The sequence below is a fragment of the Crocodylus siamensis genome, chromosome 1, assembly GCF_052110815.1.
Source record: "Crocodylus siamensis isolate JL-2025a chromosome 1, ASM5211081v1, whole genome shotgun sequence".
Taxonomy (NCBI): Eukaryota; Metazoa; Chordata; order Crocodylia; family Crocodylidae; genus Crocodylus; species Crocodylus siamensis.
Window position 1 is genome coordinate 192,291,751 of NC_143395.1, and position 1,153,433 is coordinate 193,445,183.

Consider the following 1,153,433-nt stretch of genomic DNA (forward strand, 5'->3'; position numbering starts at 1 on the left):
CACTGCCAAGCGTGTGTGTTTACTATATATGCCTGCCTATGTGTGAAAGACAAGTCTGACTCAGGTGCTTATGAGTCACTGGTGCTTGGGGGTTCCACATTTCCTTTATTTTCTGTGCCACCCAAACCATGTAAACACCATGCCTCAGAGCCCACTGATTTTTGCTGTTTTAGCTACACTGCTGGTACAACAGGCCCCAGTTTGAGTTCACCCAGCTGAAAACATGTGGTACAGCCAGCCACACAGAAGGAAAGGCCTCTGGTGCTTAAAACAATGGGCAAAAAAGGAAGAGAAGCAGTCAAGATGCTTTATCTAAGTCTGACAAAATGAAAACAAATGTCATCTAAAGGTATAGATTCATAATGCCTATGCTGAAGGAAATGATATGAATACTCAAATTCAAGATGATAACGAGAACGTTTTGAGATGGGGGAAACAATAATGATCATAGTCACAAGTTTGACTTTGGATCAGTGATTCACAACTAGGGTTCTGTGGTGGTACCCTCGGGTGCCTTGAGATCCTTTCCAGGGTGCCCCAGGGATGCCACACAATGTTGGTACTGTTAGGGGTAAAAACATGATTCACAAGATAAACCCAGAGATTTCAAATAGGAATTTGTAGTGTCAAAAAACAAACAAACAAAACAAAGCATTGTGACCCACTGAAGTCTGAATTATTTGCAACAGAAGAGTTGTCCTAATATTTTTCTGTAGTCAAAAAAAGGAGTGAAAGCTAAGAGCTGGCATTGTTTGAGGGGTGCCTCAAGTCTAGCAAGGGATGCCTAGAGTCCAAAAATGATGAAAATCACTGCCTTCGATATTGGAAATGTAAGCCTCCCCATCTAATCGTAATCTACCTGCACAGTACGGTTCTTTCACAGCAGCATCAGCCCCCATCTCCCACTGTTTCTTACTTTGAAACCAATTCCACACTATTTTGCAAGCTAAAGCACGGCGGGTCATGGATCCACAGGGAGATAACAACAAGAGTACTGTGGGATGTAAAACTAGCAAAAAGCCAGGCAGAAAAAGTGAGAGTGGGCGAGAGAAGGCCTGGATTGCAAACTCTGCCCCCCCACATAAGTCAATCCTCCGGCAGGGTTAACCCCTAAAATCCAAGGCTATTTTCACAACCTGCAGCAAAACTATTTTTTATTACAATTATTCTTTTCTGCAGTAAATGGGGACAATCAATCATTTATGACAAGCCAGGAGGGGGATGAGAGAATAAGGAAAACAACAAGAGTAAATAAGAGAAATAAAGGGTACACTATGGAGTGCAGTACGGGAAATTCTGTACAAATCTTAATTACTGTAGCTTGCAGTCAGATAGTAGCTGTAGGGCAACTAGAGATAGCTAGATGAGATGGAGAGAAAAAACAGAAAGAATTCCATGCTGTTTGTTGACCGTGAGCTCATGGGAGGCCCAAGACTGGAAGAGCAAAATGTACTGTAGTTCACTCCAAATAGTACTGTAACTTAATGCATAATAGAGGTTATCCTGCCAAGGAAGTGGCTGCTGCATACAATACAAGCTGGAGTTTGTGTTGTCTCACCCTTTAGTGCCCATGCGTACCCTATTTATTTTTAAATACTGCTTAGTAGAGAGATGTTACATAAATCCTTAACAGCGCAACACATCCAAGAAACCTTGTAGCCTTTCCCCTAGAGATTCCAGAGTAGATTTTGCCTAAATGAAGAGCTAACTGCTTGGTAGGAATTATGCAAATATGTACACACAAACTGGTATATGAAATGCATAATGGTAACATGAAGGGAAGGGATATACTAACTGCTTCAGACACAGAAGCTTTTGTTATTTATGGAGACCGCGTTATTTGTGAATGGCAATAAAAGCAATTGCACTTTGTCACACCCAAGTATCTGCTTTTATGCCACAAGTCTGGAGAGAGTTCTAAAGATTGTTAGCAAAGGAAACAGGACTGAAAGAGGTGCCCCCCCTCTTCCAGCTTCCTTGTTTTGAACCCGTGACCTCCGTTGCCTCCCTGGTCCTTGTTTCTGTTGCCCCAAGTTATCAGTTGTGCTGTACTTCTGGCAGGGACAGCATTACATTGGGGTAAACATAACAGCCTAGATCAGGGGTTTTCAACCTTTTTGAAACCATGTACCCCTGGTGGCTGGTGAGAAGGCAGGAGTCCCTTAGGCCAGACGAATAGGGGGCAAGGAGGGGGAAAAGGGTCCCCCAGCAACTGATTGGTGACTGATGGGGGAGTCCCCCAGCAGCCAATCAATGAGAGGGGAGGGAGGCTGATCAACTACTGGGGGGGGGGGGTCCCCCACGGCTGAGCAGCAAGTGTGCCAGCAGCATGGTGGTGGCAAAAGAAGTGCCAGTAGCGTGCCAGCAGAAGTGCCAGTGATGGAAGTGCCAGCGGTGCAGCAGAAGTGCCGGTGGCGGCACCCACTGCCGAGTACCCCCTGAAGCCATCTCAAGTACCCCCAGGGGTATGCGTACCCCTTGTTGAAAACCCCTGGCCTAGATCAATGATCCAGCCCTAGCGAAAGTGAGTCAACCTCTCCAACCAGAACTAGGGCTTCAATACATAAGCCTGGAGGGGACCACCCAGGTCATTAAGTCACGTCCCCTGAGATCAGAGGCAGCCATGTATTACAAGTTAAGTCCACTATGAATTTTGGATTTTCAGAACAAAAACATAACCCTCAGGCTCCAAGAACTAAAATGTGTTACTGGGTTTCAGAAGGCTCTTAAAATAATTGTTGAAGGCTCTTAAAATACCAAATGTGTAAATAATATACATATATATACACACATGCCTGGTATCACACAACTGCTCTGGTTTATGCTGGCTGGAATGGTATTGTAATGACAGGTCTCAGAGTCATGGATAATGACAGCACATTGCTCTGTGGCTTGGCTCTTGACAGAGCTCATATCAGATGCCCCCCATAGGCTCTCTACTCTACATATTCCAAAGCACAGACTGATTTTGTAGACTGAAGATGAGGCTTACTGTCTTTATTATAAATGTGTGTGCAACTTCACACATGCAATAAAATGGCTAGTGCACTTTTAAAGCCAGGGAAAGTACAGTTCCTTTGGAGATGGGCTTTCTGGGAGTCTATGCACATGCTCTGAGGTGGGGGGTGCTTTAATTAGAGCGGCTCTCAGAGCATTGGAGCAGTCATCCAGCTTGCGTGCAGCTGCCTTCTTTGTTCTTTTATAGACTTTTACCTTCCAGCTTCCCCTCTATGGCCTGACGTCTCTTATAGTATGGAAGAGCCATCTTCATAAGACTGATTCCAAAAAGTGTGGCACTGGAAGACAATTAGTGGACTTAAAAGATTTTCATAACACTGAGGAAACCAAGGCTGTGTTAAGGATCTGGAACGCCACACCTAACTTTAAGTGAGGGATCAGTCACATCATGAAGATAAGTCACTGTGTCCCAAGTACAATGATGACACCACTTCCTATTTACATCCTCGGAATTCCAAAGTCAACCCAACTGGCTGGGGCAGCTTCACTGATACTACCCCACTGATGTCCTCCTCAGGTATTCAGCAGTTTTTGGCACTGAGCTGAGAAAAGACCACACATGGAGTGAATTGATTAGACAGGGAGCGTGGAATGCCTGGGATCTTATCTACCACTGACCTGCTTTCAGGCTGTGAATTCAATTCAGCTCCCCTCTGTGCCTCAGTTTGTCCATTTATAAAGTCTGAGCACTTTGTTAGCTCAGAGGAAAGTGCTGTATAAATGCACTGAACTAAAAGACCTGGATCCATTACCCTAACAGAAAGAAGCTTTTCACTCCCACTGCCGTTGCATTTGTAAAGTGCCACCTAGCAGAACTGTTCCAAGTGGTGAATAGTTTGGTTAATCTAGGCTTTCTCGACTGAGAAACCAAGTAGTTTTCTATGGTTGAAACCAAGTAGTTTCCTATGGTCTATGGTAATGAATTTGCCCCTTATTTTGTATGAAAAAACCATTAAAAAACAAACAAACAAACAAAAAAAATCACATCTATCCAGTATGGTATGTTGACTCTACAGCACAGGAGGGTGTCCAAGTCTGGGGCTGGGAAGGCTCTGTCTGTACAGTAGATAGGTTTCAATTGCTGTCACCCACTGATGCACAGTATGTGCTCAAGGCAATGCGGGCTGCCAGCTGTAAACTGGACTTGTGAGCATCCTGGCTTGTAAAAAAACAAAAACAAAACAAAACAAAAAAACAGTGGAAGAAGCTTGGAGCCATTGCTGGCAGGGTTGTTAATGCCTTCCTTTAGGCAGGGAGGGTGCCAGACATTCTTAAGTCTGTAATTGTCCAGCGCCTAGTCAAGAAACCGTTGCTTGATGCTAACTTTTCAGCCAGCTATCACCCCACCTCAAAACTCCCCTTTTGGAGCAGGGTCATTGAGAACAGGTGGTCAGCCAACAGCTCCAAGGAATCAGGATGCCACTGCTTTCCCATACCTTGTTGTTCTGGCTTTCCTCCTGGAGATAGCATAGAGACTGTTTGTGGCTTTGGTTGATGATCACTTGGTGATTCCAGGAAATTGTGCCCTGCTGATCTTTTTGAATTTATCAGTGTCCTTTGATACAGGTGACTAGGAGGTGCTGATAAAGCATTTACATGACCTGGTAGGTATTCATGGGACTGCTCTAAATTGGTTTCATGCTTTCCTAGAAAGGTGGTCCCAGAGGGTGATAATGGATAACAGCTCATTATTATTCCTTCTACCCAAGATGGCTCCACTACCCAAGTGCTCCATATAAATGGGTCAGCTACAATTCAGCGGTCTTAGTAGAAAATAACTCAATCTGTGGCACACTTAGATCAAAAAAAAATTTTTTTTGAGAACATAACCTGAAGTTTTCAATAAAAGAATCCTTTTTCTTTTATGGTACAACTTATTGGAGAATACTCATATACTTTACCATCACTAAATACATTACTCCGCACAACACCCCCAGAATGAGTTTAATTTTCCCCATTTTATTTATGGGTAGCTTGAGGCAAATGGAAGTTAGGGCAATGTTTTCCTGAACTAGTAGGTGAGCAATGGCTCAGAAACAGAAGTCCTTAGTGTCTATAAGTTGGATAAGCAAAGACCTGTGGGATTTCAGATCTAAATTAATTTCTCAACATCATGCTAGCAATCTCGAGATTCCTGGCCCACAGTAGCACTGTCAGTTACCATGAAATCCTTTCAAGGGTGCTGTGGGATGCCATGCAATGTTAGCGCTGTCATCGGTGTAAACATGGTTCATAAGTTAAATGAAGAGATTCCAAATAGTAATCCGTAGTGTCAAAAACATTCTGACCTGTTGTGGTCTGAGTTCTTGGCAACTATGGTTGGGTCTATAATTATTCTGTAGTCAAAAAAATGAGTGAAAACTAAGCACTGGCGTTTTTTGAGGGACAGTTCATGTCTGAGAACATTAAGAATCACTGCTCTAGAGCAATCCAGGTTATACTACCATCTGGTTAATACAGCCTCAGCTGGCATAGGCATAGCTCTGCTGGACAATTAACACCAGCTGATGATTCAGCCACAGACCTCCAAGTCCTGGGTAAGTCTAGTCTATATGTTATACAATTACCTCTCAAAATATGTTAAGAGAATATCAAGGTTGCAAGGTCAAGCCCTCAGAAGTTAGGAAGTACCAGAATTAACACTTCCTGTGCAACTTTAAAATGTGTTCCTCTTGTGGCTTTATATAATGATGTTTTTGCTCAGCTGCAAGTGATAAGTTCTTGATACCTGCCAGGATGGAACCTAGTTTTCCTGGGTCCCACAGCTGTGGCTCAAAACATAAGACATTCTCTTCTTTCAGCCACTAGCCTCATTCACCATCTACCCCATGTACTGCATCAAATAGTGTTACACATACTGTTAACAATACAGTGATTGAGACTATAGGTGAAACCCTGGATCATGAAGTTCATGGCTAAGCACCCATTGGCTTAAATAGACCCAAGATTTCATCCTTTATAGTATAAACTCCAGAAAATCATAGTCATACTCTAACCTCAATGGCAAAGTCAAAGTCTCATGGGTGCAAATAAATGTCTGGGAGGGGGCCAGGGGAGTTGAGCTTAGAAGAATATAATAACTTCATTTTATACTAACTTCATTTCTTGGAACAGATGAACCATTTTGTTGCAAATCAAGGCAGACAAGCTGGGAATATTTCAGTCCAGATGGTGAAAGTTTGGTAATATGTTGAAATATTTATAACAAGGTGTATTAGTCAGTTTTAACTGTTGGTGTCCCCAGCACCTCTTGGAATGCTTGTCTAAGCACATTTTATTGTTAAAGAGCATGAAATACAATGTGAAAGAATCCTTCTTGGACCTGTCACTTCCCCCAGAGGGGACCCACAGTATTGCTCTTTCCACAGAGGTGAATACCTGCTTGTTCTAGACCATTCGTAAACTGGAACTACTCATCTGTGGGTGCATCTGCATAAGATGTTTACTGCAGAGCTGCTTAATTAGTAAGACACTGCCTTCTACACATGCAGCGTTATTAGGATGGAGTAAACTAACTCCGCTGCAGCAACGCACATGTAGATGCTGATGGGGCTGACTGGGGCAAAAGGGTGCTTCAGTGTGGGGGCTATCTGTCAGTTAGCCCTGCACTGAAGCACCCTCATGTCCCAACCAGCCCCTCCACAGCACATTGAGCTGGGTCAGAGCATTCCCAGGCTGGCAGGCTGACCCCTTGGGGCCTCTGCCAGCCAGGGCTTCTCCAGCCTGGCTCAATATGCTATGGTCCTGGGCACATGTGTAAACATGATGCCTGGGAGCAATAAATTCTGGTGCAATTTGTATCAGAGTTGATTGCTTTGCCTTAACAGCATGTGTAGATGTGCTCTGTGTAAGCTACAGTCATTTTGCACTAGGGATCCACGTTGCATCAAACACTGTCTTGAACAAGGTAGGTCTTATTAAAGTTAGATCCAAGGCAACTAAAGTTTCTACCAATATGATTTTTTGATCAATTATAATACAATATTCTCTCAACAGCTGATTTGGACAGGTTGGCAGGCTCATCCTAAAAAGTGCCAAGAAGCTACACATACACACATTTACATATAAATCTCAACTTAGGAGGGGATGGTGTAGAAAGTGTTACCTGTTTCCCTAAGCAAACACATTCTTCTTATAAGCATGATCACCACTTCTGAATTTTTTACCAGTACCAAATAGTATTGAGCATTAGTACTAAATTCTTTATTAAAATCCTGGATTCAGATAAGTAAAGTCATTTCTGGACTGCAAATGACAACTACATGTTTCAGAGAAAGCATAAGTCCTACTGACAATATAACAAAAGAAAGCACCTTGTTGAGCTTTTCTGAAAGGGGCTCTTAATAAGGATATAAAACTATAGCAAAAGGCCAAGCCAAAAGGATGCTGGAAACAATTATGGGCAGAAAGGGAGAATTCCAAAGGCTCAAACAGCAGTTTAGTGCCTATCTCAAAGTCAACATGATATGAATTGGGTACCTAACTACTACTTGTGCCTTTAAAATTCTCCTCCAGGGGCTCTGCAATGGAGCAGACACAATATATTAATGAAAATGCTATTAAGGTAGCCTGGAATTATTTGCCACAAGCAGCCTACTGAGCACCTGAATTCACTTGTGCTTTTTCACCTCAATTTGATGATTAACTGGATTCATTAGCTATGACTACAGACTACAAAGAGCATGCAAATCACATTCGAATTTGTACAAGAATCTAAGCTGTATGAACGCATTTGGGGTTGCCCATATACATACCTTAAAAATCTTCACTGCTGTTCTTAAAACATGTTCATATGTGAAAATGCTATATGAAAATCCAACATAAAAGCAAACAAAATTAAAAATAAAAACCCCACACAACCTGGAAGCCTGCACATAGGATACACACTCTCACAAACCAGAATGGGAAGCATGTCTTTATTGTCCCCTAGAAACCCCTTGTTTTTTAAAAGCTATTTATTATTTCTATAATGTCCAAGAGGAGTAGGCACTTTATAGACATAATTCAAGTGACTGCCCCCAGGATTTTCCAGTGTAGAGAGACCGACAGCCAAAACAGCTGGAGAAAGAGACAGCTTCCCCACACCACCACCCAATTTACCTTAAAAGTAATCATTATGTGGGGGGAGAGGGGTGTTGTCTCTGAGGTTTGTTCTGTACCCAGCCTCATACAGTATGCCTCTGCATATGAACATGTATGCCTCTGTCCATTGTGGCATATACCAGGATATATATATATTAGTTATTTTAACTACCTCTTTAATGTTCTGGTTAAATTTAACATACCTTAGAAAAATGAATCAATGTCACTTACCTTCTTTATCCTTTTTAGGGCTCCAATTCACACCCACCCTCAAGCAAAAGGTCACCAAGGGTTGTTCTGCTAATATCTCTGCAGTGGCCTCACTTAAGTACAATAAAAGCAGTTTGAGTCAGCTTGACCTTCTGTAAACATTCTTACTGGGCCTATCATAATTTCATAGATTTTATAGACATTAGGGCTGGAAGGGACCTCGGGAGATCATCGAGTCCAGCCCCCTGCCCAAAGGGCAGGAAGTCAGCTGCGGTCATAGGATCCCAGCAAGATAAGCATCCAATTTACTCTAATGGGGCACTGATTTTTTTGGGACCTCTACGTGTTATAATATTAAATCAGAGCAAAAACAGTAGCTCACAAACAAGCTACCAAAACAACTTTGTTATCCCAATTATTCAGATGCAGGGCTTATTTCTCATCTGCTTTGGCATACAGTATCAGTACCATCATATGTTGGTTGCATGTTATGTTATATTTGCCCTGTGCGGGCCCAAACGACAGTGTGTGAGGCAGCAAAGAGTTGCGGTGATTGTGTTTTGTACAGCAGCAAATTTATTTTGCTCATCTCACCCAGCAATCAGCTTGTAACAAAGCTGAGTCTGGCTGCTAGCTGACAAGCTGCTGCAGCAAGCACAAAGCCAGACACCTATGTGTCTGAGAGGTGCAACTGTATTAATGCCACCCACTGCTGATCCATCTGCTGGATATTACATGTGACAGTTATTTGATGGACAGTGAATTGTTAGAGAGCAGTCACGGATAGTCCCTGGCCAAAACACTTTTCCCCCTTTAAGTGATTTTATTTATTTCCTCACCAAATTTTTCTGAAATTTGTTCTTTAGTTTGTATACTGGCAGTGATACTGGGCAACAACCCATGAATGCATACACAGGCAGTTAATAAAACCCAAGGAGCTGGCTTTTTACAGTACGTCTGAATGTCAAAACAAGCACTTTCTTAGATACCTGACCTGTTGGGTTATTCGAATACTTATGGGTACACTGAATGGATGGAACAGCACACATTTAGACCTAGGCAAGTGTTGATTGCATATCAAAATAAATAAATAACTAAATAAAACTACATTATGGACACCAATATGGCCCCACAGTATGCCAACCTTTTTATGAGCCACCTGGAGGAAGAATTTCTCGAGGACTGCACCATCAAAACCTTGCGATACTTAAGGTACATCAATGACATCTTTATCATTTGGACTGAAAACCTGAAATTTCTGATTGAGTTTCATTAGGAAGTCAGCAATTATCACCTCTCCATCAGACTCTCTCTTGAATACTCCAGCACCAACATCTCCTTTTTAGACATGATGATCAGTATCCAGAATGGTAAGAAATGCACAGACCAACATACATATGGATGCACAGAACCAGCAATCACCCTCAACACAGCAAAAAGAGCTGTAATATACAGCCAAGCCCTTGGATATCACCAAATTTGCACTGAGAACACCCAGGATTGCTACCTCACAAGTCTCAAAAAGGCTTTCACTCAACAATGACACTCCTCCAGTGATATAGATACCACATTTGAAAGAGCCACACGGATATCATGTGAAGAATTGCTGCACTACAGAAAGAAAACCCCCGCAAATCACACACCACTGGTTATGACATATCACTCCTCCCTCAAACCTATACAGAAAGTCCTCAAATAATTGGAACCCATACTAGAAGGAGACCCAATTCTTAAAGAGATCTTCCCAGTTCTACCCATCCTAGCCTTCAAACAATAACGGTGGGGGTCTACTACAGACCTCCCAACCAGGGAGAAGAGCTTGACCAGGAATTCTTGAGTCAGCTCACAAAGGTAGTGAAGGCTAAGGATGTGGTAGTCATGGGGGACCTGAACTTCCCAGACATCTGCTGGGAAGAGCAGTCAGCCAGGTCTGAACACTCACGTAGGTTCTTGGCCAGAGTGCAGGACCTCCATCTAACCCAGGAGGTGCACAGCCCCACCAGGGGAGACGCCTTGTTGGACCTAGTGCTGGCCACGGGTGATGACCTGGTGAGGGGGCTGCGGGTGCTCGACCACCTGGGCGACAGCGATCATCGCCTGCTGGAATTCACCATCCAGCGCAAGGTGGCAAAGGCATGCAGTAAGGCAGCGGCCCTAGATTTTAGGAGGGCAGACTTCAACGAGCTAAGGAGGATAGTTGGAGAAGCACTGAGGTCCCGGAGGGGAGGGGAGCCAGGTGTCCAAGGAGAGTGGTCGCTCCTTAAGGAGATGATCCTCCAAGCCCAAAGGAAGGTAATCCCAACGAGGATCAAAGGGAGCAGGAGAGCACACAAGCCTCCGTGGCTCACCAAAAGCATCCGGGAATGTCTCCTTGCTAAAAAGGAGGCTTACACCCAATGGAAAGAAGGGGTCATCACCAGGGAGGACTATTTTGTAGTTGCTCAGGGAAGTAGGGGGGTAGTTAGGAAGGCCAAGGCAGAGATGGAACTGGGACTAGCTTCCCAGATTAAGGACAATAAGAAGTCCTTTTTTAAATACATAAGGGGTAAAAAGAAGGTCCCGGGTAATGTGGGGCCCTTGCAGGACACGTTGGGAAACTTGGTCATCACACCAGACAGCAAAACTAACATGTTTAACGATTTCTTTGCCTCCGTCTTCCTAATTAGGGACCAGAACAGCCACCTCCCTGCTGGGCCCCCCTGGGGACCTGGGGGAGGCACACCTGGGCCACGGGTTAGCGAGGATTTAGTTAGGGAGCTTCTGGAGGGTTGAACCTATATAAGTCAGCCGGTCCGGATGATCTCCACCCTAGAGTTCTAAAGGAACTGGCCAAGGTCATTGCAAGTCCCCTGGCACGGCTTTACAAGCACTCGTGGTGCTCTGGTGAGGTAACAGAGGACTGGAAGAGGGCCAACGTGGTCCCCATCTTCAAAAAAGGCAGGAAGGAGGACCCAGGAAACTATAGGCCGGTTAGTCTTACCTCGATCCTAGGCAAGCTGTTTGAGAGAATTATGCTGGCACACATCCAGGAGGGGCCAGCAGGAGACTGCATGCTTAGGGGCAACCAACATGGGTTCATCAGTGGCAGGTCCCGTCAGACCAACCTGGTGGCCTTTTACGATCAGATCACCAGATCATTAGATGCAGGGGTAGCAGTGGATATAGTCTTCCTGGACTTCCGGAAGGCTTTTGACACTGTCTCTCACCCTGTTCTCATTAAGAAACTGGGGGGCTGTGGTATAGACACCCACACACCAACTGGCTGGTGGGCCGCACCCAGAGGGTGGTAGTGGATGGGTCCTTCTTGACCTGGAAGGACGTGGGCAGTGGGGTTCCGCAGGGCTCGGTCCTCGGGCCCGCACTGTTCAACATCTTCATCAGTGATTTGGACGAGGGGGTAAAAAGCACCCTGTTCCGATTTGCTGATGACACTAAGATGTGGGGGGACGTGGGCACATTGGAAGGATGCAACAGGCTACAATCAGACCTAGACAGGTTACAAGGGTGGGTGGACGAGAATAGAATGGGTTTCAACACAGACAAGTGCAAGGTGATGCACCTCGGGAGGAACAACCGGCACCATACCTACAGGTTAGGGAACTCCCCTCTTGTCAGCACGGAGGCGGAAAAGGATCTTGGGGTCATCATTGACTCCAAGATGAACATGGGCCGGCAGTGTGGGGAGGCAGTTAGGAAGGCCAACCGTACCTTGTCATGCATCCACAGATGCATCTCGAGCAGGTCCAAAGAGGTGATCCTCCCCCTCTACGTGGCACTGGTCAGGCTGCAGTTGGAGTACTGCGTCCAGTTCTGGGCACCACACTTCACGAGGGACATGGACAGCATGGAGAGGGTCCAGAGAAGGGCCACTTGCATGATCAGGGGGCAGCAGGGCAGGCCCTATGAGGAGAGGCTACAGGACCTGAACCTGTTCAGCCTCCAAAAGAGAAGGCTGAGGGGGGATCTTGTGGCCTGTTTTAAACTAGTCAGGGGGGATCAGCAGGCATTGGGGAAGTCACTTTTCCCCTGAGCACCACCAGGAGTGACCAGGAATAACAGTCACAAGCTGGCAGAGGGTAGGTTTAGGTTAGATATCAGGAAGCACTACTTCACAGTCAGGGCGGCTAGGGTCTGGAACCAACTTCCAAGAGAAGTGGTGCAGGCTCCTACCCTGGGGGGTGTTTAAGAGGAGGTTAGATGCTCATCTTGCTGGGGTCGTTTGACCCCAGTATTCTTTCCTGCCATGGCAGGGGGTCAGACTAGATGATCTGCTCAGGTCCCTTCTGACCCTAGAAACTATGAAACTATCAAGCACCGAACCGCACTAATTTCATCACCAGAAGCAAACTTCCTACGGCTCAAAACACACTGAGTACATCCAGACCATATCATGACAAGAAATGCAAAACCTGCCAACATTATCTCCACCACCCCTACAATTACTGCACCCCACAACAGAGCCATCAGCATTCCTGGATCTTACAGCTGCACCTCCAGAAATGTAAGAACAAGGACAACTAGTGAACCAAAAGATGTGGAGGGGGTTATTTGTGTTTCAAGTCATCCATTTGAGTAACCTGGTTGCAAAAAAGAAAAAAAAAAGTGCTTTAAAGAAAGATATTTATGTTAATAGATTGATCTTGAACCTTCCAAAGATGTTTCACAACAATAACAGTTATAGTGTTTGATAGTGAGGTGTGGGATAGAGGCTACCCCAATACATGGTCCATAATATCAGTCACTTGTTATTTCTTCTTAATGTCCTACAGACAATGATTGACTGATGGCAGTCTCCTGCTCACTGGTGCTAATTGGTGGTTATATTTTCTACATTTGGACCCACTATTGCTGAACTCAAGTATTTTAAAAAGAAAAAATACTAATGGAATTCCCTCCTGACCCCAAAAAGATTGACTTTAATAATCAGTGTAACAGGGTCTCCATTGAGACCCTATTGCTAAGGGAACGGGGGCAGCTGGAAATAATTACCCAGCAGGGGAGGTGGGCCCCGGCCCTTAAGAAGCCAATGGCGACCAGACTCCAGGGATAAGAAGAAGAGAAGGAGAAGGAGGGATGCCTTCGGGCACCACAAGAAAAGAGGAAGAGAAGTGGTTGGAGCGAGGCTCCAGGAAGGTAGATCGGGGAGAGGAAAGCTCGGGACTGAACCCAGTTTGAATTTACCCAGAGGCTACCAGGACAACAGTGAATGCTGGGAGAAGGGGAGCCAAGCCGCAGGCTGGAGCCTTAGCTAGCGTGAAGAAATGGGTTGACTACATAAAGTTGACAGGACGGTGGGGGCAATGACTCCTTCCCTTCCCTGAAGAAAGGGGAAGAAACACCAAGGACAGAGAGGGTCAGCCTGATCATGAAGGAGCTGCGGAGCCTATATGCTGGCTCTGCCGAGAAAAGCTGTAGGCAGTGGCTGTAACAAGCTGCTAATTGAATAATTATCGGCAATGATGGGTGTCGCAGGGTACTGAAGTGCCTGCTTCCATACAAGGACAGGTGTTGGTTGCCGGGGCAACCACAGGGGTCAGCTGACCAGGAGGGGGCAGGGCCTGGCGTATATAAACAAGCCAGGCTGAGACCAGGGTCAGCTCTCCTCTGGCAGCCGATGGAGTAAGAGCTCTGTTGAAGCATGGCAGCCTACAGAAGCCGAGGGCCTGAATCAGGTCCCGAGTGAGAAGACCGGGTGAAGGAAACCCTGGTAGGGATTTTGAGAGGATAAGCTACCAGATGGTTTGGGGTCACGTTTGAGCCAGGAGGCTTTGTTTGAGTTATAGCCAGTTGGCTCGTGTCATTCTGTTTGTTTGTCGTTTGTTATTACACCGGAGGACTGGGTGAGGCTATAAGGGGTTGAAGGAGGCCTCATAGGAGCTCCCCAGTAGTGTGGGGGGGTTCCTGTTGCCAGAAAGGGCACAGTAGTCAGGTGCCAGAGAGGGCACAGTAGTCTGGGGGCCAGGCACGGCTACGGCCACCTGAGCCCCAATTGCGGGAAGCTCCAGTGGGGCGTAGGACCCAGAAAAGGGGTCTGGGGGCCAGGTAAGGTTGAGGCTGCCTGAGCCCAATTGTGGGAGGCCCCAGAAGGTGTGAGCACACAGAGGAGCCCGGAGAGGGCGAACGTACGGAGAGGCCCCGGAGAGGGCGCAAGCTTGGAGAGAGGCCCCGGAGAGGGCGTGAGCTTGGAGAGAGGCGGGCCCGGAGGACATCCGTAAGGGCGCGGACAATAGTTAGTTGACCCAACAACATCCGGTACACCTGAGAAGCTTGGGGCGTGGTATAAGGGGTGGTAGGAGCCACGCATAGCCCATAGGGCTGGGTGCACCAAAATCACTCTTCACATAACAGGGACCAGAATAAATAAGAGCACCGTATCCAGGGGGACAAGAAAGCAGCCTCCCTTAGAATACATATACCATCAAAGATGTGGCAGGTGAGAACAAGGGTGCTTGACAGACAACTTGGCACGGTAGGGTCACCAGGAGAGATCACGGCCACTCCTGGGTCCCCGCCCTGTGACAATGGGACTGACGGCAGCCGTAACAAGCTGCTAATAGGTTAAGTAGCGAGATGTGGCACAGCATCCATTTACTGTATCACTAGAACGGGGCTGGCCAGGAGGCTGGAGACCCCAAGATTAATCCGTTGGACTGCAATCTCCCACAAGGCTAGTTTCCTATTAACAACAGAGAGCCATTGAATAAAAGCACTAAACAGTAGATGTTATTCAGCATGGTACTTCCCGCGGGTAGTTCCGTAACAACCACTTCCTTTCTATTTCATTTCTTTAAGGTCCAAGTTGTGGCAGGCGGGAATTATGAGGATAGAGGGGGTACTTGGCGGACCCACTGACACAGAGAAGTAAAAATTTAAAAAATGAACATTTCATGTGTTTATCATGTGCATTCATGTTGCAGGCTTTTCTGCACAACTCTGAAGGCTACGAATTTTTGAAAAAGAGACATGAGATCCACAAGTGATTTCCTGGTTCCAGCATTTTCTATTTGAAGAAAGTTTCTACCAAATAACATGAAATTTGAATCACAGGTGTTGGCAACCTTACAGCCACTGAGAAAATGCATAGTATTACAAAATGTATTTGTAAGTACTTTCCAACTAACATTAACCAGAACAGCTAAGGGTAACTCTGCTGCAGGGTAGCCAAACCAAGAATTTTCATTTACTAGCAATCTGCAGACTTTTTACTGAAAGCCCAAGTTTTTTTAGTGATGTGTTTTACATATTGTAAATGTAACCATTCTGCTAGACCTTGGATGGGAATAACAAGGGACAGGCTAGGGGTTCTAAATCTGGCTTGAGCCCTTTCCCAGAATAATGTCTTACTTGATTGCAGCAGTTGTTTTACACTACGCTACCTCCATCCCAGAGATTACCTACTTACCCTCATCTAATACTCCAAACCACACTCTCCCAACCATACTCTGCACTAGGCCACCCCCAATCTTACCTCTGCGAGCCATGTTTCCCCCCATGCCAGCACAGACCTCCACCCATGACCTCTCCCCCTTCCACCCTGAAGCTGTGTCCCAATGGCACCATTCCACTCCCTGTCTCATCTGGTACATCAGAATGCCTCCAGTTCAAAGCCCTGCTTACCTTTGAGGTGGCCAGCCATTACAGACAGAAATGCCCAGGACTGTGGCAGCATGTGGCTGGGGAACAGGGGACTACAGGGGCTCCCATGGGTCACAAAGCCCTGACAGAGAGCTACCTGCAGGCCATCAAGATGCATTCGCATTCAGACACAAGGGAGCGCTCCTTTGCTCTATCTATCAACATTTGCATCCAGAATCAATCAAGCTCATGGTTTCTTAGTATTTTATGGACATCTCAACATTTTTTACAGACTCTACAGACAAGTGTTTTGAGCCTTTTTTAATGAACTGTCCAAAAATTATAGATAGTTGACAACCTTGCTCTGCTTCTACTCCTTTCTTCTAGCAGAAGCAAGCAATGAGTCATCAGTCAGAGAAGATTTTATGCTATTTGGGAAGTAGTCGGTGAGGGATAAATTAGAAACATGGTCTCTGGTAGGGTGGCCATTGGTCCTGTTTTATATCAGACCATCCTGTTTTTAAACCCTTTGTCCCCTGTCCATTTCTAAATGATGAACAGACTGTAAAAGGTCCAGCTTTTCAGTTAATTAGTGGAAATACATGTTATTCACTTCATAGATCCACAGATTCATAGATGATAGGGTCGGAAATGACGTCAACAGATCATCGAGTCTGACCCCCTGCCTGGGCAGGAAAGAGTGCTGGGGTCAGATGACCCCAGCCAGATGCCTATCCAGCCTTCTCTTAAAGATTCCCAAGATAGAGGAGAGCACCGTCTCCCTTGGAAGCCCATTCCAAATTTTGGCCACCCTTACCATGAAGAAGTTTTTCCTGATATCTAGCCTAAATCTGCTCTCTGTCAGTTTGTGACCATTGTTCCTTGTTACCCCAAGAGGTGCCCTGGTGAACAGAGCATCTCTAATTCCTTGCTGCGTCCTAATAAATTTGTAGGGAGCCACAAGATCACCTCTCAGCCTTCTCTTGCGGAGGTCCCTCAGTCTCTCCTGATAGGGCTTGTCCTGTAAGTGGCCCTCCTCTGGACCCTTGAGTCTATCAACAGCCTTCTCGAAGTGTGGCACCCAAAACTGGAAGCAGTATTCTAACTGCAGTCTGATCAATGCCATATAGAGGGGAAGTATCACCTCCTTGGTTCTATTTGTCATGCATCTGCTGAAGCATTTGTTCTCACAATTCTATTGGCTATGCGTAGAGGTAGGGTGGTGCAGTGTCAGGAGGAGCAGGTTTCCCAGCTAGGGAGGGAGTAGCCTTTTTATGGTGGCCCACCCCCTTGCAGCTAATTGGTCAAGGAGGTGGCAACCCCACTCCTTGCCACTGACTGGCTGAGGTAGCCTGCCCCTCACCAAGGGGGTGTCCTATATTTTGGAGATGCATCAGTGGCCACCCTTGTCTCTCCGCCCTGAGATAAGTGAAGTGTTTTAACACAGATGGGGAGGTTTTGTTGACCCCCACTGGGTGTTAGGACTCATAGTCTATGAAGTACCTATAGCACTTGGTATATCAGGAACTGTTTCTCCAAAACAGTTTGGTGCCACAGCACTCCAGAAACTCCATAAGGCAACCAAGATTACAGTAATAATGTGGGGTTTACTAACGTGATTGCAAACACAACTTTGAGCTTAGTAAAGATAAGGATAGTCATATATAAAAACATACTTGATGGCTATGATTAACCATAGAATCCCTCAAGGATTAGTTAACATATTTTCTACCATGTTACCTTTTTCTAGTACAGACAAGCCTGTGAAAGGAAAACCCAGCAAGGGGATTCTAGTGGTAATGCAGAACTCCCAATACAGTTAGGGGTATCCCATTCATTTACAGCAGCACTGAAGGAAGACATGTCTTCCACAAATTTCATTTTCAAACAACATCCTTTACCAAGCTCAAGCCATCCCTTTTCAATACTCCTGTTTCACATTCAGCATTTCTGATCAGATCATGCAAGCCCAGGCTTTGCTTGAAGAAGCACACTTTTAAATTATAGATACAAAATAGCTCTTAAGACATGCTTCAGACAATAAAAGAAATTCAGGCTGGTTGTAGAATGAAATCTGGATTGTGCTACTGTACCCCAGTGCAGAATCAAAACTACAAAAAAAAGGCGGGGGGAAGTCAGCTATTCACTTTTTTTTTTGCCTTAGTTTTTAATTCTTTGCTGACATGAGTTTACATACTGTGTCAGGGTTTTTTTATCATAGGAGTTGTTTGGAACTTACAGAAACTACCCCTTCTTGGAGATACCTCTGAGACATTATCATTTACAGCCTCTATACAGGTAAAACTTCAACAATAGTTCTGCTGGCATCAGGAATGGAGAAGAAAACCTAAGTAAAAATAATCTTTGATGAAAGACCAAAGTTAGAAGCTGTAAGATAGATCATGTCTTAATGTTGCCATTTGTTAAATAAAAATCTTTGGAGATATTGCACAGATGATTAAGCACAGGGCAGTAACATTTGCAAAAGTATTAAAGGCTTTGATGTTCCTAACAGTACACCCTAATATTCTTAGTTATCTTAGCCAGAAGCATAAAATAATACTATTATTTTAAATTTAGTATGCTAAATATGATCCTTCCCATAATTAATTAAGGTAGTCTCCACGTGAACTAAGCCACTGCTTGGTAACACCTCTCTTCTTCAGCAAAGATAGAAGGAAATGAGTATCTGCTGTAAGGTTTAGCCATGCTCTTAGCCAGTCAGTGAGAGTTCTGCCATTGACTTCAAATAATTTGCTGTGTGATTCAGGGAATTGTGTGTAAAATATATAAACTATTATATTTCCCTAGCTGTACACTATATTATTTAGATGACAAGGGAACGTCATTATTTTGAATGGTCCAAGTCAAGTGAAAAGGCCTGAGCTGTTATTAGCAGGGATCCTGGTTTTCTCTAATAAAAAAAATCCTGGAAAAAAATGTGGATTTGGAGCTACTTTTTTAAATCCAAAAATAGGGAATTTTTTTTTTTTATCAGAGAAAACCAGGATCCCTGGTTATTAGGAATTCGGCTGGGATTGCTGAACGAACTTGGGACACAACTTCTTCTGAAGTCGACAGAAACTGGGTGCCTCTGTGGTGACTGTGCTTTGAAATATCCTCTAAAGTAATTGCATTTCATGAATGCATGTGTTTTAAAGGGAGCAGTGACCTCTCTGCTTAGGTTGCTTTCATGGAAGCCATTTATGATTGGTGTTTAACAAGCAAATATGAAGATAACCCCCTATTTGAACATTTTACCGTAAACATAGGAGAATGTCAGGGAAGGGAGTAGTTATAGCTGGTATATACCTTTTTAGGCATCTCATTTGAGTTTTTTTTATAACAGCATATCATGGTAGGTTCAGTATGCTTAATGAAATACATGTATTTCAAAGATGGAATTGAATGAGAAAAAAGGTGGGGGAATAGTGTATATCAAAGATTTCCAGGAGCACAGGACAGGATGGAGAAAGGCATGGGGTGTGGTTAGGAGGTAGCTATGTCAGAATCAAGAGATATAATAAATATCTCTTCATTCAAAGATCTCTATCACATAAAGTAATAACTAATAGCCTGAAAAATACCTTTCATATACCCCATATAGTTCTTCCAGGTTAAGATATGGGAATATGCCCCAAGTCAAATTCTACTTCTGTTTATACCTAAGCACCCCCAAGGAAAATCAATAGGGATTGTTCAGGTGCCACACTAGAATTTGGCTGAGACTCCAAGTACATTTTGTCCAAGTACATTTTCTCCCCAGAAATCCATCTCTTTTCTTCTTACCATCCTAACCCAGGTAATAACTTCCATTTCTTCTTCACCTTTCTCCAAAATGCAACAAGAACAACTACAAACACAGGGGTCCAGTAAAGCTATTAAAATTCAGTATATTAGGTAAAATGTCCACAGTTCAGATCAAAACTTATGTCTTATAGAATGGTTCATTCCCACAAGAAAAAAAAAAAAAAGAGGTGGAGGAAACAGACATCACTTACATGTTCAGAACTGGTATGTGTTTGCAGAAGGAATTTTACAGCCCATTAAATATTAACTTTTCTATTTTTCTGTCTGTACAATTGATCTAATGAGACCAAGGCAACCTTGCTTTACAGCTGGGTGCATATGAAAAACAGGACCAGCAACGGTCTTTACAGCTCCACATTTTCTCTAAAATGTGGCAGCAGGGCTTGAAGAATCTCTTTCTGTCTCTGTCCACAGTGAGTAGAAAGCTTTTTCTATAACTGACATCAGCTTCTTCAGAATCTAGGGTTTAATAGACTTTCCTCACTGAGTTGAAGAAATACAACCTTAAAGTTTTTAAAGAAAACTTTCCAAATATGAACTGAGCATATGGTTGGATTTTCCCTGGTTATTGTCCATAGACAGAGAATCCTCCTGTCCTGGTTTAATTTTGGGGATATTTGGGGTCTGGTAAGTTTTTTTTTCCAGTCTGAAGTCTGAGCAAACCAACATAGGAGGAGAATATGAGCAAATTGTGGGGATGTAAATGAACATGGCATGGAGTTGGAGAGAGACTGACAAGTGACCTACTCTAAAAGGGAAAGAAAGATGCTGGTAAGAGAACAGTAATACAGGCAGAAAATACAGGGATGGATGACACAGAGAGCACTACATAAGAAAGAAAGGGAAGGTAAGGGAAGGTAAAGGAAGAGATGAAGAGAAGTTATGACAGGCACTGAAGCCAATGTAAAAAAAAAAAAAAAAAACAGCACATTTTACTGCATGGAAAAGAAAAGCAGTGAAGTCAGAAGATGAGATAAAAAGGAACATGCAGTAAGCTCATTTTTCAATAATGTATTAAAGAATCAGGTGGTTGAAACTATCTGAAAGTTAACATGTTCAATTTAATGGTGCAATGGGATTTGAAAACCAGGTGCTCAAATACAGGTCCAACAAACAGCCGATTGTTGGCCCCAACCCCAGACAGTCTCAAGTCCAGTTCACCTGGGGCTGTCAGGGCAGGCAATCAGCTGATTTTAGGCCCTGGACACACTTGGGTTTGAGAACCAAGGCTATCTGTGCCAAGGCCAATAATAAGCTGACTGCGAAAGCCCCATGCCCAACAGCACTGGCCAGGCTGCCTAGTGCTGGGAGGGGAGGAGGCAGAGGCTCGGGATGGGGGTAGCCTTTAACCCATGCAACAGGCAGCTCTGGCTGGGCTGCCTGGCATGAGGGAGCAGAGGTTCTCAGTGGTGGGGAGGAGAGACTTCCCACGCTAGGCACCTTAAAGCCTGCACTGGGCAGCTCTGGGCAGGTTGCCCAGCACAGAGGAGCAGAGGTCATTCCCCCTCACTGCCTCTCCTGGAGAGATTCCTTCAACTAGTGCACACAAAGTATTCTTGGCTTCTGGTACCATCATTGTAACTCCTTAGTGTTAATGATTTCCCCTCACTGGCTACAGGAAGGGAACATACATTCACCTAATAATTGAGCTAGAATCACTGGGCATTGGGAAATTTACTTTTAAAGATGCACACTGATGCCATATGGACAACCTAATCAAATATCTGTTTATACCCTTAGGAGAAAGACAACTATTAGCATTTGGAGGATTCTACAATTACATTTGTATGATCTTACATCTTAATGTGAATATATTTGAATGTTTTGGGGGTTATGCATACTAAAGAGCTGGTGGCTAAACTTAGCATCACTGCATTTGGATTAGACATTATAATTGATACTTACAGAACAGAACCCAGAAAAATTCATTTTTTGTTGCTTCAATTTTACTGGCTTAAATTAAGTGCCTATACTAAGGGCCTTCCTTGCTGGAAAAAGAATGGCATGATGGCATGTCTTTTTATGAGTAATAGTGATCATCTTCATTTGACACCTAGAAGCAGATGCCTTTGCGTTACAGCCCAGGTAAAGTCCCCCCTGCTGGGTACTCACCAGGCTACTGTGTTTTGATGCCTGCTATGATTGGTTCTTGTTTTCATAATCTTCCCTTGATCTAAGTAGGCTGAAGCACTGATGTTTTCCTGGCCTTTCTGGTACATTTCCAGGGGATAGGCTGCCTTTTACCTTTTTTGGAAATGGGGCTTCACAGCCCACCTGCTTTAGGCCCCTAGGCACAGTTTTGATCCCCTTAGCCATATTCCAGAGCTCCAGCCTTGTGGGCTCATGGTCCATTACTTTGAGACATTATAGTAGAAGCAAACAGGAACACAGGTTTTGCAAAGTATTAAAAAAAAAAAATATTTCTGAGTGTAATTAACCCAAGCAATGTACAGCTCTAGACAAAACAGCAAGACACCTGCCTGCATTTCCCCTGCCTGTTTCTGCAGTGCTCTTAAATATTCTTTGGACTTGTGACAGAGTCATTTAGTGACTCCAGGATTTCCTTATCTATACATAGCTTATTAACTTCTCTTCTGAATCAAGGATTCTCTTCCCTCAATCAAGTTTTTCTCCTTTCTCATCTTATCTCACAGTTAATTACAAAAGCATACTCTTTTGTCCAAGTTGCTTGTGTCTGTGTCCCTCTGAACTCCCTCAAGCTCTATGTTTTAAAGATCCTATATTAATAATTGATTGTACTGTTGAAGAGGTTTTCCAGTCTCCAAACCTCAGATCTGTGCAAACTGGTTGGTGAAAACTGGCTTGATCTAGCATCAGTCCTTTATTCTCCCCAGGTACAATTCACTCAGATGCATATAGCCTCTAATGATCAGTCTATTCATGGACAAACCTATTAGCACATTCCCCTCTCCCCAGCCCAAAGAAGCATGAGCAAATAAGGACACAGACAAATCATAAAAACTAATCCGGAACTCATAAATTGCCCACAGATAGCATCCCAATTTTACATTAGATTTAGAGGGAAATGTTCCCAAAGGTGTGGCAGGCATAATGTCAAAGCAATAAACTATATACATTCGGGACCATATTCCCAACTCATTTATATTTTACATACAAGTCTGGAGTATGCCAATAAAGTTAATGATGCTGTTCTATATTTACACCTCAGTATTTCATGTGAATTATTTATTGGAGCAAAGGTTGGAATCCAGGTATCTCCACTCCAAGTAAGCACCCTCACCACTAGAAATACTCCCTTTCTCTCTACCCAAACAAATGTATTTTTTCCATCCCAAGTGAATAAATTCAACAGCTTTTATACCTCACCCCAGAATAATCTGTAGTTTATCAGTTACAGCTGGGGGGGAGTTGTAGATAAGAGACTCCTTTCATCAGAAGAAGGATTTGGACATGGTGTTTCTATATACAGGGGAGGGTTCTAACTGCTTTATAGCATATAAGGCTGCAGGTGCATTACCACCATTTTGTGGTTAAAGGCTATTTAAGGCACTTAACTCCATGGTTCGTGGTTACATATCAGGAGAGAAGGGTAATTAACTTTCTGAGAATAGTGAGCCTAAGCTGCAGCCCTCATCTTCCCTCAGTGTTTCCTATTGCCTAGCTTTCAGGGGTCCTTGCTCAGCATGCATGTTTTTTGCACATGCAGTTTTTAGGCAATTAACTCTTCCTATGCATTGGATAAGGAACCTAAGCATCTAACAGGAGGTGGTAGATTCAAGTAAGTAGCTAGACATATAAAATGTAGGCACTGCAATGTTGGGCATTGCATGTAGATACTTTGGTGACTCTAGCCTTGGGGGCCTAAGCCATTCTGGTGCTTTTGCTCATCTCAACCTTAGTTACTAAACAAAAGTCTTGCCTCTTTGTTGAGCTTTGTGTTTTATTATACTGTAATATGGCCCTGATTCATAATGAAATTGACCCCTTGTTCTATGGGAAAAGGGAAAGCAAGAATGAGACTTGTAGATCTGGAACAACTGAAGCCTTCCTGAAACCCCAGTGAAATAGCTGGTTGCTGGCTAATGAAAGCTATTCCAAGTGGCATTACATTTTTATTCTAGTGGCCTTTGGTCTAGCTAGCAGATGACATGTTACGAACACTCTACCCTAAAATTTCCTTATGAGGAATGTCATAATAAAGGAAGCTGCAATCATCAGTGGTTGAAGAAAGAAAAGATTTTGGGAGGGACTTCTTACTTAAAAACAAACAGACATGGGAAATTAAAAAAAAAATGTGTACATATCCAGTCTCAGTTGATTAGGCCAGTCAATATTGCTTCATAAGCAGCTAGCAAATTTATTTAAAACAGTCAGTGGATTAGTGGGCTTGGATTTTTTTTGGTATTTACATGAAGAAAGTCTTAAATGAATTGTTGCAAACTATTGCCAATCTTTTCAAAGTTCCTAGTGATGTTAAATATCAGAATGCAGGTGCCCATTTTGAGGTACCTGAAAAAGGCCTGAATTTCAAAGGTAGGGGCTCCACACTTTATGAAAATCAAGCCCCTTCAATGTGTTTCAAATCAGACAGCCAGAAACTGAGATTCTCAGAAATTACTAATCATTTTAACATATTGGCCAGTTATGATTGCATTTGCAAGCAATAACCCAAGGGGCAGAGATCCACAAGTAGGAAATAAGCATCCTAGCCTCATCTCAGCAACTTTAAAACCACTTCATTCTTTTGCCTTGTCTACTTAGAAAAGTTCATCTGAAATCAGCTTTTTTAAATGGAGTAAATAACCCCAAACACAAAAAAAATAGGGCAAGCCCCTGTTTGGATACACATTGGTTCATAATCAGCTTATACTGATTTAGCTTAAAGCAGCTTACATCTGATTTATACAGATTTAGCTTAAAGGAGAGCAGCACAGCACCAGATGAGCCATTCCAGAGATATTAATAAAGAAATTATTAATGGTTCATCTCAGCCTCTACCAGTTTCTGCATACCTCTTCAACTCAGCAAAGCAATGATACAGAAAGACATTTTTGGTCTGGATAATACTAAGGTTTTCTTTGCAGTATTTGAAACACTAATTTGAAAAAGAACCCAACTACCCAACTGTTGCTTTGCATCTTGTCACTCCATTGCCATGTCTTTCTGTTTTCCATACCTGTGTTCCCTTCATGATACAGTTACGTTAACTAATAACTAATGCTGGAGAAGAATTTATGCTATATGAAGGACACTTGAAAAAAAATATTTTCTGTGCTGGAAAGAGATTGACAAAAGATGTTGCAAGGGCATCTTTACACATGCTCCAGGGTGTGGGTGGAGGGGATCTTTAATTAGAGCGGCTCTCAGGAGCCGCTCTAATTAAAGCACCCACCAGTCTCATGCATTCAGTGTCCTATGCTTCAAAATGGTGGTGGGGGCACTTTAACTAAAGCCTGCTCAACATTGCCATTTTGAAGCATGGGGAATACATTTGTTGAATACACTTGATGCTGAGGCTGCTGGAGTGTGCTAATTAGCATTAATTGAGTCTGTTCCAAATAATTAGCATGCATCAGAGCAGGTGTTGGGCATGCGTATAGGGTGACTCAAAGAACGTTCACCCCAACGATGTCCTCAAACTTGGTGTAAGACAGCAGCTCCTCATCCTGGACACCAGTGACACTGCAGCCGGCAGTGTCATAGCCAGCTGCAGCAGGGGCTATTTTTGCATCTTCCCCACCCCTTAGAGCAGGGGTGGGGAAAATACAGTCCGCAGACCCAGTCTGGCCTGAGAAGCCATTCTATCCAGCCCACAGGGCCCCTCTAAAATTTACACAATTCTTACCTGCCAGTGGCTGCCAGTCTGAAAGCTGATAAGGTGCCATTGGCATGAGGTGCCAGCTGCAGCAGTAAGCAGCTTGGGCTCTAGCTGGAATGCATCCAACCCAACCCCAACCTAACCCAACCTACCCCGCTTCCACCCCAACCCCCCAGAAGCTTCTAGAGACTGGAAGCTTCTGGATAACAGAGCCTGGTGTCCCTGCAGCTGTTCTCCAGTCCTCGCTTGTCTGAGAGTTGAAATTCAGGTAAGAATGGGGGGGAGACGCACACCACAGCCAATCACAGAATCAATGGGCTGGAAAGGACCTGGGAGATCATCAAGTCCAGTCCCCTGCCATAGGCAGGGAGTTAATGAGCTCAAAGTAGCTCAGCGAGGTGCTTATCCAGCCTCTTCTTGAACACCTCCAAAGATGGCAACTGCACCACCTCTGCTGGGAACATGTTCCAGGTTCTAGTTACCCTTATGGAGAAGAAGTTCTTCCTTATGTCCAGCCTAGAACTTTCCTTAGCTTGTGACCATTGGTCCTCATCCACCCCCAGGGGTGCTTTCCTGAAGAGTTGCTCCCCCAGATCTTGGTGCTCCCCCCGACATACTTGTAGGTAGCTAACAGGCCACCTCTCATCCTCCTCTCCTCATATAGCCTATTCTCCAGGCCCCATATCATGTGGGTGGCCCTTCTCTGTACCCTCTCAAGTTTATCTGCATCCTTCTTGAAGTGCAGTGCCCAAAACTGGGCACATTACTCCAGCTGCGGCCTCACCAAGACTGAGTAGAGAGGGAGAAGCACCTCCCTGGATCTTGTGGCAACACATCGGCTGATGCACGCCAGAGTTCTATTTTCTCTGTTGGCAGCTTCATCACACTTTTGGCTCATATCCATCTTCTGGCCGATTGTGAACCTCAGGTCCTGTTCAGATGCTGTTCCAGCCAGTGGGCTACCACCTATCCTATAGAAGGTTCTTCCTACCCAAATGAAGGACCTGGCAGTTTTCCCTGTTGAACCTCATCTGATTCTGATTAGCCCATATGTCATGGGGTGGGGCGCAGGGGCAGCCGTAATCCCCCCTGCGCCCCCTTACCATGTCACATGGGTGACCTAGTACCCTCTTGTCTCGCCCGCCACGTCTTTGCTGTTATGGTTCTGTAAGGGAGGCTGCCTATGATTCCCTTGTCCACGGTAATATGCTGGCACTATTCCCCGTCCTTTATAGGGTGACTCGGTGCACCCCAGCCTTAAGGGCTGTGCATGCCTCCAAACCTCCCCTTTAGCACGCCCCCAGCCTCGCTGTTGTTCCTGGACGTTCTTGGGTCCTTGCCCTTCAGCACCCCTCCTGGTGCCCCTGTGCTCGTCACGCACCGGCGCCTTACTCTGGCGCCTCTTTAGCATCTCCACCCGTGTGGAGCCCTCCAGGACCCTTTCCAGGTCCCACCCCCGGTTGGGGCTCAGGTGGCCGCAGCCGTGACTGGCCCCCTGGACCACCGTCTGGGTTGCTTGCCCAACTGCGGCTTCTCCCTAACTTGCCCCACCGGGCTTTGGTGCCCTACCTGGCTTCACCACCAGCGCCCACTGTCTGGGGCCTAAGCCGCGCTTCACGCGCCCGTTGCCCTCTCCAGGGCCTATGCCATGCATCTCATGCTCGTTGCCCCTTCTGGGGCCTATGCCGCACCTCTCGTGCTCCCTCGTCCTCTCTGGGGCCTGTGCCACGCTCCTCACGCCTGGGGCTCAGGTGGCCCGTAGCCATGCCTGGTCCCCTGACCCTTCCTCTGGGTCGTACACCCGACTGGGCTTGCCCCCTCTGGGGCCTATGCCGTGCTTCTCGCGCTCGTTGCCCCTTCTGGGGTCTATACCGTGCCTCTCGCGCCTTAGGGCTCAGGTGGCCATAGCTGTGCCTGGCCCCCTGCCCTTCTTCAGGACTGTTTCCCTGAAGGGCCAACTCCAACCTCAGGGTTGGGGTCTCTGCCCCCTCACACCGCGCCTCACTGGCGCAAACAGCTGTGCCTGCCCAGCACCACTCACTGTGCTGTCTGGGCACCAGAAACACCCAGATTATTGGGGAGCTCCTGTGAGGCCTCCTCACACCCCTACAGCCTCACCCGGTCCTCCGGTGTACCAGTAACCGAACTAAACCACAAGCTTGCTGGCCGTAACATAACAATAAGCCTCCTGGCTAAAGCATCTATTCTAGGCCCACCTGGCTCTCGCAAGGCCTTCTAATCAGGGTCCTCTCAACCCTCGCCATGGTGCAGCCCCTTAGGTGGTCAGGGTGCACCGCTCGCCTTTGCTCCGCTGGACTCTCCTGCAGAGCTCCTGCACCTCAGGCTGCCGGACAGGAACTGCCAGCTAGGCTTTGGCCTAGCTGTTTATAAGGGCCTGGCCCTGCCCCTTCTTGGTCATGTGACCAGCCTGGTTGCCCCAGCAATCCACATCTGTGCTGCTTCAGGGAGCTTCAGCAGCCCTATTCCTACTGCTAGTAGCAGGCACCCTGGTGCCCTGCTACACCATAGAACCAGTCTGTCTAGGTCATCCTGGATACTTACCCTCTGCTGTGCTTGCATTTCCCCACAAATTGGTATTGTCGGCAAACTTAATCATAAAGCATTCCACACCTTCACTGAAGTTATTAATAAATACATTAAAAGGCATGGGTTCAAGCATGGATCCCTGTGGGATACCATTGGAGACATCCCTCCAGGATGAGGACGTCTCATCAATTACAACTCTCTGGGACCAGCCTCTAAGCCAGTTATCCACCCACCTCACCATAGGCTGGTCCAGGCCAGTACCCTCCGGTTTAATTGAGTGAATTTCATGGAAGACATAGTCAAAGGCCTTACTGAAGTCTAGGTAAATGATGTATACTTCATATCCCTTGTCCAGCTGCTTAGTTACCTGGTCATAGAAGGACACCAGGTTTCTTAAGCATGATCTACCCTCCAGTAGAGCGAAAAACCATGCTGGTTGTTTCTTAATACCTTGTCAGCTACAAGCTTGTGATTGATGGCCTCCTTAACAATTTTTTCTAAAGTTTTTCTAAGGACTGAAGTCAGACTAACTGGTCTATAGTTTGCAGGTCATCCCTCCTCCCTTTCTTAAAGATGGGTACTATGTTGGCCCTCTTTTATCTTCTAGTCATCTGGGATCATTCCTGAGTTCCACAACTTTTTGAATATCTTCATGAAAGGCCCTGCTATGAGTTCAGCCAGTTCTTTTAGGACTCTTGAATGTAGATCATCTGGCTCAGTGAACTTGAAAATGTGCAATTGTGCTAAGAGGACCCTCACCTGGTCAGGGGTGATTTCATGTTGTCTGTTGACTTCCCCATATTTCCTGGACCTCTGGACAGGTGTGCAGCTCCCATTAGATTTCTGGAACACCAATGTGAAGTAACCATTTAGAAGTTCCACCTTTTCATAGAGATTTACTGTGGGCTGCCCTTCATATTTAGTAGGAGTCCTACAGTGGAACTTGATTTTTTTCTTGCTCCCCATGTACCTGTAGAAGGACTTTTTGTTTTCCTTAATTTTGGATGCTAGCTTGATTTCCATGCCTGCTTTGGCTTTCTGTATCTCATAACTGCAGACCCTGGTTATATTAGTGAACACTTCTCTGGTTGCTGATCCTTTTTTCCAATGCATATATGTGTCTTTTTTTCTTTTTCAAAAGTTCTCTAATATCTCTGTTGAGCCAGGTGGGTTCTGTGGCTCCTTTCCCGCTTTTAGATCTTATGGGAATGGCCTCTCTTTGAGCAAAGAGGATTGTTCCCTTAAGAAGGCACTATTGCTCCTGATCCCCCCAGATCCTCCAGTTATAGGGTAGCCATCTGTAACAGGTTGGCCTTATCAGGGCTGATTTCCCTGTGGCCTGCCCACCTGTTCCTGGGCTAACCACCCACCTTCTCACCTGCCATGCCTTGTTGTTAATTTATTAATTGTTGTTAATTAAGCAGAAGGCTGCCCATTTCTTGCCCCAGTGCCAGGGGGCACTATCTACAGCTCTGTACCTCCCCTACACAGCAGCCCATGCCTTACAGATGGCATCCTCTGTTCTTACAGTCACTGGGCCTACTCTGGGCCCCAGAATCCTACTTTTAGAACCCCACCTGGATCCCTCCATTCAGGCGGCCTACTCCGCCTTCATTCTAGGCTGCATAGCTCCCTGAGCTGCTTCCCCCTTATGGGTGTAGTTCCCCCAGGACCTTTGGCTACACTATCCCTGGCCCCACCCCCAGGCCAGTCAGAGCCCCAGGCCCTCAGCTCTGGGAGTCCCTTGCAGTGGGCCCCTGGCCCTTCGACCCTTCTGGTCGTGGCATCAGCATTGACCAGGATGTCAAGACAGGTTTTTTGAGTCTATGGCCCTCCACTCTTTCACTGGAGTCCACCTTCCAGACCCTACAAGGGGGTAAACCACCCAGTTGTGGAAGCTGGGGTTAAGGCGCCCTGACCCACCTTTCACCAGGGTGGTAACTGGGTTGGCATTTCCTGGAGGCTCCTGCACCACTGAGAGCTCCACCAGGCCACCCACTTCTGGCAGGGTGCAGTCTTAGGTCATGCCCAGGACCAGGAGCCTCCTGACCATCCGCTATAGCTCCTTCCTTACCTCCAGGGTGTTCCATGAAGCCTTGCAGCCAGGTGACGTTGCTGTGCCTCCAGCCAGCAGCAAAATGCCCTGTTTATATGGGCAGCCAGAGGTCTAAAATGGCCACCACAATTAAGCACCTGCTGGCTGCTTGGCCCCCGGTCTTAAAGTGGCAAGCACCAACAGTGTCCTGCCACACCATCATAGAGGACATTCCAGTTTTCTGTTACTCTGTCCTCTGTTAATATAAAACCCAGCGCCTTTATGTCCTCTATTTTTCTCTTGACGATTTTTCTCTTGAAGAGAAAAATAGAGGACATAATGTCGTCGGGTTTTGTATCAATAGAGGACAGAGGACAACCAGACTGTCCTCTATGATGGTCACCCTATCCAGTTGGTGGTTGCAAAGGGCCTTTCTAACTAGACTCCTGAGTTTGTTAAAGTTTGCCCTTCTGAAATTGAGGACTTCTGTTTTACTAGTTGAAATCCTAGCCTTCTGGTGGATGGTGAACCTAATCAGTAGGGCTGTGCGAAATTTCACCAAAGGTTTCATTTTAAAGCTGTTTCGACATGTTTTGAGTTCAAAACAGGGAAATTGCAACAAAACAAAAAGCTTCAAAACAGCTTCAAAATTAAATGAAGGCACTCAAAATGTTTTGAAAGTTTCAAAATGTTTCAAGTTTCAAAGCAGCCCAGTGGTGGGAGGCAAGGGACAGCTAGGGCTGTGTTCCAAGCAGCTTTGCAGCCCCGTGGAGTTCAGCCCAGTGGTGGGAGGTGAAGAATAGTCCTGCCTCTGCCTGCCTCCTGTCTCCATGGGGCTGTGGAGCCACTGGGAGCACAGCCCACCAGCAGGAGGTGGGGAAAGCCAGGGCTACGCTCCGACCAGCTCCACCAGCCCCACAAAGTTCAGGCTGGTGGTGGGAGGCAGGCAGAACCAGAGCTGCACTCTGCCTCCTACTGCTGGGCTGAGCTCCATGGGGCTGCAAAGCCACTCAGAGCGCAGCCCTGGCTCTCCCCTGCCTCCTGCCTCCTGCCACCAGGCTGGATGACAGGAGGCTACTGCTGCTGCCTGGGGCCAGTGGCAGCATCAGTCTTCCCTGGTGCTGGGTGTGGGCTGTGTCCAGCACCAGTCCCAGGCAGCAGTGGCAGCCTCCTGTCATCTGGCACAGATCCAGGGACCCAGGAGGAGTCTGGCACAGCTCTGCAGCCCCCCCAGGAGTGTGGGGCCCCAGTTATGCCTGCTGGATGACAGGAGGCTGCTGGCAAGTGTCATGAGTTTTGCTTTTTGCAGTTTGAAGTGCAGTTTCCAAGAAACCTCTGCACCTATCTCCTTGAAACTTGTCAGGCTTCATGCCCTCAGAAGGGGCTACTATCCCTGCAATTTTAATCAGAATCAGGCAAGACATGACAAGTTTTAGGAATTTTCATGATTCCACATTATAGCCTATGGGCGAAACATCAAAATGCGTCAAAACAGCGACACAGTTTTGACAAAATGAAATGGGACAGCACTTCAAAAAGAAACAAAACACTGTCCCTTCAAAATGGTGAAATGGATGTCAAAATGAAATGATGGTGTTTTGCACATCCCTACTAATCAGATCGTGGTCACTGTCACCCAGGATACCACCAATCCTCAGGTCCCTTACCATATCCTCCCCTTTGGTAAGCACTAAGTCCAGAGTGGTTTCCCCCCTAGTCAGTCCTTTGAAGACCTGTGACAGAAACAGGTCATCAATAGTTGCCAAGAAATTGGTTGACCTGCTAGAGCTGGCCAAGTGGTCCCCCCAACAGATGTCAGGGTAGTTGAACTCACCCATGACAAACAGGTCTTTAGTGCTGGCTGCCTCACCCAGTTCCCTGGAGAATGCCTGATTGTTCTCCTCTTCTTGGGAGGGGGGCCTGTAATAGGACCCCACCATTAGGTCTCCCTTTCCTGAATCCCCTTGTTCATCATCTTGACCCAGAGGGTCTCAAGGGATCTCTCTCTCTATCAAACTTGACCTGCAGGGAGTAGTGCCACTCTTTCACATAGATGGCCACCCCTTCTTCTTTCTTCCCAATGCAATCTTTCATGTAGCACCTATAGCCATCAATATCCACTGCCCAATTGCTTGTCATCCCACCAGGTCTTTGTCAACCTTATGAGATCAAATTCCTCATTTATCAGAAGGAGAGCCAGTTCTTCCTGTTTGTTGCCCATGCTTCTGGCATTCCCATAAAGGCACCTGAGTTCCCCTCCGCTCACTGCAGTTTTTCTGTCACTATGCAAGTATCTCAGGGCTTTGGTGCTCATCTGGGTGTTCACTACATCAATGCCCTCTCCTGGGTCATCATGGAAAGGGAATTCATGTACAGTAGTGGCTTCATGTACAACAGTGGAACTGCCCCCCTCTCTCCTCCCTCCTCTCTCTCATGGGGTTGGCAGAACTTTGGATCTGTGCTTCCATGTCCCGCTCTTGGCTAGAGTGCCAGGAACACCATGTGAAGGCATGGACCACAGGCAGGACTTCTCATGGCTCCTGGCACTCTAACACACTACTGGAGTGGGCTGGACAGCTCCATGCCATACTGTGTGGCCATGCAGCAGGGAACCACGTGCTGCAAGGATGGGCCGGGCTGGGCTGGGCTGGGTTGGCTCTGTATAGTGTAGAAAACACCTTTTGTAGGTGTTCCTTTTTTGTTCGCCTATGAACTTCACTTCATAAATCTACTGGGTACAAAAAAATCATGGACTAAATATAAACATTGGATTTATGGCACATTATAACCTGCCTGCCATCTGATAATAACCCCAGGTAGGCCCACTACATTTTACCAGCTACATTCTATCACCAGTTCAACATTCCCCACTTTTCCCCACACTTGCCTGTCTCACACCTATCGTCTCCCATTCCCTCTGATCCTCACAGCCACATATTTGCATTTTCACAGATCTGCATTTTGCATATTACTTCTATTCTAACCAGAAGAGCACACAAAACAACAACAAACTGTCCCTATGCCCGGAGAAGGGTGTTTGCGCCCAAAAGGTTGCAAAGAACAATTTTCTCAACTATTTAGTTGGTATAATAAAAGAGATCACATTTACCCAAAGAACCTTGTCTAACTAGATGGACCAGCATTCTGAAACATGACAGCAGTTCCTAGGTTCTTTCTTCCAGATTAGTCTTTCATGGTATGATTTAAAAACAAATCGAACACCTTATTTACACATGTGATTACTGTGACCATGTGCACAAACAGAGCATTGGCATGTGGGATCCTAAGTGCCATTTCTTTCTACCTCTGTGCTATTTTAATGTAGAAAACAATTTCCTTGACTACACACAGAAAATATGTATACATGGTTCATGTACTTTCATGAGTATTCTTAACCTACAGAAAATCAGGCCCTATTTGTACTGTTTAGCAAAATAAAATGTTAAGAACCCAAAGTGATTCCCAAAATATCAATAGAAGTAAAAGAAAATCCCCAAAACATTTACTTTATATTAGTGCAATTCAATATTCTTCCTGGCAGTCTAATCAGGGAACAACTATTCAATATTGTCTCTCGCTTTCTACCTCAGAATGTACCTCTTCTCTTTCCCATTCATTCCCTTCTTCAACATCTAGTAGATTATTCCCTATTTAATATTCACTCTTTGTATGAGGATCATTAACTTAGGGAGAAAGTTGGAAGTGGGAAAAAAACATTTTCAGCCTTTCCAGGTGCTTTTCTTTTCTTTTTCTAACTATTAACCAGTATAAACTTGCCAGGATTTTTTTCAATAGGCAAGGGTTTTCTTTTAACAGGGAACAAATCAAAATCAATATTGAAAGCAACATAGATATTTATCTTAAGGCAATGCTGAGATCATAACATTCCAGCGTGTGAGGAATTCTGAAAATTACATTTTTCTCCTGAAACATTAATTGGTTTATATCACAAATCCTTTGTATTTCTTTGTATTCCAAATCTTTTTTGTGGTTAAGCACTCAAATGTCAGGAAACAACAGCGTTAAGTTTGCATGTGCCATCTTTTATTACCCAATCACAATCATTTTACTACCGTACAATATTTTCTAAAACTTTAGATACAAGAGTAGAATTGCAAAGATTTTTTCTACTGTTAGATACTTATTTGGTTGTCAAAATGCCTCAATATATCTAAATTGACATAAAGCCAAACCCAAAGAAAAAAAATAGGGTATGTTGGCACTGCTATTTAGGATCACTCTGCAGCCCACCATCTAGCTCAGGTGCAGGCAATTATTTCAAGTGGAGGGCTGCTTACTGCATTTTGGCAAGCCATCGAGGGCCACATGACAGGCAGTCAGGGGCAAATAAATATTAACTTTCTACAATTTTTAGGGGCCCCACAGACCAGATAGAACAGCCTGGCGGGCTGCATCTGGGACATGGGCTGCATCCAGCCCGCGGGCCACATTTTGCCCACCCCTGATAGCCGAAACCTCCCAAGGAAATACAAAAAAGATCCCTTACCTTGTATACTAGCAGCAGACCAGTTCACCCCCTGAAGCTCTGCTGAACCCCAGAAACCAAAGTCAACCCTGTTCCTAGCATGGCCTTCCCTGCAGTGAAAGGCTGCAAGCACAGGAAGTCTAACAGCACCAATCCCACAATACTCTGTACCTGATTTCAGGTCCATCAATACTCCATTTCCTCTCTTGGTAATTACAGCCAGTCATGGGTGGAGAGACAATTAGTGAAGAGTAGGGCTGTGTGATGCTTCAGTTGCTGATTCAATTCAGTGGCTTAATCTCTCCAAATCAAATCAGAGTCCTCCGAATTGATTCAGAGAGATTCGGAGAGATTTGATGACTGGGACATAGACACAGCTTTAAATATTTTTCTACATACCTCAAGATACCAGGCAACTTGTGAACACTGAGATGGTGGGGCAGATGGAGTGTCCCACGGGAGTGCGGGTGGGTCCCCAGTGTGCTTGGCGGTGGACTCGGAAGTAGACCAGAAGCACTTCCACTCCACTTCTGGGACCACCGCAGAGCATGCAGGGGACTCCTCCCTGTCTCCCAGCTTGGTGACTGGTAGCTCCTAGGTCTGGCAGGGCGCCTGTGGTCCCCCCATGGCCCATTTCCAAGCTGGTGGGGGGCACAGGGGAGGTAGTACTTCTGGTCTATTTCTGGGCCCCCCGTGCTCCTGTGGAACACTCCATCCACCCCACCATCTCAGCATTCACGAGCCACACACAGTACCTCGAGGTATGTAGAAAAAACATTTAAAACTGAGTCTAGAGCTGATTCATTGATTCTCTGAATCAGCATCGAATCATCAGATCTGGATTCGGCGGAATGAAATTGGGACAGTGATCCGAATCAACAAATTGAATCTCTGTCCCACAGCTCAGGCCAAATCCAAATCCAAATCGAATACAGCCTGCTCTCTCCCTAGTAGAGAGTCTGATATTTACGAAAAGCTCTGCTCAAGATACAGGAGATTTCAACATGTAGCATCCACAAGATAATATAGATAGAGGGGAGGTTGCTCATGTGAAGGGCTAGTTGAGAGTGATCCTTAGATCCATCCACATGGGCGTGGATGTTTGGTTCCCTGGGGACAACTAGTGGTGGCACAGCTCGTGCCGCCACTAGTTGTTCCGTGGAACACCTCTGCCATGTGTGTGCTGTCATGTAGTAAGTTACCCTGGGTGGGGTAGGGCAAAATGGGACCAGCACTGGGCCTTACCTTGGGTCCTGGGGGCCTCCTGGGGCTGCAGCAGCAGCATGCTATTAACTCAGGTGTAGAAATGACTGACAGTAAAGTATTGGAGGCACTGTAAAGACACTCAAGAATACAAGGGTTCCTTATATGAACCTGAATAAAAGATGTAAATTTAACTGTAATGACTATAGGACTAATGAAACAAAATCTTTTGATTATTCTTTGCCTGGTTTGTTGTGTTTTTAAGTTTTATATATAACCTAGCAAATTTGTGCACATTCCAATAACTTTATATTTGTTTTTGCTTTGATTTTAAACTGAATAGTACAGCTCTATGCCCTTAGTATATTAGCAAATAATCTAGTTTCTGTTTAACTGGAGAAAAAATGTGTGTTGTTAAAGGTGATGATGTGTCATATTATCTTTTCCCCCACTTCCCAAAATCCTAGATCCGCCCATGACCACATACATTTTATCCACAAGGGGAATGCTGTTCATGAAACTGCTTCCCTTTAGTTTAATTAAATGTTGCAGCTGCAAAACTTCTCGTGGATAATAAAGGAAAAACTATGGAACGTTGCCCACTCTGGAACTTGGACCAGACCCGAGGGGGCTGCCTATCTTTGCAGAGGCTGCGCTGCTCCCGCACAGCGGGACCTGGGCCTGCAGTGGCCACCCCACCCCCACCCCATCCAGCTGTTCTGAGCACTCCTGCCCACTTCTAGAACTGCCCTGGAACCTCTTTGGGGCCCTGTGCCTACACCAACAACTGCCAGTGGCCAGAGATAGTGACCTGGCCCTGGAAGGTGAGCTGAATCAATGCCAGCTGAGTCTTGGGCAGCCTGGTCCCCCTCCCCTCCCTCAATGTTGCTCCTCACAGTAGGGTCCACCAAACACCTTCCTGGCTCCTTGGACCATGGGTCAGTGACTCCCACATGGCATATCGCCTGTTCTGGAGCTCCCCTGCACTCCAGGATCTCCCAATCAATACCCAGTGTGGAGCGTTCCCCCACAGCTGCCATCCAAGGCTCTCCCCCATGCCCTGGCATGTTGCCCTAGAAAGGAAGGAGTACCTATAGTGAGGTTTTCCATGCTGGGGATGGCTGGGAGGGAAATGGAGGGTAGCAGCCTGCCCCACCAATCCAGCCAAGGAGGGCACTGGCCTCCTTGTGGGAAGCGGTGCTGATGTCACTAAGGAGTGTCGTAGCTGGATCCTAAATGTTTTTTTGACCCTGCGCATAAACTCTTTATCCCTGCACTGAAACTCTCAGCTCTATAGTGACATGTGCAGCCTCCCTCAGTGAACAGCATTCTTCGACCTTTGCAGTGCTTTCCTGGGCTTGGGCGGCTTGTTCAAGTGCTGCAGCACTGAAGGTACAGGCAGTCACTAACCTGTCCATTCTAATGCCCAACATATAGTGTCCCTCTTAGTCCTCCTGTCACTGGCTCCAGCTGCGCACGTGTCTCTGGTACTCTGCAGGTGTCTAGGCAACCTTCCTGGATCCAGCATCTCAGGCTCCATGACCCAGCCTCCTGTGCACAAGTGAGGAGCCTGCAGACAAGGGAGATACCAAGGGACCTCTGATGAGTCCCTGTCCAGAACCTTTCCCTAGCTCCTTCTGTGAAGCAGAAGCCACACAGCTCCTCATGACCTGGTGCTGGCCATGCCACAGAGTGCCCATGTTCTGCCTCCCAGCCCAGGAAAATCTGGAAGCCTGGGTTTCATCTCTCTGCTGTGGGAGCCAGGCAGGCTGGGAATCCCAAGCATCAGGGCCCAGAGGGATGTGCTTTTTTAAGGTCCCAACAACAATAGGGGGGGCCAAGCCTAGCATCTCACCTTCATTCCTGGCCAGTGGCATGAGGACTGGAGGGGGAGAGAGATTATTTGAGAGGCACAAGGTCAGTGAGGAGCATCAATAAATCAGTATAATTAATCTTCCATGTGGACAATCATTAAACCAAGAACATGCTGAATATCAGAATAGGCAACCACAGCCTTCCCCATGAGCATACTCCAACTTACCAAATGGTCATATTAGGCCATTCCCTCACCTATAAACATCAAATTCAGAAGGTCAATAGTAAAGTCTGTACAATGGGAAGCTTCTTTAAGATGTTCAGTCAGCATGGCATAGGATGCCAACTTCAAAGCTCATAGAACCACCACACTTGGAATGGCGTACACCCCAGCAGTTTCTCAGCCTCTTGTCAGCTTAGATCCAGTGCTCCTGTATGGTACTGAAGTCATCACATTAAAAAGCTGAAAACTGTGATTAACAGTGCACAGAGACTCATAACAAGCTTCACAACTTGCATACACACAAATGTATTCCCTGCCCTCTTGGTCATTAGACCAAGTGACATAAGAAGATGGAATCTAACCGCTCCCTGCTGGGCCTGTGGAGAGCCTGGCAGACTAGTACTGTGGTCTTGTGTGTTGCACTACATTTAGATAAAGGGAGGGTCATGGAAATGAAATGATCATTCAGAGTAATCCAGTCTGAAATCTATTCCTAAGTGTTTTATACCAACACCAAATGAGTCCCCCATTGGACACAACCTTGACAGAGAAGCATGGGTCAAGCTGAAAGACTGAGATCTGAGATACAGATGCTTCAAAACAACACTTCACAAGATGAACCTCTTGGGCAGGCCCCGTGTGAAGGCAGTGTCCAGCAGACATCACAGCACTTAATCAACAGCTGCAATCTTTACAAATGCCCAGACAGGGTAGATGGAATCTGCACATTGAATGATAATACCAGACAGCAGCTCATAGCTGGCCAGAGGGAACAAGCAGGGGGGTTGGGGTTGGAAATGGGGGCTTTGCTGCCTCAGATCACTGAGGGGTCAGGATCAGGGCCATCCCAGTGCTCAGGCAGAGAGGAGACAAGTTCTGGCCTGGGCTAGACAGCATCCCCATGGGAAGGCGGGAGGTGCAAAGCTCCATGGGATGTCAGCAGAATGTGACCTACCATGAGTTGCGATGGAATGTGGTACAGATGTTTGTTACAGCACTGTAACCTACACCACTGAAATCTGATTCTACACCCAACCTAGGTCATCTTAGAGCAGGATGTGCCATTTTTACAGCATTCTATGTGCCCTGTCTGTTTAGTTACGGCTGCAGCGTGCCTACAGCACAATTAGTCTATGTGCCTACAGCACAATAAGTGTAACTTCTGTACCTGGCCTCCAGTGCCAGTCTGCCTAGGTTCTAAATATCAGTGGGGCTTAAGCAGAAACTACTTGTTCAAGGCAGCTGAGGTCAAAGTCTGCCCAGTGAACTTACATGCTCAGCCATGGCACCCTCAGGTATTCTGCACTGCTTTAGCTGAACTGTCTCCTGGGAGGCTAGAAAAGACAGTGTAGCCACCTCAGCATATTGGTATTTCAGGTGAGGGGCAGCCCATGCAAAACAGCATAGCATCCTTGAGGATGCTGCTGCTAAGCACAGTATGTTTACAGTGCTGACTTAACTATGGGGTATCATCCTCCTAAATGATATGCCTCAAGTCACAAAGCAAGTCTGTGGCAAAGCAGGGTCTTGAATCTGGGTATCTCAACTCTTCATTGGTAATAGAACCAGTAGACCTTCCTTCATGCTGGATACAACTGCATCTTTTGCTGCATAAACTTTAACGCTGGCCAACTTAGGGCAGCCACAGCCCAATAAATATTTTCATTGGAATAAAAACAAAGCAACAAAAAATGTTTCCATAAAAACAGTGTTTAATTGAAATATAAAACACACAAGAGGCAGGCTGATGTCTTCAGTGTATACACAATGAAAAGTTAAAAAAGCATTCTGATAAATGAGATTACCCAGTAGCACTATAAATCAGGACTAACAAAGGACCTAGAACAGAGCCCTTGGGATTCCTGGAGACTGACTCTGCATAGCAGATGAAATGCAATTAACACCAGCACATTGCTCACCACCTTCCTCTGCAGATAAGAGCATAGCTAGTCTTAAGAAGGGCTGATCACTAGGGGTGTACAAAGCAGGCCCTATTCGATTCAGACTTGGATTCAGCCCAAATCAGGGACAGTGATTCGATTTGTTGATTCAGATCACTGTCCCCAATTTGATTCGGCCAAATCTGAAGATCTGAGGTTGATTTGAAGAATCAGCCATTCAGACACAGACACAGCTTTAAATGTTTTTGATACATACCTCGAAGTACAAGGCACAACTTGTGAATCCTGCAATGCTGGTGTGGATGGAGCGTCAGGGGGCCCAGGGGGCCCTCCACATGCTCAGCAGCAAATCCAGAAGTGAACCGGAAGTACTTCCGGTCCACTTCTGAGTCTGCTGGGGAGCACTTGGGGGACCCCTGTGTGCCTCCCCAGCTCGGTAATCAGCTGTGGGGGGACCCTAGGTGCCCCCCTAGACCGTGGAGGCACCAGTCGCTGAGCTGGGAGAATGCGGGGGGGAGCCCCCACCCGCTTCCCAGTGGACCCAGAAGTGGACTGGAAGTGCTTCTGGTCCACTTCTGGGGAGCCCCTCGCACTTCTGTCGGATACTTCACCTGCCCAAGCATTGCAGCACTCACTAGCCGCCTGCTACCTAGAGGTATGTAGAAAAAACATTTAAAGTTGTGTCTATGTCTGAATCGCTGAATCTTTCCGAATCTCTCCAAATTGATTTGGAGGGTTCTGATTTGATTCAGAGAGATTAAGGGGCCCTCTGATTTGATTTGGATTTGGAGATTCAGCCACCAAATCAGGCTGAATCTCTGCCAAATCAAATCAGGGACCGAAGCTTCTCACAGCCCTACTGATCACCTCCTGGTAGGTTTGAGGTGTGCACCACTCCCACTGTGGCCAAAAGGAAGTGAGAATAGCTCAGCACTTTGTAGGAATAGAGTTATCTGCAGACAAATTAATCTTTGTGGAGTAAATTACAGAAATGTAGGGACTGCACTAAGGTCATCCGGATAATGTCACTTACCTAACACCTAACCTAGTCAGTGTGCTAGAGACGATATAATTTATTATACCAAGTAGACAGTTGCAAAAAAATATTTTTCTTTATTTGCAAGCTTTTGGGTGCACACACCCTTCCTCAGGTATAGGAGAATGCAGAGATTGTAAAATTTCTCCCAGGTAGAAATGAAATTTGTATTGTACAGGAGAGCTGGAGGGGGGTATAATTTCTCCTGGTTGGAAAAGTTCATTTTATGCAAATTAGGCTCAGATAAAAGTTGGAGCAGTTGATTATGTCAGTGCCATCAGACATAATTGACTGATGTTTCTTGTTACGATGTTTCATATTTCACAGGAGAATTGGTGATGGAAAGGTTCTCCTGGGCAAGGAATTTCTGTTGTATGCAAATCTGGCTTTTAACAGAAGGCTGGAGCAGGGGTGTCAGCTTCCAGGTCTCAAGGTGTTGACTTCTGCTTCCTTTCTGTAAAATTATGAAGTTTTCATTTCAAAATGGCTAATTATGATATCTTCCATGTTTCAGGAATAAAGGTAGCCTTATTACTACCTAACATTATTTAAAACTGTAGTTCTCAACCTTTTTTGTACCAGGACCCATTTGCAAAGATCAATGGCTTGTCCCGACCCACACCCCCCTGGCCCTGCCAGTGCCAAACCCACAGTGCCCCACCCCTTGCTATGCCACAGCCTTGGTGCCCAGCCACTTCGCCACCTTCCGCCAGTGTCAGCAGGCACTTGTCCCCCCACCCCACACACACCCCCATCCTCCACACACATGCATACACTGCCCCCCACCCCAACAGGCCCCGAGCCCTGGCCCTCCAACCCCTGCTCCCTATATACTTACCTTCATCTGACTGTGGGAGCTGCTCCCACAACCCTGCCTGGCTGCATGCTGGCTATGTCCAAAACAGTCCCTTGCAGGCTGGATCGTTGCCAGCCTGCAACAGGAAACCCATGATTTCGTGCATTTTTCTGGCGCTTGCTTGCAACTGTTTGAAATATTCTTGTGACCCACTTGTGGGATGTAACCCGCAGGTTGAGAAACGCTGATTTTAAACAGACTGCTCTTGTGACTCCTGAGCCAGTGAGAACTGAGTGTCTCTGGTCTAGTGCACAGAAAATTGGTAAAGCGGGGGGAAAAAGGGAAAAGCATATAGGTTTGGAGGCATCATGGGTTATATAACTAAGTATCAGGTCTGGCTTGTTACCTACCTTATGCACAATGAATTACTTCTGCTAGCCTACTTTCTGAGTGATTTCCCTTTAGAACTAAGCTCCCAGTCATGCTGGTGAAAATATATTATACCTGGTGACATTACTAAAAAGGTAAAGTATGGAAGTGGAGAGAATGCACTCATATATTCATAGCATTCTATTTCTATGGGACTCTGCCTTGGCACTTATTTCAATCAAACTCCAGTCAATTCTAATTTTATAATGCTGTCTGTGCTCACTCTACATTCCCTGGCTTTTGCACGCTCTGTAACAGTGGCTTATGGAAAAGGATTCATTAAAAAGGAGAAAGTTAAAAGAAAGAAATAGAGCTCTAACCTGAAATAAATAAATGCACCATTTAGATGACCTGCTCAATTTAGTCCTACCAGTGAGAAGTCAAATTGAAGTTGGAAGGACATACATCTTTTTTTGCAACGTGAGCAGGTAAGGTAATTACAGTTATACAAGAACTTTAATTTTAGATTTGTTTAGCTGTATAGTGTTACTCTGCATAAGGAAGAAGGGCTGGCTGGATTATATTTGAAAGCACGGGGTTTGTCAGCTGTGGTAATAGCTGGAGGAAGGTCTAGAGGAGATAGTTGGTGTTTACCAGCTTTAATTTCTACAATCCATGAGCTAACCAAAAAAAGATACAGTAAATTAAAATACCTTCCACCCCACAGAAGACTTCAGATCTTGTGGTTTGTTGGGCATCATTTAAAGCTATGTATTACTGTTGTATATATATTTATGTGTATGAGCAGTAAACAATAAATGCATCATTTAGAAATGTATTTTCAGGAATGGTTTCATCAATGTCAAGTTGCGTCCTTGCCTTGCAGATAGGAAAAAGAAACAGAAATCATCACTAACATTTGTTAATATTGTTTTTATGTTTGTACTCTTAGATGGGAATGTCCAATTTTCTTCTTGCAGGGAACTAGATTACTTACTTTTCTTGCAGATTTGTGATTATATTCTTTTGTATACAATATGTTGATTTATACAAAGGAATACTGCATTAGAGAAACATTACACTTCAAACTCAAACATTAAAGCATTAGGAAATGCTAGAATCAAGTTTGCCTGGATAGGTTTAATTTGTCAGCCTTTTGCATATGCATTATCATAGGCAGTATTATAAAAGGTAGTGTCAGTGACCTTACTATAGGCAGCACAAGCAATTCTGCTTACATGGGGCCTGATTCTTCACACAGACAGCTCCTGATTCAGCAGTTCATCTCTATTCAAAATGCTTATGTCTCATTTGCTTTACAGAACTCAAAGCGGAAATTAAGTGCATGTCTGAAGTTAAGTATTAGCATACATAATCTTCTGAATAGGCAGATCAATACTTTGCTGAGCTGGGGCCACAGAATAATACTTTGCTCACCCTAGTGGTTCCAGCAGGACTGTTCTTTGAGAAAAATACAAGTTAGCATGAATAAGAGTGGTAAAATTTGGTGGTTAGTGTATTAAGTATGGATGGTAATTTTTGCTTTTATAGAAATTGATAAATATGATATACCTAATCTACTGACTATACTATCCTCTCCCTTTCTGTTGTTATATTTTGACTTATTAACCCATACCCTCAGCTTGTGTACAACGTGGTAGGCTGGCAAAAGTCAATGGAGTTATGACGGTTTGAACTTCCTGAGGCTCAGGCCCACAAAAAGTATCATTTCCAGGTGGCTGCTTATGTCATTTAGTATTTTTTGTGGGGTGGGAAAATATTTTCATTAAAAGTAACTTGGGAGTAAAAAGATGGCAAGGCTATTTATCTAAAGACTAGAACTTAAATTGCTAAATATTGAAAGTTATGTTCTATATTCCCTTGGGAATTTTTTTCCCCCAGCGCCCTGCAAGGATTTTATGTCCTCTTTTTATCAAAGTTTTGCTTCTGCACAGAAGATTACACAGAACACTGCAAAGCCAAATAGCCTGTTTGATTCAGTAATAGATTTAAATTTAGTAATTTTTTGATTGCAAATACCATTATTCATGTGCCCTTGCGCTAACTCCCAAGCTCCCTCAAGTTCTCTTGATAATAATACACAAGGCACATTAACACAGAGGTCAATGTGACAGGAAAGGTGTTATACAACTCTAAGGGATGAAGCCTCCAAGGAGAAGATTGAAGATAGGCACAAGAAATGAAGTCCTAATCAGGCTACAGCATCTGCTTGGTACTTGCATTCTTAAAATGTATATAATACACTCACTAGCTAACTTCTGAGACAAACTTTCCACTAAAAAGCTATCCTGACCTCTGGTCATAAGAAGCAGTGGTAGCAGGGTCTTGCAGTCTGAACTAGGGATGAAGCTGAGCTCTAACACGGACTCTGATGGTAACCTTGGTTAGGTTATAGAGGCCAACATTTTCAAAGTTAGGCACTTGACAGGAGATCTCTAAATACAGAGGGACTGAGCAACGAGCGTTTCAGGTCTTTTTAGCTGAAGTCTGCAAATTTGGATGAAGGTCCTTTGGGTAATTTAGATTAGGTCCATCTGTTGGACAAAATGAGCGTTAGCTACTCCACTTCTGTGGGGTGGGGGTTTATCATCTGACAAAGATGCCCAGAGATCAGGTGCACTGAGAGGCACAAACTTTCCTATATCATGGCTGCCACCATTTGGCTGTGACATCTTTGAACCCTCACCATCCTGACCCTGAGAGATGGTCTGACCAGGCTGACCCAGAGAGAGACCCAGAAAACATCAATACCTCCTTCAGCTTTGGTTAAGTCAACCCTTGGAGTGTGAGATTTGAGTTCCTCACATCATATTGTCTTTCCCAAACTTTGATTTAATCTTTTTCCATCCTTCTGTTTTGTAAGAGCCTGGCTTAGCCAGACAAGAAAGTTTCTTCTCCAGAACTGCTGGGAATCTGTTACCAAAAAACAGTACTGTCACAAACTGAATAACACTGGGTACATCTACACATGCAATTAATGCGCAGGGATAAACTCCAGTTCTGTTTGAGCCAGAGAAAACCATTCCCAGGCTCATTGTCTACACTTGCACCTAGTACAGCAGCACTGAGCTGGAGCAGAGCAGCCCTGCGGCTAGCAGCAGTCTTGGAGGATCAGCCCCTGGCTCCAGGTGATGGTGTTGGATGGGGGAGGAGCTGGCTAGGGCATGAGGGTGCTAACAGCATGGAGCTGTGTAACTAAGTGGCAGGCAGCCCCCAGGCTTTAGCACCTTCATGCTCCAGCCAGCCCCTGTCACCATCTACATGTGTGTTTCATCACACTAATTACTCTGCCATAAGATAATACTATCCCTGACAATACTATTTTAAGACAGAGTTAATTAATTTACTGCACCCTAATGCTATCACATGTGTAGACAGTAACGCTTTACTGCAGAGCGAATTAGTCTACTCCACAGTAAAGAGCATGTGTAGATGTACCCACTGGTACTAGTTTGCTGGATCTCAGAGTAACTAATGAGAATGTGCTCTGAAGTCTGACTTTGTCCATCAATAGTTTTACAAATAAGAATCAATACTAGGGACAGGAATAAGTTGTTGGGGTTTGTTTTTTTTTTTGAGGGGGGGGGAGGGAGGAGGGTGTCCTGTTTTTGCTGTTATTTGTCTTCCTGATCTTGTTTTGCCTTCAAAAAAGGCAGGACCATATTAACATCAAGTCCAGCCTGTATTCAGCTAATCATACCTTCCCCACCCAATCTTTGATGCCATTTAAGTGGCTGCCAAAAACAGGAAGTTTCCTTATCACAAATAAAAGGGAGAGAAAACAATGAAGGTTTACTTAATACTTAACATTGCAAGGACTTTAACTCCCCCACTTTTTTTTTTACTAAATATTTAATAGAAAGTTCAACAGATTTGCCACATGAGTAAGTAGACCTTGTTTAAGTCTTTAATGTTGTATGGTGGCAAGCTCAGGTTAACACCTTTGGCCCATTTCTTCCATCAAAATTCTCAGCAGAGGCTGGGACAAGTGAAATACACTGTAAAATGCTATATATTTCTCAGAACTCAGAGTATATATAAATTCCATCAGCAATGCTTATTTGGATGATTGTTGCTTGTCAAACTTCTAAATATTAACAGTTTGTCCAGACCTCCACAGAAGCCACTGGACTGTTTTTTTTTTCTGGTGCAAAATATAAGGAAGGGTAGAAACACATTTCATATTTATTATTGGTCTGTCAATGCTAAACATCACCTAAATCCTAACATAAGATCTGCTCTGCACATAAAAAAGATGATAGAATTAAAGTTATCATTATTGATACAACTACTGCCAGGCATGTCTACACCTGTATGCGCGTAAACTTAATGCACCTTTGCTTAAGGTGTGTTAAGGTGATTTAGGTGTGTGTCTACATGTGAACACATTAATGTGTGTTAAGGCACATTATATTTGGGTATGAATAGCTAAGTCACATTAGCTCACATGCAACTGTGATAATGCGCATTAATGCAGTGTGTCCATTGATGCACATTGCATTAATGCACATTAGCGCATTGACGCATGTGCTAAAACTACTTAGCTGTTTGTCCCTAAATTTTATACCTGCTTTACACACATTAAGGGACATTTAAGGCGCTAAGGGCACATACTTAAAAATGGCAATTTTAGGCTAAGCCCACTTAAAAGAGGCATGTGTAGACATACCAACAGCGTAGATCAGTGTAAATTATTTTGGGCAGAGGGCCACTTACTGAGTTTTGGGAAAGCTGTTGAGGGCCATATGGGCAGCCCTGCCCCTTGACAGGTGTCCCACCCCCTGGTCGCCATCTTGTGACCGGAAGTTCTGTTCCCTGACCTTTGCCACTGGCAGCTCCTCCCCTTGTCCCTAGAAGTACTCCTTTCAGCCAGGGGTTTTGCCATCTCAGAACCAGAAAAATATCAAATTATATTCTAAAAATCAAACATCTATAACATTCATTAATCTGATTTCAAAAAATATTTTTGTCCTGATTTACATGCGTTTGGGTAGTGTACACAGAGGTGATTGCACCATAGCTTAAAATGAAGTCTTACTCTTGTAGATTGTAGGAGGTGGGTATAAGTTTGTGGGGGCTGTTGGTGTGTGGGTATGTGAGGTGAGGAATCATGTGGGTGTGTGTGTGGCTATGTGGGGTGTGGATGGGTATGGCGGGGAGGGTGGCTGGGGTTTGTGTATGGCAGTGTGAGGGTAGGTGTGGGTGCACATGTGTGTCTGGGGGTGTGTGCATGTGGGACTCACCCTATAAACACACCCACCCACTCTGCCCCCGTGCCTGCAGACACACGCACATGCATGCATAGACATGTACACACACGCGCGCGCATGCACATACACACACTGCCCTCCTTCACCCTACCAGTGCAGCCCCATGCTCTGAGGTTTGGGGATGCAGGTGGGAGCCACAGCCATGTGGTTCTGGACAGGGTGGGGGCAGGAAAGCAGGGAACTGGCTGGGGGTGGGTGGGGCTAGGCTGCTTATGCCTGCAAGCCTGCTGAGGGCTCCTGTTGGGTCCTACTGCCCCTGGCTCCTGCCAGATTTGGCAGGGAGCTGGGGCAAATAAATATTAATTTACTAAATATTTAGGGGCTCCACAGGCTGGATAGAATGGCCTGGTGGACTAGATCTGAACTGTGGGCCATATTTTGCCTTCCTCCCCCCGTGTAGATGTAGTTAGCTTAGTATAAAGTGCTTATATTAGTATGGCTTGATCCCATTAAGAAAAAATAATCAGCTATACCTGATATAACTGAATCTATTTTAGAGATTAGTCAGGGCAGAGATGCATCCAATAGACAAGGGAGGACCAGCCTTTTTGTTAGGCATGCCACAAATTAGCCATGCATCCTCCTTGGATGTATCTACACATTTATTAATGCACTGTAGTTACCATGCATTGTTTAGTACTTATATAACCAAGTACTAAATCAATGCACAGTAACTGGTGATACCACACAGTAGTGCTAGCACATGGCTTTTTAGTGATGCTAACAGCACAGCAGCTTAATAGTATTGCGCAGTAGCAAATTAGCATGGGTTTTGCCTGGCACGCTGCTGCACAGTTTTATTAGGCTACTGTGCAGCTAGCATCTCATGTAAATGTACCCTTTAAATGCCACTCTGATCCCCTTTCTCTGCCCCATATACTACTCTGCTTTCTGTTCCCTGCCCAGTCTATGGCTCTGCTTTCTGCTTCCTGTAATATATGCCTCTTGTTCTGCTTGACTACAGAAAAACTACCTTCTGTGTGTGTGTGTGTGTGTGTGTGTGTGTGTGTGTAGGCAGAGAACAAGTAGCACTACAAATTGTCAGAATCTACATTAACTCTAGCTAGGTGGTTAGCTATTAGCTGAATGTATTCAGCATGCATTTACAATGTTTGTAATTGCATAACTGTCAAGAGAATCCCCCTAACTCCCTTTCTTGTGATCTTACTTGGGTGCTGTACACATCCCCAGTAACCTTTCATTACGGAGGCAGGTGGCTCATAAAACAAAGCAAAAAGATTGGGAGTCAGGAGACTTTGGATCCTGGCTTCTGCACTAACTTTCTGGGTGACCTTGTGAGTCTCCCTTCTTCACTGGACCTCAGTTCCCCATTCCATCCTCATCTCTTATCATATGTACATACAGTGCCTAGCACTAGGGGGTCATTATCTTGCTTTGGGTTGCAGTCATTAAGACTAAAAACAATTAATTATTAGTCATCAAAAATGGGTTGGTTTTGGAATAGGCCTAAATCAGTTTGTGCTTAGATTTACAAAGGCCAGGTCTGCATGAGACACTGACTGCACAATCATTACCGCAGAGTCATTTAGTACTTTTATAAACAAGTACTAAATGACTGTGCAGTCACCAGAGGTACTTGGGTCCCTAATCTGATTCGGCAGAAATTTGACCCGATTTGGTGATTGAATTTCCGAATCGAATCAGGAGACCCTTTAATCTCTCCGAATTGAATTGGAACCCTCCAAATCGATTTGGAGAGATTCGGCAATCTGGATATACAGACAGCTTTAAATTTTTTTTTCTATATACCTCTAGGCAGTAGGGGATCATGAATGCCGCGATGTTGTGGTGCATGGAATGTCCCACAGAAGCACGGGTGGCTCTCCAGGATGCTTGGCAGCAGACCCAGAAGTGGACCAGAAGCACTTGTTGTCCACTTCTAGGTCCACCAGGGAGCACATGGGGGGGGGCCCCCCAAGTCCCCTGGCTTGGTGACTGGTGGCTCCTGGGTCTGAGGCAGCACCCGAGGTCCCCCTGTGTCTGATCACCAAGCTGGGCAGGTGTGGGGGGGGGGGGCGGTGCATACTCCCTGGCAGACCTGATATTGGACCAGAAGTACTTCCGGTCCACTGCCGGGTTCACCACCAAGCAGATGGAGGGCTCCCCCGCACTTCTGTGGGATGCTTCATGTGCCCCAGCATTACAGCGGTCACAAGCCACGCTTGCTACCTCAAGGTATGTAGACACAGCTTTTAAAGTTTTTTCTGTGTCTGAATCGTTGATTCTCCAAATCAGCATCGAATCTTCAGATTTGGATTCGGCCGAATCATATCAGGGACAGTGATCTCAATCAATGAATCAAATCACTGTCTCTGATTTGGTCTGACTCTGAATTGAAATTGAATAGGACCTGCTTCATACCCCCTACTGCACAGAAGCACCAAGAAACAACTTTTTTGTGATGCTGACTGTGCAGTAGCCCAAGACTACTGCACAGTAACATTACATCACACTTTCTGCCACACGATGTTACTGAGCAGTAGTCACAGGCTACTGTGCAGTCAGAGTCTCATGCAGATGCGGCCAGAAAGTATTTATTAGAGCTCCATCTTTCCAGCTTGGAATATTCCTGTCATGTGTATTTAGAGATAATAAAGCTTCCAGAGACTGGGGCTGAGCAAGGATTCCAACTCGCATCACTGCTGTAGAGTTATCTGAGGCTCTTGCCCAGATAGTCACTAAATCCTGTCTCATTAGGGCTAGGGATAGAAAATGCACACATACCAGTATAAGTGATTGGAAAGCAGTTCAAATCTGTAACATAACAGAAATTCACTGCACATAAACTGCTCTCAAAATGGTCAGAACCAGTTTAAGGTTGGATGTAGTATCAGACTTAACCAATTTAGGTTAAATTGGTTTACTGAACTTCTGTCCCAGATTCCCTCCAGTTTCAAGCTGCCTGCTCCAGCTGAGTAGGGAGGTGTGCTCTAGCACCCCCTGGCTTCTGGCCTGGGCCACTGCAGGCATGTGGCTGCATTTCTGGAATCAAAAGCGAATGTCTGTTCATTTGTTTATTGGTTCCATCTACGCAGCTTATACTAATCTGTGAAGACTGAAGTAATTCAGCCTTGGGCTATTGACTGTCTGTACTTAGCTTAGGTTTGCAGGTGCTTTCAACTCAGGCTGACTGGTACATGGGGTGGGGCAAGGGGGGAGTTGGAGCCCAGGTTCTGCTTTTACTCTGCCAGGTAACTTGATAGCTTTGGGGCAAATGTAGTTGAGTGCTGGTAGTTGGGCGGGGGCCAGGCTGTTTCTTCTACAGTTCAGTAGAAAATAATCAGAATGGCTCAGTTTACTGCAGTGCTAAGAACCCAGGGATATGTCTCTAAGAACACTAATATGAAACACATGACAGTGTAATTCAGCACCAGTGAGTTCATTGCAGTTTAGATAGTGCTGTGCAGGGTGGCAGCTTACCCCTAAGGTAGGCCAACCTGTCTGTCAATCAGTGAAGTCATATCCAAGTAAGCTGAGTATTTGCTTAAATTGAAGTCCAGTTTATGACTACAGTTCCTACTGATGTACCCAAGCTAGCCTGCTTACTAATAAGCCTATAGCTGCAGGAGTACAAAGCTCTGTCAGCTGTAAAACACACCTGAGAATCTAGGTAAATACTCTGGCAGTTAGACTGTGGTGAGCTTTGAGCTGTTGTTAGCAGCGCACTTTAAAGCTTACTTGGGTGTGTCAGCCCAAGCTGCAGTCACATCTTTGAGTGCCGCACAGATATAGCATCAGACTGTAATGGGAACTGAGGAAGCTACTAAGTAGTGATAAGCAGGAAGGACAGGATTTGTATTTTGTTTTGCTTTCAGACTACATTAAAAGATCACCCTTCAACTTTCCCCCTCACTTTGCAAAATAGATGCAAAACATTACTAATTAATTGACCGAGGTATCAAACATATGGTCTATAGGCCAAATCCAGCCTGAGGAGCTCCAAAAACCAGCCCCTGTTGCTGCCCTGTTGACCTACACACGGTGTCAAACCACCCCCATGAGCAGCTGCTGGGGCTGAGCCCCAGGCTGTACTACCCATGGTGCCAACTTGGATTGGTGTACCATATGCATGAATCAAGCATGTTGGATCTGGCCTGTGGCCCAGCCCTGTGCCATTCATCTGGCCTGCAAAGCCAGATGAGCTTGATACTCCTGCATTAAGGTAACAATGGTGCAATCAATGTACAAAGGACCAAGACCAGGAATCCTCCTCTTAAAAGAGAAGCTTGCTATAATGGTATAAGACTTAAAGTAATCTAACAATGTAAAGGGATACAAATATGAAAAGCTAGGATTCTCCTTGGTATCTAGGGAAGGTAAGTGTTCAGCTGCCACTGGAAATTAGCAAGAGCTGGATCATGAAAATCCAGAACCAAAGAACTATACCTATTTTTTTTCTTTTCAAAGGATTTCCAGTTGAAGTGTAAAGCATTCCAATTCCTTCTGCAGATCTTCCTTTCAATGAAGAATGAAAAAAGTGTGAGCACTATCGAAAAGTTTTACCTTCACACCAAATTATTGGGAGTTGTGTAGGTACACATCCTCTTATGTAAAAGAACAGACCCCACATACATTGATTTACCCTTGCATTTCTGATTGTAACAAATGCAATTTTAATCTAACCAAATAAGAAAACTGGCCCAATGATAAAATAATTCCTTCTTTGCAACAGTATTAAAAAGGCTGGTTTTATTCAAAGAGCTTGAGTTTTCCATTGATTAGATTTCCAGGTCAGACTTATTTGAAGTTCAAATTAATCTACTGAAATGGAAGCCTGTACTAAAACACATAGTGGGATTTGTGTCTGCTTGTAATTTGACTGAATGATTCAGGGCCAGTCATACAGGAATAAAAGAAGAAAAGACAGACAGGGCAGTATTCTACTCTATCCAAGGCCTTTTCCCGCCCCATGTTGCTTCAACAACCCCATTGCAGCTGGCTGTTTCTGCTAAAAGTGATCAATCCTGAAACAATTATCAACAATGGCACTAAGGCCCCTGGCAGATGTTCAATTAAAGAAGTGATGGGATCTGAGCTGTGATCCCAACAATTGCCTTCCCTGCCACGACACATGCTCACCCACTTCCTCTGCATTGGCAGTTAGCAAACAAAGTGCCTGATGTGCCCAATGTGGAGTGCCAGGCAGCTAGGCTAGGGACAGACATTACATATCAACTGGTTTAAGTGATCAGAAATTGGTTTAAACCTGTAACAGAACATACGTTCAGTGCACATAAACCAGCTTCAAAATGGGGTTTGAGATAAACCTGGCTGAATACAATATTCGACTTAACTGATTTGGGCCAAACCAGTTTATGCAATTTCTGTCCCAGACCCCTTTCTAGCTTACATTAAACCAGAGTCCCCCAGCATCCCAGCATGCTGTGGCTATGCTCTCTGCTCCAGCCAAACAGAGCTGGTCCCACCCCTCTGCTCCCCAGCTGAGCAGGGACACAGTCATAGGCGGGGGCCTGGCCAGATGCTGGCCCCGGAAGGGAGCAGGGAAGAGGTTCATTCCCCCTCTCCCTCGCTTGTCCCACCAACACAGACCTGAATTTCCCTGCTGCCTGCTCCAGCGGCAGGGACGTGGCCAGTCCCCACAGTAGCTTGAAGTTTACTATCCAGGGAGGGAGTTGAATTCCCTGCTCCCCGTCCCATAGACCCAAGTTGGCATCTGCTGGGCTCTCCCCCATTGCTGTTGCAGCGTTGGGAACTCAGCCAGAAACCAGCCAGCATATCCCCCTTTGGTCCTCTTCCGCGTCTGGCCGTGCCCTGCCCCTGCTGCTGCAGCGGTGAGGGGGAAGTGACCGTGACGGGGCAGCAGCCTCTGTCACAGTGTCCTGAAGGGTGAGCCTCTTCCCAGCAGGGGAGCCACACCGCATGGCACGCAAAGCTTCTGCGGACTATGTGGGAAAAGTGGTGGCGCTAGGTGGGTTTGGGGGGCGATGGCCCCTCCTGAGCCCTGGTGCCGCCGCTCTCCTCACACAGTCCATGGAAGCTCTGCCCCCCTGCTCATGCCCCCCCCCACCAGAAAGAGGCTCGTGCTCCCTGGACACGAGGAGGGTCCCTGCTGTCTCCATCATGGTCACTCCCCCCATGCTGCTCCAGCCCTTAGATTGGGGGGCAGGGAGGGGTATTATTCCCCACTCCCTCCAGCATCTGGTGGAGGGGACAGGAGGAGGCTTAACCCACCACTTGCCCTGTGCAGGGAGTGAGTGGCAGCAGTCAGGGTGGGCAGACCTAGCTGCGTAACCCCGCTCCCTGCCCCTTCTGCCTCAGGGGGCCATGGTGGACAGTGTCTGGTCATGCCCCTGCCACTGCAGCAGCAAAGGGGAAGCACCTGACAGACCCCAGCTTGGGTCCATGGGACAAGGAGCAGGGAATTAAACTGCCTCCCTGACCAGTTCATGCCAAGCCACTGCTGGGCCTGGACAGGTTCCCTGCAGCCCTGTGCATGCTTTAGCACCCCCTGGCTCCTGTGCTGAGTGGCTGCAGGCATATGCCTGCATTTCCTCAGTCCAGAGGGAATGTCTGTTCAGTTTCAAATTGGTTCAGTGTAGGCAGGTTAGACAAAGATTGAACCAATTCAGGCTCCAGCTTCTTGAATGTCTGTCCCTAGTCCTAATGAACACTCCTAGCCTCAGAAGTGCATCAGAGCCCTTCAAGGCTCTGGTGCACTCCGGAAGCTGGGAAGACTGATCCCTAGCCATAGCAATACACCAGAGCAAAGGACTCTGATGTCCTCCCATGGCTAGAACCACCCATCCGTGTGATTGTTGCTCCCGGCCTTGAAAATGCATTGGGGTCTTTAAGGACTCCAGTGTGCTCCTGAGGCTGGGAGCATGATCAGCTGACTGCTCCTCCCAGCCTCAGGAGTGCCCAGGATCCCTTTAAGACTCCAGTGAGTCTTGTAAAACCCTCTTCTTCACTGGGCCTCAGTTGCCCATTCCATCTTTGTCTCCTATCTTATTTGTATACAGTGCCTAGCACTATGGGGCCATTGTCTTGGTTTAAGTTTGTAAAATTTGCAGCTAATATAGAGCAATGTTTTTGAAGCATCTAAATATCTGTGAAACTTGTAGTACTTTTTCAAAATATACTGCATTCAAATCAAATGGCTGAGGACACCTGGCATTTTGTTTTCTTGACTGTTAAGATTATGACACATATTCCTGCAGATAAAATAAGCCTTCGAGTAACGTTTTCAGAAGGCTGATGTCCCATTGATTTGCTACCAGACCTGGCCTCATAGGTCATATTTGACAAAAGGATTGTGTTGCTTTTGAATTTTTTTTATCATTTACTGTTCAGTTTCTCAAGAAAAGCTGCATTTAGCATGACATTTTTTAAATAAATGCAAAGAAAAAGCCATAACAACCAATGTTTGAGTTCTGAGCACCTACAGCTCCCTGTGAAGTCAAGGACTTTCTCGGTTGCCTCAAACACCTCTGGGGGTGGGGAAAAATCCCCAAGCCTTTCAAGTACCTCAAGGTGCTAATTTTCCTCACCAAACAAATTGCATTATGTAGATCCCACAAATGCAGCAAGCTAGCTTTGCTGAACTGTAACTATTTTGCTAGAGAAAATTGCAAGAGGGACTGGGCAACTAACTAAATAAAGCCTGTGACTCAGCAGTAAGATGCAACACTAAAAGCAAAAGACAAAAAAAAAATGCTGTAAACCACTTTAGAGGATAATAAAGCCAGACTTCCACCCTATCAACATTTCTGTGCTGAAAGGGGAGGCTACAGATACCTCTAAGTTTGCAGCCTTCACTTAAGTGTATTTTCTTGAGAAATATTTTATAACAGATTCATGTAGCTCTTTAAATCTGCCTTCAAAAAGGCACAGTACTGTTATCACTGCAGCACAGTTAACCTAACAAAGCCTTCTGTGGGAATAGGAAGACACTTCTATCTTGCCCAGTCAACCATAGACATAGATTTAGTTTAGCCACTATTCAAAGGGTATTGCTCTGCTCTTCTGCTATTGCATTCCTCAATCCTCCATCTTCAGTCAGTTAAGAAGCGTTTTCTTATAATCAAAGAGCGTCTCTGTCATCAGAGCTCTGTCAAGAAATAGCCAAGACAGATCTGTTTGCCATACATACTATAAAATCACACACTGGTACCAAGAGCCCTCCTTCCCTCCCCTGAAACTAGCAAGAAAGCTAGCTGAAGGCAAAAGAAAGTGGCCTAGTATGTATACTACTCCAGTCATGCACAACACATTCACAAAATATTCTGTGACTAGGTACAGCAAAAAAGCTAAAGCAATAGCACTGTTTTCTGAATCAGCCTACTAGCCTTGCAAAAAAGAAAAAAAATCCTGGCCCACCCTGTCCAAGGAGTTACATTCTCACCAGCCCAAAAAGACAGAAAATGACTTTCCCAATGGCAAATGAGCCACATTCTTTAGCCCACTGGGGTAATTTTTCTATCTATACTCACACTGAGAGTTGTTCATTGATTCCTACAGTGTTTATGAAAAGGCTAGCAGAACCTACCTTTAAAGAAATACAGGTAACCCCCGTATTCATGCACCCCATCCACACAATGAAGCCTTTTCAGTCAAGGTGGCTGGTTGTATGAGCAAGCTAAGTAAGTTAAAATAGGGCAGGTTAGGCCATGGGCATTCCTTGAAGGCAAATCCTGCTCCAGCTGAAGTCACTGATCAAATCCCCGTATTTAATAGGAAGGGGACTTGCCCTGAAAGGTGCATCTAAAATTAAAAACTGCTGAGGGCAGGAATTGTTCCTTCTTGCATTTGCCCGTGAAGCGCTCTGAATAGCAATGGCAATGGGTAACAAAATACTAAGTTATAATGTTGACTTCCTGATGGTGTATCTATTGGTTGGTATTATGATTTTGTTCAGTGTTTGATCACCTGGTATCACTCCTTCTCAGGCCTACTTCATTACAATTGTTTTCACCCCACTGTACAACATGCTCACTATGACTTCCTATGAAGACTTCCTCACTATGAAGAAGCCTTTACCACAGCTCCAGCATTAGTCAGTGCTTTGGGAAGAGAAATTATATTTGCAGGCCCGCCCACCCCCCCTCCCAAAAAGATGAAGAAAGCTGATTAGATTTACGCAAGAATTTGACTGCATCTTAGCCCATAATTCTTCTCAGACACTGCAGTTCTGATCAACTTACAGATGCCTACCAGTGAATTAACAAATGCACCCATCATCACTCTAGTTATTCAGATGATTGTCCTGCATTATGAAACAGCAAAGCAAAAGAGAAACTCCCTCTACGCAGTGATGGTAAACATTCCTAACTAATAAACAGCACAGAAATGGATAATGCAGCTACCAGGTTACAGTGAGCATTTGGTAGAGAAATAAGAGATGTGTGGGGTATTTATTTCTTTGCCTTGAAAATGTGTTACTAAGCTACACTACAAAAATTAACCTTCTGTAAATGATTATGCCTGAAATAACATATCAGCCTGGGTTAATAGTGTAATAGTAGCTTTTTGAAAAATTTCTGCTTGAAAATTTTTCAAACAAGTCTTTCACTCCTGCATGTTTTCTCTCATTTGGAAATAAAATATTGGCTGAAGTGCTAATTCTGTTTTACGCTACTGAAAAAAGAATGGAAAGACTATATATTGTGGAAAACAGCAACATTCTGCAGTGTTTCTAAATCAGTGATAATGCTAAGGTGGCTTCCCACTTGCTGGCTCTGATGAAGGCTTTATTTCAAAACACTGGTATCACTGCCACTGGAACAACATTCAGTTCAGTAGGAATAGGGCATTTTAGGGCATATACTTGTCTAACTCCCTTCAGAAACTGCTTATAGCATATTGCTTCTAGTGCCATACTTGGCTAATGGTACCATAGACTTTCTTTGCAGAGGGAAGATAATATGTCTCAAATCCATTAGTGAATAGCACTTTCTTAGTTCAAGATTTTACTCCTGTGGCCTTCCTGCAGTCTTAACTTGGTGGGCTGTAATATAGTCTTTCCCTGGGGTACCTTAAGCCCCAAGGAGGCCTGCTATCTTCTTTTTTTTCCCTTCAAAAATACAGACCTAGTTTCTCTAAACTATTTCCCTTTACAGCTATGATCTTTGTATTCATTCCCACTCCAATTGCTCTCTTGTACACCTTGATTTCTATAATAGTCTTATTACATAAGAGACCCAGAACTACACATCTTATTTATCAAACCCTGTATGCCCTCACTTTCTCCCAGGACAGCACAAAAATAATCTGCCAAGTTTGGATTTAATACCATTTATCCACTGCAGCACACCACTCCCTTTAAGATGGAGTATGTACCCACCACAGCTCTGACAAGGATGCCCCCTGCAAATAATACGGTAAATTTTAACCATGAAGTTACTTTATTAAGTTTCTTATCAGTTGCCTGGCTCCATAACAGAATCAAACACATTGACGGTTAGAAATCTAGTATCTTCTCACAGGAGACACGTTGGAGTACCCAGGAGAAGGACAAAGTCCAGCAAAATTCAGGAGGTTTACTTCATGGGATTTGACAAATTGCTGTCATCACCCTAGAAGGTTGGAACCTCTGTGGGACATCAACATGTCCTTGAGAGCTATGGTACCATTGGCCAACCCCCCAACACACCTGCACCTTCTCTGTGACATGGGGACACTATATGGCAGGAGCTAATGTTGCTCTCAGTAGCTTTCCTTCCAGCTCCTCCATCCCTCTGGGAGTATTTCCTATTGTTTCAGAGAAGCTTTGTAACACAGCTGCTCCCACACCCCTGATTCCACTTCCTTGGCATTCCCAGAGCTGAGAGCATGTGGCATTGCTGCTGAACCTTCTACATAGACTGCTCAGAACGAAGAGTTTATGGCAAGTCCTGCCACTGTTTATAGATGTTTTGCTCCAGTCATTATAATATAGGCAACCAACACTGATGAAGAATCCAAGGTATTGCCTTGACAACACCATGCATCGTAGGCTCCCCAATCCTCCTTTTTGAACCCGATTCAAAACCCACAACACTAAAAAGAGTTTTCCACCGACTTCAGTTGGCTTTAGATCCGGCCCTGTGTGTTTTTCCATTGATCAGCTCTTCCTACCTTTACACACAAAGGTAGTTACATGTTACATTTAGATCATACTAAGGGCACTTAAAACACAAGCATCTGCACCTGAAAGCTCATTAAATCATGCTAAGTGCCCTCTGAGCATCTCTAAGTTATTCCACTTCAGATGACATTTAACTCTGGGCTGCGCTACTTAGCTTGTGTTACAGGAATTCAGTCTTTTCTGTGGAGATAAAATGAGCAAATTTGAAGTCTGCCAGCATCCCAGAATGCACTGTTCCCCAGGCCCACCTCTATCCAGAGCAGGGGTAAAGCCCAGGTATCCTGGCTCACCTCTCCTCACCAGCTCTCTAGTCATTGGTGATGCGTAGGGAGTGCATGTGGTCATCCACCCCCTGGAAGCACTAGCTGCAAAACTGGAAGTGCACTTTTAGTTTCGCCACTGGCTCTGTGATTGGCTGCTGGGGGACCCCCCTCTTCCCTGTCAGTGATCTGGTGCCCACCCCCCCCCGACTCGGGAGGCACCAGTTGCCCATGCCTCTAGTGACAAGTCAGAGCTGTGCAGGAAGCTGTGCAGGAAACCCTTATCATGTGACTGCTCACCACACATTTTAACTTTAACATCACTTAACATTTCACAGATTTAGTGTGGTCTAAGTGTAACATGTAACTTCACCCAAGACTAGGAATTTAAGTACTCTGTTCCCACTGATGCCATTGGGGAAACTGTCATGAATTTGAATGGGCAGAGGTGGGAAGACACTGAACACTTGAGAACCAGTCTAAATATTTCATTTTAATCCACGCCCTGTTTTGAAGGAATGTATAGCTAAAAAGCTAGGGGAATTATTATATGAAGTTTTACATCTCTGCATGAAATAACTGCACTTTAATTGAATTTCTAAGCTCTAAACATAAAACTAGTTATTCTAATTCTCTGTGTGTTTCTGTTGTATTTAGAAAACAGTAGGGAGCCTTCAGCAGGAGTTACATTAACCCTGTGATTCCCATACGTCTTAGCATCAGATTGTTACCAGATTTAATATAAGACTTTAGGCAGTGGCACTGAATTCATAAATGCTTGAACTGGAATAGTGGATTCTCTGAAGAGAGCATTTATTGAGCACAACAATTCTCAACTTCAAGCATACGACAAAGAACAACAGAAAACTTCACCTAAGCTAAGATACAGCCCAGTAAGACACAGTGACAATACACACAATTTGGTCTAATTTAAAATACAATATAATAAACCTAAAGACAACAGAAAGCCTTTGCATGAGCCTTACATAGTCCCATGGGCAAAGTGTCTCCTTACAGCCAGGGACTCAAAACAGTCCTTCTGGGAATTTGCAGGTCTTCTTAGGCATTGGAGTATGGATTCCACAGGCCTCATCTTTGCCTGTGTTTTTATAGGCAAATCTGCATGTCTTTCTCTCCCTTGGGTGACTTGACCATAGTCACGTATAGCTTGCCCTGCACATATAGTATGCCCCTCATGCATTCAGTGTATTTTAGTCTCACTTCTTACAGGTTCTGCTTTGAAATGTAGTCTTCTGCTTTCTTTGGTCACACCAGCCCAAGCAATTCCCTACTTCCTTAGTTCTGTCTCCAACATACACATGTGATGATTGTATCAAGTCTTTTGCCAACAAGATGTCTGTCTTTACAGATCTCTGAGCATGTACCAACAAGATTTACAGCTGCAAGATGTTGGCCTCCATGGCCCTCATGATTTACCTCTAAAAGGTTAGGATGTTATTTCTTGTGTTGTGTCAGGGTTGATTGTGCAGTTTTGCTAAGAGGTTATACTGGATTTGTATAGAATGGTTTGGACAGGGATGATCCGGCCTCAGGCAGAGAGTTGGACTAGATGACCAACAGAGGTCCTTTCCAGCCCTTCTCTATAATTCTATGAATTCAAATTATATGTGGGTCCTAACTTGTGTCACATGCCAGCTGGCGATTAAATTGTTCATTTCTTCCTAATGCAGTTATGTTGGATGTTTATATTCATAGTCTATTGTTTTTCCTAATCTCAATATCTTGATGCATTATAAGGAAAGAACTTACAACAAGCAATGGATCGGAGGGAAACTAACATCTGCATTCCCATAATCAAAACCTGAGTTAATGCTAAAGATTGTCATTGCATTATCACGCTCACCTGTGCTAAAGTCTTCAGATGGCAAGGATGGACACTATTCTAACAACTGAAGTCCATGAGGTGGTTCAATGAAATGAAACATTATGGAGCTTCCCTTGCACTCCTTCCAGCAGCAAGAACATTTGGAAAGAATATGCTATCCAAATGTCAATGGTTCCCAGTGAATCTGTCTCCTTTTCCATGCTTTTTCTCTCAGAGACTACTCCTTTAGGTTATCTTTTGCCTGTTTTTCCTGAGGCAGCACTTTTGCTGCAAAGTGTAGTTGGTGCAGAGAAGACCCTGCAGTGAGGAAGTTTTGTTGTTGAATTCAGGCATAGGCCCACTTCTGAAATGCCCACATGTATTGAAGGCCATAGGACTATATAGGGCTTTAAGAAGACTATGCATGATGCAAAGTTTGGCCCATGTTTAAAAGCCTTGCAGATTGAAACATCATAGGTGGGAGGTATCATCGTAGCAGGATCATGCAGCCATTATGAGCCTGCAGCACTTTAAGCTGTTGATTTACGGAGCTCCTGAAAAGAATATTCTTAGTATATAAATATTTCGACCCTGGGAAACACAGCATAGCATAATAGGGCTTGATTTGTTATTAGAAACAGGTTTATTAAGTAGTATGTATTGGGCTCTTTTACTAGGTGCTTTGGTCAAAAAAAATTTATGAATAGCTCAGCACTATTGTCTCCTTCCAGATACCACACGTATGTGTGCCTGTAAATGCTCATCATAAAGTTAAACAAAATATATTGCACTAGGGCTGGGAGCAGCCTCCCAGTGACAGATACTCTCTCCAGAATTTAGCCATTGCTTCCACCTGCTTCTTGCCTATTGCCTAAGAAATATTGCGCTCTAGTTCATGCCAAGCAAGCTCTGCCTGGTTTAAGCTGTAGACCATCCTGATTGATTTTATTAGGAGGAAAGTCACTTCAACAGGAGCAGAGCTGGGTCAGTGCTGGAAGATCTTAAAAATCTCACCCTGTGAACACCGGATTTCTGTAGTGTTCTGTTAAGAGTTGGAGTCTCCTTGTAATACCCACAAGCCAGCATCTAGATGACTTTGGGACAGGTTCTAGCATGAATGGCATGTGCCCCTGGTGGCTTAGGGGGCATGGCTGCGCTGGCGGTGGGAGCCTGGCAGCAGTAAACTGGGAGCTCTTGCAGACGCTGCTGGCAGCAGTGATGGTGGCCGGGGTGATCGTAGACCACCCCTAGGTGCCACCGGCACTGTCAGCAGCACCTTTTTGTAGGGGGTGCACTGCCATGCTCAGGGGTTGCACATGTACCTGCGTGCACCCCCTACGTGTCACCCCTGGGTTCTGTTCCACCTGTTAAAGGTCTAAGTGAACTTAGGCGCTTCAAATGCAATTCTTTTCCACTCTGCTTAAATCCTGAAAATTCACTAATGCATATACTTTTGTGGCATACCACCATCTTACCTACCCATTTTTTCTATTAACACAGACAAGCGCACAGATGAGCACTTTTTTCTTTTAACAGTTTTTCAGGGACTTGAGCAGGATGAAATACAATTCTCTTCTGCACATAAGAAGTAGAATAGAATGTGGCTCTTTGAGGCTTTCCAATATTTCACCAACTTCCTTGTCCCATCTACACTGGGGATATTTCTTCAAAATATTCAAATTTGCACTGGTAAAAAAACCCAAAAAACTATTGAAGGAAACTAAATTGCTGCACATTATTAGATCTTTGCTGAGAAGACTCTTCTTTGTCTGCCATTACAAACATGGAGTACTACCTCCCTCAATTGTTTCAGGAGATAGAAGGTGGAAATATTTTCTACTTCCTAGAGTCACCTCTTAAAAACCTCCTGAATTGTTTCTAGTTGCCTCCATTTTTTAATTTCTTCCCGCATTTTGCTTTTTCCTGTTTTTAGGCACTAAATACTTTTGAATGACATCACTGAAAAAAGTTCTCAGACAATTGCTGTATTAAAAACAAGTACATAAGGACCTTCCACAAGGCTTCTTGGTTTTATTATTAGCTTATGCCCCAGCAGCAGCTTGTAGTTGTAATCAGTAAGTGTGAACTTAAAAATGTAATGCTACCTGATGTCGTCACTACATAATTCTTGTCATAATAACGCTTAATTTTCATGTGACCTTTTGAAGTCAGCAGATTCAATTACTTGGTTGCAGTAACTGAAGATCCTCTGGAGTTTTCACCTATAAATTATGCTGTATTCTACAAATAGACATGATAACACTAATCAGCAAATTAAATGACACTCATCACCCCTGCACAGATGCTTAATGTTTGATTGTTCCAATACACATTGGAACACTGTAGTATACTATTATGGTACTTGATGTGCTGCTCCCCGACATAGGAATTGTGAGGTTTGCAAGGATGGGGTCAGGATTACTTTTCACTTTTGCCAACAAAACAAAATATAACCAAAAATCCACTCATGACCTGCCATCCACTCAGGACACCAATTCATCTAGATGACAATGATTCTGTCTCTTAAGATTCAGGACAATACCCCTAATAAAGAGCATTTCCGGTAACCCAGGTTTACAGAATCAGTTCCAGATTTGCTCAGGCTGGCAGAGAAAGGTATAACAGTGACACTTCAGCACCCTGTGGATGATCCATTCTATTGAGGGACTAATAGACTTACTGTCACAGCCAGACTTTGCCTCAGACTTTGCCCACACTGGAAAGGGCAGTTTTACTTTGTCTTTGAATCTACATAGGAACCCTATCAGTTATGGTAAAACCAGAGCCACCCTGGATGGCCAGATAATATTCCTTTCCCAGCTGATGCTGTTTACTTTTGGGGCATTCATTGGTACCTGATGCTACTTTACACCCTGGTGAAAGGCTTCACCGAGTGCATCTACATATGTGATTATGGTACCTGAATAAAGTGCAGAGCTTATTGCTCTGGAGTTAATTGCTCCTGGGTGTACCATTTGAATGTGTGCCTGGGCACAATTAACTCCAGAGCAATAATCTCTGCACTTTATTCAGGTGCAGCATGTGGTGCCTGGCACAGCAGTCCTAGCTAGCAGGGGACCCTGGGGGCCAGCCTATCAGCCTGAGACTGTTCCCTCCAGCTCAATGTGCTGGGGAGAGCCTGGCAGGAGCATGAGGGAGCAGTGCTGTAGCAAGGTGTGGGTGAGTGGGGCAACCACCCTAGGTGCCAAAGCAAAGGGATGCCACCAGACACTGCCCAGCTGAGGCAGGATGTGGAACAGGGCTAGGAGAGGCTCACTTGGGGGGAGAGGGTGTGGGGATGGGGAAAGGGCCAATCCTACCACTGCGTGCAGAAGGGTAGGGCTAACAGGGCTCAGCCCCCCAAGCACAGGGCAGTGGGTAGGGCTTCAAGGTAGCCCGGCTGTCGGCTCTGGGTGACTGCAGCAAGCGTGGGAAGGGGTGCACTTGCAACCAGGACCACAGCCCGGTGTGTGGATCACTGGTTGCCCAGCACAGCAGGCAAGTACCAGTCTACTCTGTAAAAGGGAAGGGGCCTGTGTTGGGGGGCAGATCAAGGCCTCTGCGGTGAGGGAGGGAGGGAGTGGAGCAGAGACAGGGGCAGAAGCTGGCTTGAAAGGCCCTGCCCAGGCTGGGTCATAGGACAATTAGAGCCCGGGCAGCTTGTCCAGGAGTGTGGGGGGACTTCCGTTGCTGTGCATACCCCAGTGGAGGCCTGGGGGCATGAGCCACCTGATCTGTGTGCAGGGCAGAGGTGGCTGCCACTGTACACTGCGTTCAGTGCCCCGTCACTGCTGCCTTGAGAGCCACGTGACACTATGTGTCTTCTGCTGCTGGGCTGCACTGAGCCCTCTGCCCGTCCAGCGATGGGATGCACATGGTGTCGCACAGCTCTCAAGGCAGCAGCAGTGGGGCGCAGAACCCAGAGCGCAGTGGCAGCCACCTCTACCCCATGCACAGATCAGGAGGCACGTACCCTTGGGCCTCCATTGAGGTGTGCACAGTGGTGGGATCCCACCCCACCATGCCTCTGGACCAGTAGCCTGGATTCCAATTGTTCTACCACCCAGCCAGGTCCATCTACCCGAGCCCCTGCCTCCAAGGTCTCAATCTGCCCCCCCACAACCCTCCCCTGCTTCTTCCCACACAGACTTACCTGCTGGGGGCGGGTGCATGCCCAGCCCCACCAGATTAATTTTTGTTCCTCTGCCTATGGGAAGGGTGGCTCCTGCTGCTGTGTCCGCTCCCAGTCAAGCAAGGGGGCGGGGTGTGCGTCTCCTGGATCTTTGCCCAGGGCGAGGGTGGGCTGCCACCGTGGGCTTTGCCCTGGATGCCAAACTTCTTTGATACAGCACTGTGAGGGAGCTTTAGTATGGGGCTAGCTGGCAGGCAGCTTCCCACACTGAAGCACCCTCATGCCCCAGCCAGCTGGGGCACCTTGCATCTGTAATTAGCCAGCTAGGGCACCTAGTATCTGTAATTATATCTTGTGTCTTTTTTACTCTGCAGCAGGATAATACCTTGTATTTGTAATTAGTCAACTGCACAATAAATGTCTTATATAGATGCACTCAGTGTATCCTAGGGTGTATTGGTCTCCCTGTTTCAACCATGACCCATGGCTCAGAGGGAGTCATTGACTGATATCAAGAAATGCCTGCTGGCAGAGACAGGATGTTAAAACTTATTTGCATCACTATGAGAGGCCTACTGGAGAAAGCAGGTCTTGGCTGGGGAACCTTTTAGGATTGAGAATTAATCTCCAAACCAAATGAAGGAGGAAATGCCATACAGGCCCTGGGAAGATAGCTCTGCTGGGGTGAACCTCATGCATAAAGAGTAGCACAGGAAAGACTGATAAAAAGAGATCTATGCACATGGGATAGCTTGAATTGCAAAAGATTAATAGATGCTGGAAACAAGACATTAGCAACCTGTGGGCTCATTTCTGGATGGGAGTGTAGGCTGTACTCATGGGCAGATCCAGGATTTTGTGAAGGAGGTGTGAGAGTAGTTGTGGCTGCACCCCTGCTCTCAACTTTCCCCTTTCCACTCCTCCCCCACTGCCCCTGTACCCTTAGATGGGCCGAATATGCCAAAGGAGCAGCAGCTGGGATTTTCTTTATAAGTCAGCTAAGAAACCTGCCCCTGCCCTCTCCTGTTCCAGTCCCTGCAGCTCTGAGTGCTTCCTCTTTGTCCTCAGCAGCACAGCACCCCCCCAGGGACTCTTACCCGATTTTGGGTCTCAAAAGAAGTCCGTGCTGCTGCTTCCCTGGTGAATCCGAAAGGAGAACGGGTCCACGCCACTGTACCTTATCTGGATCTGCCTCCGGCTGGTCACGTTGGAAAACTGAGACTTGTGTTTGGTTATTATGTTAATCAAACCAGATTCCAAGAGGAAGGACCTGCTTTGGAATGTGGTCATTTGCATTTGATCTTTTTCATTAAATCACAGTGCTAAAGGAAGGGAAGTGTGGCCTGGGCGTTTCTGGAGAGGTAAAGCCTCATCCTTTAGCTTATCCTTTGCATCAAGAGACATACATCTGGGTGCACCCAAATAACCTTGTCTGCCTATGTCCTTAGACCAACATGGCTACAACCTGCACCCCTGTGGTAGTTCAGCATTTATGATGCCTTGGATATTTTCTGATATATATTTTAGGTTTTTGATGTAATGATTTAGCCCCGCATGAAATCTGTTGTTTTTCCTGAGCTGTTTATAGAAAGGGAGAGGGAAGCTGTGGGAAAGCAATGACTGGGCAGGAGAAGGAGACAAAGGTGATGTGGCCATTAATACTGTTTTCTGCAGAAGGCCTCATCTCCCAAAAACTTAAGTACCCACTACTGGGTTAAACTTTCTGAAAAAGCTCTGCCCCCACTGAGGTCCTCTTATTGGAAGTGGCATACTTTGTCAAGATGCCACCTATTTTGTTTAGGTGCTTATTTAGGGATCTGGTTACTTAGTCAGGTGGCTGAATGGGAGCTACTGGAAGCCTGTCCCTGCGCTTTCATTCTTTGTGTGCATGCACAGATCCCATGGTTTTTAACAGACTGTTGGATCTGCAAGTAAATCAGACATGAACTCTTTGTCTTGCCTTCCAGCTAAGATAATTCCACCCTAACCAACAACATGCCCTGGGCTTGTGGCCCCTGCAGAGAAGGTATTCCCTTTTGTAGGGTAAGTTACCCTTCTCCTTGTGACTTTGGGTAAAATGGTACTATATAACAGGCATCCATAGAGTATTAACAGGAGGGAAAGGACAAGAAAAGGTGGGGGAGGATAAAAATGAGGCAAGAAGAATGAGCAGCCCAGGCTCTCTTACACCCTATAGTCTGGTATATTCTGGGGTAGTGAAAAGAAGGTGCATAATCCAGCAGATGGTAAAGTGTTATTTTGACAGCTGAATTACTGATCTACAGACGTGACTCTCCAGGAAGTGTAACAGAAGAAATAAATAGAGTAAAATCATCCGCTTCACAATATGCCAGCTTTCACTGAGGGGGAAAAAAAACCAGGCAGACAGACAACTAAAAAATATGTGAGGATATGGGTAGCGACTCGGAAAGAAGTCGATGTTTTAGCTAACCATATGGTTAACATCTAGATCCCCACTACAAAACTGATATTGCTTTTCATAGCAAGGGCTATGTAAGACCCGATGAATATCAGGTCAGTAACTTGTTAGCAGATAGAGGGTAAGAAACTGTATACTGTAAAGAAACTATCCCCAACACAGGCATTGTCTTTCTTTCCAGAGTAAGGAGGTAATAGGCAAGCCTTGCCTGAATGATGACTCTTATCAAAATGAGAGTGTAATAGGACTAGTTAACCAGGCACAGACTTTAATTTTCTTTGATCCTGTTCACACAAAGTAATATGCCACCCCCCAGTGTATTGCAAACACTGTTGTCTCTCATCATTCATAGTGGCATGAAGTACTTGTGTGAACTGTCTTAGCAAAGAAAAGGTTGTCACATCCCTGTTTTGTTTGTTTTAAATTGGCTACATGCCAGGACTTTGGTAAGGGGCTTTGCAAACAGAGTCCCATTTCTTTGTCTAAGTGTGTCTCATTCTGAATAAAAATATAATACTCTAGAACTATTCAAGCGGACAGCTTGAAATTATTGCATACCACTGCTCTCCAAGTGCTACTCAATACCTTAAATGTTTGTAGGTTGAAACACTGGACTCCAAAATGTATTTGCAGTGCTTAATAGCAAAACTTTATTGAAACTAACTTGTGAAGAATGCTACATGTTTATATATGCCAGTAGGTGGTGCTCTTTTTATTGACTACCTACATATGTACATATATGAAGTAGGGCTGTGCAAAGCTTTGGTCCCTGAATCGATTTGGTGGAGATTTGGCCCGATTCAGTAGCCAAATCTCTAAATCTGAATAGAATCAGGAGACCCCTTAATTTCTCCGAATCAAATGGGAACCCTCTGAATCAATTCAGAAAGATTTGGTGATTCAGATATAGACACAGCTTTAAATGTTTTTTCTACTTCCTCAAGGTGCCAGGGGGCTCATGGATGCTGCAATGGTGGGGCTCATGGAGCATCCCACAGGAGTGTGGGGGGCTCCTCAGTGAGCTCAGCAGCGGACCCACAAGTGGACCAGAAACACTTCCGATCCACTTCCAGGTTCACCGCGAGCATGTGGGGGACCCCCCCCGTGCTCCTGTGGGATGCTCCATCAGCCCCAGCATTGCAGCATTCATGAACCATGACTGGTACCTCAAAGTATGTTTAAAAACATTTAAAGCTCTGTCTATGGCTGAATCGCTGATTCTCTAAATCAGCATCAAATCTTCAGATTCGGATTCAGCCGAATTGAATTGGGGACAGTGAATCGAATTGCTGTCCCCAATTTGTGCTGAATCTGAATTGAATAGCACCTGTTTTGCACACCCCTAATATGAAGATACATGCAGATGCATGCTCTCTCTCTCTCTCAGCACTCCCCTCAGCATATGGAAAGAAAACACAAGATGGACACAAACTCTGAAGCAGTATTTTCATTTATACACTCGATTAACTTCTGTGCCAGCATTTGCTCAGGAATGACAACTTACAAAGCAAAACAAAATGTTTTGAAATTGCATGTATATTAAGGAGTGGTACAGAAAAGATACTTGTCAAGCTTAGTTGTGGCTTGAAAATTGACAGTAACATTCAATCTTTTTTGCCTGACAGCAGAGCTCCTGAAAAGTTTGGATTTTATATGTAAATTATTAGTGCAAAACATTCTTATGGTTGAAGTGCCTTTTCTTCTAGACTACACTTTGCAAATTGGCTGCTGAGGAAAAAAATATATCTGCCTGAACTGTTCTATGCCAGTTGGCAGAAGTTCAATAAATGGCTTCATTCTGTTGAGGGAAAGTGTTTGAGGACTCTGCTATGCACCTGACACTTAATGGTGTTCTCATGAGAGTGCTCTCACAGCAAAAGGGGAAGATGTTGATCTGAGGAGTTGCATCAAGATGTGCATTCTTGCTGCAAGGCTTCTAGAAGTTTTAAGATCCATAAAAAATAGCTTATTTAATCCCTTGCTTCCACTTACAAGCCAATAACTCTGTCAAATGGCTCCCTGGGAAAATAGGATGCAAAACTGAGTTCCTCTAGTGCACATAAAGATCCTGCAGCCTGCAGAGCTGGCAACTCAGTTTGTGTTGTTTTACACTTAGTCAGGGATATGCCATCTTGTTTGTGTTGCTATTTTATTGCCATCTGCTTTAGCAGTGGGATATGGACTAGTTTAAGCATAAGTTTGATTTCTGGTGCAAGTTAGTTGAATTCTTGTCCGATTCAGTGACTATACATTTTAAAACTATAGTATACAGGAAGAACCAACAAAATATAGCCTGCAGGCTGCATCTGGCCTGCCAGGCCACTCTATCCAGCCCATGAGGCCCCTAAAAAATTTAGAAAATTAATATTTATCTGCTCCTGGCTGCCTGTCAAAGATGACAAGAGCCAGGGGCAGCAGGACCCAGGGGAAGCCAGCAGCAGGATTAAGCAGCTCAGCAGCATAGCCTACCTGGCCCTGCCCCACAACCAGAAATCTCTGCCTAAAAGGCTTCTGGCCTAGGACTGTGGGGCTGTTCCCTGCCTCCTTTGGCCAGAGAGAGAAACTCAGAAAACAATGTTGCCACTCTCCCTTGCCCATAGCTGCCATTTCCCTGCTTTTCTGTCTGCTGGCTGCATTGCAGTCCTGCTGCATTGCTGGACTGCAGGAGCATGGGGCCCAAGCTAGCATCCTGGGGCCAGGAGTGTGTGTGTACGCATGCACATGGGCACAGGAAGGGATGGCCAGAATGTGAGTGTGTGCAGGGAGGGCAAGAGGGACTCTGTGTGCACATGCATGCGTGCGTGCATGCGTGGAAGGAGGGAGGGATAGAGTGTGTATGTGTTTGTAGGGTGAGTCCCACATGCACCCCCCCCCCACACTGCCATGCACACAGACCCACACACCCCAGCCATTCCCATACACCCCAGCCACCCCCATACAGTCTTCCCCACAAACCCCATACCCACCCGTACCTCATATATCCACACACACACCCACAAGCTCCCTTCACCCCACCTCCTCCCCATCCCCCCACAAACCTATACTACCCCCATGTTCCCCACCCCCCAGAATATACAAGTGTAAGACTTCATTTTAAGCTATTGTTCAATCACCTCTATGTACACTACACAAACACATGTAAATCAGGAGAAACATATTTTTTTTGAAATAAAATTAATAAACATTGTAGATGTTCAATTTTTAGAATATAATTTAGTATTTTTCTGGTTCCAAGATGGCAAAACCCCTTATTGAAAGAAGTACTTCCAGGGGCAAGAGGAGGGACTTCTGGTGGCAAAGGTCAGGGGCTGGGTGGTGGGACTTTTGGTCAAAAGCTGGTGACCAAGGGGTGGGGCACCTGTCAAGGGGTAGGGCTACCCATGCAGCCTGACAGCTTGCCAGAGCTTGGTAAGTGACCCTCCACCTGAAATAACTGCCTACCCCTGGTATGCAGGCCACTTTAGGTTTGTGAGGATTTGCTGATCCCTGATTTATTTATTTTTTTTCAGTTGGTCAAATAAAATTTAGAGATTCAGGTTTGCACATATTGCACTCCAAAAGGAAACTGCAAAATCCTGGACATGGAGCCCTAGACACTGAAAGAGGAAGGAAAAATACCTACTTATTGTAATCTTTTCTCATGGTTCCAGAAGATACTGGGTGATGTTCTAATCTTTCCTTGTCATTTTAGTGTCCAGATTTAGTTGTCTACATGGTCATTAAGTGCCAAAGAATGCCACTGATGCATGGATTGGACCTCTGTTCTTGCCAATATAGCCTTGCCTGCATGGACAGCTACATAGATGCCCAGGGCATATGCACTTATAAACGTGAGAAAAACCTTCCATTTTTTCCCCCACAGTAGCTCAGTGGCTAGAATCAATCTCCAGGAAAGCTGGAGGTCCTGGATTCTGGGCCTCTCTCACCTGAGTGAGGTTTAAACTGAGAGGACTCTCTGACTTTTCCATACAACACTTTCACCATGCCACAAATTAGGTGCTATCCAGTGCACCTTTTGAATCTGGCTCCCTGAGCAGCCATAAGAGGGAGGTATTCTATAGAAGGTATATGGGGCCAAGAAGACAAGAGCAAGCCAAAGGATGTATGGCTTAGTGAGGTAGCTTCCCTGGAAGGAAGGGGCGCTGGATTCTAGCTGGGGCTTTTGCTTAGTGATACCACAGTGCCCTAGTTTCAAAAAGGGGCATGCTGGTATGCTCAGCTGTCTGAGATCCAGTCTTAACTGAGTATGCTAGAGAATGGGGAGTGAAGGTGGGGGGAGGAATGTAGGGAGTAAAACAGGCCAGTTTTTGCTGGGACAGTCCCATTTTAAATGCCAATCTTAGGTCTCCTGCTGAAAATTGGACAAAAGCATTCATTTGACCAAATCAATAGCAAGCTAGAGACAGGTGTTTAAAATGGGCTATATGGTTACCCTATCTTTGCTCCCAATGAGGCAGAAGCTTCCTCCTGCACTGCTTTCCATCCTTTTTACCTGCAAAGATTATGTTATAGGCTGAACTTCAAAGGGAGCAGCAGGGAAGGAGCTGAATAATATGCAATGGTTAGAATGCTGTGATGGGAAGTCAGGGACAGCAACATTCATCCCTCCCTCCCCCCTGGAACCCAGTACCTCTAGCTTCCTGTGAGCTGAGGAAGGAACAAACTCTTTCCTATACCTGAGGCTAAGCCAGTTGTCATGAGTTTTGGCCAGTTTGTGGAGTCTGAGGCCACTGCACATTAATAAGAGGTGCACATATGTGTCTCAGCTATGTACCATGTGGAATTGCTACATAGTCATAGCAAGCTACCTTTCCAGGAATAGAATGCTAACCAGCACTTAAGTGGCATTTTTGGCACTTAGTTTACCAAAAATGTTATTCAGATGATCAAATCTGGGTGCTTAGCAGACCAGAAGGGGGACAAAATATCACCCACTTTGTATTGTATAATGAAACTTGGGTAAGAATGGAAGCTGCATTTTTAAACATGGGTAGAAGGAAACATTGTGCCTAACCTTTAGGAGCACTAGAGGCTGAAATACCCAACTAGTCATTGGTCCAAAACAGACAGGGAGAGGGATTCTGTAGTTTGGTGATAAGGTTATTTCCCCTGGGAAACCAAGGTTCCCATCACTGCTCCAATGACTGTTTGACATAATACTAGGGCTGTGCAAAATGGCACTGTTTCATGTTGCCTTGAGTTTTGCTGGTTTGACAGAACAGTGTTTTGTCTTGAATTTCATTACTAGTCGAAACAGCTGTTCTGTTCCATCAAAACATAGAGGCTGTTTTGACGTGGTTTAAAGTTTTGCTGGGGATCTCCAGCATGCTGGGGGTGGGAGGCAGCCCAGTGGGCTGCTTCTCAGTCCCTCGCACTAGATCATGCCAGGGCAGCAGGCAGCCCACCTGGGCTGCTTTCCCATCCCCAGCACTAGATTGCACCGGCTGGGCTGCCTAGCATGGGGACTGGTAAGCAGCCCAGCTGGGCTGCCTCCCTCCCCCTACTGGATCTTGTGCTGGGGATGGGAAGTCAGCCCAGCTGAACTGACTTCCCATCACTAGCCCATGGTCAAAACATTTCAACTTTTGAAATGTTTCGACCAGCTGGTGAAATTTTGCACAGCCCTACATAATACTTCATTGCCCTAGTGATTAGAACACTCATGTGGAAGATGTAATTTGAAATTTCTCCTCTGTCTGATTTGAATATGGATCTCCCTCTTCCAGGTGAATGTTGTAACTCTAGAGTATGAGGTATAATGAGGCCAACTCCTGAGGTTTCTTTTGTCAATAAATGACTGACTTGACTGTGGGACACTAATTGCAGGACAGGGTCCACAGCTGTAACTAATATGGGGTGGATATACCTCCATTCAACCCAGATTTAGGTACCCAATTCCCCAAGAAGGGAAAGACTAACCTCCACTGCACTTCTCGTTAGCATGCAGAACGGCAAATAGACTCCAGGTGGTTGCTCTGTATTGGTGGTAAAAGAGGCAACTAGAGACAATTTGAAGAGCAAGAGGGTCTACATTACTAGATACACACTGAGGTTCAGGGATTATATTTATTAACAGACATTGACTGAAACAGCTATCTCATCTATGAAGAGGATGCTGTGTTGTCTACCCTAACTTCTATCATGAATGGTGGACTCAGAAACAGCTGATAGAACCTGACATGCCAGGCTAGCACTTTTTTAAAGGTATGATCCTGCTCTCCAACATTTCAGCTGTTTTAAAATACCCTCTAGTGGCCACAATGATGGCAAAATCCTGACAAGTATAACTTTAACCAGTGCCAAGAGGAGTCTGTAGAAAGTCTAAAATAGTGGTGAGTACTATAATTTGGGGATGAGTGTCTTTTGGGTGACATGACCACTCTGCCTCCTAGAGAAGAAAGGACAAAACTCATGGGCACATTCAAGCCACAGAGAGCTAATACCGAGGAACCAAGGAGTATGCATAACCATTGGGGTGAGTGAAGCAGGCCGTATTCAATTCAGATTCGGATTTGGGACGACGATTCAATTCATTGATATGGATCACTGCCTCCAATTCAATTCAGCTGAATCCAAACCTGAAGGTTTGATGCCGATTCGGAGAATCAGTGATTTGGCCATAGACACAGCTATAAATAATTTTTCTACATACCTTGAGGTACCAGGCATGGCTCGTGAATGCTGCAATGCTGGGGTAGATGAAGCGTCCCAAAGGAGCGCGGGGGAGGGCACGTGCTCAGTGGCAAACCTGGAAGTGGACCAGAATACAGAATGTGGACCATGTAACGGAGCTACTCTGATAGGGTGCCAACAATATCTAGTATAAGATAGTCTAACCATTGTGTGGTCAAGGGCCACAGGCCATGCATCACATAAACTGTGGGTGTACCCACACACCCCAAAATCCTTCCCTGCCACCCAGGTCAAACTAGTGGCACACAGCTCTCCATGCCCTCCCCTGCTACATGGCAATGGGAAAGGCAACTTCAGGGGCCTGTGGGCTGCCATTTTGATTATCCTGGTCTACTAGATATTGCAGCCTGGTACTCAGAACATCTGGGCTTTGACCTGTTGATAGGCTAAGCACCAGTGGAGTGCTTACCATGGAGTGTAGGCTATGACAGGTGGGAGGAGTGCCTGTATGGAAGACAGCCTAGAGACACCCTGAGGCATCAGTTTTAGGGGGGAGGTGTGTGGCAGAGCACCAGTGGCATGCTTGCTACTTTAGGACTATCGCAGGCTCTGGGAAAGCCTTCCTTGCTAAACACTGTAAGTGGAAAGGTGGGCGTCAGAGCACCTTAACTGCTCTGCCACTTTAAGATCTGGATCAGGCAGTAGACAGATGCAGCCCAGTCCTGATGAGTGGCCATCCTAAGCCCTAGACCAGCAGGGCTGGAGGCAGCAGTTTGCTGCAAGACACTGTGGGTGCAACATCTCTTGGAGGAGCTGTTTCTCTGAGAATAACTAGGAGGTAAGAGAGGAGCTTCTGGGGATGGTTTGGAGGCTCCTGGTCCTGGGTATGACTTAAAACTGCACCCTGCTGGGACAGACAGGCCTGGTGGTCCTGCCTCTGGCAGGGCAGGGCAACTTAAATGCCAGGTTTGAGTACCATTCTGGTGCAAGGTGGGTTGGGGCGCCTAAAACTGCACCCTGCTTCTACCATCTGATGGGTTATGGTGTTAACAACAGAGGGGTAGTGGGGCCAAAGACTTCCATAAAGGACACCTGAGCCCACTGGGGGGGAGGGGGGGTGCAAGACCCTGAAGGGGAGTAGTGAAGGCCAGGTTAGCTTTGAGAAGTGCCTGAGCCTGAAGGGGTGAAAGACCCCATGAGAGGAGTAGTTAGTGTAGCCAGCAGGTTAGAAATTTTATCACTAATAGATCTAGTAAGCAATAGAGTATATGAATGTAGTATATATGACTAACAAGGAAGAAGCTGATGACATGAAGAAAATGGAACAGATAAGAAAAAACAGAAGTTGTAGTATCAGCAACTAGAAGCAGGCCATTGAAGGCCAAATGCACGTGCAACATCCTTGGCAGGAAGACCAGTTCAGGCTACACTGGAAAATCTTTCTATGTGACAACCAAACAGCACATGCCTTGGAAAAAGGGTTCGAGAAACCTTGCCCAGGAACATAAACTGTATAAAAGGGGGCAAGAGAAAGGATGACATGAGGAAGAACCTGCCTCACCACTGGAGCCCATGCTTGTGCATGCCAGGTTAGATACCCTGCTCTATCAATGGGTGGGGACTGGCCATCCCTATCTGCAACACCCTTGGGATTGATTATGTAAGTGTGTCACCTGTGAAAATGTATGCATGTATAAGTGTGTGTGTGGTAGGTTAACGCAGTTTCTAATAAGCTAACAGTATCTAATAAGTGTATAACTTTCTGGTACCCTTAGTAATAAACTACCCCACTGAAAAGAAACTGACTTTTGTCATTAGTCTAATTTTTGAGTAACAATTAAGACACAGAGAGATCACCAGCAATTGAGGCTCCTGGTGAGAGGGGGTGAGTTGTGGGCCAGGCATACCGGTGAGCAGCATCTGAGTCTGTGGGCAGGGGAAGAGGGTGGGGGTTTGACCCCACAATATGGGACAGAGTAGAGAGTGGCAGTTCTGAAGCCCAGTGAGTGAGAGGCATAAGCTGGGGCCCTGAGGGCAGGGGCTTGAGTGGAGGCCCTGCTAGCACGGGGGCCCCGAGTTAGGTCCAGGAAAGCTTGTGGGTGCCTGAGGATGCAGGTGGGCTGGAGGCTGATTGGAGGGTGGCAGAGGAGGAGCCGTGAGGAGAACAGGGGGCGAGCCATCAGCCGCTTGATGGACAGCAGCTGGGGGAGTTACCTGGCTATGAGACCAGGGGCAGTCAGCACAGCATTTTGTGAACTGCCCAGTGCTCACTCAGATGAGGGTAGCGGAAGATGCCCAAAAGGCTGTGTGCTTGCTGGCTGGGGAATGAAGAGTAACAAGCCTGAGGACCCTACATGTGAAGCCAGGGTGAATGTGGTCCCTGGGACAGAAAGGATGGTCTGTGTGGGGCCCAGGAAGGGCGGGATGAAAAAGACTGGGTGAGAGTCGGTGAACAGTGAGAGGCCTCTGTGAAAGGGAGGCAGTATGAGTGTTGCCCTAGCAGGGCAGAGGGAAAGAGACTTAATGCTGTGATGGGTTGGGCCAGAGCTCAGCACAGCTGTGAGCAACATCTGTGAGGCATGAGACATGTTAAGGGGTGGTAAAAGCATGTACTTTTGGCCCTTAGATATCAAGGCCCTCTAAGGGCAGCCTCCTGCCTAATTATCAACCAATTACTTAACAGCAAGGTGTGGCAGATGAGAGAGGTGGGCAGCATGCCCAGAGGCAGTGGGAGACCAGCACTGTGGTTGGCTGGGGAAATCCCACTTTGCCACATGCACCTATCACACAGTGGGTGCATCTACATGAGATGTTTACTGTGGAGTTGGCTAATTAGCTCTGCAGCATAGTCTCTGTGTCTATGTGTATGGCCCTATTAGGCCATAGGAAACTAATAAATGCTGCCATAGGTTAGTACTTGTAAATATAAATACTATCCTGTGGCAGCATTATTTACTGCACAGCAGCACGTGTGTAGATGCCGGCCAGCTATCCTTGCACTAAAGCACCCTTGTGCCCCAGCTAGTGCCTCCACAGCATGTTGAACCAGGTCAGAGTAGCCTCAGACTGGCAGGCTGACGCCCTGGGGCCCCTGCCAGCAAGGCCTCCTTTGATCCAGCTCAGTGTGTTATGGTTATATGCAAAAATGTAAACATGACCCTTGGGAACAATGTACTCTGCAATAAACTCCAGAGTTTATTGATTAGCTTTAACTCTACACATGTAGATGTATCCAGTGAAATGTTGGGCTGAGTTTTCATCCTTCTGTGCCTTTGTTTCTTCTCAAAAAGAAGATTGGAGGACATTTTGGGACAAGGACTAAGCCTAAGTGGGTATACAGTGTTAACCACAATGTGGCTTAACTCTCAGCTGGGGGCTGTAGTAAAAGTAACAAGTAATATAAACTTAAGATTTCAGAGAATCAAATAGGGTTAACTACAGACATTCTCTCCCTCCTTACCCACCATCAGGTATTACAGAGATTTTTTTGCTTGCATCTGGGAATGCTTAAAAAATCTCAAGGTATGATATTTTTTTTTTAAATCGCAAAGTGCCACAGCAGATGACCAATGCAGCTTTGTAAATAATTAAAAACCATTACTGAATGTTTTGGATGACAAAAGTCTGACTTCAGTCAGGGCATTAGCTCTGTAAAATGTTTAATTTTAAAGTAAAGCATGGAATGCTTTGATTCTTAACTTGCTGCAGTTACCCTAAAAACGTTCCATGCCTGCATAAATAAGTCCCCATGACCTCTGCTTCCTCACAACTCACATATATACACACTGGGTTGATTGCCCAGGTATTGAAGTGAAGTCATCCTGCTGCTGAATACCCATAATGAGACAGTTGGGCATATTTTAGGTAGGTGAAATTCTTTTATGACTTTTGCCTGACCAACACTTCCCAGTTAGATGCACCTGTATACCACTTACCAAAACCTGTCATTCACTCCACAGAAATATTTGGTCATTTATTGAAAATCATTTCATTGGTTTAAATATTCCCAAAGGAAAATGGAACAGTCAAGTTTGCTGAGCTATGATATCTGCCTTCACTCTTTCTTATGAGGAAATGTTTTGTTACAGGAAAGTCATCACAGATTCACATTTAGACATTTTCCAGACTATTAAATATTAATGCACTTTCAAGGGCCTTGTGAAATCTGTCATTTTTAGACATGGAGAGTGGAATTGTAATATTTTGCTGTGAACTCCCCAAACTGGTCTTCCTCAGAACTTAGAAGTAATGCAGAAAGTGTTCAATTCAAACACTAATCAGTTCCTAATGAAATACAGCTGCATCAACTTTTCATCTCGATCATTTTGTCAAGATACAGCCACATGGCCATTAGCTCATTAAGAGCTGATCTTGTATTTGTCTCAAAACACACCACATTACCTGTTATCATTTAGCTTGGCCTTAAAGACCAGTTATTTATTTTAGCTGCAACTTCTGTGATCTATTGAAACTGCTATTTAGCTGCCATTGAAACCTGCTTTGATATTTGCAGAGTAAATCTCACATAATCTTTAGCAATTAAGATGGGGAAAAGAGAATGTGTGTGCGCTTTTTTTTTTTTTTTTAAAACTGGAATTGGAATGGAGTTATTTTTGTATTCCCATCTAAGCCTTCCCCAACAAACACTTACTCGTTAGGAGTGGCCATGGAGTTAAAGTCATCCCCCACATGAACTTCAGTGATACTAGAATTGGGGATCTGAAGTATTGGGATGCCCTTCTTCCACCTCCTATGTTCAGATCTACTTAAAAAAGCAATGAGGGAACATTGCATTTTTCCTGTTATTACTTATAGTAGCAACATAGTATCTAGTTATCTCAGTTAGCAATCAAGTCTGCACTGTGCTATGCACTTTACAAAGAAGGCAAGCAAAGACAGTCCCTCCCCTAAATACCTCAGTATCAACCTTTCTTCCTTTCAAACCAGCATCACTGTTATTAACACACAGCAATAAACTCTGGTGCAAATCGTGTCAGAGGTTATTGCTCCTGGGTGCTGTGTTTGAACATGCACCCAGGACTGCAGCATGTTGAGCAGGGGCAGAGCAGCCCTGGCTGTCAGGGGGCCTGACGGGTCAGTTCGCTAACCCGGGGCTGCTTTGACCTGGCTCACCAGGCTGCGGAGGGGCTGTCTGGGGCAGAAGGGTGCTCCAGTGCAGGGGCAGCTGGCAGACAGCCTGTGCACTGAAGCACTCTCGTGCTCCAGGCAGCCCTGTCAATATCTACATATGCACTGCAGCAGAGTGAAAAGCTCTGCTGTAAGATAATACTTGAGTTTACAAGTTACGTATAGATGCAGAGACTTTTACTGCAGAGCTAATTAGGTACTAAACGTATTGTGTAGATGCACCCACTATGTAGTAAAATTATGTTATCACCGTACCTTGTTCAAACACCGATTTATCTTTAAGCTCTGAATAAAAGTACATCTCAAAACACAGAGGCAGACTGGTTGCATAAAATTTACCTGATATTTATGCAGAGATGAAATCAGAAGTGCCAAAGAATACTACAATATGCAATTTTGAACAGTAATTTGTTATGCAAATTGTTTTTTATTTGCTGCAGTAGAGGAAGCTGTAGATCCATTATTTCACCTATTAAATGATTAAAATTATCCTTTAACCATGCATGCTAATATTTGGTGCAAACGATTATGTAGTAATAATGCACCTTTTAGAAGAGCTAGGTTTGACATTGCATCAGGACATTCACTCAGCTTTCTATGCAAGTCAAGTCTCAGGAAGCAAGTACATAGATCTGGTTTGAATTTCTCAGCAGGATTACTAAGCAGGTTTACTAAAGAACCAAATCTCAGCAAGAACAAAAAGGGTCCTATTCTGCCAATAAGTCCCCCTGGGGAGTAGAGGTAGAAAGGTGACACAAGCAAACTGACATCATCGGGTGCTTGTACATGTGGCAGGGGTTCTCCTTAAATTGAAATGGTGGGGTAAATTGCATGGATTAAGAACCCAGCATTTCAATTTAGGGACTTGCATCACTGTGACAGACCAGTGACAGCCCCTGTAGCCTGACACCCCTCAACCCTCTGTCACAGGCAGGATCCACTGAAGAAAAAACAAAAATGCCGTAAGAGACCCTAAGCTGCAGCGGGTGCCAGTCCTTCCTTCCCCGGTGGCAGCGCCCCTCAGGAAGCACCCACCTGCTAGTAGCCTGCCTGGGTATTCCTGGGGGGTGCCACCACCACAGAGGGAAGGACTCACAGCTCTGGGGCTGCACAACCCCGCGACAGGCTCCATTGAGGGAAAAAAATAGTAAAGTGGCACGTGGCTTGATCTTTTTTTTTTTCCCCCTCCTGGAGCCTGCCCATGTTTCCTACAGCTGGGAAATGGAGCTGCCAGTAGGCCAAGAAGCCCCTGAGCTGCGGGGGACCCTGGTGCTTCCTCACACCTATGGTGGCTCCCCCTGGGACTGCCTGGGTGGGGAGCCACCTGGGCGGCACTGATACCATGGAGGGAAGCACCAGGGCCTCCCACAGCTCAGGGATTGCTCAGCCTCCTGGCAACTTGTTGCCTGACTGCGGGAGACATGAGCAGGCTCTGGCGCAGGGCAGGGAAGTGAGTCCTCCGCTGTATTTTTGTTTGTTTCCTTGGCAGAGCCTGCCCATGTGTGCCGCTGCCAGGTTGCACAGTGCCCTGAGCTGCAAAGAGGCCTGATGCTTCCCTCAGTGGCAGCAGTAGCTCCAGGGTTGGCCAGGCAGGATGTGTAAGTGCTGCCCCAGTGCACAGGCAGCTCCTGCCAGATCCAGTGGTGCATGGGGCACTGGAAGGCCAGGCATGCTCGGGGAAGCTGAGGCTTGGCAGGCTTCCAGCTCCCCACACACCATCTCTGCTGCCATCTCCAGATGTATCGCTGTAATTTGTTATGCCGCAAACTAAAATACATTGGGTGCGTTTTATTTTGCTATGTAAAAAAGTCAGTTAAGTTGAAATACAACACTGAAAGTGTACACTGTTACAAAATTTAATCACAATATGCCGCTGCACATGTACACTGTCATGCAATTAAATCACTAAAAAGGGCAATTAAAATACTAAAAGGGGCAATTTTGTCATGTGTACCAGGGCCCTTCATCATGTGTACAAAGGCCCATTTGTTGTAAGTTAGCCTAGTCCTATCCCCATCAGATTTCAATGAGACTGTTGTACTAGATTCCTGGTAATGCAAAAGAGAGTGTCACTCTATTCTCACTGGAACATCAGAAGGGGATAAAAAGATGAAAGACATCCAGCTCAAGGGTTCAGGATACAACAGGAGAGGGATTGTTTTAAATGTTGTGCTCTTTTGTTGATTGCTTTTCTTACTACAGTGCTGATCTAGGTACCTTGAGGACTGTCGTTCCTGTAATTTTGAGTGTTACCGAGTTCTGGCGGGGGGGAAAAATCACCATTTGGGGTTTTTCTTCAAAGCCAGCCCATGGAGTCATATGATCAGAATTCATTTAACTTTTATTCACCCTCTCTCAGCCTCATGTTTCCAGAGAAAAGCTTCTATTGGTTACAAACACAGACAACAAAAAACCCATGACCCTTATGATCATTAAAAGAAAAATCTTATGATTTTGGAGCCAAGTTAATCTTTTCTGAGAGCTGTCTCAGACTTCTGAATGCTATGAGTTGACAACAGTAAGCACCCAAGCAGCCTCAGCCCGTCTAACCCAGCTTTATACAAAATGCATCCACATATGTCATGCTGACACATTCACTCACACTACTCCATGACGGAGGGCCTATTTCTCTGAATAGTGTGGCCAGCGACCATCTGAGTCACCAGTACTTGCCCTATAATGTTTGTTGATCACCAGCATTCATCCTATTTTGTCTCATGACAAATTTGGAAATATTTGGGAAAAGAGCAGTTTGAACTAATTAGGCCTCTTTGGAGTGTGGGCCAAACGCACATTATCCTTGTGCTACCTTCTGGGGAAAGAAGGGAGATCTACTGTCAAATGTAGGGAGCATAAAATGACAATTAGCTTTGGAAGGAATAATTTATGCCCTTGAGCCCATCTCAGATCATTCAGCTAAATTAGACATCAAAAGACAAAACCTAGTTCTCTGGAACATTGTGGGTTAGTAATGCACCCAAGAGGCCTTGGACTCCAGAAATGAAGGAGATTATTCTGATCCATCAGTGTAGTTTTGTCATCTGTGACAGCCAGTCAGTCAGTCTTGAGGCTGCACCTTCTGCTGAGGCACCTTTGATGTAGCAATAACTTTCCTCCGGTCTTCTTGGTCTTTTGCAATCCTTGTACAAATCAGTCAGTTTTAATCCCATCCTGTCTTTGATGCTGGTGGTCTAGCTTGTCCTAGGTCTTCCTCTTCTTTGTCCATCCATTGCACCCTTCAGGATGGTGCTGGCAAGGGTGCTGGGGCTTCTTGCTAGATGTCCAAACCACTGCATCTTTCTTTTTATTATGATTTCAAGTAAGGGTTTATATCTGCTGACTTCTTGTCTGATCTGATCTTTCGCAGATTCGTTTGTTCTATGTGCGGTGTAGGATATGCGTAGAAGTCTCCAGAAGCACTGCGTTTCAAAGCTCACAATTTGCTTTTCCAGTGCCTTAGTGAGTGTCCTGGTCTTGCAGCCATAGAGAGTTGCTGAATTGACAATAGCATATTGCAGGTGGAGTATTTTGGGTTTTTTTCCATTGTGATGCTCCTGCTAGTCCATATTTTCTTCAGCTTTGTTAGTTGTGCAATTGTGATGGCTATTCTTTTTACCCTTTTTTTTCTGATGTAGCATCTTCTGTGATGGTTGCTCCAAGATGTTTAACGTGTGTTACTTTTTCTCGTTTCAGTGTAGTTTTGTCATCTTTGACAGATTCAGTAATATTTTTTGTTTCTTGGATGGTTTCACAACAACTACCTGTGGGTCTCAGACTGGCCTCAAGCATCGCATGCCTCATGTGCTGGTCTTGACCCTCTACATTGCATGTGGTATTCAGGGCTGGTCCAAGGAGTGGTCTGCATGCAGTGCTTGCGCTGGACTAATCCTGCAGCCAGAGCTTGGAGCTGGTCTGCAGACGCAATCCAGCTTGCAGACTGGCCCCACACCCCCTCATTTAGCTTACGGGGCTGGATGAGTTTGATTCCACTGGCTTAGCCTAATGCAGAATAAGAGAAGGGATACGGACTGTTTTATTGCATTGAGATTTGATTATACTTAATGCCTTAATGCTGCTAGTGTCTTTAGGTCAGCTCTGAGCTTCTTTTTTCCACAGTTTAGGAAAGGAAGCACAACCATGGAGACTGATGGGTTTATGGATACCAAAGCCAGAGAAGACAGCCCCTCCCTATGCCCTGTACACATAGATAGCTATGTCCAGAAGTTGGATCAAAAAGTGCTTTTTATAAAAGAAGTTGTATAAATCTAAGCTGACAGACTAAGCTAGAGTGAGTCAACCTTCTTCCGCTTAGACCTCACTTTGTAAACTTTTCTACCTTCTTTTTTTTTTTTTTGGCCTTTGTAACAGGGAACCAGCCCCAGTCCCTCTTCCAGCTGAGGAACACTGTTGGGATGGGGTTTGGGGACAAGCTTACACTGAAGGATCCCACATGGCTGAACAGCCACTGGAGCAGCCAAAGAAAAAAGTCTGTATGCGGGCTGTGTTGAAGAAGCCAAACCCTGGCTGCACGTGGTCACACGCTGAGGGAGTGAGTCCTCACTGGTTTGTGGGAGATCCAGCAGACTAGAAAGGAGCCGGCACACTCAAAGCACGGAGAGAGAAATGCACAGCAAACAGAGAATGCCATGTAAATCATATAGAGATGCAGAGCTGGGCTCTCCTCAGCTGCAGCACAGGGACACAGTGGCGTTGCCTGGTAAGATGGGGAAGACTTGAAAGCGGACAGTGAGTGAAGAGGAACTCAACTAGAAGAAAGAAGCAGCAAGATTTCTCTGGGGGTAATGGATTAAGTGTGTCCCCAGACTGCTGTTAAAGTGCTAGTGCAGTCTTACAAGCCTCACCCCTGATTAGGAATGGGGGTAATCAATTGAATTTGTATAAAGAATAGACACTGAGAGGTCAGAGGATGGTTAACTGATCTTCGGGGAGTGAAAGGGAATCCAGGGGATGCATTAATGGTAATTAGGATAGTATGATTCAAGAGAGGCTGTCAGAAGTACTGATAATGATTGCTCTTCTACCAACCCAGTGAGATGGTAGAGGCTCATAACAACTGATGAATCTTCCATGAATTAAAGGAGACTGTGGAATTAGCTGGTAATTGATCCCACTTTCATGAATTAAGAAAGACAGTGTAATTCACTGATAACTGATTACCCTTTTTGAAATTGAGAGACTGTGGAATTCATTTATAAACAGGCCTCCTTATATGAATCAGGAGGATTTTTAAATTAATTGAACTTCTCTGACATCATAAAAAAAAAAACTAGCTGGGGGCCAATGTTCCTGACTAGACCAAGAACTGATTGTGTCACACCAGGAAAGGCCCAAAAGAGATGCTAGGTTGGAGTTCATAAGGGAAGATACGGAAGTGAGCGTGTCCAGGCACATGGACAATGGCTAGATCATAAGAGGCCAGTTGGCAATGACTACCTGAAGGACACGGTAGTCCCAAATTAAGGCCACAGATTTGGAAGATGTGGCCAAGATTGGTAAGGAGAAGGGTGTAGAGACAGGAGGAGCCCTGTGAAGAGGAGAGGCCTCAATCAGGCAGTTCTTTGCTCTTCCCTAAATGACTAACTTCCCTTTAGTTTCTTAACAATAAGAAATGGCAGGCAAGAATGAAAAGGAGTGGACGCCAGTAAACCTGGACAAAAGAGGCAGTCCCTTGTAGAAGTAATGCTTGTCCCCCCCCCCCTTTTTTAAGAACCAAAAAAAAAAAAAAAGGCTTCTCATCATCATGTTTGCCCAATATAGGCCATGATAGGAACCCTTTTTTATGGGTTTTTTAAAAAAAATGGGCAAGTATTACCTCCACAAAGAACTGATACTAGGCTTGGAGGTTCTGCCATACCAGACCAGCACTGGGAGAGCCAGCATCAACCCCAACACCCTCCACTTGGTGGCAAAAATGCTTGATCTTACCAAAAAAGACTAAGATGTTGATGGGAACCTACCATAAAAAATAAATTAGTGCAACCCATCTGAACGACATATATGGTAGTGCCCATTGAGCACTGTCTCTTTTTAGTGTCATGGTGAGCATGAGTCATTACATACATTTCAACTTCCTCTTCACTCCCATAGCAAAGCTATATCTTTCAGTGATTCCTGTTTCTTCACCAGCCTTAAATGTCTAGCTAATGTTACCAAACAGGACCCCAAACAGTTCACCCAGAATCTCTCTGCCACATCCTCTCTCAGCTTGTCACATATGATTATTGTGGACCTACCCTCCATGAGGTCAAGCTAGGTTGTCCTGCACCTCATTTGCATATAAATTTTTGGAGGATCCCAGGGCTCATGACAAAAACACCCAGTTCCAGTCATGAAGTGGGGCTAATTAGCATGTGCATCCTTTGTGCGAGGTGTCTGGAGTACACACACACATACTGAGTAGTGTGAGCTGTGGAGTTGCCATAGCTTGAAATGCTGTTAACTCTGCTGGGGCCCAGCCCAATGAACTATGTGGTAAATCATGAGCCTTTTGGCTTTAGACTAATATATACACAATACAAATTATGCATTATGTAGATTCCAAAGTGCTACTTAAAAATGTGTTAATGGAATGCCTATGCTAAAACTTGCAGCAGTTTCAGAAAGGATAAAATGCATCACTTCTGGATAAACTAAATCTATGGGTACTATAGCAAATGACTACAGCTATGTTTATTTCAAGGTCAGTTATTTCAAATTTACTTCTCACTTCCATGTGCTCAGAGAGATCAGGGTCTGACAGTAAGGAGTGGGGGGGAAAGAGATACAGAGGGCATCCAGATTTATTTTTCCTTAGTCTAGCAGTGGGAAGGAGACAAACTCAAGACAAACCTCCAATAATTAGATTCTGTACCTGAAAAGTTATAACAAATTTATACATTTTCCATATATAGAACCTAATTATTGTGGGGAGGGGTCTATTTTATATCCAGGGTTATCTTCTATTTGAGTAAATGTGGTATTTAAATTTGGTTTTGAAACTGAGTAACTCAGTTTGCAAAAAGGGGCAATTTTGTCATGTATACTAGGGCCCTTCATCCACAATTTGCAAAAGTTATGGAGGGATGCCTCAAGTTCAAAAAGGGGTGCTTTGAGTCCAAAAAAGTTGAGAACCACTGTTCTGGTTGGTACTTCCTTTTTTTAAATCCACAGAACATTATCTTTCTTTTGCTATAGTTGCACTGACAGCTCATGGTGAGACAATTATTCACAAAGAGCCCAAAGCCCTCCACCAGTTCACTGGCCTCCAAGACAGACCCACCCATTGTGTAGGTATATACTACATTGTTAGTTCCCACAGGCATCACTATGCACATCTGTGTTAAATAGACATTTTTGTCGGACTGTGATCACTGAATCAGGTGTTTCAATTTGCAGTTTCAAATTCCTCTGAAATAACAACTTGTTCTCCTTGTTGTTTAACCCTCCTCCTCAGTCCTGAGGCATATTCCTAAGTGCCCAGCTCTGGTTAGAGAGGACTGGGAACAGAGAGATGTTCAGCCCTTCTTTGAAGTATGAATAGACCCCATCTCCATAGTAGAAGACTATGAATCCCAGGGCAACAGGAAGCAAGGGGCAGTGTGTATTGAGGAACCAGGGGAAAAGCTTTCTACTGTGGGAAACAAGGCCCAGTGGTAATCTCATGCCATCTCCTGACCAGCAATCTGCAATTACTCTTTCCTAAGCACTGAGAGGCAACTTGTGGGGAAGAGGCTTTGGAGAATTCAGCAGAGATGCTCCAGGGCAGCAGGATACAATCACAGATGTACACCCAGCCTGGTGTAGATCAGTTAAATCTTTTGTAAATTGATTGTTGTAGAGCTATGCCAATCTGCATGGCAGGTTTTGGTGTGTAGTAAGTATTATAGGCACAAAGTCAAGCACCAGATATGGAATATGCATTTTTCCAGGGTACATGCTGATGAAAGCTAGCTAAGAGCTTTTCAGAGCACAACAGAGAAAAAGCTTAGTTACAAGATTAAAGAGAGAGATGATACAGTACATCCCATTCTTCCTGGAATTCAGGGCATTCAGTTATTGAAGGTCCTATAGGCACCACAATACTTAGAGACACAGAGCAACATAGTAGGTTCTGACTGCTTAGATTGCTTCTAAACTGGGTGAGTCTACATGTGATGCTTTACTGTGCATTAAACTCATCTAATGTGCAGTAAAGCATTACTGTCTACACATGCACAGCAGTTACTGCAGAGTAGATAATTTAAAGTGTCATTTGCTTACTAGAAAAGGGAGCTTTAAACTAATGTGCCAAAGCTCACATGAAGTGCAAATTGCTCCCAGCAAGCTTAGGCAGTTGGGGGCCATGTCAGCAGCTCCTTGCCAGCCATGGAGAAATTGCAGGAGATGGGGCATGGGGGAGGAGAGGGGGAAGAGAGCTATCTCAGCACAGATCAGGGCCCACTGAGCCAAGACAGCTTCACGTCCCTTGGGGCCAGCCCAATCTCTCCACAGCTAGCAGAGAGCTGCCCACCAAGCTGGGATGGCTCTTCCCCTGCCCCACCACCCCTGTGCAGATTGGGGCAGCCCCAAAGCCAGGGCAGTAAGGGGCTGACCTCCAGGGGAGCCTGGAGCTCCCCCTAGCTGCTGCAGGGAGTCAAAGCAGGGCAGGAGCAGCCCTGAACTGGGCTGCTCCTGTCAGGTGCAATTTGCTTCTGATGCAGGTACACAAATTTTCTGTGAAGAATGTTCAGGCACATGAGTTGCCCATGTAGATGCACCCACTGACTCCCTGACCATGCTTAGTACCCCCTTGCCCTCTGTCACTACTGCACTGTCAACTGCCCAAACTGTGCTAACTAGCCATTTTTAACAGTTCTCTGTGCAGTCACGCTAGAGCTCTGGACCGCTATGCTTTGCACAGTCTCTGGACTGTCTGCCTGTATTTCCCAGAGTATACTGAGACAATCAAGTCTAGACAGCACAATTGGTATAGAGGCACAGATACCTTTAACACATGACTGTTTTTCAAATTCCTGCATGGGGATACAACTTAATTGCATTATTGTAACTGGGTCAGATGGGGCCACCATGACCTGGTTTGAAAAACTTGATTGTTAACAGTCTAAGGAAGACCCAAGAAAGGGCAGTGAAGGAAACCTGGGACTGAGCCCCAGGGGTGGCCATGACCACCCCTCCCCCCTGGTGGCCATGCAACTTCTGCCTTGCTCTCCAGGTACACTCCCTCCACACCCCTTTTTGCTTTCTTAACTGCCACACTTTGCTGATATTATTTTACTGGGAGAAATGGAGGCTGTCCCAGGGTCTCGGAGTGAGCCCTTGTCTACTATCAGTCTGTGGGTTCCACCCAAACTCTGCTAATCCCCAACCTGCCCTCAGGTGCTAGATGAGGCCCTCCCAGCTCTAGCACATTAACTGCCCTAAGGACTAAATTTATGGTTTCCAACCTCCCCTGTATCCATGCCCATGCCACACAGATGTTACTGTTTAATCACTGTAGTAGGCACCTTGCTCCCAAGACAATATTAGGCCTCCTCAGGTCTCCAAGCTCTCATTGGGGCCTTGGCCTTCTCAGACTCCACCCATTGCCTCTACCTGGGCCCTTAAATCTAGGCCCACTACACTGGACCTGGCTTCCAGACTTCCTAAATCTGCTCTTCTCAGGCTGTGGACCCTAGGCCCTGATTCTGCCCTTCTTGGGCTCTGGGCCCCTGGCCCTGGTCTCTGCACCTCTTGGACCCTGGCCCTTAGCCCTCCCAACTTCAGGCCACCTCTATCATCTTTATAGCCCAGACATTGGCCCTTTCAGCCACAGCCTGCCTTTCCCTTGGGCACCCCTGTGGTTTGCATCCCTGCCCATAGAGGGCGTAAGCCCTTATGTGCCTTCTGGCTCCCCCACCCCCCAGCAGCCACACCCAGTCCTGTGGTTAAGCTTAAACAAAAATGTGTCGGAACATTGGATACAACTAAACTTTTTAAGCCCACTGGTGTTTAGTGGCATTTCATTTTGATCACAGAAAAATGTGGATTTTGGGTTATTTTTTTAAATAAAATAATTGGAGATTTTTTTTTTTTTAAATCAGAGAAAAGATTTTTAATCTTGCTGCAGAGCTCTTCTCCTTGCTGCCTGCAGGGCTGGGCTGACTACCTGGTCTCAGCCACTGGTTTTATGTGCCTCCCAATCCCCGTCCCCTTTCAGTCAGGTGACTCTTCAGTCACCCACAGAGGTTTCCATTCTGGGCTTGATGACCAGTCTGCTTTCCATGCTGTGGTTTAGCTCAGCTGTTGAGTGATGCCACCAGAACAATTCTGATTGTATATAAGATTTCAGTCATGTGGGACATGACGAGAATTATCTGGAGCAAGAGCAAATTGCTTCTTCCTCTTTCAAGTATCTGACAACATAGGTTGTTGCCTGCCACACTTCTCTGCCTTTTGTAGGGGTGCACTGATATATCAGTTGTATATTGGACTGGCACCAATAAGAGGGAAATTTACATTACTGGCTATCAGCTTTTTTTGGCTGGGGTAGCTGATAATGTTCACTGATAAATATAATTATGCTTTCTGGCCAGGGCCCCCAGATGTTACATGTATGTGTGTGGCCGCACACATGCACATGGCCAGGAACACAGCTGTGAAGTGTGGAAAGTAGCTCCCTGCAGGTAAGCCTGTGGAGGGGAATGGGCATGGGGCCCCCACAGTGACAGAGGGAGTGGGGCAGGGGCAGAGGCTGGGGACACTGCCCAGCCAGAGTCATGAATGGGACACGAGGCCATGGCAGGGAGCAGGAGAGCCATGGGAAGCTTGTCCAGGGATCATGGGGGGAAGGGGTGACTCCCTGCCACTGCATGAACCCTTTGGGGGAGGTATGGGGGGACATGTGCCCTCCCAGATTGGTGCAAAGAGTGGATGCAGGCTGCTCAGTGAGAGCTTGGGGCTCTTTGCTCTGCTGCCTTTGCCTCAGGAGCCCCATGCTAGCCTTGTACCTCCTGACCACCCAGCAGCAGTGGGGGCAGTGAGTTGTGCCTCCCACTGCTGAGTTGGCAGGGGGCAAGCAGCTGGTGTGGGGCTCCCAGGGCAAAGGCATCAGGGCGGAGAGCCCTGAGGCCACAGTGGGCAGCCTGCATCTGCTCTTGCCCAACTCAGCTCTGCCTTGGTTAAAAGCATCCTCACACTTAAGAATGGTGGCAGTGGTGCTTGAACTAAAGCTCATTCGATGAATTTTAGCTCAAGCACCCCCACCACCATTTTTAAGCATCAGGATACTGATCCCTTGGATGAGCCGCCTGTGGCTCTGTCCCACTCCCCACCCCGGGTCCCATTCACTGCCCTGGGTGGGTAGCGTCCCCAGTCCCAGCCCCTCCCCACTCCTTCCCTCACTGTGGGGGCCTACATCTGCCCCTCACCATGCCCCTTCCCTCCCCAACACCCTTTCCCTCCACAGACTTACCTGCAGGGAGTTGCTCTCCATGCTGGCATTCCTGTAAATTGGTTATTTGATCGGTATTGGCTCATATGGGCTGTTCATAAGTGGCTATTAGTATCAGCTAAGAAAATCTTCATTGGTGCACCCCTAGCCTGCCTAATTTAAGACTAACATATCTCTCCTCTCATAATGGTAACAGTTATTTCTATGAGGGGATGGCAGTGTTAAGAGCAAAGGAGTTAATGGATCTCATCAACCTAAAATAGCTATTTCCCCTGAGCCACTAGGCACCTAACTCCACCCTTGTGAATCCAGCCTTTTGGAAACCTTTTTTTAAAATCAGCACAGTCACTATATTTAGTCAACCAAGCCAAAAATATATCCAATTTATCATCCAAATGGGAAATATTCTGCAAGGCCCTAGGCGTTCGTTAACTATTTGCACCAGGAAGACAACTTTGCTAGAAAACTCACACTGGAAACCAGTTTAGCATGAGGCATATTAGAGCATGAGATTCAGTCAGAGACACATTAGATACTAAAGCATTTTAGCAGAAAAGCACTGGGATATTGTATTGGGAGACCATGATCCAGTTCCACAAAAAGGGTTAGCAGCTAGAGGATCTGAAACCATAGACCTAATCCACCCTAATAAGAAATTGCAAATGGCACCTATCTGCTACAAGGGAGGATGATGTTTCTCAAGGGGGAGGTGACTAGTATTTGCATCACAGCCTTCCCTGGGAGACAGCATCTTTGCTAGAACTATATGGGGCTCTATGGTGAAGCAACCCTGATAGGCTAGCAAGTCCCATTCACCACAACTTTCTCATATTGGTGGATTTGCTGTATAGCTCCTTTTGGATGAGACCTTCATTCTCTGGGGATTCAATACCTTTGGTTATACTTAAAGAAGACAGCATAACAAAGATTGAATCTAGCCCTGAAAGCACTGTGGGCTCTAGAGCAGCAAACTCAATGTGTACAATTCAAGGAGCAAGATGTAATGAAAGTTCTCTACCATGGACTGGTCCACAAAAAATATGCAGTCAGATGCAGAATGGAAGCAGCCCCTGAAACATTTGCAGTCTAGCTTCTGCTTAGGACCTTTGATGATCGATTCTTCTTAAAATAAAATGTCTAAATAGTACAGAATTCCCCAAAGGACTGAGAGACCTCCAAGAACATTTCTGCAGTATCTAGGGAGATTATGTTCTCAAGATATATTTATCTCACACAATAGCTTCCCCCCACCCTCCCCCTGACAGACACCAGTCATTGAAGGAATTTGTATCTGAGAATCTCCACAAAATAGGACTGAGTTTTTTACTGTATGGTGTACCTACCCTAAAATCAATATTAAACAACAATTTGGAAAATTCAGACACTTAACGAAAACCATCTTGAGAGACAAAAAATAGTAATACCTTGTTCAGAAATAATGCAAGGAACAAGAGCATATATTGCCAGAGATATATTACGAACATCTTAGTATAAGCAATTTATTTACAGAACACAGTAGCACAGACAGACAAGCAGTCACATATAAACTTTCTGTAGTTCATTGTATGAATAGTACCAATGAGTTGAAAGTCAGAGCCAGGAGTAAATTTAGTTCAGTGGAAACATGACTGTCCAGAAAAGGGAGTAGTTGTCTGCCCCCATAAGATCAAAAGGAGGCTTAGGTACCCCTAAGCAAAAAAGAAGGGCAGAATTTTACTTAAGGCACTGGACCAAGACATAAGAGTCATGCTCTAACAGCTCTGCTATTGATTTCCTGTGTGACTTTGGGCACAACAGTTCTCTGCAACTTGGTTTCCCCAACTGAAAAAAATGGAGCTAATAATCTTCACTCTTCCTGTTTAGACTGCAGTCTCTTTGGGAAGGAATTGTCCCCATAAGCATGTCCAGAGTGCAGCACAATGGAACCCTGATTGGCACTGAGAGCCTCCAAGTACTGTTTTAAAGGATTATGCTGAAGGTTTGACAGAAACATTGCATAAGGGTGTTCTTCTCAAGTGCATGGACAAACCCATATACATTCTAGAGTTCCACTTTTCAGGAAACACAAGTCTCCGAAGAACACTAAGGGCACGTCCAATAATGGAACAGGGTGGGTGGTGTGGCGCAGATCTGCAAATTTGGCTGTGCTGTATATGTGCAGTAAACTCTGAGATCACTGCCTGGCCAGCATGGATTCCTGCTGGATCTGTGCTTGAGCAGTGAGCTTTGAACTTACTAGCTGATTGGGGCTGAATCTGGCCAGAGCCCCTCTTCTGCACAGCTCAGGAGCTCAGAAGGTGAATTCTGTTCTTCCTTCTTCTCCATCCTGAATTCAGCAGCAGGGAAAAGGAGAGGACCACTCATTCCCTCCATTGCCCTGCTGCAGGGGCTCTGGCCAGACCCTGTGCCAAGAGCTCATGTATGATACAGTCGAAGTGAGATACTATTGCAACCCTTCAGGATCCTCCCCTGGGCATATTTGCAAAGCACAGAAGGGCAGTGGGAACTGCAACCATGAAGATATGTCCCAGGTACTTGGTTCTACTCTGCATGTGCTGCATGGTGATCAGATGTCACATAACCACCTTTAGAGCAGTGTTCTGCATGCTTATTATTTTATGAGCATGCCCAAGACTGAAAACCTAAGCACAGCACAGGCTATACCCTGGGTATGCACTGAGAAGCGAGTATGTGGTGGTTTTTTTGGCATTTAGTACACTCATATATACCCCATTTGTAAAACCAGCTCTTTGTTTCAACTCTCATTCCAAGGTAGTCATACAGTTAGTGGAGCTAATTTTACTACAGATAGAGATCAAATTATACATGGAATCACAGATAAACTGGAATGAACACCTAGCAGGGTTTTCACATGCTTTAGGATCAAGAAAGTGCAGTAGCAAATCAGTTTGACAGAAGTGGAAAAGAAAGTCCTGCTCTTATTCACAGACTAGGAGTACTACAAATAATAGTCTTCTCAGCTATGCCTGCCAATGTAACAAAACATGTTCTGGAAAGACTAACTTTCAATGCAAGTAATATAATTTCCATACTTGGTCCAGCCTTGGTTTTTGATGAGGCAAGGGTGTTAGCTAGTGCTAATGAAATAAAAAGCTTTTAAAGATGGGTAAATGACAGGTGAAAGACTGGAACTTGCCTGGGGTAAACAACATTTAGCATGGTTCCTCTCATATATTTCAAGTGCATTCTTACATGCACCTATTTTTATTTTAAAGGGGGTTTTATTTCCAAATCAAAACTACCAATTTGCTGTGATACCTACAGTGTCAGTAAACAACAGCCCAAAATAGCCAACTATGAAGACATTGAAGTAGGACTTGGTGGGCACATCTACACGTGCAATTAAAGTGAAGTAATAAACTCCAGAGTTTGTATGTCTGCGTGGGACAGCAGCATGTTGAGCTGGGTCAGAGCAGCCCCAGCTGGGAGGTGTCTCTGGGGGTCAGCCTTCTACCCTGGGGCTGCTCCTCGCTTGCTCAATGTGCTGTGGAGGGGCTGGCTGGTACTCCAGGGAGGGGCTAGTCAGCAGGCAGCCCCTGCACAGAAGCACCCTTGTGCCCCAGCCAGCCGCATCAGCATCTACACATGTGCTGCTGCAAAGCAAAAGACTCTGCAGCAGGATCATGCTTGTAAATTTACTAGTACTTGTATTTACAAGTACAGTCCTGCTGCAGAGTTAATTAGTTTACTCCAGCCTAATTGCCCTGCACATATAGATGCCAAAATGTTTATCATGGAGCTAATTAGTCAACTCTGCACTAAGTGTCTCATATAGACGTGCCTGGTAACTGCTACTCAAGTCAAATATCATTATAAACAACCCAAATGAAGGCAGTTGGTCTATTTAGGGTAGTGGTTCTCAACCTTTTGAGTCAAGGTACTCCTTTGTAACTTCCGCGAATTGAGCAGCACCCCATTTCAAAAACGACAGTATTTATTACAGTACTTCTTTCCTTGTGGAGGGGACAGGCAGTGTGGGCAGTGGAGCAGTCAGATAGGGAGAGCCCGATCCTGGCTTTATCTACTTTTCTCCTCACACCTTGATCCTGATTTTATCTTTATCTGCTTATATCCTCACATCTCACTTACCTCCTCACACTTCCTGTGGCACAGTGTTACAAAGGATTTTGTGGCACCCTGGTTGAGAGCCACCAATTTAGGGAGTATATTACAACCCAATAGAAGGCCAAACATTGTAAATCTTCCCTATAGATCCCAAACCCACCTTGTGATCAGTATGAGCCCATACAGAGTCCCACTTTTTAAACCAATGCTCCTCAGGCACCCAACTCTCCAATACTCCTCTTAACATGCCAGAGATTTAGTTTTCCACTGCAGGTCCTTACCTCAGCAACTCAAGTAGAGTTGATAATAGAAATGTTTCTATAGCAAGTCAGATAAAAAATAAATTATCAGTTATTCTGACACCCAGAAGTTATCATAGCTCCCTGATCTGCCACTAGGAGGATGGAAGGGGAATTAATTAAGCTGCAGTTATGATTTTTAAACCACAAAAACTGAAGGAATGTTGCCTTTTGTAAAATGACTCTGGCACAGAGGGAGAGAATGAGCATATGTGTGAATAAGCCAGCATGCTCTGAATTGGATTTCCTCAGGGAAAACGAAGCAATTATTTCATTGTTATCAAGCAGATACCTGGATGTTTTCTTCCAATTTGTAGGACTCATTTAATATAATGAAGTAAAAAGCAAATAGAATCCAGTTCCATGAATTATAAAGGGGTGGGGGGGAAGGTGCTGGTGCAAACAGGTACAACTCCATTAAAATGAATGGGCCTGCATCCACCACCACCACCAGGGGTGATGCATAGGGGGTGCATGCAGGTGCATGTGCATCCCCCGAGTGTGGTGGTGCACCCCCTACAAAAAGGCAGTCGTCACTGGCCACCCCTCACTCCCCCTGCCGCCAACATCGCCGGTGGCGTCTGTGGGCAGTCAGTGATCTGATGCTGCTGGTACTGTCTGTGGGGTGGTTGCTGACCCTTGGTCAGAGCTTGCCACCTCCCCACTGCTGACAGCAGAGTTGGTATCTATGGGAGCTCCCACTTACTGCCGCCATGCCCCCTGAGCCGCGGGGGGCACACATCATGTTCAGCACTGGCAAATTTAGCCCCGGGGATATATCTGTTATGAATAACTGTCATTCCTAGACCTGTGTAGTCATGACTCACATCTTTCAAAGACTGGTGACAGTAAACCAAAGAGGAGGAAAACGACAAGTACTTGCCTAGAGTGTAAGTGGAACCTGAAATTCAGCACTTAACTATGGTGATACAGAGCTAGTGATCTCCATACGTGGAGCTGGAAATACTTTCCTTCAGTGGTTTTTGGCAACAGCTGAGTTTTTACTTTCCTCTAGAGAAGGCATGTCAAAGATATGGCTTTCAGGCCAGGTATGGCCCATGGATCCACCACCCAGCCCCCTGGTACCGGCTCTGCTCAGGGCCAGTCAGGGATACACCCGACCCGACAAGTGCTGGATTCAGGGCCCTTGGTGCCTGCTCTGTCTAATCCAGAACTGGACACTGCACCCACTCTGGCTGGTCTGGGACAGGTTCTGGAGTGGGTGCCACATGCAGCATAGTCTGAGACTGGTCAGAGCGGGTGCTCCAGGCCCTGGATCTGGCATATATGAGGGTGTGGGGAGGAGTGTGGGTCTGGTTTAGCCCATGAAGCTAGCCCCATGTCATTCATCCAGCCCATGGACTGGTCCCAGGACACTTATTAGGCTTGTGGAGCTAGATGAATTTGACACCCAGCATAGATGCCCAATTTCTGAGTGGCTGGGAGCTGTAGGCTCCCCATTCATATGCTTTGTGGGCTGCATGCCATGTCCATATGGCAGGCCCCAAGCCACTTCCCCCACTGCACCATGCCAGTGCCTCTGCACCCACAAGAGGTGGGGGCAGGAAATTAAAGCTGGAGGAGAGAGGGGGAGCCCAGAGATGCAAGCAACAGCAGCAGAAAAGTGATAGGGGGAGAGAGGAGCCCAGGAGCCACTAATTAACCCCTCAGGGGCCATATGTGGCCTGTGAGCCTCCAGTTGGACAGCGCTGCTCTAGAGCACCAAATATAGATCAGCTGGTAGGCAACTTTCTGAAAATATACAGGGTTACCAGTGCTTCTTCTCTGCTTGTTTTGGTGGGCAAGAAGGTGAGAATACTAGCAAATGTTAAGGGGGTTTCGGACACTTCTTCATAAAGCCTGATTAGCTTCTTACAAAGAAGCTAAGGTATGTGACTTTCCTGGCTGAGGTCTTTTGAGAGCCAGATATAAATTGGTTCCTATTCACTACTTCGCCACTTCCTACAACAGGGATCAGCAGCCTATGGTCCTTGGGCTGGATCTAGCATATGAAAAGACTGCATACAGCCCTTGGCAGCTCAGGGGCTCAGCCACAAGCTCCAGCAAGAGCTACAGAGGTGTCCCAAAGGTCACCTATTGCCTGCTGCATTCAGTTTAGTCTCTCTGCTATAGCAGAGGAGACACCCCTAGCACCTGCCTTTTCTTATCCATTCCCCTTGCAGTATCTACTCATCACCAGTAGGGAACTGGTGGGAGGGAAGGGGCTGACTGGTGCAGGCCTGCTGGGGCTGGATTTTAAATAGTGGCCCCTGGTGGTAAACAGTTGCCAAATCCTGTTCTACAATACCATTCAAAGGGAGATCTGAAAAATTATTTTTCTGACTTTGTTTATATATGGTAGAGTTGAGGTTCCCCATTTCCTCACCTACTAAGGGCTGCAAAGAAGCTGACACTTGGAACACATCTAAAATTACAAATGCAGGAAATGCCATATTTCACCATACACTAATAAGAAAACATCACCTACACACCAGTAGCTCCTCCTGGTTAGTCATGCATTTCATGTTCAGTGCCAGAGAGCAGAGTTTGTCTTAAAAAAATAATGCATATCTTGAATAGATGTGACATGTTCAGTATGAAAACAGACTATTCCTATACAGAACCCAATGCTGGCTGCCTGTCAATACTTCCCCTGGCTTATGCTTGAGTTACCAAATACTTTCCAGGAAATGATTTCCTTGAATTTCCCTGCAGATAAGCGTATTCTTCCTCCACAGAACAATATATAGGCCAAATAATTACCACAGGCAGGCTCTGCCTGACAAAGGCTAGGAGTTAGGACCTAGGGTTGTTTGCCTGAGAACCCCTAGGTATGAAGATATCCCTAAATTTGAATGAGAGGCAATCCATGATGAATCCCCTCTGTCCTCATGCTTTTCAACCTCATCACAACATTGGCAACATAGAACACACATCTCCCAGTGTTAGATCCCATCCTATGGCACATCTGCATTTTAATGAACAAGGGTGAATGTTGCAGAGTGTGAAGGAGAAGTTAGTGCTGCTTTCAGCAGCATTATTTGATCTTCACTTATTTTACTCCCAAGAAAACATTCATTTTATCCAGCTTGTCTCCAGATATGCCCTGTAACCTCCAGATGTCTGCATTTTTATTTATACAAAGAAGTAAATGTAGGGGTCTCCAATTGCTCCTCTGACTGATGAGAAAGCTCCCTAACAAACACAGCAATAGCATGGGGAGTGAATGTTTCAAGGAAAAAGGTACTTAAAAATTGAAAAGAGCTTTCATGCTGTAGTGGAAGCAATTGAAGGTAAAGCAGGACTTCTTGTTAACAAAAAGGTAAAAGTGCCTAAAAAGATTCTCTCAGAAACAGCAAATTTGGCTTCTCCTCCCCCGCCATCAGTCGCGGGGGGGCAGGGAAGCAGGCTCAAGCTCTCAAAGCAAGAAAGCCAAAATAAACATTTCAGTGTGGTCATCTACTCTGATGGAAATCATAGCAGCCACTGGGAACATCCAGGACCTCAGGCTTATTGACAGTCCTAAATATACTCAAGTTTCCTTTCAGCCTGGGCTTCTGTTGAGAGTGATTTATAGCTGAGGCTCCAGCCCTGATGGGCAATGGTTCAGTGACTGTTGGAGACCCTTCTGATCACCAATTTTATTTAGAGTCAGGGAGAAACCAGAAGTTCCACTTGGCTGGTTGGGAGCCACAGCATTGATTTCTAATGCTCCTGAGATACCATGGTTTTTCAGGTTTACATTCTCTGCATAGAGGGGCTTCTCATCAGAGAGGCACCTTGAAGTTTAAACTTCTGGACCACACTCAGGATTATTGCGTATCCTTGCCAATTAAAAGGCAATCACTGGGCCTGAGTTACAGAATCATGGATGCCTGGATGATCACATTTGAAGTGCTCTATTGGGAAAGGCCTCCATTCTGACAGACAAAACCCTTCTGAAAAAGATTCATAGCATTTAAGGTGCAAAGGAACAATCATATCATCAGTTCAGTCGCTCATCCTCTATGACTTCTACATCCTCCGAAACATTGATTTCCATGTGTGAGGGAGTGGGGCCTAGGAGCGGCCATGAACTCCCTAGCGCCCCCTACCATCACGTTAGGGTGGACTCAGCACCCTCAGAATCTCGCCCACCACGACTTTGATGACAAATAAGTTGTATGGGAGGCTGCCTCTGTTCCTCTAGTTGACGGTACCAATGTTCCTGCCCCTACTCTGAAATGGGGTATCTCTATGCGCCCTGCCTTAAGGGCTATGGGTGCCTCCAACCTCCCCTTCAGCACGCCCCAAGCCTCGCAGCTGTTCTGTGGGATGTTTGTACAGTCCATCACCCCTCTGGTGCCCCCTCTCTCTCTTGGGCACCCTGGGCTCCTCGCCCGCCTGGCGCCCCCTTGGGCTGGGCTCCTATCTTCCAGCCCACTCCCTGCACCCTGGGCCTTGTCTCGCTGGTATCCGACTATCACCACCGGCGCCCTAGGGCCTGGCTCGCCACCGGCGCCCTAGGGCCTGGCTCGCCACCGGCGCCCTAGGGCCTGGCTCGCCACCGGCGCCCTAGGGCCTCGCCACCGGCGCCCTAGGGCCTGGCTCGCCACCGGCGCCCTAGGGCCTGGCTCGCCCTCTCTCTCTCTGCCCTGCTCTGAGGCCTTGCCCTCTCTGGGGCCGACACCATGCGCCTCGCGCTCTCTCTGCCCCGCTCTGGGGCCTTGTCCTCTCTAGGGCGGACACCGAGCGCCTCTCGCTCCTTCTCTGCCCCACTCTGGGGCTTCGCCCTCTCAGGGGCCGCTACCGCGCTCTGCACGCTAGGAGCACAGGCTATTGCCGCCATGCCTGTCCCCTTAACTCTTCTCTGGGTCTGGTTGCCCCACTGGGCAAAACACCGCCCTTATGGGCTGGGGTCTGCAACCCCGCACACCGCGCCTCCCTAGCACAATATAGTGCCTCTCTGGCACTGACAATAGTGCCCCGCTGGCACTGTGCCCCTACTGGGCACCGGGAACCCCCAAGCTGTTGGGGAGCCCCGCTGAGGCCTCCTCACTCCCCTACAGCCTCACCCAGTCCTCCGGTGCAAACTGTAACATAAGCTCAAGCCACCCGGCTGTAACAAACCACACAGACTCTCCCTGCTCCGAACGTAACACAAGCCCCACCAAGGCTCTCAAGCCTACCTCCCTTTAGGGCGTTCTTGTTCCCCGCATCATCGCAGCTGGTTAGCGTAGTAAGGCTGCAACCACTAACTCGAGCCACTCAGCTCAGCCACAGAGCTCCTACAGCAGCCAGAAGGGAACTGCAAGGCAGGCTCCGGCCTAAGCTGTTTATAAAGGCCCGGCCCTGCCCCCTTCTGGCCATGTGACCCGCCTGGTTGCCCTGGTAACCGGCACCTGAGCTGCCTGGGTGATTGGCAGCTCTGCCAATCACACTCACAGTCACAGAGTACTTATGTGACTCTGTGACACCATGATGCAGTCCCCCATTCAGTACACCTGGCCTGTATTTCTTTTATCTAGGTATAATGCTTAGCATTTGGCTGTATAAAAATATTTCATCTGAGGGGGCCCAGCTCACCCAGCCAAATTAGGTCATTCTGCTACAGCCTTATCCTCTTTCTTTACAATTTAACCAATCTTTGTTTTACCTGCAAATTTTATTTAATATTATTTAATGGTGCTTCCGGATGATAGAAATGTTGAACAAGCTTATGTCTTGTATTCATCTTGATGGAATAATATTAAAACCATTCCATTTGGCAATATTCCTCATTAATGATTATTGAGATATCATTTAGCCAGCTCTTAATGCACTTACGTGTTTTATTGACATTTTGTCATGCTACTTTTATTAATCAAACCCTTCTGTGCTATTAAGTTGAACACCTTACAAACACCCATCATGTATATGCAGACTTCTTTATCAACCAGACTTAGAATCACTTGAAATAAAAGTTTTATTGAAGATAGAACTTTTCAAGCAAACCTATAGTTAGATGCATTGATTATATTCTAATCCTTTATCAACTGAATCTCATTAAATGTTGTATTATTTTGCCCAGGATTGATGTTGGGCCTATAGCAGCCTATGGGTACTTGAGTCACCCTATTTGCTGTTTTTTGAATACTGGCTAATGTTCATACTCTTCTGGAATTTCCTAGATATTCTAAGATTTATTAAAAATCATCAGTAGTTCAGAGATATCCTGAGCGAGCTCTTTTAATGCCACAGAGTTTTCTGGGCTTGCTTCTTAAAGGCATTTAATTACTTTATTTTCAACTGCAGTAAAATGTACTTCAACTTTTTCATGTGATGCAAGTACATCATCCTGCTTCTTTCCAAATATTAAACAGATACTACTTATTGTATACTTTTTTTTCTGAATTATTTGCTATTTACCTTCTCCACATAGTAATTGGCTATATCATTGCCAGGCTTTCTCTTTCTCTTGCTCTTAATATAGTAGAAAACATACTCTTTTTCTTGATCTGCCAGCCTTACATTTTTTCTTTAACATCATTAGCTTTCCTTATCAATCTTCTACATAGCTTCTAATTTATATTGATTATTCCTCCTCCTCCTTTTGCTTCTTTTCCTCTCTAATTACTGCTTTTTTTCCCATTGAGCTATTTGCCAGAGCCAAATCTTTGATTGTGGAATTACTGCTTTTAGCCATATAATATTCTTAAAGAATTCCCATTTTGGTTATAGTTTTCTGTCTATGTCTTTCCTCCTAGTTCATTTTGCTCAAAAATTTTTCTTAGCTTTGGAAAATTAGCCCTTTCAAGGCACCAAATATATATTTCTGGGTAGGATAATCCTCTGCCCATAATACATGTAGCAGGTCATCATCATCAAATTCCAGGGTACTGATTAATCGATCTTTGTCATGAAGAGATGCGTTTCCAATAGTTTCTGTATTAGAAAAAACTGTCTTTTTGAAACGCTAATAATATGTTGCTATTGGCTATGTAAGGCCTCCAATTTTGTATTCCCAAAATTGAAGTCCCTCATAGTACCTCCTTTTTTCTTTTCATACATTGCAAACTGGTGCTTATGGAGTGACTCCCCGTGTCCTCTAATTTGATGCAGCAGTCTATAACATACCCCCTAGCAGTATGTTTTCCTGGCCTTTGTTAGTTAGCACATTGATTGATATGCCTTCAGGCAGCTGTTGTCTCAAGTTATCAATAACTCATAGAATGATGTCTTTGATGCAGAGAGCTACCTCTCACTTCTCTTTCACTGACTTTATATTTCTTCAGCAGGTTATTTTAACATTGTAGTCATCCCACCAGGTTTCAGTTAATGCTAATTGTACCTAATCCTTTTTTGTCAGCAGGACTTTTCAATTCCTTTTGCTTTCCTATCCAGACTCCTGGCATTGGCACACAAATAATTGAAAACTACTTCTTGTCATATCCTTTGCCATGTCAGTTAAGGTTGTTCGTAACACACCAAATCTCAGTAGACTTAGTCCCCACACCTTTCATTAGTAGTTTAATGTTCCCCTGGCAGCACCAGTTTGTTGCCACCCAAAAAGACTAGCCTCATACCTGTAAAATGTAGGCCATGCCATTCAGACAGTTCTTTGTCTCACTGGAACGTAAGCTAATACTCCTCAACTTGTTCATCTTCGGTATCTCCTGTCTTCTCTCACTTGAGGGGTCGTAGGGTCCTTTGTATTTCTAGCTTGTCTCTCTTGAAAACTCTTTAAAGGCTTTTGCAATGGCTCACTATTTGTCACTGTTCTAAGTTATAACTAGGCTAACAACTGGGACCTAAAACAAAGGTCAGATTTCTTTTTTTTTGCAGGGGAGGAGACAGGGGGAAATGGCATAGAGACTAGAAACATCCCCATTCCCAGGTGTATTTTCTCTGATATTTCACTTCTCTCCTACTAACTTGCCCTTCTCTTTATAAGAACAATGCTTTTCTTAAGTTGGCCCTTTACATTTGACAGAGACAAGTAGCCATTGTATAATGTGCTTGTTGATGCTCAGATCTCCAGTTCCAGCAAATAAATATTCTTAACCCAGACCACAGGTTACTATTCCCTCACTTGGACTTAGTAAATGTCCTCCAGAGGAAGAAAAAAAGAAAGCCTTAGGGTGCCTTCTAATGAGTGGCTAATTACTTCCATTCGAGATCGAGTGAATTCTCCTGTGGCTGAGCAAGAAAGGGTCTAAGCCTTGTGAGGAAAGTCAAGGAGAAAGACGCACAGCCTTGCCCTCAACTCCTATTATCCTCTCTCTCAAGGAGTGACACCTCCCATAGAGATGCAGTCTAACCGGGCACTGAAATGCCCTCTGTAAAGGCTAACTCACCACAGGCCTTCCCAATTATAGTTGGTAAAACCTGGAGCACTCCATTTGCTGCTGTTTTGAGTTTCAGTGACAGACACTTCTAGCTTCTTACTGGTGGGAGGCAGGCCAATAACTAACAGTCTGCATCTCCACAAAGAGAATGCCCATTGGGTTGGCAGGATTTCTGGGCACCTTTATGAAGGAAAATGACTGTTTTGGATCTGTCCTGTTTTATGTTGCTATGATCTCAAAGGGGACTACCTGGGGCTCTGGTCTGAATGCTTTTTCAGGTAGCAGGGGTATAGGTTGTAGCTGTGTTGGTCTAAGGACATAGGCAGACAAGGTTCTTTGGGTGAATCTGATCTCTTTTCTTTACTACTCATTAAATCCAGGAAGAGCACACGCCAACCGCAGAGACTTCCTCAGCCTGACAAAGGTTTTTAAACCTGAAAGCTTGCTAATTCCCCCCCCCCCCACCACCCCCAACTACTTAAGCTGGTCTAATAAAAGATATCAGATTCACCCAAAGAGCCTTGTCTTTTCAGGTAGCTACTAGTAAAGTGGCTAGAAAGCTCCCTGCATCTTCTTCCATTAAAACCAAAGTGCAGTGATGGCTAATAGCTTCAGACTGAACAGTGTCTTCTGGGTCCAGCCTATAAGTCACCCCAGAAGTCTTGGTAGGCAGGTTACCAGCTTGGCTGGTGCTTATTCAACATGACAGCAACTGCCAGCACACTTTTCCTGGCTTCTTGATGTTCTTGAGAATATCACCAGGATCAGTGGGAGCATCCAGCTCCATGTTCCTGAAGCCTGCCTGGCTGCCTACCTGCAGAGCCCCAAGATGCATAATGGCATGCATCTCGGATCCTACTGCCTGTCCCGAGCAGCCGTTATCTCTCCTCTTCCTCCGCTACCTGGATGCTCTCCCCCACCCAAGCCTTGTTTTGTCTTCAGGCCATTCTCTTCTTACCTCATTGTCATCGACTGCTCCTACTTCCCATTGTGCTTTCCCAGTCTTGTCCCTATTCTGTTTCTGTACTGGTGGCACTACCTCCTCCCTTCTCTCTCCACCTACTCTTTTGATACCTTTCCAAACCCAGACTCCATCCTTCATTCATCCTCTCCTTTTTCGTCAAAGTTTCATGTCTACTCATTTGGGTACTCTCCCTGCTTACCTGGATTCCCGTTTGGCACTCTCTCTGCTAACCTGTATTCCTACCTTCTACATACCCTTTTTCTCTTGAATTCCTACTCCATATCAGGAAACTCTCCAGCAGCAGCTTCTCAGGCACATTCACACTGGCTGCTCTCTCCTGCTCAGTAGTGTTGTTGGCAAGCAAGTCTCTTCCTCTTGATCCTGTCTTTATAAAGCATAGCTTTGTTTCTGGTCTTTTGCTCTCTTCCTCCCTGAAGTTCTTGTCTCTGAGCCACCATTTGCTTTTATGCCACGTTGCTAGCACTTTGCTTCCCCAGTGATATAATTTATTCATTACTTTCCGGCTGTTTATGCCCTATTCTTATTCCCTTATGTCAGTCCAGTTCAGTGATTTCCCCTCACACTCTGCACCACTCGCATAATTTTGTATCTCCTCTGTATCCCAACCTTGTTTCCCCAAACACTTGCTAGCAAAGCAATTTCAATCTAATTCCTTTGGGAACTATTTCTTTTAAATAAGATATAGGCCTTTTGTAAACTGGATTAGTATACCTGCTTATCTCATTCCCTAGGGATATATATTTTTTGGTATTAAAAGGCAAATAAATAAGAACAGGATGAATGAAAGCCACTTTAATGGGCTTCTGTTTCAGAGCTCTCAGTGAAAATTACTTGCAGATCCACAGTGAAAGGTATCCATTTTAACATAATTTGCAGGACAGTTGTTGGGGGGGGAACCTGGTGACATCTAAATCATCCATGTGATTTTCAGGATTAACTGAAACACATAGGCACACAGGGAGGACTGAAAAAAATTAAACTTTTGCATTATGTAATAACTTCTAGAAAAGCCTATGAAATGACTTCATATCTTTCTATGCCGATAGACGATTGCAAAACATCCTTCCTTTTATTTTAAAATGTTTTTCTGCTTAAAAAAATAGCAAAACCCATATTCTTTTTCTGGTGTGTGCAATTCCCTTTTCTCAGTGCTGTAAAGAGAGCACTGAGAACCTGCAGGAAGATTCACTGTTCATTTCTCAAGCTATTGCCCTTCCGGTCACCAAATGGCTTGGTAGTTGGAAGTAAATCCTTTGAGCCACTAAATAAACAAACATGTATAACTGTCTTGTGTTAAGAAATTTTTTTATTTGTCCTTTGGATCTGTGATGAAAGCACGTAAAATTACAAGTGGAAGAAACATCATGCCACAAAATTGCATAGAATTTTTACAAAAATGTGAATTATGCATCTGAAACAATCTGAGATTGAGAAACCAAAATATGTACATGTTAACTGAAATATTTTGTCCTACTTTTTTTGAAAGCAAATCACCAAAGTCCAATCAATCACATACACTATTAGTACAATGTACAAGAGCAACATTGATTTCAAAGAAAGGCAAGCAATGTCCCTTTAGTTATCTTTTAATGAATGTTCAACTAATACATGGGTATTAATTAACATAATTATGAACATGTTAAATCCAAAATGTCCGGCATTTCATTAGAATTTTTAAAATTCTGTTTATACTGCCAAAAACCAAGCTATTTTTCAGTAGTGTAAAGATATTTGAAGTGCACAATCTAGTTTAATATAGAGCGCTCTATTCTATACAACAGAAAGGTCCACAGTACGGCATTTCCACATTTTCAACACATAACAAGGCAAATACATAAAAGGCACAAGACTTGCACATCATAAAGACCCTTTTTCATTATCTTACTCTAGTTCAAGTAATATTAATATTAAATGGTATTTGTATCACTGCAATAGTTTGAATAATGCAAGATGTACAGTATTACACACTACCCTACAACTGCAAAAAGTGGCACTGTACAGATATAAAAAAATGTGAGTACAGAAATGGGCAAATACAAACATATTGTAAAATGACTACAGCTGATAGTATATTGAATCCAACTAGTAACTTCTTAAATATAAATAAAAGAGTAATTGGGGTTTTCCCAAGTCTGTCTGAAGACTAAGGGTGGAGCCCTGGCTTCACTGAAGTCCATGGGAATTTTGACACACTGAGCTTCACTGAAGCCAGGATTTTACCATAAAGCTCTGCAGTATACTACCATGTTTGTAATGCAATAGTCTTCAGTTTTGTTGTGAACACTGCTATTAGTACATTCTCTCTAATTTAAATAGCCTGGTTAATTTTTGCTCTATAAAATGCAGCATTACATTTTGACCATTTTAGGTTTTTACCAACTGATTAATGTGGATCCCAAAAGTGCAAAACAATGATTACTGAGGATTCACTTGTTCTAAAATCAAGAGGAAGGTCAGACATTTGAGTCTTCTGTTCACTACATGAGGTTCATTATCAATTAGAGTAGTTTAATCCAAAATATGATATCCAAACAATGTGCAATTTTTCTTTCCACCTCCTCTACATTTAAAAAAGGAACATCAAAATACTGCTTGTTTTCTATGGTTTGAACTTATATATATATATATGTATATATATATATATATACACACACACACCCCCACATGTGTTGTTTAAATCAAAATTTAAGCTTGATCTATATTTATTGCTTAAATTTAAATAAAATAAGTTACTACAAATACTACATCCTGAGGGAAAGGAAATAAAGTAACTTTAATGCTATCATGTATTAAAATGCCTTGCTATATTTCTAGTAGACAATTTCAGGTTTACTTTTTTAAAATACAAATTAAGGCTCAGATCTTGCAAACACATGATATAAGCACGGTTATCCAAAGTGGTTCCAGGGAGTTTAGCAGCCCTCTTTACATGTCTAAAGGCACTCACGTGTTTGCAGGATCAGACATAAGCATGAAAAATCTACATTTTGAGCCAGTTGTTTTTTTACACTGTTCTGGCAGTGCAAAGTAGTCTTAGTAGTATAATTTGGCCATGTGTAGGTTTTCATAATTCATATTTTCTTGAAGACGGGACGCTAGAGAATGTATTTTCCCTTTTCCAATATCCTGGCTTTTATAGACTCACTATTATTTCATATACATTTCTGATAAAATGCAGGTTCTCCCCTCTCGTGCATGTGATGCAGTACATAAACTCTGTTCGGATTTTAAGGTGTGGTTAAACCAATTAACACATATTTTAAGTAACAATGATAAGGTTTTTAAATCTGCTTTTCAATTTCAGACCTTAGTAAAATTTGAACCTCAGTCTTAAAAATTATGGAAGATACTGCTAAATGTCAAATACTGTAGTCCTAAACATTTTAATAGTCCTATCAAATTCAGTAAGCTTAAAATATGATACGTAAAATCAATACTTTTGAGTCTGCAAAATATATATCAAATTTATATTCTAAAACTACTTCAATTTACAACACCAACACCACAAAAAGAATCTTCTGATTTAATGATTATTTAATATCAATATAACTCAGATATAATCCATAAAAGTTCTCTATTCATATATCCCTGAAACGTTTCATTTTGCCGTGAGATCAGACCACCTCCAAAACGCATACATGCTGTGTGTGTATATAAATTTATGTATGCGCACATGTATATATGTGCACAAACATATATGTACTCACACAAGTATATAACATACACATACACACGCACAGACCGACACACTTTAGACAAACAAAGTTCATCTCTGTTTTAAACTTGCTCTAATAACCACAGTTCCAACAAAGGAATTTTGAGCAGCAAATATATTTCTTTTCATATGATAAACCTAATATCGAGAGAGCAAGCCACCAGTGCCTGCAAAGCTAAAAAGGGTTAAATGTTTCAGTGCAAATGTAAAATGATGGTACAGCTGTCAAGGTGCAGTTAGAAAATAGGACACAAAATGATGACGTATTGTTATATAATTCGGTAGGATCTGTATTAGTTTGGAACACTTTGCACTGGCACTTCAAAAGGAAATCTGTGCACATTAGTCTTTGTACAATGCACTGGTCTTCATTAAACATTCTTAACAGTACACATGGCCTGAAAATTACCCATTGTAAGTTGGCCAGAAAAAAATAAGATGGTTAACACATTAATTTCCCCATTATAACTGCACTAAGCTTTAGCATAATAATAAAAACGAAGAATGAGAATGAAGACCTTTGCACAATACTGTTATAAAACGTTCCTTTGGGAACGTGCATTTGAATACAGATTCCTCCTGTCTTTAGGAGCTGTTCTATGGCAGCTTACAACAGGAAAATAGAGAGTGGGCAGCACAAGCGTGGCGTGCCCTGGCACAGTAATCGCTGCCTGTAGCCTGACTTGGGGAGCTAAAAAGGAGTATCAAATACTTTTTCTGGATGATCATCTTCCAATTCCTCTTCATTTTGCAGAGGTTTATGGTTCAATTTTCCACTGTCAGATGCCAGAGAGGAAGGGGCAGAACTGTGGTCTCCATCTTCACTGATTTTCCCTTTCATTGCTTCCTGTACAAACTCCAGAATCTCCAGAGGGAGTCTCTTGAATTTGTCTTGGTATTCCTGATCGAGTTCAACCTGCAACTGAAACAAAACATGCAAAAAGTTATCTTAACTTGTTTCTAATACAATCCATGTGTAGAGCATGGACACACCAGAAGCAGAAAGGGGGGTTGGGGGTGGGGGGAATTATTTTGAATTTTTAGTATGAGTACTGTACACATAATTAATTATCATGCACCTATTAATTATCATACATCCATTGCCAAGTTGAAGATAAATGTAACCCTTTTTGCTTAAGGCTTTTGTCCTGCTAACCTACTTTTAGGCACAAAAAAATCCTGAAAACACGCATGCGCTTAACTATACTTGTTTGAACAGTCCCGCCAGTTCCAAGAAGACTAATTTATTTGAGGGTAGTTAAGCACATGGATAGGTCCTTAGTGGAGCAAGGCCTTAATTAGCTCTTAGCTAGAAAATCAAATTCTGTGAATGCTTTTTAGCTTCAAAATGACAAACACATTGTCCTGGGAATAATAGAAAGACTTTTGCCAGCTAATTATGGTTGGAGAAATGTAAGGAAAACCTCAATAAGCTTGCCACCTGGATTAAAAGAAAAATAAGTTATTCAATATTTTATGGCAATAATTTATATTCTAGTGATATAAAATTTTGTATAATCAGAGTACTGCAGTATGTGCTTTGGACAAAAACTGGGGGGAAAAGTATCATTTTATTATGGGATATAAGCCATAAAGCAAGGAGATTGATGGAAATATGGCTCTCCAACTGCACAATGTTCTGCAATCTCTTGCAGTATTTAGGTGGATGATCTCTTTTAGTGCCTTTCTAGGATCTGTATGCTCCATACCATTATAAACAGCAATATACACTAAGACTGAAGCTGGAGAGAAAAGCCAGGCTTTTCAGCATGGCCAAGACTTGGTCTACAATGTTATGTTAAGGATATGAAAAGATCACCCTCTCTTCCTTCCGGGTGACACAGCTCGCCTGGAAAGCCTCACTCCATGACAATATGGACGAGGCTACGCTGGAGGCTATGAGGACACCTATTGGCATATCTACTGCTATTCCAGGAAATGGTATAGCAAAGTCAACATAAAAAACTCAGGGCTCTTGTAATACTCCAAATGTTTTCCATGGCACTGAACGCATTAATCAAAAGATTGGAAGATAATGGGTTCTGCTGCCATATTTCTGCTGGCTCTGGTGGCAGTAGCAGCCCTGTAATATAAACAAGCTCCAAATCTGATGGGCAGAAAGGGTTAAAAGCAAGTCGTAAAACCAAGAACATCTCAGGGACAACCAAGGGCCTTAGTATATGGTTATTTTGAGTGGCTCCTGGAACTATTAACCCCTGGATTGTCTGCATGTTAACACCTGAAACTAGTTTTAAGCACCCCTTAGGCAGCTTATAGTTGAATCCAGGGCAGGATTCTCTATTATCCATATTACCAGCTCATGACACATTAAGCTGTAGCCAGTCTAGGCTATGCCTTTGTGTAAGCGACCCACCCACATCTCCTCCCCTGCTGGCTGGGATTGGGCCCACTGCCTCCCCTGCCTACCAGCAGCCCAGATCCCTGCTCACCAGCTCCATCCTGCCCTGTTCACTAGCCCAGAGAAGAGCAGCAGCCCAACAATGTTGGTGGGGCCTGGGCAAGCAGGTTAACCCTTCCCTGCCTGCTCCCCTGGGACAGATAGTATGGACAGTCACAAATAAGTGGAGGCGGGGAAGGAAGAGGGGAACTCCTAGGGGCAGGAGGAAGCCCTGCAAGTGGAGGAAACCAGGGGAGCTCCTAAGGGCAGGAGGGAGGCCCAGAGTGGGAGGGAGGAGGATTCTTACCTTTCAGTTCTCCAGACCCCCGCTGGTCTGAAGTATGACTGCTCCAAACTTGAGCTAGTGCTAATACCTACCAACACATGTGCGGCTCATAGCGTAACATGTAACAAGGCCTTAAGTTAGCACTGAACTTACCTGTCTCTTTTTGAAATAAGGGATTCTGTCATGAGCACTCTGCTAACTGTAGCTGCAGCAGCTTTTAAGTAATCATACATTAAGATTTTGAGGTAATCTACAATTAGTCTTAAGTAGTCACAATCCGTTTGTTTTTCTTTTTTCAGGGTTCTTATAAAAGATGTTGCCAGTTTTCCTCTTCCATCTCTGTCTTTGAACCCATCCAATTTGGCTTCAGGTCCCATTCCCTGCTTTGAAAGACCTCTCAAAGTTCAACAAATTCTTTCTACCCAGATCCAGATATCCTCATCTTCTTGACTGCTCTGCAGTTTTTGATATTGTCATCACAAGCTTTCTCAACATCACACCCATTTTTTCCATGCCTGTTTCTTCCCTGTTGTGTTGGCCATTCCTTCAGCATATTTTTGCTGAGTACTTTTCCTGCTACTTGCATGGAAGAACTTAAGTCTACTCTTCTTCTAGTTCTCCAAATCTCCATTCCTTACCTGGCTTCAGCTCCCAATTATGAATGAAGAGATCAGAAATCTATTCCATTTTTCTTGACTTGCTCCCTCCTGTCCCACCTCTTAGCCTATCTTGTGGGTCTCTGTTTTGCACTGCCTCACCACTAGTCACCAAGACCCACACTGGGCTTTTTCCTTCCAAATCTTCATTCACTCCTCCCCATTTTCTGTTGCTGTTCTGTTGCCCTCCCCCATTCGTCACTGCTCACTACTGCAGGTATCCATCTTTAACACTTCCATTCCCATCATTCCCAACAGAAGCTCAACAAAAGGTTCACTTGAGCCAGGTGGCCCATCAGGCTAATATGGCTAAGACACACCAGTTTCTACAACCACACAGGTCCCTTGTGTACTATCACTACAACTGTCTGCCTCCTGCTCCCGTCCTAGTGACCAGCTACACATTTACATCTGGGTTGACCAGGGACAAAATTGGGAATGAGGCTCAAATTCACTGTGATGCCCACCCCACAAAAACTGTATCAAAATCCTGCAGCTTCTTCCTCCTCAGTATACAAGTGTCCTTTGGTCTCTATCGCTGTTACTAAAATCATTGTTGGACTCTCATAACCCATCTTAACAATAGTAATCTCTTCTGCTGTGGCCTCCCCAATCACTATGTTGCCCACCTAACTGGTACTGATAAGTTGTGGCACAAAATGGCAACAGTTTATATACCACAGTTTTAGAATACATATTTAAGACGCCCTTACTTTGCCATGACACAGCCAATTGCCACTTTATCTGCTCTTCTATGCCTGTCTTCCCCTTCTTCTCTCATCCCTTCCCCCATCCTCTTTCTCTCTAGATGGAAAGTATTCAAGGCACACTCCTTTCTGTTGTGTTTTGAGAGATGTGTGGATACTACAAGTATAAGTAAACACAAACAGCAGCAATGGAGTACACACCAATGCATTGAAATCCCACCTGGAAACTTAATGAAAACCAGTGCAGATTACTGAGCCCTAGTGGGGTATGTTCTCTGTCTCATGTATGACTCGGCACCTGGGAGGATGGATTCTCCATCTCAGAATGATCATAAGATACAGTGCTAGGTAGGCTGTATTGCTGCATTCTGCTCTGGAGGTGACCAAGGGGTAAAAGACTTACAGCAAGGTCCATGTCTGAGAGAAAGGGCAAAGAAAGCCACTGAAAGAGGTGGCTACCCAGTACTTAAAATAGACCAAAATTTAATAAAACTGCGAAATTAACAACTTGTGTTGCAAGTGGCAGATGCTCTCACGCAATCAGGGGTGCCAATTTTTTTATTTGCTTCCTCTAGCCTACCAACATCCTCTTAGCCTTCATGACAACTAACCCTTCATTCCTCCTACAGTTTCAAACATCCTCTGTATCATTTCTTCATCTCTACCAACCCAGATCAATGCAACAGAGCTGTAGAGCTAGGTACAGTATCACAGCATATGCCTCTTCATTAAACCTCATAATAATACCTTTCTCTGTACCCTGAAGATAGTGAAATAAACCCAAGCAGAAACCTGCAGGAGGGAACCATCTTGCAGAAAAATGACTGGCTAACACTAGTACTCCAATCAAAGTGGACTTGCTTTAACCAACTTCATCCAGGCCCTCTAGGAGTTCCAGCTGTGACAACTAAGCCCTATGATTTGAACTATAAATGACAGCTGGTACCTAAAACAATCAGTACAGATGCTTCACATCTATCCAGCATGAGGTGATCATTTACTAATTCAACCAGTGAAAGCCACTCCTTATCTAGGTCAACAATGCAGCAGACTGGACACAAAGTGATTGGAGGACTCCGGAACCACTGGAGTTTCTGTCAGAAACGTTACTCCTATAATAAGCTGACAGTCCCCAAAGCTAAGTGAATACTTTGCAAGACTGAAAAATCAAACAATCAGCCCACCATTCTGGTTTTATATAAATGTTCAAAGATGTTTAGAAGACAATTTTTCTTGCAGTTACTCTCAGCTCTAGGTGGTAGTTCCCAGGCATGGAAATAAATAAATTAATAGCAGGCATTAATACATTATTTTATTGTAAGCTCAGTGCACTGGAATCCATCCTGTTAATAATCACTGTGTTTTTCTAAACAACAAGATGTGGAGAATGCCGTTTTTTACCTAGTCTGATTGCAATTTGCTCCCTTCTATTGCATGATGCAGGATAACACCAATACCCATGATAGTATACTTCACAGTCATTATTAGACTCCCTGCACGATGCTGGCCAAGTCTCTTAAGCTGAAGTTGTTAAAGATAAGTATTGATTATTCTGGAAAATCCCAAACCCCACACTTTGGGGGAACTGACTTAGACCATGAGCCAAAAGATCAAGGGAAGTGATTATTCCTCTCTATTCAGCACTGGTGAGGCCAGATCCTCAGTACTGTGTCCAGTTTTGGGCCCCCCAGTACAGAAAGGATATGGACAAATTGGAGAGACTACAGCAGAAGGCAACAAAAATAGTTAGGGGGCTGAGGCATATGATGTATGAGGAGACACTGAGGGAACTGGGCTTACTTAGTCTGGAGAAGAGGAGATTGAGGGGAGATTTAATAGCAGCCTTCAACTATCTGAAGGGGGGCTCGAAAGAGGATGGAGCTAGACTGTTCTCAGTGGGTGCATCTACACGAGCTGCTATGTTGCCATAGTGATGAGCTATGGCAACGTGAAGTAGCTTGTCGCTACAGTGACAGTGTTGGCAGATACAAATCGTGACACTGCTGCTACTGCGTAGTAGCTCACTGCAGCTGCGCAGAAGGGTCAGAAACGACCCATGTGGCAATGGACTGTGCAGTGCCAGTGGTTACTGCACAGTCATTTAATACTTGCTAACGACTGCACAGTTGGGCACACATGCAGATGCACCCAATGGTGGCAGATGACAGAACAAGGAGCAATGGTCTCAAGTTGCAGCAAGAGAAGTTTTGGTTAGTTATCAGGAAAAACTCTCTCACAAGGAGGGTAATAAAGCACTGAAAGAGGTTACATGGAGAGGTTGTGGAATTTCCATCCTTAGAGGTTTTTAAGACCCAGCTAGATAAAGCTTTGGCTGGGATGATCTAGCTGGGAATGGTCCTGCTTTGAGTAGGGGGTTGTACTAGATGGTTTCCTGAGGTCCTTCCAACCCTAATTTTGTGATTCCATGATCTCTCCATGCCTCAGTTTTCCCATCTGTAAAATGGAGATGACTGTGCTTCCTGTCCTCACAAAGGCATGGTTGTGTCCATATGGCACACATACTATTGTCAACAGCAGCTTCCTCAAGCACATTAGGCTGCTTCAAGAAGGCTGTTTCCTAAATGGGAAGCAATATTCCAGTGTTCACAGGGGTAAACTACTCAGCTTGGGTGTATGCTAATCAGCCATGTCACTCCGCAGTGCTAATTAGTGCCTTGAAATTGCCTGAATACCATAAGCTTACTGTATAGCCATAGCCTACATTGTTTAATTTACTGAAGCTCAATGATACTTCCTCTACTAGGTAGGCTGTCATGTATGGCTGTTTTATCACTCACTGATTACCCAGCAAGGCATTGACTCTGGGATCATCACTGGGTGAGAAAGCCCTAAACAGTTCACCTTGCACTGTAATGGAGACAAGTGTTCTTTTTTTGCTGTTTGTTTTTACCATTACATTTGCCTGGCTGTGAAAAGTCACACTGCTTGCAATCATTCCAGTTACTCTGCAGTAAAGGCTGGGGACAGTGAGGGGTAAGGGAAAGGCAGGGAACCTGTCTCCTCAACCGAAGCAGAATCATTCCAGTTTCTTAACTCTATTGCTAGGAAACTGGCAAGAGGCAGCATTGCAGATAAAAGTCCGAATAGAAAATAGCACTTTTCCACAGAGAGAAACACATCAGGAATTGTCGCTGGAGTGACTGGTTTATTCCCTCTTGCATTTTAAAATTAATATCCACTCTATTTATTTATTTTATTATGATTCAAGAACTGAAATAAACCTGCTCCTTTGAGCTCAACCCCTTGGCAAATGAATCATGCCCTCGATTTCATGCTGGAGATAAGTCATCCCTTTTTAATCTTTATGATCTCCTAAGTAAGATCCTTAGGTTGCAGGCTAATGGCAACCTTAGTCCTTAATGGAACAAATCTTGCAGTCGCAGCTCAATGTGGGGTGAACAAAGAGACCATTAATAAGGTCTAACACACACCAGGAAATATGAGGGGAAACTAAGTCATGCTGTCTCCTTCTTGGCCAGCTCGAAATTTGGAAAAGCAAATCATACTCTTGTTTCAGAAAGAAGGCAAGGCAGAGTGGTACCTTAGGGTAGACGTGATGGGAGGCTGCTCCAATGCTTTGTAATTACAGGGCATCAGAGCAGACTCACTTAATCAAGTCTGCTGGAGCATGGTAACTAGCAGGCTCCAACCAGCCTCCACACCTCCTGTATCAACATCTCCAGGCTTCAAAATGGTGGTGAGGGCACTTTAAATAAAGCTCATCAAATGAGCTTTAGTTAAAATGCCCCTCCCACCATTTTGAAGTGCAAGGATGTTGATACAGGAGATGCAGTGGGTGCTTTAATTAGAGCAGCGCTTGAAGCCTGCCCCACCCTGAGCATGTGCTAAAAATGCCCTTAAAGACTTATTAGATTTTTCCAGTTATTTCAGGAAGGACTGCCCCACCACCAGTTTCAAAGAGTAGAGGCCAGGCCAGCAGTAAATGATTGCTTTGAATCAACCCTCCATAAACTGTCATCTGCAGAGATAAAGGCAGGTCTTACCAAGGCTGCAAGCTGGTACCTGAGGGGTCCAGTTGCATTGCAGGTTCAGCCTACAGTGTAGTTAACATAATGCATTAGTAGGGGAGCATCACCAAAACATTCCTCTCTCCTTCCCACTTATAACTGACTAAGATCAAATGTCAGTCCAGAGCTGCTGCCACTTTCTAAGGATGGACTGAGCCCATGGTTGATCACTATCAGTGTTGCAATGCACACAGTGCACTGCCTCTGCAGGGTGCTGCTACCTTTCAGCTCTCCTCATGAGGACACATGTATCACCCATGAGCAGTTGGAGAAGTCCCTGGCCCCTAAGGAAGTGATGTATATATGGCTCTCTGCCATCTCTCCCATATACATGGCCTGAAAGAAGGTATGACTTGGTTCTTGAAGTTTAGTTTGCTCTCAGTTAAAACTGTTCTGTGTTTGGGTTACTTCCCTTTACTACATTATCAGGAATCCAGCAATCCAGGTTATGGCTGAGATGTTCTCTGTAACTGCTATACAAAGTGACCTGCAGTTGCTTTTGGGTTTGGAGAAAGAGACAAGACTAGGAAGAACAGGGAAGGAAAGATTCTTATCTGCACCATTAACACACAGTGACCCTGTCCCCTCTCTTATCTCTTGCTACCTTCTTTTCCATCCTCCATGTGTTCTCTCTTTCTCTTCACCCTCTTAACCCCACTCTCCTCAAACCTATTGATTAACATCACCTTTCTAAGCATCCCAAAGTCATGCCTCTTTAAAGTGTCTCAAATTGAACATCCCAGTGTTGGAGCTGTGCTTGAAATTTGTGGCTTCATGTTTTCTTTTAGCTAAAGGCAAAGAATCCATGTTTTAAAATTCATGGTCATCATTGTGTGCCCACAGGAGGGTGCTTAGGGAGGGGACATTAATCACTAGTTATTGTGACCATATATTTTTATCTTCCGAGATATTTTATCATCTTGTAAAGATTTTCCTACCAGTGTTATACATTTGGAAAATATTAGTAATCCTCACAAGAGCCTTGTGAGACAGGAAACTGTAAGTATTATTAGCCCCACTTTACAGATGGAGGCAGAGAGATTAGGTCCTTTTCTTTCCTTTTTCATGTCCTTGTGGCAAAGTATTTAGCACAATTTTCAGATTCACTGGAATATGACAGGGCCATGCCATGAGCACTTCTGCTGTTGCCTTGGGAGGTTAGGTGACTTGCTCCAAATGACACATCAAGTCTACATCAAAATAGGCACCAAAATCAGGATGTCCTGGCTTTTAGGAGACAAGGTTCTTTGGGTAAATCTGACATCTTTTATTAGAAAATTAGAAAAATTTTTCTTTGCAAACTTTCAGGTACAAACACCCTTCTTCAGGTACAGCAAGAGTCTACAGTTGTTATGTGCTCTTCCTGGGTGGCGTAGAATAGAAGCCAGAGACCAGTATGCAAGAACACCAGTCAACAAAAATGGAAATTGTGGCAGATGGACTTAGGTCGCAGAAAAAAGTTCCATTTGTCGTGTTATCAGACCCTTGAAAGCACTCTACAGCTGTGCCCCATACAGAAGTACAAAGCTCCAGAGCACTTTAAAAGTGCCTGATTACATGACAGTCTCAACCCTTATTACATGAGGGTCCAGATGCAGGTGCTCCAAAGCAGAGCACCTTCATTAACTTCTGTCAGTACGCATTGGGAGCAAGGCTGGGTTGATGAAGCCCAGCCCCACCCCTGTGCTGTCTTCAGAATGGGAGGGGGAAGAAGGAAGGGGAGGGAGTTTCATCTGGGGTTTGCCCAACCTGCACTGGATGGTGGGGCAGGTGGATTGGAGCCCCCCCATGCCTTGGGTGGGGGCTCCAATCCACCTGCCCCAGCCTCCAGCGCAGCAGATATGCAGCAGAGTCATAGATTCATAGATGTTAGGGTCAGAAAGGACTCAATAGATCATCAAGTCTGACCTCCTGCACAGACAGGAAAGAGTGCTGGGTTCAGATGACCCCAGCCAGATACCCATCTAACCTCCTCTTGAAGACCCCCAGGATAGGGGAGAGCACCACCTCCCTTGGGAGCCCATTCCAGACCTTGGCCACTCTAACTGTGAAGAAGTTCCTCCTAATATCCAGTCTAAATCTGCTCTCTGCTAGCTTATGGCCATTATTTCTTCTGACCCCCAGAGGCACCTTGGTGAGTAGAGCCTCACCAATTCCCTTCTCCGCCCCCATGATGAATTTATAGGCAGCCACAAGGTCGCCTCTCAACCTTCTCTTGCGGAGGCTGAAGAGGTCCAGGTGCCCTAGTCTCTCCTCGTAGGGCTTGGCCTGCAAGCCCTTAACCATTTAGTGGCCCTTCTCTGGACCCTCTCCAGGTTATCCACATCTCTCTTGAAGTGTGGTGCCCAAAACTGCATACAGTACTCCAACTGGGGTCTGACCAGTGCCCGATACAGGGGAAGTATCACCTCCTTGGTGCTGTTTATCATGCATCTGCTGGTGCATGATAAAGTGCAGTTAGCTTTGCTGATGAATTCATCACACTGACGACTCATGTTCATCTTGGAGTCTACTAGGACTCCAAGATCCCTTTCTGCTTCTGTGCTGCTGAGCAGGCAATTTCCTAGGCAGTAGGTGTGCTGGACATTTTTCCTCCCTAGGAATAGATATGCAGCAGATATGCCTCGGCCTCCAGGGGCTGCAGATATACAACTGCTCCAGACTGGAACTCAAGCCCCCAAACCCCCAGATCCAACAGTGAACATCTGTTGTGTCAGGGGAATGCTGCAGCTCATGGTGCTTCCTGAGAAACACCATGAGTTAAAACTGGAAGCTGCACATATGTAAGCATCCTTAATCTCTTGGCCCAAACTCTTTCTCAGTCCAAAGTAGAGGCCTACAGAGGTCCTTGTTTCAAATAACTTTTTGTAGAGTTTCCTTAGGAAGAGACACTTCTGACTGGCACTTCCTGGGAACATGGTAGGGAGTACCATTAACATGGTCATTCATTCAAAATAAGGAAAAAGCATTAAGTGAAGAAGACAAATGCAATGATTTATAGTACTTATAACATTTACATCACTAATACCTAAAAGCTATTATTAAACCTACTAAAAAAGAATGTATGTTAAAACAGCAACCAGAATCTTAAATTTAGCCCACCATGCTCCATAAAAAATACAAAGCAAGGCAGCAGAAAGTGTGGTTTCAAACAGATTCTGACCAAGCTCTTTAGACCTCTACATACTTTCAGTATGATCTAACAAACTTCTGCTTCCATCAATAACAAAAATAATATGATCACATGAAAACTCCAGTGTGCTGCCAAAACAAATTACCCGAAGGCCTGCAGTTCACACAGAGTATTATTGGGATTAGAAAAAAAGCTGAATCTCCTTAATGTTGAATAAGATCAATCTGTGGTGCTTAATATTATGTGTGTGGTTTTCTTACTGAGTTTAAGATAAGAATAGTGGATTCCTTTCCTTAGCACCTTTATCTCACCACATCCACTGAATCCTCTTGCTAAAACTTTTTTTTCCCCACTTTAGGGTCTCTTTAAAGATAAGCGTAAAAAAGATTGACCTTTTCTAGTTACTGGAATCAGATCATCAAATAATAAACTTCTGTAGTTCTGTGAAGTACTAACAGAATTAAGAAAAGCTCAGCCACAGCAGCTTAGAAACATGGCAGCAGATCTATAGTTGCATATATAGAAATATATGAACACCAGATATAAGATGTTATTAGAAAATATTAAAAACATGGTTATTTGTGTAGCTTTGTAGAGTTGGGAGACAATAAAGAACCCTGTGCATGGTAGATATACGGATATGTAGTTGGTCTATATTAAAACAAGGTAAGATCTGCAGTTAAGTCATGAAGCCTACATTAGCCACGGTTAAAGGCTTAACATGTTCCAATGCAATGCTATGGGAAAAGGAGAAACAAGACCACTTGCATAGTACTGTCATTGGTACAGAGCTGTAAGACACTGTTAGACAATGGTTTTAGCATGTGGTATACAATTATTGGGGTGGATTTATGATCGTTATGACAGCTTCTGATGAAATAAGCTGTTGCCTATGAAAGCCCATGCCTCTCTGAACCAGCTATAGGTACAACTGTGGTCAGAAACACCCTAAATGAACCCTGAGCTCCTGATCCTGAGGAATACTACACGCAGTTAACTATTCAGAACTGAAGAAGACATCTTTAGCAGGTATAGCTAAACACAGCTGGGGCTGTGTTTTGCTGGCTGACCATTTGCAAAGCTATCACAAAGTCAACTTAAATGGTTACCTGAAGACCATAGGGAAACCCCAGGGTGATAGTCATGTGTGATGAATCCCATCTCAGCTCGTGGTATGGTCATTTGGCCAAGACAGAGGGCTTGAAGACATTATGTCTGGCTGATCCTTCTACACACTGCCATAACAGTATCTTCAGATCTCTTACCATGAGTTATGAAGATACTGTATGACCTTAGACCTGCCAGCCAGGGAGAGGTGGCTATATACTTTTCCTCTGTCCCCCTTTCCGAGTTGTATGAAGTCCTTAGTCTTGGTAATCTGACCTGCTAACATCACCTGGCCCAGGCGCTGGGGAATAATATAGGAAGGTAGCTATTATACTACACGGTGCCTCTTTGTCTTTGCACAGGGACTGGGACCTTCCCGTTTTAAATAGGAAAAAGAAAAAAAAAACCCGTAGCTCCAGTGAACTCAAAATAAACGATGAATACTTCTTTAAAAAGAATCCAAAGAATTCACCTCAAGGCAGAAGCCCAGCATGGAAAATCTAAGCTCTGAAGTCAAGCATTTTGAAAAGCTGCCTCTAGAGCTGGTCAAAGATTTTTGGGCAAAAAAATGCAGTTGGATGAAGAAATTCAGTCCAGTAAATTTTCCTCAAACTTTTTGAGGACTTTTTGGAGTAATCTGAAATAAAAATATATTTGTATTTCATGTTGAATTTCCTGTATTTCATTTAGAGTTTTCTGGTTTGTGCTGAGGTTAGGTATCTTATCTTGAGATTTCCATTTCTTTTTGATGTTCCTTTCAGTCTGCCACATGCTGTTCTATCTGCAGACATCTAGCCTCCCTCTCCACGTCCTTCCTTGCCCAGAATGATGCTGTGAAAACAGTGGCAAAAGTGGAGGAAATGTCGTGTTTCAACAATGCCGATACAGGATAAACAGTGAAGCAAAGCATTTAGAGTGGACATTTCCTATCTTAGGATATGTTTCATTTTGCCATTTTCCATATGGCAAACACTTCATTGAGAGGTCTGCCAAAGGATACTTTTCCAGCATTTTTCTTCTGTGAAAAAATTCAAATTTCAATACTCTTTGCTGCCAATTTGGGACAAAACAATATTAAAAAAATTCATGATCTTTTTTTCCTCAAGGGAAATTCCGCTTTTTAGCCAGCTCTTGTTTGAACCTCTTCTTAAACCAATAAATAGTGTGACACTAACTACTCAGCACAGTACTTAATTATATATGAATATTGCTGTCTTCCTCTTGTTTTACTGATGAAAGAAACAATTACGCCCATCTCTTCTATTCTTTTGTGGGAATATAGCAAACCTGTTTTGAATGCAGATGGTACATTTCCTCTTTATAGCAGTGATTATACCATTTATTAATAAAAGCTGAATTACCATGTGAGGTGGGTATAAGAATTCAGTGGTGGCCGCTGAGCATTTTAAGTTCATATTTTTAATTTTCACATGCCAGTGGAAACAACCGTTTTTTTCCTCAGTGCTAATAAGGGAAAGCTGCAGATCAGGAAAGCATATGGCTGTAATAGAAATACTGTGTCTGAAACTGAGTTTTATTTCTCTCCCCACACCCTCCTCTGAGCCTGCTAAAGCTCTACATACTTATTTTTATGCCTGCAAATGGTTGACCTACGTGCCCCAAGATAGTTTTTGAATAGAGGATTTGGGGCTTTTATGACTGCATCAAACAACAAATATGCACTATGTCAGTAACCCCAATTTAGCTTCCAAATTAGTGCATGCAGGTCTCTCAGATTAAGTGTACAGAGAGCAAGCAAGCGGCTGTTCTGCTGCTTTTCATTTTCAGAGCTTACTTCATTAGATAGCTGTTCTGGAGGGATGAGGAATTAAAGAATATGTAAGCAGCAAAAATTGTTACAAGCTGATGGAGGCTCAATAGCAGTGAGAGTGAAATTGAGGAACAGAGCTGAGGGATCAAGTGATTTAGGAGCAGCAAATTTTTTTTGTCTTTAATTTGAAACAAGAGTTTCTTACTAAGGACCACATTGTTCCTTCCACCAAGCAGATAGATTTCTGATGGGGCAGCATTATTTTCCTTGCTCCCCCTACTTGATACATCTGCGAACCATCTGCAGGATATGGGGCATCATAATACACCCTAGAGCAGTGGTTCTCAAACCTTTGTAGACAAACAGCACTCATTTGAAAATGCCAGCTCTTAGTTTTCACTCTTTTTTCATTACCTTATCAGTAATGAAAGCACGGGTGAAAACTAAGAGCTGGCATTTTCCAATGGGTGCTGTGAGTCTAAAAAGTATAATAATAGAGCAGTTATTTCCATTGCAAAGAGCTCTGAAAGACCACAACTATGGTTCTCTATTTGAAATGTCTGGGTTTATCTTGTGAATCACATATATAAAACTAACATTGCTAACATTGTGTGGCATTCTTGAAAGGCTCTCAAGGCACCCCACTCAACCTGTGCCACCTTTGTTGAGAATCACTGCCCTAGAGCAGGGATTTTCCACCTTTTTTAGTAAGTGTACCCCTGGGGGCTGGACCCAGACTGGGAAGGGGATGGGGGGGGGGTGCGCAGTGGGACGCCGAGCTGGGGGAGGCAGGTAGAGCGTGGCCACACATGAAGCAGCGACAGCACAGGGTGGTAGGTGGCAACGGCGGTGCACCGCTGCCCTTGCCCCGCCCAGGCCCTGCTCCTGGGAGGCGGCAGCGTGGGGTGCTGGGTGGCAGCACTCCATCCCTTCCTACGCGTACTCCTTAGAGCCTTCCCAAGTATCCCCGGGGGTACGTGTACCCCCAGCTGACAACCCCTACCCTAGAGTGAGAGTTAGAAGGAGTGAGGCTTGAGTGTGCACTGAAGAATCTTACCCAACAACCCTGTTGAACTTTAGCACTTCATCAAGGACACTTCTATCTGCATTACCTTATCCCAGGGATTCTCAAGTACAGTGCTGGTGCTGGGGCCGTGTGCACTGGGATACTGCCAAATCCTTTGAAGCGTGAGGAGATAAGCAGATTAATTAAGCAGATAAGGACAGGCTCAGGTTTGCCTCTGCCTGGACGATTCCCCACCCCCAATGCCCAGACGCTCCGAAAAAAGGTAAGCACTATAATATATACATTAGTTTTTCAAACTGGGTGCCACTCAATTTACAAAGTTAAGGAGGGGTGCCAGAGGTAGTAGTTGGGCAATACAGATCCACCAGGAGTCATGAGATCAACGAGGCTGGAAAGGGGAAAAATGAGATTGGAGGTAGTGTGGAGTCCTAGACCTCTGCACTGACAACCTCTGAGGATCTCAAGAGAATCAATGGGGGTGAGGGAGTTAAATCTCTTGCCCACAAGGTAAGGTGGCAAAGCAAAATTTGAGGTTGTAAAACTTTCCACCTTGGCTTATGACCTTAAAGAAGGAATTACTTTCTTCTTATTTTGTATTTTGGGTACATGTTTCTCCCTTTTTCAAAAGAAGTATGTGTAGACATAAGTAGGCAGAAGGCAAGACAGAGGTGGACATTATAGACTAGTGATATCAGAGAAACATAAGCTTTTGTGAACCTGAAGTTACTTCTTCAGATGCTGTGAAGGAACACTGATGCTGTCCTTCCACAGCATCTGATGAACTGAGTTTGGGATCACAAAAGCATATACATCTCTGATATAATTAGTCATGAGCAGGGATTCTGGTTTTCCATTTCCCACAGAAAAACAGAGAAAACCACAGATTTCCTCTTTTTATCAGAGAAAATGTGGATTTCTTCTTTTAGCAGAGAAACCCACAGATTCCCTGCTTTTGCAAACAGCTCTGCAGGCTGGTTGAGCTCCAGCCTGCAAGAGCTGTTTGCAAACAGGGTGGGAAACCCCCAGCCCTGCCTGGAGGGGAAGGGGGAGTGGGAAGGGTGAGGCCTCAGACTCTCAGTCAGCCAGGGCTCTGCTCAGCTCAGCTCAGCTTCACTCTTCACTCCTGAAGCCTGAGGTAATTGGGGATTGCAGGGGGGTGGGTGCCTCTCTGGCAGGGCTGGGGGGTTGCGGGTCATGACTGGGGAGCACCAGCAGGGCTGGCGGGGCCAAAAGCCAGCCCTGCCCCCACCTGAGCAGGCACAGCAGTGGGGGAGCCAGCTCCATGCTGCTTCTGCTGCAGCTGCCTACTGCTGGGGGCAGGGAGCTACAGGCTTGGGGCCCTGGCCCCATAGCTCTAGCAGCTGGGCACCCCTCCAGCAGGGCTGGAGGAAGGTACTGTGGGCGAGAGCAAGAGGCACGAGTAGGGTGGGGGGCTGTTGTGGGGGCAATGAGGGGTACCAGCAGGGTTGGGATGGTTTTGGGGGTGAGTGAGGGGCACCAGCAGGGCTAGGGGGAGCTGCAGGGGGATTTTAATTTTAATAACAGATTTGGGGATTTTTATCAGAGAATTTGCAATTTTTTTATCAGAAAAAACCAGCATGCCTGATCATGAGGTGCCCTACTTTTTGCCTGACTTGAGACTGACTTGGTTAACTTCCTTTCTGTACTGATAGCCATAATTAGACAAGAGTGGAAGAGCACACCAGTTAAAATAAGAGTTTTATTTATTTAAGTGAATGGAAACAAGAGCAGGTGGGAATGTGGCCCACAGGAGAAGGTTTGGTCTTGACCAGTTAAACCAGTGCACTAAACTAGATGGTTAGACAACAGCCATCTTCTGAGGGAGAATCTTTTCTGTTTAGTTTAACTAACTAGTCTGTTTAATTAAACAGAAAAGATTCTCCCTCAGAAGATGGCTATTGTCTGACAAGGACACCCCATCTCAGCAGATGCGCTTAAAAAAATAACACTTATTGTCATGGGAAATAAGTGAGCCAAGGGCACTCAACTACTATGGAAGCAGCAACAAGGGTGGCAGAGAGAGGGACTTATATGTTCCAGTTGTCCCCATGGGTCAGTCTCCAGCTACCTGGAGACCTGGCTCCTGGTATCGCAATCCTCCCATCATCAGCTGCAGGGCTCTTTGAAGGGTACCATGAAAAGGTCCAACTCTCTTGGAACATTTTTGCTCAACTGCCCTAGGGAAGAGAGAAAGACCTGCTAGACCAGACTCCACCTTGTAGTCCCACTAGGTCAATGTCTGCAACTTCACATACCAAAACCTATTCTTCCATTCCATATATAGGATGAGATGAGAGTGACAGAAGCTCCAAGTCCTTTCCAGCTCCAGCCTTTAAAGTTTCCACTGCTCCTAGTAAAGTTTCATTCAGCAGCACCAGAGTCCACTTTCACTGCAAGCTGCACCCTGGTAACATTCTCAGAGCCATTTTATCAGCAATTCCCACCCACATAGCAAGAGCATAAATTGGCTGCAGTTCCTTAAACTAAACAGAAAAGAATCTCTCTCAGATTATGCCTGTTATCTGATAAGGTCACCCCATCCCAGCAGATTCCCTTAAGAGTAACATTTATTGTCATGGGAAGCAAGCAGGCCAAAGGCACCCCACTACAAAAGCAGGAGCAAGAAGCATGGCTGCAACAAGAGAGCAACATGTTCTCTTGGAGTCCAGCAGAGTTCTCACTGCCATTAGTTGATCCATCCACAGCACTCTGATGCCAGTCCTGCTGGATTTCACATTCTACCCTAACAGCTGCAATTGTCTTCAGTACTCCCACTTCCTCTGATCCATTTCAGCCTATTCACCACTACTACCTTACTTCCCGTGGACTCTACCACCTCACGAATCTCCTCAAATTGGTTCCTAGTCAAATGAGATAAAGGGTAGGAAAAAAACCCCCCAAAACGCAAAACACCCATTTCATTTGTCATTTAGACTTTGCTTTATAAACTACATAAAATCATACTTTTAAAAACCCATAACAAACGCCACCAAGTTTCACAAGTCCAGGAAACCCCAAAATCTTATGATACCCCATTCTTACTTTCTCTTAAGCTTTCAAATCCTTTTCTTTTGTCTTCTCTCATTCATGACATCTCACTTTCTTTGCTTCCTTGTGCAGTGAATATTTTTACCATTGACTTAAAAGGGCACAGGATTATATCCTTAAGCCTCAATGCTGCAAATACTTAGACGCATGCTTAACTTTATGCACAAACATTCCTGATCTGAATGGTACATGTGAATAAGGTAAAACATGTACATTGATGATTATAGGACCAAGGCTTTATATTCTAAGTGCAAGGCCTTCATCCTCTGTGCTACACTAGTCCAAAGCTGGGGTAACCCCAGTTAAATTAATGCATTTGCAGAGAACTAGATCCTTAGGCTTTTAAATTTAGAGAAGAAACTTTCCATTTCCTTTAGAGAAGGAACTGCCCCTTCTTTCTGTTAGAAAAATGCTACTTATTTCAAGTAATAAGAAATAAATAATGAGATTGATGAAATGCACATGCCCATTGATGGGTACCTAGACCCAAGTTTATGTATATATATCTCCTTTATGATTTCCTGGATGAAATCAGTTGTCTTTCAGCAGCCAGGCAGTGTGTAAACATCATTCACTATTTATATTTGACAATAATTTGTATTTTCCTTAAATGGATGGATTAAACTGAACTCTATGGGGACTTTCTGTATAATCAATTAATGTTTTTATTTCTCTAAAAGTGCCACAGTTTATTTTTATGCACAGTCCTCCTGTGCATCTCATAAGCTGTATATCTGGAACCACTCTTTTTTCTGATGACTATTTTACATACTCATAGTTTATGGCTAAGTACAGACAGTCAAAAAGACTGAGGTTGAATTGATTCAGTCTTTACAGGTTAGCTTAACCTACAAAGATTGAACCAATAAGCAAATGAACAGATATTCACTCTTGATCCACTTTCGATTCAGGAATATGACAGCTCCACAAGCTCCCTTAACATCACTGAGCTTTGCCAAAGAGCAGGAAATGCTTGATGTTTGATAGGGTCTGACCACATCATTCCATAGTGTCATCAGGATGTAATCATCATACATCTCATTCAGCCAAATTTCTCAGGGGCACTGGATATAAGAGCTCTTAGAGCAGATTCTATTCCACTTATTAGGCACATAAGTGGACTTACACACTGAAGTGTGGTTCTATTACACCCTACTCAAATCCCTGAAAAAATGTATGCATAAAGTGTATGAGTCCTCTTTTTCCTCACTGTTTTTTCTGACACTTAGTTTTAAGCCTAAGATAATGGTGTATTACAAAAGCAGACACATTAATGGATCTTTGAGACTTGAACACAGTGGCATAGAATCACACTTAGGCATGTAAATCTACTTAGATGCCCAATAAGTGGAATCTATCCATTAGGTAGATCTAGTCCTATTTGTGTCTTCAAGTTCATCCTTTTAGGGGTGTATGGGATGGGGGGAGGAGGGGGAACACCAGCCACAGCGTCTGTTTGGTATAACTTTTATATACCTATTACTGTTAGCAAATTGCATGGGGGTGCTAGCTTAGTGTTGATATTACTGATAACTCTGCTGAAAAACCCTATCCAGCTCTGAAGTTTACCCTACTTAGTAGCAACTTGAGCCCTTCTTCACAACTCTACCTGTCCACATCATAAAGACAACTCTGCAGCACTGAATTTCTTTGAAAAGTCTGCTCTACAAATTACTGAGGTGACCTTCTGTTAATATCGTTAAAATATGAATGTTTTCAGACTAGAAAGCAACCGCTCACTGAATAAAGATCAAAGCCATGAAAGTTTCTTTGAAAAAGCTTTCCAAACAGCTACAGTTCTGTAACCCTTTGTTCTGAAATGTTTCCCAACTCTCTTACTAACAACATAAGCCTGGCTTTCCCTTAGGTCTAAGCAGAGTTTCTACACTGCATTTTACCGGAGGGAGCTCTTGGTATGTGGCAGTGGAGCAATGCACAGTTTCCTCACTCAGTAGCCTACTGAGAAATTCTATTCATTGCATTGATAACTGTGGTCTCCAAGACGTAGATATTAACGAAGCAGAGGTGCATAGAATAATTACACTGGGTAGAGCTACAAGCAGATACTCACGGCACGCATCTACACGTGATATTAATGTACCTGAATAAACTTTGGCGTAGTTCACACCTGACTCAGCTGCTCCCAGGCCAGTGTCTTCACATGCACCCAAGACTGCAGCAGTTTGAGCCAGAGTGGTCTTAGATGCACAAGAAAATGGTGCACCTGGGAGCACGTAACCCAAAGCAGGGAGCCTGGAGGGTTAGCCCTGGGCTTTGTGTGGTGGCGTCGGATGGTGGAGGTGCTGGCTGGGGCACATGGGTGTTACGGTGTAGGGCTAGCCAGCAGGAAAGTTTGAGCGCATGTAAGTTTGCAGCTATAGGATAGTACTTGTGTCGGGCAGTACTATGCTACAGCAGAGTTAATTAGTTTACTGTGCCCTAATATGGGTGCAAGTGTAGACTGTGATGCTTTACAGTGGAGTTAATTAGTCAGCTCCACAATAAAGCATTTGTAGATGCACGTGTTTCATAGTTGTTAAGGTTGGAAGGGACCTCAATAGATCAAGTCTGACCCCCTGCGCTGGGCAGGAAAGAGCACTGGGGTCAGATGACCCCAGCCAGGTGCTTGTCCAGTCTCCTCTTAAAGACCCATAAGGTAGGGAAGAGCACCACCTCCCTTGGAAGCTCACTTCAGATTCTGGCAACCTTTACCATAAAGAAGTTCTTCCTGATATTCAACCTAAATCTGCTCTCTGTCAGTTTCTGGCCATTGTTCCTGGTTATTGCAAGGGGTGCCCTGGTAAACAGAGCAACTCCTATTCCTTGCTGCGCCCCCCACCCCACAATGAATTTGTAAACAGCCACAAGATCCCCTCTCCACCTTCTTTTGCAGAGGCTGAAGAGATCCAAGTACCTCAGTCTCTCCTTGTAGGGCCTTACCTGCAGGCCTGTAACAATACGTGTGGCCCTCCTCTGGACCCTCTCCAGGTTATCCACATCCCTCTTGAAGTGTGGCGCGCAGAACTGGACAGAGTACTCCAACTGTGGCCTAACCAATGCCACTTAGAGGGGAAGTGTTAGGGCTGTGCAAAACAACAGTGTACCATTTTGACCAGTGTTTCGACATTTTGATGGAACAGCGTTTCATTTCGAATTTTGTTTTGATTTGAAACAGCTCTTCTATTTTGTTCTGTCGAAACAGGGTCGAAACAGTGAAACTGTTTTGAAGTTTCACCCATCGGATATAATAGGGAAGGACAAAACAGCCTATAATGTTGTCATTTCTGGCTTGATTTGGATGAAACTTGCAGGCATGCTAGTCCCTACTGAGGCCACAAAGCCTTCCAAGTTTCAAGGAGATAGGTGCAGGGTTTGGGGGAAACTGTACCTCAAGCTGAGGACAAGCAAAACTTGTGACATGGGTGACACGGTGTGTGTTAAGGTGCAGCAGGGTGAAAGCTGCAGGGATGCTAGCCCCTGCTGAGGCCACAAAACCTGCCAGCTGTCAAGGAGAGAGGTGCAGGGGCTTCTGGGCGTCAGAGCCAAAGTTAAAGGTGCTGCTGACACCAGGTTAAATGACACCAAGTTAAGAGAAAAGTTAAGAGAGACAAGTACCGACATGCAGGCAGACAGACAGTTCTGAAAGTAAGCGCGCATGTTCAGACACGCATCACATACAGGGCCAGTAAGTGATCAATAAGGTATTCAATTTGACAGAGCGCGCATGCCCAGTCATATGCTAGCAAATAGCCATGACATAATCAACTAGAACTTTCCACAAAAGGCGTCGTGTGATTGGCTGTTTAAAAAGTATTTAAGCCAACACAATTTCCGCCCAGACAGAGACCCCGGGAGACCAGCCCAGAGACTCTCAGAGACCTGCAGAGACTCTCAGAGACCAGAGACCCGCTGACACCTTGGGCTAGTTCACAGGCTGGCCACCTGTGAACCCTGTCTCTGTGCCACCGATATTCTCAGCGTACCCCGTCCCTGCATGCTTGTGATTTAGTTGACTCGTTTCCGTCAGCTGCTGTTCTGCTCCGCCTCGTTCTATTCTACTCGTTCTCCGCTTCATTCTCCGCTTCGTTCCACCATTCTACGATTACCCCGCTTAGTTCTGATCTACTTTGTTTTGTTTATTAGTTCAGTCAGTTAGTTGTTATTTCAACTTAGGGTTCAGTCAATCTAACAACTGAAAGTTTGCATCTGTAACTTACGCTCCCAACAAGCGTAAGTAATAAAACTATGTTGCAACCACCAAGCGTCAGTACTGCCTCTGCCCCGCTAGCCCCCGCCTGTTCGTCTAAGCTCGTTACCGTTAGACCAGCGCTCAGGACTGCCACACTAGGTTCTGGGGCCCTGCACCTCTAACTGCTGACAGGCAAAACTTGTGTCGTGGGTGCTTGTGCAACCGTGTGTCTTGGGGCATTGCGGGGGGGGGCATGGAGAAACTATGCAGGCCTGGCTGTTAGGCCCTTTTGCAGCCACAAAGCCTGCCAGCTGTTAAGGAGATAGGTGCAGGTGGTTCTGGGACCCTGCACCCTTAGCTGCTGACAGGCAAAACTCGTGACATGGGTGCTTGTACAAGTGACCATCTCTGTCTTGAGGCAGAAGCAGTTCCCAGCTCTGTATTGATTCTTTCCTTTCCTTAGTCTGTGGTTCTGTAGGTGTTAATCCTTGCTCATTACCTACTGTGTACTGAGCTGGTCCCTGAGTGAATCATGATTGATTGGTAACACAGTAGCTAGCAAGGATAATGAGTTAATGAGCAAGGATTAATGCCTACCAAAACCACAAACTAAGGAGAAGAAAGAATCAGTACAGATGCCAGGAACTGCTTCTGCTCCAAGATAGAGACAGTCAGTTGCACAAGTACCCATGTCACGAGTTTTGCCTGTCAGCAGCTAGGAGTATGGGGCCCCTGAACCCCCCTGCACCGATCTTCTTGAAACCTGGCAGGCTTTGTGGCCTGAGCAGGGGCCAGCATGCTTGCAGTTTTGACCCCACTGTGGCTTAACACATACATGTGACACAAGTTTTGCTTTCAAAATTTTGGGGTGCAGTTTCCCCAAACCCCCTCCACCTATCTCCTTGAAACCTGGCAAGCTTCATGCTCTGAGAATGGGCTAGTGTTTCTGTATGTTTCATCTAAATCAGACCAAAAATGACCATGTTATAGGCTGTTTTGTCCTTCTGCATTATAGCCTATGGGTGAAACAGTGTCAAAACAGCAAAACATTTCAACTTGCCTCGTTTTTTCGAGGCTGTTTCAACTATATCTGTTCCATTTCAATTTTGCTGTTTTGACCTCGAAATGGGTCAAAACAGCCTGGAAACCAAACTGGCAGCAAAATTTTGCACAACCCTAGGAAGTAGCACCTTCTTGGACCTGTTTGTGATGCACCTGCTAATGCATGATGTGTAGATTGCTGTTTATATATGTGACAGCTTTCTAGGTTTCATCTGGACTACAGCTGTCACTATATACACATGGATATCTGTAGTCCAGATTAACATTGGCTCCAGTCCAGACTAATACTCACGGAATGAGGATTAAAATAAATGCAGACTAGGGCAGTCTGATTAGACAATTTAATCTGTATTAATTAACATGTATAGACAAGTCCTTAGGAACCTGGCAGATAAGCATTGCAATCCGCACAAGGGCAACTCAGTTGGGTTTCTGTAACACAACAGCGGCTATCAGGCACAAAGTAACAACTTTACAAAGTCAAATGTGCCAACAAGGCCTCACCCTGACTAAGTATCAATTGTAGGTCAATTGCACCCATTACAGCTCCTGGAACAACACTTCAGATAAACTGTCAGAAGGATTGCAACAATGTAGCAGTGGTTAAACATGTTTATTATTACCTCCTAATTACTTCCAAGCATAAGTCCACACACAGTGGCTGTGAATTAGGTCTTTTAATTGAAATTTGTTTTGAACTGTGTAATACAAAAAAGTTAACATGCTTTAGAAAATGGTGAGCACATCTACATACAGTCCATGTGTCCTTTATAATCATTATTGTCTTCCATCTTTTCAATAAAATTGCAAACAGCCAAAAGACTATGTTAACTTCTGCAAACTATGGAAAATGTTCCCTGAATCTACATCAAGCCATAACAATCATCTGCTTGAGCTGAATTACCCATTGGACTAATATGGTTAAAGCACCTGGTTCCAGCTTCTATATTCAACAGACACAAGAGAGGAATCAGACATGTCAGATGGCTTTTAAGTCCTCTGCCTACATAGCGAGATTGATCATTTACAGATGGGTCAACTGATGGCAACCTTTTGTACAAGTCTAACACACGGCTCAGACTTGCAACTCAGGAAACTGCAGCAAGATGCTTTAATTGCTCAGCTACCCTATGCCAGCTTACTCCCACATACCCATACCTGTAAGCAATGCATGGACCAGAAAAGTCCCTAACATATTCATGAGCTTTATTTTTAAGCAGATTCCTTATGACTTAGTTTTTCACTAATGAATTTTCATATTAGAAGTAAAAAATAACATTCTAAAACATCATTGTGCATTAAACGTCACAACACCCTACTCTAGGAAGGCATGCAGTTGTCTGCTGTTTGGAATACTTTGAAATTTTTTTCACTCGAGTATTTTTTTTTCAATCAAATGACATTAAAAACCTAAGATATGCTTTGCCTATCACAAAAGAACACACTGAGTCATCATCCAACAACAAAAAAGCAGTGCCTGGCAACACTATGCAACTGGTTGGAACAGGAAAATTATGGATTGTCAAGTAATATTTTTGAAAGTGTCTAAGTGATTCAGGAGTTTAAGTCCCATTTTTCTTCAACAGTAATTTAGGGGCTTGCAATGACTCTTCAGCTCCCAAGATGCTTTTGAAAATAAGACCTAGGCTTTTTAATCACTTTGGCACTTTTGGGGGTGGAGGTTGTTTGAAAAAAAATGTTGAATGCAATTGTGTAGGTTTTAAAACCTCTGAAGCAGCCAGAGGCTTAGGCAGGTGCTGATCAACTAGTTCTGCATGCTAGTACAGTGTCTTCACTGGCTGACAGTACAATGGGATTTTTATTTTTAAAGCAGTCAGAATGCAATTACCTAAATTGGAATGTGTCCAAGACAATTAGCTCACATGTTTCCCTGGTTGCCTGGCTCCCCTACAGTCTGGCTAGGTTCAGGAGTTCAGATGAAAATCACCTGAGGCGACAACCCAAGAAAACCGCAGGAATAACAACAGTGAACTTTCTGCCTGGAGGCATGTCCCCATTTTATTGCAATGGTTCATCACATGACTTCTTTTTGATAGGGGGGTGGGGGTAAATAGTTTATTTCCAAAATATATCATTTTGGGGGGGGAGAAGGGGGTGTTCCCCACTCTTTCTCTGCGGACAGTTGCCAGGTCTGGTCACCTTTAGGCAGAATGTCTGTAACTCAGCATACCTACAACCACAAGGGGGTTCCAGCTCATGCAGTCTGTAGCTCTTCTACCTTACTAGTGTTTCATATATGGCCTATGTTTTGCAAGTGCTCTGCAGACTGCACTGACTTAATTCACTACTGTTGCACTTCAAAGGGTTATTTAGGACACATTTTGCTGGCTCAGACGGTGGGTATTTTGAAGCATGTCTACACTACCTCTGGGCCATCCCGGAATGCTGTCAAGAGTGTGGTACTGAGTGTTCACCCAGAGTCATTCTGAGGTTCTCTGGCTCTGGTTATACTCGCTGATGTACAACCAGCACGAGAGTTAAAGGCAGCAGCTACATGGCCTCATTCCTGGGATCTGATGCACAGAGAGCAGGAGCATGCTTCATGGAAGTGAGCCCATGTATAACAGTGTAGACCTGTTCTTAGTGACCAGTAAGTGTTATCTGAAGTCAACTAGTGCGCTCAGGGAATTTAGTTGTTGGAAGAGGGCTCTGGCATTCTGGACCTACTGCAAAGTCTATTTAATCAATTGCTTTCTGATGAGATGGGCTCAGATAAAGGGATTTGGGTTTTCCTTTCTTTTTCTCCCTCTTTTCAATCATCTCTAAAGGGTCTTTTTTTGGGGGGGGTGGTGGTTTTGTTTTGGAGTTTTTTTAACAGGATAGTCACCTTATGCTTGGACATATGGGTCTGCTCTGGGTTTGGGGCCATAGATTGGGTTTGGGATACCAATCAAGTAGTAAAATAAATACAAGTTACCATACTCAAAGTTTTCAAAAGCATTCCTTACTGTCTAGCTGCGCTCCCCAGTAAAGAAAGCAAGTTTCACCATGGACTTTGACACCAAAGTTGTTACTGGATTTCCCTTTACTAAAAATAAAATGTTCCTACCTCTTGATGGGACTGTTTGGGAACTCACAAGTTTAATAAACAGGAAAAGTTTGCACCCCATTCACATTGAAGGTGCAAGGAACAACAAAAGCAAGAAGAATAACCATAATTATTAAGGGTAGATAGGTTTTCATAGTTTGCATTTTGGTCTATAATAATGTCAATATTTATTCTTATTTATAGGCCAACTTTCTTTCTATTATGACACATTGAGTTACTTATGATTTTTGGTTATTAGGTTTTAGAAGCAAAGTTAGTGCACAGTTTTTTACTGCAGCTCTTAAGAACTTTATCATTTCATGTGTGAGTTAATTGTAACACTGCCTAAGGCTCAAACTAATTAAAGATAGCCTGAAGGTTTTTCTCCACCAATAGCACAGTGAAAAATAACATCTTTTCCTTTCTGAAAGTCACACTGGATTAAGGAGTATTAAAAAGTGGGAGGTTAACAGAGTCATCCTCATGATCAAGTTCAAGGGATTAACATTTCAGTTTAGCTTTTTAAAAAAAAACCACATTTTATCAAAGATCATCTTTATACTGACTGTTGCACAATCAGACAGGAAGCTGTCTAATTGTCCCATAAACTTAAACAAACCTCTCAGAAATTTCACCTTAAACTAGTTTAAGCAACATAAAAATGGAGCTTCTTATGTAACCTTGCAACACAGGTAAATATCGCACAAGCCTTCATACTGCCATGCAGAGAGGCTGGAAGTAGTGCAAAACAGGGGCCTTGTCCATAGTGCATTGTGGTCAATAGAAAAAAATCCCATACTTTGTTGGGTTTATCATATTTCCAATTTAAAAAAGGACACGTGTGTGTGTGTGTGTGTGTGTGTGTGTGTGTGTAAATATGATTATGGAGGGGCAGTGATATGTTCATGCCCTGCCCCTGCCCCCCCCCGGACCATGCTGCTACCCCTCACTCCCGACCCACAGCCCCCTGGCCCTGGCTGTGCCCTGCGCTCCCAATGCATGGTCCCCCACCCCCATGGTGCCCTTCACTGCCAAGCCACAGCACCCCCCCAGCCCTGATTCACAGTCCCCTGCCCCCGCCAACCCTGCTGCCCACGCAGCTCCCTGCTGCCCCTGAAAAACCTTCCCACCCCCTTCCCCAGCTAGAGGAGTAGGCACCTCTCCACCTTGCTGCAGCAGACACCTGCCCCCCTCATGTGCGCACACACACACTCTCCAAATGTCCCCCTCATGCACTGGCTTTACCTGCTTGCAGCTGCCAGGGCTTGCGAGCAGATGCATATGATGTCCCTCCCCTGCTTCCCCCACCCCAAGCAGCTCCTTGCTGATGCAAACCAGGATGTGCTGGGAAACCAGAGACAGAGAAAAATCCCAAACATCTGCTGATATTTTAGAAAACTGCCTGGACAGAGATGGGAGGACCCAAAAAGAGGACATGTCACTGGAAATGGGGGATCAGTAGCCACTGGAAATGGGGGACCAGGTCACAGCTACAAACCCACTTGTATGGTAACCCTAGTTTTGGATCCAGAACTATCTGAAGCTATCTATGTGCAAAAAGGCTGCAGATCACAGTAAGGAAAAAGCAACCCATCTGGTTCACTTTGCATGACAGAACCATGCCTTCACAGCGCAAGGTCAAACCTAAGCTGCATCTGACAGAAGATGCATGCAAATTTACTTCCCTTCGTCCTACAGCAGAGCCTTGGTATCATCAGTTCCTGATGTCCAACCTCAACCTGCTCTCTGTCAGTTTGTGGCTCTCATTCTTCCCACTGCCATTAGTGTAGAGTCCTCTCTACCATGGACATTTCTTTAGGGCCATCCCTCCCTACAAAGTGCATTTGTTTTCTCAACACCTTTGGCCGGCATTCTCATTAAACTTCTTCCAAGTCACTGATTCTTGGTCAACCAGGGATGCCCCATACAGAAAGTCATTCTTAACATTGCCCTCAATGACATTCTCAACTGAACAGTTTAGCTGAGCTGTCAAACCATTTTTTTTTGGAAAACTGGAGAGGCATTCTATAGCCGCTGGAAATGAGGGATCAAATCACAGCTACAGAGGACAGAAGCACCTTTTCACTAGGGTGGATTTTACATCTATCTAGTCACTGAAATGTAGGTTCCCCTGAGACCCTATCTCCAAAGAGATGTGATCCAGCATTTCTTGAAGTAGAGAGATCTTTTCTTTGGGCCTTTAATAAAGATATGTCTCTATTCAGATTTTTGAAAGACCCCTGCCAAATTCATTTTCAGAAGAATTTTAGTTTAGATAGCAGATATTTATGTCCTTCTATTATAGGCAGCCACAGATGACACTACAAAGCATCTTTTACACAAGTTGTGAGTTCCATCAAGCCCAAAGTGGTTTGCAAGGCAGTTGAAAAACTGCCTGAAGGAATGTCAGACTGCTCCACAGGGCTTAGAACTGGAATCTGCTGCCATTAACATCTGCTTTACACTGGGCTCATGCCACCAACCTGAATGGAGCATTGCTTGCTTTACAGCACCATAAGTGAGATCACCACCAAGCCTTTAGAATTTGCATTCCTTCAGCAAGCTTTTGAGTATTTTAGTTCTAGACAGTACATGGATAAAAGGGCTAACAAACAATGTCACTCTACCTTCTGCTTTATCAATGTAAAAAGCAAATGGAAATTTTACCAAGCATTTAAAATTAATTTTAAAACCTGTATAATAATACATTCCTTCTCTCATAAAGTCAAATCAAGAGAAATCATACATTATTTACTATGAAGGGATTATGGTAATTTCCTTACATTAATCTAAATTCTGCAGGTTTAGTGTTAGTTTTTGAAAGGGAATTATTCCTTTGAAACAAATCTCAGTAAACTTATTCTATCCAGTGATGGATTTCAAATATAAGAAGAGTGAGTGAGCTAACCTACAGTATCCTCACACACCTCCCCCCTCCCCCTAAGGGAGTCAGAGCATCCTGCCCTACATAAATGTTAACTACACAGTGGGTGCATCTACATGAGATGGTAACTGCACAGTAGCCAAATAATACTGTGCAACAGCGTGTCACACCACCAATAGTGCTAACACACTACTATTATTACTATTATTAGGCTATTGTGCAGTAGCATCACTCAACAGGTATTCATTGGTGGTACTGCGCAGTAACTCCAGTTACTACACATTCATTTAATACTTGATTATACCAAGTACTAAAATAAATGTGCAGTAACCACTGCACAGTATCGTCTCATGTAGATGTGCCCAGTGTAGCCCTTACTTGTTTTATTTCTACTATTGTTCATGCTTAACAGCCCCAGTAGAATTAGGTATAAGTGCCTTCAGAAAACCATCCTTGGAAAGAATATCCAAGTATTGGCAATGCTACACTGCTGATTTTGGCTCAAAGATGTCACTGAAGTTGTATTTGCTTCCACAAGATTGCACTTAGTGAGATTTAGAGTTAATTCTCTAGGTAGTCATTCTGTACTCCAGAGTTGTCCCACGGGTGGCCCACAGGGTGCATGCAGCCCCTAGGCTTCTGACCAGCCGCTGCTGCCTCCACCCTCTCCTGGCTTCTGCTTCTTGCCTCCACCCCTGGGGTTGGGGTGTGATGGAGCTGGGTGGTGGGAGAGTGCTGCATGTGTCAGAGGGGAATACTTGGGCTGCCTGCAAGAGAGGAGCCAAAGAATCATAGACATTAAGGGCTAGAAGGGGCCTTGAAAGATCATATAGTTCAACCCCATTGCTCTGGGTAGGAATACTGCTGAGATCAAACGATCCCAGCAAGGTGTCTGTCCAGTCTCCTCTTGAAGACTTCTAAGGTTGGCGACTGCACCACCTCCCTGGGAAGTCTATTCCAGATTGTGGTCACCCTTACCGTAAAGGAATTCTTCCTTACATACAACCTGAAGCCATCCTCTAACACTTTATGGCCATTGATCCTTGTCCTCTCCTGGGGCACCCTAGTGAACAGTTTTTTTCTACCAGCTCCTGATATTCACCCCTTACATTCTTATAGATGAGCACCAAGTCTCCCTCATTCTTCTCTTCCCCAGGCTAAACAGTCCCAGATCCCTTAGTCTTTCCTTATAAAGTTTGTCCTCCAGGCCCTTAATCATTGTTGTGGCCCTTCTTTGTACCCTTTCAAGATTCTTCACATCTTTTTTGAAGTTTGGCACCCAGAACTGGACACAGTACTCCAGCTGGGGTCTCACCAGGGCTGAGTAGAGGGGAAGTATCACTTCCTTGGTCTTGTTTATGATGCATCAGCTAATGCATCCTAGTATGCTATTAGCTTTGTTGACTACAGCATCACACTAGCAGCTCATGTTCCATCATCTGATCAACCATAACACTGAGGTCCCTTTCAGTCATCTTGCTGGCTAACCTATCTCCTCCTAACCTGTATTCATATCACCGGTTACTTCTTCCCAGATGAAGCACTCTGCTTTTATCCCTATTGAACTGCATCCAGTTCTGCTCCACCCACCTTTCCAGCTTGTCCAGGTCTGCTTGGATCCGCATGCTATACCCTAGTGCAGGGGTTCTTAACCTTTTTTGTGCCATGGACCCCTTTGGCAGTTTGGTGAAGACTATGGACCCCTTCTCAGAATAATGAGCGTCTGTAGACAGGAAGACTGTGATCATGTACGATCTAGCGGCAGGTCTAATAACTACCGTAATTTCATAGTAGTGATGAGTGTAAACGATATTTCAAGATATCTGCAACAACTGTAATGTGATATGAAAATATCTGTGATTTCTATTGGTGACAAAGTCACAGGTACTGCTAATACTACTGTAGTTTGTTGCCTACATTCATAATTGAAGGAAATGCTAAATTTCAGTTAGAGGTTAGTGAAAATAAAGATGTAATTTTTTTCCCATCCAAGTTCATGGACCCCCTGAAATCTATCCACAGACCCCTTGGGGGTCAATGGACCCCAGGTTAAGAACCCCTGCCCTAGCGTGGCCACTTTTCCCCATAACTTAGTATCGTCTGCAAACCTGGCTAGCGTGCTTTCCACATCTATATCTAAATTGCTGATAAAGATGTTGAACAGCACAGGGCCAAGAACTAAACCCTGCGGGACATGACTGGGCACCTCCCACCAAGATGATATAGACCTGTCCACTAGCACTCTCCGGGTTTGTACCCTTATCCAGTTCCCAACCCATCTAACTGTGGACTCTGCCAGCCCACAATCCCCCAGTTTCTTTTTAAGAGTGTAATGGGAGACCATATCGAAGGCCATTTTAAAATCCAAATACATGACATCAATCACATCTCCCACATCTAAGCGGTTCACTATCTGATCATAAAAGAAGATGAAGTTGGCCAGACATGACCAGTCTGCAACAAAACCATGTTGGCTATCCTTCAGCATTATGTCTTCTGTCAGTCTCCCACAAATGGACTTCTTGATAATTTTTTCCAAAATTTTACCTGATATTGAGGTTAAACTGACCAGCCTATAGTTTCTGAGATCCTCCCTCCTCCGTTTCTTAAAGACTGGGACCACATTGGCCCTTTTCTAGCTTTCTGGGACATCTCCCAAGTACCATGAGTCTTCAAATACCTTTGCCAATGGTTCTCCAATGATTCCAGCCATTTCTCTTAGCACTCTCAGGTGTAGTCCAACCAGTCCTGCTGATCTGCAAACATTCAGCTATTCTAAGTGCTCCCTCACCAGTTTGACACTGGCCATTGGTTGGCAGCTTCCCTTCCCCCACCCCCCCCCATCTATCCAGTATCCGACCACATGAGTGACCACCATTTGTATGCAGAAACACCAACGTGAAGTATTCATTAAAGAGTTTAGCTTTCTTCTGACTGCCTATCCCATCCCATTCTGCAAGGGCCCCACATTTCCCTTGTTCTTCCTCTTGCTCCCTATATGCCATAAGAAGGACTTCTTATTGTCCTTGACTTTGGTTGCCAATCTGATCTCGGGTGCCGCCTTTGCCTTTCTTATCCTCTCCCTACAGATAAGGGCTCTACTTGTATTTCTCCTTGGTGACTACCCCTTCTTTCCCTGTCTATAAGCCTCCTTTTTCTTTTTTAAGCACTCCTTGATTCCTATAGTAAGCCAAGAAGGTTTCCTGGCTCCTTGACCACCTTTCCTGCATACAAAAACAAACCTTTTCTGAGCTCCAAGGACCATTTCTTTGAGAAACAACCACCCTTCCTGAACTCCCTTCCCCTCCAGTACATCTTCTCATAGGGTCTCTCCTACTATTGTCCTAAGCTCATTGAAGTCAGCCTCCTTGAAATCAAGCACGTCTGCCCTACTGGCTGACTTCGCTGCCCTACGATGGATAGTGAATTCTATCATCTCATGAACACTGTCTCTCAGATTACCTTCAGTCCTCAGATCTCCCATTATATCATCTCCCTTGGCTAGAACCAAATCTGACAAAACCTTGCCCCTGGTTGGCCCATTCACTTCCTGTACTAAATAAAGTTCTTCCACACGGGTCAAAAACCTACATGACCATGCAAAAGAGGAGCCATGCATTCACAGCTGAGAATGAGTCTACACTTCTTGTGCTACCTGAGTGACAGGGAGGGAGCCCTGGGGTTCTGCAGCCAACATGATATGTATGCAAGTGGGGAGAGGCCCCTGCCATCCAGAAGATGGACACTCCTGCTGTAACCAAAGCAAACAATCTTCACCACCAGGTTAACACCTGGAAGAAGGTAGCTACACTGTGACTAAATATGAGATGGCATGTGTTTATATGAAGCCTGAATCTTGTACCACTATCTCTAATGGGGTTTCAATCCAACTCTTGTGGCCCCTCTACTACAGAACAAGTGTGTGCATGGTACTGCCCTAAAAAAGGCTCTGCTGTAGTGATCCGTCAGTCAGTTATAGGATGAGCTGCCCTGGGAAATGATAGTTAGTAGAACATAGCATAATGTTTAACAGAACACAGGATCATGGAAGGCTGGCAGTAAGTGTCTCCAGAATGGTGGGTGGGTTAAAATTCAATAGGGATATTACATAGGTAGACGGTCTCTGTCTCTCACACACACACACGTAGCATATTTACATATTCATGTTTCAGTAACTTACCTTCATTTTCCTCTCTGCCACCTCCATGCCCAGTTATGGACCCCTGGCCTTTGTTTAGGCTGTAAGATTTTTGAGGTAACTACAGTTTTTGACTGATTTAGTTATATAGCAACCAGCATGGTGAAATGCTGCTTTCAATCAAAAGCTACTGTTATCCCAAACTTTTAATGACTACCTAACAATAAACAACACTAATTGCTAACAAGACCTCATGCTTCATAGACAGAGAATGCTGAAACAACAGGCAGGGGGAGGGGGACTGACAGCGAGGGGCATGGCAGGATGAAAGGAAGTCCCTTTATGTGCAGGGAGATTCTTTGAAGATTCGTAGTTGAAGAGTTGCATTTTGAACTTCTTTCTTAATTGTTCAGTGATTTAAGGTGAGACTAGCTGACTGTTCTCACTGCAAGAAAGTCAGATCCCTAAATAATGCACATTAGTTTGCAGATTATTCTCACAGGAGCTGCAGAAGTGTAACTGTTTTAGGGCAAGTGACATCTTGCACTTTGTTTCCTGAAGCAACAAAAATTAGAACAGGCCAGGTAGGGCAAAATATAAGCTGTTCAAGATGTTTGTCAGAAAAACCCCAAATGATCAGGCTAAGTATTATCTCCACTTTGTCTACAGTTGAAGTGCTTCTCATATTTTCTTTAAAACATTTTTTTTAGGACTTGATGTCCATATGACCCAGGAAGATTCAAAAGCTGAAACCCCCTTCCCCCCACCCCACTGAAGACGATACCAAATAGTTTTCAATATAGCCCCGATGTTGTAGCTTCAGATTTATATACCAGGAAAGGTGATAATCAGATGCACACACCAGAATTTCAGAGAGGTAGCTGTAGGGGACCTCCAATTACCCTTTTCTCTCTCTTTTCTATTATGTGTATAGATGAGCAGAGAAAAATAAAATGAAGTGGGAGGGAAGCCCCTGACTGAGTGAAAAGGAGTGGGCTGACTATAAGGTATCCCTTCCCCCACATTGCTTGCACGCCTATATTAAATCTGCCTGCTCCCTGCTCAGCAGCTTACAGGTATGGAGGTAGAGCAGTTGTACCAGGGAACAGGGTGGAGAAGATGCACATGCTTTGCTTGGCATGCTCCTCTCTCCAACCAGCAACATATCTGAAAGGATAAAGTCACTGCTTGGTATTGCTTCCTTCTGCTCCAAGCCAACCACTCCACCCTTGACTGGGAGAAGAGCTTGGTCAAGAACCGCAGGGTCCTAAGATAAAGAGAACAGTTGCTGGAAGGGGTTGAGGCATATACTTAACCAGGAACTGTACTATATCACTGGAACCTTCTTCCTCCAAGATTACAATGACCCCCTGGGGTTTAGAGGCCATCACTCCTGCCTTCTTGATCCTGGCACTTGGAGGAAACCCTAGGAGAGATCTCAAACTGGCCCCTGATCCCAAACCCATTGAAATCAATAGGTCTTTCCATTATTTTCACTGGGTAATAGATTTGATCCCGGCTATAAATCTGAAATGTTTACACTGAAGTCAAGGTCATTATGCCCTAAGGATTTGGCCTCATGTGAGGTGAACCCAAACCCTCTGTCTGCTTCCTCCAGTGAGTACCATAGGAGGGTAGCATGTAGTTCCTAGGACTTTTCTTTTTCTTTTCATCTGACCTAATTTCTATTTGTCACTATTGGTAACTTCAAATTCTTTAAGTACTGCTCTAAGCAAAAGTTTTTTATTTTGAAATAAACTGTTAGAACTGATCCATTTTTTTCAAAACTGCAAGAATGTCTGTCTTAAGGAACATTTATTTTGTTAGAGTGCTGTCACTGTTTTATTACTGTTATAGCACTTGACATCTCCCAATTGCATTGAAAGAGTCTTCTGAATTCATGCAACTTTTAAATGAATTCTCTGATGGCAATTTGGATCAAAATCTATTTGGAGACAAATTTTACAGACACTTGTAAAAATACAGACTGCCATGATAAACAATCAAGGTATTTTGAGAAGTGATAGTATACTTTTAATACATCGGTTTCTTAGTCTGAAGTTCTTTTTGAAACATAATCTGGACTGCACAGTATTATTTAGGATACTATATATTCATCATGGTAACTGTCAGCTCAAATCCTGATAAGGAATAAGACAAGTCAGGTTATGAATTAAAACAAAAAGTTCTCCCTTTTTGTTTGCAAAAATGTTTTTTGGCTAAATTTAATCTATCCCCACCCACCCATGGAGATGTACTTAGAAATATGGAAATAAAGACAGGCAATATCAGAACTAATAATTATGACTGAACAATTAAATTACTTCCCTGCTTTATACAACTGTAATAAGATTTTTCTGAATTACTTACAGAAGTCATTTCTATAATTTCCTATCACTGTTATGTTATTTAAACTTTCTTACATATCAATTAGTTTGAAATAATAAGTCTTTAGGCTATCTATTAATTGCTACACTGTAGACAGGATCTGTATTTAAAGTTATGCAATGAAAATTAAGCTGAAGCACCAAGCAGTCTTGGCTAACAGAAGAGGCTTCTTCAGCCCTTTGGATAAGAAAGAAAAGATAATGGGGGCAATGAATACACAAGAGACTCTCTCAGTTTACTATTCTCTGCTGTTACATATTAATACAGATTGCTGGAGCTCTGAGTTTTCTATTTTTTCCTGTAGGTGTTTTGCTCACATCATGGTATTTTCACAGGGTTCTTTTTTTCTGATTATATCGTGCAGCTGTTTTCAGATCAAGCAGAACTAAAGTTATCATTAATACTAAGGAAAGGCCAACCACATGAATACCTCCAAGGGTACTGAGTATTGGAGTAATATTTGGAAGTTCTCACAATAAATAGGCAATGTAAGTGTGGCTGAGGAAGTTTTAAATAACATAGTTGGTACTCTCGAATATCCTTTAGATAATACGGGTGGGTTTATTGGAAAGAAGGCTTGTCTGTGCACCTGCAGAATTTACAGGTGTTGGTTTCTATCTTCTTGGGGTTGTGACCCAGGCCTCACTAAAGGAGGAGGTTTCAGACTGCTTGATTAAGTCTTGATGCTTTTGTAAAATAGTTCTCTTTTCCAGCCATCTTTCAGCTTTGGGATGGGCGGAAGCCACCAGCTAGCATTTGTGGCATCCCAACTAGTTTCATGCTGGCAGCTTTCATGTCACACAGAGTGGACTGTCACATCAGTCAGCAGGAGCTTGCTGCTTACAGGCTGCTCTTTTGAGTGACTTTAATGACAGTAAAAAAAATCCAACTATTTAATTGACAGAGGAGATTCCTCTGTGCCCACAGGGTCAATGCTGGGTCACAGTAAACATCCAGGCCACTAATGCAGAGATCTTGGAATTGATGGTTTCCCATCATTACCAATAAGACTGAAACACCAATTTTGCATATATATTCTATGTTGGAAAGTATGCCTGATGGAAGTGGTTCTTTAAAGCCATACAGGCCCAAAGGCTTCTTTTTCTCAGTATGCTATACCACTGACAATTTCTTTACTGCTTACTGTATCCTCATTTGTATTTGCTAGAAAAAGAAAGAACATTGTGGAATTGCTGTACTGGATGTAAGACGATTTTTCATTCCTCAAGACAGTAACAAGTTTACATCTTCGTGCAAAAATGATCAAAATCCCATTAACATTCAGACTGAGCATGGCCCTTTCAATTTCCTCATACTAACCCCCTGAATTGGATAAATTGATGTAACTTTTATAGAAGTCATGCCAAAAAGTGTGTGTATTTGTGTGCGAAACACAGGGTTTCCTGTGGCTATCTATAATTTTAAGCAAATGTATCTTTGTACTAGCTTAGAAATCTAAGTGACTATAGAGAGCATGTCTAAAACATATAATAGAGCATTATACAAATAATGAAACAACACTCATCCCAGTTGTTTGAATGACACACTGATCTTAGAGCCTTCTGGGACTCATACTGTCATTGTGTTATACCTGGTGCATCTACACATACTATTAAAGTGATGTGATAAACTCTGGCAAAATTTGCACTGGAACCAGCTTCTCCTGGGCACAGTGTCTACACATGTGCCTGGGACCATAGCAGCTTGAGCTGGGGCAGAGCAGCCTCGGACTGGCAGCAGGCTCAGGGGTTCAGCTTTGGCTCCTGGTAGCAGCATCACGTAGCAGAGTGGCTGGCTGGGGCATGAGAGTGCTAAAGTGCAGAGCTGTGCAGCAGGCAGGCCCCTCATGCACCAGCCAGCCCATCACTGTCTACATGTGTGTTTTGATGCAGCAAATGACTCTGCCATAAGACAGTACTGTCATCGAAAGTACTATCTTACAGCAGAGTTAATTTACTGTGCCCTAATACTAGTGCATATGGAGATGGTGACAGTGACGGTGTGTATGGCCTTGGTTAGAATGACCATTATTCTGTTGCATACTATGAAAATAAGGGACAATGGGTTATTCTCAGGAGCTTCAAAGCCTTCTGCTTCACTGGGCATTATAGACCGATTTATCCAATATGTTATAATGGCCTTTATTGCAGCAGCATCCATTATAGGTAATACTCAGAGAATAATGGAAGATTTGATTCTCACAAACATTATTAGTTTTAAAAGGAGTACTGACTGTACACTCCAAAAATGTTGCCTTGAAAATGTAGCCTTCCTAGCTTTCAAACTAGAAGGACTGTTTTAAAGAGCAAGCATATTAAATAGTGAATTCACTGGATCCTAGACCATATCTTAAGTGTTTGTACTACACTATCACAAAAAGAAACTCTGAACCTGATTGGTGCTGCTGTGATATAAATATTTAATCAATAGGAGAACAATAAGCTGTAATCTCTTCTATATGTTAATACATCCTGAAAATACTGAAGTTCAATATCAGCTGTTTACAAAACAATCTATTCTACGTATTTCATGGCATGTGTTTTATTTATGTATTTTAACACCTACTTTATGAAAATAAAGATGTCAAAATGTGGGCTGCCAAGCTCAATACAATTCCCATAAGCCGTGCAACAATCAGATAGAGAAGCTACCACTACACCCAGCATAGTTCAGTTCCACAAAACAGTTTGCAGCCCTGGCTTAGGAAAGCATCCTGATTCAGGACAGCACTTAAACATGAGCCGAAGGCCTGCTTGGGCCCTATGTATGTTGCAAGGCAATATTGTACCAAGGCACCATGCTAGCTGTGTGACTATTTGCCCCTGAACCAGAAGTACTATAGCTGTATTAGTGCGGCACTGGGCAGGGGCCAACAAGGTTGGCGTATGATGCACTGTACTCTGTAGCATATTATGCTACTGTGCTATACTGGACGCATCTACACATGATGCTATGTCACTGTAGCAACATGCTATGGCGATGTAACATCCATGGGCAAAACTCATGATGTCACAGCTACATCGCTGTAGCAATGCACTCCCCCATTATAGCGTGTTGCTACAGCAACGTAGTGCCTAAAAATAACCATGTGCAGTGCTCACAGCACAGACTGCTCTATCTTTTAGTACTTCCAAAAGGAAGCACTAAATGACAGCGCAGTAACAGTGGTGTCAGAGTGGCATGTGTAGACATGCCCACTGTGTAGTGCATGTTGATACTGCTTCTGGTTCAGATACTTCCTTGGCACACAGACATACCCAATGAAGGACCTTTGCATGTGCTGAAGCTTTCCTGAATGAGAGCTTTTGGTATGTGTAGGTATTGGCAGTAACTTTTTCGTTCCTAGTGCAAAGATTCATAGAACATAGTTCTGTTTAGCCTTTCCCCTACTCAGCCAAAAGTCCTGCTGGAAGGAATAGCTATTTTGCCCAAATAAAGAAGGGCCATGTGCTGAACAGGCTGGTGACTATATGTCCTCCTGTTCTTTAAAATTTGTATCTCAGCCTTCTGAGTACTGTCAAGCAATCACAATATCTTTAACTGAAGGAAAGAAAATCTGTCCCTTCCCCTCCCCTGCAAATAATCTGTGCACCAGATTACAGTAATAACATGACCCAGTGAATCCCTGCATGAAATAGTGCAAATAGATCTTGTGGTTACTGCATAACTACTATCAATACTACAGTAGTGTTGTTGTAGCCCTGATGGCTTAGGGAATGTGCAAGGAAGATTTATTTTATTGGAACACCCATGGCCTGCAGGTGAGGTGGGGGGCAGGTGTGACCCATGGGTGGGGTAGATGGAGCAGGGGTGGGCTGGGGCACCAGACATGTCCCACAGGTGGTGTAGAGGGGGCAGAGGGGACCCACAGGTGGGGCAGGAGCTAGGCGTGACCTGCGGGGGGGCAGGTGTGACCCACAAGCGGGGGATGTTGTGGGGGGGGATGTTCCCCCTCAGCAAACCTACACTCTCATCCCTCCCAACCCTTTCCCCACCGGGACTTACTTGCTTGTCTCTGGCAGTGGTGAACACTGACAAAAACAGCTGCACCCAGAGCAACTTGTTGGATGGGGGTTGAGAGTGCTGACTGGGAGGGGAGCAATGGGTTGCGGGGGGGCAAAAAAAAACCAGCGAAGGGGAAGGGGGCAGTAAAAAGAGCAGCCCCAGAGTTACAGCCAGTAGCTGGGGTTTTCCAGCCCTGGGGCTGCACAGGGGAAGTGGGCAGAAGTTTCATGTATCAGTTTGACCTAAATTGAATGAGTCTGATACTAAGTTGATCCAGGTTTATCTTAATACCAGTTTATGTGTATATGGAACTTCTATACAGTTACAAGTTTAGACTGATTGCCTGCTGGTCACTGAGACCGGGTCTGTAAGTATAAGGTTGGCACCAGGGCATGCTGCATTTAAATCGGGTGGCCATTTTGAACCCAATTTAGCCCTGTTTTGTTATAGATTTGAACAGTTTTCAATCACTTATACCGATTTATATGTCATTTCTGTCCCTTCCCGTGTTGTTTAAAACCTGAGGGGCTTATATGTCTGTATGTGGGGAAATGGAGTTCACACTAGTATTTCTAGCTTTCTAAATATCAGTTGAATTGTTTCAAAAGGACTGAGTTCCATTCTACATCTTCAGACATAAATATCCTGAGGACACTTGTGTACAAATAATAATAATAAAACAATATTTGCTCCTTAGCAAACTGGCGTCAATTTAGTACTGCAGTCTCTGGCAAATCAGCCTGATGGTATCTTAATGGTATGCAGAAAGGACAAGATATTCACCATGCTCTCAAAGCATAATTCCACTAGTTTGCTATTGGTTTCCATAAGTGAACCCCAGCACCCACAAAAACAAGTACACACCTAATTTTGCTGCTCTGAGAGAAGATGAATGAAGCGCTATTTCGAGTAAAAATATTTTTGCGTGCGACAGGTTTGTTTTTGTCTGTGCAAGATATAAAAGTACTAAGACATCATAAGCAGGCAATGAAGACTATGTTAGGGTCCATATGGACAGAAGGCAGGTGATACCCACCAAAAAAATGAAGGAGCTTAAAACATCACTTTAAAAGTCAATATAAAATATAACATCTTATTCATATTACAGTTCAGCCTAGAGGCCAGTGCCGTTTTGTATAAAACATAAAGGAGAGAGACTGTAAGCACTTTGGGGCAGGAACTAAGCATGCATATATGGAAAAACGTTGCTATAACAGTACATGGAGGAACATGAGGAAGCGGCGAAAAAATATTGACCTGAATTAAACACAGAAGTCACAGCAAACAAGCTATCTATCTATGATGGACGCTGTTGTAGGCATCTCAGCAGACAGGACTGAGATTAACTCTAAAAGGAGATTGGGTATGATTTTATGCTACCAATGCTAAAGGTTGTGAATTACTAGAAGAGAGGTTCATAAGACTGTGTTAAATGTATTGAGGGGAACTGCAGTAAATTTAGGCTTTTTTGCTACCATTACAGTCAACACAGTTCTGCATCAGACACCATACCTCTCTCTCTGACCCAGCCTCCCCTGTTTGTACCAGTGGCCACATCCTTTGAGATAGGAGTTTGGGGACCCTTACTCATCCAAACATTTGCAATCACCATTTAAGTTTCCTGTACCCTCAAAGCTTATGGGCTGAACCACTGGTTTGTCATAGTCCAACCTGTTGCTGAACTGTGGGAGACCAGGAAATGGACTGTGAGTCAGGGTCAGTATCTGCCTTCTATTTCTTCTCCTTGCTGAAGACTTTTATCTGCCACAAACTGCTTCCCTTGGCATGCTGCAGATGGAAACACACCATGACTTCACTTGTTTCCCCTCTCACTCCTATTTACCTCTGCAGGAGGAACCCTTTGCAAGACCACTCTCCTTAACCCTTGCAAGAGTGCATGAAATGGGTCACGGCCTGATCCTAAGGCACTGAAGAATAAAAGTCATATGCAAGAAAATATGAGCATCTGCTCAGTGATTAACTGCAATCTTTCACCAGCAGGAAGATATAGTTTGTCACAATAGTTTCCACCTTGCCAACCCCCTGACTACAGGAACCTGTTCTTATTCCAGCAGATGCATGAAGCAAGTTAACACATTCTGATAGGTAGCAGCAGCATAGTAATACAAAAGAAAAGGAAGAAAACTGCACAAAGCAAACAAAAATAACAATTCAGTACTCAAAGCAACTTCTTCCTGTCCCCAACGAGAATGAGGAATTCCTGTTTACAACCACATCAACCACAATATATTCCAAACCCCCATCCTCCAGAGTCATACCCCTGCTGTCTAGTGACATACACAGTTAAGCACTTGTGCACTTTGCTAGAACAACCCATCCATAAAGCAAGCAACTTTATTTTATATTTTTAACTTGACTCTCATCCTCCCTTCAGGTCTGCTTGTCTTTCCCCCCATCATCTTCACTTTCTCCCTCAGAATAACTCCTCCTTTTTATCTCAAAATCTTTCCTCTCCTGTCACCGCCATAAATTCACATTTATTGCCTTCAAATACTCCTTACCTGGTTGGTCTCCTAGTTGCCCCTCTCTCCTTCTGCTCCCCATGCCCTGTTGACCTGATGTCCCCTTCTAAACTCTGTTAGATAGTGCCCTTTCCAGTATACTGCTTATGCAATATTAATTCTGCAATGATAGCTCAAATTCTTCCCCCGTCCTTCAAGCCACTGCAGCCTTCAGAGTGCCACTCTGCCTTGCTTTTTGCCAGTGGTCCCTTTCACGCCCTCCCCTGATGCTTCCAATCTTTGATGCCTTCATACCCTCCTTTCTTCTGCTCACTCAGAGCTCCTTTACTTCTTCAGGGTACGCTCCAGAAGATGAACACGGTTTTAATTCCAACCTGTTGTAGGTGGGGTGGCTCGAGAGTGCTGCAGCTACTGTGAGCAGAGTACAGGAGAAGCTCAGATAACCCAAAGAGCAATACAAGTATCTATCTGAATGGCTCAAATACTCAGGCTGTTGCATGCAGCTCCTGACCACTGCACTGGAGTGGGGCAAACATAGCAATAAATAAAACACGCAAGCAGGCAGAGAGGTGCAGTGTGATTTAAAGAAGCCACTAGATGCTCTCCCAGACTACTGAGAATGTAATGGCTGGTGGAAGCATCTATTATGCAGCCAGCAGATAATATTAGGGCTAAAAAGTGTCAGGGATTTCAGGTATCCAGTGAACCAGCAGGCAGTAAGCTGTTGACCCCCTAGCTCAAGTTCTGACATGTAAAATAAAAACAAACATTAGAGTTACTAGATAAGAAGGGGAACATTTCACTCACTTTCACTATAGTTTCACATTCCATTTCTACTTCTTTGTTTCCTCTACTTCTTGTTCTTCTATGCTCTTTAAAACAAAACCAAGGATCATTTCAATTTTAGGTGATTAACAAATACTCTAAACTGAAATGACATACGTTTGTGCAATACTGTAAAGTCACATCTCTTTTGCCAGAAAAATTACTCCATGCTTCTGGCCCATTAATATTTGACTAGTTGGCTGGAACCTGTTAGGCAGTGAAATCAATCTATTCATCACTACCTGTCACTCCAGATTAATGGAGAACAACATTTCAGCATGCTGCTGCTGTATGGGTGATCCAAGCTTGTGTGAAGCTGAAATTAAGGCACATCCCAGAAAGGGATACTTCCTCCATGAAAGAAGCACATTTTTTCCATGGGAAAAAGAATTACACCTCCACAAGGATAATGCCAATCAGTCGTGCTACCTGTGGTATGAGTTTTGGACACTGCAGTTACATGGCTGCTAATTGTGATCACGCCAGATCTCATACGGGAAACATGACTGGGCGTTATCGATTGTTACACAGAAGATCTTCAAGGACAATCCAGAATGCTTCAGAATGTTGTCAGTGATTTAATAGATGACATTAAGTCAGTCCTGAACCAATGCCTGAACAAAGGGACTTATAGAACATGCTGCGGCTAAAGGTGGGGTTTTTGAGACTTAATGTAAGATGAAGATTCTGATCACCTGCAGCCAAAGAACACTTCTTTCCCATTTTTATTCGATTATTAAGAGAGAGTTGTCTTTTTATTCAAATACTTATTTGGATAATTGTAAAGAGCACCAGCATTTTCATCAGATGAAGAGGTTACTGGGTAACATGAGTGAGGAGTGCAGAGTCTGGTTCTTTTTGCAGGAGCAATTAGCTCATGGCTGTTTTGGGGATACATTAGGTGCCATTAAATTTTAATATCTTCCACATCATGTTTTGATGGTACTCAATATATTCAGAATGGGTTGTGTCCCTGACTGTTTAAACTATTCTGAGTCAGGATCTTAATGGCATCCAGGGTAACATGGGGACACCAAGTCAAAGTTAGCCCTGGACTTGATATTAATTCATTGAAATCAGCTGCATTTGGTCCTAGTTGTTCTCTATCAAGATTGTTATAGAACTCTCTTAAAAATGAAATAGAAATGAATGAGCAGCAGGATGTTAAGAGTTTTCATATTCTAGTCTATACTAATATTAAAAAAGTTTAAAGGTTAAATTCTGTTTCACCTTCAATGCCTAAATGGCATGTGCAAAGTCACATAAAGGCAAAGGTTGGATTCCTATTTCCATCTGTGGTGGAATAGGATTCCCGTCTCTTGAAGCTGGTTCACTGGGCAGCCAAGACTGGAAGATGTATGGAGAAGGAGACTATCCCAGAAGGAGAATGGCTCTGAGGGGGGAGGAGGGTCCCAGGTTCTAAGCTTGGGTCCCTTCTTGTAATAGGGCAGGGGTTTTCAATTGAGCTGTGCAAAGCTTCAGTTGCTGATTCGATCTGGTGGAGATTCAGTCCGATTCAGTGGCTGAATCTCTGAATCCATACTGGATCAGGAGACCCTTCAATTTCTCCGAATCGAATTGGAAGCCTCTGAATTGATTGGGAGAGATTCAGAAAGATTTGATGATCCAGACATAGGCACAACTTTAAAAGTTTTTTCTGCATACCTCAAGATAGTAGGCGGCTCATGAATGCTGAAATGGTGGGTGGGATGAAGTGTCCCACAGGAGCACAGAGGGGTTCACAGTGCACTCGGGAGCAGACTCAGAAGTTCACCTCAAGTACTTCTGGTGCACTTTCAGGTTTGCCACCAAGCAAGCAGGGGACCCTCCCCCCCCCACTCCTATGGGACATTCCATCCATCCCAGCATTGCAGCGCTTACAAGCCACACTTGGTACCTTGAAGTATGTAGAAAAAACATTTAAACCTGTGCTATTGCCGAATCGTTGATTCTCCGAATCAGCATCGAATCTTTGGATTCAGCCAAACCGAATCGGGGACAGTGATCTGAATCAACAAATCAAATCACTGTCCCCAATCTGGGCTGAATCCGAATCGAATATGGCCCATTTTGCACACCCCTAGTTTTCAACCTTTTTGCATCTGTGGACTCTTAAAATATTTCAAATGGTGCTGTGGACCCCTGTGAACTGTAAGTGTGGGTATTCATGTATTTTCGATTGATCATAGTAATCTTTCATGGACCCCTTAGATATAGTCTGTGGACACCCGCGGTGCACGGCCCAGAGGCTGAAACCCACTGCAGTAGGGCAATAACTACTCCAGTGCTGTTTATCCATTTTATCCCATTAATACTAAATGCCAGGTGCAATGGGCCAGCTTCAAAAGAGGCATTAGAGCAGTGGTTACAGCACCAAGCTGAGAAGCAAGAGATGCAGATTCAAAGCTCCTTTAGGGTGATGGGGGTCTAGAGCCTGCACCTCCTGTTCCCTAAAAAAATGCCTTAAATGTTCAACTAAAGGGTGGGAGTGATCATCTCTGTCTATGAACGGCTTTTCTGTGACTAGATTTGAGACTTGCCTGACAGCATGCATGTGCCTGGATGATTCTACACTCACCCTTGGCAGATACATGGCCAGACGGCAGCTGGTTGAGCATATGCAGTCAGGAAATACAGGAAGTATGGAAACCCAAACTACACTTAAGCACTCAAAACTGCGACCATGTGGCTGTGTAAGTGCCACTTAGGTAGGTGAAGGTGAAATAACTTCTTTAGCCCAAAACATCTTGATATCTGCAGTAATACTGAAATTTGTCCTGAAGTGCTTTCTTTCAAAGCATTTTCATACACTGATCTTAAATACTGAGGTAATGGTAAAGAAGCAGAGCAGTGTATTTTGGGCATTATGTGTTCATTGTATCTTTACTTAGATTTGTAAATGGGGAGGAAAAACAGGATAACTAACTTAGAACAATGGGATTTAGTGAAATTAGCACATAGGGGAACTTATGCTCTTCCCTCATACCATACTGCAATGATTGAAAGAAGTCACTTTATTTCTTTGCCCCTTGAACTCTCTATCACCTTGCAAGCGGTGGGCTGCAAAGCTATGACATTAGCAGTGACATAAATGGTGCTGAATTAAAGTTACATGTTGGCTCTAAGTTGGTCAGAAGCTGGGTGCCAAGGATAGTGTATAGCTTGCACCATTTCAACATGCAAAGTGGATCGAAAATATATGCTGTGGGAGCAAAAGGTAAGGGCTGTAGCAGAAACAAAATATAGCAGCAAGATGGGAAAAAGTGAAGTGGAAATGGGAACACTGATTTCTCTTGCACACTTCTGCTGTTATTTTTCCTTACGCCCCTCAGTTTTCTGCCTATTTAGCTTAGAAATTACACTTGTTCTGCACTCCCACTAGGTGACGAATCAGTTGAAGGTTCACTGCTTTAGCACTTGCATTTATTTTATGACAAATTTACATGTGAGGTTAAAGTTACACAACCACTTTGTCACCACAGATTTTGACCCAGTTACCTCTGTGAGAGCTGCACTTGCTAATACCAGATCTGAAATGAGCCCCTACACATTCCTGAAAATGACTTTGGAAAACACTAACTACATTCACTTGTTCAGTTTGTTTAACAACTCTATTGCTCTTTACTGTAAGGGTCTGAGTTGTTTTAGGTTGACTACCTGGAAAGCAAACATTTGCATTTGTGACAATGCACATCTACTTTATGTGCCAGTGGGCCCGTCAACCCGTGCACTTCAATGCGCAATAGCCTATTTTACTGTGCATTAAAGTGTTACGTAAAAAACTGCCATTACGCTAACTCACAGTAAAATAGGCTACTGCACATTAAACATCACTTAAAAACTACTATGTGCATTTGTTACTGTGCATTAAGGCAGCCTAATGTGCGTTTGTTTAGTACCTCAGATACTAAATGTAATGTGTATTAGGAAGAGTGCCTTAATGCACGTGTAGATGTGCCCAGTGATCCCAATTTTCCTCCCTTGCAGAGATAGATGGAAATTCATTTAGTCCTGTGTTCAGTCAGGAATTTGTGACTGCACATTGTCATCAATATGTGCAAAGTAGGTGTACATTTACAAACATGCAAATCTCACCTACCTGGAGGTGGAAAAATCAGGTCAAAGTGGCTAAACACTTCAGAAAAGCAACTTCCAAAAGGGGCAAGAAAAAATAATCCTTCCTACCACACTTAGGCTTTTCACCTTAATAATTAACAAGTGCTCAAAACACAGTCAATCAAACATAACAGAGATATCTAGATAGCAGCAGTAGCTATTTGATAGCATGAATTCCACAGTGATATAAAGTTACAAGGTCACAAGTTCTATAATCCTGTTTATAATTAAGGTGCATATAATTCAAATTTTCCAGTATTTACACAGCTTTCAAAGATATAGTTTGTGCACTGCCACTACTGGTATTCTCTTGATCCAATTAGCATTAGTGTATCAGGCATTACACACACACATATTTACCACAGAGTGCTTGCATATTATGACGTCCCAGTCAGCACACAGGATTATCTTGCAGCATAAGAAAGAAAGAGTCAGGAAGAAATACAAGCATTAAAATGATAACTGAATTTGAAGCTTGTTTGACTTCAGTTAGTAGAAATGTGTTTATGTTACCGTAATTTATATAGATTTTATTTGTAAAAATCAGCAATTCCTCGACTCTAGTAACAAATTGATTTTGGCTGCCTTTGTTCCTCCACATCTGTCATATTAAGGGACATTTTTGGTGAACTAGCTATAGAAAATGACTGCAACAGGCAAAATGTATCTTTCCCAAACCATAATGATGCAGCTGAATAGCTATTAGTCACATTAATGTTAAGTCCTAGAGAGAAGATGCCATGCTGCTTTGGCTAGATTTTAGGAGAACACTAATGATACAGTGAAATGATGATAAATTTATTATCCCTCATTGCCATGTCATACATTTTCAATATGTATATGGAGAATCCCTCTCACTTAAGAAGATTCAGAAGTTATTTGATGCAAATTAAGCACTTAAAATGTGAATGTATGGACCATATTTCATTATGTTGATAGCACGTAATGTTTACTGAAAAAGGAATGTATTTTACATAGTCATTAGGGGCTAGAATCTCTTCTCACTTACAGTGCTGTAAACAGAGTAATACCACTAGAATAAATCATATATATCCTTATATATAACAGCAGGATCTAGCCCTAAGTACTATAAATATGAAATTTATATCAGCAAACTTTGCTTGAGTTTGCTCATTTCCTTTTCTTCTTTTTTATGATTATCCTTGATGGGCACTTGCGAAATCAAAAGATCACGGGAAATAGAAAAGGAATGATGTTTACTGCAAAGGCTCTCTCACAGCAGTCCACCTTCTGATTCTGTCTGTGCTGTTCCTGACAATTCAGACCTTCCTCCATTGTCAACCAGCTAGGAACCTATTTGTGCAATTGCTAGCCCTGCCTGTTGCTTAGAGGAAGACTTCTATGGTGGCTGTGTGGTCTGTGATAATGTTTCCTTGTCTGAGAGAGAAGGGGAAATTTTCCAAAGCACTCAAGCAAGTTAGGAACAGAATTCTATGAGAATCCCCAAACCCTTGGGCACTTGTTAAGTTCTGCCCCTGCATCCTTTTTATTTGCAATTCTTTTCGTGCTTGCCCTCAGATGTGTTATAGAATTTACCTTCAAATTTTAGACCAAGGGTGTTAAATGGTGCAGGACTGGTCCATGAGCTGGATGAATGGCAAAGGGCTGACCCTGCAGGTCAGATAAGACCCACAAAACCTCTGTTACACCCCTGCATGTTGAATCCAGTGGCCATGATGGGTGCTTCAGCTGGTCTGCACCAGTTAGAGTGGGTGCCGTGTATGGCACGGTCCAACACCAGCCCGAGCAGCCACTGTGGGCTCTGGGTCCAGCATGCAGGGGGACTGACCCTATGTGTTTGGCATGTGTCCTAGACTGGCTGGGGTGGAAGCTGCACATATGGTGTGTTGATCAACGCGAGACCCCAGGGTATCAATGAGGGCTGAATGATGGGGTTCCATTGACTGTATCCAACCCACAGCATTTATCTTTTACACCCATGCATTAGACCAGTGGTCTCCAACCTTTTTAAGTATGAAATCACTTTTTTAATTAAAGTGCAACCCAGGATCTACCGCTCACCACCCTGCCCAGCAGATCAGTCTGTGGGGGAGGGAAGGGGTGGAGGAGGGTCGTGGATTGCACTTTAATTTAAGTGATCTCACTGCCCCCATAGTGAGGGAGGGCATGGGGCAGAGGCAGGAGCAGGGGTGAGTGGGGCACTGGCTTGGCTGGGTGGTGGGAGCACTGGAGCCTGGGCAGCTTGTCCAGGCACACAGTGTCTCCCACCACTGCATGCACTCCAGCAGAGGCCTGGGAGACACGTGCCCCCCCGATCTGTGCATGGGACAGAGATGGCTGCTCCTGTGTTTTGTGCCTCCAGCCCCACTGTCGCTGGCTCGGGGGCAGTCCCACACTATGTGTGTCCCACTGGTCCTGGGACAGCTGCATCAGAGCTCAGGGCATGAAGCACAGTGCACAGCAGCAGCTCGGCCCTGTACACAGATGGGGGGGCCTTTGTCAGGGTGCACACAGTGGCGGAAGCCCCTCTCAGGTGCTCCTGGATGAGCCAATCCCAGCACCCAGTCAGGATGGGGCCCGATGCCACATGCATCCCACAACTGGGCTGTTCCTGGGCCAGCTCCCAGGCTCAAGGTGCAAAGCACAGTGTGCAATGGCAGCTGCCTCCACCACACGCATAAATAGGGGGGGGCATGTGCCCCCAGGCCTCTGTCGGGGTGCACACAGTGGCAGAAGCCCCCTGTGCCCCTGGACAAATGGCCTGGGCTCTGATTCTCTCACCACCCATCCCAGTCAGGGCCTCACTCACGTCAACCCCTGCTCCTGCCTATGCTGCATTCCCCCTCTCACCGCAGGGGCCTTGATCAGGCCCTCTCCCCTTCCCTCCCCCACAGACTGACCTGCTGGACTATGGGGGGAAAGGAGAGTGTGCACATGCGCTCAGCCCCCCCCAGCCTCAGATACACTTCCAGAGGTTCTGCAGTCGACCAACTGGTTGGTGACCGCTGCTTTAGACAAAACGTTCATTATGCAAATATCTACAAGCATGAAGATAAATCACACAACAGAGGAGGAAAAGATAAATGAGGTGATAGATGGAGTCAAACTCCCACAATAAACTTCATTGGACTCTGCTGGATGGTGCTAAGAGCATAATCTTGCTCACAATAACGTGATCTATATCTTAGTGCAAGCATTGGAGATACCAACTAGGGACCGCAAACAGGGAAGAATTGGTGGGGAATGTAGTCGTAGATGGCAATTAGTATAGCAGCAACCATGAGATGATTGAGTTTGGGATTCTGAGGGAAGGAAAGAAGGAGAACAGCAGAGTAAGGACACCAGACTTTAGAAGGGAAGACTTTGACTCACTCAGGGAATTGATGACCAGGATCCCCTGAGAAGCCAGTCTGAGGGGGAAAGGAGTCCAGTAAAGGTGGCTGAATTTTAAAGAAAGCTTACTCAGGGCTCAGGAAAGAATCATCCTGATGTGCAGGAAGGCTTGCATAAATGGCGGAAGACCAGCTTGGCTTAGCAGGGAACTCTGCAATGAGCTAAAACACAAAAAGGAAGTTTACAAGAAGTGAAGACTTGGGCAAATAATTAGGGAGAAGTATAGGAGTATTGCTTAGGTATGCAGGGATGAAATCAGGAAGGCCAAAGCACAACTTGAGTTGTAGCTAGCAAGGGATGTGAAGGGTAACAAGAAGGGTTTCCACAAGCATGTCAGCAATAAGAGGAAGATCAAGGAAAGTGTGGGTCCCTCACTGAATGGGGGAGGCAACCTAATGAGAGATGATGCAGAAAAGGCTGAAGTGCTCAATGTCTTTTTTACCTCAGTCTTCACAGGCAAGGTCAGCTCCCAGACTATTGCACTGGGCAAAACAATTTGGAGGAGGAGGTGTGCAGCCAACAGTGGTGAAAGAACAGGTTAGAGACTGTTTAGAAAAGCTGGATGTGTAGAAGTCCATGGGGCTGGAGACGATGCACCCAAGGGTACTGAAGGGGTAACTGTAAAACCACTAGCTATTATCTTTGAAAACTCATGGTGCTCGTGAGAGGTCCCAGATGACTGGAAATGGGCAAATATAATGCCCATCTTTAAGAAAGGGAATACAGAGGATCTGGGGAACTATGGACCAGTCAGCCTTACCTCAGTTCCCAGAAAAATTGTGGAGCAGGAAATAACCCAGTTCTAAGCACTTGGAGAAGAAGAAGTTGATTAGAAACAGTCAACATAGATTCATCAAGGGCAAGTCATGCCTGACTGACCTGATTGCCTTCTGTGATGAGATGACTGAATCCGTCAATACAGGGAGAGTGGTAGAGATGGTATACCTTGACTTCAGCAACGCTTTCAATGTGCTCTCCCACAGCACTTTTGCAAGCAAGATGAGGAACTGTATGAATGGATTATAAAGTGGATAGAAAACTGGCTGGATTATCAGGCTTGAATCAATTGTTTGATGTCTAGTTGGCAGCGTGTATCATGTAAAGGACCTCAGTGTCAGTCCAGGGGCTGGCTTTGTTCAATATCTTCATCAGTGATCTGCAAGATGAGATGGAGTGTACCCTCATCAAGTTTACAGAAGACACTAAGCTGGGGGGAGAAGTAGATATGCTGGAGTGTAGGGCTAGGATTCAGCAAGACCTTGATAAATTGGAAGATTGGACGCAAAAAAATCTCATTAGGTTCAATAAGGACAAATGCAAAGTCCTGAACTTAGGACAGAACAATCCCATGCACCACTCCAGGCTGCAGACTAACTGGGTAAGCAACAGCTCTGCAGAAAAGGACCTGCAGGTTACGATGGACAATAAGCTGAACCTGAGCCAACAGTTTGCCCTTGCTACCAAGAAGGCTAAATGGCATACTGGGCTGTATTAGTAGGAGTGTTGCCAGCAGATCAAGGGAAGTGATTATTCTCCTCTATTTGGTACGGGTGAGGCCACATCTGGAGTACTGTGCCCAGTTTTTGACCCCCCACTACAGAAAGAATGTGGACAAATTGGAGAGAATCTAGCAGAGGGCAAGGAAAATGGTGAGGGGGCTGGGGCACATGACTTATGATGAGAGGCTAAGGGAACTGCGCTTATTTATTCTGGAGAAGAGAAGAGTGAGGGGGGATTTAATAGCAGCCTTCAACTACCTGAAGGGTGGTTGCAAAGAGGATGAAGCTAAACTGTTCTTAGTAGTGGCAGATGACAGAACAAGGAACAATGGTTTCAAGTTGCGGTGGGGGACGTTTAGGTTAGAAATTTATAAAAAAATCTCTCACTAGAAGGGTAGCAGGAGCACTGGAACAGGTTACCCAGGGAGGCTGTAGAATCTCCATCCTTGCAGGTTTTTAAGACCTGGCTAGACCTGGTCTTAAAAAGGGTTTTGAAGCTCTGGGTAGGTTTTTAAGCCTTGGATGGGATGATCTAGTTGGGGCTGGTTCTGCTTTGAGCAGGGGGTTGGACTAGATGATCTGCTAAGGTCCCTTCTAGCCCTAATTTTCCATGACTTTGTGATTCTGTCTTAAGAGTTCTAACTCTGCCTACAATACTGAGAAATTGCATAAACCAAAACAGCAAATACAGATTTGTTATCAAACTTTGAAGCCTTCAGATCTCTCAGTCTCCACAGCATTAATGCATATTTGTTAACATCTCTGAGACAGATTAATTCCTAGCAAAGTTATGACAAAGACAGAGGACTTGTAGTTTTCTTTTTCATTTGATGACCTATGACAGAGTAACAGATTTCATAAGCATTTCACAGAAGATATCTTCAATCAAGGAAGATGGAAATGTAGGAGACTAAGAGTTCTCATTTTACTCATGCAGTTTAAATCAGGACTAACTGCTAAAGTCAATGCAATTACATTGGTTCCAAACAAATAGAAAGGAAATTGTTTAACCCAGGGGTGTCAAACTTGTTGGGCATCATGGGCTCAATTAAGACTGCAGAGCTTCCTGCAGGATGGACAATCTGTGAGCAGTATAACATTAGTCCCCATGATTGCCAGAACAGCTATTTTGGCATGGCTCTAGCCACCAGGGAGTTAATGCAGCTGTTGCTTGGCCCCCTTTTCCCGATTTTAGTTGCTAGGGTTGGCTAAGAATCCTGATTTTGCCAGAGGAATTACACCTGTGCAGCTTGACTGAAGGCAAAACTTTGCTGCCTCTTATTTCTATTTCTGGATGAAACCCACTTTTTTTTCAGGTTGTCTTGATTATTTTACTCATACCATTTTTTCAAATTAACTTATGGTTACTAATATTAGGTAGTAATTCCAGACAGGACAAGAGGCAAGGGTGGAACATGAGCTTCTTAGCATCAAAGGTCCTTCTGAACACCTTCTATGCAACTTATTTTTTTTAAAGTAGAATTGAATTAGTATAGGTAGACACACACACACCACACACACAGAGTAGTTTTATCTGTCTTTACACATAATTAAACCTCTTAGCTAGACTGACAGAGTGTATTTATTTTGATAAATAAATTAACATAACATAATATGAAAGTTGAATTCATAAAATCCATTTTAGAATTTTTTTACACATCCATAGATACATATAGCCCACAGAATCCTTGTTCAGGTGCTCAAGTATGAACGGTCAATATATTGCTGTACTGAGATCAATTAGACTCCATGAAAGTGTCATGGTTGCCTGCTAAGACTCCCAATAACCTATTCATTTAGGTCTTGATCTTGTTCTAATGAAGTTAATTTGATTTTTCTTTTTGCTGTTAATTACAATCAGTGTAGTTTTCAAACCTCACTGAATGACTAATTTTGGTAAAAGATTCATTTGATGATGTGCAGTTTGTAGACAATACATGTGGGTCAACTGATTACCAAATTTTAAAAAGATTCATCATACTTAAAAAAAATAAAAACAGGTAGGCAAATCAACTTTACTACCACGAGCGAACAGCAGTAGTTTTTTATGATTGTATTTTTCGGGATAAATCAAAACAATGTAAAAGAATAACTTTTTGCACATTCAAATCCTGTCAATTAAATGACAGGACAAGAAAAAGAATCAAAGAAAGAAGAAAGTTTAAACTTCAATAGGAGTGGGAGAAGCAGAAATAAGTATGTCTATTTTAATTTGATTTAAGTACATTGAAGCTATTTGTAAAAGTCTTCAGAAACTGATCCAATCAATTTGAACAGTTATAAAACTGGAAAATATTACCTGTTTTTAACTGACATTTGGGTGGATTATTCATTGTTTTATTTTATTTTCAGTCGCAATTGACATGGCACTAAACTGACTGAAAAGAGTCCTGAGTTTGTTCATGAAGCTATAAGGTGGAATGATCTGATACATTCTGGAAATAATGGGTGCCATTCTTCCTGCCATTCAATGTAAATCTTTCTACTGATCCACGATCCCTTCATCTCTCAGACAGAAAGGTTCTTGTCTGAGATCTAAGGCTCTTATGACTGCTTCTACTAAGTTTATCTTCATCAGCTGCTTTTTCTAAACCAGGTTTCACAGCAGAAGGAGTGAACACATCTGAAAAAGAACTGAATGCACACCTTCATTGTTAAGCATATTTTTCTTTGGTTCCAGACATAATTTATATTGATTAGAAATGTGATTAGGCTTTTGTAATTCTGCTTTTGATATGAAGTACAGCTGAATCATTCTTATTACAGTCTGAGGCTGCAATATTATAAAGACTTATACAAATGAATGTGTTTATTATCGAGCAAAATGAGCACATCGTGCTTGCAGTTGGGCATGCTCATGCTGAGGCTGAGGTCTGACACAGTGTTTCAGGCGAGCTCGCTTTTCTTTCGGTCCAACTTTGAATTACTTAAAAGTGGAAGAATAGAGTGCAGTAGAAGTTTTCAATGAAAATTGCCCATTTTCCTAATGAGCTAAATGTATCTATTTATTTACTGAGTTTTTAAACATGGTATTTGGCATGCACTGGTTTCTCGCTCTTTGAACGCTTTAAAAAAACAACCACCAAACAACCAAATAAAGCCCTTTGGGCTAGGGACAGACATGACAAACTAGTTTAAGTGATCAGAAACTGGCTTAAGCCTGTAACAGAACAGATGTTCAGTGCACACAAACCAATATAAAAATGGCTGAAACTGGTTTGAGATAAACTTGGTCAAGTGTAGTATCAGACTTAACTGATTCAGCTCAAACCGGTTTATACAATATCTGTTCCAGATCCCTGGCTGATTTAAATTAAATCGGACTCCTCCATCCCAGCATGTTCTCTGGGCTGGGCTGGGTGGGGCTGGGCGGGGCTCTATTTTCTACAGCAGGGCTGAATCCTCCCCTCTGCTGCCTGGTTGCAGCTCCCACAGTCTCTGCAGGCATCTGCCTGGATTCTTCTCCCCACCTGACTCATCCGCACTCTCTGCTAAGCAGGCATTCCCCCATCCCTCACAGACACCTCTCAGCATTAACTAGCAGACCACATACTGGCTACCTCTGAGCTGTGGCACATGGGACAAAGGCAGAATCAACATATAGCTGGTAATGTCCCTCTGCTGTTTTCTTAATAAGCTGATAAACACTGAGTTAGGGGTGATAAACGCTGGTCAGGAGGGCAGGGAACCCCTCCCTAATCAGAGGTCCTGCCAGGGCCTGGTCACACCCCCCCTTAGCTCAGCCTTGTGGAAGGGGAGGGATGGCTCCTCTAGCACCTCCCAGCTTCTGCGCTGAGCTACTGCAGGCATGTGCCTGTATTTCTGGGATATCTATCTGGTCGCTGATTTAGCCTAGCCAAATTAGACTAACCTGCAAAGATTGAATCTTCAGCCTCAGGTTGTTTGAATGTCTGTCCCTAGCTTTGAAGAAAGCATAGTGAACATTTCTGCACTGGGACAGAGATGCCTCATAATCTGCAAGAGGCAGAGTAGGGTAAACATGAGCCTGAGATGCACACAGCTCTCAAACTGCCTTCACCAACCACTGCCCCTGGTAATGCTCTCCATTAAAACATTAAGTATGTGTTCACAAATATTATCTTTGTTTTACAGAAATGAAAATAAATGAACTCAGAGAAGAACGGATATGCTTATGGTCACAGACCAAATTCTTGAGGAAGGCAGGTAAGCTTTAGAAGAGATGCATTACAGGCTACATACTCCACGCAAGAAATGTATTACCCAGCAGTCCAATGATCTGGGCTGTGACACTATTTTGCTCTGATTTTCAGCAAGTCTTATCCCCTCTGCCAGCCTCAGTTTCCCTATCTGTAACACAGGCTCTGTAACTGGTTTAATTTTTATATTGCTTTATAAAACTTATAAGTAAAAGGTATCCATATACAACTGCACAAGACAAATTATGTAACTCAGGCCTTTATAAATCTTGGCTTTGTGTTTAATACCCCAGATCATGTAGCTCTGTTTTTGTAGGAGGAGACAGGGGAGAGAAGAAGGAAGAGTGGCTGTTTCTTCTGACAGAATGTTTAAAAAATAACACTGACATTTTACACACAAGAGTCTTTAGGGAGTTTTTGAATGCCTTACTAAGCAAAATCTTAACTCCCCTGAAATTCAATTAACCATCAACATTTGATGGCTGTGAAATCACACAGCTCAAATTAAAAGAAAACCTTACGTGCAAGGAAGTTTTCAGTAAATCATCATTAGTTATTTATATTTTGCAAGATTTAATGTATAAACCAATTATGATTTCCAAGGTGCCACATAGGGAAAGTCTCATCTCTCTCTACTCTATATTAAGCTAATTGCTTCATTTCTAAGAACACATTTTCAGCTGCATTATCAGCTGAACCAAAAGGTAGCCTCATACAGATAATATATTGAATAATATATTCTGTTAAGTGCAAAATGACTTAATATCAATTTGTAGAAAAGAAAATCCTGCTGATTTTGAACTAATTCAGTACAATAGTACATGTTTAAGATCAATTCACAATGAACAATTTTCTATTTACTGTCAATTTAGAATCTTGGATTTCCTGCTCCAAACAACATTTCATTCTAAATCAGTAGAGCAAGTTATAAAAATAGTTTCAATTAAATCAGCTAGTAGTATATAATTGTATATTTACAGTCTAGTTTCGCAGTTTGTAGAAACAGGAAATCTATACAATGTAATGGACAAACAGGGAAAACATCCAACCCACTTCTTAAAGTTACAGAATGACACAAATGTGATTTTACCTCCAGGCTGAAGAAGGTCATATTTCTTGTTAGCCTGGAACATGTGGTGCATCATGTTTGAATACCATTCTGCATGGCTACTTAACCTCCAATCCATCCCTACTTTGTATAGATTAATACACTGGTTATGGTACTGACAAGATATCTGTAGATTGAGAAGTGGCATTGTTGTTTGGCCCTCTCTTCCCATACTTTGTCTTCAGTTTCAAACAATAATCCCTTAACTCAAATGTGTCCATTCTTTCTTTTTGGTATTGTATATAAATAGGATCAAGAGGTAATGGAAAAGCAACCAGGAAGAACCCCAATATGAGTGGTAGTAAAGAAAAAAAATGGCCTAGTGCTTTGAATGACCTGAGTTTGAGCATTCATGCTTATGAGATGTACATCTCAATTTAAGCTCTATGTCTTAGGTAACCTTCAGGAAAGCAGTACCAATTAGAGCTACAAAAGGGCTCTTTTGTAGCATTAATCTTCCAAAGGTGGCATTAGGGCTGTACAGTCCCAATCATGCTAACTCCTTCCACTGTGTCTCAGCCCTAAAGGAAAACCTCTTAGAAACCCCTGTTTTTGATTGTTGGAAGGCAGAGTGCATAGGCAGGAGCAATATCTAAGTTAACTACTTTCATACATGAAGATTTTTTTTTCCTTTTCCAAGAATTTTGCACTTCATATTCCCACAACTGGAGGCAATGCACTATGCAAGAAAGGATAAGCTAAGGAGATCTAGTCAATCCCAGTGTTGTCCTGTCAAAGAAGTCTGAGTCCCAGCTGAACAGGCAAAACGGTAAGGATGTACAAGTGCCCCAGTAGAACCGTGGGTAGTAGCTCTAGACATTTCTAAAATACAAAGATGCGTTTTCCAAGCTTTTGGTACTCTAAGTAGTGTTCACAAATTTTATCTCTGAGGGAGGAAAAAGCCTCGGTTTATATGGAACCCTGCCTAACTCTGATAAAAGACAACTTGTGGTTAGATATTATGGTAGACCTACCTCAATTTGTCTATTGGCATAGGCATGAGCATGGGTATGTGTAGACTCAGTAATACTTCATGATATGGACAGAAAAGTTCTCTAATATCTGTAGCCAACCACATAAGTATTTACAAAAACAATGGGAACACAAAGCCCTTTTATAATGTAGGCTCCAACTGGTTAGTGTTGTGAACGAGCGCTTGGGCAGCTTTAATGAACAGTGCTACCTAGAAGTGCTCAAAGACCTGTAGGTATTTAGCCCATAAGTAGCAAGAGTCAGAAGAAAATTTGAACCAAAAGTATCCAAACAGGGAAAAGATGAGTTAGGCTCTAAACTCCTAACTGGAATCAATGGCAGCTGTCAGTATTACAAGCTTCCAAAAGTCAGCCTATTCTCCTTTGGAAGTATAGATAGATGTCATCACTGAACTCTAAGCACCTTAAAATGCTGGCGCTGGCTTTCATAAGGACAAAATACTCCATGTTCTACAAAATGAGACCTGTGTCTTGCCACCAGTTTAATAATCAGATTTTAGAAAATGTCCCAATTCTTTACCTTGACACACTGCAAAATACTTTGTCACACTGCTTTTACAAAAAGGGCCTGGGGCAGTTTGGAACATCATCTCTTGTGAGGTCTACTACCTCCATTTGGTGCGCTAACTGTTTGACTAATTGTTGCACTCCCTGTTTCACTGAAGGAGGGGACACATGATTCGTGCAAAGCCATTATGTCTCTGTGCATGAGGTTAGCACAGGCCTTTGAAATAATATTGCTCCATCTCAGCAGCAATAGCTGCCACGCTCCACTGCACTGCCCTAAGGCAAAGATTTTCACCTATCTTGGATGCAATGATCATTATGTCACTAATATGTCTTTTTATTTATCTCATTTTAAATCCAAGGACAAAGCTCATCCACTCCTCCCCTTTCCAAAAGCTATTTGAAAAAGCCACATTGCTCTTTCCAGAATAGGTGCCAGCATCTTACTCATTTATGCTGGCTTTCTTGGGATAAAGATTTAGTTTAAAAATTTAGTCTATCGCACTCTCTCATTTACTCATCTCTTTGTATTTCAAAATGGGTGCTGACAATAGGTCGTGGGTGTTTTAATCTAATAAAAGAGTACATAATGAGTAAGTAAAACCATATATAAATAATAAGTAAGGTTAATGATTATGCAGAATATAATCATGTTCTGCAGTGAAGTAAATAAGAACTGGTTTGTGTTTTCTGGCACAAGATAAATACCAAAAAATTCCACCAGTGATTGTTAGGGTGACAATATTAGATCTTGGGAAGCACTGGATTTGCAGCTGAAACAAGGCTTTAATCTGTGGCCCAGCAAAAGCTGCTAACCACAAGGAAGAATGATGTATTAAAAAAAACATTGCAAACACTTAGGCAAGCAGTTTTCTAACAAGGTCATAGTGTTGTAAAGTATAGAGCTCAATGCGTAAGAAGAACAAGATTCAGCCCACTAGCTGTCATCAGGAGATAAAGCAGAAGTAAGACCTTGGAGGTGAAGAAAGAGTCAGCAAGAAACCAGAAAGAACCAGCAAGTGACCAGAGGACAAGGAGGCCCAAGTCTTCAGCATGCGCTCTTAGCAGAGAGGCATGTAAATGAATGAAATGCATAGGCAATTCCATGCTAATGAAGTAAACAGTAAACAGAGGCGAAGCTTGAGATAGGAGGAGATATGGGTGGAACAAAGGAGGAGTGAGGGTGGAGTGAATGTTAATAAGCGTGAACCAAGGTGTATAAAATGTGAAAAAAAACTATTGCTCACAGCGGCTCCCCATGTTCACAGGCTGTGTGCCTGTGAGGGAGCTAGTCCAAAGCTGTCTCCATTCTGAATAAAGCTGTTGCAAGCAATGTGTGCTGGTGTTTGCTCCCTGCTTGCTCTGGCTAATGAGTAACAGGATCCATGAGTGACTGGATTGTCGTCTCCCTAGTCATTGGGCGCCGCATGGGGTCAGGGTCTAACAGTGATTTTGTAAGACATCCAGCTAAGCAAAATGAGACAGAAAGTGTCTTTGTCTTCTGTGCATGTGCAGTACTTAGCACAACATGCATTGGCTCTCTCACAGTTTGCAAGCTCTTGAGATGACAGTAAGATTTTGGGCCAGTTAAGGCCACTCTGCACCCAATGAGACCAGACAGAGACTTTTGGATGAATCCTCAAGCATCAGAGTAGCAGCCTCATAGGGCATGTGTAGGGGAAACAGGGGCCCTAAATTGAAGTGGTGGGTTTTTAAAAACACCACTTCAAGTTAGGGCCAATTAAATCCCCATGTTGTGCACATTTACCTGCTTCTCTGGCACCAGAGAGGGGAGGGCAAGCTGCCGGTGGACCGAATGGCTTCTGGGCTGCAAAGGCAGCTGGTACTTCCCTCTGTGGCACCGCACCCCACCCTCAGGTGGTACTTGCTCACAGGCTCCTGGCTCGGGTGGTCCCGGGGGGGTACTGCAGCCATGGAGGGAAGCACTGGGCCCCTGAGCAGCTCAGGCAGGCAGGTCTAAGGAGTTTTAGTTTGCTGCATCCCAAGTCATTTAAGGTGCATTACATCACTGAATTTGCTGCAGCGGCTGTAATTAATACACAATATGCTGCTGAGGCATGTAAACGCCAACACCATTAAAGTGGTGCAAAAGCATTTAGCCTGCTTTAAAGTGTCATGCACACATGCCCCTAGTTTCGTCTACACACAGCCATAGGTGTATGTTTGTGTAATGGTCATACTTCACGTATCCTCAGCTGGCTGAACAGCTCTATTAAAGCTATTACTACCTAGCTATATAAGTTAGAGCAATTTTCAGGCTGCTCTAAATTGCACGAGAGGCAAATCACCTTCCACTCATGTAAAAGACTGGGGAAATACAGAGGTGATGAAGGGACATGTTATTAATGGTACAAATACAAACAAATCTTAGCAATAGTGTTTATTTCACTTGCACATCTTCAATAATGAGTGCAATTAAATTAAATGGAATAAGAAAAAAATAAAAATGTCAACTCATATTAGGAGGTTTATTTGTGCAAGTGGATCATCTCATGTGCTGAGAGCTTAAAATAGTGTGCATCATTCATCACTACCTTGTTTTTCAATGATAACTTATTTATTTAAAGTGGTGCCGAGGGAAAAACCTAATTTGGAAGGACATTTTCCAATTTAACTTTCTTAATTAAAAGTGAAAGTTAAACCCAACTGAATTGTAAATAGTATTATTTAAAACCACAAATGTCATAGCTTCTGGAAAGGGTCTAGAACAGAGGCAGAGAAACACTGCCAAATCTTATCCCCTTCACTCATTCCCCTCCTCCCTACAGCCCCAAAGCATTTAGGATTGTTTCCTTGAGTTCTCCACAGCTGATTTCTTTTTGCCATGTGCGGTTATCTTAGTGTCTTTTTCAAAACTATGTGGTCTGTGCAATATTTCCTTCACAAGTGACTGAGGAACAGCTTCTCCTTCTGACTTCAGAACAGAACAAGACGATGTGCTAAATTGCAAGCATGTGCGTAAATCCCATTGATTTAACTGAGATTTAAGTACGTATGTAAAATTAAGAAGATGGATACCTTCTTGAATGGGGGTGTAGGAGGGCAGTGCAGTGAGCCTGCTAGCCTCTGCGAAGTGGCTAGTATTCACTACAGATTTGGATTTGGCCGATTCGGGGGACAGTTATTCAATTCAGTGATTCGAATCACTGTCCTGATTTGATTTGGCTGAATCTTCGAATTAGCCAGGCCCATCTCCTGCCTGCTTTCCCCAGCCTGGCAATGATTGCCACGCCCACCCCAGCTCCTAGGGACTTGGGGGGAAAAAAAAGCCGTGACTCAGCAGCTGCTGCTGTGTGGGAGTATGATTCCCACTGCCCCCCACTGCATGGGAAACCCCCAAGTATTGCCCATCCCAGCCCCCACCCCCCCTCACATAGCTGCCTTGCCCACCGCAGCTCTGGCCCTTCAAGAAAAAAAAAAATGAGAAAACCCCCTAGACGCACTATTTCTGCTTCCTGCTGCCCCACATGATGTGCAAGGCTCTGCAAGAGCCCCCCCGAATCTCCAAGCAGGAGCTTGGCTGCAGGGGTGGTGAGTCCTGGGGCTTTTCTCGGCTTATTTTTTTCTTAAAGGGTCAGAGCTGGCCCAGGTGGGGCACCCATGTTGGGGGAGTGGGAGGGCGGTGGGTTGGTGGGGCTCATGGCAGGGCCCCCCATGCAGTGTGGGGGGCAGCAGGGATCATGCCCACCCCTCCCCCACCACCTGGCAGCACCTGGTGAGTGGGGTTTTTTTCTTTTAAAGCATCAGGAGCTGGGGTGGGCAGGGCAGCCATGGGGGGCCTGGGGGAGCAGGCAGGGGTCCCCTCCCCCACCCCCTACTTACCAGCTCCGAGTCTGGCCATAGCTCCCTGCTGCAGCAGGTAGGGACTGTCCGAAACACTGAAGCTCTCTGAATCCTTTCCAAAGTTTCGGAGAGCTTCAAATCAATTTGAACCTTTTATTTGGTCCTCTGATTAGATTCAGATTTGGAGATTTGGCCACTAAATCAGGCCGAATCTCCTCCGAATCGAATCACCACCCAAAGCTTCACACAGCCGTAGTGCTGTTATTTTCCAGGCTCAAGCATCCTGAGAGGACACTTGCAAATGGCAAAAAAGGCTAATGAGAGACTTGCCTAACCAGAAGAGGAGCTCTATAATCCCAGAGCCTGAATCAGTGAGAAGCTCCTGGTTGCAGGGCTCCTGAAGGAATCTCGATTTATCTAAACCAGTGGTTCCAGGTCTTTTTAGGCCGTGGACCAGAAGTGACTGCGGACCAGCATACTGCACATCGAAAGTGATCAGCATACTGTGGACCAGCAGCCAACCCATATACTGAGTATAAAAAAGGGCTGGCTGCCAGTCTGCAGTATGCCAGTCACTTCTGGACTTCTGGTCCAGCAGCCAACCCTCCTGTGGACTGGTAGCCAACCCTTTGTTGTCTGGTACTGGGGTGCGGCCTGGGGAGGGGGAACCTCTGATCTAAACAATTCTGCAGGCCTGGGAACAGAGGCAAGTTTCCTGGGTCAAGAAAGAATGGGTTTTACAGGCAAGTGGCCTTTGTTTATGTTGAACCCCTAAAATAGCATTTCTCGACCCATGGGCTACAACCCAAAAGTGGGTTGCAAGAATATATAAAAGGGTCGTGGACAAACTTTAAAAATGGATTCTCCTTTAAAGAAGAAAAACATGAGAAACTAGTTTTTCTCTTGCAGGCTGGCAGAGTTCTAGCCTTCAATGGGCTACTTGCCCCCCGCCCCCCAACCCCACACACTGGGGCCTGGGGGCTGTGGGTCAGGAGTGAGGGGCACTGGGTTGGGACTCACCATTGATGTTTACAAAAAGGTCTGGGTACAAAACAGTTTGAGAACCACTGCCCTAGAGGGTTTAAGGTGTCTACCAGAGGTGTAAGACGCTTCTTGTTTTATTTAAACTATACTGGAAGTTTAGCCTTGGGACCTGCTGTGGCAGGCTCAAGGTCTATTTAGAGAACCAGAAGCCCTCAGACTGAGGGTGGGGCCCAGAAGCCTAGGAAAAGGCTAAGACCTGGATCAGAGGGTCCATGTACCCAGGGGAGGCTAAGTCAGAATACGGAGTCTGAGAGCTCAGAGGAGGGGCTGCATGCAGGGCCAGGGGTCTGAGGACCCAAGAGGGCCGAGTGTACAAATAATTAACTTCAAAGAGAGAATACTCGTGAGGTTTAGGGCGTGGTGCAGGGAAGGAAATGGAGCCATGCATTGAGCCTTTAAGGCTACAGGGATACAGGCCAGCTGAGAGGGGCCACTGAGCTTAAGGTTTAAATAAAGGTTGCAAAATGGACTAAGGCTCCCTCTAAGGCCTGTGGACAGCCTCCCTTATTCAACTTCTAGTAAGAACAAGGTGTGGCGGGAGAGCAATTAAGGGAAGGCTGTAATAGAGACTGAGCTGGGCAGGAATCACACGGCTACCAGCAGGCATCACAGCTGCTCATGTCCCTGGGACATGAACCTGCCACAGGGGGTCTCTAGGGGATGTCCATGTTTGAATATGAACTTGTGTTATTATATAACTTTATATTTCTTCTATTGCTTCATAAGATTCAGTCATTCAAGGTGACATCTTGGAACAAGAGCACAATGCTCTTGTTTCAACAAGGCATTGATTTAATCCTTGGGGTCCAAGCCAATTCTCACTGAAGTCGGGGGGCGTTTTTCACTTCACTTCTATGGGAGTTGAGTCAGACCCATTAACTATAGACCAGAAACAATGCTGCTAAGACTTGAGTGGCCAATCATTTGTCATGGAAAGCAAACAAAGAATTACATAAGTGAGCTCTTCACAAATAACCCAGACATTGAAATTTGGTCACAGACTGAAGGGTGAACAATTAAAAATGATGAATAATGAATAAATGTCTGTTTGCAAACCAACTACAAACAGTAAAATGGTCAGTTTCACTGGATAGTTCATTCCAAGTGATTAACCTGGTATAGAGAAACATTGTTTAGATAAATAAGTCAATTTAGAAACCTTGAATAAAGCAAAATATATAACAGCTTAAGGCCAATGCAACACAAACAAAAGATGGAGTAAGAGAGTCATTTTATATTTACTCTTTACATTTCCTTACTGAAAACAGCCCATGAATAATGCCTGGCTTTCTCTGACTCATGCCAGTAGTTTATCTGAATATATTTCTTAATGGTTTTAATAATGAAACAGATCTTTACTATTTCTGGTGGAAACAATAATTCCTTATGTTGACCACCAGTCAGAGCTGGTGTTAGGGAAAATGGCACCGTGGACGAACTTGTATTTTGGCGCTCCCCTCTAATGGTCCACCCTGCCCCAAAGCCAGCAGCACTTGCCTAAGGCTGAGTTTCAGTTTCCATTCTAAGCTTTTTACTGCAATGTTCTCAAAACAAATCCTTTTTCAGCAGAACTTTTTGCTTGTTGGGTAAACATGTAAGAACAATTTAAATGAGTAAAATTGCTTCAATCACTTTTTAAATAGGAGAAGAATGCTTTCCCTCTGTATTTCAATTTAAATGCAATTATAATGCTAAAACACTTGAAATAGAAACTCTAAGCTGGCTTTGTTTTATTGCCATCAACGGAAAAGCAAAAACAATTCAGGTTTGAAAGCAATTAGCTCGCTGAATCTGAACATATATTTTAACACAACATATCACGTACATGGAACAAATTTGAATTCTGTTGTTGTGGCATTCTTCATAGTTTCATAGTTGGTAGGGTCGGAAGGGACCTGAGCAGATCACGGAGTCCGACCCCCTGCCATGGCAGGAAAGAGTACTGGGGTCAAACGACCCCAGCAAGGTGATTGTCGAGCCTTGTCTTAAAGACCCCCAGGGTAGGAGATCTTCTTAATTAAGTGCATCAGAGGTTTGGGAAGGCTGAATGAAGGGAGTCTCAAAGCCTCTCTCTCTAAAGATGCTGTCATTGTTCAGGAAACATGAGCACAAAGTTGAAGTTCTTTGGTATAGGTTTATCAGAAATTGATAAATCTGCATCTCCTGGTTAGTTTCAACTTCAACGTTAAAAAAGAGGAAATTCTGACTTAATGTATTCATACATCCATCTAGTGAAAGGCTTAGTGATCCCAGTGAAATGTTATAAAGTCTGTCAGTTACCAGGCAGGACCAGGAGCCATGAGGAATGGGTTCCAGTTTGGTTACTGAAACTGAATCCTTTTGAAAGTCACTTAAGCCTAAAATTTCAAATATGGGCACCTAAAATCAGACAGTACAATACAAACTCACATCCCCATACCAGCAAAGTCCTTAACCACATGGATGCTGCTACAGTGTTGGAGCTGAAATCAATGTGCAGTCAATTTAGTTCTTAAAAGCACATTTTAAGATGAAAAAGATGAAAATGCCCAGTATTCTTAGATGTTCTGGACGTTTAAAAAAACTGAACAAAGTTTGCACCAGCTTTGAACTGACAGCATCATTTTGACTGACAAAAAGGTACTACAAGCTTTCTCTGGCTTCTGTAAAAAATTAGCAGTTTACGTTTCAAAGAGATGAGTCACTTCTTTTGATATCGTAAGCTCTTTCTTTAAGCTTATTCACATGTCAGTGTTCAAAAGAACAATGGTGTTTCCTCCACAACTCCTCTTACATAACACCTGAATCCCTCCCTCTATAACAGCAATCAAAACCACAGGGTAATTTTAATTTTATTTGGTTTCTTTATTCTCTTCATCTCTCTCAGATTTCAGTGAATCCCTAGGCTTTCCATGAAATTCATATTTATGACTAATTATTTAAAAGACTGCCTGATTTTAAACTAAATACAATTATCAATGAAAAATAGCAGACTCTGTAACTGGCCCTGACAGGGCTGGCTGTACATCCTGAAGGCTTCCCAGATTTATAAAACATGCAATGCCATTTTTGATTTTACCCTTAAAATGTACTTGTGAATGCAGGTAACCCTCCTGTGGTCTCTGCTCAGTGGACCAATATTGTTACCAAGGTCACCTTTGCAGAGTTATATTTGCATCCAGATGACGTTGATTCATGTTGCCAGATGGCTAAGGACAAAGCATAGTCGTTCAACACAATGTGTGACCTACTTACATGCCTAACAATCTGCTGCTTAATACTTAGTAAAAGCATCTAAGGCTTTGATTAAAATTTTAATTTTGTTTCTTGGTTATCTCACATGTGGGATGTACAGTTTGCATACTAGCTGCATCTGTTTCAACAGGGCAAAGAAATTATGCTTCCAACTTATTTCTAAAGCAGGAGGATATGAATGCGTAAGTGTTACTTCCTTATTACCTAAAGGCTTTCTCAGAAGTAATTACAAGTTATTGGTGTACATACGGACATCTAACAAAGTGCCTCACACCCTTGTGCTGGAACTTTATAAATAAATACTGATGACAATAAAGCATCATTTGTAGAAAAAAAGAGTAAACTCCTGACATAAGAAAAATTCTCAGCATTTCTTATCAAGCACAAGGAAAATTAGAGAGAAATTCTCAGCATACACCCAAAGGTTATAGCTGCATTATAGGACTACCAATTTTTGTGCAAAAAGAGACTATAACTATATAGAGAAGTAATAAAACTGGAGGTGACATGTGGTTATCATGGGGCAGGTTTTCAAAAGAGTTCAGGGCCATATAAGCACAGGTTCATCTAGGCCAGTCCCCTGCTCCCAACAGTGCCCAGTACTAGATGCTTCTGATGGGGATGCAGATGAGGATATGCTTCAAAGGACAGTCACAGGACAATATGCATGCCTCCACCCTCCCCCAAGAAAGTCTCATTCCAGGTTCTAATACAGTTTGGATTAAGCTTTAGAGCACGGGGCATGTCTACACGTGCATTAATGCACAGTAATTACTGCACATTTAATTTTAGTACCTGTAATAACAGGTACTAACTCAATGTGCACTAACTGGTGCTACTGCACAGTAGTGCTAGCACATACCTTTTTAGATTAATTCTACTGTACATTAGCACAATGGCATGGCTTTTGCTGTGACACACTAATGCATGACAGGATTAATTAATTAATTAATTAATGCATGACATAAATGCACCAAGAGTGTATTACCCCTCCCATGTTTTCTGTTGCCAGTAATTAAAACAACCCTGGGCACTCCTGAATATACACACACACACACACACAATTGCTTTTTGAATTTTTAAAATCTTGGAAGACCTTTAAGAACCAGATTTTCAAATCTGCTGACTACTCAGCTGATTCCTTTGTGACTTTTAAGCCAGTTTTCAAAGAGCTCAGCAACCCATTTGAAGATCTGACTACTTCATTTAGGCATCAAACTGGTACCTGTATTCTCTGTGAAAACTCTGTCCACTTGTCTTCTCTGGTTTCTGGAAAAGGAGACTAGGGAGTAAAGAGCTCTTATGCATGGGAAGTAACCTAATGGTACATTATAAATTATCATGCCGTGAATGGGAGAACTGGGAATATGTCAGGTCATGTAGAGATATTATGAAGAGAAATTTCATGGTAGAGATCCATATATAAAAAATAATGTAATCCCTACACATACGTTACTATAGGAGACAACTAGAAAATAAAATGAAGCCTATGGTTAAACACCTTGCTGGGGTTGTTTGACCCCAGTACTCTTTCCTGCCATGGCAGGGGGTTGGACTTGATCTGCTCAGGTTCCTTCCGACCCTACTAACTATGAAACTATGAAACATTAATTAAAGTCTTTTTAGTATAGTTATTACTGAAAAAAGATTGGGGGAGGTAGACACAACGTACGGACACAATACATTTATGCCAGTGTAATTTACATTTATGTTATATACCTATGTAAACTGAACTGGAATTCACAGTGAACAAACCACCAGCTATTTCCAGATAGCTGCTTACAGAAGTGCAATTTGGTGATGTGGGGAGCAGGTAATAGTCCACCTGCCCTTGCAAATCGCGAATCTGGGATACCTGGACATATGATTCTTACACCAGTAAAATCTTCCGTGGTGTGGGGCCATTCATTGTGTGTCAGCTTCTTCATCAGTGCAAATGTGTTGTATATCCAAGTCTATAGTATGCATACATTTTATTTTTCTCATGTGAAAACTACATGGTGGTGGTGGCTACTTACTACTTATTAAGTGAAGGAGTCAGTGCATACGATCATGCATGGAGGCTCTGTTCTCCATAAGACCTACAAATTCGCTTTTTTGTTGGAATGATATGAAGTACTGAGGGGAAGCCTGAAGGTTTCCAGTTTGCTATGGACATGATGTTGCTGCAACAAATACTAGCTTGGAGTAGACCTCTAGGGACAGGATAGAAGTAAGTAACTGATCATGCTTACATGTACCTGTGCTAGAGAAAACATAGTCTCTATTTTTGCTGTTAGGCTTGAATCAAAGGCATAGACAGGTTCATGGCTTTCCCTAGATTGGAGAGGAAGGGCTTAATTCTCTCTTATGTCTCTATGGAATGTCCTTTTCTTCAGCCGTGGGGCAAGAAGTTAATATTATACTGAGGTTTGAATCCTGACTTTGCAACTGTTCCTACACAAGGCTTTCCTGTCAACAGAACTGTCTGGGATAGCGTAGAGGGAAGGAGGAGGAACATGGTAGAAATGAAAACTTCCCCTTGTCCTTTGTCATATGGCCAGGGCAGAGAGGCTATTTCAACCAAGAGGCTGAAGTAACCAGTACTCCACGGGGCCAAAGTTTCCATAACTTAGGTGATGTGAAGAAGGCTGCACTCCAGAATACTGGCTAAATGAAAACAGAGATTAAAACCAAAGTGCCTATGCAGCCTTAGACATAATGTTGTCTGCTGATCTTGTGATCATAAAATTAAAGAAAGGATTTGCCCTCTCTCGTTAACCTTTGTTTCAGCTCTGACATCACTGAAGATGGTGGAAAACAGGCACCTACAGAACTCATGAGAGAGATGAATGTCTATGAAGAAATAAATACTCACATCCATATATTAAAATCTGGTGACTTTGTTTAGGCAGTAGTTTCACCACACACAGAAGAAATGAATATTGTTCTGAAATTAGTAATAGAATCTAACCGCAGCTTTTCTTTAGCAGAGCAAATCTAAATATGTCAGGGGGTGGCTCTGTCCCCAGGGGGCCTAATCTCTGTTTCACTTGTTATACAGAATGTCTTAAATTATAGGCCTCAAACTTATTTGGTGGAGAGAACCAGTGAACCAGGTTACACATTTAAGGCTGCTTACTGCCCTTGACCTACTACAGAGCTCCTTCCACTATCAGTAGAAGGTCTGCACAAAAAGACAGGAGAGGACTTGTTTTTTACATAACAACATCTTTAGTGATGATTATTATTCATCCAACAGCTAGACATCAACCACAGGCAGGCACTTTAGTCAACCTTGCTTTGCTGCTTTGTGGTAAAATGCGCAAGTGTCTTGCCTTGACTAGGATTTTGCAATGTGATGCTTCATATGCTATCCTCTCTGCAAGAGGCCCAGGGCAGCTTAAAATAAAATAAAAGATCCAGACAAATCATAAAAACAGTGCCAGTACAGGCTCTAAAACACTTGACTAATGTGCTCCTGGTGACCCATCCCTGTCAGATGGTTTTTCGTTCCATTTTGCAGCAGCTGCAGCTTCTGGCTGTTCATCAAAAGCATTTTTACATGTGCTGGGGGGGGGGGAGGGGCAGGAGCCCACTGGCCCACAGTGTATCAGGATCCCCACTCAAAGAATAAGTTTTAGTTAAAGCACCCCTGCCACCATTTTGAAGCATGGGGAAGCTGATACACGAGACACAGAGCTGGCTGGACATTGGTCATTACCATGCTCCAGCAGACTCAGTTAATCAAGTCTGCTCCAACATGCTGTAATTACAGCGTGTTGGAACAGCCTCCTAGTTTGTGTACAGACACCCCAAGAGCAGCCCCACAGAGTGCACAACAGTAGTCTAGCCTTGAGGTTACAAAGGTATGGATAATGGTATGGTGGCCAGATCAGAGCATTAAGGAAAGGGGCTGAGAACAGTGGATGGAGTTGGTGAAAGGTGCTCCTTCCAAGTGCCACAACCTAAAATCCCAGGTACAGCAAAGTGAATATGAGTGGCAAGGAAGCTAAAACTCACTTATGACAAGTGTCCCTCTCTCTCCCAAGTCATGGCTTTGCCAAACAACATCACCTCTGTCTTGTCTAGATTCAGCAGCATTTGTTTCACTTGCATCCAGGCCCCATATGTAGCCAGGCACTGGGTAAAGCCTGAGACTGCAGAGCCTGGGTCAGATCAAAAAGAGAGAGCTAGGAGTCATTGTATACTGATAGCCTCTCACTCCAAATCTCCACCTGATCTCATCAAGTGGCCTCAGATACACACTGAACAGGAGGAACAAGAGGGGACCCTAAAGGGGCCCATGGGAAATGTCCGGAGGGGACAATATGTACATGTTAGGTATCTCACTTGAACACCTTTTAACTTTTCCTTGTTAGGAAATTCGTAGTCTTAATCTCATTCAGCACATTAAGAGGGTTTCATTTTTGCTGCTTAGCAGAAAGCATCTTTCTCCTTTGTTGATAAACACTCCCCCTCCCCCAGTATTTATCCAAATCCAAGATAATTTTGAATCTAAGATGACCCCCCAACTAGTTAGATTCTATGCATGGAGATTTTAAATGTGTTATAATTTTCCATGTATAGAACTGAATTAGTGGAACATCATCTTAAAACTGCCTCCCCCCCACAAACAGTGGGGGCAATTGCCAACAGTGCTGTCATGGGGAAAGCAGCAACAGGGGGTGAGCCTCTTGCTCCCCTCAGCCTCTGTGTCTATCTCTCCCCTCACCATGCCTGCCTTGCTTCTGCCTGCTCCTGCCATGCACCCCACTGCCCTGCCCGATGTCCGTGCCTTTTCCTAACCCTGCACTCCCTACCCCTTCATCCCGTTCCCTGCATCCCCACTTCCTGCTCCCCCCAGCAGCCTGCCTCCCCCACCCTCTGACCTTTGTGCCTGTGCCTCACTCCTGCTCCCACAGCCAAAAGCTGAAGCTGAGCCACTGCCAACACAAGGCAGGTACTTAAATCCAAAATGAGCCCCCCGCTTTCTCCCAAGCTGATTGAGGGGATAAAAACCAACCTGTCTTAGAATTGAGTAAATACACATACACACACATTTTCCATCTCAACAAGGAAAATGATGCCTGTTTAATTTGCTGTTGCAGAGGGAAGACACAAAGTGCCTGTGCAGGCTAAGATAACATTGGAAATGGTTTTGCTCCTAGCATGACCTGTACTGTCCAAATAAAGTTATAGTTAAAGCAACATAATTGATAAGTAGCTCCTTCAAAGAGAAGGAGATATAAAAGTTTTTTGATCCTAGTTTCAGTGTCCATTCCATTGATTCCTCCACCCAACTCCTCACTCTGCTTGGCTCCACTTAAAAATTAGTTATCTTTGCCAGAAAACACTAGTTATGTTATAGTAATGTTAGCAACTCTACAAAGGGAAAGTTTGGGCAAGTATTTTTCCACTCATGGAAATAAATTTTGTTAGTGAAAACTAGATTCTTAGTTTTCTTTGGTTCTCTTTTTTAAGGCATATGCAGCTGCTTTATGTGTATCATAATTTAACTTTTATTGAAGAGCCAGCCCTTGGATATGCTTCCTATTACTGAATTGTTTGAATGGCCAACTGACTTCAGTGGGACTACTTGTGAAAGATTTTTTTTCAATATGATCAGAATCTGTCTGTGGGGACAACAATGACTACTAGGGCTGTGAGACGCTTCAGTGCCCGATGCGATTCGGCAAAGATTTAGGCTTATTTGGTGGCCGAATCTCCAAATCAAATCAGGAGACCCTTTTAACCTCTCCAAATCTAATCAGAACCTTCCAATCAATTTGGAGAGATTTGGAAACATTCGGAGATTCAGACATAGACACAGCTTTAAATGTTTTTTCTACATACCTCAAGGCACCAGGCGGCTCATGAACGCTGCGATGGTAGGGTGGATGAAGAATCCCACAGGAGCGTGGGGGACTCCCCAGTGTGCTCCCTGGCAGATCCAAAAGTGGACCGGAAGTACTTCTGGTCCACTTCCGGGTTCACTGCCAAGCATGCAGGGGGTCCCCCAACGCTCCTCTGAGATGCCCCATCTGCCCAAGCATTAGTACCTCGAGGTACGTAGAAAAAACATTTAAACCTGTGTCTATGGCCAAATTGCTGATTCTCTGAATCAACATCAAATCTTCAGATTCGGTTTCGGCCAAATCGAACTGGGGACAGTGATCTGAATCACGAATTGAATCACTGTGCCCAATTCGGGCTGAACCTAAATCCAAATTGAATATGGCTCTCTTTGCACACCCCTACTGACTACCTTTTCATGGTACCCCCTGTGAGTAGCTGGAAAGCAAAACTCAAAGTCACTACCAAGGTAGCCATGTGAGAGAGAGACGAGAGGGAGAATGTGTCTGTGAGGTAGGGATGTTTATATGGGTTTTGATCCTCGTCAGTCCCTCCTTGCAAGGCACTGAGTTCCTTCATCTGAAATGTAGGTGAGAGTATTCAGCACCTTGAAGGAAGCCCGGAATGCATGATGAAAGCCCAAATAAAAGTAAAATAAAAAAGTATTAACAAAATTATCACACAGGCACAAGACATCCATCATCATGGTGACCAGACTAGAGAAATAGAGATAAGAAAAATATTAATATTTTGTTCCCTTCCTCCACAGAGTATATAATTCTTCAGTTCCTTTAAAATTTTGCTGCTGTGCTACATTTAAGTTCAGATTCATCTTATTTTTATGAACATTCACAATGGATAAAAAATAAGTGGATTAGATTAACAAGGTGCATTTGCTCGAATGGAACTGCTAGCAGTAAATGTTTGCTACCAATCATTATAGCAAATATCAAATGAAAAAATAAAAAAGCTGGCTTTGAATCTTTTTAAAAATGATTTTTAATAAATCTGCAGATGATTTAGCTGCTGCTTTGCCTTCTGTTCCATGAAACCCTGATCATTCATATTTATAACTCTACTTGCCTTTCGGATTAAAAATTGTAGTTCTGATTGCTCTTGATTGTTCTGTTTTTCAGTTATAACCACATTCAGAACATGGATAGGAATGACAGACATTTGATATCTTGATGGGTATTGGGCATTACAGTTTAATCATATACAGAAGTGCAAAATATCCCCCACACTATCATTAGCTTTACCATTGAGATATAGTTTGAAACAACCACTAGAAAATGACAAAAGAGAAAAATGTTTTAAACAGGACAGAGTTAGGGTAAACTAGGAATAGCAACACAATATTGTGAGGTTCTTTTGTAAGAGGTGGATGGATTAGATTTAGAGTAGTTCTTTGTTTTAAGATTGGTGCTCATGTCATAAAAATAGACGCATAAATGTGTATAGTTGTACTTGAAAAGTATACACAATCAATCCAGAGTAGCTCAATTCCTATATCTAGGTATGGGCTACAATAGACAGCTTTTAAATGTGATCACTTAATATAGATATGGCCAAAGTCCAAAAGAAAGGAGTATTGAAGTGTCAGGGGAAGCACTAATACCATCATCTAAACTGGACTCCCCTTTATTTTCTGCAGTGCCTCCATTTGCAGACCATTTAAACAAAGTCACATGACGGAAAAATCTATGATATTGGAAACCTTTGAGCAGGGACATATTTAGTCGTATCACTTTGTTAATCACTTCAGAGCTGGGCAGAACAGTTCACCAGTTATTAATTTAGTCAACCTATTGCTTCAGAGCTGTCAACCTTGATGCCAACTCTTTTCATAATTGCTTTCTTGACCACCAGCCTGGATGTGCTTTTAGGGTTATAATGAAGAACAAGCACAAGGGGAAAAAAATAACCTCCCAAAACCCTAAAGTTCCATCACCGACTAGAAGGAATTTCAAACAGCTCCTGATTTGGAAGTAGCTGTGAGAAGAATGTCAATGCCAAATCAAAACTGGTCTCTGGAAGCAATAAACATGTGCCTGAAGCAAACCATAGTTTGGAAAGAATACCAAAAAAAAAGGTATGATAAAGGGAGGAGGGACCTTGTACTGAATAACAAAATACTGGAAAGGACAGTGTTTTTCCTTCTTCTCTCTCTCTCTTCAGAGTGTTTACACAGAGGGAATTCCAGGAATAAAAAGTATGGGCTTCCAATTGAATATTTTTACCTATTAAAGTTTGTAAGTCCCCAATACTTCTTTGAATGTCTAGGTCGTTTCCCCCCTTTGTTGACTAGAATGAAGATGTTGCCACAGGCATGGAAGTCCCGACATTGCTTACTAATGCAAATTCAGCCGAATTGACAGGCAGGTTTCACCTAGGTCACCCAGGTCCAAAACATTTTCCTCCTTTCTTCTACTCTGTCACTTACTGTCAGCTATAACCTCCGTTGATGTATTCGCTCTTCCAAGAAGTTTCACCACTTGTCATTTCATAGGGAACAGGGGTGACCTTCATTTGTCTCCCCTCTTCACTGAGTGCTGGGTGAACACAATGACCCTACTTGGATACTTCTGGTTAGTCCTGAGCTGTCCAATGTGCTGTCTCATTATCATAGAAGTGTTTATTGTTAATAAATGAACTCATTGCAATGAAAGGAAAATGGTACCTGACATGAGATGTAGGGGAGGGTCTAAAATCCCGGGTTCCCTGCAGATCTTCCCATAGCAAAACTCTGATTTTGGCTAAGGATTACCTGACAGGTAAGAATGCAGAGTGGATGCATAGTGTTACCTTACAAACCCACATGGAAGTGAAGCCCAATATGCAGAGGGTGAAGTGAAGCCCAACATTGCCAGCTGACTTATTTACTCGCGTTGAAAATCACCACCAACGCTTCCATGGATTTCAGTGGGACATGATCAGACACACAAGGGGGGCTGCTATTCTGTACAATGATACTTTACCCTTCTTCCCCTTTCAGCTAGTACCAGGACTTTCTGTAAATGCCTGGCTGCTATTGAGAAGGTCTCCTGTGGCTACCCAGGAACAGTTACAGAGAGGTCTTCACAGGAGTTAACACTGCTTATAGCTAATCACACCAATAGAGAAACATTTCTTATCCTAAAGTTGGGAGGAATGAGAAACAGCTGATTATACTTAGGCGACTCATCAGACCATATCTGAGTCATGAAAAATCAACTCCTGACAATTGTGCATTAAAGCAGCATCCATATTGATTTAGACACTGAATTATTTTTTCAAAAGTGTGTAAAGTTCTCCTTTAGGACAGGGTTATTGCCACTGCTGAGATGACAGGCCAAAGCTGGAATTTGTATATCTTGTATGCTCTGCATGTGGACAGGAAAAAGACAGACACAATAGCACTGATAATTTTTCTGGTTTGCAAGAACATGTTCCTATCTAAGCCTTAAATAGTCACTCTTCAACTTCCCTAGATACAAAGTCTTATAGATCTTCAAAAAGCAATGAGGTATCCCAGCTCATCAATACATTTAGATACTCCCTGTTAATGAAATACAAAGGATATGATGAATATCAGGATGGCTTTTAGTGAGGCTGGCATAGGAACAAAATCATGACTTCCCAAATCTGTATTAGAAATCCAGGTTCAACTGTCTATCAGAAATGACTTTTAGATTAAGTACTATTTTGGGTAAAGGGTTCAGCTCCTAACTCAGAATATAAAAATCATCTTTTTATTCATATCTGGTTAAAAAAACCAAGAAAACAGACCCAAAATGTACTGTGATATTAGAGATGGGCATATTATCTCCCAATTTCACAAACAGGAAGGGCCAGCTAGCTGTGGATTCCAAGGAAGGGAAACAGCCTTCATTCTTAGTCCTCCAATGCCTTCTCACAATTCCTCCCATGCCAAAAAAGGAGATAAAAAGTTCTCTTACTGGATGAGAATTCTTAGAGCAGCTACGCTTATTACAGCAAAAAGACCAGGAGATATGCCTGGAGGAGTCTCAGTGCCACATGAGTGAATGCAGTGCCACCGTGAATGTAGGAAACAAATGTTTTGTTGCAGGTCAGAAACTTTTATTCAACCTAAACTGACTAAAGATGAATAATGCACGTGTAGATAACTTGAATTAACTCTGCAGTTAGATAAACCCTAATATATTTACAATAGAGAAGCAGACTTAGTCTTAACCTTATATTTCCTACGTACAGCTGATATTCCTGTGGGTCGAGTTTCAAAATTCAGCCAAACGTGGTACAACTCATGAATCTACAGGTGGTTATATAGTATATCTTGTATGCATCAGAAAACTTTGGCTATTTCGTCACTTCTCAGTGAAGACTAGTAAAAAAGTAAGCTTCAGTAATACACTATTTACTCTTATACCACACGTACTTTTTTCCAAAACTTGATCCCAAAAAATTGGGATGCATGTCTTAAGCAGGGAAGACGGTTTTCTGCCTGGAACAGAAGCTTTGATTCCTGCTCCACGACACAGCAGCAGTAGCATTACTATCCAGGCAGCTGAAGGAGTCAGTTGTCTTAAGGGTTCATTGCTCTTCACCCCATAGGCACTGGCAATCATCTCTCCTTTTTAATAGTCTTGATGTTCCACTAACCAAGCCAACCTTCCTTGGGCCAATTTTGCTGTATGCTTGCTGCTCCTGGTCTCTCTTCTCCTATTTCACAGCCCTGGAGATTCCTTAGCTCTTGTTTAAATCATAGGCACCAGTCTTTAGCTGCAGCTATGTTTGATCTTTTCCTTAAGTAGCAAAAGCAGGGCGAGTCAGCTGAAGATTAGACTCTGCTCCTACTCTAGGCAGTCATAACTCTGAAAAAATCTTTTCCCCACGCTTAATTCTGCCCTCCCAGGGGCAAAGTGCATGTTTATTTCGGGGCATGTTATATGCAAGAAAATATTGTACTACCTAATTATTTTAGCAAGGTAGCCTAGATACAAACAATCAGTGTGTTTTAGCTACAAGAGAAGTGTGAAATGTCAGTGCCATATTGTTACTAAGGCCAAAAATAAAATATTTAAGTCCAGCTGTCAATTTTTTTTTTAAAGCAGATATTTTAAAAATAAATTTTAACGAATTTCTCAAATTCATTTCAGATTTCAAAATTAGGTATTTTAATTGGAAAGAAGATAGTGTGTATGTTTACACACCGTAGCAGAGAGACAGAATACTTACTTTAAGTACAAAGCTAAACTCAGCCTTAACTACAGGACCCTAACCAATGATAGAGGATTGCTGAAGTTTCATTTTAAACTAACATACACAGGCATGTGCAACTATAGACTTAGACACCGACACTCAGTTCTGTGCATTTCGCCCTTAAACTGTCCAGTTATGGAAAACATCCCTGCCTCTTAGTTAATAGCTTAATATATATTTCCTTCCCAACAGCTACAGATATGTGAAAAAGCTTGAAAAAGTAGGGATACATTTCACCAACCTAGATGTTTTCATTTTATTTAAATAATCTGACTCAACTGGTGGCTACATTATTATTAGTCTGATTTACAAAATCCATTAGAAAAACAACGGATTAAGAGCAGTGCAAAGAAGTACAAACAGGCTAAAATACTCCCAGACAAAAACACCCCAATGCACTGCCTGTTAGCAATTTTGCACCGCACCACAACAAAAGCATTGCAGAATTATCTGGTGTACCCACATCTATCTGTATTTAATGTGGTCTGGAAATCACAAAAAGAATGAAATACTACCTGTCGGTTGATATATAATCAGGTTCAAATTATGTAATGGAAATTACCTTTCAGAAAGGATACTGGAAAAAAAACCCTTTAACTACTGGTACAAGAGCCAGGCAAAGAAACAAAAGGGTGACCTGCTATTGACATCCTAGTGACAAAGAATTCCCAAGGTAGAAAAGCAAGGGCGGTCTAAGGAAAGCCCTTAGAAATACACAACTATACTGATTTAGAGAGGACGGTAATGGCAGTAGGAGTGCAGCAAATAGTCAAAATGGCTAATAACATTCAGCAAAACAGAGGCAATAATAGTGCATATAGGTAGCTGGATCTTATTAAGGTAAAATTTTCAGACATGCAATATGTCCTTAAAGTGCTCCTGATTGCAAAGCATAACTACTACTATCTATTGTATGCCTGTTCAGTAGTTATAAGCAGCAAAACAAAATGCCACAAAAAGGTATAGACTATGTTACAAGAACACATAAAGAATATTATTAGCCATGACCACAAATTTAGCAATATGTGTTCAAAGTCAGGCTAAAGTCAAACTCTCTACCTAAATGACCTAGTAATCCCAAATATTTTCTACAGTACTGACAAATAGTTTGGGTTTTTTCTGAAGAATTATGGAATAAAATACTAAATGTAACATGCACAAATTGCACATATTCCAAGAATTTCACACAGGTTATAAAACACTAACAAAATAAAGTATGATACCAACTTGAAGACTGATGCTGTAAGATGTCCTGTATTAATATGAAGCCCCTTACAGAAACAGGGGGGGAAAAGTGCTACAGTCTTCACTAATTTTAATACAGGTCATGTCTTATTTTGCTCCTGTGTGAATGTGATCAGTACTGATTTTGTCTAACTCCACGTCAATGTTTCCCAGCCTTTTTGGGCTCAAAACACCCCCTGTTAGAGTCAAAGCATCCCTCATTAAACTAAAGGCACCCCTCAGAAAATTTCAGCTTTTAGTTTTCACTCATGTTTTATGCAAAAAAATAGTAAAGCAGCACTTGTGTTGCAAAAGACTTAGAAATACTAGAACAGGTCAGAATGTTTTTGACACTATGGGTGTGTCTACACATGCATCTAAGTGCATCTTAATGCTCAGCTTAATGCGCATTAAGTGGGTATAGGCAGGTGTCTACACATGCAGATGTTAAAGTGCATTAATGCTGTGAGTGGAGTCCCAAGTCAGTCAACACAGAGAGTGTTAGTGTGCTTTAAAGCATCTACACATTCGTTAATGCACTTTACCTATTCACACCTAAATTCTTCATTTTCGATGTACATTAAGGATGCACACATGTAGATGTGCACCCTTAATGCACATTAACTTAGGCTAATGCTCTTTAAAGTGTCACATGCAGACACACCCTATGGATTCCTTTCTGAAACCTGTGAGTTTATTTTGTGAATCATGTGTAGGTGTTTCCACACATATCACTGTTCATACCAACAGGTACCCATGGCATCCTTAAAGTATCGCATGTCACCCCTGGCTGCCATAGTGCCCAGGTTAAAAATCACTGGTCTAGGAATAAGAGCAACAAATTCTCAAGGGATAATATAGCTATCATCTCTTTTGAAATGCTGCTTCTTCCAGATAGTCTCCTTCCAGTGGTGTTTCTTCATTCCTATGTCTAGTCTTTTTATCCAGACAGGCTACTATTCCCGGTATTCTTTACAATGTTATGTTTCAGAGAGAAAATCATGCACAATGGTACTTCTGAAACGTCAAAGCTACATATTAGGGCTGGAGCAAAAGTACATTTAGATACAAATTTAATTCTGTTTAGAGGAGATCACTTGCTTTGTGGCACTTTGCCTTATGCAAATGCCCTGAGAGACAGACAACACCAGTTATGAGCTGAAAATAATTTGGAGAGAGAAACTCCTTTAGAGAAGATACAAGTCACCAAAACAGGATAGTTGAGAGAATGGGTGAGAAAAATGGAAGTCCAGGAAAGTAGCCACCATATGGAGCTGTAGAATTTGCAACGGCAGGCAAGGAAATAACCAATGCAGAATGCCTGAGGCTGATACTGAGCAGAATCCTAGGACTAGTGCTTTACGCTTTCATTATGTTAAAAAGTCATTCTTCTTGGTCCATCTGGAAGTATATTCTGATAAAATAACAAACAGCCCAGGTATCCCCAGCACCTTGACTTGATTTATAATGAACCTGCTTCTTTTAAGTAAGCCCAAGAATTTTGACAATGACTACTCTGTATTGAAGTTAAAGACCACCTTGGTGCTATAAATTAGAAGATTTACAAACAGAAAGACAGGTGAGGGATTATGGAGGTTTTCTTAAGATTAAGAGGCAAGGCTCCAGACACAGATAGAGCTGAAAAGTTTTAATAAAGTATTCTAACATTAAATGTACATGTACAATATCTTTATCCATCTTTATATTGCAGTCTACCCTTTAATGCCACAATTTAAGAAAACAAGGTCACCTGTATGTTTGTCCTTTGGGATCTTACAAGTGCCATGAGTCCTGCTCCAGGACATGTACGGGATCCACCTGAAGCAGAAATGCACTGGAGTGGGTACTGTGTATGGCATACTAGGTATGACATAGTGTGTATGGCATAGCAGGTACTATGCCGTACATACTATGGCATAGTGTATGCCATAGCATAGTGGGTACTGTGTATGGCAGAGTGACCAGGGCACAGCCACTGTTGCATGTAGTGCCAACTCAGACCACTCCTGGATATGTGCTGGATCCGGCATGTGGGCTGGTCTGTGGGGCCCAATTCAGCCTGTGGACCAGGCCCATGCCACTCATCTGACCCACAGGACCAAAAGGGTTTGAAACCCCTGGACTAGATAGCCTTCTGAGATTCCTTCCAGAACTAATTTTCTATGATTCTATGCTTAAAAAGGCTTTCCTTACACCACTGATGTGGACACACATGGCCAGCCTTGATCTTAGAACTTCACAAAAGCCTTGTAAATGGAAGAGTACTGGCCTGGAAGGCAGAAGGAAAAAATGGCCACAAACAGGAGTGAGACTCAGGGAGCATTTTCTACAGCTTTTTTTCAGCTGAGGAGTGAGATAAGAGGGGGTTGCAGCAAATTATGCTTTGGAGCTCTAAGAATACGAGTGACATAGATTGTCTGTGTTGCTTGGCTATACTATCTCACCACAAGAGGCACAATTACAGCATAAGTCTTCATCTTTTCTCAGTCAGCTCAAAAAAATTGAGTACCTAGTCAGACAGACAAAATTCTCTTAGTATGAAGTAGAGCAGAGGAGGAAAGTCTGTGCCTGGAATCTTGTGAGAAATACAACTATTTTATTTTGCTCTGTTCATTCATCGAGTGATATACAAGAATTCCTAATATGCAACAGGGGTGTATTTGGCATAGTCTCTGGTGACTTTCATAAGACTTATTCCAGCAACAAGTGCTGAAGAATGGCTCAATGCCGATACATAATAATTGCATAGATGACATCCACAGGCACCGATTTTTATTTTTGCTGAGGGGGAGGGGCTAAAATAATGGACATGTGGAAAGTTTAATGCATTTCAGTTGATAGCCCTCTTCCTAAAGGGGGCCAGGGCCCTCTGACCCCCACATACTCAGCACCTCTGGCCACAGCTGTGCCCCCCACTACAAATAAATAAAGGATGTGCTTCCCACCCTGGGGAGGAAGCATTCTTATATAAATAAGATTAAAGAAGAAGAACAAAAAATAAACAAGAAAACATCAGCTAAATCCAGGACAGACAACGCTTTTGCATGCATCAATTTTGTGTTTGACATCTAGATAAAACAACAAAGGAAGAAGCATCATAAATAGACAGAAAAAGTCCAGTGAAGCAGGGTTTAGTCATATAAAGGGTTAGTTTGAAAGCACAGTGTTTTTATTTTTTACAACCAAACTAAAATGTTCACAGGATACACAAAAAAAAAATCCCAATGCTCACACAATACTCCTATTACTGAACCTAATTTCCTTCTCAAAAGTAACTAATCTGAGTAAAACATATGTAAAATCTACTATAATTTAATGAAAAATTTTTTAAAATTAATTTTAACAAATTACATGGAATTGTTTCTAGGTATTGCTTGCTTTCCTTTTGGGCCAGAAGGGCAGGAAGCATGATATAGGCTGTATGCTTAATCCTATGAGAAGGCTCTCATAGTAGTCTTTTAATTTACGGTGCAATGTGCCTTTATATATATTGTTTCCAGAGTCAACTGGAATTTAAACATATTCAAGACTGAATGTTAAGGTGCCTCAATAATAAACTGAAATGGAAGGAACACAGTACTGCAAATTAGGCAAATGGGGCGGGGGGATAATAAGGAGATTCTCATACCTCTGACTAAGACACTTCAAAAATCCCAGGAGAGAAAACTGGACAATTAAAAATGGGTATTTAGGGCATTTAGGGCGCATATTGCACCTTTACTGGCACAGTATATTTCATCCTAAGCAAAATCTTTCCTCAGGGAGAAACAGATTTGGGCAACAGCTAGAGAGAGTGGAATCAATTAATCTATTTTGCCCTGGGGTCAGATTTTGGTATGGGACCTGAGCACAAGGGGTGTATTTGTGTAATATGAATAATACATTTGTGATAACACATACAGAATTTTAAATGTTTCCTGGGGTTGAAGCCATAGACAATAACTTGGTTTCCTTAGCCCAGATCTGTAAAGAATAAACAGAGGACCCACCCACCTAAAGGGGAACTGAAATGCTTAATGGAAAACACTTTTCATTGCAAGCTGCACAAAGCCATTTATCATCAGAAGCAATCAGTACATCCCTGAAGAAAGAATGCTCTGAGGTGTTCTGAATATAATGGACAACTTGTGAGCTGGGAAGACAGTAAAGTTTACAAAACAGTACAAGACACACCATCAACTCTCAGGCTAAAGGAAGAATGACACTGAAAAAATGCAAGTCTGCAAATCTGAGGCAGCCATTGAGAGCAATGGAAGTAAATGATTTTTGGCACAAGATAAGGAGCAACTTTTGATAATGTATAAACAGAGATGGAGGAAAAAAGATCTGAGAAGGGCTTAAAATCAAGGAGGTAAACATTAATGACAGCAGCATTCCTAAGTAAAGTGAAACTTATGAAAATCTTGCATTTTGCTCTAAAAATGTGTAATGATTCTAGCCTTTCAGCAAAAGTTAACATCAAAGACAGACTGAGAGTGTAAAACCCCCCAAAGACCTCAATCAGCCTGCACAATATGTACATGTACAATGATGTGAAAGTGCAAATATGGTATGTCATACCAATCAAAGAGCTTTGCAGGCAGATGTCTAACTACTGTATGTCCTGTTTGAAGAACCAAATTTGTGCACACAGATTACTCTAAATACAGTAATGTGTGCAGTAATCTAACTGTTACTTTAGACAAAAATGACCCTCAGACTTTAACACAAATATAAGCTATGTTTAACCATAGTATATTAACACAGACTGATTAAATATAGAATTGCTGACTTTGATGGAAACTTAAATTCCTACAATTTTCCACTAACCGTGTTGCATTAACACTCCCATGAATAGCATGTGTTGGCTTAGGGGCAGAGCTCCTTGGAGTTGACCTCCTTCTTGTCCTCTGTTTTCCAGAAGAAGAGCAAACGGTTCTTCAGCTGGTCCTAAGATCCAAGGATCAGCAGAGGAGTGGCAGCAAAGATTGAAGAACATGTGCCTTACTCCTAAAACACAAGTCAGAGCAACAGTGCAATGGGACATTTGCTCATTATTCAGGTGTGGTCCAGTCAAGACAACTGTTGGGGTAGGAACACCATACGGCTTCTCCATTTGCTCCTGTGCTTACTTCAGCTGCTCTCTGCTCAAATTAAATTCCCTAACATCAGTCTGCAAGCAAGATGAATAAATAATCTTTCAGGTCTAAGCCATATCTCAAATGCCTGTAAGATTACACTTTCTTGCACCTGAAAATCCTGGAATACTTTGTGGCATTTTTCTGCTAACTTTTCACCTAATGTATCTTATTCTAAGGTATAGTGACAAACAGCTTGGGCACAGTGGTAGCTCATTTAAAATCGCCAAAGAAGTGAGGGAAATGACCTTTGAGTTTTAAGAAATAGGTGATTTCCCTCTCAATTAAAGGCTTGTTGGCTAGGAAATAGCAGGGGAAGTACGGGAACAGTGAAATATGCTGTGGATGGCTTGTGGTTCTTGGGGTACCCTGGAAGGAGATTGCTGGCTCAGATTTTTCAATGCAACAGGACCCAATACTCTCTCCTACCTACATTACTGTTTAGATCCAGTTTTCTCTGTGCTGAAATCTTCTCTTCCTTTAATTGTATGTGTAATGAGGTTTGGGGCCAGACCTGGGAAGCCCACGGACTGCCTTGTACTAGGCTGTCCAGAATTGCATGAAATGGAAGGCAGTACACCAGCCCACCCAGGTGGGAACAAGTTCCTCATCAGAGAAGCAAGCGGCAAGGGGCCACAAAGAGAGGTGATGGAAAAACAAATGAGAAAACCACAATGGAAAGGGACAGCCATAACAGAGAAGGTGCTAGGCATATGGCTAGCTGAGGATACCAAAGCCAGCCCATTATTCATTGTAAATAATCCAAGACACCCAGACAATCCCCAGGAAACCGAGATATCAGGTTAATCTAATAGACATGCCAGCACGCAGAAAAAAGCCGTATTACTTTCAATTAGATAAATGGAAAAGGAAATGACTGGAAGGGAGAGCAGCTGTGCTCAAGTAGCTAAGATGACATTACAGAGAACAGGAGTTTAAAAAGATAAATTAAAAACTACTGCTAAACAGTACAACTTGTATATCCAACAGACACTCACAGATCAGATCATGCAGGAGGAGACATTCATATGATAAATCATGTGACAAAAGAATCTAGTGTGCAATTTTGAGGCCTTATCTGACTTCTCAGCAGTGGATACCTGTACTTGGCACTGTCTGACAATACTGAGGAAGGTCTTGTCTTCCCACATCCCACATCCAAAATGGGAGTAGAGGGATCTATTTTAAAAGGCCTTCACTTTTTTTTGTATGAAAAGATAGGCATGACAATCATTCATCTATACCAAGAGCTTTCATGCAGAGTAAACATTTATACTAGGGTACCCGAGAAAAGAATTTAGCTGTGTACCCACTTCTAAAAGTATTTTATCTGTTTTAGGCTTATATCCAAGTGCTTCACAATCTTTCAGTGTATTTATCTTTGCTATGCCTCTGTGTGGTTTGGGAAGAACTGTTTTATGGCTGGGGATCTGAAGCAGAGAGATTAAGACCCAAATCCTATTTCAGTTTTCAGGCACCCAAGTTATATGTTAGGCACCTCAGTGGGATTCTTTATTACCCTGTTCAAATCCCCTAAAAAGGGTTAATTTAAAAGGTGGGTAAGTCCTCTTCCTTCTTGCCATTTTTGGAAACTTAATCATAGGACCAAGGACCTAGAGGAAGGTGTGATACAAAAGATGACCTCTTAATAGGTTTTTAGGGACTTGAGCAGGCAAAAATAGCATTGTACTTGAATGCTTTAGTACCGCTTGGATACTTTAGGAGGGAAAAAGTTTTTGAGCCTAAGTGACCTGCCCAAGGTTATACACGAAGTCTGTAGTGATACCAATCTCCCAAATCTCTGGCCCAGTGTCCTAGCCATTGTAGCATCCTTCACACCAAAGAAGTTGTCTCATTTCTCCTATCAGTACTTGCACAAGATTTTAATCTAGGACTTCAGGCACCACAGGTAAGAACCATGCAGGCAGGGCAGTGGGCCTGTTAAATTTACACATACAATCCATTGATGATGTGTAGCTATTCCTTGTGACTCTGGTTTGCACTGAAGTAAAGTGTCACAGAATCAGGTCCCATGGGTGGCCATGACATTCCCCTGGTGGTTCTGCAACCGTGCCTTGTTCAGTCCCTGGGGTGCCTTACTATCTCACCTGCCACGCCTTGGTGGTAAACATGATAATAGGGAGGCTGCCCACAGGCCTTCATGTGGCCCAGTTCCACCAAACTCCCATTGGCTTCTACCTGCTCCCAGGCCTCTTGCTGAGCCCCATTCCATAACTGTGCCCCTGGATAGCACCTCAAGCCTTAAGGACAAGTTGTTTGGCTCCAAATACTTCCCTACACCATGCTCCATGCCTTGCAGATGGCATCCTTATCAATATTCAACTTGTTGCTGAAACAGCCCCTATCTGGGCATTCTGACCCCCTGGTCTCTCCCAGCCCCATTTCAGGCCTTCAGACCCCTCAGTTTCCCTCTCTCAGCCCCCACTCAGGTTACTGGATCCCTCCGTTTCTCTACCGGCCCCGCTCCAGGCCCTCAGACACCTCGGTCTCATGCAACTACTCTTTGGGCTACCAGGCCCCTTGGTATCTCTCTTGGCCCCTCTCTGTGCTGCCAACCCCCTTTTAGTCCCTTGTCCTATACCCAACTTGTTCTTTACTTTTCCAAATGGTCTCCACTCCCTCAGGACCCTTCTCACTGGGCCATTATGTAGCTCAGGCATCTCTCACTGGGCCTCTATACCCACACGGTCCTGGTCTTTCCTGGCCCATCAATGGGCCTCTGGACCCCTCCCCTCCCCCGCCCGCTGAGGTCCAGATGGTCTTCCTGGCCAAGTGCTCTTCTGTTGGGTGTGCTCCTCTAGCTTTCCCCCTCCACGGGGTCACCCTCAAGGCAGTGGGAGTGGAGGCTTTCTGGTGCCCTATCCTTGCCTTTGTCTGGGATGACCAATGCATGACATTTCATGGAGGCTGGCCCACCACACTAACCAGTCCCAGTAGAGTGTAGTCTTACCCAGGACCAGTCTTCAAACCTTCCTGGTCTTGTGTGCCCCTCTCTGGGCTCTCCCCTAGATGTCCTACACCTCTCCTGGGCTACTAGGTGCTGGGCTCCCTGGCCCTAGCTCCATCTTTCCTCCAAGTTCCTCTATCTATGGCCCCCAGTTCCCTTTCAGATCCCTACCAGCCATCATTATCCTGGGCTGCATGCCCCCTGACGACTCCCTCTCAGCTGTGGCCCCATAAGGACCTTTGCACCTCTCCTAGGCCCTGGCCTGCCTCCAAGCCAGTCAGGACTCTGGGCTCCCAGTTCTGGCAGTCTCTCATGGTGGTCTATTTCACTCTTTGGGCCTTCCTGGGTCCTGGCCTCAGCTTGGACCAGTCAAGGTTCTCAGGGCCAATCCTCCAACTGTCAGTCCTCAACTTTCTGTGGGTCTGCCCTCTGAGGCCCTTCCATAGATTGCTTACTCTCCTTGGGCTCATCCAGAGCCCTCCATAGGTCTTCCTTACTGCAGCCCTTTCCTTCTCTAGGCTTATCCTGGCCCTTCAGTCGGTTCTTCAGCTCTCAGCCTAACTCCCCTGGCCCTTGCCTCACTAGGCCCCTAAGCACTTGACCCCTCTTTCCTCAGACTTGTCTGGACTCTTATCAGGGCTCAGGCATTCAGTCCCACTCTCAGAGCTGTGCCCCTCAATAGGCCCACAGACTTTCAGCCCCTTTCTCAGGGCTCTGGACTCCACACTGGATCCCCAGGAACCTCCTCCATCCCCTTAGTTCCTACCCAAACCTCTGGGTGCCATTCTTCTTGCTGGCCTTCAGGAGCAGCAGACTTCCTGCTGGGTGATGTTCCTTCACCAGCTCTCAAGATGTTACTGCCCTGCTCTGAGGGTCTGGGCTTATACCCTGTCTAAACCCAGTCCTCCTCCAGCCAGGAGACTCCCTTCACTCAGGTGACTCCTCTGATCAAGCCTAGCCACACCTGCCAGCCCCCTGGGTCAGCTGACTCAGCAATTAGCCCTGACCCCCACCTGCTGGTGGCTCAACAGGCTGCTTGAGCTCTTAAACTGCCACACACAGTTCCATGTGTTGTGTTGTCTGAGATACAAACTTATACCTTCAAATCTTGATCTAAACAAGGCATGACAGTTCACCTTTCTCCTTATGCCATTTTCCCTGCATTTTGTATTCAGTGAACATGGTGCTCCCACAAAAGAGCAGAGACTGCTGTTGGCAGGATATGACTTCTAAAGGCATCATTGGCTCAGGGAAGCACCTTCCCCCATTGACCTCCCAGCCTAAACTTGTTACCTTGTACAGAAGCTCCAAAGCTCCCTTTTTTCCCTGCTCACGAGGAAGGTACCAGCATGAGAACCATACAGGTTAATTTCCTGGAAACAATTAAGCTTTGGGAGCAGATATGACTGTTATTATGAGGAGAACAATAACAGAGTTAAACTCAGTAATCTCACTTGCTAATTGTGAATTTACAGTCTTGTAAGGAGCACGCAGTACCTGAGATGGGCACAACTATTACCCCTTTAAAACAGATATAAATAATATAGTATTGGGCAAAGTTCAGATGGCATGGCTAAAGCAGCACAATAAATTATGTTTATCAAATGCCCCCACAATTTACACGTTGATATAATCTTCACACGGCTGGCATCTGCATGCGTATCTGCATGTGTGTTTGTGTATGTATATGGCATGTTACAAGTACATAGAATACATATGCATACACACATATGTGTATATATCTAGGAAGAGGATATGCTCTACATATATATGTTTTCATAATCTCCTTTCTAACAAGATTTCCAGCAGCTAAGAGGGGTTACCAAGGTTACAGATAACAGCATGACTCATCTGCAGTGCTTCAGCTATTAAACTTTAGGAGATACAAGATGCAGGCAATCTGAGTTTTATTGCAGTGGATCAAAACTCTCACCTACAAATCACAAATGGCTAGTTCAGCCAAATATTCCATATAACAGCTGCTCCAGAGCTTACTCTACTAAACTAAAAAATCATTCACTAGGGAATTTAGGAGGAATTTATTGTAGATATTTTAGACAGGATTCTGGTAATTTCCCTGTTCCTTAAGCTATGCAGTATACTACAAGTGGACATCAAATGCATAGTAACATTCGCTCAGGTAATTTTTTTAATCTCAGTGTTTTTTTATCTTCCTTTAATACTCATAACTAGAGTATAATAATTAATTACTATTTTTCAAAATATGGGGAAAGAGCAACAATCCTAATACTTGATCAGAGGTATTAGCTCTGGGGTTTTTTTAATTTCATCTTAACTGATATCTTTTTCTGTTGTCATGCAGGTTTACTAGATTTCCTTAATTCATCGACTAAGGGCATTGCATAGAAGTCATGATTCCATTGCCTGTCTCTACTCACCTTTGTTCTAAAGGCAGTAAGGAAAGAAACAAATATGAATCCCAGAATTTTACTGAAGATGGTCTTTTTCTGAACAGAGATAAGCACTCTGTGAATAAATGATGTTACAATTTGGGGACCCACACCAAAAAAAAAATCAGTATGATTCAAAATAAAATGAAAATGTTTCAGGCTTTCTTGCCAAAATTAAAACCTGTAAGCCATCTGGGGGAAAACAAAACTGTTTTTAGTTGCTTCTATTTTAACAACAGTGAATAGGTGGTAATAAACAGTTGATAGTTAGGCACCACTGGGAGACCCAGGTAACACCTCAGTGATGAGGATGTCTACACAGGATGTAGAATACCCAGAGTCAAATTTCTTCTGTACCTGAGAAAATTAGAACCCAACTCCCCAGAAAGTGCCTCTGGCTTGCTATAGACCCAGGGTGTCAAACTCACTCTAGCTGACACAGCACAAGTGGCAGTGGGATGAGCAGCTGCAGAGGGAGCAGGGCTGTGTCTGCATAGCCCTTGCTTGGCTCCCTGGTACCAAGGACCATGTCCACTAGGGCCCCATAGCTCTGGATTCTGCAGCATGTCCCACCCACTGGTAGCCATGTCCCCAAATTCCCTAGCCTACCAGTAGCCTGATGGGCTAGATGGAATAGCTCTATGGCTCTGTATGTTTGACACCCCTTCTATAAAGTATCACATGTACTCACATACCACACACATCTTCTCTCTACCTCTAATAAGTCTTCCAAAATCAGGGTGCAAGCCTTATGTAGGGAAGCTGATTTTCTGCCAAGAACAGCAGCAGTGGCAATTCTGTTCTATTCAGGCAGCACTGAAGTCAATTGACTTTGTGGCTCATTACTAAAATCTGCTTGATTCCTGTTAATTGCTCTTCATGCAACAGGTGTTAAGAACCCACTCTCCTCTTTAATAGTCTTGATGCTCCACTAATCAAGGAACATTTCTGTAGCAATTTTGCTGAAGAACATGCAATTTAGCTACTCCTGACATCTCTTCTCTTATTTCACAGCCCTGCAGCCTATTTTTAGCTCCTTTCCAAGTACTAGATCTGCCCATGGAGACTAGTCCTTACCAGCAGCTACAGCTTCAGTTTTTGGCAAAGAAGCCAAGAACCATGGAAAATTTGGCTATGAAAGGGTTAAAACTATGAGTTTTGTTATTGGGGGTTTTTTTTACCTGAGGAGAAAAGGGAACATGAGTGAGCTAAAAATTAGGTTCTGTTCTGTTCCTGCTCTAAGCCATAACTCTGGAAAAATTGTTTTTATTTCATTTTGCTTTCTCAGAAACAAGCTGCGTCTTACTTGGGGCATGTGGTATGTGAGAAAATGAGAAAAATGGCTTGCTTCTAGGGCCCTGGAAGACATTCAAACAATGGCACTCTTTGGATTGGAGGAATGTTGTGCCACATCCCAAACACTGCACCTCCTTCCACGCACATCTCGCTTGGAAGGACGTGCAACATTTGGGATGAAGTATACAATTCCACTGATCTCAATTGTGCCACTGCTGAACTGCCCTCAGCCCAATCCTACAAATTGGTCCCAGGGTAGCTGTCTTGGACCCAGAGCTGCTTCCAATCCCTGCAAGGGTTCAAGCCCATGGCTGTCAGGGCTGGGTTTGACAATCACCTGATTATCAGACCGGCTCCACCAGTCCAGGTAGGTTCAAGATCTGAAGCTGTTGGGCCAGGTCTGACAATCAATTGATTGTTGAACCCAGGCCTGCAACCCCCTTTTTTCAGCTGAAACTAGTCGGAAAGTTCAACCCAACTTCACAAATAAGTGTTTGTAAACTGAAAACACATTCTTTGTACAATAAAGAATTTACTATGCCCTCCCCCACAAAACGAAACATAGTACTGACTATAGCATAACAAGCAGCAGGTGACCAGGGCACCAGCCCTAGATACCCGCTTGGAGGGGTGCATTAATACCTGGGCTATCATACCCCTGTGGCTGTACTTTTAATTATAATTTCTTCCTGGTGCTCCTTTTTTGATTAATATTCTTGCAATTACCTGCCAGGTTCTATACAGAATCTTTCCAATATACAATCAACAAAGAAAAGCAACACAAATCCTGCAAAGTAGAATGTATATAATGAATAAACCTAAATAAGCAAAAGAAAAAAGTATCCATTATAATTTTAATTCAGAAATAGTAACCTTTGAGAATAAATTTTTGGTAGAGCTATGGTTTTTTGCTCCTGCAAGGACTTTGTGACTGAGCACTTGTTAGTGGAGCCCTTCACCACCATGAAATGTAATAAGAAACTACATTTAAGTTATAATTGGCAATTTCTTTCCCCAGTTTGACACTGAGAACCTACTATGCACAGAGCTGCCAAACTTCCTGTAGTCAAAAATGCAGTGTTGTATATGCCTGCCTTCCACGTGTATCAGTCCTGCATTCCAGGAGTCCCTCTTTTTATATAAACCCTGCCACTTATCCCTTATCCCAACTATTGCAAGGGCTCAGCAGTGCACATCAAACTCACCAGCAGTCCTTGGCCTTGATTTTCAAAGCAAAATTGCCTTTCTCTTCACTACAGAGCTATGACTCAAACAGCAAAGTATCATCAATCAAAACTCAAGCAGTTTGAATCATGCACAGTAGAGAATAGGATTCAGTAGGTTGCATAACTTCAGCACGATTAAAACTGTATGCCAGGAGTCTGCCCAAATTGCTCTAGGCTCACAATCCTAAAAACACAGGAAGTAAGACTAGCTGTACTACAGAAGCAATTCCAGTCTGCTTTATTCTGTGCCGAGTACCTGACATAAAGATGAGGTCTAGTGTAACAACGGAAGAATGAGCAGAAAATCAATAACGAAATGTCTTCTTTTCTCACAAGGATTGGTCTCATGCAATTTTTGTAATGTCAATTTTATCATTTGTATTTCCCCTTTGCTATCTACAATTCTTAGCCAACTTCCAATCCTAACATACATCCCATTTTCATGCCTCTTCTCTGTGTTTTCCTTCTTATTTGATTCTGATTTTGTTCCCAGTTTCCTTTCCAAGGTTTAACTGTTAACATAATGTCAAATATTTCCTTCCTTCTTATGGTTAGTAATTCTGAGGGTTTTTCCTTTACGAGAAATTATTTTTATTATATGTCATCATCACCATAATCATTATTGTTTTATGGTCCGAGTGGATTTATCATTTCCGTTACTTGATAAGAGACTCTGTAACGTAACCCATTCATGTAATCTTGATGATTCTAGCTGACAGGTCTTAAGCCTCTCTTCCCTTTTGATTTTGCATTTTTGCTTGCATCTCTTTTGAAGAGGTATGTTTCAGTAAAAGAATACATATGTATGGGTAAGGCAAGTAAAAGCAATTTCATGTCATGTCATGTCATGAACATGTCATGTTCTTTATGGTGATATGGTTAGAGGGCTAGGACATTACTTACAAGGAAAGGCTGAGGGAGCTAGGCTTATTTAGTCTGGAGAAGAAAAGACTAAGTGGGGTGGAGGGCAGGGATTTAATAGCAACCTTTAACTACCTGAAGGGGGTTCCAAAGAGGCTGGAGCTAGACTGTTCTCAGTAGTGGCAGGTGACAGAACAAGGGACAATGGTGTCAAGTTGCAGCAAGGGAAGTTCAGGTTAGATATTAGGAAAAACCCTCTCACTAGGACAGTAGTAAAACACTGGAACAGATTACCCAGAGAGGCTGTGGACTCTCCATCCTCAGAGGTTTTTAAGACCTGCCTAGACAAGACCTGGCTAGTAGGGGTATGTGAAACGACACTGTCCCGTTTCGACATAATGGTGTTACGTTTCGAATTCTGCTTTGATTTGAAACCACTGTTCTGTTCGTTAAGTCAAAACAGTGATGCTGTTTCAACGTTTTGCCCATAGGCTATAATGGGGAAGCTCGAAACAGTCTCTCTCATCCGGCTGGCAGATTAGGCCTGCAACCCTGGGAGGGCTGCAGAGGCTGTGCCAGTTCTTCCGGGGTTGTGGGCTCCCAATCTGCCTGCCAGATGATGGAGGGAAACCAGCATGCTGCCAGTCCCAGGCAGCAGCACCGGGCTTCTCTCATCCTGATCCTAGGGGAACTTAGCTCAGCTGGGCTGAGTTCCCTTCGCCAACCCGATCCTAGCACTGGGAAAGGGAACTCAGCCAGGCTGCTTCGAGACTCAAAACGTTTTGAAATTTTCAAAACATTTCGAGTGCCCTAATTTTGTTTCGAGGCTGTTTTGAACCCCTTCATTTCATTTACATTCCACTGTTTCGAGCTTGAAATGAGTTGAAACAGTTTCAAAACAAAACAGCCAGCAAAATTTCGCACAGCCCTACCAGCTAGACCCTTGGTTGGGATGATCTAGTTGGGGGTGGTCCTGCTTTGAGCAGGGGGTTGGACTAGATGACCTCCTGAGGTCCTTTCCAGCCTAATTTTCTATAATTCTGTAGTCCTATGATATGGCCTTCTCTTCTCCCTTACAGTCAGATTCCATTGCCCTAAACACAAGAAGGAGCTGAGTCTTAAGTTGAACTGAGAAGACAGCACCACAGAAAAGAAGACAGGAACATCCTATGAATGCAGTGACACAGGACTGAAAGAGAGCTCCCTAGCCTTTGAGTCTAGTCCCTTACCATTAGAAGAAACCACAACATATCAAGTAAACTTTCAATTTTGGCTTCTAACCTTCAGGAAAATGTTATTCCTGCAAGGTTTGTACAAACTGCTTAGATCTTAACTGGAAAATGGGCGTAAAGAGTCAAAACTACAGAAGAGACAGGAAAAGTATGGGGAAGGGATGTAGTATGGAGGTAGATGAAAAATAATCCTTGAAAGCATAGGCAATGCATACATGCTGATAGTGGGGGAGGGGGGGGGAGTGAGGGCACATCTCCACACTGATGCTGAATTCCCTGTCTTCGCCCCTGCTGGGCATTGGGTCCAGCTGGGTTGCAGCCTTGCCACTGGTGCAGAAATCCCCACTGCTGCTGGGCCCTGGCTCTGGCCAGGCTGCAGCCTCATGCCCCACTCCCTACTGTTGGCCCCAAAATCTGGGAGGTGGGGGAAGGGCACATGCCCCACCCCATGCTTCCCCACCAAGTCACCTATGCTTGAAAGAGAGAAGAGGTAGTAGGGTGAAAAAAAGAGAAAAGCAGTAGAAGCTATAAAGCTGTGAAGTTGGCAAAGTAGAGAGTAGATCCAGGGGAAAAAAATCAGAAAAAAAAGAGAAGAGAATCTATCATGTCAACACAAGGTGACTCGGTCACAAACATCAGTCTTCTAAAAAGGTTAATCCTCCAATCCATTTCTATCCAAAAAGAAAACTGGTGACCACCCCCTGATGTCTCTGGAATGGTAAGAATACAACAAGCCTGGGTACTCATATCAAATGCCCAAGAAGTTTGCGCAGGAAGCTTTTCTTGAGCTGAAAATCAAAACCAGAGGAAATATATTTTTTAAAAGTACCTACATACTTTCAGGCTTTCACCAGAATCTTCCAAGCAAAGGTCCTTGGACTACTCATTAGCTAGGCAGATCAACTGTACAGCACTTTAATTCTTCACCTTGACCACCCCAAATGTAAACTTGATACCTTACCATCTCTGGATTAGGCCTTACTTTCTTATATTGGCATGTCCTGCAGGTGAAGTTCAAAGGCCTCTAAAGACATGTCCACATTATTTCACAACATTTCTGGAAGCACTGTTGAGACGCATGCCCCACCCACATGTTCCTATGTTGCAAAGTATGCTAGAGATGACTGCTGCTGCTCCCATGTTCTGCATCTCTGGCTTCCTTGAGAGTGGTGGCAGAGTGTACCTACAGGACAGCTTCACCAATTCATTTCTGGGTTTGGTGTGTGCAGAGCAGGAGTGTAATGTGCTTCTTGGTAACATTCAAGAGCATCATGAAATCAGCACAGACATACCCTAAGTCTCTAGGCAGGGAATCATTTAATGATTTATCTCAATTTATGGATCTAGTCATATTTCAAAATATGACTGCAGACAACTCCATTCTATCAAATGGCAATAGAAGAGAGACACTGTAGTGGGTCACAATGATTATATCCATGGACACTCTTTCATTGAAACACTCATTCCACCCTATCTCTGCTACACATTTTCATGATTTTTGTCAGTCTCTGACAGTAGAAACAGAGAGGAGAAAACTTGAGCATGAGTCACAAAAATCATCACCATACAGCCTGATTGTAAATCTCAAGACTTCTCAGCCATAACATGCATTAAATCCCATATGACTGAAAGAGTGTAATATATAATTAGATATACACTTCATGGTTGCGTAAAGTGATCAGATACCATTTTGATAGGTGCTGCATAAGAGTCTAAAGGATCTGTATAAATATGTTTGTATGTATATTTGCATCCTGATTTGAGACATGAACCTACAAGGACTTCAATACATGTATAATGAATAGCTCACCCACATAAATATTATGCAAACAGACTAGGGTCTTGACTTCTCTATTCATGGAGAGTCAAGTGTAACTCATGATATTATTCTATATGCTCTTATCCATTTCATGCAGCTTCTGTTTTATTTGACAGAGTTATGATAATAAATTCTAAGTCAGTACTTGTGTAATAAGCAATAATGAAGTTCAATGCTAACAAATGCAAGGCATTACACCTTGTAATAATCAAAAACACAGATACAAAACTGGCTGGATGGAAGCATAACAGAAAGGAATCTAGGAGTCTTGGTGGATCACAGACTCAATACAGATTTGAAGTGTGATGCAGCTGCGCAAAAGGTAAATGCTGTTTTGAGCTGCATCAACTAGAGCATTAGGTACAAGACACGAGAGGTGACATTGTCTCCTTACTCAATGCTGGTTAGGCCCCATCTAAAATACTGTGTACAGTTTTGGGCTCTGCATTTTGAAAAGGACATGGAGACATTAGAGAGGGTCCAGAGGTAGGAGACAAAAATGATAAACACCTTGGAAGGCAAGCCATACAAGGAGAGGTTCAAGGAAACAGGTTCAGCTTATGGAAAAGATGGTTAAAAGGGGACATGATAGCAGTTTTCAAATGTCTGAAGGGCTGCCATAAAGATGGGGGAGAATGACTTTTCTCTTGAGCTGCTAATAGCAGGACACTGACCAATGGCTTGAAGTTGCAGCAAAGTACGTTTTGACCAGATATCAGGAAAAACTTCTACACTGTTTGAACAGTGCCAAGGTAAGCTGCGGAATCTCCATCACTGGAGGCGTTCAGGAAGAGAATGAATAAGCATTTGTCATGGACAGTCTAGGCATAGCTATGCCCATGTTCTACTATGGGTATTTCCCATGCTTCTGGGCTTCGCTGGTTGTTGCACGGAGCTGGAAAGGGATTTTTTTTACACTTCCTGTTGCTACATGTGTGAGGGTTTGTTTGTTTTTCCCCCACCTTCCTCAGAAGCTTTGTGTGTTGGCTGTGACCAAGCTGGACGTCTTGACTGGGATATGCCAATGCTCCTCCTTGGACTAAAACCTGAAGGTTCCTGGCTAAAGGGCCTTGCCCCTCACTCAGGGTCAAACCGATTGCCACATCTGGGGTCAGGCAAACATTTTATCACACGATCAGATTGGTATAGACTGTGTAGGGTTTTGTCTTCCTTTGTAGCAGGGACCAAGGCCTTCTTCCTTGGATCTCTTCAGTACATTTTAACAACTTCTGCAGCAGCAGGACATTGGCCGCCATTGTCCCCCTGCTTTACTTGTGGTAGGTTGGGGTGCTATGTATTGTGTTTATGTGACAGGGTACGCTGGTAGTAACAGGTTAGACATGTATGTGCTTGGGATGGTTTGGATAGAAATTACCCTGCTCCAGGCAGGAAGTTGGACTTGATGACCTCCAGAGGTCTCTTCTAGGCCTACTTTTCTGTGATTCTAAGTGTTGTGCTCTAGTCTGGCCCTTGGTTTTGGATTTCACGAAGAGTTAAATAAGAAATAAGTTGATACTGGCACACAAGGATAGATTAAGCGATTAGTTCCTTGTGGGTGCAGTGGTCTGTCTTTGTAGAGCTCACTGCTGGATCTGAGCCATGACTCAAAATTCTAAGGTGGTGCATATTCATGTGAACTCCACTTGAAACACAGTTTGTGGGAGTGTCAAGATTTTCAAATAAAAAGGAAAATTAGTAGGGAAATTATTTTCAAACTTCAAAGAGGCCGTCATAAACAATAGAAAGGTAACAGCAACTATTAAAACTTCTTTCAAAATTCCTGTTTGGTGCCCTTTCTATTCATTAGCTGTAGGATGCAGAAGTAATCCCCTTTGTGGAATCACATGAAGCTTTTCTGCTGGGGTTTAAACATCAGCATGGCAGCCTGGTTTAATTTAGTAATTGGAAACTCCTTTATATATTTTGACATACACCTTTTTCAACTCATAATTACATCAGTTTATTGTTCCTTGTTTTTCAGTTCTCCTTTCTTCAGAGGTAGGTACATTACCTTCCCTGCAGTTTATCGTGCTTAGGTCTTTCAGGTTAGACCCAAGAAATAAGATCCTGTCTGCTTTGGTTAAATGCCACTGAACCTTCTGCAAGTTCAGTGATGTATTTCAACAGTGAAATGACTGCTGTATGTATACAGCAAAAAGGTAAGATATCTTTTTAGCATTACCCTATTCACTCTGATTTGGAGAAGCTGAAGAGGACTTCACCTTTACATGGCTACGTAGTGCCCACTTAGTCAAATAAATACAATATTTCACACTTGGGCAGAATTAAATTTCTATTTGCTCTTGTAAAGCTATGTTCAGAAGGCTGCACTACAGCCATATAAAATCAAGGGTGGAAATAGGCTCTCCCAAGTGCACACATAACGCTGTGTAAGTCTGCCTAGTGGTTAATACAGGACCAGGGAATAGGAAACCCTGATTTTACATTTACCATACCAAGAAGGAGTTTCAGCTTGGATCTCTTACTTCCCAGCAAAGGGCCCTAATGACTAGTCATTGCCCCTAATACTCTCCAGCCCTCCTCTTGAAGATGGCATACTAGGCAGCCAGGAGAAGAACATATGTGATCAGGAGACAAAACTAGAAGAAGGGTGGCTCAGTGGGATGGATGCTGCCCTTGGAGGCGGAGGTCTCTAGCTTCAAAAGGATTCTCTGCACCTTACATTTAAATAACAATAGGACAACATGGAAAACCAGCAAGGGGTTAGCCCCTTCAGCTAACAGATGTATACTGTGGTATTACCGGCCCACAGGTGGAAAAAGAATCTAACAGGGATGCATAAGTGTAATTTTGGCACCTAATGTTACATAGGTTCATAAAGGTGAAACAGATTTTAGTCCTATATTTTTTTCTCTTGGCAGCCTCTTAGCAACCAACAGCCTTAATCATATCACCTAGACAAGCAGGCACATCACATTCTTCTACCTACCTCTCTCTCTCTCTCTGGCACTCTTCGACTGTACTTTGCAGGGAGCCATTTTTAATTTATCTTTGCATTCTTCCTGGTCTGGTTTTCTAGTGAGTGTAGAGTAATATAAGTTTATCTTCTCTCCCATTCTGTCAGGAATATTGCAATCTTGGGAACAGTTTAACATACAGAAGCATCAAAATCAATAATCCCTTCAATAAATCATTTATTAGCACATTGTAATTATGGACATTTGGTAGTTTCACCCAGCTCTCAGAGTAAACATGTCCAGCCTAGTAAAGATGGATGTATGCTGGTCATTACAGTGGATTTTCATTAGAAGAGCCAGTCTTTGAGTCAAGATCCCCTTATAAGTATCTGCATAGGGGTAAATAGCAGTCTGCTTCCACTTTCATTTATCCTTTACAGCAAAATGAGGCTGTGTCTGTCCTACAACTTAGCCCTCAGTTACTACTTTCCTAGTGCATGGGACCACCCTTGTCTGGGAAGAAGTCACCCACTGGAGGAAGACTGAGGGCTGCCCTAATTGAAGTCTTTGTAAGGGGAAGGGCTGGATGTATGTGGGATTTCTGAAAAGGTGAATCCTCATGGTACTAAAACTCTGGGTTGGCTTGAGTACTGCTCCTGTTCATGCCAGAAGTGGTTTTGCAGCTGGTGCCATTAATTTGGTACTTCCATGTTGACAGTGGTAAAAAGAAATCCAAGTGGCTAAACTTAGGATTCTTCAAGAAAGGGCCTAGGCTGAGCAGCTGAGCACTTAAATTCACCTAAATTACACTGTGATCTAGAGAATCAGATTGGCATCTAACTATGGGAGAGGCCTGGTAGCTGAGGCATGTTCTGAGTACTCTTAGTGCGCATCAAGAGCACTGAGTTCTCTACAAAATGCAGCAGCCATGGTTGCTTCCATTCAAAAATGAGTGCAGTAGCACCAGGGACCTCCTTATACGTAACAGCTTAGTGATTAGAGAACTCACTCAGGCAGTGAGGTTCTAAGCATGTCTGAGCATGAGGACATTCAAACATGCATCTCTACTTTCCAGGAGAACACCCTCACCATAAGGCTGTAGAAGAGTTCAGGAGTGGACATGCTACACCATGCCACCTTGGCCACTGTGTATCTAGGACTGCAAGACTGATGGACAGCCTGGGGGTGAGATGTGGTTTTGAATCCCCTCAAGATAAGGGAGGACCTAGAACATGTTCCGGTGAGCATTCTCTCCACCAGACTGCTATATAATAGGCGAGTACCACCTTAGAAGACCCTTCGTGGATGGGGCTTTATAAGCTCCAGAGAGGGATGAGAGAGAGCTCATACCTCTGTACTTTCCATTTCCTATTGGCTAACTCTAGGCACATCCCTGCTCAGCATCTGGGTTTTTGCTTTATTGTTCTTCAAGGGCACCAGCTCTCCCCCTTGACTCTAGAGGGAGTCTAGGTATAACCTTATTTCTTTGAATCATAGTGCTTGGGCCAGTGCCCACTTGTTAGACATTGTAACTCTGCAGGCAGAGGTACATAAGGTCAAATCTATATTTTGTCACAGGTTACATTGTTCAGAAGTCTTAAAGTTTGCGTGGATTGTTATGTTCTAAAGACTGGTTTGCTCATACCTGCTTTTGTTAAAGCTCTTTCTATTGCTGTTTCATGGTACAGATTTCTTAGTTTATCATCAAAGAAAACTTCTCTTTCACATCTCAAAGTTCTGCTGTGTGACCTGCATTAGGGCCCTCATTCACTCTCACCAGTTTAAATCCCATGCAACTCCACAGAAATAATGAAGTCATTTCAGATTTATACTGGTGTAAAATGAAAGCAAAGTTTGGCCTTCTGGTCCCTTTAATCTCAAATCCTTTTTAAGAACCTAGATTTTCTCAGGCGCTGGTATAAAAAAAGACCTACTAGTGCTAAATGAATGTGTGAAAAAGAATGTCCTTTGGTAAGAAGAAAAAAAAGAAAAATAGTTTTCTGTCTATTCTCATCTTTCATTAAAATACTTAATTATATTTACATTCTTTCTACAAAGGGTCTGTGACATCTTTATTTTATAAAAATAACAGCATTTTGCAAATTTCTGTTGGAAATTTGATGGAGGATATTGGTCTGTTTGACTTGAAAACTGGAACTCCCAAGTGAGATATGAGTATGCAGTATCAGCATGAAGAGAAATTTAATTAACATACTGAATATCATTTCAAATTGCTACATGTATACTTTGCAATCTGTTATTCATGTACATTCTGCTGAAATGACTGAAAACTGTGAGCTTCACTGGTCGATTCACTGGTATCAGTAGAGTTTTACTGGTTCTAGCTGGTGTGACATGTGGATAAGCTTATTTTACCTTAACAAACAGATCACACTGATACAGCTGTTTCAGGCTAGAAATACCCTGCAAATTCTGTTTATTCTTTGGAAATAGGGGAAAAAGGACAGAGAGACATCAGTTTATTGAAATACTCTGCAACTAGGGAAAGCCTAAGAATTTCACCTTTCACTTGAAAAAGTATATAAAAATATCACAGAGGAGACAGTCAGATCTCCTCACATGATTTGGATGCCTGTGCCCCCCTGGGCTTGATCCTGCTGAACAATCTAGTCCTTTATCCAGCAATAAATTGAGCATATGTTCCACTTAAAGCCTGTGAGTAGGTTTCTCCATGTGCTTAAGTCAAGCCATGCTCCAGACTTAGACCAGATGGGTTGCAACTTGTGGGATCAAACCCAGAGAGAGCTTTGAAAATTGCAATCCAAGGAATTTTCTCTTTGTAAAAATATTCTTTTACAGGTGTGTTGCTCATTGAGCCTAAGTAAATTTCAAGCATTTCTTTTTTGCTATTGCTAATTTAAGGAGGCACAGAAACAGTTCACTCTTCTGGTTCTGATGCATAAGACACACACAAAAAATAAAAGAAGTTGAACAATATAACAGGGAATAAATTCTTTTAAAACCTCTTTATTTCTCTGTGTTTTACTGTTGGGTGTTGCTATACCTTGTTTGACTTAAAGCTTCAGGTTCAAGGGCAATTTATTTTTAATCTCTCATGAGAGTAAAATTCTGTCTACTGCACAAAAGAGACATTTTTTGCCTCCCAAGGGAGAAAAAAGGATCTTCTAAATTGGTACAGTGATTTTCCAAATCCTGCTTTTTGCACTGGTTGGGGAAAATACTTTCAGAGAGAAAACTCTTTTGTTGAGTCTATAGAATTCAACTCCTTCACAAAACTTTGCAAACTGAAATAATATTTTTACAAGTTCCATCCCTGAAATTCTTGAGTGACCCCCTCTGTTTGAACAGTAGTAGGTCTACCAAGGTTTGGTTGAAAGAGCATCTAGTCTTGCATGACCTGCAGCAAAGCCAAGCATCTAAGAGAAGTGTTGGAAGAAAAAGAAGGGATGCTGGCCACTGTGGTATTCTGATCCAAAGTGCAATGCCATTAAAACACATTGGGTGAGCCATCACATTTCCTGGAAATGGTTTTCTTCCAACTGAATTAACATAGCAATTTTGTGCTTTAAGTAGCGTTAAAGTCGAATCCAAAATAATTTAAAAAGTTTACTGTATACAAAAGTCTCAAAAGTTAGGGAGATGACTCTGTGCTTATTTACAGTCCCATTTAATTCAATGACATAATTTGCATAAGTAAGAGCAGCAGAACATTTTGTTTACAGCACCCATCACAAAAGAAGTGGAATTATTCAAACAAGCTGTGATCTACAGAAAAGATCAATATATGTTAAAAACCTTCGTGATTTCAAGGTTGTTCTACATTAAGTGTACTTAAATACTTGAGTTTAATGTGCATCAAGGGGAGGGTGTCGTCCATTCTCTCTGTGAGGCACTATTTCAAGAATACAATTATATGATGTGATTGCCTGTGATAACAGAGGATTAGACTTGCAGTCAGGAATCCTTCCCCATCTTCTACTGCTAAGATGAGGAAGACACTGGCGTTAGGGGAGTATTACTGGTTCAGAGGTGTGCTGGTTCCTTAATTTGTTCCTGTAATGCCTTGAATAATGTATTATTTTAAGTCTCCATAAATTTTTCAGGTAAAGCACTACTGTAAATTATTGATTAGATATAGCAATATATACACACTCATTGGGCATAATTAATAATGCATATCAAACTGTGAGATAATATTCTTGTGCTGTTTCAAAATTAATTTAGTTTGCCTCAGATACTTTTATTCACCACAATTTAAATACAGTTTTAAATAAGAAAAAAATGTTTTTATCGTCTGAAAAAAAATACATAAATGCTATGCTCAGGGCCATGTAAAGCAATTTAGCAATGCATAAGGTCACATCCAATCCTCTCATTTGAAAAAAAAAAAGCTTATGAGAAGAATATCCTGCTCCCCTTCAAAATTCTATTCATTATCCCCTGGATAAAGGAACTTTATCTTGCAACGTGCTAAGCAACCTCATTTCCCATGAGCTGAAGTCCATCCCCAGGCTGTACTGGACCCAAGCTGAGATGGGTGGAAGTGATGGAACAACAGGAATGTAGTGAGCAAAGGATGTGGAACCAGAAAATGGTTCAAAGCACCTTTCACAGCTTGGCTCTTCTTTCTCCAGGTACTGAATCCAAGAATATGTCAATAGAAAAGAAGCCAGTTGACCTCAGTGAGAACCAATCTGTCTATAAGGCTAGGGACAGCCATTCAAAAAGCCTGAACCTGAACTGATCCAATCTTTGTAGGTCGTCTAACTTGGGTAGGCGAAACTGGTTTGTAACCAGACAGACATCCCAGAAATGCAGGCACATGTCTGCAGTGGCTCAGGCTAAAAGCCATGGGGTGCTAGAGCAGCCCTCCCCTCCCTTCCACACTGCTGAGCTGAGGGTGGGGGGGTGGGTAGGCCCCAGCAGGATACTCTCATTAGGGAGGGTCCATCCCCCTGCCCGGACCGAGCAGCCCAGCAGGGAATCGATGATAGTGTTTATCACCCCATTAAAAAAACAACAGAGGGACATTACCAGCTACTTGTTGATTCTCTGTTTGTCTCATCTACCACAGCATGGCTCATAGCCGGCATGTGGTCTGCTAGCTAATACTATGCGTAGGTGCAAGGCAGATGGGAGTATAGTAGTGCTGCATGTACATTGCTGTAAGCAATCCACACCCCACACTGCTCAGAATACACCAAATTCAATGAGGTGTTATAAGTTGTATTCCTACAGCAATTTTTAAATTATTTACAAGGGAGCAGGGGATGAAGGGGATGAGAAGGACAGAAAAAGGCTTAGTGGCAACCAGTGAGTACAGAGAGAAGACAAGGAATAATGATGTGTAGAAGAAGGGATAATGAATATGAAGCAAGACAGAAGAAGTTAAGATGAGGGAAAATAAAGGAGCCTATACCACACACTTACATATATACTTAAGTATATACATACGTAAGTATATATGTATGTGTGTGTATACACACACACACACACACACACACACACACAAAGATATATATGCATGTATGTATCCCTGTATGTATGACTGAAAATGGTGCTGTCAGGGAAAGGACAGGGGAAGCAACTATATACAAAAACCATACATTTTAAGTATGATTAACCATCTAGTTCTGCTTCATGATGCAGTCAGTATCTGATGCTCCAGAGGAGGGCTTCCATTAAAAACCTTATTGTACTCCAATTGCTACCTGTAATTCATGAACCTGCAGGAGTATAGCTTTTGAACTAGCTTTCCCCTGTGCATTTTCTATCATGATACTCAAGACAGAGAGCTATAAAAGAAAGCAAAGGATCAGAAACACATTTGTGATTAGAGAGAGTATCCAGGTTACTATGCTGATACAGTGTGAAATCCTGGCCTCTGTTAAAGCAAAATTCCTATTGACTTCAAAGACACCATAGTAGGCAGAAGGGCAGCTTGTAATCTTTTTGCTCTCAGCATCAGTTCAGGAGTCAAACAAGAGTAGGAAAGAAGTTCAAGATGAAAAATTATTAGCTTAAAGCCAAGTAACTGAAAGCCTGCAAAGCAGACCCATGGTTACAGCTTATTTAGGGAATAGAACAGTGCTGATTTATACTTTGTGCAATTCCACAGGCTTTTTTGAGGTGTTTGTAGGCATAAATGTGTGGTGAATTTAAGCCAGATACATGATCTCTTGAAACCACAAAGATCTTTTTTATGCAGTACACCTTTCTACAGGACTCAAGTAACTTCTGAAGGATATGGTACAAAACTGCAGCAATTTAGGCCAAAGCTTTTCTTCCAGTTTCCTATAGACTCTGTCATAAAGGTAGTCACTGTTTTACACTTACAAGTATCTTAATGCCACTGTGCCCTTAGGTCAACACAATGGCTAAGCCTATATTCTTGTTTTTGGTCTATGACTTGGCTCTGTGTAAAACTCTAGAAATTTTGCAAGTCACTGGTAAGTAACAAAACAAAAGTGATGAATGATGTGAAGGTGTCCCCAGAGATGCTGTTTAACACAGAGCCACTTCCCTAAGCACGTTAACTAGTTTATGTAGGGACAGAGCTTGCATTTCTTGCGTATCCATAAACTCCCACTGCTCAGGCAGGTTATGGAATCTCCTGTTCGGAGGTTTGCAAGAAGAGGCTGTATAGGTATCCTGTCTGGGATGGTTTAGGAACAATACAACTGCTTGTAAAGGGCGTTGCCCTGGATGACTCTTACAGTCATCCCTCTCCAACCCTATAATTCTTTGAATTTAGTGGGAGCTTTGGATGCATGAACAAAGCAAGACTGGATCCACAGAAAATTGCATCTAGAAAGGCTGATTTTTGTATAGAGTTCTGAATTTGTGTGTACACCCTGTAAATATTGACAACTGGGGAATCTTTTTGATCTATTCCATTGGGCATGGCCTGCTGTGAAAGGAGTTTAGCTTTGAATACAAGCCAAAAAATGAACTTATATGAAGAGCTAGTTTTAGTCAAATCTTCTCATCCAAGCAAGACCTACAATCAATCCTGGATTGAGCAAAACCTGTGCAGTGCCATTCTGTTGGAAAGGGAAAGAAGCAGATCCTCTGTGCACTCTGAAGCATGTCAGGAAGGAGGCCCGAAAGCAGGGCCTAGCAGGGGAGGTTAAAGGCACTGCTAAAGAAGCATTGACTACAGGGATTGCCAAAAGGCAATGCTATTTTGTGCCCTAAAAGCTGTGCATCTGAATGTAAGTAGGACATGAGTATAGTTTCTCTGCATGCAACACATATATGCTTATTGTGGATAGCGAGTCCCGACTATTCAGGCCCCCTACTGCTTAATTTAAAAACAAATACAATCAGAGTTTTGGGACAGAAAAAACAGGTGAGGAAATATCTGTATTAAAAAAAAAAAAACTTATGAAATTTTAACTTTCAAATGACTGACAATGAGTTTTTACATTTTTCTGTGTATTTAAAGTCTGTTAATGAAAACAGAGTTAATGTTTCTAAAGGCAAGCCAATGATTTTACAACAACAAACACAAAAAGAGGTATTTTGAACGTTTATGAAAAAAGATATGCTCTGGACCCAGCTATGACAGCATTTCAAAGTTTTAACCTTTTGGAAAGGTAATTTTTACAGTCACAATAGAAAATTAGAAATCCAAATATTTTTATTGCTTTAAATGTACTATGTTTATCATTTACAAATCATTAGCTATAAAGATATTTACCTGATTTAGCCTTTTGATATTTCACGCAAATGAGAGGACAACACTGATTATCCTGCTGTTAAAGTTAAAACTCCCCACTACAGTCAACTGAACTCTAAAGCCAACACTGGAACATTAGGACTGTTGACACAGACAAGAAATTAAAGGTGAAGCATCCAATATATTTGAGCTAATATAGAAATATAAAACACAAAGGACAACAAAGGCTTACAAAGAATTAGACCACAATCAGAACTCTGGTGATATTGTGTTCATGCATAATAGCCTGATGATATAATTAATTATGACTTCCCAGAACACATCTTATAACTTGTAGGAAGCTTGAATTTGCTCCTCCAAAATCAAAGGGAGGACTCCCAATGGCTTTGGCAGAAACAGGATCAGGCCCACAATCTTTGTAATAAAAAAAATATATTGCATGTCTGATTTCAGAATACCACATGTTCTCAACTGACGCAAAAGAGAGTAAGAGTCAGTGCACAAAAACCAAAGTAGAAAAGTCAACAGATAGTGTATCAGGTTGAATCACAGTATTATGACAGTAAGTACTCATTGTTTTCCACAAAATTAAATTCTCATCTGGTACTACAGACTGTTATTAGCATCTTGATAGTTTAAGCTATGCATGCTAAAAAGATATCTCCTTTTTTTAAAAACAAATAAAAAAACCCAAAGAAAATCTGTGTTTTGTTTTTTTATTGCTAAAGCACATTACAGTGAAGGGCACACTCTGCTGGTGAGAGGCACCCTTTACACTGAATGCCATTTAATGATATTTTATAAGACTAAAGTTCCACTTAATTATGTAGAATAAGGACTTGCAGGCTACATGACCTTTTCTCAGAATCCTGAATATTGGAGAAGGGGTCTAAAAATATTTCCTCACTGTGAGTGGACTTTATTACAATTAAGTACCAACATAACTAGTGCATAACAAAGGCTCAGCTGCCAAAATAAAACTTTTCTGAAGCACTATATGACAGTTCAAAACTCTTTACCTTAGGCTTTTCATCCAGTATTTGTTGGCGTATCTCCTTGTGTTTTTCTATGAGTTTCTCCTGTCTCTTACTCTGAGCATCTTCTAGCTACAAGAAAACAACAAAATGTACTTTTTCACTCAAGGGGGACAAGGTTCTTTGGGTAAATGCAGTATCTTTTATTAAACCAACTAAATAGTTGGAAAAATTGTTCTTTGCAACCTTTTGGGCACAAACACCCTTCTTTAGGCATAAGGAAAGTCTGCTGGTAACATGCGTTCTCCAGGGTAGAACAGAAGTTAATATGCAAAATGCAGGTCTGTGAAAATGCAAATACGTGGCAGCATGGATCAGAGGAATGGGAGACAACAAAGGCAAGACGGGGACGTGTTGGGGAAGAGGGGGAATGTTGAAATGGTGATAGAATGTAGCTGGTAAAATGCAGACAGGTTACCTGGCATTATCAGATGGCAGGCCATAAATCCAATGTCTATATTTAGTCCATGGTTTTTTGGATTCAATAGATGTTTGAAACAAGGTTCGTAGGCTCGTCTATGAAAGGCGTTTTTTAAGTTCTCTTTGAAGATAAGAACTAAGAGGTTGGAGAGAGAGTGGTTGTCTTGTGAGAAGTGTGCACCCATAGGTAATTGGATATTTTTGTCTTTGTGGGTTTTCGGTGCACGTTCATTCTGGTACACAGTGGGGTTTGGTTTCTCTCACATATATTTAATCAGGGCATTTAGTGCACTGGATGAGATATATTACATTTCTGGAGGTACAGGTGTAAGAACCAGGAATTGTGATGGTTCCATTGTGGGATGTAGTTATTGTGGGAGTGGTGGAGTTGTGTTGGCATCTACTGTGCTTTAGGCCATAGGATGTTTGCTTCTGGTGATGAGGGTGGCGAGGTTCAGTGCTTGTTTAAAGGCTAGGATGGGTGGTTCTGGAAAGGTCTCTTTGAGAATTGGGTCTTTTTCTAGTATGGGTTGCAATTGTTTGAGGATGTTCTGTATAGGTACCAGGGAGGGATGATATGCCATAACTAATGGTGTGTGATTCATGAGGACTTCCTTTTTGTGCTGCAGCTATTCTTCATGTGGTATCCGAGTGGCTCTTTCAAAAGTATGATCTCCTTGTTGGGTGAAAGCCCCTTTGAGATTTGCTAGGTGACAATCATGGGTGTTCTCCACAGTGCAAACTCAGTAGTTTTGGAGGGCTTGCCTGTATATTTCAGCTTTTCTGGTGTGCTTAGGGTGCTTGCTGGTTCTGTGTAGATATGCATGTTGTTGGTCCTTGGGTTTCTTGTATATGGTGGTTTGTATTTTACCATTCCCTCTGATCCTCGCTGCCATACATTTGCATTTTCATAGACCTGCATTTGTATATTGACTTCTATTCTACCATGAAGAACACATAACACCAGCAGACTTTCCCTATGCCTGAAGAAGGGTGCTTGTGTCCAAGAGTTTGCAAAGAACAATTTTCCAACTATTTAGTTGGTCTAATAAAAAATGTCACATTTACCCAAAGAACCTTGATGTCCTTAGAGCAACACAAACAACCAACAACCCTTTTTCACTCAACACACAGACCTGATTTTCCCCTCCCAATTAAAAAAAAAATGTGTATAATGAAAACTGTAAATATTTGTAACACAAATGCACAGTTCCTCTCTTTACATGAGCCTGTAACTTAAACTGATAGTCACAGGTGATCCAAAGGGATTCAAATTCAGAAGTATTTAATATAATAGTCATAACATTTAAAGCACATTTTATTGTATTTTGTTACATATGCTGGACCTTTTCCTGAAAAGAACTATGTTTACATACGTGAAGACAATATATTAATATACTTTGGTCCTGACTATGCCATACACTAAAGAATGCAGTTGATTTTAATGTGAATTAAACACATGCTTAAAGTAAAGGATATTCTTTAGTTCTTTTCTTGAATCAAGGTCTTTGTTAACAAAAATAACAAAGAACTTGACAAAAACAAAAATAACAAATTAGGCTTTTGCATTAAAATGTCTCTTCCTTGCAGATTTGTTGGAACTCAGTGGTGTCTGCTTCCCAAAGTTTTGTTTCAACATTTTTGATAGAGAAAGATATGGGAATACATAAGATTCAATATATTGAAAAACCCCTACAATTACAGAATAGCTAGCAGCTTCTTGTAAAATTCTGTGAAACAAAGCCTTTTTATATCTTGCAGTGCTCTGTTTACAATTCTTGTGCATTTCAGCAATTTTCTAAATATAATCTGGAATACTCTGCAACTGCATGTTTATCCACTTTCAGAGATCTTTGTCATTTTTAGATTTTTGGGAGGGCAAACCATTTAAAAAACTTCTCATGAGCTACAAGCAATAAATAGCATATAGTTTCTATGAATAAAAATACGGTATTCAAAGATCCAAACTCATCTATAACAGAGCAGAAAAATTAACTAATCCCTTAGTTACCTATTGCTCAGAAGAAAACAACCCCACACATCTCAAATGTCACATCGAACAGAATGTATCTAACACTCTGGGCTGTTGTTGTTCAAGCTGCAGTCACCAAATCTTCATTTAAAAGTTTAGAAACTCTCCAGTATGATACTAAATATGGAAACTGAGGTTTTGCAAAATGTACATAAGCATAATGGCCTGACTTACCCTTTTGATGTACTGCACCACTTCCTGGATATACGATCGAATCATTTCAGTCTTCTCTCTGAAGACAAGCGATTAACAAGTTATTACAATCAATAGAATTACAACAGTCTGTTTGTGAATTCAGCTCCTTCCTTACACAAGGGGGGTTATGCTTTGATGGCACAGTTCTGTCCATCCATCCATCAGTCCATTCATCCATCTGCATTTTTAACTGGCCTTTCACATGGGGAAAAGGGGAATCTGTCTTCTAGGAAGTGTCCAGATCTTACTCAGGCCTCTCACAGTGAAACAATGTTGTGTCCTTCCTTTAAGCCCTGATAACATCCAACAAGTTCTGCTCTTTTACTGAGCTTTTCAGCATGGCTGTTGTGCCCTTTTATGTGTCAAAATGGAATCCAGAGAGAATACAATACACAAGCAGCCACCCGGTGCACTGTGTCCAACATGGGGTACAAGGGACAGCACAAACAGGTACTAGAAGGAACATCCTGGCCCAAATGAAGACAAAGACAAAATTCTGAAATGCAGTGTTCACCCCATAACATCATTAAGTAAACTAGGACCTCTGATTTCAGAGCAAACACTTGCATGTCAGAGGATTTCAGTGAAAAAATTTTACACCGGTATCAGATAAGAGCCAACTCAATAACTCCAAATGATTGCACACTGGACTATTCTGCTGATGTTGAATTTTTGTTGGTGTTGTGCTTCCATGCATTGAGACATGCTAGGTGTAGGACATAGTTGCTTATACTCTGTGCTTGAATTGTGTTGTCTTTCTGTGTTCTTAAACAATGTTGCCCAGGGGCATAACTTGAAATATTGGCACCCTGGGCAATACAGGGAAAGGGGAGGAGTGAGTGGTCACTTACCGCCCTGTTCAAGGGCTGCTGCAATTGTGTTGACAGTATGGGCTGTTGCTGCCTCAGCCAAAACTTCTGTAATAGTGGCTGCTACAGTGGCAGCAGCAACAGTGAGCTTGGGAACTGCTCTTCTTGCTGGCTGGTGCCCTGCTCCCATGCCGACCCTCTCCCACCCTTCTCCCTCCACCGCCTAAGTTACACTACTAAATTGCTGCCCATTTTGTTGGTTAACTCCCCAGCTGCCTCCTTATTTGGGAACCAGAAAAATAATTTTTTTATAGCAAACTCTAGACCCAAAAAAGATCTAAAATAGAAAAATGAAAGCCTGGAAAGCTCAGCACATTATATTACTCTGTGTGTATTGTGACTTCACGCTTGAGGGAGAGGAGATGTAGTTGTAGCTACTAAGCACATATGATTAGGAAAGGATTCATTGGTTCTGCAGGAAGGTCTTGCTATCTGTTCAACTGGGACGGGGCAAATTACATTCATTTGATGGAATAATTGGGAAGAAACATAGCTGAGTTTCCTAATCTGTTCTCTCCTTTCTCATGGGTTCTGCTATGGAAGGTGTTTGAGGGAACCCTGAAGGATTTTTATTTGCCTGCTTTTGAACACTTCTAAGCTTGGCATCTCATTAATCTCTCTACTGACGAATTATTTCATGCTATAATTGATTTTACAGCTAAAACATTTTTCATAATACCTAAGTGATTTCTGTTTTACTTTCATGATATTATGCCACCTTTAACAACCTTAAATAATTCTTCCTCCTCCTTCATATGATCTCTTATTATGCCCATTTTTTGTCTTTTCTTTAGGCATCTTAATAACTTCTCCTGCTCTCTGTTCTTAAGTAAGACACTGTATAGTCTTTGCATCTTTGGGCCCTCTTTTCAGTGCTTCTGCATACACTGTTATTTTGGATTTGAAGTAATCTAAATAGAATTAAGGCCACTTTAATTTTAAATCAGTTCTCACAAAGAGGTTGAATGTATTTTATTAATCCATTTTAAAAGTTAAGTTAGATGGTTTTTCTAGTGTCCTCATGTAGACAAGCCCAGAGATACTTACATCCAAAACTAGGGCCTCGTTTTCCCCATGCCCTCCTGCAGCAGGCCAATAACTTTATATAAGGGACTTGATGCTAATGGGTCTTTTTATGAGTGTAAAGTTACTTGTAGGTGTGTTGACAAGCAAAGACTATACATATGCTGTCCTGACACAGGTGCTTTCCATGTGTTTGCTCTCAGGCGACGCATAGTCCCTCCCCGTACAGTGTAACTGCACACCTACAGCTGCCAGAGGGCTTGCAGTGCTTATGGAAAATGGGGCTGGATTAGTCCCATGAAATGAAATTGCTGTTGACTACTACTTCCGTGACTGATTACTGCCTGCACACTGACTGCCTGGCATTTAGGGCTGAGGCTTTCCCTTTCTATTTTCCATGTGTGAAATGTACTTGACCTTCTTCATAAAACTGAATGCATTTTTAAGGACATACTTACTCATCCATTTGATTTTTATCCTTGGATTTTGCTTCTGTGATCTTCTCCTGCCTCTTCTTGTCCATTTTCTTCTTTAATTCTTTCTTTTCTCTAAAGGAAAGAGGAATAAAGATTAATCCAAAATGTATATTCTATACAAAATTAGCCAAAGAAGATATAATTAGTTAAAAAAACCAGAGCCTTACTTTTCACAAGTTTCTTTTAATTTCTTTAACTGGCTGTTCTGACACTCTTCTGCTACATCTGTCAACTTCTGAATGAGCTGGAGGAAAAAGCCCAAAACAATTACATATTTTACATTTTGTCATCTTAAATAAATCTAGCTTTCTTCAATAATATATGGTGATGAACATAAGTAAATATTATATCCCCTCTTTGACCTGTGTATAATTAAAAGATAGCCACTGCCCTATCAGTGGGGCAGGCATTGTCAGACTGAGAACTGTAGAATTATATATATTAGCTCCCTGTTTCTCAAGAATAGCTGTCTCCCAAATTATCTGATATAAAAGCAAAGGGTAGTTATATGATATTATTCATGTTATGCACTGGAAAAGTAGTGCTCATTTATAAATTCAATTATAAATTGCACTTCTATGACATTATCTATTACAAGGCTTCTCTGTGGGTGTGGCATTATTATTATTTGGAACAATTTTGATTTGGTGATAGAGAAATAACAGATTCCTATAAAGCAGGTTGAATGGGGTTCTCTGGTCATATTTAGGAGCATGAGCTACAGCAGGACTGGGCAATTACTTGGGCTGGAAGGCCACTTATGAAATTTCTGACAGCTGTTTCAGGGGGGAGGCAATTGCCAGAGGGGAGGCAATTTATTCTATTTGGCCTTGGCTGGTCCACCCTGAACCCACTGCCAGGGGCACCAGATGGAGCAGGTGGGTGGGCAGTGTGGGTAGGGTCTCCATGGAGACTGACCTGGGACCCTAGTGGGCAGGGCACATTCAGTCAGGCAAATGGGATGCGGTTGTGAGCAGGTGGGGAGCAGCATCCAGAAGTGGGATGGGCAAGTGAGGCTGGGATTGTGGGGCATTGGCAGAATGGGACTAGAGCCCTGGTCCACTCCCTGCATGTCCCTGTGATGGGCATCAGTTCTGCAGGCAGGGACATGCAGGGAGCAGACTGCAGCTGCTCCCTGGGCCCCAGCCCCACACGGTCACTGCCTGCAATCCTGGCCATGCCCACCCACCCCACCCCCAGATGCTACTTCACACCCACCTGCATCCTCATCCCACTTGCCTAGCTGACCATGCCCACCATGTGGGTCCCATCTGGTACCCCCCTGCAGTGGATGCAGGGTGGATAGGCCCTGGGTGCTTGGGCAGCAGGGTGGGTCTGGCTGGGGCGGTGGGGCACACACCTGCTCCTGGGCAGCGAGAGGCAGCAACAGCAGCAGGGGCTGCTGGGAAGCTGAGTCCGGCCACCATGCTTCCCCTGCCTCACAAATTATGGTTCCCATCATGCCCGAGAGCCACACACAGGGATGGGGAAGACTGCACCCATTGGCACCTCTGTGCCCTGGGAGCAGTGGGACCAATTACATGCATCACAGCCCAAGCTGCCCCCCATGCCTGCACCGGTTGGGGCTGAGGGACCTGCCATGGGCTGGACAGAATCCCTTGGTGGGCTGGATCTGGCCTATGGGCCATGCCTTGCCCACCCCTGTGCTACAGGTTAAAATGCAGGACTGAGGGTCAGGAAATGTGAGTTCCAGTTCTGGTTATCTCAAATGTGTCCTGGGGCATATCTCAAATGTGTCCTGGGGCACTTCAAGGCCAAGCCTATCCTCTGCTAAAGTCAGTAACAAAATATCCAAAAGAACAAGATTAGTCTCTGACCTCTCTGTAATTCAGTCTTCCCATCTCTGAGAGGTAATAATTCTCTATGCAAGCAAATGTTAGGAGACTAAATTCATAATACGGTGCATTATAAAAATAGAGAATTAACACACTTAAATATTTCACCAGTTTGGGTCTAACTGAGTAAAAGAAGCATGTATATAATCAAAATCTTGAATGGAGAACCTTTGATATGGTTATGTAGTAAAATTCCAATGCTTTTCTCCTTTGTCTTGATAAGAAAAGAAAGAAACAAGAATGAACTCTCCTCTACAACTACCAAATTACCAAGTGTACCATGAGGAAAGAATCTTCACTCATCCGTGAAGCAAATTTTAATCTGAGGAAATATTAATTCAAATAAAGCTCAGTGATTAAACTGTCAGAATGTGCCTTATTAAAAAAAGTAATTATCATGACACTTCATAGCTGAACAATGCAGAAAATGTAGCTTAGCTTTGGGAACACGCATTATCTATTTTGATGAGTTTACATGCAATAGAAAGCTATGCAAACTAATTATATGCTAGTTTAAAATGGCTGTTTTCATAAAAAGAACACAAACTGGTTTGTCACTTCCAAATAAGAGCGGAAACAACTCAAAAAAATGCAGCCCTCCGAAAACAATGGGAGTAACTGCTCAATGGTGCGAGCAAGGCTTATTTACTGTCTCTAACTTACTTGCAAACATAAAGGAGTTTTGTATCTTACTCAATATTATAATTAATATCCAGTATGTTTGTAGGAGGGGCTTGCTATGCACTCTTCAGATAAACACATCCTCTCATAGTGCACATGGGAAAAGAAAGATAAGCATGCTTCCTAAACTTTGACATACCCTACACAATGTTCTTAACATATGCTTGTAGATCATATTGAGAATGCCAATGGCTAACAACATTTCATGTTTTTCAAATGGTTATCTGTCCCAAAACACTTTGGGTGTGAAGCAGAAAGAAAGGAGACTATCGACTAAATGTAGGGAGACACTGTGAGAGAAAGAGGCCAATCTTGCTTCTGGCCTGGATTAGGGTTGGAAACATCGACTCAGCTTCAAGATGTATTCACACCTGCCATTAGCAGAAAATGTCAGTGAATGTAAATTCAGTATGTATTTGAATAGATGATTATATAGTTCTTGGCCAGGATGGAACATACAGGATGATAAAATAAGTTGAGATCATTTGAAATATAGTAAAGTCCCATGCCTGACCCAGTCAAGGGATCCTGGTAAATTAAAAGTGGATAGAGAAGTAAAAACAGGGCACCAAAACTCAGTCACATCCAGGTCAAACATTTTGTCTTGAGTCTACCATTTGGATTATTTAAACACTCTAAGATTCAGGTTGATGCCAAGACATAGAAAGCACGACTAGCCTTCAGGTAAGCCAGGCAGTGCCCAGTGGTAGCCTTAGGGCTGTTGGGGCCCTGGGCAAGAGAGTCAGTTGGGGCCCCTTAGAGGATTAATTTTGATGACCTATAAGCCAGTTGGAGATTTTTGATTTCAATTGCACTTTGCCCTATCCATGGAACTGAAATGAAAGTATCTTAATACCATATTGATAATACAAATATTCGGTGTAATTAATTTTTATTTTTATAAAGTGTGGGGCCCCAGGCAGTCGCCCAGTTTGCCCTCCACTCAGGTACTGCAGTGCCATAGCAAGGGGGTTGAGCAGAGCAACTGCCCGAGGTGCTGAATCGAAGGGGTGCCAACAGGCACTGCCCAGCTGGAGCAGTGCGTGGGATGGAGCAGTGAGCAGCTCGTTTGGGGGGATGCAGGGAGGGCAGCTCCCACTGCTGCATGCACGGGGCAAACGGGGGCTGCCACTGTGGGCTTTCTTGCTATGGCACTGAAGTCAGGTACCAGTTTCATGAGTCACTGGGACCTCTGTCTCATTCTACTTGCCAAAGCCTCTAGAGACAGACAAGCATATGCTTATAGTGACTTCAAAAAAGGGGAGGACTTGATGCTCAGTAGTGTGCAGCAGCTGTTACACGGTAACTGTAACATTTATATGAGCCTGCAGTAAAACAAGCATTACAAAATGGCTCAAACTTTAACCTTGCTTCATCTGGGGCAGTTTAGCTCAAGTGTATCACACTTCTGAGCAGCAGCTCCCTCTTCCCTTTTGAAGCTGCAACAAACATACATGTTTGTCCATACTCCACTGTGTACTATTCCCATTCTATACAAAAGGAACTGGTGTAGCTTTAGATATGGAGGCTGGACAATAGCATCTGTGCCCCTTTCCCTTGCAGTTCTGAACAGTTTAAGAGAATATGTGAAAACACACACACACACACACACACACACACACACACACACACACACTGCTGGGAATGAGAATGTGCATATGAGCACCTGTGCTGCAAGTGCACACTTGAAAAGGGAGCAAGGTCTGGAAATAAGGAGCATTAGAGGCCCTCTTTAAAAATGTATATCTGAATGGAAACTCCTTTGAGGCAGCAGAGATGAGTGCTTTTCTTCTCTTTCCTTGTTCATGAAAAATAGCAGTGGTGCTCAATTTATTTGGTCCCAGGGGCTGGATTAGTGGCATGGGGCTAGTCCACAAGCTAGATCCCAGATGCGAGGTCAGTGAGTTGGAGTCAGTCCATGGGTGAGACCCTGGGTGCCAGCCTGGTCCCATGCACTGAATGCGGCTATGGAGTGACGCCAAGTGCTGGCCTGGCCCACTCATGGGCTGGCTGTGGCCCAACCCCATGAAGGTCCTAAAATTTTATGGCAGGGAAGTGGTGGTAGCATTAATGAATGTGGCTCTGCTGTGACAATTAACACTGCCACCACACCCCCACTGCCAAAGGTCCAGACCCCAGGGATTGGATCCAGCCCATGGGCCATAGGTTGAACACCACTGACAAATAGTAATTTTGCTGAATTGGGATGGGGGAAAAGGTTGGGGAGGGAAAGGGTGATAGAGGGAGTACTGAACATATTTATGAATTGGGATCAAATTCTCTTTATAGTTTTCACCAAAAGGAAACAAAAAAAGGACAAATTTTGAAAAATTCAAAACATGTTGCCTCAACATTTAAAAAAATGAAATTTTTCCTTCCCAGAATGTTGGCACATTTCATGCTGATATTTGCCAAAGAAAAATTTAGACTCATCATTTGTAGATGACAATTTTTCACTTCAAAATTGACCCAAATTAAAAGTAAAATGCTATGCTGAAGGGATTATTTATCCAATCTTACACAGTGACCCTTTGATGTGTCACTGGAAGGCAAGGCTAGAAGAATTCAGTGCCCTTTGCTAACTACTAATTAAGATTCCTTACTATCGCCAGCCATCCTTTCCCCCATTGACAGGAGGAGGGATATATCAGGGTCCCTGGCAGTGCATGTCAGCATCTGCAAGAATGCTAGGAGTAACACGGCTCGGGACAATACTTACTGGAGATGGCTTTTGAAACCCCAGGTAAGACAGAGACTGTTTGCTACTCCAAACAGTCAAACAGAGACTGCTAGCAGGTATGGACTCAACACAGATCCCAATCAGCACTTCACTTTTAAATTTCTCACTGGGGAATATAATTCAATCAGCTGTCAAACAGTTTCCGTACATTTCTTTTTTATCAGCCAACGCTTCTAAAACAACCTGCCTTTCAGATGGTACAACAAATCACTGTAAATGAGCAATACCCTAATATGAGCAGTACTCTGATATGATAGCTTCAGATAACACAAAAAACATATCAGATCTCAGCACACAGGGTATAACTCCTATGTACAAGAACTCTGATTCTCTACTGCTCTGACTCATGGGCTGACCTCTTGTGCCAGGCAGCCCTGGATGGTGTAACTAGCCCCATTATATGCAGTGCTTCTTCACATTCGTTTTGTACATATGTCAAAGATAATGTCTGTGGAGTATTCAAGTGGTGTTTCACAGGAAAACTGAAGCCAACTTATATGGAAAAACTGCACTGGTGTAGTTCAGGGGTGCGCAAAATGTGGCCCGTGGGCCGGATGCAGCCTGCCAGGCCATTCAGGCCTGCTGGGCCCCCCCAAAATTTAGGAAATTAATATATATCTGACCCTAGCTGCCTGTCATGTGGACCTCGATGGCTGACCAAAACTCAGTAAGCGGCCCTCCGCTCAAAATAATTGCCTGTCCTGGTGTAGTTGCACTTAACTTTTTAAAACAATATAATCAAAGTGGTATAAGCCTTTCTGAGCATGCTCATTGTTGTGTAAGGCAAGCTTAACTGATATTCAATTAAACTTCTTTCCAATCAACTTATTAAACACTGAAAAAGTACCCATACAAAGGCATACCCCAGTTTAGCTGTATCAGTGTACATTTACATGGAAGGTGACAGAGGTGTTGACAAGGTCTGAGATGTGGTAGTGATCATCATTCGTGATTATTATTAAATGAACAACTATTGTACCTCTTTGCAAAAGACTGAAGCAAATACAGTACATTGACAACTCTTTGTTATATTGAGACAAAGCACCATGTTAAAACAGAGCTAAGGTTGAGACCCTATATCAGTAATTTAAGGATAAAACTAATTACAGAGATACTATTGCTCCAAACCCAGGAAAATCAGAGTTAGGTTTATCCTTAAAAGGAAGCCAAACATGTTAAAACATAAAAAATGTAGATTGAAGCTATCCAACCAATCTTAATCCTCCCCTGTAGTAACATAATGAGGTGAAAACATTAATTTCATAGACATTAGGGAAATCAAATCATAACATACCTTTAGAAATCAGTTCAATCTAACCCAGGAACCACAAGCACTAAAATTCTTTAATCAAAGTCATATGGTTACTGAATGATGTCAGTACCAGGGAAATTAAACTTGTTGGATGTTTAAATGGATATTAAAATTAACACTACATCTCAGTTTCCTGAGTGTTTAATGTTTGGATTTTAGATAAGTATGGCACTTCTCTGTAATGTTTTTTACCCTTAAGTTACTGGTGTTTTTAAATTTTACTTTCATTCTATCATAACATTTATATCAAGTAAGTAAAACTACTGTTACTAGCTTAGTTCAGTGAAGAAATAAACTGAAACTGCTGGGTTTGAAAAATGGCAGTGGACATGAGAGCTTTAGGTCTTCTATCCTACAATGAGTTCTCAATGCCTGTTGTTCAGCTAGACCTCAGAGCAAACATTCATTTTCACAGTAGACCAAGATCGAGAGGCCCTGCTTAATTTTCAGGGATCAGGGAAATAATGTTGTACTTGACCTCTCATGGATATATGACGCAGGGTAAAGAAAGGCTAGAAAGAAAAAAAACAAACCTTGATCATTTACTGTCTACTGTCTATTCTAAGGGGTGTAAGAAAAAAGAATCATCTTTGAAATAGTAGAAGTCTTTATTTCTGTTGTGTCATATCAAAGGGAAAGTTTTTGCTGAGATTTGTTCTAAATATGACCACTGTAGCAATTAAGAACTGTTAGCAGAACAGTACATTAGGTCAGATGGGTAGCATTTCTGTTGGATGGGCTGTCAGAGGGTTAGTTCTCAGGACAGGGAATTACAAAGTGCTGTTGCAAAGACTGCTTGCCTGATTAGCTGCTACTTGGAGTATGTGAGCTGTAAGCTAGAAAAACATGCTGCTCATATAGATAAAAGGGAATGGAACAGGTAATCAGGTATTTTATTTAACCGTAGAAGTTTATGTGGTCCCTATGCCTGCAATATCTGAGCACCTTGCAATCTTTACTGTATGTTTAGGCCAGTGATTCTCAACTGGGGTGCCACAGTACCTTGGGGTGCCACAACATGCTTTTAAGGGTGCTTTAGAACATGAGCAGCCTCTCAGAAGTGACCCAACATCGCTTGTCCCCACCTCCCACCACAGCTGTGTGGAGTTGTTCATGGTGGGGAAAGATCTGGCAAGCTGACCTGGCCTGGACAAGAAAGACGGTGCTGTGGCTTCTGGTAGAGAAGCCAGTAGAGGACAAGCCAGTAGAGAATGAGCTGCAGTGGTTCATGAGGAATCAACACAGGGAGAAACTTTAACTGCAAAGTGGACACAGAGACATGAATGGCAGGCGGGGGGATGTAATACAGCCCATGCGGAGCCAGGCTGGTTGCAGGCACAGAACCAGGACTTGGTGCTGCATCTGTTCCATGGCAGGAGGCTGGACCCACTGGCACCAGGCACATGACACTGGAGAGACCTCAGCACTAACCCACCATGCACATAAGCTGATATATTCAGGTAAGGAAATGAAGTTTCAGTTTCTCACAAGTGTGCCACAAATATTGGTCCCTATTCTGTAGTCAGACCAGTGTACCCATGTAGCTATGTGGCTGTAACCCTGAAGTGTTTTTATTTTCTGACTTCTTATGTATGCATAACTTCTTAACTGTAATTTTGCTTTATCCCTTTAGAATCAGTGTTTAGAATATCCCTTTAGAATCAGTGTTCCTGCTTTATTTCCATGTTCTTGATTTAAAAAAAACCCTAAAAAAATCTAAAAAAGATCTCATCTAAGATAAAGGGACTTCCAAAAAAAAAAAAAAAGAACAACCAGACCATTCATAAACATGTTGCTACTTATTTTTTTTTATAACATTTTGAAATTGGGTGACACTAAATTCAAAAAAGCATAGGAACCTGAAGAGATCAAGAATCACTGGTTTATGCACATGGCTCAGCTGCAACAGAATAATTTAGCCTGGATTTTCCTAAGTGTTAAATTTACTCTGCAGTAAAGAGCAGAGACATAACCAGTTCTCCAAAGCTTGCTGCTGGTAGTAGGCAGTTATGGCACCTGGTCATTAAGTAATGGGAAAGCTGATTTCCTGTGAGCAAACAGCTATCTTATAATGCAATGGACCAGGGAAGTAGATATACAACCAGTGCAGTGGTGTAATTCTTTCTTTTCCAAAGCATAACTTTATCCTGGACTACAGTGACTTACACCAAAGCAGAGCTATACACTGCTTGTCCACTTTTCTTTTACCACTAAGTGAAGTCGAATTACTCTGGCATAAGCATGTTGTGCATCCACACCCCATACTTATCTTCACTGCACTACTATAATGGAAGGAAATCCATTATTCCTGTTTTTCCTCAGATAGAGAGCAGACAGATAAGACACAGATCTAAATCTAATGTCAAATTATTGGGACATCTCTTCTGCCTCTTGGCAATAGCTAATGTTGATGCCACTTAGGGCTTGGGCATTACCCAATATCGTTATAGTTTCTTAAGGCTTTTCCTTCTCTGGTTTGGTTCTGTCACTAATGACAAAGAACAGTAGTTGTTAACAACTCAAGAGAGGTGCTGTGATGTCTCAGGAATGCAAGAGCTATGGCAAACCTACTAGTGCTGCTCCACTGAAATCAATAAACAAACAACAATTCCAAGAAATATGTCAGAGAGGTTTCTGAGAGTGTTCAAGGTTGGTGTGACTTCTGTACTTGGTGGTTGCATCTTCATGAAACACTACTATGCAGTTGTTACTCAGCATTTATTTAGTACTTGCTTATACAAGTACTTGCTTAACCTGAGTTACTGTGCAGCAGCGCTGATGAATGCCTTTTTTGTGATGCCACCGCATAGCAGCCTAATACTACTGTGCAATAACATTGTGTCACGGTTTTTGCTACACAATGCTACTGCACAGTAATATAGGGCTACTGCGCAGTCAGTGCCTCGTGCAGATGCACACGGGGGGCAGGTCTAAGTGTTCAAGTCACACGCAAGAAGAAACTCTGGAGTTTTTTCCTCCTAGGCATGCTGTTTGAATGTGTGCCTGGGAGCAAAAACCTCCGGAGTATATTGCTCTGGAGCTTATGCATGTGTAGCACATTGAGCCTGGTTGCAGCAGCCCTAGCTGGGAGCAGCTCTGGGCTGTTCTGATTGGGTTCAATGTGCAGCAGAGGGACTGGTTGGGGTACAAAGGTGTTTCAGTGCAAGGCCAGCCAGCAGGCAGCCCCTGCCCTGAAGCACCTTCATGCCTCAGCCACCAGGCAGTAACTACCTGTGTGGTGTTGTAGGCATGGGAGGTTTAATTTTGTGGTAGGCTGAGAAAGCTGGATAGTGTAGGTTGCAGTGGAAATTCTGGGAATGTCCCAGATCATAGAACAGTCCTGGGATGATTTTCTATATATTGAAATGACTCTCAAATTTCCTCTAATTGCACAGAGGACCTCTGGCCCAAAGATGCAAAAGGCATAAAGGTGCCATTTTTGTCCTACCTTCATATAAGCTGGATCTTTGTGTTCTGCTTCTTGGAGTTCAGATCCTTAACTCCTTTACTGAATCTAAGAGCAATATCTCCCCCCCAAAATTAAAATTCTGTTTTGTGTCATATAGCACTCTTTAGAAAAGTCCTTCCCCCCCTCAAAACATCCACTGCCATCTGCTCCAGCATCTCTATTTTAGATCTTCAGGCCTTATGATCTTGCCTCTGCTGACAGCAATGCTCCAGCTGTTAAAACAAAAGTTGGTGTGGAATAACTTATGCAAAATATTTCTGCACCATTCCTAGATGATGCCCCAATATCCCTTTAGAGCATTCATTTTCAATGAGAATATTGTTTGGCAAAACTTCACAACCCTGGGAAATGTTTGAAGCTATTTCCATCAGTTTATTTTCATGGGATGTTACTTTTTTTCTAACTAATTTTGCTTCCTGGAGTGTTGTAAGTCTATAAAGCAGCAGAAGAACCTGGAATCATGATCCAAATGTTCCAATAAATGTGGAACTAGCTGAACAAAATGTTGGGGATTTTTCCTTTGTAGTAGTAGTAGTAATCATTTGTATTCCTCTGGTGCCTTCATTTTAAGGTCCTCAAAAACATAAGTCTTACAGCGACTCAGCAAAGGCAAGCACTAGCCCCATTTTATAGATTGAATGCCAGAGAGGCTCCACAGATTTGATCAAGGTAATCATAGGCACACAGGACTGGAAGCCTCCTAGGTCATTCTGTTTAGTCACCTGCATTCACCTATTTAGCACAGTCCAGTAAGGTGATCAGCAGGAGAAGAGCATGTCCCAGCTCCCTTCTCCCTACCCCTTCCCCATGTTGGGTGGCCAGGGCCTGCTTCTCTACCACTGCTGCCTCTAGCAGTGGCATTCCTGGAGGAAGTCTCTCTGCTGGGGGAAGTGGGAGCAATAAAGCAGCTCCCTATCACCTCCTAGCTGGATGGCTGGAAAGTACACCTTTGAGGTAAATTTGTCATCTCAGAAGGCTGTACATGCATGCATGATCTCATAACTCTCTATCTTTGCAGTGCTAGAACGTGCTGAGACACTTGGTAGCAGTATAAATGTAATGTGCATACAAGGCCAAAGAGTCTGTAAATTCTGGGGCTGAAATCCTGAATCTATTAAAAGCAAATGGCAAAAATCCTGTTCAATTCAATATAGTCAGAACTTCACCATGAATTTCTTAACTCTCTTTGTGCTATAAAGCTGCTGTACTAAGAATAATCAGTGCTTGGATTATTTAGCAGGGACAAAAGAGAGTTGTTTTCTCACAGCTGTATGATCTTTTACCATTCTCTGATTTACTCTCCTTACAAACCTTAACACTGATCCCTAATACTAGCAAAAGACAGCAACCATCAAAATAATTAGTGAGATTATAAAATGGCATCTATTATTTTTTTACTAGTTGGCTCTACCAACACAGAACAGAATCAGGAAACAGAATTCTGATGTACCAAGGCCCCTTTCTGATATCTTCAGCAAATACGTAAGAAACTTACGTCATTTTATAATCTGTCCTGAGAAAGGAAAGCACATAGCTGCACTCAGGGATGTATCTAGGGGGTGCTGCAGTCACATTGACCTTTGATTACTGCTCCACCTGAACTTTAAAACAAACTACCTGGAAGGAGCAGCTGTATTTCTATTCAGGCAATGCTGAGAGAATCAGTTGACTTCATGTCTCATTATCATTCCTGCTAATCTCTCCCTACTCCACAGGTGTTAATGGCCCTCTATCCTTTTTAATAGTCTTGACTTTCTACTATTCAAACTACCTTTTTTCCTACTATTTTGCTGTCTGCTAGCCCTTCCTGGTAACACCTCTTTTTATTTCACAGTCCTGCAGATTGTTTCTAGCTCTAGCTAAAAACCTTAACTTGGGTACAGAAATATAAGATGAAAAAATGAATGACAGTGAAGTATTGGAGGCACTGTGAAAACACTCAAGAGGGCTAAATTTTGTATAATGTATCTGAATAAGATCCATCCATACATTAACTGTTATGAATCTAGGACTAATGACACAATATCTTTTTGACTGCTTGGATTCTGTTTTGCCTAGTTTGTATTTTTCTTTATACTTAATATAGAATCTAGCAAATCAGGACACATTCCAATAGTTATATTTGTTTTTGCTTTGTTCTGAACCTGAATAACACAGTGTTAGCCATCTAGCTATTAGTAACCTCCTAGTTTCTCTGTAACTGAAGAAAAATGTGTTATATGTGATGCTTTGCCACACCAACTGCACCTCCCTTTTCAAGGTCCTAGATCTGCCCATGGCTGCACTACTGCAGGAATAGATTAAATTTAGGTGGGATCACCTGTCATATATGCCAATGTAATTTCTATCAGGATGGTTTACAAAATAAATTTCACAGTGTCAGCTGTGAACAGATGTGCAGCTATGATGGGTAGTACATGTGATCTTGTAGCAGCAAGTAGTACTACTGCTTTAGCTGCAGATTCTAGACGGTGTTCAAGGGTAGCTCTACGTAGAGTTTCACATTGTTTATTACCTGACTACTTTATTTCATCAGCTTTTAGAGCTTTGGTGCTCAGGACACCACCTATCACCTGGATTTCTGGCCATAGTTTTGTTCACAAAGGAGATTCTATGAACAAAGATAAAATATGCAAAATAGATTCCACAAAGGGGGCACAATAAAATGCAACCTAATATATAACACATCACACTTTTATTGGTGACTGAGCAATCTTCAATGGGAAGCACAACTTACCAGCTTGATATGTTCCCGCTTCTGGTACTTTTCACTGTAATACTGTTCTTGTCGGAGATTGAGCAACTGCTGCTGTTGCTTGTCCTTCAGTTCTATTAACTTCTGGGTCATTTCTGAGTCAAGTGCAGCCAGCTCTTGTTCAATAGAAGAACTGTGATCTGGGCTGCCAGTGTCACATCTACAAAAGACACACAGATCAGCTGTAGCTTGTTCACTACATACAGTTTATCTTATTCCTTTTAATTTTTAAAATTTTTTAAAACTTCTTTAATTTTGGGGTGGTTGTAGCCCCAAAAGAATGTACAAATCTCCCAGCACTGTAGTTTTGTCAATGACATGATCTAGTACATTCAGGCTGTTCACAGATGTAACTTTAAACTATTTTTTAAAGGGGAGGGAAGACTTGCCTTTTGGGAGCACACATCAGCTGTTCAAGCTTAGCTGTTTTAAACCTGAAATAAATAGTTTTAAAATTGCATCACTTTAGCTCCACTTACTGGGTGGACAAGCATAACATTTCCACTGGTATAATTTCATACTGGAATAACTATTCTGTCTGTCCAAACCCTTAAAGAAAGGTATTTTCCTCCTCTTTTTTTTATGCAGACTAAAACATCTAGTAATAAAATGATGATGGCTGTAGCTTTTAAATCAAATCTGAACAAACTGCAGCATAGTGGTAAAATATGTCTCCACATAAACAATTAGAGATTCCTACTGTGGCTTCTAAATCCACATTCAGGCACTTAGATTAAGTGGCATGATTTTGAAAATAGCTCAGTCCACTGTGGAAACAACTAGAGCTTCTGGGTGCTAAATACTTTTGGAAATCAATCATATATTACGGTTGATATGGGTTTTTTTAGCCATGAGAGTTCAGCAAATCTGTGAGAAGAAAAGGGATTTTGGTAATATCCTTTAATGCACTATATAGTTGTCAGACACATTAGACAAGCTTTGAGGCACAACATGAAAGACATCACCAAAGTCTCTGAAAATCATGTAACTTTTTAGAGGCATAACTAGTGATTGAACAGTCTAACTTTATGCCTGCATTTATAAAAGCTTTGCCAGTTTTTCTTTAAAGCATCTAGGAACATCACTTCATCTGCTATCTGGCTCCTCTAAGGTGGCTATGTACAGTGAGGCTGGGTGTGCATTTGTGCAAAAGTATTTAACAAGCTGCAGAACTGTAAAATGTGGACTCCAGGGAAAAACAGAAGGGAACATGAGCTTAAAAAAGGCTGCCCATGGAAGCAAAGGAAAAATAAAATATTTGAAAAACAAACTCAGTAAGAATGGGAAATATTTGGCCTGGTGAAAGTTAAACAAACAGGAGTTGTGAAAACTAAGGAGAAGGGAGCAGTGAACAGTGCTTGTGAGCGAGATGAACAACTCAAAAATGTTAATGGATTGTGCTAAAATACAAATCCAAGGCAAAAAATATTACATATATATAGCATTACAGCAGAACCCATAATGTGAGAAAGCTGCTGCTCTACTCAGGTGTTAAATTAGTTGCTTAGGAAATGCTGTTTAAGATGACAGAATTTTAAAGACCTGAAATGAGAGCTGAACCTGCAGAAACAAACAGATTTTCCATTCAGCAATTCAAATGCAGAAAACCAATTACACTGTAGAGTTCTTGCTATGCTGTGTGTCTTCCTTTTTGCTTTGAATTAGAGTGACTTCACTGAAGTCAATGAGCCGGAAGGATTTATACCAGCTTAGGATCTTGATCATTGTTGCTGGCTTTACACTCCCTGTCTCTCTCTCTTGCACTCTCTTTGGCAATCCCTCATAGTCAAGGATGATTATTTTCCACAATTGTCTTATCTGTAGGCTTTACTGCAAAAAATGGTAGTTTTCATGATCACTGTGAAAAATGGCTTCTCTCACAATGTTGCACTGAATCACCTGAAAAAAGAAAAGTTTACCGGAAAGTGCAGCAATCCCTGCAACCATAGAGCATGTGGTTTGAGAGAGGGCTACTGAGACGCTGAGCTAGTGATGCAGACTCAGTGAAGGCTCCAATCAGACAAGTGAATGGGTTTCAACGATAACTTTTAAGAAGTCAGATGCAGTGCTGCAGCAAGGCTGCAGTTTGAGATGATGTGTGAAAAGAAATCCAAGAAAGCTAAACACATTTCAGCTCAGGGTTGTATAAGGCAGTTCCCTGCAGGAGCTTTGCATGCAGATGGTTGTAAATTGTTTTGTTCATCATGCAATGTGACTCCAAATGTATCAAGGAAAAACAGCATGGATCAGCATTTAGAGTTTGAATCGCATAGAAAGCAAAAGTTTGCTACACAAGCTGAAGATCAGAGCAAGAAACAAGCAACTATGTTCTCAGTCTTTAAATGAACCATCGAAAGCAGTCTGACATGCAGAGAGGCTACATTCATGTTAGTGGAGGCATTCATGGCCGCCAAACATTCCTCTGGAGAAAACTGATAGCCCTAAATTAAGGGACTATTTGAACAAACACATGCCAAATGCGGGTAGTTTCTCATGTATGAACAAGCTTTGTGGGGTTACCTACCATGAGTAATTGGTTTGCATGTTCAGTCTATAAAATTTGCATAGGCAGATTATGAATTAATTTCAGTTGTACCAAAAGAAGCAACAAATGCCCAAAATAATTCTTCTGCACATTTTATTTGTACCTGGAAACTGGACAGACTGCAGTTTGCCTGTTTTTCAAAAAGAACTGGTTCACCTTGAGTCTATTGATTTTTCCACCATGGCACAAACTGTAGTGAAAGCTGCTGTAAACTACAACTTAGAATTTAATAAGATCTCAACATTTCTGTCTGATAATGCAATGCATATGAGCGAAGCTTTCTTTAATGTGCTCCATGGAATGATGCCCAATGCAATTTATGTCACCCGCAATGCACACATCCTTTCTTTAGTAAGTGACATCTGCTGCACACGTTTTTCTGATATGGGTAGTTTGGTTTCCTCTTCTAAGAAAAATGTTCAAACAAGGTCCAGGCCATAAGCCTCAATAAAGCCTCCTTTGCCAATATAAGTGGGGATCTACATGCAACTGTGTCATTTCCACCAGAGCCAGTGCTTACAAGGTAGAATTCGCGGTTTAACACAGTTCATTACCATGCAAGGAATATGAAGTAATACCAGCAATTTGTGCACAAGGAACTTGAAATCAAACCCAACACAGAGTGCATGCTTAAACCACTTGATTTCTTAAGACAGGGCTGATCAAATGAAGCTTGAAGATCAATGAAGATCAAGTTATGTTTGTGGCTGAAAAAGTGATCCAGTCCACTGAGCTTCTAATGAAGTTTGAAAGTTGGCGGGCTTTGATCCATCAAGCAGAAAACAAGCTGATGGATTTGATAAGTTGGGTCGAAGACATGGCAACTTTCAAACTGTCAACATGAAAACCAGCTGAGACAAGAACTGTTCCAGGCAATAGCTGTGAAGCTGAATCAGTACTACAAGTACGATCAGTCACAGAGACAGAGGATGTCAGCTGCAACTGCTGGTGGATGCTGCATGCTAGTGTTTAACAGCTAATATGAATTGTTTCTATCAATGTTGGCATTATTTAGTAGTATTAAACATTTTGTAGCATGCTAATAATATATTATGATATTAGTTACTATTCATACTGGGTGCATCTAAACATGCACATTTATTAGGTAGAAGTAAACTAATTTACTCCGCAGCAAGATAGTATTTGTAAATACAAGTACTATCTTTCTGTGGAGTAAAAAGTTCTGTAGAAGCGCACGTGTAGATGCAGGAGGGGCTTTTTCCCTTTTTCTTCAGCCATTCCCTCTGCAGGATATTGAGCTGCCCTGGGCTGGCAGGCTGACCTCTGGGGCCCTCTACCAGCGGGGATTGCTCCATGCTGGTTCCACATGCTGCATCTGAATAAACTGCGGCGCTTGTTGCTCAGGAGTAAATTGCTTGTTCAAACTGCATTCCTTGGAGCAATAAACTCCAGAGAAATAAACTCTGCAGTTTATTCAGGCACCATAATAGCATGTGTAGACATGCCCATTATGTATAAATTTATATTCATAATATATATCAATTTGCACGTCCCCAACACACACACAGCGTTTTTTACTAGTAAATGCAGTCCTCCTTTATGTACCATTGTATTTTTTAATTGTTCCCTCTCACAATGAAGACTTACAAGAACTCATTTGTATATTAATTTGCAAAAAGAGTTTAGGAGAAGAAAATCTGCTTTGAATAAATAAAACTGAACCTTCCCTCAAAAGATTGAAACCAAGGTTCTGGATGATGTTTATTTCTGGAGCTTCCAAGGTTCTGGATGATGTTTATTTCTGTCTTTCCCCAGACTTTCTGGATTTTCTGTGTTTAGTTATATAATAAGCATGTATATGGCACTGTTCATTAAAACACTCAGACAGGAATCACATGGTTTAGACTGAAAGAAAAAAAAAACCCTTCCTGAATAGGCGGTTGGGAATCCCTGCTTATTTGATATGATCTTAAAAAGTTATACTGCTCTGAGTGAGAAAATAGATCTAGAAAATGTCAAGATGGAGGGAGAGTCCCTCTAGTGCTTTCTGAATGAGACCAGGGGAAATGTATTTGATGAGAGTGAATTCACCATAAAATGAGATAAGAACTTGCTACTAGGAATGCTTTGCCCATAACTTCACAGAGCTCCACCTTTGGTACAGTTCAGTGAAGTACTGTTGATAAGCATAGTTAGATCACAAAGGAAGACTTTGGACATGGGTTGGAATATAAAGCCCAATGAAGCAGCATGGGAAAATTCTCACATGGGATTTTCCAAAACAAGAGAGTATTGGTGATCTTCTGGGAAAGTCTGTTTTTGTGAGATTAGCAGGGCAATTTTCAGACAAAGTTCAGGTACATTTTCCATTAATTAGCATTTATTCCAGGCCAAAACTCAAAACACCATTTTCAGTGAGAAGGATTGCAAGGTATAATGTAAGCATTCTAGAGGAACTCCACAAAAAAAACAAAGGCCCATAAAAACAGCACTGTTTTTTTGGTTCATGCTGTTTATACTAACAATTACTTTTTTTAAGGAAAACTTATCATGGTATTTGAGCCTTATTAAAGACATATTGGCCACATCCCCATGAGCAGGAACGTGAGGTCTGTGGCACCTCAAAGCCTTTTTGAGGCACCCCAAAACACATGTGGCACTTGTGATTCTGTTCCCTACACTGCATATTTGCAGCACAGTGGCAAAATTAGATACTGGGAAATCCTAGCATCTAAAGAACACACAGCAAAAAAAAAAAAAAAAATTGGGCCAGCACACATGGTTGCAGTGTGTGCCACCCAAAACCAGAGCCTGGCTGGCCAGAGCCACATTGCAGCTGCTAGCCGAGCTCCGTGTGCCCAGATCACTGCCATGACAGCCCTAAGAGGCCCCCACGACTCCAGGTGCTGGCTCCAACCTCCCGTACTTCACCTGGGGCAATTTGCCACTTGTCAGAACACATGTGCAGGGGCATGCCTGGGGACACAAATATGTCCCCAGTGAAATGTATGTTCACTACTGTGGGGACATGCCCACTTAATCCAATGTTTTCAATAATACTCACCAATTTTGTAAGTGTCAGCTTTCTGGTGCCAAACTCCAGGACAATTTGTGATTCTCAAAGGAGCTGGGGGTGGTCCCAGGGAGGATATGGTACATGGGTGTACTTGCACACCTCCTCCCCCCCACCTTTGATTCCTGCTTCTCCCATTGTTTAAAACCAACTGCCTGACAGTGGCAGCAGCATTTCTATTCAGGCAGCAGCAAGAATGTCAAATTAATTCATGGCTCATTAAAATCTAACTGATCCATTCTAAACTCTTCATTCTACAGTTGCTAATGGCCCTCTCTCTTTTTTAACGATCTTGTTCTACTAATCAAGCTAGCCTTTCCGCTGTAATTCTGCAGTCTGTTAGTTGCTCTTGGTAATGTATTTCCTATTTCACAGCCCTATAAACTGTTTTTAACTCATACCAATAGTTATATATGTTTTTGCTTTGATCCTAAAGTCAATATAGCCCTAGGCCCCTAGCATATCAAGTAACGCTTCTAGTTTCTTTTTAACTGGAGAAAAAATATGGGTTGCATTATGTGGAATGATGAATCACAACACCTGCACCCCCCCTATTCCAAATCCTAGATCTGCCTATGATTAGTCCTCACCACTTCTGAAAAGCTGGCGCAATTAAGCCAGATTTTCATAGACATGTATGTGTTTAAAAATACATCCGCACATCTAATGAGATTTTCAAAAATACCTAAAGCAAGGTAGGTGCCTCACAGTGAATGAGAGACAGGCATGTAACTTGTTTTAGTGCTTGGCACATACGTGAATTTTCGATACCTAAAAGTCTTTAAAAGTCTAACCCAAGTTTTAGCTCAATCCAGGCACTCAAAATTCATATATTTCTGACAGTGTCTCTGTGGCAGAGCACCTTTGGGGCCAGTCACTTTAAGGGCTTTGAGTGGCTTGTAAGCACAGGGCAGCTGGCAGGTGCAGGCCAGTCTTGATGGGGTGGTCATGTGATTGCAGGAGGGCCGCGTGATTGGAAGAAGGGGTGGAGCAGCCTCCATTTTAGATCCAAGCCCTCTGGAATAACACCACCCGGCTGAGCTACTGCTCAGAACATCCTCAGAGGTAAAGGCAGGAGCTCTGGGGATGGCAAGAGGCTCCTGGGCCTGGGTATAACCAAAAACTACACCCTGCTGGTGAAGGATGGCCTGATAAGATTGCTCGAGGAGGGGCAGTTCCCCTGAAATGCCAGGCCAGGTGCCTCCCCAGTGAAAGGCAGGTAGGGACACCTTACAACCACATCCTGGTGGGAAACCCTGATGTAGGGCCAGGCATGTCTCCAGACACCTGAGCCCCAGAGGCCCCAGCGAGGGGGGCAAAGAGATAAAGTGGCCCCATTGAGAGGGCAGAAGTGTGTGGTGGCCTGCACAGAGTAGGGTGCATTGTTGTGGCCTGAAGGACTGTGCACTGGGGGTGCAGAGTAGGGTTGCAAGTGTCATCTGAAGGGCTGCACCGGGGTGTGTTGAGTAGGGCTGTAGAGGCAGCCTGAAAGGCAGCACACAGGCCAACCCCTATAAGTATGTGAAACTGTCTGGCAAGGGGTTAGGGGCAGAGTCAGCCTAGTGTGAGGCACAAGACTAGTGCCATGTAGAGTACGGTTGCTTGAGTGACCTGAAGGGCTATGTATGGGCTGGGCAGAACAAGAGTAGTTAAACCTGATGGCCCAAGGAGCAAGGCAGGTTGAGAGTGGCCCAGTGAGGGGCAATATGAAAGAGGCCCTGTGAGGGGGGGTGGTATGAAAAAGACCCTGTGAAGAGCAGAGTGAATGAGCTGAGTGGTAGAGGTACAAGGGGCAGAGTTTGGCTTGGCCACAGGCTGGAGCTACCATCAACTTATGATGCCATTTGTGAGGCACAGGACATGGTATAGGGGCGGTATGGAGCCATGTGTAATGTCCCAGGCATCCAGGAATAAGATGGGCATCCTCCCGCACCTTACATCCATTTTATTAACCAGCAAGTCGTGGCAGGAAACAAGGGCAGACTGCCCTAGACAGAGGGGCGGCTGACATTAAGATCTGGTGGTGACATGGCCCCCTGTCACAGTCACTCATATCTCTACAATACATGCAAAACTGCAGTTACTGTGTTTTGGACTTTTGAACCACAGAGTAGGCAGATATTCTTCCTGAATACTTTGTGCTATCAATAGAGTAAATTTAATAAACACTAATATCTTTATTACCTGTTTCAGATAAAAGTGCTAATGATAAAGGAGAGTGCAATCCAAACACAGAGCTGTAGCACTGAACAGGACAGATGTGCTAACCAAACAAAACCATTTATTGGACCAAACTAAGCTATTGTTGGAAAAAAATAAGGCCTATCTCTAAACATCAGCCCAAAATATTAAGATGTTAAGAATATCTAACTGAAAATATCACTCTGTATTAAGTTTACTTATGACAGCATTAAAACACCAATTCAGTAAAGCCCTCAGGTGCATATGTGAGTCCCTCCCCTGGCTTTAACTTTACTGAACCAGGGCCTAATTCTACATACGAATGCAAAACTGACTGCCCCTGGATATTTTATTTTGTGTCACTTTATGAAACAGGGACAGCTAATAAAGCAATTTTGTAATTTTCCAGACAAACAGCAACTACAATGGTCAGAGAGACACAAAAACTGCCTTTTTCCTAGGATACAGCAACTGATTAAAAGCCTTCAGCTTGAAATAATAATACACTTACAAAGCTGAACATCCCTACATATATATTCTTTTTAAAATTCAAAATCAGACTTTTTCACCATCACTTTTTTATCATTTTCATCTGAAAAAATCACACCTTCAAAATCATATTGACAGCTCAGTTTAACAATATATAGCTGAACATTTTTTGCCAGACACTATGGAAGATTTATGGTTACATGCTAACATAACAAAAAAACTATTTACTGAAAGGTAAGAGGCTTTATTTGGATTTGTCTTCTTGTTGAAATAAATGAAAGAGAAGAAAATCTTTACTTTGCTTTGTCTCTTGATATTTTTGTCTTACACATTGGGACTGGACAATATAATACTTTACCGGTTACTGCATTACACATTTGACAACCAGTGATTAAGATAATTTTATAGACTCAGACTTAGAACTTGACAATCTGAAAACGAGTGACAGTCTAAGTCAGCTGAAACAACTGAAAAAATACTTGAGAAATGCTAAATGATAAAACATATCTACCAGTGCAAATGAGGCTGTTAGGAAGGACAAGTACTTTCTAGGGGGTGACAGAAGTACAGTTCCCTAGTCTAACTCTTGGCACTTAACAGAAGGCACCATATGTTAGACCAACCCTTCTGACCCAACAGATGTTAGCTGTTCCTGCATCTCCACCCCCCCACACCCTCCCAGCTCCAGTGCTGTCTCAGGTTGGGAAGGGGAGAAGGCATGGGAGGGCACACAGGGGGGTGTAGATTGGAGCACCTCACCTTGGGTGGGCTCCAATCCACCTGCCCCTCCTTCTAGTGCAGCTGGGCGAACCCCAGAATGGACCTCCCACCCTTGCCTTCTCCCCCTCCCATCCTGAGACAGCACCAGGGATGGGGCTGGAGCAGACAGAAGTTAATGAAGGTGCTCCACTTTGGAGAGCCTTCATTTGAACCCTCACATACTGATGGTTAATTTGTCACATGATTGGAGTGCTCTGCAGCATAGCTGTTTTGTTTGGGCATGGTTGTAGAGTGCTTTCAAGGGGCCAATCATACAACAAATGTAATTTCTGTCTGTGCCTTCTATGTCAGGAAATGGGCTGGTACCAATTACTTCCTGGTTAGAGACAGAGGGGAGAATCAAGGATTGTAATTCTTTGAGTTGCAACTTGACCCCTCATCTGATCCTTATTTGGACCTTTTAGTAGCTCCAAAATCAAGCTCCTCACATACTGTTTGTAAAAAACGAAATCAAGAACAGTTTCACTTGGTATCACCATAAGATGTGAAGAAAAGTTGGTTTTTCACTTCCCAAATGCCACATACCCATACACAACAAAAAATACATACAAGCTATCTGGCATATAAAATTGGGACAGCCTTATTCAACTGCAGGCAGAGAGGTAACACTTCACTGGGAGGCCTTTATTGGTGTAAACTCCAGCTCCATTTCAAGATCTCTTGACTGCAATGAATTACACAGCCCTATTTTTTACATGGACTTTTTAACAAAATCTCCACATCCTTGTTATTGTCACCTCTCAAAACTTAATGGATAAAAGTCTTTTGTGTTAAAGACAAGGAAGCTGCATTCAGCGTACCTTTTCTTGCTATCCCTTCTGGCTGTCTTTTCTAAGACTGCCCTGCGCCGCAGGTAGTCATTCTGGATTTCGTTATACTTTGCAGTGTGCTCCTTGATAAGATCGGTGGTTTTCTTGTGGTGTCTCTTTACAAGGTCCTTCATTTCTTTGTAGTGCTTCTTCTGTAGTTTAACAAATGATTTCTGTTGCTTTAGCTCCTCAATAGTCTGAGCTTCTACTTCTGCAACAATAACCACAGAAGCAGCTTCATTTTTCTTTACTCAAAATCACACATGAGTACGATATTCAAATTCCTACTAGCAGGGCATGAAATTAAGTCCTTTTCTTTAATACTGACAGTCAAAATCTACTAGCTTAAGATGAATTAAGTGCTTTCAATTATAGTGAGAGGCTTTTCACTGGAAATAAACTAATGAGTCTGAAAATATATGTTACATGTAATCAGTTATAAAGGCTTGGAAGTAGGGTGCTAAATAAGAGGAGTACGACATTCAGCAAGGGAAAATTGACTTATTTTTCATTTCCCCTAACACATTTTCAGGCTCAGAGGATTCTCATGCATCCCACACCACTACCCAAAGTTCTCTCCAGTATTTCCCCCACATCTGGGTGTTGCAGGTGGAAATCTGACTTGATGCCATTAAGAAGCTGAGCCAATACCAATGTTCAACCAGGTCTGATAAAATACAGGTGGTTTATTTTAGCATTAAAACATTTGCTATTGATTCAGGAATCAATTAGCCTCAGGTCCTGCACCAGATGTTCCCAAACTAGGGAGTGCAATCCGAGATAGGGCTGTAGCACTTAATGAATGGGGTTGTGAGACCCACAGAAATTCAGACTTCGACCAGAAGTGGGGTCACAGACTAGCTGAAAGAGGGGTTGTAAGCCCAGAAGGGGGTTTCTACAGAAAAAGATTGGGAGCTGCTGCCATATAATGCCCTTCCTTTTTGTACTTCCCACTTTCATTTGTGCATTATCTTCAATTTGGCTTCAGTAATTGAAAGTCTTGATGTAATGAAAGTGTCAGTATTTTCACCTCCATGATGGGGTTAAAGTTGGTTTCCATGAGAAGTTTTGATTAACCTGGTGGCAATCATGTGTGACCTTTTGCTAACACTAGGCACATCCAAGAATTACATTTAGATTGCCATAGTACGATCTAAATGCCACAGTGTCTAAGTGTTCCAGGACTTAGGTAGCTCTAAAAATGGCATGACTGATATCAAGTTAGTTCACCTTAGAGGTGAGCTAACTTTAGATCAGCCTGGGGTTAATCTGATATAATTAAACTGGTCTAGTGAATGTCTGCATACATTCACAGCACAGGCCTGCATCTGGGAAAGCCCAGCCACTTGCCAGAGCCCCAGGGCTGTTTTAAGGCCTCCGACCAGGGTATTTTACCCCTTCAGCCCACCCAGTTACCCTTTCCCCTGGGCCAGGCAGGTCACCCTCCACCCACCAATACCTCCCTCAGACCTTCCACCCGAATCCCACCAGCCTCCCACCACCCCACTGACTTACTTACTTCTGGCTGCCCATGTTTCCTCCCTGCAAGCAGCAAACATATGCACATGAAGGACACAGCTCAGGTTTGGGCAGGTTAAACTAAGCCTCCTGCAAACACTAAACGGCAAAAGTGATGGACCTGTGCTGGTGAGAGTACCAGAAAGGGATTTAAAAAGGAACTTCCTTTTAGGCACCCAATGCTTTCGTGGAACTCAATGGCCAAGATCCCATCAACTTCAAAGCCGTATAACTGTGCTGAAAGGGACAAAAAACTGGCATATACATTTGCTATTCTGCCAATAATCTTTCTGTGATCCCAAACCATAGAATGCATTCAGCATATGCAACTGTGTGACATCTCTATATTTATTACCTGTTAGGACACTCTGAATAAGATCTTCTGTTTTTGCAGGTGCTTTCACAGAACCTGGAAGTAAAAGATACCATTGATTCCAGTCCTTGTTAAAGAGATGACCACGTGTGTTGCCCACAGATAACAGGAAATTCTATATACCATATCTAAAAAATTCTGCAGTTCACATGGAGTATACTATTGTGGGAAATATGTTTCTTAGGAGTTCTTTACACTAGTTAGAATACCAGCATGATAGGCAACACAAAAAGAAAAAACCCAAATGCTCCACCTTACTCATAAAGGTGATGCAGCTGATTTCATTCGTGTGAGTAAGGTAGGCAAGATTTGGCCCACTGTTATTATAACAGCATTACTTTATGTGACAGCTCAAAATCCCTTAAAATGAGCCTTTCAAATGAATGAGAGCTGGAACAGCCTCATGATGAACACTGCATAGTAGTACACTTGAATGCACCATAGTTTTAATGTTTTTTTTAATCTAAAAAAAAATATCAAAATTAAAGCACCCAGGCACCCATATTCTGATACTAAATTTTAAATATACAATAAAGTATAACTGTACTATAAAAGTAATTTAAGAGCTCACTGCACTTGGAAATAATAACTGGTCATGTAAACTATCTTGTTCATAATGGCACCCTCAGTTTTTGAACTACACCGCAGAATACATATAGACTTTTTCAAAACTCATGGAAAAGTTCTGTGCTTGACTATATGCTCCCTTAGTCATTAAAATACATGTCCTCTCTAAAAATACATGTCCTCTCTATTTATACCCTTCTCTGTGTGTGAAAATTGCTTCTCAAGTAGCAAGGGCACAGAGCCATACCAATAAAAGTGAATCTGTGGGCACTGATTTGATAGTAAAATTGTTTGGGAGGCCCTGGGAAAGGGGTAAAAATATGCATTTTCATTGGGAATATTTTTAAATATATCTGCTTTGCAATAAAGATGGGCTTGTGGATAAACAACATACAGAAAATAGAGTCTCTGCCATGAAGAAACTGCAATTAATGAGAGCCAGAGGCATGAACATATTAAATACTTTTAGACTAGAGGACTGGTCAATTTTGCAAATCCAGATGTTGGGATAACAAACTCAATTGCAAAAGAAGTGCAGGATTATATGAAGAATATAGGAGGAATATGAAGAAAGGGAGGTTTGCCTTTTATTGCAAAGCTAAGAGACCATTCTACCTTTATGCTTAAAACTGTAGAGCCAGGCACTGAAAAATACTCACTATGCAGTATTGATATCAGGTTTTCTGGAGCGCAGCTCCAGTTTAGAAACGCATTTGAGATGACCAGATTTCTCACAACTTCATGGCTCCCACTGTTCTCAAGATCTAACTCCACAGAATCAATGGAAGGTTCTTGTCATTGTCAAAACCTGGCCTATTATGTCTATGCACTGTATTGGAATCTAAGATTCACAAGCAAAGTCCAAAAATAGCCTTCCTATTATATTCTGCTGATTCCCACTCCAAGATTCTTAAGAATCCTCTCAGCAGAGCCTACTGTCACGTGCATAGGAGGCATCTGTCTGTCTTAGTCTACACAATTCTGTTGTCTTACAAGACATCACATCACTGAACATGAAAGATAAAGTGAAGCCGGAGTGCAAAAGCACATGTGTGTACTGTCACACTGAAGTGACAATATTAATTCCAGCTGAGGAGTAGAGCGCAAGAAACAATATAGTATGTTCTGTTATCAACTTGAATCCACAACTGTGTGATATGGACCACTTAACCAGGATGCCACAGTGTCACCCAATAATGGCATAGTTAAATATGCAAACATTTACACGTGAATCTCAAGACAAAGCCAAGCAGAAGACAGGGCAGGGGGGTTTTCAAAGAAAAATCCAGAGTCCAAAACATTCAGACCTGCTGTAATTTTTTCTGAGTTCTTTGTAGTAGAATTTTTGTAGTCATAAGCAAATGAAAGCTAACAGCTGGAATTTTCTGATGGGTTTCTTTAGTCTAACGAGGGGTGCCTTGTTTTAAAAAAGTTTGAGAACCACTGGTATAGACATGCATCATGTACACAGGTATATTTTATTATCTTTTATGTCCTCAGTAGTTGTATTTTTATGTTTGGTTTTATCTCAGAGGTAACGGTTTTAAAAGAATGGAAAAAGTGAGACCTACTTGGACATATGGAAGAGACTATTATAGATTCTGGATTATTATTTTATTTCATATGGTGCCAGAAAGGGGTGGGGGGTGGGATTTACCACTCGTTTTATAAAGACATTTTAATGGAAAATATGCAGTGACATTACTATTCAGCCAAATTTAAAAAAATAGCACAGGAAAAGTAGGGTCCATTCTTTTACCTGGTGCTGGTTGGCTAGGAACACCCTGAGTGGCTGGTGTAAGAGAGGTGGTGTGATTTACTCCATTTTCTGCTGGTGTTGGCCGGGGCTCATTATTTGCTTCTGAGGGTGCATCTCCATGATCAACCTGAAATACAGAATATTTTACACAGCATTTCTAAATGGATACCAGAAATGTGATCGATCTCTCACGAAAAACCTTTTGTGTCATAGCTTCATGTCTTTTATGACTGTGAAATTTCCTACAGGCTTGTAATCTATTTTGCTACAAGTAAAATCAAGACAGGATTTTTAAATTGTCCCTTTATCACATACAGTTTATCTTTGCAGTGTAACTTTCAAGAAGACATATGGCACTCATCTCTCTGAACAATTATTTCAAGTATACTTTTCTCTTACATAAACACTGGGGAGAAAAATTAGCAGGATGTAACTTAACAGGGTCATTTTCAGTTGGATAATTTACAAATGTATAGATATGAAACTACAGCAGACCTGCATTTTATTTTACAGCTTTGCAGTGTGCCATAAAATACTATTACAAGTAATGCAGTAGCTGGCAGAAAAATACCACAGCTCTGCACTCTGTCATGAAAGCTTCCTTGAAGTAATGCAAAAGCTGGCAGGAAAATCACTATTGTAAACTGAATATGTATACAGAGTTGCTTCTAAATTTTGCACTTCTACACAGCTATATAATTACTCATCAACCTTCAATACATACAGACACTTATTCTCCGGAACTCACATTTTCACAATTATACTCAAAGGATAAGATATGTAAACAGTACCTTCATCCTCCTGCTCCCTGCATAAGCATGTTTGTGGAATCCAAGTTGTCTAGACATTTTCCACATTTTTTTCCCTGAAGGCTCATGTTTGTAGCATATATTCTGCTATGCAGTTACTTTTGTGGATGTCAGGTTTGTAAAGGTATACACACAGAGGGGGAAGGGGACTCACAGTATGGATGAGCAATTTGGACTCTAAAATGGGCAAAATATATATTTGAAGGACCAGTTACTATGGCACCTGATTAAGTATAGTGCTGGATTTGTTCCCCAAGCTGCTTTGTTTTCATTCTTTGATGATAATCACATTACATGCAGAAGCAGGAGGCAGCTCTTTCCTCTGATTACTCCACCCTTTCAGAACATCAATCTGCCCCTCCATCAATACAGCCAAAAAACCCCTTCTGCTATAACTGTTCCATAGCAATAGTACTGGCAAATGTCTGCAACCTGGCTTAACACATTGTATTCCGTGAAGAGCTAGATACTAAGAGATAAACATACCACTGCAGCTGTATCCATCATGAGATTCAGATCATTTTAATCATTTTGTTTATTTTTTTCATATTTGATTTTTTTTAAAAACCAAAGCATGATCTAAACATCTGATCCTTAGCCACATTAATTATACTACAAAGAGCTTTCTGGCAGAAATCGTGGCTGAATTTGGTTTTCTCTTTAAATACTGCTTAAAAGACGGTGACTTCACTGATTATAAACATGCCACAATGAGGACTGCATGAATGATTAATAACAATAAAACTAGGCTTAACAAACTTTGTATTCCAGTCTGAAAATGTGCACCAAAATATGATTGATTTTGGTATGTGAAGGGGAATATTCTTTTTTTTTTTAATTTATGATCTGATTTTTAGATGTAAAAATCAATGTGGTATTCCAACTTCTTTCCAAACTATTTATGTGACTGCTCAGTTTTGGGCACCAGAAGTCTTTGTTTCAAGACACTGCATCACAAATGTAAGACAAGGTCAGGAAGCGCATAAACAGTCATTTTCTATGGATCAAGCAATTTAATCTTGTTTTATAGCACCTTCTCTTTTCATAATTCATCACCAGCCACTAAAGCAATGGTGATTTTCCCTTTAAGGAAGAACAATGAACTCTATTTTTCATTGCATTTTTCAACCTTGTATCTTACAGCTTAAATATGAAAGGAAAATGATTTATACACTTTCATGCTTTTAATAAAAGAGAATGTGATTGCTAAGTGAAGTTGAGTGCACAGTAAGGAGAATTAGGTTTACATATACTCTCTCACACACAGAGGTAGATTCTGGAGTGCAAGGTGGCTGGGGATTTCCCTGAGTAGAAAGGAAAACGTCATTAACACTGGGCTTATTTACATCAATTGTTACAGGTGATTGATGCTTGAGTGTGAGCACTTGGATTAGCCTAGCCTGAGCATGACCGTTTCCTATGCAAAAGCCCCACTCCTGTTACTGTACCTTCAGGTTTCTATCTTCCATACATGTTTGGGGGAAACTTTTATGACCCTGTGGGACATATTTCATGGTTCACTGTGCTGAGAAATGCTACAATTCTTTCCCATTCACTTGTAGGAGAATGTGTCTGTCTTTTGGGGGGAAGGGGTAAGAGAATGATAGAAAATTATGAGTTTTACATCTTGTGGGGACTTCTAGCTAGGGACCTGTTGAATGGCTGCTGCTCCTTTTGTGCCATATGAGGGCAAAGGCAATAAAACTACTACTACACTACAAATCACTTATAAGTGTACCGTATTTTGTAATCAGTGCAGTTAAAATGCACAGAAATTTAAGTCATAGCAATTAAAATAATTCCTGTTGTGGATATCCTACATCTAGTTTTCTACAGACATGTAGCTGAACAGTGGGGGGGGAGGGCTTGGAGCTGACATGTCACCTGATTATCACATCGTCATACTTCTGTGACAAGCCCAAGTCTATGAAGTCTTTAACTGGGAAAGGTGATTGGAAATGGAGAAGTTTTAAGGTTTACAATGAACCTTATGGACTTGCACAGCATCCGGTAGTCTGAAACTGGGAATTCACATCATGCTTAAAATGGTTTCTGCTCTAAAAGTTAAGGTCTAAACATTGCAAAATGAATCATGTATTTCTATAATTTATTTCTCAACTTTACAGGTACATTTGTTATGCTAATGCTTCATGGACAGAGTGGCTTCAGGTCTACAAAAAACTTGATTTCTTTGTTTCAAACAGGATGTGCAATTCATTACTAAATAAGTTTTGCTAGCTGCTGCCCTGCTGCTTTTCACAACCATGAAGGTTAAAATTGGTCAATTTCCTTTCACTTTAACCTCTGCAAGAAGCTAGATCATATAATCATAATTATAGCTAAAAATAAAGACAGGAAACAACACAACCATGGACATAAGGGTTAATGTGAAAGGCTGGAAGGGACCTCAGTAGGTCATCCAGTTCAAACCCATGCTCAACAAAGGATCATCCCGCTCTCACCCATTCCAGGCAAGTATTTATTTAACCTACACTGAAAACCTTCCAGTGATGGAGATTATACAACCACTAAGTAATCTATTCCAGTAGTTAACCATGCTCAGGGGATGATGTTTCAGACTCTGTCCTTTTTGGAAGTGTCTTTTGTAGTAGTAAGGGGTAACTGTCTTCCTAGAGACTGACATGATGACATCAACAGGAAATTGTCAGCTATCGTTACGTGTCTATTAGCAGTTGCAGTAAAGCCCTTCTGAGAGCAAGAAATCTCCCTGCCTTTTCCTGAGCTATGAGATAGCACATTTTTAATCTCTCGCATGTTTGTAATGGAGAGATGCACAACTGCCTTCCAGTTAAAACTTGACTGTGAAGCACTCCACAGTTTTCCTTCTGTCATTCAGCCACATTTTTTAGACAGTTTGGGACAATTTGTAACACTAAAGCCCTGTGAGACATCTGTTCACTCAATTTTTGTAATACTCTGAATAACTTAAAAGTATACACTAGAAGTAAACACTGTGCCTGTCCTTGCCCTTGCAGTAAGTCAGTCCTTCCAAATTTAGGTCCATTACTCCTTCTGGTGGACAAGGGAAAGAGACAATTGCCATCATCCTTATAACAACCCTTTTTGTATTCAAAGCCTGTTGTCAAATCCTCTTCTCATCTTCTCTTCTCCATACTAAATAACCCGAGTTCTTCCAACCATTTTTGTAAGTCATGTTTCCTAAACCTCTCATCATTTCTATTGGACTCCTCCCACTTTGTCAATGCCTTTTTTTTTTGAAGTGTAGTGCCCCAAACTGCACACAGTTCTACAAGTGATTTCTCCTTACCAGTAAAGGGATCACTTCCCTTGGCTTGCATATGACAATTCTGTTAATGCAATCCAGTATGCCATGGACTGTTTTGCAACAATAGCACACTGGTGACTTGTTCAGACTGCAGTCCACTGCATCTTCTTTTCTGCGGTATTGCAGCCACCTGGTCCTTAATTTGTATTTGTGCATTTGATTGTTACATCCTAAATGCAGTATTTCTCACTTACCAATTTTCATTGGATTTAATCAGATGTACCTTATTTATTGAAATACTAGACACGGTTTTCCTTCCAGTCGGTATGGGGAAAAAAAGCCTGTTGCCTTATATTGTTATATTGACAATGTTGTCTAGCATAAAACTGCTGCCAAAAGCAGCGTGTGCTCAGTAATGCAAACCAACTATGAAGATGATTAAAGGCAGCAAACACTGAGCTATAAAACACATGGCCCATATTGGATAAGTATTCTGATGGGAACCTACCTTTTTTTATTAAAATATATTTCTATATATAGAGTTATATAAATACATCCTCTATCATAAACTTTCCATCATGCATCTTAAAACCACATTAAAAAACCTGTATTTCCCATTACAATAAACACACCTACTCCCCTGCACAACCTACCACAATGATAAGTTATTACAGCCCATCTGAACAGAATATATGGTGGTACCCACGAAACTCAGTGCCAACTCTTTTTAAAATCAAGGTGAGCTTTGTATACTTTCTTACCTCCCCTTTACTCCCACAGCTGAACTGAGCCTTTCTTTCCCATTTCCAATGATTCCAGTTTCTTCACCAGCATTAAATGTCTGACAAACATCACCAAAAGGGTCCCAAACAGGTCATCACCAAAAGGGTCCCAAACAGGTCATCCAGAATCCTCACACCATCTATTGCATATGCCCGTTGCACATTTATCATATGAGGTGGAGCTGGACCAGGTTGCCCTGTGTCTCATCTGTATATATATTTTGGGGGATCTCAGAGTTCATAAGAACAGTGGGTTCCAGTCATGATTTGGGGCTAATTAGCACATCAATCCTTCATGGGACTACCTGGAGTGCACACACATACTGAGCAGTGCTGAGCTGTGAGGTCACCGTGGCTTGAAATACTGTTGACTCAGCTGGGGCCCAGCCCAGTGAACTACATGGTAAATCATGAGCCTTTTGGCTTTGAACTAATATCATGCATAGTCTGTACTTTAGGTAAGTAGATATAGAAGTGCTGCTTAAAAGTTAATTTATAGACTACCTGTTCTGATAAAACTTGTAGCAGTTTAAAAAAAAAGGTGAAATGTATCAATTCTGGATGAACTAAATCTAAGGTACTATATGTAAATCACTATAGGTATGTTTATTTCAAAGTCAGTGTTTTCAAATTTTGTTTTACTTCAATGTGCTCAAAGATAGCAGGATCCGGCAGTAAAGAGAAAGGGAAGGACTACAAGTGTAAAATTTTGGGGGAGGTAAAGGGCAAGGGGGTTACATGCCTTTTCAAAATTAATTTTACCTGCTGTAGCAGTGGAAGGAGGACAAATTCAAGGCAAACCTCCCAGTAATTAGATGCTATATCTCGAAAATTATAACAAATGTATGACGTTTTCATATATAGAATCTAATTATTGGGGGATTGTCTTATATTTGGGGTTGTATAATATTCAAGTAAATATGGTATTTCAGATCATTTTTCCAATTTATCAAGGTCATTTTCAATCCTAACTATCCTCTGCGACCCCTCCCAACCTGATGACACATGCACATTTACTAAACAATTCCTAGTCATTAATAAAGCTATAAAAGCTTTATTGAGAAAATGTTAAAATTAATATCTTTACGGTACAGTTAAAAGACAAACAGACCCTAGTGCATGAGATAAAGTTCTGGGATATCTACATAGATATAAAGTTCTGGGATGTTAATCCAATCTGAAGCCATGTACAGAGGATCAGTTTCTACCAGAAGAAGTGCCTTTCTGCTGGTAGAAATAAAAAGTGTGCAGACATTTGAGCTTTTTCTCCTGAAGCAAAAGTGGCTGCTCTGGGAAACAATAAGTTAAAAAAAAAAGTAAGTTCCAGAAGGACATACAAGTCTGTGGCAGAACACTTTAACCTTTCCGGACAGTTCATAACTGACCTCAGGGTGGCTGTTCTTACACAGAAAAACTTTAAAAACTAACCTGAACAAGAAATCATCCACTGACTGGATTGTATTAAGTATGGTCCAAACAGGAACTATGGATTCTTATCCTACTACCCAGATTAGCTTTTGTGACCCGTTTGTCCTCATGGGTTTATTGCCTGTTTGCCTCTCCCAGCCATGTCTCTCCTATTGTCTGTTTGCCTCTCCTACTTCATGGCTCCTTCCCTATCTTTTGTATTCAAGTCACTCTCTCCATTTGTTATGCTAGTCTGTGCACATTCTTTCACAGTATCTGATGAAGCGAGCTTGGGCTCACAAAAAACTTATGCTATACATCTCTGATTTAGTTAATCTGTATGGTGCAAATCTATCCTGCCGCCTTCCTGACTTCAGACTAATACGGCCAAGTCTCTCGCTTGCGGAAAGCATTCTTAGGTTTTAGCATTAGCATTACATTTGCCCAGGGTGAAGCACTGTTCAATCTTTAACAGAGTCTATAACAAAAGCATCTGGGTTTCTTTCAGTAATCTTATCTCAAAAAGTGCATTAGACCCCAGAGAGAGCCATAAGGAATCCCACTTGTTCTTCGTCCCTGTTAGACTTTGAGCCATTGATGACTATACACGTAGCCACAGCCACAATATTTGAAACTTCACTTACAAAAAATGTATGCACACACATCTGTTCAGGCAAATCTGGCAGTCACACCTAAAATTACTTAATTCTGCTTGAAAGTGTTACTCTCATGAGTAAACAGACATTTCAAATCTGTCCCTCTGTCACTCTGAAAAAACCCTGCCCAGGAAAATGAAGCTTACAAGAAATGAAACAAGCATAAAAAAAGATGCAAAGGTTCAGAAATAAGAAGAATGCTTTAGTGATCATATAATTTCAGGCTACTTATCTTGCATGATGCATGTTCACAAATCCAAAGAATAGTACACTTAGAATACAATTTAAATGTAATTTCATGTTGCAATTTTGTGCACTTCTGCTGTTTCATTGGCCTGATTAGTTTTATATAATCAATAAATGCACCACCATAATGATCTTATTTTTCTCCAAAGACATGCTTATCTACTATTTTAAAGTAAGTGCCTTTACCAGATAAGTTTTTAAGTTGTTTGACATATGAGAACATACTCAGTGCTACTTATATCAATTCAGCTTCCTAGTTTCCTGTTTGCTTTAAGTAGTACTCTGACAAATGTTTCTTAGCCTAATAAATAAGCCTGTTCAGAGAAAAGAAATCTGCTTTTTATAAGCAAAAATGACCTCTAGAAGTACTTTAAGGGTTATGTTGAAAAAAGACTTTGCTATTAAAATCAAATCTTGTGTGTAGATCATCCTAGATAAACCTCTAAGATAGTATTGAGTATGTCAAAGCATCCTTGTTCAACAAAACTTGTGACACCATGTGTATAAAAAAGACAAAGAGGTAAATTGTTGGCCAAGGAACTTCAATTACTTTCATTCATCTAATCTGGAATGGGGACTGTGTTCTTGGTTACAAAAAAATTCAGTTCCGACTGGAAAACAGAAGAAGCCAGGGAAAATATCAGGGGCTAATTCAGGGCTATGGAAGCCTTTTTTCCCCATTGCTTCTATTATTCATGACTAGCTACTTGTGCTGAATACTTTTTACTTCATGTCACATGCCTAAAGTATGATACAGGCATTATTCAAAATCTGACAATGAGATTTTCAGTACCATCTAAGGCTGTGTTTAGACTCTGAACTTATTATGCTGGGCAGCAGCACCGTCAAACAAGCTGAGGAGCTCTGTGAATGCTACTGCCCAGATCAGAAGAAAGGTAGCTGAGTCTGTGTAGACCCAAACATGGGTTAATCAGCACTGCCTCTCAGTGGAGCTACTTAGGGTGTGGACACAACTACATCTGGAGGCTTTTCAAGAGGGGAAAAATTCAAAAGGGTAGCAGCTGGGATGTTCTAATTGTTATTTTGTAACTCTCTCCAGCTGAATTTAATCTATTCCTGAATAATCTAAAACATGATAACAGGGAATCAGTTCCATGAACCCCCAATACTGAATGATTCTATCCCTGTCTTGCTTTATGCAGGTGATGCACTGTTAATGTCATAATCCCAGATAGGCCTCCAAAGGTTATTAGAAGCTTTTCAATATTATGACACCTTGAATAGCTTGGAAATCAATACTGCTGAATATAAGGTACTGTTTTGGGAACAAAAGGAAGAAACAAGCTGCGTTTTTATAGATAAAGAAATTAGACATGGTCTTCTCATTTATATAACTTAGACTTTATTTTAATAAAATACCTGAGCTGGAATAAATGCATTAAAATGTAAGCATTAAGTCAAAAGAAGCCATGGGCTGAATTTTATCCTTTTACAATAAGACTGGTAGAAGGATGGTAACTGGCAGTGCCTGAGGACCATAGATCTAAGGTAGAGTCCATTTTATTGTATGGGTCAGAATTCTGGGGTGATGATCCCATGGTTCATTCTTTTTGTTCCTTATGGGACTTTTTATCTCTTTCAAATCCATGATGGGGGGAAGATTTATGCATTCTGAAATGGAGCTGCTTAATGTGAGCTCAATTAAAAACTAAATTATTGGATAAAAATTTGAGCTTGTGCCCCAATCAGATACCCTAAGAAATGTATTTTAGAAGTCCCTTCTCTTACAGATGAAGTCTTATTCAAATGGTTATTAGGGTTGTGCGAAATTTCACTGAGTGTTTCATTTTGAAGATGTTTCGATGCATTTTGAGTTCAAAACAGCAAAACTGAAATGAAACAAAAAGCATTGAAACAGCTTCGAAATCATATGAGGGCACTTGAAAATTTTTGAAAGTTTTTTGAAGGTTTCGAAGCAGCCTGATGCTGGCAGGCAGAAGAGAGCCAGGGCTGAGCTTTCAGCGGCTCCACAGCACCATGTGACTCAGTCTGGCAGGAAGCGCAGCTCTGGCTCTCCCCACCTCCCGCCACTGGGCTGTGCTCCATGGGGCTGCCAGAGCCAATCAGAGCACAGTGCCGGCTCTGCCCACTTCCTGCCACTGGGCTGTGCTCCGATTGGCTCTGCCAGTCCCACGGAGCTCAGCCCAGTGGAGGGAGGAAGACAGAGCTGGTGCTCTGCTCTGCCTCCCACCACTAGGCTGAGTTTTATGGGGCTGCAAGGCTCTGGGAGCTGAGCCTGGTGGTGGGAGGCTAAGCTCCCAGCAGCTCGCAGACCAGTGAAACTCAGCTCAGTGGCAGGAAGTGGAGTGCAGCGCAGCGCTGGGGCTGCACTCCACCTCCTGCCACCAGGCTCAGCTCCACAGAGCCACGCTGGGTATGGGCTGCACCCAGAGCTCGTCCCAGGCAGCAACAGCAGCCTTCTGCCATCTGGCAGGCAGATCGGGGGCCCGCCAGCACCCCCGAGAGGGCTGTGGGGGCTCTGCCAGACTCCTCTCGGGGCGGTTCAGGCCCCTGATCTGGCTGCTGGATGACAGGAGGCTGCTGTCCAGCACCAATGTTCCCAACGCTGGGTACAGGCTGCGCCCAGTGCCAGTCCTAGGTGGCAGGAGCAGCCTCCTGTGATCTGGCAGGCAGATCAGGGGCCGGCACACATGGGAGGAGTCTGGCACAGCTCTCCTGCAGCCCTCCCAGGGGTACAGGTGGGCCCCTGATCTGCCTGCTGGATGACAGGAGGCTGCTGCTGCAGGTTGGGACTGGTGTTGGGTGTAGCCTGCACCCAGCAGTGGGAATATTGGTGTTGCCGCTGGCCCCAGCTGGCAGCAGCAGCCTCCTGTCATCCAGCAGGCAGATCGAGGGTTTGCTTGCAGCCCCAGGAGGGCTGCGGGGACTGTGCCGGACTCCTCACAGGGGTGCAGACCCCCAATCTGCCTGCTGGATCAGAGGAGGTTCCTCCTGCTCTCTGTCTCCTGCTTGTCAATAGCTTGGCATGCAGTTTCCCAGAAACCTCTCCACCTATCTCCTTGAAACTTGGCAGGCTTCATGGCCTCAGAAGGGGCTACTATCCCTGCATGCTTCATCTGAATCAGGCCAGAAATTACAAAGTTATAGGCAGTTTCATGCTTCCCCATTATAGCCTATGGGCAAAATGTCGAACAAGCGTCGAAACAGCAAAACAGTTTCGACAAGACAAAACGGAACAGTGCTTTCAAAATGAAACAACGCTTGAAACGAAACGCTGTTCCATCAAAATGTCAAAACAGAAGTCGAAGCAGAACGGTGCTGTTTCGCACAGCCCTAATGATTATATAACAGTTATACTATCCTACAAATAAATGGCCTAGGAAATGTGCTGACAGTTACTGACCCAGTGTTTTCCCCCATATTTAAACAAGATATAAATGTAAGAATTAAAGACACCAGCATGCAGGCAGATATGTAGGGAGTGAGATTTTCTGAAACTTCTCCTTTTTTGAGATTAATACAGCATTCTTTTGGCCTAGAAACCTACCTATCTGGAGTACAAAACCAGAAACTATGAGATGCCATTACTAAACTGTGATTCAGTCCAATGAGTTCTGTAGGGATGCCTTGTTGGATCCCATATTTGAACAGGATATGTTCTTGCAAAAAGAATGAGATAGATTACTTCAATCACTATTTGTAGGCTTGTTCATTCTTTGAAGAAATATGAGGAAAATGGATCTTTCCATTCGTGGAAAATTTTAAGTATTGGTCTAATGAAAAAAAAGGATTGGCTCCTCTCTAACAACTTACAGGCTATCCTATACTCCATAGGTGTATCTGCATTACTTGCACAAAGAATGAGGGCCAAAATCAAACAGAATTCCTTTTTTTTACTTTTTTACTCTACTGTTTTATATTGCTTCATTTTGTCTATTTTTAATTACCATATATTATGTTATTTTTTTAAATTAGTAGAAATTGTAATTTCATATTTGCTTTTACCAATAGCCACAAATCATGTAATACTATTGTATAATATACAATTTTACTGTTAATTCTATTACATTCTTTTAGCAAAAGTTGTAAATAAATGACTGTTACCACTACTAACTGTTATATATGAAGAAACGCAAGCCAAGAATGAATCAAATGTTGCAAAAATGGTTCAACTTTCTGGATGAAGAACTGGTAGATTTTGCTACATTTGAGTTGTTCTCAGTTTGTTCACAAATGACAATTAAAACATAACAGCTGCTGCCCTTATGCCCCCTGGCTCTGTGGGCCTCATTCAATGACTGTGTGCAATAGGTTGCCAACCCCTCTTCTAAGTGATGGACATGCTTTAAAAGAATCCTGCCCAACACACTTAACATGTAGCAACTGAAATCTCCCTTACCTCTTTCTTTACCTCTTCTTCTTCCTCCTCCAGTGTTAGTGCTGCCAGCTGTTTAGCTCTTTGCTCCATCAAGTTTACATATCTAATTGGATTGGATAGTGCTTCAATCACATCTAGAAATGAAGCAAATGTTTGAGACCCATGTTCCTTACTCTTTTGTTTCAGTACTGTTAAGATATTTAAATGGCCAAATTTTTTTCCTGAAATCTAATGTTTAGAGTTACTACTTAGACTTCAAAAATATCAGTAAAAGTGCCCATTCTACCAAAGGTACCATTATGCTGTGAAAAATTAAAGGTAATATGCATGCGACCCTTGCTTAGGCTAGTTTTTATGTAAGATTTTAAATAGATTTGGGGTTTCCTCACTACAGATCAGTGCAAAAGGTAGTTAGTGGAGGAAGAAGTAGGAGAGATGCTGTTGCTTGAGATAGAGCTTTGGTTTGTAGCTTGTCTCTATTCTATTTTAACTGTTTTAACAGGAACCCTGTCTGTGTGTTTGGAGCAGAGTTTCAGGATGAGATTTTCCAAACTGTTCCGCTCACATGAAGACAATGGTAACACTTCCAATGCTAATTTAAGATCAAAACAAATAAATTAAATTAGTATTTTTTAGGTATATAAGTGCAATGCAACCACTCAATTTTATAAAATTAAGAATACTGTTTTACTTTCAGTCTGAAAGTGATTGTGCACTGCTGTGTCATTTCAACCAAGCCACATTTGTGTTTTTATTAACAAATCCCAAGGTTCATACTTTCTTTAGGGCTGCAAAAAGTTTGCTGGAAAACAAGTGCTTTGGCTGTGGTCCAGACAGGCAAGCTGAAGCCCTTATAGCAATTTTATACAGCAGTACGTAAAGCCTTAAGCCACAGCAGACAGAAAAGTTTGTTTCAGTGTGTTCAATAAAGGTGAGTCAGTTTGGTAGCCTAAACTTCCAAATCTTGTCCTTTTGAAGTTCAACTGGAAAGTTTCATAGAGTTACCTGCATAGGTATCGGGTACATAGTCTTTGACTTCAATGTAGACAAAGACAGCCGGCAGTGTCAATGGCTGGTTCCTTTCATTCCTTAGGCAGATGTAGTGGTAGCCTAGAAAATAAAAGCCATCCAGGCCAAAATGTAAATTCTTCCCCATTCACGTTTCCCATGTAATGATAGTATTTTTTATTATTTATATAGTGTTGCCAGTAAACTAATTCATTTGGGGAACATAGTATGTTAGATCATCGCCCTGAAGAGTTTTCAAGCTACCTAGATAAAACTCAGTTGAGGGACAAGGTGAGAAGTCTAGGACTCCAGTTTTAGTCAATCACTTTTATTTTTTACCCATTGACTAAATGGTCACTCTTTGGCCTGTGTAAACATACCTTATTGTATTCCTTTTAATTTGGATGAGTTCATAACCATATTTCATTTTTATTTTAAATTATATTTATAATTAGCGGCCAAGGTGCTCATGGAGCTGGTTTATCAATTAAAACTGGGAGGTACAATTAAATCAATCAATCAATTAAAACTATGATAATACATCCATAGCACAAATATTTCATAGCAATAACAATAAGTTAATTCCAGGTTGATCCACAACTGACTGTTTGGTACTTTCAACAAATAAAAAATAAGTAGCTTTGGTTTAATAAATGGTGTGTATAGGGCAGAGCCACATTCAGATTCTGGTCCCACGTGTCAGTAATTCTTCCTTACTCCTTCTCCACAACCTTGTCCCATTCTCACCAAAGGAGAAATGTAAAAAGTGGCTGTTTCCCCTTTTCTTCTCAAACTTGTATTATGGCCTTTCTTGTTTATAAGCTTTGTGCATACTGATATACTGGGGACCAGTAACTATCATTGCTTTCTTTGTAACATTTAGCTCCACAGGTTTCCTTGTTTCATTTCAGGCTTAAACTTCTAGTGATCAGAGTATTTTCTTTTTCATAGAAATTTACGGCTAAGGCTAAAATAATAGAAGTATTAGTATTAGTGAATGTTACCATCAACTGAATACTTTGGATCAGATCGGCAAAGTTGTGTTGAAGTCAATGCTGATTTATGGCAGCGGAGACTCTGGCTTTTTGTTCTGTTCACTACATAACTTGTAGAACAGTAAAGCAGTAACCTCACCTGGTCGAATTGCTGAGACAGGCAATATCCGATGACCAATAAATTTCCCTCCTTCTTCATATACTGCTATCCTCAAACATGCCAGAGAAGGTAGAACAACCTAAAAGGACATGTTAGTTCATTTATTAATTTTTTGCTCTGAATGAAAAGCTGTTTCCTAATATAAGATATATACAAAAATAGAGAAATGAGCTAGCAAATAAAAATAGCTACACAGACATTCAAAGTTTTTGCTATATAACTGGTCAGAAGGCATATGAGCTACGTATGAAAATAACTCAGAAATGATCACGCATCCCTCTAGTCACCTGTGGAAGGAAGGACACTCCTTACCAGTGGGTAAGTCCTAGACAGGGAATTTTCAGAACAGCCATATTTGAGGCAGAGAACAAAATCCCCAGGTTTAATACGATATATGCGTCATACTTATTTTAGAGTCTGAAAAGTGTGACTATGCTGCAAGCCTGTAATTGCATGAAATATGCTTCCAACTAATAAAGGTCTCCTGACCCATCACTTCCTATCATGACTGCCTAGTCAGGCAAATGAAGTTTAGTGGATAGATGAGGCTGGTAAGAGAGATAGATAAACCTAAGATACTAACCTTTGCTTCAGTGAAAGGATAGAAAAGTCCTTTTGGGTTGTCAAATGCTAAGTTACCAGGGTTACTACAATGGGCATGCATTAGGTAGGGAGACGGGGGGGAGGGGGAGAAGAAATCTATTAAAAAGACTACAGAAGTAGATCAGAAAGAAACTTATAGTAATCTCATAAAGAAATGCATTATGTGATTTCTTTAGAAAGGGAGATTGTGCTGGTGATGAATGAAACAACACTGTAGCTCCGTGCAGGGGAAATAATGACTTTGGTAAGAAATCAATCTAAGTGAGAAGTTTTAATGTTTTCCTCTGTGAGATAGGGAGATCTGCAAGAACTCAGCTTGTAAGGTCAGTTCACTTTCAACAGTGCTTCTTGTTCATGGGGATCAAAATGTAAGATAGTATAAAGACCCAAGTGATCCAGGACTAGATTCACAAGGTAGACTGTAGTCTAAAAGAAACTATTCACTGGCAGTCTAATGAGCAGTACAGAGGAATTTCATGTTGCCCTGCTCATATCTGTTTCCAAGGCCCCTGGTCTCTGTCAACTGCATCTTAAATCATAACCTGCCCACACGGTTCAGGCAATTAATGACGCCACAAAAATATTATGCAAAAAATGCATAATGTTTTTGAGACTGTTTTCCATTGTGCTTGAAACTGAATGTGTTTCAGGGTTAGGGCTGCACTAGGGTCTCCAAATGACCAATGGCCAGCTGATCATTGGCTGTATTGGGAGTGCACCAGGGCAAAAACCAGTGGTGGTGCAGTCCCCAGAGCCAGCTGGCAATCAGCTGATTGTTGTCTGGCTCCAGGGACTGCACCGTAGCTCATTTGAGCCCCACTGCAGTTACAATCCAGCCAACAATGAGCTGATCATTGGGCCCCTTGGTTTCAAATTGCTGGTGCAGGAAAAGCTCAGGATCATGATCCCAGGCTTTCCCTGCACTAGCAAGTACGGCATAATTTGGATCTGATCCCCAATCCCAAAATTATGCAACCTGCTACACATGTGTGTCATGGCAAGAGGCACAACTGTTAGGAAAAAGGATCAGATCCCATTGTACCTTTAAATGTCTCTTAGTGGCCCAGAAATCAGACACGTCCCTCAGTCCCTACTCCTGGCACATTAAGAAAATGCGGGAGCTGTGGTGCAGTTATTGAGCATGATAACATGAAACATTCACCCTTTAGGGTTCTCCAGGAAAATGCATATCTTGCCAGAATGGCTGCTGTTAACAACTTGTTTTTCTATAACTTATTAAGCGAAAGGGCCTGCCTATCCCAGTATTTGCTTGCTACAGGCTTGACCCTCTTTGCCATAATCATGTTACTGATGAACAAGGCATAAAGATGGCCTTTTCTTTTGCCCTCAGTAGGACATGCTGTGCTATAGTATGCAGAATCCTCATCTTGGTGTCTGCTCCTCCAGTCTGGCTCTCAAGGGACAAGTGATACCTAGAATTGCTGAATGCATCCCAACAGCTTCTGCAAAGCATTCTGAAGGGAGTCATTCACCCTGAACAGACTCCTTGCTATCCTCATTTCTGGCTGCCTGGATGTTATACAGGAGATAGAGGATGGGTTTTTTTTCTCATGTATTCCTGTAAACAGCTGTATGTATTCCTGTAAACATGGAAATCAGGTTTCACAACAAGGATGGCTCTGACCATGACCCTGTTTGGAGCAGTTTAGGGTAACATTGAAAATTTTGATTTTTTTCTGTGCATAATTCCCTGGGGTATAATTAACACATAACATGCAATTGCTCAAAGCAAACGGTAACTTTAACACCTACTAAAGTTAGCTCATGCTAATTGTAAGCTGAAACTACACTCCCGTGGACACTCTGTTTTCCTGGATAGAGTTGCCCAGACTGGACTCCAGAACCCAAGAGATCCCTTCCACTCCTAGGGTCCTCTGTAGAAGACCATCTGCCACTGCCCTATGCCAGGGGTCATGAACCTCACTGCTGCATCAGAATGACCACATAGGTGAAAACAAACATGCATAAACATACAGGCCTAATATATTCATAACATATTGTGCTGAAATCAGTGATTTACTTTCAGTACATTTTCAACCTATATAAAAATATGTGGATGCATATTTATAGAATTCTAACATAAAGATAATATGAGACAGCTGAAAAATAAATCATGCTCTTTCTAAGACTAGATTCTTTCCAAGCCTGGTGGTAATGGATTAGAGAAATAAGATGCTGCATAAAAGTTAAGCACCCCTGTGAGAAAAAACAAATCGCAGTTTCCAAACTTTAGCTCAGACTGCCAAAGGAAAGGTTTTTTTGAAGGCAGAATGTATATGAGCACTACTGCTATTGCTACAATGCTGAATTTCAGGAACCAATGGCATCAGACACTCCATAACTTTAATTTTTGCCATGGGACATGTAGGGGCAACTGTCTCTCAAATAATGGGATGCAGAACCAAGTTAGCTGAATTATCTAGTAAAGTAAAAATGCATAATACCAGAATTCTCTTTAGGAAACTGGTTGCAAACACACTTACAAATCATGATGATATATTAATTTTGCAAAGATATGATTCTGAGAGATACTTAAGACTCTTAGCATCCACTGACTTTTCAGGACTGTGTCTTCTTGGGTAAAAACTTCACAAATACTTATGTAGCTCAGGAGTCCAAATTCCACAGTTAAGGGCCTTGTTACACAGTAATTTTGGGTGGCTCCGGGATCATGTTAACTCCTGTAGGTACTCTAGCCTAGTGTTTCTCAGCCCATGGGTCAGGACCAAAAAGTGGGTCATAAGAACATATGAAAAGGTCACAAACAATCTTCAAAATATGGATAACCAAACCTTAAAAAGGAATTTTCTTTTAAAGGAGAAAAACGTGGGAAACCATGGCTTCCTCCTTGCAGGCTGGCAGAGTACCAGCCTGTGAGGGGCTGCTTGGGCCTCCCCATGCCCCCCACCCCACACACTCACTCCCGGCCTCCCACACTGTGGGGTTGGGGTCTGGGGGTGGCAGGCAGCAGGCCGGAAGTGAGGGGCACTGGGTTAGGACTGGCTATTGATATTTACAAATGGGTCCTGGAAAAAAAAAAGGTTGGGGACCACTGGTCTAGGCTATACCTTAGTGTTAACATCCCCCTTCCTTGCTGGCCTGGACTGGGCCCACTGTCCCGCCCTACCCAGTACCCCAGACCTCTACTCACTACTCCCTCACTCTAACTTATGCCTATGCTATCTATCCAGGAAGCAGGCAGGGAAGGTTTCCTATGTTTTCTTGGCTGCTGCCAGCCTCAGCTACTGCTCTTTGGGATGGGCTCAGCCTTGAGCAGAGCAGCAGCTTGGTAGTGGTGGTGGTAGCCATGCAGGCAAGTTAACCCTTCCCTGCCTGCTTCCTTGGACAAGCAGCCACAAGTAAGTGGGAGGGAGGGTTTGGGGGGAGCCCTGTGAGTGTGTGTGTCTGTGTGGGGGAGCAGAGGAGCCCTGGGGTGGGCAGCAGGGGACAGGCCTGGAATGTGGCTGGCCGGGGGTGGGGGGCCCTTAGTGAATGAGATTTAGGCTCTTGGGTCTTACAGAGGCTTTGGAAAAGTTTGTCTTGTAAGTCATCAGGCCAAACATTGTGGCAATGAATCAAAAATAACTTCAGCTGACTGATTTCAGGCCTTGGGACAGAAAGATTAATTTGTGAAAAATAATTCAGAATTTCTTGAATTTTATATTCAGAAATTCAATCATTTTAAATATTCTGTAAAACACAAAATGAATCTACCAGATACTAGTAAAATTATTGTACACTTTATGGGGAGAAAACAAAAAATATTACACCAACCTTCTTAAATACTATGGTTTCCTCTTCCCAGACCGGATTAACAGCATTGCCTTGAGAGGTCTTTGTCTTTAACGCTTTTCGTCTTGTATCCACAGGGAGGCCAAACATGTCTACTTCTACATATGTACCAACCTTTTTATCAGAAAGAAACTGACCTGAAATTACCTAGAAAACAAAATATGTGTGGCTTTAGTAAGCGGTCAACAGAAAGAGTTTGGGAATTCTGACATTTCTAGCTGAAGAACTCAGATTGGTGATGGTACTTCCTTCCCCAAAAGACCCTCTCCTACTCTCCCCCTCCTCTTCCCCTGCCCCCTAAAGCACACTATTTTATATTGCAGAGATAGCAACACAATGCGCATAGTGCTATGGTAAAAGAATACATCAGGTTAACCCTGAAGTTGCGTGTAATCATGCTGCAGCAAAGATAATGAGATGCCTTGGTTTCCTTCTGGTCAAATGCTAGGAAAAGAAAACAACTCAAACAGAACTCTTCTTCTAGGCATTTCTAAAATGGGCGATAAAAGGAAAGGATTTGAAAAAAATTGCTACAAAGCATAGGGCAGAGGGTTAGCCTACCGACGAGTATATAGATAGGCATATTATGTACTCTGCCACTGCATCTCACACAATCTATGCAGGGCAGGCAGATGGAGCTGGCTTATGGAATTGCCTCATTACTCATGGATAAAATACAGCAACCTGACAGCTATTGAGCAAGTGTTTGTATCCCACTTACTGCAGTGGTTGAAGAGCGTGCTCAACAACCCACACAAGTTGAGACTTTTCAAGCTTAAGGCTGTGTGGATTTTCAAAACAGCATACATTTTGCCACCAGTAGTTAGCACTCTACTATGCTGAATTGCATTAACAGCTTCCAAGTGAGTATCCTCTTCCTTTCAATTAAGAGAAGATATTTGTTCAACTGAATATGTCTATTAATATTACTGCTTCAGATAACTTAGGGTATTACTCCTGGAGGAACAAATATAGCTATTACTTTTTAATGAAAACCTATCATTTTAATCATTTATACTCAGCAGTGTACTTCACATTGGTCACTGCCTATAAGTTAACCTGTGCTAGGGGCATTTTATGTTACTTGAAATACCCTACTTGAAATAACATACTTCAAAAATAAAAGCTTAACATTTTTAACCCTTTTTAAATACATCAACTTCCTGGTAACTATTATGAGTTTAAAAAGGAATGAAACTGAGAACAGAATTAAAACTACAGGAAAAGCAAATTTACTTACTGTATAGCATTCCTTCAAAGTATCTATTTCTGAGGAAACGAGTAGTCTTTCAGTTTGAAAATTAACATGTGACCCAGTACAGATGAGTATTTTGTTTTCTCAGCTTTGAATCCAGGCAAACTGTCTTCTAACATCAACAGTAGTCTCAGTAATTGTATACGTACCTTAACAGACAAAGTGTTGGCTACTATTCCATCCACAATGCCTTCTGTAAATGGATCAAAATGTTTGTCTGGTCTTCTCATGAACTCTGGTTTTAGCCGGTATCCACATTTGCCATTGTATTCATACATTCCCATGTTTATTTGCATAGACAAATCTGAACAGTAAAAATTTGAAAAAGAATGAATATAGGATATGCTGCTATTATTAAAAAAACCATTAAATAGCAAAATAACACTATTTAGATAATGTTTTTCCAACTGAGCACACTGTGAAGAAGATGTGTTTCTTGCGTGCTGCTGTCACCCAAAAGGTTTCAGAAGGTTCTTTATTGTAAGACCTCACTCTCCCTCACAGTGAGACTGCTGTCATTAGGGAAGGCTACCTTGAATTCACAGAATCATAGAAAATCAGGGCTGGACCTCAGGGCTAAGTACAGACAGTCAAAAAGCCAGACACTAAATTGATTCAATCTTCATAGGCTGGTGTAACCTGCATAGACTGAACAAATATGCAAGTGAAGAGACGTTCACTTTTGATTCTGGAAATGCAACCACATGCCTGCAGTGGTCTAGGCCAGAAGCCAAGGGATGCTTGAGCATGCCTCCCTGCTCAGCTGGAGCAGACAGCTTAGGCCAAGGCTAGCTCGCCCACCCTATAAGGGGCAATTTGGATGGGAGATGCAAAGCATCCTGGGATTCTGGGGGGCTGTTAGTTAACTTGAATCTGGAGGGGATCTGGGATAAAATTCAATAAATTGATGTAACCTAAATCAGTTAAATCTGATACTACATCCATCCAGGTTGATATTAAGCCAGTTTTGACCATTTTGAAAGCTATTTATGTGCACTGGACTTCTGTTTTGTTACATATTTGAACTGGCTTTCAATCACTTATACCAGTTTACGAATAATTTCTGTCCGTAGCCCAGGAGGTCATCTAGTCCTCAAAGAAGCACCAGCCCCAAGTAAAACATCCCAGCCAAGGGTTTTAACTGGGTTCTAACTGGGTCTTAAAAGCCTCCAAGGATGGAGATTCCACAACTCCGGGTAACTAGTTCCACTGCCTCGCTATCTGATTAATGAGAAAGTTTTTCCTAATATCTAACCTAAACTTCCCTTGCTGGCACTTGAGACCATTGCTCCTTGTTCTGTCAACTGCCACCACTAAAACCAGTTTAGCCCCATCCTCTTTGGAACCATCCTTATAAAAAAGGATGAAATTCTCCATAGCTTCTCCTGAAGATGTGACTTAATTGTTTAGATCTTTAAAAGGCATTTACCACATATGAACATAAAACCCGTAGTAGTGCAACTAAGCAGGGGAGACTGGAGCACCAACTTCAGCTGGAGTACAAAAATAGGAGAAACCACCACTACTCTCTTACCTACTACTCTGCCAGCAGCAGCACAGCTGTGACCAGTGCCCCATGGGCTGCCATTGCTCAGTGTATAAAACTGCCCACTTATGCCTCTGTAAATACCATTGCTTTTCAAGACCTACTTTTGAAAATAGGACTTAATCGTCTAAGATACTTTAGCTTTGAAATGCAGAGTAAAGCAATGGCAAATAACCTTTAAAAATCTTTACAGCTTCTTTAATTTGAAAGAGGTGTTTTCTGTTAAAAGGTAACAGTGCTTATAATAATAGCTACAGGGGGCCTCTGAAGATACGACTCTGTCTTCAGAAAGTTCAAGATGGTTAAAATAACAGTTGCTGAAGCAGTTGCAGAAAGTTTATGGTTTTAAATTATTTCTCTGAGCATTCACAGCACCAGGATGAGCTCCTTCAAACAACAAATGGCAGTTTAAAACTTGCGAAGTTGCATTTATGAACTGCTATTGGAAAGGAGGCATGGGGATGAATACTGCACCATGAATTCAAGATTTTTTTGCCACAAGTGATGCATAGAAAAACGTGTGGGCTCTCCACACTGTTAAAATGAAACTGAAAATAATCACTGAAACCATTACCTCAAATCTGAAGATAAACCTTGGTGGTTGTTGTAGGTTCTGGTTGGAATTATACGGATATATGGAATCGACACATCTTTGATACTTTGTTCATTTAGCAACCAGTTCCATCCAGTAGCAAAAATATCAGGCATGTCTGAGTGCAATTTGTCATTTGTGTATGCATATGTACCTTCTGGCATTTATGGGGCTGAGTGCACACGCATTTTGGGGAAGAATATTCCTATTAGGCCCTCCTATGAAAATATCTCTTTGCAGTTATGTATAGTGTTTACAACAATGAAGCCCTGTTCTGTTTATCATTGTGTGGGGCTACTGCAATAAACATGAAAAATAGCAGTAACTGTTATTGGAGACTGAAGCAAAGTTAACTGTATTTTCACTTTATTATACTATATAAAGCAGTCATCATTAACAAGTCAACATTTAATGCAATGCATATGAGACACTGTAAGATTTTCTGCTACCCAGAAAATAAAGTCATAAGCATTTTTCAGCTGGTGAGTGGTAACTTGGCAAATGCTGACTTCTTAATGGTGACCACTGCATGTGAGCAGGTGAGACTAAAGTATAATGCAAAATTTGTATATAATATACTAATTTTGAATATTGCATAAATCGAGTACAAAGAATGATCCAACAGCTTCATCATACCAATCAACAGCTCAACATCTTTCCACTGGACAAAACTTACTTGGCTTCTAATTAAAAATGTATTCAAGAAGCAGAAAGTGCAGCCAACAAAATTAAGTAAGTAGTGAGACTTACCTACAGTTTGGAAGTTAAGGGCAACCATTTGACAACCAGCATTCCAGAAGACTTGTGGCATGTAGTTTGAGGAATCTACACGTGTTCCTTTTGGATAAATTCGGCTAAGCTGCATTTTGTTGTATCTAGATGATGAATAGTTAAGATACAGTACATCTGGCAAAATTGTTAGCTGCCTATTATATCATTTCAATCTACCAAACCTCTTTACAGAATGATGGTTGCTCACTCATGGGTGTTCTCCAACCATGCTTTTTTCAAAGATCTTTAGGAACAGTGAGCCTTTTTATACGTTGTATGAAGTGAGATTATAAAATTATACTACCACCACCCTTAGTTCCTGTCTGGATTAGACGAATACTGAAAAAAACAAGGAATAAGAGTGTGTGTGCAGATCTAGAGGATAATATCTTTGCAGAACTCCAGTTATGACTATGGTAAGTAACTCAGTCATTTCCTAATATGCTTCTACAGTCACAAATAAGCAGTAGCAATCCTTCCACAGATGGAGTGAGGAGTGCCCAGTTACAAAGGAACTGCTTCCTGAAATAAGTGTTTAACTGACTTTCTACATATAGAAGGCAATGTTGTATGTTGGATGTAAACTCCATATGGCCAATCCACAAATGTTAGATGTAGGAATATGTTACAGGCTAGCTCTTAACTAATCTTTGAAATGGTATTTTACCTGGAACACTCCTTGTGAACTGCAGGCTTGTAAACTGCACTCCTTGTGAACTGTCAAGGGTGGCACCAGCCCTGCCGACAGCATGCGTGTCAGCTGGTGGGGGGGCACTGACCCCATCATGGGGGGGCAGGGACATGCACCCCCATGCACCCCATACCAATCGCCTATGGTGGGGTGTGTGTGGGGCATGAGGAGGCTCCAAGAAGCCTCTCGCAGGCTGGAAATCTGACAGTCTGCAAGGGAAAAGCCACGGTTTCCCATATTTTTCTCCATTAAATGAGAAGCCATTTTTAAAGTTTGTTCATGACCCTTTCATATATTCTTGTGACCCACTTCTGGATTGAGAAATGCTGGGTTTAAAGACATGTTTATTTATAATCCCAGCCTTTTTGCAAAAAGGTGAGTTACCCAGATTATTCCTATTGGGCAATTTTTCTCCATTTTTAATTTATCCATTATGCTACCACTACTTTTATGTTAACAACAGGAAAATAAAAGAACATATTCACTAACTTTTCTGAGTTCCTTTTCCTTGTTGGTCTTTCAGTAGCATAATGGTAGATGGGCAAGTGGGACATGAGCTCTGGGCCTTGCATAAGGGGGCAGATGGGCACTAGAATGGAGCTAGGGGCCACTTCACCCTCCTGGCCCTCTTCACATTGCACTCTCCCTGCAGTGGATCTCGCAACAGGGATGGCAGAGAAATGTCAGTGGCATACACTACAGAAGCAGTGGCTGGTGATTCACTGCTGCTGGGGAAGATGTCAGCTTATTGCTTGCTGCTGAAAAGTAGTATTTAAATGGCTGCTTGATGCACACATTGGCAGCAAAAAAATAAGGTAACACTGCCCCCAGTAGTATCAGACCTCTGGCTGCTGTCTTTGCACCACGCACCACTGCTGCCCAAGCCACAACACTGAACAGTTACACCTCTGTAGGCTTGCAATCTGTATTTTATAACTCTCAGTCACACTTAATGATCATCACTAGACTTCACTTTGACTACCAAATAAACTCCCATCAGCTCCCAGCCGTGCTTATTAACCTAAGACTTTGGTTACACCCTTAAGTTGGATTCCAAATTTCTCAGACTCATGACTCCAAATTTCAGGGAAGAAACATAACGGATCTTAGAGTTGGAAATGTATATAAGGACTCTTTTTGAATGTTAAGGATACTCCACGAATTCCACTGGAGACTTTGTGAGTTGCTCAAGCCCTTTGGTTTCCACGAAGGACGACATTTCAAAACTCCTGTTACGTTCTATAGTTTACAGGAGACAGAGAGAAAAAAAGAAAGAAAAACAGAATGTGAGAACATACTAATATGTAAGGTAGAGTTATAACTGGTGGGGATCAAGGTATCATCTCTACCTCATTTGTTACTGAGACATGCATGTGTCACCCCACAATGCAGATCAGCAAATGAGATACAAGATTTCCTTGGAGGGCACATGAGGAGGCATGCTGAGGACTGTTTAGACCCTCTGCATGGAACCTTTCATGGCACAGAGTACCTGGAAAAGTGGCCTAAAAGTGTATGATGATGGGAAGCTACAACCACACGTATGAGGGACATTCCTTCGCTGCCAGATAATGAGGCTTTTCATGATGCTGCTGGTTTGGATGCATGTGTTAGCTTGGGTATGTATAGTGGCATACTTCTGAATGCACCTAACCTTCAGATTAGTAGGTTTGCACCTCACCTTCAAATTAATAGGTTTTCCTTAGCACTACCACAATCATTATGGAGTTTTGGCCTGATCACAAGACAGGGATTAACTAGCAGGCTTTGCAAATGTACCTGTATAATTAGATGGCTAACTCTGAATGAAAGCCACTGACAATTTGTGCCTAACTTGTTCATATACTTTTCTGTTAAAAAAAAAAAGAAGCAAAAACCAACCAACCAATCAAACAAACAAAACACACCCACAAACAAGGCAGCTTGCTGCTGCTTTAGGTACCTGAAAACCTTTTGTAAATTTCTGCTCTATATACTTGTAAAAGGATTGAGGTTATGGCTCAAAGGTGTAGAGAATGTTTCCATACTAGAGAATGTTTCTTTTTTCAATAGGAAAATATAAGGTGCTCACACTTCAAAAGAAATCACCTTCATGTATAGACCAAAGACAGAACATTTCAATAAAACTATTTCCTAAAGACAAAAATGCATGAAAACATGGTTTATTTTTTAAATGGAAACTACTTTCAAACCTCAGCTACAACAATGCAATTTTAAGTACTATAGCAAAGAGCTGTTCTTTGCACAGTGCTTGCTCACCCTATCAAGTCTGCTACCCTGTGGAATGCTCCACATGCAGGATAATAGTTTCTTTCAAACTGTAAGTCTCTCTATTCCTAAGGTTAAAATAAGGACATAGGCATGGATGATAGCAAAGAAAAGTTTGCTTATGACTGTAATAGGAATTTGGAAATTGTCCTCCTAGATCAGAGTAGTTTTCCCTTTAATCCTATTCCCTACTGTGGCCAGTGCCAGAGCTTTAGAAGAAAAACTAAATAGTCTGATATTTCTATTATTGGAGGTGTCCAAATTATCCAGCCCTGCAGACTAAATGGGCATACCTGAGCTGATCTGCAGGCCAGACCAGGACCAGCCTCCTACAGAGCACCCACCATGCTGCATTCTGCCTAGGCTCCACACATGCCAGCCCCTGGGGCCAGCAAAGGGCATGTGTTGCCCATAGCATGCAAGCTAGACCTGGTGCTGCACCTGCAACCTGAACTCCCTGTACTACATGCAGTACTGAGTTCAGCCCGTGCACTGTGAGCAGCATGCCAGCCCCCAGGGATGGTGCAGGGTACAGGATGGACCTTGTGCTGCATATGGCAAAGGGGGTCTGGGACATGGGTTGCATGTGCTGCCTGCAGCATGCAAGGTGCCAGGTGTGGTCTGCATGCTATATACAGTGTGCACAGCCAAAGCCAGCCCAGAGACCTACAGATCAGATCACACTGCTCCAGAGGCTGGATCTGGCTCATAGACCATATATTTGACACTCTGTGTTATGGTAACGCCTGTTCATATGGGAAGTTGCATCTTTACTCAAGACAATAAAATGCTGGTTTACATTCTGAAGCATGTGGATTTATACCCCTTCTGAACGTTTTTTCTGTGATAAACGCAGATGGTCTAAATAAACATCTGATCCAGTTCTACTTCTACTGAATTCCTGGTCTTGCTAATACACAATAGGGTTATAGGATGTAGCTGTGTTGGTCTAAGGACATAAGCAGGCAAGGTTCTTGGGTAAATCTAATATCTTTTATTAGGCCAATTCAAATAGTTGAGTTGATCTAATAAAAGATATCAGATTTACCCAAAGAACCTTGGCTGCTTAATACACATAGAGCATTATTGTTCCTTATCACTGCAGCAATCAGCTGATGCACTGCAGAAATGCTGTAGTACCTTGCATCATGTCTGTTGCAACAGTGCACTGATTGTGAGGTGCTGATCTCTCCCTCTTCAAGACAGAGAAGAAAATGAAGAACCCCAGAGTTTTAGGGAGGTATGGAGACTTCAAACCATTTCTGCACCACCTAATGTCTAGCCTACTGCAGTGGCTTAAGGCAGCCCTGTTGTAGGCAATCCTCATTCCTATAGGTACGAACTGTAGTATCATGTTATAAGCTGCAGCCCTGCCTCAGCATACCCCATCCCTACTTGTGCGCTGATCTGAGGCTTTCATGGCCTTTCTGCTTGGCATAAGGGGGCTGGAGCAGGGGAGAGAGTCTAAGACTAAACTTATGGTTCAAAGGGGCCAAATACATCACTACTAACTTCAATTTGCATATTCAAACTGGAGAGAACAATCCTTCTTCTCTACTTGTTATTCAGTGTGGCATTCCTTGTGCACATCCTTCTTATGCATCAAAGCATCACCCCACAGTGGAAAACTCAGGTCAAAAGCCCTCCAGCTTATGTAATTTTTCCTTTCAATTTTTTTTCCAAATTAGCTTTGTACATGATTCCCTTGGGGAAAAAAACACTTCACATTCCAATGAATAATGAGCTGCGTAGTTTGCCTAGAGGTTCCTACAGTATGAGGAGCAGATTCTCATCCATCAAAACATCTTGGCATCTCACTGTAAACAAAGCAAATAGCCTGTGAGTTACAACCGAGTCTGCTCTCTCCTAAAGTTCTCAAAGGCAAGGCACAAGTCAGAGACAAAGCTGAAGGACATTGCGCTATGGCAGGTCTGTCTTCAAAGTAATTTTGCTGCAGTCACCAAAGTGCTGGAGTACCACAGAAACAGCCTGGCCAGCTCACAGAGACCAAATTAGAAAACCAAGAGGAGACAGGCAAACATGGCATATGTGTTTCCCCCTCTCCTGCACAGAAACCAGATCGAAGTTGATAGAAACTTTCCCTCCTTAGAGCTGGAAGGTGAGCAGTGACTCTCTACCACTTACTGAAGAAAAGGAGCTAGATTCATGTGCCCAGAACAGTGAAAAGAAGGTGGCTGATGGAAGGGCCTGAAAAACTACAAAGGCCAGGAACTACTCCCTGCACAGCTGTATGGGATCAGAAGCTACAGTATAGCAGGATCCCTGCAGGGTGCTCACAGGTATTAAATTTTCAAAGGGTTCTCCCTGCCGCAAAGGCTAAGTACAGACAGTCAAAAAGCCAGAGGCTGAATCAAGTCAATCTTCATAGGTTAGTCTAAGCTGCAAAGATTGAACAGACATTCACTTTTGATTTCAGAAATGCATCCACATGTCTGCAGTGGCCCAGGCCAGAAGCCAGGGGAGGGAAGGGGGGGGACCACAAGGGATCTTTTACCCCCATCACCTTCACTGAGGTACGACTAAATACACTTAGGCTATTCCCAACAAATATCTGTTTAACTTGTTCTTATTCCATAACCTTCATGGGTAGCCTTTTCCTGTTTCCTAAACAGTTAGGAATTCTTTCTTAATAACTACCCTAATTCTTCTTTTTGGAAAATTAATCTGACTTCTGCTTTTCTTTCCTACAGTGGCCCTGGGGAACAATTGGTCACTGACTACTTTCCTGCCACCTTTTATGTACTGGAAGAGTGTTTTCATGTCTTAGCTCAGTCTTTAGTAAATTAAGTAAACCCAGGTTTTTCATCCTTTCCTTAAAGGATATGCTTTTTAAACCTTTTTTGCTTTCTTGCCATATTATCCACATCTTTTTATAAAGTGTCATGCCCCAAACTGGACACAGTGCTCCAGTAGAGGCCTCACCAGCTGTGAGTATGGCAGGCCCACTACCTCTCATGTCTTACATAAATTATTCCTCTTAATTCCTAGAATCAGAATTGGCTGCTTTGTGGCAGTCTCTTTGTATCACAACCTCTTTGTTCAGGAAATACAAGTTAGCTACTTTTATAGCCCAACAGTATAACATTCAGAGGTTTTAATTCCTAATGGACCAGGTTCCCTTCAGAGATATTCTGTACCCTTTCCCCACAACTAAGTATTATCATGTCTTTCAGCCAGATTTTCAGCCGGCTCACTTTTGTCTAAGACCCTTTATAGGCACTAAGGCTTTCTCTGCAATAGCATTTCTAATCAAGTTTCTCACCTTTGCCTGACCATTGCTATGGCCTTACCAACATCAGGGAGGTTCATGCAGATAGGCCAATAGTACTTTAACTACTTTGGCAACTTTGTGGTATGAGAATCTGAACAGGCATCAGCATTTCCAAGACCATGAGTTTTATCCTTTTGTAGTTAGAATATGGATTTCTAATAAATAAGATAAGAGAGGTAAACTGTAGACTGTTTATGTTACACAATGGGAAGATTTCCTGAGCCTTTATACTAAACACGTCATCCATTTTTTTATTAGATACGCAAAGCACTTTGGCTAATGACAGCTCAGAAAAAAAAATCATGTGTCTCTTATTAAAATGACACTGAAGCATGTTATTGATTCTTTATATGCCCAGACACATTCCTCCTCTTCTACACTGAACATTTCTTTTCATGATTATTTACTTTAAATCCTGTCATGTCCTGAAATGGCCACTGGTTTTTTTTTTTTCCAAATATCCATCCTCTCCAGGGTTATTTGACTTTGATATGACCTCAGTGGAAAATCTGAGAAAGATGTTGCCTTCAACTTCTAACACTCCAAGGAAGGAAAAGCAATGCTTTTTTTACTCTATTTAAAAGTGTTGTGAAAGGTTTTGTGGGATAAATATATCACCCAGCCTTCTGATCCAAGAGGAAAATGACCCTAATAGTGCAGAAGTTGCTAACTGCAAACGGTACTGCTGTGGAACATCTTGGTGTTCATTCTGTTGTGTAATGATAATAACAATGGCTATTTTTGAAAACTTAAGGAAAGATGGGAAATAGGCCAAATAAACAGGAGATTCCCTGGCAAGACCCATTTCCCTCCATAGTCACACTTTGCAATGTGGTTATCAGAAGATGAACAAATGAGACCAGTATAAAGTGGGAGTATAACTACCTGAAAAGTTCCCTCAAAGAGCAGTTATCAATATTTCATTCCTAAACTGTGATCCCACAGAGGCCTGCTCTGAGCCCATTTCAGCTCAATATTTTCTGATGCACTGGAGGTTATGCTTCTAAAATATGTGGATAACATCAAGCTGGAAGGGGTGCCCAAACTCTGGAGGATGGGATCAGAATTCAGAATGATCTTGTTAAATTGGAGAAATGGCCCTAAGACAACAAGATGACATTTAACACCTGCAATCTCAAATGTGAAGTGGTACACTTAGGAAAGATAAATCAAATGCATCAATACAAAATGGGTAATACCTGTCTTGGCTGCAGTGATGCAGAGAAGGGTCTTGGATCTGTAGTGACAACATACTAAACATGAGTCAATAATGTGATGCAGTTGCAAAAAGGAAAAATATCATTCTGAAATGGATTAACAGGTGTGTTGGATGGAAGACAGAGGTAAGTATTTTGCTGTCTTTGGGGCTGGTCAGGCTTTGTCTGGAGTACTATGTCGAGTTTTGGGGCATCACACTTAAAAATAAGATCAAGAGGAGAGAATCCAGTAGAGATCAACAAGACTGGTAAGAGGTTTAAAAAAAATGATCTGTGGGAGGAAAGGCTGATGGACTTGCATTTGCTTAATATAGAAAAAAGTAGATTGGAGAGAGAGAGGCATAGGAAAAAATAAACAAACCAAAAAACCTCCAAAAACTTCTAATACATAAAAATATAGAAGTAATTAATTCTTCTCCATGGTCACTATAGGAAGGACCAAAGAAATTAGATTAATTTGCAGTAAAAATGATTTTAGTTGGAGATTAGAAAAAAAAAATTCTGTTAACCAAACAATCCCTGTTATCAAGGGATTTTGAAGAACCACTTTCAGTGGATTTTTTTTTTTAGCAGCTGGTTAGACAAAAATATGTTGGTTGCATATCTAGGGCTTTGAAGCACCATTTCACCTCAGCACAGTGAGTGGGAGTAGATAATTTCTTAAGGTCCCTTTTCAGCCCTCCACATTTATGGTCTTCTGAACAAGGATCTTAACTCATTTTTGCAAAGTTGAAGTCAACCTCATAGTACCCTTGGCTACTAGGTCTGATTAGCCTTATTTATTTATTTATTTTTTTACCAGTGAGGACACTGAGACACAGGCAGTGAAAAAAATGACCTAAAACGTTAGAAAAACAGAAGAATTTATGCTCCTCGTTGCTTCTTGACAGAACAGATCAATTTGAGTAATTGCTTTAAATCACTAGAATTTATTTTAAATCATTGATTTACCTCAGGTTAAGGCTTTGTAAATCTAACTGGAAAATTTGTGCTACTTCAACTGTAGACAAAACTGTGTAATCAGTTACATTATTTATGGATGGGGGGGTTGGTTTTAGTTTGTCCATAAATGCCATAAATGTCCCTCTTAGCAGAATTCTTAGCAGAATTTACAAAACCGATGTGAGGAAAAAAGCAAAACATTAAAAAATTAAAAATTAAGTCACATGAACAGTCCCATTAATTTCAAGGAACTATATCTGTGCAGAAGCTGAAGCATGTGTGTAAGCTTTTCAAGCAATCATATCAAAAACTTAAATCTTAATACCATAAAAATCTTTGTCACTTCAACATAAAGTTTCTTCTGTTCTAACAATGAGACGTTATTTTCCTTCTAGTGCATCAAATCCAGTTACCAGGGAGATTTTTAATATACCCAAATAGAAGCTCAAAGATCACCTTCTAAGGTCATATTATGGCATCCAAGTACTGGTGTTCAACTGTTGGCCTACAGGCTGAATCCAGCCCACAGGGCTGTATAAACTGTCCCACCGGGCTCCCTACTACTGGTTTGGGAACTTGGCAGTGGGGGGAACTGGTGGCAGTGTTAATTGCAGTGGCTCTTGAAATCACAGCTATTAATGCTGCCAGTGCTTTCCTGCTGTCAAATTTCTGGACACATGGTGGGGGCTGTGCGTCTGATGACACAGCCCCGTGCATCAGATTGTGACAGTATGCAAGGTCACTCCATAGCTGTATCTGGTGTCTGAGGCTGGGCCAGTGCACTGAATAACACTTTGCCCTAATCCTGCATGCTGACCCCACACTGGAAGTGGCCTGCAGACTGACCCTGCCTGCAGGATCCAAACTACGTACAAGCCCTTTGCCGCTCATCCAGACTAGAGCTGAAAGGCTGAGCATTACTGGTCTCGGAAATTAAGTCCTAGTGGGCACTTCTACCATGATGCCGCAGTTACATCACCGTAGCAACACGCTCCCTTGCTTTAGAGCATTGCTATGGTGATGTAGTGGCTAAAAATAACTGTGCTTTGCCGGCATGGTGCAATACGGGCTGTTACTGCGCCATCATTTAGTACTGCCAAAAAAGAAGTACTAAATGACAGCGTACTAACAATGGCACCACAGGGGCACATGTAGACATGCCCAGCGACTTCAAACTGCAAATACACTGAAGCCTGGTTGAACCACTTCAGCATCTCAATATTGTGCAAACTTAATAGGTGCACAGCTTAACAGGTGCATAGGTGCAGAGATTGCATAGGTGACTTATTTATCAGTGCTGTGTTTAAGTCTGTGTAGTTCTCACGGTAGAGTTGTTAATGAGGCCATGGACTTGGATCTCTTTAGAACAGATGAACGTTAAGTAAGACTCTTTTTTATTTTTTTTACAGGGGAAAAAAAACCTGCTTGTAAAATCTGAAACATTCCTAGCAACTGGAAAACAATTAAAGAAACAATAACAAAACAGAAGAGTATAAAATGGGAAGAAAACAAACTGGCAACAAGTAAATTAAAGCAAACATTTTTAAATTTAAACATTGTCAATTAAATTTGAAAATCAATCTGGATCTATCTACACCCTATTGTTTATTTTTAATGTACCTTTCATGATCTTGTTCAAGGCCAAGAAGTGAATGAGCAGGACCAGCTGGAAAGAGACTCCCATACACCTTGCCATGTAGGTTACTTTCCAGCTGATAGACAAAACTTCTACAGTCATGATTTTTTTTTACTCTACTACACTATAATTCAGCACTAATTCTAGTGTAAGGAACATCCTAAGTATAATCAAATGAGAACATAATATATTTGATCAAAGGTCAAAATTAAAACCTGCTGTGTATAATATGTATATGAGCTGTTCTTTGCAAGAGGTAGAAATCAATAGGGGCAAGAACATGTAGGGGAGAAATCTATATCCACAAGCTTTGGACAACTGAGACATCATTTTTTTCTGAAAGCCTGGCAAGACTCACCCATATAGTTTCTCTCCTAAGAGAAATATTTTTCTCTTTGATGTGTGCTCCTGACTCCTATTATTGCATCCAAAAGCTTCAGGGGAGTGTGTGCACATGTGTGGGCAATCTTTTTTAACATATTTCTTTGGGAGAGTAACTTTTGTTCTAATTAAGTTGCTGTTTTTAAAATTTAAATCGCTGGTAGAAATTTAGGTATCTATAACTGCTGCTTCTCTCTCTTCCAAATTCTCCATAAATCCACTATAAATTAAAATTCCATAGCTTTCCTTTAACAAAAGCAACAACAAAAGTTTCAAGAAGGTGTTGCAGCCTGTCAAAACACAGTGAAACAGGGCCAGTAAACAGCGGGAGGTTCTGCTCCTAAAAAGCAAAAGATGCTGCAATGTTTATTAAGGATGCTGCAAAGTGCATTCCCAGCAAGACATTTTCCATGCAAATCAGCAGGGGATGAAGTTATGGTCTATTCTATACAGTAGTTTGATGCAGAAATGATGGGATTTGTATAAAGGGGGGGGTATATGTTTATAGTTTCTCTCTTACAAGGGTAAATGTAGGCAAAATGAAAAGCTGCTAGCTGTTTCTGATGGAACACTTATGAACTCATCAGTCAAACTAAAATGTGCCTTAGCTTTTTATAGTGTTTATTTACAAGCATATTGGAGGGGCAAAGATTTCTTTATTTCCAGAAATATCTGCACCACTGTGGCAGCAGTAACTGGAAATAAACCTGAACATTAGAATTGGGCATATCTCAAAATAAATGCAAGTCTCCTATGTCCTTGATAAAGGAGAATATTTCCTATTACCCCTTGTGGGAGTTATGCACATGCATCAGAGAAGGAAGAGTAATCGATTCTTTATGTAGACTCTTCTCTTCTATTTTTTGTTAGCTGGTTTAGACAGTCATAGATCTATTGATGACAACAATTTACTCAGGCAAAAGATCTGTGAAATAATCGATATTATTGTTAGAGCTATCCATGTGTAAAACAAGGGAACAATTTCTTAACTCATGCCTAATATAAAACAGTGCTGCTCACATGACTTGGTATACTTACTTTTTGATATCTCAAATGACTCAAACTTCACCGGCTGTATGTAGTTCACCAGGTTGGACATTTCTTCAGTGGCCATGGCTTCACTGCCAGCTGTGCCCTTGAACAGGAATGGGAAAGTATTATGGTTTTGATATAACAAAATTCACTGGCAGGATTTCTATGCAATACTGTAAAGCACCACTCTAAAAAGTACTTAGATGCCACTTCTTGTTGAAGATCTGAGCCCAAACACATGAATTCTACCATTAACTTAAAACAGGTGCAGGATAAAGCCCCAATTCAGGAGTATGCATTTTCACCTGCACACTACCTGGTGTGTTTTCTCAAAAACATGCGATTCCCACCCCCGGACTTTTACAGGAGTATTCCACATGTATTGTCCTTCCCCCCTTAAATTTTTATTTTGCTGAAAAAGGAAATTACTTTTTAAAATCCGAATCGTATCAAATGAAATTAATCCTGAAAGCCAAGAAACCTCTTGGAAGTACAAAATCCAGAAAGGATGACATTTTATGGGAATACAATGTGTAAAAGTCTTGATTAGCTTTCCAGGATTTTCACATGGTCATGATGAGACTGTACCATGGTATTTAAAATTTGAATTATTCAGATGATATTTTAATTCCTATACAGAGTTGTAGCATCCATAGGGAAGGAGATGCATTATATTCAGTTCTGAACAACGTTGAGCAAATGATCAACACTCAGGAAAATGAACGATAATAAGTATGGCAAATACAGACTCAAGCAGACAGGTATAATTTCCCACAGAGTTAGCTGTAGAACAAGTAGCTGTTTAAAACAGATAAACAATGTTCTACTTTTAATGAGTTAAAATCTAACTGAAAAGAACATCAAGCCTATCATGAGACATTTTTAAAGTTTGCAGTGCTTTTTAAACCGCACTGCTTTGTCTCCAGTAGATGGCAGACCAATACTTAGGAATATAAGGCAAGTTCAACAAGCTCTGGAATCAGTCTCAGAAAACAACTATAAGTCCTCACTTCATCCATCGATGATTTTTTACAGTCATCATCATAGTCATCATCATCATCGCTCTCAATCTCTGCTTCTCCTGCAATATTTGAAATACAATAAAATTATCAGCTGACATGACAATTACAAACACCAGAAATATTCATGAGAGACATATCTATCTACTGTTGCTTCACAGGAGCCCATGCTTTAATGTGGACTGCCTCTCATATCACAAACCAAATAAACTACTTTCAAAAGGTTTATCCAGACTCAGGATTGCTGAATTATTCTTTGGAATCTATCAAACAACTAACTCTTCATGTTTTTATAAAGTCACCAGAATAGCGGTTCAGAACTATTGACTAGATGTTACCAGTCAAAAAAGAGTGATCTGCACTCTCCTATGTCTGAGGAAGGGCATGTATGCTCAAAAGTTTGCAAATATTTTTTTTGCAGCTATCTAGTTGATCTAATAAAAGATATCACCTCCCCAAGAGTTCTGACTACATGTGCTAATTAATGCATTAGTGATATTATATATTGCCAAGAAAGGGTATGCTGGGGTTCAGGGTGCTACCCTAGGACAAGAGGGTCTAGCATTCAAATGTCTACACCTGTCCAATTTTGAGCAAGCCACTTAACCTCTTTGTGCCTCCTTCTCTACCTTGTAACGATTTTGTGAGGCAAAGGCAAGAACATGAGATGCTCACAAACCACAGTAAAGGGGGCCAAATAAGTATCATAAATGGAGCACTTTGTTTCTCAAAATGTCTTGCACCAGGATAATGGGGTAACTCCCCTGGTAGAAACTGGCATAGCTCCTTTGAATTAAACATACGTTTCTCAGGTTGAACCATCTGTTTCATGAATGGTGGTCATACCAAAGGCACACCAGCAGAGGGCAACACAAACCAAACAATACGAAAGAGCTGCATAATAATCATTTCCTCAAAATGTCCTGAATGGGGAGATGATCTTAAACAACACGGATTTTTAAGCTTTGTTCTCAAATATTGTAGGATGACCAAATCCCTACAGGCAGGGCATATTCTTTGCTGGCGTTTAAAAAATTATGTCCCCTAATAATAGAATAATAGTATTCCATTATTAGATTGCTTCCAGGGGGAAAGAAGAACATGAACGCATCTACAATATCAAAATCTCACCTTCTGCCTTCAGAGGGTGTCCCCCCACAGTGAGAATGTGCATTTCTCTGGTGACAACTAGCAGCAACACATATTTGTGCTGCTGCTAGCTGTCCCTAGACACAGCCCTTCATGTGTGCTCTGGCATGTGGCAAATTGCCCAAAGTAGAGCAGGGAAAGCTGGGGCCAGCACCTGGGCTGCCCTCAGCAGCTTTACCTGGGACCCTGGGGCCTCCAGAGGCTCCAGCGGCAGCGATCCAGCTGTTGGAGTATGGCTCTGGCCCACCAGGCTCTGGTTTTGGAAGGCATGTTCTGCAGTCACGGACCATAGTTTTTTTTAGATACAGGGATTTCCCAGTATCTAATTTTGCTGCCGCACTGCAAATGTGTAGCACTATGAAGGGAATCACCCACAATGTGTGCATTTCGTGGAGCCTCAAAAGTCTCTGAGGCACTACAAACTGCACATACCTGCTTGTGGGGACGTGACCAGAATTTCTATTGTAGGTTTGACTTTAATAATCTGTACAGTGTGATTCTTAGGAGGAACTCCGAAAACTACATTTTAACTGAAACAGAAGATCTACATGAACTTTGCTGGATCTAAATACACACCGAAGAGGTCTGATTAAAATAATGTGAACTCTTTTCACAATTGAGCTGTGACTGCCCAGGCTGGATTTTCTTCCAGATGCTGATGTTGAAATGTCATGCTTTTATTCACAAACACATCTCTGTCTGAACATTTCATTGAAAAAATAACATGATTGCTCAACAGGCTCAGGGGATAGCTTAAGGGACTTCAGCATGCTGCTAAAAGCTGGCAGCATTCTCACTGGATTTGCAGTGACAGTCACTAGCTGCGGATCTCTCAATGTAGTCATCTGATTTTCCTAATAAACTCATGTCCCAGAGCCTACAAAGTGGGAGGAAGGAGCAGACCATTGCCAATTTGCCCTAGCATATTACCCCCATGGCCAAGCCATAGCACACATTAGTGAGGCCAGGTAATTGGTAACTCACTATTGCTAAAAATGTCCACAGATGGAAATTGGTAACATTTTCCCTATTTATTTAAAAATATTTTACTTCAAACTTTCAAGTAAGGTTCAATCTCATGTCCAAAAGCTGTTTCCGGATAGGAGAAAAAGCAGCAGTAGTACATGAGTACAGGTCTACAAACCTGCTGCAAATTACTACAGTTTGAGGGTATGAACAAACATATGCATGGAGTGACTTCAAAAGATGATGGGGTTGCAGCACAGGAGTGTCCAGCAGCCATTACGCTGCAATTGTTACATGTGCAGGATCTTGTAGTGGTACATGTGGGCTAAATCTTCTCAGCTTTGACCCTGGATGAAGGAGGTTTAAACTTAAAAGGTTACATGTATAGCCACATGCTTGTGCATGTTTCAGCCATATCAGCTGCAGTGTGGTCTGACAAAGCACCTCCTCCTTCCATTTAAAAGTGTAAGTTTCTTCATACCCAGACAAATTAGGAGACATACTTTCATCTTGTGAACTTGTCATAGATAAGGGTTTACCCAAATTGTGATTGTGTGGATTTCCCAGAAATTGCAAAATTGGGTAATCTCCACAAAATCCTTAAGGGGCAAAAAAAACTTACTAAAAATCAAGTGCTGACTCCCCAGTGGAAACCAGCAGTCCTCCCAAAATGCAGCTTGCCCAGAAGAAAGGTGGAAGGAGGCCACTGGCATGAAAACCTTACCCTAACCCCTCTCCACCAATCAGCAATGAGGGATGGTGCCACATGATAGACAGCCCTCTCAGCCAATCAGCAGTGAGGGGTGAGACCACATGACAGATGGCTCTCTCCACCGTTCACCAGAGGGGTGCAAGGCCACCAGGGCCCCTTGGCTCATCAGAGGCATGGGTGGGGGATGGGGGGGAGGAGCCATGATAAGTGCTCAAAAATGGCAGCCAGCCCCATCATCTGCATATAAAATTGGCTGGCTGCCTCTGTAAGTTGGGCAGACCCTAAGTCATAGACATGCTGACTTCAAGAAAGCTACCGCAGCTTGCACGAGCTGATGATCTGACACTACCACTTTAGATAAGGCTGTACTGAAAACTATGAGAAAAGAGACAGGTAATTAAATATCATCATAGGCCTGTGAGGCCCAGCCATCAGTCAGGGCCCTTTTGAGCTTGACACTGTACAACATTAAAAAAAACCAGACCAATGATATCAGCCTAAATGGTGGCCAATCCATGCGTATGACAAGAGAAGACAGATGGGAGATAGGATACAGAGGGATGGGGGGACTACATGGAAACAATGAGACAATATTACTCAGTGTTGGACTTGTAGTCATAACACACCGGCAACCTAACTACTGTTGAATGCTTTGTAGGCATGATAGCAACGGAGAGTTTGGAGGAAGGATGCAACAGAGAATAAGGAGCAGCTTCATGGAGACTTATATGGAGCTTCTCCCAAGCATGAGGGACAGTATGAAAAAACCAGGGTGATTTAGACAACTTAACAAGTGGGTAATGAAGTTTAGGATAATGGGTTGATCAGAGGCATGGGTCACAATTTGACAATGAAGGACAGATGAAAGGTAGGGCCGGGAAACTCAATGAATCTTTGAATGTGAAGCCAAACAGCTTCAAAGGGTATTTGAAAAAGAAGGTGCATTTGAACATTTTTAGCATTATTCAAGCACTATGGTAACTCATAGCAGTGGATATTGGATTATCAAAGGGGCCTGAGATAACCAGGAGTCCAATTTTGATTGAAATTCAAAGGGCACCTGTCTCTTAGGCCCATTCAAAAATCTCAGCTGGAGTAAACTGAAAAAGTATGCAATCTGTTAAATTAGCACTGTATGCTATTAACAGCTATCAATGGGCCATTTCTTTTACTGGTGCCAATCAAAAAAGCTTCTTGGAGTCTGTAACAGGGGACCCAAACCCTGGTATTTGGGTATAATGGAAGAGGAGGAAAGGAGACTGTAACAGGGAGCCAGGGGAATCCTGTCTCTTTAAGAGGACACATCAGGTTGGCTGTATGGGGCTGAAGCTGCAAGAGGGGAGCCAGGTCCTTAGTTAACAGGGGGGAAAAAAACCCTGTGCTGAGCTGGGGAAGGCACATAACATGGCTTCCAGGCATATAAACCCAGGGCCTGAATCAGAACAGGCAGTCTGACCCTGCGTAGAGCAAGCAGAGGAGTTCCTGGGTGAGATGCCTGCAGCAGACAGGCTGGCAGGCACCTGAGTTATTCCCTGGAGCTCCTAGGAAAGAGCTAAGGCGAGCTTATGGCCTCTAGTGAGATAACATCGGGATCAGCTCTTAGTCATGATGCAGTGCCTTGTAGCTATGTTGAAATTTAAGCTTTAGACCAGAGGACCAGATGTGGCTAAGAGGGGAGGACAGGAGACCACAGGGGTGCTGCAAGGCCATCCAGCATACAACCCTTTCAAGGTCAGGGACATCAGGGAGGCTGAGCCAAACACAGAGCAGCCTTGCCCTGGGCCAGGGATGGCAGGGGGTTGAGACTAATTACAACACAGGGCTGAGGGGTCTGGGGATCAGAGACACAGCAAGGGCTGAGGCTGAGCAGGCTGGGCCAAATCAGTGGAGCTGATGGAGGTCTGCAGCAAGAGAAAAGGGGAGCTAAAGCCAAGAGGGCTGAGTCCTCTACGCAAGGACCAATGTTGTCAACTAGCATGATTTTTGGTGTTGTTCTTAAAGTCTGTGCTTTGGGAATGTGAAAAACGTAGATATTTCTTTTATGTATATTTATATACATACAGTAAAAGCTATGTTAACCGGCACTTTATTAGCCGGAACACTATTAACTGGCATCTGAGTAATGCGGCAAAAGCTAAACCGGAAGTACCACTTCCAGGGGAGCTCCTGTTTCGCTGCTGCGAGCTGAGTTTTTCTTCACTACTTTTTTGGCCCATGACCCAGGGCAAAGCAGCCTGTGTGGGGCCCCCGTCCCTGTCCCCCAACATGCTGATGCTGGGGAGTGCACCAGACGGAGCACATTTGATTAACGGGAATATTTGATTAACTGGCATCCCCCATTCCCAGGGGATGCCGGACAACAGAGCTTTTACTGTATATACAAGAGCTAAGCTTTTCACAGTCCTGAACTGTAGACTTTAAGAACAATGCCAAAAATCATAAGAGCTAGCAATACTGAAGGACTGAACTGTGGACAGAGTAACATCTGCGAGGCATGGGCATGGCTGTAGGGATGGAAGGCCATGAATTTAGCCCTTATGACAAGTAGGGCCTGAGAAAACAGGCACAAAGAGAGAGAGCATCCTGGGCTTCCTCTCATTACCTTTTAATATCAAGGCATGGCTGGCAAGAAAGCAGGGTGGACCCTGGGAGGACAGAGTAGGAGCCAGACAGGAGCATGGTGGCTACTAGCAGGCACCACAGCAGCCCTTGGGGGTGTCCTGCTACAGACTCCAAAGGAACTCTGCTGATGTATACCACTTGAGGATCTGACTTTAAAAGGCAGTGTACAAAGTGGACCAGACACCTACAATACCAAAGTATAAGGCATCTTAAGCCAGAGAAGTTGGTTCAAACAGACCAGACTGCATGCCTAAAACAAGTGAGAGAGAGTTTGACCCCATAGCATAGTAGCTATGGCATCCCTGAGAAAGGATGCGTGGGTGGTGATTTTGTTTTGCTGAAGTGAAACTCTAATTCACAGCCACCAACTCAAAGATCCCCTTGGACTTGGTGAGCACATCAGTAATGGCAGTGAACCAATGTGCCACAGGCCTTTTCCTATCACAGAAGCTCACAGTTTAACTGTTTCAAAACCAATTTAGTACATTAATAGCAAGCCATTATGTGCACACTCTTATTTCAGCTTTTAAAAAAATTGTATCTGGCTCCTCTGGGACATTTTTCTTAAGTGAGTCTAAGAGTCATTAAGGCATAGCTTACGTTGATTTAACTTAAAGCAAAAAACCTTGTAAGTACTGAAATCAAAGTCTCCATACCACAGGTATAAGTACCTTAGTCTAAAAATACAGCTTTACTTAGACCTGGGTAACTTTTTCTCTCCACCCTTACATTGACACTTTAAAGGTGTGTCTACACATCACCCCGTGACGATGTAGCAACATGCTACATCACTGTATGGCACACTATGGTAATATAGTGATCACATGTGTCTACATCGCTGTAGCTGCATGTTCCCTGGGTATAGTGTGCTGCTACAGCAACACAGCAGTGAAATTTACCCATGCGCTGCACGCACAGTGCAGTAACCACCCATATGGCGCTGTGCTTCAGTACTTCCAAAAGGAAGCACTAAAGCACAGTGTCATAGCAACGTTGCCATATGGCAATGTGTAGACGAGCCCTAAGTGTATAAATAATACATCTCAAAAACTACATTAAGATTGTAATGTCAAACAACATTCAAAATTTAGTAATGCCAAAATTAAGGCCACCTGTGCAATCTCAATGTAGCCTCCTGGATCTATGCATTATGACACAGGTCTTAAACTACAAGATCACATATTAACATTTTCCACTGGTCTACTGCCTTATTCAGTGTATTAGATGCTTATAGAAAAAATCATGGTTGTGAGGGAAAGAAAGCCATTGTCTGTAGAACCCACACTTCATTTGCTACAGAAGCTGGAAGGAGTATATTGAGCCAGGCAAGGAACTACAAGAAGAGGAAAGGAAGATCTAGTGGGTATTGTAGGCAAGTACTGTCATCAAGAACTGGATACTATCCCTGACTCTTCCAGAGAGTTCCTGTGCAATATTAAGCCAGTCATTTAACAAAATGTTCACAACCAGCCACTAATTTTATGTTCCTCATTTTCTGGTTGTCCAGCATTAGGAATCTGGCATTAGATTGTCAGAAGTGCTGAGCATTCATAGCTATAGCTGCAGTTGATTAGAGCTCTTTTTTTAATATGTGAAGTGCTGTGTCCATGTAAAACTGCTAAGGATTCTTAAAAATCAGGTCCCGTATGCCTAAAGTTGGACACCCAAAATCTTGGCTTTAATCTCTCTGGGTTTTAATTTCCCATATATAAAATAATACAATTTCATTTCCCAGAGGTGTTGCAAAGATTCACTGAAGAGTGTGAAGCACTTCAGTATAATGAAGAAAGCATTAGAGAAATGCCTGGGAGAAAATTAATAACTCTGTTTGGTGCAGGATGTGAATGGACTGCAGTACAGAAGGTCTCTAGAGCCACACACTGTGTGATGGAGCTACAGAAAAATATTGAGTAACTACTCATTTATTGACTAAGGTGGAGCGCTGTGGGGAAAAACAATCTGTGATTATACCATTAGAGACTGTATCATAGTGGATTTGCACATGGGGCCCCAGGAAACACTAATTCTGGCTTTTCTTAGCTTTTAAATGCTTGATGTTGCAATTTTAATGCTGTGTTAACATAGTGTTTATCGATGTGATTTCCTAAGATTTCGGCTCTGTTTTTTTTAAGAAAAATGAACAGAAAAAACGGAAATCCTACCATGTGGAAATGACCCACAGCTTAGGTTGTCAGAAGAGTATGCATTTTTAGATTTGTAATACTGACCTCTTAGTACTTGAGTTAGCGGGACAATGTAGTGGGAGGAGATTGTTATTTTCTTTGTGAATCAGCCCTGATAAGTAAAAGAGATGCACACTTTGCCTGATCCTGCTGGTGTGTGTTAGGCATGTTCAGCATATGTTTACTCGATCAAGTCTCTTAGGGTAGGTTAGGACAGGCATAAGCATGCCCTACCACTCTGCTTACATGCACATATGCTCCAAGCCCATAAATACACTACTAAGACTGCTCAAGAATCACTTGCCGAAGCCACTCTCAAGCATGCTGGAATGTCTTCGCATGCATATTTCAGGGTTTGGAGCATACAAGTGAGTGCAAGGAGGTGGGGCATGGTGGGGGCTGCCCCAGCCACAGTATAATACCACCATGATGCAGACATATCCTTATAGGACTTTGGCACTGTTCTGCCTCATTTCTGGATTCCAAAGGGGCTTCAACAGGAGCTGGCTTCCCAGGGAACTTTTATGGTGAAAAGTGAGGCTGCTACTAAGCATTAGGTGCTTCCAGGGATACCTGGTTAACAGTTTTTTAGATCACAAGTTTGGACTTGGACATCTAAGTCCTGTTCTTCAAGCACAACAGTCCTTTTTTTTGGATCTGGCCCCAGTCATGAGGTAAGTGGGAATGTCTCCTCAGCCTCAAACCTTGGACTCCCTTCAGCAAAGCCCATTTGGTCCAGGGACAGATGTGTATTTGAAGTGCTCAGAATCCCAGAGCAGTGGAGGATGCCAGAGGACTGGTGGAGTATGTTGATGTTTGGCAAATTACTTTAAAAGGAAGCAATTCAAAGATGTTTCCCATTTTTTAAGGTAATTTTTGAAGACCTTTGGCCATTTTTGAAGTACTTTTTCAGTTATGAAGGTCTGAAGCCTTGCTGTTCAGACAGCTTCAAAGACACTCAGCCTGCTTCAAAAGGCATGTCTGTCCAGGGCCTCACTTTTTTTGTTTGGGCTTCATGGATCTAGACCAAGATTGATGCACCTTTGGACTACCATAGCAATGTAAACAGGTATTACTCTCAGCCATACTCAGACCCTAGCGTATTTCTGAGTCAGGCCATAATGTGTTCGTGAATTTGACTTTTACCTGCTCCAGGAGATGAAGGTTCAAACACACTGGACGAATCACTGCATGTGTTAGAAGCTTGCTCAGAGAGCTTCTTTTTTGCACTTCCATCTGCAGACTTATGTGATTTCTTTTTATTCTTCACAAGAATTTTATACATTAAGTCCATAGGGCTTGGAAGAGGAACACCAGCTTCAAGCTTTGAAGAAAGGAGGAAAGATTTGTAACAAGAAAAATAAGCCTGTGGCAGCTCTCAGTACTATCTGTATGATACAATGTACAGTTCTGTAATCCATAATGTGAATCTAATTTAAAATGAAGTACGGTTTGCACAAGAGGTAGCCTCACTGCTACACAAAACAGTGCTACTGAGGGTGTTTTAGAAGACAAATAAAATATTCACTATGAAACGTCTATGGTAATAACCATAATAAGTATTCTTTCAAATGCGAAAGCCCACAGTCTAAAACGACAGATGTGAGAGCCAATTGAGCTTTAGCGGATTATAATTCATTGTATCATGATAATCTCCACATCAAAATCATATGCTTAAACCACTAATACCATACACTACTTAGCCACTCCTCCCCTCCCTCACAGTTTCATTTTCATAAACCACTAGATGAAGAACAATCTAAAACAGAATCATGCAAATAAGAATTAATACAGATGTTTACAATCAGATAAATATGAAACCATCTTACTGGGTATTTCTCCAGCGTATCCATAAGCAGCGCATCTCCAAAAATTAGTCTGCAATATTCTGCCATTTTTGCCTGCTGCTTAGGACTAATGGGGGGAAAAGATAGAATTAAATAAGGCTTATTCATACAGCTGACTGAAAGCAGCAGTAATGGAAAATCTAATATCCCTTAACGAGACATAATTTCCTGATCCTATCATTGTGAATCGTTCACAATGATCTAGATTCATCGTGCTATTATTCTGACTTCTCTGACAGCCCTTATCACTGGGATCATACATGAAATAAGGGTGTTGGTCATTTCAATCATAAATAGTGAAACTGAACCTGTCACATTGAAACGAACAGTCCCACATACTTAATAGATAATAAAAACTGAATGTGTTGGTTCAGAGAGTGATAGGAATAAACTGTAACATTAGTTGGCCTCTGGTCGACAACATATTTATTCAGTGTTTAAATGTTTTCTCCTTTGCGAGGCTCTTATTTGTATTTACCAGTCATACTTTTCTTTTTCCTCCTTGAATTTGCCATTTTAACATACACAACCTGAAGAGGTAAAGCAGAAGAATCAAAGAAAAGAAAAGGAATGACCCTTTTCAACTATACTGTAGGCATGTTTCAAAAAGTGACAACATCACTCTGTAGCACAGACCATGTCTTCATGGTTAAACTCACCATCCCCAGCAGTGGCATCTTCAGGATGGGTTTACTGGGAAGTAATGGCTAGAAGCAGATCCAGAGGGGAGCTGTGATAGTGTTACATCCACCCTTGGGTGATTCCTGGTCACCCAAAAGTTTAAAACCAACTGCCTAGCAGCAGCAGCATTTCTATTCAGGCAGCACTCAGGGAATTAACTGACTTCATGATTTATTATAATCTACCTGATTCCTTCTAAATTCTTCATTCCTAGGGTGTTAGTGACCCTCTCTCCTTTTTATTGGTCTTTAAAGGCTTCATTAATTAAGTTTATGCTTTCTTTGGCAATTCTGCTGTCTCTTAGCTGCTTCTGGAAACATAGCTCCTATTTCACAGTCCTGCAGACAGCTTTAAACTCAAGCTAACTCAAGTGCGGAAATGTCAATTCAAGTGAGCATTAACTCAGGTGTGGAAATAATGTTCAGTGAAGCATGGCTGCACTGTCAAGATGCTCGGGATGGCTAGATTGTGTTTTATGAATCTGAAAGAGAGATGTACATTTAATTCTAATGACTACAGAACGAATGAAACATCTTTTGATTATTAAGCCTAGTTTGTTGTGTTTTTATACATACGGCATAGAAAATATGTCAATAAAGTTTTTGTTTTTCCTTTTGCTTAAACTGAATAGCACAATCCCAGCCACCTAGGTTATTAGTAAAGCTTTTAGTTTTTTTGTAACTGGAGAAAAATGGGTGCTGTGTTACATTTGATGATGCACCACACCATCTACACCCCTCCCTTCCACCTTTCAAAATACTAGATCTGCCCATGTTACATAAGGCCACAGTCACCTTATGGTCAAGCCTACTCTAAAAAACTCTTGCTGTTATAAATATGTCGGTGGGGGACAATTTTTTTTTTACTGACAGAACTATGTTAGCAGACAACTCTACTGCAAAGACAGCAATACTAGCATATGTATGCTTCTGCCAATGTAGACTGTGTAGTTTCACAGAAGTGGCACAGAAGTGGCACAGAACAGAATACCATAAGCCTGGTTATGCCAGTATAACTGTCTTCACATTAGGAAGGCCTTGATCCTAGGCAAGCTGTCTGAGAAAATTATGCTGGCACACATCCAGGAGGGGCCAGCAGGGGACTGCATGCTTAGGGGCAACCAGCACGGGTTCATCAGTGGCAGGTCCTGTCAGACCAACCTGGTGGGCTTTTACGATCAGATCACCAGATCATTAGATGCAGGGGTAGCAGTGGATATAGTCTTCCTGGACTTCCGGAAGGCTTTTGACACTGTCTCTCACCCTGTTCTCATTAAGAAACTGGGGGACTGTGGTGTCGACACCCACACAGTCAAATGGGTCGCCAACTGGCTGGAGGGCCGCACCCAGAGGGTGGTAGTGGATGGGTCCTTCTCAACCTGGAAGGACGTGGGCAGTGGGGTTCCGCAGGGCTCGGTCCTCGGGCCCGCACTGTTCAACATCTTCATCAGCAATTTGGATGAGGGGGTGAAAAGCACCCTGTTCAAATTTGCTGATGACACTAAGATGTGGGGGGATGTGGGCATATTGGGGGGATGTGGGCATATTGGAAGGATGCAACAGGCTACAATCAGACCTAGACAGGTTACAAGGGTGGGCGGATGAGAATAGGATGGGTTTCAACACAGACAAGTGCAAGGTGATGCACCTCGGGAGGAACAACCAGCACCATACCTACAGGTTAGGGAACTCCCCTCTTGTCAGCACGGAGGCGGAAAAGGATCTTGGGGTCATCACTGACTCCAAGATGAACATGGGCCGGCAGTGTGGGGAGGCAGTCAGGAAGGCCAACCGCACTTTGTCATGCATCCACAGATGCATCTCGAGCAGGTCCAAAGAGGTGATCCTCCCCCTCTATGCGGCACTGGTCAGGCCGCAGTTGGAGTACTGCATCCAGTTCTGGGCACCACACTTCAGGAGGGATGTGAACAGCATGGAGAGGGTCCAGAGGAGGGCCACTTGTATGATCAGGGGACAACAGGGCAGGCCCTGTGAGGAGAGGCTACAGGACCTGAACCTGTTCAGCCTCCAAAAGAGAAGGCTGAGGGGGGATCTTGTGGCCTGTTATAAACTAGTCAGGGGGGATCAGCAGGCATTGGGGGAGTCCCTATTCCCCCGAGCACCGCCAGGAGCGACCAGGAATAACGGTCACAAGCTGGCAGGGGGTAGGTTTAGGCTAGATATCAGGAGGCGCTACTTCACGGTCAGGGCGGCTAGGATCTGGAACCAACTTCCAAGAGAGGTGGTGCAGGCTCCTACCCTGGGGTGTTTAAGAGGAGGCTAAATGAACATCTTGCTGGGGTCGTTTGACCCCAGTATTCTTTCCTGCCATGGCAGGGGGTCGGACTAGATGATCTGCTCAGGTCCCTCCCGACCCTACAAACTATGAAACTATAACAGCAAGAGCGTCCTTGGATTTAGACCTGAGCTCTTGCAAGGGGTGGCTGAATAATTATTTTATCTTGCTGGTTAGGTCATAGTTGAGATTTCTTTTTATCCAGCACTGCCTGGATGTCTTAAGTTTTAATAGGGTAAATTATTCAATGGTTGATATGACATCCACTATGAATAAGCCAAATGCAGCAAACTCTGCTTACAACTAGTTTGCCCAAAATGCAACCCAAGGGAAAAATAATGGCTAGCGTGAAGGGAGTTTTAGGAATGCAAAGAGTTTATAGTATTTAGTAATACTACTTGCATAGCTCTAAGACATAGCTTGAAGCAACAGTTTCTTACTCTTTTTCTACTTTCACACAACTGTGTATTCTTCAGTACGCCCATTTAAAAAAATCTCTAGTCTCTTTTTATGCCTGCTTCTAACCTTTAAATAAATCCATTTAGTTTCTCCCAAGAACAAAACACAACTATTTCATAGCTACTTTGTTTTGCTGGTGAACTCTAGCTATTAGCAATTTATATCCATATGGAAGATTCATAAGCTCTGGGTAATGATTACATACAATTATTTTTCATGAGAGAAAGGAATTTATAGTAATATAAAATGAAATGTATTGGCAAGTTACCAGAGAAGCCTGAGGTGTGAAAAAAACTTGGGAACCACTACAGCAAGCTGATTTCCTTTCCCTTGAGGTTGAAATGTCAATGGCCCAGGTAAGACAAAAAATGTTGAAGCTACTTCTTGATTAACCCTTTACAAATAAAAACAAAGCTGCACTCTAAAGCACTTTAATGCCACTAGGACTGGGAGGGTTGTTTAACAAGCATGAAAATCTGTTCAGAAGTGTGTAGATATTGCAGGTCTGCAATACACCTACCTACTTGCATTATCAAGCACCTATTCTTATTAATCAGTAAGACTTCTTTTAATGCAGCTAATTATTTATTGTGTGCCAGCAGTGCCAAGGGCTGGAAGGTAGCTGGTATTACATTGGAGAAATCAGAGATAAGATGTAGTTTAGATGGCATTTAAATCATAATCGGTATTTCCTGAAGCTCTGTATTGCTCTGTTTTGAGGTCTTGTTTTCAGCAGACTGTGTTTGTGATTAAACAGACATAACTCCAGTCAGTCACAAAAAACATGGGTTAGGAGGTTATAAATGATTCCACAAAACCATGAGAGGTTTTAAATGACAGTATGTTGATACCCTACAGTATTTTGTTAAGTCTTTCTTTTAAATTCAGTCATATCTGCAAGGAAATTAAAACCCATTTTCAGCCTCAGGCATAAAATTAAGACAATGACTACAGCAAGAAAAATGACCTAAAAACCCTGGAGGAAGAGATGAGCGAGAAAAATGATTATGTGACTTAGGGATGCTGATGGAACAGTATAGTCCATATCGACTCTTCACCTACAAAAAGAGAAGACAGACAGACAATGTCCTTTAAAGTGGTCTTCTGCATGGGGTATTTATTTTAACTCCCAGCTCCAGTGGGGATCATTATAGACAAGTGAATCCTCATTTTCTGCAGATAGTACCTATATTTTTTTTTTCCACACTCTTAGAAACTGCGGCGCTCAAAGGATATCTTCCTTTTACCCAAAGCATAGGTTTATCCAATGTTTAGAAACTGGCATAAAATCAGATTTTCAAGATCATATACCTGGAAAAGTATAACATTTTTTTTTCCATACATAGATTCTAAGGCACATCTTAAATTTAGGAGTGTCTTATATTGGAGTAAATATGCGGGGGAGTGGTGTTAGACATGGTGTTCAGACGAAACAATGCAGGTTTCCCCGCAACATGTGTTGCAACTAAAATAGCCTTAAACCTAAAAACTTACAGAAGCACAGAATCATAGAAAAGTAGGGCTAGAAGGGACCTCATAAGTCCCCTAGTCCAATCCCCAAATCAAGTCATGAATATCCATCTTAAACCATCCTGTGCAAGTGTTTGTGTAAATTTGACAATATTTCACTGTTACAAAGGATTAAAACTTTTTCAACTTCCAGACATTTCTTATTTGCTTAACGTACCCATTAAAAACCTTGAAAATCTGATTTTGTGCCAGTTTCTAAACACCCCTGAATTTAAGATGAGCCTCACAGTCTATGTATGGAAAACATTGTTATAATTTTCCAGGTATATAATCTAAATGGAGGTTTGCCTTGAATTGCCCCTTTCCACTGCTACAGCAGGAAAAATAATTTGGGGCGGGGGGGGTCATGTGGCCCCTTTATCCTCTACTCCCGCAACTTCTTCTCCCTGCAGCCCGTTCCCCCATTGTGTCAGACCCTAACACAGAAGTGAGGAGCACATTTGAAAACACTGACTGAAATAAACATGCCTGTAGTAATTCACATACAGGGAATTTACTAGGAGCACCCATAGAATTAATTCATCTAGAATTTATCAGGCTGCATTTTACTGAAATTGCTGCAAATTTTAGCACAGATACTTCATAAACACACTTAATCACCCCTGTTGTACCTACTTATATAAAGCGTAAACTATATAGATATTAGTCCAAAGCTAAGACGTTCATGATTTACCATATAGTTCATTGGGCTGAGTCCTAGTAGTCAACAGTGTTTCAAGCCACGGTGACCAGAGAGTTCAGTGCTGCTCGGTATGTGTGTGTAACTCCAGATATCCCCACAAAGGTTTCATCTGCTAATTATCCCCCCACTCATGACTGGAACTGGGTGTTTTTGTCACAGGTCCTGGGATCCTTCAAAAATGTATATATAGATGAGGGATAGGGTAACCTGGTCTGGCTCCATTTCATGGAGGGCTGGGCCACATTAATCATATGTGACAGGCTGAGGGAGAGATTCTAGGTGAAGAGACTCTAGGTGAACTGTTTGGGGCCCTGTTTGGTGATGATTACCAAGCATTTAAACCTAGTTAAGAAACAGGAATTATTGGAACTGGGAAAGGCACAGCTCAGCTATAGGAGTGAAGTCTTCAAAATCTATTTAATGTAGTGGCTCACTATGACTTGAAAAAGAGTGCTGCTGAGGAGGACTGAGTGCAATGGGCACTGTCATATCTCTTATTCAGATGGGCTGCACTAACCTACCCTTCCCATCAGCACTTTGGCTATGGTCAAGCATTTTTGGCACCAATGGGAGGATGTCAGGGCTGGCTCTAGTCCTCCTAGTGACAGTCTGGTATTACAGGACCTCCAGGCCCAGTGCCAGCTCCCTGCATAGGGAACACCTGACCATATTTTAAAGGAACATACAAAAGCAAAAAACCAAGCAAACAAAAAATGTTCCCATTAGGATGTCTGCTCAATATGGGCCATGTATTTTATAGTTATGCTCAGTGCTGGCTGCATTTAATTGAGTTCATAGTTGGTTTCTATTACTGAGCACAAGCTACTTTTGGCAGCAATTTAATGACAGACTATATATTTAATAGGATTTCCTTGTACGCGAAATGTGGGGCAAATCTTGCCATGCTGATTAGGGTAAAATCTTCATCTTATATTTGAATATAAACATGAAGAGTTATAGTTAACCATATCAGTCTGAAATTAGGCAGAAGGCATAGCAGTGTGCACAGAGTAGGTAAACTTATTCAGGGAGGGATTCGTAAGAGATTTTCCTGGGGGCTGCAGCGAATGTAGCATCTGATAAAGTAGGTTGTAGCCTATGAAAACTCATTCTTCTCTGAACAAGTTAGTCTAGGACAGTGCTTCCCAAACTTTTCCTCAGCATAACCCCATTTCCTCAGTATGGCCCCTCACTCCCAACCCACAGCCTCCTATGTTTACAACCCAATCTGCTGATGTTGCAACCCCATCTGGGGTTGCAACCTATAGTTTGGGAACCACTAGTCTATGAGATGCCACACTGCCATGACTTTTACCTATATATATATTTAAAAAGAATAAGTCCTTCTTTAACTTTCCATGGAGATCTATCTATCTATCTACATGACAAGTTAAAGAAGGACTTGCTCTTTTTAAATAAGAGATTAACTGAATGCATCACACCTGACTTTGCAACTACTTTAAATACATAATATGTATATACAATTCCAGTCCTATAATTTCTGGGGGGTGGTGGGAACTGATGTTACTAACTAACATTTGTTAACACTCTAAGACATGTAGAAACAGAGCCTGTCAAAACAGGGCATTTCAACGTTTCAAAATTTGCTTTTATTCAGAGTAAGGGTGAAAATAAATAAGTTTAAAATGGAACTGTAAAAAATTTCTACAGCAGAAGATTTTCACTTCAGAATTTTAATGCCTTCAAATATTATGTTATTTTGGAACTGCAGTACAGAGAATGGAGATACACAGAAATGGTGCTACAACAAAGCAATATAACTAAAATATTAGGCAGAAATAGAACGTTTGATTAGAAATATTTTGTATACATTATGCAGGACAAACACAGAGACTGGATTTTTTATTATTTCCTTTACTGAGATTGTCTATTTGGGATAAGAACCATCTTTTTATTTTGTGTTTGTACAGTGCCAGGCACAGTGGCATCCTGGTTCACTACTGGAGATACTGGGTAGGACTGCATTAGTGTAACCACCACCAATAATAATAACAACCATAATAATAACAATAGGAAGAATATTATTATGAGTCTTACAAATACTACTGGTACTAATACTCCTAATAATAATATCTAGTTTAATGCTAATCAGAAGAATTTTTATCCAGGTGGTATCAATGCATGAAACCATGACATACAAAGAAATGGACCCCACCAGAATTCCTGAACCGCCATGTCTTCTGGAGTGCCTTTTGATCTCCGGCAATTCAGCATAACAAAACTGCCTACAGGACTAAGAGTAGAGAAACCAAGCACATGAACCTTCTCATCACAGGAGACAATTATCACTGGGAAAAATGCTCTGAAGTTGTAACAAATTTGCAAAGCTCTTTAGCCAGACTGGATCTGCAACTGCTAGTAGAAGTATCTTAAATGCACACATGAAAATACCAAGAAGTGCTGGAAAGAAAACAAGTCGTGACAAAATTTATGATGGAAGAGATCACCTTTCAGAAGCGCGAATTATTGATAACTTGGATACCTATCATCAACATTTTCCTCCCCATCTTAGCAGAAATGGACAAGAATGTCTGGACACTGGGACAAAATGGTTGAAAGCAGGGTATAAGAAGCTGTTGTAATTAACACGAGAATTTCAAATCACCTGTACTGGCTACACATAGGGTTTGACTTAATTCTTCAAAATTGGCTCCTCAGAGTACTCAGGCTAAACAAAATACAAAAGAGTTTAATAACTACTCTTCTGTGCACAATAGTCCACTTGGATAGATAGTGGTACATGAACATCAAGGCCAAAAATATGGTAAGGAGCTGATCCAAATCACAGGGGAACTTCCAAGGAGACACTTGAACCTGCTCATGGTATTGCCTGACATTTAATCCATTCAGCCTGATGCCATGGGATCTTGGCTATCATTATGCAAATAGCAGCTCAAATTGTTGCATCTAGTCTATATGGATGCCCTCAAGCTGTGCAGTGGAAGCAATACCAAAGTATGATGGCATTCTGAACTCTCTCAGTTGTTCTATCTCTCTGAACTGTGTGTTGGATAAGTGTGCTACACTATATGTCCAATGTAAAAGAACAGTCAGGTGAACCAAACAAACTTATGAATGAAACTAAAATCAAAGAACTGGACAGGGAACAGGCATAAAAATATATGGGACTGAACCAACTTCTAAAGATCAAACACATCAAGACACCAAGAACATTGCCATACAGGCTCTTTAATAAGCTGGAATGTGACTTGGCTACCAATTTAAATTCCTATTTATTTATTTAACTTATGGAAAAAAACAGCAATGTTTAGCCATGCTGGCTTATATTTCAGAATATTTAAATTGTCCAAGCCAAATCTGGAAGCCCTGAAAAAGAAGGTGAGGACATTACTTACACCAAACTAATTCCATTTAGAGCAGGGGTGGGCAATTATTTTGGGTGGAGGGCCACTTACTGAGTTTTGGAAAGCCATCGAGGGCCACACTTTACCGCACTCGACAAGCAGCCAGGGGCAGACAAATATTAATTTACTAAATTTTTTGGGGCCCCATGAGCTGGATAAAATGGCTTGGCAGGTCGCAACCAGCCCCTGGGCCGCATTTTGCCCACCCCTGATTTAGAGGTTGCATTTACTTCATAAAATAGGCACAAAAAGTCTGTTGAGTCTTGAGTATCTTTGCAATGACTGGGTGGAAAATCTGAAGAAATACTTCCTAAATAAAGATTCATTGTTACATGGGGCAGATATTAAGGCTGAACAATATTTCCTGGCCTTTGGAGGAAGAAGGGGTGCCAGAAGTGGAACAGAAGCTCAGGAATAGACTAGTGAAAGGAAGCAGAAGGTGCTGCATGGAAGGTTTGTGTCTATGCTCTCCATTAACCAAATTGATAGCAAGCATTTGACTGCTTGGTTGAGATGCAGCAAGTTTTTTGGTTATAATAGGACAAGAGTATTATAACCAACAATATTAAGTAATGTGTCCTGAAATAAAACACACCTCACATGAAGATTACATGGCCTCATCAGGGAAACACTTCAGCATATTTCAGGCACATGCCAAGTCCTTGCTAGTTGAGAGCATATACTTTCTATTAGCCAATGCTCTCTTGGCCAATGCTGTGGCTAAGGTATTGCATCACCATTTGTCTTAAAAGAAAAAGTTAACATATGCCACAATTCCTTAGTATAAATATAGACTGGCATCACTGAGAAAAGTTATCTAACTTCTAGCAAATAGACAACTAACCAGATATCATGGGCATGGACAAGAAAACCTGGATAGTAATACTTATAGAGAGCACTGTCCCTCAAGAGGACAGTGTGTTGTGCATTACTGAAGAAAAGCAAAGAAGTTACCCTGATCTTGTTCCAGACACATGGAGAAGGTGAATGTGGTACCAGTAATGCTTTCCATAAATGGAGTTATTTTACTGTCAGCTCTGATAACCTCAAAAATGCAGGAAAATTGAGTGAATTATCCTACTAATTCAAAATGTACTCCTATGGATTGTCAAGATCAAGCAAAAGGTTCCCTTTCCTGGAGCAATTCCTGTGTTCTGTACCCATCACAATACACTCTAAGAACCAGTGCCATATTGTTATGGTGGTTGTTGCTGTTATTGTCATTATTATTGTTGCTGTTATTACTATTATTATTTGGGACAGACTTCTTAAATAATAATAATAGCTGCAGCAGTATATTTTCATTATTAATATTGAGAATAGATTTACTTATTTAAGACACAAATAAAAACTCTGTTCTTTCCCACAGCAAGTAAAAAAAAATAAGTAAAATGGAACCAGAAAACTTGATAGAAAAAAACTATTAACATTTGTAAAATAATTCTAGCCAGAATCAGCAATTTGAATGTAATTAATTATGTTCAATCTTAACATTGATCTTAAATGGATACCATTCAAGGATTACTTAACCTTTTCCCTATGTCATCAGTGTATTCTTAATTATAGAAGTGTCTGCCATTAGATTTTTAGATATCTTATCTTCTTAAATTAGCTTCACTTCAAACCTCAAGGTCTTTTTTTATATCTTTCCAATATGTTCAAGGTCCTAAAGGTTTTCTCCCTCCCCTCCCCCATTTTTGCACACTGGAAGAAAGTGGGATCATTTCTTTTGTTTGTAGTGTTTTTTCCCAGTATATAAACTTTGATTTGAATATATGTTCAGGAATTACAAAATGATTATATTATATACAATAACATCTAACAAATAGATCAATTACATTAAGAGATAATGTATAAACAAATACTTTTATAAGCAATAACTATGCAGAATAGATTTATTTATGTATAACTAATATAAAAGATAAATTCATACATGAAGAGATATATAAATGAATGCCTTTTAGACTATAAATATTATTCTGCATATCAAATAATATAAAGCGCAATATATATTAGCCCATGTATATGAATTTTACAACAAATATACTCTGTATTGTATAGCAATACAGATGCACCTAAACATCCTACTGGACTTCTTATTGTATAAAAAATGGGTATGAATGATGATACTGCATACTGGAATTATGGGCAGAAAGGTCGGGGAATCTAACTCACATGCTATCAAACTATATGAGGTCTGAATTTTACTTGGAAAAAATATTGAAAGGAATTAAGCTGATGATTAACAATATTGTATTTATCCATGGGAGTGATCTAAAATATTTGCTGCAAAGTAATTTCAATTCCCTAAATAGATATGAACAAAACATATACCATATAACAGTAAAGTCCCCACTGACTTCAGTGGGACCAGGATTTCAGCCACAAAATTCTCCCTTAGTAAGGAGGGAGTCTAAGAGCTGAAAAGCTAAGGAAAATTCTGGTCCCCATGAAATAACTGGGAGGTGACTCACTTGTGATTTGGCACTAATTCTCTAGAACTGAAAGACATTGATTTTCAGACCTGAACGCTGTTGAAAAGTTAAGGGAAAAACAATGTTCTGTGTAAATATGGAGATAGAAAAAATAGTCCATGAAATTATGTGAGAGTTTCTCTGACCAGCGTGATCAACTGTAGATTTCTTTAGTGACTTGTAGTGAAATGAAAGTCTAATGGTGGCATTCAGTTAAATGACTGGAAATAGTATTCAGATAAAACAGAATTAGAAACCACAAGCATTAAATTTGATCATTTATTGCTGCAAAAACAACAACTACCCAGAGTAATCGATTGTAAACCTCACAAAAGAGAAAACATTTTTCAAATGGGCTTCAATAATAACCTTTTACTGTTATAACAACACATGGAAGAGCACAGCAGTACATCCAGGGCCTAATTCATCATCCATTACTATAGGCTACGACAGGGAAAATCCACAAATTGTTGTGGAGATAAACTGTCATAAGACTGGATTCATGCACTGAGAATGCTCCTTTTTATCACTCTACTGGATTTTCACATCACCTCTAATTGATATTTTAAGTTTGGTGTCATTTTTTTTGGAGTTGTTTTGACATTTAATTCCCGCCCCCACCCCAAACTATTATAAATTCTTTAGTTTTTATATAGTAAAGTACATTACGGCATTCCAAAGAAAGTAAAAGACCTTATTCCTAATGCTTTTTTGCTTAAGCTTATTACATGGATGGTTGAGATAATAGATAGGCCCACAGGGTGGTTCTTCCTTGCCTTTTATAGACTGTGGGTGCATCTACACATTGCCATATGGCAACATTGCTATGGCGCTGTGCTTTAGTACTTCCAAAAGGAAGTACTAAAGCATGGTGTAGTATGGACTGTTACTGTGCTGTGCGCACAGCATACAGGTAAATTTCCCAGCTATATTGCCATAGTGGCACACTATACTTGAGGAGCACACTGCTGTGGCACTGTAGCTCGCGATCACATGTAGACCCATGCGACTGCTATGCCGCTGTAGCGTGCCATACAACAACAGAATGCATCGTTGTGTCACTGTAGAGCAATGTGTAGACATACCCAGAGTGTTTCAATAGGTTTAATATAAAAGATTGGAAGGAAAAGGATTGAGAATAGAGTCCCTCTTGCAGGCTATGAGCCAAATTCAGAAGTGTTGCAAAAGGTTATGTGAGTTAGACACTGGTAACTTGAACATAAGTGAGTACAAGCTGTCTCAAAGGGCCAAAAAAAGGAGTTTGTCAATGAAAGATACTAACAGGTGTAGTAGTACTAGAGCAGTAGTACAAAAGCATTTTGGTTTAAAAGCGACACAAACTCAGTCTGTTTTCCATGCACACCCTTTTACATACTTTCACATAAAACTTTCAATTTAGTCTTACTGGCATAACTCAAATCTGTGGTCACGAGTTGCTGAGTGTTTTCTGGGTTGTTGCTTGTAGCTGTGTTGGTCTAAGGATATAGGCAGACAAGGAGTGCAGACAGAAGTGCAGCTCCCAGCTGTAACTCAGAATGATTTCTGCAAACTGTTCTGAGTTACAATGATACCCCAGGCCAAACAGAAGTTCACTGCTGGTTCCAGGGAGGAGGGAAATCTAGCTGCCAGCTCACAGCCTGCAACCAGGTTCCCACAGCAATAGCCAGGGCTCTCTGCCAGTGTTCATTGTGTTCAGAATGGGAGTGGGAAAAGGCAGTGGAGAGAGCTTGTTTTTGGGGCTCCCCAGCTGGTGCTGAAGGATGGGATGGGTGAATTGGAGTCCCCTTCTTCCTCCACCTTGGGAGGGGCTGCAATACACCCGCTCCACCCTCCAGGGGAGGGCTGAAAAACTCCCAGACTGAACTCCTTCCACTCCCTTTCCCCCTCCCATTCTAAAAACAGTGACAGGCAGGGAGCTCTTCAGACACAAGTTACAAAAGATGCTACATTTTGTAACAGCTTTATCTGATACATCATGCAATGAAGGGTCAGATTTTCACTCAATAGTCATTTTTTCAACTATCTGCAGCTGTACACCTACAAACTGCTTTCTGTGGCCAGTTCAGGCAAAGATTGTCACCTCTGTTTGCACCCAAAGTTATTTGGGTAAATGTGATATCTTTTATCAGATGAACTGAACAGTTGGAAAGATTGTTCTTTACAAGCTTTAGGCACAGGGAAAGCCTGCTAGTGTTTGTCTACTCTGTGTCTACACCAGCAGACTCTCCCTCTGCCTGAAGAAGGGTGCTTTTGCCTGAAAGCTTGTAAAGAACAATTTTTTCAGCTATTCAGGTGGTTTGATAAAAGATATCACATTTACCCAAACAACCTTATCTGACTGGTTTTGTGAATGGAAGGAGGGGTTAAAAAAAGAAGTATGGTATGAGATAGTCTGGTAATCGTCAGTTTTGTGGTTGCTTGGACCTAAACTGTTACTTTGGCCATTGTTTTGTCATAATGCAGAGACAGTCCAGTTAATGATGAATTCTACTGTAAGACAGAAGAAAGCATGCTCCACCCCTCCTACTGAAGCTATGTCAATGCAGCAAAGAATTTAAGATCTGTTGGCACAGAAAGCAAAAGAGCACAAGCCCAAACAGGGAGATGGGCGATGTGGCTTTCATCTCCTCGTGCTGAGAAGACATTTGAACCTGGGGCTTGTAGTGAGTGTCCTAACTACTGGACTATGAATAAAAGCAGGATACCTTCGCTTCCTTCAGCTGTCTTTGTGTGCATCATAATCCAAGAATGCCAAGAGAATTGGCTAATTTATGGGTCCTGATGACATTTAGGTATGAGCTAAGTAACTCATTCCTCAGCAAGATTAAGACTGAGGTCTTAGAGCTGAGATTCTGGTAGAAGGGAGGCATGAGTAATTATTTCTTTAAATTAAATCTTGCTCTGTGGACCAGCTAGTTTGGGTGATGAAGTATTCATTGATAATTATACAACAGAATCACTAAAAATGTGGGGCTCAGAAGGATGTCAAGAGATCATGTAACCCATTTTTGTGTTCTGAGGAAGGATCTCATATACTTAAGAGCATCCCTGATGTATGCTCATCTATTTTGTTCTTAAAAATTTCCAGTGAAAAAGTTTCCACAACCCCTCCACGTAGGGCTGTGTGGGTTAAAGTGATTATGATGCATATTCTTTCATGCTCCCTCTTTTAGTTTTATTTTACTGTCATTGGGAATCTGACCCCGAATCTTTACACAAAGGGTTAGACTCTGTCCTCTGTTCTCTTGTTAAGTGGTCATGGAGTAGTTACAATAAAATCATATGGGGCTGCTTGACGAGTCAGATATTTCTCAACCTAAGGAAAAGTGGCAGCATTTGGCCCATGACTATTTGAACATACCCATTCATACTTAAGGCTTTGATTCACCAAGACACCCCAGAACATGCCTAGCTTGAAGCAGCTGACAAGTCTCATTTGATGTCATGGTACTACTCACACTTGCTTGACTGTGCTTAAGTATGCTGCCAAAATAGAGCCTAAGTACAGGATGACAGAAACCTGGTGATGCTGACTGATGAAAAAGCCAACTAATAAAAATGCCAAAAATGGCTAAACAATCCTGAGGTTAGCCTTTGTCAAGTTATAATACTATAAACCGCAATCCTGTAATTACTTACGAATCCACGTGGTTTTCAAAGGAGAGGAGGATTGGAAAAGGTGATGTCTTAAACGCACATTCAGCAATTGCTTCTATGACTTCCTAAAGAATTAGAACACAGGTGAGTCACACAACCTTGTAGCTAACGTAAATGCATTCTGGTTTCTGATTTAACTTATCTACCTGCAAAGCAAACGTAAGAGACCTGAATGCCTTTCAAAACCCTGGCCAGACCTTTTATTCAAAGCAACCTGAAAGCTTATTTTTAAAATGACAGAGTAGCCTCAAGAGTTACATTACTCCAGGAACGTTTTGGTGCCTGTCTGTGAATGAACAAATAGCTTAAACATAATTTTGTCTTTGCTGGAAACAATGCCACTCCTAAAGCTATGCCTTTCATGGACTATTTTGCATAATTAAAATAATTCATGTTCTGTTTGGCAAGCTTGTTGTATTTTTTGAGCAGCATTTTTTTTTTTGGAGGGGTAAAATTCTTAGTTACTCTGATCCACAACTTTCAGTGTCCCTTTTTTTTGATGTGGGAAATCCCTCGAAGGTATAAAAATGAAAGATTATTTCATTCAGTTTTAGCAACCTACTGTGTAATAATCATCAAACATCAGTTCAGAAACTGGATTGTTTATAAAAGCTGGTTTTCAACTTTGACTGAATAAGCAATAGTACGTGAACACCGGGGATCCTGGTTTTCCACGATAAAAAAATTGCAAATTCTGACAGAAACCTCAAAATTTGTGATTAAAATGCAAAGCCCTCATTCCCTCCCCCTACAAAACCCCTGGCCCTGCTCATGTCCCGCACTTCCCCCCCATAGCCCCCACAGCTCTGCTGGTGCCCCTTGCCCCCCACCCACAGCCCCCTGCCCCCCAGACCTGCCAGAGGGGGCCCCCAACTACCAGGGCTATGGGGCCAGGAACCCGGGTCCGCAGCCACCTGCCCCCGGCAGGAGGTGGTGGCTGCTGCAGCGGAGCAGAGCCCAGCTCCCCCCTCCTGTGCCTGGCTGCCTGTGACAGGCTCAGGTGGGGGGGCAGTTCCCTGCCACTATGTCCCCTTCTGGTGTGGGGTTTGGGGTGGGTGCAGGCTGCCCACTGCAGGCTCAGGCTCCTGCCATGCTGCCCTCCCCCCGCATGCAGGGGGCACATCAGCAGGGTGGCACAGAGCTTGCAGCAGCAAACAGCTTCCCCACAAGACCCTGCTCTGCTCCATAGTGCTGGGTCTCACCTGCTGGGCTGCAAGGTGGGAGCACTAGCTCATGCCCAGCCCCAATCCATGCACAGATCTGGGGGGGTCACAGATCCCCACCCCGTCCACCCAGGAGTGCATGTAGCAGCAGGGAGCTGGCCCCTCTCCCCCAAACGAGCCACCTGTGGCCCTCTCCCACTCCCCGCAGGGGCCCTGTGGCCGTGCATTGCAGCCCCGGGCTGCAAGCCGAATGCAACACCCAGTCAGGCAGCATCCCCAGCCCCAACCCTGCTCAACTTCTTCCCTCCCTAGGGGGACCTCAAATCCCTGCTCTCACTTACCTGTGCGAGCTCCCCTCCAGGATGCTTGGCAGCCATGTGTATATACATGCACATTATGCTCCCTGCCTTACCACCCTCCTCCCACTTCCTCCCTGCCCTTTGCAGCCTGGAACTCTGCCAGCCTGCAGAGAGCTGTTTGCAAAATGGAAAAATCTGCAGGATTCTCTAGTAAAATTAAAAATCCACATTTTCCTCTGGTAAATGATAAAAATCTCTGGTTTTCTCTATTTTACACATACACACACACACACACACGTAATCATTTTATGACACTAATTTCAGCTGTAGGCTCATTATACCCTGTAGTAAAATACTTATTGTTAGAAATTATTTACATTTCCCTCTTGGGTTACATGCTTGTTTCACACCAGCATTGGAAATTTTTTAACATGCACTGTTGCCAACCTTTAGTATTTAAGCAAAAATTATGAGTTAGGCCCTTGTAAAATTATGTGATCAGTTTTAAAATAATATTTTAAAAACTGTATTTGAATTACTGTTTGTTTGTTTTCTGGCTTGTGAACTTTTCAGGGTTATATTTTAAAGCTAATTTTTGCAACCATCATGTTTAGAAATGTACTTCTTTTTCCACCAAATTGATATATTTTGGTGTGTTCATATGATAGCCAAGTCTAGGCTTGAAGAAAAATATCCAGTACAGAAAGATCTGGCAACATCAACTATAATTCAGTCTTTATAGTTTTTGTATTATTTCATATCTATGTTGTCTGGAGAAGATCCTTGCCTGGGCATTATACATAAACCAGGTCAGTGATCAGAAACTGGTTTAAACCTGTAACAGAACAGATGTTCAGTGCACATAAACCAGTTTGAAAATGGCTGAAACTGGTTTGAGATAAACCTGGTTCAATGTAGAATCAGACTTAACTGATTTGGGTCAAGCCAGTTTATGCAATATCTGTCCCAGAGCCCTTGCTGGTTTAAATTAAGCCAGACACCCCAAGCATCCTGGCATGCTCTCTGGGCTGGGCTGGGCAGGGCTCTCTGCTCCACAGCAGAGCTGGCCCCTCCCCTCTGCTCCCTGGCTGCAGCTCTTGCAGAGATTTGCAGGCTGCTCTTCCCCCTCCCCCTCACCACTCCCTGCTATGAAGGAATCCCCTCCTCCCCTCTGCTTTGTGTATTAGCTAGCAGACCACATGCTGGCTCTGGTCTGTGCTGTGACAAGGCTTAGACTAACCTGCAAAGACTGAATCAATTCAGGCTCAGGCTTTTTGGCTGTCTGTCCCTAGCCCTGAAGTTGAGAGAGCTAGAAAACTGGTTCCTTATCCAGGTGGCTATAAATATTTGCTCACCCATGCACACATGTGTATGATATGGGGAGACTGTGTTAAAAAACAACCATCTAGAATTTTTAACTGCCTCATGTCGACTCTATAAATCCATTTCTGCCAGGATTATTTTTAATTTTCCAAACTCTGAGCAGCATCAAAAGCCAAAACTTTATTTTTTTCCTTTTCTTCTGTAAGTAATTTCCCAGTTGAGAGCCTAGCATGGGGTTGACCACATCAAGCAGTAGCATCATGGCTATTTTTATTTACAGAATTAAAATCACTAAGTAAATCAATATTAAATAATCACATCTAGTCTGATAATAGATAACCATCAGCAAATGTATTCGTGCAATTTATTTATGTATGCAATTTACATGCTGACCTTTCCAACAAAGGTTCACAGCAGCTTAAGAGCAGGAGAAACAGAACAACTTAAAAGGGCAAATAGAAAAAATAAACAAAATAAAACAAAACAAAGCAGAGACCCACCAGACAACATAGCCTAGTTTTGCCTGCTAAATGACTGTCCAAATAGAAAAGTACTGCCACATTTCTGAAAGATATTCAGTCTTGCGCTCTGGAGAGCTTCAAGAGAGAGTTCCAGAGCTGAGGACTGACTGCTGAGAATGACCTCCTATATTTTTTTATCAAAGGACTTGACATACGGATAGGTCCTGCAGGACATTGCCCTTGGCTGACTTTAGGGATCATGACAGGGCATAGGGAAGAATCTCTTAAGTATGTAGGGCTCAGGCTGTTTAGGGCCTTATAAGTCAAGACTAGTACCTTGAAATGCAGCAAAAAAAGCTGTTGGGAATCAGTGCAGACATTGGAGGACTGGAGTTTTGCACTCCTCGTGACCTATCTCCATCAGAAGGTAGGCTACTGTATTATGCACCAGCTGCAGTTTCTGGACAGTTTTCAAGGGCAGCCCTACGTAGAGTACACTACAGTAGTCTAATGTTAAGGTTATGAAGGTGTGGGTGATGGTGGTCAGATCAGACTCTAAAATCAGTCCTCCACAAGTCAAGTGGCCTACCCACCAACGTCAACATCCACATCCACTATATGCCCAATGACATATATTATGCTATTGGACAGCACAAAATACTTCCTTTTGATGGTGTTGATATATCACCAAGTAATTTTGTCCCCTTAAATTTGGCACTCTGTTAGATTTATGACAGGAATTTAAGTGATGTTGGAGCACTTGAAAGTAAGTGGGATTTATACTTGTCAGTCAGTAGGCTCATTTGGACAATCCCTCACCAATATAAGAACAATATGACCTACCAAAAAAGGGCAGACCATCTTTAGAGGTTCTAAGAGTTATTCGTTACTTTTTTTGGTCTAATTTACCACCCTCAAAACTGAACCACAATTGTACCTGTGAACACAAGAAAAACACACATTTTTCAAGCCCTCAGCTGTACTGCATGGAGCTAAATCCTATTTTGTAGTAGATTCTGGCAGTCTGCAGGAGCCTGTGACTCATGTTCAGGTAAGAGCATGTGTTAGCCTTTTAACACCTGCTAGGGACTGAGAGCTCAGTTCTACTCTCAGATCTACACAACAGTACTAAACCTGGATAGTAGTGGGAGTTCTGCGTATATGAAGGGAGCAGAATATTGCAGTAAAGCACTTCCCTTAGGCATCTGAGGCAGGTTTTATTCTCTAGTTATGGACAAGTTCCATACAGTCATTTTAAAATGTCGATATTCTCAACTGCAACTTAAATGTATAATACCAACTACAGGAAGAGGCATCGGGTCTATAAGGGTAAAAAGTGTGGATGGTCCTTCTGTATGGTCAAAATCTGTAGATGAGAGACAAGGAAATGGGGTAAATGAAGTGATGTGCCTTTTCAAGGTTGTCCTGGGTCTTCATATTTACACCATGATCATCTTCAATCAGTAAAAGATGAAAGGTGGAAGGGAAACTAAGATGCAAGCTTTGCTGCAACAGGAGTCAGACTCACTTGAAGTGATCCTCCAAAATATATATGTATAAAAGTAATACATACACAGAAAGCACATTCTGATTTTGAGGAGAGAAAACATGTTTCATTTTGTTGTAAAGTCATACACCTCTGCAGTTCCAAGTAGCACATAGAAACCTCACAAATTCCTCCAAATCAAGAGGTGAGGTTAAAAAAAAGCAAAAGAATGAAGTTCTTTCATGGTGAGTTTATATTATTCCTGCAGCTCAGAAAATCTATTTGAGTCAGTATCAACTGGCAGACTGAGCAAAAAAGCATTGCATGTCATAGACTTGCCAAAAGAGTGAACTGATTAATGACTCAGCACTCAAGAGCCAGAGTCAGTGATCATTCAGAATTGATTCACACACCATTGACGTGTTATTTCACTGCCACTTTGTTCATTCCAAGTCAAGCAGCATACACTTTAGAAAGGAAGAAAAGCAGCAAGAAATAAATTTAAAAAAAAAAGGAACAATATGAACCTCCACCTTAGGAGTGACTGAAAGTTTGTTTTAGATTCAGAATTTCCTTTTCAGATCCAGGGCTGGATTAACTCATAGGCAAACTAGGCACGTACCTAGGGCCCTAAGTGAAGAAGGGGCCCAGTTGTACTTATTTTGCTGCAGCAGTGCCACTGCCACACTGCTACAGTGCTGCCCGGATCCTTTTCCTTTCTAGGGATGCATGCTGCAGCTCCAAGCCCTGGCAGCGGCTGCTGCCCTATGCAAAGCAACTAGGTGCCTAGTTTGTTTGCCTAGGGCCCACTAAAGGGTTAATCTGACCCTGTTCATATCAGTCATACTCCAGTGGTGCAGAGACTGAGCTGAACCACAGAATAGGCTAAACTTCCAACAATTTTGGACTTCCTTCTCCAGGAGGCACTTTTATAGGGTCAGGCAGCAGGTTGCTTTATGCTTTTACACGTGGCTGAAAAAATGTTGAGAACAATTTTATTTAATAAAACATCTTTTAGGAACCAAACTCTACACATACCAATATCAACAAGCTTTTTGCCAATTTAATGGGAGAGTTAGTAGTAATAGTGCAAAAGGATTATATATTATATTTTCCTGGGAATATATCAATTGGAGCGGAGTTCAAGAAAAACATGGGAAGTGTGGAACAGCAGACACAGTGTTGTTGTGTCCACTATATTTATCTTTAAAGAAATGACTATCTAGACAAGAATACACTTGTGCCTCAGAGTAGAAGACTTAAAATTTGTAGTTGGAAAAGTAGTAGGACCTGTCACTTGTTCTATTATGATATTTCACAGAAGGATGTTTTTCCCCCCATAAGCCTTCTGCATATAAGTAAGCCTAGAAAGGTAGTCTCGTGGAAAAAGAAATACCTAAAATATATAGAAATATCTTTTTTGGAAGTCAAAAATTCTACCTGGATGCAACATTTTAAGCTGAGTAGTGTTACTGACTATCTAATGTAGACAAAAAACAAAAGACAGAAACAGCCTACAGATCAAATGCACAATGAAGACTCACAGCTATATACTGTATTTCCTTGAATCCAAATCAGTATTGGGAGGGGGCAGGGGAGAAAAGTCTCATCTTGGACTCCAGTACTGGCTGGGGAAGGCAGCAGCTCAGGTCTGGCAATGCAGTCAGATGCTGGAGGTAAACTGCTGCCTGCCCTGGCAGAAATAGGTTTTTTGGTGGGAAAAGGGCACACAGCCAGAGGGAGCATAGGAGAGACCATGGGGTGGCAATGTAGGGGAACCTATAGTCTGCTCTTCCCCTTACCCTCTGTGCCTATGCCTACCCCTCCTACCCTCTGCCCCTCACTGAAGCTTTGCCCCACCCACTGCTCCACTCCCCACAGAATTCCCCCCAACCTTATGCTCCAGCTCTGGTCCTTCCAGCCCTGAGCTAGCCTGGCAGGGAGCTGCCACTGCTTCTTCCTATCCAGGCTGGGTTGGGGCCAGGGCTGGGCTGCCACTTCTGCTGACTATCCCAGGGGAGCAGAGCTGCAGCAAAAGATAAGGTAGGGTGGGGGCCTGGAGTGTGGGATTCAGGGAGTGGGGGGCAGGAAAAGGCGTGGAGGGGCAGGAGGCAGGGTGGGCATGTAGCAGGGGGGCAGGCACAGGTGGACAAGGTCTGGGACCTTGCATCCCACCACTGCTTTCCCCACCACAGCAGTTGCTTCTACTGCCCCAATGGGAAAGCTGCATCCATTAGAGTTAACTTTTAAATTCTTTATTATTATTGCTACAAATGCTCAGGTCCAATTGATAATCTTAATATCTCACTTACCTGGATGGATGGGCCCACTGTTCTCTGCTAACTAGAATTTACAGCTGAATTAATTTCTTCAACTGTTTGTGGTCTCACTACTTTCTAAGCTCTGGTATTTTTAGTTTCTTGCTTTCCCTATTTATTCCCTGTTTCCCAAGCTATGTGGTATCAGACCAAGGCATACAGAGCCATGGGACTAAGGAGTACACCTAAAGCACCACTGAAAGCATTGGCATTTTGGCAGCTCTTGGGATCCTGAAGGGGAGGAGGCCTATTTTTTAAGTTTGTGTGAGCTCTGAGCCCACTAAACAGCAGTTTATCCTTGTAAGGACAAAGGCAAGAGTAGTATTGAACGCCATGGAAAGGAAAGAAAACCCATGGCTGCAAACTTGGGTAGGAGAAAACTGCCTCTTTTGGTATTGAAATCTTCACTCATCTTTTCTTGTTTGGACCCATTTCATCACAATGCAGGTCCCAGCTTTCCAGATTCTGGCATGTAAAGGATTTTCTTGAGCATCTTCTCACTTGTACTAAGGAATGGGACAATATCCCCTCTATCTTCTAACAATCCTACTGGCTCCTGTTCACCTCAAGATCCAGTTCCCATTCATCTTCATGTGCATAAAATTAGCTGAGGACTCCATGTTTGTCTTCCTGCTTTGTCTGCAACACAGCACTGGCCTCTTCTCTGTCCTGAAGTGTCCTCCACTTAGAGGAACGTGGAACAGGCAGAGTCCTCCTGGGTCATTCAGCCCAATACACTGTTCCTGCAGGCAACTACCCTATATAGTCCCTTTCCTGACTTCATGATCATTGGTGACCTTTTACTCTTCGGGACCAGAACATTTCAACAGCCTTTCCCTCCTCAGTTTCAACAACTCTCTTTTTTCAATGTCATCTGAAGACATCTCTTTGCCCCTCAAGTCTTTTTCCTTCCACCTTCACTTTACTATATTCCCTGGAGAAATGTACTTAAGTTTGTAAAGCATTCTGGATGCATTTTCCACAAAAAGAAACTATACCAGCTAGAGTGACACTGTACTGTATTATCATACCTTGAAGGAAATTTCAGTTGTCATGGTGAATCCATGTGTAATGACCGGCTCTTCTTCTGCTGTGCGTCCTTTCCAGCAATCCAGCTCCACACAGCGGCAGCCTGACAAAAGCACTTGGCGATACATCTCTACTGAGGAGTTACCAGCCAGCTGTCCAGCTGTGACAAAATAACACGAACATGTAACAAGGGAACTCATTCCAGGCTTATGGAGCCAGTGCAAAGAATCTAATAATAATTAGAATTAACAGCAGATTTTACCCTCTGGTGACAAGCAAGCTGTCAAAGGCATGTAAAAAGCTTGAGAATTTAATGAAAATGAGTTAAGCCAAGTCAACGAGGTTGTCTGGATTCTGCTCTTAGTTATACTGTGGCAAACAAAGAGAGACTTCATTGAAACCAGCAGGTGCAAAACAACAGGGAAATGCAGAATCAAGACAGTTAAAATAACGATATAGCCAGCGTCACCCAATATTACTCTCCATTCTGTGAAATGTTTGCCTAAAATGATAAGACTGTTAAGTGTGTACTTTGACAGCAGCAAGATTTTTCATAATTGCAGGACTATAAAAAAAGCTCTGATGTTTTTGCTGTTCTCAAAGAGTAATATTTAACTTCCTAAAATAGCTTGAACGTTATACTTTAATAAGTAGCTCTTTCAACCATCTGAAGTCTAAGGGATGCTATACCTTTTGAGCCACACAAGAGCTGAAGGACACCTAATAAAACCAGAACAGCAAAAAAACATGTTTTGTCATAGCACATAAGATATTTCCATACAATATAAAATCAACTGCTGTACAGTTGGTCTGCCATCTCCCAAATCAACAGTTAACATGCTAATCCTCATACTGAACTGGTCAGTTAAACTTCCTGATGTGATATTGCACTAAGAGATGCAATGATATTGTCCATTTCCAATAATAACATGTTGCAAATTGAATAGACAAGCAAACAAAACCCAACTTTTGTCAAACAAGGAGACTTTTGGTAGATATCTTCCCCCCATGATTTCAATCAAGGGTAGTAAAGCACCCTGTGCTTTGTGAAAGATCCAGAACACATGGCGCTGTAGGCTGGATCCACAGGGCAAGCAGCAGGGCCAGTAGAAGAAACAGTGGGGCAAGCAGCTGCAGGCCAAATCGCTGCTTACTACCATGGAGGTGATACACCTGCAGAGGTCGCAAGGCAAGTGGCTGCAGGGCGAACCAAGCTGTATCAACACAGTCCTTGTTTCCTATTAACAGACATGGTCAACAGGACCCCTACATTCTGTAGCAGGCCCTGTCCCTTGCTAGCCAGGCTCTCATATACCCTGGCCCACCAGTAGCCCAGTGGGCTGGATGGAGAAGCTCTGCAGGCTGGATCTGGCCCATGGGCCATATGCTTGACACCCCTGACTTAAATCAGATGTTTCTGATCATGAAAGATGCTGAACTTACAGGCATAAGAACCTTCAGTCTTTCCGACAGGTTCAGCATCAGTAATGGTAGTAAAGACTTCTTGTGACAAAGCCATAAAGATATCAAAAGAATTGTTCAGAGCTAGCTTCAAAGAATGTGATTCCAGTTCTTGCCCTACTACACACTTCCTGTATGACATGAGCTAGCTATCTGCTTTCTGTATGGATCTGTAAAATGGGAATAGAACGTCCTTAACTTTACAAGGGTACTGAGAGGATAAAGAGTGATGGAAGCTCTGATCATATAGAACTGGGGACATATAAATACCTTAAATAGATTGCTATATAATGTACTTGTAGATTAATGTACTTCTATTCTGTTACTATTTCTATAGTCATCCAGGTTTTTTCTGGGAACTAAGCACTTCCACTAGTTCCACTAAATTTAGACTTATATTTTTTCTTTATTTTTACCGTATTTTCAATTCACATTAAAATTAACTAAAGGACCTTATTGCAAATGCTTATTTAAGGCGTGTCTTTGATATAGTGAATCAAAAACAGAATCACCAAAGCAGTAAGTACTGGCAAACCTCTGAAATCAACAGGAATTTTTGCTTCACTGACAGCAGAGCTAGACCAAAGCTGAGTGCTTTTGGAAATCCTATCCTGAGAATTCAGCAAAGGTGTTTACATGCAGCTGATTCCTTTCACTTCTTTTTTTGTTTGTTCCTCTATTTCCTTTTCTAATCTACTTTTCTATCTTGTTTTCTTCAATGTTTTCCACTTTGATTCTTTAACATATGCTTTCAGGTGCAGACAGCTACACAAACAGATAATCTTACTTGAAAATATGTTTTGTGTGCAACCACACCATTCATGGTGCACAGTTATCTATTTTCCTGGAAAAATACATAACTAGCTCAAGCACACATTAATTAGCAGCACACATGCATCTTAAGGGTCTGTTTTTGATCTATATTTGGGATGGACTAGATAACCTCTGGAGGTCCTTTCCAGCCCTACCTCTCTATGATTAACTGAAAAGCTGTATGTCTTTATAGAACTGCTTCCCTTTATGCTGTCTTTGTTTTTCCTCAAAGCATACTGGATTTTGATTAACACTCAGTACTGTATTTCTGAGGAGACTACTGTCCATCATCTACAGTTTGTAGCAAACATTTTAGACCTAAGAAATCCTTGACCTTCTAAGACTCTAACTAAATCATCACATGCACTACTTGTTCTATGATACTTTTTCATGCTGCGTTGTTAATAAGATTCACCTCTTTTCGAAAGGATCACAGCTCAGGGCAAGAGGATGTTCATGCTTTGTGAACAGTCAGTCCTCAGCTGGACTGTCATCAGATTACAAAACGGTACCAACAGACTCACTGGTATTGACGTCTAATTTTTCTGAGATACAGAATACAGAAAATATTCTATTAAGGACTTTAACGTACATTATTTAGGACACTGATGGTACTTGGATCTGCATCTACTACAAATTATTCGTTTCAACAATGTATTGCATTGCGAGAAAGCATCCTAATATCAAACACCAATGGTAATACTTCAAAATACCACACAGTATATCACAATTTAATAATAAAAACTGAAATTATTAGACATTCTTCTCCTCAATACACACAGTATCTAGTGTAGCATTACAGTAATCTAGCTGTTTCTGTACCACATTGGGCAAGGGAGAGCATATTTTGAAAAACCTACATTTCTGTACTCATTGGATGTAAACTGGAACAGTTCAAAGTCAATGGAGCTATCTGGATTTTGCCAGCCACGATTCTGACCCAGTGTCTTCAGGAATGGGCAGATATCCTTCTACTTGTAATGATCTATTTTGTCTACAAATAGCATAGCTGATTGAACATGCACTCAGACCCTCCAAATTTGTGCTACTGATAATGGAGAAGCCACACACTTGTACTTTCTCCTCACACCATAGGCATGTAAAATGTTACACATGTATTTTTTCAACTGCATGACTAAACTGGTAAATACCCAAGAGTCATATACAAACTGGGTATTGCACACATGGGTCAGGCACCTATGAATGCAAACTTTAAGCTGCATTTATTCAAGTTGAAAATAGGATGCATACTGCATGAGGTGACATCTAAACCAAATATTTTAGGAACACCTTTGGAATGTGCAGTCTTTCTTATGTGTATTTGATGAGCTGAAACAAATCATTCAGATTTAACTACATTTTAAGTTTTGTTTTAATGGAAGACTGACTCAAATGTGAAATCCAGAGTTAGATTTCAAAAGCCTCAAAGTGTCTACTTTTCAAAGCTGGGGTTTTGCATCAACCTTTAAAACACAGCAGAAATAAGTTAAACTGTTTTTTGATGACCACTTTGTTTATTCTCCTTCCTGCATCAGCTATTTCTTATGGTGTAGAAAGCCAGTAAGTTGGGCAGGAACATATGCCATTGAGTTAATGGGAGTTTTTCTGGTGATCTCAATGGGGTCACGTGTTAGACACTGGCTACTATTCTTGAAGTAGTAAACTTAGAGCACATTTCCCCTCCTAAGCCACTCTGCCTTGCACAGGAAGACAGAATTAGAGTCCAATACACAACATATTCTTTTCCTTTGTGTATTGAGGCTACAAGTATAGATGTGACTTCTTGGGCACGATATTATTCCATCCATTAAGCACCATGTAGTCTGTTCCCTGTTCAAATGCTGGGAAGCAGTTAATGTAGAAGGTGGATAGGTTTTCCTCCTGCTTGCTGTTTTTTGTGACTTAGTTGATAACACCAAATTATGGGGAAGTGCGGTCACTCTAGAGGATAAGCTGGCAATTCAGGCTGACCTAGACAGGCTTGCAAGGTGGGCAGATCAAAACCTGATGACATTCAACACAGGGTGCTCAATGCAAGGTGCTCCACCTTGGGAGAAAAAAACCCATCATACTTATAGGCTCAGCTGTGCTACACTCACTAGCACCATGACCAAAAGGGACTTGGGGGTCATGATCGACCACAAGATGAAAATGAGCTACCAGTGCAAAGCTGCAGCTAGCAAAGTAAATAAAACTCTGGCTTGCATCTATCGATGCATCTCAAGCAAGACCCAAGAAGTCATCCTCCTGCTTTACTCAGCCTTGATGAGGCTGCAGCTGAAGTACTGCATCCAATTCTGGGCTCCACACTCCACTTGGGGGTCATGACAGACCAGAAGATGAATATGAGCCACCAATGTGATGCCGCAGCCAGCAAAGCTAACAAACCCTGGCTTGCATCTACCAATGCATCTCAAGCAAGACCCAAGAAGTCATCCTCCCACTTTACTAGGCCTTTGTGAGGCCAGAGAGGGAATACTGCATCCAGTTCTGGGCTTCACACTTTAGATGTGGAGAAGCTTGAGACAGTCCAGAGGACAGCCACATGCATGATTAGAGGACAAGAGAACAGGCCCTATGAGGAGAGGCTGAGAGACATGGGACTGTTCAGCCTGGAGAAGCAAAGGCTCAGGGGTGACTTGGTAGAAGCCTATAAGTATATAAGGGATGTGCATCAGAAACTGGGAAAGCATTAGTTTACTAGGGCACCCAAGGGAAGACAAGGTCTAACAGTCACAAACTGTGGCAAGACCATTTTAGGATGGACGTAAGGAAAAATTTCTTTACCATCTGAGTCTCTAGAGTCTGGAATAGACTCCCCCCAGAATTGGCCCAAGTACCTACTCTGAATACCTTTATGAAAATCTTGGATGCTTATCTTGCTGGGGTCATCTGACCCCCAGCTAACTTCCTTCCCCTTGGGCAGAAGGCTGGACCCGATGATCTTGTGAGGTCCCTTCCAGCCCTAATGGCTATGAAATGCAGGAGTGTGGCACAGATGCAGAATGGTGGCAATACAGGAGGAGAGAATGACTTTCTTTTGGGGAGTACTACTTGGTATTTCCTATGAGCTTTATCAAGAGATGCTTGGTGGAACTGTATCATGAATGGAAGCAATGGATACTGGAGGAGTAGAAGTTCCTGAGATATATTTTGCTATTTGTTAAATAGCATTAAACTGTGCTCTGCTCAGCTTCATGTCCTGAACTGTTTTTTTTTCCTTCCCCTCTAACAGGCAAAAAGGCAAAATACATATAAAGGTTAAGTAAGTGTGTGATAATGATCAGGATAGATGGAGATCATTATTCCATGGCTCTCAGTGTTGCAGGAGAGCTGCTCCAGCATCACTTCCCACTGTGACAATAGCAATAACCTCAGGCAATGCTGATGAGAAATCAGTCACAAAGCAGAGCTGCAAATTACAGGTTGAAAGAGTAAGATAAAAAAAGAAAAAGAGAAAAAAAAGAAAAAAACTGGTGAAAATGATATTTCTTTAAGTCAGACTAGAATCACTGGAAATCATTTCTTTCTTGGTAGGGTTTACCTTCATTCTTAAAAGTTACATTTCCCTAAGGAAAGAAAAGTAAGCCTCTAAATAAATAATCAGGACTTGATGTACTGCCAAGGGTTTCTACTAAAGGCTAGGAAAATGATCATTATAATTAAAAATAAATTCAGACTGTGCATATGCTTCTCTTTATGGTGTAATATTACTTTGCTGGGGATGTCATTTTCTTAGCTTAAAAACTAACAGAGGGGTTGATAATTAGTAGTGCAATAAATGTAACCATAACAAAAATGCATTGCTAAACTGAATGGTTTCCCTATCTCCCTAATAATTATTACATGATTGGTTGCTATTGCCATTTGCACTGCTCAGATGAGTGCACAGATGTTACTGAAGCTTTTCTTTGCAATACTTTCAACATGCTCTTGGGCATCTACACGAATGAGATAATTCAGCAGCATTTGTTTTACATGTTAAACTGAACTAAGTGCTTGTTGAATGAATGCAAATGGCAACACGATTGTAACTGGTCTAGCTTGGAATTAAAATCTATGGCTGTCAGCTTTTGTAATGAATCTATAAAATCTAATGATTAAATCCCATTCCAGGCCAGCTGTCTCAGAGTTACTAAGCATGACGAACCCAATAAGAAGTAGAACATGTGTTTTCTGTCTCTTCTCTCCTCCTGTCTCAACCAAAGTTTGTGTACAACTCAAAAGAAAACTATATTTTTCTTATCTTGTTTATTACAACATTTCTCCACCTGTGCTACAATTGTCTTATAATTATGCCAAACCTTAAAGTGAAGTCAAATGAACGCTGAAAGCTACATTTTCAAGAGCAGCTTCTGAAGTTGCTCACAAATGCCAAGTAATCTGCAGGAGCAGCTTGGAAGGACTTTTTGAGAATCTGGACTAATTTAAACCTGGGGAGGCAAAGCAAGTTTGAAACACAAATGCTAGGAACTGTGCTGAGAAGCTAAGATATGTACTATCAAATCACTTATTGTGCTGAAACATTTACAGTATCTAGACAAAATGGGCTGGACATGTGATGTTTCTTCCCTAAAAATTCTGCATTTCTTGGTTGCTGTGCTTTTAAGTTGGACAGTTAGGCTTTCACTGTATGCTGCTCAGCCCTAGTAAAAACTTCCACAAAAATCAAGGGAACTACTACATCTTTTTGTGTACATAAATGAGAGCAGAATGTGGCCCCAGATTCTGCTGCCTCCCCACCGTGTAGGCCTGCACCATAATGTGACAGACCTCCTGCATGTCTCCAACAGCATTCCTATTGAAAAGAGATATTCCATGGATCAGGAATTCTGCATGATGCGGCAGGATCCTGATTAAATAAGTTCTACTGCTTACCTACTGGGCCTTTTCCACATTACAGACAACGTGCTTGCAAAGAATTGCCGTAAAAAAAGGAAGTTGCTTTTGCATAGTCATCTGCAATCTTTCAGAGATCATAATTTTCTGTACTGGAATTTTAACTTTAAAGCAGTCCAGCTGGTTTGGTCCCTCCCCCCCCAGTTTATAGAAAAACACAGTTGCTCTTGAACTGAGTTGTTACATGTCAAGTTTTAGCACAAAACACATTTTACAGCCAAGTTATGAATCTCTGAAAAATGGGTGTCAAATGGAACTGAGGACAGATCATTAACTATATAACAGAATCAGTGGGCACTGTGGAAAGTGCTATGACAAACATATAACAGATCCAAGAAATGACCTCTTGGCCTATTTAGAGGAGGCCGCACCACTGAATGTCTGTGTTTGAATTACTGCACGCTGGTATTCAGCAGAACTAAAGGTGTCAGTTGAGGAATAGCTGTAAAATTAACAACATTAAAAAGACCATAAATCAATTGTACTAGTCATATGTTAGCACATATTCTAGCCTTGTTTCCTTGTTTGATATGAAGCAAGGTGATACTAAGATGAAATCCAACACAAGGAAACAACTGCCCCAGTAAGCATGCTCAAACCAAAATATTTAGTTTTTACATGCTATATTAAAAAATAAACTTGTGAATTTATAATTATTTGCAAAAGGACAAATATTTCCAGTGAAAATTATAAGAAATGAAAACCAAAATTTAGACTCCTAAACATTACTATAGAGTAATTAACTTGCTCTTACAGTTTTAAGTGGGTCTAAACCCCATTTATTCTAATGCACGAACAGTCTAAGTCAGGTTCTTAATATAATTTAAGTCAATGAGAGCTTCTATGTGTTCGTCCTTTTTCAAATGGTACTGCTCCAGAACAGGAGCCTGGATGCTACAGGAAGGCAGCAGACCACAGAATCATAGAAATTTGCTTCTCAAAGGGACTTTATGAGGTCATTTAATTCAACTCCCTGTTCAAGACAGGTACACCACTGCTTAAATTATCCCAGACAAATGTTTGCCTAACTTGCACTTAGAAATTTCCAGGATGGAGATCTACAACCTCCCTAGGTAATCTGTCTGTCCCAGTGCTTAATCATCCTTGTAGTTAGAAAACTCTTCCTAATATCTAATCTTAATCTTCCCTGGTGCAGCAGGACATTATTTCTTGTCCTGTCTCCCAGTGGCCACAGATTACAGCTGATCACCAGTCTCTTCATAACAACTCTTTTTGGATTGGAACTCTGTTATAAAATTCCCCTTCTGTTGTCTTTTCTCTACACTCCATAAATTGAGTTCTTTCTGTATTTCCTCAGAGGTCATGTTTTTTACACTTTTAATCAGACCTCTTTTCTTCAGTAATACACAGTAAAAGGGTCCAAAGTCATAAAAACTACTTTGGAACCCCCCTCTAATCTCTCCAACCAGCACAATCTTAAGATGAAGTTTCATCTCACAAAAATATTGCGGTTCAGTCTGCTGCAGGCCATCTGAAGTACCTTCAGGGTGGTACTTAACAAACTACTGTTGAAATACTAATTCATCTATCCCAAGCCATTGTCCCAGTGTGGTCTGGGGCACTAAACAATTACCCATCTCTTTTCCAAATATAGGGCCTGTTTCAGAGCCCATTTTAAGTCAATGGGAATCTTTCCACTGATTTCAATGAGCTTTGCATCAGGTCTTAACTGAACAGTATAACTTCTGACATGCATTCAGTAGGGGATGATATATTTGTGATGCAGTGAGAATATCAGTCAATATTGGTGCTCTCTCTGCTTTGTAGAATAACAGAGTAGAGGATCATTTATTGTTGTGTGTCTAGAGTACAGTACGAGTGCAAACATGCTGCTAGGTCAGTAAAGCAATAAATCAGACCTTTCTAGTACAGTACCTGTGAGGTAGGTGTTGTGTGAGGAGTTGATAAAATAGTGAGACAGTGGTTGAGACATATCTTCATTCAAATCCAGTTTCTCAGGTGCGACAACGCCATTCTCCTCCCCACTCAGATATCGCATAAATCCATCCACTGATATCTGTCCTGGGAAAACACAGACCCAGGGGAGGCATACATTAATTCTAAGTACAGTATCTTCAGGACATACAAACTTTTTTAGTTGATCCATATTAAGAACACAGCGAATGAGGACCAATATGATAACAATGTTTTCTCTATCTAGTTATGAACATATCCTAGTTTTATAGTATTTACCATAGTATTCTTATCATAATTACTGCTAAGACCTCGAAATGGTGTGTAGAGATCTAAATACATGTCATTAAGTGGAATAAGATTGGGTAATCAATTCATTGCTCTGAAAATGAAGGTACTGTACTCAAGCAAACAGATTACTATGCACTGCTTTTATTCTTCTTCCACTCACTGGAGAGAGAGACTAGGATCAAAATTCCCTGTATATGGTCCAAATATAAAATATTATACTGTTCTGCTATTTCTTCTGGTCTGCTCATTGTCTTCAAGATCATCTCCATTTACTCCATTTCCTTGGGACCAAAGCAGGGACTAACTTAATTTTATTCTATTTCTATTCAGGCAACTTCCCTTGGACAGCAATGGTAGTTTGCCTGAGCAATGACAGAAGAAAAACAGCATTGCTAGAGGAAATAAACACACCGCTAATCTGAGGGCCAGAAATCCCTTAATTGGATGGATTAAGAACAATTCACGAGAACTGGTAATTTCTCTGTCTTGTGAATATCACAGAAATAATAGAACACAGGACTGGAATGGACCTTGAAAGGTCCTCTAGCACATCCCTTTTCCAAGACTTGTCACAGGGTGACCTGTATCAACTTGCCACAGAATGGTCATTTCACCTTCAGAGGAGTCAACCAGCCTGGCTGAAAAGCTGCAGCTGCAGGAAGGCTAGTAGTGAGGGAGTGGCTCGCTGGCAGGGCTACAGGAAGAGTGCAAATGTGGAAGTAATGGTGAGTTGGACTGCTTAAAGGTCAGGACTGCTGTGAAGGTCAGAGTTTATAAGGAACCTCTCCAATTGTCTGGGACAGGATATCATTTGCTTTGTTTAAAGACCCCCTTTATTGCTGGCGCTGGCTGAGCCACTGCTCAGGGAGCACAAGCCTGCCTGAAGAAACTCACAAACATGGCAACCTGCTTACACAACTACACCTAAATCATTCCTTACAGCTGTCCAATCTGTTCTTAAAAAAATCCTTCGCTAATGGAGATTCTCAGCTTCACTTAACTATCCTTCAACTATCTTGAAGGTGAAACAGTTTCTTAATGTCTCATCTAAATCTCCCTTGCTGCACTTTAAGCAGCTTACTACTTGTTCTATCCTAGTGGAGAAAACAATGATTTTTTTGCAGCAATCTTTTATGCATCTGATGACTGTTACCACATCTCTCCTTGGTCTTCTTTTCTCCAAGCTAAACCAATCCAGTTATCTAAATTCCTCCCACCGCCCCACACCCCTGCTTTCTAGACCTTTGATCATTTTTGGTGTTCTTCTTTGGTCTCTCTCCAACTGGTCCACAACTTTCATGAAGTGTACTGCCCAAAGACACTACATAATCTACTGGAAGCCAGTGCTGAACAGGGTGGAAGGATTGCTTCATGTGGCTGTCATACATCACTCCTGTTTATACATGCCAATATGAAGTTTGGGGGGTTTTATTCTTATAACATTAGTCAACAATAACATACCATTATGATACACCATATGATGCACTTAGGATGCACCATAACCCCCAGATTATTTTGGCAGAAATGCTGCCTTGTCTTGCCCAACTTTTTTTTGTACAACATTTAAGTTAAATTAAAACAAAATTTCAGTTTGAGTAAAACTAAATTTCACTATGCATATCTGAACCCAGAATATGTTAGAAGTGCTTGGCAAACATGAGTTGGTTTTCTTTATGTAATTCTACTTCCGTTTGAAATGGTATTGCACAGGGTGCTGGTGTTGTGTAGTGCTTTCATATTAAGAACACAGGAATGGAAGCGTCTCCTGCACCATCAAGTCCAGTCCTCTCTGTTCACAGGCAACCATTCATCCAAGATAATGATTTTAGGAAATGCCCTGTAATTGCCAGTTCAAATCCTTACACACAGTGGGTGCGTCCAGACTTGCCCGCACATGCCTCTTGTAGCGTCTCAAATTCCTTTGAGATGCTGCAAGAGGCATGTGCAGGAATGAGAAAATGTTCCCCATGGTGCAAATTTACAGCTTGGGGGCAAAATTAGACCCCTGGATATCCAGGGGTCAAAAAATCCTGCAGAGAAAAAAAAGCTGGGCAGGGCACAGTCCCGAAACATTCCCTGAGGCAATTGGAGGCTGGGTCCAACACAAAGATGCTCTGGCTGCCAGAGCATCTCTATGGTTAGCCCTCACCCTGGTGCTGAAACACACCATGCCAGCTGCAAGGAGCTGCACCCAGGCTCCACTGCAGGTAAGTAATGGGTCAGGGGAGATGAAGGAGGGGGGAGGGGGGACCATGTGGGGGACTATGGGGGGGACTCCCACCAGCCCTACCTGCTCCCTCAGCCCCCCTGATCCCTTCCCCACCCAGCCCCACCCCCCTTAGCCCCCCTGATGGCTGCCCTGCCCGACCTTACCCCCACAGTCCCTCCAACCCCTGCCATCCCTGCTCCCCCACCCTAGCATCCCAGGAAATAAAAAAAAAAAAAAACCAAAAAACCTCCAACACCTGCAGTGACTGTCAGTTCCAGGTGCCATTGGGGTCACTGGGGCAGCTCTGGGGTCACTGGCAGCCCTGCTGCCCCCGGCTGTCCTGTGCTGCCCAGTGGTGGGACTCTGCCAGGAGGCCCCAGAGTGCCCAGTGGTGGGGTATTTTACAGAGTGGCTTTGGGATTTTTTAATCAGGGATTTTTCAGTTTTCCAGTAGGGAAAACCAGAATTCCTGTTAGGGAGGCCAGTGGCAGGACCCTGCCTGCTCAGAGCTGGCACCTTGGACCCATCTGGCTGTGGCTGACCTCCTGGCCAATTGGCGCCAGAAGGACATGCTTTGACTGTTCAAAGCAGGCCACCACACTGGGAACATCTTCCGGGCAATAGCTGCCCAGATGGCCAGGCAGGGGGCACACATGCCAGTAATGCCACACAAAGGCCAACTCTACAGCCACAGCCCACTGCCAGCTGGCCCAGAAGGGCAGATACCTCTATTGGCTATGCAGTCTCCATCTGGGTCTGGCAGATGCACAGCAGGTCACAGCCAGGCAGCAGCCCCCACTGCCAGACTGCTGCAGTGGGTAGAGGGAGCAGGGAACGCTCAGGGCTGTTTCAGCAGGCCAGCTGGCACAAGGGGTAGTGTCCCCAGGTACCAATTGGCTGGGCACCAGAAGCTCCTAAGAGTGAGTAGCCCTGAGCTACTTGACAGGGCAGCTTTTTGTACTGGTGGGGCCAGGACAGGACAGCTTTTTATACTGATCCAGCAGGAGGAGCCAGCAGGGTTATTTTGCCCCAAGTGGCACAATTTGCCTCACACCAAAGTGCATGTCTGGTCACGTGCACGGAGGCAAAAAGCCCAGGCTCAATTCTGCACTACTTCTATTGGAGCTGCTGCAAATGCACATGCCTGCATGTGTGGATGCACCCAATGAGGCACAAACCAGGGGCATTCTAATTATGCCACAAGTAAGAGGAAATGAGGGCACTGCCAATGTCCTCCTACTGCAAAGGCAGAAGTAACTGGTTAATATATCCTCAGAGGATCCTATCACAAAGATACGTTCATCCTTGACAGAAATAGAAACACCATTGTTGACTCAAGCAGAGTTTTACTAACTTACACAGGGGTGTAATTTGACTTACAAGCCACTCTATATTACATAGTAGGTTGAATATTGATTTATAGATTTGGAATTACACTTTTAATCTCAGGTCTCTATTTCATATAATATATTGCAATGCACCAAGTTATAACATTTCCTGTCAGGACTTCTCTCAACCTTTTCTGTTTTTGATTGCCTACTTTTCCTTTATTTTTGACAATTTTTAGTAACTCAGAGCTTTCGGTTCGTTCCAGGCTACACTCAGTACAAACACTGAATGCTCTGTCTTTTGAAGAACCTGTGACAGCAACATCTACTGGGGTGTGTGAAGCTTCAGTTGCTGATTCGATTTGGCAGAGATTTGGCCCAATTTGGTGGCTAAATCTCCAAATTTGAGTCAGGAGACCCTTTAATCTGTCTGAATCAAACCATCACCCTCTGAATTGATTTGGACAGATTCAGAAAAATTCGGAGATTCGGACATAGACGCAGCTTTAAATGCTTTTTCTATATACCTCAGGATACCAGGGGGCTCGTGGATGTTAAGATGCTGGGGGAGATAGAGCGTCTCACAGGAGCACAGGGGGCTACGCAACATGCTTGGCAACAGACCCGGAAGTGGACCAGAAGCACTTCCAGTCCACTTCTGGGTCTGCCAGGCAGCACACTGGGGGGCACCCCCTCATCCCCCTGTCTCAGCAACTGGTGCCTCCTGAATCTGGGGTGGTACTGGGGGTCCCCCTATGACTGATCACTGAGCCAGGGGAGTGCTCCTAGGAGGACCCGGAAGTGGACTGGAAGTACTTTCAGTCCACTTCTGGGTTTACCGCCAAACATGCCACCTCCCCACCGCCGCACGCTTCTGTGGGATGCTCCATCCACCCCAGCATTGCAGCGTTCATGAGCTGCACTTGGTACCTTGAGGTTTGTAGAAAAAACTTTTAAAGGTATGTGTATGGTTGAATTGCTGATTCTCCAAATCAGCATTGAATCTTCACATTTGGATTCAGCCAAATAGAATCAGGGGCAACTAATCGAATCACTGTCCCTGACTTGGGCTGAATCCAAATCCAAATTGAATAAGGCTCGTTTCACACACCCCTAACATCTACCCAGGATGATATCTCCCAACAATGCCGGCTTTTTTCTTCTTGGCCTCTCACAAGTATCCTGTATAATACCTCTAACTAATAGTTTTTACATTTCCTTTCCCCCTTTTATTGTAAATCACCCCAAAACTTTTTGGAAAGGGAAGCATATAAATCTAATAATGAACTAAATAAAGTTGTTACTGACCCATAGGGATCTTAGCTCTACTTCTAAATCTGCTACCTTCTTTTAGATAACATTAGCAAATATCATCTGACCAGTAAAAAGGTGGGAGCTTCCCCCCACCCAGCCACCTTTATAAAGTGCTTCATAAACACAGGATGAAAATGGGGTATACAAGTATAAAGTATTTATTCTATCACTAAGCATGGGATTTGGACCCTGCTCAGAGAGGAAGAAAAGGGCAGCCAAACAAAGTGTTTTAACTCTACAACACTTCTAAATGTTGATGTCTTGTTCTCGTAACAACCAGTGATTATGGCACCACACGAATCTCCCACACAAATCTCTTCATGTGACAAAGAGTTTAGTGAGAATACAGAATAGCCCAATTATCATGCATGCTTATGACAACAATTGTAAGGAGGCTGAAAGGAAAAACAATTAAGTCCATCCACTGTTTGAAGACTGCAGTTGTCTGAGGCTCCTTGGATGCTCTCTCATAGAGTAATTTATCACCAACAGACTGGGTGCATCTACACATCATTGTGCAGTGATGCTGTTACAGCGCCATGCTTTAGTACTTAACTGGGGAGTTCGCCACAATGGTGTTGTAACTGGTGATCACGTGTAGTCCCGTGTGATCACTAAATCCTAAGGAGGGCAGTTTTAGCTCCATTTAAGAGATGGGAATCTGAGGTACAGAACTGATTAACCTTTATCACATGAGAAGTTGGTGAGGAAAGGCTGGGAATTCATCCACATGGTCCCCTTCTGGCACAGCCTCATCTCTTATTTACTAGCCCTTTCTGAGGACAAAAGAAAGGAACATGATGCCTAGGCTTGAAGTCCAAAGAGACTTTCTTCTGTTTTATGAGCCATTTGTCCCTTTGTTCCACTCAAGCTAAAGAAAGGGAAAGGGAACACCAGGTTCTTGAGTGGGCCGTCTGTATTTTATCACTGGAATTATTTTCATAGAGGTCACACAAAACACAGCTACAGAACATTACTTCTTCTCTCCCCCCGCAAACCCATCACAATTAAGCAGCCAGCATCTTAGAAATGGAAGCAATTTGTGAGCAGAAATACAGCCGATATTACACTGGCAAGAGTTTGTGGAATGGAATAGAGGCACCAGATGTCAAAGATACATTCATTCCTGGATACTAAAGAATAGACTGTGTGAGTCCATGCAAATTATATTGCTGAGGCCAACTGCAATGAGAGGTAATTCTCCACGGATGGGAGTTTATAATAAAAACACTTTAATTTATTGGTAAGGTTAGTTCTCAGTATTTTTCATCATCTGTCCTTTCCCTAGTTAGTTCATCATCAGTTCTTTCCCTATCAGCTCTCATATTTTATCTCTGTATGAGGAAAAGGAACATCTGTCAGGCAGAAAGCTATAATAAGCAGGGCTGACACTGAAATTATGGTTCTTCAAGCTCTTATCCAGAGAAAAGAATAAAGTCCTGGGACTGAAAAGGACAGTTAGTCAGGGACTGACCATAAAGATGTTACTCAGGCAATAATTCTGCTAGGTTTATGTTATATTTTCAACTTTATTACTCCAAGTTTTTTTTCTCCTTTTTGGGTCCAGAGAAGTGCTCGTGTTTAATTTCTTCAAAATAGTCAATACTCTATCTCTCTGATGTAAACTGCAATACATGGACAGTCAAGCTGTTTTGTTTCTTCTCATTCTCCATTGACATGAATAAAAACTTAAAAAAAACCCATTCCCTGTCTGGTTGTGTGGCTCTCAGGGTATTCCCTTAGTAACATCTCTAGATTCCTTCAATCCTGTCTTCAGTAAGTTTGATTCACTATTACGGATTAAAAGCTAGTGCCTGAACCAAAGCCTTCTGAAGTCAACTGAAAAACTACCATTGATATCAATGGATGCTGGGTGAAACCCTCCTAAATAATCCATTGACAATGCAAAAAAGCCTAGACTCTAGATAACTGTCTTTAAGCTATGTTAGTTCTGGGTTAACATGCTTAGACTCTCCTTTAAGTTATAATCATCCCAGACAGATATGTCCAGGTACATTTTGCAAAAATCAGTAAAGTACCTTTCCTTTGCTAGTGCTGTAAATCATTCAGTAGAGTCACCAGTGTCCAGAATACCTTTATCTTTCTCATCAGAATACCCCAGGTGACTGTTACAATGACTGTTCATAGCTTACTTATAAAATTGTTTCATAGGATGACTCAGAAGTGCCCTCTCTGAATGTTCACTCATGATGTGCAAAAAATAACTCTCACTTCCTTCTGTGGCAACTTGCCTTTATCAGTGCTTTACTTGGCTCTTTTCTGTCATGCCCTGGATTTTTGCTCTGTTTAAAGATCTGTGTTCCACAGACGAAAAGAAATATGTCCACGTATTCTCCAGCTCTTGTTATCTTTTATACCATTTTCTAAGTCTTTTACTTACATGCTATCAAAACTTATAGTTACCATGAAAATAAGATTAAGGATGTTCTAAGTACCATTTTTCAACTTAAGCCAAACCTGTTTCTGTTCAATGTAGGATGCTGGCTTTATAACTCTTTACAAAGGAAATGCATATGGATATATTTTGGTGTCAAAATCATGTAAAAAACCCAGGCTGGTTCAGAATTTTTGGCTTCTGTTTTTGTGTGTTTTTAGTAAAGAGAAAACAGATGGGTCATGAATGTTCTTTATGTTTTTGACAAAGCTGGCTTGCGCTTGATGAGTTTTTGACCTTCCTTGCTACTTCTTGTTCTCAAATTAAACAAACTCAAATAGCATAGTCTGTATTATGCTACAGCCGGATTATTTGCAAAGCCTGTTGTAACTATCTTGCTCTTGTACAGAATTTGTACTTGACGATTAGCACATGGATATTCTTGTTTTCCCTAGCATGTAGTCATCATCCTGAGAAGGACAGGAGAGGAGTACTAGCTATATGATATTCTGTTCCTAAACTATACATACATAAGGCTCCAGTTAAGGTTTACTGAAAGCAGCATACTGGGTATGTGGATACAAAGAACTGATTCCAGTATTTTTCCCATATAGCACCATGAAACAGGTGGTGAAAAAATAACAGAACAAGTACTGAGAAAAAAGCGTGAATGCCTCTAAAAAAATATCATAGATGATAAATGGGCCATAATTCTACATACTAGAGAAAGAAAATTAGAAAAGTACCTAAATGGTTTAAAAGCCTATGTCCCATGTTGAAATATGACATAAGCATTTAGAAAAACTCAAGGGGAGTTAGACACTTTGGCAAAACCCATTAGGCATCTATCAGTACCTGTAGGCACCTCAAAACCTTTAGAAATGTGCCTTTTAAGTATCTAGGTCAGTTTTGCCAAGGGAACACAAGGCCTTTAAGTTACTTAAGGCCCTTGAATATTTTCCCCATCCCGTCACAAAATTAAGGGCATATCTATTCTGCTGGTATTTGCAAATTTAGGTTCCTGTTCTTGCTGAAAGCCCCTATGCTTATTTCTAAAGTGAATATTACCACACTGTTACTTGCTTCTCTGTGGGCACGTCTACACATGTGCTTTACTGCAGAGTAGATCAATTTGCTCTGCAGAAAAGCATCAGTCTACATTTAGACCACTATTAGGCCAGATTAAATTAATTTACTTCACCGCAGGATAATCCCATCACACACAAGTACTACAAAATGAATGCAGTTAAACACACGTATGTGTTGATGGTGATGCGGGAGCAAATTGTGTCTGGTCAGCAAGCCAGCAGTGGGCCAGCCTGCTGCTGAACCACATGGCTTGGCAGCATCAGGAACTCTGTGGCTCAGGCAGCTACTTCACCACCCAATGCTGCTACCTGCTGCCCAGAGCTAACCCCCGTGCACTCTGCCAGCCTCAGGCTGCCCCCTGGGCCACACTACCAGCACCAGCTGGAGCCTGGGGCTGACCCCATGCCCCTGCCAGCCCAGGGCCGGCACCCCAGCAGCTGCGGCCAGAGCCTGGAGCTCCCCCTGGCTTCTGAAGAGGGGCAGAGCAGAGCAGGAGCAGCCCTGGCCTAAACTACTGCTCCCTGGCTGAATTTGCTGCTGTCCCAGGTCCAGGTTAGACGCTGCACCCGGGAGTAGATTACTGCAGTGCAAATTATTCCACAGTGAATTCAGTTGTAATTAATTCCACATGTAGATGTGCCCTGAATTGCCAATTTTCAATGTGCTTACCATATAGATGAGTCCTCAAATATACCTAGTCCTTCACTGGTGTGTGCCCAGTTCTTGTTTCTCAGCCTTCTAGGCCTTACACAACCTCTCTCTTTGCACTCTGTGCACTGGAAAATGGAAGCTATTTATATGAACTTGTGTAGTGTTTAACTCCTCATTTCCCTCACAGGTTGTTTTGGCTTGCCAATCTGGAGCCTGAAGGAGGCTTTCACTGATAAACCAGGGATATGCTCCCAACATGCAGCCGAGTAGACAGAGGAATACATATGCTTTTTGGTGTCTATCCAGAGGACAGACTCAGTTGGACATTTACTGAATTGGGTTGCGCTGTCCACAATATAGCTAGCACTTGAATCAGCTCTGTCAAAGGGAAAAGGACACTAATCACATATCTTGCAATGACCCTGCTTTATTCCCCTGCTACATGGAGCTGGATGAGCCTCAGCTTCCTGCAAATTTCCTTGTTTAATGGTTGAAAAGCACATTTTGCTCTCTGTAAGCAGTCAGCAGGTCTGACTGAGCAGGACTTAAGCTGTTCCTGTTTAGATCTGTGTATTTAATCAAGGTCTGTATCTGTGGTTGTCCACTTAACTCGGCACAACCGTGTTACACAGTTTCACTGAAGTCTGAAAAACAGCAAGCAAGCTTCCCAAACTAATTAAATGGCACCCCACATACCCAGACTTGCAGTTACATTTACACAGATATTTTATTTGGCAAAGAAATCAGTCCTTACCTGGTACAATCCATAAAATTAATCAGGCACAATATACCCCATACAGATCAGCAGTCCCCTTGCCCCAGGAGTCTTGAAAAAAAATAAGTACAACCAGCACTTCAAATCACTGTAACAGATCAGTACATGTCTTAGACTATTTCACTAGCCACAAAACAGCACATGTACTTACAATTAACTGGGAGCACATATGTCATCTCTAATTTCCCAGGGATTGTCATGGGCCCAGGGATTGTCATGGGCCCACATCATACTCACCTCTAGTCTCAATCATACTACTGATATCAATGCTATTGGTAGGGAATAAGCGTTGGTTGTTCAAGCATGTAAATGCCTGATCTCCTCAGAACCTCAATGTCATGTGCCTTGGCAGTGCTTCCTACATCAGGATTCATGGACTTGCCCCCATGGCCCAGTGAGTCTTACAGTACCAGGGAAGTATGTCCCATATAGTTAACATGTTCATTAGCTTCTTCAGAGGAGAAAACATATGTTCTGTTGATAGCCCCAGCATAATTTGGGGAAACAATTCACTGAAAACTAGCGTGGGTATGAATAAGCATCCCCATAGGGCAGTGGTCACCAACCAGTCTATCGGGATTGATTGGTGAATCCCAGAGCCTCTTGGAGGTTGGGGGTGAGTATGAGTGCATATGTGTGCACCTCCCCCCACAGCCCAGCAGGTCAGTCAGTGGGGGAAGGGAAGGGAAGGGGTGGGGGCCAGATCGAGGCTTCCACGGTGAGAGACAGAGTGCAGGAGCAGCCCAGTGAGTGGGGGCCCAGCCGGGCAGGTGGTTGGTATGGTGGGAGGATCAAGCCCAGGCAGCTCGTCGGGGTGGGGGTGGGGTTCCTCCTGTTGCTATGTGCACCCCGGCGGAGGTCCCAGGGGGCACATGCCCCCCCATCTGTACCCAGCAGAGGCGGCTGCCGTTGTGGGCTGGGCTTTGTGTCCCAAGCCCCACTGCAGCTGGCCCAGGAGTGGCCTGACACCACGTGTCCTGCTCTGGGCTAAGCCTCATCCCTTGCCCACCCGGTGACCAGATGCACGTGGCGTCGGGCCACTCCTGGACAAGCTGTAGCGGGGCTTGAGGTGCAAAGCCCAGCCTGCAGTAGGAGCTGCCTCCACAACGCACAGCTCAGGGAGGCACATACCCCACCCAAATGAGGGGCAGCGTGGGTGGCTCTAGCAATGGTAGACCCTGCATACCTGGGACAGGCTGGGGACATGTCCCTGGAATTGAGTAGGGTGGTACAGGCTGCAGCTGCCGGCTAGGGCCAGGCCATTCCCATTGTGGGTCGGGCTGGGTAGCGGTGGCACTGGGAGCAGGACTATGGTGGGCTGCAGCCACCCGAAAATTGACTGTAGCCTCCCCAACCCTCTCCCAGCGCTGCCACTGCCTGGCCCAAGCACAGTACAGCTCCAGGGCAGCCAAACTGCACTGCATGTGGTGCACATTCTGGCCACTCTGGGATCTGTGCTGCATACCGTGCAGGTCCCAGAGTGGCTGGAGTGGGTGCCAGATCTAGTATACTATGGGAGAAGGAAGAGGAAGGGGACTATGGGCCCAACCTGGCTCACAGACCAGCTTTGTGCAACTCATCACCCCTGGGGTAGAGTTACCTGACTTGATATTTATAGTGTCTATCTACTTCTTTACTTGGTACAATGGTTGATTACACCAGTGTAAATGTCACCTGTCCATGCCCATACACATAACCATCATGTTAATGATGTGAACAGCCCCTATTAAATGTGCCCCAAGTTTAGTATGGACCTACATACTGCAGCATCAGGGTCTATGTGGTACTGTTGAGACTGCATGTAAACAAATTCATGTACTGTTCACTCTTCAATACCAGAGAAATGTCTACATACTGAAAAAAGGCAACAAGTAAGTTTAATAGAAATATTTTATACTTGTAAAGAATAGTGCTTTCCATCCATAGCATTGGTAAACAATGACTAAGTAGAAATAATAATTTTCAAGAAGTGTCTGAAGTGCAAACAATAAAAATGAAAAAGAATTGTTACGGCCGTGAAAGGCAGAGCGGCTAAAAGCATTGAGAGAGGAATAAACAATGAAAAGTTTAGGATGAATATCTGATAAAGCTTTGCAATAATGAAATCAAGAGCACTAGGGAACAATTGTGTAATGGAATTCGTGGCAGTCCCATTGCTTAAATCATCTCAAATGAGGCCAGGTACAATATTGGAGAATATACTGTCACACTGGGAGAATGGTGACCATGTGTTACCTTTTTTTTGGAAAACAAAGGCAACCAGACCAAATTCTACCCTTAGTTATGCTCATTCAGCAACCCTCAGTGGTTATATGTGTTTTCTGCTGCAAAACAAAAAGGGTTTCTACAATAGCAAAATCTGAAAAAAGAACAAGATTCCTTGTTGTATTTCTGCCTTGAGATAGAACAGGGGAGGGGTCTCAGGTACGGCTCATTGGCTGGATCTGGCCTAGGAAGCCCTACCATCCAGCCCCCAGTGCTGTCTGTGGGTCCCAGAGTTGACCCATATGCAGCATGCAGAATATGCCAGGTGGCCCCATGTGCGGCTCTCTGACCACTCCGGGACTGTGCTACATGCAGTGCCCGCTCTAGCACATGTGATAAAACAACAAGGTAGCCACTATGTTTCATAGTTTCATAGTTTCTAGGGTCGGAAGGGACCTGAGTAGATCATCTAGTCTGACCCCCTGCCATGGCAGGAAGGAGTACTGTGGTCAAACGACCCCAGCAAGATGTACATCTAGCTTCCTCTTAAAGACCCCCACGGTAGGAGCCAGCACCGCTTCTCTTGGAAGTTGGTTCTAGATCCTAGCCACCCTGACTGTGAAGTAGTGCCTCCTGATGTCTAGTCTGAATCTACCCCCTGCCAGCTTGTGACTGTTATTCCTGGTCACTCCTGGTAGTGCTCAGGGGAACAGGGACTCCCCCAATGCCTGCTGGTCCCCTCTGACTAGTTTGTAACAGGCCACTAGATCCCCCCTCAGCCTTCTCTTGTGGAAGCTGAACAGGTTCAGGTCCTGTAGCCTCTCCTCATAGGGCCTGCCCTGTTGTCCCCTGATCATGCGAGTGGCCCTCCTCTGGACCCTCTCCATGCTGTCGAGATCCCTCTTGAAATGCGGCGCCCAGAACTGGACGCAGTACTCCAACTGCAGCCTGACCAGTGTTGCATAGAGGGGAAGGATCACCTCCTTGGATCTGCTTGAGATGCATCTGTAGATGCGTGACAAGGTGCAGTTGGCCTTCCTGCCTGCATCCCCACACTGCTGGCCCATGTTCATCTTGGAGTCAATGATGACTCCAAAATCCTTTTCCACCCCTGCACTGACAAGAATGGAGTTCCCCAACCTGTAGGTATGGTGCTGGTTGTTCCTCCCCAGGTGCACCACTTTGCACTTGTCGGTGTTGAATCCCATCCTATTCTCATCCGCCCATCCTTGTAACCTGTCTAGGCCCGATTGCAGCCTATTCTTCCCTTCTAGCATGCCCACATCTTAGTGTAGTCAGCAAATTTGAAAATGATCCAGCCACTGGAGGGATGTGGGCAGTGGGGTTCCACAGGGCTCAGTCCTCGGGCCTGCACTGTTCAACATCTTCATCAGTGACTTGGACGAGGGGGTAAAAAGCACTCTGTTCAAATGTGGGACACATTTGGCACATCCCTGGAGTAGCCGCTGCATGGATCACAGCCCCAGAGCAGTTGCGTGCCATTCTGTTGCTCTGGGGCTGGGTTGTGCCCAGGGGCAACTCTGCCACTCCAGAACTGTGCCGCATGTGGGGGCCGCTCTGCCACTCCAGGACTGGGCGGCACCTGGCAGCTGCTCCAGTGCAATGCAGCACAGTCCTCGGGTGACGGAGCAGCTGCCACATGCAGCACAACCCCAGAGTAGCTAGAGTAGGACTGTGCTGCACATGGTGCCCCATCTGGCTGCTCCAGGACATGTGCTAGATCAGGCATGCAGGGCCAGTCTGTGGGTCTGATCCAGCCAGCAGACTGGTTCTGAACCACTCATTAAGCCCACAGGATAATGATAGGGTAATGAGGACATAGGGTTAACATTAATAAAGAATAGTCTCTGCTATGCAATATCCAAAATAAAAATTTGGTGAATGATAAGCAGGAAGGGATAGAAAACAGGAGTTTGGCCAAAAAGTAGAGAACTTGTTCTGTATCAGTTAATCCATACACAGAAGTATCAAGTGGCCAAGATCAGTAAGGATTAGTCCTTTTTTGGGTAAATTAGCAGGAGAACTCCTTGAAGATGAAAACCTAGCCAAGATGATTCACACTTTTATCCAATCTAGGTGGGACTACCAAAAAACACTATTTCGGAGCTTAACTGCAGAAGACATATGGAGCCTGCAACCTGTTCCATCATGAAGTCCAAAGGGAACCTCTCTCACTGGTACTGTGCTTTATTCTAACTCTCTATTTAATTCTACTCCACTTTCAAAATACTGGCTCTGATCCAGAAAGCCTTTAGCACTGGTAACCTAAGATACTGTTGGGTGTTCTCCCAGTAGAGGTTCCTTGTTTACAGTAAATCACAATGAAACGATGTCTCAAGATTTTCCTATCATGCTGCCTAATAATGCAAGCCCTTTCAGAGCAGCAACATGGGACTCTAAGTAGCCCCACTGAAGATATCTTCTAGGATGTGAGAATGGCAAGAGATTTTGATCTGTTTTGTAGAGATGCCTTCATCTGGTTTTTTTCTGAGAATATGGTGCCTCAATATTTAACAATGGGCATATTAGTAGATGATTAAACAGATTTCTATACAAACAGCTGCATAGCAATTCACTGTAGGAAACAAATCTGACCCAGCCAGAGTCCTTCATAAATGACATCATGGGCACATACAGTTATCTTCCCAAACTGTGAACTGCAGCCACTTAGGGGTAAGTCCTGAAAAAAGGGATTGGTCATATACTTCTAGCTGTTAAACAGCAGTAGGAGACATATAAAAATAAGCATTCCCTTGGCCCTACTTTGCTTGCTTTGTACATAAGCCAGTGTCTGCACTTACCAAGGGTATCTTCCACAGTATAATGGAAAGGAAAGAGAAGTAACATGTAAGTAGCAAGTATGTAGTTCATTCCATGAAAAAAACTGAGAAACTTTGATCTACTCAGGCATTTTTGAATGTGTGTTTACACTTCTTAAAAACCCTCACTGGAGTAAAATCTCCTGCCGTTACATTTTTTAAATAATATGGTTAAAATAAAGCATGTTGCCTGACAGATGTTGCCTGACAGTGGGTGGCCACATTATCTACAATCCTGCATTAGAGTTGCACCAAGATCAGGGTCATCTGACTGCAGAGACTCATACAAAGAAACATAGTCCCTGAACTGGTGATCTTGAAGCAGTCCTAAAACAGGCAAAGCTCATAATTTTGATTAAGAGGTGAGTCACATTTTTATTTAACACCTGAACATAGTCCTGTGACTATTTTATACTGTCTGAAGGAAACATTACTTGATGATCATCAGCAAAGAATAAATCCTGTGCTAAATTCAAATACATCAAAGTGTTCCGTAAAAGAGACTGCACTTTAATAAAGCAAATGGAAAAGGAAGAAAGGTGAAAACTAATGCTAACATCATTTTCATTCAGGAGTAAGCTTCCTGTTTATAAAGTAAGGATCAGATATTGCTGGGCTGAGGCAGACATAGCACAGACAGGCACAAGAAAAATATTCCCATGCGACTCTTGAAATACTTCGGAATTAACTTCAGACACTCCTGATCCACTCCTGAGGAAAGAGGTCAAAACACAGAAAAGGGTGCTTCTTATTGGTTCATATCCCCAACATAGGATGTAAAGAAGACTGGCAACAAAGGCTTTGCTCCCAGGTCAGATGGGAAGAGTCTTCTCCCCTTATTACCTGTAGGAGTGTCAGGTTAGAGAAGATAAAAGGTTTTCTCAGGGGAGGGTGTGGGAAGGTTCATAACCAGTGAAGCCTGGGTGGAGGAATTAAGCCTAGGATCCAGATTCCTCCAAAGTGGGAAAGGTGCAGAGGGGTCCATCCATCAGGTTCTACAGTAGGTATGTCATGTTGGTGAATTAATGCCACTTTCTTATATGGAGCAGAGTAGGGTGGGTGACCCACAGGCAGAAGCCATCATTCTGTCAGGTCATTTGAAACTGTCTAAACAAATAGGTAATGGTCACAGGCAATGTACTAAGGAAGTTTTAGTGCAAGATATAGTGTAGTCACTTTTCCAGGAAAGGAATCATAGAATCATAACAGTAGGGTCGGAAGGAACCTTGTAGGTCTTCAAGTCCGACACCCCGCCTGGGCGGGAGAAAAACTGGACTCAAATGAGTGCAGCCAGGTAGGCATCAGGCCTCTTCTTAAAGACCCCCAGGGTAGGAGCCAGCACCACTTCCCTTGGAAGTTGGTTCCAGATCCTAGCCGCCCTGACTGTGAAATAGTTCTTGCGGATGTCTAATCTAAACCTACTCTCCAACAATTTGTGTCCATTATTCCTTGTTATGCCAGGGGGTGCTGGGGGAAACAGTGTCTCTCCCAAACCCTTCTGGTCCCCCCTAGTGATTTTATAGACATTCACCAGGTCCCCCCTCAGCCTTCTCTTGTGAAGGCTGAACAGGTTTAGGTCCTGCAGTCTTTCTTTGTAGGGTCTGCCCTGTTGTCCCCGGATCATGCAGGTAACTTAGGCAAGCTGCTAAAGAATTTTCCCACCATGACCAGCCTCTTTCACATGAAAATCACATGAAAATCTTACTGGTGAATTTGAGATATCACTATTGCTTTCAGGCTCTGATGGCACAAATTCAGTGACATGACTTTCCTAGAAGAAACAGTGGGGCCAGGAAAAATTAGATCTTCACAGCTGGACAAAGCTATGAAGAACAAAGACTTGCTTCTGATTTGTTAAACCAGTTTTACATTAGTTTATGCCTGCAAGTGTCAATAGAGTTACCTCATATTTACACCCAAGACCTGAATCAAGACCAAAAAGCTGGTGGACCCTGTTACACATTAATTTTAGGCAGCTCCTGGAGATCTTAGCCCCTGGGTTGTACACAAATTAACACCTGAAACTAATTTTAAGCACACTTTAGGTGACTTAATGTTATGTTAACCCAAGGCAAGTTTTTCCCTGATTTGTATTACCCAGCTCATGTTTCATTAATTTGTGGCCACTCCCCACAGATGAACCACCCAAGTTGCAGTCCTCCAGCATCCCAGAATGCAGTGTCCCCTTCCCATCCCTCCTGTGTGGACAATTTTTCTACCCCCTGAAGTCTAGTGCACAGGAGTCAGTTCTGGCACCTAGCTAACTTTCCCTCCCACCCCTGGGAGTGTAACCCCATGTAAACAGCCTTCAGAGCACATGCCAACTAGCCAGGTTGCAGGGTACAGACGGGTCCAGGAGTGGGGTCTAAGGGGAGAACCAGGTAGGGGGCTGGATCACGCCCCTTGAGCAGGGACTTATTTCCTAGGGTAGGGGCAGTAGCTCTGCCAAAGTGCCTTCCCTCACTGCTCCCACCTCCCAACCACCTTGCAAAGCATATCCAGGACCCCCCACATTCCAATCTCAAATCTGAATTTATTAAAACACAAAAACTTCTTTTTTATTTTTATATTCTTTATTTATTTATTCTTATTATGTTTATTGTATCCTTCAGTGACTGATTTATTTGATTTCACCAACCTTCCCCACCCCCATTTCCTTTCCACCTCTTATTTCATTACCCACCTCCATCCCATTAATTCTTCTACTTCCAGTTTCATGTTCCCATCCTCCTCCCCAACCCCTCTCAGATACCCACACCTACAGGGATAGAACTGGCTTACCAGCTCTGAAGTGGCAAATTAGAGCTGCAACTTATAGCAGGCCCCTGCTCACTAGCCTCCTAATGGCAAGTCACAGCTGTGCAGGAAGTAAGAGAAGGTTTTTGGTTTAGGGTATGACTGCTCCAACCTTGAGGTAGCACTAACACTAATCAACATTTGAGCACCTCAAAGTGCAATGTGTAACAAGGCTGTGAGTCAAAGACAACTCCTTATTTCTGTGTAAGTATTTAAAATAAACATCAAGGAATAGGTCATTTCCCTAAACTTAATAATTAGGGGTGATGATACAAATTTAAGGTCAATGCACAAAACTTTATATAAACTGTAGAATCTAGGCCAAGTCCTACATTTCAAAGTACAACCAGTGATTTAAAAAGCAACAAATAAACAACTCTAGCCGCACTGCCAAGCCAAAAAAGGTATGTTTTTTTTTACGGCAATGTCTTCATGATAGCAATTACAAAATCCGCTACTGCTAGCCCACACCACTAGTTCACTCTGTATTGTCTATAATTTAGAAAGATGAGGTGCTTCAAGTGTAAAATATGTGCAAAGCAGCAGCTACTGAATGCAATGTGTAGAGATTTACATTTCAGCTGAAGTACTAGGGGGCAGGGTTTTACCTGCAAGAGAATCTCACAAGCAACTGAGACACCAAATAAATGAATTTTACAGGTAAACCAAGCACACTCATGAAAATAAGAGATAATACACTGCAATATGTTTATTTTGACAAGTGACCTGTATGTGTAATTATTTTTGTTAATATAGAACACACACTAGAATTTGTGACATTATTTGTAAAAAATTACAAGTCTTGGTAGCAAGCGTTATGAATCATGAGTTCAGCATTGTTGAGATACTTTGAACTGTCCTCAATAAACAAGGGAAACAGAGCCAAAAGATCATCTGTGGTAACATGGTATATAGTATGAAAAAAGTTGAGGACCTCTGAGTTACTATAGTGTCCCTAATTTCTAATGTTAGAATTAGGAGTGTGAAGTCAGGGAGGCAGCAGCTTACAGGAGGTGCAAGATCTGTCCTTACATTTGCTTTAGTGACAGGACACCCCATCACTGAAGCTAACAGCCTAAATGTCAAAAGATATGCTGTAAACAGAATTACATTATTAACGTTCCTTAAAAGTGCAACAGCGGGGCCCTGACTTGCTTTGTACTTGTTTGTGGCAGTAAATGCTGTTGCCTAGGAAATGACCCCATCAAGCGATCTCAAAGGACTCTGAAGTACAACTATTCTTAAGCAGTTACTGAAAGGTGATTTAAAGCAGTGGGATGAAATTGTTTAAAATCTGTTGATGTTTAACAGGGGTAAGGTACAATATTAGTATTCAAATGAATACTGCAGGAGACAAACACCATTCCAGGAAAAATGTGTGTGCTGTAAGGTCTACACAAAGAAAATGAATTTTAATCTGCGCCAGCAGGCTTGTTAATTTACCTTATTGTTTAAATAACCAGGACCACTGATCGGAAGAAAACATAGAATAAATGGTGAAATTCAACTGGAATTAGCCACCTAACCCCAGCAGTTCCTTAGAACATCCTAGGCTAAACCTCTATCAATAGATTTGAAATAGTCATACAGTATTTATGGATGGGCTGATCAAGGAGCTGAGGGAATCTTTAGAGAGAAAAGAGAAGTTCTTTACCAGTAATTGGACTCCTTTGAAATTTGCCATTGACCATATACACCAGTGATTCTCAACCAGGGCTCCACCACAGCTCAGAGTGTCACAAGATCCTTTTAAGGGTGATGTAGATTATTAGGTTTGCAAACACCAACACGATTCACAAGACAGACCCAGAGATTTCAAATAGGAATCCATAATATTACAAACAATTCTGACCTGTTGTGGTCTTTCTGAGTTGTTTGCAACAGAAAAATTGTTCTATTATTTTTCTGTAGTCAAGAAAAAAGCAAAAGCTAAGAGCCAGCACTCTCTAAGGTGGTGCCTTGAGTTCAAAAAAAGGTTGAGAACCATTGACATGCACATTCTACTTTAGGTGTGCATATGCCTCATGCTTTTACCTTTGAAGTATTTTTTTACCTTAGCACTTCTTGTACAGCATCCATGCACAGTCCTCTCCCCTTGTGTTCTCCACGGAGGGTACAAAGGGTGGTGAACACTTCCTGCTCCTCTCAACTACAGAATTCTGGAACAACAGGGACTCCCAAGTCCCTGAAGAGGCAGAAATGTGGAAAGTGCATACACATCTCAAGGAACTCCACTAATTAAGTGATTTACCTCTCTCTTTTAAGTGCTTGTCCATATGCACATTCCACAGTGGGTGACTGTAAAGTAATGCCTGATTCACATGGGGGCAGGACCAGGATCCTAGGTGAACAATAATGGGTGGACTGCTTTGCCACAGGCAGCATCCACTCTAGATGCCTCTGTGATAGAGTAGTGCGTAGCAAAAGTGTATATGAAGCTCCAGGTGGCTGCCTTGCAGATGTCCAGAATGAATGCCATTGATGGCATCTATATTTCCAGTGGAATTGGCTTTGATCATTGTTGGTAGGTCTGCCTTGGTGACCTTGCAGCACACACTGAAGCAATTCAGTTAGATTAGTATTTGGGCAGAAAAAAAATCACTCTGTCTTTTGAGATCACAGCTCAGAATTAAATAACTGAGATATGCACAGAGGCTTAGTCCAGCATCAGTAAAAGAACTAAGTTATCCTCTTGTCAAGCATGTGTAAGAGAGGGTTAGTCTGAAAGAGTGAGGCTTCAAAAGGAAATATGGTAAGTGACTATACTCAAATCCCATGACAACTGTGGGTATAAATTTGGGGTTAGTTTTCTTTTCCATAGGAGGTGGGACCCAACACAATTGCCTGAGTCTTACTTACGGTCCCCACAAAAGGAACAGCCTCCATTACAGCCAACCTCATGGCCAGAAGGAATAGGAAGCAGGTGCCATCAATTCAAATGGTGGACTCTTAGGGCAGTATGGATCAGATTTAGTTCCTCTAAGAGAAAAGGTCCTTTTACCATGCAAAGGGGACCTGATATCAGAAGCATGGTAACCTCATGCTAGGGCATGCTTTCTGAGGTACCAGATCAGGGGTGGGTAAAATGATGGCTCCAGAAATGGCTGGACTCCATTTCCCAGCAGCCCCTGCCTGTGTTGCTGTGGCCAGTTTCCATGGAGACCTCTGGAACAGCAGGACCATGACAGTGCGGGGCCAGGGTTTCCATGGAGACTGACCCAAGCACTGCTGGCAGGGCATGTGGCTGGGTGGGAAGCTCCTCCAGGGCCCAAGCCAGGATTTTGCAGCAGTGACAACATGGTCCAGAGCCATGGCAGAACTGCCATCTGCTACCTGCATGCCGTGGCCCCTAAGGCAGAGGCAGCATGATCCACTGCCTACATGCTCCTGCCCAGGGTGTGTGGGCAGCGGATCTCAGCTGTGCCCTGGCTCTAGTGGGTGCTGTCACTGCCACAAGATCCTGGCCCTGGCCCCAGACCTGGAGCAGCTCCCTGCCCAGCTGTGCACCTCGCCAATGCTACTTGGGCTAGTGTCTATGGAACTGCACTGTCACAGCCCTGCTGCTCCTGTGTTCTCCATGGAAACGGGCCACAGTGACACAGGCAGGGGCTGCTGGGAAATGGAATCTGCCCTAAGCGCAATCCAGCTTGTGGGCCGGACTCTGACTGCCCCTGCACTAGATGGAGACCTTAACTTACTCTAGTTCAGGTTGGATAATTATGACACTTGATGCACTGAGGTGGGGTGATATTGGAACCAGAGGAGAAAACAGGGAGACCAAACACCAAGGATTTGGAATACACTGCAGAAACTCCTTCTGAGAGTCAGAGTGCTTCAGGAGAACCAAGAAGTGAGAAGCATTGCTTGTTATGATCTGAATACAAAGCACAAGAAGATGTGGGCACATATGTCCTGTAGGGCAAATCTTATGAGGTCAAGTGTCTGTGTTATATGTATACTACAGTGTAATGTGAATACAGGTTCTCAAAAGGGAAGACTTTTTATTGGCAGAGGAAGGTTTTTTTCTTTCTCTGAAGATTTAAGGGCTTTGCCCTTGTGGATTTTATAATTAATTTTTGATTTATGCTGAACAGAGCAGTTTCCTTAGGATTTAAGATAGGCAGAGATTATATTTAAACAGGTGTATATCTTTATTCTATTACATCTCTCAAAGATGTCTTTGGGGTGTATAGAGTCATCAGCCAGGGATAGAAAAGTAACAAGGTAATTCAAGGTTCCATCTTTAGAACTCAGGTTATTGCCAAGACAAGGTCCCTAAAAAAAAAAGAAAAAAACCACTAGATGCTAACCAACTGAGCCTGTCTCAGCATGCGATAGCTGGGGCACAGAAGACATAAGTTACCAGGCTATTATGGAGAAACCCACAATAGGAACCCAGCCCTCTCATTACCTACCCCTGCTAAACAGGTGAGAAGCCGTAGGTCCCACAGGTCCCATGCTTGTTCCAAATTATGTAGCCTGTGACTAAAGCACATAGTTTTAGAAGGCCCCAAAACCCAGGCGGAGATTACACATTAGCTAGCAGGTGGTAATTCTAAGAAATGTCAGTCTGCATTAATGTTAACTAGTGCTAGTAATCACTGACACACATTTGGGGTTAATACTCTCAGAACTGCCACTAGAGGGCTGGCGAGCAGGGACATGGCTAGGGTCTGCAAGGCTGTTTCATGCCTGCCACAATCAGTAGCTTTCTAGCCACAGTATAGGCCAGGGAAGCGGGAGTGGGTGGAGGGGAGGAAGGAGCCCCCCTTGCCACTTAGATCACCCTCTCTACCCCATCAGCTCCTTGTTCCTTCCCACTCCCTCTTTCCCTGCTCTCCCTTCAGTTGCAGGGCCTGGCAGAGGCTGGATCTGGGCACACAGAGGGGCTGTGATCTGCAGGCATCCTGGGAGGAGGCAGGGAGGCAGAACCCTTGACTTTAGGAAAGCCAATTTTCATAAACTCAGGAGGCTGGCTGCCAAGGTCTTGAGAAACCATTATCTGAGAGTGGAGTCCACAATGAGTGGTCATTCCTTAAGAACACAATCCTTGAAGCACAAGGGAAATCCAGCCCAGCCCATAGGAAAGGTAGCCAAAAGGCTGAGCAACCCCCGTGGCTAAATAGGGGACTCATGGACCTCCTGTATCTGAAAAAAGAAGCCTATAAAGGGTGGCAGTCAGGTAACATCACCAAGGAGAAGTATTCAGCACTGGCCTGAACATGTAGGAGCAAAATAGCAAAGCCACAGACAAAACTAAACTCAAACTGGCTACAGGAATCAAGAACAACAGAAAGTCCTTCTTCAGATATGTGGACTGTTGGAAGAAAAACAAGGGCAACCTCGGACCCTTGCTAAACCAAATGGGGCAGCTGACAACCGACATCCAGGAAAAAGCTAATCTCTTTAACAATTACTTTGCATTGGTCTTCCACCAGCCCAAGGGGATCACCCTGCCGAACAAGATGCAGGATTGACAGGGTATGAGGCGAACACACACCCAGCATTGGCGAAGATCTCTTGAGAATCCACCCAAGAGTACTAAAGGAACTGGCTGACACCATAGTGTAGCCAATGATGAGGATATTTGAGAACTTGTGGTGCTCAGGAGAGTTTCCTGAAGGTTGGAAGGGGGCCAATGTGGTGTCTATCTTCAAGAAAGGAAGGAAGGAAGACAAAGGGAACTACAGGCCAATTAGTTTGACCTCAATCCCTGGTAAGATATTAGAAAAAATCATCATATAAATTATTAACAACAGGCTAACAGACTGTAACATTCTAAAAGATAGCTAACTTGGCTTTGTTGTGGGTAGGTCTTGCCTGACTAACATCACTGCCTCCTATGACCAGGTGTTGCATCAAAGAAAAAGAGGTTGATATAATTTATTTGACTTCAGAAAAGCCTTTGACTTGGTCCTTCATGAAGTCCTCATGGTTAAACTGGGGAACTGAGGCCACGACAACCTTATAGTCTGATAGCACAGGAACTGGCTGCGCGGTTGGACAAAGCAAGTGATAGTCAATGGAACCATGTCAAAATGGTGCATGGTGTCCAGCGGTGTCCCCCAGAGCTCTGTACTTTAACATGATATTGTTTAAATGATATTAGATTCAGGTATCAGAAGCAGACTGGCTAAATTAGCTGATAACACCAAATTATGGGGAAGTGTGGTCACACTAAAGGATAAGCTGGTGATTCAGGCCTACCTGGACAGGCTGGCAAGGTGGGTGGATCAAAACCTGATGGCATTCAACATGGAGAAATGCAAGGTGCTCCACCTTGGGGAAAAAAATCCACATCATACTTATAGGCTCAGCAGTGCTACACTCACTAGCACCATGACTAAAAGAGACTTGGGGGTCATGACAAACCACAAGATGAATGTGAGCCACCAATGTGTTGCTGTAGCTGGCAAAGCCAACAAACCCTGGCTTGCATCTCAAGCAAGACCTAGGCTTGCATCTCAAGCAAGACCCAAGAAGTCATCCTCCCACTTTACTCAGCCTTGGTGAGGCCATAGTGGGAATACTGTATCCAGTCCTGGGCTTCACACTTTAGATGTGGAGAAGCTTGAGACAGTCCAGAGGAGAGCCACATGCACGATTAGAGGACAAGAGAACAGGCCTTATGAGGAGAGGCTGAGAGACATGGGACTGTTCAGCCTGGAGAAGCAAAGGCTCAGGGGGGACTTGGTGGTAGCCTATAAGTATATAAGGGGTGTGCATCAGGAACTGGGAAAACATTAGTTCACTAGGGCACCCAAGGGAAGACAAGGTCTAACAGTCACAAACTGTGGCAAGACCATTTTAGGCTGGATGTAAGGAAAAACTTCTTTACTGTCCAAGTCCCCAGAGCCTGGACTAGACTCTCCCCAGAAGTGGTGCAAGCACCTACTCTGGACACTTTTAAGAAATACTTGAATGTCTATCTTGCTGGGATCATTTGACCCCAGCTGACTTCCTGCCCCTTGGGCAGGGGGCTGGACCCAATGATATTGCAAGGTCTCTTCCAGCCCTAAAATGTATGAAATCTATGAAACTTTGCCACTACTGGTGCCTCTGCTGCTCTTGGGGAAGCATGGGAGTGTCTTGGAGGTGGAGGGACCAATGGGGGCAGTGGAGGAGACTGGGGTAGCAGGGGAACAATTCTGGGGTGGAGGCAAGGGTGACCAGTGCCTCATGAGTCTGAGGGGGCATAGTTTGTGGGTGGGCCTTGGGTGGGCCAAAAGCTCCATATCCACTCCTATACTTCTGTGCTGAGGCTTAGTGCCCAACTCCCAACACACCACCAGCTTGCATGGCAAAAAAGTTGCCCTCATCCTGAGCAGTGCTGAGTCAGGGGCCAGTCTCAGGTGGGGCATGTATCTCCAGTGCTCCCCCTACCAGTTGCCTGTGTTTGGAGGGACAGCAGTCGAGAAGCTCTCCACCCACCCACTCCTCCTACAGCTTTCATCACTCCTTCCCTATGTTTCCCTCCTGCTTCCCACCTTCACCTCTTTTCCTTCCCTCACTACTTATCCTATCTCAACCCACCTGTTGCCTGGTTCACATGTGTCAGTCCAGGGCCATAGAGTGCTGGATATTAACTAGTCCACTTGGGAGCAGTCCTCCTGGGATACTGAAGGACCACAAATTTGGTGGTTTTCTCAGGGAAGCACCCAGAAGTTAGTTTACTTCAAGCTGGGTAGCACAGCTCAGAGATAATTCTTGCCTGAATGGGTGTAACTTTAAGACATCTAGAGCAGGGGTTCTCAATCCCTGGACCATGCGGTGCCAGGCTGTGGCAGGTCACCTGCTGGTCTGCAGGATGGTCAATGGCTGCAGCCCCCTCGAGCCGGGTGGAGGGTCTGCAGCTCCTTCCACAGGGCCCACAGCAGCGCAGGGTTTGGACCACCCCACTGCCCAGGGTGTGGGGGTGTCCTTAGCTGTTTTCAGGCTGGAAATTCCAGCTGTGGCCAGCTGTGACTGATGGCCCGCAGTTTGCCGGGCTGTGGCCATTTCTGGGCTGCAGTTTGCTAGGCCACGGCATAAAAACTTTGGGAGCCCCTGATGATCTAGAGGGCACTCAGCACTTGTTAATGAGGCATAATGTGTGATCATTCAGGTTTTAAGTGCTCTTTATATGATATAATTGTAATGTATAATCTTACCATTAGAAGCACAAGTTTAATTGAATATCAACTGGGATTTGTCCTGAAATTCCTCTGCATATTTGATTATCTTCACTTGCTTAGGCACTCCATTTTTTTTGCACTCACTAAGCATCAAAATATCTTAAACACAATAGAAATTCCTGTACTAAAGGCATGGCAATATAGGGGATTAACAGTGACTAGCTGTGGTCTCCACACAGTGCAAACCCTAAACAGCATGTAAACACCTGGTCCTGAGACACTTCTTAACAGCACTGAATGGCTTCCACTGACAGTGGATTGATATGCAACATCAAAAATAACTCCCTCTACCTCTGACTGATGAGGAAATGTAGGAAACAACACATTCATCTCCTTCACAGTTTAATATGAAGCATTTATCTCAAGCACATGGTGCTTCTGCTAAAGACGCTGATCACATCTATTGTTTAACCTATGTTCAAGTTAGTTCTGAGTATTTGCTGATGTTGCAGAACCTTACTAAGAATTATGTGCAACTCTCCCTTCATTCAGCACCTCTCCACTGTGCACACAGTGCAAACAGCCTGCCCCCTGCTTTGCTCCCAATAGCACAGGCAGCCTGCCTTCCCCCTGCCACCTATGAATTACCGGCAGCCTGGCTCTCCACTTCTCCCAGCCACATGCATGGTATGAGCAGCTCCCCACAATAGCACAGGCAGCCTGGCTCTCCCGTGCTGCATTCAAACTGCCCCCTACTCCCTCACATGCATTGCCCACCTGCAATGCAGGCAGCCCATCTCCCTTCTTTGCCACACATGCAGCTTGAGCACTCCAGTCCCCTCCCAGCCACTGAGGCTGGACCAACTGGCAGCAGGGAATGGCAGCTGGGCAGGAGCCCACAGGCTGCATGCTAACCCTTTGGGGGCCACATGCAGCTCAGGGATCAGCACTTGGATAGCCCTGATTTAAACTCTTTGATAAGTATTAAAAATAATTTCAAATACTGTTCCCAGTCTTTGTCTGTGTGCCTAATTGTATTTAATGAGAATTGTATGGAACACTCCTTGAAGCTGACTGGCAGCTGTCACTAACGCTACCTATGTTCAGAGTTTTACATACCATAGCTCAAAGTTTTAATTTTTCCCCAGATTCTGAAAACAGAAAACTGGGGACTAAGAATTGAACACACTTAACATGAGGTGTAGGGAAGTGGAGCTAAGTGGAGAAAAGTACCCCCAGTGCACCCTACACCATCCTGTACTCAAACTTAAGTACATCCTTAATGGCTCCAACAGACTAAGCTCAAAGTGGCTACATTGTGCAAATACACTCTCTTATCTTCACAGAATAGGTGCACTGGTAAGCTTGATACCATGTGCTTTCAAACTGTTTGAACCACAGGTAGCTACTGGAAATCTACATGTTAATGTGCATTATTTCACAGAAGAAAAATAATGACCAAGGTATTCCTTCAGTCATTTTTTAAAGAAATGATGAGAAGTCCAGCTCATAGTGGCTTAAAGGGACACCTGAAAAATCATATTACTTGTCCCTGAATTTGATTCCAGCTTCTGCATTAGCCATTTTACATGGCAATTTAAGCAAGGCTAATAATGACTTTAAGCTTTAAAATGCAATAGTAACACTTGGTTTGGTTTACATGGGTGGTGAATTGGTGCTATTTCCATTAACTTCAATGGGATGTGTATCCACACCTAAAATGCCAACTATTTAAATAAATACACAGAATGATATTCAACCAAGAAAAGGCCCAAACTATTTCTATCTAGTTTTGTATTCAATATATATTTTATTCTATTTATTCCTCCAAATAATCTGAAACAAGGCAACAAGTAAAGCTGATAGGTTCTAATAAAAACAGAAAGGGAAATAACTGAAAACAAAAGCAAACAAACACACAAAAAAACCAGCTGAAAATGTTTAAAGTCTTTGGAACAATCTGGGAAAGAAGAGATTTAATTTGCTCTAATGGTGGCAATTTAAATCAACCTAATGCCAGCAAAAAGCCTTTAAAGCTCTATAAAATCACCACAAAAGCACTTTCAATCACTCTAATACATGCATAAAGTGGCTTAAATCACTTGGTAAAAAAATGCCTTATATTTCTTATGGGTGATCTTTTGTTCTGAGTTTGGACATGATCCAATTCAAATGGTGTTGACTAATTTCAAGCAGACTGCAAGGATGTGTTGGGTTGCAATCAAAACACTGACACCAACCTGGTTCTGCAGCTCTTGCTGCTCCCCATCTCCAGATAACCAGCTATTTTGATCAGGGACTGAGAAACTACAGCAAGGAGCTCAGTGCAGGTGCCTAGGCAGGCTACCTGTGCTTGTTTGCATCTTCTGCTGCTGTTCATGACAATTGGTTCATGTCTCCACCCTTCCCTTGTATCCGTTGTTACACTACCCAGACCTTCTCACTGCTCTCACTCTCAGTACTTCTTTTATCCAGATAACTGGTTGTGCACCTAGGCTCTTTTCTGGTCTTACCCTATGCTAGTGGGGCAGCTTTTCTGGGTGGCAGATCTGGGTGAGAAGCAGAACATGCAACTCCATTTCTTTGTAGTGTTGTTGTTGCCCTGATCCCCATGAAAGAAAAGAGCAGATCCAAACATGCTACATGAGCACTGCAGCTATCACTCTGCTTATTTCAGTGGATGGTCTAGGGTCCCTGATCGTAGCTGGAAAGCAACTGGGTCCTCCAGACCTTTCTCCAATCTAGTTTTCAATCTGGAACTCAACTGAAACCACTCTTGCAAAGTCTCTCATGACTAGGGACCTACCAAAATTGCAATTTTGTGGAAATCTGGCACTTCCCATGAAATTTGTAAGAACAAGAAGCACTTACTAAAAATAAAACACTGGCTCCTCAGAGGGTGGCAGGGAGGAGGCGGGCTGCCCACATGAAGGGCAGCCAAAGATGGCTGCTGCCCCCACTCCTCACCACTGGTTAGCTGAGAGGGTTGCCTGTCATGTCATGCATGATGGCCAGCCCTGGTAACCAATCAGTGGCGATGGGTGGGGCCACCGAGGCATGGTGGGGCCCCACCACAATCAACCCTTGAATATGGTAGCTGGCCCTACAATCTCCCCGTGAGACTGGCTGGCCGCCTCCTCGAGTTAGTTAGACCCCTACTCATGACTTGTCAATTCATTTTGGCACCCCCTCCTCTGCAGTGAGTGGGATTGGAAGGTGCCTCTACAAATGCAGTGAAACCAACAAGATATTTAAGCCACACAGCAAGAAACCCAAGCCAAGTAGGGATCATTGGTGTATTGTAGAAGGGGAACCCAAACTGTACATATAATTATAATCTGAACAGTTGCAACAACTAGCAGCAACATATTTAAAGTGAGTTGAGCTTATTTTATAGGTGGGGCTTAGAAAAGTATCATTACTTTAAGACAATTTGTAGCTTTACAAAGAGAGGTTAAAGTCTGAAATTATTTTTACAGTTCGATAAAAACAAAACAAAAACAGTGGGATGCTGAAATCAGGGATGTCTAATTTAAAAGTGACCAGAGGCAACATGCCCACTGGCTACATCAGTGGGAGCCACACACTGAAAGGGCAGCACTAGTGGGGGGCACAGGCCCCCACAGCTGCATGTCATGCATGTGCAGATTGCAGTTCCTCCCTGCCCCATGCTGCACAACATGTGCAGGTGGGCACATAGCCCCACCTTCAGCTCTCTGTGGGTTCCCCTGTGACACCACATGACACCACATCATTCTGGGCTGTCAGCTCTCAGGCACCTTAGGCTGTGCCTCGTTATGCCATGCTGCCCTGTTCCCTGGGGTAGGAGTATGCAACAGAAGTCAAAGGAGCAAGTGGGAGCCCAAAGTCCCTGGTTGCTATGGCAGCCAGAGCAATAGGGGCAGTGGTAGCCTGGTGGGAGCCCACAGGCTACATGTGGTCCACAGGGCACCAGCTGGACAGCCCTGGCTTACATCATTAAAACAATTCCTGCTTTTAATAACATGGCTACATTTTGCAGATGTCTGTGGCTTTCTTGCAACTACTATGGGTGTACTTAATGCAGACAGTGCTCTAAAAACATCAGCTCAGTGTACAGCAGCAAGCAAAAAAAAAAAAAGATGTTGAGTGTCTTTAAAAAGGTAATTGAAAACAAAACAGAACATTACAAGCCATTATTCAAACCCATGGTGCATGTAGATCTTGAATACAGTGTGCAGCTCTGGTCTCCACATTTCAGAAAGGATGGAGTAGAATTAGAAAAGATATAGAAAAGGGCAACCAAAAAGATCAGGGATACGGAGCAGAGTGTTCATGTTGAATAGAATGGCTGGAGATGTTTCTTCTGGCATCTCTAAACCAATAATGATGGATGCTAGGAAGGGTAGTTAATAAAAGACAGATCACTGAATAAATTAGGTTCAGTACTCTCCTTGTAAAGTATCTACTCCAGCCACTGCTGAAGACAAGACAGCGGACTAAGTAGACCATTGGCCTGACTCAGTATGGCACTTCTTATGTTCTTAATTGACTCTCTGGGGAATTCTTACATATTTATATGCAACAGGCAGAATTAATTGGCATGTTTACATATGCTCCAGGTGTGGGGAGTGGGGGGAAGGGGCGGCTCTCCTGCTCTAATTAAAACACAGCAGGCAGCATCTTGGATATTAGTGTCCCTGCACTTCAAAATGATGAGAGCGCTTGAACTAAAGCTTGTTAAATAAGCTTTAGTTCAAGCACCCCCACCACCATTTTGAAGCTCAGGGACGCTGAGACACAAGATGCTGGAGGCTGTTCAAGCATGGTAATTACCATGCTCCAGCAGACTCGATTAATTGAGTCTGCTCTGGTGCTTGGTACGTGTACACAAGTAACTTTACACTCATGCACAGGCACTGTTAACAACTTGGATGGAGCAAACATACAAAACAATGATGTGCCCCACAAACCCCATCCCAACAGCTTATTTCTAATTATCACACAACTATACATAGTGCCTGTCAACTGATTAGCAAAATCTTCATAGAAATATGCCCTGAATGAAACTGGCTCATTACATTTAAGAAGTGTATTGGCACTGTAGTAGGGGATAAAAAGAAAAGCAAACAAGATTTTACAGCTTCCCCAGTCCACTGCTGCAAAATGGAGGGGTTTTTTTTTGTTTTTTAACTCAATGACTGGTTTATGTTTCCAAGGCTATCTTTGAAGCAAAAGCTAGAAATCGATTAAAACATAAGATCTTGTTTTTATGCTGCTAGTTCACTCTACTGAACAGGCTCTTGTTTTTGCCAGTGAATTTTGGAAGACAGGCCCAAATGTTAGCTTGGAAAATGAGATGAAATTTGCTAGAGAAAAAATTTAACTAGAAATCTGAGGGTTTTTAAAATGTTATTATTGTTTGGGTTTCATGGCTATATGGTTATAGCTCTTATTTTTCATAAAATAATTAAAATAAATATGAAGATGGCCTGATTGCCAGGGTTTGTCTACACACTGCACTGAACACTTAAGATGATAATGGAAGACAATAATTCTCAATTGTAAGGGGTTGCTGAAAAGGAAGACAGGTTTAATTAAAGCTATTATTTTAAAGCAAGTTATTTAAACTAGTGCAAAAGGCTGCTTATATACTCTACCTTTCATTTAAAACAGGCTTATATCATTTAGCTACAGCTGTGTAGAGACAGGTTTAAATTACATTCATATAAGGGTGTCCACACAGGGCTTGTGTCAGTTTAACTAAATAGTTCAGCAAAACCTATTCAAATTTGTCAGAAAGAGTAATAATGGTATGGGCACATGAATAAGACACTACAAGGAAGCCAGGGCATGAACTCATAGCTCATAAGCTACTCCACAGTAATGTTCATGTGCATGCTCTTACCCCGCAGTGACTGAGGTAGCTTATTCATCAGTGACTGTGGGATATAGCTAATGCACTGTGGCCACGTACAGTCAAAAATCCTGAGGCTGAATCAATTCAGTCTTTGCAGGTTAGTCTAAGATGCACCGATTAAACTGAAACAGAAATAAACAGACATCTACCTCTGATACAGGAAATGCAGCCACATGCCTGCAGTGGCTCAGAAGCTGTGTGTTCAATTCCTCTTCTTGCTGCCCTAAGGTCTCTGGGATTTATAGTCCAGAATTACAGCAGCAGGACTCTGCAGGGTTGCTCATCATTTCTTCTTCCTGCTTCCTGGTACATCTGGGATTTGTAGTCCGCAGTTGCAGCCAGCAGTAAGTTTGAGCAGGGGAAGGGGGGTTTAACTCCCCTCCCTGGCCCCAGACCCCAGCCAGGGTTTCCCCCCCGTAGACTGGGAAGTCCCCACCCTAGACTGGGCTGGATCCCCAGTTGAGCCAGTCCACTGCTCCAGCTCAAGAGCAGGGTGGGGCCAGCCCTATCTCTGGAGCAGACAGCACAGACCAGCCCAGCCCAGCCCAGCCCAGGGCTGGAAAGCATGCTGGGATGCCGAGGGACTGTGATTTAACTTGAACCAGGAACGATCTGGGACAGAAATTTCATAAACTGGTTTGACCTAAATCAGTTAAGTCTGATACTACATTCAACCAGGTTTATTTTAAACCAGTTTTGGCTGTTTTGAAACTAGCTTATGTGTACTGAACTTCTATTCTGTTACAGCTTTAAACCAGTTTTTGATCACTTAAACTAGTTTGTGTGTACTTTCTGTTCTTAGCCTGTAGGTTTTCAGCATAGCTTACCTCATGGCACCTTGCTCAGGTAGCCTTATTCTAACTCTGGATGTTATTACACATTACCTTTAGGATATGCTAAGAGTTCTGAATTGTCCATAAGTTAAGATGCGAAAACTAGTGCTAAGTGCTTTCTAAAAATCTTAAAGTTCCACCACTTCAGGTGAAGTTTATCTTTGAGCTGTTATCCAGCTTGTGTCATAGTAATGTGTGACCACTCTGGAGAGATCAAACAACCAAATTCCAGTCCTTTAGCATCCCGGGATGCACCATCCCCTCCCTCTGCCTCTTGCTCAATGTGGATAAACATTCCAACCTGCAATCTCCACCTCCCCAGGGGGGTATGAATTTCTGCCTCCAAGGGTGTGATCGCATGCAATCAGTGCAAGCAGTCATAAGTGGAAACCAGCTATTACATACCTGTGTCAGACAGACAGAGTCAGAGCATGAGTCAAAGGAGCATGAGTCCCCCAACCCAATCAGGAAAGCAACAAACTGGAGTTATGATGAGGTGCTGGACCTCATCACAATGTGGGACAAGGGGAGGACCACCGCCAATGGCATGAAGGGAAACAGGCAGACCCAGACATTTTATGAGCAACTGCAGCTCAGATGGTGGCATGGGGGCACCATTGGGACTGGCTGCATATCCAGACCAAAAATTACATCCCTGAAGTCACAGTACATAAGAGGCAGGGATGCCAACAAGGTGTTGGGCACAGGGCACAGTGAGGAGCATCAACTCCTACTGCAAGACCAGATTGTCAAGAAGGACCATGTCATCATTACCCACTATAAGGAACTGGGGTGTAGGTGGCCTGGCCTAATGGTTAGTTCACTAATGGAAAGCAGGGCATAGGGCTGGGTCAAAGGGCAGGACCCATATATCAAAGCCAAGGGAGGTCCAGAAGCAGCACACAGAAGCAGAAGGATGCAGCTCATAGACAAACCCTTGATGCCAGCCCTCTAGTGGCAAGCCAGAGATGTGCAGGACAGAGATGGCACGAAGCCCTAATGTGTGACTGCTCCAAGCTCGTTCTAACGTTGACACTGCCTAACATTCCACAGCACTTAGTGTGGCCTAAGGACAACGTGTAACAACACCCTCTCTCTGACTAGACCTTCCAGTCTTTACTCAGGCTGTGTTCTTACTGGCTTTTGTGTGAGCTAAGGGTGGTATTTGAATTTGCAATTAAACCTTGTCATGAGTGTTTAAAATATGAAGGATCATAAATTCATGCTTGTTAAAAATGCAAAGTGCTCTCTAGGGCATCTTAAAATCATGCCATTTGAAATGAGGTTTATCTTTGACCTATGCTAACCAGCTTGATTTATCCTACTTTCTAATTGCGATCAAATGCTCAACTCACAGTCCTCCATTATCCCAGGAGACACTGCTCCCAGGTGGGCTAGCTATCCTCCTGGTTTCTGAAGCAAACCCCACCCCCATCCCAGTCTGGACATTGGAACAGCAACTGGGGATTAGGGACGGAGTTGCCAAGCTGCATGAGGGGGTGGCAGGGAACGGGACAAGTGGGCCAAGCAGGGGAGGGATGCGGGGCGTTGCTGGGGTGGAGGGTGTGCACACACATTGCAGCACACACACACAACAGAAAAACACACACATTGAAGCACCACACACAAAAGTGGCAGTGGGAAAGTGTGTGCTCACACACAAGCTCTGGCTACTGCCTATGGGGGAGCTCCCTGTGTACTACCGGGCTCCACCAGCTCCATGCAGTCACAGATGGCACCTCCCCCACCGCTGCCCTGGCTGTGCTGTTCTTTGCAAGTGGCTAAAGGCAAGTCTGGGGAGGGCATGTGTGTGTGCTGTGCTGTGCTGTGCTGTGCTGGGGGTGTATGCTGTGCATGTCATGTCTATACTGGGGGTTGTGCATGCTGCTGCTAGGGAGCTGGCAAATGGGGCAGACACAGAGCAGACTTGTCAGCTTCTAGCCATGCCCCTGCTCGCCAGCCGGCTCAAGAATTGTGAACGTTACAGAGTATTAATCCCAAATGTGCCACTGTTTCAGCACATGGAACTCACTTTAACAGTGACCTAACATTCCTTAAAGTTAGCAGGTACCAACTGTAATCTGTAAGCACACCCCAAGTCTGATGGAGCACTGAAAGATCAGGCACTGAGATCTGATTTTGCAAGAACAATATAAATAGTATCCAAGTGGAGGGCCTCAAAGACAATGGTTCTCAACCCTTTTAGACTCAAGGTACTCTTCATTAAACTCAAGGCACCCCTTGTTAGACCCAAGGCACCTCTTAAAAATGCCAGATCTTACTTTCCACTAATATTTTGACTATGAAAATATAATAGAGCAATTCAGCAGCTGCAAAAATCTTAGAAAAATTCACATTGGGTCAAAATATTTTCGACACTATGGATTCCTATTTGAAATCTCTGGATTTATCTTGTGAATTACCGTATTTTTCGGACCATAAGACGCATTTTTTCCCCCCCAAAAGTGGGGGGAAAACGAGGTTGCGTCTTATGGTCCGAAGGTGTGTGTCCCGGGGAGACTGGGCGGAGCTTGCCCGCGGAGGCGGTGGAGCCCGAGCGGGACACCCGCCGCTTGTTTAGACTGGAAGCTGGCGCCTGTGCCGGTGGCCGGGAGCCGGCAATAAAAATGGCCGGCCGGAACAGACGGGGCAGGAGTCCGAAGGAGGGACTCGCTGCCGCGGAGACTGAGGTTCCAGGAGGGGTGCGTCTTATGGTCCGAAAAATACGGTATGTTAGCACACTTAACAGTGCTAATATTGTGTTGCACCCTGGGGTTTCCTTAAAAGGATCTCAATGTGCCCCATATTGCCATGGTATCCTGGTTGAGAAGCACTGCCCTAAGATGACAAGTGTTCAATCTGCATTATGATGTTGTTTGCTAGCAATGAAGTTTCTGAGATTTGCTTCACACCTTTTCCATGTTGTTAGCTGCAATGATTTAATTTGATTTTAGATTTATTTGTAGTAGCACACCTTCATCCTAATAAAATCTTGTATTTGATCTACCTTAAGTTCCAATATTTGAGTAGTAAGAATGATCTTTCTAGACTTCCCTGAAGCTGATGTGGAATATGGTAAGCACAGAGCAGTATTTTAATATTTACAGTGATGAAGTACAAGGCCACATCTTCCTTGTATTATGCTAATATTCCCACTGAAATCAAAGGAGCTACGTCCACAAGCAGGGGATACCAGCAGGATTTGACTCTTGTTCAGTACTTGATTTGAAAAGACAAAATTTGACAAGACTAATAAACTGAGCAAACTTTAGAGGGGCAAAAGCAGAGAACCCTTCTGAAATAATGATAAGGGATAACTGACCTTAGGTTGAGCAGGTACAGATCATAACACCAGCTGCAGAGACAGCATAATGATGCAAGACTGGCAGAAGGAAGCAAGTAGTGTTGCTAGGAACTGAGGTGCAAACATTCTTTTCCTTCTGCACAAGAGCTACAAATGCTTACAGTACCTGCTCATCAGATATCTCCCATCTAGAAGGTGCAAACGAGTTGAAAGGGGATGGCACCATGCCCCCATCTCTGCATTGGTCCACAGAGCTTTGGGCAGGCAGCTGTGCTGCACTAGCTAGAGAGATGGTACAGTGTACAGAGAAGAAGCTCACAGAGGGAATGTGCCTTCTGATGCACAGTCATTTCTGTTTCTCACCATCCAGATTGTGCAGCATTTGCAAACATCCCTTACCGGAGGCAGTGACTATGTGCCACAATCCATCCCATAATCTAGCATGTTCAAAATACTGATTGGCTCACCTTGGATAAGTAATCTCTGGCTCTGATTCTTTGTGATACAATTTTAGCGTGAACTTTCTATCCCTTAATAATAGTAAGGCTATTTTCCTATCCATACATTATGTACCTATCACATTACTGAGGTATATGCATGGCTAGGGAGAGCAGATTTCTAGTACAACCCATCTACAAGTAAGCATGAAGATTACACATGTCAGAGTACTCTATTTCCCACTGGCAAGATAGGCAAAGGAGCTCTGAAGCAATTGTTATGGTCTATTATATAAATTACACATTAGCTTAATGGATTTTCTTCTCTTCTACATCAGTGCATACTTCTAGGGAGTTATTCTGGAGGTACCCTGGTGTAACAGATCACAAACTGCCTGTTAGGGTCTCTGACTATATTTTTTTCACGAAATAATGTTCGATGAGACCAAAACAGAATGTTTTTCCGTCAGCACCGGATTATGAGCTCATCTCACATGCATCCATTAAGATTTATTTGACTCTTTTTGACAATCTTTTCTTCCTTTTTCTCAAACAGTCAGTATAGTGAACACACAATAACAAGGAAATTAGATTAAGAACCTGATTTCAGCTGGAAGGTGTTGCGTCATCTACAATTGTCCAATGTTACCGTATTGTGTGGCACAGGCTATATACACATGGTAATAACACTGCATAAAAGACTGCTATTTCCAATTGTACAAGATACCCAGGTTCCTGAGGAGGAGGGGAAGAATGAGACTTCTCCACCCTAAGACTGATAAAAGCATGAAACTCAGGATTTGAGGAAGGGCTATCTTTAGAGAGACCCCAAGGGGACCCAAGACAGAGTTAGCCCCTTATCTGGGCCAGAGATACTTACTACATGCTCAAAAGGCTCTTTATACTTATTTTGGGGCAACACCTGCAACTCATATTTAATCAAACTCTCACTGAAACCAATGGGGAAGGATTCGTATTTACATAAATGCCCCTTTACACCCCTCTGCCAACATAAGCAGACATTAACATTGGCACAAATATACTGGCCTTATTATACATGAGAATCAGGCTTTGCAAGTACTGTTTAACTGAGAATCCAAGGACTTTGTCTCTGGTGTTATTTTGGACCTGATCTTTCATGTTGCTGATGGTATGGAGCTCAAGGTATTCAGCATTCTGAACTGAGTCCCATATCTCTGAATCAAAATACGTTTTCATGTCAAATCTGTGTTTCAGGATATTCCCACACCCCTAGGATTTCCAAGGAATAAACACTTTAAAAAGCAAGGTAGTCATTAGAATATATGAATCAGAATGAAATAAGAGGTACCATGCAAATTCAGTGTTATTTTAAGACTTGGGGAAGTAGTAAAAAATCTATTTGCAGAGGGTCTGAATAGGATTTCTCACTGTTTTTGGCTGATTGCCCAGCTAAGCCTGGACAATGTTCACGATTTTTGAAAGAGTTTTCTTTTGCAATTATGGCAAAGAAAGGCATTTAGCTATTCCAAAAGTTTCCTTTGTATGGCTACCTCACCAAGAAATAGATGGCTGGGCTCATATTATTATTGCTATTAACAAGTGATAGAATTATTTTTTTCAGATTCAATACCACTGATTGTTTTGTAATGTTTTGCATTCATAAACATTTCAGAAGCAAGTAAATAGTTATTGTCATAGCGCTGCTTATGCTGAAATTTACGTGTCAGAGCAACTGCTCTGAACTATCAATTATACATACTGAAAGGCAAACAGAGAAACCAGTCCAGCCTCCCTCATGCTGGTTCCAGCAAAATGTATTTGATTTGAATATTAACTACATCAAGTCTCATAAGTCTGCAAAATCCAAAATCAGCTACTTGGAAATGATTTGATTCCTAACCACTGTCTGCTTCACTGTGCTGCTCCAGTACAATGTGTTCATCGTCTCAAACCAGAAACTGAGGATAGTGAAAATATGAAAATTACTGACCTTTCTTTGCTAGAGTATTATTGGGTTCATATTTCTCAATCAACTGCTGGACTTGCTCCTGTTTCAATGGTGGATAAAGGATTTCATTTAACCGTGGATCACGTTGCTTCAAATTTATGAAATCCATCATCTGATCAACAGTAAGGTATGGTCTGCTCTTGGCACCACTAGGGGAAAATTAAGTTGAGGAAAAAAAAAAAAAAGACAACAGCAACACAGAGTAATTAGATTATTTTTCCTTGCATTTTTGTGAAATGTTCTGTAATTTCTCATAAAAATGGAAACAAGATTCCAACTGTTGCACAATAATAATTACGTTCTGCTAAGACTCTAAACTAATTTATGTTACCAGTAGGTATGGCAGATACGCTTCATTAAACATGTAGGAGTTAGATTTCAAACGTGCCCAGCACTTTTTACATCAATGGGAGAAGAGTAAGGACAATGCCAAGAACATCTGAAAATCCCATTCCCAGATACCTGTTAACAGAGATTTTTTTTAGTTAAAAACAAAAGGAAATGAAATCCTGAGTCTTTCAAAGTTTCATGGGCATTCCAGGTCTAACCATTAGGCATCACTACCAAAAAGTAGCAACCCTGAGTTTATTATCCTATTACTTGCTTGTTTTATAGAGCCTCAAAAAATGTGAGGCACTTTGCAAAACATGCAAAAAGATCCCTGCCCACAGAGCTTGCCATCTGAGGCCACGATACTAAACTGGCTCTCTGTGGATTTGGCACCCCTGGGTGCACCCAGACAAGTGTGCATGTGTGTTTCTGCAGGGCCAAATAGCAATGGCACATACTTGTGCTGCAGGAACACTCCTTTATGCACACTCTGGTACATGGCAAATTAACCCGGGTCAGGTAGGGGAGGCTGGGCCAGCACCCAGGTTGGCCCCAGCAGCCTTACCTTGGGTCATGGGAGCCTCCTGGGGTTGCAGCACCAGCAATCCTGGCACACAGAGCCAGGCTGGCAGCCAGAGCATGGCTCTGGCCAGCCAAGCTCCAGCTTTTTTTAAGATAATTTTTTTTTAAATACCAGGATTTCCCAGTATCTAATTTTGGCTCCACACTAACTAACAGGAAACTTTTCCCATGTGCCACATGCTTTTTGTGGAACCTCAAAAGCCTCTGAGGTGCGTAAAGCACACGTGTGCTTTTCTGGACGTGCCCCTTGTGGGAAAACAATAGAGTCCTTTGGCTTTATAAAGCACCAAGGTATGCCTGCAAAGAGGTAGGATTGGGGGTTTTAAAAGGATTCAGCATCTCCTTCTACTGAAGGCAATGGGATTTTTATCAGTAAATCCACATGGAGCAAAGTTAGGCCCAGGTTGATATTTTCTTTTTTTTTTTTTTTCTTTTTTTTTTACAGTTATTGGGTTGTGCCTTTGAAGCATCACTGCTCAGGCGAATTAATATCTCCTGTACTGTCACTTGCCTAGCCAGTCCCCCCAGGATTCACCACTGGATGTGTAGATGGTGCAGCAAGTGATGCAATGGTGAGTGACAGGTGCTGATTAACAAACCTGTCTCTCTTTGGGACGCCCCAGAGAAGTGCCTAAGGGTGGGGTAGTGGAACCTCTTGGGTGAAGGAAATGTCCCCAGAAAAGCCGATGAGCCAGAAACGTGTTGGCCAACAGTGCCCATGCTACTGGGACCCCATCCATTCAGAAAAAGCAAAGTTACAAGCTCAATAAGACGGACACTTCCTTCAACTCAGAGTGGTGCTCTGACTCGAAGCTGCAGCAGGATTATGCCAATTGTCATGACCTTTGTCTTGCCATTGGAACTCTACAGATCCTGCTGAGAGAGAAGGTGAAGGGCCCATGGCAACTCCTTCCTTCTTTGTTCTGCCTAGGCATACACATCGAAGGTCTGTGCTTGACATGGTCGCTCGTCCTGGTGGGGAAGGACCCAGGCGTTCAGCAGTGGCTCCACCAGAAAGCCCAGGCTGAGGTCCACAGGTGAGCCAGGAAACAGCATGTGTGTCAACCACCATCTGGTGAGTGGACCTGTACTATGGGCAACTGGTGCCTCCTGAGTCTGAGAAGCTGGTGGGGGCATTGGCGGCAGGGACAGGGTTGGCAAGCACCTGCAGAAGCTGGCAGCAGCATCAGCAGTGGAGACAGGGCTGGCGAGCACCCACAGAAGCTGCCAGCAGTGTTGATAGCAGGAATGGCGCTGTCACGCAGGGGGCACATGCCCCCCCCCATATCCTCCCTACCAGTTGCCTATGACCTGTAGTTACTACGGAAAGGTATGCTGCTTGCACTCTGGGCTCTTCTCTCACACCACTGCCAAGCACAACTGACTGACTAAGTGACTTTTTCCACAACTTTCATCTGTCAAGATGCTGGACAGGCACAATTGTCCATTCATCTTGTCCCATTTTCTGATTCCCCTGGTAATAATGAAGAAGCTATAATGGGGCAGAGAAATTAGGAAGTGTACTTAGGAAGAGTAGCCACTACTTGTCATTACTTGTTTGCTCACCAGGGGCCAAATTCAGCTCTGGAGAAAGCAGGTATAACTAAGTGAAACCCACTTAGTTCAGTTTTGTGTTTGGCTCTCACACTGGTACATAGGTTGCTTTAGAAGTTGTTATCAATAACTTGTGGCAGACAAATATGTAAATAGTAGCATCCATGAAATCAAAGCAAGTATTTTATAGCTGAAAGTTCTGATATTGGTGAAAGAAATAGAAAATGATTTACTTGTACTGATCCAATACCAGAGAAAAGGGGTCATGAACCCAAACAACTAAAGCTTTACAGTTTCAGGTGATTAAGAAACTAAAAACATGAAATTGACTGAAGCAAAGATGACAGGTAATTTCATTTACACAATGCTGCTACATATGAGTTCTAATTGCATCATGACCGAACCCTCATCACCACTCTTTTCTTTTTGCAGCTCTCAGTTGGTCTTCTTGGGCACGTCCAGATGAGCATGGTCATGTGGTATGTGGCACTGCAAACATGTTTGCAGTGCCACATACTGCACAGTCCAGTGTTCTCCATGCTGCAAGAATGTGCTGCCCAGGTATGTGCTGCTCCAGTTTTTTTCCTGCAGGTTTTTTTTCTCTGTTTTTTTTCTGCAGGCTTTTTTGACCCCTGGACCCAGGGGTAAAAAAAAACTGAGGAAAAAAAATGAAGCAGTGCACACTCAGGCAGCATATGTTGCTGGAAAGCAGAGCCGGGCTGCCTGCAGCCATGCTGCAGATGCTGGCCAGGTTCTGCCTGGCAGGATTGCTGTAGCTGCAGCCCCAGAAGGTCCACAGGTAAGGCTGCTGGGGCTAGCACAGTGCTGGCCCCAGCCTCCCCTACTGTCCCCGGGGGTAACTTGCCACACACCAAATCGTGCGTGGCACCGGCATTCCCTGGGGACAAGTAGCTGTGGTGCAAGGTGCACCGCTGCTACTTGTCCCCAAGGAACCAAATGTCCACACGTCTGGACGTACCCCTTGTGGTTTAAATGAGCCTGTCTCAAATGTATATTCTCATTTTTATCACTTTACTTTCACTGTAGCCTAAACTAGCATCATCCACACTTAGAAACAAGGCCTGGCCAGTCTGTTCCTGTAGAAATAAGCTACCGTGAAAGTTTGCCCATTCCAAATGACTGCTAGAGCTTTGAGAGAGGAACAGTGTATCTACATTCACATCCTAGGTTAAACAGGAGTCCTGGCTGACATGGGAATCTGTTCTTGGCAATCACTTTGTGATGCTGTAGGCCAATTAACCTACTTTGCCATCAGTTGCAGAGAGAAAGTCAGTGAAGGATAAACAATAAATTTGTATCTTTTCTTACAACTCAGAGAAGATGTGGTCAATTTCAGGCCGAGGGCAGAGGTTGTTTAGGAATATTCTGTATACTTCTGGTGTGAAGTCTTCTTGGGGGATTGAATCATTCTGTGAAATGGAAAAAAAAATAAAGTAAAGAAACAGCACTTTTTGTTCTGTTTTATAAACAGGTTGCTACCGTGTTTCCTTTGATTTCCTTCCTACTGTCTACAAGGTCACTGCCTTTTCAGGATAATAAATTCTCTTGAATAACAGATCCGTTTAAAGCATGCATCTTCCTTCAAAAAATAAATAAATTCATCATCACATTTTTAATAATTTGGAGATTGGTTGTATCATTGTGTCCTCCCTAAAAACAAGTTCCTCTTTGGTTCTTTGCAGAAGCATAAAAGGGCACAAAATAGCTCCTTATTCTCTGATATAGGTTACCCACAGTAACTTTCACAGTGGGCTGCTAACCCCAGACTCATATAGCTTTATAAATGGGGTGGAACCCAGCATTCAGTTTAGCCAATGGAATTAAACTAGCACAAAGGAATAAAAAAATAATAATGACATGGAGCAATAGCAAACTACTTATATCTCTTTGAAACACACAAGAGAACCAGATCAGAATTTATATAACCTTGTTTCTATGTGGTACTTTCCAATATCCCTATTATATGCTACAGAATTTAGCCATGCAGATAGCATTGCTAATTTTAGCTCTCATGCAAATTAGACCGTTTTATTGGAGTAGATAAAATTACTTGGGCCTCCTTGTGGTTGGCCTTTTCCTGGGACTCAATGGCCATGTCCAGATGAGCATGGCCATGTAGTATGTGGTGCCACAGACATGTCTGCAGCACCACATACCACATGTTCAGCTGTTCTCTATGCTGCAAGGGAGCAGCTCAGGGGAGTTTTTTTGACTCGTGGATATCCAGGGATGAAAAAACCCTTCCAAAAAAAAGCAGAGTGGCGCATACAGGGGCAGTGTGTCCCACTCAGAACCGGAGCCTAGCTGGCCGGAGACACACTCTGGCTGCCAGCCAGGCTCTGCGTGGCAGGATCGCTTCTGCTGCAGCCCCAGGAGTACCTTAGAACCCCAGGTACAGCTGCTGGCCTCAGCCTGCCTTACCCTACCTGGGGTAACCTGCTGCATGCCAGAGGGCATATGGCACAGGCATTCCCTCGGGACAACTAGTGATGGCACAAGGTGCACGGCTGCTAGTTGTCCCTGGGGAACCAAATGTCCACGCATGTGTGGAAGCAGCCAATGGCGTCCTACCTACTCGCATACCTATGTAAAGAGCTCTGATTGTAGTCTTCCAACCCAGGGAAAAGCATGGCCTGTGCTTTCCACAGGCCTGGAAAAAGGCAGAGAGGAGGCCTTGAAGATGGTGTAAGCAAGTGCAAGTCAATAACCAAGTGACCTTTGGAGGGGTCTATTAAAATATTCTGAGAAAGGAAAATGACATACAAAGCAGTCATCATGCACAGGAAACCTCATAAGAAACTCTCTCTCCCCCAAGCCTTCCACCCCTAAAAACATGAAAAAATAGAATATACATATCGAAGTCTCAGATCCTGCATTTCTATCTTGTGAGCACGTACCATGTGGAAGAACAACAGAATCAGGCAATGCCGCTCTGCGGTTGCAAGCTAATGCATGGCTCTGATCAACTGGAAGCAGTGAAGTGGGGGTGAGAGGGACATACAAAAAGTAATTTTATGGTTTGTACACAAAGCTATTTCCCTTTAAAAGCTGCTGAGACTGCTGCTGAGCCTACTTGTGTCAGAAGAAAGCCTCTGATAGAGGAAATCATTGCTATTATTTATTCTGCTGTTTAGCACAGTTGCCAAGGGAACCGGAAGCATCTATTCAAACCTTTGTTGCAGGGAAAAGAAGTTTTCGGTATCTTTCCTGTTTTAGGAGAAAATATGCTGTGGGCATGACTGTATCTCACCCTTCCTGGCTGAGCCTGGAGGGGTGTTTCAGCAACAATCATCCTGTGATATTCTTGCTAGGAGGCAGCACATCCAAGGTACCCTTCTTATATAAGGTATATGAAGGTATACGTCATATAAGCCATGTCAAGCATGTGCTAATCCAGTGCATTCTTCAACTTTAATAGCCATGTAGCGCCTCCCTGCTCTCCTTCACAAGGTACCCACTTTGGAGGGGCCAATTTTATGCCATTCCTCCACATACAAAAGCACTTTCCTTAAAGTTTCTAGGCTTTGTGGCATGGTGAAAACTAACAATGAGACTCTGCTTTCCCCAGCACTGACTGGGTGAAGAGTTTATTCATCAGAAATGGCAGTTTTGATCAACCTGGAAGGACCTGGCCCATTTTGTGAGGAGTCTGACAGAAGAAGCAATCTTTGCCTAGGGGTATATTCGGAAAGCTGAGGAACAGGTTCCCCAGTTAATCCAACAGACAGTCATTATATCACTCACCCAGGAAGTCAGGGACTTGGGTATATATATGAACATATATTACATACCCCCCCAGGAAAATGCTCTAACCACTGTGCTAAGGGTTATCCTGGGACAGATGTGTCCTCAGCTGCTCTTGTTGATACTGCTTTTCTTTAAATAAAATACTTAAATATACATTAGAGCACTGGCTGCCACTCAGACACCCTATCTCCCAGGTGACTGACATACCCACCAACAACTCCCTTCCTCTCTTACTCAATGAATATTTTGTTCCATGAAGTATCAATTTGTTTCTAATTTATTTTCACCAGGATAAAAAGAACAATCCAAACCTATTTGACTTCATTTAATTCATTTTATTTGGCTGCTGACCCAAAGAATTATTTGCCAAGCCCTGCGCAACGCTTGTTTGCCAGGCACCACTAACTTTTGTTTGCTTCAGACCATGGACTGCTCCAGTTGGTTCTGCTTACATGAGACGCCAAAACCTCTCTCAACAAACCGATTATATAGCGTACCCATACACACACAAAAACCCTTGCTTTTACACACATTCAGTCACAGAGGAAGGTAGAAGTATATTTTTGAAAAATACAGACAGGCACAAAACACTATTTTGACTGTGTTGACAGACTGTGGGGGTTTTTCAGCTAATTTTTTTTATTTTACTTCCTTTGGTTTCCAGGACTATTTTTCTCCTTCCTTCCAGAAGCCAAGGCAGCCACTTTCCATTCATTTTTCCATTATAAACATCTAACTTGTATTCAGTGGCTGTTAGCATATTTATTGTAATTTCAGGGAAGCTGAAGGTAATTGCTGGACTACCATCTGCTTCTGGAGGGGCAGGCTTAGATTTTTGAGGGATGGGATGATTTCAAACCATCAAAGTTCCTCATTACTGCCAGCAAAGGCCTCCACTATTGAACATTCCCCTCCCTCTCCCCGCCTCTCTTGGCTGGAAGCTATTTTGGTATTTGAGCTATAGTAGCCATCGGATGCTACCCTCTTCCAGAGGACATTTGTAAGCTACTGAATAGTATGTATTACATATCTGCTTCTGTGCTCAGCTGATAGGCACAGATGCATGTGTTACTATGTAAAAAGCTGACTTGGAGGGCAAACTGGCTTCTCTTGTTCTTGACTCTCTTTTTCTTCCCTCTCTTTTATCCATGTAACCCTTCAAAGTGATTAATTCCCACCTTTGCTGTTTAGGTGCGTTGACATGTACTGCTCAACTGCCCAAACATGGTGTAGGTTTGGACAATCAGCTGTGCTCTAATATGGACTGATGGGATGTAAATCTGGAATGTGCAAAAATAAGCAAAACTAGTAAGGGAACTAAGGTGCGACTAATTTGTAGTCAGCATATCTGTGGTGGTGGGTTCCAAATGGTGACGGGGGTGCTTGAACTAAAGCAATGAGCTAGTTCAAGTACTCCCCGCTGCCATTTTGAAGCACAGCGTCGCTGATACTTGAGACGCAGGAGACTGCTGAAGCACGGTAATTGTCACGCTCAAGCAGACCTGATTAATCAAGTCTACTCCAATGTGCTGTAATTCCTGCCTCTATGCTTGTGTTCAGGCACCCAAACCTGCATTCCTGATCACTGACTGAAGTGCAACTGCTTGGTGAATGGGGTGCATGTTTATAAAACAGGAAGGCATCTGGATGACACTGTTTTTCATTTTTTTAATCCAAAATAAAAACATATCAGTGCATTAAGTGGAACCCATTTCGACTTTCTCAGATGTTTGCTTAAGCAGTAGGTGGACAACGGAGGTGAGTTTTCTTTATTTATGTATCTTTGAAAACTCAATGGAGAAAGTGTTTCCAAAGAATTAATGCCGTCTTTAGATGTAGTTACTACAATTTAAGGCTAAACTTAAGCAATACGTTAAATATTTTGGGGCACAACACAGAACAAATAGTAACAATTCTGGAAAAGAATTTTGTACAATTGAGTAGCAGCTGTGAAATTTACTTGTTTGTGTGGGCATAATCTATAGGCAGCAGCTTCATATAAGAGTGTTCCATAGAATTAGGCAGAAAAGACTTTATTTGTGATGTGCTCAGCATCTAAAGGTACTGTACCACAGCTGAAAACAGGCATTTTTCTAAAATTAACTGCTATCCAATCTTAAAAACAAAGCAAAGCAAGGCCACCTGCAGTAGCAAAGGATAACTTCCGGTAATTTTACAATACCTAACATTTTCCTTTGTAATTTGACATTAAAACCATTTTTAAAAGATTTTAACCATTAGGAATGATCACATAGGAACAGGCAAAACAACTGACTTATTTCACACCATAGCGAACTGCTAAATTTGGACAAACCTTGGCTGTGTCAGTTAGATGAACCTTGGCCGTGTCAACTTAGCTTCAGTTTAGCTCAGCACTGTTGTATGTTTTCTAAGCAGAGCTTGATTAGTAAAACATTTATATTACTCAGTGAAGCATGCATGCCAATTTGCATAGCATCTAAAGTCTGTGTAACCAATACGCAGTTAATTAACATATACCATTGTTTTCCTAAATGAGTATTTCTCATATGGACAATTTTAACCTCAAAGCTGCAATCACTGAGGATCTTTAAGTTCCCATAAACTTAAAATTGTATTTGCTTTAATGGGAGCTTGAAGACACGCAGTAGCTGGCAAGATGAGGGCTTTTCCTGGAGACCAGAGATCAAGGTTTCTGTCTTCTTTTCTATGCAGTGTGGTTCAAATTCAGAGAGGCAACTGAATTCCCATTCATTCATGAATACAACTATACAAAAGATAATCAATGTAAGCTTTCGGCCAGAAATAAGTATGAGAAATTTTATAGCCCTTTTTATAATTATTTATTGACTTCTGACAATGTTTAAGCTGCCCTACAAAACAGAAAGGCAAAGACATAAGATGAAAGCTTGGCCCTAAACGCTTACAATCCAAAGTGCAACTTCAGACAATAACTATATTTAGATTACAACATCTTGACTGCCAAAAGTGATTAAAATATGCCTTCATTTTCAATATCCTGGCCTGCAAGGCAGCCATATATGAGTGCAGCAATCCATACACTTTCTGTACCTGAGTTCTTTTGGTGACTTATGAATACACTGCACAACTTTCTGCACGGCATGAAAACATCTCTATTTCTAGCTTTGCTGAATCTTTGGCATTCTCTATTATTTTGTCATTAAGGCTCTTGATTAATTTCAGGCACTGATGATTTATGATTTGTCTGGTGTTCCACTTGTTTTCATAGCATCTGTATCTCTCTGTTGTTTATTTAATGGCACAACACATACTATGACAATCTGCACTGGTAGAATTTAATATGCAGTTATTTTATTTTCAGGCTAACAGTCAGACTTCCTTGCTGTTTTTCAAGGGTGTCTAGATGAATTGTTGTGCAGAAAACAATCTACACAGACAACATTTATGAAACAAGGTACGTAAAATAAAACTCTGAAGTTCATATTGCCCTTTATTTTCCAAATGTTGAGTGCCTTATGCCTCTCATTCACTTCTAACCATCTGAGATTTTCAAAAATGCCCAAGGTCTTTGGCATTTTTGAGAATTTCCCTACCCCCTTCTTCACCTCCATTTCAATGGTTGCTCAACACTTTGGAAAATCAGATTGCTTAGGTCTTGACCTGCAAGGTGTTAAGTGCTCTAGTCTGCTAATCCCAATCCTGCAATGCTCTTAATCATGTGCTTAATTTGAGGCCTGTGAGTCATCCTATTAAAGTCAATAGGAAGATTCCTGCACTTAAAGTAACATGGGTCAGAGTGATCAACATCTTGTAGAAATAAACTATCAATAAGGTGCCTAAACGAGTGTTGAATTTTAGGTGCTCAGGGAAAGTTTCTTCCCTGCTGTTTTTTTGCAGCATTGTACAAAAGCTATAGAAACCTTGCTTCTAGTTGGGGGAAGAACATTCCCCATTTTGGAACTGAAGTCACTACAAGTTGCCTTTGGCCAGCAGCAGCATGGGGAACATACCAGGGATTGGGGTTGGATGTCCTGGGTCAGTGGCAAGCATCACTGAAGCAATTCTGTAAGTAACATCACTCATAGTCAGCTCAGCTCAAGGCTACTATAATTTAGGTATGCATGGCAGGAGCTGTGACTGTGAGATTGAGCATCAGATCCTACCATGCCTTATTGCTGGGGCAGGGGGAGCCTGGGATCTCAATACTGAGCTTCCCCTGCACCAGCAAGCAGCAAACTCCTGGGGCTGGGAGCCCTATCAGCTATTCTGGGCTCCCAGTCATGGGGGCACACCATTCATCCCCATAGCTGGGAGACTTGTCAGCAGATCCAAGCCTGCCAAAGTCATGGTGTACCCTCTGCAGCTGGAAGCCCCATCAGCTGATGAAGCTTCAGTTACAGGACTGCATAGTGCTTCCCCATGGCTGGGAGTCCCATCAGATGATGTGGCTCAGAGCCACATCGAGTCACCTGACCAGCGGTTCAGTTAATGGCATTATAGGAACCAGCTCAAAGTGATTACACATTTTTGTGGAACATCTTTGTGGCATATTCTTTGTTGTATGGTATCATTCATTGCTTTAACGTATGAACTGGTTAATCATGTCTTAAGTGTAACATGCAGCAGGCACTTAAGCTACTCAAGCTTGTGCTTAACGTATTTTTATCTCACATGAAAAATTTGGCCCATGGGTCCTAAACTTTCTTAGTGAATATTTAAAATGACTTTCCTACGCACATTAGAAAAAATATTTAGATTTTCAGAAGGCATAATTTAAAACAAAATAAAAAGCACCCAGCAAATGAGGTGGGTGCACTGAATGAACTATCAAATAATGCCCTGAATGCCCTCTTTCTGAAATGGACTCTATGATATCTATACATCTTCTTGAGAGCTAGTACCTTGTATGGGTTTGAATTTGCTGTTTCATCAAAGATTTGGCCACATAGCAGTGCAATGCAAACTTGTGACTTTTAAAAGGTTTTATTTCCAGGATAATCAGAAGAGTTTTCTTTATTGGCCAAAATGTACCTTTTTTTTTTGTCCACAATGTATAAGAGCTTTCTCAGACTATTAATACTTTTCATACTGGTATCCCAGCAACACATATAGAGCAATATCTAGCTAATACTGACTGTTGACTTAAATAAAAAAACCAGAAAGGTTGTGGTTTCTCTCAAGGACACTAAAGATGTTTATGTATCTCTCAGTGAGACTTAAGAAATAAGTCTCCTTATTGTCCTTATTACTACTCAGTAAACAGATGCATTAATTCAAATGAGCTAAAAAGCATGCCTGAATGACTTTTGAATAGCTCATCCTAAATGCTAAGTTTGTTACTATTTCAATGAAAAACAAGTCTTAAAATAAGTATCTTCTTGTTTCTAACCTACCAACATTTTTAAAGAAAGGTAGTTAAGTCTTCTTCATCTTAAGTCAGGGAGAATGCAGGGCAGGGTGACACGTTACAGACAAACTCTTTCAGAAAGGCCTGAGCTTTCATAGGCTACAGCCAGCTTTGTCAAATGCTATGAATCCATCCATTGCAAAGTTTATGTCTTTCTGAATGAGACTGTCTTTAAGGTGCCACCATTTTGAAAGGAATAAATGAATAGATAGAGAAGCAATCAAGTGTCTGTTGTTCATGGTATTATGCAGTGCATTATTTCCACAATCACTTCAGATTTTCATAATCTTTATCTATGTCTGGCAAATATTTCCATAAATTATTTGGGGTTGGGAGAGCTCCTAAGTTTCTTTCTATCTCCTTATTTTCATTCCCCCCCCCAACTTCTGAAATAGCTGTTGGTTGGACTGAACAGGCTCTATTTGTGAAGATTTGGCTCAATTGCTATGTTGCCTCACCTTGTATTTGACTTACTTTAATGAACCACCCATGAAACATCCTTTGAGGTTTGTGAGAGGCCGTGACCCTGTATCTCTCAGAAGAGTTCTGTCTTATATTCACTGGAACTATGCTGAAAAGGACTACTTGGTGGCAGCTGTTACTGGATCGCTCCGAAACTGGATACAGCAGAAACACAGAAGGCTTACTTTTCACTGCAGCGTTATCCGGAGTTAACTACACTTGAATGAGCCTTGCTGGAGCAAGAGCAATCACCTTTGCCAAACGCCACTCAAGCTGCACAGAGCGCTTGGATTAGCTGTACAGAGGGACTGGATTAGCAGCACAGAGTGATTGGATTAGCAGCATAGAGTAGCTGCATCCCCACTGTATTATTAGCTCCAGCATCAAGGCCCTTGAGTTCTTAACCCAGTTCACTTGGGAGTGAGCTAGGCAGAGAGTAAACCACTTCACTCAATTTAGAGATATTTGTTTCTGAACAGGAGTCAGGTGAGGGGCAGCATTCAAGCACAGCTGATGCTGCAGTGGTGTCAAGTGAAATGAAATGGGGACACTGACTATATTAGAGTCTCATGTGGTATCCACAGGGGAAGACATATGACTCTCTGTCCTTCCCTCCAGTCTGTTCACACTTCCTTCAAGCTCAACCAGCCTCAAAACAAAAATGCTCAGTTGTGCAGATAGATGCCTTTGGAGTCTGGGGGAGTGTAACTTTTGTGCAGGAGAGAAAGATGAACTGGCTGAAGACCTGCTGCATAAGCACATCTCAGGAGGAATAATCAACCCTTGAGAAGTCACAACTGGAATCAGCAGTGGACCAGCACCTACTGACTACAATGGAACTTCAGAGTGGACCAGGAAGAAACTCAAAATGCTTACCCTGGCAGAGGGAAGATTGCAAGCTTCTAATGCAGTCTCCACTCGTTTTCTGTCAGTGGAAAATAGGCGGTATATGCTGCCAAATGGAAATCAACAGAGGAATTAATTCAGTGGCACATCACATGGTCCTGTGTTATACAACTACAAGCTGTGCAAAAAATACAAGGCTAAATAGATTGCACAGCACAGTGACATTTTTGAAAGACCTGTGTGTTTATCGTTTGCTTCATAGCCAGTTATTAATATAGAAATGCTATTTTTTAACTTTTAAAAAATTACAATGGTTACAATATGAAAAAAAATCCATCCTTGTCCTGTACACCATGGCTAAGAGGGAGGGGGAGGGAGGATGAAGGAGAAGTAGCTATACCACATGTGGACAGAGTGAGCCTAGGGAGAGACCTCTGATTCCTTTCACCTCTAGGTTCCCAGTTGAACCCCTGCCCAAGTGGCTACACGCTTGTGTATATGACTTTTGTGGTATCTCCACACTACTGCCTCAAAAGGTATCTAGGTACTCTAGTCATTATGGCTTCTTTCATCAAAGTATCTTAGTGTTCTCTAATATGCTTAACTTTCCACACCCTGCATGAGGGATTTTGATAACATCTCTATTTCTGCAGGCATGGGAAGGCCAAGTGATTTGAGCCAAGTGAAATGTCTGGCAAAGAAGAGACTTAAACACAGGCATCCTGTGCACAAACCACTAGCCTCTTCTTCCTTTTGAACAGCTTGGATGGTAGTCCTGTCACCAAGGACATCAGGAATGAGGCCCAATTCTACTCTTCTGGAGACAGAACTGGTTTCCAACTCTGAAGTTCAGGGTGCAGCATGCAGGCACAACAGTGAGGGGACACCCCATGTTACCGCTTGCACTGGAGACATACTGCAAGTACAAGCAGATGATTTCATGCAAAGGGATGACAGCTCAGTCCCTGTCCAAACCCCAGCTTCATGGCTTCAAGCTGAAAGAACCAGTAACAAAGGAGACAAGAACTTACTTCTTCAGAGGAATACGTCCTTCTGGTGTGACTTGCAGCTTCAGTTTTGTGTAACTGTGGAGGGAAAACAAGTTTAAATTTATTTTTCCTCCACATTAAAAAAAAATACTTTGCAAACAGTCTTTTAGCTGGGCTCCATTATTTCTGTCAGCCTGTAAGTTTGACTCGCTTATTTTGAACTATCTGAAAAATCTGGCAGGAGAGCATAAATATTTGAGTGTCAGGACAGTAATGCAGTCACAGTCAAAAGCAGTCGGGTGGGACAGTACAAACATGGTCAGGACACTAGAATCTGATACAAAATTTTTCAGTGCTGACACTGTGCTGCTCAAAAGCACAGAGATGAGAAATGGACTGACCAACTGTGGAGAATTGCTCCTTGCTGGTATGTCCATGGAGACATAGCTGAAATTTTGAAATCAAGTAGAGGCAGAATAGATTTGCGCCTTATAGTCTTATCAAAGTGTGTGTGTGTGTGTGTGTTGTATCCTATTCAATACTTTATATATACAATATATATATTGTATCCTATTCAGGTTTGTCATAGAGCCATCCATCACCCTTGGAAATGTCTTCCACAGCCCAAAAGATTCCATCAGTAGGAACATTTCCTTGCTATCAGTGTACATTTTCTTTTGCTTTTGTTTTACATTTTCCATTACTCAGATCACCCTTTAAAAAGAAAAAGAAACCTTCTCTCCTTCCATGACGCAAAATATAGGCACATCACAGCATTTGGAATTGGTCAGAGATCATCTACTCCTTCTTTTGCCCTAGAGAGCACAAGTTCTACTCCCTGAACAAGGAGCCTTACTCCTGGATGCAGAGCAGTCTGCTTCCTATGCTCTGCTAGACCAGAATGGGGGGACTGTCAGTGTTCCTGATTCTTGTGTACAACTTTCCCTCTCCACCGGTGGGAGTGTGAACACATTTTAGCAGGCAGGCACAGGCTCAAAAACTTAGAATCACTGGTTCAAATGAGCCTGACCACCATTCAGGACCCTCCACATGTGCCAAGTTCAAAGTCCTCCCTGGTGGTTAAAGGGGCTAGGAAAGCATTAGAGTTTTTTTAGTAAGCAAATCTCCTAATCACCTACTAAAACCACCTACATTCTGGCATCTAAGCACAGCACCTGGACTCAATTTAGCCTTTATCTCCATACCCCCAGCTTTACCTATCTGCTGTCCATTAATGCCTCAGGACAGAATACATCTCTTTTGTCCAAGCCTTGCAAAACCATAATCACACAGAAAAGGCTGAGTCAAAGCCCATTGAACTAGGAGTTGTTCCACTGATTTCAACAGGCATTAGAACAGGGCTATGGGTATTTACTGGGGATTGTATTTGTAAGGATTTACAGCATCTTTTTCTTTGTTTTGCTTTTTGTTCAGAGAAGATTAAAACTAGAAATGCATGGATTTTTTTCAACCAGAAGCTTTTTGTCAAAAAAAATATGCAGATTTATTAACATTGAGACATTTGCTACTTACGTTTCCTTTTTGTTAAACTGTTCATATTTACATAAAAATAAAACTTACAAACAAAAAGAAAAAACGATATATTTTGTGTACAACAATATATTTTGTGTTGACATTTTTAGTTTTAATTTTATGTACATTTTTGTGTCAAAATATCCTATAATTTGATGTAAAAAATTAAAAAGGATCCCCACTGAATCTGAAAGGATGCATTTCATTTCCACTTAAACAAAATATTTTATCTGAACCAAAACTAATTTTATTGCAACTTTCTGATTTGGCATTTTTTCAAAATTAAAGTACAGATATTTGCATGGTTCACATGACTTTCACCCCTCCAAAAAGATAATACTTCCAGGAGGAGAATATTTGTAGCACTGTCAAAAACAGTGATTTCTAACACTATAGTCTGTGTAATCATCGCTAATAATGTCATTTTCACAAATCATTCTTTGTCTCCCTGTACATTTATATGTACACACATGTGCATATGCCTATGAGGCAGCATCTTTATTTATTTATTTATCTATTTGTGATACTTATATTTTCCAAAGAGGGCACTTCTCCTGTACTACCATTTTGCCAACCCCAAACATTAAACAATACACCATTAAATTAACTTAAATATCAGGATAATTTTGGTTTTTTTAAAGTACATTTTGAGTTTTATTTGCTTTCCTGAAGCAAACTGTTCTCTGTAACAGAGGGCTAAAAACTTACTTTTTTCAAACAGAAGTTCAGATTCTCAGCTATGTATTTTTGTAAGCTTTCAAATGTCATGATACTTGTGATGGAACAGCAAGGGTTGGCATCCCTGCTGATCTGCCTTTTTCTTCAGAATTCTTTGATACCTTCTAGGGAACCCTGAAAATGTGCTGTTTTATCTTCTCCTGAAGAAATCTGAAGGGGTCTGGATGTTAATTTTTTCTCCACAGCTGACTATAGGTGCTGTTACTGAAAATACTACCACCGTCAGAAGCTAAACATACTGTTCCAATAGCAACCTGGTGACTATGATTGACATTGGACTTAATGATCTCATGTTAGCCCTGCTTAAACCTTTGCTGCCTACTCCAGGAATGTGTGAAAAAACTGCTTCACAATTGAAGAAAAGAGCAATTTAAATGCAAAGTGCCTATTTTGTGAAATGCACTCTAACTGCCTCATGTTACCTGACCAGAGGAAAACTTTCAATCTTTTTATTAATACACTTCCAGGTATGAGAAAAGTTTGGATGCCAAAAGAAGAAAATGTCTTCATAATTCGGCTCTAATACAATCATTTTTCTATTAGATGAAAGGGTTATAACTGGATTGGGATGGCCATTACTCCATAAAGTAATTAAATTGGGACAAGACATTTAATCTTCAAAGTTAAAGATTCCTTGAGTAACTTTGATTTGGTATCATTGCAAAGGCCCCCTGGAAATGCTGTGGTACCTGAGTTATTAATTAGTGGGAAAGAAAGAGACATGAGAATACCGTGCTTGCTGTTTACTTCATTGTGACTTTATTTCTATGAATTGATCTGAATAACCATAGTAAAGGGATCTAAAAGGTGGACTGCGACAGAGACCACTGTTATTACTACACAGTAGGCATGTCTGTACAGGCACTTCAATGCACATTAACTTATTTTAATGCACATTACAGCATCACTAAAACACTGCGATATTTAGCTAGCGTGCATTAAAATAGGCTAATGCGCATTAAGCATCACTTAAAAACCCTGGGCACCTACATACAAGTGTGTTGGAGCAGACTAGATTAGTAGAGTCTGCTGCAGCATGGCAATTGCTGTGCTCCAGCAGCCTCCTATGTTTCATGTATCAGCATCCCTTCACTTAAAAATGGTGGCAGGGGTGCTTTATCTAAAGTTCATCAAATGAGCTTTAGTCCATGTGCCCCGCCTTCATTTTTAAGTGTGGGGATGCTGGTACATGAGATGCAGCGGTGCTTTAATTAGAATGACTCTTGGAGCCACTCTAATTAAAGTGCTGCCCCTTCCCCACCTTCTTTGGAGCACATGTAAAAGTGACCCATGCTCTTTAGTTAATGCACATTAAGACAGGCTAACGTGTATTTTCCTAGTATCTCACAATGGAGGAACTAGATTTAATTTATATAAACTAAAGTTCATTAATGCATGTGTAAATGCACCCTGTTTAATGGAACACGTATCACAGGTACTCAACAGAAGAGTATATATCAGACTGAGCAGCAGCTCTTTTCTATTACATACCCTGGGCAGAGCTGACTGGGCACATGAAGGTACAGGTGGCAAAAGGGGACACAATATTACATATCCAAATAAAATTTGTACACCTCCACAAGCACCTTCCCCCACAAAGAAACATAGGCAAGTATCCTTGGCTTCCAGTGTACATTGGGCGGCATACCTGTCACCTATCCCTAAAGTTGTGTTTCCTGTGTTCAGTCTAGTTCGGGCTTACCTTTCAAGTTGAGAGAAGGAATCAAAATCTCAGTGTTTTAACCTTTAAAATGGCAACTATTCCAGTAAAGGAATTATGCGGTACTTGGGGACAAGTTCCGAAAAGCAAAGGAGCTAGATTTCACAAGGGACGTGTAAGGGTGAATGTGAATACCATTTTCCTCATAACGAGTTGAGGCCAGCAAGGTAACACCCGCCAGGATACTTCATCTTTATCTGGCAGGTTTTATCCTCAACACTGCTGTTTAAACAAAACTATCTCTGTCTGTGCATTCATCATCCATATAACACCTACTAATCTTGGATTTATTCAGCTATTTCTCTTTAATTTGCAAGGTGCCTGCTATTTTTATCCCTAAAATGTCTCATAAACAGCCCTTTATACTTTGTTGTACAAGTACTCAAAATCTATGCATTGTGCCAGCCAATCTAGATGAACAGATTTACAATTTCACTCTACTGAGTGCCGAGACCTGTGGGATTAAACTGAGGAAAATGGAAATCTTGTACTTTTCATTCTTTGACTAATAACAGATAACAAAGAAAAAAACAGAGAAGCGAGCCAGTCTGAAATTTATTGTTTTTAACCCAGAGCAGCAGTGCCAAGAGCTGGAGACATTCCCTCTGTGTGCAACAGGAAGACTGCATTGAAAAACATAATCCAGCTGTGACTTCTCGGTAGTAGTTTGTGAAAAGAACCTTATTTCCCTGATTTTTTTTTAACATTACAGTTTAGCTATTAGGTTTTTGAACTCAATAAGAGAGGAGAATCTGTGTTTACAAAAATGACAACCTTTCAAAATATAAACAATAGATGGCAATCTGACTAACATAAAGAAAAAAGGGGGAATGACTCAGAAAAAAGAGTAACACCCTTTGCAATAAATATTATTGGTTACTTACGCTTTTTCCAAACATGCATCTCTTGACATATTGTGTGCCAACAGGTTTGTTGCCAAACTGAAAACTTCATCTGTCCACTCCTAAAGAGAGATAAATTAAATTTAACCTTGCTCAAATGAAGAGTTGCTTAGATCTTTACTTTCATGACTTCAAATAATTTCAACATGAATATTATTGGGAAAAAAACTGATTAATGAAAGACTGAACTTTCTCTTTCCCAACGGAACTCTATTTCTAGATTACTAGCCTGTCTTTTTCATTCTGCATGAAACACAGCCTGCTATGAATAGGATTTTCTTTTTATAAAAAAAAGAAAAAGTAACAAACACCTGTGCATTTCAAAAGAAAGCTCAAATATGATTATTCAGGGCCTAATTCAAAGCCCACAGAAGTCAATGGGAGTAAATTCATTGACGTCAGTAGGCTGAGGCTCATTGTCATGAAAAAAAGCTATGATAGTGTGACTCTGTGAATATTCACTATTTTAGGGTGGGGGTGTTACAGAGGCTTAAAAAATATTAAATGGAGCAGAGAAAGAGAAAATAAATAGGGTTTTCTTATTTACTGTCTCTCACCATGCTAGAACTAGGGTACATACAATTAAACTATTGAGTAATAGTTTTAAACCTAAAAAAAGGGAAGTCTTTTTCACAGAGTAATTAATTTGCAGAACTCATTGCCACAAGGAGTTATGGAAGTTAGCAGCTTAACCCAATTCAAAAGAGGACTGGATCATTTCTTGGAGGAAGATCCATCAGCAGGTATTGATTATGGTAGATAGTGATGTAGCCTCTGAATCAAAACTTCCTAAACCTCTGAATGCTGGAATTTGCAATGGGAGAGGAGCAAGGCTGGAAACTGTTGATACCTTTGTCATTCTCTCCCTCAGCGTGGATACTTGGCTTGATGGACCTATGATCTGACCCAGTAAACAGCAGTTTTTATGTTCCTATTTTTTATGAGACCCTAAGGACTGAAATACGCAGAAGTGACCAGCATGGGCTTGCTATGACTTGAAAGTAATGAGCCAAGGCTTCTAGGTTGGGGCTGGAATGGACTCAGTTCCTCTCTGGAGTGGCACCAAGGAAAACCTGCAACCTTACTAGTGGGTAACACTGCTTTTATCTACATTTGTTATGTGTCCTAAAGCATGAGTGTGGTTTTTTTTTTAGAAATAACCCAATCAGGCAGCCTTTCCTTTATTGAAAGTGATCAATATGCCTTCATCACCCACCTCTGAGTTTAGGTTAGATCAGAAAGCCATGCAAAAATGTGCAGTATATCAGAGTGCACTGTTCTTAATTCTCAAAGCGCACATTTGCAATTCTCAAAGTCAGAGGGGAAGGAATCATGGAAATAGTTGTTAAATTTGTCTCAAACATTCCTTCTTGATGAGGTGTGAGGTGGTGTTCCCACCTCCTGGCTCTTCCAGGTACTGGAGAAATTTTTCTCAGAGACCCCAAGCACCTTGCCTACAGGGAAACCCTTCAAATCCAGGGGCAATAGGTACAAATTCCTTATGCAGTGCCCCAAGATTACATGCACAAGAGAACATGACAGTAGGGAACTGCAGTAGCTCAATTATTTGAATATCTGGGGGGGGGGGAAAGGAACAAGTTCAGCTAACGGAGCTTTTCCATTAGAATACTTTATTGCAATTAATTGATGTTGGCAGACAGGGCTACAATTTGGATAATCAAAATTTAGGCACATGCATTTGGATTGTGTGATCTCAGTCACAGGAGTAATCGCTCAGTTTAGAATGACCTCATTTGTGTTGCATGCCACATGCCCTCTTTGCTCCTGGTGATTCTACCTGCTGCCTGCTACTAGGGCTGTGCAAAGCTTTGGTTGCTGATTCAATTTGGCTGAGATTCGGTCCAATTCAGAGGCCAACTCTCTGAATCCAAATCGAATCAGGAGACCCATTAATCTCTTAATTGAATCAGAAGCCTCCAATTTGAGTCAGACAGATTCAATGATTTGGACATAGACCCAGCTCTAGGTGTTTTTTCTACATACCTCAAGGTACCAGGCGGCTGGTGTATGCTGAGATGGTAGGGCAGATGGACCGTCCCATGGGAGCGCGGAGGGGTCTCCAGTGTGCTCGGCGGTGGACCTGGAAGTAGACCAGAAGCACTTCCGGTCCACTTCTGGGTCCGCCACGGAGTTCATGAGGGCCTCCCTCTACCCCCCAGATTGGCGAATGATGCCTCCTGGTTCTGGGGGGGCACCTGGGGTCCTCCAAGGGTGTTTTTTTTCCAACAGAGTGTGCTTTACTTAAAAAACCCCCCCAAAAAGTACTTCTGGTCTGCTTCCAGGTCTGCTGCTGAGCACGCAGTGGCACCCACCCCGGGTTCTTGTGGAACACTGCATGCACCCCACCATCTCAGCATTCACAAGCCATATAAAGCTGTGTCTATGGCCATATCACTGATTCTCCAAATCAAAATCGAATCTTCGGATTGGCCAAATTGAATCAGGACAGTAATCCAAATCAACTAATTAAATCACTGTCCCCTGAATCCAGCCAAATCCTAATCCAAATTGAATATGACCTGCTTTGCACAACCCTACTTGCTACCATTGGCTGGCATTGTCAGAAGTGTAACTAAGGTTGGGGGGAGGAGGAGGAGGGCACCAGCCCCAGGAGCTGATTTTGTGGGGGTTAAGTGGGGGGAGAGGGTGGGATAGGAGACAAAAATAGCAGCTGCCACCTCTGCCTATCCAGTAATACAAGTAGTGGTGGCTCAGGCACTGCCCTCTCCTGCCCAGGGCACAAAACTGTCAGCTGTGCCACTCATACTGTCTCATCCTCTGCTCTCCTACAACACCTCAGTCCTTACTTACAAGCTTTCATTAAAAGTTTTTCCAACAGAGTGTGTTTTACTTAAAAATCAAACAAACAAAGCAGCTTTTTAAAGAAGTGTTTTTGTAGCTTTTGCACTGCTTTCTGATTTTTCATTGCAACCAAAAACTGCATTTTGCTTCAGTTCAAATGGAAACTCCCTCCATCCCCCAACTTGGCTGCTTTTTTCCTCTTTTATCTTTCTTGATCTCCTCCCCTATGGAAAAATATGAAAAAAGAAAATTCTGTTTCAGCCAGAAAACTAAAAATTACATGACAGTATTTTGAAAATGTTCATTCCAACTTTCACTGGGGCTTCATGCCTAAAGTGTTTTTGAAAATGTGACTTTTAGTACAAGCAGAACAATTTACCTCAGTGCAAAAGTTGGGGGGAGGTATCTGGACTATAAATCAGCTACTCTCACCTCATAAAGACATTCAGTTTCTTCTGAGAGAGAGACTGCCGTGCTCTGTCACCAGACAGACTAAAGAAGCCAGTTGAAATGTGTGCACAGGGACCCACACTAGCTGCACAGTGTCAGCCGCTCACACTTCAGGGCCTCAGCACTCGAATGTCTGTGCATGCAGCTCTGAATAAGTTTCTCTACCCAGAGAGCAAACCTGGGAGAATTCTCCCAGATTATTTCAATGTGTGGATGCAGCCTCTGTAGTAACTGCCTATACGGACACTCTTCTGTTTTGGTAAGAGAAAGCTAACCTATATTAACTTTCACTGAGCAGTCACAGGGACAATTACCAGAGCAGCTGATATATATTAAAATTCCACCGCTTTTGATCCACAGTACTGTAAATTGTTTGTATGTCCAACTTGGCACACCATTCTGGTGGTTATGAAATTTTTTTCTCAATAAAACCTTTGTTTGCAAAAGTGACTAGCAATGTCTAAGTGCTCAACTTGAGACATCTTAAAGAGGTTCTAGGTTTCAGGAAGTGCTATGCCTTAACTACATAATGCCACTCTGCAGTGATCCAAGGTAAATACCTAGAAAGTGAGCATCCAAAATCTCTTGAGAATTTAGGCTGCTGTATTACAGTCTGTTTCTCAAAGCACCAGTGCTCTCACTGACAAACTAGAGCTCATGTTATTCAGCAGTTCTGAAAATGCACCCTTGGGTGACACTGGGTGCTATAGAGAATACACAAGTCTGCCAAGTCAAAACATTACTGAAGGTTATCTTTTTCTTAATAAGATACTAAGAAACTTCTGCATGCATATACATTACTTTTGAGACAGGGCTGACAGATCTTTTCATGATTCCTTTTCCTCTGTTTGGATACAAAGAATGGCAAAGCATTCTGATATTGTACATTTTTGCATGGCTTTCTGATCTAATCTAAATTCAGAGGTGTTTCAGTTTCCTAGAACCATTCAACTCACTATAGTTTCATAGTTAGTAAGGTCAGAAGGGACCTGAACAGATCATCAAGTTGGACCCCCTACCATAAGCAGGAAAGAATGCGGGGGTCAAATGACCCCAGCAAGGTGTCTATCTATCTATCTTCCTTCTGAAGACCCCCAGGGTAGGAGCAAGTACCACTTCCCTTGGAAGTTGGTTCCAGATCTTAGCTGCCCTGACTGTGAAGTAGTGCCTCCTGATATCTAGCCTGAGTCTACTCTCCATCAACTTATGGCCGTTACTCCTCGTTACTCCCAACAATGCTCGGGGGAACAGGGACTCTCCCAATGCCTGCTGGTCCCCCTTGGCAATTTTGTAGATGGCCACCTCAGCCTTCTCTGGTGGAAGCTGAACAGGTTTATGTCCCATAGCCTCCGCTCATAGGCTCCGCTCCTTGCTGCCCTCTGACCATGCGAGTGGCCCTCTTCTGGGCCCTCTCGATGCTGAAGTGCGGCGCCCAGAACTGGTCACGGTACTCCAGCTGCGGCCTGACCAGTGTTGCGTAGAGGGGGAGGATCACCTTCTTGGACCTGCTTGAGATGCATCCATGGATGCATGACAGGGTGTGGTTAGCCTTCTTGACCGCATCCCCACATTGGCAGCCCATGTTCATCTTGGAGTCTATAACGACTCCAAGATCCTTTTCTGCCTCTGTGCTAATGAGAAGGGAGTTCCCCAGACTGTAGGTATGCTCCTGGTTCTTTCTCCCTAGGTGCAGTACCCTGCACTTGCCAGTACTGAATCCCATCTTATTCTCATCCGCCCACCCCTGTAACCTGTCCAGATCCAATTGCAGCCTGTCCCTCCCTTCTAGTATGCCCACTTCTCCCCACATCTTAGTGTCATCTGCGCATTTGAACACACTAAAGAGTTGCCTATGAAGGAGACTAAAGAGCTGCCATTCTTCAGCCCCTGCAAATCAGCCAACCATGTTCTCATTGGGCATTTTCACACATGCTCCAAGGGTGGGCAAGGGGGCACTTTAATTGGAGCAGCTCTGAGGCCTCTCTAATTAACACACTGCAGCACCTCATGTATCAGTGTCCCCACGCTTCAAAATGGTGGGTGCTTTAAGCTCGTTCAATGAGCTTCAGTTAAAGTGTCCCCACTGCCATTTTGAAGTGCGGGGATGGTGATTTGAGATGCGGAGGCCGCTGGATGTGTGCTAATTAGCACGCTCCAGCAACCTTGATTAATTACAGCACATCAGAGCAGTCTCCATGCACATCTACAGGCACCCATGAGGACTGAGTTCTCTGGTCAACACAACAATGACCACACACACCAGGGCTAGATTTCAAGGGTACAGCTGTAACCCTGCTTATCTCAAAGGGCATCTTTAGATATGCTCTGGGCTAGGTTTGGGGAGGGGAAGGGAAGCACTTTAATTAGGGTGGCTTTTAGGAGCCACTCTAAATAAAGTGCAACATGTATTCAGTGTCCTGCACTTCAAAATGGCAGCAGGGATGCTTTAACTAAAGCTCATTCAATGAGCTTTAATTAAAGCACCCCCACCGCCATTTTGAAGCATGGGGATGCTGAATACATGAGACGCTGCGTCTGCTCCAACACATGCTAATTAGCATACATCAGAGAAGACATCAGATACATTTTGAGTTGCCTGAAGTTCTTTTGGAATTTGACACTATTGCTGGGTGATTTTGGCCCTTAATCTTCTGTGACACACAGTATTATGTCATACTTTTAACAATAATTTTAACTTTATAAGATATTTCAAGACACAATATATGTGAGACAGACAAGCAAAATAATAGGGCTCTTTAGCATCATCTTCACTTTCCTGGAACTGTTTTGAATAGAAGCACATTAAAGACAGAATTTTATTTCATCTTGGCGTCTCACTTCTCCAGCTTCAAAATAGCTACATTTTGTAAACACTGTTTCTGTTTATACATAGAATAAGAACAGTTAAAAACTCTCTTTGTGACACTAACTGCTGGAAAGATTAATGGTAGCCTAATATATTACTTAAGAAACTTAAAATACATTTGTTTAGAATAAAACCCAATAGTTTTGTGTGCCTCTCACTGGCTGTGTCTACCCATGCACTTTAATGGAGTAGACTAATTAGCTGCAGAGTAAAGTGTTGCTATCTACACATGCAACAATATTGGCCTGCAGTAAACTAATGAATGCTGCAATAAGATACTGCTGTCGGGGACAGTACTATTTTATGACAGGATAATTTACCTGAAACTCATATGTAGCTGCTGACTGCAGGCATAAATTGTGTCTGGTCAGCCCAGCCAGCTGGGGGCCAGACTTCTGCCTCCCTCCTAGCCACACAACTCCACACTTTCAGCATTCTTGTGTCCCAGCCAGCCCTGACACCACTGGATGCCACTACCTAGAGTCCAGGGCTGACCTCCTGTGCCCGCTGCCAGCCTGGGCCTACTCTATCCCAGCTCACATTTGTGCTGGCATGGGTGCATGTGCCTAGGAATAGTGTATTAGAGCTCAAATTGCTCCAGAGTTTATTGCTGTGTATTAACTGCACATGTAGATGCACCCACTGAGGTATTTAATATGGCAGTCCTTGCAATGCAATCACTTTGTAGCAAACCAACTTATGTCACTTCCACACCATCCTATATCTCGGTTGTTCTTTGTATTGCCTGCTCCAAGTCCTGATTCTCAAGAATTTTTGGCAGAAATGTAATTATAGTGTATCTGTTGCAAATATTATTTACATGTAATCAAGCCATGTTCCTTTTTATTCTTCCCATAGGACTTGTGAGAGGAGGAACATCACAGCCAAGTAAACTAAAAGCCTACCCTGACACTGAGTAATACCTGAGACTCCATCTGCGCCAAATCAATGAATCTATTTTCCCTCTCTTTTGAGGACCTTCAGTCTAATCTTCCAAAGCTCCAGCAAAGCCAAGGTTAGGAAAGCTGCCAAAGGTCATATCCTCTTTCTGGTCATTGGTTTGAATCCTCAGAAGGATGTAAACTGATGGTATTGAGTCTTGACCCAAAGCTCACTGAAATCAATGGGAGGCTTCTTAGTGACTCTGATGTGCTTTGGATCAAGCTGAGAAGAAAGACATCCTTGTTGCTTTAGCTACGAAATGGCATTCTGTCTCTCTAGTTAAGCTATTCAGTATAGTGGTCAATGCTTTAATTACAGCTGAAATTAGAAGTTACCGTATAACACACTGTGGAAGTCCATGTCACTAGTATCACAGATACCAGAATGCAAAGTATGATGAGCATAGGACTCAAAGCACTGATACATGGAAAGAACAGAGCTAGCTGATGACTATGGAAAGTTTATAACAGACTTCGAATCACTACTGTTAACTATGTGTGTGGATGCAATACAAATAGCAATGATAAATCTAGGGCTTTTGAAATAAGGTTTTGCTAGTGACAACAAAGTTCGTTCCTAGCTTGGAAGCCTCTGATCCATTTGTTTAAATGGAATGGTCCAGCCATGCAACAAATTTTAATTCCAAGCGAATCACATCCATCATGATAAAAGAGCCCTATGTTCCTGCTTTCTTTTTGGCTGAGTCCTGTTACTTCAATTCATATTTATGTCATTCCTGTTAACTTTACTAACACATTATGTAGCTGTTCTGTGCTCCGGTAGGTAAGTAGTGTACTATTTGTAGTACATTTTGAGAGCTGTTGCTCAATGGATTCATTCATTTCATCCATTACATGCATCAGAATATATACCTAAATGCATTTATCTCAATATAAGAGATGAGAGCTTTTTTTCATAAGAAAAGACAGCACCTAAGTGGTACAAATTCTTGAAAACATTTCATTCAAATCAGAACTGACTGTGTGTGTGAACACAATGTTTCTCGCATAGTCTGATGATGAGCATTAGTAAAGCCACATTTTTTAACAGCAATATCTTAGGCTTTTCATTTTTTAACACTAGCCTTGTATTTATAAGTATTTTGGAAAAAATAGCACAGCGTTAATATAAGAGACATAACATGCTGTAACCGATTCATTTTATTAAAGGAGAAATTAATAATTGTTAGCTATAGGCCTGGTCCAGAACACAATTAAATAAAGGGAATTTTACTACTGGATTCACTGGTCTTTGGACTGGGCCATCTATAATCTTTCCCTGATTCATTTTAAGTGGGATGAACAATCAGTGGATAAGCAGAGCTCCACAACTGGCTTAGTTATGAAATAAGATTAAAGCAGCTGGGATAAGTTTATGGAGAAGATACAGAAAGGGGAGTTCTGGCTCTTTATTCAGAGGATATGATGTGTAGACTTATGTTTGTTGTTCCCAGGCTGGAAAGCAGAATAAAGGGTGTTTGGTTTTTCCCATGCTTCTGAGCTTTGCTGGCTGCCACATGAGGCTGAGAAGGATTTTTTTCCCTTTCTGTTGCTACAGGTGTCAGGTTATTTTTTTGTTTGTGGAGTTTTTTTCCACCTTCCCCAGTTTGCTGGGGATTTTGACTGACTGGGCTATATTAATGCTCCTGCTGGGACAAAAATTGGAAGTTTCCTGACTAAAGGAAACTGATCCCTCCCCAGGATCAGATTGATAGCCACAGTTGGGGTCAGGAAGAAATTTGGCCTCATAGTCAAATTGTATGGACCATGGGGGATTTTACCTTCTTCTACAGCTGCGAGGCATGGGCCTCTTCCTTGCATCTCTTGAGAACCTTTTAAGAAACCTTCTGGCAGCAGGATAGTGACAGTCCTCATTCCCCAGTTTTACTTGTGGCAGGTTTGGGTGTTTTTGGTGCCTTTGGGCAATATGCCTCATAGTTGTGCCAGTGTGGATTGATTATGTAGTTTTAGAAATATGTTAGGAAAGGACTTGTATTGGGATAGTGTGGATAGGGGACTGGACTAAATCAGTGGTTCTCCACTTTTTTTGTACCAGGACCTATTTGTAAACACTGATGGCCAGTCCCAACTTAGTGCCCCTCATTCCTGACCCTCTGCCCCCTGGCCCTAGGTCCCAGCTCCACAGTGTGTGGGGCAGAGGGTAGGTGTCTAAGGTGGGAGGGTTATGGGTCTTGGGGGGGACCCACATAGCCCCTTGCAGGCTTTAGCTCTGCCAGTCTGCGAGAGAAAACCCACTATTTCTCATGTTTTTCTCCTTTAAAGGAAAATCCATGTTTAAAGTTTTTTGATTCATTTTTAAAGTTTTTTCTGATCCTTTCATATATTCTTGTGGCCCACTTTTGGGTTGAGGAATGCTGGATGACTTCTGGGGGTCCATTTCAGCCATACTTTTCTGTTTGTAAATACCAGATCAGATGGAGGAAAAAGAAGGGAGAGATGTAGACACCTAAATTAGGCACAGGCTATATACAGAAATGTTATTAACTTCTGGTAGATGTTAAATTTAAAGTGAAATTAACATATTAATGGAGCAATAAATTGTAACATGCCACACATTCAAGCAATTTATTACTAGATAAGCTGCAAAAATGGTGATTCAGCCTCAAAGATGTTACTTGTTAAATACAGGATATCTTTGTATCTTGTTTGTATTGGGCTCAAATTTTAATGTGTAGCATATTACACATAGGGTGATAGTTTCCGGCCAGGTCCTCCAACATTCCTGCATAGACTGCTTTCTCCTCACTCCCCTCCTTCCTGCAAAGGGACTTCTCTGTGACTCATCATGATGAACTCTGTTGCACCAGGGTGCCTCAGCAGGAGATGTAATGACTCACTGCCCCACTTCCCTTTCTCCACCCATCCTTCAAGGCTGCTTTTTTAAGGAGCCACTTAGCCCCTCTTCCCTGTAACAGCCAGAGTATATACAAACACTCAGCCCAATGTGTTTTACTTGCACACAGTAAAAGTGTGTAGGGGAGAGAAGAAGAGCACATACAAGAAAGCATCTAAAAAAGTGTCCCAGGACAGTATACGCCCTGATGTTCCTCCCCACTCTCCACCTTTCCCCCACAACCCCCACCCTTGCCCTGGTCTGCATCAGGGTTGGGGGGAAGCAGCTCCATCACCAAAGGGAGGCTCAGCTGTTGTGTTCAGGGCTCACTTGTTATTAGCAGCACAAATGAAGATGGGGCAGAGAAAGGGAGAGGGGAGGGAATTACAGGTCCTGCCAGCTGGGACTCTTCAGGTCCCCTTGCTGGCCAGTGATGGCAGGACAAGTTCCTAGGACATATTCCCCCCTGCCCCTATGGATAGCTTGCCCTGTGAATGTCAAACATGTCAGATCCAGCAATAGTTTCCATCAAGAATGATGCCTGTTGCTTAGTGGAAATGTTTGCCAGGGACTATTGTTAAAAAAGCCCCCAGTTCTCTGTTGAGGACAGGTCTCTCTATGTGACAGCTTAGGAGGGTCCCAGAGGTGGAATTGAAGAAGATACTGAAGGTGTTATTTTGGGGAAATGAGGCTGAATATTTTCTGCATCATATGTTCATATTAGTCTGAGATATAAACAAGGAGAAGGCAACATAAGTCAGTCTGAGACTTAATGACATATTGGAAGACATGTGATGGGCCAGGTCTCTACACATGCAGGATCCTTTTAAATACAAACAAAGCAGAGAGGCTTAGGGTAGAAGTCAACTAGAGCTTCTCCACTAATATCAGTGGAGCCAGGATTTCACCCACAACAACTATGAAAGGCAGAATAGATATGCAGTATAATGGATGAAGTATAACAAAACACAGCGACACAACACAATGCAGAATAGAACAGGCATCTTTGGAGGGTTTCATAAGTGAAAATGGAATTCATGTAGAGATTTGATGGAACAGATGGAAGGCATATATAGTTGGAAACTTGTTCCAACCAGAAAAAATGGCATGGAAGATATAAAGTGAAGAGTGGCAAGATGATAGGAAGTTCACAGTTTAGACTGAAAACACAGAGCAAGATACAAGGTGGGTGAAGGATTGTGACATCCATCCATCTATCTATATAGGTTGAGAAGCACTTTAGAGGAAAAATAAAGCAGAGAAGAATCAAACTAAGAACTGAACCCCAAATTCTGCATCGAGATACGCCTATTGAAGCCCCTCTGAAATAAACATAGGTTGCACCCATTGGTATTTGCCTTCATCATGAGGACATGTCCACCCATCCATCTTTTGGAGTTTTAATAGCAGAGTTTCAAACAGGCACCTTAAGTATAAACCAGTAGATGTATATCCTTCACAGACCCCTAGAGTACGTTTACTTATGTTCCCTGTAGGAATGTGAGCAAAACAGTGTATCATTACTTCATTTTAGTTTTCTAATTCTTTACTCAGTTCACTTAAAGCAAGGTCAGTGGTAAATGTTTAGCCTTAGGCTCTGATCCTCATTAATTCTACCACAGCCCCAAAAGTGGATAGGATGACCTGAACTTTTTAAACAGAATGACCAGCAAACAGTTCAGAACTGCACTGGGCTCAAAAGTTGAATAATAAGAAGCTAAAACCCTAAAGAAAAAAAAACTCACCCCAATTTTTTAAGGGGAAAAATACAATTTTATTAATTTTATGAAGATCATTTTTATATCGTTCTAATTTAACTTTTTTCAAGTGAAAGTTTAGGGATGAGTATAGCATAGTCTGAAAAATAATATATGGGATATGAAAGGTAAAGCAGCAAAGTATGTATGCCAGTGACTGGCAAGAGATTTTCAAAGGCACACATGAGAGTTAGGCACCCACTTCCTACTGAGAGTCAATCAGACTTCAGTGTATATATCTTATTTTGAAAATCTCCCCTTAAAAGTGAGGAGGCCCCAGTCCATTAATGGATACCACATGATCAGACTGCTGTGCCTGTGTAGAAACTGACTTCACAGGGCTTTGTATGGGTGCTGAAACATTAGATTTTCTCAGTTCAACTTTTCCGTGTCTTTACATTTCCTTTCAAATTTCCTTTTAGATTCTTATCTACATTTCTGTATCTCCAATTCCCTTCGTATTTTTTTTAAATCTCCACTGCTTATCTCTATTTCAAGTCTTTCCAAACATGGAAAATAACACTGAGTTGGGTTTCTGAGCAGCCCAGCTGTATAATTGGGACAACTATTCTGCATGTTTTAACTTTCTTGCCAGGGTGCTAGTCCATGAACTACTGCATCTTTGTGTTATTTATCCTTCTACTTTTCCAGAAAGTTATATGCAGAAGTATAAAAGGGATACCAAAACACATTTTTAGTTGGGCTCAAAGGACAAACTAGCCAACCAACCAGAGAGATTTAGACTGGCAAAAACTGAAGCATGGCCCAGCAGGAAGGATATAAGCCTTGCAGGAATAAAGAGATTTCTCTTCATACCTCTCAATGTCTGGTTGGTGTTCCCCACAGATACTGGACTTCTGGCTCCAAGGGTGACTTTCTTAGAAAGGAAATGGATGAAGGACCAGCTGGTACTGGCATAGGCAGATTAGGATTTTGAAAAGGTAGGTGCAGATGATATGGTGCATCATCATATCTAAACACAGCACCCATTTTTCTCTAGTTAAAAAGAAACTAAAAGTTTACTAGTGTGCTACATGCCAAAGGCTATATTATTCAGCTTAAGAACAAAGCAAAAACAAATATAACTTCATTGGAATGCTCATTAATTTGCTAGCTCATACATTATATATTAAGAACACAACAGACTAGGCAAAAATATTCAAAAGATTTTGTTTCTTTATAGTTATGAGAAATAAATGTACATCTTCTAATTTCTAAAATAAAACCTAGCCTTTTTGAGCATCTTGACAGTGAATCCAATGCTTCATTGAAAGTTATTTCCACATCTGACTTAATGTTCACCTGAGTTTATGTTTCCACTTATGAGGTAATGTTTGTAGTTAAGTATTAAAAACAATCTGCAGGGCTGTGAAATAGAAGCTATTACCAGGAGCAGCAAACAGACAACAAAATTAGAGAAGAAAGGATGGCATGATTGATGTAACATTAAGACCATTGAAAAAGGAGAGAGAAAGAGTTGTTAACACCTGTGGAATATAGGGCTCCAATACACATGCATGGAGGCTACTCCAGTGCACGGTAATTACAGCGTGTTGGAGCAGACTCCTTAATCTGTGCTTCAGCAGACTCCAGTGTCATGTGCATCAGCATCCCCATGCTGAAAAATAGTGGTGGGGTGCTTTAAAGTAAAGCTTGTTTGATGAGCTTTAGTTCAAAGTGACCTGCTGCCATTTTCAGCGTAGGGACACTGATACACGTGACACTGGGCACTTTAATTAGCGCAGCTCCAAGAGCTGCGCTAATTAAAGTGCCCCCCACAGAGCACATCTATAATAACCTGAAGAGTCAAGAAGAAATCAGGTAGATTATAATGAGCCATGAAGTCAAGTGACTGTCTTACTGATGCCTGAATTGGAATACGGCTGCCAGGCATCAGTAAGACTGGCATGGTTTAAACTTTGGGTAGAGCAGGAAACAAAGAGGATTGCAATGAGAAGAAAATGTTGTCACATAGCTTGATGCTGCTCTCTGATTGATAGGCATTAGTTAAACTATACAGAAAACAAAAATGTTTATGTATGATAATGACCTCTATTTAAAGGTTGCAGTTAACTGCTATTAGTGGACAAGAGATAGGATTCATGAACATTATAATTAAAGGTTAGGTTAGGTTAAGGGTCTTGTTGCTGGGCTAACAGTGTACAGATAGGCATGGTTAGATTAATAAACATACAAACCTCATTTCTTTAGTTTGATACAGGTCAACATTAAAATGTCAATAGTCTCCATACTGCAGTATCATAGATATACCAGAATACTCAGATACTTAGAACAGGTATTAAATGTTGATAAATATTGACTTGTTACTGGAGATTCACAACGTGTCTTTTGAAGCTGCAACCTCTTTTTTTTTTTTTTTTTTTTTTTTTTAACTTTACATGTGTGTTTCACAAAATGTATTTGGGCCATACAGGGAGAAGAGCTAGAAACATTTTCACAATGACAACACTGATAGCTTATAATTACCTGTGAATACTCCCAGAAAACAATTATTACAATTTTTGTCTGTTACACAATATGTCATATTTCTATAACAGCAGGCTAATTTTATTTGAAAATGCAATTTAGTATTTGTCTCTTTAGCTCAGTTTCAGCCACATCCTAAACCCATACTTAAAGATTTTTTAAATGATAAAGCTGAGTGCACAATACCTTTGCTATTTCCTCTTGGAAAGCTACTAAATTCAGGTACGATATGTTGGTCAGGTCTGGACCGTAGACAACTGTTATCATTCGATTCTCAAGTCTACCTCCTAGGTTCCCTGCATCCAAGAGTTCACGCAGCTTTGGATCCTGCAAATAAGTATATTTCAAGAAAGTATATCAGACTTTAGCACTTTCTAAACTATTTTAAGTGTTGAGAAACATTAACACTTTAGGCATCATCTACATTTCTGGCCTGGTTAATTCTTCATTGCAGAAGTGATGACATCCAAAAACAATGAAAGATACTGGCCTATCTTCTGCAGAGTGTCCAAGCTCTGTGTAGGGGCAGTGAGAAGGCACATAGGTAGATGCTGCTCTCTGATTCCTTATAACTTGGCTTTCAAAGTCAAGTACAAACTTAAGGGTTCTGAGGAATCAGGATCGTAGGGCTTGATCCAAAGTCCATTTAAGCCAGTTAAAAAAAAATAGTTATAGACAGCAACTGAGGTTTGGCACCAGTAACAAGGTCTAGTGATATGTTATAATTATGTTGGTTTCTACCAATTTACATCACAAAAGTGCTAATTAGCATGCCACAATACAAAAAAAAAAACGCCTGGTCCTAGCCCTGAAGAGCTTCCAAGGTGGAAAAGTCAGATAAGAATTTTCAAGAAAGTTTCACGCAGGGAAATCCCTCCTTTGCAGAGTGCTAGCACAGTTTGGAAATTCTGGCTTCTAACAAAGACAATGTTTCACAGCATAGTAAAAATGTTAAAAAATTACCTAGCAAATTGGATCCTCATGGGGTTAACTAACTACACTGTTTCTAAAACAAAAACTCAAAGTCCTTCAGTAAACTGAACTCATGATGAAAGCTCTGGAGTGAAATAAATAATCTGTGAACTGTAAAGGACTGGCATAATCATCACCATTTAAAACTCATGCAAACTTTTTTTAAAACCTGTTAAGCAAGCGTATTCATTATTCATGCTACAGTTCTTCAAATTTAATACCATCTGTGTAATAATCTAAGCTTTGTCTGATATAAATGTTTTTATTTCTGCAGGACAACAAATTCAAGATTGTGAAAATGACCATCTATTCCAGAAAAGGGAACATCTGAGAGGAGGGGGTACTTTAACTTGCTAATAAGCTTCAATCTAACAGGGATGTCTTATGATCACTATAATATGCATTTGCCGGCAAAAAGCTTGTGGGTATCTACACCAAACACTTAAACAGGTTCAAAGGAAAGTTTTGTAGCACTGCATACTAATTGCAAGGAAATGAAGGATGGCCTATCATTAACGCTGAGCTTCACTAAATATCGGGTACAATGGTAAGCTATGTAGGGAACATGACAATATAATGAGCCTATTCAAAGGTGTTGTAAATGAGGAATATTATCGTTTGTACTCTTAGGCAAAACTGCTGTCATGGATAAACACATTAATGACAGGTTTTCACACTTCAGATTAAAATAGCAAAAAGCAAAAATAAAAACAGAAGGCCTGTTCCTGGGATGAGAGAGGTCAAGAAAAGAGATACAGAGATGATGTTAGCTTGCTACTGAGTGCGGAGCTAAACAGACTAATCAACAATGTAAGCAGTATATGCAGAATATATTTTCTGCGTGTAAAGTTTCTTTTTTTCTATGCACAAAATATTGTCATTCTTGCTTTAAGAAGATTTAGAAATACAGGCTGGCTGTTATTCTGAACTTTTTCAAACAAAAATGGGGCAGGTAAAGACAATTTCCAAACTGGGACTGTATCTGTACTTCCTCCCCATCCAAAAGTGAACTTGGAAAGTATTCATTTTATTTGTGCTTTAACCAAAATATCCTTAAACCTCAGATTCAACATTAGAACTGGCTGAAATTATAAGTTAGCCAAAATTGCCCTTCTGGTGAAGCAAAAAGAATCTACTTTTCAGGTATGAAATTTTTGATTTTTTTCCATAGAAATAGCAGGTGCAACTGACTGCAAAAACAAAACAGTTTTCCATGAGAAACAAAATTAATTCAGTTTAGCTCACTACAGCTTGTTTAAAGCAAATATGCCGTATGTTGCTTACTACATATTTGCCCATGGTCTTTTTTTCCCCCTTTCCTCCCACAGTCTCAGGAAGGCCTATCCTATAAAGTTTTGCTGTCACAGCTGTCAGTCACAGTTGACTCATTCCTACCGCACTAGAGAAGCACAACTTATATAGGAGGTCACCTTATAAACACATATACATGCATCCTTTGCAACTATAACTTGTCAGCTGGGGAAGTCGTTATACCGGCAAAGGAACTCCTTTTGCCCATAATAGCCATGTCACCACTAGAGGGCTTTGCTAGCCCACCATTAACAGTATAGGCTAGACATCTGTATCATAATTTTTGTTGCCCCCCCCCCGGTATCTTTTCTTTCCTTATTTTTCCACCTCCTTATTTTATTTTAATCATCTGCATTTTCTCTCTTACAATCATTTCTTCCTATCTTAACTGCCTCAACATTTTTCTCATCTCCACCTTCTTCTAATTTATACTGCTGTAGAGCCTAAAGGTCACATCTTCACTATGCTGTGTGCTTTACCACGTGGCAATATAACCACGATTTAAATGTGGTTAAATACTGAACTAAATTATATTTTGTCAGTAATTCTATGATTCTAGTAACCGTTACTATACATAGTAATGGTTACTCTCTCTCTCTATATACATACACTATACATAGTAACTGTTACTACACATAATAATTCTATGATTCTAGTAACTGTTACTATAACCCACAACTGCATATGAAATAAAATGAAAGTTTATTTGATTTCTCTTCACTGATAGTGAACATACCTGGGACTTCCGGAACAGGGTTTTTAAGACGTGCATACCTAGCAATGAATCAGGAGATACACTGATATATGAAGTCCAATCTTTTACATCATGAGGACAAATCAAGACCAAAAATCAGACAGGGCATCCATTCTGGGTTTGTTTTGCAAAGAATGAATAAAATAAGGTTAAGTATTGTCTGGAAGTAGCTGCCTGTGATGCTAATTTAATAAACTTATTGTCACTTTGAACAGAACACTAATATGGTACCTGGCCACTCCACCACAGCAGCTAGGCATAAATGTGTGGAAATTGGACATCTTGAAATATAGCATGATATTGTACAAAGAGTTTGGGAGTGCTTGAGTCTTTATAAATCTGAGCTAATCTAACTTTAGGAAAAGATACTTCCAAGAACTATGCAAGAGTATACAACCAGCATATGCAAAAAAGTGGTTCTTCAGCTGCACATATCATGTTTCAAGGACACAGTACCACACCTAAAGAAACACATTTCAAATGTACATTTTTACTTTGGCCAACACCAAGGAACAGAACTGCCCCGGTACCAGTAGCCCTCCCGCAGGTCTCTTCCTAAAAAATGTATATATGGATTACATGAAGAAATGTGGCCACAAATGATAATTTTGATAAATGGCAAAATACTATCCCCTTTTAAGCCACTGTCAGAACATGGCCTGGCTTTGCCACTACTTGTGTTGAAAAACTGCTTCCTCACAGGATGGCCCTGAGGACAGGGTCACTTAAAGGGCCAACAAACAGTTCTGTGGGAAGAAAGACCCTCAAGAAACCCTGGCTTGGGTAAAGGGGCCAGGCAAAAAGACCTGCTTCATCTCTTTAAATTATGTTGGACTTCACTGATTTTAATAAATAGGCTCATCCTTGAAGAACAGGACTGAAACCCTACTGCCGTCTGGAGCTTTATTTTCTCCTCCAGCTGGCAAGTATTCCAACCAGTTTACAGACTTCATCAAGCAGAACTTTCAAACTTTGCTGGTTGTAGCTTAATGAATACAGGTGTGTGTGTATACATATATATATATATATATATATATATATATATATAAAAATAAAAATGCCACCCAGCTCTTTCAGAGGTGGACAAAAAAAATCAGCTAGATGTTTTGTTTTAAATATAGATATGTTTGTGCTACAGTTGAGATTTTTCTATGCTAATACTAGGGAACCACTATTCAAGAAGTATCTCGGGGCATACTAAACAAAATAATTGACTGCTGAAGATAGTGACCATATAACTCTTATGGGCTACATTTATAGTTGATTCAAAATGTTGTGATCAGATGAAATTCCACTTCCAGCACTTTTGATGTTTACTGACCTCTTTTATTTATGAGGTCTGTGTGTCAACCTGCTGGCTCTTTCCCAAAGGAGTCCTCAGAAACTATAATTTTAAGCCCTGGGACTGTCTTAAGACTTAACTCCTGAGATCAGCTGAGACAAAGCCAGCTTATCTGTGATGGCACCTCTGTGGCTCAAGTGCTGACAGATACGTATTATAAAACAGATAAGTGCAGAAAAGATGGCAAAGGATGGTGTTGGCAGTACAAATGATTTTAGACTCCATTTCAAAGTGGTTTGTTCATGTAGAATTGCAACACAGATAGGGCAGATGCCAGCACTGAGATCCCCTCCTTTAAAAACTGCCTGTAGAAACTACTGAAGGAAAATATGCCCCACAGCTAAGAGTTACACAAATGCAGAGCAGAAGATGATATTGGCCAGCAATGAGGAAAAACATTCAGAATAGTTTCATACAGGTGGAAAGGATGGGAGAAGTTTATTGACCGAATTTGGTGACACTTGTGACAATGTATTGAATATGGAGTATTTATTAGGGCTGTACAAAGCTTCAGCCGCCGATTCAATTTGGAGGAGATTTGGCCCAATTCAGCGGCCAAATCTGAATCAAATCAGGGACCATTAATCTCTCCAAATGGAATGAGAAGCTTCTGATTCGATTCGGAGAGATTTGATGATTCGGACATAGGTACAACTTTATACGTTGTTTCTACATACCTCAAGATACCAGGCAGCTCATAAATGCTGAGATGGTGGGGCAGATGGAGCATTCCATGGGAGTGTGGGAGGGTCCCCAGCACACTCCACGGTGAAGTGCATGGGGGACTCCCTTTGCCCTGGCAACTGGTGCCTCCTGGGTCTGGGGAGGGCAACTGGGGTCCCCTTGTGACTGATTGTTGAGCTGTGGGGCATGGGGGGGCGGCCCACATGCTCTACAGCGGACCCAGAAGTGGACCAGAAGTACTTATGAGAGTATGTTGGCCAGGGCATTCATATCCCATTCTCTGGAACTGACACAATAGAAGCTGTCATCTTTACTTGTGTGGTCAATTGAAATTTGTAGCTAAGCCTTCAGTTCACCACCAGCTATAATGTACAATCCCTGATTTCCCCCTGCCCCCAACACACACCTATCTACACACCCACCAGCACACCAATACACTTAAACATGGGCAGAAACCATAACGTTGTGCAGCAATGTTAGCTTTGCATGGATCCCAAACATTTTGGACAGGGATCCATCACCAGCTTGCACAGTTCCATCTCCTATCTTGACACTGATTATAATCAGCAGTCACTTGCTGTAGGTGGCTAAGTACAGACAGTCAAAAAGCCTGAGGCTGAATTGAGTCAGTCTTTGCAGGTTATTCTAAGCTGCAAAGATTGAACCAATAAGCAAATGAACAGATATTAACTTGTGATTCAGGAAATGCAACCACATGCCTACAGTGGCTCAAGTCAGAAACCAGGTGGCATTAAAGCACGGCTGTGTGTTTGTTTCCTCTTCCTGGTGCCCCCAAGGTCTCTATGATTTGTAGTCCACAATCACAGACAGCACTAAGCCAGCCAGCAGGGCAGGGCAGCTCTGTACTTGAGCGAAGTTGAGTTTAACCCCCCTCCCTGGTGCCAGACCCCAGCCAGGGTTTGTTTGTGGGGGCCAGCGAGCCAGCTGTCATTGCTTCAGCTAGGGAGCAGAGGGACAGGGACAGCCCTGCTCTCTGGAGCAGACAGCACAGTCCAGTCCAGGGCTGAAAAGTATGCTGGGGGACTGTGATTTAACTTGAACCAGGAAGGGGTCTGGGATGGAAGTTTCATAAACCAGTTTGACCTAAATCAGTTAAGTCTAATACTACATTCAACCAGGTTTATTTTAAATTAGTTTTAGCCATTTTGAAACTGGTTTACATGCACTGAACTTCTGTTCTGTTACAGGTTTAAACTGGTTTCTGATCACTTAAACCGGTGTATGCATAACTTCTGCCCCAACTGATATGATGTACACCCTTACTTCACTCAGAGGCGCTGTGTGTAACACACTATATTTCATCGAACTGACTCTCTTTCTCCTCTCTCTCCAAACCACAAGGATTAATGATTAAATTACCCTGTGTCTGCAGAACAAAAAACAGATTTCTGTGTTTATTAAAGCTCAAGCACTGATTTACTTTTACATGCAACAGCGAACAACAGGTCAAGCCAGGTTTCACCTTAACTGTAATGTAACTTTGTCCTTACAATAGCTTGTCAGTGCTTCAGTACCATTTTTGTGCTCTTGACTCTCCTCTGCGATACACTGCAAACACTAAGAGAATTTATCAGATGTCAAAGAGTTTCTCAAACTTTACTGTCCCTCATCCCCCACAGAAACACAGAGGCCAAATAAAGATCAGAAAAGCCACCTTAGTGGTTAGAAACAGGTACACAATTCAAGTTTTGCCACAAGTTCCCTAAGTGTATAAAGTCATTTGAATACAAAGTAATTGCTAAACTAAAGAGGCAACCATAAAAAGATTTGCACATCTTGTTGTTTCACATATGATGGGTGGGTTTGTGCTCATATATGTGTCTTCTTTAAGTTGGTTCCAAAGAAAAGTTAATTGCATGGGCACCTGGTGCCTCCTGAGTCTCAGGGGGCACCAGATTGCTGTTGGGAGGTCTCCCAGAGGCCCATCGCTGACTGGGGGAGGGGAGGGCCCCCCAAGTGGCTGATTGCTGAGGTAGCACTTCTGGTGGCACTCCTGGTTTCACATCTGGTGCTTCTGGGGTGTGCATGGCCAACTTCAGGGGGTACACATGCACCCATGTGTGCCCCCTATGCATTGCCAATGGTTAGTTGGGACAGAAAGGTGCAAGTACATTCACAAAGAAAAAACTCAGAATAAGGAACTCAGGACATTTTTACATATGCAAGTACCACAGCGCCAAACAGTTTGAAAAGCGCCAGGTGCTGCAATACTTGCAGTTGTATAAGTGGCAAAATGTGCATCAGCGCTAAGAAAATGGCAGTGGTTCGCTTTTGAATTAAAACACATAGAAGGTGCTTTAGTTCAAAAGCACACTGCCACCATTTTCTGCACACTGATGTGTATTTTGCCTCTTATACAACTGAACATGACACAGTGCAGTGCATGTCAGGTCATGTACGGAGCAGACTCGATTATTGAGTCTGCTTCAAAGTGGTGGATCTCTGGTGTGTCATAGGACCAAACAGTATGGGTATAAATGCCCTTATTTTTGATCCTTTTAATCTAGTGAAAAAAAGGCACAAGAATAATAAACGGATGGAAGCTGAAACCAGATCAAATCAAATTAGAAATAAGAGTGTGAAGGGCACTGACCATTGTAACAAATTACCAAGGGAATAAATACATTCTTCATATCTACAAGCATTATGAGCAAGACTAGATGTTTTCTGGCTGAAATGCCTTCCTAAAACACAACTTTTAAGGACCAGTGCAAACGTAACTGTGAAATTGTCTGGCCTGTTATTCAGGATTTGGGACTGGATCAGGAGCGCTCAACCTCCGGTCCTTGTGGAGACTCGGAATCCAGCCTGCAGGCCTCCCCACTGGTTGGCAAATTTGGCGGCAGGGGAGCAGTGACAGTTAATGCTGCCCCCCCTTGCATGGCCTGATTGGAGCTGTGCCACACCCCCTTCCTTCCATGTGGCTAGCTTGGGGCCTGGTTGTGCCCTTTCTCCCCACAGGGCCAGGCAACAACATTACCCACTACATGGCTGGTTTGGGGCAGGGCCACACCATGGGGCCTCTCCCCACCATGAGGCCAACCCAAGCCCCCTTCCCTAGATCCAGCCAGGTTGAGGCCGGGTCATGGACCCTCTCCCCAGGTTGGGACCAGACCAAGCCTCCTTCCACAATACAGCTGGACCAGGGCTGGGCTGCCACCCTCCCTGCTCTGCAGGGGGGCCCCACCAAACCCAGTCTACAGCAGAATGATTAGGCGCTGCACATTCAGCCTGCCGGCCAAAAAGGCTGAGCAACACTAGATAATCTAATGATCCCCACTGGACTTGCAATCTGAGAATATATGAATAACTGAATCTATCAGCTTAACAGAATTTTGCCCCAAGACAATCCTAGTAAAAAAATGAAACTCCTGTTCCTGTATTTATCCAGCAGCAATTTGAATCTGTAAATATCCTCATACATTTGAACTATACTTTACTGAATCATATTCCTGTATCTGAAAAATTGGTAGAGCTGGTCAGTGTAAAATACACAGTTACAGTGAAATGAAAACAATTCACAAAATTAGGTTCGTTTTGCCCAAATTTGCTTTTGTAAAATTACCAGAAAAATTCCAACTATTACTTGCTTTTCAAGAGACCACAAAAACCCCCATGCTTTTGCCAGGCCAAACACAGGCATAACAGTTTGCAGAAAGCCCTTTTTCATGGAGAAAGTCCTCCTCTTGCCCCTACTCCCTACACCAGTAGTCAGAAATCCTCTGTGCCCCATGTCATATTATGCCAGAGCAGTCACCGAAATATGTAAGACTCTTATCTTTCTTGTGTCAGATACCTTTGAGTTTGCAAGTTTAGTAACCATGAAAACAAACAGGAGGCATGACATGGCATGTGGAACCATAGCAATGCATGTGGAAAAGATTTATTTGATCATGAAATCACTTGTCTTGGAAAGGTACCTATCCTTTTCTTGAAAAAGTAAGAATTGGTTATGAAACAAATAACGTTTCAACTTTTTCTGAACGTTGTAATTTTCCCTTTTGCAGTGTTTGTTTAATGAAGGCGTGAGTATAAGAAAGTGCCATAAAATGCAGAAGATATAATATTAACTACTTTATTGTACTTCTCAGTGTACAATATCAAAGGAAGCTCCAGTTCCTGTCAAAGCTCCTCCTGAAGTGGCACACCCGCCAATCCACAGCCCCTTCTCCCTAAACGCCACAATTGGATCCTATGATAAAACACCATGAGAATATTAAAAACATAAGTCAGAACTTTATTGCAAGCAAGCTTAGCATATGCAGAGACTATTAATAAATTCTAGCCCTTTCTCTTAATGGCCTACCATTTTGCAGCATCAATTCCCTAATTTGAACCTTTCAGTCTCTCAGAATAATTCCAAAAAAGGAACTGCATGCCTTTGTATAAAAGGAAGTCTACAGTGAACGACATTTTGACATAAACATTCTTTAAAGTTCTTAGATACATAAATATTACAACAGGGTGTGTTACAATAATGATTGTAAGGGACATATAAAACATTAAAGATGCTGGACTGTTGGAATGGCCATGTTAAAAGACAGTGTAAGGCCTTAACATCTCTTGGGTTCTTTACTGCTATAAAAATTGAAGTGTTGCATGAGCGCACCGTGATATTTATGGAGCGAAAATCCACCTAGAGTACACACCTGAATCTTTATGCGGAGTGATATGAAAACACCACCTCAGACTCGCACTGACTTCACACAGCTTAACATATCACAAGGCATCCTGATTCAAGAACACATCCTTTATTGAGGGTAGTAAAGCATGTACTTAAGTCCATTGCAGCCAAAGCCATATACAGTGTACCCAAGACAAAAGCAAAGAAAAAAAATCCCTAAGTGTATTTTAAAAAGCAAACAAGCAAAATCACAAACCAAAAAAACCCCCAGACCCATTATTTTAACGTCACTCTCACATTTTTTTTCATCACGACTCAAAAAGTTTTGACTGCCTGGCACTGGCAAATCTGAAAAAAATATGCAACTCATATAATGAAGAACTCTTCTGAATACTTTCTCTGTCAGATTTGTAACACTCAGAGAGACCAAAGTGCAGGAACTTCTTTTGGCAGAAAGGGTCTGGTTGAGATTTTTTAAAAATATCTCCATAACAATTCAGTCTTCATTTGATCCAGGGCTAAACACACAGCGTTGAGAATTCTGAGGGACTCTTATGAATCTTTGTGCAGTATTATTGTGCCAGATGCCAAAACTCATAATCAGTGTTGCTAAAATACAACAAGCAAAATACAACAGGGCTGCAGCATTGTTGCTTTTATTTATTGAAAAGAAATGCAGAACAGAAACTTCTCAATATATTAACAATATTTTAATTTTATAGTGGTTTGAAAGATAATTAAGCAGTCACACTGCTGCGTCATCAGTCAAGCGTATGAATTGTACTCTCTAGTATCATTCTGAAATGCATACTCTTGTGGGACAACCCATTTTGAGCTCAGGTAACTATTTTGCATTTTTTGGAAGGGCAGTAAGCTTAATCAGTAATGCTGACAGCCAGGAATAACAGAATCTATTCCCAGCTTGTTGAAAGATTTCCAGGGTGACCAGAGAAAATCGCTTAACTTCTCCTCTGTCCTTAAGAACAGGGATAATAATATGCACCTACTTCACAGGAGTGTGTTAGAATAAATTCTCTAGGGCCCTAAACCTACGCTATGGTAGAATCATAGGAAAGTAGGGCTGGAAGGGACCTTGTGAGGTCATCCAGCCACCTGCTCAACGAAGGATCATCCTAGCCTGACTAAACCATCCCTGCCAGGTGTCTGTCTAACCTACTCTTCAAATTTTCCAGGGATGAAGATTTTGCCACTGCTGACTTGGACGACCTCAAGATTATTTAAAGCATGATTGTAGGAAAATTGGAAACGAGGATTAAAAACAAATTTAAAAAGTTAACTGTTTCTGTAGGCAAACAGCAAGTGTCTGAAAAGTAAGTGGCCCTTAACAGTCATTGTAGTCCCAAGCATTTATTGTTATCTTGAACACGAGGAAGGTTGTATTTTGGGGTGAACCAAAGAAAATATTCTACAGCAGCAGCAGCAAAATTAGAAGTGAATCGCTGAGGAGATGAAATCGGGCTTAGTGGCATGTAGTGTGTGATTGTTACATAGTATCAAAGGAAGGTCTGTAAAATGGACAGCACATGCTTTTATAATATAAGCAAGAGGTGCACGCATGGGCGACTGGTGCCTCCTGAGTCTGGGGGGGCACCTGCAGAAACTGGCGGCAGTGGAGGGGACGGGGCTGGCAAGCACCCACAGAAGCCAGTATTGGTGGCAGGGACGGGGCTGGAGAGCACCCACACAAGCCACTGGCGGTGTCAGCAGTAGGGGGGCAGCCCTGTTGGGGGGCACGTGCCCCCCCCCCATAGCCTATGGGCACATAACATTTACAGTTCAGAAGAGAAGATGAAAAAATAGCAACTAAGCTTCTGAGAGTCCTACTGGTTAAATCCCATGACTACTGTTTTACTGTACTACTGAAAGACCTCCCTGTACACCAACCCCAGCTTTACCACAAAGACTGACTACTATTGGCACTAGCCATGTGACAGAGCTTCTCTGGAAGTTGCATTTTTATGTAAAATCTCTCTTCTCTCTTATCTAAGTGAATGTCTGAGTCACTGAATTCATCACTGTTGCAGCTAAAAAAAATTGGGCTACCACCATACTGGAAGTATGGTGTTAAAAAAAAAGATATCCTTAGGGGCCTAAGCAAAGCCAGGAGCTGTGGGAATTAGGGGAAAAACACTCTAGACAGTAAAATGTCTGAAATCAGGCACCTGTCATTATCTGTGGCGAATTTTTAATTAATACTAGCTAGAGCACTATACATAGTCAAGAAAAGTGGGCCTTGTATTCTTACAATTTTTACTATAGCACATTCTATAGCACACATTTTATCAAATGGAAAACATAAATATTTGCAAATATTACCCTTATTTACATTTTAACATCAATATTAATATTATATCTATATTAAACAGGGTAAATATTAGCATATTTAAGATGCTGTAATATATATCAGGGATAGGCATCCATGCCAATTAGTGACATGCAGAGAAATTTTTCTCGGCACACCAGGAGGTGTGCGAGGAAATTGTTTAAAAAAAAAACAAACCAAACCACAGGCAGGGATGCTGTCTGCATTCTGTTGACCCTGCCCCCTGTCCCTGGGCTGTGTGCCATCCAGCCCCTAGAGGAGAGCTGCAGGTGGGCAGGCGCTGTGCAGGGCTGCTGTGCTGGAGGCTCTCGGTTGGCTTGGCCCTGACTGCTACTCATGGCAGCTGTTCCTGGGGCCGGGGGGCTCCTGCACAGAGGCCCTTGCAGCAGGGGTGGTTTTGCCTTGCTTGCGCTGTGCCCAGCATGCAGGGAGGCCAAGCCTGTGAGCCTGACATCCTGCCCTGGCCAGGTGGCATCCCCTCACTTGCATGGTGGCTGAGACCCATTCCTGCAGAGCTGTGGGGGCCAGGCTCTACCTTGGGTGCTGCTGGGTCCCCCTGCACACCCACCCACCATGGCTCAAGCCTGCAGAGCCCAGGGACAGCCCCAACTTCCCTCCTGGACTCCACTCTCCTCCAACTGCTGTCTTCCAGCTGGCCGATTTACCTGCAGCGCCTTCCCCCATGCCTGCTTCTCTCCTCACCACCCTGCCCCGAGTGCCTAGCCCTGGTGCCCCCGTGTTGCTCCTGCCCAGGTGGGATAGGATGTCTGTCTGCCCACGCCAGGATCTCCCTTCCAGCCCTTGGCCTGGGCTCCCCCAGCTCCTAGACTGTTGGGGAAGACTGAGCACCCCGACCCTGGTGGACGTTGCTGGGGTGTTGCTGCTTCCCTCCACCAGATACTGCCCTGGATCAGCAGGCCTCAACCACAGCTAGTAGCATTGGGAGACATGAGAGGCAAGGGATAAACCATCTTTCTCTTTTTTCTCTGTTCTCTTTCTCTTGTTCCTGTTCTTCTCTTTTTCTTTCCTTCTCCTCTTTTTACTTTTTTCTCTCCTCTCTTTTTCTTTCTACTGTCTTTCGCTTCTTTCTTTTTCTCTTTTCCCTTTGTCTCCTCTTTTTCCTTTCTTTCCTTTTTTCTCTTTTATTTCCCTTTTTTCCTCATTTTTCTTTTCCCCCTTCTCTCTCTTCTCTCTTCTTTCCCTCTCCTTTTTTCTTTTTTCGTTCTTTCCCTCTTTCTCTTTTTCGTCTCCTCTTTTTTCTCTCCCTTTCTTTTTTCTCTTTTCTTTCTCTTATCTCCTTTTTTCTCTTCTTTTTCTCTCCCATTTTTCTCTTCTCTTTTTTCTTTCTCTCCTTTCCTTCTTTTTGCTTCCACTCTCTCTCTCATCCTCTTATTTCTTTTTTCTCTTTTTCTCTTTCTGTTTTTTTTTCTCTCTCATCACAACAGGCTTAACAAAAACAGAATACACAAAAACAAAGGTAGTATATGAAGTTTTATTTATTGTTTCCAGGTTTAGAGTTTTTAGAAAACCTGGTATTTACTGTTAAAAAAAGGCAATATTTATGACTATTAACTATGTTAATATGCAGTGCATCCTGCCATGCACCCTCTGCCCCCATTTTGGGTTTTTTTGGCATGCTTGCACTCCGGCACCTTACAAGATAGATACTGTGGTTTTTTTCAGCACTCCAGCCAAAAATGTTGCCTACCCCTGCTATATAGGTTGTGTATTATAGACCTTAGCTTTAATTATGGGCAAACAGAGACAGGAAGTGGCTTGCAGAGGGGAGGAAGTCAAGAATAGGGAATCATAGGGTATGAAATGCCTGGGTGACTTCTGAACACACTGCAGGGAAGAGCAGGGAGTGAATGGACCCATGGTTTATGTAATCTCTGGAAATTCAGTAGATCTGCCAGAGTTGGATTGGACTATAGACAGGGGGTCAAATGCAGGAGACTTGCAGTATAAGAGTAGGTAAGTAACTAAGAGCAGCATAAATGTCATAGCTGCCTTTCAGGGTAGACATAGCTCTAGTTTAACCTAACTACATTGTTGGACTGGGGCTTTACAAGCTAATTCTGTTTAAACATAAGTTGAAGGCAAATTTCCCATGGATTTCTGTGCAGTAGGAACAGGCCCTTCTTTCTGAAGAACACACCAGAGCTTGTATTTAATTAAAATGAAGTAAAGCAAAGGGAGGGAGGAGAATAGACACAAAACATGGATATTTTGAGGCATAAAATTAGGTGCCCAGTGAAATACAATGGCCTTATTTATGTTCTAGGGGTAGCACAATGCATAACGTTTTAAGAACTTCAAAAAAGTTCTCCAGCCACTTTTTGTTAAATATGGAATTAGTTACCCTTCTTTTCCTGTCTCCATCTGTTTTTGCTTAAAGACTAGACCACTGGTTCTTAAACTCATTAGACTTGAGACATCCCTCAGAGAATGCCAGCGCTTAGTTTTCACTCATTTTTTCCTATGGAAAAACAATAGAGCAATTTTTCTGTTGCAGGGAGCTGAAAAAGATCACAATAGGTCAAAAGGTTTTTAACACTATGAATTCCTATTTGAAATCCCTGGGCTCATCTTGCTTCCATACCAAATAGTGCTAACGTTGTATGGCATGCCCCATCACCCTTGGAAGCATCTCAAAGCACCCCAAGGTATCGCAGCACGCTGGTTGAGAATCATTGGCTAAACCAACTTCACCTGGCAGAAAAGGTGCCCTTCTGGAATGTACCATGAAGCATACCAAGCTATCAAAGGAAGCTCCAGTTCCTGTCAAAGCTCCTCCTGAAGTGGCACACCCGCCAATCCACAGCCCCTTCTCCCTAAACGCCACAATTTGCTTATGGAGAATTCCTGCATAACTTCTTAGCAATATGACCAATTGATCCACAACACAGTTGTGAGCTATGGAGGGGCCAGCATACTGAAAATATTCCTTGAACAACTGTATTGTTCTAGTGTAATACAGTGCCACAAAGATACAAGATATCACAACTAACTAAATCAAATTCATGGCCATCAGTTCAAATACAGATTTCAAAAACTGGTTCAAATACCCTTTCTGTCACACATCATCAAGCCCCAGTATAGGACTAAGGGCTTCCAATCAAAAAGACTGACAGACTCATCTCTCACAGAAATCAATATTTCTTTTCTCAGTCTTTTCTTTACTGAGACCAAAGTCACAACTATCAATAGTTTATCTGTCAGTAATTCCTTTTTACTGATTAAAGAAAATGTCCATGCAAGGGTCTCAAATGCAACAACAGTACAAGATGAAAGGGTTTCATATGTTTTTCATTACTGAGAGACATGTGAAGTGATTTCATTTCATTGGTTACATGAAAGATATTCAAATTAGCTCTTTTTAATCTCTTCTTTTTCACAGAAAAAAATGCAGAATGTAGTTTGATTTTGGAAAAAATATATCAGCTCATATAATGAAGTCAATCTCAGTAAATTCACTTTCAGGAAACCAGAATATATTCTGTTTTATAAAAAGCCAGAAGCTAAGCAGTGATTTTTTATAAAAATCATTTTTACATCTATTGCAAAAAAAATTAATAAACTGAAGATTATACAATTATGTTCTAAACAAAAGTACTCAGTTTTCCTCAGATATACTCTAAATGTTATGTATGCAATTGCTGCAGCTATAGGTGCAAACCCAGCAGTTAAGCATCTAAGGTTCACATTCTAATAAATGTGTTGGTTTGCATTCTAATTAGAATGCGTCAGAGCAGATTCGATTACTCAAGCCTGCTTTGCATTCTAATTAGAACATACCTGTGTGGTCTCATCTTCATGTGTATAAGCCCCTGTGGGTTTAAAAATGGCCACTGGGACACTATCTAAACCTCACTGAATGAGATTTAGATAAAGCACCCCATGGTCATTTTTAAACCCACAAGGGCTTAATCCACATGATAGTGAAGCATTTCAATTAGAGTGGGTCTCTGAGCACCACTCTAATTAAAACACACCCTCCACCCCTGAGCACATGTATAGATACCCTAAGTGCATAATTTGAACATCCAAGTGCTTGTTTACAAAAGTGATAGTTGCAAAGCCTGATTTAGCATGTACAAAATGAAAGGGAGCTTTTGCAAAATTGGCCCTAAATGTTCAATACTCAAAGAACAATTGAAGCCGATAGACTTCAGCTGGCAAAGTACTACGCTACTTAAATTGTAAGTATGGTTCCTGATACACTACTAGGAAAGCAGAACCTGGCAAAGATACAGAAGATTACTAAGCCTGTGTAGAAGACAATCATAACTTATATTTGCCTTCTACAACTGATCTTTTTTGAACTGTGTAGAAGTGCTAAGTGCCTTAGATGCAAGCAACATTCAAGGGCTATACACTGAAGTAATGAAGGAAGGTAGGGAATTAACATGGAAGCTCATTTGCAGAAATTTAAAACAGAAGAGCAATTCCTGATTAATTCCCCATGTAGAGGGTCTTACTGAAGAATAACAATGCCTTTTTCCACATTAGCCTCATGCATTTTCATAGCGAATTAAGCTTACTTGGAATAAGGCATTCTTATTCTGGAATAAGAGTATCCACACAGGGAGTTAATAAGGAAAAGTCAATTAAGAACAACAACCCTAAATGTCCCTTGGCAATATAATGCTGAACAGATTTCACATGCTTGCAAGAACAAAATTCAACTCTGAATAGAAAAATTAGTGCAGTACCTACATGCATTTTAAACTGGAATTATAACAATGAGATATCAAAACAAAAAGGAAAATGCAGATCCTATTTACATTTTTTTTATAAAAAAGTACAGTGAAAAAATGTCAGAATCACAGAACACTATTAGTACAGTGTAGTATTGCTGTAGCATATATGCCCCGTAATCATGGACCAGAGCCCACTGTAATGGACCCACACAAAAACCAAAAAGATGGTCCCCTGCCCTTCCCAAATTACACTCCATATCATTGATGATTGCATCATACTTGTGGCTCCCTTTATGACAGGAAAGTTTAACATACAGTATAACCACAGACTTAACTCATTGCAGTTATGGCTAGAACCTGAATAGCAGATCTGCCAAGTCTACAGTTCTTGCCTGTAGAATGAACCATTACATATTGGCTTCTTGGGAAATGACCAGTCTACCACTTTGCCCCCCTGCTGCCAGGGTCTCCATAGGAAGAGATTTCATATGCAACCAGAGAGTGAATTGTGTGCATCAACAAAGAGCCACAGTATTAATATTTCACAAGATCATCTTCTGTTTCTCTGTGTTGTCTTCTAATTTAAATGATCCAGAACCAGAGCCCCTGGGCTCTCTCAAGACATGATTCTATCCCACTAATTCTCTTGCTCTTTTGTTTTTCTTCTTAATGTCCACATTTCTCATGTCAGGCTATTCCAGGGTTGACATTTACTGTAGGCCACCTCTTGTGTCCCATCCCTCTGCCCCCAAATGCCCCAGGAAAAATATAGTGATTAAGCAATACACAATTCTTTCCCTAGGCTGTTCTTACTCCCAGCAGTAGCAGTATTTTCCTGCTGGTCTCTATAAGCAATGCATTCCTACCCCTCTTTCCCATACTTGCTCAGTCACAGTGGCCAGAGAGCAGGAATGGAGTCGAGTCCCCCATTCCCCCAACTCCACCCTGCCTCATTCCCCTTCCCCTGGCTTCTGGGAGAGAATAAATTGTTTGGGTAGCTCAGTACATTGTTGCATGCTTGGCAGCAGCATCTGAAATAGCTCCCAAAAAGTAGTTATATTTCAGGTTGACTTATGTGCATCTTTGGTAGGGGTGTGTGAAACGGGCCATATGTAATTTGGATTCAGATTCAGCCTGAATCAGGGAGAGTCATTTGATTTGTTGATTCGGATCACTGTATCCAATTCAATTAATCCAAAACTGAAGATTTGATGCTGATTCAGAGAATCAGCAATTTGGCCATAGACACAGCTTTAAATGTTTTTTTCTACATACCTTGAGGTACTAGGTGCAGCTCCTGAATGCTGTGATGCTGGGGCAGATGTGGAGCATCCCACAGGAGCACAAGGGGGCCCCTGCATACTCTGTGGTAAACCTAGAAGTAGTCTGGAAGTATTTCTGGTCCACTTCCGGGTCTGCCAGGGAGCATGCTGGGGGCCCCTGCCATGTCCCCCTGGCTCGGCAATTGGCCACAGGGGACCCGAGTGCCCCCCCAGACCTAGGAGGCACCTGTCGCCAAGCTGGGAAGGTGCGGGAGGGCCCCCAGCACGTTCCCTGGTGGACCCAGAATTGGACCGGAAGTGGACTGAAACCCCCTGCGCTCCTGTGGGATGCTCCATCTGCCCCACCATCACAGTGTTGACAAGACACCTGGTACCTTGCGGTCTGTACAGAAAACATTTAAAGCTGTGTCTATATCCGAATTGCCAAATCTTTCTAAATCTCTGCAAATCAATTCAGAGAGATGCCCTAGAAGAATGCCCCAACCACCACACCACGGGGAGGGAAGCACTCTCCGTTCCTGTTCGCTGTGCCGCAGTCTAAAAAAGAATGAAAGAATCATGAGGAGAACACAACAGAGAGAATCTAACTCTAACTCTGGTCTAGTGATGTGGAGGTAGTCATAGACTGTGCGCCCTGATCACAGCACTGTTTATCTATCTTATCCAATGTCTCATTAATCCAAAATGTGTAAGTAATCCCTGGAGCCAAGACCAGAACCCAGGACTGGCTGCTGTCTTTTAAAAGGCTGAACTCAAGCCAGTTTGTGCGCATTACGCCTATTCTGAATTTGCCTACTAGATCAGGCCCCTCATGGCACCTACATGCAGCGACACCTAAGTTGGTGAATAACAAAACAGGCTTTGGTCTGAGACAGTTACCAAGATGCTCATTTTAGCCAAGATGGTGGCAACTCTGGGAATGTACAATAGCAGAACTTTAGGTACCTAAATTTTCACCAGTGGTAAATAAAAAATATTAGATGCCTGTGACTTTCCAGGTACCTAAGGAGTTGAGGTGGGTTTGTTGTGGATTGTTCACTAGATCTTCACATCTAAATTCCATGTAAGTTACTTTAGGCACCTGAGCGCTTCTTTAGATCCTGCCCTAAGTAACTTGCCCAAGGAGACCTATGTAGAGCAGACAGATAGAACATTTTGTTGTAGCAAGTCTAATGACTTGCATTTCACATGAATTCTCCCATCACCAATGTCACCACATCTAATCTTCTCTTTTTTGTAAAAATTTTCCATAAAATTTTAGTGAAGAAAAAATGATGTATGAAAATTTTCATTTATTAAAAACTACATTCTTTTACCGAAGATCAGGTTTTTGCAAAACAAAACATAAAAAAATGAAAATAGATTCCTGTAATAATTTCAGTACAAAAAAATCCCAGAAAATTTCATGAAACAACAAAAAGCTGTACAAATGAAAGACAACTTCAAACATTGTTTTTCTTCAAAACTTTTCTTTGTTTTTGTGAAGTTTTAACGTACAGAAAAAATGACAGTGACAAAAGCAAAACAGACTCATCAATTTGATTATGTTTTACATTTCACTCCATTCCCATCTACCTTCATCTTAGTCCTCTCTTTAGAAGAGTAAGCCATTCAGTAGCTGTATTTCCCTATGCATTGTACAGCTCCCAGCATATTTTGAGCAGCAATGAATAAGAACAAATATGCTATGTCATCTGTTTTTCACTCCATTTGCTGTACCATGGAGCATTTTCCTTTACTCTTCCATTGCTTTATTATTGTGGTTTTTATTTCGTGAAAAGAAGGTCTTGTCCCTTCACTCAGGGTCAGATCAACTGGCATAACTTGGGGTCAGGAAATAATTTTACACCATGGTAAGACTAGTATGGACTGTCGGGGTTTTTGCCTTCCTCCGTAGCAGGGGGGTGTCGCTCTATCTGAGGTCTCTTCAGCATTTATTAACAAGCTTTTGCATTAGCAGAACATTGGCTGTTGTGGTTCCCCCAGCTTCACCTGTGGCAGGTTAGGGCTTACGTCTTGTATTGTATCAGGTTTGATGATAGTTTTACTAAGAGGTCAGATTACTGATTTGTATTGGATGGTTTGGATAGTGATGATCTTGTCTCACACAGGGGGTGGACTAGATGCTACATAGGTGTCATAAGGGGCCTGATCTGGTAGATACAACAGACATTTATAAATGTTTGATTTTCTAGGTTTAATTCAGACTACAGTTGTCACTACATGTACGTGCACATCTATAGTCCAAACTAAAATTAGCTCCAGTCCAAATGAACTAATCCTTATTGAATGAGGATTAAAGTTAATGCAGTCTGGGGCAGTCCAAATTAGGCAAGTTAAACTGTATTAATTAACATGTATATAAACATTGCTTTTAAGACAACCAATCTTTAGGAACTCAGATATGCATTGTATATATCAGTTCCCTCAAGGGAAACTCAATTGGGTTTTTGCAACACAAACAAGCCTATTAGGCACAAACCTTTACGAAGTGAAATGTGCCAAAAACACCACAGGTCAACTGCATGGCACTTTAGATTATTGCAACAATGTAGCAGTGTTTAAACATGTTAATTATCACCTCTTAATTACTTCCAACCTCAGCAAATTGGGTCTGTTAAGGAGCTGTCAATGACCGTCTATTAACCCTTAATTCGAGTTGAAATTTGATTCGAACTACGTGATGTGAATCAGTTAACATAGTTTAAAAAACACTGAGCACATCTACAAACAGCCAGTAAAACCAGGGCTAATGCATACCAGCAGATTTGAGATCAGCACAAAAGACAGCAGCCAGTCCTCAGTTCTGGACCCTTCCAGCTCTACTTTTCTATGATTCAATGATTTATTTTTCTGGACATTCCATTACAGCAATTTCATCTGTCTCCCCCTCTGAAATGCAAAAGCTCCCAACACATCCACCCACACAGCCCAGCAAAAAGAGCCAAAATGTAAAAGCAAAAGAAAGCTTATTAGTTCTGTAAAACCAACTCAAAGAAATATTTTTTTCGTAAGAGATTTCTTTCACTCCAAGCTCTTTTATGGATATGCCTACAATAAAAATAGCCAAACATTAGGCATAATTTACATTGGTTGTCACACAGCTCTGCTACTTTAATTCAAAACGTATTTTAAAAACAGCTTTGACTCATGGAAGAAAAAAAACCACCAAATTTTCAGGAGCCATCTTCCCTAAGAATGTTTGAAAAATCACAAACATTTTAATGATATTTCTATTAGTTATGAATCACTTGCTATTAAAAACTGAAACCAACTTATAAAATAAAAAATCTTTGCGTTTTCCTTTCTTTCTCAAAGTGTTTCAAGGTTCTGTTTTTCTCTGGGGGAATTACAAGAGAAGAAAAGATAGAGAAAAGAAACATGGCATTCAATTTTCTTTTCCACTATAACCCTTGCTAATTCATTTTCTTTGGTCCAGCATGGACTCTTGTAATCATAGCCCTTCATTAAACAGAATCCTGCAGAAACGTGTGATTTATTTAGACAGTTGCACAGCCTGTTACACAAGAGTAGGAACATTTGCCCTAGTGTCCTGATTCAATTTCTACCCACCTGCAAATCTGGTAAGTTATTCTTCTTTCAGTTCTGAACAGGTGTGTGGAATTACTCTGTTGGAAGACTTGACTTCAGATGTGTCTGTGCATTTCTACCTAGTTTGTAAAGTCTGAAGAGTTTTGATATCCTTTGGATGAAATGCACTGTAGAAATGTCAGTTATGTTTTGTGGTGCTCTGTGCAGGGTAAGACGTGGATGTCTACAATAAGTATGAGTTTGCTGCACTTTTGGCTGGTGGAAATGTACTGCCAGAGCACTTACGATACTAAATATAATTACTGCCTACACAGTATTAAAATAACCACTGTCTGAGGAAACAGACCATTAAAAGTTATGGCTGAAAACATGTCAGTTATAAACTTCTGAGTTAATACATATTGTTATGACAGTTTGATTAGAACAACTGAAGAATTAGAGAGAGAGAGAGAGAGGTACTTTGGTCATATTAGCCACATGTCAACATCTTCAGTATTAAGTGAACCAGGAACCATCTTCATTGTAAAGACATTAAAAATTTAGGTTAAAATTGCTAATACATCTTTAGTTACGAGTGTTATTGGTTGTTTCCTGTTAAGGCCTCCTACTTACAAAGAGAAAGGAAGATGGAAAAATGTAGCTGAGACAGTCAAAAATATGGCAAGGGAAGGAAGGAAAAGCTACAATTTTTTGAGTTATTATTTCTTAAGAGCCTGATTTTGAGTTTTGCCAAAAACATATTTTGTATTTGTATTTTGAGTTTTGCCCTTACACTACATTTTCATAGTTAGCAAACAGATTTGAAGTTTTACAGAAAGGACATGACAGCTGCTATCTTGGTGGACACACAATGGAATGACCTGAGAAACAACTTCCAGGGAACTAACTGTTACACATTTACCTTAAGACCCATGTTTCTGTAGCTAGGATTAAGGCTCAAAGTCTACGTGAATCAAGAACAGAGGCATACCTGTAGTACGCATACCAGCAGGTTACACTGACACATATAAGGCCTTGTGCAGACATTCAGTTTCTTCTGGGAGAGTCACTGCTCTCCAAGGAGAAACCACAAGGGTACAGATGTTCAGGCTTTTCCTCCTACAGGAGAAATGGCCACTCTAGGAGAAAAATAAGCTGTCTGTACATACAGCTCTGGGTAAGTTGATCTACCAGGAGGACAAACCTGGGAGAACTCTACCAGGTTATATGAATGTGTGTACACAAGCTAAGTTATCTTATTCTTACATGGCATGTTCTCCTGAGATGTCACAGACTGGAGTAATTTCATTTGTTTAAAACTTACTGTCTGTCATTTTACATTAACTGCAATAATTTAAGAAATAACTAATATGCCATTAAGGCAAACTGATTAACTGAAAAGTTATTTTATTATGGAGAAACAGGCTAGATGCTCTCTGTCCCTAGGGAAGGTAATGTGTTGTAAATATACTTGAACTTGATATATTAATACATTACTGGAAATCAGTTCAGCTTGACAAGACAATGTACCTATGTATTAATGGGAAAAGTGGAGGAAATACACGAGGAATATAAGTATGGACTGTGAATATGTTTTCTTGACCCCCAAGGTTTCAGAGAGACAGATAAATGAAAAATCAATGATGAAATTGGTTTTGGTGGTAAAATGACAAATTAATTTCACTACCTGAGAAAGTGCATATAGTGTCTCAGTAACCATTAGAAAAGAACATTCCAACTGCAATGTCTTTGGCAAGCAGCTGGCAAGAGAAGAAGTTTCTCAGGGGATGTCATGAAAATCATTTAAAAAAGCTTGTTTTGTACTGTACAGTGCTGAGAGCTAATCAATGAAGAGGACATAAAAAGTCGGCCTGGAGACATTTGAAATCGGTTTGTAAGAAGACTATAACACATTGACTCGGAAATCAGAGTCATGATGGAAATAATGAGAACCACAGACCTGTGAGAACAGCTGAATAACATGCTAAATAAAAATACTACAATAGGGATGATGGAGAATCAATGCATGAAAGAGGTGATGGAAGCAGTTCCAGCAGAAAATGAAGTAAATGGTATTAGGAATATATGTTGGAAAGCCCAGCTGGAGTACAACCAATCAACATAGAAGACAGGGATAATGGCAAAGTAGAGCTATCTGGCAAATACGTTATGACTACTCTAGGTCTTGATCCTGAAGACATTTTGCACAGTGAGTAACTTCATCTCAGGTATTTTTGCGTGTTATTAAACTGAATGGAACTATTCCGATGAATAACATTATCCCCACACAAAATATTTGTAGAATTGGAGGCTGAACCAAGCCGACGGATACACTTCGAGTGACTCTACACAAGATTCTATGGGGCTGTTGCGATTCGCTATGGCACCGTAGCGTTGGTTGGCAAAAACTGTGATACCACCACTACGTCACCATAGGAAATGCACTCCCCCATTATAATGCGTTGCTATGGCAACAAAAATTACATTGTGCAACTGGCAAAGCACAGTATGGGCTGTTATTGTGCTGTCTTTGAGTACTTCCAAAAGGCACCATATGGCCAGGTATAGACATGCCCTTACTGTATCAACAATCATGTCTAACTGGATCATTCACATTTCCCTGTTATTTTTTTCTTCTTGTGAATTTTAATGCCTTTTATTCATTCAGTGAAAAACAAGAAAGGCAATACCTACCATTCCTGAAACAGATCATACCTAGTGAATACCTCTTTTACTAAAGATCATATTGTATCTCTGATTCCTATTTATTAATTGACAGAAAACAAAAAATGACAATTATGTTTAATGTTAACTGGAATTTTTAAAAGAATCTGTTTTAGATGACTAAATCACAAGGAAATTCAAAGGTAAACAGGTACTCTCAATGCAATAGTAAAATGGCAACTGCCTGAGGCAATTGTGAAAATGTCAGTCTCAGTAAAATCATATAATATAGTAAATTAAAGATATAGCTGACTCAGCTTTCCAATATGCCAGTGTAACTCCTGAATAACTGTACTGACTTCAAATAAGTTATTCAGGAATTAGAGCAGTGTAATTCCTGCAAGCTAGAGGGAGAGCCCAGGAGCAAGCCCCTATCACTATCCATTGAGAAACTACTGCAGCCTCTTGCAGGGCCCCAAAGTGCAGCAGACAGGTCTCCACCCACAGCCATTGCGTAAAACGAAACACAACTTGGCCCATTCAATATAACAGTTAAAAATATATTAATTAAAAAAAAAGTTTCTTCATCAAATCCTACCAGCTTACATTTCTTATATCTGATCACAAACCCATATTTCTGTTACTAATGGCACTAACTAGGTACCAAAGTGGCTTTTAGTTAGTCAAGAATTTCATGAACTACATCCAGTCATTTTAAGGCTGTCTCATTTAAATAAGAGGTTTAAGCAAGTGGAAACTAAAAACCTAGATTCAGAACATCTTCCTATGAGCCCAAATGTATTCATAGTTCATTTTGAAGCACCATTTTGATATCTGTAGGACTTTTGGCATGTGTACTCGTCAACCTGACCGCAGTCTGAGAGCACATGAAAAAAATGAAAAAATCCATCAAAATTTGAAACATATTTTGCAGTCCCAGGCTCTACTCAGTTAAATCTCCTAAGAATTTCCAATAGCATTTACACTGTAGGGGTTGGCCAAATGATTTATAGAAGGCTATAAGTTGAATGTACTGTATTGAATGTGCTGTACAAGGTATTTTGAGAAAGAAGATTTGAAAAATACTTCATGGCCGTAATATTATCCAAGTTAGGGCATTTATTGTTTTTCCGATTTGGTCCTCTCCATCTTGCCTTTGGAAAATAAATATATATACTACAAAGGCAACATGAGAAGGAAAAACAGCTGAGATGAGATTCCAGATTTCTCTCGAGTATTTCTCTTGTTTATTATCAAATAATAATATATGCACATTAAAAGTGCATATTACTATTTAGAGAGGGTAATGTAATCTGTAAAATATATGAGTCTTTAAAGCTAGATCCCTAGCTGATGTAAGTCAACACAGTTTCAATTTACAGGAGCTGAGGATCAGGCCATGTTATATTAAACTGCTAAAAACATTTGTTCGCAGAGGAGAAAAAAACCCCAACAGTTTGAATAAGAGGCCCGTCTGATTAAAATGGACAGTGAGATGTGACTTTAATTTGAAGAGGTGTCTTAGAAGTTCCTGCAGTTGGCAGATTCTACCAGTCACTCTATCCATCTCATCATCTGAATATATGAAATCATTTAATTTGTGACCTTTGCCTTAAAAGCACTCCATATTATTTTAAAAGAGATTATCTTTCTTCTGTGCCATCTAATGTAGGGAATTACTGAATTGGTTAGGCACCGCATAGTTTCAACAAGCACCAACTGAAGAGGAGGAAAAAAAAGAAAGGAAAATCAGGTAGAGTCTCTGAGAACTATATGAAGATTACTGGCCTGCGTTTAGTCTTCTAGTCTTAGGAGTTGAAAGGAACCTTTCTATTCAAAGGGCTCTGAATAATTGTACATGGCATACATCTTAAAGCAACATGAAGTATTCTGGCCAGCAACTGGCTGAAATGTCTGGGGTTCAGTCCACTGTTCCTATGGATATTAAGTTGCAAGATCAGACCTTAAGTCAGGGTAAAGTTCCAAGAGCAGGGGCAGATTAATGCATGGGCCTGCAGGGGCTGGGCCCAGAGGCCCCTGCCAATCAGAGGCCCCCTGGGCCACCTGCATGCATCCCTGAGTACCAGCACCACTGGGATAGGATGGAATGGGACAGCCCTGCTCCATCAGGGCTGATAGAGATGTGGGCAGGCAGCTGTGTGTGGCATGGAGCCTGTGTTGCTCCCCAGGCAGGCTGTGGCTCTGGCCCATCCCATAGCGCTGGGGGACTGCAGCACTGCCTGCATGCCACCTGCTGGGCAGAGGTGCAGAGGGGCTGGGCTGGGCTGGGTTGAGGCCAGGGCTGCCTTCACCTCAGCAGTGGTCATATGCACTGGCTTGCCCTGGATATGCCAAGGAGACTGGGCATGTTGGGTGCACCTGGTGGGTGCAGAGGGAACCTGCCCTTGCTTGGTAAAGAAGACACATCTGAAATGGGGATTTTGGCCCTCGTGGTTTTAGGCACCTGGCAGAAGTGACCCCCCCTTCTCACCTGAATGATGTGGTATAGCTGTGGGTGGAGACCTGTCTACTGCACTGTGGGGCCCTGCAAGAGGCTGCTGTAGCTTCCCAATGGCTAGTGATAGGAGCTTGCTCCTGGGCTCTCCCTCTAGTTTGCAGACTTTGATGACATTATACAAGTTTTTTCCTCTCTCAAAGCTTGGAAGAAACAGATCATTTAAAAACTAAGTCATTGTGGTAGTGAGGAGTACCCAACAAGGCGGTACCAGAAAGACAGTGTCCTGCGAGGTGTCCCTGGGATTTGGAGCACACCATTTGTTTCTTTACGAGTTGGGCTGCTGCTTTACATATGTAATTTAGTTACACCTGTCGGAAGCCTTAATGAATTGCGGTTGGATGTGATTGAGTTAATTAACTGGGCTAAGAATGGATTGAGAATTACATGGACTATATTTATTTATTGAAGATTTGATTTATTTATGCCCCAAGGAAATTAATGAATTGCCGCTGCCAGATGGCGTAGAGTGATTTGCCCATGAATTAACTGAGGCTTAAACAAACTATTTATTAATTGAAAATTTGATTTATTTATGCCCTGAAGTTCATGAATTGCTGCCACCAGAGGGTGTGGAGATATTGAAAGTAGTAAGTTATTGTTTCCAACCTATGGACTTAATGAATCTCTGCTGAACATGGCGGGTTGAATCGCTCGCCAAGTGAGTTGCTAGCCTAGGACCCTTCTACTCAGAGCCCTAATATAGATCCCAGTTTAGGACCTGGTTGTTGTGTGGATGGGATGAAAGGGGAACAGGGGCCCTTAGCACCATCAGTATGCACAGCTCACATGGGTATATGACAAAGGACTCTCCTCTAACTGAAAAGATCAAGGAATGGGAGGTGAGCTGGGGGGCATGTCCTGTGAGCAGGACTGCATTAAGGGTCAAACTGTCTGACCCCAAAAGTTGGCACCCAAGAGGCCAAAGTGCACAGACTCTATGGCAAAGCCTATCTTGGCACCGCTGCTCACAGACATATATTTTCATGAGATTTTTTATATTTGTATTTTTTCACATTTTGGTTACATAATTATGTGATGGTAGCATTAAAACACAGGTGTAATGGGTATATAAGACAGATTCACAGTATATGAAGTTTAGCATATGTGTAATGTTTTAGGAATCATAAAAAAATGGAAATGTATTGTGTAGGCCTACTGCTTTATTTTAATTGCAAGAATTACTAATGGCATTCTTAGACTTGTACTTGAGGCTGTCAGTATGGCCTGTATTTTTCCTGTAGCAGTTTACTGAAGTGTAAGTACAATGTAAAATGTGTATTTAAAAAAAAGTCAAATGAGAGTCTACATGACCAGTAAACTAAAACGTCATTCCTTTCGTGTTATTATACTATTATGGTGACCTCATACATCAGAGTCATTTTCCTAAGGCAGTTGTTTTATTCAGTTTTGTGTGCGGCAAAATTGAGTAGTTAATTTTGACATTATGTGTTGTGCACTATGCACCATGTGTACATTTAACGGGTCTATTAATGCTGTTTGATACATTCATTTTTATAACAGGGTGTGGGGGGCCTCCAATTTTTCTGTTTCCGCAGGGCTCCAATAAATCTTAATTCTTCACTGTGCAAGAACAGTGTTAACTAACCTGCATTGTGCAGCCATCAAGTTGCAACAGAAAAAGAAAAACGGGAATGATACTTTCCTGGAATATATGAAGACAATATATACAACCTGAGGCTTAAGGAGTTCATGGAATGTTGAACTGAAATTTGTCTTCATTTCTCCCTTCTGCCCCCATCTCCTTTCCCTGTTTCAAAGTCTCTCTCTCTGTAGCCCAGTCTGCTGCTACAATCTGGGTTTTGTTTGTTTCTTCTTTTTTTTAATTTCCTATAAAATGGTGGCAAAAATACCACAACCAGCTGGTCTCTTTCCCCAGCAGGTGGAAAGGTAGGTTGTCAATCAATGGTCTCCCCCAAAGGGCATGGGTGACCAAAGGATCTTCCAGTGCCTCCTGGCTGGAGCTCACTTCTATAGCCAGAGGGATACAATGCATGTGCACTCCAACTCCTGAAGTGTTTTACTAGTGCTAAGAATTTCTGTGAAATGAATACTTATCCATGGCCACAGCTTTTTTAAGTCATCAATAGATAGATAGATAAATAGATAGACAGACACACACACACACACACTGGGATGTAAGAGTTACAGAAACTAATTGTAATATATTTAAAATACAGAATATTTGGTCAAGTTTCAAACAGTAATTTAATGTTCGGCATTGTGTACTATGCTGTAAACTACTTCAAGAATTTTTAATCTTGCCAAAACCACTAAGACATCTGTTTGTTGTATCATGCAATTTTGCTAAGTTTTTTACTAAATGTTTTTGAGAACTATACCATTCTGTCAAGACTACCTTTTTCTTCTTCCTTTTTTTAAGCCTCTGATCAACCAAAATAATTAGGAAGTCAGTCAAGTAAATGATAGCTTTTCTTCCTGCTTTCAAAATGGCTATAAAATCATCATGCCCTGTGGTCACCTTTGCTGAAGTTTCGGATGTGGGAAACTTTAATATGACTTTCTCCCGCAGGATGATGAGTGATCTGTTGAAATTTGAAGGTCTAAAATAGTTAGAAGGAAGGAAGGAAGCAACCTGGATGCATTTATAAAAACAAAATCTGCACAGAAGTTACAAGAAACATTTTCTCTCTACCCTTGCATTAATATAGTGTTGAATGTTACAATAAAGTATAGCTTACCCAAAGCAGCCTGCCTGGAAGGCAGCACGTCCCAGAGCCTACAGTCACTAAGCAGGACACCTGCAGTTAGTTCCTGGCATTGCCACTAGCCTGCTGGGTGATCTTGGACAAGTCATTTCACTTCTTTGCCTTTGTTTTTTCTAATGATGACTATGATCTCCTTTGTAAAGTGCTCTGCAATCTACAGGTGAACAGTGCCACATAAAAGCTAAATAAAAGTTAAATGAAATGATTTATAATGTTTGGTGAAAGGCTCCATTGCTAATTGGCCATTTTTGATACATAGTGCTTGTTGTCTGCTAAGACCTCCCACTTCTTTTTGATGGAAGATGCTTCATCTTGGCTCCCCTCCCTTACCCAGTCTTATTTAGCTTGTAAGATTTTGGGGACAAGTCATTCATCTTTAGTAATTTTGTAAAGTGACAAGGACACCTATGGCTTATTTTAGCAAGGTGCTGAAAATGGCTGGGAAGTTTCTGAATACCCTCAACTGTCAATGATGTTGGAAATGATTGGCACCTCAAAACAAGGATCCAGCCCATGTGTGGCTACATAATTAAAATCCCTGTCAGCTCATTCAGTAGAAGCTAGCTTTTGTTACAGAAAAAATCAAAATGTGTAATGCAGATTGTTTTTATTCACACACTCAGGAATTAAAAACTAAAAGATAGGGTGCACAAAATTTGGATCTTATTAAACATAATGCACCTATGACATTCAATGTTGTTAGACTGAACAGGCATCTAATTAAACAGTGGAAGAAATATATCTGCTGCAAATCTCATTTAAGTTATCGGAGAGACGTAAATTAACTTCATGGATAGAGAGGATGAAATGTTATCTAGAGCAGACATCAGCTAATTTGGGGATTAAGGAGAAAACCAACCTTTCAAACCTTAAAAGAAAATGCCAACCTCCCTCCACCCCCCGCCAGCAAAAAAGGTACAAAACTGTTCTCACACATCTATTCAGGGAAAGAGAAAGGTCTCTCTTGAGACCTGCTCTGAGCTCCTTTTCAGACAATGAAGTCTGTTTGGTGTTTCAATGGAATGCAAGTATCTGTCAAAAACAACCCCGAGTTTATATTTTTGGGGGAAAAAAGCTACTAAGCATGTTTTTCCCCTCAGATCAAGTGTCAACAGCAGTTGAAAGTATATTGGACCATGGCATATTTTATTAGATCAGCTGTCAGATGAATTCTCCTTTACCTTTAAACAAAAGGAAAAGCATCGAAGAAGGCAAGTAGCAAAGGGGTCTTCTCCATAGCGTTATATAAAAATTGCCCAGAAAAATTGCAGACAAGAGCTTTAATACATCTTCAGCTGAAGGCAAGGTGAATTCTACCTGAGTAAAGACCATATGAAAGCTAAGGCTTGAAATGTAGCCCACACAGTAAACTAACTGCACAAAGGGAACTTAAACCACATCCATACGCTTTCTTTTCTTCATTTCATTTTATGTAAACACAAGTGGCCAATTGTATACAAAACACTGATGTGGTAGATTAGGAAATCTTATAGAAAGATACCTTACATAACGTTTATTTAAAAAAATGATTCGACATGTGGCTTAAACACCAATACTTAGCCAGCATTCAACATAGTACTATCTAGGTATTATAAATGGAAAGGTGTCAGCATTCTAGTTTATGCATTTTTACCCTGAGTACGGCTATTAATGCTGCTTGGAGAACAGCAAGAGTATAGATGATGCACTATGTTAGCTCTGTTTGAGTTAAGAAGATGTACTATAATGGCCTTACTCGCTTTAATGGTCTAACTGAATTCAATGCACATGAATGAGCTAATCTGATATCAGCATGATCATGAAGAACAGCATACACCTACAGAATGTGGTTGCTTGAGATATATGGGGCAGGGTTTAGATGAGAAAGGGACAGAGCACTTGATGTAATACTGTCTTGGACAGAATTACCACAGTGGGCACATGACTCCCAATTAATGCAAGAATCAATTGATAATGCTACATTAAGCAGAGAAGAGTCTGTCCTTCGACCTACAGACTAACCTCCACTGACTCCAAAGGGAGCTATGCAGGCAGTCAAGGACTGGATTTCGACATCCCAATTTAGAGAAACACTTTAACCAAGTTTAACAGGAACAGCACATGGACTTTTGCTGAACTCGATGTGATGTAGATTTACAAAGTAATGGCAAAGGCACACAGACAATTGATTATGAGGTAAACTAAGCTGTGAACTCACCATGATATAACTAATTCATTGCAACTTGCTGTGTTCATGCTGTTACCCTATGGTAAATATGAAGCAGTGCACCCCTTAATAAAAGAGAGGCAAGATACTTCTAATTTAACAGGGTATAGAAGCATGCACATGAGGATTCATTCTGGGGAAGCTGGTTTGATGCATGTCCATACCCTTATCTCGCAGTACCATGGAACCATAAGGCATTCAAAATTTCACTTTGGACCGGATTCTCTATTTATCAGAGGTAAAGGAAAAGGAGTTCCAATTATAATAGACTATAATTAAACGTTCAATATGTGCCATTTCAACACAAGCTTGAGGAACACAAACCTATTATTCATGAAAATATGTCTGTTTTTCATATAGTTAAATATTTTCAGTTTTTCTTTATTTTTTATTTGAACCCTAAGGTTTCTGAGCATTACATGGCTCAGGTAGAACAGACTGTCTGAGAAAATGGATTACTTTTCACAATGTAAAGACATGAATAGTGACTTTGACATTTATAAGACATGGTTATGATTTGGAAAACATCAGCTTTTCTCTTTCCAATTACTGTTTCAAGCAGTTATGTATGAAAGTAATAAGATTCCTTTTTACATAATATTAGATGCACGGAACAAAGAGTTAACATGAGAAATGGAAGGGTTTTGTCCCAACCCAAAAAACGTTTCTTCAATTAAACCATGACCAAAAATGCCTCTCTCAATCTTGAGAAATGTTTTTCCCATTAAGACATTGTTTTTCTCAATCACATTCTCTGGATCCTACTTTAAGTCCAACTCACACTAACATCAGACCTAAATTTATAATCACTCGGTGAATTAATGGGAGTAGAATATGTGAAATTAGTATAGGCATAACCCCATCTCTTGGACTCAGTGGAACCATGTCCAAATTGTTTAAGGAAGATCAGATATTAAAGACAAATTGTTTTTTGTGCTAAGATTTAGTACCCTGCTTAGTGTGACCTTTTGGATAGCAAAGATATGTTGGAATGATACATCACTCTGAAAGACTACGGTCTGTAAAGATAATTCTACAGAAGACTTCTAAGTTAAAAAGTCATAGGTTGACCTTGCATCCCTAATTCACTCCCATTCCACTCAAGCAAAATAAAATATTAGTTCTAAATCCCTGGAAAATATTTAACTCCTGTTAGGTTGTGCTGAAGCCAGCATCCCTTTTCTGCTCCCTTTACTCCTTTATAGGTCTGGCATACTTGACAAATACAATGGAAATGCAAATGATCAGTCTAACACATACATATGATTTACTTGCTGGTATTTATTGATTTTCCTTGTGTATATTTCAGTTGATGCATTGTACATGCTCAGGAAAACAATTATAGAAGAAAGGGGATAACTGAATAGACTGTGAAGGTAAGCACAAGATAAGCATACCAGCTACCATGTGAGAACTAAGGTATAAAAATGCCTGCACAGTGGATGTGTCTACATGAGATGCTTAATGCCCATTAAACTAATTCTACTGTGCATTAGCGAGGCTGACAAAAACTGTGCTAATTCATAGTAGATTATTCCAATGGGCACAAAACAGCGTTCATCTGCACTAATGTGCAGTAGTGCCAAATACAGTGCATTGTTAGTACCTGTTATTACAGGAACTAAACTTCATGTGCCATAATTGTGTAGACACGTCCACAGGGACTTAAGTCAAACAACAGAAGAAATACAGAACAGGTTTGGGGAAAATGCTTCTTGCCAAAATTGCCTGGCTAATTTACATCCAGCGTCACATAATGCTCAATATTTGCATAGTGTATTTGTGCACTAAATAATAAAGATATTATATCAGCAGTGGAAGGGGAAAAAGGAAAAACATATAGGTACTGTGGCAGTACGAGTGCCCTCCATGATCCCTGCCCCTTTAACACCCCTTTTGACCCGGTCTAGAGGGGACCAGGGTCTGTAAAGCCAGCCCCAAACTTACCAAGAAGGGAGCTGGGGTTGGAACTGCATGCAGCACAGCGGCAGCAATTTATAAGCTCCCTCATAGTCTTGGTAGGCAGTACACGCCTGATGATTTGAGTTTGGTGCACTGCCACAGGATATTTAAAAAGCACAGAGGGTGCCAGGGAAGGAGGAGAGGAGGGAACCTGCTTCAGCTACTGGGAGCCTGGCAGCAGGGATGGTGCACCAGGAAGAAACACCAGAGAAAGGTGGACACCGGCTGGGGTTGACATTACATTCGATAAGGGGGAGCCATAGAGCTCAGTTCTCTGACAAAGGCAAGACCAGGCACTGCACTAAAAGGGCGGGGGGGGGGAGGGTCATTCCAGCAAAGCCTTTTGCCAGTTGGGAATTTTTTTTTTCACATTTTTCATTTAAAAGAAGATATATATCTATATCTATAGTCCAAGACACCATGACTGCATCCAGGAACAGTGATGGGATTTTGGATCGATATTTATAGTTTGTGTCAGCAGCTGAGTGTCCTAAATTAACATCTTCAACAGTTGGTGAGAGGACAGGGTATAGGGGAGGCAGATTTCCATGTCAGCTTCAGTGGTACTGAGAGTAAAACCCAGCTGGGAGCCTATATGAGATTTCGCTGAACCCCTCCCTCAATTTAATATCAAGTCGTGGCAGAAGAGTTGGAGAAAAGGCCTCGCCTCGAAATTTTTTCTTTTCCCAACAATTCATGGAGATAGCTAGGAGTGTGACAGGTACATTCTAGGGACCACACTATCCAAGAGTATGATCCCAAAGTAGCTGACGTCAATCAAAAGACTTCCATAGATTTCCATGGGTGTTGAATCTAGCTCTAATTTCAATATTTAAGACTGGATTACTTACTTCAGGCTCCAGGTTCATGCATAATTAGGAGATTGGCTCCTATGAAAAACACATTCACCCCAAACCATAACAGTAAAGAAAACAAATATCACATGGTTACTAATCTACGCACAGAGCACTAACTACCTCATGAACACACAGATAACTTGGTATAATCAATTCTCCACTGAATAACACTCCAAAAAACATCATCATAAAATAATCTCACTTTAAATGCTGCATGTGATTTTCAAATCCTCATGAAAACAGATCAGGAAGGTTATGATTTTTACTTAAAATGTGAGTCTTTCAGCATATTCACTGTTCTTTTCTCAGGCAGATTAAGCATTTCTTTCAACATCTTTGAGCAGCATGCCTGCCTCAATTAGGCTGTCATGTGACTGGACTGAAACTTTGTCAGTATCTGTAATGTTTGATTAATTCTCAGACACTTTGGCATTTATATGCAAAGCAGAGGAGCACATCATTACACATGCTACAAAGCATTCGCCATTTAAAAAGTCAACGTTTGCCAATGGATAATCATTTTTTCATATTTTTATTTATAGGAGGAACTGAGGGTACTTCAGATACTAGTGAGGTATATACTAGCAAAAGATAGTGTATGTTCTTTTCTCAGTGTAATTCCATGTTTTGGAGGCAGCCAACTTGGTCACTACATTTTTTAAAGAACATTTTTTTTTACGCTCTTCAAGAGCAACAGTTTCCTTTATTTTCCCTAGAGCATTGTTTCAGCTTGTATAGCTCACACTCAATTCCATCTTCTGTGAACTTCAACAGCTGACAACCTTGGCTTTGTTTGGTTGAAAGGAACATTAAATATAAACCATTGTAACACCCTGTATTAGAGCTCTCCCTTATGTTGTCTTTTAAACTTGAATATCTTGCCTTTTATCCACAATGAACAGTCTCATAATTATTTCTGTTCAAATCACATAATAGTAGCTTGGATTTTAAAGATGGAATTATAAGAAAAGCCAAATTAGTTGTACAAATGACAATCACTTGTCAGGGAGTGTTCAACAGTTCATTGTTTCCCAGTCACCATCAGATTAAATAAAAATATTTATTGACGTTTTAGATGGGAAGGGAGGTAGTGTAAAACTTAAGAGCACCTAATCAAAATACATACTTCCTAGAATGTCACTGACTGATTTTTTCACATGCCACTGCACCTTAGAGTCTGTGTTTAATTATAAACATTTTAGTTCTTCATTCCCAACATTGTTACTTCCAAGCATTCCAAAACCATTAGTCAAGGCCCCAAATCAGGAGATTAAAACCTAATAATTTTTTTTAAGTAATTATTTCACACAGTTTGGTTTTAGGACCATCAAACTTCACATTTTCAAGATTTCCAACAGAGGAATGCAGTACAGAAACTTGAGGCCAGTTCCTATTCCACCTATTAGGCACTTCATTGCAATCCTATATCATCCTACTCCAGTATGAAAAATGATTAGTGTTTGGAGCAACTAAGCCACAGAAAGTGAGGAGGGGGATGACACACCCACCTTTCTCAGTAATGGGTTTTCAGGGATTCAAGTGAGGTGGATTAAAACTGTATTTGGGCAGCTAAATGGATTTAGCTAATAGGTGGAATAGGATCTGGCCCTTACTGGCTCTGTACAGATTACAACTAGAAGTTTTGGGGGTTAGATCAGGTTACAAATGGTCCCACCTGATCTAAGGGAAATCAGCATAAGGGAAGGGGTGGGCAGGATGGGGTGAGGAGGTGACCTGAGGGGACTGGGGTAGTGGTGTCCTCAGTGGGGTTGGTGGGTCTCTGAAGGTTTGGCAGGAGTGGAGGGGCTAGCAGGGTTTACCGCCAGGGGGCTAGCAGGGACTGTGGTGGGGGGCTAGAGAGATCAAAGAGGTTGGCCGGACTGGAGAGGCTCTCCAATCCCATCAACCCCATCCCTGGTCCTCCCTGATGTTGCTGAACAGTTGCTCTTGGGGACAGTTTTACCAGCATTCACCAGTCCCAAGAGCCTGACTGCAGTAAGTCAGGGTGGGGAGAGGGGTGGGCAGGTCGTGGGGACTGGCAGCTCCACAGGGGAAGATTGGCAGACTCGGGGGAGGGAGGGGGTGGCTCTCTCCCCACCTGGGACCAGGGTTCCTTTTTAGCCCACACACAAATGCAAACAAACCCGCCTATATCTCACCTACCCCTCCCCTCACACCGACTTACTTTCATTGGCTCCTGGCACCAGTGAACCAGGAGCAGCTTGCAGAATCAAGGGGTTTGGCAGGCTTGGGGGCAGACAGACCATGGGGTTAAATTTAGCCCAGTGTCAGGATAAGGTAAGAAAAGTGCAGCCCCAGGCTGGGGCCAGCGGCTGGGCTTTCCTAGCCCTAGAAACATGTACAGAAGTTTACTTAGATCAGTCTAGCCTTACCCAATCTAAGTTACTGCACTTCTGAGGTAGAGTTAAATTATACTGGGTCAGCAATTTTTTGACCAATCTAACCTTCCTGGAACTTCAAAACAATTCACACTTAGGTCAACTTCGCTAGGGATTGAAGTGCAAGGTCTGCATGTGGACACACTAAGCTAGATTGGATGGCCATTTATAACACGATCTAACTCCCGTAACAGCTGTACCTAGCTACCATTTTTAAAACAAAAGTTGAGACTCATGTATTACATGGCTTCTAGGACTTTAAGAAAAATATGATACACCTCACAACCCTACCCTACCTTCTTCCTGATTTCAAGACTAATGTGGCTCTACCATATTATTTGTAGCAGTGTTCTTTTTCTTAATATTAAAAGGGTGTTCATAGTACACATTTACTTTACCTATTTTGTGGTGGACGTTCTGGGAATTTGCAAGCATAGCAGTAGTGTTTAGATAGTTAAAATGCCTACTAAAATGTGAGTACTCCATAATTTTCTACATAAAAGAAAGGTACCATGCAAAGATATACTTTGTATTAAATCTATCCAATCTTCAGCACTGAATATGAATAGGCTGATTCTTGAACAGAAAAGCTTTATCTCTACCACACAGGGCACAAAAACCTCTTGTCTTAATAAAAGTATGTTTGTAGTAACATTTGCTCAAATCCCAAGCTATAAAAAGCGTCTGCCTATTGTACCCTTGCTTACTAGTTCTACTAAATAATTACTAGATCTAGAATAATGTCTTCTGCAATGCCTGCCTCCACATAGAAAGTTGGTTTACTTCTCATCAGCAACTTGAAGAGATCATGCGATTGTTCTACCAAAAACAATGGTTCATTATTCAGATAAAAAATAAAATTTCTCCCCCTCCTCTGTATCACCTCTCACACTCCACCATGTGCTGTAAGTCTAATTAAGTCTTGTGCTTTATTCCATATACAAAAGCTGTAGCTAACAATATGGGAATGCATATCCCAGATGCAATATTGTGTTCAGGTCAACATATTCCTGCTGTTTGAACTCCAGCTGTTAAAATGTATTTAAACTACTGAATGGTGAAAAGGTTCTCTGCAGAGGCTGAAGCCTGTTTCCCTTTCTTTTGGCAGCATGCCTTTAATTTTGATTTTTTTTTTTTTTTTTTTAAGTACAGAAGGGTCTCTCCTCCTGTTGCTATACACATGCATCTCATTATTGACGTAAATGGGAGGTAGGCAGTCACTTCTAGGAAAGAATATTATAAATAACTAGGAGAGGCTTTGACATTCTTTTTTAACACACTCCATTCGTCCATTCGTGTCAAATGGAAATGCAGAACGGGTCGACAGCAAAACTCCAGGAATTAATACAAGCTTTCAACAGCTCACTTCTGTTACAGGATTAGAACTGTGCCATAACCCACAAGTTCAAAAAGAAATGTGATTACAATTCCTTCTCTTAGCTAAAATGTCATTTCTTTTTTAGTTTGTATTAGGCTGGAAAAATCCTACCACCAGTCCACATGTAACCAAATAATTTGGACTCAAAAGTGCTTTTCAGCTGCAGATGCATACAGCGCTGTTACTAATTCTAAAATTCTGTTCTTGTCCCCCCTAGTGACCTACTCAAAAAGATGCCAGTGTCACTCTCACCAATGACAAGGTTACAGCATAGTGTCTTAAGGGCTCTTATTGCAGGAGCTGACGTGCTAATTCAAATGCACATGTGCAGATCGTTATAATTCCTCAAGCTGTTACTCAATATGCTGATGCTCCCCCTTTTCTGATTTTTCCAGACATAGAAGAGTGAGCCAGCATGTTAAGTAACTGAGAATGGCATAATGCTCCTACTGTATTGATAGTTGCTTGCTCCATATGATTTCCATTTGACACAGATGTAGTACACTCAGACATCTTGATATATATTTGCTATTTCTTTGCTAATCTTATACCTTCCAGGGCACTGACAATCCTGGCCCATGCTTCAGTCTTAGGATTTTGTGTGCCTCATTTCTACTGTTTTCAGTATCATGTCAACTGCTTTCTCTCTTGCATCAAGTCTAAGCTATTGCCTTCACTTCTGCAGCCCTTTGCAGTTACCCTCACCTTCCCTATCACCTCTCAGAATGTATTGCAAGGTCAGCTCCTAAATCTCCTCAGGGTGCCAGCCTCCAGCACCTGCTCACTAGATTTTCGAGCAGGTACCTTCACTGCTTTCTTCCATGCTGCCCCTCACATTTGGAACATGCCCATTAATATCTTCAGCTAGTGTAAACAGTCGAAGTTGCACAAATGTCAACAGAATTATGCTAATTTACACAGCCATAGATTAGGCCCTACAAAGTATCCCTCGGTCTGAAAGTAGGAGAAAGATATATTTTCACCCTTTGTACCTTGGCGTTTCTATGCGTGTGTCAGAGAATGGAAGTTCTTCTAACAAAATATGGCAACAAGGACTTTAGATTTCTAAATGAGACTCTTTTTCATTCGGATCTAATGCAAAACTCAGTGCAAAAGCTCCCATGAATGGCAATGGGTTCAGCATCAGGCCGAAATTGCCTTCAGGCAGTAGCCACCTAGCACCAATGCATCCACGGGGTTCCCTCTACAACCTCAGGTCCTCACTCTCCTGATGCTTGTCTTCAAAGAACTGACCAAGTTATAGCCTGGAATATCTCCATACATCTAAAAATGTCCTTGACCGCTGCTCTCATACTGCACCCCACAGCTGCAGCATGGGAATGTATCAGCTCCATGCGTTTATCTCTTGGTTTGTGAAAGTGCTCTAGGTCCCCCAGTCTCGTAGAAGGAACCAGCTTGGAATATCATTAAAAGCTGACTACACAGTTTAAAGGCAGAACAAAAAGACAAGTACAGTTTCTCACCCTTTCATCTGGTTACAAACTAGTCCTTCAGAGAGTCCTGCCAGTATTTCCAGGGCTCAGCCTTCCCACTGACCTTGCCAGCCCTAACCACTGGGGACCTGAACTCACTAGAATAATCCAAAGATAACCACTAGCTCAAAGAAAAGCAAATGTCTCCAAGGCAAACCCCTCTGTCCCCTCTCCTTACAAACATTGTTCCATTTTCTGAAGCATCAGAGTATTTTCCACAAATTTCTTTCCTTCCTGGAGCATAAGAAATTCCCTTAGTTGAAAGCCCATATCCCTGAGTTGCCTTCATTATTATGGCACTGATTTTTCCCATTACGGGCACACTATATCTTGGGTGCCTGTCCTAACATCAGCCTAACAATTTTGACTGTGTTTGGGAGGGGCAATTGTTCTTGCACTAGTAACATAATTGGCCAGGGATACTTACTAGTTTCACCTTCCCTCTGCTCCTTAGACATACTCTACGGCAGTGGTCTGCAACCTTTTTGAGCAGGAGATCACCTTTGACATTTAAAAGCAACTCAAGATCTACCATATGCTGCTACACTTCCCCTTCCCTCCCTACAGACTTACCTGCTGGGCGGGGCGGAGGAGAGGAGGAGGCAGATCGAGACAGAGGGAGAAAAAATTAATTTGGGGGCACGCATCCCTAGCAGGTAAGTCCCACCTGGCTGGGGACCCACTCAACTTACCCCAGCTCCTGCCTCTGCAGAACTGTTCCTATTATCCACCATATGAGCCATCATTTACCCATAAACAAACCTAGTGTTCTCCCTTGAGCCATTGTTAGTTCTCTACAAAAACCCTTACCCAAGTTCAAGTTCCTGTCCTGGTGCTTGGATCCAGAAGCTGTACCAGTCTCACTCCTTTTCTGCCTGGAAATCCCTCCATTGATCATGCTGAGGGCTCTGCCTGTCTGCAAGCTCCAAAAAACACCTGGGAACCTTGACTGGTTCAAGCTTCGCTGAGTGGTGGGATCCCAACTCTCTCTCTCTCTTTCTGACTTCAGGAACCTGACTTTTGCTTTCTTACTCCAGGCATAGCTTTCTAAACATGACTTTTGCTGATCAAACTTGAGCTAGACTTCTCAAATACTTAACTGAAACTATGTAATATTGTAACTGTTTTATTTGTCTCTTTTGTATGGCTGAACAGATGTGTCATCCTGGCGAGAAGCAGCCAGTGGTGTCCCTCAAGGGTCGCTGTTTGGTCCAGCGCTTTTTAACGTCTTTATCAATAATTTGGATGTGGGGATGAAGAACTCACTGGCCACGTTTGTGGACAACACCAAGTTATGGGGGAGTGTGGTCACGCCTGCAGAAAAGTTGCAGACACAAGGGACTTGGAGAGACTGGAGAGATGGGCAATTTGGAACCAGATGAGGTTCAACTTTGAGAAGTGTAAAGTGCTCCATCTGGGGGCAAATAATCCCCAACATGCCTACAGGCTTGGTGGTGACAATTTGACTTGCACCATGGCCGAAAGCGACCTAGGGGTAATAGCTGACCATCACATGAACATGACCCATTGGTGCGATGCTGTAGCCAGCATGGCAAACAATACTCTGGCATGCATCAACCAATGCACCTCATGTAAAATCAAGCAAGTGATTCTTCCACTGTACTCAGCACTAGTAAGACTGCAGCTAGAATACTGCATCCAGTTTTGGGTGCTGCACTTCAACAAGGATATGGAAAAACTTGAGAGGGTCTAGAGAAGAGCCACCCATATGATCAGAGACTTGCAAGGCAGACCACATGAGGAGAAACTGAGGGACTTGGGCCTCTTAAGCCTAAAGAAGAGACGGCTGAGAGCGGCTTCAGTAACAGCTTACTGCTACATCAGGGCAGTACATCAAGAGCTCGGAGAACAACCGTTTACCAGGACGCCCACGGGGAAGACCAGGAGTTTTAGATACCAACTCCTGGAAGACTGCTTCATGCTCAATTCTAGGAAAAACTCCTTCACAGTCAGGGTGTCTAGATTGTGGAACAAACTCCCTCTAGAGATAGTGCAATCACCTACCATCTTCAAGAGGAGACTGAACAGTCACCTCGCTGGGGTCACCTGACCCTCAACTGTCTTTCCTGCCTAGAGCAGGGAGGCTGGACCCGATGATCTTGCAAGGTCCCTTCCAGCCCCTAACAATCTATCAATCTATTATCATTGGTATTATCGTAAGTTCATATACCTGGCAACAAATAACTTTTATTTCATAGATTTCATAGACATTAGGGCTGGAAGGGACCTCGGGAGATCATCGAGTCCAGCCCCCTGCCCAAAGGGCAGGAAGGCAGCTGGGGTCATAGGATCCCAGCAAGATAAGCATCCAATTTACTCTTGAAGGTGTTCAATGTAGGTGCTTGAACCACTTCCGCTGGCAGACTGTTCCAGACCTTGGGGGCTCGGACAGTAAAGAAATTCTTCCTTATGTCCAGCTTGAAACGGTCTTGCAGGAGTTTGTGACCGTTCGACCTCGTCATCCCTTGGGGCGCTCTGGTGAACAAACGTTCCTCCAGATCCTGGTGGTCACCCTTGATAAACTTCTAGGTGGCCATCAGATCACCCCTGAGCCTGCGCTTTTCCAGGCTAAAGGGTCCCCTGGCTCTCAGCCTGTCATCGTAAGATCTGCTTTCCTGACCTCTGATCATGCGTGTGGCTCTCCTCTGGACTCTCTCAAGCTTCTCCACATCCTTTTTGAATTGTGGAGCCCAAAACTGGACGCAGTACTCCAGCTGTGGCCTCACCAAGGCCGAGTACAAGGGGAGAATGACGTCCCGGGATTTGCTCGAGAAGCATCTATGGATGCAAGCCAGCGTTTTGGTCGCTTTACTAGCCGCAGCATCGCATTGGAGGCTCATGTTCATCTTGTGGTCAATGATGACCCCCAAGTCTCTTTCTTCTGTAGTGCTAACCAACGTAGCACTGCCGAGCCTATAAGGGTGCTGCAGGTTTTTCCTCCCAAGGTGGAGAACCTTGCATTTTTCGGTGTTAAACACCATGAGGTTCTCGTCTGCCCATTTACTGAGCTTGTCCAGGTCAGCCTGGATCACCTGCCTGTCCTCTGGCGTGCATACTTTGCCCCAAAGTTTGGTGTCAACGGCGAACTTGGCCAGTCCACTCCTGACTCCAATGTCCACATCGTTAATGAAGATGTTGAACAGTATGGGTCCCAGGACAGAGCCTTGAGGGACCCCACTGGTCACAGGGCACCACGATGAGTGACTGCCATCAATCACAACCCTCTGGGTCCGACCACGGAGCCAATTTCCCAGCCAGCGGATCGTGGTGGAGCCAAGGCCACAACCGGCCAGTTTGGCCAAGAGGTGATCATGGGATACCAGATCAAAAGCTTTTTTGAAGTCAAGATATATGACATCAACCTCTTCTCCCTTGTCCAGGTGATAGGTCACCTGGTCATAGAAGGAAATGAGATTGGTCAAACAAGACCTACCCGCAACAAACCCGTGCTGGCTATCCCTTAGAATGTTAGCCTGAGCCAGTCCCTCACGGATGGCCTCCTTAATAAACTTTTTTAGGATCTTCCCCAGGATAGAAGTCAGGCTAATGGGCCTGTAGTTAGCCGGATCCACTCTCCTCCCTTTTTTAAAGATCGGTACCACATTGGCCTTCTTCCAGTCTTCGGGCACTACACCAGAGCGCCAGGAGTTTTCAAAGATCCGTGCCAGGGGCTGGGCTATGACGCTCGCCAGCTCCTTGAGTACCCTGGGGTGCAGATTGTCAGGGCCAGCTGACTTGAAGGTATCCAGCTTCTCAAGGTGTTCCTTCACGAGGTCAGCATTTATGGAGGGTAGGGGATCCCCCTCACCCAGATTTCCCTGTCCCATAGCAGGCATGGGTATCCCATGTGATGTTATGGTCAAGCTGGTTGCTATACTCTCTCTCTGAACCTCACTTTTCCTTCCCCTTGATCTCCCCATTTTGCTCTGCAGCAACACTTCTTTTATGAAAGCCAAAGATCTCTGTAATGCCCAAAGCTACGGTGGGGTATTCTCATCAAGGGAATTACTACTAGGACCATTGTGACAAGAGATTGGGACATGATGAGTTTTGAGGAGTGTGAGGGTATCAGCTGAAAGTGCTGATCAGACCCAGCCTGCTCAGATGTACTCTGCTAGTGTGTGTGTCTAACTGCATTTGTTATTGTCCTGCTGAAATAAGGGATGAACTGAGTTCAAGGAACATTAGGGTGTCAGCCTGTCAATGCTGAATAACCTGACCTAACTTGGATGTGCTCTGTTAACCCATGTGCTTGTGTTGGGCTGCATGTTATTGTTGCCCTGATGAACTGAGTTCAAGGCATATGAGGGTGTTAACCTATCAATGCTGAATAACTCAGACCAGCTCAGACATACCCTGTTAATCTGTGTGTATGTGCGTATATGTGTTTGACTGATTCAGTGGTTGGAGGAACCCAGCCCCATTGCAGCTGAGTTCTGCAAGACAGCTCCATTGGGGGTGAGGACTTACAGAAGGGAGAGGCACAGCTCCATATAGACACACAAGTAACACAAGCAGCACATTGACAGACTTACAGAGACCCCAGAAACGTACCCCTAATCAGTGACAGCACCCCAAAGTGACGGGCGAGTCTGGTAACACCATGGACTCCCTCCCCCTCCCCCACCAGGAAGACCCTGGATGGGTCTGGTGCTGAACCAGGAGGGTTCCCTTCCCCCCCCACCATCTACTTCAGCCAGGACCCACGGGTGAATCCCCTAGCCATGCCCCCAGCTCCCAGTTCACTCCTGGCTCCTGATGGTAGGGAAGCCTCTCTGGGATTCCTTACCCCTGCCATGCAAACCCTGGCTGCAGGTCCAATGCCAGGCCAGTGGGGTGCGTTTCTGCACCAGCCTCCTCAGCTGCCCCAGAGGTTGAAGATGCGGTGTAGCTAGGGGAATCACTCCCAACAGGAGTGGGGAGTAAAGCCCCTACTTTGGGCTTTCCCCCTCCACCTGTGAAGGGCAGCACCTGGCTGGACTGTCTGGTGCGGGGCAGGGTGCATTTTTTCCCCCTGAACCTAAAGTTTAATATTAAGTCTGGTAACAAGGGAGGGAATCTTTTCCTTCTCTGCACCAGGGGCATGGCTGAAGAGACCATGCCAGGGGCAGGAAACCCCCTAGCCAGCCCTGGGCTGGAGGACCTATTCTCCCTGGGGAAAAACTGCAAAAGTTTGGGAGGTACTGGGCAGCCAATCAAGGATAAGCCCTGCTTGCTGCATTTTGGTGCCTTTGGTAGTGGCTGGAGGCATGCTGTATCGCCCCGCCCCCAGCTACTGGTCTGGGCCACTGCAGGGGTCTGGCTGCCTTTCCAGTATCAAAAGTGAATGTCTGTTCACTTGCTTATCCGTTCAAACTAGGCAGTTTAGAGAAACCAGCAAAGATGGAATTGATTCAGCCTGGGGCTTTTTGACTGTCTGTACTTAGCCTAGATGAGGCTCTTCTTCATTTTAGCCCACTGAACTGAGTGTAAAAGCTCCATTTAACTGCAATTGGTTCAGCTGACGGCAGTTTTTAACTAGAAGTTTGGCTGTAACCTTTGACTAAGCTATGTCCCAAAATTATAAAGATTTATATACAGACAGAATAACATAATCTATGCAGCGATAATGATACAAATAAATACAGTTTAACATTGACTTTTGAATGAGACCAATCATAAGGTTAGTTGAATCAATGTTGTGAAAAAAATCTCTGCAGGAGACACTTAACCCTCTAAGCTATTTCTGCTTTTGGGGTGAGTTTGTGGAACCATATGTGTTGGTCTTATGTCTACAGGAAAAAATCTGGAGTCCTGCTGTTTTGAAGTACACATCTGTGTGGTTCTAGCATCACAAGAATTTCAACTGCCACACTCAGTGTTGACAGCATAAATCACATTCCCTCAAAGCATGCTGAATAGTACTAGAGGGGGAAGAATAATGAAATCTGTCTTCCCCCTGAACATGAGGTCTGGATAGCTTTGCTATTATCTTGCTTTTCCAGCAGGTTGGCTACTGTACAGTAACTGCGTGACAAAGTTTTCATCACAATGAAGGAGTGCTTGCCTGGGCCATGCTGGCTGGGCCAATTCTGCTTTCATTCCAGAAGTCTCCTGGAAACTGAAAGCAAGTTTCTAAACACAATACACAGGTCCCCAAAGAGGATGGTTGCAAGAAAAAAGTGAGTCCAGGAAGAAAATACTATATAGAGAAACTGGTTGTTGTAAAGAAATGAAGGGCTAAGAACAGTTCTTTTGAGGGTTTAAAATAAAAAGTATTTTGCCACCCTTCCACAACCAACAACAATTAATTTTAAAACACAAGCTAGTTAGTTAAAAGTTGTAGTATGGCTTGAAAATTAGATATTTACAAAAATAACACCTCCAAAGCTTATGTATGTGTGTGGAGGTGGGTGAGGGGGGTGCCCATGCACACGCACATGTGGTGAGAGGAGGACAAACTATATGTTCTTGTGGCCCTTTGTGGGCTGAGCACAACTGTCTGCAGGGGATTGGACTTAGTGATCCAACAAGTTAATTCCAGTCTTGTTTTATTTGTTTAATTCCTATTTTATTTTATTTTCTAAGTTACTGGAATAGTATACCATAATTATTCATATATCACACTCACCTGAAATTTAACAAGAATTGGGGGCATGTCTTAAATGAGAAAACTGGTTCAAACAGTTTGGTTAAAAAGATCATTTTTTTCCCCTTCATTCCATCCTCCCAAAGCTTGGTGTATATTGGGGCATGTGATATGTGAATAACTATGGCATATTTACTTCCAGATTGCTTTTATCTTTTATCTTCACACTACATTTTTTTTTCATTTCACTGGCAAGACCAAATTTGCTAAATTAATTACTGGAGTTTATTGGAAAATTCCAGAAGAAATCTTCAACTTCAGCCATTTTGCCCCTGTATTTTCTCATATAACCTTAAAAGAGTTATATATTTTATGGCCAGAAGGGACCATTAGATAATCTTAGTTTGACATCTTGTAAAATACAGGCCAAAAAGACAGTAATTAGCACAATTTAATGCTGTTCAAGAGGCAACATTTTTTCTAGCATACTAAACATCAAATAGTGCTGTACATACGACAACATTTTACTTTTATACAGACTTTGGTGGACAGTTCTGAAGGTCGGAACTGCAGTTGTGTTTGGATAAAACATTGACTCTGTTTCTTCTTGCTCTTATGATCTCATCTTTCAATAATCTAGTTATGACTTGAACATATCAGGCCACCGTATAGTAAGTATTTATAAATTAGCACAAACAGCGGCTTATAGTACAATATTTATAAATTAGTGTAAACAGAAAGGAACCTTCTAGTAGGTGACTGGTCATCTCTCATTTCAGACTTTATATTTTACCCAAGAAAAAACACAGCACCCTTGTTACAAATCATCTCACCAAGCACTGAGGGGGAAAAATAATCAAAATGAGGTCAAAAGAAGGAAATTTTATAACTAGGCTGATATGCTTTTCTTAAAATCTGCCCAATGGGACCTATTGTAAATCTCGTTCAGATGGTACTGATATGGGTGTTTTTCCTCATGCACTTCAGTATCAGGAATAGTAACAAGATTAACTCTGCCTGTTGGCCATCATGCTGTTTTCACAGTCTGCATAAACAAAGCTCTGTAGGCTTTTGTCAATAGTCATTCAGCAGGTCTTTAAGAGTAAATTTTACACACAAATACATAAAGGTTTTTCCTTGGCTTGCCAACTAGGACTAGATCTATAGTCCAATAAAACAAACAAAAAGAGTACTATTGATTTGAAAAGGCTTCTGGTCAGGCTCATCCACTGCCCAACCTAAGGTTTCTTTCTGGTTTTCCCCCTTGGAATGATTTGCTCTGGGGACAATGCATTTGTTTAAACCAGCTGTACACCACCAATTTAAAACGATACAACCTTAAGTACAACCCGTAACTTTTTCAGTTCAACCGTAAAGCACTGCCAGCAAATGTTTGTCTTATAAAGTAATTATAATAAATCTGTTAATGCATACCACTAACAGGCTGTCTGTGTACCACTGGTGGTACCGGTACCGCAGATAGGAAACCACTGGTTTACACTATTACACCAAGTTTTCATTCTTCTCTCTGTGCAAGTCTGGTTCACAAGGAATGAGAATCTCCTTGATTTAGAAATCCTTGATGCGAGAAGTTAAGTGTAGTTGCAAAGCCTCATGCCTTCTTCACCTTCCTTCTTTCATTCAACCCTTCAAACAGGAGAGTGGTGAATGGCTGGCACAGAAAGTGGTGGAGCTCCTTCTACCCAATTCCCAAGAGTACAGAGTTGTCTTGAACAGAAGGTATTCTCCACTAGCCATCTTCAACTGCCACAAGAATCACTTAGCAGACCAGAGAATCCAGTTTTGAATGTTTTCTGAAAGAAGGCCAGCATTGTTTCTCAGTTCCCACTGTCCATGTTTCATAATAATAGGAAGTCATTTTCACTAGTATCTTATATTCTGTTCACTCTTCTGAACAGTGTGATTTGTCCTTTGCTACATATTTCAGCAAAACAGCTCTCTCCCCTTCCAAAAGCAACACCCTCCAACAGACAAATCAATATGGCATAGTGTGAGTATGCCCATGGAGATCTGATGAAGATCTGTAAATTATTGGACCAGCACAAATGGGGCATAATGAAAAAACGTATCCAGTCAAGAGCCATAATGAGATTGTTAGCGTGGAAAAGTACATGACTGATTAGCAAATCTATAAGAGTGTGAAGTCCTTTAGAATTTTGTGTCTTCACCATTTCTGTGCTGAGCCTAGGACCACTGCCAAGAACCATGACCCCCTGCTTATTTGCCCTTGCTCAATACATATCAAAGCCCAGAAATTAGACAGGATAGACAATTTAGAGTAGCTCCAAGTATTCATTCCAAAAATCACCCCTCAGAGTGGCGACAGAGCGCAAACACAAGGCTGCTCTGAAGTCAGCTGCAACAGCTTACTTCCTGGGCTTTGGCATGTGCTGAGTTAGAATGAATGGGCTGAGGATGCTTCTTACCGAGCTTGACCTGGAAGCAGCTAAAATAGCATCATATTCCTTCCACTAAGAAGCCGTCTTTTACCATCTCTTACTAAGGGAATTAGAGAGGAGTTCTATCCACCCAGTCCTCATAAAAACAGAACACGCAATGACTTGCTTCTTTCATTAAGGCAATGCAGTCTTAATTGAAGTTCGTCAGAACTTGTTTCTGTCAAAACTGCTTTTCCATCCCCCAAGCAATATGCTTTTTGTTGAAACTGAAATAGTAAAATAAATAAATAAATCAGCATATATCAGAAATTTTTCCTTTTAGCACATTTGTGAAAATTTCAGGATTTCACAATTTCATTTGAGTATTTAATTATATTTTGTGGGTTTTTCATTTTTATAGTTTCTATTTCATGACATCACCTCGCCCTATTATATGTCAGTAGTATATCACAAACGGAGCTCATAAATAGCTGACATGTTCAATTTTTTATTTTTAATACCTACATACTTTAAATAATTATGAACAGTTGCTATTTAGTACTAACTGAAAGACCTTATCTTCTCTTCTAAATCAAATTGTCAAACCCTTTCATGATATCTCAGACAGGAGACATTCATCTAGAAAAGAAGATAATACGGTTTTGCAATCACCTGATTTTTTTTTCTGAATTATATAGGTGAAAATTTCCATATAGCTGAAAATGTATTTTAACACAATACCAGAAATGTTGAAATTTCCCATGGAATTGGAATTCTGAAAGTTAACCAGTGCTTGTTTCACATAAAAACTAGTTTTCATTAGTATCATGTCTTATCAAATCCAAAACAAGTATTTTTCCCGATTAACATGGGGGGGGAAGTCCCTTTTCTTGAATCTGAGAATAAGGTAGCAGGGGCAAGCGGCTGCTGTGGTGAAGGATCCAACTAGGGCCACAACCTGAGCTTGGTGTTAGGATCAGAGCTACAGCTGCTTCCCAACCATTATACTTGTTGCCCCTCCCATCATTATTTCTTCTCCCCACTGGTGCCTGTCCCGCCCCTCCCCCGCTACCGCTTACCTTCCAACTCCAGCTTGACTCTGGCCCTGCTCTAGGCTTGGACACAGAGCATGTGATTCCTTTGGCCCCAGACCAGTAGCAACTGGCTCTGGAAACCAGGATGGAGCTGCTGCTACAGCCATTGCTGCTGCTGGGTTGAACTGGGGCTAGGGCACATGTTCTGTACCTTGTGACAGAGTGAGACCAGAGCTGTGCTGGAGGGTAAGCAGCAGAAGCAGTGGGGGAGCAGGGGAGATGCACCAGAGGCTGCATACATAGGGGGAGAAGAGACAGAGATGGCAGGTGCCAGGTGCCAAAGGGACAGGCACTGTGGAGGGGACAACAGCTGGGGCACACAAGGCTGAGAGGGGCAGGTACTAGAAAGGACAGGTAGTAGGGGGACCAAGTGATGGGGTATACTTGAATCTCCCACCACATGCTCCACTGCCACATCTGCCTGTCCCCTATCCCATCCCCTACTGCCTCTTCCCTCATTACTACATCCTCCACCACTTTCCCCACTACCTGTCTCTCTACTGCCTCCTGGCCACTGCTTTCCCTGCTGCAGCAGCGTTGGGGGGTGGATGAATTTAAGATAATCCTCCAAAATTAGATACTATACATGGGAGAGGCAAGACTTTCTTAGGGTATCTTTCATTTTACCAACTATGTAATTGGGATACAGTCAGATTCCAAATGTAAAACATTCTTCCTCGGGTCTGATTACAAGAAGCCAGGCACAGCATAGTAAAGAATAGCAATAGGTCAAGGGACATCTACAGAACACTTTTAAAAGGCACTCTTGGGAGCAAAAATTCATAAGCTGGCTAGACACTAAGAACCAAAGACTAAACTTTTATATTGCTTTTATAGCATGTTATATTTTACCTGAGACTCCTGAAGTCTTTCCAGACATGAAAGGTGAGATCAACCCTCCTCCCTTTTGATAGGCTTTGATCTCCCTGTAATCAGCCTTTTTTCTTCTGCCAATTGTGTGTCTGCTACCTCTAGGAATCTTGCTCACCTCCCACCCCACCACCACTGATGTTTTTTACTATGCTGTACCTGGCTCCCTGTGACCAGACCTCCTTAGGAAGTATGTCTTGCATTCACAAACTTGTCTAATTCTATCCCAACTACATAGTTGGTCCAAAAAGACCAAAAAAATTCTTGCCTCTAATAATTTCTGAACTACCTACAAGATCACTCTAACGCTACTTAACCTATATATGGAAAATTATGACAAATTATTTGGGGGAAGGGAGGTTCTGACTTAAATTCAGAGTCATTGTGTATTTGAGTAAATATGGTATTTATGGTATCCATAAAATACACTGCACTATCCTTAATAGTGTTGAACAGCATCAACCTCCGAACACAACCCAAAACGAACGAATGAATGAAAAACAAACAAACAAACAAACAAGCAAATGCTATAATCAAACAGGACAAGTTCTGAAATGCCACTCCAAAATCTGGGTAAAACGTTTAAGAGTTTGGCTCCTTATTTCAAAACCTGTAGTGAAACATATTTCCAATTAATTTGCGTCAGACTACTTCATCCTCTTTAAGGATCATCTAAAAAAACTCCATCTACTAAAATATTTCGGCCACATGGTTCAGACCCTCAGAACTAGTGTAAACGAGATATTCTGATCTGGTCTATTATGCATGATATAGACTGACAAAAGGTTTTGCAAAATACAGCACCACACACATGTTGCAGTTAACAAATATATAAACAAGAATAATAGTTTACATGTACATAAATTTTGGTAAAGGTTTACTGCTATTGTTCCAAAACAACTATAATGACTCCTGTTTAGACGCTGCCTATTTTGTTTTCTGAAAACAAAATTTATCCTCATCTACATTACATATCAATACTGCTCTATGATTTGCAGTGAAATTACAATGCTTTTATTGTTAATATGAAATTGGGTTTAGCAGTAATGTATAAATGGGCAAAAATATACGCCTCTGTTTTACTGATAATGTGAAATATGTTTATTTTAACTTCTTTAAAACCAGAAAAGGTGAGAGTAGAAAATGGCATTATTCGTGAATATTTAAACATAAATGATTAAAATATGCAAGAGAAAAACAATAGAAAAATGTTACTGTTGTTATTCTATAACACTACAACTGCACAAAATCAATTGAATATTTATACCTGACAGTTGTCTTCCATACAAAGCTTTGGTATACTGAAGTCAAAACTTTGATGTAAAAAACTGCTATGGTGGTTGATTTCGCTGTTAAAAGTCCTTGCTGAATAAAACTGCAAAATAGTGAAGTAGTCTGCATTGGAGGTCATTTTTTCCACCCAACTTCAATAAGGCCAAGACAAATTTTTAAAGGAAATTAATCTTCTTAGATTTTTATACCTTGCAATATGAATGCTGGATCATGACTCAGGGAGCTTCTTTTGGTTTCCAAAGAGTGGCTACTTTATCACCTGTTCCACTCGACAGAAATGCTAATGCGGTAGGCAGCATGCAGTAGGAGTCAGGAGACCTGTTGTTTAATCCTGCCTCTGCCATTTTGTTGATGTGTTTCACATGAGCTCTTCATGTCTCTTTTCCCTCTATCTCCATTTGTCTGCCTGGTCTATTTAGGCCTGCTAGTTGTATGGTCTTCAAGGTCTTCCACTATTGTTTTAGTACAGAGCCTAGAGTAATGGAGTCTTGATCTCCACTGAGACCTCAAATTACCACCAGAATATAAACAACAATAATAAAAGGATGAAATTACACATTACAATTAGATCATGTAAGGAGTACTTAAACCTTGAATGATCACACTTCAAGGCTCTTTACTAGTGCTAAGTGCCCTTTAGGCATCTTAAAGTTATGCCACCTCAGGTCAAGATTATTTGAGTTGAGCTACCCAGTTAAATTAGCTTCTTAGTACACACCTGAGAGAAAATAACCAATTTGCAGTCCTCCAGTATCCCAAGTGGCACTGTTCTCAGACGGACCAGCTATCATCCTGGATTCTATTGCCCTGGACTGGCAGCAGAAAACAAGCTGGCAACCGGTTGGTTGGGATGGGGTGATTGAAGAGGGACAGAAAAGGGATGAGGGGCCGAAGGGGAGCTGGGGGGAGGGTGGCATGGGAGATGGGTGAGAAGCGCAGTATGGGAAGGTGGAAAAGCAGGGGGAAGCGGGGAGTGGGTGGGTTGGGATCTGCTGGACTGATGTCCCCTTTACCCCCCCAAATTTACCCTGACCCTAAATTGCCCTCTCTACTCTGCCACCCCAATTACTCCCTCTGCCCTGCATCAGCTTCTGCACCCCCAAGTCACTTCCCTGCAAAAGACTGATGGAGGTGCTGGTGGGGGTACTGTTCCTCCTCCCTGTCTGTTACGGCAGTCCCTGAAGATTTTGCTGTCCCAGTGCACCCAAATCCAGACCTTGCCAGGCCCTGCAACTGAAGGGGAGGCACGGGTTAGGGTGGGGAGGGGGGAAGGAGCAGCCAGGTAGCTGCTGAGGGGGCTGGGGCTAGATCTAGTTATGGGGGCTGGACCTAGGTGTGCAGGGGGTAACATGGGGTGCAAGGAGTAGGCAGAGAAGAGAAACCTTCCCCCCCCCCCCATGCTACTGCCCCATTTCTCCAGGTGATTGAGATAGCAGGGCAGTGATCCAGGGGTGGATCAGAAGTGGCTAGCATGGAGTTGGAGGAGCAATTGCAGGATGGAGGGGGGGGGATCTCAGGGCTGATGGAGGTCAGCAGGGTGGTCTGAGGGGCAGAGCAGGCAATCCAAGCTGCATGGTGGACTCTCGTCCCCCTCTTCTCCAGCCTATACTATGGCTAAAAAGCCGGTGAGCAGGGCAAGCATGGAGAAGACTTGAATTCCCTGGTCTTGCCCCTGCTCACCTGCCTTCTAGCAGCGTGTCTAAGCAGTGCACATTAGCAGTTGTTAAACCCAAACGTGTGACTAATCACTAGCACTTGTTTACCTTAACACATTTTTAAGAATTAGCACCTGCTAACTCTAATGTGTAATGTCACCCAAAGACTACACCATGTCCATTATGGAAACCATGATCAAAAAATCTGAAAAGCTCTTTAAAGGACCCAATGCATTATCTATCACACTTTATATCCTACATTCAAGGCTTTGTTCTTTCATTTGGCAGTAATCTGAGATTTCCACAAAAGCTGAAAAGCATTCCTTTACTTCTGTATTTCCACTCACTCTCAAATGATCCACCTCTCAACATGATACAATTTATCTGGAGCATAATATTCTGGTAATGAATTATTTGACAGCTGCCTTGCTTAATCAGCACCTAAAGATGGACATGTGCTGTATACCTAAGTACCAGCTGCATGGAAGAATACAGATATATACTGTTAGGGCACATCCAGACAAACGCACACATGTGGTATGCAGTGCCACAGACCCGTCTGTGGTGCTGCGCACTGCACACACTGCACATGCAGGCATTCCCTGCAGTTTTTAACATGGTTAAAGGGTACATTTGTCCATACTCTAATATGCTTCCAGCATACAGGAGCTGAATGAGAACACTAGATCTGAGCAGGCATCTTCCTTGGATGTCATTTGCATCTAGATCATATTCCTGAGCCAGTGCTGAAATTAAGGACCATCCTCTTAGGGACCATCATCTACTAAGGATGAAAATTAACTCCTGGTTTAATTTTGTAAATTAATTTACATTTTGCTAATTGCTTGCTCATTTTGCTTTACTGCGTTTTACAACTTGTATCATTTAAGTGTGGTGAATTGTTAAGTTACTGAGAAAAGGGTCTTGTAGGGTTCCATGCTAATAGCTTCTCCCTGATTTCCAGACTCTATCCAGTCATTTTATACATAAAAAGTAGTGGGAATGTTTGGGGTTTTTTAGACAGAAACCTAGCAGACTCAGTCCAGGACAAAAAAAAAAAGCCAAGTTAGCTTTCTTAGTTAAAGTGTAATGGTTGCGGTGAGACAGCTCTCAGAGTATCTATATGCCTCAGGTCTGGTTAGCAAAAGTGCTTGGGGTGAAGCTGCCTTTTGGGCAACTACACTAATCCAGTTTAATCTAAAATGCAGGGTTACTAAGTATTTTATAAACAACAGAGAAATGTACAGCATGTCCCACTGTGACAGGTGGCTTCAGGCCACTTCATAAGTGACTCCAACCAATAACTAGCATCCAGACCAGCATATGACAGTTTAGTTTCTGAACTATGGCTACATGAGGCTGTTCCCTCAAAATTCCCTGCAGTACTTCTATAGCGTCAAGAAAGAAAGAAAGAAATGAAAAGAGAAGGGTAAGAAACTGTAAGAAAGACTACCTCTACTGTACTCCCCACGTTTCTCCAGCAATACCTTTCAGGCCCTCAAAGTTGAGTGTCCAGCATGTGTATCAAGCAGACATGTATTACGTCCAAAATATGCTTGCATAGTTCTGGCCATGCTCCAGAGTCATGCTGAAGACTATTCCTGGTTTGTTCAACTAAAAATGATCATTCAGGCTGAGGAATCCAAGGCTTCTGTCTATGAAGCTAAAGGTCACACCGCCTTGTATGTTCCTGATGAAGGAAACTGGTGTGCCTTAACCACAATACACCATTAGGCTGGGGTGGAGCTTTGACTTTCTGACACTTGCATGCATATACCACATAGTTTACCTGGTCAACATACACTGGCTTGTAGCAATGGCATGATCAGCCCAAATTATTGTACTTGTATGAGAAGCATGTGGAAGAGTTAGACAATGACATACTCCTACCAAAATACACTGCAAACTGGGGATGGCTGAGATTCAATTTCAGAAAATTTCCAGATTTATTTTTCATAAACATCAGATGAGTGGCCTAGTTACATTAATCAAGGTTCCTCAACCAGTCCTAAGGAAAGCATCAACACCCTTTTAACACACCACAAGTTGCTGATGGCCATAATGGAAAAGGTATAGGTATATGTAATACTGATTGATTTGGTGCACCTCTGCTGTGAATGCAACCCCCTTCAAACCTGTTGAGGAAAGAAACAAGGTATTCAGAATAATATAGATCTAGGTAGGCCTTCATAGCACCATTTTCAAGGATTTCAAGAAAGGCCAGTAGGATCTAGCCAGTTCCCAACAGAAGAGACTATTCACTAGATGGCCTGGGCCACATTTCGAAAAGAACATGGCCCTCTAGATGGAATGACTTATTTTTCAAAAGTGAATCCATCACCAGCATCCATCAGTCTCTACTGCTTTCGATGGAAGCTGCTGGGTACTAAGTACCTTTTAAAAACTGGACTGCTTCATTTAGATGCTGAAATTAGAATGCAGTTTCATCTGTGGATGCTGAATTTCTGAAATGCTGGCCCTTGTTATTCCCAGAGGATATATGAGTTGAGCAGAACCAAGACAGAGAAATGAGGTCTTCCCCTCTTCTGTGTCTCTTTATGGATTGGCTGGTGTTCCCACTCTTCATCCTCACTCTTGGTATCGGCTGCCAGAGAGGAATCAGCAGGTAGAAAGAATGCAATGGCAGTGAGATACTAAGTACTACTTGGACAGGCCAGTAAGGGCAATAGGAGGGAATCTCTGTGTACGGAGATGCCAGAGAAACACTGCTATCAGAAATTCTCACTTGCTCCACCTGACCTCTGTGTATGCTTTGCTTTGCTACTGGATAGTCTAATACAGTGGCAACCTATTTCATGTCCCATATACAGAAATAAGACAGACAGATGCTGTCACAAAATAATGAGCACCCAACTTCATCTGGTAATGGTGATATATGACCAAGTGATCAACAAAACTTGAACCCAGGGTCCCTGGATCTAAAAATCAGGAATCCCCTTTACTTGAACTAAGGGATCACACCTACAAGCTCACAGCCTGTAGCAGATTCAAACTGCTATCTAACCACTAGACTGGAACAAAAAGCAGTGCCTAAGATCAACATGAATCTTGTTTTTGCTCTAGTTTCCACAAGCTTTGGCATCTTAGCAGAATTGTTTCTACTACAAAAAGTGCATGTCATCGTCAAGGTATTATAAACAATTCTCCAGCTCCCACAGAACATGACAGTTCTTTCAACTCCCTCTGACTGTAGAGGAAGTCAAGGCATTCAGTACCTCAAGGAATTTGGTTTCAACCTCATTAAAGAGCAGATACAGAATCTAAAAGGTCAAGAAATGAGAATTTGAGTTTTAAGGGATTGCTTTCCTTCAACAGGACAAACAACTGCGGGAGGTTTCTGCTCACAAATCAAACCCCTCCATTAAATAACAAAAAAGTAACAAAGAAAACATATAAAAACCATGGTGCAGCAGAAACAAAGCCCACAAAAAGCAATAAAACTGTCCATTGGTTACAAATCAGACAGTTAAAAGGAACACAAAGAGCATCAGAAATGCTAAAAGGTTATATTTAAGAAATATACCACTATGCCAGTATGATAACTCCGCATAATACTCTTAAAAACCAGGAAATTTTATTTTTGAATGGGACAAATGTCTCAGTTCTGTCTCTCAAAAGCTAAGATACATAAACACAAAGACCTCGCGTGGTCTGGAGGTATGAGGAGTTGAAAAGCTGTAATGCTCCCTTGCTCCCTGCAACTGAGAAGGGTGCAGCAGAGATTCCTATATGCCTGAGGACTTGTAGCTGATGCCCCCACAAACAGACCTGCCAAAGCCTGGGTGGGACATGACCCACCTTCTCTAAGACCTCCAGCTTTGAAGAAGAAAGAGTTTAACACTGGCATCATTAGTTGCTTTTATGTGTTGTTTACTTTTTCAATAGCAAAGGCTTTAAAATATAGAAGCAGCTCCAAGTCACTTAGTGGCAGAGGTTGGAGTTTTGTGTCTTTTGAGGTGAAAGCGAGCAGCCAGATTCTCAGCAGACATTAATCATGGTGGTTAAAGGAAATCACCCTGAAGCAAGGCAGCAGCTGTTCCTATAAATGAAGGCTTGTCATTTTTTAAAGGACCAGCTCCCAGAGGGAGCTGAGTTTTACCAATGGTGGGCCAGATCCCTCCACCCCACACCCATGACAGTCCATTTAGATCCTTAAAATGACCTGTACAAGTTAGAAACTGGGAAAAACCAACTAGGAGGAAGGCATGGCCATCTAGAAGACACAAAGAATCAGCTCTTTTTTCAAGTGACCTCAGCTAGTAGACTCTCACTGGGTATAAGTTTTGACTGTGTAGACCTATGGTTTTCACCTTTTTAGACTCAATGTGTGAGGGCATCTGGGATTCAAACTCTGATCCATGGCACCTGCAGGCAGAGGACCAAACTGCAGTACACCACCCAGCTACACATGCACCTTCTTCAGCTCAGCCTGTGCCTTCCTATGAGGTTCCTAATAGGGGATCAGGTGGACCAATGGGACACCACAAGCCTATGACAGAAGGGTTATAAACCCCTCCCACTTTCATCAGGGCCTTGTCCCTACAACAGTATTCTTAGCACCTCTGCTGTGGACCTCCCTACCTGAATCTTGTATCCTTGCTCAAGTTTTGAACCTCCTGGCTTTGATCCTTTGCTACTGTCTTGACCCTGACTCTGCAGTTGAATCTGTGGCTTGCCTCTGAACTCCTATCTTGCTCCTGTCTTGCCTTTGCCGTGCCTATTCTTGCTCCAAGCCTTGTTCTAACCTTATTCCAGCTTATGACCCCATTGCCTTGTTCCAGCCTTGCCCCTGCCTTGAGCCTCAGAACTTCACTCCTGCTTACCATATTGTGCATATTTGATTTCCCATCTCCTGACCTCTGGCCTGGCCTTGACCATGGGCCCATCTGTACCCCGGGCACAATACAACCAATTCAGAGTGACACCCAGCATTGTGACCCCCAGTTTTGGCTTCTGTATTTCTGGTATTGTTGACCCTCAGCTTCTGAAATCTGATCCCTCTGTCTGGGTTGTCTCTCTTGTTAAACTCAAGGTAGCCTTTGTAAAATACCAGCCCTTAGCTTTCACTCAATTTTTTTTTTTTTACTACAGAAAAATAATGGAGCAATTTTTCTGTTACAAACAATTCAGAAAGACCACAACAGGTCAGAATGTTTTTGACACTATGGATTCCTATTCAAAATCTCTGGGCTTATCTTGTGAATCTTGTGTATGTGTTTGCATATCTAACTATGCTAACATTGCGTGGCACCCTATGGCACCCTTAAAGATATTTCATGGCACCCTAATGGAGAACCCTGGTTTAGAGAGAACTTGCACATGATTCTGTCCCTGGTCTTCCCAGTGAATGAACTGCAGCTCAGGTTCAGCTGCACATGATTATAAGCTGAATTTACTAGCTCCCACAGGGACAATACTTGACTAGCAAAATAAGGAGGGTTGAGTAAGGTCAACGTGGAGACAGACAGGAGAACTTCAGCATTGTGACATTCTGCAAACAAAAAGAGCTCCTCTCCTATTGTGGTTCTGATAGGGGATTAAATGTAATAGCATTTTGTGCTATTCTTTGGCATCAACAGCTGATAGCAATAAACAGATAGCAAAAAAATACAGTCCATGTTTATTCAACATACAGTACTGTGGAATGGATGTCCTACATGAAAACTGCTTACAAGACTGGGTTCCAGTACAGTACATTATATAAAAAGAAAACAACTGTGTAAGCTTTCCACTGAAATTTACTATTCAGACATACTATTCCCGCCAAGCAAGATTCTTTAGGTAGATGTGATATCTTTTATTAGTCCAACTAAATAACTGGAAAAAAATGTTCTTTGCAAGCTTTTGGGCATAAATGCCCTTCTTCAGGCACAGGGAGTATTTGCTGGTGTTGGATGTTCTCCAAGGTAGAAAATAAGCTAATTTACAACATGCAGGTGTGTGAAACTACATATGAGTGGTAGCTTGGAAGACAATAGGTAGACATAGGAGGGGACAGGAGGGGAGGGAAGGGAAGGAAATGTGTGAAGGAATGTAAGTGGTCAGCTGCAGGCGGGTTACTTGGGGTTATCAGATGTCAAGCAGGTTGTAATGTGTCATGAATCCAATGTCTATATTTAGTCCATGACTTTGAGTATCCAGTAGATTTATGAAATGAAGTTTGTAGGCTCATCTACGAAAGGTGTTTTGTAAATTCCCTTTGAGAATTAGAACAAAGAGACTGGAGAGGGATTGTCTTGTGAAAAGCGTGCACCCACAGGTAATTGGGTATTTTTTTCTTTGATAGATTTTCGGTGTGTGTTCATTCTGGTGTGCAGTTGTTGTTTAGTTTCTCCTACATATTTTCCTCCAGGGTATTTTGGTGCACTATTATTCCTGCATATTTAAAAATTTATTTGCTTTGAAAATTTAAAAATGGTTAAAACTTTGAAAACGTAGATTATACTTTCATTTGGGATAAAAGATTTGAAATTCCAACTGATCACCGATTCTCTTTAAAGTATAAGTTTACATCGAAGTTGTAATTTTAGTTTATTGCTTCCAGAAAGTTTAATTAAAAAATAAACACTTAAATATGTTTAAAGGCATACTTCAAAATATTTTATGCTATTAAAGGCATACAAAATGCAGAATGATTATGTGAGTAGACATAATTAAAACAAAGTACAACTATTTTCATTGCACATAGCACAATCAAAGACATTTTTAGCAATCTGATTTCTTTAAGACAAATGCTTTTCTAAAACTTTTTTGTTTCCCAGGAAACCTTAATATATATAGGTATCTAGATACATAGATACATATCAAGGAGAGAAAGAAAGAACATCACACATATTGTGTTATGTGCAAGTAGGTCTGTTATGTGTAAGTATAGTTTCGTGTAACACTACACTAATTTATGTAGCTTAATTCCTTCTAGGTCTTAATCAAGAAGAACATGCATGAACTACATTGGGTTGAACTGGAAGAGACACTTAAAGGCAATGGTGATGTTCATAAACAAAGACAGGATGATGTCATGCCAACACATGTTGTGAAACCCCTTTCAGACAGCAGATGCACCAATTACTCTTACTGTAGGTGGGCGAGGACTACAACAGCGCTTTATGAAAAGACACAGGATAAATTTGGGGCAGAAAGGTCAGTAGAAATCAGGATACAATGCCAAGGGAAACACTTTACAAAACCAAATAAATATCCCTTTTGCGGTGTTTGCAACAGTATGCCCCTGAATGAGAAACAGGATAGGACTATCAGGGGTGGTAATCCCAAGCATTCAAAATTACAAGTGTGGTTTAAACATCACTGAATGTTGTGAGACAACGAAATCAGATGTTGGCAACACTGAAAAGATGACCAGTTAAAAAGAAGTGAATGATTCATATGCCCAAATTAAAAATAATCCAAAAAGGATACAAGTGTGATAGAATGGCAAACTCTAAATAAGACTAGGCAAGTGTATTTCTTAGCATTGCTTCTAAGCCCTTATGACACAATGGACTTTAGAAACTTAATAAAGAGTACAGAAAAAATTCTATAAAATATTGTAAAGACATTTAAATAAAACAAAAATCAATATCTATTATCTAAGATAGACTACATTAGGCAGATACCATCTTTATAATTTGGGTAAAAAACAAAAGACATCAGACTACAGTAGAGATAACGATGATTACACTTTACACATAGGACATCCCTAAACATGCCTCACATCTATATTTTGCAGCTACTGGCTGAGAAATATGAGTAACCTCTTGAGACAGGTGAACCTTTCTAGAAATGCAGAAATGTATAGCACAAATCCCTCCAAGTAATAATAGTAAAAGCAGATGATAAACATGTGCTAAATGATTAAGGAACATAAACAACCTCAACAAAACATACAGTTTTTCAGAGCTCTGCTGAGTCCCTCAGCTAAAACCTTCTCTGTCATACAAACAAGGGAAAGCTGGCTTACTAGATGGCAACACAGGGCCATTGTGTTAGTGATAACATTTAAAAAGCATTCAGTCTTTGTAGTATGGAGCCCTCAGATGCCAGACTCTAGAGATTTCCCTTTATTTCCTGTTTCCTATTTGCTCTAAATTATTTTGCTTCAGCTCACTGTCTCTGAAGATGAATGTTTGAGAGCAAATTTAATTCCAAGATGAACCAGTTACAGGGTCACAAATTCCAAGTACTGGTCTAAAATTTGCTTCCATAGCCCTAAGTCATTTCCTTTTTCCGATCAGGTATAATGGGTTATCAGGCAAGATCAACAGCCAGAGGTCAACCCTGCAGTTTTCTGAGATGCTTTCAGCACTGAATTTCTCATTGATAGAGTTTCATCAGAGATCGATAGAGTGCTGCAGCCTTACCAAGCAATAATCTCTTACCTCAGCTGACACTAGGAACAGCAGTTCTAAGAAGTGGATTTAGCCCAAGAAACATCAGAAAATGGACAAAACCTCTCCATGACCATCAGATTGTTAATCTGTTCTCTGTAATTTCAAGTAGGTGTCCCCAAAGATACTGACAAAACCCAAATGAAGATACATGTAATGGTATAAATGTAATGAAAAGCTACTGGCCTTAGATGTTAGTTTAGGTACAATGAATGCTAGACTGGAAAGATGTCCATAGGGTTACCATATATCCAGTTCCAAAAAAAGAGGACACCTGCTGGGGGGACACCTCACTCCAAACCCACAGCCCTTTGGTGCTGCCAGTGTCCTGCACCCCTGACCCACAAGCCCCCCACCCTTCCTATGCCCTCAATCCCAAGCCACAGCTTCCCCAGCCCTGCCAGTGCCCCTCACTTCCAATCTGCAACCCTCTGCTCCTTCCCCAGCTGCCCCCCTCCCAACTGGGCTGGAGTGCAGCAACTCAAATTCACGTGGGTGGTGGCAGAATGAATCTGGCCCTGGCATGGGCTGGAGGGAAGAGAAGGGGAGGCCTGTGGCACACCCCAACCTGGGCTTGTCTCCCATGCTGCACCAAGCAGTCTGGCCAGTGTCTCCTGGCCACCCTGCCCCCGCAAGCACAGGCACTACTCCCCGTTCCCTCAAAATTTCCTGCTGCCTTCAAAGGGCTCCCCCTGTCCCCTTTCCTCACTGGAGAGGCACTTGCCCCTGGCCCCATGCCCTGCCACAGCCCCAGCCTTAGCTTTCCGCCCCCCGCCCCCCCACCCCCCACAGACTTACCAGCCTTCAGCTACCGAGGCCCGTGGAAACGAACATTGTGCTCCCTTCTTCCAATCATCCTCCCCCTGCTCCCATCAGTGGAACAAAGCAAAACCCCAGATATTTGTTCAAATTTCAAAGAACCCCCCAGACGGGGATCAAAGGACCCAAAATGGGAACATGTGCAGGAAAACCTAGATGTATGGTAACCCTACCACAGACAGATAGTGATGGCCAATGACTGTATGCATCTTCGGCATATTTGCTTTCATCACCATCTCTGAGACACCCCTCAAATTGAGCTTTCTGGTCCCAAGCCCCTGATATTCCAATTGTCTCTGTATACTGTTATTCTGTTCCTCTTCTCCCAGACATGAGATCAAACTGCCTCAAGAAGGCAGAAAAAAAGGGTCTGCCATCACTGCTTTTCTGGTAGCTCCTGGGCAGCTGAAATTTAATTTTCCATGTTGGCATCTGCTGAACATTCACTATGCCCAGGCTCTTCCTCCCTATGGTTATGCCTGTCTCCTTAATCAGCTGAAAGTCTGTAAAGAAGAGGCCAGAAAAAGAAGTGCATGTGTAACAGCCTCCATCTCAATGGACAGGGGAGACTGAAGTATGGATTTCTAGAGATAAAAATATATGCCTCCTACAGCCATGAACCAGAAAGCTATGATCCCAGGATGTGAGCTGTAACAGAGTCACATCCTCTGCTGATCAGGCTGTAGCAGGCCAGTAGGGGGTGCTCCTGCCTTGAGCCACCCACCTCCCTGTGCCTGACCACCTTCCAGGCTCCGAGTGCCTCTCTAGGGGTGCCTCACGTCCGGCTGTCTCCCTTTCTGGAGCACACTCACTAGCCTAGGGGTAACGTAAGCGACCACCACCCCGAGAAGGGACTGTCTCGGCCCTGTGTCCTCAGGGAGACACAGGCCTAATAGTCCTGTGGGTACTTGACCCAGTACATGCACTTGGGGCACTTCCCCAAGTCGGGGGCCAAAAAAGGAAAGTCTCCATTAGTCCGCAGACCTAAGGGGCCTCTTAGGCATAATTTAGACCCACCCCTCAATAACTCTCCTACACCAGTCACAAAGGAGAACTTTATTGATTACAGGGGTAGGGTGAAAATAGGGTACAAGATAGAGCAATATCATAGAAATCCCATAGAGCAAAACAGTCTGGCTGAGGCAGCCTTTTGATTACACGTCTGAGTTACTGTCAGCTATATATCTAACCAGCTCTCGAGTAGCTTACTCACAAGCATCATCTCGAGGCTGCTGGAGATTCCCTCTGGAGGCAGGCCATTCCTAGCTCATGAGTTATGGGGGAGAGAGCCAGTTTCAGATGGTAAACTCCTCTCTAAGTCTGAGTCCCCCGCATGACTGCTGCCCCCTCCTCCTGGGCAGTCTTAACTTATATAGCCCCTGTGACCTCATTCACCTGGTCCAATGGAGGCCAGCACCTGTTGGCTGTCGGCCAACCAATTTGTAATACATCACTAGTTGCTGGGCAGACTCTAGCCCACCAGGTAGAAGTCCCTCACCCAGGTAGCTGATACCAGTCACGTAGGCAGACGGAGCAGGTTTCCCTCCTCCCTCAGGAATGTAGCCAGCTCAGGTTACCTAAAGTGACAGGGTAAAGGTGTGTCTCCTCTGCTGGGGCCATCCTAATCAAATTGTCACAGCACAGAGTTTTTGGGGAGAAACAAAGATGGCTTCCTGCCACAAGGCATAGGAGGTACTAACCCTGCTATTACACCTTCAGTGGCTAGTGGGCACGTTCTTGCTCACTCTTTGCCTTGGGAATGAGTACCTTTCCCAGGACACACATGCCTCTCAGCTCCAGCCTTTTTCTTACAACATTAAACTGTCCTTTCTTCCCTTCTGATAGAATACCCAGACCTGGTCCATGGCACATGCCCTGATCTGAGAATACCATAACACACTAAGCACAAGATCTTCCAAACCCCAGAGTGCAGCAGATTACAGTTGAGATAGTGGCTGTGGACTGAGCAGTTCATTATGTAACACTGACAAAAGGATTATGGTGAAATACTGAGGTTACAGCAGAAACTTAGAAGAAAAATGAAGACAAAGAGCAACAATGGCCAGGCTGAAGAGTAGGTTCTTAGGGAAAGAAGTCTCAACTCCTCAACAACCATTATAAGGATGCTTAGAAAGAAGCAAGATGTATACTTGGTAATGGTGTGGGAAATGATGTTGAACATAGCTGTGTTTCACAGAGTCATAGAATCATAGAGATATAGGACTGGAAGGGACCTCCAGAGGTCATCTAGTACAACTTCCTGCCTGAGGCAGGATCATCCCTATCCAAACCATCTCATAAAAACCATAACCTCAACTCTGCATAAGACTACCATGAACGCTGACACAACATAGAGCTAACACCCTAACCTGCCAAGGTAAAGCAGGGGTCCCATGTCAGCCAATGCCCTTCTTATATAAATTGTTGTCAATGTACACTTAAGAGGTCCTGGGTAGACAGCCATGCTCTCTCTACCTGCCACTACTACAAAAGGCAGCCAAAACCTCCACAGTCCATACCAATCTGACCATGGAGTAAAATTTGTTCCTGATCCTAAATATGATGACCGGTCTGACCCTGAACAGAAGGACAAGACCCTCTAGCCAGGAACCTCCAGCTTTGCTCCTAATAAGAGAACAGGGTACACCCCAGGTGAAGTCCTCAGCTTTAGCTGCACCCAGTGCCTCTGTGGAGACTTAAAAACACCCTGACACATATAGCAGAAAAAAAGGGGATTGGGGAAGGAGCAAAGCCCAAAAGCATGGGAAATACCCATTGAAGAAAACAGGCACAGCTATGCCTAGATCATCCCCCAATCAGTGGCTATCAAGTGTAAACTGATTCAGGTTTTCACACTCAGATTTTGTTCAGATAAACTCAAGGGATAGGGTCTGGGCCAATTACTTAGATCTAGATCTAAAGAGAGAGAGAGAGAGAAAGCTGTGTTAACCAGCACTTTATTAGCCAGAAAACTCTATTAACTGGCATCTGAGCGAAGAGGCAAAAACGAAACTGGAAGTACCACTTCTGGAGGACTTTCTGTTTCATCGCCGCGAGCTGAGTTTTTCTTTGCCACTTTTTTGGCCCACGGCCCAGGGCAAAGCAGCCTGCATGGGAAAAAGCAGCCTGTGTGGGCCCCCCCCCGTCCCCTGGCACACTGACACCGGGGAGTGCACATTTGATTAACTGGAATATTTGATTAATCAGCATCCCCCATTTCTGGGGGATGCCAGATAACAGAGCTTTTACTGTATATTTATGTTTTTCCCCAAATGGGTTTGAGTCTTAGTAACTAACAAGGATGTTCATATTCGTAAGTATTCACTAGTGAGTATTAGCAAGTGAAAGTCATGAGCAGCAGCTAGCTGCATGTGAAAAGTACAGGAGTCACATTACATCACCAAAACTGTTCAAAGAAAATTCAATAATTTTTTTTAATTTAGTATCCTGATTACCTAGCTGCTAAGCATGACAAAGCTGTAATATATGCTGTTGAGACTATAATAAACTAAGAAGTACATGACTATGAAATTATGTTTATTCAGTGATATTTAAATCAGAATCCTAATCTCATTCACAGCCTCCCTCCTTAAGGGAAACAAACATGCTTCCTTTTACATCCTTGCCATAGTCTAACAGAACTGTATCAGTGCCACATCTGTACACACGTGACTGTGCTTTTGTTGGTTTATCCATCCTGAGCGTTGAAAAGAAATCACTTCATCAACAAGCATCTGATCATGGCAAACAGTGGAAACTTGATATGAACTGTGTATGCTACTATCTGCTTGCTTTCTGAACTGAGCAGGCATTGATTTAAAACTCTCTCAAATGCACAGTGAAATAATACAAAAAAGGAAATATATTATGCACCTGTACAAACAGGAGAAACAAGGTAAAAGGAAAAAACTGACTACAAAGAAAACTATAAATTAGCATATAGCATCAGAGCAGACATCCATCTAATATCCTGACTCCCAACTAGCAGCAAATACTTCAAAACAAGATACTAAAATCCTGCAGTATGCAGTTATGGGATAACCTACCCACAGGAAGAGTCTTTTGTTAACCCCCATTTGCACTGGGGCATGAATGTTTACATCCCTTCTGAAACCCTTAGTTAGTTTTTTTTTTTAAATTCTCATTACTGTAACTATATCCTCATCATTTGATTAAGTGTCCAAACCCTTTTTGACTAGGGATAGCAGCTACACATAATCCAGTTTAAGTGATCAGAAACTGGTTTAAACCTGTAACAGAACAGAAGCTCAGTGTATATAAACCAGTTTCAAAATGGTTGAAACTGGTTTAAGATGAACCTGGTTGAATGTAGTCTCAGACTTAACTGATTTTGAGTCAAAGCAGTTTATGAAATTTCTGTCCCAGACCCCTTCCTGGTTCAAGTTAAATCAGAATCCCCCAGCATCCCAGCATGCTGTCTAGCCCTGGGCTGGACTGGGCTGTCTGCTCCAGAGAGCAGAGCTGGTCCCACCCCTCTGCTCCTTAGCTGGAGCAGTAAGGGCTGGCTGACAAGTGGGGGTAAGCCTGGCTGGGGATGCCGCCCAGTCTGCAGGGGAGAGACTGTCTCCCCCCAGACAAACCCTGGCTGGGGTCTGGGACCAGGGAGGGGAGTTAAACACCCCTTCCCCTGCTTAAACTAACTACAAGTGTAGACTGCATATTGCAGAGATACCTGGAAGCATGAAGAGCAAGTAATGAGCAACCCTGCAGAGTCCTGCTGATGTAATTCTGGACTGCAAGTCCCAGAGACCTCAGGGGCAGCAGAAAGAGGAAGTGAACATACAGCCAGAGCGTCATGCTTTAGCACCCCCTGGCTTCTTGCCTGAGCTATGGCAGGCATGTAGCTGCATTTCCTGAATCAAACATAAATGTCTGTTCACTTCTGTTTCAATTTAATCTCTCCAGTTTAATCTAACTTGAAAAGACTGAATTGATTCAGCCTCCAGTTATTTGACTGTCTGTACCAAGCCTTTCTGAATCCTGTCATGCTCCTGGTTCTAATGGTATCTTTTGGCAAGCAGTTACATTAATGTAGTTTAATATGTGTGCTAACTTGCTATCACCAAGTCATGTTAATCCATATTCAGAATGATGGACAAAAGCAAACCATTTAATCAAGACAGTCTGATTTGTTGTTTTTTGCACATGGTATCCTAATTGACTGAAACCCAAGACAATAGTAAGTGAAACCCAGTTGCTGTTCTAACAGCTGGTGATTCACTGAAGAAGGATTATTGTTTAAAACAGAAGGGACTAATAACCATTTGTTTGTCATAAACAGCAGATTTACATGGAGGTATTGATAAGTTACTTCACCTGGAGAAACGTGCTTCCCAGCAAACAGCCAAACCTATAATAAGCTGCATTTTGAAAACCATCTCTAAGTTTAGGATAATACTTTTGTTGTGTCCCATTACTACTTGGAATGGGCTTTTGAGACCAGAGTAATTCATCATGGAGGGAATTCTAGCTCACTCAGCACTCAGGAACAGAGCACATACACATACTGCTCCAGGATTTATCATGCAGCAGAGATGGAGAAAACAATGGCAGCACACCACTGCAAACAAGTTATGTGTGGCCTTACAGAATAGGATGTCTAGTAGCTATAACACAGTTTTTCCCTGACAGTTGATGAAATCTGTCATGGTTACTAAATCAGAAAACTTTCCTAAATCAAACTAACCCTATTTTGTTAAACTTAACCTATATTCGTATTTACCTAAAATAATGTAAAAGCTATTTGGTAAAAATAAAATACAGTAACAACACTGAGTCACTTCCATTCTTTGACGGAACATCTAAAAGGAGCTCCCATTAGAAATGAAGCGTCCATACATTTGAGGGATATTACTCATTCAATCTCTTTTTCTTTTGATATTTGATGGAGAATATATTGACATTCATAGCTTCTAATGATAAAGCATGTAAATGTTTAGTGAAGGCCAAGAGTGAAGCACATTAGAGATGGGCAATATTAAGGAACCAACTCTGCGGTGTTTACTCAAGCAAAATGTCTAGAGGATTTGACCCATGGGAAATATGCTAAATGGGAGCAGGATCCAGCCTATAAACATAGGAGTTTCTGAATGGATTCTGATCCCACACTGAGTTTCTCCACTGGCATGAAGAGAGTTGCTCACTTTCAACAGCAGTGGTTTTGAAGTTTGCCTTGAAATATTAACCATTGTCTTTAAACAAGCATGAGATCAGGATCAAGTCTGTCATCAAAGGTAGCTGGCATAAGAACTTTGGCTTTTAGCTTGTAAAGACCATAACTTGCCTGAACTACATGAGTATGGCATAAAATCACGGAGCTCTACTGAGCTCCCAGCCAAATTCCTCAACTGCATGTCAAATAAGAGCCTGGCACCACAGAAAGCTCAAAGCCCCAAAGTTTTCCTGACTAAAAGTTCAGGATCAGGTTGATGGGTAAGAGAGACAGGTAGTTCTCTAAGAAGAAAAAGATTCAGCAGGTGTATGTCTATACCCCTTCTATTACACCCTTGAAAGCACAGCTCAGAAGCATTTCCATGCACATTCCTGGGTTCTGCCAAACCCAGAAATGAAGCAGTAAAGCTACCAAGGAACACACTGTCACTGTCCTCAAACATGCTGGAGACGGAGATTCAAAAGCAGTGGTATATGTGGAAGGGCATGTCGGGGTGGCTTCACTCATTTCTAGGCAGAGTGAGGGTATACTTTTCATTTCTGTTCTTGAGAGCACTATGGAAGTGGTAAAGACATACTCAAAACCAAATGTGCAAAACCAAATGCTAAAACCAAATGTGCCAAAGAAACAAAGCAGGACTAAAAATCATAAGACTCAGAGATGACTACAGTAAAAATCAGGTTCTTTTCTTTTGTCTTCTGCCCTTTGGGAGCCTAGGGAAGCAAACTGATGACCAGGCAGGGTATGAGGCAGACAGGTTGGCTGAGCAGCCTGTTTTCATCAGGGCTAGGGACAGACATTACACACAAATCTGTTTAAGTGATCAGAAACTGGTTTAAAGTGGTAACAGAACAGACATTCAGTGCACATAAACCAGTTTGAAAATGGCTGAAACCGGTTTGAGATAAACCTGGTTGAATGTAGTATCAGATTTAATTGATTTGGGTCAAACCAGTTTATGCAATGGCTGTCCCAGACCCCTACATAGTTTAAGTTAAATCAAAGTCCCCCAGCACCCCAGCAGGCTCTCTGTGCTGGGCAGGGCTCTCTGCTCCAGAGAGCTGAGCTGGCCCCTCCCCTCTGCTCCCTCGCTGGTGCTCCAGCAGAGACTTACAGGCTCAGCAGGGTCTGCCTGGCTTCCCCCTGCCCCATCCCCTCCCACCCCATCCGCCCCCACCACTCGCTGCTCAAGCAGGGATCCCTCCCTCCTCTTTTCGACAGCACAGATGGTAGGCAGCATGTGGTATCCTAGCTAATGCCAAGAGGTGCCTATGTAAGGTAGACAGGACAAAGGAAGACAGGACAGTGTCTGCTTAGGGAGCTAATCAAGAAAGCTGGTAAAGTCCCTCCATTCTTTCCATGGGAAAAGTTGTTTAAGAAGAGCTAGAACTAATGACAGAGGCTGTTCTTTTGCTGATGGGCATATAAATGCTGTGTAATTCCCTGCTGGCTCTGTCACTGGTCAGAGGAGTAGCAAGTTGTGGGGGGGAACTCCTCCCTAATCAGAGAGTCCTGCTGGGGCCTGGCCATGCCCTCCCTCAGATTAGCACTGTTGAAGGGAAGGGAGGGCTGCTCTAGTGCCCCCCAGCTTCTCGCCTGAGCCACTGCAGGCATGTGCCAGCATTTCTTCAGTCTAGAGGGGATGTCTGTATGGTTACAAACTGGTTTAGCCTAGCCAGGTTAGACTAGCCTGCAAAGATTGAATCAACACAGGCTCAGGCTTTTTGAATGTCTGTTCCTAGCCCAGAAGTTTCAATAGAAGCAATACATTCCTAAGGGTTCTCACAAATCAGCATTTCCTGACCAAAAATTTCCACAAGAGATTTTTCTATATTCATTAACCCATATCCCAGGTCTTCAGGCATCATCTGTAGCCATGCCTGCTAAGTTCCTCTTATGAAAAATCTTTATACAGTAAAAGCCATGTTATCTGGCATCTTATAAACTGGCATGCTCTATTAATAAGCATGCCGGCTTGTAAGGTAAAAGCAAAACCAGAAGTGCCCACCATAGCACTTTCGGTTTTGCCGAGCCCCCACAGCCCGGCAAAGCAGTCTGCGCTACCGCGGCCCCATGGCTGGGGGCATGGCAGCCTGTGTGGGGCCTCCCTCCATGCCCCCCCACACACTGATGAAGTGGGAAAGGTGGCAACATGGTGGGAGGGGCAGCGACATATCAGATGTGGTGGGAGAGGTGGTGGCCCAAACAGGCAAAGACACATGTTTGGGTCTCTCAGGTACCTGGCATATTTGGTTATCTGGCACCCCGCATTCCTAATGGGTGCCGGATAACAAAGCTTTTGCTGTACCAGTTTTCAATGAAAAGTAACCTAGTTTTTACAATAAAAATAAGCCACACATGAGAACAGGAAACATTGAAACATGGAATAAGTTTAGGACTTCTCACATCGTTCCTAATGAAAATTAAACATTAATGCAAAGAGTTACAAAAACAGAGAAAAAATATTTCATTCTGTTTTTCCCCCCATATTCCTTTTCCTCTTCACCTTCTCACTCTTATCAGCTCTGTTTGAAAGAATACACGAGCAAACCTACCAAAAAGAACATGTAAAACATATGCATGTGAAAAAGATAAATCCATTCCAATGCAACTCTTCTTGTGTGGTTCATCCAAATAGAAACCAGCTGCTATACTATAAATATCCACAATGCCATAGTTGTAAGGAGCAAGAGATATACTCCTCCTTACATTTGTTCCTGTCACACCGAGATACATCAGTCCAACTTAATCACTACATAGCAGCCATGTATTGAGCTATGCACTTGACTTTCTGCAAGACTGCCAGTCAATTATAGTAACTGGCTGTCTTGCTGATCAATTAGCTTGCTGGTAAAATATCTTATTTCTGTATCATACACCATCTAATTGCCATGTGTTAATGAATCTTGGGCTTAAAGCCACCTAAAGAGCTGCAATATTAATATGCAGAATACTTCTCAGTATTTATGTTAAACTCAGAGAAATTTTGGTTGCAGAATTCAGATCAGAATTCATGCCTGAATAAAAGTGTTTTAAATTAGGTTTCCAGTTTGGTCTCTATGGCTGGATTTAGGCTTGCAAGCATATGGCATTTGTGGTGTCACAAGCCTCTCTGCGGCACCACAAACCGCACACCTGCCATGTTAAAGGGTGCCTGCAATTCAGTTTTCCAGCATGGGGGCAAAATCCCAGCAGCAAAAAAACCCCCAAAAACCAATGCTGTGAAAAAAAGTGGCGTGGCGCAGCACCTGCCACAGGAGTGTGTGCTGGCAGACACGGAGGCTTGGTCCTCCCAGGAGACATTCTGGCTGCTGGCTAGAGTGTCTCAACTTCTTCTAGCTCTGCCTTGGCTCCTCCAGTATGCTAGGAGCTGGAGGTAGAGACAAAATGGCATTTTGCCTCCAAACAGCATTTTGCCCCACACCAAAGCCCACATGCAGGGGCATGCGCTTGCAGTGGCACATATTGGTGCTGCTACTCTTTTTGCCACTGGAAGCAGACACCCCTGCATGTAGGGCTGTGCCCTATGAAGACAAATATAGCATCTTCAAAGTATCCTGACTTAGGAGCCTGAAATCCCATTTTTCAAGACTGACCTCTGGCCAGATTTTCAAAGGTAGTAAGATGCTTGCTGATGCAGTCCACTGCCTACTGCAACTTTCAGAAGTGCCTATTTGTTCTTTTGGCTACCTTGAAAGTATCTCAGACCCAGGTACATGGAGATCTTGACACCAGGGCTAGGGACAGACATTCAAAAAGCCTGAATTGATCCAATCTTTGCAGGTTAGTTAACCGGGCTAGGCTGAACTGGTTTGAAACTGGACAGACATTCTCTCTGGAATGAGGAAATTCACACACATGCCTGAAGTGGCTCAGGCTAGAAGCCAGGGGGCGTTAGAGTAGCCCTCCCTTTCCTTTTGCAGGAAGTGAGGCCAGGCCCTGGCAGGACTCTCCCATTAGGGAAGTCTGCCTGCATGGTTCCAGGCTTTTCTCCACTGGCTGCTCAAGGGGCAGGAGTGTTGCCAGCCCCCACCCCAGGCTAGCACTTGGAGGTAAGGGTAAGTGTGTGCAGTGCATGCATCTGTTGATGATATAGAGCTTTTCAATCTCCCCCTCTGCTTCATCACACTGTCTGCAGCAAACTGACAGGTGACCAAGCCAGCTGAAGGCTGAAACAATCTTTATCACCTGATTAGCAAAACAATGGTCTCTTTCCATTATTTCAAACTTCTTAAACAGCTTACCAGCTGACCTGTTGATTGGCTCCAACCAGCCCTAAACAGTCACTGTTTTCTCTGCCTGCCCCAGTGAAATTGGAGAGAGAGACACACACACACGCACACACAGACACTAGCATTAGCTAGCATACCACATGCCTAGGGATCCAAAGGGCTGAGGTCTGTGCTGTGGGAGATGGGAGGGAAGGGGGTTCCTGCTTGAACGGGGAGGGCAGGGAGAAGCCAGGCAGACCCTTCTGTGTCTGTAGTCCTTGCTGGAGCCTTATACTGCATGCTGTAGCAGAGAGGAGGAAGGGATCCCTGCTTGAGCAGCAAGTGATGAGGGGGTGGGGTAGGAGGAAGCCAGAAAACCCTGCTGTGCCTGCAAGTCTCCTTGCACCATGGAGGGGGTGGGTGGGGGAAGAAACAGCCTTGCTGTGGAGCAGAGAGCTCTGCCAGCCCAGTTAAGTCTAAAACTTGTATGTCTTTTTGTCTCAGATCAACATGGGTACCTAGTACACCCCTGAAACATGAAAGATGCCAAATTTTAGCCGATTTTGGATTTTAAACTTCACTGCAGAACAACCAGGAAGTTTTTTTACCTCCCTGCCTGCCATCTGACACCTCCAGGGAAAGAATTCTACCTGATCAACACTTCAAAAAGGTACTCAACACAGCTCACAAAGACTCTCTCATGGACCCAGAGGGACAGCCTTCCATCTTCAGCTCCCTCTGCACAAAAATAAAGTTTATTTCCTACCTATGGGGACTTTTTTACCATCTTGTACTGTCCACACTTTTCCCAGAGCCTGACAAAGGGACTTTGATCTTGAAAGCTTGCAGAAAAGGACAGTTTTCTTGCCATTTTGCAATTGGTCTAATAAAAAGTATCATGTTAGAACCAACAGTTCTGGTTTTTTGTATGTCCTTAAGTCTAAAGAGTAAATGTTTTCGCTCGATCTGAGCCTTCAAGAGGCCGAGAAGCGATTACTACATTCAACCAGGTTCATCTCAAACCAGTTTCAGCCATTTTCAGACTGGTTTATGTGCACTGAACATCTATTCTGTTACAGATTTAAACCGGTTTTGGATCACTTAAACCAGTTTGTGTGTCATGTCTGTCACTAGCCCAAGTCCTGAGCTGCTCAAGCTGTCAAAACTGAAGCACTTTTGAGAAGGGACAGAGAAGGAGGATTTTAGGTGCTAGGGTAACCTTAATCCAAAATGGGAGGTATTCAGGGAGTTTAGGTGCTTCCCAAGCCAGGTTTCAACCGGGTGAGTGTTCTGGGTATAACATTTTTGGATTTAGGTTCCTAAACAACACTTTGGTTCCACTTTAGGCACATAAGTCTCTTTTTGTGTTTGGGCTTTAGGGAATTTTAAAACATTTCCTTTAAAAGATCCTAACCACTCATTTCAGTTCTGCTTTACTCATACGCACAAAGAACCAGAATTCTAATTCTAGCCCTTCTGGTTCAGTGTTCTCTCCTATGTTGACGATACAATATTATCAAACAGGAATATTAAGAAATACAACCTTAAAAATTAAAGAAAAGCATTACTTCCAATGTTTTTAGCATACTGTACCTTTAGTACAAAATGTAACTTAACTACATGGCTAGCTGCTATAATTTTTGCATCAGCAAACACTGTGTATTAAATCTGTCTTGACATAACAGATATTATTTGTGTATATTTGTACTGATGGTCCAGATGTAATTATGACACTCCCCAGGTCTGTCTGCTACCAACTGTATACACACAGCTGATCCTGGAATCCATTTACAAGCAAAATTGATACAGAAGTTAATGGCAGTTTCATTTGTACACAAATCCCAGCAATACCCTTTCTACACAGTTCAGTTTTAATTAATACCTCCTGATCTCAGTTTAAAGCAGCAAAATAAAAATTACAAAATGTGTTCGGGTGGCAAGGAAGGAGCCAATTAATAGCTTAAGCTGATCACCCCCTTATTTTTTTACTTATAGTTTTAGTAACATATACTTCTGAATTATCTCTTCAACATCCAGGTAATCTCAATGAAGTGTAAATACAGATTCACTTGTTTTAATGCATGAAGTTTGCAAAAGAGATAGCACTACCCTTAAAAAACACTGCATTGCAAAAATATGCTAAATGCTTCTTTAATCTCCCTGTGGCTATTATTTTGTCCTGGCTGACAAAACTGTGAAATTTCCTACAATAAATAATACAATAATATTACCGTCTTAAAACTAGAAATTAACAGCCCAATAAAATAACCATTTGAAACAAAGTGAAAAGCCCTTTAGTTTTACTGGGCATTTTGCTTTGACATTACAACACTGATGCTTTAGATGAAAAAGGCTACCTACCATTTTACAGAAAATCATAAATAGGGAAGAATGGACAATCCTCATCAATAAAGACAAACATAAACAGCTATTCCCTCTGGATCTTAACAAAAAAATTTAACATCTGTTCTGATGAAAGGTGGCTAATAGAAATGCTCTCTAGATTTGAACAGATCTGATATTCTGGAGTTTTACCTTATAGCATTTCAAAATATTAATCCTTGAATGTTTATTGCCAGCTTGCCGCGCAATCCATCGCTTAATATGTAATGAAAACATTCAGTTTTCTCTGTAGAACAGAATATGCTTTTACAGTTAATGGGTTTTGATAAATGACACCTCCTCCCCCTCAGCTATCCTTAACTTGACATGGTGATCACACATCTGTCTCTCTTCCCAGTGGAATATTCATTTCTGCTACCTCACAGCCCTAAGAGCTCTAGCCGCCAGCTAATATTAAGCAACAGACTGACAGCAGAGGAAACATAATAAAACGAGTCTGTCTAATGCAAGAGAAATTGGAACTATTGCTAAGGAGGAGTGGTCTATCACAGAAATGATTACTGATCATCCTAAAATGCTTCGCAGAAGACTTTGCACCCTCAAACACTAACAGTGAGACACTTGGGCCTCATATATGTTAAGACTGTGCAACTGCGATGCTGGTTTTCCCCTGACAAAAAAATTGCAAATTCCCTGATAACCCCAACCAAATTCTATGATAAAACCCCCAAAATCTGTGATTAAAATGAAATGCCACTTTATATAAAGGTATCAATTGAACACAGTGTTTTATTTCTATATTTACAATTTTAAAGCAATTTGGAAGCCTACCAGTGCTTCAACCATTATAGTAAAATAAGTTTGAAGCACCTATAAATTTTGGGCTTTTTATTATGGAAAATCAGAGCTCCTCCTGCCCCCTTCACTCATGAGGACATAGGTCCATGCCCTTCACTCCCCACCCATGGCCTCCTGGGTGCTGTTGCTGCCTCTCGGTCCCCACCCCAACCCCTTGGGCCCTGCTGGTGACCTTCACTTACCACCAACAACCCCCCAGCAGTGTCAGTGCCCTTCATTCCTCCCACCACAGCCCTCCAGCCCTATTAGTGCCCCTTGCTCCCCACCCCCCACAGCCTCTACCCCTCCAGAGGGAGACTCCAGCTGCCAAGCCTATGGGGCCAGGGACCTGGGTCTGCAGCCCCTTGCAGCAGCACCTGAGCCTTGGCTGCCATCTCTGGGAGGCAGCAGCTGCTGCAACCCAATTGGGGAGAACGGCTCCAGCCAGCTAGCTCTCTCCCATGGGTTGTACGGTTGGAATGGAGCCCATTGGGGGGTGGCCAGCTGTCCACTGTGGGCTTGGTCAAGGATGGGGGAGAGGAGGCAGCTCCCTGATGCTGCACACACTCCCAAGGGAGGCAGGAGGACCCATGCCCCCCAGATCCATATGTGGGGTTGGGGTGAGTGCAGGCTACCCACTGCAGACGCAGGCTCTTTGCCCTGCTGCTCTCCCCTGGGGCCTTCGCAGTCCAGCAGGTGGGACCTGGCATGGCAGGGCTGAGCAGGGCCGGGTGGGGAAGCTCCTTGCTGCTGAGCCCCATGCTGCCCTGGTGAGGCGCCCCTGCCTGTCCTGGAGCAACAAGGGGCACAACCCGATGCCGCCGCCTCCACTGCTCCAGAGTGAGCAGGGAGTGCATCTCGAGGACAGCATGGGGCGCGTAGCAGCAAGGAGTTTGCCTGCTCAGCCCCACTCTGCCAGGTCCCACCCACCAGGCTGTGGAGGCCCCGGGGGAGAACAGCAGAACCCCCATTGCCCATTCCCAGAGAAGCTGCCTACAGCTCTGCCCCACTCCCTGCCTGGGCCCTGCAGCCGTGCACTGCAGTCCCAGGCCCCAAGCCCCATGCACTGGCTGGCTGGGCAGCAGCCCCAGCCCTGCCCTGCTCTGCCCTGCCTTAGGGCCTCAATTCCCACCCCCTTCACCAGACTTACCTGCGGGAGCTGCTCTCCCTCGGCACCCTCTGCCTGACTGCCCTCCTCCTCCCCCCCCACCCCTTGCAGGCTACAACTCTACCAGCCTGCAGAGAGCTCCTTGCAAAGAACAAAATCTGCATGTTTCTCTGTTAAAATGAAAAGTCCTCATTTTTCTCAGGTAAAAGGGAAAATCCATGTTTTTTCCATTTTTCCATGGGAAACAGAAAACCTGAATCCCTCGTGATAACCCAGAGGCAGGCAGTTATTTTGGGCAGAGGGCTGCTTACTGTGTTTTGGCAAGCCATTGAGGGCTGCATGACAGGCAGTCAGGGGCAGATAAATATTAGTTTTCTAATTTTTTTTAGGGGACCTGTGGGCCAGATAGAATGGTTTGGCGGGCTGCATCTGGCCCACAGGCTGCATTTTGCTCACCCCTCTGATAACCCATATGATACTATGTGCGACTATGTACCTTGTATACCCTTGGGAGCTTCACACAGCCTGTGGTGAGCCAGTTGGACAGCCCTGGAAAAGCCACCTTTAGCTTTTCCAAAGTATGGTGTATGACTGGGCAGTGGTAATCACAGCACTTCGGCTGGGATAGCAGCCATAATGGCTATGTTGTAGCCCTCTCCTTACCTGTGGTTTGAGAAGTTGAATTTCCATCCCTTGTAGCCTCACTTGTCTCATGCTATGTTAGGGGCATGGTTTCATTATAAATAATTGTATTTTATCTACTATACATTATATTGTAGCTAAATGATCATATTACTTTATTGTTGCTTATCACTATAACAAGCCTTCATTCAGTAAACCTGCACTTCTAAGTTCAGGGCTAGCTTTTCTTTCACTCTACCCTTCTGTCTTTTGACCTCATAGGAACCCTCTGCAGTTTTAAATCTCTGGGGTAGAATTTTTTTAATTCCCTGGCACTAAGAGCTTTATCACCAGTTTCAATGAGAACAGTTAGATCAATAGGAAACAGTTTCATAAAATCCTAAAATCCTATCCCCAATTTTTAGATCTGTCAGCAGAGGTGCGGATAAGAGGAATTCTACAGATATTAAATTCATTGGTATTACACAACAAACAATACCCAAGACCTGCTTCCCCAAAACTGATATTTTGTCAGTTTGAAAACTGTGGCTTATGCTCCAACCACTAGTTCTTGCAGCAACAACTATCATCTGACACACATTCCCATTTTCTGGCACGGCTGGCAAATGGTGCTAGGAGACAGCTGTTCTGGCATGATAACAGCTTTTGAAACTTAGTTATTATCCAGTAAAACCAGCTGTTTTACCAAACCCATTCAAAATACAGGAAAAAAGGAATGTTTCCAAAAAAGGTGGAGAAAGAAACAAATGGTCTATGCAAAGCCACATTTTTGAAAGCCCAGTGACATACTGCAAATAAATTAAGAGTTCACTGACCCTTTAATAAGTGTAAAATGTGATTCTCAAGTTACTAGTCTGGCCTCAGCCAGGTCTAGGTTTCAAGGCTTTGCCAGCATTGTTACATGAGCTGGGTGCTGTGAAAAGACCATCCTGCCAACCAACAGCTATGCTGGCAAAACCCTAAGTGTGAAGGGACCCAGACTGACAGACGAGGGTTTTGGTCCACTGAGCTGATATCATCTAAGGAGGTGGTATCCTCATGCCAGCAGGAAAATACATCCTTCTGGCATCTGCTGCACCTGCACCAGGGGGCACTGTGAACACAGCTCAAAGGGCACAGCTACAGCAGCTGTTGAGAAAGATCAGAGATCCCCTCATCCAGATCAGATGAAATGAAGGTCCCACAGAGCAGCTGTCCTGGCTGCAGCTTCACAGGACTTCAGTGGCACCAAGCACCTTGAGCCAGCCCCTCCCTCCATATCTAAGTGATTTTCATCCTAATTTTGAAGGAAGAATAACGTGTTTTAAGACAATTTCCCCTTGTGCCATGGGAAAGAGTCCAAACTCAGTGAGAGGGGATTCAAGAGTTAGTATCTCATTCAATCCCTAGACAAGGTAGTCGTCTCTTTGTGGTTAAGACAACTACATTTTTCTCAGGATTAAGGCAGTTAATAACAGACACTCAGTCTCAGGAGGAAACATACAGCCACACTGACCACAGAGTTGTAATGCATTTACATCACCAATGTTCATAGACTGTGAACCTCAGTCTCCTTCCCCTACATCTTAGTGCTTTACATAATAGTAAAAATTGTAAGGAAATCCCTTCAAGTGGTAAAAGGGATTTATCACTACATATAGGATGCTAGTAGTACAAAAGATAAAGTATAACCTGATTGTTAAAAAAACCCACCAACCCATACATGTCTATTAGTGGTGAAAGAGATTTATCACTATCTTCAGGATGCTAGTAGTCCAGAAGATAAAATATAATCTGATTGCTAAAAAAAACTAACCAAACAAACCCATACATGTCTATTAGTTTAAAATTTTAAAACAAATTAATTCAAAGTATGTTCATCACATCTGAAGCTATACATTTGCTAGGACATGGGGTATTTATTGTAGGTTTCTTAAATTATAAAGCTGAACCTGTAAATACTTACACAGACGAGTACATTTACACAAGTAGTTACGTACTGAGTTAATAAAGTGCGTAAGTGTTTCTAGGATCAGGGTCACATGTAATCTCTTTTTCAAGCAGTTTGTGCTGTGACTGAAGTATGTTTTTTTAAAACATGTAATATTTGATTTTCCCTGTATAACCAAACACTTACCCCCAAACTAAATAGAAAAGATACTAGAAGTGATCAGTCTCTACAGAGAATGTCAATTATATTTTCTTAAAAAGCTTAGAAAACAACTTGAATGACTACAGAAAATATGCAGTGGAGAAATGCCTTACTGGATATTAAAAAGGATGTACCCCATTTCTGTCAACAATAAAAGAAGCTGCAGAGTTGTATGTGCTTCCCATTTAGACCTGAAACATAAGGTCCATCTCTACCTCGCCTTTTCCCAAACATTTGGATGCAGTTAAATATATACCACTGGGTTGTTCCTTTTGGTTTCAAAGGACTATTTGTGTGCAAAGATAAGCATGTGCCTAAAAATATTTTCAGGGTTGGGGCCTGCTTGCAAAATGAAAATAATTTAATCAGTTCAGTCCAAAAATCTGAGGCACAGGAGAAGCAAAGAGAGGACCTGGGATATAATAAGAATTTAAAAAATGGAAAGATAATGTCACTCTGACATCCCTGTGAATACTGCTGTAAGAATAAGTCTATGCATAATATCTTTCCTCACTATATTTCCTACTTCTTTAACGTCATCCCAAACCTCTAAATGTGTAAATTGAGTATCATTCTATCTAGGAAAGTGTTCCTCAAAAGAAGCCATTTCATTCACGCATAAAAAAATAATCTTACAAAGTTGCTGGGGAAAGAGTCTGCCAATATTCAAAATAGAATATGCTTATGCACAGCGCAGAAACAACTGCCCAGTTCTTTCATGCATAAGACATTATTTCAGTAAACTCAATTCAATAAAACAGACTTTGTGGAGTTTGGTTAATTTTTATTTTAAAGTTGTTACTTTCTATATATATATATAGTTCCAGAAGTTTGTATAAACTAATGGAAAAAAAGGGCATTCATTTTTCTATAAATAAATAGACTTCAAAGATTGGTAGGTGTGAACCACACTAAGCAATATAGTCGAAGCTGTCACACCTACAACATCAGTTCCTTTTCTTCTTTCACATAGTAGCTAACCAACAGTAATAATTCACAACCTAACAGGGAAAGCACGGAGTATCCTTCACCTTTGGACTGATGCTGCAAGGAGAAAATAAAAATTGACAAAGAAAATAGTGTGTGTGTAGTGTGGGGGGACAGTAGAGGGGTGGTTATAATGAATGTAATATATTCTGGGGTCACAAATACTGACATTTCTTCATCACAATCATATATGACATAACATTATTAAAGTTTTCTTGGATACCTCAACTGTGCATTTCTGGTTTAACATGTTTCAGTTTTTTTTAAATACTACCTTAATGCTGAAATTTCCTAGGTGTATAATGCCTGAGTTTAGATAGTTAAAACAGCCCTCTGCTGTTGCTAGTGTTTTTAAACCTTTATGCAACTCTAACACTCTCAACCTTAACTGCACCTCACTGTAATTGTTTTTGGTTTACAAATGACTTGTCAAAATATGTTAGTCAAAGACCAGTCAGTGGCCTGTTGATCCACAAGTGGAAAGGTTCACTTTCCAATGCATTTACAGAAATACACCATGCCTCTCACAGAGACTTTGAGAGTAAAGAGGCCTTTACTGAGTGAGGAGACAGGCAGGGAGCATATAAGAGAAGGGTGGGCGTTTCCCAGCAACTGTGTGAACAGTATTCTGAGTTGGTTATTTCATAATAATTTTTAATTAACATTTAAGCCTTATCTTTTAAGCACATGGCTTCTTCAACGGCTTATCATCTGGCAGATTGGAGCGACTGAGCTAACATGCGGCAAGGTTAAAACCACTACTAACAAATACCTGCAAAAACAAAGGCATAGCAGAATTCAAAAGAATAGTTAATTTACTACAACGATAATAGCCCTGTTTGAGGGGGAAAATCCTAATTGAGTTTTTCTACCGTTCCTCCAGCAGGAGCCCATTAAAAATGAGACATTACCTATTCCCTAGAAATGTACAAACGCAATAAGAAACAGCCTGAACAAAAAGATAATTGCACATGTAATCGCTATATCCCTTACTGGCTTTCCCATGGCCCTGCATTGAAAAAAACCTCCATTTTTATTCTGAAAGTAATAATTTCAGAGCATCATACTTTTAGAAGAAATAAAGTGGCTGCACGACTGATGTATATTAATTAAAACCTGCTGTGCTGTTTATTAGTTTAGGAATAATTATTTAATTACAAAGTGGATGCCACACCTTTGATTCAATGGTGACACATAGATAACATTCAGAAAGATTCTAAAGGCAGCTGAAGTAGGAAAAAGTAGAATAATTGATAGACTTTGGAAAGCAAGCAGAGTAAGAACAGTGACCCTGAATTTATTCATGTGCTAAGTCTGAGACCTTTACCTTCTTTCCTGAATAAACTGCATTTTGATCTGCAAGCACTTTCACCCATGGTTTACTGGCATAACTGAAGCCAATAAAAAAATGTTGGAAGACTAAAGAATAAGTAAATCCTAGAAAAAAATGGGCTACTTGTATAGGAAAAACGAAGCAAAGGAATAAACACATCTGGTAAGGCAATAAATAAATAAAAATAAATACTAGCTTTTATAGGATACGTATCAGGGCTGTGTGAAGCTTCGGTTGCTGATTTGATTCAGCAAAGATTTGGCCCAATTCAGTGGCTGACTCTCCAAATCTGACTTGTATAAGAGGACCCTTTAATCTCTCCAAATCAAATCAGAACCCTCCAAATTGATTCAGAAAGATTCAGCAATTTGGACCTAGACACAGCTTCAAATGTCTTTTCTACATACCTCTAGGTAGCAGTTGGCTTATGAACATTGCAATGCTGGGGTGCATGGAGCATCCCACAGGAGTGCCAGGGGCTCCCCAGTGCACTTGGCTACAGACCGCTGAGCCGGGAGAGCATGGGGGAGGGCCCATGTTCACTTCCGGACTCTTCCGGTCCACTTCTGGATTCGCCACTGAGCATGTGGAGGACCGTCCCCCCCCCCCCCCCACTCCTGTGCCAGCATTGCAGCGTTCACAAGGCATGCCTGGTACCTCAAGGTATATAGAAAAAACATTTAGAGCTGTGTCTGTCTGAAATGCTGATTCTCTGAATCAGCATTGAATCTTCAGATTTGGATTAGGCCAAATTGAATAAGGCACAGCGATCCGAATCAACGAATTGAATCACCAACCCTGATTTGGGCCGAATCTGAATCCGAATCGAATAGGACCCACTTTGCACATCCCTAATGTGTATGTTCATTTGCTTTTTAAAAAGATGCGTAAACAATCTTTGACTTGTTGACCATGGCAATATTTTAAACAATGTTTAAAATATATTTGACATGAAGCTCCACTGGATCACAGTAAGGAAATTCAGTTACCTCTTCTGAGTGAATGAGTATATACATATATTCCATGTTCCTTGCAATGGATGTGCTAAAATTGAAAATTAGCTAAAAGGAAAGAGTCAGTCCTTACACATTTTGAAGTGTGTCTGGATTAAAAACTGTGCACATAGCCAGCTTCAACTGACTTAGTGACAACTGCATGCTCATGGATGATTTGATGAGAATGCTGCGTACATACATCACAAGTATGATATGGATGCATATCTATCATCATCATTACTGCAGAACTTGCAAGAAAGCTAGGCTTATTACAAAAGAGATGCATGGCATGCTGGTCATAACCCCAAGTTTTGAAATCTAAAGACCTAGTCTTGCAATGAGCAACACACAGAGTGGTAGGGATGTAGAAGGAGGGAAAACAGACAGCAACAAGTTCATATAATTGGTTGTCAAAGCCTTGAACATGGCAAGGTGGATATTTCTTTAAAAATATTGTAAGCCATGTAAAAGTTTTTTAAAAGTGTAGGAAAGACGGTTATGTCTCGCTTGAGCTGTTTGCTGGTGGGTATTATAATGGTAGTAGGAAGAAAGGTAAAAGATTAATAAAGGAAGGGTGGTAGGGGCTGTCACTGAAAGGTTTTCATGGTTTTATGCAGAAAAACAGTATTTCCAAGTTTTTCCCTCTTTGCTTGTAAATGGTTAACCTTCAGCAGCAGTGTGCACTGTAGAAGGGGTAGTTTGTTTCACTAGTTTAGCTATCATCAGCCAAAAAAATGATTTAATATTTCATGGTCAACCAATGAGAATTATTTGAGAGCCTTTCCTTGAGACAGTCACCACTGACATATCAACAGTGGTAGTTTCTATACTTCAAATTCCACAGAAATACCATTTGCCACTTCTGGAACCAAATTTGTGCATAATATAAAAAAGTATATTAGAGAAAGCATAGTCTTCAGGAAACAAACTCGGGGAGCACCTTAAACTAGGGAGAACAGGCTGCTCGTGCTTTAACAATAGATGTCTCTATTATAGAGAATAGATGGTTTTCTAATTTTAGAAAGAGTGGGAGACTTAGTCTAAGCTGTGTGAGTCTGAGCTTCAACAAAAGTTTTGTCTGTCAGAGGAGGTGTCACAGAAATGAAAGTAGAAGAAAGACGCCAGATGACAAAGTAAGAGTACCCTACCTCCTTTCTGCACAGAAATTATATTCTCCCTTGGAGAAGCTGAATTCAAACTGTGGAACATAAGCAGGTCTCTCCAGGATTGGCCTACAGGATAGTCCAATGGCCTGTGAAACAGAGACCTAATCCATGGCCTCTACCACAGCCATATTTTCAAAATAATTTAAATTTTGAAATAAAACTTCAACAGAGAAGCAAGAGAAACATTTGGTCTTTAATCTGGTGAAGACGTACTTAATAATGATATCTTAATGTCCTTTTATGTAAATAACCCTAGGCTAATCCCTCAAATACCTGTAGCCTGGAGCGAACAGCAGAGGTATATCTTGACTAGGGGAAAAAAAGAGTGCTCTTTTACCAGCTTGGACCTGGGATATGGGTTAATGAAGATAGAAAAATCTCTTGTGGAAATTTTTGGTCAGGAAATGCTGATTTGTGAGAACCCTTAGGAATGTATTGATTCTATTGAAACTTCTGGGCTAGGAACAGACATTCAAAAAGCCTGAGCCTGTATTGATTCAATCTTTGCAGGCTAGTCTAACCTGGCTAGGCTAAACCAGTTTGTAACCACACAGACATCCCCTCTGGACTGAAGAAATGCTGGCACATGCCTGCAGTGGCTCAGGCAAGAAGCTGGGGGGCACTAGAGCAGCCCTCCCTTCCCTTGAACAGTGCTAATCTGAGGGGGGGCATGGGGGGCGGGAGGAGCAGCAGCACATCAGATGTGGTGGGAGAGGCGGTGGCCCAAACAGGCAAAGACACGTGTTTGGGTCTCTCATTCCTAATGAGTGCTGGATAACAAAGCTTTTGCTGTACCAGTTTTCAATGAAAAGTAGCCTAGTTTTTACAATAAAAATAAGCCACACATGAGAACAGGAAACATTGAATCATTAAATCAACAAGCTGCATTGTCTTTACAAGGTTTTTAACTCAACTTGGTTTACCTGAATGAAGAACATACATTTTTCCTAGTGAAAACAAGGCCTTGACAGACCATCCAGACTCGACTTTACCTAGGTGTTAAATACCTTGAGTTAGTTAGAAATCAGTTTATACAGTGCAGAAATAGCCCCATGAAGACCTCTCTACATCATAATTTCATAATATTAGATGTCATTTTTGAAAATTTAGGCCACCTGGTTTATCTGACCAGACCAACAAATTCAGTATATCAGCAGGTTGCTTTCATCTATATATCATGTTACTAAAGAAAAACCCTCTAAAGTGTAATGAGCTAAAACTTGCACGAACAAAGAAACAGGATTTGTTTCATTTGCTTCCATTTACTTCTATAAATAAATCCATTCAGGTATCTTTGTCCCTTTGTGCACGTTTAAAATGGACCTTGTACTAAACTAGGTTACACAGGCACCTTCCTATTGAGAATCCAGGCAGAGTTCTGCATTACTGCCAATTGTGCTGAGAGTTTTTATTTTTTAATAATGAATAATGCACAGACTGTACACAAAGTATAGACAATGAAACAGCTATATCTTGTTTTTCTCTGGCAGAGACTTGGAATAAAGATAATCTGAGAAAGTAGCTTGAGTATTGTCCACATCATCTGGTGCAAGGGAAGTGCCTTGAAATATCTCTAACAGCTCCAAGCTAGACTGAAATGGTATAACCTCCCTTGCAGAGGAGGCAAGGTTGGGCCAGGTTTGAATTGGGTCAGTGTTCCTTGCCTATTCCTTCCTGCCTTTGGGAGGGAGGATAGAAATCAATTATTTCATCTCTTTCCATGAAGCTGTCCTCTCTTCCCTGTGACAAAACAGGGACCAGGCACTATTCTCCCCACCCAATTGCTCACAGTACAGGCCAGCAGCTCTTCCTCCTACAGCTAAGGTCTACTTCTGAGATAACAGTGCTATTAGAGGTGAAGTACAGCCAAGCTAAGGCTGTGACCATCTTGACTCTAGGGCCAGATTCTCAATGGCAGTAATATGTCTAAGTACGGCTGAGGCTCTGGGCAAACACAGGCTCCATATGCACTTGGCTTTGTTCCATACGCTATTCCTCTCACCTACTGCTGAGGAAAGCAGTGCATCAGAATGGCTTTACTGGCACACTCGTGGTAAGCATACAACTGAAAAAGCAAAGTCACTTCATGACTGATTGTGCTTTGCTTCTGCATTACCTTTTGGCATACACAGATCAACATGCAACTCCTCCACTTGCTCTTTGAACTGTCACAGACTCAGGAGTACTCTTGAAGCAGCATGCCAAAGCCCTCCTCAGGCAGGGTAGGTCAGGTCTTTTTAGACAATGATCCCTATGGCCAGTTAAATTACAGTGCTGACATACTCTTGAGATGCTCTCAGCCAGTCCAACTCAGCTGACCTCACCAAAAGGATGCAAGGGTTTGTACAGAACAGTGCCTGGGTATAGCTTTAGGATGGGGCAGAAGGGAGGGAGCAATAAGCATTTTCAGGCTGTTAAATGGGTAACACCCATGGATGCAGGAGACACAACACAATGGGAACAAAGCAATCTTTGGGAATAGAATTTGTTTATTAATAGTTGATCAAGCCATAGATATTAGGGCATTATGTTGGTATAAAACAGACAGTATGATGTATTTACTCCAGTTCAGTCGTGCTGTTAACCAGCTGAGCTCTTTATCAAGCATTTGAACCACACAGTGCACTACACTTCCAAATAAAATGAGTGTATTTTAATGACTGAATACTGCCTTCTTCTTGGAGTGAAAATTGCAAGCAGCTGTGAAGCATATTCATCAGAATCTGCCTTCTACAGATAGCTAAATCCATCTCATCCTTCCTCTCAGTTCCATTGTAGATGGCATTACAGTTTCTACAGATTTATGCAAATGTAATAGCAATAAAATTCTAAAAAGGTTATTCTTCAAATCCACTAACTATTCCCATAATATATGTACTGCTATGAGAATTTTATCTTAGTATTACTTTGAGTACTACCCAAGCCACACTTATTCTGATGTTTGCTAAGTGAAACAGGTAAAATGACAGTCACATAATCCATGCCTGGCAGTTACCACTGAAGGTATTGTAGAAACAATCTGTGGCAATGGAGCTGAAATAATCCAGACAAAAGAGAAGAGAGAGAACTATGTGTATGCATCAAGTGTGAATGTTATCTCTGATATGCCTGGCAGTCAGTTTGCCAGATTATCAGTGGACCAATGAAAGCAAAAGACACTTGCAGTATTCTTCATTACCATCACTAGCATATCAGCCTACCCTATCCTATGCTTTTATACCATTCTAAATGCCATAATTTACCATTCTATAATTGCAAACCTATACATACCTTTAGAAATACTCCACACTAAGGTGGGCACGATTCAGATTAATAATTTCAAACTCCAGTGTGTGTGTCATATATTGACAAAGTTCGTACATACCATTTCACGTGCCTGGCTGATCAAAAACTTATTGCAAGCCACTGCTTACCAATATTGTTCATTCCCGTTACTGGTCAAAACCAAAGGTTGTGAAAGCCATTCATAGCCAATGAGAAAATTACTTGATAGTTGTATGTAGTATCATAGTATGCACACACGTGTGTGCGCGCGCGTATGGCATATAAGAAATTCAGTCTAGTAAATAGCTCACCAAGCAGCTGAAAGGACACTTACGTATTACATGCTAAACCTCACATGCCAGCTTGTTTGTTCTTGATGTTCTAAGTCTAGTGCTCTAGACCTCCTTGTGCATGTGTGCCATTTTTCTAATAATTGTGTTTACTGCCTGCAGCACACAGGGTCATTATTTCACTATTAGTTTTAAATTATTGTTAGCACTGTTTCTGCTTTAAAGATGAAAACAGCTTTTAAGACTGACTACAACAGGTTACTGATCTTTGGCAACAAAAACTGGCTTCTCTTTTACTGCTGGTACATAGCTGTACATTTCTAAATGGATTAACCTGTTCCAAGATGCACATGTGTGAGGGCTCTCCTAATACTTTTTGAGCAGCTAGCAAGGTGCTAAGCCCAGGAAAACTGCTCACATACAGGTAAAACCAGAAACATGAATATCTAAAACTATCAGGAATTCACTATGGGTTTGCATAAACAAGAGCAGGGCTGTTTGGCCCCTGGAACAATATCTTCCAGCCTGTAGGGCTCCCCAGGGTCAGTGAGGAGACCTATAGGCTGATGCACTGTACACTAGATCTGTCATGCTGGGTGGAGGTGGTACAGGGCTCAATCCTAATGTATGGGGTCCAATTCCAGTACACAGGGGCCATCCGAGACTATACAGACCCTGATTCAGATATGTGGGCCTGATCATGGTGTGCAGGGTCCAGTTAGGCCTGTAGACTGACCCCAGGGCCCACAGGGCCAAAACATTGCCCATCACTGAACTAGAGGAAACCAATGGCATCATACTCCAGCAAAACAGTTTTCAGACCTGCTCTCTATGACTGTGCTTCTGCTGCCATAGAAAACATTTTTTTTAAATGCTGCCACTCTTGTTCTTCTTTCATGAACAGGGAAAATAGAGCCTGTGATTCCATTCCCCTTCAGTGAGGAGTTTAGCACAATGGTGGGGTTAGCAGCTGGCAAATTGTGTTACTTCAAGCAACAATCTGTTCCCCCTGACAGCCTCACCAGCTCAAATTAAAACCCCAACTAAACTAGAGTTAAGGGGTTCTACATGTAGACAGGAGTCAAGTTAGAAGCAGTGCTCATGTTTCTACATGAGTTAACACTGCAGAGTGAACAACGCCTGTGGAAGGAAAAAAGCAATTAGCAGAAATGCTTCTGCTATCTATTGCAGATTCAACTGACTTCAGTCGAGCTTTGCTTTATACCAGCTTTACACCAACTGAAGATCTGGTCCCAAAATTTTAATTGGTATGTAATTCTGAGAAAAAAGCTTTATCCCATTTGGAGAAGATTATTATGATCCTAGAAAGAATGGGATTCTTCGCATAAAAAAGGCCTGCGGGGTTGGATACTTTGACATTTCTAGATGTGTCTCCAATTAAAAAAAAAAAGAAATTCCAGCCTGATGCTCTAAGGTCTTTTGTAAACTTAGCCATTTATGTGTTTTCAGCTAAGAGGAGAAGAATTCCACAACCTGCGTGTGTGGAGCGCATCTGTTAGCAGAATCTGACAAGCTTGATTACTACTGAAAAATGTACTCAGAACGTGTCTTTGGAGCAAGACCCAGGAGTCCACCTAGCACAAAAACAACTTTCAAAGTGTTCCGAGTCTGTGTAAGATTCTTCAGATACAAACACAATGTTAAAATCTCAAGCTTTAATATCTTTAAATCAAAACACACACACACACACACACACACACTTTTGTTACACATGCACACACACACACCTGTCATTGAACCTAATAAGAAACGCATATAACCATATACCGGTTCAAAGCTTGAACCATGGTCCAACACAGGGGTGGCCAATCTGCCACAAATGGCATGAACAGCTTGTGTGTGTGGCACACAGCAGATGAAAAAGGGGACAGGCACCACAGTGGCAGGTAGGGCAGGGAACAGAAAGCAGAGTAGCAGATCAGGATGGGAGCACAGGACACGAAGCAGAAAGCAGAGCATTGGATTGGGAAGGGGGATACAGGAGAGGAGTGGCACATGGGGATTGTGCAGGGGTAATTTGTAGCACGCCTGCCCAAAATGTTTATACACACTGGTTCAGCTTGTGTTGAAGTAAGGTTCCCTTAAATGACTGTCCCAGTAAATACAATTTATTTCAATTAGAAAAGCTGACAACAATTCCAGACAAAGGGCTCTCCATGCTTCCTCATCTCATCTTGTTGTGCCTAGGTATCACAGTGCATGCAAAGCTGACTATAAACAAAGATTATAAATTACACAGGTAACACAGGCTGTGCTGCATGTATACAAGTGCTCGACTTTATTGGTTAAATAACTAAGACAGGTAGAAAGTAGACTTTGTGTTTTGGGGGGTGAAATTCTAGCCCCACTGAAGTCAATGGGAGTGTTGCCACTGACTTCATTCTTGGTCGACATGCATTTGAAATTTCTGGTCATAAAGTAATAAAACAGATGTTCACCAAAGCAAGGGGGGGGGGAAAGTAAAGCAAGGAAAATCCTGTTACCTGTTCTTGAGATGAAAAAGGTATTAAGCTGGTGGTGGCAGTGAGTGTCAAAGGGAGTCCTCTCTATCCATACACCTGTCTCTGCACTAATTATTTCACTTTCAGGACAGTGTCAACAACATCCATTCTTAACTGTTTTTCATTGGAATATTCAAAACAAGGCCCAGTAACGGAAGACTGGTCTTAAATGACAAAAAAACATTTTAATATTAAATATTCTGAGCCAGAACATTCAGCTGGTGGACATCAACAGAGCTTCACAGAAGTCAGTAAACCTGTGCTCATAATATTAATCAAGGATCAGAAAGCGTGTCAAAAGCTGGGTATAGAATGTGGCTATGCATCAAAAGCAGAAATTCCACCGTCTATATGAGTGCTGGAGCATCTCCCTCCTAGTCAATATTTCTGCTCTTGACTCTAGTAAAATACTTAAGCATGTGTTTCAATTTAAACATGTATCACAGTCAAGATGCTTTGGAGATTGGGGCCATAGCAAAGAAAAGATAAATGAAATTTATTTTCTACCTACAGGGGACTTTTCACCATCTTCAATTTTCTCAGAGCCTGAGGAAGGGCATGTGTGTCCAAAAGCTTGCAGCAAAAGGTATTAGTTTTGCAATTTCTTTTGCATTTCTTCTAGAAAGGAACAGTACATTTATAGGTATGAACTTAGCAATACTAAATGCATAAATTTGAGTTGAGTTGTCTGCCCTGGTCTTTAAGGAATCAGAAACTTAAATGTATACCTTCTGGTATTAGGTAGATTATCCAAATGCCTCATTACTAGAGTGTGAGATTAAAAAAGAGACATCAAGGGAGACCTCAAATCAATGGGTCACACAAAGCAAATATTTCTTTTCTTTTGCTACAAAACATTTGCCTTTCAGCCCCTAGACATCTTACTCGCACTGAAAATTTTTGGAAGATATACTAAAGTTCATGTCCCAGTATGTTTAAATGAAAAAGCAACCGATCTCAGGTCCTAAATGTTTTACTCCCATAAAAAAAATGTCTTAAACACCTATAGCAGTAAAACAGAATTGCTTCATATCAATACCACAAGGACAGGGATCCTCTTTCTCTTTTTAGCACCTTGTAAATAAACACTGGCCATTTGACTACAGGTACCTTTGAAGCTCAAAGGGGTGCTGCTACAGAATTTAAGTTTCCATAAACATTTAACTTAGGGAGGGTTCATATTTTACAATGGCCACAAAGGCTATGTACAGGCATTCAAAAAATGCAGGGCAGAAGTGCTCTACATTTCACACTTTAATCAAAGCACTCTAGATTAGTGTGGGAGTGAACAGAACTAACATTTGCATTTGGAGGTGAAATTGCATCAGCAGCTTGTACTGGCTGAGGCCAGCAGGTGTGTGTATGTGGAGGGGTGCACCCATGCACCTCCAGGAGGCTGCCAGAGAAGGACTGCTCCCCAGTCCTTCTCCCCTGCCAGCTGGTAGCAGCAGTTGGGGAGAGAAGAAATGGATCCACCCTGCCGTGAACCACCCCCGCACCCCTTCCCCTAGCTCAGGTCTTGGGCCAGGTCCACATGGCAGAGGGGCTCCATTCCCCCAGCTACATCCCAGAGCTGCAGCTCAGGGGTGAGCTGCTTTTCCCTGTGCCAGGAACTGGGCGGGGGGGGGGGGGAAACGGTTTTGGAGGGGACTGGGTCCCTGCAGCAGGGGAGCTCCATTCCCCCACCAAAGCCTCCTGACAAGAGGCTTCCTTGGCTGACCAGAGAAATCCTGAGCAACCTAAGGGCAAAAAGGGGGGCATATAAGCAGTGGAAACAGGGAGAGATTACTGAAGAGGAGAATACCTCATCAGCTCGCAGTTGTAGACAGGCAGTTAGAAAGGCCAAAGCTATCATGGAGCTGACGATGGCATCCCAAGTTAAGGATAACAAAAAATTGTTTTTCAGATATATAGGGAGTAAAAGGAAGGTCCAAGGCGGTATAGGACCACTACTGAATGGGCAAACGCAATTGGTGACAGACAGGGGGGACAAAGCTGAACTCCTCAATGAGTTCTTTGCCTCAGTCTTCCTAAATGAGGGGCAAGACAAGTCTCACAATGGGATTGTAGAGAGGCAACAGCTGGGCACCAGACTACCAAGTATTGACCCTGAGATGGTGCAGAGGCACTTGGAAGGACTGAATGCGTTTAAAATCGGCAGGCCTGGATGAGCTCCACCCGAGGGTACTGAAGGCAATGGCTGATGTCACTGCACAGCCACTGGAAAGAATATTTGAGCACTCGTGGTGCACCGGTCAGGTCCCGGAGGACTGGAAAAGGGCCAATGTAGTCCCTATTTTCAAGAAAGGGAAGAAGGAGGATCCAGGCAACTACAGGCCAGTCAGTCTCACCTCCATCCTTGGCAAAGTCTTTGAAAAGATTATTAAGGCTCGTATATGTAACAGTCCAGCAGGAAAAATCATGCTGGAGGGGAAACCAGCATGGGTTTGTAACAGGTAGATCATGCCTGACTAATCTAGTCTCTTTTTATGACCAGATTACAAAGCACTTGGACGCAGGAGTAGGGGTGGATATCGTTTACTTAGACTTCTGGAAGGCCTTCGATATGGTATCCCACCCCATACTGGTGAACGAGTTAAGAGGCTGTGACTTGGATGATTACACAGTCCGGTGGGTGGCAAATTGGATACAGGGTCATACCCAGAGAGTGGTGGTGGATGTGTCAGTATCAACCTGGAAGGACGTGGGTAGTGGGGTCCCACAGAGCTCAGTCCTTGGACTGATACTCTTCAATGTCTGCATCAGTGACTTGGATGAGCGAGTGAAGTGTACTCTGTCCAAGTTTGCATATGATACAAAACTGTGGGGAGAAGTGGACACACCAGAGGGCAGGGAACAACTACAGGCAGACCTGGACAGGTTGGACAAATGGGCAGAAAACAATAGAATGTGATTTAACAAGGAGAAGTGCAAAGTGCTGCACCTAGAGAAGAAAAATGTCCAGCACACCTACTGCCTAGGAAATGCTCAGTAGCACACAAGCAGAAAGGGATCTCGGAGTCCTAGTGGACTCCAAGATGAACATGGGTCGTCAGTGGGATGAAGTCATCGGAAAAGCTAACTGCACTTTATCGTGCATCAGCAGATGCATGGCAAACAAAAGCAAGGAGGTGATACTTCCCCTCTATCGGGTGCTGGTCAGACCCCAGTTGGAGTACCGCATGCAGTTTTGGGTGACACACTTGAAGAGGGATGTGGATAACCTGGAGAGGGTCCAGAGAAGGGCCACTCATATGGTTAAGGGCTTGCAGGCCAAGCCCTACAAGAAGAGACTAGGGCACCTGGACCTCTTCAGCCTCCGCAAGAGAAGGTTGAGAGGCAACCTTGTGGCTGCCTATAAATTCATCATGGGGGCACAGAAGTAAATTGGTGAAGCTCTACTTACCACAGCACCCCTGGGGGTCACAAGAAATAATGGCCATAAGCTAGCAGAGAGCAGATTTAGACTGGACATTAGGAAGAACTTCTTCACAGTTAGAGTGGCCAAAATCTGGAATGGGCTCCCAAGGGAGGTGGTGCTCTCCCTTACCCTGGGGGTCTTCAAGAGGAGGTTAGATAGGCATCTGGCTGGGGTCATCTGAACCCAGCACTCTTTCCTGTCAATGCAGGGTGTCAGACTCGATGATCTATTGAGGTCCCTTCCAACCCTAACGTCTATGAATCTATGACAACTGCATCCAGGAGCTGCAGCATAGGGCTGCCAAACCCAGCTTTTCACCATGCTGGGAACTTGGGCCAGAGGAGAATGGAGACTCCTGCTATGCAGGTTTCCCCTCAGCTTGCTGGCTTGGGTCTTGGGGGAGGGGTCCTGGGCCCAGGCCTCCATACAATAGGGATATCCATTCCTCCCCCACTCCAAGTTCCTGGCACAGTGAAAAGTGGTGCAGCCCCAACCTGCAGCTCCTCTGCCATGCAAGATGCAGCCCAGCATCACCCCCAAGACCTGAGCCAGCAAGCTGGTGGGGGCCCCATGGAGCAGGAGGGCTCCATTCCCCGCTCAACGACACAGGGAGGAGACAAAGCTTTTCTGTTTCCTCTCTGTGACAGTGTGAAAGTCCAGGGGCTAGGCTGGTGCTCGCCTGGAGCTAATGAGCATCAGAAAAGGCTAGCATGCAGCCCTAAAAGGGGCCCCTGGATTGCGAGCAGAATGAGACCTACCTTGGCTCACAATGGGATGTGGTACAGATGTTTTATAAAGCGCTCTGACCTCAAGTGCTTTAGTCTAAACCCACATGCGCCCACGGTTAACTTGGATCAGGATCCACTATTTTAAAGCACTCTATGTGCCATGAAGGCTTGTTTGGCTATGGGTATAAAGCGCTTTCTGTGCACTTATCACACGATAAGTGTAATGTCAGTTTCTAGCCAACGTGTTTGAAAAGAGTAAGCAGAAGCCTGTTTTCACACAAACGCACAGAAGTAACTATACAACACCAAGAACTGCATATGTAAAGATGACCTTTACGGTTTACAAAATCCAGTTGGACCCCAATTTAGTAGTTCATCCCTAAACAGCAAAGTATGGGCATGCACTCTTTTGATTTCAGCTGGGAATTACCATAAACTTAAGTACCTTTTCCTAATAGGCATGCTTTTCTGAATACATCCTAAATGCTGTACTGTATTGAGATTCGGATGAAATATAGTTAGAGGCAACAGCTTTAATTGAAAGTTAGTTCAACTACCCCTTCCCCCTTTTTCTTTAAATAGGCAGGATAGATGTAAGTTGCTTTGGAAAGCCTGATGCTCTCCTCCTAATAACCCTGTCTTCCCTTGGAGATATGCAAGTCTTGCGTGGCTCTAGCAAAATAAACAGAAGTTGTTGGATAAAGAACAACTCTCCTTTCATTTTATGAAAAGAAGTGTTCATTCCAATGACATGAAAATACAAAAAATAAAGTGTAAAAGGAAGAATAAAACCCTTACATGTAGATTGTTTTCTGTTACTGCACTCGACTGCAACAATGCCTGTCATATTTCCATTGCATGATGTTTGCTTGGGTCCAAGGAGTACCACTAATGTAAATATTCTATATTTAGTTCATAGAAATGTCCTTGATTAAAGCTGTGGCACAAAAATAGAACTCTTTCTACACCTGGAAACATGAAAATAGAAAACAATGAAAGGAAAATTAGAACACGCATGGGCAAAATTATTGGCAAGCACTGAAGGGGTTACAGTTAAACATAGCTGCAAGCCCAGAAACCAGCGCTTGGCCAAGCAGGTGCCTAGCAACGAAATGTTATACATGATCTGTTTTTAAATAGGAAAGAAGCTGTAGTGGTTGCATTTGGAAAGCCTAACAAGAATTCCAGTTTGGTATATCAGCCTCTTGCAGGCAGAGCTGATTTTACAGAAATGGCTAAATGTGGGTTTTATAAATACCCAAGCTAAGTTTTTAGAATAGCAGTTCCTTTTCAATTCTTGATTGAAGGCCCACCCTATTGATAGACCTGTGGTATCTTTTTAACTTTTCTGTGTTTTGTACACAAAAATAGCTGACCTCTAAACGTTAAAGTAACTTGATGTTACTGTAATGCAAGTGACACTGAGCCGATTACAGCACTGCAAAATCTAACATGCACCTTTAATGGATGAAGACAACAATCAAACTGTACACAGCATTTTAATTACCAGCACAGGGTGAATAAAAACAGAAATAAAACCATGAGGCATATATTACAAAGAATATATGGATCAAAATTTATCCCTGGGATAATTCTCCTGAAATTGACTGGACGTTAGCAAGTTACTGCAAGGATGAACTTAGTGCATCCCTTCCAACTCAAACTGCTTGTTAAACTCCTGAGATGCATGATTTAGTGCACAATTAATCATTGTAAAGATACTTTTTTTATGTTCTCTTATGTTTAGTAGGCATATCAACCACTTCACACATTTACCACAATGTATTTCTATTTCCTAGTTATATCTACATTTCCTTCCTTTTCCTACATGAAAAAAACCCACATGTATTAGATAAATTAGAATCTTATTCATCTCTAATATTCCCTGGCTCGGGGATGCACAAATATTATTGAAACAGATGCTAAAATGGAAATCAAATTATTATGATTTTTCTACGCAAAATTCTTTCCTGTGTTTTGCTCTTAGTAAAAAGTAACTCACATGCAGTAGCATCTATAAAAAGTACGTATTTTTCAAACAAACATGGAAAAAAATTTATGGCACCTTCAATTCCAATGTTAGCAAATGTTTACTTTTACAATTTGTTCTGAACCCAATAAAATTAGGAACGATAGAAAGGACAGTAGGTGATCTGCATGCTAAAAAAACAGTCATATCATTCAAACTTTTAGGAAAAAACCCCAAGAGATTGAAAAAACAAAAGTGACACGAACTAAATCATGCCCCACCCCCCCAAAAAAATCCCAAACTTTGGAGCCTAATCCTGTAATTTAAAATATGCCACTACAGTAGTTCTTGCTGTACAAAAGTCAATCAAAGATCTTAACAGGCTTTCTTTTTGCACTTGCATGCTAATGAAACTGTTTTATTCAAATTTAGTAGGAGTTTCAAGGTATTATTAATTATAGGTATATTTAATAATTTTGTTCAGCTTTCCCACTGATGATCCATTAATTGGAATGTTGCTGGGAGATTTCTCTTTTAAAATTCAGAATATCTTGACTTTGTAATGGAAACCAGTATCTACCTGCTGAATAAGGTCCATTTGGTTAAGGGTGGAACAGGAACTTGTATTTGGAGCATAGTAATAAGCTAAATTCTGTGGGCTACAGTGCACTGATTTACTTGTCTTAATGAGCACTTACTCAAAGGTGTAGATTACACGATTAAGCCTGTTTATTAAATAGATGTAATAAGGTCAGATTTTCAGAAGAGCCCTGCTCTTGCTAAGCACCAAAAATAAATGGTCAACATTTATTTTTTTAAGAAGCACATGTTTTATGCTGAGTCCCTTTGAAAATCTGGCTATAAAGATCAGACATTACAATGGTTTGAGGATAAAATAAACCAGTTCTAGAGTAAAATGTTGTAATGGGTAGCTTTGATGCTTCTGCTAATAGAAGATGTTGATATAGGATTAAAGTGTTCAATAGGCACCTGGTCCAAATTGCACTGAAGTCAACAAAAGCCTTCTATGTTGACTGCAGCAGGCACTATATTAGGCTCGATCTCTTCCTCCATTCCAATCTTTCAGTCCTTCTCTACAGGTTTTCTTCCAGAAGATGCCATCCAACTGCATCCTGCTCTACTCCAGCCTTTATCTTAAACTCCTAACCTTAAATGGCATGAGTTCCACATATTATAATGTTTCACACACTATTGCAAGATATTACCTGGATCTGACAAGCCCTTAAATGGGGACTGCAATTATCATACAAACAAGAGAATTGAAAGCCTGGCACACGTTAGGAGAAGAAATGTGTAGTGACAGTCAGTGGCCTAAAGGCAGGCCAAGTCTTTGGGTATAGGCGATATCTTTTATTATTGTAACAACTTTTTGGCAACTATTTAGTTGGTCTAATAAAAGATATTGCCTCTACCCCAAGACTTGGCCTGCCTTTTGTGCTCAGACCAACACAGCTACTGCCTAGATCCCAGTCAACGTTCTGTACATTCCTATAATCATCTATGCAGTTTAAAATTCACAAATAGCAACAGTTGAATGCTATACCACCCTCCTGATAAAAAAATTCTACTCGTTTTCCTTCACTATTAAATATAACAAAGGCTTGGCTTTCCTACACATAGGTTGGGGGGGGGAAAAAAGCAAAGAAAAGAAGAAATTGGTTCATCTCCTACTATTACTTCCATCTCCTCACCAGACTCTGAAGTCACAGTCCAGCATAAATGTGCAGATAGTCTGAATAGGATTACAATAAAACATCTGTCATTTATTACATTTGGTCTTTGAAAACTGGAGATTGACAAATACCGTGACGTGCAAATCTCCTCCAAAATAAACTCCTTCTAATTAGGGTAACAGCTGGCAACTCAGCATTATTACTTTTAAAATTTAATCCTAAAGGAAGATTTTTCTGTCAATCAAAGTCATAGACTAGAACAGTGATTCTCAACCTGGGTGCTGGGACAGCCAGATGTGCTGTGAGATCCTTTGAAGGCTGTTGTGAGGTGTGACCAGATAAGAAGATAAGTGCAGGCTCAGTCTCATCCCTCCCTGCCCACTTCTCCTGCCCCCACTGCTCAGCTCGTCTGCAAGGAGTTGAGCACTGTAATAAATAAGTTTGGTTTTGAATGGGATGCCACTCATTTCATAAAAATTATGGAGGAGCGCCTTGAGTCTAAAAAGGAGAACTACTGGATTAGAAAAGACAGCTTCTCAGTGATATACTTGGTTCTCTTTTTCAGTAGACTCTTTAATAACTTTTTGTCTTAAGATCGTATGTTCTGTTTGGAAAGGTGCAAGATAATTAGGTCAGATAGCTCGTTGACTCCCAAGCCCCAGGTTCACTCACCCAGGTTCAAGCTTTACCCTTGAACTGAAACAATTTACACTTAGGACCATGGTCATGGTTTTCTCTGAAGTTCAGCCATTATAGTTATTAGTGTGTAAAAAGGTGCACATTTCAGACGTTGTGGTGAAATGACTGTTTTGGGAAGATTAAGTTAGGCACAGTACTGTGATGGGATGTAGAGCCCTTCAACTACCTCCTTAAACCAGTTTATAAGGCCCAAGTCCTCCTCTATATTGTGAAATGAATACCTTAACCAGGTCACATTACATTGCAGTGTAAGAATTAAGGGCTGGAAACTCTGAAGTTGACAGCTGCCTTGGTCTGGAAGTTGTTTATTTCATGTGATTTTGAAAAGGCAAGGAACATCAGGTCTTGACCTCACCATCACAGAAGCCATCTAAGGGCTGTGTGGAACAAATTGACTTTTTTGCCCAAGAAATTGTTTTTCAGGTTGTTGACGATTCTTGCTGAAGAAGCATTCACATTACTTTGATAAGCCCTGAGGTCCCTCGCAGAGTGATTGCCCTCTGGTAACGATAATCCTTTATACGATATTTACTACGCAAGAACTTTGCTGTATTATATACTTTTCACATCAGGTTGTGGAGATTTTATTTATTCTTGCCAGAGTGTGCTTATTTATTTACTATTTTTTTCATAAGAGTTATGCTTGAGGAGGCATTTTCATTCTAAACCTTTATTTTCAATTACCTTTCAGAATGAAATTTCTCATGCTTGTTCCCAGCTCAGAAATGATGACTTCTGTATTAATTCGAACATCCAAGACCCAAATAACCTGCTAGATAGTTGAGGGGGGAGGGTGGTTCCTCCTCCTACCTTTTTTAGTACATTTTTAGATAAAATACAATGGGTCTCATGCTTCCCCTGCCTTGGGGCACTTTGTTCTGCCAGCACATCGCATCTGTAAAACCAAATTAGTTTGCCACAGGAAGACTCACCTAATGCAAGATGATCTATGGGTCACATACAGCTATTGAAATGACTCTGAAGCCATCCTACTCTCTGTAGACATAGCCAGTTGAATGAGAGCTACCCTGTACTCAGCTTATCCCTGGAAACCCCTGGTAGGTGGCACAAATCAGAACATCCTTCACACCTCCTGCAGAATCAGAACAGCATAAAAATGGCTTAAAGCTACCTGTGTACATGTACAGGTACACCCACATCCTCATTGATATGCACTGTGCAAACCTCAGCCAGATTAACAAATATGGTCATTATATCAAAATATATCTTGATGGTATTACAAGCATTGGAGAGTGTTGGAACACTGATCCCCTCTAGTCAGGCACTTAAAGCAATGTGTATGACATGGGGATTTTTATATCTGTATCTCTCAATCTATTCACATACACACAAGCACACACAAATTCACACATGCACCAGTTGTTAAAGCTGTGAATTTAACAGGCCAAATTGCAGAAATTCCAGAGTCACAATGAAAAGGTCATCTTTTGCCAACAGTTACGACAACACATTGATCTGTGAAATGTCATAGTTTTCACTAAACTTAGCATAGTTATTTCCCTTTCTATCTCACACCACTTTCAGGTAATTGTCATTCAATGTTGGCTTTTTTAATAGCATACATAAGCTTTACTGACTAACAACTTAATCTATATAATGCCCGTGTAATACTCATTGCTGACAGCTGACAATGTCCTTTGAGATGGGATCAGTGCTCCAGCATTGTATAATGGCTGTAACATCAACAAGATATGTTCATTTATTCCTAAACTTCAAAAATATAGATTAATACTTGTCAAAGTAAAGTTTGGAGGAGGACAGTATTTTAACATTTCCAAAGCAAACCAAAGAAAAATGATTGGAAAACTAAGAGCAGATCACAGCAATACATTTTTGACATTGTTCTTTTAGTTTAAATGGATCTTTCAAAATCATATATAATCTTTGTGCCCTCAAGAGCAGACAACCAAAAGACACTCTAAAATAAAACACTACATGTTAAAACACTAAAATATTCCACTCATTTGGGATAAGCTTCCCAGCTGAACTTCTAATGCCTTCATCTTCAACTTGATCTCCAAACTGGCAGATAAATCAAGAAGTACAAAGGAAATGAGGAATATAAGGAAAAATAACCTCAATTATATGAACACAATGCTGGGTTCTGAACTAACTGTTATGACTCAGGAAAGAGACCTTGGAGTCATTGTATATAGTTCTCTAAAAACATCAGTTCAGTGTGTAGCAGTGACCAAAAAGCCAATACAGTGTTAGGCATCATTAGGAAGAGAATTGAAAACAAAATGGAAAATGTCATCCTGCTGCTATACAAATCCATAGTGAGTCTAGAGATTAAAGACCATGTCCAGTTTGGGTCTGCACATCTCAAAAGGGATACTGTAGAATTAGAAAAAGTGCAGAGAAAGGCAACCAAAATGATCAGGCAGTTGCCATAGCAGGAGAGATTAAAAAGGCTAGGGCTCTTCAGTTGAAAAGAAGAGTGAGGGGGGATATGATAGAGGTCTATAACATTATTAAAGGTATGGTCCAAGTAAATAGGGAACTGCTATTTACCAAGTTCCAAAATACTAGAACAAGGGGAAACTCACTGAAAGTAGTAAGAGGTTTACAATTAACATGAGAACATACCTTTTTTTAGGCAGTGCCTAGTTAACTTGTGGAACTCATTGCCACAGGAGGTTGTTGAGACAGACAGCATAGCTGGGTTCAAAAAGGGACACATTTATAGACAATAGCCCTATTAATAGCTATTAAACAGAAAAGCTGGAGACGTTTCCTCTGACATCTCCAAACCAATAATGGTAGATGCCAGGGACAGTAATGAACACGGGATAAGTAAACCTGGAGATACTTTGTTCCATGCTCTTCCTCTATAGCATCCACCCTGCCACTGTCAGAGACAAAATACCAGGCTAGACAGACTCAATATGGCACTTATGTTCTTACATTCTCTCTGTCGCTACTGAAAATGTAATTGGTGACTTTCAGTAAAGATATACTTTGGACAATACTCTGTACTGACCATGCAGGTGATAAAGCACAAAATACACAGCCCTACGCAAGGTATGGCAAAGCTAGCTAATTATGTATTAAGACATGCAATGCTCATGTATCCTACCTCCTGAAGAAAAAAAAGCAGAGTAACTCCCTTAGTGAGGCACTACGTGCATGCCAGTGCACTCTGTCCCTTGGGCATGCCTAAATCCCTTTGTGGATCTGGGCCTTGGCATCTAAGTTCTGGGAGCTATCTAAAAAATTGAACATGTCTGATGCTCCTTTTTCTGTACTAGCTGACATATCTACACAAGTCCTCAGCTGCTGAGGAAATAAGGGATGTCTAAGAATCAGATCTTGCTCTGTTAATTCAGTTGAGTGGTCCCATTGGTTTTAATCAGGCTACTCAACTAGATGAATCAAATACGATTTAGCCATACAAACCTATATTTTACCGATTTCTGATCACAGAGAAAGTTTGTAATAAACATTCTGCAGCTTAGCAGGTTTATTTAGTACCTGAATTTTAAAAGCAATTTTATATAATATAATGTGTGCAAGAAAAAAGCTTGCCATAATAACAGCATTTCATTAGGAGAGAAGGTACTATCACAGAAATCCTATCCATTTGAATAGGTATTATTCTTAAAACTCCTTTATTAAAGGAACATTAAATAAGTTCTCTTGTGTTCTTAGAAAGTCTTGAAAATTCTCCCTCAAAGACACTAGAAGTTGTATAGGTGGCTGCCTTCTGTCTTGGTAAAATGAGACCTATCACAGGTACCTGTGGGAATTAGAGAATGACTCTTAGAAAGATGGCAGTAAGGAAGAGCTCCCCTGAAATACCAATGCCAAATAGGATCACAGAAATTTAGAGGTGGAAGGGACCTCAAGAGGTCATATAGTTCACTCCCCAGCTCAAGGTGTATTCCCATCTAAGCCATTTCAAACAAGTGCCTGTCTAATCTGTTGTTAAAAATTACCACAAGTGGAGATTCCACAACTTCACTGGGTAATTTGTTCCAGGGCTTAACCCCCTCATAGTGAGAAAGTTCTTCCTAACACAGCCTACATTTCCCTTGTATACCTTAATATAATTTCCTTATCCTATCCCCTGCAGCCACAGGGAATAGTATATTACCATCTTCTTTATAACCATGCTTCAAGTATACAGAGTTATAAAATATCCACCTCCAGGTCTCCTCTTTTCTTCTCTGGACTTTTAAGGCATATTTGCTAGACCTTTAATCATTTTTTAGTGCTTCTGCAGGATCTGTCTTTCTTTTAGTGCGGTGCCCAAACTGAGCACAAATGAAGGCTTATCAATACTAAATAAAGTGGAAGAATCACTTTCCTTGGCTTGCAGTGACATTTCCATTAATATAGCCAAGTATGACATGGGATTTTTTTGTACCATTAGCACATTCTTTGCTCATATTTGGTATAACCCCACATTGTCTTCTGCAGTACTAGCTAGTTGTTTCCCAATAAATATTAATGCATATGATTGCTCAGTTTATTATCCTCTAGACTGTGGGCATCAAACTTCCAGCATGTGGGTTAGATCCAGCCTATGAAGCCATGTCGCATGGCCTGTGGGGCTGATAGAGGCACCAAAACCCAGGGCTCAGAAGTCATTGGGCACACCTGTCAGTGGTAGGGCAAGCATTAGCTTTATTAACCCCCCACTGTCAACACTCACCATGCATGCTGCTACTCTCCTGTCACTGCCACTCAGCTCACTGCTCACTCCACCACCATTACTCATTCTGCCACCCACCATGTCTGGTGCATTTGACACCTCCACTCTAGATCCTAGAAAGCAGACTCCATGAAGATCTACCCCAGAATCTTTCCAAATATCAAGGTCAAACTGATCAGTCTGTAATTCCCCAGATCTACCTTCTTTCCTTTTTAAAGATGGCCTATATACTTGCCTTTTTCCAGCTGCCCGGTATCTCCCCTAACCTCGACAAGTTGTTAAAGATATTGAATCAATGGCTCTGAAATTACCTTGGACAATTCCATGAGGATTGTGGGATAAATCTCATCTGGTTCCTCAGGCTTAAAAACATCCAGCTTTTTAAAGTAATCTCTAACATGATCTTTGCCTACTTTAGGCTGGTTATCTTCTATCTTATTCTTGCTGCCAACTAAACCCATCATCCAAGAGTTGACCTTGTTCATGACAACTGAAGTTGAAAAGGCATGAACCACTTCTATATTTTCTACATCATTCACTATTAGATGGAACTCCATGTTCAGCAAAAGGACAGCAAAATTCCTTCGTTTTTCCTCTTGCTTCTAATACACTTATAAAAGGTTTTATTTATTCATTTCCCATTTTATGTTAACTCTCAATTCATGCCTCAGCCTTCCTGATTTTGTCCCTGTAGGCCTACGCTGTACTCTTATACTCATCCCCAATAATAAGGACAAATTTCCCCTTTTTTGTAAAATTCTTTTTTGAGTTTAAATTCACTGAAGAATTCACTGTTTAACCAGGCTGGTCACTTGTTGCTCTTCCTATCCTTCCTTTGCATCAGGGTAGCCTACTCTGAAACAAGCTGGGAACTACAGGAGATCCTCGCCATTTGTGGGGGATATGTTCTCGTATCCCTCACAAATGGAAAAATCCATGAAAAAGGCACTGCATTCATGAACGCTGTTTGTGTTCATGAACACAGTGCTCCCAGTGGCTGGGGGGGGGCACGGTGGGGGTGGCGGGACTGTGGCAGCAGCGGAGGGAACCTGGTGGTGGCAAGTGTGGAGCTCCAGAGGAACTCCTTTAAGTGTATTTAAGATGCGGGTTTGACATTCATGAATATTTGAAACTGTGAATAGCGCGAGTTTCCTATTGTAGCAGGGGGCCTGCTCAGAGCCAGCTTTCCAGTGGCCCACCCACCTGTTTCTGAGCTACCCACCTGCCTTCTCACCTGCCATGCCTTGTTGGTAATTAGTTAATGATGTAATTAAGTGGGAGGCAATGTTATTGCCTGGCCTCCCAGCAGCAAAATGCTCTGTTTATATGGGCAGCCCTGAATCCAAAATAGCTGCCCTCATCAGGCACCTGCCAGCTGCTGTCTCAGGCCCTTAAAGTGGCAGGCACAAACAGTGACCTGCCACACCTATACAATGCTGCATAGAGAACTTGGATACTCACTAGCTGCCCTGTTAGAGCACCTCTCCATCTCATTTTCATCATGAGTTTTAAAAGGGAGGACCAAGAAACTGGCTCAGTATGTGCAATGTAACATGCATAGAGTGCTCACTAAAGGCAATCCAAAGAAGCATCTGTCTTCGCTGGTCCAACTGTGTGTTTCTGAGTGTGTGTGTATCTATTTACATACACATGCCTGCACATACACTGTTCTCCTCCTGAAGCCATAATGGCATTTACCTGAAACAATCACAAGTCCACTGGTGCATCTGCATCGCAATGAGCGGCTGCTGGTAGGATGGAATTTTTCAGCTCTCAGTGGATTCAACAGTCAGAAAACTGTTACATTGCAAATGGCTATGTCTGTACAGACATTCCCTACGGACAGAATGAATAGTGGCAGAACAGACATGCCTCCTTTTTAGGCTATAGTCTACCCACTCTACCCACTTGGGTCTTGCAAGCCTAGGTCCCAATTCATTGTAGAGTGGTGGTTCCAGGTCCCTTGCTTTGCTGTTCACTCCCTGCAGTTAAACTTTCTGTCCCTGTGAGAGATCTAGGTGGTGCTATGGGAAGATTCAAGTCTGAAGTTGGAAATTTTTTGATGAATATTAACCTTTTCTTTGCTAATGATATTTCTCTTCATGCTTTTGGTATTCCTGCTGTGAGACTGATGACATTTCTTGTTTTAAATCTTACCACCTGTTAAAATGTCAAAGCTGCATGTCAAATGATAGGCAGAAAGATGAAACAAGCAGACCAGGGTATCCCCTTTAAATGTGTATCAGTTGTGGAAACCTGGCTTTTGCCTCTTGTGTTGGACCTTATTAGAAAATCCACCATGTCTAGAGACCTGAAGTATAAGGGGTTAAAAGCGTATAGAAGAAAATGGGAAGGGAAAGATGAAGGTTTGCAGTTGACTTCAAATCCCACCATCTGAGGTTAGTTTCCACATGGAATAAAAACAAATGTCACAATAAAAACCTAATTGCTAAGTTACTGAGAAATAAGTCAACTGATAAAGGCACCAAAAGTCAACTGATAAAATAAACAAACAACATGGAAGTGGTTTTACAAAATGTGAAGAAATCAGAGAGAGATTTCAATGCCATGTATTAGCAAGCCAGAGGCAACATATAGACTAAACTTTGGAGTCCAGGAACTAGGGACTTCGTCTGTCACTAGCTTGTCTCCACCTGTCTCCATCTGCTATGTTAATAATTTCAACAGAATGCTTTAACTTTAGATGCCTGTCTTGAATCCACTCAGGACAAACTCCTGGCCCAACTGCAATTTTCCCACTGGCTTCACTGGAACCCAAATGTCACCCTTAAGGCTATTTAGATTAACTACAGTAATTACTCAGACGCCCTGAAAATTGGTTCTTAAGACTGAAACCTTATTTTCTTAAGCACTTTTGATCATCTCAGCTATTGTTTCTGTAGTTGGGCACACAAAAACTAAAGAATTCAAAAACAAGAGTTGGAAATCTGACCCTTAACTGTTCTGTATTGAACAGTTTCATCACTTTAAATAGGAAACAGCATTAACTTTCCGGTCTGAAGTCAGTGCTGAGGAATATTCTAAAGTTCATTTCAGGAGTTAAAGTGAATGACTTAGTAAATAACTGTCTGCACTTCGTTTTAAGTATATTACATAACTCTTAAATTAATATCTTATTCGTTTCTGATTAGCCACTACTTTCTAGCTACAGCAATGCCTCCAAAGGCTGTTATAAGCCATGAGCAACAAGACTAAATTCGAGCATGAACTTTGCTGGAGGAGTGCATACACTGAAGAATAACAGCGGTGAAATATGCAATCACTGGGTAAGAAGATTCATGGCTTCACCCCTCATGTCGTATTCTTTGCCTACAATGCATGTGTAGCAGGGCAAATGACAGCTCATGAAAATTGACTCACACTGGTTTTCAACCAAACATAATGCCTGGCTAACACGAACGATGACAAGACTTGCCTTTTATCCTCAGTCTAGTAGATAAATGCTCGCAGCTTTGACAGGTTTTCCAATTAGAGCTTAGAACCTCTGGTGAAAAGTTAAATGCAATACTACCCAAAATGGTGGCTGACCAATCCAAAAATCATAGCAGGCTCAATGTGAAGGTGAAGCAGCCTAATTTTATAACACCCTTTACTTATCAGGCTCTAACTTCAATTTCTATATGGGTGCAGAGGAATAATTAAGTAAATTAATTGGATAAAGAAGCAGGAAAGCTTAAAATTTGTAGTCCAGAAACAAAAACACTGCACAATTTGGCAAACTACCCTGTATAATCTGTTCTATTATTAAACAAAGACCAGTTTTGCTAAATGAATAGGACAATTAAAAATGAAAAAGCAACTCGCAGCCAGTTCTGATAATGTCAAATCAGCAAAACAAACAGCCTTATTTACTGGGTCACATGAAACATTCAAGGCACTTAGCAATTACTGGTAAACTGGCCACATTGCAAAATGGGAGAAAAGTTTGCAGCTCATTAACTTCAGAGAAAATGAATGGCAGGTTTACCATTTTTCCCAATGCGCTATGGCTCGCCATACATCAAATCAATTGAGCACATGCCCACTCCAGTTCACTGGTTGAAATAATTAGCATAGATTCTAGTACATAACCATTCCATAATGCATACCATAAAATGAAAGGAGAGCTTGGTCAAGTTCACAGGAAATAAAGCAGATGGTGGTGGGTGCATCTCAGATGCAGGCACAACTTCAAATTGACTAATGTAGCAACAATGTATTGAGCACTCAGCTGTAAAATGGGCAATTACTTTTGGTTTTTGCATACTGGAGATTATCTGCAGAACTAACCTCCCCAATCTTAACACTGCCAACATAATTACTCTTCAGTAGCTTCTTCACATCTTAACAGCTCCATTATTGATAATATCTTTAATAAATGGCAGGGTGGACTAAGAAACAAGCAGCTGTTAATCCTAGTTACTGGAAAATGTTCTGGGACAGGTACTTCTAACCTTTTCTGGGTACTTATGGATGAGAGAATCACAGAACTTTTTTTTTTTTTCCAAATAAATATTGCCAAAATGGAAACTGGATTTACTATTTGCAATGTGCAATTCATAAACTATCCCAATATTTTTTGTCAAAGGTCTGATTTTAAAGCCCATTGTTAACCACAAAAAAGAGAGGAAAGAAAGCTAATGCCTTCAGCTATGAGAGTGTGTAAACCAGTAGTCACCAACCAGTGGATCTTGATCCACCTGTAGATCTTAGAGCCTCTTGGGTAAATCTCAGAGCCACTTGGAGTTGATCCAAGGCTGGGGTGGGGGGCTGAGTGCCCGCATGCATGTACACTTGTGTCCCAGCCTAGCAGGTCAACCCATGGGGGAGGGAAGGGGTGGAGGCCGGACTGAGGCCCCCATAGCGAGGAACATACCCCAGGAGGGCACGGAGGGCATGTGCCCCTGGATCTGCAGGCTGGCTGGGGCTGGGACTGCACCAGGCAGCGCTAGAAGCAGGGCTAGGCGGGGGCCTGCAGGCGCTCAAAAATTTGCCATAGTACCCTGTCCCAGTGCTGCTGCTGCTGCCTGTCCCAAACACAGTGCAGAGAAGCTGAGACCACCGCCATGAAGAGTGCAGAACTGCCTTCCAGCCCCAACCTGGTCCCTCCCACACACGCAGATCCTGAAGGGGAGGGGACAGGGGAAGGCAGTGCTGCGCTGTTCACGGCAGCTGTCTGGACTATGCTATGCTGCACTTGGGCCGGGCAATGGCAACGCTGGGAGGGGGAGCTATGGAGGGGAGATGGCAGCGTACAGTAGATCTTGGGTTGCTTTTAAATGCCAAAGGTGATCTCCTACTTAAAAAAGTTGGAGACCACAGGCCCAGATGCATGCATGAATACACACCCTGAGAAGTGAGAAGCTAGCAGCACTTGGATATCATGGAGTTGGATACAGCCAAATAACCAGAATGCAACAGGAGCTCTTGGACACCAGAAGACAAGAGCCGGTTATCTAAAAGGAAGAAACATCTCTCTCCTGCCCCTGTTCCCTAGAAGCCTGGAAACCAGTAATCAATCAGAGAAAGGAGTTCTACCAGGTCTCTAAACTGTGAGGAGACAGGACTGACCCTTCTCAATCATAAAACAAAAATAACTCAGTCTTTAGTTTCATGTCTAGACTCTGGGATAGATGGTGAAGATACAGAGAGACAAGAGGAAGGTGGCAGAAATCCCTTTGACTACTTTCTTTGATTAAAAAGGCAGTGGAAGAGATAAGGAGAGACTGTAAGAGAGCGAGCACATAGCAAGTAGGAAAAGGAAGGAAGGGTGGTAAGGCAAATGACATTTTTGAGGTGGCACTGCCACCCCTCTTAAACCTCACATCCCAGAATAAACTTGAATCCAATTGTACCTTCCACTGAAAGTAAGAGATCTTAAAAATCCTTGTTTTAAATATAACAATAGCTTTTGTGATTCATGAGTCATGACAGAAGCCTTAATGCTGAAATTTTACATACAACTATTGAGTGCATCTCTTGAACAAAGTGCTTATTACCATAGACTTATCACCCTAGAATCAGCTGTAACCTTGGCATCTGCTTATTTTCTTTCAGAATATTGCTTTGCACTGTGCTTATAATACTGAATGCATTTGGATAGCCAGTAGATGAGTAGGACACAAGCTTGGAAGTCTAAAAGTAGTAGTACTGCAGCTATAGGCTGTAATGTCACCGAAACCAAACATGGCAAAGAAGCCTCTTTTAAAAAGAGATTCTAGGAGCTTAAAAGTAACTTAAGAAACAAACAACCCATTTCTCCCTCCCCCCCAAAAAAAACCTTGTATGAGTTTTTACTTAACAGAAAATTTCTATTAGCTGTACCTTTCTAGTTTTCATATTTCTTGAACTGTCACTGTGACGACAGCTAGAAAAAATTAGTTTCCCTGCTTGCGGCCCAGAATAAGTGAGCAGCATGTCCTGGCTCAAACAGATGAGAGTGAATTCAATGTCCATTCCTTCTTATCAATTACCCTCCGTGTCATCTTGCTAAGCACCAAAAGCTTCAGGGACAATAAGTTTTATCACGTATAAAGTCTCACAAAAATGCCCCTACCTGTGCTTGGTATATGCACAGGTATTTGCAAAGTATCTTTTCTCTTATTAGAAGACGTGTCAGGGTTCCTCCCACCCTTATTGCCGTGTGTACCACTGCAGTGATCCATATGCTACTGAATTCACTCCATAGGACACCACTGTTCACTCTAACCTATGTCCTCATAGAAAAAAGTCAATATGAGTGATTATTTATTCCAGAAGCAAACAGCCTACTACTGTTCAACAGCTGCAGGCCTCTGTCTGCTTAACAGAGACTTCTCAAAATGTGTTGCTTAACTGCACAGAAAAAAAAAAATCCCACCACACAGTTGGTACAGAGAATCAGATAAGCTCACAAAGAAAAAATGGATACGCCAGCTCAGGTTTTAATCTGATGATCCATTCCTGCTTTTTCTTGTAATTTGTTCTCTATACCTCTGTGCTGTACATACCTGGTCCTTCCCATCTGCCAGCCTACCAACCTGGCATTTGAGAGCCTCCAGAGTTATTCATTTTATAACTGTTAGTTTTATTTTTTTAAAGCTCTCTCTCAACTCTTTCACACCTGGAGTACGTACTGTGGCGTAGGATTTTAAATAAGTGGTTTCAAGGTGTGTTCTGTGTGCGTATTCGTAGAATCACTGAAGAAAGGCTAATTGGAAAAATGAAGTTTTCATAGAATTATTGAAAAACAGGGCTGGAAAGGATGTCAGGAGGCCATCTAGCCCACAAGGCAAGACCATCCTTGTTTAAATCACCTCATCCAAGTGCTGATCTAACCTGATGTTACAAAATTTCAATGATGGAGACTCTATAACCAGTCTAAGTACTCTGTTCCAGTGCTTAACCCCCCTAATAAGTTCATTTGTTCATGAATATTATGAGACCCATGGTCAAGCTGAACATTTATAAGAACAGTCTGTCCTCATTTCACGTAGATATTATTATAAGTGAGGTCCACACAATTTGAGAGCAGCCGGTCTGCTTTATGACAAACAATTCTTACCAGCTTCTGGATTAAGCCATTATTCTGTCAGCTGTTTCTAGGGTGTTCATCCCAAAAGTCTAGACCCTGCTGACACTACTTCTAAATCATACCAAATGGCAGGCACAGCTTTGCAGACTTGCCACGATACAGACCATTTTAAAACCAATGCATAAATAAAACAACAACAGAGCACATCTAACAATTTTAATTATAACAGAACCAAACACAATCTGGATAAAGGCATAAAAATGACAAAGCTGGTATGAAAAGTTGGGCTTCTATGGATATAATTTATCCTTCTTTTCCCAAGCCTGATCTGTGTTGATACTGGCGTGCATAACTAATGGTTACAGATTCTGGATTGGGGATATAACCACCACCTCTCAAAACACTCCACACTCCCATGAAGACCAACAGTGATAATCTGCCACCAAAAAGGGACCTATCAGTGTGTTACAAAAAATTCCCAAAGTAAACTTGCTTTAAGAACTGAAACCCAGGCATCTTTTTTTTCCAAACCTGTCTCAGGATTTATTTATGCTTCTTTCCCAAACATATGTTTTTATTTTGAATTTTTTCTTAATGGTAACCCTCTTTTCTTCTGCTTGCTTATAAAGAGATGGGAAAATGGGGAAAAGGAAGGGCATGGGGAGAATAACGAAAAAGCCACAATTTTTTTATGGAAATGAAGATTCGATGGAAAGGCAGATTTTTTTGCTGGAGATATTTTTTGATACCACATTTTTTATTACTGACTCAAAACTAAACAGCATCTCTGCTGGGTAGTAAATCTCTCTCTTGGATCCTTAACTAGCTAGAATATAAGCTCTCTCCGAGACAGCTAGCCTCCCTATTTTGTCAGTTGCTCCTTTAGGCTAGGGACAGATCAGAAACTAGTTTTAATCTGCAACAGAACAGACGTTTAGTGCAAATAAACCAGTTTGAAAATGGCTGAAACCGATTTGAGCATAACCTGGTTGAATATAGTATTAGACTTAGCTGATTTGGGTCAAACTGATTTATGCAATGTCTGTCCCGGACTTCTTCCTGGTTTAATTTAAACCAGAGTCCCCCAGCATCCCAGATGCTTCACAGCCCCGGCCAGGGGTCTCTGCTCCAGAGCAGGACTGGCTCTACCCCTTTGCTCCCTAGCTGGAGCTCTGGCAGAGACTGCAATGTCTGCCTGGCTTCCCTTTTCCCCTGCCCCCGACTCACTGCTCAAGCAGGGGTTCCTCCTCTCCACTCTCCCACAGCACCAACTGTAGCCAGTTTATGATATGCTACCTAATGCTGAGAGGTTTCTGTGTAAGGTAGACAGGACAGTGTCTGCTTAGGGCTTTTTGGAGCTAATCAACAGGAAGCTGGTAATATCCCTTCATTCCTTCCTTGGACAAAGTTGTTTAAGAGCTTTTGTTGTCTTGATGGGGTGCTAAAAGCTGTGTTATCAAATCCTTGCTGGCTCCCTCATGGTCAGGAGCAGCAAAGTGGGGGTGGGGAGGAGACTAAGGAACCCTTCCCTAATCAGAGCATCCTGCAGGGCCGTGGCCACACCCTCTTTCAGCTCAGTACTGCGGAAGAGAAGGGAGGGCTGCTTTAGCACCCCTTGGCTTCTAGCCTGAGCCGCTGCAGGCATGTGCCTGAATTTCCTCAGTCCAGAGGGAACATCTGTACAGTTGCAAGCTAGTTCAGCCTATCCAGGTTAGACTAACCTGAAAAGATTTAATGAACTCAGGCTCAGGCTTTTTGAATGGCTGCCCCTAGCTTTACTGTCAGGGGTTATCTGTGGTAAGATTTTTGACCCTTTGGTTCTCACTGCCATGCTCCTTCCTATTAATCAAATGTAGCCTTCAGGATTTATGCTACCACAACAAAGTATGTAAATCAGTGATTCTCAACCTGGCCTGAATTGATTCAATTATTGCAGGTTAGTCTAACTTGCCTAGCCTGAATCAATTTGTAACTGCACAGACATTCCCTCTAGACTGAGGAAATGCATGCACATGCCTGCAGTGGCTCAGGTCAGAAGCTGGGGGCGCTAGATCATCCTTCTCTTCCCTTCCACATGCTGAGCTGAGAGGGGAGTGGCCAAGCCCTGGCAGGACACTCTGATTAGGGAGCCCCCCACCCCTCCTTCCATGATAACAGAGCATTTATCAGCTCTATTATCAGCATTTAACACCCCATCAGAAAACAAAGTCCCTCTCATTAGTTCAAGCTCTTCTTAAGCAACTTTTTGCAAGGAAGGAATGGAGGGATATCACCAGCTCCCTGTTGATTAGCTCCAAAAAGCCCTAAAGACACTGTCCTGTCTGTCTTACACAGGCTCCTCTCAGCATTAGCTAGCATGCCACATGCTGGCTATGGTCCATGTTGTGGGAGGGAGGAATCTCTGCTAGAGCTGAGAGTAGTGAAGGGTGTGAGGGAGGAGGAAACCAGGCAGATCCTCTGTGCCTGCAAGTCTCTGCCAGAGCTCCAGCGAGGGAACACAGGGAAGGGGACAGCCCTGCTCTGGACCAGAGGGCCCCGCCCAGCCCAGAGAGCATGCCGGGATGTTGGGGGAGTCTGGTTTAACTTAAAACAGGAAGGAGTCTGGGGACCGACACTGCATAAACCAGTTTGACCCAAATCAGTTAAGTCTGATACTACATTCAACCAGTTTATCTCAAACAAGTTTCAGCCATTTTCAAACTGGTTTATGCACACTGAATGTCTGTTCTGTTACAGGTTTAAACCAGTTTCTGATCACTTAAACCAGTTTATGTATAATGCCTGTCCCTAGCCACAAGGTTGAAAATCACTAGTCTAAATTTTTGGAGCTGGAAGATGGCTGGGGCTCCAGTCTTACTGAAGAAGGATTAAAATTGCTGTTGTAACCATTGTTACCTAGTGGACTGTAATTCCGAAGGCCATCTCTCATGGGAGCCTATGGTTTTAGTTGTATGGTCAAAAGGGATTTGCTTGACAGGCATCCAAAAGTGTCAACCAAGGCTAGTCCATCTCTTTGTATCAACTGAAGTAAAATAGTGATTTTGCTTTGTTTTTTGAGGCTTGTATCATTTAAAAGTTTCAATTTATTTTTCTTTGCCACCATAGAACCTAGAGGAAATACTTGTGTTCTGTTTACCCAATGACAATAATAGGAATTCAAGTAAAACCACAGGTTTTGCTTGCAGATTTTAACGGGGGTGTTATTTTTATTTAAATCCCTTCAGCCGTTAAGCAGTTAGCAGCTAGATTCAAATACTGATAAATCACAAAAGAGTAAACTGTCACTTCATGCTCAAAAATAAGGGAAAAGACCATACTCACCAGGAAAGAGTCTGATGAGCTTTGCAGCCTACATACCTGCTTTATCATTCCACCATTGTACAGCAACAGTTTACCTTTATTACCCATCTGGATAAGGATGACAGCATAAAGAGCAGAAAGATATTGCAGTGCCAGAATGGGACATTTTAATTAAGGGGATGATTCCATTCAAGGTGAGGCTTCTTCACAAATAGAAGTACTTGAAAGGTACCAACTGTCAAATACTTCACATATATAAAGTTGTGTTTTTCCACACTCCATTATTTGTTACAGCTGCTTCAAACCTCAGAAATAAAATACCCATCTCCCTACTAGTTGTAAATCCATTTTCAAATATCAAAAAGATTTATTCTCTTCTCTAACTCACTCTCATTCCTAAAGAGCCATATTCTATTCTATATTAAAAGCTTATACTGCATTTATCACTGTAGCGGCTGACACTCAGATTTTTAAAGATACTTTGGTGTCTAACCCCCTTCGGAGTTAATGTACATTCCAAGGAGATAAGAGCCTAAGCACTCTTAAATACCTTCCATTAGTGCATTAGGTAACCAAACTAACATGTTTCTCATGTTGTTTGTTCTCTCATCCTTTCCAAGTAGGGAAACTATGTGCAGTAGGATGCCTTGCTTTAAGAGGTTCTTGTGCTGTTCCCACACTTCAGTGTATACACAAAACCTGAACTGTACAATCATATACATAGTTAAAACAGTACAACCTCCTGCTAACCTGGATGCAGTCCTAGAACTACAGATGTTCTTATAGAGGTGTAACTTACTCCTTTATTAGAAGTAGAACAATTTATATTAGTAAAAGTTCATGTAGATCTAGTTGACTGTATTGACACTAAAGGTTGAACTGGGTATAAATCAGTTAAAAAAAAAAAAAAAAAAAAAAAATGAACCCAACCCTCTCTCCGACTGGTTCACAATAGATAAACTGGTTCAAAAACTGTGTGTAGACAGGCTTGACACTTAATGCTTGTTTACTTTGATTAACATCCTTCTTTGATGATAAAATTATCGAGCTCCCTCTGCCAGCATGGTAGATATAAAGATTGACAGAAAGCAGACTAGGAAAAGTTACATCTTAATGATACTATAGAAAGAAAAGAAGAAAGCCTAGAACTCTCCTTGAAAAAACCCACTGGATGTTCCTTTGACAAAGGCAGCTGAGCATGTAAATTCTGTGAACCAAGCAAACCCCAATCAGGAATGTTTCAGTTTGAGACACTGAGGTTTGAGAAGCTTATACAGTCCAAAGTGTTAGGGGAAAACTGGGCCAAGAAGACTCTAGGAAAGCAACAGAACAAGGAATTGGCAGGTTTAATTGTAGAAGCCGAGCAGAGGCTACCCCTCTTTCCAAACATCCTCCTCAACAATGTCAGTATTTTTATGTTCAGGAATATACATTTAAAGAAGGAATCAACCAGGAATACAGAAATACCTCCAGTACAAAAAATGCTGAACTACATATTTGACTATTGCAAAAAGAAGAAATGAAATCCTATTTTTAAAACTTGATTAGGTAGCATTTTAGTCAATTAATATAAAACAAGACACAGAGAAGAGGAACATTTTCAAAACATATTACTTGAAATGTAATATAAACAGCTGATGACCAGCCAGGCTTAACCTCTGAGTATGGCTACCATTGAAAAAGATAGCAGCACCATATTCTTCAGATCCCATAGGACCAAACATGCAGATTGCTCATAGTTAATTATTTCTATCATGGTATTACCTAAAGACCTCAAACAAATTTAGGGTACTATGCAAAGATATGGTAAAGTCTTGTCCCTGATCCAAAGAGATTGCAATCTAAACAATTAAGATAGGCAAAAGATTAAAAGGAAACTGTATCACACAGCCCTATTCTGCTCCCATTTGCTAAGTTGTCTAACAGGGCCAGAACATCATATAGTATCGTAAAAAACCATATAGATACTGGGGGAGGCACTCGGTCAGCATAAACTCTGTGGAAGACAGTTGGTATGCTGTCTCCAGAGAGCCTGGTTAGCATAAAAGACATTCTTGGATTGTGGGTGGGCAATCTACAGAAGAGGGCCACATGGGAAACCAAGCTTCAAGCAAAATCATGGAATTAAACTTTTGGAATTTTCTTCATCTTGAAAAACCATAAACCTGAAAACATTTGTGACACTGGAAGCCTATGATACACTGTTACAGAACATCATGTTTCAGTCTGGCTCCCAAGGCCATGAGTGCCAGCTAGCCAAAGAATATGGAAGTCCCTGATGTCAATGTATTCCATGTAGCGGGGCTGTCCTCAAGCTCTAGACCTGGAAGCCTGTTCCAGGACTTCAAACCTACTAGATTCAGAGAGCCCCACAGCTTTTCTGACTCCACAGCTGGGGACCTGGAAGCCCTGAAAACATCAATGGAGGGTAACTTTCACAGCTCCTAACCTACACACTGTTAACCCAGGCTGTTCAGGGCTGCCCAGGTTCCCTGATGCAGAGTTGAGCTCCCAAAACTGGTTACAAGGCTCTTGACCCTGCAGAATAAACAACCCCCAAGGTCCTCAGCAGCTCTCCAGTTGTACTTGGAAGCAAACCTGTGTCTCTTCAGAAGTTTCTTGAAACTAAATTATTTTTATAAAATATTTCAAACCAGCCTTTTCAGGTGAAAACCTGCTTCTGAAAAATAGATCTGGAGCAGTGACACCAGGTGTACAAAGCAGCTGTCTTTGTGTAACATGGCAAGCTTGTCACACACCTATCAAGAGATGCCAACCACTTTCCCCCTGCCTCTCTGGAGGAATAGAAAAGGCAGTAAGCGAAGATGAAAACCAGCCTTTGCATTTTTGTACAACCTCTTATTTTTATTTTTTGTGTTTGTTTGTCAATTTTTTAATATATTGAATCAGGTCAGATACAGAACTGAAAATACACAAAAGCACTCTGGTAGGAAATGAACATCCTACTATATTAATTATGCTATTAAACATAAAAGCAAACTGTTTCATTATTTATACACATACTAATTACTTTGTACTCTTAAGTCTTGAGCACCAATAACGCTCCTCTCCAAGCCTTTCCATGGCTGTGGTTTTAAATGCAATTCAATTAAAATGAATGACTTCATAAAAGAACCTGCCTCAAACAGAAAGCTCTGGGTATGTGGGTTAAGGGAGACCAGAACAGAGCAATAAAGCTGCTGCAGAGGCCTGATCTGAAAGTCACTGAAATCACTAGAAAGACTCTCTCCCCTGCCACACATTTATGTATTGGGGGGGTAGAGGAGGGGCATGGTTTACAGGGAATTACAATTAACTTGAATCTGGATGGGATCCGGGACAGAAGTTCAACAAAACAATTTAACCTAAATAAATTAAGTCAGATACTGCATCCATCCAGGTTTATCTTAAACTGGTTTAAGCCATTTTGAAAGCAGTTTCTGTGCACCAAACATCTGTTGTGTTACAGATCTGAACTGGTTTCCAATCACTTATACTAGTTTATGTGCAGTTTTGGTCCCTTGTCTAGAAGTAGCATTTCTGCACACATGCAGGTGTTGAACCAGATGACCTATAAGGTTCCCTCTGACCCACAATTCTATCACCCAAACAAAACCTATAATCAGACCTGGAATAAGAATGCTGAACTGCACTGACCTTAACGGGAGCAGCCCATACTAAACTGAAGGCTGAATTCTGCCCACAATCTCTACTCTACCTAGTAAAAGCAGTCAATTCTGTACTCTTTACCACATTCCAGAAATACCAGGAGACAGCAATATTGCACCCAGATGCAGGAAAACAATTAAGTATGTGCATAAATTTAAGAATGGACTCATGGGGCTGAAGCAGACGGACTTCGGCAGCAGGAACCCTGCTCCAGAAGAGTGCTCCAACCCATCAGGGATAGGTACCTAGGCTTCCTTCAGACTTAGCAGAAAGGGGCTGTGCACTGACAGATAGTATGGAGTGCCTCATTGCCAAGCACGAAGGCACTTACAGCCAACCAATAAGGAACACTAGGCTTAGGGGCATGTCTGATCTCCCATCCTTTCACAAAGCTAAGGTACTTGACTCAGGGATGGGCAATAAGTGCCTCCCCTGAGTCAGGATCTGGAGTGGCAATACCTAACCGGGTAAAAGAGGTAACAGTGGCAATCAAATCCAATTAACACTCGGATGGTTATGGCACTCATCCTGGAAGTGGGAGGTGTGGGCTCTAGGCAACTTCCCAGGAGAACGCCCTAAAAACCTGGTTACAGAATAGATGGGAGCACCTCCCATCCCTTCCTGTTGTCTTTTGACTTTGATAATTAACATTCACTCATGGAAGATCAATTTGCAACATAAAAGCATTCAAACACATGTACTTGGTTTTAGCAATGCAGACCAGTGGTATAAAACCTTGATTCACTAAATGTTGCAGGGAGATACTGATTAAGTCAAAGTTTAATTGGCATTTTGGATAATCAAGGCCAGCTTAAAAGTAGAGGACAGCCATTAAGAAAGCTGGCACTATATAACAAGGAGTCTCTTAAACTGGAGGTTCAAGAAAACACAATTCGTAACATTTTTCAGCTTGCAACTTTGTTGTAAACAATTCTACTCCATAGATATAGAAGTAGCGAAGTAATTACATTTACAGTGTTTGAGAAAATCCATTGCGCCTCAAGTATCAGAGAGATGTTTTTTACAATGTTTAGTACATAAAGTGTTTGCACCAAGAGATGATTTGAAAAATGATCACCTGTCAGAGGTGGAATTTCTGAATGAATTGCAGTAAGAACATAATGTTTCAGAAAGGAATATTGATCATGCTGCATATATAGGAAAAATACATGATGTTTGGGTCCAGAAATGAAGAATATCAACATAGAATTGAAAATGCGGTAGAATTTCAAGTAGGATGGATACAATATCGACAGATGTGGGTTTTCCAGAAAATTCTGAATTGGAAAAATTTCCAAAAAAATTTCCAAAGCCCTAAATAGAGCATGATCTGATTTAGTTTATTTATTTGACTTATATTTAGTAAACAAAAAATTAACATGGGGGTACTTTTTTAGTTACGGCCCAATAACCACAAGTATTTGACCTGAAATATTTGATTAGGAAAAAAATTAAATACAGCACACTTAATGTGATTGAAATGTTATATTCAAATTCAAAGCTTTATGTGGAAAGAAATTATTTTCATTGGAATACCTGTAAAAATATAAAGACAATACACAATAGCATGTACTTCCCTTGCATTGTTTTTCTACATTTAAGAAAAACAAAGACACTGAAAACTGTTGAGACATTAGTTTTAGCACACCCAAAGAACTGTGCATGATATGCCATGGTTGCCCACTCATCTCCTTCCACAGAGTTTAACACTTCCACTAAGGCCGTTGCGGCACCTCCAGTTTCACCGTCACTATCCGTAGAATCACATGCACTGCTTATTAGTTCCGTTTCAGAATCGGATTGAGGCAAACCTGATTTAGAACTACTTGACCCACATTCTCGTTCACTAAAGGATGGTTTTACCAATGAGTCTATGGGGAAGGGCAACTTATCATCACACTGCATCTTCTTCACTAATTGTGCTTCTGACTGATTCTCCAGAAGTAAGAGATTTTGAGAAGCAAAAACAAGCTTAGTGGTGCATTCATTTGTTAGTCTATTTCTCTCTTTTGTCTTGACTGAGCTGAAAGCCTTCCTGTTGGGTTCACAAGAAGCTGCTGTTGGTGGCATGCTTAGGATCCTCAGAGCAATTTTGGACAACAGGCAGGTGTTACGGTATCTCTTCCACTATATGAGAGGAGGCATATTCTTTGCTGTCTGCCAAATGGTGTCTTCGCTCCAAAGTTTTTCTTTTGTGCACTACTCGGCAATGTCTGCCATCATGGCTATTGGCATCCATGCATTGTTACTAATGAATGTTATGAAACAATGAATTTTTAGAAATGGAAGATTTCCTACAGAAAAATAAAGCACTGGAAAATTTTTTGGTTTGGAAAATGTTCCACCCCACCTCTCTGGCAATGTCCCAAAATTGGGATTTGTCCAGTTTGCTTGCTGTTTAAAAAAAAAAAGGAATGGAGGGGTGAGGGGAGGTTGTAGGAGAAGGACAGCAAGAAGAAATTTCCTTGAGACTTTTAATATTTGTTTTATATCCGGGAACTCAGTTTTACATGTTATCTAAATAGGAATACCTCATGGAGCGCCCAAAAGGGCCATTCTTAAGATCTGTATTCAAGCCTGCAACACTTGAAAGAATGCCACCAACAAAAAGCATTGGCCCTGTTTCATGCAATCCTTAGGTTGCCTCTTCAGATCTCCTATCTGATTATTGACTCAACCCTGGGTGTTTGATGAAATTTTGATGTCTACATCTCATTTATTGCAATCTGTCAAAGGGAGTTAGATTTACAAACGGATCTAATTTTTAGATGCCCAGCTCCCAGAGTGGAATCAGCAGCCGTGAGTCAGGCACCTGAGCTTCCTATACAATGTTTTAGGGACCTCGGCACAAGACATACAACAGCCAGCCCACTGAGGAAAAAAAGTACATCCCAAATCCTACTACCTCTTAGGCACCTAATTTCAGGCTGCAAGTAGGCACCAGTGTCAGCTTGCACTTTGCAATCCAGAATAAGTTCCTAGAGTTAAACCCCTAAGTAACCTTTTTGGAAAGAGATAACTGCTTGACTTTTTCCCCTTTAAAACAGGCTCAATGGTGGATCAGTTTTATACAATACATCAGTGAATGGAGCACTCACCCAGGGATACAGGGGTTTTAGGCTATTAAATGCCCTAATACTTGGCGGGGGGAGGAAATAATTATTTACAAAGTTATCAAAATTTAATGACCCTTCAGAAAAAATCCACTATCACAGTATAGAGAGTGGGAGAAGCAAGTTTGGGAAATCTGAGTCTACATCATTTGCTCTAAAGCTTATTGATTTTTTTTCCTTGTGTAATCATATTTAGCTTTATTTTTGCCACTGCAATCTTATTGTGATTTTGGTCTGGTTAATGTTAATGGAGATGCAATTACACTCAGTGTTACAACAGTCAGGGACAGATGGGTTAAACACCTGCCAAGAATAGCCAGTTAACTGACTGTTCCCCATCATTTTGACTAAAATCTCTCATTCTGGTTTTTCTGGGCTTCCATGTAGCTCATAATTCATTTGAATTCTTATACTAAAGCGTCACCTGTTGCTAGATGTGTTGTCAAATGTATTCTGAAAATCCCTGTTTTTAATCAAGGCCTCTTCTTAATATTTATTTATTGATTCTCTTTAAAAAAAGCCCCCTGCTTTTCTCCCTGTTTGTCCTTTTCAACAATAGAAACTGGCGGGCTAGACAGAAAACAGAGAAAAGTGGCTATTCACAGAGTGCTGTCAACTGCAGGAAACAAAGTAACAGTAATAAAAGAAAAAGATGGTTTTTAACTGATTTTGTTCTAATCCTCTTAGCTATTACAACTATAGCTGGCACAGATCTCTCAGATAGTGTGCAATTTTTCTAGGTGATGGTGTCTCTGTAAGCAATGGCAAAAGGTGCTTTAAGAGCACGTTAGCGGTGATTAAATCTTTCTGAACCCACAGGATAAATTCAGGGTCTTATCTATTCTTCACCGCCCAGGCAGTTGGACTTTTACAGGCAATCAGACTCTCTGGTACAACTGACAGGCCCTGCCACTACTTTTCCACTCCTGGTGATGAAGCAGCACTGTAAAGGAGCAGTGCACAAGGAGAAAGAGAAGAATCCAGGTTTCTGACAGTCCCTCAGAAGAGAATGTAAAGCAGCGGGGTTCCTGATAAAAAGCAATCGGTGACAATCCCAGGAAAAAGACAGTCTATCAAGGAAAAAAAGCTTATCCATCTCATTGGGTGCAAGGCAAATAAATAAATAAAATCCAGCTACCTTCCTCTCTTTTCCATTCATTGTCTATGCCAGTGATTCTCGATCAGGGTGCTGCAGCACCCTGCAGGGCTGTGAAATCCTATTAGGGTTGCTGTAGGGTGCCATGCAATATTAGTATAGTTAGGTGTGCAAACACCTATAAATGATTCACAAGATAAAGCCAGACATTTCAAATAGGAATCCACAGTGTCAAAAACATTCTGACCCATTACAGTCTTTCTGAATTCTTTGCAATAAAAGAATCACTGTATTATTTTTTCATAGTCAAAGAAACAAGAGAGAAATCAAAGAACTGGAATTTTCTGAGAGGTGCCTTGAGTCTAAAGAAGGCTGAAAGGCACTAGTATATACCAATGGCTAATCTAAATTAGAAGAAACCAGCTGCATTAACTTGTTCCAAACAAGCAGCCTTTTCTCCAGAACAGTGGAAAAATAGATGAATTCCTTGAGTTACTTAGCTTTAAAATACAGAATAGTCCACCCTTGCTCATTTTAATAATACAGAATAGCCTACCCTTGCTCATTCTAATAATAAATAACTGCTGCTTTGCTATTTCCCAAAAGTTCTTTCTTCAAAATATATCCAAATTCACAAGAAGAGAAATGACTTTAATATCTTTAGTATTAAAAGTGCAGGGGCTCTCTCTCAATTAACAACATAGTTGTCAAAACTATCATTTCTATCTGCACAAGATTATGTGAAGCTGTCTCAAAAGCAGTCAGCCAACCAGAACTGATCCATTTAATGGTTAGATGGAAAGCTGAACCTTAGAGCTGTTTCACTCAATTAGCTTCTAATTGTTGTTTCACAGCCCTTTAATAACTAAAAATATTTCTTTCAGCTTCTGATAAAGCTGGGCTGAGATGGGCAATTTGGAGTTCAGTTTCTCTACAAAGCATATTTAATTATTGCTGGCATGTGTGTGTTTACATTATCTTCTGAGTGACTCTCAGAAATTATTTTTAGACAGACGGTATTTATTTAAAGCCCATACATCATTCTAAGTTCTGTAATAAAAATATCAGATGGGATTCTGAATGCTTTGAACAATTCATGCTACATACAAACAACGTTAGGGCCAGATCCTTACCTGGCATAAATCCATATAAGTGTGCTGGCTTCCACAAGTTACATCAGTTAACTCCGTGGAAGGATTTCACTCACAGAATGGCTTCCTCCATATATCTAACTGGCAGATGAATGCATAAAAGAGCATGCTGCAAGCTCCTTATTTATGCCTTGTCAATTCTGGGTCATTTCTTTTTCATCTGGTTTTAAATTGTAAGCATTTAAACATAGAAAGCCTTAAAGAAAAACTTAAAACAATTGCTATATATCCCATTTAATCATACTGTACAACTGCATCAGCATTCCCAAGAATCTGTTCACTGCTTGAAGTTCACAGACCAGAACACCAAAACAAATGATGCATTGTTCTACCTGTGCACACTGGGATGTTTTCAATGGCAGAGATTATCTGGTGAATGTGCAGTAACTTTAATAAAGAGGCCGTTAAATGTGAACCAGTGCTCTGTGTCCCGTTCTCTTAGTGCAGTGTAAATAAAAGGAACTTGCACACAGCAAACTGTCTTTGTTAGACATCTTCTTTCGGAACAAAGGGTGCCATTCAGTAAGTGGGTTCCTGGGAAGAAAATATTCAGTTTGTCCCCCTTACCCTCCCCAACATGTCCTTCATATCAAAGAGCCAAAACTAAAGTTGTGCGTGGGCAAGGAAAGCCCAAAGGATGGCTTGAAAGGAAACGATTAATAATAAAATAAAAAGTGAACTGGGTTTAGAACTCCATGTTCAGATCTGCTTGTGAATTATAAGGAGGGCACTAAAGAATAGCTAGCTCTTTAATGGATGCCTCCTACAGCACCAAGCGTTCAATCTACAACCCCATGAAGAGACTCCTGCCCAGAACAGTGCACCTTTATGCTGTATTCTCTCTTCACCTGGGCTAGGGGTTCACAGGTTTGGTCATGATCTTCCATATGAATTCAGAAGATCAAAATTCACAATGGCCATGGCTACATGAGCAGTGGACTGCACAGTTCTTACTACACAGTCATTTACTGCTTGCTTATTTTTTACCATATAAGCAAGTACTAAATGACTACGCAGTAACCCGAGTTACTGTGCAGTACCATCGCCACATGGGTTTTTTTAGCTGCTACTGTGCAGGAACAATATGCTACTGCGCAGTAGCTCCTTACTGCACAGTATTGGTGCCACAGTTAGTTAGTGCCTGTCAACGCTACTCTGTGGTAGCAACAAACTACTTTCGGAAACCATGAAATTCACCTCATACCACAATTTTTAAGGATCGCGAGCATAAGCAGCAGAAGGCTGTGGCTAATGGGGCTCATTCCCCTTAAACACAGGGCAGTGCAGAGGGCCGCAGGGCAGCCTGGGTGCAGGTTCCGGGTGGCTGCAGCGGGGGGGAGGGGGTGAAGAGGGGTGTACAGACAGACACGGAGCCAGGATTGCAGCCAGACGGTGTACAGAGCACTGCCCACCACAACAGGTAAGTTGTGAAAGGCAAAATGGCATGGAGAGGGGCAGATCAAGGGCCCCACAGGAAGGGAGGGAGTGGGGCAGAGGCAAGGGCAGGAGTTGGGGTGAGGGGAGCCCCGGGGCAAGTCATGGGATGCTTGGGGCCTAGATAGCTTGTCCAGAAGCAGGGGGCGGGAGCTCCCACTGCTGCGCACACCTTAGGAGAGGCATGGCGGGGCATGTGTCACCTGGATTTATGCATGGGGTAGAGACAGGCTGCTGAATGTGGGCAGGGCTCTGTGCCCTGCTGCCACTGCCCCCAGGAACAATGCAACACCATGCGCCTGCTGCTGCTGGCTCCTGGAGCTGGCTACTGAGGCAGTGGCAGCAGGGAGCAGAACCCAGCCTGCAGTGGGCAGCCAACCTCCACCCCATTCACATATCTGGGGGGCATCTCCTTAGGCGTGTGCAGAGCAGGAGGCCTCCCACACCCCCGGATGAGCCGCCCATGCTCCGAACATCTCACAACCCATCCTGGTGCCCCCCTCACCCCAGCCTCTGCCTACACCCCCCATACCCCTTCCCCAACTTACCCGCTGTGGTGTGCCTGCAATCCTGGCTGTGTACAGGCTCCGTATCTGTCTGTGCACATCTCTCCCTCATGCTGCAGCTGCCCAGAACCTGCATCTGAGCTGCCCTGAGGCCCTCTGTGCTGTCCCACATTTGAGAGGGCTATGCCTCATTAGTCCTAGCCTGCCACCACCTATGGCTGTGCACCTGCCACAAGTATGTGAGTACAGTAACTTTTTTCATGGAATATTCACAGAACTACCAGGACCCATTTGCCAAGATCAGTGGTAGTTCCCTGAATATGCCATGAAAAATTATACTTTACCTGGGCACGTATCGAGAATTTTTTACAAGAAAACAACGATTTACTCAGGGCCCTAATTATGGCCATTTATAGACATTACATTTTTCTAGGTTTAATCTGAACTATAGCTTTCACTATATACATGGACGTCTGTAGACCAAATTAAAATTGGCTCCAGTCCAAATTATGTAATCCTCATTGAATGAGGGTTAAAATTAATGCAGACTAGAACAGTATGAATTAGGAAATTTAAACTGTATTAATTAGCATGTATATACAAGTCGTTAGGAACTTGGCAAATAAGCATTGCAAATATCAGTTCTCTCAAGGGAAACTCAATTGGGTCTTTGCAACACAACAGAGGCTATTAGGCACAAAGTAACACCTTTAGAAAGTCAAATGTGCCAACAACACCTCATCATGACCAAGTACCAATTGCAGGTCAATTGCGCCCACTACATTCTGAAACAGCACTGTAGATATCCTACAGTAGGACTGCAACAATGTAGCGGTGGTTAAACAGGCTTATTATCACCTCCTAATTACTGCCAAGCATAAGCCTACACACAGAGGCTATGAATTGGGTTTGTTAAGGAGCTGTCCCATCTTGCTGGGATCCAATGATCCCTGCTCACTTCCTACCCCAGGGCCGGGGGGATGGACTCAATGGTCTTCCAAGGTCCAGCCCTAGTGTCTAAGTCTATGACCCTATGCAGTGTATAGGGTCCCTGCTGTGATGGTCAATGCTTGTTAACCCTTGCTATTAACCCTTAATTCAAACTGACATTTTTTTGGAACTGTGTGATACAAATCAGCTAACAGTTTAGAAAATGGTGAGCACATCTACAAATGGCCTATGTTTCTACTGGGAGAACTACAAGGTTTCACTCAATTTCTTCAGGTGGAAGAAATGCCCCTTCCAGGAGAAAGATTTTTCTGGTGTCTACCTAGAAAATCTCTCTTGTGAGAAAACCTAACACTTGTATGCTCCCTGCCTCTTTTCCCAAGTGGGCACTCCCCAGCTGACTCTCTCAGGGGTTCCTTGCAGCTGAGCCCTTTCCCATCCACATTCCCAGGGCTTCATCACTGTTTGGGTGAACAGTTCAGGTGAACAAGGGAAAGCCAGTGGTGCTTGGAGGAAATGGGATCAGGCAGCATGGGAAAAATTTAATTAACTGCAAGTAACTGTGCTTAAGTGAACTTTCTTGCTGCTTCCATCCAGCTTCAGGAAAAAGAGAAAGCCATCTCTGAGGAAGGCTGGGGAAGCCTGGGATCAGGTTGGCAGTGCCCATCACTAGGAGTCTGGGCAGGGGTTAGCCTGCATGCAGCCATGGCTAGAGTGGAAGGAGGAGTTAGAGGGCAGGCCAGGTTTAAATTGCAGAGACTGCAAGATGGAGGGAGGAGGGCAGTCTGCACTGACCGCAACCCCCAAGCCTAGCCACTTTGCCATACCTAGAACCAGAGGTAACCCCAAGCCATGAGACAACCCAGAGCTCTGAATCACCGCTGTGCCATGACCACCCCATATCCCAATGCCCCCAAACATACTACCAGTCATCATTTCCCTCCAAGACACTGAGACTTACTAGTGCTTAGTGCTAGATTGTCTGAGACTGCCTCCTCAATGAGGGTATCATCTGAACTGCCTCCATCTTCTGCGTTCTGGGTCTGAGAATGGATCAGGGTTTGAGTCACCAGGGTCAGAGTCAGATCATTGCCATGGAACAAGATCACCAAGCAGCCATCCATCTGCTCCTCCATGGCTGTTCTGGCAGCAGGTGGTGGCAGGGAGACACAGCTATTGTTCCCTTCGTTGTCATTGTTGTTGTTGCACAGCACTGAGCCCACAGTTGTGCACTGCACACAGTATGGAAGGAAGCAATGCTGTGATACTCCTCAAAGATGTGGGATGATTCCTCATGGTAGGGGACCAGGGTCCTCACTGTGCTTGCAGACTTGTTGGCATCCCTGCCCTGAACTTACCGGGACTTCAGGCACTTGATTTAAGTATAAATCTGCAGCCAGTCTTGCTGGTGCCCTTGAGGCACCATCTGAGTTGAGATGCACTCGCAGGCTTTTTGGTTCTGTTGGTTGTCCTTGGTGCCCTTAGAAGTAGCGGTGTTAAGTTCTCTTCTCACCCTAGATCACAATGGGGTCCAGCACCTCATTACAAGTCCAGTTTGAGGCCTACCTGATGAGGTCCTATGGGGACATTCTCTGGTTCAGTTCAGTTTGGTTCCTGAAGGTAGGTGATCGCTGTTTACAGAGGAGTACTCAAGCATTAGTGGCAAATTGTGGCAATGCCAAGGGTGCCTGGGGTGGTGTCATGTGGGCTGGGGTCACACATCCTGGGTACAGGTGGGGGTGTCAGCCTGGGGCTGTACCACCCCCTAGGCAATAGAGTTCAGGAGTCTGCAGGGCTGGACATGGTTTAGGGGGTTGCAGAACTGGGTATGGTGTGCACCGGCATGGTGTAGGGCTACAAATGGCTCATTTTATCTTTGTGGAGAAGACTAAAGCCATCCTCATACAAGCTGGGTAGCATGACCATGAGATACTCATCACCATCAGCACAGAAATCTGGGGGGCATCTGCCCCCCTGTGCCCAACCCCCCCACAAGGCACCAGTGTCTTGTAGAACCTAGGCCCTACTGTGCAACAAACTGGCCTCATTCTGTATGTAGCTCTCATCTGTGTGACTTCCCCAGTCTGCATTCCTGCCTGTGTAACCCATCCTTGAACTTCAAAACCCTGGTTTGACCTCGGCTCGCTCCCTGATCTTTGCCCCTGGTAAGACCTCTGGTTTCACATGGGAACCCCATTTTGATCTTGGCTTGTCCCCCAACTACTAACACTGGTAACAACGGTCACAAACTCCTACAAGACCGTTTCAGGCTGGACATAAGGAAGAATTTCTTTACTGTCCGAGCCCCCAAGGTCTGGAACAGTCTGCCAGCGGAGGTGGTTCAAGCACCTACATTGAACACCTTCAAGAGCAAATTGGATGCTTATCTTGCTGGGATCCTATGACCCCAGCTGACTTCCTGTCCTTTGGGCTGGGGGCTGGACTCGATGATCTCCCGAGGTCCCTTCCAGCCCTAATGTCTATGAAATCTATGAAATCCCTGGTTCTAACCACTAGGCCTAATGCCTCATCAGACCCTGATGATATGTAACAAAGCCCTAATGGATTTCAGAGTATAAATATAGAGATGTTAAGAAATCAAGTCTGTTACATAATGTTCCCATTCTGGGGCGTGGGTGCAAAATATTTGCAGGTTTAAAGCACAAAAAAAAAAATCCACTACTGCTTTTTTAAAGCTTCTTAAGGAGATTGTCTGCACATTGAATGTTTAATCTAAAACTTGACAGTAGTTAGATTATGACTGCAAATTTAACTTGAGGGAGGGAGAGGTATATCGTGAGAGTGAGCATGCCAGGCTAATTTCCAGCAATCAAGAACTGCCCCCAAAATAGCAAGCTGAAATTCTCATATAAAATAGGAATAATCTTCTAACCACCCCTGCAGGAACTTAATGATTTTGCTTTCAGGTTCTTGGCCCTGGATCATTGCTTCAGAAAATTAAACTGATATTTACAATTTTCCAAACCCTAGAACTGCATGAAGTTTGAAACGTTAAAAGTGAAGGTATTAGCTAACTGATTCTCTTTTTATTTTTTGTTGTGTTACTAATTATCTCTGTAAAACCAGCAAAAGTAATATTTGCCTCTCCACTATGACATCCTCTTCTGCCCAAGTGTAAAATGCCACTTCATTTCTTTGTTTCTGCTCCTGAACTAACAAGCATTGCCTGTTCCCCTACTTAGACAGGAAAATACCAAATTAATACAAATTAAATACATTTAAAGTTAAGCAAAGTTTGGAAAAAAAGATTATCATCATCATCCAGGTTGTTGTTTTGCCTTCTTCCTGTCCTTCAATTCCTTGAGTAAAGCTATGTGTTAGGATCCATATTTACAACTATGTGCTTCCCTTTTGGAGGAATGAGCCGAGACTAATCCGTCAGAGGAAGGAATAACCTATTGATCAAGAACTCAGCAAGATCAGCGAGATCATATGCTTCCAGTAAGGTCTACAGGACTAACAGGACTGGGAAACACAAGGAGACAGGGAACCAATCACAGACTAGTCCAAAGCTCCTGGCCCAGTTAGCTCCATCCATGCTCCCACTTTGCAGATATGAAGTACTTTTTCAATATGAAGAACTTTCCCAATATGAAGTACTAGAAACAATACCTAATCATGGTTTACTGACATAGAGAAAGTATCTATGGTCTTCTAAGGGGTGCAGCACAGAATTTTCAGCCCAGGGAGGCAACAGTGCTATGTTTAAACCATCTCTGCAGCTGCCCAATACTCGGCTGCACCAGGGTCCTCAGCATAATCTAGACAACTCTGGAAGCTGTACCATCTAGAACAGAGTTGCTTAACCCCAGCCCATGGGACAGATCCTGTCTGGGGACAGATCCCAACACAGATGAATGGCATGGGGTCAGGTATGGTTAGCTGGTGCACCTCACCCATAGACTGACCTCATTTAGCAGGATCTGGATGCGCAAGGTCACACCCCATGAGCCGACCCCAACAGGGATCTGGCCATGGACAGACCCTGCACCACTTACCTGGCCTGCATGGCCAGAAGGTTGGGTGCCACTGATCTAGAACCTCCATAGTGTCACAGCCTGTACACAGCCTTGGCATATGTACATAGCTTGCTAGGGTATTCTTTTCACTTGTCTACCAGGCCAGAAAAAAGGGGTTCTAGAGCTCCTCTATTTTATTTCCACCTTTTCCAGATTAAGAGAGGAGTTAGGAGCAGAGGTGAGACTTCCATATCATTTTATTCCATGCCAAAGTAAGGAACAGACTGCTTGCATAACCTGTTTCCTAACCCAGCCCTCATTCATGCAACTGCTTTCAGTGCTTTTGATGAGAACAGGAAGAAAAATATTGTGACTTTGGTTTTCCCACGTTTTTGGTAGGATCACTTGCCTTCATAACAGGCAAATATGCTGACGTGTAGGGAATAATGCAGACTCAGTATGTGTTTTTATTTTTTCTTTGGTGGTCATTACATTTTACAGAACCTTTTTATGGCTATCATCTTACATCCTACTTAAGTTGCAAAAGTGCATAAAGCACTGAAAAAAACAAAACCCCAAAACAGAAACAAGCTGCAAGCATTTCAGATCTCTGAATTATTCAGTATTGTTTTATAAGGTAAATGCTACACAGCACCAACAGTCACAAGACAGTCTATTACATATCAGCAAAGCTAAAAAGGTTGTGGTAGTTTAAACCTAGTACTGCTTGCCTTTTCTTGCTGTTCCCAAAGTGCTTTCGGTCGCTGATGCTCGGATCTGTTTGACAGAGAGGCACCTGTTAGCCTTGCAAATGAAAGAAGATCTTAGAGAGTTTGAAATCTGTCAAGGTATTTTAAATACTATGATGGATGGAAGCAGTTTCTCTATCATGGAACTTTAGGAGGTAGCTGAAGACAAACTATTATGTCACGAATGCATTGTAGCGCAGCTGTTTGTGGCTAGAATAGGACAAAGTATATTGAAAAAAAATGACCACCAATTCTTTAAATAAGCATGTATATGATTCGACATAGTCCACACCACTGCCAAATAACTCGGGGGGGGGGGGGGAAATTGCATCCTATTTCACGTCCTTTTAAATCTGAAAGTGAGACTGTGCCCCATTTTGAACACTGCTAAGCACAACATGTTACTTGTCTACAACTAAGGCTCCTAAGTGCTACAATAATTCAAATAATAGTATCTTTCACCATTTTTACTTTATTTTCCTTTCCAAAGCCTTATAAAGGTAACAGTGAGTAGCAACCAAATCTCCTATAGAACAGTCACAATCTCTGCCAAAGTTCTTTATGGACAAATTCTCTCCTGTACTGATTTTAGCAGTTCATTGTCACATGTAGCAGCAGCTGCCCACTTAGGTCCCTTGAGTGGCCTTCATTTCACACTTGTTTGTCCTCCCTCCTTAGAGTCCTGATTCCACTAAGGCAGGAAACTGCTAGCACTCTTCTCTGTAGTGCTCTTTCCTTTGCTTCACAGATACAAGGGGAATTCTTCTAGCAAAGGGAGGAGTCTGCTGGTGGCCTGCATGCTGACTGCCCACCTAACATCACATGCCCTATTCTCCATCCCTCACTGCAGTCTCTTCATATGATGCACAAGCAGAGGTGACTGGCAGAGCTCTTGCCCTTGAAATATTCTCCATTAGCCATCTCTGCCCACCCAGATTTCAGCACCAAGTTTCAACAAGTTAGGTATATTCTTAAGTGTTTTGCTGAATAGGGACAACATTGGTCTTGACCTTAATGCTAAATACATCCTGAAGCGAGTTGCTAAATCTGAGCTAAAGATGGCCAGTTTCCATAACAGTGGTTTACACCAACATCTTTTGTCCCCAAAAGATCCTCTGCCCTACACAGTTACGAAAGTCTTTTTGAACTGACTGTTTCCCTTCCTCCATTTCTCATGTTCCAGGTTGAGCAAAACATTGACAATCCCTGTGTGCTGTAGTAAAGCATGTTGTGTGTTACAATCATCACCATTTCTTTCGTGGCACAAAGTGTGCACTAGGTGCACCACAACCAAAAGAAGGACATAGTTGCTTCCCAAGAGACAGCACAGTCAAAGTGCCAGCTCATGCAAATAGTATCACAGGTGAATAGAGTAGCCTTGCATGCAAGAGTAGGTTCAGTGAGTCCAATAAAACTATGCAGGTGCACTGGCTTTTGCAAAATCTAAAGTGTTAGGCATGACAAAACAATGAGGCAAGAAAGAACTTTGATGTCATGATTATTCAGTTTGGGAACATACACATCATGATGATCCTGCTAACTTTAAAGCTTGGTATACTAAAAATACATCTAGACACAAAGAGAAAATTGGTATGGATAGCTAGCTCACTGCAGGAACGACTGGGAGAAAAACATATGCAGAGATAAAATTTTACAGTATATTTGAAGGACTCAAGAAGTTCATTTAGTAACTCAATTGCTTCCTTTATAAGGTTTGGGTTTTGTTCATGAAGTTCATTTGTATCAAAAGTTATAAAAACATGCACATAAACTCCACCATAAAATGAAAAACATATCTTTAAGAAGGGAATAAGGGACATAAAATCCCAGGTACTGCACTAAAAACCCAAACATTAATGCAACTGAGATATCCATCAGACTGAAAAGGATCAGACTAAGTAGCCATGAGAAACATGTCCGTTCTGAAAAACAACTGAAAGAGTGAAACAGGCACAAATTACAAAAACAAATGAAAACAATTTCTTTCAGGCTCTACAGAATAATTGATTCATCAGTTTTAAATATTAAAGTATCTAGTTCCTCAAGGACAAGAATATCACTATATTTAAATACAACTCTAGTTGCTTCTCCCTCTGGTCACACATACACACTAAATTGAGCAAGAACATGATACCTGATGAACTACGTACTAGTTATCTGCAACATAACACAGACACAGAAACTGTGGGTAAGAAACTCAGAGCTAGGTACAGACCATCAAAAAGCCCGAGGCTGAATCAACTCAGTCTTTGCAGATTAATCTAAGCTGTACAGATTCAACTGAAACACAAGTGAACAGACATTTAATTTTGATTCAGGAAATGCACTCACATGCCTGCAGTAGCTCAGGCCAGAAGCCAGGGGCTGCTAGAGTATGGCTTTCTGGCTGTGTGTTTACTTCTTCTTCCTGCTGCCCCTGAGGTCTCTGGGATTTGCAGTCCAGACTTACAACAGCAGGACTCTGCAGGGTTGCTCATCAGTTCCTCTTTCTGCTTCCACGTACCTCTGGGATTTGTAGTCCACAGTCACAGCCAGCAGTAAGTTTGAGCAAGGGAAGGGGTGTTTAACTCCCCTCCCTGGTCCCAGACCCCAGCTGAGGTTTACCTGGAGAGGGCAGTCCCGCCCTGCAGACTAGGCAACATCCCCAGCTGGGCTTGCTTTCTCCTCCCCTGCCCCCCTTGTCAGCCAGCCCTCACTACTACAGCTCAGGAACATAGAGGCAGGGCCAACCCTGCTCCCTGGAACAGACAGCCCAGCCCAGCCTAGGGCTGCAAAATGCTGGAAGACTCTGATTTAACTCAAGCGAGGAAGGGGCCTGGGACAGAAATTCCATAAACTGGTTTGACCCAAATCAGTTAAGTCTGATACTACATTCAACCAGGTTTATCTTATCCAGTTTCAGACATTTTGAAACTGGCTTATGTGCAATGAGCTTCTGTTCTGTTACAGGTTTGAACCAGTTTCAGATCACTTAAACAGGTTTACGTGTAACTTCTGTCCCTAGCCCCAATAATGTCAATCATTATCACACTAATGAAACTAATGAAGTCTCTTATTCTCATTGTTGGAAGAATTTTATCTTTTACCCTGCAGGTTCCAGTGTATGTGGACTCAATCTCTCACCATTAAAGTCAACCACTGTGTCTCTTGGATTTAACTGCTGCAAGAACAAGCTCTATTAGTAAAAAAAATACTGATAAATCAGTTGAGACCAAAGTGAATTTTTTCAGACCTGAAGATATGATCTGCTTCAAATCTGTTTCCCCAATTTTAAAAATCTACTTAGGTTATGAACTTTTACCCAAACATACAAGCCATTAGTAGAATTTTTGGATTGGTCCATCATATTTAACATCAACAATAAATAACAAGATAAAAAGATATGACAAAGAAGAGGAGGGGGGAGGAGGAGAACTAAAAGTATTTATTGAAGTCTAGTGAATGAGAGAAGCATATGATGTATTTCTTTGTCTTCTTTGGCTGACTTCCAGAAGAAACCTGGCTGACCTTATGAAATCTGAGAAGATCACAGACTATGCTAATACAGGGTGCTGTTTATTTGTTTTGTTTGTTTGTTTTACAGGAAGTAGACTTCAGTTATTTAACATCAAGAACAACATTTTATTACATTATTTTATACCTGTTCTAACAGAAACTTCATGGGTGATAATAAATAGAAAAGGTATTTCAGAATGCTCTAACTGAGCTAAAAGCCACAATGTAATATAGGAAGATATAACACTGTTTCTCTATTTAGGTTGCCTGTCATTACCTCTTGAGAGCTTCTCTTTGAAGACCTTCATTGTTCAGAGAAGGCCTTTGATATGCTACACGGATGAGTTCCTCAGTTTATAGAAGTGAATTTCCTTTGTCTTTTTGAGATTTCAAACACATTGAGGTAAGTTGTAAAGTGTTAAGTAATCATCCTTTTGCTTTTCTCTTTTACCTTCTTTTGGAAAGTCTTGTCAGCCTACCCAAATCACCAAAGTGTTCAAGTGCAGCCTTAACTCAGCCACCCCATAAACATTTTGCCACCAGATTACTTCCTTGTTTTAATGCATAGATTGAACATACAGCCTGTATCCACATGAGCATGGATGTTTGGTTCCCAGGGGAAAAGCAGCAGCATACCTTGTGTCGCTGCTAGTTGTCCTTGGGGAATGACTGTGCCATGCACCCTCTGGTGCATGGCAGGTTACCCTGGGTGGGGTAGGAGAGGCTGGGGCCAGCACTAGGCTGGCCCCAGCAGCCTTAACTGGGGTCCTGGAGGCATCCTGCGGCTGCAGAAGCAGCAAACCTGCCACTCAAAGCCTGGCCAGCAGCCAGAGCATGGCTCTGGCTGGCCAGACTCCGGTTTTGAACTGTGCACACCGCCCCTACATGTCCTGCTCCATTTTGGGGGGGGGGGAGGGGTTGTGCAGGGTTTTTTACCCCTAGGTATCTAGGGGTCAAAAAGAAACCGAACAAATAAACCCCATGCTGCTCCCTTGTGGCACGGAGAACAGCTGGAAGTGTGGTATGTGGTGCTGCGGATAGGTCTGTGGCATCACATACCACATGGCCCTGCTCATCTGGATGTGGACAGAGGCCAAATTAAGGTTGCATAGGCATTCTGGTCTTCCAAATATTTGATTTTACAACTTAGATAATATTCTTATAAACATATTTTTTTAGGTAACGAGACATAAACCATTTTATTGTATATCTGTCTGTATATGACGTGTATATGAAAACTCAGGAAATTAGATTAAATTAAATTTAATGGGAAATGCAGTGGGAATAGAAGACCTGAATGTTATGGGCTCCTTTGAAAGTCCCAGCTGTAAAGATTAAGATCAGCTCTTGCTACATCAGAAGAATGACAACGACAACAGGTATGGGTTACCCTTCTGGGTAACCCATCTAAATACTAAGTAGGACAGAGTCTTTTTAGCATTGAAATGAGAAAAAAAAATCTGTTTTCAAACCTGCTCTTCTTCATTCAATTGAGAGAGTCTGCGACTCCCATAATCTATTCATTCTAGGATGTACTCACCTAATTTGAGTTTCTGATAAAAATTAATTGCAAAACTAATTTTCAAATTAGTTATACTGAAAAAGTGACTAACTGAAAAATTACATTGTTGTTCTGGAGGGGAAAAAAAGCGAAGAGCAGTATAGCGTAGTAAGACCCCAAGTACAGGGGCGTAGGCCTTGATTCAACTAAAATCTATATGGTGTTAGCCACTTAACCTGCTTAAGTGTTCAGCTTCTTCTGTAGGCATCAAAATATCTATGGAGATATGCCTCATTGATGCTGCTTGGAGATTACAGTACCGTCAACTGTTATTACTCAATATATATTTTTCTTCTTTGGGCCCATCTTTTCTAATGGCTTTTGCTGGATTAAAAAAATGTTAGTATAAAGCTGATTTCACATTTGCAACAAATCGTTTTAATTGAAAAAAGAGAAAAAAAAAAAGAAAGCAGATGCACTGTATGATGCCAAAGGTCATGCAATACATTTACCAACAGAAATTATAATATAGATTACAGATATATGTATGGTAAACAGAGTGCATAATACAGATTCTTTTTGCAAATCTGAAAATCTGAAGTAAAAATGCAATGATCACTTTGATTCTAAAACAATGTAATTTATGCCAGACTGCTTATATTAATTCAGTATTAGCTGTCCCTGGTATTCTTTAATACTGGGTATGGATGCGTGGAGTTGCATAAATATAATGATCAAAATCAATTCGATATACCATGTTATTACTACATTATGATAAGGAGATTGCAATATGAAACTACTTTATGGACAGCTTCATATTTTGCAATTCATAGAGCAATTAGCTTTAAGACAGATTCAGTGAACCTGGCCATGAACAGAATGCAAATTTTGGACATTATTGTTCTCGGTTTAGATGAGACAAAAGGTCATTCATGTAAGTTAGCATTAGCTGTATCTGTCCTTCCAGACGGGCAATTAATGGAACAGGGTACTATTAGCAGCTAAAGTCTTCTGGAACACCAACAGTTGACACCAGTAGCAACTATGGTTTAAAAAAAAAAAAAACCCACACGTCTTCTGAAACAGTGATGTTCATTCAATGTGTTTTCTAGTTAAAATATTCCTTGACATTTTCATTTTTCTCTTTCACTGCTTGATTTTATTCATGTTGTAACAAGGACAATGCAAATCAGTAAAATCACAGTGACATTTTCTGCCCAAGTACTTAAGACTGAGTTGATGGTAAGAATTTCAAAACTATGCTTATTCTGTGTATACATATGGTGGGATGAATGTCTGAAAACAAGCTAGACAGATTAATGCACCTTTAATTATCCAGTGTGACCCTTATATAATGACACTGTTAAGGAGCATGATGGGAGATGGCTCAGGTCTCCAGCATCCCACTCAAGGAAGACAATGAACACCCACTCAATGAACACATGGCTGCCAGCAGCAGTTACCCATTTTTTGCCTTTTCCACTAAATTGACACTTGGGGTGGTTGCCCCAATCACCTGCCAACTAGTTATGCTATTGGTGGTCACTGACAATCTCCTCTGCTCCCCCGACCCTTCGGGTGGTGCAGTAGGAGGGAGCAGTCTTCTGTCATGCCCCCTAGCTGGAGAGCAAGCCATTGCATGCAAACACAGCAAATGTGAAGCATCTGCAGTAGCATAACTAGGCAGGGCAATAGGGCAACTAGCTATCCCAGGTGCCAATTTGTGGGGCAGAGGGGTGGGGGAAGGAGGAGAACAGCTGCTGCTGGCAGCCTTTTGATTGCTATTGCAGTGGCAACTGGGAGGTATCTTTGCCCCTGTGCCCCAGGCGCCTGGCTGTGTCCCTACGCTCCCATGTATTTGTAGCCAAAATGCTCTATTTTTAAGCTTGGATGCATTTCAAATGTTATGTCTGTCCCTATTCTATGTAGCTATTTATAGTAATAAAATTAATCACATGCCTAAGTGTTTGCAGGACAGGGAATTAGGTTTGGAGAGTTTCCAAACAGGTGGGATTTCTGTCCATTAGCTGGGCTGTACCTCTATCAGTCATACCAGGCAAATAAACAGGTCCAATTGTTTTTCTTTATACATATATATACACATATACACACACATACACACGTTTATCAATTCCATCTCATAGGAATTAATCCAAGCTCCAGGCACTGCTTTTACAGCAAACACTTTTCCAGGTAAGAAATACACTCATTCTTCAGCCTTCTGTACAACACTGCTGACAAAAATTGGCAGCAATTGCTCAGCAATGCTTCTGCCGGTTATATCTTCTGTTCTGAGTAATTCACATTTAATCAACATTAAAACCCCAAGCAATGACAAGTTAACAAAATCAAATCAGATGAAATTCATATTCAGAGAAATGCTTGAAAAATATTTGCACTGAATGCCTGAATGAAATAGCTTGGGTTCTCATGTAAATGCCTATAAATTAACAATGTGCCAGATTCAAAGTAAAAAAAACATAAGCTCACATATTGGCTTCTTTCCCCATTTACACACCAAAATAAATAGGCAGAATTTCAAAAGAATTAGGCACACTGCATGCTGTATTTTAAATCTGGCTCTAGTTGTGGTTGCTGAGAACCTGAAGATCTGGCTCCATGTCTCCAACATAAATACTTGTTTCTGTATACAACTAACATAGCTGTGATTCAATACAGTCTATACACTTGGACTTTACACAGATGGAAAACAGAGCAGTATGAAAGGTGAAATCCAACCATTCTCCCACAACCTATGGAACAAAGCAGGAGTCACAGCTACTGAGGACCTCCTTTTCTAGCCCACACACAACACAGCACCAGTGCTGAGATGCTTTCTGTGGTTGCAGGAAGTGAAAAGGCAAAAACTCCCCCAGTCACACTTAAGAGTTTCATTGGATCCTATAAACATCACATGGCAGGAAAAAAAAAATCATCCCTCTAGGGCAAATTGTCTATGCCTTTCTTATGCCCAAATTATTAGCAATACGAGTTATACCCATTTGCCATAGTGATCCTTGTCATAAAGCCTACCTTTATCAATAATTACCTTCTCAGGGTAATGACAGCACATTGTGTCAACTGTTCCTAAACACCGAATACTGGGGGAGCACGTTGTTTGCAATTCTTATGTCTTTTCTAAGGCACAGCAGTCATGACGAAGGTAAAAAAAAAAAAAAAAAAAAAAAAAAAAAAAAAATCCTTGGAAGAGAATTTCTGAGACAATAAAGTCAAGCCTTTAAGCCTGTCCTTTGGATCTCACTGAAACTCATTCAATGATACCAGGCTTAAAGTGGAGTTTATACTGTGGCTTTGCAAGCTGAGAGAGCAAACTACTGAATCAAATATTTTATTTTCGTCCAAAAGAGTACACTTACCAAACTCTTCTCTGGATAACAACGTAAGCAGAATTTTTACTTCCCGTTGTGACTCAACCATCTCAAACATCAGACACTAGAGAGAGACTGTAACGTGGCTTTGAAAGAAGAACTTTCAGGAGCAAGTCACTGCATCGACCTGCCTATTCTGTCACTGAAGATACTTGAATCTCTTTATTGCAATGAAGAAAGGAAGCTGAAAAGGGCCACTTAAACGGGAAATTGAGAAGTATGTAGCCATAAAAAAACCACAATTCTATCAGTTTGGTCTTCTGTTTTCTGCATATCATAATGCTGTTCTTCGCTGCTCCAAAGACTTAGAATTTTCTGCATTACTATATAGGAAAGTTCAGTCTGAACCCTCTTCTCTATGGGTTGCCTCTCTCTGAACATGCTGGTGAAGTAATGTGTAGTGTTTTTGCTCCCCAGGACTGGAGTTTATCATGCTGCCTTAAAATGTCAAGTACACTTGCTTAAGTAAGGAAACCAGAGTTTGGCTGAAAGGACTCCCACTGAGAACCCAGCTGCCAGAATGATGGCCTGGGCTGGGGCTCACAGGAAGAAAAAAGTACTGGGGAGTGGGGAGGGGCAGGAGGAGGATGGAAGGGAATAAGGCAGAATTTCACAACTCCCATAAAAATGAGAGAGGGAGGGAAGAGACGCACAGGGTGCTTCAAAATCGTATTGCTTGCTAAAAATGTTCCTTAATTGTCCACTCCAAGGCAGGGATATGTTTCCCACCTTCACCATGGGAAAGGCCATTGAGCACAACAGGATGCCTCACAAAGAAGGGCCCTACTTGTCATGAGTCAGTGGGACAGAACTGGGCCTTTTGTTGATGCACGGAAACAATGTGCTGCTAGTGCAAGACTTACTCTCTTATTTCTAGAGTAACCTTTCATTTGCTGCATTTGGTTGGTATAGGTTCCTTTCTACATTTGTTGAGCTCAGCCAGTCTGAATGTACTTGGCTTGGAGTTGGGCCCCTGTGTCTGTCATACTGGCTGAGGCAGAGGGGAAGGTGCAACACGCCCTGCCAATTTGCATGGTTGCTGCAGATGCTCCCAGTTACCCAGGGGAACGTTTTACCTCCTTACCACCAAATCTATGTGAGGAACGGAAAGGGTGTCAGGCTTTTATTAGTCGGTCTAATAAAAGATATCACATTTACCCAAAGAACTTTGTCTGCTTATGTCCTAGCACAGCTATGACTAATGCCCCCGGAAGAGTGGTGTCAGGGCATTTACACTAAGTGGAGCTCAGCACATTACATAGGCAACTGGAAAAATATTAAGGTAAATATAGTCTCTCTCTCTCTCTCACACACACACACGTATACACACAAACATATTCTCAATTTTCTAGTTTCTCATGCATCCATTATATTTTGGTTTCTTTAAACTAAGGCTTGTGACTTTTTATAAATTCACCAGCACTTTTAATTAAAACTGGGATGAAAGGTAAATAAAGCACTATAAAAAGTAAATCAAGGTAGTCATGGGGTAATTTATATGAGGTTAAATAAATGGATTTAACACAGGAAATGAGAAATCAGAGTAGTTAATCAGTCTGTAATTTGACAAAGATAACTATGAGCCCTTAATAGTGTTTGCCACTTAGATATTGCCAACAGCAAGTTTATCTTCCCTGGACCATGGAAACAGTCTGTATACACACACACACACACTCTCAGGGGTTTACATCTATATGGAAACATGTAACAGGAGACTCTCAAACCATCTATCCAGTGCAGACCTCTGCCCCAGCAAGAACAGAGGTAATAAAGCCGCTTCCTACACTGTCTACTCCCTGCAGCTCCCAGTACAGAGCAGTGGCCACACAGTGGGTGTTCAGTTAGCACCAACTAAACCAACCCTCACTCAGAGACCAGTTACAGCGGGCATAAATTAGAGCAGCCCTTAGGCAACTCTCCCTGCATACAGGAGTGCCAAGAGCACTCAGAAAGGAAATGCCATTAAGTGGAAGCTCACCAGCATCACAACTATACTCTGTGTTCAATTAAGTCAATAACGTACCATCTGATTTAGGTAGAGTTATACACTGAAAATAAAAATACATCGCTATAAGGGGCACCTTTTGTGACCTACCACTACTGTAACACAGGGCCTATTTTCTTCCTGGTCCCCATTACAGATTACCCAGAGAAACTGAATTAAAAACCCAGACAAAGGGACAATTAATAGGGGTTCTTACCAGGGGAGATGTATGCTGCATCTCGGAGGGGCCATTTTCTATCCCCCGAGAAGTACCACTGAATATCCTCTCTGTGGACTCAGAGGACAGGAAGAATGGACACAAATAGTCCCTGCCCTCATGGATCTTGCTGGCAGTATGTGGATCTTGCTTCTCTCCATGTGCCTATGGACTGCCCATGCCCAATTGTAACTCATAGTTTTTAAGGACTTGTCTAAAAGATGTCATAACAGAGTTTGTTAAGTCAATTGATACCTGAAGTTGGCATTAAAATAATGTACCACTATGGTTAAGTGTAGCCGAGATTGGAATCGGGCATGCATTGCTGCAGATGTTTCCTTGCCTCAAGCGAACAGCAGAAGCCTTAACTGCTTTGCAATCTCCGAAATGGCCGTGTACCACAGTCCTCAAGTTCTACAGACACAAAGCAAGTCAACAATATAGAGAATGGGTTGCATCATTTCAAATGAATGGTGTAATATTTGTGTTTGCTGCACTGAGGGAAACACTTCAGCAAATAACTGAATGAATCAGCTCTTAGTTTTCACTCATTTTTTGACTATGGAAGAATAATACAGCAATTCTTCTGTTGCAAGTAACTCAGAAAGACCACAGCAAGTCTTAGTGCTTTTAACGCTATGTCTTCCTATTTGAAATCTCTGGCTTTATCCTGTGAATGTTTGCACACCTAACAATGCTAACATGGTGTGGCACTCTGAGGCACCACTGAAAGGATCTCAAGACACCCCAGAATACCACAGCACCCTGCCTGAAAAATCACTAGTTTTGAATAGAAAGCTAGTAAATGGAGCAGAGCACCTCACATTTAGGGCAAAAATAATCCAGCTCCTGACAAAGTATACAAGTAGATGCCTCTCTCTAAGGACATCAGTCTGTTCACCACAGTCCACAGGGCCACTTCTACCTTTGAGATGAGCCACATCATAAATGGAGCAGGTTGGACATCTCAGCCCCTAAGACTGATTTTTGTGGCTTAATACTTTTAAACTATTCCATGTCGCTGGGTTTTTGGCTGTAGATGTGTTGGTCCAAGAACATAGGCAGGCAAGCAGAGACTTCCTATACCTGAAGATGGGTGATTACGCCCAAAAGCTTGCTAAGAACTTTTTTTCCCCAACTACTCAGTTGGTCTAATAAAAGACATCTACTCAAACATCCTTGCCTAAATTATTCCACTCACTATGTGCCAATAAGAAAACACTGCAAAGCATCAGAAAATGCTTCTGAAGCATTTTGTTTTCAGCACAAAAGCCTCCTGGGCTTATTATGTATATGGTGGTATAGGTCTTCTTTTTCTGGGAGGCCCCATCGGTTTGTCTTTCTGGCATTCTCAGTGCAATCAACTTAGCGGTGTGACCTTCAGAATCTATTTACTACAAAGTAATTTGTGCTTCTTCACCACAAAGGGAAGGGGAGGAGGGGGAATGACACAGTGAATGAGGCACTGGATTGGGTGGTTAGGAGACATGGGTTCAAGTCCCAGCACAGGTGGACTGCCTGGACAGAGGATTGCACAATCATTGCCTCACCTTGTGTCTCAATTCTCTCCATTTTGCTGCCTCACAGGAGTGCTGGAAAGACAGCATCCATCACTGAATGTGAGGTCTTCTGTCTATTCACCTTTAGAAGCAAATTCACCTAGAACAAAAAGATTTCTCCACAGGAAATTCTGATTGAGATGTTTTAAAGCAATGTCATCAGTGATGCACTTAGAGCTGTTTTTTCGTTCCATTGCTACACAGGAACAAGTGTGTGAGTTGTTTATTCATGTTATCTTTCTGGCACACTGCTGTTCCCCATTGACAACAGGCCTCAACTGTTTATTAATTTATATCAGATGCCTACAATATGTCCTGCTAAGAAGTCTTCCAGAAAAAGTGACTTGTATTAAATCTACTTCTTTCTTTTGTTTGTTTTTTAAGTGTATGAGGGCACATCAAGCAATTCCTTTTCATTCTGTACCATGCTATACAGTGGTGCAAAATGCCAATCATTAAATAGGTTCACACTGCTACAGAAATCAGCAGGGGTTGCATGTGGCCATATGAGGGGATATAAAATGCTACTGCATGTTATTTTGCTTCAAGAGACTGAAAAAAATTGGCATTCACAAGGGGAAAAAAAAAGTCTAGGAAGAAAGAAGATGGGAATCTACCTGAAAGGGGAAGTTGATTACTCTTGCATAATGTAGATAAAAAACATTTTGTAAGATGTATGTAATTTAATTTGCAGCATAGCCAGTAACTAACGTGTGACAACTATTCCAAACTGAAAAAGAAAATGTGTGTTGTAATAGGAATACTCTCCAGTGAAAATCAGATTGATCCAGTCTTCTAAAGTGAACAACAACAGTCTTTCCACTGACATCAAAGGGCTTTTGATCGATGATTCAGAACCTAAGGCTAGGTAGCTAGTTACTGGGTTGCAATGGATCGGTAGATTCTTCCTCACAAATCTTCCCAGGAACAAAGAGTTTTCAGTCTTGAACATACTCGGTTGTAGATGTGTTCTAAAGTCTGAGAGGCTAACTAGGTAAAAAATATTTGGTTCAATTAAGAGAATCCAGGAGTAACTTCATTTTTTTAAATTGGATCGTGAACCACAATTTTACATCCCAAGATCCATATACATTAAACTACTAAGAACATGAATTTAATCTCCTAAGACCTGCTTCAATGAAAGCTCAACCCCACTTTGGCAAGATCAACTTTTCATTTGAATTGAGCTTCATTTGTGCCGGCTTTGGGAAACAGATGCAGGATAGAGTTTTTAAATGATTTTATCCCTTAATATTTTAGAACACAGAAGAATATAGAACATATCTTTAGCTCTGTAACTGATAACAGAACAGAGGAAAAATCTGTATCAACTGAAGAAACCTCGACTAGAGTACCTACCTAATTATCAGTCCATTCCCTGAAAATGAAGGATTTTCAGCTCAGGTAGTATAATGGCAGATGCTATTCTTTTTTCATCACGTGTTGTTTTTGAATCATAAAAATCATGCTATCAAAGTATGGTCAAGCAAATGCAATGCAGCCACAAGAACAGGAGAGTAGAAAATGCCATCCCTTCTTATGGAGCCTAATTTCTGGAATAGGTCTGGGTAATAAGGAATCACGGCAAAGCCCATTTCCCACGGTTAAATGTTGTTCAGTGCCTAGTAAAAAGGTCTCTCAGACTAGGCACAGAAATTACGCATAAACTGGTATACGTGATCGGAAACCAGCTCAAACCTGTAACATAACAGAAGTTCAGTCCACATAAACCACTTTCAAAATGGCTGAAACTGGTTTACAATAAACCTGGATGGATGTAGTATCGGACTTAATTGATTTCAGTTAAATAAGTTTACTGAAATTCTGTCCCAGATCACCTCCAGATTTAAGCTGTCTGCTCCAGTCAAGCAGGGAGGTATGCTCTAGTGGTTTCTGGCTTGATCCACTGCAGGCATATAGCCGTATTGCCAGAATCAAAAGTAAGCATCTGTTCACCTGCTTATTGGTTCAATCTATGCAGCTTAAACTAACCTGTGAAGATTGAATCACTTCAGCCTGGGGCTTTTTGATTATTTGTACTTAGCCTTACAGAGGAGCTATAATAAGAACTAGGTGAAGGGAAATAAGGAACTCTGCTGTAGATTTCTTGAAGCATAGGATTGGACAAGAAAGTTTACAGGCAACCAACCAAACTGTTGGCCTGATCTCTCCTTCACTTATTTCCTTACCCTCTATCACAGGCAGTTTCATAGGAGTTAAAGAACTATTGCCTGCCTTTTTCCTTGGACCACACCAACCCACTTCCTTCTTCCTTGTCCATTAATACACCATGTGGAGTTACGTGATTATGCACCTGAGCAATTTTGTATGGAAAAGGCATGACTGCACATAATTGCATAATTTTGGGGGCTCTGTGCCTCCACCTCCATGATATGGAGGCACAGAGCCATGCAGCTGGACATCTGGGTAAGTGGGGAAGGGAGCAGGGGGGAGGGGCTGTGGGTAGGTATGGTTCATGTGCCATCAGGCTGGGCCAACCAGCTCTGTGCCTCCATGTGGGGCTTCCAGCAATCCAACAGGAAGCCGCGTATGGAGGCACAGAGCCTGCCCAGCCAATGACGTGCAATTCTGTGCCTCCACGTGCGGCTTCCTGCTGAAGTGCCGGAAGCCCCATGTGGAGGGCAAGCCCCACCGAATGGCATGTGGACCAGGAGCCATGCACCATCAGGCTGGGTGGAAAGCTGCACAGGGGGGCATGGAATTGCATACCATTGGGCAGGTGGGCTCCTTCTTGCTTCCACATGCAGCTTGCCTCTGGAGCGCTGGGAGAACCACACGGAGACACAAAGCCCACCTGGCCTGATGGCGCGTAGCTCTCAATCCACACATCACGGAGCCAGACCGGCCAACTCTGTGCCTCTACTTAGGACTTTCAGCACTTCAGCAGAAAGCTGCCCATCAAGGCACAGAGCCTGCCTAGCCTGACGGCAAGTGGCTTCCACCTGCAGTGCCCAAGCCCCATGTGCTGGCACAGAGCCAGCCCAGTCTGGTCCCAAGGTGCATGCCACCAGCCCTGGCTGGCTCTGTGCCAGCATGTGCAGGCCCTGGGACTCAGCCAGAGGCATGCACTGCCAGGGGCTCTGCCTGCTTTGGCTATGAGTGCCCTGAGGGCCTGCTGCCTACTGCTGCTGAACCCCTGATTGGGGGGTGGGGGGGCTGTGCACCATGGGGAAGAGGGGAGTGTAGTGGGGGTCGCCCACACCCACCTACAACACCCACTCCACACACACACACCCCTTTTCAACCCCCTACCCACAACCCCCCATGTAATCCCATACCCACAGCCCCCACAAACCCTAAACCTTCACAAATCTCCCCCAACCATACAAAGTACCTGCATGTATTTCTAAAAAAGGTTCAAATACTGTTATATTTAGTTTAATTTGTAAAACAAATAAAAGTAATTAATTTAGCATAATTTTGCCTTTTTCTGTGCATAATTCCCTGGGGTATAATTAATGACTCCACATCTTTCCCCTTGAATTCTTCCTAGCCATGGCTCATTACTGAACATGGAGCGTACCTATTGCTCAGGAGTGCCAAAGCAAGTAATGATTCAAGGCAAAGGGCTTGGACCTAGCAGGACCTTGCAAGTTCCCCAGAAGAAGAGATCTGAAATGAAGATGAGAAACACCACCAGGGTTGTGAGAAGGTGCCACTCCTACTAGAGGTAGGTGTAAGCCTCTGCCACCAAGCCCCATCTTTCACTGCAAGATTAAGAAGCATTTGCAAAAAGCTCAAGGAAAGCATCATAAAATACTGGCAGTTTGATCTGTAAGCATCCTTCTCTGTTTCCTCCCTCAGTTGTTTCCCCTCCCCCCTACACCTTCTCAGCTCTCATGTTATATAACTTCAAGCCTCTTCTCCACAACAGCAGATCCCCCACTTTCCTACAAAGAAGCATCTGACCATAGATTGTTCCCCCAGACTCTCCACTTATCTCAAATGGGAGTTGGCAAAATGGGGAGATGCCTCCTTGCTGCAGGAGGACGAAAGAAACATTGCAGTCCTTTCTCTGAGTCATGCTCCAGGCGTCTGGTGTTTGGGCTCTCTTCTGCTGGTAATGAGTTTCTACTTGGCACTACAGATCCAGGAAAACAGATAAGATTGGACAAAATGACCAAAAGGCAAAAAATAGCGGTGGAAGGAAGAGAAGGGTTTCATTATCTCTTCAGTTCATAATCATCACTTGTTAGCTGGGTGCTGGATTCCAGTTAAACCAGCTGAGAACAAAACACAAGCCAGGCTTTAGAGAGAGCTTTAGTACTTCCACTGGAACAGTGCAAATCATGTGTTAACGAAAACAGGATTATAAATATTAAGTAGATTATTAACTTTCACAGATAACAAGTAGGCAGCTCACAAGCCTCATGAAATATACAGTTAAAAGAATACCTAATGTTTCCTACTGGGCAATAGAAGAATGCTACCTGGAGCTGACAAATGAAACAACCAGAACTGGGTAGAATGATTTGGAATTCAGAGTCCTTCCATAAGAACAATGATCCCCCAGTGTTATGGAGCAACAACTAATAGCAATTCATGTTCAAGCAATATATATATATATATATATTTTTTTTTTTAAAGGCAGAAATATAACAGTGCAACTCCTGCATCCTCAGGTCACCACTTCCTGCATGCAGGTGGAATTCTTTGTTGATGGATCTCCCTTATTGTTCTTGGAATAGAGGTTTGGCTACCATCATAGCATCATCTCCACTTCTACCTAGTGCCCTAGAGGGTATATCAAGGATGAGTGGAGCCACAAGTGGGTAAAGGGTAGAGGCTAGGCAGGCAATGAGCAGAAAAGAATGGGAAGGGACAAGAATGCTGATGGACAGATGGTTACAGTTCTTTTCTGTGGTCCCACCACTATATCATGCTTACTGTAGAGCTTCCTACCAGGGGTTTCCAAAGCCACATGTGGTTCTGATGAAACCATACTTCCCAAAAGCAGAAGGAAATGATGGAGTCTAACAGGTTCAGAGGCAGGTCCTGTGGCTTCTCAGAGGGGGTGATAAACTGTCAATCAAATGGGCAGAACAAAAGAAACCACATGAAGGTTATGTCCCCTCCTTCATCTTGTAAGGTTTTTCACAGGAGGGTATGAAAACAAATGTCAGTTGTGAGTAGATACGAAGCACTGTTTAAAGGGTAGAACTCAGGAAAACTAGATTAATTCCTTTTATCTAGCACTACCTAGCAAGTATTATGTAGATTTAAGCAAATGACTTAATTCCCTTGTGTCTCAACTTTCTGGTCTGTAAAATAAGGATAATTCTATCTCCTCAAACTGGGTAGTAAGGTGGTGAGGATGAATACTTGTGAGGTGCTCAGCCATGATGGTGGCAAGTGACATTTAAATTACCTAGATAGATGGATAGTTCCTGCACTGGTCTGGTACCCAAGCTGAAATGGATTTAAATGGCAGTAGAGGGCAAACCCTGGTCCAAATGCAGACAAGACCCCCCACAAAAGCCTCCAAATTAGTTTCCTGCTGTCCAGTTTCCAATGGGAGGATCTCGGCTACATGTCTACTTTATGGTGACAGGGGACTCCCTCCCTAGCTTGCTCCTGCGGTTGTTGGCTGAGGGCAAGGAGAAACCCGGGGACATCCGAACTGTAGGATGCCTACCAATGGATTTGGAAGTATCTGAAGGCCCAGGCTGAAAAATCTGGGAGGGAGGATACTTGCTGGTTGCAGTGCCACATACGACATTTGAACAATCAAGCTTAGTTCAGTCAAAAGGATTTGGACTTGATCTAGCTAATTTGACGTGGAACATGAAAAAATTTCCAAAACATAACCTCCCCCTCCCCCCCAAAAAAACCCAACCCAAAACAACAACAAAGCCCTAGATAGAACCTTGTCCATCCACCATAATTTCTCTCTGTGCCCTAATTTACACTGCCAGTTCCTTTGTTCAGGATCCATGCTCTGTCTACAAAGCACTATGAGTATTCACAGTGCTGTGTAAATAGCTAATCACAGACACACTGCTTTGAGGAATAAGCTCTTGTGATGGAGCAGTGCTTTTTAGCAGAAAGAAAAAAAATGAATGGACACAATTTGCCCTAAGTTACTCAATGTTGTGTTCAAACAAAGCAAACCTATTTACACAATGGAAGTGAATCATTTGTAATCTGCTGTTGATGGTGTACTGATTAATGAAGAACAGCTCTCTATTAACAATAGTAATGAAAATGACTGCTAGATTAGTAGAGAATAAATGTGTGATTAGAAAGGAATACAAGTGTATTCAGAGAGGAAATAATTTAAACAATGAAAGATAACATCTCACAAAGATGGATAATATACTTCTAGTCAGGAAATATGACAGAAAAAAAGAACAGACAGTAGAAAGATATAATAGAAGTGGGTCCCTCTCTTTTCAAACAGGCACCCAGTCCCAATTCAGCCTAACCACTGTAGATAGTTTATAAAATCAGAGTCCCTGGGAGCTTGTAGTCATTAATGGATTGCTCTCACGCATGCCAGGTATGTAGGGAAGTGTTGTTATACCCATTTTACAGATGCAGAACTCAGATATTGCGAGATTGAGCTATTTGGATCATAAAGGCAGTTTATGACAGTACGGAGCCAAACTGGATTGCAGGGCATCTGGTCAGGCCAAACTGGTCCCAGGGCATCACTCTACCATTGGCCTTCCTGTCTGAAGTCACACTGCCTGAACACAGTATGGACATGTATCCAGACAGACAGTTCATTATCAGAGACATGTCTAGCCCAAACACAAGTAAAGACTGCACAGGGGCAAGCCTGACTTAAGCTACTGGTGTACAGCTGCTGTGAACAATCAAGTATAGAGAAATTTTGTCCTGTTCAAATTCCTCCCTACCCAGCCCTGAAGTGCCTCAAACATGCTTTCTCCTCTGCATATGCTTTTGAAGTAGCAAAGCTAGCCTCATCAGACTCATACCAGCAGAAAGAGTTCCCCTCCACTGGCCCTCTGCTAATGTACAGATGTTTTGCACCAAAGAAACTACGTCAAACCTCGATTAGCTGGGCAACTAACTCAGCTATTTCTCTTTGTAAATTCTGCACTAATGGCTTGATCTAGAAAAGGGCTAAGGGAGCAGTGTAAATTGGGGTGGGTAAGCAGGGCACATGACAGGCAAGGGATCACGACAGGGGAAACTCACCTCACTGCTGCCTTGCCTTGCTCAGCCAGTATTTTCCAGCTCTAGGAAGCACAGGAACCCAATGAAGGCATACTGAGAATCATTTTTGAAGAGCAGCAGTGGAATTTGCTGCTACTGGGGAGGACAACTGACCTCCATTTTTGCCCACCTAATTCAGCAATTTTTTTTGTCCTCTTGGTATAGGCTTTGACAGGAAAAACAATATAAAATTAAATTAAATTTGAAAAAGAGTGAAAGTTTCCCCTCTGGCAGCAATGAACTCCACTGTTAATCTAGAGAGCTATGATTCCTAGTATACCTTCCACACTCCCTAGCTCTCATTTCTGTTTCTGTACCTAGAAAAGATGGAAGAGGGTGCTGTTCAGGGTTCATTTTTTCATACTATGCCTCTTAGCCAAGCACAGCATACAAGCTTAAAGTAATAGGAGCTATAGACACCTGTGACAAATAGCTCCCTATACCAGGACACCAATGCCTAGTAACTACCTGTTTTACAGATTTAAATGCATGACTTAGGCACAGAAGTTTGAAAATAAATCACAAACACAAAAGGGTTAAAAAGTATGACACAGAAAAAGTGTTTAAAAGTACCTACACTGTTGCCTGCCTTAGATTAGTGTGTTTATAGTTAACTCAATATCTCAGAGCAATAATCACTTGAGAGCAAGTCAGAGAATAAACCTGTGAATCAGGTAAATGTTACTGCCAAGTATAGTAACAGAGCAGGTTCTTAAGGCTTAAAACATGAAATGAAAGGGAAACATGAAATCAAGTGGAATAAAAGCAAAGGCAAACAAGAGAGATATTAAATGGGGATTTAGCAAGATGATCCGGATAAGGGAAGCTGTGCTATGGATACAGATCGAAGGGAAACATTCCTGAACCTGCATTCAGCAGGCAGGAAAGGGCTACTAAAAAAAAAAAAAAAAAAAAAAAAAAAAAAGCATGCTTACAGGGTTCAAAACAGTACTGATTTCATTAGTAAGTCCTGAATTTCTCCACTCACTCCTTTTCTCAGTAGTGCTTCTCATCCCTCCTCCTCTACCAATTTATTTTTAAACACGGCAGAGCATAAAAACCACAAGTGGGTAAATAAGAGTTAAACAGCCAGGTGGAATCTTTATACTCATCTGGCAGCTCTCAATCTGCATTGTTTTCTTGCAGTTATAAAATGCCTGGGGTCCCTGCCAATACCAAGTCTTTAGATAGCAATTTTTAATTCAGTAAGTTATGCATGAATAGGTTGTTAAGCAAAATAGTTCATAGCACAAATAAACCATACAGAAAAAAACTGCTATGGGGTAAAATTTTCAAAAATGTCTTTGTAGCAAGAGATTAAAACACTTCCACTTAGCGCCTCCGAAGGTTAGCACCACCAACATCCTCAAAGCCACTATTCAGCTGTTGCCTAAACATGCTGAGCCTGCCTAAATGTTGAAGTACCCTATAGCCAAAAAGGGGCAAAATTCTAGTGGGAGTCCCAAAGCAGAGTGCTTCGAACTAGATATAGATATTCCCCATGATTACCTTGCCGGTGCAACTTGCTCCTCCTATAAGCATGCTTTGAAGAAACTGAAACCAGAAGCAGTCTGCATAAAATAGAACATGGCTGGCAGCAGGTTACCCACATGCAAGCAGTTAATAGATTAGCATAATGGAAAAGGGAAAACAGATGATCAGAGTAGGCTATCCATTTTGCAAGGGCACAAGCCAGGATCCCAGAGCTAGGGATCACAAGCTGAGGTTAAACACCAGTCATGGTTGACTAGGAACCTAAGCAGACCAAGGGCACAGCAAAGCACTCTGCTGTCTAGACCAGTGGTCTCTAAAGTGGGGTGCATGCACGATGATCCATTGGGGTGTGGGAAGAAAACATTAGAACTTCCATTTCAATTTTTTATATATATATATATATATATATAATATATACATATATTGGGTGTGCATGCTCACAATTTTTTTACTGATAGGGGTGCACAATCAAAAAAGTTTGAAGACCACTGGTCTAGACAGCTTACTGCTGCCTGCTCAGAGCTTATAAAAGCCAGCAGAGGCCTTCTTCCTGACTGATGGCCATGGCTTAGCCTCAGCCTTATTACTTCCAGCTGGGACTTGGGACCAGCTCTGCCCAGGTAGGTCTCAGCTCATTAAGTTGATCGGTGAATAGCTGAAAGCACATGCTGAGGTGGGGAAGACTTAGGTCACAGGCAGACATTTCATTTGTGCTGGAAGACAGGCTGGTACACAAAAAGAGAGAGTACAGCCATTTGAGGGATTTCCTGCAGAAGAGAATTAGCTCTTCTACAAGAAATTAGACTGGATACCTACCAGAAAGATCTCCCTCCTTCTGATCTAACTTGAACATCTGTATGCTTCTCATACAGGCATGGCCAATAAACCAGTCTACACCCTCTCACTCTAAAGCCAAGTGGGGAGCAGAACCACTGGCTCCACCCACAGATAAGCTGTCAGGGGATTTCGCCCTGAAAAATCCCCAACTTCCCTGCAAATCATCTGATCAGGGACATTTTCCTGCAGTAGGAACTGATCCAGGGCCCCAGGAAGATTATCACAGGTGAAAATACCCTTCCCAGCCTCCCCCGCCACCCTCCCTGCACTCTTCTGCTTTGAGCTGAAGGAGCGTGGGGTGGAGGGAAGAATGAGAGAGCTGCATCACAGCAGCGAGGCTCCCAGAGCTGTGGCTTTAAGATCTGGGAAACACAGATGGCCATGTGAAGCCAGGGACTCAGTAAGAACCTGGCCAAGCTCAGGTCCCAACTCCACCAGCTTTTAAAACATAATGCTGCCTAGCTGGGCAGTGATTTAAAAGCCAAAAAGGGGCAAGAAGCATGCTTGGATTTAGCCTGATTCAGCCATAGAGACAGCTTTATATGTTTTTTCTATGTAACTCAAGGTACGTAGAAAAAGCATATAAAGCTGTCTCTATGGCTGAATAGTTGAATCTCTCTGGATTGAATCAGAGGCTTCCGATTTGATTTGGAGAGATTAGTGGGTCTCCTGATTCGATTTGGATTTGGAGATTCGGCCGCAAAATCGGGCAGAATCTTCTCCGAACTGAATCAGGAAGCGAAGCTTCACACAGCTCTAATATAAAGCACACTTATGTGCTCCTCCCATGCGTTCCAAGAAATAATCAAGAGCAGACAGAAGTTGCTCCTGCTCCCATCAAGTCCAAGCAGCTGATACAGCAGCCTGGCATCCTGCAAGCATAAGTTCACCAAGACCTCTGGCCAGGTTCTAAGTAACTAAGTGGCAGGAAGTTGGAGCAAGGATTATGTGCTGGCTTTATGTCACCCCCTACCACACTGACCCAGTAGTATGCCATATTTATATATGTTCTGTACCCTCACTGAGATACAAACCAGATATACCACAGTGCACAGGCTATTCTTAATGGCTGCAACCTACTTTTCCTCTGGTCCAGTTGTAATGGGATGTGAACACATTACATCCTATGCTGTCACTCGGGATCCTAAATCTCTTCTTAGGGCACTGCCAGTTTAAAGCCCTGCTAAACTCTATAGGAACTCCTTTTAGATATCTTGTAATTCCAGCAGAGAAATCTAGCATTTCAGAAATTAGTCTTTCACCTGAACTACTTCCTCCTTCAGGTGAGATGTGCCTTGGGTTTGCAAAATTAAAATCCAGTTTGGAAAATACATTACATAAAAGTGCTTGATATTGAAACCATTTATGTTGTTAGGGGTATGACGCTTGATTTACCCAGAAATGGTAAGAAAATTCAGTATTATAGTCTTTGAAATGGGAATTGATTTAAAAAAAATTAGGAAGGATTTTTGGTTGGTAGGATTGTATCAGGAGTAAATTCTATTGCACTTTATGGGAAAACTCTATTAACAGGCAATGAGATCTATAGTAAATGAGTTACCAGTGATTGCTATAGTTTTACTATGCACTTTGCTGACTTCTAAAAAGCATGCGACAAAAAATGATCAAAAAGGTCCCCCAGAGAGCACTGCATGACTCAATGGACTGGCAATATATGGGTATGGTTCCTTTCATCTCTGCAGTAAGTCACTGACTCAAGTCTAACTCTCATCGATGTGGACTGAAAATAATGAATATTGTGTGGCTATATTATAGTGGTCTACATACTACTATCCATTCATCTTTATTATGTCCTGAATAGTGATGCTTTAGCAACGTGAACTTAGGGGGCTGACGAGAGCTCTCAGGGGCCAGGTATTCATAGTGCAAATGTCACTAATTTGTTGTCTTGCTCACTTTATTAGGAACTGAATGCACTAGAGATAAGCTATGGATATTTAATGTCCTATACCTCTGTGGGAATGTCTCTACATCTAGCCAATGAGTCTCAACCAGGGTACCATAGCACCTCAAGGTGCCTTGAAATACTTTCAAGGGTACCTCAGGTGCCACACAATGTTAACACTGTTAGGTGTGCAAACATGATTCACAAGATAAACCCAGAGATTTCAAATAGGAATCCATAGTGTTAAAAACATTCTGACCTGCTGTGGTTTTCCCGAGTTCCTTGCAACAGCAGAATCATTTAATTCCTTTGTGCCTCAACTGATCTGTTACTTTTCTATAGTCAAAAAATGAGTGCTTTAAGTCTAAAAAAAAGGCTGAGAATCACTGATCTAACCAACAGTTTGTCCAGGGTATAAAACCTTGTACACAGTGCCTGTTTTATGGGTAAGCAGAAGCCTGTTGGTCTGCAGGCCTAAGCTTCTGCACCAGATTCACAGAACCTTTAGACCGAATTACAGAGCTCAGAAATTGCACTGCTGTAGGTGGAAACTTTTTATGTCTTCTGCCTTCGTGCAGAGGCTCCTGTCACCACAGGTTTTCCAATCTATACAAAACTGACAGACTTCCCGAGTTGCACTCGTAACACAGTCCCGTGCTGTTCTTGTAGGGTTCTCCAGTCTCTAATGCAACATCCAAGTGTTTTGGGGAGAAGATTGCAAGCTCTAAACAGGAGTGATCTTTGTGTTCTGTGGTTGTACAGCACCTAGGACAATGGAGTCCTGGTCTAGGTCTAGAGTTTATTGCTGCGATTCACATACCAAATTAAAAAAAAAAATCCAGGGATCAAAAAAAATCCGGTTCAATCATCAAAATGATTTGTGAAATGAAAAATCCTCTAATAATAAAGTGTTCTTCTCATTTTAAAGAAAAATAAATACTACTGTAATTGAATAATTATTAAGAGATAGCAATTTTGGTAATCAAATGTTTTGGGGTAAAATACTCCTCTGGTGCAAAGGAGGTACAGCAGGAGAAATGACTTATTATATTAAAATGTTAAAAGCAAACACCCACAAACACCTGAAGTTCTTTTATTTTGCCTTTTGGTTTCTGAGTTTTTTGGGTGCACTAAGATCACATTTTCAAGTTTTTCACTGCAAGGACAAAGGGCTAGAAACTTCCCTTTTTGATGGAATGGAGAATTTCACAGAAATAATTTCCAGGAGCAGGTGCTGGAAGAAAAAAAAACACTTAGTATCACAACACCACAGAAAGAATGTGAGAGCTGGCAACTGCGGTACAAGCTTTAGTGGAGTTTTCCCCATTAATAACAGCAAAGAATTTGGCCCCTGGATGTTTCAAGCCTCCTTTTGCAGATAGCAGCCTCCACAGCCGCTGGCCCAATGAATGCAGGTTTCTATTTCCTATTCAGCAAGGCTAGCTCCTAATGAATTTTCATACCTGCAAATTCTACAGCCAAGGTTTGTATTCTTTACAGGTGAGGTCTGAAAGGGCACTGTGCAACAGCTTGGCATGCTGCCTAACGGAAGGATTTTCAAAAGCTCTCTGAACTGACCTAACCATGTTCCCATTCAAGTTAACGGTAACAACTCCCACTAGAGCAGAGTGAGGCCAACGTTGTGGTATATCCTTCAAAATGGACCTGATAAAAAAGAAAACAGATTTATTTTCCAATCTCAAAGGCCCAGGAATAGCAATGTTCTCACAGCTCCAAATACTTCTGTGTATGCAAAAATTAATATCCCAGTACAATTATAGCTAACACAGAAAACATCTTGTATTTCACTTTCAACATGCTGTTTATGTAAGATACGTACGCTTTCTTTATAGAACAGAGAAAACCAGGGAAAACTAATTACATATCCTTGATGTTGTAATTATATTATTTGTTTTTTAATTTATGTAACGGCAAGCAGGTAAACATGAAATAACTAGGCAATTAGTATCAGTAATTTAGGTGAGGTTTAGGTTAATTAGAACTTAAATACATTCAAAGATTTATCAGGGACTAGGTATCTTCTCATTGCACTGAGCAAACAAAAATCTGACTTTATCTAGAGGGAGTAATTGTTCAAAAACAACAGTGTGTTAGAGAGTTTACTGAAAACACTCTAAACAAATTAAACATTATTCTCAAAGCTGCCTACAAAGGAGTATATGCTTCCATATGTTAAGCGCCAATAAACGTTGGCCTTCCAGGAGTCACACTTACATACAACAGTTACTGTTTGGCTTGAAAACAATTTATTAAATGTTCAGATGCATAAAGAACAACCTCAATTCTTGTTCAAGTCATAGCAATATAAAACGAGATTTGCCCCGGTGTACCAGTGAACAAAAGATGGTTCGGTGAGTGAAAGCAACTGTACAGTAGAAATAAATAGCAAAAGATAAAAAGGCCATAGTTTCCAAGATTCTTCAAAAATACCTATGTGAAAGGAATGAATGGGAAATACTTCTTAGAGATCTATCTCTGCGTCTATGCCAGACCCGAGGTATCTTTATGATAAATAGTTTAGGTACAGATAAAATGGCTGTGGCATCATGGATTCAGTAAACAAAACCAACATCAGACCCTGCATGAATATTTGGGCTGCCAGCCCACCCTGACCAGTACATTACTGTAATACCATTGTTAATGGTACCTGCACTAACTACGAGCTCCGATCCCACCTTTGCAGTGTAGATATCCCTGAACGTAACCCACCAGTTACAGGTCTTTGGATTGATGAAGGATAGAAACGTGCTACAACCCCACCTGGGAACCTTTACTGCAAACTTTTTATGTCTTCAGGCCCCTTTTACAGTCCTCAGTGTGTCAGCCATGATGGCTAGCCATCACCTGGGAAAGAGGTTTTCAAACTTCCTGAAGTCACAGAACCTTTCTGTATCATTTCTGTCATGGCACCCCTACCCCATGTCCTAAAATCTGATGTGAAGCCAAGCAACCCAGCCAGCAATGGCAGCACACTGCCTCCTGGCCTGCTCTGCCGTTACCCCAATCTATTTGCAGAACCCCAAAGTCCCCTGAGGTATAGTTTAAAAACCAGTAACATAGGGGCTGATGCACTGCTAAGCGCATAAATGGTGCAAGCATGTCAATAGTCCAGCATCAGGACTATGTACATCTCTATCAGCAGCAGAGGCCTAAACATGCCCTAAACTTTTAGGGTGCAGGGCAGGCATTTCCAGATGCACTGTAACTTTTGTGCTTTACTTAAAATGCTTTAGGTACCGTGCCTTAAAACTTAATAGACATTCCCTGGGTTGGTGCCAGTTCGGTCCTTTACTGTAGTTCTGTAGAGTAGGAGGCAGGAAGCACCGGACGCTGCACAATGCACGCAATTGCTAGAGGCATGCTGATACCACGCTCCAGAGCTAGCTAGACTTGGTGATAGAAATCAGTAATTACCACTTGGAAAAGCCCCAGTTAAATACATGCGCAATAAAGGTGAACTAGGTAGGCTAAGACACACTACTGCAGTTTGCCTTACATTTAAAACACATACAATGAGGTTTAATTAAGGTAACTTCTACCATTTTAAAAACAGTCTAAAGTTGCCCGCATGTATTAAGCAACAGCTGTAGAACACTTCAAGAGGCAAAAATCATCAGGTGTATGGACACCCTTGGTGCTTATGGGAAACTTGCTACAGAGCACCCTGTGTTCTGCCTATGGAGGGGCGATCTTGTGCTCCTGGTAAAGTTACGGGGACTTTACCACATAAGAACTGCAGGATTTAATCTTCAATGTGGAAAACTCCTTTTGACAACATCAGGAATTTGGTGAACAAAATGAATGTCCTGAAGATTTTTTTTAAACCAGTTTCCAAAGAACTACCATAAATATGTAGGCCCATCATATTTAACTAGTTGCAACATGCTGTTCAAATGGAGGTTAAGGAATAAAGTAACAAACAATTAATAAATTCCCAGTATCACACTTAATATTTAATCTGACTTTGCAGTTCCCTGATTTAGCAGTCATTTTAAGATGAATACAAAGAGCAACTTCAGGCTTAAACCCCTGAAGGAATAATCAGAAGTCCAAGTGGCTCCTGACAACATGTCATCATGCTAATTTTTTTTGATAAATATTTATATGCGATTTCAGAGTCAATGGCCTTTCCTTCTCTTTATTAAATAGTCTGAGTGGGAAGGGGGAGAAAAACCTATTGTAATACAATTTCTAATGCTTTCCATTTAATGGCAATAATACAGTCAGAGAATAAATCATAGGACCACATTTTAATATTTCTTCCTATACAATATACAACTGTTTTTGTTATTAGTATTAGTAATTCATGCTCACTGATATTCAAGATGCAAATTAAATGGGTCCTCTAGCATTCTAGAGGGAAATAAGGCATTCAGAGCATTAGCAATGAAAAAACAGAGGAACAAAGAAACTACATTTGTTTAAAGAGTTGCATTCCAAAGAATCTAAGGGTGCCTATACACGTGCTCTGGGGTGGGGGAGGGCATTTCAGTGTCCTGAATTTCAAAATGAAATGGAGTTTCAGTTAAAGTGCCCCTGCCACCATTTTGAAACATGAATAAACGAGACACTGCAGTAAACTGGAGTATTCTAATAATCAAGTCTACTTCAACACGTTCTAATCAGAATGCATCAGAGCACATGTATAGGCACCTAGGAATTGCAAGGAGTTACCTTTAAAGGAAATTTGATGTTCTCTGCCAACATAATATGGCAACAAGTTAGAGTCTGAAAAGTATGAATGAGGGAATGGATAATTGATGAGTGATACATGAATTGCCATATATGAGTGGTATCTCGACTGGCAGAAATATATGTAAACTGGTTAACACAATAGTCTACAGTCTCCAGTGCAATCAAAAGAAAACGTCTACCTATACTGTAATATAAATCATTACCAAAGAATGTAATGATTTACATTCCACCACCACCACTGATTTACAACGGTCCACCACCACCAAATTGTGAACAAGTTCATCTAGCTAAATACAAGGAAGCAGTCGGAGATAAAATGCATTTTCTTTATGTCATCCTTCTGTCCTATTTTTTTTTCAGTGACCATGGCTGAACCAATTTAATGATGAACCAATAAAAGCAAAGTAGCTACATTTTGCAGCCAGATATTTTGAGTTACTAAAGATCATTGTAAGACCATTCATTTACTTTTCAGGATTACTGGGTCCTGCTTCTTCTTCATCAATATGCTAATTTGGAAGTAAAATCAACAGCAGGCCAAGCTTTAAACAAGTCTTCAGTTCAGGACTGTGTTTAATTGAATACTTCTTTTTGGGCTTATTCTTAAATTTCACTTAATCTATGGGGTCTTAACACATGCTTAAATTAATGTTTTTTAAATTCTGCCCTACAAAGGAAAGTTCTACCTATTGCAACTGGTTATATAGGATCTGTTTTGCCATTATGATATGCCTCTGTTCAACCCCATTAAAGCTTTCATTAGGTTTGGTAGAGGCGCAGAAGCACACTGTCAACTGCAGGACAAGGAATATGCATAATTAAGAATACAAAGTACAAAATGCAAAACCTGTATTTATGCTCTGTTGAGATTTCTCTTCCTTACATCAGTGGACAATACATTTCTCTAAGCTAGTACCAAGGCCCAGTATTAATTATGGTGTCCATCTAGTCTGACTACATTTACATTTAAAATTGCCTGTTGCTCACAAAGACAGTAAGATGTTATACAGGCTCAGGATTTCCTCATTTACTGATATTCCAGGGATGTACATATTAAAAAATCATCCTTGCTTCTTTTTAAGTTTCCATTAAGTTACCAAGCCTCATAAGAAATGAAAAAGCTAACAAAACAGGACGCAACTGTTGAAGAGGGGATAAAGCAAGGGAAAGTGTTGCAATTATGTCCACAGACCTCAGTCACTATTCCCTTTTAGAGGCTCTAAATTTGGTTACAAGGGTCTTGTCATCTTGGCTCAGCCAGGAACTAGTTGAGTCAATCACTTTTGTCTCCGAAATAATTTATCGTTTAAGGGGACAATAACGAAAATGTTTTGGATCATGTGACTTTCTCGGTAAATTGGATTGTATCTTTCTATAGTAACAGACATACATTTCCCATAGGCAGTACAGAATAGCTGGGGCCCACAGACTTCAAAAGATGTTACGCAAGTGAGTAAAATAGGCACCAAATACTTCAAATGCAAGTCTATGGGTTAATATATTTAAAAGTAGCAATAATTTTACCAAGCACTATGTCCTACTGCCTGTAGGTTAATCTGTTTAGTATTAATCCAAGGACATTTGGTGCAACTGATATTAACCGTTTTCCATTTAGGTTCTTGGGAAGTAACATTCTACTTGTAGAATTATAGTGCAAAATTAGTAACTGGCTTTAAAGGAAGCTTTAAACAGGACATCGTAATAAAAGCTGTTTAAGAGAGGAGTGGAAGGAATTCAGAAAGCAATAGACTCATTACGCTATGCAAGAATCTTCTCTAGGGAAAATGACGTTATGTCTTCACTGGTCCCAGTCACGCATTTTCATATGCTGAGCAGTTCAGACAAAACAAATTATACAATAACATTTTCCATTGAGAAGTTGCTGCTGCATTGCCTTGACGGACACTCGGTGTCCATTAGCGTTTTCTATCTGCTTCAGTGTTCTGAATCCACATGCTAATGATACTTATCAAAATGGTTCTAGCAAAAAAGAGTGGATTGTCAGATACAATTTTTTTTAAGCTATGCTGGCTCCATGATGACCCAATCTTCCCTGTGCTTGCCTGACTGCAAAGCTAATATTTGTTCTGTTGATGCATTTGATAATTGAATACCCTGCGTGGTGAGAAGAGTTCCAAAATCTGTGCATAGAGCTTTCTATACACTAAGCACTCTTCCCTAGTCTAAACAAGGTCAAATAACCAATGCAGAGACATCTAAACCATGGCACAGCAAAACTTCCTCGCAATTATGTACCCAGAAAGCAAAAACACACACAACTCAGTTTCTACCTGACTGTCTTGTAGACAACCTACTGACAAGCCTATGTTTCATAGACTTGAGTATAATGTGAGGATTAAGGAAAGGGTCTCTTTCAGCAAGGGGTACTGCTGGTGGATGTTTCTACCTTATCTTCTTGACTAAATGTTTTATGAAGTTTTGGAGTCCCCCTTTTCCACTGGCTCCCTGTTTTCCTATGCGACTAGGTTCCACAATGGAAAAACAATGTATTTGAGGTGCACATACTTTTAAAATACTCCTGACCTAGATAATTTTATAAGCAGGAGAGCACTGTGGGCCAGCAGCTGGTCACACTGCATTTCACATGGAAAAAACCTGTGTGTTTTTTTAACACTTCAGTGTAAAATGCAGAATATCACACGTGATGTAGCTAGGTATAGATGTTATATTTATTGTGTGGTAGGTGCACAAAAAGTGTTCTATAGCCATAATCGAACAGACAGTCAGGGCACTGTAAAAATGAACGATTCTGCTCCAAAATAACCCTCGATGGATACGGTATCAGACTTCAGTACTGTAGGTTAGAGCATCATAATGAACATCTATACTAGATCCCATTGTGACTCATGGTCGGTTGCATTTTGCTGACATCTTATGGACCATTGCAGCAACCCACTTGCAGGGAGGTGGTCTGGCTTAGGCCAAAGCTCATCTCCTCTGCCCAAGTACTGGGCCAGCCCTGTCCCTGGGCTCTCAGTGACCAGAGGCAGTGATGCCCCTGTTTCCAACCCCTACCCCCCAATCCTTGTTCCCTCCAGCCAGCTATGAGCCATTGTCTGGTATTATTGCTCAATGTGCAGATTCTATCTTTCCCATCTGGGCATTTGTAAAGATTGCAGCTTTTGATTAAGTGACGTGCTGTCTGCTGGACAACGCACTGACACAGGGAGCTGCCCAAGAGGTTCATCTTGTACACTGTTATTCTGAAGCGTCCATATCCAGATCTTAGTCTGTTCAGCTTGACCTATGTTTCTCTGTCAAAGTTGTGCCCAATGGGGGACTCATTTGGTGATGCTATAAAATGCTCAGGAGTAAATTTCAGATCAGATGACCTGAAAAATCATTTCATTTCATTTCCATTCACTTCACCCCGTTCCTAAATTTAGCACAACACATAAGGCTACAGTACCAAGTCTTCTGGGCTCTCCATGACCCCAGAAACCTGGCAGTAGGGGAGTGGATAGGGTCTGTCTTCTTATGTCACTTGGTCTAACACCTGAGAGTGCATGGCATGCATCTGTGTGCCAGTTGTGTAGCCTGTTATGAGTCTTGGATCACTTTAAGTACAGTGTCACACTTTTTAGTGTGCCAACTTCTGGACCATACAGGTGCACAGTAATCTGCAAGAGTAGCAGTCCTGAGCACTTTGAATTTGGCACCCATGTCATGGTGGTTAAATGTCTTAAGGAAGCTATCTATGAGGAAACTATGTACCCATACTATGTACCCTTACTGCTGACCTGCTGCACATGATGTTTATAGGTGAGGGAATAGTCTAATGCAACTCCTTGGCAAGGATATAGTTGCCAACTTTGATATTCAAAATGCTTTTGGCTTGCCAAATGTCCACGTGGAAGACTGATGACACTGATTTATTGATGCTCGTTACTGACCCCTTCCTTCTCAAACAAGCCCCCCTTCCCTCCCCCAAAACCCAAGCCACTGGCCTGAAACAAAGGTACAGTGCCAGGTACCTCCTCCCTACTGTTGTTGGGGGCTTATCAGTCTGTGCTACATTGAGTGGAGCCATAAATCTGGGTAATTGACAACTGACCACCCCAGCCCTCAAGGTCACTTGCTTTCCTGAGAGAGGCTAGTGTGTTTACCAGGATCCACCTGACACAAACCCTAATCCAAACAGGCCCTGATATACACTGAAAGTTTTTGAGCCCCACAGCTAAGATGTAACCAAAAGGCAAAACTGCACATTTTTGCTGGCAATCCTCCAGGTGCCATTTGGCAGAGCAGCTACGAATGAGCACTGCTACAGGGAAGCCACAGCAGGAAACGGGAAATCTTCCTAGAAATGCACCCTCTTTCCCCCTGTCCACTCCCTTCCTCCCTTTCTTGTTGGAGAATCAGAGAAGGCTCATCCCTCCAGGTCCTGACGCTGGGGTTTCCCAGCCCTCCTGGCTCCCACAGAAGGAAGATGGGACTCAGGTGTCCAGGTTTTCCCAGCTGAGAAGCAGAATGCAGACTTTTCTGTGCCATGGTCAGCACTGGGTTGTGAGGAGCTTTGCTGCTTCTGGCCCTCGGTGAGGGAAAGGGCCCAGACAGAGAACTCAGAGGTTCCTTGCTGTCTCCCTTATCTGCCAGCTCTGCATTTGTGCACGGGAGGTCTGGACATGGAGCCCAAGATGCTGGATCCAGGATGTTTGCCTGGATACCTGCAGAGTGCCAGAGACATGTGCACAGATGGCACCAGTGAAACTCAAAAGTTAGGGCGCTTCTGCCACTGGCTTCTTGAATGCTTGTACTTAGCCTTTGTGTGTAACTTGCATTAACCAGAGCTGAGAAAAGAAACATAACACCATATATAATAAATAAATCATATTTGAAAACTTCTAAATCCAAGAAAGAGATTTCCAACACCATACCAACCCCTGCAAATTAAAAGGAAGTAATTAAAAGCACAACCAAAGATAATGCTTACCATATGGATTTATAAGTTATTCTATCCCTAACTGCCCAAACTGGCTGTTCAGAAGAATGGAGTACAGATGGAGAAGTAATTAACTAATACAAATAATATATGTTTAAATGTCAACAGTGGTCCAGAGAGGTAACATGAGATAAACTAGGCAAGGATGGTCTTTCTTTGCATGTCTCACCTGCATGGTCTATAGTACCTCCAACAGATGTATAATACTGAGAAAGAGGCAACTTTGCCTTTTTTGTCCTGAATGATCTCAGTGCAAGCACTGACACTTTCTTCACCACTCTTAGGAAGGACCCACTGCTGTGAGAGAAACAAAAAAGACAGCCATGGAGGTCACGTCCCGATGAGCAGGAACATGTGGTCTGCAGTGCCTCAAAGCCTTTTGAAGTGCTGTGAAACACACGTGGTACTCGTGATTCCATTTGCCATGCTGCAGATATGCAGCACAGCACCAAAATTAGATACTGGGAAATCCCAGTATCTAAAAAGCCCATGACACAAAAAATGGGGTGGCACATGTGGCTGCATTGTGTGCTGCCTGAAACCGGAGTCTGACCAGCCAAAACCACACTCCAGCTGCTGACCAGGCTCCATGTGCCAGGCTCACTGATGCTGTAGGCCTGGGAGGCCCCCAGATAAGGTCACTGGGGCCAGCACAGATGCTAGCCCCAGCTTTCCCTACCCACCTGGGGCAATCTGCTGTGTGCCAGAGCATGCAGGCAGAAGCATGCCTGGGGACCATTAGCAGCAGCACAAATATATGCTGCTGCCAGTTGTCCCCAGGGAAAGACACCTTCCTGGTGACAGGCATTTGCCCAGAGAGGAATGCCTACCCTTGTTCCTCCACCTTCATGGGCAAATAAAGTGGAATTTAGAGTCATTAGAGGAGAGTGAGCCTGCCAAATCTAATTAATTATACAAGATGCCAGATTTAAGCTAAAACAATAAAAGCACCAAATTTTCTTGTCTCCCTTACTCTGCAGTTCCAGTCTTCAGCTCTCTGTCTTTCTTTTAAAAATCAGGAAATCATTTTAAAAGCTAGGTAATAAAAGGAGTTCCATAAATAGCTAATATTTATGTAGGTTATAGATTAGTGGGCTTTTTGTTTTTTGGGAGACTCTTTAGCTAGTCTTTACTTTAATCTATCTAAAACTTTAAGCAGATTAATATTTTAAAAACACACCAAATCTCAGCTTCATGGATATGTAACTTCTGAGCATTAAAATGAACTTTCTAATTCCTAGAAAAAAAGCTAGGATAATGTATGGGGAATATAAACCGAAACACAGCAGCCCAGAATAGAAGAGAGTGATGCAACTCTTAAAAATACATCACAGATGAAAAAACAATCCTTTAAAGTTTTATACAGGTCAGAATGTAAGACCTTCAAGATCTTTTAAAAAAAAAGAATCTTCCTCTCTCTTTTAATGCCAGACACAGATGACCAGAAACTTTTTATTCTTTAAGGAAGAAGGAAGATATATCCTAGGGAATAACAGAGAACAATGCTTTATTATCAAGTTAACAGATCTAGTAATAAACTAGGTCTTAGAAATGTGACAACATTGTTTATTTCGCACTGATTAGATTTGAGAATGTAAATCTCTGTGGGAGACAGTCAAAGAAAGACGACGTAGCATATATGCTCCAGATTAGCAGCAAGATAATAGCATGTAAATTTAAGTGATGAAACCCTTAGCAAAAAATGAGAGCATCTTAGATAAAATACCGGTCAAATCACCCAATATGATGTCTTATTTATATATCTGATTTCAGGGACATGTCCTCACAAAATTAAAAACCTCGTTCAGACAAAACTGGCTAGCTCTTAGCTGAGTTGATTTCAGTGGGTACTGGGTATCCTTCTGGAAACACTCAACATAGGGAGGGTTCAAGCCTTTGGTTCACAGTAAAATGAATTATCCTGAGACATTGAACAGACAAGTCACTTAAAGCTGAACATGACTGGATTTCTTTAGTTACCTAGATAATATCACAGAGTACAAAAGAATGACTCGCAGAGTATAACATGGACTGAGCTTTTGACAGTCCCTGTAAACGGTTATGAATATACCAATAAAAATGCTGTCAGTACCTTTTAATTTCAGTGGTAACAGAAGATACTTGCAATAAAAAAAATCACAACTGACAACATTTTAAAATATGAACTACGTTGTAGCTCCACTAAAAAAGCATTGGTGCAGGTATGTATCTTGTAAAATAATTAAGGAATATTACAAACCCATCCACTATATATATTCCACACACACACGTACTTTATCTATATAGATCGATCTCTCTCCGTATGTATGTATGTATGTATGTGCGTATGTACATATACGTGCATATACGCTGGGGACTCAGACAGTAAAGTTTTGTCTTATGTCCAGCCTAAAATGGTCTTCACGGAGTTTATGACCATTAGACCTCATCTTCCCTTGGGGTGCCCTGGTGAACAGACGTTCTCCCAGCTCCTGATGCACACCCCTTATTTACTTATAGGCTGCCACCAAATCCCCCTGAGCCTGCGCATTCCCAGGCTGAAGAGTCCCATATCTCTCAGCCTTTCCTTATATAGTGTATAGAGTTTATGGCTCTCTCTCTCTCTTCTACTAAAATCTAATATATCATTCCTGTGTAAGGACTTGTTGGCATGCATAAAATAATTCGTTCGTTCACATTAAATCAGAGCCCTAAACTTCCAGTTTCTTTTCCAACTTTGCATATGCTTTGTTCTCTGTGTTATAAGTGACACTTTTTGGTGGGGGTAACAGCATTATAATAAGAGGAGGAGGAAATAATTGCTGGAGGAGGAAATAATTTTGATAAGGGAAGATGAGTAATCAAATTTAGCAAATTTAAAACGGCAAAATAAAGGTAATTAAATTTCAAATAACCAAATTCTACTCCAATTTACACTCATACAGACATATTGTCAGCACAATATGGAACATTTAATGCAGTTAAAAGAAATATCCTACTTAGACTTCTTAGCTTCCCTCATTCATAAAGTAATGATGCTGGCAAAATATTGTTATTTTTCAGTATCACTATAATCTACCACCACAAAAGGTAAAAACAGCGTATTTATTGAAAGGCTGAAGACCTGATCATGCAAGCTGATCCATGAAATGAGACAGTCTGTGCCTCTTGAGGACCCCGTTGACTTTGATATGGCTCCAGACAGGTGTAAAATTCTATCCCTGTGGGTGACATTGCAGGATCAAGGTCTCATCTTGTTAGTTTGTTCAATTTGATTTCATTTTTACAGTACACCAAGGAAAACGATTTAAGGTAGGGAAAGACATGAAGTTGAAGGTTGTATATTTATTGTATAAACATGCCTAAAGTGAACTTTTAGGTCTCGGTTCTTAATAAAAAAAAGCAGAAATAGTATTCTTATTGAACTTTTCTGAGAAGTCTGCAACCTATACGAGTCATAGGAACTTGATCACTCATCTTTTAGTGGCTGCAAGAATTAATTTAGCAAAAGCCTGGCAAAGAACCGACACACCTAAAATCACTGAGTGTTTTCAAAGTATGAGAAGTTTTAGTAATGAAAAAAATTGTGCTATCAAGTCACTGTTCTACAAGGGCAAAGAAAAAAGATACTTGCTTAGAAATTCAGTGGAAGTTACTGATATTTGCTGGAAAAAAATCTGCTCCGGCCTCCAAAGCAGAAAGTCTGAGATACTTTTTGAATACTGAAATAGAGTGCAAGTGATATGAGCTAACTGAACAAATTTGGAATGAATTTGAAATCTAAAAGCAGAGATGGGTAGGAGATAGTGAGCTTTGTATTATGCAGAGCTCTGAGGAAAAAGAGAATGTGAATTATTAAGAAGGTTACATATAGAGATGAAGAATCACAAAAGCTAAAGACTGACTATGAAATATACAGAAACTGTCACAGACTGAAAGGAAGAGAAGAAAAGAACACAAGGTGGATACTCTGTGGATACTGACTTAGGTCAGGGGAGCACTGCTGATGGAAGAGAAATATATGTCTTTATGTACATCATAGGGGACTAGATGCATCTTTAAATTTCTTGCTTACTAAGTTGCATTTACTAATAAATAAAGTTTAAAAAAGAAAAGAAGGCAAATTGCTAAGTGGTGGTTCCATTCACACATCTGGTGATGGAGGCCTTGGTGCATGGACACTGCTGAAATAGGACAGAAAAACTTTCAGGAACAGAAACACTCAGGATGTTCTTCTGATCCAGCAATCCCTGTTATCATAGTGATCAACTGAGGCCAAAAAGTAAAGCTGTGCAGTCCTGAAAGTTGCCATTACTTACAGTGGGGACAAATGTGTAGTCATCCAAGCTTCTGGCAGACATTACACTTAAGATGTGATTGGTCTCTTAATCACATCTTAAATAGTAACCCAGCCCTGGTGTTCAGGCAATTTAAGGCACCACAAAAAGGGAAACCAACCACAAAAATAGTACACAAAACAAGTAACAGTTTTGTGGCTGGTTTCCACTAAACCTTAATTTGAATATGTGGCAGGGTTAAGACCACAGCACACTAGACCTAGGTGGGCACCAGGGCTCAAACTAGCCCTAGTGTGGTCCCCATCAGTGAACTGTCGGCTTACTGTCAGCAGGATTCAGGACTGCATGAAGGCTCAGAATGGCTCCAATGTGGTCCCCATAAATCAGCTGATTGTCAAATACCTGGCATTCAACTTCCTCGTGCAGAGGGATCACAATCCCACCTCCCCCTGAGCTGGAAGCTAGGACACAACTGGGATCTCCAATCACAAAATCACATGCCCTATCATGTATGTGTGGCATAGCAGGAGGCACAGGTGTTGGGATTGGGGATCAGATTCCATCATGCCTTTAAACGAATGTCTGTCAGTGGCTCAAGTTAGGGAAGTACCAGTCACTTCTTTACATATTTCTAAATTAACATCCTGATGTCTACTGAGGAACATAGAACTAGACAGGACCTCCCAAGTAACCCAGTCCAGTCCCCTCTTATAATAGGCAGTGTGTCACGCAGTTCCTTTCATAAACTTGTTCCACATCATCTGCAAAGGATTTCTGTTTCTTGCCCCTCCTACTCCAGTGAAAGGCTGTTTCAGAACCCAGCTACTCTCGTGGTGAGGAACCTTTTCCTAGTTTCCAGACTACATGTATTCAATTGTTCTTGAACCAATATTGTACTGTAGCATAAATGGTTCTTCTCCTGTCCTGGTACTTACCCCGACAGATTTATAAGGATCATATCCCCTCTTGGACTTTGTTTGGCTACGTAAAGCAATGCAAGCAGTCCTAGTCTCTTCCCATGTTTAATTATGAAGTTACAAGTTTAATCAACAAAATGAACTAAAAGAGGGCGGACACATAGGGACACATCCTGTTCCACCTAGCAGACATTTAATTGTTGCCAGCAGCCTAAGCTATAAAAGCTACCTTGTCATTCAGGGGAAGGAATCAAAAGTGCCTCACCGTGATGCTAACCACATTATTCTCTTGTGTGACACTGTGAAACTGGAGGGCTTTATTCACACTTACTCAGTGCACTGTTAGGCTTGGGAGGACCCTCCTTCAGAGTCTCTGAAAAACTTAACACGTAAGGTGGGGAGGTCTTCCTCCCACTTGCTGCTTTTTGTGCCTTGATTTTAAGGCTCAGATGAAAAAAGTTTCAAAGTATTAAAGCATTTTCAAAACATTAAAAAAGTAACAATGTTTCAGGGAATTAAGCAGGGCAAAATAGGATTGCATACAGGCAGCTGGATGCCTAAGTGTCATCTGATGTCTAATACATGGTCCCTGAAGTTCTGCAGAATAAACTATCTGCAGAGACCACAGAGAATCCTTCATATAATAGGCATGCACTGTACAGCCTGGATTATACAAAACCTCTTCCATTACAAAGACCAGCAAAAACGGGACTGATGCGGCTTTGAGTCAAGAAATAGATGGCTATAGGTATCTTAAGCTACAAAAAGGAAGTTGTATCACAGAGGACATGTTAATATAGAAAACAGGTGGTATATCCTTAGCTAGTATAAATTATCATAGCTCCTTTGAGCTGTGACTATGTATTCCAGCTGGGGATATGTCCCCAAGCATCTGATGGTGAAGTGTACCATGCAGTCCTTGATATTTGTATGGGAAGACATTTATTTTGATTAACAACCAGTCTTATAATATTGTGAGGGATTATGAAGAAAAACAATTTTCAGTTAACAAGGTACTTTGGAAATAAAATCTACTAAAACACAGTAAGGCAACCAGCAGTAAACCAGGGTAGACATAAAGATTAACTCTCTAGGCATGGAGATACACAGTGAAAAAGTGGTATTGCAAGCTTCAGAAAATTCAGGAGACCTTGGATAAATTCCTGGTTATACTGAAATGAGGGGTAAAGCTCTCCAAAATGTCAGTGGGGTCAAAAATTTTCCTTGATATTCTTTTAAGGTGAAGTTACACTTTATACTTAGACCATACTAAATCTGTTAAGCAGTGTTAAAGTCAGAATGTGCAGTGAGCAGTGGCACATTAAGGGCTAATACAGTTGTTTGCCTACACAGCTCTGACTTGTCACTACAGGGCTGGCGAGCAGGGGTATGGCTAAGAGCCAGGACACCTGGGCTCTATTTCTGCTCAGGGGAGAGGGGAAGGTGGAAACAGCACATCCTTGGATGCTGGAAGACTGCAGATTGCTTGTTTCATCTCTGTGAAGCAGACTGAATTACTCTAAGATGAGCTAGGTAGCATGGCCCAGAGTTAACCCTCTTCTGAAGTGGTGCAACTCAGAGATGCTCAAATGGTACTTAGCACAAGCGTTAATGTGAAAATGCTCATATTTTAAGTGCCATTAGTATGGTCTAAGTATAACGTGCAGCTTTATCCTTAGTCATGTGGTATGGAGGCATTTTTTCCCCTGGATTCAATTCTTTATCCAGCAAGGACTGTATTTCTGTTCTGGTTTTGTTGTTGTTGTTGTTGGGGTTTTTTTATGATATCTATTGTAATGCAACTGGAACTTCTAGGTGTTCCTGCCTTATAAATAAAAATGTTTTGTGTGTGTCTTCATGGTAAATTGTGGGTGGTTTACACACATTCATTGTTTCCCTGTTGACAGAAGGAAGAAAGTCTAGCAGAAAACCAATGCTGGACAAACCTGCTCTCAGCTTCATCTCAAAATGAAATTCAGAATTCCACAAGGCTTTTATGAGGCCAGCCCCAGGCGTAACTTAATCCTGATTTAAGCCGATTTAAATTAGCGCATGATTTTTAAAAGCACTCTGTATCTGTGAAAACACCACACATTGGATTCAAACTTTCCGAGAACACGTCTAATTTTAGGTGTTTCCATGTCTTGTTCTTCTAGCTTGAGACACCTGGGCCTGATATTCCAAAAGGCTGAATGCTCCACGTTCCCCAGATTGCTAAGAACAGTGCATCCCTAATTAGAAGTCTTTTTTGATACTTTCAACTTGCATAGGATCTCTGCACTGGGATGATTTTACCTACTACATTCTTAGCAGTAGCGTGCCCAATTCTCTTAATTTTATTTGGAATCTCAAACATTTCATGTTTTATTACTGCCTTAGGTCCTAGGGTTATGTAATTACCACAGTATCTCATCTCTTTTTTTCTTTTCTTTTTTAACTAAGTTTCTAGCTGTCATGATAACTGAGAGACGCTTGAGGATAGGACTTGAGTGTAACCCAACAGTTTGGAAGCAAACAGATACAAATAACTTCTTTTTTTTAAATGTCTTGGCTTTTAAAATGATTTCGTGGTATGGCTGGGGAGAAAGACTCGCTCATGATTTCTGAATGGCATAGTCTGGACACTGCTGAGGTAATGATCGTTTCCTGCATTTACCAAGGATTAAGATATGATGAAAAGACAATGTTTCTTAATGTATGTAGCTGTTTTGTTACCCGCTTGCTCACATCTGACTGGAAGATGGTATTTTTGCTTTTTATGGGACTTGAGCAATGTTTGGAAATCTGTGGGTTATTATAGAACAGTGATTCTCAAGCAGGCACCATGGGGTGCCTTGAGTTCCTTTCAAGGTGCTGCAGGATACCACACGATATTAGCACAGTTAGGGGTGAAAACGTGATACACAAGATAAACCCTGTGATTTCAAATAAGAATCCATAGTGTTAAAACCATTCTGACCTGTTGTGGTCCGAGTTCTTTGCCAAGAGAAAGATTGCTGTATTGTTTCTCCATAGTCAAAACAGTGAGTGAAAACAAAGAACTGGCATTTTCCAAGGGGTGCCTTGAGTATAATGAGGGTGCTATGAGTCTAAAAATGTTGAGAACCACTAATAATAAATCCTGCAGGTTGTGAAAAAGCATTCTTAACTACTAGGTAGGAGAACTGAGTAATTCCAATTCAATCAAGGAACCACAGAACTATAGCAAATAATACTGTCAGTTATTGGACACTAGTTTGATTAAGCTTGCAGTGTCCATTTTGTTTAATCACTTTGTATCCTCACAATTTCCTTTAATGTCCTTTCTCCTTAAAATGTATATGAATGCATCATCAGTATCTTAATATTAAAGCAGGAGAACTCATCACGGATAAACATGCAACTGAGCCAAATGCTTATTAAAAGAAAATTGGCATATGCAAGAAGATGAACCAAAAGACCTGGCCTGCAGACTGGTCTTATAATGGAGATTAGTCTGTTCATTACTGCCAGTACAGATTATTACTAGCACGTAGATTTAAGCTCCCTGCTATGCAGATTCAGGGTAAGCAAACAGTTTGTTTAAAACCTAGGAGCTGAAACAGAAGACAGGAAAAAGACCCAAATCAAAGAGGTGGTAGTTTTAAGGATAACACTGAAATACATCTTTTCATAGAGTTCCTCATCCAAAATGGAAGGAAACAATGAGCAAGAGGAAAAAGGAACTGTCAACATTCAACCCTTCACAATCCTTTCAGGGTCAGAAGCTCGACACCAGTCACAGCATGAGTCACAGAACCTCATCGCAAGTCTGCTGGACCCTGCAGGTCTAGCTTCTTCAGACAACCCTGCAGGCCGAGTCACCCATGATAATGGATCCGTCTCCCTGCTTCTTTATGCTGTCTGCTGCTATGGACAGGAAGTGAATAGCACCAAAGCGTCTCAGAACTGCCTCTGAGATGCCTGCACTTTGACAGGTTTGAAACAGCCAGCAGGGAGCTTATCAGAACATAAAGCTTATCATCCCATCAAGCCCTACAAAAGAAAACAAAAGCATGTCTCATTAGTTTCAAGCTCTTACCTACAGGGTGCATATGCATTTGCAAGCCACTGGCTTCTTGCTCAGGAAGCAGCAGCCTAGCTGTAGCCCTGATTAGTTCCAGAAAGCCCTAAACCAACACTGTTCTGTCTGCCTCCGTTCCAGTGAAATCGGAGACGCAAAAACATAGACACCTCTCAGCATTAGCTAGAATGGGAGGGGGAAGAGCAGATGGCCCCTGGGGTCCCTACTGTTGGAGTTGGGGGGGAATCTCTGTTTGAGTAGCAGGCATTGAGGGGGTAGGGTGGGGTAGGGAGCCTGGAAGACACTACTGTGCTCCTGCCATCCAGACCCCAGCTACAGTACCCCACCCCCTTCTCAGCCAGCCAGAGCAGTGATAGTGCTCTGGCTAGAGGGAACAGTGGTGGAGTCAGCCCTGCTCTCTGGAGCAGACAGCCCAATCCAGGACTGAAAAGCATGCTGGGATGCTGGGGGATTCTGATTTAACTTAATCAGGAAGGGATCTGAGACAGAAGTTCCATAAACCAGTTTGACCTTACTCAGTTAAGTCTGGTTTATCTTAAACCAGTTTTGGCCATTTTGAAACTGGTTTATATGCACTGACCTTCTGTTCTGTTACAGGTTTAAACCAGTTTCTGATCACTTAAGCCAGCTGGTGTGTAACTGCTGTCCCTAACCCATGAGTTTTCTTAACCTGCTGGTGTCTGTGTGGTCAAACAAATGTTGCAACTTGTCTGGAGCTTGGAGATCAAACCTTTCCCATCCAGCAACTTGGACATTCTTTCTTAACCCTGATATATTGTGGGTGGATTATCTCAAGCCCTTGTTTCATTTCCTGCTTGTTTTTCTAACATCCTTGTTGAATTGAGTCATGCAATAAACCTCCTCCAAACCAGGTTACAATGTAATACTCACACATTACAACACAGTAGCTCCATGTCCATCACATAGAACATGGAAAGATACTCAAGAAACTAATAGCTGGGATTTTAACCAAGAATTTCTAGGAAGTATAGTTAACATCTTAGTGATTTCTGGAATGGAGTGGGAAGGGGAAAGAGAAGCTTTAGGAATAACACTGTCGGCCTTATTAAATAAAGTCCTTGTTCAGTGGTATTAAATAAATCAATTTTACTATTGTTATATATATAACTAGTATCTTTCTGCCCCTGAAAAAAATCAGTTCTGTTTTACTAATGGAAGCACAGTACAATAGTTCTGTTGTTTTTACCTTGAAGAAAGGTAGCAGTTGAACCTTTTACACAACACCTCATGCAGGTTCAATATTAACCCATCAATATTGCATTGTAGATCCACCAACAGTTCTCAGAGGGCTCCTTTATTTGGAAAGAGGGCTACTGTAAGCATAGGGGAACCACTGTGTTAACATTTCCCATCTTAGAATGAGGTGAATAGGTCTTATCCCCTGAAGGACTTTAGAGGTCATGTCTGGTGGCCAGGATATATCCACTGGAATGAAAAATGTAAAAACAGGAAACTAGGTTTTATTATGTAGATGTAAACTTAAGGTATATTCCCTTTGGATGCATCCAGATGAACATGGCTGTGTAGCATGTGGTGCCGCAAACAAGTTTGCAATGCCACATACCACACAGTCTGGTGTTTTCTGTGCTGTAAGGGAGCGCTGTCCGAGCACACACTGTGCGGGTTTTTTTTCCCATGTTTTTTTTTGACCCCTGGATAACACCTCCCCCCAATAAATAAATAAATAAAACAAACCAGAGCAGCACACACTCAGCCACCATGTGCTGCTGTAAAGCGGAGCCAGCTGCTTGAAGCTATGCTGTGGCTGCCAGCCAGGCTCTGCCCAACAGGATCGCCACAGCTGCAGTCCTGGGAGGCCCCCAGCACCCCAGACAAGGCTGCTGGGAGGGGCCAATACAGCCTCCCCTACTGTCCCCAGGGTAACTTGCTACCTGCCAAAGCATGTGTGGCCTGGGCGTAGCTGTGGCGCAAGATGCATCGCTGCTACTTGTCCTTGGGGAAACAAACGTCCACACATGTCTGGATGTGCTCTTTGAGTTCAATACGTAATGTACCGAGTTCAATAAGTATCAGGTTCCTAGCATACAAAACAGCGAAGGTAAAATCATTAGCCAGCGATCCCGCGTTAAAGGAGAGTGAGTATCTTACTCCTCTTTTGAAATGAGTTGCATTCAGCATTTTAATCTGCCCTCTAGTTACTGCTTCTAACACTGCTTTAGGAATTACTCAACACTGGACCTCCTGTGGGTGCTGGCTCCCAAGATGCCAAACAAGAAGGATGCCAAGAGCTCAATCACTATGTGAATGAGCTGCACTGTATGTTTTATTGAAGAGAAAATATAAAGCAGTTGGCACCCTGAAACCCACTATGCAGTGTTTACAAAGGGATAAACCTCTATGGGAATTGCCAACAGGAACTGAGCGCAAGTTCAACAAATCTCCTTCAAAGTGGCACTGTGACACAACGTTGTCAAAAACCAATTTCCCCTCTCATTGCACGCACTGCATTATCTGATATTTGTTACAGGCGGCGAGGTGGGGGGGGAAGTATTTTTAAAAGATGGGAACACTGGGAAGTTCAAGGAAACAACTGGAAGAAAAGAGCAACAGAGCTCAAAGTGAATTATAGAGGGTGAAATCTTCTTGTCCTCTCTCAGACAAAACCCCTATTGAAAGTAATAAGAGCACTTTTGGCAACAGGAATGTTGCCTGTGCAAAACCTAAAAAGATCTGGCTCCACAGGTCTCCTGTAGTGCTCATGGAAGCCTGATTTCAAGTCTGTACTGAAGCAGGAGCTTTCTTAGGAAGGGTAAAGATTTCCATGGCCATATTAATTATACCTTGTCAAAACTGATGGGCAAGCAGATGAGATTGGTTAAAAGTAATTATTTTTGCATTATTCTGAGAAAGGCAAGAGCAGAATTATACTGATATCGCTGTTTACACAAGTAAGAACAAAATGGAATCGTGTATTTAAATAAGTCAGAATTAAATAAGTCAGAATTAATGAAGTTGAACTGGCAGTACCATGGCTAATATTTTTACCTTTTTCTGGTGGAAGCTGAATGCATTAAGGAATGGTTGGGGGGCTCAGCTACTGTTGTTCTTATAGGGTTACCTGCAAGCAAATCCAACATCACTCTCTTCAGCACTCAATGTCTCTAAAGTGATGGGGAAAGGGGGTGACGTTACACTTGAAACAAGTAGCAAAGACCAGAAGACAGCGTAAGTAATAATGAAATGTGGCAAATCTCACAAGGAAGTTGAATCCCATTTGAAAGATAATCATGACCTTACAATGAATTTGTTATCTTATAGCAACTTGCATTTTTGAGAGCCTCAACCTATATAACATTTACATAATTAGTGACTATTAAACAAGATGCCAAGGATTTAGACCTTTACACAGAGATACAAACACACATATAGAGAACCAGTTAGTATCTAACAGGCAGGAAAATGTATCATTTCAAGCATACTTTTCAGACTTCAAGTTCAATGTCCCACTCATTGTCCATATTGCCTCCCTGGCAGACACAGGATAAGAGTATTGGAATTGAAAATTTTGAAGGAGATTCTGTTCTTCTAAATACCACCCTCATTAGGAAGTATGGGAGATGAGGTACTCTGAAAACAAAGATCACTAAGCTGTTGGGTTTTTTTGTCACCTAAAGCAACTGGTATGATGACAGAAAGAAATCAAGAGGACACTAATTCTCCAAAGGAATTTCAAATTAGAAGAATTAGTTTAAAGTACCACGGTTACACAGATCTGTTTCCTAAGAGCAAACCCTTTGAAAAGATACATGTAAAGGCAGCTTAATAGAGAGAGGATGGAGGCCTGGCCTTCTAAAGAAATTTAGCTTAATCCCTTGCGGAGACCACCCAAAGTGAGTGAGAAGCTATCTGTGATCAGTTGAACCCAAGGCCTGTATGTCTGCTAAAAGTACTCCAAATTTGTCACATTCCCTAGCTATGTGAGTATCTGATATCACCCACTGGTAGTCTCCACCTTGCAGAAGACTGAAACTCTCAGGTTCCAAAGCAAGCCACTCTTGAATGTATAAGCTGCCTTAACAAGCATCTTGCTGAAACCAGAAACTTCCAAAAGCCATAGTCTGTGCAGCAAATAACGTATGAGACTTATGGAATCTGTGTCCAAGCAGGTTTGGAGCCACTCAGAATGGACGAAATAAAGGAAACTTATTAATAGAGCTATGCACAAAAATGAAAAATAGTTTATCAACATGCATGGCCAATGGATTTCAGTGTAAAGGAAATCAGGAATAGTGAAATGGCTGGCCATGTACCACCAGGCTTTACATACACACACACAAATGGTCAAAGTCAAATTAATTTGTTTCCTGAAAGGGTTACGTGACACAGCTGTTTGAAATACTAGGGGAGTAGACTCCAAGACCTAGGACTCCCTTCCAGTCCTACGTCTTTCCTATTCTTGTACAAGTATAAATCCAGGCACAGGATCTTTAAACAGCCCTAAAATGAAAGTCAGATTACTGGAAATTCAATTTGAGATCCACAGCAGCTTATGACAACCATACAAAAACCAAGCTGGAAGGGAACTCTAGAAGTCATCTAATCCAACCTGCTGCCCGAGGCAGTATCGTCCTTGTCAAACCCATCTCATCCGAGTAATTTTCATCTTCCCAAGATTTCTGCATTATAGAGAGTAAATGAGACTAACATTACTTTCTCATATGGAAGGGGAAGGAGGTCACGTGTAACACTGTAGTAGTCCAGCAGGCGGAGCCTGAGTTCAAAGTAGGAGAGAAAAATGCTCAAGGTGCATCTGTTGCTGTGGGATTAGCTCCAACACAGCTGTGTAATATATGTAATTGGCCTGAGAACTAATAAATGTATTTATTTATTAGATTGATATGCCACCCTTCTCAAATCAAGCCTGACATAAAAGAATGTAGGCTGAACTGTGAAACTAAAATACTACCTCTTAGCATGTTCCCTTTGCTGACACTAGATGAAATTATGGCACCTGGTAAACCACAAATGCCTTTTAATTAGAACTTAAAAAAAATATAGCAACTGTGAAACATTACCTCTCAGGAAATGCTGATTTTGAATGATGACTGGCAGTGTGCACGTATGTACATGCACACAGGCACACTTTGTATGGTATAGTTATGAATGCAGGTGCATACAGCCAGAGAAAAAAGTGGTCAAGGTAAATCACTTAGGTTATGTTATTCAAAGAGCTGTGTTTGGAAAGGGAAAACACACCACCCTCCACTCCTCACCAGGCTATAAAAGAGGTATTCTGTCCTGTTATTTTAGACGACAAGCTGCAAAATTGTTAGAAAAATACGCATTTCTACACGGCTCAAAATGTCCATTGTAAAACACCAGCAAGGTTTCCCTGCATTTCCAGTGAATCTTGAGTGAGGTGGTGAATTGGAAAGGTAAGGGGCCTTATAAGGGATCAGTATATCACTTAAAACCCTTCCCTCCCTCCTCAACGCCCCCTGCCCAATCTAACCAGGTCTTGGCTTGGAGAAGTGGGTGGAACTTTGGCTTCTGCCCCCTTCCTATGGCACCAGCGGGTACAGGGTGGCGCAGCAACTGCATGATTTAGCGGCAGTACAGGCAAATAGCAAATGACTACACTCACAGGCAAGGAGGGAGCAAGGGTCCTACATGATGCCACTGAGGCACCCTTCCTCCTGGGGCTGCTCCTGAGGTAGTGAGGCTTATGCTCCATCTATTCCCCAGAACGCTTGGCTCTTAGAAGGCAGGGAGTCTCATAAGACTTCTCACCCTTATTTTAACAAGCAAGCAAATGCACGGACATCTGATGATTTAGGAATTTTTCACAGGCTTCTGCTTTTTATTAACTTTAAAATATGTAAAAAAATATCTCATGCCATTTAATCACTCTTACAAGAACATAATATGAGACAAGCATCCCTGGTGCTGATTTTTCATCTTAATAATAGGGATTTTTCATCCCTATTATGGTATACATTTTCAGCTGAGGGAGACCTATTAGGCTCAATAATAACCAGCTTATGTCATCAAAGATGACCATTTAAAATTCAAACAACAACAGAGACATCATTCAAAACTCTTCTATACTCACAAGAATTTTACACATGAAAGGAGAAAAAAGCAAGACAGGCAAATGTATTTATTTGGAATAGGGCATTAATGAGTCCTCATCATAACACAAAGTCTTTCCCAGTTTTGTACCATGACAAAAATCCAAACAAATAAATACATTTTTTGGCTCCCCCCTCCCAAAAAAGGCAGCTTATAGGAATGGCATTGGTCCTCGAAATCTGTAGCTACAATATAAGCTACACAGGTAAATATAAGTCATAATATGGATGGAGTAAAGGGGGTCCTGGTATGGTAGTTGTTATAGGGCCAATTTAACAGCAGCTTTAGGTTTTTACCCACTGAAAAAAAGAACAGGTTACATGGACATGCATACATTTGAAGCTATTTCAAAAGGGGAATATTTCACAAGGGCAGCAGCTGATACATCCTAATTGTTACCTGTGGATGAGCTAGCATCAATATAAATGTAGAAAGACCCCTCCAACTTTAGCATTGCTTTATCCCAGGTTAAAGTCGGAGCAGTTTTGCAACATTCGCATCATGCCCGGTTTGTCCATACTTAAATGAAGTACAACAGTATAACAGTAAGTGAGTTAGCAGACACCAGCCCCAGGAGCCAATACAGATGGGGCACCAGAATGGCTGCCCTTGAAAAGCCCGCACAGTGGGGGCAGCAAGAACAGCTGCCAGTGTTGGGAAGGCCTATGCAGTGACAGCAGCAGCCAGGGTCTTTTGAGTTTCTGTATCCCCCATGCAGGGTGCCCAAATTCCCCCTTATACCTCTGTTACAATGTATCAGCTTCTCTCCTTGTGAATATTCTCTTTTGAAATACCTCCAAACATACAAAACAATTACAAAGTGCTCAACTCAAGTCCCTGCATTAAAAAAATGCTATGCATCGAGGGGCGGAGGGGGGGGTTCAACATCTTGATTCACGCCTAACAATGATCACATCCTTGCAATACAATATGGACCTTTTCCTCTTCAGTTTGCTAAAATTTCTAACTTCTAGGCTTCTATTTTTACTTAGGTAAGAGTTCCCGCTGCCAAACTATGTCTGTATGTTTTAGAAGAGAGCTGTTCATAGATGCAAGCACCTTATTTGTCTCTAGTGGTGTGCTAACTCAGTAATTAGGCTGCCACCTTTCACTTCCTCCCAGCTTTCTAAACAATGCATCTACCGGCTTGCTCCCAAGCACATCAGCCACTTAACTATACAAAGTGATTTTTTCCCTCCCTATAGAAAAAAGTAGTCAGCTCTACTAAATGTTTAGAAAGAGGTATAATTACCAACCATTAGTAACATGTACAAAAAAAAAGTTCAGGACTAATGTTCATTAAAGAGTTTTCAAAGCTCTTTGGTATAAATATCTGACAGAGGTGCAAAGAAAAAACCCCCATATAAACAGCATGAAGTCTTTTTGCTGAATGTGGCATTAAAAGATCTGTATTTTCTGAGCAGTTTGTTCCAGAAACCTAACCCCTGCTAAGCAAAAGGAATGACCTTCTTCCCCACCCCACAAAAGCATGTATACTGGGCAGAATAGTATGCCACTGTACTCTGCTCACTGTCTTACTGGCACTGTACGTGTCTACATTTGTAATTAATGTGAAGCAATAAACTCTGGCACATATTGTGTTAGACTTTATTACTCCTGGTCTCCATATTTACATGTCCACCCGGGACCTCAGTACACCGAGTTGGGTTGGAACAGCCCCAGCTGGCAGTAGGTCTGGGGGTGGTCAACTCAACATGCTGCAGAGTGGCTGGCTGAGGCGCAAGGGAGTTCCAGTGTGGGGTGCCTCAGCCAGCCCTGTCAGCATCTACAGGTATCCTGCTTTGCAGTAAATAACTATACCATAAGATAGTACTTGTATTTACAAGTACTAAGCTACAGTGGAGTTAATTAATTTACTGTGATCTAATAGGACTGCATGTGTAGACATGGAGACTTTACCGTGGAGCTAATTAGGCAGCTCTGCAGTAAACATCTCACGTAGATCCACCCACTATCAGTAAGGGCGCTGACAGAAGTGATATTTGTTACACTATCAGCTTCCTGAAAGTGCTCTACAGATGTGCCCTGACAGAAGTGCATAGCTGCAGAGCACTTTAAAAGTGCCTGATCATGTGATAATTAATCCTCATTTAATGAGGGTTCAGATGAAGATCCTCCAAAGTGGAGCATCTTTCTTAACTTCATTAACTTTGGGGGAGCTCCAATCCACCCACTACCTCCCACAAGTGCAGGCTGGGCAAACCCCAACCGGAGCTCCCTCCCCTGCCTTCTCTTCCCCTCCTATCCTGAACACAGTCCTGGGGCTCAGAGAGGCAGACAGGGCTAGGGGAGAGAGGCTGTAGACATGCAGCCTCTCTCTGCTGAACCAGCTCCAAAACAGAGCTCAATCCTTGTCACCCCCCAACCAAACAATGAACGTCTTTTGGGTTGGGGGAGAGAGGTTCCTGTAACTCATGGCACTTTCTACAAAGTGCCATGAGGTACAACAGGGAGGTGCACATCTGTCAGCAACCTCTCATGGAGGAAGACACAAAAGCTCTTCTTTACTCTCCTGGTATTGCCAGCAAGAGTTTGGGGAAACACAACTTGCAACTGTTGCCAATATGCTGATCCGAGGGAATAAAATATAAAATATATAAAAGATAAAAAGGTAGATTATCCTGGAAAATCACAGAAAGTCCAAAGAAAGTCTTGTAATAAGAGAGTTTGTGTTGTGATAGGTGATGGAACAAAATTCAAGGCAAAGAAATTTGATCATCTGTTCTGTCTGCAGCCTACTGAATGTTGAGATGTGATATATGGAGAAATGGCACCATATTAATCCATTGCAAACCAATTGTGATCCTAAGGCCTTTAGCCAGCTCTGAAAATCCGCCCCTGAAAGGAAAGCAACAACAACAACTGTGATTTTCAAGCTATTATTCTATCATCAGAAAGGTCCAGTGCCACCCCCTCATTCTCTCAAAGCTGGTTGCTCTTCTCTCTGAATTGTATTTGCTGCTGCATACACAGCCCCAGCCCCAGCCCCATCATTATATCTTTGTAATTTTCTCTTTAACTCCATCCACGATGGAGAAGACCTATGTGGTAGTTATCTACAACATTTGGTGTCTAGTTCTATCTAAGGTAGACTGTGTGGATATGATGCGGCTTTGGCGTACAATCTTGCCAAAGGCAAGGCAGTGAACTACAGTCAAATGCTCCTTAATTTAGTTACATCCAGTGCCCATTTTCACCAATGAAATTATTTCTGAATAACAGTGGGAAGGATTTGCCTCATTCTTGAAAACTATTTTAACAAGAAAAACTCAAGAAAACTCAAGAAAAACTGCCGTCTTTATGCTTTTAGAATACATCTTTACACCTGTGTGTAAAAATGTCTTCTAAGCAACAGAAAACTGTACCAGTTTAGACAGAAACTAAGAAGTTTTAAGGTCCACAGAACCCGACTATTTGGAACATACTGCAAACTTTGTACCTGACACACCTGCTAAGTACAATGCAGTCCTTCTGAAAACATTCTTGAAATGAAAGGCATTTATGCCAGTGGGGTTGAGCCAATTTATTCATAGACTATAAGGCCAAGAAACACCATCATGAATATCTAGTATGGCACCATGGAAATCTCAGGGCAGAGATTTTCATCCACTAGTTTCTGCATCATGCCCATAACCTCTGGCTAAGCTAAACTAAATCCACTGAGATCCTAATTCAATTTAAAAAAAAAAAGTTCATATAAGCAGTTTTTTAACAAAGAGATACTGCAGCACAGAAAGAGCCTACGGCTTTGCCGGAAAACTTTTATGATAGCAGAACGCAAGCAAGAATATTCCTATGCTACACAAAGCATTTTTATGGAAGAATATTCACACTTCCCCCCTTTATACAGATACAATGGGCTGAATTCTAATATTAATTCCCTACCTTCCTTACTACGGGTAAGGTGTCCAGGATTTACCTTTATGCTCAATCTGTTCTATTTTTTAAAGTATTTATCTATGAATAGTTCTAGTTGAAAACAGCTTTCCTCTCTGTAAAATAGGATAATGATTCTGATCTCCTCTGAAAAACATTTGGAGATCTACTGATAAAGAGCTAATTAGGAGCTAAACAACAACAACGACAAACCAAGGAACATTCAGAGTTCAAAATCTGTAAACAAGTGATTAACAAAAAACAGAAGAATAGTTATGGTGCAGTGGCTGAAAACAAGATAATTGAGACCCCATTCCAACAAGAATTCTTACACATGAGCAAACTTAAGCATGAATACGGTATACTGCACTTAAAGTACATACTTTGTTTACCTGTATAAAACAATTATACTCCTGATATTTTGCCTATTATGTAAATTCTACACAAAATCTATTATCCGCAATTCAATGCATAAACCACTTAAGTACATCGCATCTTTCATCCTCACTGTCTAGTTTCATAGTAAGTAGGGTCAGAAGGGACCTGAGCAAATCATCAAGTCCAACCCGCTGCCATGGGCAGGAAAGGATGCTGGGGTCAAATGACCTTGGCTAGGTGATTATCCAGCCTCCTTTTGAAGACCCCCAGGGTAGTAGCCAGTACCACTTCCCTTGAAAGTTGGTTCCAGATCCTAGGCACCCTGACTCTATTCCATTTAGTTGGATAATGACCAAAGCCAAAAAATGGTGAAGAGCTGCTGTTAGCAGCCTTCGAATTGATGGGAGCTAGTCAGAGTCACAGCTTCCAGCCTTGAAAAAGCTCATAGCTAGTTCTCCAGAAAGTGATCATCTCCCCCTGTTTTCAAGTTTTCTAAGGGCAGCTGTGAAAATATTTCTAAATGTTTTCAAGGTCTGAAACTATTAGAAGCTTTGAAAATTTCAGGATTTCTTATACCATGGCACTGATCATATAGTGTACTTAATGAGCACTGCTTATGTTAATTTAGGATAAGTACATATCCCAGGTAAGTGCATAGTCTTTGCTTCAGTTCTAAGGCTCTGCCCTTAAACAGAGTAAGAGTACAATCCCGCTATGATGTTAGGCTTGTATAAATCCCTGTATGATATTAGGCTAGTATAAATTCTTTATTTAATAAGACCTAGTAGATTAAGATATGTGTTGAGATGAGATTCCAACACCCTTTGAAATCAAGGGAAAGTCGTATTGACAACAATGGGCCCTGTCATTTTGGTACATTGATCTTTTTGTCACAATATTAAAACCAAATTTATATCTGAAAGTTCCTTTTTTGTATGAATTGATACTGAAAACATTCATTTAGTTGCCTAATATTATAGACACCGACATTCCCTACACGAACAGAAACATGTAACTGTGCCATAAGAGGCAACACATGGCACACTGTATAAATAACCCAATGACTACCATCTGTTAGCATTTGCTATAGTCATAATAAATAAATCCATGCCCATGCTCTTATAAACTGCACAAAACTTTTTCAATTATCTTAAATGATTAGAGAAGTCCCAAACATAAGCATACTATGTAAGGTTTTTATAAAAGCACATCCTTACAATTTATTACCTCCCTGTTCTTATTTTGTTATAATTTCAGTTACACAGGACATGACTTACTTTCCAATAACCCTGAATTGTTACTATTTTCATAATTCAGCTCAGTATCTGATACTGTTTATTTCTGCGAAATTTTACTGGACATCTGAGTAAAGGTATAATCCCTAAGGCTAGGGACAGGAGTTGCACATAAACTAATTTAAGTGATCAGAAACTGGTTTAAACCTTTAACAGAACAGAAGTTCAGTGCACATAAACCAGCTTCAAAATGGCTCAAACTGGTTTAAGATAAACCTGGTTGAATGTAGTCTCAGAAAAATGATTTAGGTCAAACTGGTTCATGAAATTTCTGTCCCAGACCCCTTCTTGGTTCAAGTTAAATCACAGTCCCTGAGAATAATTTGCAGCCCTGGGCTGTGCTGTCTGCTCCAGAGAGCAGGGCTAGCCCTGCCCCTGCCCCTCTGCCGCCTAGCTACAGCAGTGGGGGCTGGCTCACTGTCCTCACTGTCTCGCTTACTGCCCCCCTCCCTGCCAGTACAGAGGCCTGGGGCCAGGGAGGAAGGTTAAACTCACAGCCCCCCCGAGTACAGAGCTGCCTTGCCCTGCTGGTTTATTTAGTGCTGGCTGCAACTGTGGACTATACATCCCAGAGGTACCTGGAAGCAGGAGGAGGAAATGAAGAGCCAGTCTGCAGAGCATTCCTGCTGTGACTGTGGTCTGCAAATCCCAGAGAAGGAAGCGAACACACAGCCCATGCTGGCCATGTGCCAGAGAGCCATGCTCTAGCACCCCCTGGCTTCTGGCTTGAACCACTGCAGACATGTGGTTGCATTTCCTAAATCAAAAGTGAATGTCTGTTCATTTGCTTACTGGTTCAAACTTTGCAGCTTAGACTAACCTGCAAAGACTGAATCTATTCAGCCTTGGGCTATTTGACTGGGTGTACTTAGCCCAAGTGTTTCAACAAAGGTCCAGAGTGTGTATTTTTCCCCAGTAGACCATTTAAGTGTAACCCCCTTGAGCACCCTCATTTGTGGTGCCTTCTCTTCAGTGGGACCCCTCCCTTCAATTCCCATGGACCACATTGCCTAAATACCGCCAAATAGCAAAGACCAGTTCCTTTCCCATTCCACAAAATGAGGAACACTTCCCTCCCATTCTCAGTCATGTGGCCATCACTGCAGTAGTATATTGTCTCCATGGCAACTAACAATTGCCTCTAGCAGAAAGTGAGCGTAGGCAAGTTTGTATGCAAGGTCGCCTGCTTTATCGAGAGAAGTGTTTTATCATTTTTGAAAGAGTGGGTCAGATTTTCAAAAGGACATTAATGACTTAGCAGCAAAAGTTCCAGTGACCCCCAATGGCAACTGTTCTCGACAGGTACCAAAGTATCCTTGAAAATCTGATACACTTTTTCAAACATGTCAAACTTCTCACATAGAAGGAAATACCACTGCACTATTTTTGAAAGTCCTACCTAGAATCTACTGTTGTTCTTCATTTCACTTCCTCTCTTCTCCAGTTCTCTCAGGTAAAAGGAAAGAGAGCCAATATCACCTGGCAAGACAGATCTCTACAAACCAGCAGTGCCTCCTAGATTACAGTTTCAGAAGTACAGTATTACACAGGATTAAAAAATGTTCACCATCCACAATTCCCACTGAAGTCTATGTTAGCTTTGGATGGTTCATTCATTTGCAAATCTCATTCTGTGAATTTTAAATGGGAAAGGAATCATTCCTACATGTTGCAATTGTATAATTGCTTTTACTTGGGATGATTTTTTTTTTAAATGCCTGAGTATACTTTTTCAAGAATGGCATGGCTTGTGAGATAAAGTAATATTTTTTAATCATACATCGAGATAAAACATGTCTTCTTTATGCCCCAAAACACAGATCATCCAAACAGGATGGGGAAGACAAATGGAGAATGCAGGCAGAAAGATAAAATTAAGTTAAAAACAAAATGAAACTGAGGCCATTTGAATAGTTAGGAATCAAATAGCTACAATCAACCTCTGAATTCATTTGCCATGCTGTTCAGTAACCATATACATAAAAATAGTTGTTAGCAATAATGCACACCATCTCAAAAGACACAAAACATCTTCCAAAAAACTCAAACTAGTATGTCAAGTAAATGTTTGTGTTGTTTTTACTATAATATTAAACAGAGAAAGATAATTACATTGATCTGAGCCACAGGACTGGTTATATTTAGATCAGAAAGCTTTGTTATACTAAAGGAGAGCTGACAGTTTTGCTTACTCAAAACCTTCAGATCCACTGAGTTTTAAAGTATGCGTCTCATCCAGTTATAGTGGAAGCCAGCATTTTTTGGAACTTGTTTCTATTTCTGGCACACAATGGAATACAGATGGCAAATATGGGTTATTGAAATCACATAATTGTGAGGAGCAGCTTGCTTTATTCTTACTCCACTAACAGGTTAGTCAATGCTCTTTTTTGTTTTGTTTTGTTTTTTTCGATCTTTGCTTATTAACTGAAGCAAGGCAAAATGCAACGGTTGTTCAGACAAAGGGACAGCAAGATCTGATGGCTAGAAATTGAAGGTAGATAGCTTTTAAAATTAGAAGAGAGGAATACATTTTACTAATGAAGGCAATTAACTGTTGGAACAATTGGCACTGGGATGGTACAGATTCTCACTTAAAGACCCTAAAAATCAAGACTTGATACCTGCCTGGAAAAATATACTGGAGCCGAAACACAAGTTACTGGGTTCCATGTAGGTAACTGTTAGGTCAAATTATATGGCCTGTGCCATGCAGTTGTGACCTGACAGTCATAACACATCTTATTTTTAAGGTCTATGATGTTAATGTATTAATATAACAGTTTTAGCATCAAAATTGAGCTAAATTGAGAAAGCCATACAATATTTTCAAGTCCACTAAAAGTTTCAAAGCAGTAGTGCTTGACTGCTTGGCCAGAGAGAAAGATCTCTTCCCCTGTGCAAGAAAATACAGTATAAGAACACCAAGACACAAAACTCTCAGGGTATAAAGTGCAATAATAATATTTTAAGGGTAGTGACTGTTAGTACACTTTTTCTTGTTCCCTACATATTTGTTTAAGAAATTCATTGGTAAAATAGGTTGCTTTATGCTTTCTTTTTACAGAGCTTACTGTGTCTAAAGTAGTGGCAATGGGAAACCCTGAGGAGAAACGTGAAGAAACAGAATTTAAGAACAGAAATGGATTACAAATTTCCTCTATTTCCAACATACACCATCCAGCAACATACAGAATAAGGATACAAAAAAAATCAGAGTTCTGAACATTGCAGCTAGCAGCTGCAGGTCAGGTCTTCCTTCTGAATTAAGTGAATTATATGCTGCCTTACTTTTACTGGTTTGGAACAGGATTACTCAAAAAAGCTAGATAGAATAGCCAATACCTAAATGAGGATCATGCTTGTTACTTGCATCAAAAACATCACCACCTCCAACAACTTTATGAAATGAGATGATCTGTTGTTACTGACTGCACACAGTATACCATGCAAACAAAGGAGGTAAAAAAAAAGTGTCTTTAGAAAATAAACAGAATTTCTAAAACCTATTTTACAGCAAGAAAACATGCTGTTACTTCCAGAACCAATTAAAAGAATAATAATTAAAACTAGGACAAACGTGGCACCTATTTCTCTGGCAATTAGTGAAGCAGTGAATAGAACGGGATTGGAAAAAAAAAACCATTTAGCAAGAGCTTTCAGCTCCAGCAGAAAGCACTATTGCTTTTAGGTTATGAAAAAAATCCAGATAAATTCATCTAGACACAGTTCTCTAGTAATAGTTGTTTACGGATGTCATCTATGCCAGCCTGCTTGCTTACTGCACAATAACATCTGTGCATCTTGAAAATGGATCCTGTCATACTGGTTAATACAAAATCCACAACATTTACTAACTAAAGTAACCTTGGAAGATCAGCATTCTTTTCCATGGAGCCATCACAAGGATTATGTGCTAATTTTAATGAACATGGAAATACACTTTGCTGCCTCCTTCCTTCACTCCCCTCCCCAACACAGGGCCGGATTCAGCTCTCACTGCTCAGGAGTAAGTTCCTTGCTTCAGAAGTTACTGTACATCCTCATAGTATGAAATGCTATTGAGTATATGCAAAGGTATCAGAATCTGGCCCACAAGGGAAAATAGCTCCCTTAGATGCATACGTGCGTAAAGTCCTTAGGCCAGATCCGCAAACTGGCTGCACTGATGGGACTCCATGGCAGTAGAATTATACCAGCTCACATCCAGCTAAGGTTTTAGCCCTTCGTCTCGTCTCTAGAACAGCTAGAATTCCCTTGTCTTTGTGGCTTTCTGCAAATTGCACCTGCAATAATGCCAAGAGAGGAGGACTCATCTCTCAATCTTACCTTCAGCTAGTCATGGCAGGTATGCAATGCTATTTTTATCTATATTCATCTACATTATTCATTTACTGATTTCAACTGGAAAAAATATTGGATTGCATACAAAAGAGATGTAAAGGCAAGACTAATATTGAGTTTATGCCTACTAATATTGCAGGAACAATTAACCAAGGCAAGAAACATTAGACATCTTGCTCACATTTGCCATTAAAAGCATTTCAGATCACTAGTGACATTCCTCTGAACTGCATGACAATTGCCAGATAGATTCCATTCTTATTGCTTCTAAATTTCTACAAATATTTGCATAAAATATGAGTCAGAATAATTCAGATTGACAAAAAATTATCAAAATAATTTCCTACATCAAAATGGCAAAGGACATGTTAGTCAGGGAAAAGCTGGCCCTGGAGAACACATGTCCATTTCTAACGCTTAGTTACATTAAATAAAACTGCATGGTAATTTTAGATTTACTTTATCATATGGAGACCTTCTTGCTTGCTTTCTATTACGAGCTTTAAGGAACAAAAGAGAAATTCTCCTCTGCACTACTCCAACCAACCCCTCTGCACTAACAATCACTTCTCAAGCAGGATGTGCAGAATTCAGGTCTCTCCCTATACAGGCAGATGTAACAACTGTTTTGCTATCACAGCACGTTGATACAAGTACTGTAGCAAGACCACAAACACTTTAACTCTGTTTCAGTCAAGGTCAAAGTTAGGGAAACGCAGCAGATTCAGCAGATATAACATCATAACAGATGATGTGTGCCCACGATGAGCAGTTCCCCCTACCCTTTGAAAGCAATTAAAAGGTACCATTGTCCATAACCTCAACCCAAAGAGACTGGGTCAAGTCATTTTTCTTCACAAGATAAAGTCTTAGATTTTGACATCAGGTTCTATTACTTTGACATTAAAAAAAAAAACACATTTTGATGCTTTTATTCACAGACGTTTTTGAGGAACAGGTGAGTAACTGAAGTTTAATTTAATTAATTTGATAATAAATAGAAGACAGGTATACAATGACTATTTATGTCAGATTTTGCCTTCAAAGAGAAATTGGTAAAGGGCCCAACTCAGCGGAGCACGCCATCATGTGCATAACTTGAAATATATCAGCATGCCATTGAAGCCGTGTACTTAACACTGCACACACACACACACAAGCACTGCACAGAATCAGGGCCTAAGAGAATACTCAACAGATCCCATACTGATGGAAGGTATATAGTTCAGGGAAAGTCTCTTGAAACAGACGTCAATGGAAGTTGTGCACACAGCTTTTGGATATCATCTGCCCCTTAGAAATGATGAGTAGCCCTGCATAATAAAACAGATGACTAGTATGAATTACATTTTTAACATGCAAAACAGTGCCATGCCAGTCTGAGATGATTAAAAAATAATAATAGATTGAAAGTAATTAATTAATTACTAAAGCAGTCCTGTTTAATTACTTAAAGCCATAAAAGCTGCAAGGTATTTCAGCATTGCCAGAGCTAGCTGAGCATTCTTTGGGCCAGCAAAAGACTTTTTACCACCCACCCTCATGTAGACAGCTCTTCTCTACCATGGCTATACCATTATTGCACAAAGGTGCCTGAGGGATTAGCAGATAGCTTTCAAGAAGATTTTTTTGAGACACCTTCAATGTGACTGATCACTGCCACCTGCACCTGCAACATCTGGCTACCAAAGAAGCAATACCCAATATATGTTCTTGAGTCCAAAAGCTTTTGCTAAAAATTGAAATGAGCTTCATCATAGAAAACCATAAAAAGAAACTGAAGATCTTGAGACCACTGAGCTCAATGACTGGTGGGGCATATGCACTTCTGGGGAATTTTAAACATTCATGTAATAGTGTTGGGAGGAGTGGGACTTTGCAGTAACATGACCTGTACTTTTAGGTGGCAGACCAGATGCAGGCCTTCTGCAAAACTATTCAGTACAGACATGAGGCAGCTCTTCGCCTTTGGTCAGCCTGAGGAGAGTACCACATTAATGCATACCACCACTATACACAATCAGGGCAAGCACTGCACACTTTTTGAGTCCTTGATGCTCGATGCCAAAAAACCCTTGCTTCCTACTCTAATACAATGTAGATGAATTTCTCTCTGGGTGTTCATGTCCTTTACATTTGTTATGCTGCCTGTAGTCTTGTTTAGCCATGCCACTTATTGATAGGCAAATACTTGCCTCTCTTTCTCCATAAATCAACCACTCCCACCCGTTTACAATGTGTATTGCTCTTCCTTGAATTCTTTCCAGTTTGCTCTATGCCTATGTCTATATCAATATCACTGCTTTCTTTACCACTCCCTGCTACTGAATACTTCGGGTTTTCAAATAATGTAATTTTTCAGGTTAAAAAGTAATATTAATATTAAGTAATAAAAATATTACATGCAATTAAATTCCCAAGCAGAAATATGATTATATTAAGTTAAACTAGCGGTTTAGAGCTCATGTTGATGCTTATATAAATCCCTGCCCAAGTGAGAAGCAGCTATTTTTTCTCCACTTTAAAACAGACGCTCACTATGTATAATTTGTGTGATACTAGCATAGGAAAGTATTGTGTAAGAGTGTCTGCAAATGCCCATCCTTCCTTTGAAGATAAGCTAGTGAAAATTTTGTGCTCAGGACCCACTTCATACATTGTACCTCATTATTCTTGGCTTGATGAATGTAGCAGTATAACCCAAGGGAAACTAGTCAAATGATAACGAAACTCTTCCAAGTTTAATGATTTATAAAATAAGCCAAAAATGTCACTGTGCAATGAAGTCCTCTGAATGCCTTAATCTTTTCGCATCGGAGGTTTGTGGTTCATCTGTGAATAAAATATATATAAATATAAAATATATTCTCATAGCTGTGCCATGAGAGCTGTGCATCCTGGGCAAAGATCCTGGGGTGGTCTCATTGACTTGCAGATGCTCAGAGTTACTAGCAAGTGGAGCAGAGAAGAGCTGAACAGTCAGGACTGCAAAAGAAGTCTAGCACACACCCCTCTCAAACAAAGGCATGAATTTGAGGAACTTTCTGGCTGCAGTCTGTTGGAATGAAAACGTGGAGCTTTTGTCTCTACAGGCTTTTCCTCTGAGAGACAAACAAATTGTTTTATTCTACGAAATTGAAAATCTAATTTCTAAGAACATTTAAATCATGGTGCTGTGGCATAGTACCCCTATCTGCAGCAAGCAAGGAAATGCTGGTTCTCCTCCTTGGTAGCCAGGCACAATACTAACACTGATGGTACTGGGTAGTATGTCTCTGTCTACGTGTCCCAGACAGAGGCTCTGTGCACACGTATGTCCAGCCATGATTGCCTGCCTTGCACTGTGAGATTCTATTGAAAAGAGCATCGAACACCATGGCAAGTGCATGGCAAGTTCAACAGACATTCTAGTAATTTTATTTTGTCACCTAAAATTACTCTTAGCACTTTCCATTTTGGTAGAAAGTGTTCTTAACCTCACTGTCTGCAGCTGCTTGTGGACTGTAGCTGGATTAGACTTCAAGATGCTAGCATGTAGAGTGCTTGTATTAATGTGACACTCACTTCTTAGCCAATTCATGGGAAACAACTGTGGATCTCTTTGGCTGAAAGCATGAGCTGATGTAGCTTAACATAAAGCTCTATAGCTGGGGGTTGCAACAACTATCCCCTGTGGACTGGACACTGAAATGGACTTGTCAATGTAACTCAGAGGTGCCAAACTCACTGTGGGCCATGGCTGGACCATAGAGACTGCACCAGGGCTGGATATAGAATAAGCCGAAACTGTGGTGGGCCTAGGGCTGGGTGACAGCACGAAGTAATTTTTGGGAGGCAACATGGAGTCATACTTGGGAGGCAACACAAGTCCAGGGACATGCAGTGGCATGGAGCTGTGTTTGGGTGACAGCATGGGTCCCTGGGGCTGCTAGTGATGGCCATGTCTATCAGGGCCCAAGGATACCGTATTCTGTGGCAGGCCACATCCCCCAACTTCTGTTATCCTACTGAAATACTGGCAGGACAGCTGAAAATCTGACCCATAACAGCCCTGATGTAACACTGGTGTTGAGTGTGTGACATCTCAATTGCCAGCTTTGGGACTATGTGTTGGGGACATCATGCTAGAGGCCACTGCTTTTATTCAAAATTCCCATGAGGATGGCCAAGGGTAGAATTTTTCCTGAAAATTTTGCTATCACAAGAAAATAAAGTTTTTATATTGTATGCCCAGAAATATACAAACAATAAATTCTGCCATTATATTTCTTTGTTTCTAAAGGCAAGCACATTTTTAATATCCAGAGCCATATTTTGAAAAATAAAAGTCCAAATGTAAGTACCTAAGTAGCTGGATGTTCAAAAGCATGATCACCCAAGAGCTCTCACTGACATCGATTTTGTATTGGTTTCCTAAACTTATTTTAGAATACTTTAAATTTAAATATCCAAGTTTCAACAGCTCAAGGTGTATAAGCTTCCTTATCTACTCAGACTTGCACTTGACTCTCACTCTTTCCCTTTTGCTCCAAAGGAGCTAAAACGCTAGTGATCTAGCTATATAGATTTCAGAGCTGTCAGGCTTGCAGCTTTCTTAGACAAGGATCTTATTTCCTTAAACCAGCAAACTTCATTAAACTGTTGAGAAAGCAACAGATGTATTGAAGCAAAAATTGCCATTGGGCCAGCCACATAATCCCTTCAATTCAAGGTTCATAGATGCATAGTTTTTTCTCAATGGCCAAACTCCAACAAGGAAGTGTAACCTTGGGAAGGATCAACTGTTGTGTTCACTAACTCTCATATATAAACACATTTTCTTGGTGTTTTGACAGTTTCAGTCTAATTTGTCTCTAATTTGTCCCGAGTCTTAACTAAACCACAAAAACTGCATTTTAGAGTTGCTTAAAACTAAACGATATGGTTTCCAAAAGAAGAAACGTCATTTTCCAGCTGCCTGAAAGAGACAGAATTTAAAGGAACTTTTTAAATTAATTTAGAGGATTGATGAGGTATGCTAATCAGGAGGACTGTTAAGATCCAGAGTACCTTCTGCTTATAAAAATAATAATAAAGTGGGTGCTGCCTGGAAAACTTGGAATATCTGTAACTACAGTAAGCCTTATAGAATGAAACAGACTACAGAAAAAAAAAACAATATTTTTTCTGCTCAAGGACAAGTACTTTTAGATGTATTCTGGCCCCCTGAAGAGTAAAACATCTGCCAAATGTTTTGTAATGTCTGGGTCTTGGGATACGGGTCCTTAAAGCTGTCAACTGCCCAAAATAAAAAGAGCACTGTATTGGCTGTGTTATTTAATGCAAACACCTTAGAACTTCTCTCTACTTTCACAACACTTCCAGAAATGTTCCCATTTGTACTTGTGCAGTTCAACTCTTCTGTGACATTTGAAGGCTATTTGGTCTAATGCACGTTTCCTTTTTCACAAACAAATGGAATTGCCCAGACCCAGCAAAGTCAAATGGAGAAATGATTGAACTGAAAAAGATAACCGGCCAAGGATTTTCTCCACCTAATTTTACCTACGTGGTCTAAAATGCAGATGAGGGAACTGTTTAATGGTAAACAATTTCAAAATCTGCAATGTGCATTTTTCTTATCCTGTAGTTTTTCTATGGGGCAAAACCAAAATCTTCCATCTTAGATGCTTCAATTCTGGCAGCTTGATGAAGCAAATTAAAGGGACCTGATTTTATGAAAGTGCTGAGCATGTTCCTTCTGAAAACCAGGTGTCTCGGCACCCTAAAACATTAGGCTACCAAAACTGCTTTTGCTAATCTTGGCTCAGCAGCAGGTATTGTTCTTTATTTATATTGGGACCCAGGCATCTAAGCACATCAAGAGAACATCTGTTTTCATGCATATAATAGGGACCTGAAGGATTCATCTGCAGAGAGACTACCTTCTCAGAGGCTTTTTAGTCTTAAATTCCAATGCATCATTCAAGTTGTCAGGATCTTTTGTTAATCAGTCAGAATGGCTGTACAGCTACAACAAAGACAGACTGAACAAGACTGTATTTCTAAATTGCAAGTTACAGTAATCACATTTGGTACAATTGATGATATTCAGGTCCAAATTTTTAGCTGGTGTATACAAGCATTCTCCAGCAAAGTTTCCACTATTTACACTAGTTGAGAATTTGATAGCTTGCTGTTCAATTTCAGTGTCCTAAAATGGCAGTGAGATGCAGTATAATGGGATAGAATAAAACTGTGAATTATTCCACAGGCAGGTAAATCAAATATTTTTCAGCCTTTTTCATTTACACAAAAAAAAAAGTTTTTGTAGGTTTTGGCTCTCTTCCTCTTGCCCTAAATATTTTACTTTGAAAGTGACAGGATGCTACAAGGAAACTGTTTTCAGTTCTTGAATCCTCTTGCCCCCAGGCTAATTATACAAATAGATCTTCCTGGGCTTAATTAGTACTTTGTCTACCCCCACTGGATGGTTAAAATTTACTTCAATCTCATCACTAACATAGGTATTTTAAGTCCAGTCCAGATGAAGGAATTGCAAGTACACAATTACCATTTAGTGCATAAGCCACAAATTTAACTAAGGCTGGAACATATTTTACTCATAAATTTGATTTCTGCATCTCAAATCCATTAGTCCACATTGATGGGGAAAACCGTCTTTATGAAATGACAGCCACAATAAATCAGAAACTTATTTTTTGGTAATTGGAGACTAATTATTGTTCCCTATTGCCCTGCTCTTGCAAATGACTGATCCATACCTAAGGCATGGGCCTTGCCTTCATGGAAAAGGGTTTGCTGGGATATATTGCCAAATCCTCTAAGTAGAGTGTTCTTTTTGCCATGCTAATTTAAATAAAATCAACTAGGCTGACAACTGGACTATTTTGTCAGTCTAACTGCATGGCATAGCTATGACAGTTAGCAGACTGCCCACTCACACTCAGAGCAGATGCATCTATATCACCAAAATGTTGAAATGATGCCAGGCTGCAGCTGGGAAGAACAAACTCAACTTTATCCCTATCTTCCCTTAAAAAGCAAAATACTAAAGGAAAGTCATTTGGCTGATGGCTGTGAAAGTCCAAAGAGGAATCTTCTTGAAGTACAGAACAATAAATATAGTGTTATGTGCTCACTGCTCAGAAACCCAGGTGGCAGAAATAATGGTTTTACACAAGACTACCTGATACCTAAAAATACATGTAAATTCCTACACTTGAAGTGACAACAATTACTCTGTCCTTCCAATGGAAATGGTAGTGTAAATGGACACCAAAACAATTCAATAAAAATCATGTGAATTTTCTAAAAGGTATTAAAAAATAAAGAAAAAAAATCACAAAACTGGGAAGGATAAATTCACTGATTTAGAACCCATGGCACTCCTGAACAACCCTGGATTCATTTCCTAATTTCTCAATACACCAAAAGTCAATTTAACTTGTACCTTAAAGCCCCAGAACCAGGCTTTAGGAGGGTGTTAAGGCTATATCTATATCTTAACTGGAAGTGTGAGCTGCAGCATGTGCAGCTAGCTCTGAGTTAGCTTTAAACTAGTAGGCTCAGTGTCAAGAGCCATGAAGCTGTAACGGAAAAAAAATGCAACAGTCAAACCTAACCTGGCCACCTGACCAAGGGTATGTCCATGCTACAGCAACAGAAAGCAAAATCATTCCACCAAGAAAATAAGCTCCACCAATCCTCTCCGAACCTGCAAACACCAGCCCCAGAAAGGGAGCAGGAAGAATGTATTGAGGGTCCTTTGTGCCTCCACTCAGGCACCTTCCAGCTCAGATCACGAGTGCAGTGTCGGGGGCACAGCTCAGAGCAGAGAGTCTAACCACTTTATTACCAGGGTTGACAAAGCACTCCACTTCTGCAGTACAGATACACTCCAAAGGTACCCAGTAGCATTTTGTAGCCAGCAGTGAAGCCTGAGCTACCACATCTTTAAGGCTGATCATTCTCAAGTCAGTTAGATGAAAGCTAATCTAGGTACATCTACACGTGGTGCAATTTCACAGCCTAACTGCAGCACATCCCAGTGCTTGTGTGGTACATGGGAGAGGAATAATGGAACCTCACTTCATAGCAAATCACAGGGCTTGTATTATAGCTTCTTCAGGGGTATGGGCTAGAATGGTGGTTCATACCTCTTTATGCACACTATGTTGGGGTTACTGTGCCCTGGATCTATTTGACCACAAGCTCAGTAGTCCCCTTTCCCATAATGTCCCATCTTTCTTACCCATAAACGGAGGTTATCTCCCCACCTCCTCTTCCTTCCACACTCTCCCCCTTGCAGGGAACATAGTACCATAGAGGACCTAGGGTAAACCCTCTGCCATGGCATGAAGCTACACCTGCTACCAAAATCAAATGTTACCAGCAATTGCACCTATGAAACAGAATAAGGCTAAAAATTACTTTGAATTTCACACCATTATGTCATATTCTACCTTAGTATAAATCCACAGAAACCAACAGAGTTGTGCCTGTTCATATCAGAGCTAAGTTTGGGCTAAGTAGTTTTACATTCACATAACTGCACACTTTACATTTCCAAGCAAGATAGAAATAAGAGGATCTTGAATCATACTAGTATACTTAAATAGACTGTACATATCTTCAAAAATAAATATACTTGCATAATGGGATACATATGCAGATACAGACATGACAAACAAGCTCATTCTACAACACAGTCAGGCTTTTAATCAGTTTCACAGTTATTTTCCTGCCAACATCCGAGTTTGGTGTTTTCTGTACAAGAGCAGACGACCTCTCTAATCTCCAACGTGTTTTCAGTAATGTAGCAGCTTGCTGAGCTGATCACATGCGGATGTTGTCAGCAGCTGCTGTAGAACCAATACTAAATCCTCAGGAGCTCAACTCTGGACTCAAAATGCAGAAGTATATCAGTTCCCCTATAAAAGGCAATTATTTAGAAAATGCATAAGTTCTTATGTGAGTTCTCTTAGAGTTAAAACCTGCCAGTCTCACTCAGATAAAACTCCCATGTGGTTGGACTTGAGAATTGTGCCTATTAAGACAGGAGTTCTCTCTTTGTGTCTTAGGGTACAAAAAGGATTTTACTGTTTTTGTTATAAAAACAACTGTATCGAGGTTTTCAGTTCACCTGTAAGTCCTAAAACTAGTAGCCCCTTCTGGACATCAGGAGAGAAGTAATAAATGTGTTGGCACACATGTAGATAATCACAAAAAAGTTTATTTGGCAAAGAGTAAAATGATTGATAAAAATTATTTTATTCATTGCCAACAAGACTTCAAATCCCACAGTACAAATGTGATTGCTTAACACATCACCTGCACAATCAGAAACTGGGGAGGGGAACAGGATACAGTTCTACAGTAGATAAGAAGCAGGAAATAAAAAAGGGAAAACAGGCAGTAAATAAATAGCTGTAAAATATATTAATGGGGGGAAAGGTGAAGAACGTAGGACTGAAAAAAAAAAGAGTCTACTACAAGACTAACCTCCTATAAAATATAATATTTGTCAAAAGCAAGCTATCAAACTCTACTCATAACATATTTACCTTAAATCTTATAAATGTATAAAAAATTCTAGGTACTGCTTCTAGAAACCACTGAAGAGAAATCTATGGAGATCAGAGCAGGTGCAAGGGAACAGCAGTGACTTCAATACTGAGCAACAGACAATTAAATGGTAATTATTAGTCCTACTCATTAAATGTAGAATATGCACGCCTAACTATCACAACTATTGCCATGCTAAAGTATGTGCTTAAATGTGTGCATTTCAGGGGTCTCATAGAAGTCACTAGAATGCATGAAGATAAAATTAAGCATGTAATTAAGCATGTGTAAATTCTTCTGGAATAGGGGCCCAGAATGATTCTGGCTGTGCATAAAAAGGGGGTCCTTATGACAATTCACTTAAAAATCCAACTGCCTACTTAACACCATTTAGTGGTGGGAAATGAGTAAAATATCCCTGGTATAAAGCATATATAAATTTTAACTCCTTTGAACTACTTAGTCCTAAAATAACTACAGCAAGTTCAATCTACTTTTCTCACATATTAAATATCAAAAGACTATTAAAGACAGAGAGAAAGACAGAGAGAGCACACATGGAAGTACTGGTTTAGTTTAACATGTCTCGAACAAGTAATACTGTATTAAGCGTTCACTTTGAGTTGGAAAGTCACTTTAAAAAAAGCTGTAAAATCTAATTTTCTATTTGGCACCTTATTTTTATTTAGTGACTTCTATAAACAGTAACCTCAAAGTTTCAGATCCAAACCTACTGAAGCTATTAAGGGCTAGTTTGCAAAAAGTATTTGGTGCCTGGCTGCCTAAACTTCCATTGGTTTCAATGGGGAGTAAAATTCCTCAACAAGAACAAGTGAATAAGTAAAAAAACTGGCTGATGGGGCACATCCACAGAATAGATGTGCATGCCACTATACAAATCCATGGTGTATGCACATCTTGAATACTATACGCAGTTCTGGTCCCCACATCTCAAAAACAAATGTTGTACATCAAAATGACTGGGGGCCTAGAGTAGTTGTCACACCAGGAGAAACTAAAAAACCTAGGAAATTTCATTTGGAAAGGAGAAAGCTTGGCAGCAAGCATTGGGGGGGAAGCAATGATAGAAGTCTATAAAATCAGGAAGGGTGTGGACCAAGTGAACAGGGAACAGTTGTTCACCAAGTCTCAGAATACTAGAACTGGGGGGCACCCACTAAAATTTGTAGGTGATAAGTTTAAAATTAACAAGAAAAAATACTTTATTATGTAACATGTAGTTAATGTGTAGAATTCATTGCCACAGGAGGGGGTGCAGGCAGATGGCAAAGCCAGGTTAAAATAGGAACTGGATAAATTTATGAATGAGAGATCTCTTAATGCCTCTTTAACAGAATGTCTGAAGTTGTATCCTCTGGCATCTCTAACCCAACAAACAGCGGATGCCAGGGAAGGGTATTAAACAGGGGATAAATCAGCCTAGAGAGATCTGGTCCAGTGCTGTTGCTGACATAAGTGGATGCTGTTCACTGTCACAGACAGGCTGTTGGGCTAGATGGACCATTAGTCTGACCAGGAAGGAACTTCCTGTGGTCTTATGTTTAAGAGGAAAGGCCCCTAGCTACCTTTTTGGATCAGGTCTTAAAATACTTCAATGGGCTTTTGATCGGGCCCAGTGAGCATCTTTACACATGCTTCTAGGTGGGGACAGGCACTTCAATTATTGTGGCTCTCTAGAGCCTCTCTACTTAAAGCACCCGCAGCATCTCGTGTATTCAGTGTCCCGCACTTCAAAATGGCGGCGGGGGCATTTTAGCTAACCTTTGTTCAACAAGCTTTAGTTAAAGTACCCTTATCACCCATTTTGAAGAGTAGGGATGCTGAATATACATAACAGTGAGGCTGTCGAAGTGTGCTAATTAGCGTGTTGGGCACGTGTGTAGGCGTCCAATGTTCTTATTAGATGAGACTTGTAAAACACTAGAACAATATCAAGGGGTACAAGACAGCAGGCATTCTACATCACCAGAAATGAACAAGGTTGTCAAGTGGGGATGAACACATGCCATCTTTTGTAGACTCCATTGTGGGAACTTGAGAAGGGAATTGTTTTAGAATTGACTCAAACAAAATACCATTGCCTACTAAACTGCCAAACAACTTCTTGAACCACCCAGCTATTCCTTGATCTATCTTGACTAAGCTCTGATCAGCCCTGCATTATACTTCAGTTACAAACCACGCACTACTTTTTCCCTCCAGATTCAAGGTTCTGTTCTTGAGCAAGAGGCCAAAACCAGGTGCGTATACATTGGCAGCCGGTGTGGCCCCAGATAAAGCCCTGAACCATCTAACATCCTCAAAATTCAATGATATTTGAGAGATTTGTTTGAGGTAACTTTTTAGTAGAAGGCTCCTATGATAAGAGTAAGAAAACCTAGCAGGGAGAGGGTACAAGTACTTTTTCATTACTATCAAACCAAGCTGCATCAAGGCATTAACTGATGAGGCTCATGGCCACTTGAAATTACTGAAAAAACCTACTTAATGCATCTCTTGCTTCACACTACAAATGTTCTTAAATGTATCCACTCATGTGGCATAACTTCTTGCTTTTGATAGTTCAATTAATGGCCTTTATTACAGATGTTGCTTTTAGCACAGACCACTATTTTTAACACGTCAAAAATACATCATTAAAATGATACTGTAATCTCTGCTTAATTCTTTGTAAAACTATCAAATACTTACCCTGTACTTGCAAAATCATTTTCTTTCAAGGTTTATCACCTTGTGCCTGTTTCACAAGGTGATAATGTGCAGTACTACACAGCTTAAACTGTTTGGGTCTTCCTTCAGTGCACAAATCATATATCAATCATCTTTGTGGAAGTTAGAAAATAAAACTGCAGCATCTATTTTAGCTGGGGCTACTCAGAACCTCATCTTGCAAGACACCAAGACTTCCTCTGTAGATCTGGACAACCTCAAAGCCCACTGACTTAAAATTATTTAATATAAGCAGAGAGCTGTATTTTAATACTCACAATAAATCCAGAATAACTCATCATTGGTTATTTGTCAACTGGATCTTGAAAAATCCAAATGCCTCAATTGCCTTCTTAAACACAGTCATGATAGCAGACTAAATGTTAAACTGAAAACTCTGAACACTAACATTGCTGTTCATATTTCCAAGAATTCTCCTTAATTGTACAATATCTTAATAATCTGCTTATAGTTTGCCTGTTTTTGTTTATCTGGAGCAAAGCAGCTTGCATGAGTTAGATAATTCAATTTAAAAAATGCCTTCCCTGTAGATGTCTCCAATATGCACATCTTTAGTGACTGATATTTTTTTATATAGGTTGTGTTCCTTTTTTAGCAATGAAATTTGTCCTTAAATTTTGAATACTACACTTATAAAATGCATGAATAAGGGCGTGTGTGTGTGTGTGTGTGTGTGTGTGTGTGTGTGTGTGTGTGTGTGTGTGTGTGTGAATACTGTATATTTAGATTTCTTTGGCCTTTTTTGTGTGTGAAAATCTTTCCCACAAAAAAATTAGTTGTGCTCTGATTTCTGTTAAGTGCTTCTGATGAGCTAAATTCCACCAGCTGACAAAGTAGTTTTGCAAAACATGAGGCTGATTTGTAGGTATTAATGTTATCTAGTGTCTCGTAGCTTATTTGCTAGTATAGCCTTATCCAAACATCTAAAGCAAACTAAACGCTTTGACTACTTGCTTGCAAATTGCAAATCAGGGGAAAGTAGTTTTCATTGAAGTACAAAGCCTTAAATTAAAATCAATCCAGTGGGGAAAAAATGAAGGAAAATACCCTGTCCAGAAAATAACAACAATAATAAGAACTGTTCATTCCACCAGCAATACACTGATTTAGAAGTAGTTTAGTAATACCCAAAAATCTAGAATTTGAGGAACAGCAGGCAATAGTTATGTTCTGAAACTGAAAAACTAATGGAGAATGGCAATTAAGGATGAAAATCTTGCATATACTGAAGTTAATGGGATTCTGTCTCAATTCCTCTTTAGATGCACATTAACGCAACTCCACTGACTCCAGTGATATTGCTCATTATTTAATTCCATGTGTAAGAAACAGAAGCCTGTAATTCTATATGCTTTTCTTAAAAGTCAGCAACTTTGAGTAGTACCACCTCCAGGGGAAGCAACAGTTTTAAACACCTTCCTTTTATTCTCTGATTCTGTAAATCAAATCTCCACATGCAATCTCTCAGTCTCTCCCATTCCTGATAACCAAGCTGTCAGGCTGCACTTCTAGATGACTTCTACCTGTGCCAGAAAATACATCCTTATACCACGTGTTCCTCTGGGTCCACTCCACTGAAGTTATTTCCCTCCCAATTAACACATAGCTCTGCTGCAGAATTTCTAATCAAGTCCACCCTCATTGACAGGCAGCTCAATGACTTCCCTCCATGGAGACTCAGACGCAGATGAGGACCAGCAGAGACCCACGCTGCCTGACTCCTATACAGTATGCGGGAGCTAATACGTCTACTTGCCATTTCCACCTCCTATAGTTCTGGATTCACTTCTCTCCAAACTTTTTGCTTTCAGGTGCTCTCTCAGTGGCTTTATGGCCCCTTTTCATCATCCTGGTTGGAAAGTATTACCTAAGCCAAGCAGACTTTAACTGGCCATGCAAAGAAGAGAAGGACTGCTCGACTGGGATGCCTTTAGGACATTCCTTAAAGGCATCTAAACAAAGTACCACCTTAGGCTCCTTGGTGCAGAGATTCTCTTTTGCCCCGTGCTGTGGATTTACTAATACAAAAGAGTCTTGGTCCATAACTGAGTTTGCTATGTGCTATTATAATACAAAGGGATTGATGATAATAATAATGACAAGAATGGTAATAACAATGATGATTATTATGACTGCACCATTGACTAATCACAGAATCTTGTAGCTCAGTGGGTCCCCAGTTTAGCTCTCTCTTCAGTGTCTGGCAGTAAATCTCTTCTGTTTAAAACTCCTAGTTTCACTTGTTTACCACTGTTTTCTATAAACTCATTGGACTTCTGGATTCTCTTAGCCTCTCTTTTCTAAATAGAGAAATAAATATTTCTATTTTAAGATTATTTGCTTCATGATCTTCAAATAGAATTCCTTTCATCCCATACACAGGGATAAAAGAGCAAAGAACAGCATATCAAGAATATAGAAGATATGTGAAATCAAAAGCAAATAATCATCTTGGGTGTATTTGGTGCTATTCTTCTTTGAAAAAACATTTAAAGCTGTGTCTATGTCCGAATTGCTGATTCGCTGAATCACCATTCAATCTTCAGATCTGGCCAAATGGAATTGGGGACAGTGATCTGAATCAGCAAATTAAAGAGCACTAAAAACACTGAAGGCCAAGTGTGGTGGCAGTCTGTTATCATTTCTTCTTCAATTGTACATTTAAGGCCAAATCCTGTTTTGCCTTTACAGGCCTCAATGGCAATTATTTTTGCCTGTATGCTGTTTAGATTCCAACCACACTTGCACATTACCAAAGAACACATGATTGAAGTGGGCCACAAGTTAACGCTCTGCTGTTTATGTATTTCATCAAATTACTATTAAATGCAAAGGTGCAGAAACTGGGTCCAAAACCTAGGGCACCCTCCCTTCCAAACCACTGCCCTCCTCAGGTACACTCCCCTAGGCTGGTTTCCCTCTCTCCTGGCCTCAAACACTTTGCCTCCTTTAATGCCCAGTGAGTCAGCTTCAAAAGGAGAGCTGGAGAATGCTGGGCAACATCTAACCTGTGATCTGGTAGTTAATGCATGTTCAAACCCACTCTGGGTAAGGGGGGGCCTAAAACATGAGTCTCCCATTCCCTACTTCAGTGCTATTGGCTTGAAAGGTGGAAAGGTAGATGGGGCCTTCTCATGTGCAGTTATGTGCATACATGGGTAACACTATTATAACCAAGTAGAAATCTAATCTAGAAGTTGTGTAAGTGCCATTCATACACAAAGGTGAAGTAGCATTGGCTTTACAGTGCACTCGAAGGAAGAGAGCTGGGCTTATATAAAAATATTGTTGAGTCAACAATATTATATTTTATATATGCATATACATAGATATATTCCAGTTCTCTTACTTTGTTGAGTGCACCACACACACAGGAGATTTATATACATCTCCTACCATCTCTATCAGCTTCTTTACATACTCCATATTATTTCAGGAGGTAAAGCAGAACACCAATGAAAAGTTACAGGAACTAAAGACAAAGAAACAATAGCAACTGGTGGTGAAACTACTTCAATGTTACCAATTTGAGTGATAATAGGGTGTTTTTCTTCATACCCAAGTTCCTAGAATCAGAAGATCACATGAAAATCCTTTAAAACTTAAAAAAAAAAATCATAGAGAATTCTAGAGGCTCAGAAATTATGAGGGGCAGAGGAAAAGAAACAGAAAGAATGTAAAATATATTTGTAAGTTTCATGATTGCTAAGCTTGCTGGATGATTTTTGCAAGACTGCTTCATAGTTTGGGGTTTTGTTTTGTTGTTTTTTATGGCGGTGGGGGTGGCTATATGGAAATGGCTACAACTTTCTATTCATTTACACCTGATTTGGACCCTTAGAAGAATAAGGGTAATATTCTGGTTTGGTACTGTATGCGACTTTAGCTTGTAAAAGGTATAAATTACAACATAAAATTCAGAGCAGTAGAGAATCAGATCCAGTGAGTCTCCTTGCCTGTTATTTATTCACTCTTCTGTACTGCTTGATGGCTGCTTTGGGTCTCAGATGTGCAGTAATGCTATCTGTTGAGGTTCCATGGATATAGATGATTCTATCACCCTCATCTAATGGGACTGCTGCCAATAACATATAGATGGTATGCTGCTAAATGAGGCAATTTTAGACATAAATGTAGGGGAAATGCCATCAGCAACACCACCAAACATCTCATCTTTTCATTAACTGCTTAAAAAAAAAAAAGATGTAGAAAACCTAATCCCAAATATTTTCAATAGTAGCTTCATCTATACAATGTACTATGTAAACTTCAGGTTCAATGCTGACTGATGTCCACTAGAACCCAGACTCTGAATTAGATGAAAATGAATGGGAAAGAGGAGGATTTGCTGCATTCTATCTTTTCCAGGGAAAAAGGGCCTTGATTCAGGGAAAAAAAAGTGATGGTGTAAAACATCATAGTTCCTCTGGCCCTCAGACAATGTTAGCTCCAAATTCAGCATGTTAGATTTTAGCTCAAGGAACAACTTTTCTAGACAAGTTCCTTCCTACAAAAGACTCCTTGATAAGCCATCAGTTAATTAGGCAAAGAAAGCCAGAGTCAAGCTAATCAACAGCAATCATTCAGTTACAGCAGTTACGTATCTTTCTTTGAGCAATCTGCCTTTTGGGAAAGATATCAATTGTCAGCTGTTCATTTTCATATGCTGTAGAAGCTGTATACTGAAGGAGAGCATCTTTAAAACTGGTTTTTGATAAGAGTTTCTGTTCCTTTTTCAAAGCAGTTTTAGAAATGTTTTAATAGTGTGTTTGGTGTTTCCCCAATTACAATCTTTATCAATAAAATCTATTGTTCCAAGAAAACTATTTGACCAGAGGTACATAGTTAGATTACCTTATACTAGTTTGACATTTTTTTTTAAATGGCATGCAAGTTGAATGTGAAGGTCCTGTGAGGGTTTTTATCCCAGACTTCTGAGAACGGATGACATGATGTGAATTCTCTGCTGTTAATTCTTCATCTATTAAACTACACTTTTAGGTCATCAGTTTAAAGCATGTGTCGTTTCAGTCTTGCATTTTTGTTATACATTTACAAACAAATGTTTCCTCCTATATCCTACTGTTGTGGGAGAGAAACAGTTTTGTGTTTTTTTAAACAAAAAACCTTTCACTTCTAAAAATAGTCTTCAGCGAGCTTGGGTGGAAAGAGAGAAGCATGCATATCAAAAGAACTTTAATATGAACATTGTTATAAATGCTGTTGCTCATGCTTAAAATACCAAAAAATTCCCAGTTCATGATAAACAAACAAAAAAAAAAAGTGGGGGGGGGGAAGGGAGGAGAAGATGGCAGAGGAAAAACAAAAGAAACAAATAAATATTGACGGCACTGATTCATTTACTACTGTAACATTGCATTAGGCACCAAATCACAAAATAATATCCATTCTTCTCCTTGGATACATATTTGCAAACATACTTTATGCCATGTCTACTAGCCAGCAGTTTATAATGTAGAATAAAAATGCTACATTCATAGCAGCAGATAACATATCTTGATCTTTTCACTATCTGTAAGTTCTCTTTCACCAGTAAAACCATTTCATTGAATGGTTACAGAGATACTGAAACAAATGGTTAATGCCTTTAGATACGCAATATGTGTCTCTGAAGACCATGAAGTCATTTCAATATATAGTGGTATAGGTACTCTTCACTTAATGTCATCCCTGTGTGAGCTCGATGCCGAATTATATAAGGACTGAATTAAGCATAGGCTCAGACCTGTTCAATTTAAAACTTTTATTGTTTCACAAAGTCATAAACTAAAGGAGGTCTGTTGGTTCATGAGGTTCCCAAATCAAGCCCTTGCTCTCTAACCCGGAGGCTAGGAGCGGCTGCCTGATTCAGCAGTCTCAGAACTGGTCAACAGCTCATTTAAAAGGAGTCCCTTATCTTTTTTTAGGCAAAAGATACAAAACTGTCCCCATGGTGGAAGTGAGGCATCTAACATAACTTTACTATTAGTTATATATGATAACACTTATACATATGCATTTCTAATTCTTACTTCTATTGGTTATTTAGTTAACTTATCTATATTATAATATCAGGTGATATGCTTTGTATTATAATCATTACACTTCTTATGTTAATCCTTAATGACCTTTATATTTCTTATGCTAATTTTCTATAACCTAAATACATTATTCATCTATGTTTTGCTGGTTTTTGCAGGGTTAAAATGTCAAAACTGACATAATATGCTGTTGTTTTTTCGTCATTGAGGTTTAACCATGCAGTTTCCTATTCTTAACAATGTAAGCGGCATGTCTGCTATTTTTATCATTGTTCAAAGGTCAGAAGTTCAGCATTTTTATCTAAGGGTCAGAAAGTGATTACCAGAATGTCAATCGCTGACTTCTCAACCTCCTTGAAGCATTCTGGGAGTTTTAGTGCATTGTTTCTAATGCTAGGCCTTGCTTAGCATAAGCACTCTTCTCACAATCCCAGTTAACGTTATTTCATTATTACATCGCTGATCTATTAGACAACATAGTCGTTCAAAGTCGTGCAATATTTGGTTATAACGTTGTTTGGCCGCCTCCTGCTAGTAGGTAGCTACTGTGAGGTAACTGGATTTGCTTAACTTCGTTTCGCTTGAAGTCGCATCTTTCAAGAACATAACTACGATGTTAAGTGAGGAGTATCGGTACCAATATTATACAGAAGTCTACTGGAGGAAGTGGCAGCCACATGGCCAATTTGGATCCGTCTTCCTACTTAGCTGATGCTTGAACTGTGTACTTTCTGCTGAAAAGGGTTAATGGATTGCTAGTTGTCATTTCTGCAGGACACTTTGGACAGTACTCTGACCTGAAGGCCTTTTTTCATCTCTCCATTAATAAAAACATGGGGTAGATTTCTAGGGTTAGACAAATTTGATTTTATCTCTCCAATAACAAGTGTACTGTCAAACATAATTTATTCTTCCAAGAAACACACTATAGACAAAAGGAATGGAACTGTAACTAAATTACAGACTTTACTTAAACTGATTATAGATTAATGCGTGATCCTAACCGAAGATATGTGGCATGCTGAGTCCATATCTCCTGAATCCAATTACTGTACTGTAGTAGATTTTACAAGTGAATGCACAGAGTGAAAATGCATTTCCACTTTTCAAAGGATAAGATAGAATATGAAATCCGTTTAAAAAGAAAAAGAAAAAAAACCCTAAAATACAGCAGGCTCCGCTAACAAGGCATTTCAGATGCCACAAGAATTTCCTAATCTAAATATAACTACTTAGAGAAAGTTAGGCAGGTAAAATAGGTAGGCTGGTAGAACTATACACCCATCACTGGATTTCTTCATGTAGCTTTTTCACATCATTTCAAACAAACAAGTAAATGCCTGCTTAAAGATACAATTAGCAACAAGAGTAAAAGAGTGGAAGAAAAAAAGTGTCTACAATATAAACAGATATCAGTTCCATTTCTAGCTGGATTGTGCCGCAGTTTTTTATTACTCTACTTTTTTTTTTTATGGGGCCTGTCAATAATAAACAAAGCACTACCATGATGCCACATGGTGTGCTGTTCCTCTGACCTTTGTACATTCTCTCTGGGTGTGTTCCCTTGTTAGTACCAAGCAAAGCCTCTACTTTTTATGAATACAAGCTTTACAGCTTTGCCCCCTTGAGATTAGGTACCCGACCTCAGAACCTCTGTTTCTGTCATGAAGGCTCCTCTAACAGGTCCAAAATTAACGGTGAGCTCTGAAAGGAGATATGCCACTAGCACAGGTTCACAGAATCACAGGACAGCCTTTGCAAACCTGAAAAGTTTAGGATAGCCAACTGGAACAAAGTGTTTTGGGTCTTTAAGTTACAGGGCAAAAGCAAAGCTCAACACCCAGGTCCACACTGGCAGCACACCCTGGCTCCCTGGTCCCAAGGTATACACCATTCATGCTATCCCTCCCAATGAATGGGAGCAGAGTTTATCACAACTTCCTGGCACTTCAGCACTTAACTGCAAGCTTTATTCATGCTGCTTTCACGTGTTCACTTTTCCACCTCGTGACAAGCAGTCATTAAAAGTGAATGTTTGACTACTATTCTTCTAGGCTAGGGACAAGCATTACACATAAACTGATTTAAAGTGATCAGAAACTGGTTTAAACCTGTAACAGAACAGACATTCAATGCACATAAACCAGTTTGAAAATGGTTTGAATGGTTGAAGTATGGTTGAATGTAGTATCACAATTAACTGATTTGGCTCAAACCAGTTTATGCAATGTCTGTCCCAGACCCCTTGCTTTTTTAAGTTAAGTCAGATTCCCCCAGTGTCCTGGCGTGCTCTCTGGGCTGGGTGCAGCTCTGCTCTCTGCTCCAGTGAGCTAGGCTGCCCGCCCCCCGCTCTCTAGTCAGAGCAGGGGCAGGATGTGGCCAGATACTGGCCTCCTGTAGCCCCGAGGCAAATTCCTCCCTCTGTCCCTCTCCCCTTCCCCCACCCTCTGACAAACCCTGGGGACCACAGCTGGGGTTTGCCAGCCCCAGCTGCACCTCCACAGCTTGCCTACAGCCAGGCAGGGACAGAATTAATTCTTTCCTTTGCCCCATCTCTCCCCAGGAACCTCTGTACTTTTGGCTATAGTCTCTGCAGCTTGCCTGCAGCCAGACAGGAATGCAGCAGTGAGCCCAGAGCTAAGACCTGCAGGACCAGGCAGAGGTGGGAAGTGTTGACCAAGACTTGACAATTATCACACCTGCTGGAGTTAAGGGAAGTTGCAGACAGCTTCACCAAAGAATGCAGAGAGCTACATTTACATTAGAAAGCAGAATGTGTAAAAGCTAGGAATACCTAAACAAAGCTTTTCTGAATGCCTGGCTGTAAGGAGAAACTCTGCCCCCAGGATTAGTAAAACCAATTCCAGTCTTCCTGGTTTACATGTTAAGTTAGACTAAGTTGTGAATGCTGTTTTACTGGGCTGCATCTTAGCTTAGGCAAAGATTTTTGGTAGTTCCCTGTTGTATCCTTTGCAAATTGCTGTGTTCAATACATGCTTGCTTCAGAGAAAGGACTTTTTCTCCATCTCCACTCCTCAGTCTGACCACAGCTGGTCCAACCCCCCTCCCCCATGCAGCTGGGGGCTGGCATCCTGTGTGTCCTGTTAGCCCTGGCTGGTGCCTGGCCATACCCCATCAGGGAGGAGTGAGAGGGCGTTTCTCTTCCCTCCCCTTTGGTAGTGGCCAGCAGGCATGCTCTTGTGCCCCCAGATTCTGGCTTGAGCCACTGCAGGCATGCGGCTGCATTTCCTGATTTAACAGAGAATGTCTGTCCAGGTATTAATCAGTTTAAGCTGCACAGCTTAGACTAACCTGCAAAAGGTGAATCAATTCAAGCTTGGGCTTTTTGAATTCTCTAGCCCTAATGATGAGAAGACCAACTTAACTTAATCCAAGTTAAGTCTCATCGTATGTTGACAGTACTCAGTAGCTTACTGGTATGAACCCACACATATCTAATGTGACCCATACCTATTTTGCATTCCCCATCCTAAAGAAGAAATTAACCTCTTTAGATGTAGTAGGTTACAAAATGAAATCAAGAAGGGCAAGGAAGTCATACACATTTGCATAAAAACAGAAATTTCCCACATTCGCCACAAACGATAATTCAGATACTGTTGTTCACTCACCATCCAAAACAATCTTCATTTTTTAAATTCCCAACATTTTATCTTGATCTAAACTGGTTCCATAAAAGAGAGAGAGAGAGAGAGAGAGAGAGAGAGAGAGAGAGAAAAATCCCACCCTTACAAACATGCACACAACTACTTTAGGACAGAATTTGATCCTTGATGTGGACAGGAGCAGATGTTTTCCACACAACAAGCAAGCAAATAAGTGAAACAAATTAAAACTTCCCTTTAAAATAATCAGCTTACATTTCTCATTTGTTTAAATGAAGGAACTTTTCCCTGGATGTCACACTTGATTGAAATGTTTGTTTTTTGTTTTGTTTTTTGTTTTGTTTTTTTACTAACTCTGAAGGACATAAGGCATTTTTAAGGAAATACAATTATCAATTTATTGTACATCTGTTTAAAAAATGCCGTTCAGTGGTTCCTAATTAAACAATTTATAAATCCATGGAAATCAGGGCACATAGATTAGCCATACTGAGAAATATTGCTGAATTATTAATAAAAAACTCATTGAGCTCTGGAAGCCTAGAAGGCATTTTTGCCTTAATACACCAGTACACCAATGACTGTAACATTCTTTAAACCAAATTTCAGCAGACATTTGTCTACACATCATCTCTCTCCATGTCAAGGCTGCAAGTCTTTTCAGGTGAACCTAGACATATTTCTTTTTCCCCCTTAGCTCTGGTTTCATATACAAGGTTTTTAAAAGGATTTTATTTTATGCAAATTGAGTTAGGTCACCTGTTTGCAATGCATCAAGGTTTATTTCGATCACATCTTGGAGGCAGTTTATCATCAGGAATAAGCTGTTTTTAAAAAAGCTGCATACCAGGGAAACACAGGGGATGGGATCAGATGGTAGTTTGAAGGCAAGGAGTTTTGTATCTGGCACACTGGAAAAAGGAAGGTGTGGGGGAGGAGAGGAGGTGAAATGAAGTGGGTGGAAATGGAGAACATTTTGACTGGCTATCTTGCCACATCAAGCACAAAAGACTGTATGTGGGCTGGCTTCATACACCTCTCTCATACAAAAAAAGAGGGGGAACACATGCTGTTTCTGTAAGCACAAAGCCCTAGAAGTTTCAGTCTGCAAGAAGCAGGTTTACAAACCCTGATGTATTCTAGAATAAGAAGTTAGGCCTCTAAATAATGAAAAATGGCTTAAAATATTCAGTTTTTAAAAAAGCATTGTGATAAATTTATTTACCTGACAAGCTTTGAACCTGTAGGTTTAGCCCGTGCTTTCAAACTTTTGTACAGTCACAACTAGAAATTTACTTTAAAATGTTAAATGAAAGCTGAGACCTTCCAGTAATCACCTAACTCCAGCAGATGAAGCTTTAAGAAAAGTCACTGCTATTGCAACTAAAATCATGAAAAGTGCTAATACTGAGGAAGACCCTGTCTTTGGGAATGATAGTTTGACTCCTGATGCAGAATCCCAACTACATTAATCCTCTCCTTTAAAAAAAGAAATCCCCACGCTCTCAAAACTGCAATCAGATGTTAATGTAAGAAAGGAAAAAGGAAAGCAATTTATAGCAAGAGAAGCGTTAGAATGCTTGTGTGGCCTCACACTTGTAGCGAGGATGGAAGATATTTATTCATTCGTTTTGGGGTGGACTCATATGACCATTAAGGAAACTGAAAAACACATGGCGAATGCAGATAACAAAGAGCTCTATAAATAGCTTCTAGTTTACTGGCTGTTACAGGAAACCTGATTTATGACAACTAAAATAATATTATATTCCACTCTTAAAATGTCCTGGAATGCACCAGGGTAAAAACATAGCTTGCTACAGAAAGTCTAGTCTATATGAGACAAGCAAAAATGAAATTCATTTCCTAAGCTGGGCTCAGGCCTCTGGGTTAGAACTATGGGCACATCCCCTTTGTGGCATTTGCATGGGATGTTGAAACCACAGGACCCACATTAAACACACAGGTGACGTTCACTGTCTCACCCCATCACTGTCCCCTACACCAGACCCAGGTGCATACCAGTGTGGACATTCCAGATTGTATGAAGGATCTGTTCACCGGCATTGCTAGACTTAGATGGTTAATAAGGTTACTCTAGCATCTGACTGATGTGCTTTTCAGGAAGTCCAAATTATGTAAATAATTAACTGTTCATACCTCAGCTACTGTAGCTGAAGCACCACCTACAAAAACTGGGAATGAAGTTTTCCCAGTGGAACATGAATGCCAATTGTGAGTGCATGCATACTGAACCATGCACATCAAAGGATCCAGATAAATTGAACAGTGTTTTAAATATGAACTGTACAATTTGTTTAAACCAGAACATTTCAAACTCATTGTTCATGTGGATTCAGTAAACCCAAAGCTTGTACCCACTATCTGTACTTCTAACCCTGCTTGAAGCTATTGCTATACAAAAAGAAAGTAATGTAATAACTGCACAAATTGTTCCTCTTCCATTGCTCAGCACTGAAACATCATCTTTTTGATGGAAATAGCTTCTGTGAGCTCCTCAGAGGGCAATTTTCCAGGTCTTCAATTTGGTACAATTTCAGAAAGCCCTATCAGATTCCTTCTTTTCTGTTTGCTTTTCTGGTCTTTAAAAAAAAAGTTGTCTTAGAAGTTATAAAGAAGCGCCACTAAAAAAAAAAACAAAAAAAACCCCCAAAAAATGTTCTGCTAGGTCTCAGCATCAGCCAAATTTTCCTAATGAAGCTGTTGCCTGCCCATGGTACAGATAGCTGCCATGGGACAAGGATTTCAGAATCCTGACCCATGGCTTGTGCCAGGGACCAAGAAAAAAAAAAAAGATCAGACACTAAATGACATCCATGTTACAGAGGAAATGAGAATGTAAGTGAAACTTAAATTATGGCCAACAGCTGATATGCTTAAAAGCTATCTAGCTCCTTGATTTTCTGATGAAGCAAAAGGTTTAGACAAAGCAGGATTTACTGTACCAAATGAGACTACTTCTTCCTGGAATTCAGTACCCTTCTTCAAATAGTGAACAATACTTTGTACTTCAGAGGAAGTACATGCAAATGACTAATAATAATAATGAGGAAAACATTCCCTGCTGTCCCTATTGTTATTATAGCCCACACAAGAAGAAAAGATGATAATGCTATAGACTTAGCTGCTTTATGTAATTTTAAAAAGTTTTATATAAAAAAAAATTGACCTGCATTAGAGCCAAGGGAGAAATCATCTGAATTTGCTCTTTCCCCACTTATCATCCAAACAGCCTTAAATTGATGCCATTAGGCCAAAATGTGTGAATACAGGCAAGCTTGTATGTCTTTTGGGATGGGGCTGTTCACCCCATTGAGCCAGTGCTCCTTGAATTCTCAACTTTCAGCTTCATTTTAGATCCCTTCTTGACAGAAATCCTTTTCTACTCCACTGCCCCTTCCACAAAATCATTTCTGATCTTCATCCCTGCCCCAACTACAGCACTTGGTTACATACAAAGGAAATACTAAGTCATCTATACCTTTATCAACAAAGCACTTATCCACAATGCGCATGTCATGTGCTTTGCTTAACTGGCGTTTAAAAGTCAACATGATGAAAACAGTCTCTCTTTATTGCAGTGCACATGGCTGCTTGCTCACTCATCTAATCCCAACTTAAACAAATTTGTGTCGGTCCTTGTTACTTCCTATTCAAAACCAAAATTTACGCTGGAAATTAAATGGGGGGGGGTGAAGGTTGTTATTAACAATTTGCCATTTCATCCACTGCGTCACTGTGGACCCTGCTGTTTTAACCTGTGGGGTCTTTTTATAGTTTAGTTCTGCCTTCATGCTTCCTACCCTCTCCAGCCATCATGCCATCTGCAAATATACCAGGGGTTGATCAGAACGGTGGAAGCTATGAAGCAGTCATGGGGGGGGAAAGAAAACACACTTAGGTTGTTTATGTGCGTTTCCCAAAATACTTTCTGGAAATCTTAATTGGGTGTTGGGGTCAAATTCAGGATAAAACTGCAAGGGAACACAAGTCACAACTCCCTTTGAGGTGCACTAGTTGAATAAGATATGTCAGGCCAGGCCTCTTGTGGTCTGCTATCTGGTGCCATGTAAACCAGTACAGCCTGTTTCATGACCAGGTTGTCGGCAACCAAATCAGCACTGCCACCTTGACTAGTTTGAGTGAGGAAGGTGTGTGGATCCGCAGCAGGACTAAAAAGTAGACCTATTGAAGGGCATGTGGGCTTCCTGTAAGCCATCAATCATCCAGGCTTGGAGAGAAGGTGGGCATCAGCAGGTCACTTTGCCCAAAGAATCACCAATTATACGCAGCATCTAAGGTTCCCCAACAGGAATAACATCTTGGGACTGATTTGACTTGATGGTGAATCTGTGCATCAGCGTGACAGAACCCACTCCACACACCAAACTTTTAGTGTGCTGAATGACACTACTAGCAACCTGTGCAACAAACATATTATTTATTTTCTTATTGCCTTATTTTCTCCTACTTTGAGAGTGGATACATACGTGTTCATTTAGTGAAGAGACTAACCTCAGCTTGGCTGAGCTGAGCAGAAAACCAAGTTCATTTGAGAAGTACAGTATTCATATGCTCTTCTGACTAAAACATGCACAATTTCCTATGAGGCTTTTTTTTTTTCTCTTTCCTCACCACAATCTTTGTAGCAGAAGGGTTGAGGTTACAAAGATTTTTGTATCTAATCCTTACTGCTGTACCTTTTTGGAAAAATCTTCAGTTTTGATTTCAGTGTGGGAACGAGGTTAATCAAACAGTATGGACGACTGACTGCATCTTTGAGACTCAAATTACTGAACATATATGGATTCTCTCAGACATTGCAAATGAATCATCATGTTGCAGTGCAATGATATCAAATGTCCATCTACATTTTGCTGCTTCCCAGGACAGCCTCCTTGCAAACAAAGTAGGTTGTCTCACCATCAGTCTTTCAGCACTGTAACATAAGGCAAAGATAGATTCTTTGACACTAGACCAAGCAAGACTGAGTTTCTTTGGCATCTGCAGGTAACACCAAGAAGCAGTAAATTACCCTATTGTTTGTAATTCAAATTTTAAAACGTAGAAGTCAAATAACTACAGGAGTTGTGTAACTTTCTTTCCCTTTTTCACATAGATTAAAACTTCTCTCAGTGAACGAAGATAAGGATTGCCACTTATTTGGACAAAATAAGCTACTACTTAATAACAGGTATCTTAAACATGAGGCATTTCTAATAATTACATAACCCACAGGGGTAGCATTGCAATTCATCATATCAACTGATTAGAAAACTTCATCTATGCTTTGAAAGAAGTCACTTTTACCATATGCCTACTGAAAATGCCAAAGATAGTCAGGATCTGACTATAGCAGTCTTAATGTTTTCCTTTCTTATCACATAATTACTAAAATACTCCTCTTCCCCCTGAAGTCACTTAGAGCTTTGCTGATGACTTCAAAGACAGGATTAGGACCAAAAGGCAAGATATTTAATTCTCCCAATAGGGTGACTGATATCAACTTCTTAAAAATAAACCAAATCATATTCAATATGCTTCCTCCAACAATATATAAAAGTAGTAGTTCCTCTGGATCATGTAGAAGAATCACCATAATTGATAATAGAAACTTATCCTCATCATGGCTCACTTAATAATATGCTTATTATTAGGATTTTCAACAATGCAAAAAGCAATAGCTTTGTCAAAAGCTTATGGTACCACATCCATGGGTCTGATACTTTCATAGGACATCTATACATGTGCTTCAGGGTGAGGGGATGGGTTTGGGGGAGGAGGTGTTTTAAAACTAGAGAGACTCTCAGGAGCTGCTCTAATTAAAACACCCACCACATCTCATCCCACACTTCAAAATGGTAGTGGGGCACTAACTAAAGCTCATCAACTGAGCTTTAGTTAAAGCACCCTTGCTGCCATTTTGAAATGTGGAGACCCTGAATATACATGATACTGAGGCTGCTGGAGCATTCCAATTAGAATGTTCTAATTAATCTAATAAGAACATGTCTGAGCAGGCATCCCGCATGTGCATGGGCACCCATAAGTGCTAGGTGAATTTAAGAAAGCTATTTTATTTGCAGTTGCTATGGTGCAACTCCATCAATACTGGATAGAGCTTTGGGTTTATACAAGTATGACTGAATCAGACCACAGATTCTGAGACCAGAATCTGGCCCACAGGCTCTGATCATAAGAACGGAGGCTACCCTTTTTCTATAGAACTGGAGCCACCTTCATCCTGGTGCATTCTAGTAAAACTTGGCTTTTCAGGGTCAGCTATGCCTAATCTGGCAGAGCTGCATAGAGTGTTATGCATAAGGAAAATACAATAGCAATCATGCAAACAAAAAGAAAAAAGAAACAGCTTCTTTTAATTTCTGGAAAATAAAGATATGGATCAGAACATGCAAAGGATGTGGGAAAGAGAAAACAGAATCCCAGAAACCTTGGATTGCATGGAAAATACCATATTTTGTTCACTTCTAACACACACACACACACACACACACACACACACCCACACCCACACCCCCCTACAACATAAATCCATGAACAGCCATCCTGAGCCAGCCAGGCACTGCACATCTTTTCCATGCATATGAGTATGAACAGACAGGCTCTAAAATACACTTTTCATCAACACTAGAAAATAGGTGATCTGGAAGCTTTTAGAAAAGACAACATGCTCATGTTCCATAAATGCTGCAAACACAAGGCCATACTGTGACATAGGCTAAGTCCAGGAAAATAGACCTGAGCTGCAAGGTGCCCTCTTCTACTGTACCACACCGCTACTTAAGTATGTGGTGGAAGGGAAGCAAATACTACAATATTAAAGAGACGGACAGAAAGGGAGGAGAAAGCAGAGGGAGGAAGCAGCACTGTGACTCCAGCCCATCTCATATCTTGCAAATATGATGGTGTACTGGGAAATCTAGGTGGCAGATCCAGATGTGCAGCAGTTTGCTTTGTACCTAGACCAAGGGGGTACAAAGTAGATGGGGAGAAGTCTGGAGCGGGACTCTGCTCTGTCAGCAAAAATATGTATTCCCAATTGCCTGGGACTGTGTTATACCAGCAACTGATGACTACAAAGGAAGTATCAGAATGAATTTGATGTTATGGAGAGCAAAGTTAAGGTTGAAGTTGTCTCCCGTGTCCTGAGCTACTGCAGCAGGAAAGAATGGATGCAATTCCCAAAGGACATTTCACTGGCTTTCCTTGGTGGTGGTGGGGGGTGTCAGACAGCACCCAGCTTGAACACAAAATGCAAACAGGACATTACCACAACAGCCAGAAAAGAAAAGCACTGACTGAAGTCAGCAGACCCCAACAAAAGGAGGAGCAAATGAATGTCAGGTGTTCATTTCTCAAACAGAAAATTAGATGAACCATGGTGGAAGGGAGGGGTCAAAGTGCTTTGAGAAGCAACTAAAAGGCGCCAAATCAAGAAAAATGTGTTTTACTTCTTTCATTACAGAAGAATTTTTCTGCCTGAATCTGAATTGATTCAGCCTCTGCAGATTAGTCTAGCCTGGCTACGCTAAATTGGTTTGTAACCTCACAGACATTCTCTCTGGACTGAAGAAATGCAGGCACATGCTTGCTGTGGCTCAGGCCAAAAGCTTGGGGGGGGAGGGCAGCTACAGCAGCCCTCCCTCCCCTTTCAGAGTGCTGAGATGAGGAGGGTGTGGCCAGGCCCCAGCAGGACACTTTGATTAGGAAGGTCTGCCTGCACCATCCCCACTGGCTGCTTAAGGGGCAGGAGTGTTGCCAGACCCCAGCCTGAGGCTAGCACTCTGAGACAAGGGTGTTCTTTAATCTCCCTCCCTGTTTCTTTATACTGTCTGCAGCAAACTGACAGGCAAACAAGCCAGCAGGGGGCTGATAACAGTGTTTATCACCCCATCAGCAAAACAATAGCCTCTCTCCATTAGTTCAAGCTTTTCTTAAATACCTTTATCCAAGGAAGGAATTACCAGCTGATCTGTTGTTTAGCTCCAAAGAGTCTTAAGTGGACACTGTTCTGTCTGGCAGTCCCAGTGAAATTGGAACACACGCACAGACACCTCTCAGCATTAGCCAACATACCACATGTCTGGGGCCATAGGGCTGAAATCCATGCTGTGGAAGATGGGAGGGAGGGGGGATCCCTGCTTGAGCAGCAAAGGAGGTGGGGCAGGGGGAAGCCAGGCAGACCCTGCTGTACCTGCAGTCTCTGCCAGAGCTTTGGTCAGGGAGCAGGGGATGGGGCCAGCTCTGAAGTCTGAAGCAGACAGCTCAGCCCAGAGAGCATACTGAGATGCTGGGGGAGTCTGGTTTAACTTGAAATCAGGAAGGGTTCTGGGACAGACATTGCATAAACTGGTTTGACCCAAATCAGTTAAGTCTGATACTACATTCAACCGGGTTTATCTTAAACAGGTTTCAGCCATTTTGAAACTGGTTTATATGCACTAAACTTATGTTCTATTATAGGTTTAACACAGTTTCTGATCGCTTAAACCAGTTTGTGTGTAATGTCTGTCCCTAGCCTACAGGGTTACCTATTTTTCTTTGGTTGAGTTTTGCCATTGGCCCAACAAAGCAGAACAGAAGGTGATCTTGGCAGATTCAGCCCCTCTGCTGCTTTGGAGGTAAACCAGGAGATCTTAGCATTCTCTTCCCTTTTAAAACTGCCAAGATGGGAGCCAATTAGTATTAATGCAGCAGTTAGCTTTAGTAACACAAGCAACGTCCACCAACAATTGAAACCATCTTTCATTCCATGTAAGTTTCAGCAAAAGAGCTATCAGCTGCACTGACCAGCTAGATCCAGATACAAAGCCATCAGAAGAAAGGCTTCCAGTTTTTTCAGTGCAAGCTGATTAAGCCTTTAGGTCATGGCCAACTTAGAATGGCTGAATGTGTAATAGGGAAAAACTCCCGTCTCTACCCCTGGTTCTCTCATAACAAATCTCCCCATCTGATATTCAGTTACTCTTTATTAAACATTGTTTTCTCTCAAAAGTGATGGTATCTACATCCTATGGTATCATGGGAGAGTAACAGGAGAGTAATTCTTGCTTCATTGATCATTTCCAGGGATATGCTCAATTTTAGGCCACAAAATCCATTAAAAGAGGTTCATGCTACCTATACAGGATTTTGAAGCAGGCCCAGTCAGCGTATTCAGTATTTTGATTGCAAAATCAGTTCCTATACAACTTCACCAGTGCAAAACCTTCCTGGCCCTATATTTCAGCCACTTGGAAAACTTCAACAAATTTACCTAGCCTAAAAGGTAACATATTTCCCATAAAGAAGGAAAACATTTATGCTCACCAAATTACAAACAAGCAACCCAAAACCCTTCTCCCCAACAGATAAAATGGACCAATAAAACCAGAAAAAGTAATTTTTCTTCAGATACTACTGAAAAATAACTTTACATGTCATGAATTGCATCTATTCTTTCCTACTGCAGTAGTTCAGGACATGGGAGACAACTTCAGCCCCTCCCACCACACACACACACACATACCCTGGCCTATACTGTTGCTAGAGGGCTGACAAGCAGAGCAGGAATGGAGCAGACTTGCAGTCCCTAATCATGCCCCTGTCAACGAGCCTTCTAGGCTAGGTACAGATAGTCAAAAAGCCTGAGGCCAAATCAATTCAGTCTTTGCAGGTTAGTCTAAGCTTCATAGATTAAATTGAAACAGAAGTGATCAGACATTTACCTTTGATTCAAGAAATGTAGCCACATGCCTGCAGTGGCCCAGGTCAGAAGCCAGGGGGTATGAGCACAACTCCCTGGCTGTGTGTTCACTTCCTCTTCCTGCTGCCCCTGAGATTTGCAGTCCAGAATTACAACAGCAGGACTATGCAGGGTTGCTCATTATTTCCTCTTTCTGCTTCCAGGTGCCTCTGGGACTTGTAGTCCTCAGTTGCAGTCAGCAGTAAGTGTGAGCAGGGGAAGGGGGGTTTAACCCCCTTCCTCAGCCCCTGGTCCCAGACCGCTCCCCCCACATCCCCTGGAAACTGGGTTGCATCCCCAGCCAGGCTTGCCTCCTTATCATCCAGTCCTCACTGCTCCAGCTATGGAGTAGAGGGGTCTACAGCAGACATCTCAGCCCAGCCCAGGGCTGCAAAGCATCCTGGGATGCTGGGGGGGCTATGATTTAACTTGAACCAGGAAGGGGTCTGGGACAGAAGTTTCATAAACTGGTTTGATCCAGATCAGTTAAATCTGATACTACATTCAACCCAGTTTATCTTAAACCAGTTTCAGCCATTTTGAAACTGGTTTATGTTCACTGAGTTTATGTTGTTACAGGTTAAACCAGTTTCTCATCACTTAAATCAGGTTTGTGTGTCACTTTTGTCCCTAAATCTAGTGGCAGGTCTGAGCTGTGCACATTAAAGAGGGTATTAACCCTGTGTGTGTGACTGATCACTATCACTTGTTAATCCTAACACAGATTTAACATTGCTTAGAATTAGCACCTGCTAACTTTAACATGTAATCTCACCCCCATTTAAAGGCAACAGTCTTCAAGTCATTTGGAAAGACCTAAGAATTCTACTGCCCAACTCCCCACTTCCCAGTGCCAGCTAATCATTACTGGATTTGAGTATTTCTTCCCCCCCCCGCCATCTCCCTCCATTTAGCATACCCTGCTGAACTACTCTAGACAAAGTATAAGGAATACTTTTGGTCTAATACTTTCCTACGACTCAATCCGTAAAGTTGCTGAATATCTGACTTCACTGGTGGTAGCTTGCCAGAAACAGCATCACTGCAAAACTGGGCACTTATTTCATATTTTGACATACAGTTCTGTCAGCTACGCTGAAATGAAATAACCGCTCAAACTGACACTATCTGCAGTACACCCTTCAAAGAGTCTATTGCAATTGACTTGAAAAATGATTACTAAGAGACTACTCTTTTTTTACATCTCTAACAACATGCAAATCCATATCTTTATTTCTGTGATAAAGTTGATTACCTTTTTTTCCTTCTGTTAGAACTATGTCTGATTTAACTGATATTCTCTTGCTATCTTCATTTGTAAAACACTGCTCCAAAATAGTTTCTAAGGATGCTATCTCAGATGAGCTGACAAACAGCTTCTTGTCCTCATACAGTTTTCTTTTGTATTTCGAGCAAGCTCAAAGGAAAGAGGTGAATTCTCAGTGAATTCAGCTACTGCCTTACCTCATGCTCTCATTTACAATAGCCCTCAAAGACACAGGACTCTGAGCTGATGTGAACTGTTAGAACCAGTAACATGAGTTTATACCACCTGAGGATCTAGGTATCTGCTCTTCACATGATTTTACCTTTTCATTTAATTTAGATTGTTTGCTCCTAGGGAATGTGAATAAATAAGTTATTAAACCTAAAAAAGCAGGCCGTTGTTTTTGTTTTTTTTAAAAACTATGTTTTTTTAAAAAGCTATGTTTGGATCATTTTGTTACAAGTTAGGGATTTAAACCCAGCCCACTGAAGCTGAAAGTCTCACCACTGACTTGAAATGGAGTGGAGCACGTCTTCTAGAGGAGACAAAAATAGGTTCTTGATTCCTGAAACATGGAGCTTTGATTCAGCAAGGAATTACAGTATAGGCTCAAGTCCCACTGAAATACGAGAGACGCTGGCATGTACCTGAAGTTAAATATATATGTAAACGTCATGCAGATTCAGGGCCTTAAGTCATTTTAAAGGAGTTACACCCTACCACATGAAGACACTGAGGCTAGGAAATTTGCAAGATCCAAAGGGTGACTATACAGTTACTTGGGTAATGAGTTAAAATAGTTAAGGCTGGGAAAGATAAAGAAAATAAATTGTCATATTTCAAAGATTAACCCAAACTCTATCCACCATGCAAAATCTGAATGAGATCTTTTCAATGGGGTAAGCTATTATTTCAACTAACAACTAGGGATGAGTATAAGAGGATTGCTCAAGCATGCAGGAATGAAATCAGGAAGGCCAAAGGACAACTAGACTTGCAGCTAGCAAAAGACATGAAGGGAAACAAGGGTTTCTACAAGTACGTCAGGAACAAGAGGAGGATCAAGGAAAGTGTGGGTCTCTTACCGAATGAAGGAGGCAACCTAATGCTGAGGATGCAGAAATGGCTGAAGTACTCAATACCGTTTTCACCTCAGTCTTCACAGGCAAGACCAGTTCCCAGACTACTGCACTTGGCAGCACAGCTTGGGGAGGAGGTGAACAGTCAACAGCAGCAAAAGAACAGGTTAGTGACTATTTAGAAAAGCTGGATGTGTACAAGTCCATGGGGCCAGATGAGATGCACCCAAGAGTGCTGTGGGAGTCAGCCAATGTGATTGCAGAGCTGCTGGCCATTATCTTTGAAAACTCATAGCAATTGGGAGAGGTCCCAGATGACTGGAAAAGGACAAGGTATAATGCCCATCTTTAAGAAAGGGAAAAAGGAGGATCCAGGAAATTAATGACCTGTCAGCCATACCTCAGTCCCTGGAAAAATCATGGAGCAGGTCCTCAAGGAATCCATTTCTAAGCACTTGGAGCAGAAAAAGTGATTAGGAATAGTCAGCATGGGTTTGCTAAGGGGAAGTCATGCATAAGCAACCCGATTGCCTTCTTTGATAAGATGACTGGCTCAGTGGATGCAGGGAGACCAGTGGATGTGATAAAAGAAAATATCCCTCTAAAACAAGCAGGAAGTTTGCAGCATTTTGCAACACGGAGCTTGCATGTCAATAAGGAGAGAAGTGACTTGCAACATTAGGTTTTGGCTCCAAATCACCACACTCTATCAAAGCCACAAGACATTTTCTTCCGGAGCCAACCTTTAGGTGCCTGTCCATAACTTGACAGAGTAGCTTGGCTCTCTTTTAAGCATATATTTTAGAGGGAACAAACAAAAAAACCAAACAAACAAGCTTTTCCTGGGAAGACCCAGTATATAATAGACTTTTGAGATTGGCGTTTCATCGCAAACTTGCATTGGATTCAGAACATGTTTGCACTGTGAAAAGGACAGCTTATAGGGATACAGGCTGACTAAGGAGCACAGTCTCAGCCTTGCCAGCTCTACCAATTAAAAAATATTCAGCTGGACCCCAAATATCATACCATGTCATGAGTTATTAAAAAAAAATAAATGTGGTGAGCCCTCTCTCCCACTCAGGCAAAATCCATGGCCATGCCCAAATTTCTTTCAAGTCTTTTCTCATCGCATGTTTTATGAACTCAAAAAACAAGTCTTACAAAAAAATGCACCACTTTGGATCAGAAAAACTTGCAGGGCCCTGGATGCATTTTCATTTCTGACACGCTAACCATTTCCTTATTGATCCACCCTACTACAGCTGGGGCTTTCTACTTGTTTTCACATGCTGGACTGTTTAAGGTTCATTGTTTTCAGGCCTTTTTTTGAAAAAAAATTAGAGCCAAAAATTTATTCTCTCCCCCTGAGCTCCCACACAAAAATGGAAGCTGAAATTGTCAGGTAATAACAACCTAAAAACCCAAATTTAATGAGAATCGTTATTAAAAAAAGGTCACAAACATTGGTACCACTACCTTCAGTGTTTGGCCGCCAACTAGAACTTGCTTCCCTTGGACTAATGTTTTTGTCCTCTAATTCAGTCAACAAACCACAACTCATTTTATACTGGTCAGGACTGGACTGGACAGGACAGTTCAAAAAGAGACATTATATTTCTGCTGTAGGGGGAAAAAAGAAATAAAAATACAACTGCAATGTCGGCCTGTGTATATGTATATGTGTGTGTGTGTGTGTGTATATATATATATATATATATATTTATTTATTTATTTATTTATTTCCCCCCCCCTTGCAATGTTGGCCAACTGCAAGCTAACTCATTGCCTTCTGGTTGGCAGCTAGCCACCGACCAACAGCAAAGAATCCAGCTTGCCTTGACAAACGTAGGTGTCCTTTATCAGAGATGCTGACTCAATTGCAGCAATGCTGGGATTCATGTAACTCAAATTATTGTGTTAGCATTTCCATATTATATCGTATACCTCCTTGAGGACGGATCCTTTATAGAAATAAGGAGGTAAAATGAAGCTTTATTTACAAAAATGACAAGAACTATGGATAGTAAAAGTTAGTAAAATTTTCTATCCTGGCAAGCCTCTGAAAAATCTCTGGCTATGAATCAGAAGCAGCATAATCCTGGCATATGAAATAAATTAATAATGCTGAAATGTCAAAATCAAATACCAGCAACCAGCTCTCTTTTACATCTGGATCAGTTTCTAAATTGTCTCTGCTATTTTCAGAGTCATTCTGATTCCAAACCACACAAGAGAAATTGAGCATCTTAAAATAAAAAAAAAAAAAAAAAAATTACATGACAACTCTTGGCAACAGAATTTCCACTAGTTCCAAACTAATTTCCCCCACCTATGCTCACACCAACCAAACTTGGCAACGTAACTCAGGAGTTAACTAACACACACCATGTGGAATCAGCACTAAAGGTATGATCCTTTACTTTCTCAGGTTACTGTACTTTATAGTAACATGCCCCGAATTTTTTTATGTTTGTTTTGCTTTTAAAAGGACCAGCAGGAATGTATTTTCTGCCTAAAAACAAAACAAACCTCAGCCTGCTTTAAGATCAGCATTAAATCTGGCCTAAAATTTTTCTTTATAACATTTCCCAACCTTGATCAGGACATTTGATAATAAGTAACCTGTGATGTCTAATGATGATATCTCTGCCCTTGAGACAAACCTGTCACTATTTGTGCATGAAGATTAAGTGCAGTACATGACTCTAAGAGGCATTAACGCCATAATATCTCAGAACAGATGTGAAATTCCGATGGGACCACTTTATTCAGACTGGAAAATACAAGCCCTAACTAATGCAAAAGCTAATGGACTAATCCGACTCTCAAATACACATACATTCAAATGACAGGTATTTACACTATGATTCTGCACACCTTCAAGAGAAACCCTTGAGGATATCTGGCTGCTCCATATCTGAGACTAATTCAACTGCATAAAATAGAGAACAATTGTATTCAGCAAGTAACCTAGGTTCAGCTCACATATTTCAGACCTTCAATGTAATGCAGTTCTATTCCACATGCAGCTATGCAAAATAAATTTACCTTATACCCAATTTAGCTACTTTCACTCTATTTCCAGAAGATCTTATTAAAAAAAAACAAAAACCAAAAAAAACCAAACTCTACGCAGGAAAAATGACTTGGACACTTACGCTCAGAATTTCACAACCATTCCACCTCAGGAGACAGCAAATCCCCACTCAGGGTCAGATCTTGCAGCAAACATCTTCCAAGGGCAAAGAGATATCAGCAGCCCTGATACCCCAAAAATGAGCAGACAGAAATGGGGAGGAAGATGGGCCACAACCCCACATGCAGACTCCAAGCCAACCATGCAAGGGAGCTCACTCCGCAACAACTACACCTCGCTAAGCATGGAAGCAATACTTGTGTTGCTGTATGGGGAGAAGTATCAGGATACAGTGTGTCACTGGAAGAATTAACTTTCCTGAAACTGTTGCTCTGGGAGGCACTGCTACGGCAGTGCACTGGGCAATGCATGCCAGGTGTAACTGAATCCTTTATTTAAATTTGGCAAAAACTATAGAAACCAGTGTTCATTTGAGTTTTAAAAAAATGCAAGCAGTACTGGGTACCTGGAGAACTTTCCAGCATCCACACACTGACAGAATTCAAGTGTTCTCCGGTGCACACTCAGTTCAGCCAGGCTGATGTCAGTGGGCTTTCCTGTGCAACGCATATTAAACCCGCATTCCCCCTGGATGTCTCATTAAGGCCCAGTAAATGGAGCACAGCAGAGGAGTGTAGCAAAAGGCAAGGATCAAAATACTTGAGCAGCAACAATTGATAATTTTGTTTACTTAACTAGGATTTGGCTGCAGGCAGCTAAGCTGTGAAAGCCGGGAGACACGGAATTCATGCTGAATAAAGCTCCAAGGTATTTAGTTATCATCACACAGATAATAAGACCGTGTATAAAAACTGGAGTTTGCAGATGCCTTTCTTAACATCAGTGCATTTCTTTCCATAAGTTTTACTGAAACATGCTGGCCAGATACAGACATTAAACTTTTACCAGTGTAAGTGATTGGAAACTGATCAGTACCTGAGATAGAACAGAAGTTCACCGCACAAAATCAGTTTACACTCATAACAGAACAGAAGTTTGGCATGCATAGACTGGTTTTAAAATGGCAGAATGCAGTCTATGATTTGGTCCCTCCACCAAAGGGCAAATGTGTGTTCTGTTCACTACCGATCTAAACTACACCACTTACAAAAAGCCATGCAACTTAGACTGATTCTGTCTTGGGCTTTTTGAATGTCTGTACCTAGCCCTACTGGTATGAACAAGAAAGGAAACAGGAATATATTCATGCCCAATCATCTGCACACCAGCTGGTTGAATACCATATTTACATGAGATAGGAGTCCTAGACTGATTATGAGACCTATGTGAACCTGTCCCCATAACAATGGGAGAACACTGGCCATCAATCTTGGTCCATAAAGGGTAACTAGTAGGGTTGTGTGAAATGGCTATGTCTCATTTCAATTTTGGATTCAGTGTTTGAGGCACAGTGATTCGTTTCAGTGTTTCAGATCACTGTCCCATTTCTATTCAGCCAAATCTGTTTCGGAGTTTCAACACTGTTTGGGTGTTTCGACCATAGGCTATAATAGGGAATCACTAAAATGCCTATAACTTCATTGTTTCTTGCTGGATAAGAATTGCAGGGATGACAGCCCCTTCTGAAGGCATAAAGCCTCCCAAGTTTCAAGGAGATAGGTGCAGAGATTTTTGTGAAACTGCACCTCAAACTGTTCAAAGCAAAACTCGTATCTCTTGCCAGCAGCGGCAGCCTGATATCATCCTGCATGCAGATCCAGGAGCTACTCCCCCCAGGGGGATGTGAGCTGTGGGCTGTCTGGGTGCTGGGGTCGCTTGGGCTTAGCGCTGCCAGGCTCTGACTGACTGCTGGAGCCACCCCAGCTCTCAGACAGTGTCCAGCACCCTGCCAAGCTGCACCACACCCATGCCATAGGGCAGCTGCTGTGCGGGTGTCAGGTGGGAGGGGCAATCCCTGCTGCCCCCTCTCACTGCTCTGCATTGCATGGAGGGGCTTTGCCATGAATGCCCAGAGGCCCCAGTTGCAGCTGCTGCAGCTAGTGAGTGCAGGGCTTTAAAAAGAAAAAAAAAAAAAATGCTCCTGGACAGCACACTGACATGCAGATGACAGCAGGCTGCCATTACCGGCTGGGCCACTACGGGCAGCATGCTGTCATCTCGCACACAGGTCCAGGGGCCCATGCCCCCCCAGGAAGTGTCTGACACAGCCCCGCAGCCCTCCCAGGGGGAACGGCCCCAAGAGCTGAGTGTGGGATGACAGCAGGCTGCTGTCCCTCCCCCAGAGCACTGGGATTGGGAGGGACCTCAGGGACAGACTGACATCTGTAGCTGGCCAGTGTCTGCATTCCCCCCTCCCTCTTCCTAGTGTGTTTCCATATAAGCCCAGCTCCAAAACTCCAAAATGTTCCAAAACATTTTGGATGGTTTCGTTTCATTTCGGAGATGTTTTGGAGCCTTCTGTTTCATTTCAGATTTGGTGTTTTGGGCACTGAAACACTTCCGAAATGAAACAGCTACTGAAATTTTGCACAGCCCTAATGAATATTCTCTAGTCTTAAATAGCTTCTCACTTCCAGTTTGACGATGCGAGTTCTCCAGCCACTTAGTTAAGGAAATGACATTCTTATACAGTTTTGGAATCCACATAATAACCCTGTTTAAACTCCTCGTAAAGTGGATTTTGGCAGGATCTGAACTAGTAGGTTACTGTAATGTTACTTTGGAAGAGGAATAACCTATATTCAATCTAGAACTCGCCATGTCTTAATTCTGGTCAGTTAAAAAAAAATCCTTATCTACCTCCGTGTGGTCCCATTTCAGATACTTATGAACTGCAATATCCTCCCACATAATATACCCTCTCCAAATAAAGTCCCAATTAAATAACGTACTTAAAACCATGTGTGCTTAAGTCCTTAGCTTACAGCCTGAACTCCAGTCCATTGAAGTCATTGTGAATCTATCCATTAATTTCAATATGCCTTAAGTAAGGGTATGAAAGAGAACCTCTAGACATTCAGTCTATCACCACCCATGTTCCTTTATTAATACAGAAGAGGCAGGATTTGTATTTCCCTCTAGTGGCCAAGCATCTGTCTTCTGTATTTAAAATATGATTCCCCTAGTTGTGCTAATATTTATTTTGATATACAGGCATACCTCAGAGATATTGCGGGTTCAGTTCCAGACCACCGCAATAAAGTGAGTCACATGAATTTTTTGGTTTCCCAGTGCATATAAAAGTTATGTTTACATTATACTGTAGTCTATTAAGTCTGCAATAGCATTATGTCTAAAAAAAACAATGTACATACCTTAATTAAAAAATACTTTATTGCTAAAAAATGTGAAGTGAGCAAATGCTGTTGGAAAAATGGCGCCGATAGACTTGCTAGATGCAGGGTTGCCATAAACCTTCAATTTGTAAAAAACACAATATCTGCGAAGTCCAATAAAGCGAAGCGCAATAAAATGAGGTATGCCTGTATACCAACTTTGAGTTTCCACATTTTTTAATTGCCATTTTTATGGTACTACTAAGATAGGTCCCCAAGTTACCAGCACAAGGACTGTCCCTAGCCAAGATTTATATATACAAAATGTGGTCAGTCCTGTGCTGATGACTGATAATGAAGCTTGGATCTAAAAATCTTCAAGGGAGCTTTATATAATATTATATATGGCTGCCTTGAAGACTTTTAGGTCCAAGCTTCATTATTTTACATTACTTTCTATGGAAAAGTAAGATATGTATCTCTCTCCCTGAGGGCTATCTATGTCACTTACGGCAATAATTTTATATGTCTGATGTTGACGTTATGTCAGCAGGAAAGTATGCTACTCCCCCGGTACACATATGCTCTAGGACACTGACACACAAACTGAAAAGCCACATTGCCTCCAGGGAACATCCATTACAGCAGTGTAATTATTTTGTAAATAAGAGTTGCCCAATCTACTGAATAATTACCTCTGTCTCTAGATTTTTAATTATTTTCTTAATGCCTCCCTTCCCCACCCCCCCATTCCAATGATGTCCATGTATGTGATAGGGAGGGTTAAGCAGTAATGTTAAATTAAGATCCAATTTATAACTGGTCATTAAAAGTGTGTTCACTAGGTACAACTAGAACAGTAAAAGAGGCAGTGAACTTGTCCTTGACATTCAAAGCTGCTCCAGCACATTTTTCAGCAAGTTTGAATAATTTCACTACCAAAGAAGCCTTCTTTGATAACCTCTCTAATTTTCAATCAGCTTCTAAGTCACAAGCCCGATCAAAGATTCTTTTGTACATGTTTGTAATCAAGAGCAAATTGTTTGGCTCCATTTGATTTATCTGAAAATTTTCAATCAGGTTTTGGGACATACCACAGTGCATAGGCTGTGCTGGTGGAAGTAGATAGAGGATGACTTATTGATTCTGATGACTTTCCATCCTTCCGACATCTTTTGAGCATCACCGGACTTCCCATCAGTATTCTGCACCTTGTTCTTTTAAAGCATTTAGACTTCAGTATTGGGTGGAGGAGTTCAATGTTACATGGTTTGAAACCCACTTAGTACATCTGACAGTGTGGTTCAGCTTCTATTTCTTTCTGCTGTGATGGTCTGCAGGGATCCGTTTCAAAACTTCTCCTGTTTTTTACTCTTGTGCTGCTGTTTGGTACCACTTCAAGGATGTAGAGAATAGTCTGCCTCGTTTATGTTCAGATGATAATAAATATATGTAACCTTTCCATCTAATTAAAATGCTGCAGATTCAACTCTGACCAATTGTTTACAAGGCATCACTCTATGAGTGTCATATAAATTTACTAGGATGAATCCTAATAAAATGGGAATGTTTTTAATTATTTGCTGTGAGTGCCATCTGAAAAATGTACCTACGTTGGCATTTTCATCTGATCATGTGCTACTGATTCTTATCTTCAAGCATGCAAAGCAGGGGTCTGTTACACCATCACCCTACGTATCGATGGGCAAGTAGCTTTAAACTACAGCTAGAAGGATGTATTTTAATATTTATGAAATATTGTCAGGCTAAGAATATTGCTTAGCAAGAAGGATTTACGTGAGTTCATTACCTAATGTGTTTGTTTTGCCCATGGACCGATTATTGTAATTCTTTTATTTTCTTGCATTCTTGACAATTATTGAGAACATAGCACCATTTATCTTTAGAGGCAAGAAATACTATTGGTGAGTTTTTCTTTTAAACCTGAGTGCCTCATGCCTACATGCTCTTGCCATAAGCCAGGGTTACATTGCATTGGGCAATGTTATAGATACAGAAGAAAACAAAACACAAAAAAAGCAACCCCAGCCCCAGAAAGCTTACTATATCCCTATATGACAAGAGATAGTTATAGACAGATGGGAATACACTCTGCAACAATAAGACAGCACTGCACACCATAATGGTTTTAGGCAACTCCCATATTAAAATCCTGAAACTGGCTTCCTGAGTAATTTCACATTGACCTTTAAAAAAAAAAAAAAATCCATCCCATGACTTGAGAGGCTGTGGTTCACCACACTTGACTCAACTTTCATCATACTTTATAAGCCACTTGTTAAGCTCTGAATTAATTATCATTAAGGTCCGATTATATTGTCCTAGCTACATGTACCTACTGCTTTGGGGAGGTGTCACTTTTAGTAATTACTTCTCTTAATTATAAACCTGTGGGCCAAGCAACCACTTTCAGCGTGTGCTTCCGTTAAATATACTTAACATAACAGATGACATCCAAAGGCTACTGAACATTGATTTGTCAGTCTCCGAGTATTATTCTCAAAAAAGCAATACAAATAAAAGAGAAATTATGGATCTTGCTTTGTAGTATTGTTCAGACTATCCAAACTGTAATTGCATTTAAATATATGTTTAAATCCTACTTGTTGGCATTCTTAGCAACTTAGAAGTGTATAATATTTTAAAAGGGTAGGGTCCTGCTTCTCTCTTATTTAAATGGATTTAATTTATTGTTATGTATTTTGGCATCTGGCCATGAGACATACATTGAAACCAAAACAAAATGACAAATTAGAACTAAGCAACACATGAAATTATCCAAAGCAGACAGTGTAAACATCTCCCTCCCTATGCAACTGTTAGAAATGGAATATTGTTAGAAATGGAGTATTGTTAGAAATGCACAGCTTGCATCTTGCACCCGATAAGAAAGAAACACTGCCAAGGACTTTGTTCCTTTCCTAGCCTTGCCACAGCTTTTCTTATACTAAATCGCAGGCTAGGGAGAAGCTGGGGGAGAGTCTCTCTCATGCAGATTACAGAAGCTGGAATTCAACTGACTGTGTCCTTGAAAGGGGGTGGGGGTTGAACTCTTGGTGACCTATAGTAGTCTCTGAGCATGCTTAATTAGCTGATGCATATTTACCTCTCCGCCCTGCATACTTAAGTAGTTAATTATACTATACATGCGATGTATGTAGTGATGTAACCACATGTATGCTTGTATGAAACGGAAGTGAGCTGTAAGAGTTCCTGTTTCTGCACACGTGCCCAGGAGGAAAAGGATAAATACAGCCTGCAAAATTCCTTGGTGGGTTCAGAGTAATCTGAGTTTTTGACTCTGCTCTGACCCTATTTGCAAATACACCTTTTGTGCCATCTAATGAGTGTGTGTCTGTGATTTTGGTGGCCTCCAGAGAAACGAACCGCTTTATGCATCACAACTACAGCTCACACATGAAAACTCAATCATTACCTACCTATAAAGTCTTGCCCAAACTACTGCTCTTTGCTTAAAGATGTAACTGTTAGTAAATACTGGTTCTAGCAGGCAAAGGAACTTCTAAAGACAATGGCTAGCCTCAGAAAATGTCTTGCCTCTGGTCTTCTGGGGAGCTTGGACTGCAAGCAAAGGTACCATAGCCAACTGCAGGTGGTACCCAGGGATCAGCTGCCCTTGAAGGTGGCCAGGTTCTAAGGCAGAGAAGAGCTTTGGCAATTAAAATCAACTCCTAAATTGTACCCAAAAGACAGCTGAAGAGTCAGTGCAGGCTGCAAATGGAGGTGTAAAGGTGACTGTGCTAACTGAAGGTCACACTGCTTTCAAGATGACAACCTGTGACAAAATACTGGCTAGATGGCCAACTTACAAAGGCAGATAACACAAAAAAACTCCCTAGCAGAGCAGCTATTTTGTTCTCTAAATAAATGACACTACTTCAATAAGAGGCAGGTTCCACAGAGAGGGATGTCCTGCAGGAAGTGTACTTTGAGGAGAGACCTGAAAGAGGGAAGGGTAGCTATTTGAGAAAATATCTCATGGCAAGTCACATAGGAAGTGGGAGGCCCGAAGTGGGAGGTATGATAGGTTGCAGAAACAGGAGCATGAGCAGAATAAAAAACACCACCAGCAAAAGAATCAGCCATAAGGTGGTGACTCCAGCTGGTCTTACATATTGAATAGCTAGGAAATGATCCACAAGAGAAAAAGCTCAAGCAAGCCTGGACTCAGTCTGAATTCATCACTGTGTCACCGTGGAAACTCTCTGAGCAGAGACATTTACAAAGAGCAGTAGGAGCACAAATCCTACTGAAGATCAAAGGGCCTCTAGCCCAGTATATGTAAGATGAGTTTCCCAATAGATGAACTCGTTCCTGAGCAAATTAAACCTAGCCTTTCCTTTTTGGGGACCTTATTTAGGAAGTTACCAGCTGTCTTCAAATTCAGACACTACCTCAGAGTGACTAGAAAAGTATTTGCCTCAAAGAATTAACAGGTACGAGGCGTTTTTATATCATCTTCTCCCAAGGATACCTCCCTCTAGGCAAACTTCTTATCCATTGTCCGCCCAGGTCAGCTAGTGGTTGTTGCACTCCAGTTACTTCACCACCCACCTTATGTAACTGTGACTTTGGCAGCTGACTTCCAGGTGCTACACAACTATCTTGGTAGATGACCCCAACTTGCAGCAAAGTCTGCACTAAATCTGCCTTGCTCGTGCTTAAAAATCAATGTCTCAGATAAATATACCCAGCGCTATGCATATCAGACTTACTGCAGCAGGGAGGAGGGGAAGTCCTTGACATCTTTATTTTGCTTTTGGTTTTTTGGTTTGTTGTTGGGTTTTTTGTTTTGTTTTGTTTTTTTTTAAAGATGGCTCATCTTATGTTCTAAAAAAGAAACAAACAGAAAAGCCTATAGCTTTCTTTATTGTTAATGTGAAATCAAACCGCTATGCAGAAAAAGAACAAACAGTTCTTTGAATAGATGGCACCGTTGTATTTAAAGAGTGGGAATTCAAATAAGCCTCGGTGAAAAGAAGGTGAGCAGTGTGCACATTCTGTTTTTATTTATTGTTGGCAGAAATAGAGCATTACTTAGGTGTAATTTACATAAGAGTTTCTAATTTAACGCCAAGGTTGTTGAAGGGAAAAATGACATGCATTTATCAAGGGATAAAAATAGCAGCTATGCCAACATTTGAAACGGGCAGAGCCACAGAAACCTCGCTGTGCTGCAAAGCAAAGGACTGATCCAGTGAAAGCAGAGTAGGTGGCTAACTTTTCTAGGGGGTTTATAGAGTGGAAGAAAAAAAAAAGTCTACGCACCATTTCCCACATGCTGTCTTATCAGGAAGGCTATTAAGCACGGTATAATTGCCCTGGTTCAGGCTTGATCATAAAGAAATGAACAACCACTCAGGTTTCAAGTGTGATAAAAACAACAAAAGCCTTTTTTGTTCTACTGATAAAAAAATAACTTGATCATGAAATAATCCAAGGTCCATATGGAAACCAAATGGCCCAGTTATATTTACTATTGAAATGGGTTCTTGTAATTCCCTTTGTGTCATGTATATCAGAAGTCAAGGCTTTATCCAAAAGTTAAATTAACCATGTGTTAACTGTTATTTATTTATTTATGCATTTTCTGAATGGATTTGAGGGAGAGCTTCAATAGCCTAACTTTATATTCAGAAAAGGTTAAAAAACAAAGGGAGATTGAAAGAAAATCTTAGTATCTAATAGGCCTGATACCTTTTCATTTTTACAAGTTTCAAAGCAATTTCACTGGCCCCAAAACAGACTACAGTAGAGAATTTGAGGCAGTAGAACTGGGCTCTTGTTAACCCCAAGCATTCAAAAATCATTAGTCAGAACCTGAAAAAAAAAAAAAAAATCACAAGATGTAAAAATTAATAAATTTAAAGTGTTCCTTTGTTCATCTTCTGGGTTTTGAACCTTCTGGGTTCATCTTTTTAGACCCTTCTACAAAGACCCTATGGCTAGAAAAGTCCTTTAAAAATTCCTGAAACCAGGGATTCTCTCCAAAAATCACCCAACTCCGGGAGCTATAGATTTTAGGGGCAAAAATATCTAAGACTGCAAGACTTAGAATAAAACTCAGAGAGCTGAACACTGTCAGAAATTTAGAAAGGCAGAATTGTTGTTTCTAGTAAAACAATACCACATTACATCTGAAAATGTGTTTGTGTTGCTGAAGTTGTTTTTAAACACTAAAGACTGTGCTATTTATTTTAGTTTTCAGAACAGATCACTTTATTTATTATTTAATATTTGAAATTTCTCCACCATGTATCACTTAAAAGTACTGTATTTTCTCAATTACAACATGCACATTTTTGTCCAAAAAGGAGCACAAAAGTAAATGAACAACGAGCAGGCTCAACTGAGCAGACTCAACTCCCCAGTTGCTGCTACTCAATTACTTACCACAAAGAAAGATCTTTTTTCTTCATTCTTCTTTCAAAAACAAGATCCGTATTTTAGTCTGTGGTGTGTTGTGTACAAGAAAATATGGTAATTAACTCCCTGTTGAATTGTTTATAGATGGTATCAATGGGGGAAAAAAATCATCAAATGCATCAAAAGTTGTAAATGTGAACATTTGCCATAGGGGTTCTTTCTTATCCCTACCAACTCATCCTGATATTTCAGCCTGAAACTAAAAGTGTTATACAGTTATATAAAGAGTTTAGTTTCCATAGAAACTGTTGTTATTGTCTAAAGAATTTAAAAATGGTTTTAAAAAGTGTGCATTTTACAGTCCCATTTGCATACTGCAGATGCAAAATCTTCAACGATTTATAATTTTACCAGTATTTATACCTTAGACCATTTTAGATGACATTCCTAGATTTAAGAACTTCTATATTACTGGCATAACTACATCACATGAAAACATTAAATACATTTAGAGCCATTTTTGTGTTTTACTACACTACTTATGTTCACAGAACGTGTACAAGTCTAGATATAGACAGACACAGACCTCTATCTAGAGATACTATCTCTAGATAGCTGTAATATAATTTGTTATATTTTATTCTCATGCACACAGAACATGCCAAGCTAGAGAAACAAAAGCAGCCTGGACCAGTTTGCACAGCAGAATAGGAGTGGAGGGAGTGGTGCCCAGTAGAGGAAAGGCTAAGAGGAAATTACAAAGGAAGTTCCTTCATTGCAAGTATCAATTTACAAACTTGCTTCAGCATTTTTAAACCAAACAGTCTAGGGCCCCCAAGGTCCTGAAGTCCTAATCTATTTGACGTCAGGGGGAGTTCCGATTTAGGGAGGGCTATGGAATAAGGCTCTGAGGACTACATGTTTCAAAACTGCTCAAATTAATCTGTACATAAACAGTTTTTTCCTTCTGATTTAAAGATGAATTGCTTATTAATCTCCTCTCAAAATTACTTCTTCCTTCTTAAATGATTCTAATAACTTATTAAAAAGCAGAGGTTATGATAATTATCTTATAATTCCCTCAGCCCTGTATAGCTCTCATTATATTTGGAATGAAGACACTTCTCTTCATACACAATTATAAAGGTCTCTCCTCGTTTTCTCCAGACCATTAGCTCCATTTATCTTCTCATTTGCATATTCACCTCAATGCTCCTGTAGCTTGATATTTGCCCTCTCTTACAATTACCATTCTCCCCCATTGCAAGATTTAGCACAAACATCACATTTTGGATGGAAAATGCTCTTGCAACTTCTGAGTAAGAAAACTGAACAAATCCCTGAACAAGTTGGGGGGGCAGGAAAGATGATTTTGTATTTAAATCTCTTGGCTAGAACAGAGGAAGTCTCGGATACATTCCCAGGGACTTTCAACGTATCACTGTGGGGGTTGACATTTTAAAAGTTATGTAGGTGCCTTGAGATGCAAAAGAGCCTAGGGATTTTCAAAAGCACCTCACTCCCACTGAAAGATTCTCTGCCTCATATATTGCTTTTAAATACCATTACAATTCTGGTGTTTGATCTATCTGTGCCTCAGTTCCCCCATCTGTAAGATGGTTCTGATTCTTTGTTTTCTCTGCCTACAAGGTAATATCTCTGGGGCAGGGATTTATTATTGAATTGCCATGATCGATGGGGCCAAAAATATAATGATATAATCAGTGGGTCGATGTAGTTCTCATTTCCATATTAGCAGACCCTTGAGCTTCATTTATTAGGGATATTCAGTGTGCATTAGTATAAATCTACTGACCCATTCTAAACAGATGAACAAAGATGACTTTGACCAGTCTTCCCATGTAAAGAAATTTAACAACAATTTAGCCCCACTGATTAGAGGAGATACCAGCAGTGGGGAGCCAGAAATAGGATGCAGTGGATGGGAGTGCAAGTAAGTATGGGGCCAATTACTATCACCAGTAGTTTTCATGATCCCGGCTATAAGAAGGATGTGGTGGTGGGCAGGACACCAGATCAGCATGCAGGAAATCAAGTTCCAATTCCTAGTTCTGAGGAAGACTTCATGTGAAATCTGCATCAAGTCATTTAAGCTACCTTGTGCCTCAGTTTACCATTTGAATGGAAGAGTACTTCTATGCCTCACAGGAGTGCTGTGAGGACAAAAAAATATGAAGGACTATGAAGTGACTCTGATCCTATGCTGAGGCAGCCCTTGTAGGTACAGAGAGGTAGAATGTCATTCTTATAGCACTGGCAAGGGAGTATACAGGGGAGTATTTGGGTATTGCTACACATTACCAAGGGTTGTGTCAATAGACACCACACACTGTGGTCTTGGTTATGGTATTATAAGCTTTCACATTCATAATACTTCCTCTCTATTCCTTGCATTCTGGCAGCATTTCACAGCATGTAAATGTATAGCTTAGTTTAAATGCTTGCCCCAAGAGCAAAACATGATGTTTGTTTATGTCTAACAATGTGTCTGTCACAGGGTGGGGTGCAGGAGCGGCCATGATCTCCCCTTGTTCCCCTACCGTGCCTAGTTGGGTCTCGAACGCACCCTCTCTCTCACCTGCCATGACTTTGATGGTTCTAATATGAATGGGAGGCTGCCTTACTGTCCCCTTGGACACAGTGTTACCTTTTGTATTGGTCCCTATCCTATAAGGAGTACCCTGGTGCGTCTCAGCCTTATGGGCTACGCATGCCTCCAGCCGCCCCTGTAGCACGCCCCAAGCCTCGCTGGTGTACTGGACGTTCTTATGTCTCTGGGTGTGCTCTAAGTACACACCCTTACACAGGGACCTCTCTGATAAGGGCCCTCTCTGAGCTTCCTAATGTTCATGCACCTTCCCTGGGCTCTATCCCGTGTGCCCCGCCCTACCCGGGGTTCCCCCTTGTGCGCACCTTCTATACGTGTGTTCACCCCCCTCAGGCTTGTACTCGCACGCTTGACTGGCACCCTGTTGCTCCTGGTGCAAGCCCTGTCTTGCCCTTTCCGGGCTCCTACGACTGGCACCCTGTTGCTCCTGGTGCAAGCCCTGTCTCGTCCTTTCCGGGCTTCTACTCATGTGATCACCCTTCTTCAGGCTCTTGCCCGCACACTCGCCCTGCCTCAGGCCTCCAACCGCACGCTCGCCCTACTTGAGCCCGAAGAAAGGCGACCACACATGTAGACACCCTTGACCACACGCTTGCCCTGCCTCGGGTTTCCAACCACACGCTTCTCGCCCTCTCTGGGGCCTGTCCCACGCTTCTCGCCTTCTCTCACCCTCACTGGGGCCTCGTAAAATACCGCCCCGTAGAGCCGGGATCACCAGGAACCCCCACACTATTGTGTAGCTCCCCTGAAATTATCCCGATAGCCACCCCCACTGTGGTTGGGGTCAAGGCACCCCGAAACACAGCGCTCTCTACCGCGCTCATTATCCCAATAGTCCCCCTACTGGGGTTGGGATCGAGTCACCCCAAAATGCAGCGCTCTCTACCATGCCAATTATCCCAATAGTCACCCCCACTGGGGTTGGGGTCGGGAGACCCCAAATGCAGCACTCTCAACCGCACTAGGAGTACCCCCACCCTACTGGGGAGCTCCTAATGAGGCCTCCTCCTTCTCCTACAGCCTCACCCAGTCCTCCGGTTGTATAATAACAAAACCAAAGTCTCCCCCTCCGGGGCCACAACTTCAAAACCACAACAGAACGCAGAGCCTCCCGGCTGTAACATAAACCTTAAGCCAACCTGGCTAACCTTCCGTCATATCCTTATCAGGGTCCTCTCCACCCCGTATCCGCATGCCGATGCTCAGGCTGCTCAGCTCCGAGTCGGCTCCTCAGCAGAGCTCCTGCCGCTCAGCCTGTCAGAGGGGAACTGCCTCAGGCCTCAGCCTTGTGTGTTTATATAGGCCAGGCCCTGCCCCCTGGTGGTCAGCTGACCCACTCAGTTGCTTTGGCAACCCCTGGCTGTGCTGCCCTATTGATTGGCAGCTAAGCCCGCATCGCCATTACTAGTAGCAAGCACCCTAGTGCTCCGCTACAGTGTCCAAGTGGGACAGATCAGCAAAAAGACTAACTAAGAGTAAAGAAATTCAATATTTTTCCCTTTGGCTAAAAGTGACCTAAACTGCTTCCTACAGTGATGAAGGGACTTTGTCATATCACTAATAATGTGCTAGAACACCGTCATCTTGTTTGTTATTATTTCAAGCAAAATAATTACATGAAAATGAACACTAGAAAAGCATGTCTTGATCCAAAGACCTCTAGATACTGTGGCAAGACTCCCATTAATTTCTACAAGTTTTGGATCAGACCCTGAAAACACAGGCCTGTTCACTAGTTCTTTGTAATTTTTAATGCACTTAGAAACAAAATAGCTTCCTCAAACTGGCAGAAAGCAAAGAGTTACCGAATTAGATACCAAATGTTGTCATAAACTAGAGGAATGCAAGGACCACATGATCACTTCTAGTTATGTGATAGACTACCCAGCCAATTCCTCATCTGCAAAAGATGGGTCTTGTGCTCAGATCTGAAGAACACCAGGGTGCAGCGAGACTAATGAGACAGATGAGTTTCATCATGAATTATGTTCCTACCAGCCTATGAAATATTACATTTGGGAACTTATTCATCCCTGTTAACTGGCATCAAGGAAGCATAATGCGCATGAGGGAACCAGGGGCTTCAAACTAACCACCTGTCCACAGTCCACAGATTGTTTAAACATTTCTTGAAGTCCAGATCCTCAGATGTTGTGAAGCAGCAGCAATGAAGCTTTGACAGTTTATGCAAGGTGAGTCTCTGGATCATATTTTATACCAGAATACTTTAGGATGAACAGATTGTGGACAGCCTACATGTGGGTGCAAAGAGCAAGAGATTTTCCACCCCATACAGACTCCTTTCAAGAGTCACAGTCCTTGTCCTCACTACGACTGGTGCCACTAGCGACTAGAGAGGAAGTGAAAACATGGGTAAGACATTCTACACCCTATTCACAAGCGTAGCAGTTGAGACATACCTCTGCATTTGGTAGCTCCAGGGGCAAGTCTACACGAGATGTTTACTGCAAGTTGACTAATCAGCTGTGCATTAAACATCTCAGCTTCTACACGTGTGCCCTTACTAGGCTGGAGTAAACCAATTTACTCCCCAGCAGGAAAGTACTTGTACTTACTCTGCAACAGCACACCTGTAGACACTGCCTGGCTGGCTGGGGCATGAGGGTGCTTCAGTTTGGGGCCTTCCTGCTGGCTAGCCCCATGCTGAAGCATCCTTATGACTCATACACAACACACTGAGCTGAGGGGAGCAGCCCTGGGCTGGCAGGCTGACTGCTGGGGCCCCCTGCCAGCCAGGGCTGCTCCACCTGGCTTCATGTGCTGTGCCTGAATAAATTGTGGAACTCATTGCCCTGGAGTTAATTGCTCCAGAGCACACATGCAAATGGCATGCCCAGGAGCAATTAACTCTGGAGCGATAAGCTCTGCAGTTTGTTCGGGTGCTGTAACTGCATGTGTAGATGCACTCCAGCCACCACAATCTCTCTATGATAGCTACCATCTTGCCCAACACATCAGGGTGACTACCAGCGCTCAAACCAGGAGCTGTTGCAGTTTGAGCTGAAGAGCCAACCCTTCCTTCAGCTGCAAAAGACTTGCACTGTCCTGTGGGGCTCTGGCAGAGGAATCCCTATAAACAAAGCATATGCTCATTTAAGGGCTGTATCTACTTGCCCACAATGCCCCTAATATGTGACTGTGTATAATATAGATATGGCTGACCCCCAGCAAGCATTTTGCTTCACGTGTTAAATAGCATTTCATCCAAAGTCAACCCAGGTGCCATTTTTGTTCTGCTCCCACACATTCGTTGACAAAAGGCAACCTGATTCACTCAGGTGGTACATTACACCACCCTGGAAGTCAGGGTTTTCTCATACCCTTCAATTAATGCCACTGCAGTCACGTTGCACGATAACAAAAACAGCCTTTATGTAACCTAATAAATAAAAGTCACCAAGGTAATAGCTGTGCATAAATCTTAGCTAAAAATGTTTTGGTAGAAGAACACAAATGTCTTCTGTAAAGCAGGTGGCACTTTAAAATAATGTTCTAGCCATTGTTAATGTTTTATTGCTATTCATCGTAAAGCCATTAATCACAGAGAACTAATTTGATATTAATGTGGATGTCATAAAGCGATTCAGTAGCATTCCACTTGTAATTCAGCATTTCAAACGCTACCAGCACTCCACAGAAAGCTTTGAAAACCAAATGTAAATGGAGTCTTTTTGAGATATACCTCAGATAGCTCCAGGTCCATGGAACCTGCTAACATGTATTGTCACAAAGCCCAATCATGGGACAGTGTCCTGCAACACAGCAGGTTAGAGGAAAGAAGGAAGGGAAGGGAGTATAGGAGAGGGAGTATAGGAGGAAAGACGGCGAACAAATGGAGACGGTGTCAATCCACCATCCATTTCCTCCCCTGAGGTTAGGGTATGAATGGCATCTCAAGAGGCCACTTCAGCCTTGAAGCTTCAGCCACAGCTGTGAAGCTGTGCAGCTGTACTTTCAGAACCCTGGAGAGATTTCCTTCCCTCCTTTAACCTCTGGATTTCCCCAAGGCACAGCCCAGTTACCAGAGCTGTGCGCTAGAGATTTTCCTTTCATATTAAATTCTCCGTCCAAAAATAACAATACAGGCACACAAAAAACGTATTTCTATTACTGACTTTCTCAGAAGACAATAGAAGGGAATTCCAAACATAACTGGGCTTCCTAGGACTAATACAAATGTGAACTGAAATCAGTTCAAAAGACTCTTGCTGGCCTCAACAGGCATCAGATCAGGATAACTGAAGCAGGAGACCTTCCTGTACAAAATGCAACAAAGAACTAAATGCTGAACCTAAGGGGAAGGAAAATCTTTAATTCTGTTGTTTGCATTTTAGAAATAACTCTCAGGTTTCAAGTTTTTTATTCTTTATCCACCATAAATACAACTTTCACCAGAACAGGACCAAATGCCACAGGTCTACATAGACTTGGTAAAGTGAAAATCCAAATATTTTTCTTTGTCTTGGAGAAATTCTCTCATGCCTGCCTATCATTTCCATGAGACCGTATCAAAATAATCAATGTGACATCTTGTAGGTGTACAGCAAAATAGCCTACCTTGGGAGCTCTGGCATGTTTTCCACATCTGGCATCTTTGACGAGGCTGGTATCAAGCAGCTCTGTCTCCTATGTGGAAAAGTGGAAAATATATTGTCATCACACATGTCAAAAATATACTTATATGTGCAAGTTACAAAATACTGCCACCAGAGAGAGACGGTCTTGCAGTGAATATGGTGCAGGCTGCAGAGTTTACAAAAAAACTACTTCTCAAATGTGCTTTAATTACAATTTTGGAGCCTTAGTCAAATAGCCTGATTGTTTCCTCATGAGTCTGCTCTGATGTGTGTTATTTCTCTAACTCTTTGATCTTTGGATTGCTAACCATGATGATCCAAAACTATTTAGCCTGTTTTTTTTAGATTGCCAAGTACCCCTACTGAACCACATGATTTTTTTTTTTAGGCAGAACATCCATTTGCTGGTATTTATATATAGTTTCCCCTTCAATAATTAGTTTCTCGCTCCAGTAGGAAAAAGAGAACTCTGCTTCACACAAAATCTGCCCTCTGCAATAGAAAATCTACTTGATCACAGACAGAATGCTTTGAAAAGCATGCATGAAAAAGAGGGATGTTATACATTTGGTGATAACATGCTCCATCAATTTTATGGAGACTTATTTTCCTTACTGCTCAGGAAAAGTCATGTACTTTTGACAAGCCTTTCATAGTTCATGACACTTCCCAGCCCCCAAGAACACGCTGTATTTGGTAACCACAAGAACAAAAGCAACATACAATAGGCTATCCTCTATAGAGGGAAATATCTTAAAGGAAAACGTTGCAGTGGATTTTCTCTGGTTTTTAGTTTTTAATATCAACTCAGCTTTCAAAAATATATGTTTGCATATTTAGGGCCAGACTGTCCTGTCTGGTGCCCCCTTTCAGAAGAACAAGGCATGGCAGATGCCTCCCCACTCCCTTCCATTCCATGTTCAGCAGAGAAGAACGGGAATTGCTTTCCAAGGGGCTGCTACTAATTTGTACTGTGCATGTGAGTACAAGGGGTGGGCACACACAGTACAAATGGCTCGAGTCTCAGTACTTCTCACATCTAGCTTGGCAGCCCAGCAGCACTGGTGTCTAGAGGGTTACACTTGCACCAGCTTCAGAGTATTCTACTCTCTCTGGAGTTGGGGGGGGTGGTAACCAGGAAGCAAATCTGTAACTTTGAGTCAACATCTTTCCCTTAGATATTCCTTAGATAGCAACATATTCCTTAGATAGCCCAAGTTTTTTGGAAGAAATGCCTGTATATAGGTACAAAACTAGTATGGAAGGAATAACAATGGTACAGTTTGAAAAGGCCCAGATGTCTGCTCATGTACCTTTCCCATGCACTCAGACCCAGGCATCAGGCACATATTTTTTCCCCAGAGGCAACAAAAATTATCTCGTGAGATGAAGGGAAACAGGTTTAATTTGACATGGCATTGATTAAACATGTTAAAGCACATCCTACTCCTGTCTTCCTCATTTGCATCATAATACAGACTAACTGTCCACAGTAGCAAGTTCACATTCAAATACACATTAAATATAAGCAATTACAGTTATAGTGTTGAAGTAGAAATGTGACCACAGTGCATACAGCCTAATTTAATGCATTTTCAGCATTCAAGTAATTACTTCACTGATTCTCAGAGATTCTGAAATTTAAATGGAGTGAAAAGGAGCTGTATTTTGAAAAGCAAACACCAAGTTCCCAAAACAAAACATAGGTATTTTTAAGTGACATAATGATCTCGCCATGGGTTATTCTGTACACTGATTTCTTTCTATTTTTATGAATCAAATCCTGCACCAACCTTGTCCCAACCCCCAAACACTTACCATCCTACCCTGAAAGCAGTTCCCATTCTGAGAACACTACCTATTCTGTTCCCAAACAGCTGTTGTGCATGTGTGTACGTGTGTGTGACCCAGCAGATCTAGGATTTGGAAAAGAAGGTGCAGGAGCAGGGACTTGGACTGCAGAGAGGCTGCACACCAGTTCCCAGCCTCCTCCATCATCAGGGCAGGCAAACTTCACCACAAGAGCAGCAACCAGGGACTATTTTTGAAGTCCCTCAAGCAGTTACAAATCTTCCCTACTCCCTCCCTTCCCCTCTGTGCACAGTGCACAGTGGCACATCCCCTTCCCTTGCCTTCCCTCTCCCACCCACTGCTGTACCCAGCTGATCCAGAGGCAGGCTGGGATGACAGCTTCATAGCCACTCTTTCCCCACTCCAGCCAGGCTCTGCAAGGAGTCATGCTCAGTTGGAGACAGGAATGGCAGCAGCCGGGTTCTCTTCCCACACATCTACTTCCAGGCTGGCAGGAAAAGCCAGGGCTGAGTACAGACAGTCAGAAAGCCTGAGGCTGAATTGATTCAATCTTTGCAAGTTAGTCTAAGCTGCATAAATACAACTGATAAGCAAGTGAACAGACATTTACTTTTGATTCTGGAAATGCAGCCACAGGCCTGCGGTGGCTCAGGCCAGAAGATGGTAGGCACTAGAGAATGCCTCCCTGCTCGGCTGAAGCAGACAGCTTGGGGCAAGGCTAGCCCACACACCCTGCAAGGGGGGAGTTCACAGAGGAGGTGCAAAGTATCTTGGGATGCTGGGCAACTGTGAGTTCATTTGAATCTCAAGGGGATCTGGGACAGCAGTTCAATAAAGCAATTTTACCTAAATCAGTGAAGTCCGATACTACATCCATCCTCACAGATTTCATAGATTGCTAAGGGCTGGAAGGGATCTTGTAGATCATCAGGTCAAGGTTCATCTTAAACCAGTTTCAGCCATTTTGAAAGTGCACTGAACTTCTGTGGTGTTACAGATTTGAACCAATTCCCAACCATATATACTAGTTTATGTGCAATTTCTGTCCCTAGCCCAGAGGACCAGAAAGGGAGGAGGGATCCACCTGCTAGTGCCACTGTCCCGGCTCCACACAGAGCCTTGCTGGAGCAGACAGGAGTGACTCTGGAACTCCCCCACCCCCTGCCCCAGAGGCAACTGTGGGTGAGGGAGGAGGGGGAGGTGCTGCTGCTGAGCACAGAGGGGAGTGGAGAATTCTAACTTGCTTTGAGGACTTAAAAAAATAAGCCCCTACAGCTGCTCATAAGGCATGGTTGACTGAAAGGAGCTATGTCCATAGCACTGCACCTCCCACCCCAGATCTGTGCGTGTTTGCGTGCATGTTCACTTGTCCCTCTCAGTACCCAAGAGTAACTGTTTCTTAATAAAATGACTATTATCTATCTAAAGGTTCAGTTCTCAGCTGAAAATGCACACACACATGCCCATGCTCCTCACAAGTCCCACTTCCCCACACTGCATCCCCTGTTTCACCCAACATACTATGGCAATTGAGGTGGATATAAATGTTTGGATCAGGACAAGATCTGTAACCCAAGCTCTGGTGGGTATAGAAAGGCAGTGAAAGCCATAGAGCCCTGGGATACCCAGCTCATATGCATGAAATTCCAGCATTTTCCAAGCAGGAATAAACAAATGAATCATGGAAACAAAATGGGATAGGAATGGGATGAAGTCATCCCCTAGATTTCACTGGGTGAAACCCAACCCTTCTTCAGCAGCACCTGGTGATAAACTGCTGCTCCTGTGCTTTCTTCACCAGATCAAAGTCTAGATGGAGGGGCTCCTCATCTTAACCATCCCCAGCCTCTTAAAGCCAACCGAGAACCCACCTTCAATGTAAAGGCAATGCTCAAGACCACCTGCATGAAGCCTTCCTGATATGATGTCTAATATGGGATCTCTATTGAGAAGCAGATTTCATTTATAGTACCCAAAAACTGTGATGTGTACCGGGCACTTTGTCCCTCCAGAACCCAACATGACTGGTTCCCAGATTGGGAAGGGAGGCATGACTCTCAGCTGTGCCAAATTTATCCTGCTCCAAAATCTTTGAAGCAGCAAAGGTTTGTGTGCCCCTGCTAAAGATCTGACCCTTGGCCTTACTGTAACATTTCTACTATATTCATTTCATATCTATAGTCCATCTCTGAGCAGAATTTCTTCTAAGACCCCAGGGATGTCAGATTAGTGCAAGAATGTCTCACACATGTTTTTATTTCTTCTATAATTTATTTCATGCTGTATTTGCATGCCACTGTATATGCATCTCCAAATGCAGCCTAATATTAGTGCAGACACTAGGCTATTCTTTGACAACAAAAGAGGGATTTAAAGACGGAAAAAATTAAGGAAGTTATTTATTCTTTCAAACTCTTCTGAAACACCACAGTACTGGTTACGATGAGGTCCCATTTGGAATACATCAAAACCAAAAGGCAGGCTCAGTGTTAGAGGTATGAAGGAAAACATCTGAAACAAAACAGCCAACTACAACTCTCTATTAAATGGCTGGTAGTGAGCACAACTTCAAATAAAACAAAATAAGCACACAGTGTGGAGTTCTTTGATTTAGTGCATCTGGGATGCTTGAATATTGGCAGGAATTAAAATAATGAAATATGGCAGAGTTGCATTAGTGTTTATCACACTGAGACTGAGGTTTAGGATGGGATGAGAAGGTCTAGATATAATTAAGGAAAGAAGGAGAACAGAGGACATTTAACAAAAGGGAGATAAGGGAGGAAAGAAACCGAGAAGAGAGGCAGAGATAAGGCACTCAAAAACACTTGGAGAAACTAAGATAGAGGAGAAACGCAATGAAATTGAACAGAGTAAAAATACCACCCACAAGAAACCATGCAGATACCTGCTATTAGAAAATAAAGGCTCACTGTGTCCTTAACTGCAATAAAATCAGCATACTTCAATTTCTTGCCTTTCAACCCTCTAGGCCCCTGCTGGCTTGAAGTGTGACTGCTCCAAACCCAAGCTGGCACTACCACCCATCAACATTTGTGCAGCTTCCAGCTTAAGGAGTAACAAGGTCCTGAGCAGAACTTTCTTGCTCACCCTGAGGTGATGCGACTCATCTCACAAGCAATCTCCACCAATCAAAGGGCCTCATTAGATTTTAAATTTAGGTGGCTCCTGGAGCTCTTAACCCCTGGACTGTCCACATATTAACACCTGAAACTTAATTTTCAGTACACTTTAGGCAGCTTAAAATTAAGCCACTCCAGGACAGGTTTCTCTCTCATCAATGCTACCCAGCTCCTGTTCTATTAATGTGTGGCCACTCCCCACAGAGAAGGTGCCCAAGTTGCAGTCCTTCATCATCAACTGTGTGGACAAACCTATTGCCCAGGGAGCAGTTCTGACACCAAGCCAACTCTCTGTCCCACTCCCAGGGGTGCAACCTTCCCACCACCCAGGATGCAATCTTGTGTAAATAACCAGCAGAACACATACCAGCTAGCAAGCAGAAACTTTTCCTTGACCTCCAACTCGGCCATCTTCTTCAGCGTGAGCTAAAAGATGCTCCTGATGGACCAGCAACCCCACATTCCAATTTCAAGTCCTAATTTATTGCAACATGAGACCTTCTTTAATTTATTTTCTCTTTATTTCTTTTTAAACTCTTTTTTCACTTCTTTTTAGTTTATCCTTTAGTGGCTGACTTCATTTAATAACTACCCCCCCACCCCATTTCCTTTCCACTTCTCATTTCATTACCCACCCCTATTGCATTAACTCTCCACCTCCCAGCTTCATGTTCCCACCCCCAACCCATCTATCCCCATACCCCAACCTAGAGCAGGAATAGAAGCCTGTCCTGACTCACTAACTCTATAGTGGCAACTCACACTGGTGGCTCCTAGCTAGGCCCCTGCTCCCCAACTATCCAGTGGCAGGTCACAGCTATGCAGGTCAGGAAGAGTCAGAGAAGGTTCTTAGTTTTAATGTGTGACTGCTCCAAACTCAAGCTAGAAGTAACACTGATCCACATTTGAGCAGCAAAAAGTATAAGGTCTAACAAGGTCCATAGCAAGACTATAATACATTTCTCAACATGCATATAGGTATTTCAACACCACTAACTCCACAAGACCAAAAAAATCAGGAATCAGGCTCAAAAATCATGATATTTTAAGCCATTAGAATCCTTTGGATTCTTTTTCATTTGGTTTCTGGTTATTGAGCCATTGGGGGAGCAGTCACATTTTTCAGCTTCTGAAAAATATGCCATTTTAAAATCACCAGACTGCAGAAGCAGGAGCTTTATAAGCACACCCCAGGAAAACAAGACCTGCAACAGAATCATGAGAAATGGTAATATTGTAATATTGTAGCAGTGCGGTTCTGAGAAAACTATGGACACATGGAAAGAAAGTATGCTAATCAAAGGATTCAGAACATTGAAAAGCTCAACAAATGCTATAAATAAATTACTTTATCAGCATTCACATGAGAGGAAAGAACGAATAAAATGTGAAAGAATAAAAGGATCACAAGTGAAGATGATGAACCACACACAGAGTGAATGTCAGATGCTTTTTACCATAGAACTGTGCTGGCATTTCATATGTTAAAAAAAGGCATGAATCCTTTATTGATTTTATGAAAGCATATCCAGACCTCTCCTAACAAAAATGGAAAAAAGGGTTTTCAGCAGGAATAATAGGCATTAGGAATAAACACAAAGCAAAAAACAGTCAACAAACACACAAACCATAAATGAAACCACACTATTTAATGGCACCTGTGCCCTGCTGGGCTCCCTCTAGAAGAGGAAGTGTAAAGAAGAATATAGGATGGAATGCAAAAAGCTTCAAAGACTGAGCTATGGGAGGACTGGGGTGAGAGGCCACCTCCTTTTAAAGAGAGTGGGCATACAGCAGTCTCACATGCATTATTACCATGTTCAAATGGACCGATGGGTGTAACAAGTTATCATCCCAGAGGTTTTGAGCTGGTGTGGTAAATTAGGTGGGAAGAAGCTAAGCAAAGCATTGAAACAGATGGCCCTACGTTCTTGGTAGTTAGCAGATTTCAGGAGGCGAGAGGTACATTTCTGTAATTTAATTTTACACCTGCATTTCAAACTGTGAAAATAGAGGCCTTTACAGCCTTGCAACACACCAGTGAAACTGAAGGCCAGAGAATGAGAAAGGCACGCCAATTGTACTGCCACTTCAGGCAGCATTCAGAGGCGTCCGGTTAAATAAGAATTCCTTGGGCAGTAACATTTTTCAAAAGTTCCAGGCCTTGGGAGCTTTGTGACCACTCACACTTGGCTTCATTGCCTAACGTCCACATGGAAGAGGGAGACGGTGATTTTTAATTGCTTTTAACAAATTCAGGGTTCACAGTAAAAAAAACTGGCCACAGTAGTTGCTTCTTCTTTGTCTTTACTTCAGCAAAGTGAGGGTGGGGGAGTGGGCATAAGGAGAGGAGGCAAAAGCCTCAGTTCCCCTCCTGCAAAACTGACAGGCCAAATCCTTCTCCCACTGCTGTCAGTGGGAGTCTAAGCATTGATCTCAGCAGACCCAGGACTGGAACCATATTGTGTGCTAGATGAGCCATGAAAGCCTATGGCAACTGCAAAGCAAAAACAACAGAAGTTCAGCTTTGCACTGAGTAGACCTGTAACCATTGTTAATGGGACATATTAATCTTGCAACAGAATAATGTCTCTTAATTTATTATTACAAAAAAAGGAACAGTGATTTATAGTACAAAGATTTCTAAGAAGTGAAAAATTAATCCTGCTAGACTTGTTTCTAATTAGTAACTGAGACAGAAATCTAGTCCTATAGGACCAGATTGTGCAACTCACTTTTATATGAGAGTACAAATCCACAGGCACAAGAGATTGTGCAACCCTTACTGTGTTCTTGATTAATCCCCTTTGAATGAATGGAGCAACTCCAATTTATGCCAACTAGGATCTGGCCCACTCTTCTTTTCATGAATGGTTTTACACTACCAAAAATTGTGCTAAAGCCTGCTTACTGATTACATATCAGTGAGAAAGCAAGAGTCCCCAGTGATGATACTAGAGAGCTCAGCTTAAAAACAGTTAATCAAATGTGTATGACCTAAAGTTAGAATCAAGCATCGTGCAGAACTTCAAAACCTGTCAGGATTACATAGCAAAGGTAGGTATATGGTGAAGCTCATGTGGGATGAGTCAGAATAGATATCTGCTTATTTTAGACATATATCCTCACAAAATAATGAATTCCTCTCTGTCACGCTTAATGCTAGCCTTTGAGTAACCATGGAATCATGTCGCTGTAATCTCTGTCCATCATTCCCTTCCAGTCTAATACACCCTTCACAAAATCACGCCAAAGCTATATGCTATACTGTTGTCAGGGGCAGATCCATGGGGGTGCAGTGGTGCACCTGCTATATGCCCCTTTTATTTCTGCTCCACCCAAAGTTTAAAACCAAGTGCCTGGCAGTAGCAGTAGCATTTTTATTCAGGCAGCAGTGAGGGAGTCTATTAATTTCATGTCTCATTGTAATCTATCCAATTCCTTCAAACCTCTTCAGATAATCAACCAAGCCTTTCTTCTGTAATTCTGGTATCTGGTAGCTGCTCCTGGTAATGTAGCTCCTGTTTCATAGCCCTGCAGACTATTTTTAGCTCTAGTTACAAACATTAACAAGCGTTTGGAAATAAGTTTCAGTGGATCACGGAATGCATTATTAAGATGCTCAGGAAGGCTAGAATTTGTTTTATGAATCTGAAATTAATGCACATTCCAATAAATGTGTATGCATTTTTCATCACATCTTACATGGAATAATACAGCCCCAGACCACTAGCTCATTAGTAAAGCTTTTTTCAACTTGATAAAAATGTGATTTCTTATGTGTGATGATAAAACATGCCATATCCCCTTTCACAATTCTAGATCCCCGCATGACTGACATGCTGTATTTAGCACAGTACTAAGCAGGTTTGAATTCAAAACTGGTTGGCCAGTATGAATCTGAATCTGGCTAAGGATTCTGAATACATAAGCACCATTACAAACAACTCCAGGTGATAAATTTCCAGTGAAAAATGTGCTCTTGGTGAAGCTGAAATTGCTCAAGGAATATGTAGAGTTAGTCAAGACTTAGCATGGGAGGAGAGGCAGTCAAAACAGTGTTTACATAATGTTAACTTCTACTTGTTCATTTTATAAGGGTTATTTCCGTTTCAGAAAACTCTTTTAATTTTCAAATTAATTTTGTATTAACAGTTTAATCTTAAAGTCAAAGTCAAAATTCAACCTTAGCTGACCCATCATTTTTTTACATTTTGTTTTGAAGAAATTTTCTGAGTTTGATATTCCATTCAGATTCATGTGTCACAAATTAGGCTGGCTGAGAATCTGACTCTTGACAAATAGGAAGTTGTGATTTACACCTATGTCCAGAACAAGAATTAAGGATATCAGTAGAAAACTTAGGGTCTCTGTAGATGTGCAGGACACCTACTCTGATGTGCTATAATTACAGAGCGTGGGAGCAGATTCAATTAATCAGTTATTTCAAAAGAGGTTGGTCAAGTGTGCTAATTAGCACACTCCAGCAGACTCGATTAAGATGCTCACGATGGCTAGAATTTATTTTATGAATCTGAAAGAGATGTCCATTTAATTCTAATGACTGCAGGACTAATGAAACAAAAGAGGATTAATCAACTCTGCTGGAGCATGCTAATTAGCACATTCCAGCATCCTTAGTGTCTCGTGTATTCAGCATCCCTGTGTTTCAAAATGGTGGTGGGGGTGCTTTAACAAAAGCGTGTCGAACAAGCTTTAATTAAAGCACCCCTACAGCCATTTGAACTCCAAGATGCTGAACGCATGAGACACTGCAGGTGCTTTAATTAGAGCAGCTCCCAAGAGCCGCTCTAGTTAAAGTGAGCCCCTTGACTATGGAGCATGTGTAAAGACACTCTTACATTGCAATTACGCTTGAACAGTTTCAGGCATTGACAACCCTAGAAGTGACCAGTGAATAGCAAGGTTTTAGTTAGAAAGGGCACTTTTAGAGACAATCCTATGTCATATATCAGTGATTCTCAACCAGGGTGCCAGCTCAACCAGGCAGGTCCAAGCTCAGGGGGCTCTGTACTCAGCTCACCTTCCCCGCCGCAAGAGGAGGAGGGGCAGCAGGGGCTTGGAGGCACTAGCCTGGCAGCTAGTGATGGATGGTCCCCACTCAGCTGCACTCAGGTGCCCTTGGTAACGTCCATCACATGGAGAGACATGCAAGGGCACTCCCCACCTTCTAGCCTCAGCCAGTTCAGGCATCTGCTGGTCTTCCCCAATTAAAGACTGAACATGAGTTCCATTCATTAATGGTCCAGTCTATGAAGCCTAGTGAAACCTGGGAAGATTGGATCAATTCCCCCTTGGGCTTTCTGACCATCTGTACTTAACCTGAATTTATATTTGCACACCAGTCCGGACATACTGGGGATTACGGTAACATGGTGGGACGCAACGCATGATTGGGCGGTGAATGTCAAGGACTATAGGCTGTACAGGAGGGACAGGATAGGAAAGAGAGGTGGGGGCGTGGCACTCTATGCTACGTTGGATAGCACTACAGAAGAAAGAGACTTGGGGGTCATCACTGACCACGAACTGAACATGAGCCTGCAATGCGATGCTGCAGCTAGTAAAGCGAGCAAAACGCTGGCTTGCATCCATAGATGCTTCTCGAGCAAATCCCGGGACATCATTCTCCCCTTGTACTCGGCCTTGGTGAGGCCGCAGCTGGAGTACTGCGTCCACTTTTGGGCTCCACAATTCAAAAAGAAGGTGGAGAAGCTTGAGAGAGTCCAGAGGAGAGCCACGCGCATGATCAGGTCAGGAAAACAGACCTTACAATGACAGGCTGAGAGACATGGGACTCTTTAGCCTGGAAAAGCGTAGGCTCAGGGGTGATCTGATGAACACCTATAAGTTGATCGGGGTGACCACCAGGATCTGGGGGAACATTTGTTCACCAGAGCGCCCCAAGGAATGACGAGGTCGAACGGTCACAAACTCCTGCAAGACCGTTTCAGGTTGGACATAAGGAAGAATTTCTTTACTGTCCGAGCCCCCAAGGTCTGGAACAGTCTGCCAGCGGAGGTGGTTCAAGCACCTACACTGAACACCTTCAAGAGTAAATTGGATGCTTATCTTGCTGGGATCCTATGACCCCAGCTGACTTCCTGCCCTTTGGGCAGGGGGCTGGACTCGATCTCCCGAGGTCCCTTCCAGCCCTAATGTCTATGAAATCTATGAAAAAGCAAACTTGCTTAATGGGTACTTTGCGTCAGCTTTTTACCAGTCCCATGGGACGCCCCTGCCCACTGTGGGTCAGGGAGGCCTGGGTGAGGGAGATTTCTTACCATCCATCACAGCTGACCTTGTGAAGAAACACCTTGACAGGCTGGATACCTTCAAGTCAGCTGGCTCTGATGGTTTACACCCAAGGGTACTCAAGGATCTGGCAAGCATCATAACTCAGCCCCTGGCACGGATCTTTGAGAACTCCTGGTGCTCTGGTGAAGTGCCCAATGATTGGAAGAGGGCCAATGTGATGCCTATCTTCAAGAAAGGGAGGAAAGTAGATCCAGCTAACTACAGGCCCATCAGCCTGACTTCTATTCTGGGGAAGGTCTTGGAAAAGATTATCAAAGAGGCCAACCTTAACAGACCAGCTGACAGCAATATCCTGAGGGATACCCAGCATGGGTTTGTTGCGGCTAGGTCCTGCTTGACCAATCTCATTTCTTTTTACGACCAGATGACTTATCACTTGGACAAGGGGGAAAGGATTGATGTCGTATATCTTGACTTCAAAAAAGCCTTGTATCTGGTATCCCATGATCACCTCTTGGCAAAACTGGCCTTGACCTCACCATGATCCGCTGGCTGGGGAATTGGCTCCACGGCAGGACCCAGAGGGTGGTGGTTGATGGAAGCCAATCGTCTTGGTGCGCGGTCACCAGTGGGGTCCCTCAAGGCTCTGTCATAGGGTCTATACTGTTTAACATCTTCATCAATGATATGGACATTGGTGTCAGAAGCGGGCTGGCCAAGTTTGCTGACGACACCAAACTCTGGGGTAAAGCATCCACATCCGAGTACAGGTGGGTGATCCAGGCGGATCTTGACAGGCGCATGAAATACGCGGATGAGAACCTGATGGTGTTCAACACCGAAAAATGCAAGGTTCTCCACCTTGGAAGGAAAAACCTGCAGCATGCTGATAGGCTCAGCAGTGCTAAGCTGGTTAACGCTACAGATGAAAGGGACTTGGGGGTCATGACTGACCACAAGATGAACATGAGCGTTAAATGTGATGCTGCGGCTAGTAAAGCAAACAAAATGCTGGCTTGCATCCATAGATGCTTCACAAGCAAATCCAGGGACGTCATTCTCCCATTGTACTTGGCCTTGCTGAGGCCACAGCTGGAGTACTGCATCCTGTTTTGGGCCCTACAATTCAAAAACGATGTGGAGAAGCTTGAGAGAGTGCAGAGGAGAGCCACACGCATGATCAGAGGTCAGGAAAACAGACCTTATGATGAGAGGCTGAGAGCTATGGGACTCTTCAGCCTAGAAAAGCACAGGCTCAGGGGTGATCTGGTGGCCACCTATAAGTTTATCAGGGTGCTCATCAGGATCTGGGAGAACGTCTGTTCAGAGCGCCCCAAGGAATGACAAGATCAAATAGTCATGAACTCTGCTGCGACCAAATCAGGCTGGACATAAGGAAGAACTTTTTCACTGTCTGAGCCCCCAAGGTTTAGAATTAACTGCCGCCAGAGGCGGTTCAAGCATCCACTTTGAACACCTTCAAGATACATTTGGATGCTTATCTTGCTGGGATCCTATGATCCCTGCTGACTTCCTGCCTTTGGGGCAGGGGGCTGGACTCGATGATCCTCTGGGGTCCCTTCCAGCCCAAATGTCTATGAAAATCTATGAAATCTATGAAATTAAGGAGGAATACACATCCTCGTCAATTAGCAAGGAGTCAGGAGAGGGGCACTCTGAAGTGCTTTGGGTTAGAGTACAAGCCAGTCAAGGGGAAAGAGACTCAACGGTGGAAGTCTACTACAGACCTCCCAAACAGGGAGAAGAACTTGACCAGGAATTCTTGAGTCAGCTCACAAAGGTAGTGAAGGCTAAGGATGTGGTAGTCATGGGGGACCTGAACTTCCCAGACATCTGCTGGGAAGAGCAGTCAGCCAGGTCTGAACACTCATGTAGGTTCTTGGCCAGAGTGCAGGACCTCCATCTAACCCAGGAGGTGCACAGCCCCACCAGGGGAGACGCCTTGTTGGACCTAGTGCTGGCCATGGGTGATGACCTGGTGAGGGGGCTGCGGATGCTCGACCACCTGGGCGACAGCGATCATCGCCTGCTGGAGTTCACCATCCAGTGCAAGGTGGCAAAGGCATGCAATAAGGCAGCGGCCCTAGATTTTAGGAGGGCAGACTTCAACGAGCTAAGGAGGATAGTTGGAGAAGCACTGAGGTCCTGGAGGGGAGGGGAGCCAGGTGTCCAAGGACAGTGGTCGCTCCTTAAGGAGACGATCCTCCAAGCCCAAAAGAAGGTAATCCCAACGAGGATCAAAGGGAGCAGGAGAGCACACAAGCCTCCGTGGCTCACCAAAAGCATCCAGGAATGTCTCCTTGCTAAAAAGGAAGCTTACACCCAATGGAAAGAAGGGGTCATCACCAGGGAGGACTATTCTGTAGTTGCTCGGGAATGTGGGGTGTAGTTAGGAAGGCCAAGGCAGAGATGGAACTGGGACTAGCTTCCCAGATTAAGGACAATAAGAAGTCCTTTTTTAAATCCGTAGGGGATAAAAAGAAGGTCCCGGGTAATGTGGGGCCCTTGCAGGACGCGTTGGGAAACTTGGCCATGGCAGGGGGTCAGACTAGATGATCTGCTCAGGTCCCTTCCAACCCTAGAAACTATGAAACTATCTTCTGGCGATGGGCACCTTGCTGAGAAATAGGAGATATGGGGTCAAACCTCCTTTGGCCTAGAGTGTCTCCCACTTTGTGGCTAATCCCTAACTTCTTGACTGAAAGTTTAAAAGTTTACTGGTTGGGTCTTCCTTGATCATTGTGGTTTTTCTCCAATAAATTTTTCAGGAGTTACGTACTTTCTCAGGTAAAACAGAATTGCAACCATGCTTAAGTGGCCACAGACGATCCATTCCTGGCAGACTCAGACAGACAAATCAAGAGGGATGTGGACAACATGGAGAGGGTCCAGAGGAGGGCCACTCATATGATTAGGGAACAACAGGGCAGGCCCTATGAAGAGAGGCTACAGGACCTGAACCTGTTCAGCCTCCAAAAGAGAAGGCTGAGGGGGGATCTTGTGGCCTGTTATAAACTAGTCAGGAGGAATCAGCAGGCACTGGGGGAGTCCCTGTTCCCCTGAGCACCGCCAGGAGTGACCAGGAATAATGGTCACAAGCTGGCAGAGGGTAGGTTTAGGTTAGATATCAGGAGGCTCTACTTCACGGTCAGGGTGGCTAGGGTCTGGAACCAGCTTCCAAGAGAAGTGGTGCAGGCTCCTACCCTGGGGGTTTTTAAGAGGAGGATGGATGAACATCTTGCTGGGGTCGTTTGACCCCAGTACTCTTTCCTGCCATGGCAGGGGGTCGGACTAGATGATCTGCTCAGGTCCCTTCTGACTCTAGAAACTATGAAACTATTGAGAGAATGCTTATGCTAAGCAAGGCCTAGCATTAGAACAATGCACTAAAACTCCCAGAATGCTTCAAGGAGGTTGAGAAGTCAGTGACTGACATTCTGGTAATCACTTTCTGACCCTTAGATGAAAATGCTCAACTTCTAACCTTTGAACAATGATAAAAATAGCAAGCACACCGCTTACATTGTTAAGAATAGGAAACTGCATGGCTAAACCGCAATGATGAAAAAACAACTGCATATTATGTCAGTTTTGACATTTTAACCCTGCAAAAACCAGCAAAACATATAGATGAATAATGTATTTAGGTTATAGAAAATTAGCATAAGAAATATAAAGGTCATTAAGAATTAACATAAGAAGCATAACAATCATAATACAAAGCGTATCACCTGATATTATAATATAGATAAGTTAACTAAATAACCAATAGAAGTAAGAATTAGAAATGCATATGTATAAGTGTTATCATATATAACTAATAGTAAAGTTATGTTAGATGCCTCACTTCCACCATGGGGGCAGTTATGTATCTTTTGCCTAAAAAAAGATAAGGGACTCCTTTTAAATGAGCTGTTGACCAGTTCTGAGACTACTGAATCAGGCAGCCGTACCTAGCCTCCAGGTTAGAGAGCAAGGGCTTGATTTGGGAACCTCGTGAACCAACAGACCTCCTTTAGTTTATGACTTTGTGAAACAATAAAAGTTTTAAATTGAACAGGTCTGAGCCTGTGCTTAATTCAGTCCTTATATAATTCAGCATCGAACTCACACAACTATGAAACTATATTACCACTGAGAGTGTAACTGGATCCCTTAGAAGTAATCAAAAGAACAAACAGATTCAATCAAACCACAGTTCTGATTTTTTATTCATATTATACAGAATCCAGTTAGCAAATTACTATGGTTATGGCTGAAATCTCTGCTTGACAATGCCAGCAGGCCTTGCTTTTAAAGAGCCAACATGCAAACTAGCAGAAAAGAGGGAGTATATTCTGCTCAGGCATTTACAGGGTGGTATAGAAATACATGTCTTGCTGCCAATAATGCCCAACTTGCTTTATATTTATGGTACTTCCATAAACTAAGGCAATCTCTTCAAACAGGAAACTGAAGCTAGCAAGTTGCTAAAACAGTGGTTCTCAACCTTTTTAAACTCAATGTCAGCTCTTAGTTTTCACACATTTTTTGACTACAGAAAAATAACAGAAATTCTTCTGTTGCAAAAAACTCAGAAACGGGTCAGAAAATAGGTCAGAATGTATCTGACACTATGGATTCCTATTTGAAATCTCTGGCCACGGGAGAATGCTGTTTATTCTGACTAATGAAACTCACATGAACTTGCCAAGATGACAATTATAAAAAAAACAAAACAAAAAAACCAACCCAAACACCCTCCAATGCAATCTGTGGTAAATCTTAATAAAAACCAGAAAATAATTCTGGTATAACATTACAAGCAAGACTAGTTGGAAAACAGTAATTTTACTGTAAATGCTTTTGAAAGATGTTTTTGCTGTTTTTCTGGTTATTTGCAAGGTTTTGGAGAAAATTTTCAAATTGTTTCAATAAAACAGGGAGGCATTCTTAAGCTTTCAATTTTCCTTCGACAAACCAGAAGCTTCTTAGAAACAGTGAAAAATATTCATTTCCAATGAAATAACTCTACCATCTCCAATAGATTTAGCATGGAAAAATTTTCACCTGGCTGTCATTAGGGAGAAATCAAAACAACCACTTAACTATTGCAGAGTTTTCTAAACAAACATAAATGTTCAATCCTAGCACATAAATCTAATAAATGTGGATGTGAACATAGTAACAGCACATGTTTGCAAAATCCTGATACATTTCTCAGCAGTTTCAACCCTTTGGTCTGTCTGGGAGTGGCGGTATTATGAAGGGGTTGGTATAAATCTAGCTTATTCTGCACCGCCCATAATGGCTGGCCACAGAGTGACATTACAGCATGAAATATACTTTTCACATAGCATTTTCATCAGTGGGAGCTTTTACATTGCCTCCAAGGAGTTTGAAAGGGTCCCCAACATCCATTAAGAAAGGCTAGGCAGACCTCCTCCAACATTCCTTGTTAAGGGCTGGAATGCAAAACAGGAGCATCGGAGTATGGCTTCTAACATCAGCAGGAGGTAGATGTTAAGTTAGGTTCCAAATGGTGCCTTCACTACATTTTAATTGTGTAGGCACCATCCCTTAAGAGCCTGGGAGATGCAACCCATGTCTTTGCCAAAGCTAAAGAAGAAGAAATAGCACATTTTTGGTCCTCCATCACACATACACCATTAACCTTGGGAAATAATGCCTCTGGAAGCACAAGAACATTCTCTGCAAGCGATGAAATGAGATATTATCTCAAGATTTAGTAACGGAGCTAGCCAGGAGTATTTCAATGAAACAGCATTTTATCTAACAGTGCTAATTCAATATAACTAAAATTTTCCCCACAAAAAGTAGTGATTTCAACACATTTTTCATCAAAAATAGTTTCACGTTTCATGCTGGAATTTCTGTTCAAACCAGCAAAACATTTTTATCCCCATCATGACTGATAGTCATGAGACGCATCTGAGGCTGAAGGAAGATGGGAAAACCAAGTTCAAGTCCTGGCTGTACCCAATTAAAAGTAGCATGCTGTACCCAGGTCCCTTAGACCCTGTTTTACAAAAGTCAACCCTTCTTGATCCCTCACTCTCTCCAATGGGTGACTGGTGCCTCCTTAAGTCGGGGGGGGGAGGGAGAGGGGACATGTGACCCCTCAGCGACCAGTCAACAACCACTTCCGGGAGCGTCTCCCCAGAGACCAGTCAGCAACCGCTTCCTGCAGCCACTTCCAGGAGCACCACAGAACTCCCACTCCCTGGTCGGAGCTCACGGGGGGGCACCAGCACTCCCGCCTGCCTGTTGCCTGAGCAGTGAACGCAGCCGATTGGGGAATGCACATGCACTCCCATGCATCGCTACTGCTTTCTCCAGTTAGAACTGTTTCAGCTTTTATATATTACTAAATACTCATTAGGCCTGAAGATAACTGACAAGGCTCAAAGGCTAGGAACAGACAACACATAAATTGGTTTAAGTGATCAGAAACTGGTTTAAACCTGTAGCAGAGCAGATGTTCAGGGTACATAAACCAGTTTGAAAATGGCTGAAACCTGTTTGAGATAAACCTGGTTGAATGTAGTATCAGAATTAACTGATTTGGGTCAAACTGGTTTATGCAATGTCTGTCCCAGACCCCTTCCTGGTTTAAGCTAAATCAGAGTCCCCCAGAATCCCAGATGCTTTGCAACACTAGGTAGGGCTCTGCTCTCTGCTCCAGCCCAGCAGGGCTGGTCCCTCCCCTCTGCTCCCCAGCTGCAGCTCTAGCAGAGACTGCAGGTACAGTGGGGTATGCCTGGCTTCCTCCTGTTCCCCTCACCCCCACTCCTTTCTCAAGCAGGGATTCCCCCCTCCCCTCTGCCTAACAGGCACCTCTCAGCATTAACTAGCATACCACATGAAGGCTATGGTCCATGTTGTGGGAGATGGGACAAAAGCAGACAGGACACTGTCAGCTTGGGGCTTTTTGGAGCTAATCAACAGGTAGCTGGTAATGTTACTCTGTTCCTTCATTGGAAAAAGCTGTTTAAGAAGAGCTTGAACTAATGAGATATCATTTTGCTTTCCCAAAGGGCTGATAAATGCTGTGTAACTAAATGCTGTGTAAATCCCTGGCTTCCTTGCTGACCAGGAAGTGGGGGAACGCCTCCGTAATCAGAACATCCTTCTGGGGCCTGACTCAGCATTATAGAAGGGAAGGGAGGCCTGCTCTAGTGCCCCCCAGCTTCTAGCCTAAGTCACTGCAGGCATGTGCCTGCATTTTTTTCAGTCCAGAGGGGAAGTCTGTGCTGTTACGAACTGATTCAGCCCAAGCAGATTAAATTTACCTGCAAAGATTGAATCAATTCAGGCTCAGTCTTTTTGAATGTCTGTCCCTAGCCAAAGTGCCCATTCTGGGTTTCCCTCATCCTCTTTATCAGTGCTGTTCAAATGGTAGCCTGTGGGCCTAATGTATAATGAGGCAAGGCAAGAACCCTAGACCCAGCCAGTCCCAATCACAAGATGATTGCCAGTCACCCCTGGAACAAGCATCACCTGCAGCATAAAAGCATGTGGTCCCTTGGCTCCTGGTCACTCCCTTTATCCTTCTCCTGTTACTGCTGCTTTCCTGGTTCCTCCCCCTCCCTCCTGCTTCTGTTGCTTTCCCCTGCTCCTGGGGCTAGGGCAGGGCAGGACCAAGATATCTTGATCACCCAGACTGCAGACTAACTCAGGAGTCCGCATGGCCCAATGGCTGATGTTGCACACCATATTATGGTGCAGCATGGGGAGGTTGGGGAGTCCATGTGGCATGATGTGCCCCATATTCATTCAGTTGGACAGCCCTGTTCTACACTGTAGAATCTGAGGGAACATGGGAGCATCAAGAGCCATCTAGTCCAGCTCCTAGCTTTGCTGAGTGCCATAATATGATGCTCTCCCTCCCAATTTTTGGATTGTTTTGAAAAGTTTTGAAACTCCTTGCTTTTTCTGCTGATACAAAATGGCATTTTTACATGGGGCTGAATCAGCAAAGGGCAGGGCACTGTTTGTAAGATGTTTCATGTTTTCAAATGGACATAAAGGTGCACAGAGCCTGGCAAGCTGCGAATACATACACGTTTGCAGCATAAGTTAATATCTCTAACAAGTTTTTAAACTCCTTCAAATTTATTTGTTTATTTTTTGCAGGGTTTGTCTGAAGTGTCCGGTGCCAGCTAGCAGGTCTTATTCTTATGGGAAAGTCCTTACAACAAGGCCAGCCCAGAGAAATAACTGTTGGCTCTAAAATATTTGTTCTCTTACTGCCATTCAGTCTGTCTACATATGTCTCTAGAGACCCGGAGCCATCAAAACAGCAACATTTCCAAATACACAGGAAAAGAAGTCGCAGTTCATAAGATGTACAATGCCATTAGGAAAATAAACGAGAGGGGATTTCCATGCTAAGTACTCCTATAATGACAAAGGCAAAACAAACCCATCTGTGCCCACGCGTTCAGTTCTTTGCCTCTTTATTAAAGGAAATTTAATTTGTTTGGACTTGCAGACATTGCAACTGAGAGATGGAAAATGGTTGTGACGTTTCCAGCACTCTTGACTATCAATTCTTAATGCTGGGGGGGGAGGGGGGAACAAAAAGAGCGAGAGCATGCACATGCACACATTATGTAATGTGTGGCAGGGCCTTAATCACATGTATTAAACAATTAACTTGTTAACTGCACAATAAATTTAGACCAGCCACAAGTGCAAAATAATTATCACACCATAAAGATGTGCATCCAGCTATAAAAAGAGCCAACCAAGTACAAAATTAGTGCTTGAAAATGTGCAACAACTTTATAGCTGGTTTCTACCCAGCTTTACTTTGAATGTGTGGCAGGGCCCTGACTCCTGTGTCTCACAGTTGAAACCCAGACACATGCCCTAATTGTGGTAACAATTCCCGACCCAACCAGCAGTACAGAGAACTGAACTGGCCTCCTTTCTTCCCTGGATGTTATTTGGTAGACTGCTGAGGCCCATGTAACAGGCCCATGTTACATGGTAATTTTGGGCACGTCCTGGAACTTTTAACTCCTGGATTCTCCACATATTAACATCTGAAACTAGTTTTAAGCAGTCATTAGACAGCTCAAAGTTATGCCATGCTAGAGCAGGATTATCTCCAATCTATGCTACTCAGCTTGTGTTACGCTACGGCAGCAGTTTTCAACCTTTATTTCACTTGCAGACCCCTAAAAAAAATTTGAATAGAGGTGCGGACACTCTTGGAAATTTTGAATGGAGGTGCAGATGCTTTTGAATTGTAAGTGTGGATATTCACATACTTTTGATTGATCCTAGTCATCTTTTGCATACCCCTTTGACACAGTCTGCAGACTGCCTGGAGTCTGTAGACCACAGGTTGAAAACCACTGCACTAAGTTGTGGCCACTCTCAGCTACACTCTTAGTGTAAACGTCCCACCCACCCTTCCTCTTCCATTGGCCTGGATCAGGCCCACTGCCTACCCTCCCTCCCCGGCACCCAGATCCCTGCTTATCGTGCCCCCCGCCCCCCACTTGCTGCTTTCTTGTGGCTGCCCATGCGGTCTGTCCTGGAGAAGCAGGCAGGGAATGGTTAACCTGCCTGCCCGGCTTAGCCTGGACAAGAACAGCAGACAGGTTAACCATTCCCTGCCTGCTCCCCTGGGACAGACAGCACAGGCAGTGACAAGGAAGTGGGGGGGGGCCCCAAGGGCAGGGGGGGAGTGACAAGCATGGGGAGAACTGCAGGAGCCCTGGGGAGCAGGGAGAAAGCCTGGAATAAGAATGGGGTAGGATTCTTAGTTTTCAGTCCTTCAGGAGTTTTTCAATGAAGCAGCATTTTATCTAAAAGAGCTAATTTGTCATACCTAAAACCTTTCCCACAAGAAGTGGTGATTTCAACACACTTTGCATCAAAAATAGTTTCACATTCCAAGTGGAAGTGAAGCTGGGTCCCCCAAGTTCCAGGCTAACACGGTGTATGCGACTTGCCCCAAAACAAAGTTTAGCCAAGGGAGAACAAGGAATAGGTCATGGGTCTTCTGACTCACACTTCAACACCCTATCTATCAAACAAAGTTAGTTTCTATGGTTGGAAAGCAAGACCATTGAGCTACACGGTCATCTTCTGGTTTTAAAGTGTTTCAATGGATATGTCAGTGGGTTCCATAATATCTTCTTTTACATTATTTTTCTGGCACACATGACCAAGTACTATGTTATTGCTTAAGCTACTAGACCTACCATAAAAAAGTTTAACTTATTTCACAGCTCGGTATCTAAACACAGTAAAAGCTCTTTTTTTCAAGGTTTGGTAAAAGGCAAGAATACTTGATTTTTTGCAACTGGATGTTTCTTATCCGGATTTTCCCCCCTGTAATTAGCAGTGGGAGTTGGCATGGATATAAATACTGGTGCTGTACTTGTTAGAATTAGTTTGGCTCCTTTGGAACTGTGTTAACAGAGCTGCTCTCCACAGTCACCACCAATGAGTAATAATGGGAGGAAAAGTAGAACTGATGAGGTGGGGCCAGAATTCAAGAACAGAACAGAACTGGAGGAGGACCAGCTTCAAAAGAAAATACAAAGTGCATTGTAGGCAGCTTTCATAATGATACTTCGCTGATTTTTATTCACATACATGGAAGAATAACCTGGCAATTTTTAGCTAGTCAGAAGGAGAGAGACTTTGAAGTGAACTTTTAAGCAGCAGATAAAATGCAATATTTCTATTAAGAAGCCTCTCTTTCCAAACCAAGCCCAATAATCATAAGAAACTATAATGATTACATTCCTCCTCACAAAAAGAATCATAACATATTTTTGTCGGATTTTCTACCATTGGCTCATGCTGTCAGAGGATTGTGTATAGAAGAGCATTGTCTTCCGCTTTTTGAAGTAAGTGGAGTGCATTATTTCTAACAGAGTGCCCTCAACAGTGGGGGGCTGAAGCAAAGGCTTTCATCTAAACTTTCAAGAGACCTAAAAGGGAAAATGCAAAGCTTTCTGCTCCCTGCCAAATGCAATATGTGATGCTGGGCCTGATATTTTAGTCCTTATACAGAAAAAAACCTCCCACTGACGTCAGTAGGAGTCTTAGCCAAGGATGGACAAGCAAAAATGCAGTCCTTTTACATATACTGTTTTATGTACTCCAAATGTATCTTGACGACCTTCACAGGCAGACTAGAAAGCTCATCTATTTCTGAATAGACATTTTGGAAATGACTAGGAGGTGAGAATGAACGATTTTCACAAAGTGACATTCTTCTGTACTGATTTTCCTGCTGACTGATGTTTTATGCAGACAAAGTTATAAACTATATTTTTAATTGATGGCAAACTGCCTAGAGCCCTTGGTTTACTTATGTTAAGTATACACACACACAAACTTTCTTGATGCCTTTAAAATTAGCAAAATTATGGGATTAGAAGCTTGGGAACCACTCTCTTCTTAACCACATTTTCTACGGAACTGCATGGCAGCTTAACCAGGAAATCCACACCCTACTTACAGGTCCTGAGCACTAATTCCACAATAGGCAATGCCCGAAAAGCTATAAACTGACTTTGTGAGACATTGTGATGATGTTAGGATTCAGGCTTGCCTTCAGTGCTGTGGTTTGACTCAAAACAAAGTCCTAATCCTCTTCTCTCAAAGGCAGATAAAATGAACCCAACACCTTTCTTTCACAATAGAACCAATTATTTTAGACAAAGGAAACACTGTGGCTCTTATCTATCTGGAATTTATTTGATATGGCATCTTAATAAATTATTAGTTAAGGAAAATAAGAGGATTAATAGAAGTGGGCAATCACTTGGCTAAAGGGAAGAATGGCAATGGGTGCTGATGAAAGCCAGAGCAGCTGACTGGCCAGATGTTGCTAATCAGGTTCACTGCCAAATACTGCTAATGAAGTCCTCCAAGGATTAATCTTGGGATTGTTCTCGTTTAATATTTTCACAAAAACAACAGGCACAAAAAAGCAGGAGCATGATGATGAAGAGTTTTTGAGGCATCATCAGTATAGAAAAGGGTCAAGATATATAGAAAGAGCCAGATAACAATGACGACTGGAAACACTGAAATGGGGTGAAAATGAATAGTTCATACGGTAAGGTCATGCCCTTGGGACTAACAAGAATTTTTATAATGAGTTGGTAGTTGTCACCTAGAAACAACGGAGGATGAAAAGGACCTGGGTGTGTTAGTTGATCATAATATGACTATGGTTCGCCAGTGTGATTCAGCCTTGAAAAAGGCAAATACAAATCATTTGTATTCAGTATAAAAGTATAAAATTGAGGCATTTCCAGCAGATAGGGAAGTATTCATATCATTATAAGGCACTGGCATAGCCTCATCCTGAATTCTGGTCATTCATGTTTAAGAAAGATGAATTTGAACTGCAACAGGAGAAGGGCTATAAGGATGATCAGGGGATGGTGCAGCCTACCTTAGAAGAGGCAACTGAAAGAGCTCGTTTTGTTTAGCCTAGCAAAAAAAAAAAAGGCTTAGAGAGGATACAACTGATGTCTATAAATACATCAGAGAGTAAACACCAAGGAAGGAGAAAAGCTAAAGTACAATACTGGCACAAGAACAAAGGGACATGGCCATGAATACATTTAGACTGTAAATTAGAAGGTGATGGCTGAGCACTGGAGAACAGTGATGCTCTGGAACAACACTGCAATGGGAACCAAAAAAGGACAAGCATTTTCTCCAGTCTAACAGCCCGTTGGGTTCCAATGGCTAAAACACTTCAGTTTTGGTAGCCAACAGCACACAAGGGATTCATGTGACTGGTACTGTGTCAACTTCCATAACTTAACTTCCCATCTTAAATGATAAAGACACTCATGTACAGCTGGGTCAAATGGGGGCTAGAGGTCTTTGGCACTAGTCTGGAGCAGGGCTTGAATCTCTGCAGCTGTAAGACATCTTACCCACTCTGACAGGCCCCTCTCCAACTGGAGCAGCAGGGGGGTATTGAGGAAGGTGAGCATCCTAGAGCGACTTAACTTATTGCAGTACAGAAAAACCTGGGATGTTCCCCATGGCATCCTAGCAAGTTCAGCACCTGTGAGGGCACTGTTACTTGGGCTGGGTTTTGCAGTTGTGCTATTCACACCTAGCTGAGGCTACCATTGCGGCTCAGACCTGGGTGCCAATCACTTACATCAACTCGTTAGTGAAGATGTACCCGGAGGGTATGTTCTTTGCAGCAGGATATATTAGCCCTCACAACACTGCCACAGTTAAACAGATTCCTGTACCCAAGCTTCTTGTTTAAAAGGTAGCTTGGGTACCTCTGCCCTATACCACAGGCTGCAAAATCTCTGACTTCCCACACCAGGGGGGAAGCTGTATTCACAATTTCAAACATTTTTAAACATTTCTCTGTCCACTGGAACACCTGTACAAACACAACAAATGGGTCAGTTCACTCTGGTCAAAACGGAAAACAGTGAAATGGACACAAAGAACTGTTAAATATAGTCAATAAACAAACCATGAAAATATAGAAGAATACCTTTTTTCCCCCCTTTAATCACTTTCATCCAAAGTAATTTTAGGTGCTACATGTTACAGGAATAGGTAAAATAACATTCAGACATGAGCACTGAATATTTTGTGACATATATTTAAAAGTAGTAGGCATTTCAGCGATCTTTTGGCACCACTGGCAATCTACTACAAATCACACAAATGAAAACCAGAAGCAACATAAAAACTGCAACCCTTTTAATTTACTTCCTTGATTATGTACAAATTCAGGGTGCACTAAAATGCCAGTTCAGTATTTATGCGGCAATAACAAACATCACATTTAAACTAAAATTCTCTGCCCATCTTACCAGCCTCCCTCCTCAGGTTGTTTTTTGTTTGGGTTTTTAATTGTTTTTTTTTGTTTTTGATGCCTTGGTAATTAAAATGCTGTAGTGTGTAGGCTTTTAAAAAGCCTTTTAAGAAATTCATAACACAACAAATAATGAAGCTTATTGTCCCTATTTGGAGAAAATCAATCTTATTGAATAAAATTCACATATCTATTAAATCAGTGATCTGGTATCATGGAAACAGAACATATGAATAACAAGGAAATATTTCAGTTTTTTCCTCTTATCCCCAAGCATTAACTTGTAAAAACTAAAGTTACCAGTACAAGCTTCAGTACTAAGTAATGAGTATCTAGGGTGTCTAAAATGCAGGGGTTTCAATGGGTGTTTTGCCTGTGTAAGGACTACAATATTAGCCCTTATATATGTGACAAATACAAGCAAGACAAGCTGCACAGAGAAAAAGACAATGGAAAACTTATTTAGCTAGGTGCTCAGCCTCTTAAATTTGGCATTGGTCCAATGGAGTTAACAAAACTACTTACATTTACTGCAGCTGAGGATCTGACTCTCCATATTGGAGATATAACAGATGATAAGAGTTTAGGTGACTGAATAATTGTATGCAGCTGCCAAATGTAAGCACAGAAAACACTTTGTCACTGCGCAGAATGTGTTTTGCCTCTTTGAATGTATATAGTTTCTAATGTAATAACTCATCAGAAACAATCATTTGCCATATTTTCCTGTCTGTCCTTCAACAGGAGATGGATGGTGCTACTCGTCACAGGCAAAGTCATTCCATCTACTCTCAGTCTAGTTCTCTTAACTTACAATTACCAACCTCTAGCCTGCCCTGGTTTTCTCATTTTCCATCTACTCTGTAAAAAGTGAATGGAGTTTAGAAGGAGGGTCATTCACACAGTGTTTATTGGCAAAATGGTTGTTCAAAATTTCATATGGATTTATTTTGTAAACTCTGTAATTGTTTTTATTCTGCATAGTCCCAGGGTTGGTGGACACACACATTTTAAAAATCTATATAATTCTATATAAAAAGAAATAATTCAAAAGACATAACAATAAGCAATAAATAGGAATCTAAATTACTAATACATCTCAAAAGATTTAATTTATATTCCTCCACTATTAATTTGAATACATAATTGCTTTCATTATCCATTCATAAGTCTAACAAATACATATGGGAGATTATTTTTATTAGTGTATTCACAGTCACAAGCCTAATCTTCTTGGACTGCTGGAAGTTAGCCTTGAAATTGAAATTTTACTGCACAAAGAAGTGGGCCACTCTGGATTCTCACTGAAAGATGAATTGGCAATCCCACAAAATTGGAGGATCTGGGCACTTAAGTATTTCATTTCAACCAAGTGTGTGTTTAAACCACCTGAATTTTTCTGAGACTTAAAGAAGCACTTTGTCAAACACAGACCAACTTTAACATATTTTAATGCACCCTACTGAATTTGTGGTATATTTATGGGTTTTGTTCAGCATCCTCATTGGCTATAATGTAAAACCACAGGCTATTTTTAGGAATGTTATTGCCTTGATCTAATAAAATGGCTTTGGATTTGGTTTTGTTTTTTAAACACTGTAGTTGCTACTCCTAAGATTTCCCCATACAGTTGTAAAGACTAAAATGAGTCTATTCCTAAATGGCTTGTTGTTTGTTTATATTTTAACATAAAGTATTTTGGAGGTAAGTACAAAGCAGAAGCCCAAGGCTACCCCTCTTCACTAATGCATTTACAGAATTTCCCATATTCAGATTAGGGGTTTTGTTGCCATCTTCCATTCCACAAGCAGCTGGCTAAACATTTTAATTCCCATTTTTCTGGGCTATGACCACGGAGACTGTTGTTCCTGCACAAGCAGCATATTGCTACTTACTGGATGTTCAACAAGAATTTTATCTTCTCAAACAGGTGTGACCAACCTGTGGCACTCATGACACAAGTACCATGGGAAGCCTCTCTGTGTGGTATATAGCACAGAAGCAGATAGGTCAGGGAGCAGAAAGCAGGAAGACAGATCAGGCAGGGAGCACAAAGCAGACAGCAGAAAACAAAGTGGGCAAGGAGCCAAAAGCAAAACAACAGTTCAGATAGGGGAAAGGGATCAGGGTGGCACTTAGGGAGGCCACAGGGCTTAATTCCTGGCATGCCTGCCCAAGCAGTGGACCCCCACTGTTCTATGACAACAGTATTCCACCAAATCCCATATGGAAGAACAGAAGAGCTGCTTCAGGAAAAAAAAAAGCTTTGGACTGTAATGTACCTGACACAGTACTGCCATTCCCAAGGGTACAAGAACCATAAACCAGACTCTGAAAAGAAATAGAAGACTGACTTAACAATTCCTGAGAATTTTCTAAAGCTTCTCGCCACCAACACATATGCTAGAAATTTACCTTAAAACAACACTAGAGATGTTTAAGAAATCAAATCATGCCAAGAGCTGAAGCTTTAAGAAAAATCATTGGAGGGACTTGCAATAAAATAGCGGTGTCCAGCAACAGTGATGGAGATGAGCTCCTGGATTCCTACATCCCAGTAATATTCAGACCACTTTGTTAAAAGCTACAAAACACAGATTAAGAGCCCTGCATTGTTACTGTCCACCACAGGAACTCAGGACACATACTGCATTGCTGAAGGACCCAGAAATAATTGGCACGGTACCAAATGCTAAGTGAAGCCATGATGAGAAAAGCACTGAATATGGGCATCCCTTAGACAGCTTTCATAAGCATAACTAAGGTAGAGAGCTGGATGGAATTTAATAGTAGTGCCTGCTGCGACAGACCAGTCTTAAGCTGGCTCTGATGCACATAACAAGAGATGCAGGGAGCAAAGCCTATAGACTTCAACTTGCCCAGTGCATCCCACCATATACCTTTGTTTTCAATTACTTATAACTTTGCCAAACTTTAACCTGTTCACACTGAAATTTATCATACTAGATGTCTGCCTCAGACTCATTATTTTCATAAAAAAAAGCAAAAATGGTTCCGATGCTTCCCTGAATGAGATTAATAGAAAATAGGTTGTTTTAGCCCATGTTAAATTTTTTTTTCTTTCTTTTTTTTTTTTTGAGAAATAAACACCTCCATATACTGGAACACGCATCAGGGATGTGCATGTGAAAATATACCTATATTGGAGCAAGGTACATGGCTTGACAAATCCCATCTTGCAGAGGTTAAGAGATGTAATTTGGAAAAAAAATATGAACATCTAATTAAAGACTATCTCATAATACAAGACACACCAGGGGGCCAAAGTCAGATGATGCAGGCAACTTTAATTCTTGTATTTTGTAACTTTTGTGTAGCTGACTTTGCAGCTTTAACAAACTGAGTGCAGGGTCCTTCTAAGTAGAAACCAATAGTCAAAAACATTCATGTAAAAAGGTGCTAGTTAATATAAAACAAAGGCATAAGATGGATGCTTAGTTTCATGCTAAGATATTCAGGGGGACTGAGAAAGTTGTCATATAGAATCCCCTTCAAAGAAATGTTTACAGTTATGAAAGATAATTAAGGAAAAAAAAATCAGGAAGCTAAGCTATTTCTCCAAAACAACTTTAGTAAAGTTTGAGAGACATAAACTGTCTTGGAAGATAGCACCTTGTTTCAGGTTTGGATAGGAGTTTTCTGGTAGAATAATTTATACCTCTACCCATTGGGAGTTTTACCATTCACTTGAATATTTCTGGCCCTCCCAACCTGCTCTCCACCTGCCTGAAGTAGAACTAGGTTGAGAGTCAGGTCAGAACAGGAGTTTATGACACCAGATGCCTGAAACCCAGAAATGGTTTCTCTGACGTACAAGCTGGTCAAAAGGCTAAGAGGTGGAAAGGTGGCATTTCCTAAAAAGGGCAAACGTTTCGCAGTTCAGTGACACTTGTCAGCATTGCCACATCTCACAATTTTATTTCAAGCCTTGCAATATTTGGTATTTTCTCTAAATCACACTTCCTGGAGTCCTGTGACTATGAAAGACTTATCTTTTATTTTTTCTTAAGGTAAGCTTTGCTGTAAGTTTATAGCAAACCCCCGCCCCCAAAATTGTCCTGAAGCTCTCAGAAACTAGATGTCGGTGATACAGAGTGCAGAAACAGTACTCCCAACTTTCCTCCAGTCACCAGTCTGTCCCTTTCCTGGTGCTGCCTTTGTAAAAGCGGAAGGATGCATTGCATTTACTCACATACCAGACACCTCCTCCCCCAAAAATTAGCCTTCAAAAATTGGTGTGTGTGTCTTAAGCAAGTACCCCAATTCCTACCCCAGAATAGAAGCATGGGGACACTGTAATGGCTACCAAGGCCTCTGTTTCTCTCCCAGCCAGCAAGCAATAGGGGTGGAATACAGTCTTAACCCACTCAAAGCCACTGCCAAATCAGCAGTAGCTTTTTGCGTGAGCAACTACTTTGGCAGTGGTTTTGGGAGAATTTAAAACTATCGCTTTGGCCTGAAGCAGCCAATGATCTGGCTGAGGGTCAGCGAGCTGCTTCATGCTGTCAGATCTTGGCCATTTCATTTCTTCTTCATTCTGCCTTCCTAAAACAAGGTGCCTCTAATTCAGGGATGTGTGGTAAGGGGGGGGTGGGGAAGGTAATTTATTTCGCCTTTGTGGCAGCAAGACCGAATCTTAGCCTGTGACTAAATATTCGAAGTAACATCCTAAACAGCATCTCAACTTCCAGGCATCTTCATGTTCTCCTTCAAACGCTTTACATATTAGTGAGGAGGAGGCTGGGGGTTACTTTACACAAGCTTAAATATATATTCCAGTGGCATTTTATTACCCAGGCCTTTCAACATAAAAGTCTAGGTTGCCTATTATATTTGAAACAAAGCCAATTTCAACCAGTTGAGATTTTTTAAGCGGTGAATGGGATTTAGCCATGCATTGGGAAGTATCAAACAACGTGCCTAGCATAATTTAGGAAAAAAACTGATCAAATAAAGTATTTCACTTTGCTTCTAATCCTTACAAGTATGCGTGGCCGTCATTGGGATTTCCTTCTATAAATTATACTCTAGAGCAGCCATAAGGTATTGGTTTAATGAAGGAATTATAGCTTCAAATTCTATAATCTTTTATACACAAGTACAGATTATCTGATCACAATGGTCTCTCTTGGCCTTAAAATCTATAGAGCTATGACAAACAGGGTAACAAACAGCACTATATTTATTAACTATACACACTTCAAGAATCTGAAATGCTTGCAATCTCTCTCGGCATACAACTGCATCTATCCCCAAGAAGTGCAGGCCAGATTCTACCACGCTTTCAGATTTTCTGCAGCACCGTAAGCCCGTAGATGCACTCCCTGAAATGAACAGTCTCTCCAAGAGGAACAATACTATACAACCCAAGGCAGGGGGATCAGAATCGGACCTTGTCTGAAAACAAGTTCCTATTATGTTATCAACTACAAAATAACTAGACTAATTTTCTCAATTAGGTGACTGACTAATATAACAAAAAAGGGCTTGTGAGACATTACGCTCGATTAGGGCATTCTTGCAGAACAGTTTGCCAGAGCCAAACCAAGCTTAATAAGTCAGGGCCAAACTGGCTTGTCTTCTTTCATGACACCACGATTATATCCCATAAATAGAAACAGAAGTTGCTTCCAAGCAGACATGGCTTTTGCTGCTTCCCGGTATTGCTCAGGCTGCTTGAAAAGTATGAAGCAAAAAATTCTGCTATATTTGGCAATCATGCAGCTAATAAAGAAATTTCAGGTTGAACTCTTGCCTTCCCCCACATTTAATTTTGCTTCAGGGCTTTTACACTGATTTCGGGCTAAATCCCATGACATCGGGCTCCCTGTTTTAAAAACAAGTCAAACACATTCATGTACCAGACACCCTAAAACAAAAAGCCTAAAAAAAATAATAATAAATAAATAAATAAAACCCCACACTGCGGGTGTCTGCACAAGCTGCCCACTGCACGGTTGTTACTGTGCAGTCATTTTCTACTTGCTTAAGCATTTTTGCTTCAGTACAAAATGACTGTGCAGTAACTGGCGTTCCTACACAGTAGTGTCACCACATGGGTTTTTTTAGACACTACTGCACAGTCGCAAGAAGCTACTGCACCGTGGCCTGCAGTAGCTGCACAGTAGATTTGTGCCAGGCAATGCTATGGCACCATAGCATTTTGTGTAGACGTGCCCAGAGTAGCTGAGGCTTAGTTACCACATTGAAACAGAGTGGTGCAGGTGTTCCTTTTACATGCTGACAACATATTCGGTACAAATCTTGAAGCAAATATCATCAAATTGTTCCTGGAAGAGGCACCCCAAGGACTGAAATCATTTTTTATACTAGCACAAAATAAGCGGCATCAATCAAAAATGTCGAAAAGAGAAAATAAAAGATGAATTGCACACAGGTCTCATTTCTCTCTGCCCAGTTCCAGGCTTCAAAGAGAACAGTAATAGGACCAATCATGAAAAATAGCAAGCTCTGCAGGAAGCTTTAGCTTGCCTGTTATAAAAGTCAGGCTCTAAAATGTGTAGATGTAGAGTGTTTTAACACAGGGGTGTCCAACCTTTTTGAATGTGGGGCCAGATCATGAACTTTATCACCCAGTGGGCCAGCCAGCCATATTCAAACACCTCACAGGAAGCAGTATCACATCACCCCCCTGAAACAAAAGTACAGTGTTTACTTTAGTTTCCCGTCGCAGCACGTCAGGCCTGCAAGCTGCATTTTCAGAGGATCTTCCCAAATTGTGTCCAAGTACCAATCTGTGCATGTATATGCCTGAAGTTGGATGAGCAGAACAGTATGAATGCATGCATTAGTTTTTGCCTGCATATGCAAATGCAAGTTCCTGTCTACTAAAACTGGGTGAGTACAATTAAAGCGAATTCTCAGAAAATTTGTCCCTGTGCCAGCATAAATCAGACAGACATTTTAATACCATGGGATTTATATTATAATAGAAATCACATACTTCTTATAAGGAATTCTTGCACAAGCTCCATAGAAACTTGTTCTTTGAGTAGCCCCAGACATTGCACAAGAATTTATTTTCAGAATAAAATGTTACCTCATCTTGAGTAAGAATGGTATCACCTGGTCCCTAGTGATTAATATCAGGAAGAGCTGAGATTTTCATTACCTTTAAAATCAGCGTTTGAAGCTATGTGAGTTATTACAGTTATACATATAAAAAAGAAAAGTACTTAGCTTATTACTGTAACAACAAGCTGACATGTATTATCAAATACTGTGGAACCAAATATCTTCTTGGGGACTAGATTCAATGGCAAACAAAGTTTGTGCTAGACTTGAAACTAAAATGGCCATGTTCCTGGCCAGCTTCATAGTATTGTATGCCATTTAGAATTATGACATTTCCAGTAGGTATATGGAATTATAAGGTTTGTTCTTTTGGACTTCACACAGAAGTGTTTTATTCTACTAGTGGCAAGAATTTCTTAGGGTGATAGCTTTTATTGAGCCAACTATGTAGTTGGGGTAAAGTTAAACGAGCTTCCAAATGCAAGATAGTCTTCATCAGCTTCATCTGGCTTCTTGTGATCAGAGACCTGACAAAGTATATCTTGCATTTGAAAACTTACTAAACTTTATCCCAACTACACAGCTGGTCCAGGAAGAGGTATCACCCTAAGAAATCCTTGCCACTTGCATACTTTCTAACCATCATGGCTACAATATCACTCTTATTCTACTGGTGACATTTATTTATTTTCACATCAAACTTTGTATTCATTTATTACATTATGTCTAGCTTTTGGTAATCAAAGGAAAGAACCACATTTGGGATTGTTTGATTTTCTTACTCCCAAATTCTTTTTTGATATTCTGAACACATCTTCTACATTTGATCTTTAGCTAAATAATAAGCAATATCTGACATCCAGATTAATTTTGAAAGAAGTATTAAACAAATTCCTAAGTGATAGAAAAATCTCATAATTTTATTTAATACCAGTCATACTACAGCACGTATAAGTTAAGTCAGTGCACTTCAGCAATATAGAGGGCTGTACTTCTTTTATGTGTCCTTCTGCACTTTTGACGAAATATGGCATATTGATGAGCTCTCATTTCTCTCAGTAATCCAGACATAATGGAAGACTGTGTGGTGGGATTTGTCAGTTCTCTCTACATCCAGATTGCTTCTCTTTCTAGACAATTACATTGTTAACTCTTTGATACAAAGATCTGAAATGCCCCCAAACAAGTCAGAAATGGGTAGCGTGAGAAAATAATTGGGTAACTCCCATCTATTCTGCCCAGGTAAACTTTCCTTCGAGTTTCATGGAGATACAGAAGTTTCTTTTACATCTCATTCTGCATATAATCTTAACAAATCACTGCTGTACATTTAACAGCTGCTACAGGTACAGCTGCATTTCAGTGGTAAATAATATATAGTTGTTTCTGCAAAGATACGACATAAAACGTAGATATATGCTGCATCTACCGATGAGTCAAATGCACTTGGAAAGTCGCCGAGCATGTGATAAATAATATTTACTATGCAGTTTGAGTGCCTGAACTAAACTGCACCCGTCCAGTTCCACTGGGACTTCTTATAAACATTCCAAACCTCTGATTAGCTTCAAATGCCATTAAAACAACCATCACTTATTCACAATGTTGCTACTTGTGAGCAATGCACCCAGCCATGCACCTACTAATAAACAAAATCATATCGCAGCATGCAATCATGTAATCTCTCTTTATTTGCATACATGTTAAATAAATATATCGGAATCCATGCAACAGAATACAAAACCTAATTTTTTTTGTTTTCTACAGTGTTTTGGAATGAAAGGCCCCACATCAAGGTATGGAATTATTGTGGCCTGCGCCAGTGTGGCAATAAACAAAGAATCTAATTTGCTATGAACTCTGTTTCTGATATTTGACAGGAAAATTAAATTCACTTAAGTTGTATCTGAACAATTTTACTATTGTACAGCATGGCTGAAAATGGTCTTCCTGGTTCTAGACTATGATCATCTTATGGCCTAGACTATATAGATTGTCTATGCATTTGAAAACTATCTCATGTAATCCCAGTACAATTAACCTAGTTGTTTGTTGAAATGTTATCTTGCAGCAGCAATTTTCAGGGACTACACATTAAATTAACAATTCTGAATTGGATATAATTTGATTTTTGCTGGGCATCATCTCAGCTACTGCAGTGGTAATGGCTCAGTAATGGCTTCCTCAGAGCTAAAGAACAAATGTTACACTTTTTTAAAAGGTTCATAATTACATAGTTACAGTCAGCTATAATTAATTATGGTGCAATGAGTGCAGATCATCAAATAAATATACATGTTTCTTCCAGGTTCTTATGCAGCACATGTCCAAACACCTTCATGCAATAATCAGATTATAATAATAATTTTATAATTCCGTATTTCTTCAAGAAACAGTACAATTGTTACAGCAACTCTCATTCAACACAAGAACCTAACCTTGCTATATACAAAAGCAAGTATATTCACCCTGATGGCTGAAAAAGTTCAATGACAATGAATTCTGTCCCTTTTTACTGTGGCAACTGAGCAAGGAGCAGAAATCCCAGCCAGATGCCTACCCTCAGAAATATGACAGAATACAAACAAATAAAGGGGCCTACAGGGCCCAATTCTACCCTTGCACACCTCAACACAACTTGGGACGTATACCTGCTTACATGAGGGCAGATATGGGCCGAAGGAAAAATTAACTACTGTACACAACTCATGTCATTCGTCCTTAGAACCCCTATACGTTAGTAATGCATATAAGAGTACAGATACCATGTCTCAGATTTAAGGCAAGACGACAAAATGCTACTGCTATGACTATCTGAGCTATTTTACTAGGGCATTTGTACTATTCCGTCAGCAGTGTTACAAGATGTCCACATTATAGATATGATATAACAGAATTACTTCCTTTGTTGTACAAAGCAGGGCTGTGCAACTTCTAAAGGCCCTGGGCACCACACCCCCCCATGAGCCGCTCCAGCAGGGGCTGCATATTGTGGGAGCTGCACCAGCAGGGGCCCCACATATTGAACACTGAGTACGGGCACCCCCTCATCCCCAACCCTGCCACATTGCATGCCTCACCTTCAGCCCCGCAACTGCAGGCTCCCCCACTGTACCATGCAGCACTATGCATGTGCATTACAGGCTGCAGGCTCCCCCAGCACTCCAGGATGTGCCACCCAGCGCCTCAGGGCAGGGGGCAAACTGGAGGTAGGAAGGGAGCCTTAAATCTCTGGCTGCTCCTGCAGCCATAGCTATAGGGACAGCAGCAGCTGGATGGAAGCCTGGGGGCCACATATTAACCCCTAGCCATTAGCTGGACTAAGGTTAGCAAGTTGATCAATTGACCAGTCAAACATTGTCAATTGGTTGCATATTTTTGACCAGTCAAAGATTATAGTGATTTTACAAAAAAAAAAAAACGCACCCTACTTTTTTGTAGTTTTCTTGACAGAAATACGATTTTTTAAAATTGTTTTTTGACACATTTCTAAATGGAAAAATTGTACCTTTCAGTATATTATTTGGACCTATTGGCTATGTTGTTTTTCAGTTTTTTACCGATATTTGACTAGTCAACTGACCGAACTTTATTTGACTAGTCAAATACTAAACCCTAAACTAGACAGCCCTGGTGTTAAGAATCAGAACCTTTCCATTTGGTCTTCCCAAATCTTATGTGCTGACTACGTACCACTGACATTCAGCATACTATTCCAATCTTGGGATAGATTTGGATCTCAGTGTATGGAGGGGCCGGAGAGTATTATAACTGGCATAATATAACATACCATTGTATGCTGTAATGGTAGCTCAGCTTACACTAAATGCTGCTAAAAATGTATCAGTGTGTCTGGAACAATTAAGGGCAGGGTTTTTATAACATATCAAGGCTTTTGCAGATATAGTTAATGTCTAAACCATTACTTAAGAACACTTTCTATTGAAGTGTCTCAATCTACTTGTCACATGGTCACAAGAAGTGACCTTGATACAAATTATTCAGAGCTAGTATCGTAAATGGCACATATGAAATATATAGCAGAGAAATGAACTATCTGCAAGAAATGCATTCATAACACATCCATCGCACATACACAATAAGAGAGCGAGAATGAGAAAGCGAGAGTGAGCAAGGGAATGAGTGCCCAAGCAAGTGTGCATGAGCACGTGCACGCAAGAGAGCGCATATGTGTATGCGAGTAAGTGAGCAGGAAACATTTTGCAGATTACTATTAAAAGGTGCACTTGAAATGCCTCCATGTGTGCTCAATTTTTTTTTTCTTCCTACCTCCTTTGGCCATTCACCTTCCTTAGCTCTCATTTAATGTGAAGCTAAATTTGTATTAATGGATTTTTGACTATCTGCAGATGGAAAAATTGTATTATTTTTACTGAGACAAAGCATGGAATCAATATTAAATGCAAAGGGGAACAGACTGGCAGAAAAAAACCCAAAAGATCACAACTTGATTACAGCTACCAGCGGTACTTAAAATGTCTTTGTATGAAAAAGCTCATAGAAAAAGAAAACCTACTCTGTCTTTTCATTTTTACTCTGGGTTTGTCAGCACTTTGTGAGGAATCATTATTTGACATCTTGCATACCTATCATGAACCCATCCCATAACATCCCCCTCATGCACTGTTCTGGGGTGAACCAATATTACATAATGGTCTCCCAGGATCAGAAAGTAATAGCACCCCAGCTGTTTCAAGTAAGGAAATAAGGGATCCAGAGGGAAGCCATTTCTATACAACAGCATGGAGCAACAGGAACAGGGAAAAGAAAGGAGATCAGTCTAAGGGAGAGATATAGGGGCACAAAAGGTGAGCAAACCTATTTCATTTGGATATTTTCAGACTGGCCTCTTTTCTTCTAATAAATACACTTAAAACATCAGTATAAAAAAAAACTTTCACATGCTGTTTTTAAGGGAATTATTAACTAAAGAAAACTTAGGGTCTTATATCAGGAAACCATATTTAAATATTCAACTTTCAGCTATTTGATCCAATTGCCCCTTAACAAAACTAAACCAGAAAATTTCCTTTATCTATTAAAAAGGTGAAATGTAAAGCCCTGCAAGTCTGTGCTATAATGCCTATAGGCTTGTCCTAATGAGGACATCAGGAGTTGTTAGAAGTAGAATTTAATTCATAATAAAAAATAAATTCCCCAGTTTTTATATGTGCATACAAGGATGCAAAATGGGCTGTTCCTTCCCTAGTGAAAGCAGAATTCAAGCATAGCAAGTGATTGAATGTGGCATTGGGGTATTCACTGGTTACAGGTATGCCTTGCAAATACAGTCAGTTATTCAGGCCGTAGCCATATTGCTCTAGAGAGGCAAAAGGAATCAGAATTCATGGTAGAGGTGAAGTCTATCTTTGCCAGAAGACGTGATTGTTAAACTGCTGGCAGCTGGAGGTGGGGCCAGCACTGCTCAACTGGAGCAGAGTGTAGCCCAGGGCTGAAAAGCATGCTGGGGGACTCTGTTTTAACTTGAACCAGGAAGGGGTATGGAACAGAAGTTCTATAAACTGGTTTGCCCCAAATCAGTTAACTCTGATACTACATTCTGGTTTATCTTAAACCAGTTTCTGCCATTTTGAAACTGGCTTATGTGTAGTGAACTTGTTCTGTTACAGATTTAAACCAGTTCCTGACCACTTACCTTGATTTATGTGTAACTTCTGTCCCTAGCCAAGGGAAGCAAAATGAGACTGACTGAGTGCTTTATAACATCCTATTTGTATAACCTGGCTGTCTTCATACAGCATTCAGAGGACAGTGCAGCCCTAGTCCATCATAAATGTACATGTAGATGCATGACATCTTCATCCTAAATTAGTTACAGCACTGAAAGTGCCCACTCTAAAATCAGTCTCTATTCCACCTGTTGAACATGAGTGGACCAAGGCACCTAAGAGCAATTCTACCTCATTCTAGTCCCTGAAAATCCATAAATTAACATATTCTTGTAACATGCTGCCCTCTAACTCTTAAGACTGACTCACAAAAAGCAGTGAGGAGGAAGAGCAGGAAGAGGGACCTCCTTTTATATTTTCAGGGGCATGAACAGGGTGGAGCAGGATCACACTTAGGCATGTCAGTCCATTTATATGCCTAATAAAGAGAAGAAGAAAAAAACGGACCTTAAATAACATTCCTGGTGTTACCCTTACCCATTTTGAGGCCTGTGTGGCATCTTTGCAGGTGAAATAGCTTCCAGTTTAACTTTGGTAAAAACAGCAAATACACCATATCTGTGCACACTAGACCCTGGCACTATGCTCTGAAGTCCATCATTGCCAGAAGACAAAGAAGTGATTGTTAAACTGCATTTTTTTCCTTCTTTACAAGGCTGTTATAAATATCAAAGGATCCCATAACATCCAGCTGTTGCACTCCTATAACAAGGTACGCCAGAGACAAAATTTTATGCCCAAACACCTGAGCAGTAGGCCTGTGCAAAGTGGCTAGTATTTGCTTTGGATTCAGCCAATTTGGGGGACAGTGATTCGAATCACTGTCCCGAACTGATTCGGCCAAATCTGATTCAGAGATTCAGCCACCACTGAATTGTCCAAATCTCCAAATCAAACAGGCCTCATACCACGCCCACTGTCCCAGTCCTGTCAATTGCTACCCTGCCCAACCCAGCATCCCAGCACATTAAAACCCCCCTCCACAATCACTGGCTAATACCCCCTGCTGCATGGGGGGCTCTGCCACAAGCCCCCAGAAGCCCTGATGGCTGGTGCAGCAGCTGGTGAGTGGGGGCTTTTTTTTTTTTTAAACACAGGAGCTGGGGCAGGAGGGGCAGCTATCAATGGGGCTGGGAAAACAAGCAGGGGGATGGGGGCTCATGTCAGAGCCCCCAAACAGTATGGGGCAGCGGGAATCACCCCCTCCACCTGGCAGCAGCTGGTGAGTGCAGGGTTTTTTTTGTCATTGTTTGTTTGGTTTTTTAAAGAGCTGGGATGCTGGGGCCAGGCAGGACAGCCATTGACAGGGCTGGGAGAGTGGGATGGGACTGGGGACACACAGGGAGACTGGGAGAGCAGGCATGGGTCTCCCCATGGTCCCCTCCCCCCCCCCGGCCTCTGGCCCCCTACTTAGCATCATGGAGTCTGGGTCCAGCTCCCTGCAGTGGCCAGCAGGAACTGCCCAAATCTCCAAAGCTGTCTGAATTGATTCAGAGAGCTTCAAATTGATTCAGACCTTTTTACTGGTTTCCTGATTTGATTTGGATTTGGAGATTCAGCCACCAAATTGGGCCAAATCTCCTCCAAATTGAGTCAGTGCCCAAAGCTTCACACAGCCCTACTGAGCAGCAATTTAGAGTGACTACACAAGAGGCAGCATGTAACATTAAGGTCTATTTCAGCCCACTCTCTTATAAAAGTAGGTGAAGAACTTGTGTAGCTATTATACAAATCTAGGTATTGCAACTATGGCATTTGCTGCTCTGGGAATAAGTGTGATTAGGTGGTTGTCTGCAAATCTTTGCATCTACTATGAAGAACAGAGCCCTGTATTATTGGCCCAGGGTGATAGCAATGATGAATCAGCTACTGGTTTATGTGAAGTGAATTGGTAATCTCAGTCCCAGTCCCACTGGGAAAAATTCACATCACTAAACCAACATCACCAACCCCAACACTGAACTGAATGCTAGTCAGCTGTCTGAGCAGGTTTAAGGCCTGATCTAAAATTCACTGAAATAAACAGGAGTCTTTCCTCTGGGCTTTTTTTTTTTTTTTTTTTAAACCAGACCCTCAAATACAGATACTCAGCCACCTTCAGTCCCCCAAGGGACTGGGTTGATGCATGTTAACATGGCAGCCTCTGCATGTGCCACATCTCCATGACGCAGTACCCATTCTCAGCACAAACAGAGGGTTTCAGTCTCCAGGGCTGTCAATCTAGCACACTCCATGCAAACTAATTCCCCCACTCAAAAATAAATAATACAGTCCATTCATGACCTATCAAAAAAAGTCCTTCTTAACATGCACACACAAATACATTTAACAAGTGACACCAGTCAATATATCTGTTCTCCTTGTGATATACACCTGCTACTGACCATGCTGGCTGCATTCTTTATCACACAACAATATTCAACCATCTCTGAGAGCCATGGAGTGAATCTACACAGGTAATTGGCTAAATCTGACAATACTAAACATGTCAGATATGATTTAAAAAGCCAAGCATAGCATTATATAAAGTTCATCCCCACAGTGTACTGCCTAAACATTACATAAATGTTTTTTGTAGGTGGCCTATGCTTGAGAGAGGTCCCGGATGACTGGAAAGGGGCAAATATAGTACCCGTCTTTAAGAAAGGGAAGAAGGAGGATCTGGGGAATTACAGACCAGTCAACCTCACCTCTCTCCATGGAAAAAATCATGGAGCAGCTCCTCAAGGAATCCAGGCCTCTGGGCAACTTTAAAAAAAAGAGGGCATAAAATCATAGAAAATTAGGGTTGGAAGGGACCTCAGGAGGTCATAATCTTAACCCAACTATGTCTATCCCTAACTATGTCACCCAAGCCAAGGCTTTTTCTGCCCAAGTTTTAAAACCCTCAAAAGGGTGGATATTCCACAATCTCTCTAGGTAACCCATTCCAGTGCTTTACTATTTCCTAATGAGAAAATGTTTTCTACTATCTGGCCTAAATTTCCCCAGCTGCAACTTGAGACCATTGGCCTTGTTCTATCATGTGCCACCACTGAAAACAGTCTCTAGATACAACCTATTAGGAACCACCCCTCAGGTACCTAAAGGTTGCTATCCTCCCCTCCCCCTGCAAGTTTTCTTCTCCAGACTAAATAAGCTCAGATCCCTTAGCCTCTCCTCAGAAGTCATGTGCCCCAGACCCCTAGCCATTTTTGTTGCCCTCCATTGGACTCTCTCCAATGTGTACACATCCTTTGTGTAGTGGGGATCCCAAAATTGGACACAGGACACCAGGTGTGATCTCACTAGTGAGAAGAGGGGAAGAATCACTTCCCTCGATCTGCTGGCAACACTCCTACTAATGCAGCCCAGTATGTTGCTAGCTACTTTTGCAACAAGGGCACACTGTTGCCTCATATTCAGCTTACTGTCCACTGTAACCCCCAAGTCCTTTTCTGCAGAGCTGCTGCTTAGCCAGTCAGTCCCCAGCGGTTCATGGGATTCTTCTGTCCTAAGTGTAAGACTTTGCATTTGTCTTTATTGAACCTCATGAAATTTCTTTGGTTCAGACCTTTAATTTGTGTAGGCTTTTCTGAATCCTAGCCCTACCCTCCAGCACATCTATTTCTCCCCCCAGCTTGGTGTCATCTGTAAACTTGCTAAGGCTGCACTCCATCCCATCTTCCCTTCCAGGTCATTAATGAAGATACTGAACCCAAGGACTGACCCCTGCAGCACTCCACTTGATACCAACCACCAATTAGACATTGAGCCATTGACTACTATCTTCTGATCCAGATAGTTTTCTATCCACCTTACAGTCCACTCATCCAAGCCACACCTACTTAGCTTGCTGCCAAGAATGTTGTAGGAAACCACATCAAAAGCCTTGCTAAAGTCAAGGTATATCATGTCCACTGTTCTTCCCACATCCACAGGCAGTCATCTCATCATAGAAGGCAATCATGTCAGTCAGGAATGACTTTACCCTTGTTGAATCCATGTTCTTAATCGCTGCCTTCTCCAAGTGCTTAGAAATGGATTCCTTGAAGAGCTGCTCCAAATTTTTCCATGGAGAGAGGTGAGGCTCACTGGTCTGTAATTCCCCAGATCCTCCTTCTTCCCTTTCTTAAAGTTGGACACTATATTTGCCCTTTTCCAGTCATCCAGAACCTCTCCCAAATGCCACGAGTTTTCAACGATAATGACCAGCAACTCTTCAAATCACATTGGCCATCTCCCTCAGCACCTTGGGTCATTGTGTCCAATCCTGTGAACTTGTACACATCCAGCTTTTCTAAATACTCCCTAACCTGTTCTCTCATCACTGTTGACTGCTCACCTCTTCCCCAAACTGTGCTGCCCGGTGCACCAGTGTGGGAGCTGACCTTGCCTGTGAAGACTGAGGTAAAAAAGGCATTGAGTACTTCAGTCTTTTCCACATCATCTGTCACTAAGTTACCTACCCTATTCAGTAAGGGACCCACACTTCCCCTGATATTCCTTTTGCTGCTGACATACTTGTAGAAACCCTTCTTGTTACCCTTAACGTCCCTTGCTACCTGCAACTCCAATTGCACTTTGGCCTTCCTGATGTCATCCCTGTGTGCCCAAGCAATACTCTTATACTCCTCCCTCACCATTTGTCCAAGGTTCCACTACTTGTAAGCCTCCTTTTTATGTTTAAGCTCACCGAAGACTCCTCTGCTGAGCCTACCACATTTGCTATTCTTCCTGCTCATCGGGGTGGTTTGTTCCTGTGCCCTCAGTAAGGTTTCTTTAAAATACAAACCAGCTCTCCTGGACTCCTTTCTACCTCAGACTGGTCTCCCATGGGATCTTACCCATCAGTTCCCTCAGGGAGCCATGCTGCAGTTGGTCCCAAGCCTGTAGCCTATTTTTCATCACATATGCACAAGCATATGGAAAACAGAAGGATGTAGATCCTAGTTCTGAAAATAGCCACAGGTGGTCATTGGTGTATAATGAATGGGAGAGTTGGAATCCTATAAACAAAAAGACTCAGCTTCAAGTCCTTCCAAGATTATCCTTTTAAATAGTCTGAGAATCCAAATGGGAGGTGTGCAAGATGAAAGCTTGCGTATAAACATTCGGAGGACATCTGCTGCTTCTCAGATTCACTGACAGGGCCTGACACCATTTACCTACCCTGGCAGTCTGTGCACTGCAATTTGTCCCTGCACTTACAGTAGCAAGTGGTATTTTCGCTGACTGTGAGGTAACCATGGAAAATGTTTATTTTTCATGGCAACCTCTGTGCCTTACGTTAATACACTGCAGTTGTCTTTCCTCCTGAAGTGCTTTCAAAAAGGTGTTTACGTATTAGTCCAAATAGGAGTTATAAGGACTTGACATAATGAAGAGTGCATCTTGTGTTCTGGGAGAGACTGAATAAGAAAAGCTCTTGAATTTATTAAAGAGTGGAGGAATCACTCTACAAAGGCTATGGTACATTCCATTAAATTATCTTTATCAGCTGTATATCTGGCTGCAATTGCTTGGGCAAGTTGTTCCAGTCACAACCCAGTACATCTATTTAGCGCCGTTCTCTATTCACTCATACATTGTTGCTCCCATATAATTTAGCAGAGGAGTTTGCTCTTCATTTACAGGTTTCCCTTGCCAACCGCTGGGGTTAGCTTCCTGAAAGTTCCTGTGGTTGGCAAAACCGTGGTTGGCAAAACAAAAGGCTTACAGGAAAACTGGCAGGTGGCAGGCTGATGCGCGATCACAGAAAAAAAAAAATAAAAAAATCAGGGTTACTCCATGGTAGCCAAAATGGTATATAGTATATTAAGCGTGGATACTCAAAACCATGGTTGGCAAAACCATGGTTGGCAAGAGAAACCTGTACTTCAATGACAGCAAATAGAATCCCAGGCCTGCTATACATCGTTCCTTTTGTTTTTCAGTTCTCAGAAACATCCTGCAGACACTTTTAGTCATGAATCCCTTTGGCTCTTAGTCACACACTTCCTAGGCATTGCTAACAATTCCTCTAAGTCATACAGTGTCTGCTCAGTGTATTGATATACCATTGAAATGACAAAATTCCTAAAAAAAAAGGAAAATAACACAAACCAAGACGGAATAGGGGAAAAGGCACCTGGCCTGTTCCCAACATTTATTTGTTAAAAGCTTCTTGGTAAAACAACGAATAAGAGGATCTTAATGCAGCATTCTTTTAAGCATCTCTTCCATGAGCTTTTCTAACAAAACAGCACAAGTATTAGAAGCATCTGGCACATACTGCACGTATTAGATCCTAAAACAATTCAATGGACCTAACAAGACATTAAAAAACAGGCATTTTATTTCCCTGGGCTGGATGCAGCAGGTTGGTGCTTTTCAGAACAGGATGGCTGTCCTGTGCTCATGTGGATGCTTATAAGTTTAACTCTTTCAAGTCTTGGTTGTTTTTCACTGCACTCAACTATTTTCCCTTTCATCAACTCTATCTGAAGAGAAGCACCTTCCTGCTCACGGCAACTGAAAGCAAGAAGAGGGGGACATCTTGCAGGGACAGCTGCATCCAGTGGTGCACACAGGCGATGCCCATATACAGATGTTCAGTTTCTACAGGCAAAATCACCATTCTGTCAGTAGAAGCCAAGCGTATGAACATTCACACTCTTTCTCCCAGACTAAAAATTATAGTACTGGGAGAAAAATAATCTGACTCCAACCAAGGAGAAACTGGTCCCTGTCAGCTCCTCATCCTCCAGGGGCTCCTGTGTGAGCAGAGGGCTGCTCCATCCATTTGGCTTCCAAGCATCTAGACATTGGACAGCACAGAGAAGAGGTTAGGGGCTTTGCTCCAGTGCTCTCTCTGCTCCCCTCCTCAAGACTGGGAGCCGAGATGAAGAGGCTGCTCTCTGCCCATTCCCCAGTCTGGGGCAGGTGCAGGGAATCTTTCCCCACTGCTCCATTCCCCACAGGGACCAGGAGGAATGAAGCAGGCACTGGCTTCCTACACCTCCCCCAGATGGGGATCAGCCGGGTCTGAAGAACGCAGGGAGAGCACAGGAGAGTGACAGCTGCAGGCCGAATGTCTGTACGCCCCCGTCCCAGAAAGATTTCTATCAATGCAAATTTCTCAGAAATGTCCACCAGTAGAAATGAACATTTGTTCATGGCCTCTTGTCTTTGCAGCCCCATTGCATGCTGACACACACCTGCAAGGCTGTCTACAGGCAGTGCATGCTATACCTATTCTGTTGTTGTTTTAGCTGTCTCATGGTTCCCCTGGCCTCCAAACACTCCTGCAGGTATCAAGACTTTTCTTGGCTCCAGCAGACATAATGCTTCAAGACACCTCCATTTGCATAGCATACCTCCTCCACCTTAGCAGCACAACCAAGTAATGTGGACTTCCAATCAGATCCCCGAGAGCCATTACTGAGCCTTCAATCTGGTGTTTTAAATGGTATCACTAGAAGAGCTGTCATGCCTGGTAGCACACTGCAGGGAGATACTGTTAAACACTAACTTCATTTACATCCAGTTAAGTCAACCAATCAGATTCAATAGAAGTAATTCCTCTATCACTTCACTGTACTGCCCTAACGTTCTCCGTCGGCAGAATTGCACAGCTTTAGCCCCTGGGTACACATGTGGTTCTGCTAACCCAGTCATTCCCAGCCATATGTTCCAGCCCTAAGGATTAAACTGCGACCTTTTACTGGTGACCCGTAATGCTAACAGGTCACCTTTTCCCTCCTTCCCCCAAAACAATTCCTTCAAACAAGGCAAACATCTCTAGCCGTAATGAAGCACTTACAGCTTGTTTAGCAAGTCAATAGCTATTAAAAGCATAACAGGCACATCCCATGCTTGGCTGCAATATTTGAGTAGCAGGAACACAAACAGAAGGCTGAAACCTAAGGGGAAGATAAGCCTTTGCCAAATGTCCTTAGAGGCAGGGCATAACCCGCACAGAGCTAAGAGGAGCCTTGGACAGCCACAATCCCTTTTCTGTTCTAACCTTGTTTCTAGGGAAAAGCAACAAACAGCTCCTTGACCACATGCAGATGGCTGCCATAACGAGGAAAGTAAAGACTCTACCCATTTGCCATCAGAGGGTGAGAGGGCACAGCTGGCAGACAGGCCTTGTCTTCTCCCTAGAGGTTGGAAGAGACTGCTAGCAGCATGTACAAGGTGACTAGCCCCACCAGCCTCTGGGGAGGTGTGGATGGAACGTATGCAAGCGAGACACAACCTGACCTCAATTTCCTTTCTAGGATGCCAACAGTGAACTGAAAAAGATCCCCTGGGTCACCACGTCCAGTCCCCTGCAATCATGCTGGAGACAGTTTACTCTAACAGGATCCACAAGAACACACACATCGCAGAATGACAAAACTAGGTTCTTTATTTTAAATAAAAGAGCCTCATAAACTGCAATTTGCCAGAGGAAGAGAACAAGGCAGAAAAAGGCACCAAGCAGTGCAGTGCCTCAGTCTCTGGGAATGGTACAAGATTTGTTAAAGGATATTTGCCCAGACCGGGGGCAGGGTAGGGGGTATTTTTAGTCAGCTAATTTTTAATTAGCTTTCAGATTTAAAAAAAAGAACGAACTGTTTTTGTGTCTCTGAGAAGGAGAGTGCAAAGCAGAGTAAGCAAGCATGCTTAGTAACCACAGGGAAAGATATTGACATACGGCTTGTTGAAAAATCGTTCAGTTGAAGCATTCTTGCAGTGAATGACAGTTTCAAACAGCATCTACTTGCATTTACAAAAAGTCTAACACTTACTTCATCAAAATAAAAATAAAATCAATTATTGTTTCTCTCATCTCTTTTCCCCTTTTTTCTTCTTACAACTGCGAAAGGGCATGAATTAATGATAAACAGGGGGTAGATGTCTTTCCTTCCTTTATTTGTTTTTTTAAATTTTCTCTAACATTTCTAAACTTCCTAAAATTTAACAAGTTGCTAGATCTATCAATCATTCTCTGCATATCCTGGTCAACCTCAGATTCTCTGCACTCAGGAATGCATACTGAAGAAAGAGAAGGTAGGGAAAAATAAAGCTCTGTAATTGGATTAAGATACGGAATTACAGACACTTTCTCCATCACTAAACAAGGAGCATTACTTGATGAGGATAACCCTATTAAGCCTTTCTTCTCTCTCCCTTTTCTTCACGGCAGTGAATCTTCTCCAACTCCCTTAACTTCCTGCTAATTAGCATACATATCCACCCAGATCTGTTGCCACCAGCTTCTGATCAGGACTTCACCTGTACAACAAACAAACAGTAGCAGGGAGCTATATCCCTTGGTATCTGAATTTTGAAACAGAGATCCTTGTTCAACAGGCCACCCATGACTGAACAATTTATGACTTATTTAAAAAATGTACATGTGTGTGTGCGCGCATGCTAACTTTTCCATCTACAAAATGCACTTAGTAAAAAATATATTTGGTCCGTCTGAACTAGTGATACACTCATTAAGCATATCATAGACTCTGATGGTTTCGACTTATCTTACACACTTTCTACAGCCTTTTCTTCAGCTGGAGGGGAGAAGAGAAAGAAGTTTCTCATTTTAGCAAAACACAAAAAGCAACCCAAAGAAAATTAAAATGAAAAGAAAAAACCCGACGTAAGATTTCTTAAAATATACTGTCATTGAAATGAGCATTCAACAACCACTCCAAAACCTCCTCCACCGGGCTTTAAATTAAGCCCGCTGGGGGATGGGGGGACTACTGCCACTGCTGGCCCGCTGAGCGACCCTTGCAAAGCCAGCAGACCAAGGCACTTAAGGGAGCCCACCCCTGCCCCAGCCCTGGCACAATCTGTGGGCAAGGCAAGAGCCCCTAAGGGCACACTTGCCTGCCTGTATACTAATGCCAGGAGCCTGGGTAACAAGCAGGAGGAGCTCGTCCTCCTGCTCAGTGCAAAGAATTATGACGTCATTGGGATAACGGAGACCCGGTGGGACTCCACCCATGACTGGACCACGGGTATAGAGGGCTATACCCTGTACAGGAGGGATCGTGTTGACAAAAGGGGCGGGGGTGTAGCTCTCTATGTGAAGGAAAGCTACATGTCCCTGCAAGCCGATGTTGGTGACCGGCATGGACAGCTAGAGACCCTCTGGGTAAAAATTCGTGGGAAAAATGGCACAGGGGACACAACGGTGGGAGTCTACTACAGACCTCCCACTCAAAGTCCTGAGCTTGACCAGGAGTTCGCCCGGGAACTGACTGAGGCCGCTTGCTCCAGAACCTTGGTTGTCATGGGTGACTTCAATTACCCGGACATCTCATGGGAAGATCACTCAGCAAAATCCGAGCTGTCGCAAAGCTTTCTCTCGTGCATGGATGACATCTATCTGACTCAAGAAGTCTATGGACCAACGAGAGGCAAAGCGCTGCTCGACCTGGTACTAGCTATGGGGGACGACCTAATCGGCGACCTAGTGATCGATGGGAAGCTGGGTGACAGCAACCACGAGCTGATCACCTTCACCATCCGCTGTAAAGCTGGCAAGTCAGTCAGCAACACAGAAGTCCTTGGCTTCAGAAAAGCCGACTTTGACAAGCTCAAGAGGCTTGTCGGTCAGGCCCTCAGGGACCGTGACCCCAGGGAGATGGGAGTTCAAGAAGAGTGGTTGCTTCTCAAGGAAGCAATCCTCAATGCACATGCTAAATCTATTCCAACACGGAGGAAAGGCAGCAAGAAGGCACAGCAGCCCCCCGGCTCTCCAGGGACCTAGCGGACCTCCTGCGGCTAAAAAGGAAAGCCTACAAAGGATGGAGGACGGGATTCACCTCCAAAGAGGATTATTCCACGCTGGTCCGGTCCTGCAGGGAGCAAACCAGGAAAACCAAGGCTGCAACTGAACTCCAACTAGCTTCAAGCATCAAGGACAACAAAAAGTCCTTTTTCAGATATGTGGGGAGCCAGAGGAAAAGCAAGGGCAATGTTAGACCCCTGCTAAACCAGATGGGGCAACTGACAACTGACGCCTAGGAAAAAGCCAACCTATTAAACAGGTACTTAGCGTCAGTCTTTCATCAGTCCCATGGGACGCCCATGCCTGCTATGGGACAGGGAGATCCGGGTGATGGGGATCCCCTACCCTCCATAAATGCTGACCTCGTGAAGGAACACCTTGAGAAGCTGGACACCTTCAAGTCAGCTGGCCCTGACAATCTGCACCCCAGGGTACTCAAGGAGCTGGCGAGCGTCATAGCCCAGCCCCTGGCACGGATCTTTGAAAACTCCTGGCGCTCTGGTGTAGTGCCCGAAGACTGGAAGAAGGCCAATGTGGTGCCGATCTTCAAGAAAGGGAGGAGAGTGGATCCGGCTAACTACAGGCCCATTAGCCTGACTTCTATCCTGGGGAAGATCTTAGAGAAGTTTATTAAGGAGGCCATCCTTGAGGGACTGGCCCAGGCTAACATTCTAAGGGACAGCCAGCACGGGTTTGTTGCGGGTAGGTCTTGTTTGACCAATCTCATTTCCTTCTATGACCAGGTGACCTATCACCTGGACAAGGGAGAAGAGATTGATGTCATATATCTTGACTTCAAAAAAGCCTTTGATCTGGTATCCCATGATCACCTCTTGGCCAAACTGCCCAGTTGTGGCCTTGGCTCCACCATGATCCGCTGGCTGGGAAACTGGCTCCGTGGTTGGACCCAGAGGGTTGCAATGGATGGCAGTCACTCATCGTGGTGCCCTGTGACCAGTGGGGTCCTTCAAGGCTCTGTCCTGGGACCCATCCTGTTCAACATCTTCATTAATGATGTGGACACTGGAGTCAGAAGCAGACTGGCCAAGTTCGCTGATGACACCAAACTTTGGGGCAAAGCATCCACGCCAGAAGATAGGCGGATGATCCAGGCTGACCTGGACAAGCTCAGCAAATGGACAGATGAGAACCTGATGGTGTTTAACACCAAAAAATGCAACGTTCTCCACCTTGGGAGGAAAAACCTGCAGCATCCTTATAGGCTCGGCAGTGCTACGTTGGATAGCACTACAGAAGAAAGAGACTTGGGGGTCATCATTGACCACAAGATGAACATGAGCCTCCAATGCGATGCTGCGACTAGTAAAGCGACCAAAACGCTGGCTTGCATCCATAGATGCTTCTCGAGCAAATCCCGGGACGTCATTCTCCCCTTGTACTCGGCCTTGGTGAGGCCGCAGCTGGAGTACTGCGTCCACTTTTGGGCTCCACAATTCAAAAAGGATGTGGAGAAGCTTGAGAGAGTCCAGAGGAGAGCCACGCGCATGATCAGAGGTCAGGAAAACAGATCTTACAATGACAGGCTGAGAGACATGGGACTCTTTAGCCTGGAAAAGCGTAGGCTCAGGGGTGATCTGATGGCCACCTATAAGTTTATCAGGGGTGACCACCAGGATCTGGGGGAACGTTTGTTCACCAGAGCGCCCCAAGGGATGACGAGGTCGAACGGTCACAAACTCCTGCAAGACCGTTTCAAGCTGGACATAAGGAAGAATTTCTTTACTGTCCGAGCCCCCAAGGTCTGGAACAGTCTGCCAACGGAGGTGGTTCAAGCACCTACACTGAACACCTTCAAGAGTAAATTGGATGCTTATCTTGCTGGGATCCTATGACCCCAGATGACTTCCTGCCCTTTGGGCAGGGGGCTGGACTCGATGATCTCCCGAGGTCCCTTCCAGCCCTAATGTCTATGAAATCTATGAAATAAGCAGTGACATTAAACCTACAGTCCAGGTACTCCCTTTGAAGAAATAAAAACAGATGTTATGCCAGTAAAAAGATAACTCAACAACAAGACAACAGGTTGTCTTTACACTAGCTGAAGCAAGTGGATTTGTGCTGTATGTTGATCCCATCATCTTAAAAGGCATTCAAAGTATGGCTTGGCTCTGTAGAACTGGCATGGGTAAGAAAGGGGAGAGATGTCTGTGTTTGCCCTCTCTTTCTCCCTCTCTCTCTCCCCATGATGCCATTTCAAGAAGAAAGATAGTTTTTCCCACCCCCAATCTCATATATTCAGCCATGGGGGTGGCAGATCTCATTACTGCTGCCCATTTAACAAGACTGGCAACTCCACGTATTAAAATCCTGAAATAGGCTTTAATTCCTCCCTGTCTCTCCCCAGTTAAATCAACAAAGATGAACTTTTCATTTGCCCTTTGTTTTTTGACCCTTCCGAGAAGGGGTGCTCAACCTCTGGCCTTGTCATCTGGCAAACAGGGCCCCCCACAGATCCACTGATTTTTGTTGGTGGGGGAGCAGCAGCCATTAACATAGCCAATGCTCCCCCACAGATAACGTTCCAAGCCCTGCAGATAGGTGATACGGCCCCGTGTCCAGGATTCGGCTTGCATGTGGGGCTGGGCGCACACGGCTGCAGGCACATGCTGGACCACACCCTGGATCGGGCCCCTGAACAGAGCCTGCACACCAGATCCAGTCCACAGATCACACCACAAATCTAGCCCACAAGCTCAGAGAGGTTAGGCACCACTGTTTTACAGTCATACCTTTATGCTCTTTTTAGCAAACCCAAGGGCCAGAAACCTTCTTTTTTTAAAACAAGGGAAATTGGAGATCATTCATGATCCCAAAATCACGGGACTCTAAGAAACAGAGCTTTATGTAGGACCCCAAAGATTAAATAAAAATCTAAGAACTGTCAGCACTGACTTCATAAGAGTATGCTAGGCCAGGAAGAAAAAAAAAAAAAGAAACAGCTGTGGCATCTTAGCACCCTTCCAGTTTACGGAAATTTTGGCATCCACTTCAGTAGGACCTCTGTTTGCATTGTCGGAGCTTCTGGCATCCTGCTCCCCAGACTTTGACGTCCCTTTTGGGGTGAGGTCTTTCTAAACAAATTTAGAAAGCTAAAGAACAGCACAGAGACATCAGCATATCCTACCAAAACACCATAAAAAGCAGTTGAGTTTAGTACCAGTTCCATCACAAACACACCTGGTCAGAAAGAATGGAAAAATACTAGAAGAGTATAACTCAATTCCCTTCTCCCAATTAACAGCAAGCAAAAAGACAGCTATATCAGCATCTCATATTCCATATTCCTGTACAGAGCTCCAATGCAGCAGCAGGAAGGTCTCTTTTAAACACATTGACACTGGAGTTGTTTGCAACACTTTTAGAAGTGCATGACTAATGAACAAGCAGTTCAAAATGAATTTCCTTAATCAGCCAGGGCCATCTTCTCAGCTTATATAAATCAGAGTAGCCTCACTGAGTATGTGAAAGCCACGCTGATTTACCTCATCAAATAACCTGCCCCTAGTTGTTCTAATTTAGGAAATTAATATTTTAAAAGTCACTGCAATTTTAATATCTTTCTTCTGCCCAGCCACAGAGTACAACGATTCTCTAAAATGAATGAAAGACCAATAATGCTTTTTGCTAGTTGCGACATAGAAAAATTAAAACAGCAGACTTCAGCCAGTAAATGGCAAAAAATCAAGCACATAAAAGAACATGTGTATCTTTCCGCAATGTAATCATCCTCATCTTCATCTAGTGTCCCAGATGCAAACTGTGGTCATCTCTCACTGCCTGATTTGCAAGCAAAGTAAAAGAGTCATGTGGGAAGTGTTCTTCATTAAACAGATAATATGAGCTCAATTCAGCTGCAGTGAAAATAAATAGGAACTTTTCTACTCACACCAATTAATGTTGGCTCAGACTCCATGTCACCAGAATACAAAAAGCTTTCATTCATGTTTTAACTGGACATTACAACACTGATCTGTTATCTGTAGAGTAAAACTATGGATTATTTGACCACATCAAAAACTGGCGAAATTAGGGTCAAAAGAAAATGTCACACATCCAAGGTTTTCCCATGTATATTATCAAGAAAAACATATTAAATATTGCTGCTTTTTGTATTGCAACATACTTAAGGTCATCTTTGTACAATCAAAAAAGTTATCTTAAATTTTACCCAATGTATTAGCAAAAAACAGTATGATCTGACTAGTATTTGCTTGCATGAACCTCCCCACTCACATCTTGGGGCTGGAAGTCCCACCCCTTAACCTCTGATCTTTGTCATCTGAAGTCCCTTCCCTTGCCCCCAGAAGTAGTCCTTTTGGGAAAGTGGTTTGTCATCTTGGAACAAAAGAAAAAAAAAAAAGCAGCAAACTGTATACTAAAAATCAAACTTCCATGATAATATATTTTAATTTCATTAAAAAATATATTTTTGTCCTATTTTGTGTGCGTCTGCATTATGTATATAGAGATGATTCCATAATAGCTCAAAATGAAGTCTTACACTTGTATATTGCGGGCGGGTGGATGGGCGAATATGGGGTTTGTGACAGGGAGACATACATGTATGTAGGGGAGGTGTGGGGGAGGAGTGCACTGGTAGAGATTTTTTGGGCTGATACCGATCGCCGATTTTTAACAAGCCATATCGAACAATACTGATCTGACTGCAGAGATGCAGCCCAGCAGCATGGAGAACAGCATCTGGCTGGTAAGTCTGTTGTGAGGGAAGGGGCTAGAGAGGAGGGGAGGGGTGTGTGAATAGCGGGGGCAGACCAAGGCCCCCCCGGTGAGGGAGGGAGTGGGGCTGGAGCAGGGGCAGGTGCTGCACAGCCGGGGCAGCACAGGGCAAGGGACAGAGCCGTAGTTGATCTGGGAGACATGGATAAGGGGGGTGGCTCCTCCCACTGCACATACCACAGGAGGCCATGGGAGATATATGCCCCCCAGATCTGCATATGGGATGACAGCGATCTGCTGCTGTGGGCTGGGGCCAGGAGCAGCACTGGCAACATTACCAATAATGTCAATTTTCCTTTTTTAAATCAGTGTCAATATGATATGGGACCGATGTATCAGTGCACTTCTAGTGTGGGGGTATGTGTGGATGTGGGAGGGTGGGCAGGTAGGGGCCGCCACCACCCAGATTGTCTAGAATGGCAGTCCAGCTGCAGAGCTGCCCTATCTCCACTGTGTGCCCAGAGGCAGCAGAATGCACCATAGCTAGGCAGCACCTCACCCAGGTGGGACCAAAGGACCCACCACGGGCCGGGCAAAGCCCCACCGTGGGCTGGATCTGGCCCACGGACCATATTTTACCCACCCTGAGCTTAAACCTACCACTTTTTTTCAAAGCATCCTAAGATAAAAAACTGTGTGTCCAATTCACCTAATTTTTCCTTTAAAAAAAACAAAAAACACTAAGACATTTTGCCCAGGGCAGGAACTGCCAGTAATGAAATTTAAACATGGAAATGAACTATTTGAAGGGAATCAGAAACAGAACTTATAAAGGAACTTATCCACCCTCATCATGAAATTGGCCTCATCCAATTCCGAAGACATAATCCCCTCCCCCTTTGAGTGCCACATCACACAAAACAGACCCTACAGCAAGGAGATGGTGGGCAAAGGCCCAAATCATCAGGAAATGTTTCAGGATGGAGAGAAGAGTCACTATTATTTGTACTGCAGCAGTTCCTAGAAACCCCTAATTTGATTTAATTTTTTAAAAAGGATATCAGCATTAACTTCTGCAATGATACCATTGTTCCTTTTTATATTATTTTATTCTTCTCTTTCCTCATGACTAACAGAGTCTACATCCTTTTAAATCCTTCTCCTTTTCTTAAAACATAGGAAGGACATTAATCACTTTGGTAGATCTTTAGTCCAGAAGGTAGAGACTCCCCCTGAGGCCCACAACACAACACAACTCCTACACCAGTTAAAGGGAGTTGTGGGTCTACATCAAGGGTAGGATGGCTCACTTAAGGAGGCCATTCTGTTTCCTTGGCTGCTTCTTTTTGCATTTGTGGATGCGATTCATCTTGGCCTGAAGGTTTGTCAACTCTCAACAGTTCTAATTACTGTGTATCTGCTTCAGTACATCAATAAAGTCTTTTAGCATTCCAGTTTCCCTCCCAGGATACTATTTTTCATTCAAGAGAACATTTCTCTCCGCTTTCTTTGTGAAGACGAAATGAAAGAAACTGTGTGAGCCCACGAAGATGCCAGACTCATCTATCTACTATCTACCTACTCATCTATCTACTCATCTATCACTTCATTCCCAGGTCTCAATGGTTCTGACATCTCTTCCCTGACTCCAAAATGAGAGGCAGCTACTACTGGATGCAGAAGCACAGGCCAGACAACCTGCATCTGATGCAGCATGCTTCTCTCTCATTAGCTGACTGCCCCCTGTCAAGGTCTTAAATCCTCTGCACATTCCTCTGCTGTAGAGAATCCAGCTATGCCTACTGTCACCAGGCAGGAATAAAGGTACTGAAAAGATATTTTCTAACAAACAGGAAGGGAACAAGGAAGAGGAGAGAAAGAAAGGACTGGGATGAAGCAGAGATGGAGGCACCAGGCTGCAGTGGTTAGAGACTAATACCTCTTCCCTGCAGTTCCTTTCAAAATAATTTAAGACAAGCTGCATAATACTGCTAAAGTATGAGGATAAAAATCTACCGAAGGCAGATACTGTGTAATACCAGACATCAGCCAAAAGAGAAGGAATTATCATTCATTTGCAGTTTTACCCCTCGGTAAACTCATCTCTGTACACCTGCCGAGTCCTATATTTGTTTCAAACTAAGTGTTCAGCTCTTTATACTCTTAGGGCTACACTAAAGGGGTATCAAGATGGATTCTATAATTTATTAGATCCTCATAAAATTAATTTTTCAACTTACAAAATATATGCATACAAAAAAGCATCTCAGAGATCAAAGTACCCTTGGCAAGAATTAAAAATGCAAGTCATGTCAAAGAAATCTGAACTCCAAAAGCACATCCATAACCCGCAAACAATGGGATAGAATTGGTGAAATTGAGGGCAGAGTTTAGCTTAGCGAATCTTGACGGCAGGACAAGGAAAAGTAACTCAGGATAGCTCTCAGAACTCACGCTGAGTTTTGTATCACCAGTAGTTAGAAAAACAACTTTTTCCATATCAGCTCCATGCAGAAGTAATCAGACCCACAATAAACATGAATCCCTGCAATGCCTTTTTGCGTAGTCACTTTTCCGAGAAGATCTGTGCTTTGAAATATTTCCCATTCACTGCAGCCAAATGTTTACATAAATAAGCAATACCCAGAATGTGTAGTATATAAAGAATACCTGTCTTAAGACTGCTCTAGCAAATGCTTATTGTTCATTAGATCCACTTCCAGCCTAGAGGCTCAAAGCTGGAGGACACGAAGGTGTATTTTCAGAGCAATTTTTATTTAAGTGCTTTCACAAGAAACACCCATCCAACATACAACCGTCTTCTAAAAGCACAGCCATGTATTTGATGCCAGAAGGTAACCCCCTTAATGGAAGCATACATTAGGTATCCCATCCTGAGACTGACCCATATTAGATGGATGTCTGTCACAGAACTAGCTAAGCAGTTTTGGCTGCAACAGTTCATATTCTAGGTCCCTGATTCAATGGCCACTATAAGCACAGTCATTACACTTTCAGAGACAAGGACTAAACTATTTGGAAAATATGGTCCTGACCATTAGTATTCACCCTTCCAAAAATTATATATCCAGACCAGAGGAAGGAGGACAAATGCATGTACCCCATCCACCCAGGGATGCCCTATACATCAAATTTTGAAGCAAAATAGATATTCCCTCCTTGCTACATATCCATCTCTGTATTTACTTCCTGAGCATTTAGCATTCAAGGGATCTACCTTAATTGTTACATTGACTTTTAGAGAGGCCTCTTTCTCCCATTTACATTTTCATCCCCTTCCTTCCCGCATATTTTAGGTGTTTCAACAGCTGCTTTCTCTCTTAATTACATGGAGCACTTCCTCAAATAACCAATGTTCTTTTTTTATTATTATTATTACTTCCTGAGACACCAGGCTTTTAGTAAAAAAAAGAAACATACAATTATTTTGCTATAATCACCTTTCATTTTGCCTGGAGACTGTATCTTGATGCACTAGGAACATTTGTGTGTATCAATAACTCAGAGTTATGAAAGCAGGAAAATTTAATTCCTGACAGGGCTACACAATTCAGGAGGTGAAAAAGTAGGGACAAAGCCAGTCCTTCAAGTTTGAGGCTGGACAATTAAGCCAACAACCTCCTCCCATACAAGGAGTTATACAAATGCAGCAATGAAGCCATTGAGCAAACAAGATAGATTAAGACATTGATTACACCCTATGAGACATCTGATGGCATGGGACGGATTCACGTTCAGAATTAGAATGAAAACAAAAGCAAAGATACAGCGTCTCAGAAAAATTCGTAATCATTAGAGCAGTAACGAAGCAAGCCAACTTGGGAAGTTGTGAAAATCTCCTTCACTAAAGGTTTTCAAGAAAAGTCATCTGTCTGGGGTGGTTTAACAACAGTTAATCTAAACCTGTCCAAAAATTTGGACTAGATGAACCTTGAATTCCCTTTGTAATGGGTCATTATACCTCTATTCCATTAAGTGGCAGATTTTCCAAAGTGGCCCCTCAACTGGGGCCACAATTACAAAAGAGTTCATTCAATACCTACAGAAGTAGTGCAATTACAAGAGAGTTCAACCTGAGATCTACCCATAAGCATTGCAACAGGAGCTAGGCTCTCTTGAAGGTCCAGCTCTAGTTGCAGTACTGGTGGCTTTAAAAATCTGTTGCTGGGCTCTTGAAGAATTCAGGTTTCTGTACTTTTCCTCCTTCTTATGCACTTCTTTCTATTTTATTGCAGTGATTGGACCCTACTTCTTATTACTCATTCACTTTACTTTTGGTCTATCCATAGGAGAACTCTCATAGTTGTTTCACTTCTAGTCTCATATCCTCAACCATATTCTCCGAATTTTTCTCCCTGCTTTGTCTGTTCATACATGTAATGAAGGGGAAAGTGAGCCTACACAAGCTGAACCAGCCATAACTTGATATTTTTCTCTTCCTCTAATATTCTGTATGATGCTCAATGTCTGGTAACTAAGATTCCCCATTATCACCCTGGCCTTTTTATATGTTTTAAGAAAGTTCATTCTCAGCTAGGTGATGCAATGAGCTATACAGCAGCCTGAAGAGAAGTGTCATTCCAGTGACAGACTGGCAGTGTAGGCAATGCTAGTGTGCATCTCTTGATACAGTGAAAATGTACACAATAAGAATCTTCCCTATTCTTAGGCAAGTTTTTGGTCCTGAAATATTAACTAAGGCTGCTATTAAAGATTTAGCACAACCTGTCATTTTGCATCTAGTGGCAATGTATTGAGATACTAGAGAAGCAAAGCAAAAATAAAGCAGCTGCACTAATGGCACCTTGACTTCCTATGAATTTTAAAGCATCTCCTGACACTGAGCTTACCATGTAACAGAACATGGAGCTATTCCTATTTAAAAAACTCTCACTAATCCATCAAAATGTCTGTGCCAAGAGAAAAGGGGTTGGAAAAGGTGCAGGTACTTATAAAGGCCAATCAGATGCATGAGGAAGTTTAAATAGGAAATATTTTCCCAATCTTACCTCAATTTAGGCAAATAATATAGCTGTTGGCTAAAAAAAGACAGTGAAAAAGTGCAAGTGGGACATTCTAGTTGCTATTTCTTGTTTCCTCGTTTCTGCAGCCTGTGACAAGGGTTTGTGACCTGCAGGTAAAGAAGTCATGACACCACTGAGGACCAAGACCAAAATAAAAGTAGGCATATGGTATAAGTTAACCCATATATGGGCTGGACAGAACTTCAGCCCCTGATGGAGGGAAAGCATAAGTTATTCCATAAGAGGCATATATGAGAGTGGGCACTGCATTTCTATTTCTCATCCTAAGGTAGGTTGCATTGTGCCTGAAGAGAATAAGAAGCCCCATACTTACTGTCTCATAGTAAATTATAGGACAAGGGTGAATCAGCTGAAAACTCTGGATATAAAGTACCCTTGGATTCTTCAGCAGGATGCAAAATACTGACCCCGTTACACCTGACTGTGCATATGAGATACAACAAAGGACAGAGTGGGGGGACACACACTGAAACTTTCCTATAATATATAATGGACTAGGAGAGAGCATTACAATTTAGAAGGAAAAACAGGAAGAATTTAATTCTGCTAAATGGAAACTGTCTTTCCTAAAACTGGGACAGATGATGATGTTAGTGATAGGCAAGCAGACTGATTAGGCATCAGGGTGGGAGAGTCAGCACCTGCTGTTTCAGCTTGTTGTACTGGGAGGAAAGCCCATGTCTCTCAAGCTAATGCACTACAGAAAGCCCAAAATTATTCCATGGGAGACACTGAAAATCTTCCAGATATCAATTTAGTGCGCACATTTTTTCCCTCAAAGCTAGCACAGTTGCTAGGAAAATAATGGTTAAAATCTACAAGTTAGCAAACTAAATTAATGGAATTGACAGAGCAATTATGGATAGAAAAAATATCCGGAACTATGGGCCCTATTCTTTAAGTTTTGTGATGGAGAATGGCAATTGGGGTAAACAATCTGTTTCAGATGTGCGTGTATAATCAGTATACAACAACTCATACACATTCAGCAAGACAGATTCATCCCCGCCACAACTGCTCTGAAGCATCACACAAACCACATAGGGTTCAATGCAACTCTGTATGGTTTACACCTTACCACAGACATGTAGTATAATTTTTTTTTCTGTTAACAAATGTGCACTTTTCATTCTTAATCTTCCTAAAAATTATCACAGCAGATTAAAACTTCCTTCCTGAATTTACTCAAGGGAGGCATGTTCTGCCCAATGCATCCTCTTGAGCTGTGGATGTGAGAGCAAGAGGACACAAAGACAGCACTTGTGCTTCCACCATCTGTGTGTGGTAAAAGGTGGCAAGACTGAACACTTCCCACACCAAGATATTCAATAGAGGACTGTTGCTTAATCAGGAAGGCACCATAATTCCCACTTAACAGCCAGAAACTACGTATGTATCTAAATAGGATTTAAACAGGTGTTAAAGTAAGTGTGGGATCTTGTGCTTGAATGCAGAGGATGCCAAGTGACAAATGGAAGCGATGGTTGTGAATCCAAAAAGCAATGAGCGCTAATTTTTTCTCACCTTTGTAGTAACTATGAGATGTTGTGTAATCTTAAAATGTTTTTAGAATACTTTAAAAAAGAGTATCACTTAACTGAGAGAGGCCGAGTAAGGCAGTCTGATGGCTAGAGGGCCAATCTGGGGCTTAAACTCAAACAGCTGCCTGGAAGAAGTCCCAGTAAGACTGGTCTCTCAATTAAGCATATTCCAATTAAGTGGATGATATGGTATAGACCTTAGAATAAGAAAGAACAGCATTTTATTTCAGCTGGAGCAATTTTTGGAGCTCTCTGAAGCATAGATGCACCACTTTCAACCCTGTGAAAATCTACCCAAATTTGGCTATGTTATAAATCATTTGAGAGACAGGGGTGGGTAGGAGGGAAGGGGGAAGGCGGGGGAATGACACTTTACAAGCGCAAAAAAAAAAAAGCTTAGATTCCATTCACTCTGAGCAATGCTCCAGGAAGAGACACATAACAGAAGAGAAACTAGAGAACAGGGACCTGAGTATCATCCATTTTAGCCCCTACTTAGATGCCCAATACATTTTTTCATTGTACGGTCACATGCAATTTCATCAACAGAAACTCCCTCTCAGTTGCTGCCAAGGATGAAACATGCTCTGGGAATGAACCAGGGTTGTGGAATGAAGGAAACCATTGTCTGCATGATCCTCGATCAGTGTGCTGCAGAAGTTGGAATGTGAATAGTGAATGAGGCAAAAACCCACATCAGCCCACAAAACCCTCTCACCTAAACCTGGCGGCCCTTTTGACCCAGATTCGCTTACATACCTGTAAACAGGAGCTAAGGCCTGGGTTCTTCTTCCACTTGGACACCCACCTGGCAGTGAGGATGCAAGCTGAAGTAATCCAAATGCCTGAAGTCCTCCCCCATATTTCTCCACAATTTCTTCACCATTTGCCAAGAAGGACAGATAATTTATCCTAAAACTCAGTGGGGGAAAAAACTCATACTTGAGCAGCACAAAGAGCCCAGGGGGCAACCTGAGAAGATGTAAAGCAACATCTAGCTGGAACCAAACTCAATGGCAGTTGTGCTTTGAACATACACAGGGACAAGTCCTCTGAAATGAGTCAGGTCTTCAATGCATCTCATTCTCTTCAATTAGAGACTTTTGTCCTTAATCTCACTGTGCCTCAGTTCTGCACTTGTAACATGGGAATACTATAACTCCTTGTTTCCATAGAGGCACCGTAAAAATAAATTCATTCATGTCTGTGAACCGCTTAGACACCACAGTGATGAGCCCCACAGAAAACCTCATGAGGAAATTAGTAACTCTGCCTGCAGAGCAGGGTTTGAAGAGTGGGCACTTTGTAAGGGAGCTACACATGGACCTGAAGAGAAAACACAAAATATTGAGCTACTGTTCCTTAAGTGAGAACCGGTGACATTGACCACCAGGTACAAGAATCAAGACGACTGCCATTCGCTATATGGCCATCAACCAGTGCATCATCTCTGATCAAGAAATAGCTTTTTCTCCTCTACCATACCATTGACCTTATCACCAGAACTACCCTCCGGCAAAAAGAATGGGAGAAGCTAGGTGACAAATCAGTTGAATGTAGCTGGAGAGGAATTACCCCCAGTGAAGAGTTAGCATCTGGCTCCAGCTACAAATGGCATATATGGAGGAGCCTGAACTGATTAAGAGTGGGTCTTGGCAGATACAATTTTCTCATGAAAGCATGGGGCCTCTATGCAACCAATGTGTTTGTCAGGAGAAGCAAACCAGAGATGCCCTGTAGCACCAATGTACCCCACAAGATCTGGCAACACCAACATGAGAAGCAGTGGCCTGTGCACAATACTGGGAGTGGACCATATAGAAAGGCTGGACTGGAGACACAACAATGAAGTGAGCACCATCTATCAGCTGACACTTACTGGCCCCCTGCATGGACAACGGATCTTCCTATAACTAAAGACTTCATCACAAGGAGTACCCAACAAGAACAGGGGCTCAGTTAGGGTTGCACAGGCAGCCTTAACTCTGGCAGCTTGATTTTCACCCCCTCCCCTAAACAGCTCTTTAACATAGGGCCTGTATGGGTGTATGGTATCTGTCTGTGCGCGCACGTACATAATTTTTCATAGAAATGGAGGTGCGCCTATACTTTACTTACACACACACACACACACAGAGCCTATATTTTATACCCAAGGACAAAAGTTCCACAAGTACCATAGTGATTTAGCAGCAATGTACACAAAAATAGGACTTGGTTAAACTGGTCTAATGCACCATAATAACTTTAGAGCTTGGAACAGGAACTTCCTGTTCAGTTCGTAGGGAATGCAGAAGCCATTCCTTTTTTTTTTTTTCTTTTACAGAATTATGGACCCACTCTTCCCTTCCAGCCAATTCCTTTCAACCCTTCCTACAAGAAAAACACATTCACAGTAAAAATGTGTGAGGCACACACTTAAAAATACTAGTTCCATATGCAAATCAGTACCATGGAAACGGAGAAATGCCAGAGCTGAGTTAAGGGCAATCAGCAGTCACCAGATGAGCAGTGAATCAAGGGCTGAAGAAAACGGCTGTCAACAAGATTATTTAGATGGATCACATTTCACAGGATAGTTCACATGAATGCTGAACTATGGTATTTAAACTCAGTACATAAATTGGTTGCCTTATTATCAGACAGTGAGAGGGATTAAAAAAAAATAAAGCCAAATCACATAACCTATAGCATATGGAAATGAGGAATTCAACTTTTGGTTTGGGTTTATTTTAGTGACAATCACTCTTAATTTGGAAAGCTTATGAATTTTCTATGTTCATAAAAGCAAACAATTCCCAATCATATCCACTTACATAACAATATCCCCTTCCTTTTTCTTTCACCCAGGGAGGGAACAGAGAGACTCATCTATGCCCTTCCTATTCTATTTCTTTCCTTACTTGATATAGTAAAGCAACAGCTGTTTTGAAGTAGAAATGGAGGAAGCCAACAGGACAACAGATAGCAAACCTAAAGTCTCTTCTGCTTCCCTAGCCAGCAAAGCAGTGAGCCAGTTGGTCCCCCTCCATCTCCAAACAGATCCAGACACCTGGATCTTCTTCTATCAAGCCCCATCTAATCAGAGGTTTCCAGGGTCCAATTCTACTTCAGGGCTTTGTACCTTGTGCAGTTTTGTATAGCTGTGTAAAGGGAGTGAAAAGTGCTACCAGATCAGAATAGTAGGAAAGAGAAAGGTAGAGATAAAATGAGCGTGGAGAGACAGAAGGAAACGATCGAACAGATGCTAATTACAGGAAAAGATGCACAGAGATCTGTTATAAAAAGGAAAGTATAAATTCTCTCTAAACTCCAATAGGATTTGTAACAGGCCTACAAAAAGTAGGTTGATTAAATCTTCTTTTCAATAGTATTTGACCATCTTATCTGGCTGTTATGCAACACGTTTCAGAAATGCCAATTTTTAGCCCCAAAATATTTTCAGTAAACACAATCGTCTGCTATTCTACCAATCTGATTAAGTTGTTAACTGTGTTATAGAAAAGCCTGACTGACAATAAATCCTAATAAAATCAACACATCATAAACTCTATATAAGCCAACTGCAAGAGATGTGGTATTACTAGTATTTTCTTTCCTGGATGTTAGCAGGGTCCCCCCTCCCTCCCTAATTACCACACTTTCAAAACAGGACTTAAGCTCCTATATCATTTTAGGTATTTTTGAAAATGTTATCCTTGCTTTCACTCCACAAGGTACTGCATGTAATTTTTCAAGCCCCGATTGCTGGTTTTCATTTATTGACCACTAATTGCTTTTGAAATTTGAAAACTTTGGGCCACCTTAAAAGCGGTTTGATTTTTAAAACTTAGCTGACAAGTCAGGCCACAACAACATCTTGCCAGCTGGACACAACACAGCCCAGATTTACTAGTTGCTGTAGAAATACTAGTCTGAAAAAAAGTGTCAGGTGGGAGGCATTTTAAAAAAGAATGGGTGTTATATGCATATAGCAGGGACACAGATTGTCTAATCCTGTGCCATTATCAAGCCATACAAATATATGACTACATTCTTTGTTACTTTAAGTTCAGTCATCAAAAGCAGGAAGCTCTCTTTTGTGCCCCCCTGCCCCGCCTCTCCTCCCCAAGAACCACCAGCTACAGTATTTATTACAAAGTTTATCTAGCCCAAGTGCTTATAACTAGCAGAACAGAGACTGATACAAATTCCAACACACACATCCTCAGGCCAAGATGCATCCTGCCTCATGGACCTGATCCAAAACCCAACAGAGTTAGAAATACACTTTCCACAGACATCAAAGGGTTTTGATTAAACGGGTTGCAGAGGCTAGATTTTGAAAGGCATAAAGGCCAATTAGGCAAGGAACCCCTATTAGGAGTTAACAAGTATTAAAAACCAAAACCTAGGCTTCTATAAAATAATTATATGCCCAAATACATTTAAAAATCTGCCCTCTTACACTTTTGTCCATTTGCAAATATCTCATCCTGTTTGTGAGTAAAGCTTCATCTTCTACATGTTCTTTGCTGGTTGATCATTTGAACTGAACACGATTAAAAAATCTACCCCTCTGCTGACAACACAGCTACATTTCCCATGCCACCTCCTAACATTTTAACTACTGGAATAGGGAAACTGTTAACCTCTTCTATTTATAGACTACACAATGCCAGTTAAATGGCCAGTGGCCCAATTTCAACAATTGCTTAACAGATCTAGCAATTAGAAATCAGTAGCTTCCTGTTTTGCTCTCACTACTGATTCAAAGACCCAGTGAAATCAATGGAAAAAGTTCCCAGTGATTTTAGTGGGAACTGGGTCAGGGCCTCGGTCTTCTGCAGTAATTTAAAAGATTAAAAAAACAAAACACATGGTGGTAATTTGCACAATAGCCGCACGCACAAGATATATATGAAAAATGTAAGTCACTCGTTTAAAGAAATAAAGGAAGGAGAAAAAAGAAAAAAGGCCCACTCATTCTGTTTTCTTCCAAGGTTGGTATTGTGCCCATGCTGAAATGAGGGTCATCTTTCTTAGTTAAAAAGCAAAAAGCATATGCACAAATATAAAGAAAAGGGGGGAAAAAAGCTAAATGTTATTAGCATTTTGTCTACACCCTTTCTTTAAAGCATTTGAACTGTTTAAGAGCAAATGATCTAGTACTATTTTAAGGCCTTTTAGGGACTTCATTTCAAATGTGCCTAAAAAACTCCAGCTACACTGTTACATTGTAAACAAATTATTAGTGGTCAACCTTAGCACTGGAAGTCATGGGCTGGGTTCTAACTGCAGCATCTGTGGTTTACAGGGTAGCATCAACACATACACAAGTTCGCAAGACCTGATCTATGATCACATAGCTTGCTTTAAGCTGCGTGAGCACAGATTGAGTCCTGCTTGTGCACACGTCTGCTGCTGCCAGTGCCGGGAAGGAAGTTGTGGTGGGGAATGGGCGGGCAGGGCTGTAGGCCTGCAGGATGGTTTTGGCAAGTCCATGCAGGAGTGGGGAGGGGGAAGAGGTGGCTGAGGGCTAAAAATAGCCTGGTCAGGGTGGTGGGGAGGGTGGGGGGCATGGGTAGGAAGAGTGCAGCCCTGGGGGTAGGGCAAACTGCTGGGCTTTCCCAGCCTCAGGGGCAGTACTCTGAATGAGTACACACATTTGGTTAGATTGGGTACAGGTTAGTCCAAGCTACATAGTGCACCACCTTAGGTGAACTAAGTTATATCAGGCTGGTCATTTTTTTCCCCCCCAATCTAAGTTCCTTGAATGCATGCACAGTTCAGTACTTAGACTGACTTAACCCCAGTTAGGTTAATCTAAGTGTAATGTCTGCACATACCCTGAGTTTATAGCCACACCCTGAATACCTGAGGAAGTTTCAGTGCAAGAGTGATCATATACCAAAGATTTCCTGCTACATCTGGGACTGAGAAAGAGCAATGATTCACTTTAAATGCAATCTCTTATTTTTGGTCTTCCAGCCTGTCTGTATTTATGAATTACTAAGGAAATTTTAGAAGTCCAGTCCACAATGGTTCTAAAAATGACAATACCACAAATGTTAAAGCCTTTTAGCATCCAAAAAGTTTTTATTACTTGATTCATGACATACAGCAGCTCAGGCTTCCTGAATATTTTAAATTGTGCCACTGAAGATGGACAATTATACAATGCAAACAAATTAAACATGACATGTGGAATCTAAATTAAAGAGTAGCATTCAAATATTTGCAGCAGTTCCGTTTAGACCAAGTCAATTTTTTTTGCATACCTCTTCATTGACCCCCCCCAAAAAAAATTGAACATCGCAATTTTTTTTGTGATCTTCCCTCTATGTAATTAAAAAAAAATTAACTTTACAATTGATAAAAGTTGCAAAGAACTCGAAGTTTCAATTAGTCAGGCTCCTAATCAACTTAGGTGCTCTTGAAAACATTACACATGATCTCAAGACTTAAGTCATGGCATTTTTTCTCATTTGGCCTTATTTTGAGCCTGAGCTAGTACCTGAGATTTTTAGGCATCTGCATCTTCCAAAAATGAATTTTTGTAAGATGTCCTTGTCCTGGGTCTTTCAAATAATCTGAAAGACATGCAACTTTCTTCACTTTGAAAGCATCAGGTGAAAGTTTTTAAATCATCCGAATGCATTAAGAACCTACTGTAACTTGGGCATAATTTATTTTTAGGACAACATAGTAAAACACATTTGGAGTTTCAACACAGAATTCTTTTTGAGGAAAAAAACAGAAAACAGGTCAAATTTTTGGGAGCCTACATGCCTAAACCAAGGAATAAAAATATGCCTAGGACTACATGACTCTCAGCAATCCACAAAACCTTCATGCCAGATTCTCTGTGTATATTTATGTCCCTGCATACCTCCATATACTTCCTCTACAAACCCATAAGCAGCTCTCATATGAACCAAGAGGACGCTAAGCAGCTGAATTCCTTTCCTTGCAGTGGTTGCTAGCTGTTCTCCTAAAGCAGTGGCCAACCTACAGCACAGGCGTCACAAGTGACACAGGCAGCTTCTGTGCATGCGGCAGATCAAGGATGGGACAGGCAGCACAGCAGCAGATATGGCAAGGTGCATAAAGCAGAACAGGAGATCAGGCAGGGAGCAGAAAGCAGAACAGCAGATCAGAAAGAGGAAGGGGATCAGAGCAGCACCCAGGAAGAGTGCAGGATTAATTGGTGGCAAGCCTACCAAAAAGGTTGCCCCCCCCCACCATTGTTTGAGAGAATACATCTCCATGGATTGTAACCCATTCTAGGGTTACCATATGTCCAGGTTTTCCTGGAAATGTCCTCTTTTTGGTCCTTCCATCTTTGCCCAGGCCGTTTTTTAAAATATCAACAAATGTCCGGGCTTTTACTCTGCCTTCACTTAGCTTCCAAGTTTGTCCTAGCACTTCCTAGCTAACCCCAGCAAAGCGCTGCTGGGCGCAGGGGAAGGGCACCATGTGAATCTACTCACAACCCTTGGCAGCTGGAGGCAGGAAAGCCCAGGGCTTGTGGAGGTGTAGGGGGTGCATGTGTGTGCGCTGCGAGCATGTGAGGGGGGCAGGTGCCTGCTGGTGCTGGGGTTGCAGCAGGGTGGGGAGGCAGGGGAGGTGCTCTGTCCCTCCAGCAGGGGAAGGGAGTGGAGTGAAGGGTTTTTCAGGGGCAGCAAGGAGCTATGTGGGCAGCAGGGCTGGGGTTGAAGGGAGCTATGGGCTGGGACTGAGAGGCCCAGCAGGGCTGAGGAGGTACTGTAGCTTGGGAGCAAGGGGCACGAGGGAGGCAGGGTACTGTGGGTCAGGAGTGTGGGGTACAGGCAGGACCAGGGAGCTGTTGGTTGGGAGTGAGGGGCACTCTGACTGGGAGGTGGGCAGCAGCAGGGCTAGGGGAGGCTGTGGCTTGGGAGTGAGAGACAGGAGCAGGGCACAGGCCCCCCACAGGTGTCCTGTTTTTTTAAAGTAGATATATGGTAACCCTACCATTGGCTCAAGAGATAAATATTTTGGTCCTCAGACTATCACCTAATAACATATGAAACTACATTCCCAAATACACAAACTTACCTGCCCATGCACCAAAACTCACAACAAGGACTGTTTGTTTTCTCATTGTGAAATTCTTAGAGGCTTCAACTCTAAGCCTCTAACCTCTTCAACTCTGGGGGTCAGACCTGATGATCTGTTTAGGTCCCTTCCGACCCCAAGTACTACAATACTATGAACTCCACCTGGCACCAGTTGGGGTAGAGGGTGCTCAGCGCTACAGAAACTGTTTGGAGGACTAAGCCTTTTATTCAAAGAGGACACAGAGGGGCAGGAATGTGTGCAGTCTTCTCCTGAGGATCTGTAACCATTGTGGTACCTGGTCTACAGAAGACTGCTCCAAGTTATTTACAGGTCTAAGTCAGACTACAATTTTAGTCAAGCTCTAGAACTAGGAGGATGAGTTTCTACAGGTCTACCCCATAACAGGAAAGACATAACCACAGCCTGTCCCTGGGGGACAGGTCACCACAAAACCCAAAACAGAATTGTATGAAAAAAATACTGCCTTCATTTAAAAATGACTCGGTTCTACTGTCCAGTTAATAAAAATTTAAAAACTCACACACACAAATGATAGATTGGTAGACACACCAAATTGTCCATGTTGAATTCACAGTCAATAAAAAACTTTCCTAAATCTCTTAATTATTTTTTTTCCCCCCAACAGCCAGTAAATCTGAAGGTACGAACTGGAAGCAGATGGAGTGAGATCTTTAGCTCTCAACTTCTATTAATGATACCAGGAGCCTGTGCCCATCTCACTCCAGACCCTAGCAACCACAAATTATTTCATATGATACCTACGAGACTAGTATCCACCAGCACCTATTTAAAAGTAGATGCTGGTGGAAGCTAGTAGGTTTGGGTACCAGACTAAAATTGGTACCCAAACCGTGAAGGCCACATGCTGTGTGGCCTCCCTGGACCCCTCATCACATGCAGCCCTTCACCTGCCATCCCCCTCCTCAACCACGGCAGGAGCAGCATAAGTCCACCCCCTACTTCTGCCACCATGTGAGCCCCCCACTTCTGCCACCATGTGGGCAAGCCCCCACCCTCTACCTCTTCCAGACAAGCCCCTACCCGCCACTGCCATACAAGCAACAAGAGCCCCCTGCCAGCACTGCAGCACAGGTAACACAAGCCCTCTGCCACACAGGCAGTGAGCTCACCAGACCTCCAAGCGCTGTGCCCTGACCCAGAGACCCAGGCCATTGCCACAGCAGTGGGAGCAACAGGGAGGCAGTGAAGACAAAGCAGAAGTCTGTAGACCACCCTGATCCCTTGCAGGCCAGATGCGACCGAGGGGGCAATGAGGTGGACAACCCTAACTTAGAACATGTGAGCATGAACATAACCAGTTAGCAATAGGCTTGCAAACTCATTCACGGGCAGTCACTGATATCTGCAAGACACAAGTATGTGCATCACTTCGAACATGAAAGCTGACTTACTAGCCATTGCTTTGGACTTTATCCCTACATTGCATTGCTGTAAAAAGGCCATATAAGGAGTAGGAGTAGAGCAATGGCACACCTGGCTCAACAGATTCTACAGCACTACTCATTTCATTAAATACTTATGTACACAATTAAGTGCACTGTAGAACTGGGGACCAGCTAAATAGAACCTACAGCAGCCTGGACATAGTAACCCTCCAGATACATAAATGAAAAGGGTAATGGGTTGCCTTGCGTTTGGCCTGTTCCATTTTTGCCTTTAACTACTTTCACCATGCTCAGTGATATATGCCTAAGCATTTCATAAGTTTTGCAAACTGAAGAACAATGTATTATTTCTATCCATTTAATTTATTGCACAGTCTTAGAAAAAGAAGAGGAAATAGAAAGCAAAGTGGCAGCCCTAACTGGAGGTCCCTGTATGGGCAAAGCAATTAATTTGGTACACAAAAAAAAAAAAAAAAGTTTTATGAATACATAAGGAATTTACATCCCTCACATTTGTTTACACATACAAAATTAATGCCAAATGCTTTGGCAGAAATTTGGGGATCATGTCCTTGCTCTACCAATTCAAAGTTGGAATTAAATGCAGGCATTTAAAAGGAACAAGTAAACCACAACTGAGCTCCTAAATCATTAAGACATCTGTTTAAAGTAAGAGGACTCAGGGGAAAAACACTGCTCAGCCAACAAACCAATGACCCAGTAGGACACACATTATCTTTATTCCTTGACTACTAGCACAGTAAGCCCTCAAGTCTCTTCTGCCTTGGCTTTGTCATTATAGTATACTGATTGCTTGCGACAGGTGAAAAGAGGGCAAAAATGCCAGGGGCAAGTGTTTTTTTTTAACTGAATCTTGCTGATTGCAATGTAAATTCTTTTTGAAATGGTATGCCAGTACTTTGTATGAATCCAAGGATGGTGACCATATCTGCAAAGTCAGTGCCAGATGAATTATTCTCAGTGATGAATGACCTGGTTAATTTAGGTTTCTGATATACTACACAATAAACTCAAATGTTTCTGAGCAGGGTCCTCCTTTCTCTGGTCACCTTAAAATCAACCAACTTGGTTTCAGTCCTTGGTATGGTATGCATAGTTCATTGTTGTGTACATTCCTCTACCAAAGATGGATAAAAGTTAGTACCTATGTAGAATCTTTTAGCTCTGTCTGCTGCCTTTGATAACATGGAGTATTAATGCCATGCCATATGAAATTGCATGTAAGATGAGCTTAGCAGTTGTGCCATCCCAGGGGTGTAGGCTGCTGATGTGGTAGTTTTCAAGGAAGTAATTGCCATTATACTTTTCAACACCACCATTTTTAACATAAATTGAGTTCTGTCCCAAAGTTAGCGTTCTAATGCTGAAGGGAAAAATTGCTGGGAAAAAAGTTACAGAGCTAGAACTTTAGGGAATGCACTGTGTAGTATAGGAAATACTTTTTGAACTGACACACACACACACACACACACACACACACACACACTCTCTGATAACCTACTTAAAACAAAATGCCCCAAATCACCTGGTTATTTTTCTCCCCTGTGTTACTTTACAAGTATTCTGGAGAGTTGCTGTGTCTGTGCATTTGCAGGTTGAGGAAAAACTTTAAAACAGGACTAATTCATAGAAGTCTGACTTAGAGGTACATTTAGAGGATCAAGAAGGCTCACAAGACTGATAAAGAGATAGTAAGTCTTTTACTACCAGGCATCACTGTACAGGTTCAGGAAATTGTTAGCAAATGGCATTCTTATGCTCTAAAATGGTTACTTACCCACCTTCCTTAACGCATTGCAAGAGAAGCATTGGATACCACAGTACCTCTCAGAAACCAGCATGGGATTGAAATATATTAGACAAGCATGTGATCTACCTGGTTCTGCAGATGGACAGAAGACTTCAGTCCCCAGGAAGGTCAGTGTAGGACCATTCCTTGCAGGGATCATTTTCAGCCCTTTGGGCCCTATGCTGAAGAGTGGGCAAAGAGTGTATGCTCATGTGAAAACATGCATCAGAGCCAATGGGGATGACAGAGTAAACTGTGAGCATTAATGTCCATTACAGGACAGGACCAGACCTGCACTGGTAGCCAGTGACAAGCTAGTTTACCAGAAAGGGAAAAAAAGGGAGATCTGGATGATGAAAGAGATGCAGCAGACTACGGGCGTGGGGCAAAACTAAGGGGCAAAACAGGGGCCCTAAGTTGAAGTGGTGGGTTTTTAAAAAAACTGCTTCAATTTAGGGCTGATTAAACCCCCATGTTGCGCAAGCACCCAACTTACCTGCCTCTCTGGCAAGGAGAGGAAGGCAAGCTGCTAGCAAGCAGAGCAGTCCCTGGGCTGCACAGGGAGGCTGGTGCTTCCCTCCATGGCAGCAGTGCCTCCCCCCACCAAGGCAGCACCCGCTTGCTACTTCTGGGCACAGCCTGCCTTCCTGAGCTACTGCCAGGCTGCCTGCAGGGCTGCCTGCAGAGCCGTGGAGCTGCACGGAGCCTGGTGCTTCACTCTGCAGCTGTAGGGGCAGCAAACTAAAACTCCTTCTCAGAGTTTTAGTTTGCTGCACCCCAAGTCATTCAAGATGCATTATGCCACCAAATTTCCTACAGCAGCTGGAATTCGTACGCAATACACTGCTGAGGCATTCAAACACCGACACCATTAAAGTGGTGCAAAAGCATTTAGCCCACTTTAAAGTGGCATGCACACATGCCCCTCATTTTGTCTACACACAGCCTAAGGTTTTCATCATCCAAGTCCATTGATTGTGAATCTATGAATCTGTGTCACCTATGAATGACATCCAGTCTCTTTGAGAAAACTCAACACAGGATACTACCACTGTGATGCTCAGAGTACTACGAGACCTGAAGCTCAACACTGACCTGTCTCCCCAAGGCATAATCCCCTCTTTGCTTTTCCAAATAGGTGGGTTCATTACAAAGTGAGCCTGTGAGCTGTGGTATTTTTTTATGCAATTTGCACTCGCATTCTGGCCACCTTGCAAACAACCTTCCTGAAAAGGTCTCCTTTCTTCCATCTTAATCATGACTGTTAATGGCCCTTTAAAACCTGAAAAGTAGTCTTGCATTAGTAATGAAACATCCTCAGAATCTTTTGAAACCTCTCTCAACTATTTGGCAGACTGGTTTGCTCCCAGTCAACCTGCACATTTATTTTGTTTGTCCATTCCTTTCAGTTACAGTTGTCTGTGTTTAAACAATGAGGTGGTGTTATTCAGTGATCATTCAACTATTTGTTTACTGAAACCCTGGTTCACCTGGATAGCTTCAAGGGTACTGGACTCCTACTGCACTGTGATTGTTGCATTTAGCATTAGCTAAGAGTCTATCACATGACAATCATTTGATACAGGGCCAGTGATAGTTACTTTGCTTGCCAGACTATATTTTAGACTGTCCAATAATAATGTAATAATTGTAATAGCAGTTGGATTTTTGCAGGCAGAAACTTTTCACCCTGGTACCAAGTAGAGCAATTAAAAGAAAATCACATTCAATTTTTTCTGACCAAGGACAGGAACTGACAGAGCTCTACTGGCTGAACACCAGTAGTCACCATCTTAGACAGACCCATACTATCTGTAAAAGTAGTACAAATAAAACAGCAACAAAAAGTTCACTTGGCCTATCATCCATACCGGTAAATCATCAGATGATCAAATGGAGAGGGAAAGTAACTGCAAACCCAAAACACTTCTTTAACATACTCTGACGACATTTCATGTAGCCAGTAATACTTCCAGATCACTTCTTCCCTTAGCTGAGAGGAAAAAAAAATCAAGTTTTGATGGCTTATCATCCAAGTACAAGTTTTGGGATTTGTTTGTTTTTTTTAGTAGAGTTTGATCTTTATACTAATTAATTAATACCTTCCATATTTTTTAGCTTTTGGTAAAAGGGTATATGGGCAGAGAGGTGCAAACTCCTCCAATTTCAATGTAACACTGACCTGAGAGGAGAATGTTAATAAAAATATTATCTGCATTAATAGTAATACCTACTGGCCCTAAAAGAGATTCAGCTCCCATTTTATACACAAAGCTGTTGCCTTAAAGAGAGCAAAATAAAGACGCGTGATATGGGAGGAAGAAGGTAGCTCTTACTAATCAGACTTTACAAATAGACAAGTATATCGCCAAGAGTATGCTATAGACAAATGTACCTTCAATTACTGTAAAAGAAAAGGGAAAACTGCTGGTCTGCTAGGGAGCTCACACCAGATATAATGATGTAGGTATTACATCTTTGTGCTCCTACAGCAGCACAAATTGAACTGCTGCAAATCTGACTCTGAATCAAACAGGATTAGAGTTGGTGAAAGGATACATCTGTACCACAGCTGAATCATACAGACCTAACACTTATATTACTACAGCTTATAACAATATCATTTGACACTGATGTAGTTGGTACATCTGTCTATGTCAGGGGTGAGCAATTATTTCAGCTGGAGGGCTACTTAACGAGTTTTGGTGAGCTAGAAGTAGGCACACTATTTTAGAAGATATCATTTTAACAAATTATAGATAAAATTAAGATGTTATAGTTAGATTCTTAGTATGATTTATTTTTATTTCAAATTTTCTTTACCCAATTTCTGGGGGCTTGAGTAGTATATATAGATACCACTACATAATAGCTCAAAACAAAGCTTTATCTTGTATATTGTGTGTGTGGTGGGCATGGGCTGTGTTTATGGGGGGAGGGGGAGGATGGGAAGGGCTGCCTGCATGCTAGGTCCTGGGAGCCAACCTGGCGTTGGGGGGGGTGGAGGGGAGGTAGGCAATGTGTGCAGCAGAGCTTGCCTGGACAGTGCAGTGCAGTCTGTACCCCCTTCCCCCTGGCCTCTGGCCCATGGCTCCCACACGGTGCTCTGTGTGGGGATAAGCCCTGCCTGCACCCACCTGCTCTCCAACTTACACCCAACCCACGCCCCCTCTGCATAATGCTAATGCTGCAGCCACCTGGATACTGCTTGGCTTCCCCCCACCTCCAACGGCTCCTCCTCTTTCTGCCCCAGCTGCACCACCCTGGGCAGCAGGTAGTGCGAGGAAGCAGCAATAGCTGTGAGGATGTGTGTGGGGCACCTCACGCCCAGCCAGGCGGAGGGGATGAGAGAGAAGGTGATGGTGAGGGAGACAAGGGGAGCTGCAACCGGGTGGCTCCTCCCCTGCATGTAAGGTTCCAGCTCTACCTCCCAGCTGCCTTCCACCCACTCAGCAGCCCGGTGTGATGAGCAGCCACCTGTGGGTGGCCAAGTGGATTAAAAGCAGCACCTCTGGGAAGCTGTGCATGCTGGCCAGGGCAGTGCCATTGGGAGGTGGGGGGCAAGTGTAGGCAGAAGCATAGTGTGGGCTGCCCCAGGTGGGAGCAGGCAGAGCTTGGCTCCATGTGAAATACCACAGGGACAACTGCAGGCTGGATGCAATCAATTGATGGGCCAAATCTGGCATGTGGCCCATATTTTGCCCACCCTAAATCTACGCCCCAAGTCAGGGATGGCCAATCTGTGCCATGGGCAGTCTTTGTAAACACACAGAAGATTGGGTAAGGCACAGGAAGCAGAGTAACCAATAGGGCAAGGAGCTGAAAGCAGAGCAGTAGATCACCAAGGGAAGGGGATTGGAGTAGCACTGTAGCACTCAGGCAGGGTGCAGGACATTTCTGGCAAACCTGCCAAAAAGGTTGGCCCCCTTACATAGAAGAGCTTTACATGGTTCTTCCAAGGTTATACAGGAAATCTAACAGAGCTAGAAACCAACCCTAGGAAGTATTTTCTGTACTATGGGGACAGAACAGAGAGGCTGCAGCAGAGAAAAAGGCTATGAGGAAGAGAGGTGGATCCAAGGAGGGTACAGTGGCACAATCACAACTGCTTTCAGCTATGTACTACATGCACAATGAGCTTTCAGAGCTTGCCAGAACATCACCACAGCTCCTTCCAGAGCTCCATATGTCTGTGAGCATGTGCTCTGGTCAAGGCCCCTGGTTTCATCCAGCTCTGGAGCCAAGGGGATGAGTGCAGGTTCTACTGCTAATCCATTTTCCTCTGCTGCAAAATTCAGCTGGGGGGGCGGGGGGGAAAGAGAGACAGATGAGGAAGGGAGGGTAAACAGCAGCAGTGCTTAGCCCCTAGGTTCTGGAAGCATGGGAAAACAGTGGCTCCAGCCAGAGCCTGTGCTGATCACCTAATGAGCTCAGAGGGCTCCAGGCACATGCAGAGCTCCAGCAGAAGCTATGCTGTCATGGCAATGAGCTCAGACAACGTATGGCACATGTATCACACAGCCAATGTGGATGCAACAGTCCCCCTACCTCCCTTGCTGCAATCCTAGAAGATAAACTTTTCCAAGAAGAAAACATGCCAATTGCTTTTTCTGACATCTTTTCACCACTTCGTTTTTTAAATGATATCCACTTAACAATATAATGTACATGAACCTTACTCTACTTAAACTACTATTTACATTACTACTGATTTTGACTCTACATCACTCTAGTTGACCTTCTCAACAACTGTAACCTTCTAAATCAGTGGCCTAAAATGATAACTAGAGAAAAGTGAAATAAAATTAAAACACAGATGACTGAAGTAGCAAACAAGTTTAAGAGGTTGCAAGGGCAAGTTAAAGTGATAGCATTTCAGTGGCTGAAAAGCTATCATGAATAATTCTTCAGACTGTCAGCAAGAAGTTCCCTAGAGAGCAGAGTATGTAATTTTAAGAGAAAGAATTCAACTTTGTTTACTCATGCAAATATTAAACCCCTCTAGCATCTTAAGAGAAAGCAGCAACTATTTTTAGAAGTGGTTATTATTTTCTTGTGGTTGTAGTGCAAAGAGAGACACGTTCCAGGAGGTTGCAGGTCAAGGAAGAACACTCTGAATTACTATAAACCTTATTGTGCATACTAGCAATAATGTACTATAATCCCCAACATGGCAACTTAATCTTCTAACAGTCTATGTGTTCTCAGCTACACTAGGGAAATAAGAATTTGCACTGGCTTAAAAGATGTATCTATATAAAATGTGATCAGTAAGAGGTCATCATAACAAGAAGTCACTTTTATTAGTTGTCAAGACTGCAGTTTCACTTTGCCTAGTATAGAAATACACAACCCCGCCTTCCCTGAGCATGTTCAGAGTTCCACTGGCAAACAGATGACTCACCAGTGTCACACAAGGCTGGCACACAGAAGAACATTTTAATGTTCTTAACCCATTTTAACTCATCTTGGCTCTGGTACTATAGTAAAGCTTTCATGGAAATTAATGAAAATCTAGCTTAGTTAAGAACCAAAGGATCAGTCAGATCCAGCACGAGGGGGCAGCTTGTGGGGGCTATAGCCACTCCAAAATTTGCCTTAGCCCCCCTCCCAGTGCCACCCCATCCAAACCTGCTACCACCCACCCCATGCAGCTAAGCCTGCCCTGCTCCCGCCTGCAGAGATGCAGCGCTCCTGGCCCAGCCTGTGAGGCCCACATCTTGCCTTTGCGCAGCCCCCCACTCCAATTTTCTGTCTAGCTCACCTCACCCCCGCCAACCAGGAAGAGGCTGGCACTGCCCCTGGTCACACACACGAATCTGTATGCAGATTGTGATAAATGACGATGTTATGACAAAGCTGGAAGTTAGAAGCATATATCATATGAGTTCCAATTACTGGTGACAACACACCTAATCTCCTGTAGAACATGTTGAAAACTTTATCCCAGCGCACTGTGAAGCATGCTGGACTCCATGGTTTATTTATATGCACTGGGGATGCTGTCAGATTTAAAATCAAATTGTCAAAATAAAACGTCTTGTACTTAGGCTGCAAGTGCATTTCAGATAATAATCTGAGAGGGCAATGAGTATACACATTCAGTTTCAGTTTTGGTTTCAGTCCAATTCTAATGAAGGTCACTTTCAGATACTAGAGGACACTAACAAATGTCTGGGTTAGAAGTTTCAATAGATGAGAGTTTGTTTTTGTTTTCATTTTCCTTTTTAAAAATGTCACTTGATTCTTTAAAAAAAACATGGAAACACTTCTACTGGCTTAATTGGTAAACCAGATTTTTAACCAAATTTCACCAGACAGTTAGTACATTTAAAATACTCCTTTGGAAGTTATATTCTCTATAAAAAATGTGTGTTCTCTAACAGTTTTAAAATTATTTTACTACATATTTATTTAAAAGAGAAACAAACCTATAAATAAGAACAGCAGCAGAATGTGTTAAACTCTTAAGGAAAAATTAAAAGAAAAACAAACAAAATTAACATTTTCTACATTAGCTATATTATTTCTTTATAAAAGGCCACCATCTTGATAAGATAAAAATTCCCTCATAATCAAATGTATATTTAAAATAAAAACCTGTTCATATATTCTAAACCAAAAGATATCTGAGAGGAAAAAAAAAAAGAAACAATTGGTTTAAGAACACAAAGGGCTCAGGGATCATACATGCTACATTAGTTTAGAGAAGGTAAGAAAGGGCTTATATTTGACCCAACTGTAAAGGAAATATCTTAGCAACTTAACTTGTAGCAGCGCCATACCCAGAATGCTATCTGATATCAATGAAAGCTGAAGGTACTCAATATCTTAAAAAGTCAGATCATATCAGCTGGATCTCAATGCATTTTTAAGAGTTAACTTTGCACCCAGCTGACCAAAACAGGGAAGAGATTATAAGACTCTCATATCTAATATAATAGGATTGAAACTACCATGACCACACGAACAATAAATTAATCTATCAAATTTGCATTACTTAAGATTGAATTGATTTGTGCACTAGTAAATGCAAAGTATGTGAACTGCTTTGTACATTTCTCTCCTAATACAGATATAAATCAAACTGTGTGGTAAGCACTGAGATTGGCATACTGCCTTCTGTGCAATTTTGATTATACAGAGAGTTGAAGAGCTGGGAGGTATTGAGAGTGAATCTGATGACACATCAAAAGCTACAAGATTCCCTTCAACACAAGAGTGATTCTATCTTTATCCTGTCCTTGTCCTCTTATGCTGCCTATAAAAAAAAAAAAAGGTGTTTTCTTCTTTTAGCAATCTTCAGGCAAAGATTACACCAGACTGACAATCTCTACTCCATGGTATTTAGAATTAGAGAATGCTGATCCAATACAAATAAAATTAAGCCTGTAAATAAGATATATTGTTCCTTCATCGGAGTGGCCAAAAGTATATACAAGATGCTGCTTAAATTAAAGCAAATCTATAACCGCTTAAACGATGAATTCCTGAGGTACCCATTATTGCAGAATGGTACTTGCCATTAGAAATAGAAGCATTTGCAAACAGCTAAGATGTGCTAAGACTGGAAATGTGGTCTAGTGGTTCAGCACACACCTGACAATTAGGGGGCCTGGGTTCAAGTCCCTGTTCTGCCACAGATTTCCTGCAGCACCCTGGACAACTCAGTCTCTCTTGCTGCAGATCAGTTCCCCTGTTCTTCTCTGTAAAAGAGGGACAATAATATTTTGTGCTTGGAAGTCTATTCAGGAACAGCACAAAATAATATATGGGTGGTATTGTTACTGCTAACTAACCCTGCATCTCCATAAGTCAGTGGGATTGTTCATATTAATATATACTCTGAGACATTTTAGATTGCCTCACCCGATACATATTTTTGTAATTACTGAGTGATAAAACAAAATAAACTAGTAATGGCAAAGAAGACCTAGAGATTTCCTAGCTCTAAACCCAAAAAGAGATTGAAGAGCTGAGGGGAAAGGGGAATAAATGAATGTATTGACATTCAAGGAGTTTTCTGCCATTTTAGTGACAATTTTAAACACTTTATGGATTCGCACTGATTGATAACTAGTTTATAAAAACCTTGACAAAAATCAACTTTTTCATCCACAAAGAAATATTTAACCACAACGGTTTTTAAATGAGAAGTCAATACCTCCCTCCCCATCACATCATTAATTTCTAGGAGGAACACCCCCTCCCCACAAAATACAAAGTGCAACCAAAAATTCCAAGAAAAATGAAAAAAAATCCCTTGGCCTAGGTGCTGAATGCACCTAGTGTCATCCAAAACTCACAACGGCACTTATTGGAGTCAGTGTCATGTTTCATTTCCCCCCTCAAAAAGGGGCTGGGGAAAATAAAAATGATAATGCTGCATCAAACTTGTGCAATGATGCTCAAGTTGCTGTGGACTTGTAAGCATGGGGAAGATCCTCCCCTCCCCAGCATGGGACTAGAACAGACCCCATCTGCTGCCATGCCCCACACCCCAGGTTCGACCCACTGGCCAGACCCAGCCCAAGGACAGATCTGGTACCACCCATCTGGCCTGTGGGGTAGAAAGACTGGGCACCACTAATGTAGAGGCCAGATCAAGGTCAGAGCCAGCAGGTCAAAGCCAGCATCTTGAATAACTGCACTTTAGGTTAAATACAGTGATTGTAGGAGGTTCAGATTTGTGGCAATGAGGGAAAAATACAAGGCAGTAGACAGATCGTGAGAATAAGCTGAATGACCAACTCTGGAACTCAAAGATTAGGCCTACTAGATCTGATATTATGTAGGATTTGTACTACACCACATAGAAGAATGCCTTTGTCAAACATCAGATACCCTTGATAAACTCACATCTATAAATCCAACACATCAATCCAAAAGGACTGGTAACACTACCTTGGCTATAGTATGCATGTAAGGAAGACAAAACCCCCTCCTGCTCCCCTCCCCCCCAAAAAACACCCAACAAAGCACCCCACAGTACCTCTCCTAAATTCACTCATCTCCCAGTGGTCCAGGGAATAAAAAATAGGGGAGTAAGATCTTCAGAATCAGAATCTTCAAAAACAATATGAAAACCAGAAAACAACTTTCAAGATATTGGGGGGGGGGGGGCGGGTTATAAACAAAAGTTTAAAAAAAAAAAAGTTAAAAAGAAGTATGTACCAGTTTACAAGTTATAGCCAATACTGCATCCTCATTAGTACTGTTCTGTCTTCTAAGGCAGTCAGCAAACAAGAAACCATAACAAACACTGAATCAAGATTTTCAGGCTTGAACAAAGATATTAGTGTCAGAGATTATTTTTCTTTCCCTTCTCCTGAAATAACTGGAAGAAAGAAAACAAGGACCTTTGATACAAGCAAGCCCAAAAGAAAATGCAGCAGCCAGTAACTTCACTGTTGTTTTCTCTGTCACACTTATATGGCCAATAAAGCTGCTACCCATATGACAGAAGTATCATTTCCCATTTTATAGCTATCAGTGCCTACAAGACGACACAGGCTTTGTCTTTCCTGCCAGAAAAGGGTGTGCAAGTGTGTCATAGTTAACCAACTAACTCACACAAATATACACCCCATTGTAAAATCCTAGCAGAGACAAGCCACTACAGTTTCACTGCAAAGTAAACTATGCGAGATCAACTGAATGTGGGTGGAAAAGTACCCAACATCTTGTGGTAAAAACTAAAGGCATTTCATCTCTAAAATTGTACTCCAGGATTGCTAACACTCATTAGTTTTTCTTCTTTGGGGGAAAAATGAAAGAAATACAGTACACAAAGTCCTTTCTTGGCAAAACAACATAGCCATACATACTCCTTGGTATAGAGCACTGGGATTTAACTCACTAGTATGTACATACTAGCTTACTGCAAGCAGTCATGTGAGAACTTCTCAAATTGCACTGGGCAACCTTGTAAAAGTAGAGCTGATTAAAGAGCTAATATTTTTACCACACATTACTTCGATGAAAAGTAAAAATATCTATCAAGCTGTTTCACTGAAAGTATTTTCTTGTCAAAAAGGAGAATCTTTTGGTTGCTACAAATGAAACAAACATTTGGGGGATTTACAATATAAGCTTGAGAAAAAATTAATGAAAAGGAAAGGGGTTTTTCCTTTGGCCAAAAAAATCTATTTTCTAGAACAGAAGATTTCACTAAAAGAAAACCCTCAAAACATTGACAGGAAATGTTCTTCTGGGCCTAATAAAGATGGAGGAATAACCTTTATGGACATTAAACTGGCAAGGTGCATAAAAATGTATTTTAAAGAGTACTTTAAAGGAATCTCCTTGTCTAAAGAGCTTGCAAATAAAACACAGTTATTGCTGGAATGGACAATTGACAAGGGACACGCATGACAAACGCAACAAAAGTTTCATTACACTGAATACCGTGAAGGTTAGGATTACCCATTTGCTACGTCAACACACATTTTGCTATATAGTTGAGCAAAAATATTTAAAAGATTGTACCCTTTACTGCTGAGCCAGTAAACATAGAGTTTAGTTTTAGGGCATCTGGATCAGATAGTTAGGTTTGTGAACAGACATGGGAGACTGACTACAATAGAGTTAGGTTGATTTACAACAGCTGTGCTTTCTGGCCCTGTACCTAGTAAGGACATGACAGCAACAAACAATACTCCATAGATTTAAAAAAACCAAAAACAAAAAACCTTTGCTTCTCAGTTGCAACTATCACAAAACTCTGGATTGGAGAGTCTCATACGAACATCATGCAGATAAATGAAACCTATAGCAGAATAACCAACATGTGAGGGCAGATTTTTGGTAAAGTGTTGCATGCATCAGTGTACAGTGCAAAGTGAGAAGTTTGTTAGGAAGTATTTTAAGATCCTAAGGGGAAAAGTATTATCTAAATGCAATTTTTTGTTCTGATAATGAAATGCTAAATCAGAAAGTCTTGGTTAGAGAATATTAAAGTAGCAGTACTCTTCCGGCAGGCCTGCTATAGAGACTTAAACTCAAGCCAACTTCCAGCAGGCACCATCTTCCCCACTTAGAGTTGTGCAAATATTACTTCTCCTGAGGAAAAAGTACGTTCTTGGCATCTCATGTTACTGCTACTGTATTTCTGGTCACCTCCGCTCTCCTTTTAAGCTAGATAATTCCACTATTGAGCAAACTATTGAAAATGAAGACAAACCACTCACAGAAGCACACTCTGTTATAGTATTAGGTGAGCTATACAAAGGGTACTGAGAGCAAAATTCTGCCCCAGAGAAACCAATGGGAGCTTTGTCATCGACTTCAACAGGGCCAGATTTTCCCCCTGGTGTTCAAATTTCATTTAGGGTTTGGGATATTATTTGGGGAACTATCTGAGGGTTCTGGCATTTACTGTAAGCCAATCTGAGCCTTTTGGATAGGGCAGGATATGAATCTAAGAAAATTAATGCAAGTTTCTCACCTCCATTTATATTTTTCCATTCAAAATGTAGTTGGTTGTGATATCAAGGCATATATTATGAGCGAAAGACTGTTCAATTCATCATGTATTCAGGCAGTGTTCAACATTGCCTGCAACTCAAGCTACAACAGCATCAGACTTCTTGTTTGCTACAGACCAATATTTCATCTTCTGTTTATCAATTAGAAGCTGCTTCTGGGTAAACAGGCTGGAATGGCCTTATAAGGCAAGTGCTTGCTTCTTTCATTCACTAAAGAACTCTGAGTAAAATTAATTTGATATTTAATTGTAATTTAGCTGTGTACAGAAATGGTTAGTGCAGTGGTCTCCAACCTTTTTATGGTGAAGATCACTTTTTCTAAGTAAAGAGCACCCCAAGATCAACTGTTAGAGGCTCGACAACATCGACTGGTTGGTCACCACTGCGTTAGTGGCACAAGACAACCCAAATTGTAATGTTCATTTAAATCAAACTCATTTTCACTCAGACTCAGGAAAGTACATACAAGTAAGGGCTCTAATCCACCTCTATTCAGGACAAAGAGTAAGCTCATGCCTGAGTTCAAATATGCGATGTAAGTACTGCCCTCCATTTTGTATGCTTTTCTGTATCAAGACATTACTGTGGTGATCAATACATTTCAATTCAATTCATTATTAAGGGTTCTGGCTGAATGCCATGCTCCCAAAGATGCCATAACACACATGCACCCATAATATAAGTAAGTCTGAACAAGGTAACCAAACTACCAATATTATACTAAACAAAAGAGCCCACCAACATAAAAACATTATCAATATAAATATAGTAGGAAATCCAGACATGAATCTATAATATCATTGTACATAGATCCACGATTCAGACAATAAAATCACATCTAATGTTAAAACGTATCACCCATATCAGTAATAAAGGTTATTTAAGTCTAATCGCCTCACCCTTTTAAGCGAAAATTGTGAGACAGTTTACTACATTGGATCTGTTTGCTGTAAAAGGCAATTTCATTTCTCTCTGTTTGAGAAATGTATCATTTGCTGCAAGAATGGTAATAAATAGGTTCTCCTTATGTCATCATATAAAGAACATTCTAATACATAGTGGATAGTATCTTCCATAACTCCTAGACAGGCTGGGCAACATCTTTTAGCCCTTGAAATGGAAAATCTACATCCAGCCAGAACAGCTGCGGGCATCTGTTCAGTCCTGAGTCTAGTCAAAGAGGATCACCATTTATTATTGAGATCCAACTGTAAATACCTTTCTCCCCTCCAATCTAATTTCCAAAGTGTATATAAAGGGGCAAGCAGCCCTAGCCACTGTAAAATCATTCTGCCTGGCAATATCTCGTATCCTCTGGAAATCCAAACCTTTTCTATGGGGGAGAAAGATCTTTCATTTTCTTTGAGATACTATCCCATCCCACAAAGTGCAAAAGTGCAGGAAAAAAAAAGCTAACCAGGGTGACTGGAGGGGAGGGGGATTACCAATATATTCTATGCAGCATAAATTAAGCAGACAAGATGGTAAAAGGGGCATGATTTTAACTGAAATCCTGCCATTCTAATAATAAATATTAGTTAAAATAGAATCAATTCCCATCTCCTATCTTAGAAAAGATGCAGAAGTTGAGGAAAGAAGAGCCCTAAGAAACTTGTTCTGAGGTATGTCTACATCATTACTAGTGGCATAACCCCACACTTCAGTACCGTATAAGATCTGAGAGGTAACTTTGGCTTTGTTTGCTGATATAAGAGCTTGGACTGACCATCCTTCTGTGGTTTCACAAAAAAAATTTTTTATAGCCACAGCTGATTGGGCTGCCTTAGTTTTAACTGACTGAATATGATGTTTTCATGATGGAGAAGCTGTGAATAAGACACCCAAAAATCAATACATTTTGACAACTTCAAGTTTGGTTCCCCCTAATTCCATGGATATTTCATCAAACGACTTCTCCGAGACATTATTTTGGATTTATCATAATGTATCTTTAAGTTATTTTCGCCACAAAGACGCTCAAAAGTTGTAATTGCTCTCCATAATGCAAAAGGAGTTCTTAACAGTACAGCAGTCATCTGCATACATTAAAATAGGAATCAGGGCTCCTAATAATTTTGGGGGATGAAAATGCGCATCCTGCATATTTCCAATAATATCATGCATATAAAGATTAAATAACAAAGGGGCCAAAATACATCCTTGTCTAACCCCTTCTTGTATGTCATTTTATTGTGTAAGTTCACCCTTCAAGCCCCACTTAACTTGGGCCTATGTATTTTAATAATATTTTAACCAACAAATGCAAAAGAGAAGGGTCAATCTCGTAATTTATCAGTTTCTCCCAATTTACTTCCATCTATACTATCAAAAGCTCTCGACAAGTCTACAAATGCAATATACCATTTTGATTCAATGTATTTCAAACAAATTGAATCAAAATGTTCAATGCTTATTTGGCTTTAAACTTCTGTGCTGCAGGTCAATTCAGATTGGTCTTTAAACTTCTGTGCTGCAGGAATACAATCGTTCCCCCTGCCCCCTCTTCTACAAAAAAATTGTTCAATGGAACTGCCCCTACAGGGCAGGGAGCCCCCTGCAAGAAACATACCACTTCAGAAACATAAGGTTAAAATCCCCACAAAGAACCCTAATTCACTTGGTTTAATGTGATTTTGGCTCCTACGTCATTTAGGTGCTTTGGAAAGTTTACCGTCTTTTTCCTCTTTAATATGCATCAGCGAAACTGTGCTGATTGCAACAAAACCTATGAGAAAATGATCTGCTTCCTTTTCTACATCATTAGTCTTTGTATTCCCAGTTTGGTCTCTTTCACATTAAAGAAAAAAAATGTTTTCCATTATATCATGGCACACTAGAAGCATTTCATTTAACCACCCTTCCATGTGTCTAAGCAATAAAAAGCCCACACCAAGTGACTGCAGTCTTTGCTTTAGGTTTCGTAAGAAGTGTAAGAGAAGAAGTTTTATAAAAGGCCAGCAAAGTAGCTTACCCTAAACACTGCTAGTACCACTAGAGAGAACAACTCTATGCCTGTAAAACTCTCCGTCTTAAAGAATACCTCATTTGTGGGCTCACCTGCTAAAAAGTCAGGACAGAGTCCAAGATAAGGACTTGAATATTTGAGGATGATTATAAGTGAAGCAATGTTCCTAGTAACATTCAGGCCCATGCTTAAATTTACTCAAGGGCTCTAAGGTCAAGGGGGTTATTCACGAGTCCATTTAAATATACACATTGGCAGGGCAAGGGGTTTTATAGTGTTTCCAAAAATACTGCACTAAATCCTGCTATCATACAAACCAGCTAATTATTTTTGTTTTGTTCAAAACTGAATTAAAAAGTGATTATTGGTTTTCAGAGCAACAGATCAGACAATTTTAAAGCAGTTTATTCCAAACCAAATAAAGAGAATAACACTTATCTATAGTAATAATTCCCAAGACATCTCTGCATTGGGAAACAAAGATATTTAATGTCATAAATCTAGTATAAGTATTGTAAATAATCATTCTAGCAATGGATAAGAAAAATATTTCCAGCAGAATAAAATACTTGAGGGAAGAGCCAGAGTTTTGGTTTTTTGGGTTTGTTTTGTTTTTTTTTGGGGGGGGGAGGGGGGTTGGCCTCATTATTGACTGCCTATATACATGCTGGTTTATATTCTAAATACAACACTCAAGCATGGCCACACCATCACGTATATAAGCCACTGAACATTTTTAAACAGCTGCAGGGGTGCTAAAGTGTGCCACACCCATTTTTAAACACACAGGGGACTTAATGCAGAAGATAGTGAGATATTTGAATTAGAACAGCTCTCCAAGAACCACTGTAGTTAAAACACCCACTGTAGTTAACACACCCTGAGCACGTGTATAGGCAGCCATTGTGTTCAAACAAGAAGAAAGAAAGAAGAAAAAGCAAAAAGAGAATATGAGTTTAGGTACCCAAGTGATGCTAAACATGAGACCCAGACTTCATCAAACATTATGAAGCTTGGTGTCATCAAACAACTGTTAGTCAATATACCTTTACTTTTTTTCTTTCTGAAATACTACCATATACAAGTAAAATCTTTGCAGTTGGCCCAAAATGGAATCTAATTATCCAGCTATGCTTCTCCTCTTACAGGTACTGATGTCATGTCAGTGCCAATACTTTGCCTTGTCATATAATTAAACTATAGGATGCATACTACTAGGACACCTACATTAATATTAAATTGGGACATTAATTCTACTTCGTTACTTCACTATTTCTACAGTGACTAATAGTCAAGAAGATACATTTACAGATTTAACATTAATCAAACAGATGATGAATTGAAACTACCAGGTGAAATTTATCCTTATTTGCAAAGCTATTATTTTAATTTTGAAGTTAAGCCCCAAGGAATAGATTTAAGTACTATTAAATATAATAAGACTCATCTTCAGATTCCTATGCAGATAAGCTAAGCCTGTGAGAGTTTTCATCTACATAAAAGCTACATGAGCACTGTGCTGGAACTCATGACAACAAGTTCAACTATTAGTAAGTGAAAGGCAAGTCATCCATCTTCAGTATTGCTTAGTGTAATGCCATAATAGTAAAACATGATGACCATATTACATAGCAACTCCAAGCCTATTCCTCTAGTGTTTAGCTGCCAGTATTTCCAATCGCTGACATTATGGTAACAAATAGTCTGCATCTAAGCCATGAAAATGATGTAGCTAATTAAAGATATAAAGGCCTTAGCACTTACTTCATTTAGAGAAAAGATGAAAAATATGCATGTTATTAAAATAAACCAGGTAAAAACATATACATCTTTCAACAGTTTAACCATTTCTGTAGGTGGATGGAATGCAGACCTTCCTTTCCACAGATACAGCATGTCCATGTCCACCAGTCAAAAGAGCACATGATGCACAGCTCTACTCTAAAGCCTTTTATTAATGTCCCAGATCCAAAAGGTGCTTGGTACCTTGGGGGTTGGCCTCAGATGTTTTGAGTGCAATTTTGGGTCTAAAAGAGCATGTTATCAAAATCAAGATTGTTTAAAAAAAATAAAAGAGAGCATGAAAACACAAACATATTTGTCTACAGATGAATAATAGTTAAAAAAAACCAAAAACAGTGGCACATCCTCCTTAATTATTTCACCCTTCTTATTGAGAAAAGATTCCCTGAAGAATAGTGATTTTTTACATACGTATTTGGTGCATTAGCTGTGCATCATGCAAAGGAACTCTAAGGCATGTCTGAGGAGTCCAATTTTAGAAACGAGAGCACGAAACTGTTCTGGTGAGCTAAATACAGGAGGTAAGCACAGAACAAAATTCAGAGCAAAAACCTCAGAAGCTTCTGAAAGGCAAGAAGTGATAATTTTATTTATGAAAAATCCCGGTGATCCTATCTTGGTATTTCAAGACAAACTGCTGCTGGAGCATTCAATATGCTAAGTTTTTTGGGGGGGTAAAAAAAGGTGAAAGCTTAAACAACATCACTTTCTCCTCTACATTTCTCCATTTTTCAGCAGAACTAATAAACAAAGTCTCCAATTATGTTAACTACGCTTTCTTCATAGTCTCTTTCAGGCAGAAAGAAACAGGGGAAGGGAATGCTAAGCATGCAAAATCCTCCAGGAAGAATTCTTCTTTCTGTGACGCCCATACAAACATGGAGTTGCTCTGAGGAAGTCAGTGAAATCGCTTTACTTTTACACACTGGTGTAAACAAGAGCAGAATTGTGCAGTGTGCCTTCCCACAGAAGTTTTAATAACATGTGTGGATGGCAAGCATGAAGTACCATATTGTTTGCCTCTAACAAGGGGCCTGTGTTAGATCACACTTAGCCATGGACTCAATGTGTCCTTGTTAGGACAGGGGCAAACTGCATATGCAAACTGCACCCTCTCTCTTAATAGAGGCCACTGTGCCTCGGGTAAACTCAGCCTTGAGGTGAGGAGAGGTAAGGTTTGCATTAACATCCTCCATTTTGGCTCTCATTGATGAGAGGTAACTAACAGAAGCTTGGAAGCCGCAGCTCAGAAAGGCTGCCTAAAGGACATCAAATCAGCATTGCTCAGCCTGACCCAGTACGGACCTAGACTCTTGAGCCTGTTCAGAAGCTGACATTAATGAAGAATATGGTTGCTTTCTTGGAGACTGGAATATCTTACTTGTGTTGATGCTCCATGATCTGAACTGCTTTCCAGCTCAACTTCTCAAGGACAATGTAGAGCCCTAAATAACCAATCTGACTATGTGCATGATCTGCCTCTGTTGGTCCTGCAGTACCAACCACCATGGAGCATAGGGTGTCCTGCTGTTCAATAGGCAGCAGACAATTAGCAGTGTTTCTAAAAAAAACCCACTTCATTTTGAGTTTAAATTCACTGATGTCTAACTTGTAATGCATTGCAAATTCCATCTCAAAAGCCTATGAAAATAAGAAAGTGTAACTGCATAAGGAAATGGACAGGATCTTAGGTGGGATGGGGTATGGGCTTCATTTTTGTAAATCAAGTGTGGCTGGATGATTTTTAGTGGCAAGATTGTTGGGTACTTCATCTAGTATTACAATAAGGACTAGGCAGCTTATGCTAGATTGAAGTCCCATTGTGGGCTGTACAAACACTAAGACCAAAGTCTGCACTTGAAAGTGTTGCTGCTATATCTGTAACAGCAAAACTTCCTGGTATAGGCAATTATACTGGCATAAAAGTGTTCCTACCTGTTTAGTTTTTACTATTCAACAAGAAAAAGCTATACCGATAAGCACTTTCATGATGGCACAACTGTCTGTGGGAGGCTCTCTCAACCTACATCAGATTAAAAACAATCATACCTTTAGCAACCGTTGTTGTCACAATAAAACTGAAGGGTAAGAATTGACCAAAGAAAGAATCAGTCTCTGCTCCAAAGACCTTACTGTCTAAATAGATAAATGGATGTAGAATGAAAGAGAAGAGTTTTGTTATACTTTTTGTACATACTGGGAACAGAGTAATCTGTCCAAGATTAAAACAGAAGTTTGTAGCAGAGCTCAAATGTGAAGCCACTTCTGCCAAGTTGCCCACAAAGCCAGCCTGTCTCTCTATAAAGCTCTGTATAATACTGAACAGTTATTTTAAGTGATGGCAATGGGCTTGAATCTTTAGGCAGGTGCTTTTTGCAAAAATCAAAATAAATAAGTTTAAAGTTGATAAACACTATAAAAGACAAGGTGTACAAATCTCCTCAGCTAACAATGAATCCATTCAAAAAAAAAATCTTCCCCTTTATTTACTAGGGAATTGCAGCATCCCTAGTAATCAGAATATGGATACCGATTGATATTGGGCTTATTCATTCTAACGCTAGTGTGTTTTGCCCAGGACATCAGTCTTGCCAACAGCAGAACCAATGGAAAAAACATTGCCTGAAAAATTCTTAGCTAACGAAACTGACTGGAGACTGGGAGAAGAGCTCTATTAGCCTGACTCCCTGTTGCCACACTGTCCACATCACAAAGCTATATAGAAAAGAACACACACATGGGGGCTAGACTAATGCCAGCCTCAAAAAGGCAGTTACTCAGGAATCTGAATACTCTTCCATTCAAAACATTTATTTGAATGAGTTTAAAATAAAATTAAAAAATGCCTGGGATTGACTCTGTTAGTGGGTAGGGGGTAGGAAGCTATGGTATGGGTATGACATGTTAAAAAAGTCCAGGAGAATTAAAGCAGCACTTGGAAAGGGCAAAAGAGCCTATAAGCAGCAAACAGACCAGCACCACCAGCCAGGGCCCAACTACTCCATGTGACAGAATGTGTGGCTGTCAACTAACCACCTCTACACAGGCCAGCCCTTACCCACTAATGGTTCCTTGGCCCATTCTCCATAACCTGACAAGGAAATCTGGTAGCTTTCAAACTACAACATCCCTGGACACTAAAGATCCACCCAATATGCCACATATCATTACTCAAGCCCCACTCAAGCATATTCTATCCCACACCATACCTAACCACCACCACCACCCATAACAATCCAGTGACAGGAGGAATACACAGACCACGAGACAGACAGAGTGGGAAGGTTCACTACTTAGTAGACTGGGACAGATACAGTCCTGAATATCTCATATAGGACCAATGGAAAACATCTATGCCCCAGAATTACTAAAAATATTTCCACTGGGACCACCACAAGAAGCCAGGGCCAATGGCCCCCCAAAGCTGCTGCTAAGTGTATATGGAAGGGGTGGGGGGAGTTTATATCAGGCCATGCCCTCGAACCTGTGGCCTTGATCCAAATATACCTGCTTATCCTATCCCACTACTCTATGGTAGATCACTCACACTGATCCAGGCTGACTTGAAACCTCTGGCAGGACACAACCCTCTGCTGTTCTTGGAGGGGCCAGACTGAGTCATCTGATCTTCCATTTCCCCTGCATAAACCCCTGTACAGAACAGGAAATGTCTGGGCAATAGGACTTAACCTGACCCAAGACTGCTTTGCCATTCCCTCCAGCTTGCTCCTTGACTCTGCTTTCTGCCGGACCTCCCAACTTCAACTTCTTGACTTGGCTCACTCCTAGATCCCACTCTCAGATCGACCCTCTGGCTTCCTGACCATTTGTCCTTAGATTCTGCTGACCCATCCTGACCCTGGTCAGCACCTTGATCCCTGAGTAGCCCAAGACCCGGCCACCTATGTCCCAGCATGACAAAGTGACAAAGTGGACTTATCTCAAATCAAAGTCAAGTCAGCACAGCTTTTGGGATACACCTCATATTATCTCCTGGCAAAGTTCCGAGGATTCCCTGCCCTTTGAGATGGTAATACCCATGCAAATAAAAGTTTTGATCCAGTTTAGAAGCACAGAGCCACCATGTCAGTTCTGAAGCAAACCAGGCTAGTTGCCAGGTTATTGTATATGGCACAGCACAGTCTGAATCTAGCCTTTGGGTTGGAACCAGAGATCAGAAGGCTCTTCCTGCAAATAGCACACAAATCGCCTACTGCTGTTCGAGGTGAGCACCCATCACTCCAAGGGACTTGTTCTGATCATCTATCAACAGAAATACATTCAACATAACTGTTTTATACTTATCTGGCCAGGAAGCAGTAGTCTTCCCTCTTTCAGAACCTAACCACTTTATCTGCTACAGTATACTCTAGATAGGTCTATATCATAAGGGTCAGATAAAAATGCCAACATACAAGACAAGATCTAATTTAGGGACTTAGCATGACATGGCTGGTTTTGGAATAGTGTTTGGCCTGCAGCAACTCCCATAATGCAGGACAGGAGCTGCTGAGCACTCTCTATAAGCCAATTTGGAAACTGAAGTAGGCAGCAAGAGCTACAATACTTACAGAGAAGTACGCTCATGAAAAAATCACATGACAGATGCTGCAATGAATGCCCCAAACTGCAGAAGGGCACTGCAGAAGGGCTCTGTGAAATGCTACATGGGCTACTGAACTCTTCATGCTGACTGCTGGACTAGGATTCTGAAAAACAACTCTTTACACATTGCATCACGAAAAAGCACAGGATAGCTCTTTTTATCCCCCTACATTTGCCCAGGGGCTCGACACAAATTGCTGATGGAGAAATAATCACAGGTCTCTAACTGGGACATGCACAATAAGAGCAATCATTGTTGAGAGTAAGGAAGAAAACTGGGGAAAAATGGTTTCAACAGCTAACAACACATCTGTGCATTTGTTCCCTTTTTTCAGGTAGAGCCTATTGACAAAGCCAGCATGACCATTTGGATAAAGCCTGATATCTCTTATATTTGCAAAACCTATTAGGCTGATTAATGAAGTCATTTCTGGTTATTTTAATTCAGTCAATTGCCTAACACATTTTTTCAATCAAATTTGGATCTGTGCCAGCGATGTTTGCTAACAAGGTTCTCTGTCCTGATTTTAATAATTAAAATGTCAATGCACTTTAAGTACTTGTGCACACTTTATTTAAAAAAGGCTGTGGTATTTAATATGCGCAAAGATGAAACAAACTGTTATAAAATGCTACTTAGAAAACTAATTTTTTCTTCAGACTTTCATTAACTTATCAGTTTTGAGCAGAGTATGGTTTTATCAAGTATCTACAGGATTTAAATAATCATTTCTCATATTAGCATTTTATTCACAAAACAATGTTATCAGCTTGGGGCCACGTACTACCTTTAATCTGTGGAAAAACTTCCACTGATGTTAATGAAAGTTGTATGTACAGATTAGGAACAGGATACAGCCCTTGGGGGACTATCTACAAACAATACTGGGGAAAGTTAATCCTGAAGTACTGTAAAGTGTTAAAATGGATTTGCTAAACTTCATTAAACCCCTGTGCAGACACTCCGATTCAGAATTACAACATGACCTTACTCTAATTTGGCTTACTTCATTTCTAAATTAAGCAAGCTGAACTGAAGTTAGGCCACTTTAATTCTGAATTAGTGATTTAATGCAGTTTAATCCACTTTACACTTTCCTTAACGTCCTCATGTAAGAAAGCCCCTAAAAGCCATACACTTCATACTCCTACTTCCATTAAGCAATTTCTTGCTTTATCATGCAACAGTTCTGCTTTTTGCTTGAAACAATTACAGTCTATGTATATCAAAATGGGGTCCTTCCTGGGCAAATTATCTGGATTGAAAGGAAGCAGAACATTTTGGCAGAGACTTCCCATGAATTATAAACAAGGACTGGGGGGAAAAAAAGGAGTTCTTAGAGCCAAATGAGTGATGTGAAGTTATTTCGTTAAGGTAGGGTAATTTCAACTTCAGTAGAGAGCCCACTTCTGCGTTTAATACATTGGGCAGATTTTCAACTGACAGACTGAAGCCAGTTTAAGACTTTCAGCATTTAACAGAGCCTTTCAAACTAATTTTAATTCAGAAAAGCCAAGTAATAACGGTTATTTCATCAGCTAATCGCTTAGAAGAGAGAAGGCACTTAGAAATGCATTGAAAGGAAGAGTTGACACACATGGTCTCTACAGTACTAAGCAAATGGATACTGTCTTTTGTAATTACCATTGAGAAAAGCAAAACGGAATTCCAAAATGGATGCTTCAGTATTCTCTAAGGCTCTGGGTTTTGATTGTGTGTATAAAACACAAGGGGAGGCAATTTATTGAGAGGCAGCAGAAGACGTGGAAAGAAGCAAAGTACCTGCAGGTCTTAAATTTGATAGGTCTTTTGGGCAACTATGGTGCTATAAAAGATGTGGTCTTTACAAAAATAATGCTGTACGTGAAGTTCCTAAATACAATTCTACATAAACATATATACAAATACATGAAACAGAATTTAGCGAGCACTTTACAAAGGCTGCTACATATTATGCATCTCTTTTCTATAATAATGTGCATCCCTTTGTTATCATACAGACATAGGTGGGGATTTAAAAGGACCCTGAAGAGGTAATGGATCCAATTTCCACAGAATTTCACAGAACCAATTAAGGTTCCTTTAAAAATGTATGCATCGGGTCACTTTTCCTATGACATCTTTGAGAAAGAGGGTATGGAATAAAGAAAACAGATAAGAACGCCTTTGTGATACATTCAGCAAAAGGAAGAAAAATGGGATTGAAAAAAAAAAAAGCAGGATTTTAGGTAGAGGTTTTCTAAGCCCTAGATTTGAGATACTTGATTCTTGCCTAAATGTAAACATATGGGCAGCCCCTCTGGTTTTAGGTTGGCTTAAGTATTCTGCAGAACTAAAGCCAAAAATTGTTGTAGGTGCTGTGTTCCACCAACCTTCCTGGATAATGCTAATGTTTGTAAAGGGCTTTAAAGATCTTTCAGTGCTAGATGCTAAGAAAGCCCACTTTAAAAAGTGTGAGAATTTTCCAGATGGACTGATAATAGAGCATTTTCCTACTGTGGAGTAAATTCCACTCTCAAAATTCTGTCTTCGTCTCCCACAAAGAATTTTAAAGTTTTTTCAATTCTTCCTACCTCACAAATTACATCATTGGCCACCAGTGGCCATTTGCAAAGTTTTTAAACCATGGCAGAGAGAGACCCTTGCTGGCTGCAGGCCAATTTTCTCAATGGTGACCAGCTGAAATTACCATGGAAAGAATATTTCCATCAGAATCGACACACAGGAAGTTCTGTGGCAAATCAAAATATTTCTAGAGACAGCTTCCAGTCTAAAATATCCATCAACATTTCCCCTGCATATTTGATGACTGTTGAACATTCGGAGGGACTTCAACATTAATTTATTCAACAGTAATATCTGAAAGCATGTCAAACCAATATAATAAAAGTACACAGTTTGCCATCTACAAGAGAGGCTGCTGGTGACAAAGTCTAGTAATATATCATGGTTCTTGGAAGCTACCTAATCTTCTAAAATCCTTCCAGCAAAGGGGTGTGCAGAGTCGTCCTACTATACATGATGAACTGAGGCACAGAGACCAGTGTTACAACATTTTAAAATCTATTTAGGTGTCTATATAAGCAGGCAGGCGAACTATTGAGATTTTTCCAAGAGGTTAGGTGCTTTCAAAAATACAACAAAAGTTAGGTGCTTTCAAAAAAGCCACCAACTCCCATTAAATATCTGGCTCTAAATTACTGGCCTAACACCACACAGAAAGACTGCATAGAGTCATGAACTGAACTAAGGTCTCAAGTCCCAGACTAGCCCCCTGATCACTTAAGATCCTTCCACTCCTACTACAGAAAAAAGTGGGGGAGAGGGAAGAGAGAAAGAAAGGAAGAACAATAAGATATTCTCCTTAGTAATGCAAGATTAAAAAAAAAAAAAAGAATCAGGCCTTTTATATGAACAATGATAGCATGAACATCAAAAGTAATAATTGCCTACAGTTACACAAGGTGGGCACAGCTTATGCGAAGAGTGCAACCCTGAGCACAGTGGAGCTGAACCTGGTTGTGATAGCCTATTTAATCATATTTGCACACTAGTGAGTAAAAAGGAAGTAGTATACACTTAGATTATTAAAAAGGTTTAAATCGTCTTCCAATTAATCCACATTACCGGCTTTCAAATTTTAAAAAAAAAGGACTGGATCAAATATTGGACTTTTCACCAAATTCTGACAAGAACCCTTTGGAGTCTAACAGGAGTTGGCACAGCTAGTACTAGGGAAAGGAAGGGAGGAAGCTATAAAACAGTAAGTTTGGTGGGATTCATGCTTCCTTCTCCTAGCCCTTCATGGTTCAGTGTGGAACACAGGAATACAGAAAGAGGCAATTAAATTTAATAGCAGTTTTTAAGCATAAATGTTTATGATAAGGAGGATGCATGACCAATTAATACGTGTGTTCAAGTAGGTATCAAAATCAAAAAGGAAAGATGTGAAATTTTAAGAGCTGAGCTGAGACTGCAGATAAATACATGAACTCCAGGGCAAGTAGGGGCAGTTTGTCTTGGTGAGGAAAGCACAGTGATTGAACTAAGATTAGCTGCAAATGGTTTGGGTACCAAAAAATAGAGTTGTGGGTACCTGCAACAGCATAACCTCCAACACAACACCTGTGGGCCTCAGGTTTTAGTGTCATCTTATCTGATCTGGTATGAGAGTCAGTCTTCCCTAACAACCCTCTAGATTGAAGGAGGAAGCAGGGAAGGGTTATTAAATTTAGGGCACAAGAGCTGGCTCACCCCCCCCAACCACACCCCAGACACAATACACAAGAATAATAACTTTTTTGAGCTATTATGCAATCAATCAGGTGGATATATTTCTTGCTGGAGTCACTTAATCCCAGCTGACTTCCTGCCTATGGTGGGGGGACTGGACCCAATGATCTCTCGAGGTCTCTTCCAGTCCCTAATGTCTATGACATTTCTATATACACTACGCAAATGCACATAAATCAGGACCATTTTTTTTCTTTTAAATAAAATTAAAATACATTATAGTAGATGGTTGACTTTTTTCCCAGTTCCAAGATGGCAACCCCCCGCACCCCTTCCTGCCAAAAGCAGAACTTCTGGGGGAAGGGGGAGAGATTTCTGATGGCAAAGGTCAAAGATCAGGGGCGGGACTTCTGGGCCCAACATGGTGACCAGGAGGGGCAGGGAACCTGTCAAGGGGCAGGGCTACCATTGCAGCCCTTGACAGCTCACCAAAACTTATTAAGTGGCCCTCCACCCAAAATAACTGCCCTCCCCTGACCTAGCACAATGGGCACCTATACAAGAGCACAGAGGCTGCTCCATGACACTGTAATTATAGTATGTCAGAGCAGGCTCAATTAATAGAGTCTGCTGGAACATGGTAATTAAAGCATTCTAGAAGACTCCAGCATCTGGTGTATCAGCATCTCCACGCTTAAAAATGGTAGCAGGGGTGCTTTAAATAAAGTTTGTTAAATTAAAGCGCCCCGTCACCATTTTTAAGCACGGGGATGCCAATACATGCAATACTCCACGCACTTTAATAATAACTACTCTAATTAAAGCACCCAGACCCCATTTCCTTCTGGAGCGTGTGTATAAACACCCAGTAAGCCCCCCATCTTTGGCTGAGGTTCCCAAGTGCTATTATAATAAAGTGTGCTTTTGTATGTGGTCCTGTGAACTGTTTCATGGAAAGCCATGCTAAATTTATTAGTTACAGAATTAGGGAAAGCTAGAACCTAATTATTCTGACTTGCTCCCATAGTTCCATTTGGGTCACTTAAACCAATTCAACAGGCCAAGTTCAAAGGCAATGACCTATCTTCTTTGACAAAGTAGGCTGCTGCCTACAAAAGCTCATGCATCTCTGAACCATATACTCTGAAGTCAGGCAGAAAGAGGGTGGCATCTTAGGCCCCTGGCACATATTCATTTAAGGATGCAATGGGATCTGAATCCTGATCCTAACAAACATACCTCTTGCCATGACACATATGCATGGCAGGATGCACAATTTTGGGCTCAGAGATCAGATCCCAGTTGCACCATTACTACTTTCCATGGCATGGATAGCCCAGGAGGCTGCAAGTTGAAAGCCAGGTCTCCACAGCCCAAGCTGGACGCAAGCATTCTTGGGCCTGGGACTGACAATCAGCTTGTAGCAGGTCCCCACCACAAGACTGCAATGGAGCTGGTTCCAGATTGCCATGCACTCGTAGCCCCAGAACTGCATCAGGGTCAGTTCAAGACCCCAGTGTGGTCCTGGTACTAAGATCAACAAGTTGCAGACCCCTGTTGCTCCCAGTCCTGGGACCACACTATCAATTGTTAGTCCCAGCTGAGGGACTGCATCAGAGCCAGTTTAAGGCTCCTGTATAGTCCAAAGGCTGGGACCAATAATCAACTGATTGTTAGTCCCAGCCCCACACGAGGGCCACCTCAAAGCTCCTGTGCAGTCCTAGAGCTGGGACTGACAATCAGCTGATTGCCAACCCAGCCACAGGACCACATGGGAGTCTCAAGTTGTGACTGGTTACCCTACCACAAGTTCAATTTAAGGCATCATGAAACCAACCACAAAAATATTATGCATCTTTTCTAGAATATTTGTGTAGCTGGTTTCCCATTTTGTTTCATCATTAATTGTTTAAATATGTGGTTGGATTGCTATTTATGGAGCACTTGACAGGCTAACTGTGTTTTAATTGTAACATCTGTCAGGGGCCTTAGAGACTAACATAGCTAACCACCTCACGAAAAAAGAAAAGAAAACATTGTGAGCGTATGACACTTTAGATCAACCAAGAAGAGCATTTAAATTGGAGTAAGCTAGTCCCCTTTGAGAAATAACTTCCCCTTTGCATTCAGATTACATGAATTTACTGCTTACATCATATTTTAGGCAAACAAAGCAGCTACCCTTCTTTTCCAAATCTGTGCACTCTTGGTATAAATTTTATTTAAGCAGCAGAACTGAAAGACTGGAAAGCTGGCTTAAGTCTTCATTACGTGGGAGAAGAGAAGTGGTTTTTTGCCACCTGTTATCCAATGCATGCTAACTAAACACATGGTAAAAATCCATGGGCCAACAAGATTCTGGTAGTTTTTAACATGTATTGACAGACTGTCCCATTCTGGCTTCACCTTGTCTTGCTAACATGTACTAAAACTATGACTGCCACGTCCATGTGGGATTTTACTGTTGTGCCAATGCACAAAAAAAAAAAAGAATTACCCTTCTGTCCTACCAGGGGCATACCACCAGGGAGTATCTTCCACTTTTGTGGAAATCCTTCTGTAGATTTTTTTGTGTGTGGCTATTTTTACAATCCTGTAATACTCTTACTTGCTAATAAACTAAAGGCAAAGCTTCATTTGTAACGAAAGTAAGACTGAGACCTAAAATTTAGGATCCTCGAACTTTTTTCAGGTGCAATACAAGAGGACTCTTCTTTAAAGAATCCATTTAATTGCCATTTTAGGCCAGGTCTGTCCAACTTCCAAGCACCCCCTCCTGCACCCGTAACCTCTCCCTCACCACTACACTGCATGCACACAACTTCCCCCAGCTATACGACATGCCAATTCTCCTGATCCCCTGCTGCACAATGCTTCTCAGGCTCACCCTCAGCTCCCCAGGCTTCCAGAATGCCCTGTCCCTGGGGCGATGGCAAGAAGTGGCAGCCAGAGGAGGAAGGAGCCCAGAGTTTCTGGCTGCTATTGTAGCCAAAACAATGGAAGGGGAGAAGAGACTCGAGAGGAACCTGGGGGCTGCAGTTTAACACCATGCAGCATAGTCCTGGTTTGGACCATGACAGGGATAGACAGTTTTGCAGATAAAACACCAGCTTCAAAATTCCTAGATGCATCACAGACCTCCTGCCTTGGAAAGTCACTTTCTCGCACATAAGGTAAGGTGTCCCCTTTGGCCTGTCTTGTCCATGGAGACTATGAAATTGTTGGAGCACAAGCTTTATCTTACTACATTTGTGTGTAATAGAGAACAAAACTAGGCTCTGGTCTACACTGTTAGTTAATTATCTGGATAACCAAACCCTACCTAATGGTGCTCCTATGCTCTCAGATTCTGCCACTCCTTAAATAATAAAAAACTTATTCCAAAATTACAAACAGTACACATTGCATGCATTCTCTTTAAAAATGTTGAAAAACTTCCCCATTATGGGACTTCAGTGATCTGACTGAAGAGGGTATCCAATCTCAAAATCTACCTGCAGAAGCCACAAGATCATCTCCAGAGAAAATGCTGCAGAAGAAACTACCTGATGTCTTGATCCCTCCTCTCAAAAAGCCCCACAAGAAAAAAAGCATAACTGTCTGTAATCTTGGGAACAGGACACTTTAGAAAATATTGGTAATTTAACAAAAAAAAGTTAGGACGCATCATAACACAACTCAATAGTTCTGCTGTTTGACTTTTCATATGTCCTAGGTTCTAGGAAACAACCTACTGAACAGAGAAAGCACTGTACACAACCCATAGAGGAAATAAGTTTAAAACTGTATAATGCAAGTATCACTGACTCCTGGCAGTGACTATGATCATCTTGAAAATAATGCTGTGACAAATTACATTAAATGGGAGTCTTAAATGTACCAATGTCTCCAAAACTACTAGAAAGAAGCTGATGAGTTCTTTCATACATCACAAGCCAGAACTGATTAAATCAGGGCATAAATACCTTTGTCATCTTCCAAATGCCTGCCTATAGGGTTTAACTCACTCCCATTAGACTGGCAATAAACCTCAGAGGCAACAAGTTAAAGTAATCATTGCCAGTGTAAGAGTACTTGGAATCTCTCCTGACAAAGACTATTTCCTATAAGGACCAATGATAACGGAATTAGATATCTAATATGCAAATGCAGATAATATGGAAATTGCATGAAGGAAATAGTGTAACCCCACCTCGGACATCCCTAACCTTCCAGTCAGAACACCCACAGGTTGTGTAGGTTTATACTACTATTTAGGAGTACTTTCAGTACAAAAAGAAATGAGCGGGGAAGAAAGAGAAGGCTGGAAACAGGTTCTTTACTCTGCTATTTTGGTAGGCAAATTATCTCTGGTGTAGGCTCTCAGATGGGTTTATTCTACATGGAACAATCTTACCCCTACAATAAACAACCAACCAACCAACCAACCAAGAACCAAAAAACAGCTGTATTTCTCCAGATATTAAGGGAGAGGCAATTTTAGCTCTGGCCTTCTCCCCAGCATAGCAAACTGCCCTCCAGTCTAGTCATAATCTTCAAAATTCACAGTCAATAGAAACTCATGCTCTACAGTATTTGTGAAAAGCAAAAACTAAAAGGAACGAATGCAGTCAAGCATGTATCCAGATATGGTAAAGTCTTGCAATCATGAACTCAGTCCAAAGAACTATATCCCTTTGCCAAGACATATCTTGTTCCCAGCTCTATTAAGATGACAGCTCTTTCCCATAATTATGCGAGTCAGAAATGATATTCATGCCCTCAGCCTTAGGACAAATGCACCTTTAAAAAACCCCATCATAAATTAACAAACTGTTACAAGCTGCCAAACAATACAAGAGATTAAAGATAAAACCATCAAGTCCAACACCAAATAATTCTGCCTCACACACATCATGTATCACTGCATGACTTGAAGAGGCACCTAGCGGTGCTGGCACTTACAGACATATGATACTATACAACCTATAAATGAGTCAAGTTCAAGCACTGTATCCAACAGCTGAGCTTCCCCACTCTTCTCACTCTACTGTCCTTTACAATAGTGTCCACCGGAGGTTAACATTATTCTCCTCCTCCTTCCAATTACAGAAAAAAAACTGAAGGAGGAAAGAAAACAAACAACAAAAAAACTAACCAGTCCAGCCTGTCAGACTATGTTAGCTACATTAATGCTTTCCCTTTTGCTACAGTCGCATCAAATCTCACCCTAGATTTACTGCATTAAGGGAAGGCCTCCTGGCCAGTGTCAGTTCATACATTTCTTAACAGTTTGGAAATTCTCAGAGTCTTACATTAAGTCACTGTTTCTGCTCAACTGATATTATGCATATGCTTGATCATTTTAATTATTATTATTTATTTAAGCAATAAGCACAGAGGGGAAGAGGCTTATCAAAAGGTCATCTGCTAAATAGTGAAAGCTTCAATTTACAGTTGAGTGCTTTCTAGAGAGAGAATTCTTATAATGTTATTATTAATTATCCTTACCAGAACCCCACTGTAAAAGAAAAAAAAATGCTTGGCTTTATATATTTAAGAAAATGACTCATTTGTACAAGCTAAGATCTCAGTGCATGTGGCATTAGAGTGATAACTTAAGATAACATAGATTTCTAAAGGACAAGTTCACGAAATCAATCTAGGTATGTCCTTGCAAGGGCTGTTAAAGTAGGCCACACATAACTCCCACTGAAGTCAATAATAGTGTGGCATGCACAAGGATTGCAGAATCTTCAAAAAGATTATTGATCAGCTAGCCATAGCACAATAATTTTTTTTTTTTTTTAAAGGCAAGGCTAAAATTATGATGGGAAGCCTTGAATGGATAAAGATTCTGTTGGAGATGATCTATAATCTGCCAACTTCTCATACATATTATAGCATGTACAATAAATTCCCTTCTTGTGGGGGGCAGAAAGGGGAGAAAAACACACCACCTCTTAACACTGTACTGCACCAGGAATCAAATACACAAAGACAAAGCAAAAGCAAAACAAAGAAAGTTTTGCTCACTTTATTTATTTAAGAATCAATTTATTTATTTAGGGATTTACAGAAAGTAAACATAGATGCATGTTTTATTATTCTTGATTGACTTGTTTACTCTCTCTCAAGACAAAAACTAGGGGTCACCAAAATGAAATTAGCAGGCAGTAAGTTTAAAACTAACAAAAGAAAGTTTTCCCACCCCCGCCACACAGCACATAATAAGCGTGGAACCCATTGCCGCCAGATGCTGTGGAAGCTGACGGTTTAGTCAGATTCCAAAAAAAGGGATTGGGCAAGCTCTTGGAGGAAAAAGAGGCATCAGTAGCTATGGAGCATGGGACTTAGGGATACAGCTTCTAAATCAAAACTTCCTAGGCTTGAAATGCTGGAAGTGAGAGAAAAACAGCAGGGGGATAAAAAAAAACCCTGGTCATACCCAGGTCACTTTCCCATTCTTAACCCTGTGCAACACAGGATACTTGGCAAGGTATACCTATGGTCTGACCCAGTTAGTGGCAGTTCTTATATTAGTACACTAGGCCAGAATTGGTGACCCGTGGGCTGCATGTGAGAAGTTAAATTGCAGCTCCCAGGCTCCTTCTCAGCCAGTGCTCCCCCTGTTGCCCCATGTCCCAGGGCCGCAGGCTCCCTCTCCCTTCTCCAGCCACCAATTCTTGCCTGAAACCCAGTGTGCAGATCTGGGGGCCCACACCCCCCCAGAAGGGTTGGGGAAATGATCAGAGAGCTGGGGAATCGAACTGGCAGCGGGGGGAATGTTCAGGGACCTGAACATTCCCCCAGTTCCCAGTTTGCTTCCCCAGCTCCCCGATCTCTTCCCAGCTCTCTGATCACTTCCCTCAGCTCTTCCCAGGCAGCGTGGGCCCCCGAATGACTTGGAATGACAGCAGGCTACCGCTTCCAGCTGGGACCAGTGCTGGGGGGCACCCTGTGCCATGCGCCAGGAAGCCTGATGCTGGCCCCCGTTTTGTGATTTTCAAAGAATTATTTTTTCTGCTCTGTGAAAACCTTCGATATTTCTCTGGTTGAAATTTCAAATACCAAAAAAGAACCAAAGCGCAAAATATTTTAGTTTTTTTTTTTATTATTATTATTTAACAACTTGCCATGAAAAACGTGGGGTGAGGAAGAGGAAGAAACTTTAGTCAAAAACCCAGTTTTCCCACTTAGAATGTGCCTTAGTAGAAATTTTTCATTGAGCCCTTTATATGTTCTTCATGTACTATTAATAAAAAAAAAAATAATAATAATATCTCACACTCCCAAAAAAACTCAGGATTGAGTAAGGATGTTTTTTTATAGTTGTCAACAACCACCCATGGTTGAGGATGATTACTCAAACAGGTCAAGTAAAGGGTTGTAGATGAGTCCGTTGATGGCTAAGTAGTAAATGCTAAAAAGTTGATGGTTTTTATAGTACTCTGTTTACAGTTCTCACAACTGAAGAAAATTGATTCAATTTTTTTTAAGCTGTTGTTTCTTTAAAAGCCTATGTCCCTTGGAACATTTTCAGTTCACTTCTGTAGAGCAGCTTTCTCTTTGAGCAGGCGTGTCAAACATACAACCTGTAGACCAAATTCAGCCTGTGGGACCAGCTCACCAGTACCTCGACAGGCTACTGGAAGCCCCTGGATCTGTGGCTGTGCAGCTACATTCCTCGCTTACCCAACTCTGCCCGATTCCCAAACCATGCCACTGTCCTCCCCTGGACCTGACAAACTGCCCAACTCCTAACCCATGCTGCTGTCTACCTCTGGGCCCGCACCACTGGCCCTGGACCCAGACCCATCACAACTGCTGCTGGTTCCATAAATTTAACCCAGGCGGAGCCTGTGCAGTCCAGATTGGACCCAGGACCTGAGCTGAGTGTGACACCTGCCTAAGGGCAAGCTGCAGCTTTTGGGATGTACAGGGTACTTCTATTAAGGGCACTTCAGTTTGTCACAAGGATGCATTGTGTTAACTCCAGCAGTAAGCATACTTCCATGCAGAATAAGCAGATTAAGGCCAAGTTTGTTAAAAAAGGATTCAGCTTAACACTTCCCAGATTTAAACTTTCACTCCAATATAACCATTGCTTAAATCAGAAGCTTTGGAGTGTAAAAATTCTTGCTTTTTCTAAGTTTATCTCAAGGTAGAGAAAGAAAGAGTTGGTTCTTTTCCTACCAGTTGTCAGCTTTGCACCGACTATGCCTGTGTACAGGCCACTTATACACAATGAGTAAAAAGGACACATTCAGAAAAATAGCAAGGAAGAATTTCTGCTCCCGTGCCCACAACTCTTTCAGATCTATCATGTACAATTGGGCAGAACTCCTCCACAGTCCACATAATGGATAGAGTAACCAGAGAATCTCCATGGCTCCTTACAAGCTGTTTTCACACAACTGAAGCAGAAAAAGTATTAGGAACAAGAGTTAAGCAGAGCATACTGCATACTAGTTTTTCTGCAAGATATGAAAAAGATGCATCTTACTATAGGCACAGCAGAAATTAAGCATAAGGCTGCATCCTAGTTTCATTTACAGGCCTAGATGCTGGGGAAAAGGCTGATGGAGGAAGAAGACCACAGCATAGAGCGCTACAGAGATTCCAGGCAGTACTCCAGATCAATGAGCAGAAAACAGAGGCTTTAATCTCAGGCAGATCCCTAGGGACTGTGTAGATCACACTAGAGGCCTCTGCATTCTCCATGAAACCCATGAGTAGCAGGTGGTAGGGAGACATCAGAAGGTGATTTGAAGCTACCTTAGTTCTCCCGTATGCTTATGGGTGAAAATTTAGTGCTGCAGCTTCGAGAAGCACAGTGCAGAATCTCACCCAAAGTAGCTTAGTGGTTCCACCAGTAAAAGCATCTACAGTTAAAGCGATGAAAACCCAGTTCCATTTTAATTCATTTTCCCATGCTCTTATCTACAGCTGATGGGAGTACGGTGGCCCAGCCTTTGCTTGAAGAGGAAGTGGAACTCACTTGGCCTGCGTCTGTTCTCCATTCCATGAATGTTCTACTAGAACAGATTGCTTGACAGGAAAAAGAAACGGACAGGGAGTTTTAAAGTAGATATTAAACAAACTTCCCCAAAATCAAGTCCTGAACTTGTACGTACAAGTGTTCATGCTGGACTCATAATTATAAAGAGTTATGTTGATCTGAGATGCAAACAAACTATAGCAAGGGCCTTACGCATTCATTCAGAAGCAATCTAACTTGAAGTTTAGATACTAAATATACACAATTCATTAAGAAACAATTATTTGCAGAAATTACCCATTCAATGATTAGAAACACATGCATCTGATTACTCGTGTTCTATGCACAACCAGGAAAGAAGGCCAAATGCTAAATAAATCATTTCCTCCAAATTATTCACTTGTGACTGGTCACAGGTACTTATAAGCTGCTGAACCATGAGGTATCTGCCTGATCCAAAGGTTGCATGGTGATTGGAGAGGAAAGCGTGACAATTCCTACACCATTCTCAAGCCCATTAGCAGCATAGAAAGGTGGAGACAAACTGTGGGAATGAAGCCCTGATAATTAATGAAAGTCTGTTCACCAGGTTGCCTCTTAGGGTAACAAGGAACACTGGTCACAAACTGACAGCAGATTTAGGCTAGATATCAGGAAAAACTTCACGGTAAGGGTGGCCAAAATTTGGAATGGGCTTCCAAGGGAGAAAGTGCTCTCCCCTACCTTGGGGGTCTTTAAGAGAAGGCTGGATAGGCATCTGGCTGTAGTCATCTGACACCAGCGCTCTTTCCTGCCCAGGCAGGGGGTCGGACTCAATGATCTGTTGAAGTCCCTTCCAACCCTAGCATCTATGAATCTACGAACAAACTACAAAGCAGTGGTTTTCAAACTTCCTAAAGTCACAAAACCCTTTACACATACATCTCTTGTGGAACCCCTACCCAGATGCATGGGCCAGGCAACCTGGCCCAGCAATGGCGATGAACAACATCCTGGTCCATTCCACCATTATCCCTAATCTCACTGCAGAACCCCTGATCATTAGGGCTGTATGAAACTTTGGTCCTTGATTCAATTCAGCGGAGATCTGGCCCAATTCAGTGGCCAAATCTCCAACTCCAAATCAAAATCAAATCAGAGGACCCTTTAATCTCTCTGAATAGAATCAGAACCCTCTGAATAGGTTAGGAGAGAGTCAGAAAGATTTGGGGATTTGGACACAGACACAGCTTTAAATGTTATTTCTGCATACCTCTAGGTAGCAGGTGGCTCGTGAATGCTGAGATGCATGGAGCATCCCACAGAAGCGAGGGGGGCTCCCCAGTGCATTCGGCAACAGACCCAGAAGCACTTCCGGTCCACTTCTGGGTCCGCCAGTTTGCTGCTGAGCACATGGAGGGCCCCTCTGCACTCTTGTGGGATGCTTCATGCACTCCAGCACTACAGCATTCACAAGCCGTACTGCTACCCTGAGGGATGTAGGGAAAAAAACAAACAAACAAACAAAAAACAACTTTTAAAGCTGTGTCCGTGTCCAAATCACTGATTCTCCAAATCAGCACTGAACTTTCAGATTTGGATACAGCTAAACCAAATCAGGGACAGTGATCTGAATCAGTTAACTGAAATCACTGTACCTGATTCAGCCCAAATCACACTCCCCTACTGATCATTTACCATGGAACTCCAGGGTTTTGTGAAATACTGTTGAAAGGTGGAACACCAGTGAGTGGTTTGAAAACCACTGACAGATGGAGCCTTTGTACCTCGGATGTTCTAGATTAAAGAACTGACCTAAAGAGATTAGCAAGAGTTGTTACCCAAGCAACTCATCTATGATAACAAGCAAAATGAGAGCTCTCCAGCAAGTCACAAAGATTTTCAGGGCTAAATCCTATTCCACCTTCATATGCAAGAGTAGTGTTTAGTCAGCCATGTAACAGTGATTTTTTGGCATTAATACAGTTTGCTTTCTGTTTTTCACCTGTGGTGTGTACCTGACAGCAGTAAAATGGAAAGGGGGGGGAGGAGTAATGGGGGAAGGAGGTAGCAGGGGCTTCCACCTTCTAACCCAAAAGTAGGACATTTGCCTAGAGAGCAGGAGACCAGAGTCCCATTTACCCAGGGAGGGGTAGAACAAAGTGGTCTAATCACCAAGCCACTGGCTACACCTTGACCAGAGCACTCTCTAGCCCTCCATTTTTAACTACTCCATTGTGCAGTCAGGATGGGAAGATACGAAGGGCTAAGAGGAGGAATTGATACCAAAGTAAACTGGCTCAGTGAGACAAGGCAGTGTTTTGCAAGTGAGAGGGCTCTAGATACGTGCCTAGGCCCTAGCCCCTCAAGGATATAGAAATTATTATTACATTTAACACTCATTGGATAAACAGTGTTAAGTGAAGGGATAGATGTCCAAGGGAGGTCTGAATAATATCTAACCTAAGACCTGCTGGCTAGAGCATTCTGTTAGGAAGTGGGAGACGAAAGGTAAAGCCCTCTAAGTAAAAGGGACTTAGACTCCTGCTACCATTAAGCTAATGGCACCCCATCTTTCCCCTGATATTTAATTGTACTATAGTTGTTTTTTCTGTGACTAAAACTTTCTGGATTCACCCAGCATCTAACATGTGCTTAAGTCTACTTTCCCTAGGTACCTACACAGGTTGAACACAGCTTACTGAGCACACACAGTAGGAGACTACACAGTAAGCACATACTGTTTAGGATTCAGTGTAGCTACAAGTGCCTAAAGCTGCATTTAGTTCAATTACGTAAGTCTCACATAGGATCTAGCCCTGTTTCCTAAGCATGAGTTAGGCCTCAGGGCACACATACCTGGCAGGTGACCAAGAGCTGGGGAAAAGCCAGAGTTCAGCAAGTCTATGCTTATCGCACCTTCAGCTGAAGGAACTTTAAAGACCCCCTGGTAAAGCCCAAGAAGTCTGGCAGATGTATACTTAAGAGCATCACTCCCAATCTGTGGAGTTCAAAGTAGCTAATGGGATTTTATATTTGTGAACTGCAGATTCCACTTCTTACTTTTAGCTTATAAACTCTACAGACTTAATCTCTCCAAAGACTCCTTTGCTCCCCAGAAAGGGCGTGGGAATTACTGCACAGTTTTAACTATTCATGCTGGGCACACATATCCCTTCCTATTGCTATTCTCCCTTCTTCAGGAGAAATACATTAATGTATTTATTGCTTTTACAGTGTATGCAGTTGAATATATGGGACAGACAACATAGTAAAGGTAATATTAGAGGATAAACCTTGCTCCTAGAGTCCCCTGACTTCTGAATGCTTGGTTTTTGTAAATATGCTCCATTAAACACTAGGGTTATTTATTTATTTATTTATTTAGCATTCAGTAATTATCCTTTTGCCTTCAAACCTCCATAGATGCAACAGAGCTAGCTACAAATCCCCAGATGCAAGAGAACAGATTGTGCTTCTCTAAAAAACGAATTTGTCTTTTTTGTTAGTAATACCACTACAAACAGCATTTTGACACAGGCTGCATGTAAGTTATTCATTTATAGTTCATTGTCTCCTTCCACCGTGGGTGATGTCAAATTTGATCCTTTCACACCTTCCTCCTTTATCCTCTTCAGCTCTGAAACTAATACCCATACCCATATGCAAAATATACTTGGCAGCTGCAAGACTGAGGTTGCCAAGATTGAGAATTTTTCCCCCCTAGCAGCAGCAGCACATGGAATATCTAGTATTGGAAAGAGCCAATGAAAAGCACTGAATCAGCCTCATCATTGCTGCTAGGAATTCTGCTTTTTACAGAGGCTCTCTCTCACCAGAAGGAAAGCTCCTACTATTCTCTCAATTAGGACAACTGTTTATTTGCTATAGCTTGAATAACATTTTGATTGGAACATGTAGAAAATATTGGCCCACGGCCTTGCTTCACTGGTCACCAATGTGTTGGTGGGGATGTGCAGCATGTGTGCTGTTTTCAGGCACTCAACTAAATTTACTGCTGTTGGCACTTGGGGCACTTTGTGGATCTAAAGGCCAGTCCTGTTTCCAGTGGTTTCAAGGCAAAACTCTATCAATTTAAAAAGGACTATGCTCCAAGCACTAAGCAGGCCAGCCAAATTCTGCCCTCAGTTATACTCAAATAACTCTACTGTTTCAGTAGCATTTGTGATTGCTTCAGCCCCATGTGTTAAGTGACTGAGTTGTGAGTTAGAAAAGCTGCACTTCCAGCTAAACTTGCTTCCTTTTATACACAACTTCTAGAAGAGGCCAGAACAGTTGACCACACAGTATATGCACATCAAGGTTATGGCCATGCCATCTCCTAGCTTACTAAAATCGCAGTGTGGGGCCAACTTTTGCATGCAGCAAATATAACCAACATCTGTTTTGCCTAAGGTGCTCCCTTCCCAAAATGGGTTGCTTGGGCCCCTGAGATACCACCAACTTTTGGGAGCAGGAAAGAGAAAATAGAGAAGACTGTGAAAATGGAACGACCAATTGTATGCCTCCTCCCTCCATTAATTTTCCTTTTAGGATTTCAAGCTAATTCAAATGCAGCCATGAAACTTCCTATGCCTTTAAGATAAAAAATTGAAATCTTGATCTCTTCATGGTCAAAATCAAACAGTAGTAACCAAGAACAGTCCTGAACAGCAGAACTGGTTCCTTGCTAGTAACACAAGGCAAGAGATTTTCATTTTATAACACTGTATATAAAAATGCTACAGAACAATTCAGTGCATTAAACATTTTGCGGAGAAAGGTCATATTTATTTGAATGATATAACTCATATGTCAGAATTTAAGTTAAAAATAGCATCCACTGTGAAGAGGGTATCTGGATTCTTTAAGAGTTCTATTTATATCCATGTAATGATATCAATTAAATAGCAGTTTCTCTAGAGTTAGCAGCAAGCAATTAAGAATTCTTTCCACTGGCCTACAGCAGGGGCTCACTTACCCCAGCAGAAGTGGCCAGTGTGATCAGTGATCAGTTACTTGGTTTTGCATATTACAGCTACGAGGTCCCCTGACTGGCCACTGGGCAAGTCCTCAAGGAAGAATGAGTGAAGAACCACATTCCTCTTTACAGCTATTGGAGCACTTCTTTCGTATGGCAAAGGCAGGTTCAGAGGGTACTTGTACACGACACCATTAACATGTACACATGACAAAAATGTCATTTTGTGTGGCTTAATGGCGTCACACCTTACACATTCAAGAGTTCTGGGGGTTTTAAATGACTTTGCATCATTGCAATCTAAATTACATCCAGATGTAGTTTAGTTTGCAGCAATGCCTTGCGCCTGAGAGAAGCAGGTAGGCTCTGAAGAAAAAAAAAAAAAGGTGCTTGCTAAAGGCAGAAGTGGCGAGGGGCCTGATCCTTTTTTTTTTTCCTATGATGCCTGCTCACCTCTCCCCCAACCGGGGGGAGGGGGGAGAGGGACAGCTGCCAGTGGGCCAGATGGCCCATAAGATGCAGGGAGCCCTGGGACTCCCCTCCATGGCAGCAGTGCCCCCCGAGGCTCCCCCGCAGGCTGCTAGTGGGCCAGATGCTGCCCCAGCTCGGAGGCAGCACCCAGCCCAATCCAACTCTTCTGACGCCAAGCTGGCTGGGGCAGCACCCGGCCCACTGGCAGCCTGCCCAGGTAGCCCTGGGGGGCACTGCCACCATGGAGAGAAGGACTGGGGCTTCTCACTCCCCGCAGCTCAGAGCTCCTCAGCTCACCGGCAGCTTGCACCTCCCCACCCACCCCCAATCCAGCCACAGGAGAGGTGGGCAGGCTCTGCCAGAAAAAAAGAAAAAAAAAGAAAAGAAAAAGGGGCGGTCCCCTTGCCATAATGTGATAGAAAAATTGGAACAGTGGGTTTATTAAAATTAAATTAAAAACCCACCATTTCAATTTAGGGGGCACAGAATGCAACCTTGGGGATTAAAACCCTGTCACATGTACAAGCCCACAGAATGGCCAGCAGCTGAATTAGCTACAGCCGTCACTCATGTGGTATGGGGCATTGGCATTGCAGACTAAACCCATGAGCAAGCATGGACATTTCTGTACATCTCCTTCATCCTAAAGGCAATGCTGGGAGGCCTGTGAGAATGCTTGTTTGGTTTCTTTAGGAAAAACGATGAGACACATGAGGTCCAACTCTGAAGTAAGAGGTTTTACACCTAGGTGCTATGCCACTGGCTGCATTTAGGGTTGCTCCCTATTTACATGGATGCATCTGAGATCAGAATCAGGCTCTTGGTAATAAGCCACTCTGCAGTGTGAGGACAGAACATCCAGTATAGAAAAATCAAAGTTATGGCCTTGTTGTCATCCACCTCAAATTATGCTTTGGAATATTCATTTCCTTTCATTACACTCCTTTATTTTTTCCTTTGTTCTTCTTACTGCTCATTTTGGCTTCTGTTTTCTTTGATTTGTGTAAATTAACGTAAATATTTGATTTTAATTAGCTCTCAGATTTCCAAGCACACTGGACATCTTAAAGACCAAGCATGAAAACATTAGGGCAAAGGCAGCAACAGTGAATTGAGAGAAATACCAGCTACATGTTATCAACAATTATTTGTTCTTATTGAATAGCCTGAGGTTTGAAACCCATAGTGGATTTCCTTAAGAGATTCCCCATTATTGCAAGAAAAGGTGGAGGCAAGGGGCTGGGGGAGGCCTGGGGGCAAAAAAACATAAGAAAAGAGAAAGAAACAGAGAAAGAAAGAAACCCTATACTATTCAATATTTCACCTAACACTCCCAGGGTTTGGTTTAATACTATCACTAATTAGCCCATGCATTCTCTGGGGGAAAACTAACTATGTCATGTAGGTGACAGCTATACTGTACAGATGATATACAGCAACTGACTTGCTTTTCCATTAATATGCCTTTGCATCTGACCGACAGGTGCAATTAGGAGAGTGTCTTTAATAAAGATAGTTATTCCCATTAAAGAATGAAGCCATCAGGGAACCAAAAGGAAGAGAAAAAAAAGGCCAAGAATTTTTCCATAGAAAACTAATATTCCTTGTTCTTATTCAAATACCATAATTAGGAATTGCAAGAAACAGATCAGACTCCAACAGCACTGAGCTAGATACAGGTTTTCTAATATACAGTTGTATTAAACAGGCTTGGTATGAATGGAGTACACTACATCTGCCATATCAGTATGACAGAAAACAGTAAATGCCAATTGCTAAAGCAAATCATAAGAAGACCTCACAAGCATCAAATATTTTATGGTCCTCAGCATCTTTTGCATTGTATCCATATCAAAAAAGGAATCTGTTTGTGGTTTCAGTGGATCTATAAAATTGGAAAAGAAAATTACAAAATCATTTGCTGCTTATTCTAGTACCAGTATTTTGCAGGATTGCATATTTTTTTTTAAATTGCAGAGAAAGAGACCAAGCACTGTTATAGTTCACAGTTGAAAACTAAAATACAATTCTAGATTAAGAATTAATATATTTTCTCGTGCCCTAAGGCATGTGGGAATTTGTATTTTTGAAGGTAGAACATTAAATACCAGAAAATGAAGATACCCTGCAGTCTATTCTCTTTTCTTCTTCACACTAGTTTTTCAAATGTAAAAAGGGGGCAGAGGAAGTAATAAATAGTTGCCAAAATGCAGATATTTGAGAAAGAAAAACAGTTTGCATTCAGGACTTGTTAGTAAATATGCAGGATTAGTTTAACAATCACCAATTAGGCAGATATTAAAAATGCTGTAGACAAAAAAAGTGCCTTAGGCAGCGCTTTAATTATGCATCAGATTTGAAGGGTGTACTTGAAACTCGCCTTCAATATTCAGCCATTTCTTATTACCAACACCTCATTTGGTCTATGGAAAGTATTTGAACTTGAGGAGAGGATAGAATAGAAGGGTTCACTTTGGCATTGTATCAAGCCAAAGTTTTTGATGTTATGAATCTAATTTATGGTTAGCTTTTTGGCATGGTATTCAGCTATTTTAACTGGCTACTGATCTTGCAAGTTCAGTCGTGTATTTTCCAACAAATGGATAGAGAGATTCTAATGATTTGGTCTGGGTTATAAGGACAAAGTTCTGCAAGACAACTACTAATATTGTTTCCTCTTCACCCTCTTATTGTGGAGACTTCCTGACTAAAATTACAAAACAATAAGGATACAGGATTTTAGAGAAGACAAATAAATGTCCTTTTATACAGATGATGTGACCAATGAGGGAGGCAGTGCAGAACATGTGTTTGTGCATGTGTACCTGTAAAATAATATCTGCTCCCACCACAGTAAAGCAAGTCAGAATTTGTGGCTATGCTGGTAGCTGATGTTGTGGGAGTGACATTTCATAATGATCCACTGGCAGAGCTATGCCAGGGTAAGACTGCAATTGCAACTTCTCAGTATGACAGGATGAGGTGGAAATCAGTAGAACCTGACACTAGCAGGAAATGCATCTATTAATAAAGACAAACCCATCAGCCCTCTGTATTGATGTGCCTTATTGGTATCCTCCCTTCTGGGAGTGCTCTTTCAAAAGCTGTCAGGCAATGCATTCAATTCATTTAAGAGACAACTGATACATTTACCAGTCAAACAAATGAGAAGTGAGTGCAGCCTGTCCACAAGCACTTGTGTTTTAATTTCTATACGAATTGTATGCCAGTGGGGAGAAAGGGTCAATTATTTATTCCCATTACTGATAACCAATACAGAGGAAATGGGATTGAAACAAGATCTATTTGCCCTTTACAGCTGTGCAGGTCACTTGCATAATCATGAAGTCCTATACCAGCTTCCTGGCATGGTGGTTCACATTTTATTCACATACTAATTTTACTTACTTCATTCATGTCCTAACTTTAAAATTAGATAGATTGGGGTCAGGGTGCTAAGCACAGAGCAAGACAAGGATTGCTCGGGACTTGCAGGGTACAGTTATTGGAAGTACCAAGAACACAAAAAACTAGAGGGGGCTACTCCACCCTGCTAAAATCACAAGCTCTTAGGACAATGTAACAATTTCTCCTTCTGTATCAGGAGTTTGAGAGACAAGAAAATTGGAAGTTTCTGTGCTACAGGAAGAAGCATCCAGCTTCCATTGGGTTTTTGGACTCCCCCACAAATAGGACATGGCTGAAGGGGAGTCGCAAGCCTGAGATTACCATGGAAACTTCCAGTGGTTAAAACTGCAGTTCTGCATTTAGAATTACAATGTTACAGAAGTGAAGGAGTTCAGCCTGCATCTTAACAGAGAGGTAGCTGCAGCAGAGGTCTGAACCTTGTAAGGAGTTCTTGGCCTTTCAACAAATAATGCCCTGGAGGTAACAGATAGCATGGCAGAAGGAGGAAGGGAAACATAATTCATGCGAAACCAGCTCCTCTGACAAAGTAACTAGCTGTATGGATGAAAGGACTGCAGTAGACTTTATCAAAAGCCTTACTAAAGGCCCATACAACATTTGCATAAGCAAACTAGGTAAAATTACCATAAGATAGATAAATAATTGGTTCAATAACGGCAAACAAAGGGTAATTACACATTCATCAATGTCAGAATGGAAGGAGGTTTCAAGTGGGGTTCCACAGGGGACCAGCCTGGGTCCAGTGCTATTTAATGCATTCATTAATAGGGAGAGGTAATTAGTTGTGTTGGTATGAAATTAGGCAGAAGGCATGATAAGATGACTTCTTCTACACTAAACTTGTTCAGTCCTGTCTGAATACATTAGTCTTGAACAGGGTGCTCAACCTCTGGTCTGTAGGACAGGTATGGCCTGCATTGATTCTGGACTGGGAGGGGACAGCGCCAGGCCCTTGGGACCCAAATCTCAGTGGGCTGGGTTGCCAGGACCCAATCCCAGCACACAAGGAATAGGTGGTGGGGGCACCAGGTCCCCAGGGCCCAATCTCAGCACACAGAGGGAGCAGTTCCAGGCCTCAGGGCTCAATCCAGCCTGTGGACTGGCCTCATGCTACTTACGTAGCCTGTAAGGCCAAAAGGTTGAGCGCTACTGGACTAGAAGATGAGACTCTGCCATGCCTTCATTTATTAATTATTTGGTTCCAGAAATGAAGGGATTTCTGATCAGGTTTCAAACGACAGAAAACTGGGAAGGACTGAAGACATTTGGAGGCCAAGAGTACAATTCAGAAGATATCAACAGATTGGAAAGCTGAGCTAGAGACAACAAAATGAATTTGAATGCAGACAAATGTGAGAGGCTATGTCTAAGGAAGAATTAATCAAAAGCACAAATGCAGAATGGGAGATGACTAACTGGGTGGTAGCACTGCTGAAAAGAGAAGAATCTAGCAGATTGGGTGGACGATAGACTCTACATGAATCACCAATATTCACAGGAATAAGACACAGGAGGTGATAATGACACTTCACCTGGCCCTTGTCAGTCCTCATCTCCAGTACTGTGTTTAGTTCTAGGCTCTGTGTTTTTAAAAGGATGTTGAAAAGTTAGGGTTCAGAAGCAGGCAACAAGATAATGGGCTTGGAAAGCAAGCTGTAAGAGGAAAGCCTGAGAGAACAAACTAGATTTTTAACTTGGAGAAAAGGGGATGGTGAGGAGAAATAATAACCATCTTCAAATATCTGAAATGCTGCCATAAAGAAGAGGGAGAACAACTGTTCTCCATTGCTGTTTCATGTCCTGCTATCTGCAATGGCTTTATGCTGCAGAAAAGTACATTTTATTTAGATATCAAAGATGCTACCTTACAGTAAGGCAGTGAAATAGACTTCCCAAAGAAGTTGTGGGCTCTCCTTCACTGGAGATTTTCAAGAGGAGACTGGGTAAGCACTGGACAGGAACAACTGAGCAGTAACATACCTGCATTCATGCAGAGGGTTGGACCAGATGACCTCTGAGGCTCTGTTACAATCATACAGTTGGATGACTTTCTCTTAGTAAAAAGGTTGGTATCTGCGTGAATTCTTTGCATTTGTCTGTGCACTTACTGAAGGTGTTACATTTGGATTGTTGTCACTGTGCTTACGCAGCATGAAGAGGGAAGCAAAAAAAGTGGAAAGCCAAGTTAGGACATCAAACTAACCCCAGATCTGAAAGAAGCCTTTCCATGGTATTCATATCATATGAAAGCATGGTAATTCTCTGTCTCTAATTCCTCCATGTGCAAAACAGGACAAATTTGAGCATACATTGACTCACATGTTTAAAGGGAAAAAAAGTAATGTTGTTCTGGGCTTAACAAATCCTGACAACAGAGACCAAGCTGCTCATTTAGCCCAAACATGGTTACATGTGCTCTTCAACTTCTCTTTTCCACACTCACGCTGGTCCTATTGCACTGTTCTGCTCTGAGGGGAGAACTCCCTACTTTTAGATCCTCGAGAAATATGGCCTTCTTTCCTGCTCTAGCTCAAGAAATTTGGAACTCCTCCTCACTCAGTATATGTTCCTACTCCCGACTGCCTCTGGAGGAATGCTTAGTGGGGGGCAAATATTTCCTTTATTTAAAAGAATTTAGGACCTGGATTTAGACTGCATAACACAACAGTGAGAAGTTAAGGTGGCCACATTGTGTTGTAGCCTGTCAGTGAAAATTTCTGAAGGACTAAGGAATAGTTTTAGGGTGCATGGAGATGTATAACTGAGGTATCAGTGTGCAGCTATAGGTCATAACACATGGGATCCCTGTGTATTGATTGGCTGGAATAATAACATCTCTACCGTGAGCCTTAGCAAAAGGCTAAGGACTCGGAGGCAAAGAGAGATCTAAGTGCTAAGCAACGTAATGTTGATGCAGAGCAAGAAACAATGGCTGAGCCTAGCGAGGTGAGCTCACTATCATAGTTAAAGCCTTCTTATGGTCTCCTTCAATTACCTGACCTCAAAAAAGGAAGTTGTTCCATGTTTTCATATGGAGCATACTGAAAGCATGGAACATAAGATTTCAAGATAAAAAGTAAACACATTTAAGCACTAAAGTGACTTTTAATAAAAAATGTATACAAAACCTGGAGAACTTAGTCATGCTGAAACAGGTTTCTTGTATGTAAAATACTTCTCTTGAGAAGGGCACAGGAAAGGCACTGTAAGTGTGTTTTTCCTTTGAAAACACACTGCACAGGCAAGTATCTTGTTGCAAGGAAGGTCTTGGCCTTTTTTCCCCAAGAGAATTAAAATTTCAGTTCCCTTCATTTCCTTATAAACTCCTCCTAGCTTAAACATAACACAAACAGTTGCAAGTTTAAGTAGAGCTGGCATTATAAAATTTACTTGGCTTTAGCAATGGCATTTAAAATAATGTGGGAACAATTACTGACATTTACTGCACTGCAAGAAAAACAAGCTGAAAGGAACAAGCGATGAGTTGAACTACTCTGATATCTTAAATTATTCAACAATGTGATTAATTGATGTATAGGACCATATTTTTAAAAAAAATGCTGTAGAGCACCAGATTTATTTTGTAATCACACAAGATAGATTTATCTTCCAGTAAATAAAAATTCAGACTCTTCCAGACACTAGAAATACAGATTGTAAGGTTTAACCATGTATGGTTCAGAACTGTGGATACCCTTGACATAGCACATTGCTTTAAGACAGAAAGAGGGAATTCTGCAGACTTCAACACTGTTAGCTGGAAATTTCGAGTGAGTGAGAATATTTCAGACTGCACTTTATCTCCCATCTCAAATTGCATCTATTTTTATATAAAAATAGACAGCTGTATTCCCAAGTAGGCACAACTCAAAATGGCAGTATCTGAGCATGACAACAGATGCAACATCAAATACTGTGAATGATTTTAAAAGGCTTGTTTAAAGTGTTCTCACTAGATGCATTCTGCACATCTAGAATGTGGCTATACTTACAGGATCCATGAGGCATCCACAGAAGACAACTGTCTTCTACCCCAACTTTCTTACCAATCTTGGCTTCCCACCTTTCTCCCTTTGTTCTTCTTTTTCCCTTTGCACTCTTCTTACAGCACTTCATGTGGAAAGCTCCTTTGTCTACTTTCAGATTCTTCATAAAGGCTTGTAACCTTTAGAAGTCTTCCTTGTATGAAAGTAGACAAAAACTTTAGAAAATGGTTCATCAGCCATCTGTACAGCATACTATAGAAATTACTCCTCTGTCCAACAGTCTAGGTACTTTGAAAACATAGTCACATCTGTTTAAAATACACCTGGATAAGTAAGGAAACCAAGTTCCATTGTCAATGAAGATTTGACACGGGCAGTCAAGGACCATATATCATATTATCAGGGCATGATATTACCAGTTATGCAATCTCATAATTGATTCATATTTGGAATATGACCACTCTAACATCTAGCTGAGAGACATGGGACTCTTTAGCCTGGAAAAGCGTAGGCTCAGGGGTGATCTGATGAACATCTATAAGTTTATCGGGGTGACCACCAGGATCTGGGGGAACGTTTGTTCACCAGAGCGCCCCAAGGGATGACAAGGTCGAACGGTCACAAACTCCTGCAAGACCGTTTCAGGCTGGACATAAGGAAGAATTTCTTTACTGTCCGAGCTCCCAAGGTCTGGAACAGTCTGCCAGCAGAGGTGGTTCAAGCACCTACATTGAACACCTTCAAGAGTAAATTGGATGCTTATCTTGCTGGGATCCTATGACCCCAGCTGACTTCCTGCCTTTTGGGCAGGGGGCTGGACTCGATCTCCCGAGGTCCCTTCCAGCCCTGATGTCTATGAAATCTATGATGTCTGTGAAATCTACTACTAAGGACAATTAATGTTAGGTTAATCATACAGTCATATAACATTTTGAGACCCCCAGCTCTGAGCACAGGTGCACGTTTCAACTACAGTACAGAAAATGACCACTGGGTTTTTCAGATGCCAAAACTGCTAGAAGGTAATTCTCTCTGAGAAACAGTTGGAATGGCACCCATGAGATAAAAACCACAAGTTTTAGAAGACTAGGGAGCTCTTTCAAATTCAGATCATAATACCACAAATGGAGAAGAGTGTTTAAATATAGCACTAAGTATGAGGCTTCCAAGGATATGTGCTGTTTCTTTAAACAGTTGCACAGAAGCCAGAGACAAGCTGAGGCTGAGTAAGGTTCTGGACAACGAAAAAGTAGGGAGGAATGAAAGAACTTCTTTAAAAGGCAGAACTCCTTTTATTAATCTCACAAAATTCCTTTGTTTATGCTACAAGAAAGCAATTCCCTCTAACATTTTTGTTACCACTGATGTATTAGAGATCACTACTGATGAACCAGTTCTGTTCTGTGAATCCTTCTCAAAGTGAGCCTGTCACAGATCTATGAAAATGAAAGGACAGCTTGTTCGCTGCTCCTACTGAAGCTCTGCTGCTACCTTCATGCCATGCAGAGCCACTGAAGTTTTGAAATTGGGCAGGAGGGTTGAGGAGGAGGGGGGAAACACTTGTGTCAAAAAGCAAACTCCAACCAAAGGGCTGGGCTTGGGAAAGCCTCTCTACTTTATGTGCCCCCATCATAATTTTGGATCTTGTCAGTGCTGATGCTGACTTCAGCTTGTATTCAAATCTTATACCATGTTGTTGTACAAGTAGTCTTCAAATTGTAAACAAGTCTCTGATTGAAAGTGTGTTCTGGCAGTGTCCCCAGAAACCCGCATTATTCACAGTACCATCAGGGCTGCCTGGGAACAGCTTCCATGGCCTGTGAAGCTTGTGGCTGAAGACACTCAGGCTCTTTTGGGGACCCCGGCCAAGTGTTCTGTTTGTGGCTAGTCCACTCAGCTAATGGCCAAGAGCATGCTTTCAGCAGCAGCCTAAGTCAATATTTCTGCACCCCTGGGACTCAGCTGGGGTGTCAAAATCAGCTGGGTGGCCACACGCAAAATAATGAAGATCCAGTGCACAACAGAAAATCTGCTCAATGCAGATCAACTGCTCTGCACATCCCGCCCCCAGAGAGCTATTAAGTGCACTGAAGGCATAAAACACATCCTTTCATATTTTCAACTTGTATGAGGTCAATTAAGAAGTCAAGAACCAAAAGTTTAACATGACACACATGCTCCTCGTTTGAACTACTCTGGAGAGGAATTGATACTTTAAACATGATGTTTTCTTTGGCAGCTACAATTTACTCTATGATAACAAAATGATAATATTTTAGCACTAAAGGCCCTTGGCTGCCTCAGTTACCTTCATCCATCCCCCATCTGTTATGTACCTGCATCCTACACTTGCTCGTGTTTAATTTCTGTAGGTCCAACCCTACATCGAAATCACAGAATCATAGAAGTAGGGTCAGAAGGGACCTTATAGATTTTCAAGTCTGACCCCCTGCCTGGGCAGGAGAAAAAACTGGGCTCAAATGACTCCAGCCAGGTAGGCATCAAGCCTCCTCTTAAAGACCCCCAGGGTAGGAGCCAGCACCACTTCCCTTGGTTTTGAAATTCATCATCAAGCATAACCTATGACAAGCGCATAGTAAATGTGTAACTAAGTAAAAATACCCTCCACGTTTAGACTGAATTCAGCTTTTCCTGATTGTTTACATGTCTCCTCTTTTTAGGAAGCACAACAGAAAAATTAAAAACAAGAACACTAAAAACTTAAGCAGACATTTCCTTTGGAAAATCCCATCAACCTTGGCCATGCCAACTTTTTTGATTCATTTATTGCATAATTCTTCTAGGAGGTAAATACGTATCATCCAGCAAACAACAAAGCCATATTTCTCAAGGTTCGCTTTGATGTACATTTCGTTCTGGTAGGGTAAAACTATCAGGAAGCTCCAGCCTGGAAAATGAATTTTCTCATCTATTCACACAGTATATTGCCTAAAGGAAGCAACACGTACACGCTATATGGATGTGTTTAACTCCAGCAACTTTTCAAGTGTCTGTTCTTCCTGAGTTCTAAAAAACACTTGGCTAGATGTTTATGTACCCAAAACAATCCTTTCCCATGGAACATAACCAATTTTACATGCCCTGGGAAATGAAAGGATCTGGAACAAATTCAAAACAAGCAAATATGCACAATAAAACAAGCTTAGGGTTCAAATGCTGAATTTCAAAAGATGATACATACCGGAATCAACAGCCGTTATTTAAAAAACATCCTTTTACAACATTCATTGTTATACAGCTTATTGTATTGAGTATTACATGACAATTTGGTATTTGCGAGGAATCATATTTCTAACAATAAGCTTAAAAAATGCTGAAATTGAATGATATGGATAAATGCTGAATCAAATAAAAAATAATCTAAGATAAAGATTATGTCTCCAGATTATTGTGAGTAATTTACTCTCCAGTAATCCAGTCAGTACTACATTTTAGGCATATATGAAAATTCCCATCCTAAGTTTCTATAAGCTTTGGAAATAGAACTGAAGATTGGCAAACTAAGATCAATTCAGATATGCATACCTCTGCATACAATAGAAATATTTGCTGGTCTGTGCTCTTTGAAAACATGTTTTTAAATGGGGGAAGGAGAAAGAAGAATGGAGGGGAGACTTCAATTAATTTCAGACTTTTGATTCTCTTCTGTAGCAATACATTAAAAAAACCCCCACCAACACCATGTGGTTGGCAATTATAAGAAAAATAAATGTGGTTAAACATAGAATCATAGCGAAGTAGGGTTGGAAAGGACCTCTAAGAAGTCATTCAGTTCAACCCCTTGTCTAAGGCCAGAACATCCCTATCCAAACTATGCTTCATAAATCCATTGTCTAACCTAGTGGTTCTCAACCTTTGGTTCTCAGATCCTTCAAAATTGTGCTCCTGTTCTCAAATGTGTTTGTCTCATCTGCAAACTTGATGAAGAAACTCTCAATTCCAGCATTCAACTAATAAATGTTGTGAATAGCACTGGACTCAGGATAGACCCCAGTGGGACTCCACTTGCACCCTCCTACCATTCTGACAGATCCATTCATAATTACCCTTTGCTTGTGGCTACTAAGCCAATTGTCTATCCACTTTATAGTAGTTTTGTCTAGTCCACGTTTCTCCTATTTGTTTATGTGGGACCTTGTCAAAATCCTTGCAGAAGTCCAGGTACACTATATCCACAGCATCCATTTCATATAGCAAAGCAATCACTTTGTTCAAGGAAGGAAATTAAGTTTGTTCAGCACAATTTGTCCTTAGTAAATCCATGATCAGCCTTTCCTCCTCCTGATGATTGCAAATAGACTTCCTTATGATATGTTCCAGTAACTTCCAGGGTACTAGGGTAAAACTAACTGGACTGTAGGTCTCCAAGTGCTCATTTTTACTATTTGTAAAGAGGAACACTATGACCACTCTTTTCCAGTCCTCTGGTACCTTGTCTGTACCAAGACAAAGCCACTATTGAAAAATTCTGCCTTCTTTGCATCTTCTGTTAAGAAGTCACCCTGGTTGTTTAACAGTGGACCTAAAGTTTCCTTGGTCTTTATTTTTTGACTAAAATTCTTAAAGACAACAAGAAGAGGTTCTTTAATATCCCTCATCAGGTGAAGCTCATTCTTTACCCTTGCCTCCCTCATTAGGTTTACAGGGTTTTGCAGAATTCCTGGAATTCCTCCTTGATGATCTGCCCATTTTTTCATTGCCCATATGAATTCCTTTTGCATTTGGGGCATCCTAGAAATTCCTTGTGCAGCCACATCATTCTCTTACCATTCTTCTTTTCTTCTATTGTGTTGGAATAGTTTCTTGTTGAGATTCCAATATTGTGCTCTTTAGTAGCTTCCTGCCCTTCTGCACACCTTTATTATTCAGTCCGTCTTCCCTTGGCACCATGCTTATTAATTCCTTGAGCTGGGCAAAATATACCATTTTGAAATCTAGCATCTAAATTCTGATGACCTCATGCTTTCTCCATCTCAGGATCTGGAATTCTGTCATATCATGATTGTTTCCTTTCAAGCTCATCACTTTCACATGCTACATCAGTTCTTCCTTATCTGTTAGGACAAGATCCAAGATAAGTCTGGAAAATTCAGGTCTCCCATCAGTACCATCTCATAAATTTTAAATAAGTTTGTCATCTTGAAGCACGCCTCTTCTTCCCAACTTGGATTATATCAGTCCTGGATTTTTCACCTTTTATCTTTCACCCAAATCCATTCTGATCTGCTAACTTCTTCTTCCTGAACCAGGGAAGAAGTGCATGTTTTTGACATACAAGACACGTCAGGAGGATTTTGGACAACTGGCTCCTGAAACTGATCCTATACCCCCAATTCGCCAATGGTCACCACTACAGAGGTAGGCAAAAGAAGAGATTTAAGTACACCTTGAAAGCCAAGCTGAAAAAATGAGATATTAACATGAACACCTGGGAGACTTGAGCGCTGAATCATTCCCAGTGGTGCCATAAAGTATGACAAGGCATCGACCATTTTGAGCAAACTCACTTCACTGTGAAGGTGAATAGACAAGAGAAACAAAGGGAAAGAACTCTGACCCAATATCACCAGGATCCACTCCTTCCTAGAACTTTGTCTTGTCTGCAGTTGAAAATGCAGATCTCAGATTGGTCACTTCAGTCATCTCTGGACTCATTGACTTCCCTATATTCTAGAAGGCAGCCATCCTCCTATCAAAGTACCACTGCAGCCAATTACCACCTTTTCAAACAACACCATCCTTCCATAAAAGACTAGCCATCAATGTTGATGTTTCAGTCATAAGAGCTGTCCTAGTAGGGTTCTGTGATACCAATCAGGTCACAGTTCTTTTCACAGGCTGTGACTTCCAGGCTCCTTATTCCCCATACTGCTCACATTTGTATACATACATCAGATCCATTTTTGCATTTCCTTTTTGTTTCACTTGTTGCTATCCTGAAGCTCTCTGGCCCTATCCCAGAGTGGAGCTGCTTCATTCAGCCCTTTCCCCCTGAACTGTTTGCTCTGTTGCTGGAGGTTTCGCTTATGATCTCATGTGGAACCTAAGCCCTTCTTACTAGGTTGGCCAGGCAGCGCCCAAAGATGCTATTTCCAATTCTGGTCAGATGGACCCCACCTCTTGATAGCAGTCCTCCCCACCAGAACAAAATGCCTTTCTTCCTAAATGTAAAGTAATATGAAGTTCATTATTATCAGTATCATGACCGTGTAACAGTGCTGTTCGCAAGTGAGACCCTCATGATGCTGGACTTGTAGTCTAATTATTGTGACACCAAAAAATTGAGCTGCTCCACAATTATCTTTTTTTTCCTCACAGTACTGAATACTAGAACTTGATGGGATAAAAAGCTGGCCAGAACATCAAGGCCTGAAAAGGCCTTAACAGACAGAAAAGATTTTGGCTTAATATTTCATCTGAAGGTCATGATTTCTATTAGGAAAAGGTCTAATCTTCTCATTGAGAGTCAGTGAGGGTTTTCTGGCAAATTTCAGCAACCCAAGACTAAGTTCTGGAATCCTACAGTAAGTGGCACTGCACTTGAGTATTACCAATGACAATCTGTGCATAAAACTAAGACCATATTATACATGATCCCTATATACACCTATAGCGATGACAGCACAGAGCTTGCATTTGATACCATCAAACAGGGTAGATGGTAACTAATGATTTAAAATAAAATAATTTGTATTTAAATCAGATTTTTTTAATTTAAACTGAATTTGTAAATTTTTTAAAGTTATATTATAATTAAGTTTTCCTTTAAAAAAATTAAAAATTGGCTTGAAATAAAATGTGAATTTATTACACCAGAGGCTAAGGTCTAATTATACATTAAATAAAATAATATGTTAAGTCAATAAACCTGTCAAAAAAACTCTGTTTATAGATGAAAAGCAGCATGGTGTTTTCCAAGTCAAGTAACCAATTTCTGATACTGGACAGTGGCAGTAGCACCTGATGGTTCAGATAACCCTATCCTAGCCAAATATGGAATAATTCAGTTGACCCACACTGAATTTAGAGATCTGCAATTTATAGCCTATGCTATAGATTTTACTGTAGATATCAGTAAAACATTGCTAAGCCACTCTTTACTGAATCTGTGTGATAGTATGGGGAAGATGTTTCAATACAAGCCCATAAAGCAAAGGATTCAAACTATGTCAGTTTGTTCAGCAGATCAAAATGGAACCTCAGCACAAACAGAAAATGTACTTCTAAAGAACCATGACCTATTGCATGCTTCAACAGCTAGACGTAATAGGGCACCTTAAGACTAGAGACAGACATTACACATAAACCAATTTAAGCGATCAGAAACTGGTTTAAACCTGTAACAGAACAGACAATGTACATCAACTAGTTTCAAAATGGCCAAAACCAGTTTGAGATAAACCTGGTTGAATGTAGTATCAGACTTAACTGATTTAAGTCAAACCAGTTTATGCAATGTCTGTCCCAGACCCCTTGCTGGTTTAAGTTAGAACACACACCCCCAAAATCCCAGCATGCTCTCTGGGCTGGGCGGGGCTCTCTGCTCTACAGCAGGGCTAGCCCCTTCCTTGCCCTCCCTGGCTGCAGCTTGGTACAGACTGCAGGCATCCCTGCTCCCCGCCTCCCCTCCCCATCGCCTCTGCCATACAGGCACCTCTCAGCACTAGCTAGCAGACCACATGCTGGCTATGGTCTGTGCTGTGGCAGATGGGACAAAGACAGAATCAACAGGCAGCTGGTAATGTCCCTCTGTTTTCTTAATGAGGTGATAAACACCGTTATTAATTTCCTGCTGGGACGGTCAGAAGGTGTGGGAGGGGGAGACCCCTCCCTAATCACAGCATCCTGTGGGCCTGACCATGCCGCCCTCAGCCGAGCTCCATGCAAGGGATGGGAGGGCTGCTCTAGCACCCCACAGCTTCTAACCCAAGCCACTGCAGGCATGTGCCTGTATAGTTACAAATTGATTTAGTCTAGCCAGGTTAAACTAACCTGCAAAGATTAAATCAATTCAGGCTCAGGCTTTTTGAATGCCTGTCTCTAGGCTAAAAGAATACAGGTTTCATCTTTAACCTTCAATTTCCTTACCTTTAGGCATCTGCCTAAACAATTGTTTTAATAGACTTTGTCTTTTAATGTAGCAAGAACTTTTTTGAAGACTAATAAAAAACATCTGAAGAAGCTTTCAGTAATCATGGATTGATGAGCCCAAGTCTAACAATATAGATTTTGCATGAATACAATGGGTGTTTTGTTTCTGTACTTTAAGCAAAATCTTGAGCAAAACTGCCAGTGAAAACTGGCAAGACACACGATTACAGCTATTCCCTTCAACTTTAATGATCCAGATTTACTGCAGTTCACTGCTACCATGTCCCTTTGTGAGGACTTTTCCCACTTGCCCTTTACTATATTTTTACTGTTCTGTGCTGACTGCTTAGGTAGCAGTACTGTCCCAGATTTCTACTATGGAAGGTGTCTAGCAAAAGAATGGGAAAAGCCTTCCACTATGACCATAGAGGGTATTCAGGGCAAGAATTCCTGCATGAAATGGTATGATCTGCATTACTCAAGTACAAGATGAGATCATAACAAAATCACCCATTTTACCTAAAAATTTAAGGTAAAAAAGCAAAGTGATCAAAATGTTGATGGGTATATGCCTCATTTGTCACAATCTTATGAGACAAAGCTTTTTCTAACTAAGCGGCTGAATAGTGGAGGAGAGGGTTTTTCTCCCACATGAGTTCCCAGGTCCAATTTCAGTGTCTTCTTGCTCTCCCTTCATATAAGCACTCCCACACTCAAAAACATTCGTTAGAAAATTAGATGACTTTCTTCAAAATGTTTTATGCCCACAGTGCAATGGGTCAAATACTCAGTTGATGGAGCTATGCCACTTTTGAAAGATAAAAGATTTAGCAGATCTAATGTTTCTGCAAAGGAGAGGTCTTCTGTAACAGCAACATAATTTCCATTACATTCATATAATGAAGAAAGCCACAATTTTGAGCTTCCCTTAGTTACAACATAAAATGGGGAAACTCTTGTTAGCAGAGATATCATTCACTGTAGTGAAAATTCATTACAGAATAAGTTTATAATTACGGGCAACTAAGAACATAGGACCAAAAAGAGCCTCCTGGTTCACTGAGTTTATTCCCCTGTTTTTATGAAAACCCACAAACAACTAATCCTTTTCATATTTATATCAAGTTCCAGCTTAAATGGTACGGTTTTTTTGTTTTTGTTGTGTCCCCATTACCCCAACTGGAAGACTATCCCAGAACCTTCTTTAATAGATTGTTAGAAACCTATTTCTAACTTCCAGCCTAAAATTTCTTCAAAGTCAATTTAAACTAATTCAGGGGAGCTCGTGGGCCAAGTGCGGCCTATGGAGCCGTGGCATCTGGTCCATGGGGCTTCCCACAGGTCAGGAAATGTGGTGGTGAAGGAACAGTGGCCCTCCCTCACGGCCAGATTCCCAAATCCTGATTAGCCAATCCGAGTGGGCTATGGTTCCTTACCCCACTTTGCCAGATTGGGGCTGGGCCACACCCTGTTCCCTTGTGTGGTTTGTTTGGGGCTGGGTCATGCCCTCTCCCCCCATGCAGCAAGACTGGGGCTGAGTCATACCCCTTTTAGGGGTCATACCCCTTTTAGGTTGGGGCCAAGCCAAAACTCCTTTCCCTGCACAGCTGCATTGGAGTCAGGCTGTCCCCTGGCCCCCTCCATGAAGCCAAATGGAGCCCTGCTTCACCTGATCTGGGCACCAGTTCTGGACCATCAGCTGGCTCCAGCCCACGGACAGACTGCACACCAGGCCTGCCAGGCAAAAACAGTTGAATGCCACTTTACTAATCACTTCGTGTGCCCATATTACCCTTGAACTTGAACAGCTTTTGTGCCAATATTGCCCTTAAACTTGAATAGCTCTCATCTCTTCCTCCTCATTACCCTCGTATGTATTCATATAGACAGCAACTACATTCCCCTTCAATCTTCATTTCACTAGTCTGAACAAACAGGCTGAGCACAGTCTTGTAATGTAGATTTTTCTTTCTTTGGATCATTTCTCCTCTGAACATCTTCAAATTAAGTTCACTCGTCTTGAATGCGTGCAACCAGAACTGCACATACTATTCCCAATGAGAACTCACCAGTATCTTTTACAACTGAAATCTTATAAGTGCCTTTTACATTTGTATCAATACTTTCTTACTTCCCCTGGAAAGACCTTGCCTGATGCACCTTTTGCTGGATAAAAATCAATTATTTAAAAATATTTTTTTAAATGATGTTTTTCATTTAAATCAGGCTCTTTAAATTAAAACATTCTATTTAAATGTTAAAAAATGATAGAATCATAGAAAATTAGGTTTGGAAAGGACCTTAGGAGATCATCTAGTCAAACCCCCTGCTCAAAGCAATACAATCCCCAACTAGACAATCCACTGGGAACAGTCTAGCTCCATCCTCTTTGGAACCAAAACTTCAGGTTGTTGAAGGCTGCCATTAAGCGCCCCCCTCAGTCTTCTCTTCTTTAGACTAAATAAGCACAGCTCTCTCAGCCTGTCCTCAGAAGTCATGTGTCCTACTCCCTCACCATTTTGTTGCCCTCTGCTAGACTCTCTCCAATTTGTCCACATCCTTTCTGTAGTGGGGGGCCCAAAACTGGACACAGGACTCCAGATGGGTCCTCACAAGTGCTGAACAGAGAGGAATAATCACTTCCATCTATCTGCTGCCAACATTTCTACTAATGTAGCCCAGTATGTCTTTAGCCTTCTTCCCAACAAGGGCACACTGTTGGCTTATATTCAGATTATTGTCCACTGTAACCCTACGGTCCTTTTCTTCAGAGCTGCTGCTTAGCCAGTCAGTCCCCATCTTGTACTGGTGTATGGGATTGTTCTGTCCCAAGTGCAGGACTTTGCACTTGTCCTTATTGAACCTCATGAGATTCTTTTATTCCAGTCCTCCAATTTGTCAACATCTCTCTGAATCCTAGCCCTACCCTCCAGCACATCTACCACTGCCCGCAGCTTGCTGTCATCTGCAAACTTGCTGAAGGTACACTCCATCCCATCTTCCAGATTGTTGATGAATATATGGAACAAAACCAGCCACAGGATCAACTCCTGGGGTACTCCACTTGATACCAGCCGCCAGCTAGACATTGAGATAGACTACTATCCCCTGAGTCCAATAAGCCAGCCAGTTTTCTGTCCATCCTACAGTCCATTCATCCACTCTGTACTTTCTCAGGCTGCTTGTGAGAAGGTTGTGGGAGAATATATCAAAAGACTTGCTAAAAATCAAGGTATACCACATCCACTCTTCTCCACATATCCAGAGCCAGTCATTTCATCAAAGAAGGCAATCAGGCTGGTCAGGCATGACTTGCCCCTTGGTGAATCCATGCTGACTATTCCTAATAACCTTCTCCTCCAAGTGCTAAGAAATGGATTCCTTGACCTATTGCATGATTTTTCCAGTGACTGAGGTGAGGCTGACCGTTCTGTAGTTCCCTGGATCCTTCTTCTTCCCTTTCTGAAAGATGGGCACATATTTACCCATTTCTAATCAACCAGAACCTCTCCTGATCAAAGATGATGGCTAGTGGCTCTGTAATCACATCAGCCAACTCGCTTAGCTCCCTCAGGTACATCCCATCAGGCCCCATGGACTCATTTATATGCAGCTTTTCTAAATATCCCATAACCTGTTATTTTGCTACTGTTGGCTGCTCACCTCCTCCCCAAACTGTGCAGGTACAGTAGTCTGGGAGCTGACCCCATCTGTGAAGACTGAGGTGAAAAAGGCATTCAATACTTCAGCTTTTTCTGCATCGGTCACTACGTTGCCTCCCCTGTTCAGTAAGGGATGCACACTTTCCTTCATCCTTGACTTGTTACTGACATACTTGTAGAAACCCCTCTTGTTACCCTTCACCTTCCTTGCTAGCTGCAACTCCAATTGTGCTTTGGCCTTCCCAACTTCATCCCTGTATACACAAGAAATACTCTTATCCTTCTCCCTATGTGTCTGTCCAAGTTTCTACTCCTAATAAAAGTTTCTGTTTTGTGATTTAGCTTACTGAAGAGAGTTCCCTGCTAAGCTAAGCTGGTCTTCTGCTATACTTTCTAGTCTTCCTGTGCATAGTGATGGTTTGTTCCTGTACTCTCATGGAAGGTTTCTTTAAAAGTACAGTCAGCTCTCCTGGACTCCTCTCCTCCTGAGACTGGCTTCCCAGCAGATCCTGCCCATGAATTCTCTTAGTGAATCAAAGCCTGAAATTATAATTAAGGGGTTTTTTGTTTGTTTTTTTAAAGGAAAGCTTAAAATGAAAATTGAATTTAATACAACATACGCAAAAGGTACAAATTTAGTATTATCTATTAACATAATTTCAATAAAATATGTCGAGTCAGTGAGCCTCTACTAAAAACTCTGGAGTTCAAGGCGTATTTTCTTCTATATAAGGATGCAGGGGAAAACAGCTAACTTTAGAGGTCAAACTTGGAAAAATAAGGCACAGTATTTCATGTAGTGGGGCCTTGACCCTGCAACAGATGCTGGGTGTGCACTACTGGATACAAAGAATCAAAGTCATCAGTATTGGAATTCAATGTTGCAAACATAGCAAAGATGAGAAGAAACACAGAAGAGACTGAAGAAAACCCAAAATGTAGCATATGGGTGCAGTGCTCATTTGATGCATCTTTTAGCCATTGATTTAAGTACTCCCAAAATAAAGTAAAGTGTTCCTGAAATTGCAAAATACAAAGTAGTTTGTTTCTGCTTCACTGAAGAGTGTTGGAGGTCCAAGCTAATTTTCCCAAGATGTACAATTAACTACTTAATATGAACCAGCCTATTCTGATGACCATCTGTGAAGAAAATTGTGACAAAACTGATGGAAGTATCATAGAGTAGTCAACACTGCACTAAGGGGAAATGTAAAAGCTATGCTAAATACAGGCAGTCTCGGACTTACGACAATCTGTTCCTGAAAACCGCATCTTAAGTCAAAATGTTGCAACTCAGAACCAATTTTCTCATAAGAAACAATGTTATAAATGGGGGCTTGGTTCCTGAACCAAGGCCCGATACCTTATTTTCACCAAAAATACCCCAGATTTTTGCATTTGATCAATTATAGATGAGTAATATAGCTACATTAATATATTTATACTGTAAATAGCAATCATATTGATTTGGAAGGACTTCTTTGAGGTGACTTTGCTGGGTGTTTGAAGGGCTCTTGGTTGGATTTTTTGACGGGTTCTTGCCTGGAGTCTTCTCAGGAGTCTTGGCTGCAGGTTTTTCTAGAGTCTTGTCTGCTTTTTTAAAGAAAGTGTCCAAGGAAGTTTGGATAGATGCTCTCTAGATGAGTGATGCAGCAAACTTGTTCACTGGCATGGCACTGCATCAGATCAAGCATTGTAAATCGAAACTGGTGTAAAGTTGAAACAGGGTGCCAATTTATAAATGTTGTAAGTGTGAAACATTGTAACTTGAAACATTGTAAGTCGAGGACTGCCTGTACACTAAAATACATTTTTGGCTTGCTGAATTAAATAACTGTGTTACAATCAGTGATTTAAAAAATCCACTTGATTTAAATCAATCCACCCTGATCATCCTATAACTGGATTTGCCTTTTTCATGGCAGCATTGTAATAGTCACTAAAGTCACCCTGTGAATGACAAGTATGCCCACTTTCCTTTCTTCTTCAGGCATTCCCAGCTGATTGTAAAAATTATTGGTATTTGTCCCTAAATGTGTGATGTTACACACATTTAATGTGTGATTACACATGGGCCCCAGGGGAGGCACACCTGGGCCATGGGTTAGCAAGGATTTAGTTAGGGAGCTTCTGGAGGGGTTGGACGTATTTAAGTCAGCCGGTCCGGATGATCTCCACCCTAGAGTTCTAAAGGAACTGGCCGAGGTCATTGCGAGTCCCCTGGCATGGCTTTACGAGCACTCATGGTGCTCTGGTGAAGTACTGGAGGACTGGAAGAGGGCCAACGTGGTTCCCATCTTCAAAAAAGGCAGGAAGGAGGACCCGGGAAACTATAGGCCGGTTAGTCTTACCTCGATCCTAGGCAAGCTGTTTGAGAAAATTATGCTGGCACACATCCAGGAGGGGCCAGCAGGGGACTGCATGCTTAGGGGCAACCAACACGGGTTCATCAGTGGCAGGTCCTGTCAGACCAACCTGGTGGCCTTTTATGATCAGATCACCAGATCATTAGATGCAGGGGTAGCAGTGGATATCGTCTTCCTGGACTTCTGGAAGGCTTTTGACACTGTCTCTCACCCCATTCTCATTAAGAAATTGGGGGACTGTGGTGTCGACACCCACACAGTCAAATGGGTCGCCAGCTGGCTGGAGGGCCACACCCAGAGGGTGGTGGTGGATGGGTCCTTCTCAGCCTGGAAGGACATGGGCAGTGGGGCTCCGCAGGGCTCGGTCCTCAGGCCCGCACTGTTCAACATCTTCATCAGCGATTTGGACGAGGGGGTAAAAAGCACTCTGTTCAAATTTGCTGATGACACTAAGATGTGGGGGGACGTGGGCACAATGGAAGGATGCAACAGGCTACAATCAGACCTTGACAGGTTACAAGGGTGGGCGGATGAGAATAGGATGGGTTTCAACACAGACAAGTGCAAGGTGATGCACCTCGGGAGGAACAACCAGCACCATACCTACAGGTTAGGGAACTCCCCTCTTGTCAGCACGGAGGCAGAAAAGGATCTTGGGGTCATCATTGACTCCAAGATGAACATGGGCCGGCAGTGTGGGGAGGCAGTCAGGAAGGCCAACCGCACCTTGTCATGCATCCACAGATGCATCTCGAGCAGGTCCAAAGAGGTGATCCTCCCCCTCTATGCGGCACTGGTCAGGCCGCAGTTGGAGTACTGCGTCCAGTTCTGGGCACCACACTTCACGAGGGACATGGACAGCATGGAGAGGGTCCAGAGGAGGGCCACTCGTATGATCAGGGGACAGCAGGGCAGGCCCTATGAGGAGAGGCTATGGGACCTGAACCTGTTCAGCCTCCAATAGAGAAGGCTGAGGGGGGATCTTGTGGCCTGTTATAAACTAGTCAGGGGGGATCAGCAGGCATTGGGGGAGTCACTGTTCCCCTGAACACCACCAGGAGTGACCAGGAATAACAGTCACAAGCTGGCAGAGGGTAGGTTTAGGCTAGACATCAGGAGGTGCTACTTCACGGTCAGGGCAGCTAGGGTCTGGAACCAACTTCCAAGAGAAGTGGTGCAGGCTCCTACCCTGGGGGTGTTTAAGAGGAGGTTAGATGAACATCTTGCTGGGGTCGTTTGACCCCAGTATTCTTTCCTGCCATGGCAGGGGGTCAGACTAGATGATCTGCTCAGGTCCCTTCCGACCCTAGAAACTATGAAACATTTCTCTCTCTTGAACTTCCATGCCATGATTCCAAGATTCTCCATTTCTTTCTCCAGAACAGTGACTCACCAAACTTTGCTTCAGCAAGCTTCATCAGCATGCTCCTATTTTGTAGAAATCCTTGCCTATTTTGTATGACAAGGTCATGAATAAAATTATTAAACAAGGTTGTTCCCCAAGGACACCATCAAGGACACCACTAACAATTTCTTCCAACGCAACATTGGTCCAGCCTCAATTGGAGTACTGCGTCCAGTTCTGGACACCGCACTTTAAGAAGGATGTGGCCTGCCTTGAGAGGGTTCAGAGGAGGGCCACCCACTTGCTTGGCTGGAGGACAACAGGGCAGGCCCTATGAGGAGAGGCTGAGGGACCTAAACCTGTTCAGCCTCAGCAAACGGAGGCTGAAGGAGGATTTGGTGGCTGCCTACAAACTTGTTAGGGGAGATCAGCAGCAAATAGGAAGGGTCCTATTCCCCCCAGCAGAACCTGGGGTGACAAGGAACAATGGCCAGAAGCTGCTGGAGAATAGGTTTAGGTTAGAGATTAGGAGGCACTGTTTCACTGTTAGGGTGGCTAGGATCTGGAACCAACTTTCTAGGGAAGTGGTCCTCGCTCCTACCTTGGGTAAATTCAAAAAGAGGTTGGATGAACACTTGTCTGGGGTCGTGTGATCCCAGTGTGTGCTCCGGCCAGTGGCGGGGGGGTTAGACTAGATGATCTATTCAGGTCCCTTCTGACCCCTAGCTACTATGAAACTATAATATTTCACTTTTTAAAGCACCCACTGTCCAGATTTGCCAACTATGCATATAAGTTCTGGACAGATTTTTTTTAAAAAAGGCTAAAAACATTCATCTGTAAAATCTGTAAACAAAACACTGAGCCCTCTATAGAATACTTAAGCCCAATTGAAGCCTTATAGAATGGGCCTGGATGCAAGTGTTGATGAACAGGCACACCAGAGCAAAGGAAAGTAACATAACCTTGTGTGCGAGTTGGAGGGCAGCTCAGCACCCTGAAAAGGGCTCCCTGTTAAGGATTTCTGACCTGAGGGAGCCTCCCTAGATGCCCCTGCAACCATGTGCTGCCACTATGTCCAGTTGGCCATTACCTGCTTGTAATGGATGTTCACCTCAAAGGCAGGCAAGAGCTATGTGGCCCTAGGTCTGACACACTGGATGGGACAGGGAATAAAACAGTGTGACCAGGATGGAGCTGCAGAGCCCAGGGGAACAGGGCCAGTGGGGAAGTGGGGCAGGCAGTAAAAACATGCATCAATTTAAAAACAAAACAAAACAAAAAACCAAAAACCTCTGGCTGTCAGTGAGTTGGCACAATACTAAGCCCCGCCTTCTCTGGCTTAACTAGTGACTTCCCATTGCACTATATAAAATGCATTAACTGAAGCCTGGAATAAAGGGATTTACAGCATTTGAGCATTTACAGTATTAGCAGTGTTTTCATGGAAACAAAATCACATCTCATATCAACAAATTTTCTCCAATCGAGTCTGACAAGGTCCACTTTTGGAAAACCCAGGTTGTATTTTATCCTATTTTCTACTCAGTACATGTTTTTAGCTATTCTTGCCTTCAGAAGCTAAAAGGCCTATGGGCAGTGCAGTCACCAATTCTCCTTTCTCTCATCCTACTTTCCTAAATACACTACTATAGCTGCTGTTCTCCAATCAGATGGAGCAATTCATGACTTCAAAGACTTATTAAAACCCCTGCCTACTAGCTTTGCAATTTCACATGCCAGATCATTCAATATTCTGTAACAAAGACATTAAACCCTACTCTTCTCATCCTTCTCTAAAATGATTTGGAGAACCAAGAGGTTCTCTCATCTAGGCGCTCTCTTCCTGATTTCTTGCATTTTGTCATGTCATTAAATGTATAATACAGCCCCACACACCTTTATATTTTTTCTAAACACCATATCCTCTGCAACTATCTATATTCCAGTTATCCCACCAAAATTGTATTATACCTATAACATCTCATATCACAGAACTGCTGATGCAAGTTAACACCTCCATTTTGTTGTCCAGAATTATGGCTCAAACCATATCCAACTCCCTAGCCTTACAAGTTTGGCCTGTTTTTTGTTTGTTCATTTGGTTTGCTTTTTATAAACTATACTATTTACTTGACTGGTCTTCTGATCAGTACTTGTCTTTTTTCTCCTTGCTTTTCAGCTCCTCTCTCAGGCCTTTCCATTGCTATCTTTCCATTTGCCTGATTTGGGGGGAACTGTACCCCAAATTCTTTAAAACAAAACTCATGTCATGTCTAGACGTTACAACATAGCGGGGTGAAAACTGCAGGGGTGGTAGCCCTTACTGAGGCCACAAAGCCTCCATTTTCCTTTTCCTGGGTATGAAAATCAAATAGGGAAATTACACAACTCTCTACTAGGGCTGTGCGAGGCTTTGGACAGAGCTTCAGACCTGAAGAAGCTTTGGACACTTCCGGGTTGGAAGCAGCACATCTGGGTCCAAGCACTGGCCTCATTTGGCTTCCCGAAGCAGTTAGGAGCCACCTCAGAGCTGCCTTGGAGATCCAGCTATAGGGTATAATGGGGAAACAATAAAATATCTGTAACTTTGTTTTTTTCGTCTGATTTGGATGAAATGTTCAGGGGTCCTAGACTCTGCAGAGAGGATGAAGCCTGCCAAGTTTCAAGAAGATTGGTGCAGGGGTTTGGGGGGAACTCTACCGCAAATTCTTGAAAGCAAAACTCCTGTCTGTGTTACAACATAGCAGGGTGAAAACTGCAGGGGCGGTAGCTCTCGCTGAGGCCACAAAGCCTGCCAGGTTTCAAGAAGATCGATGCAGGGGTTTGAGGGGAACTGCTCCTCAAGCTGCGGACAAGCAAAACTCGTGCCATGGGTGCTTGTGGGACCGATTGTCTCTGTCTTGGGGTGGGGAGGGGAGACACTACCGCAGGCCTGGCTGCTAAGCTGCTGTGTTACCCGTTACCAATCAATCATGATTCACTCAGGAACCAGGGGCTCAGGGACCAGCTCAATACACAGGACCTACCTACTACATAATGACTTAACAAGCATCAATTAGCACCTACAAAACCAGGCTAAGGAGAGGAAAGAATCAGTAGACAATCAACTGCCCCCAGACAGACAGTCTTGGCATGAGTTTTGTCTGTCAGCAGCTGGGGCTGCAAGGCCCCAGAACCCCCCTGCACCCATCTCCTCCATAGCTGGCAGGCTTCATGGCCCCAGCAGGGGCCACCATCCCTGCAGCTGTCACCCTGCTGCGCCTTAACCCATGCAGTGTCACCCATGGCACGAGTTTTGCTTGTCCAGAGCTTGAGGTGCAGTTCCTCCCAAATCCCTGCACCGATCTTCTTGAAACTTGACATGCTTCATGGCTTCAGTAAGGGCTACCACCACCTGCAGCTTTGATCCCCCTGTGTTGTAACACACATAGACATGACAGGAGTTTGGCTTTCAAGAATTTGTGGTAGAGTTCCCCCCAAACCCCTACACTGATCTTCTTGAAACTTGGCAGGTTTTATGCTCTCCACAGTGGCTACCATCCCTGCAAGATTCATCCAAATTGGACAAAAAACAAAGTCATAGATATTTCATTGATTCCCCATTATACCCTATGGCCAGATCTCTGAGGCGGCTTCGGAGCCGCTTCAGCCAGATTGAGGCAGAAACCTGATCCGGAGCTCCAGATTGGATTGCAGCCATCCGAAGCAGCCGGATCCAAAGCCAGATTGGATAGCTGCCAACTCGCACAGGCCTACTCTCTACCTAACTTCTTCCCCATTTTTTTTTAATGTAACTGTCTTTGATCAGTCTTGTCAGGCTCAAGTCAGTGCCTCAGGCACTCATGTTGAATCCATCTATTGGGTGGGAGGGGAGAGCGTCCTCTTTCCATGACTATACCCACGGACAAACACCCTGAAACATTCTTCCTACCAACAGTCCTTAACTCATGTCTTCATCTTTGTTACACAGTGGGCATGTCTACATGGTCGTTAATGCACCATAATTACAGTATATAATTATAGTAATAACAAGTATTAAACTTAATGCACTGTAAATTGGTGCTACTGCACATTAGCACAGATGAACACTTTTTAAGTGATGTTAATATGCTTTGGACTAAATCTACTGTGTATTAGCATGTTTTTATCCTCCTGAAGATACCTAAACCTTGGGACATGTGACATGACTGCTATTCCAAGTTATTCCAACACATATTTATTTTAACAGAAAAAAATTGTATGGAAAATTCAACAAGCAGCACCAGTGGATGGAGATTATTCTGTAACAACTGCTTGTCTTCCCCAGTCGAGAAGCCCAATTGCTGGCCAACATTCTACGTTCACACTTCCTAAGAGAACAGAAGTTAAATGTTATGTTTCTAAAAAACGTTAATTTTCAGGTCCTTTCAAGAAACTTAAAATATCAGTGCACTACTAAGTTGTAATGTACAAGGCAGATTAGATTCTTTTTGCATTTTTTCCATGCTGTATTGCCGAAACGTTGTAAGAGAAGGCAGATGGCACTGCCAGATATAATAGCTCTTCATTATTACATTTTTATTACAACTCTGCATTCATCTGAAGAAATGCATGGTTTTCTTTCTAAACTCTGCAAGTATGATTGCCTAATTGAGCAAAGCATTCATAGCTAGGCTACCCCAGTGACAAAGGAAAAAAAACCCAGCAGAATTTTAGTACATAAAACAGCAAGGTGTTCCATTCTGTACTGAAGAACTTGCTGTCTCATGCATGCGGCTTTTTAATGAATGAATTCTTAGAGGTCATTTACATCTGCAGAAAACCAAACTTCCATACTGTAATATTTTCATTTAAATGACAGAGAAAGCTGCGAAGAGAAAAAATGAAGGAGATAAAAAAAACAAAACAAAAAAGAAGGAATCTGGAGGCAATAACAAGTTATAGAAAAAGAACAGATTTGAAAGTTCTCTTTTCAGCATCACTCTGCTGATCACACTGCTATAAAACTTTCTTTTAAAAGGACACCTACTTTTTCAGAGGTAAATAAAAGCCTCCAGGATACTTGATCTTCAATAAAAGCCAAGAGTGATTTTATAGGTAAAAGAAGCAAAGATTTTTCTGGAGGTTGATATCTTTTATTGGACCTACCACATAGTTGGTCCAAAGTTAAACAAGCTTTTGAATTCTTTGCATTCGGAAGCTTGTCTAACTTTATTCCAATTATGCAGCTGATCCAGTAAAAGATATCAACCCAAAAAACCCTGGTCTTTCACATAGTTAGTGACCACAACATCACTCTTATATTACCTCTTATGAGAGGTAAAGTTTGGGAATTTTGCTGGCATGAAATGTCCTCCACACTGATAATCATTTCCAGCTCTTTTGTCAGGCTTTAAAAGGCTGAGTTAATGTTTAAACTAGTAGTAACTGGTGTTGATTATATATAACTGGCAGAACTCCTTTCCTCTGCTAAATTATACTTCATTATTATTCACCTGCAGAACTCTGGAAACTAGATGCCCTAAGGAGAAGATTCAGTCACAGAACTAATGGTTATTCCCACTTGCTGACTGCTGAGAAGTACAATCACTGCCACAAAGACCAATTTCTATGAAAACTGAACTGTAAATGATGCAATTGCTTCTACTACCTATATTATAGGGCTTTTTTGCTCAGTTTACAAAAGTCTATTTGCACTCATAGATCAAGAGCTTGCTTTACCCCTACTCACACTAGGCAACGTAAACATTTAGGCTAAGTACAGACAGCTAAAAAGCCCAAGGCCGAATCAATTCAATCTTCACAGGTTAGTCTAAGCTGGATCGCTTAGTAGACCGGATCAGTAAGTAAGTGAACAGATATCTGCTTTTGATTCTGGAAACGCAGCCATGTGCCTGCAGTGGCTCAGGCCAGAAGCCGGGGAGTGCTAGAGTATGCTTCCATGCTCAGCTGGAACAGACAGCTTGGGCCAAGGCTAGCCTGCACATCCTGCAAGGGGATGTTTGTGGAGGAAGTGCAAAGCATCCTGGATGTTGTAGGGCAGAGAGTTAACTTGAATCTGGAGGATCTGGGACAGAACTTGGATCTGGGACAGAAGTTCAATAAACCAATTTAACCCACCACATTTTACACTGTATAGGTTAACACAGTGTATAAATCGACCCCATATTTCTGAACAGAAAAGTTAGGATTTTGTAGATCCATTGCATAAGTGGAACCCTGCCTCAGTGTGGGAGGTGCTGGAAGCCCGGGCAGGCTTGTGGGAGAGGCGGTGTGCTAGCAGGCTCCTGGGAAGTTGGATCAGGCCCCTGGGAGCTTGAACAGCACATGGACCGCTGGCAGCCTGCCCTGCCAGCCCCAGGGGATGCTGTTGGCCTGGAGGGAAGGACTGGGTCCTCCTGCAGCTTGCCCCCCAGCCATGGGGCAGGTGGGGAGGCTCTGCCGAAAGCAGTATTGGGCCCCTTGCCACTTCTGCCTTCAGCAGGCTCCTGCGGCCGGGAGGATGCCTGACACCACCTAGGAACAGGCTGGCTTGTCCCATGGGCAGCATGGGGTGTTAGGGTGGCCCTGCCTAACACCTCTAGCCTCCCCCCACCCCTGTACTGCCCATGGGGCAAGCCAGCCCCTTCCCCGGCAGTGCCAGATGTCCTGCCAGCTGTAAGAGCCTGCTTTCAAGCAGAAGCAGTGAGGAGTCTGGCCCTTCCTCTTGTGGAGCCGCCCTGCCTGCCCCACAGCTGGGAGGCAAGCTGTTGGCAGGCCAAGCAGCCCCTGAGCTGCAGGGGGGGCAGTCCTTCCCTTTGTGGTAGTGGTGCCCCACAGGGCCAGCTGCAATATTTGCAACATTTCTGCACTATTCCAAAAACTATAAAACTTAAGTTACATCCTGCCATTCCCAGGTCTTAGGCCTGGTGCTATCCAACAGAATGGGGAGCCCCAGGTTGGCCACCCAGGTTTACCATGCAATTCTGAAGGGATTCTTAGAATCCAGCCGAGTAGGAAGTTACCTAGGTTAGATGGTGATAAACTTTGGGGGACAGAAACTGGGCTTATGTATCCAAGCCATTAACCCGCTCCTGAAGTTCAATTCTTAAGGCCAGTCTTCCCACACACAATACAGGCCCACCTAACACCCTGTTGTTCAAAGCACTCACCTGGGATGCTGTAAACCTAAGCTCAAATCCATCCTCTATTCAATTTAGAGTGAGGACACAAACTACAGCCTGCAGGGTAACCAGGTATTCTGGAGTGGGCTTGTTCAACCTGTCCTGTTGGACCCATTCCACTTCTATATTCACTGGAGCTGAGAAAAATTAATAGAACAACTCTCCAGTCCATTATGTAGGGCAAGACAGATTCAACACCTTAGCCCAGAAACAGAAGACCAAAGACTAGAACCTGTCACAGCCAAGTACCCTAATGGATGGGATATCTGCTGTGCTGGCAAGAAAGGCAGAGGAACGTCTAATTTGAGCATTCCACTTCAGGGCCTCCATGGCCTTAGTTTGTCCTAGGACTAGTTCTAAAGCTCATTGGCTGTGGTGGAAATATCAGTGCTCACACAGCTTTGTGCCACCTGCCAAACCTCAGGTGGAGTTAGGCAGCAGCTGAACAACTGTTGTCAGTGATATCTCAGGAAGTCTCTGATAAACTGGGCCTTAAGGGTGCCTGTACACAAGTGCGGAGGCTGCTCCGATGCACTGGAATTCCAGCACGTTGGAACAGACTTGATTAATCGAGTCTGCTGGAGAATGGCAATTGCCTCCTGCGCCTCATGTATTAGCATCCCTGCCCTTAAAAATGGCGGTGGGGGTGCTTGAACTAAAGACTGTCAAATGAGATTGAGTGCAAGCACCCCTGCCACCATTTTTAAGCACACAGACACCGATACATGAGACACATCAGCACTTTAGAGTGGCTCTCAGAGCCACTTTAAACCCCCCCACCCACCCACCCACCCACCCACACACCACCACCTCCAGAGCACATGCAGAAGTGCCCTAACATTTTGGGGGCATGTAAACTTAAGTTGGGACTAGACTATTTAATCTGGTTTTAAAAAATAATAATTAAAGGTCAACTGGTGATAAGGTGACACTTGAGACCAAGCTATGCTCTCATTCACCCCCATGCAACCTTGCTGACTGTAAAGGGGTAGCACTGTTCAAGGAGGACAGGCTTTGGAGATTGCTGTTCAGATGTATGGTAAAAGGATTAAAAATAAAAGCTTTAGTCAGCCAGGAACTACCATAAATTACCTTAATTTTTTTCTACCAATATCTAACCTTCTCCGAGTGCCACTAGATCAGAGCCTATGCTATTATATTTAGCTTTTCTCAAACTTTCATTCACATTAGTTCTTAAAAAGCCAGCTTCCAAGTGTTCACAGATTGTTGGTTCCAAAGACAATGATTATAAACACTCTAACTTCTGAAAATGTTAATAAGTACCCCAACATTAAATTTTCCAGTGGATTTTATATTTACAGACTAATGTGTGCCATATGTTGGAAGAAGAGATGTGTAGATAAGGCTGTGAATAACAGATGTCTGATCTGGTGTGGGTAGGGTTGCCACCTTTTACACCAGGGGTGCACAACTGAAGTATGTACCTAAGCTAGAGGTGATGTTGGCCAAAGCTAGCAGGGCTGAACACCAAATTATTACTGGGGAATTAAATTTTTTTAAATTGCACCAAATTTTTGCCACAGTTTCAAGAGGAAAAGAGGACAAGACAGAGCAGAAAAGAGGGCAAGACCGTTGGGGTACCCACATACCCCCTGCCTTGTGTCTTGTGTACCACCGTTTGAGAAACTATGGGCTAATGTGCTGGTAAGAAATTCTGCTTTTATTTCCTGTTGTCAAGTCTCCATTGATTACCGGTTGGGAAATCCATTGGTGAAGGGCCCATGTAGATGGCAGAATACAGCATATACTGCTACTTCAGGGAATAGCCCATAACACCGAAGAATCCATAAGACACCTCCAGCCCAACCATCTTCTCTTCAGAACAGGAGATGCCACATGGAATTCAAGTCTCCTATAAAAATCTCTAGACTATGGGATCCAATGGAAATACCACTAGAGCCAGCAAGTCTTAAAAATGGACTCTTCAAAGACTGTAGGATGCTGAAGTCCCACATGGAATGGATAGTGCTCAGGGGCTAATGGAGAACTGCAGGGAGGACAGAGGGCAGGGAAAATGGAAACCAATTCAGTCTACCTCTCTAAGAGCAGCAAGGGAAGCCTAGCAACATTCAGATAGGCATTAAAAAACCACTGAGGTTTCCTCATCCCTAATGGAAACAAAAACAGACCCAGATACAACTTCAGCATTATTGGCTTAACCACCTATGGAATCTGCCAAGGATCAGAATGCTGCTGCCAGAAGGACAGCTTCCAGAGAAGAACCAGCCAGCTGGATCCCTCTAGAGTCAGACCAATTGCTGACAAAGCAATTGGCATGAAGAAGCCTGGTTCATAAGCTGGGCAGGTAGGTTGCAAAGCTAAGCTAGATGCAAGTAGGCTGAAACATCAATCAGATGGGGTTTTGCGATGAGGCAGGCTGCAATGTCAATGGTACTTCGTAAAGATATATCTGTCTTGCTCCTAACCAGTAAATTTAAAATAAAAGTAATTTCGGTAGGAGATTTTTGTCTTACCTCTGGGTAGCAACAAAATGACTTCATTATTCCCCCAGGCTATATCCAAAGATAACTTTCCAAAAAGTCTCCACTTGCAAATTCTATCCTTTAGGATTTGAATGCATTGCCAAATAGGATCAGAGGTCCAAGCACCCACAGAACCAGAACAGTGTGTTGTATGTATAGGTACAATGTAAAAAAAAGCAGCAGAGATGGCAGGGTGAACCAAAACCTGTTTTAATGAATAATACTGTACATTCACCTAGTTATTCCTTTCTAACAGAAGAAGCAAGGGCATAGATGCTGAGTTTTATATGGCTCTATGTGGAAAGTCTTATTCAGAACAGCTTAATAAGTTCTGAAACTTCCACTAAACACCACCTGTAACACGGAACCCCTGCCCCAGTTATTAGGAAGGGGGAAGTGTAGCTGGAAGCAGGTTTGCAAGGAGCCTGAGGGCAAAGGAGCAGCAGGTGTGAGCTGGTTAGGTGAACTGAGCCAGGGGCTGGAAAAAGACAGGCAATTCTAATGGTAAAATTAAAAGCACCTGGGCCCTGGGAGCAGGAGACAGGATCACATGGCCAGAAGGGGGCTGGGCCTGAAGCATATAAGCCCAGGCTCTGGCCGTAAAAGGGGTAGTTTAGCCCTGGCTGTTGCAGAACACAGAGTTCTTAATACAGCTAGCCGTAGTGTGGTATCAAGCTAGCCCAGGAGAGGTACCTGCTGAGCTGGAAGTAAGCTAACTTAAGTAGGGGGTTCAAGGACTAGCCTTTCCAGAAAGGCTTGTATTTGCATTATGATTGGTTAGGTTGCTGTTTTGCATTTGAACTTTACCAGAGAACTGGGTTGTGGCTACAGGGAGGAGGTGGTAGCCAAAAGTGGAGAGCCTTTGAGGCACTCCCCTTATCAGGGACTGAAGATATGCCAGCCTCAGCCTTCTCAACTTTTGATCTAGTGAAACTGGAGCCCCAGGAGGGGCTGAGGTCTGGGAACTGAGATCTTGGACAGTAGACCAGGGTTGAAGACTTGGCCAGAGTAAATGGGATCTAAATCCAGAGCAGCTGAAGCCCTGACAGGCCTGAGAAGGGCTGCTGGAAGGGGAGGGGGTGAAGCAGAGAGACCTACCACTCCCCAACCCCAGAAGCAAGCATGGTCCAAGCAGCAAGGACTGAGCTGGTAGGTGGGTGCACCTGAGAAACTACTCCCAATCCCAGAGACAACCTCCTAAATAAAACAAACAATACCATCAAAAGCACGAAGGCAAGGTGGGGCTGAAAAGACCTGGCAGGGGAGTCAGACCCCAGAGCACAGACCAACTCACGAGGCTAGCTGCACAAGCATATGCAGTCTTGCCCAGACCTACATGTTGCTCCCAATTTGTATTCAATAGGGCCTTGTAGCCCCAGTCATCTGCAACTGTGCTAGGCTCTGCATAAGCCAGAAACAAAGATGGTCCTTGCCCCAAAGAACTTATGTGGAAAGCTTTATTTACAGGGCAGCAACAAAGTAGATAAGACTCTGGCAAGACAATTCCCTCAGTACTGGGATAAGGTAAAATGATGAGAATGAGGACTTCTGGTGGGAATCTTTTGATTTCCATTACTCATACAGTTTAGGACCTTGCTCCCAGTTCTGCCATTTACTGCCAGGTGTGGTAGTGAGTTAATGACATGGGAACTGAAGCAAGACTCATTAGTTTAGAACAACTTTTAAATACTTCTGGAGGGCTAAATTCCTACTGGTGAGCTAGAGCCTGTAGCTTGTTACCCAGGCCCTAGAGCAAGGGTTCCCAGACAGGTATGCGTACCCTGAGGAGGGGGAGGTATGTGACAAATTGTGTAGTGGCAGATTTAATTTTCATTATAATTATAATTGGCATTTAAGGGGCTAAAACTATAAACTGTATGCTGGTATACCTGGAAGGAGGTACAGAATAAGAAAGTTTGTGAACCTCTGCCCTAGAGCCTGTAGTCCCTCAACAAGCACTAACTAAGAGAGATAGGAGTTATATATAAATTAATAAGAAAAAATCCTACAGTGTTAAGGATACAGAGTCAAGGAATGGAGAGAGAGGAAGCATTAATGTGAGGAATGAATCCTTATTTTACTAAAAGCCATGAGACGGATTCTAGGCTTCATTTTGTACGCTAGCCAAACGCAACAAAACCTAAAATCACAACTGTATGCATATGGCAGAGAAGCAAGTACAGATCCAGTGGGGCTGTGGCAATGCAGTTGCATCCTCCCTTGTCTTTATCACACAAGCTTTTGGCAGAGGATCTGCCCTGTAGTCACCGGTGGATCCAGAGTAAGTGCAGTGGTGTGACACAGTCCCTTTCAGTCAACACTGCTGCAGAAGCAACTGCCAGGGATGTTTAAGTCCCTGACTCAAGTGAGAATTTCCCCCACTTCTGTGCCCAGTGACACCTCCCCTCCCTATCCCCCCACCCCCCTTATGCCTCTGCTGCTGCCCTGGGGGTGGGGGCAGGAAAGGACTCTACAGCTGTTCCTGCGTGCACTAGCCAGGGCCCATGGTGAGCTGAGCTCAGCTGAGGACAGCAGTAGTGGCAGCAGGGTCTCCCTCCCTGCCTGGTCCCCACCAACACAGAAGCAGGCACAGGCAAAAGAAATCCACACACTACTGCTGTTGTCTGTGGCCAAGCCAGGGTCCACATGCAGCCTAGTTCAAGCAGGGCATGGGTGGGTCTGGAACCTTCCCCACCTCATCTTGAGGTGAGACAGGGACAGTGACAGCAGCAGGCACTGCTGTGGGGCAATGAAGGAACATGGCACTGCGTGCAGAAGGGAATGGATTCTTACCTGATTGAGGGGCTTCAACTCTCCACCTGCTGCTGCCTTGGAGTCTGCCCTCCCCAGTGAGGAAAGAGCCTAGGAGCAGGGGATGTTGCACCCCTGCAGCACTGGTTGCTGCTCTCATACCCACTTTTACAAAATTCTAGATCCACCCATGTCTGTGCCCCAGAGCCTGCTGCTGCTCATCCCTTCCTGACTGAATTCTGCAGCAAAAGAAAGGATGGGGAGAAAGCAGAAGGGCAAACAGCAGCAGTGTTCATCCTCTGGGTCCGGAAGCCACATGAAAGCAGGGGCTCTAGCCAGGCTGGTGAGCTCCATGATCACCTGGTGAGTTCACAGCTCCAGCAGTGAGCTGTATGTTTGCTGTGCATACACAGCACAGCTGGAGTGGGAGGCCTCAACCTACTTACTTCATGTCTGGATCCACTACTGTAGGAAAGTACTCCTGGAATTTCACTTAAATAAGGGTTCTGTATTGGGAGGAGGCCTTGTACCCAAGAATACCCTGGGCAATGAACTAAAAAGCAAAGGTCTTCTACCCTCTGGAAGAAACACAATAAATAACAATCTACCTTTGGAGATGGAATTACTCCCATTCAGTTCCCCCACATCCCAGTAAGTCCTTACTAGCAAAAGACTATTACTTACTAGGGCATGAACACAAAACAAATAGCTTAGATGGCTTTGCCCACTTAAAATGAAACGGAAAAGAGTTACTGCATAAGTTACCTTTTGTTCCATTTGTAGTTAAGTTTTCCTAAAAAGTTTTTCATTCTCCAGTTTAGAGAAGCTTTCCAATGCCAAACTCTACAAGTGCAGAGCTCTTACAGCTGTTCATTTATTCTGAAGCTATTGACAGACCCCCAAAGTTAAAAACACACTGTGTAGCCTCACTGCTTTGAAAAGGTTCTTGTTCTTTTGCCCTAGCATTTAATTAAAGAAAAAGTGACTGGAGTTCAAATGCTCTAAGCTATCTCCTTATGACAACCTTCCCCATGGCCTGCAGAGAGGGATTTTTTTCCCCTTGCTCCTTCATGCTATGCTCATTAGTTATTTACTACCCAGTTGCCAAAGGTTATTTATCACCAGTATAACATTTTTTAATGGATGCAAAACCAGAAATCTGCACATGGCAATTCATTTTCTGGGCAAGAAGCAATGCTTTTGCATTTTTGTCCCTCACCCCCACCACCCCGACTAGTGCTTGAACTAATACTGTATCTTGTTTCTGAAGAACTGATGTACAATTCAAATGCAGTACATTTGCTAAATCTAATCCAGAGAAGCACCCCGTCATTGTTTAGCCTCCCCTCCCCCAACCACCCCCAAAAAACAACCCAAAATTCAGCACCCACTGAAAGCAATGGCAAAAACTTCCACTAGATTTCAACAAGAGAAGCATGGACCAAGCTAAAATAAGCCAAGCCCTTTCCAACATGCTTCACTTCTGTCTTAGTTACTATCCTCTATGCTCGCTAATATCCCAGCAGAAAGAGCATTGATTCTCTGGCTTTAACAGTAGCCTAACTGCAAAATTCAGTATTAACTTGTGACTCTGATAGCCAAAGAGAACATAAAAAAAATCTTGTATGGCTCACATTTTCTGTTAGAGTCCCACATTTAAGGCTCCACTTCCCCAAAATGTTATACGATTACCTAACAAAGCAAGATATGTACCCAGTAGTGCTTGGTGTACTCTTTGCCAGCACAACAGCCAAACCCCTACTCGGGTGCCCCACCAGGCACTTGGATTTCATTTCCAAAACCTTAGGCAGTTTTCTCTGCATTTTAAGAGGATGAGAACATTACCACCATATCATGGCCCTCCATCAAAAGGTAAGTCAGATATGTCCAGTAAAGTTAATACATGTATATTAAAAAACCAAAGAAAAACATAGCCAAACAAAAGAACAACAACCATTTGACATAATCCAATCTTCCTTAGTATTTGACCATTGTTATGGGAATTAACAAGAACTGCCAAAACAGCTACAATAATCTTTATTTCTAATCCCATGCGAAGATGTCCAATTTTCTACATCTGTGAAGATGAATCCAGCCCTGGCAATTTTTTTTTTTTTAAATATGTGCAACATGCTAAGCCAGGCTATTTCTGAGATTTCTTCTAAGCTCATACTTCAATGAGGAAGGTCTAGAACCATATGCATTCCAAAAATAACAATGTCTAGAAATAAAGATAGAGCACCGAGTCCAAGTTTTTGGAGTCCAAGTTCTTAGTCAGTGTTGTACAGGAGGAAAAAGCAAAGCTACATTCTCACAAGGACACTCCTTGTAGTAGACAGTTTATATACTGTACATAAAATACCCAGTATAACAACATACAGTAACAGCAAAACAAAACGAGACATTAGCTACAGGGTTCCTTTTATTGGCTAGGACATACCTAACAGGATGAGTATTCAACTCTTGGTAGGTAATATAATTTGACCTCCCCTGAACTCCGTTATAGAGAACTCAACTACCCCTCTGAAATTTTGGTTTAATTTGATACTTTTTTTAAAACAGATCAGGCACCAGCCACCCATGCTTATTATTAATGAATTCTGGCAGCATTTTGGATTAAAATTACGGTTCCACCCACCCTCAAGAGATCATCTAGTCAACTCCCTGCTCATTCCTATCTAAAGCATCTCATCCAAGCATTCGTCTACCTTGTTCTTAAAAGCTTCCACAGATGGCAAATCCATAACCTTGCTAGGTAATTTGTTCCAAATTTCACAGCTAAAAAGATCTTCCTAATATTTAACCTAATTTCCCTTGATGCGATTTAAGACCGTTGCTTCTTGTCCTGTTCCCCGAGGCACAACAGAATAGACTATAACCATCCTCTTGATAACAGCCTTCACAGAGGTAATGGCTGTTTATGAAATCCTCCTCAGTCTTCTCTTTTCAGATTAAATAACCCCAGTTCTTCCAGCCTTCCCTTGTAAATCATGTTTCCCTAACCTTTAAATTATTTTTGTTGTTTTCTACCAGAGTTTTTCCAATTTGTCTACATTGGTGATACAAAGCTAAAATTTTACACAGTGAGATTTAATAACTATTGGAATGAACTACCCAGGGAAGCAGAGAGATGGAGAATCCACCAAGTCTTCATATGAAGGCTGGATGCCTCTCTGGAACATGTGCTTTAGCCAAATTTAAAATTAGAGTCAATCCTGGGGTGACTGGTTAAATTAGCCTATGATATTCCTAACTACAAATTAGATGGTGCCTTCTTACCTTAGACACTATGACTAGTTTCTATGGGAATCTTTCCTGACAAGATCTTGGGCAATTCCAGTGAGGTACTTTAAAACTGTCTCAATACTTTGTAAACTTTGCTTTAATAAGGGCATGACACTTTAAAACAAGAAAACATGTTACATTTCTTGCCATCCTGTACTTGAGTGGAGGATGTGAAAAGAATTGGATTTACTTTTAAAAAATTACATAATTAATTATATTAAGCCACCCACATAATATAGCACGCAGAGGAAGTTCTGTACCTCTTTAACATGGAAAGACACACTCCAGATTTTAACAAACAATGAAAACTTTAGATCACAAAATAGTTGGCCTTTGGAAGCGCATTACTCATGTAACTGGGTTACTTTATTATCAACGCAACCCTGAATTTAACAAATAGATTTTAAAAAATGATAACAGCCTCAAAATACATTAGAGCTTACAATATGAATAGGGGATTTCTAAATCCTGTTGTTCCAGAAAAATGCTAACAATTCCAGTTTCAATAACTACTTCAGACTTGCTGAACACCTGGAAACAGCTTAAAGTTGCAAAACATCATTTTGCTATCATGCTGTGCTTGGGCAAAAAGGCAATCCTATCAATCCTCCTTGAAAACAACAGTCACCGCCTTTTCTTTCCCTAGATAAATACCAATAATAATATATTATGCTATAGTATGTACATCAGACAACCAATCAAGTCATGGCAGATTAAAAGCTGTACAAAATGTGGTTACAAGGTTTCTGAAAAAGGTCAGGAACAGCCAGAAGTCTTATTCTCAAATTAAACAGACAAGACAGAGACTATATTATTAATCCAGTCCTGAACCTGTGCATTTCCTGCTGACACTGTTTTTATGTCAGTTTAACGAGTATCTTGTGGCAATATTTTTCACAATGGACTATAGCTTCCCAGCCAAAAAAGGAAAATATTTGTCTTCTATGACTGCTGTACAGGTTTCTTAACAGTACTCTTTCAACATTAATTGTTCTCCAGACTCATGAAAATAGATTTCTGTGGAAATCTTGGACAGGAATCACTTTTGCTTGGTGGAGGGGACAATTACAAACTCCCAAGCTAACTGCCCTGTAGATTTACTGTAAATAGGCTGTTCCAATACAATCAAGTCAGTTTTCCCCAAACCTAAATGTACATCTTCCCTTCCCCATCTTTATTTCTTCAATTAATGATATGGGAAAAGGGCCAAGACAAGCAGCAATGACACCATAAATGTCTGTCTTCAAGCAATTTAATATTCAAGTGATTTGGGATTTCAACCAGAACTGTTCACTTAGCCTTACATTGAACTGAGTGTATGCTCATCTATGTATTTGTCTATATAACAATTCAAAGGTCTGCTGTATCAGACTTCCCCTCCCAATGTGTCCCGTTTTACAGGAAGAATAAAATAACGTGTGCATTTTCAAAGTAATCTAATTTATGTAATGTATTGCCTGCTTTATAATGTATAGATTAGATTAACATCTAATTTTCATAATATAGATATCCATCTATATAAAATATAATCTAATTCATGTAGTATATTAATATATTTACGAATACATTGATCTAGTTACAAGCCAGTTTTGAGATTCTAATTTTACAAAAAGCTACAAGGCCAAGTTACAGAGAAACGTAGGTTGATCACCACAAATATGATCCATCCACATTCACTATTCTGTGCTTCCTTTCTTGAACTCTCATTTAAACAGGTCCATGTAGAACGAGGCCTCCTAAAATTACCCCCTTTTTTTCTCTTCACTCCCCAGTGAAAAGCCATGTTTTCAAGAGTCTCCATTAAAATCAAATTTCAGAAGCACTTGTATCATTTGGGAGCCTCAGTCATTTTTGAAAAGTGGGACTCGGTGATCCAATAAAGGACTCAAGCACCTGCAAGTAAGAGGCCTGCAGTGCCAAACTTCTAGAGCTCTGGCTTCTAGATTGGAATCCAAAACAGAGTTAGACATGTAGTGCAGGGGCCAGCAATCTACAGCCCACAGAGCCGCTGGATCTGGCTCATGGATGTGGGGCTCCAACAGCATTTGGCAGTGGGGGACATCAGCTGTGAGGCACCCTCCCCATGCTACCCCAGAGAAAAGTCTCAGTAGAAGCCACATCCTAGCACCTGCATACATCTGACCTGGAGTAGTCATTCCAGTTCCTAGCCGGAAAAGGCTACGTACCCCTGACCTAGTGCATGGGGGAAGTGGAGACCTCAGAAGACAATACAAAAACTACCACAGTGAGCTGGGAGCCATCTAGAGATAGAGGACAGAAAGCCAATGAGCACACAGGTACTTCTGAACTCCCATCCTATGCCAGGGTTCCCAAGTCAGAGCTGCAGACTAGCACTTCTGTCCATTCACAATCCAAAAGGTAGGCATCAACAACAGCTGTCTGAAGAACAAGGCAGGACTTACCACCCCCATCACCTCTTGACATGAAGTGCAAAGGGGCAGCAGTAAAGTGCAGTCTCATATTAACAAGAACATGAATACATGCACTAGAGGAGCATTAGGCATCCTTTGAATACACCATCCAGATCAGGCCCCTCAGGGGGCTTAACCCCAATCAAGATCTAGAAATGAGGCAGAGTCAGACTTAAACATGTAAGACCCTTAGACTGGGATAGAATCATAGAAAATTAGGGTTGGAAGGGACCTCAGGAGGTCGTCTAGTCTGACACCCTGCTCAAAGTAGGACCAGCCCCGATTAGATTATCCCTGCCAAGGCTTTGTCTAGCTGGGTCTTAAAAACCTCCAAGGATGGAGATTCCATCACCTCTCTGGGTAACCTGTTCCAGTGTTTTACTATCTTACTAGGGAGGAGAAGGTTGTTTCCTAATATCCAAACTAAATCTCCCTTGCTGCAACTAGAGACCATTGCTCCTTGTTCTGCCATCTGTCACCATTGAGAGCAGTCTAGCTCCATCCTCTTTCAAACCTCCCTTCAGGTAGTTGAAGGCTGCTATTAAATCCCCCCTCATTCTCCTCTTCCGCAGAATAAACAAAACCAGTTCCTTCAGCCTCTCCTCATAAGTTATGCACTCCAACCCCCTCTTTTTCTCTGCCCTCACTGGACTCTCTCCAACTTGTCCACATCCTAGCTGTAGTGGGGGGCCCAAAACTGGACACAGGATTCCACAGATGTGGCCTCACCAGTGCCAAGTAGAGGGAATGAATTACTTCCCTTGATCTTTTGGCAACACTCCTTTTAAAGTGCCGCTAGCCACCTTCACAACTAGGGTATGCTGTTGGCTCCTGTTCAGCTTATTGTCCACAGTAACCCCCAGGCTCTTTTCTTCAGAGTTGCTGCTTAGGCAGTTGATCCCCAGGCTGTACGGGTGCATGGGATTGTTCTTTCCTAAGTGCAGGATTTGCACTTGTCCTTATTGAACCTCATGAGATTACTTTTGGCCCAATCCTCAAATTTGTCTAGGTCACTCAGAATCCTAGCCCTACCCTCCAGCACATCTACTACTCTCAGCTTGGGTGTCATCTACTAACTTGCTGAGGGTGAACTCTATTCCATCTTCCAGGTCATTGATGAAGATATTAAAGAAAACCAGCCACAGGACTGACCTCTAGGGCTCTTCACTTGAGACTGGCTGCCAACTAGAACCATTGACTACTACCCTTTGAGACCAATGATCCAGCCAGTTTTCTCACCACTTTACAGTCCACTCATCCAACCCATCCTTCCTTAGCTTGCTTGCAAGAATGTTGTGGGAGACTACAGTAGATCACATCCATTGGTCTCCCTGCATCCACAGAGTCAGTCCAAAGAAGGCAAACAGGTTGGTCAGGCATGACTAGCCCCTTGGTGAAGCCATGCTGACTGTTACTAATCATCACCTCCTCCTCCTCCAAGTGCTTAGAAATGGATTCTTTGAGGACCTGTTCCAAGATTTTTACAGGGACTGAGATGAGGCTGATGAGTCTGTAGTTCCCCAGGTCCTCCTCCTCTCCTTTCTTAAAGATGGGCACTGTATTTGCCCTTTTCCAATCATCCAGGACCTCTTCCAACTGCCATGAGTTTTCAAAAATGATGGCTAGCAGCTCTACCATCACGTCAGCTGACTCCCTCAGCACCCTCAGGTGCATTGCATCATGCCCCATGGACTTGTACACACCCAGCTTTTCTAAAAGGTCCCTAACCTGTTCTTTTGCCACTGGCTGCTCACCAACAGTGATAGCTCTGGGCATACACAGAAGCAGTCCTGCAAATACTTCAGGAAATTTTGGTCCAACACTTAGCACCCAGGAAGTTTAGGTACCTCCATGATTCAGCAGTCACTTCATGGTAACTTTTCTGGATTTTATGTATGAAATTAGATGCCTCAGGTCTGCCCAACCCTAGTTTAGGTGGCTAAGCTTGTTTACCTATCATGTCCTCGAGTTCTGAAAGTACTTGGGCACTTCTGAAAGTTTTACCCTGGCCCTTTAGGATACAGCCCTGCATTTTGGCAGTGTAGATCCAAGCCCTGCCCTTCAAGAGATAAGAACCTCACCTCTACTTGCCAGCACAGACAGATCTGTCCAACTAAACTTATCCTACTCTGTGGGAGAAGGCCCCATCTCCTCTAAGATCCCAAGGTCTACTGTGCAACCCTAGGGATGCATAAAGCAAGGATCACTCCTCTCCCCTGAGCACATGAATACAACTTAACATCAATTACACAAGTCGGGTAAGAGTCCTCTTGTTCCTTCCCCACACATGCACCCACTTTATGGGCCAGGCATATTTGAATTGACAAGCTGTCCATTCTGAACCGACAAGCTGCTTTGTTTTCCTCTCTTATCAAGGCACAGCTGTGCCAGTGTCTCTTTAAACAGCAGTTCTTTCTAAATGTTAGCATTATCTACTTGTGAACTGGCAAGAGCCCCTTCTAGCCTAGCACAACTGACAGCAGGGGGCAATGACAGACAATGGCAAGCAATCATTTGCCTCTGTCCATGAGAACTATATTCACATGCGCTATTATCACTGCAGCAGTTCGTCTAACACAGAAAACAAAAGGTGCAACCAAAAACAAAAAAGAAGGGGAAAAAAGCCTGGAGCAGCCATCTAGCAAAATACCCTCTTGCCATTTTCTAAATGCAGTCACTTTGCTGATCACAGGTAATCCTGCTCTCGTGGTAACTATTTTCATTCTATTGAAATGCATAGGTTAATTCAAGAGGCTTATCATTTCTCAGACATCAGCAGGCTTTAATGCCTGTGTGCCCCACTCCTTATAAAACATCTTTGTTATCTGCAGCACACAGGATGCTGAACCAAGCTCTATAGTGCTAGGCCCTGTACATCCATACAGTAAGCAGGCCATTGCCCAAAGGACATATATACAATAAGAACTGTCATATTACTTCCTTTTTCTACCTCCATGTGTTAGATACAGCATGGAACATGTAACTTGGCCAATACTGAACAGGGAGTCTGATATCCAGGAACTGATTCTAGTTCCAAGTCAAACCTATTCCCTTAGCTATCTTTCCCTTTAGTTACGGCAAATTTAGTTAAGCCAAATTTATTGAGAATTCTCAATTTAGCCAAGTAACACTGGGGATAAATGTGGCCCTTCCTTTTAAGCTCCTAACTTGAACCATGCTGCTTTGTTTGCTTGGCCTATTATCTTGTTATAACAAACTATAGTTTGTTATGCTCTTGTTGTCATAGGCTAATTTTGTAAATCACTTACTGATGTCATCAGTTATGCTATTAAAAAGCATTCAGACAGTACAAACTTAATCTATATTCTAAACTTAATGCTAAGCAATTGAAACAACATGTCTAATGATGTTTGGATTTCATGCTAATACGGTAGATTTTACCATTTCTAAAACAGTCAATTAAAATTATTTGTGAAACGTTTTTAAATTCCTCTGGAATGTGCAACAGAAAATGTGCGCCTATAAATCCAACATCTTTTTCAATTCCTTTGAATTTGCTGTCATCTTATAGCATTCCCTTGTGATTCACAGAGATTAGCCCCATGTTGGGGTCACCATCCTGATTAAATTCCAAATTAGAAAATTCATACATAGTAAAAACATTAATGAACCCCTAGGGCTCAGACAGCCTCAACTGTTTTGCAGGATGAAACCACAGGACCACAAGCACTTGAGTGTCCTAAAAAGAGGAAGGCACCTGCTCCATTCAAAGTAGGCACATCTGAGGCCAGAAACACCAAGTTACATGCCCAAGCCCCACCCCTTTCCTTTAGCAATTAACTTCTGGTTAACTTAGAAGCCATCTGAGCCAACAACTGCCTAGGCAACCCCCTTCTTAAGTACAGGTCTCTCTCTCTGCATCATGTGCAGAGAACCTGGACATATTAGGCAGCAGACTGCTAGGTGTTAGGCACTGAGCGCAAAGTAAGTTCCCCAGAGTCGCATAGGAATTCACTGGTGTAACATGTAAATGCAATACAATACATTTCTCTTGAGTTGATACCCTTACTGGACCTATTCATATACTGTGTATATGAGAGAAAGCCTTGCTCTGTGAAGAACTGCACTTCCAGCTCAGTCCTCTCCAAATTTCACCCCGGTGACTGTCAGCCACAGTGACAATACCCATACCTTCTGTTCTCCCAAGAAGAAGACACAAAAGCATGTCAGGGTGAATATCAACCCCATCTTACATTTCCAATGCTTGTCCTGTAGATTGTAGACTGGGTGGAATATTCAAGGCAACCACGTCTTCTCCACCAATGATCTGCTTACTCCTATGTTGTCTTTTTTTGCCCAGTCCCTGCTCTTATGTTCTTTCCAGCCCATTGTTCCACACTGAAGCAAGCCCTTCCCTCTCACTGCCATTTCCTGCTCTCTCTCCCATTATTGTGAGGGGCACCCTTCACCTTGGGCCTTTTTTCAAGTAGCTCATCATGTGTCTGCTGTTTTTGTGCTCCTCTCCCCTCGCATACCACTTGTCTAGTTTCGCACAGAATACCCTTAGAGGCCCAGTTCTACCACTGATCTGATGTTTAGATACTAGGCAATTCCATTTACTTATTTCTAATTTACTTATTTATAACACTAGCTTCTGAAATCCTAAGATAGAAGGCACTACTGTATTAAAAATTACCTATAAAGATATGGGCAGATGTATAAACTAACATCCTTTGTCTTAATATTAGTACCAACCACATAGAAAATTCCCCATTTCCGAGATTCAAGACTTTTGGCATCACAGATAGATACTCTAACTACACTCATATCTCCACTTCTCTAATCACTGTTCTTAAAATATAATGGAACACCATAACAACAAAATTAAAACACTGAAATATCAAAGCTTTGGTTTAAAATACAGCATGACTCTGAAAGGAAATGCATAGTTCCTGTGGTTACAAACTTTGATCTACTATAGGACAGTCAACAGAATCTGAAACCAACTCACATTATTATAACAGTTTATCCAAGGAGATTACAAATAGAATGTGAGATTGTTCTCAAAGCCATCTTCCTGGCATAAATTCAAACATAGTGTATGAGGGACCATGATTGTGTACTTGCAAAACAAAACAAAAACAGCCCCAAATCTTTAAGTATAAAATATATTATATTTACTTGACACTAAAATGAGGTTTTCCTCCACATTTAATATGGGGGGAGCCTCTCATCTTGAAATTGAGTGGGGGAGGGGGCAGGCAACTTCTGTGGCTCGGTCTCTAGACCCTACCTAGAGTCAGGGCCATAGCTGCAGACCCTATCTGCCCCTGCAGCACCACTTCTGCACCCCACAAACTCCCCCTGCAGCCTCTTGCCCCTTCTACATAGCCTCTGCACTTCTGCCTGCCCTTTTCCTTCCCCCTGCCCCACATCAGCACACAGTTTGCATGGCTTCTATAGGGGCAGGGCCACACTCGGTGCTCCAGGCTAGACCAGGGATGCAGCCTGCCAGTGGAGAGCAAGCGTGATGGGGGGGAGCAGAGACTGGTGGGGAGGAGCAGGAGGGGAGGCAGAGACAAAGGGCAGAGAACCTGGGGCTGCAGGCAAGAGCGGGGCAGGCACAAGCGAAGGGCAAGCTGTTGTACCACCCCGTACCATCTGCCTTCCCCCCTGCAGTGGTGGGGGAGAGGAATTAAAAGATGACCCTCCAATAATTAGATTGTATACATTGAAAATTATACCAAACTTTATAAATTTTGCATGTACTGAATCTAATTATTGGGGGGTAATCTTAAAATCAGGGTCAGCTTAGATTTGAGTAAATACGGTACGGCCTTACTGTGAAATTGCAAACGGACAAGTACCCATTTCTTCTCCTTCACATACATCTCTGTCACAGACACAAACCAAAGTTATTCTTTTCATTTAAAAATCCACAAAAGTTTAGCTGAAAGTTTTCCCAAGAATAAAAGAGAGCAATAGAGAATCCTTTTAAGAGGCACTCCAGAACTTCAGACTCTTCAGTCCATTTGGAAATGGACAACCACTTCCTAGATTGTCTCCCAGCTCAAGATACAGTTCCTATTCCTTCTCCCCGGTTTTCACAACAAGTCTTTTGGTGCTACAGTGTTACATCCTCTTCCCTACATGTTCCAAGCATGGAGATGTGTTTGACTGCATCTCAGTCATACACACCTGCAAGCTGCTGTTTGTCTATAACCTGTACATCAACATGCACACGGTTTCTAAATGTGCTTGTGTATTCTTCTGTATGATCAAACAACCTTAAGAAAAAAAAATTCACACCTCCCTTTTTCCAACAAGCCTAAAAACTTACTCCCAAGCATTTACAGTAACAAGTACTGCAAGAATCCATAGAGCTACTGCAATGAACTAAAATTAAAAATCGAAAAACAAACAAGCAAACCTACTCCACTTTGCAATGACTTTCCTAAAGTTGTGTGCACAGTCATTAGCTGGTGAGAAAACAAAACAAAAAAACCACAGTGTACATCAACAGAGGCTCTGACCCTCAAGTATCAAATTGCTATTTGATTTGTATGCAACTTGACAAAGGAAAATAAATTGGCCTTCCAAAGAAAAGTAGCACATGGAATTTCAAGTCAGCTGAAGCTGTGGGTGGCTGGCAGTCAGGCACAGTTCCACACTGAATTATGACAGTGCTCTATAAATTGAGAGGAAGACTGGTCTTACAATTGAGGCACTGGACTAAGAACTGAGAGAGAAAGTAGAGAGAAAGCATGCAACATAACGCAATTTGCCTCAGCTAGTGTGCAGAGCAGACTCAATCAATCAAGTCTGCTCCAAAGCAGTGGATCTCTGACACGTCACAAGACAAAAAAGTATGTGTATAAATGCACAAAACTATTAGTGATCACGAGGCATATAGATAATGTAGAAATGAGCACTATGGGGTAAAAACAAAACCAATAATTGACAATGTTTAACTACTCAGAAATATGTCATTCCTGTGATTTCCAAATACACTGGATGTATTCAGGACATAACCGTATTTGTGGTAATCCATAAAGTGGTTGGCTTGGCCTGCAAGTTACTTCTCCTACCAACCCAGGTCTCACTCCAGCAAGTCCTTCAATACATGTTAAGCTTGCTTTTAGTGCAAGTATTCAAATGCTTGAAGTTCAACATCTATGCTAGGGGTTATAGGAGCAGGCTCTAAATTTGGGTCTGTAGAACTAATATGCTGCATACATTTGTATAGGCTGTCAGTGATAGCATACATCTGTAGGTGCTGCATTAGGAACTCACTTTTGGCAGAGGTAACATTCCCCCCCTGTGGCTTTTTTTTTAAAAGTAGGCTGGATGTAAGTTTTATGAAAAGCAGCATTTGAAAAAGCTTTAGTGTGTTGAATGAGCAAGAAGAAAAGTAGGCTTAGGGAGATACCTTTAATGAGTACCTCCCAGCTAACCTTCACAATAGAAAAAAATATTTATAGGTTTCTACCTGAGGGTACATCTATACCACACAGCAATGTAAAAGATACCCAAGCTAGTTTTAAATTAGTGAAAAGCTAGCATGGGTGCTGTCAGCTGTCCAGCTACAGCAGCATATAGCTCATTGTGGACTAATACACTTTGCAGAGAAGCATTTTAAGGCTTCTTATGGTCTCTAAGCTATACTCCAGACTGCAACATCTGCCTAGAGTTAGAGAATATCTATCGTACAGGAAGGCAGCACAGAGGGCAGGAAGTGATGGAGTATTTATTACTCGTTACTAGGGCCATGTGACGCTTCGGGTGCTGATTTGATTTGGAGGAGATCCAGCCCGTTTTGGAGGCCAAATTTCTGAATCCGAATTGAATTGGGAGACCATTAAAAAGGTCCAAATCGATTTGAAGCTCTCTGAATCAATTTGGAAAAGATTTGGACAGCTTCAGGGATTCGGGCAGTTCCCACTGCAGGGAAGTGGACCCAGACGCTGTACCAGTAAGGGGCGGGGGGGAGGGGCTGGTGGGGACCACAGGGGGAACCCTACCAGACCCCATCTCCTGCCTGCTCCCCCACCACCCTGAGCACCCCCCCAACCCCCACCCACTCTCCCAGCCCCATCAACAACTGCCCCACCCAGCCACAGCTCCTGGTTCTTTAAAAAAGGCACCACACTCACCAGCTCCTGCTAGGCAGGGGGCAATCCATGCTCCCCCCACTGCCCCATGCTGCGTGAGGGGGCTCTGTCATGAGCCCTCACCCCCTACCCGCTCTCCCAGCCCCATCCATAACTGCCCTGCCCACCCCAACTCCCAGTTCTTTAAAAAAAAATTCCATTGATGGGGCTAGGAGAGCGGGCAGGGGATGGGCCCTGTTTGGATTTGGAGATTCAGCCAATTTAGTGGTGGCCAAATCAATTCAGGACAGTGATTTGAATCACAGAATCGAATCACTGTCTGTCTCCCAAACTGGCATACTAGCCACTTTGGAATTGGAATACTAGCCACTTCACAGAGCCCTACCATTACCCTTTGTCTAGAGCTTCACTTAAGGTAGATAACATGATGAAATGCAAGCTGATACATAACAGGCTGCAAGACTTAGTTTAGCACAGCATAGATTTATTACTGTATTCACCCAAATCCAAGACTACTTAAGACAGGGGCAGGCAATTATTTCAGCCAGAGGGCCACTTACTGAATTTTGACAAGCCATCGAGGGCTGCATAGCAGGCAGCCCAGGGCAGATAAATATTAATTTTCTAAATTTTTTAGGGGCCCCGCAGGCCGGATAGAATGGCCTGGCGGGCTGCATTTTGCCCACCCTGACTTAACCCCGCCCCCCCAATAATTAGATTCTAGACAAGGAAAAGTTAAGAAATATATTCTAATTTTCCATGCCTAGAATCTAATTTTTCATCTTAAGTCATCTTAAGTCTCCCCCTCCTGCAACTGCTGCAGTAGGGTAAGCGGTGACAGGGGGCAGGCAGCAAGGGGAATCAAGTGGACTGACTCTGCCCCTTGCCACCTGCCCTCCCCCCACCACTTACCCCCTGGTTGCCTGGCCCTCCCCAGTGCCTATACTCCTTCCATCTGCCACCACCCCATGATGCCTGTACCCCTACTGCCTGACCATCCTGGCACTTGCCCCCTCTTTAGCCTGCCTCACTTGAGCTTCTGCCATGTGCTCCCACCTTGTGGTACCTGAACCCCTGGGACCTGTTCCTTCCCCTTTTCTTACCCTCTCCCACCACTGATCTTCCCACTACATAGCTGGGCTGGGGCCAAGGACAGCAGCATGTGCTCTGAACTCCCTGCCCCAGACTCAAGTGGGAACTTAGCTGGAACTGGAGATGCCACAGGACGGTAAGTAGCGGTGGGGAGCAAAATCTGATGTAGAGCAGAGGCAGCAAGGTGGTGGCAGCAGAGGCTGAGATTTCAATCCCAGGTTTGGGGCAAGAGTCAGAGCTACAGTTGCCACCCCTGTTGTACTCAATTCTAAAAAAAAGGGTCTGCTCTCCCCTGCCCCAAGTTGAATGAAGGGGAAAAAACCTCATCTTGTATTCAAGAAAATACAGTAAAACCTGTATTAAAAAAACAAAGTATCTGCAATACTTGCATTGCCCAATGTTTAATCATATCTACAGAAAATAAAGTCGTCAGTTTATATGCATGCATTGTAGGTATCGAGGCACACGTGGCACTTACGATACAGTGTGCAGAACTTCAATATTGAAGCATTATTTGTATGTAATGCACCATGTTCATGTGGTAATCCACAGGAAGGCTGACAGAAGGCTAGATGCAGAAGAGCTAAATTGGGGATTTGAACCAGCCCTGCTGCAGCTCTGACGTAGCTGCTCTGAACAGCAAGCAGACGGTTAGAACCTCCACTTCCCTGACCTTCATCCTGCTACTCTGTTGATTAACTCCAATTATTCCTATGCAGCTGGAGCTCAGAACCCAGGCAGATGTGCAATGGGTTTCTTATTCCATTGTGTGTCCATTGAGTCAATCTGCTGCCACCACCAGTAAATTACTATCTCCTTCTCCCACACATCCTGCTCCCCTGAACCAGTCACAGTACCTTCTCCTACGGCAACACCACCTACATACCACTGCTTGAGTCACTCCCCCACTAATGTCACTAGATAGCTAAGGGCCCAATCATGGGCTAGGAAGGTCAAGGGCAAGATTTCAGCTGACTAGACACAGCAAAGAGTTCCAACTATGCAGAACACCTCAGTTTTAGTTCTTTAACTTTCACTGATCTCACAATCAAATCCCTAGAAAAAACAGGGAGTAACACCAGATTACAGTGGAATAGAAATGTGGAAGGGGATATCCTGTACAATAGTGCAACTGCACTTGGAATAGTGCAGTGCAGTTGGTGTCCAACTGCAGTTGTAAAGGAAGACTGCCCTTCAGCAGTACTTTACAGAAAAAGGCACTTCATATCAAGTATCATTTCATACTTATCTTGGGTCTTTTATTTATGTACAGAGTGGCTTGGAGGAGTGAACAGTGATGGCACAGAGACTGTGTTTCTGGAACACTAGCAAGCAGAAAATGTAAGGTCTCAGCAAGTTTGGTGATGGGATTTGAAAGGAAACATGATTGATTCAAAGGACTAAAGGAGGGGGAAGGGAAAAGAGCGAATGGCTGTTTAGTTTCAGAGTTTTTGGTTACAGCTGTGTTGGTCTAAGAACACAGACAGACAATGTTTTGGGTAAACATGGTATATTTTATTAGACCAACTAAATAGTTGAAAACAAATTGTTCTTTGCAAGCTTTTGGGCAAAAAACAATTTTTCCAACTATTTAGTTGAGCTAATAAAAGATATCACACCCAAAGAACCTTGTCTGTTTAGTTTCAGGCATTCCAGGCTAGGAAGTTACACAAACTGGTTTAAATGATCAGAAACTAGTTTAAACCTGTAACAGAACAGAAGTTCAGTGCACATAAACCAGTTTCAAAATGGCTGAAACAGGTTTAAGATACACCTGGGTGAATGTAGTATCAGACTTAATTGATCTGGGTCAAACCAGTTTATGAAACTCCTGTCCTAGACCCCTTCTTGGTTCAACCTAAATCACAGTCCCCCAACATCCCAGCATGCTTTGCAGCCCTGGGCGAGGCTGTGCTGTCTGCTCCAGAGAGCAGGGGTGGTCTCACTTCTCTGTTCCCTAGCTGGAGCAGTGAGGATGGCTTACTGCCTGCCCCAGAAAAACCCGGTCTGGGGTCTGGGGCCAGGGAAGGGGGTTAAACTCACCTTTCCCCAAGTACAGAGCTTCCCTGCCAGCTTACTTAGTGCTTGCTGCAACTGTGGACTACAAATCCCAGAGGCATCTGGAAGTAGGAAGAGGAAGTGATGAGCAACCCTGCAGAGTCCTACTGCTGTGATTGTGCACTGCAAATCCCAGAGACCTTGGGGGCAGCAGGAAGAGGAAGTGAACACACTCCATGCTGGCTACATGCCAGAGAGCCATGGTCTAGTGCCCCTCAGGTTCTGGCTTGAACCACTGCAGGCAAGCTACATTTCCTGAATCAAAAAAGTGAATGTCTGTTCATGTGCTTATTGGTTCAATTTTTGCAGCTTAAACTAACCTAGGGCTTTTTGACTGTCTGTACTTAGTCCTAACCATTATTGAAAAAGCTCCCATTTACAAACAAACCTTTGTATCTGGAAAACTCATTTTGTCAATACTTGTCAGTAGGGGCAGGTAGCCAGGCCAGCCTCTGTAGTTCCTTAGCAGACTAAGAAATATACACCTCCTAAAAGACAAACCTGTTGTGTATGGTTCAAGGTTCCTACAAAACACAAGCCTATTTTAATGAAGCCTTGAAGTGATCTTACACCAAAGTTTCTACACTGAATATATAAAAAAAAGTGGGGGGTAGGGGAAAGGTAAGGGAGGAGATACTCTATTTTGCTTTTCTTCCTTTTCTTGGCATAAACTGAGCCAACAATGTCTATCACCCACAAATGTAGTCTTCCAAGTAAAGATCTCAGCAACAAATTCCACAACTGAGCCCACAGCAGGAGACAATTTTTAGAATCTCATTCCTACTTAATGGCAGGTTAAGTTGGCATCACTTCTCCGTTGGCACCAAGCAAAAGCACCCCCATGAATCAATATATTTTTGTTAGTCCTGCCCTTGTTTAGCAGCAAACATTACCACTCATCCTCATTATGCTTAATCAGCTCCCAGGGAGATGCAGCAGCAAAGTGGCTGGCCTGATAACCCATGTCTCATTTAGGAGAACAAATTCCTATGGCAACTACAACGTTCATTATGGCCACACTGCTGCACATACCTGGGCTGGCTAGCTTTATACTATTTAGTTTGGGTATTGCTGGTAGCCTAACTTTAATAGCACAAAGCTCTGTATGGTCAGTAGCCTAAATGCCTGCTCCAAATCTCAGGCCTGTACCGACATCAGGGCCAAAATTTCACTGGCAGCCTATTTAAGATAGCAGTGTCACAGGCACTGCCCTAAAACAAATTTTATTATTGTGTAACTGGACTCTGCAGAATTTCTAGGAGCTTCCCTGGAGATTCATGGTTTAGATGTTCTTCAGTCACCATATATGGGGGAAGAAGGTGTTGCCCTAGAAATAAGAAGGCAACATACACATGTTCTGAGGTGCAGTATGAAGTGGAAGGTTGGCCTATTGAAAGCCTCTGGTAAAGGTCAGAGGAGAGAGCAGTGGGGGTCGGGGGATGTCATGGTGACCTTCTGCTACTGGCTATTAAGGCAGGAAGACATGGAGGAGGCCTTGTTTAAACAACTGATGAAAGCTTCCAAAAAAAAAAAAAAAAAGTCACAGGACCTGGCTGTCATGGGGGACTTTAAGTATCAGGACATGTGCTGGGAGAGAAATACAGCAGTGCACAAGCAGTTCAGCAGATTCTTGGAGTGTGCTAGGGATAACATGTTGATACAGATGGTAGACATGCTGACTAGGGAGGAAGCTCTTGACATGTTGCTCACAAACGAGGAAGAATTGGTTGAGAATGGAAGGTGGAAGGTAACTTGGATGATAGCAACCGTAAAAAGATAGTGTTCAGGATCCTAACGGAAAGAAGGAAGGAGAGCAGCAGAATAACGATGCTGGATTTCAAAATGTTAGCAAACTCAAGGAACTGGTGGTCAGGATCCCCAGGCAGCAAGACTGAAGTGTAAAGGAGTGCAGGAGGCCCTTTTAATAGCCCTGAAGCAAACTATCCTGATGCAACAAAAGAATGGGAAGGCCAGTCTGGTTAGACAGCACTCTTCAATGAGTTGAAACCCAAAGAGGAATGCTACAAAAAGTGGAAACTTGGTTGTAGTATAAGGGAAGAGTATAAGAGTACCACACAGGCATGCAGGGAGGAAATTAGGAAAGCCAAGGCACAATTCAAGATGCAACTGGTAAGGGCCATAAAAAGCAATAATAATTTAAAAAAAAAAAATTCTATTATGCATGTCAAAAGTGCGAGGCAGATGAGAGAACCACATTTCTCTTACAAAATGCAGACGGCAATCTAGTTACAGATAGTGCAGAAAAGGGTTAAGTATTTAATCCCTTTTTACTTCAGTCTTTACAAAGAGAAGCAGCTATCAAATGATGACTAGTGTTGGCCGGCAAGACAGGGAAGGAGACTAACAGTCTAGAGTAATGGCAGAACAAGTTAAGGATTACTTAGAGGAGCTAGATGCTTTAAAGTCAACAGGCCCAGATGGGACCCTACAGTACTAAAGAAATTAGCTGAGATAATTTCAGAGCTATTAACTATCCTCTTTGAGAACTCATGGAGGTCAGGTAAGGTCCTAGATGATTGGAAAAGGGCAAATACAGTGTCCATCTTTAAGAGGGGGGGAAGAAGGAAGATCCAAAGAACTACAGAACAAATCAGCCTGACCTCAGTACCTGGAAAGATCATGGAGCAGGTTCTCAAGGACTCTTTTGTGAAGCATTTAGAGAAGAACAAGGTGATCAGGAACACTCAACATGGGTTCACCAAGAGAAAATCATGCCTGACCAATCTGATTTCCTTATATAACATGACAGGCTCTGTGGATTGAGCGGGGTGGGGAGAGGAAGACAGGGGAAAGACTAGTGGATGTGATATACCTTGACTTTAGCAAGGCTTTTGACACCATCTCCCATGACATCCTCATTAACAAGCTTAGGAAACACAGAGTAGACTAAAGTACTGTAACATGGATATATAACTCAGACCACCATACTTGACAAGAAGTCACCAACGGCTCAATGTTTACCTGGGAGAAGGTATGAAGTGGGGTTCCCCAGGGGTCTGTCCTGGATCTGGTACCGTTCAACACCTTCACCACTTATTTGGTTGGTGGGATTGAGTGCACACTTGGGAAATCTGCAGATGACACCAAGTTGGGTAGAGGTTCAGACACTCTGGAGGGTAGGGCTAGGATCCAGAGTGGCCTGAACTGGAAAAAAAAAATGACCTGCAGTCAGCAGGATGAGATTTATTGAGGTTAAGTGCCAAGTCCTGCACTTGAGACAGGATAACTGCATGCACAAATACAGACTGGGCAACAATTGGCTAGGGTGCAGGACTGCAGAGAAGGGCCTGGGGGTTACAATGGAACATAGGAGCCAAAAATGGGCTTGTTTAAAAAAAAATAAATAAAAGAGAAAAGAAGAAAAAAAGCCAACAGCATACTGGGTTGTATCAGCAGGAATAACACTGGCAAACCAAGGGAAGTGAGTTTTCCATGCTATTAAAGACCGGTAAGGCCTCGCCTGCAGTACTGTGTCCAGTTTTGAGACCCACACTTCAAGCAGGATGTTGACTGATTAGAAAAAGTCCAATGGAGAGCAAGAAAAGTGATTAGGAACCTGAGAAACAAGGCTTACGAGGAAAGACTGAAAGAACTGGGGTTATTTAGTCTGGAGAAGAGAAGAGAAGACTATGGGGGGATTTGATAACACTCTTCAAACCGCTAAAGGACAACTACAGAGAGGATAGAGATACGGTTTTTTTCTGTGGCCATAGGGGCTAAAAGCAACGGCCTCAGAGGAAGTTTAGGTTGGAGGTTAAGAGGAACATTCTGTGGGGGTGATCAAGCATTGGAACAGGCTACATAGAGAACCTCTGGAATCTTCATCCTTGGAAATTTTCAAGAGCAAGTTGGACAGACACTTGGGTGGGATGGTTTAGCCAAGGACCATTCTGCCTTTAGCAGGGGCTGGACTGGAAAACCTTATGAGGTCCTTTGCAGCCCTCCTACGATAATATGATTTCATCACTTTGCCCCTCCTATGCAGCTGTGAAGAAAATGTTGGAATGACTATCCAGGAAAACATAAAACCAGGGATGATCAAGTGTATGATCATTACTGAGAGGTCTTACCGAAGGACAAGTATTCATTCAAAATTCTGAGCTTCTCAGGCTCTTGTTTCTGAAATCTCTTTATTTAGCTCCATGTTTCTACTAAAATTACCCCATTGCCAATGCTCATGTACACATCCACATCCACATACATAGGTGCACATAGACACACAGAAAAATCATAGGCACAGAATGAACAGGTTTCATTTGGGGAAAGCTACTTTGAATGCATACTCTCACCAAAACAATGTGAAAAATCTAAGATCATGGTAGGGAGAGCATACAATAAGCAAGGACAGTAAACATGAAAAAGAGCATCTGAACTAGCACAACTACGTGCAGATAACATAATTTAGCAGACACATTAAGTCATCAATTGCTTTCCTAACAGGTTCCAAGCTTGCTGTTCAAGCAGGAACCTCTCAAACTGTACTAACAACACGTCAGCTGACAAAAATCAATGGCACGTGCTTAAGCAAGTGGTGCAACAAAAGGCACAAACACAGAAGACATTTATATTGTAGAAATCAAATTCTGACTGCCAATGGGCTAATGCTTTGCTCTCTTCCCTTATCTGAAGTGCCTCTGCTGAGCTGCAAGACTGTGTACATTAGTATATCTAATGCCAAATTATTAGTATTACAGAAGATTGAAATCCCACTGTCCTATGCACTAAGTATACAAAGAGGCAGACCCAGCTCTGAAAAACTTATATAGGACCCCTTCAAATAGACAAGACAGACAAGAGGCAAAGAGATTTGCCCACAGTCCCAAAGCAAGTAAACAGCAGAGCAGCAAGACCCAAAGCAGGGAAAGCCCAAAACCTCATTACTCCTAAGGCAGGATCCTGTCCACTAGACTATGTTTTCTAAAACCATGCACATCTGTTAGGGTCTTGCTATATGTTAAGTTTAAGTGGCTACTGGAGCTTCTAACCCCTGGATTTTCCCACACGTTAACACCTAAAACTCTTTGGGCAGCTTAAAGTTAGGCCACTCCAGCCTACATTTATTTATGATCTGTGTCTCTAATAAACTTGTAGCCACTTCAGGCAACACATTAGTGCGAATATCCCCTTCCCCTCCCTACTGGCTTGGATTGGGCCCACTGTCCCGCTCCACTCCCATGCCTTCCCCAGCCCCCCAGATCCCCCATCCCTTGCTTATTTGTGGCTGCCTGCATTGTCTATCCCAAGGCAGAAGGCAGGGAAGGGCTAATTTGCCTGCCTGGCCACCGCTGCTGTTGCTGCCGCTGCTCTCTGGGTCAGGCGCAGCCCAGAGAAGAGTAGCAGCAGTTTGGGCAGACAGATTAACCCTTCCCTGTCTCCACCCCAGGGACAGACAGCACAAGCAGTCACTAGTAAGCCAGGGGGAGGATCCAGAAGAGCCCTAGCGCGTAGGGAGCAGAAGGGGGAGGAGGGAAGAGAAGAGTGGATTCTTACCTTTCAGTCCTCAAGCCCCATCCTGGCTTAAACACGTGACTGCTCCAAACTCAAGCTAGCACCAATACCCATCAACATTTGAGCAGCTCAAAGTGTACCATGTAACAAGGCCCTTAGTTTAAGTCAGATATTAATACTACTTAAAATGATTCTAAATTTAAAGTTATTGAACACCTCACAGGGGAAAACTTGCTGATTTTTTTGCAAAAATATTTATTTCTATAGATATAAATAAAAAAACAAAAAATACATACATACATACATACATCTCTCTATATACACAGATGTATCTATACCTCAATGAATCTCACACAGAGGACTGCTTCAGTGTCCCCCTTCCTTCCCACCCCTCCAATTCCCTGCCCGTTTCCCCAGTCCCTTCATTTGTCATTGTAATAGCCATCACCGTCAGTCTCCATCATTACCCTCTCTGGTGGTGTACCCACCTCTGAACAGTCTGAGCCAGTTTTTTGTCTTCCATACGATCTCTGCCATCTCCTCCCCATCTTCTTCAACCATCTTTCTGTAGTACTCTTGCATCTCACCCAGTCCCATTTTGACGCAGGCCAGGACTAAGAGGCTGAAGAGACTGTTTAGAGAAAGCTCCTGGTCTTCCACAGAGAGTTCCTGAATCAGACAGTGAATGGGCTGAAGCAAGCTGCTCGAGGTCTCTGCTGCTTCGTCAAGTGACAGAACAGCACTACCTCACTGATCATAGTCTTGACTCCTGCACCACCATCAACAGGAGTACAATTACTTTCCTCCACAAAACCCTGATGACTGGGTAGTATCAAACAAGATACCCATTTCCAACATGTTAGTGTCCATTAAGCATAGTCCACCTTAACGTCCACTCTTTTTGAAGTCATGGTGAGTTTCATAATTTGTAGGGTCGAAAGGGACTCGAGCAGATTATTAAGTCCGACCCCCTGCTGTGGCAGGAAAGAGTACTGGGGTCAAACGACCCCGGCAAGGTGTACATCTAGCCTCCTCTTAAACACCTCCAGGGTAGGAGCCTGCACCACTTCTCTTGGAAGTTGGTTCCAGATCCTAGCTGCCCTGACTGTGAAGTAGCGCCTCCTTCACTAGTCTAGTCTGAATCTACCTTCTGCCAGCTTGTGACTGTTATTCCTGGTCACTGTTATTCCTGGTCACTGTTATTCCTGGCAGTGCTCAGGGGAACAGGGACTCCCCAGTGCCTGCTGGTCCCCTCTGACTAGTTTGTAAACGGCCACTAGATCCCCTCAGCCTGCTCTTGTGGAGGCTGAACAGGTTCAGGTCCTGTAGCCTTTCCTCGTAGGACCTGCCCTGCTGCCCCCCGACCATGCGAGTGGCCCTCCTCTGGACCCTCTCCATGTTGTCCACATCCCTCTTGAAGCACGGTGCCCAGAACTGGATGCAGTACTCCAACTGCAGCCTGACCAGTGCCGCATAGAGGGGGAGGATCACCTCCTTGGACCTGCTCGAGATGCGTCTGTGGCTGCATGACAAGGTGTGGTTGGCCTTCCTAACCACATCTCCACACTGCCAGCCCATGTTCATCTTGGCATCAATGATGACTCCAAGATCCTTTTCTGCCTCTGCACTGATGAGAAAGGAGTTCCCCAGCCTGTAGGTATGGTGCCAGTTGTTCCTCTCCAGGTGCAGCACCTTGCACTTGTCAGTGTTGAATCCAATCCTGTTCTCACCTGCCCACCCCTGTAACCTGTCCAGGTCTGATTGCAGCCTATTCCTCCCTGCTAGCATGCCCACATCCCCCCACATCTTAGTGTCATCAGCGTATTTGAACAGGGTGCTTTTTACCCCCTCGTCCAAGTCACTGATGAAGATGTCGAACAGTGCAGGCCTGAGGACCGAGCCCTGGGGGACCTCACTGTCCACATCCAGGTCAAAAATGACCCATCCACCACCACTCTCTGGATGCGGCCCTCCAGCCAATTAGTGACCCATTTGACTGTGTAGCTCTCGACACCACAATCCCCTTGTTTTTTAATGAGAGCAGGGTAAGAGACAGTGTCAAAGGCCTTCCTAAAAGGTGGCCAGGGTAAGAGACAGTGTCAAAGGCCTTCCAGAAAAACTATGTCCACTGCTACCCCTGCGTCTAACAACTGAGCCACAACACTGAATACATTTTGGCTTCTTTTTCACTCCCACTGCTGAGCTGTGTCTTTCTTTCCCATTTCCAATGATTCCTGTTTCCTCATCAGCCTTAAAATGTCTGGAAAATATCAAACAGGGCCCCAAACAGTTCACCTACAATCCTTTTGTTGCTGGACCATGCTGTCCTGTGCTGCATCTGCACATAAATTTTTGGAACATCCTGGAATTTGTGACAAGAACACCCAACTCCAGTCATGAGTGGGGGATAATTAACACATGGATCTTTTGTGGAGGAGGAGCTGGTATCTGGAGTACATACCCATACTGGGAGTGCTGAGCTTTGAGATCACATGGCTTGAAATGCATAGTTTGTATTACATACAAGTAAGTGCCAAAGTGCTGCTCAAAAGCATGTTGATGGACTACCTATACTAAAACTTGCAACAGTTCAAAAAAGGTAACACACATCAATCGTGGATGAATGAAGTGCATGGGAACTATACACAAATTGCTAGAGTCACATTTAAATTTCAAGGTTATTATTTTCAAATTTGCTCCTCACTTCCATGTGCTCAGGGACAGCTGGGTCTAACAGTAAGAAGAGGGGAAAGGGGCAGCCAGAGAAAAAAGTTGGGGAGAAGCACAGAGTAAAGGAGGTACCTGAATTTTTTTTTCCCCTGGGAGGGGGACATATTCAAAGCAAACCTCCAACAATGAGATTCTATACTTGAAAAATTATAACAAATTTATACATTTTCCATATACAGAATCTAATTATTGGGGACTTGCCTTATAAATCAGGGTAATCTCCTATTTGAGTAAACATGGTACTTACATATGGGGTTCATGTTGTGGTTACCCCCATACCTCATTCATTAATGCTAACATCCATCCTAACACTCAGTGACATATTTAGTGACAGGAAATATCCATTCAGGATTCTCCATGTCTGATGCAGTCACATTTCCTTTATGGGTCTTGAGCAAGCTCCATGTTTTGAAAGCCGTGGGATTTAAAAAAATAAAACACAATAGCCTGATGGGAAGCTGACCTCCATGAAAGATTTCCTTCTATGTTCACTTTCAATAGCAATCTTTCCCTTCCACTTTCCTTTCCTCTCACATCCTGATCTTAAGCAGTTTGAAAACAAAAACTAACTAACTAAATAAATATCAAAAAACAACTTCATGTGCCACATCCAGGTGCCTAACTCCCCTGCTGTGTTAACAGCTAGACAGCTGTCCCACTTTAAGATACAACAGATTTGTTTTCACCCTTTAAAATGATCTATGTAGCATAAATAAGGTGGGGGGGAGGGGGGAGAGCAGAGGGCATACTTCTTAATGCAGAAAGCCAAGTGTAGTTGCCAACAGCAGGAAAGCTCTTGTTTTCACCTGCACTGTTTTGGAGGAGGTCTGGCAAGGAGTTAAACCCCAAAGCTCAGAGGGCATTTATACACACATAACCTTTTAATGCTGCGATATGCCGGAGAGCCAGCATATCATATCAGACTCGGGTCTGGTCCACAAACGAGTGGACATGCCCAGTGCTGCATCGCTTGCATTTGTATAAACAGCAAAATGCACATCAGCTTTGGGACAATGGTGGCAGTGTGCTTTTAAACTAAAAAACTTTCAATGTGTTTTAGTTCAAAAGCGTGCCACTGCCATTTTCCCAGCACTGATGCACATTTCACCATTTATACAAATGTATGTGACACATCGTTTGGTGCTTTCAAAAGCACCCAGCACGCCCAGACATATTTTTTGAACTGAAGGGGAGGGTGCATTAGAAAACAAAAGAAGACACAAACCTTCAAGGGGGCTGGACCCAATGATCTTCCAAGGTCCCTTTCAGCTTTACAATCTATGAATTATCACTCCAGTTGCAGTAGGTCAAACTTCTAAGTACTGTACTCCACCTTCAACTGCAGAGCCTCATCATATATAAACAGCTGGTACCACTGCTCCCAAGCTGCCAGCCTAAAAACTGTCCTCTGTCCAGGAGATTAACTACCTCCCCAGCTGTCTGCAAGCCAGACTTGACACCCAGTCAGTCAAGCACTCGGCACACATACATGGCTGCACTCTTCCAAAACCAGCAAAGAGTTCACCTTTGGAAGCCACAACCTTTAAGACTTCAAAGCTGGCTGGGATGATTGCTTTGCAGTGTGTAATTCACATCCTTGCCCAGGCCCACAAGTGCCTTTTGTCCCATTCCTAATGGGAAAGACTAAGTCACGTAGCCCAGGAGGACTACTGCCATGCAGCTGTAGCACTTGCTCGATCTAGCATGACCTCATGCCTTTGGGTAGCTTCTGCTTCCATTTTAGTTATGAATGACCAAACATTTGCTACCAGCCTAGGTAACAATTCCCCTGCCAAGTTTCTGGAAATACTGCTCCTCTCACTCCAGCACCTGCTACTCCCTCATGAATCAAGGATATCCGTCATGCAGGACCTGACCCTGTTGCTCACTGCCACAAGGCAGCCACCTGAGCTTGTTACTGCTGCGGCTGCTTTCCCAGCCATTTCAGGTACTTTTCCATTTCCCTGTTTCATGCAAAGGGCAAGTCCCGCGAGGGGTGGGGAGGAGGTGGCTCCCTGCAGATGCACACATCCCCAGGGGGAGGCATAGGGGGCATGTGCCCCCCTGGACTTGTGTACACAGCAGAGTTGTGCTGCCTGCTGTGGGCTCCAGGACCGGGACTGCTCCAGCCTCTTCCTGGCAGGGGCTGGGCTGAGACTGGATTCTGAGGGGGTGGGGGCAGGGCAGTCAGTGGCCGCACTGGGAAGTGTAGCTACAGGGAATTTACAGGTGGCTATAGCCCACTCCATAGCCACCTCTCCCAACACCACCAACACCCACCCCACCTCTGCCCAAGAACAGCCCTGGTCCAGCCTCCACACTGGAAGAGGCTGGTGCAGTCAGTCCCTGGCTCCTAGCCCACAGTGGGCAGCCTGCCCTTGCCCCATGCACAAATCTCGGGGAGGTGAGCACATGCCCCGCCTTGCCTGCCCTGGGGTGCATGCAGTGGCAGGTAGCCACCCTTCTTCAGCCTCTCATGCCCCCGGATGAGCTGCCAGCACAGTCACATTCACTGCCCTGGCTGGGCAGTGCCTGCCTCACCTCTGCCCCACTGTCCCTTACTACTGGGGCCTCGATCTGCCACCCCTTCCCCCTCCCTCCCTCCACCCCTTGCCCCCCCCCCACACACACTTACTAGCAGGAGGCTGCTTTCCAAGCTGCTGAGCTGCATTCCTATATATCAGCTATTGGATCAGTATCAGCCAATAGTGATGGCTGAGTAGCCATATCGACCAAGAAAATCTTTATCAGTGCACCCAATTAGATATATGTTCAAACTTTAAATACAGAGGTCTCTTATTTTGGATAGGACTACCTAGACAAACACATAATCAAGTCTCTGCAGAAAAGCCTAATTCTACTGTGATGCAAAATATAGTTTATCACAAGCAGTACCAGCAGACCAAGCTGCATGCCATATGAGGAAAAGAACAGTGAAAAAGTAAAAATAAACCACAAACTGGTCTGTTATGATCAGCAAACATAACACTTTCACTAACTCACTAAACATTCAGAATCACTCTTCAGGAATTTTCTTTAATTCATTTTAAAGGAATGAGACAATGTTCACTCAACAAAAGGACAAAGTGATTATCCAAAGTTCTCTCATGAGTCTGGGTTGATCCTAGAAGTATGAAGGTATATGTTATATCAACCAGGAAGATCCAGATTTACTGAAGTGCTGGAAGTGAGTCAGGAAATCCTGCATGTATCCTATCATTCAGGACATACAAACAAACAGACAGCCAAATATGCAAACCCCAATTGATCCAAAAGAAAAAAAAACCAAAAATCTTGTTCAAAGAATGTGCTGCATAAGTTCAGTGCAATATGTGTCTCCTGTTTCTCTTGACTACTGGGCAGATTGTATCTTGCAATTATAGCAGAAGGCTATTTATCTGTATCATGCATAACATTTGACACAAAGTCTTTGTGACTAAGTCTTATTGTATAGACCAGGGATGGGCAATTATTGGTGACCTGTTGAGGGCTGCGCGCGCACACACACACACACACACACACACACACACACTCACAAATAAGTTCCCCACAGCCAGGCTGAGGCTGGTGCCAAAGCAGCATGGGGAGCATGACCCACCTGGGGCTGCAGCATCTTGTCTCAGCTGCTCTTCCCCATCCTGCATGCTACCGATTTGACTGACACCAGCAGGCAGGAACACAGCTAAAAGCCATGCTGTGCTGGAGGTAGGGCCATGGCATTTGAAGCCCCATCCATGGAACTGGGCCGCCGGGGAGAGGAAGGAAGGGGAGGAATGCCCCCACCTCTTGGCCCTCCCTGCTCCCTCCCCCTCTGCCTGCAATGCAGGGCCAGGGCAGGGACTTAATTTCCACCTTCACTGCACAGTGCCAGGTAGATGTGCAAGGCTCCAGCCTCTGTTGGAGCCATGAGGGATGCTGGGTGTAAGCGGCACTCCCACTGTAGGGTCAGACTCCATCTCCCAGGCTGCCATGCAGTGCCGCGCAGGTGGGGTTGCTTCTGCCCAGCGTTCCCTACTGTGCCAGCAGAGGCCAGAACCACTACCCGCAGGTGCAGCCTGGATAGAATCAACTGGCAGGCCAGATACAGGTTTCGGGCCATATTTTGTCCACCCCGGTACAGATAGACAGTGGCTTGCTGTAGGGGGATCTTAGTGATGACATTTTAAAATTGCTATCTGAATATTTACTTATGAAAAACAGTTTGAAATAGCATGCTAAGCTAATTATTTAAGAGAGACATAAATTACCATCTCTTCTCAATGATAAAAATATATATATATTAACTGGGTCTTCGAAATACGTTGGTTACAAAGTGTGTGTCCATCCTCCTTTTCTCCAGCAGGAGACAGTAGCCTGAATGTGTTTAATGACATGCTGTCAAGGAGGCACAGTTGAGTATTCTCACCCTTGAGTAAATTCAACCAAACAGCTGGAAGCTGGAGCTGGAATTTTTAGTTATAAAACCTGGTACAATTATATATTATAATAGGGCAATTAAATTATTTGCTGCACCTGAAACATGTAATGCAAGCTTCTACTGTTTGCTAGTCAAACTCACTGTAAAGATATAGACAAATCTAATTAAAAGATCTTTGGCCTGTGTGTCACTAAGAACCGCTGCACCTTCAAACCAAAGTTTAGAATAGACTCAAATAACTATTAAAAATACTCACCCAAAGCCCCAGCAGGTGTGTGTGGATACAGCTCCTTGGATTTGAATGGGGTTATAGAAATTTAACTTACCAGAAGCAGGACCCACTATTTAAAAGGGTACTGAAGCCAAGCCTAATTCTGGACAATCCTTAAAATGTTTCTACCTCTTCCTCCTGGTACTGCCTTTAAGCCCTCCTACACACATCAGAACAATCATTTATCTGGGACACAAAAGGTCAGAAGAGACTGTTATGATCATGTAGGAACAAAAGACTGGAAGGGACCTCCAGAGTCATTAAGTCCAGTCCCTTGTTAGCACAGGCAACCACCTGATATAATCCCATTCAAACAACAAACCTCCATCTAGTCTGACTGCCTGTGTAGCACAGGCTGTAGAATATAGTGACACCTCAGGCTGTAGAATACAGTGATTCCTCATTGAACCTGTGATTTGTAACTGAACTACAGCATTTCTTTGGGCCCTGCTAAGTGTTCAAATAAAAACTGGATAGGAACAAGCTATAGAACTGTACAAATTTTCAAGCAGTAACTTTTAACTGGTTGGCTCTTTTTTATAGCTAGATAGACATTTTTATCATGTTATAATTCATTTGCATTTGTAGCCGGCCTTACTTTGCACATGTGGCCAGTCTAAAATTTATTGGATGGATTAACCAGTTAATTGTGTAATATATGTAATGTGTAGTAGGAGCTCCAGAGAAGCATCCTAGGTGAAATCCTAGCCCCATTAAGGAAAAGTGAGTTTTACCACTTACTCCAACAAAGACAGGAATTAAAAGGGACAGAAAAGGAACTGCAACCCTAGATAAATTGTACTTACCTTCCCTATTTAAACATTCATTTCTATCAAGCTTCAACTTCCACCTATTGGATTTTGTTTTTCCTCTCTGCTACAGGAAATCTCTTTCCAACAGAGGTACTTCAGGAGTGTGGTGAGCTCACCTCTTCACCTTCTTTCTGAATGAGCAAAATAGTGTTATCTATTCTGTGCATGCTGAGAAACCCTGTAATGGGAACTCACCCACACTCAATAATGTGATGCAGGGAAGTTCCCATGCCAAGTGGCAGACAGCAGCTGTATTGGCTATGTAACCACCTCTCCCACGTCAGAAATCAACCCCCCAACTATGGCAAATGTACCCCAAGAATGTCATTCTCAGTCCACAGTCTTACTTTAGGTCAAGGTAGTTTGACTGTCCTATGCAGAATAGTAGTCCTCTCTAGGGCAGTGATGAGGAAGGGCAGTTGAGACCTCAAAACTGTGGCTTTGCTTAGACTTACTGCATACCGTGGCCGCATATACACAAAATGCTGACTGTGCAGTCGTTACTGCAGTCTTTTAATACTCAAAAACACAAGTACTAAATGACTGCGTAGTAACCAGAATTACTGCTCACTAGCATCGCCAAACAGCTTTTAGGTGACACTGACCGCTCATTACTACTGCGCGCTAGCATCATGTCATGCTTCCTGCCATTCAACACTACTGTGCAGCAGTAACAAGCTACTGCATAGTCCACATCTCATGTAGACATGGCCACCATTATAGGAGTAAATCAGAAATAAGAGTATCAACTGCCCCCCTTGCATCCAGCACCTTCTCTGTTATTTCAGTCCAAATGTGGTGACCCACCTCTCTACTTTAAAAATAAACAAAGAGTCTGTAAGTCTGCCTGTACGGATGCTTCTGCTCGCTACTGAAAACCAATTAAAGTATGTCCTCCTGGGTGTAACTAATGGAGTTAAAATGTCTCCTTGTCTGCTTAAGAAAGAAGACGGCAGTGTCCAAAAAGCTAGCACATAATTCATTAAAAAGCACTAAAATGCAAAACTATCATCTGGCTTTGCTATAACTATGAAACTTTCCTGAAGCACGAAGAATGTGTAACAGACGCTGGCTTGTCATGATTATTAATTTTTCTTTTTAAAACTGATGTTAAGAGCCATTTGAGTACTTGCATGAAAATCAGCTGGCACCCTACATGCAAATGAAGCAAGCATTAATGTCTACTGATTCCAGCACCCTAACCTTCACTGGCAAAAGAAATCCCAAGCTAAAAACAACTAAAATAAAAATAACCAAAACACTGTCCTATCTTCTGTTTAACAAAGATTTTTATGTTCCTGATAACAGCACAGAACAGAAGGCATAATAAAATCTAACATGCAGCCAGGATTTAGGGGATTGTTTTTGTTGAAGGTAAAAATTTTTTTTTACCTTAGTAAGTCCAGTGATGATTGATACATGCATTACAAGTTGGTGCTTAAATAATGTGCAGAAAGGCAGAACTGCAAATTTGGATTTAATCTGTCAAAATTAGTTTTTGATAGAAAAACAGAAGCAGCGTATCTGCCAATTAAACCAATATGGGTGACAATCCTGCAACTAACACTGAGACGACCTAGGTCTTTTCTCACTAGTGCTTTGAGGATTTCAACAAGAGGCAATATTTAACAGCAGAGTGAAGTACTTTTGAGATCCTTATTGTACATACAGTCACTAGTCAAGCTGGCTCTGTGTGGATATGCAGCTTTCCTTCTTAATCCATTTCCATCCCTATGCACTGGGTCAGGCTCCCTGTGGCTGAACAGCACATAGACCTAAATTAGTTATGCCAGAAGGCCACACCTTCATAGGTATAGCACCTAAGGCACCAGTCCAAGAAGTGGAAAAACTGTCACTGCAGTATAGGCTGCAGTGGGTTCTTCAAGGGAAATTATGTCTGCACCTACCACTCTTCCTCCAAGGACTGCCTAAGCTAAAACACAAAGCTGTTCATTTAAGGCAAAATACAGTTATTGATGCAGAAACTGAAGGTCAATAATATGAGTATATTTCCATGACTCCTGAAGTAGCCATGTCACTTCTACATCACTTAAAAGCACCAAAAACAAGCATAAAATGTCAGCTGTAGCCAAGTTATAAGTTTATTTTTCTTTCAAAGAAAAGATTTGGAAAAAATGATGTTTGTACAAGTGTGAAAAGCAAGGCTGAGATTTTCCAACCTGATTAAGATATTTAGATACACTGGAAGGGTTCTCTCAGAACTACCATGAAACTTGTATTCCTGGGTGGCTTGAGCACATTTTAAATCTCACTGACTGATTTCAAATGGAACGGTGCATCTAAATTGTCACGGTAGATTTGAAAAATATCTCAAACCAAGCATCCATGTAATCAGACTAATACTGATTGGTTACAAATATTAGCCAAGGTATACATAAATGACAGTACCATAACTTATCACAGACACCTTAAGAATAATTACTAAAAGAATTAGGGACAATTAAAATGGAGATCAAGTTATGGTTTTGTAATTGATATTTTTTGCAAAACATTTGCAAAGTAAGTCTCTGATCCTGCTGTGGGTGAACTTTTTCGGAGATCTGCATCAGTCATTGCAGCCACACAGGAATAGATATTATGCACATATAGGCAGATAATAATCTTTCCATGGTATTAACTCTCATCTACAAATTTGTAAGCCAAGACTTGTCTTCTAGCTCAGGGGTTGTCAACCGGGGTTTGCATACACCTGGGGCTCCTTGAGAAGGCCCCAGGGGGTATACACAGGCAGGTGCAGATGGAGCATCGCCATGCATGATCCCATGCTGCTGCGCAGGCACCACCCACCCAGCCAGACACGGAAGCTCGCACACGGCAGCTGTCTCAACACCCTCCCTACTACGTCTGGCATTCAGCCGCACACCACCCTTTCCTCCCCGCTTGGTGGCTGGGGGTACACTGCTCTGCATCCAGCCACCTCGGGGTAAAATGATCAAAAAAGGTTGAAATCCCCTCTTCTAGATGATCAAAAGAAATAGCATGCATTTTCACCTGGGCTCAGTTTCTACTTCAGCTAAAACTATTCAGCTGAAATATATATATAGCCAGCTACTGGTTCAACACAGCTTTTGAAGAGCTCTCAGAGCAATTATTTACGTTACGTACTGACCGATAAAGCATTCTGAAATTTCTACTTTTCAACTAGTTGTTATGTCTGCCTGGCAGAGAAACAGCAGCATGGCCATTTTATTACACTGTCTTCCACAGTACCCTTCCTTCAAATGTCCTCTCAAGCAGAATTCCAGTAATCAAAAACAATCAATCATTAGCTTGGTTGATGTTATTTCATCACAAAGGCTATTCTTGTTCTCCTACTGGACCAACAAAGGATGTTCTTAGCAGGGTGGATTTGATTTAAATTAAATTGATTTAAATCATGATTTAAACCACTGGTCAGGAAACCTTAATTTAATCATTGTTTTCTACAAAAAGTGCATACTTGTTGGTTGATATCCTTTATCCATTTAACTACTTGAAACTTTGCACTTTTAGAGAAAGGCGAGGACTTGACTGCTTGTACACAAACTTGGAGAGAGACAATAGGGGTGATGGGTATGTAATCAGGTCTATCCCATCTCCATAACCTACTGTGAACAAGGATTTTCTCTCTGGAGATAAACTCTCCTTATGCCTGAAGAAGGGTGCTTGTGTCTGAAAGCTTGCAAACAATTTTTCCAACTATTTAGTTGGTCTAATAAAAGATATCACATTTACCCAAAGAACATTGTCTGCCTATGATGTTTGGAGACATCCACAGTTTGAGAACTGAAGCTAAGCTTCACAGAGATGCTTAATGGGATCTTCTAGACTGAGCACTGAGTCCCACTGGGTGGAGTGGTTTTCTTTAATCTTTACCAATCTATAGAGGAGCCCCTGGGAATCCCCCAGAATTGGGCCCCTAATATAGTTCATAGCCAGTTATAACTTATTTATAAAACTTCTAAAAAGGTTGCATTAATATATTGTTTCAAATAGTATACAATTAAAAATTATAATCTCTATTCCATGATGATATCTTTGAGCTTTAACATAATTTAAATTAAGACTATCTTTATATAAAAGTTTATTTTTACAACAGTATCTTAAAAAAATTATGATTAAATCAAAAATCCCTGATTTAAAAAAAAATCATTTTACCAGTTTTTTTTTACTTTAAAAAAAATCATTGATTTTTATCCACCCTGGTTCTTAGAGAACATGCTTCACTACTAAAGGAAAAAGATAACCACAAGAGTCTGAAAATATTTTGCCATCTTTGTTTCATTAGTTATTACTTTCATTGGGCAGAACAGGATGGGAAAACACACTGGTTCAGCTATAGAGGTTGTTGAAGATCATCCTTGAAATGTTACCAGCATCTTTTTTATATCTTCATCTTCTCCTGGATGTGGTCTATACATTGCCAGAACATGATAAAGAATCCTAATTCCATATTGCAGAGAAGCATGAAAGAGCACAATTCTAGATTCTGAAATGGAGCCTCCAATAGTAGAAGAAGGCAGTGCCCTCATACTATGACGACTACCCAGGACTAAATCAAGCCTCTTTCTGGGAGCCACACATGCAACTGGATAAACCACATCTCAAGTTACAACATCCATCATCAGTGTCTGATGATGATGCATCACTGCCATGATGCCTGCTGCCATCAACCTTGAACGAAGGTCAGAGGTTAACTGTCAATTTTCATTTTGATGTTACACTTTGTTTGTTTTGGGACAGCACAGAAAACTTAGTCATTGCAATAACCATATCATGCATGTGGAAACAATGCAGGCCACAGCAAGCTTACCATCTAAACACCAAAGAGCTACTGCTGTTTTCCAGATCATGCTAATACTCCACCTTCCTTGCCTCCACTACCAAAGCATTCAGAAATGTTCACAAATAGCCTTAGACCAATCCCTTGACATTTTCCATTCAAACTCTGTTAGAATTCCATAAGTGTATATTAGTCATACTGCCTCTGTTCTTTATTCTCCACAGTAAATCTCAAAACAACAGAGTCATCAGAAGTTGTAAATTAGATTTCAGGTTAAGGGTAGTGTGAGTTCTCAAGCAACATGTTCGCATCTTCAGGGTTGAAGAGCTCTGGGTATAGTTTTAGTCCAGAGTATTACTAGATTCCTTTCACTTCTGGGTATTTTGTCTTCTCTCCTCTCAGCTCAATAAGACATGAGTTCGGGACCAGCATTTTTGGGGATACTTGGCATCTATGGACCCTGTTTGGATTGTGAAGAAAGAACATTTATGATACTAAAAAATTATGATTTTCTTCCAGCTTTATACCATGCCTGGAGTTTGTGCATCCAAGTTCCAAGCTGATATACTTGGTTTAGTCCTTTATGCACATTTTCACCATCTCTTACCTCTCTTCTTGTCCTGCCACCACACTGGGCATCATACGTTAATAAACAGACCTAGAAAGCTGTGTATTGTGGTTTGCTGATCTTTACCAAACTGGCTGTCCTAATATGCCGGTATCTATGATAATACAGGATCAAACCAACATAAAAAATAAAATAAGTTTTTCTATGTCCCTCACATTGTAATTTTTATGAGGTATTTGTTCTGTCTAGTAAACTTATAATGGGCAGTATCACAAATGCCAGAACTAGAACTCCGACAGGCATAAATGTAGTTTATTTGCACCTTCTGCGCAGTACCTCCAAAGGGGTCGGAGACAATGACACATAGATCAATATCTTTCCTTTGAACATCAGTCCCCTCCTTCACAGTGTCATGATGAGCACCTGTATAGCCTTTAAACGGTAGCATAATTGATCATTAAAAAGATGAACAATGAAGAGATCCACGTCCCATTCAGATTTCAATGTGCCAAGCCAGGTATACCTGTTTATTAATTTAGGCAAAAGAAGAAGTTCTTGAAAAAGCTTATGTATACATGGGTAAACATAAGATTTGCTCTGCATTTGTGATTGAGTTACCATTGATTACACTGAATAAAATCAAGTCGATCTGCTTCTTCCAAAAGGTAAAGAATGGTTTGAATGTAGTCCAAAATATTATTGCATCTTTGACTGATAGCAGAACGACGTGCAGGACCTACCACCTGTCAGAAATACTAGAACACATTTAAGAAAAATGTATCACTTAGAAGATCCGTCAGTGGTTGCAGATGTGTAAATGATCTCCCTTCTCACAGTTCCCAACCATAGATTGTGATGAGCCATTTTGAAGTCTCTCACCGATTACTTAAGCAAAATTTTGAGGGGCAAAATTTTTACCTTCTGTTGTTGGGCACTCTACTTGACTTGAACCATACCATTTGAAAGATTGATATATACCAGGGAAGTTATCCCAAGCTACTCCCAACCTTTGGGCAACAAGTCATAAAGAAAAAGTGGAAACCAGCATGTGGAACAAACATAATGAGAGAAGCGAGGAGCTACCTCTTACTAGCACTTGAGAGCTGGCCTTCCCATTTACCTGTGTTGAAATCCTGCCTCCATTCAAACCAATTACAAAACTCCCAAAATCTGAAGTGGAACCATGATTTCACCCCAACACAGAGAAATGAAAAGGCAGCATATATCTTTACCAAGCACTTGAAGTGTCAGATTTATATGTACTGCATAGCCACATGAATCACAGAGTAAAGGGCAGTCCAAATAACCTGTAGGTATTCTGTATGGACAGTTTCCTTCCCTGTTGACAGTGTCACATTCAGCAGAAGGCTGAAATCAAGAAGCAAGATGTAGAAGGATGGAAGAGAGAAAGAATGAGGTAGATAAGGGTTAGTTCTCCATCTCCATGCCAATGCACATACCAAACCATCATAGCTCAAACAGGTTAAATGTGTCACTTTGCAGAGCTGGTGAATACCACTTCATTGAGCCAGACAGGCATGTTTTGAAAAGCTTCCCTCACATACAGCAAGTCATATTAATCAGTATAAGTTTTGTTTAGACCATGGAGGATTCATCCACATGATCTACCAGTATTTGGGCACTTTATCCAGGCACAGAGGGGTAGGGACCAAAAGACAAAAAAGAAAGATGGTTGAAGCAGAGAGACTTTTGTGGTGCTACTCATGTCTTCTCTGGAAACCCAGCTGCAAAACAATTTAACCATCAGTGGTCAGAGAAATCCAGATCACCAGCTATCATTTCATTTAGTTTAGCTATCCTCCTACATCCAGAAAATTACAGGCTTGCATCATGACAAAGGCAAATGACTTTACAAAAAAAAAATACAGATAGACTGCACAGGCCTAATATTAGTTTCAAACAGTCCCTCCATCACAAGATGCACAAAATAAAGGGTAATAGAGAGAAACAATGCAACCATTACTTCACTTCAGCATCATTTTCAAGTCTCTCAATTTCACAATAAACATAAATCAAAACCTTCATGACACAGGGAGAAAGTGTTTCTTCCTCCCATGGAAACATTTTGATTTCTTTAAATAAAGGGACCATTTGGATAGGCTTTGGAAACAAGCTTTACTTAGTTGTCATGAATTATTAACAGGACAAAATCCCTTTTGTTGCCCTTTATAGAGGCTTGATTTACAAGTTTAAAAAAAAAAAAGTCAGGCTGACACTTGTCTCTTGTACAAATATCCAACATTTTAAAAAATGCTCTGGGCATTTTTTTCATGAATATGGCAACAACAATTCTATAAATAGCCATTCTTTATAAAACTGCTTCAAGACACTGTTTTTACAGACAACAGTAGAAAACCAAAAGAGTCATGATGCCAACCTTATTAAAAATGGAATAGAAAAACTCTGAAATCAATTCTGTTTTTTTAAAGTAGCTTTTTATTATTTTGGTACATATACAATTGCTTTATTCAAGGAGGAAAAAAACCCCATTAACAGTTGATTTTGGACTCAGTCCTCAAAATCAAACAAATCAATATAATCCCATTGTCTTCCATGGGGCTATTCATACCACTTATAACAAGTATTTAAGTACTCTGTTGGCTCAAAGCCCAAAAGAGCAATTGAAGACTTTCTAAGAAGGGGCATATATTTAACACAATCTCCTGGTACAAGAACAACCAAGGAAAGAAAGAAAGAAAGGACCCTGTGCAACTCTGACCAATTATCCCCAATACATTTCACACAAAAAAAGAAAGACCCAAAAAACAAACAAAAAACCCCCCTACAAAACAGGTCAATCTCCTCTGAAAAGTAAACACAATTTTTTTTTTATCTTAGTATCTGAAAGTAACTGCATATTGCCTCTAGGAACTGAATATTTAATACCTGCTTATTTCCTCAGGCAATCTTTCCTTGTGTGTGAGAGTGCAAACCCTGAATCAATATAAACTTGTGAAAAAGCTGCATTTTTTTGTAAATGAAGTTGAAGAAGCTCTGGTATTGTGGCTTTATTTTGAACCCAATATAAATATGAACAGAACAATGTGCTGAAATCACTGAAATATCTCGCACAAGATACAAGAGTAAGTTTGTTTATAAACAAAGTAACGTAACAATTTACTTTGGGAAAGTGGAACCATTCTCTTTTTAGTATTATGACCTTATGTCACAGAAATGCTGAGGAAAACATGAATGGGAGATCTAGACCCACCACAGCACAGCTCTGCTCTTACATGGGTTTAACTCCATTGGGTGTGGACAGATGTAACAACTGAAACATTTCCAACTAAAAACACACTCGAAAACATTTCATAAAGGAAATATTTCGGCCAGGGGACACACAAAAAGAACAACAATTTAGATGTATATGCATCTCCCTGGTTGAAATGTTTCCTGTTGGAAAGTTTTCAAATGCTGCAGCCTTTTCTGCAAAAGGGTGCTGGAGTAGACTCCACCAACCTACAGCTCTGCTCTTCACTCCCCTCACCAACCTCACAGGGACACGAGAAAGATGGAAGGGGAAGGGAGAGTTAAGAGCTGAGTAGAGGAATAAATGGGAGAGAGGCAGGGGGAGCCTGCCTCAATCCCCTCTGCCTCTCCTCCTCCCTTCTCAGTCAAGTGTAGAGGTAGAAAGGCTTGGAACAGAAGGGCCTGGTTCTGGCAGTGGCAGTGGCCACCAGAAGTCGGCAGGGGTCGGGTAAGCCTGGCTCCTGGTCTGGCAGAGGTCCCAGCAGTGGATGTGGAAGTCCCAGTGAGGACCCAGTACCCAGATAGCAAACAGGCTGTCCATCCCACTTCTCCCTGCATAGCACCGTCTCAGTGCACATGGAACAAGTTGAACGCTCCACCTAATTTTTTCATGTACAGAGGCACTATTTTGGAGTGGTTCAACCACTTTACAAAGATTTCACAGGGTCCTTTGAAATATTTCAAAGGTGTATGAAATGTTTTCATGACCACATCTGGCCACACTTATTGACTCCATCAGCTGGGAATATGACAACACTGATTTTGGTGGAGTAACATGGATGGGGGACTGGAATGAGGTAGCGGTGAATCAGGCCCTCAGCCTTCCCAACAGCTCCCTAACCATGTAACTGACTTAAAGTGCATAGGAGCACATTTAAAAGAAAATTAAGACCAGCAAGGATTAGTAATAACTGGCCACATCTACACAAGACACTACCGCACAGCCATTAGTACGCATTTGCTACTTTTATAAACAAGTACTAAATAAGTGTACCATAACCTGAGCTACTACACAGTAGTACCGGCAAACGCCTTTTTAGTGGCATGACTGTGCACTAACCTAATAATACAATGCAGTAGCATCATGTCACCATTTTTACCATGCAAAGCTACTGCACACTAGTATCAGGCTACTGTGCAGTCAGTGTCTCATGTAGACATGACCACTTAGAAATGTAGGCTTAGTTTTGCAGCTGTGGCCAAAAAACACACCATAAATGAGGATGGAGGTTTGCTAAGGTACCTTTAAACTCCTCCATTTCTGGACCAAACTCACCAAGGATGAAAACCTACCCCCATGCAGATGCCCACTGACTTCCCCACAAGACTGATCCCTCGGTGTAAACTGAAACAAATTGCCAGTGTCCCACGGGACTGTTAAACTGGGGATCATGAGAAAACAGAGTTTATGCTAATTTGCCCTTATGCCATGCCCTGTGCAACATAGACTAAGTAGGTGCTATTATTACCTACTCAGTCACAGAGGAGCTTTTTACACTGCTATGAGCCTCCTTAATCTGCTGTGTCAGCATTAGAGGGAAAAGCATCCTGACCACAGGCTTTCTTGCCACCTGTGATACTCAAAATGATGATAAAGATGGTATTTATTCTCTTACCTTATTTTGATCTGTCCAGTAGAAGAAAAATCCCAGCGGATCTGTTTTGAGGATTATTGGAGTCACAACAGTGGAGTCCTAGCAAGAGGGGAAAAAACAAGAACATTAGACTTGCAAAACAGATGCTACACGGTTCTCCACCTTATCTTTAGTGTTCAGAAGTAGCAGTTCCTCAAAGCCACCCTTAAGGTATTATTCATAAAATGTCACTATCACAGTTTAATACCACATGGCTCATCTCCATTTTTATAACCTAATGTATTTCCATTACTGAGAAGAGTAGTACTAAATTACTGCCGGCTTGTCTGTGGATAGAGTTATTTCAGAAAAAAATGAAAGCAGATTCAGCTTTACAGGAACAAGGCACTTTTATTCTGTAATTAGAGTGTCTACATGCTGATTAACTAAAAAGTGGTTATGACAAAAAAATATCATATTCCAGCTTAGTCCAAGTTAACTTTCAAATGTAGACAAGCTCTAAAATGTTTATGAGACTTGCATAGCATATATGTACAAGAGATTTTATTTACCCAGGATTGATCACAGTGATATGTATTAAATTCCATTACAACAGACTCTTATTAATTCTGTATTCCATTAAAAATCGTTTCCTAACATTTATAATACCGTTTTATAGTTGTATAAAATCTGCAAAAAGTGTTCCTTGTATTGTAAAAGCCATAGTTAAGATTTTTTTTATATACAAATCATCCTAAAAACAAATGCATATTTCAACTAAATAGTTACAGACAATACAAAGATTTGAAGCTCAGTTATTTCCAAAGCAATAGTAAATCAGGGCCATTCTGCATATACCTGTAAAAAATGTGGCTCTGTACTAAACATTTTTAAAAATTAAAATTTTCAAATCAAGTTGCAGTCTAGGACATCACACAATGTTGTTACTCCAAACTTAAACATGGCAAGTAACTAGCAGGAAGCAAGATAATGCTCATGTATCATAGGTGCTTGTATAATCTTCATTCCTATAGTATCAGAGCTGTCCATCATCCTCGCTAGCTGGTGCCTTTATCTTCACAACACCTCTGAGTTAGGGAAGTGCTATTATTTCCATTTTCCAGCAGTGAGGCAGAGAGAAGCTAAGGGATGTACCCAAAGTGTCCCATAAGAAGCGAGTTATGGAGCAGGGCTTGAACTGTGTGTCCCAATTCCAACACTCTTTACATACACACACACATAAATAAATAAATAATAAATAAAAAGACTGGAATGCCTCATCAAGTGCCATATTGGATAGGGTAAAGAATATCCAAAAGTAGTCCCACACTAAACATCCTGAAGAAAGCCATTAGTGTTGAGCAGATGAGGGAGCCACCCCTTGCTATATGGAATGGGGATAAAGAATGGGGAGTGGATGGCAAGCTGGTTTGCTGGGTCCTTCTAGTGGGGTCTGCCTCCTACAGCATTTTCATGCATTTTCATGACTGCATCAGATGTGATGGTGGCAAACTGCTGATGGAGGTCAGAATAAGCTTTAGGTACTTTCCTGAAAGAGAAACATTTTTTCAGGAAGCCAGGTTACGACTGACTTTATTTCCCCCACAACAGAGAGAAAAAAATGGTTTCACTGAGATGCATATCTGCCCTGTGCCCCCATGACAAGTTATTTCCCTTGGTACCTGCCTTGGCAACTGCCTATTGCTCTGACATGGCAACTCTCCTCACATGGTATCAGTCATGGCCTTTTTTTCCAGATCAGTTCTGATGAGGGCCACTACAAACATGCCTCCTAGAAAATGAGGTACCATCACTACTGCAAGAGCACATAGGCTTCTACCTGACTTACAACCAGTTAGGTATGGACATCCCTTTGCTAACTGATCACAGGTACCTGCTCAGTTTTCCTGCCAATTCACTCCCCTTCTAGTGTGGATGGATCAAAAGCAATGTATAGAATTAAGGCTATGTCTACACCGGTGGTTCTCAACCTCAGATGCAAGGCACCTCTCATTAGATTCAAAGCACCACACAGAAAATGCCAGCTCTTAACTTTTACTCATTTTTTGACTATGGAAAAATACCAAAGCAAACGTTCTGTTGCAAAGAACATTGCAGAATGTTTTTGACATTGTGAATTCCTGTTTGAAATCACTGGGTTTATCTTGCACATCATGGCTAGGGACAGAAATTACACATAAACAGACATAAGTGATTGGAAAGCAGTTCAAATCTGTAACACAACAGAAATTCAGTGTACATAAATCACTTTTAAAATGGCTGAAAACAGTTTAAAAAAACAAAAAAACAAACCCAACCTGGATGGATACAGTATCAGACTAACTGATTTAGGTTAAATTGGTCCCAGGTGCCCTCCAGATTCACGTTCACTCACCAGTCCCCCAGCATCCCAAGATGCTTTGCACCTCCCCCACAAACCACGCCCCCTCTAGCAGGGTGGGTGGGCTAGCCTTGGCCCAAGTGGTCAGCTCCAGCAGAGCAGAGAAGCCTGCTTTAACACCCCCAGCTTCTGACCTGAGCCACTGCAGGCATGGGCTGCATTTCTGGAATCAAAAAGTGAATGTCTCTTCACTTGCTTGTTGGTTCAATCTATGCATCTTAGACTAACCTGCAAAGATTAAATCAATTCAACCTTAGCCTTTCTGACTGTCTGTACTTAGCTCATGTGTAGGTGTTTGCGCACCTAATATTAAACAGCATGCTGCAGCACCCTTAAAAGGCTTTCACTGTACCCTGGCTGAGAATCACTTATCTACACTGACAGTTAGTGAAAATCTTAAAACCGCTCACCAGCCATCTGCATTGCAAAACCTGCATTCAACCTCCAGTTTTAGTCCCACGCTCACCTCCTTCTCTGTCCCTCTCCAAGAGGTGGTTAGAACTCACCCAGACAACCAAGACAGCAATCCCAGGATGCACCATTCCCAATGTTGGGCCTTCTATACTTTGACTTTCTACTGCCCATAATTGAAAACAATTACAGGAGAGACAAGGAGCTGTAGACCGATTCCTTGATGGGCTCCTTAAGGCAACCTGGGATATATCTTTGTGCTGTGCTCAAAAAAGCATCAGTACAAGTAGGATAGATTTTGTAGGAATACAATATGGAGGGGAGAAGGACAGCTTTTGCAGCTGAAGCTGATTAAGGATAACTTTCAGTGTCACTGTAGAAGTCCCCTTAATGCACAATGCCTACCAAAAAACAAAAACAAACTGTGTCATTTATTTAAAAAGGACACTGTCAGCTTGAAATCTGGTTCAGTCTGATGCACACGTTGGTCGAGTCCAGTGAAATCTGATGCATATACTGGACCATATCAACCATATCAAGGACAAGTGCAAAGTCTTGCACTTAGGACGGAAGAATCCCATGCACTGCTACAGGTTTGGGACCAACTGGATAAGAACCAGCTCTGCAGAAAAGGATGTGGGGGTTACAGTGGACAATAAGCTGAATACAAGTTAACAGAGTGCCCTTGTTGCCAGGAAAGCCAACAGCTTATTGAGCTGCGTTAGTAAGAGCATTGCCAGCAGATCAAGGGATTATTCCCCTCTATTCTGCACTGCTGAGGCCACACCTGGAGTACTATGTCCAGTTTTGGGCCCCCCACTACAGAACAGACATAGACAAATTGGAGTTTGTCCATCCCCAATCTGTCCACCTATCACTACCTGATTTAAATGCAGCAGGCACAATATGCTTCTGGCAGCCCTCTGGGGCAGAGCTGCCCACCTTTTGAGTAGCTGGGGGCTGCACAGCCCTCAGTCACACAGCATGGCAGCCACACACTCCCTGGCCACATGCAGCACTGCACCATAGGTATCTGCATCCCCATGCTATACAGTCCAAGCACTCCAGTATATTGTGCAGTATAGATCCCTCCCGTTGAGTCATACAATGGGCTGCACCATACCAGCACTCCACAGTGCTGCATGGGCACCCTGGGCCACCCCCCCAAATCCCCTAACCCTCAGCCTAGTCTCCAAGGGCAGGCTCAGGAAACAGAAGCTGGAGAAAAGAAGAAAGTGGAAACTCTGACAGCAGGAGCTCCTAGCAAGATGTGGGGAACCAGTCTCAGAACTGGGAACCCAGGAACCACATGCAACCCACAGACCCCTAGTTGGACAGCCTTGCTCTGGGGCATGGCAGTAAATACCACACATCTATACCAGAGAGAGACACAATCTTACCCCCAAATGGGACAGGAGCAGATTTATGGACACATGACAATACACAGTCGTGGTAGTAATGTATGGAATTCCTCTTGTATAGAGCACTGAACTGTGACAGTGAACCACTTTTAACTTTGTATTGTCACCCTCCACTTTCCAAGATTTGTTCAAAGTTCAAATACTCAGACAAATTTATTGTACTTTGAAGCAGTAAATAGTTGACGAGGAGAGAGTTATTTTTCAGGTTTTCCAGACTCTGGACTTCATTTTCATATTTTACAACTGGGTTGCAATTGACAACCATTAACCTGATCCTACTCCCTCTCTGGGTTCCTGGAGTTGCTGTCATAATTTTCATTTGAACAGTTGATTTCTGACCTATGTACTAAGAGACAGGTGATTTAAGGACTAAAGAGCAATCTAGCTACACTCTCCTTTCAGGGTTGGATGTGGAGGGGGAAGAATTTTAATGTTGTGTGTTGTACTTTGCACATTTTAGGCTTGCAATGATTCTTATCTCAAGTTCAGCTAAATTATTCTTTACAAAAATGTCTTTGTTTTGTATTAAAAATGTGAATGCACATCTGCCAACATTTTATAAGTGCTAAAACATAACTCTTGTAGCAACCTTCTCTGCTGCACATCTCTTTAAATAAAAGGAGTTGCTTATGAAGCATCCCACTGTAAGGTCATGTAGAAGAAAGAGAGGAGACCGGTCACTGGAGATCCCTTCTCTCAAATAACGGTCACAAGCTGGCAGAGGGTAGGTTTAGGTTAGATATCAGGAGGCGCTACTTCACGGTCAGGGCGGCTAGGGTCTGGAACTAGCTTCCAAGAGAAGTGGTGCTGGCTCCTACCCTGGGGGTCTTTAAGAGGAGGCTAGATGAACACCTTGCTGGGGTCGTTTGACCCCAGTACTGTTTCCTGCCTTGGCAGGGGGGTCAGACTAGATGATCTGCTCAGGTCTCTTCCGACCCTAGAAACTATGAAACTATATTTAATACAGTAAGCAGCAGCTACTAGACATCCACTTCCTAGTTACACTTGTTATAATCTTCAGAGCTAGGGCTGAGAATCCAGCTCAGAATCCTCTTGCCACTTTTTAGTGGTTGTAAAATCACATTTTTAAAATGTTATTAGTCCTCACTGCTGTATGAAAGCTAAACACACAGAGGGATAGTTGACTATAAAAGGGGAAACAATGAAGCTACTTGTTAGATCACATCAAAACAAGCAAACTAAAACAATTCTCCAGTCTCTTTCAGTTATATTAATGGGATTTCCTCCCAAATGTCAATATTTGGGAGGAAAACAATTCAGAGAAAAATGTAAAAGATGTTCTTGTAAGGACATTTTCTCCTTAACATATGGATAATTTAAAGGCAACATTTTTTAGGGCAAAAGGAAAGGCAAGTCCTTGTTTGCAGCGATGGCTGATCTTCTGGACAGGGCTTTAAACTAAGATTGCTGAAGGACAGGGATACACAAATTTAAACACATCCAGGGACCAAGATACAAGTAAGCCCTGTAGATAGGGACACTGGGAGAGCCAGTCTTACAGGAGTTGAGGGAATAGTTCTCCATCAGCGGGACAGGAAGACCAGGGCACAGGAGGAGGACTCAGGTGCCTATATACACTAAATGCCAGGAGCATGGGTAACAAGCATGAGGAGCTAGCCCTCCTACTCTCCAGTGGGCATTATGATCTAGTAGGGACTACAGAAACCTGGTGGGACTCCTCACATGACTGCAACTTAGCTATAGAGAGCTAGACCCTGCATAGAAGGGAAGAAAGGTGGTGGCGTTGCTCTCTGTCAAAGAGCAGTACACCTCCTTGGAAGCTGACATCAGCTCCAAAAATGAACAGCTCAAAACCCTCTTGTTTAAGTTGCAGGGGTGGCAGGGGGGAAGGGGGAAGCATGGCGAAAGAGACCTAACTGTAGGTGTATAATACAGACCACCAAACCAGGGGGAGTAACTTGATCTGGAGTTCACCCAAGAATTGATTGAAGCCGCACGTGCATGTGACATGGTCCTCATGGGTGATTTTAATTATCCAGACATCTCCTGGGAGGATCACTCGGCCAAGCTGGATCAGTCACAATTCTTCCTGACCTGTGTCGAGGAGCATTTCCCGACTCAGGAGGTGCATGAGCCAACGAGAGGTGACGCTCTGCCAGACCTGGTCCTGGCCAAAAGGAGACGACCTGGTGACTTACTTAAATATAGAGGGAAGTCTGGGCGACAGCAACCATGAAACCATCATCATCATCACTGTCGACATAAGGCAGACAATTCTGATAGCAGTACTGAAGTCTTGGACTTCAAAAATGCAAATTTCAACAAGCTTAGCTCACTAGTAGGGGACATGCTGAAGAACAAGGGACTGAAGGTGAAAGGTGTGCATGAAGAGTGGTTGTTCCTGAAGGACATGATCCTTGAAGCAAAAAGGAAGTCTATTCCCATGCAGAAAAAAAGGTAACAGGAGGGCTGGGAAGCCCTCCTGGCTAAACAGGGAAAATCACAGAAAGAGCCTCTTAAGAAAGAAGCTTATAAACAATGGAAGCTTAGAGCAGACCCAAGGAGGACTATTCTATGACAGCCCGCATTTTCAGGGAACAAGCTAAAGTGGCAACCAAACTTAAATTAGGAATGGAAATCAAGGACAATGAGAAGTCTTTCTTTAGGTACACAGGGAACAAAAGGAAAGCAAATGGGAGTGTGGGGCCGCTGCTCTACAACTCAGGAGATCTTAGCCCCAGCACCCAGGAGAAACCTGAATTTCTGAATGACTACTTTGCCTCAGTCTTTCACTAGACCAAGAGGAAAACCACGCCAGGTAAAGTAGAGGATGAGCAAAGTAGGAATAATCGCCTTCCTACTATTACCATAGAATCGGTGTATGACCAGTTAAAAAAAAACAGACATACAAGTCAGCAGGACCAAATGATCTTCATCCCGGAGTGCTGAAGGAGATGGCTGAAGTCACTGTGGAACCCCTGGCAAAAACTTTTCCACAACTTATGGCACTCTGGAGAAGTCCCTGAGGACAAGAGGGCCAATGTTGTGCCAGTCCACAAAAAGGACAGAAGGGAGGACCCGGGTAACTATCGGCCAGTCAGCCTTACTTCCATCCTAGGGAAAATCCTAAAAAAAGTTCATCAAGGAGTCTATCTGCAATAATCTTGCAGAAGGTAAGATTCTGAATGACAGCCAGCATGGCTTCGTCATGGGCAGGTCTTGCCTTACCAGCCTCATCTCCTTCTATGACCAGGTAACTCACCACCTGGACACAAGAGAGCAGGTTGACATTGTATACCTAGGCTTCCAAAAGGCCTTTGATCTAGTATCCCACGACATCCTTGCAAGAAAATTGGAGGCTTGCGTCAAGTAGGTGAGAAACTAGCCCAGAGAGTCATAGTGAACAGATCTGCATCATCCTGGCAAGAAGTGGGCAGAAGTGTCCCATAGAGGTCAGTGCTTGGTCAAGTACTTTTCAACATCTTTATTAACACTTTGGATGTAGGGGTGAACAGCTTACTGGCCAAGTTCATGGACAACACCAAGTTATGGGGAAGCATGGTCATGCTTGAGATAAGCTACAGCTACAGGTGGACCTAGACAGGCTAGCAAGCTGGGTGGATTGGAATCTGATGAAGTTCAACGTCGAAAAATGTGAAGTGCTCCACCTCTGGATGAGCACCCCCAACACACCTACAGGCTTGGTGACACCAAACTCACTAGCACCACGAATGAAAGGGACCTGGGGGGTAATAACAGACCATAGTATGAATATGAGCCGGCAATGTGATGCTGTAGCCAGTAGGACAAATACTACTCTGGTATGCATTGATAGATGCATCTCCAGCAAAACTTCACAGTCAGGGTGTCCAGACTGGAATAAGCTCCCTCCAGAGGTGGTGCAATCACATACCCTGGAAATGTTCAAGAGGAGATGAGACAGTCAACTTGCTGGGGTCACCTGATCCCCAGTTATCTTTCCTGCTTGGTGCAGGGGGGTGGACCCAATGATCTTCCGAGGTTCTATGAATTTTGGTCCTCTTAGGCAAAATTCCTAGATGGTGGTGTTTTTGGCACTTACACAGTTAGAGACTCTTTTACCCTCACATTGTCGGCGCGTAAGCATGCATGCATAGACCAAGTGTGTTCAATATGCTACACAGTGGCCAGGCATGTACACAGCCACATGCACTTACTGTGGGCACATGCATGCATCTAAGTCACAAGAACTTAGCTGAACAGAAACTCATGTCTAAATGCTGTTAGATGTGAGGAGAGGATGAGGAAATCATTGTTATGTTTTGGCTCCTATAGCTCAAAGTTTAAGGCATTTGTCTGGAAAACAGGAGGCCTAAGTTCTAGGCACCACTCAACCAGAGGATTTTTGAACCCTCATCTCCCAAATTTCCTAGCACAGTGGTTTAACTACCAAGACATTAAGTTAGGCATTATCCAGACCCTTCTACAGTACTTCTTTTAAAGCTAAGCCCCCCCCTTAAGCAAAAGAGAAGGACATATGTGGGGTCAGCAGGAAAAGAACTGGTTGGACTGTGCATGGCTCAGTGAGAGGGCTGCTGCTCTAGAAAGAAAGATGCTTGGATTCTAGCCTGGACCTCTGCCCTCAAATGGGACAGAAAGTGCAATGTTCTCCATCCAATTACTATTAAATGCAAATGGAAGTGGATCAGCTTCAAAAAGAGTGCTGGAGAGGTAACAAAATAATGCCTGATCTATGGCGTGTTGGTTACGGCTCTATACTAAGAGGTCAGAGAGAAACAGATTTAAAATCCATGTGGAAAAAAACAGCCCAAAACCTGAGCGAGTCCTCTAACAGCTCAGATATTAGGGCTCAAACATGCAAAGGCATACCACTGCTTTTTCCTGGACTTACACTCAGGTACACATGTACTGTCCAAACCGCATAGTCTACCATACTTGCATGCTCATGTCTATGGGTGGCTGTTTACACATCTGCAGCACAGAGGTAGGGCCAAAAATGCCATATACATACCTAGAAAACAGTCATGTAAACATGCCTTTGAAAGTCTAAATACCAAGTTTCTTGGGGAAATGCAGACTCAGGCACTTATGAGGACTACCTGATAAAACTAGTCAACATGAAGTTATATGCTTTTGGGATACAATTAAGTCCCATATATATGAGGCTAGATGGGGACATCCTGATTCACGTTCAGTAGCATCTTACTCAGCAAAAAGCCACATTAATTTGACAGGGCTATTTGTAGAGTAATGGCACAAAAAACCTGACTCTTGAGAACAACTCTTTGCCTTAAAAGTAGTATGCTTCAACTCTAGAGCATACAATACTGGAAATCAACTGAGATGAAAAGTCAAGAAAAAATATTGATGATAAGGTATTATGCAGGAGTGGACAAGTGAAAGGGAAAGGATGGCAAAAAAGCAATGTCATCATACTGGTTAGTATGAAGAATATTTAGAAAATTTCTAAATATAAAGTCACAATAATAATAAATAAAATCACAGAATGAGCCTTGGTTAAAGTTAAAGTTACAGTGAGTGATAAATTGTGTTGAGGGCAGCACAGAAAGCACAGTTTTGTCTCCCAAGAAGAGCAAAAACCAACAGGATTGTGTGCAATTAAAAATACTGGACATCAAAAATCTGAAATAAAGTTACATTTTGCTTTGACTCAGAAAAACACATACATTTCTTTGACATGTAGCACTCAGGATGCCCTAAAATGCTTTAACAAAAGTGACCAAAAAAACCTCAGAACAAGACAAAAAACCCTTAAGCCTGCATTTAATTGCTCTATTAAATAAGGGTTGTATCCATCTGTGATTGCTTGCATTGGGTACAACAGAAAGAAATGTTTTACAAAACAAGCCCATTATCAAAGAGGTTTTGACTGGCTGTCAGCATCTGTAGTTACTATTAAAATTTCTGAAAACTGTGCCACTCAAATATATATATATATATCCTGATGACACAACCTGTCTTTCTTCAGTCCATCTCCAGATCTTTTCTGTGAAAGTATACAAACTGACAGTACAGAAAGAGGCTCTCATTACTCTGCACCAGTACGAGGCACAGAGGACATTTACAGTGGGAGGGGGCAGACATGATGGGAAACAGACAGGCATGAAGAGATTATATCTAAGATTAATCAATTTTGCAGGTTAATCATTCCAAATTAGCTTCTTAAATCCAAAACCTGTTTGGACGTGTCTGTGCTGATGACATATGGCTGTCAAAGTATGATTTTTCAAGTCATGGGCTGTCTGATGCAGACTATAATCAGGAAATTCCATTCTGCTACTATGGGAAAATAAATAAATACATAGATAAAAAAAAATCTGGAGTAGAGCCTTCAATCCCCATTATATGACAAATTGTAATCTCCATCATGCTATGGATGATGATGAATGCCACACAGTCTCTTAATTGAAGCTCTTCTGCTATAGGAAGATTTTAATATAAAACCAAAAGCTGCCCCATTTAAAAAATAAATAAATAAATAAATAAATAATAATAATAATAATAATAATTTTTAAAAAATCAGGACATGCAAAAGTCCTGTAAGAATGCAGTAACTGGTCCTGATACCAATATGTAATACTTTGCATTCCTTCTTGTTAAATGCATTGCTCCCATATTATTTCTCTAATATTATGGCCCCAGTAAAAATTGTTACCCCATTCTAATACACACATTGTAAGGGTCAGTTACAATATAAAACCTCTAAGTGGCAAAGATAATCTTTAACTTTACTTCTTTATTACCTTTCTGCCCAATGGTAATGGCACTCTACCTAAAATCAAATGCTATCCAAATCCTGCACTGAGAGCCATAGTCCTATTCATGACTCTGGAAAAGTACAAATAAAAACTTCCCTGGTTACCTGGGGAAATGATTCTTCCCCAGTTGCCTAAACCTCAAAGTCCTTGTGAAGATGGAACCACAAATGTCTTTTTATTTGGGAAAAACACTGGGAGACAAAATAAGTAAAAAGAGAAACATAAATCTGAATTACTTATGGGTAAGAAAATGAGCAGCCCCGGTAAGTGCATCAGGAATTTGTTCATCCCTGCTGTCCCAAACATCAGTTTTCATCTGACTGGTAGGCTATATACTTTTTGTATAATAATTATACAAAATTTACAAGATTTATTACACACACATCTGTGAGTCATCCTGAAGAGTGTGTCTTCAAGCCCACTATTTCAGTTTCTTTGCACAAGTATAACTGACCCATCCTATGACATCCTCAGATGGAGCCACCTTTCATCCACACCTACGAAAGCAATATGTAAAAATAAAGACAAGACAAAAGCACTTGAAGAGAGTACTCTTCCAAGACAAATACACAGGGATAGGAAATGCATTTCTTCCTCACCCCAGTTGCAATATATGAAAGAAGCACAAGGAATAAGAAGTGACAGAAGGAAGAAGGAGGTTCAACTCACTGTGTTCTCAGTACACACTCTTAGGGCCAGATTTTCTGAACAGCTCTGCTTCCATTGGGCATTTAAATGAAATGGTCAGGTTTATAAAAGGTACTTGAGCACCCGACAGTTCCCATGGAAAACATCCAGATATCCAAACATTTATTTAACAGCCTAAAATGGGAGCAGGGGATGTTCAGAAAAGTTGGCCTTCCAAAAACAAACAAGGAAATCAATATGCCAAATCCACATGAAGATGTTCCAAGAACACAGTCAATGCTGTGGGAAGGGAGAAAGAAAAGACAAGGTGTGATAAGAAATACCAGCAGAAAAAAGCGGAGAAGATCTGCAATGTCCCATGAAGCACTGTTAGCTCTTTCAAAGACCATGCTTTGGCCACTTTTGCAAACAGTGGACTGACTTTTGATGGATATTTTCTATACATTCCTGCAGCATAGGTTCAATCTGACAATTGCAAAAAGATATTTAAACCCCAAGTGGGGGAGGAGAGAGAGAGTTCTGAAAAAAATCTTATTTAAATGAATGCTTCAAAATTAAAAATGTAAATATTATGTACATGTTGCCAGATTGTTACTTCCTTTCAGTTTTACAACCGTACATGGATGTCTTGCATTCGCCCCTTTAAGCAGTTTCGTAATGGATAATATAGCTTCAGATTTTGCACAAAGAGCTCTTCTCCCAAGAATGTTCACACTTAAGACATTCATCTGTGCTGATAAAGGAAAAATCCAGGGTTTTACGTACACCATTACCATGAGAACACTTCAAACGCAAACATAAAATTGATAAGCAATTTTCCTTTGCTATATTTGCCACCACCACTGCTTTCTGATATACTGAATGTACACAGGCCAGGAAACCTGAAATGCTACAAATCGGATACAGTACATTACCAGGGTCTGCAATTTCAACTCAATGAAAACTGCTCTCAAGTCACTTGGGTTCTTCTAAAAATTCCTCTTTCCGGTTTCCTCTTAAGAAACTGAACTTTAAGGCTCCAATTATTTCAAATTACCAACCAAATAAAATTCCACAAATCACATTTTTAAAATAATGAACATTTGAATAGTCTTCCATTTTTCTAAAATGACTCTGCAACTGAGGTGCAGCTAAGACTTTAAGATCCCCACCTCCAAGGCACCACACTTTTGCCAATTTAAGCCACATACAAACAATATTATTTTTTGTAGTACAGGCAGAAGTGTAAGAATAGATACAGAATGGCAGTAGTGCCCACCTTTTTATACAACAGCACAGTGATTAAGTCCCTCACTCAGAAAGTGAAAAACCTTGCTCCAATTCCCTTCCCAAACATCAAGCACAAGATAGGCCCTAAGCTGTCCAGACTGGAGCAGTCTGGGAAATGAGCAGGTATTATTTGGATTGCAATTTTGGATTTAAGCTCAATTTTAAATGTCTCAGTTCTGCCCAAACTCTTCAGTGCATCTAGCCACTAGCATGAATACATTCCATCAAAATAGTTTTGCTAGCAGAACTTCCGCCTGGTATTACTTAGACGGTCTACATAGGAGAAAGTTTTTATGTAAAAAACAATTTTATCCCTTGATGCTACAAATGAACATGCTTACTTTAAAACAAAAAAGCAAAAAGAACAAAACAATTATGTTAAATTATCTCACAGTATATTTAAAGCATTACAACTTCTTTGTTACCTTTGTAAAACCCAAACCACAACACTTCAACTTATCCCCTATGGTTCTTCAGAAAAATACAGTCAATCATAATTTTAAGCAACAACATACCCACATTTAGTAAACACTGTAGAGGTCTGCAACTTCAGTTTTTGCAGGATGTTTTTTGTTTTGTTTTTTTCTTTAAATGGAATGCCAACACCACAATTCACCAAAAGTTGATTATGTTGCAGTGGTTCTTTGGTTAATGCTGACTGTTCTTGTAATCTCTGGGTACATCTACACATGCCTTTAAGGCAACAGGATAAACTCTGGTGCAGTTTGCACTAGAGTTAACTGCTTCTGGGCACAGCATTTACACATGAACCCAAGATAGCAGCAGTTTGAGCCAGGGCAAAGCAGCCCCAGGCTGGCAGCAGACTCAGGGGCGTGGGGGATCAGCCCCAGGCTCCAGGGGATGACTTGGGTCATCGACAGGATTGCTGAGCTATGGGAGTAGCCAAAGAGCAGAGCCATGTGGCTAGCTGGCAGGCAGGGGTTTGGTCCCCTGCTACCTGGGCTGACTGGGTGCAATTTATTCCCCAGCCAGTGTTTACACATGCATTTAACCACAGTTAGTTTTGCTGCTATAAAATAGTACTGTCCCCAACAGTACCATCTTACAGCAGCAAAATTTGGTTTGCTGTGGTCTAATAGCAACACACGTATAGACTGTGATGCTTTACACTGCATCAAATTAGTCTATTGAGCACTTAAGTGCACATGTAGGTACACCCATTGGGTGTGTCTACACATGCATTTGACCTGGGAGCAGTTTAACCATTAATCAAATATTTGGGAGTAAATACTCCTGGGCAGGCGTCTACATGTTCAAGGGTCTCAGGAGTCGATTTGCAGCTCATGGCAGCAACCTCCGCCTATCCCTACTGTCCCTGCACCAGCCCCCTGCAACCGCCAGAGGGAGCTCTAGGCTCCCCCGGGTGCTAGCCCAGAGTGTGCCAGGGAGCACCAGGGTAGGAGACAGCCATCATCTGGCGGGGGCTGGGACACTGCTCCCTGCCCCCAGGGGGCTGCCTGTGCTGTGGCAGGGACAATGTCCCCCTGCCCTTGCAGCAGGGAGCTTCTGGCCCCAGCTCCTTGACTGGGGGTAGGGGACTTGGAAGGAGCTGCATGGGAGGGGCAGGTTCCAGCCCCCTGCCCCAATCTGCCAGTGGGGCAGTTAGCAGGGAGGCCCTGGCTTAGCATGGATTCCCCGCCCAGGCAGGTGCTTGTTGCTAGCTGCCCTACCAGCAGATAGGGCAGTGGGCGGGGACCTGCCCCATGTCTGCTGCTCTTTCCAAGCCATGCGCCTTGATTGCCCAAATTGAGGAAGGGGCCTGGGATCTACCCTGGCCAGGACAGTTCTCAGCCCCATGGGGGCTGGAGCGCTTATTCTCTACCCAGCTCCACAATCAAGGCAGCTCCCAGCCCAAGATCCATGGATGCAGGGTCCAGGTTGAGAGATCCTACTCTGCAATCATTGGGCTGGTGGTGGGAGACTCTTCTCTCCCAGCCCAAGTCCCTTGGTCATGGGGCCCAAGCTAGAAGATCCTTCTCTCCCAGTGCCAGCTCCACAATTGCAGGGTCTGGGCTAGAAGATTCTTCACTCCCAACCCAGGTCCAGAAACCATGGGGCTTAGGCTGGGAGATCAGGATCTTCCAGCCTGGGTCCTGCGACCGCTGGGCTTGGGTTGGGCGATAAGGATCTCCCAGCCCCAGGCCCGCAATCATGGAGTAGCAGCTGGGAGCTCCCTGCAGAGGGGTAGGGGTACATTTTCCTTGAGCCCTAGCAATAGGTAGCTCCTGGAGGCAGGCAGCAATCTCCCACCCTCTGTTGCCTGGCTGACTAGGAGCACATTTGCTCCAGGGCAGGGATCTATATGTGTGTTACTGTGCAATTACTAATCATGAGTAAGTTTTCTACTTGCACTTGCAAGTAGCAAAATTTTCTTGCTATTGGAGCCAATTACTGCACCGTAAGTATCTGCATACATAGACACAGATGTTTACTGTGCAGTAATTAGCTCTGCTGCACAGTAAAATTTCTCGTGTAGACACACCCAGACAAAGCTAAGGACACCATGGCAGGACATTTATCAAGTAAACAAATCAGAGTTCAACATAAATTGTAATATTATGCTGCATGCTTTCAGATTATTTTAAAACCTTCAACCAAAGATAATTGGTTGCTCAACCCTGAAACATAGTCAATTAAACTATTACATTAGAGATTTTCAAAATATAGAAACCAAGCAGAATAAGGGGCAATCATAGCCTGGTGTATACTCCTTATGGGACTGCTCCTCCTTCCACTGGATACCACAGCAACATTATTCTGACTTCAGCAAAACTGAGCCCTGCAACAGAACCTTTCACAAGATGGGCAAGAGGAGCGTCTCTCAGACAGGGTATTTTTTTTTAATGCACACAGATATGAAGTAGTGGGTGACTGAGCAGAAGTAAAGATACAGAACACACTTTCTCCAATAAGGAAGAGGCTTATTATTAATGCAGCGCTATTAGGGAAGGAGTTTCAAAGGTTTTCATATTGGACCTAACTTTGCTGTATCAAAATCAATGTGGCTGAGGACAATGCACAGTTCAGCCAATGCTAATTCCATTTTCTTAATGGAAAATCCCTCCCTAAGTGCAAACATGAAATAGTTATGTCTTGACCAGTAAATTTGCTGACCATTGTAAAAATGCAGCTATAGATAACATTTCCATACACTTACATGACCACTCTATTCCAGTGACCAACTCATAAAATTCTATGGGATAAGTCCAATTCTAAGGATTTCAACAAGAGGTTTCCCACTAACTTCTAGAAGCCCTGATGCTTAACAGACCCCTCTACTGTTCATGTAGGAACAAGACTGCATGCACAAAGTCACCACAGGTTCCTCAAGATCCAGATGAACAGAGGGATAGGGCTTAATAAAGCATCTCTGGACATTTTCAAAAGCAGGACAGACAGACACTTGGCTAAGATAGTAATGATCCTGCCTTGAGCAAGAAGCAGAACTAATTGACCTCAACTGGTCCTTTCCAAACCTACTTTCCTATGAACCAAAAGGTGACAGCATTTCTTATAGACAACCACAATAGATACGTGAATCATCATCTCATGTTTTACCTCAGATCTCTTTTTTTTTTTTTTTTTTAAGGCTGCCCAACACTTCCCCATTATAAGCCCCTGGTTTTAGCTGTTTGCCAGACTTGAAGCATCTGGTCTTTCCAGACTGGCCATTAGGGCTGTGCAAAGCTTCGGTCCCCGATTCCATTCAGAGGAGATTTGGCAGGATTTGGTGGCTGAATCCAAATTGATTCAGAGAAATTAAACGGTTTTCTGATTCGAATTGGGACCCTCCAAATCAGTTTGGAGATTCAGACAAAGACACAGCTTTAAATGTTTTTTCTACATATTTCTAGGTAGCAGGGGCTTGTGAATGCTGTGATGCTGGGGCGCATGGAGCATCCCACAGAACCACGTGGTGGGGGGTCCACAGCACACTTGGCGGCAGACCTGGAAGTAGATCAGAAGCACTTCTGGTCCACTTCCATGTCCCCCAGGGAATGCGCAGGGCCACCCCCCGCAACTTGGTGACTGGTGCCTCCTGGGTCTGGGGGGGTACCCAGGGTCCCCCTGCAATTGATTACTGAGCCAGGGAGGGGCCCAACGCACTCCCCAAGAGACCCAGAAGTGGACCAGAAGTACTTCCGGTCCACTTCTGGGTTCGCCACCAAGCATGTGGAGGGCCCCCCTGCACTCCTATGGGACGCTCCATGCGCCCCAGCATTGCAGCACTCACAAGCCATGCCTGCTACCTCGAGGTATGTAGTAAAAACATTTAAAGCTGTGTCTATGTCTGAATCAGCATCGAAGCTTCAGATTCGGATTCTGCCAAATCAAATCAGGCACACTGATCCAAATCAACAAATCGAATCGCTGCCCTCGAATTGGGCTGAATCTGAATCGAATAGGGCCCATTTCACACACCCCTACTGGCCATTTACCTCAAGCTGCTGCTGATTATCACAATGATGATGATGATGATTTTCAGCCAAAATAATTTAACTGGTTTCTAAGAAATGAGACTGGGAAAAATGGGCTGTTTTGTCCCTGACAAAAAATATTCTGGGAGCCTTTTCTTTAAGGTCTAAAGCCCAGTGCTTTGTAGAAAGGACTGGAAATGTAGTAAGGAAAGGCAACTTTTATAGCAAGTGATCCTTTTACCTTTCAGGGCTAAATCTGAACTGAATTTGATCATTTGGACAAAGTAATCCCAGACAGCAGACTAAATCTTATGACTATTCTTTGAAGCAGAGAATGACCTTCTTTGTCAACCTAATTCTGGGCTACTGTTGACCAGCAAACTGAGAGCAGGGAGAGTGTCTTTCTTATGCCCTCAATGAACCCTTGCTGAAATAACACAAATGCAGGCTGGGAAATGCCTGTTTTAACTACAGAAGGAATATGAGCCAGGTCTAAGAAGGATAAGAGGAAAACAAGATTAGGATACAGCCTTCAAGGGCAGTGAATGAAAACCTGGCACAGATCTACAGCTGCAAACCCTACTGAAAATCCAAGTGGATGCAAGAACACTACCACAAGCTGGCCTATTTTTTCCAGTTTGCTTTTCAAATCCTAAGAAATGCCAAATCCTTATTACATGTTCATTATTTTTCTACAGGATCCCTGCCTTATTTATGGCACAGGATGGACATGTCTCAGTTTGAAATCTGGCTTGTGTGACAGAGGAGACTATTGTCTGTCAGAATCCTGCCTTACTTGTTGCTAAAGTAGGAAAGTAGGAGGTGAATGAGACAGGGAATTACAAAAAGAGTTTTGTCATTTCATAGTTAAGGCAGCTGAATTTTGCCATGAAAAACAGAGTTTCTATTTGATGCCTGGCAAGCCACTAAAAGCAAAACATGCAGAGGTGGTCAAATTGTGTATTTCAGAGTGCCAATAACTTGATATTCTGGAGTCTTATTTGTGTAAGTGCTGAGCAAGATGTATACATTTTGATATATAAACGGTTATATAGAGCTACGTAAATCTCAAACAACAGGTCCGAGGTGTCTCTAACTTGACACCCAGTTTAGCAGATGCTAGTGGCCTGAAATTCTTTTCCTCAGTTCCCCATTTGTCTTATGGGAAACATAACACCCCTTCATCTTACGGTGGGCTATGATGAGAACTTTGTTAATGTTTATGAAGCAAAGCTAGTGTAGTAAGGAGTGCTACAAAAAAGCCCATCAAGAAATTAACAATTCCGTTTTCATAGCAGACTTTGAATAATGTGCAGTAAATAAGGCTTGAGGCAATCCACTAAATAATGAGGAGAGAACAAAACACTGAATAATTGCTCATTACATGCACCATCCAATCACTCAGCTGAATGTGGCAGGGGTCCCATGGAAGGAAAAGTATTATGTAAAAAGCCTATGTCGCAAGCCATACTAAACAAATGCATGAAGGTTGAGTAGGCAGCCTTCATTCTGGCATTTCAGAACTCCTGAGTGCTTGACTTTGCAACCTTGAGTATAACCTTTTAAAGCATTTTGAGTGCAATTAAATCAGACTTAAACTTTAATATAGAATGTAGATCATGTCAAATTCTAACCAGATGGGGGGGGGGAAATCAAATATAGGCTTATCCATGAACAGGTTTGTCACTGAAAAATGTCAACATTATCAAAATTTTAACATAATTTTCTCCTAATGTCTTTATTAAAACTCTTATGTAAGTTCATGCTTGTACTAAAATCTCTTTCTGTCTGTAAGTTAAGGCATTCAAAGATGATCATAAAAAAAAAGTTTTTGGTGACAAGCTGAGGTACTTTTTTCCCCCCCAATACTGTACAAAACAGAATAATGAAAGCCAGCCCATTTCAAATCCGGCTAAATAAAACTTCAATATGTTTCACAGTTTTTCTTCCTTTTTCCACCATCTTTAATAGAGAGCATCTTTACACAGAGTCTATAAGATTAGCATGACCAAATTTGTGTCTCTCGTTATTTTCCAAAAGGAAAAAAAATTGCAGGCTTCCATTATTTGGCAAATGCGCTTGACTAGCAAGATGATCCAGTGGTTACAATACTAGTTCCCTGCTTTACCACTATCCTATATGTACACACATTTTGGACAAATAATTTACGTTTTCTGCCTCTCACTTCCCAAACAGGAAAAGAAAAAGTGTTTCCTTAACTCACTGGCACATTGCAAGAATAAACACAGGATAAATATAATAATAATAAAACTATGAGGTGCTCCTACATTAGAGCACAAGAGGCTATATCTGTTTTAAACTGCTGTAACACATTTTTCATATACTTTTAGGACAAGAGTCTGCTTAGTCTGCATCAAGGTTATCAAACGTATGGCCTGCAGGACTCTACCCTGTGAACCACACAGCATGGCTTAAAGTGACCAGGAATTTGGGAGTGAGGTAAGCAGGGTTGGGGTCACACAGACCCACACTGGGGATGCAAGTTGGTGGGGGTATACAATCAATCAATGCCTGCCTTAACCCCTGAGGCAGCTGCATATCTTGCTACCACTGCATCCAGAACCAGCCCACTATGAGCCTGGAGGTCCAGTCACAGCCCAGGGTGAGTTTGACACCCCTGCTGGTCCCACGATTGCATAATAAATGGATTGAAAGAAGAACAAAACAAATATACAGACTAAATAGATTTTACTGAAAAAAAACCTTCAGATTGAAAACAGCTGGAGAAAATAAAAACAAAGAATTGCTTGGTTTATTTATAAAAGAATTGCTCGATTCATTTCTGAGGGTCTCAGAAAGCAGTGTTCTGCAGCAGTGACAGCCTTGTGCAGAATTAAAAAAATGTAGAAATAAAACAGGTTACACGAGAACTAATATCTCAAACCACATCTGAAAGTTTCTGCCAACCAATTTTGGTTGTTCAAAATGTTGCTTATCCACAATGATAATACTTGGCATACATACATACCCCCCACACCCTTATTTACTAGAATCCAAGAGGGGATTCCCCCTCCCTCCGTTTTACATGGGGTGGGGGAGCAACCCTTATTCTGGATTTGAGTACAAGACAGCAGGAGGCAAGCAGCTGCCACATCTCCAACCTCAACCCAGGGGGATGGGTGGGGGGTAAAAGCAGCAGGAGGATAAGTGGGGGAGGGCAGGGAGCAATGTGTGTGTTGGGAGGAGCAAGAGGAAGGAGTCAAGCTGCATAACTCCTTCACTGTCTGCCCGCTACTGTCTCCCCCACAGCTGCCCCCAACAGCCTTCCCCTGACCCACACTGGTTTTCATACTGCAGCAATGAGGGAGGTACAGGGGGACTACCCAGGATCGACAGATTCTGTTGCAGCTTGGTCACATGTTTCTGTATGGGGTAGGTAAGCTCTGGATTCTTGGTTTGGTCCTCAACACACTGTTTCTGCTGCTCCTGTTTTTCCATCTCCTGTTGTCATCTGACGTTTCAGAGTACTGAGGCCCTTGCAGCAGACTCTTCCTCCATTTGGGATGTTCCTAGGCAATAGTCTCCCATGAGTTGATACCGACGATGTATTTTTTTTTCAAATTGACCTTGAGGACATCCTTCCCACTGGATTCAAAGGATCTTTCGCAGGCAGCACTGATGGTACTTCTCTAACGACTTGAGGCATCTCCTGTACATTATCCATGTCTCAGCCCTGGACGATAAGGTGGGGATCATGACTAACTGACAAACCATCAGCTTGGTTTCGGGTCTGATATTGCAATCTCCAAAGAACCATTTTCTCAGGACTCCGAAGGCTGCACTTGCATACTTGAGACAATGTTGGATCTCTTTGTTGATGTCAGCCTTCTGCAAGAGATGATTTGAGGTACAGGAAACACTAAATGTTCTCCATAGTCTCACCACGCATCTGAATTACTGGAGCTGAGGACTGCTCATTAAGATCTTGTTGATGGAGGAGCTTTATCTTCTGAATGTTAAGTCCCAGTCCCCTTTTCTTATATGCCCCAGTAAAGATGTCAACGATTCTCAGATTACCTTCAGGGTAGGTTAGCTGCAGCAAAAGCACCACCACCAGAATATGGCAGGGACAGCAGAGAGCAATGGTTTCCCTCCTGAAAAGCCACATATTGTATCCTTTGATGGTGCTGTGGACATGGTGAGTACAGCGAGTATATTATAATGAGCCTGTCCAGCCCCCAGCCATGGGTCTACAAGTCCTCACCAGTGGAGCAGGCGGAAGATGTTAGAATCTCAGTGGCTGCAAGGACGGACAAAGGCTGCAGCAGAATGACATCTCCAGTTGTCTTGGCCTTCTTGCCACTGGATCAAGAACCCGTCTGTCAAGAACTGTGGAAAAGCTGATGTGAAGCAGCTTCCCCATGATAAAAGAAATCACGCAGAGGTGTCTTCCATGGCAATGGCTTTTCTAGTACACTCTTCAAGTCCTTTGGCAACCAGCTGGTAACAACAGAAGTAGAACTGTGAGGTCTGGAAACTCCTAGTCATGAACTGGTATGAAAGCAGTTACAAGGTGGCTGTCTACCACTTGGAGCCAGGAGTGCGATTTAGCAGCTGTAACTGAGACCGAACAGCCCTCTTCAGGATCCGCTCTGCTCACCCCACATAGGGAGGCAGCTAGAAAAGGTGCCCTAAACATAGCCTGACTACCTTTTTCCTGACTGGATAACTGTGTTCAGTGGGATCAACTTTACTGCAGTTGAAATCAGTGAAGACACACAACCAATTGTGAGTCCAGTAGAACCAAGTTTATTAAAAAAAAAAAAAAAAAAAAAGTAAATAGTGAATGCCCAGAGCGCTGTACCATATTCGTGGTTTAAGAATTCAGGTGACACAACAGTGATGTCACTGTAGTGAGCAGGACTCAGCAAGAGGGAGATGGACAGCTCAAAGAACAAGGAGGTAACTATACCTCCCTCTGAAAGGGAAATCAGGAAAAAGAATGCCAGCTTCATGGAGCTGGCTTTGCCATCAAGAGTGAACTCATCAACCTACCCAATGAGTTGCCTTTCAGAATTACTGAATGCTTCATGGTGACTCTTGTCTTAAACTGGCAGGGAGCCAATATGCCATTGTCACCAGTGCATAAGCCTCAACTCTTGATGCCACTGATAAAACCAAGGAGGATTTCTACTGCCAACCTTGATCAAGTCCTTTCTGGCATTTCAGAGGACGACAGACTTGTCCTACACATGCGCACTCACTCACACACACACCCCCCCCCACTCCTCTAGACAGGCCTTTTGGGACTTCTAGTATAGTGTCCCAGCCATGCTGCTTTTTCTAACAGCACCATTCTAATAACTAACATGGAGCTAAAATGGATTCCAGTTTAAAAGCTACTCAATTTAGGTGATTTTACAAGTAAATGTAATGTATCCATGGCTTATTGACAGACTCAGTTAGAAAATGAAAGTAATTTAACAAACCACAAAGACCAGTCAAAGCCATTATGTAAAGCATACATTATCACTAAAGAAAATGAGAAAATCTTTAACTGAGGGCTGAAAACAATTCTGTGTTTTAACACTGCCATCATATTAACCTGACATGCCAGTTACTGCTGCGGACCATATCACTTCAGCTGTGCCCTAGCTCTCGAGCCAACTGTTAATTCAGCTATATCAGTCTTGTTTCTTTTATGGGCCACACAGAAAGAAAAACATAATATATAGACCTGGGGCAGATCTCAGCCTCTCACCTCTATTGGCACCAACCTACTGAAAAGGCTCCTTTACAGTCAGTTTTCACAGTCATTAGCTACCCTACTTCAAAAACACCATTCCTCTTTACAAAACTGGATTTACAATGCTTCTCCGTGCACTTAATGACATACTTTTCCAGAAAAAGCAGCTTTTGTAAAGCAACTTTAAAAATTCTTATAAGAATGAAATATTAAAACCCAAGGTTTGCTTTGTTCCATGCCACTGCAACTCAATTCATTATTAAACCTTATCCTAAAATGGAAACACTGTGACTGGGAACAATGGGAATGCCAGTATGAATATCTTTGGTGCTGGTAGTCTGAACAATGCTTCAGAAATTCAGACTTGTTTCCCCAGTATTAAAACACTGGAGAATAAGATTTTTCAGAAATGACAAATAATTCAGAAAGCCTAAACTTTAGGCAGTTTGAAGAAGCATGATTTTCAGAAAGCAAATGTTCAGCATATGCTGCAGGTCAGGTCCTTTTAAATGAGGTCTCAAACCCAGGAATGCACCAATACACAATAGAGGCCCCCCCCCCCCAAAACAACTCAAAAAATAAAGCACTGCTCACTTCTGACAATGTTAGCACAAGATCTAATAAACAATGACAAGGAGAGCAGATACTGTCCGTTATCATTTTAGTCCCTTTATCATTGCTTTAGATATAAAACTAAATTTCCATAAACAAAGGTCACTGTAATAGGAAGACAATTAGCTGGCAATTACTCTCAACCTTTATAGATAAAAAGCTTACCTTTTTGGACTCAAGACACACTACAAAAAATGCCAGCCCTTAGTTTTCACTCATTTTTTGATTGCAGAAAAATAGTAGAGAAATTCTTCTGTTGAAAAGAACTCAGAAAGATCGCAACAGGTCAGAATGTTTTTGACACTGTTGATTCCTATTTGAAATCTCTGGATTTAATCTTGTGAATTGTGTTTGCACTTCTAACAGTGCTAACATTGTATTGTACCCCACAACACCCTTAAAAGGAACTCAAAGCACCCTGGTTCAAAATAACTCTCCTAAAGCACCTTGAGTGGAAAGATGCTTTGGGTGTTGGGATCAGATCTTTAATGGGAAGGTGGATATCAATTCAAGTGACATTTACATTGTCCTTCAATCCTGGTGCTATTCATTTTGCTGAACTGGAACTTAACCAACAACAGGAACAACATTTGAGTAAGAATTTCAAGTTACAGGACAGAAAATTCCCTGCTGAAAAGGTGGAATTTCAAGATCCAAGAACATAGTCACTTCAGTGGATTTATACTTAAATCTTTCTTCTTTCCAGTTAGGCTATGACTGATCAGAATTGTAGCTGCCCAAGTCAAAGCCCAATGAATTCAGCAAGTCTTTCAATGGAGTGCATCTTCACACAGATCATTGGATCAAGCCCATATGAAGTATGTAAGCAATCTCACTGCACTTAGAGGGAGTCTACATCGCAAATTTACCACTACACATTTTACTTCCTAGCAGTGTCAGCAGAGTTACTAGATGGACACAGAAAATACTTAGAAATGGCTTCTTTGACTCCGAATGGAACCCCGGGGCACTTAAAAGCCTTCACTGTCACTGCCAGACCTGCTGTGTAGATCTTGTTCCAACACCATTCAAAAGGGACCTAATTTAATTTTTAAGAATTGTTGCTTTATTCTGTATAAAATTCATTGTATGACTATGTTACAGCCAATAAATGCGACTCAGCTTAAAATCCTTTCAGCACTGCCTTTTAAAAGGAGCTATTTTCAGCAGTTTATAAACTCAGCTGGAAAAAATTTGCTCTAGGCTGAAATTTGGTACAAGTCACAAGCATTCATTCAAGATGCGCTTTTGCTTTACGAAATGTGAAAACTAGTCAATATGGTCATTTTTCAATTACAGAAATGAAACAGAAGGAAGATGTGCTTTGTGAGAAAGTGTATTACAGAGGTTAATTCTGCCCTCATAGAAGGGTGGTCAGGCTGATGGATCAAATCTTTCCCAGCTCCAATGTCTATGGCTATAATAAGCAAAAGCAGTTCTTTTCAGATGCCGTTTTAGAGCTTATGAAGTACAAACTGAAATGCCAAAACCAAATTCTATTGACTTCAACTGGAAGTGGCGAATTTGGTCCTCTAACTGCAAACAGCAATTAGAACTTTTGTACACTGGGGAGAAAGACAATGGGGAAAAAAATATATATCTGAGTAAGTGCTTTTTGAAAATACCTTCCTAAACAACCGATACAAAACATTTCATCAGGAAGTTTAGTATGTGAGCTTTGCTTCTCTGCACAGCCACTCTGTTTACACAATGGATCCGAAGTAGTTGTTATGATCAATTATGTTTTATTATTACATGTTTTGTAACGTATTATTTGTCATCATCATTATGTCCTATTGTTTCCTCGAAGAATTCTTATTCTTACAATGGACCACAAAGGCTCGGGGCAAGAATCCCAATTTTTACAAGTCCCTTAATAGTCATAGGATAATTGGCAAAAACTCCGAATTGGCTGTTGATGGCTCAATAGTACATACTTAACAATGTCACCGATCATTTTTATGCATGAAATTTCCCATACTAGAGTGCCAAAATATGTTCACTTCCATCACAATGTTTCATTCCTGTGGCAATTCCACAGCTGGAAGTACGTGTTGTGGGGAAACATGCTAAATACACTGCTGTTAATTCAAGTATAAGAATTATGGTGAAATAAAGAGTTGTTAGCTTTGTTATGCCCATGTCTGCTGTCAAACAGCTGATGATTTTACATAATATAGACCCAATCCTAAATAAACACACCCCTTTTGCTCCCACAAAACCCTAGTAAGATTCAGGGGACTGGGCATGGGGATCTACTCTTCCGTCTGAGGTCACAGGATAAGAGCCAGATATTACAGGGCATACTTTAATTTAAAATTTACATCCTTTCCCAGATTTTGGACATACTGTATTATCAGAACAATAATGCTTAATACTGTAAGTGTTTTCTTTTAGTCTATATAATAAGCAAAATAAACAGATTTTACAGGACGAATCCATTTTTATACAGTGCACCTTTTCTTCTCTAATGATCCACAAATACAGCATAATGCTTTAGTAACAGCTTTCAACCTAAGAATTAAGCAGGGAACTATCTGCAAGCATAACTCCACTAGCTTTTCATAACAGGAAAGAATTCAGTCCTAACTTTCAAAGCAGCAATACCAGAAGCATATTGCAAAGAGCCACATTCCTATCACAGGTACATATCTGAGGGGGCAAAAATATTAGACTTGGATTATGTATTTTGCCTAATGGTTTGGATTCTTTACCTGGAAAGTATAAGTTGCCATAAACAATACATACATTGACAGCATGTTAATGTACTTGCTGGCAAAATAGCGTGCAAACATAATTACAATACCAAGGCAAAGAATGTCATGATCTGGCAAATCTAATCAGCAAGAAGAGAGTCCACATCTGTCAGCTCTGTCCAACTATCAGTTAACTCATTCATTCTAGACTCAAAGAAACATCAGGTTTGCTGGTGGTATCTCACTGTTCATTACTGTAAATTAGAGGTGCAGGCATGAACCTAAGTAGACGGGAACTGCTTAGTAAATATGTCCCACGTTGCTTCAAGATTTCTTCCCAAATTTTGGTGTCGCATCTCACTATAAGTGTTTGTCACAGGTTTATAAAGGTCGAGATCGCACATTTGGTTCCTTGACATGTTGAGAGAAATGGTAACATAGTACTAAGCAACTGAACTGGAAGGGCTGTCACACACATGGACAGCACTCTCTCTCAGCTAGCCCTCTAGCTGTTACTGTGCTTGTCTCCAGGAGTGTAAACTTTACAGCAAGACTGTTTGACAGCTACAGTAGTGCAAAAGCTGCTCTCAGAAACAAGGTCTCTCTTCACCGGTTCTCTTTCTATTCCAGCTGTGCAGTGTGCCAATGCTTCTCCACCCCAGCAATGCCTCCAAATACACTTCACTGCCCACCCCTGCCTTTTTAGAGGCATCTGTGTGTGGAAAGACAGACTCCTGATGCTTTACTTGAGGAGCAATTACTATGGGAATGGGTTAACAGGAAAACTGTCCCTTTACTTTGCTTCTCCATTGCTCCCTTAACTGTGGTGGCCCAAAAGATGGACGGAAGAATGCTACCTTCTTCTGAAAAGGTCCCCGGCACAGTTTGCGAGGGATGAAAGAAGTCCCAGCTACTGGGACCAGCATCAAGCTACTAGACACCTCCATAATGAAGCAGCACTGAACTGAAAAGAAGCAGAAACAACAGGTGTTTCAGGGAGGAAAGGAGGCTGCCTGCATGAACAACCATACTGAAGACAGGAGCATACAGGTGTGGCAGCAACAAGTGCATACAAGAGATTTGGGGAAGTCAGAAATGAAAACAGTGTGCGAAATGGATGTTTTTGGTCAGGAAGCGTACGATTTCTTGGCAAAGGGGCCATGAAGTGCGTAGCACCTTTGCAAAGGCGGGAGCCACACTGAGTGAGTGCTGGGTTTCGGGAGGAGATGGGGTTTGTGGGCTGTGTGACAGGTGGAGAGAAGACAGAAGAAAAGCTGAGCAGGCAGGATGGCAGGAGACAACAGGGGATGGGGAAGGGAAGAGGAAAGGACTGGAAGGGCCGGTGGAGTGAAAGGTAACAGAGAAGAGGTGGGAGAAAACCAAGCAGTCAGAGCAGGGGAGAGAAGGATCCCAGCCAGACCAGGGGAAGGGGGACTGGCAAGACAAAGGGAGTTCAGAAAAGTTTTCATTCTGCAGAGAAAGTTGCTGTGTCCAGAGCCTGAACAACCAGGGCCAGTCACTCAGGGCAAGAAGACACCTCGCCTCTCACCCTGCTCCCCCACCAAAGCCACCCTCCCCGCTCCCTCTCCCACCCCCAGGGGCACTCAGAGGCCGGGCTCCCCCATCCTGGCAGCACGCCCAAGCCCCGGCCTCCTGCCGGCGGGCACACCCCCGCCAGCACCTGGCAACATGTGGCGGGCCGCCAGCTGCCAACATGTGTCCGCGGCAGCCCGCCGCTGCGCCCCCCCTTCCCCCCGGCCCGGGGTGACTCACATCGTCCCACTTGACGAATTTGGTGCCCTTCTTGAGGCCGTCGGAGACGCGCACGGGCTGCAGCTGCAGCGCGTGGACCCCAGGCTGCGCCCCAGCCATCTGCGGCACATGGAGCCGCGCTTCCCGGCGGCGAGAGCCGATGGCGCGGGGCGAGGCGGAGCCACCGCCGCTGCAGGGATGCGGTGCGGTGCGGTGCGGTGCCAGCAAGCAGCAGCAGCTCACAGGGCGGCAGCGCGGCGAGCCATGCAGCGCCGCATCCGCCTATATACACACCCGCACGCGGGCGAGCCGCGCGCCCCGCCGCTGCTGCCGCCGCCTCCTCCCCGCCCGCCCCGGCCCCCAACTTTCCCCGCGCCGGGTCGCGGCGGGGCAGCGCCACCTGCCGGCCAAGAGGGGCAGCCGCGCGCCAGCGCCGCCCCTCCCGCTCACGGCAAAGCACTGGAGCGGGGGCCCCGGAGCGCCTGCGGGCTCTCCGTCCCGGGAGGGCTTAGGTATGAGGAATGTCCCCCCCCGGGAGGCTAGGAAGGCGCTGCAGCAGGTTACCCAGAGAGGTGGCGGGCTCTGCATCCTCCGAGGGGTTAGCTATTAGGACATCCTTCTCCCTAGGAGGGTAGGCAAGCAGTGGAGCGGGTTACCCAGACAGACCGTGGACTCTCCATCCTTGGAGGGGTTAGATATTAAGATATCTTTTCTCCCTAGGAAAAGCAGTGGAGCGGGTTACCCAGAGAGACCATGGACTCTCCATCCTGGGAGGGGTTAGCTATTAGGATATTTTTTTCTCCCTAGGGGGGTAGGAAAGCACTGAAGCAGGTTACCCAGAGAGGCGGTGGGCTCTCCCTCCTTGGAGGGGTTAGATATTTGGATACTTTTTCTCCCTGGGAGGGTAGGAAAGCACTGAAGCCGGTTACCCAGGGAGACCGTGGACTCTCCATCCTGGGAGGAGTTAGGTATTAAGAAGAACCTTCTCACTACGAGGATAGTAAAACACTGGAGAGGATTCCCCAGAGAGGTGGTGGACTCATCATCCTTGGAGGGGTTAGATATTAGGATATTTCTTCTCCCTAGGAGGGTAGGAAAGCAGTGGAGCAGGTTGGCCAGACATACCATCCTTGGTGGGGTATATTAGATGGGATCCTGGTTGTCTCCGATTTTAAAAAATCCCCAATTTTCAGTTAAAAAAAAAAGTGACCCCAAATCCACATTTTCCCATGATTTAAATGAAACACCACTAATATATAAGTATCAGCCACCTGATATCTGTTGGGCTGGCCACCTTTCAAGAATGCCCAACATTCGCCTGCCAAAGAAAATCTTCTGCAGCAAACAGTCAAATGGAGTACGCTTTCGCAGTGCACCAAAGTGGTACAAGGCCTGTGACAGGGGACAACTCTCAGGGTCGGGTCTTATGCCAGCCCACCTACCTGTCTCTATGGGGCACGCCGCCCAGTTTCCCCGGATACAACTTTGTTATTTCCATAAACTGGTGGTAAAAGTAGAAGGCTGCCCATTACATGCCCTGATGCCAGGACGTGTTATCTGCAGCTCCAAACCTTCCCTACACTGCAGCCCATGCCTTGCAGATGGCATCCACATGATGTAATCATAAGCTACACCATGACTGGTGCTCCAGGGTCTCACAGGGTCTCTCACTCCCTCCCTGGAGCCACAGGTCATTTTACTTGCCCTTAAGGTCTTTCTTTCAACCCACTCCCACCCTCCGTGCAGCAGAGGATTTACTGGGGTCAGGATTCGCCCCTAACTCTTGGCCTCCAGTCAAAACTACAGCCTCAGACATCCACGACCATGCCTTGGCCCCTTCCCTACACATGGGGTTCGTACTACACCCCATCCAGGGCCTCTACAGCACACCCCACCCTGGGGCTTCTCATCTTCATGGGGCTGGCCCTTGCACTGCCCTTCAGGCTTACTCCCAGTTTGGCCCAACTCAAAACGCCCCTGGGCCTACTTCTGTTCAGCCCTACTCTGGGTGGGGCCACACAACTACGTTCCCCACACTTCCCCACTCTGGGGTCTCCAGGATCTCACATTCCTGCTGGGCTCAGGTGGCACTCTGCTTGCAGTGCCTGGCCCCACTACTCCCACAGCTGCCTCCAAAGCCCACCCAAAGATGGGGGCTGAGGTTAAGGTGCGCCTCCTCACTTTTCACCAGGGAGGTAACTGACCTGGCATTTCCTGGGGGCTCCCATGCCACCAGGAACCCCACCCAGCCACCCTTCCCCAGCAGGGTGCAGTTTTAGGTGATGCCCAGGTCCATAAGCCTCTTGCTTTTACCTTCCAGATGTTCCTGCTGCAGCTTATCCAGGGGATGTTTCTGACTGGGCTGGCAGCAGCAAACTGCAGCCTTGATATCCCTTGTTCTCAAAATGACTGCCATCATCAGGCACCTGGTAGCTGCCTGATTCTACCTTTAAAGTGGCAGGCACCCCAAGGTGCCCTGCCATATGTCCCTAAAGAGTTTCAGCATTGACCCGCAGTCATGGGAGCAAATTGCTCATGACCGCCCATCCTGGACGTCATTGGTCCAAAGCGGAGCACTGGCCTTCAAGCAGTGGCGCATGGCAGAGGCAGTGAGGAATCGTGTGGCTAGGAAAACGAGGACCTCTCAGTCCTCATCGCTCTCCTGTCCCTGCTGCAGCAGATTGTTCAGGGCAAAGATTGGGCTTATAAATCGCCTGCATACCCATGTAGCCTAGCCTCCACCCCCCTCCTCTCCTTTCTCCCTTTCTCTTTTCTCCCTTTTTTTCCTGCTTCCTTTCTCTCTTCTCCTTCCCCCGCTCCCCCGCTGAATGCGGTCATCTTCACTTGTAAAGGACGAACAACAAGATATATATATATATATAGTGATGTTTCATTTTAATCATGAAAAAATGTGGATTTGGGGTGGGGGGGGTTTAACCAATAATTGGGGATTTTTTTTAAGTCAGAGAAAACCAGGATCCCTGGATATTAGAAAATCTTTCTCCCTAGGAGGGTAGGAAAGCATTGGAGCAGGTTACCCAGAGAGACTGTGGACTCTTCATCATGGGAGGGGTTAGATATTAGGAAATCTTTCTCCCTAGAAGAGTAGTAGAGTTGCCAGCCCTCCAGGATTGCCCTGGAATCTCCAGGAATTACATATAAATCTCCAGGAGACTGCAGCGAGTCACCCAGGAGATAAACGATAGGGCATTCATTAAAATAAATATTAAATGTTGAATCCAATTTAGTAAGTAGTCCAGTGGGTTTTTAAAAGGTAATAGTCATGTGTATTTGCCTTCCTGTTGTAAAGTCTACACATTCTACTCTCTAACTGATATACGTAAGCATGCAGGCACATTCGTGTTGTGTGTCGTGGGCATGGTGGCTTTGCAGAAACCTCCCAAAATAGCTTCAAATGCAGTTAGCAACCCTAGAGGGTAGTAAAACACTACAGCAGGTTACCCAGAGAGGTGGTGGACTTTGGAGGGTTTAGATATTAAGATAAAGCTGAGATCTTTTATTAGACCAACTCAAATAGTTGGAAAAATTCTTCTTTGCAAGCTTGCGGGTATAAATATCCTTCCTCAGGCCGAAGAAGCATCTGCAGTTGGTCTGTGCTCTTCCTGGATGGAATGAATAGTAAAGAAGCCAGAGTCACTGTTGAGTTTGACTTCTTTCTTTTTCATGTTGTGTAGTTTCTATTTCAAAATGGCATAATTCAATATCTTCCATGTTACAGGGGTATAGGCTGTAGTCGTGTTGGTCTAAGGACATAGGCAGACAAGATTCTCTGAGTAAATCTAAGAGAACTCAACAACAACGCTATACCCTTACATATTAGGAAGAACTTTCTCACTGGGAGGGTAGTAAAACACTGGAATAGGTTACCCAGAAAGACTGTGGCATGTCCACCCTGGAGATTTTAAAGACCCAGATAGGCAAAGCTTGCCTGGGGTGATCTAGTTGGGGCTAGTCCTGATTTGAGCAGGGGGTTGGACTAGATCTAGTGTTTCTCAACTCATGGGTCATGACCCAAATGGAGGTCACAAGAATATATGAGAGGGTGGCGAACAAACTTTAAAAATGGATTCTCCTTTAAAGGAGATAAACATGGCAAAACATGGCTTTTCCCTTGCAGGCTGGCAGAATTCCAGCCTGTGAGGGGCTGCTTGGGCTGCCCCCCTCTCCTGCCTCACATATCCACCCCCTGCTCCACATGCTGGGGAACTGGAGGCCGTGGGTACTGTGGGGGGACTGGCCATTGATGTTTACAAATGGATCCAGGTACAAAAAAAGTTGAGAACTGATGGACTCCTGATAGACTTCCAACCCTCATTTTCTATGATTCTACAGTGCAGGGAGGGGTGTGTGTGAAGGTCTTGTAGCATGGTAAAAACAAGTAGTGGGAGGGACCTCAGCAGATCATCTAGACCCAGCACCCGCTCCAAGCAGGGCCAGCCCCAGCCCTATCACCCCAGCCAAGGCTTTTTCCAGCTGGGCCTTTAGCAGTCAAAATAACCCATTGAAGAGCATTTCTATACTTAGTTAAGGGCCTTATGTACTTACATACTGTATTTTTTGGACCATAAGACGCGCTTTTTCCCCCCCAAAAGTGGGGGGAAAACGAGGGTGCGTCTTATGGTCCGAAGGTGTGTGTCCCGGGGAGACGGGGCGGAGCTTGCCCGCGGAGGCGGCGGAGCCCGAGCGGGACATCCGCCGCTTGTTTAGACCGGAAGCCGGCGCCTGTGCCGGTGGCCGGGAGCCGGCAATAAAAATGGCCAGCCGGAACAGACGGGGCAGGAGTCCGAAGGAGGGACTCGCTGCAGTGGAGACTGAGGTTCCAGGAGGGGTGCGTCTTATGGTCCGGTGCGTCTTATGGTCCGAAAAATACGGTACATCATTAACTTAGACTCATGCACAAACCTATGCATTATTTTAAGGGACAGGTCTTTTTACCCGACTGTAGTTCCTGGGAAACAAGGGAATCATAAAGCTAACTTTTCCGGCTAGATAGGGATAGCTTCAATGGAGACAGACTTCCTGGATGGTTGGAACTGGCATGGTAACTCTGATGCTGGCCTCCAGCATAGGAGACATCCTAAGAATATAAAGAGCTATTTTTCTCTGGTAATTAGCAGTCAGAATAACCCACTGAAGAGAATTACCATACTTAGTTAAGGGCCCTGTGTACTTACATACATTATAATCTTTAAGGATGGGAGTAACACAGAATCAGAAAATTAGGGTTGGAAGGGCCTCTGGAGGTCATCTAGTCCAACTCTCTGCTCAAAGCAGGACCAGCCACAACCCCATCATCCCAGCCAAGGCTTTGTCCAACTGGGCCTTAAAACCCTCGAAGGATGGAGATTCCACCACTTCTCTGGGTAGCCGGTTCCAGTGTTTTATTACTCTCCTCCTGAGAGAGTTTTTTCCTGCTATCTAATCTAAACTTCTCTTGCTGCAACTTGAGACCATTGCTCCTTTTTCTGTCATCTGCAACCTCAAAGCGCCTCTGAACTAGGGTACCCCACCACCAGTGATCACCTTCCGGGACATATCTCAGGTAGTGACTGGGGTGTTAGGTAGCCTGCCAGGGCCAGGTGATGTGCTGCTCTACATTTTCAGCAGTCAGCCTGCATGGCAGCCCATGCACACAACAGAGATGTAGACAGTTTCAACAATGTGCAACTTGGTCTGGTGAATAAAACTTTGGAGAAAGCCATGGCTCACTGAATAAGCTTTTGGCTTCTCAGTTTCATGCACCTGCCTTCATTTCCTGGTCATCCAGGCAATCTCCCTGTCTAGAATACCATGGTCTAGTCCCAGTTCTACATCAAGCTTAGCTGGGAGGCCTTGGGGAACTTGCCCCCCAATTCTAGCTTTCACTTCCGCAATCTATAAAACACTACTCATAGTACTTTGTAAAGCACTTGGAGATCTGAGGAAAAGCATGGTAAAAGGGTTCAGTACAGGTTTCCCTCGCTTTATGCAGGAATTCACTCTTCTGCAATGACCCTTTTTACACAAATTCACTCTTATGTGATTGGTGTGGTGGAAGCCCGCAGACAGCTGCTTTGTGCAGTGCACTGTGGGAGTGATGCACACCAAAATATAGTCTCCTTTGTGCATCTGTGTTCCTCACTTGTCTGTGACACATGTTTCTGTAGTTGCCACCCCCATTATGGCTTCTAAACATCCTGCTAGCCCCTCTCTGCTGTTGGTGAGTACCAAAATTGTCTTGTAAAAGTGGTAGAAATGGGTCTGGGGGTCAGTACATTTAAGGTCTTGGAATGTGTGACAGGAGGCCACCTCACAGCCAGTTCTCAACATTGGCCTGCCCTCCTGTCTATGTAGGGCAGTCTGCCCAGTCTCTCCTGCCACAATTTGCTGTTTAATAAACTGATGTGAAATGCAGGAGGCTGCCCATTTTAATGTCCTGATGCCGAAGGCAATTAACACTGCTCCGTACCTTCCCTACACTGTGTCCCATGCCTTGCAGATGGCTTTCTGAGTTGATAGCTGCTCCAGCCTAAGGCCAGGCCAAATTCTGCCCCTTTCTGGGCCTCTAACATTTTGCCTTTCTCAGGCCTCATACATACTGCCCCCTCTCACAGGGCCTCTTTCATACTGCCCCTCATCAGTCCTCACACATTCCACCCGCCCTCGTCTGTGCAGCCCTTCGGGTCCCCCTTGGGCCCTACTGTATATGGCCCTTCATGCTTCTTTGCTCACACACTCTAGCCAGTACACACACAGCCCTACTCTTTGTAGCCACTGGCTTTCTGCCCCACACTGGGATGAACTCAGTCACTGGGCCCTCTCTGGGTCACTTCCTGCCCCCTTCCTAGGGCTTCTCTCTCTGCCCCCTTGCCAGGGCCATCAGGGTCTTATACCACCATGGCTCCTCATTTGGCTTGTCCTGAGCCCTCCTATCTGCAAGCTATAGCTAGTCAGCCCATAGGGTTCAGGTATTCAGAGATGTGCCTGCCCCCTACCCCCAGCATCTACTCTCTAAATTATCCACCGGGTAGCAGGAGCTGCAGTTATAAGGTGCCCATACCCGCCTTTCACTGGAGAGGCAACTGACCTGGCATTTTTGGGGAATTTCTCCACCACGAGTAGTCCCATTAGGCCATCCTTCTCCAGCAGGGTTCAGTTTTAGGTCTTACCCAGGACCAGGAGCCTCCTGTCATTCCCATGGCTCCTGTCCTTACCTCCAAAGATGTTGTGAGCAGCAGCTAGCTCTAGTTGGGTGGTGTTCTCTGGCTGCCAGCAGCAAACTGCTACCTCAGTTCTGGGCACCTGGATCTAAACTGGAGGCTTCTCAGGCCTCTTCTCCTACCCCAGGGCTCTCCTGCAGTCATGTGACTGCCTCATTAGGGCTAGCCCACACCTGCAGGCTGCCCTGCTGCCTGCTCTCAAAACTTAAAGTTGCAAGCACAAGAGGTGCTCTGCCACAGACTGTATCCCTATTTGTTACATTGTAAAGTGGGTTCCCTTTATGTGAATTAGAGTTATGTACCGTTTTCCAAGAATGCATGTACAGCATAAAGTGAGAGAAACCTGTACTAATATAAGCATTAAGCATTCCTGTTTTTCACTGGTTTACTGGAACAAGTCTGAGGAAGGCTAGGGCTGAAAGATGCTGGGGAAGAGTTGTACTGTACTTGATGCTCAGTGCGAAAGGTACTATCAGTGAAACATATTGCTCCAGAGAGAATAAGCACAGGGAAAGTTGGGATTAGTCCTGCAAAGTGCTCTTGAAGCACTGTTCAGGACAGTGGCAGCTAGAGCCACTCATGAGAGCTGAGGGCATGCCCCAGCACCCCTGAACATGGATCCCGGGGCACAGGACCCTGAGGCAGGCTAGTGACTTACTGGGGCATAATCAGGGACTGGAGCAGGAGCAGCACATACTGACGCTGTGCCAGCTTTTCAACTGGCTATCAATCAAGATCGGCAGTGACCAGCTGATGACGTCAGCCCCAGGCACCTATGTGGGAGATTTAAAAATCCTAGCTAACGCAGGGCAAGGGTGGGGTGGGGTGGCAACTGGGGTCCAAACTTAGGGCAGCCTTGGGACGCCCTGGCTGCAGGACATTCCCCAGTGTGCTGAGCCTGCAGAAGTTGAAGCAGGGCTGGCACAAAAAAGCCAGGAGAGCCCCATGGCAGGGGTAACCCTGAGCAGAAGCTTTGTTTGGTTTGTTTTGCCATCTTCTTTTTTTTTCTGGCTTCCTTCTTGTTGCGTAGTTGCTCCTCGCTCTTTGTAGGATCAAAAGTTCAGGCAACTACAACCAAGGGAGGTAGGCTGGAGCCTCAAGACTGATCCTCCCATGACACCCTGATGTACTGGGCACCAATGAGGAGGCCCAGGGGGCTTAAGGCAGTGGCTGTGGACTGCAGTACCCCGACCCACTCAGTTGGCGAGTGGACTGGGGTGTACAGGAGGTGAAGCCCCTGGATCAGCTATGCTGATAATGTGAGTAGTACCATCACCGAGTTCACGATAATACCTCTGAACCCCTCCTTGAAGTAATTTTCCATCAAGACGTGACAGGTGAGTGGGGGGAGCCTGACTTGGGGAGCAGGGGAGTACTTGCAGGACCAGAGCCAGTACTGCAGGGAAGAAAGCTCATTGGTCTGGAACTTGGCAAATGAGATGGTGCAAGACGAAAGACAATGTGCCTCAAATAAAAGAGGGTGCACATCATTCACTCCTCAGCTTCTGTTTGAGTCTCCTGTTAATAATCTCATTTCAATTGTCCTGCCTGAACCACAAAAACATATAAGAAACAGTTTCTAGAAGACTGTGCTCTCTTAACAGGGAGGTTTTCTCCGTATGAACACGCAACCTTCATTCTATTTTAAGTCTCTTTCCACAGTTCACTGAAACATAGAAGGAGGGTAAAGATATGCACTAACCTTCTAGTAACATCCAGAAATAGGTTTTTAAGAAAAAAGACTTTTGAAGAGCAAAGATGAACACACTTAAACACAGAGAAGGTCCTTTCTAAAGAGCCAGTGCAGAGGTAAAGTATTAGGTTTACAGCACATAAGATTTCTAATTTCTCTCTAAAGATTCCAATTGTCCCTTCCCATATAGACACAGAAAAAGGTCAAGCCTGATCTAACTTGGACAAGGAAAAATATATTGAGGGAATACTCTTTCAGAAAAATTAGTTTTGTACTTGAGAACTGCAGTTTTAACTTGTATGTTTGGTATAGGCATGTACATTGAACATATAGCTTTCAAAGACATTTAAAAAATGGTACAAAACACACAATATTTGATTCCTGCTTTCCTGTTTTTGTTATTTCCTTGGTTATTAAAACATATTGGGCCTGCTCCAACTTCACCAAAGTTACTTTTTCCTTGACTTAAGTGGAAGTTGAATCTGATCCTTTACGATAGTCTATGCATAAGGAAAGTGTTTTCAGTCCCAATTAATCTGTTTGATCTATTTTTTATTATTATCAGGCTTCCAGGCAAATACATATGCCACATTAGTCAGTATGAAAGTTTGTTCGCTCACTGCTGTGCTTTAATTTCTGTTGATTTGCCACATCAGAGAGACAATAAAAATTCTGGTTTCAACAGCACCAAAGGAAGCACAAGACTCTTCCATTTAGGCGGAGAGAATTGAGAACAGAGTTTTAGTAACAGTTTTCAGAACTACCTTTTCACCCAAGCATACAACATGCAAGTCCTGGTGGGTTTGTTTGGGTTTATATATATATATCTGTTATAAATATATAGGTGCTAAGGGCAGGAGTGAGAGTGGGATCATTCATAACTTAAGTTCTCACCTTTACAGCAGCCTATCAAATGGTGCAGGGGAGCTGCCCATGTAGTCCTTTGGTTGTCTGTGGACTTCTGTGTCCCGTTTCTTGACAGGAGTGAAATAACATTTTTTCCCTTTTTTTTTTTAACCTGACTTGGCCTTTTTAAAATGAGGGTAAGCATAGCTGATCTAGCAGTGTCCTGCTCTTCTGAAGAGCACTTATATCTCCACTACTGGTGCTCATGCTCTACTTTAGGAATCCTTTAATTCTTAGCATCTCAGAGGTGTTCACACAGAAGATCTAGTCTGGAGGATCAGACAATCCCTGTGGCTACTCAGGACCTCTTCTACACCTGCAGATAAAGGTGCAATGGGATCTGATGTGTGATTCACACAATCATGCTCAGTCATGCCACACATTCATGGCAAGAGATGCAATTGTGGAATCGCACATTAGAGGCTATCATGCCATATTGCTTGGTGCCTGGGCTCCTTGTGCCTTGGCAAGTAGCAGGCTCCTCTACAACTGGGACCCCCATGGACTCCATGCATCCCCTGGAGGATCCCAGCTATGGCTATTACCCTGCCCCAGGGATGCAAGAAGCCCCCAGGGCCAGAGGATCATGGAAAAAATTGCCCCTGCAGTCATCCTCCAGCCACGTGAGTTTCCCACACCTCCAGGGCAGGAAGATTGCTGCAGTTGTGGTCCCAGGGGTTTCACATACCCCTGGACCCTGGGGATTTTGGCTGCCATGATTCCTAGGGCTTGGGGGGGTGTAAAACCCCCAGACCACAGGGACTGCAGCTTCAGCAATCCCTAGGGCCCAGGGGGTTTTCACTGGGCAAGATGCACACTTGCAGCTAAGAGCCCCAGGAGCTGAGGGTTCTCCCAGCCACAGGAGAAGCCCTGCTACATGCACAAATTGAAGCTCAGTAGCAACCAGCTATAAAGTTAGTACACATATCTACTGTATGATAGCTACTTTGCACATGTAGTTAATTTTCAGGTAACTGCATAATTATCCAGGTAATTGCACAATGCTTGTAATGTGTAGAGGGGACCTCAGTCACATATTTAGGCCAAAACCTACTCAGGTAAGTCATGGAGATTTACTGGGGAGTAGAATTTATCTTAACAGAAATATGCCTTATACAGCACACACATCTAATGGATTTTTCATTACTGGAAGGAGGAGAAAGAAAAAACACAATTTGAACATGTTATTTAAACAGCGGAATAAGTCTGAAGAGAGATGAATAATGATTTTGCATTACATTTGCATAAGAACATTAGTAATACTGGTATGTATTTTGGCGCTGGGTCATACAGGGTCTCAGTGATATTCTCATCTTGTTGAAGTCGGTTAGACTAATTTTTACTATAGATACCAAGGAGGCAATTATTTCACTTCTAATCTTAAATTTACCAGTATGTACAATGTATGCTGAAAAGGAAGGTTTGAGCAGTCCCACTGAAGTCTCAGTGAAGTTTGCAGGATTAGAGGCTAAAGGCACATTAAATTCCACCCAAACTGTATCATTTCACTTAACTTACAAATTGGCTAAATTATGCTTTCTTACAATACAGGACAGATCCCTTGGCTTCAACTGGCATGAAAAAACTGAGCATGAGCTAGCACTAAATCTTCTAATAAAATAACAGAGTCATTCCAAGAGAATCATCTTTCAAATCTCTTCCTGCATAGGGCTGAGATCTTATCAATGAAAGATGTTTATAGTAGTGTAAACTGAAAGCCTCACATGGATGAATGCCTTGTGAAAAATAAAGATAAAAATCCAAAAGCTATCTTCTTCAGAGATTTTCCCATTGCTACCACCTCCCCCAGTCAGTCCTTTTTACTAAAATAATTCACCTGTTAAATGTATAGTTCTGGGCACTCATGGGCCACACATGGTGCGATGTATTTCTATTTGTATGTAATTTGATCCACTTGTTGGATGTTGCACATAAATAACATCTGATGGCTGAGGTTGGGTATATCCTTTATGAGTGAGCAGATGGATAACTTAAGTGGCACAGCCACTCAATCAGGTGACTCCTCAAGAATGAATATAAAATTCTGGCATACAAAACAACACCATAGCAACAAAGAGAGCCTGAAACAGCAGCAGCTACACAAAAGGAAAATTAGAAGGGGGAATAAAAAGCAATCTTCTACAAAGGTCCATTTCCTGTAAAGTTAATTTAAAAATATTTCTTGTTCATAACAATATGTCATCAAATGTCTTTAGAAATCCTGAAAGAATACAGAATATTGAAAAGGCATAATGCATGACAGTTCAGATCATCCTGATTATTTTGTGACATTGGTGGTGTCTTTGTGCATATGAAATAACCCAGTAATTCTGTCCTGCACTGAGCCAACCTTATTTTTTCTGGGTGCATTGCCCAGGTACACATCAATTTCTGCACAGCAGAAAGCTGCTTATTTTTAACAAATGCAATCTAATATTAGGAAGATCTGTCTCCTAAGGATCTTTAGAGTGGATATTATCAGTCAAAGTTCTTTTACCAGTTGATTCTGAACTCCGTCATCATTCTTTCAATGCGCCCTTCAGGTTACTTCATTACAATGGCAAATATCACTGAACTATGCATGCAATATCTGTTGGTATGTTCAGCAGCTGGATTGAAACAGGGATATTTTCCATTTACTTAGGAAAAAAAGCCTAGACCACATTAAAACGCTATTCAATGCAAAACACTACATTAATGCAATGCTAAGATTATGCCATTAAAATCATAACAAGTCAGAAGAGTCAATAGGTAAGGTTCTTAGAGCTGTTGTTGCTTCATTCTCGTTACTCCATGTAATATATTCTGTTCTTGCTTCCCAGATAAATGTGTAGCTTAATATATTTCTGCTCGTTGTTAAATATACACCACAAACTGTACAGAATGTACACTACTGCCTGAATTAACATTGGTGTGAAATATCCTGTTACCCACTAGATCCTCAGCTGATGTATATTGGCAAAGGTCCCTTCATTTTACTGTTACTGCACCTATTTACACCAGCTGAGCATCTGCTTCTTTAGCTGTTGCTTTTCTAGTTTTTTTCCAAAATGTTAACCTCTACTCTTCTCACATGGCTGTAGATTAGAGATGGATGAAAGGGTTTTCTGGTCCATGGATAACATGGCTTTTTATTTTACATTAATTTCTGCCTGAACAGGCTGAACCCATATATATAAATATATATTTAATTGCCAACAAACTGAAAACTACAAAAAATTGGAGCACAGAAATAGGGTGTTGCCAACCTGAATTATGTTTCCGTTACCCTGCAGGTGATGAGTTGAAGAGTGGATTGCTTGGTAGTGTTTCAATTCCCTCACTTAACACCTTTTTTTTCCTAAGCCAGTCAGCCAAGTCACTGTCTTTTGACAACACAGAAACTCAGCTCACCCCACCTATGGCACATACCCTGAGAGAGGGTATAAGCATGTTCCTTGGATCTCTTGGTTCTGATCTCACTAGGTTGATTGCCAAAGGTGTCAGTCAGGATGGGCCACACCTGTGATTCTCCTGTTGGGTACGGGGGAAAACAGCATCACATCCTATATGTGTCTCTTTTAAGGAGGCTGTCTCCTCAGTATGTGCCATAGTTCCCAGGACAGTAGAAGTCACATGGACAAAAGCACTTCTGCAGGCTTTGTCCCACGGAAGGTAATGAGCTGAAGCTTTAGCTCCAAGTTTTGGGTAACTGTACAAGAATCTATCAATCACAGCCTGAGGTACAGCCTACCCATGACTAGGACACCTGACTGGGAGGCCTGAGTTCTAGTCCCACCTTCCTTCACTAACCTCCTATGTCCTTTCCTTTTTCATTTCCTTGTGACAAGGTATTTAGTAGAATGTAAGCTTAAACAAAGGTTTTGATCTCTCACCTCGCCATTTCCATTCTCACCAGTTGTGCTGTCCTGTCCATTTAAATTACAAACACTTCAGGACCAGGAACTGCCTCTGTGGGCTCATGCAACATCTGTTACACAGGAACACTAATCTTGGTAGGATGTGAAGTGTAAATTAACAATAAGGATATATGGTTTAATAATAAGCCAAGACAAAAGTGAAAGTTTAAGATAGTGAAAGATGTACATAAGCACTACTTAAGTTTTCATGAAAAGAGTGTGCTACTTTAGACAATGTTGTTGTAAAGACAAATTTAGGGTTGATATCCTTACACTAGGAATTTGGTCCACATTCTTTCCAAAATTTTGAAGTTTTCCAAATTGTTATGTATCATACCACTTTGAAATGAATCTAGGTATATTACCATTATGTTTTACCAGGGACTAAGAAGCTCATTTTAGAGTCTTGTTATAAACTCCTAATGTTCCCTCTCTAGTTCCTTTTTAAAAATACTTATTTACTTTTAATACCCTACAGTATTTTGAATTAACAGAGACTTCCCATTCTGGGTATTTTACAAAATTCACAGTGTAAAAACTGGAACCTATGACTTGCAAAACATTAGTCACAAAATAACAGAACACCATTTACGTAGTTGAAAACAGATACTTTAAACTATTTTTCTGAGGATTTGATTAATTGTATTTTTCATGACGCAAAACTTTAACCACAATGCTTCTTATAATGTTCCTCTTAAGTTTTTTTAACCCATTCTCCTAAAGACACAAAGTAGTGCTGCATTTAAGAGAGCAGTCTTTAATAGTGTTGAAAATAAATTAAAAATTTGAATTGTGTTGTACCTGGCCACTTATGACCAGTGTGACAAAGTGGGGCTCCCCTCCTGGCCACAGTGCTAGGTTCCCCACTTGCCATTGGGCAAGCCACCCACCTGACTTGCCTGCCATGCCTTGTTCTTAATTAATTAATAGTTGTTAATTAAGGTGGGAAGCTGCCCATTTTATGCCCCAATGACAGGGGGCACTACCTATGGCTCCAAACTTTTCCTATACTGTAGCCCATGCCCCACAGATGGCATCCAGATGTTTACAGTGCTCCCCACCTACAGCCGGACTAAGCTTAGGCCACGCTGTCAGGTGAGGCCCCTACCTGCCTTTCACCAGGGTGATAACTGGCCTGGCATTTCCTGGGGGCTCCCACACCATTGTGAGCCCCACCAGGCCACCCACTCCTGGCAGTGTGTATTTTTAGGTCATGCCCAGGACCAGGAGCCTCTTAGCCATCCCTTACATCTCTTCCTTACCTTCAGGATGATACATGAAGCCTTATAGCCAGGTGATGTCCCTGCCAGCAGGAAACTGATCTGTTTATATGGGTAGCACAGTGCCCTGCCACAACCAGGATGTGGAACCAATTAATCAATTAATTTCCCACCCCTAGCAGGTTAGCTATATCATATACACATAGCTGCTAAATTGAGACCAAACAGGTACCTTTTCCATGATCCAAAAACTTCAGCTGGCCAAGTAGACTTAAAGCTGTTTTGTTCTCTACATGTTGTTGCATAAAAAGATGCACTTGTTAATCATGAAACTGTTATTCCATGCTGTCATGTAAAGACTGGGCAAGATGTGTTTTGTACTATGAGCCTGTGGTGAGTATGAGCACTTCAGAGATAAAGCATTCTACTATCTGGGAAGTAACCTGCTCAGCAACCATAAACAGCTTTTACTGAGTGCCCAACTGGAAGATGTTGTTAGTGGCATAAGGCTTATTAAGAGGAAGGGAGGAGGTTAAATGAGGAGGGAGAAAAGCCTTTATGAAGGAGCCAGCAACTACAACTTGGTATTCATGATTGGTATTTATGGCTGGCACTAGAAGGGGAGAAACAAGCAGGCAATGTGTCTGCGGTACATAAGACAAAACAGCTGCACAGGATCTCTGTTGAACCAAGTTGAACACTTCCCTTGTTCCCATTCTCCCACTCAGTCTCCACAGCAGAGGCTGAGTAAGCTGCTTCCACAGCTATGTAAGACCCCTTCTGTCAAGGATGTAGAAGGCTAAACAAAAAACAAAAGCAGACAGAAAGGGGTTTCTAAGGGCCAAATGAAAACCCCATGGAGGTAATTTCATCAGTTCCCTGGGAGTTGGGACAGGCCCTAAGAGAGCAAACAATATTAAATTATCTGGTAATTATCATTTTCTGAGATTATGCAACAGTTTTGATGAAGCAGCTGATGATTAATTTAGGATTCAACATTTGTTTTCCCAGTAGTCTTGTAAATATTTAAAAGGTCATGACATATCATTTGAAATAAGAAAGAGCAATTACCATAAAGAAACCTCATCAGCTTGCCTTGCAAAGAAAAAAACCTTGAGCAAAAAAACCTAAAATAAATGGCACAGAATCTGATAAAGGCCACCTATTGCTCTCCCTAACCATGGAGGGATTTGCAATAGTAACCTGTGTCTGAACCAAAACTAAGAAAGGTGCTGGATAACACAGAGTTAAACAGAAACATGTACAGGCCTGCGAGTGGAAAAACCCCAAAAGGCCAGTACGCATGCCTAAACATGCCCCACGCTTAACCCCATGACGTAATTTGAAATAAGGTAATTTAAATTGACAAGATGCGCATGCCCGGTCTTGTACTAGGTATTACGTAATTTAACTAGAATCTTCCATAGAGGAGACTGTGTGATTGGCTGTCAGAAATATATTTAAGTCAGCGAGTTTCCACCCACAGCGGAGACCAGACCAGACCTGAGCGGAGACTGCCTCAGGAGAGTCACAGGGCCCTGGTTCGCATGAGCCCAGAGCTCTACTGGTCTCCCTGCCACCGTCGTGTCCCGGCGTATCCCATCCTCACAGACTCTCGTCTTCGTTTTGATTACTTGTTCGTTCCGGTTAACTCATTCACACATTTCGGCTAACTCGTTCTGCGTCTTCGATTAACTCGTTTACCTCCGTTCTGGCCACTCGTTCATCATCTTCGTTGTTGTTACCGATCGGCCTCATTTCTCGTTACCGTTGTAACCAAGTCTGACCTGACCTACGCTACACTACCATCACGTGGCATAAGTAAGAGAAAATAAAAACATTTCTTTGGCAACCATACGCGTATTGACCGACTCCTCGCCGCTAACCCCACCTGTTCGATCGTGTCGGCCCACCGTGACAAGGCGCTCGGGCACCACAACCTGGACCAAACATATGCACTAATTTCACTTGAATTGATATTCCCACCAGTATTGTTCTCAGTATTATTTCATAGGTCATTATTGAACAGATAGTGGGCTTACAAAATTAATCTGAATGGGCTTGAAAATCAAAGAAAATATGTTTCTGATCATTCTTGAGAAATGCAAAGGCCAAATGACATCATTATCAATTTTACAGTGCTATAGTTATCACTGGGTTCAGTAAGTGCAGGCACAAATGAATGAGAAGAACTAGAACTAAATCAAGTTCTGTTGTGGAGCTATAGGCAACTTCTACAGATCTTTTGTCTGGTTCTAACAGCTACTTAATGAGGGACTATTTCCCAATTACCAACTTCCTCTAAATTGGGGAACAAATTTAAATTATAACTTTTATCATTATATCTTCAAGTGCAAAAGAAAAATCAATCAACACACCCCACTAATTAACACTTATTTAGAGAAGAGAGGTTACTAGCACATCATTTTGAAGTGAGTATTTACCAATCACTTTCCTATTCCTCTTTCTACAGCTCCATTAGCAAGTGCCTCTAAGTCTTTCAAAAGGTTTCACTTCCTTCTTCGATCAACAAAGTATCAGATGCAGTTTCTGATTTGTTTTTGGTGGGAAGATTTTTTTCCAAGGTTTGATAGACTTGAATCCTTATACTGGGATCCAACTGACTTACACTTCCGGGAACTGTGCTTCTACACGTGTTCATTAGTCAGACCACCAAGACTGATTTCCTTTTTCTGCATGATAGTAGGCAAATCTACAGGTGCTCTTTAATGTGCAGTAGCCTATTTTACTGCTGTTTAAAGTAGCACATAAAAAACATCCTAATAGGCTAATGCACAGTAGAATAAGCTACTCTACCTTAACCATCACCTAAAAAGTGTGCACAGTCTGCACAGTACCTCAGCCTAATGAACATTTATTTAGTACCTCATATTAGAGGTACTAAATTTAGTGCACATTAGGAAAAGTATATTAATGCACAATTGCACATGTAGATGTGCCCAATGTCTTCATTTGGATCTGTAGTTACATTTCTTCCCATAAGGACACACAGTTGCTTCCTGTATTCTGGAAAAACTGGTTTCTTCCTAAGAGAATCCAGTTTTGTGCTGTGATGACCAAGAAGATAATCAGGAAGTACAAATGTTGTGTCTTTTTGTACCGCAAGAACATACTTAATTAGACTTAGTCTCTCAGAAGCTGCCAGACCTAAAATTGGTGTCTGTAGCAGGACCTGGCCCCGGAATTTGGACATGGCACCCTATAGTAGCTTCACTTGCCCTGCTTGTTTCTCTGTGGGCTCTCAGTGTATCACCCTGTTATTTCTCCTGCTGCACCTTGATGGTGAAATTAAGAAGACTGCTCTCAGAGGTCAATGTGAGCTTTTCGGACACAGACTCTCCTTCTCTCTGCCCTGTCCCCCAGTTCTTCCACCCCTCAAACCCCACATCCCTGTTGGGACTCTGATGCCCTCTGGAACTCACTATACCAGCCTACTGATCCTGTTTCTCTTGCATTGTGCTCTATTGGCCCTAGTCATGGCCCTCCAGGCCTATATCACCTTAAAAGCTCTAATCATGGTTTCCAGCTGCCTCAATAGCCACACACATTCTTCACAGATTTTACTCTATACTTTTCACCAGACTCTCTGCCGCTATCCTGTTCTCAGCCCTCTGAGTCCCTCATGTTCTGGGCTATTTGCTCCATCCATGAACCCCTTGGCCTTGGCCCGTGCAACCCACCAGGTCACAGACCCTCAAAGGGCTCTGTCTGGACTTCAGATCTTTATGACATGGAGTCTCCACAGTACTTCACCCATGACCTCCAAAACCACCCATATCAGCCACCTCTAATTGATTTTGCTTGATTTGTTCATATCTATGAAAAAACCCTCCTTTTCTAATTTATGTTCAAGTGTGTGCTCTTTAGGTTTTTGTGTTTGGAATCCGCAGCACCAGGCAAAGTGGTTCCTTTTGTTTCAGTTCAAACAGAGCTTTCCAAATGCAACACAATGTTTGGGGCCATGTTGCCTTCCACATTTGATACATGGCTGCTGCGTTCATTCCCCTAGAAGTCTCCTTGCCAACAAAAAATTCTACTCTGTGAGGTGGCTTCTTGCCAGTGGAAAATTACACCCTGTGAGGGAGCTTTTTCTGGACATGTGCTTTCATGCCTACTGCATGGATGACCCTTTTGGTACATTCAGCTCTACAGACTGAACCTTCATAATTTCTGCTTCCTTGCACATTTGGATGGTCTTTTCTAGGGACAAGTCTCCCTAATGCAAGAACTATTCTTGTAATGCAGTATCATTAAGTCATGTATCCCACCTGCTGTGCCGTCATGTCCAAGAAGATCATCAGGAAGCACAAATGTTGTGTCTTTTTGTACCATATACACTTAATTAGACTCAGTTTCTCAGAAGCTGCCAGGCCTAAAATTGGTGTCTGTAGCAGGACCTATACCAGGACAACAGTATCAGGTCATTGGTGACCTAAAATACCCAGACAACTGCTGGGAGGATCAGTCAGCCATGTCTGAATGCTCATGTAGGTTCCTAGCTGGGATACAGGACCTCTACCTAACCCAAAAGGTGCATAGTCCCACCAGGGAAAATGCCTTGCTGGACTTGGTCCTTGCCACAGGCAATGACCTGGTGAGGGATCTGCGGGTGCTCGACTAACTAGGTGTTAGTGACCATCATCTGCTGGAATTTACTATCTGGTGCAGGGTGGTGAAAGCAACCAGTAAGGCAAAAGTCCTTGACTTCAGGAGGGATGTCTTCAATGAGTAAAGGAAATTAGTAAGGGAGACACTGGGGACTCAGAGCCTCAATGATACGGGAGTCCAGGATGGGTGGTTGTTCCTTAAGGTGATGATCCTCTGAGCTCAAAGGGAGTCAGTCCCAATGTGAACCAAAGGGGCCAAGAGTGCTAAAAAGCCCCCTTGGATTAGTAAAGGCATACAGGAGCACGTGAGGGCAAAAAAGGTGGCATACAGTTAGTGGAAACAAGGGCCTGTCACCAAAGAGGATTACATCTCCCTTGCTCATGATTTTCAGGGAGGCAGTTAGGAAGGCCAAGGCAGAGACAGAACTAGGGCTGGTGACCAGAATTAAGGATAACAAGAAGTCCTTTTCCAAATACATAGGGAGTAAGAAGAAGGCACCAGGTAACGTGGGTCCCCTGTAGGACAGGCTTGGCAATCTGGTGATTGCAGCAAAAGAAAAAGCTGATCTCTTCAATGTGTTCTTTGCCTCCATATTTCTGAGCAGGGACTGGGACAACTCCCCCACTAGGATTATGGACAGGCTCAGAGGACACGATGCCATGCCTAGGGTCAGGGATGATCTAGTTAGGGAACTTCTGGAGGGGCTGGACATGTTTAAATCAGCAGGTCCAGATACTCTTCATCCAAGGTTACTGAGGGAATTGGTGAAGGTCATAGCAGGGCCCCTGGCATGGCTGTATGAGCACTCATGGTGCTCTGGCCAGGTCCCAGAGGACTGGAAAAGGGTCCCCATTTACAAGAAGGGGAGAAAGGAGGACCCAGGTAACTATAGGCCAGTTAGTCTCACCTTGGTACTTGGGAAGACCTTTGAGAAAAGTACCAAGAAGCACATCTGCGCGGGCCCAGCATGGAAGGTAATGCTCAGGGGCAACCAACACAGGTTCATTGCAGGCAGATCCTGCCTGACTAACCTTGTTTCCTTTTATGACCAGGTCACAAGGTCTTTGGATGCGGGTGTTTAGGAGGATGTCATCTACCTGGACTTCAAGAAGGCCTTTGACACTGTTTCTCACCCCATGCCCCAAAAAAAAAACTAGGTGACTGTGGCATTGACACAGTCAGATGGGTGGCAAATTGGCTCGATGGCTGCACCCAGAGTGTGGTGGTGGATGGGTTGTTTTCGACCTGGAGGGATGTGAGCAGTGGAGTTCCCCAGGGCTGAGTCCTTAGGCCTGTGCTATTCAACATCTTTATCAGTGACTTGAAGGTGGGTGTGGAAAGCATGCTGTCCAAATTCACAGATGACACAAAGATGTGGGGAGAAGTGGGCACACTGGAGGGGAGGGATGGAATCCAGCTAGGTCTAGAGAGGTTACAGAGGTGGGCGAATGAAAATAAGGTGGAATTCAACATAGACAAGTGCAAGGTGCTGCATCTAGGGAGAAGGAACCAGAAACTCACCTCTGGGCTGGGGAACACCCTTCTCAACAACACAGTGGCTGAAAGGGATTTTGGAGTCATTGCTGACTCCAGAATGGGCATGAGCCGCCAATGTGAGAAAGCAATCAGTAAGGCTAACCGCACCTTGTCGTGCATCTACAGATGCATCACAAGCAGGTCCAGGGAGGTGATCCTTCCCCTCTATGTGGCGATGGTCAGGCCACAGTTGGAGTATTGCATCCAGTTCTGGGCACCGCACTTCAAGAGGGATGTGGCTAACCTTGAGTGGGTCCTAAGAAGGGCCCCTCGCATGGTCAGGGGGCAGCAGGCTAGGCCCTATGAAGATAGACTAAAGAGCCTGACTCTATTCAGCTTCCACAAGAGAAGACTGAGAGGGGATCTGGTGGCCATCTATAAACTAACTAGGGGTAACCAATGAAAAATAGGTGAAGAGCTGTTTCCCGGGGCACCACCTGGGATAGCAAGGAAAAATGGCCACAAATTGATTGAGGGCAGGTTCAGGCTTGATATCAGGAGGCATTACTTTACAGTTAGGGTTGCCAGTATCTGGAATGGGCTCCTAAGGGAGGTGGTGCTTTCTCCTACCTTGATGGTCTTCAAGAGGAGGTTGGATAGATATCTGGCTGGGGTATTATGATCCCTTCACTTGTTCCTGCCCAGGGCAGGGGGTCGGACATGATGATCTGTTCAGGTCCCTTCCGACCCTAGAAACTATCAGCAATGTCATAAACAATCCTATCCTGTCAAGTTCCCCAAAACGCAATTCTTAGTCTCTTCAGTTCAGTAAAATACTGATCTATACCTTATGTTGTTTGTTTGCACATAACAAATCATTGTCTTTCAAGTCTTATTCTCTTTTGGCATGCAGTAGTCAAATTTGGACAGTATGGGCATGTCTACATGAGACGCCTTAATGCGCAGTGGACTGTTCTACTGCTCATTAGCGTGGCATGGCAAAAATCCTGTTAATGCATTAAAGCACAGCAGAATTAATCTACCGTGCATTAAGCATTATAAAAAATCTGCCTTTGTGGACTGATGTTAGTACAACTACTGTGCCTTTATCTAGTACCTCATATTAGAGATACTATACTTAATGAGCAGTAGCAAAGGTGCATTAATGAACGTGTATGCACACCCTATGACACTTAATTTCATACTTTGGCTTCTTCAAGCATAAAGGTGCTATAAACAGCTGGGTTTCCTCATCCAGTAGAATATGCAAGAAAATTGAGGATTCGACTTTGTTATTTTCCTCTTCTGCTCCTATATCTGATAAGTATGACTCAAACCTTTGTCTGAATGCCCTCCCATACTCTGCTATATTATCTGACAACAGAATGGCAGATGAAGGTTGAAAAACTTCCATAACTAACTATCCTTTTACTTGATCGTGCAGGAAGATCATTTGCAAATGCCCTTGTCCTTCCATGCAGCTGTCTTATTCCTCTTGTTGTCAGTTTCCAACTTCTTATTTAGTTTGGATCTCAAACTCCTTCTCATTTGCCACTCCTGACATCATGTAGTGATCACAGGTTCAGTAAGGACAGACATACATGAATAAGAAGAACTAACAATAACCTTTATTTGTGGACCAGTAGACAAGCCTCTGCAGGCACTTGGTTTCTCTGACTAACTAGCTATCAAACTGAAGGAGCATCTCTCAGTTACTAATTTCTTCAGGCTCCTTAGTGAAGGAATATCTTTAAATTACAACTTCTGTCACTACACAGAATACTCTAGGTTTTTCCTTACTTGTTATATAGTAGGGTCTTGATGACCCAGCACATGATCATACCCCTGCCACCACATGATGACATGCAGTACATGTATCTTGGGCATGGTTATACCACAGTAGCGGAGTGCTTAGTCTTACAGCTGAGGAATTAAACCCTACCTGTTTGCTTCTATTCTGCACACATCAACCCCAGAAATGAAGTGGTGAAGCCACCCTAGGGGCACCCCTGGTGTCATGCTTAAAACCTGGGTTTCCAGCATATTCAGGAGGGGTTGCTTGGGGTGCCCCAGGAGGTCCTGACCGTCTCATTTCTGGGATTGATCCATGCAGATCAGAAGCAGGTGGGCAGCACTTATTGCCCCATCCATGAGACTGCATTCTTTGCTGCCATGGTGTAGACACCAATAAGAAGAAACAGTTCCTGTGCAAATGCCTTACACAGTCTAAACAGCAATTTCACACAAAGGAAGGAAGTCTGCTAAAGGGAAGGATTGTCACCCCTAATTTACGGATAGTGAAATAAGCCAGAGAGATACTAAGGTAGGAAGGTCATAGAGGAAGCCTGTTATAGACCTGGGAATGGAGCCTATATCTTTAGAAACTCACATGTGCCTTAACAACAAAACTGTCCACCACTCATATTCTCTCTCCTCCTATTGCTTCATAATACAGATAAGGAAATACAAATGTTCTAGATATGATACAATACTGGGGTTAATAACATACCAGGACTAGAAGTGGCAGAAAGGACAAAGACCATGTTATTATGATTTCATCGTTACTCAAAAAGGGCTAGCGCATGATGTGGTACAGTAAGGATAGGGGTTAGGGCAGTTAGTGTTAGTCAAGTTATTACTTAGCTCTGCTGAAGTAATAAAGCAACATCAGTTTACACCAGCTGAAAAACTGACTTATGTTGTTTTATTCAAATAAAATTATTATGAAATATATTCACATTGTGGGCCAGTGTGGCAGGGCAACCTAGGGGTGCCGTGACCTCCCCTAGCGCCCCTACCTACCATGCCAAATCGGGTCTTGAATGCACCCTCTATCTCGTCCGCCACGTCTTGCTGGTAAATATCATTAAAGGGAGGCTGCCTTCCTGCCCGCCTTGGCACAGTGCCTTGCTGTACCGGGGCTCTGTCCAATTGCCTGCCTATGCCCTCACAGGTGCCGCCTCGCTTCCCTCACAGCCCTCGCCGCAACGAGGCCTATCTCCCACGGCTCTCGTAGCCCACGCCGGGGCCGCGCCTCGATACTGTCGCCTGCACCAAGGCCTGTCCTGCACTCCCGCCCCCAACCGGGGCTTGTCCCGTGCTCCCGCCCCCAACCGGGGCCTTGCTTGCGCCCCCAGTATTGCCCACACTGGGCTTGCCTTTGCCTTTATGTGAATCGCCCTCCCTGGGCTTGCCTTTGCCTTATAAGAACCGCCCTCACTGGGGCCTTGCTTGCTATTCCCCGCCCCCAACTGGGGCCTGTGCCTCGTGGCTCCTGCCCACACTGGGGCCTTGCTTGTGGCTCCCGTAATCGGGGCTCAGGCGACCTCGGCCTTACCTGGCCCCAGACCCCTTTCCCGGGTCCTATGCCCCACTGGGGCTTCTCCCAATTGGGGCTCAGGCAGCCTTGGCCTTACCTGGCCCCCCAGACCCCTTTCCTGGGTCTCACGCCCACTGGGCTTCTTTCCTACGCCTACACTGGGCTCCTTCCGATAACTGCCTGCACTGGGGCCGGGGTCGGGACACCCCAAAACGCAGCGCTCTCTCCAGCGCTAGGAACCTCCCCCCACACTGGTGGGGAGCTCCCCTGAGGCCTCCTCCAACCCCTACAACCTCGCCTGGTCCTCCGGTCTTACACAAAAACAAAACCGAAAACACAAAGCCCCGTGGCTATAACATAAATCCTAAGCCAACCTGGCTATCCTTCGCCCATATCCCTGCCAGGGTCCTCTCCACCCCGTATCATCATGCCAACACTGCTCAAGCCATGCGGCTTCCTTATTATGCCCGCCCTGCTTGCTCCAGCAGAGCTCCCACTTCTTAGGCTGCCAGAGGGGAACTGACTTCTAGCCTCAGCCTGTCTGTTTATAAAGGCCAGGCTCTGCCCCCTTCTGGTCAGCTGACCCAACCGGGTGTCCCAGCAACCCACACCTGTGCTACCCTGCTGAGTGGCAGCTGAGCCCATATTTCTGTTACCAGTAGCAGGCACCCTAGTGCTCTGCTACAGCCAGCTTCCTGCAGATAACACAATAGTTGTTGTTTTTGAGAAGGTGTTGGATAAGGACAGGGTAGCTGCTTTGCAGATATGTTAAAGAAAGCTGTTCTATGCAGGACAGTGCAGGAACCAGATAAACATAGCACCCATGATGGCATTGTTAGCAAGTGCATTTCCGAGAAGGCAAAACAATGACAGCCCGTGTTGCAAAGTTCAATCCAAGTCCCTGATCCTAGGAAGTACTAACCCCATTCATTGTCCCTATTGAGCCTCATGACACTTGTAGGTTCAGGCAGTACGCTGTGCATTGCATACAAGACACCTGTAGGGCCCTTAGTAAAGAGATTGAATTTATCTAAGCAGGAGGTTGAGATATGGTGGTAGAATAGTGAAGGATCTTCCTGTGGCTCTGGAGGTATGAGTCTGAGGCCCGCTGAAGATTACTCTCCCTAGTCAACCCTTCTATAAAATGGATACCTGATTATTCAGGCTAGAGAACAAAGGTAGCCAGACCTGATGTCATCCATCGTGTTTCCCTCTGTGCATTGTGGAGCCAGTAAACAGAAGGGAAGCCAGAGGGACGATTCTTAGGAAGAAAGACTTGGTGTAGCTTGTATTCCAGAGATAGAGATAAAGGCCTCAGAGTTGATGTGGATGGCACAGAATTCAGATCCATATTCTTCTCCTCTCCATTAAACATGTTTCTCCAGGTGGGGGAAACCCCATTATATTTTTACAAAGCGATGTGGAATATTTCTCCCTATCACCTCTACCACATGCAGGTTTCCTTGTGAAGGAAAGCAATCTGTCCCCGAAGTAGTGCCAACACTTCTACTCCCAACATTTTTGTGTACAGGTTTATGTCTTGAGTTCTCCTAGCACTTTTAGCTGACAATCCTGTTGTGCTTTCAGATGTTACATATGCCTTACAACTCTCCTGTGTGATAAGCAAGCATTATTATACCTGTTTTCCAGCTCAATATGCTAAGGAGACACTTGATAGAAATTTAAATGGTTTTCAGAGCCCGGAAAGAACTTGTTAGGAGTCAGAGTAGCAGACAGGCTAATCAGCCCCCAGCCAGCCCTCATTTACTGTACTGGGCCTGGCTGCTACTTCTCAATTACCACCCCTGCCTGGTCCCAGTCATCTGCAGGGGTATGGCTGCCTGAATATGTGGCATTTTTCAAGCAGACATTCTTTCTCTCCAGGTGCCTTTGTTAGTAGTGCTTCTATATTTAGCTGTGCTGCAGTCAGGATCTCCATTCCCTGACTGTAAACCGTTTGCTTTTGATTTCAGTCTGGCTTCTAGCTTCTAACTCCCTGGCTGGTAACCATCTAATGTTAACACCTGGCCATCCACATCCAGTCCCCTAAGAGAACACCAGAATCCTAGCTGTCAGATCACTGCTTTAACTAATACATGCCTACCTCTTTGTAATGTGGTCAGATGGATGGACTTTGGTTGGATCTTTCATCCAAATTAGAGAGCTATTTAGAGTGTTTGTGGTTCCACCTTTTCCCTCAACTCATTTAGTCTGCTATATGACTTCTTCCTTCTGCTGGCCATGCTGTCCCTAGCTGTGAGGTATCAGCTATGCAGAGGTAATTTTACATCAGCTGCAGTGGTGGTTGAACTGAAATTTCTTTCATCCAGAAAGGGTTGAATGGGTGGATCTGTATGCAAAGGGTGTATTTTTACATGCAGATTCTGGAAGAATGGATTGGCTTATTTTATATTGAGCACCACTCTGGTCCACAGCCTATTAAATATGAGATGAGGACCAAGTCTTTCTTTCACTATGGGATTTTTTTAATACTGTATTAGGCTTTTTGTTGCTAAATCTTGACATTGTGGAGAGCAGCAGTTAGCAAATATCAGATAATTTTTTTTACAAAAGTAATATTTTTGTTGAAAGTTTTAAGAAATGTTCAGGCATCTTTTCAGTTGAGGAAGCTTTGATTTGTATATGTTTATATTGTTATACTCTTATATGAAATAACATTTTCATTGGGATCTTGCTTTTTGTGAAATATTCCGCTGATTAATATACAAAGCCGGAATAGTTTGACACTCTGAAAAGTCTTTTCTATGTCTTTTTGTCTCAGACCAACACAGCTACCAAGTATCCCCTTGAAATTAATGTAATACTTTAGCAAGACCAAGTGGAGCATATTAGGCAAAGATGTTGAATGGGAACATTTCCTGTAATAGCAATTTAGTACATGTTGAAATCATTTATGTGGAGCAGCTCAGCGCTACTCCATTCATAACTTCCTATATCACAGATACAAGAATGATGAATTAGACCAAATGTTTTGTGTACAAGTCAATGGAATTCTGCCAGAGACATAGTGCACCAAATAATAAGACCATAGTCATAAGCTATCCCAATGATTAATTACACTACACTATACTTGGTAGGTAGACACTATGGTATAGGCAGAGAGAAACAGCCTTTTAATTATCTGCATGCAGATATAAGCCCTGTGGCCTGAAGCTCTAGAGGATGAGGTGCTATCTTCCCACATCTGCTGGTGAACAAGAAAAAAAAGCCACAGAACTACTGCATCAGCATAAACCAAATACTCAGAACTGCAGATGGACAGATGTTCCTCTCTCCATGTGCATTTATTGCTCAACAGGGTGAAGAACAGCCACAGAGAGCTTCATTTGTGTAGGATAACTAACCAGGATTCTGCTGGCAACCCTTTGGGGTCCATTAACTCTACAGATCTCAGAGCTGGCTGGGTAGTTGAACTGAACTGTGGAAGAGGAAACGGGGAGTGCTACTGGCATGCTCATGGCTCTGCTCCAGAATTACAGATGCCACAAGAATCCCTGTTCTGAAGTTCCCATGTCTGTGAAAGGACTTTGTAATAAGGGACAGTACAGTCTGAAGACTTTATGAGAGGGTGTGACTTTCAGAGAGCTGTTTGCTGATCCCATAGAGGATATCATCACAATTGAGTGAATGGTAATGAACGCTTTCTGGCTCAGCCACTAAAGCTGGGTTAGGAAGTAGAGGCTCGGGGCAGTATTTCCCAAGGTACTGGAAGCAAGTCTACCCAAATGCACCTCAGGATACTGGAGCTATTCTTTCCATTAATCCCCATCCCTCCCCAAACGTGGGTTTATGGATGGGAAAGAGGGAAGTAACAGATCAAAGGGATATTTATTTACTAGGTATTCACATAGGCAGGAAGGGACCCAAATAAAGAGACCACTGTCATTGGGAGAGTGTTTTCTGTATCCTTCATACTGTTAGTGTGTTTTTCTTAGCAGATGCTGTGTTCCCTAATAACATTTTCCTTCTTTCCTCAGCACTTGTGAATAAGGAAGTTTTGCCTGTTAGGGGAACCTGGTGAAAGTATTGCTAGTGGTATCTGGTAGTTTTAACAGCTGTCCATTGTGCTGGTAGATGACTTTCACAGAAATGCCTCTCTGTTTGTTTCCATCTATAAAAAACATAAAAGGGTAAATAGGAAATTTGATTCTTGCTTGAATGTATACTACTGCCACCTTTGATGAAGTGTCTAATCTAGCTGAAGGACTTGCCTCTTTCTAGTACCTAGAGACAGCAGTGGTACCCTTTTAATAGTAATATTTTAGTGGTCTGAAAAAAGCCTATTAAAAAGGCAATGCCTAATAATGCTATAAAAATGAGTTAAAACCTATTTCAGTGCTAGGTGCTTTATAAGCATAACCACTCAGACAGAAACCTCCAATCTCCGTTGAACATTTCAAAGAAAGGGAATATGTACGCTGCATCTCTACCATTATACAATGAAAAAGGAATGGATGCTTTATGTATAATGGATAGTATCACTGACAGAGATTTCAGTATACGAAAATGCTATTAAATAGTTGAAGCTGTTTTATCCGAATCCTTTCACCTCAAATGCTGCAAGTTCAGCTGTGCATAAAAAATAAAAGCTTTGTATACCAAAATGAACTAAATAGATTGAGAGGCATTGTGAAATCATGGTGGGAATGCTACAATTATGGTTTAGGAAATGATTTCACTGCAAGTTGTTCATCATAGGCCATCATCATTTTCTACAAAAACCATGGAGGCTAAAATTCCTCCTTCATCTGCCTCCAGTCCAAAGCCAAACATTCTCACATGGACATGCCCAAAATGGAAAGTTTCTCCTTTCTTGTTTTCCTCTGGGGATTTTGTTACAGTATCCTACAATATTAAATCAGTGGAGATACTCCAGGGCTAACTAGGTTTGACACAGGGTTATTACATTGGTACTCTGTGTGTGCCATGGCATACAAATGAGTTTCCTTGGAGACACAAAAGAATTGCCTCACTGTCTTCAGGATCATTCTCTCCCCCTCCCCCCCCCAGCATTTAGCACATGCACTTGATTTACTCTGCCTGCTGTTAGGTAGACAGCTTTGTCTCATTTCTGTGATAAAGAGTTTGTTTCATACTCAGTGAAAACACCTCTGATAGGTAATTTTTGAAGTCAAGTTCTTCAAGATAAAATAATGCATAGGTTTGTGTATGATTTTAAGGGACAGGTCCTTTTACCCAGCAGTAGCCCCTGGGAAACAAAGGAATCATAAAGCTGACTTTTCTGGCTAGATAGGGATAGCTTCAATGGAGACAGACTTCCTGGATGGTTGGAACTGGCATGGTAACTCTGATGCTGGCCTCCAGCATAGGAGATATCCTAAGAAAATAAAGAGCTGTTGTGCTCTGGCAATTAGCAGTCAGATTAACCCACTGAAGATAATTTCACACTTAGTTAAGGCACTATGTACTTGCATACATCATTAACTTTAAGGATGGGAGTAACATATAATCATAAAATCATAGAATCATGGAAAATTAGGATAGGGAAGGACCTCAGGAGGTCATCTAGTTCAACACCCTGCTGAAAGCAGGACCAGCCCCAAATATATCATTCCAGCCAGGGCTTTGTCTAGCCAGGTCTTAAAAACCTGCAAGGATGGAGAGGTTACCACCTCTCTGGGTAACCTGTTTTAGTACTTTACCACCCTCCTAGTGACAGAGTTTTTTCCAATATCTCACTTAAGCTTCCCTTGCTGCAACTTGAGACTATTGTTCCTTGATCTGTCACCTGCCACCACTGACAGCAGTCCAGCTCCATCCTCTCTGGAACCACTTTTCAGGTAGTTAAAAGCTTCTATTAAATCACCTCTCAGTCTTCTCTTCTTCAGACTAAATAAGCCCAGTTCCCTCAGCCTCTGCTGAGAAGTAATGTGTCCCAGACCCCTCACCATTTTTGTTCCTGTCCACTGGAGTCTTTCCAACTTGTCCACATTCTTTCTACAGTAAGGGGCCCAAACTGGACACAGGAGTCCAGATGTGGCCTCACCACTGCAAAATAGAGTAGAACAATCACTTCCCTTGATCTACTGGCAACACCCCTACTAATGCAGCCCAGTATGCTGTTAGCCTTCTTGCCAGCACATGCACACAGCTGACTCATGTCCATCTATTGTAACCCCCAGAGCTGCTGCCCAGCTAGTCAGTCCCCGGGCTGTAGCAGTGCATAAAATTATTCTGTCTTAAGTGCAGGACTTTGCACTTGTCCTTGTTGAACCTTATGAGATTTTTTTTGGCCCAATCCTCCAATTTATCGAGTTCACTCTGAATCCTAGCTGTACCCTCCAATGTATCTACTACACCCCCCAGCTTGGTGTAACCACAAACTTGCTGAGGTTGCACTCCATCCCATCATCCAGGTTATTGATGAAGATATTGAACAAAACCAGCCCCAGGACTGACTCTTGGGGCATTCCACCTGATACTGGCTGCCAGGTCGACACTGAGTCATTGATTACTACCTGTTGAGCCTGACAATCCAGTCAGCTTTCTATTCATCTTACAGTCCATTCATCCAACAAACCCATACTTCCTCAGCTTGATTGCAAGAATGCTGTGGGCAATAGTATCAAAAGCCTTGCTAAAGTCAAGATACATTGCGTCCACTGCTTTCCTTGCATCTGCAGAACCAATCATGTCATAGAAAGCAATAAGGTTGGTCAGGCATGACTTGTCATGGGGAAATCCATGTTAACTGTTCCTTATCACCTTCTTCTCCTGCAAGTGCTTAAAAATGGATACTTTGAGGACCTGCTCCATTATTTTTACATGGACTGAGGTGAGGCTGACTGGTCTGTAGTTCTCTGGATCCTCCTTCTTCTCTTTTTTAAAGACTGGCACTATATTTGCCCTTTTCCAATCATCCAGTAACTCCCTGATTGCCTTGAGTTTTCAAAGATAATGGCCAACAGCTCCACACTCACATCAGCCAACTTCCTCAGCTTCCTTGGAAGCATTGCATTGGGCCCCATGGACTTGTACACATCCAGCTTTTCTAAATAGTCCCTAACCTGTCTACTCAAAATAGTCCCTAATATGACTACTCACATGCTTAAAACTAGACATTTGCTAGACACTACTCAGATGCTTAAAACTAGATACTGTTGAATCAGGGTCTTTATGACTTAGAATCACACTATTGCCAAAGGAAATTAAATATTTGTCTAGATCAGGACACACTGCCACTTGCCCCACCCGCGTTGCTGCACTGTGTTGCTGTCCCCATACTGTGTGGGTTCCCCTAAGCATCCTAGCTGCAGACCTCTTCAGTCCCACAAGCCATTGCACCCTGCCCCATCTCCAGAGGTGGAGGCAAGAAACTCTGGCAGCAGCAGCAGGAGTAAGAGCTGGGGCTCACAAGTTAACCCCTCAGGAGGCTAAATTTAGAAATACCTTTATTACGTCTGCAGAATCAGGGCTTCTCTTCCTAGCTTCTCTGTATATAACACTGTACTAGCTCTTCAATTTGCACTCGTTATTTAACAATCATCCTTGTTATCAGCAATATTTTGGCAGTGGTTTTACTTGCTCTACATGTTTCATAATGGCCCATATTTTTTTTAGTCACTAATCACCACATTTGAAATTATTTAAGCCCCTCAGTATCAATTTTTAAGAGGGTTATGTGAAATATTGCAAATGAATGTGCAAAAATACAGTACTTCACCAGTTCCATTTATAATACAATGTATCATTTTATCTTCATGGAAGACAAAAGGAATTCTTCCTCATAAATATGCAAAATGATTTTAAAATGAAACAATAATAATAAATTTCTTTCATATTTCAAAGGTACAGTTCTTAGCTCTGGTGCTTGGATTTAAATCTAATCTTTTATTGAAATGATCAGTGTCTTTACACTGTAATTCTGGCATATTTTATTTCTTAGAAGTTCATGGCATAATATAAAACTATATGGAAATATTTTTGCTTGGTGTTTAGATCATGGAACTCACAGACACCAATGACCAAATGAGCTTTAATCAGGTTGACTACAGTAAAAGAATATGTTGCTTAAGGGAAGCACAGTTCATGACAGAGAAACCAAAGGATGTCACTTCAGGATAGAGTAGAAAATCATTTAATCATATTCTGAACAAAGAACCTGAATGACAAGGTGGGGGCTGTAGGTGGGGGTTGTAGGCAACCAGGCAAGTACAACAAAATATTTTTTTAGGAGTAGAGCTGTGAGGTATAAGGGAAAGATGTGACAAAATGCATCTAGTATCATTTTAAATGCATGGTGTCTCAGTGGTTCGCTCCAGCTTTACCTGGATTTTCAATGCAAAACCTGACACGATCTGGGCAAACCAAATCACCTCTTATTCTTGTTTTGTGAAATCCATTGAGAGCCATATTTAATAACTGGTACAGTATTTTCAAAGTAGCCAATTAACTGTTGTGTTGAAACATTGGCTTTCACATTTCTCAATTTTTTACATTCAAGGTGACAGCTGGAAGGTAGGTTTATACATTTGCCTGACAAATCATTACATTTCAATTTGAGCAGAAAACATTTTGCCCAAGAGACAATAACAAAAGAAATGGGAAGCACTGGGTATACTTAGTGACATCTATAATTCTGGCAAACATATGCAGCTATTACAGTTGCACATAGGGAAAAACTAGAGATGACACCCAATTTTATTACAAGTCTGCCCACCAAAGCAGACTTTTCAGAATCATAGAAAAATTGGGCTAGAAAAACCTTCACAAGATCATCTAGTCCAACCCCTGGCTCAAGGCAGGATTATCCCTTTATGATAGTTTATGTTTTGTTATGAAAATTCATTTCAAAGAATCCGCTCCAAAAGGCCATATCTTCAGCTAATATAAACTTCAGTGAAGTCCACAGAGCAACATAAAATCCTGATAACTGTATTAAGGGAAGACTACCATTCTTACTCTTCAAATAGTCCAACTAACTTCATGGTGGCTACTCATATAATGAGGTATTGCCTCATATGGGCGCATCTAAAGAAGCGCACACATGTGTTTCCCCAGCGGCAAATAGCAGCGGAACATAGTTGTGCCACTGCTACTTGTCCCTGGGGAATGCTTGTACACGCGTCCTCTAGCATGAAGCAACTTGCCCCAGGTGGGGTAAGGGAGGGTGGGGCAGCACTTGGGCTGGCTCCAGGAACCTTACCTGGGGTCCTAGCAGCTTCTCTTGGCTCCAGTGATGGTGATCCAGTGTGCAGAGTCTGGATGATGGCTGGAGCATTGCTCCAGCTGGCTAGGTTCTGATTTCGGACAACACATGCTGCTGCTACATGCACCACCCTCTTTTTGTAGGTGCAGGCTTTTTTGACACCAGGATCTCTTGGTATCAAAAAAACCTCTTGTGCTGCAAATTAACAGTGCGGTGAACACCTGCATGTGCAGCATGTACAGTTTGCAGTGCTGCAGATGGGTCTATAGTGCCACATACTACATATGCGTGCTTGTCTGGATGCATCCTATGAGTGCAGGTGCTTAATAGTTGGGTCCTTAATAGTTATCAGCCATGCCACAAATGATGCAGACAGAAATGACAGTTTTTGCCCAACTGGGTCCCTGAAAATGATCTACAGTCATGACCAAACAGAAATGTATGGCTGCATAGTGCTAAAAAAGGGCCCAATCCTGTAAAAATGTGAACCCTCATTGCATGGCGGTTCAGATGAGGACACTCCAAAACGTCTGTCTGAGTCACCTCTCAGCCATGGCTCTGTTTTCAGAATGGGAGTGGAGAAAGGGACTGGAGGGAGTTTGGTCTGGGGGGTTTTCAGCCAGCACTGGAGGGTGGGGCAGGGGGGGGGCTCCCGTCCACCCACTCCAGCCTCCAGCACTGGCTGAGAAACCCCTAGAATGAGTTCCCTTCCCTCACTTTCCCCCCTCCCATTCTGAAAACAGTATCGGGGCTGGGAGGGAAGGAGGGGCATTGTTAGGGGCAACTGGCTGCAGGCTCACCACCAACAGCTGGATTCCCCAACCCCTGTGACCCAGCAGTGAACTTCTGTTTGATCTGGGGTATTGTTGTACCTCAAAGTGCTTCCTGTGAAGTGCCATGAGTTACAACAGGGGGCTGCGTTTCTGTCTGTACCTTAAAACAGTAAGTTTCAACCTGCAGCACCCTGGTGTGCCATAAACTTCTTTGAAGGGAGTGTGAGGACATAAATGAGGTACAAGTTGATAAGCAGACAAGCCAGGCTCAGGCTTGTTCCTGCTTGGCTGATCCCCCGCCTTCTCCCCCTCCCTTCTGTAAGGAGATAAACACAGATTCACACACAGATTCACAAAAGTTTAGGACTGGAAGGGACCCATTGGGTCCAGCCCCACTACTCTGGGCAGGAAAGATTGCTGGGATCAAATAACCCCAGCAAGGTGTGCATCCAGTCTCTTTTTGAAGATTTCATAGATTTCATAGATTTCATAGACATTAGGGCTGGAAGGGACCTCGGAAGATCATCGAGTCCAGCCCCCCACCCAAAGGGCAGGAAGTCAGCTGGGGTCATAGGATCCCAGCAAGATAAACATCCAAGATCTTCAGGGTAGTTGCCTGTACCACCCCACTGGAAGTCTATTCCAGAGTCTGGTCACGCAAAACGTGAAGACTATAATACATAAATTAGTTTTTGAAACTGGGTTCCATTCAATTCACAAAAATTATGGAAGAATGCCTCAAGCCCAACAAGGAGTCCCTTAAATCCAGTGAGGGGTGCCTTGAGTCCAAAAAGGCTGAGAACCGCTGCACTAAAAAGTACTGAAATCCACAAAATATATGAATATTTTTAAATGGCTGAGTACATAGAAATATGCACCGTTTGCTATCTGAATAAGCCAGACTGAAAAACTGAATTTCAAATGTGACAAGCTAGGTGAAGGGGGGAAAAAATAAAAAAAATCAAGAAGAATTCTCTACTACAAAAATATCCTCAGATATGCATTCCCAGTGCTGTAAGTATAAAGAATTAATCTAAATTGAGAAAAAAAGAAGGATATCTGTATAGATACTCGTGTTAGGTGCATGATTTACTTCTAATAAACAATCTTGTTATATTAAAAGAATGTCAGAAATAATAATTATAGCTTATTTTTCTTTCAGGTGTGTTTTCTCAGGTCAATGAACAGCCTGCTCTCCTTTGCTACATTTATCTCAGTTGAGGTGCAGTCATTCCCACCTACCTAGAGTTCTTCCCTGTTTTCCTGTTGCCAGGCAGCTAGCTCCCAAGTAGTTACTGCAGCCCAGTAACCTCTATCCTGGCTTTCCCCTGGCTGCTTACTCTCATGCAGTTGGTCCAACCCCAGCTGTCCACAGCAGACTGCAGCTCCAGCCTGCTGTCCTCTGCTTCTTAAACTGGAATACTGGCTGAAGCCCAGATAGGTCCAGGGGCCTAGGGAAAGGTATCAGACCTGGTTGGATGTGTGAATTGACAAGGCAGGGCCAGGGGATCGAGCGAATGGAGCTAATGTAAAACCTATGAGGCATGGGTGTGGCTATGAGGAGGCTGGAAGCCTTTGCCCCTTGTTATAAGAATAAGTAAAAAACTGCTCCTGGTTACTGTTGTAAGAGAGTATGAGGAGCATGACAGCACAATCTTGGACAAACCCAACCGTACACAATATGACTGCTAATGGAAACATCTAAATCCCGACAAGAGATGTCACTGGCCACAAGAGATGGCCTTATACAAGCTATCATGCAAAAGACTCAAGTTCATAAGCCCATCCAACCTCAATCATGATAAAATACAAGTATGGTAGGCAATTTCAAAAGCTGTAATATCAATTGGGCTTATAATGCAAATAACAAAGATGAGAAACTAGTCAAAATGTGGGCAGACATATACCCAGTAAGCCTAATCCATGACCCAAAGCTTTCTAATTCTTTAAAAAGTAGTTGATGGAAAAAGGGCTACAACCCCAACATGGTCTTTGTCAATACCAATGTTATTGGACCGTGCAACAAAGTTGTTATGGGCCCTGTTCCACCCTTACAGTTTTAGCCAGTCACCTTACAAATAAAAAAAGCCATAAAAGAGTACTTGGTGCTTGTTCACTGCCATTTTAATTTAAAAAAAGAAAACTGGTAAGATTTCACCAAAGACCTTGATGCTGCAAGAGGAAAGAGTGAACCAGCACCCTAACAGCCTGTTTTATCAAAATGGTGCATGCTGCCTCAAAGGTGAGATGAAAACTAAGCTGAACTGAAAATGTGGCTCTTGATTCTGGTTGATTAGCTGTTTTTCAACATGTGGTACAAAACTATATTTCATGCCTATGTGTTTAACCTATGTCCTATTCACTCTGAAACTGGAAATGTGTAGCTGTGATATGACCCCATATCAAGCAGGTCATTTCCGAAGTGGTTGAGTTGTAAAACAGTTTTCATGATGTTTTGTAATAGCCAATGCCAATGATTTGTATTCAATTTAAAATGCTTGCATGTCTATGCCACTTAAAAGCTCCATTGAGAAGCAGTCCTTTCCCACAGAGTGGCTTCACTATCCCATTACTGGGTTTGGTGTATATAGTGCAGGTTATAGTTCACTGGTGTATATAGGAATAAGAACACATGGTAGAAGTAATATCTTTTATTTTAGACCAACTAGATTTTTGCAAAAAAATTATTTAACTGCTTTTGGGCACAAGCACTGTCAGTTAGTGGATTGACAATACAGGCTATAATTCTACTATTATAAAAGCCTACGTTTGTCTGTCTGTCTGGCTTTATTTGTGCTCTGGTTGGCTAATGGAAACAGGCAATCAGAGTGCTCCAAGTGTGGGGGAGCACCACCATGATTCCAAAGGCTTACTGAGGACCGGACAGGGGGTCGGGGAGCCCAGGCCAGCCTCGGCTCCCCGACCCCGCTCTCTGCAAGACGGAGAACAACAGCAGCGTGGGGCATTAGGTGGAGGCACTCCATCCCATCCCCCTTCCCCCTGCCATCATTCTTGAAGGGCAGTTGGCTAGTATGCTAAATAAATACAGTAAATAAAATGATGACTCTATGATCTGACCTCCTGTATAATGCTGGCCACAGATGTCAACCACTGATTCCTGCATCTAATTTAGTTTGTGTTGGCAAATTTCTTACATTGCTAAAGAAACACTAAGGGCCAGATCCTATTCCACCTATTAGGCATTTACGTGGCACTTAATTACATAAATGCAATTCTAATTCTACTCTGCTTGAGTCTCTGAAAAACTGGTCAGAGTCTATTTTTGTAACCTGCCTTCTTCTATTTGTTACAAGAAAGTTATGAGAAGGACCCACCTTTCCTTCATGTTAACAGTTTTCTGGGGACATGAGATAGATGAAATAGGATCTCTTTTAAACGCCTAAGTTTCACTTTGATAACTAATAGCAGGAATCAAATCTGGCTCTGTGAACTCAGGTAAAAGATTTATTACCCCCATAAAGCTGGAAATGACATCACCATATGGGGTCCCAATAGGCAAGCAGTTTTCTTTGCAGGATCTTGTTGCACAATTGGGTTTTTACTCATTAATTTTCAATGGAACACCACTAACTGTGCGAGGGGCTGATTGGAAAAAATATATATGCAAAGCTGAAACTGTCTTCTCTGTTAGCCATTACAATATCTCTTTTCCTTTAATTTATTTTAATTTATTTTAAAGTCTAAAACAAACACGTGTACTGTCCACTGCATGCTTGCTTCATCACACAAAAGCACATAGAAAATGATAGCAACACTAAGTGGCATCTGGAATCATTTCTGAATGAGATTGAATATGAAAGCTTTTCAGGAGTTTAGAGCTTTACAAATACAGGAAAAGACCATGAAATGTGTTAGCCCCATCTATTATGACCACTCATTCATGCTAATGGACTTTCTTTCATCAACAATTTTTAGAGTCTCTTTAGAATGTTTCAGATGCTTAATATGCCTAATAGTGTGGGGAATCAAAAGATGTCCAGATGAATAATGCTTTCACAATAGCATTATCCTGTAATCCTCTCATAATTTTGTAACTTTAAAATGTACTTATGGATAGCGTGAGCTGAAGTGCAAATCAACTTTGAAGCCATTTCAAGAATCCATTAACTTTAATTTTTACTTAGTTTATTCTGCAAACATAGATTATTTTTAAATTGACTCAGTGGTGAAGCAAGGATTAGACATTTCTGTGAATATGAATATCCTCAGTTGTACCAGGTAAGATGAAAATGTTTAAAAGGAAATGATATCCTCAACCTTCCAGACATCCATTGAACACCTATTGTTAGGAAGAGATGCTCCCCATAGAATATCGGGTTAAATTCGGTTCTCTGATACAGCCTGCTTATGCTGCCTTGGTGTGGTAAGGGAACAGTTAAGAGGGAAGGATGGCTCTGCCAAGAATCCTCTAGTGCTTATAGAATGAAGTTAGGTTATGGCCAAAGCAGGTAATTCTCAGTTGCCTTCCTCCCAGCCCCTGTTGTATTGATTTGCATGGGTATGGTGAGGGCCCTACAAGATTCACAGTGAAAGTGGGCTGTGTTTCAGCTCCTTTAATCTTGCACGTTCTCCTCCACACCTCCCCTCTCCACTGATTGGTGGGTGGCCCCACTTGTGGCTAACTCCTGATTGGCATAGAACCAAAACCTGCAGTTTTAAGCTTGGTGCCATTTTTGTCTACCCGCTGCTGATTGGCCAAGGGGCCTCGGCAGCTCCGCTGCTTGCTGCTGACTGGTGGGGACAAAACCAGAGCCAAGTTTGAAACGGCGCATTTTGATTTGCTGCTAATCAAGAGCCAGCTGCAAGCGGGGCCTGTCCACCAATCTGGCAGTGGGGCACGCAGGGGAACTGGCAAGATTAAAAGAGCTGCAATGCAGCCCACTTCCACCATTAATCTTGTAGGGCCCTAGGTATGGTTGTTCTAGGTTTCTGAGTGGCCTGAGGCAAGTAAAAGCCTGCCATCACTTAAAGCAGGATTTCTCATACATCTCATAAACAGGCCAGGCACAGAGTGGGGCCCAAATTAAGGAGATAATCAAATAAATTTCAAGTAATATTCAGAATTGTCCAGAATGGGCTTTCCCTTCCCCCTCCCCTGCCCTCCCTCCCCCCCTGCCCTCCCCTCCTGCTCTGGAGTATGGCTACTGGCAGAGATGAGATTCAGGATAAGATAGACTCTTGGTCTAACAGTAATACAACCCCTATATTGGAAAATTCAGTGAGCATCCAAGCTCACTCCCTCACACCAAGTACCATATTTACTCAAGTCTAAGATTACCCTTAATATAAGACAGCCCCCCAAATAATTAGATTCTATATATGGAAAATGTATACATTTGTTATAATTCTTCAGGTATACAATTTAATCGTCAGGGGGGTGTCTTGTACTTGTCCCCCTCCCACTGCTACAGCAGGAAAAATAATGGCTGAGGGGGTAAGGTGCCTGAGGGTTAGGGGGGCCCTCCTATCATTTGCCTTCCCACTTCTTCCTGCAGCTTTCCTGGCCCCATGGTTTCTGCCTCTTCCCTTCCTCAACCCCACACACCTCCTTATTTTCAGATCCTGCTCAGGCTCTGTTCCCTCCCCAAGCACAACATGTGAGCTACACATGACAGTAAAATGGAAAAGGGGCAGAGGAGGGGGCAGAAGCTGCAGAAGGCAAGCAGGGGGCAAGAGATTGATGTGGGTCTGACTCTGGTCTGTACCCAGACCCTCACCTACTGTCCCCTCCCCCCACCCCAGCTTTGCATAGAAAAACCATGTTCATTTGAAACACAAGGGGCCAAAGAACACGGACTTTGAAATAAACATGCCCATCGTAATTTGCATATATGCAAATTACTGCAAGTACCTAAAGACTTTGTTCATCCAGAATAGATGCATTTTAATTTGTTGCAAACATCTGCAAATTTTAGCACAGATACTTCATAAACACACTTTTGAGCAGAATTTTGTACCTCCTTACATATAATACAAACTATGCCTGAAAATAGTCCTAAACCAAAAACCTCATGATTTATCATAAAGTAGGATTACCATATGTGTGTTTTTCCCTGGACATGTCCTTTTTATTTCCCTGTCCTCTGTCCAGGCAGGTTTTTGAAATGCAAGCAAATGTGCAGGTTTTTGCTCTGGCTCTGCTTTTTCCCAGCACTACCAGCTTGGATGCTTGGGGCTGGGGGCAGCTGGGGAAGGTGATTTGATGGTCACTGTGTGGACCCTGCAGCTGCAGGCAGGTGTGTGTGTGTTTGAGAGAGAGGAAGAGAGAGTGTTTGTGCGTCCACGTGCTCCATAGGGGCACCAGCAGATCTGGGTGGGGCAGGGGACTGCGGGTTGGGAGTGAGGGGCACCAGCTTAGTTTGGGGGCAGGATACAGGCCGGGGGGGGGGGGTCTGTGGCTTAGGAGTGAGGGGCATGGGCATGTCACTGCCCCCCACAATCATATACCCCTTCCCCCTCTCCTCCCTGTCTGTCCATCACCCCTTCTCCCCCCCCCCCACAGGTGTCCTCTTTTTTTGAAATTGGAAATATGGTAACCCTACATATAGTTCATTGGGCCAACTCTAGCAAAGTCAACAGCATTTCAAGCCATGGTGAACCTGCAGCTCAGCATGTGTATGTACTCTAGATAATGTCCCCCCCCCCACACACAAAGGATCCATGAACTAATTAGTCCCCCATTCATGATTGGAGCCAGGTGTTCTTGTCATGAGTCCAGGAACCCTCCAAAAATGTATATGAAGATGAGGCATGGGGCTACTTGGTCTGGTACCACCCCACAAAGGAAATGACCACAGTTATCATATGCAATGGGCAAGAGGGGGCAACAGAGCCTCTCATCTACAAAGACGTTTGGTGATGTTTGCCATACATTTAAGGCTCAGGAAGAAATAGGAATCACCGGAAATGGGAAAGAAAGGAATTGCTTAGCTGTGGGAGTGAAGAGGAAGTTGAAATGGATTTGATGTAATGGTTCACCATGACTTTACAAAGAGTTAGTGCTGAGGGGAACGAACATAATGAGCACTATCTTTTATCCAGATGGGCTGCCCTAACCTGTTCTTGTGGTAGGTTCCCATCAGCATTTTCTTGGCTTTTTGGACTAAGATCAAGTGATCAGCTGAAAGCCTACTCAATGCCTTAAGGGCAGAAACAGGGATCAATGGCATGTCAGAGTGGAGGAAAAAAACCCACGGCTCAAAAACAATGGCAGTGGCAGCAGGTAACTGGACAGTGAAATGAAGAACAGAAAAGAAAGTCTAGAGATAGATGGACAGCAGACAAAGATGAAGAAGCAGAGAAGAAAGATGGCGATAAAGATGGGAGCAACAGTGGAAATAGCAACAACAACAGAGAAAGCAGCAAAGAAGGTGATGGGGAGAGGAACAAGGCCAGAGGGAAGACAGGAGCAGAGAACAAGAGATAAAGTGGGAATAGCAGGAGAAGGTACATTGGACAAGAGGCAGACAGCAGGAGCAGCACAGTGGAATGCCAGCCCACTGGGAGCGGCGCAGCGGGAAGACATGGAAGATGGACTGAAAGATGTCAGGGAGGATCGGAAACTGCAGATTAAAGCAATATTAATTGGTGATGGGATGCAGACAGGGTTGATGATGAATGGATATGAGTTCATAGAAAAGGTACTGTTTGAGGTACAGGTGGAACATCTCACCAGCCTGATTGCTTTCCGAAACAGAAAGACTTGGGAGTTTACTTACTGGAACAGTGAAGGATATGAAAATCTTTGGAAGAAACCTGAAGAGGAATGTGGGAGGGAGGAACTAAGAGGAATAAAGTTTATAGCAGGAGAAAAGTAAAGGGAACAATTGTTAATAGTAAGAATGTATACAGGTTTATTATAGGCAGAAGACACAGAAAGGTGGATGGAATTGCATGTGCAAAGAGTAATGTGTGTAGAGAAGGTGTGGGACAAACATGGTATTTGGATAGGGTCATGGAGGGCAGGAGTTGTGCTGAGAGCAAACGAGTACAGCCCAGGTGGGGTGCAGCACCTTCTGTCTGTGATTCAGTTGAGGCCAAACCAGGGTTTTAAAATATACCCTGGTGTAATGAGACCCATGGCCTCAGCAGCAGTAATCCATTCTTCCTCTGAGGTGTAATAACTTTGTAGCTTGTTCTAATCACTCCATTAATTTAATGTGTAGCCAAATGCTCCCCTGTGGCTGGGAGCCCCACAGCTGACAAGGCTCACAGGTGTGGAAGTGTTGTCAGCTGTGAAGTTTGCAGCAGGGATAACACTGCCCCGCCTTGCGAGTCTTGTTGACTGTGGGGCTCGCAGTAGGGGCAGCAGGGGAACACTGCCCCTGCTGTGATCCCCACTGCTGATGCAGGCAGCACAGCCCTACAGAGCTACCCCAGCTAGCCTTAAATGGGCTAGTTTAGAAGCAGCGTAACCACAACAAATTAGTTCACATGGGCTAGGTACAGACATTCAAAAAGCCTAGGTTGGAACCTCAGTTATGCAGTTTTCCATAACTGGTTTAATTTATATTGGTAATGAACAGAACACACATTCGCCCTTTGTTGGGGGTGGTAGGGCGAATCTTAAACTGGGTTTTACCATTTCTAAACCAGTCTGTGTGTGCCAAACTTCTGTTGTGTCGTGGCTATAGACCAGTTTCCAATCACTTATACTGGTAAAAGTGTAATGTCTGTTTCTTGCCATGGAGCCCCATGCTGCTGCAGTTTCACTGCTTGTGGTACTTGAGTTAGCTCAATTAAAGCTGGCTCATGTATCTCTACATTATGCTACAAACTACAGTGTAGCATGTACACTGTAGATGCAGTGGGGCAACCTTTTTGGTAGGCATGCCACACATCAAGCCTTGTGCCTTTCCTGAGTGCCACTTCAGTCATCTTCCCCAGCCCAATCTTCTGCTCTGCTTTCTAGTCCCTGTTCTGTCTGCTGCTGTGTTCCCTGCTTTCTCTGGAGGCTGCCTGTGCCACTTATTGCAGTTGTGCCACAAGTTTTCTGCCCCTGGTATAGAAAGCATGTTCCTGCTTCCTCCTACATTTTTCCCTGTGCTCTCCCACTAAGTTCTATGCAGGTTGCAACAGTATAGGGCAAAACTGAGATTCTCCATTCTTCAAATGTGAAGTCAATGGAAATCTTTACACTCACTCTTGAGTCCAGAGGGAATGTCCAAGGCCAGGATGTCATCCTGAACTCTTGCATCTGTTGTATGGCATATGGTCTGCCACACTGAAAAAGACTGTTTCTGGGAGCTTACTGTGGATTGTAATCCAACAAAAGTGCTAATTTGAAAAAACCATTGCTAGGCAACATGGTCATAACTGGAGACTTTGTTCTAATGATGCAAAGCTTACATATTTTGTTTCTTTGCTCATGTGGGTCATAGTTTCATAGTTTGGTCCTCACACAATAGTCTAATACAAGAAATAGGACACTGTTCTGGAAGAAGCCCTTGTTCTGGAATAGGCCATAAACTCCAGATTCTTCTTCAAGTTGACTCATTTTTATTGGAGATGAATGAAGTGGCATAATCACAATGCAAACATTGGCAACTTGAGCTCTAATCCTGAGTATTACAGTGACTTGCTCTGAGGCTTTAGAGATTTATTTATTTTGATTCTTAGGTGCATCTACACTGATATTTAGGGGCAATCTTGAGAACTGGCCTCAACCAGCTTGAAGTGTGCCACCTTTCCTTGTCTATATTTACCCTTGTAACAAACAGTAAAGCAGCCACATCATGCTCATTTCCTGCACATGGCACAGAGATATATCTAAGGTTCCCTTGTAGAGACCTTCTAGGAACAGATTTGCAGCTTGTCTCTTCTTTTGGGCTTATCTCTACTTATGGATGATAGACACAGGAAGTGGGGTACAGAACAGCTGGAAATCAGGGATAGGGAATGATGGGATTACTCCTGGCTGACATTTAGTGTTTGAAGACTGCAGGGTGCGGCAGACATGGAAGTGGCATGGATAGAATTGACCTTACACCTGGAAGTTCATCAGGTCAGACTGGACTGCAATTGGGTTTTACAGTGCAGGTGGTTGGTGGATATAGGTTGGAGGATTTGCTTAAGATTAACCACAACTATCTATCTCCTACAAAATAGGGATAAGTCTATTCACAGGGTTGTTGGGAGGGTTACTTAGTTAAAATTCCACTTGAAAATGTAAAGCACCATTGAAGTATTAAATACTACATTTTTTCCAATAATATCTTGACATAATTCCTGGACCTGATTGCAACTTGTTCAGAAAACATGCATAATGCATATACACACAAAAGGTACATTATTCATTATACATTACTTTCTACAGTCTAGGGGAAGGATATTAGTCATATTAAATATTTTGCTATTTCCAAAGTGGCCTAGAATTAATAGATTGTGAAATACGGATCCTTAATCTGTATTCTGGTAGTTCACAGGTTGTATTCTACAAGAAAACTATTTCTTTAATATAAAATGATTGATGGAGAGATTATATACAACACAATTAATCAGAACTGACTTTGACTGCTTTTCATCAAAATTATGTCTCAAAAACACCAGTGTTACTTTATTTTGAGTTTAAATTTATTTTTAAAGTTCTATCACGATAGAAAACAAGTAGTAGTTCCCAATGAAATTATGATAGTTGAAGGATTTCTTCCACACAACATCCCTGATATATAGAGCAGTATTACCCAGGTTTACAGATGGGAAACAGAGGCAGGTGAATTAAATGACTTATCCATGGCTATAAAGGAAGCCTGGGGCTTCTCTAAAAACCTAGCTTTTCTGAATTATTTTCCTGTGCCCCATACCAACCTTCCACCAAATATCAGTATTATTCTGATGTTTCTATTGTTTTATCTTGCTACTTATCTCAGTCTTTCTTCTCTACAATGCAATGCCAGGATCTTCTACAGGGATGTTCAGCATTGTGGTGGAGGAGGTAAATGTGGGTGGTATGGTGAGAAAGACTATTTGGATGAAAGAGTATGGACTGCTGGAGCTTGATAGTCTAAGGGCACATAAAGATGGTGTTGGAAGAGATGAGGTAGCAGGTACCTATATGTTCTCTGAGGATGCAAGTCCTTCTGCCAAGGTTTGTAAAAACTTTCCTGATTAGTTCTGCACTCCAAGCTTGTTTCAATGGTTAGAGTTTTTGGGATTCTTGCCATTTCTTCTGTTAAATCAAGGAGAACAGAATGACAAAGACTTACATCTCATCAGTGTTGTCACTTCTGTTCAGCATTTCCTGATGCATTACTGTTGGTAAGTAGCTTGAAATGACACTTGGACATGGCCAAAATAATTAAAGAGAACAGGACTAAGAATGTGCATATCTCAGGTGCAGTTTCTCTTCAAAGGCCAGACTATATAACTGTGCTATCTGCAGTGGGTAGCAGTATCAGTCTGGGGTAACTTTGGTGTCATGCCAGACAGAAACCCCATGCAGCAAAGAGCTTGGCGCATTTCTAGAAGGGACTCATGCATGTGTTCTGTGGAGATAACAGCTTGATGCTGTGGCTGATTTACTAACGGTTATTAGTAAATAGTTTAAAGGAAGGACAGGAAGTATTGAGTTTGCCCTGTACCTTCCATCTCCAGTATGAAATTGGAAGGCTTCATTTTTAGAGCAATACAGTAGTCTTTGTTTTTGCAGTATGTATATAAAAGAGATCACTATCTTTTTCAGGAGTTCAGCATAGTTAAGATCTAGAAGACGTAGATTACGTGCCTGTTCAAAGGAATGATCTAGTTGAGGATGGTCCTGCTTTGAGCAGGGGATTGGACTAGATGACATTTAGACACCCCTTCCAACCCTAATTTTCTATGATTCTATGAATCAGTGGGTGTATGTTTGGGGAAGGGCAGTTGCAATAATACACCCTGGTTTACCTCTATGCTAGCTATCCGCATCTTGGATTCAGGCATATAACCGGACATGGGAGTACTTGCTGACTCATGCTGTCCTTGGAGCAAAGTGGGTGGAATATGAGCAACATGTTGGCTCTGCTCACTGGCTCCAGCAGCTGAGCTAACTTGGTCATGGAAAGGGTACTAAATAACAGGCTGCTATAGGCTAGGAGCATGTTACTACCCTTGTGAGCAGAAAGTAATTGGTTCATGCATGCCTGAGTCACAGAGCCTCCGGGGCCGCACCTGGGGTGGTGCCATTTGCATGTAGATCCTTACTTAGCCTGTGCCTAGAATTAAGCCTCTCCCTCCCTAAGCTGTCTGTGCATTAAAGATATTCTGGTATAGCACAGCATCATTCCAAAATAAATCTTTTTGCTTGAGAAAACAAAAAGGGGATTCATTCTGTTAGCACTTGAAAGAGCTGCCAGATGCCCGGAAGAAATACCGTGCAGAGCAGCAGCACAAGCTTTCCCTCTCTATGTTGGCAACATGACTCAGCTCTGTCTCAGAGAGACTGCCACTTGGCATGAGTGGGAGCTTAGCCTCCTTGCCCATTTGGTCTTTGGCTTTTGTATGAGGACTCCCCACAGTGCAGACACTAGTGCCAGTCATGATGGTTAGCCTTCTGTGATATGACAGTCATCAGCCAGGACAATAAATTCAGCACCCTGACTGATTTAATAAATTCTCGCAAATCCTAATGAACTTTATACAGTTGGGGTGTGTTTTTTAAATTAAATTTAGTATCTAGAGAAGAGGGACGTGTGTGTATGTATGTGTGTGCGTGTCTTGGTGTGGGGTGAGGGCAAGTCTCCCTATCCCATTAGCAGCCCTGTGAGTTATTCAGATGGCTATAAATCCTACTTCAGAGTTGTTGATAAAATCCAGCTTTATTAATATGCATGTGATGAGAACTTGGCATGCAACTTTGTCCAGTGGTGCAAAATTGTATTTAATCCTCTGAACACTTGCGGTTTCCAGACTGCTGGCCAAATCAGTGATTAGCGGGACAGACTAAATATGCATTTGTTAGTTGTTTCCAAAAGGTTAAGGGCCAGATCAAACTGCTATTAAAATCAATAGAAGTACTCACATTGGCACCAGTGAGAATGGGTTCAGGCCCTAAATCCTTTAATCCAGGTTTTTAATTAAACAACATTTAATAAATAGAAGGTTGGTTGTTTTAGATATTATCTTGACACTTAATAAGGAAAGCTTCATTTTTAGAGTGAAATTTGGCCAGCTGTTTGCCCACAGTACTGAGTAGGTTTGACTGCAGTTTACTTTAGAAATGGAATGTGTACTTCCTTGTAATGTTGACCTTTTCAGCAACCTTGACTTCAGTGGAACATCCTAGATTTACAGCAATGCAGCAAGTTAGAAGCTGGCCCACTATTTCCCTAGGAAGTAATATTGCAGAATTCCTGTGTCCACACTGTAAAATTGTCATCAGCCATTTTCATGTGCTAAGGTAAAGGATTCCTTTTTCCTACAGACTGCCGCATAAGCATAGCTTAAATTCAGTTTACTTAGGATTTAAAACTTTGGATTAGGGCTCCTCTCTTCGTTTTGTGTTCCTCAGCTCCTAGCACAGTTGAGGTATAGGTCCTTGACTAGGGCTCTGAGGCACTATAAGACAAAGGCTTAATAATAATTGTTTAACAAATTGTCTTTCTTGCTACAGAAGATACGATCTGTCTGTTATTTACTAAGGGCTACAGGTAATGTGCTTCTGACTCATAAAGTATAAAAGTAGTCAGATGCCTCCCTAGCAAATATGTTACATGGCAGCATGCTCATAGACTTGCTAATTGTCCAAAACAGTGGTGTTGCTTAAAAACATTGTACAGTAAAAGCTGTGTTAACCAGCACTTCATTAGCTGGAAAACTCTATTAACCGGCATCCAAGGGATGCAGCAAAAGTGAAATCAGAAGTGCCACTTCCAGGAGACTTCCCATTTTGCTGCTGTGAGCCGAGTTTTTCTTTGCCATTTCTTCAGCCCATGGCCCAGGGCAAAGCAGCCTGTGCGGGGCCCCCTCCCTGTCCTCCAGCACACTGATGCCAGGGAGTGCACCAGACAGTGTACATTTGATTAACCAGAATATTTGACTAACCAGCATTCCCCGTTCCTGGGGGATGCCGGATAACAAGGCTTTTACCGTGTAATCTGTCTTCATAAAAGGTTCAGGAGCATTAAGAAGACTGTGTAGAGACATATACTGGGTAATGTCTGGGCCCACCAGAGTCCTGCTGAAGTCAATGGTTCTGTTGGGGAGTAAAGTCTTTAAATTTGCTACCTACCATAGTGTCTATGGGCACATCCTCATGGACGGGAATGTACATTTCCCTGGGGACAACTAGCAGCGGCACATATTTGTGCCGCTGCTAGTTGTCCTTGGGCATGCCGCTGCATGTGCACTCTGGAGTAAGACAAATTGCCCTGGGCAGAGGTAGGGAAGGCTGAGCCAGCACCTGGGCTGGCCCCAGCAGCCTTACTTGGGGTCCTGGGGGCCTTCTGAGGCTGTAGTGGTGGTGATCCAGGAGCATGGAGCCTGGCCAGCATACAGAATGTGGCTCTGGCTGGCCAGGCTCCACTTTTGGGTGGCACATGTTGCAGCCATGTGTGCCACTCTGCTTTTCTGGTGCAGTGTTTTTTTGACAATGGAATCTCTCGGTGTCAAAAACCCCCACTGTGCTGCTAATTAGTGTGGTGAACACATCCATGTGCAGTGCATGCAGCTTGTGGCGCCACAGATGGGTTTGTGGTGCCACAAACTGCATATGCGTTCTTATGGGGATGTGCCCCATGAAATACAAACTTTTCTATCCCACATCTCACCACATGAGTACTGACATCAGTTATAAGTCATTGCTGTTGGCAGCCTCTGTGATGAATCTGATGCATCCCTAAAGGAAGGAGCTTACGATCACATGTGCCATTGTGCTGATGGCCCACATGATCTGCCATAACTGGACATGTACATCCATTTGCCAGACAATGAAAAGACAATGCACCACATCCCAAACGACAGCCTCAGTGGTAATATTTTAGGATGTAAAACTGGCAGTTGATATAGATTACATATTCCTTTGATGCCAACATTACATAGACAGTGTTAAAGGGGCAACCAGTGGGGAACCAAGCATTCTATTTATGTTGTGAAGGATTTGAAACATCTGCAAATAATACAGTGTATATGGAATTTCCCATTTCTGAGTTTTGTGTTGCAATTTAAAATCAATAAAAAAGAAAAAAGAAAAGAAAATGAATAGTCATAGGAACCTCTTCCAACTAAAAAACACAATTCTTTTCAAAGAATTCATTTAGAACTGCTAACACATAGAAAATTAAAATACAAAAGCAACATTAAAGACTGCTAACGGTTTCATCAGGCTAAGTAAGTCAAGGATGCTTATTCATCACATAAGAGTGAAGTTGTATCCTGTGGAATGACTGGATATTTGTTGATGCAAAGGCTTCTGACAAATGCTGGAATAGCTAAGTACATGGTAGATACAAACACAGTGGCATCTTAAGGATTTCCTCTCCTTTTCCAGCTTAAGTAGGCTTTTTGGAATTTAACATACATCACATCTTCTGCTGTGGAACAGGAAAATGTACCTTTTTAACTGTCTCTAAAAACTGAGATGAAAACAAGGAAGCTAGAATAAAAAGCCTTAGGCAGTATAGTGTAGTCTTCTAGGGTACAAAGGATGTCTTTTAAAAAAAAAAGTTGCTGCTTTAAACTGGAAGACTGTATTACTGACCCAGTGAACTTTCTTTGTTTGATCAATTCAAAATTATTTCTCATCTTATGTGATGCAGACAGAAATGATGTGGCTTGGATTTATAGCTTTTTGGTACAAATCTGTCTGCATAGGAAAAACCCAATTTGTTCTGAACTACCATCATAACCACAGGCAGAGGCAGTTCTGTTTTGGAGATGATAATCTTTATTTGAGCACTAAAATAAACTCTAAGGCTGCTGACAGATGTGGAAGAAAACCAAAAAGTAGCACTTTACTTTCAGGTCAGTGTGCCCCCATGCCAAGCACAGCATGTTTAGAAGCAGAACTGCTTTAGTTTGAGCCTGCCCCCCAGCATCTGTATAGATTGTGTGCTTCAGCACAGCCTTTTGGCACTTTTATCTAGTGACTGATTCAATCTCAAAGAGCCCTACAGAAACCTAGGCCAAGATTTTCACTTTTTGCACCTCATTAACAAGTAATAAATAACAGTAATAACAAAAACATTGTCTTTCACTTACGCATGTCACAAAAGAGATGTCAGTATCCCCATTTTACGGATGGTAAAACTAAGGCATACTTCACCCAAGTCTCTCCAGCACACCAGAGGCAGAATCAGAAGTAGACTCTTAAGTCCCAGTCCCAAGTGTTCTAGCCTCTAGGTTCTGCTGCTTCTTCTAATCTAATGCAAACATAGTCTCTAACTAAGAGGTCTAGATTTCAGGTATGGTTAAACACCCAGCTCCTATTGGTTTTAGTGGGATTTATAGTTTCTTACTACCTCTAGAAATCAGGCCTCTTCTTCATGTGTCTCTCAAGTGGACTGAGAGGGCCTAAATTTGAGTCCAGTCCAATGTTCCCTGAAGTCAATGGAAAGATCCCAATCATATTTAGTGAACACTGAATTTACTTCTGTGGCCTCCCTACTTAGTTTGTTGGAGATGAAGAAGCACTTCAGATGTGAACTCTGTCACGAAAATCATTATATTCAGATGATGCCAGAATAAGGGAGCAAACCGTAGAGTTAACAACCCTCCTCTGAAAGTCTCCGAACTTCAGTCCTCATTCATTTAAGTTTGGGGAAGTTGTATTAACAGCACTACAGCATACTGGGGAAAGTGGTGACCCCTCAGCTGGCTAAGGTGCAGACAAAAGAGACTTCAAAGATTAAACATAAGGCTGTGCGAGGCTTCGGACCACACTTCTGATCTGGAGAAGATTTGGATGCTTCGGATGCCAAAGCAGCATGTCTGGATTGAAGCACTGTCTTCTTTAGGCTTTCCAAAGTGGTTCGGAGCTTCTGAATTGCTTCAGAAAAGCTTTGGAGCCACCTCAGACATCCGGCCATAGGGTATAATGGGGAATCAATGAAATAGCTATAACTTTGTTGGTTCTTGTCTGATTTGAATGAAACATGCAGGGATGGTAGCCTCTGCTGAGAGCATGAAGTCTGCCAAGTTTCAAGAAGATCAGTAAAGGGGTTCAGGGGGAACTGTACCCCAAATTTTCAGACTGCTGCGCCTTAACGCACACAGGGTCATCTGTCACGAGTTTTGCTTGTCCGCAGCTTGAGGTGCAGTATACTGATATACCCCCCCAAACCCCTATACTGATATTTTTTAAACTTGGCAGACTTCATGCTCTCAGCAGAGGCTACCACCCCTGCAAGTTTCATTTAAATCAGACAGAAAACAACAAAGTTATAGATATTTCATTGATTCCCCGTTATACCCCATGGCCGAATTGAAGTGGGGAACAAATCCGGAGCTCTGGATCAGATCCCTGACTTCTGAAGCAGCCGGATCTGAAGCCAAATTGAATAGCTGCCTGTTCACACAGGCCTATTAAACATCAACCCTTTGAAATACAGAGTTAGGACCAACACATTCTGCAGCAGCTGAAGCTTCTCACCCGACTTCATGAATTGCTCTCTGTAGAACATATTGCCATAATCCAGGCTTTGAATAGTAGAGACATGAAAATCCATAGCAAAGTGCATACTGGAGAAAAAATGGTATGAGTTAGTATACCGCAGGCACATAAAAAAGAAAAGATAAGTTTTGCTTTTTGAAGCTTCTTGAAATTCCAGATGTATCCTCATCTTGCATATCTTCTGGAGCACAGCCCTACAACAGTACAAGAGGCAGGGCCCTCAGAGGGCATTCTAGGTGCTTCTTCCTGACAAACAGGAACATGGCTCTGTTACTACATATGGAACTCAAAGCGACATCTATATTTTAAGATGGTTACCATGTTCGGTTATAAAATCGTGTTTTCAGTTGCTTGCAATTTTGCCAGACTTCGATTGTTTGAGCTGAAATTTTCCATGCTGGTTGCTTGCCTCAAACTGTATTGTTTTGGAAAACATAACAAGAATGACTTGGCCACTTTGGAGACTCAGGGTAGGGTAAAAAAGGGTGGCTTTGCCCATGCTAATTTCCCCCTGCCTACCATTTCTTTAAAGAGTGCTAGACATTCCGTGTTTTGGAGCAAGCACTGAAAATTCAGCAGAAGGTGAAAAAGAGGAACAAAGAGGACAAAAAAGTATTTTTACTGTGCCCAATAAAATTCACTCAGATATCACCATGTAACAAAGTGCTGGAAATCGTGACTTGCACTTGTTCTATGGGGTTTTGAGAGGTTTGCTCACACAATCTCTGAACATCCCATGTGCATAGAGCATGCTCTAAGACTGCTGAGACTCACACATGGTAGGACTAGAAGAGCTCCAGATAAGAAACAAACCAACAGCTCCAAAGGAAATATGTACTGTATTGTTGGTCAGAATAGAGATTCATCCTTCTGTTAACTGGTGTTGATAATTCTGTCCATTCTGCAGTCCTCCTTGAGGGAAGCCTCAGAGACTTAACATAGGAGGCAGACAAATGCCATTGCCTCTGTTTTACACCAGAGTTGTACAATGTAACATCTGGTGAAACTGGGATAGAACCCAGGTCCCCACTTATCCACATCTCATTTAATGTCCGTAGTCTGAATGCATGACGCATCAGATGTTTGTTACCACTAGACAACACTTCTCTTCACAACCAGTAACAGGACAAGGATTTCTAATTCTGTACATCCCGCTGTTGATTAACAAATAGTTAAATAGACCCATGTACTTTGCAAGTTGTTATTCTCCTCTAGTGATTAGTTCACACAAAACACAGAAGCCATGGCCAGTTACTTCTTTAACTCTAATGTGCTGAATGCCTAAAGGTTTGGGTTATGAGCCTAAAAATCCTGCTGATGACTCGAACAGGCATCAATATTGTTCCGCACAATGGAATTTTTATTTTTTTCAGATTTAATAAAAATCCTAATTAGATGCATTTCCAAAGATACTATGTTACAAGAACATTAAGGTTTGGAAGGCAAGTGCTGGAAAGTCAGAAAATGACTCTATGCATACACACACACTTAGATGTGTACATATGTACATTTTACACACATAGTCCACACGTATAATTTTAAAAAGTCAGTAGTACAGTTGCCATCTAATAAAGAACATGCATCTAAATAATGACAGCAACAATTTAAAGCAGCAATGTTCAGTTTTATGTGCATTTTTAAAGCAAACTTTAAATTATCCTAATGCACTACCATCTCTTGAAGTGAATCCCAAGCAAGCCAGTTTCCACATATCTTATGTCAGGAAGTACTTTTCTGTTTTCAAAGCTTGTTGTCAGTGCTAATAGCTTCATAGTTTCTCATTGACAGATACATATTTGCTTACTAGAGATCCATTTGGGGATTTATGATTAGTCTCTAAATGTTATATGTCTCAGAAATCCTTTTGAGATGATCCTAGAATGAATTTAAGACATTATTTATTCATATTACTGGATTATATTCTAATTTTTCCTCCCTAACTTTAAAAGGCAGTGAATAATAGTATTACACTAAGAAGGTTACATTCACAGACAATTTTACAGAAGTTACTTCAAAAGCAAATTATTTTGGTGCACACATTTGTTTTTCACAGAGTTCCTATGAAGTTGTTTATTCCTGTGCAGGTCCTTTCAAGAAAAATACTTTCTTTGTACAGGAAAGAAATGAAACCTAATCACATGCAAATTCATGATGCAGTGCCAAAGTTCAGCTCAGCCCTCTTGCATACAACTACAGAAGATTTTTTCTCACTGCTAGGAAGCCGGGAAATCAGTTCAAGGCATGTTGCTATTGGTGCAGCTGGGATTTTAGGACTTGAAGGCAGCAAGTGTGTCTTTGCATCTTGGTATATCATGCCTGAGACTTGATTCACTGAAGTGATTAACTGTGTACATCAAAGCAACTCTCTGTTCCCAATGAACTTTAACACTGGTGAAACTGAGAATAGACAGAGGATGAGATATTTAGTGCATCTATATCTCCACACAAATCAATAATTAATTAATTACTATATTGACGGCAGGGGGCTTTTAATCAACAGATTTATAAGCTTTATTAACCTTCAACTCCTTCAGCATCAGATTTGCAGAAATCACATGTAATAATGTTCATGGCTGAGAAAAGGAATTGTTAGAAAAAGCTAGGCAAAGTCCTGGTATGTTGGTGCAGCCCCATGTACTACATGATAGTAATTGCATTATTGTTCAGCACTTAGGGGCTTTTAACAGGAAATGCTAAGAAGACAAGACAGAATAAGAGGCTACATTTGATTAACGTAAAATGCATTTTTTATCTTTTTATACCAAAAACTAGTGCTCAAATATGAATGTCTATGCTTAAAAGATAAAAGGTAAGGCAGTGGAGAAAAGCCAAAATCCATTAGTACAATGAGTACTTCCAATTTTAGAAGTAACAGGCAGAGCCAGTTCATATAGAGGTTAGCTAAACAGTTATTTTAAGGACTCACTGTCCTTTGCTAGAAAATTAATAGTGCAAGTGTCAAAAGCCTTTTATGATTTCAAAAATTAGAACAGTCCGTCTCCACTGGGTAACTATCCTGCATAAACAGCCTTCGTGTACTGAAATTTAGAGTGTAAAGCTTATTCAGCTTCTAGCACTTAGCAGAGTTGTCCTGAAATGATAAAACTCACTTATCTCAATCACACATGGCATTTAGTGAGTATACTGGTTACCTCGAGTAATACAGTTTGTCGACTCAAATCATTCACATCAGTGGAAACAGTGGAAATACAATCATTTGGAAACTGAGAATCACCCAAATGCTATAAAGAGCAGTTTAGAGGGTAGATAATATAAGTGGTTACAGCAGAATAAATATTGTGAGAAAACAAAACAAAAATAAAACCCAGGATAAATATTTTTCCTGACTTGGCCGATGGTACTGCAGGGTAGAATTAGATTTATGCAGGGAAACAATTGCATGAAGCTTGTCTGTATGTAAGTAAATGGGCAGTTTCACTCTAGTTTCTGTGGGGAGCTGAATAGGTTTATAGGTCAATTTTCTGACTAGTAATGATTGTAGTTTGTCATTCAGTCATAGTGTGCTCAGCTGGTTTTTCTAGATTGCAAGTATATCTTTGGCTTGAACTCATCTACGCAATTTTCCCCAAAAGCACCATATCAGTATATCCACCTCTACTTATCAGCATCTCTGGCAGAGCTCCTTCCTACCCTAAACCTTGTTTGCTCATTGTGTAGCTTCCAGTCTTAAAAATATTGTTTCTCTTCTCTCCTCTCCTCTTTACTTCCCTCCCTTATAGCACAGAAGACAAAGGTAGGCAGAGACCCAGTTACAGTTTCCTAATCCCAAATTCTCAATTTCTCTGTTCATCTGCAGGGACCATGAACCAGAGAAGAATATTTGGGTAAGTATCAGCCACTTTAAAACCACTCTGCACGTGTGTCATGGCATGACTGGAGAGCACTTCTAGGAGGCTGATCATGAGACAAACATAACTTCTGTCTGAGCCCTAAGTTGCTGGTGTTTAAGGAGCCAATCTGAATTTTGCCCATTATGTCATCATTTGTTTGGCTCTCCTCCTATCCTACAAAAGGCATAACCTTTCTTCTTCAGTTCATTCAATAACCTCTGACCCCAGTTGTGCTACATCTCTGAATTCTGATTTGTACATTGATGTTTCTCTGTTTAGTTTGACTCTTCTCTCAATGGAGTCTCATGGCTTTTTGACTCATCTCCAGAAACATGCAATCATGTTATTAGAATCTTGACATCCTCACATCAATCCCACAGTCCTCCATTCTCTTTAGTTAGCAGTTGCAATCAACAATATGTTACTGATGCAACAATATTTAAACATAGTTCGGTGGTTTTGTTCAGATGTAAAAAATACTGGGATATTCAGTGGCCAAATTCCACCTTTACACCACTTCAAAGTTATTCAAAGGGTATGAACTGACTTTAAAAGTTGGTCTTTTTTGTTTTAAACTCAGTATAAAATTAATCGAAAATAAGTCCAAAAAATGTTTCTAAGATGAGTTGGATAAATGATTTCTGCTTTACAGATAGAATCATCTCCTAGAAATAAAAAGAGGGCAAATGTGGGGCTCCATTCCTATTGCACTCTCTGAGAAGTTATGATGTTAGCACACAATGAAAGAAAGTACTGGGGGCGCAGGCTGCAGAATGTTTATTGGGGGAAGTTACTGTGGAGCTGGAAATAGGAATAGACATTTATTATACTAGAATGACAGCAAAAGTGATGTCTTTAGGTCATTAAAAAATCTTCATAATCTTTTGTTTTGAACATTTAATGGTACTGCAGGGTAGAATTAGATTTATGTAGGGAAGCAAGTGGAGATGTGACTAAACATGAAAGAGCAGAACACAGATTCTTTGAAAACTTAGATAATTTCAAGGAAACATTATGGCCCATCTTTGAAAGTAAATACTAGGAACTCCAGATAAATTCTCTTTGAATTGACTAATCCATTAGCTGCCCATCACGGTGTAGGCTTGCTTCCAGTTCCATTTTCATCCTCATATTTTTTTCGGGGGGGAAGGACAGGAGGGGCTTGAAAGAACCACATAGTGTTCTCAGAGTAGTTGAATATGTAAAACTAGCCCTTACGCTGGCAGGAGTGGCTGACAACTCCCCCTCCAAGGAATTCTGATATCCTTTTACACTGTGTATTTAAGGCAGCCCCACAACACAAGGCAGCCTCAGTGTCTTTAATTAAAGTTTCCACTGAAGTGCAGTGTCGACACCTCCTCCCTTGTCCTATGACTCATTTTTTACACCTATGCAAAGATGGCTCTGCTCTTCGAAACACACCTTAAATGCTAAAGATGATTCACAAAACAGAATGGAATACAGTTCACTCTCTCACCTGGTTCTAGAAGATGCATAAAAAATAGTAAAGAAAAGTCAACTCTGTCTTTTCATAAAAACATGCAGCTGTGACTGACTATTAAATGGTAGCCACACACAGAAAGTGACTTTTTACCATACACAGAAAGTGACTTTCATTCAGGCTGGTAGACAAATTTCTATTAAAAAAAAGTTTTCCACGAAAAAGCAGATTTTCAACTAAAGAATAGACCTGCGTCAACTGGCTAACCAGAGAAGCAGCACTGTATGGGCACCTCACCAAACACCAAGGGAAACTGTCAGTAGTAGCTGCATGTTTTTATGAAAAGATAGAGTTGACTTTTCTTTACTATTTTTAAGTGTCTTTTTTGGACCAGTTTTGACCAGTTTGCGTCCTGTGTCAAGAATGCCCGGTGGAAGGCCAAGATCCTACTGTTGTACAGACACAGACGTAGAAGTAGTAGGCTGTGTGAAAATGGTGCTGAGCAAACTCCAGACCTACTACCAGAAATCAGTAGTGGAGGACAGAGAGGACGTGGCCAAAGCCACCTGGCATAAAAACACAGGGCACACGATCTTCCAACTTCTCCCTAGCGGGGAAGGGGGTGGTGACAGCAAGGAAGAGGAAGAGACAAATAGGACTGAAGACAGCAATAGTGACAGCAGCAGTGGGTCCTCTGGAGGGACCTGGAATGACAGCGACATGGATGACAGGTAAACTGAGTATGTGACCCCGCAAGCGAGGTGGGGATAAAAGGAAAGGGTTGCCTGGTCTGAGAGACCAGAGTTTGTTTGTGTGTGTAGCATGCAGTGCGGATATTGTAATGGGTCTGGGTGGCCAGTGGGCCTTTGTATGGGTGTGCAGGCTGCACGGGTGTAGTTTTTGTAACAGGTTAAGGTTTTCTTTGTGGAATGATACTCAGAGGGTAGATATATATAACCTCATACATAGAGAGACATATATTAAAAAAAACACAAACCATGAGAAAAGTGCCTGCTTCCTGCTTAAGATTTCAATATTATATCACAACTCAAATGTCCAAGGACAAAGATTTGCTGTCTGAAACAAAACCGAAGGTTTAATTTCACCACCATATAGAAAAGTGGGGATGTGAAGGGCTGAATTGTAGGTTCTTCAAGGTACTCAGACAACATTCAATAAGCCAAACTTGCCATTTTTCAGCTGAAATATCAGAATATCTTCTCAAAACCTCAGCATTTTATGTGGAAGTAAACCCCATTTTGCTAACTACTTTCTTCACACTGAAACAGTACTTTACATTATTGAAACATTGGCTGTTACTTTGCTTGCATGGTCATTTTCCACATTTTATTCTTCCAATTGCTTTTTTTTTAATGGAAACTAAAATTAATAATAATAAACCCCTCCCCCCCAAATATACCATTAGAGGAGGACTTTGTCATCTAACTAGTGGGTAGAGTCTAATTGTGAAGATCAATAGTATTCTTTTATAAAATTATTAAAAAGTATTATAAGAAATGCCATATTGGATCAGACCGATGGTTTAACACAATACCCTGTCTCCCACTGAGGGAGGCTTATAGTTTTCTTGGTGGGTCTAGACCCACTGTTTCTTGGCATAGCAAATGAACCTGTCTGAGCATGGCAGGAATGGATGCATTTGAGCAGGGCTGTTCAGCTGGTGGCCTGTGGGCCATGTGTATTTTGTGAGGGGTTAACATGCGGGCCTTGGGCTTCCACCTGGCACTGCTGCCCCTTGCTGGTGCTGAACATCAGCAGTTGGGGATTCAGAGTTACCCCCTCTCCCCTGGCCTCCGCTGCTTGGCTCAGGCCCGGGGGCCAGGATAGGATGGAGCAGTGCCAGGTAAGTGCCTGGAGCACCCATGTGGTACAGTGTCAGAGGGAAGTCTACAGGGAACTGTCACTGAGATGAGATGATGCATCATGTTGATGCCCCTGAGCTGAGGTGCCTGCTTGCCTGGGCACAGGGCAGTGGGGTAGGGGGAATCAGTGCAGTGGCACGGGGGAGTGCACACCAGCTCATGTGTGTGTTGCAGCAATGCAGGGAAGCACCCACCAGTGTGCATGCATGGTGTCTGGAGGGGAGTCATGATCCCCATAAGTGCAGTCCTTACAGTGTGCAGTTCCCTCTGGTGCAGCTAGTGGGGAATGTTGCCCTGGCCACTGAAAAGCTGGACAACCCTCCTTTAGAGGGAGAGCATATGAAAAGTGTATATTTAGAATGAACTATCGGCTGTCATACCTTCCCTGGCATTCACAATCTTTTGTTTAGAGATGCCAGAGAAAATATCTCCAACTGTTTTGTTGAACTGGTAGCAATATATCTATTGCCCATGAATTTGTCCAGTCCTTTTTTGAACTTGCCTCTACAAACTCCTGTGATAAATTCTACTGATGTGCTAATATTTCAATGGAGTATGTCCATTGACCTCACTGGACTTTGTACTGGGCCCCAAGTCAAGATTATCTGTACTGAAGGACATCAAGAATAATTAGTGGTAGTGAAAAAGAAAGTGTAGTCCCATTTACAATTATTTTTGTTCTATATTCAGGGTGAAACAAAACAAACAGTTCACAACCAGTCGAGTAGATGTGAAACTAGAAATGACCTAGCTTGGAAGGTCAAGCTTATAAAACACTTTAAAAAGATTTAACATTGAAAAGGATATCAAAAGTAGTGATTCTAGGTCTCCTATGGTATTTTCCAACAATTCTTTCTTTTCTGTCAATATTAATGTGATTTTGCATCCTAGCAGGCTACTAGCTAATGTATCTTAAGTGTAAATAAAAAACTGGTGAGTCCTATTGTGGAAAATCAAATAAGTCCAACAACTGGAAAGGCAACACCTTTAAGTGACAACTTGAGGGTGCTAATTCATTTTAAAGTGCAGTAGCTTCTAGGATTACATTCTAAAAGAATAAATGTTTTCAATTTTCTCTCATGCTTTTCTTTTTACTTATGCAAACTTGATAAATCTTTAGTAACCTCTAGCATCCAACAGTGACATCCAGGATGGATGACTAATATGTACCAGATTTGCAACTAGCTTTAAACCAGTCTTTGATTTTGCCTATGCAAATGTCCAACTTGTTCTTGCTTCTGTTGAAATCAATGGGAATTTTGCCATGGTTCACAGTGCAAGCCCTTTTTATGAAACAAGCGGTTGCTTGTTTAAATTTGCCACTGATTTATACTTTCAAATGCACATTTGCATGGGCTAACACTGATTGTAAGGGAGCACATGCCAAATTAGCTATTTCTGAAAATTTATCTCCGTGCATTGTAATACCCTGGTTAACATATTTATGCTCCACAGCCCTCTATTGAGTAGAATCAGATGCAATCAACTGGACTCTTGTTCTCTACTGGATGGCCTATGGTAGATGAAAGATATTCGCTGCTGGCTTGCATTTCCCCCTAGATATTAGTGGACAACCTCTTCCTTGATCTTTATATACTTGATCTATATATATATATATGTACCTACAATTCATTTTAACAATGCAGTAGTAGTACTTACAGGTAGGTACATAAGGACCTGCTCAACTCAGCAAATCAGGCATAATTTCTAATAATTGAATCCACAATAAAAATGGCAAACCAAAGTGAGCACAAGAGCAAAGGTGCAGCCACCAATAAGGAAGCTGGTTTGAGCCCTTGCCTAAAATCTGGCTCCAAAACTAAGATGTTGTAAGTTTATACTATAACTTCATTTGACATTGGTTTATAACCATCTTAAAGAACCTGCTTCTAACTCCATTCAAGTGCAAATGAATTTGTTTAATGAGAATCAGAGGGTTTTACACTGATTTTGCCATTAGAGGTGGCAAACTGATGGAAGTAAATGGGGCAAAATACACATATCAGAGTAACATCCATCCCATTTCCTTCACATTTGCCTCATATGCATGTGGGTTCCTCCTATGGCTGGGACCCCAACACATTCCTCCCTACCTTACCTATTCCAAGTGGAATTTTTCTAACATACCACTTAGTCGAGAAAAAAATAGTTTTCACTGCTGCTTTCATTTTTCAGCCTCTTGGTGGAATTTCTGCATCATCTGCATATTTTAAAAGATACTTCCTAATTTCCCTCCTAGAGGCCTTTAAAGAGTGATACCAGTGCCAAAGTCCTGGTGTTCGAGCAGCTAACTATTTGAGGCTGAGGTCATTTTAATTTTATTTACTCGATGGCAGTGCAGATTGGGTACCATGAGAGAGCAGAAGATAAATCAAGAAGTCTACGTTGCAGGAAAGGAATAGCAGGAGCTCATTATTTTTTATACGGAATTCTTTGATTTCCACAAGATGAAGAGCCGTGCAAGAATTATTATTCAGTCAGTGTATTTGTGTGCTTCTTTTCCTCCAACTTGTGTGCTTTCTTAAAAAGAGCTTTCAAGTTTAAAAAGTGATGAACTGATACAGGCTCCACCATGTGATAGCTATGATCTTGGCCAGCTGTCCTGGAAGAGAACCAGTAGGGTTTGACTATCTATTAAAAGAAATCCTGATTAAGGTATTTTTAAGAAGGAATATTGGAAACATGTCCATCACATAACTGAGTGACTTGTTTGAAAAATTAAATTAACACCCAGCTAGATTAAAAATGTTGAATAACAGTGTTCTGTGAGAGGTTGGAAATTAACTCGATCTTCTCCTAACTCCCTCCTCAATGAGACATATGGCATATGGCACAGTGAAACATATTCTATATTTATTCTGATCCCTAGTTCTTCTATTGCATGTTTTCATCAGTGCATCTCAAAACACTTTCCAAAGGGGATCTGTATTGTCTACCCCATTTTACAGAAGCTGGGACCAGTGTCTTTGTGTCAGTGTGGTAACGGGAACAGGTCATTAGCACTGCTGGATGACATCCCTCCCCCAGGCCCTGCCCCCACATCTCTAGCAGTATGCCAATGAGGTCACGCTATTTCTAGTTTAGGAAACAGCCTGTGCAGAGCAGAATGACATGTGCAAGACTGCCACTGCCTGGCACTGTATATTGTGCCTGGTAGGCATGGACTGTCTCACTGATTTTCAATGAGGCTAAGGCACCTAATGCTTAAGTCATTTTTGAACATAGGACTTACTGTGTCACTTCAAAACTTTTGAGACTACAAACTATAGTCCTTCACTGCTTGTTCACCCACTCTGGTGCCTGGGGTGAGTGATGGCAGTAAAGTTCAACCCATTGCAGGAAAAGGACATAACTTACGTGGTAGATCTCCTTACTACTTTATGTCTGGCTCCAAAGTCCATGTAGCTTCTGAAATAATGTGAGGAGGAGCTTTCCTTATTGGAATATTAATCCAACTCACAGATTAGATTGATAGCACTATGGGGTTAAAATGCTGGGTTTTTTTCCTAGGACATTTTTCTCATATTTGTAATTATTATTATGGAAATGAGGATTTTCCATAAAATTCTTTAGGCAACAAAACTGAAAAGAGGTGAATTGGGGGCCTAATCCTCCTGATGCAATTAGCAAAATTCAAATAAACTTCAATAGAGGCAATATTGGACCCCGTCTTCACCATTAATTTATATGAAACCAACAATTACATTTACACTACAGGAAGGAGGATGACAGATCTTATTTTTCATAAACCAGTCAAGGGAAAACTTTTGAAACTTCTGCTAAATTTCAGCCAGCTTGGACTCCAAAGTATTTAACACTGAGACATCCAAAATGTAATTTTATTTCCTATCTTTATGAGTAACTGAATTTTCTCCAGGGCACAGAAGTAGCTTGATTGTCAAGGGACAGCAGCTGCGAAATCCAGGCATAACACATTCTACCACATTCGGGCATATTTCCCTTGGTTTTAAAATAAGATGAAATAATGCTAGAGATGTAGAAAGAGAATCAGATTATCATCCTACTTGCTTCCTTAACCTTTATTGGAATCCTCATTTATCATGTACATCCCAACAAAAAGGCAATGATGATTCAAGTTAATTAGTCCACTATTGAGGGGATAGAGTAATAGGAGGAATATTTGAATATCTTATTGTTTAAAGCAATGGTTACCAAGAATCCAGCAATGAGTTTACAGTGACAATCAAGTTATTTAGGTACTGTTCCTAGCATTAACAAGATTGTTTTCATATCTTAAGGCTAATGTGAATTAGCTTTTTTTTTAAAAAATCAGACGGGAACACTTCCTATAGCATTTGCTATCTTATCGTGCAATATCAGGCCAGTGCATGATAAGAAAAAAATGGAAATGACAAAAGAAGAAAAATGAAACTGAGCAGTACCTAAAAACATGCAAGTCAGGGATTCAATTTCATGGCCTAATTCTCATTAACCATGGCATATTTCAGAAGCTGCCACACTAAAATCAATGCAGTTCTATTCATAAAAAAATGCAGGTGAGTAAGAGGACAATTGATGCACAACATGCCCTGTAATGATTTTTTCCCCTGGAAAATCACACCATGGTGAACTACAACAGCACCTCAGGCCACAGAAGATGCTGGGAGGGCCTTTACTTCTGCCTCCACTGGACATTTTAGAGGTACCTCAGATACAGGTAGGAAGGAAGCCTTCTACCACACCTCCTCTTTAGCAGAGGTATAACACAAGATTTCTGTGTCCTGGGCAGGCTAGCAGTGACCAGGCCAGCGGAGGCAATGGTGGTGGCAGGTCTGGTAGTGGCAGCAGCTGTCATTCTTGTGCCCCCTCTAAATTGGCACCTGGTGCTGGTGCTCTAATAACGGATCCCTAATTATGGTATCACCCTTTGGTAACAGTGGGGTAAGGAAGCAGTATCGCCATCTTCAAACATTCAAAATACATCAAGCAGACCTCAAAAAGAAAAAAAAAATTAAGAAATTGGTTTAAATTAATAACAAAGAACAGAATTAGTTGGGAAATGATTTTTCCTGACCTTTGAGAATTTTAGGATTAACCTACAGCGAGCTAAGGCCATTTTAATTCTGAATGAAAGCATCAGGGAGGGAAAGGTTAATTGATTTAATCTATGCAAATCTATTTCATACTTTTAGTAGGTTAGTCTTTTCATTCTAGAATGTCTACCTTAGAATGCAGTGATTCTCAGCTGAATCATGTAGAGCTAAAAGGGACAAAATGTTGTTGCTGTGCTTGAATCCATTTTTTATTTTTAAAAGCCTCCTATACAGGTTTTCTCTTCCCCAAGTGTTTGCCCATTAAAAGGGAAATCATAGTCATATGAAGGGAGGGAGGTTTAGAGGTAAATAGAACATAAAAGGCAACAACTGCCTGTAGGCAATAGCTGTTTTCAGCTTTATGCAGCTAAGTCTAAAACTGACAAAGTTGTGGGGGAAGAGTTTGTGCTGCACCTTAATTCAGAACCTGGAGAGTTGTGTAGGTGTGAAAGTGCACCAAGGCTGCTTTAAACTACCTTCCTGACACTTCTAGTTCTAAGCACTAAAGAGATCCTGCACATAGCTGAAGGCCTGGACACACATCTCTTTGGTTAACACCAATTTAATTTAGATTTGTTTTTACGTTACTGCAGATGACAAAGAAAGAGAGCAGGTAGTAGTCTGCACTGAGCAAATAATTACCCTGAGATAACTATGGACATCTACACCAGCATAATTTGCAGTGTATTGTTACTGCTGGTTTTCCCCTCCAGTAATTTTGCACTAGATTTTAGTTAAGTTTGACATTGAGAGTGCAGATTGATATTGTATACCTAGACTTCCAAAGGCCTTTGATCTAGTGTCCCAGAATGTTCTTGTGAGAAAATTAAAGGATTGTGGACTTCATTCCGAAACAGTCAGGTGGGTGAGAAGCTAGCTGCAGGACAGGACCCAGAGAATCGTAGTGAATGGATCAGTGTCATCCTAGCAGGAAGTGGGCAGTGGTATCCTGCAGGGCTCGGTGCTTGGTTTAGTACTTTTCAACATCTTTATTAATGATTTGAATGTGGGGGAGAAGGGCTCACTAGCCAAGTTCACGGATGACACCAAGTTATGGGGAAGTGTAGTCATGCTTGAGGATCGTGGGCTTTACTCTGAGACAGTCAGGTGGGTGAGAAACTGGCTGCAGGATAGGACCCAGAGATTCATAGTGAATGGATCTGTGTCATCTTGGCAAGAAGTGGGCAGAAGTGTCCCACAGGGGTCAGTGCTTGGTCAAGTACTTTTCAACATCTTTATTAACGATTTGGATGTGAGGGTGAAAAGCTCACTGGCCAAGTTCATGGACAACACCAAGTTATGGGAAAGCGTGGTCAAGCTTGAGATAAGCTACAGCTACGGGCGGACCTAGACAGGCTAGCAATTTGGTTGGATCGGAATCTGATGAAGTTCAACTTTGAGAAACATAAAGTGCTCTACCTTGTGACAAGCAACCCCCAACACACCTACAGGCTTGGAGACACCAAACTGACTAGCACCACAAGTACTCAGAATTGGTGAGACCGCAGCTGGAGTACTGCATCCAGTTCTGGGCACCACACTTTAACAAGGACGTGGACAAGCTTGAGAGAATCCAAAGAAGAGCCACTTGTATGATCAGAGTCTTACACGGCAAGCCAGATGAAGAAAGGCTGAGGGATCTGGGACTCTTCAGCCTGAAGAAAAGAAGGCTGAGAGGGGACCAGGTAGCAGGTTACTGCTACAGTAGGGCAGTACATCAAGGACTTGGCGAGCAACTGTTCACCAGGACACCCAAGAGGAAAACCAGGAGTAATAGCCACCAACTCCTGGAAGACCGATTCAGGCTCAATGTTAGGAAAAAATTCTTCATAGTCAGACCTTAGGTCTAGGCTTGGGGGCAGGGCCCTTGCCCTTCTCAGCCCCAGCTGTGGAGCCCTTCCCACTGCCCTTGCCCCTGATGGTGAGCAAGGGAGCTTGGGAACTCCTTTGGGGGCCTGCTGGAGTCTCACCTGCCCCTGCAGCAGAGGTCTCAGTCTGTGGAATAAGCTTCCTCCAGAGATGGTGCAATTGCCTACCCTGGAAATCTTCAAGTGGAGACTGGATGGTTACCTCTCTGGGGTCACCTGACCCCCAGTTATTTTTCCTGCTTGATGCAAGGGGCTGGACCTGATGATCTTCCAAGGTCCCTTCCAGCCTTACAATCTATGAATCTAAGTTACATTAGTGTAGGGGGCTACGTAGTATATTCTATTTTTATGCTGGTATAAAGTTGTTTCATAGTGCTGTAAAAGAATAATTTCTCTAGGCCCTTTAGACTTTCCTGGTACCTTGTCAAAGGCTGTGCTACACAGGCTGCATACGCATCTTCAAATAATCTGGAAAAATTCTCCCAGGTTTGGTCTTCTGGTAAAGAAACTTACGCAGAGATGCCTGAACAGACCTTTGAATCCTGAGCCCTTTAAGAGAAGAGAGCTTGCAATGCTGATGCTGTGCAGCCAGTGTGTCCTTGTGCATACATCTCAGTGTGCTCAACAGACTCCCAAGTCTGCCTGGCAACAGATGGCAGCAGTGCACAGGACAGCCCTGACTGGCTGACCCAGACTGATTAGAGTCAGCCTTTCTCTCCCTACAGCACAATGTGGTATTGTGAAGGGGGTGTTCTGTTCAGGACCAGCAGAGTCCAGTGAACAGCACTGGGAAACTGGAAGACTGTGCTGCGGTTTCTCTCAGAAGAGAATATACACAGACTTCTAGTCTCTCAGGAGAAAATTTTGCTGGTGTAGATGTCCGTAGTTAACCCAGGATAATTATTTGCTCAGTGCAGACTGTTACCTGCTCTCCTTGTCATCTACTGTAGTATAAAAACAAGTCTAAATTAAATTGGTGTTAATCAAAGGGATGTGTGTCTAAACCTTAAGCTATGTGCAGGATCTCTTTAGTCCTAAGAACCAGGAGTGTGGAGAAGGTAGTTTAAAGGTAGAAACTCTCTTAGGAGTGATTTAACCTTGGTGGTTCCCAGGTCTTTTTTTTTCCTGGAGCAGTCATTTTTACTGTGGGAGAAAAATTCTGAAATCTGTACATTCATGATTTCTCCTGGGAAAGCAGTGACAGCAGAAATGACTTTAACAGGAAGCAGAAGTACTTCCTATCCTACAAGAGTTCTGGTGGAGAATGTAAGCATGCTTATACTACTTTCATATGTGCCATGCTTGCAATCACAAGCAGAAGCAGTTCAGACAAGATTAAAATAACTGCTTTATTTTTTACTTTTTTTTGACGGAGTCTCTTTCCATCTTGTTTCCTAGTGGCTTAAGACATGACTGTCTCCAAGACACTTCAGAAACAGTGCTAATTTCTTGTCAATGTTTGTGATAAAAGACCAAAACCTTCAAAACCTCAGAGAATACAGAGAAGCTGCTTTTCATATACTATTTGTGGCTATAAGCCTATCAAAAAGGGGCTGATCTACCCTTAGGATGTCAGGACAAGAAAGGAGAACTACTAAGAGGAGAAGCAAGCTCAGCATTGAGACAGAATGCGGTAATTAGTCAGTAGGGATTAAAATATTTACATTCTGGTACTCTCACAGAAGCCAAATCTACTTACCACATTCTCCTAAGCTGCAATGAGCTATGGGCAAACTGTTAATTGACTGTGAGTGTTATCCACCAATACATGCTGCAGCTAAAGGTGGTTCCCTTGTGGGTTTATGGGACACCTAAATCAATAAGGCTCCAATCACCTGTTACATTCTTAAAAAGATGAGCACAGAACTGTTCCCTGTGCACAGCCACATGTCCCCATGTTACAATGCTAATTAGCTATACTATTGTGCAAGAGATAAGCAACATATACAAAGTAAGTTGGTATCTACAAAGACGTTCTTAGTACTGGACTTTAGAACAGGAGAAAAGCTCCCTTCATTTCTTGTCAGAAGGCCAAAATTTTGACATGGGTTAGTGCCTCTGAAATCAAAGAAGCTACCAGTTTGAGTGCCAACTTTTGTGTTTAGCAGAATAGGAATTGAGAGCTCCATGCTGTGGGCATGCACAGGGATCCCTGATCCACAGGCCTAATGAAAGGACTCAAGGAATTACAGTTCACTCACAGACAAGGTACTTTGAAATAACACATTATTAATATGTATTACTATATTAATGATGTATTACTATGCATATACCTTGTTTTCATGTGCTATAAAGGTATACTTTTAGATATTAGTTGTATTGATATATTATTGATCTGTGATATCACAATATTATTGGGTGGGACTGGTACATAATTTTGAAAAAAATAAATTACTGTCTTTTATTATGAATTTATCTACGTGACACTGAATATTCTCACCTAAATCCAAACACAATGAAAGGTACAGAGAGAAGATGGACAGTTGGTATCAAACCAAGGTTTTATATCTGCTAACTAAGTGTGCCCATCTGGCCTTGAACATCTGGTCACATGCTGCTTGGGCCCGGATGTTCCGTGGTGTATGTTCAGTGGTGTTTGTCTGTCCGTCCCCGATGTTCTGCCAAGTGGGTGTCTCCTTCCAGTATAGCCTTTCCCCAATCTCGCCAGCCACGACTTTGGATCTTGTTCCAGTGGTGGGCGTCCGACTACCAGAGGTTTCTCGACTACTGGACGTCTGTCTGGCGGTCTTCTGTGAGGGTCCACCTCCTCTCTACCTCGCCCTTACACCCTGCCTTGATGGGCTCCAGATGTCCATCAGCCAGTTCCCCAACTGTTGAAGCTCCGTGTACACTTGCAGAGATGAGCTATAGGTCAGCTGGACCAAACCCTAACTCTACCCGCCGCGTCTCACGGCTGTCTAGCCTCCCTTGAGACTGTAAACCCCCTTTAGGTTTAAACAACACTTGGGGTCCATATACCTTGCCCTGCAACCCCTCCAAAAGTGGGAAACATAAAAAGAAAAATACCAACAACAGAGAAATACAAAGATATTAAGAGAGGCCCTCTGCCCCCTTTATCACCTGCTCCCACAGCCTGCCCTACAACGACAGGCCCCAGGAGCCTAAGGCCTCTCGCTGGCCCTAAACTGGGTCCGGGCTAGACTGCAGGCTACTGCATCCTCCTCTCCACTCTTCACCCAGCCTGTGGGTTCGCTGGACCCTCAGTGGTCCTTCTCGGCACACCTTCCCCACATCTCCCATCGGGGCGGCTCTAAACTGCTGGGGCCCGTCTTCTGCAGCCCTTCATGCTGCTTATGCCCTTCGTCTCCGACCTGGGGCGCCTCCTTGAGCCCTTCCAAGCCCACAATGGTCCCACCTGGTCTGGCGTTTTGGCATCTGCTGGCCCCTCTGGCTCTTCGGTGGTCTCCGGGCATCAAGCTCCTCCTGCTCTTCCCCGTCTTCTAATCTGGGTCCTTGGTCTGGACGAGGTGCCTCTGATTCCTTGCTCCCTGCGCTGCCACCAGCAACGTCTTTCCCATGGCGGGCTTTACTGCATCCTCCCGTGCTGCGAGAGGCAGTTTCCCACACTTTTCCCCCCTGTGGGGGATCCAGGAAAGACTTCCCTACTGGCGCTCCTGTGAGTCTCTCCCTCACCTCTTTGACAGCTGCTCCTTTTATCCCTCCCAGCCAGCTCCCACAGCTGCCCTTATTAGCTGGCTGCAGGTGTATAAAGATGCAGCTAACAAGCCACGCGGGTCCTGCCTCCATCTCTGGCTCCGCTGCGGACCCTGCTGCAGGTAAGAAGTTTTTCTTTTAATTTCTTTTACTTTTGTTTTCTTCTGAGGGTTCCTGACTTTGGGGCTCCGCCTTAGCTCTTCGGGGTCTTCCCCTCTGTTCCTCCCCGTGGCACTAAGGTTTCTACAGGTACTCTTTTTCTCCTTTAATAAAAATGGTACAAAAAACAAAAACAAAAATATCCCCCCCCGGCAGTTACACCAATACTATGCTAGCATAGTCCACAAGGCATACTCAGGAAATAATTGGCCGCACATCCTTGTTTTAGCTTAATGAATAAAGCATGGAGAAAGGGAAGATGGTACAGTGGTTAGAACACTTAGCCTGGAGCTTAGAATTAGGCTTCTGTTTGTGCTCTTCCTCAGTGTCACCACCGGGACTCAACTTGTCACTCTCGTGCCGCTCTCGCTTGGGTGACTGATGTTACGCACCTCTTGGGCTCGCGCCTCTGCCTGAGCTGGTGACTTCTGCCCGAATCCTTGACCCCGTGCTCGCCTGCCATGACTTGATGATCTCAGTGTCCAGGGCCATTCACCGGGCATGCTCGTTGGCCCGAGGTTCCTCCTGCCGGTTACTCTCGGGGCTCCACCACCCCTGCATCCCGGCCTCACGCCTCCTGTGTAGTGGTATCAAGCTGGTCGGTGTCTTGCTGCTGGGACCCTCGACCGGGTCCTACTTGGGCACCCCCAACACTGTCTAGCCTACAGTGCACGTCTGCTACCCTCAGATACCCCTGAAGCTTGGGGAAGAACAAAACCAAAAGAAACGGAAAGAAAGAAGCTCCAACACAAAACCGGGCGCACTGGCTGCCTTATCCCTTAGGCACTCAGTTCCCTGCCTACTCCAAGGCACCTCTTGGTCCAGCGGTGATGCTCTCTTTGGCTGCACCTCTTTCCTGGATGCCTCGCAGTCCCTCTCTCCCAGGGCTGATCTCTTCAGGGGTATCTCCTGTTGTCCTCATGTGGTGATCCTGACGTCCCTCCGCAGCCACATCAGCAGCGTTGCCTAGATGACCCTCTTCTTCCTTCTTACTCCCATCCCAGACGTTCCTACTCTTCTGATCCAGTGTACCAGCTTGCCTCTGCTGCAGGGACATCCGTTGCTGTATTCTCTCCCTCTCTGCTGGCTCTGCAGCGTGCGCTGCCATTTTTATCCATGCCAGCCAGCATTCAGCACTGATGTCACCGGCCGGCTGCAGCTGTATAAACAGGCGGCTGACAAGCCGCATGGATTTTGTCTTCTGTCCTCCACGTACTGTTTCCTGAGCTGCCAGTGAGTATTCTTGCGTCCCTCACGTCCCGGGACACTCAGATTTCTCATGTGACCTCAGGTGCCATTTATTCTCTGCACCTCAGCTCCCCCATTTGTACTTCAATAATAAAAATAAGCACAATAGTGAAGTGCCTAGACAGAAACAAAAGTCCAAGGTAGCTTTAAATCTTACAAAAGGTGAACACTATAAAGGAGCAAGAATATATTTCTAAAGGTTGGATTCCCTCTTCCCTCATTAGCTAATACAACAATCTCCACTCATATACTTCTATTCCCCCAGCCAGGGGTGACTGGTGCCTCCTGAGTCTGGGGAGGCACAATTTTTAGGTGGGCCCAGGGGTGGGCCAAAAGCCCCATATTCACTCTTATACTTCTCTGCCATGGCTTAGTGCCCCCACCACCAAAACGTTGCTGGCCCTCACGTCAAAAAAACTGCCCCGTCCTGAGTGGTGCCAAGTCAGGGGCCTATCTCAGAGGGGGCACATGCCCCTACATACCCCCTACCAGTCACCCATGCCCCCAGCCCTAAAAGTCTGACGTTAAAAAAGCCTGGCGCAGCTCAGTGGCTTGATGTGCTACAAAGGGAAAGAGAAGTATTTGCTACAAGTCAAAAAGGAAGATGAAAATTTGATATCAAGTGACATTTTAACTCTGGCGGCCATCCCTGTGCTTCAGAGTGAAGGACTGCATGTTCCATTCTTTTCTAATGCCTCAGGAAGGCCCCAAAGTCCAACCTTCCTTTCTAATCTTTTTTGCTCCCAGCTTGTATTTTAACAGACACCCTTTGCTCATTTTTTTTTACCATGGAAGTAGGTTGACATTTACAGCTGTGAAAGCAGCATGCCAACATTATTAAGTATACTGGGTTTGCTATCCCAGAGAAAGAGAAAATACATTACCCTTTGAAAGATAGAGAGCAGCACTGCAAACAGAATGCTTTCCCAAGAAAGATAAGTGAGAATGTTACTGTGAATTTAAGAGATAAGTGAATAAACTCAAGGCTTGCAAAAAAAATTTTTTTTTCCCAAGCCTTGAGTTTATATATCAGGTCAAAATGCTGAGAAATTTAAAACCAGAAAGTTTTAGTTTGCTTTACTTTGAATGAGTGCTGATCTTTCTTTAGCCTCTCTCATAATTTTTTTATTTTGTGACTTTAATCCTACAAAGCAGTTTCATACACCATCTTCTTGATATCCATGGGATGGTGCTGAACTAGGGAGCAGAAAAATTTGATCATAAAATTTAACTTCCACTTTGGTTTGAAATGAAAGCTAAATTTATTTGGAAGAAGTAAATGATTACAGTTTGCTTCATTCCCCAGAATCTGAATATTACTTGTTATTTATTACTTTTCTTAGACTAATAGATTGAGGTCTCTAACTGCAAGTTGACTGGTGTGACAAGCTGAATGGTGATTCACCTACAGGGACTTGAGGTGTCTAACTCAATGAGTACTTAATCAACTGTGGCATTTTCAGAAGATAGAACTAAAGGGCTCAACTGAGCTTGCGGTGGGTGTAACAGGGGGCCTTCCTGGGGCCGATTAAGCATAGGCCCGCCCACCTGTTCCTGAGCTAATTGCCTACCTATCTCTTCTGCCACACCTTGTTGTTCAATAAGTGGTGTCTTAATTAGGTGGGAGGGTGCCCATTCCCTGCCCCCACACCAGGGGGCATTATCTGTGGCTCTGAAACCTCCCCTACATGGCAGCCCATGCCTCGCAGATGGCATCCACATAATATAATCATAGCCTACACCATGATTGGTGCTCCAGGGTTTCACAGGGATGCTGACTTCCTCCCTGGAGCAGGTCATTGTGCTTACCCTTTAGGTCTTTCTTTCAGCCCACGCTCAGTCTCCTTGCAGTGGAGGACTTACCGGGGTCAGGACTCATCTCTGACTCTCCCTGGCTGAGCCCCCACTTGGCCTCTGGCCAAACTGTGGCCTCAGGTGTCTGAAGACATACCTTGGCCTACTTCCCACTCCTGGGATTCCTGCTGCACCCACTCTAGGGCATCCACTCAACACTATGCCCCAACCTGGGGTCTTCTTACCATCCTCACAATCGACTATTCACTGGGCTGGCCCTTGCATTGCCCTTCAGGCTTATTTCCAATTCAGCCCTACTCAACGCACCCCTGGGACTGCCATTGAGGCCTACTCCTTGTTCAGCTCTACTCAGCCCCCCTCACTCACAGTCCTTCAGGGCTACTTCCCTTCAGCCCTACTCTGTGCAGGGCCACACAACTCTGCCCTCTTCCCTAGGGCCTCACTATACCACCCTGTCTCAGGGCCTCAGGGTCAACCATCCCTGTAGGCTCAGGTGGCACTCCACTTGCTATGCCTGGCCCACCACACTCACTCCCCAGGGTTGTACTACCCCCCTCATGGGCTCAGGTGGCTGCAGCTGTGCCTGGCCCCACTACTGCCTCCAAAAGCCCACCTGAAGATGGGGACTGGGGATTCAGGTGCCCCTCCTATCCTTTCACCAGGGAGATAAGTGGCCTGGCATTTCTTGGGGGCTCCCGTGCCACTAGGAGCCACACCAAGTCACCCTTCCCCAGCAGGGTGCAGTCTTAGGTCATGCCCAGGCCCTGCTCATGGGTGTCTGGTGCCTTTTGAGTCAGGGGTGACACATGCTTCCCCGGCACCAGTCAGTGACTGGGCCAATCCTGCTGACCGGGTGGGAGGTCGCCCCCAGCTGATCATTCATCATAAAAGCAGCCACGTAGCTTTTGGAACTCCTGCAGCCCCTTCCAGAACCAGTGTGGCTGCTTTTGCTGGCGGCCCTGCTCCCTGGCCAGTGCTTGCAGGGGTGGCACTGGTGCTCCTGCCTGCCCCCCTGCCTACTGGCTGCACCCCCTACACATTACCCCTGGCAGCAGTAAACTTCAGCCTTTATCTGCCTAGTGCTCAAAATGGCTGCCCTCATCAGGAACCCAGCTGCTGCCTGTTTTCTGCCCTTAAAATGGCAGGCACTCAAAGGTACACTGCCACAGTGAGGAACCATACAAAAATTGGGGATGCTATCCTTTATCTTAAAATTGAAATAGGTAGGGCAAACAAAGGGTGTTGGACATGTACAGTCCAGTTTATCATTTAATGCCTGTGAAAAAGACTTACTGGACAAGGGATGGAGGCGATGGGATGCCATGCTAGAAGATGAATGTGGTGAAAGTGAAACTGCAGCAGGCGGAGCCACCGCAGGTGAAGAGCAAGAGAAAAAAAATGGCTGAGCCAACCCGGGGAGCCAATCCCGGGAAAGAGGTGATGGCAGGTACCAGACCTGGGGAAGAGGTGACGTGCCGGGGGATGGAATGGTGCCAAGGCCAGACACTGTATAGGCAGAGAGAAGCGGGCCGTAGGAGATGCTCGGGATAGGAACATCACCTCTAGCCTATGACCATAAGATCCCAAGGGCCTGAACACCAAGAAAGTTCAGGACACCAACCTCGATAATGCAGGTAAGAACATCATGGTTGGTGTTAGGCGGGGTGTAAGGGAGGCGGAGCCCCACAAAAGAACAGGAACAACTAAGGGAAGGTGCCAGGGGAGGCAGGACCAAACATCCTCCTCCTGATCCAAACATAATCATTATCAAAGATGTGGCAGACAAGGCCCCGGGGGAACTGACCCAAAGTCACTCCAATAACCAAACTATTCATCCCAAAAAACCACAGCAAGGTTTGAGAGGAACCCGCATACGCAATGCCCAGGGGAGAGATGCGGAAGACTACAATGCCACAACTAACAAAGGATGTTCTGAGACTGAATCTGTTAGCTGATCATTAGTGGCAAAGTAATTTATCTTGTTAAAAAAATACATGTAAACATACTCAATACCAAAGATGAATTGTAATTGTATTTTAATTGTAAGATGCACTCATCATCAGGCACTTGCTCATTGCCTGGGAATATAGGTACTACCAGACCTAAGTGAAGCTTACCAAGAGCTTTAGTGCTGTGAGTGTGATTTATCTCCTAGTTAAATTGTTTAGGATATGTGAGTTCTTAAAACAGATGATAATTTTTAAGGTATGACTGTGAAATTCTTAGAAAAAAAGGCAAATATCTTAAGTGTCAGAAAGTAGCTCATTTGCTATGTCAGTAAGGTGTTGGGGAGGCTATTGCATGCACCTTGTGAATGCAGAGCAAAATTCACATTCAGAATGGAAATGGACTTTTATTACTTTTCATTATTCTGCAAACCGCTTCATTACTATGTATAACTCACATGATGTGCAACTTCTATATTGTCAATTCTGCTTAATACCACAGGCTTTTTTCAGTCCTATGTGTGATATTACTAGGGTTTCACTGTAGTCTTATCCCTATAGTACAGAACAATGGACAGGGATACACCTATACACGTGCCAGATGTCTGCTCTGACACATGCTAATTAGCATGCATCGGAGCAGACTTGATTAGTCAAGTCTGCTGGAGAGTGTTAATTAATGAGCTCCAACAACCTCTGCATCACATCTATTCAGTGACCCTGTGCTTCAAAATGGCAGTGGGGGCACTTGAACTAAAGCTTGTCAAATGAGCTTTAGTTCAAGTACCCCTGTCGCCTGTTTGAAGTTCAAGACGCTGAATATACATGACGCTGTGGATGCTTTGATTAGAGTAGCTCTTGGAGCCACTCCCATGATAGTGCCCTCTCCCACCTTGGAACATGTGTGAAGATGCCCATAAGGTGTGGTGCTTTGATCAAACAAAATTCCCATTTGAAATCAATCATGACACTCCCATTCACACCACCAAGAACAGAATTAGACCACTGCTGACACATGCTTTTGAAAAATTCCATACAATAAAACTAGGGATTTACTCAATTCACAATTTCACAATTTTCATCAAATCTGTGAAAAAGGTTGTTTCTGTGATCCCTGCAAGAGCTGTTATTCCTTGTGATTTTACATGGAATCACCGGGAGGGGGGGGAACTTATTAAAAATAATATGCTGGCTCCCCAGTGGGACAGAGTTGCTGCTGCAGCCTTGCAGCCTGCAGGGAAGTAGGGGGAAAGATACTGTCACGAAGGAAGCAGGAAAGATGGCAACTGCCCCCCTTACCCCCCTGCTGCTGATTGGCCGAGAAGGCTGCCTTTTGTAAAGCCTTGCCCCTCTATGCCAATCAGTGGCAAAGGGCAGGGCTGCATGAAAGGCAACCCCTTCAGCTAATCAGAGTCTCAGAAGTCTGTGAAAAGTTTTGCCTGAATGTTCTGGTAAAGAATAAAGTTGTGCCTGAAAAGAGTCTCTGGGCCCAGAGGTCTAGCATACAACCCAACATCAGTTTATAACCTGTAAGTAGTTAGTCTGCATCCATGAAACTTAGTTGACAGGAAGGTTAGGCAGAACAGATTTTCCTGGTGATGTCTTTACCTTCTAAAAAAAGACTTGCACAATAGAAAACAATAGGTATTCCCAAAAGATCTAACAGGTTATACAGCTAATTAACAGAATTTATGACACAGTGGATGCATCTACACATGCAATTAGTGCACATGAATGAACTCTGGAGCTGATTGCTCCTGAGTTTTTTGCTCCCAAGCGTACTGTTTGAATGTGAGCCTGGGAGTACCTATCTCTGGAGCAATCAGCTCTGGAGTTTATTCATGCTTAGTATGTGGAGCCCAGTCACAGCAGCCCTGGCTGGCAGGGAGCCTGGGGGATCAGCCTGCCAGCTGGGGCTGCTCTTACTGGGCTTAATGTGCTGCAAAGGGGCTGGATGGGGCATGAGGGTGCTTCAGTGTGGGGCTAGCCAGCATGCTTTGCAGCCCTGGACTAGACTGTGCTCTCTGCTCCAGAGAGCAGGGCTGGTTCCACCTCTTCGGTCTGTAGCTAGAGCAGGGGTGGGGCATGGCCAGATGTTGGCCTGCCATGATCCCCTTAGGTAAAGGGGGAAGGGAGGGGGTTTATTCCACCTTCCACTGCTCGAGCAGTGTGGGGGTGTGTGTGTGTGTGTGTGGGGGGTGCATGGCCAGCCCCATTAGTGGCCTGAATTGAACAGGGGAAGGGAGGGGAATTTAATCCCACTGGCACAGACCTAAGCCAGGATTTGCCTGGCCGGGGAGCACCAGCCCCTGTCAGGGCCCCCCTGCCTTGCTGCTCCAGGGGCAGGGGCATGGCCAGATGCCAGCCGGGATGGGGCCCTAAGGTGAAGGGGGCAGGGAGGAGGTTTATTCTCCCCTTTGTCACCTCTCCCACCAGGGGACTGCAGCCAGGATATGCCAGCCTGGGCTGCCGCCTTTGCCAGTTGCACCCACCTAAGCAGACCATGGCTGTGGTTCCCTGGAGGGAGAGGGGAGGAAGTGGGGAATAAATTTCCTCCCTGCTCCCTTCAATTCAGGGGGCCATGCTGGTTGGCATGTGGCCATGCCCTCACCCCTGCTGCTGAACCCACAAGTGGGGAGGGACCCTGAAGGGGCAGCATCCCTTGTCATGGTGTCCCAGGGAGTGCAAGCCTCTTTTTGGTGGGGCGGGGGCTACGTTGCAGGCAGGAGTGAAGTGGGCAGCTTCCTAAGCCACTACAGGAATGTGCCTGCATTTCCAGAATCAAAAGTGAATGTTTATTCACTTGCAAATTGGTTCAATCTATATAGGTTAGACTAATTTGCAAAGATTGAATCAATTTGGGCTTGGGCTTTTTGAATGTCTGTACTTAGCCAACTGTGTTTCTTCATGGCCACTTGTAAAAGGACTAGTGGTAGCCCTGGAAGAATTTAGTGCTGCAGCCTTTGAAAGAAGGAGCTGTATTTTAGGTGGAAGGATTCCCTCATTCACCTATTTTAGGTAGACAGAGGCAAAATCCTTTATGAAGCCAAATCAGGAAGCAGTTTTCTTTTATTATGGTACAAGTTCTGTCAGCATGTCCATTATAAACCAGCAGTTTATAATTTGGACACTTCAAATTACCTTGGGTTGCAAGCTGTCCAAAGTTGTCAGCCCTATTACATTCCTTTAATGAGTACCTAATCAACTGTGGCATTTTCAGAAGATAAAATTAAAGCTAAATATCTTAAATTGGTTTTTCTCTCTTTGATTTAGAAAACAGCAAAAATAACTGCTGGTGGGGTTTCAGATACAACAAAAGTGACATAATGGAAGGCAACATTTTGTACCCCATGTTTTATTTTTTTTTCCTTTCACAGTGAACAAGTTACTTAAATTACTGGAAAAAAAAACATTTTGAAATATTAACGGCACATGAATTATCTATCATTTTTACTGCAGCAGCTCTTCAGGGCCTCAACTGCTCAGCGCTGTATTTTGCTAGCAATTACACACAAACTAATTCAGTCATATCCTATTTAGCTGTTAAAATCTGTCCAGCAGTAGAACTGCTGCATGGCCAGCGGTTGAGGCAAAGCTGTGGAGGAGGACTAGAGTTTAGGTTGGGTATGCTGAGAGGTATGTTTGCATTATGGACACATCTCTGCCAGGTGGAAGAGATAAAGAATCCCAAACTTAGTGAATCTACAGTATCACTACCAGCAAGAAGGGTGTACTCGAGCAGTAGAAGCTTACTTCATTCAGCAGCTCCCTACTTTTCCAGTAATTTAGCTGGAAGATATTTATTTCCAGGCTTATGCACAGACATACCAACTGCCCAGCTCATTTCTGGGGGTTGTCCATTGGGAAGCTGGAATTTGGCTTTCAGCTTTTTTAAAGTTACACATATATGCTGTCTGGGAAACAGGAAAATGTACTGGAAAATCAGTGGAATACAGAATTTCATTTTTTTTCCTGTAAAAGTAGGGAAGAGTGGGGGGATGGAAGGGGCGAAGAGAGGGAAGCTGAGCCTGAGGGCACATAGACGAATTTGAAAGACCCTCTGCAGTTAACACGAAGATACTGTATTCCCACATGGAAGGCCTTACTATTACTGGCAGGGAAATAAATTCAGACAAACTGTAAATACTAAGCTTTTATCGGGTGTACCATTTCAGACCATATACCTACATCCAGTATGGATATTTTACCATACACAATGTATTTTTTGGTTATATTTTATGTTCTAATCCTCAATGAGATCCATAGTATCCACTTAAAGAAAAAAGTTGTTGTTTGTCTAGATCAACCGTGACTTAATGGGCAGGAAAAAAATAGCAGATGATATACAAAGCAGTTACCTGACCTAGCACTCATATTCTTCGGAAAAGATTATAAACTTAATCCCCAGGTGCCTGTTAATGCAGTCTTTGGTAGAAGTATCTCTCTTTCAGTGGCCTCTATTGATTTTATAGATATTTTATATGTGCTGACAGTTTTTGAGAGTCACCTGTGGCAGATGTGTGATCCGAGTAGAAATGGGATTATACTCATTTCCCTTCTACACCTTTGCTTTGTGAATCTTGGATTCCAAGGGCTCTTGTATGCTTCTGCTCCTTCATGAGTGTTTTCTTGCAAAAATCATGTGAACTATTCCCTTTTATGGTGCAAGGAACAATAAGACTGCAAATTGCTTGTGATGTAAACAAGCTTCTAATTCTATTCCTCATTCAGAGGAAATCTGTTTCACTGGCAATAAAAATCACCTCTGTACATGTAGGTGCTTTTTATTTAGGAGCAGGGTGTTCTTGGGATCAGGAACTGTGCACTCAGAGTGCTTTAAGTTTCATGTTCACAAGCCAGAGATTCCTTTTGGGCCAAAACATGCTCAGTTTACTCACCCAAATAACCTCTTGCAAGTCAATGGAACAACTTTGCATAAATGAAGGGGTCAGATCCTATTTTGTTAATACTGCTCCACCTCCCTTGTCTGTACACTGAAGTGAACAGATTTCCAAAGGAAGCCTATACTTACTAAACAAAATAGTTACTAAAAAGTGGAATGCGACTGTTTCGTTATAGAGCTGCTCTTCCCCACCTTTTAAAAAAAATCAAAACACATTTTTGATTAAAATTAGTTTTGGTGGCGTGAGATTGGCATAACATTCTTTTAATCCTCAAATGAAAAAAGCAATTATTTATTGAACTGAGACTAAAAATCGTTACTAGCCATTGTGGCAGTACTCAGTAAATAATTTGAAGGTAAATCCTTGCTTTAGGTTATCAAGAGCATTCTGAAAGAACCATACCACTATAGTTCTTTCACTTTCCCTTTGTAGACAAATTATTATGGCCTAATCCTCCACTGTGGGACCTCATGTAGTCATTTACTACTCCAGGGTTAAATGGGTGAAAAGGCCAAAGCAGAATGATAGTGCTATAAATAACTATGGAGCAGGCAGGGCAATAGAAAAAAAAAAGGATGACAGTCTCAGCTTGCTAGTTGCTTAGTGACTCCAGGTCAAATATTTCCTGATTGTTTGCATTATTGATAATGAAATAAGCAAATATTTCTTAAGTAGAAACCATCCTGGCATGGATATCAATTCAGATATAGGATTACAGGTGCATTATTTCTCACTGTGTTCTGGTGAGAGCATATTTTCTCATTGTAGAAGTGATGGGCAGCCCTTCATCTGGAAGCTGTCTATGTGCAGCCATGGGTTGAGGCTTCCTTTCTTCCTTCCCTCTCTCCTTCCATCCTGAAGTTTTAATTTGGTCTGTTATACAGATAAGGACCAACTACAGATGTTCAACCTAGACTTCAATCTAGCTTTCAACGTAGACTTCCACAAAATTACAGGATGTTAGGATCTTCCCCACTCTTCCTTACTTTTACAGGGAAAAAAATGAAAATCTGTATTCCACTGATTTTCCAGGCCCTTTTCCAGGTTCCTGAGAGTGAACAAGACTGGCCTGCCATTCAATTATGTCAATTATCTAGCTTTTTCAGGTAAGCATTTGGCTTATTCATACAAAATCCTGAGGCATGTGATCTTTAAAATTTGAATCTATGCAAGGACATTATGGATTGTGTGTTTTGCAGAGAGAACAGTAGATATCATTCTACTCTGGAGTAATGTTAAAAGTCAGGGGATTTACTACAGCTCTATACTATTGTTGCCTACAGCAGCATTCAGTCCAGGCCACCTTACCAATGACTTCCCTAAGGATAAGCAGATTTGAAATGTATACAGACTTACTGTGTACAAGGTTGGCCATTGCCAGAAACAAAGTGGTTACAAAGTCTCACCATCTGGAGCTAACCAGATAGCTCCTGTACTTGAAGTGTCCATTGCTGACCTCAAATACTCCAGCCCTCTACAAGACCTACCGATTCATATGAGAGCTGTCCACATAGCTAGATTTGCCTGTTCCTTAAACACAATTTGCACTTACTGCAACTGAGTGGGTAGGCATTGCCTTTGGAATTACGAAAAATATTGAAGTTATATTGGTGGTATGAAATTTACACATTATAACATAGGACTTTTTTCTGTAGAGTCAGATTCCAGCCTTTGTCATGTGAATTTTACACTGCCATAACTCCACCAGCTCCAGCAGTTATTCTTGATTTAATACGGATGTGGATCAGAGTCTTGTGGAACACACTATCTATTCCTTTACACCTGTACCACCCCACTGATTTCAAGAAGGATTCTTTTACTGCAGTAAAAAAGAGTGTTGGTATCAGTGGAGAAGCAGAAGGACAGAATTTGGCAGTGCAGCTTTGCAGTAAACTTGCAGTCTGACAAGCACAGCCAGCTTGTGCTTGCATCATAATCTAATAAAAACCTAATAATTCCTTTTCATTTAGCTCACACGGCCACATATATATCAGGCTTTGGAAGTGTCAAGTCTAAAAAGAGAAAATTGTATCTCTGCCTCGGAGATATTTTTACTGCAGAAAAGATATATTTTGCTGGAAACATTTCCTTACCCGGAAGGAGAATTCCATCTTGAAAAAAAAATGAAGCAATAAAAATTCACATTTCTTGTCAGTACTGTCCTAATCCAATTCACTCAAAGTTGAAAGCTTGTCCTCCTCTCTCCTGCAGCTTCATTCTTCATTGTATTCTGAAGAGGCTTGACAGGAAGGCTTAGCTGACTGCAGAAGTGAAGAAGAGCAGTTCAAGGGTAGAAGAGCTGATGTGGCAAGGGGCCTAACAATGGCATAACAAGCAGAGTTGGCACCCAGGGCAAATCCTGCAGAAGAGTTGTGGGGCGCATGGGCTCTGAGGGGGGGCAGGCATAGGGCAGGAGTGGGAGGGCAGGTTCTAAGAGTGGGGGTGGGTGGAGCGGGCAGCAACTTTACCCTTGCCAGGGACTCATAAACACTTGGCTGAGCTGCTGCCACTGCACCTTCTCCACCTGCTCTGGCTGTTGCTTTTGCAGTAGCTGGGAACTATTTTGGAGCATTCTGCTGGGGTATGGACTTTGCAGGGTTGAGGGGCGATTCTGATGCCCCAACCTCATTACACTACTGAAGCCTAGACCTGATATCTGTAAAAAAAAAAATGTTTCTCTGCACAATGAACTTCAGTGGGGCTCAATAGGAAGGAATCCCTTAGTACATATTTCCTTGTAGGAGTGGGAACTAAATAAAGTATGCATAGCTACAACTCTATTTCCTGTGCACTGCATCTTTCTGGCTAATGCTATAAATGAACATGTTTCCATTGACTTCAGGGAAGACAGGCTGAGCATTTAGCTCGGTTATATCTGACTGCTGGGGTAGGGATACAAGAAAATTTGAAATGGATGTGCTTGCAGCATGGGAGATATTGCTTTCTCTCTCATGCACATACTTTATGTCATTTCCTTCCTTTAAATACAATGTAAGTCACTTTGTCCAAAATTCTAATCTTCTGTAGCCAAGCCCAGAGAAGAGATAGATTGCAAGTGCTGTGGTCTTGTAGACATTTCATAGCAGACAAGCACTGAAAGTGTTTCATGTACTAGACCTTCTAGGCATTAGTCCAGAGTAAGTTGCCTTGAACACTCAACATCTGACTAACATGGGATTGGTATATTAGGGCTGCCAGGTTCAAACAATGTGATTACTCACAGGATAATGGCTGGAAGTTACAAATAAAGATGAATCAGAATTGTTAACTTAGCACAAAGGGTATACAATGCAAAGGTAAGAAGGGGCTCCTTCAGCCTGCTGCCATAGATATGTACTCTACAGCACCCTTTTGCTGCTGGTAATCATGTACTGCTCAGCAGATCCCTTGGCCAGAGTTGAGATCTTTTGTGTCTGAACAAATACACATTACCCTATTGTTTGTAAGCCATGAAAGCTTCTGCTTATCATGGTTGCTGCTGGTCTCTTGGCTAATAGCAGAGAATTTCAACACAGGTTTCTGCTTTTTAGTCCTAGCTTCTAAACTCTAAAGTCAGGTCCAAGGCTATACTCTTCAATCGACTATTCCATCTCTCCCACAAACTTTGCTTTCTTCCTAAGCTATATCCTCTCTAAATTTTGTTGGTACCTTTCCTGTACTCTTAAGATTACAATATCCTTAGGTGGCTAGAAGTGACATTGAACAATAATTGGATCTAACAGTAAGTTACCAGCTGTTTCATGTTTCAGGGGATGTTGCATGTTTCAGGGGATGCAGCCCAGCTGTAGGCAGTAAGAAAGTGATTGCAGGCCTGCCTAGGAGGACTGTGCCAGCTGATGAAGATAATTGGCTGTCCCAGAGGAAGTTAACAGTTCCCAGGGAAGTGGGGCAGGGATGAGGAGGAAGAGAAAGAGATTGGGAAGCTAGATAATGCAGCATTGAGCCAGGGTACTTTCTCAGGGTCTGGGAAAAGACCACAGGGTTTGGTTGAACTCTTTATTGTTTGCATCGGATGTTTGTTGGTTTATAGTTTATGTTGGGTTCTGTGGGGCAAGTTTTCCCAGAAAAATAAAGACTGTGGTTCATAGATTTCATAGATTTCATAGACATTAGGGCTGGAAGGGACCTCAGGAGATCATTGAGTCCAGCCCCCTGCCCAAAGGGCAGGAAGTCAGCTGGGGTCATAGGATCCCAGCAAGATAAGCATCCAATTTACTCTTGAAGGTGTTCAATGTAGGCGCTTGAATCACCTCCGCTGGCAGACTGTTCCAGACCTTGGGGGCTCGGACAGTAAAGAAATTCTTCCTTATGTCCAGCCTGAAACGGTCTTGCAGGAGTTTGTGACCGTTCGACCTCGTCATCCCATGGGGCGCTCTTGTGAACAGATGTTCCCCCAGATCCTGGTGGTCGCCCTTGATAAACTTGTAGGTGGCCATCAGATCACCCCTGAGCCTGCGCTTTTGCAGGCTAAAGAGTCCCATGGCTCTCAGCCTGTCATCGTAAGATCTGTTTTCCTGACCTCTGATCATGCGCGTGGCTCTCCTCTGGACTCTCTCAAGCTTCTCCACATCCTTTTTGAATTGTGGAGCCCAAAACTGGACGCAGTACTCCAGCTGCGGCCTCACTAAGGCCGAGTAGAAGGGGAGAATGACGTCCCGGGATTTGCTCGAGAAGCATCTATGGATGCACGCCAGCATTTTGGTCGCTTTACTAGCTGCAGCATCGCATTGGAGGCTCATGTTCATCTTGTGGTCAATGATGACCCCCAAGTCTTTTTCTTCTGTAGTGCTAACCAATGTAGCACTGCCGAGCCTATAAGGGTGCTGCAGGTTTTTCCTCCCAAGGTGGAGAACCTTGCATTTTTCGGTGTTAAACACCATGAGGTTCTTGTCTGCCCATTTGCTGAGCTTGTCCAGGTCAGCCTGGATCACCCGCCTATCTTCTGGTGTGGCTGCTTTGCCCCAAAGTTTGGTGTCATCGGCGAACTTGGCCAGTCCACTCCTGACTCCAATGTCCACATCGTTAATGAAGATGTTGAACAGTATGGGTCCCAGGACAGAGCCTTGAGGGACCCCACTGGTCACAGGGCACCACGATGAGTGACTGCCATCAATCACAACCCTCTGGGTCCGACCACGAAGCCAATTTCCCAGCCAGCGGATCGTGGTGGAGCCAAAGCCACAACCGGCCAGTTTGGCCAAGAGGTGATCATGGGATGCCAGATCAAAAGCTTTTTTGAAGTCAAGATATATGACATCAATCTCTTCTCCCTTGTCCAGGTATGCAACCTGACAACCCACTACACCAGGCTTGTATGCTTTTTAGGTTTTCATATGATAACTATCACTATGATAGGAAAATGCATTCCACGTTGGATGGGGAAGCAAGATGAAATTGCACACACTTTTATTAAGATACACCATACCAGGATACTCATAGTGCAGATTAAGTGTCCATACAAGGAATTAGTGCAGTGTACAGTGTAAATTTACATCCCACCTTATTTTGCATGAATTCCTCCCTGCCCTGAGAAAAGGCAGAAGAAGATAACAAACAAGTGACCAGATTTCTTTAGCCAGTGTAAGAGGACACTTCTCAGAAGAATTTTGACATCAACTGTGTTTAGTTGTCCAATGGCGGGCTTTCACCCCAAAACACCACTCCTATTTGGGGTAGAAGCTTGTCTCTATCGTTCTATGTTTTTTGTCAAGCTCTGGTGCTCATTCCTGTGTCTGAGCGGTTTTCTCTCTCTTTTTTTCTTTCTTACTTTGTCTTCTGCACCAAAACAGTTTTAGTACCTCAGCTAGCAGGCTGAAGTCCACTGCAACATCTTGCTGGGCTCTCCCACATGTCCATGATCTTTTCTGCCATGACTTGTTGTTACAGGAGAAAATAGAATGCCAGGCATGTGGGTTTTGATGCTTTTGCTCTTGAAATCTGTCTTAGTGTAGTGAGGGCTCCACCAACCCCTACACCCTTGCCTATTCCACCGGGTGTTAATTCAGTAGTCTTGATAATCTGCCTCTGAGAAGTACAAATGCTCTGTGGGTCTCAAGGACTGGCCAATCAATACCCCAATGGGCCCGGTTGTACTTCACCTGGCTTGAAGCCTTGCACAGACCTGCCATTAATCCTAGCCAGTTCCTTCATTAATCCTAGCCTATTGTCCCGATAGTTGCAAATGCACTATCTACCTGGGATGACTTCCCTCTCACTCTAACATAAAAGAGAACCAAAACAAACTGGCATTTCTCCTGCCCTTATATTCCCAACTTTATGGTACCCTTTTACTTCAGCTCTGCTAGTAGGGTCTTTACGGTACTCTCTAACTCCCCCCCACCGCTCCGACCCCCCCCCACAGTTCCAGTTTCTCTCCGGGTATTTCCTTCAGGGTTATCGCCCCTAGCAGCTCTGTTGCAGAGCACGCAGGTGCTCTGCTCCTTAGAGTAGGACCAGCTAGGGAGACAGCCTTAGCAGTGAGTGGGGGGCCCAGCTGCTAGTTACCAGGGCAGTCAGGGTCACAGGTGCTGGTTGCTAGGGCAACTGCTGGGAAGTCAGCTGACAGGAAGGGGCAGGGCCTGGCACATATAAACCCCAGGAGTGAGGCCAGGAGGACAGTGCTCCACTGGCCGCCATGGGAGAAGGAGCTCTGCCGGGGCAAGCAGAGTGGAGAAGCCTGATGGCCCGGACAGCTCCTGTCTGCTCTTACGGGTGGAGAATTCCCTGGTAGGGACTGAATGAGACTTTTCATTATAGCCCAGGGGCTTGAGTTTTTATTTGTAGTTTCATAAGTCCAGAGGACCGGGTGAGCCTATTAGGGGTTGGAGGAGGCCTCATAGGGGCTCCATGGTAGCGTGGGGACCCTGGTGCCAGAGAGGGCGTGGCATTTTTGGGGTGCACTGGCCCCAGCCCCAGAGAGAGGGGGCAGCAAGAAGCCCCAGAGCAAGGGGGTGGTGAGAAGCCCCAGGGCAAGGGGGCAGCAAGAAGCCAGAGCAAGGGGGCAGTGAGAAGCCCCAGAGAGAGGGCTGCAAGAAGCGAGAAGCCTCAGAGTGAAGGGGGCCACGAGACACCCCAGAGAGAGAGGGCTGCGAGAAACCCCAGAGCGAGGAGGCAGCAAGAAGCCCCAGGGTGAGGGGGCAGTGAGAAGTCCCAGAGATGGGGGGCGGCAGGAAGCCTCACTGAGAGGGGGAAGCAGAGTGTCAGGAAGGCATGGGATGAGACAGGGCGGTGGAAGCCCAGGAAAGTCAAGGAGGAGGCCAGATTACAGCAGGGTCCAGATCAAAACCACGCCAGTACCATCTATGAGGCTTAGGCAGTGGCATAGGGGAGGAAAAGGAGCTGCAGATAGTGCCCCCTGGCACCGGGGCAAAAACAATGGGCAGCCTCCTGCTAATTACATCTATTAACTAATCAATTAAGATCAAGGCATGGCAGGAGAGTAGGCAGGCAGTTGGCCTATAACAGGAGGGTGGTGTCACCGATAGGAAGACTGTAGTAGAGATACTCCTGTCACAAGCTCTCTCCACAGAGCTGCTTCTCTTAAACCTGATTTCCATTGCTTTCTCAGTGCCTTCAGCTATTCCTGCCATCTCTCTGCCTGAGTCAGCTACTTCCGGTTTCTAGTGTTCTCTTTTTGCTTGCTCCAGGTCTCCATTTATCCTGGAGTTCCAACCGACTCTCCCTCCCCTCCTGAAACATGAGCGAAAAATGAGCCCTGTGGAGTTCTTTGCAATTCAGGTGGGACCAATTTATTTCTCTGGGGCTCTTCTCTTCCCTCACAGTAGTACGCAACTAAGAAGCTAGCTTTAGATTGTTGACCTCATGAAGGACCATCTTGAGAGGCTGGACACCTTCAAGTCAGGGGAGATCAGCAGGCAGTGGGGAAGTCACTGTTTCCCCGAGCACCGCCAGAAGTGACCAGGAATAACAGTCACAAGCTGGCAGAGGGTAGGTTTAGGTTAGATATCAGGAGGCTCTACTTCACAATCAGGGCGGCTAGGGTCTGGAACCAGCTTCCAAGAGAAGTGGTGCAGGCTCCTACCCTGGGGGTGTTTAAGAGGAGGTTAGATGAACATCTTGCTGGGGTCATTTGACCCCAGTATTCTTTCCTGCCATGGCAGGGGGTCGGACTAGATGATCTGCTCAGGTCCCTTCCGACCCTAGAAACTACGAAACTATGAAACTAAGTCAGCTGGCCCTGATAGTTTACACTGCAGGGTACTCAAGGAGCTGGCTAGTATCATAGCCCAGCCCCTGGCACAGATCTTTAAGAACTCCTGGTGCTCTGGTGAAGTGCCTGAAGATTGGAAGAAGGCCAATGTGGTGCCGATCTTCAAGAAAGGGAGGAAAGTGGATCCAGCAAACTATAGGCCCATTAACCTGACCTCTATCCTGGGGAAGGTCTTAGAAAAGATTTTCAAGACCATTCTTGATAGACTGGCCAACATCCTGAGGGATAGCCAGCATGGGTTTGTTGTGGGTAGGTCTTGCTTGACCAATCTCATTTCCTTCTAGAACCAGGTGACCTATACCTGGACAAAGGATAAGAGATCGATGTTGTATATCTTGACTTTTAAAATGCCTTCGATCTGGTATCCCATGATCACGTCTCAGTAAAACTGGCTAACTGTGGCCTCGGCCACCCCCAATCCGCTGGCTGGGGAATTGGCTCTGTAGTAGGACCCAGAAGGTGGTGGTTGATGAACGTTAATTGTTGTGGTGCTCTGTGATCAGTGGGGTCCCTCAACGCTTTGTCCTTGGGCTTATACTATTTAACATTTTCATTAATGATGTGCACACTGGTATCAGAAGCAGACTGGCCAAGTTCGCTGACAACACCAAACTCTGGGGTAAAGCATCCACACCTGAGGACAGGAGGGTGATCCAAGCTGACCTTGACAGACTCAGGAAATGGGCAGATGAGAACCTGATGGTGTTTAACACCGAAAAATGCAAGGTTCTCCACCTTGGGAAGAAAAACCTGCAGCATTCTTATAGGCTAGGCAGTGCTATACTAGCTAGCACTAGGGACAGAAGGGACTTGGGGGGTCATGATTGACCACAAGACGAACATGAGCTTTCAATGTGATACTGCTGCTAGTAAAGCAAGTAAAACACTGGCTTGCATCCACAGATGCTTCTCAAGCAAATCCCAGGACGTCATTCTCCCGTTGTACCCAGCCTTGGTGAGGTCACAGCTGGAGTACTGTGTCCAGTTTTGGGCTCCAGAATTCAAAAAGGATGTGGAGAAGCTTGAGAGGGTGCAGAGGAGAGCCACATGCATGATCAGAGGTCAGGAAAACAGACTTTATGATGAGAGGATGAAAGCCATGGGGCTCTTTAGCCTGGAAAAGTGAAGGCTCAGGGGTGATCTGATGGCCACCTATAAGCTTATCAGGGTGCTCATCAAGATCTGGGGAAACATCTGTTTACCAGAGCACCCCAAGGGATAACAAGATCGAATGGTCACAAACCGCACCATGACCGATTCAGGCTAGACATAAGAAAGAACACCTTCACTGTCCGAGCCCCCAAGGTTTGGAATAGATTGCTATCGGAGGTAGTTCAAGCACTACCTTCAAAAGACGTTTATCTTGCTGGGATCCTATGATCCCTGCTGACTTCGTGACCCTGGGGGAGGGGGCTGAACTTGATGATCTTCTGAGGTCCCTTCCAGCCCTAATGTCTATGAAAACTATGAAATCTAGTGTGTGTGTTTGGTGTGTGTAATGCCAAATCCTGGAATTTAGCAATATGAGTCTTAAACTCTGAATTAAATTGAGTTATTGGTATAGAACCCTCCCTTCACCTTCAAGTAGCAGGAATGAAACTGTACAGTACATAATGGATTTAGGAAAATGCGTATAAACACAGGAGGTCTTCTGTATATTCCAAAGGGAATGCAGCAGCCTGACTTCTGAAGCACAGAAGTAAATGATCTGTTTGTCAATATGGGGATTCTAATGCAAAATTTTGATTTGGTTTAAAAGGATTTTTTTACTTAAGTGTCTGCCCCAAATTATCGTTAGTGAAATCTGCAAAGTTTCTATGTCTGCTGAGATATATGACAAATAATATTTCTCCAGGTGCTTAGGCTGACCAAAGTGTATGCAGGTTTCCCTCCAGGAACCTACTAGAACTGCTGATGATAATGTTGCAGTGGAGAAACTGAATATGGTTTATTTTTTGATTTCGTTGGAAAGTAAAAATGAAGTTTTGCCATTGTACTTCAGCTCCCAGACATATGCCCTTTGAAAAAAAGAAAAAGGACAAAAATAAACCCTTGAAACTTTAGAATGATAGGTCTGGAAATTCAGTATAGAACTGATAAAATTACACAGCTGATGCAATTAGGTATATTTTGGGAAAATGAGTGTTGTGATAATCTATTCTGCTCTAGGCAGTGTCATGAATCTGTCATGGAACATAGTGAAGGAAGCCACTTAGATTATGATGGAGTACCACTCCTTACCACAGGACACCCACCCAAACTAATAATAGGATAGTGTTTAACAGTGTACAAAATAAACTTGATAGAAGCAGACTTACAGAAGAGATATTCAAAACACAGTCTTTATACCACAGCTGCACCTAAAACAGAGAATCCTGTTAACCCCTTCTTTGGCAAACAGGGAGACATAGTCACAGAAGGCCAAGTTCTGGTTCAGTAAACAATATATAATTAAAAAATGAATCTACCCATGGTAAAAAATGTACAGGATGCAGAAACTCTTATGTCCTCCCAATGGGACCCAGATATACACACTGAAAAGCATTACTTTTCCTATGCTTTATGAAAGATAGCAGACTGCCACTCGTCTCCATGAAGATGCTAGATGTGCTACATACAAACTCACTGATCCTGCACTGAAAATTGCTTTCCAATACAATCAAACTCAGGAGTTGTGTGGTAGGTTTGAGTTACAGGGGGTGTATCTACATGTTGTCTTTGGAGACTCTGTTACTGTGCCATGCTTTAGTACTTCCTTTTGGAAGTATGTAGACTATCTGGCTTCTCCTGTTTGTGTGTTGCCATCAAACTTCTGGGACCTAATAGTCTCCTTTTCTGGAATTCGTCTGCCATGCAAGTTGTCAAAAAAACCCCAAACAAACCCAAAAATGAAGATGTAAAACTAGGGAGGTAGATCAGCTGGATCTTAGATGGCCATTTGGCTCTTCACAGGGTTTCTTCATTCCCATACCCTGCCCTTACCACCCCAGTTGTCCCGGGTGCCTTCTTCATTGAGGACCTGGTTTGCACTCATAATCAGGTATTCTAACTCAGTCTTTGGTGCCTGAAATGTCATGTGTACCCTTCCAGAGGTCTTCTACAGTCTAGTAAATTGCCATATTGCTTATTCCTTTGTATTTCCTGCAGTACTCAAGAGTTCATCCTGGGAAAATAGTGTGCATCCTACCTCATGGGTGATTTAGGCTATCAGGGCATCTGCCAGCACCCTCAGTCACACATCAATGCCTCTGGTGCCTTGAGCCCTTTCATTATTTCCAAACTCACAAGGAATTTCTTCATCACAGGGTCAGCTCTTAACCATGCCCTGTTTTCTTCCCTCCTCCAGGAAATTCTCAAAGCAAGTAAGAATCCCCTTCTCCCTTCTCCTCCTTGCTCAGTGGTATGTCCATTCCCCTCCCTTGTCCACCACTGCCACTATATCCAGCTGTCCCAGAGGTGGGGTTATATCATTGATTTTATCTGCCTGAGGGACTTGCTGCTGGTTTGCCTACCATTGTGTTGGGGGTGGTTGGGAGCCAGTGTGCAGTTATTGCTGAAGTGCTGCTCCCTCATCCCAATTTTTGAAAGTCTGGAATGCTGCTGCAATCAGTGGAGTTCCCATCCATTTACAGCAGCTGAAAACAGTGTCATCAACTTTATTTGGAAATACATGCATATTTGTGGGAAGCACATGCTTCTGATTGTGCCAGTAGGCATGCTGACCAAAGAGGTTAGTTCCTACTGTTTTAATGTAGAAGTTGTTTTGAAGGTTGAATTTCTTCAACTCTTCAGTTTCACCTCTGAAGATACATTTTGCTGCAACATCCTCCAAAACTTCCTCAGCTTAGAATAAGAATAAGAATAAGAATAAAAATAAGAATAAGAATAAGAATAAGAATGGCTTGGAAGAGAAGTTTGAGAACAGCCAATATATTTGTAGAAAAAGCTTAACCTTGTGATTTTCTGAAAAAAAAAGGCCTATGAGCACCCTGAGGACCCACCACCTGCTGCTGGTGCCACCAGTGGTGGGGGATATGCATCATGCTGGGGCGGGGATCATGAGGGAAGTCCCCCTCCACACACACCTTACTATACCCACATATATACTCCTCACAAACCCCATGCCCTCTGGTGCACACCCTGCCTACACATACATCCACAACCCCACATATCCCTGCACCCTCCCACAAACCCCACATCTACACATATCCTACTCCACATAACCCACCTCTCCACAAACCCTATCCACATCCTTCCTCACACCCCCATGCACAGCCACACCCCATCCACAAACCCCATACACACAGCCACACCCATTCACAGCCCACAAACACACTTACACCCTCCACAAAACCTCCATACCCCACCATGCCCCCGCAACCTCATCCCACGCCTTCCTCGCAAACAATGTACATTGCTATTATGCAATCATCTCTGTACACACTATGCAAATGCACATAAATCAAAAACACTAGTTTTTGAAATAAAATTAAAATATGTTCTAGTAGATGTTTGATTTTTGGTGTATGATTTGGTTTTTCCAGTTCCAAGATACCAACCCCTCCTCCCTCCCCCCACCCCCACTCCAGGAGTACTTCTGGGGGTAAGGGGAGGTACTTCTGGTGGCAAAGGTCAGGGGTTAGGGACTTCCAGTCCAACGATGGTGACCAGGGGCAGGGCAGTTCTCAAGAGACAGGGCTACCCTTGTGGCCCTTGACAGTTAACCAAAGGTCATTAAGCAGCCCCCCAGCTGAAATAATTGCCCACCCTGCCTTAAGGCTTATCCTGAAGACATTTGGGCATTGTCTACACTTAATCAGTTTAATTATTGTAGGATTTTTTTTTAACCTGACATAGTAATGCTAGCAAATCCTCCTGTTATATCAATAAAAGGAAAAATCTATGGCAGGTGAGTGAGGGGAAAAGAGAGAGTCAAAGTAAATTAAAAGTTAATTTAACAAAGATGTAGAGACACTATGTCTGAACTTACAGTGCATCTAAACCCCATTATGGGTATAGATGCACTGATGGCATACAAGTTCATGTGTTATACTAGGTAATTTTAATACAGGGAGTTTATAAAGTCCTTGTGCAACTTTAAATTTAATTACTTTGGATGTACACATGATAGAAGCAAACTGTAAACTGTAATTGAAATTAGAATTCATTAAATTTTAACACAATTCATCTCAAATGTTTAGACTTCAACATAACTGCCATCTTTCATGATACATCATTCAATCCAATTTTCCAACTCATAGAAAACATTTTCCAGTTGCTGCTGAGTGATTTCATGAACTGTATTTGTGATCCTTGCCCTATGCATAATTTATACTATGTTAAAAAAACTTAATGAATTATGCTTTCAATCACCATTTACAGTTTTCTTCTATCATATGTATATACAAAGTTATTAAAGTTTAAAGTTGCACAAAGACTTTATAACATGCATTCTTGAATCTTCCAGGTTAGGTATTACCTGGACCATTTATGGTTTCAAAAGAGGATTTTGCCCCCATCTGTGAAAACAGCCTGCAATGTCAGCTATTACAACATAGTGGATTATTTCAGATGGGATTACCACTACTTTCTAGATTTTATCTTTGGCAGCTATAGTTTTGCATAAAAAGCTTGATCTATTAACTTTGCTGCTTGATCTCTGTGTTTTGCCATTAGTGCCTCTAGGTCATTTCTTAAGTGCATAAGATTTATTTAATGCACTTGTAAGGCAACTGAGAAAACATGTGATCACTGAACAGTAATGATACTCAACATTAAAATAAGGATTAATCAGCCCCAAACCAAAGGCTTTAGCAATGAGGTAACTCCAATAGCCTTCCAACCATACCTTAGCCAAAGATTATGTAAAAGAAGGTAAAGAAAAGGATGAAAACAATTCAAAGCAAATCAGAAAATGCATGGTTCAGCTGTCCAAATTAAACATATTAAGCTCTAATGGACCTCTTATCCAAGAAACTGCTACTCAGCTAAAGAACCTGAGATAGAGAACTGTTTAGCATGAGCCTGACTGGTCATGTCTAAGGTCTGGGAGCTTATTTGCTGTGGCAGTTCATAACTGCCAGTCACTCAATACCTGACATGTACTTGACACCTAGATGTACTTGACACCTAGGGTTTTTATACACAAAGACTCTGACAGTATCTTTTAGTATGTTGGTAACCAGTGTGGATTTCTGAACCTGGGCCTGAGTACCTCTCATTCCTGCTGTAAAGATCAAGCAGCCTATAGCCATATATTGCAACTGGTCAGTGTCAATGTCAGTGGTCAAGACTCAAGGTGAAAAACGTGTGGCTACTAACAACATGAACAAAAATCATAATGTTGACACTACAATTAAGCATGATGGCAAAGGATGGAAAAAGTCTTTCATTGCTTATTTAATAATGCTAGGAACCTGGGTAATAACAGGAACTGGAATTAGTCATTTATGAGCATAAATATGAACATTATTCAAACATTGGAAGATGATTTGCATAATAAGACTGTTGAAAACAATGCTTACAAATTTATGCAGGAAGGAATGAATGGACAAAAGGAACGGGGGAAGAGGAAGCAACATCAATAAAATACCTCCTGGCTGTTTCCAAGCCATGGACAATGTGGTGGAAGATAATCAGATAAAGCAGAAGATAGGGAACTAACTGGCATCTGCTATAGATTGCCGAAACAGACTGAAGAATCATAGAATCAGAGAAGTAGGGTTGGAAGGGACCCTGTAGGTCTGACCCCCCGCCTGGGCAGGAGAAAAACTGGGCTCAAATGAGTGCAGCCAGGTAGGCATCAGGCCTCTTCTTAAAGACCCCCAGGGTAGGAGCCAGCACCACTTCCCTTGGAAGTTGGTTCCAGATCCTAGCCGCCCTAACTGTGAAGTAGTTCTTACGGATGTCTAATCTAAACCTACTCTCCAACAACTTGTGGCCGTTATTCCTTGTTATGCCAGGGGGTGCTGGGGGAAACAAAGTCTCTCTCAAACCCTTCTGGTCCCCCCTAGTGAATTTATAGACTGTCACCAGGTCCCCACTCAGCCTTTGCTTGTGAAGGCTGAACAGGTTCAGATCCCGCAGTCTCTCATTGTAAGGTTTGCCCTGTTGTCCCCGGATCATGCGGGTGGCCCTCCTCTGGACCCTCTGGATGTTGTCCACATCCCTCCTGAAGTGGGGTGCACAGAACTGGACATAGTACTCCAGCTGTGGCCTGACCAGTGTCGTATAGAGGGGGAGGATCACCTCTTTGGCCCTACTTGAGATGCATCTATGGATGCACAACAAGGTCTGGTTAGCCCTGCCAACCATGACCTCGCATTGTCGGCCCATGTTCATCTTGGAGTCAGTAATGACTCCAAGATCCCTTTCTGCCTCCGTGCTCTCAAGAAGGGAGTTCCCCATCTTATAAGTGTACTGCTGGTTACTACTGCCCACGTGTAGCACCCTGCACTTGTCAGTATTGAAATGCATCCTGTTTTTGTTAGCCTATCCCTGTAACCTATCCAGGTCTTGCTGCAGTCTTTCCCTCCCTACTAGTGTGCTCACCTCACCCCAAATTTTGGTATCATCAGCAAATTTAAACAGGTTGCTTTTCACCCCATCGTACAAATCGCTGATAAAGAAATTGAACAGCGTGGGCCCAAGGACCGAGCCCCGGGGGACTGCGCTGCCCACTTCTCCCCAGGTTGAATATGACCCATCTACCACCACCCTCTGAGTGCGACACTTCAGCCAATCTCCTGAATGTGACTCTCTGTAACAAGCTGCAATATTAGGAAGGAATTCAATGCATCTCTTCCTTGGAATAGCTAATTATTATGATACTGTAATTTCCTAATTAAAAAAAGCATTTCACCCAACTTGTGGGAAAACTGTATGACCTCATCTTGGTCGACAAAGGACAAATTGAGCATTTATCCAAAAATAAATTAGTGAAAGCTTAGATCCTGCAAATGAAGTGCAGGGTACTATAATGTGTTTGGTATGGAAAACTAAATGGGAGAAAAAACTAAAAAGAAAAACATGAATGATCATTTGAAATAGTTTAAGAATATTTTGACACAACGCCAAGCAGTCATAACTGAGAAAGATGGCTGCTCTGGTTACAAAGGTTAACATTGCTTAAAGAGGCTGAGAAAGCAGCTATAAAAAATATGAAACATACTAGTATTACAAATTGATGAAAGGGGCATTTGGTGGGAATGACTACAGATCAGAAATTATGAACTGTCAGAAACTGTCAGATAAGGAAAGCAATAAAAAACAATAGATGACAGAACTCTACAACCATTAGGAGGCTTTGTAAGTATACTGGGAAGTAAAGTAATCCCAAAATAGTAATATTGGGCATATCTACTTGTTCATTAATGCACCTTTGCTAATGCATATTAATTTAGTAGCTCAGGGCTCCTACACACATGCAGGGAGGCTGCTCCAATGTGCTGTAATTACAGCGCATTGGAGCAGACTTGATTAATTGAGTCTGTTGGACTGTGGTTATTTCCATGCTCCAGCAGACTCCAGTGTCAGGTGTATCAGCATCCCCATGTTGAAAAATGGCAGTGGGAGTGCTTTTGAGGTCTTGGAGCTGCCCTAATTAAAGTACCCCCCACCCACACCTCTAGGAGCATGTCTATAAAAGCCCTTCATTTTGAAGTACTAGAAAAAGGCACATTAGCCTATTTTAATGCACATTGGTGAAAGTGCACTTTTTGTGATGTTTTCATTCATATTAAAATAGGCTAATGTGCATTAAAGCACACGTGTAAATGTGCTCACTGTTCATTAGAAGTTGAAAATGGCAGTAGCCAATAAAAGACAAACTTTGAATAACAGTTTCCATAGTGTATTTGAGGCAAATGCAATGGTATCAAAGAGTAAAAAGTGTTTCATCAGCAGTAACTTGGGATTAAATTAAACAGTAGCTACTACAGTTATCTTTGTGAGTCAGCAGATCTGAATAACTTAACCAAGAGTTTAAAAGGACTGGCTAAGGAGCAGTAACTTTTTAAATATTTGGAAAGTTCTGGCAGAAAGCTAATGTTATGCCACTGTTTAAAAAGAGTGAACATGTTGGTTCAGGTAATGACTTCTTTTAGCATAACTCTGACCCTCAGAATAATGGAAAAACATATACAGGACTTTTAAATTAATAAAACCAGTTAAAGGCAGGCCATTAATCATTGCCAATTAACATTATGTAGGAGAGTTGGCTTCCTTGCATGTAGCTGAAGCCCCAGGCACAATCTATCAGTAGAAGTATCCCCAACTCCAGAATCTTCTGCTACACCCAAATCTCTTTTAGAATCATAGAAAATTCAGGTTGGGAAGGAACCTCAGGAGGTCATCTAGTCCAACCTCCTGCTCAAAGCAGGACCAGTCCCAACTATATCATCACAGCCAAGGCGTTGTCTACCCAGATCTTAAAAACCTCCGAGGATGGAGATTCTACCACCTGTCTGGGTAATCTGTTTCAGTGATTTACTACCCTTCTAATGAGAGTTTTTCATAATATCTAACTTAAACTTCCCTTGCAGCAACTTGAGACCATTGCTCCTTGTTCTGTCTTCTGCCACCATGAAAAACATTCTAGCTCCATCCTCTTTGTAACCGCCCTTCAGGTAGTTAAAGGCTGCTGTTAAATCCCCTCTCAGTTTCCTCTTCTGTAGACTCAATAAACCCAGTTCCCTCACCCTCTCATGTCATGTCAGCCCCCTAACCATTTTTGTTGTCCTCTGCTGGACTATTTCCAATATGTCCACATCCTTTCTGCAGTGGGGGCCCAAAACTGGACACAGTACTCCAGATGTGGTCTTACCAATACCAAATAGAGAGGCAGAATCACTCCCCTGGACCTGCTGGCAATGCTTTTACTAATGCAGGCCAGTATGCCATTAGCCTTCATCGCTACAAAGGTGCACAGTTGGCTTTTATTCAGCTTATTACCCACTATAACACCCAGGTCCTTTTCTGTAGAGCTACTGCTTAGTCAGTCGGTCCCCAGCCTGTACCAGTGCATAGGACTGTTACATCCTAAGTGCAGGACTCTACACTTGTCCTTATTGAACCTCCTTTATCCCACTCCTCTAATTTGTCTCAATCCTAGCCCTACTCTCCAGCATATATACTACTTTCCCAGTTTGGTGTCATCTGCAAACTTGATGAAGGTGCACTCCATCCCATCTTCCAGGTCACTGATGAAGATATTATTGACATTATATTGAACAAAACTGGTCCCAGGACTGACCCCTGGGACACTGCACTTGGTACTGGCTGCGAACTAGACATCAAGCCAGGGACAGGGAATTATTTCAGCTGGGGGGAAGCTTAATGAGTTTTGGTGAGCTGTCAAAGGCCACAGGGATAGCCCTGTCCCTTGACTGGTGCTCTACCCTCCAGTCGCCATATTGGGACTGGAAGTTCTTCCCCTTAACCCCTGACCTTTACCACTGGAAGGCCTTCCCCTTGCCCCTGCAAGTACTCCTTTTGGGAAGGGGATTTTCCAGGGAACTGGAAAAAAACCCAAATTATATACTAAAAATCAAACATCCACAAAAACATATTTTAATTTTATTTTTAAAAATATTTTTGTCCTGATTTGTGTTTGCTTGCATTGTATATATAGAGGTGATTGTGTAATAGCTCAAAGTGAATTGCTCTTGTATATTGAGGGGTGGGGATGTGGAGGTGTGGGGGGTATGGGGTTTCTGCGGGGTGGGTGGGTATGGGGGTTTGTGGGGGGATGTGGATGTGTATGTAGGGTATGGGGGGTTTGTGGGAGGCTGTGTTTGTGGGGATGTGCAGATGTTTGTGTGTGTGTGTGTGGGTATGGGGTTTGTGGAGGGCTGTGGGATGCGTTGAAGGGGAAGGGTGGATGGGGTGTGTATGTGGAGAAGTGGGTGGGGGGTGTGGATGTGGAGGTGTGGTTGCATGTGTATGGTGGGGTGTGTACACATATTTCATGTCCAGTGCTCTTCCCACATCCACAGAACAAGACATTTTGTCATAAAAGGCAATCAGGTTGGTCAGGCATGTCCTTGATAAATCCACGCTGACTATTCCCAATCATCTTCTTCTCCTCCAAGTGCTTAGAAATGGATTCCTTGAAGACCTGCTCCATGATTTTTTCCAGGGACTGAGGTGAAGCTAACCAGTATGTAGTTTCCTGGATCCTCTTTTTTCCCTTTCTTAAAAATGGGCACTATATTTGTCCTTTTCCAATTATCTGGGACCTCTCTCAATCATTACCAGTTCTCAGAGATATAATGGGCAGCTTTGCAACCACATCAGCCAGCTCCCTTATCACCCTCAGGTGCACTGCATCTTGCCCCATGAACTTGTACACATCCAGCTTTTTTAAATAGTCCCTACCCTGCTTTTCGGGGGTGGCAACATATGTTACTTTGTAGAGACTACCCCACCACAAGTAGCTCTACCACATTAACCAGTCCCAAGAGGGTAGTTTTCAGGTCTTACCTAGGACCAATTGCCAGGCTTTCCTGCCCTGGTTATTTTTACTTTTCATGGGCACAGTCTTTTACTTCGGGGCTTCCTGGCCCCTTTTCTGATCAGCCACCACTCTCCTTCACTTTTGAATGACTACTTTAATGCTCTCTTGCCATGCCTTGATGTTAAAGAAAAAGGAGAAATAAGGATAGGAGAGGTGTTTACCAATAGTTAGTGAGTCAGACGGCTGATGATCCTCCTTCCCGGAGCTCCATTTCTCCAATAACATGCCTTTGCCACATCTATGTAGACACTGGCTTGTTATCCATCTCAGGACTTTGTTCTCTCATGAACAGTGTATGGATGCCATCAGCAATTTCTCAATTTTGCTCTCACTTCAATTGTTTGAGGTTTACGCCTCCAATTAACACCCACCATCACTTCATCCACTGATATACATGGAAGTATATCAATCAACTGATCAATCAATCTTCAGCTTATCTCGCTGACCTAAATGTCTCACATTATATTAATCAATTTAGTTCTATTTTTATCTGTCCCTTGGATACTTGGCTATAAGGTCTGTCAAATTCCATTGAGTAATTTCTCTGCCACTCTAATCACCTAAATGGCTACCATCTGTCATTAATTAATTTCACACATCAATTCATTAAGTCCAGTAAGAGCTAGTTTCTTATTAAAGCTGGTAGGAGCTAACCCCAGGATTCCACTTCTCTGCTTCACTCTGCACCGGGTGTGTGGGCTGCCATGATCACCCTGGATGCTGTTGGCACCTCTCTTTGCTGCTTGATCAGCCCTGCATTCCCCTTCTGTGTCCAGGTGCAGTGGGACACTTTGGATCATAATAGGGCCCGTGGCTGGTACCCTATCACAGTGTGAGACTGTCAGAGTGAGTGATGGCCTGGGAGGCCAAGCTCCTCTGCAACCGTGGAATATCACAGACTGAGTGAGAACCTGAGAGGTAAGCATCTCACTACCTAACCACTATTTGTCACCACCACTGCCATTAGGAGGGTAAAGTATCACCCATCCCTGGTAAAGGAACTGAACCTCCAGGTGTGAGGGATGGTAGTGAGGGAACAGTATACCAGTTCTACCTTCCAAATGAGACCAGAGGAAGGCTTAACTGAGACCCTGTGGGTCAAGCTTCAAGGAGGGTGGGGGGAGAGGGATCTGGTGGTAGGGGTTTACTACAGGCCACCACATCAGGAGGAAGAGCTATATCTGGAATTCTCCAGGCAGCTGGGGAAGGCTGTGCATGCAAAGGATGTAGTGGTCATGGGTGATATGAATTACCCTGACATCAACTGGGAGGAGCAGTCAGCCAGGTCTAGCCACTCAAAAAGGTTCCTGACGTGCGTACAGGACCTACACCTCATGCAGGAGGTACTCGTCCCCACTAGGGGAAACGCCATATTGGATCTGGTGTTAGCCTCTGGGAATGACTTGGTGGAGGAGGTGCTAGTACAAGGGAGGCTAGGGGACAGTGATTGTGAAATGATCCAGTTTGCTATTCAGAGAAAGGTGGGGAGGGTAACTAGCACAGCGCAAATGCTTGACTTTAGGAAAGCCAACTTCAGTGTGCTCAGGGCAGTAGTCAGGGAGGCACTCAGAGCCCAGGGGTAGCTAGTATGGGTGTCCAGGAAAGGTGGTCCTTTCTCAAGGAGGCTATCCTTGGGGCGCAGCAGGACGCAATTCCTCTTCCCAGGAAGGTGGGAAAAGGGTCCAAAAAACCTTCATGGCTGAGTGTGGATATCCAGGCTGGCCTGAGGGCAAAGAAAAAAGCATACTGACGGTGGAAGCAGGGGGCAGGGACAAAGGAGGAGTACACCTCCCTGACCCAAGCTTGTAGGGATTTAGTGAGGAAGGCTAAAGCAGCATTGGAGCTTAGGTGAGCTTCTGGGATTAAGGATAACAAGAAATCCTTCTTCAAATATATAGGTAGCAAGAAGAAGTCTCGGGGTAACACTGGACCCCTACGAGGCAGGGCAGGGCAGTTGGTGACGGACGTGCGAGAGAAGGCAGAACTCTTCAACAAGTTCTTTGCCTCCGTGTTCCTGTCTGCTGATAATGGGGTGCTCTCGGGTGACAGTGTAGAGAGGCCCGGGAAGGATGCGAGTCCCCCGACTGTTAGCTTAGACCTAGTTAAGGATTACCTGGAGGGCCTACATGTGTCCAAATTGGCGGGCCCGGATGACCTTCATCCACAGGTGCTGAGAGAATTGGCTGGTGTCATTGGGGAGCCATTGGCACAGCTGTTTGAGGACTCCTGGTGTTCGGGCCAAGTCCCTGAGGACTGGAAAAGGGCCAATGTAGTCCCTATTTTCAAGAAGGGGAGGAAGGAAGAGCCTGACAACTACAGGCCAGTCAGCCTCACTTCTATCTTGGGGAAGGTCTTTGAAAAAATTATCAAGGGCCACATTTGTGAGAGCCCTGCAGGGGAAGTGATGTTGAGGGGTAAGCAGCATGGGTTCGTGCAAGGCCGAGCCTGCCTGACTAACCTGGTCTCTTTCTATGACCAGGTAACAAAGAGCTTAGATGGAAAGGAAGAAGTCGATGTCATCTTCCTGGACTTCCAGAAGGCCTGCGACACAGTTTCCGACCCAATTCTGGTGAGCAAGCTGAGGGACTGCGGCATTGACAAATGCATGGTCACATGGGTGGCAAACTGGCTCCAGGGGCGCACCCAGAGGGTGGTGGTGGACGGGTCGATGTCAACCTGGGAGGGTGTGGGCAGCGGATTCCCCCAGGGCTCGGTCCTTGGGCCGGTGCTGTTCAACATCTTCATTAGTGACCTGGACGAGGGTGTGGAGAGCACCCTGTTCAAGTTCACTGATGACACCAAGCTGTGGGGTAAAGTGATACACTGGCAGGCAGGGACCGCATCCAGGCAGACCTGGATAGGTTAGAGAAGTGGGCGGAACTGAACAGGATGCGGTTCAACAAGGACAAGTGCAAGGTGCTGCACCTGGGGAGAGGGAACCAGCATTATGGTTATAGGATAGGGGCTGACCCTCTCGGCAGCACAGAGGCAGAGAGAGATCTTGGAGTCAGGATTGACTCCAGGATGAATATGAGTTGCCAATGCAATGAAACAATAGGCAGAGCCAACCACGCCCTGTCCTGCATCAACAGGGCATCACTAACAGGTCCAGAGAGGTCTTGCTCCCCCTCTATGTGGCGCTGGTCGGGCTGCAGCTGGAGTACTGTGTCCAGTTCTGGGCGCTGCACTTCAAGAAGGACGTGGAAAACCTGGAGAGAGTCCAGAGGAGGGCCACTCGTATGGCTGGGGGCCTCCGTGGCCAGCCCTATGAGGAGAGGCTGAGGGACCTGAATCTCTTCAGTGTCTGCAAAAGGACACTGAGGGGGGGATCTTGTGGCTGCCTACAACCTTATCAGGGGCCACCAGCAGGGGCTCGGGGAAAGTCTGTTCACCAGGGCCCCCCTTGGGCTCACCAGGAACAATGGCCACAAGCTGAGGGAGGATAGATAGGTTTAGGTTAGATATTAGGAAGAACTACTTCACGGTAAGGGGGGCCAGAGCCTGGAATAGGCTTCCCAGAGAGGTGGTGCTCTCAACCTTCCCTGGATATCTTCAAGAGGAGACTGGATAGGCACCTGCCTGGGGTCTTATGACCCCTGCCACCCCCAGTGCTCCTTCCTGCCCATGGCAGGGGGTTGGACTAGATAATCTGTCTAGGTCCCTTCCAACTCATTGACTCTGTGAGTACAGAGCGCCTTACTAGTTTGACTGAGAAAACTTCCCAGAGACTCACAGGCTATGACTGAATTTGCAACCACAAGAGTGTTGCAAGTGCGGAGTGAGAGAAGGAACTTTCCTCTCTGTTTCTCTCCTGTGTTCCACCTTGGTCTTTTTCCTCCTCTGTCATTGTATTCTGTGATTGCTATTGTTCACTGTTGTTTGTTTGTTGGCATCATTGTTATAATAATATCAACTGTGGTTTTAAATTTAAATTGCCTGTTGAGTTTTTTGAGCCCTTTGTAGCTCCAGGTTAGAGCCAGACTGCAGGTTTAGACTTGATAAGGGCAAACCTCCACCCGTTTCATTTACTGTGTGGTTATACTAATTGCCCTGACTATCTGATTTACCTATCTGTCTCCAACTGTGTGTGTAGTAGGATGATGTTGGGCCCCTAGCGCCCCCTGGCATGACAAGGAATAATGGACACAAATTATTGGAGAGTAGGTTTACATTAGACATCCGCAAGAACTACTTTACAGTTAGGGCGGCTAGAAGCTGGAACCAATTTCCAAGGGAAGTGGTGCTGGCTCCTACCCTGGGGGTCTTTAAGAAGAGGCTTGATGCCTACCTGGCTGGACTCATTTGAGTCCAGTTTTTCTCCCACCCAGGCGGGGGGTCAGACTTGAAGATCTACAAGGTTCCTTCTGACCCTACTTCTTCTATGATTCTGTGATTGTAGCAGCACGCACTTCTGGTCCTCCATTCCTGCCTCCTGGTCCCTGAGCCCTTCCCCCTCACTTGCCTGTCACATCTTTGATGTTTCTAAAAAGAAATGCTGGGAGAGTGCCAAGGACCCTACGGGACTCACTGATCTAGGTCCTAACACATTTTTCCTCTTAACTTAACACTCAATGCCTTAAAGGTGTATTTGTGGCCTCTGACCACTTCTACAGCCATGCCTATATCTTCCAGGTGTCAACACACAGTCATTCTAATGGGCTTTTGGCCCTGTCATGGTTCAGGGTCCCTAGGTGATGCCTTTAGGGCTCCGTGACCATATCAGTGTCGGAACCAAATGAAGGCCCCAAGGTCACGGTGGGCCGGGGTTGGCGATTGGAACACAAACAGGTGGGATTTGCAGCGACGAGTCTGAGAGGCATGAAAGCGTATGGTTTCAAACAGGTGGATTTATTGACTTACGCTTTGAGGCATAGGTAGAGCTGCTTCTTCGGTTACAGTTAACGAGTTAATGAGTGAAACAAACAACGACAAAGGGGTCTGTTGGCCCATGAGGTTCAGTAGCGAGCCCTTGTTTTCTACCCCCTGAGGGATAAGGGCGGCTGCCCGCTAGCTAGTCCCAGGGCCAGTCAACAGCTCATGGATTGGAACACAACGAACAAACAAACTGTAACTCGGTAAAACGATGAACTGTGTCGTGACGCCAGTCCAGTGACGGACAACGGGTATTCGAAGGTGGAAGTCGAGGTCGAATGCCGTGAAGACAAGGTAAGTCCGAGATCAGATTGATTGAAGTCGTAGTCGTAGCCGGTGTAAGTGTTGGTTGAAAGCCAGGAAATCAGTATGTACGATCGATACGAGATCGAAACGAAGCGAAAAGCCAAGCGGGGAGGAGACCAACAGGCCAAGGAGCCTTACTGAAGAACAGTCCCTGGTATACAGCCTCTGTTCTCAGTCAAGCGGGTCTCCCCCAGATGTGAGACAGTCTCTGCTAGGAGCAGTCTCTGTACTCCCGCTGGGTCCGGTCTCCCCTGTCTCCAGTTTCTCCCCCACCAAGGGAGGGGTTCCACCAGTTTATACAGCAGCCTCTTAGCCAATCAGGCCACTTTGCTTAAAGAAATTTCTGGAGTGATTACCTCACGCAGTTCCTGACTAAGCATGCGTTGGATTAAGCTCTGTGTAGTAACTGAGCATGCGCAGGGCTGGAAAGTAGGTCAACATGATTGACAGATCTAGAGGTCACTTAGGGGGCACATGCTGGGCACGCTATGGAATTTTCCACTCACACAGTTGGTATCTTCGTTCTCCTGTGTTGCCAGCACCTAATCATAAAATTTTTCTATGACAATCAGCTTTGCCCTGCAGGCACCTTCTAATCTCTCCTGCCACATCTTGTCAGTAAAGATAATAAGTAGGGAGGCTGCCCATGAGTTTCTATACAGTCACTGTCCTGTTGAACCTCACTAGACCCTGCAGGTTCTTAGACCCCTTCCTGAGTCCCACTCCAAGTTGGTGCCTCGCGGGACACCTTAGGCCTTGTGGTGGCTAAATATGTGGCTCCAGCCTCCCTTTTTACCACGCCCTATGTCTTGTGGGTGTTACATCATTGTTATACCCTCTGTTGAGGCCTTAGCCTACTCAGCTTCCACCCCTTTAATATAGCTAGGCCTTCTAGCCTAGAATCAAGGCGTCAGGACTGGCTTTGAGGCACTAACTCTCATCAACTTTCTCTTGTGTCTCAGCCCCTGACTCTTGTCTCCTGCACCCTTCCAGCACTGGGCTGTCTGGCCATCTGTTGCTGTGCCCCTCTGGTGCTAGGCAATCAGGTGCCCCCCTCTGGGCACTAATGAGACCTCCTCCTCCCCTTTTATCCTCATCCCAAAACCACTGGTACAAATGATAACACAAATATAAGTCTGATGTTTTTGGGGGGTTTTTGGGCTTGATCTTTTCCCAAATGTTGTCAGAGGATGAGTTGTTGTTGGGAGTGGATTCAGTTTGGTCTTGGAAATTCTTCTAGTTCTCCACATTGAAGTATTTTATTAGGGTATTTTTCTGGACAGAAATTTAGGCCTTTAGAAAGGACAGATTTTTCAGTTTTGGTAAGCATGTGTGTGGAGAGATTGATAATATTTGTGAGTTGGTTGCTGCTTTCAGTTTTATCAAGACTGAGGTTGGAATGTTGTAAGGTGTTGGTATTGTTCCTCTGATGGTTGTTTTGTGGCTGGGGAACTTGTTCTTGGAGTAATTTGTTTCATTTCTTCTTTTTATGTAGGATGAATGTTATAGAAAGTAGTCTATTTGTATCCATTGTATATTATTAGGGAAGTTGATTGGATTTCTGTCTTTTAAGTTGTTGTAGTATGTGGTGATTTCCTTCCTGAGCTGGTCTCTTTTGGAGTAGATTAGGTGAAGTAGATGATTTCTAATTTTCTCTGAAGTTCTTCTGCATAGCTGTGAAGCATATTTGGAATTGTGTGTAGTAGTCAGAGGATTGTAGATGTTTAGTTCTCTGGGAACAAAGTTGTGTTTCTTGCATAGGCTTAGAAAATATATGTTGCTGTTGAGTTTGGCTTCTTTCTTTTTCATGTTGTACAGTTTCCATTTAGACAGAAAGGCAGTGCAGAGATTAACAGAGTTTATTTAGATGCAACAGCAGGTAGGAAGAGAGAGTAAGAATGAAACGTCAGGTAGGACTGCTTTGAGGAAAAGTTTTGTCCTGATCTCAGAGTGCCTGAGGTCATGCTGTGGTCTGTTTGGGTTAAGTACAACTTCTATTGCTGGTCCGATAAGGAGTCAGTAGCAGAGAAAACTCAGTTTTGTGCTAGGCACTGTGTGAATGTTCGTAACAGAAGTAGAAATAAGAAGTGGGCTGCATTGCAAAAATCGTTAAAGTGTTTGTGCAAAACAGAATATAAAGCAGTGTTGTGTGTTTGCTCTGTGCCTGTATTGCAATGCAGAGACTGTTGGAAGTGTAACTGCCTGCAAAACTGTCTTTGCTATCTTCCCCTCCTCCCACCCCTGCTCTCCAGGAATAGTGTGAACAGTTTAGGAAGAAAAGTGTTAGCAGCTATTAAGGTTTTTGCTGTGATTGATAGGATTAACCAAGACAATTGGATGCTAAGGTTCAGGCAAAGAAAAAGTTAAAATGTGGCAATATACAGGCCCCTGTGTTGATTGAGGGACCAAACCCTTCATCACAAAGGCAGTGGGAATATTCACTAGAAGCTGAAATAATATTAGAACTCATATAGTAAATAGTTCAAGTCAGAGAGTGATAATATAATAGATGCTTAGTGTGTGAGACTCCCTGATTTAGAGTTTGGTCTGTTCTAAAGGCAAAGCAGAAAACCTGAAAATTGACAATAGACTTCTGAGCTTTAAGTGCAGTAACAACTGTGGCAAAGTGCCCTGAAATTCTAGCAGCTAGAGCAGGAGGGGTAAAATGATTTTCAGTATTGAATTTGGCTAATGCAGTTAGTATTTTGTTTGTTTTCTATTTCCTTGGTATAAAAGTTCTGGTATAATTTAAAATTTATATTCAGGAAACAACAGTATTGTTTTATCCAAGTATCCTAAACATTTTTAATGTCCAGCAATCAGAATATGAAAAAAACTTTCTAAGCAAAAATTCAGAAGGAGAAATTGTCCCTCTAAATGAAAAAAAACCCTCATTTTTTAAATGGTAATTTGGTTAAATTGTAGCAAGGGTATTGGCATCCCTCAATCTCACATTTAGGAAAAAAATGTAAATGCCCTAATTCCAACTCCCAATATGGTGCAATGGGCCATTGAAAACAACAGATTAAATATAGATAATCCTTGCCATTTAATATGGGTATGTCTATCTATCTATCTATCTATCTATCTATATATATAGATATAAAACCCCCCTCCCAGATTGCAATGGTGTGTGCCTTGCCACTGCATGTAACAGAATTGTGAATTTGTAACTATGAATAATATTTCACTTCAGGGAGTTTTGCTTGGCAGGTTTGTGTGTGTTTGTTTATTTTTGCAGTAACCATATTGTATTTAATTCAGTAGCAAAGGTGACTGGTAGACCACGAAGCCTCATTACCATCAACAGTGTCTTTCTCACCTAACCCATGGCAAAAATTACAGCAAATATTGTCTGGTCTGCTTTGTGTTGTCTTGCTGTGTTTTGTTTGTCTGTTTGTTTGTTTAATTTGTTTTAAGTTGTCAAAAGTTTAAATGCATATAAATATAATATAAATGTGATAAAAATCATTGATAATACTCCCTCTAAAAATTGAATTTGTCTGTGGATCCCAGACTAGGACACTTCCTTCCAGTATATAAACAACTTTTTGGTGGTACATATCCAGTCTCATGAGGGACACAGGTTCTACGGTAAATGTCAAATACAATCTTGGTGGCAACAGGAAGCTTTAAATGTGGATAAACCCATAATATGTTTTCTTCAAAAAGTATGGGAACTTCAGGGAACTTGAAAGAGTGATACCAGATGGGTCCAGAGGCTCAGAGTAGAGCTGAAAGAAACAAAGATCTGATGAGAGGTCTGCAGCCCAGGACAAGCAAGTGTTGCCAGAGAGGGGCCAGGAAGCCCCGAAGTAAAAGACTGTGCCCATGAAAAGTAAAAATAACCAGGGCAGGAAAGCCTGGAAATTGGTCCTAGGTAAGACCTGAAAACGACAACCTCCTGGAACTGGTTAATGTGGTAGACTTACTTGTGGTGGGGTAGTCTCTACAAAATGACACATGTTGCCACCCCTGAAAAAAGCAAGAACAGGGTGCCTGAACACCCTGGCTCCCACTGCCTTTTGGGTTACCCTTTTATGAGAGAAGGCTAAGGGAAGTATACCCCAACAGAAAAACCCTCGGTGAAGGCCAAGGAGGAAAGATGTGTTGCAGGGTACACGCTGGAAAACCTGTCTCTTTAAGAAAGAAAAGACTGCTAACAAAAGCAGCCTCTGCAAGAAGCAAGAGAGAAAATCTCTAAGCTGCAGCACAGCCAGAGCCAGGGAAAAGCCAGCCACAGTGCCAAAAGTGATTTCAGGACCTGAACTAACCTAAAGAGGGGTTGAGCCCCTTCCTTTTTGTCTTTGTGTTTTGCAGGATGCGGACCACCACTGGAGCATCAACGAATTTGCTTGGTATAAAGAAGAATAGAGCTTGATCGTGTTATGCATAGCAACTGTTTTCCTTGTGTGGCTGTGTTTGTGCAATGTTATTATTATAAGTGGTTGTGATACTAACTATGCTAAACAATGAAATGTAAGCAGAACTTCTTGATAGGCTATAAAATATCTGCAAAATGGTTATAGAAAAATGATGTATCACTTGGAGCATCACCTACAGGGCCTCAAAAATGAGGTTGGCCATGCTAAAGATTGAGAAGGCCAAATTAACCATTTGTTTTTATTGTCATTCTTTTATTGGTTCCTTTTGTTTGTTTTACTTTGTTTGTGCTAAATATGTATTTTAGCTTCTTATAGTAAAAATAATAATAATGTATAATAGCTTTAAAAAATAAAGTTACCCACAATTATTGCTAGGAACACCCCCCCCCAACTTTTCGGTTGGTTGTCTATTGCAACCCACATCCTGAATTTGGCTTTACATCCCCTTGTGGTGATCTTGGTTCTGGGAGTCCTGTTATTAACCATCCAGTGTGTGCTCATTTGCCAGAGCAAGGGAGGAAGAGATGAAGGCTTTCCTTTGAAACTCCCCATAAAATAAGTTCACTCAGGACACGGTGGCTTGCTTGAGAGAAGATCCATGTCTCGGATGCAGCAGCAACCCACATGCCTTGAGTCACGTGCGAGAGACCAACTGATGGCTGTGTGATGCCACTGCATTTCATGGCATCGAGGAGGGGAGTGTAGCAGGCAAACTGAGTTAGGGCTCTTAGCCATAGTCCAGGCCTTCCCAGAACTAAGCAACAAAATTGAACAGAGTACCTTCTGTGGCATTGGGAAATGCGAGTGCTGTGATTGGGCAGTAGGTGAACAAGGGACAGCGGTTTCCCTATAAGGAATGTGGCTGGCACAGTGCTAGGGGATCGGTGCACCATTTAAGGAATGCTTGGCACAGAGCCAAGGGATTGGACAATTTGGGATGAGAGAAGTTACAAAAGTGATGAACAAAGGAACATGTGTGTGTTCTGTGTTGCCACCCTGGGGAGCCGCATCAATCCTTGGGGATCTCTGGTAAAATGAATCCTAGGGGCAACACTTTCGTGCAGGAGCTCCTATCCCTGACCTTGCCAGAGAGAAAGTGAACCAGCTCTTAATTTGTATGTTCCTTGGGCTTGGTGTCTTTCCAGTCAGCTGACTGCCTGCAAGTGCCAGCTATTAGATTATTAGCCTTGTTACTCAGACAACCTGCAGCTATGAAGTTCTGACCAGCCTGCAAAGCTCCTTTGCTAGGTTGTTTCTGCCTTTAAAAGAGCAGGCACACCTTAGTGCCCTGCCACAGGTCCCAAATCCAATCTTGTAGTTCTTCACTTATAACTTCATGTCCTGTCCCCCTCAGGTGCTGGGCCCTTGGCCCTGGTTCCTGCTGCCTCTATTTCTGCAGCTTGGGCCTGCCCTGGCCCAAGCTGCAGAAGTCCAACCCCCTACCAGGATTCCTCAGCATATTGAGTGCATCTACAAGAGATGCTTGCTGCACATTAACTTAATAACACTGTGCAGTAGCATGTCACAGTAAAAACTGTGCTAATAGCTTACTGCACAGTATTATTAGGTTAATGTATAGTATGTGTCACTAAATACCTGTATGTTGGTACTACTATGCAGTTACTCTAGGTACTATACATTTAGTTATTACTTCATTAAGGAAGTACTAAACTAAATGTACAGTATCCAAGGCACATTAATGAACATGTAGATGTGCACCCCCCTTTTTCCCGTCCTTGTGAGGAGGCTCAGTTCTTCCACAGGGCTTTCTCCTGCAGCTGTGAGTTGCTCTGCTTTCCATTCCTCTGCTTTGGAGCAAGCCCTTATCTCTCTTTTCCCATTATCACCTGTGGACAATTACTCTCTGGCACTCAGGTGTTAGTCTCCTTCTGATTAGGAATTAATCAGCGGCTCTTTTCTTCCTCTCTGCAACCTGCTCACTGGCTAGCATTTCTTATCTCACTTCTTGTTTACTTGCCCAGCATCTATGACAATGAGCCTGATCCTGTTTTGTAACAAGAGCTTCCAGCTCCCAGTTACAGTATCCAACTAGGGAGTTGAATTCCCTGTTCCCTGTAGTCTATTTTAGACAAATCCCTGGGTAAGCCCCACTCAGCTGATCCCCTGACTAAAGCCTAGGAGAACCAGCAGGAAATTTTTACTGCTACCCTCCTCTAACCTTTCAGCTTCTACTACATGAGGGAACCAGCCAGCCCTGCTGATATTCCCTCTGTCATGTCAGAAATATCAGCTGGCACATCCCTCTGTTGCTCTCAAACGAAAAGTGAGCCAAATCCCACCTAGACTCATCTCACTATTGCCTGTAGACAGCTAATTCTCCAGTTTGCAATTTCAGATACTACATTACTGTTTTATCAGGTGCAATAGCAATCCATTCACAAAGCTTTCTTTCTTAAAATAAATGGTTTCTTTTTTTGAGCTGGCTTTTGCTGATTCAGAGGCTGTTCCCAGGGACTTTAATATCTGAAATGCTCCTTGCAAACCTAGTGCTCAGAGAGGTTCTCCATAATGTTACATCCCTAAAAAGAGTATGTTTCCCCTTCCTTTCACTCTCAGTGCAGCATGGTCAGTCACCATTCACTTTTTTCCTTTCTTTTGAACTCCAAACTTATACTTCGTTGTCCTGTAATTTTAGGGCCCATCATGCACCATCACTTTTTCAGACAGCCACTTCAGTGATCTTTTCAGATACCCCTGAACAATTTGTTTTCACATCTTGTGTTCAAAAATCTTCAAAGATACCCCTTGTCAAACAGCCTGCACTACCCTTTACTACAGGAACTCTTTACACTCTCAACCAGAAGTTTTCTCTTTTCTGGCCCTTTCTCTCCATCTCTCAGTCCCTCCACGGAGCTACCAGCACACTCTGACTTATCAGCCTTAGAAAAAGCCTGCAGCAACCTTTCCTGCTGCTCTGTCAAACCTCTCTTGGTCTAGCTGAGCCATTTAGGAAAGTCCATGGTCACATCCCTCTGCTGCTTTCCAGAAGACTTCTGCTAAGATCACCAGGAAGGTCCCAATAATCCATTCCTTTTCCATACCTGCAAAAAATGTCTACCCATCCCCATTAGACAGCCCCCACTAGCTAGTTCCTCTTAGAAAGTTTGGAACTATCTTGAGCAGTGGTTCTCAACCTCATAAGACTTAAGGCACCCCTTGGAAAATACTAGCTTTTTTTAGTAATTTATCTTGTGAATAACGTGTCAACAACACATGGCTCCTTGGCAATGTTCTGAAAACAACCCAGGGTGCTACAGTACCTTGGGCTAAGATGCCCATGGCATAAATGCTCTAACTTTTGAGCTTTACTCCCATTGAGCTTTGCCCCCATTTAGGTCAGGAGGAAGCAGAACACATGTTAGTCCTTGCAGGGCAGGAGGGGGGTGTGGGGGGGGTAGAGGCAGTAAAGACTCCTGAAGGAAGCCGAATGGCTAGTCGTTTGATTGGCTGATGGGGACATCACAGCCACCCACATGGACCTAATGTGGCAGTGGCTTATTATGGCAGGTGCTTTCATGGTCATGTGCTACCCGCATGCCCATTCAGTGTGTCCTACATCCTCAGTGTGTCCTGTATTGGTCAGCCTGGTTGTGTGTGTGTGTGATGTTTGGATTCCGTGTGTGTGTGTGTGTGTGTGTGTGTGTGTGTATATGCACTCCCCTCCCCCACACACAAACACACAGAGGACCCAGGCATCCTGGACTCTCACACACGCATGCAACTCAATACATACGTAACCTTTTGACTTGGCATCCTACTTTCAGGGGTCCAGAGTCAAGACCAGGTTTTTCTCCATGTAAGAGCTGGACAGCTACGTTAAAAAACACAAAAGTAAACACCAAAGCATATAGGTATTTAGAATGTATTTTATTATGATGATAGAGACATTGCTAGGCATCCAAATTGCTTTAAAATTGTAAATATATCAATAAAACATTGCCCAACTGATTTCTCTCTCTGTCTCTATACAGTGGCATTTCATTTTAACTGTGGAAGAACATAGATTTTTGGGTATTTTAAAGGCTGAATTTGGGATTTTTTATTAGAGAATTTGCCATTTTTAAACAGGGAACACTGTGATTCCTGCTGGTTAGGCAAGTGGCAGGACCCAGGCAGAGAAGCCTGCCCGGGGCTGGCACGGGGGACCAGCTGGAGGGCAAACAAGGTGGCTGACCCCCTGGCCATCTGGGGCCAGGAGAACATGCTTTGACAGTTCAAAGCAGGCCACCACACTGACAGCATCTTCTAGGCGGTAGCTGCCAAGATGGCAGGGCGGGGACACACATGTCAGTAGTGCAGCCCAAAGGCCAACTGTGAAGCCACAGCCCACTGGCAGCTGGCTCAGAGGTGCAGATGCCTCTGCTGCAGTGGCTGTGCAGTCTCTGTCCAGGTCTGGCAGACATGGGGCCTCAGGTGGTAGCAGGTCACAGCCAGGCAGCAGTCCCCATTGCCAGACTGCTGCAATAGGTATAGGGTACAGGGTCTACTCTAGGTCAGAACTGCTGAAGCAGTCCAGCTGGCATGGGTGGCTAGTGTCTCCATATGCCAACTGGTCAAGCCTCAGAAATTCCTGAGAGCAAGTAGCCCTCAGCTGCTCACCAGGGAAACTTTTTATGCTGCTGGGGCCAGCACCTGTGCTGACTCCAGCCTCTAGCTTCCCCTGGCTGCTGATTTGGGAGGAGCTGGGCAGGGTCAGTTTACCCCAAGTGGCACAACTTGCCCCACACCAAAGTGCATATTCAGGCACATGTGCTGAGGCACAAATCTCCAGCACAAATTTGTGCCACTCCTAGTTAAGCTGCTATAAGTGCACGTACTTGCACGTGTGGACAAACCCATGGGTCTTGCCTCCTGTATTAAGCATAGACAGTGTAAGTGCATTTCATAATCTACATCTTACACATGCATTCCGTTTCCACAGACAAGTCAGAAAGCAGGGATGCTACATATTAGCATGCATAAATGTGCTGATGTACATTTTGGGCATGTTCAAATACAGTTTTTACTGCCATTAGGGAACTTGTCCATTGCCAGAAATCAGTTCAGATGAATTAGTTTTTAAGACAGGTTAACTGTCAGCAGAAGCAAAATAGCAGCTGACCCACATTCAGTACTTGCTCACCTGTACCCATGACAATATGTAATAAGAGAAATTCAGCAATAAGCAGTTTTCTTTGTGGGGGGGAGGGGGGACCTATGCCACCTGGAGTGAGGATGTGAGTGGGTTTCAGGACAGAGGCTTTGCCAACTTGTCAGTGACAGCTGGGGGAGGGGCTGACTTGGCACCCAGGCAGAAGAGAAAAGCTCTGGCCTAAGTCAGACTGCTGCCTCATTGGGGGCGTGGTAAGTGGGGGTGCTGCAATGCTCCATGGGATGTTGGTGGAATATGATCTACTGTATGTTGGGATGGGATGTAGTACAGATGTTTGTTACAAGTGCTCAAACCTATAGAATTGATGTCTGATACTACATCTATCCAGGGGTATCTTAGAGCAGGATCTGCAATTTTTACAGTGCTCTATGTGCCCTGCATATCTGTTTGGTTATGGCTCTAGAGCACTTTGTGCTCTTAATGCACAATAAGTGTAACTTCTGTACCTGGCCTTGGTTGAGAATCACTGATGTAGAGTTTTCATCTTGTTTTTAGTTATGATTGTCAGGTTCACAATGTACCTACCCCATCACAGAGATTCTGGAAGTCCTTTACCTAAAGGGCCCAGCAGCTCTGAGACACACAAGATGACCAATCCGTCCCCCTCAAAAGATTCTGTTAAACTATCTTTATATCCTTAATGAGCTTTTGTCAACATAATGTACTTAAATGTATCTCAAGCATTCAATCTGGTAACGTATGACGTTTTAATTAAGAAATTACAACAATAAGAAGTTAAAATAAAAAATGTGATTCAGACATCCACCCAAGTTGGTTAGCTCCTTAGACTAACATGGGAGAGGTGCCCCAGTTTCTATAGCCAACAGTATACAAAGGAGTAATATAATTAGTGTGGCAGATGGGGGTCCCAGGGTTGGCTGTAAACATTCCCTGGTGCCCTGTGATTGGGCCAGCTCTGCCCCGAGGGTGCCTTCTTATTTCGTCTGCTACGCCTTGTTGGTAAAATGATAGATAGGGAGGCTACACACAAGCCTTTCCATGGCTTCCAGTCCCACTAAACCCTGCTAGACCCTACTGGTCTTTGGATCCCTCACTTGGCCCCTCTCCCAAACGGTGTCTCGTGGGATATGTAATTAGCCCATAAGGCTTGAGATGTCTCCAGATCCTCCCCTTTACCACACCCCATGCCTTGCAGATGTAATGTGAAGTTGACTTACTTAGCCTTTTCCCAGGACCCATCTCCGCCCTGATGCTGGTCCTCTTTAACGTCCCTGTTTATCATGTCCCTCTGGTACCCTCCAGCCCCTGTATTTACTATGCCCTTCTGGTGCCAGGCCCTCTGGCTTTTGTAGCTGTGCTCTTCTGGTGCTGGGCTCTATATAATAGGGTGGCTTGCCCACTAGGCACTAATGAGGCCTCCTTCTCCCCTTATAGACTCATCCAAAAACCACCAGTGCAAATAACAACAGAAACATAAGCCCCTGAGCTATAACATAACACTAACAATAATGGCAGCACTCCACCCCTTTAAGGCGGCAAACTTCCAACCTTAGGATAGCATGTCCTTTAGCCCTGGGGACATGGGGAGCTCCTGGAGTCTCACTGTACTTGGGTAGCACAGCAGGCAGAAACAGGTCTCATGCAGGAGCTTCTTCCCCTGGCAATTGCCAGAGACAGAGTAACCATGCTAGGTCCAGCCCTGAGCTTATATGTCCCCAGGGCCCTGCCTCCTTCTGGTCATTTGACAGCCTGCAGGTACCGGCCAATTACCCACTTAGGCTGTTGTTCAGGCTTCCAGGCCAGGCAGCTTCTGCCTTAAAGGAGCAGGAACATCTTAGTGATGCTAACTGTAGCGGGGCACATCTGGCTCCCTTTCCTAATGTGAGTCAGGGTGGGTAACAGCTGAACATGGGCCCCCAGTGTGACTCAACAGACCAAAGGTTTAATGTGATCCATTGGTATAAAAATAGGGAGTCTAGAGAAGGAGCAGAAGGGAGATTATATTGCTGTACTTTCCTATCTGACACTTGTACAACTATCACTGAAATATTGCATCCGCAATTCAAGGACGTTGATAAATTGAAGAGGGTTCATGGCGAAGCCACAGGAATGATGAAGAGGCTGAAAAGCATGCTGTATAACAGCACACTCCAAGAGCACAATCCATTCTGCTTATCAAAGAGAAAGCGCCATGTCATACTTACATTCCATGCTACTCCAGCCACTCAAGAGTTTAAGAGGGGAGATTAACAACCCCCTCAGCTGGGCCTAATTGTGGGCCCTGAAGCAACTGGGTGGATAAAAATACTGCAGCTCAGAAAGGGAGATGGTTCATAAGCGTTCAGGAGCTATCAAGAATGACCTATGACAGCCTTGTCTGACTGGTGTGTGTGGACCATGAATGCTTAACTTGTGCCCTGCAGACCGGGTGGCTGCCTCTTCTGCTGCCACACTGCGGGGGAGGGCCTGGGCCCACAGGAGAGGGAAAGCAGCAGGGTGGGGGTGCTGTGCCTTGCTGGTGCTGTCCATGTGGTTGGGGGCTGCTCCCATAGCATGTGGCCCAAGGGCCACATGCCAGCACATCCTGGTCACACTGAAGCATAGTCTAGGACTATAGGGTTTAGGGATGCTGACCATGTGACTGCAGGAAAAGAAGCATAAGGACTGAGTGAGAGTATTTTTGGGAGATGTAAAGTAAGATGTTACCTGAAAAAACAATGATGAAAAACTATGATCTGTTGTTGCATACAGGGGCCCTGAGCTTCAAGCTGGAAGAGTGGGTGTGGCTCTAGGTTCCTCTATTGTCCACCAGTAGTGGGGTTATTAAGGCTTGGAAAGACAGACCTTATTGAGTAATAACCAGGTGGGGACTGGAAACTTTTAAGTAGTGGTGAACAAGGGGAAATTGAGGTCCAACTGTAGCAGCTCCTTGGGTATACAGGTGTCAGTTAGTAAAGGTCAGACTTAAACAGAAGTTTAAAAGGTGACTTAATCAGTCCACAAGTGTGTACATGGCAAAAACACTAAATAGTAGAGCTTTTTTTAGGGTAGCAGGCAAAGTAATAAAAACTTCTATTAGCTAGAAATTTTAATTTATCTAACCTAGGTGTACATATTTAACACCGGGTCTACTTAACTACTGGAACAATTTGAAATAGATTTTCTATCCCTTATAATCTCTCCTTCAAGAGATGCTCTTGTCAGGCAAGAAATGGTTCAGGGAAATCCTCTGGCTTGTGTTATTCCACAGGTTAAATTATCACAATGGTCTCTTTTGACTTGCATTAAATTAGGCTTGAGCTTTACTGCTTTCTCATGGCTGGAAAGGGAGTCTTTGAAAAACAGAGGTTATTAAATATCTCTCTGCCCCACTTACAGATACTTCAGAGAGTTTTTTAGAATTGGCTGCACTCACTTTGAATGTGCCACCAGCCAAGGAAATTCTGTGTGTTTTGGTTTAAAAAAAATGATAGACATTGAGGACATTTCAAGAAAGCTGGGCCTGGTCTGTCTCAGCAGCACAACAATGATAACAGGAAGCATTTTTTACTTGCATCTGTATGCAAGTAAGGTCACATATAGTTCGCATCCAAATGAACGTGGTTGTGCCGGATATACTGCATAGTCCAAACACAACATATACTCGATTGTTCTCCACACTGCAAAGAAGCATCACATTGGGTTTTCCCTGGATATCCAGGAGTCCAAAAATCCTGCGCAAAAAAAAGAAAAAAAATGCAGAGTGGCACACACAGGGGCAGTATGTGTCAGTGAAAACCAGAGCCGGGCAAGCTAGAGCTGTGTTGTGGCTGCCAGCCAGGCTCTGCACGGTAGAATTGCCACTGCTGCTGCCCTGGGAGGCCCCCAGGTAAGGCTGCTAGGGCCATCTCAGTACCGGTCCTAGCCTCCCTTACTGCCCCGGGGGGTAACGTGCCACATGCCAGAGCACATGTGGCATGGGCATTCCCCAGGTACAACCAAAGGCAGCACAAGTTGCACTGCCACTAGTCCCTGAGGGAACCAAACATCCACACGATATGCGAATGCGTCCATAAGTGTTTACCCACATAGACGTGGCTGTGGCTGCAAACGCTAGCTCAGTTTTCAACTGGAGTATCAGCACTGTCTGCTACCTGTGCAAACACCTACACGATTCATAAGCTTAAATTTCAGATTGTTGTTTGTAATGTGGATTCCTTTCTCACTTGTGGTCTTTCCATGTTCTTTGAACAGAAGAATTGCTCTATTACTTTTCTGTAGTTAAAAAAATAAGTGAAAGCTAGGAGTTGGTCTTTTTCAAGAGGTGCCTTGTGTCTGAAAAGGTGGAGAACCAGTGCACTAGGGCATACCCCATATCTCAAAGATGTTGGTGCCTAATTGTTGTTTCCAACCTCCTTCAACCCTTGGTGAGAGGAAGGAGAACAACCCCTTTAGGAAACAGGACGACGGAGGTGGGAATAGAATGCAGATCCACTCCAGCACCAGCCAGAAGGACAAAGAAGTAAGGGAGGGTGCTAATACATACCCCAAGCTCCCTAAGTGCAGGAGGTGTTAATGCCATCTGTCCCCTTTTCTCTCCTCCCCGCCTGCCAGACAGTGGAGACCGATCATACGCAACAGCAGTCACAACCTCCCCCCACACCCTCAAAACAGGACGGGGGGAACGACCCTAGATCCCGCCCTCCACCCTCGCACTCCGCGGCCACTCCCACTTACCCCGCTTCACTGTGCCCTCGCCTCAAGCCCCGCCCTAACCTCCCTCCTGCCACCTATTGGCCCCGCCCCCAACATCGCGTTCAGCGGCAGGGCCCCCCTCTTCCCTCCTAGGCTCCGCCCACGCTGCCGCCCCCCGAACCTCGTTCCCATCTTAGAGGCCCCGTCCCCCCCGCAGCATCGCATTCCGAAGCAGACTCTACTGCCACTCCCTTGTTCAGGCCCCGCCCACGCCTCAGGGCCAGTCACCCGAGCTTCGTTCCCGCTGCCTAGAGGCCCCGCCCCGCAGGCTCGCGGTCAGCCGCGGCGGCCCCGCTTTCCCCTTCCAAGCCCCGCCCCCGAGCCTTGTTCCAGTGGCGCCTTCCCCTGCAGCCCCAGCCCCGCCCCGGGGAGGCCCCGCTGTCCCTTCGGGCGGGGCCGGTTTGGGCCAAGATGGCGGCGGGCGGGCCTGGCCGGTGGCGGCGGCGGCGGCGGGGGGCCGCGGGCGCGGCGGCGGCGGTGGTGGGCGTGCTGGCCGCTTGGGCGTACGTGGCTGCTGCCTCCCCGCCCCCCGGCGTGGCGGGCAGCCCCGGGGCGGCGCGCAGCCGCATGCAGGTGCTGGGCGCCGCCAACTGGAGCCTGGTGCTGCGCGGCCAGTGGATGGTGCAGTTGTGAGTAGCTGCTGCCCGCGGGAGAGGACCTGGGGCTGCGGGGTGGGTGGCAGGCAGGGGGAGCGGTCCTGGAGGCGGCACAGGCCTCGGGACCGCAGGGTGCTGGGCGGGAGGGAGGAAACAGTGCTGGGGTCTGGGGGCCTGATCCCAGCACGTGGGCCTGGATGGAAGTTGCAGTGGGATCTGGGGTTGGGCGGAGGTGGTGCAGGGCCCCGGTCCCAGTGTGTGGGCTGGATGGAAGTGATGTTGGGATGCTGTGGATCAGGCCAGGCAGAGGTGGCACAGGGCCCTGGGTCCCCATCCTGGCCCTGTGTTTAGGGCTGCCGTCTTGCTAACTCTCGTGGTTTTTGGTGTTGTTCTTAAAGTTTGCACTTGGGGAAGGTGACAGACTTTGGCCCTTTTTTTGTTTTACATGTCACTTATATAAAAATCATGATAGCTGGCAGCCCTGGGGCTGGGCGGAGGTGGCGCAGGACCCCAGGGTCCTAATACCAGCATGTGAGGCTGGGCAGAAACAGTGCTGGGATCTGGGGCCCCCATCCACACCTGTGGGGCCAGGCAGAGGTGGCACATCTCCAAGATCCAAATCGCAGCACATGGGGATGGCAGGGATGACTGGGGGCTAATATATCCATTCCCCTCCCACACTAGGCTGAGAAGGATTTTATACAGCACTTAGGAAAGGAAGCTGTAGAGGAGACGGGAGATTTGTGTTTTGTGCTTGGGTTCTCCACCAGCTTTGGTAGGGGAGTGGAAGAGAGAGTTTATTTCCTCCCTTTCTTTCCATATTGATGTGCACAGGAAGATAACTAATAGAAAAGCTCTGAAATATGGTTCTGATCTAGTAACTCTTATATGGGGCCAGGCACAGGTGTTGTGGGCTCCTGGGCCCAGTCCTGGCATGGAGGAAATGATCAAGCTCTAGATCTTTCACTTGATGTGGCCAAAAGGTGGAGCACCACCGATGTCATTTACTGCCTGCATTCTTGCCATGACCTGGTCCATCCCCCCAGTCCTAGGAAATGTCAAAGCATTAATACTGTGCTCCTGTTATTAATCATAATGGGAAGAGAATGAGCATAAACATATATTAATATAACACTAAGTCAGCTTCTTCCCCCACTTCCTCCCCCTTGGTCCTACCAGAAGCTGCATCTGTGCTGCAGTGAGGAGGATACTATATGTGTTCTTTCTTTTTTCTGAAACAAATCCCTTCCCTGGGATGTAGACAGTGAAATGATACATTATTGTTGAATCTCACATGTCTAAGCCCTCTGGGGGCAGGGATGACTGGGGGCTAATATATCCATTCCCCTCCCACACTAGGCTGAGAAGGATTTTATACAGCACTTAGGAAAGGAAGCTGTAGAGGAGACGGGAGATTTGTGTTTTGTGCTTGGGTTCTCCACCAGCTTTGGTAGGGGAGTGGAAGAGAGAGTTTATTTCCTCCCTTTCTTTCCATATTGATGTGCACAGGAAGATAACTAATAGAAAAGCTCTGAAATATGGTTCTGATCTAGTAACTCTTATATATGAGAGATCCTACCTGGACTAAACTTTTTTTCTACTTCTTTCCCTCAGCTGTAAATTGTGAGCACAGAAACAATGTTGATGGTTGCAGTTATTATCTGTTCTTGTCACTCAGTTTTCAGCACAAGGAAGAATAATGTAGTAAAAGTTTTTGGCCTTGGCTTCCTGCAAAAACTTAGCAGTACATGCTTATTTCATTGCATTAACTTTAATGAAAGCCAAGTGAGAAGTTAAAGAATGTGTCTTGCACCGTTTCACACTCAAACTGTGGTAAAATGTGCTTCATGAGTAGGTATCCAGGTTGTAGCTGTATTGGTGTAGAGGAAAAAGTGATCAGGACTCATGGTAGAGGTGGTATTTTTTTTATTAGATCCACTAGATCTTTGCAAAAAAAAAAAAAGAATTCTTTAATTGCAAGCTTTGGGGTACAAAAACCCTTCATCAGGCATCAGAGACAAGATTGCAAAAGTTCTCCTGGGTAGAAATGAGAAGGAGCAGGTTTCTGAAGTAGTAACCAGTTCCATGTCCTCTAAAATGTTCTTCCTCCCCCAGAAGCAAGGATCTAAAATTCTTGTCCTTGGGAGATATGAAGCACAAAACCCCAGTACGTTGTGAGCTTGGTCCTTCTCCCACTGACATCCATAGGAGTTCAGTTGTCTGTGATTGTACTAGGGGAAACTCCCATTAACTTTTCAAAGATGCCAGGATTTCATTCAGTGTATCGGAGCATTTGAGTGTCTGAAATGCACATAATTTCCTCCTGTAGGCTAGTTTTACTCTATTTGTTAAGAAATATGTGGTACTCTGTTTAAACCTGAGAACTGAAAAATGGCTATGTGCTTTCCTGGAGTATGCACTTAACCACACTTAATGTGAGCTGTCATAGCTGTGGTTTTAGGAGCACTAAAACTGACTAACTATTGTCAGTTCCTGGCTGCTGCTAGAATCCTTGAGGCTGAGAGGAGACAGAACCCTGAAAATGATTAGCTTTTTCCTGTTGTTTTCAAGGTTTCTAAGAGCAGCCCTTTGACAGCTGTTTTCCCCTTCAGTGTTTCTAGTGCTAGTTTTTTTAGCAGGTAAACAGAGTACAATTATCATGACAAAGTAGACAGTGGGACTGCAAGATGCTATGCAATTAAGTAATTTACATGCTTAACTGATACACAGGTAACTGATGTTTGCTATAACAGTGTTAAGATGTTGTCAAAACTGCAATGGTCCAAAAAATATAAAAGAGGCAATGATTTTTTTGGTGATTTGTTTTTTGGACTAACTGTATAATAGGTAGAGATGTTAGTCAGAGGGTGCATTTAATTGTTTAATCTCTCCCCCAACTATACAGTTGGTCCAATAAAAGATACTGGCAAAAACAAATCCTTGTCCTCTAATTTGTTATAATGTAAGCACCAGCAAAGAAATTGGGACTGGCATTGTGTCTTCCCCATGGGTCTGAAAATTTGGCCTTGCAGCATCAATTGTAGCTCCCCTGCTGCCAAATTTCCAGACCCACGGGCCAGTTTGGCTCTGTGTGCTAGATTGCACCAGCATGCCTTGGGGGCAGTGCATGGGTTGAGCTGTGCATGTTGTTGGGGTGGGCACACAGCTGGGGTGGCATGCCAGATCAGGCTTATGGACCTGTCAGTGGGATCAGGCCCACACAGCTGGCCATTTGAGCACCACTATGTTATGTAATTGAGTTTTATGCACTTTTCTTGGATATGTATAAGTGGAGTTTGGTGTAACAAGCTTGTTTTTATCTAAAGCATTTGAAAAAGAAATTAGTGAAACAAAGATTGTAATATTTCTTAGGCTTTTTGTATTGTAGAATTCTATCATGACACATTTAATTCTCTTCTTTGAGACTGCCCTGAAATCTTCACTATTCGAGTATTTTATAAATGGCGGTCAGGACCTGTACAACCATATCATAAAGAGGAGGAACATTTTCATATATTGATTATGCAAAAGCTTTTCAAAAAGGCTTTGTGAGAAACAGAACATGTTGTTTATGAGCTACAGCAGGAGTGCTACTGATGGTTTGCGCATCAGGTGTCTTTGCCAGCTTCCTTAAATAATGTGCCTGAAGCTTAATGGTAGGTGGATGGTCAATCCCAGTAAATCATTGGGCAGATATTGGATGAAAACTTCCATTGAGCCTATGAAGGACTCTACAGTGCCAGTAGCCATTCTCTTCTGTTTGGCAGCATGTTTCCTAAATTTAGTTTGGTTTTCTTTCTCCTGGGATGGAGCCTGCCTATGTAGGGGGCAGGGTTATAAGGGTGTGGTCCTGCCCAGCTCCACCTAGGGACTGCAAGTTTCAGAAGCGAATTTGAGGGGTAGTGATGTCAGCAAATGGGCAAAGATGATGTCTACCCAGACTATCCAGCAACACCTGATTTAGAGATCTGTACTTGAATAAAGACTATTATTGTGTAAGTTTGTAGGGTGGAGTTTTGTTTTTACTGGCTCTTGTAAATGCAAAAATGGGATATGAAAATGAGTTTCTGATGTAAATGGAGGACAATCAAGGAAAGAATTGTGGTGATCACTATACCAATGCTACTTCAACTTGTCTGGGTGCTGCAGACTGAAAATTACTGGGCCATTTACCATGAAATTGTATTTAATGTTCTATTAACTTTTCAGTATCCTTGATTCACTTGGTATTTAGGTGGTGATAATCCTATATCATTTAGGCCTAAAATATAGGACTTGCATGAAAGAGATTTGTACAAATTAAGTCCCAGCAAAAATGTAGACTATTTCTAGGAAGAATTATAAATAAAGGCTGTTATGTAAAGTCAGAACTTAAAGCTTCGGTATCTGTGCATGAATATTAATTTTATACTGAAAGTAAGTGGGTGGTTAATTGTGACCTCTTGTTTTCTCTTCCTCAAAGTGGAGAATATTCTAAGCCAGCCACCCTCGCTACACCTACAGAAGAAGTGGTGGTTCATATGTTAAATTCACTAGATGGCATTTGAAATTGTAAAGAACAAGTTTAATATCTTACAACAGCCTTATCTGATAGAGGCAGCCACCTGGATTTTTCTTTTTTCCCCCCTTTCCATTCCCAGATCAGATTAGATATAGGAGATTTTCTTCAATTTCCACTTTTTTAAAAGTTAAAAAAAAGGGTTCTTATTCATGTTAAAGCAGAGATATGGGTTTTCTGGAAAATTTTCCAATGCCCTAAGCAGAGCGTGATCTGATTTAGCATGTTTATTTGACTTGTATTTAGTAACCAAAACCAAAAAAGCACCCCATGTAAATTTTATGTCTCAATAGCCACAAGTATTTGAGCTGAAATATTCGATTAGAAAGAACATTAAATACAGCACACTTAATGTGGCTTCAATGGTATATTCAAACAAATTCAAAGCTTTATGTGGAAAGAAATTATTTTTATTGGAATACCTGTAAAAATGTAAAGACCATATACAATAGCATGTACTTCCCTTGCATTGTTTGTTTAAATTTAAGGAAGAAAAAATTGAGAAAAAAACAAAGGCATTGAAAATTGTTGAGACGCTAATTTTAGCATGCCCAAAGAACTGTCCATAATTTGCCATCCACTTATCTCCTACAGAGTTTAACTGTCTTTTACTGAGGCTGTTGTGGCACCCACAGTTTCACCATCGCTATCTATAGAATCACTCGCGCTATTTATTAGTTCCGTTTCAGAATCGGATTGAGGCAAACCTGATTCAGAACTACTTGACCCACATTCTCTTTCACTAAAGGATGGTTTTACCAGTGGGTCTATGGGGAAGGGCAACTTATCATCAAACTGCATCTTCTTCACTAATTGTACTTCTGACTGATTCTCCAGAAGCACAAGCTTTTGAGAAACAGAAACAAGCTTGGCAGTGCATTCATTTGTTAGCTTTTTTTTGTCTTGATTGAGCTGAATGCCTTTCAGTTCTGTTCACAAGAAGCTACTGTTGGTGGCATGCTTAGGATCCTTAGAGCAATCCTGGACAACAGGTGGGTGTTACAGTATCCCTTCCACCATGTGAGAGGAGACCTATTCTTTGCTGTCTGCCAAATGATGTCTTTGCTCCAAAGTTTTTCTTTTGCACTGTACTCGGCCATGTCTGTTGTCACGGCTGTGTCATTGATGTTGAGGTGATTCTTAGCTACTTCCACTATTGCATCGAGAGCAGTAGGTAAGTTGTCTTCTGATAAATGCTGTCCTCTGTGTTGAGGATCCAAAAAGTTTGCTGCCAGATGAACTGGATGAGAGCAAAACTCAGATGTCTTAGTAAACATTTATTTTTACTTCTTTTTTGGAAGAATGCAAAAGCTTGATTAGATTTTCTTTCAGTTGTCTGAATATCTCTGGAATATTTGAAAGGCTTGGTGTATCTCTTTCAAGTTTCTTGATAGCCACTAAAACTGGTAGTAGCGAACAAATGCTCCTTGAACTCGAACCCAGAACACATCGTTGTTGAGAATCTGCTTCTGAATATTCACGGGAATACTCTGGGATACTGTCATCTATTGAAGCACACTGCAAACAGTTTTGTGCACAGGAAACTAAGTAAACACTTTGTAGCTGAACTCCATCTAGTTTCTCCTGGCAATAAAAGTGCACTTTCCTTCCCTTGCTTCTCTTTCTGTAATTTCTTCAAAGTCCGATTAGCAATGTGATGATTGTTGAATACCTTCACAATCGCTTTGCAGTTTGCCAATATTGTCTTCATTGTATTCATACTTACTATGTCCTTTGCTGAAAGATTCAACCCATGAGCAAGGCAGCCAAATACTATTAAAAGAGGATACTTTGCCTTTAATATTTGCCATGCAGCTTTCGTGTTACTCACATTATCAGCAGGGATCCTGGTTTTCCCTGATAAAAAATGACAAATTCTCGATTAACCCCCCCCCCCCCCCCCCAAATCCTTGATAATAATTAAAGGCCCCCCTGTGGGCCCCCCGGTACTGCTAGTGCCCCTCACTCCTCCCTATAGCCCCTCAGCCTCACATGCAGGCACAGACACGGACACCCCAGCAGGTAGGTGCGTGTGTGTGTGGGGATAGTGGGGAAGGAAGGGGTAGATAGAGAATGGGGTGGGGGAGGAGTGCATCTCTGTGCTTGCTCCTGGGGCGGGGGGGGCATGAGGGCAGTGGTGCCCCCCTGTGTGCCCCACGTTTTGCTCGGCTGGGGGAGAGCAGGGGCTCGCACATAGCAGCCGCCACTCTACCACTGCCTTTGTCCCCTGGGGCCCGGCTTTGAGCAAGCAGTGTGGGGCGTGGTGGCCGCCACCGTGCCGCTGCTGCTGGTGGCGGCTGCCCTCACACCGCACCTCTGCCCCCAACACTGCCGCCTCTGCCAGGCCCCATGCTGCTTGCCCAGAGCAGGGCCAGGGGGGCAAAGGCAGCAGTGCCCCTCTATGGGCCGCATGTGCCTGCCTGGCCGAGGGGGGGGCCTCGCATGCAGCAGCCGCCACCGCACCACGTAACATGCCTTTCGTGCCATGTGCTGCAGGCAAGTGGCGTGAGGTTCAGTGGTGATGGCGGCAACTGCTGCATGCGAGCTGCTCTGTTTCCCCCTCCCCCCCCCCCAACTGGGTGGGCATGTGCTGTGCTGCCCTTGCCCCTGTGGCCTTGGTCCTGGGAGTGAGCACAGAGTGAGCTGAAGTGGGAGCTGGTGGTGGCTCTTTGCTGCTGTGCCCCAGAGTGTGTTCTGTTCCCCCCTGGGTCTGCTTACCCGCCCACCTGGGTTGAGGGGGAAGGGAAGGTTTTGGGGAAATTCCCACCAGGAGTGCCTGTTGGCTGGCCAGCAGACGCCCCGTGACTTCCCCCAACACATCCTTGCTCCCTCAACTCCCAGCCAGCTCCCTACCCCCAGCCCTGCCTCACAACCCCCAAGCCCCACTTACCTCCAGGAACAAAGGGGGATCCTGAGGCAGCCTCCAGTATGTGAAAGGGTTGGGTCCCGCCCTTTCTCTTCCCCTCCCTGCAGGGCTGGGGGTTTCCCGTCCCTTTTGCAAACAGCTCTTGCAGGCTTCAACTCAGCCAGCCTGGGGAGCTCTTTGCAAAACAGGGAAATCCACAGGTTTCCTTACTAAAAGGGGAAATCTGCGTTTTCTCTGATTAAACCAGGAAATCTGTGGTTTTCTTCATTTTTCTGTGGGAAATGGAAAATCTGGATCCCTGATTATCACTTACAGGGGCTTGTACCTTGGAGGGACTTACATTTCCAGTCTCTTCACTCAGTAATTGGGCTAGTACTCACACCTGTATGACGAGAAGATTTGGTAACAATTGCTTTCAGGAATATCGGTTCAGGTGTCGTTAACATAATGTTCAATAAAGGATTTCCTTGTATATCAGTCCATCTACCTGACATCAGAGTTTTTGATTTTGCTTGACCAGTCCTTTGAATAACCATTGTTTGAACTCTGTCATACTCGAAGAGAGAATGTGATTAAGCAATAACGTGATGGAAGCTTATATGATGGGCCAATTAGTTTGTAATGTTCCTTCCAGTATTGATTTTTCAGTTATGGAAGGAGGTGTACCGTTTGCAAATATAGCTCAAGCTAATGTCTCATCTGCTTTTTCTTGATCTTCCTTTGACATTTTGTCCGCAAAGCTTGATAAAAAGCTTGACTGTCTTGAACAGCTACTCATGGTGGATCGCATGTCTGGTGACAGTGATCTTGAAAGGGAGGATCCTGCTGCTTCTTCCCCCAGACCTGGCAGCTCAACATTTTCATTTTTCCATTTTTTGCAAATCTGCTATTTCACTTCAGCTACCAAGATCCTGCAACAAAATGGGGAAAAGATTTTTATTTTAGCTTGTTCTAGTCTGGCCTCATCCATCAGAAGGGGGAGGAGAAGCGGCAGGGAGCTTGCTTTCCCCCCTCCCTGCTAGAAAGAACCTGCTGCTCTCAATTTACTGCTCAGTTGCCCTGGGACTGCAGAGGCAAAGGGAAGTATAGCCTGGCCTCTGCCATCGGCCAGAGGCTGAAGCTTGCTTTGCTGAGTTGAAATAGATAATTAACTATTATGTAATTTAAAAACAATTTATTGTTAAGCCTAAACCACTTTGGGTGCTTAGTGCAAGCAGAAAAGCAGGACACAAATATTTTAAATAAATAAATAATAGTCCAGAGTTGCAGTAACAACTTCTGAAATTATGTTTTAAAACAACGTATCTGCTAGTTTATACTGTATGTGTAACATATGAATTTGTTTACTTACACAGGATTCCTGAAGTAGACTTTTCTCAGATGATGATGTTGTTCCACCACTTCATTGTATTAGGTTTCTGTATATGGCTTGTACTCTTTCAGGATAGTTTCTACATGTTATTAAATGTTTCTTCATTTTTGTTGCATTGTTAGCATACTCTTGCCTGCAGTATTTACATCTACCAGCTTTCTTCCTTCCTTTAGTGTCTTGAACTTTACTATAATGATGCCCCACACTAGTTTTTTCTGATTAGGCATTATTATGACTACTTCAAACCAAAGGGACTAAAGCCAGAACAGGTCTTATGCAAACACTTCCTACACTGCTCTTTGTGTTTGTTGAACTGAAAGTGAGACAGAAAATCACAGTTTTAGTTTTGGTTTTGCTTTCACATGCAGTCTGAGATTAAATAAGAATTTTAGCTTTGGTTTTGATTTGATCTGCACAGCCAATTAGGTGAATTCATAACTTGATTTTTGGGTTGGATTATTATGAGTGTATTTAACCTGTTTACAAATCAGTAAAACATATATGTACTTTCTCTCACACTTCCTAGGGATAATCACGTGAAAAACATTAATTACAACTTTGAAACTGCCAAGCTTGCCTAATGTTGTGTTGGCATCCATTCATTGTTACTAATGAATTTTATGAAACAATGAATTTTTAGAAATGGAAAATTTCACACAGAAAAATAAAGAACTGAAAAATTTTCTGTCCCACATCTCTGCTCTAAGGTATATCTTGCATAGCAGAGAGAGCTCTTAGATTGAGCTGGGAAGCTTAAACTACTAACCATAGCTCCTGTTCACTTCTGTTTTCTTTAGTATTACCCTTTTTCTAATTTGATATTTTTATACTTTCCATAAAGTGATCCTTCAAAATGATTGGGAAATGTTCTTCTAAAAGGTGATCTTGCTCTACAACCTGTAGTTACAATTTATAGTGTGGGCCAAATTCATTCCAAGGTAAATGAGGAGTATTTGCCTTAGCTGCAGATAAAGATGGCTTTCTAGAACCTGTTTCATTCTGAATAGTACTGCCGTTTTTAATCATAACACCAATTTTTGGTTTTAAAATACCACTTGGCTGTCTGTTCTTCCAGCAACACATAGCTTTCTATTTACTGCATACATGATTCCATCTGTAGGCAAAGGTAATTAGCTGGGTTAGTAGTCTAAAGTCAGGCAGCAGGCAGAGAAGAATGGCACCTTAGAGACTAATGTGTTTAAAAGTTGAGAGCCATTGGCGTGACTTGAAGCAGCTTTCATTAGACTCAAAGCATCCCTTGGAAAATGCCAGCTCTTAGTTTTCACTTTAGTTTTCTATAATCAAAAAAACCCGAGCAATTCTTCTCTTGCAAAAACTCAAGATTCTGACATGCTGCAGTCTCTCTCTTTTTTTAATATTCTGGATTCCTGTTTAAAGCCTCTAGGTTTAACTTGTGCATTATGTTTGTACACTGCTAAGCTTGTGTAGCAGGTAACCTCCAGAGGTCCCTTCCAACCCTAATTTTCTATGATCTCAAGGTACCCTATGGTTCTGTGGGACCCTGGTTGAGAATTATTGGCTTATACCATTTCTGTCCATTGCAGAAAGCTTCCAGGAAAACATTTGCCATCAGTATAGATCTTAATGTCTGTGGGCAACCAAGTCTCAACAGCATTAGCCACCAGTTTCCGGCTCGAGGAACTGAGAAATAGCCAAGCATTTCACAAGTTTGGCTGCGTAGGAGGAGGGGGGAGGCTTTTAATGGCAGGATTATCAGTTCTGATACTAAAAATTTAAGATAGACGTCAGTAAAAATTATGCTACGGTAGATGTGTTAATAAACAGTAACCTCCTCTCATCCTGAGAGGGCTTAATGCAAGGAAAAGAAACAGCTTTTTGTGAAAGAAACTGGCATGAGACTAATTAGAGGAATCTGTGTGAGGAAGCGAGGGAGAGTGGTGGGAGAGAAAGACTAGAAGATATGAAGGAGGAGAAGCTGGCCTGGGAAGTGTTTTGATTAAGGCTGATTGAGAAGGGTGGTAGATTTCTGTGAGTTGGGTGAAATCACAAATCTACTGAAGTCAGTGGTAATTTTGCCATTTCCCTTTGGTGTTTGTGCCTCAGCACCATGAAAGCCCTTATTTATCTTCCTGATCAACAGAACCTGGTTATCTGTCTCCCATCTGCCTGCATTCTTTTACCATTCTTCCTTTTCTTGGACTGTGCGCCTTCCTTACCTCTTTCATTTCCCTTTGTCATATGCACTCCTGACTCCGTTCACCTATCCTACTGAAGCTTAGAAAATACATACTTTTCTTCCTTTCCTTGATCTCTGCTGCTCTTCTGCCCTGCTGAGGTCAGTCATTGGACATGAAGACATCCTCTCAGGGTCTGGGCACTGGGACTCTATCTGTCTTGCTTACTGGGTTCACTGAGACTTGAATAAAGACAGAATATATATATCTGTGCAGGTGCCCTCAGGTTTTGATGCATGAGCATTTGCTGCTTTGGAACAGGGTTATAGGTTGTAGCTGTGCTGGTCTAAGGACAGGCAGACAAGGTTCTTTGGGTCAATCTGATCTCTTTTTATTAGACAAACTGTAATAGTTGGAAAAAATCTTCTTTGCAAGCTTGTGGGTATAAATACCCTGTCAGGCTGAAGAAGCATCCAGGAAGAGCACAGACCAACTGCAGATGCTTCCTCAGCCTGTTGAAATGTATTTGTACCTGAAAGCTTGCTAAGAATTTTTCCAACTATTTGAGTTGGTCTAATAAAAGAAATCAGATTTACCCAGAGAACCTTGTCTGCTGCTTTGGAATACACAGGAGACTTAAGAGAACCCATTGTGAGGATGGGGTCTGAGAAATCACTGCATTTATGGTATTGTATTTCTTGAACCACACTATATCTTTAAAAAACAAACAAACCCCAAGGTGAAACTTTCCTTGGCAGAACTAGGTATTAAAATATAGTCTGAGAAGTATAATTTTACAAATTTCTTTTACTCCAGTATTTTGGGGCTCTGTCAGTTCAGGCCATGGAAAACTGTCTTTATGACAGGCTAAATAAAATTATACTGGTGGCATAATGCCAGAAATGACTGTTTGCTTTTTCTCCTATGAGAACCTCTTGGGAATGGTCTGAGGCTGCACAAACTATTAGTTTTACCTTCTTACAACATCTGATGAGGTAAAAAGAGCATGTTGTTCTGATAGATGAGGTTAAGGCAGTATGTCCTCCCTTCACATCATCACTTAGCTGGATGAGTGAGTTTATGGCTTGGATTTACTGGGCGTGATGAAATGTAAGGTAGCTTACCTGGGCTAAATGTTTTGTTCTCACCTGCCATTGCTAGTGTTTACTATGTAAACTGATTGCAGATCATAAAGAGACTATAACTGACTACAGGTTTTAAGTGCGGTTGCAAAATAAATAACAAACCATAATTTCTCTTTAGTTAGGGGGTGGAGGAGTACACTTGTGGTTTTTATCCTTTACCTCTTTTCTAGTTTACAAAAATACATAAATAATTTCAGTGTCCAGAATTTCCTGTCTGTTGCTCTCTGTAAATCTATCTTGTTCTCCAAGTATGCAACAGTAAAATGCAATAATTTGATAGAAGACACAGGTTATTGCTTTTATTCTGGTGTTTTTGTGGTGTACGTCCCTCTGTTTCTAGGGTATTCTCTTGATATTTACAGGATGACTTGTTTTTTTTGCTATCGTGGAATAGAAGGCATAAAGTACAGGTGACTTAGAAATTATGAGAGTTTTATTGCAGGTGTATTTGTATTAAATGTGTATGTGATTTTGCTTCTGGCAAGTCTTAGAGCACCTTTTTGGTTGGCTGCTATTGGTTGGCATTCTTTGGATCACTTTTTTTGTTCCTGGTTTCTTGCAGCATCTTGAAGCTGTCCCTGGAGAAGGTAGTGAAGAGAAGAGAGCATCAATTTTCACATTAGTGAAAGCTGAAAACAGGCATTTATTATATTCACTTTCAAATAAGGTCTTGCCATTGTTGTGGAAGGTGACTTCAGCCTCTACAAGGTGGCTCAAAGGATGGCTAAAGTTGGCAGCATAGAACAGGTGCCAACAACCATTTTCATGCCATGGGCTGAAACAACTTGGCTGTGGTCTGATGCAGGCCAGGTGGCTTTGGCACCACAGTAGTGGGGGTGAGGGGGATCTCTGTGCCTCTACCAAAGCCATGCAGTGGGGAGTTGCTCCTGTACTGCCACTGCGTTTCCCCCTCCTCCCCACTTCCATCCCAGCTGTGGTGCCAGTGCAGTTTCCGGTCATAGGGGACCTGTGCCAGGGCTGGGCTGGCTGGGGGGTAGAGACACAGAGGAATGGTAGCAGTGTGGAAGCAGCTTGCATCTCCCTGGTCATGGCTTAGCTACCCTCTGGCAGGGAGCTGTGCCTGCTCTGGCATTGCGTTGCTTCTCATTGCAGACCCAGCTGCAATACATGCATGCCTTCAGCTGCAAGGGAGCTGGGAGCTGCTTCCATGGTGCTTCTCCCTTTTTCTCCCTCCTATTTACACCACACTATCCAGCCATCTCTGATGCAGCTCCCTTCTGGCTGGAAGCTGAGCTTGCACTCAGCCTTGAGGGAGATGGGAACCAAAGGAGCAGTAACAACATGGGTACAGTTTCTGTCTCCCTATCCCTGATGCAGCTCCATACTGCTCAGCCCTGGCATGGTCATGGGCAAAGCCCTGTGGCACTGTGGGCTGGACTTTGCACCATACCCTCCATATCAGGGGTTGGCAAAATGTGAGTCATTGACTCTGTTTTACCTTGTAAGTCTTGCCTAAACCTCAGAGTCTGTACTGTTTGTCCTCTTGTAGAGAAACACAGGTTTAGCTGGACTTGAGCTGTAGTATTCTTACTACTCCTTGCAGCTGATGATGTCATTGGTATTGTCTTACATGCACATTTGCAGATCCAGGCACCTGTGGCACCACAAGCATTGCAGACTGAGCAGATCTGGAGTCTTTTTGCTTGTAATAATACTGAAATCTTTTTCCTCGGCTGTTTTCATGAATTCTTATATAGGTCTTTGCCCATGATCATATGACTATATATATAAATGCAGCTCCATACTGCTCAGTCCTGACATGATCATGGGCAAAGACTGTGGCATTGTGATGATCATGGGCAAAGACCTGTGGCACTGTAGAGTTGACTTTGCCAACCCCTGATCTGGAGGATATGGTGCACAATGTGTCATTAACTCTGCTTTACCTTGAAAGTCTTGCCTAAACCTCAGAGTCTGTACTGTTTTTTGTCTTGTCTTGTTTTTAGTCTGTTTTTTTACACACACACACACACACACACACACACACACACACACACACACACACACACACACACACACACACACACACACACACACACACACACACACACACACACACTCTTCATGAAGACAGCAGATGAAAAAGATTTCATGGGTATGCATATGTATATGTCTATACAGGTCTTTCTGTCTCTATCTTTCTCTCTGGATGTATCTATAGATATATACGTATAAATTGTACCTTGCCCCGTGTAGCTCCTCTGCTTGTTATAACTGCTAGTATTAAGTGAGGCAATTAAGTGGCTCAATTTCTTGGGATGGAAATTGGGGAATTTTGCCTCTTGACATTCATTGAGAGAGAGAGAGCGCGAGAGAGAGAGATGTGAGCACAGTGCAAACCTAATTATATTAATTAGTATCAGATTTTACCTGAACTGCTTACCTCACTGGTCTGTTGTTTGAACCTATCCTCAAATATACAACTTGTTACCCTGTCAGAATTTTAGTAAGGCTGTAAGTTGAGTATGAAAGCTGACAAACATAGGTAATTTGAGATATTACTTTACTGAAAAATGGTGTTTAGTTTGGTAAGAAGTGTTGAAAGCTAGCAAGTTTTTACTGATACCATACTCATGGCCTCATGGCTTCTTAACATCAGTGACTAAAATACAGCGTTTTTCCTAGGTTTTTTTTTTGTTTTTTTTTTAAAGAAACCTATTAATTACAGTGGGGCCTGCAGTGTACTATCATGTGAGACACTTTCAGAGTGTAGTGCAAATTCTTGCTGTCTTTGTGGACTTTTTGCACTTAACTATGTTAGAGATGATAAAAATGCTGTGGAAATAATGCACTGGGAAGTAACAAAAAAGGAGACTTGAGGCTGATGGGATTGCTGCTTCTCATAAACTAGAGGCCTCATCTCTTTAGGGGAGGTCTGCTCGAAGGACTTTGAATGGGGAGGACATAGTACAGATTATTCATAGTTCTGTAGATTTTGGTAGTCCCACTTCTGTTTATAGTGCCTTGATCTCTTTCAGGATGCTGACCCCCCAATTTCTGTAGAGTTGAATAAAAGCAGGCCTGATTTGTACTCACTTCTATCTCTGTAGGCTTCAGCTTTTATCCCCATCTCTACAGAATGGGCATGATGAAACACAAGCCTCTTGTGATGCTTAAAAATGCTACAAAGAATAGTTGAGAGCTTTAAATCAAGGGAGTGGCACAAGTGCAAAGCAACTTACTCTTAAATTACTAGCCAGTAGCTGTGGGGTTTTTACTTGCAGAATTGGAGAGTGGGTTTTTTTGTGGAGGTGCAGTTTGTGCATTAAAGAGTTTATGAATTTTTTTAAGGTAAGATGTGTTGTTTTTTTTTAGCTGTGGTGGTCCAAAAATTATGCAAGTGTCAAGGATTTCTTAATGTGGACTGACTGTAGCCTAAGGAGAAGACTAGCAAGTATGGCAGGAATACCAACTGGAGCCTAAGTATTGGGGGGTAGGGATGGTACTCTTAAACTTGCAGTTATCTTGGATTCATGTAAATATGGTTACTATTGAAACAGGCAGTTTGGTTTGAGAAGAAATTTTTGAGCTTAAGTAGCAATCTTTTTTTCTAAGCACCAGTACTTCTATGGCTTTTGTATGCATAAGAAAGACTAAAACATAGCTTAATTCTTTAAAATAAAAAGTTTATTGTCTTTGCAGGCTGCTTATGCTATTTGTTCAGTGATGAAACACAAATGTATCATTGAACCTCAAGCAGTTTTAAACAACACTTTTTAAATATGATAATTTTGAACTGCACTGTTACCTGTGATCTAACAACTTACAGGTGTCAGTGAGACCTTGACCTGTTTTTCACTGCTGAAGGGGCATATTCTGTATAAGAAGTGATAAGCTACAGTGCTAGTGTCAGGCATTTCATTATTTTCTTTTTTTTTAAGTTGTCTGGTTCACACATTTGTTGCACTACTGTGAACATTTATTTGCTCACAGCGTTAAGATACTTTAGCATTACAAGGTGCGGGGGCTGTTTCTCAGAGATTATTTTTCATAAATGTTAAATGATTCTTCAAGAATCAATTCTGTTTTAATTCAATTTTTATAACCGGTAATCATGAAAAATTTCAGGATCTGGGGGTTTTGCTTGAAGACTAGGTGGTGGGGCTTTTGCTGAAGTAAACTATACCCCTCCCCCATCCTCTAATATTGCAAAGCTCCTGAAAATGTTCTGAAGCCAGCTGTTCCAGAAGCACATTATATAAAACTGCCCAAATACGTCTGCTTGTTAAAGTGTTGGGACATAAGCTGTATTCAGTGTCCTTTTAATATTTCATTAGTTTGTTTGTAACTTTAGTCTCCATTTTGTCCCCACGTATTCATTTCCCCAACTGCCATCTTTAATTCACAACTATTTTATAGCCTTGTAGCAGGTTTGAGGATTTGTTCAGCTCGCACAGTCTCTCCCAGTCTCTAACACTTCCCACAGTCCTTTATGTCCTTGGGCACGCTTGCTTTATAGGAACACCAGAGTATCAGTCTATTGTCAACATCAACCCATCTACCCAGACCCTCAAAACTAGCTCATGATGCTGAGTCTTTTCCAGCCCAAGAGAGGGAGCCTCTGGTTCACTGTTGCTCGGCCAACACATTGTTCTCCTTTGCAGGTGGTCTCCATCTCCATTCTCAGCTCCGAGCTTCTGACTTCCAGCTTTCAGGAGCGTGACCCTGCTCTCTCAGGCCCATCTTTCTCAAGCTCAGTCTCTCTCAGGTCTCCTGGGTGTGTTTCTAGCTGGATCTCTGTTACCAATTCCATCCAACTCTTCTCTGTCTCCCTTCTCTGGTTTTTTTTCCAGGAGCCCTCTGGTTTCTTCTGAATATCTCTCCCAGAATTTCCCTCCATGGGAGCCTCTCCCTGGATACTCTTCCCTGGGAGCCTTTTCACTTTCTGCAACCACTACTTATCTCCCTCAGCCAGCTCAGTCCTCCCAAGCAGCCTGTATTTGGGGTTACCACTTGCAGATGGGCTGGAGGCTCTACAGACTGCCTCCCAGTTCCTGTTACTTTTTGTGTACTTTTTAACATCACTGAATTCTGATGGATGGTCACCATTGAATAGTAATTGTCACCCAAGGTGTGTCCCTGACTGGGTCTGGGGTGTGAAGGGTTGATTTGCAATAAATTAAAAAATAGTCCATCGAAGTGAAAGATGAGTTAGTTGTAGGTTCCCAAAACTTTGAACAGCATCAAAGGGTGACTTCAGTTATTACAGCAGCCTGCTATAAAGTTTCTTTGAAACATGCTGCTCTGCCAGGATTTATCCATGCCTGATCCTAGAGAGTACTAACAGGGGAAGACTTCTATCTTAGATGTTTATGCCCTTACGGCACACAACAAGCAGCTGCGTGGACAGATGGACTTCCCCCAAAGCCAGGTTCTCATGCAGCATCCATTTACACTATTTTAATACATCTAGCAATATTTTAACTTAAGCATTACTAAATGTGACAAGTATACAGTTGATCACTGTATTTAGTAACACGCTCCCTGATGTACTGCCCCAGGAAAGAAAATTAAGTGTAGATCCTAATGACTAACACAGCCAAGGTGTACCTTACATGTGGTCTACTGAAAGCTTTTCTCAACAGCACAGTGATAATTGTGTAGCTGAGTTGAATAGCAGTGTTCAGCTCGTATTCCTGTACCTTTTATAAGGATATGGGGTGGGGCTAGCAGAGTCTTCTGTATGAAATAAGTATGGTATGTGCTTGCTCTTGCTTCATGCTTGAGCCTTCATGCTTGCTTTCATTTTAAAACTTCTTGGGTGCTTGGCCCCAGACACTGGTGCAGCTCAGCTACTACAGGCAGCTGGTGTTGGCTGCTCCCAGGTCTGCTGCAGCCAAGGCTGCGGTGAGTGCCATGCCGCCAGGGGCTCTGCTTGTCCGCACTCACCCCAGCCCGTGCTAGAGCAGCTCTGGGAGCAGCCGACACCAGCTGTCTGCACCAGGGCATGGTACAGCCTAGGAGCAGAGGTGAGTGTGGACAAGCAGAGCCTAGGCATGGGGGTACAGGCGGAGCATAGTGCAGCCCAGCGGCTGCAGGCAGCTGGTGCTGGCTGATCCCAGGGCTGCTGCGGCCAGGACTGGGCTGAGTGCCACACTGTTTCTTCTGCTTTGCTGCCTTGTGCACCCCTCCCCCAGCCTCTTCCCTAGTCCCAGCCTCACTCCCTCCCCCACTGCCATGGGAACCTATCCCTATTTGTTACATTGAAAAGTGGATTTGTTTTATGCAAATTCAATTTATGTGCTGTTCTTCAGGGACACATGTACCACATAAATTGAAGGAAACCTGTATCTCACTACCAGTCAACCCATGCATGTTATTTAGGTGATCTATCATTGGACCCACTGGTGTTTTGCTTTTGAACAGGTTCTTGACTGAAGTGAGGGTCTGTCCATGTGGCTAGATCACAGGCTTAGGGCCCATGCTGACTAACATGAATAAGAGAAATGTTATGGGAAAGGAGGCTGTGAGGTTGCTTGCATTGTGTTAATGGGGTGTGTATTATGTACGCGTCTATTAAATTTGTGTTGAGACAGTTCAGGGTCCTCTCTTTTTCTAAGTGCAGTTGCCATTTTTCAGTGCGACTTGCAGAACTTGGGTGTGTATATATATTTATATTGTAAACAATTTATATAAGCTTAGTTGAGGCAGCCATGCATAAAGTTTTATCTGCCCTTAAGTTTTCCATATCTTTTTGATTACTTTTTGTGGTTGGAGTTGATGCTTCAAGCTTGCAACCCAGCCCGTGTTCTCTTTGAAGCTGTTTGCTTTTATTTAACACCTTACTTCAGAGGTTGTGTTTTGTTTCTTTGCTTTTTGGCTAAGATTGAATCACTATCACCTCCCCACATCAGGACCTGCCAGGAAAGAATCCTGAATGACTCTCAGGGCCAAATTCATTGGTTACCCAAAACCTAAACCAAACCAGAGCAAGGTCTTTGAGCTCACCTTGAAGTGGGATGCCAGTAACTACTTAATGCCCCATAGGGACTTCACACACTTTGGCTGGTTTTTCATGGGTCAGGGCCTCCTCAGCTGTCTGCTGCTTAATGGCACCTTTGGCTCCAGAAACAATGACAAGAGATGCTGGAGGTGTAGCTGTGAAAATTAGACCATTCCCCATATCCTATGTGGCTGTAGGCCCTGTGCCAGAGCCTGACAACTGTCCCACAGCTTTTACCGGCCAATCCTGGTTAGCGCTGTCTTGGAGACAGCTGGAATGGTAGTGGCGAACCATGCTGTCCCCAGCAGTGACAGCTCCTCGTGCCTGGACATAATTGTGACAGACAAAGACAACAACTGGATCCTGATGATCAATTTAACTGCCCCGTTGAGAACTGGTGGCAGGCCTTCGCTGGAGCCTGGGAATGAAAGCTAAACAATTACAAGTCACTGACTGATATCCTGAGGGCCAAAGGGTATGCCGTGACAGTGGGATGCTTGGAGCATGGGACCCCAGCAACAACAGCATCAGGGACTTTTTGTAGAATACCCCACTGTTATGCCAAGCTGATGAGGCCCCTCATGGTATCCAGTACTGTTTGATGGTACACAGGCATCTGTGTTGAATGCATCATAGGCCATTGCCAATATGAGAACAGCTGTTCAAGACTGACAGCTGGAAGTGAGACCAAGGGGGTGGCCTGAACCTCCTTTGTACTTGCCATGAACTGACAAATCTCTTTGTAACCTGAACTACCCCCCACCCCAGCAGTTGTCCACCACTTGCTTAGACTTGTATCTGAGCGTGTCTTACCAGGACATGACTCCCTACTGATGTGATTACAATGCACAGGGTCTTGTATCCCCTTGGTAGTGATGCATTGTTTTCTTTTCCCCCCCTCACCCTGGGCTCTCACATTTTGCATGACTAACCACATGTCCTAGATTGCACCAATATACTGCAATTATATTACATGTAGCCATCATGCGTGGGGTCCCCTATATTCTTCAGGCTCTACAAACCCATGTGACTAACTGTAGTTTTTTAACATTCACTAATAAAGTTTTAAAGTAGTTTAGGCTACTATATGCACCCTGGTTGTTTGAGGTGGTTTTGATTGTATTTCATCCATGCATCTGTTATTAAGATTCTCTGTTTTAATTTTTCTATTAATGTCTTTTTTTTTTATTGTAATTCTGTAAAGCTATTTATTTTTAAAATTTCAACTCTATGCCAAAAGTAACTTTGAAGTCTAAAAAAAAGGATAGTAAGTTTTGTTCTGCATCAGTTTTCAGTAATGGCATCCTTATCTTGCACTTGTCTTTCTTGTTTTTAAATTAATGATTTCTCATCTTTTCCATCTGACTGCTCTCTGCTTTTTGAAGGTACCTCATTTGATTGAGAGTACTTCTGCTTTTCATGCATCATTGGTTATTTGATATTGTTGCTTTATTTGTCAGAAACTTCTGTGGAATATTGTGAAATGTAAAAAAATAAAATTTTTGTTGTTTTTCTTGTTAAGAAAGGCATTCCCTACTATCTGCAAAAGTTTATTCCCTCTTTGGATAAGTCTTACACTTGTGGATTTCTAAATTCTCATGATACTGGCTTTATAAATAGACAGTATTAACTTTCATGTAAAGGCAGCTTTTTTTTTTTTTAATTATTGCAAGCAAGAAAAGTTATTTCCAATCATACTTTCCCTTTTAGCTTCTAAAGACTTAAGTTTTCTCATCTTAATCTGTGACATAACATCTGTAAGAATTCAAAATGAGTTTAGTTATTAAAAATGGTGTATTTTTTCCTATGAGGGACTTATGCAAATAAACCTGAGTCTTAAGCAGGTAAACATGTTCTTTGAAGTTGAAGCTGAAGTTTTTTTGGCTTTTTTTGTAGACGTCATCTGATGGATCTAAGCATAGAGAAGATGGGATTTTATGTAGTGCTTAAATTTCTTCTAATTCCTGCTAGACTATGAGCTAAGAAAATTTACGAAGATGAAAAACCCAAACAAGTAGTATAACTGAGATGAATCCTAGTGGTTTGGACAGATCTTCTGAATGCCAGCCTCTTGCTTAGGCTGCCAGCTACTTCTGCTTTTTATGTCCTCCCATGTATGGTCTTTCTCATACTTCTGTCCTCCCCAGGCCCATGTCTGTTGGCCAAGCATATTCCTTCTGAATGAGCTTGTGAGGAAGTGGATGCGATTTGGCTATCTTATTAGAATTATTCCTCAAAGCCTGTGCCTGATTCAGACTGTAGGTTGGATAGGGCACAGAAATATTAATAGATCTTGATGGAAGAGCTAAGAAGGCTGAGAGGGGATCTGGTGGTGGCTGTCTATAAACTTACTAGGGTGGAACCAGCGGGGAATGGGAGTGGCCCTGTTGCTCCGAGCACTACTAGGAGTAACTAGGAATAACGGTCACAAGTTGATCAGACTAGACATCAGGAGGCGCTACTTCACTGTCAGGGCGGCTAGGATCTGGAACCAACTTCCAAGAGAAGTGGTGCTGGCTCCTACCCTGGGGGTCTTCAAAAGGAGGCTGGATGATCACCTCACCGGGGTCATTTGACCCCAGCATTCTTTCCTGCCATGGGCAGGGGGGTTGGACTTCATGATCTGCTCAGGTCCCTTCTGACCGTATCAACCATGAAGCTTTAGTTTTTGCCTTCAGATTTACTACAACTCTTCTTTTTCTGTAGACATTTAGGCAATAAAATCTAATAAGATATAAAACAAGTACAACATTGTTTTACCTGCTTCTGCACCGGACTGCTTTTACTAAAGGAGAGCGAGGAGAGGAAAACAAGCTGTAATGATGTGTAAGGCATAAGCGGGCTGTGTCTTGAGGGGAATTGGTTTGAAGGAACCTTTCAGAGTGAAAATCATCAAGGTGGTCTAGTAGAAGAGAGTTGCATGCATCGTTGAAAGAAGTAGAGACAACGCGTAAAAGCAAGGACATTAATGACAGTTTTGTGGGGGGGTTTTTGCAGATAGATGAAGCCTCCAGTATTTAAAGTATACAAACCACTCCTGTTACTCTGCTGCCTGGCTAATTGGGGCAATTGTGAAGGGGATCCATGTGCATCTGCGAGTAAGATGGGAGATGGTCTTCGTGGTAATAACCACAGACAGAGAATCTTCAGTTGCAAATTGAGTGCTCCCATGAGACTTATTTTTAGTTTGACATATTCCGTGGTATAACTAGTGGCCTACCTAAATTGCAGCAGAAGTTTGTGTTTGTGGTGCAGTAGTGCCTTTAATCTTGTTCTTTTTGCTGCACTGTGCACCCCTCCACTTGCCCTCTCTTCCCCCCCGCCCCACTCCACTGAGAGGCCAAGAGGCAATTAATGCCACACTTTTTGACACTTATCAGTGGGGGGGGGGAGGCCACGGTGCACAGTGCAAAGAACAAAATTAAAGGTGCTGCTGTGCCACAGACTTTTGCTATGATTAAGGTAGGTCCCTAGTTATAATAAAGTTGTAGAATGTGTAGGCCAGGTACAGGCATCACACTTGTACCAGTATAAATGATCAGAAGCAGATCTGTACCAATAATAGGACTCTGGCACACAGAGACTGGTTTAAAAACGGCAGAACCTTCCCCTCACCTACCAAAGGGCAACTGTTTGTTACTGATCTAAATGCTGCTTACAGAAAGCCACATATTTTAGATTGCTTCCGTCTTGGGCTTCTTGAATGTCTGTACCTAGCTGTAGAGTAATGGAGTTAATTCTAATAAGTACATAATCTCCTTATTATGTGTTTTACAAAAGACCAGCATCATTAAAGATATAGGCTTGATTACAAGTTTTATAAATGAAAGCCTATCTTTTTGCACTTAAAAAAGAGATACTATGGAATGAATGCGGCTTTGAAAAAATTCCTGTTTTAAATTGTTTGGGAAAACAGCCAGTAAAAATGACCAGTAGAGTCCTATCAACAACTAGTATTTCAATTTCATTGGTTAACTGAAGCTATTCCACCTTTATGACATCAATGGTAGTAATCATAAGTTTGGGTCAAAGGGAAATTTGCTAATCCTTCAAAAGGCAGCTTTGCTTTCTGATTAAGTTACCTACTTTGTTCCATCAAGTTCATACTCGTGGTATCCATGCATAGTGCTTGTGGTGGTTTTCCCTCTTGAAGTTTTGTTAGGGTGCATCTCTTTAGAACATTGTTTAGGAAAAGCATACCTTGGCAGCAACGGTGCATTTCACAGATGTATAGGGTAACGAGGTACGGTAAATGGCACTTAGAGGAGGGCCTAAGTACCTAAGGGTGATGCAAAATGTTTTTTGAACACCACTTCTGAGAAGAGCCTTCCTTCAGTAATTCTTGAATAAAAAGAATAAACTGAGTTATTTATCTGTGTTCAGCTGTGAAGGATTTGGGAAGGAGGAAATTAAATTCTCTCAAACAATTTAAGAGAAAACTATGGGTTGATCTGGTGAAATGTGGTTAGGATTGCCTTGTATGTTAATTCTTTTAATCCAAAAAGACTTGATAAAGGGAATTTGCTCGGGGGGGTGCCCATTTTATCTGTGATAGTTATATTTTAACTTTGCATAGTATATGCTCCACTTCTGTAGTGATTTTGATTTTTCAAAAAAACTTTATGCATATACACAAATAGTAATTTGATGATTTTGCTTTTAATAGCTATGCCCCCTGGTGTTCAGCTTGTCAGCGGCTTGAATCAACTTGGGAGAATTTTGCAAAGGAAAGCGAACTTCTAGATCTCGCTGTAGGGAAAGTGGATGTCACGGAAGAACCAGGTACTGTTTGAAATGGGCTCTGTACAGGTATTTATATTAAAAGGAATATGTAACATAAGCAGCTGTTAACTATTGGGAATATGCTCAGTTTCATTGGGGCAGCTGGGATACTCACCGGTTGGGGAAAAAAAAATACTAAATCAAAATAAAACATTACTTTTTTTCTGGACTGTTCTTTATACTGTTAAATTTACAGCTGTTCTTTTACCTTGGCCAGTCATCAGCTTTAAGGCCCTATTTATGTAGCAAGTATAAGATTGAAGGGTCTACTTACAGTTTTGGTTGATTTCTGACATGGAAAGCTGTCTTTTGATTGACATTTTTCAGGGCTTGATTGTAAGCTGGGAGGCTGAAAAGTATGAATTCCTCTGGGTAAGGAAACAACTTTTGAGCTTGCTCTATAAAAAATTAAATTTTAGCTTGGTGGTCTCTCAAACTTGCCACTTCATTTTTTTTTTTGTAGTTACCTGATTATTATACTGTTTTGAAGGGACAGGTTTCCTTCCTCCTTGAGCATGTATAGAAAAAGAGCTTTCAGAACACTTGTGCTATAATTATACTTGCAGATTAGGTTATTTCCTGCCTTCAGTTGTATTTTTTCATAACGCATTTGTAACATTTTGAAACGCATGTTAATCTAGGAAGTGTGTGTAGATAAATTTGAAATATGTTACATTTTTTAGGTCTGTGAAAGAAAATGTCTGTATGTACTTTTAAAATTTATTAATATAGTAACTTCCGGTGATAAATGTGGAAGGGGACTGATCACACCCAATGAGAACACCAAAGCTGATAGTTTTGCTTTATCAAAGTAGAGACGTGCATGCATATTTCATGGGATTTTTGCTCAAGATGATGATGCTTCACATGAGTTAACTCCTTGCCGTTAATTTTAGCAAGTTCAGACTTAATTTTCAATACCTGTGAAGCTGAACTCTAGTCTCAAAGACAAAGAATGCCAACTATTCCTAGAAGTTCAGTGTGTACTTGTGAGTGGAATTAGTAACTTGGAGATGCACCAGACTTCTCCAAAAGTGATAGACTGTCAATATGGGCTGTTCAGCCACTAATCATTATTAGCAGATTAATAAATAGATGCGTTTGAACAAAACTTTTTCTTTTTTGCCCAAGGCCAAACTAAAAAAACCCAAAAAACCTCTGTTTTTGAATACTAAGGGAACCATGAAAACTCCATTATGGAGATGTAGGCAGTATGTCAAGCCATGGTTGTAATTAATATTCCATTATAAACATGATCTTTTACTTCTGCCATTAATTAAAAGACAAACTTCTTCCCTTTGTAGAGTGGTAAAAGAATGAAGTTTTGATCATCATTTAGGAGATCAGTGCACGACTATGATGCAAATCCAGTACATTCCTTTTACGTGCGTAGCCTCTGGAGTGAAAAAGGCCATGTGCTTAACCAGTGGGTGCACTTACCTGTAAACAATTGGAGCTTGTTACCTACATGGTTGGGTCACTGCTGTGGTATTAGCAGCCCTGAAACCCTTTAGTTCCTCCCATTTTCATGTTTTTTAAAAATCTGTGCTGGAACTTCTAGGAGAAGCCTTGAAAATATGAGCTGCTTCTAGCTATGAGACTCATTCCATATACTTAAAAACTTCTAATAGCAGGGTTTTTGTTTCTAGTGTAAAGGGACTGAAGTGACTTTCAAAGTGGACAGTTGCTGTTGTAGTTAAACAGAATGGTATAGGTTACGAAGTAGATGGTAGGGATGATGCGTGGTATGTGATGAAATGGCTTGTTTTTAACTAATCCTGGGTTTGCTAAAATGTTAGTGATAGGCAACAAATTGGGACTGTCACTGTGTTGAGCAGTTAAGCAAATAATGCACTTACCTACAATGCATATACACAAGGTAGACAAGGGTTTGTTAGGGTGATATATTTTATTGGAACAGCTATGCACTTGGGATAAAGTTAGACAAGGTTTCCAGTGCAAGACATTCTTTTTCCTTTCCATTCTAAGCAGCAGATTGTGGTATCTTCCATGTGATGGTAGTGTAAGAGTGATCTTGCAGCCATGACAGGCCAGAAATTATGTGAGAAGCAAGGATCTCTGGGCTGTCATGGCTGCAATATCACTCTTACAGTACTGTAACATGGAGGATATCAAAATCTGCCACTTAGAATGGAAAAGAGGAAGAATGAGTTGCATTCAAAAGCTTGTCTAACTGTCCCCTGCTTATAGCTGGTCTAATAAAACATTTCCCTGAGAAATCCTTGCTCTCTCATAATTTCTGGACTGTCACGGATACATCATTCTTACACTACTATATACATAGAGTATGCATTTTTAGAAACTAGAAGTTTCAGATGGTATGCAAGAAAGGTAGAAGTGTTTGGGGAAAACTTCTTGAATAAATTAGTATTGTTGCTTAAGGGGTTTTTGATTATAGCTGTGTTGGTCTGAAGCCCTAGGCAGGCATATCTCTATCACCTCTCTGCTGCCTGCTTTATTTTTATTTCTATACACATCATAGTCTGGCAATGAGGCAGCTGCGGAGTAGTGCTGGGGGGTTGTGCTAAACCTTGCCTGCTTCTCTTTGGTTAAATTTTTCTTGGTTTTTTGGTGATTTATCTTTTTATTGGAATGTAGTTGGTCCAATAAAAGATAAAAACAAAACCCCTTACTGCCTGTATGTTTCCTGGACCATCACAGCTCCAGCAACACTCCAACCCCTTTTTTGGTTATGTAGATTAAAAGTTCTCGATAGGATTTTCAAGATCCCAAGGGTTATATCTCTACCACTTCCCTGCTGCCTGATTATTTTTACTTCTATGCACTTTGGAGTCTGGCAGCTAGGCAGCTGCAGAGCAGTGCTGGGGGTTGTCCTATGGACCACCCCAAAACTGTCTGCTGCCTGACTGCTGGCATCACACGTGCTTGGAGGAGAGTGAGAGAGTGGAGCTTGTTTCCCAGTAATTATGTGTAGACTAAGCCCAGATCATTTGGCTCTTAACTTAAGCTTGCAAGTCCTATTTAGTGGCTGTCCTATGTTGGGTCCCTTCAGAAGGAAAAAATGCATTTACAGTAACAAGTTTTGTCTTTTCAACTTTTTTCAATGGCTTCTAAAAATTAATTTCTTAAAAATCAGTTTTTCAGTTGAAAACTTCCCCCTTCCCCTTTGTAATGTACCATGAAGTGTGCATAACTGCAACCTTAATGATGTCTCTGTTCTCAGTATTTATGTATCATCTTATTTTTGTTACTGGTCTTCTGTTTCTATCTCTTTATTTAAGTCGGAGTTAAAGAAAACTTTCTGGATTGAGAACACGGTCATGTACTTGCTCTGAGAGAGACTTAGGGCACTTGCTATTTTGCTGTTCTCATTAACACTTAAATGTTTGCTTTTCTCCTTTGTTTCTTGCTGCTTTTCTCTCAACCTTACATTCCCCAGACATTTATTAGCTTGCTGATAGCTGTATCAACCAAGGGTCTCTCATGTTCACTTCATTTTTCATATTTGTGCTCATCTTCTGTTTCTGAAGTTTCTTTCAGGCTCTCTCATTCCTTCGTGGTCAGATTAGAAGTAATTTCTTTTCTTCAAGATGGCATGCTTGTGAGGGGCTATTTTCCCTTCCATTCCTAATGTGTGTCAAAGGAGGGAAAGGACGAGAATCTCTGACGCTTCCCCCCGGCCATGGAAGTTTTAGTAGTGCACTGTATGGCACGTAACTACTTGCCTTAGACTTGCCTTCCCCCTGCTGTCCCCCCCCTCCCCCCCTCCCCCCAAAACCCAAAACAAACAAATCAAAAAACCAAAGAAAAACAGGTTTCTGTGTGCCTAGTTGAACAATCTTCTCCTGAGTTTTGCTTTCTGGCTGGTGGCTATTTCAATTCAACATGTTAAATCTTCCTTTGATTTGGATATACAAGTATCGGGATGTGCATGGGAGGCAGGGAAGGGGTCATTCCTTTCTTAGTTACCTGTTGTGGTTGATAGCTTTTTAAGTCAACATCTGTTTTTATTCTGTGATGGGTAGAAGGGTCTTCTGTAAGCTAATGTTATAATTTTGCATGTCATTCTGTGTCTGCTTATGTTGTAATATTGTTGCCCCTGTTGGTCATAGATAAGCTTGCTTTCTATTTCTGGTTAACGGACTTCCTGTCATTAGCCAGGCTTGCTTACTAATAGCGTCTATCAGCCTGGGACTGACTGTCACGTGTGGACTTACTCCCTGGTGATACCTGCCAGGCTGTGTGGGAGAGGATCTTCTACAAAGACCTTCAGAAGGAGCACAGAGACATGAATTGGCAGGTAGCCCACCAAGCATTTCCAATGTGGTTAGGGTGACACAGGGGCAGCAAGGAAACCAACATACTGCTCCAGAGAAACTTGCCCGTGGAAGGCAGAGACAATTGACCACCTCCTGTGATACTGTCCATATGCCAAAGGGGTGTGGAGGAAAGCGTTTATACTCTTCAAGAAGATGCTGACATAGAATGAAGTCCTAACCAGAGAAGTAGTGCTGTTTGGGCAGCTGTCCAAGGAGCAGGGGACCCCAGCAGCCCGCTTTGACCGGTTCATCTGCTTCAGAAATGCTGTGTGGAAGTCCAGAAGCCTACTCATGTACAAGCACACAAACCTCTCAATAGAGGCTGGTGCCAAAACGGGTTTAAATGATGCAGGGGTACTACAAGAAAGCAGGAGGAGATGCCATACATCGTATGGAGGAAGATGAACTGGCACAGACTCTATAGGGGTGGGACCCCTGAAAAGAGTAATGATGAGGATGATGACAGCAGCAGCAGAGTTGACGAGAAAAGATGATGACAGCGATGGCTGAACGGACTAGGAAATAGAGAAGGGGAAGGGGGCTAGGGGCGAGTTAATGTTACTGTGGTGGGCAAGGATCTGGTTTCTGTTTAAAGATCACAAATTCTTTGATAAATCCAAAATTCTCTGATTTTTAAAAACCCTAAAATCTGTGTTTTTCCATGATTAAAATGAAATGCCACTATATATAAATGAGTTGAACACAATGTTTTATTGATATTTACAGTTTTTTAAAGCAATTTGAAAACCTACCAATGCCTTAATCATCATAGTAACATACATTCTAAATGCCTATATATTTTGGTGTTTGATTTTGATTTTTTTTATCATAGAAAATCAGAGCTCCTGCTACTCCATTTGCTCACCGGGGCATGGGGTCCAAAAAAAAAATTTGTTTTTCTACTTCAGGTTGTCTTAACACCCAGTGTTTCCTTACTTGGTTCAGCTTTTAAAAACATATCTTGGTTGAAAAATACAACTTTTAATAGAGATTTCTGTTTAACATTAACATTAATTCTGAAGCTAATGATGCTTACTCTAAGATGCACCTTCCTCTGAACTGTTAATTAAGCTAACTAATAACCTAACATTTGTCTTGACCTTTTCAAGCAGACTCTCTTTCTTAGTCTCTCCACACCTTTCCCTTCCATTTATTGCTCTTTTTACGTTTTTCAGGTCCACTGCTTTTCTCTTTACCTGATTAACGGTGCCCTTTTTTTATGCTGTATAACCCATTGCCTGTGGCATTTTGAACTGTTTATTTACAACCCTCCACATATTAATAAAAATAAGAGTCTATGAAATTGAAATAAATAAAAACAACTTGCTTTAAAGAACTTAAAAAACTCCGTGCTTGTCCTTAAGCCTTTTTATAATGGTTCATTTTCTTGGGATGAAACTATCCATAAAACTGGCAGTAAACAGCAGTTGAAATCTTTAAAGTTTTAAATACTAGCTTGATTTCAGTATGTACCTGGTAACCATCTGTGTTGCAGCTCTATTCCTTTACTTCTTAATATACTTTAATTTACCAATGCAAAAAGCCTTTTGCTGTGTAAACTAAGGTCCAAGAGAAATAAGAGATTTTTTGGAAAGCTAAATAATTGATTTATGTATGTCAGCTATTACCTTCGCTCTTTTGGGACTATGTCTTTACACAGGATGTTTATCTCTGACTACAGAAATATTCTGTCCTGGGTTAGGCACTTATAGAATCTGTATACTATGTGTTTGGAGACGGGTAGTTAGCAAACGTGCCTTCTGTCTATAATATGCTTGTGGAGAATTGAGTGCCTGCAGATGGGATCCGGAAAGGCGAGAATGCAGAGTGGGAATTCATCTAAGTTAGTGTAAAATGGGAAGGAAAGAATTGTGGCTGAATAGCACCTTTGTGGGATGTAATTTCCTCCTGCAGTGGAGAGTAAGGTGCCTGTTTCTGGTTGCGATGAATAGCCCAGAACCCTCTTCTGGTGTTATGGCAGGTGTAGGCATCTCTCTCAAAACACCACTGAATATGGTGGTAGTGATGTCCCTCTTACCACACTATCTCTGTGGTTGAAACACTCACCCAAGATGTGGGATAGTCAGGTTTTTCTGCTTAAGTGGATTTGAATTTATAATCCCTCCTCTCCAGATAATGCTGTAACCCACCCAAATGTCGGGTGGTCAGGAGACTGCTCTCTCATACCCTCCTAGTGACTCTATTCCCCTTTGCATGAAATAATTAAATAGTGTTTGGGCTGGAGAGGGGGTGTGGGAGATGGGGGGAGTGCTGAAGTATAAATTCATTGAAGTTTGGACTGGAACCTAGCTCTTCACCCAATCCCAACCAACGGCCTTAATTATCAGGCTATAGCTTGGACATGGTTGCATTTTCTTTTCTCTGGACTTCTGAATAAGTAGGTGCCTAGAGACCTTTACTGTCAGCAGTATATGTGCTTGTAGACTGTAGGCACCTCTAGGATTAGACAGTAATTAATTGGAGGCATTGGGGATTTCCATGTTGGACTGAAGGCCACTTATGTAGCACTTAACTGTCTAGTTCTGTAGGTATAGGTCTAATTCCTAATTACTTCAATGGGAGTTAAGTGGCTATCTGTCAATTTGTGCCTTTGCAAATCCTCCCCTACAACTTCTGTCCAGGGCAGCATATCCTTTAATGGTCATATCCATATTCATTATTATGAATGTTTCCTGCATTAATGCCTTGATCATGCCTCTTGGTGATTTGCAGTCTGAAAAGCCAATCAAAGGTTAATATACATTGCAGAAATTAAAACCAGCTATAGAAGGAACAGCTACTGTGCAGATGGAACAGAAATGATGGTGTGGAATAATTTGACATGTCAAAGGTTTTAATCCATTGTTGTTATTTCAGAAAAATACTTTCTTTGGATCCCATAGCAACAATTTAAAATGAAATAGAGTATCTGGCAACTGATGTGAAAAGTGAATCTTTTTTAAATAGCAGTTATTAAAAATAATTAGCATGAGGGAGGTAAATCTCTTTAAGATGAACTGAAAAGAAAAATACACCCTAGAATTAAGTATTCCCAGCTAGAAGTGACCAGCTGACCTAATGCAGCTTGGTAAATCAAAAACTGTGGGGCTCCAAAAAACAAATTACCGTTTCATTTAGCACTATTTTTAAACAGTCCCGTGTGCTACAGAAAGGATATTTGATTTTGATTTGATTCTTATAATAATAGGTAATATTTCTCTATCTTGCATTCAGATTGCATTTTATTTTGTTTAATTAGTTTCCCTCACTCCATTCCTTTCTCCACTTTTTTTCTGATTTATACACTGAAGAACAAGTAATCTTTTAAGATCTATATCTAGTGCTATTTCTCGGCTCATCAGCACAAGACTATATTGTTCCAGAAGGAAAAGAGAGTAGTCTTGGTATTTCAAGACTCCTAATGACACATTTATCACTTATGCTGAACACAGATTGGGAGGTGGTGCAAGTACTATGGAATCCTCACACTTGCAATTTGGACATACAAGAGGAACTAATTAACAGGGAGCAGAGACTTAAACCAGAAGGCAGATGGCATACAGGAGCTGATCGTATGCACACAATTATTATGTAGGATAAAATTAAACTGGGGCAACTTAACTACTTTCCAGTTACTTGTCCTTTTGTGTGAGACTTTGGACCTTTTTGATGGCATTTAGGGTCTTTGCTGCCGCTGCTACTTGGTTCTCTAGCAGCACTGTTCTCACCTGTCATCTATCTGGAGACCAAACCATGGTCCTCTGAGTGTTGTCTCCATTTATGCAAGCAATTATAATTTGTAATTCTGATATTGCTACTCCAACCCATATCCTCTGTATTTTTTTTGTAAAATGAACGTTACCAGAATCATAGTAAGGATGTCAAGAATAATCTAATCCAGTGGTGGCTGACCTTTTTGGAGGTGGGCCATTCTATTGATCAGCCACCAATTCCCCTAGTGCCTTTGAATCTTGGCGCCACTGGATGCGATTTTTGGCAGCATCTACCCCTGCAGCTCCTGTGGGGCCAAACCCTCAAGCCAGCACAGAACCACCCCACTTTCTTCTCTCCCCCAAACTCCCATCCCCTTCTCAGTTGCCACTCCAGTCTCTTTTGCCCTCCCCAGTCTGTTGTGTGGCTAACGCATTGAATACCTGTGTCACTTGTGGTATGCTTACTGTGGGTTGGAAACCACAAATCTAGTCCAATGCAGAATTTTTTTGTTTTTCAGTTATCCCAGTTAGATTCCTCCAAACTCTTGTTGGAAACTTTGGTGTAACTTCTATAGGCTGCTTCTTCCTTCTTCCCACTACTGTTAGTTAAGAAGTCTTTCTTGGGATTTGTTTGTTTCAGTTTAAACCCATTGCAACACGTCTGCTGACCAAGGTTTTTCCATTTCTGCTCGCTTGCTGATTTCTCCTGCCCACTCCCGCCGCCAATTATTTTAAAACTATCACATGCTCATTTAATCTCCTCTTCAACAGATTTTAAACGCAAGTAATTCCTTGGCCTTTTCTTCCCATGACTTGCTATCTAACCCTTTTATCATCTTTGTTGATCTACACTACATCCTTTCCACCCTCTCCAGTTCCTCTGCATCCTTTTTATAATGCAGTGCCCCAAACTGGATACAACTGAGGCACCAAGTAGACCCCTTCCACGGGGAAGACAACAGTCCACATGAAATCAGTCCTGAACAGGTGAAGGTACTCTTGGAACATTTGGACATGTTTAGTCTGCTGGACCAGTTGACCTGCATCCAAGAGTCCTGAAAATACTGGTTGAGCTCAAAGCAGGACCTCTGGCGAATCTGTTTGACGAGTTGTCGAACTTGGGAGTGGTTCTGAATGACTGGAAGAGGGCTAATGTGGTACCCACCCTTAAGAAAAAGAAGAGGGACGACCCTGCAAACTACAGACTTACCAGTCTGACCTTGGTCCTGGGAAAAATCTTTGAAAAAATTGCCAAGCTTGTAATTGGTGTGATATCAACCACAAGCTTGTAATTGGTGCAGTATTAAGAAGCAACCAGCTGAATCAGCAACTTCTTTTTTTGTGGGACTTGTGTTTTCTCCAAGTGAGCATATACTTCTCACCTCTTTGAATAGCGGTGTGCGGACTGTTTCTTCAGTGCATGCTTTTGCATTCCCAGAGAATAAGTGCAGCAATCATTCTTTAGTTACCTTTAAACAAAAGGACCCTGTCCCCAACATGTTATTGACATTTTTTCCTTTCCGTTGTAATTTAATTTCCTCACCAAGTTTCCTTTCCACATGTAATTGTTATTTTAACTTACTGGTGCTGAGGAGAATCTTGAAACCAAGATAGTGAATTCAAAGCCTTCATATATTAAATTCTGTTCAGTTTGTGACGGACTCATTTGCCTTAAAGAGCGTTGCAAAAATGCCTTTTTTTTTTTTCTTGGTGAGAGCCACATGTATGATGGCTGCTCAGTTTGTTGTTCTCTGACTAGAACAAGAAAATTCAGGGATAGTTTATTGAAATTGTACCTAGTTGACCAATCAATGAGAGGAACTTCAGTCCCTGGAAAATGGTCATTGACTTCCGAGATGAGACCTCTAGATGAGCACCTTGGGTGCCTCTGGCACCTGAAACCTAAAACTGTTACTAGAAAAAGTTTGCCTCTGCTTTGTTGGACAAGGACCAGAGATTGCCAGTATCTGCTTGTCTACTATGCTGGCAGTGAAGACTTCCACACCAAGACTAGGGAGATTGGCATATCAGGCTCAAAGTGATTCCCCACACGGATCTTCTCATTAGATGCTGAAATCTTCATGCTTCTCTCCAGTTTGGAGCACTGAAATCACCTGTGTGACAGGCAAGTAGTCTTGACTCAGTAGTGAAGAGACGGATGTTCTTGGTGCTGTTCCCAGCAGCTGTTAGGTTTAGGCACCAACAGCAAACGTGAACTGTGCTGGTGACCTGAAGTCAAAAAGTTGCTGTGTGTATGGAATGGTTCAAATGGTATTAGACTCAGCCTTGCTAGACATCTGATCTCCTGTTGTGGTGATGTCACCACAAAAGGAAAACCTACTCAGTATGGCACCTTTCTCCATCACAGAAACTAGATCTTTGCACTGAATGTAACAAAGACTTAGTCACCAGTATCACTTTGGCTACAAAGCAACCAGCTAAGAAGATGAGGCATTCATGTTTAGCTCTGTTTGTAGACAATTATATGATTTAAGATAAGTCCATCAAGAATGTACTGTCATCCTTCACCTACTAAACCAGCTTAAGCTTCTTTGTGAATTGCAGAGAGAGACATTCATTGTGAGGCTCCTTGAACCTTTCCCATACTCAGTTGACTCCAGGTTTTCTTTGGGAAGATACAGTTCTGCTAGATTTTCTTCTTGCCAGCATCAAAATGAACACATCAAGAAAGAAATGATGTGGAAGCTGTGGGTAAGAACCCACTTTTTAAACTTCTCAGCCACATGACAGCGTGCACATGTGACACTGCCAGCCAGACTTCACTTGTTGAGATCTCTGTATCACTTCTCAAGATAGTTGATAAATGTGCACATAGTAATTCCAGCTTACTGTCATTACTAGTTTTGGTCATCAGACCATAAGAACATTCAGAGAAATGGTTCATTTTTCTGTGGCTCTGATACACTGGTGATGCATGACTGTGCATGAATGGATTGAGGAGAACATGGGGATCACATGCAGGGACTTGGCTTCAAAAGGATATGACCCTATGCATAAATGTTCAAGAACTACAATTAATAAGGATTGCTGTGGAAGCTAACCTAGCTAATAGAAAGAATTCCTCCATGCAAATTCTTGCAGACAAAGTTCTTCCAATGTATTATAAATCCTTATGTTTGCTTCTCTCCCGTTTGCCAATTATCAGTGAAATTATGGGCATGCTGGCAACATGGGGAAACCTGAGTAACTGTCTTGCAGGTACTAGTAATCTAGAAATCATAAATGTTTTTAGAGGAGCTCAGTATCATGCCAAGATTTTGCCACTGGGGAAATCCATACTACACTCATTCCTACCACAAAAATGTCCAAGCTCCATCTTGTCCAAGACTGTTCTGGTTCCCAGATGTACTGGGACTCTCCTCTTATTCAGCTTTCAGTTGCATTCTCAAACCGTCCATGTATAACATCATAAAACTAGGTACAAATATTGTATTCAGGCCTGCCACTTTTGTGCCTGACAGCGTGGATATCAGCTGTTTGATTCCTGCTTCCTAACTGCAGGAATAAGAAATGCATTTGCTTTCTACAATGAAAAAATAAGCACCCAGGGGAAGAAATATCAATTTGGGCAGTGCTTTGTAACCGAGATGCTTTGGTAGATCGCAGATCATAAGCAGATTTGGTGGATCACATTTCGCAAATTATAAGCAAAGCCCTGTAGACAAACTCCATCTGCTGCTGTAAGTTTCACCTGTAAGGGGCGAGCTATTTTCCTCTTAGACGATAATATCTAAACAGAGTGTGCAGTCTGTTTCGGGTCTCTTATCTAGTTGTTGGTCTGCCTCTGCCTTCAAACATTAAGGCTCATTTTACTGCCTCCAAAGAAAGTATCCCCATATTTGTGAGGTGCAAGGCAGCAAGGTAGAACATGTTCCATACTGTTAAGAGCTCTATCCTTGATCTGGCCACAGGCTTAGGTACCAGGTTTCATGGGCCCATGTTACAATTGCTAGATACTTGGTGGTAGTAAGAACTCCTCAGCTCCAATCTCATGAAAGAGATTATCCTCCAAGAATGGGACCCTTTTCAGAGAGGTCTTATGGGGAGTTTGAATTGGTAGAGAAAGAATGGTTGCATCTGTTCTATTCTTAATGCCGTTAAGTGGAGGCATTCAAGGAGAAACAGGGTATAGAGTGGTCAAACATTTAAATGCTATTTAAATGTTTAAACGACTGTTTAAAATGTTGATTTTTGCATGTATGAGGTGCATGTAACTATATTAGGAACCAAAATAGAGATGAAGAACCACGGTTTCTAAAAAGTAAGCCATTACTTGTTATTGTTGCTTTGATTCTGGACAGTACTTCACGTTACATAGCACTGTCACTGTTTAGTGTGGGGTTTTGTAGAACAAATAATGTAATTAAGAATCACACTCCCAACATTTTAGTCCAAAAAGACTCATCTTTCATGGTTTCTCTAGAAAATTTAAAATGGAAATATTTCAGCAGTTCAGATAAAAATATTTTTTTATTTCTTTTTCCCTAGGTTTGAGTGGCCGTTTCTTTGTTACAACACTTCCTACTATTTACCAGTAAGTCCATGTCCTGGGAAACACGGTGGTCTGTTTTTAGATGACTGCAAAAATCATGTAGAGCCAGCGAACAGATGCAATTTAAAATGAATCCTTACCTACTATTCTTGATGGCCACTGCCTGTTGAACTTAGTTCTGGCATATTGTCTGTTGTACGACATACTTCCATCCTTCCTTTTCCCAGAATGTTGGCTATCAGAATGGGTAAGGACATCAAAGCTTGTTTAACTTGCTTCTGTTAATGCTGCTTAGAACGTCGTGGTAGGAGGTAGATGCAAATATGGGTAATCCTAGGGTGGCCAGTTTTTTCTAATGCTTGGGATTGACACTGGCTGTTTACAACTATATCTTTAAAAATGTCAGCTTGAGCTTAATCGTCATTCCAAGGCAAAATACAAAATAGTCTTTTTCAATATATATAAGTAACATTTTATCTTCAAGCAGTTTGGGGTGTGGGTGTGTGTGTTTTAGTCTAAACATAGTATTTAGTAGCATTTGTAACAATTAACATCATAGTTAAGTTTTCCTCTGTCCTCTTTCCTGGATAATTTTAACTTTAGTTGAAGTTTTGCAGTGTCCATATTGGCCCAAAGCAAAAATTTTCCAAAATAATTTTATTGTAATTTAGATAATCTGGAAGAACTGCCCACTTAAAATTAATAAATAAGTATAAACAGGCCAGAATACAAGTGGGGTTTCATTGCAGCAAGTCACACTGCATATACTTTTACTGGATTTTGTAAAATTGGACAGCTTTTTAAATGTGTAGGCCTCTTAATATAAATGGGCATGTTTGCAGCCTCATGGAGAGCTGGCCAAGTTTTATGTTCTCTCTATCTGGTGTTAAACCATAATTGAAAGTAGAATGGACATAAATAGACTAACTTTGACATTAATTAATGCCTTTGACTAAATAGTTTCAACTGTTCTAATGCAGATGAATTTGTCTCTTGGAGTTGTTTTCCCAAGAAAAATAGTTTCAATAACTTGCCCTGGTTAGACTACCCATAGGACAAAATAATCTGCAGCAATTCAGGGGGGAAATATATAAGCTGTATTTGCTCAGTCATTCTTTCTTCCATTATTGTTTAAAAAATGTTGAATGTGTAGTTCTAGTAATACTTCACACAGACTGTTGGAGTAAAGTAACTTTTACAGCTGCCCTTTCCCCTCCTCCCCAAGGAAACAGAGAATATTATGGGTTGTTTTTGTTTGTTTGTTTGTTTGTTTGTTTTTAAATAAGATTTTTGTTCCCAGTTTTTAGGCTTTTCAGAAGACTCCAGCAACAACTGGAGTGAGAGTGTGTATGCATGGGTAAATCTATTTAGAAATAAGTTGGGATTTGTGTTTTAAGTCATCGCTCCCAGTAGATTGTGATGTTAATGCAGTGAACTCAAACCTGCTATCGCAGGGGTGGCCAACCTGCAGCTCCAGAGCTACATGCGGCTCTTCAGAAGTTAAAATGCATCTCCTTGAATCTTTGCACAAGCACATGACATGACATAACAGCTATGGGAGCTGGTCACCGTGGGCTTGTGCAAAGATTCAAGGAGATGTATATTAATTTCTGAAGAGCTGCAGGTTGGCCACTCCGATAGAGTATTTCTTAAGTAACATAAAAATAGTAAATGAAGCATGTTACAGCAATAGCTTGCATTAAGTAACATTAGAGTAATCACCATGTATTTGTTCGCAGTGCAAAGGATGGAGTATTTCGCAGGTACCGTGGGTCAAGAACAGTAGAAGACCTTCAAGGCTATATTCTGGAGAGAAAATGGGAGGCTGTAGAACCTGTAGCAGGATGGAAATCCCCTTCTTCTATAATGTAATTACAGTGCCACTTTAAACTCCCTTCAGTTCCCTAAATGTTCATAAAGGGGCCCGATTGATGGTGTTTAAGTCCTGAAGACCTTTGTTTTTGTATGTGCATAGTACTGGGGAAAGCAGTATAAACCTTCGCAAACTACCCTAAGTATCTCAACTCTTCCTTGGAGTGATAGAAATTTATTCACCATGCCTGCTCAGTCCTTAGTATTTCTTCTGAAATGTGAATATTATACATATAGAAAGCTCTTTAAAGATAAATGATTTATTAGCCAGCAGTGAGGGTTCTGATTTCCATGCAGTGCTAGAATGAAACTCATGTCAATCATGGACTGATCATCACATAACATCTGGTCCACTTGTACTGGTTAAAGTATCTTTTATTTAGGTGATGGGCTACTATTTTAAATTGTCTTTTCTGTTGCTGAATCAGAGGAGATGAAACTTAATGTTGGCACAATGTATTTTGCTCTACTCTGCTTTATTTATGCAGGGTTTATTTTCTATTGAGTGAAAACCATACTTAAATTGTTAGTGATGAAATAAAGATTGTCTCTTTAGCTGCATATGAGTCTTAGGACATGTGGAAGGTTTGCCCTGTGCACCATGGGCAAATTTGAAGGGCTACAGGAATTCTAGAAGTAGAAAGAGCCTCTTTTTCAAATGAATGGGGGAGTTTGAAGCTGAGCTAGTGATTGGTTTAAGATCATGTATATCCTTCTTAGATGTTGTGAGGAGGCAACAGTGGATGTTCTAGCCTAATGAAAGTAATAGCTTCTGGATAGCTGCTGTGTAGAACTGTTTTTAAGTTTTTTCAGTCCTCTTCAGTTTCTTCCCCAAAACCTTTGTTGTATCGACTTGCACAGGTATGATTGTTCTTGGGTGTAGTGGAGGAGGGACGCATTTAATTCATTCTTTACAAATATACTACAGAATTTTCTGCCGGATGATGTGAAAGGCTGGGTATGAAAGCAGTTGGGAGAGATGGATGTAAAACGTCTTTCAGTGTCACACGTCTAAGTTTTGATCTTACCTGGAATATGTTTATTTCTTAGGATGAATGGAATGGCAGGACTTTTTCGCTTGTCTGGATGGATCAGGGTAAGGAACACTATCCACTCAAACAGGGCCTGAGTATTTTCATATATTTAAATATGTTAAACTCATTGACAGTCTTATTTGATTTGCACTTTTTTCTAGTGATCAACTAATGTCCTTGATACTTATTTATCTGTGGCCTTGCAACTAATGGCAGAAACTACATGGGACTAAGATTGTTTTCCAAAAAGTTTTTAGATAAGACTGATTAAATACTAAAGGTGTTAACTGTTTAACAATATTGTTCAGCAGTTTTAACAGAATAAGCTATTATCAAATAAATACAGTGCTGGCTCTGGGAGTTGTTATAGGTCACACATAACCATATCAGGATCTATTTTCCATTCATTAAGTTGCTACCACATGTTACAGGCTATTACGCTCTTAATCTTTGTAGCTAATGGTTCTTGATTTAGGGGTCTGTAAGATTATAATATGATTTGGTTCTAAATTGTAGTAGGTAAATTTAAAATGAATACGGTTGTGTCAAAAGAATGGGAAAAGTCAACAGCTGTGACTTTTATACGTATACCTTCTCTCATGAAAAACAAAGCTAAGAAGGATGAATGGAGTAATGCAAGTATGTCCAATTCATTTTTTGTGAAATTCATTTAAACTGGAACTTTTCCTCCTTAGGCAAGCAAACAAAAAATACTGTATATGTTTTGAAAGTTCACAAACACATGGTAAACTTTTTCTACTGAGAATGTCAGCTTACTAATATCCACTCAAGCATTGCAGTGACTTTTCAGAAGTATGGCAAAAATTTGTGAGAGTCAGGCTAATAGTATTGACATTTTCATTTTTTCCCCCTTTTAATTTATTTTAACAAATGTAAAAAAAGGAAAAAAGGGTTTGTGCTAGCTATATTGTCATGCTGTTGGAGGGCTAGTACTAATTTGCAATATAGTGAGAAGAAATTGTCAAGATTTGAATCTGGTTTAGGAATCTGAAATGCAGTATTTCTTCACTTTCAGTTTTGTAATTTTCTTAAGTTTCTGTGTTGCTTTGCAATCCTAACTATATCTACATTGAATGTTTTGTTTACGAGTGTCTAAAGCAGCATGAATACAGATCACCAGGACTGAATCTGTATATAGGGGTTGGTCTCCTTTGTCATTGGAAGGATCTCGTTAGTGCTCTGCCCCTACTTAAAGGAAAACTATTGTATGCCAAAACTCATATTAGTATCATTATATCTCTACATACAGAGTCTGAGGTGTTGTCTTTTCATATTTCTGTAACAAAAGATAAGGCTCAAGCTTAAATCCTTTTTCTCTTATGTACTGGAATGTCCATTCTTGTAACCACTTAAATTTTTCCAGTCTAACTGTGAGCCATTTCAAACACACTGGCTGTCCCATATTGCATCCTCTCCAATGGATAATGACACCTTAAAAAAATTTTAAAAAAGTGATCAGAAGTAAGACCCGTCTATTAAATGTGGTTTCAGTCAGAGGAAACACTTTCATAGTTCAGAAGTGCGCAGCCTTTCTTGAAGATAATTTCTGTGCTGGGCATCCTCAGTTTTTCAGTTGATCTATTATTTGTCATATCTTGCATATAACTCCCTTTACTGTGTGTTTGCTTAATTCATTGTCTTAGTGGTATTAACATTAAATGAACTTTTTATCTGCTTCTACTCCTAGCCTTTCCGTTATTGTGAGCATTCTGCTTTCTGTTTATTGCATTTGATCCCTTGTTAATATTTCATCTGTATCTTTACTCATGTACCTTTCTTACATTTTCATTTATAAAGGTGGGAAGCTGTTCTGACAGAACAATTAAATGGGTTTGGAGTTGCAGTGGTTTTTAAGGTTGAAATAATTGTTTATAATAGACTTACTTTAGACTACTCCCTTCTTCTAATATCATAAATTGTTTTCCATTGGAGTGTCTAATAGCTGTCTGACAAGGAAACTTTTTTTTTCTGGAGAGTTGGATTACTAAACCCTGCCTTCTTGTAGATATACCAGTTTGAATAATGGGGTTCCTTGCTTTTGCAGAAGTCTGAAAATTTCTTTTTTGGAAAGCTCCTTTAATAAAGACTTTAGTTTAGAAAGTATAATGCATTTTACTCCATTGTCAGCTTCTTTTTATTAAGTTCTTTGCAGAACAGCTTGGCTCGTTTCAATATCAGATATGGGCCAAATTCCCAGGAAGAAAGTTTAAGATGAGGTATGGAATCCAGCCTTATAAAATTTTAAATTTCCAAAAGTTGGGTTTCAGATATTATATCTAAGCTAGGATGGTGGAAGATATAGAGCTATTTCTTAAGTTCATTCAGAACCCGGAAGTAGTGCAATAGGCCACACTGCTTGGGGTGTAGATGTTTTTATAGGCTGCATGCTGATGTTTATTTCTATCTGAAGAAATGTCTTCCAGTAGAAGAGTAGCCTAGGAGGTAGACTGTGCAGAGTTGTGCAGCAAGCTTTCTAGCTAGGGAGCCCTAGAGGGCTGCTCCAAGGGCCACATCCACCTTTAGGGGAGCTATTAATGGGCAGCCTTCCCTGCCTCAGAAGGGGGCAAGCTGTTAAGTGGCACTTGGAAGCTGCAGAAAAACAACAGCTGCCACAGACAGCTGGGGAAGGTCCCCACTCTGGGAGAATGCCCCGTCTCCTGCCATTCAACTGATTGGTGCGGATACTTTCCCATTGTGGGAACCATAAGGAGTGGGGGGAAATATTATTTGTGGAGCTGACCCCCAACCCTCCCTCCCACATAGCCGTTGTAGGGCTGGTGCACCCTGGTGCTGTATGCTGTGTTGGAGGAGTAACTGCACACTAGGCGATGCTGGGCAGTGCAGGATGGCAGCACCATGGTGCTGCTGCTGTTGCTGGCCGCTGAAAAGTATGGGAGGCTAAGTTCCGTTAGCCCCAGCCTTCCACCACAGGTAGGAACCCTCTTTCTTGCCCACAGGAGATTAGCCCCACTCTGTGTTCTTGTCTGGGCTGACTTAGAGGAGTGCGAGAGAAGTGGAGAGCAGAGTCATGGCCAGGCTCTGGGAACCTTGCCACAGGGGCATGCCACCCTGCCTTACCCTCTGTTGCCCTGGGTTGGCTCTGAGCAGCATGGGGCAAGGCAGAGTCATTTTGCTGCAGTGGAAGAGTATCCTATCTGGTTGTGTACTATCCTGGGTCAGCTGAACGGGGTGGGTGGTAGTTGAAAAGCTGGCAAGTCTGGAAGCCAGGTGTACACCGGTTTCCCCCAAATTGGCCTCCTGGCCCCTTCAGCTTTTAATTTGCTGCCCCCTCGCTCCACTGAGTGGTGGTGGGAGAGAAAGGGAAGCAGTCTCATCTGAAAGCCAGGTTTTCAGGCCCAGCTGGTGTCACACTGGCTTTTCAGTTGCTGCCCCTGCTGCTCAGCTGAAGGGGGTACATGGGGAAGCTAGGAGGGGGCGGTGCTCCCAGTGCCTGGGAGCTGAGCAGAAGCAGCAGCATAACAAAGTCTCTGCCTGCATCTCACGCTGGGAACTTGAGGATAAGAAGCACATGGGGAACAGATGGCAGCTGTTTCTCCTCTCCCTTTTCTTCCTATTTATAGGAAGGGGCAGGAGCAACTGCCATACCTACCTTCTGCAGGCTACTGACCCTGGTCTTAGGAAGAAACAGGAGCCTTTCCTCTGGCTCCAATATTTCTGGTCCCCAGGAGGAGTTAAGCTGGAGGAAAGTTATGCAGATGTTTAGTCTCCCAGGAAAAACTCTCCCAGGAATGGTTTCACTGTGGTTGACCAAGTTATTTTTCTCTTGGAGCAGCCATTTTTGCTTTAGTAGGAAAAAGCTGGAACATCTACACACTTTTGCTTTCTGCTGGGAGGATAACAGTTTCTTCTGGTAGAAACTGAATGTCTGTATGTAGCCATTACATTTGCTTGCAACCGGGGTTGGTTACTATTTGGGTTCTAGGTGGAATTATGAAGTGTTTGGTTTCAGCCCCTGAAACATGAACCTGTAGCCTGTCCACTTTATAGACTACCACTAGGGGCCAATGTGGTCCCTATTTTCAAGACGGGGAGGAAGGAGATCCAGGCAACTACAGGCCAGTCAGTCTCACCTCCATCCTTGGTAAAGTCTTTGAAAAGATTATTAAAGCTCATATATCTGAAAGCCCAGCAGGAAAAATTATGCTGAGGGGAAACCAGCATGGGTTTGTAGCAGGTAGATCATGCCTGACTAAGCTAGTCTCTGCTTATGACCAGGTTACAAAACACCTGGACGCAGGAGTAGGGGTAGATGTCGTTTACTTAGACTTTAGCAAGGCCTTTGATACAGTATCCTACCCCATGCTGGTGAACAAATAAAGCAGCTGTGACTTAGATGATTACACAGTCCAGTGGGTGGCAAATTGGATAGAGGGTCATACCCAGAGAGCGGTGGTGGATGTGTCGGTATCGACCTGGAAGGACGTGGGCAGGAGGGTCCTGCAGAGCTCGGTCCTTGGACCGATACTCTTCAATGTCTTCATCAATGACTTGGACAGAGTACACTTCACTCCCTCGTCCAGGTTTGCAGATGATACAAAACTGTGGGGAGAAGTGGACACACCGGAGGGCAGGGAACAACTACAGGCAGACCTGGACAGGTTGGGCAAATGGGCAGAAAACAATAGAATGCAATTTAACAAGGAGAAATGCAAAGTGCTGCACCTAGGGAGGAAAAATGTCCAGCACACCTACTGCCTAGGAAAGGACCTGCTCGGCAGCACAGAAGCAGAAAGGGATCTTGGAGTACTAGTGGACTCCAAGATGAACATGAGTAGTCAGTGGGACAAAGTCATCAGAAAAGCTAACTGCACTTTATCATTCATCAGCAGATAAATGACGAACAGAACCAAGGAGGTGATACTTCCCCTTTATCGGGCACTGGTCAGACCCCAGTTGGAGTACTGGTCCAGTTGTGGGCACCACACTTCAAGAGGGATGTAGATAACCAGCCTTTGTGGCTGCCTATAAATTCATCATAGGGGCACAGAAGGGAACTGGTGAGGCTCTATTGACCAAGGCACCCCTGTGGGTTACAAGAAATAATGGCCACAAACTAGCAGAGAGCAGATTTAGACTGAACATTAGGAAGAACTTCACAGTGAGAGTAGCCAAAATCTGGAATGGGCTCCCAAGGGAGGTGGTGCTCTCCCTTACCCTGGGGGTCTTCAAGAGGAGGTTAGGTGGGCATCTGGCTAGGATCATCTGAACCCAGCACTCTTTCCTGCGTATGCAGGGGGTCAGACTTGATGATCTATTGAGGTCCCTTCAGACCCCAACATCTATGAATCTAGTGGTACCACTGCTATTACTGGGGTTCTCAAGCTTCAGTTTTCTTGGTACAATGGAATGGGCTACTGGCAGGCTCTCGCTCATAAAGGCTCCTTAACTTTGAATTTGGCTGAGATCTTTTCATACTTGCATTTTTCCCCCCCAACACCCTCCCCCTCCACTAAGACTTCCCTAACAGAGCTATTAAAAGAAATTTTGATCTGCTGCTTTCCTTTCATCAAGAACCATCCTGGGCCTCTGCCAACAGTTTAATAGGTATATACCACCAACTCTTATGCCACATACATTGTGGAGACAGGGGGAAGGCAAATGATAGGGTTCTGTACATATGCATGTATCCCACTACTGAAGGCACTTGACATACTATGAGGGAAAGAGTTTGAAAATCACAGCCCTTGATTTCCCTGAGCCCCATACCATGTTTGCTTAATTATTAAAATGAGGTTGATTAGAATGATTTATCATGCATAACGGTAAGAGAAGTTTAGCAGCTGCTCATAACTGTGGATCCCTGGAGCACAGGTGTTTGGGTTTCAGATTTCTGTGAAGGAGAGGCCACAGACCAAAGTGCCTTGATATCTTTAGGCATAGAATGAACAGAGTCAGAAACAGGTTAGTGTTCAGTTTGGCAGACTTGACTGGATACTTTTTAGTAGACTGAGCTACCCCTTCAGTCACGGTGGAAGGAATGGTCAGCAGCACAACCTGTTGCTCTTCTTTCTGTTCCTCTCCCAACAAGTACATATCTTTTTTTTATTCTCTATTACACTTCAGAGGTGGGCCACTTGAGACAGAGGTTCTCTTTCTTGCTCAGGTGCGATTTGTATGCTCTTCTTATGCATGTATTTCCATGCTTTTTCTTATGAAGCATTTTGACTGAAAATACTGTAGGATATGTTGCCTAAAGACCATATTCAGAGAGAGAAGGGAGGGCAGGGTGGCACCTCAGAGACCAACTTGTACAAAAATGTGTAAGCTTTCATAGATAATAACCTACTTAATCAGATACTGTGAGTGGATTTGCAGAGGACAGGGGTACTGAATAGAAAAGAATAAGGTAATTTAAATACTGTACAAAGACGGCAGAGCAGGCTGGCACCGTATAGTCTAACTGCCTAACTTCAGACTAACATAACTAACTTTCTCTAAATACAAAGGATTGGGAAAGGGGGACACTGCGAGCAAGGCAAAGAAAGATTACTTTAGTAGTAGTTACTTTAGAGAAATTCAGAAAATAATCCCACGAAACTCTGCAGCATACAGATAGGGCTTGGAGGTGGTGAATGGAGGCGACTGTCCTGGGCCCTGTGGAGCTGGGCAGAGCAGCTGATTTGCCCCAGGCCCCGCACCCTGCTCAGGTTGCCTTTGCATACAGATCTGGGATAATTTGCAGCGTCCAGGAAAGTTTCCTCCTAGCCTCGCTCTTAAGTTAGTCTGTAAGGTGACACATTGCCCTGCCTCCTGCCTAGCATCAGACTAACCCAGCTAACTACCTTTCTCTAACCTCTCATACTTGGAGCCTGACATAAATTACAAAACATACCATATTTACCCAAACCTAAATACCATATTTACCCAAACCTAAGATGGTTTCTGAAAATAAGACTGCCCCCCAATAATTAGATCTTTTGTATGGAAAATTTGTTATAATTTTCCAGGTATAGAATCTAATTATTGGAAGGTCATCTTTAAATTAATTTACGTCATTGCTGCTGTGGGGAAAGCAGCAGCTGGGGTGGGAGGCAGGTGGACCCCTTGCCGCCTTTCCCCTCACCCTTTAAGTTAGACATGACTCTGGCTCCATTCCCTCCTGAGACATAGAGCATGTGGAAGTTCTGTCCCCTGCCTGGCAGTGGTGGCATGGTGCCAGCCCCAGGACACTGCTGCATGGCTATGCAGGGGATGGAACTTGCATGTGCTCTGTGCTCCTGGAGAAAATGGAGCTGGAGCCACACCTGACAGTAAGGGATTTGAGGGGGAGAGGGATGTGGTGGATAGTCTGGATGTGCAGAGGCTGCTGGGGCTGGTGGAAGCAGCAGAGGGTTCAGGCAGCTGCTGTGACTCTGACCCAGAGCCTGCCCCCCATCCCACTTTCTTGGACCCCTTGCCCCCCACTTTCTCTTTGTACTTGAATTCAAGATCCTGGTTTTTTTTCCCCTTTTGCTGAATGGGTGGGGTGCAGGGGAGCAGGGATGAACCCCACCTGGGATTCAAGTAAATAAGATAAACTCCCTGAAATCTAGAGTCAATTCTGATTCCAATTCTTGTGAGTGTGTTAATCATAGTTTAAATGTTAATTATCTGGATTGTTAACATCCTTAATGCTAGCAGAGCTGCTTGCTAAGTGCATTATCTGAAGTCTTTCATTTTGTTGCTACTGTCCTTTTTTGCTAGCCAATTTCTGAACAGAAATAGAGGTGAGGACTTTAGATGTAAAAATAGAGTAAGAATGGAAAAGATTCAACTCTGTATTGTGAAGATACCTCCATACTTACTTCTTTGACTTTTATTTCTTTTTTTATTTAATATAAATGCTAAGTTCTGCACTTCAGTGTATATATAATATACCAGTTGAAATTAGGTATTTTGGAGTATGCACTTTTGTAAGTTTTAGGTTAACTTTCTGCCTTCAGTGCTCTGCAATGTGATTCAAGAAGGCTTTTCATCTCATGATAGAGATTGAATTGTAAATCAAGGGAAGTGCTGCTGTGAAATATTGATTCAGTTTGATTTGATACTGTAGCACTAAGCTTAGAATATCACAGGAAGAAAAAATGGTCAGTTGGTCTTTTAAAAGGTTTTCTCCGTAATTATTAGAGGAAAACACGAAGGAAAGTGTCATTTGGGAGTTAACTTGAGAAGAACAATTTGAGAAATAGGTGATGGCAGAATGGATAATTAACCTTTTCTATCCCCTTGTAGTCTATAGTACAGTGTATGTTTAAAAACAAATTAAATCTTTTTTTATCATTTGCAGCAAATTCACAGCTACTTCACAGACACTCTTGGAATTCATATTTGGGGTTCTTATGCAATTTTCGTCTTGGCCACCTTATTGATTGGTTTAACCCTGGGCTTGGTAAGCATATTTTGTTCTTAATTTTTTTTTCTTACAACTAAATAGGGAGAAAATATATATTTGAAAATACTTCTGAGAGTTCTGCTGCACAGTAATTGATGACAGAAATAGGATTTCTAATGCTTTTATTTAAAATCAAGAGCTATAAGGAGTTTTTTTTAGCAATATATTAAGCTGTGTGTTTTATAGTATGGGACTAAGCATGATCAGTTATGCTAATGGAGGCAGCCATTATAACATTTTTACTAAATAGCATCAAGATGCTTTAGCAGATATTCTGGGGACAACTGTTCTTTGTGCTGACCCCACCCATTGTTCCCTCAGATTTCTTTACATGGGACCCACTACCATTAGTCTCTGTCTTGCCCCTTGCCCCCTCCTACCTCTCCAACTGGCTGTCTTTGTCCAAATTGACCACAAGCTCAAATTAGATCCTGCTGCTTTGGTTATTCTGTGGGTATCCTACAGTACTAAAAGTACTACAATTTTAGAGTAGACTAAATGTCAACTACTGTATTTTCTCTGTTAGAAAATTCCCCCCTCCCCCTCTTTAACATGAGGAAAGAAGCTTTGTTGCCTTACAGTTGAGCATGAAGGGGGTGGGGGGGGGCAGGCAGCTGCTCTCGGGTTGGGGCAACAGCTGGAGCCACAGCTGCTATCTGCCCCCTGCTGCCTTGTCAGGCCCTGTCACTCCTCCCCTGCAGTCCCTGGTTTCCCCACTACCCCGTGTTGCTTCTCCCTTTCTTTCCCCCTCTGCTGCACTCCTTACCTTTCCTCTGTGCAACCAGGCTCCATCGCTGCTACAGCCAGGGACATAGAGCATGGTTCTAGCTCACCCCTGTAGCAGTGGCATGGAACTGGCACTGCTGCTCCAGCCCAGGCCCGGGGGGAAAGATACTTGGGGGGAAGGGGTTGGAGAGGGAGAGGGAAGATGCTGAGGCTGTGTGGGACAGAAGTGGCATGGAGTGGGGAAGAGGAGAAATAGGGGTAGGAAGAATTGGGGCAGCCAGAGTCTGGGGGGTGAGGCATAATGGGGGGTAAGTAGAGGGTTAGGGCGGGCAGAAGGGGGGCAAGCTGCCTTTCTTTCTCATTTGCCTGCCCTACCACCTCCACAATGCCTGTCCCCTAATGCCTGCTTCATTACTATCCCTTACCACTTGCCAACCACGTGCACCCCTGCTGCCTCCCCCTTACTACCTCCCCCTTATTACCCTCCTTATCACCCCTTCCCCCCACCTGCAGTAGTGGGGGAAGGAGCACATTTAAGACAACCCTGCAACAATTAGATTCCATACATGGAAAACCATAATAAATTTATATATTTCCCAGGTGTAGAATCCAGTTATTGGGAGAGAGTCATCGTATATTCAGGGTCATATTGTATTCAGGTAAATACAGTATATTATGCAGTATATTCAGTTGAGCAACTTATCCTTTGAATATAGAGGTGATGGCTTAAATAGTGAGTATGACAGGTAAGGAGACAACACAGTCTGAATGAAGCTAATACCCCCCTTCTACCCCTTCTATAATTGCTTCCTTTTATTAGTAATGTTAAAAATTGGGAAATCAAAGTAGAAATATATATGTTTACATCCAGGACTTAGCTGCTCCACCTGTTCCATCAATGTACATATCCACTGTTTCTTTCTTGAGGTGCAGTATTGAAAGAGTTGGCTTATTTCTGTTGTGAATGAACTACTGCAGTGGTCTCCAAAGTGGGGTGCACACACCCCAGGGGGTGTGCAAGATGATCTATTGGGGTGCGGGAAGAAAATATTAGAACTTCTATTTCTATTTATATTATATACATATATTGGGGGTGCGTTCTCAAAATTTTTTTACTGATAGGTGTACGCAATCAAAAAAGCTTGGAGACCACTGAATGTTTCTCAGCTCGTAAGATCTAACTATAATTGTTCATTTGCTTTGTTAGCATTTCAAAATCAAAGGTTCTTTAAATGGCAGTTTATCATCTAGCCTTTTTGTGCTGTAATTCCAGTGATGTATAACGATGTCTGAAAAGGGCATAAAAGATCAAGTGACTGATCTCAGGATCATGATGGGTGAGGCTTGAGGATTCAGGCAGCCATTATATGTCTGTTTTGTCAGTTTCACTAAGGCATTTGACTTGGTTCAACATACCTCATGGCTTACTATGCTGGAGATGGGATCCTGGCTGCGCTTAATTCAACGATTGTAATTGGAAGTCTGCGGTAGAATGGCAGAATGAATGTCAAAATGGTTTGCAGTTGGGTAATGTGATAGAATATACCCGTGTCACCTTATCTCAGTAGTTTGCAATAGATGTCAATGAGGAAAGGTACAGTTTAGAGGAAGCATTAGGACAGGAGATTAAGTAATATTGAGACATGTAGAGGATGGTCTTGATTACATTATCTGAGGCACCACAGCACTTGTCAGTAGGGTAGATAAAATAGTACAGGAGTCTGATTTAATATTTCCAAGACAAAGATGATGGCCCTAATGAAAGAAAACCAAACCCTGAGCCTTCTTATAAAATGGAATTGCTTGAGCAGGCTGAAGAGTTGTTTGGGTGTATTTTTTTGTCTAGGTCCAGTCATTAATCAACATATTTCATTTGAATGGGACGTTCAAAGGATGTTAGGCACTGTAAAACAGCCATGGTAAATTTACCAACAATCTGGAAGAATAGAAGGAATAGCTTTAAAACAGAAATTACTTTTGAAGTCAGTCATATGGATAGCAGTGATGTAAGTCTAAAAAAAGTTGCACCCTTAAAAGTGAGATTCAGGGAGTAGAAGCACTGAAATGCAGACTGACAGAAAATATTGAGAATTCTATGGGGAGTGGAGCAAGAAAAGAAAAGACTGGTGTGACGAGACACTATGAATGCAAGAGAAGGAAGTCAACATTTTTGGTCTTGTGATTAGAAAAGAAAGGGTTTACAAGGATGTGGGGAAGTAAGTTAGGGAAGGGAAGACTTAAGAGCATTGGCAAAGGACATAGAGTGCATGCAGTTGGGGATCAGTTAGGCACTAATGTTAGTCATGAATGTCAGCTGCAGAGAGACTTGAGTTTATTGTTCCAACAACCCTTGAATTGGTTAGTGATGAGGATCATATCTCTCTTGTTCTAGTACTTAAAAAGAAATTGCAGATCATCTTTTTCCCTTAGTCCTGCAGTACCCATAGAATTCACATATCCTTTTAAACCCTTCTATCCCTGTTTCAGGCTTAGTTACCCATTGCAGAGCAAAGTCTTACTAGCTGCAGTAATTAGTTTACACATGGAGAAGAGCTTATTGAAACTAATTTGAATGGATATGTTTTTGATCTTTTTGGCTTTGTTTTGAGTAAAAATACTTTTTAAATCAGTGGGAATGAAGTAGTAACTGATTTCAGACGTGCTATTATATTGAAGGCTTCTATGTTTACAGTTGCTATATACAGTAAAAGGCCTGTTTTCTGGCATGAGTGGGGAATGGGGGGTGCTGGTAGTCTAAAAATGCCAGTTACCTGAGACACAGAGGTTTGCAGCCAGATGTGGAGCGGGGGGGGATGGTATCGGTGGCCGCAAGTGGGAGGTGAGGTTGGTGGCAGGGACCACACGTGGTGCAGCAGTGGCGCAGGGTGGTGGGTAGTGGCAATAGCTGCATGTGAGCTGCTTCCCCCCTGTGGCTGGCCAGAAATTCCAGTTTATAGAAATGCCAGTTAGTAAAATGCTGGATAAAAGGGCTTTTACTCTAAATATTTTAAGCTTTTACATACAGCACAGCTTCTATCCCACCTGTTACACAATGTAACTTCTGCTCAGAAGTGTGTGCACTCTCATTAAAACTTTGCAATGTTACTTCTCTGTGGGATCACTCAGAAGTAGAAGTAAAGCAAGGTAATTTCCAATTAACTGTTGACTAGTAAAAGCATAAGTTTATTTTGACATCATTCTAATTTTTTTTCTAATTCGCTAGCATCTAACTTTTCATTTCTGGACTCTTTCACAAAAGATAAATGGTTTCTCATTATTTGATTGTGTGAAAATGTGTAATAGTTGATAATTCCTCTGCTTTATAAACAGCTTAGTTTGCATCAGAACTGGATTGTCTACTCTCTTCCATGTAGTCTCTCCTGGTTTGTGACCCTCTTGGTGACATAGAAGTTAAGCATTTGTGATATTGCCATCTGTTGCAACTGAGCAGAGCTGGCACACACGAGTATTCTGAAATCCTCTAGTGATTATAAAATTCAAAAACTATTTCCAGTAGAAGTTTATATGACCTTGGTAACACTGGAGTGCTGACGACCAGATTCTGGTCCCTTGTGCTTTCCAGTTGTACAGCTGCTGTAATTGGACAGGTGAATATTATCCTGCTGTGGGACTGAACTACTTCCATGTGTAGCTCAAGTATTAGGATGTATACAAGTTAGTTAAAGCCATCTTTTGGTTCTTCTCTTCAGTCCTATACTGTGGAAAGCATTGCTAGACCTGAGGGCTGTGTCCCGAGAATCAGACTGTAAACACCACAGAAAGGTAATACATATTTACCCACAGAATTTGGATGCAGCACGCTCTGGTCATTGATGTGTAACCTATGCAACAATGAATTTACTGTTACAAAAAATACAGCCTTTAAACTCTGAATTTAATGAACATTTTTTAAATTAATTCAAAGCAGTTAAAAAGTGTGTTGCTAACCAAAAATGGACAGAATTAGTGAGCTTAGCTGAGGGGTGGGCAAAATATGTCCTGTGTGCCAGATTCAGTCGGTCAAAGGAATCTGTCTGGCTGGGAGTGGGTTCCACGGCTTCACCTGGCCCAGGCATGGGGGACAGCCCAGCCCATGGTGTGTGTGGCTCATCCTGCTGCTCCTGGGTGCACAGTGGGGCAGGGGCAGTGCAGCATTTGGACTGTACTTCTTGGCAGCCCCCATGGCAGCAGTTCGCTCTGCTCTGCTCTGCTCAGCTGATGCTGCCAGTGCCACCACCTGCTTCCTGGGCACCCCAGCCATCCTCCCTGCACCCACTGCCAGGGGCATCAGATGGAGTGGGAGGGTGGGCAGGGCATGCTAGGCCAGGCAGATGCGATGGGGTCGTGGGCGGGTGAGGAGCAGCATCTGCAAGCGGGACAGATGGATGGGGCTGGGGCCAGGACCAAAGGGTGGTGACAGCATGGGGCCAGGACCTGGGGCAGAGCTGTGATTTTGCTCCCCTCAGGTCTCTGCCCATGGAACTGGTGCCTGTGGAAGGGACCTGCAGGGAGTGGCCTCATACTGTCACCTCCCTGTGATACTGGTCCCAGACCCATCCAACTCCCAGATGCCACTCTCTGCCTGCTTGCAACCCCATTCCATCTGCCCAGCAGTGTCCTGCCTATGGGGGTCCCAGGCTGGTCTCCATGAAGCCCCACCGGTTCAGTCCAGTGCCCCCAGTCATGGGTGTGGGGCAGATGGGCCCAGGGCTGGATAGAATCAGTTGCTTCCCCCATTCCCTTGCACCCTGGCCCACAACAGCTCACCAAAACTCCTTCAGTGGCCCTCATTGCCAACCCCTGGCTTATCTCTTGGCATTTACTTGTAGGGGGTGGGGAAACTCCGCTTTTGGGTGCCTGAGATCTATTTCCCTGTAAGGCAGCATTGTTTGCTGCTTTTTTTCTTACCATTTTGGAATGTGCTAGAATCTTAAATACTTGCAGGCAAATGGAGATAAAGATGGTCTTTTCATTTCAAGTTACATTATCTTCCCATAGCAAAGTCTGTTTAAGTAGCCAGAATACACATTATGCAAAACAAGCCAGATAATTGTCCAGGGGATACAGTAACTTTATGTTGAAAAGAAATATACTCCCTAAAATTCTTTCCCTCCTTACTCCCCCTCAAGCAAAGAGCCTCAGTACTTTAAATGGCAGTTGCTGGGGTTTTTTTCTTTTATACCTTAAGGCGCTTCAATGCAGCATACACAAAGGAAACAAGAGGCAGGGGAATGTCAGTCAGTATAAATGACTTGGCTTTTTCTACATCCCTTTGGCACTTTTAGCTCCTTCAGACTGAAAGCATGGACTTCACTCATTTAGTGTTTCTGTTAAGAGCAGAAGAATCTCAGGAGAAAAAGGTGGAAAATATAAAGAAAAAAGAAGAAAAAAATCTGCTTGGCACTTCCAAATCTGTAGCCTCCTCATATGTTAACCTTGCACCTCTGTCTTCTGTCCAGCAAATTTACTGAGACAATTATTGAGAAGGCACAGAAACAAATTATGGAAATCTCCATGGACACTATATTTATAGTTGTCTGGAACAGATGTGCCGTCCTTGAAATGCCTTGATCATTACGTTCCTGTTCCAGGTCTTTCGGTGGAAACTTCATTCAGGACCATTCTCAGTGCATATTTGCCACCAAATGCTCTGCCTCTCCAGGAGCTTGGCAGACTATATCCATCTTGCAGGCCAATGTGTTTGGCACCTCTATAACATTGATAAAAATCAACACGGCACTAATTTTAAGAAAGTTAGATGAAGATGGGCGTACAGATGGTTACAGGTGAAAATGTGTTCCTCCTTGAAGCTGTTGATCAGAGGTTCATAGGAAAGTAAGCCTGGAAGGGACCTCACAAGGTCACCTAGTCCAGCTTCCAGTTCAAGGCAGGATTATCCCTGACTAAACGATCTCAGCCAAGCATCTGTCTGACCTACTTTTGAAAACTGGGGATGGAGGTTTCACAGGCTTTTTAGATAGCCTGTTTCAATGCCTGACCACCCTCAAAATCCAAGTTCCTCATAATCTCTAACTTAAATTTTCCCTAGTGAAGCTTAATGTCATACTCTTTTTCCCAGGTCCTATCCCGTATGGCAACAGAGAAAAGGCTGTCCCAGCCTCTTTTTAATTGCCCTTCAGATATTTGAAGACTGTTACTCATCCAGTCTTCTCTTTTCCAGGTGAAATAACCCTGGTTCTTTCAGCCTTTCCTCATGAGTCTTGCCTCCCAAGTCCCTAATCATTTTTGTTGCTCTGCACTGAACTCTTTCCAAACTGTCCATGCTTTTCTTAAAGTGTGGGGTCCAAAACTGGACACTGTACTCCAGGTAGAGCCTTACCAGTGCTGAATGGAGCAGAAGAATTACTTTCATTCATTTGCAAGTGATGCTTCTATTAAACCAGAAGCATATACTTACTGGGTTGTATTTTTTTCATTCTGTGGCTGAAAAGAGTATTCAGATCACTGAATGTTGCCCTATAATGCAGAAAAAGTATGATAAACTATCTTTGCTCAATAAACAGAAATGAAGTGGGAGGGGAAAAAGTGAATTTATGCAAGAATCTTTTTTTTTTTTTTTTTTTTTTTAAGCTGCTTCAGTGCACTACTTAATTAGGCTTTTCTCAAAGAAGTTTAAACAAAGTCCCTAAAACACACTATCAAAGGTCTGTCTTATGCAACCAGTTGTCAACCACATGGTTGATTTATTGAGCATTTATCTCCATCTTTCAATCTCCTAATGATACTTGGTAGAAATTCAGGTAGATTGCATGCAACTGTAATAAAAGTGCATTGAGCATGACTAAATTTATTTGATCAAAATACAACATGCATTTTATAGCCAAAGCTTCTACAAAAGCATGAACTTAAAAGTGATTTAAGAGAGTTGATAGATTACAGCGTGGTTCCATTGTTGCTTTAATTTGGCTCAGTTTTACCAAGGGGCAACTTTTTGCGACACCACAGGGGTATCTTATTTTTATGCTGTTTTCAGCTCTATAGACCACGTGGTCTAATAGGTTCCTTTGCAGATTGGATCTGCACTGCTTTTCAGGAGGTGGGAGAGAAGCTATGCTATTCTCCAGAGTGTTTTGTCCTCAGGAAAGTGGGCAAGTAGAGCAATTATGCTGGTCTAGCTTTTGCCATCGTACCAGAATTACATGAATCATTTTGCATGCTCGGTAGTCAGTTAGCTAATGGCTGTGGACTGGACATCTGCTTTGGTGTTTTTGATGCAAAAAAGTTGATTGGAGTGGTTCAGACAGCAGACCTTAATTCTGACAGAATAAGTCCTTAATTAAGAAACGGCCCTTCAGGTCTCTGGTACATGTTATGCTTCTGGCACGATTTAAGATCTTTATTGTGCAAGGAATAGCAACTAGCCACACATTCATAGAATTGTGGCTGGTTTGTGATTTTTATAGCACAATTATGATATCACTCAAAATACAGGTTTTCCTCGATTTTTATGTGGGTTCTGCAAATGCAAATGAGCTGTTATGCCCAACATTTATTACATGCAAGGTAAATTCACATGTAATTGGCATTGGCACCCCCACTCCCCAGCAGGTAAGTCTGTGAGGGGAGGGGAAGGGTCATGGGGCTCATGCCTCACTCAACCCAGCCCCTGCAGAAGCTGCTCTGGGAGTGGTCGACACCAGCTGCCTGCAGCCACTGGGCTGCACTGTACCTTGAACTCCCTGGGGCTTTGCTTGTCCCCACTCACCGCAGCTGCTGAGCTGTGCTGTGCTGTGGTGCAGGCAACTGGTGTCAGCTGCTCCCAGATCTGGTGCAGCAGGAGCTGGGATAAGTGGGGATAGGTTGAGCCCCAGGGGGTTCGGGGCACAAGGCATCCCAGCAGCTGTAGGCAGCTGGTGTTGGCTGCTCCTGGGGCTGCTGCAGCAGCGGCTGGGGTGAGTGAAGAGAAGCAGAGGCTTGGAGCTGCAGCAGGGAGCAAAGTGAGGGAACTGTCAGTGGGTGCAGGGTGTGGCATGGGGGGTGCGGCTCTTGTTACACGCTCTCCGGGAGGCCTACAGGCTGGGGGGCTGCGCTGGGCTCTTGTGGGGTGCATGCCTCTGGATCTGTGTACAGGATGAGAGCAGGCTGCAGCTGCAGGCTGGGGCTGGTAGTGGCACCAGGCTCTTCCTAGAGCTCAGCAACAGCGCTGGAAGGGCAGGTTGGGGGGGCTATGGCAAATTTTGGGGTGATAGCAGCTACCTACCATTTTAGGCACATCTTTGCCTTCTGCTTGTAGTGATGTGGGGCTATTTGGGAGTCTGGCTAAGATGGGAAAAGAGGAACATGACCTTTTAAGTACAGTTACCATTGAAGGCTGTGATGCTATTTGGTAGCTATTAAAAGTTTACCAGAGCCATTATTTTTCCTGCTTTAGAAAACAAACCAAGTGTCATTTGCCATTAGGTTTTGTGTAGCTATCTTTTTACACTTCTGATTTGGAAGACTGTAACAGCAACATATTGAAATAATCCTGTAATGGTCGCTTGATTTTTTTTTTTTTTAAGGGTATATTAATAGTTTATAAAATGCAATATAAGTGTGCGAGAAGTGAATTAATTATATTATAGACCATCTGCATAATGTCTGTTACTAAGTTAATTAGCATCTGGCTTGTTAGTCTAACAATTCTGTGTGTTAATTCTAGTTTTTCCTTATAACTGAATTGATAAAGGGGTTGTACCTTCAGTTTAAAATAAGCTTAAAATGGTCAAGTAATTGATATAATTGTCATGCACTACTGAGGAGTTGTACAGCAACAAATTGTTCTCTGTAGGATGGTGCATTTCTCTTGCATTAATGAACTTGTAACAAGAATAATTTTCAGCATGAGTATACTATATTGTAGAAATACAAATTGGATAGCAGTGCAGTGTTTATTGATTGATCACTGAACTACATTTCCCTTTTTCTCAGATCCTGGTTTTGATATCAGACTGTCTTTGCCCAGCCAAATCAAGGTACAGAGATGAAACCTCTGGTAAGTACTTCGAGTGCATAAACAGACCTTTGGGGTGATATTTAGTATATATCTCATTGACCAGAAGGCTCTAGTTGGCTGCTTACAGAAGTAAAAACACAAAAACAGCGTTTTACTTTAAACTTGGCACACCCCTGCACTGGCCCAGTGCGTGCCCAGAAGAGGCATCGCGTTAGTTTGACCCAACATTTCCAATGTCTATATAGAGTGGGTCCTTCAGCAGGGCTTTTTTCTGGCTCTCTTACCTAATAGCTGATTGGATCAGCTTTAGATAAAAGCTCCAAAAAAGCCCATTTGAAGAGTGTGATCTATAAAAATGCTGCAGAGCTGATTTGAACTAATGTGCTGCTTTTTCCAGTAAAGCATAGGGTTTTTTGTTTTGGGCGGGGTGGTCCACATGTCAGCAGCCTCTCTCTCTCTCTTTTTTTTTTTAGCTTGCATTATGACAACGGAGTAAGTGACACATGTCTCTGAGTGTTTCCTACAACATCCCTAACCCACTCAGCCAGCCTGTGTGCCGGAAAGCTTGGGCACCGCTGTCCTACAAAGATGTCTGACACTTGTGTATATTTCCTGTTGTGGAAATACTGTGAACATCAAGTTTTTCAGTTTGATGGTCTTAAATTACTTTACAAACACCAGTTAGCTTTGACATATAACTTTGTAAGGGGAAAATGGCAAAACTCCTTTTACTGATGTGGAAAGTCGGGTATGCCATCGAAAACCAGTGGAGACCTGGAAATACTTTGGGTCTCCAGATTCCACTTTTTTTCTCTAGCTTTATGACTAGAGAGGTGCAAATGTTTTGTTCTCAGGTGGGACAGATGCCTGTGCTTCCTAACACACATTCTGTATACAATCAGGCATATTATGTAATCCAGTACAGAGATCAGCCGCCAACAGCCCATGGGCTAGCAGCATTCAGCCTGCAGGGGAGCTCTCCTTGCACTGTGCTACTGTTAGCTACCATGGGGATTGTCCCTGCGCTGCAGTGGTGCTTAGCAGCAGGGAAAAGCAGTGGTGATGGCCTCAGTCCTACTGCTCACCTTAATTTGACCCTGACTTGCATCCATATGATCCTGTGCAGTACTTCATAATTGTATGCTTGTGGGGATTGCAGGATTGTGTTTTATTGGGGTTTTTTGAAGTTGCTAAGGCAAACGATACAATTTGTAGTTTGTGATCAGTTTGCTTAGTCAGGCAATTTTTTTTGCTTTTGTGGGAGCACCAGAATTGAAGTTTTTTGCAGTTGCAGTCTAATAACTTCTAGTGTTTAGTAGAGTTGAGCTCATTCTCTCAAATTCAGCTTCTCAAAATGAGAATTTTACTTATTTTTGTTCATGTAATGTAAACAGATTTACTGTGTAAAATATTTGTGGAGGTTATTTTGGTGAGTGCATGGTAGATGGAAGACAGGCGCCAAGCAGTTTTGGAGTCCATTAGAACCATCTGTTCTTACCACACAAACTGCACCTTTAATCATCTGATTAGCTCTCTGTCTGTATCTATCATTCTCTCTGCTGATTATATAAAGACTGCTCCATAGCCTTTGGCAGACATGTTGTTTGCATCTGAGGATAGAAAGTGGGCTTTGGAAAGTCTTTTATATTTTCTGTGATTTAAATGAGACCCAGTCCTGCCATGTTGTCAGTAAGAAGAATCTCAGAGCAAGGCTCTTCTCCCTGTAAGCACAGGAGGCACAATTATGAATGAGAAAAAATCTGTCCCAATTGATATACTAGCAGAAATAAGTATTCAGGTTTGTGTTTAATTCTGGGCAAACATATTCTAAGAACCTTATTATTTTGGTGTAGTTTTATCACTTGGAGGCAAAGAAACTGTAATTTTATAGAAATTATGGGAATGAAACCGTGATTATATTTATGTGTGTTGGCAGATATTTGGGTTTGGTTCAGTAGTATTGGAAACAAAGACCCTCTCTGTCTGATGCATCAAGTGATGCAGCCAAGTCATTAGACCCAACTTTGGCCAAAAGCAAAATTTGCATAGTATGGGGGGAATAGGCTTCATGTACAAAATTTTATTAAGAATTATATCATTCTCGGTAATGGAAAAGAGACTCTAGTTATGTTGGATCTACACAAATGTATGCTTTGTCTGCTTTATGAGTTGGCACAACTGCAGCAATTATCTGGCAAAAAGGATTCCAAGAGCTGCTTATGTTCCTGCTGACTTTTTAGGATAATGGTCTACATTTAAGGAATTAACTTTAAAAAAAAAAAAAAAAAAGGCTGTTCTGTTAGCTTGTAATCCACTGTGAACAAAATGAAAACAAATGTTTGCCAGATAGGAAAACAAATTTTAAAACGAGAGAGATTACACCAAAATTTAAGGGTACAATGAAAAAAAAAGATGAAAACGCTATGGCTGTATGTAGGCAAGACAAGGAGCATGTGTGCACAACACTTTAAAGTGGGTTAAATGCTTTCGCACCACTTAAATGGTGGTGGCGTTTGTACACATCAGTGGTGGTGTATTGTGCAGTAATTCCAGCTGCTGTAGCAAATTTGGTGGCTTAATGAACCTTAAATGACTTGGGGCTCACCAAATAAGACTCCCCTGAGCAGTTTGCTGCCCTACAGCCATGGAGTGAAGCACCAGGCTTCATGCAGCTCTGCAGGAAGCCCGTGCAGGTAGCTTGGCAGCAGCCCGGGAAGGTAGGCTCTGCCCAAGAAAAGAGGCGAGCCTGATCTTTATTTTCCCTGGAGCCTGCCTGCCTGAGCTGCGTGAGGGCCCAGTGCTTCCCTCTGCGGCTGTGGTGCCCCCCACCCCGGGACTGCCCGAGCTTGGTGCCTGCAAGTGAGTGCTGTAGGGTGGGTGGGGAGGGTGCCGCTGCCACAGGGGGAAGCAGGAGCCAGCCCCTCACAGCCCAGGGACTGCTCCTCCCACCAGCAGCTCACCCTCCCCTCCCCACCACCTGAACAGCAGGTAAGTTTGGGTGTACACGACATGGGGTTTTAAAAGGCCCTAAATTGAAGCAGTGTTTTTAAAAACCCACCACTTGAATTTAGGGGCCTCTGTTTCCTTTGCACACACCCTTGAATACTACACCAGAATTACGACAGTATTGTTTTTTTTCCTTGAACTCCTTATTAGCTGATGAGCTGTCATTAGGATTTCAGTATTTTTACTTCTTGTTTTTGTTTCAGTGGAAGTGACTGAAAAGGAGAATGTAGAGCAAACTACTGGTGAAGAGCAGGAAGACCCTGAAGAGCTTTCAGCAGATGAGTTAGAAGAAGCTGAGAATGAAAAGAAGGACCTTTCAGACGGAGAAGATGGGGCTCATTCAAGTACTGATGGTTCAGAAGAAGACTCTGCAGTTGATGAAGGGTCAGGGACAGAAGAGATAGAAGACATCTCTGAACAACTTCCAGCTGATCCAGAGACCCAGAGCTCAGTAAGGCAGCGTAAAATCCAGGAGGCTGATAGTGGACCATAGTTCCCTTGGTGGCAGTTTCCTTAAACGTGGACCAAAGAAGTATCAGGCCTTTTGGTCTGCAGCTGAAGCTAAACACTTGGTGTATGTTTTGTGTTTACATTAAGCAAAACCTCTGTTCTGCCTGAGCAGGCTCTTTTCTTTCTGAAACCAGTACTTGTTCATAAACTTCCAGCCCAGACTTTTTTTATAGAATACATTAGCCATGACAATCACTCATAAGTAAAATTTGATATGTTTAGAAATGTATGAGAGGAAGGGGAAATGAACACTTGAATGAGGGACTTGCTGTTAATGCTTGTATGAATTTGAATTCACTTACCTGCATTAACTGGAAGTGCCCTGAAGTAGCTTAGTAGAAGTCTGATTCTTCTATCTGAAGTATTTATTTTCCTCAAATGTCATGAGAATAGCAGCCACACCATAAAGTAGCAAAAAGGAGCACCTTAGTCGTCTTCCATTAAAACCCCTTTGTCTGGTGGTTTTGTTTTCATTGCTCTCAACTGAAGCACCTTTTTTATTGCATTTTCTTTCTTTTGAAAGTTTATTTTGAAAATATGCCACAGTGTTATAACAGTGACTGTTTTTTGTGCTGTGCTTGAAGTGGGGCCCCAGAGCTTTTCAGCTCTTGATTATGTATTCAGAGGCATAACGCAGAAGTCAGACTTACTTCAGATGGTGGTTTTAATACCCGAGGGGTTCAGATAGTTGTCATTGTCTCATAATCCAAATTGTTCTTTTGTTTTAGGATTTTTTTTGACTGTGTGCTTAATATGACAAGCTTGAACCTCAGGAGTTCTAAAAATAAATAAAATAGTGTAGTAAGAGGATAAGAAGAGGGAATTTTTGCCAAAGTGTAGCTTTTTATTTTTTAAGATATTATCATGAAATATATTCCTTTGTAAACCAGTACACCATAAAAGCTAGCCATATGCAGAGAACTGTAGGGGTTTTTTTCTTTGGCCATTCCCAGTCCAGAGTAGTTCTTTGGCAGAATTAGGACTACTTTAATATTATTAACTAAAAAGCTTCTCATGGTTTTCCCCTTAGTGTGCTGGCTTTACTGGCAGAAGTAGTGGGGAAAAAAACACACCAGGTAATGAAAAAAATAGCTTTTTGGTTGTACTCTTTTCTTTAATCTATCTGGGGCTGTTTTGAATTGCGTAAAGTGAAAATGGCTCTTAAGCTAATCTGCTGACAGCCCCTCATGCTTTGTAGTTTATTCAGTAAATCATTTTTTTCCCCTTGTTCCAGTTGGCTTGATTTACAATAAGGGATTGAATATGAAATCTTGAACGTTGCAGTTTTGGTAGTGTATTGATCAAGATTGCATAAGAAGCAAAGTTTTGAGGTTGTACCCCCCCCCCCCCCCCCCGGCTTTATTGCATAAACCTGGTTAAGTAGCTTTGCTCCATTTTCTTTTTCCAAGAATAAAGAGCGTTAGCCCCCTTGTGTTAGACGAGGGATATTGCATGTGCACAAAGGTCTCTTTTTTGAGACTAGTCAGTGTTGGTCTTGAGTTGCTTGTTTTACTGATAATACAAACTTTATTCAGCAGAAAGCAATCCTTCTACTGTCTTAAGTGGTTTCAATACTTGCTTATGTATGTTGTGTGTATGTTGTGTTCATAGGGCCTGATCTTGGATTGTTCACATCAGTGTAGTTACAACTGCTTTACTGAAATCTCAAGGGTAAAGATCAGATTTGGACCTGTACTTAATTGTCTCCTTGACAGAAGTATGGTCAAGTCAGGTATTTATGGTATTCTGACAACCATGAAGATTAATTACCTTTATTGTTTAGCTTTTTGGATTTGTACGTGGATTTGGAGAAGATTTATTAAGCAGTTATGGGAGTAAATATTTTGTTGCAGTGCTCTGAAATGAGAGATGGATGATGAATGAGAATGAGAGCAGATGGCCTGACTTGTCTGGAGACAGTCCCCTAAACTTCCGTAGTGCAGCTGAGGTCTACTGTTTTTAATGGGACATAGTTGACGTAAATCACATTTGCTATCAGGCAGGGAAAAACTTAGCACACTTAGCAGAACTCTATATACTGTCCTTCCCTTCCCTCCCCCCAAACAGTGCAGTAAGTTTCTCTCATCTGTGTGGGAGTTGCTAAAGCAGGAGAAGAACATTTAAAAAAAAATAGGAAAAAAATGAGCGGGAGCATGAGGTTCCCCAGCAAGTGTATGAGGAGCGAGCTATCCATGTTAGACTGTCAGATAGGCCTGGCAAAGATCTAAAGCTTAAAGGTGGCTTCCTAGAGCCATCTTCTAGGCTTAAAGGTTGAGGGTTTTTTTTTGTTTTTGTTTTTGTTTTTTGTTTTTAAAATTCAGAGCATACAAGACCTCCCTGTGTCTTTAAAAAAAAATGCTGTATGTACCAACTCATTGATCTGTTTCTGATTGAGGTACCTAAAGTTGAACCTGAATTCAGGCACCTATTTTTGAAAATCCAGGCTTGGAAGTATACTTTATTCCTTACAAGATTATCCCATTTCTTAACATCAGTGTCCACGTCACTTATTAAATCTTAAGTGGGGAGTACTACTACTATATAGGTGTAGGTATTACAGGGTATCATAAGAGCCACCAGAAACTTGCATGTAGTTCTTGGAACTCTCTCTCGCTCTCTTTTTGCTCACAAAACTCTCAGTAAAGTAAAGGGGCATTTTTGCATGTCATTGTTGCAGGGTTAGGGGGGCAGATGGGGTGCTGGTCTACTAAGAGTTTAGTGAAAATCCAATCTGGATGAAAATATGTAAAATCCCTGTTTCATGTGATGTAATGCAAGAGGGAAACTCATTCCTGAATGGCAAGCCTTTAAGCACATACTGTGATTTCAATATTGATCTCTTAATTTGAAAGGTTTTTTTTAAAAGTACTGATTATTTTTATTTTCACAATGTTACACCAGTGTTCACATCCCCATCATCTGTAATAATGCTACTTTCATATGTCAGTGTTAGGTAGAATGCTGTAATAAAACATGAATGATTCTTGGGTTATGGAGGAAATCTATCGTTTGGCTAAAGTTAGAAGGGATATTGTTAAAGGGGCTTTATAAAGAGCAAATTTCTCCTCGATGAGAGGAAAAAAAGGTGTGCTCATTGTGCAATAATAAAAAAAATGTGTTGGTATGAGCCCTGCAGGATTTATGCTCTTTCACTGAAAAAATACTTTGTCAGTCTTTAGATTACGTGAGTATAGTGCTGTAGTGCTGTTTACAACAGTATTAACTTTGCACTGTTACTGCATTATCCAAAGGGTTGACACCTGTCATTTGTGCCAACTCAAAATACTGTTGGCATCAACTCTGTTCTCTGTTTTGAGTCATCTGGAGGGGGGAGGTTATTTTGTTTTTTTCCTGAGGCACAATTTGCCCTGGGTATTGAATATAGACAGAATGCCTTTTAATGAGAAGCTGTTGTTCTCACAGTTGGCTGAAAATGTTTGTTAGGTTTAATGTAGTGCTCTTAAGTCTTGTGGATGAGATCCAAATTTTCAAAAGTGACTGATGGTTTTTGAATGCCCAACTTTCAGAAGTTGAGGGTTCATTGCCTTTTGGGCCTCCTTACGATACTTCACCATAAATCTCTCACCCCAAAATTGAGGCATCTAAAAAAAACCAGTAAGTCACTTGTGAAAAATTTAAGCCTACACTGAGCACAATTGAGGCTGTTCTACTTTTGCTTGTATTTCTCAAAGTTTTGAGTGAAAATACAAAGCTGCATGTAAGTCTTAGAATATCCTGTCTAGGTTATAACCGTGTTTAACAATGTTTGTTGTTTATATGGCTTTTTTCATTGAAATGTTATGCAAAGTTATCTTTTTATACTAAAAGCTCTGCAGATTTATGCTATGGTATTTGTACTGGAATTGCATATAAATTTTGTATTTATAACCTTGTCATGGCTAATTTCTCATTTTTACCATAATTGTATTCAAATGATCAAACAATCTCAAATGGCTAGGTACAAAAAGAGTTTAGTTCTGTTGCATGCTTGTCAAATCAAGAACCATTATTGTTTTGGGGTAGAAGTTTAGGATAGTCATTTTGAAGTTGGGGATCAAGGATAATTTGACTGAAGATGCGCATCTGCTTAAATCAAACAAATAAGACTGCTAAACTGTCTCCATTTTTTTTGCAGCCAATCCCTACTTCCACGTGCATAGACTTGTCTGCAGTTGTGATTGAATGTGAATATTTTTTCAAGGTGTTCAGACCTTAAATACAATTTTAAAAAAATATTAAAAATGAGCCTGACTGCTGAGACAAATTTGGAGAGTGCTACAAGCTGAGTAAAATTCAGAGTTGAAGTGAAAAAAGGTGAATAAAGAACTTTTCCAGTTTTGTAAAGATCTCAACACAGAGATTTTTTTGTTCTTTATTGTAGCTCACCACACCTAGGATTCTCATAAAAGCACCAGTGGTCCAAGTGTATTGAGTAACTGAAGCACTCTTAAACCTCAATCAGTGCTTATGAATTATTAATTGTTAAAGTACAGCTTAAACTATTCAGCATTTCATTACATGAGCCTGGAAATTAGAAGCAGGACTTTTTTAAATAACAGTTTTTCTTTTAGTGGCTGTCTCTCTCTTCATTAGATTTTTTTTGGGCGGGGGGAAGGGCGTTAAAAATTGTGTAGTCTTTTAAACTGTTATATCAGTTGTCCAAGAAGTCATGGGGTATGTAGCTTCCAAGTTGTCATGGGGTATGTAGAAATGGCATGGTGCGTGTGTGGTTTAAAAAAAAAAAGCCATGCAACTTCTAAATAAGGAAATGTAACCTATAATGTATATGTTTAGAGCCTCACCTATTTTTATTTTCTATATACACATGTGCACACACAGATAAAACATACATATGGATGAGGACCTCTTTTGGAGGATTTGTGTTGGAAGCAGCCCCTGCTAGCACAAAACTTCATGCCCACAGGCATCTCTACATTTCTTTTAAATATTTAGATGAAAGCACAGGGTTTCTATAAAGAATAACAGATAAGTGGAAAGAACCAGACAGCCACCTAAGTAAATGGGGCAAACTTACAGCTATGTAAGAGGAGACGATGAGTGAATGGATTTCCTTTGAGGGAGCACAGGGATGGAAAGCAAGAAGAGATCAGATGGGAAAAAGTGTGACTTTTGCCATTTTTTCTAGCTTGTGGGAGAGCTGTGCACTGGATTGGAAACCATTATGTAGCACCCCTTGCTATTTGACCTATTCACCTGCTGCTGACTCAATTATTGTTTCTGTCCCTGCCTCTCATATCAGCTGGTAAGTATTGTGAAAACAAAATGCTTAGAGTAATATTTAAGAAGTGAAGAAGGCAGGTAAATAAATGGTGGAAAATGGGGTCCTGCTTTTGCATGTTTTGAATGGAGGAGAACTTAGAGAAGCATGCATCTCCCCATGTAAAACTGTGGCCCTCTAAGCTATAGTAAAACTTGAGTTCTTACCTTCCCTTTGTTTGAACCTTTAGGACAGGGGCAGGCAAAAACGGCCCGTGGGCCTGATCCAGCCACCAGGCCATTCTGTCCAGCCCATGGGGCCCCTAAAATATTTAGAAAATGTGTATGTATCTGCTCCTGGCTGCCTGTTAAAGATGACAGGAGGCAGGGGTAGTAGGACCCAGGGGAAGCTGGCAGGACTCAGTAGCAAGGTCAGCCCTGCCCCACTCCCAGCCCCTCCCCCCCAACTGGAAGCCTCTATCTGCTGCAGCTTTCACTGCTTCCTTGCCCGCCCACTGGGTGCTCCAGCACCATATGGCCCCAGGCTGTGTCACCGGGATGTGGGAGCACGGCCTCAAGCTGGTACCCCAAGGCCAGGAATGGGGGGGGGGGGGGGGTATTTGTGTGTGTTCATAGGGTGAGTCCCACGTGCACATCCTACCATACACATGCATCACCTCCTCATACTGCCATATACAAAGGCCCCCACAAACCCTGTACCCACCCACATCCGACATATCCACATACACACCCGCATACTCCGGCACCCACACCTCATACACACACCAACAGCCCCCCACAAGTCTATACCCACCACCCTGTGCCCCCTGCAATATAAGAGTAAGACTTCATTTTAAGCTATTGTGCAATCCCCTCTATGTACGCTACACAAACGCAAGTGAATTAATGCATGTTGTAGATGTTCAATTTTTAGTATATAATTTGGTATTTTTCTGGTTCCTGGCAAACCCCCTTGCTGAAAAGAATATTTCTGGGGCAAGGGGAGGGACTTCTGGTGGCAAAGGTCAGGGGTTATGGGACAGGACTTCTGATCACAGGGTGAGGCACCTATCAAGGGGGGTGGGGCGAATAATGTGGTGCTGAAATGCAGAATCGCAAATGGGGCTTCCTCTGGCTATAGCAAGAGATTCCCCTTTTGAAATTCCATTCTACCAGATAGGAAGCGTCTCCCCTTTCCATTTTTGTAGCCATCTCCTACTGATCTCTTTCCCTCACTCTCCTGCTTTCGTTATCTTCTGATCGGTCTCTCCAGATACAAACCTTTAAACATACGTTGACCATTCTCTCATCCCCTTGAGCCCCTGTTACTGGTCTTACAGCCACATCACACCTGGCTAATGCTGTTATGACCCAACACCTCCCACTGTTGCAGATTTCATCACTTGTTACTAATTATTGTGGTGAAATGCCAACAGGTTCCTGAGGGATAACTGGAAGTTCTCACCAGGTGGTTAACCAGTTTTTACCTCTGGCAAAAACTGATTGAAATAAACTGGCAAGGTTTACAACCCTTGAAATAAACTGAAATTTTTTTAAGCCCCTACATTAAAAAGTAACCTTCAAGAATTCAACAGACAGAGGTACAATAATACCATTATACTGTGCAATTGTAACAGATGGTATCAAATGACACAATTTTGGAAAGAAAAAAACCCAGTTACATTCCTAATTTACAGAGATCTTAGAAGTCCTTTGATTTACAGAATAGGATTTTTGTATAGAACGCAAGAAGCAAAGGCCCAGCCGACAGCAATCTGAACGAAAGATTCAACCCATGTGAGACTTGTAGTCAGTTAACATGGATATTCTTGATGATGATGTCACCGTTCTCTACCAATCAGGATGCAGATGCATTCTTGTCCTAGATTAGCAGTCCTGCTTTGCCATTGTGACCTCAGAAATTCTGTGACCCAGCTGGTGGGGAATTAGTTGTATGCACAGCAGGGCTTCTGTTCTCTGCACAGTTTGTTCCTTCTCTGGTTTGGAGACATTATATTACAAAACTATCTCCAGGGATAATAGGAGTGCAGTCTGAGGATTCCACTTGCATTTCTCTGGCATATTTTTATGACTAGTCAATCTGAATTACAAGGAACATCCTACCAGGAGCGATTCTCTTGTTCATGGATAAGTGCTGCATTTCCCAGTAGATCCCAATGCAGTAAGAAAAATTAAACTTTTCTATTTCTATCTTAATAGGTGTTAGGTTAGGCGTATCTAATCTGGGGACAGAGTTACAAACGTATTTTCTACAATGAATCTGAGTTGCACCTTGATGCTGCTTTTTATGTACAGTGTACATTTAAGTGCGTGCAGTCTAAGTTAGGTGTTAGGCTCAACAAATTTGGGCCAAGGTTTTCAAAATGAAATTTGGAAAGCCAAAAACTGAAATGCTCAAAATTGACCTTCAACTTGGGCATTCAGAATCCGAGGCACTCTAAATCATTACTCCATTCTGAACATCACAGTTTTATTTTCTTAAGTATTTGCCAAACTGTTTCAAGAGCTTACAGAATAGTGGTCATCACTGTCACTATTATTCTGGTCATACATGTTTGAGTAAAAGTGTGCTGTTTCTTCACTTGTGCTGCATAGTATATCAAGTGGTTTAATTATGTGCTCATGGGAATTCTTTAGATGGAACAGGGTTCTTGTGTCTTTGTAAAGAGACCAATGTTCCCTGTTGAACACATGGATGCAGTTGATCTCCCAGACATGAGGCTTATGTCATGGTGACTGGTTACATAATCTTCACTTTGGTGTTTGCCCTACTGGGGTGTTTGTTTGGCACTTGCCTCTTGACACCTTTTACTTTAAGGTCATGTGCATGTGGATTCTGCTTGCAGAGTGCCTGAAATTAGATTCCTTTGACTATGGTGATTAATGGGGCAGTGTTTGGGTCACCATGGCTTGCTGTGGTTACTTTTAGTACCTGGCAGTTGCATATGCTCCCAGGAATGTCCCCAGGGGGGTTGCTGCCACCCTTTTGGACTGGACTGTGCCATGGGAGCCTCTGGGGAGTTTTTTCGAGTCCCCAAGGTACATAAGGCTTCCCCTCTGTTCTCAGAGTCATGGCCCCTCCTCTTCCCCCATCTGCCTCTGCTTTCCCTGCTGCCCTAGGGGGCAGGGGAAGCCCAAATCTATTCCTGCCTGCTCCAGCCAGACTCTGTGGGGATGGGACTCAGTAGGGGATAATGGTAGCAGTAGAGATGGCCAGTGGGTGGGTTTCCCTACCCTGTCTGGTCCCCCGAGAGTGGGCATGGGGTGGGAAAGCCCACTTCCCCACCCTCCCTCTAACCCCCCGTCTGTCACTGCTGCTGCTGAGCCCAGCCTCTGCACAGTCCAGGTAGAGCAGGCAGAAGCAGCTTTGCAGCTTCCCCTTCCCCCAGGACTGTGGGCAAAGTGGCAGGCAGGGAGGGGACATGCCTTTGAGCACTGGGGAGAAGGGAGAGGGGATTCTTACATGCTTTAGGGACTTTAAACAAATCCCCAGAGGCTCCAATGGCGCAGTCTGCCTGTATACACAGTGGGTGGGGAGGGGAGGCTGGGACCAAGGAAAGCAGCCACCTCTGCGGGGTGGGTGGTTACTCCCGTACTCCCCTTTGCCAAATCTTGGGTCTGCCTGTGGACACTCATTTGAGTTTAGGCCAGGAGAAAGAATAATGGTAATCAAGAAGGTTGCTTCAGGCTTTCTATTAGGGCTGGTGATCTTTGTTTTCTTGTTTTGGAAATGGTGAATACTATACTAAGGTATAGAGCCATCCTTTTGTAATTATATCTTCAGCATCAAATGAATATAAACCATTGGCTTTCATTCTGGGGTCTCCCAAATCAAGGGACTCCCAAGTGGGTTCCAGCTCTAATAAGTGTGATGATTGCATTTCTGTGGGGCTAATCAGAAAAGGGTAGAGTTGCGAGCCCAGAAAGGGCTGAAAACAGCTCCCTTAGATGTAAGTAAGGCTATCTGAGTGCCTGGATTTTTCACTTAAGACCCAGCTAGTTATCGAAGGTGTTGCTTGTAACTGGATGAGTTGCAAAATTTCCCCACGGACATCCTTTATGAGGATTGGAGTTGCTAGCAATTACAGTATTGCACAAGGGACAGAGTAAGAAGCTCTCTGCCCCATGGCAGAGGCACTTAGGGCCTGAATGAAATAGGCTTACCAGTATAGGGTTAGCACCTTAGTTGTAAAGTCTCCCCGTTGACTGTAATATGCTACCCATAATTATTCCAAAGTATCCCATTGTTATTGGGAGTAAGAAGTGTGTCAAAGGCTAGATATTTGCTATTCACTATTTTTATTCAGTGGCATACATAGGCTTTATATATGTGGGAGAAAATACTGAAACAACACCCTTTTATGCCAGGCCTTCTGTCAGTATGACTGTCCTCCACTGGGGAGAGAGGGATGAAATTGCAGGCTGTGCTTCAGCTGTTTGGTAGCCCACTGCAAATGGTGACCTCTTCCCCCATCCTTGCACTTCCTTCCCCTCTTTCTTCCTCAGGGGGTTTCCAGTGACTTAAGCTTTCATTTTGTGGTTTAGGAGTATACCAAGCCTTAGGTTGCAGTCACATACTATATACTGGTAGAAGAAAAGGCTTTATCCCCTAGACTTCTGCCTGCTAATACAGGGGGGCCTGATACTTCCTTCTATCTTCTGTTAGGATGTGCTTCTGGATGACATGGAGGGTTACTCTTATCATCAATCCACCAGCCAAATGTGGGGAAGAACAGAGAGCAGCGCATCACTTCATGGCAATGTGACCACCAAGAAGTGGGATAATATCGATGGTCTGCTTGCTGGCTGTCACTTACAGCAAGGATTATTTGCCACAATGGGTGGTCTCAGCTCTAGCTTGCCGAATGTGGAGATGGAAATGGAGTCCCATGAGCCCAGCGAGCAGCTGCCTGTCATCCCCGTGGCTTTGGATGATGTGCATAGTGCTAACGGATTGGGAAAGCAGTCAGATTCAATATTGCCCCAGGAACTGCCTGAACTGCCCTTTGTTTGTGAGCACCATGTGACCAGTACTACTGCATGGGTTGAGTGGTTTTTGTTTTTTTCTGCTTTTCAGGCTATTGGGGAAACTTGAATGAGTGTGATGAGATGCTCTGGATTTTTTTTTTTTTTTGTTCTACCATTCAGTCAGCCCTCTCTTTCTTTCCCTGCTTAATGGTATGAGAATATGGAGTGCCTTGGTTGTAGACTGGGGGGAAATAGGTTGTGTATTCATTTCAACACAGTCAATGTCGTGGGCCTCTAGCACTTACTGAATCATGGGGTAAAGCAAACACCAGCTGGAGTTTCTTTTACAAAGCCTGTTAATCTGGGCATCATCCACTAGAGTTGGTTGAAAGATGGCGTTCCCATCCCAAATGAGATTTCATTAATTTGATATTTGCTTTTGTTCTAGTTTGGTTCAAAATATCACAGCCCCCATTACAACTTGCCCCATTGAAACCTTTAACTTTGAGGAACACCCTCTCCCCCCTCTCATCTAGAGTATTTTTAATTTTGGTCTGTAATCCCTCTCATCCCACATATACAATGTGCAAAGAAGCATGCTGATGGTAGTTGAGGGTGGCTGGCTGTAGTGGGTAGTGATGTTATTTTCACAATGAAAAGTTCAGTACTGTGGAGAGTTTGCCAAGGCACCTTTTTGTCTGGTACTATGGTAGGAGGGAAATTTAAATTACTTCCATCCTCTTTCTGAATGAAAAACAAGATACTTTACAGGAAAGCACGGCTTGGAAGAAATGTGTTTGTCTCCTTTGGTCATTTTACTCCTTGTTGTCCCAGAACTTACCTCTCTTCTTTTTATATGGCTTTTACATCATGGTCAGGTATGGCAGCTTATTCAGTCAAACCATATTCACACCTTGACTTTTCCTACCAGATCTTGATTATATCCATACAATCAACTCATGTCTTTCATGTTTCATGTCCTCCTCCTGGAAAAGTGTGTATACTTCTTTCTTTCAAACTTTCTTTTTTTGAGAAGTATCAATTTTTCTCACTTAACAAATATTTTCTCCCTCTTTCGCTGTTGAAAAATTGTTTCACTGCCTCCTATGCTTTTCCTTTTAATGTTGACCGCCCTTTTCCAGAGAAGGAAGAAAAATGTTTGCTAAAATGATGGAAAAGAAGAAGAAAGAAGGAATAAAGTAATTTAATTTTTTTCTAAAAAAAATCTTATCTTTGTTGACAATGTTGAAAAAGTAAAGACATTTGCCAAAAAATTTAACAAACTCTTTACAACTGAAGTTGGATTCTCCCCATCTCTTGTGCTTGTGTTGGTCTTTTTTTCAATGAATTTACCCTTTTGGAATAAGTGAAAAGAGAATTAAGCTCATGGATGGACAGATGACGTACATGTAAGCTGCATGTCAATTTCCCACACTTACAAAGTGTGTGCAAATGTTGGTACTATTGCTATGATGATTTTGAGGATCTACTCTCAAAGTAATACAAAATTAAAACCTCCCCCTGCTTCTACAAGATCCCCAGGTCTTAGGAAGCATCTTTTGGTTCTTTTCAGATATGCTGGACAGGTCCATTCGATAGCCACCAAGTCAGGTTTTACCAGCTGCTGATCCATGAAGCAGAAGTAAAGAGCACAGGTGTGGTCAGCAAGAAGCCCAAAACATGTGACTTCTCACAAATAGCAGGGAACTCAATTGAACTGAGGAACCTAATACCCAACATGGATTATGTCTTCAGAGTCCGTGCAGTGAATATAGCTGGACCAGGGCACTGGTGCAGACCATACAAGGTAAGCAAGCAAAGGAATGAGTGCTTCCATAAAAAACTAAGTCTGTTGTGCCTTTATTTTACTGGTACCTAGGAGTATGTTAAAGGTGGAGACTTGGGGCTTTCAAGCTGTGGTGCATAGACATGTTCCTAGGGATGTGGAGATCCCCGTTGCTACAGACTGGGCAACATGAAAGTTAATGGATATTGAAGCAGGAGCTGAGAGAGAAATCCCATAAGGATATTTCTGTCATAAATCAGTGCACCATAAAATGACATGGTTGCGGGGGGGAGGGGGGAAGCTCTACCTCTATGCTTAAGTTTGAGAGGGCTTGTGACCTCTCCCCTGGCAGTAGATAAAATCAGTGTAAAAACTTGCCTGGAATGGCCACACCATCTTTCTAGACCCCACTTTTGTTACTCACTTTACTAGAGTCCTGTACTTCAGTTACTCTCTTTACTAGAGTCCTGAAGATACTCCCTGTATACTACACTTGACATTTCCACTCTCCATTTACCATGGAGAGGTCAGTGTCCTCATTACTCACCACAAGTGAATGGACAGTTCTGTGAAACCCACCCACACTGCATACTATCCTTGGTTGCCGGGCTGTTGAATGGCTAGGGGCAGTCATTATTTTCCTCAATAGGAAGCCTACTTTTCTTAATTATTGCATTGACTTTAGAGATTGCTGATGAAGAAGGTAAATGTTGTGTGTCAGTTTCTCACCTCCTTGTCATCGTTTTTCATTTCAGTTTGCAACTCTGGCTGCAGCTGGGAAAAGATTTTCAAAACCGGGCCCTGTCACTATTATAGTCCGACGGAAAAGAGGTTCACAAAAGAATGTAGCTTATTTTGATGGAAATGGAAAAGATACTGTAGATGGCATCAAATCTTACTAAAGGTGTTGTCAAGCTACTGCATTCATGGCCAGACTTGACTCGTATATATTTATGTAAATAAAAGGAGATCTGTGATTTAAATGTGGAGAGAACCTCCTTCCCTATTCTTATTTTGTGTTTAGGTTGGCTGGGGCAAATGTATCCATATACATCAGATAGTTGGTCTCTGGGTAGTATATGTAGCAAATGGAAAAATAGATCTTTGAAACCAGATATCCAAAAGAAAGCTGCACCCAGCAGTTCCCAATTCTGAGTCTTGGTATTTCCATGGCTACTTAAAATTGTTCCACCCCCAACATATCCAAATGAGAGTAGTGGCTGCTTTCAATGAAGGCCCCAAACTGGAGCTTTGTACTTTGGAAAATCTAAATCCAGTTGAGAGTGCTAAGTCTTTTTTTAAACATCTGGCCTTTGATGTGTGAGTTCAGAAAAAAAGTCTTTTGCCATAGCCAGCAAGGAACAGCTTTCAAATATAGCTATACAGTCAGTATATTACTTTGCCTGAGACCTTTTCCTATCATGAAAATGAAAGTTCCACCTTTTCTTATCCTCTTCATTTAGTGAAACTACTCTTACCACAAACTCATCCTTCCCTTTTTGTAAGACACGGAACTGGGACTTGTGGGTTAGGTTCAGTTCCCATCTCTGACAGAGGCTGTGGGTTTGTGTAAGTTATCTAACTTCTGTGGTGTGCTCTTATTGTCAAAATACCAAATAGTACTTACCTACCTCACTTGGGAATAAATTCCTGAGTGCTTATGGGGCACACACCAACTTAACTGGAGTAGAATCATCCTTCCATCATGGACAGCTCATCTGAGAAGAGCGTGAGTAGCTAAAGAGGAGCCCAACTGATTCTGACTTTTAGGGACCCTCTACATGTGCAGGTAAAGATGCAATGGGATCTAATGTGCAATGCACACAATTGCACCTCCTGCTGTGCCACATATGCATGGCAGGAAGCATGATTGTGGGATTGTGAATCAGATCCCATCATGCCTTATGGCCAGTGGAGAGGGAGTCTGAACTTGGGCTTCCCCTGCACCAGCAAGAAACAAACTTCACAGCTGGGTGCCAAGTCACAGGCTGGCTAGGCGTTGTGAGTGTATCAGCCATTAGGCTGCTGGGTTTGGGACTGAGGAGGTGAGTCAGGAGTGAAGTAAAGGCAAATTTACTTATAGCTTAGCATACAACAGTTAACAGAAAGGTTAATGCAACAAACAGTACAGTAATAAAGAGCTAATAGTGAATTATAACAACAGATAGACAGAATGATAAAGAGTTCCCACATGGGGTTGGCAACTTATCGGCAGTTCCTCTATGCCAGGTGCACATCAAGTTGTTCCAGTGAAGTCAGGCGTCCCCGATCAACACTGTCTGAGGGGTCACCGGGAAAGTCCCTTGGTCAGGATCCGGTCCTCGCTCACACTGGGAGTCTGGAATCCAGGCTTGGTACAGCGATGGTCCTTCTGTCCCATCCTTCTAACTGGTCACTTGACATGCGTGTTCCTTTATGCCTTATCTTATGTTAATCTGTTGGCTTTAGAGCCACTCGCAATCTTGCCCTATAGCTTTTACCCTATGGGATCAAAAGTTGTTAGAAATTACCATGAAAGATTACCGCCTGAACTCAGGTTCACCCAATAAGCAAATTACACCACATTACTTTGAGGTTTAAAATTAGCATTACCTGCCCTTAGTTTCTTATTCCTGGATTCCTAGGAATGTGCTAATGATATTAGGTGGTCAGATCTTCCTATGGCTTGACGTTTAAAAAACCTGTTAGATCAGCTAATCCTGTAGTTCTGCTTGGTTATGGAGCCCAAGATCAGTGCAAACAGTTAGATGCAACACTTTGGTTAAATTGTGACAGACAAATTCTACTTGCAGGTTGCAAACTTGCGAGCTTTGTATCGGCTAATCTTAACTGCTTAAACAATTGCCTGAATGCCTCCAAGAGCATATATTTATGCCTCACGATAGTAACCCCTCTGGTTCTGGCTACCACAGTGCCACCTCCAGCTGATGGGATTCTCAGCTGCAGGGGTGCCTGATGCACCCTCACAGCTGGGAGACTATAGCTGCTGTGGTCTCCCAGCTGTGGAGCTCTGTGGGGCACCCCACTGCTGGGTGATCACAGCAGCTAAGGTCTCAGCCTTGGGGGTGTATGGGGCCCCCCTGCAGCTAGGAGCCCTGTTATCTGGAAGCTCTCAGGCTTGGGGGTACACAGACTCCCCTCCCCCCTCCAGCTGGGAGCTCTGATCAGCTGCCTGGGGTCCCAGCCACAGGAGCTCCTGGCCACACATTCAATTACTGGCATGATAGGAAGCAGCTACAAAGTTATATATATATATTTTGGAAATGCTACTCATACACATGCCTTTTTGTGGTCAGCTATTCTAGCACGGCATTGGCAATGAAGTCAGCACCTATTAGAGGAAGGAACCTGGTGGGTAGATGAGGGGTAGAACTTATGTGGTCACTCTAACAGGAAAGAGCCATGCTACTCTGGAAGAGCCTAAGCAGCAGTTTGGAGAGATTAATCTTCTGTAGAATCAGGGGTTCCCAGAGAAGGAACCCCAGAGCCTGGAAGGCTTCATCTCCTCAATTGGATTCTGCACTTTTCCTCCTCCCACCCCAGTCCCTGAGGCTGGTGAAAAGAAGACTCTATAATGTGATCTTGACAAAAAACCATGGCTCCTCCTTGCCCTTCTAGCAGCTACTACCATCAAAGTGCCCAGTTTGGTTCTGCAAAGCATGTGCGCAAGTTGGACCAAACCGTATTTTAAGCTAGTTTGTCCCCTTCCAAGCTTACAAATCCCTGGTAGACCCAGGTTGTATGGTTAAGAACGTGCCTTGTGAGGCGAGCTTTCCAATGGAAATGGTGTGACACTTTAATCATCCTGGAAAAATGAAAAGTCCTGTAATAGCAGCACATTACATGTAAAATAACTCTGCTAATACAGTGCTGTAAAAGCATTTTCTGCCCTAAAGAGAAACCAACTGATCCAATTCTACAGTGAAGGTGAGTGAAAAGCAAATGCATAAAACTAAAAGCATACATGACAACAATCTGAGATGTAGCTAATGTAAAGATTTTTTTTTAACAAGATTTTTTTTTTTTTGGCACTACTGGTAATGGTCCAAACTCTGGGGGTTTGCCTGGCTGATCTGTCACAGCAGTGACACCACTGTCCAGGGCTGATTCTTCAAAGTCTGCCAGGGAAACGAATGAGAAGCAGTAAGATATGGACTAGAACGTTAATGCTGTCTTGATTTTGTTTTTCTTTGCCCTAATTGTATTTGAACATTTCAATTGAATCAAGCATTGACTTTTATCAGTGATCTTTGTCTTAGTCATTCAGGTGAGCCCTTTGCTGTTAAATAAAATACCATTTTCTTTTTTCTCCCCAAGGTTAAAGCTAAGACAGCTGAGGTCTCATTAAGCAGACAGAGGGAGTCTTTCATCCAATTGGATAGCAACTAGATAGGTTCAATAAAATAAAGGAGCCAATTACTTGTAAGGAGGTTGTGTCAGCCCTAGCCTATATATCTTTGTCAGTGGCACTGGATAGGCTGTTCAGTGCTGTGTACTAGGGGCTGCCAGATCAAAAAAAGGTGAAAAGATCAGATCTACCAAATGACATTTTTTACTTGCTTTGTATGAAGTCTGGAGGTGCTCACATACATTCAGTCCTCAGCTCATAAACTGATCACCAAATGCCTTATAAACTTCATCTTCAGCCAATGATGACAGCTGTTGCCTTTGAAGATTAAGGTATGTGGACAGACAGGTTCAGAGTCCCTAGAAGTGGGATGGAGTCAGTACACAAAACTTATTTTTGTCGGGCAAAATAAATGTATCCTGTCTCGCTGGATCAAACTCCCTCTCCCCACCCCATTTGATGATCTTAAGTTAGAGAAGCAAACTTGTCCTCATGGGCTATGTCTAGGGTGAGTATGGGAGAATAGAAAATCCATGACACTTCCCTTCCCCATTCTCCTGAGTCGGAGCTGCTGCAGGCAGAAGTGGGGGTATGGCCACATGGTGTGCCGGACAGGCAGGTGGCAGTGGTGTCTGCCCATCTGTTCTGTTCCTCATCACTGTGCCTTCTCACCAGCCTGTGCCCTGCACCCCTGCATTTCTGGGATGCTCATTTCAATTCTCACCAGTTGGCTGGGACTGGCCTCTGAAATCTGGGACTGTCCTGGCTAAACTGGGACTTATGGTTACTCTAGGTATGTCAAAATAAGGTAGCGTCACTCTGCTCCATAGGTAGAGGTCTCCTGAACTCGGAGGTAGTTGGCTGATTTCACGGGCAGATCCTGGGACCAGCTGCCATTTTTTCAGGCTGAGTGCAGTGTCCCCTGCCCCCACTGCAGATTGGCTAATGCATCCTGGCAGTCCCACCCTTCCCCACAGATTGACAGATGGCCCAAAACTGTGGCTTATTTGCTTACCGTTAATGGCTTTTGTGGGCTTAAGCAGGGGACACAATATTAAGCAATCTAAGCATTTAATTAAACACTAAACTGAAATGCGTTATGAAATATTAATTACAATTAATGTTGTGTATACCAACTATATACACGTTATTAAAGGACATAATAAAAAGAAGTTTACAATTCACGGTAGCTATCAAATGTTAGCATGCTGCATCCAGTTGCAGTATCTGTAGACATTCTCTAGCTACATCTACTTGAGACACTGACTGCACAGGAACCTGAATCACTGTGCACTAATGCCAATAAATGACAGGTGGCAGCAGCACGGTGCCATGCAAGTCTCCACTTTGACTGGCAATGGACTCCCTGTACCGGACCTTATGTCCCGGACAGTGTTTGAAGGCCTTCTTGAAGGATGACACCAGGATATCCACATTAGGGAACTGTGTGCACGAGATGACACTGATTAAAGGCAGAATGTGCACATTGAAGGTGGCACAAACTGCATTTGGAGCATACCAGATGCACATCAGAGACAGCCTTCCACACATGCATGGCATTGTCAGACAGGAATGCTGAGACTTCATTAAATTCTAAGCCATAGTTGACAACTATCTTTACTATGGCCTGAGACATGGTAGAAAACTGAAAGATGTGAGGTGGACTGGTTCTGTTTGAAACAGGCAGGTTCCAGTCTGTCCAGCTCCCTGATACAAATGTGCAGCATGTAGTTGTCCTGAGGGTCAGTGGCTTCATCAGACACAATGGAGAAGGATTCACACTCTGCCAAGGCAGCATTCGTGGACTGCACGTGTCACTGTAGGGAGATAGTCCTGGCAGAGCTTGTTGGCACATGGAAAACTGCTAATATTTGGCATATTTTGGTTCAGGTGTAGTCCCTTAACTTGGGGTGATCAAGCTTCTCCAATGGGATGTTCACCACCATGAAAACCTCCATGAGGAAAAATGTTGCCTCTTGCCTTGCCAAGCTGCTTTCTGTGGTTCTTTTAAAGAACAAAGACACTGTTGCTTGTTTGTTGCTCTGCCTTCAGTTTCTGCAACAGCCTTTTGCTTCATGTGCACCTTGGACTCTTAAGTGTCGATCTATGCTGGTTTTCCTCAACACATTCAGAGTTACACTGCAGGTGCTACAAAACAGTCTGCATGCAAGGCCTCTGCAGGATACTGCCTTACATGATCCAAAACTGAAACGTATTTGATTGTCTTGGGTGATTTCTTCTCAGCATTCATGCTGAATCTTCTTCAGGCTGCAGCATCACTTCTCTAGCTAGACCCTGGACTGGCTCCTGGACTAAGCCTGCAATCAGGGGCCAAGCCTCTTATTTGCTCCCCTGGCACCCCACTCCCCTCTCCCTAGTGCTTCAGGACTGCAGGGCTTTCCAATCTTTTCCCTGCTTACTGGTAGGTTTGTTTTTTGCTTTTTTCTTTGTTTTTTTCACAACTAGCATGCCATTTTTTGTAGAATTTGCCATTTTTCAGAGCCAGACCAATTTTGCATTTTCCATGAAAAATACACAATCACAATTTCGGTAGGTCCCTATCAATAGTATCAAAGGCCCTAGTGTATGGTATTGCCTACTGCCTTTCAGATGCACGACATAGGGGAAGCTCCCCCATATACGTGTTGATTGTTTTCCCAAGCTAAGTGCTGTTGTTGCTGACAACTGTCTCCTCCTTGGTTGCTTAGCTGTTATTCAGAAGCATGGCTGGTATTATTCTCGGGTGGTGTTTACTCTTGACTATTATTTAGAAGCTTATCTGTGGTATTCCTGGGTGAGCTTTTTAAGTGCTGCCCAATATTCATGATATATCAGTCACTACAGGTGTAGTGCTTGACATCCTGAACTTGTTTTGGGGGACTACTGTGTTAAACAGTTGCATCTTTGAAAGGGGAAATTGGCATCTCTGTGACCAAATTCCAAGAACAGAATACAAAGGGACACAAAAGGGATTACAGAGAGATTATAAATTATTAGCATAAATTCAAGTATGTTCTACAAAAGCATTTCTCTGTAGCCTGGAGGCAATTTTACTGGTGTCACCTGATATCAGGAAGCTGAGTGATGATTTTGCTGTGAAAAATGTAGCCTTTCTTTTTTTATTTCACTTGAATGTCTATGTCATGAGTGAATATGGGATAAATTCAAGCACAATTAATTGGCATGTGGTGGCAGAGAATTAAGGCATCCTGCTATGGCTTAGGAGATATGAATTATAGCCCTGCTCTGGACTCATGCCAAAGACCACTTCCAGATGACCTAAACGTAAATGGGCACCTGGTTACTCAGGCTGGGGAATCAAAAGCCACGTCACTGCTTTGTGTGGCTGCTGGCAGTAGGATCTTTATCATGTGGACATTAGGCTTGGGTGGACCTTTTGCTTGACTCAGTCATGTAGGTAGCACCATAAAGGGTATGAATGAACATTACAAAAGTCACCTTCCCCCCACAGATGTCCATATTGCCTTATCCAGATTCTCTCCTAGGGACATGAATAGTCTGAGGTGCATGCACTGCCACCGTCACTTGACCAAAGACCTTCTTCATACACATATGTGAGCTATGATTCCTCAACTTAAGGTTCTGCCAGGCCAGGACTATGAACACTTCCCCTCTTTCAGTTTTTGCACAGGAATATACTGTGACACTGGTATGGTGACAGAATGCACATGCAACTAGTACCTCCTGAGTCTGGGGGGCACCCGCAGAAGGGAGTGTCAGCGGGGACAGAGCTGGCAAGCAGACACTGTCGGTGGGGATGGAGCTGGAGAGCACACACAGACACTGCTGACAGTGTTGGTGATGGGGACCCTGTTGGGGGGGCATGTGCCTCCCCATGACCCCCCTACCAGTCACCTATGACAGAATGTATCTTTCCTTCCTTGTGGATCTTCTGACATATCTTTCCCTACACAGAACAGAATGTGATCCTCTGTCTGCCTTCTTAGCCAATACAGACTGAGCATCCATTCACAGGGTTTCTGGAACCTCTAGCCTTAGAGTACACAGAGTGCATGTGCCTGAGTGTGGTAATTGAGGAGAGAAAGTATTAGCATGAATGCAATGTAACTATTAGTGACATAAAAGCTTCCTGATTTATGTGAATATGACTAATGAAAATAAGCAGAGGGAGGGATGAAAGAGGCAGTAGGAACAGCTTGGGAGCAATTTTTTTTATTTTTTTTCCAGCAAGTGCATAAGTGGTTTCATAAAGAGAGGGAGGAAAGTTTGGCAGTGAAGCACTTTAGCTATCTTCAGCAGTTTTTGTGCAAATTGTCATGACTATAAACTGACACACAAAGTAATGCTGAGTACAGCTGCCTGCGTTAAAAGCGTTTGGCTTCCATACAGTGCTTATTGTCTGATGTGCATGTTTTGCATGGACAGTGTGCATTTTAAATGCATGCATAAATAAAAGCAGAAACAGCCCTAATTTTTATACAAGGAACATAAAGATATGTCAATTGAACACTTTTGGGTTTTGTTTGAAATTGATATGGCTGGTGTGATTTGCCTGCCTTAGATGAAATACCTCCTGGCCTAATTATATATGCATTAATATTCACCTCCAGTAATTCATTTCATGAAAATTCTGAGCAGATCAATGCCCATAGGAAGCATAAACCCCTCGCTGTCAAGCCTCTTAGGCTAAGCTTCCCTTCATATGGGAAAGCAATTAGAGAAAAAGCAGAATGTCCCCATGTGCTATAATTTTCCTTAAATGTTTCTCGAGACTGACCTTATAGCCAGTGCTACTCTTCCTGTTCTGGTCGCCAAGGTATTTCTCAAAAGATGTTAGCAAATCTCTTTGGAATCTTAAGTGTATTTCTCACTTTTTGTTGAATCTTATACACTAGAGAGTGTATCTATGAGCTTGGGGTTTTCCTTTAGAACAAGAAGGCAGTGTTTGCTTTTAAAAAAAGAATCTGCATTTCATTATCCTGTGTTAGGATAGTGAAGCATGTGACTGTAATTCTTTTTTCCCCCTCCCCCCATTTGTTTACTTTATAGCCTCATTACAGAAAAATCAAGCCATTTTAACACCCAAATGTCTCAGTAAATGATGGGTTACTCTGTTTCTTATTACAGATATCTAAGCAGATTGCAAGATAATGGGTGCCAAGTTCTGGCTCACGTCTTTGACCAGTTTTAAGCTGGTATAACTTCAAAACTGGAGTAACTGTGAGAAATCAAGGCCTGTATTCACCAGAGGTGACCAAGCTGTGACCTACAAGGCTTGTATGACAAGTTCAAAGTTCTGCTGTCTCTGATCCTATAGCTTTGAAGGATTCGTTTTTAATTTAATTTAATTATTGATTTCTCCCTTCATCCCAAACATCAGTGGCAAAATAACCACATAAGTAATAATTGATACCCGCAGAGCAAGAAGGTTGAAAACATGTGATATGATGCACTTGTAAGCTGCAATTCTCTCTTGCAAACATGTAGTAAGAAATTTGTGATAGAGTCAAATATTATGATTTCCTGTCCAAATCTTGACTTCACAGTCACTGCATTTTGGATAAATAACACCCACTAGGTGAGTTCATTTTATTTCCAGCTTGTGCATAAATCTGAGTTAATGACAAGGTTTTAAAAATACTTATAACATCGTCACTTGTTAAGAAAATTCTCCAGCTATATAAGAGAGCAGAAGTGGGGGATTTAGCAAATATGAAAGTAACCTATAAAAATATATGAAAACCCACAGGGGAATCCTTTCAAACCCTACTCATTTGTGCCTGGAACTGCATCCCAAAGAGATGACCTGTCCTAAAATATGCTGCTGCTCAGGGTACACTGAGGCAGGTTGTAGGTTAGGTACCCAATAAGAAAGTGGAAAGACACAATGATGAAGCCCAGCCTGGAGTTTGCTGGAGGAGCTGGAGAGATGTCTAACTAACTGCTCTGTCCCCTTAACACACTGGCCCTTTTGGCTGGAGGTTGGTCTCTCCTCTGTGGCTGTCAGGCTGTTTTTCTCCATGTTTGCATGATTCAAATGGAGGAATGGATGGAGGAAGCACCCTTAACAGGTTTTGCCTCCTTATAGTATCTCCTGCTGTGGGGAAGGGGAAGTGCAACAGCCATGTCAATCCTGGTATTGATAAATAAATTGACTGGGTGTCAGTTTTGCCAGTTCACGATAATAAGCAGAGGTGAGCCATCACTATTCATGTTATAGAAATGCTCAGTGTAGATCAGCATCCATTGTGTTCAGTGTCATATGGATATTAGTAAGAGCCTATGCTGCAAAGAAATTTCAATCCAAGTAGTCATGACTAGGAGAGAGAGGAAGGGGTATTATTCCCAGTTTACAGATGAGCAGTTGTCACACAGAGAGAGTCACTCACACCATGACAGACAGGGCATTTGCAGCAGTCTGGAACTGAGCCCAAATATCCCAAGTCTCTATCTGCTGCCTTATCTGCTAATGTCTAAACCCTCTCAAATATGCAAACATTTGAATTTAGATCTGTTTTTGCAAATGGGCCAGATCATAGTGTCATAGGGCACCTATACATGTGCCTGATGCCTCCTCCAATGCGTGCTAATTAGCAAGTGTTGAAGCAGACTCAATGAATCTGGAGCTTTAGTTAAAGCGGCCCTAACACCGCTGTCAAATGAGTTTTAGTTAAAGTGCCCCCTCCCAACATTTTGAAGCGTGGGATGCTGAATACATGAGATTCTGTGGGCACTTAAATTAGAGCAGCTCCCAAGAGCAACTCTACTTAAACCCCACTTCACCCCACCTGGGACACGTGTTAAGGTGTCCACAGAAAACAGGGCTCAAAAGGCCATCTGATGCTCATCTAGTTCAATCCCCTGCTCAAAGTGGGATCATCCATGACTAAAAACCACCTTAGCATATGTTTGTTGAATCTGCTCCTAATAACAACGAAGGATGGAGATTCCACCACATGTTTAGATAAGCTGCATCAAGGCTCAACCACCCCCATACTTAGAAAGTTCTTCTTAATATGCAAATTAAAGTCCCTCTTGTTGCAATTAAGACTTCTTGACTTATCCCTTATGGGTGCATTCAGACAAGCGCACATGTGCTTCTTGCCCCGTCTCAAACCCATTTGAGATGAGGCAAGAGGCATGTGTGGGAACAAAAAAATGTTTCCCGCACTGTAAACCTGCAGTGTGGGGAGAAAATTAGATCCCTGGATATTCAGGGGTCTAAAAAACCGAAGTTAAAAAGAGCAGGGACCGTGCCCTGAGGTAACCAGAGACTGGGTCCTCCATGGAGATGGTTGGGCCCTTGCCCTAGTGCTGAACCACATGGCCTGCTAGGCAGCATGCTTCAGCACCAGGGCTCCAGTGTGGTAAGTAAGGGGCTGAAAGGGGGGAAGAGACTATGGGGGGGGACCCCTGCTGGTCCCACCCACTCCCCCAGTTCCCCCCAGCCCTGCTTTGCCTGGCCCCACCCCCTGCCTGCCTCCCAAGCCCCTGATCACTTCCCTGCCTGCCCCCTCGAGGCCCCCGATCCCTGCCCCCCCACCCCAGCATCCCCATAGTTTAAAAAAAACAACAAACTCCCCCACCCCGGCATTTACAGGCAGTCCAGCTGCTGTTTCTATCACTGGGGCCCTGCCCACACAGCATGGGGTAGAGGGACAGCCCCAGTGGCCGCAGCCCAGGCCCTCCTGCCCCCTGCTGCCCTGTGCTGCCCAGAGGGGACCTTCCAGGAGGTCCTGGAGCCCCCCAGCCCTTCTTCTAGGGTAAGTAGAGGCTTTTTTCCCATTTTTGTTTTTGTGTTTTTTTCCTTTTTCTTTAAGGTGATGGTGCCTGGGGTTGGGGGGGGGGCAGCCATGGGACCTGGGGGTGCAAGTGGGGGATGGGTTCTGGTGGGGCAGCCACTGGGGGGGCTGCAGCAGCTGGTGGGGGATTGGGCCAGGTGGGGTAGCAATCAGGGGGGCTGGGGTGGGGCATGTGGGATTTTCAGGGGTGGTGGTAGCCCCTGTGGGGGCCAAATCCCTTGTTGAGGGAGCCATAATTCCTGTGTGGGGGCTGTAGCCACTGCGGCAGGGCAGCAAAATACATATTCATGTATTCATGAATTCATAAAACTTATTTAGAGTTCACTTCATTATTATGATAAGAGACATATTTTAACACTGTAGATATATCAATAAAACATTGTCCAATTGATTGTTGTCTCTATCTCTGTCTCTTTCTTTATAGTGGTCTTTTGTTTTACTTGTGGAGGAACATGGATTTTAGGGTATTTTACAGAGTGACTTCGGGATTTTTTTTATCAGGGATTTTTCAGTTTTCCAATAGGGAACACCAGAATTTCTGCTAGGGAGATAAGTGGCAGGACCCTGCCTGCTCAGAGCTGGCACCTTGGACCCAGCTGGCTGTGGCTGACCTCCTGGCCAAATGGGACCAGGAGGACATGCTTTGACAGTTCAAAGCAGGCCACCAAACCTGGAACATCTTCTGGGAAGGGAGCACACGTGGCAGTAGTGTGGCACAGAGGCCAACTCTGCAGCCACAGCCCACTGGCGGCTGGCCCAGGGAGGCAGATGCCTCTACTGGCTGTACAGTCCCCATCTGGGTCTGTCAGGTGCACAGCAGGTCACATCCAGGCAGCAGCCCCCACTGCCAGACTGCTGAAGTGGGTAGAGGGTGCAGGGAACTCTCAGTGCTGCTTCAGCAGTCCAGCTGACACAAGGGATAGCATCCCCAGGTACCAAATGGCTGGGCCCCAGAAGCTCCTGAGAGTGAGTATTCCTGAGCTACTTGACAGGGCAGCTTTTTGTACTGATGGGGCCAGGACAGGGCAGTTTTTTATACTGCTGGGGACAGCACAGGTGCTGGTCCTGGACTCTAGCTTCCCCTGGCTGCAGACCCGGGAGGAGCTGGGCAGGGTTATTTTGCTCCAAGTGCCACAATTTGCTCCACAACAAAGTGCATGTCCAACCATGTGCACTGAGGCCCCTGGCCCTTTTGACCATCTTGGCCCTGGCCCCAGCTTGGACCAGTTGAGGGGCACTCTACTGCCAGCTTCACTAACCCCAGTCTCTCCAGGTCCCCCTTCCTGGACATGGGGAGCTGGGGCACCTCACACCACGACTGGTGCCCCAGGGTCTCACAAGGGACACGCACTCCCCCCTGGGGCAGCAGGTCATGGTGCTACTACAGATGTTACCTCTACCCACCCAAAGGTGAGGGCTGGGGTTAAGGTGCCCCTACTTGCCTTTTACTAGAGTGGTAACTGGCCTGGCATTTCCTGGGGGTTTCCATGCCACAGAGAGCCCCACCAGGGCACCCACTCCTGGCAGGGTGCAGTTTTAGGTCATGCCCAGGACCAGGAGCCTCCAAAACCATCCCCTGCAGCTGCTCCCTCACCTCCAGATAATACTAGCAGCCCAGCAGTTGACCAGCCTTCAGCAGCAAAACTGCCCTGTTCATATGGGCAGCCCAGGGTTCAAAATGGCTGTCCTTATCCAGCACCTGGAAGCTACCAGCCCAGGCCCTTAAAGTGGCAGGCACCCGCAGTGCCCTGCCACAGTGGGGGAAAGTGGGGGGGAGTTGCAGTGCTCAGAGAGAAAGAAGATAGATGCACACAAACCCTTACAATGGTCCGCAATGGTGGAGGGCATAGGTTGGGGAAAGTTTCTCAGTACATGTAGGGTCTCATCGCAGAGGTCCTCTTCGGGTGGAGTGGTCCATCGCTGAAGGTTCCTCTTGGAGTCCATTAGGTACAGAGGGGGGTTCAGGTGGTCCATTTTGGGTCCAGTCTGATGGCCATCGGTCTGGTGGGGTCAGTGTACTGGCGGTGGCCTGTGATGTGTTCGACATAGATGTCATGGGACCAATGGATGTTGTTGTACGCCATGAGGTAGTGCGTTAGCTTGGTGTAGCGGTGGGAAATGCGGCAGGCATGCAGGATGCTCTCATCGCTGGGGTCCCAGGCTCTGAGCATTCCCACAATGAGTGTGTCGACCATCACATCATAGCTGTGGCCCCTCAGGACACATGGTTGCTGACCAAGTAATCTGCAGGCTTTGCCAGAATAATTTACTTATCCATGTGGTGCTAACATGTTTGTTTTGCTTATGTATACATTTATTTCTTCCTCCTTTTTTAGCCACGGTTTGGACCATTGTGAACTTGATCTGATCTGAGCAAACTGGGCCTGTAACTCAGTATATAAATCAGTACATAGGGCAATGTCCAAGAGGAATGACCAACACACTGGCAGATTGTTTGTACAGTTTTTTTGATGTAGTTAATTAAATACAGCTACTTGAACTTTGTTGAAGTTTTGTGTTAATGATTTACAGAGAGGAAAAATATAGCTAAAAAGAGATTGAAGTTGGGAAAACCTTGTTCTCTGGGACCTGCAAAATGTCTGGAAAGCCAGTTTGTATTGCAGATTTTGAACAACATGCTAAAGAAGTTCTTCCAAAATCAGTGTATGATTATTACCGATCAGGAGCAGATGATCAGCAGACCTTAGCTGATAATGTAGCAGCATTTTCAAGGTAGGACAAATCATGTATTTACAGAATTTCTACATATTAAAAAGTATCATAAGTAGAACTGTCTAGAAAATTAACATTTTGTGGGGCAAGGGGGAATGTAACAAAAATGAGAAACTCCCTTTCATCAACATTTCTTAAGCTTTTTTAATCATTTTAAGCAAAATGATTTAGGTTTTATGAAATTTATTAGTTCTCTTGAACATTTCTGATCTGTCACAAAAAAACAGTTTTTATTTAAAAAGTACAGAAAAGAAAAAAGGAAACATTTTTGGTGGAAACTGTAGATCAACCTGTAACTGTGAGTGACTGACTGTACCCTGAAGTTAATGGAATATCTCCTATTGATGTCAGAGGGTTTTGGATCTGACCTGTTTTAAGCAATTTTAATCTACCAGTCCTGAGTGAGATTTTAATTTCTATATCATACTTCACAACATGGCTGGCATTACCTGTCTGTGTGCTTCTACATCTGTCTTGGTTGGCCAGGTGAAAAGTATCGCAGAATTACATTGCATTTCACAAAAATTATAATCCAAAGTAGCTGACACTGGTGTGTGCTCACATGAACAAATATGAACAATTAGGTCATGCTTAACCTCCACCTGATTTTTTCTGGAAGGGTGAAAATAAAGGGGATCTATGTTTCCAGCACTCTATTAGTGATGGGCATTCCTGCAGGATGGCTGAATATCTAAAACTGCATATCCTACTTATGCACAGATGGGCAAACCACAAAAGCTAGTGTACATTGTGAATGGGTAGGCCGTGTGCTAACAACCTCCATGAAGCTTACTCCTCACATAATGAAAAGAACTAGAGTTTTCTTGGTTAGGCCCTTTCTCAGATGCCATGGAAAGGGTCCCCATTTGGCCATTAACTATTGTAAAGTTTGGGAGCCATTATAAATTAGATCTAATGAAGCTATAGCAATTTATACTATGTGAGGATCTGGCCAGTCATCTTGATTTCAAGATCTAAACCCATTCAACATTTGGCCCCAAAACATGAGATCTCACCCTCATTCAGAAGCCACATGGAACAAGCTTTTTGTCCAGTAGGTTCCACAGAAGCTTCCCAAACTGTTTCAAATTGTAGTTTCTTTGATGCTGTCTCTCCCTACCTCCTGAATTTGTTTGGATCTCTCCACAGCTTTCACCAAACCACAGCAAAAATGCAGGATCCAAATTTAATCCCAGTTAAGCTTCCTCAATCAGTTTAAATAAACAGCATTTAGCTTTGTATTCATTCTTTTATCTCATGTTCTGTTGTTCAGGTCTCTCTACACTTGTTGTTTCTGCTAATCTCTGCAGGTTTAATGTTTTGTATGTATTATCTCTCTAACAAAACCAAAATACTGAAGATTTGGAATTATATTTGGATTTTTTCCTCCTGCTCTTATTTTTTTTCTTTTGAGTGCCAAATACCTGACATGATGACTAACTTTTCCTCACTACAATGGGAAGGGAAATGTCAAGCATGCATAGTCTGCATGTTACATTATTGAACAGGTTGAAATGATTTGTCACATTTTTCTCCATTTTAGTTCAACTTCAAAGTAAAGGAGAAGTGGAAGCCTGACAGGGCTTAAGAGATTAAATATAGACCTACTATATGCAAAATGTAGTGCAGGGCCTACTCCTGCAGCAGAATCTGCTAGCCATGATCCTTGTATATATGTTGTGTATACTGAATTGATGATATTTACCTGCTGTGTAAAAGCTAGGTATTAAGACATTGAATTAAAGTGGGAGTTGATGCTTATAGTTGAGATCATCAAATATGTTTTTATTTGTTAATGCAGGTGGGGTGTTGATGGGTCACCACACCTTCTTGGAGGTTGAGGTACATTAAATTGCCATTACGGCTGCCACTGCCACCATCATCTAGGAGAGGGATGTGCACATGACTCACAAGGGGTCACATTGTGGCTCTTCATTCTCCCACCTGGCCACCCCCCACAACCATTGTTTTGGTTGCAGGACCAGCATGGGTCTCTGGGTCCCTTCTCCCTCAAGCTTCCCTTCCTTTGCCCCAGGGTGTGGAGTGGTACAGCACTGCACAGCCTGTAGTGCTAGGGGAGTTGGTGACCTGGGACACGCAAGAGGTGCAATGCATCATGTCAGCAGGCAGCCAGGGCAGTTAGGGGTAGATGGGGAGGCCCAGGTGCAAGGTACAGTGAGGCGGGTGCCTGGGCATACAGTGCAACAGGGTAGGAAATTTGAGGCAGGAAATTTGAGGCAGCAGGGGGGCACTGGGTGTGTGGTGCAGTGCCCTGGCTGCATAGAAATTGAACAGCCCTGATCTCAGACCTGGATGTTGACCCTGTTGAGTCTTCTGATCCTGAAAGATGTCCTGATAGCTGAGACAGAGGATGGGAATCAGTTGTCAACATTATAGGATCTCCATCTCTAGGTGGTTTCAAGAGCAGGTTAGACAGACCCTTGGCTGGGATGGTTTTAGTCACGGATGATCCTGCATTTAGCTGGGGGCTGAACTAGGTGATCTTGTGAGGTCCTTTCCAGCTCTTCTTTCCTATAGTCCTATGAATATCTAGGCTAAATCTTGGCCAACACTGAGGATGTAAGATTTGCAGTCAACCCTACCTTTAAGAGTCATTTTCCTTCCCTACCTACCTTTTCATTCCTGTGTCTCTCCCTTTGTTCTTTATCTAGTAAGACAGCATCTTGGGCCATGTCTATGCTCATTTGTCTCTGCTGCCAGATTTTTTGGTGGTAGACAGGCTGTGAATATGCATATAACGGCATGCTCTGGGCAACTCTGCTTGGCTCCTCCAAGCAGCTGCATTACCCAGACATGAAGTGTATTCTGGGAAGGTCCCAGCTGCTGAATGGATCATAGCCATGGGCAAAAGGAGCAGGATGTTCCACAAATACCTTCAACTGGCTGCTAGGCAGTGACAGAAGCATTTCTTGGTTCATCGGGGGTGGAGGAACTCTGCTGTCAGAGAAGAGGCTGCCCTGGAAGGGCTTTGAATGCAAGCCCACCCTTTGTTCTGCAGCAAAACTGTCATATAAATTAGGCCCCGGCTCTCTGAGACATCATCTCTTGCAGCAAGCCTGTGACAAGAGATGCTGGTAAAACACAACAACTCCAACAGCCTGATATGGATAAAAGTTTGCCAGCTTTTGCAGTGGCTGATAAGGCTGTGGGCTGCACTTCTGTTTTCCTGTTAGCGAGCTTGCCATGGACAGTCAGTACCAGAGATAGGAGCTGCTGCTTCTATCTTGGTTGTTCTTGCTTCTTTTCCCTTTTGTGGAAAAGAAAAAGATCAGACTTGACCTCAAGTGTTTTGGACTCTGCTGCTGTTCATCTAATTTAAAGTTTTCCCTTTTCCTTGCCAAAGCATGACAAAGTGGAGTCTCCCTATTAAGGAAAAGGATGAAAAGCCTAACTTACCTTTCATTTCATCTGCTTTAATGGATTCTCCCTTTTCTTTCCTGTATCTTTAATAAATAATTTAAAAGGTTTTTATTGGTGGTAGTTACAAGGAGAAGAAGATCCATTAATAACAGACGTTCCCACAGAATGATGGATGGCCTGCCACTGACTTCCATGAAAAAAGGACAGGGCCTAGGATATATTCTTTCAGTGTTGCTTTTCATGGGGTGTCACCTTTTAATTCAGGGGAAAAGTCCAAAACAAGTGGCTTAATAATGCTATTATAAAGTAGCTGTCTTCATTGATATATCTCACAGTGCTCCTAATAGATGGGGAAACAGAAGCACAGAAAGTTGAAGTGACCTGCCAGCAGGCAGTGCCAAGGCTGAAAAAGGAAACAGGTTTCCTGAATCCCATTTTGAGGATTTAGTCACTAGGAATCACTGCTTCCTACTCAATGAGAATTGCTACACGCTTACTTTTTGAGCGTTCATTCTCACCCCAAGGAGCTTACCTGTGTAACAGGATCTGCTGCCTGATGGGAAAGGATATCTCCTTGTGACACTCTAATCTCACCCTGTCCACTCACCTCACTTTTGTTGCTGTTATTAACTCTAGGAGGTTGCCTCCAGAGAACCAGAATGGCAGCTCTGGGTGCCCTGATCCATATTGTCTCTTGGGCTCCGGGAGCCTGGTCATGTCACAGCTCACAGACCCATTAGCAGTCCACCGATTCAACAACAATCGAAGTAGGGCACGTTAAGTGGTTTCTTTCCCCCACCTTGAGCCACTCCCATGGCTTGCAGCCTAAACAGCAATTTAAAACAAAACCCAAACACAAGCGAGTCTGGGAAGCCTTTGTCTAAGCTCTCCCTGGGCTTCTACTTGGCTCTGCCATCTTCACCCAGCTTTGGTCCTCCTCAGCCTACTCACAGTCCTGCTCATCTTCCATATTGCTTCTCTATACAGCACAGAAAACTCCTTCAGCTAGCACAGCCAGGGTCAGTCTCCAATTCCCAGCAGTGACCTCCTTCCTCCAGCTCTGCCCAGGTCAGATTGCCCTCTTTGACTGTCTGCAGGTTTACCTAGTCCTCGACTCCTCTGTCTCATCACCTGACCTCCTCTCAGCAAGCTACAGGTGTTATTCCTTGGTCTTTTTAGCAGGTCATTATTGAATTAGTTGCCAGCTGCTTGTTAGGTGAGGTGCTGTAGCTATCTGACACTAGCTTTCTACTGCTTAGCCCTACAGGGCTTGGCCCCTGTTACAACCTGCTTTGTATTAGTGAAAGGTCAAAGGGGGTTTCACTGGGTGGTTGTGTATGTATGGACATGATACACACAACTTTGTAGATGTGCCTAAGTATATATAAGGAAACTCAGGTTTCCCTATCTATCTGTAATAAGCAGGGAAGATCAGAGGTGTGCATCCCTGCTACTGCAGAGTTAATGCTATTTGACAAGTACAATCCTTAATGTATTTCCTGGGTTTCTAGTGTGTGTGTCTCTTTATTTTTAAATTCAAATATTTGTTAGAGGTTACAAGCATTCAACTATCTGGAAAGAGCCTGCAGCCTGAATGTACCTTAATGATCCGTTTATTTTTTCCTGCAGGATTAAGAATTTGTTCTGAAGAGCACTTATCACAGTGTGTGCGTGCAGGTGTGGTAAGGGACGGTAGATGCTCTGCTAGTGAAAATTGTCACAGATTTGCTGAACCGTGACAATTTATACCAGCTAAGGAGTTGTACTCTTCTGGTATGGTAATGTAATTTTGTTCTGTATTAGGAGTATGTGGGGGATTTTGCCAAATATAATCATGAATTTCAGTTTTCCAAGTAAACACTCTGATGTTGTGACTAAGGTTATAGCAAATCAAGGAAGCCAGTGTCTTGGATAATAATTTGTTTAGAACATTACATTCCCTTTGTCTACAGACTTCACTGTGTATTGGATTGTAAAACATCTTTGCTTCAGTGGAAATGATAGCATCAGTGTTTTTGCCTGAGGGTTGACTGAGGAAGGATGGTCTACTGACTGAGGCACTAGGTTAATCCTATGCAGATCTGAGTTTAGTTCCAGATTCTGCTTTAATTGTATGCAGTTACGGGCTAGCTGTGAGCATCTTGCCTTATATCTTGGTGCTACTTTGGAAAAGAAAAAGGAATGCTTGGCTCACAAAGTCAGTGTTGGAAAGATAAATTAATATTTAACCTTATTTATGGGAGTCCTAAAATTTCCATTGACTTCTATGGAAGCAGACACAGGTCATATACTCTTTCAAGGTTCAATATAGCACTTCAATTTAATTTTTTCCTTTTTTTTTCCTTTAACTGCAAAGCGAAGTACACAGCACAAGATTAGGAATGAATCAGACATACTCTTTAGCATGTGGCAAATGCCCAAATTACTGTTGTGGTACATGCAGCAATTCTTTGTGTGCAAACTGTGAACTATTGTGCTAGGCAGAGGTTCTTTAAACACACATTACAAACTTACTTTATGGTATTATTATTATAAAACTGCATCTCCAAAAACCAACACAAGAAGCAAGGAGGGGGTTCCCACTTTTCTATAGAAAATCATAGGGGCTAGGGTCAAAAACCAATGGGCCAAAGAGAGGGAACGGGTAAAGGTAAAGAAACATCAACACTGTGGTAACATACACTTAGCATCTTAATTCCTGCCCGTCCTCCCCATATCTGGAGGGGTCCCCAAGCCAGGCTTTAGTCCCAAGAGTGCTCAAACAGCAGCCTGAACTTGCTCCCACATCTGAGTCCAGATCCTTCAGTCCATAGCTCTGGCTGACCAAGCCAGCCAAGTTTGTCCTGTGTTTTATGGCTGGTTACCACCAATCCCCATTTGCCTCACTTGTGGGATAGCCCCCTTCAGAATGCAAGTGCTCCCACTAATTTGTGCCAAACCCTGCCACCACAGAAGCTGTCACAAGAAGCAAAAGGGATTCCCACTCATAAAGAAAATCATAAGGGTTAGGGCCGCAAGCCAACAGGCTGAAGGGAACAAATCAGAGGTAAATAGACATTAACATGGTGGTAACATATACTTAGCTCCTTAATTTTCCCCCCGCTCTTCCAGTGGTGTCCCCAACCTGGCCTTTAGTTCTGAGAGCACTCAAACTTGCTCCAAAGTCTGAGTCTAGCTCTTTCAATCCATAGTCCTTGCCAAATGAGCAAGTGAGATGTCTAGTCCAGCCACGCACTCCTGGGGTCTGATGACTATGCATACCTCTCTTGCAGTTTTTCTCTTCCTCTTCACCAGCTTCCTGCTTTCTTCCTATTTTCTTTTGTCCTGCAGCCCTCTGGGCGCTTCTGGGGGATTGTAGTCCACATTATAGTCAGCACAGCTCTGCAGATGGCCCCCTGCTGTTGCACACATCACATTCACATTGCATTATTTTTGCTAGCCTTTCTTGTCATGTCAAGGGCTGCATTAATGGACAAATGATTATTCAGTTGGCTATCAGTGAATGTATTGGCAAGTGAGGGATACTTTTGGTATGGAACTATTTATTTGGTATGCACCAGGCATGGTTTTGTGAAGAATGGAATCAAATCCATTGCATTATAAAAATGCATGAATTTACTTTTTTTAGCAATTAGGAGAAGTCTCCAGTAGGTTCAGATGCTCTATGCATATAATCAGATCACCCAAGACTGATTGGTTTTTTTAGACGAGGTTAATGTTAGTCACAGTAACTTTCCTGTATCTTTTGATTTTTTTTTTTTTTGTGATCAGTAACATTGGAATAAAAAGCCAGAGCTCACATTTCAGTGTCTGCCTTTTCATGATGTAGAGTAGGTAACTTTAAATTTACAGCCCTCACTTAATGAAAGATGATTGTGAGGGTGAGATTTTTAAAGAGTAAGAAGATTTTGGGAAATCTGAGCACATTTTTTCTCCCTGATAGGCTCTGACCTTGGGCACCATGCACTTGTTTTTTCAGTCCTGTGATACCATGTCCTTCCAATACGGTGCTGCCTGGTGATTAAATTTGCTCTTAATAACTAATCAGAAGGAACAGAGAATGGATTTTATGACAAGGTCAGGGTGTTTTTAGCTTGATGGCACTCAAGAAATCAATCTGAATTCTCTTTCAGCATTTAAAGGGGGAATCAAATCTCTGATAACCTGTTATGACACACACTGCTGTTGACTTTGCAAAGCGTTTGAAATAAGGAATGTTATGCTGTGTCGTATGTCCATGGAACAATGACAGCTTATTTACCAAAGACTGCTTCTCCATTCACATGCAGCAAATTATCATTGCCTTGGAACTAAGTGGGCTGGTCATTCAAATGACTAGTCATATCTATTTGGAAAGCAAAATTGAGAGTGCAGTTGAATGGGTTGGATGAATGGACTATAATGTGGATAGAAATCTGGTTGGATTGTGGGGCTCAACGGGTAGTGATCGTAGGCTCAAGATTTAGTTGTGAGCAGGTATCAAGTGGAGTGCCTCAGGTGTTGGTCCTGGGGCAGTGTTTCCCCCCAGTATCTTTATTAGCAATCTGGAAGATGGGATGGGTTGCACCCTAAGCAAATTTGTGGATGACACCAAGCTGAGGGCTGTAGTAGATATACCTACCTACTACACAATATCAATCATGTCAAGGACTAGTGGAAAGTCCTACGCTTTGGATGGAACAATCCCATGTACTGCTACAGGCTTGGGACCAACTGGCTAAGCAACAGTACAGCAGAAAAGGACCTGAGGGTTACAGTGGACAATAAGCTGGATATGAGTCAAGAGTGTGCCCTTTTTGCCAAGGATGCTAACACCATACTGGGCTGCATTAGTAGTCGTATTGGCAGCAGATGGAGGGAAGTGATTATTCCTCTCTATTCAGCACTGGTGAGGTCACATCTGGAGGCCTGTGTCCAGTTTTGGCCCCCCACTACACAAAGGATGTGGACAAATTGGAGAGAGTCCAGTGAAGGGCAACAAAAACGGTTAGGGGCACATGACTTCTAAGGAGTGACTGAGGGAACTGGGCTCATTTAGTTTCCAGAAGAGAAGACTAAGGGGGGATCTAACAGAAGCCTTCAACTACCTGAAGGGTAGTTACAAAGAGGATGGAGCTAGACTGTTCCCAGTGGTGGCAGATGGCAGAACAAGGAGCAATGGTCTTAAATTACAGCAAGGGAAGTTTGGATTGGATATTAGGAAATCTTTCTTACTAGGAAGAGGATGAAGCACGGGAACAGATTACCCAGAGAGTTGGTGGAATCTCCATCCTTGGGGATTTTTAAGACTCGGCTTGACAAAGCTCTGGCTGGAAGGATCTAGTTGGGGATGGTTCTGTTTGAGCAGGGGTTGTACTAGATGACCTCCTGAGGTTCCTTCCAGCCCTCATTTTCTGTTCTATGATTCTAGTTGGGCTCAGATTTATTTATATTTGGTTAAAAAAATACCATGCCAAGGAATGTTTGTATTTGAAGCAGAAGTTCAAAGGAACAATGAAAAGTGTTGCCTCTGGAAAGCCAAAGTGCTTCACTTGAGTAGTAGCAAGTCACCTCATTTGGCATCTACTTCTTTGGCTGGTTTGTTTGAATGGTTGGTGATTTATTGCTCCTGCTCATTGACTCTGGCTGGAGTCTATTCTTGCAGTCAGCAACTTCCTCAAGCCTTTTGGGTATACATTCTTGGAACTGATTGCCTTACTGATGCCAGATAATGCCAGGCAGCATATGGCAAATTAGAAATGCCATCATGCTGTCATTACCACCTTAGTGGCAAAGGATAAATGGATAGACTCAAATGTTGGGGCTGCAGTGGAAATGTCCATTTTTAGATGGCTCATTTGAATTCTAGGAAGATTCAAGCAAATCTATGAAGATTTCTCCTCGTCTTGCCCTGAAAAGTTGATACATTTTTATTCAGAATAGTACTCTGCCTTCTGTGGTACCTTTTATCTAGAGAACTCAAGGTAGCTGAAAAGCCTTACACAATTAAGTCTCCAAACCACACGTGCACTGAAATGTGTTTTTCTCTGAGAAAGGCAGCATTCACTTGACAGTGCACAGCAACAGCATATTTCAGCCTGACAGGAAATGGAGACTGTAGAGAGAATTAATGTAGCAGAATGAGTCTGGATTTGCCTCGCATAAGAATCTTGACTTTACAATTTGGTTAATCCAAAAGATTTCTTGCACAGCAAGGTGTTAGGGACCCAGATTTCTAGAGAAGAAATTAGGATAAAATGCATTAAATTACTGAATTTCAAATTGTAAAATTTGCATATGGTGTAAAACAGTGAGAAGTCAGGGTTTTTTTGGTGGGGAGAGGGGGCAGGGAGGGGTGGTGGTGGAGTTGCATTTTCTGTACACGCCCTTGGGAGAAGTTGACTTGGACAGCCAGAGGGAGCGCAGCACCACTAAACCAAGCAGCAGGTCTTGTATGCTGGAAGCAGAACACAGTTAATGCTAGTCTTTTAGGGCATTGACAGATGTGAAAATAATAATACTAAAAACCACCCCCAGCACTTTACTGGAAGAGGCAGTGCATTATTAGTTTGACCCAGCTATGCAGTGTCTATACAGAGTGTGAACTGCAGCAGTGCTTTTATCTAATAGCTGATTGAATCAGCTATTAGATAAAAGCGCCAAAAAGCCCCACTGAAGCACCTGATCTATACAGACATTAGTAGAGCTGGGTCAAACTAACACAATGCCTCTTGTGGGCAGGTGCTGTGCTTGGTATGAGGGTGCACTAAGCTTAAAGTAAAGTGCTGTCCCGCCCCCTCCTCTCCCCCCTTATGCACACACGTGCACACACATGCACAAGCACGCACGCGTGTGCACACACACACACATACGCATACACACACAGTTTTCTTTCTAATGTTAATTCAGTCTGGAACAGAACCATGACCACATATCGGAAGTAACAATGACCTCTAGTTAATAAGGTACTGGACATTAAGTGGGAACTGGAAAAGAAACAGCAATATCTTTGCTGCTGCTTCTTAACCTACTCTTCTATCTATCCACCCTGAAAAACAGCTAGGAAGATATCATAAGGTGAAGACTTGAATGGAAAGGTCCATCCTGATAAATAGGTTCCTGAGGACTTCATGAGTGCTACTATGTTCTGTAATGTGGATGAAAAAGAAAAGAGAATTTTTCTTCTCTTTGCTTTCTCAGAGAAGTAGATTGTAGGGCTGTGCGAAGCTTTGGGTGCTGTTTTGATTCAGAGAAGATTCAGCCTGATTCAGTGTAAATCTGAATTGAATCAGGGGACCAATAAAAAGGTTTGTAGCTCTTTGGAAAAGATTTGGAGAGCTTCAAAGATTCAGGCAGTCCCTGGTGGCTGCAGCAGGGAGCTGGAGCCAGACTTGGAGCTTGTAAGTAGGGGGAGGAGGAGAGGGGACTGGAAGAGTGGGGAGGAGACCATGGAGGGACCCTTTCAGCCCCCCTGACCCCTGCCTACTCACCGAGACTCCCCCTGGCCCCCACCCGCTCCCCCATCCTCCCCCATGGCTGCCCCTCCTGCCCCAGCTCCCGGTGCTTTAAAAAAAAGCCCAGACTCAGTGGGTGCTGCTGGGCTGGGGGGGGAATCCCCACTGCCCCCCATTGCCCCACACTGCACGGGGAGCTCTTCATGAGCCCCCCGACCCTCCCCCTCAGTCTTCCAGCCCCCCCCCATGGCTGCTCCACCTACCCCAGCTCCATCCCTTTAAGAAAACAAACAACAAGAAAAGCCCCAGGACTCACCACTCCTGCAGTGGCCTCAGGGCTTTGGGGGGCTCATGCAGAACTCCCACATGGTGCAGGACAAAGTGGGGGACAGCGGGGATTGCCCCCCTGCCAGGCAGGAACTGGTGACTCTAGGGTTTTGTTTTTTTTCTTAAAGGGCCAGAGCTGGGGCAGGCATGCAATCATGGGGGCAGCTGGGACAGTGGGGGAGGCAGGGGGCTTGTGCAGAGCCTTCCATGCAGTGTGGGGCAGTGGGGATCGCCCCCCATCTGGCAGCACCTGCTGAGTCAGGGTTTTTTTCCCAAGAGCTGGGAGCTGGGGCAGGCAGGGTAGCCATTGCCAGGCTGGGAGAGTGGGCGGGGGATGGGCCTGGGTAATTTGGAGATTCAGCAGCAGCTGAATCTCCAAATCAGGTTTGGCTGAATTGATTCAGGATAGTGATTTGAATCACTAAATCCAATCACCCCCGAATTGCCTGAATCCAAATCCAAAGCAAATACTAGCCGCTTCGCACAGGCCTAGTAGATTGGTTTGTACTGTGACCCTTTGCTGGATTCAGTTGCCTGCTCTGTCATAGACTATTGTTACAATCAGGGGAGACTGACTTGATCTCTCTGCATCTCAGTTCCCAAGGGAGTATTGCTTCCTTTCTCTGTCCACTTAGTTGGCAAGCTTTTCCAGGTAGGGACCATCTCTCACTACGTCTCTGCCCAGTAGTGTTATTTGCACTAGGATAGCATGAATACATGGCTTCCCTCTGTAGCATCACTGCTACTGTTACTTGTGCTAGGACAGCTTCCAGGATACCGTGTTCTCAGGCAACGCAGGTCGCTAGAATAAGTAGTGCTAGCAAAGCACCATTTTAATTCACTTTCCTTAATTAAAATCCAGGAGATCAAATGGAATAGTGATAAGCCATACCAGGATGTGTATTAACAAGCTATCGATGCATATCTTGTTTGTGCAACCTGAGGACACTTGGGTCTCTCTTTGTGAGCCTCAGACCATTGCTCATGACATGCACCAATCCTTGCTGATGCACACCCTCTTGTGGCTTAGAGTAATAATGCCAAATGTGATACCCGGCTCTTCTTTAATGCAGTTGGCTGATCATAAAGAGTGTGACTGGACAGACAGTCCAGCAATAATGTGAACACAATATTTGTTGTTTACCACCTCAGGCCCCTAGTGACTGCTAGGCACTGCACAAGCACACAGTCAGAAGATGGCCCTGTCCCAAACAGCTTAGTTTAAAAGCATGTGATATTGGTTCTTATTCTCCCTTTTCTGGTCCTGTCTATTTTGTGTCAATCTGGTAGAACAAGGGCCTTTTATGAAGACCCAAGAAAGTCATGCTCTGGGCTGAAGTTGGTTGTCCTGTCCAAGTTGTTTGAATGAAAGGGGATACTGTGAGGGCTGGAATGCTGAGGCAGATTCTGGATCAAGTCAGTCCAGGACTACATTGTTACTTGCTTCCTGGTAGAAGTAATTTTGCGGGTGGCATAGATTTAATAGATTTCATGAACTTTAGGGCTGGAAGGGATCTCATGAGATCATTGGGTCCAGCCTCCTGCCCAAGGAGCAGGAAGTCAGCTGGGGTCAAATTGCCCCAGCAAGATAAGTATCCAAGCATTTCTTAAAGGTATTCAGAGTAGTAGGTGTTTGCACCATTTCTAAGGGGAGTCTATTCTAGACTCTGGAGACTGGGATGGTAAAGAAGTTTTTCCTTATGTCCAGTCCAAAATGGTCTTCTAGCAGTTTGTGACCATTAGACCTTGTCTTCCCTTGGGGTGCCCTGGTGAACAGATGTTCTCCCAGTTCCTGATGCACACCCCTTATATACTTACAGGCTACCACCAAGTCACCCCTGAGCCTTTGTTTCTCCAGGCTGAACAGTCCCATGCCTCAGCCTCTCCTCATAACGCCTGGTCTCTTGACCTCTGATCATTAATGTGGCTCTCCTCTGGACTCTCTCAAGCTTCTCCACATACTTTCTAAAGTGTGAAGTCCAGAATTGGATGCAGTACTCCAGCTGCGGCCTCCCCAAGGCTGAGTAAAGTGGGAGGATGACTTCTTGGGTCTTGGGTATAGAGCAAGAACAGTTAACTTCCCCCACTGCACTGGCTCAGTTTGTCCCAGCTCTGAGTGCCTATCCTTGTCCCATCCCTCTGCATCAGATGAAGATCAGTAGCCCAGTGTTGTGACCCATGATGCAGATAGCCCATTCCAGAGTATAAAAGGTCAATTTATTTTTGTTTACTCACTGGTGTGTGCGCATGAGGGAGAAGATAACTAAGCTTTAACGAAAAAAAACAGCAGAATGACGGGAAGGCAGGTGGAAAGGGACAAAGTGGGTGTGGGCACTGACTACATTGTATGATTTTCTGTGGAGTGCATACCTCCAGTGGCTCCTAGATCCACAGGAGAAATCAGTGAGTGAATTCAAGCTGTGTAGCAATAACTTTTGCTGCTATCTGACATTGACAGACATTCATTTTTGCTCTGAGAACCTAAAACTCATTTGAAATGTAACTTTTGCAGCTGCTGCCTATATATTTTTAATAGAATCATAGAAAGCAGGACCATCCCCAACTAGAGCATTCCAGCCAGGGCTTTGTCAGTTTATATTATACTGATATAATACTATATCAACTGATAATGTTCTAGTGTGCTTTGTCTCTTTCATCCTTTCTTGGGTTTTCTCCCCCATTTTGCTCAGCTTTGTAAATTTTATCAGCTTCAGTGGAGCTTCAGGTAATTCGTTAAAACTTTGTCCTTAGTTTTAACTTACCCTTGCCTCCCCTCTAGAGAATGGTCACTGCTTCCTTCTTCTCTCAAACTTTTACAATGGTTCTTCTGAGAAAAGGAAATCTGATCTCATTTCCTCATGAGCTGTAAACAATGTATGTAACGTATCCTTCTCTTTTTCCCCCCACTTCTGTCAGGTTGAGGCTGTACCCCCGGATGCTCAGGGACGTGTCTGTAATGGACCTTTCAACCTGTGTCCTAGGGCAGAATGTCAGTATGCCCATATGTGTTGGAGCAACTGCTATGCAGTGCATGGCTCACCTTGATGGAGAAACAGCAACTGCCAGAGGTAAATTGTCCAACAGCCAAGGAACTCTGATAGAAGACCAAAACAACAAAGGGGATACTATTGAGCCTGCTGTGCACAACCCCCCTGCTTAGCTTCTTGCTAGTAATTCTGCATTTCAGATGTTGCTGTCAGAATAATTGGTGTTTTATTTTGTTTGTTTGTTTTCCTTCACCTCAGAATGGTGATGAGAAATCCAATCTAGAGAGGGAAATGATTCACCAGCCAAGAGAGAAGGACAAAAGTAATATCTGTTTTATTATCTCCTTTTCAAATTGATTATGTATAATTTACAAAGGGAAGCTGTGTGTGAGCATATTGGAATGCCACAGTTGGTTCCTGGGCAAAGGGGCCACGGCTTCCATCCTTTGAGCTGCATGGACTGTCCTGATCCTCATATGGTGTCATCAGCTTAGCTCTTTAACAGAATTACACCCACCTGTATCAGCTGAAGATTTGACCCTTTTAGGGTATGACATTGACCCAACATCAAGTGGAATGCATTCTGGCTCATGAGAACTTCTGTTGGGCCAAAAAGTGATGCAACAGGAACCCCAGCCTTTCTTTTTCCCCCCAAAATTAATGTTGTTTATGGAATGTCTACAAACCATGTTAATTCTGGATTGTTGGTACCATTAGAACTACTTTTGTCTCTATTTATTTTATTCTTTTGTAACAAAGTAAGTTCTCAGTTTTCTATTCCTAAGTGAGAGTCATTGTCTGCTCTCAGTTCTATCAGTGTTGGGGTGGGGGGCACTTCCCTTTACTCCTAAGATGCTCCAAGTCTAACCCCCTGACTTGGGATAGACGCTCTTCCTACAGGCACAGAGGGAGGGAGGGACCTTGCATTAAAGTGGTGGCATGAAGAAAATCTTGATGAATTGTTTCAGTGGCTAATTGCCTTCTCTTAAAAATTAGCATCTTGTTTTGTAGTATGCATCTTCAGTTTCCAGCTGTAAGATTCTAATATGGTTTCTTTTTTTCTTCTGATAGCTTTGAGTCCTCTTTATCAGACATCTTTCTCTCATTCAAGGACTTAAGGACCATGAGCAGTTTGTTTGTTAACCACCTCTTTGGTAACTTAAATAGATAAAAACATCCAAAGATGAAGATTCTAAGAGCAGGTTAGACAAAAGTTTGTTTTTAGTGGTTTAAACAATGATGATCAGCTCTTGAGCAGGTAGTTTGACTAGATGACCTTCTTTGGCCTTGTCCAGCCCTATTCCTTTATGATTCTGTGATTTTTAGTGCTGTCATTAAAGCATATTTTCTACCTCGCTAGGTGTTCTTGTTATCACTGACAGCTTAAAACGTGCAAATGTGTCATAGCAAATCCTTTACAGTTACTTGTTGTTCAAACATACCTTCAGTGTACTGGTATTCTTGGTCCATAATTTACTGTCAAGTTGTTTAAAGGGGAACTATGTAGTATAAAAATTGTAGCCTCATGGATTATACAAATTCCCTGATAGTGTTTTTTGTTCCTTGATTGGATGAGCATAACACTCAGCACTGGATGTCTGGTGTCCAACTGTGAATTCACTTGCCCCAAATATTCTGCCTCAGTTGCTTATAATTAATTGTTTTTGAGATTTTTGTAATGTTTAAGTCTTCTGCTAGTATGTTTGCAAAATGTGAATGTGGGTGACTGTATGAAAACAATTACTAAAACAATTCAATATAATGTAAGAAAAATTCAAACAATAATAGGCTTTTATGTGAGACTGTCTATACTGCCAATCCTGAGTCTGTTTTTGTATATGCTAGGTAATCCATACTTTTATTTATAGAATTTAAAGGGGCTTTGATTAACTGTAAAAACTGCAATCTGTTCATGAAAGTTAACCCTTTGTGTATATAACAAGCCATCAAGCAAAATAGGACTGTATTAAGGTAGGTGTTGTACAAAGGGTGTTACTGGTAATCTTTTCTCCAAAGAAATTACAAATTCTATTCTATTTATTAGGCATCTAAATGGATTTGGGCACCTAAGTGCAATTCAATTCTGTTTCACCTTGTTGAAATCCTGAAATCCATAAATGCTTCTACCTTTGCAAGTGGGTGCATCTACACGTACAATTAATTTGAAGCAATACACTCTGGTGCATATCGTGCTGGAGTTTATTGCTTCCAGGTATCGTGTTTGAACATGTGCCTGGGACCACAGCACGTTGAGCCAGGTTGAAGCAGCCCCAGCTGGCAGGGTCCCTGGAGAGTCAGCCTGCCAGCCCAGGGCTGCTCTGACCTGGCTTAACATGCTGCAGAGGGGCTGGCTGGGGCATGAGGGTTCTTCAGTGCATGGCTAACTAGCAGGCAGCCCCTCCACTAAAGCACCCGTATACCCTACACAGCCCTGTTAGTATCTACATGTGTGTTGCTGCACAGTAAATAACAGACTTTTTTGTGGAGCTAAGTAGGCCACACATGTAGACATGCCCACTATCATCTAACCCTTAAAACTAAGTCACAGAAAAGGAATATAATTGCACTTACGTGCATGAGTCCACTTACATACCAGATAGGTGGAATAGAATCTGCCTCCTGATATGTCCACCTGAATGACACCTTTGTAAGATACATATGTGTTGGACTTGAATAGGATCAGACTGTACATAAATATTTTCTAATGAAGACACAACAAATAAGTATTAGTGCAACTAATGGAGAGATGAGCAAGGTAATCTGGGTGCCAACTTTGATGTTGGGGGCAGGCAGGTGCAAACATAGCAGCTGCCACTGCTACCAGCCTGGTTGTGGCAATGACCTGGCCACTGCTGCTGCCCCATGTTTTTTGGGTGCAGAACTGCACAGCTACACCTCTGCAAATAGGGCTATGAAACATGGGACAGCAAGGTAAAATAGCAGGTTATAAGAAATGGGCTATACATATCCCACATTAGAAGCAGAAAAAATACACTTGAGTGTTTTTTGTTCATGTGAAACTCAGAGTTCCACTCTGTTCTTCCATGGGGAAAAGGATTAAGATCTACTTGAAAACCTTGCTTACAGTGTGTGTACATGCTGAAACTGGTACTCGGAGGGCATACCAACTCCAGCACAGGATTCCAGCAGCTTAATCAAGGTCAGCTCTTCTATTAGGACTAGGCTTCACAATCTTTAGTGTTCATTTAGAAGCAGCCTGAATGATAAACTCCGTAAGAGCCAGTTGCTTTGATTAGAGACATATGTGTTTAAAGAAGTATTTCTAAGAAAATGTATAAGCTAACAAGAGCTCATAGTGTATGGTTATACAGATATGTTCCACATGATGGAGCTCTAATACCTTTAATAGGCAGTAATGATTTAAGAGCAGGAGTTCCAGCACTGTCAGTTGTGTTAGTGATGTCTGGTTCCCTGGCAACATTTCTAGGTATTTTTGGCCCTGGCTACAATGATAGGACATTGCTGAGGAAACTGTGAACCATAACACTGTTAAATGCAAACATGGTAATATAATGCTAGGGCTGAAATTTGTAAATGTGCAAAATTCAGGACAGTCCCATAGCTAAGATTCCCACATAGGTCATGACCTAGCTGCATTTTAAAGCATAAATTTTAATTGCATTTACAGTACAGCCCTGCAATATGCTAACTACAATGGCTGAGTTATGGCTGTGGTAGATAATTCAATTTTGGAAAGTCTTGGTTTTGTGCCTTTAAGATCTTAAATTTAACATGTGATTTTTGCATTTAATTTTTTTCAGATTTAACATCAAAAAGGAAAAACAAGGGGGGTTGACATTTGTCAGTGTGTGGTCAAATATATATATATATAAATATTATATAGCTCTCCACATTCAAATAAAGATATGATTAGAATCTCAGCTGTAATATTGGGTTAATATTTGAAACCTCTTAAAGTTGGAGTGGATATTTAGATCCAAGATCCCGTTTGGCTGAAACGCAGTGATAAGAACCGGAGTGCCCTCTAATTTTGGGAAAATTGGGTTCTGAACAATTTTTAACATTTAATTAATTTTTCTTATGGTCCCTTTAAAAACTCATGTCATGTTTTCACCGACAACAGGAATATACAGAACAGATTCTTAGTTGGTGTAAATCAGCATTGCTTTAACTGAGCTACAGTTATTTATATTTGCAGAGGATCTGGCTCATTATGTGATGCCTTTTGTAAAATACTTCATGATGTGTAAGCTCAAATTCCCTGGAAGATGCATAGGAAAAAAACCATAATGTGTGCCTCTCCTATTGTGAGAACATTCAAAATGTGTTCAGTGACGCTTCTTTCCAGCAAGAGAACAATCATCAGGAGGAGCAGCCGCATGAGGCTCTCTGCCAGAAGAGGGATTCTCTCTAGGGCCTTTGGTAAAACTGTTGTCTGCAGACCATGGGTGGCCTGGTTTTGAATCCCAGTGGAGGTAGTGGTCGGGTTGCATGCACAGAATCCAGCTTTGGAGGATAGCAGCTCTGCTAGTCAATAAGACCACTCTGTGTTATCTGGCCATCATTCAGCAGACACAACAATAGATCTCAGTGTTACAGGGACTCGACTTCAGAAGAGAGAATCTAAGCTGACACGGACTGTACCAAAATTGCAGGTGTTATGGCTATGAGAGAGAACAGGCTTTATCTACCTCTTCGTGTTTTAAAAACGCATTTATTTATAACATTTAATTTGCCCACTGAATTCCCTTATGTGGCACATCATCCAGAGATGGAAGATAAGAAAATAATTTAAACAAATGCCACTACTTCTACATTTTTCTTCCAAATTCTGTCATTGAGTGAAAAATTCATTCTGAATAGATGGGCACCCATGCTGTTATAGTGCTTTTGGGAGAAAAGTGAATTTCTTCTTGCAACTTTATCCTACAGAGTGAACACCAACAGGTCATTAGTTTAGAATTTAATTGTCAATACTGTATACCTACTGAATACTACGTAAGAATTATGAACCCAATTTTCAGTTAGTGGAAACTGATACAGCATAACTGTGTACGGTGATTCATACCAGCTGTAGTTCTGGGAATCTGGAGTATCTGTCCTGGGGGAACTTCTGGTATTTCAGTGTTGGATTCATTGATGTTAAAGAATGGAAGAATCATTGTGGTCCTCTGGCCATCCTCCTACATAACACAGGTGGTTGGACTTTGTTGTACTAATGCCTGATTCAGGTCTGATAGTCCTGGTTGACCAAGGCCCTATTGCTTAGCAAAACCATCCAATCCTGCCCTAAAAAAATTCCCACGATAGAGAATCTAGTACAACATTTAATCAGTTGTTTCAGTAGGTTCATTTTCTTCCTGTTTAAAAAAAAGTGTTCCTTATCTGTACTTTAAGTTTATCTTTAAGTGTGCCTAGTTTCAGCTTCCTGCCACTGGATTTTGTTATATCTTTGCTGGCTGGATTTGAAGAGCTTTGTCTTCAAATGTTAAATAGAATAGGGTCAGGAACCAATTTCTGTAGGATCCTTGTTGAAACACACCTGCTTGACGATAGATCCATATTTCACTTTGCAAATAATGTAGTGCAGAAGATTGCATGTTTGCATATTTGAGACCAATCAGTTAACCAAATTTTAACCATTAGCTGTCATTAAGATTTATTGTGGGCCATATTGATAAATTAAGATTTACTGTGGGCCATTGTTGCAGTTTCTTAATCAGAATGTCATGGAGCACTAAGTTAAATGCCTTACAGAAATTTAAATATATTCCATCAACACTATTACCTTTGTCAGCCAAGCTCCATGTATCTTTGTAAGCTCCATGCATCTCTTTCTGTTTTGTTGCGAAAAAGGGATGACTTGTTTTCTGATCATTTGGAGAGACAACAGTTTTTTGTGTGATGCTTCCTAAGTACTTCAAGCCTAGCATAACTAGCACATTCAGGGGCCTTGTTCCCCTTAAGTTAATGGTCTTTTGACCATGCCTTTGGCATATCTCAGCGGAATCATTTAATTCATTCATCAAACAATGTAAATGCAGGCAAAAAAGGGCTAGTCTGAGTTAATTGCCTTTCCGGCTGCAAACCGAAACTTGGTATAGGCTGCCACAGGCAATGGACTTCATTCAGCACATTTATACAAGTGCTCTGGCATGACAGCCCTGATTTTTAGATCAACACGAAATATTTTGTACTTTGTCACTGACTATTTTCCTCCCTGAGTAACAACATCCTGTACAGATGACAACATGCATTTTGTCAACAAAATTATTTTAGGCGCAGCTGGTGCTGGCACAGGTTGTTTTGTTGAGTAAGTCATTGTCAGGGCCTTCCTGGCCAAATGCATTTCATCAAGGAAATAACTTTAGGCACTTCAAACAATTTATTTCTTAGGAAATGCAGCCTAGAAAACCTGGTTACTTCTCTTCCACCAAGTCGGAAGGAAACCAAATTAACACAAAATAGTACATTCCTCCCTTTGAACCTAGAAATGATGTTTTCACAGGTGGGTTTGTATCAGATTTACTGGACTAGGACAGTCCTGGGGACCCACTCAAAAGGGTCCCATAAGACTGGAAATGATGGGAGTTGCAGCAAGAAAGAGATAGCCAAGCTTGTATAAATCATACAAGACGACTAATTCCCTGAGAAAATATGCAAGCTAAACCTGAGGCCTTGCCATACTCTTCTCCACAACTATGTTTAACTTGGAGGTCACATCCAGTGTACTCTTTCCATATCACTGCATGAGAGTGGGTTCCAAACCATATCTTTCATGAATGACATGTGCCCCTGGAGGCTGGGGGGGCACAGCAATCGCCCGCAGAAGTGGTGATGGTGTCGCCGGTGAGTGGGGAGCTCCTGCAGGTGGCCACAGCGCTGTCAATGCTGGCGGTGTTGGCAGTGAGAGTGGGGGTGCTGGTGAGCAGTGACCGCGTGCAGGCACTGCCGGCAGCACAGGTGGTGGCCAACTGCAGGGGGTGCACTGCCAATCTTGGGGGGTGCATATGCACCCGCATGCACCCACTATGTGTTGCCAATGATATTTAGTAAGACGAAATGTCCTCAGGGATGAAGAACAACTGTGCTGCCTCTTGGAGCACTGCCAAAATTTCCAGGTGGTGTTGGGCCTCATTTTTTGGCTGATCTAGGCTCCACTTAACCTTCATTTGTCTCTTGATCCTATGTTTTTACTGTATTTACTGAAATTTAAGGTTACTCCCCAATAATTAGATTCTGTACATGAAACATTTATACACTTTATTATAATTTTCTATGAATAGAATCTAATTATTTGAAAGTTGCCTTTAATTCTCCCCCCAGTCGCTGCTGCACATGGGTAGGCAGTTGGGGTGCAGGTGGTGTGGGCAGGTCAAATACTTGCCCCTGCTTGTGCCTGCCCCCCTGCCTGCCTTCCCCAACCCCATAGCCTTGGGCTCCCCTTCCCTCTCTCCTTCCCTCTCCACCTGTGCTCCCACCCCTGCCCTTCCCCCACCATCCTCTGCTTTCTCTCTCCCCCTCCCCACCAGCTTCTGTCCCTTGCTCTGCACTGGCAGGCTCCATCCCCATTCTTGCCTGGGGCACAGATCATGGCTCCAGCCCAGCATCCATGCAGGCTGCTCACCCCTGCTACAGGGCCAGCTGGGCCATGCTTTGTGTCCCATGCTGCAGCATTGATGGAGCTTGCCAGTGTGGAACAAGGTAAGTGGGGTAGGGAGAGGGGCAGGTGGAGGAGCTGAGGCTGTGTGGGGGGAGAGATGAGGAGAAAAGCCTGCAGGGAGGAGATGGCATGGTGCAGAGGCTATGGAGGGAGGGGGGCAGCAGCTGCAGCTATGGCCCCAACCCCAGGTAGAGGCTGGAGCCCAAGCCACAAAAGCCACATGCCCCCTACTGTCATACTTGATTCTAAGATGAGGGGATTTCCTATCCATATTAAACGGGGGGGGGAGAGGACCTCATCTTAGAATCGAGTAAATATGGTATACTGAATTCAGGACTACATTATATTATATCTTTTTTTTTTTCTTGTGGCAGTATCGCCTGACCTCTCACGTTCATTTTGCATCTCAGCCAGCCCATGGACCCACTGAGTTGGGCACAAGCATATAGAACATGACAGACCCTTCCAGAAAGACCTTGCAGTTTGTGACCCTGATCTTGAAAAGGTGTTAGTTCATGGAAAACTTGGTTTCCTTTTAGCAGCCCTGTTGACTCTTATGGGAGCCTTCATAGTGTATGAACAGGTCCCAGCCAGTGCAGGATCAAAACCTAAGAGAGAAGATGAAATGCATACCAAGTCAATGAGGAGTGTGAGAGGGCAGATTAACACAAATAATCTAATGTTTATATTCTCCCACTGTTCCCTCGCTGTAACTAGAATGTCCCTAGCATGAATCCAATAGTACTTTGTACAGTAAGGCAAATGAAAACTAATGCCTAGCACAAGCCAAGATTCAAGATATAGTATCATTAAGATTGTTTCAGTGAATACCTATTCTGAAGTGTTAGGCTTTTCTGGCCATTCAGATCATATTGGAATAGGATCTCATAGCCTATTCTCTAGTCCGATGGAGGTAATTCCTATGAACATCAATGGTACCTGTGAGGACACAAAAGAGAAAAGAATACCACTTTAAATATTTGTCAGTTCTTTTCACTCTTCCTGCCATGAATAGTTGAAATGTCTGAAGTTATTTTAGGGCAGCTAAAAGCATCACACATTTTGAAAATGCAAAAATTGTGTTGTTTAAAGTTTATAAAATGGTTGAAATATATATAAGTGCATTCACTTATACATCCATTCAGTTAAACCTGGAACCTAAATCTGAACAGCTTTGTGTGTGTGTGTGCATGTGCGTGCTTCACACCTGCCTCTGAGAATCCAAAACACGTGCCTATAGTTTAGATTTGGGATCTCAGCCATAACCAGAAATGGTTAATTTTCCAGGTATAGTACAGATGAGGTATAAATGTTGCATGACCTGTGAGAATTCAGGGTACTATGTAATCTGTTTTGGCACTGTGAGCCCACACAGTCAAATGGGTCGCCAACTGGCTGGAGGGCCGCACCCAGGGGGTGGTGGTGGATGGGTCCTTCTCAACCTGGAAGGACGTGGGCAGTGGGGTCCCCCAGGGCTCGGTCCTCGGGCCCGCACTGTTCAATATCTTCACCAGCGACTTGGACAAGGGGGTAAAAAGAACCCTGTTCAAATTTGCTGATGACACTAAGATGTGGGGGGATGTGGGCACACTAGAAGGAAGCAAAAGGCTACAATCAGATCTAGACAGGTTGCAGGGATGGGCAGAAGAGAATAGGATGGGATTCAATACAAACAAGTGCAAAGTGATGCACCTGGGGAGGAACAACCGGCACCATACCTACAGGTTGGGGAACTCCCTTCTTGTCAGCACGGAGGTGGAAAAGGATCAAGATGAACATGGGCCAGCAGTGTGGGGAGGCAGTCAGGTAGGCCAACCGTACCTTGTCATGCATCCACAGATGCATCTCAAGCAGGTCCAAAGAGGTGATCCTCCCCTTCTACGTGGCACTGGTGAGGCCGCAGTTGGAGTACTGTAGCCAGTTCTGGGCGCCGCACTTCAGGAGGGATGTGGACAGCATGGAGAGGGTCCAGAGGAGGGCCATTCACATGATCAGGGGACAGCAGGGCAGGCCCTATGAGGAAAGGCTACGGGACCTGAACCTGTTCAGCCTCCACAAGAGAAGGCTGAGGGGGGAATCTAGTGGCCTGTTACAAACTAGTCAGGGGGGATCAGCAGGCATTGGGGGAGTCCCTGTTCCCCTGAGCACTGCTAGGACTGACCAGGAATAATGGTCACAAGCTGGCAGAGGGTAGGTTTAGGTTAGATATCAGGAGGCGCTACTTCATGGTCAGGGCGGCTAGGGTCTGGAACCAACTTCCAAGAGAAGTGGTGCAGGTTCCTACCCCGGGGGTCTTTAAGAGGAGGCTGGATGAACACCTTGCTGGGGTCGTTTGACCCCCAGCACTCCTTCCTGCCATGGCAGGGGGTCGGACTAGATGATTTACTCAGGTCCCTTCCAACCCTAGAAACTATGAAACTACTATTTAACCTTGAACTCAATGTCTAACCTAAACCTAAATCTAGATCCAGATGTAAGCATTTTCTTTGCAGTCCTTCCCTATATATACTACTGATTTTCTTTTTCCTTTTCTTTCTTTCCTTTCTTTAGAATCTGGTACAGGTTTCAGAAAATGCACAACATCCATTCTCATTAGACCTTTGCAATTGTACTTGTATTTCTGGGCTTGTGCAGGTATAACAGAGAACAGTGAAACCACTGTGAAATGAAATATAGATATTTTTTGCCATGATCTGGTTTCAGGCTTCTGAGTTGTCAACACTTAAAGGACTTGATTTAGTGGGATTTTAAAAAGGACCTAATTGAGTTGGACTCCTGAGTTCCATTGATATAAATTGGACTTAAGTGTTCAACATTCCCAGGCAGTTTTGGAAATCCTACTTTTATACAATTGAGATATACAAGTGATCCCAGTAATTTTAGCAGGATTTAATATGCATCAGTGCTTTGCTAGATCTGGATGCTTTCTATCTTGAAAAAGCTTATGATTTCTGAGAAACTCCCTCTTGGATTGGCTAGTTTGTGTGAAAGATTTTTCTTGGATTTGCCAATGGTGTGAACTCAACTAGGGCTTTTAAGTCAATTTAGATTAATTTTACCAAGTCATGTCTTGATTTAGACCATATGAAAACAGTAGTGTATACAGATGTTTATTCCACAAATACTGCAGTCAGGGTGCATCCAAATAAGTGCAAACGTGCAGTTTATGGCATTGCAGACCTGTCTCCGGTGGCACAAACCACACACACTGCACATGCAGGCATTTGCCACACTGCTGATTTGCAGCATGGCAGGGTTGTTTTGTTTTTTTTTTTGAGGGGGGAACCCAAGCAGAAAAAAGCAAGGCAATGGACAGGGTGGCAGTGTGCGCCACCTGAAACTGGAGCCTGGCCAGCTGGAGCCACACTCCAGCTGTCAGCCTGGCTCTATGCTGCTGCTGGAGCCCCGGGAGGAACACAAAACCCCAATCTGCTGGGACCAGTCCAGGTGCTGGGCTCAGTCTCCCCTACCCAACCTGGGGCAACTTGTTGTGCACCAGAGTGTGCGAGTACATAGTTGTGCCACTGCCATTTGTCCCCAGGGAAATGCCTGTGCCCACTCGTTTGGACATGCCCAGGCAGTTCATTGGTAGGGACTACTAGTTGAAATAGTAAACTTCAAGCTCATATTTACAGAAAGTGTATTTAAAACATGAGAATTCCTCCACACAACTAAACATTAAAAATAATCCAATCAAGTGACAAAAAATACGCCTTATTACATGTCAAGCTGACTTGATTTTTTAATACTTTTGGATAATCTAGTTGAGGATTATTTAGAAGATATTTTCAAGGAACAGATCCATTTAAGAAAATTGCTGTCTGCTTGCTGATAATTTGTGAACAAAAAGAGAAGCAACATTTACCAAACAAATGGCTTGTAATTCACCCTCTCTTGAGTAGGCAGGAAAGTGAAAATAAATTGCATGTCGCTTTTCTCATTAGGACCAGGTAAATGCAGGAGATGCATCTGTTATGACTCATTTTGCATAATTGTCATTTTCTACTGAATGAATAGCTTTTTTAAGCAAAAGAAAAATATAAGCAGCGAGGGCTAAGCAGATTCTGATGCATTATAAATGCCTATTTGATGTCTACTTGCTTCTTGGAATCTATGGATTGGGTAATTTATGGCTCCCTCTGTCTCATTTTCGTGAAGTAGCAAAACTCGAAAGATAGAAGACCAAAGCACACTTGTTTCCACTGATTGAAAACTGCCTGGTGGTTGAGGGGAGGGTGTAACCAATTTGTTTGAATAAACTGTTCATAAGTTTCCACTTTGAGAGATTTGTAATCGTTATTTAATAAAACCTTGTCATAAAGACCACTTTTTAGGGTCTGGATGGTATAGAGATGAGGTTTTATACAGAAGTCCATTTACATGAAAAATATACAGAATGTGGTAGACCAAGAAAAATAAGGCTCTATGTAATATTTTTGAATTTTACAGCATGTTTTCCTTTATTTTACATTAAGTGATAGATCACTCTGAAAAGAATAAGTGTTAGATTCATAAACTATAATGGCATGAGGTTAGCTGGTTTGTTAAGCTGCTTTGGGTAGATTCTCCCTTGTGGATACAGCCAGCACAGAACCTTGCTTTTAGCCCTTCTGCCCCTATTTTGAGATTTTTAAATGATGCCCAGTCCTTACCTACCCCACTGCACAGGGCTGAATTCACCCAGGAGATTAAGTGCAAGAGAGAAAGGCTCTGTCCTATGAAAAGGCAGTGAAATATAGCTCACAGGACACTTGGTGTATGTACAGCACCTATCACAGTGAAAGCCTGATTTCAAGTAGAGCCTTTTGGCACTAGGGCAATACTTCAACCAAAACAAGATTTCTAGTTTTAGATTAATCTCAGGTTGATAAAATTCACATTATAAATGTTCAGACTCAGGGTCTGACAGGCCGCAGTCCCTGCTTAGGCAATGGGCAAGTGGGGCAGGCGGTACCCACTCTGGGAGTTCTGGATGAAATGCTGTGGCCACTTCCCAGTCAGTGCGATCAGCCAAGGACCTCCCCCTCTCTGGTTGGTGAGATTGGCTGTGGGGGAACCCCAACCCTGGTCGCTGACTGGTGGCTGGGGGGGCATGTGTCCCTCCCTGACTAAGGTGGCACCAGTTGCCCATGAAGGCTGCTATGTATCCTTTTACAAGCAGGAAGCTGAGGCCCAAATTTTCATCAATGAAAACACCAAATATATTGAACAGCATTTCCTCAAGCAGTATTCAAACTTCATAATGTGGAGAGTGGCTAAGTAGTAAGACAGTGCTGTGGATCATGGTTTTCCTTTTACTTCCCACACCTCAAAACACCCTGTGGGAACAACAGCAACTGCTTACTTAGAAAAAATATGAGTAGGAAAATACTTGTATGTTATTTAATGACATTTAGTAGATGGAAACAAAGAGGAACCAAAACCTTTTGACTGACACTTCAGTAATACATGGTTCAAGTATCTCTGAGGGTTCAAATGTCACAGTTTGAGAGAGAGTCTCCTCAAACATAAAGGTTTGACACATCTCCTTTAAAAAGGCTCTACATATTGTGCACAGGGCCCTGTTAATTATGGTGGCGTGTGTGCGTATGTCCTTTTTGTTTGGCACTCATGCTTTGTTTCTGGCACTGGTGTCAGTTTTTCTGGCAGCTGGTAGCTGGATTATGAGGCTTTGCAAATTGCCTTCTTTCCCTTCGAGGAAAAGTGAGCAACGGGAAGTCTGGGCATATCCTAAGTGTATCTTCCTTGACTGAAACTATGTGGACCTGGACAGGAAGAGAGAACATCACAAACATGTGCAGCCAATTCCTTTCTTGAGATTCTGCACCAACATAGGGTACACTCCGTACTAAGAATTGCTTCCCAATACAAAGAATAAACCAGAGGGCGAGCTCTGTTCCCTGCCACAGCTTGTCTTGGAGTGTGTAACAGAAGTAACATTGTGCATTCCTTCAAAGACTGAAAGCTCACTTGTATGCCAAAAGAAGACTCTTTGTAACCAGGCCATCCAGTTACTCCTGCCACATGGAAACCATGTCTACAAATGACACTTTACTGCACAGTAGATTAGTCTACTGTGCATTAACGTGTCACTGGCTACACATGCAGGTGCTTACTGATCAGTAAATTAGTCTCCTATGCAGTAAATTTACTACCTGTATATGCAGGTAGTAAATATGCAAATACATACTGCACAGTAAATTTACCATGCAGTAAAGCCAAACAGCATTGATTGCATGTGTAAATGCATCCAGAGTGATTGAAAGGAGTCCAGCATAGTACAAATAGACACTAATCTAACTTGTGTTTCTCAGCCTGCAGATCAATGGGGACAGGGATGATGCTGAGCTCGTGGGCCACCTCCTCCATTGAAGAAGTTGCAGAAGCAGCTCCTGATGGCCTTCGCTGGCTACAGCTTTATATCTACAAGGACCGGGAGGTCACTAAAGCACTTGTGCAGCGAGCAGAGAAAGCAGGCTACAAAGGAATCTTTGTGACCGTGGACACGCCGCTCCTTGGCAAACGCTTTGATGATGTACGCAACAGGTTCCAGCTCCCCCCTTACCTCAGGTACTGACCAGGCTGCTGCTCCGGAAAGGGCGTATTCGCCTTGGGCATGCTCCTTGCCTCCCTCTGCAATGTTGTTTGTTGTTGTTGGGCTGTTTCCTTCTGCTGAGAGGAGGACATTTTTCTCGATTACAAATGTCTCTTTTCCATTTACCATGCCAGGAGTTGAGCAAGCTCCTTCTGTAATGCTTCTCTTGCCCTTGCCAGATATAGGAGCCTGCTTGAGAACAACCCCCTTTCCTGGGGCTGCTGGGCTTTCTTAGCTGAGTGTAGTGATAAAGAAGACGACAGTGTGTACAGTAGCTGGGCTGAATGAAGCTGCCAGTATGAGAGAGAAGCTGAAGGGGTTTATTTGTTTTAGTATATTTGTGTAAGTAGTTTTTCTTTATGAAGGCATTCATCTGTGTAGTGTATTTGTGCATCTCAGGACTCATTCTATAGGTGGAGCCATCCATTGGCAACCATAGCCCAAACTGTTTCATCTCTTGAGCACTAAGTGGATTTAAGCACCTAAGTGCTATTCTGTTTCATTTTATTTGTGAAATCCATTAATACATCTACTTTTGTAAGACATCATTATTTGACCCTGAACACTGAATTGCAAAACAGCAGAGAGAAGGAGGACTCGCACACCTTTTGCACAAACAAGGACTTGAACAGAATAGAATAGAACTGCACGTAGGTGCCTAAGTCCACTTTCATTCCTAGTAGGTGGAATAGACTCTGTCCTCTCTAGGCTGTAGTACTGTGGGGTGTTTTGCACTGATTAAAGCTGTCACCTCCACTCTGTTTTGAGAGTAAATATGCAGAATCAAGTGACAGACTCTGATTCCTCTTTCATACCTATTCAGATGCCATGTGATTCAACAGGGCGGATAGGAAAAAACCTGCCATTTAGGCAGGGGGATATTTCCCTGCACTTCTATAAAATAGAAGAGTGCTTTGCATCATAGAAAATAATTACCATATATTAAGAATTTTGAGCAATATCTAACATAGAGGAACTGCACCAATGTACATGCATGAAGAGACTGAAGTGTCAGCTTCTTCATGAGCTACATGAAAATCACAGTGTAGCATAACTTCTTTTGCCATCACTCCAACAACTGCATCGATGTAAGTGTCTCATTACTGGGACATACTTTCTGGTTGAACAGTTCTTTGAGGGAGGCCATCTCTGCCTGGGTTATGCCCCATGTTTCCATTTCCCCTTATGAGAAATGGAGACATTATGGGAAAAGGGACACATCTGTCCCTCAGGAAGGTCACCAAGTGCCTCTCCACCAAGTATAGTACCACATTTCCAACAGCTTTGTCTTGAAATTTCGCTGAACATAACAGTCTATCTCTCTCTGCCTTTCTATATGCTCCTGTTTCTATTCTTGCACCTCATTTTAGAACCTGTATACTCTATGATGCACTACAGCTGGAGCCTCCTGAGTTAACCTCAGCAATCATTTCAGGTTGCCTTTATCCCAGGGCTCAAGTATTTAAATGCATGTTTCCAAGAGTATTCTACGTGTGTCTCTAACACTAACACTAATTTGACAAGGGGTCAGGACCTCAGCTGGTACAAATTGTTTGCAATTTAGAGTTGGTTAAATAAGCATCCAGTAGCTTGATATTTAATCTGGCTTGTTCACCATCTTGTATAATCAGGGATGATTTGGGCTAAAGAAACTGAGATTTATTTCAGGAGTTATCCTCATTCATCGTGCAGCCAAGGGGGCTCAGTCATGCATGCTGTTTGGGCTGCTACCTCTTAAATATTAGGTGCTCATCATGAAACAGTGGTAACTCAATGTGCATCCTAACCATCCTTTTCTTACACCTCTGCCTGCTTGATTTATCATGTACTTCTTATGAAACACTTTGAATCTCCATGCACTTACAGCTGGTAGAACATTTCTGGGACTGTGAAATCTAAGTCACAGGAGTACCTTGAGGAAAATCTGCTTTTAATGGATTGAACCGTGTAAAATTCTAATACTGGAGTAATATGTAAATAGAATACTTGAGATTTTTTTATGAAATGGCATTCATGTTGTTTTTTCATTTCAGAGTCATAGGTGAAATTCTCCAGTGTGGTACTCTCTTAAGTTATGTGATAACTTTTTCTTGGCTTCAGACTTTCAACAAAGTTTCAGAGTAACAACAAGGTGCCATTGTGCACAGAAATTTATGTAAGGCAACATTCATTCAAGTGTTGATCTGCATTTCAGAGTCCAAGAAAAACAACAGTTATTTATATAATCTTATCCGTGGGCCTGTTTTTTCCTATCCGCCCTGCCTCCGCACAAACCAACAGCTGAGAAGCTGGATCTTGCCTACCAGGGGAGTGAGCATGCGGACAGCTCCTTCCTCATTTTCTCTGAATGGCGCGACTAGAACAGCAGAGCAAAGGTCTAAATCCATGCCAAACTCAGCCGGTTCCTGATTTGGATGCAGAAGTAAAACCAGCCATTTTTTTTCACATGAAAGTTCCCCAGTCTTTTCACAAATGCAAAATGAAATGCCATGCTATCACAGAATGAGCAACACTTTGAAGAAGCCGAGCTGGCCAATGGCTAGATCTGTAACTTGGTGCACATGTGACCTGATTTCTAATCATGGTTCTGTTACTGACCTGCTATATGATTTTGGGCAAGCCATTTTGCCTATCCATCATATTTTTTCTTCTCTCACTTTCTCTATTAGCAATCTACAGCCTTTAAGACAGGGACTGGTTCTTAGTTTGTATAGATACAACACCTTTCATGATATGGGTATCCAGCTGGGGGGTGTCAAGATGCTAGCAGAATACATATAATACATTTGCAATGTTTAATTTGTTTTATATTTTATAAAGAAGGCATGTCATCTAGTCTTGTTAATTCTATTGGTCAAATTTAATTTTCAAGGGTTTGTGAACCCTTATATACCCCAATGCAATGCAAGAACTTAACAAAACTCACAGCGTTCATGTGCATCTCCCACCCCTCTTCATTTTGCTCAGAAAAATCTGAACCTTCCTTTATTTGAACTTTCCAATAATATTCACCTTCAGGCAGTGACCAAGGAGGAAGGTTTCAGTCTGAAAGATAAACCCTTCAGAAACGTACATACAGTCTGAAAGATAAACCCTTCAGAAATGTACAAGTGAAAACAGGGCAGTTGGAGTAGAAAGCCTAACTCTTAGTTGCTGCTAAGGTTGATGAGTCTCTTGTGAATTTCTGTGAGGAGGTAAACCTGTGAACTGGCCTATGGAAGTTGCATCGGGGTGAATTTTCTTTATATTCTTCTAGCTTCATGCTAACACCAGGCATGTTCATGGATGAATCAGGAGACAGCTACAGGCTGGATGCGTGGGTGAAAGCCTGGTTGCATTAAAGTTAAAAGGAGTTTTGTTACTTATGTCAACAAGTACAGGGTTTTCACACTGACATCAGTGGGTTCTGGCTTATAACTTAAAGGATCAGGTCTGGTGAAGGAGAAGGAGGATCTGTCTGTCTTTGATGCATATCTACCTTCAACCATGATAATGTCCGATTTCCTCACAGTCTGAAATGCATTTTTCCTTTATCCTCAGAAGGCAAGGAATGTTCTTGCTCCCTTTTTCATAGATGGAGAACTGAGGCACAGACAGTTTTGTTTAAAACTATACAGGGAGTCTGTGGCAGAGCAGGCATTTGAACTGCAGTCCTAAGATAGGTCCGTAACCACTGGAATATCTTTACTCTTTATGTCTTCAATTCCTGATTCTGATTCAGTCTGTGGACTTGGGCCAGATCTTAGTTCTCTTGCAGGTGAGGGAAGGGTTGTTATGGACTCCAAAGAGAATAGTTTGGATCCCTTTATTTCTAGTTACAAGATGCATGACTGACCATGTGTTTTGTTTTTGAATACTGAATTTTGTTGTAAATCAAGGGAGTCGAATGTATGGCCCTAGGTGGATTTGGCCCACGCATCTCTGTTTTCTGGCCTGTGGGGCTCCCAGAAGAGTTGAGAATTCAGGGGTGGGGTAAATAGGGAATCTGGGGCATGAAGCCTCACTGGACGCATATGTCAGGGGGTGGGAGGTGAGTGATGGCTGCATTAACCCCTGTAGCTGCTACCGCTGCTCACCCTACTGCTGTTAGCAGCTCACCATACTGCTGCCACATCTGGATCCAGCCTACAAGGAGCCCCACAGTCTGAAAGTGGCCCAGGAAGCTGGTGAGTTTGCTGTAAATATTAAGATGTGCACCCTTGCTATTTCTGTGTGCAGTTGCAAGGTGAGGGGGGCTGCTGGCATGAGCTTGTGACAGGGCTGGTACTTTATAGAGGGCATTTTGAATGCTGCTTATTTTTCCAGTTAATTTTCCTTTCCCTTCTTTGCAACTTCAGAATGAAAAATTTTGCAACCAACGATTTGGCCTTTTCCTCTGAAAAAGGCTATGGAGAAAACAGTGGTCTGGCTGTGTATGTGGCACAGGCCATTGACCCATCCATCCAGTGGAAGGATGTTAAATGGCTGAGAGGGCTGACTTCACTACCCATTGTCGCTAAAGGCATCCTCCGAGGTGAGGTTCACAGAAGTGAAAGCTATGCTGTACCATGTAATGGGAGTAGATGCGACTGCATTTATTCGAATCCATAACAATAACACTTTTGATGTTGCTTTATTTGTGCTGATTTCCCCCCACAAATAAATGGTGAGCAGCTGTCCACATAAGTAAGTATAAGTAACTATGCAGAGAAGGCATGATTTTGCTTTTCTGTTTTTCAAAATACTGTCATAACCCAGGCTTTGATTGGGGTGCATATCTTAAGTGGGGAAGCTGATTTTTCTCTGATGGAACGGAAGTATGGAGACACTGTACTCTAGTGGCCTCCAAAATGGCTGCTACTTATCTCTGGCCCAGCAAACAGCAGGGGTAGAGTCTAATTTTAACACTTTTACAGCTGCTAAGATATTGGCAGTAGTTTTTGGCTGCGCAGCCAAAACTTGCTACTAATTCCTTAGCATCTGTGAGAGAGTTAACACTGTACTTGTGCCTGAAGAAGTCATTGAGCTGGGTGAGGACAAGTGAGTGGCTGCATGCAGTCAGCTATGATTCTGGAAAAATCTTTCTTTTTATCTTCTGCCTCCCAAAAATAAGGTGCATTTCTTATGTGGGGGTGTGTAGTACGTGAGAAAATAGTAATTAATTGTCATTAGATTCAACGCTTTGGTGTGTTGCTGAATAGGAATGGCATAGTGGAGTAAGGCTAAAGTCAGTCAAATGGAGAGAGTTTGTGAAGTGGAAGTCATCATTTCAGAGGTGCTAAATGCCCTTCAATTGCAGTTGAGTTCAATGGGAGCTGAAGACAGTCTCTGTCATGTTGGATCTCACAAGCTCACGCACCCATCTCATGCACCCATCTCACAAGCTCCTCATTGTGCGATGTGAGCATCTCTTGAGATTAGGAAGTGTACACAGACCCATACATGTGTTCTCTCCTCCTCTGGGTCAGCAGGGACTGGTCTGTATTATGAAGACAGTTTTGCATTTTGCTTTGAAGGTGCCAACTGAGGCTTGCAGTCATCCTGACTTGGATATACTAGTTGACTTTCAGGATTGGGCCGTAGGAGGGTATGATCCTACAATATTATACCCTGCACACCCATCACACAAAGCAGTGGGGGAAGATAGATTTTTAAACTTTTTTTTTAATGGAGTGACACTTTGGGGTTAGGAAACATTTGCAGGGTGTAGCACGTAATGAATGTGATTCCTATCTCATTCACTCTGGCGAAAAGTGGGAATATCTTCCCAGAAGCCAGGGTAAATCTATTAATGGCAGTGACAGAACCACCACTTTGGTTAGCAAAGATTCATATAGTTCATGCAGGGTAAGTAATGGTTATCATCACTCCCATGATACAGGCAGAGAAGAGAAGAGAGTCCAATGATGCTTTTGCTGTCTCTCCTCCAGCGCACTCTGTTGATCTCAGACTATGACCCAGTAGCTCTCTGACTGACAGAAAACTTCCACCACCACCCAGCAGATAGCACAAGATGTACATAGACATGAATGCACCTCCTGTGACCCCTGTAAAAGCTGTGCCTCCTCAGGGTGTCCTTTGCCCTGAAGTGGAGACAGCAGCAGCCACACAGGCATACATGTGTTCTACCAACAGCACTTCTGGTGGCAGAAGTTGTCTAGTGTACACAAGACCTATGTCTAGGCTGCATTGGAGAGGTGGTGACTGCAGCTGAAACTGGTACGCACAATCCAGCTTTACCCTACATAGCCTGGGTATTAATAGCAGCACAGATTAGTCACCTGAAAGGGTCCTCTGCAGACTTGCACAGTTGCACAATATTGAAACGTTCAGTGGGACAGAGTTTGAAAGCCAGGATTCCCTTTATCAGGTAACTGTCCTAGCCACTGGGCTAGAGTGGCATCCAGCCCAGTAAATATTTAATTATTCCATGGATAGTGTAACAGCTTCACCTAGAAGGGCTGAGAGTACTCTTCCCTGAACAGTTTTGTAAGTGGTGGCTTAGGCACATTCTCTGAGGGTGGGAACTGAACACATTTCTCCCACATCTTGGAGGAGCGGTCTAACCGCTGACCTCTTGGATAAGGGGGAGTTGCACTGTCTTTTGTGTGGGGTCTGATCTAGGAGGCATATTTTGAGATAATGGTTCACATCTTGTAGGCCAGATAGGTGGGGTGTGATGTGGGAAGAATGTAGCTGGGAGAGCCCTCTCTCACCCTTCCATCACTAGCCAGCAGCAGCCAGGTGGTGTGTGTCATGGATAGCAAGGTGTCCTGGGAGTTGTAGTTCTCTAAAGGAGCACTGGAGTTCACTACCACTGGGGAGGAACTTTCACCCCATTTCTTGCTGCTGAAGCTTATGCTGATCTTGGCAGCAAAATTGGGGTCAATTTCCACCCCCCCAGCAGCAGTGAACTGTACTGCTGCTCTGCAAAACTAAGATTGATGCACTTCATGGCGCATATTGCCTGAGCCACTGCAATGTGCAGCTGGGAAATACAAGGTGAGGGGGGAAATATGAGGGTGAGAGGTGCCTTCTCTCCTAAGCAATGCCTGGGGCATGTGTCCTGCTTGCCCACCCTGTGTTACACTACTGGAGATAGGTGGAGGAATGTCCAGTTTATGAATCCTCCAAGAACTTATATGTGATTGGTGCAAAGCTGCTCAGCATTGTCAAGGTTGGAAGATTTCTTGGCAGGCCAAGAAGCAGGCCCTTTAGCAGCTGAATTTGACATGGCTCAGTGAATTCTGTTTTAAGCCCCAGTCTAGTGATCTAACCACTAGGAGGTTAGAGTTTAGAAGGGATCAGGTAGATTAGAATGAGCCATGAAGTACCAATTGACTGCCTTCTGAGGGGTCTTAATATCTTATTTTAAGTAACGCAACAGAACCTCTTAACATACCCCTTTTAAAATTATTTTATCAGAGTTCCCAGGCTGGCACTCATATGTCTAAATTTGTAATCACCCAGAATGGGAACAATAGAGCTTGTTCAATCCACTGGGTAGAGAGGCCCAGACACTGCTTGTGTGCAAGTGAGAGGAGGTTTTATTTTTCCTCTGGCAGGATTGGTAATAAATCCAAAGCCCACTGAACATGGCAACATTCTTACATTAAGCGTAGATGATAACTGTAATCATACTAATACTTTTGGCCTATATTACATCACTCAGCAGTGAGATTTCTGATGATGGCAAATGGGAGATCAGAGTGAGGGAAAGGTAGGCTGGCGGCCAGAGGAGGCCAATAACTGCTCAAACTAAGCTATAAGTTTATCCTTTCCAATGTTTATAGAGAAGAGAGAACTGAGGAGAGATTGGATAAAGGCCTTCATATACCGACAGGACAAGGACTATAGTGGACTCACATGAAAGGCAATTCAGGTTGGATATTACAAAGAACTGCCAACTACAAGGGGGATTAGGGCTTGGAACTGATATCCTAGAGAGGTGGTGAAATCTGTATCCTTTGAAAATTTTAAGAGAAGGTTAGTGATTTTAGACAGGGACAATTCTGCCTGGAGCAGGAGACTGGACAGAATGATCTCCTGAGATGGCTTCAACATGAACTTTGGGTTTGACTGGGGCCATGACTAACTCTATACACTCTGTTTCAAGTCACCACTTCTTAAAAGCCAAAGTCCTGAATAGATTTTCATTCTCTGAGCACATTTTCACAGATGTGACAATTACTGCAATGACAGCCCTAATTATCTTCTATTCCTGAAAGAGCCATTATTGTTTCTTGCAGCTGATGATGCTAAAGAAGCTGTGAAACATGGTGTAAATGGGATCCTTGTGTCAAACCATGGTGCGCGCCAACTGGATGGCGTGCCTGCAACTGTGAGTATTGAAGGAAACCACTTAATAATGTCTCTCAGAAATCTGTTCATTAATATTTAATTGCAGCTTTGGCTTCTTTTTTTTAATTTGCACATGTGTTTACTGGAGGGGAATGTATAAATGCATGCGCCGTATTTTTTAAGCTACAGTAAGCTGTTTCTTCTGAGGCAATCAGAACATCCCTACGTTCTTTCCCAGGCAACCCTCACCTCCCATTGGTGAGGGTGAGTGTAGTGTGCGGATCTTTTTCTTTTAAGAAATCAAACTGAAAACCACAGAAGGATTTACACGTGGGCTGCCTCTTCTGGCTACCTGGGCATCCTGCCCTGGATGTAGGGCCTGGTAAGGTCATCCAAAGGAGCTGTTTCTGTTTAGATCATTTAAGAGCTTAGTAAAAGCAGTAAGGATAGCCCTGGGCATTCAAGATCCTATGGATAATTGAAAGTTTGGGCTGTACAGGGAGCTGTTGCTCACACCCTCCACACCTTACCTCACATGACCAGATGGCCCAGTGACTTCTGGAAACACAGAATCCATAATCAATAGTATGACAAGATCACAGATAATAATGAAGGTGGTGGTGTTGGCTGGGTGAAAAGTGATTAGACAAGCTAACTGAAGCTAGATTAACACCGCTCTCCATTTGCTGGCAGTGAGTTCTCTTTTCCTTGGGAACTGAGCTGTAGCAAACTCCTTCCTTCTCTCCTCTGCTCATGAGACATGGTCTGTAGTGACCTTCTACCTTTTTACAGCAAGGAGTCTCTATGCTGCAGTTTAGGGTGTGACTGAAGCTAATGTAGACATACTTGAGCTATTTTGGTTTCTGGTAATGTCATATCCAAGGCAGCACAGAGGCTCAGCCACAGGCTGTGAAACTTGTCCAGGCCTCAGTGGGTCCTGCATCCCAGTTGCTCATGGGCAAGTTTGTTGCTGAGCATGCCTTGCTCACTGGCTTCTGGTCATGCAAATTAATATTTTGATCCTTACAACTTTTTTTTGAAATATTTGTTTGTAATGAAGAACTTCAAAATTAAAAAAAAAATAGGATAATTTTCAGTTCTGATAAAAGGCTAGATTATTTGTCACCAACACCCATTTTCCATGAAAACCTTTGATCTGCTCTACTTTAATGGATTTGCTCTGGAATATCCCTTCCTTCCCCAAAGCCTTCTGGTATGAGCCTTTTCATTTTCTTTTTCACTAGAAGTCCTGCCAATTTTCACCTTTCATCCTTCTTGCAGATCCTGCTCATTGTCAATAACACTGGCTAGTATTCCAGAAAAAACCCCCTCAGACTAGTTAGAATATGGAGCCAAGTTATGATTACAACTGACTTTCTAGATGTTAAACGCAGTGAAGAATCATGCCGTGTTGGGCTCCAGCCTGGCCATGTGTCTCAGGCAGACTACAGAGTACTGGTGATTGGAAGGGCTGGTGGAAAGGTATTCTGCAGTGGTGGCCCACTAGGAGGTGTACCCTTATAGGGAAGGAAGAGCAACCTTTATGCAAATCAGGAAGACTGTAACCAGAACACAGCACCTATTTCAACCAGCTGATTTCAGTAATTGGAGCGGAACAAATAGTGAGAAAGTGTTTCTATGAATATTTGTTTGAATCCAATATTAAATGCAGTTGTGACTATGACCTTTGAGTATTTGCTTTTTGCAAACATTCAGTCAAAATGGCTTTATTGCCTTATATGACTATTTGTGGAAAGCACTTTTCTCATTATATATCTGACTGTAAAATTCAAAATTTGCTCCATGTAGCTCATAAAACTCTCCAGTGGGAATAAACAATACCATGTGACTTAGGTTTATTAGTTCATGGTACCTAGTTTCTCTGTAGAAGCCGATATCGGCAAATACTAGCAACATTTTCAAGAATTCCTCAATTACTTTTGTGCATGATTCCCATTTACAGAAGTGACATAAGCCAAGATCTTCAACTGTGGCCACATCTACATGAGTGGCAGACTGCACAGTTGTTACTACATGGTCATTTAGCACTTGCATAACTGAGTACTAAATGACTATATGTCCCACACATTTTTATTTCTAACGCTAATGTGCAGTAGCATCATGTCACAATTAGTTCACTATTGCACAGTAGCATTTCATGTATGTGGCCTGTGTCTAGTAATTTTGGTTGCTTCAGTTTCCAGGTGTCAAATTTAAAAGGGCCTGACTCTTAAAAGCAGTTTAGCACTTTCTGAAAACAAAAGGTGCCTGTACACAAGCCTGGAGGTTACTATAATAACCTGGACATAGTGGGGATCACTGAAACGTGGTGGGACTCAACGCATGACTTGGCGGTGAATATCAAAGGCTATAGGCTGTACAGGAGGGACAAGATAGGAAGGAAAGGTTGGGTCTTGGCACTCTATATTAAGAAGGAATACCCATCCTCGTCAATTAACAAAGAATCAGAGGAGGGGCACTCTGAAGTGCTTTGGGTTAGAATACAAGGCAGTTGAGGGGAAAGAGACTCAATGGTGGGGGTCTACTACAGACCTCTCAACCAAGGGGAAGAGCTCAACCAGGAATTCTTAAGTCAGCTCATGGAGGTAGTGAAGTCAAAGGATGTGGTTGTCATGGGGGACCTGAACTTCCCAGACATCTGCTGGGAAGGGCGGTCAGCCAGATCTGACCACTTACGTAGGTTCTTAGCCAGAATGCAGGACCTCTATCTAACCCAGGAGGTGTACAGCCTGACCAGGGGAGACGACTTGTTGGACCTGGTGCTGGCTACAGGAGACCACCTGGTGAGGGGGCTGCGGGTGCTCAACCACCTGGGCGACAGTGATCATCACCTGCTGGAATTCACCATCAAGCCCAAGGTGGCAAAGGCCTGCCGCAAGGCAGCAGCCCTAGATTTCAGGAGGGTGAACGTCAATGAGCTAAGGAGAATAGTCGGGGACGCACTGAGGTCCCAGAGGGGAGGGGAGCCAGGTGTCCAAAGAGAGTGGTCACTCCTTAAGGAGACGATCCTCCAAGCCCAAAGGGAGGTAATCCCACCATGGATCAAAGGGAGCAGGAGGGCACACAAGCCCCCATGGCTCACCAAAAGCATCTGGGAATGTCCCCTAGCAAAAAGGGAGGCGTACACCCAATGGAAAGGAGGGGCCGTCACCAGGGATGACTATACTGCAGTTGCTCGGGGATGTAGGGGGGCAGTCAGGAAGGCCAAGGCAGAGATAAAACTGGGACTAGTTTCCCAGATTAAGGACAACAAGAAGTCCTTTTTTAAATACATAGGGAGTAAAAAGTAGGTTCTGGGTAATGTTGGGCCCCTGCAGGACACATTAGGAAATTTGGTCATCAAACCAGACGACAAAGCCAACAAATTTAACGATTTCTTTGCCTCCATTTTCCCAAGCAGGGACCGGAACAGTCACCCTCTCACTGGGCCCCCCTCAGGCCCCAGGGGAGGTTCACTTAGGCCAAGAGTTAGTGAGGAACTAGTTAGGGAACTTCTGGAAGGACTGGATATATTCAAGTCAGCTGGTCTGGATGATCTCCACCCTCGAGTACTGAGGGAATTGGCTGAGGTCATTGCAGAACCCCTTGCATGGCTTTACGAGCACTTGTGGTGCTCTGGTGTGGTGCCAGACGATGGGAAGAGGGCCAACATGGTTCCCATATTCAAAAAGGGGAAGAAGGAGGACCTGGGAAACTATAGACCAGTTAGTCTTACCTTGATCCTGGGCAAGCTTTTTGAGAAAGTTATTCTGGCTCATGCCCACGAGGGGCCACCAGGGGAGATCATACTTAGGGGCAACCAACATGGGTTCATTAGAGGCAGGTCCTGTCAGACCAACCTGGTGGCCTTCTATGACCAGACCACCAAATCATTAGATGCAGGGGTAGCAGTGGACATAGTCTTCCTGGACTTTTGGAAGGCCTTCCACACCGTCTCTCACCCTGTTCTCATTAAGAAACTGGGGGACTGTGGTGTTGACACCCACACAATCAATTGGGTCGCCAACTGGCTGGATGGTTGCACCCAGAGAGTGGTAATGGATGGGTCATTTTTGACCTGGAGGGATGTGGGCAGTGGGGTTCCCCAGGGCTCTGTCCTTGGGCCCGCACTGTTCAACATCTTCATCAGTGACTAGGACGAGGGGGTAAAAGTACCCTGTTCAAATATGCTGACTACACTAAGATGTGGGGAGATATGGGCATGCTAGAAGGGAGAAATAGGCTGCAATTGGACCTAGACAGGTTACAAGGGTGGGCAGATGAGAATAGGATGGGATTCAACACAGACAAGTGCAAAGTGATGCGCCTGGGAGGAACAACCGGCACCATACCTATGGGTTGGTGAACTCCCCTCTTGTCAGCACAGAGGTGGAAAAGGATCAAGATGAACATGGGCCGGCAGTGTGGGGATACAGTCAGGAAGGCCAACCATACCTTGTCATGCATCCACAGATGCATCTCGAGCAGGTCCAAAGAGGTGATCCTCCCCCTCTACGCGGCACTGGTCAGGCCGCAGCTGGAGTACTGCATCCAGCTCTGGGTGCCGCACTTCAAGAGGGATGTGGACAGCATGGAGAGGGTCCTGAGGAGGGCCAGTTGCCTGATCAGGGGACAGCAGGGCAGGCCCTATGAGGAGAAGCTACGGGACCTGAACCTGTTCAGCCTCCAGGAGAGATGGCTGAGGGGGGATCTAGTGGCATGTTACAAACTAGTCAGAGGGGACCAGCAGTCACTGGGGAAGTCCCTGTTGTCCCGAGCACTGCCAGGAGTGACCAGGAATAACTGTCACAAGCTGGCAGAGGGTAGGTTTAGGTTAGATATCAGGAGGCACTACTTCACCGTCAGAGCGGCTAGGATCTGGAACCAAGTTCCAAGAGAAGTGGTGTTGGCTCCTACCCTTGGGTCTTTAAGAGGAGGCTAGATGTACACCTTGCTGGGGTCGTTTGACCCCAGTACTCTTTCTTGCCGTGGCAGGGGGTCGGACTAGATGATCTACTCAGGTCCCTTCCGACCCTTGAAACTATGAAACTATAATGTGCTATAATTACAGCACATCAGAGTAGACTCAGTTAATGAGTCTGTCAGAGCATGGTAGTTACCATGCTGCAGCCAGCCTATGTGTCTCATGTATGAGCATCCCTGTGCTTCAGAATGGTGGCAGGGACGCTTTTTCTGAAGCTTGTTCAATGAGATTTAGATAAAGTGCTCCTGCCACTACTTTGAAGTGTGGGGATGCTGATACATGAGATGCTCAGAACACTTTAATTAAAGCGGCTTTTGGTGCCCCCTTCCAACTCCTGGAGCATGCCCAAAGCCTTTTTATGAATCCAAAATCACAAGACACTTTTGGAAATCTCTCTCATGGAAATAGGATTTAGGTTCCTAAATCATGCAAGTACCTCTGAAAAATTAGGAAATTAGGGCTGGAAGGGACCTCACAAGGTCATCTAGTCCAGCTTCCTGCTCAAGGCAGAGTCACCCCTAATCAAACCGTATCTATCTATCTATCTATCTATCTATCTATCTATCTATCTATCTATCATGGGATGCCCCTGCCCACTGTGGGTCAGGGAGGCCCAGGTGAGGGAGATTCCTTACCTTCCATTGAAGCTGACATCATGAAGGAACACCTTGACAGGCTGGATACCTTCAAGTCAGCCGGCCCTCATGGTTTACACTCAAGGGTACTCAAGGATCTGGCAAGCGTCATAGCTTAGCCCCTGGCTCGTATCTTTGAGAACTCCTGGTGCTCTGGTGAAGTGTCTGAAGATTGGAAGAAGGCCAATGTGGTGCCGATCTTCAAGAAAGGGAGGAAAGTAGACCCGGCAAACTACAGGCCTATCAGCCTGACCTGTATCCTGGGGAAGGTCTTGGAAAAGATTATCAAAGAGGCCATCCTTAACAGCCTAGCTGACGGCAGTATCCTGAGGGATACCCAGCATGAGTTTGTTGTGGATAGGTCTTGCTTGACCAATCTCATTTCATTTTATGACCAAGTGACATATCACCTGGACAAGGGGGAAGAGATTGATGTTGTATATCTTGACTTTAAAAAATCCTTTGATCCTTTGATCACCTCTTGGCCTCAACCTCACCACGATTCGCTGGCTGGGGAATTGGCTCTGCAGTAGGACGCAGAAGGTGGTGGTTGACAGAAGCCAATTATCTTGGTGCACAGTCACCAGTGGGGGTCCCTCAGGGCTCTGACCTAGGGCCTATACTGTTTAACATCTTCATCAATGATGTGGACATTGGTGTCAGAAGCACCAGGTTTGCTGATGACACCAAACTCTGGAGTAAAGCATCCACACCAGAAGACAGGCGGGTGATTCAGGCTGACCTGGACAGGCCCAGCAAATGGGCAGGTGAGAACCTGATGGTGTTCAACACCAAAAAATGCAAGGTTCTCCACCTTGGGAGGAAAAACCTGCAGCATCCTTATAGGCTTGGTAGTGCTACGCTGGTTAGCACTACAGATGAAAGGGACTTGGGAGTCATGATTGACCACAAGATGAACATGACCCTTCAGTGAGATGCTGCAGCTAGCAAAGCGAGCAAAATGCTGGCTTGCATCCATAGATGCTTCTCAAACAAATCCCTGGACACCATTCTCCCATTGTACTCAGCCTTGGTGAGGCTGCAGCTGGAGTACTGTGTCCAGTTTTGGGCTCCACAATTCAAAAAGGATGTGAAGAAGCTTGAGAGAGTGCAGAGGAGAGCCATGCTCATGATCAGAGGTCAGGAAAACAGATCTTATGATGAGAAGCCGAGAGCCATGGGACTCTTCAGCCTGGAAAAGCACAGGCTCAGGGTTGACCTGGTGACCACCTATAAGTTTATTAGGCGTGCTCATCAGGATCTGGGGGAACATCTGTTCACCAGAACGCCCGAAGGCATGACAAGATCGAATGGTCACAAACTCCACCGCGACCGATTCAGGCTGGACATAAGGAAGAACTTCTCTACTGTGGTAGCCCCCCAGGTTTGGAATAGATTGCTGCTGGAGGTGGTTCAAGCACCCACTTTGAACATCTTCAAGACACAGTTGGATGCTTATCTTGCTGGGATCCTTTGACCCAAGGTGACTTCCTGCCCCTGGGGCAGGTGGCTGGATTCGATGACCCTCGGGGGTCCCTTCCAGCCCAAATGTCTACGAAATCTATGAATCTGTCTATCTATACAAGATCCACTTATAAAAAAATTGTGAAGAAATTAATAAATAATTTTGAATAATAAGTACATTGAAGAATTTTGAAATCCAATTGTGTTTGGTCAACTGCAATAGAGGTGAAAATTTACTGAAAAATGAAGTGTTACAAATTATTTCTTTTTACTATTTCAGCACAGAGAAGGAAGCATTAAAGCTCTATGTGTAGAACCATCTGGTCTGTTCATTGGACTCTCTGGCTAGGTACAGATGTATGGGGAGGTTAGGAGCAGGTTAGATGGCATTAAAAACGGCCACTTGCTTTAACTTATTTCACCCAGGTGCGATCCTTATACTTATATTGACTAAACTTAGGGATCTAGGTGTGAACTGTACAGAACTTCAGGAAGTTTAGATCAGTCTAAAATGGCTGATCTGATCTAAGTTACTGCTACCTCCATTAGTTTAAATTAGATTAGGTTAAACAAGACCAATTTAACTGAAATTCTATATACTTCTTAGCATAGCTCCTAGGTTGGGAAAGCCCAGCCACTGGCCCCCGCCCCAGGGCTGTGCTTTTCCTACCGCCTCTATGGTACTGGGCTATTTTTAATCCCGCCCCCACATGGACAATCCCGTGCCTGCTGTGGACTAGTCAGCATCCTCCCTCGCTGAGCTTGCCAAACTCTCCCATCCTGCAAGCTTTTCCTGGTGCCAGTTTTACTGGCATTTGCCAGTGCCAGGAGCCAACTGAAGCAAGTTGGAGGTGGTGGGTGGGTCAGGTGGGATGGAGGGTACATTTTCTGGAGGAGAAGTGGAGGTTTTTGCTTAGTGGTGGTAGGGATCAGGGGGATAAAAATTGCCCCTGGCCTGGTTGTGGGGAGAGCCTCCCCATACTCCCAAACCCCTCTGCAGACCCTGCCTGCCCTATGATCTTTTCTGTGGACTCTACTAGTCCTGCGATCTCCCCCAATTCCCCTCCATGGACCTCACTTGCCTCCTACCCCTCCTGCCAGCCCCCCTTCCCAACTTACCTTATATTGGATGGCCATTTTTAACTCAGTCTAAGCTTCCTCTAACTTTCCTGAATATCTGTATGTACCCTTCATAGCAAAAGTCGGATATATTTTATAATGCAATTTTCATAATATAAATCTGTCTTAGAACACACTTAAGTGTTTCTACTTTTGAAAAATAATAATTTGCTTTAATTTGATGCATTCTCAAAATGTGACTTGAACCCAACCTGATTAATATTTTTAGTGTCCAGTTACACATTGAAGAAATATATGTTTTAATTATGGCTTGCATAATACCTTAGTAATTACAGCACTCCTATGTTGGTGCAGTTTGTCAGGATGTAGAAAGAGTGGTTTGTGTATGGAAGTAGATCCAGAAGATGTTTGGCAAGGAAACAAAACCAAAAGGGGTGGGAGGCAGGGTGGAAAGGGGTGTTCATATCAATAGCCAAAGTTAAAGAAAATTTGAATCCAAATTTAAACACTAACTGCACTTTCAAAGCTCCTTTCCCCTCCACCTCCAGTCATTTTTATCCATTAAAAAGGAATGAATTACATTCATGTTTGAGAAGGCATACATTTGTATCCATTTTTGTCCTCCTATGGCAGAGTAATTTCAGCCTCTGTAGTAATTGACTTTCCAATGACTGTCTTCTACTTATCTTGAATAGTTAGGCATGATAGGAATGAAGGTCTTGTGGGTAGTGTGTACTGCTCTGGAACTGAGTACTAGTGGTCTGTTTCTTTTTCACATGTCTTGTATGATTTTGGACATTATTTAATCTCTCTGCCCCAGTTCTCATAAGTTAGAAATCATTTTTGTCTGTCTGCCTTCCTATATATCTTGCTAGATAGATAGTGAGTGGAGTGTGTTTGAAAAGGATTCCATCAACATTTACAAAATATGTAGGCACGCGTACATACATTGTTTTAGATATTGGTTGAAAAAATAAAAATGCTTTGGCTTTCAATTAAAACCAAAATTTTCCTTCCAAAAATGGAATTTTTTTTAGCAAGATTTTCTCTTTCATTTAACATCAGTTAATGAAGAAATGGAAAGTTTTCCATCGGTCCTCACAGTAACATTTTCAGGATAGGGACTCTCTGTTATGTATGTGTACAGTGACCCTCCTGTAGTTGGGTCTGTATTCAAAATGAATAAGAATTTACGTAACATGCATATGTGAATCACCTTGCAAATATGTTCTTTGTGTGTGCATGATTATTCAGTTTCATATGTCCCACAATCAGCTTAACTGTGCATGTGCTTAATATCTTTAAACCTGTGTCCTACATATACTAGCTTGTTCAGGAATCAAATAATGAACTTGCCACATTCCTGTTCTTGCTTTTCTAGATTGATGTGTTGCCTGAAATTGTGGAGGCTGTGGCGGGGAAGGTGGAGGTGTTCCTTGATGGTGGTATAAGAAAAGGCACAGATGTTCTTAAGGCATTAGCTCTTGGTGCTAAGGCTGTGTTCATTGGAAGACCTATCATTTGGGGCTTGGTTTATCAGGTAATCCAGCAAAATTCACTGAATGTTGAACCGGCCTTTTAAAAAATGAGCATGTATAGATACACCAAAAAGTAATTTAAAAGCATATTTAAGGTATGATGTCATGCACTCAAAAGCTAGGCAAGGTTTAATCTTGAGTTAGATATTCTTCTACAGTGTTTTGTCTTCTAATCTGCTAGGGTGAAGAAGGAGCAAAGGAGGTTCTTCAGATGCTGAAGGAAGAACTCCATTTAGCAATGGCCCTTTCTGGTGAGACATAGAAAATTACTTCCTGACATCACTATTGCTGCCTACTGTTTTATCACAGCTTTCATCTCAAAGGAACTTTGAGAACTGTGGGAACAATTATTTCTTTGTCTTTATGTGTAGAAGGAAGTGCCACACATATTCACTTTCTCTCAGTGCAGTAGATTCGCAGGAACTGCATTTTAGCATCCATGTAGCAGTAACCCTATCCCTTGACTTGAGCCCAAGAAATAGACATGGTCTATGGCTGGGAAGAGGAGGGGGCATGGTGGATCTATGCTTATGGTGAACTGCATAGCAAGCAAAGGTTCACAGGTTCTCTTTTGAAATGTTCCTGGTAGACCTATTTTATCCTGCTTTGGGCCATCAGGATAGCTTGCTTTATCAGGTGAGGCATACTTTTTGCCCCCTATAGTTGTGTGGCTCTATTGAAGTTGCTATTTGGAAGAGAACTGAACAGGGTTGAATTCAATGAAGGGAGTGCTGTAATCCTGTTTTTCTGATGAGGGACCAAGTCCCAGAGAGACTAAGTGGAAAGGAGTAGTGTGTTTTTAATGGGGAATATAATTTACCACTGAAAGACCACACAGAGAGGGGTAGTAAATTCTCCATCACCAGGAGTCTTTGAATGAGGCCTGAATATTTTCCTAAAAGATCCACCCTAGACCAAGCACAAGCTTTGGGCTCCATACAGGAATCAGGTAAATTCGTATGGTGAAATTCCCCATGCTGAAGATCAGCCTAAGTCAACAGAATGGTATGTTTGTGGTGGAGCACTACTGGGGTGCTTGCCACTATGAGGGCTTTTGCAGGCTACAGAGGAGCCTGCGAGGGAAGCATCAGAGAGATGCACCACCTACCTCCACCTGGAAGAATTTTAAGTGGGGAGGCGTGTGGCGGCTGCTGCAGGGATGGTGCCAAGTTAACATTGTCTAGCTGGAGCTCCTCTGCTCCCAGGAACATCTGGAGGTTATGGGTAGGAACTATGGGGATGGAAGAGGTTCCTAGGGGCCCAGTGGGGTCCCAGGCCCCAGGGAGAAGGTTATCGGCCTAGGGACAGCAAGGTCCAGCCTAGAAAGGGGCTTAGAGCTGTGGCCCTACACAGCAGGTAGGAAAGCCCCTGATTAGAACTGGCAGGGGTGAGGCCTACTGGGAGGCCTGAACAAGTGAGGCCTAGTGAGAGGCTGGAAGGAGAGTGATATCCAGGTATGCTGACAGATGCCTGAGCCCTAAGGGGCATAAGGGGGTAGAATGTAAAGGCCTAGAAGCCTAATGAGTGGTATAGAGCCCGGGGTACATGTGTGAGTAGAGGCCCCAGTGAGGGGGCAAGTGGCTAAGTTAAGTCTCTGGACATCTGAGGCCAAGTTTGGGCCAGAGGCCAAGTATGGTCCAGCAATGGGGACAGGGGAGTAACAGTGATAGTGATTTTGGATGCCATCTGCGAGGCATGGGACACAGTAAAGGGGAGGTTGGAGCCATGTATAATGCTCTAGGCATGAGAGCATTTTAATGGGCAGCCTCTTGTATTTTACATCAGATATTATTGCAAACCATGATAGGTGAATCAGAATGGACTGCCCCAGACAGGTGGGTGGGCTAGTACTGTAACTGGCCTCGGGGAGACCCCCTGCCACAGTGTTCTAGAATCAAAGGCTACAAAGAGAATTTGCCTGTGGTTACGTGGAAAGTCTGTGACAGAGCCAGAAATTGAATGCTATTCTCCTGAGTACTAGTTCTATGTCTTTACTATGAAAACAATGTCTTCCTCTCAGTAACCCATGCCCACCTTTATGAGAAAACTGGGATGGAAAAATGCAAACTGTTATTTTACATTCCCTAAAATTGTGTTACATTTTTGATTTTTCCACCAGGGTATCGAAGTGTGAAAGAGATTGACAGAACGCTGGTACGGACAGCTTCAGCTGCTGTTGCCAAGATTTAGCACTGAAGATGATTTCTTTATCCACTGGCTGGAATGCAGTTCCATTCATTTATATGGGACTATTTCTGTGAGAAGTACTTTGGTCAGACGTTAACAAGAGCAGAGGTGTTGCTATGAATTTTGGTGCCCTGGGCAAAATTATGGAGAAAGAGGGTAGTGGTGGAGAGCATTCCTGTGTTGCATCTGGAATAGCTCTGCACTGCCTGGCCTTAAAAGCTGGACTGGAGCAGCCTTGTGCCACCCAGCCATAGGGAAGGTCTTACCTGTCCTGGGGACTCAAAGACTGTTTCCCCCCCCCCCCACTGTTCCTGCTTTGTCCCTGCACCTGGTTTCAATGGCCAGGTAGCACAGGGCTGCTTGTGCTTGGCTTCTACGACTGGGCAAAAAAAGTCTGCTTCTGCTGTGTCCCAGTACCCATCTCCTACAGTCAAGCAGCACAGGGTTTCTCTAGCTCATCTCCTATGGCCACAGGGAAGGGGGCACAGGGCTGTTCCAGATGCAGCAAAGGCTCTGGGGGAGAGGGACTTCATTCTGACACTTCCTCCAAGTTGGTACCTGGGGCTGGTGCTCTTTCTACCTGCCTCCCTAGTTACACTGCATGAAGTCTCCAAACCCAAAAACAGTTCTTTCTCAGAGCTGAACACTCTTGAAAAAGTTGACACCTCTTTCCACCTGGTAGGCTTCAGGTTTGCAAGTATGCCTCTGCTAGTACACAAACTGTAGTTGTTTTCTCATTACCCAGAAAACCCTTTGAAATATATGTACAAATGCTAAGAACAGTTTTAAGATATGAACTTGCATGCCTGGAAGTAACTTAGCTGTTAAACTGAAACTGTAAACAGAAATGTTTTGATAGCAAACAATTCCTGAAATGTAAAAGTTTAAAATGGAAAGGACACCTCTTGTTCACTGTTTATGGAAACTACACTTTAGATCATCCAGATTAAATATTGCTTTCCTATCAACATGGCATCATTTCCTCTAGCAGCTTCATCACTATATAAACAGTGTAGCTGTGTAAGTACCTTTGAGGGGTTTTAATTGCAAGGAACTGAATGGGAAACCAGGATCTGGGAAGTCTTTTTTTAACTTACCTAATGCTTTTTTCCATTAAATATAAATTACATATCAATATAATGTTACACAAAACTATAGCTGATGTAACAGTAACAATATATATAAAACAAAACACATATCAATATAATGTAACACAAAACTATAGCTGATGTAAATCAGCTTAGCTTGATTGTAGTCATTAGAGATGCCTGAATTTACACCAGTCAAGAATCTTGGATTCAGGCATCTCTAATGACTACAATCAAGTTAAGCTGATTTACGTCAGCTATAGTTTTGTGTTACATTTACACTTAAAAATGCTGGGAATGTTTTGAGATTATATTTTGGGCAAATTTGGCTTAACCTAAAGTGTCATACTTTGCATCATCATCATCACCCTCTATCATTTATCCAACAGTTGTCAGCCACAGATCTTACAGAACTTTAAAAATGGAGGGTATGATTCATAATTCCTATAATTTACAGATGGAGAAACTGTGGTGCAAAAATGTTAATGGTGGTACGTTCAGGATGTAAGTTAAATTGAATTTGTGCCCTCTTTTCCCTTCATGATAAAGTAAGGAGGCCCAGAAGGGATATTCTTCCCACTTTATTTTTCCTTCAATAACATTAGGAACAGCAAGTCTTTCTTTTAGTGGAGGTCTTTAAGGGGAATTTTTAACTCTCAGGCAGATCAGAAGACAGTCCTTGGATAATATCACATCTCTCCTCTCTGGCCATCATATTTCAAACTGGACTATAAGTAATATCATATAAATCCTATTGTACTTACCAAATCCTATCAAAACCAGCAAGGTTTCTCATGTAGGTGGCATTTGACACTTGGAGGCCATCATACAAAGGCCTGTGAAATCCTTGGGAAATTTTCCATCAACTTCAAAGGGCCTTAAAAGGTCAGCTCTTATACTTCCTCCTCATGCAAGCAGTCCCTATTCAAATATAAAATCCCAGTGCTTTCAGTGAAATTGGTATGTGAGGGCCCTAGTTTTTCATGACTTGACTTTGTAAAGCTTTACTTCCATGAGTATTTCAACTGTAGTAAGAACTGTTTGAAGGATTTGTAGCTTGTAGTCTTTCAATACCTCACCATCACCAACACCCTGTTCCTCTAGAAAAACAGGCACAAGACATCACAGCAACACCTGTGATCTAGTCACTGGCATCTGATTAACTACAACATTGTTCATGTCCAGGATTGCAAAGATGCCCACATTACCCAAGCTATGCTATGAGCTGACAACTCACCTGCTCTCCCAAATGATGACTGCTGCAGATACAGTACTGATAGAAGTTTAATGTTGAAGGACTCAAGTGAGACCTCATCCATCAGTGTGAGACCTACCAGTGCCTCAGTGAAAAACTGACAAATTCCAATCAACAACAATGGATGATGTTGGTAGCACTTAGGGTGCCTTCAAGACCTCTGGCACTGGCACCTGTGAAAAGACAGTTTTATTCTCTATCAGGAAACATCAAGACTGGTTTGATGAGAATAACCAGGAGATCTAAAAGTTGATCAATTGAAAACATTGGCAGAATTACATAAACTTCAAGCAAAAAAAAAATCTCCCACAAGCCAAGGTAGAGGTCCAAAGGAGGACCCATGCTATAAAGAATAGATGGTGGGAAGACAAGGTGAAGGATAGTCACCATCTTGCTGAAATCCATGATATGTGCAGTTTTGTCAAGGCCACCAAAGCCATCTTTAGCCTGAGCACTGAGGGTCCACCCTCCTTGAGACCTAAGGATAGAAGAGACCTTAGGGAAAGGGGAGACATCAATGCCTCTTGGAAGGAGCATTTTGAAGACCTTCTCAATTGAGGCTCTGTTGTTAATGAAAGTTTTCTCAACTTCATCCCGCAATACCCAGTCAGAGATGATCTTGGAATCTTTCCAGCCCTTAACAAAGTGAGGAAAACCATGAGGCAGATGAAGAACAACAAGGTATCTGGAGCTGATGGAATCCCTGCTGAAATCTTCAAGCGGTGGGGGTGGGGAAGAGAGTTTACACCACAGCTCCATGTCCTCATCTTAAGGATCTGGAATGAGGAGGAAATCCCAGATGACCTCAGGGACACCATGATCATGACAATCTTCAAGAAAGGAGACAGGTCCAACTGCATCGCCTTGCTGTTCACAACAGACAGGAAAGTCATTGTGAGAATCCCCCTGAACCATCCCCTTCCACTTGCTGAAGATCTGAGGTTAAGACTGGAATTAAGTAAGGCTGTCATCACTCCAACAGTTTTCTTAATATTCCTTACCGCAATGCTACATCTTACCACCAACAAGTTTCCAGTTGGGATGGAGCTAAACTACTGAATGGATGGTAAACTGTTTTAATCTCAGCCAACTCTGAGCAAAAACCAAGACTAGTCCAACCTTAAGCATCAAGCACCAGTGCGGTGATGATGCTGTAGTCTGTGCTCACTCAGAAGCAGAACTTCAGGTCCTTCATAAACAAGCTCTTAATGAGCAGTCCCCAGCTCTGGTAATTCAGATCTATGGTAAGACTGGAAAACACCGAGCATTTTCCATACGTTAGAAGCCACCTCTTGCAGAAGGCTGACATCAGCAAAGAAATCCAACATTGCCTCAAATGTGCAAGTACAGCCTTTGGATGCCTGAGGAAACAGATGTTTGAAGACTGCAACATCAAATTCAAAACCAAGCCCCTGGTTCATCAAGCAGCTGTGATCCCTTCCTTACTGTATAGAGCCAAGACACAGACAGTATACAAGAGACACCTCAAGTTGCTGAAGAGGTACAATCAACGCTGCCTGCAGAAGATCCTTCAAATCCAGTGGGAAGACAGGAGTACCAACATTGGTGTCCTCTCACAAGCAAACATCACAAGCATCGAGGCAATGATTATCCAACATTAACTTTGCTGGGCCAGCCACATCATCCAGATGTCCAACTCCACACTTCGGAAGCAAGTTTTATTCTCCCAGCTCAGTCAAGACATGCACTCAAGAGAAGGGCAGAAAAAGAATGTCCATTGAGGCCAGCTTGAATAAATGCAACATTGATATCAACTTGTGGGAGACTGTTGCCCAGGACTATAGCCCAGAACTGCCCCAAATGGAGGAAGAGTCTGCTGCAAGGATTTCAGTACTTTGAAGTCTCACAATGACAACAGGCAACAGAAAAAATAAGCAGAGACTAGTTGGTGCAGAACACCTTTTAAAATCCTGCCCTACAAGAATAGGAGTAATTTCTTGAAGTGACATATAAAAGTTGATATCTTAGCCACATTTTCTCGTGCCACTGACAATTTCAGGGGAGTTTATCATTGATGTGATATAAATTCAGGCCCTTAGCTATTTATTTCCCATCATTGTTAATAGGACACATACACTTGATCTCTTGACTCCACTGATGTCCTGCTTGGATCCCTGTCATGGCACTTCACTTGTACGAACATTTTTACCAAAAGCTTGAGAGTTTGTAAAAAAGCCTTAGAATAAAATGACAGAAGAGCAGGAGGGCTGGACCTGATGATCTCACAAGGTCTCTTCCAGCCCTAAACTTCTGTGAATCTGTGAATATTACAACATGAGTTCATATTTGGCTTAGAACACAAAGTGTGTGTTGGGGGGGGGGGGGGAAGGAGGTGGTAAAAACCCCCAAAAACCCAAAAGGCCAAATGCTGCCCTTCTATTGTAAAATTATTATTCTTATTTACCACAGAATGGGCTGTGTTGCTTGATGATTGCATAGCAACAAAATAAAGTTTATTTGTTTAAGGAAATATGTATGTTTCTTGGAGCATAAGGCAGCATAATTCCTACTGTTTACTGCACTTAGCATATTTGTTGCAATGTGGATTGTGTCAGATGTCAATTACAGAGCAGCTTCAGAAAGACTGTTTATTTTAGATTATATAAATGTTACTTATAAGATAGGGGTGCAGTATCTTATGTTTACAAATTTAAGACTATTTCTAAAGTTTAGAAGAGGCAACTTCCTGTCTTTACCCCAGCCTAATTTGAGGAAGGTTCTGTAATGCTGTTGTTCTGAGTATATTTCTGTGGTGAAGAAATTTACTTTACTTGGACAAATTAACTACTTCTAGGTTATTGTTTCTGTGCTTTAATTAGAATTTAGAATTTAATTAATGGCAGGAAGATTGGTCAATATTACTATGATGAGGGCATGATAAGAAAGTAATTGGAACAGGATGTGATAGTTTTTAGTGTTTTACTGTCAGTTGGTTTAGCAGAGAAAGTACAGGGACTTGGGAATGTGGCTCAAAACTAAAGCCAAAACTCAACACCAAGAACAGTAAGTAGTAGTCTCTATAGAAGGTGCAGCAGCAGTGAGAACACAAGAAAAGTATCTGGCATTTGTGCTGATTAAATATATCTATTTGTCTGTATGCCAGGCAGTGCACTTCTTGTTTTGGAAGCAGTTTTGTTTGTGCCTTCACCTTGGCTCTGAGCTGAAACTTACAGGAAATGCTAGGTAACATTTTGGTGCTGGCATTGGCTAACAGGGGAGGTCATTAAAATTTGATGACCATCTTTTCTTAAATAGAAATCTTCTTGATTAGTTAGCTAACTAATGCCCAGATATGCTTTGAGGCAGACCAGGAGGCTCATCTGACAAAGGATATGCAACTTTAATAAAGGAAGGTGTCTTTTAGCTGCAATTTTGGAGAGACAGAAGACATCAGAGATTCTGAAATCCTTAGGAAACAGTAAGCAAAATCCCAAAGGACTACGAAGAATAATGAGGCCAGGGATTAGCATGGAGGTGTTTCTTATTTTGCGTAGATCTCTATCACTTTAGTGCTATCTAAAGATTAAACTGGCAGGTTAACCACCCCTCTGCAAAGTCTGTATTTTCAACAATCACCTGTCCCCACAGAACGAAACTTCAGGCCTTCCTGCCAATGCAGACAGGTCTTGGGGAAGGGTATGCTTAAGCTACTGAAGAATTTTTGGGGTTTCAGCACTGGTTTGGAGTCCTATGTAGCTGGATCGTAGGATCTCACTTCCAGATAGGCACTGGACAAAGACCCTTTGCTGAGCGAGTGGGCTTTGGAGTTGAGGAATGAGATGATGTTCTGGAACATATCCTGATGAAAGGGAAGTATAGGACTGCATAGTGTCAGGGCTGAGATCCAGACACAACAGCCTGTGAGTGTTCAACATAGGGCACAAGTTCAAGGTTGTGAAGCAATAATGAGGCAAAATAAAAGTGAGAAACAGAGAAGGGACTTATGACAGCTTTCACAAAAATTTTAGAAACTGGCCCAAGCCTTTGAGGTGGACATGAGGAACAATAGATGCTGGGAAGAGACCCAGTGTAGTCCTGGCTCATGGTTAGGCATCACTGTAATATGAATCATGAAGGATGATGATGAGCTCTTATTGGATGCTGTCTGAACAAAAGAGTAAGACCAAATGGGGGAGATTCTGGACACACAGAAGTTTTCATGTTTTGTCATTGTTCCTATGATATCTTTTCCCATAATGAACTGAGACAAGATCTTCTGCCCTAATAATCATCAGCAAGAGGAATTCCTCTGGTTTTGTGCACTTGGATTTTCATGTAAATTTATCATGTGCAGAAAGGTACTGGTTTGAAAGGTCCCCATGGGCAATAATGGTTTGTCCTAGGATCTGATCCAGGAGATCTTCCATTAATTTTATTGGATTTTTATCAGGTCTTTACATATTACATGAACTACAGACAGCAGGAATGTTAAGTCTCCACACCATCACTATCTCAAGCCTGTCTTGGAGAAATAACCCATGGGAGTTGAATGTCCCCTTTTCCTATATCAGAAGCAACTCCTAAGCTTATCTGTGTGCAGAAATCCCCTCCCCCTCACTCTGACCCTCACTTGGGTCAGCCCAGGTGACCCGGCCAGGTAAAATTTCTAGGGAGAAGGGGGGAGCTCTCTTCCTTTCAGTGGTCATCTTGAAACTACAAGCAAGTATCCCAGGCAGCATCTTGGAGATTTCTGTAAGTAGAAACCTGGAAACCTGCCAGGAGTTAGGAATTTGGTATAGGCAAGTCATATCTTAAAAGGGTCATTGTACCCAGACTCTGTAAGGACTCAAGTTGCCTTTGTTTGCTCAAAGTGTATTCTGACTTCTTCTTTCAACCTCCTCCCCCCGCACCTTGAGTAAAGGTGTTGGGTTACATCCTGTGCTGTTGGGCACCAAGAGAGGGTGAGGTCTTCCACTCCCTGCCTGGCCAGCAAAGTTTGTCTTTTTATTTTCCCTCAGTTCTTCCTGATGCTATCTGGGGATGCTTTGGGTTGAAAGAAGCACCCAGAAATATTACTCTGGACAAAGCACCCCCTAAGTTCCCGGGGTCTGTGTGTACCCAAGCACTGGCCTCTGGCTGTACAGAGCCCTGCCAGAGACTAGTGCCTGGGTGGTGGCAGTGTTACCCTAGGCTTTCGGGGTTCTCCAGGAAGAGGGACAGCTGGCTGTTGGCTCCCTGAGGAAGGTCCTTGAAGCAAGTTTTTGGGCCTGGCACAGTGAGGCGGGTGCTCTGTCTAATAGCACCCCCTACTGTGCCGCCACAGTTTGCCATTCCCCTTGATCTGATCATAGTTTTGTGTTGCCACATGTCCGTGGTGTTCTACCATTGCTCTCACTTTTGCTCATTCATTGGCTTGTTGTGCAATTGACTTCATACTATTTTTAGACTGGCCAGACTTCATCTCTGCTAACTTGTCTATCTCTCTGTCCACATACATCAGCAATCTAAAGCAAAGTCCCACCCCTTTCCTCAATGTTTAGAAAGTGCCTTACCAGGGGTTAGGATAAGTAAATTGCCATCACCATCCAATAATTTGTAATTAAAGGCTGTATATTTTAACCAGTACAATGAACATCTAGCCTACCAAATCTTTCCTTGTGCCCTTCAGGTCTATCCTTGGCTCTGGGGCATTCTATTGTATTTTATTTTTACTTATGGCCAAACCAAATAGAACTGCTCTGGGCCTGGTAAAAGTATTTTTACATTACCAGCATTAAAAGAAAAACAAAACAAAACCCAAATTTGCCTGTTATGCCTGGAATTTGTCTCTTATTGAGAATTTCTGAACATATGTAAATAAACAGACACTTAGAGTAACTCACTTTGATAAATGGGCAGTGCAGATTTCAGGCCTTTTGGATATGCAGTAGACTGAGAGATGAAGCAAATCTAGGGAAGTAGGCAGGAATGGCTCTGCTTTTTTTGGCCTCCTGAGTGATTTTCAGTCAGAAATCAAATATGAAGAGCATGGGGAATGCTGGCTGCTCAAGTCATGATTGTGCAGTGAAACTTGCTGAAAGGATGTCTCTTATAAAGCTACTTTTGATGTGGAAAACTGGCTGAAAACCATACTGAAGGCCATTATAAATAACTGCTTCATTACAGGACACATGTAAGTTGGCTTCTGTGATCACGCCTAGAAAGTGAGTATAATGTTAGTGGGACAGAACCTCCGCTGATGCAAATCAGTGCAGCTCCACTGACTTAAACAGCCTGCACATATTTACACCTCCTGGGGGCCTGGCCTTACAGACTGAAAAATATTTCTGCTTTCAAATTCTAGCCCAGCACGTTTAGCATAACTAACCTGGCTTAGTTATGAAAGAATATTAAAGGAGCTGGGATAAGATTTATGGAGGGGATACAGAAAGGGAAGTTCTGGCTGTCCAGTAAGAGGATGTGATGTGTGGAGTTATGCTTACTATTCCCAGGTTGCAGAGCAGAATGGAGGGTGTTTAGTATTTTCCATGCTTTAGGGCTTTGCTGGTTGCTGCATGGGCACTTCCTGTTGCTACATATGTCAGGGTTTTTTCACTTTCACCAGAAACATTGGGTATTAGTTGCAGTCAAGGCTGGGGATTTTGACTGGGGTGTGCCAGTGCTTTTGCTGGGACTAAAAATTGGAGGTTCCTGGCCAGAGGTTCCTTGCCCCTCTGCTCCGAGTCAGACTAATTGCCATATTTGAGGTCAGGAAAGAATTGGTGAAGCTTTTTGTCAGGTGTGGCCCTCTTCCTTGGATCTCTCAAGCATATTTTAACAACTTTTAAACAATCAAGCTTTTTGTTTTACATTAATACTTAAAAATGCTGGGAATGGTTTAGAGATTATACTTTGGACAAATTTGGCTGAACCTAAGGTGTCATACTTTGTATCATCATCATCACCCTCTATCATTTATACAACAGTTGTCAGCCACAGATCTTACAGCACTTTAAAAATGGAGGGTATGATTCATAATTCCTATAATTTACAGATGGAGAAACTGCAGCAGCAAAGCACTGACCACCATCATCCCTCTGTTTTACCTGTGACAGGTTAGGATACCATGCCTTGCAGTTGTGTGACAATGTTAGTTGTGTAGTTTTAGTAATAGATTAAACAAGGATTTGTATGGGAAGGTTGCATAGGTTTGGGATGATCTTAGGTGGGGTGGGGGCTGGTTGGATTAGAAGACATCCAGAGATTCATTCCAGCCCTATTTTTCTATGATTCCATGATTGTATGGTCTCTTAACGAAACTGCAAAGTAATTGTTTCATGATGCCTACATACTCCATTTTATTTTCATTTTGCCTTGCTTCTGTTTATCTTATCTCTTGCCAAGCAGAGGGAGAATACCACATGTGCTACATTGAAAACAAAGATGTTCTTGACACAGCAAAGCTGTGCAAACTGGCTTTGTCTTGCAGTTTGGAATCCTCATTTTTGAGGCATTGTGCTCCAGTGGTTTCAAGGGACAATGCTTGGACAATTAATACAAATGAATCGCTGATCACAGTACAGTACTTTCAGAACCCCAGCATTTGTATTTATTTTTGTATCTTTGCCTGAAGGTTGGGAGGTGCACAAAGGTTTAGATTGCAAGTATAGATTCTAGATTGCATGGTTAGGTGAGTACATTGGCATTATTACATTAATTATTATTATTTTATTACAATAGTATCCATAGGCCCCCGTCCAGTTTATGGTCCTACTGTGCTGAGCACATGAGAGAGACATCAGAGGCAGGCCCTGCCCAGCAGAGTTTGTGAGTTAAATAGACAGGAAAAACAATGGGAAGAAAAGAATGTTACTATCTTCATTTTATAAATGGAGCAATGTGATGGAGAGATTAAAAAGGGAGGAAGGAGGACCCAGGAGACTATAGGCCAGTTAGTCTTACCTCAATCCTGGGTAAGCTTTTTGAGAGAATTATCCTGACACATGTCCACGAGGGGCCAGAGGAGGAGGTTATGCTTAGGGGCAACCAACATGGGTTCATTAGAGGCAGGTACTGTCAGATCAACCTGGTGGCCTTCTATGACCAGGTCACAAAATCCTTAGATGCAGGGGTAGCAGTGGACATAGTCTTTCTGGACTTTAGGAAGGCCTTCGACACTGTCGCTCACCCTGTTCTCATTAAAAAACGGGGACTGTGGTGTCGACACCTACACAGTCAAATGTGTGACTAACTGGCTGGAGGGCCGCACCCAGAGAGTGGTGGTGGATGGGTCATTTTCGACCTGGAGGGATGTAGGCAGTGGGGTCCCCCAGGGCTCGGTCCTCGGGCCCGCACTGTTCAACATCTTCATCGGTGACTTGGACGAGGAAGTAAAAGCACCCTGTTCAAATTTGCTGATGACACTAAGATGTGGGGGGGATGTGGGCATGCTAGAAGGGAGGAATAGGCTGCAATCAGACCTAGACAGGCTACAAGGGTGGGTGGATGTGAATAGGATGGGTTTCAACACTAACAAGTGCAAGGTGCTGCACCTGGGGAGGAACAACCGGCACCATACCTACAGGCTGGGGAACTCCCTTCTCATCAGTACAGAGGCAGAAAAAGATCTTGGAGTCATCATTGATGCCAGGATGAACATGGGCTGGCAGTGTGGGGAGGCAGTCAGGAAGGCCAACCACACCTTGTCATGCATCCACAGATGCATCTCAAGCAGATCCAAGGAGGTGATACTCCCCATCTATGTGACACTGGTCAGGCCGCAGCTGGAGTACTGCATCCAGTTCTGGGCGCCGCACTTCAAGAGGGATGTGAACAACATGGAGAGGGTCCAGAGGAGGGCCACTCGCATGATCGGGGCAGCAGGGCAGGCCCTACGAGGAGAGGCTCAGGGACCTGAACCTTTTCAGCCTCCACAAGAGAAGGCTGAGGGGGGACCTAGTGGCCTGTTAAAAACTAGTCAGAGGGGACCAGCAGGCACTGGGGGAGTCCCTGTTCCCCTGAGCACTACCAGGAGTGACTAGAAATAACGGTCAGAAGCTGGCAGAGGGTAGATTCAGACTAGACATCAGGAGGTGCTACTTCATGGTCAGGGTGTCTAGGATCTGGAACCAACTTCCAAGCAAAGTGGTGCAGGCTCCTACCCTGGGGGTTCTTTAAGAGGAGGCTAGATGAACACCTTGCTGGGGTCGTTTGACCCCAGTACTTTTTCCTGCCATGGCAGGGGGTCGGATATGATGATCCGCTCAGGTCCCTTCTGACCCCACCAACTATGAAACTATGAAATTGCCTGTGAAGGCCATACAGGAAGTATGTAGCAAAGGATGGCATTTTTAGCAGTCCCAAAAGGCTCAAAGATCCAACAAAGATTTTTAGGGTCTCAAGGTAAACAAACCTCTGCAAATCAGTAATGAGGCAGAGTCAGAACCATGCCCTTCCTCATGCAGGCACTAGCTGTTCTCATAAAGCTGGATCTTTACCTGAAACTACTGGTTTGCCATGTGCCAATTGGTATGGTTTTGCAATATTGAAACAGTAACCTTTTTGGGACGATGTCGTTGCAAGTGAACTAATGTAAGAGCCTTTGATCCAAAACCCTGACTGCTCCCTATGCTTCTTCAAAGGTTTGGAGAACACATAAGCCACTGGAGACATTACCTGGTTAGGCCAGAGCAGGGTTTTAAACACTTTTGCTAAGCAACTGTGGTCTTAGCTAATGGTTCCATCCTAGGGACTTGGAAGACTCTTCCAATCTCTATTATTCAGTCACCTGTAGCTATTTTAGATTTTTAAAGCATGAGCTGGCTTGGACTATCTCAGAGGCATAGCAAGCTCATTCACTATCTGGGGCCAAGAAAAGAGGGGATATACATACAGACTGATATAACAGGGCGGGACAGTCTTACCTGCCTTAGTGGTCTTTGTAGGGAAGACGGCTACTATTGTTATTGCTGTAGCCAGCATCTATGTGCAGCTGTTTTCCCTATGTAAAGAGGCCAGGCAGCAGCAGAAGAGAGTGAGTCCAGCAGTAGCAACCCTGTGGTGTGAGATATTTGGTAACTGCCCCTAGGGCCTGTTTGCTCCACCACCACCCTAAGTATGCTACAGGGCACAGGCTGGCTCCTACTATGAGAACAATTCCCTGGGGAAGTTTTGGTGGGGAAGCATCATTCAACTTGCTCCCCTATCTCCCAGATTTACTGCTGAGTACAGCCAGAGCTTCCTTGCCATGGTGAAGACTCCTGGGGAAGATTCTGGTGCCCGCTAATAGCTCTGGGGCTGGTGCTCTGCTTGCTTCCCTACTCCTCCAGTTATGTTGCTTGGATCATCTGGGGCTTTAAAAAAGGAGGGAATTAAGGAAGTCAGACTAACAGAGGTGGAAAGAGCAAAGTTGACAGGAGTGCTACATTTTTCAGAAATGGGGACAAGTGAGGAGCACAGGAATAGGGGTGTCTGAGCACAAGGAGCTGGCATGCCACTGGCCTCCAAAGATAACTTTAATGCAGCAGAAGAGAACTCCAGAGAGGTTTTGGGGTGGGGTGTGGCTAGAAGAAGTAATAGATTTAGGGAAAAAATTAGCTTGGGAGGATGGTTGATGAAACATTGATTGATCACACACCCAGAGAATGTTTGTTAGCATTTGGAGGCAGACAATTAATAGATATATTTGACCCATCTGATTTCAGTGCTCTGAGGCCAGCTAATTCATGCTGCAAAGATTCATTCTTTCAAGTTCCAGGAATTGCCAACCCATCACAATTTGTAAAGGACACGTTTCTAATTAAGCCACAGATCTGGAAGTCCACAAGGATTTGCTAGTATCTAATTTACGCTCACTATCATGGTCCTCATGAAAACAGAACCATAATACTGGGCAGATACATACAGCTCTGCTTTACAAAATAGTTGATTTTATTGTCCAGCCAATGCAAATTGGATCTTAAGTAAAAGCTGGCTGTATCTTATGCATATATGTATGATCTTATTCAGAGATGTATCTCTGGGCTTGGAGAGATGTTCATTTTCTCCAGGGAGAGTCCCTCCTCTCTCTGGAGAAACTAACTGTAGAGAAGTTTGTAATTTGTCTCCCAGAGAAAAAGTGGCCACTTGTGGAGAAAAAGAACTTGGGAACATCCTGAGTGAGGTGGCTCCCTGGAGAATATTTCTCAGGAGACAGAACATCTGTACAGGCAGCAGATGCAGAGCCATCCTCTGAAATCCCAGTGTGCTTTGCTGGTTCTCTTCTTCCCCCTCCCACAGGGCCAGGGACAGCATATGTCAATGACAGAACATGCCTGGTGAGTGCTTCAGGCATGCAGAGCTTCCCACACAGCATGGGGCAGTGGGAGCAGAGGGGGTCGCCCCTCACCTGGCAGCACCCGGTGAGTGAGGGCTTTTTTTTTCCAAAGAGGCAGGAGCTGGGGCAGGTGGGGCAGCCGTTGCTGGGGATGGGCGAGTGGGTGGGGAGGTGGGCCTGGCTGATTCGGAGATTCAGAGATTCAGCTGCCGCCAAATCTCGGCCTTATTGATTCAGGACAGTGATTTGAATTACCATATCAAATCACTGTCCCCCGAATTGGCCAAATCTGAAGCGAATACTAGTTGCTTTGCACAGGCCTAGTGTTGACCATTTATACTGAAGTGATGCCTGCCATTACACCTTTTATAATCATACAAAAATGGGTGTTATCTGCAGAGAGTGTGTTTAAGAAAGACTGGATATCGCAAACTGCGGGCACACAATCATGGGTAATATGAAGATGAGATGACACAATTCTGTGCTGCAAATTTCAGTTTTTACTATTCTGTTTTTAGAGTTCCAGCAGCATTGTTTTGCTCTCTGTGAGCTGAACCGAAGATACCTCTTCTTTTTCTGATATGGTCTTTAATACTATTAATGTACAGGAAAAACCTCACTATTCATGAACTCTGGTTTTGTGGATTCAGATATTTGTGAAGGAGGGCAGATCCAGGAAGTGTGAGAAGAGCGAGTGCTGGGGAAGTGGAGGGAGGTGGTGGTGGTGGTGGTGGCATCATCTTCTCTCCTGGCAGCAGCCGCAGAGGCGCTTGGGGGAAGGGGTTGGTCCCAAGGTGGTGTGGGGGACCCCCAGGCATGGGGAGGGTGGTGGTGGCAGCGGCGGTGGCATCTTTTCTGTCACCATTGTTGGAGGCAGCCGCTGAGGCACTTGGAGCGGCCACGGCAGCACTTGGGGGGCCGGGGGAGGGGTTAGTCCCCAGGCACTGCAGGGGAGCTCTGGGAACAATGTGGGAGGAGCAGGGAGTGGTTGTGGGGTCTGACAGGGAGCCCCATCAGTATTTGCAGATTTCGCCATTCACAGGGATCTCTGGAAAGTATCCCCTGCGAATGGCGAGGGTCTCCTGTATTCAGTAATGTATTCATTTTTCTTGTTCTAATTGGATTTTCCTGTGCTCTACCTATTGGGTTACTAAATCATAGAGGCTTAAGGAAAGTTTATTGGGTAACATGAAAGCATGGGATTTTTAACCATTTTTATTGTTCTCTTCAAAAGATGAACTTGGGCAGTGGAATAGACAACATGTTTCTAGCTTCCCCATTCCTAGTAGATATGGGTGTCTACTGCATGCATGATTCAGGGAAAGGAAAAGAGAAGGCACAGTACACAGGAACTGACTGGAGAAAAAAAGAGGCCTGTCTAGGGCACTATCTTGCTTCTGACATCAACCATCCAAGCTGCTTCAGAGGGCAGCACAAGCACACTGTGTGGACAGATGTGGGATAATTGTTAGCCTGATCTTTAACAGCTAGAAAATGACTTCTGTCATGAAGCTGAGGGTCAAGTACTGTGCACTGTTTGGCACTGCAGACAGACAAGGCAGCCACATACACTAGCTGGATACAGAAATCTAACACAGCCATGGGGGAAACAATCTTTGTAGCAGAGGAAATGTCCAAACTCCTGATTAGAGATGGATTTTACATATGAGTTTTAATGAACTGCAAGAGCGTTTCACACCCAAGCTTTCTCCTGAATCCACCGTTATGTTCTGTCACACCTGGGTTGGGCTGGGTTGGCCTTTTGGGGAGTGTCAATGGGTCCCAAATGTATGCTTAATAACAAGTGATATTGACTCCAGAATTCTTCCTACGTATTTGCACCTTTTTTGTGAGGTGGCTAATGGCAGCAAGAGAGTACTGGATTCAATATATTTAGACTCCCTCCTGGCAAATAACTAAATCAGCTGGAGTTGCCACCCAGAAACTTGGGAAAACTAAACCCAGGTTCCCTTAACAGGGGGAAATTCATTCACTTATCAACACCCTGAAATGGTTTCAAATGAGGGGGGAAGAGGACTCAGTCATACACTGGGAAAACACAAGACCCGTATATATATATATGACAAGAACCATCTTCAGCAGTAGCTCATCTCATGCCCTTTCCACCCTCCAGCAAGACTTTCCTACTCTTTCAAGTCCCCCAGACATACCACCTCATCTCTCCACCAAATCCCATGTATGGTATGGATTGGGGAGTAGCTTTAGTCCAAAAGCCTCTTTGTAAAGTACCAGCATTTAAAAAATGGATCCACCTGAAAGAATGGAGAGGGCTGCCTGGCAGAAAGACAGAGTTTGGCAGGTAAGGCTGTATAGAGTGACACTGTAGGCTCTGAGGGCAAGTGAAGCTGCTTTGGAGGCAGCCCTGTTGGAAGTGGGAGGGGTGATATGTAACCCCAGAAAAGTTTTGAAAGAGAGCCATTAGCAAAAGCCCGGGAAGGGCTCTGGGATGGGATTAGCTGAGAGGCTTGGATAAAAGGGGGGAACAGTTTTCCTGTGGGAGAGAGAGAGAGTGGGGCTGAGGGACAGGCTGGAGACCAGAGACAGAGTCTCAACACAGTGGTTCCTCGGAGAGCCCCTAGGAGTGCCCTGAGGAGCAGCAGAAAAGGCTGCCCCGGGAGAGATACAGTATCCATTTCCTCTCTCCAGCCCAGCCAGGAGCCTGTGGAGGCAGGATCAGAGAGGGGCTGATTGTGTGGAGACTCCAAGCCAGGAAAGACCTGCCTGCAGCCTGGTGAATGGCTGGGTGAGCACAACAGAGCCGGGGGGGCGGAGAGGGACGGGACTGCCAGAGTCTGCCCTATTTTCCCTGAGGGGTGAGGGGCTCCTGGGGCAGAAAAAGCCCAGGGAGGGGCTGCGTTTGCCAGGTTGTGAGGCAGGAGATTTGCTACAACCTGCAGCTCACATACTGCTCCCTGCTGAGCCGGGGAAGGGGGTAAAAGGCAGGGGAAGGCTGTCTTTGCAGGGACTGCAGAGGAGGAGCCACTGCCTGATGCCTGGAGACCCTTGCTGCCCGGAGACCCCAAGAGCACGGAGACGGACATCAGCACCTGGGAGCATCCACAGACCACGTGCAGGGACACAGACCGTTCCACTCCCTGAGACACCCCACCAGGGGCAGTGCACATGGGTTCCCAAGTACATTGTGTGCAAGTGAGAGACTGTGTAAATAATTTCTTGAGGGTTTATTAGTTGGTATATCAATGTGTTTGTTTAATGGTTATTTGTTATGTTGTAAATAATTAAATCTTGTAAATAGTTTGAGAATTGCCTGTGAGGGTGCTTGATTGTAAGGGGAGGCTCTCTGCTTGGGGGCACTGCAGCAGCTTCCCAGGGGGCTGGGCAGGGCTACTGGCTACCGGGTACCCCAGGATCCCACTATTCAGGTGAGGGCGCATGTTGTGTCATGCCCAGGATTACAGTAAGGAGGAAGAGGGAAGGGTAATGGCAGTAAGGACCTCTCACAGAGTCTTCACAGTTTGGAAATGAAGGTATCTTTTCCCACAGCATTTCCGACTTCATGTCAAGATTTAGGTGACCTGCCAAGGACCACAGAGGAACCATGGGTATTCAGCTATGCAAATGGAGCTCTCTGTGGTTGTTCATGTTTTCCAGTAGTGGGTTGAAATGGTCCAGCTGTAGCCCAAGCAGGGCTGGCACTACTATTACCACCTCTGCAGCTTCTCCGTACGGCCCTGTGACACAGGTAAGCTCCCTGCTGCCAAGCTGCATGGCTGCAGTGCCGTTGAAGTCCCCGCTGCCAAACAATGTTGAAGGCCCAGCTCTGTGGGTTCGATCTAGTGGCTCCAGGGGCTGGATTTGGCTGAGAACTGTCAGTTGCTGCCCTCTGCTCTATCTGGTGCTACTTTACTTTTCTCACCAGAGGAGGAAGGACAGTGCTTCTTGCCCTCTAGAGCAGGGGTTGGCAACCTGCTTCATTCCCTGCCGCACTGCAGTTCTTGCTTTGTGTAGAGGGGCTGATTTCACTCTGCCACCCCCACCCCACAGCCTCCCCTGAAAGGTATGGTAAGGGGCAATTTAGAGTCATTCATTTAGTGAGCAGAAGCTGTAGCACTGAGGGAGAGAGCAGCTCCCTGTACAGAGTATGTGCAGGATGCTCATGGTGCACTCCGGAGCTGCTGGCAGCAAGGGGATTAGCTGGCCCTTAATAAAATGTAGAGCACAGAATCTGGGACGGATCCTATGGCTAAGCTGTAATAGGGAATTGGTATTCCTTTATTAAAATAACTGGATCATGAGCCTGATTTTGTCTACAGGCCATAGGTGGTTGACTCCGGCTCTAGAGCTCCTGTCTAAACAGGTTCTGGTTTTATATCACTGAGAGAGAACCAAAAATTCACTCCACAACAACATCATTTATTCCACTTCACTTATTTACCTGAGGCTGTGATCTTTGTCTAAAATCAGTGGGATTCAGTCTTTGGTTGGTGTAAACTGGGGCATCTCTGTTGAGGGTAACGAAGCTACATTGATTTACATCAATGAGAATCTGAACCTTAGGGCTTTTTTCGTGGTGGCATTTAGCACCAGAAGCCTTCTTTCATTTTCCCTGGGAACTTTGTCAGGCCTTTAAAGTTGGATCTGCAACAAGAAAACATTTATTTGTTAGCTTTTGTGTTCATTTTACTTGCACTGGATGGGAGGGCACATTAATTTAATCAGGGGTTTTAGGGCAGCAAGAGTTAGGAAAACAATTTGGGGTATGAGGGGCATTGTTTTGGCATGGGAGCAGGGTTCCCACAAGGACAAGAAAACCTACTCAACCTTCTTGCTGTCTCCCAACCAGAAATCAATTTGTTATAGAGTTTAGATGCTGAAAATCATATCCTCAGCTTATGCAGGTAGAGTTATGCAAACCATGACCAAAAAACATTACAAGGTTTGCTTTTCATGCCTTGGCCTTTCAAAATCTCAGTCCTTACCATTCTGCCCAGGTAGGGTCAATGGAACCAGCCACCTTCCTATTTTTTAAATTCTGTACCAAACTTTAAAAAATGTTGGAGTTAAAAGCTGAGCTTTTGCTTAGTTGGTTCTTCTTTTATCTGACCTACTTCTCCTTACCCTTGCATTATGTGTGTTCATTCATGACCAGTCAGTCTCCCATTAATGCTGTAGTAACCCTTGGGCTTTTAATTCCCTCTTTTTTTTTTGCTTAATCAAGGACACTGGAGAAATTCAGTAGGTGACATGCTGTAATATTAAGAATGTCTTTTAAACTCAGGTGCTTTGACTATCACAGGCAGGATGGTTATGGGCATTCCCATGGTAACTACTGCTTTATGCTGCATAACAGATTATGAAGCCAGTCAGCAATCCAAATAACTCTTTGCCATGCCAGTGAATGGTGACCTCAAATGATTTTAACATATGCATTTTCTGCTTGTTGTCATTTCAAGAGTTTTTTTTAATGAGCATAAAAACATACTTTATACCTATCAGATCAAGGCATTTCACTGCAAATGAAGATAAATAAGTATTCCTTTTGATTCTCCATAATCTTTTTACCATTCTTGGTCTTTGTACAGTGCTGGAATTGTACTGTAAATGGTGCAGCAAAAGACACAGGGTTTCCAGCAATTCTCTGTGGTCATGCACTTTCATGGGTCTTTTGCACTGTTGCTTCATGTCCAGATCCAGCCCCCACTGAGACATTCATTAACTGTGGGGCCCATTTGGGGCCAATTGTGAAAATGCTGCATTGACAAACTCTTCTGGTTTATCTGCCCACTTGAACAGATAAAGTAGGAGCAATGCCAGTTCAAACTCCTTTGCACTATATATGCTCCTGATGACACTGGGAGCCTTGCCTTGAACATCTACATTACTTGCGGGTCAGCATTACTTGACTGTTCATAGCAAGTGGGGGCTGGTCTGACTGCAGCCAGCTCTCAGGTCCTGTCTTCTACAATGACTTTTTTGGTCTTTGTAGCCCCGACCTACATTCTTACTTAGCATGAGCAGCTGCTCCATGTGCAATCCTCCTGTCATGGCTCTGCCTTAACCAGAAAGGATGTTCAGCCTTCATCACAGGCATAATCATAGATACCTCTTTCCTCCTCCTCAACCCCTTTTCAACCCCTTCCTAGGGTGCAAAAAGTGAGAGCTGGTGCTGACGTATGAGGCTGGTTAGTATGTACCTGAGCACTCTATACTCACTGAGCGTGTGATGTGATTACTACAGTTCTTTGTCTGTTGTAAATTCATCCTTCAGTAAGGGTAAGTAACTCAGCCAGCTCTGCCAGGCTGGTTGCCTGATTTAGTAACTATGCTTACTAGCTGAGTGGGGAGCCAGCTTAGCATTTAGCACATTGCTACCCTGGGTTGAATCTGGTGAGAGCTCTGGACATACAGCTATTATTCCTGTGTAACTTGCACCAATTAGGCTTCACTTCCTGAGGGGTAACTTTACCTGGAACTGAGACACTTGCGTGGCCCCCTTCAGTTTTACTATGAAGTAAAGTCAATTTAAACGTGCTGTGTGTCCACACTGATTTGACATAGGAAAAATCAGCTTCAGTTGCAGCCTTCTGGCACTGGGACTGGGGCAGGGGGGAGCTTTGCCTTCCTCCCTGGGGCCTGCAACAATTCTCTCCCCTGCCCCCCAATAGCTCATGATAGAGGGTAGTGAGAAGTCAGGCAAGCATAGGACTGAGCTCTCTGGATTGGAGAGTCAGTTTGCCTGCATTCCTTCTTGTCGACACAATACAGAGGAGACAGGGGTATGAAGAAAATACTAAAATGGTATGTTTGGGAGTAACACAGGCTTTGGGGAGGCAAGGTGCAGGGAGAAGAAGAAGAGAACCTTGTGGGTGACCCAGGGGTTTGGAAAAGGTGTATTTGTGGAAGATGGGTTCTGTAAAAAGCTTTTTTTCTGGAAAATGAAGTAGAAGCAGAGACATAGGGGAGGAATGTTTGGCATTCATTGCTGGTAAGAGATGTATGGAACTTCTGTTAGATGGCTTGCAGCAGTGGTGGATCCAGGGAGTGCACTTGCATCCTGCTTTGATTCCATCCATGGTTTAAAGCCAGCTGGCTATCAGTGTCAGCAGCACTTATATTCATGCAGTAGTGAGGAAATCTATTAACTTGATGACTGAGTATAATTGGTTTGATTCCTTCTGAGCTCTTCATGCCACAGGTGTTAACAAGCCTCTTTCCTTTAATTGGCCTTCATTGGTTCTGCTACTTCAACTGTCCTTCCTGCAATGCTGCAGTCTATTTGCTGCTTCTAGTCATGTAGCTCCCATTTCACAGCCCTGCAGACTGTTTTGTCACTGTAGCTAAAAACATTAACTTGGGTGTGGAAATAACAACTCAGGTGAACATTAGCTGAAGTGTGGAAATAACTTTCAATGAAGTATTGGAAGCATTGTCAAGAAGTCTTGATTTTGTTTTATGAATCTGAAAAAGAGACATGCATTTAACTAGAATGACTCCGGGGCTAATGAAACAAGATCTTTGGATTATTCTTGCCTAATTTGTTGTGTTTTTGTATCTAATATTTTGCTTCAATCTTAAATTATAGCTCCAGGCCCCTACTTACTAGTGAAGCTTCTAATTTTTTTTTTAACTGGGGAAAAAATGCGTGTTGTGTTGTATGTGGTAATATAGCATACCATTTGCACCCCTCTTTTCAAAATCTTAGATCTACTGCTGACTGACAGCACATCTGATTCCACTTTCCTGCCATAGCCTTTCTGGTAAGAGTACTCTCCTGGTCTCTGTGTCTGTGTGGTCCTCTCTATCTTTGTCTGTGTTAAGAATTTCCCCCATAACACATCATCTCCCCAGTGGGTAAAGATGAGGGCTGTGCTAGTGTAGGCAAGTTACTGCTGGTGCACTAACCACCAACTTACGTTTAAAAATGTAGGGAAAAAAAATCACCTGTTTTAAAAGCGTAGGGAAAAAATCCATAATGTAGGCACAGCCTGACGGGTGTCACAATGGGCTTCATCACGCAAAGTGCATTTATCAAATGGAACACTGGAGAAATATCAGTTGATGACTGTTGCCTCATAAGAGCAACTTTCTGGTAAATAATGATAAAGGGGCAATGCACAGCTGTATTCATTGCTTTAGACTGGCCAACAAAGCAGTATGTTTACTTTCAGCTGACTGCAGTGTTTCAGTTGGTCTGCAGCTTAGGCAAAAGTTTTGTGAAAATACAGATGGATTTTTTTTTTTGATCAGCTTCCATAGTAGGATAACAGTAGGCTACGGTCTCAGCCGTTGTAAATTGAGGTAGCTTCTCTGTTGCTTACATTAGTGTAAACAGGACACAGCACACAGACCCCATACAAGGAGCTGGCCTGTTAAGCAGCATTTCCTTCCCAATGGGTATTGCTTTAGCCTCTCTACTTGCTTGTGTCTTCTCCCATCACCCTCCCCCTTCCACCTCATTTGCTATACGAGAGTTAGAGGTATACTGAAATAAATGAAGGGCATGGTGGAGGAAGGGAAAGAAAATGATGAGGCAACAAAAAGCTCGTGTTTTTCCTTTGCCCCTCTCCACTGGTGCGGATTCCTTTCCCCAGAGCCCAGATTGGTGGTACAAGAAATGGCTGCAAGGAAGCCCTTGGGTGACTCCAGCTGGTAACATTAGAAGCACCAGTAGAAGAGCTCAATGCACAGCAGCAACTCTGTGTAGCTGAATGCAGGGACTTCAGCCGTGCACACATGGATCTAAGGGCAATGCATAGGGTTACCATATGTCTGGGTTTTCCCAGACATGTCTCCCTTTTTGGTCCCTGTCCTTGCGTCCAGGCGGGGTTTTAAAATGAGAACAAATGTCTGGGTTTTTTGCTCTTCCCCTGCTTTCCCAGGCTGGCTTTCTGGGGCTGGGAGTAGTGGGCAAGGTGACTGGCTGTCAGGGGTCATGTGCTCTGTGCCTGGGCCCTGGCAAACTCCCAGGTAAAAAGAGAGAGAGAGTGCGTGGTGTGCTTGGGCAGTAAGGCTGGTGGGGGGAGGGTCTGCGGCTTGGTAGTGAGGGGTGTGAGGGGCATCGGCAGGGCAGGAGGGGCAGCAGGCTGCAGGGGCTGAGGGGGCCTGCAGGTCAGGAGTGAGGGGCACCCTCAGCAGCGCAGAGCGTTGGGAGTTAGGGGTGGCTGGCAGGGCTGTGGGGGCAGGGGCATAGGAGTGAGGGGCAGAGGCAGGGCACAGGCATATTACTGCTGCCCCCCAAACAATCATATGCTCCTCCCCCTCACAGGTGTCCTTTTTTGGTGCTGGAAATACGGTAACTCTAGGAATGTGGTAATGCCAACTCTCATGAAAAAATCACAAGACTGTTGATTTCCAAGTCAAAGTAACTCTGACTCATGGGCTAGGGATAAACATTACACATAAACCAGTTTAAATGATCAGAAATGGGGTTATACCTGTAACAGAACAGATGTTCAGTGCACATAAACCAGTTTGAAAATGGTAGAAACTGGTTTGAGATAAACCTGGTTGAATGTAGTATCAGACTTAACTGATTTGGGTCAAACCAGTATATGCCATGTCTGTCCCAGACCCCTTCCTGGTTTAAGTTAAATCAGACTCCCCCCCAGCATCCTGGTATGCTCTCTGGGCTGGGCAGGGCTCTCTGCTCCAGAGAGCTGGGCTGGTCCCTCCTCTCTGCTCCCTGGCTGCAGCTTCAGCAGAGACTGCAGGTACAGCAGGGTCTGCCTGGCTTCCCCATGCTCTCCTCCCCACTCCCTGCTCAAGCATGGATTCCTCCCTCCCCTCTGCTTTACACAGACACCTCTCAGCATTAGCTAGCAGACCACCTGCTGGCTACAATCTGTGCTGTGAGAGATAGGATAAAGGAAGACAGGACTGCTTTGGCTTAGGGGTTTTTGGAGCTAAGCAACAAGTAGCTGGTAATGTCCCTCTGTTCCTTCTTTGGAATGAGTTATTTAAGAAGAGCTTGAACTAATGAGAGGTCCTTTTGTTTTGCAGATGGGCCAATAAATGCTTTCTGCTGTTCAGCTAAGTGCTGTGTAAATCCCTGCTGGCTCCCTCACTGACCAGCGATGGGGGGACCTTCTGGGGCTTGGCCATGCTCCCTTCAGCTCAGCACTGTAGCAGGGAAGGGAGTGCTGCTCTAACACCCCCAGGCTTCTAGCCTTAGCCACTGCAGGCATGTGCCTGCATTTTTTCAGTCCAGAGAGGATGTCTTTATGGTTACAAATTGATTCAGCCTAGGCAGATTAGACTGACCTGTAAAGATTGAATCAATTCAGGCTCAGGCTTTTTGAATGTCTATCCCTAGCCATGATCACCTGAAAGAGAGATTAAATCTCTAGATTTTTTCTTCTGGCATATGTAGAGAGTGCCAAGTTGGTAAGTCTGTGGAGGGGAAGGGGGGGCTGGAAGGCAGATTGAGGCCTCCACAGTAAGGGAGGGAGTGGGGCAGGGGCTGGGGTGAATGGGGCCCCAGGGCTGAGGTGAGTCATGCAACAGAGTCATGGGTGGCTGTCTGCATGTGTCTGTATGTCTGCCCCTCACTCCCAAGCTACAGTTCAGCTCTGCTGCTGCCCCTCACTCCTATACCCCACAGTGCCCCTCATCTTGCCAGTGCATGTGGGGACCTTCCCTCCCCAGGTTCCAAACCCCATGCACGCATGCACAGCTCTTTACACCTCCACAAATAACCCCCCACCACACACACACACACTTCAAAAATAGCATCTCATGATTTACATTCCAAATTTCTTGATTTTTAAGAGTTTGTCTCATGATTTTTGAAATGGTGGGGTTGGCAGTACTGGGAATGCTGCTGCTGGGTAAGCTCCTATGAATCCAAACTGTAAAGGTCTGCACCTCACCTGTATCCAATCCTGAATTTTGCTGAGCCCCCGGAGTTGTCATTTGCCTGAATGGTGGGTTTGCAGCACATTTCATGGTCAGGTGGTGAATGGTGGTATTTTAGTGTAAGATTTGTTCCTGGGTCAGTTTGTGTAGGTCTGTTGGTTTTGCTGGAGTTTTGTTGCGTTACATCAGGGCCAGGAAAAGGGCTTTTATTTGCTTCCGCTTGTCGTTTTTTCTGGTATTACTAAATGAGACCTTCCTCTCCCTATTAATTCCATATAGGCCTGAGTGAGTAATCCTGGATTTTATTAAACAGAACTGTTCTGAGGAGGTACTTTCTCTGCCTTAGCCTTCAGAAGCGTGTGTGACAAGCGAGCAGTGGGGATTCCATTTTTCGGCTTAAAACAGTCTTATTAAAAGTGTTTTCCGATGCATGTGGTTCCCTGTGACAGCACCCAGGTGGTTAAGCAACTGGCTTTAAGAATAAAAGCTGTTTCTCTTTTTCTGCACAACAAATGGTTCAAGTGTCTGGTATTTGATTCAGAAAGGAAACCTGCAGCAGTCATGTCCACTGAAATAAACCAACCAACATTTTGAGCTGCCAACACTCCTGTCTATTACGTCAAGGCATCACAAAGTTTAAAGCGTAGCAAAGTAATATTTTTTTTTCTGTAATCCCAGGGTAAATATTAGGCAGACAGCATTTCTGCTTTGTGCATTAAAAACCCGACTGGATTTGAAAAGCCTGCAAGTGCACTTTGGGGATTTTGGAAAGTGTCATTTGGCTGTGAGCTAAGACCAGAAGCTGCCATTTTGCAGATGGGGCAGGAGGGAAAAAAATGTTTGGCCTCATTCAGAACTTCACAGCTCCTGCAAATATCAGCTGATGAATATTTATGTTATCCCTGGCAAAAACCTGAAGGGCAAATGGAGGGGGGCGAGGGGAGGGGAGCTAAAGTTAGGAAAAAGGTCGTCTGAACTCTGTGGGATTTCTTTACCAACACTTTCCGTGCTTGAACAGTAGCTGCTGAATGAAATCATTATGTGCTGAGACCTTGCACAGGAAAACAAAGTTTGTCAAGACTCTGTTCCTTAGCACCTTGTACTTAGTTTGAACCTTGTACATTTGCTGGGCCCTGAAAAGGGAAACCCTTTTCTCAAAACCCAGTGCATTGCATGTGTAGCCATGTTTTTTGGGGGTACTATTATTCCAAATTGCCCTTCATAATAGAACAGCTTAAATGGTTTAGTGAAAGAGGGAGTCAGGAAAGGAATATTAAATACTCCTGGAGCTGTTTGGGCCCATTTAAATACTTAGGAGAGGGCATTTTAATGCAAAGGTAGTAGGCATGGAAGAGAATAGACAGGCAACCCTGGCACCAGGGCCAAGTGGGCATGTGTCCCTTGATAATGTTCAATTTTAACATGATGTTTTGTGTTGTTCTGTGCCCTTAGAACTACCATTGTTGTCTGTATTAGAGAGATATCAATTGAAATCAGGGTCTCATTGTGCTATGTGGTGTACAATATATAAGCAAAGGCAGTCTCTGCCCTGATGCATACAATCTAAATAGATAAAGGATGGGAATGAGGGGAAATGACCTGTCCTGAGACACGCAGCAGAGCTGGGAATAGACCCTACCCTGCATAGCACAGATTTTGTAGTTTGAAAACAGTTGTCTAGTTTTACGTGGGCGAAAGGAGCTCAGTTGCCCATGGATTTAGATTGTCTGAGAGAGACAAAGAAAACCTGCAGACAAAAAACTGTGAAGGGGTCAGCTGCAAAAACTGACATTTTCTTTGTCTTCCTCTAGTGGCTTGTTTGAAAAAAAAAAAAGACAAAAAAAGACATACATTTACTAGCCCTGGCAGATCTCCCTGGTAGGTGCTGTAAATGTATTTAACCGTGTGTGTCTACTGTGACGACTACATCATATTCCATTCTTAGTCCTTTAGTCATTTTCCCAGTTTGTTTAGATCTTCCCCGCTCCAGGGCCCCTCACCTTTCCAGGGCTCCCGCAGCGTGTAGCCGCACAGAGGGGCTGAGATCGGAGCTCTTCCTTCAGCCCTCAAGAGACTATAAATTAACTACAAGAAGCAGCTTTCAATACTGTGCAGGAATAAGACTTAACCATTTGGGTTAAGTCCTATTTCTATTAAGCCCAGGAAGAAAGTAGCATAAAGTAAATAAGTGCTGAAGACTAGCTAGAGATTTTGGGTGGCGCATCTGAAGCACTCAGTTAACTCTCTGGGCCTTTTGAAAAGTACGTCCTCTTGGAGTACTTCAGTTTGAGCATTCAAATACTGGAGACAGAGTCACTTTGAAAATGGGCCAAAGAGCCTTGTAAAATTTGTCAGGGTTCAGTTGAGGGGACAGGAAAGTGGTCATTTTTGATCCTTCCCCTTATTCTCAGACGGAGCTCATGGTGAAATTCCTATAGAGATCATTAACATTTTTTTGCTGGTGGTTTCTTTTTCCTAGAGATGTATTATACTGAATTGTTTATGTTCCTTTTCAAACTTGGAAGTTATTTGGAGAATGTAAAAGAAGAGGTTGAAAAGAAAGATAGCTTGAATTTTGGGAAGTGTTATCAGTATTTTCCTGGTCATTTTTCCATGAAGAGATGTTAGTCTTTTTCTAGGAACCAGCAGATGGTGCTGCAATCCATTGAGTGACTGCTTTGGGAGAAATGCAACCTTATGTAATAGGCTGCTGTTTTGAACCCAACAAACAGCATGACTATGTTCTTGAGAGAGGTTGTGTAATTACTACGAAAGTGGTAGTGAAGTTCAGACTTCTACATCCTCAGAGACTAGAAGTCAAGACTGTACAACATGCTGTCTAAACTGTTTACTCTTCCCAAAACAGTGAAGTTGCCAAGCTATGGAGGCTTTTGATTAAGGGAAGAACTTCTTTATGTTCCTCTGCCTCTTATACTATTTGGTTTGGCATCTCTTTCTAAAACAACAAAATAAGGTTACTAGGGAGACCAAGACAAGAGGGCAGGAAGGTGTGTTTCACTTGTCAAAGCACAATAAAGCAATTTGGTTGAGGCTAGTTGGTGTCTTTGCTTTGGCCAGCACTTCCGTGGGACACAGTTGTTCATGTGGGAAAAACTGGGGGGAGAGGAAAGAGATCCCAGCCTATATAGGTGACTGGTAGGGGGTGCCCCCCTGTGACAGGGCTGGTGCCCCCCTGATGGATGACACTGATACTGTTGGTAGGGCTGGTGCCCCCCCCGATAGGGGGAAGCTTCTGTGGTGCCTCCCCAGATTCAGGAGGCACCAGTCACTCATCCCCACCTACAAGATCTTCCAGCACCCAGTGTTGGGGTGAGCTCCATGTGGGAGGCATTGAAGTCAGCAGGAGTTTACTAGCCCAGAGCTCATGCATGTTTGAGGCCTCTTGAGCTGCAAATGACTGATTAGCCAAAGTAGGTGAACAACCCCATGGATTCTGTGGTTCTCTGCCTACAGAGTACCCCTTCAAGGCAGCTGCTTGAGGTCTCTGAGACCTGCTACCCAGTTTCAGTTGCAGTCTGGAAATCTGAGCTGCCAGATGCCTCTTTCTTCTTTCCTCAGAAGAGGGAGGATAGGGGAGTCAGCCTCCAGTGAGGTGAGCCTTGAGCGGGGTCAGCCTGAGCCTTGAGAGGAAGGGATGCTTCTGACTGGGGCACTTAAGATGGGCAGCCATCCCCTGACAGTAAGGCTCAAACTCTACCACTCTTCAGAGCAAAGTTCCTGCTTGCTTCTTCCTGTTGCTTTCCCCTGCCTCCCCACCCTTTTTTTTTTCAGTTCTAAGCCATCTTCTCCAGTGCTACTTCCTTGGCACAATCCTTTGAGTACCCCATTCCCACATCACACCCATCTCTTCATCCCAGCTAGTGGTACCTCTCACCCAGTACCACCATATACCTGGCTCCTTGTCCTCTTCCAGCTCCCGTACCTCATTCTCATCCTGAACTGTATCAGGAGACCAGCTTCCTCGGTGTTCCCTTCTTCTGCTGCCTTCTTGCTGCTTTTCCTCCTTCTACATCCTCAATCCCTTGTCAACACATCAGTTGTTTCCTTCCAGCTTCTTCCTCTGCCCCAAGTCTCTGACACCCTTCCATCCCACACAGTGATTCTCCCCACTTCCTTTCTCTGGGTTAGCATTGCATATCCCCTTCCTTCCCCTTCCTATCTACCATGGCCAGGAGCTCTCAGAAACCAAATGGAATGGCTCTAAATTGTTCCCAAATGGTGTTGATCCTCCAGCACATTAGACATTAGGTCATGCCCTGAGATACTAGTATCATAGGAAAGCAGGGCTGGTATAGGACTCACAAGATCATTTAGTTAAGCCCCCTGCTCAAGGCGGGATCATCCCTGACTGAACTATCTGAGCCAAGTGTCTGTCTATGCACTGAGAATCCACAACTTCTCCAGATAGTTTCAATGCTGGACCACTCTTATAGTTACAAAGTTTCTCATAATCTCCTGCCTAAATTTTCCCTGCTGCAGTTTGAAACCATGGCTCTTAGTCCTGTCCCCTACTGCTGCAGAGAAAAGCCCATTTCCATCCTCTTCATACTCGCCCTTAAAGTATTTGAAGACTTTTATCAAATCCCCCTTCAGTCTTCTCTTCTCCAGACAAAATAGCCCTAGTTCTTTCAGCCTTTTCTCATAAGTCTTGCCTCTCAGGCCCCTAATAATTTTTCTTGCCTTATGCTAGTCCCTTTCCAAACTGTTCACATCTTTCTCGAAGTGTAGGGCCAAAACTGGACACAGTACTCCAGGTGAGGACTCACCAGTACTGAACAGGGCAGAGAAATCACTTCCCTTGTGATTCGCAAGTGACTTTCCTATTAATACAACCCAGGATGCTATTGGCTTTTCTTTTCTTTCTTGTTTGGGGGATGGGGGGAACAATGGCACACTGTTGGCTCAGTTTATGGTCCACTTCGCAGTACTGCAACAAAGGCAGTCATTTCCCAGTCAGTATTTGTGCATGTGGTTATTCTGTACCAAGTGAAGGACTTTCCATTTGTCCTTGTTGAATCTTATCTGCTTGTCTGTGGGCCACTTTTCCAGTGTATACAGGTCATTCTGAATCCTAGCCCTGCCCTCTGGAGCATTTGCAGTTCTACCCAACTTGGTGTCATTTGCAAATTTGCTAAGTGTGTATTTGATCCCATCACCCAAATCATTAATGAAGATATTGAACAATAATGGACCCAGGACAGATCCCTGGGGAACCCCACCTGATACTTTTTCCCAACTGGACATTGAGGACTATGTGCTAGAATGATCCAAGCAGTTACATATCTACCTTATAGTACTTTCATCTATTCTGTATTTCCTTAGCTTGTTAATGAGGCTATGATAGGATATGGTCTCAAAAGCTTTGTTAAAGTTGAGGCATATCATATCCATTGCTTTCCCCTCATCCACAGTGCCTGTCACTTTATCATAGAAGGAAATCAGAAATACATACTGTAAAAGTGGTTGGGAATTTTCCAGTGAAACAGTTTTTAACTGGAGCGTATTGATTTGTTGAAGTTAAAACTTTTTCTGGGGCAAACAAATAGGATTTGAACCTAAGTGTCCCATATTCCAGGTGGGTGCATTTAACTACTGGGCTATTGTATACAAGGGACTGGGGGGTGGGAGGGTCCTTTTCTTAATCTCTATTTCAGATTTTGAAATCTCCAAAGGTTTTGCAGAATGGGAAATCCATTTCCTGCCCAGCTCTACAGATAACCATTTCCCACCCAGTCTCTTTTCTGAAGGAAATCTTCAGTGAATAGCACATTCAGTGCTGTTGTATATGATTTCACATTCTTTAAGACATTTTTTGAGTGTTTTGCTGCAGCCATAGCATTTCAAGGAGCTACCCATTGGTGTAATTCCCAGATATTTTGGGAATAAATAACTACATCTTGAGGGTTTGTACCAAGCCTTTAAAAATCAAGCAATAAGAGATTTTCTGGGAAAGAGAGCCTGAGAGAAAGTCAAGGTTAAGAGAGGAAAGCAGGATTCCAGGACTTCTACAAAGGAGCTAGGAAAGCACATTTAAATGTGGAGGCGTGTTTCAGGCCAGAGTTAACCTGATGTATTAAGTTTTTCCTTATGAAAAATGTGTCACTGTCTCACAGGACAAAACTGCTGCTTGCCAGGCAGTTCTGGCATCTTGTGAGTTGACAACATGCTGTGAGGGGAAGAGGCTGGAAAGTTGTTAATGAAAGGGTGGCAGCCAGCGCACTGAGAAACTTTGGCATGGCAAGGCACACGTTCAACCCTGAGCAGCTGTTTTTGCTCTACAGAAAAGCTATAAAGTTGAAAAATGCTTAGAAAAACAAGAGATGTGCATAGAATGCTGTCCTGCCTTGCTTGCATGTGTTTGGGGTTTTTTGTGTAAATGCAGCTCTTTTTTGTTAGTGTTTAGTATCTCAGCAGTGGTAGGAAACAGAAACATACTCTGAACTCAAGGGCATCTCTCCCAACTCCTTGGTACCTAGGTACACTGGGGTGAATTAAGGACAAAGCTGAAACCGTAGCTATCAGTTTCCTGTCTTTTTCTTGGTTTAAGCTAGACTCTATCTTGGAATAACCTGAAGACTTTTGAGTGTGAATGTCCTTTCCAACTGCCAGCTGGAAAAAATGGGTATGGCAGGGCTCTTTAATGTATATGCATGTTTTATTGAACAATGATGGTCCAGATTCTTAACGGATGCAAACTGGAGTAGCTACATTGCAGCCGGATTGGTTTGGATCAGCATAAGCACTTGGTTTACCAAGTATGCCAACAGCAGTACTTTGTGACTTTTATGGCGATGCTGTATGCTACAGTGAAAGAGCAAATTGACCTCAGACCACCTGGGATTAGAAGAATGTTGACTTCCCCTTCTCATGGGGTTGGAGTTTGGTCTTTTTACTGGAGGGGATTACTTGATGAGTGAGGGTGCTGGTGGTTTCAAGTGGTTTCCATTTAGAAAGAAGCCTGTTTGCTTCCATTTGAAAGTGACTAGGTTAATGTGTCTACTAAAAGTTGAGTTATGCAGTTTGGTGAGAAAAAATGATGGAAGGGCAAATGCTGTTACCTGTGACTAATACTCTGTGACTCAAAGTGTTAAGCAATAGTGCTGACGTGATCTACTCATTACCACGTATTCAATGGAGTGTGGGATGCTATAATGTGGTGGGAAGCTCTATGCTGCATAAAACCAAACTGCACCCACAGTTACGCATGTATTATTTGGAGTAGTTCCACTGAATCATAGAGAAATTGGGCTGGAAAGGACCTCCATAGTTCATCTAGTCCAACCTCTGAAGCCAAAGTACTTCTGATTTACATCCAAATAATCAAGAGTGTAATTTGATCTATAACCTTGATGCACAGAAAAGTGGATCAAGTTAAGAGATTTTTTTCCCCCCTTTTACAGACATAGATTTTAAAAGGCTCTGTTGTACCATTCATTGGGTGTTTTGATTTGGTGGGTAGAAAATGTATTTTATGATTTTAACAGATCTGTTCTCATATGGGATATGCTTTTCACTGGCTGTAGTTGTGTCCTAGAGTTTTGTTTGCTTTTGCAACTGGTTTTCATTATTCAAAGTCATTAAGCGAGTTTATTGGTGCTAAGCAAAATATGTATTACCTTGCTATACCATTCGCAAATCACTTCAAAGGAAGATTGCAAATATATCATATGTAACTTAGTCAAGAGACACATATCATTTAACCCATATGCCATCATGCAGCACCTTCTACAGTGATTGTGACTAAGGCCCAGATCCTCAAAGGTACTTAGGCACCTAACTTCTATTAAATTAATAGGAAGTCAGGCACTGAAACAGGAGGTAAGTGCTTGAACACCTTTAGGTGTATTGCAATAAAAATAATTTGGATCATGTACATATGTGGGAGTGGGGGAGGGACATCTTTTTGCTACTTCAGTTATTTTGGAACTCAAATTCTGACCAGCTTTATGATATTAGGGTTGACAACCCCCATAGGGGATCAACTTGTAGTGGGACAGATTCCTTACAGTGACTCCTTCCTCCTTGCCAGTTTTCATCTTTGAACAAGCAGCTGCTGACTGCAGCAAGGCCCTTGGGGGAATGGGTGGTAATGGTGTCTGATGTGAAGGTAATGTAAACCTGAGTGTTGTCCACCTTCTTTTGACATTAGTGGTGATATTGGTTCACCATGAGCCGGGTGGGGGGGAATGCTTTGAAGACAATAGGGAAGGGATGCAACCCGTGTTGGACTCCACAGGTGGGGGAGTTGAGACTGTGCTCATCTTTAGATTGAGGCATGGAGCTGTGCAGAGGAATGGAAATTCTGTTTGATAAAGAATTCTGAGTTTGCCAAACTGAGCAGTGTTGTAAATTGAACGAATGTTCAATGCGTGGAGATTCGCTGTAGAGGAGAATTCTGAAAGAAATCTTGCTTTGGGACTATTGAAAAGGTTGTCAAAGTGCTTTGTTTCAACTTTACCTTTTTATATATATTGTATTATATGATTATGGTATGATATTAAATAACTTTTGAACACACAATTTGAAACAGTCATTTCCAAATAAAAAATCCCCAATAATTTTTTTTTCTTAGAAAATGTTGGAACAGAATGTTTCAATGGGGCTTTCTCCACTGTTCTCCCCTCCATTTCTTTCCTGAATGTAATACTGATATTCCAGGTTCACAAAGCATTTTGATTTCAGCGGAGCTGTACTTTCCAGCAGAATACTGTTCTGTTGACAATTCTCTGGCTAGCTCTACTCTTGTGCTTCTCAACCTTTTCAGACTCAGGGCACCCTGTGTTAGACGTAAGGCACCTCTCGATAAATGCCAGCTTTTAGCTTTTACTCATTTCTTGACTACAGATAAATAATAGAGCAGTTCTTTTCTTACAAAGAACTCAGACCACAGTAGGTCAGAATGGTTTTGACATTCTTGTTTCCTATTTGAAATCTCTGGGTTTATCTTGTGAATCATGTCATGCTATATTAGGCATGCAAACACGTGCACATCTCATGGCACCTTAAGTGATCTCATGGCACCCCAGGGTACCAGGCACCTGGTTGACAATCATTGCTTTACTGAGAAACAATATATTATAACTCTTGTGGCACTTTAGGAATGATTGAAGCTATCTTTGTGTAACCCCATGTATTACTGATTTTATTTGTCAGGCAAAGGCTATTCTTCCATGTATTAAATGCTGTGGAGAGGCCCAGCTGGAGGAAAATAGAGGAATGGATCTTTCCACAGCCAAGAGGTGAACATCATTAATATTATCAGTACCATGTCTACTCCACATCGCATCTCAGGAGCTGTCTAGCACATAGGGGGATCTTTGATAAGCTTGCTAGGGCATTCATTAGGTACACACTTAGGTCTTTCTGTATTTGGAATTGTCTGAATATCTTTGGTCATTTTTGGTGATGATCACTTAATCTGGAGCCTTGACTCATAATAATGTATTTCTGGAAATAGTTCTATTGCAAATACCCCTGGCAACACAAGTGATTAAACTATCTACAAAGTTCAATTATCAGTGTTTTCAGAAACAGATACATATATACCCACCTGGGCATGTGAAAATAAATACATAAACATATGTAAGTAAATCAGAGATGCACCTATACAAAAATAAACAATCTCCCTCCCATTCCTCCTGCTTCTGTCAAGGGACATTGAGGACAGTTCACTTTGCACTGAAGTTAGATAGACCTGAATTGGGTTGAATCAATAGCAAAAATGGTCTAAAACTAAAAATGTCCAACAGCCAGCAACCACACATTCAACTCTGGGGGCTACAAACCCAGGTGCAAGAACTGATTTCAGTTGTGGCGACTGAACATGGGGAAAGAAGTGACATTTCAAGTGGTTAGGTATTTGTTTTATGATATGTTATCATGTTGATCTCATGACACTACGTTGCAAAGCAGTGTTGTGGATCCATGAAAATGCCTACAGCTTTTCTGCCTGAAGTGAGAACAGTCATAATGCAGAGCTCTTCAAGATCTGGGTTAAAGGGGACTGGGACAGTATATGTCCTTGTGAGTCAAAGTGAATCAAAGGAGAGTCCATCTGTGAATTTGAAAGGGTAGGTTTCCTTTCATCCATATACAGATTTTGACTACTTGTAAACTGGTCCCTGCGCAGTGGTAAACTGGTCCCTGATACAGTCATATACCACACATGTGTAAGATTCCAGCAGATGATGATGATACTATGAACAATGTTTTCTCCTGTTCTTTAAGAATCATTTCCTTAATTACGTTTCACAATATGCATGTTGACTGTAAGATGCATGGGAGATTGTACTACAGATGTTAAATGATTGAATGTTTAAGAGGAAGGATTTGTATTTGTAAGAAATGTTTTTTAATAAATCAGTTCCTCTTGTCTGCAACTACGAGGCATGTGCAAAGCGACTAGTATTGACTTTGGATTTTGATTCGGATTTGGCTGATTTTGGGGACAGTGATTCGATTCGGTGATTCAAATCACTGTCTCAAATCAATTCGGCCAAATCTGATTTGGAGATTTGGCTGCTGCCAAAACAGCAGAATCTCTGAATCACACAGGCCCCATCCTCCACCCGCTCTCCCAGCCCCCCCATGGGTGCCCTGCCCGCCCCAGCTCCCAGCTCTTTGAAAAAGCCCCCACTCCAGCCCGGAGGGGGGCGATCCCCACTGTCCCATGCCACATAGAGGGTTCTGCCACAAGCCTCCTGACCCCCATCTGCTCTACCAGCCCCCCCTCCCCCAAGGCTGCCCTGCCCACCCCAGCTCTTCCCTTTCCAAATGAGTGTCCTAAACACTAGGCTGCATAGTCAGGTCTCCTTTGGCTTGCTCTCCTCATAGCCTGGTGGGCGAATCACTGCATGGCTGCATAGGTTGCATGGCTTCTGATTATGACCAGAAGCCCAACATTAAGCACCTAAAGAATTTTTGCAGGTGCTATATGAAATGGGGTGCCTAAGGAGTTTTACATCCATGTAACAGCATTACCTATTCTGGATTGCATTTTAGAGCATAGGTCCCTAAATTCTGCTTGAGATTCATTTAGGTACCTGTGGGTCGAAATTGGATTCTTTCATAAGTCTGTGTATCAGGAAGCAGTGGATTTTCACATTTTTCTTTAGTTTTGATTTTATGCTTTGGGTCACAGAAAACTCAGAAGTTCAAGGCTTCACTCAGGCATCAGGCTGTCCCTGGCTTTGTGAAACAATCATTATCCTTGGAGTCAGAGGTAACAACCATAAAGTAGCTGAGGGTGGCTGGAGAACTGATTTTAGGTTTTCTCCAGCAATTCACAAACCTCAGATTTTTCCAATTTTTGAGTTTGCAACCAAGTCCCAATATGGAAAGATTTCATATGCTTTGGGGGTTTCACAGCAAAAGTGTTGCATAGCTCTAGTCAGGCTGATCTGGACATAAATGGGAAAACCCAGGTGCTGTAGGAAGTGGTGCTGGTGACTCAATAGGTGGTACACTTCCTTTTCAGTCAACACTGAACAAGTGCCCTTGTGTTGTGTTAGGAAGTACCGTCTTGTTGATGTGCTGTTTCTTGGATGACACATGAAAGCTAAGGTCGTTACCAATGCCTCGTAGGCTGCACAGCAAGGCCTCCCAGTTTCTGCAGTAGACTGGAAATTCGGTACAATAGAGTCACATTTCCTTTAAAGCAGTTCTAGTATTAATTGCATTACAGCACTGCCTGAAAGCTCCAGTTCAGTTCAGGGTCCCATTGTACCGAGTCTTATAACATAGACATAGTAAGTAAGAGTTCCTGTCTCAAAGAGTTACAATGTAAATGAGGGATTGTTATTTTCATTATATACACAGGAAACTGAGAGACAGTGAGATTGGGTGAGGCAGAGTGTTTATATGCAAGACATGTGTGTGACCCTGAACCCAGATCTCTTGAATCGCAGTCTAGAGCTTTATACTACCGTATCTTTCCTATTTCTGAGCATCATTATCCACATCATAGTTTGCCTGGTAAGAATTGGGTTATCGTGATGTTAAAATCCATTTATTTTACACCACTGCTACATTTCCGATTTCCTATGTTTCTTGTACTTGTAAAACAAAAGAGTTCATCTACTACTTGTCGTGCTCCTGATGGATCTGGGAAGAAGGCTTCAGGCATATCCTGCCCACCTGCTCTCAGTCAGGCACCTGAGAAGCTGAAGGAAATGATTTTAGCTTGTGGGACAAGCATGTAAGGTGAGCATTTGTGCTTGAAAGGCTCAGCAGGATAATATACAGCTGTTGTCTTGATTTCAGTGAAAACAGCTTGTGGCAATGAATGAGAACAATTCTTAGGTCTCTTGGTGCTATTGCTTCAGAATGTCTGTGAATGCAGGACAATAATCATCTCTCTCACTCTTCAAACCTCTCCAAGCAATTGAAATATCTGAGAAATGACTAAAATTTGCAAGATTTTGTTTCAGACTGTGCTGTAATAAGAGTAAATGCTGGTTTGTCATGGTAAAACCTGCTCTAATGGATTTTTGTTTTCCATATGTGAATTAAATTGAACCAGTTTTTCTTAAGGAGAAGAGTGGTGGAAATTCTAGCCTGCACCATCCTGAAGATCACACATGGGCTTGCAAGAAGGGCTTGAACTTTAGTTCCTCAGATCTTTAGCACAGACCTCTGCCACTTGAGTTGGAAGAGTAACTATTGTCTTTCATATAATAGCCACTAGAGGGGGATATTCACACACATTTTTGGGAAAAACAGGTATTTGCAAAGGGCAGGAGAATGTAGGAGATCCCAAATCCTGCTCTGTTCCTGGTTTTGGGAAAGGTGTGTAGGCTGATGGTTAGTACACTTGCAGGTTAGAGGCAGGACAGCGTATTCATTTCAGAAGGCTGAATCAGTGGGTGCTGGGTCAAACATTACGGACCTAGGCTCTATTCCCACCTTTGCTACAAATGGCCACATGCAACTCCGCAGTTAAATATGAAATGGGGCTAAAGATACTGACAGTGCGAGTATTCCAGAAACAGGGGTGACTGGTGCCTCCTGAGTCTTGGAGGGGAGGCCCGGGGGCAGGCAAGCCCCATATCCACTCCTATACTTATGTGCCATGGCTTAGTCACCACCCCTCCCCCCAACATGTTGCCAGCCTGTGCAGCAAAAAAACCTGCCCTGTCCTGAGCGGTGCCGAGTTGGGGGCCAATCTCAGGGTGGTGGGGGCATGTACCCCCCCCCATTCCCCCTAACAGTCGCTTGTGTCCAGAAACATGAACAGCAGCCAGTAAAGGCGATCTCAGAACTTATACTTTGATGGCTTGCAGTTTGGTATACTTCCTCACACCTTGAACATCAGTTAACAGGGAATATTAAGTCAGCAAACTCCTGTATCACATATCATCAAGTAAGCATGGGCTACTCAATTCATATTAACAAGATTTTCTTTGTAGTCACAAAGGCTGTGAAAGATAATTGTTTTATGTAAAAATGTTGATTCTGGGGAAAAATTTCACAGCAGTGACAGATTTGGTATCCTCAAAATGATAACACATATGGCCAGAATCACATTTATGGCATAATAGTGCATTTTTCAAGGGCAAAGGTTGTGTCCTTACCAGTGGCATAAGCAGGGAGAGGTGATAGGGAAAACTTCCCTGGGCGCTGACGGGGAGCAAGAGGGGCCAATAAATGGCGATTGCTGTAAGTGCCCATGTGTTTGTGTTCACAGTTGTGAAAAGGAAGTTGCCGCTTCCACTTTGCCCTAGGCGCTCTGCCATGTCCCTACACTGCTGTTTCTCACTGTCTTGATAAAATTGCAGCTCATCTACTTCCCTAAATGCCACAATATTTTCAATTCTGTGGGCAGTTTTTCTTTTCTGAACCAAACAGATAGGGTTGCTCTGTTCCACTTTGAGAAAAGCTCCTTTTCAGCAGTGGCTGACGGGGTTTCCATATGTTTACATAGCCTTGTTGCTGTTGAATCTGAAGCCTCAATGTCAGGGTTTTCTGTTTTGAAATCACTGGGAATTAGGCACCCAGCCTACACTAGGGACTAGCCTACTAGGACTTTGGAAATCCTACCAAGCACCTATCTGCAACTAAATGCTTTTGAAAATCTATTCTTTCTTTACTTTGTACCCCTCTGTCTTTGTTCTGCCATTATGCAAATAAATATGTAGGGCCAGGCTGTGCTGTTCTTACCAGGAATAAGTAGTTGCTTTCCTTTCATATTGACTTTGGTGAAACTATTCATTGGAGTACATTCTACTTCATGGAGAAGGTGAGCACATTGTAGCCCATAATATATAAAACACTTTCTGATGCTTATAAATGAGACTTATAAATGCCATCTAATGTTATTTATTTATCAATATACAAGCAAGATATTTTGCTTGTTGTGAGGTACCATATTTTCCCACATGTAACACACACCTTTTCTCCCAAAATCAACCCCCCAAATTAAGGTCCATGTATCAAGTGGGAATGCCAATTGTCTGCCTTGGATAGAAATACCTGGCTTTGCCTCTGACTTCACAGTTTAACAGCTGAATAGTGCAACTATTCAGGCAGCTAAGGGAATCAGTTGACTTAATGGCTCACTGATCTTCACACGAGAGATGTTAATGTTTGTCTCTCTTTTTTAACAATTTTGATATTCCATAATCAAGCTGAGAGCAATTTTGCTGTCTGCTAGTTGCTTCTGGTCTCTCCTTCTATTTTATAGCCTTAGAGACTCTTTAGCTCCTTTCAAAATCATAGATCCATGCATGGAGACCAGTCTTTGGCAGCAGCTAGAATTTCAGCTTTAGTTAAGCTGGGGGAAGGTGAGTGAGCTCAAGATTATGCTCTGCCTGTGCTCTATGCAGCCATAACTCTGGAAAAATATTTTTTTTTTCCTTATTCTGCCTTTCAAAAACAAGGTGTGTATTAGATTTAGTGGCATGCTGCATATAAGAAAATACAGTATATTAAGACAGACTCTGAGTAGTTGGACTAATTGTTCCTTACAACTAAGTATCTTGGAGCTTGCTTGTAACAAGAGATGGCAACACATTTCTAATCTGCAGCTGCCATTCATCAATCCCAAGCCAGTGATGTTGGAAATTAAGATACCACCACTTCTGGGTATTTGAAACATTGTTTTGTTTCAGGATATATGAGGAAGTCTTAAAAATCACTATAAGCAGACCAGCAAAGTAGGACACACAAACACTGCACATTTCAAAATCTGGATATTGTTCTGGGTACATTGTGTACCTGGTATTATTATTTGCAGTGGATACTTTAAAAAATAATGCAAAAATAAGGAGGTACTGGTTATGATAGTACCTCCTGCTTTTGACTCTCTGTTGTAAACAACTATTCTTGAAACAGATGACCAATGACACCTGTCAACAGACTGTTACAGCCTAGAATTAAAGGAATGAAAGGAGTACATTCAGCTCTGGTGAAGAACAGAAAGATGGTTAGCCATGTTATTTGGAAGTCAGGCAGAAGATGGGGCAGTGTGGCACTGCCCTGCCCTACTTTCTATTGAAGAGTGTGGTTGCTGTAGTAATGTCTATGTTACTATATGGGGTGAATGTTTTTCCCCCAGCTTTGACACTTGCTCATTAGGGGCATGTGAAGCAGGCCCTATTTGATTCAGATAAGGATTCAGCCTGAATCAGGGACAGTGATTCAATTTGTTGATTCGGATCACTGTCCCTAATTCGATTAAGCAGAATCCAAATCTGAAGATTAGATGTTGATTCAGAGAATCAGTGATTCGGACACAGACACAGCTTTAAAAGTTTTTTCTACATACCTTGAGATAGCAGGTGCAGATCATGATCACTGTGATGCTGGGGTGCATGGAGCATCCCATAGGAGTGCAGGGTGGCCTTCCATGTGCTTGGTGGTGAACCTGGAAGTAGATCAGAAGTACTTCCAGTCCACTTCTGGGTCGCCAAGGAGTATGCTGGGCCCCCCCCAAATGCCTCCCAGGCTTGGCAATCGACTGCAGGTGCCCCCACCCAGACTTAGGAGGCACCAGTTGCCGAGCCGGGGGGCACAGGGGACCCCCCAGCATGCTCCCTGGTGGAGCCAGAAGTGGACTGGAAGTGCTTCTCATCCACTTCCAGGTCTGCTGCCGAGCATGCTGGGGAGGCCCCCATACATCTGTGGGACACTCCATGCACCCCGGCATTACAGCACTCATGAACCACCTGCTACCTAGAGGTATGTAGAAAAAACATTTAAAGCTGTGTCTATGTCTGAATCTTTGAATCTTTCTGAATCTCTCCAGATCGATTTGGAGGGTTCTGATTTGATTCAGAGATTAAAGGGTCCTCTAATTGGATTTGGATTTGGAGATTCAGCCACCAAATTGGGCCGAATCGCCATCGAATCGAGTCAGGGACTGAAGCTTTGTACAGCCCTAGTGCTCATGCTAGAATCTACTACAGTCCTAGGCTTTGTGGCTCGAGGACCTTGTGGGTGTTCACATTCCAAAGAGCAGAGATACTGGGAAGAAAATGAGGCAGGGTGAAGCCGTGGATGAGTCCTTTATTGTATACTGTTTGGCAAATTGAAGATGACATGGGGGGTGGGATGGGAAAGAGGCTGGGAGAGAGAGAAAAAGCAGGACAGCCATACAACTAAAGTGGGTTGGAAAACATGTTTTTCTGTAGAAACCTGTGCTGAAAAAAAAATTGCAATTTGGATATTAAAGGGGTTTCTTCTTTTTTTTAATTATTAGAAGCCAAAATAATCTGTGGAAAATGGGTCCTTTCCATAGAAAAGTTCATATTGGCAAGCATGTAGAAGCCTAGAAATCCAAAATTTTCTACCAGGACAGTGTGCAGGACTTTCGAAAGGGAGGTGTCTGAATCACTTCTGGATGTACAACCAAGTGACACTGGAGATGTCTGTGCTTATGTTCTATGCAAGCAATGCCTCTTGGAACCACCATTTGTTCTATGCTTTTCTCCTTTCATGTGGTATAATGATAGAAGCCAGAACATCGCATTGAATTCCCCTTTTAAGACAAACAATGTATATTCCAAGACTCTCCGCATTGCGCAGGAATGGCAACAGCACCACCTTGTTTGCAATAATAACTTTACTGTTATCTATAATAACCACTGTAATATGATGCATTGAGCTATGTGGTGTAGCAGCTGTAACTGCTAGTATCCACAATAAACAAAGAGCTAGTGTCTGTGCAAAGAAAGAGGCCGATTCATAACAAAGTTCTACGCACTGCGAACAGAGAGTTTCTGCACACTTTACTAGAGGGTGGATTGTACATAGTATGTGGGATTTTAGGCCCACTCAAATTTAATTGGATCCATCAAATTTTCCACTAAACCAGCTTTTAAATATGTGCTCTGATAAAACCATGGTTTCTTTAAAGTTTACAGGAGCTGAGCAGTGTGAGTGACAGTTGAAATACATTCCTCCTTTCGGTCCACTGACATGTAGCAGGTGAGCAGTAATGGTGGTAGATGGTATTGGTAGACTAGGTGCAAGTCTAGTGGCTGTGATGCAGGGGATGGAGCAGAGACAATGAGAGGTGAATAATGTGTGGCACTGGAGAGGTGTGGCCCTAGGGGGAAGAAGATGAAAGGGAGAAGGCTTCTAGTTATTTTGGAGAGTACACTCATATTGAACATGCTTTCCATTTGCAAGGTCTATTTTCCTTTGTCTTTAGGTTGTTTCCTGGTACTCACTCACAAAGACATGTTTTATTTCCTTGATTCTCTTTTTTTCATAATAAAGCTTCAGCCCTAGCAGAGAGCTACAGTTCAACAGTTGCAGTTTTGTAGAACATCAGCACTTTCACATGCGCTTTGAGAACACTCTGGTAGAAGTCAACTTTACAGTGTATTAAACATACATCCATTATATGAATGTAACCCTAACTTATACTCATACATATTAGAGCAGAGAAGAGGAATGTAGGCATTTAGAACCTTGCAAAAACAAAGCCAAGTCAGCTTTTCCACCCAGGATGTGTTATCTCCACTGAGCTCTTGTCTCAGCCACTCTGAGCTGCTCAGTCAATTTTTGTGAAGTATTTGAAAAGGGCAACTCCATGGAATCCAGAAAGACTGGTTTCCAGCATATTGCAAATCTATATCCAACATATTTGAATTTGCTAAGCACAGTGTCAGCCTGGCTTGAGAGAGACTTTACAATGCAGGGTGAACAGAGTCAGTTGAAAAAAAATCTGGGAGAAAAACTCCTGGAAAGCCATTCAGGCTAATGGTGAGATCCAGAATTCAGTATGTGACCTTTTCCCAACCAAAGCCCGCCTGAGCTTTTTCATGAATGCCCAGCATAGGGCAGCTTGTACTCCACAGTAATGGCACTAGAGATGGAGAGGTAAATGACCCACCATTATTTCATTGTCTTCCTGGTGGGATGGTGACCCAGAGGTCCCCCTGCAGATGCAAACTTCATAGCTTTTTCTGACCCATCTCTGGCAGTTGATAGTAGCTATTTGTAGCAATGATTCTTGTGACCTTGGAATTATCGGTAGAAAGAACTTTTTCAGAAACTGCTGTTGTTAATGAAAAATATAGATAGCTTCTGGGCCTGACCAGGCCCCTAAAGGAGGCTCTCTTATTGATACCTATTTCTATTCCGA

General features: G+C 42.7%; 4 protein-coding genes and 2 long non-coding RNA genes across 10 annotated transcripts; 4 read left to right on the forward strand and 2 right to left on the reverse strand.

Moving 5' to 3' along the window:
* Positions 1-105,137: 105,137 nt before the first annotated feature.
* On the reverse strand, positions 105,138-854,903 carry PLCB1 (phospholipase C beta 1). Of its 5 annotated transcripts, XM_090051570.1 has the most exons (33): positions 854,586-854,903; positions 826,490-826,567; positions 639,573-639,641; positions 395,536-395,676; positions 381,154-381,233; positions 376,321-376,374; positions 375,320-375,395; positions 366,175-366,275; positions 362,362-362,528; positions 323,871-324,017; positions 314,804-314,961; positions 306,705-306,787; positions 291,541-291,625; positions 290,858-291,035; positions 282,071-282,141; positions 281,067-281,163; positions 271,447-271,531; positions 269,581-269,705; positions 266,842-266,996; positions 265,420-265,584; positions 261,001-261,100; positions 259,864-259,968; positions 258,880-258,992; positions 247,352-247,478; positions 245,008-245,061; positions 243,126-243,345; positions 233,279-233,456; positions 220,651-220,727; positions 220,466-220,555; positions 218,095-218,152; positions 215,454-215,540; positions 150,767-150,831; positions 108,343-108,480 (listed from the first exon to the last, which is right to left on the reverse strand). In XM_090051570.1, the coding sequence occupies exons 1-32, from the start codon at positions 854,682-854,684 to the stop codon at positions 150,793-150,795; spliced, it is 3,462 nt and encodes a 1,153-aa protein (XP_089907696.1). In that variant the 5' UTR covers positions 854,685-854,903; the 3' UTR covers positions 108,343-108,480; positions 150,767-150,792. The 5 variants fall into 5 exon arrangements, with proteins under 5 accessions (XP_089907681.1, XP_089907705.1, XP_089907714.1 ...); XM_090051555.1 differs by lacking the exon at positions 150,767-150,831 and having other exon boundaries at positions 105,138-108,480; XM_090051579.1 differs by lacking the exons at positions 150,767-150,831; positions 854,586-854,903 and adding an exon at positions 586,682-586,798 and having other exon boundaries at positions 105,138-108,480; positions 826,490-826,559.
* Positions 854,904-907,819: 52,916 nt separating this feature from the next.
* Positions 907,820-973,388, reverse strand: LOC149873810 (uncharacterized). Its single transcript, XR_016442937.1, has 3 exons — positions 973,306-973,388; positions 967,406-967,478; positions 907,820-908,891 (listed from the first exon to the last, which is right to left on the reverse strand). It is a non-coding gene; the product is annotated as an uncharacterized LOC149873810 (long non-coding RNA).
* On the forward strand, positions 912,418-966,109 carry LOC149873811 (uncharacterized). The gene is made up of 3 exons (XR_016442940.1): positions 912,418-912,517; positions 956,563-956,652; positions 962,934-966,109. It is a non-coding gene; the product is annotated as an uncharacterized LOC149873811 (long non-coding RNA).
* A 311-nt stretch (positions 973,389-973,699) lies between the features above and the next one.
* Positions 973,700-1,038,889, forward strand: TMX4 (thioredoxin related transmembrane protein 4). The gene is made up of 8 exons (XM_090051614.1): positions 973,700-974,143; positions 997,838-997,953; positions 1,010,477-1,010,522; positions 1,012,220-1,012,348; positions 1,013,403-1,013,448; positions 1,021,695-1,021,796; positions 1,031,457-1,031,520; positions 1,034,691-1,038,889. Exons 1-8 carry the CDS (start codon positions 973,926-973,928, stop codon positions 1,034,978-1,034,980), a joined length of 1,011 nt encoding a protein of 336 aa, XP_089907740.1. The 5' UTR covers positions 973,700-973,925; the 3' UTR covers positions 1,034,981-1,038,889.
* Positions 1,038,890-1,039,029: 140 nt separating this feature from the next.
* On the forward strand, positions 1,039,030-1,047,959 carry FNDC8 (fibronectin type III domain containing 8). Its single transcript, XM_090051626.1, has 5 exons — positions 1,039,030-1,039,311; positions 1,040,144-1,040,260; positions 1,044,902-1,045,279; positions 1,046,777-1,047,010; positions 1,047,745-1,047,959. Exons 3-5 carry the CDS (start codon positions 1,044,920-1,044,922, stop codon positions 1,047,889-1,047,891), a joined length of 741 nt encoding a protein of 246 aa, XP_089907752.1. The 5' UTR covers positions 1,039,030-1,039,311; positions 1,040,144-1,040,260; positions 1,044,902-1,044,919; the 3' UTR covers positions 1,047,892-1,047,959.
* A 13,720-nt stretch (positions 1,047,960-1,061,679) lies between these two features.
* On the forward strand, positions 1,061,680-1,111,358 carry HAO1 (hydroxyacid oxidase 1). Its single transcript, XM_090051637.1, has 8 exons — positions 1,061,680-1,061,854; positions 1,075,912-1,076,063; positions 1,089,942-1,090,197; positions 1,094,560-1,094,735; positions 1,098,451-1,098,542; positions 1,108,047-1,108,205; positions 1,108,385-1,108,454; positions 1,110,323-1,111,358. Exons 1-8 carry the CDS (start codon positions 1,061,718-1,061,720, stop codon positions 1,110,391-1,110,393), a joined length of 1,113 nt encoding a protein of 370 aa, XP_089907763.1. The 5' UTR covers positions 1,061,680-1,061,717; the 3' UTR covers positions 1,110,394-1,111,358.
* Positions 1,111,359-1,153,433: the final 42,075 nt, after the last annotated feature.

What these genes read in the sequence shown, in the direction of transcription:
- PLCB1 (XM_090051555.1), bottom strand. Translation starts at nt 854,684, where the DNA reads ATGGCTGGGGCGCAGCCTGGGGTCCACGCGCTGCAGCTGCAGCCCGTG. An exon ending in TTTGAAAACCACGTGGATTC is followed by an intron (nt 291,626 to 306,704) that starts GTAAGTAATTAC and finishes TCCCCCCATTAG; the next exon opens with TCCTAAGCAGCAGGCAAAAA. An exon ending in TCTCCAGTGGAATTCGTGGA is followed by an intron (nt 269,706 to 271,446) that starts GTATCCTTAACA and finishes TTCATCATCTAG; the next exon opens with ATACAACAAAATGCAGCTTA.
- TMX4 (XM_090051614.1), top strand. Translation starts at nt 973,926, where the DNA reads ATGGCGGCGGGCGGGCCTGGCCGGTGGCGGCGGCGGCGGCGGGGGGCC. An exon ending in GGCCAGTGGATGGTGCAGTT is followed by an intron (nt 974,144 to 997,837) that starts GTGAGTAGCTGC and finishes TGCTTTTAATAG; the next exon opens with CTATGCCCCCTGGTGTTCAG. An exon ending in AAATCCCCTTCTTCTATAAT is followed by an intron (nt 1,012,349 to 1,013,402) that starts GTAATTACAGTG and finishes TTTATTTCTTAG; the next exon opens with GATGAATGGAATGGCAGGAC.
- FNDC8 (XM_090051626.1), top strand. Translation starts at nt 1,044,920, where the DNA reads ATGGAGGGTTACTCTTATCATCAATCCACCAGCCAAATGTGGGGAAGA. An exon ending in TGACCAGTACTACTGCATGG is followed by an intron (nt 1,045,280 to 1,046,776) that starts GTTGAGTGGTTT and finishes GGTTCTTTTCAG; the next exon opens with ATATGCTGGACAGGTCCATT. An exon ending in ACTGGTGCAGACCATACAAG is followed by an intron (nt 1,047,011 to 1,047,744) that starts GTAAGCAAGCAA and finishes TTTTCATTTCAG; the next exon opens with TTTGCAACTCTGGCTGCAGC.
- HAO1 (XM_090051637.1), top strand. Translation starts at nt 1,061,718, where the DNA reads ATGTCTGGAAAGCCAGTTTGTATTGCAGATTTTGAACAACATGCTAAA. An exon ending in CGCTAAAGGCATCCTCCGAG is followed by an intron (nt 1,094,736 to 1,098,450) that starts GTGAGGTTCACA and finishes TGTTTCTTGCAG; the next exon opens with CTGATGATGCTAAAGAAGCT. An exon ending in TTTGGGGCTTGGTTTATCAG is followed by an intron (nt 1,108,206 to 1,108,384) that starts GTAATCCAGCAA and finishes CTAATCTGCTAG; the next exon opens with GGTGAAGAAGGAGCAAAGGA.